This window comes from Microtus oregoni, unplaced genomic scaffold (genome assembly GCF_018167655.1).
Source record: "Microtus oregoni isolate MIOR12 unplaced genomic scaffold, Mior012 000000F_ref0000247, whole genome shotgun sequence".
NCBI classification, from domain to species: domain Eukaryota; kingdom Metazoa; phylum Chordata; class Mammalia; order Rodentia; family Cricetidae; genus Microtus; species Microtus oregoni.
The window spans coordinates 83258946-84412378 of record NW_024543059.1 but is presented as its reverse complement, the minus strand read 5'-3'; the positions used below and the strand labels follow the sequence as shown (position 1 = coordinate 84412378).

General features: G+C 38.0%; 1 protein-coding gene, 3 long non-coding RNA genes and 1 pseudogene across 4 annotated transcripts; all 5 read left to right on the top strand.

Annotated features, from left to right (window-relative positions):
* The first annotated feature begins 64787 nt into the window (after positions 1 to 64787).
* Positions 64788 to 68149, top strand: LOC121455018. The gene is made up of 3 exons (XR_005975414.1): positions 64788 to 64976; positions 67811 to 67920; positions 68039 to 68149. It is a non-coding gene; the product is annotated as an uncharacterized LOC121455018 (long non-coding RNA).
* A 78505-nt stretch (positions 68150 to 146654) lies between these two features.
* Positions 146655 to 160004, top strand: LOC121452590. Its single transcript, XR_005974857.1, has 5 exons — positions 146655 to 146771; positions 147131 to 147215; positions 147368 to 147503; positions 158736 to 158826; positions 159473 to 160004. It is a non-coding gene; the product is annotated as an uncharacterized LOC121452590 (long non-coding RNA).
* Positions 160005 to 191911: 31907 nt separating this feature from the next.
* Dpyd (dihydropyrimidine dehydrogenase) lies at positions 191912 to 947700 on the top strand. Its single transcript, XM_041647856.1, has 23 exons — positions 191912 to 192020; positions 230926 to 231036; positions 291253 to 291335; positions 355966 to 356053; positions 376649 to 376810; positions 391737 to 391933; positions 399505 to 399586; positions 407646 to 407733; positions 502474 to 502581; positions 504720 to 504889; positions 522108 to 522318; positions 544961 to 545145; positions 567489 to 567704; positions 635023 to 635187; positions 682613 to 682681; positions 690880 to 690963; positions 740672 to 740792; positions 741588 to 741707; positions 802957 to 803099; positions 840155 to 840334; positions 927167 to 927310; positions 943442 to 943582; positions 946313 to 947700. Exons 1-23 carry the CDS (start codon positions 191982 to 191984, stop codon positions 946481 to 946483), a joined length of 3078 nt encoding a protein of 1025 aa, XP_041503790.1. The 5' UTR covers positions 191912 to 191981; the 3' UTR covers positions 946484 to 947700.
* On the top strand, positions 348412 to 348541 carry LOC121454386 (annotated as a pseudogene).
* Positions 947701 to 1042816: 95116 nt separating the features above from the next.
* Positions 1042817 to 1043769, top strand: LOC121455690. Its single transcript, XR_005975536.1, has 3 exons — positions 1042817 to 1042855; positions 1043093 to 1043273; positions 1043735 to 1043769. It is a non-coding gene; the product is annotated as an uncharacterized LOC121455690 (long non-coding RNA).
* The last annotated feature ends 109664 nt before the right edge of the window (positions 1043770 to 1153433 follow it).

Here is a 1153433-nt window from a genome sequence, read left to right as displayed (position 1 = left end):
CAATGTCTCCAGAGGAGTAAGAGACAGGTGTGAACATTGGATTGGGTCCTTAAGATGATGCCACAATCGGTGGCTTCAGTGTCTCAGTTCCATGCTGGGACTGTTAACTAACCAGTCGGTTGTGACAACAGACAGATCAGCAGTATGTGCTGGTCTAGACCGATGTCCTAATCTCAGCAGCCTGGGCATCACAAGGCTCCTCAGTAGGTTCCAGGACACGAATTCGCTTAAGGAAGTCTTAGACTCTTCACAGCATCAGAACTTTCATAAGTTAACTCTTTAGGGACATAGAAAAAAAAGAACAGGCTCATCACATTTCTTTTATACTCAAGAACACAGCTATGATATTGTTATAGTCAAACGTTTTGCAGCTAATGGACAGGCCCATGAAAGAAAAGAAATGGCAGACTGGAAGAGCCTTTAGTTGCTTTCTAGCTTGAGTCTCTCCTTGTCAACTCGCATCCCTTTTCTGGACTTACAGTACATTACTTTGAACTTCAGGTTAGGCATTCCGAAGCCATAATGATCTGACTCTCATCTATGTGGGAAATGCTGCAGGCATGACAAAGTGGACTACAGAGTGAGAGGAGAGTCGATGAGAGATCGTCGTCCACAGGGTAATCACTGGCATGCACGGATGCCTTGTCCCTCAGTCCACCACTCCCATTCTTTTCCTCTACCCTGCATTGTAGATACCTGGGACAGGAAGGGAGTAGTGAAAATGTGCAGCTGAATGTCAAGCTTCTTTGCTCCCTCTCAATGCTACTTTTGTTCTTCATAGCCAGCCATGAGAATCAATAATCAGAAAAGGAGTAAGCTCTAATATTATATTTGTGTCACTATACCATCTGTTCTATTATTCTATAACAATCTGTTTGCTACTATTGTAAAGTCATGCATGTCACTGAAGCATTCCAAAGTGTGTTCTTTCTCTCTCGCATGCATGCTCTCTCTCTCTCCACATATATATACATACATCTGCTAAATACGGGGAATACTAGTGGACCTATCTGCTTGACAATGGCATTTTGCTCTTTCAAATTAAGGTGGAAGAAAATGCAATAAAAGAAATTCAAGTTGTGGGTTTGAAATCCAATGAGGAGTTCACTGTGACTTCTGGTATTCTTTCCTTTTTCTCCTTCTAGCTTTGTAGATGCAAAGCTCCTTTTGGAAATGGCCTAAGATAAGTACTGTAACTATGAAGGAAAACACTCTGTATTGTAGCTCCTACCCAAATCCACAGAGAGTACTACTGGTCTGATATGGCATCACAGCCAAACAGGCATCCTTCCTCTCCAGGTTCCTGGGTCTATAAATTTGTTCTAATTCTAACCTAGAGCTGTTGAGTCACACTGGACAGCCCACATGAGCCCCTGGACTGCAACTTTTTTTCTGATTTTATGGTAGTTGAATGGCAAGGCAGGGAGTTTGTGGCCATACCTGAACTGGATCAGAAGTCAGAATCATGCCCAGCCCTCTCCTACTTTGGTGAGTCATTGGACAGAGTGTTCATTTAGAGAATTGGGTCTTCCCCGACCAACCTGAGGATCTATGAGGATGTCATGCTCCTTGTTTTCATCTCTAAGCAACTTTGCACAGTCCTAGCTGTTGACGCACAGGAAAAAAAAAAAAAAAAAAAAAAAAAAAACCCTGTGTAGGTTCTCAGTCTTAACACATGCTACACTTGCTGAACTTTTAAGTTTTCATGCTATAATACAAACTTTTAGACATTGAAAATGTAGCATTCCTCTGAAAAGAGCACAGAGACTCATTCATGTCATGTGGAAAACTGAAGAACACATCATGTGGAATTTATGTAAACATTCCAACCAGGGATTACAAAAATGTACACAATTTTTTCTGAAGTCTCTTGTTTGTTTACTATTCTAGATATATCAATGTATGGCTGGTGTAGGAGGTCCTTTTGACTATGTGTTGCTTTTATTGGTTGAATAAAGAAACTGCCTTGGCCTTTTGATTAGGACAGAACTGTATGCTGGGGAGACAGACAGTGTGGCAGACGCCATGATTTTCCTGCCCAAGACGGATGCTGGTTAGACTCCTGCTGGTAAGCCACAGTCAAGTGGCGATACACATTAATGGAGATGGGTTAAATCAAGATGTGAGAGTTAGCCAATAAGAGGCTAGATATAATGGTCCAGGCTGTAATTTAATTAATACAATTTCTGTGTGGTTATTTCGAGGGGTAAGCTAGCTGGGAGGCGAGACTCAGCCTGCTCTTCCTACTACAGAGTGGCACCCAACAAGGTTGACTAACTCCACACTTCAACATATGGCCACTTAAAGTAAAGCATAGTGAAGAGTTAAATTTTAAAATCAATGAATGACTTGATGTGGTGGTATATGACTGTCAATTCAAGCCCCTGAAATATCGAGACAGGAGAATAATTTGCTTGTGCTTTGTTTGTTATTTTTTGCTATGAGGGCTAATTAAAAAATCCTGTAGCAAAAAATAAAAAGAGGTCAAGGCTAGCCTGCATGAAAGACTGTCTAAAGAAACTAATCACCAAAAGAAAATAAATACATTACCCAAGTACTGATCAAGAGTCATCTTTAGACTGCCAGATGGAATTAGCACCACTATTATCTTTAACTTCCCTACCTATTAGAAGAAGTAGAAGTTTTCAGGGTCCCAATCAGATTGTTAAAGCAGTTTTTAGAGAGTGTGAACTTTGATAGCTATCACAGCTTAAAAAACGGCTAGAGATCAGAAAGTCAAGCAACCAAAAATATTCAACCAAGGGACCCTTCATGACACAACTTCATTCTCATGGACCACTTCTCCTTCAATTTTATTGAGAAAAATACGGACTGCCAAAGACAATTTCTCCTGACTTTTCATTCATAAAACCACAAATTGGCTGTGGATTCACATCAAAGACACAATTACTCCTTCTTCAATCTCAGAAGTTATAGTGTCCCTAACAATGACGTCCTTCCTGCTCCTCTCAAACACGTCTAGATAAACCATCTCTTCTCTTTAACTCTCCCTTTTCCCTAATTTATAAAAACCCCAAGTCTCTTGAATTTATAAAAAATAAAAATGTCTCTTCCTATAACTTTTTTTTTTTTTTACCCACAATCCACAAAACTTCAATTTTCCCTGCCTACCGTCACTTAGCTCAGGCCACCTTCCATCTCCACAGTCTAACTGTGACTGAAGATGGTCTCCCACACTCACCAACAAGCCAGTGCTCTCCCAGCACAGTGGCCATCCAGCCATCTCTCTACTGTGAGCTCTTTGCTTCATCTGTCACCACTTAGGATCCTCTTTCTGGGATGTGCTAGTCTATTGCTGCCTCCACTTCTGAATCTCCCCTGCCTCTCTCTACAGCTCTGTGTGGCTCCTGTTTTCTTCTTGGACTCCTTTCTTCCATCTGCCATTTAAATGTCGATGTTCCCCAGGGTTTTGGCTGTGCTTCTAGCTGCCTAGCCTCCCCTGCTCCTGACTGTTTTCTACATTCCAGACTTCCAGTTGCATCTGTGAGCTCTACAACACCTTCAAAAACTACTTTTATTTTCTGACTAAATTAGCCAGAGTCGGTGGCTGTTGCTAGGAACAGAGAATGGAGGATATTTGGCTTAAGCACAAATTAGGTAAAAATAGAACATGGAACGCAGTTGTATGAGGAAAATGTACATAAATAGGAGTCTCAGTACTGACCAACAAGAAAACAAAGCAGAAAGCACTTCAGTGGACATTCAATATTTAGCAATACCATATACTCTCCTACTTGTGCAACATGGTAATGCCCAAATTACAGTCTCAAAGCTAAGCAACTATGTGTTCAAAAACACATGTATTAGATTCTATGTAAATTAATCATGCAAGACTGTCAGAATGCAAAACTAAGGAGCATTCTGACCTTCTGAAATTTACAACATAGGTAGCAATACATTTAAATCTGTGAGTGTGAATATACTTGTAACAAAAAAGCCACAAAGTCAAAGTTGCCTATTTGTGTAGGATGTCAATGTGATAAATAAGAATTCACCAGAAGAAAAATAAGAATACTATTACTAGTAGAGTCAAGGGTATTCAGAAGGAAATGAAGCAACATGTGATTAAGTGTAGAAGCTAGGGGAGACCAAGGATGCCCATGATGAGAATAAAGAGGAAAATTGGCCTTTCACCAAGAAGAGCTAACTCAAAGATAAACCTTGAGTCTCCGCACTTTTTATATGTTCAAGGAACTAGAAACCATCTCATGCTGGTCAAATAAAGACAATGCACTGACATGTTGATATATTGTTTGTGATGTAACAAATAAAACTTTAAGAGGCTAGCTACTAGCTAGCCATAGAGGCCAGGCAGGGTGGAACACACTTTTAAGCACTCAGGAGGCGAAGGCAGAGGCAGAGGCAGAGGCAGATGGATCTCTGTGAATTGAAGGCCACCCTGGGCAGCATGAGACTGATCCAGTCTAAAAGAGAAACAGAGCCAAGTGGTGGTGGCTCACAGTTGGAAAGCATATGCCTTTAATCCCAGCACTAGGGAGGTGGAGACAGGAAGGTATATGGCTGGGTGGAGAGAGAAATGTTAGGTGGGAGGAGAGAGGAGTTCACCACATTCAGTCTAGGCATTCAGTCTGAGAACTTGTAGAGACAGGTTACCCCATTTGGTCTGAGAATTTCAGCTAGGTAAGAACTGGTTGCTCTGCTTCTCTGATCTTTCAGCATTTACCCTGGTAACTGACTTTTCTTTATTATTAAGATCAGTTGGAAATTGTGATACACACTGATTTTTAAACTGTAAATAAATATAACCAATACAGACTATCACCAATAACACCACAACTGAAAGGCATCTTTTGAAAGTAAAAGCAGTCAAACTGTTTGCCAAAATGTTGACACAATTCAGAAACAAGTGTTTTATGGCTCAGTCAGCTCCCACAAAGGGCAGAATGTCTCATAAAGGAGCTGGGTTCTGAGTCACTTGCAGTGTTGTTCAAACAGGGCTAGATACTTCTAGCATGAATTATTTGAGTAAGAATTTAGGCTGCACGGACTTGTTTATACAGCTCTTCTGCACTGGTTTTGTTGCTGACCCATTGGTGTTCCTTTGTGTACATTTCCCACAAAAACCATCGTTCCGAAAGGACTCTGCTAAAGAGACAGGAGATGGCTCCCCTTAGGCATTAAGGTAAGAGTGCACAGTGACCCCCTCCCATTCCCTAAATGGCAAAAAACTGAATCCCTCATTAGGCTGAGCGTGGAAACATTAGGATATGTGGATTCCCCAAAGGATCCACAAGTGATCTACCAAAAAACAAAACAACACAAAAAGGCAAACCAAACAACAAATAATGATTACAGCAGTCTCCATTCAGTTCTAGTCATAAGATCCATAAAATCCCACCTACAATACAATGATAGTATATTCTTCCCATGGGGGTCCTCCAACTCTCTGGGGTTCTTTCTAACTTTTCCTGCCTCAGCTCTGTCCACTCCCTTTCTTTGTTTCCTTAAGTCTTTGGAAAGTGAGACAACTAACCATGAAGTCACTGACTCGGACGACCTTTGGAAGACCTTAACTTATCTAAGACCCCAGGGGAAGCTCACCAAGACGGAGAAAGGCTCCTTTGCTGTCAAGAAACCCTTGTCATGGAGGCTTTGGGAAATAGAAATAGCTGGCAAAGCACAGTACTCTTTTCTCCCACAAAGAAAATACCTTCTGCCTTCAGATAAGAATTCAGACTTCCTACCAGGTGTGTATCAGATATTTCTCCACTGATTGCAGCCTTTATTATAGCTAATCAAGTCTTTCTATCCTACCAACATCCAGAATTCCTAGACTGTTTGTGATGGTCTTAGTTGAGTCTGGACCTCAGTCATTCATTTTCTTTAGCCAGCTCCTTTTCCTGGGTGTACAGTTCAAGGCATCTCTCTGTCCAAGACAGGAGTTAAAATCTTTCTCCAGATGATCTTGCCTTTTGTAAGAAACATGACAAGATCCTCTTTCTCACCACACTTATCTGTAAGTCTTTGCATTTTACCAAGGAAATGACTTTAAATTATGTTCTTATTATTATGGCTCATGAATCTTAAACTAACATTTCCCCTAAAATTAAGAAATGCCCCTGTGATTTCTCCATTTCTATATAGATCTCTTAATAGGTGATATGTATTATGAAGAAAACATAGTTGATGACAATTAAGAAGGCTTAAACTTGTTTAGGAAGACAAACTTAAAAGTTTGAACTGGAAATGAGTAATGGAAAATAGTAATGACAGGAAGTTTTTAAAAAATCAGTCCAGTGGATGATACCAAAAGGGCTGACCTGAAGCACACAGTGCTACTGCGTCAAACACTGAATGGTTCAGCAAACAGCACCAAGGCCAATCATTCCAAATACTCTCTCTCTCTCTCTCTCAGAACAAATATCCACTGTCTGTTTCATGAGTCAGTAACTTCAGGTTCAGGGTCATGTCCTAGAGCGTCTGATCAGCCAGAACATGGTCAGATATTATTTTCAATTCTTTGAAAAGGCTTTCTCAGAGAAACAAGTCTTTGGCATTTTCAATTCATGACTTTTACCATACCACTGGGAAACTAGATGCTGGAGAAAAAAATATATTTGAGTACTTTATACTCAGGCTATGCTTTTCTGAATACAAACACCATTTTTTCTATCAATTCTTATTAATAGAATTCATTTCCTGTTCCCCTTGCCATTTTTTTCTTACCTTTCCTTACTTCGAATGTATCTCAATATATACAGCTCCTCAATCTTCAGGCAACTCACAAATTAAATACAAATGTAAACCTCAACACAAACCTCTGCCAAAACACCCAAGACAAAGATAAGGCAAGAACAACGTTCTACAATCTCCAGGACACAGAATCTCATCTCTGATTTTACCAAGGCTTCTTTTTAAAAATCTCTAACCAAATATCCAGAACTTTGTTAAGTGCAGCAAAATCCAGGCCCACTATGACAAATGTTGCTTTGTTGTTATTGTTTAGTTGCTTGGTTGGTTTGGTTTCCATGTGTTTTCCTTTGCTTTTGATCTTTGTTTTATCTTTAAGTGAGGGTGTTTCAGGTTGGCCTCAATCCCATGGTTCTCTACTTTCATATCTGTGGTGCTGGAACTACAGTGTGTGTGTCATTGTCTTCTTTAAGGTTTCTGTTAGTGTGAAAGGAAACCATGAACATGGCAACTCTTATAAGGGAAAACGTTTAATGGGGTGGCTCACACAGTTACAGGGGTTTAGTCCATTATCATTATAGTGTGTCATGGCAGCATGTAGACAGACATAATAGACAGAGCTAGAGAAGGAGCTGTGATTTCTACATCTTGATCGAGGTGGCAGGAAGTGAGCTGAGACACTGTGTGTAACTTGAGCATAAGAGACCTCAAAGCCTGCCCCCACAGTGACACACTTCCTCCAACAAGGGTCCACACCTAATAATATCACTCTCTATGCATTAATGGAGGCCAATTTCATTCAATTTACCATAGTCATTATATCTGGCAACAATCTATTCTGGATTTACCAGACTTGTAAATGAAATATAATAAAATGAGAAGAGACAATTTTCACTTGTTTTTTTTTTCTTATTAATAAACCAAAAATGGGATAATTAAAAGAAAAAGATGGCAACTCATGTCCTGGGGGAAATGTGATAGCAATTATAACAGCTGCTTGAAGACATCAAGCCCAATAGATAATTGCTGAGACTAGATGATCCTATGATCTATAGCTTCACCAACAGGCAAAACATGCAGGAAAAGGGTATAACCAACATAGAGTGTAGATAGATACGATACACCAGAATGTTTACCAGAAATTATATGTCCCAAATTTATTACTTTGAAACCAACAGGTGTCAACTAATTCATAACTTCAGAGGGAAATCCAGAACTGCTGGCAAAAAGCCCTATACCTTCATACTCAACAATTTGTCCCAACCGGGGTCCCCTGCAGCTTCAGAGCTGGCATATCAGACAACAGCTCAGTAGCAAAAGGCTTTTTCAAACTGCATTTTTTTTCCCGCAGTTAAATCTGAGCTGTAACATTTGGCAGGTTTCCTTGCTAACATTTGGCAATAATTGTTTATCAAATGCTAACAAGGAATGCTGCCAAATGTAACAGCTCCGGCTGAACCATCTAAAATATAATATTGAGGCGAAAGTCTACAGACATGTGCTCTATCCTTTCTGACTAATCCTCAAATAAAATCCTGTGCCCCTGGACATCTGACCATTGGTGGACCACAGCAGGGAGGCCAGAGGAACAGATTCCCTTTCCTCTGCATCACATATCCTTTCCATGTATCCCTAATGGAAGGGGAATGATAAACACAGGCATGGACATCTAAGCAGGCTAGAGACCTCGTGCATAACTTCCTCAATCTGGATGGAAATGTTGAAACATAGGCAGGGAAACCAATGCTGGATATATTTGATGGGCAAATCATTTTTAGTTATCCTGGCCCCTGAATGTTTCTGTTATCTCCTTAAAGACCTCATTTCATTCCACTTGGTACCTTTTGTGTGTTCTCTCTCTAAACTCCCCAGTCTTTGCTAAGCCAAGCTCTCGAATTCCACATCCTTTGGAAAGGCTTCTTTGCTGCACCTCAACATTGGTTATTTTCTATACTCAGGCTAGTTTTGTTTCATTCTTACCAAATGCAGGAAGCTGAGTATCTTGAGTCTTCCCCTTATTCACCACCCTCCAAGACTCTAGAAAGCAGCTTCTACCTACACAGCTCTCCCAAATTTTCCAACGTGGAGCTACATAAAATTCTCTACTTAATGATTCAGTGAGAGCTTGGTGCTAAGCACAAGTCAGAGAACACCAGATCATCAAGTTCTTTGGAAGTACTCACATCCTAATATCTGATGGACTAACTCTTATACCAGTTATGATACTTCCTCCAGGTAATTTTAGCATATGCTTACTAAATTTGGCTTGCTAGCCATATCTGAAAGGAAGCAAACTGCTTTTCTTCAGAAGAGTTTTAAGATTCAAATTCATAAACATCCAGCCATATCCTGCTGAGTTTGAGCTTCCTTCTATATGCCAGACCCTTGGAATGTGAAAACAGCAAGGTCACTGCTATATTCTCCTCCCCTGGGAAGCCACACTTGATAAGGCCAAACACTAAGTAATCAAAATAACTCATTATTAGTTGAGTGATTAAAACAGCTCATATTTTCCTTTTTGTGTATGTGCAAACAAATTTTCACATAAGGTCTGCCCTAAGTGATCTTGAAAATATATCCCATTTTATCAAAATATACATGGCACACAAAGTCTAGATGCAAACCAGTAACATAGATACTATACACCAGAGGAGATCAGTTCAGGGGCAGATACAACAGTAAGAAGAAGTGAAATGCGTGTCCATTTCTCTTTCAAGTTTAGATCTAAGGCAAAAATAAAATATCCCAGAGATTTTGGTGTTGTGGATTCTCTGTATTAGATTCTCAGAACAGCCATCTTTCCACCTCATAGCTGAGTAACAGATCATTTTATTAAGTTCTCAGTTATTCATATCCCTGTACATGGAAAATGAGGCTAATTTATCTCTTCCATGATTTAGGTTAAATGTTCCTGTTAGATTATTTTCACTTGTATGAACAATGTGCTTCTTTTTTAGGAAACCAAGTAAGATGAGCTCTAAGAAGGTAAAAGTCATCTAATGGCATATGATGACAGCTTTGAAATTTTAATGATTTTACCTATACTGTGTATGTAGTCTTGCCCCAGTCCTGAATTGATCCTTGGGTAAAAGCAGAATCACTTTACCTGCATAAAGAAAGAATCAGCTCGGCAGTTTTCCCTGGGACTTTCCAACCCCTTATTAGACATGGGTCATGCCTGCCTGCCTGCCATATAAGTACCTGCTCTAGGCCTTTATTAGCCTTAATTCTTCATGATGAAGACAATGTATCAATGACAACTGAGCAGAAAATAGAACCTTCATATGAAGATTTTTTTGATTCAATAAAACACCAAATTTGAGCAAAACTCTTCAGATTGGTGGCAGGGTTGACTGATTAAAACTTGTCGGAGCTTGGACATTCTCATAGCTATGTAGGTAACATTTTTCAGTATGAAATTCTAGGATGTGATTTCTTTCTGAGCCCTTTGAACTTAACAAAATCAACTGGTATGTGGGTTCTGACATATACCAGACTTCCCTTATTGGTACTGCATAGTAGTCTGGGGTAGCCCAGCGAAACCCAGGGGTTTACCTCTGCTATAAAAAGAAACCATCACAGTTTTCTAAAGCACCGCTGCTCAGAAAAGCATCTCCTCATTACTTTTTCAACAGATGTCGCAGAGAAGCATGTTTTACTATTTATGTTAGCCTCCTGTAAAACATCAGGAAAAAGCCAGAATAACAATGAAAAATGATTGTGTTCACAAAATCAAGTAAATCCAATAATATTTCTGACAGAATTGATTACAATAATGTCAAACGCCCCTCTCTTCTCTTTTGGAAGTTATTTCAAACATAAGGATAATGAAATATGTTGCCTGTCACTTGTAAATTGTGTGCTGAAAGTCTAAAGAGATAATTTAAAGATTTCCAGGTAGAACAACATACAGACTTTATTGTATTTGTCAAAGAAATATATTAGTTAGGAACTTTCTACTGCAAAGTTGGAAACCCAAAAAGAGGAGCAGATATTTCAATTAGAATATGAAATTTCTTCATGAGTCACAATTCCTGAAATGCAGAGGATTTATTGGTGTACGTGGTATGTGTGAACTGAGTGGAAGCTGTCAGCTAGGTGTTATTACCAACACAGAATTTTGATGTGTTTGTTGTTAAGGTTACCATAGCATAGTAGTTCAGGACATGAGTATTAGCATTAAAGCTCTGAGAGCTGAGTTCCAGTTCTACACTCACTAGCTGTGGGATCTGAGAAAGTGATATAACTTCCCTTATCTACTAAACAATGAGCATTATTGCTGGTATTGAATGAAATGGTGGTTTCATTAGATACATAGAAACATAGTCCTCTAGATATATTCCTTCAAGCCTCTTCTCAGTTTATCCTTATTTTATTATGTTATTAATTTTTATTCATTAGTGTGTGTGTGTGTGTGTGTGTGTGTTGTGTGTGGTGGGTATTTGAGTGCATAATGTAGGATTCCCCTCTGTATGTATGAATTGTTTTATTACCACTGTTTATTAAATAAGCCTTTTTGGCTAAAAGCTAAGTAGAATAAAGCCAGGTGGGAAATCTGAACAGATATATATCTCTCTCTCTCTCTCTCTCATATATATATATATATAGAGAGAGAGAGAGAGAGAGAGTAACCAGAACCAGGGAGATGCCACGTAGCTGCTGAAGGCGAATGATGCCAGTCACCAGCTACAACCTTACCAGTAGGTCACAGCCTTACGGTGGCACAGATTAATAGAGATGGGTTATTTTAAAATGTAAGAGTAGTTAGAAATATGCCTAAGCTATTGGCCAAACAGAGTTGTACTTAATAAAATTTCCGTGTGATTATTTAGGTCTGAGCAGTTGAGCTAAGGTCTGCATGAGCTGTACTCTGGAAATATAACTCAAATGCTTCCCCAACAAATTTTCAAAGCACAGCTTCCTTCTATAGGAATCTTCATGGGGGTTAATGGTAAATCTCTTTAAATCTCAATTAGTAAAGTCTTTAGAGTACCAGTTGAAGACAGTCAAAGACATTAGGCAATTATTTCCTCTGGAAATCCAGAGCCCCACCTTTAGTGTGAATTTGTCATCAGGAGCAGTAAAGAGGAAAGTACTGATATAGGCAGGCAAGTACCTGGTGATACATGACAGGTGAGAATGAACGGTGTCTACAGCTTGATCCTTGACAAGGAATGAAAGGGAATGTTCTTTACAACAAAGGCACACTGGGGGCAGGAAACTCAGTTAATTTTTCTATGCTCAGGCATTTTTCTGCGAACAACAAAAGGTATCCCCCACTTTGATATGGTTAAGACAATGCTTCATTGCACAGCTTTTCCTCTCTCACATATATATTGAAGTGGATCTCAATTTTAACACCTTTACCTCTGATTCTAATGACAAGCATGCAGAGTTTGGTAATAGGAAGTAGAGTTTGGTAATAGGAAGCCTCCAGCACTCATGCCCATCTTTGACACCTGGGAACCACAACAACAATGAGCATGACACATAACCCTAAAGGGTCAACAGTGGCTTCTCCCTGCTAGTATACATCAGTTATCTAGTTTCAGATTCTGATCTTCAGGTAAACAGAGAACAGCATGGTGTCCCCCACCTCATTTTTCTGATGAAGTCAGTGGACAGACAAATGTGATACAAGCTCACCACATAGGCTATGACTGCACAAGTTGGGAGGTCACCCACTATTCCTATGTTCAGGGCCACTTCTTACTATACCCATAGCTACACAAATGTTTGGTAGCTCTACTAACAGACTGAATTAATTCCAAAGCATTTTTTAAATCTATCAGATGTCTGGGATTCATCAGAGAAGACATAATGGGCATAATGTTAATTTTGCATAAGCTTTTATTTTCTTGTTTTAGATTTCTCATTTAATATCAGTAAATAAGTCACTTAATAGCCTTCATATGCTTATATGAGAGTTTCAATTTTTTCTCAATTTTAATAATGTTCTATAGATTTTTAAAGAAAAAAAACATAATACTGAGAATACTTCAGGGTCACTCAACTTATCTGATTTGTATCCCCTCATGAACACTTCTACTGATTTCCTGGACCAGTATTAACTCTGTTTACCTGGCTTAGAGCCTGACTGTCAATATTATTCGGACTGCTGATGAGTGCGTGTTCTGTTGTGAAATCACCATGAGCCTTATGAGTTGGTATGACCCGCTATTTATTAGGCAAACATAGGACTTTGACATTGGCCTGCCTTAAAAAATGATTTAAAAATATTATTCAGACTCTTTTCTGTTTCTTTGCTATTCAAATAAAAGGAGTTCCTTCAAGAAGATACCATTTCACCAGAGAATTTACAATCCATATTCAAAAAGGCAGCATGAACTGGTTCCAAATGTTAAAACAAACAAGCAAAAAGCAAAATATGGTGGGGCTGTGGCTGTGTTTTGCCTTCATGGCAAAACAGGGTTTCTCTGTGAACCCCTGAGTACCTTTAATATAGAGAAGGGAAATGGTAATCAGGATATATTGTGTAAAAAAAACTATTTTCAATAAAAGGGGAAAAAAAGGATTGCAACATCCCTGGGAAGCAAACATTGAAGATTTTTTTTTGATTTTCGAGCCAGGGTTTCTCTGTAACTTTTTGGTTCCTGTCCTGGAACTACCTCTTGTAGACCAGGCTGGCCTCGAACTCCCAGAGATCCGCCTGTCTCTTCCTCCCGAGTGCTGGGATTAAGAGTGCACTACCACTGCCTGGCTGGAAGCAAACATTGAGACACTAAGTGCACTCTACAAATGTTAACAAATTAGTAACCATTTGGTAAGCTATCCAGATGCCTACCTGGTTCTTTCTACTTGCTGCCCATTGAATAGAGGAGGTACTCAGTGTTACAATATACTTTCTTAATAAGTCCTATATTTCCTCTAGTTAAGAAATCAGATCCAAAAGGAAGATGCGATTTGCAGTTGCTCAGCTCTATATCCCTACCTTGCAGGCTGAGGAATTGTCAACTATTTACAGACCCTTCCTAGGCTAAGAGGCTTCTCTTCTATAAAACCTTTTTCAAGCCCCTTTCCTAAAAACTAGCTTTCAGAAGACTGTATGCAAACTTCCAAATGAGGGGAAGCCTCCAGCACTCTTGCCCATCTTTGACACCTGGGAACCACAACAACAATGAGCATGACACATAACCCTAAAGGGTCAACAGTGGCACGAATACTTTGGTGTTAGACAACAGCTCTCTAATTGAACTTAAGATCCACTCAACAAAAAAGAGATCAAGCCTGGTACTGAAAACCTTGGAGACACAACGAAATGACAAACTCCCTGATCCTCTGTCTCTTAACGTCTTTCCACCCCCTCTTCCATGGTGATCCTTGAGCTTTGGTTAGGGACCTGATTTCCAGATGGATCCATTAGGACTTGGCTCCACAACTCTTCATTTTACCAGGCCACTTTACTAAGCCAACATATCCCTGACTACATTCCAAATATACACACATATAACTGTTGCCCTCACTCCTAAACCAAGATTTTTTTTTTCTTTTCTTTTCTTTTGTTTTTTGCAGCAGACATAGAACATTTCCAAAAACCACTACCAGTCAGACTTCACAGTAGTGGAATCCAGCCCCAATGGATACATCTAGAAAACGACTCCCACATTGTGGCACAAGGAGTAGAAAGATAGTAAGAGCCAGAGGATCAGAGAGTTTGTTTTGAAATTGTATCTCCTAGTAATGTCAGAAGTTATACCCGTTAAATCTCACCAACATGACTGCCTAACTATGATCTAAATAAGGGCAACAAGCATAGACATACTAATAGACAGGGGAATGGCTGGTCTCAACTACAGGCAACTAAGGAATCCTGAGAGGAGGATTAAATAGTCTTCCATAAGTGCCTCCAAACTGACTATGCGACACCAAAGAGTCAGCCCTGAAAATATATTTACAATTAACATTACATAGACTGAGCAAGTTGTATTTAATGCATTTAGGAGGATCAATGTATACACATATACATATATGTAAGTAACAACAATTAATTAAAAAGGGGCAGGAATTAGAAAAAGATAAAGAATGAATATATGGGAGTGTTCGGAGGAAGGAGAAGGGAAAGATGACGTCATTATACTATAATCTCAAAAAAAGAAAGAGTTTAAAAACTTTTAAAAGGTACATATTTGCATATGAGAGTAGAGCTCATACCTGATGTATACATGTCCACACAGAGTATTGACTTTTTTACTTAAATAATGTGATCTTTGTGTTTCCCAGTACCTAGCTGGTACTTTCTATTTGACATTTGACAAATAGAAGGACAAGAACACTATTAGGCTTTTATAAGAGTCCAAAAGCAATTTTAACCCAAGGAGCAGGCCCTAATTAGATTAATTTGCAGATATGAATATAGGCCATTCTATTGCGATGGTCAACTAATTTCAAAGATCTGCTTCTGCCGAAGGACAAAACTCCACCAGAAAATAAATCCCCTTTCATGTTGCTCTCAGCCAAGAGCAGATGTCTGGCCATACGAAAACATTGTGGTTATTTTTACCAATGAGATCGTTCTTTCTGCAGGCAGCACGCAAAGCCTAGCTGAGGGAGACGATTAGGATCTGTGTTGTGTTGACAGCACTCTTCCCGCAGCTGCCTGAGCAGACACCACGACCTCTTTATACGTGGAGGACTTCCTCAGCGTGCAGTTGCAGGGGCTTATAACTCGTTGGTCTTAAACAATGAACATGATCTCAGAGTCTTCTTTACAGAAGCAAGTCCACTTAGCCGCCAATTATCTTCACACTGATGGCCTTCTATTTCCCCTTCCTCTCTGCTCTTTTTCTTATAACCACAGCTACACTCTGCTAATACGCCACTGGTATTGAATTTGTCAAGCCATTTTCCCACCTAATGTTCCACTTCAGTATTTATTCGAAAAAGGCTCTGGTGTGGCTGTGCCCACTTACGGTAGCAAAGGGTTGCTTTGTCTCGAGTTCATTAGGTAGTAATTCCAAGCACTTTGTATGTATGCATTATTCAGTGTTGCCTCCCTCGTTGGAGCGCAGACCAAATTACCTATTACCTGAGCTGAGGAAAACATCTCCAACAGCAGCCCTGCCTTACACGGCACACGCTCCAGCATACTCATGAGTCCCCTCCTCAGACACGGCCTGACAGTACCGCAGAGCACCATGGGATTTGCTCACCAGTCATTTCTCTTTGGAGCCAACCTTTGGCAGCCTCTGGTTTCTGTAAAAAAGAAACAAGGAAGCAAGGTAGCTGTGGAAGAGAAAGACGACTCTCGTGTCATATGGTGTGAGATGGAGGATTCACAAAATTATGACTGAAAGGCTCAGAAGCTGGAGGTGTCATCTAATATTCCCTCCTCATATTGTGTCTTAGCTCATACTTCCTCACTGAAGAACTCTTTACTTAACAACACTCGTAAGTCTTGAAATTCCCTGCTTTTCTCTTTAGACTCCATCTTCCAACACTGCATTTTCAACTTCTAGGACTATAGCTACGAAACCTTTAGATTTTAGTTTTCTTGTGGTTTCTTCAAGGTCATAACTGTCTGCGACATTGACTGTGAAGGTAGAACTGGTATGTCTCAGAAGGCAGCAGTCTTGTCTGAAAATATCTCCCCTGGACTCCACAAAACACTCACTACAATGTCCACGCTGCCCAAAAGCTCAAAATTCACCAACAAATATGAAAAACATACCATTGGACACCAGCCCTGAGCAAAGTATACTTGTGTCTTTATACATTAATTCAAAAAAAAATTAAGCTATCCTTTTAAGCACACAAATGTTGGCTGTCCTGCAGGGCTGAACTCGTTTCCAGCTATCCACATGGCTGAATCATTTCAGTCAGAATAATTTTGGATATCTACTGCCTCATTTATATGGGTGATGTAAACTTGGTTGTATTATTAAAAGGGAACATAACAATCACGAGAGGGAAGGCATGGACTGGGAATAAAAGAAATAATCAAATACAGGGTGCCCACCCACCTCAGTTTTTGATTTGCTGAGGTGTAGAATCACCTGAGAGATGAGCCCGCAGGTCCGCCTGTGGAGAGTATCTTGATTCCAATATTAGAGGGGGGAAGACTGGCCCACTGTTGGTGGTACTATTCCCTGGGCTGGGATCCAGGGTTGTATATAAAGGAGAAAGTGAACTGCTAAGCTCAAGTATTCCTTGTTTATTTTTTTTTTCTTCTTAACTGTAGATGCAATGCAATCAGCTGATCAAGCTTTATAGCTGCCCTGCCATGATGGAGTGTACTTGAAACTGTAGTCCAAGGCAAAGTCTTCAAAGTTTGTTGTCAAGGGGGCTTATTACAACAAGAGAAATGTATCTAAGACACAGGGTCAATATTTGCCTAAGTATGAAACAGGAAAAACACAAAGAAAAGATAAATGGACACCCAAGGTGGGGGAAAAAGAGCTGCAACTGCCAGCTTATTTTAAAGAATAGATGATATTTTATCATTTAAAGTACATAATACAGAATTATGGGATCCATAGAGGATCTATCAGTGGTAATAATCTCAAATGTGGTTCAGTTTTACTCTCCACTGTCTTCCTGGCAAACATGAGCTCTCTACAGTTTTCCATTCTGTGTCCATGCTGCTTTGTACCTTCTGATGTAAAATGGCGATGTAATCATTTTATGAAACTCAGAGACAAACAATTATTCTTCTACTGAAGCCATAGATCCTGATCTTAGGACTGGTATCATAGGCCCGGGTTGCATTCTAACCTCAGTCAGAACTTAAGTCACATGCCAAACACTCAGTGTGTGGGATGGAGTCATTCTGGGCTCGTGGTCTCGGATGCTGGAAGAAAGTATTCTGAGCAAACCACGAGGAACCAGTCAGTAAGCAGTGTTCCTTGATGATCTCTGCATCAATTTCTACCTCCAGTTTCCTGACATGGCTTACTTCCCTAGATGATAAGCTATGAGCCACAAGCTAAAATAAACCCTTTTATTTCCATGTTTCTTTTGGCAATGGTGTTTATCACAATAATAGAAACTAAGATACCACATAAGACTTTCTCAAACTCCTCCTCAAAATGCCCTGAGAACAATGGTTCTCAACTGTGGGTAATGGCCCCTATAGAGGGATAACTGACCCTTTCAGTGAGGTCAGCTAAGACTATTGGAAAACACAGATGTTTACATTATGGTTCATAACAGAAACAAAATTATAATTATGAAGTAGCAACAAAATAATTTTATGGCTGAGGATGGCCACAACATGAGGAACTGTATTAAAGGGTCACAGTTTAAGGAAGCTTAAGAACCACTGGTCTAAACTTGAGCCCTGGCCAACTAGCCAGTTAGGAGGAGGAGGTAGCAATCAGAGAGGTCAAAGGCTGGGCTGCATTCAATTTGGAAAAGGTCAAAGGCTGGGCTGCATTCAATTTGGAAAAGGGAGACACCTTAACCATCAATGAAGTTGGAAGCTTCCTACTAAACAGACCTGTAGGCATTTTTGATAACTCAGTGTGAACTGGGCTTTTGACTTAAAATGACTTTATGTTTTTGTATTACCTAATAATAAATAGAAATTTAGATTGTGTGACTTTCCATGCAGGGTCAGAGTTGTGTGAGTTTGCACACAGGGTTAGAGACTAACTTCTCTCCGCTGAATACATTTTGTTAGCATAGTAAGAAAAGAAGCAAAGCTGATTTCTGTTACATTCTAAGCATCTGACTCACTGAACAGATCTGGTATACTTTTTAAGATAGAGGGGATTGCTTCAGGGAATACATGATCAGTCATCTCAATTCCTTATAAACAGTTTCTAATTCATAAATTCACTAATGGATTTTTCTTGCCAAAATTAACAGAAGAAAAAAAATCCCCGTTTGGTCATTAGCTTTAATTTAGATATAGCCTTATAGCTACAAGGAAAATTCAGAGGACAGTCACATGGCTCTAGACTACATTAAAATTATACTTCAATAAAATATTCTGGAAGCAGAGCCCTTTAGAAAAAATGCTGAAAATAGAGAATGCAGTCCCCTTAAGAATTTGTCCAACTCTGCCTGTTTTTCCTCCCGTTCATTTTCATGGTTTAGCTCTTTTGTCTTTCAATGATAACAACAATTCTTCATGAGATTTGCTGGAAGCTAGCAGCCTCAAAGCTTACTTTATTATCTGATATTCAATTCTGTAACACTGACTATGTTCTATCACTTAAGAAGAACATGGCTTCTTTAATTTTTTATTTATTTTCTTTTGTGCATGTTTGTGCACATGTGCATGTGTGTCCATGTTCTCTTTTGTTAATGGGGAAGGGGTTTTTGGTTGGTTGGTTGATTGAATATTTTTCTTTCCTTATTGAGACATAGTCTCATGTAGCCCAGGTTGGCTTCTAACTCATCATGTAGACAAGGATAGCCTTAAACTCCTGATCTTCCTTATTCCACCTCCCAAATGCTTGTGTTACAGTCATGGGTCACCATGCCAACTCTGCATTTCTTTTCTTTGTTCTTTTATGGATTTTGAGGGTCAAGTTGAGGTGCTCATGCTTGCAAGGCAAGCACTGTACTGTCTGAACCAACTTTCTAGTCTTATCTTGTTTTTATTTTATTTTTATTCTAATTTATTTAAAAACCTATTTTTCACATTTTACATGTCAAATCAATTTCCCATTCCTTCTCCTCCTCTTGTTCCCTCCACCTCCCCATTCACTCTCCATCCTAACCCCCATTCAATCCTCAGAGAGGGTAAAGCTTCCCATGGGTAGTCAACAAAGTCTAGCACATTGCTTTAAGGCAGGACAAAGGCCCTCCCCACTATATCTAGGCTGAACAAAGACTTCCTCCAGGGAGATTGGGTACCAAAAAACCAGAACAAGCAGTAGGGATAAATCCTGGTCTCACTACCAGTGGCCTAAAAGTCTGCCCCACCATAGAATTGTCACCCATATTCATAGGGCCTAGTTTTGTCCTTTGCTGGTTCCCTTGCTGTCAGACAAGAGTTGGAAGGCTTCCATTAGCTCAGGTAAGCTGTTTCAGTAGGTATCTCCATCATGGTCTTGACATCTTTGCTCATATTCTCACTCCTCCCTCTCTTTGACTGGACTTTGGTACTCTGCTTCTGCTTCTATCAGTTCCTGAATGTAGGTTCTATGATGACATTTAAGATAGTTATCAATCTGACTACAACAACTAACATTTCTTAAATATTAAGTGTAGACCATTCTATACCAAGATGACTAGAAACTGCCTTTCCAAGGGTAAAAGACAGGTCTAGAGCTGAATCGTGAGAAAATCCCACTGAGAAAAAGAACAAAGAAATATGTGGTGTGAACAGAGAGCCTAAAATGATCAATTCCATTTGGATAATTCAGGAAAAGAAAATTTAGAACATTAGATCACATGTTTCAAATCTTGGCAAGTGAGTCGGGGCTCATCAAGCAAACAATGGTACACTAATATTTAGGGGAAAGAGCATAGATAGTCTGTATGTCGGAGAGGATTTATAAAAAATACCCGGAGATCTTGAGGTGACAGGGATCATACATGAGTTGTGCAGTCTATCCTGCTGTGTGGATAATCTACTCATCTTGTAAAGTAAAGGGTGTCACTGAATGTTTCAAGGAAATGAAACCATGCCGTGACTAATTTTCATGGGGCTGAGAGTCCACCAATGGGGGAATTAGTAAAACACACATCTAGGTATCTTTGTGAGTTTTCAGACACTGTTGAGCTGGATAATGGCAATGAGGGAGAAGATCTGCATTGAATGTGATTGAATGTGGGAGATACCATTAAATAGGGCAGAGGTCTATAAAGAACAAACGTGATCAAAGGAATCTTGCTCATATAGGTAATATCTCTCTCTCTCTCTCTCTCTCTCTCTCTCTCTCTCTGTCTGTCTCCCTCCCTCTGTTTACTTACTGGATTCCATGTTTCTCCTGCCATGATGTTCTGCCCCATTATAAGACCACAACAACAAAACCAGTTAACCATGTACCCAAACCCCTGAAGCCATTAGCCGAATCAAATCTTTCTTTTTTTTTTTTTCAAATCTTTCTTCCTTATAAATTGTTTCTATCAGGTGTCCTATTTCACTGACGTAAGCTTGACTAACGTAATCTGTAATGGAAGAGAGTAGACTGCAAGTGGGAAGAGTGATGGCTTTTCATCTATGACTAACACCCAAATAGTCTCATTACTTGTCCTTATCATTCTGTTGCTGTGATAAAACACCATGACAAAAAAAAAAAAAAACTTCAGTGAAAATGGCTTTATTTTGGCTGACAAATTCAGGTTGCAGTCCCATCACTGCAGGGAAGTCAAGGCAGACAGGTGAAGCAACTAGTCAAATCCACAGCCAAGAGCAGAAAGAAAAAAAAAAAAGAATGCTTTCATGCCTTTTTCTCAGCTAGGTCTCTCTATTCTTATGCCATCCATGGCTCCAAATCATGGGCTAATAAAATAAAATTTGGGGAAAGTGTAGATCTGGCTATGTCAGTAAAGTACTTCGTATTTAAGCACAAAGATGTGTTCTGCTTCTGACACCCAGGTAAAAACCAGGCATTGGATTAAGGGAAGGAGGCAGATAGTAAAGGATTCCTGGCCCTCAACGAATACCATCTCAGCCAATCAGTGACCTCCGCATATACTGAGAACCTCTGTTCCCAAAATGTAAAAGATGAAGAATACATTTAACAATTAAACCAGGCATCAACCTAAGGCATCCAACCACATGGGCTCACATGTGAGCCACACTACATACATCCACACAGAAAAACAAGTATACACACATACACACAATGATTTTCATCTTTAGTCTAGAAGATGCGAATGAATTTACCTTTGCATTTGACTTCTGTAATGATATGGCTTGAAGATATATATTAAGAGAATAGAAATGTTTCTTAAAATGATGTATACGTATGTAAAGCTATCCTGTTCTTGTAGACAATAATCTCTATGACATTTATTCATTTTCAAAAAAGAGCTAAATGATGAAACTATAAAATAAACCATGCAATTTCAATACACATTTGTTGCAGAAAATATATAGTGCATCTTGGCATGTGCTTATTTGGCAATTAACAATCTAAAAATAAATAATAGGGCCCATACCATAGAAACTCTCAACAAATAACCACAATATTATGTGATAATTTCCTTATATATTGAAATTAGAATTTTTGGCCCTGGAGTTATCATTTAAATTATCTTTAATTTGTCATCATTTTCTTCATTCTTTAGCAGAATCTTCTCTAGAATATTAATATTGTCAAGAACATGAAATTTGACTGCAGTTGCTATTTAAGTTTGTTCTCTCCAGTTTTGATTCAACAAAACTCATTTAGTTATGTAGAAATTAATGGTGATATCTCTTGTAAATCCACATTCATACCCATATCTCTGTTCATATTGTTAAAATATAGTGGAACACAGATAGTGATAAGCAAACTGATATTAGCTGACATAAATAAATATTTGTCAGGCAACTGTGCTATCTTGCTCTATAGTCTGTGAAATCCAAAGAAAGATTAGGTAGGAGGTCTTTTAATCTAACCAGTTACTCTTTTATAGGGATTTGTCTCTGTTAGAAAACCAAGGAATTTAGATATCTAAACAAGTTTGAAGTAAGTATACTTTACATGCTCAAAATGGATTGCAACAAAATTTAGTATGGTGCATTGTTCCCAGAACACATACACATACAACAAACATAGGAACTCCAGATGAACATTACTATTGTCAAATATTGCCAAATTCTATTTCCCTTATTCCCTTTCTCAGATAGTAATGGAATAGAATACCTGTAGTGAATGTAGGGAGGATGTGAATGTTGACTCTTACAGTCTGCCTGAGTAGCATTGCTCCATGAATCATTCTATACAAATGACACATATACAAATGAGAGAAAGGTACTTCCCCACACCTTATGAGCCAGCTGTCTTCAGTCCCTATGAACTCACTCATTTTCTCTTCTTATCAGCTGTGGATGAATCTTATAAACTTTATTCATGCCCTCTTTCTTCTCCCTCTTCATTTTTCATGGCTTCTTCACCAAATCCACACCTTTCCTGCTTTCTATTATGGTGGTAAAATGCACAGCAAAAGCAACTTAAAGAATATAAAGTTTAAGCCAGGCAGTGGTGGCACACGCCTTTAATCCCAGCACTCGGGAAGCAGAGGCAGGCGGATATCTGTGAGTTCGAGACCAGCCTGGTCTACAAGAGCTAGTTCCAGGACAGGCTCCAAAACCACAGAGAAACCCTGTCTTGAAAAAACAAACAAAAAAAAAGAATATAAAGTTTATTTCAGCTTCAAGTTCCTGGCATGACCCATCTTGGTGACAAGTTCAAGGCAACAAGAACCGATGTCAAACTGGTCACATCACATTTACAATCAATCAGCAAACAGAGAGCAAAAAATACATATTACTAGATAGGTCCTTTTCCTCACATAAGCAGTCTAGGATCTCAGCCAGAGAGTGATGCCAGGCATACAAGATACAGGTCTTTCCTTCTCATATAAAATCTAGATAATGCTGTAGAAGCTCACCTCCAAGGCGATTCTAGATTCTGCCAAGTTGGCAATTAACACTGACTGCAACCTGAAAATATGAGTAAGAATTCTTCCTCTAATCTAAAATCTCTTGTTTCTTTTACTTTTTCAACTTATTAGCATATGCTCTTCCCCAAATTTTCACAAGATATCTTTGCATTTAGTCTGAATTATGAAGAATGATAAGGTTAAGCAAACTGTAACTTCATTAATGTATTTAACACTTGGCATGGTTGTGGCATGGTTGTAATTAATAACCCACCAACTCCCTCCCTTACTTGTCTTTGTTAGATTGAAACCATTCTCAAATCTTTGCAGTGTTTAGGTTTCCATTTCTAATGTTTTTACTCAGCTTTCAACTTCTCAATAGAATACACCTCATTAATAAAACTGAGCTAGCTCTGTTTGGCATTTTGAAACTCTCATTTCAATCTACCTCTATTGCTCCTCTGGTGTGGGAGGTCCTTCTGTCTATATGTTGCTTTGATTGGTTAATGAATAAAGGAACTGCTTTGGGCCTATAGCGGATCTATAGGGAAACAGAGCTAGGTGGGGAAAACTAAACAGAATGCTGGGAGGAAGAAACGGAGTCAGGAGACACCATGGATCCACTGCTGGAGATAGATGTGGTGAAACTTTGCTGTTAGGCCACAACCTCATGGTGATATATAGATTAATAGAAATGGGCTAAATTAAGATGTAAGAGTTAGCCAATAAGGAGCTAGAGCTAATGGGTCAAGCAATAATTTATTTGATACAGTTACTGTGTGATTATTTCAGTTCTGGGCAGCCAGGACAAACAAACAGCCCCCTCCTTGCAACACTCCTCTTTCTCGAGTTCCATCTCTCTGAAATGGCTGCCTCCAGTACACTCTCCTAGTAACATATATTCTGCTGTGGAATTCATGCAGGCTCATCTTCTTATGACAAATTCATTCCATGTTAGAAAATATTTATTCCTGCCATGTCTTGAGCACTGGGTTTATATATAAGAATGAGGTGATATACTTTATCCCCTACAAAAACTGTTTTAGAATTTAAATAAGGAAAGAAAAAAATAATTTAGTACTCAAACAGTGGACTTTACAAAAGAAATTGCTTTGATATGGGGACAAGTGACATCTGTGTCATGAGTTTAAGAATTGTCATATGATTTGGGGGGGAGGGGCAGTAAGTACACCAAGAAAATAAAGCAACATGCAAAAAGAAGTGAATGGAGATGCTCATACATAAGAGCAAAGCAGATTCTGTCTTCTGCTTTTCTGTTTTTGTATTGTTTTATTTTGTTTTTAACAATATGGCGGGGGGGGGACTCTCCTCTTCAATTGAAATTATTCTGAGGAAGAATGTATTTTAGCTTTTCCAATGATGTTACTATTTGAGCATTTGAACTCACGGGAAGGTATGAAGCTCTTCATAAAAGTATGAATCCTGTATTTCTTACCAATCAAGTTAATTTAATCATTCTGGGCCACAGCTTGGGAACTGGATAGTTTCCCAGGATCATCAGGTGATTTGAATATGCTACCCCATTGTCAATGTTTTCATCACTGCAAAATTGCATCTAATGTATTTCTAATCTGTTTCAGCAGAAAATTTTCAAATTAATCTTTCAAAGAATAGTACTTTAATCATGTCTGATACTGAGAATTTAAATGCCTGGTCAACCAGATTGAAGGTAATAAGAACTTTATCACATGGTTTCTGCAACTCAAAATTCTGTACAATTTTGGGTTCTGACAACTCTTCTTTCCTTCTTTCACTCATTCCTTTCTCTGTCCATTCACATCTATATAACAGGGTGAGGTTATTGATAGCCCTTTGGTCTTCATAGTTCTCATTTCAAGGAAATGATCAGACAACATGGACACACACCATTATGTGCCATCATCAGTATTAAAGTTGAATACTAGGCTCTACGAGAAGCTGAGATGACTTGTCTAACTCAATTAAATTTAAAGTGAAACATTGCTAAAGCTTTTTCAGATAAATTGGCAAGAGTGGGAGATATTTCGAAAGATAAGGACACATATCCAGCATATGGTGGTGAAGAGAAAAAAAATATTCTAGTTTTGAAATGTGGAAACAGCCTCATTTTTTATGAAGGGTCATTTGTAAGATAAACAGTTAAATGAGTGGTATCAGGCTACACACAAGTTCTGCTCTTGTGTACTAAGGAGTTTAGATATTCTCTGATAGAAATACAAAGGTATTGAGACAGTTTTTATTGGAGTCACAGATCTGTATACCCAGAAAACCACTTAAGTGGTAATGTAAGAAATATCTGAAAGATAAAAAAAGAAGACTCTAAAGAAAAGGTAAGATATGTGGTGGATTACTTTTACTAAGGAAAAGTAGATGGGTTTGAGAAGCACATTATGTTTCAGTCAACAGAACTTTAGACACAAGGACTATAATGAATAGGGTGATTAAGCCAGGCATGATTGCACAAGTCTTTAACTCCAGCACTCAGGAGGGAGGGGGAGGAAGATCTCCTTGAGTTTAAGGCCAGCCTAGCCTACATAGTGAGCTTAATAATAGCCAAGACTACATAGAAAGACCCTGTGTCAAACAATATAGAATGGTGAGGTGTCTGGTATTAAGGATGGTTGTAATGCTTCTGATTTAGAAAAACTGGTGAATGAATGAACAATGTACTCTTGTAAGAATATTGGGGTGGAAGCAACACTCTCTGCGATGTATAGGGATATGATCAAGTGATGTATTTTTATGTGTGCTAAGTTTGAATATTTTATAAAACAAATTGGCTTACTGTCCATAGACCCTGGGAAAGACGGGTAGGGGCAGATCAACAACGAGGGTTGCAACAAAGGCAAAGGAAAGTTATTTCAAGGAGGGAGTAGAAGTATTGCATGGTGCAGAAGATATTTACCAGATTTTCAGATGCACAAGTTATTGATGATCCAGAAGGCAGACTACAACGACGGTGTGCTTAGAAATGCTTACAATGAGAGAAAATCAAACTCGGATGTTGAAGTGACCCTGCTACCACCCCCAGATTATGATCAGTAAGGGAGAGAAAGATATAGAAACCATAGAAGGAACAGCTTGACTTAAAGGGCTTGGTTTTTATGGAATAATTGAACTTATTAAAAGTTTAGAATTTGTTTCAGATATTATAACAAAAAGTGTGCTTAACTTGAAGAAAGAACCAGCCTAGAATGGCTCCTGAACAAGAGATGCAAATGGGTACAAGGATCAAATCCCATAAGAACACAGAATGAAGGATCCAGCAAAGAACTGGAATGCATTACATTAAATGAGGAAAATCCTTTGCAATAGTTGTAGAAAGAAAGTGAATCGTTTAAAGAAAATTTTATTACAATGCAATTTGACTGCTCAAAAATGTAGACACAATATGATGTTAATGATACATGTAGTGATGAAAGATTCATGATGAAATATGAAAAAATCTATTCAGAAACATGTTCAGATAAATCTCACTTGTTAATATCATTGCTAATGTAACAAGTAACATTGAAAATCTCAAACAAGAAGTTTCTTAAATTTGCAATACACTAGAAAGCATATTATGAATTTATTGATACCTAGTTAATCCACCTAGTTGACAGATAGAAGAAAATTTATGGATTAAATACTAAGATCTGAAAAGGCATATGACAACATTAAATTCCAGTCTATGTTTCATTAAAAGTCAATAAAGTAAAAATAAATGAGTATTTTTCATTTAAAGCAGAGAGGAGGAGAAGGAGAGATGTTGAAAGGACAGCAGGCTGGATAAGGAAAACAGAATGAAGAAAGGATTGAAGGATGGGAAGTTGGTTACGGTGAAAGGAGGAAGGAAGGGGGAAAGGGAGAGGAAAGAGAAATCAATTTCCAACTAGCGTTCCCTATAATGAATGTCTTTCTGCTGAAGTTCTAACAAAAAAACAATAATCATACTTAATATTGCTATTTCATCACATTAGGGGAGAACAAAATTAAAAATAAAATACTTAAAAGATAGTGATAAAATTATTTATAGAAATGTAACTTTTGGAAAAGACAAAAAATAAAAACAAAAAAGAACAAATGAAAGAGAAATAACTAGGAAAGAATATGATTACTTTATAGAAACTAGCAACCTCCATGTGTAGCAAGAGATCAAACTAGTCCCTCTGAATGTGGTTGACAGTTGGGGCAGACTGAGAGGCCAATGACAGTGGCACTGGGATTTGTCTCTATTTGTACTGTCTTTTGGGATCCTGTTCTCTTTGGATGTTTGCCTTGCTCAACCTAGATGTAGTAGGGAGGGCCTTGGATTTGCCATAGGACAGGGTGCCTTGCCCTCTCTTAGGATTGGAGGGGGAGGAGTGGGAGGATGTAAGGAGGGAGTAAGAGGAGTGCAGGGAGCGGAAATTTGGATTGATATTTTTTTTTATTTAAATATTTTTTTTTATTGAGAAAATGAGAAAAAAAAAAACAAGTTTCCACCTCCTCCCAGCCTCCCATTTCCCTCCCCCTCCTCCCACCCTTCTCCCCCTCCTCCCACCCTTTTCCCCCTCCCCCCACTCCTTTCCCCCTCCCTCTCCAGTCCAAAGAGCAGTCAGGGTTCCCTGCCCTGTGGTAAGTCCTAGGTCCTCCCCCCTCCGTCCATATCTAGGAAGGTGAATATCCAAACTGGCTAGGCTCCCGCAAAGCCAGCACATTACGTAGGATCAAAACCCCTTGCCATTGTCCTTGGCGTCTCATCAGCTCTCATTGTTCGCCATGTTCAGAGAGTCCAGTTTTATCCCATGCTTTTTCAGTCACAATACAGCTGGCCTTGGTGAGCTCCCAATAGATCAGCTCCACTGTCTCAGTGGGTGGGTGCACCCCTCGTGGTCCCGACTTCTTTGCTCATGTTCTCCCTCCTTCTGCTCCTCATTAGGACCTTGGGAGCTCAGTCCAGTTCTCCAGTGTGGATCTCTGTCTCTATCTCCATCCCTCACCAGATGAAGTTTCTATGATGATATGCAAGATATTCGTGAACCAAAGGAAAAACATATAGTTATCCTCTTGGCTATGGGAAGTAGACAAAGTTGCCGGGGAGAAAATTGAGATCTTGGGGGTGGGGTGGGATGGGGGTAAGGGGAGATGGGGAGAGAAACAGGAGAAGGGGAGGGAGGGGGGAACTTGGGGAAAAAGGAGGATTGGGATAAAGGAAGGTTGGATAGGGGAGCACGGAAGCACAATTCTTAGTTAAGGGAGCCACCTTAGGGTTGGCAAGAGACTTGTACCTAGAGTGGCTCCCAGGTGCCCAAGCCGAGGTCCCCAGTGGATTAATATTTTTTTAAAGTAATAAAATATTTTTTAAAGTATCCTGGAATAAATAAATAAAACTGATCTAAAGTATGTATTAAAAATTCTCTAAAATAAACCTGACCATAACAATATGAAAACAATGCCCTATCATGTTATTGAATAGGATGACTCAATATTATGAAAATATAAACTCTGCTATTAGCGAAAAGTATTTCTTGGAACAACAATTCTTCATTTGCCTAGAATAATGAATAAAACTTGTCCCAATGAAAAAAAATTAAAAAAGTCTTTACTTATTCATGAATTAAATGCAATAAATTAATTAAAACATTATTTTTTTAAATTAATCTACCCAATTCTAAGCATATATGGAAAAAGTTAACAAGAATTAATAAGCATGAACATTATTCCAAAACAACAAAGAAGTAAGGTCTATCCAAGCTATTAAACAAATTAGCATGATCATGACAGCCACATACACAACTTTAAAACATCTCCTAGTTAGAACTAACAAAACTATGATAATTTAAAAGCAATTATACATTTAAAGTACTTTATTTACCATAAAAAATGTTTGCATTTTAATATATGATCAATAAGAAAATTATTAATAATACATTTAAAATTCCTTCCTATGATAAATTGATCCCAGGGCCTCATAAATTCTAGGCATGTGCTCTACCACAGAGCAATATCTATAGCCATAAACTTCATTATGGAAAGTAAATTTGAATAACCCAGCATGAGTTTTCAGACCTAGAGTATCTCATTTGATATTGATCAAATTTTTTATTGTTCCTGTGTTAGACAAAGCATCTTCTATGTGACCCAAACTATACTGTAATTTGTGGTACAGCTACATTAGCTTCCCTAATGTTGACAGCACAGATGCTTATCACTACACTGGACTTTCAGGTATTCAATAACCTATCACTGCTCTAACATGCAAATTGCTTGGAAGTCCTAGCACATGAATAAATGACCAAACTGTGCAGAATAGAGAATAGATTCAAATAGAAAGGTCCACTTTTTATACCAAAAAGTTGTATCTCAAATCAATGAGACAAAAATGAATTTTAGATGTTGTACAAAGTTTATAGTCATCAAAAGATGAATTCTTACTTTATTAGATAATCTTCATGTAGATAAAAGATATAAAGCATAAACATTCTAGAAGAAAATCCGAACATATTTTCTAAACATTTAGAGGAAGCCAAGTACAGTGAAGCTTGCGTGTGATACTAGCATTTAGGAGGATGAGTAAGGAGATATGAGAACCTGAGACCAGCATTGGCAACATAAGTAAACTTTGTCTCAAATAAAATAAAAGAAACTTAAAGTAAATTTTCTAATTATAACTCAAAAATTCAAGAGTTAAATTGGGATGGAGAGCTTACATTTTTTACTTTTATAAGACATAAAAATTATAAAAACAAAGGCAGAAAGGTGGAATGAACTATTGATAGCTGTCAGGAACTAATGATATTTAATAAAAAAAAAGCTTGAATACACAGAGGTGAAAAAAAGAGCATCTGAAATAAGGAATTGTGGATAGAGTAGTGTGCCTAGTTCTCAGTGGTTGGAATGCAAATAGTTTTTTTTTTAAGGCTTCATTTTTTTAATGATTTTTTTTTTTACAAAGAATGACCCCAGCTGTAAATAGAACACTATCAGATCCAGAAGTCAGAAAAGTATTAATTGAAACTTTGGCTTTTGTAAATGTGATTTCTGAATGCAAAAAGGTGATCAGACCTCTAAAGGCAAGATTGGCATCACTAGATAAATGGATTAGAAATACTGCTGATATTGGATCTCATACTTATGATGCAACTCTTTTTAAAAAATATTTTTATGGTTTATTTAACTTTATTTTATGTGCATTGGTGTGAAGGTGTCAGATCCCCTGGAACTGGATCTTCTGATAGTTATGAGCTGCCATGTGGGTGCTGGGAATTGAACCCGGGTCCTCTGGAAGAGGAGTCAGTGCTCTTAACCACTGAGCCATCTCTCCAGCCCCATTTTGCAACTTTTTTTTTGACTTTTTTAAAATTTTTTTTTGCTTTTTTTTAATTTATTTATTTATTAAAGATTTCTGTCTCTTCCCCGCCACCGCCTCCCAATTCCCTCCCCCTCCCCCAATTAAGTCCCCCCCCCTCAGCCCGAAAAGCAATCAGGGTTCCCTGTCCTGTGGAAAGCCCCACCTCCATCCAGGTCTAGTAAGTTGAGCATCCAAACTGCCTAGGCTCCCAGGAATTTTGCAAATAGTTTTAAAACATTAAAAAACAAAACAAAAAAATCTTCTTGATCTGAGCATAGTGACTCACACCTGAAAATCCAAGCATTTGGATGACGGAAGCAAGCAAGAGGTCTATGAGTTTAAGATCAGACTAGACTGCATTGAAAATTTCAGGACAAAAACGGGACCCTTAGAATGAGAAGAAAGAAAAGAGGGATGGAGGGGGGAAAGGGGGTGAGTAATGTAGGGAGAAAGGAAAGAACAAATTTCATTTTCCATTTCCACGCAGTCTGATGACTAAAATGTCCACTGTACTCTTGTTAGGGCTATGGTGAGAACAATGCTCCTAGGACCTCACATACTCCTGATGAAAGACAAGTAGAAGATGCTCTGTGGAAAGCAATTTATCAAAACCTACCAGTATTACTAATACTTCCCTTTTTGGTCCACTTCTGAGAACTGACTGGGTTGTACTTTCAGAATGTACCAGAATGTACAAGGTTATATATACTAAGATATCTCTACAAAATTACATGTAATGGCTAAATTTTGGATACAGACCAAGAGACTTCCATAAAGAACTCGTAAGCACAACCAATGAGGCATAAAACACTCTGTTCTGCAACCCGTTAAAGGCAAAGGGGGAGAGTCTTTGTACTGAAACTTGGAAATAATTTAAGTGATAAAGCAGTATATAGAAAACACACACACATGAATATGGGGGTAGGGAAACCAGGAAACTGATTCTATGCTTTACTCTTCTACAGGTAACTATAAGGCATTGTCACTTATTATTATTCCAGAGTCCATGAGAATAAATGAACGACATGGCGTTTGCCATTGCTGATGAAATGTCTTAGTAGTTTAAACAGACAATGACTTAAGGTAACATTGTTAGTTTGGAGTAAAACTGAATAGGAGAAAAGAGAGTAGGAAGTCATGAAGCACATATGTTGCGGGAGGTCCTCCCACTCCTCCAGCCTATCACCGCTGAGGTACCAGCCCACTGGGGCGTGGTTTCTCTCCCCTTAAAAAAGCGGCCACTTCCCTCTCCTCTCTCTCTTCACTTCCTGCTCCGCCTGCGACTAGACTCCTTTCCTGGTTGCATAGAGGGCTGTTGCCTGGGACAGTGATCTGTAAGTTTTTTCCCCTTTAAATAAATACCACCCTAATAATCATAACCCCGAATTGGTGTGGCATTGTTTGTGACTTACGCCTTCACACATAGAGGATATTTTATAGAAATAATGAGAAGAAGCCCGGAGTAAGTAAGGGGAAGGGCAACTGTCACTAATATGTGTAGACCCCAGCTCAACACTGGAAATAGTTCATTGTGGATTGGCCCCATTGCAGTGGATTTTTCTTGAGCTGGAAAGTGGGTAGGTCCTTTCACTCAGTTTTGAACTTTCAAGGCAGAGAAAGGGGATTTATAGTGTGATAAGGAACTATATCAGGCTTGACTAAAGACTGGTGAAAGCTTTTGGCGAGGAAATATCAGTGGGCAGCAGAAGACTGGGCAGGGAAAATCAGAGGACTAAAGTAGGTCTGAGGACTAAAGTAGGTCTGAGAGAGACAGAGTAGACAGGCAGTTAAAGAGATAAGGCAGATAAGGAGTTAAGGCAGATAAGGGAGAAGAAGCTTTTCTGCAAAGACATCATGCATTATGAAATTTCTGTGCCCTGAATTCTCCATTTTTGACACTTAGTGCTCCAAAGACAGGTTATATTTTGTGACCTCGGACTATGGTGCTACTCTTGGCTCAAACCTGGCTCACATGTCCTATGTGACACTGGAAAGGTCCCAAGGTAAACTTCTTCCTTTACCGTATCCAGCATCCAGAGAAATGAGCCATGCTACCTGCTACAGTTTCCCCTTCTACTTTCCATCAATGAAACAGTGGAACAATTAAAACATGACAAAATGCTTCTTCATTTTGATTGTAAATTTAGAGATGCTAAAAGGTGAGAAAAAGCACATTTTTGATTCTGTTTTCATTATAAAAGCTTATTCCTTCATCATGAAACCTAGGGCTTCTCCATTAAAATACTTCTTTATAAAATTTATTTATTTTTAACTTACCATTAGTTTTGATGATTTCGTACTACAATGTTTTTCTTTTAATATAATGAAAATAGATTCTTCTCTCATATAATACATCCTAAACATGTTTTCCCCCTCCCTTTACTCCTCTCAACTGCACTGCTACACCTCCCTTTTCCCTCAGATCCACTCCCCCTCCCTTTCCTTCCTGAAAAGAACAGGCTTCCACAAAACAGGATACAATAAGACAAGACAAAAGTCCTCTAATAGAGGCTGGACAACGTAACCCATTAGGAGGAGAAGATTCCCAAGAGTAGGCAAAGAAGTCAAAGACATACCCATAAGACCAGATTAAAGATTAACTATGACAAAATGATACTCTATTCATGTTCATAACCAATCCACATTCCTCTGTAGGACAGTGAAACACAGTGGACCTAATTATATTTCCCCAAAAGGAAGCAAGATATTTTCACAACTTTTAAAAAACAAAGCCAGTTGATTATTGTTCCTAGAAGAAGTATCTGTCCCGATTTGCCCTGTCTTTTTTTAAATTGTGTTTATGTATGGCCCTTCATGAACACTCATCAAAAAAGAAAGAAAGAAAGAAAGAAAGAAATAAAAGAATTAACATGGTGTTAAACTCACCAAGTCAAAAGCTGAGAGTAACAGGAAAAATAAAAAAATAAACAACAACAAAAACCCCATGGACTTAATTTAAAGCTATCTGTATTCTTACAAAGCACTTAATTTTCCTAACATCAATTTTCTTGTTTTTAAGGTAGGTTGAAAATATGATTTGATAAAATTGTAAAAAGGAAATAAAAATATTTTCCTGAGATCAAGCCACACGAAGTCCCATCATGGAGGGAGAAGATAGATACCAAATTCAACTTTGAGCTCAGAAGCTATTGCCCACTGAGAGCTGCCGAGAGATAGAAAGTCGGTCTTCTTAAAAGTGTTGCCCCAACCTAGATGGAGTGGGGAGGACGTTGGACTTTCCACAGGGCAGGGTGCCTTGCCCTCTATTAAGACTGGACAAGGGTGGGGGAGAGGGTGTGCGAAGGGAGTGGGAGAGAAGTGGGAGGAGGGGAGGAAGTGGGAATTTGGATTGGTATCTTTTAAAGTAATAAAATAAAATAATAAAAATAAATTAAAAGTGTGACCCCGGCAGATAAACCAAGCACCAATGGAAGGCCACACATCCAACAGCATATGGGCAGCAAACCTATACTTGATGGGTTCCAAAAAGAAAAAAAGCATAAAATGGTGTGGTGGGAAAGTGGAATGGATATAGAAGGAGTTGGGGTTGAATACTATCAAAATAGATTGTACAACTTCACAAAGAACTAATTTTAAAGATGAGAAAAACAATTAAATAGCATGCTCTCTTTAAAGTACCTAACAACACTGGGCCTAATGTCTGCCTGCAGCTGCTCAACTCACTCTCTCCTCTAGCATCTCCAGGGTGCATTGTTAAATAACAAGGGAAACTAAAGAAGGCCTGCCTCCTATAAAACGGCTCTTCACATACCACAATCATCGCCTCCTTTCTGCGTGATGCAGTAACTTCCACATTTTTCAATATCCCATTAAAAACAGTCTTCTTCTCTTTAGCTGGTGATTGATTTTCTATGGAAGGGCTAGCAATGCTTTCTGTGAATGATGCTACATATCGAATTAAAAACAAAATAGCAGGAAACAGTCTGCGGCAGGTGTAGTTGGCACACAGATCAATTATGGATCTTCATTTAACAGAAACCAAAACACAGCACTGGTAACAGAACCAGTTATACCTTCAGCCTCTTCCTGAGAAGAATAGAGATGTCAACCTAGTCCATCGAATAGCACTAAAAGACAGCATACTAATATTGTCATTTTTTTTCCAAGTTAGAAAAAGTTGTCTCACTCACGTGCAACAGTTTTTTTTTTTCTTTTTTTGCTTGAAGCAGGACAGAAGTAGAACTGTGCACTTTAACAATGTAATATTCTGTGTATATGAAGATGCTTGAGAATCATGGGGACTATGAAAATAAACACTAGTATCTAGTGCAGAAAACTGAGGGCCTCTCCTCTCTGGTACACTGTTATGGTTTTCACCAAGAAGAAGAATGAGGCAAAGTCAACCTCCCTGTCTGCCCCTTGGAGGGGGTCTTATAAATGGCTTTGATCAATAAAGTTGAATGTGTCCAATGCTGTGGGTAGTAGGCCCAAGTCAAACCGTCAGAAAGCCTTGCATTTTCCATCTCCATCTCCTTGGAAACCAAATATCACTCTGTATAAAAGCTGGAATTAGCCTGGTCCACATTTCTAGTGGGTGGGCAGAGCCCTGCCAACAGCTGGAAGTGTGAATGAGGCTATTGTTTACCAGCACTGGTCCCTGATACTTCTTTCACATGACTAACTGAAGTAGGACATCAAGAAAAGCACATAGGATCCCATCTGAGATGAAATTAAGAAAAACTCTACAGTCATAGGAATTAAGAAAAGTTAAAATATCCATTTTAAGCCCCTTGTCAGTGTTCCTCCTGAAACATAAGGTGGTATACTACATTTACTGTGAGCAAAGTTCTTAAGCAGATAAACTAATAATAATATCTTAGGTCTTATGAGAAATCTTAACTATTAGGTTCCAAGAAAACCCAAGTAGTAGCAGACAAGTGTGATGCTTTTCTCCCGATCTATTTTTACTCCACAACTTCAGCTTTTGCTGGAGTGTTTCCAATTCTGTTTTTTTGTTTGTTTGTTTGTTTTTTGTTTTTTCGAGACAGGGTTTCTCTGTGGCTTTGGAGCCTGTCCTGGAACTAGCTCTCTAGACCAGGCTGGTCTCGAACTCACAGAGATCCGCCTACCTCTGCCTCCCGAGTGCTGGGATTAAAGGCGTGTGCCACCATCGCCCGGCTTTTTTTTTTTTTGTTGTTTTATTTTTGTTCCAATTCTGTTTTTTAATATTTAATAAGTGGTATAGCTAAGAACTATCTTTGACATCTTTATACAACATACTCTCAAGTCTCTTCTAGATCACTTCTCCATCTTCTTACAGAGTGACCTATATTCTAAATCCCAAAGTGTAACATGAGGTGCTGGCTTGTTGTTGGGGGTTCTGTCCTGCCCGGTACCCCACAACTGTTAAACCCCTAAGAAAATCACACATAGATCTCTATAAGTTATACAGCTGATTGGCCCATTAGCTCTAGCCTCTCAATGGCTAACTCTCACATCTTAATTAACCCATTTTTCTGATCTATGTTAGCCATGTGGCTCAGTACCTTTTTTCAGTGGAGCAGATTATATCTTGCTGCTTCAGTGGTCTGGGCAGGAGTGGGAGGAATCAACTTCCTCCTTCCCAGAATTCTCCTGTTCTCATTACATCATTTCTACTTCCTGTCTGGTTTTCCCACCTATATTTCCTGCCTGGCCAATCAGCGTTTTATTTATAATATGATTGAAATTACAGACAATTCTCCCGCACCACCCAAGCTCCCTACTATTGGTGACTAAGTAGGTATTTGGAGAAGTACTTATTATGTACATAGGTTGAGGGGCTGGGTTTCTAGATGGATGGAAATACATCATGATGTAATCATCACTAACACAGCCTGACAGCAGGATCTAGAGTTTACACAACTACTATTGAATTGAATAGCCTGTTACACAGCAGTAGACAACTGATACAACCACTGAGACATGAGAAAATTTTAATAAAGAACATTATTAACAAGAAAATAATCATGGTGAAAGTCCACAGACTATGTAAAATTGAATGAACCCCTCCATCTTTTGCCAATGATGTCTTCTTACATAAAACAGGGAGTATTCATTCATTGATGAGTCTATTAATTATCCTAATTGTAAAATTTACACTTACAAGTCACTAAAGCTGACAACAATTGTTCAAACAAATTTCTTGAGTCTCTGGTTCTGGAGTACTGTTCATCAACTTTTGGGAAGGCCAGAGTCTCACCCTCATCAGGATGATGATACCTTTTAACATTTCTCAAAACAATCATTCAATAAAACTTTTTAAGAAAACTCTCATTTGTGAAGATTGCTTTCTTTTATGACCTGAATAATGTGGCATGACCAGATGTTAAATACTATGTACAAATCTATCCATGAAGATGAATTCAGAGAAACTTCTAAATTTCCCACTATTGGAGAGAAAATTATTGCTAAAATATCACCAGAATTGGAAATAACAATAAACCACAATGTGAAAAGTCTACAAACTTAGAGACTGAAAAATGTTACCCTAGTTTTGAGTGTATTTCTATTACCTGATATTCTCAAATAAATTTTGCTTAAAGATAATGCATTTTGGTCACATGAGATCCAGTCCCACCACACATATAATCTAGTTGACTCTTTTTGTAGCTGTCCACTTATGAGCCAAGGATTTTGAAGATAACACATTCTAAATAACCAAAATATTTATGATTATCCTTAAGAAAAGCTTGTGATACTATAGAAAATGCTATTTATCTAGGAACCAGATACCCAAAATTGTGCAATTTGCTTCTTATCCTTCTGACACTGGACAAGCCCTTAACCCCTTTGAGCTGCTATGGTTTGCTCTAAATAAAAAAGCATGGTACTGGTTGGAACGGCACTCAGTGATGAAGTGCTACCTAGAACTAGCAAGTAGAAAGCCCTGCTTTTAGTCCCTGACATCAGAAAAAGAAAATGAAGATGATGATAAAAAGCATAGAGCAGAGAGGGAAGGAAGGAAGAAGTGAGATGGAATGTAAAAGGGAGGAGGAAAAGAGGCACAGGGAAGAAAACAGTAGAAGGTATGATGATACATGGCCCAACTATTTCAGAAAATGTGACGATCAAGTCAGAGAACTCATCTGGGTGGATTTGTATCCAGAGTGAGGGAGCAGGGAGAGCCAAGGGTCCAGGCAAGTCTGCAGTGAGGTCAAGGCTGAGCCTTAAAGCTCAGAAGATTAAGACAGAGATGCATTACAATGGGCGTGGGCTTGGTATCTTCTTTACTGATCACTTCTCTAAGTAGTTTACTGCCCCCACAACCCCACTTTACTTTATCTCAGCCCTTTGATTTGCACTCCATATGGTCTTCTTATATGTATTTTCAGGATGTAAGCAATTAATAGTCACTGACTTATTATTGCATATATGCGGTATGCTGATGACTGGAACATGTTCCTGCCCCCCACCCAGAACCGATGTACTGATGTACAGTACATGTATCACCTCCAGGCCTGGTAAAAGAGTAGTAAGGATGCAGGAGACTCCAGAGCCACACAGCACAGCAGCAGGAAGTGGGGTGGGGATCCCGAAAACAATGCACTGGAACACACTAAGGATGTGACAGCCTCAGGGCTAGATCTCTAAGGATGAACGTTTTTCTTAGCAGGAAAAAGGTATGTGAAGTCTATCATTCAATCATGTCACGCTCCAAGAACTTCCATTAATAATAATTTTATAAAGCCGACATACCTCATGTATTTCCTTTGTGATAAGAGTTAGACTATATTCTAAAGGCAATGGAAGATTGGTTTTTAAACTATTTAGACTCTCAAATACTTTATACAAAATGTTTTATTCCTGATTTTTTTTTGTTCACATAATCTTTTGGTGAATTAATGTCTTTAATGGGTGCCTCTGCACTCTGGGTCCCTCAAGTCAAAATCTATGTCAGGGCTTTGAGTTTAGTAGGTATTTTTGGTTTGTTTTGTTTGTGTTTTTTAAATGTAACCTTTTGTTTCACTTTGAAACGTGAATAACTGATGATTCATTGTTCTCACATGGAAGTTGTGATACTTTAACCATGTCTAGTAACCTAGTCCTTCTACTTCCAAGGTATTCGATCTACTTATTATTGTTATTTTTATTGCAAATAAAATGCTAGCTACTGGAACCGTTAACAATTTAACTTGCACTTTCTCTTTCTGTCTCTCTGACATCAGTGAAAGGGTATTATTTATCACCGTAAGTATACATTATAATCTTCTGTTGATGGTAAAAGATCAAAGATTACTCTGCATCAAAGAGAATTATGATGCCATAACGTTTTATCTTGTAACGGCTGATATCAATCAGTGACAGTGAGCTCCTGAGCAGATTTTTCAGCCGGTACCTCTGACTTGCTCCAACATCTGAAATACAGCCAGCATGTTCTATGTGCTTTGGTTGTAAACATAAAAAACACAGCTTATACCAATAAGTAGCTGAATGTTCATATTGTCTCTGTTACTACTTGGTTTATGGGCACCTAGTGGGCAGTCTTGCCTAAATGTTCTGTTCATTAGAAGGACAAAAGGTGAGTGTCAAAGAAAGAGAAAGTGGGGTATAATTTCAAAATGAACATAGTGATGCTCTCAATCACAAAATTAGGGTAAAGCCCCTGCCAGGGACAGTTCTCTGAAGACTCATATAAGCCTCACTCATCAGAAAGCTGTATGAGACAATGGATGACGTCACTAATCCTTCAAACCATCTGTCTTTTTCAGGAAGGATCACAGGCTCTTTCCTGAGTCAATTTCGAGTTACACTGCACTCAATGGATAATCTGGGCCAACTCCATGCCCTACCCTGCCCATGTCAGGACTTGGGTCTCTTCTTACTCTGTAAGCTTTGCTTTGAAAGGAAAGCGAGATTCCTCTGATTTTTTCTGTCTTCTTTATGCCTTGAAATTTCTCAGACACTTATGCCATAGAAAAGAAGACATTTTCGTTAGGAAATCATTTGTTCACCTTTACACGCTAATTCAAAGCAAGCTAATTGATGGGAAAAAAAAAAGAAAACCCTCAGCCCTCAGTTCTTACCCATTCCTCTTCAACAAACTTTCACTTTCCTTAATATTTCCTTAAATGGAATTTTAGAATAAGAATAGTTTTATTATTAATATCAAAATTTAAAATTTTGAACAGACTGACTAGATATCATATTTAGCACCTAGAAATTATTACCTTATTTGTCTTCATCACAGTTGGCTACCCAGTAAATCACAAATTTTTCCTGTAAATTTTTCTTATTTCTTCCTCTGTCCAAAATGATCATATGTCTATATTATGGAGAACCCAGCAAGACCTTCCCAAACTTGAAAAATTACTGCATGGGGACATTCATTTTTATGTAAACTATATGCATATTCATACAAAACAGTTTGGAAAATGTATCAGATATAATTAGCATGTTTATGAATCTCTTTGCTTTGCTATTAAGTAACAAATTTGTAGTAACCATGGTAACTGCAACATCACCGGCACAAGTTCTATTTTGGCAATAGCTTGACTACTTTTCTTAAAGCAACATTCCTGCCTGTATTCTACATCTTAAAAAACCTACATCATTCCCTTTTCCTTATTTAAGAAGAGTACATTTTGGGTTTTGTGTAAAAAATGGTTTTTATATTTAATTCAAATTAAAAGTTCTTTATCAATATGTGCTGATTCTGTGTCAATGTGAATTTTCCAAAACTATTCTAAAATGGTGATTATTAATTAACAGTGACATGGCTGTTGACTGAGTGTCTTAAGAACCCTCTGCATTTGAAACAGTACAATTTTCAAACAGTTTTCAAAATGTTTAAATATCATAAAAAGTCAATCTTGACTTTTCATTTGATTTTTACTTACATTTCTTCATCAATTTGAACAATGCTGCTTCCAGAAGAGAGGGGTAATAAAATGAATACTTTTGTGCCAGGCACAGGTTACTTCCTATAAGTTACTGGTCAGAGATGCCCCCAGAAGCACCCCAATGGAAACAGCCTGTCATTGCTCTTGCTTGCTCACCATCATTAGATGCCGAGGGCACCACAAATTCTGGTTGTAGAAATCAACGTTGAAATGACTGAGGGACTCTGTCCCTGCTAAGAAGGTGGTACACAGGCTTCTGGGGGAGAAAAGACATCAATGCTGTTGCCCAACACTGGATTCTGAATGCTGTCCTGTTAAGCAAGATGTGGCTCCTGGATCAATGGTGATAAAACTTTTTATTGGGTGAAACCAACTCTTGATTGGATTCGAGGCCAGTAATTTATGACAGTTACTGAAAATATGACCAAACCTAAGTACAGGGAAAGTCATGGGCCAAAGGACAAAAACTATGCCTGATGTTTTATAAAATGTTCAAATTGCCTTCTAAATATTATTTATATTCACAGATTTGTATTGCACTCAGCCTTTGTCAAGAAGCTCCTTATAGCGATGAGTAGTGACAAACAAGGAGGCTCATAACTATTCCAGTTGCTGAAAACAAGCGACTTTGAGTGAACTATCTTTATCAAGCCCTCCTAAGGTTCAGGAAACATCTCAGCAGGGGTCAGAGAAAATGTGAGAACAGGAAATGGGGAAAAGCCCTAAAATGCTGTCCTAGTAGGAAAAGTTCTGAAATGTTGTCCCATGCTTATGACATAACTCAGAGCAGTTTTGATTCCTATGCAAGATCAAGGCAATTAAAAATTCCAGCATAGCAGGGGAAAGTCACACAGGACCCAACCCCAAGAGAGGAGATATTGGTAGTTGATATCTGTGACAACCCCCTTTTGCTTGGGGATTGCCCACTGGTAGGCTACTCATGCCCCAGTGAATGATTTCACACCCAAACACGCATGGGCAAAAAAAGCTGTATTCACTGGATTATAAAATGTAAAAATAAAGAAGACATGCAATGTGGGGGAGATTCATTGAGGAGGCAGTTCTGAGAAGTTGGAGGGGAAAAGCAGAGGTGGATAGTCTTAAGATACATTGTAAACATGTATTAGATTTTAGAATAAGTCTATTAAAATTTATTGTTTTATCAAAATTTAACTAATAACAGTTTTTCAATAAAAGGGGGTATATTTTGATAAAGATTTTGTTAAAAAGAAATAATCCAACTATCCTTTGCATTTATGATCTTTGAATCACCTCTTCTAAACATGTAGCACGTATTCTATTGGTCTTAAAAACCCAGAGTCAGACATTAGCGGGTAAAGGTTGAAAGAATAGAGAAGTGAAAAAGCCAGCTACTCATTCCTACCTCTATGAAATCCTCAGAACCACGCCCTCAAGTTCCTCATCAGACTCAATGCTGTGAGCTCCTGTCTCCTCCCACCTTATATTCATCTCTCTGCCCAGCCATATTCCTTCCTGTCTCCACCTTCCTAGTGCTGGGTTTGAAGGCATAAGATTCACAAGTAATAGAATTAAAGGTATAAGCCACCACCACCTGATTCTCTTTCCCTTTTACAATGGATCAATCTCATGTAGCCCAAGGTGGCACTGAACTCCGATTTCTGGGATTAAAGGTGTATACTCCCACTGCCTTATCTCTATGGCTAACTAAGGCTTAGCTCTGCACTCTGACCTTCAGGAAAGCTTTATTTCTTAGATCACAAACAAAACATCACCACAAAGACATGCCATGCTATCCTGAACAATTTTGAAACTTTTCCAAATCTGACCTCAACTCCCCCATAAAATGGAGCTAATAAAGCCATTGTTACATAATTGTTAAACCATATTATCTGGGCTTTTAGATTCAAAGAAAAATTATCCTACAGTTTACAACCCTACAGAACCTAGACAACAAAGAGGACCTTAGAGAGACTTTCGTGGATCTACATAAGAAGGAGGAAAGACAAGATCTCCTGAACCAACAAGATTTCCCAAACCATATAATCTGAAAGTAACAATATGCTAGAAATTTTCTTTTAGAATAATGATAATTGTACATTGGTTGGATTTTATTACATATTATTCAAGATAATTTAAAAATAAAAAGTAACAGATATTATGATGTTTACAGATGTTTTACTTCATAATTGGGATGCTGAGATTAGGAGGAACTAGGTAAAAAAGTAACTCTTTTCACTTTCAAAGAATTCTAGCCTGACTTCAAACCTTCAAAATATAGCCTATTGGTAATTACTTTTCCTGCGGCTGTCTATGAGAAAATCAACTGTTATTCTCTTATTTTTTGCATGGATAATTATAAAGAAGCAATAGCATATTAGATTTTGTTTGCATTTTTTGTCAGTGAGGACAATTTAATTAATCCTATTTTGTGTGGTTTCTTTTTAAATTATTTTATTTTTCTCAAACAAACTTTCCTCAATTTACATACCAATCCCAGCTCTGACTTCCTCCCCTCCTCCCACTCACCTCATCTTTCCCCAGCCCACAACAGTCTCCAGGAAGAAAGTTTTTGTGGGGTTATATTGGATATTTTTAATTTGTTTTGCTTTTTTTGTTTAGTTTTGTTTTCTCCTTTGTTTTGTTATTTTGTTTTGGGATTTTGAGACAAGGTCTTGCCACAGCCCTGGCTGATCCGGAACTAATTATGTGGTTCAATCTAATCTTGAACTCATGGCAATTCTGCTGTCTCAGCTTCTCAAGTGCTGGGGGAGAATTAAACTGTGGTTAGATCAATCACTAGAAAACAATTTACATGTAAACATTTCTCCACTCTCTGTAGAAACTATAATCTATGGTAGATTGCTACAAATTAACCTATTAAATTATTTGGTTGATGAATCTAGTTTCTAAATCAAATAAATTCTCCATTGTCCAAATCCAGTGATAATTTTCCAACATGTGTCTTGTTTTGTCTAGATCTGTGAATCTCATACACATCTTTATCCCCCTAAGATATCTTGCTTATTCAAAAACACAGCTTGAAAAATCTACTCCTTCAGCAGCACAATAACCCCGAGACAAAGCCGCTTACTCTAGGATAGGTGCACATTTGAACTGATTTGTTATCACTTGGAAATTTAGGAAGGAAATTAATGATGATGGTAAGTGTGATTAAGTCTAATTTATCTTGGCCGAGGCAGTAGACATAAATTCTCTCTAGTCAAACTCAACATTTGTCAAGCTGACTTACCTTGTCTTATTTGTGTGTGTGTATTTCAGAGGCAGAGAAAGAGGAGTCATGTTCTAAAACATAATGTGCTCAGTGATGTACTAAACAGGGCTGGCGATTCTCCTAGAGACAGAAGACAACGCTGTGAGAGGAGCTGAAAGGAGATCAGCTGGGGGGAGCATGCCCTACTCTTCAGGAAGATTTGGAAATGCAATGGCTTGGGGAAGGGGACTCCCATCTTCCTAGTTGGGGTGATACAAACTGGATCCCACTGGACTGGACCGTGGTTACAATGCAAGAGCTGTAAGCTGCCTTCTGTACTTCAGATTTCTCCTTGGCTATTTAGTTGGAAAATCTCAACTCCCATTCCATACATCAAAAAGAGTGGGAAAATTCTCTGTTCACAAAGCCAGCCTCCCTTCGGCTCCCAGTCCGGAGAAGCACAATGAGTGGAAAGAACATGGTCAACAAAGATTTGCAGTGAAACTATGTAACCTAGCAAAAACATCTCAAACATCTCAGGTCCTGACTTCGTATTTATTTTTCTGAGAAAATATGACAAGTTTAAATTTTAAACTAATAGCCGGGCGGTGGTGGCGCACGCCTTTAATCCCAGCACTCGGGAGGCAGAGGCAGGCGGATCTCTGTGAGTTCCAGACCAGCCTGGTCTACAGAGCTAGTTCCAGGACAGGTTCCAAAGCCACAGAGAAACCCTGTCTCGAAAAACCAAAAAAAAAAAAAAAAATATTAAACTAATAATATACATGCAGAACAAATGGGCATAAAATAATATTAGCCAATGAAAATCCAAGTGCTGAGGGCTTTAGATTAAGCAGTTATATAATCTATGGTGCTAATAATTTACAAAACTAAATTTAATATATTCAAAATTGTTAAAAAACATTTTTACATTATATGTATGGATGGTCTGCCTGCATGTAAATTCATGCACCACATGTGTCTGATGCCTTCAGAGGCCAGAAGAGAGCTTTAGATCACATGGATGCTGAAAAGTAAACACGTCCTCTGAAAGAGGAACTAGTGTTCTTAACAGATGAGCTCTCTCTATTCCTTAAAAACAGTTCTAATACATAGGATCATGCATGACATTCAAAATATAATTTCACAGCATTTAAAATAAAAGCAATGACTATGTGGGATCCAAAATATAACTTCACAATATTTAACAATCTTAGGAATGAGTATGTCATTTGAATAAAAAGAATATTAGTTATGAAATTGTGTGCGTTTTTGGTTTTTTTTTTACAATCTTGTTAAAATTTTATTATTTTTATATGTATGGGTTTATTGGATATTGGATCCCTTGGAAATGGAGTTACAAATGATTGTGAGTCACTGGGTGACTGGGTGCTGGAAATCAAACCTTGATTCTCCAGAAGAGCACCTAGTGCTCTTAATCACTGAACCCTCTCTCCAGTCCACATTATTTTAACTCTTATAATCTTAATTTATTTAGTTATTTCACCTAAGGTCCTGAAGAGTGGCCTTTATCCTTTATTGTTGTGAAACCTATTCTATTTAGTGTGTGTGAATGTTGTTTTTTCTGCAACAAGCCCTTACTCTGTAGCCGAGGGTAGCTTCAAACTCTTGCATTAGTTCCAAGCACTGGGATATTAGTTCCAAATCTGCATTTGGAAATGAAATTATGTTTAATCCTTCCTTTGTTTGATATAATGATTCTTCTAGCTTACACACTCTAATCCTGCTAACTGTTGGAATTTTAACTGTAAAAATTACTTATCCTATATCCACTTTAGCTGTTACTATAGATTTGGTTTCAACTTCCCATGGATTTGAAATGGAGCAGGAATACTAGAAAGGTAGGAGGCACAGTGTGAAGGCTCCATTCTGGGGCTCATGTGGATCAGAGTAGCAACAGAGACATGCAATATCTGGGTGAAGGGCTGCTTAATTTTGCAGTTTTCTCACAGTTATAAGTCTACGGCACACTTATCATCCTTTTTGATTTGTTATACTTTGGAGTTACTTTGAAAATATAGACTAGAGGTTTTTCCCAGCCCTGCAAAAATTCTGCGATCTGTTTATATTTTCTAATATTTTGTTCTTAGCCTGGAAAAAATTGTGTATGTGTGTGTGTGTGTTGTATTGTTAGACCTGAATTATTAGACTAAGTTTTCTGAAAGCGATTCTAACTGTAATTCATAACTTGCTGTAAGTAATTACTGTTTTGAGTGGACACAAACTGTTCATTCTCCATAAGTGCTTTAACTCCAAGTGGAATATCCTAGCTGGTTCTGAAATTATTCTTTAACCATATTCTGTCCTTATGCCACTGTTTGATAATATGGACTCACAGATATTGTAACTTTAATGAAACTGGTATTATATAAAATATTTATAATCACAGCATTGACCATAGTCCAAAAACATGTGAATTAATGTATTTGTGGCCCTTAACAGAAAACAATAATGTTTATTGCAAACTCTGAATACTGGAGCCAGCAGTGGCCCCAGTAGAGTCAAGACAGTGAACAACTCTTAATAATTCTGAAGAGCTATTTTCTTTTTTGGCAAAAGCAAAATAAACACAGAAGCTTTCAAGCCATACATTAATTGTTGTATATTCATGGAGCTTTTGTAATAAAATTTATCATTATGAAGCGACATGTGTTTTCCCTAGATGTATAAGGTCAATTTGAATTTAAAATGTTCGGGCCATTCCAGCTTAATCACAGGCAGACATCTTAATTAACATTTCATAATGTTTATAATGTACCCGTTGGTATTTGAAAACATGAGATACATGGCTGTCCTTTCCTGTTGGAAGCTAAGAGGTCCTCAATAAAATGAAGTAATAATAGCAATTAGGATCAACAAAACTTCTGTTAAAACGGAAGTGATGGACAGGGAAGGGCTTTTGTGCTCTATGACTACAAAATATGTAAAATATAAACTGCACAAAGCTTGCTTTATGCTGGTGCTCTTGCAACTGTTTATTCGCTGTCTGCTGTTAACTGCTGTGTTATGTGTGATGTGTGTGAATGCATCACTCTCTTCATGTACTTTATATATTTAAAATTAAGTGCTAATAGTGTCAGGGGATGCCCAAACCATAACTAAAGCGCTAACCCTTACTTGAACCAACAGGAGAAGGCAGAAGGTGACTCAAATCAGATCACGAAAAAGATCATTCGTTAGAGTTAGATGGATTTTTCCACTTGAGAGAGGCCATTTGAATGAGATGTCTCCCATGAGTCTCCAGCATTTGAATACTTGATCCCCATTGGGTATATCCTGCTTGAAGAAGCTTAGAATGTGTGGCTTTGCTGGAGGAAAGTGTCACTGGGAGCGGCTTTGAAATCTCAAAGCCACAAGTCATTCTCAGCTTTCTGCCTTCTGTTTGCATTTTGAGACAGGAGCTCTCAGCTGCTGTTCCAACTGCCTGCAGCCTGCTTTCTTCACTAGTCTTCATGGACCCTGACTCTCTGGCACTGTAAGCCCAAGATAAACCCTTCTTTCTGTGAGCTGCTTTGATGGTGGGTGGTGTTTTATCAAGCAATGGAAAAGTAAATAATATGCAAGGGAAATATAATTCCAGAATGGAATGAATTGAAATTCTAAAGACTAAAAGCAAGGCTTTTGTCCACACGAGATGCAATGCCTGTAATTGTGAATAACCAAATTTTGCCTCACTGTAAACTTTTATCCTAAAATTCTGTCATTTCTGAGATCAAAGTTGAAATCTCCTGGATTGTGTTGTCCTCATTTTCTTTCAAACAACTTCCACTGCGCTAATGCCATAAAAGAATGTCACACTTGTTACAGTCATTCAAACACAAGACATATCTCATTGTAGAAAAAGTTTATAATATGTCAACATTTATCTTCAATGAAGTGTTCATCTCCTGCCCCTATTTCAAAAAGTTATCTGGAACAGAAGAACTCAGGGACAGGGAAAGGCGTAGATAAAATTGTAGTGTTTCTAACTATACCACTACTTCTATAGAACTGTGTGGCAACAGCACGCAGCCCTGGTGACCGTGCTCTGACAGGTGCTGTAATCCATCCATCCTGAGATATGCTCTCTGCACTTCCTATCCCTGTCTTTTGACCAACTCTTCCGTAGATATTTGATTTTTTTATACAATTATTCCTGAATGTACATGTAAATGTGTGTATATGTCTGCACGAATAATTCATTTAATTATAGTTGCAAGAGACTTAATTAACATACTCTAAGTTCATTTAGAATATAAGGTAGGATCCGTAGAATATATTTTGTTAGGATAGAAATGCACAGACTTAGATGAATTTAATTGAAGTGTGAAAGCTCTTAATTTTCTAAAATAGAATTGTTTTTATTTTTCTTTTGTGATTTTTTTGTTATAAAAGAAAACTATATATAATCCTACTACCTAGTTAAAACCAGGGTGAAAAAATTGAAGTGCACTGGTTTCTGGGGCAGCTTCCATGTAAACAGGCACCATTAGCAAAGCTAGTGCGAGTCAGGAGGAAGGGACACATCAAGCAAATTTATGACAAGTTTTGCTTCATGAATGCAGTATTACATTTTCTTCTCCTTCTTCTCAAGACTACTTCCAATAAGACCTGCTTATATAGCCTGGAATCCTGTAGATAAACATCTCCAGATATGGCTTAATATTCCCAAACAGTGTACAAAGGACTGCATAGATCAACATGAAGGAGAAAGCCACTTAGATCCAGGGCTACAGAATGGCCAAGCTAAAGAACAAGTTTCAAATTCTACGTAAAACTTGAAGTCAAAGTGAAAGTTCAACAGAGACAGTTCCTGAACCCACATTAAGCAGAGACTATGCACGTAAAGACAGAGAAAAAAAAATCCCTGGTAGATGAAAGGCAGTTAATTTCTAGGAAAGGACTGAGTTCCACAGCAGGGGGAAGTACCTAAGCAAGACTGAGACTTGGTCCATCAGAGGATTTCTGACTAGGAATGCAATAGGAAAGAGATAAGCTGGAGGCCAGTTCCTTACACAGCACCCTGTCCAGAGGAAGCATGTTTGTGGAGACATGACCATGAGGAAAATTAAGGACAGGAAACGGCAGTTTAAAGACCTAACACAAAGAAAAGAGGGTCACAACACCCAAAGACAGCCTATACCTAAGAGAATAAGAAAGCGGTCAATTAACAAAAATCAATGTTTCCATATCAAAGGAAGGTGATGCTTTTGTCTGAAAGATCAAAACAACGCCTAAGGCATAACTTTATCCTCATATAGTTCATTATAATCTAAAAAATAAACATGTGAAAACATTTTCCAGATATATCAAACAGTGAAACTTACACAAAGAAATAGATAATGTAACCAAAATATACCAGCTTATATTCTCCTTAAAAAAATATGTAAAACAGAATGAAATGAATTGGATCTCTTAAATATGAATTTACTGATTAAAAAGAAAACTTAGATCACAATGCATCAGTGCACAAATAATCATAAAGAATAAAACTGAGGTCAAACTCAGAGAAATAATATTTTGTCTTTCTTGGCATAAACAAAACTCACCTACGAAATAAAAATTAACAAGCAAGATGCTAAAGGAAGAATGGACTCAACAACAAAAATAAGTTGTAAAGATGCATAGTGGTGCTGGGCAGTGGTGGTGTGTGCCTTTAATCCCAGCACTTGGGAGGCAGAGGCAGGTGGATCTCTGTGAGTTTGAGGCCAGCCTGGTCTACAGAGCTAGTTCCAGGAGAGGCTCCAAAGCTACAGAGAAACCCTGTCTCAAAAAACCAAAAAAAAAAAAAAAAAAAAAAGCAACAAAAAAAAAGTGGCATAGTGGTGTATTGATGAAAACAAAAGAAAAAAGGAAAACCAAAGGACTGTGGCTATACAGAAAGGAGACACAGACAATTTGATTCATTTGTGATTTGGTTGACTAAAGTCGTCAAGAAAATGGTGAAATAGAATTAATTTATAAAGTTACAACTGAACAAAATAATTCCAGAAAAAGAAAAATATCTGGGTCCCTTATTAAAGGGCTCTCTGTTAACCTGGGGAAATTGACAATACAAATTGTAACAAAACTGCTATGGTTTTTACATTTGAGATTGTAAAGCTAAAACAAAATCTGCTGGAGCTGAGAAAAAAATACGTGACATGAGCACACACACTAACACACACACGCATTGAAAAATATACTCATGTAGTACACACATACATACGTACATACATACAAAGACACAGGTGCACACACATACATGCATACACAGAAAGATGCACACAACCACATACACATCCTCATTCATACACACATCTCCATCTAAACAGAAAGAAGCAAAAATGCAGGTGAAGAAAATGCTTTTAGGATGCAACATTACTGAACCAAAATTAAGAGTAAATGGTGATAGTATTTGATTGTTGAAACATCTCTGTAGGCTTAATCTTACCTAAAATAAAAAATCACCACTTAACATGAAATAAGAGAGTGAAAGGTGCTTATATTAGTCACTCCTAATTTCCACCAAATGTTGTTATTTTAATAGTTACATAATATTTCCTTGCAGGGGTTGTTAAGGCTGTGTATCCTAGCCAATAACTCATGCTTGGAAGGTAGAGTTTTATTTTCAATTTTGAATCTTCAAATTTTAAATATGATATGACTAATTAGAATGAAACAAAATTAGACCAAATGATAAGCACTAGCAACAAGCAATAAGCTTGACTTCTAAAACATAACTACTTTGAGTAAATCTCAACGGAGATATTTTTGTTCTCACATCTTTATATCCATGTGTGGCATCCATACACGTCTGAAGATCAAAAGAAAACTTGAGGGAATCACTTCTCTCCCTCCACCGTGCGGTCCCCGTGCGTGGAACTCAGGTCAGTGAGCACCTTTACTTACCAAGCCATTTCTCCAGCCCCTGTGAGACCTTTGTAAAAAGTGTTTCAACAGGAGCAAGATGAACAGAATAAACATGATCCTCTAGTCACGTGACATTGGCTATGTAAATTATGCCACTCTTTTTCAAAAAGGAAGCGTTAAATAAAAGGAAAAATACAGGCAATGCAACAGAAAAGACAAAATCTACTGTTTTATGTTCAAGCATACGGATAAATGGGACAAATGAAAAGATCTAGGCACATATGGAAAAGTTACTGCCACCTCCTTTTCTCCTGCATGTTTTGAGCCATGCTTGTTTTTATTTGTGTTTGCTCTCTGGTTTTGTTTGATTATGTAAGTGTTCTCTTGTTATCTGACTTACCCAGCACGAACTGAAAAAGTAGGAAGAGCAATCAGTTGTGAAATCTATGACACTTCCTTCATTAGGCTCCCATGCTTCTGTGTGCATGCAGGGAAGGCATGTACATAACATCTGTAATGTGGGCAACGAGGGCCTGTGCACAGCAGTGACAAAGGAGGTAGAGTATCAGATGCTGTCATAGCAGCAGAGAGGTTGCCATCGTGACAGAGGAGCAGCAGCATCCTTCATCTTACCTAGAAGATGCCTGAGAAATCATTGCACAGGTGAGGTCAGAGTTGGGAAATACTTAAAGGACATTTCTGGAGCATAATGGGCATTTCTTACAGTTAGGAAAATGATGAACAGAGACTGTGGAACAAGACTCCTGGATTTTGAGAATGCTTGGGAGGTTGCAGAGGACAATGGACAAACAACAAGCACTCACGAGCTCATCAAAAAATGCATACTGAGCACTAACCGTGCTGAGCCAGGACTGCTAATCAAGAATTTGGAAATGTGTCTTTGAACAATGCAGTGTTAAGTACTTCGGTATCAGGATTGTGACGGCCAAGGTGAATGCTATACGGCATTTACAAGGATCCATTATTCTTTCAGTACTCGGTATCCCATCATGCTTTTGTTTTGAACATCTGCTATAGCATTCTCTCACATGCACCATGGCAACATGGGGTATGTTTTAAAACCTTCTCCATTCCTGTTCAAAATTAAGCTTTTCTCTGACTTTAAACAGCTGTCTCCAGTGGGCACTTTGAATTCCTCTAGAGCGTTTTGTGGCAGGTACTTTATATGATAATAGAAAAATCAGCCCTATGTTATAATCACATGAAATATATAAATGAACGCTGAATGAAGGTATTATGTATTTCTTAATAGCCAGATGTATTGGCACAGCATGCATTAATCATAGAGAAAGATGACAGTTGAGTTACCTGTATTTTTCTGCTACATATTTCGATATCAAATCAGCTCAGTTAAAGGTTTTTCAAATCTCCCAAAAAAGTCTCAACATGCTTGCCAAAACACTTTCACTTTGTCTGATTTTATTTTCACTCACAGAGGCATAGCTAGTGTACTACATCAATAATCACGACTTGATTGGAAGCAAATATGATTTTCTAGGTCTTCTGCAAAGTTTTGTACATTTGGTTGTTGAGTTTACATGATTTCAATTTGAAAACAACCTCCAAATGAATCTCTTCTGGCTGAATTGCTTTTAGTTTAGCTTTAATTTGATTTAGACAGAAAGAAAAGTTGTGCATCGAAAGATAGTTAAATTTCCTGTTCACAAAAGTATTTTCCTTTGTTCCTCTTATGAACTGGGTGACAACAGACACTCAATTGGAATCAAGAATACTGGGCTTCTATCTCGCTTTAGTTTGACCATGTGCATCTGTTCATTCAATAAATATTCATGGAAATTCCCAATGCATCAGCCATTACCCAACACCTATTTGAGAAGAAAACAGTGAAATCAAAACTGATTTAAAATTAACTTTCTCAAAACAACAATCACAACAAAAAGACTTTGTTGGATTTTCCTAGCATAGTCATTGATTCAAAAAGCTTTGCTAAATCAGGGAGAAAATGTGTGAAACAAGGATGGTAGTAGGGGACATGTTGGGGGAAGAGTGGGGGGATGTGTGTGGGGACGTGTGTGGGGAAGTGTGGTGAGGCATACAGTACTATAATCGACCCAGAGAATGGCATCGTAATTCCATTTTTCAAAAAAAAGTGTGTGGGTCTTGATTAGAGCATGTTCACTTCTCTATCCTTGAATTACATGATTTCAAAGTTTGCAAAGGCATTTCTCCGTCCCTCACAACTTTGTTTTAAAATGAATTATGCATGTATGAGTGAGTGAATGAGCGACAGACTGAATGAATCAATAAAGCCATTTCATAAAAGTTTGACTTCTCTTGGGTTGTTCAGACACCTCTAGTTTTATTCAAATTTTGCCAGGATTTACCTCTCTCAGTAGTTCTTAAGGACTGTGAAGCAGACTTGGAGTACAGTGTGCCATGACAGCAGAAGGAGAGCTCAGAAGCCATACTTGGCTCACCAAGAAATTCTCTAGAGATGGAACTTACCTACAGAACTTTCCTTAGCCTAAACCCAGATGTGTCTTTCTTCTAACAATCCCTGTTTTAGATTTGTGGTTTTTGTTTGATGCTAAAGAAGATCTTTCTCTTTTTTAAGCCTGTAAATTACTCAGTGCCCTATCTGGCAATGGCACATCTTCAGTAAAGAACTGTAGAGGAGTCACTTAGCTTTACCTTGTGACTCAAAGATTGGTTTAAAACCAAGCTCCGTATTTTGCTAGGTAAGTGGTAACTTCAATTAAGTCATTCAAACTCCAGAAATTTCAGTCACTTGAGAGGACCTCCCACTAGGTATTATTGTAATAAACAGGATGAAACATTGCAAATGCTTAGTCCAGTGACTAGAACTTACCAAGAGCTAAAGAAACATTGAGCATTTTATCAGTATTCACAAAAGATGGGGCTATTTCATAGAAATGAGTATATAAAGTATCTTAGGAACATAATGTTTTCTATATAAGATAGAAATGATGCAAGAAACAGAAAACCATGTATCATCCATAAAAATATTGGAGATTGGGGTAAGAAGGATGGTTTACTCTGTAAAGTACCACCGCACAGGCATTAATACCTAGTTTTGGATTCCCTGAGCTCACAGAAAAGCACCTGTGATGCTGGCACTGGGGAAGCAGAGACTGGAGGATTTCTATGTCTTTCTGGCAGCCAGTCTTGACTCATCAGTCAGCTCCATGTTCAGTGAGAAACATGTTTCCTACAAAAGTGATGTGGAGACTAATAGAGAATGGCATGACATCTACTCTGGGTCTCCTCATACACAAATTATAGAACAGACATCTCTATGAAGAATTAAGTTGTGGCTGGAGAGATGGCTTGGCAGCTAAGAGCACTCACTGACTGCTCTTCTGGTCCTAAGTTTAATTTTCAACAACCACATGGCAGCTCACAACTATATAAGAGGATCTGATGCTCTCTTCTGCCATGCAGGTATACATGTAAAACACTTGTTCATAAAGTATAAATAAATAATTTTTTAAAGAGTTAAGCCAATACATTATCATGCATAAACTATGTAAAAGCCAAAGGCATGAGGGTCAGCATCAAAATTTTAGAAGGTTGTTTGTTTGGGGTTTTAGGGGGTGTTGTTTTTTGGGTTTGTTTGTTTGTTGTTGTTGTTTGTTTTATTTATTGTTTGTTTGTTTGGGTTTTTTTTTGCACATGGAAAAGTTTCATATCTACAAGTTAGGTACATTTTACCCATGAAGAAAAGTTGCACTTGATATTTCCAAAACTTGTTGACTGGTATAATTTGCTAGATTTTCTTTGTAATGGGGAAATTGCATCCAGTTGAACTATGAGATGTTTAAGCAAGGTGGCAGAAATGGTACCAGTGTAAAAACCAGCAGCATCAAACTGTGTAGGAGGCAAAGGTCCTCATCTTCAGTCCTAATTAAACCTCAGGATATGAGTCTGCTTAGCGGGATCTTTACTTGTCTCTCTGCTCACCCCTATGCCATTCACTCCTTTCAATCAATAAAGGGCTTTTTATGTTGTCTTTTATGCTGCATTATTTTGATCACCAAGCAGTATCATTCCATAAATATGTTATAAGTAAGTATCTGAAACAAAATTTTGCCTTAGAACATCAAACTTACATTTGAAAATGTGTCCTTCCATTATTTACTCCTGGGCTGTAAAGCCCAGTTAGGAGCAACCATTATCCCTTTGCGCTGAAGCTTTGCTTTCCTTGACTGTAGGTCTACGCTCTTCTCTCCCCCCCCCCCCCCCCCGGTCCATCATCAATCATTTTTCCTTCATAGCTGTTACTTCTCTGCGTACTGGCTCATCAACATTCTAGCTGTCTGAATCTTAAAACTTAACATTCAAAGTGAAAATAATTCCTTCTTTTTTAAAAAAAAACTATAAAATATCAGATGTGTCATAATGCTAAGGAAAGATCTGAGCTTACCTTAGAACTTATTGAACTATTATTCCGAGATGCTTCTTTGCAAGACAAAGTGTTTCTCCTTTGGCAATGTTCTGGGCAAATGACTTTATTCCAATTATATAAACCATAAATAAACAGAAATAAAAGAAATTAATGAGCACTAGCACAAATGAGTGACAGTCATTAACTACAATTTTGCTTTATTGGAAAGCCTCTCTCCGACTTTGCTTCCATTAAGACTCTGCCCTAATTATCTCGGTTTCATTCTGCCATTAATAACCTTATTTTCTTAGAATTGGTGCTGATGGGTAAGGATTTAAAACATAGTTTGATATGTAAGGTGGAACACAATAGGAAAAAAAAAGGAGTCCCAGGTATGGTTTGTGAGGATATTTTTAAGTGATCACATTTCCTAAATGGCCTTACAACTCAGACTCCAGCCAAATGTAGTACTCCATTATATGAGACAGGGGGGAAAATTGAATGTTGGAGTTCAAATTCATATAATAATTAGAAGGGACATTTATTTCAAAATGTGGAGAACATGACAGTAAGAAAATGACAGAAAAGCCGCTCTGTGGTGCATTATAAATGTCATATTACGGGTCTGCGTGTAAAGAAGTGTGTAGTTCCTAGGAACCTGGCTACACTCACGAGTGGTGCGTCTGCCTTTATCGGCTTCCTCGAGTCCTCTAAGGTGTTCTGTCATTCACTGTCAAATATCCAGTATAAGACGGTAAGACATATGTCAGATCAGTTCCAAAGCTTTGCAGGTCCGGACATACCAGTGCCATCCTGGATGCTGCACAATCTCAAGTGTGTTCCATGAGAAAAGCTGCCCTGTTGTTGGAAGTCAGTTCCAGAGTGTACTCTAGCCAATGATAGCATCTACTGTGAGGACTGGGGAGCACACGGGAGGGGAAGCACCACCATTCTGCATTGTGTGTGGACTCGGGACACTATCATTGTGTCAGCGTGATGAACAATGCAAAGGATGTTAACTAAATTTTGATGTGCAAGGACATGTGTTTAATTTGCAAGATGCTTTGTTTAATTAAAAGGTAAATACCATTTACAATTCCTTTTGCAGATGAATTTAGAACAGCAACAACACCTACAGAGTGCTTAAATTGCCGGCAGAATTTCGTGGATGCATTTTTATCAATTAAAAGGGTACATTTTTGAGAAGAAATAATTATTTTTTTCATTTGTTTTCAAATAGAAATGGCTTTATTTTCTATAAACAGATTACTCCTCAAGTTTAATGCCTAGCTAAATATGGATTTAAAGGTATAAAACCTATATAATTGTATATCTAGTGCAGAATAGATAAATCTGAAGGCTTAGAGCATTCCTTGCTCAAATCCACCTCGATTGAGGTTTTCTTTCTTTTCTATCTATCTGTCTGTCTTTCAAAGAAGGGTGATTCCTAAAGCAGTGTGGATCAAAAAGACCTTTTCACCCCTCCAGAAAGACAACCTTCCTCACATCTCTGGGGAGATTCAACGTAAGTGTTCCATAAGCTCACTCCAATCTTAAGGCAGATCAAAAAGATCTCAGATCTCATGTTTTCCTTTATTTAAGATTTGCTACTTTTTTGGCAGGGATCATGAAGAAGGAACATGTTATTGATTCTTGAGCTGGCCCGAGGGCACGAAAGTCAAAGGAGACTCAGGCATTCTTGCTTATAACTTCTAATCTCAATAATGCACGCAGTACCGAGAACAACTCAACATTCTTCCTGCGATTCAACACTATGTGTACGTGGAGTTTGGAATCAGCCACGCTTGGAGGCGGGGAAGAGAGGAGTGACTCTCCTGAGAATCTCAGCCAATCGTTTTCTTAGTGCAGACCACCATATGACAACCAGGCAACATAAAAGGAAAACTCCACTCCCCGTTCTCAACAGTTCACCATAACGGGAATTGGATCTGGGTCATCCCCACTGTGGGACAGTCACCCAATACTCTTTAAGCCGGTCCCTGATGAGCATACAAAATATTAATATAAAATAGGAAAGCTACTATTTTATATTAGCATGTTGTTATCAAGTATAATGCAGAAGACATAGTATTCCCTTCTGTGCACTCAGACAACAAAATAAATAGGCAGGCAAGACTACAAAGGAAACCTCTACAGCCAGTGCACTGTGCTTCTTGTATTACCAGACAATAGTCTGTTCCCCGCCCAGCCATTAAATAAAAGTTTCATGCTGTATCATGGCCAAGAGGAAGTTTCAGATCATCCGTCAACGAAAGCACAATAAAACCCTGCAAAACAAATTGCCCCTCATTAGTGGCAAATATGGACATATGACAATTGGCCATTGGTCCTCATTATTCAAGTCCTTGACTAAAGTCCTTATGGAGGAGGAGACAGACACTGATTTGAAAACATTATCATGTCCTAATCACTTGGTAATTTTTCATTTCAATGTCCAGTGTATATTTTGTTTGTAATAATGAGCTCTATATTTGGGGTCAGGGAGGGAAGTTGTTTCTGGGTCCTCATGTTGAAAACTCAGGATCTCACGGGATGAAAGTTTCTAAACCCATCTTCCCATTATTCCTGTATGTGGGATGGTGACTACCGTGTGCCCTGTTCAAAAGGAGAAACTGAAATAGTGAAAAGCAAAAGCCCAAAACAACAGACAATGGCGATTTTGATGTCACCCATGCTAGACTGGGGCTCCTGGCTTACCTGCAGGGACAATCCCATATGTCCTTAAAAGGTAACCTTTTCAAATACATTATATAGAATAATTTTATCTCATTTATTTATCCTATCTTCTACATAAGGTTCTGTTTACTTATTGCATCTAATCCCCACTTACTTTACAGTAACATTCTGGAAAAGAATCATCTTCAGCCCATGAACAGACCACTGAAGAAGAGATCTGTTCATCTGGCTAAAATTGGTGGTGTCCACTTAGTAATGCCCAATTTTTGTTTTTATTATTTGGCACGAAAAGCTTCCCACATTTATTTACCAAGAAATGTAAAATAATGTCTGTGTAATTTTTCCTGCCACACAGACTGTACTGCATAAGAGATATTTTCTGGGGAAAAAATGTCTTTATAAAATGCCTTTTTTTCTATAACCTTGTTAACCATGGCTCCTAGTTTTGACCTGTTCCACCAACAGCATATAAGCTTGAACCAATGAAGGCCTTTTCCAAGATTGTTTTGGTTTTCTCTCTGTTGAATTTCCAATGCCAAGGACAGTTGCCAAGTTCATGGCAATAAGTAGTGACTGAGTGAGCCATGAATCTCTGGCAGCTAAATAAGAAGGACCATGAAGCTATGAGAACACACAGCCTCAGTGCTTCAATACAGAAAATCTGGGTTCTGCTCTCTTGCCTGACTATAAAGGTGACTTTGAAAATTCTGTATTGCCCCTTTATAAAACAGAAGGGGTATATAAGATCATTTCAAAAAAAAAAAAAAACCCTTTCAGGTCTAAGAATGAAAATCTGTTGAAAGCATTTATGGTATAATTTCACACAGACAAACCAGATTCATTGCATAACATTTCGCTTCCAAACTGATATTGATACTAACAGTTTAATGAGAGATGAGAGGGAGAAAATTCCCAACTTGATATTAACAACTATATTCAACTAAATTATAGTTTTGGGAATTTCAGACATCCCCAGCATGAGAAGAGGCCCTGTGGCCAAATAATTTGAGCACAACTGAAAAAGCTGAGACCTGTGGGCCACCGTCCAATTCATGATAGTTCTGGATAGTTCTTTGACTCTTCTGATTCTCTGAGTCCTAGTGAACATGAGGGAACCCTAAAAGCAGTCCACCAAGTCCATTCTCCACCTAAGCTAAGTGCACAACACAGAGTAAATCAGTTCTCCAAATATATTTCAGTGAGTCCCAAGTATACACCAAAATACAGGGGCCACTCAAAAACCCTTTGACAAAATAACACGTTCCCTTCAAAAATTTATTCTGCAAATTTTATTTTTTAGCATAACTATTCATAGCTGCAAGGAAGCAACATAGGAAGGAGGATAAGCAGCAGCAAGCCTTCTTAGCATGACCTTTGTGAAATTCATTGACAAATTACTTTACCAAACTATGATGGGTTGGGCCCTGTGAGTAGTTGCGAAGACTAAAACTATACGGAAACAAGCATTCGTGGTATCTCTTTTAATTGCATTAACTGCACCTCAAGAAAAGCCCATAAAATTATTTTAGTCTTTTGCCTCTATCCAACACCCAAAATTGCACTATTTATACATCACAACCTTTCTTTATAAGAAGATATTTATAATTAAGGTGAAATATGACCTCTGAGATGTACATGATCCAAGGTTAGGTGTTGTTAGCTGTTTTTCTCATGTATAACATGAGAGGTTGTAACAGTACCTGGCTCCCAAGACTGGAGTGGGGGTTGAGTGAGATTAAGAACACAAAAGACACACACCAAGGTACCTACTAATAGTAAGCACTCAACATGCCAGAGCTGACACAGTTTCACTTAATCTTCTAAGGCTTGCTCAGGGCACCTAGACTTATAGGTATAACCAACAGCAATCAGATCCCTTCTTCACACCAGCCTCATCCTCTTCCTCAATAGCCAGTCAGAGATCCTGGCATCCACCTGAATACAATACCCTAAACCACCTACCATTCTCAGACTCCCTTTCAGATCTTGCCTGCTATGAACTGACTTCCAAGTCATCCCCAAATCCTTTAGTTTCTTTACATAGAACAATGTGTGAAGAAAACAGAGCCAAGCAGCCCTGGTCCATCATTGGGTTAACCAGTACTTGTTTGCCTAAAGTTACACAGGGAAAAATATTTGTTTTCTCAGTGTATAGCCAGAGAAAAAACAAAACAAAACAGACTTTACTGAAAGTCGTGACAACAAGATAGTTTGCCCATCTCTAAGTCAAAGTTACTGAAGAGAAACATTGCGATCTCTAACAAGAATAGAAACAGAAGAGAAAAAAAAAAAACCTACCACTTGAAGCCTCCTGTCTATTTCAAGGCTAAACTACTTTCAAAACACCGTACAAAACGAAGTCATGAATTGCATAGATAAACAGAATAATCCCTTCTCTATTTCTGAGTGAGAGGTTCAGGCACAGTGTATAAGGATGGAAATTTCCTTAAGGATGAATACAGCGCAGGTAGGAAAAGAAAGGGGTGGAAGAGGGTCCTGGTTCCCCTCCCTCTTCTTCCCAACTCACAGGACCCTATTTCCTCCAATCATTGATGAAAAGCTTCCAGAAACATGTCATCAGAGCTCTGCAGAGCTGATAAATGTGGGTTTTCTTGTTTTCTTGAGTGAAGACTGTGCGTGTGTGTGTGTGTGTGTGTGTGTGTGTGCGTGTGTGTGGTCATGATGCTTGCAAAACATGTTTTGAACAGCAGCTGTGACTCTTTTTTTCCTATTTTTTTTTTTTATTGAGGGGGAAGAGTCGGTTTCTTGAACACCCAACCTTCATGCCTCATCTAGGGATATAGGAAAGGATCCCTGAGGACCTAGGGAGAGGTTAAAGTCGCACTTTCTTTGAGCAGTAAAGGAGGTGAGCAAGCTTTCTTTGGTTTTGTTTTCCCCCTCCCCCTCCCCCAGCCGCCACCTCCCAGGTGCTTTGTTTGGTGGGCTTGGTTTTCTGTTTGTTTGAACTGGTTCCCTACACTGGGGGAGCGGAAGGGTCCAGTTGGGTGTGGGTGGGGCCGGGCAAAGGGAACCTGGAGAGGGTCGCTGCGCGCAGACTGTGTCTGGCCAGCAGGGGGCCCCTGAGCTCTTCTCCAAACTCGGTGGGCACAGCGGCGAGACCCGGGACTCGGGCGTGGGAAGGGATGTTTCAGAGAGTGGTGGGAGGATGGCGAGGACTAGAGACCATTCCAGCCAGGGCAATGCGCACAGTGACTGGCCTGGGTTGCTTTTCGCCAAATCGCTTCCTGGAGGGGTGGGGCTCGGCACAAGGGTGCGTCTCTTGCCTTACCCCTACGGAGTCCCCCGACGCTGTTTTGCTTCAGCCTTCTCGGTCCCGGTTCATCTCGGGTTCAGATGGCCAGCCTTCATCGTTAGGACATTAGGAAGCCAGCAAAAGTCGCCTGCCAGAACCCTGAAGAAGTCAAGCGACCACGAGGTTCGGTGCAGGGATAGATGCCACCAGGCGTCCTGGTGTGGCCCATATCTTGCGCTTGCTGAGCAGCAAAGAGCAGATTACTCGGCCAGAAAGAGCTAGGGCTGATCTTTTGATGTTCTGTATAAACCACACGTTCGTTTGGCGTTGCTTAACTTGGTATGAGATCTGTGGTGTTTTACTTCCCTTTCTTAACTGAGGGAGTCACCTGTCCCAACAAGAGCTAATCAGCAGTAGTTGCTCAATCTACAGGTCATGTAGCATTCTCTAGCGCTGGGCCTACTGGGGAGAGCTAAACTTCCCACTGCCTTCTGGGCCCTCTCTTAAAACTGCGCTAAAACGAGTTTTTAATTGACCTAAAATCTGCATAAATTAACCATTTCCAATACTGTCTCCCCAAACACCTCACATCCACCCAGGTGCACAGGACCCCTCCCACTACCACGCATACCGCTAACACACCTCCCCCAACCCTCTTTATTTCTCATTCCTCCAGCAAGAAACTGAGTTGAGTGAATGGGATGGGTTGGATGGTCTTTGGCGCCGGAAAATTTACATGTTTAGTAACCCACCATTCCATCAGTAAGAACATCACACCACCGGCTTCTAGAACTCTCTTTTGTTCTTTTGGAAACAGAGCAGTGATAGTAAAACAGTATGGTTGTGTTTTTCAGAACACTTGCAAGCAAGGTGCTTTGTCTGGTGTAGGGAGAACTAAACATTCCCCACCCTTATGGTCAGATGTCAGGTCAAGGGACACCGCCTCTCTTTTAGGGGCACTAACGACAAACTCTCTGGTTAAGCATATAAATCAAGGTATTCAAATTTTCAGACTTAATAGCCATGCACTTGTGAATAATGCAATAATGCATGAGAATGGTATCATATATAGGACTTATAGCTTGAAAGGGAAATGAGTTTTCATTTCTTTAAAGACAGCTAGAAATGTCAGCTACAGGCAACTAGTTGTTCTGGTATTCCTACAATAAATAACCCAACAGCCTAGCCAAGGCCCCTCTTTAACATGGAGTGGAGTTTATGAATTTTAGAGATAAAGAATATTATGTGTAGATCAGTGTTCTTTCGAAATGTCCAACTTACTCTAAAGAGGAAATTTAAGAAAAGAAAGTCGTCAAGCTTTTTTTTTGTTGTTTGTTTTGCTTTTAGTGTGATTGAAGATGGGAGCATTATGAATAGTTCCTATCATCCATGACTTTCTAGAATATCTTGAGGGCAAAATACCCTACGATGCTCTGAGTCTTGTCACAAAGTCTTCTGTAAGCATTTTCAAGTACTTTTAAGATGGCAAAGCAATTTGTTTTTAACTACTTCCATACAATGTGGAAAATTATGCCTCCAAAATTTGGCTGAGACAAATGCTTAGTGATAATTTGTCATTAGAATATATGACATGTTACATAAGATAGACATTCTATTTCTCAATGAGATCTTGAGTTTAAATAGTAACTCAGTGGGAATTTATTGACTCCCCAAATATGAATTTTCCAATAAGCCTTCTGAATTATCCCCATAAACCTGCTTTACTTCCAGAGACTGTAGACACAGTGGGGTAATTTGAGGTCTATTTTGTTAATTCCAGATATATTTCCTCTTCAGAAGGTGCTTCATTTGTACGACTTAATTTTGAGAATGGGTGATGATATAGGAGAAGTATGAAAGCTGAAATAATATTTCATCTTATAACCAAGAAGAAAAAGAAAACAGTGTCTTTGTCTCCATTCTGTGAACAGAGGGGAAAACCTTAAGGGCTTGATTTGAGTGTACTCCACAGAGTCTACCAAGAGCACAATCAGGTGAAGTAGCAAATTGTCCAGGACTACAAATTTATTACAAAAAAAAACTATTTTAAATTTCTCATTTTTTTGAGTTTTGCTGGTTCGTGTGGTAAAAGAATAAATAAGGAATTGTGACGAGTGTTAAGTACACCAATGATTTTACCATGTCCTGAGAAAAAACGTAGATTGTTTGCTCTCCCTCCCCCAGCTGAGTTCTCAGAAGAAAACTTAGAATCTGTATGCTCTTGAATGTCCATTTGTGAATGTGCTAGCTATTTCTAAACCAACACAAAGCAAAGGTAAATATTTTAAACTCTACTTTCTTATTAGTTGAGCCTGAAATATCATGACCATAAATTTTCTGAGGACCTGGTCAAAATCTGCCTGCACTTTCAACCTGACCTGCAGGGGGCAATAGCTTGACGTGAATGACAACAAAGGCTGCTAAGCTATTAGGCTTGAATTTCTGGCTATGACCCTGGAATGTTGTGTAGGTTGGAAAGAGTGCTTAATTAATGTATATTGAAACAAAAGATCAGGTAAATTGTTTGATTTGTCTTCAAGCTATATTTTTAGACTAATCTAATTCAGCTTTTTTTTCTTAAAGAGATTATCCGAGTTTTTAGGAGACACATTCACCTATCTCAAGAATTATCTTAAATACGAATTGTTTACTAAAGAATTGATGTAATGTTCTTTTATTAAAAAAAAGAGTCAGAATGAAGTGAATATGATTATTGATGCTCAAATGGATGTGAAACATAAGAGAAATGTAGCATATTTAGATAGATAATAAAATAATGTTTCATACACATAAAATATATCTGAAAATTGCAAATAGATGAGAGAAAGTCACCCACTGTTTAAAGTATGCTTTCTCTCTATATAGAAAACATTGATTTTGAACACTGGTATGTATTTAAATATCACAATTGACAGGATATAATATCTTCCATTGCCCTATATTTTTCTGTTACAAATAGAATAGAATGTGGTGGTTATTAGTACTCTACACTCTTTTCCTCTCCCTGATATCTCCACCCTTTCCCCACTTCCCTTATCTCTCCCATTAAATGTTTAGCATAGACCTGAGACACACCAAAAGGTATTTGGGTGGAAAGGGTGATTGTAGAATTGAATTTAAAACAAAACAAAACAGACAGACGGAAAACTCTCCCCAACTCCTCCTTTAAATCACACTTAATGTTTATGAAATCAATTTTAAATTATACAAAATGTTTACCTGAAAGGCATCCTGATTTCAATAAGTCAAAAAGGGGACCCTGGCACTAAACAACCCTGAGTCAATACTAGTGGTATTTACTAGGTTGTTTCTATATGCAGCACATGCTATGCAAGTAATTTGATTGCAGGAAAGAAAAAAAAAGAATAGATTTTTTTAAAAGAACTGCTATGTAAGAGTGTTCCTTTTCTTTTATATGACAGAGTTTGATCTTGATTTATTATTTATTTTTTAAAAAAGCCTTTAAAAGCATCCCTTTCTTCCCACTACGTTAAAGATGTGGTATTTATATTTGCTTTTCTTTTAGGAAATGATATAGGGGTTGCTTACATGGGGAAAGAAAATTTTATTCTCCAACACCCCCTCCCATTCTACTCAACCGTTTTAGTCGACATATGTTTGTTATCAGAGAGAGGTGCTGTGAACACACAGCCATTTTCTTAGCAGCTTTTTGACTGTATGTTACCATAGTCCCACAAGGCATTGGTCCTTTCCCATTGGGAAGTCATGAATAAGAGACTATGAAGCTCACACGTCAGATCTTCCTCAATTAATCCACCATTAGCATGTTCGGGGTCCACTACTGGATGGTTAACAGCGGCTTTTGTAACTGTACGCCGACCATACCCAATTATGCTTTGCTAAAAATGAACTCTTTGCAGACCAACCTTCTCGGGCTGTCAGTGTTTTCCGTTTTCCTATTTTAACGTTTGTGTATAGTGGCAGGCGACAGATGGTGTAGATCAGATCGATTTGATTGCATTAGATGATTTTTCCCCCTTCCCCACGCCTTTCTGGAAGCTCGCATCAGCTGAAGGCTCTCGCCTGGGACTCCTCCGAAGCATGAGCAAGCCGCCACCACGCGAAGGCACTGGGGCACAGCCAGCGCGAGGCGAGGAGGTCTCTTCCCAGGGCTTGTTAACACTGTAACCCGGCGCTCAGAGAGCAGCGTCTCCCACTGCCCAAGCCTGCCTAGCCGCCCATCGGATGACTCCTGGCTTCTGCACACAGTTGGAGTTCCGCCGGCAACCTGGATTTAGAGGGTAAGCACTTCATTCTAGACGGATTTGTGACAGTTACTTTGCTATACCTGCGATACCGCAGACAAATCTCAGCAAACGCAAAGGATGTGGGATGTGTGGGAGAGGGCGACTATGTTTACATCGGTAAATGGGTTTCTTTTTGTCTGAGATCGAGAGTGTTATTCGGTGACGATGTGTATAGTGTTTTGTCATTGATTGTAGGAGTCCACTACCACCCTCCTCCCGATTTTTCCCTCTCCTTCGTGTTTTCCCCTTTCTACTTGAGAGGAAAGGAGAGAGAGAGAAGGAGGGAGGAGGGAGAGAGGGAGGGAGGGGGAGAGGAGAGAGAGAGAGAGAGAGAGAGAGAGAGAGAGAATTTCTGCCTTAGCTTAATTGCCTTATTTCCTACACCGATTGTTTTGTAGCTTTCTTTATGTATATTTGGTTTTTAATTACCAAGCGTTTAGCTGGGATGGGTGCTGGCGAATGGGGAACAGGGTGGGGAAGTACAGGGAAAGGGAACACTGAGATAGTCGCAGTGGCTTTCAGAGATCAAAAGGTGCCAAAAGCACCCCTTGTCCCTTGCCTGAAAAACACACCTCCAATTACTGGGGCGAGAGAGAATTGTAGATTCTAATAAACATGGCTTGCAGGAGTCGACGAACAAAGGTACTTAATGCGGACCTAAGCCTCCGCTGCTATTGCTCCGATAGCGGTACCTAAATATTCAAAAGGAAAGTGTAAGTTGATCAACAAATGCCCTGGTAGTATTGGGCTTTTTCCCTTTTCCGTTTTTGTGTGGAGGGTGGAGGGGGGTGGGGAGGGTAGATGGGTGGGGGAAATCCGACAGCTTAAGGAGGTTTGAATTGAATATGCACCCAGCGGCAGTGGTCTCGTAGGAAATGGTGTTCTCGTAAGTCAGGCTGCCCCGCTGAAGCACCAGAGCTGTGGTTAGAGCTCGGAGCGTCAGTTCTGTTGGAAGTGCTGCGGGCTGTCTGCCTGGGCTGAGCTGTCCACTGGTCCAGGTGCTGAAGTGTGGAGCATTTGGTATGTAGGGAAAGGGCTGTCTCTGGTGCCTGGCTAGGAAGAAAACCTATCGACTGCGTTGTTCTAGGTTTTCTTTTCTTTTAAGCATGCAAGTCTGTGAGTCTCTGTGTATGTCCGTGTGTCTGACTTCCGTGTATGCGTTCGTGTCCGTGTCCGTGTAAGTGTGTGTGTATTTGTGTTTGTGTGATTTTCCCGGAATTATGATAAACTAAGAGAAAGTACTTGGAAAGCACTGAAAAGCTGTGTGGGCATTCATGCCGTGATTCTACAGAATGAGGAGAATGTGTGCATGTGGGGTGTGTGTATGTGTATGTGTGTGTGTGTGTGTGCCTTAACCATCCTTCTGAATTGAAAAAAAAATCATTCCATTTAGTAAATCAAATCCTATTTATACAATGTGTCTTGATTTCCTTTTAGGGGTAGTTGAGATTTTAAATAAAAGAGTTCAGGAGGAAATGCACACTTGGCTCACAGACTATTGCATTACTTTCCCTAAGGGCTTTTGTTTCTAGGAGTTCAGGCTAAAGGGAACCTGTCAGCTTTCTTGATTTTTTTTTTTCCTGGTTGTAGTAGCAGGGAAAAGCTCCATTTTACATCTGTGTTGGGTAATGGCAGAAAATAGTATTTATTAATTGTTTCACTGCCTTGAGTCTTTTGGTTTATGGTGTAATCATGAGTTACCTAAAAAGATACCACAAAATAGGCTAGTCAGTGGGAAGTACTATTTTTCTTTTGAGTTATTTCAGACAGAGATAAATCATAAAATCTAGAAATCATGTTGGTTTTTCTACTTGTAAGTAATGTGTCAGGAAAATGACGAGGTGTCTTGCCTGGAGAAGTATTATATCACAAATAATAATGAGAGCAGGCACAACCTGAGTGTCTTAAATTACAACCAGGTCAGCTAGATATGAGTTGAGGTGGTGGGAGAATGGTTACATAATTACTCCTTGATGAAGAACTATTTGCACTTACATAATTTGAGAAATCATGTCTGTTGCCACCGTTCCATATCCCTCCCCTACACACTCACATAGATGTACTTTCACGTATTAGAAAGTAAAGCAAGAGCCAAATTGAGAACTTTCTAATGGAGCTGCAGCATGTCTTGGGTGGTGGTGTTCCACTGGTCTGTTTTATTTAGTGAACAATAAACCCCCATTTGTCAGAATATCCACTGCATGGTCTTAAGACAAAGCTGTCCAAGTAAATGCTGTGTAGATCATCAAGGAACTGGGGATATTTCTCTGGATGTCAAATTTAGTCACTTTGAAAATGAGTTTTTTATTGAGTTCCTCCTCAAAATTATGTGCATGAGGACAGAGCTTCAAAGGGATTTCTGTAGAGGTGTTCTCAACACGGCAGAGTGATGTATTGATAGTGAGTCCTGAGATGTGGGCTGAGAAATTAAACGCCCTGGCAGTCCTAAATGATGCTTAAACCCTAGAAGCTCTACCAGCTTGTCAACTTAGTGAGTTCAGATAGTATGGAAAATGGGTTTAATTATTTTGTGCCTTGAAGCTGTTACCTTCCCCTTTAAAGCCATTATGTTGTATATAGCTCTAAGGCCTTCAGAGGGGAGATGCCTATTTTTTCGCTGCTCTATAAGCATTTTATTTTAAGTAGTAAATTGAATGAGTGTTTATTTTCTGTGCTCTTAAGCTTGAGACCATGCATTTCCAAAACACACTGTTGAAAATTTCGCCCATGCATGACCTGATCTTGATCTGAGTCTCACTTCTTCCTAAAGCCGTCCAGGCAAACACATTTGTAATGTTTGTGTGCTTAACTATGCATGTCTTCTACAGGGTTCGCTCGCTGCCATGACACTCAATCAAAGCACCTAGAGTGGGCAGCCCATGACCAGAGTGGGCAGAAAGCAGAGCAAGTACTAAGGAGAGCGCCGGGCGATCACCAGGTAAACTGAATGTTACTTATCACTCCCCAAAGAGCACTGGCACCTAGTCCCAGCTCCGTGGAAAGAAAGCACTTGTCTCTTGTGTGTTAAGTGGCTGGTTCTGTGATTTGTCTTTCAGAATTGGAAATAGAACAGCCATTTGGAGGATCTGGGCAGGAAGCAGCAGAGCACAGCTTTGGAGCCTTCTTTAGGGAAATCGAGTTATGGATTTATGGTCCCGGTCAAGCTCAGCCCAACCCCAGCCAGGGGCGGGCTCGGCAGCAAGAGTTCTTTCTGGTGGTGTCGGCGGCAGCAGCGACAGCGGTAGCAGCGGCAGAGGCAGCGGCAGCTTGGCCCTCTGACTCTCTTCGGTGACGGGTATTCTTGGGTGGATAATACGGATTACGTTGTTATTGCTTAAGAATACGCGTAGTCGAGGAGAGTACCAGCGGCAGGCGGGCAGCAGCCGCCCCTCCCAGCCCACCAGCTGGCCACTAAAAGCTCCCGGTTGCCAAGGTAGCACTTCTATGTTTTCTTTTCCTCGGGTGGTTTCGTTCTGGGTCTTCCCAACACCTCTGCTGACCCACACTGCTTTTTAGAAGGGAGAAAAAAATGGGTGCGCGCCGGGGAGGGGGCGGGGGGGGGGCAGGCGGAGGAGAGGGGAGGGGCGGAGAGAGGAAGAGGGTCTCTGAAACCCGGCTTGTGGGCTGTGGGGCCGTTCGTGTCCCTTTGGGTGTGTCTCTCTCTCTCTCTCTCTCTCTCTCTCTCTCTCTCTCTCTCTCTCTCTCTCTTTCTGGAATGTGACTGGAGGGCAAGGGGACAAGGAGTGGATCTGAAAGATTCTCTAAAGTTGCAAAGGATTGGAAGGCCTGGACCGGTTTAGTAACGCCTCTGAGCGTTGAGCTAGAACAGGGAAGAGGGTCGCCTGGGGCATGCCTCGGCAGAAAGGGCGTGTCCGTGGGCTAAGGTGCCCCGGGCAAGCTTGTCCAAGCTCGTGACTTCGCGAATTCCCGGCCTGGGGCGGAGCCGGAGCCCCACCCGCAGCCGGTCGACCCGTTCAGCCGGCAGACTTGGCAACCCAGCTAGAGGAGGGGCGGGGGACAGGGGACTGGGTCCCCATGGAACTTTCAGATTACAAGTGTTGTGGGTTTCTCAGGAACCCTTATTTTCTTTTCGGATTCTCCGTGGAGAGGTGGAGAAGCAGGCTGGTAATCGGATTGGTTGCACTGTGGTACGGAGCTGGAACCTTCCTGAAAGAGGTTGGGGCAAGCGGTGACTGTTCAGGTGTCCAGTTTCTTTGGGACACTTCTCCAGCGCTGCCTTCCCTACCTCTGCCTTTGGGATGAGTCTCAAACATCCACAAAAATCAAGGCATGTTACTAGTATCAGGTCTGCCAGAGATGGATGGGAGGAAGAGAAAACCCTCCAATCTTCTTGCATTTTTTTTTTTTTTGGTCTGTTTCTAACGTTGATGGACCATAAAGCAATGTGGATGCATCCCCTCCTAGCGAAGAGAAAGCAATCGCTGGCGGGACCCTTCCAGCACACCCCGGAATTCCTGGGGCAAGCGGACCTAGCAGGAGTTTAAGATGTTCCTTGGAGCCGGAAGATAAGGTCCACCGTGGTGGAAAGCGCTGGCAGAGGCTCACAGAGCTTAGCTCTAGCTGACAGCGAACCTTTCAACTATGCAGCTCGCTTTTATTACTCTTGGGAAGCTGCAAGGGTTCTTTGGGTGGTGGCGCGTCAAATATGGGAGGTGAAATATTGAGGAGAAAAGTCATCCAGGTGCCCAGAAGGTTCCATCAGGCGCGGTTAGACTTAAGACCAGTTTTCCTCCCTTGTGTGTAGCGGTTGATCTTGTTTGGCTGCGAAGAAGACTGAATTCCTGAGAAGTCGAAGTTGCTGGAGAACAGAAAGCAGCTCTCCCCCGTGGCGTGCCTGGACCCACTCTAGGCTCAGTTGTGTCCAGTCACCTTCTCCCTCTGGAGTATATGCCATTCCCGGTGCAAGACTTACATTCTCTCTACTGGGTCCTTGCCCACAAGAGCAAACTGAACCCTAGAGAGACTGCAAGCGAGGTGCCTCGCGGAAATAGCCTTCCCACTTAAGGTCTCCCCCTTTCTTCCAGCAATAGATCAGTAATGAAGAGTTCTCCACGCCCCTTTTCTCTTTTTCTCTCTTCCTACCCCTACTGTTTGGTCCCAGGCTGAGATCCAGGCTGTCTAGACTCCTAACTCTTGTTCTTTAGCTATGCTGATGAGAGGGGAAACGGGTGGGGTCCTGTTCAGACTCCTGGGAATGAGCCGGTTTTCAGAATAAGAAGAAGCAGGCAGACAGAGGCTGTCTCTGTCTGCAACATTCTGTTACTACCAAGAAAAATATGTAACCGAGGTTCTTTCTTTCATTGTTCCAAGAATTAACCTTCTTTCTCCAGTTGGTGATTAGGGGCTTTAAATTTCGTGCTTGTTATGTATCTAACAATACTCAGTATGTGTATGTGTGCCGTTGTTTCCCTGGAAATTAGGAAAGTAGAGAGGAGTGGTGTAGGCTAGTTGTTAGGTTATGCCTGGAAAGTTGTTCTCATGGTGGTTGATTAGCTAAGTTTGGAAGGTTTAAGGACAGACAGAGCTGAGGGCCTGGTATTGGAAGGAGAGAGAGAAAATGTCATATCTCATGACTTGTTGTGGGAATAAGCAAAATCTTTTTGGAAAATAAGCTATTTCACTCAGTTCTTTGGCACTGGCACTTCAGCTCATGATTGAAATTGCTTCATAAATGAATAATAAGTTTTAGAGGGGGATAATGGGAAGGGAAAAGGAAAGGAGGCCTCTGCCCATGCTATGACAAACTGTTTGATTTTCTCCTGATTGAGTGGTTTCAATTTTTAATCCAGTTACTTTCTTTCTCTTGAAGAATTATTTACTTATAAAAGTTTCCATTAGGTGTCAGTCTGGCTGAACTGGTTCCTGATAAACGATTTTTTAAGGGTGGGGGAGGGACATTTCCTTAGTCCGGATATTTAACAAAAAGGGGCAAATCAACTCAAACCTTATTAATTTAACATGGCTGTGATTGACGGCTTTTTGTTACAAGACAGCCTATTGTTTGTTTTTACCAGAAAATATGATTTTTAAAAATTACATCACAACCACCCAGTTGCTGCTTGTACACTCTCAGTATTCCTAGCTGACTGTAAAGAAGCAAAAAGTGCTTGTTGGTGGTTTTCATGTTAGAATCCAGCGGTACGGAGGAGTCATAATCATTTTTCCATTAAGGTCCATGTGCAAGAAGAGCAGGCATCATCTTTACAAGATTGGTTTTGCCTTAAGAAACGAAGAGAACTTCCATTACCTTAAGTGGATGTAGTAGGTACAGCTTAGACTCTTTTCTGGATAACGTCACTTTTGGTACAGTGAAGGGAGGAGGTGGGGGGAAAAAACTTGTAAACATTGCTTTTGATCATAATATTTTTTATTTACACAAGATTGCTTAAATACTCAAAAATTTACAACCTTCATTTATGGTATCTTGAGGCTCATTGTGGAACACACCATCTGAGTGTGTCTTGTATCTGTGAACACCCAATTTACACTGCAATACATAATATCCATGAATAGGTGTAAGGTTAATGGTTTGCTACTAAATCTCAGGTAAGGAGTCTGATGGAAACTGGGTTTTACAAAGAACTTGTTTTTGAAATATGTTCTGATGTTGCTGCTTATACAGAAGTTCAGAGAAGAGAAATTCAGGTCTAAAGATGCACAGATGTTTATGATGATTCCTATATGAATTAACCAAAAAAAATATTGGACTAGTGACTTTCACAAGATGTGCTTTTCAAAAACTAGGCATATTCCAGAACCAAGATATTTTCTGAAGCCATTGTTAACCCTAGAAGGAATGAAACAATTCTTGGTATCACACCAGTGTGAATCTGGAACCTAAAGAGAGCTCCCAGCGACAGTCTGGGCAAAGGAAAGTACTGAGGAAGTAGCATGGGAGGGGTGGAAAATTCCATCAATTGCATTATAACTTTTTGCATTATTTTTTCACTTTAGTGATGATAAATGTTCAATAGAAAATTATTGTAATAGGAAGAATGGGAAATATTCTTGTACTTTGTGTTGAACAAGTATCTTGTTCTTTGTGGAGACTGAGCCATAGAAGAGGTAACAGGAAGTGAGGATCCCCATTATTCACTATCTTCATCACCCTGGACAGTTGTAGTTACACTTGCATCACAGAAATGATAAGATGTTGCTCCCAGAATGTTAGCAATTCAAACATTCTATGAAGTCAATTTATTTTGGAAAAAATTTTCACTAAAAAATTGCTAATTGCGAATGACATCAGACTATGTAAAGACGTTATTTATTGTAGAGACCTATACCATTATGAACATAAATGATACATATATTTTTATAGTACTCTGAGTGTATGTGTGTGTGTGTGTGTGTGTGTGTGTGTGTGTGTATGAAAACATTTGAGGAATTTTCCCATGGCACCTCTATGTTGAATCCTTACATAGAAACCTTGAATTTTACTCTTCATAACATTTTGCATGAATGCATAAAATAAATCTTTCAACTGAAAAAGCATGTAAATGTATAAGACAAAAAGAAACATTGAAAGAATTTGCATTTACCTGAAAGGTGCTTTGCATCTATTAATTAGTTGGTTATTGAATGCAGAGTAACAACAGAAGAAACACACTGTGATAGTCGTATTGTTATCTTAGATGCCAAATTTGTGACTAGTTAAATAGTGTTAATATAAATCCTATTATATCTTGATTTAATTCTGATGCAAGTTAAGTAAGTGAATTTGATCTTCAAAGCGAATAAAAGTATAACAATAATTGTATGAGTGTAATGAAAATATCCTTTAAAGATACCGCAATAATCCACAGTATCTCAAAATACATTGCTAAGATAGCTCAAATCAAAAGTTTTCCAAATCTAAAATTCCACCATTCCATTAATTCATTATTCAATTTTAAGAATGTAAAACAAGGCTTGTTACATTTGTTTAGACTAGTTGAAATTGGTCCTAAATATCATTCATTTAAACTTTGATCTAAAAGGACAGAATCAGAATCTATTTCCTAATACTATAATCTTAATTCATGTGTCGTGTACATCACGGAACATTTCAAAAAGGCAACAAAGTATACGCTGAAGGCAAAAGCTACATAATTTGAAAGTAGTATGTTTACAATTTATTCAAGTGCATATCTTAAAAATAAACCTTTCTAAAGAATTACCTTTTCATGGTCTTATGTAATTAGAAAAATAATTTCTTCAATTCTGTTTTTGTCATTTTTACCCTGCATATTAATGAGAAATACTGGTGTACTTTTTTCTATTGAACATGTATGATCAACTAGCTCCAACAAGTCACAAATTAACCAAGATATTGATTAATTTATTAATGTTTTATCAGAAAGTGACATTAGATAAAAACTTTTCATTTGCAATTGGAATATCTAGAATAATTTTTAAATTATGTGGATAGTTTTACCTATAACTATGAATTCAAGTTCTAAATGATTCTGAACTGAGTTTGATGTGCAGTTCGTTTCCATAGCTGTTATTTAAACAGGCTTTGGTGGTGTTTATAAAAGCAAGGTATGGAAAATCTTCATACTTATGTTTTTTCAATTTTTATCACATTTAAGGGGAAAGTATGGCCTATAATGGAAAGGAATTCAGAATCAAAGCTAGAAAATTCGCCTCTTGGACACAGGCTCTACAATGAACAAGGATCTGTTCACATGGCTTCTTGGTTTCTTCAGTAAGAGGGCCTGTGCTTACACTAGGCCAAGGCCCTCCCTATGTTTAAGGTTTTCCAGTTCCATTACAGAAAGCTAAGGTCAGCCTTTCAAACGTTTTGTCTAAATCTTCCTCTTTCCTTCACATACAAAGTGCAAATGGATCCTACAACTGAGACAAAAATTCTGATCCTCAAGATTTTTACTTAATTCTTAACACATGAAGAGGGTGGAAAATTTGCAAAACCTTTTTGCCCTTCTCTTGTTATATGTTTTTGTTAGAAAAAAAGTCATAAAAGATTTAAAAGTTCATTTTAGTATGTTTCCTTGGAAGTTCACTTATCTGTATGTTCATATGATAAGCTAGAAGCTCCCTAAACAGTAACAGTCTCAAGGGTATATGTGCCTGATGAGAACAAATATTCAATGTCACATATATCTCAAAGAGTACACAAACACACACACACACACACACACACACACACACAAACAGAGAGAGGATAATCACTCAGCATTTTAAAATGTTTATACTCTGTGAGTTTATGCTAGTAAGCTCAATTATGATATTTTAAAAATTGAGCACAAACATTTATCCCATTATTTCTTTAATAGGATCAGTATTTGTCTAGAAGATTTGATCCCAATGTTAAAGAGCAGACTTTTGTAGTAACTAATACACCACATGACACTTAGCAGGCACTCAAAAGCATGTATTCATCTAAAGAGAGCAGTTGATGTTTTGAGGACATAAGGACATGTTGATATCAATGTCATATGTTTCCCTCAATGGGTAACCTTTTAAAGGTAATTATTGTATAAAAATTAGTTGTGGAATGAAATATATTTAAATTTTATGTACTCTTAACATAAACTGTAATTCTCAAACTTACTAACAATATAAGCAAAAATATTCATTTTTCTGTGTGTCATATATAACCCTTAAGTAACTGAAAATCTATAAGAACACTTTATTCAAATGTATTATTTGACAAATTCCAAACAACCCTTTCATCTACTATAATGGGAAACCATTTCACATGCCCATCACCTAACATGTTTTATTTAAAATTAAGCCTGTAACCACTTGTAAAAGTCATGAATTTTAACTGTTAATCAATAGAGATATATTTCACTACTATAATAATTACAATGATGGGCAAATTTTCATAGCTTAACGTCTGTACCATAGTTACAATGTTTTGTAACATTTATAAGCAAAGCAGACTAAAATATCATTTCTTTTGAAATGTGTGGTTTTTCTGAGTGTTCCCAAGCACAGTAACTCTAGGTTAACTGGTGATCTTAAAGAATATACCCATTCTCTAAACTTGAAGATGCCATGCTTTGTCAGCTATTGCTTTATTCCGATCATTTACGAACTATTCATATGTAGGTCCGTATCATAACGCAACACATGCCCATTTAAAACTTTGAGGATACATTTAATAAAAAAATTGCATGAAGCTTTCAGTAGCAACTAACTTCAATTAGCTGCCTGGGAACAGAAACACAAGGTTTTGAAACCATTTATTTGTGCTGGTATTAGAATGCATCCTGGTCCCCTGTTGTTGGATGTAGTCATCCAAAGACCATCTGTGGAACTATGTGATGGACAGGTGACAAGAGAAACAAAATATGAAAACTTCTTACCAAGAGCTGAATTTTGTTATCTTTGGATGCTCTCTTTGTTAAAAAACAAAACAAAATATAGTGTCCAATGTTACACTCTTAAGACTGTATCAGATTTAGGTTTTGAAATGCAAGTCGATAACATTTAAATTTGACAAGGGTTGAGGGATACTGATCGTGGTAACAATATTGAGGAAGTGGACTGCATAGAAAAATATGCAGCTTAGGGTGACATTATTTAGCAAGATAATAATGAATTCTTGCAGGATCTTTTATGGATAGGCCTAAAGACTGGCACCTACACTTTGGAGAAAACATCTGTTTCAGGAACCTTTAGAAAAGATGTTTATCTTTATTCTTGTGCAGTGTTTCTTTTCCAGCTGGGATGGACAGCTGTCAATATTGAGTTTATGTCATTTATTGGTGTGAAATGAATTACTAATGTGAGCTTAAATAATATTTCCAAGTTCTTACAGTTTTATTTAAGCTGAAATTTACATTGTGGTGTATAGAACTTCACATCAAGTAAAATATGAACAATTGCTGCATACCACTGGGCTTAACTTGCACGTATAAAATTCTTTCTGGCAGGATAATGTAATGTTTCCCAAATCAAAGGAAGCATCCTCACTTTGAAAAGACAGATATGGCTGAGGGGGCTTGGCATTCAAAGTCTTTTTATCTTAATTTTACTGTTAGAAAACATATATGGTATATTTGAATGACATTTTTGATACCAGACAAGCTACACAGATTTCTAAAACTGTATCAGCAATATTTCCTGATGTGATATGCAGGTACTTGTATTTTAAGAGTTTATCTTGTCTACTCAGTGCAACTGCTTGAGCTTTAGGAAGATGTAAGATTGACTAATTAAACTTGGTAAAAACACAGGTTGACACTCGTCTTTTTGTGCTGTAGCATTTATTTTCAAAGACAGAATGTGATCATAGTTTACTATTTTCTTCAGCTATGACTATTTCCCACTTTGTTATCCATACAGAATTCAAGATTTCATGAGTTTCAGATAGTGACAAAACAACATCATGATTTAGTTGCTTTGATACTTTGCTCTGGTATGTAATCCAATTTCCATTTTTATTTATGAAGTTCTATACCCATAGCACCCGAAAAACATCACCAAGGCAGCCTAGAGAATATACTGAACCAATGTGTAGGTCCTCCTTGAAGGCCGTGCTTCTAACACAAAACTTTGGTGTATTGTTTCTGTCCCCATTGCCTTTGTTATTGCCTGATATCAGTTTCTACTTTTTTCATATTAATTATATTTTTTGCCCAATTTCACACAGCTTAAGCATTTGAGGCTCACAGATCATCTCTACAGCTGTGAATGCACCAAATATTTGCAAGGTCTGTAGTGTGCTTTGCCTCAGGGTTTTCAAAATCTGGGAAAACTTTATAGGCCAGCTGAACAGAGTGGAGGTCCAAACATGAGTTCTTTTAATGGAATAATTTGATCTCTTATTCTAGTTGCAAATGTTTTAGTAAACCAAGAACATTTAACTACAATTAAGTAAATTTAATAAGGTTTGGAATGAAAATGCTGGTGAAAAGATTAGACTGGTAAATATTTCCCACATTGGGAGAATTTAAATAAGATAATGAACACTGACCTAATAATGATTGTATACAAAGAGTATAAATAAAACCATGTGTCTCTGTGTTTGTATGTGTGTGTCAGTGTGTGTGTGTGTATCAGTGTGTATGTGTGTGTGAGTGTGTGTATGTTGAAACAGGAGAGGCTTGATCCTGCCTCAACATGATATGCCAGACTTAGTAGACTCCCCATGAGAGGCCTTACACTCTCTGAGGAGTGGATGAGGTAGGATGAAAGGTAGCAGGAGGACGAAGAGAGGGAGGGGGAACTGTGGTTGGTATGCAAAACGAATAAAAGAGAGAGAGAGAGAAGAGTTTGAATCAAAATAAACAGACATCTAACAACAGACTATCCTTTTCATGTTTCAATGAGGATGCACTCTTATTTATCTTTGTGAAGTACAGTTAGCCTGTAAAAACATAGAATACTTTATGATTAACTACATATTTATGCTCTGAATTTGCAATGTCCACCAAAGGCCATGTTCAGAGTGCTTGGACAACATCTGTTGACACTATTGAAGGGTATAAAGACTTTTTCTGATGTGGATCAGACTGTCTTCAAATTCAAGATTCTCCTTTTATGTGCTGAGACTAGAGGCATGAACCATTCACCTAACTTACAATCCACATTTTAATGTACAATATAAAATTATAATTACTCTCCTTATGTCAAATTTTGTAGGTATTCAAAGCTTTCTTTCTGAATAAAGGAAGACAGATTGGCTCTTGGAATAGATTGGAGTCAAAAAAAATTTCAATTTTACAAAGCTCTTGCTTACTTCTGCTGTGCTGTTTGTGACAGTTGCACTGGGCTCTGCCACAGGTAGGCATTTGCACACTACCTGGAAGTGATTATCATTCTGGTGGCTCTGAGGGCGAATCATCATCGTGTGGTCACCAAACATACGAAGCAAAGACGTATATATGGAAGACTGTTGTTTCTGATATGGTAGCATCTCACAAGTGGATATTAAGTAAGAAAATACAAGGAATAACTAAGTATTTTGTTTGCCAGGACAAAAGGCTTTTCTCCTTTTGGCCACGCCATTTGCAGAAAAACACTACCTTTTGTTAAGTATAAATGATAACTGCAAATAATTATACACATTAAACTCTCGATTTTAGAACAAACCAAAGTGAAACATAGGAAATGCAGATTGAACAAAAAAAGGAAAGAAGGCAAGAATGAAGCAAAGATTAGTATTTTCCTTCTATCTATATCGATGCTGGGTTTCAAGGTAACACGGTGGCCACATGGACCGAGACAAACCACACCTAAAACAATCATCGTTTCTGTCCAGAAAAAGATGTTTTAGGGTTTCACATAAATCTGCTCAAAAGTAGAATACTTGAAAACACGGAGAGAATAGCCGTCAATCCTCAAACCAGCTAATGAAGGTGCCTCTGAGCAGCATACAGTTTTAAGTTAACAGTAATTAATACAGCCAGCTTGGAACCTCGGGAAGCTAAAGCCAGCGAGTGCTTTTTGGTTCACTTGAGAGGATACAGTTTGATTGCTGGCGCCAGTAAACAGGTTGGGAATTGTCAGCATTGTAATTAGCAGCAAGTTCCTGGATTCTCAGCCTGCCAGACTAGTGGGCTGGTGCCTAGAGCAGTTGCCCCATGGGGGAGAGGGAAAAACAAAGGAAGAGAATCCGGGCAACCTTGTCACGCTCTGCCAGCATATGCCACTGGACCAATGTTTTTCTTGGCAAAGGTCTATTTTAAGACATCTAACAGTGATTTCCGCAAAAATATGAAACTCACCATAGCAACCAAAATGGCAAAGCGTCTCTAGGAACATTCTCTTGATTGGGTATTAGGTCAAACTGCATTCAGAGCTATATTGCTTTACGTGCAGTATCCTCTGGGCTGTGGGCACCATGGCTGTTAACAGTCTGATTAAAAGGGTTAAAATCTGTTTTGGCAGCAATCCTGAACTCGCCTGCCTAAAAGCCATCAATGACTAAGGTTATGCAAACCTTATTAACCCTTGATGCTGTACAAATAAAAAGGAAATGTCAACTTTAATTCCACCGAGAATCCAATCTTCAGTACTTAAATGATAATTTATGTGTCATATTCTTAATTCAGTGCCACGTGATCATTGTGGAGAAGGGTGATCACACTTCAAATGTGAGCAGCATTTAGGCTGTTTCTAAGATGAAAAGTACATTCATAAAGTTTATATACAATATTATGGCGAGGGCTTTGAAACAGGGAAGGAAAGGAGGGATGATACTATTTCATAATTTCAAAAATTTTTCAAAAGTCAAAAATGAAAAGATTTAAAAAACAAAAAATCCCTAGTTAAGAAAAATAGTTTATATGCATTTTTTTTAGCTCAAGTGAACAATTAGAGCCGGTTTTGAAACATTCATGATCTCTTGTTTGTTCTGTGTGCATGTGCTCATGCGTGCATGTGTGTGCATGTGAAATTTTACCATTTTTATGACAGTAAATCATATGTACCTCTGACCAGTCCCAGCACAAGTCCATGCCTACCTTGAGGAAACTACAGTAAAAACTACATTTACTGTGTAAATTAATTTTACCTTTCCATCCACAAAACACTCAAGGTTGGTTAGGAGTGCCAAAAATTCACATATGAATCCCTCCACATACACAAAGAAATGCTTGAGGGCTGGGGTGATAGCGCAGTCAGTGAAGTGCTTGTTTCATCCTGGAGGTGCTGGTAGGAGTAGAGAAATCTTATCAACCCAGTTCTGGGAAGACAGAAATAGGCAGTGGATTTCTGGCCCATCAGTCTTGTCGATTTGATGAGTTCTAGGTCAACAAGGGACACTGTCTCATACAGCAAGGTCAATGATACCTGTGGAATGACCCTGACCGCTGATAACTGGCCTCCACTTGCAGAGGCACTTGCATACATGCAAGTGTGCACACACAAGAGCAAGCAAGCACACACACAAACACACACACACACACTCACACACACCAAATGCTCAGAGGCCTATTTAGGATATTCTCACTGTCACTCTGACTTCATTAAAATATGCGAAGGAATCTTTATAGAGATAAACAAGATGGAAGGAGACAAGCAAAATAGAATTATTCTCTACTGGAAAATAGAAAAAATGGTTTCTAAATGGATCAATGTGCTATATTAAGCAATTGCTATGTGGTAATTTCTCCAGGTGGATTATAAAAACTGCATGCACACACACACACGCGCGCGCACACACACACACACACACACACACACACACACACACACACAAATGACTGGGTAGATCTGGCACCCAGGTGTCTGGCATAGCATTTAGCAGACTCCTTTGTGGGCAGAAGGATTACTCATATTTGTTGGAAAGAGTACAGTTCCCTAATCCTTCTCCCCAGCAGAATTCACATAGGAGGGAACGAGCAACGCGATTCTTATCCACTCTCCTCGACACTCTGAGGAATGCCTCCCAATTATTTATTATTTTCAGTGGAATTAGATGCCTACAGGTGGTCCCATAATGTGCCTCCAGGCATACAACCTGCTGTAAATTCTTAAGTTACATTAACTCAGCAGTATGTTGTCTCGTTACAGCAGTTCAGTCTGTGTAGGAGAGGGAGAGAGAAAAGAGAACAGAAAGGCAGTGTCTCCTGTTTCTGTGTTGCCTTCTGTCTTTCTGATTAAGAAGAGCTTCGAAGCAGGACCACTTGGATGCCCTGGTAGACAAAGCCTGCCTAGATGGTCAGACAGGTGGCCACAGTCACTAGACTCTCATTTGGGTCTTATACGTGGTGTGTTGGCTTACTGCGTCAATATTTTTAAATATGAACAGCAAAATTCTCTTTTTGTGTTTCTTACCTTTTGTGTCTGAAATCAAAAAGCTCTAAGAGATTTCTGTTATGATAGTGAACTGTCAGTAGGGCATTGTTCATAATTGATCAGAAAAAAAAAAAACACTTGTGCTTTAGACCTTTGGGTGGACGCTGCTATTGCAAACCCTGCCCTGCCTTTCATTTCGTTGTTGGATCTTCTCCCCTGGATTTCAGGTAACCACTGAGAAGTGAAAGTGCTCCAGAAAAATTTTGTCACAGGATTCCATACTTGTCCTTCCTTTTCAATGAAGTTCCTATCAGTGAAAAAATATCGTTCATCACCCGTGTGTGTTTTAAGGTAAAATTCTTAATTAAAGAGAATGAAGAAACAAGGAAAATGTCCACGTGGATATGTAAGAAGAAATGAGCAGGGTAGAGGCCTTCTTATACTTGAGAAGTCCATGTCCTAGCCTGGAAAACTCCCCCTTAGAGATCTAAACAGAACGAAATCCACCTGATCCCATTTCTAATTTTATTGAACATATTAAACATATTACAAATAACAGATACGGCACCTATTTGAAAGAATGTCAGTCTGTCAGACATGATGGTGCTCATCTTTAATTCCAATACAAGTAGAGCAGACCCAGGAAGACCTCTCTGGGAGTTTGGCGCCAGACTGTTTAAACAGTGAATGTCAAGTAAGCCAAGACTACACACTGAGACCCTGTCTCAAAGAAAAATAATGTGTGCAAAGTTGTCTGCATCTTCTAAAACCATATAAGAAAACCCTGTTTCAGGCAGAAGCAGATTTGTACTGCAATAGTAAAGGCACAGGTGATACAGTTGGAGTATAGTCGATAGAATGCTAATGAAGTGTATCTGCCTTAATGCAAGCCATACTTGGCTTCTTCAACCTTCCCACTTTTCAGCAGCTCACTACCATGCTGAGATAAAGCAACTTGTGTATTCAAGAGTTAAAATGTCTTTCAGAATACATCAGTAAGTAACTGTCCTGCGTGTGCTCTTCAAGAGGCATGCATTTCAAACCCAGCAGCATTTATTAAGTACCTACTAGATACCTGGCATTCTTTTAACTAGCAGGGTTACCATGGAATAATGAACAGGTTTTGCCCTTAAAGCATTCATGGCCTGTAAGACTTCTCAGAACGAAGCTGCTACAAGCTCTGTGGGGGGATTCAAAAGAATGCAGAGCCACAGCCGCCGGTCAAGGAACTTACTATGCGCAGCTAATAGCAAATATTAAGTTGTATGGGGCGACTGTTGTAAGCCATTGCTGGGGTCAACTATTCACCAGCAGACATTTACACGTCACATATACAATGAAAACAAAGTCTTTTCTAGAAACAGATTTGCCTTTTCTTCTTCCCTTTAGCAAACACAGTACCTTTCTGAACGGAAACCAACACAACATCAAACAGGGCAAAGATAAAGCACATCACTTTTTTTATTACGTAAAGAGGCTTACTTTTCTATTAGCAAATTTGTTATGATACCAGCCCTAATAATTAAAAATCACTGCTTCTATTGATTTTATTTTTAAATCACAATTAAAGTCTGATTATATGCAATGCTGATACAAATGATTTATTCTCTGTGTAGATTCTTACTATTAACTATGATAATCAAAACTTACTATTAATAATAAGAACTTACTATTAACTATGATAATAATACAACATTGTGACTTGCCCAACTAGGATAAGGCCTCCATTTGGGAAGTAAATGACCATATGTATGTATGTAGGTTGGAGATCATTCACACTGAAATTACATAACGCTCATTATTACCCATAGAGTACTTCTTAAAAGGAATATCTTTGGAGTTATGATAATATGTATCGAGTTAAATTTTACCGAGATGTAAACTTATCTTTTGACATTTTCAATATTTTGGTAATAACAATAGTTGTCCCACATTTTGCTCTGGTGTTTCACTTAGTCTCATGCCAGGAGCCAGGATAATCAGCTTGACATTGTATAAGGTATATGCTATTGAGTAAGAGCTTTCGTTTCTGAAAGAGAGGGGAGAGGGAGAAGGAGAGATGGAGGGATTGTGCTGTGGATGATTAAAAACTTCCTCACTTTTCCATTCACCTAACCCAATTCGAAAATCTTCCTGTAAGAGAATAGCTGTTATAGAATTCTTTGAATGTTTACACAATGCTCAGCTAATATAGTACTATGAAGTAGTTTCCCTAAATTTATATTAGAAATCTACCTAATAACAACATACTAAAAACGTACTTACAATGGTGAAAGAGATGTTATTGGTTAAGCAATTATATCAGGCCCTTATTACTGGAGTTCATTGAACTGAAGTCCTATGATGTGTTCTTCAGACCAAGGCCATATTATTTAAGCTTTATTTGCAAATACTAGCTTTGCAAAGCCTAGACCACTTAAATCCCAGCCAGACGATGCTGCAAAGAGAGGTGAGAACAATGTTCAGTTAGTAGAGTCCTTGATTTGCATGGATGAGGTCCTGGGTTCAATCCCAGCACCACAAAGAAACAAAGAATTCATATTGCAGTGGCTGACTTGTTTCTTGCTTACAGATTTAGCATAAAATTCAAAAGAAAAGCATAAATATTGATATCAATTGTAAGACTATAAGTAAGCCTTAGACTTCTTAAGTGTTGGCTTTTGTGTTTAATGGGAATAAGAAAGTTAAGCCACCTTAAAAGTAATGCAATGACTGCTTGGCAAATGTAGCTGGAATTTTTCTATCTAAACCTTATTTTTTTTTTCCTGAAGTAATCTTTCTGCTTATGTCAGAGTACCAGCTGAGTCCCATGCAAGGCAGAAGGCCTGAATCTTTCACTGAAAACTTTCTCACTGAAAAGTGATGATTATGTTTCTTAGTTTAAGAAATAATCGAGTCATTACTGATATGTAATAATGTAAAGCTAATGGTCTGAGCAGAAAAGGACTACCCAAAGACCTATATAAAATTCTAAATAATAACATACATAGATTCTCTAGTAAGGTGAGCATCCAAACTGCCTAGGCTCCCACAAAGCCAGTACGTGCAGTAGGATCAAAAACCCATTGCCATTTACTAGACCTGGATGGAGGTGGGTGGTCCTTGGACTTCCCAAAGGGTAGGGAACCCTGATCGCTCTTTAAGCTGACGAGGGAGGGGGACTTGATTGGGGGAGGAGGAGGGAAATGGGAGGCGATGGCGGGGAAGAGACAGAAATCTTTAATAAATAAATAAATTAAAAAAAATACACAGATTCTCAGTGCTCAACTTCAATATATTGATACAGTCTCCAAGAATGTATTCTCTCAAATGCTATTTTTTTTACACTTGTCATTGCTAGTGAACCAGATCTTCCCTTTAAAATAGATTCATTTTAAGGGACTAGAGAGATGGTTCAGAGGTTAAGAGCACTGACAGTTCTTCCAGAAGACCTGGGTTCAATTCCCAGCACTCACACGGCATATAACAACTGCCTGTAACCCCAGTTCTAGGGGGTGCAGCACCCATGGAAAGATATCAATGAGAACAAAAAATAATAATGAATTTTTAAAAATCTACTTTCCACTAGAGCCTGTTCCTTGGCACTGTAGAGGTGAGCAGCAGTGAGCAGACAGCAGCACTGAGTGAAGGGCTACAGAACTGGAACAATTTATCCACGCTCAGCTTTAGTAATGTGATTGACAAGAGCCAAGTTAGAAACCTAAGGGATTCTTGTGGACAGGAAAGAAAAGTCCATTATTTTGACAGCTAGGACTTAACAATTAATCCCTTCAGATTTACAAGAAAGGAAAATGAAACCATGTGAGGAGGCCTATCACGTGATGGATTCTGCTTTTAAATTAAATAGATACTAATTTAACCAAAGGGAATATTAGCTATGTTAATATTAGTCTTAAATTATAATATTAGTCTTAACTATAAGGATGAATCAAATTCAGCAGGAAACAGCTTCTCTTTAGGTAGAGAAGATGCTTAAGATGCAGAAATACCAAAATCACCCTACTCTTGTCTCTGCAATTTTAGCACATAGTTCAGTTTATCTTATATTGGGTTGGGTGTTCCTAAGTGCTCACTTACCATTCTCTTAATGATGCTTCATTTTATTTTTATGTGGAATGTTATTTGAAGAATTATATAAGGGAGAAGTCAGATTGCAACCTTCATTAATATCACAAAGTATGCTGTGATCCTCTCAAGATGTATACAGATTCTTTTTTTTTTACCTTCATCTTTTGACATATGGTAGGTTTGTACTGCCTGTGACCATTAATCATGGGTTTATATTTAATGTCCTGAAAACTGAAAGTCATTAAATATGTGATTAGCATCAACAATAAAATAGTAGCTTAAAGTCTCTTTACTCATTTCTCAAGTGCTGTACACATTTGATCAAAGATTTCATTAGGTAGTGTTGACTTATGCTATTTCGAAAGTCTTTCAATATATTTATAAACACAAATGAGTGCTAAGAGGGAATTTTAAGCAATTAAATTTATTAATATGTTGCTTTATCTCCATTAAAGGATTTAGTTTTTAATAGTTTCTGTTTTCAATTTTGTGAGTTTATGTAATAAAGAATTTAAGTATAATCTCTCTTTCAAAAATTATCATTTAAAAATATAGGATGGATGACAGAAATTATTGTCAAGATTTTCACGCCTGGGGGAAGCTGTTGTAATTAGAATTTTATATACATATTTAATATAGAAAATTATAAGGTATATAATTATATTTTTATATACACATATAATTATAATATATATATGGTAAATAGATATATAATTATATGGTAATTGCATATGTTATACAAGACTAAAGCTTTAAATAATTTTAATTTTAAGATATTGTCCAGTGAAAGTTCACAATCTTCCTGAATTGTTTTACCTTATTCTCCCTAAATTCACAAATAGTATTTAAATTGCATTTTTAAGAGGTTTATTTACTTTATTATCTTCTGTGAGTGAGTGTTTTGCTTGCATGTTTGTATGTGTACTTTGTGAGTTCATGGTGCCCACATAGGTCAGATCCCCTGCAACTGGAGTTACTGAATGCTCTGAGCTGCCATGTGGGTGCTGGGAACCTAAACAGACCCTCAAAAAGAGGAACAAGTGCTCTAACCTCTGAGCCACTTCTGAGGGGCTAGATAGCTTTTTTTTTTTTTTAAGGTGCAGATTTGAATTGTTTGGCTATGTAATGATAATAATTGAAAAGATTCCAAGGAAATAAAAGTAAAAGCACTCTGCGTTCACTCATTATGCATGCCTATTAAGATATGCATATAATAATAGGATAGTGTTATCATATCCTTTTTATTGACCGAAAGATGCTACTACTTTTTTATATATGGAAATGGAATCCCAAAATGGCGAGCTGCCATGATATCAGGGTTTTTTTGGATCCAAATAAATTGTTACATAGTAAGCAATACTCTCTGATGCTAACTCAATGATTCGTGAAGCTCTGAGGCTGACATTAAGGTGTAAATAATTACACCTAAGCTAATAAAACAGGGAAACTAATCAAAGAGCATTTCTAGTTACTAATTAAACCAATATTCCAATAACCCTCACCCTTTTCTATTACTCATGGTATTTGTAACACTTAAAAATCAATAAATACAATCCCACTCTTTCTTTTGAGACAGGGTCTTATATATTCCACTCCTGGCCTTGGGAACTCATTATGTCGCCAAGGATGGCCTTGCATTTCCGATCCTTTCACCCCCACCTCCTGAATGATGGAAGTACAAGTATGCATCAACAAGCTTGGGTTGTGCAGTGCTGGAAATTGACCCGAGGGCTCCATGCATGCTAGGCAAGCACTCTATCAACTGAGATAACTGAGCTGCATCCCCACTCCTCCAAATGATCCTCGGAGACAAATGAATGAGAATTAAAGTCACAAATCAAAACTGGACTAGGTCAAACCACCACCATGCGATCATCTTTTCTATGTCAGAGGAAAATGGCCACTTAGAATATATCTGATCTTTGCTCTGACTCAATACCTTAGTTTGATGTAGGAATAATTATAAAACATAGAGCTATTATCTATAACTTTTTATGCGTTATGCCATGCTTTTCTTAAGAGAAAACTTAGATCAAATTTATAACTTTGTTCTGAGTTAAAAGTTTAAATGTAGCTTATCCTGAACTCTTTATCTTTAACCTGGAATTTCTCGTCTAACAAGGATGCTGTGTACTTTAGTTAAATTCATTTAGAATCTTTAAAAAGTATAAAATAATATTTTTGTTAATTCTCAATCATAAATTATATTTCTTTTTATGGATAAACAAAGTCTACTGTGTCAAGCAAAACACCATTTACTTTCAATCAAAAACTTGATATAAGTGATTTACAAATCGTATTTGGAACATGGAAATGGCTGATTTTAGTTTGGGCCCTTTGATTTTACTTCTTTATCAGTAGAGACACCGTCGTGCTTTTATTTTGTATAAAACAAACAAAAAGCAATTGATACCCCTATAATTTTCTCTATAGAGTTTGTTTTAAAAATTAACTTCTGGCTTTTTTTTGTTATTTCCCCATTTTTTTTTCTCTTTTCCCTTTTCTGTTTTGGGTAGGAGGGACTTTCACATGAAACATTCACAATTTTCTTCAATGCTTATTGTGACACAAAATTATACTGAATTTAAGTATCAAAATGTTTTTCTTTTTCTATATACATAATAAATCACTTTCTGCAGTTAATTCAAATGGTGACCAAATATTTTTGGTGCATTAAGTTTTAAGTTCCTTTAGTTATAGTTTACTTATAGATTATAGAATTATTTATATATTAATAAATTAAAGTATCAAACACATTCATACTTCATAAATCTGTATAAGTGATTTATGGTGATGGTGATTCTTACATTGTTAATCATTTTTTTGCTAAGATTATTTAATGTTCTCCAAAACATCTAATTTGAACTAAGCATCTATGTGAGCTCTTCAGTAGAGCAAATTTAAAAATTCTCCTCCAAACACATGTAGATGAAAGTGCACTTAGCACTTAATAAGGTCTCGATGTTCGTGAATTCTTTTGCATTTATTCCGTTCGTTCCTTCCTGCAAGTTGTCACTTCGTCGTGGTTTAACTGTAGAAGGCTGAGAGCTGTAAAAGCGTCCACTCTCAGTTTAAACCTAGGCATATGAGCTACACTGTGCAAAATGTAAGTACAATGCTCATCACAAGAAGACTGCAGACCGGCAGACCCTATTGTCCTGTCATTTTCCAGGCACTTCAGTTTCTGAAACAGATTAAACAAAGGAAATTTCGAATGTATGTCCTTTAAGTATTTGCAAAATTGTGATCCTAAGAGCTTAAAGCCCACTAACAATATTTATCTGTCTTCAAATAACATGCGGATGAAGAAATATGTTTAGGGTGATAAGCATTAAGTACCAGGAAGTGCTCTTAATTTAAAAACAAACAAAGAGCTAATTGGGGATGTTATTTTATCGCCTCAACAGAAGGCACTTTGAATGAACCAATTCCTCATTTCTGTAAAATACTACCATGCTGGTTCTGAATTTGAGCTGTTTTATTAAAATCAAAACTAAATTTATGCTGTCCTGAAAGGTGAGGAAGATCACTTTCTGCCACTGTGGATGGCAACGTTGAGCTCGGTCCCAAATCCTCCATTCCTTTCTGACAAAGATTTGATTGGCAATAGGAACTCACAGTGGTTACCACCTCCCCCGAGTCCTCAGTCCTGATGGTCACGGGGCCCATGTGTGAGAAAAGATCACACTGAATTGCCATTTTTGAATTGATGATAGAATTGAATGCAGAGTTTCCTGCTGTAACGGACAAACGTGGTCTTTGAGGCAGTCCCTCTTTTTTTTTTTTTTTTTTTCAAGCCCTTCACTATAGTGTACTGGATGTGGTGACAGAATCCTGTGATCCCAGTTCCTTTAAGGGATAAGGGTCATGAATTCAAGGGTAGTTCCCACTGCATAGTGAGACTCTATCTCCGAGAGCCAGAAGTCAATAAAAAAATAAATAAACATACAAATAGTGCTAAAATATGGAGCTTTAAGGACCACTCAGTTTACTTTTAGGGTGACAGGTTTTTCTCCCTCAGAAGCCCTGCAGGTAGAAATCTTTCTGAAGCTGAGCAGGTCAGTGTGTGGTGATTTGACCTCAGGAATTCATCGTGAGCATAATCATAATGACAGAAGTGATCACTAAGACAGTATTTCTTGTCTACATAAAATTTACTCACGATGTTATCATTCTTTAATCAATTAGAGGAAAATCTTATAAGAGTTACTTAATTTATAAGCTACACAAAGGCTTTATTTGATATCAAAGCACTGTTTAAACATTGCCTAACAAACACTCATGCAATTATTTTTCTTCCTTCTGAAGTAGAGACTGGAAAGACAACTTTATGTCTAGTTATTAATACTAATATTTACATTACCATTCAGATAATTGATTTTCTCATTCACTGTGTCTTCTCCTTTATACCAGGGCATCGTCCTCTCCTTTTCTGTATAAATCTGATTGCAAGGCTGCTGTTGCTGTCCTGTAACTAAACTTCCATTCTCAACAACAACCCCATCTACACAAGACCATCAATGGGACACGGACCATACCTAACCGTGGCTGAAAATATCTCTCCCCGTAGAACTGAAAATATGGCTCAGCTGCCAGTCTCACAACTACCTAGGTTGAGTAGGACTAGCTGCTTCCAAGCTGGGTGTAGTCAGGACCTGCCCGTGCAATTCAGAGTCCTTCCAGTGTTACATGAGCTCTGCTCTCCATGTGATTGTCTCACACTGGAGCGCTGCAAGATTATTTATGCATCTGGGGATGATTAACTATGAAATAATGTTCGTCGCAAATAATCAACATCGTGAGAGCTATAATTTACCGAGTGCCTGCCGTATTGCACTGTGCATGATATTCCCCTGCCACTACTTAGTTTTCCTTAGAAGAATTTTATGTGCATTCTTCATTCCTCATGCCATTTTATAAAGAGGAAAACTCTGCTTACAGATAACTGTCACCTGCACAAGTTCACACAGTGAGTGCAGGACATAATGTAAGACCCTTCTTTGTCCATGCCCTGTTTACTGTTTTTCACCACACGGATACTTTTCTGCCTCCTTAACCACCGCCACGATGAGTGAAGTCTAAGAACGTCTGTTTGGGAATTAGCCAAAGTTCGTTCTGTTCTTGTTGTTATCCGTAGATGCAGAGTTAAATGGTAAATCTTACTTTAACCTTCCACAATTCTAAATAATCTCAAAGTGGTTTATATTTTCTTTGTGAAGGAAAATATTGTAAACTTTCTGCCGTGGTGAAATATTGCTCCATTGATGAGAGTTTCTGTAGTGTTTGCATGGCCACCTTCTGTCTTATACCTTCAGTCATCGAACACACATCCTGTTTTTTTCTTTCCTTAAAGGTCTATACTTTCCAGATCAGTGAAGCACAGAGAAAGACACGGAAGTCACTATTTGTGAATGGTGGTTCAGATCTTAAGAAATTTGAATTTAGCAGCACATGTCCATTATTCTGTGTAGACGGAAACGTGGATGGCATGAAGCAAGGTGGGCGGTGCATAACAGAGGTTACAAAACGTGTGCTGGAGCATAAAATACAGTTTCCTCCTTCCAGAAGCAAAGCACTGGACACAGTATTATAAACACCCCCTGCTATATCAAGAAAACTAGACTTCGATATGTGAGCATTCTCCCATTATTCCTGTAAATGTATCAACTTCACCAGGACAATTCTAGGAATGCACACTAGGCTTTGAAGTTGGTCTTACAAAGATAAACGTGTGGCCTTCTAAATAGAATAAAAATTAATTATTATGCACCAGCCAAATTAGATATAGATACATACGATTTTGAAAGGTGGTACTTGCATGCTGTCATCATCATCATCATCATTATTATTATTATCATTATTATTTTGAGTTCTCACAAATGTGAAACAAACCCATTTTCACTATACAGTCTCCTCAACACATGGTGTGTTTTTCGGAGAGCTGCAAGCACAATTATGTCACAGGTTAATTTCATGATTTTTTTTTTAAGAACAATCTATCCCTTTGTGTGTCAACTCTTTGCAGATTTTCTCACGAGTTTCTCCTTTCCTGAAGCTGATAAATCTGTAAGCGGTGATGAAGTAGAGAGTAAAACTGCAGCAATGGCCTTGCATTTCCTCCCTGCTGCTGAGAGGCTACGGCACTTCCAAACGGTTCCACGGGAAATAATAACTAATCATTTCCATCTAAGCTTTAAGTATCTAGGAAGCATTCTTTGGATATAATTTTTCACACTCATGAAAATATGTCATGTAAGGCTTTGGTGAGTTAGTAAGAATTGTAACAGGCCAAAGAAAGGGTTATTGAATTTGATTTCAGTCTTTCATTTGCTTCTCAACATGCCAAGCACCGTACAAGGCACAGACCAAAAGAAATCTGAAAAGTGATTCTTACTTTAAGTCTGTGGCATGTGGAAACATACTTAAACACTGATAAAGGGAAAGCCTATTTGCAAATTGTGAAATTTTGGTAGGATAAATTGTATCTCAAAGGAGCAGGCAGAACTTGCCCAGGACGATGTGATGAAGGTGAAATGGCGATGTCTCTTTGACATTCTCCAAGGTAAGAAAGGAATGATGCTTAAATGGCAACTAGATGAAAAGAAGCGAGAAGGCATCAAAATATTTTCAGCTACATTCACGGCTTCCTCCTTCAGTTCTCCTCCTTCAAAGACTAAAATGATGGATACTCAGGAGGTAGCCGTGTACTCAAGGAAGTTGCTCTTACTTAAAATTTGCTGAAGAGATATCATTCATTTTATTTTTTTTCTTTACTTTCTAATTATTTTTTAATGTACATTGATTTTTTTTCTTTTGCTGCCGGGTATGTCTGTGTGCGGGTGTTGGGTTCCCTAGACAAGTTGCATATAGTTGTGAGCTGTGTCATGTGGACGCTGAGAATTGAATGCGGGTCTTCTGGAAGAGCAGTCAATGCTCTTAACCACAGAGCCATCTCCCCAACCCCTCATTTTATTTTTTTTTTTAAATAGGATAAATTGTAAAAGCAAAGGAGTTATTTCCAAGCAGCAGCTTTATGGAGTGAAGATAGATAAAGTTTCTAATACTCAGAATGCTCTTCAGAGGTGATTGTATTGCTAAGAAACCACCATCTCTAGATAACAGCAATCTCTCCGTAGATTCTCTTTGTTGGTCATACTCTGTGAGGAAGGTGAGGTGTTTTATAGAACATCAAATGTATGATTATGATGTTGTTCTCAGAATACCAACTGTTTCTGATGTCTTTCTATTACAATGACTGCATTGAATTTCTCAAATATACACTCTTTGTTGAAGACAGAAAATATTGAATTTGTTAACCAAAAACATTTAAAAGTATTTTCATGTGAAGCCATCCTGTGAGGGGAACACATATCCTAACACTGAGATCCATGTGGTAAAGTCTCCTACCAGATTGTCTCAGTACACATGCATCCTAGAAGGGGCTTTATTTAACTCTGAAATATTTACATGGCCAAAATAAATCACAGCATATTTCCAATGTTATGCGTAGCTTTGTTGTTTTTGAATGTGAACTTGACATAAAATGCCATGGTAACAATGACACATGTCTCTACAGTTCCACAACAGTAATGGAAAATAGAAAGGAAAAAAATCAATTAAAGTGGCTTTGTATAGCTAATGCAAGGTTTTGTCTGTTTTTAAATGACTATTCTAAGTTTTCTTTTGCTTCAAGTGTTCTTAATAGATTGAAACATGGAGTAGAATTCAGCCCCAAATGAACTTAATTTATCTGTTCACATTACTAATCTAGGAATTTCATTTGCTATCAAATGATAATAGTACTTGCTTTAAACTTAAATAGTAGGCTCTATGAAAATGCTGCCGAGTGAGTAGAACCAGCCATGCTCTGTCCTCATTTTCACTTTAATAATTATTCAGATCATCATATATGTCTCCCTGCTTATATAGGTATTAGCTAAATGTCACTTTAATCTAATCTATATATGTACAGGGTTTAATTGGGAATGAAAATATGGCTTCTGTGACAACTACAACAGAATCCACGTCTACATTTGAGATAGAAAAACTCCAGAACAAATATTTTGCAAAAGAAGTAGATAAGGACTTTCTTAGGTAGCTAATGAATAGGACCTGAGTTTGTCCTCCAAAACCCAAGTAAAAAGGTTGGATGAGGTGGCTCTTTTAATACCAGCTGTGGCAATGTGGGACCCTAGAATGTGTTGACCAGGTAATCCAACCCTAATCAGAGATTTCTAGTCTACGGAACTGCACCTTCAGAAACATAACAAGTAACAAAAATATAAAAAAAAAATAGAAAGTAGGTATCAGCTAAGAAGGAAGGACAAAAAAGGTCATCAGTCCCACCCACTGACCATCACATATACACATATACACATGTACATCCATGAACATGCACAGAACACATGCACACAAACAAGTTGACAAAATAATAATTAGTTTTAGAGTTAAATTCTGGCAACATTATAGAAGATACAGGAAGTAAAAAAATTAACCTGAATGATGAATGGGAAACATAAAGTCATTATGGGGAAATTTGCCACTTTTCACAGTACAAAGAAAAAGGAAATAATTCACAAATATTTTTTTCAAGCATTGCCCTAATGAGAGAAGCTGAAATCATTTTCTTGTTTCAGTTAGGACTTTCTTCTTATGGTTTTGGTCAAATTTGATGTTCTTATATGACAGAAGACATTACTGGACAGGCGTCATGAATCTTTAGTCAAAGTTAAAGTAGATTTTTCTGTGGGAAAAGCAATTCAGTAAGTAATATGAAGATGTCATCAACATTGAATCTCACCTAGGACTGACTAGAGGTCTTTCTGTGGTGATGCACTTTCTCATGCTGACTCCCTTACCGTACCTATCACACTGTATTGTAATTATTGATTCATAAGCTCTCTTTCTCACTAAAAGCTCCCCGAGTACACAGTGGTCCTCTCTGAATTACCCACCAACACATTTCTACTGATGGTATGTGCTCAGTAAATGTGAAGTGAAATGATAAGTAGGTGAATGAAAAGACAGAGAATATAAACAAGATGAATTTTAAAGTCATATTAGATGAACTAAAAGTTGGGTAGAAAGAAGAAGAAAACAGAATTCTCCAAATGATCAATAAATTAAGAAACGAAACTTTTAGTGCTACACCATGTATCAAACTATTGACATCCTTTGGTAGAGAAGCAAAAAAATGCCAATAAAACATTTTTCCTTATGTATTTTTTTAGGCACATAAGGGTATATGATCTTTATAGTCATAAAAAGATCTATAGCCTTTGCCTTTAGTAATTCATTTTCTTATGAATTGACCATTACAGCCATGTTATACTGCTTCATTATTCAGAGAAATTTAATTATGTATATTGATTTAAACAGTTGTCTTTCAAGAAACAAAGATAAGTTTGTATGTATGGATGCTGGTTCCACTAAAATGTCATCTTAGTCAATATAGAGGGGTAAAAATAGAAACAATTTTGAATAGCTAACACTTTAGGAGTAGCCATCTGCTTCTCGGGAAGATATAAGTGTGTGTTTTTTATTTCCTTCCTCAAACTAATCCAAATGATTTCGCTCCTAAAGTCTGCGATTATGATATTTCCCACCAAGTACAATTTCTGATACATCGTAATTTATAACCAAGTAATTATAAACACCTTAAATAAACTTCTTTCAATGAGCCATCAACTACTGTTGATAGATGCCACATGAAAGGCACCAGCAGCCATCTGGAGAAGTGTTGGGCAACCAGGCTACCATTTTCCAGATTGAGAAAGCAGTCCAAAAGAGAACGGGAAAAGGACCACAGCAGATGGCAGTCCAGCTGAGCCAGACAAGTGTGGATACACACCAGAAAGGGGCTACTTTCACCACTTGTTCAAAACCATGTGTGCACAGAGACATGCAGACATGAGGGACCACTCTCTTGGAAGAGACAAACAGGAAGGGGCTGCGTGAGGATTCTAAGCCACTCTGTTGGTTCACACAAAATCACAGGCCAGTTTGACTGAATTCACTGTAATGTTAAGGTGTGTACATGGAAATAATAATAATTTACCTCCTCTATAAGTATCTCCTACCAGCTGTTAGGAGAGAAAGTCTAGAAAATATGATGAAGCATAATGAGTCAATTTTCACACATTTTAGGTGGAAGAAAATATAAGCATGAATCATCTAAATTTGAGGTATTATCTACCATGTTTTTTTCCTTTAAATCCAATACTATACTATTTGAAATTATGTTTGCTTTGTAACATTAGTCAAATAAAGCAACTTAACACAGAAATATTTAAAAGCTCCATATTTTCTGTTATTTAGGGTGTAATATTTAAGCTAGCATACGTAATTCCTGTTACAGAGTATAACTGTAATTCGATAGCGACCTGGGGGTTTATGTGTGTGTTTCTCTGTAAAATATAACTAATTATTTATTTGCTACTTCTCACCAGAAATCCTAAAGGCCTTAAACAAAGCAAGGAACTCTAGAAAGATGTGTTCGTTCATAGTTTTAGTCTCTAAAATACCAGCATCCGTGTCCTTAATTGTACACTTCATGCAGACATTGGAAAGGCTAATCACCCAGCAGGATTCTAAAGTGCAAGAGGGAAAAACGTACATAAGGAAAAGATAGACGATGTCTTGATCTTTCCTTATCTGTTATCTACTTTTCTCCCCCTGTATATTTTGCTGTGAAGTTGCTTGGCTTGCTTGCTCTAAATGATACATGTAGATAACTCCAGTGATAATTGAACCAATATAATGCTTTACCTTCCTGCTGACTGTTGCAGAATATTTAAACACGCACCTCTGCCCTTATCTCATCTACACTGGAGTAGACACACACTACAAGCAACAGATAGAAGGCTTCCGGAGGTGCTTTTTCAGAGACAGCAGCATCAGAGCATGTAGAGATGGGGGCTCTAAGGCTGTGCAAACAATTGAAGCTGCACATTAAATTTATAGGGAAGAAAAAAGGCAGAAATACGTTTTCCTCACAATTTTACTATGACTGCTTTTTAAAAGCAGCATTGCAAAAATCTTAAAATTCTATCGGCTAACTTAATTCTAAATTAAGGATACTTCTATTTAACAATGTGTGCATCTTTCTCTACATTCCAGTATAGAATTTAGTCTAAATGGATTGTTAGTTTTCACAACCACCCCGTAACCTAGACGCCATTGTTTTCCTTTGCATCTTGACTAATAGGGAACAACAAAAAACAAAAACAAAAAAACAAAAACCAAGAGACCATAACCATTGTGAACTCTGGATTTCTTTAAAAAATGTAATTTGATGGGTGAGATTGATTAAAAGTTTATCAGTATGCTATACTTCTTCTTTCAAACAATTTCTTTAAAATGCTGTGCTGCTGGTAATTTAAAAAATGAAAGCACAATTAAAAGATGTTGACTCTCATTTTGGTAATGGTAGCATTAATATTTAGTCTCTTCTGGATGAATTTGAATTTGGCATCACAGTTATATTCCTAAGGCTTTGGTAAAGACTAATATATCATGTGCCAGAAATTTCTGGTGTGTGGGTAAGTCACTTTAGCTAAATGACACATTCAGGATCTATTTTCTCCTCATGTGCAGTCTTTCTTAGAAGGAGAAATATGTAACTCCTAGGTCTCTAGGTCTATGTAAACAACTTTTACTAAATATTTAAAGAACCCATTTACACATGAGCCAGATGAGGTCATAACAATTAATAAAATACTGGTAATCATTGGTGTGTAAAACTTAAGACTCGGTCGCTTTAAGTTTCAGTTGTGAAGTAACTCATTTGAATACAAACCATTCTCTTCCATTCTGAAAGCGATGAAGGACAATAAGAGACTTGAGTAAAATTCAGTGAAGTTAACATTGTAATAGATGTCTTGACACACATGAAAGAGGTGGTCGACTTACCCAACTGCAACTGTGAAAGAATGCGCCCCTTTATGAAACCCACCTTATGTGAATCTCAACGACAGGGAACCACTTTTGTGCCATAGCTAATTTTGTATGGAATCATCAGAAGCCTGGCATACTCTACCTCTCAACTTTTTGACCATGTCCCATTGTCAGCTGTCATTCATGAATAAAGTCGGGGCAGACTATTATACCTGATTCATTGCCTTGGATACACAATTAATCTGTGACCAGTATGAAAATGACATGAAATAATAGGTGTGTTTAGAGTTTCTGTGTGTGTGTGTGTGTGTGTGTGTGTGTGTGTATGAGTGTGTGTGCTTATGCCTTCTCTCCCCTCCTCCTGTCTCTCTCTCTCACCTCGTTTCTTTTATTTATGTAGAAATATTCTTTAGGATTAGATAGAAGAGAATGTTCTACTGTGTTTTGTGAGTAACAAATAGTCTGATTTCCCTAACCTACAGGTGCAATAAACAATGCACCTGTTCTCTACAATGATTAACAAATAAATGACTTTATGATACTTGGCTTCCCTGTAAGGTGGTATATAAATGCTAAACATTTGCTATTTATACTAATTGTAAGGCATAGGAGCACTTACACACATGTCTAACATCTGCCAGTTTTATGTAAATATACTTTGAAAAGATATGAAATATATATTCATGTTTTAGAAGATTTCTCAAATAACCATAATTGCATATTTGCCAAGAGTAATTCAGGTTCAAAAATGATCTCAAATTTTTAATTTAAAACATGTTTTCAAACTTACCCTATATTGGCATTTACATTAAATGACCAATTACTTATTTTTTCAAAGCAAAAAAAGAAAATAGCATTTATCTGTTTTTAATAACACAAAATTTATATGGTTGTGCATACATCTGTATGTGTTCTTTTAAATTTTTATTTCCCTATTGGTACTAAACATGATATATATTGTCCTAATGAGTGTTTTAGCACATAGAATAGTACTGTAAAGTATGATATTCTACCATAACGTAAATATCTAGAATTTATTAATCTTAGGTAAATGAACTATATAGGTGTGGGTTAGCAAGTTCTTATTTCTTTGGTCCCCTGGTCACTAGTAGCTGCCAGTCTGGTCCCCGTGTTTTTGAGATTGACTATTATATAGATCCCACAGGAATACAATTGTTCCTGGGATCAATTCCCAACATCCCATAAACCTGCATAGTTGACTCAAACCTGTAATTCCAGTGCTTGGGAGGTGCAGGAGGAAGGATCAGATGTTCAAGGTCATCCTCAGCTACTTAGAAATGAAATCATGAAAAATTGACCCAGGCACCCTTCTGTCCTCAAGGTAATCCATAATGCCATTCATGTAGTTTAGAGTTTTCTTTTGCAGGATAAATTATATTCCGTTGAAAAATAATTATATTTCATTTGTTTATTCATCTGTGGATGACGTGCAGCGGCTTGCTGCCATATCTCCATATTGTGACTAATGAAGGAATGAACATGGATGTGCAGTAACATCTATTCATGATCTCTATTTGAGCTCTTTTAGATAAATATCTAGACTTGAGATGGCTGAATCATAACAGCTCTGCTGCTCAATTTCTTGAGTGTCCTTCATGTGGCTACAACCCTTTGCCATTCTTCCAAAAATGTGAAAAGTTCCAGTTTCTCCTTTCCCATGTTTTGGTTGTTTTAAGAAAAGATATCTTAACTGAAGTGAGGTGATATTTCACTTTATTTGCATTTCTCTGATGCTTAATGGCACTGAAAATTGTTTTTTTCATATACCCATGCCATTTGCTTGTATTTGTCAAAAACAAAACAGAACAAACAACAAAAACACAGCTAGTCATGTCCAAAGCCATGTTGTTTTAAAAATGGATTGTTAATTTTTTTCTGTACAATTGTGGTAGTTCTTCCTATCAACCAGTCATCTATCTATATATCAATCAATCTATCTATCTATCTATCTATTCATCTATCTGTCTGTCATTTTAATTAGTTTCATAGCAGAGATGCATTTTGCTAGTACTTTCTACTTATTTTATACATTTTTTCTGATTATTGTCTCTAAAGACTTCACACACACACACACACACACACACACACACACACCTGTTTGAACTAATAAACTTTTAGTGACTTGCATTTACAAATGCACTTCTGTCAGAGTATCTGGAAAAAAAATTGAGGAAAGCAATGTTTATAGACAGAACACCAAAATACATACATAGGAGTACTCCTAGTTAAGATAAAGGAACAAGCCTCATGAAATGAAATAGCTTCTTTTATGAATTTGGATCTTTTACATGGTATGAAATTCTCACTTTTCTTCATCAGGTTCAGCATCCTCCCCAGCACAAACTCAGCACTGTATATAATCACTAGCTTGTTTGTTTGTAGTAATCACACTTCTTTTTGTTTTACTATAACTCAAATATTTTCCAGACCTGTGTTCACCAATTCCCCAACTTGTAGACGTACATAAAAATTAGTTATGCAGCAACATTACACGTACATCATGACAATTTCAACTGTAAATTCACCAAATGTGGAATAATTATGAACGTTTTTTAAAAACATTTTTAAATGCATTTTTATTTATTACATCATTTGGAAATTATTACAAATATACAATGTTTTATGGGGATAATGTGCCCATCTTAGAAAAAAATTAAGATGATAGCCACATATTTATTTTACTAAAAATTTCCGAAGAATGCCTTGAAAAGTAAGATTTTAATTTTGATGCTCTAACACCATTTTTGGCTTTAAGAATTAAGTTTTTTTTTTTTTCATTGAGGCAGGTATCCCAGGTTATCTTTGAGGCCCTAGCCCTTCAGGAATCATTCTGACTCCATCCCCTGATTTGAGATATGCATACTGTACCCAGCTAAGTGTATAATTTTAGCATGTTATATCAACTCTTCACCCAAAAGGGATAGCAAGTTCTGATTTATTTAAGACTGAAAATAAGCTGTAAGAAACTGATAGCTCAGTGTTCCAGGATATGGAGCATTGTGGGCTATGCTCCTTTTTCAATTTCAAGATTGATTGACAGGTTTCCTGCCATGAGTTATTTGTGCTTTCAAGTAGTCACAGAGGTAAATGTGCATCTCAGATAGGCTCGCTAGCTATCAGCACTTGCAGGTCTATTTTCCTAATGCCTACTGTAGGAACCGTGAGTCCAAACTTAGCTCAGGCTTTTGTGCGGGCTCTAATAAGTGATAGGAAAGAATGATAATTCCTCTTACAAAAAAGCCGCACAAGGAGGCAGAGAAATACAACATGACATTTGATCAGAAAACTGACAGAAATGAAAAATACACATTGGACTTTCTGGAAAACACACATTCCAGAAGGAAAACTACTAACTAGAAAGACCCTATTTTTATGATGCCCTTGGTAGGCTTAAGGATTTTCCTCACAACACACATTGCTTTTCAGTGCTGCTTCTTAGAATCTGCCTTCTCTGGGGTCTCATATTCCTTCTTTTCCTCTTCAGCTCTTTTCCTCTATCCTTGAGATGAGCTATCATTCCCAGCATAAGTCTTCAAGCCCTTCCACTGGTCTAAACGCCCCATCTTCTTGGTCACACAAACCAACTTTTGATTGCCCCAAACCAACCCAAATTACATATGTGCTTGAGTGTTTTAATTTATGCATGGTTTAATAAGACATCTTATAATTTTTAAATATGGAAATATTAGAGGGTTACCCTAAGTCTTTTATGTTTCTTCTGGATATAGAGCACATCTCCTTGGATCTGTGAGTCAAACCATTGTGTAAGGGGCCCCAAATCAATCCCTATCACTGGGTCCTTGAGCACACCACCGTTTCTTATATTTGGTGCAAGTTTATTCTTCAATGTAATTGTTCCTGCGTCATTTGCCAATGTGATGCTAGTCCTTAACTATACCTATGTTTTGCCTGTGCTGATGATTGTTGCAGCTCTGCTTTCAATTCCTTCTAAGACAATGCATGCCTTGTCACCCAGACACATTTAACGTCCCATTTCCTTCCCCAAATGTAATCAGAAATGTAATGAATGTTCATTCTGCCAAGAACTTTTATATTTATTGAGGTTACTCATAAGTGACAAAATACACAGCCTGAGCTTCCATAACTAGAAATCAGAGGGATGAAGGCTGACTTAGAAATAAACACAATAGGGGGCTGGAGAGATGGATAGTGGTTAAGAGCGTTGCATGCTCTTCCGAAGGACCCAATTTCGATTCCCAGCAACCACATGGTAGCTCACAACCATCTGTAATGAGGTCTGGTGTCCTCTTCTGGCCTTCAGGCATATATGCAAACAGAATATTGTATCCATAATAAATAAATGTTTTTCAAAAAAAGAACTAAAGACAATATAGAACATCCTAAGGAATGTATAGAAAGAACAGCTTTGAGGACAGATACTCCGCTGTGGTTGACACCTCCCCGGGGACAGGACCATTTCAGCTGATTCTGGAATCAGAATAACTGAGACACAGGTCATTTAAGAGCAAAGAAAGAGCAAATGTGATGACATCATAGAGTGAACAAGAATGTGGATCATCAGAAGATTGGATCTGTGATTCCATTCATAGGTGTTGTATTCTGGAGAGCATAGTATTCTGCCACAAACTTGGTTTTAAATGCAATATTTCTATCTTTATTGTTCCCATGCTATGCATACATAGAAACACAATGAGTGTAGCACAATTAATAAAAACCCAAAGATAGATATTAGGATTCAACCTGAAGGTCAGAAAAACAAAACAGTCAGCTAGTGGTTCTTACCTCTACCTCAGTCTGAAATATGGCAATCCTGCCTCCAAAAATCCTCATAATGAGACTGTCCTGAGAGCTATCTCCTCCTGTCTTATATCCCTCTCTAGTGCTGGTATTAAAAGCATGCACCACTATCTCCCAGTTTCTTCCCAAAATAGTGTGGTTACTGAAATTAAAGGTGTGTGTCATTACTGCCTTGTATGTAAGGCTGACCACTGTGGCTGTTATACTCTCTGATCTTCTGGCAAGCTTTATTTATTAAAACACAAATGAAATAGCACTAATATTTGTGATATATAAAAAAAGCCTGGCTAGTTCCAGGACAGGCTCCAAAACCCTGTCTCGAAAAACCAAAAAAAAAAAAAAGGCTGTAACTAGTATAAGAAAAACTAGATACAATATGTACAATGACTATATACAATATATACAGGCAATAAATACATCAACAATGTATAATCCACTTGAATTTGACAAATTCAAAGAAAATACTCCTTATCCATCCTGTCTCCGTGAGTCCAAAGTCTTCTACCTAATTTAATTACTATCATAACTTGCTTTCAGAACAGGCAAACAAGGAAAACTATAAGTATTTAGTCTTCAAATCCCTCAGAGATCCAAGAAGGAAATAATATTAACTGAGTAAGCAGGAAGTGTGAGCTAATGATTTCTGAAAAAATGACAGAAACACCTGACTACCAGGACAATCACCAAAAGTTCCTATGCATCATTGGAGCATCTATCTTTGGCCTATAGGCCTAGCAAGCTGAAAGACTTTTCTGTGAAGCAGGATATTCTGAAGGGCTGTCCCTCTTTGTCTTGACAATGTTTAGCAGTCATTTTTTGTGTCCTGTTTGTCCAATTAGGACAGCAAACTGTCAGCCTTCAAGGCAAGGGCATTTTCTTGCCCAGTGACTTATTTTTGCTATGTGGACTTTCTTTGATGCCCATTATCTTCTCTGAAGTAGAATGGTGCTGCCATGAGCAGACATGCTTCATTGTTATAAAAAGAGCCTATGTTATTAAAACATTTTAAATGCCATATTCTGTAGAACTCTGAAGTGTTTAAAGATGACATGTATATCTAAAATATATCTTGGTTTGACCTTGAAGACATACCTAATGTTATTGCAAGTTCAGTTATAATAAGTGACTAATTACTAACCTGTATTTTCTTATTATCCTTAACAGTTGGTAATAATAACTTTTAGAATTTTGCATTATTAAATGAGTTGTATAGTAGAAAATGTATGTACAATATATTCTAACAAAATTAATCTTAAATTTGTATCAACATAAAATTTGCATATAATATACAAAAGTCAATCAAATACAAAACATTTAAAACTACTAGTTGCTTTTTAAAAGTAGATTCAATAGGGCCGGGTGATGGTGGCGCACGCCTTTAATCCCAGCACTCGGGAGGCAGAGGCAGGCGGATCTCTGTGTGTTCGAGCCCAGCCTGGTCTACAGAGCTAGTTCCAGGACAGGCTCCAAAGCCACAGAGAAACCTTGTCTTGAAAAATCAAAAAAAAAAAAAAGTAGATTCAATAATCTACCCTTTTATCTTATCACCATAAAGGGATTTTTTTTGTTTCTGTTTTTCTCTAATCACGTAAAGATTAAAGTCAGATTTCTGAGAAACCTCAGTATCCATATTGGAAATATAAGGCAATCCATACTTAAAATTATACCAAAGGGTTAGGAGATGGCTCAAACATCTTGCTGCACAAGAATAAGGGCCCACAAGAACCCATTGTCCCCCCAACAACCACATAAAAATCTTGGTGTGGCATATGCAACTGTAATCCCAGTACTGGCAGGCAGCAGGGATAGAGGATCCCTGGAGTTTTCTGGTCAACCAGTCTACTTCAGTTGGTGAGATATCTTATGTCAAAAAGAATTGGGAAGCAACTGAGAAAGATATCTGACTTCCCACTCTAGAACCAGCAGGCGCATACACACATGAACTTGTACAGTATTCCCATATACAAAGTGCATCCAAACACTCCTGAACTCTTGAATTTTCAGGTTTGAGAAACTTCCCAAGTTCACTGAGAAATACGGTGCGATCCCGACCTGATGAAGCTGAGAAATTCATGCACTAGAGATAGCCACTTTGCCTTCTGGATCTCTTTCCACAAAACAAACAAGCACAACAAAATTAGATTTTTTTTAAGCCATTCTGAGAGATATTTGTCATTTAAAGATATTTACAGACAAGCCACGACAGCGGGCATTTTTTCTTGGTGGTCATCTAGACCCATTCGATCAAAGCAACTTTCTCCGATAGCCAAAGACAAAACTGACTTCAAATAGTAGTTTCAAAAAGGCATTCACACTTCTCCAATATCAGAACTTTGGGGGAAGTAAGTAGTGACATTTCAAATGGGAAACCTATCGATATGAGTCTAATATGAAAGATAGCTCTCCTACTCCTGGCAACTTCCTAGATGTTTCTTTTGTAAGCCACGTGGCAGCATTATTAAACCTCTCAGCCTTGAGGAGTGTAGCGACCAAACGGAAAATCCTCAATCAGTTGTCCTTCTTTTTAAGCAACCCTTGTCCCTACTTCCATTAAGCTAAATATCCTAAAATTGACTTAATTGCAATACCTAACGGCAAGCTTGCAGTCTGTGAAAATGCTTTGGAAAAGCCAAAGAAAAGACGGAGTGCTCTAATATTAGCAGGGCTACTGGAAGATGAGCGGCACATCAAAGAAATTGGAGCTGCTTTTTCCATGATCATTTAAGGGACACAGAGTCCTCTGAAACCAAACCAATGCTCTAAGAAGCACTCTACTCTTAGACTCAACAAAGCACTTGGAACAGACACTTAATATTATTTATTAGCTAACATGAACAATTAAACTGTAATATAGCTAATTTTTTTTCTCAAGAGAAAACATCTCAACTCCCTATAGAACTGTAAAAAAATGTACAATAACTAGAAAGACCGCTAGAATATTCAAATATCATGAATATCATCACCAGGTTAAAAAAAATACCAGCAAACAAGCATTAGAAAATGCTTATACATTGATGTTTGTTGTTTGTACTGTGCTTTTTACTTGCAAAGTGCTACAGAAATTTGATGAAAATTGATAAAGAATGAAGAAGAAGGAAATCAAACACCACCCTGATTCTGTCCTCCTTTTCTCCTTTTCTTCCTAATTGAAAGTGGGTAGATTTTTATCTCAAAGATTTCTGTCTTTTGAACTTGATTTCATACATATCATAGGGCCCCTGTCTGTCTTCTTACCACGCAAGGAACTCAATTGCCTTGGCTGGTGGGCTAAAATTTAGGTCTTTCATTTTTTTTTCTCAGTTGAGCTGATATACATCTGACAGAGCAGAGATGGGAACATTTTCATCATATTCTGGGAGCCGTGTCAGCCTTGGTGATGACCTAGCAGTGTCTGTTCCCCTTGTCTGCTCTAGAAGAGATGCATTTTCCCCCTTTCGCATTGTCACAGAGGATGTGTCATCAAAATACCATTTGCCTCTAAACTTTTCAGATTTCCAAGCCCATCTGTAAGGTTCCAGCTGCCATAAGCAGATAGGAGGTACAGTAAATGCCTGCAGTAGGTCTTCTGGGAGCAGAGAGGAACCAGAAATACATGCACTGTGCAGAGGAACAGCTGGTTACATTTCCGGGCAATTGTTGCTATGGGTGAATGCAAGTCCAGTGTCATAAGATCTCCCAAATTACAAAGAGAAGCTTGAAACATAAGGACTCGTGTATACCTATAAATCCTGATGCTTAAATACTGGCTTAATTTTTTAAAAAATTACACCAGCCAGTCAATATTGTATTGGAGGCCAAATACAGCTTGCCTATAGCCCGTTTGCTATCATCACATCTCTGTCCAATTTATCCATGTTTAATTGATGACTCATGTTTGAGCACCAATACAAGTGCATGTAACTTAGATCAGGCTGGAGAGATGGCCTGAAGGGTGAAATTGTTTGCTATGAAAGCAGGAGGACCAGAGTTCTAATCCCACCATTCGTGTAAAAATCTGGGTGGATTTATAAATCCCAGCATCTCCAGGGAAAAAGACAGGAGGACACCAGGGCTTGGTGACCACAAGCCTAGCTCCAGCTTTAGTGAGAAATCCGGGACACACACAAACACACACACACACACACCTAGATCAGCACATATTCTTTAGCATTGACACTTTGGCAGTTTTACTCCTTTATCATGCTTTACCCTTCCCACCTCTGTTGTGATCCGGCACATTCTTTTAAATCCCAACTTCATTTAAATATTCAGATTAAAGCCGACTGCTGAGGAAATCCTGCAAAGGACAGACACTGAATGTAATGCTAACTCAGTTCTGGCTCTTATGATGTTTGCTTACCAAGATAAAAAGAAACCTCAGAGGCACTAGACATGCCATTACCATAATCTAATGTTTTCCAAATCTAAAGCCTCTCAGAGGTCATGCTGTGCTACAATTGAAGTTTGTCATTGGAAATTGGGTTCTGTTTATTACTAAGATGTTTGAGGGTGGACAAGATGGCTTGGCGAGTAAAAACAGTGACATCAAGCCTGACAAGCTGAGTTTGACCCCTGAAACCCACGTGATGGGAGAAAAGTGAACGCTACGGCAAGTTGTCCTTCGAATTCCCATGTGTGCCATAACACATACATGACCATATACATATACACATGAACACAAAATAAATAAAATTGTAATAAGATAAAAAAATCATAAGTACTTTTTCCTTAGATTACATAGTTTAAATTTTTGATGTTTAAAGAGAATGCTTTTTGTTTTAGAGCAGTTGATTCCTCAGTGTCTATCTACATAAATGTTTCAGAGGAGCCATGAATACTCAACTTGGTGCTAACTTCTCTGTGACATTTTCCATTATTTTTTTTATCGTGTTCCCTCAGTTTCATAGAGCAGCATGTGTGATATAAGATCAGTATTTATATGTGCGGAGGATGGGATGTGACTGAGGTGAAGGAGCAGCATGTGGTTGGAGAGTCACAAAGCCTCTGGGGAAAATTGAAAAGAACTAATAATAGACTATGGTTTTCTTTAAAAGCAAATATAGAGCATGGATAAATGACACATTGGAAATGGGAAATGAAAACGCAAGTGACGATACTTAAGACTGAGAATTCAACAGTGAACAAGGGATTTGGGGACGAAGTGAAAGAACCGTGTTATAAAGCTTAATGTGCGACACTCTGAATTTTAAGTTCCAAGAAGACAAAGAGCGGTCCAGCAAGAACTTGGAAACACAGCTACAGATGGAGGTGTCAGAGAGAGAGGCTTAGGAATTGGCTCCATCAGTAAAGTACTTGTCAACCGGCATGAGAGTAGATCCCTTCTAATCTGTGTGTTCTCTCAGTACTGGGAAAGCAGAGATGAGCTGGGCCCTGAGACTTTCAGGGCACTTAGTAGAGTCAGCTCCAGGGCAATGAGAAGCTCTGCGTCACAGAACATGATGGTTGACTATTAAGGAACAATACTTAGGGGTTGTCTTTTGGCCTCCATATGCACACACATTTATGCATTCATGTGAAGATGTATCTGCATAAACACAAGTATACATACATGTGGGTATACATACACACACACACACGAAGGGTAGGAGACAGTATGTGCTGTAAAAAGTCTGCTGAATCAATGAGATTACCATGACAAAAGACCAGTACAGAGAAGAGAAACACAGATTATGTGGACAGGCTTTCTTCACATCAAAGATGTAGATGGTACCTAGAACATGAACCTTGTTTTATGCACTTTTGACCCTTGTCATTTTCTCGCTGTGACTTGTATAATAGCAAGCACTTCTTATATGTTTCTAGGTTGGAGATGTAAGAATGTCACCCACTACAGAACGTAGGGTATAAGAATTGGAAGGGACCCTGAAAGAGCATCAACAAGGAATATTTTTAACAGACAGGAAGAGAAGAGAGCAAGGGATCATAAATCAAATGGGAAGAGTGTATTTAGGACGTGGAGAATGGTCCTACAGGCTGAAATGCTCCAGCAAGTTCAGTGGAGAGAAGGGCTTAAAATCAGCCATTGAGTTTGACAACAGGAGAAGGCTAGAAAGCGTGGCTCATGTTTGAAATTAATCACTGGAACTAATCAGTGGGACTTCAGAATACATCCTTTGATGAGTTGTAAGTCAATCTGTGTAAGGCAGGTTTCCAAACCCACAATTTAGCAACATAACTGGTGATATAGATCTAGTCCCAGAGACTAACAGGCAATTAATTGTGCTGAGTTTCATTACAGGTTTCCTAATTGAAAGTGATTCCTGCTGAGAGGGCAAGCTTGGTATACATTAAAGGATAAAAATGAAACCAGATATTTCAACCATGATTTTTTTAACAATTAAAAACTGCAGATGTAGACATACCTGGCAATGCATTGACCCACTTAAATATTTCAAACATTTCAGTTAACATCCTTGTGCTAAAAAAAAATACAAAAATGCAAATATGGGAAAAGGCTAGCAATTCTTTAACAAAATTAAAATATCTATCATTGCTTCAAATGTCTAAATCTTTCTCTGACATGCAAAGAGCCATTTAAAAAAAAAACCCTCAGTCTAGTGAGGATCAGCACATTGTTAATAGAAAGCACAAATGTCATAAGCATGTTATGCATTCCTGTAACTCAAATATCTTTTATTAATTTTTATAATTGGGTGAAATTTTTGATGATTAAATATTCAGGTGTCTTCAATAATGTATGATCTATCACTGCAGTAATATCTCATCAGGACTGCTTTGTTAGACACCAAAATCTAAAAAAGTAACTGAATTTCACTTGAATCTGTTTTATTGTTAAAAAGTTGAAGTAGCAAAACCTGTAGTCTCTTCAGATAAATCAACATGCGTATTGTTTAAGCCTCAGATCCATAGCAACATTTTACGTTTTTATTTGGATAATGACTTATAAAGTACATCACAGATTCTTTCTTCAACCCACAAGAGAAGTTGACACCTCTGAATTACTGAGCAATCATTGATCAACAACTGGCATGGCCTCTTAAAGCCCATAATAGCTAACGGGAAATGTGGTACTGGGCTATAGAGTTAGGGACTTAAAAATGTCAAGCTACACTAATAATTCATGCATCCTGGGACCATAAAGCCAGAGGCATGTCAATAATAATGGCCAGCTCTTTGGAAAACAGGTAAAATTAACATCTTGTGTTTTAAGTTGGAGAGAATATCACAGAACTTTGGTAAATCATTTCCTCCAGCCAATGGGGCTGCTGATTTGTGTTTTATGTATTGCTGTTACTTATTATGCCTCCCAGACATATGCCTTCCACATACAAGGCTACACATGCTGTCGGCTGACAAAGGGCCTGACACGGCATAATAGCAAAATGTGTAGGCAATAAAAAGGAATGCGGAAAATAAATATCAATCCCTGAACAAGTCGAGTGTGCCAGGGGATACAGGCGATTTCACACACACAAAGCCCAGAAGAAGGGGGATAGGAGACTGAAGGGCATCTTACAGGAGGAGACATACGTTCATCACAATAAAACTTGCTTGGATATTTTTTCTTTTTAATTTTCTGAGGATAAGATGGCCTATTTTAGAAATCGCACTTAGAAATGAGACTGTAATTCTGTGCTTGTAAAGCTATTAGCTCTCCAGAAATGAACCTATTCTCTCTCATATTGCCATCAGATTTGAAAGAAGTTTCAAGAAAACAGCGCTGTTAGAACTGCAAGGGACTTCGAGACACAAGACACAAGAAGGAAATTTTAGGGCAAGATGTGTTTACTCTGATCGTGTTTTATGAACTCCACTCTGACATCGAACTCATCAATAGGCTCCTATCTCTTTATCTCTTAAATGTAACGCTCGAATCAAATGCCCAGGGGCTTTGAATGGCATCTGTCCACCAATTACAAGGCATAGAGGTGAATTAGGAGGAGTTGATAAAATCCTTGATATGATTTGTGGCACTTTAACAAAGAGCATTTTGTATAAGGTGACAAAAATCACAACAAAACATAAGGAGTGCCTTGTTACAAAAGGGACCGGGCATACATTATTTAAGAGTTCTACTCTGGGCTGGCAAGTGCAGAATACATACTGGTTAACTGCTACTCAGCAGAAAGTGACACGTTTTCAGAGAATTGGCCATAATGAGAAGAACAAATATCACATGTGAATGATAAGTACGAGGTAATATAACTTAAGCTTTTTAAAAATAGAATGAAATATAAAAAACAGATGCTGATAGGAATAGAAAGAAATAAGAAAGAAATAAAACGCAGATCACTTCAAGCAATTCACAGCTATACTGCCCAACCACTAATAAAATGGATCAATGTTTAATCCATTTTAAGTTCTTTTAGAGAAAGAAAGAAAGAAAGAAAGGAAGAAAAAGAACGAAGGAACAAAAGAATGAAGGAATGAAGGAAGATCTATCAGTTGCATCAAATATGGTTTAGCTCAGTTCAAGTTACAGCCTGGTTTAGGAAAATTGGATTTTACTGCTCTTCTATTGATTTTTAGCAAATTTAAAACTGTCGCTATCTGCTGATTCTGCTTATCCACAAATTCAAAATGTCCAAACAATTTACATAGCACTGAAAAATGACTGTTTTAATGCGTCTCTGAAGCAGACCCTTTTGTGGCTTCTACAGCCAGCTTGCTACCAAAAGAACACTTTGAAGTCATTCTTCTTCCCAGCCTACAAAGGAGGCTCATATTTTTTTTTAATCAGCAGTAACATATTGACTGAGAAATAAAACCATTTCTCATTTCCTTTCTGATTTTTAATGATCAGTATCTGAATTGTTTTCTGTGTGTAGTTTTTAATAAAACTAAGCAATGCTGAACAGTTCAGTACCCTAAGGGTTCTTTGCAAAGGAGCACAAGATCGTGACATCAGGTCATGAAAAGATATGGTTTTTAGTTCTTAGGTTAGTGGTGAAAATTCTACTTGGTAATATATATGTAAAATTCAATTTTTTAGCCCTAAAACCACACATATAAAACACACATAAAATTCCAGCCACCCAAATTTGTGAATTTTCATCCCATCAATTATGCTTTATTTTCTTATGATTTAGGAAATGATTTGTTCTGAAGGTGATCTTGAGAGTGTTTAAGTACATTGATAAACAATCAATGGGTGTAAGTCTATACACAGCTTGGGGGGGGGTAAATTTATTTTTTAGTTAAGTTCTATTGAATGTGACTCTTCTCCTAACATAGACACCACTAAGCGAAGCTATAAGTGACAGTGGCTAAACACCACTAAAAATGTGGTAATCCCATGCTGTGAAAGCCACCCCATGCTGATGAAGATGCAAAGTGTATTCTTCATACAAATCCACCATGATCTCAGCTCTTCACATTACCATTCTTGAAACCAGAAAACGATTTCACTATAATCCTGGAATCTGCTTTTAGAATTATCAATTAAGCAAATATTTTAAAGTCATGCAAAATAAATTTAAATTTTCTTTATTATAGATTTCTAAAGACTTATTTTCCTTTATTTTACATGTATAAATGTTTTCCCTCTATGTGTGTCTGGATCCTCAGGAACTAGAGTTATTGATGGTTGTGAGCAAACTGACTTGGCTGCTGGAGACTGAAATCAGAACAATAAGTACTCTTACCTGATGCACCTTTCCTCAAGAATAAATACTTATTATTACTTTTGAGATGAAATCTAGAGCACAAGGCAGAGAAGGTGATTGCCTTAGTTACCATTTTAAGAAACAAACTTGAAGAGAAAATGTTTACTAGAAGCCTTCCTTGGTTTTCGTTATCTCTGTGTGAAAGATGAATGCAGTGTAAGATGTATAATTTGAGTGCATGTATGTGTATTTATGGGTGTATTTGTGTGTATGTATGATGTTTGTGTATGCATGTGTGTGTGTACAAGTGTCATGTTGCATGTATGGATGTCAGAAGATAATTTTGGGTTTCATCTCTGATTCCACCTTTTTGGACACAGCATTTCCTAACTCTCCTTATATCATGTCTAACTGACCCCTAAGCTTCTGTGATCCTCCTCCCTTCCCATCTCTACCTGTGAGCACTAGGAATGCAGATGAATGCCACCACTTCCAGCCTTGTGACAGTAGCTTTAACCACTGAGCCATTTTCCCCAGAAGCATTTCCTTTATTCATTTACTTAGCATTCTTCTGGACTGCCTGCAGTGTTTGGAACACTGCTCTTGAATGTATCTGGTACTGAACAAACTTCATACACATTAACTAAAAGCAATTTATTTCTAAAAGAAATTGTCATACCTGTATCAATTTAACTTAGAGAAATAAAAGCCTTAGATGTAATCATGAGCAAAAACATCACATAGATTTCATTTCCTTCCACATACCTTTGGTGTCTGGTTGAGCATGAGCAGCCATGCCTGCTTCCAAGTTATTCCTGTTCTAAGATTGTCCTTCCACTCTGTAATCACCGGCTTGATAGCAATAGAGTAGAGCATACTGTTAGTATGAAGGCCAAGAGCCTTTGGCAATCCTAAGGCTCGACTTTGAAATATCCTATAGGAAGCATTCACTCCTATAGGTTTCCAAATATTCATGCGCAAGTTCTCCAAAGACAGCACTGTTTGTAAAGAAGCATTTAAAGGATGTGTTGAAAATATCTTCACAGGAAAACTTAAGTTTATAACGTATTTGATGGACTATAAATGAGCTGTTTTACATACGAATGTTAATTTTCTTAGGGTATTCACGTTTTAGAGATTTGTTCTTTTAGTTCCCAGCTTACACTTACAAAAAAGACATGCTCAAAATTTTGTTGAACATGAAGTCATACACTTCAATCAATTGTTATAATTATCAAATATAACCGAATTTGTCATCATGGGATAAATGATGGAATGTTCTCTAGTAGGGTCAATCTGGTTGTGTTTCTGTCGTATGAGACAGGAACACATGACCTAATATATGGCACTCTTTTTTCCTACTAGAGACTGATTTTATATCTGTACCTATGATTATATAGATACTGAACAAGTGTAAAAATCTAAACAAATATAAATGAGTAAACTAAACTAACTTAGATCTCCAAGACATTTGTGCATTTTCAATGTAATTAAATTAAATACGTGCAAGTACTTGTGTGTATATACATACATATTAATGATTCCTCAAAATCTTGCAATTTGCTTAAAACCGGACTTGCTGAACATAGCAGACAATGAGGACTACTGAGAACTCAAGATCAATGGCAATGGGTTTTTGATCCTATTGCACGTACTGGCTTTGTGGGAGCCTAGGCAGTTTGGATGCTCACCTTACTAGACCTGGATGGAGGAGGGTGGTCCTTGGACTTCCCACAGGCCAGAGAACCCTGATTGCTCTTCGAGCTGATGAGGGAGGGGGACTTAATCGGGGGAGGGGGAGAGAAATGGGAGGCGGTGGCGGGAGGAGGCAGAAATCTTTAATAAATAAATTAATTAAATAAAAAAAATAAAAATATAAAAAAATAATTTTAAATTGTTTCTTATTATTTCTTTAGAAATCACATCTGATAGTAACAATAGTGATTTAAATTATTTGTAATAATATTTTTATCTTCTTTTGGTGATTTTATAATTTATTTCCTAATTTCAATCATGCTGCTTACTTCATATTTTAATATCACCTGTCAATATGACCTCTCACCAATATTCTAGCATTGCCTTTTGGTAGATTTCTCCAATTAGGATTTGTTGCCTGAAACAAGACAAACACTTTAAGGCTCTTGATCATTTCGCTAAACTGGTCATTCTGAGGGTTCATCAGTTGAACCGCACTCTGTATGTGAGAGGGTGGACCCCACAAAACTCTTGTTGGCTGGAGATTCTAACGCCAACAAAATGTTGCTGAGTTAGAAGCCAGCAAGCCACACCCATCAGGTGCAAGGAAATAAGCCAATATACACTAGAGGTCGAGCTTCCAACAGATGGCAGGAGGCTGCAGATGACCTGCTTGGGCTATAGTTTCTCACTAATAAATGTATACATAGACTTCCAGCGAGTTCAGTGATAGAGAATCCTTAGGATTTTACATAGAATATCATCAGATTTTCCTTCCAAAACAACTCAAGCGCCTTGGAGTATAAAACAAAATTACCCAAATCATAAACCAGAACAGAAAGTTTTATGCAGTATCCTTAACATTTGGGATTCACATGAAAACATAACTCTAAGTTTATATTAGAAACAATATCCCTACTAGGTGAGTGAAGACAACATAAATCTTATTTTTTCATATTGTAGAAACAATTTCAGATGTGACAGTGATCATTATCTTTGCAAAATGATATTCAAACCAAACACCAGTTTTCTGAGAAATTCCTGAATAATTTGGAAGGAGATCCACACAACTGTGATTGTATTTAGAAATATGCACCCTTATTTCATTTTGTCTAACTTTATGAACAGAAGCCAGTTTGAACAGACAACATTATTAATGATCAGACTGGAAGTTAAACATATTGTCAACTGTAATTAATGTATTTGCTTATAAATTTGGGCTATTAATGTCTATGAATTAAAGAAGTGGTGGTACACTCCTGGAATGAGATTTCATGGTGTTTACTATCTCACCTCTGTGAAAAAGTATCTAGACTAAATCCACCATATGTCAAAGTAAGTTAATTTAGACTGGTCTTTACGATAGGAATAGGGAAAACTTGGGACCTGCTAGCTGCTTTGAATGGGTAATAATGCCATTCGCTGATGATGACTAGGAAAAGGTAGCAAAGTTATGTGGCATATTTAGAAAATACGATTGATTAGAATTTCGTAATCATTGATTACTGGAAGAATTGTAACTCATCATGTCATTTATACTAACCTAAATTTTCAAAAGGGCTTGATAGGAAACACATGGGGATATTCTGAACACAAATGTGAACATACGGTTTTATTCTGAGTGAGATCCTCTTTATGTGTGTGTTACCTTGAAATCTATCCTCTGGGCAAACAGATAGTATTCACATTAACAGATTGACTATTTCAGCAAATTTATTAGTGTTCAGAATTCATTTATGTATGAGTTTTGAAAATGTCTGAGAAGCGAAGAATTCTCAAACAACACATAACTAAACTCTACTTTGCCATGTATTTTTCCTATTTGGAAGACAAATATTTTATTTGTATTTTCCTATTTGGAATGACAGTGAGTATATGTATCTTGTGTTTAATAATTTTAGACATTTACTATGTTCATAAAAATTTGATGCTTACACTAAGAGCTTTATAAATAGTCAACATGCAATGACCAATGTAATAAGTTAATGTTATAATCACAATCAAGAAAAATCTTCAGTATGTGAGGTTATAAGTAAATAATTTATATCTTATGAGTTTAAAAAAATGGTTCAGCTATGTGCTTCCCATGTCCTCTAAGAATGATAAATTCCCACTGCGTATTCTTCTGAAACACAAGCCATAAGGTAGAGTCAAGGAATACACACACTAAAACAGAAAGTTTGTTCCAAACTTGCTGTGGCTGTCCCGGCAAAATTTCAATGGACTTCAGTGAGTTTCTGAGAATAGATTTGGTGGTGAACAATTACCCATAACGCATTTCAAGGAAAGAGTTTCCATTAAGTAATCTGAGACAAATGGTTACAGATTGGGTATTTTTCTGTAATCGTGATCCCATTTCACACTAACGTGAAGGACACAAAAGCTCAAAGGGTTCTTAAGATCCCTGAACTCAGTCTCCAACAGACGAGAACAGCCTGTGTAATTGCAGGTTACACTGAGACTATCTAGAACAGCCCGTGTAAATGCAGGTTACCCTGAGACTATCTCCAAAACGGAGGGGATTTATGTACGTATCAACGAGACAATGTCCTCCCAAAATATACAAAGATTATGAATGAAGCCAAAGAACAGCGGGTTCAGCTGCAGGCTGTGGGCTGCTATCTTTGCAAAGATGACATTCAACTTTTGAACTTTGTGACTTGACAAAGCTTTTTAAAGAAACACAATGGCCTAAACCTAACACGAAGAGAAAAACTTCTTTTTTTTTAATAAGGCAGAGTTTGCTGTTTTTAGTTGTCCAGAGATCTATATTAGTTCTAAAACTTAAGAGCACCAGAGCAATTAGACTAGCGTTCACTTTATAGTAGGGACCCGAATGGTGGCTGTAGAGGTGCTTCCCCTGAAAGTCTCTTTAAGCTTATTGGCCCTCTGCAAAGAAGTATAAAAAGAGAAAATGGGTTACATCTTTGTTGAAAACACTAAGGCTGCATGTAACAGTGTCTATACAGGAAGAGATGTGAAATTTTTGAGTGTGTGACAGGAGTCTGATGAATCAATCTGTCTCTTCTTGCCCTCACTGTCTTTGCATCTTTCTCCCTTTATTCCTTGCCCTCTAATCACTATCAAAGCTACAGTCTCAGTGTGGAACAAGTTACTGTAGCAAGTTTGTGTTCAAGACTCACTAAAATACCTAGATTAGAAGAAAACCCTAAAATTGATTTTAAAATAATAAACAAAACCATATTTAAGATAAAATAGCAAAGGTCATAGGAATGTCACTGATCTCTTTTCACTGAGCCAATAATAATTACCTTACTTTGATAAAAATTCTCAAAATTTCAGCTTTCTGAGCTAACCGTATACTCCTGTAATCCTACCACTTGGGACATAAAGGCAGGAGGAACAACAATCCAAGGCTATCAGTAGCTTCGTAGTGAGTGTAAAACAAGTCTGGGCTATATGAATAAATAATAATAATGATGATGAACAATAAACAGTATATTTATTAATGATAACAATGCCAACAACAAGAAGAAAGGAATTCAGCCAGAGGCCTTGAGCTCCAGTTTTCAGTGAGGACACTCAAGCCTTTGAGAACAGTGCCGCTCACCAGTTGCCTTTACTTATACCCAAAGTACAAATACTTTTGTCACATCATCAGAGATACTGGAAACAACCTATTTCATTCAAAGACTAAGAAATACAAGACGGAACTATCTTCTGCTAAAATTGGTTCTCAAGGAAATATCAAAAAAGAGAATATATTAACTTACAGTACTTTTAGAATTACCTTTTTATTCATTTGTCCTTCCTTCTTTTCTTTCTCTTTCTTGTCTTTTTTCTTTTTGTGTACAGAGAAGACATGTTAATTGTTTTAGAGTTTTCCATATGTCTTTTAATTGGCACATATTCATGTACAGAGTCCTACGCTTCCCAAGCGTAGGACTCTGTACATGAATATGTAAAATAAGTTTTCACTTATTTTACATATCAACTACAGTTTCCCCTCCCACCTCTCTTCCATTCAAGTGTTTAGTAAAGTCTTTATCAATTTGATAATTTAGGAGAAAATGTTTATTTCAATATCTTCCTTTTAACTCTTAGAGCCCAATTGAACAACCCATAGACATTAAACAACTAATTAAAACATTTTCATTTTTTTATTTTCAATTATAGATCTGTATAGAATTTTGGACAAAAAATAAATCAATTTATTATGGAAATGTCCAGAAGCATCTATATTTATTAATTTGCATTTCATGACAAATATATTTCTCCTGATCTTTGGGACTACACTCAGAAATTTTAATGGCTTCTTGGCCCATATTTTTTTTTTAAATTTTCGTTAAAGATTGGTTCTCCAAAATGTCTATTTTTAGAAACTATTTTACTGTAAATAGGAACCAGAAATGGCATAATTAATTCACAACATTGTTATTTCCTTTTGTACATGCAGAGTATTATTTACATATAATACTCATTTTAGTGCATTTTGCTGTTCTTGGTTTTAATTTAGGTAGACTTTGTGTTTAAATGACATTCCTGGGAAATCTGAGTGATTTTATTTTAGTTATCATACTTTGTTCTATAAAATGGTACCAGTAATAGAATTGAGGGAAAAAAAGAGTCCAAGAAATATAAATTTAATTACCAAACTGTATTAAAATACAGCAAAAAAATCTCAAGGTCGTCATTTCACAGGCTTACTAGACAATGTAAAATTCTTAACATGTACACTCAAACACTTGGAAATGCTTCCATGTAGCTAGAAGTACATTTTTTACGAAGTCATCTTTTATATCTCACATCTCTGTTTCTTGGTGTCCAGTAACAGAAAGATATATACACATAGTTGTAGCAGAAATATTAAGTCCCAGGTGCTGTAATCTTGTTTTTGGTATCTCTTAACTTCATGACTAAGGAAATAGAAACTAGTATAACTATTTTGCTCCTGGGACAACTGAGTCTTCGATAGGTTAGTTAACGTGCCCATTGTTTAATTGCTGGTAAGTGTATTTCAAAGTCAGTTCACCTAATATTCAAAACAGTTTTTCACTTCACCACTGTGTTTCCATAACTTGAAATACAGATTAGGAATATTAAAATGAGCAGAATAAATTCCCAGTTAAGATGATACATATGTACATACATGCCTACATACATGTATACATACATGTACACATGTTGCATATCTACTTGTTACAATGGAATATTTCACCATTGAATACTCGTGGCTAAGTCTAACAAGAGATCCCTGCTTGGGCACATACAGAGTTTTCACGAGGTGAGAAGAAATCCTTAGAATCTGAACCCATATTTTACATCTTCAGAGGATGCGGAGCTTTTTCAGTTTCCCATCAGACTGAAATATCTGGACATTTACTTTCAGCCAGGATGATGATAGCCCTTTAGGGATAATCATTCTCATTTTGCACCAGCACCTCATAGCTATAAAAATAATTCTTCAACCACCGAAGAGACAAGCAGAGTGTACTGCAGCAAATCAGTAGAACAAAGGCAAAATGTGTGGGTGCTGCTTCAGCTGTGCCCCTAATACCTGGAGTTGTGCCTGCTCTGTAAGAGACATTCAATATATTATCTCATACTTACAAACTAACTTGTGAATTTGGGGAAGGCATAATTTTCTTTAGTATTGTTGAAATTTAACCCTTACTCCCTCTAGCTGGCAACACCCACATCCAATCCTTTACTCCCAGGCCGTTCTGATCTTCACTCATGTAAACCTCCTGTAATTTGCCTGCTTCTACACTTCTATAGATCGTGACCTCTGAATATCGTAGCCCCTCAACTCAGTGAAAGGAAACAAGGTCACACAATCCAGTCCCCTCTGTCAAATACAGCTGCCTGAAGCTAACTCCTATATTCAGAGACCTCCCCAAACCAACATATATGTGAAAATACAAAAGAACAATTGTTTAAGAAAATAAATATCTTCTAATCTTCCTTGAAATTGTGACTCTAAAAATCTGCATATAAAAATAATACGACTCACAAATTATTTTTGAGTAAATAGTTAAGTGAGAGACGCTTTTCTAAAGCACCCACCCCTGCTCCCAGGTTACTCCACTAGACACTTCTATGAACTAACACTCTTACCACACCTCTGCACAAGTGATTCTAGTGACCATCTTCACTTATTTACATCTGTAGCATTTACTTGATAATATTAAATTGACAGTTTTTTGAAGCACAGGGAATAGATACAAATGAATTTAAAAGTCCTGTAAGCACTATATTAGGTGAAATAATATCCAGATATAGAGATTGGCAGCAGTGTAGCAGGTGCTGAGGGGCTACAAGCAGGAGGGTGGCCTAATCAGATCTGAGTGTTGCCAAGATCATGATGCCAGGCATAACAGGGTGGTGACCCACCACTTACGCCAGCTCACTAGTTAGAAGGCTGTTTTCAGAGCTCAAGCAAGAGAGAATGAGGAACCTTTCTATCACAACGGTAATGAGGGTAGAAAGAAAAAGTACACAGCAGGTATTTCCTTTCATTCAGCTTCTGTAGATGATCATATTAGACTGATATATTCAAATTGCAGGACGTAGTTCCACAATTGATAGAGCCCACAGGCATCAAACATTCTTAACTCATCTTGCTCAATCTTTAAAAAGTATTAATAAACATGGACATGTGTTTAGTCTTGAGCTGGTAATACAAACATATGCAGGGCGAATAACGTACTAATCTTGATCTCAGGTCTACCTTAGCAAGAGAATCAAAATGATGCGGTGATGATAAGAATATTGTGATATTTAACAGACAATCCATAATGTTGTAATTAAAAACTACCATTACATTACCAAAATAAGCGCATTTAATGTTTCAGTAGTATTTACATCAGAATACAATGAATAAAGAATTCAGAAAGGGCATTTCTGGCATTGTCTTTTATAAGTTGTGGAGTGGTTTTGTATATGTATTTACTTACAGCCCATTATCTATGAAATGGAAGGATGGGTTACACTGTGGGTCACAACAGACAGAAATCTTCTAGCTCTTCTACCAGCAAAATTAGATCCATAGAAAACAAAGGACTACACAGAACATTATTTACAAAAAAACTTCAACGTTGCAAATCAAGTGTCTATGCAAATCGTCTTTCCATACTACCCTGTTGAAGCCTCCAACTTAATGAGACGTCTAGCAGGGAAGAATCTTGTTAGCAAGAATCTTTGAAAGTGGCAAGACATCGGTGCGACATTATTGTCAAATTCTTCTTAAGGAACAACGTGAAAACAGAGGAAGGACAACGTGAATCAGGTTGGCAAGGCAAGGCTTATAGCACTGTGTTTCCACAAACGTATTCTGTAATTTGCAGTTACTTCTCAGTGAGGACTAAACTCCAGTTTCATGTTAATTTTTCTATAAATGTCAATCCCATGTGACCCTTCATTATGCCATTCATCTACCCTGTGAATCATCCTAACTCTAGATTATGTATACATAGGTATACAAACACAATTATATGGGCTTAAAGTTATTTAAAAATTAGCTAATCCAGCAGAAAGCTTTAAAAAAAACACATTTTCCTACTAGTAATCAGAATGAGCTCTGAATCCAAAGAGAAGTATTATATACTGTCTTCCTGATTGCTTTATCCATAGGAGAATGATTTTTCAGTGGCTGTAGATGCAGCTATCAAGATCTGCCTTCCTTGAATTGGTTACATCGGCTTCCACATCCGTGCTGTCGTCCTTCCTGTCAGAATCTGTGTTTTAAAGGAACAGCCTATGTTTACCCACCTGGGATCTTAAGAAATCCTTAGCAAAATGAAGGTCTCAATAATTAAATGTATGATAGATACCTACATGGCTTACTGAATTGTTTGCTGTGTTACTATTTTGTGTCAAGTCAGAGTGTCTTTGTGATTTATGTTTGTTACTCAATTTTTCAAACATAAGACTCAGTTTGAGACTGTGTTTTAATGTTAGATGTTAAGTAAATGACAAAACTGAGATATAATATAGCTTTAGTTTTTTTCTTCTTAATAAATGAGCAAATAGATTCTTAATTAATAAGTTATTTTTAATGGATAATGCGTATTATATAATGTGATCTTTTCAAACAGATAGAAAAGATTTAGCAAATGTGGGTTTTAAATTTTGTACTAGTAAATAAAAAGTGACCTAGAGTCAAAATATGTGATGGCAAGGATAGAAGAAATCTATTGCTGTGGCTTCCAGAAGTGAGATGATTATGCATTAACCTTTTCCTAGGACTCCTCCATGTATATCAATGCATTTTCTTCTGATGCTCTCCAAAGGACAATTACGTGCATACATAATACCCTCAAAATAATAATAACAAAGATGTGCCAGTCCTCAGAGGCTACAGCTCAACAAGGACAAGTGCACTAAAGAAAGGAAAAGTCACATCAGATCCAAGGGGGAACAAGCACAAAAGAAACAGGCAATTCAATTAACTTAGATGTCAGAACTTAAACCGTGAGAAACATAATCGAGTTTTAATCTATACATAAGACAATGGCCCTGGATCATTTGCACAGTTTCAGCGCAATCTCTGTACCTTGCTCTGATATCGCTTCTCCTGCGGTGTCCACCTCTGATGAAGGGACCGCTGTGGATCATCACCAACAGCTCTCCAAAGTTGCCTTGCTGTTGGGATGGGAATAAATCCATCCACCCTCTCTCCACTCGCCCTCTTGTGAGCAAAAGTGTACATTGGCAAGCTGAATTTACAGCTGCAGTCAGTTGCTGAGCCTAAAATAAAACAAACCCCAAATCCAGAGGGCAAAAGATCAATCAGATTGTAATTAGTGCACAGAGAAAACTGAATAATCAAATGAGACAGATTAGCAGCATGCGCTAACCAACTGAACTCGGCTCACATAGGAAGGCAAGTATTGAACGACAGTTTTCAGGGTTTTTTAATTTTAAAATTGTATTTACTTAGTCTCTCTCTCCTCACTCTCAAGTGCCTATGTATTTGTGTGTATACACACACACACACACACACACACACACACACACAGAAGCCAGGTAACCAGTGTGTGTGTGTGTGGAGATCAGAAAATAACATGTGGGACTTGTTTCTCTCTACGATGTGGGTCCCTGGGAACTTATTCGGTACATCAGTCTTTGAAGCTATCACCTTTACTTGCTGAGACATCAAAGTGGCCCAGATTTCTTAGTGTTAAGATAATAAGCTGTCCGACTTTGACAAACTTCAGTAAGGATCCCCAGTACCTACTTAATGGACTATTTTCACTATGTGTGTAAATAAAATGTGTGCTACCACTCCAAAATATGACTAGTAGAAAAATAAAATGTTCGATATGTATAATCTTTACTGGTAGAAAAACTACAACCCATCTAATATGCAAGGGATTTTGCCATAGCTGTGAGAAATTGAGCCGATTTTCACATGAATTCAATGATTAAACCCAATGACTGGCAGACAAGCGGGTTTGGTTTTCGCCTAAAATAAAAGAAATTCTGTATTAATATTCCTTACTTCTCTTACTGCTGCGAACAAACACCTGACAAAGACTAACTCAAGAAAGGTTTCTTTTGATTTACAGTTCAACTACATCATGGTGGGGAAGGCATGAAGGTCCCAAATGGCCTGTACAATCATGAAGCAAGAATGAGCAGAAAGTGGGGCCTGGCTATGAAACCTCAAGTGTCCCCCTCCCCCCTGACCCATTTCCTTGAATGAGGATCCACTATGGCCTCTTAAAAAATCCCACAACTTTCTCACACCACTACCTGAGAACATTTGTTCAAACCTGTGACCAAATGAAGACACTTCATATTGAAACCCAAACAAATAAGATTGCTTTAGAACATAGCACCTTTGTGGACCGTCACAAGCTGGGTCTTAATGACAGAGGCATGGTGCTCCGGGGTCTTTTAGCCAAACCTGACTTAGGATCTACCCCATACAAGTATTTACCAGTTCCTGATAGAGTATACTGGACCCAGTTTTATAAAATAGAATGATGACTATCAATGTATCTGTTTTCTTAATGAATCAACAAATGAACTACCAGTATAAAGTATAAGCAAATTACATAGTAGATTTTTAGATGCTATAACAAGCATGCAACCACGAGTAGATCTGACGTCCTCCTGCATACCCCTGAATACCTGGAAGTGAATCCTCAGTTCTTCTAGGCACAAGTTGATAGAGGAAAGTTACATTTAATCATGTATAGATGAAAAAGAATTATTACTCACAAGCAACAGGAGCCACCTTTAGTGCCCATGACAGAAGCTGAAAGGAGATGTGTTGCCTTGAATTTTAAGCAATTGTTGCATGCTGGTGTCTGGACAATAATATAAAGCTGGCAAAGTTTGTATTCAAGATGACCTTCAACCTGTGTGTGTGTGTTTTTTTTTAATTATTTTGACCTGATGACCCTGTTCCCAGGCATCCAGACCTTTGAGATATGCTGACTATTAAAAAAAAAAAAAAAAAAAAAGAACAACTCTGATGTGTAAAAAGCTTAAGCTTTTCCTCCACTCAAGCCAGGTAACCAGTGTGGATAAGAGAAAATTTCACTGCACTTAGACTCCTCGATGTAAATTTAGAATAATAGTAACTCTGCTGTTAGAGGAGTCACACAGAATACATGAAAGCGTGCTCGGCAATATATAGCATTCAACAGATAATTGAGGCTGCTCAAAATGGCCTTCAAATTGGGGACCCTCTAAAACCGACCCTGCCCTGAAGTATCTAACTCATACCACTTGATTTCTTTAATACAAGCCCTTGCAATTATTGGGAACTGAACAGAGTCTGATTATTATTAATATATATATGTTATTTTATTATATTATTTATATTATATTAATATTCAATATTTATTGACTTTCAGATTTATTGACATCCCTGATATACATAAAACCGCCTTATTGTTTTAACTTTCTAAGAAGGGGGCTGCCTTTCTCTTAGCAGTCAGGTCTTTCAAACTTCTACTAGGGTAGCCAGTTTAGCTCTCCTAACGCTGTGTTAGGGCTTTTCTAACACACACCTTCAAACTGTTCTATGTTTTCCCCATAAACCAACTCTGTAGACCTAAGAACCAGATGCTCAGAATTTCCACAATCATCTTACATCTGCTGCCAACTTTCTATATTAGTTACTTTTCTCCTTGCTGGGACAAAAGCAGCTTAAGGAGGAAAGGGTTCATTTGGGATCACAGTTTGAAGGTTCTTGCAACATGGGAGAGAAGTCACAATGCATTAGCATTCAGGAGGCTGAAAAAAAAGAGAGAGGAAGAAAGAAAGAAAGAAAGAAAGAAAGGAAGAAAGAAAGAAAGAAAGAAAAGAGAAAAAGAAAAAGGCTAGTGTTCATTTTACTGCCTTATGTTCAGTCAGGGGTCAGAAGAGTTATCCCAGGAAGAAAGTATAGTTGTTTCAATCTTAAATTTTCAATACATAAAGGATGCTAATGCAATCTCTCTAAATGTGCTAGTGTGGAAATTTAATTAAGAGGAACCAAGACACAAAAATAGCTTTGTATCAAATACACAGAAAGTTGGACTTAAGTACTAGATGACTTATGTTTCCATAGTGATTGTTAAAATTATATTTATAAAAGAAACCAAGTGTAACCATTTTAACAATTCGAGAAAGGCATACTCTAAGAGGTAAAATTAAAATTAGGGAAAATGAGACCATTTATAATGGGCCATTATGAGTCTGAATGATCATGATTATTGGTTCTGCTTAATAAAACTGTCATCTAACACAAAATAGATATTAAGCTAAATTGCATTGCATTATCATTCTATCAGGCTACGAAATTCAATGCAAAGCTTTAAAATATAAATCCACAAGAAACAGACCAGCATCAACCTTCTCTGCCTCTAAACAGCTTTAATTAATGAAGGAAACTGTGAAGAATGAAAACGGCATGTTATAGGATGCTGCTTTTCATTAGCGCAAACGACCGAGTGTTTTTTATTTATGTTGTTAATAGCAATGTGGCTTTACAAGGATATTTACCAAGCCAGTACTGACCTTTCTCAACTTTCCACCTACTCTCTTGCTTTTACTCGATTATTGCAAGTCTCTGTGCTCCAGGTGATCTTCAACATACCTGCTGCGGATCAAGCCCCACGGTGGAGAAATTTCTGGCTTAATTATTTCTCCAAATAGGTGGTTTGGGGAGTTGGGAAATCAAAATCATCCATTATTTGATCTCATTTGAGAAATAGAGATGTGTAGGTAGTTCCCTAAATATACAGAGTCAGAAACTCTGTGCTTAGACCTGTGGGTCTGTATTCTGTTGCTCATCTGAAGTGGTTTTTCTTTTGTTTTGCTTTTTGTGTTATTCACTAGTTTCAGAAGAAGCTATATTTGAATTGCTGATAATTGGTTATGATGATTTATTAGTGATAATGTATGGTGTGTTTAGCCTTTGCTTTATTTATACTCAGCCCATTACAATAAACATTCATTGAGACCACAATATGTGAAATCTGGAGTCTTGATAGTAGGGGTGTGAGAAGGAAATAACATTCTATTATGCATCTTGTAATCTGATGAAAGGAGTGTCTTTTTTTGGAACTAGTATGTCAATAATGTAGCATTATTTCTGGAAAATAATAGAACCCTTCTTTTATTATTTCTTCCTTATTACTTTTTATTTATTAACTTTTTGAGACAGTATCTCATGTAGCCTATACTAAACTTGAACTTACTGTATACCTAAGGATATCGCCGCCGAACTTCTTATTCTCCTGCCTTCACCACTTGAGGGCTGAGATTATAGACAACAAACATCATACTTGGTTTATGCAATATCCGGGATGAAATTCTCGGTCTCCTAAATGCTAAGAATTCAGTATATCAACTAAGCTACCTCCCCAGGTCCATTAAATGAAAATTTCTATCATCAAATAAGTTGATATAGTCATTGAAGTAAAACCATAATAGAAACCATAGAGAGTACATCGTACAAAAGTGTAGAGAAAACAAGTGAAATAGAAATTTGAAGTATATAAGATTCAGCAAAGAGGAAGATGAAATATCAGAAAAATATTAAAGGAAGTTTTGAACATATGGCAAAAAAATAAATCCAAAATCTCTGACACATCTCACAAGAATAGTGGTGAAATTAGTAGTGTTGAAAGGAGAGGAAAACGTTGAGATAATGATGGAACAAAATTTATTCAGGTGGAATTGAGTCCTCATATTTAGAAAGTTTCATAAAGAAAACAAATTATATTTAGCTGGTCATTTTGTTGTGAAAAGGCAAAATATGAAGGATGAAGAGAGGCTTCTGGAGTCAAACAGAGATAAAAGCCTATCCAAAAGGAAACAATTAAGCTGAAAGCAGAGCTCATCACCATTGGAAGAGCTCAGACCAGGGACGAAAGTAAATTCAAACCACAGTTAAGTGTGGGGTGGGGAAAGAGAGAGGTGGAGTAGGATGCCAGATGTCCCCTTTTGTCTCTGTATGTGCAAATTCTCATATTTATACACAATGCCACATGTGCAAACATCCACATGTGATGCTTTCAAGAGAAAGAATCAGAAAGTTTAACTGTGTTTAATGATAAAATTCCCTGCCATCATTTCAAAGCAGACTCCTATTTCATTAAAAGAGAGAGAAGAAGAAGAAAATCATGCTTTCAAGGAGAAAGGAGATGATGCGCAAAACAATCAGGATATTATATTGTTAAATCTGTCCTAAATTTTATGTCAGAATAAAAATCACCCCAGGAATGTTACTCACTGCAATTAAATAAAAACAACTATAGCTGGAGGCTGGAGAGAGGGCTCTAAGGGAAAGAGCGCTTACTTGCATAGTTAGCATGGGGACCCGAATTCAGATCCTAGGATGTTGTAAAGAGCTAGGAGCGGTCACAGGTACCTGTGTAAGAAATATCAAATATGAATCTTTTCCATCAGATACTATAAACCTTGTGTTTACAATAAAGAATTCAAATATTTTATCTCCCCCAGCTTGTAAACATTTTCATGCAAATGTTTTCATCCCCCATCCCCCCACATACCTAGTAAAACTTTTATTTGCAAAAAAACCCCTGCTGCTTTCTAGAATATTATGGCCTAGATCTGTGACCATTTTCCCCTGGGAACAAAGAGCCCTCTCTCCTCTTTTGTTTCCTGTGAGCCAATTCTTTTCAGACTAGCCAATTGAGTAAGATTGAGAGGTTGGTGGGACCCCAGCCAATGGCAGAAAGACAGTCACAGTGAGCAAGTGTAAAAAAAAAAAAACAAAAAAAAACAAAAAAAACAAATGCACTTCCTGTCTCTGTGTGGCTCAGTGTCCCTCAGCACATTTTCTTGATCAAGAGTTAAGTTTGAGTCATTATTTCTATCCCTCATTACCTTGGCACTGTGAGGAGTAAAGGAAAGCTCTTCAGAGTGAGTTCACTGGTCACCAGGCTAGCTTCCAGGTACAGTGAAAGACCCTGTCTCCCAGGAGTTTGAAAGACTTAGAGTTAAAGCAGAGTGCCAGATGTCTTCTTTGGCTTTTGCAACTCTAAGTACCGGTACCCATGCCTATGCCCATACACATACATATATTCGTGCACATATACCACACCTACAAATCGACACTCTCTCACAATAGACACCTAAAACTATAACTAAATTACAGATTATGTAATTTTTTAATAGATCATCAAAGTAGAATTTTATTTTATGGCTTAAACTAATTTGGGAAGCTATCAAGAGGCACTTGAATTAACATTAAAGACGTAATCAAAATCAGTTCATTTCTCCTCTATATCATCAATTTAATAGCAATTTAAATACTCTTGTTATCAAAACAGATCCTATTTCACCCTGAAAGACTTACTAGTTTTTCTTGTTTAGGATTGTTTTTGTGTTGTTTTCGTCCCCCTTAGATTTCGGTATCTGCTTTTGAACATGTAATTACTAAATCATTTGTTTTTCAAAAAGAATTAAAGTCCTTATTACACAACGTTCATTGTCAAAGATGGAGATTTTTCTGAGGAATGGATATTAGCATGTTTTCTAACAGTGTTGACAACAAGACGTAGCCATATGTGGCAGAACAAAAGCAACCTGTTTATTATGTATGTCAGGAGATTTCTTTTGAGGTTGGATTGGTGAGCTACAGATCAATACTTCCCATTTATATTGCGGTATAGAGCTATACTTTAAAACTTCATATAGATTTTTCCGTTTTTGTTTTCCTGTGTAGTAATACTGGTCTTCCTCCAGAAGAAAAAAAAAACAAAACAATTTTTGAGCAGTCCAATATGGAGGTAAATGCATTGTTTATACCTCTCTGTAGATGTCTGGGTTACTTTGTAAGATTATTTTGAAACATCAACAAGTACATAAAAGCCTTCCTGTTTAATGAGGGATACATGTATATGAACTGAGAATCACCTCAATTAAAACATTTGAATCAGTCTCCTTTCATCGCCTGATGAAGGTTAATATTCAGGAGGATGCCTATATGTTTTTCTCAAGGTCCAAATCAGGAGCAGAAGGAGAGAGAGCACAAGCAAGGAACTCAGGACCGCAAGGGGTGCACCCACACACTGAGACAATGGGATGTTCTATTGGGAACTCACCAAGGCCAGCTGGCCTGGGTCTGAAAAAGCCTGGGATAAAACCGGATCGCTGAACATAGTGGACAATGAGGACTACTGAGAACTCAAGAACATCGGCAATGGGTTTCTGATCCTACTGCACGTACTGGCTTTGTGGGAGCCTAGACAGTTTGGATGCCCACCTTACTAGACCTGGATGGAGGTGGGGGTTCCTTGGATTTCCCACAGGGCAGGGAACCCTGATTGCTCTTTGGGCTGGGGAGGGAGGGAGACTTGATTGGGGGAGGGGGAGGGAAATGGAAGGTGGTGGCGGGGACGAGACAGAAATCTTTAATAAATAAATAAATTAAAAAAAACATTTGAATCAAAAAGTATTGCTTCTAGGGTTAGGGAGATGGCTGAGTACATAAAATGCTTCCTGTGGAAGTAAGAGGACCAGAAATTGAGTGTCCAGAGCCAATGTAAAAGCCAAGTGGATGGGACAGCCCACCTTAATACCATCTCCCAAAGGCTGAGACAGGATCCCTAGAACAAGATAGCTGGGTGGCAGCATTTTCAGTGAGCTCTGTGTTCGACTAAGAGACCTTATCTTAATTAATAAGGAGGAAAATATATCAAAGAATTTCCCAGCTTCAACATAGAACCTCTACATGTACTTACAAATACATGTGCTACCACACATGGGAACACACATAAATACATATCACACACACACAACACACACATAAAAAATTGAAAAATTTTTGCTAGCACAAGTAATAACACTATGTTGTCATAACTACTGGGTAATTACACATTACAGGCTGTGTCTACATCCCCAAGAAAATGGTTTCGAGTGATCAAAGACAATAAAAGATAAATTCAAAACCAAGTCATTTTTCTATAGATAAAACTTTGAATTATACGAATGTATGTTTGCCTTATAAAATAAATCACTTGATTTGTTATAGGTATTTTTGATAATTACCAAAGAGATGACATTAATTTCCTCATTTCACCTAGACTTACATTATGACTACATTTTCCTTTCATTAAGAAAAGGATCCCTCCACCCTTCTTTTTTTTCTCCAGGACCCATCTTGCCTATACCCTCAAGCAGTTCTTGAGTTATGTCAGGATGTCAAAATCACGAGCATTGATCAGTTGTTCAAAAATCAAAATGAAAGAATCTTCCTTTAAGAGGGCTGCATAATAATATAGGTATTGGGATCACATCTAAATATTTTTGCAGTAATCTAGATATCCAATATCCTAATATAACTAAGATTGTCTATGCTAAAGTAAAACTCCTTAAGAAACAGAGAGTCATTTGGGAAATCCTGCTGCTCTCCATATATGTGGAGAGCAGATGACTAGAAGGGGAATTTGTTAAGAGATCTTTAATCTTGCAGTAAGGAAATAGCTCAGGAGTAACAACCAACCATTTGATTGAACTTAAGTCCACTCAATAGGAGGGTATTCATGTTTGGTACTATAAACCTAGCCAACTACCTGTTGCTGGAGAGGTAGGTCATAGACTCTAGAGAAGAATCGATTACAGCTGCTTTCTTAAATCTCTAAAATCTTTCTAAATATCAATCCTCCTATTCATAATTAAGAGCATGTCTTTCCTCTTATCAAAGAAGCTTGTTTTGTAACAGACATAGAGCCATTATAAGAATCCACAGCTGATCAAAACACGGGAATACAACTAGCTGTGGGGTGCCTATCTTCAATTGCTCCAACTACAGAATACCAGATAAGGCTTGTAAATATCATGTAAGAAAGGGCAGAAAGATTGTACCAGGATGTGGCTAGTAAGATTGCCTCTTCCATGTGTGACAGGGAACCTACACCCATGAAATCTAAACATGATCTCAAAAACAACATCAATTGGCATGCAACATAGATGCAGGAAATCTCCCAAGACCCCACCTTAGAACTGGATGAAGAGCTGCAGGCAATTCATGGTTGTTGGGAAACTAGGTGATGAGATTCAGTCTTCTCAAGGGAGGAAGCCCCTGACAAGTCATCCAATCCCAAACAGTCAGCTCTAAACACATATACATATGAATGACACTAAATCGACTCTGCAAGTTGGGTTTCTCTCTCCTCTCCCTCCCTCCTTTCCTCCCCTCCTTCCTCCCTTTCCTTCCCTCCCTCCCTCCTCCCCCACTCTGTGTGTGTGTGTGTGTGTGTGTGTGTGTGTGTGTGTGAGAGAGAGAGAGAGAGAGAGAGAGTATTCTTGTGTATAATAACTAAAAGAGGTCATGAAATTGAGGAGGATTTGGGGAGATGGAGACATGCGAGCATTTGGAGGAAGTAGGAGAAATGATGTGGATACAGTACAGATGTATGAAAACTTTAAACCAATTTTAATTAAAAACACGCTTGGTTTTGAGGATAATTGGTGTGCCTATTAGCATATCAAAACAGACCCTGGCAGCCAGGTTCTCCGAGCATCCCTTAGTTCTTACCAGTCATTGGGTCCTCATAGCTGGCATATCCTGCCTACGACCCTGATCTCACCAGTCCAGATATTGACCTGGGTTTCCTACTCTCCAGCTCCTCTGTCACCTACATAACTCAGCCATTTTAGCTACACCAATCTCCTGGCCAGTCTCCAACTTGTCTGGGTTGGCTGCTCTTCTCTTCTTCTTCTCTTCCTCTTCCCTCCCCTTCTCCTCACATGGCCTGTCTCAGTGTGGGCATGTTTACTCTGGACTCTCCCAGATGTCCCTGTGTCTGCCTGATTTCTCCTTTATATCTATTATAAACACCTCAAACTTTAAGAAGCAGTCATGTATTCCTTTTATTTCTTTTTTTCATTCAAAAAAGAAAAATAATTGTGGAGAAATATTGGAAACAACTTAAAAAACATGCGATGGTTAAGGAAAAGTTGACAGAGGGAACCCATAGTGACACAAACAGTTCTTCTCGAGACTATTGGTTCATTTTTAATCAATCAATCAAGTAATTAATTAACTGCTAAATATGGTGTGGGGCACATGCCTTAAATCCCAGCACTCTGAAGTCAGAGGCAGGCATATTTCTCTGAGTTTGAGGTCAGTCTGGGCTACAAAGCAAGTTTCAGGACAGACGGGGCTGTTAAACAGAGAAACTCTATCCTGAAAGAATAAAAACAAATGAAATCCTTCAAAATAAGTGAATAAATAAACATTTTTTTTCTTAACTCACAAAAATCTGGGCAATTTAAATTTACAAAGATAACGTTTGGAATATATCTTAAAAAAGCAGTTATCTTCAGATTTGAAAGCAACACTGTGCACTGTGGTCATTTCCTTATTACCTCTTAGATTTGTGCAGTTTGAGTTATTAGACAGAAATTAACAGTCTAGTATGTTCATATTTAAAAAATATTAGCTATGATCACCAATATTTTTTTGTTAGAAACTGATAGTATAACTTTTCAAACTACAGGATCCAGAAGACTAGTCCAAATGCAATAGTAAGAAATAGGCTACAATGCTCTGGTAAGACAAACTCTAGAGGAACACATTTATTCTTAGCACCTGCTTAGATTCTACCACAGCCTAGGCATTTCATATTTGGTATAATATTTATTGCACTGAATAATCAAAGAATAAACACCATGGATTTACATTAAAATCAAGGAAGAGTTTTCTCTAATCTTATGAATGTTCAATTTCCAGTTCTTTTTTCCTTTTCTTTTCTTTTTTTAATTTTATGTGTATGGGTGTTTTGCCTGCATGTGTATCTGTGTACAATGTGCATGTCAGATGCCCAAACAAGCCAGAAGGCTGCTCTGGATCACATGTAATTGGAGTTACAGACAGTCATAAATTGCATATGGGTATTTGGGATCAAATCTGGGTCCTTTGGAAGAACAACCCGTGCTTTTAACAACCCTCATTTATCTGGCCTGTAATTTTATTTTTAAAAGGTATGTAATTATTTACTCTGGTTATCTTAAGTATGGCCTTTATTGAAATTAGGATTTTTGAAAATACAAATCTATTAAGTCTGTTTTAATTATAAATTTAATTATAAATTATAAAATTGACCAACTCTCAATTCTTTAAAAACGTGTTTTCTTACACAGTCAAACTAAGCAGTATGTCATTGTTTACAGCTAACTTTCAGTTTCATGTGAAATACTGAATTTGGTTAGTTGAAACCCTATAGTGTCCTCATTAAGATAGAAGTTCCTTCCAATAATTGTAAAGAAATGTTTCACCTATTTATCTAACTTTAAATCTAGTGTATTTTAAGCAGCTATCTTTCTTATATACAAAAAATGCTGAACTGAAAGCAAGATGGAATACATTGACTCGGAGCAGATGTGCAGGGTGTTCACCACACAACCCTAAGAAACATTCACAAAACAAATTTTACAGATAAAAGATAAACATATTTATTAAAATTTTTCTCAGAAGGTAGTTTCATGGATTTTTCCAAAAAACAATTTTATAGTGAAAATTTGTCTTTTCATGAACAGAGGGTGTTTTGTAAATACACATGTTGATGCATTGGATTGTGCCTTTCCCATTCATGTTTCAAAGCATGAATGTCCAATGTGATGATGTTTGGAGAAGAGGTTTTTTTTTTTTTTTTTTTTTTTTAATGAGGTCATTACACCTAGTTGTGCTTATGAAGGCAGGGCCATCATGATGAGATTGGAGACCTTAAATAAGAAAGCCTACACATTCTTTTCAGTCATGTTCCTTTAAAGAAGTGCCCACATGTAGTGAGGAAAGCAGACTTATTAGGAAAAGAAAAAAAATCTCAGATTGACACCCAACATGCCTGAACCTTAATTTGGGGGCCTCATCCTGTAGAACGTACAGGAAATCAATTTGTTCTATTTAAACCACAGACGTTTGATACTTTTTATTCTAGACTGATAACAACATGAAAAGATATTGATAAGGGATGGGATAATTTTCTGACACATACCTTAAAATGAAGAAGATTTGAAATTTGATGATGCATAGGAGACTAAAAGAATTTTGACAGGTCCATCATAAATGTTATATGAGATTCTAGTGAGGCCTCGGGTGGAATGGACACATTTTTAGGAGGATAAGGAACATTATTGCTGAGTGGTAAAGAGTTTGGCAGATCTATGTTGTGGTGTTTTGTCACTGGGAGACCTTGGGTGGATGCAACTGGATAGTTCACTGTGGAAGTCTGTAAGCAATGTGTTAAAGAATCAATATGGTTCCTTCCACCTGATTATTGGAAAGTGTGAGAGGATGCAGGTGAAATGAAGGAAGGTTGGTGAAGGAAAAAAGAACCACAATATGAAGATTTTGTAAATTCTCAAGTTCTTTATATTACTGCAGAGAAGATGAAAATAGAGACGAAGAAGAGAAAGAGACAGAAAAATATAGGAAAATGGGGAGAGAGAGAGGGAGGAAGGGAGAGAAGAATGACTGAAGGAAAGAAAGAAGAAAAAGGAAGAAATGAAGGAAGGAGGGAAGAAAGAAAAAGAAAGAAAGAAAGAAGAAAAAAAGAAAGAAAAAAAGGAAAGAAGTAAGAGAGAAAGGGAAGGAGGGGTACAAAGGGAGGGTGGAAGGAAGGAAAGAAGAGAAGAAGTAAATGGATATAATTTTGGTGAAAATAATGCTGTATGGTGAGGTATTTGGTAAAATTTTTGGCTTATGTGAAGAGATATCTGACTTTCTAAGCTGAAGGGAATAAAATAGGACAAAATGAGCGGATGCTGTCAGTCACCTTGGATTCGAGATGACAGAACTTCTCGGCTGTGGACGTCCATGACGTTTGAGGGAAAAGTGCTCTCAGCTTCTCTTGCGTTCAGAGATCTTAAGAGTCAAACTCAGTGTTACTGTCTGCATCACCTCCACCGGTTGTTGTTGGAACTAGACCTTCTCGCAGCCTGCAGTGTGACACAGATGTCAACTCCACAGAGATAACAGGATAGTGTGGAGTATGTATTGCGATGGGGTTTGCAGAGAGTGCCATGGAAGAACTGTGTCCCTATTTGTTCCTTACAATGCAATGTATTTGGATATAGGTCTTTTTTTTTTTTTTTTTTTTTTTTTTTTTTTTTTTTTTTTTTAGGATATTTTAGTTTTAGATGAGATCAGGAAGGCAGTGCCCCCATGTTTACTGTTTACCAGGAGAACTACACGTGCTTCCTCTTTGTACCTCTTACTAATTTTTCATCATTGTTGCCACCTTCTTCCTAGACCCTCCTCCTCCTCTTGCTCTGGCTCTCCCAGAAAACAGGCATCTGCAGTCTCACAAGTCAGCCTTCACCAGAACCCAACCATGCTAATACTCAGATTTTGAATGTATAACCTCTAGCAGTTGGGGAATGTTAATTCTGTTGTTTGGGTCACCTAGACTGTGATATTTTGTTTTGTTTAACACAGCTACCTTTGTAAAGACACAGAGAAACCACAGGATTTTGTAGTTGGCAAGCCTTGTAAGTCTAATTGCTTAATTGTCTGCTCATAGAAACCCTTGGGATATTTTTATATAATCAATGAAGAAAATTTAAAGACCAAACGATTATCAGGAGTGTCTATAGCTTATTGAATTTTGTATGTATATTATTATATATTATAGGTAGGTAATTCACTGTTACTACTAATAATGGGGTCTTATAAACCCATTGAAGGCAAAGAAAAATCTCAACCAAGTATAATTTGACTGCTTTCATAAAGCTTTGGAGTTACTTTATAATCATTACACTATTAGTATCAATGCATGCCTTATTTAATTAAATGTTAATTTCATCCTTAACTCTAGTGTTCCATTTTTGAAGTCACCAAATACAGCTTCATATAAATTCGATAGCGTGTTTGATAAATTGTTAGACTGATGTTTGATGATAAAGATTGTTTTAAAGTAAACACTGTTCACCCTACCTGATAAAAGATTGAGAGGAACATGAGTATGTTAACAGTTAAGGCATAAAAGGATATGTTACATTTGATTTCACAGAGCCAGTGCGGCAGCCAGAGCAGCAGGAGGCAAGTTGGATTGTTTGGTCACTGAGGACCAAACCCAATTGAGATCAACTTCAAATTGAAGGTAGTGAGTGCGGAGAACATTGACAAAGGCCTCTTCCATGATAACAAAATTCAAATGAAATAGAGAAAGCTGTAGAAATGCTGAATCGATTCCCCGAGTTACTCCCTGAAGTTGATATCCTTCAATTACCAACAGCTCGTCTGTGCTTCAAATATACACCACATCTCCTTCTCAGTGTTCACTACTTTATTTTGAAATACATTGTTATCTATATTTATCCTGTAGCTGATTAAATGGTTTAGTTGAGAAACACTCTCCCTCAACACCTGCTGGTTATTCTCATACCTCTAGTCCCAGAAGAGACAGACTGAGCTTTGGAATTCTCTGCTTTGCCATATTGTCTATAATTCGTTTCCCGTTTTCATTATAATAGTATACAAAATACATTTCTAGCAATGCTCTTTTCAGTGTTTGAACTTCCTGTTAATGTATTTGTCTTCTGAATTAGACTGGGAGATCACTGAGAGTAGAGATTCATCAATGTCTTGTTTGACACATACATAGCTACTTTAGCACATAATAGGGCTACTTTAGCACTCTTTAACATGTGGGGATGAAAATAATTTCATTCTCTTTGCAACTGAGGTGTGTGCCTGAGTTGGTACAAGAGACAGGAAGAGGAAGTAAAATATAAAGTTGTGAAATAGGGAGAAACTCATTGCTGGGGTAATCTAATTCCAGAAGAAAACTTTGTGGGGTGATGATATTCATCAGTACACAAGTATAGGATAATAGACTAGGAAGACATTGCTGCATTAATATGTTTATTTAACATTTAGGCATCAAGCAGATTTGGGTAAACAGATAGGGAACGTAAGCACTGGGAGCCAAGAATGAGATGGAGGTGATAGACATACAGTAGTAGTAACGCCTTTAACTAAAACACTTCTGACTGCTTAACACAGTGTCATCCCTATGTCAGCAAACCTAATGCATCAGCAAGTGAAGCAACTGCAATTGCTCCTATTTTATAAACTTAGTAACTGATGCTCAGATCTTTACAAGGGTTACTCAATGCCGTGTGATTCCCAAAGAAGGTAGGATTCAGCCTTATACAGGACAGTTGTAAATGCATATTTAGGAACAACCCAATAAGGAGACTGGACTTCTCATCTTTGCCATTGAAATTCGGTGTGACTTTGGTTTTGCTCGTCAGCCCTTCTGTGTCATTGAACTCCTCATATGCATATTGAGGACTTCATTGGCACTGATCTCAAAACTGTATTTGATGTAGAGTAACACTCAAAATCATTATTTTAATTAAATCACGGAGGAAAAAGTTTCTTGGGTTAAGTGTGGGGAGACCAAACAGGGCATGCAGATGCTTCTGTGGTTAAAGAACTCGCTGCCTGCGCACAAGTGTGAGGAGCTGGGTTCATCTTCCCAGAATCCATACAAAGGCTGAGAGTGGGCAGGAACTGTAATTTCCCAGAGCAGGCTGACTAGCAAGACTAGCTGGATCAGCAAGTTTGGATATTGGCTGAGTGACCTTGTCTTGATGAATAAGGTGGGAAAGCAGAGATCAAGAATGATTATGGAAATCAGTCTCTGCCATACACATGCACTCTCACCTACATGATGGATATCTACACATACACAAATATGCTTCCACACATGCGAGCATGCACACACACGCTATAAACATACTTGCAATGGGAAAAGAACAATAGAAAAAGTAGGAAAATCTGTGATTTTTCTTAAGTGGCATGGGAGGTTTGCTATCAAGTGTGAACATTTCCAAGGAGTAAAGTGAAGCTTCAATAATGGAGTTATGGCTAAATCTTTACAGCTTGTCCAAGACAGGAGGCAGCAGCTTTTTACCATATGGTGATATTTTATTTATTTTTTAATAAAAAAAAACTTGCCTGAAGATCAGAGGGTAAAACTAAGCCACTAGAGACCAACCAGGCAGTGGTGTCATACACCTTTAATCCCAGGATTTGGTAGACAGAGGCAGATAGATCTCTGTGACTTCAGGGCCAACCTGGGCTACACAAGATCAACACAGAAGCAGATCCAGGTGGAGGTGGCTCACACTTTTAATCCCAGTACTAGGGAGTTGCAGGACTTTAATCCCAGCAATAATGGAGAATATAAAACGAGAGGAGACAGAGGCTCAGGGCTCAGTTGTAATAGCCCAGCCTTGGTAAAAGTAAGAAGTCTCTAGTTGCTTGGCTGTTTTGTTTTTCTAATCTTCAGCTTGAACCCCAATATCCATCTCTGGGTTTTTGTTATTTGTGCTACATCACCATGTTTCTAGAAGCCATTAAACTATGCTAAAACCATACAATGTAAGTGAAGACGTGAAATGCGAAACCTGGTAGGTCATCAAGATTAGGGTTCCTCATAAGCAATGGAAGTAAGAGACTCTACTTAGATGTTAGGAGGTAGATCTTGGAGTAAGTAGTTTCCTAAGCAAATGCAAAAATCTTTTTCTCCCAGGATGCCAGAGGAGGGATTTAAACCCACAAACAGATTCTGAAAGCTTGTGATCCACTGTTTCTCCTCCTACACATTTGTGTGATTTCTGTTGGCTCCAAACACTCTGTCTATGCATGGTTCACAGGAAGATTCCCTGTCTGTGTCACTTTCTCAGGAATCCTGGACTAGAGTAGAGATGAAGGGATTTCCCTCAAATGTCTTCTTAAATGTTGAACACTCTCCATTCTGCACAGGTTCCAGGTTTTCTAGTTTGGATGTGTTGTTGTTATTGTTATTGTTATTAAGGCAGTCTCTCACCTATCCCAGGCTGGCCTTGAACTCACTCTGAAACTGAGGTTGAACTGTTTCTTGATCCTCCTGTCTCCATACACTTAGGGCTGGGATTACAGATGGAATGCTGTTTAAATAAATAGATAAGAAAAGGCCTACACATGTGTGCCTTGAATGTTTTCTTTCTGGTCCTATGGCATGTTCATCTAAATATTCTAATCTAATTATGTATAGATTCAAAATGCTATATTTTGTGTTAAAATGAGTACTTTTTTATGCATAGATTTCCCATTAGCGGCAGGTCTATTAAGTATCAAAATCTCATGCATGGGACATGGCTAAATGATTCGTTTGGGTGGATTTGATTGTTGAGGTAAATATAGTACATGAAAATTAATCTTAAACTAAACTCAAAATTCAAGTTTCCACAGCCTACACTTTACTCTAGCTCAAAAGTTAACTTTGGGCGTTCTTCAGATTGTCTGGGGAACGTTTAAAAATACCATCTCCTGAATCCCACCCGAGGCAATTAAATTGGAATCTCTGTAGGCGGAGGCTGAGTATTTCTCAGAATCTCCCCAGTGATTCCAGGGAACACATAGACTGAAAGCCTGTATGTGGGGATGTGACAGCACCAGGGATGGTGGAATGGTCACCAAAGCTGGTGCATTCCTTCCCAACCTCAGCATTATGAAAAACATTGTAGGAGAAACAGATTAATAGCACAAAGTCCTCGCTCTCTGGGTGTTGAGACTGCAGTAGGGAAGAAAGACTGGGTGAAACAATGTCTTAAAAGATAGAGAATAAGGGAGGATGAGATGATTCAATAGGTTAAGGCACTTGCCTCCAAGCTGGAGGACCTGAGTTCCATGCCCAAAACCCACATGGTGGAAAGAGAGAACCGACTCACTCAAGTTGCCTTCTTCTCATCATATATAGGCTATGTCACATCACGTACAATAAATAAAAATAAAGAAACAAATATATGTTAGAAATAAAAAAATAGATGTAGAATACAAAGAAAGTAGACTAAGCAAGCATATTTGGCTAAATGATTGAAACGTTAAAAATAGTTGAGAATACTTACTAAAAATCACTGAGGGTTATGGAACAAAAACCAGTTTTTCAAAATGAATATAAGTAGGCTTAGGGGAAAAAACTCACTGTTAGTTTCAAGTTAAATTAAAGATTAATGGCAAAATAAATGGGAATTCAGAGGAGGGAATAGACACCAAAATGGAGCAAAATCCAGAGCAGTTATTAATGCAAAAACCCTATGGTGATACGTCTATAGATTAAGAACTGCTTTAGTATATTTTTAGCAACTTGAAGTGAAATTCTTAAAGTGACTAATGGCATGGTGATGTTTTCTTTTTGTGTGAAATGCTGACTGGCTCATGACTTAAGAGCACGTTGCAGGCTGTTGGGGAAGTACTGGGTCCTTCTGCCCATGGTTGCCCCATGGCCAATGACAATAAGGAGATGGCTTGTGAAAAGAACATCGCAGAAGTCAGTCTTGGTGGGGCCAGCTTCAAAATTTTAAAATAAACTACTTTTAAAACCTCAGTAGAAATGTTTCATTCTCTTCTGAAAGAATGTTGGAGTGTGCCCAAGACCCTGCCACTACTCTCCCACTTCCAGGATCCTCACCTCTTCTGGGATAGTGCCCTCTCATAGGTCCACACTATGTCCCAAATCTCCAGCCTGCAGAGCAAGCCTCCGGCATATGAACATTAGGGGAGATGTAAGCCAAACCCAAACAGGGGCCTGTTCTCAGAGGGAAAGACTTTTCAGGAAACATGTGTGGTGAGAAGCATTTGGATGTGTGGACTTTTGAGATGCGGACGTTTAGATATCAAGTGTATGTCAGCATGGTGTGAGGTAATGCTTTGGGAAATGCCTGGCTGAGATACAAGAGGAGGTTTGCGAGAAAGGAGCTTTATCTCCAGCACGATAAGAAAAGGGGGAAAATCTGATCTTTGGGAAAGGTGTATGTTCCCAAACAAAGCAGAAAGATGGAGTTAGGAAGACATATCAAGGAAGTTGATCAATAACATCAAGGCTGAAAGGGAGGTTTATAATTGATTCTGAGAGCAGCTCCTGAGTTTGATATTCAAAAGGCTCTTGACAGAAACATTTAGAGAGAGGAAACCAAACTGAAAGCACGGGAGGGGTGAATATAGACAGAGGACAAGGCTAATATTAAAAAAAAAATGAATCTCCAAAGTAAATGTGCAGTTCTGGGTAAGCATGAACAGTTCTGAGTCATCACTCGTTGCACAAATTTGCTTGCTGTGAAGCCCAAGGGACCGGAGTTCAATTCTTGGAACCCACATGATGAAAGGGAAGAACCATCTCTTGAAAGTTGTTGTCTTACTTCTGTAAGGAATCCTAAACACACAAATAAACAAATAAATGTAACCAGAAGAAGCCTAAAAGGTAACTAGAAATTAATTTCAGAAAAACAGCATCACTGTGTCTTTTCTAGCCAGGGAAAGGAAATGAATGGCCTCTTTGCAAAAGTGCTTCTTGGGAAAAGAACTGGGTGTTTGGTTTGGGTTGTTTTTGCCTAATTAATTAATCTTACACAAAAGGAGAAGCTAGATGGGTGCTGAAAAATTACCTTCTCTTCCTTTTCCTTAGGATCCCTTCAGTGTTCCTAATGAATACAGGTTACCTCAGCACAGAGCTCCAATCCAGCCAGGAGTGACAGGCCATTCACTGTAAATGAAACCAGGACTAATGCCTTATGTGAGTACCGTAAAGAAGTCACCAAAGAAGAAACAAAATTAACTATTTGCTACATATCCAAAAGAAAAATTCATAAACATACTACAAACTAAAAGACAAAATGAAAAAAAAAATGAAGGATTCAAATATCAACGATCAGTCAGTATGTTTACCAAATTAATGACTACAATTACGGTCTTAAGTAACTGAAACACCAGAGAAAACAAAGGAAATTTCACCAGTAGACACAGTGGAAGTAACAACCTTTAGTTTTAAAACTTTCCAGTCCCAGGAAGAAAGCTCCAATCCATTGTGTTGTAGTTTTTCTAGGTGTTTAATACACTCTTTTCACATCTGCTCTGGACCCAGAAAAACTTTAGAGGAGGCCATAAGCTACATCTAGATAGATGTATTTTCATCATCCCCACATTAATTCGTTCTTGTTTAGTAATTTTGATATACTTTTATTGCCCTTTCCCCCAACTCTTCCCTTCATCAACTGAGGTTTTTGTTTTGTTTTGTTTGTTCAAGTGACTTAGATACCTAGTTTCTATTCCAATTTTATAAAAACGTCTATGAGTTTTCCTATTTTTCATTTTCAGTTTCACTTTGTGGACGTGAAGATGGCGTTTGGAATTACCGCTCTGATTTCAATACTGTCCTAGTCCCCAAATCCCAGGCTGGGATTGGTTCCAGACTATGCGTTTGTAGCACCACAGGGTGCTTGCTTTGCATCCCACACAGTGACCTCCTTAGACTGGCATGCTTTGTCAGGTTTTGGAATAATTGCATCATTGATTTCAATCCTGCCTCTAAAGAACTTCCCACTACTTTGCACTTAGACTCTGTGCCATGGTTAAAGGCTGAACGGCCACAAACTTGCAGGGGATTCACTATGTTTCACGATTAACAATATTGTAGTTTTAGATTCATAAATTATGGGATGGAATTCTTCCCAAGTTGATTTTTCTAAGTAAGGCACTATGTATGTAGACAGTAGTCCAAATTTCCTTAATGTTCTGTGTTAATTCTGTAATTTAATTAGTATGTTTTATTGCAAATGGATAAAACTGTTGAGGTTATAAAGTTGTTCATTAAGGAAGCAATTCTCTTGCCATTTATTTTGCTCTGCACTAAACTGAGATGCCAGGTGGCCACAGGAAAGCATGGTAATATTAATTAAATAGTGATTTTATACCTGGAAATGTTTAAGAGGTTTAAAAAACTTCAATTAGCATGTTGCATTACATTGTAGTTGGAAGAAATAATGTTTTGAGCGCTTTACTCTTGTAATGTGTCTTTGGTATATATGATGGAAAGTGATATTTTGTAATACGCAGTCCTGTTTTATTTTCTGCTCTTATTTACTTTCTCTGTGTGTCTATGCATGCATGTGTGTGCATGTGTGTGTGTGTGCGTGTGTATGTGTGGAGGTACATGTATGCAGTTCTATGTGTGCATCACAGAACATGAGGACTTCAGAAGGAAACTGTGAGAGTCAGATATCCCCTTTGACCATTGGGTTCCAGGAGGCAAACTCAGGTCTTTATGCTGAGTGGCAAGCTCCTACTTTTACCAGTGGAACCAGCACACTGGTCCAGTAATTCCATTTCTAGATGTCCAGTTTTAATAATCTAATATTACTAATAGGTGCTGGAAACTACAAAAAACTTTTGCAGTTTCTGATTTTAGAGATTTAAATTTTATTGGTTTTATTTTTCTGGGTGCCTTTATTCTCTCACATTTCTGTATATATACATCAATTCACTTGTATACATAAATGACCTGAATCTATCATCTTCATTGGAGGATTTACTTGCCTGAAATAGGGTAGTTCCCTCTCAGTATAAGACAGTTCCCCCTTTCTCAATATAATCTATAAATCTAAATGCTGCATGAATTCCACCAGAAATACGCAGTTACTCTCAACAGTATATCATGAAACCCTCTCTCCCGCTTTGGGGTATCTTTACCCTTTAATATATTTTCATTAATGTATTAAATATGGACCTCCTCTTGGTAGTTTTTAAAGAATTATACTGAATAAATATGTCTAAGTAGCATTCACAATCGGCTTAGCTTCAAACCTCAAGACCAAGATATGTCCTGAAGCAATCTTTGTAAATTTACAGTTTAACTACTGTTTGAGAAAAGTCCATAATAATATGGATAGTAATATTCAAATAAATATAACTATTATGATAATGTTGAGTATATACACTTGATTTTTCAGATGTTAGTGGGATCAAAGATGGTAGATAGATAGATAGATAGATAGATAGATAGATAGATAGATAGACGATACATAGATATAGATAGGTAGATGACAGATAATTTTTTAGTCTTAGTGTGTGTATGTATTCACGCACTTGTGTAACTCTGTGTGTGTGTGTGTGTGTGCATGTGTGTGTTACTATGTATGAGTGCCACAGTTCAAGGACAGCCTCTGGTGTTGACCTTCACCACAGTTCAAGGACAGCCTCTGGTCTTGACCTTCATTATCCACCTTGAAACGGGTTCTCTTTGTTGTTCTCTGCCTGTCTATACCAAGCTAGCTGAACCACAAGTTTCTGAGAAATTCCCCGTCTCTCCCTCCTCTCACACGGCAGGGGTGCTATGAGCACAGCCCCACACTACTGTGTCTGGCTTTCCACAGGTCCTGAGGATGCTCAAGCTAGCATGGCAAACACTTTAACCCACGGAGTTATCGTTTAAACCCCCAAGAGTGACTTGAAAAAGAGAAAAATATAATGACTTAATTTTGATTAGCCTGTTACTAGTTTTCAAAATCCATTCTATTTTGCTTTCTTATTACTGACGATAATGTGATCTAGTGAGTTGTGCCATTACACTGTCTGCTTTCGGAGGAGGAACCCAGTGTTCAGAGAATTATAATTTGATCATAAGGATTTGATCTTTATACATTAATCTGCTAGCGGGGCCGCCTGAAACAGTCTAAGTCGTCTAAGCCTTTGAAATTCTGCTTTCTTACCCATTGCTAATATGTCTGCAGTCATTACCGCTTTTTTAAAAAATCAATATGGATAATTGAGTTATTATAAAAATTTAAGAAACAAGTTAGCCAAAAAAAAAGTGGTCTCATATTTGATTGTGAGATTCAGAGGCTGTCAGATATCCTTAGCAGAGAGCTCCAGGTTTCCTGAATCACAGTCTTCAGTGTGTTCATTGCCCTGGGTGGGTAACAAGCAGCATCCAGATCCCTTCCAGCGCCTGGACTACATTCTGAATATTGGTCAAATGTTCAAGACGAGTATCTTCTCTAAGAGAATCACCATCGTCAAGAAAGCACGCCAACCAAATTGCCACATCTACACACATACTATCTCTAATCCTCTCCACAGCTGGTGGGACTGGGGCCACAGTGTAACTAGTAACCTGTGAAATTGGTGATTATTCCTTAATACTTGAGATGGACGTGTTATTGTTGTTGCTGTTTTGTCTCTGGGTTTAGGTTTGGTACATTAGGATTTTCTGTAGCATACCAAGGCAGATCAGGACCTCAGAGTGACCTGTGAAAGCTGGGTAGCATCAGGGAAGAAAGAGGTATATGTACGGTCGAGCTGAGTCATGTTAATAAGGGATCAGTAAAGATGAAAGAACTGCTGACATTGCAGAGGTACCCGAAGCTGCCATAATTACCTTGACTCCAATAGCCCTTAGCCCCAGGCATGAAACAGCATTTTCTTTGACTGTTGTAAGATATAGATCCCATACTTCTTTCAGTGAGCATATATATCCTGGCTGGCATAAATGGGCCTCTAAATTATTAAGAAACTTAGCTTAACCAAGACTTAGTCCCAGGCTTTTTACATTTTATAAAATAAGCTTATTCCAGAACTAACAGATGCCACTGGGAAAGACAAATTACACATTTCAGAAGTGGTATTTTAAACCGAACTGTTCTGGGCTAGTGGAACAATCTATATGCTTCTAAAATCTTATCTCTTGTCTACATATCTAGTTTTCTGTTTCTTTGTTTCCAACTTCCTCCCAAGATTGATTACAGCATTTTCTATAATTCATTATCGTCTGCTTTTGCTCAAGGAGACAATCCCTGGAAATTTACACCAAATTACCCCAATAATGGATGCGCCCTCATAATTCACCTGTCTTCTGTATGTTCTCTGATTTGTGAAACGCTTTAAAACTGAACCTCTCTTTTTAATGGACCAGACATGTGCTTTGAGCTGTCCTAACCAGGACACATATCACATGACAATAGTTTCTGGAATCACCCCAGAAACCAAAGGTGCAAGCGGGAGATTGTGTGTGTGTGTGTGTGTGAGTGTGTGTTTCACAACGCACAATTACGGCCTTGATGGCTCTTTGTCTTTTGAAATGTAAGGGTTCCTGTTGTTCCTAACTCATAAACCAGAGTCTAATGCATATCTTTGTGGGCAAAATGTACCTTTTAGCCCAAATTTCAAAACCTTGCTTCTTTTTGAAACAAATCTCCAATTAATTCTGAGTTTAAGAGACTACTAAATCAAATGTTTCCTGTCACATGTTAGCACTATGGGGTCTTCGACTGAAAGGAGCCCAGTGTAATCTTATTGAACCAGTAGGTCACAGGAATAAGAGAAAACGGGTTTGGATCACAGGAGAGAGTGTATGCTGGATGGATCTGTGAGCTATTCTCTGTTGTGGTATCAGCTGACTGATGGCTGTGATTCTCAGAAGGACTCCAACATTTTGCCTTCTAAAAGCTGGAGATTAATGCAACCATGGCGAACCGCACAGCGCCACTCTGGCAAAGGAAAAGGGTCAGGGCTGGAGAGATGTGGCAGGTGTCAAAATAAAAGGTTAGGCTCTGTGCCTGGGGACCCATCTGTCAGATACAACCGTGATAAGACAATTAATGTATTTATTTATGTTGCTCATGACACATCATGCATTCCATAAAAATGATCAGTTTAAACACTGTCAACTGTTTTCTGGAAATTAGACTGTATGTACAAAGAAAATGCTCAAGAGAGAAAGAAGTGAGGGTTTATTAGTTAAATGGGAGTTTGTACAGCCAGACCAAGTTAGCTTGCAGGACTGCTAGCTACCTGTACTAAAGAACTAAAGCTTTAACCTCAACATCTTCATAATGTAGAGTTTGTATTAGGGACACTTAAAGTGGATTTAATGCCGAAAGATAATTGGTATAACACTCAAAATTTCACCATGCTTTACATAAGTTTGTAACAAAATGAATCCCAGGGAATATATGGGAAGAGGAGAATTTCCATCCACAAGCTATGTATCCTGCCTTCTCTTCAAATGTTTTGTTCACAGCGTTGTCATTATTAGGGCTTTCATCTTCACTCTGTGAGTAATTCTGACTCCTCTCATTGTATTTATTATTTATTTAGCTTTCTCACGACATCTGCTTTGCAATCTGTTTAAACTAGAACATGTTTAGAGTTAATATTCATCAGTGATCTATTTCTTGCAGATAAAATAAATTATCAGATGCTTTTAAAATGCCCTGTTATTTTACAGGTCAACAAATATAAAATGACTTACGTAGAATTATGAAAGAAAGAAGGGTTTTTTTTTCCCAGTTCAAAATTTCAGGTAGAAATTGATTTTCTCGTTTCTTTCTACTGTGGAGTTTAAAAAGGTTCCCGGTTATTGTTTCAATGCATTATTCTTGCGATCATTTTGAAGAGAAGAAACTGGCTCATCAACAGCATAATATGCTATGAAGAAGGAAGAGGCAAGGCCTTTAACTTCTGGGGAAAAATCCCTTTCTCAAGCTGCACACTCTGACAGTGATGCTGTTAGCTTTCTTTGTGACAACAGAAAGAAGCGTTCGAAAACAGAACTCTGGTGTTCAATAGATTTATTTTTCATTTTGTTGGGACAGAATTTTCCCCACTATTACTACTTCCCTTCTATTAGAAGGGTTGTTTTAGTTAAACATTAAGTCAATGATTTTTTTCTTCAGCAGGAAACCTTCTCTGCCCAAAGCATGTCACAGTCTTATATTTTCTACCATCTCTCACTGAAGCATGGATTCAACGGAGCAACAAGGATATTAGGATAGAAGCCGGGAAGTAAAGGTCAGACTCAAGACACAGACTTTATTATATGGTTCTTCCAGCAGTCTGATGCATGACTTACAAATCATGTTTGCAGTCCAACTACAACTAACTACTATTTCAAATTGAATTCACTTCTGCCTGCATTTCCTGACTCGGAGGTTTATGCTGTTGCTTTAATTTTATTTGAATTTCAGTCTTCTGAATTAGCTCTATTTCCTATCTCTTTATCTTCATTTGCCTGGATGCAGTTGAAAATACACTAGGGCAAAATAAAATTCTTAGTCACCATCCTGTACGACTCTTCAAAATTTCTAAGATGTGTAACGTTACCAAGCCGTGATCGGCTTAGCTAACTGGCCACTTTCTCTGTACCGCAGAATAAACGTAATAATCTCAACAGAAAGTCGGGATCTCTCTTACCTGATTTTTCACAGATCCATTAAAAGATACATCAGACAAAAGGTAAGACGATTTCTAACTTCATCACAGTATGGACTGTCCATTGGAAATGAGCAGTTTCACAGTACACGTTCTATCTTTATGTGGGGAGAAAATAAATGAAATGGTTCCTTTTATTTTAAAATGATTTAATTTCTGCTTTCACTTTTCTGCAGAACTGCGAAAGAGTAATTTTGCTGGATATCCACTTATTCCAATTCAGCCATTTGCAGACAGTGTGAGAATTCTGGTGGGGTTGTTGACCCCTCTTTGCTCTGGGACAGTGCAAACCTGCCTCTGTTTTAACCACAGGTAAGGTTTTCATGAGTTGTTCCCTGACAGACCAACTAGAGATGCTAAATCACCAAACCACTTCTCTTATTTTTTAAGCTTAATAAATACACAGTTATTTGGGAAAAATAATGACTCATTGGCCACTCCTTCAATCCATGATAATGGTAAACAGTGCCTATCTGAATTTTGATTATTTTAACAAACAATTAAAATCCTCAGCATATACTATGTTATGTAAAGAAAGTATCCATAACCAGTTTTGTTTCTTATTATTAAAAAAAGGTTGTTATTTCTTTCAGAAAATCTACTTGAAATTGATTAGCATGTATACCACCTGTGGTATGTTCCTTTTGTTAACTTCACATTTTTTCTGGATCTCATTTGTCTTAAGCATCACTTTTCTGGCCAAGCATTTGTATTTGTTTCTCTTGTAGTCTATAGTTTTATGGGCTTATATTTTTTAATTCGTCGAACATTTCTTCAATATTAGATGGCTAATATTTTACCTCCATTTCCAGATGACAAAACTCTGGTATACTGAGGATAAATCATTCTTAAACTACGAACCTATCTTATTTTAGTTATAGGGATGCTTTGCATCTACTTCCTGCTCAGATGCTGAGGAACAGGAATGACAGTCTGAGAGTTGTGTGACAGGAAAGAAAAATAAATAGGTGAGTATTCAGAGAAAATTAGAACAGGGGAAGCGAGGAGATTTGTTGGACGGCAAGCCTAATGATTTAAGATGAAGCGTGACAGCAAAAGATGGGTAGGGGTATAACTCTAAGTGGCTCAGTTTTGTTCCGTGTTGCTGCGCTAAAATACCCTGCCCAGAGTTTCTTAAAGGGGAAAGACTGCCTTACAGCTCAGGGTTGAAGGCTCAGTCCATCATGGAGGGGGAGTCAGACAGCAGGAACCTGAAGGAGCTGAACACAACCATCTGCATTTGGAAGAGAGCAGTGTGTGCCTGTACACCAGGGCTCAGCCCCTTTCCTCCGAGATCCCTAAGAATGGCCCACCCACAGAGGGGAAGGCTTTATCCTTTAATTAACTAAATCAAGATAATCCCCCACAGGTTTATCCAGAGGCCAGACTCCCAGGTGTGTCAAGATTTTTTTTTGTCAAGTAGACAACATGAACCACTGCACTATGGACCCTTGCAAAAGTCTTATGATAATGATGGAGAGGGAGAAAGGAAGTCATGAGAAATAATGCATCAATGGATTTCTGGGCCTTTAGCGTAATTTGATTAATTCTGAAATAACGTTTCCAGTATGGAATTCATTTTCAAGATAGAATAAAGAGGAACTTCTGTCTCTGAAGATGTTATTCATGTTGTAACACTTTGTCATGGGAGTGGTTTAGTGAGGAAGACATTATATAATGACTCGGAAGATGGACTTTGTAGAGAACTAGGAGCCCAATTCCCTGCTTCATCCTTCCTGTTATATGTGTAATCTTGACAAGAGTCGGAGCTACCTCCAACAGCAGCAGAATAGCTGGCCATGCGCATCCCCCTAACATCATGTCCAGTAACAACCCAGTAGCGGATCACACACAGCCAAGATGATTTAGAGCCTCACACTGGACAATCCTAGATTAGGCAAATCAGGGCTTTAGTCCTCTTGCATTATTTCAGCAGCAAACTGCTGGAGACCAACAACATCCCTAACCCCTACAAGTCTTCCTTCTTTGTTTTCACTGGAGAAGAAACAAATAGAATGAATGTACTAATCTCTGGATAAGATTCTGCAGACCTTTCAATGTAGCAAGCATCGATATCATAACTCTTGTAATTTGATTCAGCGTGTTCTACAGGACAGTGAACATTTTGCAATTCTAGTGCACACAAAAGCATTTCAATTACTTCATCACCATTCCAGAGGAAGAAGATTTGTAAAAGTTCTTTTACTGGCTTAATAGGTGAGATGTTTTCCTTTAAGTAGTATTAGAAGGTTCCAAAAATAACATGCAATTTCTAATACCTGTCTATTAAATTCATATATATTGTCTATTAAACTAATATATATATATATATATACAACCAGAATACATAAATATTCTATATATGTGTGTATGTATGTATAAGTAGAAATTAAAGAATAAACCATGGGGAAATGCTGTTTACTGGTTTGTTCTCTATGACTTGCTCAGCTTGCTTTCTTAAGCAGCCCCAAACCAACCTATTCTGGTGGGACTGCTCACCACGATGGGAACTATCACATTAATCATTCATCAAGAAAAAGTCCCTCCTCCCCCCCCCACGCACACATACACAGAGAGAGAGAGAGAGAGAGAGAGAGAGAGAGAGAGAGAGAGAGAGAAAGAGAGAGAAAGAGAGAGACAGAGAGACAGAGACAAAGAGATATGTTCCTACAGCAATCTGAGGGACACAGTTCCTCAAATTGAGGTCCTCTTTTCCTGGAAAAGACTAGTCTGTGGAAAGATAAAAGAAGTTAGCTATCGAAGCACTCACATATGCACAAGCACAAACACACACACACACACACACACACACCCTTTTAGGTATTTTAAGTGCTCTTCGGAATTAGAGTAAATCTATGGTTTCAGTTCATCATACTCCTTGACAAGTTAGTATGAGGTCTGGTGCTGGGTGTGTGCCCTGCTGTTCAGGAAGCTCTAATAGAATATTCTAAGCCAGAGGCCACTATGTCTATCATGATGACAGGCAGTGTGTTCAATGTAAACCATTAAAGGTAGGCTCTGCAGGATATCAGGAATTTAAGTAAAGATTAAACCATCAGTAAATCACCCTACTGACTTGCCTAGCTAAAACCTCTTTCATCTAGGTAGGCTTCAACAGGGATTATTTGTTCTCTGGATCCTCCTTTCTATTTCGGCTCTAGGAACGTAATTTTTGCAATATGTTAAAATAACTTTTAAATAACATAGATTTTGTAGGAAAATTATTTGCAAACTGTGAAGGCCATTTTGCTGTCAAAACTCTTTTTAAACCTTGTTTATGGAATTGTGTAGTCTTGAGACCACTGAGGTGAAATTGTTGTTTACTGCTTAACAAATTTTGTATGATTGTTTGCACCACTGAAAAAACCCCTCTGTCTCTCTGTGTGTGCACTTCCGCCATATGCTGCTGTATACCCCCATCCTCCACCCCCTCAAAGCCTCTTCAGTCTTCACTTAGCCAATTGCCACACTTTGTCCGGGGTCACTTCAGCCAGCATGACTAAGGGAGCTGTTTTTCAAGGCTGCAGTATCTGCTGTGTGAAGGACATGATTTCAAAGAAGCTTGAACTACTTTCAAGGAAGCAGAAGGGAGCAAACAGGAATGAAATGTCAATTCAGCTAACGGATCTGGACCAAATACTAGTTACATGACAGTGGCTATAGTATACTAAGATGGCCTTCCCAGTAATAGATAGCCACACATCTCCCAAAGACTCAGAAGAATAGGTAGTACAATTGTTTTAAACCAGGAAATAGCATATAGCTCATGGAACAAATCCTAGACATCAGCTATTTTTAAAAATGCAGAATCTGGGGTAACACAGACATATATATTTACACACATGTTATCTAAGACTATTTTCACATTGCACAAAAGTGGCAGAGTTGAATAATCAAGACTCAGTGGTGTGAAGAGCCTAAAAACATAACATCTTTTCTTTTGCAGGGAAAACTTTGTGAAGTCTTGCTTTGAATCTAAGAGGTAGGGTGATTTGTTGGGCAGCGATACATTATACAGACATTTGCCCAAAGGAAGCATGCCTCATTCCTTATTAAACCAATAAATTCCTATGCTTGTGAAAAACCACATATGCATTGGCAGAGCCAATAACCCCTTCTGCAGATAAGGCTTATTGCTCAGCTTGCATTTCTATAGTACGGTTACGCAGATGGCTGGTTGTACACCAGCATCTGCTACTTGTTCACCGTAACTGTGGAGCTGGGCATACGGCTACTCTTCCAGAATTGGATTTTTGAGGCACTATATTATATTCAAATATTTCCCTTTCTGAAATAAGAAGTGAAGAGATGTCGGCATTGTTCAAGCCTTCCCCCTACTTGAAACTATCAGAAACCTATATCCACTTGATTCACCATCCTAATAAGTCTAGTATGCTAGATAAGGAGGAAGAAATGAAACCTATTCAAACCATTTAAGACAATTTTTCACTTCCTAGAACTCCATGGAGCAGGGGTTCTAAAGGCTTAGAATACTCACATTTATCTATAAATTAGAAAGAAATGAAGTTGAGCCTTCTCTAATGGATCGAATGGCCATTGGGTATCATGTGGAGAAGGCTGGGCCATCGGGGAACAGTTTTATTCAAAAAGTTTTGGCACAAAATGATTTAGCTGATAAGACATTGGATAGTTGGCTCCAAACTCGAAGTGACTTTGATAAACTTTGCCCTAATTTTGTTAGTTGGCCAGAGGCGAACCATTTACAGTAACCATACTTTTCTCTTCCTAGATAAAAATATATGACTGCAAACAGATGAAGCAGGAATTTTGAACACTGACCTTTCTAATTCCTATTTCTCCCAAGTCAGAGGGCTGCAGTAACTGGCGATCGCCCTAGGCATGTGTCATTTTAGTTCCCAGAAATGCTTGTGCACCAACATAGTGCCTTAGGTGATGCAATAAGTATATAATCAAGGTGAGCCTTTGCCACGCAGGCAGCTGAAAAGCACATTTACAGCATTTTTTTTTTAGGCAATTAGCAGAAAATTAGAGAAGAGAATTTTAGTTACACTGTGAATCCATAAACAATGGCGGCCATCAATACGGGTCAATGAGGGCAACTTTTAAGTGTGCACACTTGAGCACAGTCCCCATTTCTCCAGTGATTGTTTCCCGTAGACTGCAGTGAAGCCTATCAATTCACAGATGATAGATACTAACCTACACAATTCTGAGAGTGATCTATCCTTAGAGAAACAAGTCTATAACAGACTTAATATCCAGAGTTTAAGACCCTGTTATAGAAATTCTGGAAATCTAAATGCAGCAAATGTGTTCTGGAGAATAAAAAAAACAAACAAACAAAAAAAACCCCAACAAACAAACAAACAACAAGAAAAAATAAAACAACAAAAATTTTAGTTTAGTTTCCAAATGGAATGCATTAAGATCTCTTCTTCCCAGAGTAATTTTGTTGAAAGTAGAGTTCCCGAACACAGATGTAAAAATGGAAGCTGGTTTTTGGTACTTGGGATCTGCCTATTCATCTGCCAATGCCCTTTTAAGAGGAACTTCTGTTGGAAACGAGTCAGATTTTCTTGTTATGGACCATCTCAGATTCTGTAACTTCTGGATCAGGACAAGTAGCATAATAGTCTTCGTGATCTAAGTACCTGCTTTCTTGCTTTACTGAATGCCATGTAAGGAAAGAAAAACATTTTTCTTGCTCACCAAAATATTCCCAGGGCTTGTTAAGATGGTAAGAAGGGCCCAGGTCCTTAACAGATACTTGCTGAAGAAATAGATTTCTCCGGGGAAAACAAGTGATTGAATTTTTCCAGCATCATAAGTGGGCATGAATGTGATGAGCCCTCTGCAAGATAAGCTTGTATGTAGCAGATAGTGATTTCACAACATTGAGCAAGACAGTTTCCTAGGTCGAGGCACAGCCTGAGTACTGCTTGCTTTCTACAATAAGAAATAACTAAGAGTAGGGCAAAGCCTGATCTCAACAAAACTAAAAGGGGTAAAGAGCCAACCTGACTGGGAACAATCACTTAACCTCTCTCTACCTAGATCTCATTAGTAAAATTAGGATGAAATAATTTATAAGGTTGCTATTAACGTTAAAATTTTTATGAGCAGCGAGGCCTTAGGAACATGATGTCTTCAGCAGAAAACACTGCCGTTTTTCAATATTCCTTTTACATATAATGGAAACAAGTTAAAATAATAGGTCTGATGCTCACAAAGCCATTAAATATTTACTGGTCACTCTCTTGATGACCATTTTGATTCATTGTGTAGTATATATAAATCATCGATATTTCCAAATTACAAACAGCCCAGGAAGGAATTTTGCAGCTCCTGCTGTGGCCTTGGACTAAAATATGAATTACCTTCCTCTTCTTTGTGGGAATGTTTATTAGCTTGCCATTTGTTTTGAGCACTAAAGATCTAAGCAAGATACTACGTATGTATGATAAGTGCAATATATTGCATATGTATGATAGGTTTATTATGATAATTTTCCTTGAATTGCAGATTGTGTCACATAGATCATCTTTCCTTTTCTGGAAGTCTCCTGTTTATTTTTAAAATATCAGTATCCAGTAGCAACCAAATTCAAACAGAAATAGATGTTCTCTGTGTCACATGATATACCATTAATGAAACTAAAATATGTTATTTCTTTCGAGGCAAATATAATTAAAGATAAAGGGAAGTGTGGGTAAAGTGATACTTATTTATAAATACCTTAAGTCTATTTTATGATTCTCTACATTCTTCTTTGTTTACTTAATCATTTGTCCCTACCACGAATTTTTCTTTTTCCTAAAGTGTCATTGTTTATTTCTCTATCTACTGGGGAGCAGCTTTCATATTTTGCAATTTCTCCAAATACTCTTAAACAGTTGTCTGTACTAGGTGTTATACAGCCAAGAATCTCCATTGATAAGTATTTCAAAGTTCATTCCAACACTCCCTTCCCAAACTCCTTCTCAAACTCCACCACTGAGCCTTACCCTGGTAAGATCATTACTTATCATTCCCATCCCTTCTTTCTTGTGTAAATGAACATTCCCTGGCCTCCTGCCTTGAGATGCAAGACAACTCCTTCTGGGATTTTTTTTTTTCTAAACTCTTTTTACCCATCTAGTTTTTGAAACCATGTCTGTTTTTGAAATTCAGAAAATGGGGCAGTCAGGTAATAAGTAAATCTGTCAGGGTCCCCAAATTGATACATGATGGATGTGTCAGGGTCTGTTTGGAAGCAGCTAATGATGATTCTGTTATGTCTTACTGCATGGGTACATTCGAAACGCAGATGGCATGTGGAATCTGGCTGGATGTAGCATTAAAATAAATTGCACACCACCCTTTAGTTCTCTAAGTTTGCCAATTATATTAGGTCTCTGGTTACAAAATATACAAGTAATTTGCAGGGTTGAGAGTGGGTTTATTTACAGGTGCTAGCAGCTAAATCAAATAAAAATATTCAAATGACATCTAGTGATGTTGGCAATCCTAGGCACTGAGTATACCTACCACTGCATTCACCAGATGTTGAAAATTACCTCTGCCCTACTGAATACAATCTCTAGACAATATTAGTATTCAAATTTATTCAATTTAAGATAAAGTGTCTAGTATGCATAAACTACCTTAATTTGCTGCATGAAATGGGTAAACTAGTTCTGATTTTAGTTGCTGAGACTGAATCCATACTGATTTCCATAGTAGTTGGACTAAATTGCGTTCTAACACCCTTTTTTCATCTCTGTCATTTTATTTGTGTTTTTATTTTTGCTTGTATATATGTATGTGTGAATACATGCCACATTCTGCAGGTGCTTTGGGAGGCCAGAAGAGGGTGTCAGATCACCTGGAGCTTGAGCTACATATGGGATGTGAGCTGCCCAACTTTGTAATCCACCAGGCCAACAGCTGGGAAGAACCCCTCATTTTCTGTCTGGGGAAGCAGTAACTTACAAATATTGTCCTTCGTAGAAGCAAAGAGAAGTGTACTTGTTTCAACTGTTCATATTTATGCACTATGTATTGATTTGTCTGGCTTCTTTCACAAAATATGTATCTTAGGTTATTATCCATATTGGTGATAATAAGAGTTTGCTTACTTTCAGAACTTGCAGTATTAAACTGCATTACTAATTTCTGCAATTGACTTGCTCCTTCTATTATCTATGAAAACTTGTTGCTCCCCAGCTGCCCAGCTTTTGGGTAAAATGAATACTGTTTTTTCAGTAACTGACACATCTGTGTATACATGCATATGAATATTTGTATTCATTTCTAATGAATGCAGTTGTTCATGTGCTCCTTTAGTAAGCCTGTTGAGCTTTTCTCTAAGCTTCCCTCTCCCATTTGTGTTCTGTTAACACTGAGTCACCAGTACTGGAGTTGTCTCCTGTCTCTTTACTCTACTCTGAGAGGTTATCAGAGACCTCAATCTGTTTCTGACTTACATTAAGTTGATGAACAAAGTAATCAGGGGAATTTTTCACAGCCAGTGGCCCTTTGGACATGCTCATTTGTCAACAGTCTATTAAGGTCCTTTCCCAAGCTTTCTACTAAACTGTATCATTTTCATATAGATTTGAAAATGTTCTTATATGTCCTAGATGAATTTGGGTACTTTCGATTTATGTATATGCATGTGTCACTTACTAATATGTTTTGATTTTAATTCTATCTATGATGTTTTTAGTTACCGAATAATCTTTCATTTTCTATTTTATTTATTTATTATTGCCTATTTCTGTGGTGTGTGTGTGTGTGTTTGTGCTTTTGTGCAAGCCAGGCCACATGTGCATGGGTCAGAAGTCAATATTCAGGAGTGGATTCTTTGTACATCACAGACATTGAACTTATGTTGTCAAGCTTGTGAAGCAAGCACATTCACTGAGCCATTTTCACAGCCAAACATTTTTCGAATTAGTACAGTAAAGCTTGATAACGGAACTGTAATGCTGTTTCACTTACCACTTTCTCCTTAGTGTAATGTTAATGATATGTACTGATTAATAAATCATTGACTCTTTCCAAAATAGTTAATTTCCTTATTGATTTTTTATTGCTTTACAGCCTTGTTCTATTCTACTGGAATTTTAATTGTGTGTGTGTGTGTATCCAATGGAACCACTTCCCTGCGTTCCAATAGCCTGTGGCCCTCCATAGTCATATGACTACATGAATGAAGGATATAATTGAGTTCACATTAGTTCCTTCAGTATATTACATTATCAAAACTATACTGTTTTAATGATCATAAATTGACAATAACTGATAAAGACATTCTTCTATAAGACTCTTGACTATTCTTTAAAAGCATTTAAAATTACATTTATTTGTTTGTTGAGTGCCAAGGGCATTTGTCTGTAGGGGGCACAAGTGAGAAAATAGGACTTGTAGCAGACAATGCTCTCCTTTTATCAGGTGGGGCCTGGGAATCAAATCCATGTTACAGCCATAGTAACAAGTGCCTCTATCGAGTCATTTTGCTGATCTTATGCTCTTGACTATTCTTAAACCTCTGCAACTATGTACAATATTTTAATGATCTGATCAATTTTCAAATGAAGATCTCATCTGTTTTCTGAATACTAAAAGACTTTATGATTTGTTTTTGAGCTTTTAATTTGTTTACGTGACAAGTTTTCTTATTCTTTTTGATGTTAATATTGACTATTTGTATTCTTTTATTGTTGAAACCCCATTAAAACAGATCCATTGTCATGTACTGCTCTATTTAGTTTGCTAATATTTTCGTCAGCATACTTTCATCTGTATTCATGAAAGTGGTTCATTGTGATTTTAATTTTTGTAATATTTTGCCAGATTTTACATAAATTGTTTCCTCTCATTATTTTCATCATTTTTGGTGGGATTTTTGTAGAAACTCTGTTATTTGTTTATAAGTACTTTAAAAAGTTACTTGATGGATTCAGTTGAAATAGTGTTTCCTTATGAAAAATTTTCAAATTTTATTTATTTAAAACAGGTATGATATTATTCAAATACTTATTTATTTTTGAACGCCTTATAATTTTTATAGTTCATTTTACCTTATTTATTAAGGACATTTTTATAAGGTCATTTAATATTTTTATTTTTAGTTATCAGTAGGACTAATAATGATGTTTACAATGTTTCTTAAACTGGTAAGTATATTTTATTTAATTTATTTGATTAACTCTGTAGGTAGTTAGTAATTTTATTATCCAAAATCAGAAAAGAACTTTGTGTATGGTTGAATGTATATACAATATGTGTGCTTTGTATTTCACTTATTTATGCTCTTTATTCTTTATGTCAATCTCTTTTGTATGATATTTAATGTGCTGTTACCTTTGCTGAGAGAATTCTTGAGAAAAAGGCTTAGATGTTGAGTATCAACCCCTTTATTCTCTAACATGAGACCTTAAGACTCTCTAGAGAACATGGCTTTATCTTCATTCCATTTTTTATATATTCTATTGGTGTTTCATATAGGCCATCTAACCTTCAGTGACTTTTTTTTCTCATGGTATTGAAGATTAAATGGCTTAATTTTCAGAAGTTGGAGATTTCTAATTATTTATCCTATTATTTTTAAATGTAAATCAATAGAAGTTAGAAGCCTAGTCCTAGCATTTGGAAATTCTTAAGACTCATTTTTGATATGGGCTCATTGTTTATCTAAATATAATGTGTATTTAGTCAGGTTTGTATGCCAATGTATGCCAGTGAGTCATTGGTTGTGTTTTTTAGATCCTGAATTTTTTTTTTCCAACTTTTGCCTTGTTTGTTTATTCTATCACTCCTCAATAGTAATTAGTTGAATTTTCTGCAATACCCTTGGAATTATTTGTCTGGTTTTTTTTTTACTTTTTATCTACTAATTATCTATACTTTTCTACCTATACATTATCTCTAAACTACTTATTTATCTGTTATCTATTTGTCATTTATCTATATTCTATTTGCCATTGATTTGTACCTTTATCATTCTAGCATAGATATTACAGACTATTTGATAAAGACAATCTTTTAACTATATATATCCTGTTGCTGATTTTTATTAATGTGCAATAGTGTTGCTTACAGAAGTTTTCTGATTTAAGAACCTAACTCTATTTTAAAATAATTTAATAACTTCTTTTTTAAATGTGTGTGTATGGAATTTCCCTTCATGTTTTCATATAGTCACACATGTATGCGAATGCACACATAAATACACTAACACACGCATGCACACACACACACACTAAACACAAATGAATGTTAAAAGGAAAAAGTACTAATAAAGAGAATGGTATATAGAATGCACTAGAAAAATATTAACATCCTTCTTTCTTTTGTAGTTTCTTGTTTTGTTATTTAAGAAGAGAGAGTGCTCTAAATGATGTAAAAGTCAATGTGCAGCTCAGGGTAGCCTTGAACTCACTATTTTCCTGTCTCAGCCTTCGGAATGGTGAATATAGCAGCATGTACAGCTCTTCTTTACTCTGTTTTCAAGACTGTTTAGGCTGAATTTTATTTTGTTACTATAACAGATTAACATATGAATCACTGTATTGACAGGTGCCGTTTTGTGGGCTTGGTTCCTTAAGTACCTAGCAATGAGGGTCCTGGTCTAAGGGAGGTGCCCTGGCAGACACTGCTGGCTTCTTGTGTAAGCACAGCATTATTTTTCTTCTTGTGATTATATCCCCTTGTCATATGTAATGCCGAGGATTAGCATCTTTCTTTTTTATTGGCTTGCCTTTTCTGCAGTTTATCTCTTTTAATGATCTGTTGGAGAGCTAGCATTTAAATTTATCACTCAACTGTTCTTCTCTCATTTATAAATTATTGATCTCCAATCGTATCTTTATTAATTCATTCCTGACATTTTATACTCATTTAAAAATTATTTCTATTTTTTTACTGGAATGATTAATTAATCTATTTTCATTCTTTCTTGCTTAACATGAAGAACATTAAAGCATTATATTTTCTTCTGAGTACTGGTCTGGCAGAATCTTACTGTATTAAGTTTTTCTATGAATTTGATTATGATTTTTAACCTTGACATGAGTTAGGGGAATTCCCTCTCTCCCCACCTTACCAAAATTCCTAAGACTGACCCACAGCTCCAGTCTTACAATAGCCTTCTGATATGGTGGCATTTATTTTGGCTGAGTGCCACATCTCAGCTGCTTTTGTAACTGTGCATAGCAATCTTACCAAGGATTGAGTGAGGCATCTGGGAAGGTAAGGGATGTGAACACCGACTGTTAACCAAAGTCTTTGTCTTCTTCCTGATTCCTAAAATGCAGACCCAAAGGAGGAAGGATCTGGACTGCCCCACCTGGACCTCAGGTGAAAACAGCAATGTCTGGAGTTAGCAAATACAAGTCCTGGTCTCCAAGGATCTACTCTACCTGCTCTGAAAATGTATAAAATTATTATTGTAAGAGAGAAATAAACATCTATCCCTTTAAGGACCATTATTTCGAGACCCCACTTCAGCAGCTACAATGATGTAACTGATACAGTTAGTAATTAATAGTTTAGTTGTATTACTACCAAGAAATATGAAATCTATAAAATGCATGTCCTAGTTCTATATAGAATATGCTATTTTAGCTATCTAAGAAATTATAAAGTTTTATGAGTATTTACTACTGTTTTTATAAATTTTCTATTAGATAACTGTATGCTGTCTTAAGTTATATATATATATACATGCATGCATACATACATATACACATTATTCAATCCACCTTATTAGTCATGTCATACTTTGCATATCATGCTCAACAGCATGGTATAGAATACTGATGAGTTTCCATCAAAATAAAAATGTTTCATGTTCCCTTTATTCTTTGCTTCCTGTTTTTATTGATAAGATTAATAACATAGACTATGAACCAGGAATAATCCTATCTCTCATTTACAGCTGTTTCAATATCAAAACACATAATTTCATCTTAATCGTTTTCAGTTTCCATGTCAGTGTAAAAAGGGAACAATAGTACATATCCCTAGGGATTAATAGCATCGTAAAATGAATACATGTTGACTCAACTCAATCATGCTTAGCTGATGAGGGACAAGATCTTGCATTGGTGGTAAGAGGTAGTGGCATCTACTTAGGGTTGAGTGTCCTGGACTTTCCAAGTTTCTTTTACTGGAGATACTTTGGTTACAGCTAAATGGAAAAAAAAAAATGTCCCAGGGAATATTGATTTGAGAAATGCTGCTCTCTCTCACTGTGTTATGCTATATACTGGGATCCACACCTCAACACAGAATGTGTAAATACTATTTAGGAGACCTTTGAATATCTTGACATGGGTACATATTCTATGTGCATATATCTATGTATTTCCGAGGAGATTTATATAGAATAGAGCTGATTTCAAATTTTCTTCACATGTAGTTTGCTTTTTGCAATTATTTATTTATTAAATCTATTCATTTGTGTGGGTGTGGAAACACATGTTTCATAACAACAGTCAAATGGATGCCAAGAATGCAATGTGCTGGGATTGTTTTTTATACTTCTTCTACCATGTAGGTTCCGGAGTCAAACTTGGGTCATCAGTGTTGTTTGCAAGCACCTTTACCTACTGCACCATTTAGAGCCAATCCCCCCTCACCCAACTGTGACTAAAATTCTCAAATATATTGTTCTTTTCCTCTGTTCCTGGCTGATTCAGACATTCCCTGCATGTCACCATCAAACATTTCCTAACATCAATGAGTTTTTTTCTCCTTAGATAATTTGTTTCTTTATATATTCTCTCCTTTTAAGTTAAATGACTTCTTGGATAGGAATAGTGGATCTTTCTTCTCTATAACAGGAAGCAGTGTTTCCTTGCATACTTTTGTGAATATTAATTGCTTCCTACTATTTATGTCTAGTTTCTACAGCCTCTTATTTTGCAACCCAAAATCTGCGGCTATTTGAATCAGCTGCTGAATCCATTCCATCGTTTTGGTTGTTATTTCATACATCAAAACTGGTCTTACTTTTGCATTATTTTAATTATTTGTTTAGAGTCTTTGGAGGGGATTTTTGTTGTTGTTGTTTATTTGCTTGATTTGGGTTTTTATTTACTTTGAGACAGAGTTTCTTTGTATAGCCAAGGATAGCACAGGACTCATCATCCTATCTCTGTCTCATGATCGCTGGGATTACATCTATATCCTACGAGGTCTAGGCTCATTTATTATTTTTCTCATTATTTCCCAAGTGTCAGTTTAGATGGTGAGCATACCAACTTGTCTCAGGAAGCACATTTCCCAAAAGCAATTTTTAATAACTTTCCAAAGTAAATTTGATGATGAGGCCCATTTATGAATTTCCCAACATATTTCCCAATTTCAGACAAGTTTTGCCTCTTATTCCTCTCCTTAAATTTTTGGAATATTTTTCTATAGCCATTATTAACACTCTGATGCTTTCAAGTCATACAATTGCTATTTTGTATGTTATGACTCATTATAAATCACAGTTTCCAAAAACTTTCTGGATCCATGTCCCGCAGACAGGATCTACTAACACAACTGCTTCTTCTGAGATCTACATTCACTAACTGTACCCTCCTCTTCTGTTGTTCCTTGTTGCTTTCTTAGATCTGGCACATTTAACTGAATATGGAAGAGTCTAAGTGGAAGGTATATGAAGCCATATTTAGCCCAATTCCACTACAGTGGCTGGGAAACAGAAAAGAAGAGGTGGTGTTCCTCCAGATGAAACAGCCTTGAGGGGCATAGTTCAGGGTGTCTAAGGGAACAAAACTAAGGAGACATCATCTGATCTCCCATGAACAGCTCCAATTCACCAAGGTGGAAAAAAAAACCACCAAAACACCCCTCCTGTAAAGAGATTTTCCTTTTCTTCCTATATCCAAAATGTTGTCTCATTATGAGTTTCTTCAGCTTTTCAGCATCTGATCACTTGTGAAGTAGCCCAAAGATCCATATGGCACAGTGGGAAGAGCAAGATACTTAAAAGCAAACTCTAGTTTCAAGTCCCATTCTGAGCACTCCGTTCGTCTGTCTTCGTTTCTTCACTTCCAAATATGCTGTGGCCATATCTTTCCCACTAAACATTTTCATGAGAGTTAATTAGGACCATAAAACCTTCCGAAGTTGTACACAGCAAAAAGTATCCATACCAAATTCAGGGAGAAAAGGACACACTCTGAAGTTTTCATTAAAACGAAAGGACTCCAATCTAAATTCTAAGTCCCCAATTTAATTAGTCAAAAATGTAATTTTACCATATAGCAAGAGGAGGATGAGAAAAAAAATAAAAATAACTGTAGAAATAGGCATCACAGGAAAACAGTGGAAGAAAAGCAACATTGAGATTTGGTAGGATCAATAGAACTTGGAAAGCCTATATTCAAGTTGATTATGAAAGACAACAGAAACATAGATGATGACTCGTGTTAGAAATCGAAAGAGGTTATCAGCATGTGCATTGGATATCAAGGAACAATGTAAGGACATTCTAAGAACTTTAACCACTGTTTGATTAACTCAGTAAAGCATTCAAATTCTTTCAAACATGTAACGTGAGAACTTATTTGAAAAAAAATAGACAACTAATATAACTGTGTATCTTGCAAAAGCTAAACTCATGGCTTCACCTGTAAAGTCAACCAAATATTCAAAGAAATGCTAATTCTGTATAACCTCTTCCAGAACACAGAGGAAGCAGGAAACAGTCTCAACTCAACGTTTCAGCTCGACTTAGTAGACTGCTGTTGTTTTGACTCTTGCATCAAACAATGAAATGGAATGAAAGAAATTTCATCCCATAGGTCGGCCTAGGTATGTGCCTTAAGTCCCAGGGACTCAGGGGACATAAAAATCTCATCAGCCTCAAAGTTTAATGACAGTCTGGGAATCAGGACAAAACTACAATAGGAGAAAGAAGACAAAAGGAGGAAGGGAAGGAGGAAAAGAGGGAGGGATAAAACCTAGTCATGAATAAGGAAGTGACAAATGTCTGAAAAATTGGTAGATACCAGTGACTTCAACTTGTTTGAAAATATATTTGTTTAGACAATATTTTCTTTCATTTCTGACAGCAACTTGATTTCCATTCTTTCTGCTCTTTCAGATTCAAATTTTCTTACTAATCACATGGATATGTATGTGTGTTTTCATGTGCATGTATTATTACTGTAGAGCAATGTTATAAATGCACAAACAATAAAGTTTGTATATTATTGCTGTGTGTATATTATTTAGTACTATTATTTCATTGTGTATATGTATTATTGCTGTGTGTATTATTGCTATGTGTGTATATTTATTATTTCTGTGTGTATGTATAATCATTGTGTGTTTATTATTTCTGTGTTTATTATTGCTGTGTCTATGTATTATTGTTGTGTGTATATGTATTGCTGTGTGTATTGTTGCTGTGTGTATGTGCCTGTGCATGTTGTATGTGTGATGTGTGCATACCAAGGTAAATGTGTGTAGGTCAAAGGATAAATTTATGGAGTAGTTCTCTCCTAGCTTTGTTTCTGTTCCAGAGATCAAATTCAGCTTGTCTGGCTGGCAGAAAAACCTCTGCCTTCTGAACATCTCATTGGTCTCATTGTCTGTGTTATCACAGCAAGTTTCCTTTTGTTCCAACTTTCCATGGACCTCCATCAAAGTTTCCTTCCTTAAATGTACCATTTTATCATGTCCTCCATGGGTTAGAGCATTGGTAGACTTTTGGTAACTTGGTGAGTTTCTTTAATACTATTAGGACCCCTTAACCCAACATTTGAAAATTCTAATATACATACACACACACACACATACACACACACACACACACACACACACACACACACACACACGAATGATATATACTGTATGCCCAGGATCACTTCACAATGTTATTCTAACACAGAAACATAATTGTATAGTTTTCCATGAAACCTGAATAGCATGCTTCCTCCCTAATTTTCATCTCTTCACCTTTAGTTTCCATGTTATGTGGTTCTTTTGAAATTCATTTTGGACTTATTTTGTTTTATGTGTATAGATGTTTTACCACAATGGAATTAAGGAGATTTACTGCCATATTACAATAAAGCCCGAGGAAGTCCACTGTTCTTCTAGATGTGAACTTTGCTTAGAAACAATTTTGTTTCTTCCTTTCCATTAGCATCTTCAGAACTGAATTTAGCCACAGATTTTAAAATGTGTGACTTTCCCACATTCCTCATTCTGCAGTTTCTTCGTCCACCACCTAATGATGCTCTTCACATGCTCCTGGTGATCACGTGACTATTCTAAGCCCATCCTTTCTATACCTCTTCCTTTCTGACCATCTCCCCTTCCCCACCTAGCCTGGATATTGTTTTTTCTCTTGTAAGTTGGAAGAGCTCCGAGTGGTGTAGAAGCACAAAACTGATTTTGAACATTTCATCTGATATATTCACAACTAGGAACACTGAAATTTCTAGTTACTCAAAAGAAATATGATTCATTTTCACATCTTTGTAAAGCACATGCAACAGTAATGCAAATATATGCCCACCATATATGCAGAAATAACTTGTTTTAGCATAATTTCTTAGGCTGCCCAGAAATTTTGTACCTCCAGTTAGAGTGGAATTAGAACTAAGATATAATTCACTAGACATTTCATTTAATATTTAAACAATTTTGCTGTTTTATATGTGTGCATATATACACACATATATCTATGAGTAAGCACATCTGTACATGTGTGTTCATATGAAAGCTAGAAATCAGTGCCAGGTGTTTTCCTCGATGTCCTGCCACCCCACTTTTTGAGATGAGTCTTTCACTAACCTGGGATTCACCAATTCAGCTAAACTGGAAGAGATCCAGGTTGCAGGGATTTATCCTGTTTCTGTCTCTCCTTCATGCTTTCATTTTCAGATTTATAGTTTAAAATATGTTTAAAGAGACACTACGAAAAGATCGAATTATTTTAAGTACAGTAAATCATAATCCCTATCTCTTAGGAATCAGATTTTGAAAATATATACTGAAGATAGTAATATTGGTTCAAAATGTCAAAAATCTTTTCCTTCATAAAAAAAAATAAATAACGAATCCATCTTCATATTTTCTGACTATGGTTAATTCGTAAGAAAAAATAAGAAGAACCACAATTTTCATTAAGTTGAAATGAGCAACAAGCCTAAGAGATTTATAATTATAGGACATATTTGCACTTAGAATTAATTTTTAAACATCTTCTAAGTGCTATGTGATGAGCATTATGCGAGAGAAGATAGCATTTTCTTTGCCAAAGACACCAACAAAATCAGTTTTAATTTTAAAGAGAATGCCTTCCCGGGAAAAATGTAATCAATAATTTGTCTTTCAATCTCAGAACAATTAAGTTGTCCCTGTTTCCAAATACTCACCTGGAGACTTTCCAACTCCCCTACATCTCCATTGTATTAGGAAGAATGTTTCTAGCTCACTAATTTTGCTGCTAATCAAACACTTAAAAGAGATTCTTTATACTTTCAGATATGCTTTGAGAAAAAAAAAAAAGAACTCCCATCATACACACAAGGGAATTATAAGTTCATTAGTATACAGTTTCTCACATCTTAGATTCATGGTTCATTATGTTACCTTAGAGATAAAAATACAATTTTACACTTATATGAAAGTGAAAATAATTAGAATTAACATCTGATTATGAGTTTTAATTTTGAAATTAATCTACAGACATCTTTAATTTAAATATTTCAAATCAAAAGCTACCTTTAATATTTTACTGCAAACAATACTTAAAGCCTAAATTGCATCCATTTAGAGTAATTCCTTCCGAAAACCAGGAAGCAGTTTTGCATTTTAAAAGAACTTCCATATTTGTATAGTAGATGCTAAAAAAGACAAAGCGAAAGATATATGGAGATTCTGTATCCTTGACACATTTGCCATGCTCATTATCTGAGTTTTGTTTTCTAAGTCAAAGTTTGTGGCTACATATTTCAGTCCGAAATGCATCACTTGCATCTCAGCGATATCTCGTTCTGTGATAAATCATGGGAGCAAGCAATACCTCCATTTCGGCAGCAGGAAATACTGTCAAATCCTGTACTTCCAAGGAAAATTCAGGAAGCATAACTAAATACCAAAGCTTCTAAATCTTTACACAATTTGCAAAGATTTTCACCAATTTATACAAAGTTGGGTAACCTAGGATGTCTTTGTTATCTGGGAATAAATTCTAACTCAGGTCCTTCCTGGAAATATACATTGTACAGCCATGTGGATCGCTTCACGACCACTAGTTTTGTACATGGATACTCACTAGAAACAGGGACCATACTGTGAGCATTTTAGAAGCATATAAGAAGTGGTATAAAGAATTTGTGTTATCATAGCTCTGACAGGAACCCGTTTTGATTTTTCTTGACTTGTCCAAGCAGGTTCTAATTTCTCCCTAGAAAATACTCAGCCTATTGACAAACTTTTAAAGCTATTATGAAAATTATTTATTAGAAGTTCAAATTTCAATTGCATACAAAAATGATTAATACATTTAACTTGCAGTGTTATCTTGGGTCACCACATATATAGCTGAGAATTCTACATAAGGCACAATCTCTAAAAATTTCAGTTAAAATATGCATATCATATTCTAGTTCCAAACCTGGAAGTCAAACATATATCACTCCTTTCACATATGTTCATCCTATTTCCTTTGTAACTCATAAAGGGTCGGCAACATAGTAGGTTCTTTGTTTCATTATTCTTTTTTTCAAAACTAAACCAACATTCAAAAACATACTGGTTTGAAATAACTTCTGCTTACTTTGACTGAAGTTTTGTGGGCTGGACTGTGCTGAGCCTCTGATTCAGTTTGTGGATCCCTCAATGAGTAAATTCAATTGTTAAGTCAGCCACAGACAGAAGAAAGGGTGAGACAAAGAGAATCAACCTTCTTGTTTCATGTAGTCTCTGAGCCCCATTCTCCCCGTCATTTCTTGTTGGGAGCAGTGACACCCCAGATCCTGAATTTCTTGTAATTCCCTGATCTGAGTGCCTACAGCTGCTCTGAGCATGAGACCTTCAGGAGTTCTTGATGGCAGGAGAGTGGTTTCTGGTGGGTTTGGCTGGGGTGTGGCTATCTCTATATAATCTGCCCCTGAACACAATAAAGGGGGCAGTCTTGGGGAATTCAAGGATGACCCGTGTCGCTGTCTCTCTGTCTGTGTTTGTGTATTTTAACCTCCAGCCCCCTTGCCCGAAGCTCGAGAACTGGGTAACAGCGCACAGAGCACAGACACGGGGGCGCGGTGTGTGGCAATTTCTTGTGTAAGCATCTTTCTAGGTTGGGTCAGGCTTCTGACCTGGACATTACAGCCTCCTGTGAGAGCAAATGTATAAACTCACAGAGCTGGAGGGCTGGTACCAGGTTACTCTCACAGATCCCTTTGACACCTACATCAGTTCTTGAGTCAGGATCTGAATGGCGAACCAGGAAACTTGTTCACTCTGGGCCACCAATGGAGCATACCGTCCCAGGGTGAGTTGGCTGGCTGCCTGAAACCTAGATGAATGGGTGCTAATCTCTTAATTGCTGGGGGACAGGAAATGAAGTTGGCAGTTTGGTATTATGCAAAATCCACTGAAGTGCCAATTAAATAGTCTTGGGTAAGTATAGAATGTGATGTGATTATCTATTTATTCATCTGTCCTCACTTTTGCTGATTTGCTTATTTCTATCTGTTTTGTTTTGAGACAGAGTCTTAAACTATTGCTTAGGCTGTCCTGGAATTCACTATGTCATCCAATCAGGTCTCAAACTGAAAAGTCTCCTCCCTCCCTCACTCTCCCAATCCCGAGGATACAGCTATGAACTACCAAACCTAGCTCAAGTTAGTGTTAATCTATAATTCTTACCAAGGAGAGTGAAATTGGGAAGCTTTCATTTTGTTTTGTTTTGGGTTTTTTGTGAAATTTTTTTGAAAATTTCAGTGAAAATAAGCATATCATATTGTAGCTCCAAACCTGGATGTCTAACATACATCAGTCCTTTAACATATATTCTTTGTATTTCCTTGGTAACCTATATAGGGTCGGGAACATAGTAGGTTCTTTGTTTCATTATTCATTTTCAAAACTAAACCAACATTTAAAAGCATACTGGTTTGAAATAACATTTGCTTACTTTGGCTGTGGTTTTGTGGTCTGGCCTGGGCTCTACCTCTGGTTTAGTTTGCTTTGTTTGTGGATCAAACAAGATTTTCAATGTTGTATTGTCTTATCAAATAGTAGCCCACACACTCTGAATAAATGCACAAAGCACTGGCTTAGGCTTCCAAATGTATTTTTCTTTTGTGACTTGAGATAGCTGTTAATTAACCTCAAAAAGAAACACACACTCACAAACACACACATACATATATGAAGCACATCAAATTATAAGTGAGAGAAGTTAACATTTCAAGCTACTATGATTACTTTTTATCTTTTATCCACATTGTATTTAGTAGCCTTAATAGCTAATAATCAATAACTCCAGAGAGTAAAGTGGAGTTCAAATTATTCCCATCCAGACAATCTCTTTCACCATTATTCACGTACCAGGAAAAGGGTACTGCACAGAATTTCTTGATTGAATAGAATAGGCATTGGCTCTTACAATCCGGATAACGTTGGGCAGTTAGTGTGAAGGTAGGCAATAATCAATAAACGAAAGGGACTCTCAAAGTAAGATTGGTTATAAAGAAGCCATGGAGATTGGAGATTCAGTACAACTTTAAGAAAGAGGTTTTATCACCACTCCACTCCATGAAACTGTCAGTTAACCACTAGTTTTTGTCCTTCACTGACTTCCATTAGATCAGTTATAAATTTCACGCTCTCTTGTACCATTTTATATTTCTAGTATCCATTTATGCAAATATCGGACTATAATTTCCTGTCAACCAGGGGCATTTGAAATGAGACATTTTTCTTAACTGCGTGCAATTTTCCCTCACAGTGCATGATATTGATAGGTCCTCAGACCATAAATGCTTAGATCATATACAGTTATTTTGACAATGTAAAGCATTCCAACACATAACCAACTGTCCTAGATGATGGCTCTTCCGACCGAGGGAAGAGCTACACAGAGCAATGTAACCTTTTTCTTGTGTGTCTGCCTAATAGCAACTTACCCATCATGAAGTTCACATAGACTTTGTAGTTCATACTGTCCGTACTTATTTGACTGAAGGAAAGTAAAGAGATCATCATTTTAACAAATTCTCCTGAAAATGTTTCTGGCAGTTGCCAAAGCCAATTTGAGACCTTAGATCTGTAGAAGCGTGTGTAAGTCACACTCCTAGAAAGATCAAGCTGTGAACCATGGTAGACATGCTAATCTAAACCTCGGTGAGGGTTCCAATCACTGCAGACCAATTAGATGGGGACAATGTAAAGATGGGCATTTATGAGGCTTTTTGAGAATAGAGATGGTTTGAAACCCACACACACTGCAGTAAGGGATATAAAGCATATAGCTGTTATGGAAAACAGTTTGGAACTTTCTTAAAAGTTGAACAAGGAGACAAAATATGACACTGGGGTTCCATTTCTAGATATATACTTAAGGAACAGCAAAACACAAATTCAGGTAAAATGTGCATTTGAATATTGAAAGTATTATTGTACTTACCAGTTAAAGAGTGAAAATAATTCAAATTTTTACTAAATGAGAAAAGACAAATATGATGTTCTGGAGACAGGTAATAGAAAGGTGTTCAGATAAATGGTAATTATTGATTTGTATTGATTGATGCATATTTGATACATTCTTAAAATACTGGTAAAATAAAGAAGACAAATACAAAAGGATGACATAATATATATTTTGTTTATATGGAATATTCACATGTGGAGACAAAAATTAGCTTAGTTATTCTCACAGGTAGAGACATAAGGTATGTGGAATATCTCCTAGTAAATGCAGGTCTTCATCGTGGAGTGCAAAATCTCTTCTGAAATTAGTAAGGATATTTGTATCATATTATAAATGGAACAAAACATTAAAATCTACAAGGGCGAATTAGGACATATAAATTATATTTGAACAAATTTTAAATTACAAAGTTATAATCTATTTTATGTATGAATGTTTATAGTAGTATAACATTTAATTACCTCAAACAGAAAGCAATCAAACTGTCTTTATTAAATGAAGGGTTAACTGTCATATATCTGTGCAGTGGGATTCTATACAATGATAAGAAATCAGTTATTAAGATATGCAAAATGTACATACTAATAAATGAAAGAAGTCAGTCTGATAAGCTACACACTATAGGGATTATTCATATGGCATTATGTGAGACATAAACCAATGGAATTAGTAAATAAGTCATAGTTGATAAGAATTCCAAAAAATGCCAGACTTTGTAGTAGAGGTCACTAGTTCATTTCCCAAATGCCCGGAAGCTGAGACCTGAAATAACCACACAGACACTGTATTAATTAAAACACTACTTGGCCAATGACTACAGCGTATTCCTAGCAAGCTCTTGCATATTAAACTAATCCATTTCTATAATTTTATATTTTATCATGAGGCTCGAGGTCTACTGGTAAGGTTCCAGCTGGCAGCTTGTGTCTTTCTCCTTTGGAAGCTCCATGGTGTTTCTAGACTCTGGCCTTCTTTCTCCCAGCATTGTTTACTTTTCTCCACCTAGCTCTACTCTTTTGCGCTATCACATGCCAAGATAGTTTCTTTATTAACCAATACAGCATACAGAGGGGAATCTCACATGAAGAACAAAATAAATAATTCTTAATTTTTATCTTATTTTCATTTATGTGTATTTGTCTGTTGATGTTCTCATACCAGAGGAGGGCATCAGTTCCCTCACAGCTGAATTAGTAGCTGGGTGGGAGCCACCTGGTCTGTGTGCTAAGAACCACATTCAGGTCCTCTGCAATAAGTACTCTTAACAGCTAAGTTATTGCTTCGTTCCCGTTTAGTGATACACAGTGGATATTTTAGGGTGAGAAAACTATCCTATAAAATTGCAAAGTGCTAAATTTTAATATAGTATGCATTTGTCAAAACCCATAAAACTTCACCACACAAAGAAAAAAGCTTTTATGTATGCAAACGAAACCCAAACAATTCTGGAGATTCAGGAACCCTAAGGTACAGAGCAGACTGTGCCAAAGGAATCTAATTCTATCACAAAGGGACATAATAACCTCACTGAAGGGAGTGAGGGGAAATGCTTGCTGAGACAACTTTGCAAAACAGAATGCAAAACCAATGCAAAAGACATTGCGTATAAGCATTTAAATGTTGCTGTGAAAGTTGCTTTCCAGAGTGTGTGGGTTAACAATTAGATACTGGTCCAAATAGAATTGGATGGTTAAGGACAGGAGACAGTGATTAGTGTTGGAGTGGATGGTCACAGAAGGACAAGGTGAAGATTAAGATGATCAGTATGGTATAATGGATTAGAGGTGGAGGCACCAAAATAGTCTATTGTTTATTTTAACAGACAGATTAGTTGTTTTAATATACATAGTAGATATGTATAGATATGAAAATATTTATAGATAATGCATATAGATATGAGTTGATATAGGTATGAATCGATAAATAAGATATACTAAATAAGTATATCTAGTTGTACAAACAGGGATTTTTAATACTAATCTCAATTGAAAGATCCAAGACTCCTTGTAGATTGCTTATATTGGGGGTATGAAAACATCCAAGATTATCTTGGAGTATAATATAATTCCATGAAATAAGTTTACATACACACACACACACACACACACACACACACACACTTCAGAGGTGAGGAGATATGAGCAATTCATCAAAGGGACAGAGACGCAGGAGACTACTAGAAGGACTCCCAAAAGTTTAATGCTGAAACAATTTGAAAAAAAAAGTCAATCCCAGCACTCGGGAGGCAGAGGCAGGCAGATCTCTGTGAGTTCGAGACCAGCTTGGTCTACATAGCTAGTTCCAGGACAGGCTCCAAAGCCACAGAGAAACCCTGTCTCAAAAAACCAAAAAAAAAAAAAAAAAGTCAAATAATGTCTTTTTCTTAAAACACTAAATACAAACTTACATGAAGTCCATACTGATTTAAATAAATGAACAAATAAGATAAATGGAGCAGAAGAAAAATCAACAGTAACATTTGTCAGTACTCAGCCCTCAGTAAGGAACAGATTTCTCCATCCTCTGCCATTTCTGCCTCTGAAAGCCTGTCTCCTATTCATAGCACAGAGCAAGGCTCACTGCTTTATAGCCTTCTAACACCTATTCACCTCTCTCTTGAACAACATTGATCTTTTTCTCTTCTAAACATTGCATGTGGGATTTCCAAAGTCAGTTCATTCTAAAGAGTACCGTAGTACTGTATGGGAGAAGAAAGAGAAACATGCAGCTTCACAGTGGAGAGGCTGGTTAGCACTATGAACAAAGCTGTTGAGTTCAAGATCCACAACGAGTCCTGTTGATGGTATTTCTTCTTGCTGTGAAGTCATGAGAAGAGGAAATGACCCCAGTGGTCTTCCCTGTCACAGTCCTTAACCTCAGGTAATACTGGCAAACAAGAGTTACCTCCTCATAATAGACAAAATGCTTAAGGAAGCGATTAAGTCCATGCTTAAATAAATAACAAAAATCCAACCGGCATACCTTCAAAAAATTATGGGAATACCCAAATCTCCAAGTGGATTTCTAAGGTAGAGAATATGATCGATATATAGGTTTTTTTTGGTGTGGGGGATTTTGACTTTAGGATCCTAAAGCAAATACCGAATGATAAATTTTGTTTGATGATAAAGTTGACAAGGGCATCATTATTGTGGGTGACCTAGTGACCAGCACAGTGATTTTAGCACCAGGTATTCTAAGCTGGGAAATTTATTTCAGAGGGGACTTTGTATATTCATAGGCTAGCACACATAAGTAGAAAATAGTAGTAGTTTTAGAAAACCTGTAATCATATAGTGTTTTGGCAAATGGTTATGAATTTTTGCCCTCTTCCCTCACTTTTTTGTTTTTCCTTTGTCAAAAGGACTACATTTACCAAGGATGTTTCTTAAGGCATGACACTAGATTGCTAGATTCCCATCACAAATACTTGAAAGAAATCCATTTGTAAAAAGAAAGGACTTATTTAACTCACAGTAGACTTACAGTCCACGATATAATGGCTTCATTGCTTCTAGTGAGCCAGCTCATGAGGCTGAGTATAACTTCTCATCTCATGACCAAGGAGCAAGAGTACAAAGAAGAGATCAGTTCCAACATTCTTTTCAAGGGTACACACCTAGTGCCATAAGGAATCCCTCAGTCCCATCTGGTTGACATTCTACCATCTCCTAAAATTCTGAAGCTGAGATCAAGTCTTCGATTGACACATTGACTTCTGAATAACAGTCTCCACTAAACCCTGAGAAATTGGTAAAAAAAAAAAAAAAATCACTCAAAGTTCCACTTCTTTATTTCGAAGGCTGAGGTTATATGACATTGCAAATTATGGGAGATTATGTGCCAAGTTGTTTTTGCACTCCCTACTATCCTCTTCACCGAGAACCCGAGCCTGGCTTATTAAATGTCCTATTCTTGGTTTCCCTTGACATATTCTCTGCATGGCTAGGGCACGAGGCAGGGCTATGTGTTTGGTCTGTTCACAGGGAGCTGAGAGACTTGAGGAGTCTTGTCTTGGAAAGAAGCTTAGTGTTCTGGCCAATAAAGAGCAGTAAACAGAACGGATAGAGCTCTTCTTCTAATGATTCATCCTTGTTCCCTGAAAATGGTGATTGCTTATTGGCCTTACCCTCCTTGGTCCTGAGACACTGGGCGGTTCTCAACAGCCCAGCACTAGAAACAACTCAACAGAAAGACAGAAATAACAAGAAAGTCAACAATGCTTCACTCTCTATTTCACTTGATTAAGAAATCAAACTAAAAAATATTTTCCATTGTAAAACAAAGTTGCATTCTGGTGGACTTAAGTCCAAACAGAAGCCTAAGAACTATTACACCTCAAAAAGGGCTGATGACTTTTTCAGAGGATAAAAGCACTAACTGTTAAGCCTGACCTTGAATTTGATCTTCAGAGCTTACATGGTAGAAAGAGAAAATTGAAGAACTGAGCTATTGTAAACCATCCTCTGATTCTACACATGTTGCATAACATATGAACACATACATACACGTTTGTGTGGGCATGCACACACACACACACAAACACAAAAATGTGTGCACACAAAAGACACACAGACCCCATAAATAGGTGTAATTAAACATTTGAATAAGAGGCAGTTCCAAAAAGTGAAAGCCCAGTTAAATAAACAGCTGAAGACATTATTTTAAAAGAGGACACTGAGACTGGGCTCTGCAAAATTGCCCATGCTTTACTTTTATCTCTATTATAACCCAATATAATATTGTGATATATATATTATATATTATAGAACATATGAGATAACATGTTCTAGCTGTGATTATAAGTTTGAAAGAGCATGTGTCATTTCTGCTTTCAGTATTTGAATATTGGGTGAGAAAGTTATGCACTGTAATAACCAGCTTCAATATCAGAGAAGATGATACGCCGACAGAGAAATAAGCAAAGAAGTCTGACCTTTGGCAGTCCAAGTCTCTGAGCATGTTAGAGCTCTCCAATCCCAGTGGGCTATGTCACGTGAGACAGACATAAATGTTTTTGGTTACTAAGAATTGGAAGTACCTGGAGTAATCTGTTACTGCAGCAGAAGCTAGCCCGTATATGCAAACATATTACAGAAAATCCGCAACTAAGAATAATGTAAATCTACTAAAATCCCATTTCATACCTAGTAAAACAAACATCAGACTGAATATTAGATTGTTTAAAATCAACCCTACTGTGCAAAGAAAGGAATTATATAAACTGACATTGACTAAAACATGGATGGCAGACCATTAACTCAGTCTCAAATATTTTTGTGTACTTATTTCATACACAATAACATGAAACATAATGTCAATATAAAAATACAATTCGATTACTGGGAAATTACAGTAAAAATCTAACCTAGTAATAAAAATACTGTCGATAGTAGCATGTAAACAAACATAGTTCCCCATTCTATTCTATGTAGTAAAATACACTTGTGTGAGGATATGAACGCAGTATTCCTTGTGGCAACTTGGTGCACCACACTGGCATCTTGATTGGCTCACCAGGTGATTAAATGGGATGAAGAGATCACAGAGTATTAGGAGATGAAGAAATCGCTTTAACTTTGGCTAAGGAGTGAAGCTCTGCAGTTGGACAGTTCAGCTTGAAACCTTCACGTTTGGGGGCAGTGAAAATGTGATCAAGGAACATCTATTCCTGAAGGTCCAGGTTCCTCTATTTTCTTTATAATACAGGCATACTACTAACTTCTGAGATTGATTTAAACACTGGATGAGATAATGTTTGCAATACAATTAAGACAGTGTCTGGTACCATATAATCTCGTAGAAAGTTTGGCTACTTTTACTGCCCAGGACTTCTGGGAAAACATAGAAGTACAGGGTTGGTAATTGCCTGCTGTTGTGAGGCTCTCACAGTGTGCTTGAAAATTGCATTGAATGGACCCTGTACCCAAAAGACATAAAAATAAATTATATAAGAAAACAGATTTTGAAAACTGATTTTTATTTTGTTTGTTTATTTTATACACAAATATTATATTGACATCATTTCTCCTTATCCAATTACCCCCTTACTCCAGTGATTCTCTTACTCTTCTTTATATCCACAACCTCTTTTTAAAATATCACTGTTACATATACACAAGCTATTGAGTCCATTTACTGTTGTTTGTATGTACGTGTGTTTAAGGACCACTTGGAATTGTGTAACCTATCATGGATCCTTCCTGGAGTAAATGGATTCTCCTTTTGGCAGCCATTGAAAGGCCTCTATTTTATCTTTTCAATTAATAATTCTCGTAATTCACCTTAGTTAAAATTTCTATTTCTGTGCAGAGGAACCATGACCACGACAACTCTTATCAAGAAAAACATTTAGTGGGGTAACTTAGAGTTTCACAGATTTAGTTACAGCAGGATATGGCAACCTGCAGGCAGATATGGTGCTGGAGGCGAGAGTCCTACATTTTGATTGACAGGCCACAGGGACTGGTATGAGATTCTGGGTGTAGCTTGAGCACATATGAAACCTCCAAGTTTGCCTGCACAAGGACAGCTTACTCCAACAAGGCCACACGTACTCTAACAAAGCCACACCTCCTAATAGTGGCACCTCCTTTGGGGGGCATTTTCTTTCAAATGTGAATTCTACTCCCTGGCTTCCAAAGGCTTATAGCCATATTCTATGATAATGCAAAAATACATTCAGTCCGACTTCAAAATCCCCCATTGTCAATAACAGTCTCAAACTTATTTAAAGTCTAAAGTTCAGTCTTTTCTGAGATTCATGCAATCCATTAACTGTAATCCCCTGTAAAATCAAAATAAAAAAAGATCACAGACTTCCAACATATGTGGATATACATTGCCATTCCAAAACATAGGGAAGGGGTCATAAAGAGGAAATACTGAACCAAAGTAAGACCAAAAAAAAAAAAGAAAGAAAAAAGAAAAAAAAAGCTGGGCAAACTCAAAACTCTGTATCTCCATGTCTGGTGTCAAAACTCTCTTCAGAAAAAATGTAGAGCTCAATAAAAATCAATTAAAAAAATCTCGTCAGATCTCCAACTTCTTTACCTTTGTTGATTGCAGCACATTCTTTCTTTTGGGTTGATCTCACTCCCTGTTAGCAGAACTCCTCAGCAGGTATTCCGGACTCAGGCATCTCCAACATCTGAACATCTCTAAGGCAATCCAGGCTTCAACTTCACAGTTTTATGCAATGGCCCCTCCAGGCCTCCAGTAAGGGACACCCTGACATACCTGGCCTTGGCTTTAGCAGCTTTCCTTAGTCATGGAAAAAAATATAGCTCCTTTCTTCTGTCCTTAAATCAGAGCTGTGTGTGGCTGAAACTGCCAAGTTCTTCTGCTTTCTGGGACTGGAACATGACCCCTTCATACAATTATATCTTTAACAAGTTTATGTTTCTGCTGGTTTCCTTTGCTGCCTCAGCTAGCCTGTTCTGGAGCTTACTCTGTAGACCAGGATGGCCTCAAATTCAGAGATCCACCAGCTCCTGTCCTTGGAGTACTGGGATTAAAGGCATGCACCACCATACCTGGCTCTAAGTTTTTCTTTAGTTCATTTTCACAAGTTGGAAACTTAGCTGCATGAGACCTTGTCCTGAAGTCACCACTACCTTTATTACATTCCCAAAACTGTTCATCTCCTTGAAGACACAACGTAGCTCCATTTCATTTTCTGCTGTTCCCTTTCTCCTCAAACTTTACATTTTGTAATTTACCCAGCACAGCTTGCTCCCCTTTTCATTATAAATCTTCATTAGTGACTGTAAAATAACCACACAACATATTCTATACTAAACTTTTTTGAGATTTCCTCTGTCAAAAGAATTCATTCAAAATTTTCACTTTATCCTTAGGTAGACACTTTGGGCAAGGGAAAAAAGCAGTCATATTATTCACCAAAATATCACAAGAACTTTCTCTAGGCCACATATTAATATTCTTCTCCTTTGAAAGCTCTTGAGCCAGCCACCCCCATCATAGTTCAAATCATTCTCAGCACCAGTGTCTTCCATGTGCCTACTAATCATTGCCCATTAAACAGTGCTTAAAGCATTCCACTGTTTTCCTAACCCAAAGTACCAAAGTCCAAATTCCTCTTCACCAAGACACCCTATCACATCAACACCCTAGTCCCTAGTACGAACTTCTGTCTTAGGGTACCTATTGCTATGAAACTATGCCATGACCATGGTAAATCTTATAAAGGAAAACATTTAATGGGGGTGTCTTACAGTTTTACAGGTTTAGTCCATTATCATCATGGTAGGCCATGGTACTATGCAGGCAGATACGGTGCTAGAGCCTGAGAGTTCTACATTTTATAGGCCACTCCTATTTTAACAAAGTCATACCTCCTAATGATGTCACTCCCGTTGGGGTGCATTTTCTCTCAAAGCACCACAACACCTGTACCTATTGATCTTTCCTTACCCCTTGCACCTTCGCCCTTGTGCTTTTCCATCTGCTATTTATGTGTAAGGACACTCTTGGCTGTGTGTTTATTGTGCCATTAGAACCTGAATGGTAGCTCATCAAGTTATTGAAATCCCTGACAACAGAGATGTGCCACAAGCACAGGGCTGTCCGTAGATGGTTTTCTCAAGATGAAGAGCCAGAGGAGATGCTGGAGTGATGAGCAGGATACAAATTCATGGGGTGTGGCACAAGTACTCTTGAATTTCCTCTCAAGGTGAAAACTGATGGAGGGCTAAGAAAGAGAATGAAGACATAGGTTTTTAAGAACAATTGTGGCATGGCTGCATTTATTCTCCTGTTAGAAGCAATGCTCTGTTGCCTACAGTGGCCCTTCTAGCACCGCTGACCCTATCACTTGTGTTATCCTCACACCCCAGGGCAGCTACTCAGTACTGAGTAGGTTCAGCCGTGAAGGAAAGCTACTGATACTGGGGACTATGGGAGAAAAAGAAGTTGGTAGACAGGACTGAGTGGTGCTGACTAATTAGAAGTGCTGGCTTAGCTGTGGGGAATATAACAGAGACCATCTACCTGGAGGCAAGAACGTGGGGAATTGGAGGTAGAGAAGAAAGGAGTCCAGTTTGTGATTAGTAAAGAGGATGTTATATTAACTCCATCCTTCTCAGTTATTCTGTGGTGTTCTAGGAGTGTCACCTGGGTGGCCAAACAGTACAAATAGTTCTTCTGTGACACATGGACCTTAATGGGAAAAAAATGAGCTTGGGAGTGCTCACACAGCTCCCAAACAAAACAACCAACTACTTTCAGATTGAAAAGCTACCCATTGGGTGATAGCCAGGCACATGACCTTGGAGTGAAAGGTTCCATGATCACAGCCTTGCTGGTCACCCTTGCCTTCCAAGTGCCTCAGCTTTCTTTTATTTTAATATCCCGTGATATGTTTACTTTCATGGCTACAAAGGCACACGGAAGTTTGCAATGCTATTTGCTACTCGGCTGCAGAGTATTTTAACTGATGTTAGTTCAAATCAATTCTGGAGAAACTTTCCAGTCAAGGGAATTGCAAGCTGGCTGGTTGACATTGGAGGTCAAATACTCCAGGGTATGGGTCTCAAATCACTTAATTCTTCACAGCAAATTAGAAACAGGACTCCAGCTGGTGCTAGAGAATGAGACAGACTTGCTGTGGAAGGACAAGCTGCTGCTTGGATTTGGAGCCTTTATATTCCCAAAATAAAAAATAGGAGACATTTTCCCCTCTATCTCTTCTCATTCTTTCCAAGTAAAAGATTTCCGAACAGCAGCAGAAATCTGGCCACCTGATTTCAATGCATAAACCTTGCCAAGGTATAAAAATAAAATATGATTTAAACAGCAACCTGTAATCTCCTGTTGACGACCAGCTGTGTCTCCTATTAGTATTAATGGAAGTTACACGGCATAATAAGGAGGAGGGGGAAATGCCACCTTATGCTTTTCCAACACCTTAACATTTTTACAGCGATTCTGATTACCAGGGTTTACTTGAGCAGCAATTAAACACTGATTGATTACTAAGTACGATTTGTATTCCAGGCAACATGCAAATGGCAATGAAATTCTCAGATCAGGAACAGAATAAATTCACTTCACATCAGAAAGAAAAATCACTTTTTTTTTGTTTGTTTTTGGACAGGGTCTTACTACTAGGCCCTATTTGGCCTGGAACTCCTTGTATAGACAGGACAAGACTGGCCTAGAACTCACCGAGATCCACGTACCTCTCACAACCAAGTGATGATAAAAGTCTATACCACCATGGGATGTGAGTCACATTTTTTAAACAGATTTTTTAAAAAATATATACAGAGAAAAACAACTCCTCAAATCTTTAATCATGTATTTTTCAGCTTAGAGTAGTATTCTAGCATTCTGGAGTCTGAGGCAGAGGGTGTATTTTTTTTCTTTGTTTCAAATGTATACATATGTGTAAACACATACTCCACCAATATCTTTCTATATTATATTTATGAAGACTATATGGATTCAGTTTCAGAAACCATCCATAGTAAGCATTTTGGAAATTGCCTTTTCTAGTTTACCATTTGACTTCAGCTCTCTTCCCATGGGGGGGAAAAAACACACACGCACACACACAGATGGGAAGTGGAGAACCATAAATTAGATATACAGAGATTGCCACATGCTTCACAACTACAGTTGTAAAATCAAATTTTGACACAGCAGAAATCATTTCTACACTTACATTAGAAGTTAAAAGGTAGATTTGTTAAATACTCACCACACGCCAGACTCCATTCTAGCTGTAGACAACATACCGAAGAGTGTGCTGTTCTACTGAACAGAAAAAGACTCTGACGACAAGCTAGCACACATAGATATGGCGGGATGTATGTGAAGAAAATGAAAACGTGAAAGAGATGGACTGTGGTGCATGTCTGAGCTGGTGCATTTGCAGGCAGGGTTGATGATGCAGGGAAGGCAAGGACCCTGGCACCGACTCCTTCCTGTAATTGCAGTATCTTGATTTAACATCATAGAAGGAGTGGTTGCCTATTCTGTATAATTTGGGTACTGAACCAAAGATAAAGACTAGGGAGAGGTAAGATCAAGGTCTTCTGGCTAAACTGCGGTGGGCTAGTAAGTGATGTAGTGTGACCTGTGGAAGGACTGGACTGAGATTAGAGACAATGGCAGGTTCAGACAAATGTGAATTTGACTTAATGATGTTCAAAGGCATCGACAGATTATGAAGAGGTGTGAGCTGCTTTAAATGCTTTCAAACATTACTCCAGCTGCACACCTTGTATTTGCACCAAAATATGACATGATGCATGACTAATACTGCCTTAACTTTGAAGTCAGACTATATCACATAGTGAGTTCTAGGCCAGCACCAGTTACAGTTCAAAATCCCTTTCCAATCACTATGCAAAACTGCTCTGTGATAGAGCTTATAGAGGCAGAGGCTACCACATATGCTACTGATAAAATATGTGTTTAAAGTAGTGTGGGGTCTAAATAGGAAGGCCCCCATTTAGACTCGAGTCTTTCAATATTTGGTCACCAGGGAGTGGCACTATTAGTAAATATGGCCTTTTTTGGAGTAGTTGTGGCCCCGTTGAAGGAAGTGTGTCACTAGGAAGTGTGTCACTAGGGGTGGATTTTGAAATTTCAAATGGTCAAGCAAGGCCCAGTATCTCTCTATCCTTTCTGCCTTCAAATCGAGATGTAAGTCTCAGTTCCTTCTCCAGCACCATGTCTGCCTGCACACCACAATATTTCCTTCCATGATGATAATGGGCTAAACCTATAACTCAACCCCAATTAAAAATATTCTCTATTATATCAGGCTCTAAGCATTAGAATTTTTGTAGATCACAGACTACAGAAGACTAGAATGGGTTGAAATGGACTAGATTAGGAGAAGCAAAAAGTTATGTAGGGAACACTTTATTATATTCAAGGTGACATAGTAAAATAATAGATACAGTAAGAAGAATGTGGACTAAGAATCTAGCATACTCTACCAGTCAGCCTTAAATATGTAGCTATCAAGTTATTCCATCTCAGTTTTCTTGACCGTATAATAATCAATATAAACTGTCTATGGCATGTAGGAACTCTACATGTTAGTACCATTCTCTGTGTACTTTAAGAAGAATGAACTTTATGGAGTTTGGGAAATGGCTATGTGGGCACAGAGCTTGTTCAAAAGTCCTGAGTTCAGATCTTCACAATTCACATAAAATTGGGTGCAGTAGTCTGCAATCCCTATGAAAATATTGGAAGCAGAGATAAGATAATCACTGGAGAAACAAAAGCAGCAACTCTGCATACACAAAGGAGAACAAAGAATGCTACCTGAAGCTAGGTGGGACCTGAAGACTAACACCTACACTCACATACATAAACACACACACATACACCACACATCTCTAACACACAAAGCACACACACACACACACACATATATATACACACACACTCAAAATTGTCCTTTATAGGCTGTGTGTTACATTTAGAGCAAACTCCATGAGTGTCTATCTTTAATAACTCCTATAAGAACAGGAAAGTAAGTGCTTGTAATTCCAATAAAGCATATAAAAATCAATTTTTCTATTCTTACATTCAGATTATTGCAATAATCAAATCAGAGTTATATGTGATATCCTTGTCATACAGTAGCTGATCAATATAGAGTTAGCCATTTTTATTAATACCAAGGAAAATTAATAATTAAACATGTGTGGTTCAAAAGTGACCCACAACCCAGCGATCAATGGAAGTTAATGCCCGTGCAGATGGGAAGGTGGCTCTGTTATATACCCTAGTCATTCATTATCCAGAGACAACAAATGTGGGCCAGGATTATCTTTCCTGAGAACAATAGTGGGTGCCAAATTCCTAACTGCTCAATACAATCTCTCAGAAAGAAACATTTGGTGGCCTTTAAATAGAAAGTATATTGCCAAAAGAAGACTTTGGGTTCTACAGTTTTAATCTCCAAATTCCAAGTAGTAAGTTATGTTGGGGGAAAAAAGCCTCCTTCCATGAAAAGATATATCATATGATTTTACATTATTACAGGGGTCAAACACAATCTTGAAACGTGTTGATGTAATATTCTCGAGGCACTGCTGAGTCTGTGGTGGGCGATGACAAACTATATGCTTTTAAGAAATGTGTGTGTGAGTGTGTCTGTTTGTATGTGTGTGCTGTTGTTGTTGTGTCTGACACAGATGGCTGGAATAAATTATGGCACTCAAAAAGCAAGTCCGTTGACTTAGTTTTAAAATCCATATTGGGAACCTCATTTGTACTTCTGGGAAGAGTCACAGTGACCAGCAGTCTCTCTGCCTTCTAACTCAAAAAAAAAAAAAAAAGGAAAGAAAGAAAGAAAGAAAGAAAGGAAAAAGAAACAAAACAGTAATGACAAGACGTGCCATAAGGTTCTCTCAGTTAAAGCCTAAAATGAGAGGAGGCTGCGTAAGTTCAGAAATGAGTCATTTTGAGAGATAGATGGGAAATACACAGAGACTTTTACACTGTATAATTACGCCGGTATGCTTATACTCCTCCCGATCATGTTGCCTGAGACATATATTATAGTAGCCCTTCTAAAAGAATATTAAGGGCAAGTATCATGGCTTGCAGCAGAGGCAGGCAGAGTTCTGTGATTTCTAGGACAGCCAAGTATACATGAGTCTTTCTCTCTCTCTCTCAGAAAGACAAGTCCAGACCTCCTGGAGCTCACTTCTTATCTGTGACTAATCCTCTCACCAAATAGGAAGTGTTTACTTTGTGCCTGTAGAGGTTGCCCATTCACACAAAAGATTCATATTTCCTTATATTATTATTCCATCCGTTGTTTTAGATGATATCCAGGCATTTATCAAAACAATCTGAATTCTCTCTCTCTCTCTCTCTCTCTCTCTCTCTCTCTCTCTCTCTCACACACACACACACACACATATACTGCTAAATACTATGACTCTCTCTTAGAATTATGTGAATTGGGCTAAAATATTTAGAAAAAGAATCTGATGACATTTTCAGTAAAGGGCTGTTTTGAATGTTTGTAGAAACAAAGCATTATATTCTTAGAATACATTGGCAATGAAAGCTATATAAATCAATGAAACTTTCAAATTCAATAAAAACACATTGGGTATGTACATTAATGATTGTAACTATTAAATATTTCTAAAATAGTTTTCATAACCAGAATACTAATCAGGAATATATTTTTAGAAATGCTTTGGTTGACATACATAAGAAATCTCAACTTTGCACATCAACATATCCAGTGGAGTGGATACTATTGAGAAAGTACTCAAAATATTGATTCCCATTTCATTTAATCAACATATATTAAGAGCACATCCACATGATATTAGGCAATCTGTAAGCCAAGAATTCAATGATTAATAAGACATTGTCTTTGTCCTTGACTCATCTGGCTACTGAGAGGGACAAAATGTATATGTTTGCATATAGAATATATAGTAGCAAGCAGAGATGATAAGGGACTGTAACCTATGATCTGCTTCATCCATTTATTCAAACATGGTTTTTGAGTGCTTACAATCTTCTCAAACCTGCTCTGGCCCTGAAGATGTCACATGGAGCAAAACAACCTTAGAGGACTCATTTATGCTCCTATAATGACTCAGTAGGTACGGTGTTTGCTATGCACACCCCAGGACCTGCAATGGTCCCAAGCAGTCACCTTAAAAAGCCAGGTGTGGCTTCACACAACTTTAATCCCAGAGCTAGATCAGAGGATCCCTGTAATGTTCATGCTCATTGTAGGGCAGGATGAACAACTTAACTCTTCTTCACCCTGGACATTCACTAAAGCGTCTTTGCTAGTCCGATATGTGAAAAGCATGCGAGTGTATTTTTTTGGCGTTGCTTTGATTATTAGTCTGTTTAAGTCAATTGTCACACTTTATCAACTGCTTGTTTTCCTTTTTGCAGTGAATTGCATATTATGCTGCTTTATCAATTTGTGTGCTACTAGAAATCTTTTCCCTCTAGGCTTTCTACACATCATGCTATGTTTGAAGAGAGTAACAATGAATATTTATTTGGAATGAAGTTTTGATAGAAGAATCTAGTAATTATTCGTGAATACTTTGATGCCTGCTATGAAGTAGTTATCATGTTAGGCATGGAAAATGAAAAGATAAGACCCCTTTCAGCTGCGACTGAGGAGGTAGCCATACCTGGTGTATAGTATAGTATCTTCTGTGCAACCATAAAATCCTGCGCTTCGATCTCAGAAATGATGGAGTAAAAAGCTACTGCATATTTTACTGCATTTCTGTAGCTCTAGGATTGGAGGCAGGGAGGGAAATCAGAGACAGGTGGATTTCTAGAACTTATTGCCTGCCAGTTATGCAAATCAATGAACTCCGAGTTCAATGAACAGAACACGACATTACAATCAGAATAAACTTTTGGTTGCTGCATGCACATGCCCACTTAAGCAGGTACATACATGAAAAACAAAAGAAGAAGAAGGAGAGAAAGAGAGAGAGGAAGAGGGAGAGGGAGAGGGAGGAGTAGGAGGACGAGGAGGAGGAGGAGGAGGAGGAGGAGGAGGAGGAGAAGAAGAAGAAGAAGAAGAAGAAGAAGAAGAAGAAGAAGAAGAAGAAGAAGAAGAAATGACTCTGTTGAATAGCATCAAGGACTTCAAGGATGTTTGCCGCCAGGAAACTAAAGTGCTGGGAAACTCCAGCAAATATTTTTCTGTTCAAATGACTAAAAACATCTGAAGCTTCATGTTAGCAAACTAACATATCTATTGTTAGAGAAACAAGTTCTTCTGAGAAATGAAGTTTCTTTTCCATACTGATTAAAAACAGAAGTCTGCATTTAAGTGTTATGCCAGTTCACAGTGGTAACCATATATGACAGTCATTATATATACACTAGATTGGTTTCTAAAGACAATTAGGATATGACGCATGATAGGAAGAGCAGAGAATGACAGCTTCCATGCACAGAAGTCATTTGCTTTATTGGATTTCACACATTCATCCAAGTGGGTATATGAATATGTCAGTATATACAAGTTGCCACGAGAGTGCTAATCCAGAAGACAGTTTTGATCCTGTCATTCATTTCCCTTAAGAAAAGCTTCCCATTTTCTTACTGGACCAAGTTCAAAACCTTTAGCAAAGATTGCAGCAGAACGTAGCACGTTTATCTCTTGATGAGGGCTACATGCTTACTAGTCCCCTAATGGGCTTTGACCTTACTACTAGCTTCTTTCTAGAAATCCCCTCTACCTAACAATAACCATGACTCTTTGGCTTTGAAACCATTGTAGCATAGACCCCTTGATGCTAGCAAACTAACATATGTGTGTGTATGTATTTGTGTGTTAGAGAAACAGAAATTCTTCTGAGAAATGAAGTTCCTTTTCAATAATGATTAAAAACAGAAGTTTGCATTTCAAGTGTTATGCCAGTTACTTCGCCAACTTTTAATGGCTTCATCTTTATTGTTTCGAACATCTTTCCATTGAGCTTCCAGATCCACTTCTATAAAATCTCCCATGTCTTCTTGATATCGTTATTTACAGTAGGGATTAATGAGTAATTTATTGACAAATATTAAATACTCCACAATATCAGCAATCCATCAACTCTATGGTTGAATATTTTTTTCCTTCAAAGATGTATTTATTTTTAATTTTTACTTACCGGTGCTTTGCCTGCTTGGGAGTATATGGAGTGCCCAGAGAAGTCAGAAGAGGGTATATTATATTTCCTCTAATATTTATAAATGGTGTGAGCCATAATGTTGGTGCTGGGGACTGAACTCAGATCCTCTGCATAGAGTAGTAGGTGTTTTTAAGCACTTAGCCAACTCTCTAGTTATATAGGTGGTTTCTAATGTGACCACCATAGTGACGTTAGTGGTTTTCACTGTAACTACCATGTATTGGAGACACAAAAATTTGCAATAAGAATGTGGAAGCAACTGAGAACATTGGAATAAATGATGAGATTTTATAAGAAGTCAATTTGGATATCTAAATACATTATATACCAGCTATTTTCCATCAACTGAATGACACATAGGCGTGTCAAAGAAGCTAAAGTTCTCTGGAAAAATAACTTGAAGAAAGATACACAGTAGAAGCTTATTTGCTAGGAGGAAATATAGGGACAGTAGGGTTAGGGAATGGTGTAGGGGGGATAAAAAGAAGAACTCAACTCCATCAAAGTCTAATTCCCTACATCCCTGCCAAGTACTGTGGATCCAGGACCTTGCACATGCCAGGCAAACAGTCTACCACTGAGGAACATACCCAACCCTTTTTTGCAGTCTTAACAAATATCTTGAGTTATTCTTTGAAGGACCTGTGTAGTTTCAATGGACCTCAAAAATGCCTTATATTGAAGAAGGTTCAATATCAACAAGTCATTTATTACTTGCTAACATATATAGGGGTGGGGACCTCAGTAAGGATGTGTTTCTTTAGCAAATGATTGTTTCTAATGAGGGACTTGGAGAGCTTTCAACTATCAGTACTGGTAGCAGTTGACACTGAATTTTTCAGTCTTGAATGAGGTGAGAGATAGCTGTAGATGTGTGAAGGACTCAGCATCCACAACCCATGGCTAAATGGAACATTGAGTCACTACAGCAAGATTCTGTCTCAATCACAGAACACATGAACTTGAGATTATGAAACAGTGAAATTCAGGAAGAAAATGTTGCAAATGCCAGTTACAGGAAATATGGCAGCTTCTGAAGATGAGACACTTAAAAAGTCAAAGGGAAAGACTGGTGATGTTTGCGTGTGTGCGTGAGTGCATGCATGTGTGTGTGTGTATGTGTATGTGAGAGAGAGAGAGAGACAAAGACAGAGAGAGACAGAGAGAGAGACAGAGACAAAGACAGAGAGAGACAGAGAGAGAGAGACAGAGAGACTCGGGATTTTTACTCCAGGGGATTTTTTCCGTTAGAGCAAGTTAGGTAAAGCTCCACCTACCTCATATTAACCAAACTTGTTCACAGTCAGTTTATGAAGCAGAGTTCTCTAGAGAATAGTGGGTGCATATGTGCGTGTGTGTGTTTATGTGTCTCTGTGTGTTTATTAATTTGGCTTACAAAATCAGAAGGTGTCCACAGTAGCTCTTTATAAGGTGGTGAGCCAGAGAAACCAATAGCTTCTAAACGCATAAAGCAGGACAAGAGGAAATAACAATGCATCTCTAGGCCCACTCTAGTGCTCTGAAGGCTTCCTGGAGAGTTGTTGCCATAAGGAGGTAATACAGTGTCTGACATTCAGTTGTGATGGTGGCAGCAGGAAACATAGACCCTGGTCAGGATGGATCTTACATATGGTGGAGTATCTGCCTTTCCTTTTTGTCTCATCCAGTCCCTTGACCTTTTGAATGGTGTTATCCATATCTAGTTTAGGTTTTGACCTTCAATTTTCAATTCACATATGGTTCTAGAAATGTTATCTCAGACATATTTGGAAGGCATTTCTTTTCTCACTTTTTAGAGGCATCTCCAACCAGTCAAGGTGATAACTAAGATTAACCGTAAAATACATCAGTGGCTGAGCCACAGAACATGAGCCCTGAGAGGATTTGATTTTTAAAACTTAGTATCTATTTCATTTCCCAGAACTTTGCAATTTACATAATGCATCTGCTTTGGATCAGTCTCTCTCAACAAAACTATTTAGTTAGACCCTGAGTTCAATGTCCTTGAGTTGATGAATATTTTTGAACTATTGGCTGCATGAAGACGGACAATTTCTTCATTGTCCACAAATTTCACTATGCGCTACCAATACACCTAATATATTGGCATCCAATAAATAGTTAAAAAAATTTAGGATTCAAATACATTTCTGCAAGGTGTTCATAATTTTGTGATACATGTTATTTTTTTAAAAAAAATCATAATACATACTTGTGTTAACATAGGAAAACTGTCCTCCACTTGTCTCATAAATATGGTCTTTTTGAGAAGGGATATTAGAAATATTTGGACCCAACTGGTCTCAGTCACTATCCTTCTGGGCAATTTGGATGTTATAAATTGGTCCTAAAAATTAGATGGAGTGAAATGGGTTCAAAATCAGTTGAAGCCTTTGACTGTGATTTTGGAAAAATAATATTCCAAAACCTGTCCAAAATTACTTAATGCTAGTATACTGGGGGGAGGGGGAAGAAAAGCATATGGAAATCTGAATTTCTATTGTGTTTTTAAATTTGTGATAGTGGATAACTTTTCAGATGTGAAATTAAAGATGAATCATAAGCCTTTCTTCTCTCTGTGGTAGTAATATTAAAGTATTCATTCTTAGGTTGTAAACTATTAAGTTGAGAAATGAGCTGTCTCACCAAAGCCTACAAAAAATTAATGTAGAACACCTGATATTTGACTCTGCTTCCAGATGGAAGGGCAGCTTGACAAATGCTATCATAATTTACAACTTTAAAAAGTGTGGTGTCAATGCATTTGCAAGATCTGCTTACAGCTTGAGTTATTTACAGATACAACTATGTTTAATATTGAGCTTCAATGGCTTTAAAATAGCATTAGATTCAATCACTGATCACAGATAATATGTGTGGCCCATGAACAATGTGATTAGATGTCTTAATTAAATATTTCAGAACAAGATTATCTGCTTGGAGGAGTTGGGTCATGCTGAAGTTGTTTCTTACATCTGAATTTACTTATTAATGGTCACTCATAGAACTCTTAAATTTGCCCCCACAAAAGATATACTTAACAAGTTTCATTTGATGCGAATTTGGGAAAATAATTACAGAAAGAAAATATGGGCATGCCATGTGTAATTTTTAAAAATAACTTGTATGCTGGTTCCCGAATGCAAAATCTAAATTTTAAAAGTAAAGGCATCAGTATAGAAGGGTAGCTATTTGAAATAAGCAGGCACCAGAGGTAAGAGTTGAGTTTGCAGAGTGTGAAGGGATGGATAAAGTCAAAGTATCTAATATACATTTATGACAATGATGTAATGAAATCCAATACTTTGTACAATGCATGATAAAGCCAGACAAAAATATTGATTGCTATCTGACAACATTTACATTGCGATGGTTGGCAAACCAAGCACTGAACCTTAGTGATTAAATTGAAGAGTAAATCATCTGTGATTATACATATCAGGTATATGCATAAATGCAAATATTGGCCTAAGGAAAGAACATAAATCATGTGTATTTATGTGTGCACATGTGTAGAAGATATGTACATCATTCCTCAATATATGAACATGTGTGCATTTTCCGAGGTACCTATTATTATGTATGATGTCAGGAATGACTTCAGATGGATGGTGGTATTTTGGAGGTAAAGGTCTGGTACTGAGAGCTGCAGGTGCGTATAGCTTTAGACTACACTCCTTGAATAGGGAAGATGTTAAGTTGATCCCGAAATCCCTTAACGAATACTGTGACTCATTCTCAACAATGAAGTGAAAATAAAGTTTCCCCAAAAAAACTGCTTAGTGTGCAATCTACTGTTCCGTCAAGGAGTACATCTCATATGTTTCAAACTCAGGCAAGGAACAAAATGTTCGGTAAACAGCCAAATCAGTCACTGGTCCTGTTTACCTGGAACTTGCATCTTAAACAGAAGCTGTACAGCAAGTGACTCACATGTGAATAAGCAGGCAAACAAAACTTGACATGGATATTCAGAAGAAAACAGGCTGCTGTAAACTAGAATGGCAGAGACCGGCAGGTTCTGATTTATATTGGTGGAGGGCGTGTCTCAGAGACTTGAGAGTGAATGGGAAGGGAAACAGTCGCTTGTGGGGGAGAATGAGGCAAAGCAGAGATGAGTGGAAGGATCAGAGCAATTCTTAGTGAATGAGACACAAGTCAGGGAAAGAGTGACCCAGTGAGGTAGAAGAGGAGAGGAGCAAGTGACAGTGAGGTCAACAGGTGAATGAGACTTTATTTGTTATTTGTTTCCGAGTTGCATGGCCACTGGAAAAAGCTCATATCTTGTGTGTAGGGAGCAAGGGGTTAATTTATACTTCAAGACTCACTCTAGATTTCAGGAAAGCTAACCGCAGAAACTGCTGTTACACAAGTGGCCGACTGACTCATGATCTGGTTGGGATGAAACATCCTGAGAAATGGGGAAGGATTAAACCAGTGAGTGGCAACCGGGAAGTAAAGGGTGACTCTGGGCTTTCTACTTAACCCTCTAATGTTTTGTTGTTGTTGTTTTGGTTTTCATTGTTATTTTTTTATGTCAACATGTGATTCAAAGGGAAATATTACCCAGCCACTAGAAGTTTTAAGTTCTTAAAGGTGGTTTGTGCTGTAAGCCTTCTCCAGTTACTCAAGGATTTCCTCCTTACCCTGTACCACAGATACCTCTCATGACAACTGGGATCTCAATATGTGGGTCACCGCCCCTTGAGGGGGCGTCGAACGACCCTTTCACAGGGATTGCCTGAGACCACTGGAAAACACAGATGTTTACATTACAATTCATAAGGCTAGAAAAAATACAGTTATGAAGCAGCAATGAAAATAATTTTATGGTTGAAGGTCACCACGCCATGAGGATCACAGCATTAAGAAGGTGGAGAACCCGTGGTCTACAGGCGGCTCTGGGTTCGGGACTGTGGATTTTGATGTCCTCCTGTCTTCTTGCTCTCTAGGTTCCCCAGACTCCAATGTAGCTTCAAAATCCTTCTGGCTTATTTGCTGGTAGCCAGACGAATATCAATAGAGATACTCCCTGGTCCCGGGAGAATTTTGGACGGTCCTGTTGTTCTTTAGACTGTGCTTCTGCACGTTGTGGTCTCAGAGCGTGGAAGAATATTAAACACGCACTTGTTTGCTTTTAGTTCTGGGGATCTCTAATATCTGCACCCGACTACCAAGCTAGTCCTTGGCTGGTTAGGGAGCATAGGCCAGCACAGCCCAAAGTTCACTCTAACAGAGTAAGGGAGTCTGGAACCAAGGGACAGGCTGTGAGGAGGGTCTAGAGCATTGCCCCGCCCCGAGGGCGTGTCCTCTGTTGTCGCCCCGCCCCCACCTTCCTGCCTTGGCTCGGGCAGTCCGTGCACCAGCTCTGGGGCAAGCTGAGGTTTCGGTGCCTGACTGAAGGCTGCTGCAGCTAACACAGGGTCTGCGAGCGTGAATCTGTGGCCGGGGAACGCTGCCATGGCGGGGGTGCTGAGCAGAGACACGCCGGACATTGAGGTACCGGCCCCGGCCCCGGGGTGGGAGGGCCACCGAGGGGCGGGAGGGTCTGGGGGCGCGCCCAGGGAAGAGCAGGTGACTCTCGAAGTTTCCTCCTGGGACATTTGTGGGACAGGAGGGACGCGGCATTCCGAGACCAGGACCTGGTCACTTCGTAGAAGACTTAAAGGTAGCCACCTCTCTCTGCCCTAAGTCACAGTGACCCAGAAGGTCCGAGTTCAGAGGCATGAACTCCAGGGCACTGGAGCGCTCCTTTTCTCCCCTGCGACCCTCCAACTCCTGCTCCTTTCCCTCAGTGGCGTTTGGGGGACACCTACCCAGTGCCCCCAGCTACAATAGCTGATCGCTGCTGTCTGCAAAAGTGGAGGGTAGAAATCCATGATCCAGGCCGCTGTGCTGGCCAAGGTATTGTTTTCGAGTTAATTTCACATTTGGAAGAACGGAACGAAGTACAGAGGACATTGGAAAGCGCCTCCTCCCCGGAAAGAGATACAAAAAACTGCCTGTTCTCTCTCAACAATATTTGATTTTTTTTTTCTTGCACTCTGTTTCTGCAAAAAAGCTCATCGTTCTGCGAATAAGTTCCAACCTGAAAGGGCAAAACCTTTCTTTTGAGTTCTTGTAGGTACTTTTGTGTAGGCATGCTGAGGGAAAGATGGAGTTGGAGCCTGATTTTAGTCACACTGAATTAAAGCCTTGTTTCTCGGGTTTCTGTTCTGTTTTGTTTAGGGTTTTTCTTCGAGATAAAAACAAAACCAAACTCCTGAAGAATATTTGCGCTTTCTCCTCGCCCCACTTCCCTTCCTTCTTACCTCCCCGCCCCCAGCCTTTCCTCCCACCCTCTGGTGTGTTTCTTTAGAAACAATACTCTTTCCCCCTTTGTTCCCTTCTCTTGAATTAAGTTTCAAACCACCTGTTTGCAGGATAACTGGTTTTGTCTATAGTTTGCCTCTGTCCCTGGTTAAAGAACCTTTATATACTCCTAAAGGGAAGCCCGTAGTGTTTTAAAAGACTTCCTTTTTGCCTTTGAAAAATGCGTGTTACTGACAAGAGCTAAGGGATAACATGGACTTCTCTATGTAGATTACTTACCACTTTTCTTCCTCGTTTCATTTTCAGATATTGAGTCATATGATTGATTTAATGAACTATTCGTGTGTGTACAGGGCACAGGATACCATGTCTGACTAAAGTCATGGTCCTCTAACTTTGATATAACGTCCCTGGCACGTTTCTGTTGTTGTTAGACTAGATCAGTTAGCACACCTCTGGCAGCATCCAGGCTGTGCGAATTTCAGGAATCAGTGTCAGAGACTAGATGACTTTTGGCTTCCAGCTGTTTCATTTCAGAATGGTGTTTCAAGCTCAGCTGATATCATTTTTTATGCTTCTTGTGCATCTGTCTTGGAAAACAGTGTTTACTTGCAGAAAGTGAAGCTGGTGAGACATTTTGTCCAGTTTCATTGTACAAGCTTTATCCAGGAGTATGTAGTCACTCTGAGCCTTCCCCCTCCATTCAGCTGAGGGTAATCTTACTCTGTGGCCAGTCAGCCTGATGTACCTTTTTAACCTGGCATGGCAGCACTCACCCTTTTGTGAGCCTCTTTTGTGTTGTTCAATGTGTGCTCCACGCTCTAACCAACAGCATCTTTTATCACCCACAATACTTTACTCTTCCTTCAAAGTAATACCTATGATTCATGAGCTATAAATACCATGAAAGAGCATGAAATTAATCATTAAAATATAACACAGTGAGGAAAAGTACATTAAGCCCGGAGGAACACACTCAAACAGAGAGATGCCTCTGCTAATCGTATTAATTCACTGAAGTTTTCTTTGTGTTGAAGAATCAGAATTAAGTTATGAAGGCTTAGTTTTCTGTCAAATTCAAAAGCTTTGCTGAACACATTTATTAAAAGCCATCTTTGGGAGAATGTTCTGATGGTGATCATTGTCTTTGTCTCAAATACATGGAGAAGGAGGCAATTTAAATATGGTGTGAAATAGATGGGGATCAGAACACATTGACAAAGCACTTGATTTGTAAGAAAAATGGAGATGGAATGGTGGCCACCCACTGCAGTAGTGATTAATTTTCCCATTGAGCTACCTATAGAAGATGGTTTCAAAATCAGACGAGAAATATTTTGTCAAGTTACTGAAGTCTTCAAAGTTGTATTGTGTTTCTTTGTAATTTTTATCCTCAAGCCTGTATTACGTGTGAGCGGGAAGGGTGGTGAACGTTGTAGAGAGTGAGCTCTCTAAACTGCGTCTGGAATATTCCTTGGGCTGGAAGATTGACATAGGGTGTGCTATTTGATTATGAGCCTGTAGAATCAAACATTGCCATCTTTGTTGAACTTGTAGAAATGGTACAAGATACCAAGTTGTCTTTTGCTGTTGCATGGCTGTGGCTCACAGCCTGGCTTCTGGAGCTAACTGCTGGGACTGAGGCCTAACTTTGCTCCTCTTTGGCTGAGTGACCTTGATGATGTTACCGAGCTCTCAAAGCTGAAAGGACTGTGGAAAATAATGATGTGGTTAGCACTGCTGCAGGTACACAGTTTCCTGTCAGGAAAAGGACCAACATTAGCAAATGAATGGAGGAAAGGATGTTATTATCAAAAAAATCACTTCCGACAGATAGTACTTCCAAGTGCATTAATAGTAACCACATAGTTTAAATACCACTTTGCTTTCCTCTTTTGATACAGTCGAAACGTTGAAAAGCAGGACTTTTGAATGCAGGCTTTCCTGGGAGAATTTTAAAGTAGGTGAGAATTGGCCAATGGTCACTTTCCCTGACCTCAGCAATAATTCCACAGTATTTCTTCATTTGGACTGACTCACCAGCCAATATGATGTCAATATCGGCACATCTAAAAGCAAGGAAAAACGATTATTCAAAACTTCACTTTTGGGCAATATCCTGCTTCCCACTCCCCTTTGAAGATAGTTAAAAAGGAGCATGGAAAGCACATAGTTAAAGTTTTTAACCACTTATAATCATGTTGGTATTTACAGCCAAACTAAGTTATTGCTTACTCCTCTGCCACCTCCACAGTCACAGCTGAAAGCCCTTCCCTTGAATTTACCACGGAGTGAGTGTCCAGATTTACCCTGAACAGAAGAAAAGAATTCCAATCTGCTGGACACAAAATTGAATGCACTTGGAGTCAAATCCAAACGGTTTTTGAGCTACTGCTCCCCTGTCTTCCACTGAACTGAGAAGACAATGGAGAACCTATTATACTTATTAGTTAAGAAAATGATGTTTTAAAATGAGCACTTTGGAAAATGGAAATGTAAGGAAGGTCCTCTTTTAAAATCAAGAAAACATTCAAAATTGGCAAAAATAGCTAAATATATTTCAGTACAATTTTATTATAATTGCTTCTGCCACTTGGGAGGGAAAAGGAGCCAAAGGAGGAAAATCAGTATTCAACTTTATGGAAGTTGTGAGTCCTTTATTTATTTGATTCATAATTTGTTTTAGCAAGTGTATAATATTCCTTTCCTCTTTCCTGGTTTTACCCACTGGGCATCAGAGCTTATGGAAATGCAACTGAGTACAGTTTTTAAAGCTTTTTACTTAAAAACAAATGAGTTTTAGTTGTGGAATATGTACTTTTTTTCCTCCAAATTTTAAACTGTTCTATGGATCACTCTTATTTTTGAAGAGTTTCTTTTTGTAGGGAGTTTACTTGAGTAGGACAAACACATATATCTGCTTATCTGCCTTCAACTATAACTAGTTCCATTAATGTTTGTTTGCGTGTAACATACTGCCTGTTTCTGTAGCTGGGCATGTTCACAAGTCTTTCCACATATTGAAAAATAAACTATCTCTTGCCCACGTATTCAGAGAATTGATTTAGTGGTTTATTTAAAACTATAATATAAATGATGAATAATGAATCTTTCAGTGGGAGATTTTAGATTGGGTCTAATAACTCTCAATAATAGCATATAGAGTTGATTGGTTACCTAACTAAAATCTACGAATTCAGTAGTTTCCTTTCATGTATTCTGGAGGAAAATCTTTATTTGAAAAGCTGATTGATAATGATAAGAAACTAATGAGGATGCTAAGATCTAAGGTCTAATGCTGAAGAAACATGGTCTTTAAATAACTACACAGTAGTTGTACATACCATCCTATCAAAGTCTGTATGAACAGGCATTAACAAGGCTGAAAGCTAGGCCTCCCAATCGAGTACAGATGTGTCGTCATCTGGGAGATTTCAAAAGCCGAAGTTCAAGGATGTTGGAGGGTGTGCACAGAAGGACAACAAGACTGTAAACGAAGGTTGTCCTAAAATGCCATAGCAAAGTACAAAGAGAACTTTGGCATGGTCCAAGCTTCACTCTAGTCAAGGAGGAGCCTGAAGAGTAGAAATGGTCAATTTATTGTTTTTCCCAGTGACTGTAAGGACGCAGCAATAGCTACGTCTAAAAGATCTCCATTTCTTAAAACCATGTGGAAGGACTGGGGAGACAGGTCTGTGCTGGCTGAGAAAGAAGGAGTACCCAGCATGTAGTTAAAAAATCTGCACTAGGAAAATGAAGATGTGTTATCCAGGTTCATTGGGTAGCAGTGAGAGATTCTGAGTCATAATACAGGATGGAAGTTTGCTTTTAAGAAGAGCACTCAAGCCTGGCCTCTAGCATCACACACATGAACAGATATGTACTTGCACACACACACTCACACACACACACACAACATATGTCATTTCTATTCTACACTAACTAAAATGTGTAATCAGACATTTGTTGTTAGTGGCTTTATTTATAATCAGGAGTTTTATCTTCAAATATGACATGTTTACTTTCTGAATGTTTGCTTTTATTTGCTCTTAAGTGTCTTTCTCAAGACGGAAGGTGGTTTCTGGCCTCACACATCAGTAATGTGGGTCTTGAGAGTTATCCTGGAGTCAGTTGAGCTACCGAGATAACTTTGAATAGTTTCATGTAGTTCCTCTAATAGATGACCATTTTTGCTTTTATTCTTCATTAAAATACTGCTTTCATAGGTACAAAGGGCCTGCATTTAAAATAATAAGTAACTTTTATTTTAGATATTTTAGTACAGTTGTCTACTAGTGTTTGGAACTAAGAAATTTTGTATGACTTTATCTTTAAAAATGACAACATTTATTCAAGAGTTACTATTTGAAAATAGCATCATATTAAAAAATAGTTAGTTAGAATTTGTAGGATTAAATATATTTTATTCACTTAACTATCACTAAATAAGAACAAAAAATCTATGACAGGATCAGAAGTAGAAAGATAATTAACTTCATATATTTAAACTTATACAATTATATTTACAATTATAACTATATGTAAGTTCATCACGTTGCATAACCTTTGGATCTTGTTAATTTTGGAATATGATGTTTTGTTTGTTTTCAATCTTTTTTATAGTGAAATAAAATAAATAAATAAATAAAAATGATTTTTTATATTGGAAAACACCTGGCTTCAAATCCTGGTTTTGTTATTTCTTTGGATAATTGTTCCTTTATTTATTTATTTGTTTATTTCCTTGTCTATCCTTTTGGTTCTTGTTTGTTTGTTTTTTTGTTTTTTCAGACAGTGTTTTCCTAAGTAGTCCTGACTGTCCTGGAACTCATTTTGTAGACCAGGCTGCCACTGAATTTAAAGTTCTACTCACTTCTCCCTCTGGTTGCTGGGAGTAAAGACTAGTGCCACCACTACCTCCTGGCTGTGTCTCTTACTTTCATAGCCTGTCCTTTCTTCATCATCTGGTTAGAATTGATTTTGTTTATTTCCTTAATAAGGGATATGAAGATTAATGAATAAAATATCTCCACATATTACATAACATGAATGCATTTAAAATGGTAGTAGAGGGGCTGGCGAGATGGCTGAACATGTAAGGGCTCTTGCTGCCAAGCCTGACAACTTGAGTTCAGTCCTGGACCCAACATAGTGGGAGGAGAGAACCAATTTACACACACACACACACACACACACACACACACACACACAATTAATTAATAATTAATAAAAACCAAAATGGTCATGCATGTTAGCTACATAAACAGTTTTTGCAGTCATTTGGATAGATTTTGCTGGACTTTAAGGATTTCCAGACATGTTAGAAACTTGTCTTCTTTGTAAGCAGGTATTTGAGAATAGAATCTAGATTGTGTGAAGGAAGGGGGAAAGTAATGAATTCGAAGAATTACTAGGAAGGCTCATTGGGGACCGAGGCGTGCTGCAGGAATGTGTTATGAGAGTTGCTGAATACGAGTTTTTGATGGAATGGTCAAATTAAAGACTCTTGTTTGTCTTCCTTGCTACTTTCTGTATGCTTCTAATCCTATCTTAAATCCGGCCCTCTAGTGTAGGCCTTGGGGAAGGTAAAGGAATTATACTGCAGAGCTCATCTATGCAGAACTAGCAACATCTAAATGGTGGAATGAGACTGAAATTCAGGACTTGCCTCTTTTCTTACTCCTTTTATTTTTTCCAAACTATCACTTACATATGGATAAATTCTTCAGCAGTTTTGATACTACATCAAAGCTGATAAATTGGTAAATATTATTTTTGGATGCGCAGTTATTGAAAGTTTGATGCAATCTGATGCTAATTCTCTTTCTAAAAGAAACCCCATACAACTGAAACATAACAAGATATCCTGTGTAGTAAATACAGGATTTTTTTTCTAGGCAAGCACATTCACTTTAAGATTTTTATTTTTCTAGATTTTCAAGTATCTGTGAGCATACCACACTTGTTTTTGATAGTTGTTTTAACTCCTGGGATGGATTAAGCTAGAGGTCAAACTCTTTTGTTCCAAGACATCGTGTGAGTACTCTTTCTTAACAGTGACTCAGATATCCTACTTTTAGTATACATCCTGGTAATTTTCTGGAGAATTTCAGCCAGGTTGTGTAATGTGTTCTTCCTTCCCTCTGCCTGGATCATAATAATTAAAGAGGCTATGTGAGTCCCTATCTCCCAGGTGCTTGGAAATTGATATTATGAGTGCTTATGAATGTCCCCTTGAGGCAGTCTTGACTGGGCCACTTTGAAGAAATATCTCTTCATCAATAATTAAGCCCAGAGGGCCACTTCTCAGGGGACACACAGAAAATTAGATGTCAGCTCAAGGCCTGATTTATACAGATGGAGGCCACAGATGAAGGCCTGAGTGCACTTCTCCATCCCGTGTTGTTGGGGTTTGTTCTTCTGATTGCTCGTTTGTGTTGTTTTGTTTCCCGACCACTTTAAGTCAACTTAAAGTGACTTTCACTTCTCTAGGAAAAAATCATTCCTCCAGTTTTGACTTTTCTTCTGCATGCCTAGACTAACTCATTTGGGGTTTTATTCATTGTGAAATTTAAAATGGTTTATAGTAACATGCTGAAACTTTTAAAAGTTTAGTATTTCTAACAAAAGAGCAATGTGAATGTCTTCAGAAAAACAGTAGAAAAGATTGTATATATCTCTTTCTTTCTTCTTTCCTCCCTCCCTCCCTCCCTTCCTCCCTCCCTCCCTTTCTGCCTCCCTCCCTTCCTCCCTCCCTCCCTGTCTCCCCCCCCCCTCTTTCTTTTCTTCCTTCATTTCTTTCTTTTAATTAAGAGACCTGGGATGGTTTTGTTCTGTAGGTGTGAACCTTTATTGTCTGTTTCTGACCTTGTGAAGGAGATCATTCAGTCACTGTAAAGGGTTTGCTGAACCTTCAGTGAATCTGCTGTTAGTCACTCTTTTTAAGAGGCCAGTGAGACCACTCAGCGGGCAAAGGAGTCTGCTGCCAACCTTAAGGACCTGAGTTCAATCACCGTGTCACACCCAATGGAAAAAGAGAGCAAAATCCTGAAAGTTTCTCTCTGACCTCTACATGCACATAGTGGAAAGAATCTACTTGCATTTACACACACACACACACACACACACACACACACACACACGCATGTGCACAGGCACACACGCACATGCACGCCCAATAATAATAATAAATAAAAAGAGAAATTGTTTGAAAATGTGAACTTCTGTGTAGTTATATAAAGAAGGGAGATCATGTTCTGACTCTTCTGTTTGCCCATTCTGTGAGTTCACATCTACAGCTCCCCTGATGTGTTCAGAAGACACTGTTTCCTCATAGTCTTATATCATGTCTGGTTCTTACACTTATCCCATCCCCTCGTTCAATGCCCACTGAGCCTTGAGAGGAAGTCATGCTTATATTTATCCCAAATAAGACTGAGAATTCTGCTGTCTTATACTTTTTGCACCTTGGTTAGCTGTTGGTCACTGTGCTAACCACCTACTGCACATAAACTTCTTTGCTGAAGACTGAGAGCTCCATTAATCTATGTGTTTATGGTAAGTCATTAGGACTTAGTTTAATGCTATGCCAACTTTTCAAAATAATAGTCGTATATTCTCTCCTTGGACCTCTGACCTCTGTAGCCAAAGATTCTTGGCCTGACAATGGTGTTCTTTATGAGTTTTACCTTTGGGAGTACAATTTATATCTTATCAAAAAGTTGTTGATTAATCTTATGATCATTGTGCTACTATTGCACCAATAAATATGTCTTGTCTAAGAACACAAGGGTCCTGCTATGTGTAGCCAGAGTCTTTATAATAATAATTCATATTTCGTAGATAATGGATGATACCCTTTGTATTTTTTTATGTGCGGGTTCATCTATGTACACATATGTTGGTGTGTGTACAAATGCCATCTTCAAGCGTTGTTTCTCAGGCACCAACTACCATTTCTGCTGTCTCTGTTATTTTTGCTGTTTTGTTTTAGAGACAAAATCCTTTACTGGCCTAGACTTCACTGATTGGAAGGATGTCTGTCCATCCAGTCCTATGGGCTCTCCTATATTTGCCTCTTCAACACTGGGATTATAAGCATTCTGTACCAAACCTACTTTGTTGTATGTGAGTTCCAAAGATTGAATTTAAGTCCCTATGCTGTCTTACTAATCAGTCTCTCCAGCTTCCAAATATGGCTGTTCTTATCTTGAAAGTAGGACCAGAGACAGATCTCCCAGTCAGCTTGGAAAGGAGAGCAGATCTGGGGGAGAAATCAGCGCCCCTGTGGAGAGAGTTCAATACTTACCTCTGACTCTTTCTCACAGCAGCTTCAAAGCTTTGGGGACCTTCTTTTCACTGAGAAATGTTGCAGTTAAAAAAAAATGAAGTTATTTGTAATTTAAAAAAAAATATTCAGTTTCTTTCATAGATCCTTAGGGATAAATCATTGCACCTTTCACAGTAAGATGTAAATTTGTATGTGTCAACTTGTGTCTAACTTCCTTTTCTTTATCAAATTTAATGCTACACTAATTTCCATGATCATTAGTGAAGACTCAAAACATACTAAAAAGAAAATAAAAAAATTAAATGTGACCGCATAAGCTGGAGAAATGGCTGAGTGGTTCAGAGTGCTCGAATGTCTTCTAGAGGCCTCAGGTTCAGTTTCAAAATACACGTTTTTTGGTTTGTTTGTTTGTTTTGTTTTGTTGCTTTTGTTTCTGTTTGTTTTTGTTTTGGAAGGAAGAGTGTCTTTCTCAGGGAAAGACAGAAACTGCATCCGGGTGTGGCTACTCACCCGTGTTACTTATTGTCTGAACACTGTTTTTAAGTTCCAGAATGCCTAGGTATCCAGATGCAATTTTCTTGGAGAGGTGATGCAGTTTGTACTTAGTGCTTCTTAATGGAACATAGTCTGATCTTTGCTTGAGATCAGGAAGGAACAGGAAGAAAATGAGTGGGCTGCAGGCAGTTGTTTTGAACCAGCAGCATCCCTAAACCTCAGGTCAACACCTTTAATGGATAAATTACAGCGGCTGCATCTGTTCATCTTGTGTCCCAGAATGGAAACGTTCCTACTGTCTGAGACTTTGTGTTCTTCCCGTAGGACCATTGTGGCAAACCACACTGTCAGAAGATGCTTTTCACCTAGGCCAGCCTTATTTTGGAAGCAGGCGTGGGTAATAATGTGACCCTGTATCATGTTTATGCATGTGTTTTTCAAAGGACATGTGTGCCAAAGTTTTGATTATTTTTAATCTTCATAAATAATAAGAAACTATCTTTGAGTACAGATATATCTCAATTAACACACTTTTCCCCTCATAATAAGAAATTTCATACTTCGTGGGTTAATTAACACAAATAACACTGAGTTTATGCTAAATTTTAAAGCTAAGTTTACCTCCAATTTGAGGCATATGTCTCTGATTTGAACGAGTGGAAAGTGTTTGCACAGGAAAACCCTTATAAGTTCATGGAATTTGTGTTTACCATCCCCTACCTCATTTAAACAGCAAGAAATTAAAGTGTTTCTTATATTTGCTTAAGATCAGATATTCAGGATAGGCTCCTAGATGAGAAATTATCAGTAGTAAGTGCAATTAGTGTAAGAGCCTAAATAATTTTTTTTCAAGTGGTGAATATACTCAGTCTCAGTATATAGTAGCTTGCCATGTAGAAATGTTTATAAAAATGCCATATTTTCCTTTATTCTATGTTTTAAATAAATAATTCAGTGAAAAACTGCCTCATTTGTTTAATTTGTGTTTGTTTGATAGCGGGGCTTTTGAAAAATCTTAGTTTTGCATTCTAAGAGTTACACCTTTATTTTAAACAGATCTTTTGGATAACACCTTCTTTTAAAAAATACTTTATTAGTTCTTCGAGAATTTCAAACGTAAGTGTATTTTGATCATGTGCATACTCCTCCACAGCTTCTTCTAGATCCATGCCTTTTTCCATGCCCACCAAACATTGTGACCTTATTTCTTTCAACCCATCAAATCCAACTTGTGGGACCACCCACTGCAGGAGCATGGCTGACTCACCAGGAGACCAAACCCTTAGAGAAAACCAAGTCACTTTTCACCAGTGCCACAAGGACCCTTGTGTATAAGTACACCTGCATCTGTATATCTGCATGCACCTGCATCTACATGAGGCATCATTCCCTCAAAATAATAAAATAAGGGAAAATGAAAATACGAAACACAAATAACTAAGGCAAAAACATAGATTTTAAGAAAACTAGTCCCTAATGAATTATAAGAATCATAATAAAATTAATGCTGTTTTGGACACAATTCACCAGAAGTAACCCCAGAAAAATTAATAAATAGAGACAAACCTGTCTATGTAACCAATTATAGCATTTAATGTTTATTGTGATTTATAGTAAGTAATGTTACATCATTATGTATTTTAATTGTAATTGTGGAGTAGGGGGTAAAGAATATAGACCTGAGGGCCTGGCGACATGGCTAAGTGGGTAAGAACACACCGTGCAAGCATAAAGACCTGAACTTGAATTGCCAGCATCCATATTAAAAGCTGGGCATATCTATATATGACTGTAAACCCAGCATTAGAAGTCAGAGACAAATGGTTCCCGAGAGCTTGCTGCTCAACCCAGCCTAATGTGAGCTTCATGTCCGGTGAAAGACACTGTCTTGGTCAATACAATGAGCAGAGAGTGACAACAGACGACACCTGGCATCCTCCCTTGGCCGCTACCTGCATGTGCACCAGAACGTACCACAAGTCCTCAGGTACACACAGCACACATACAACATGCCCCACTCAGGAATGGGGACGCCAGCTATCCACTCTTCCTTCCACTTTAAAGTTCTGACACGGGCAAATAGCAGAAATACTTTGGTTTTAGCTCCTCATCTGTGAAATGGAAATAGCACATAGTACTTGCATTATTCTTCTACTTGGTCCTAACATGGGCAAGAATGTAGTTGATGCCAGATATCAAAATATTAATAATGGCTGTCACTTGCTGCTATGATTCCAATGATCTTTCTGCACCTTTTACTTTTAAATGTATATTTTTAAATTTTTGAAAGTGCATGAATTTACCCATAGTTTTCTTTTGTCCACTCAAAATATTTATTAATTTCTTACTGTGTACAAGACAATTGTGTCATAATAGAATGATCAGCAGCAGAAAGACTTATATTCATAGTGTTTGAGATGATGTGCTTTTGAATAAGCAAACCAGAATGACATGATGCAGAGTGATCTGTGCTTCTTCCTTTACCTGGTGGTCTGAGGAGTTCAGCTGAAAGGCTATAAGGATTTGATCTGAATTTTTTTGAGATTAGGATTTTGGAGCACTTTGGCTTTGGGAATTTTTGATTAGGGGTGTTTACCTGATGAACTATAGGCAAATATTTTAAGATCCACAGCATTGAAGTCTGAAATAATTCTTGTCACCAGAAATTCATGCAAGAGATGCACAGCCTGCTCATAGGTTTCCAAAGCTGCTTATCGACAGTGTCTTATGCTTCTTGCAACTTGGCAAGTTTTCTTTGTAAAGTTTTCTTCTGAGTGCATGCTGCTTCTTAGCCTGTGCATTTAACACGGCGTGAAGAAAGACACACATCCCGTGAATACAGTTATGATACAGAATCGAAGATGAAGCAAGCTAGCAGAAAATTGCAAGTCCTGAAAGAAAATAATTATTGCTGGGTGTGATAATACAGGATTCTAATTATGGGATCAAAGTGTGCATTGCCCTGGATGCACACTCATGAAACTTGATTGGTTTGTATAAGGTGATATCAGTTGTATTTAACAAATGATAATGAAGTTTATGCAAGCTTTGCTAAAGTCTCTCTCCACCTTGGCTTTCATATCCAGTAGCTTAGGGTACTGGAAATGTACTGGGCCTTCTTTTTCCAGGGAGAGATGGAGAAGGGTGAGCCTGGACAAAATGGACAGGTATAGAACAAATGTAGGCACAGAAGCCGCAGAGTCGAGTTCATAAGGATGACAGTGGCTGCACACCCACTGGATGTTCTGTTCCTCTGGTGCCCTGCTTCCGAACCTGACCCCCATCCTAAGAAATTGGGCTTGTTTCAGAAATGGTGAAACCAAGGACTCAGGGAGCGGACATGATCTGATTAAGTCCATGGTGAGCTGGAAACTCACAGCTCTGAATAGGAGCTCAATTTGACATGGCTGTTTTTCCAGACATTAAAATACATGATATGAAAATTAGGAATCAGAGAAGTATGTAAGCAGGGAGTCCTCTAAAAGTTACCTCATTTTTCTCTGACTGAAGGCATTCACAGACTCTCAGCAGGGTAGTTAATATTCCATTCCTCAAGGAGTCCTTCACATGTGTAAATGAAGGTGGGTGTGAAAGAGAGACTTCTAACCCCAGCCAGATGGTTGCAGTGGGGGGAGCTGGGAAGACTTCATCCATCACCTCTCAACATGGTGTCAGATGACCACTGTTGCCCTATGCCAGGCCCCTTTGACCTTCGACAGGGCAGAATCTTCATTTGTTGGGGGGGGGGGGGGGAGGAGAAAGTAAGTCAAATGACTACTGTGTTTTTTTTTTTTTTAATTCTACATTTCTTTCTCTTCCTTCTCTTTTAAAAGTCGATGTATATGTAACCGGGTGTCAGTTTCTCTCAGTTAATAATCGTCCTTGGAAAGAGGGGACTTTGTCTTCTATATCTACTTTATATCTATAATAATAACACTGTCAAGACAATCTGCTCATATTTGAAGACTCAAAAAATGTAATTACAAGGGTATAATCTGAGGCTAATTTATATTAGCCTAACCTTTGGACCCTTCGCCTATTTAGTCCTGTACAATTTTGAATTAATTATGCTATCCTGAGGAACATATTGCATAATTATAATTCACTCTGTGGTATTCCAAACAGAACAATTTGTCCAAGTCTCAGTTGCTTAAAATGAAACAATTCCCATTATTTTCGGCAGCCTATTCAAAAATAGTATAAAACCCCTTACATCTCATGACATAAAAATAAATGTAAATTGTTTTTGATAAGTTTTATCTTTTGGGATATTTTTCTTCAGGAAATTAAATCAGACTGTGGATTCAAAGTCTCAATCTGTAACTTCCTCTGCTATGGCAGCCACTTTGAATTGATCATGAGCTTCAAGTTCAAGATGTAGTGGAATAAAAATAACACCTGAAGAATCCTAAATTGTAATGGATCTCTGTTACAAAAGGCAGATTTACAAGTGATAAGCAAGCAAAGTTTATTACCATGCCTATCTCAGAAACTTGTAGAAGACACCCTAGTGATTGAGCAATTCCCCAAGGGTTGCCTTTGGGTTTTATTCAGCATCTTCAACGAAGAACAATGAAGGTTTACAAGAGAGTTAAGAAAAAGAGAAAGGATTCGGTGTCTGTGGGTGCCGTCTTAGAGGAAAAACAAGCAAGAAATCTAACAACGATAAATCCGGACTAGCTGAACATAGCGGACAATGAGGAATACTGAGAACTCAAGAACAATCGCAGTGGGTTTTTGATCCTACTGCACGTACTGGCTTTGGGGGAGCCTAGGCAGTTTGGATGCTCACCTTAAGAGACCTGTATAGAGGTGGGCGGTCCTTGGGCTTCCCACAGGGCAGGGAACCCTGATTGCTCTTCCAGCAGATGAGGGAGAGGGACTTAATCGGGGGAGGGGGAAGGAAATAGGAAGGGGTTGCGGGGAGGAGGCAGAAATCCTTAATAAATAAATAAAAAAATTAAAAAATAAATAAATGAATAAAAAAAACAAAGTAAGGAAATTAAAGACTGATTTGCACAGTGAGTCAGTAAGTGTATTCCTCTGGTTCCATCACCGAGGCTGAAGGGGAGTCCACTGCTTCCCAGCTTGACTCCTCTACTTTCCCTGGTAGAAATGAAGGCTGGACGCCTGTCATCATTTTAAACAAATTTTCTGGTTTTGTCGAGTAGAGGCAGGACAGACAGCTCTCTATCTATTTCTTGTCTTTAGCTCAACAATGCTTCTTACAAAAGGAAGAACATTCTGGTCCTCCATCCTTGCATTACCTTTGAAGCATTGTTGCGAAAATGTCATTAACTTGCTGCCCAATGACTTCCTCCAGGCATAATTTCTGAATAATCTCATTGTGTCAATAATATCTACCAACTGGTCATCATTATAATATGTGAACGTAAAAAGCATTAAAAATAAGCAATAAGTGCACTTAAAGAAACCAATGGTTCCGTTTCCTGATTTTCCTATGACCTGCTGGTAAGCAATGACTGGGAGGTGAGTGGCGCCTGCTTGTCAGTGTGTGGACCGAGCATCTTTTCCTGCCACTACAGAGTGATGAGGACGTGGAAGAGGACATAGATGGTAGCTTATCTTCTCCCCAGAGCCCACTGGAGCTGATTCTCACCTCTGCCATACTCTCCCAGTTCCCTTCCTAGAAACAACATCTTTGTTTAGCTTGGCCCTTTTTAAATCATCTTCTGGGAAGATTCAAATGTCTGTTTAACTGTCAGAGTTTTGTACATTTTTAATTTTGTATTTGGCCATTTGCCCAGAAATCTTGCAAAACTACAGATTTTTTTTTTAAAGGCTGTTTGAAGTTTAAATTAAGATTTGGAAATACTATTAAATTCTAAATTCCTTTAGGATAGTTTAAACTTTAAAAAACTGACCAATTTATGGTGATGTAAGTGAAATACATACAGGTAAATTTTAAGTTAGGAACAAGTAATAATTTCCAAGGAATACTTTTAAATTGTTAATATTGATACATTTTGCAATGTTAATATATAATTAACAATAATGTCAAGGACATTTCCCCAGCCTCCTCCATATTAATTGTTGCATGGTAGGCTAATCTGTGTTGTCATTTCAAAGTTCTGGTTATGACAGAAGCTCTGGTTTGGGATTGGTAGGCAGAATTGATAAATAATTGTGAGGGTTATTCATACACACACACACACACACACACACACATACACACACACACACACACACACACACATACCTGTACAAGTTAGGCATGCTTGTGAAATTATCAAGTATTTCATTTGGATCCATAGCCTACATGTAAGTATTTTTCTTAGATCCATAGCCTACATTTTTGGGATTATAGTTAATTTTATTCAAAGCGTACTCTTTTCACTACTCATATTTTCACTGCGAATCATTTGAAGGCCAAAGTAATGTGCTATGCTGTATTTTGTGAATATACATTATTGGGGCTTGAGAGATGACTTAATTCGTTAAGAGAATTTGATTTTCTTATAGAAGATCCAAATTGGGTTCCCAGCACCCATGTTGGGTACTCATAACTGCTTGCAACTCCAGATCCAGTTACAGAATCTGACAGCCTCTTCTTGATTCTGAATCCCCTCCCCTCCATGACACACATACACACACCACACCATACAACACATATAGACACAACACACAATACATACACACAGATACACATAACCTCACATACACACGTTCCACATAATGCATACACACACAGACACACACCACACACACATACAACACATACACACATATATACCACACACACATATACACATACCACAGAACGCATACCCCCCACACCCGCTCATGCCTTACACAATACATACACATATCCACACATATCACAGAACACATACCCCCCCCACACACCTGCGCAGACATACACACATACACACTCCACCACATACACACAACCGCACACATTATACATCACACACATATACACACATACCACAGAACACATACACAGACATATAAACTGCACAGCACCTACACACAGATACCACACACACATACACACATACTACGTAACACATATACACACAATATACACCATACACACATAGACACATGAATAACAATAAATAAATCCTTTAAAAATACACATTATTTTAAGTTTTTATCCTTGCCATAACAAAGTTTACAGAGCTGCATTGGCTATATAGCCTTTGCGTCTTCATCACAGGTATAAACAGCATGAATGATGCTTACAATCTATCCTGTTATATAATTAATTGGCAAATTAGTTAATTTCCATCACAGAGTCCTCCATTAATTCAAATTTTCATCTATGCCAGTCGAGTAACCTTAATTGAAAAAGCAATATCTATCATCCTTTGGGGGGAAAAAATGTTTAAACTTTGAGTAAATTTAAGTGCCAGGAGAGCTTATAGAAAATATGAGCCTGCTCATTTGTGGGACGTCCCTCCTTTAAAAACACATAGAAAATTTACTTTTTGGATTGAAGTGAAGAATTATGAGTGCTTATTTCCTGGTTGTGTGCCCATCTAAGAAAAATCTGCAAGAGGTAATCAGTTGAAGATAGCTTCTGGGCTAGGGATCAAATAGACATGTGTGTTTACCTCTTTTGTTTTAAGACCCCATCTGATGCAGATCTGTGCAGGTCCTGTGCATACCGCCACAGTCACTGTGAGTTCATATGTGTGTTGGTTCTGCTGTGGTTAGTTTTTTTTTTTTTTTTTAAAAAAAGATTTATTTATTTATTTATTTATTATGTATACAGTATTCTCAGTATGTATCCTGCAGGCCAGAAGAGGGTACCAGACCTCATTTCATTACAGATGGTTGTGAGCCACCATGTGGTTGCTGAGAACTGAACTCAGGACCTATGGAAGAGCAGGCAGTGCTCTTAACCACTGAGCTATCTCTCCAGCCCTGTGTTTAGTTTTTTTTTTAACTTTTTGTTGTTGTTGTTTGTTTTACGAGACAGGGTTTCTCTGTATCTTTGGAGCCTGTGCTGGAGCTAGTTCTTGTAGACCAGGCTGGTCTTGAACTCACAGAGATCCACCTGCCTCTTCCTCCCAGGTGCTGGGATTAAAGGTATGTGCCACCACCGCCCAGCTTCAGCTGTGTTTAGAAGGTCTTTTCAGGGGGGGAAACGAAGTGTTCTTAAAAGTAGGCCTCATGCCCATCAGTAGATGGCCAACAGGAAATGAGTTCAGTGGCATCCTTGGAGGTTCTTTTCTTACACTTTCATGATAGGGCATTTTTTCCCTTTCTTTCTTATTTTTATACTATTTAATTTTTAATTTGTTTTACCCCAAAGGTCCTTTGCTTATATATTATGGTTTCTAGCTGTCTTTTTATAAAATTTCTGAGCATATGCAAGAGTGAGTGGGTCTTTGCATCTCTATCTGTTTCTTATGCCTTTTCAGGGGTTCTTTTTCTTCTGTTTGTTTAGATCACCCTATTCCCATTTGTTTGGTTTTGTTTTATCTTACTATATTTTATTTTATTATCATTCTTTAGACACCTGCTTGTTATCTAATGAGAGAAAGCGGGCATGGGTTCTGAGGGGAGGGGAGGTAGGGAGGGACTGGGAGGAGTAGAGGAAGGGAAACACATCTTGTTTCAGTAGGAAAGAATTTTGATTCTAAAAGAATGTCTGCAAAGCCTACTGTTAATAAGATGGAAGGTCTCCTCATTACATAACATAATTCAGCTTAAGTGCCTACTCAGTATGAAGCTGTTGACTGCTAAGGTGTACAAAGGTTTATGTTGACGTAACAGGGAAAATATACTCAGCTTTGAAGTGCCGACTATTTCAGAGGCACAGGCAATCTTTCAAATCTTAAAAACTGTCTTTGCATCTGGGGAGACGTATCAGTGCTTACACATGCTTTCTCCTTCCGCAGAAGCCTGCGTTCAGTTTCCACCACCCTCACGCTGTCTCACAAAGGCCTTGCACACCCGTTCCAGCTAATTTAATATCGTCTTCTGGCTACTGTTGATACTGCATGCACATAGTACACATACACACTCTCGGGCACACACAATACATGAAAATGAATAAATAAATAAATATTAATAAGTAGATTTTAAAATCGGGGCTACGCATGTAATGCTTTTTTTCAGGAAGAAAAAATACCTAGTTTTACCCAAATGCATTGAAACATTGCTTATAACCTCTTATGCCTCTGACTGATCATTACTTTTAATTTATTTTCTGATTATTATTGTTTAATTTTTTATTGTTTACCAACTTAATGCATTTATTCATTGATTTTTAATTATCTTCAACTCAACCCCCATCTCTTATCTGCCTCCATTTCCTATAGCAGCTTATCGAGAAGGTGGATTGGTTCTTGCTCTTTTTCTGCCTCTGTATATGACTTCCTAATGGAGTAGGGTGATACAAAATAGAAGATAATTCAATTTATCTGAGACTTCTCTATACTATTGTATGATCTGGCCAATCTGGACTGCAAGAGTGAAGTCCTATCTCAAAATAAAAACTTAGAAAAAAAGGTAAATCTAACATTATCATTTACTGTGAAAGAATTAAAACTAATAATTAATAGTATAAAATTAAAATCTGAGGACAAACACAAGTTGGCTATGTCAAGGCCTCCTGTAGTTGTGTTGACTCATGTTTAAACTGCAATACTAATGCCCCTACCGTCAGGTTATAGTGAAAGTCAACTGAACCATCCTAATCATCTCCTAGAGAAGTGGCTGGAATATCTGAATACCTTATTCAACACCAGCTATTAAAAGCAGTGCGGGGGGAGGTGGGATGGAAAGGTTGCTCAATGGTCAACAGCACATGACCTTCTCCCAGAGGACTGGAAAACCCTCTTGGAAGCCTATAAATTCATCTCTAGAGGTTCTGATGCTGTCTTCTTGAGACTCCTCGGGTATCTGTACACACACACACACACACAAATATAAATAAATCTATAAAATATTGAAAACAGTGTACTGATACAAAACTACTTTAAAAAGGGGTTTATTTAGTTTTCCAAATTGGACACATATGTTTTTAGATGAAAGAGTTGAACTGTCTTCTTGTTCAATTCTTTGCTAGACTGAGGACAGTTTCTGAAATTACATCAGGGCCTATTGATAGAGGCAGAGTGTTCTGTATGGTAAATCTTGGGGAAGGGGCACAGGGGTGTGTTCCTTACTGTACTCTGTAGGGATAGTTTTACAAAGAATGGGTGGGAGGATGGATTGTGTAGAAGGAGTAGGGCTTTCAACACAAGCACACAGAAGGACATTGGCTGAATTGTTATTCACGTCATTGCTCTATGCTGTTAAAATTTTATGTGAGTTCAAATGGAGAAAACTATTAATAGTCAATCAATGAAGATTAAAATGAATCATGTGTTCTTTTTTTTTTCCCTGGGCCAGTACAACAAAATTTCCATTGATCATTTTTTGAAATGAGTAATTCTTGGTTTAGGATTTTTGACATCTTGATGGATTTCAAGAAAGCTACTAACTTATGCTGATGTGGTTTCTCATTTGTCTTTTAAAATACATGAGCCAAATGCTTTTATTTTCCAGTTCATGTACACTTTGGTTTTGGGCATTTTACCCGTGGGTTAGACTGACAGCCCTTCCCACACCTAGTTGGCTGCCACCGTCCCCTTGGGCAGAGTGAGAACTAAGGAGGATGAATGAAGATGGTTTAATGAGGACAGTGATTTATTTATTTTTCATGGGAAAAGGAAGCCAGTGATGCATCGTGCAGAGAACATGATGCCTCTGAGTTCTTCATGGCTTTGTGTCTTTCCATGCTGCTGATTTAACATTCACCTTCCTGTTTAAGTTGGAAGTTAGAACTTCAAAAGGAGAGTGGAGGAGGAAAATAACAGTGGGTACTTCTTTCTTTGATATCCCTCAAAAACCCATGTTCCAAATTTATCTTATAAACTTCAGTTAGTTTAATGGGCTTACTGGAGCAACAGGGCAGGACTTAGAGTCTATAACTGAGAACTTGGCCCATTGAACAGTAGTAGGGATTAGCCACAGGAGAAGTTTATGGGCATTGAGGTGGTGTGTTGTGAAGCGCTGTTATAGACATGTTTTGAACTGATGCCAGCTTCTGTCTATCCACAGAAAATTAGCAAATCTACAGAAAGATTTGAAATACTAAATTTTGATGTTTTGCTCAAGGGAGTCTATAACATGTTAACCTGGCCTGTTCAAAAGTAGATGATTTTGAAATTAAATTTGTCTTTATTTTCTTCACATAAGATTCCTAATTAAAATGGGTTGGGTTGGTGGGAGCAGCAGGATAACCAAGAGGGTAGAGGAGCTTGCCAACAAACCTGATGGTCTGAGTTCTATTATTGAGATCTACATGGTGGACGGAGAGAACTAACTCCCATAAATTCTCTTCTGTCCTCCATCCCTGATTTGTGGTACATGTATACACAAACGAAAAATTTAAATGCATATGGGTAGGGGGGATGTTGAGAAATACTTTATTGCCATTTCAAAATGAATTTTGACAAAAAAATAGATTAAAGTCTCCAAAGGGAAGGAACATATATCAAAGTTTGCAGGAGCCCAGCCAGAGTCTGTGAGTTCTCTTTCCTGGAGTTAAATGGGCACACTTCCCATGATGTGTAGGTCAGCACCTATGAGGCATTGTAAATCAGTGAGGCTCCATTAAGTCTTGGTGTCACATGAGAAGATGGCTCTATGTGATTGACATTATATATCTAGCTCTATATTACCAGAAAAAATGTATAAAAGAAGAAAAAAGTAAAAAAGAAAGGAAGGAAGGAAGAAAAGAAAGGAAGGAAGGAAGGAAGAAAGGAAGGAAGGAAGAAAAAAGAAAGAAAAAAAGAAAAAGCAAATAACAAACACTGGTCATAGCATTCATGCAATCCCATATACTGGTTGGTTTTGGGTGCTAACTTGACATAAACTAGAGTCATCAAGGAGGAAGGATCCTCAGATGAGGAAAGGCCTCCATGAGATACAACTGTGAGGCATTTTCTTTTTCAAGTGATGTGATCCATAGACTGCTGGTTTGGGGTTCTATAAGAAAGCAGCCTGAGCAAGCCTTGAAAAGCAAGCTGATAAGCAGTGCCCCTCCATGGTCTCTGCCAACAGCTCCTGCCTCCAGGATCCTGCCCTATTTGAGTTCCTGTCTTGGGGAAGTGTAAGCTGAATTAACCCTTTCCTCCCAACTTGCTTTTTGGTCATGGTGTTTCAGCACAGCATAAAAACTCTAAATAAGATACCCTGTGATACTGGTACACTGTCGTCTGTGGTTTTAGGCATAAAAGAGGAAGACATTCTTTCCTGATGGGATGTTCCCAGCTGTCTTTCACAATAAAGCTGTATACTTTTTTGAGGGAATATGCCTGACTATAGCACTGCAGACCTACCAAATACACTCTTTCATGCTTGCATTTGCATTGGCGTCTACATAGAGAAATACCAATCATTTCAGAGACACTGGTTATCAAGTGGTAAATGAATGTAATCCTCGAGAAATGGAAATTAGATGAAGGATGCCACAGGTTGCCCCCCTCCACTGTCCCATGTGAAGAGACAAGCTGCACCTCACATGGAGGAACACATGTGGTACTTCACATCACAGATGCTCTTGACCTTAGCTGATATTTGGGATCAAATTGCTACCTCTGTAGGGGTGCCTTAGCTTTTTCTCTGTTGCTGTGTTAAAACATCTTAGCCAAAATAGCTTAAGGAATGGGGTTTTATTTTGCATATCGTGTCCCAGAGAGAGGCAGAGTTTATCATGGCTAGGAGGCATGGTAGAAGGAACCAGATTCTGAGACCTCATATCTTGAGCCATAAGTGATAGGGGCTTCCTAATCTCAAAGTCCAGCTCCGGTAATGTGATTCCTTCAGCAAGGCTGCTCCACCTACACCTCCCAAACAGTATTGAGATGCTGGAGATTGATGGAGGGCTGGTCTCATTCAAACCACCACAATGGGCTACAGGCTTTTGTATCACACACTGAACACCTGAATAGGAACAAGTTGTTAAGAGGAGGCTCCTCCCAGGACAGGCATAGGATCTTAAAGCAGAGAGAAAGTTTCAACCTAATAGTGTTATAGTGCCTGTTCATGTTTTTATGTTTACCATAGCCAGCATTTTGTAGCCAGTTTGAATAATGTGGGCTTTTTGCTTGTTTGGATAATGTGGGTATTTTTGAGAATGTTCTACCTGTTACATTTAATCCTATATACAACTGTGTGAGTAGCATGTGGCATTAACATATTAATTCTCTACCAAAGGGTGTGAATTTTAATATTAGATTGAGCTACTGGTTACCATGGGACACTGGAATGATTGTGTCAGGGTGCAAGTTTTAGCTGGTCTGGACTGGGTATTTATTTCTAGTCTTCCTCTTGGCCACTTTGCTTTTGTTGGGTGCTAATTCTGTAGGGTGTGTGGAGAGCATCTCAGATCCTACCCTTTGCCCTACCCTTCTGCCTCGTTTTCAGTTGTGGAGACAAAGCTGGGAGTTCTGGGATCCTAAAGCCATAAAGATTTGTAGAACAGAATACAGAGCAGAGAACTACTCAGAAAGGAGCAGAGCTCCGCTTCAGTAGCTCCCAGAGTAAAGATAAGCACTACTAGGTAAAGACCAGTCTGAGGGAAGGAGCATGGGAGGTATCTGCCACTCGCAGAGGCTTGGGATTCTGCCTTCTTCTTACAGCATGCTGCTAAACTTGAAAATGTTATCATTCATAGAACATTAGGTACTCATAAGTTTCTTTTCTCAGCAATGGGAAATAATTAGGCTTAGACCAAATGCTGTTGAAGTGCTAGTTCATAAGCCTCAAGACCAGTTCCTGAAAGCAGCAAATGTTTTCCAGATATTTTGTCTAAAAAAAAAAAAAAAAAAACCTCAAGAATTTGTAAGGATTATGAAATCATTGCATGCCCAGGCCATGAAAATTCACAATAACTGTCATCAATCTAAAAATATCCAGGCACTATAAGATGTAGGAAAAGATTATGTATTAAATAAATTCAATGAGTCAAAGCAATCTAAAATGGAGACAAATGTTAGGATGGACAAATAACTACATTAAAGTAGTTACAGCTTTGGCTTGTTTGTACAAAAGCTATGTGGAAGCCTGGAAGACAGTAGAAGAGCCAATTGTTTCTCTAGAACTGAATTGGTTCAAAGGCAGGGTAGGCACTGTGGATGAAAAGACAATTCTAAGACAGCAGTAGCACCTATCCAGAATGAAGCACACTGTTGTGGTTCAGAGCTACGTTAACTATGTAAAGATGTGTTGAATACCTTTCACCTTGCCTGCCTAAGGCTCCTTATTGATCTATTAAAAAGCTGAACTGCCAATAGCTAAGCAGTAGAGGGATAGGTGGGGCTGGCGAGTAGATAGAATAAGTAGTAGGAAGAACCCAGACTAGAGAATGATAAGAGAATGAGGGAGAAAGAAAGGGAGGTGCCCAACCGGGGCCAGCCAGCTAGGCAGCCACCACGCAGTCAGACATGGAAGAAGCAGGAAATATAGAATATATAGAAATAAAGAAAGGTAAAAGGCCCTGAAGCAAACGTAGATGAAGAGGGGCAGGTTAAGTTAAAAGACCCAGTGGGGCAATCATGGCCAAGCATTCATAACTAACAATCAATTCTCCATGTCATGAGTTGGGGGTTGGCAGTCTGAGAAAGCCTGCTGTGTCACAGAAATGGGGAAAATGATAGCTAGCTAAATGAAAGTAAAACATTACTGTCAATTACCTGTAGGATAACGCTGGGTATCTTCGTGTGTCTATTGTGAATTGATTCTCTCAAAGACTGTTGCAGTGGAGATGGAAGAGGACAGGAAACTTATTTGGAAAAAAATTAATCCAAAGAGCTAAGAAGCCCAGTGGAGTCCAAGATGAAATAGGTAGAAAAACTACACCAACAAGGCAATCCTCAAATCGCCCATATCTGTGGTAAATAGAATCATCATGTCATCTGTAAAGGAAATAAAAAGGTAAACAGGGAACCAAAGAGCAAAAATGAGGCCACCGGGGCTTGAGGTGTAACTCAAGTTAGTAGGGTGTTTGTCTAACATGTGTGAATCCATGGGTTTAGTAACTAGTGTTTTACAAACTGGAAGTGGTGGCTCAGGTTTGTGAGCTAGCACTCAGAAGGAGAAGGAAGGAGAACAGAAATTCATGGTTAATCTTGACTATGTTGTGAGGTAGAGGAGTTGGAAGTCAGTTTGGGATCCAAGAGACCTTGATTTAAGCAAAACAACAGCGGCAGACACTCATATGCAAAGTAAGGAAGTTGGGGATTCTTCCTTGTGATCAGAGCAAGTGAGAAGACAGCAAGGAGCACACTTCTGTGAGAGACAGACACACTCTCTCATATGAATTCTGTATTTAGGACCATTACCATTCAAAAGTAAAATGAAATCATGACCTCCTCACATACGCAAAAGCAAAATTTGTCACAAGCTGACCCATGCCACAGGAGAATGTAGAGGTAGGCACATCCTGCTGGTGGAAACAATCAGAGTGTGTGGAAATACATTCAGGATTTCAAAAAGGAATATAGAATTGTAAAAATGGCAAAGGTATAAATAGCCGTCTGGTTGTTTATCCATGACTTAAGTCTCATTACGACAGTCAACTGGTTTAGGCTTTTGTTGTTTATTTTTTGTTTTGACTGTTTCTTATTTAAATACATTTCGTTATAATTATGTGTGCCCCCATTACCTTCCTTTTTCTGTTCCTCATTCAACACTTGTCTATTCCTTTCTAATTACTCAACCATTTCTGCTACCAATATTTGTCTCTTTGTATGTGTGCACATGAAAATCTTTTAAACATCAAATATCGTGGAACACGGGAGGTGGCTCAGTGACTCATAGCAATTACTGTGAATGTAATATGACCTCACTTCAAATGCCCATCACCTCCATGAGAACTATGCATGATCATGCATGCTAGTCGTACCAGCTAGGGGAGGTGGACACGGCTGGATTCCAGGAGTTTGCTATCCAGTCTAGTGTAAGTAGCTTCCCATATAGTGAAAAACACTATCTCAAAAAGAAGGGAAGGGGAGAACAGTGTAGAGCTCAATAAAAATCAATAAAAAAAGATCAAGCCAAATTAGGAAAATAAAACAAAACTAAACAACAACAACAAAAAGTAAGGCAGAGTGTAGTACACGGTGATACCCAGTGCCTTCCTCTGGCCTTTACATGAGCATGCACACACACATATATGCACACACACATATATGCACACACACACACACACACAAGAAAATATTCATAAGCAAACAAGCACAAATTTAAAAGGCATAGCGTGATTAAACTTTGAAAAATATTGAATTAAGAGACCAATTACAAAATAACCCTAAATTTTATGTAATTCATTTATATAACATTTCCAAAATCTGCAAATTCATAGAATTCAAATGTAAATGAATGGGGCAGTTATGAACATTTGTGGGATGACTGTAGATAGGTACTTGCTTATTTTCTCAGTGACATGCCTAAGAAATGTTCTGAAATTTATTATCTTGATGGTTGCACTATTTTGTAAGAAGTACACTAAAAATTATCAAATCAGACCTGTCAAATTAGTGAATTGTGTGATAAGTGAATTAGGAAAGGTACCGAGGAAAGAAAAAGACACCAGGTATAAAGCAAGAAACACTGGCAATGAATATCACAGAAAGACTGTGGGCTCTGTGGTCATCCCCAGAGACAGACATAGAAAGCATGTTTTTTTCAATGTATTTTCAGTGTAAACTGGGTGGTTGAATGGATTCTATCATTTTCCTACTTATACAATAGCATTTTATGATGTTTTGTTTGTCTGTTTCTGTTTAGTCAGCAAAGGGACATAGACACACACACACACACACACACACACACACACACACACATGCCATTCTTGCATTGAGTCTGAGGGAATCTATTCTGTTTACTTATTGAAAAAAGTGTCAGTAAAGAAGCCAAATTACCGTTCTTTAATTAGGAGAGTGAAAGTGGCAGAGTAATTATATGCACTAATTTTGTGTCATTTTAAAGTTATTTCCTACAGTAAAGTATCAATTTCTAATAGACCTAGTTTCAATGCTAGATATGATTTCCTTATAGGACAAGAACATTTTATATATCAGCAAATTTTTTTAACCCATGATTTAAATATATATATATATATATATATATATATATATATATATATTTGTAACATATTTTCCTGTTACAAATATGTCTCTCCCTGTGAGGCATTGGGCATTTTCTGTAGTTTCCTTGCTACTAGTGATAAATTCTCTTTCTTGCGCAGGATATCTTTGTAGAGGATCAGCTTTTGAAGTTTGAATGGTGCAATGGGGCACAGGCTGTTTACTAGACTGACGTTGCTCGTGCAGATCCTATACTTAGTGACCATGCTTGACTTCCTTTTATTTTCAGTGCAGCTCCTTCTCCCCATTGGTTTCCAGGTTCTCTTGCTTTGGGGGCCATGTTTTTTATACCTTGTATACTGAGATTCGAAACTTCCACTCTAGAACATCAAAGAGTCAGTAAGTGTGGTGTTGCCTTGACTTTCCCATTGGAAAGTGTTGATTTTGGAACAGCTCTGTTCTGCTGCTGATTACACCTTGGCAGGAAAGTAAGACCAAGGGACCTCCCTCCTTTTACAGGGCTGTTAATCATTACCAGGCTTGAAACCTTTGTAACTGCTGACAAGTTGTGAATGTTGTCTCCTTTGTCTTCTGAAACAGAAGGAGAGAATGACAGCAAAAGGAAGACAGGATTCTGTTTGTCTTTCTACTGGGAATGTCCTTTTACCTTCCAGCAGGAGGTTTTTCTTTCAGATTTTTTTTTGCTAGGATTTTTATCTTGTTAATGTGTATGTATGTATACATATTTATTTTTGAACACACACAGATAGATAGATAGATAGATAGATAGATAGATAGATAGATAGATAGATATTACAATCACGAATGCTTGCTTTTGTGTTTCCCTGGGCAGTCTGATGGTAAAAAAGCATACTCACATGATATCCTATCCTGTGTGGAAGGAGTAGCAAATAGTGCTGCTTCTTTTGAGACTCATGGGTGTAACAGAGCAGAGCAAAGACTGATTTTTCAGTTGTGGAAGAAATGGTTTTGAGTTAGAACTAAGGTGTTCAATGTAATGTAAGGCAACTGCTTCTTGGTGATGCAAGCAAAGGTTTGGCATTAAAATTTTATGTCTGGAGCGAGTAACGAGTAGTTTAACATGGAGAGTTTGATCATAGTGCAATCCAGGTAGCCTCAAAAGGATCTTGTATAGGCTGAGGTAGAAAGAGCAAAGGCCCATCTGCATGTGACTGACATGAACAGGCATGCATGAAATGAATATGCAAAGGAGAATCCATGTAGACTAGCCAATGTGTGCATGTTCACAGAGAAAAGTGTGGTATTTTTGATGAGAGAGAGAGGGAGATATGGGGGTGCTGTGAGATTTTGTAAGGAAAGACAGTGCATGGATATTTTTGATTTAGATGAATTTAAGTCATGATAGACCATGCCTGCAGATAGGCTATATGACAGTACATTACAATGGCTGACTGAATTAGGGAAGATCCAAGAGCCCTTTGTTGTGACCTAGCTGAGTAGAGAATTTATAGCAGCAAAAACAGTGTATAGAAAGTGAGGCCTTGGGGTAGTGGCGTGACTCACTTGGTAAAGGGATCATGAAATAAGTATAAAGACCTTAATTCAATCCTACACAACCTACAAACCACAGGTTTAATGAGAGATCCTGCCTCAAAAGCTAAGGAGAGAAGTGGTTTTGGAAAACACATGACATTACCTTCAAACCTTCACATATGCATACAAACATATGCAGGCTCACGTTTATGTGTGTGTGCACACAAATGTATACCCAAGAAAAAAGAAAGAAACCAAACAGAGCAAGCTTCTGGATACAAGATTGAAATAAGAATGCTGTGTATTTGTAAACATTATAAGCTAAGCCTCACTCCAGATCCGGAAGAACAACACGACACTGTATGATTTCACAGCTTCTATTCTGAAGAGTCTAGCTCCCCACCTTCCCCTACTAGCGTCCTTCTCAGAGCCCCTTCCTTGTGCTCATCCTCCAGTTAAAAAGAAAACTACCTTTGATCACTCTAGTTCTTATTGTAATGCAAACTGCTTGCTAGTTCACGTGTTTCCTTTTGGCAGTTAGTCCTATAGTCAGCACACAATCTGTCAATATATGATTGATTATTTTTTAAAACAAGTTACACATTCAGTTTATTTAATTTTTAAAATCATAAGCTTTACTCAGGTCTTGCTTTGTCCTTGGTCTCTGCATCTTTCCTTCCAGCTTTATTAGTTGACTGGTGCTGTTTTATTTTTTAGCATGTTGATATACTTTTACCTCCTGAATTCAAATGACTCTGGGCCTTGTGATCCAGTCAGTATGCTGTAACATGTGTTCTTTCCTTTTATACACTTTTAATATCCTTTTATAAATGCTTTCCCATGATATGTTATTCTTAATTCACAATGTAAAAAAGCCCAGCTAATACAATATCGTAGTATATTCTTAATGTTTTGTTCTGTAAATTGCTTCAAGAATAAAAGAAATAAAATAACTGTGAGCTGGTGTTAAATTCTTTGGTAATATTGCTTTTCTTTTCTTTTTTTCAATGTAAGTAATACTATAAAATGCTCAGTGCTTTGGTTCTAAAGTTTCTTCTTGGTACAAAGAAAGTCTGGAGTTGTTATGGTTCCATCTGAAATATTAAGATACTATTGTCTGTGCTGAAATATAATGTGAGCTGTGTTTTAATAGCTCCACACACGATAAAGTCTTTTCTGTGTCTATTACAGACTAATTGTATACCACTAGCGCTCATGTGTTAAAGCCTAGTTCCCAGTGTGTAGTATTAGGAGATGGAACTTTTTGAAGTGAGTTAGGGCTATTTAAGCTCATTAGGGTGGGACTTTTATAATGCCATTAATGCTTTTATGAGAAAACCCTGTGGAGGACTTACTCTCACTCTCTTCACAAAGAGATAGAAGGCAAGGTTAGTAATCTACAGCCAGCAGAAGGATCTTCACTAAGGACCAAATTGTGCACAAAATTGACTGTGGACTATTCTGTCTCTAACATTGTGAGAACAAAGTGTTTGTTGCTTAAGTCACCCAGTCTATGGTATTCAGGGGCTGTATTTTAATGAAAAAAAAAACAAACAGTGTCTACATCAGATATCATCATCATGCTCTGATCCTACAAGAATTGTGTAGTCAATGAATTGGAATCTGGTTCAGTGGCAAGTAGTTGCCTTGAATCAGTGCGAGATTTTGGGAACAGACCCTCGTACCAAGGGAAGCAAAAGGGAGACTCACAGGTTAATATCATATACGTTAGCATATTTGCATATATATGCTTATGTGTGTGTGCGTGTCCCTCTTATGAATTTTCAGTCTTTTAAAAAGAAAATGAACCTTTTAAAAATCAGTCTATTGAGTGGCATTTACTTTATAAGTTAAAAAACCCTGTAAATTCTGGCAAAGATGACTAGGGACTCAAGTGATAGAACCCACATTGCTTAGTTGCACAGACATGATAGATGTGATGTTTTAAGATGTGCGAACCATTTTACTTAGGTTAACTATTTGTTCAATGGAAATGAATTGAATTTCCCAGGTGATGTGACTAGCATCCTGAAACCGTTTATGTGTTTCCAGTTGATGAGTTTTGTGATGTTTACAAATTCATCATTTTTCTCACCCGACTTGTCTTTCCCAGAATGGAAATGTAATGTAAATTCACCCTTACATGTCTCGCTCCAAGTTCATTAGTTATGTACAGTTCTATGTATTACAGACATTATCTGTATTGTTCCATACATGTCATGGATGTTCAAGTGTGTATTTGAATTTCATGACACTTCAATAGTGCCATACTAATTTGCGAAGAGCATATTGGTATTTGTAGGCAATCTGCCTTTGCAGTTGTAGGTCAGGGAGCTATGATAAATTCAGGAACCCATGATCAATTTGATTTCATTTGAGGTACATCACATCTTGTCATTCCATCTTGTTTATAGCTTCCCTTTTGCTTGTTGCCTTTGTCTTTTTGCATGTTCCTATACTTTTAAAACAAATCCACATGTAAATATTTACAATTGACATTTAGAAGTACAAATGCCCATTAGCTGCATAATAACTAAAACCTACTAATACAACTAAAATTCAATGTGGAATAGGAATTTACTGCTCACCAGGTAATTTTCATATGTGGTCGTAATAATCAAGGCACACTATTACTAATCACTGTTTAACAGTGAAAGAATGAGACACTGTTGCTTTAAGTAGCCAGCAAAAATAGAAGAATTAAAATCTAAGACCAAATGTAACATAGAGCACTAGACACATTGTTTAGTAAGTTCTTAACAGGAATATTTAGAATATTTACATAATCTTTCTTCATCTGTTGTTTATTAATAACATTGAGCTAGACACTGTGAATAAAAGGAATATTGGAGTTAGTAGGAAAGATCAAGAAAAAAGGACAACTTTGCTTTATTAACATCACCTGGAAAAGCGGTCCAGCTTAAGGTGATGCCTACGAGTTCATTTAGAAGATGACTATGAACACATGAGAGTCCTTGGCCAGGACTAATTGCCAGCATCTTCCAAAGCCTTCAGACTCCAAACTTGCTTGTATCTGTTTTCGTAGACCTGAGGGACCAAATGAAGCTTGTTCTGCCCTCTGTTCTCCATAAAGCAGAAAACTGGCCACACCATCTCTGGGCTTATCTAAAGTCTCCATTTACAAACTACTTTGAAAATGCCAGAGAGATTCATTTAAACTCTCCCTCTCCTATGAGTAATGCCAGACGTAAGAAATGGTGAGGTAATTGGCTGCCGCTGAAGCTCAGCAAGTAAGTACCAAAGAGTTGGTTTCTATTCGCTAGAATTTGCTAGGACATAAATACATTAACCAATGGCCTACCTGCTTGCCTGTGAGTTGAGAGAATTTGCTTAGGTGAACATAGTGTACTGTTTCCTCAGGTGCAAGTGGAAGAAAATACAATTTGAAATCAAGATGAAGTAGGCATGACAAGCTAGGCAGAAGTAAAAGCAGCATGCTTTTAACCATTTGATTTCTGTTAGTCTCATACACGGAAATGACCTACAGGAATCTCAGAGTATGCCATCAATTATAAGATTTAACCATAATTTGGGCTGGAGAGATGGCTCAGCAGTTAAGAGCATTGCCTGCTCTTCCGAAGGTTCTGAGTTCAATTCCCAGCAACCACATGGTGGCTCACAAACCATCTGTAACGAGGTCTGGTGCCCTCTTCAGGCATACATGCAGACAGAATTTTGTATACATAATAAATAAATATAAAAAAAGATTTAACCATAATTTGAATAAGATCAGTTTTAATTCATCAACTTGAACATGTATACTCCAAATGTGAGTACATATGTATCATTTTTATAGTTCAGAATGGCACCAAGGGATAAGTAGTGTCACGGTAGGAAATATTTGATTGTAATCCAAATATTAGAAAAGATGAAAATCTTGATGGTACAATATTTAATGAATAAATACAGTCATGTAAACATTGGCACATTTTTTTAGAAAGGACGCTTGACCAAATGACTTCATGAAACTGGAATTTGAGCTCCCAAATGATACTCAAGGTCTAACATATTACAACCAGGGATTAGTGCTTTTATCCAGGAAGAGAAAGTGTATGATTGCAGTCAAACGATCACTCTTCACACTCTCTAGATTGAGGCACAAAACTCAGGTACAACTTTCAGTATGTGTGCTGCAGGACTCCTGAAACCCCTACTTGTAATGTTCCCAGAAACCGGGTGACAGTACATAACTCAGATTTTATGCAGAATCTGCTTGAATCATATTAAATCCTTTCTGAAAGCAAACAAAACTCATGCCATCAAATTTTCTCAAATTTGTATTTTTCTTCGGCCCCAATCACACCATTGCAGTACCATAATGCTTCTGACATTCTCATAATACTTCTGAAAATGACTGGAAAACTTAAAGCCAGATTCTTTGAAAAGAGAAAAGTCCCCTTCTATTAACCAGTAACTTGATATCTGAAAGGGTTAATGGGCTTCTTAAAGTGCTCAATTCATCCAGAGAGGGGACCCTGTGACCTGGTAGGGCCCTGACTTTGGTCATTTCTTAGGAAGAATGTAATTTAAAACTCTCCCTTATTATTCTGCCAGCTGCTTTCTTATTGATGATATTGACTTTGGGTTTTAAAAAGTCTTGTTTGGGAAAATTGTTTTGAGCAGCTCTCAACCACTCATATCCTGTATTCTTATTTTATATCACTTTTCATCTGGGAAATTATTAAGTCAAATCCTTGGTAACCATTCTCCACAATCCAATTTCTTTTTACCCAAGATCCATTGAATTCAACTCAATGCCTTCTCATAAAAGGTTAACCCAATTTTTCATGCTAGGTTATGCTTTATGTTTGTGTTATGTGAAAGAAAAGTAGCCATGATAAGCAGCCAATAAATTACATTCAGAATGTTTATTTCCAAAAGTTACATTTCTATGCCGGTGTAGATAAACACAATCATTTATCACAATATGGATTGAGGATGTAAAAGGTAAAATAAATACAGCCACATTTCTTGCATGATTCCCATTTTGTTTGATATAAATGTTGGCCAGAATACCTTTAAACTCATTCTTTCTTTTATTGACTTATATTATTGCATAGTACTCTTGTGATTCAAATCTGAAAAGGTAAGTCAAAGCACTGTACAAAAAATTATCTTTAGTTTTTTCCTATAAAATGAGATTCTTTTAAGTGTGCATTTTCTTAAGTGCACATTTGCCTTGGAAATTTTTCATTCCAAGGAGTAAACATTTAGTTTGAGTGTGAATGTCCTATTTGGAATACACAGAAAACTAGCCTGATAGAAGAAAGATATTCATGTTTGTCATTTGTGAGAATGGCTAAAATAATTCTGTCACTTTTATGCAAGTAAAGCAAGTCCCAAAGTTGTTAATTAAAATGAATACAGTGTATAGTTAAACTTGTCGAATGCAGCATTTATTGATTTTTGACAACATTATCAAGATACAGTTGCCATATCCTGCCACTCCCCATATAAGAGAAAACATTTAGCATTTTAAATATATTAATATTATTAATATATTTTATTATTATTAATTCATAATTATGCTTCCAATACACAGCCAGGCTTCATCACTCCACAAACCAACCACATGCTTTAGTGGTTACTTTCCACTTCCTCCACACATCAGCCCTAGGCAACCCCTGATCTTCAGATTTGTCTATCCTGGACATTTCATGAGAATGCAAGCATGCACTATATGGAACTTTCTGTTTTTTAAATTATTGTATTTATAGTGACTGTTCTCCCACATTATTCTTGTTGTCACTACCTAACTCCATTCCATTATGTTTGGAGAACATAATTTATTTTTTAATTTTCATCTAGGATGTGTGTGTGTGTGTGTGTGTGTGTGTGCGCGCACATACATGCATGAGTGTGAGTGAGTATATAAGTGATGTGTAAACCTGTGTGTTTTTATGTATGTGTTCAGTCCTTGCCTTCTGTCTCTTCTGTGACAGGGTCTTCCTTTGTTCACACAACTAGCTGTGTACACTAGGCTAGTTGACCTTCAGCTGCTGGCAACTCTCCTTTCTCTATAGCTCATCTTGCTGTGGGAACACTGGAATTACAGACACATGCTATTATGTATGACTTTCTGCGAATTTCTGGGGATCCGAATTCGGGTCCTTATGCTTGCAAGCCAAGGGCTTTATCTACTGAGCTTTCTCCACAGACAGAAGCTTGTTTTAACTCTAGCATAATTTCTTTTTGGGAAGCTTCATGCACATACCCATGAAGAATGTGTGCTCTGCTCTCTTGGGTTGCTCATTTTCTACAGAGGATTGTGTCCAAATCCTGTTTCCTTCCTTTTCTGTCTAGTTTTCTAGCTATTATTTAATACGGAGCATTATTATTGACTACTGTTATTGTTTCCATATGTTTCCCCTTATACTTTGTCAGTTTTGTTAAGTGTATCTTGCCTTGTTTTTTGGTGCATATATGTTTTGAATTATTCAAACTCCCAAATAGGTAAGACTTTTCTGTTATTAAATGTCCCTTTTACATCTAGCAATGCTTTATTGTTTCAAGTCTATTCAGAAATTAGAATGACCACTCCCATATATATTTTTATACGGTCATAATTTACATGGCAGTTTAAAAAATCTGTCAGTCTTTCATGTTATTTGTATCATTGAATCTATCATGTGTTGATGTGTTGCCTAATGACAACGCAGCATGGTTGGGTCTTGCTTTTTTTTATCCATTCTGACAGTATGTATTTCACAGTGGCTTCTAGAACCCCATTAGTGTTTATACCTTATAGGGTGCTGTGCTTTCTTGTTTTGCTCTTATTGTGCTATTATTATTTTGCCACTTGTTTTGGTGGTATGAGGGGTCTAACCCAGTGCTTTTTTCCTCTCCCTGACATCTGGAGAGATGGCATCATGGCAGAAGTATGTGAAAAGGAGAAAACTCATGGTGCGGCAGGGACCCAGAACTTTCAGGGAATTGCCCCAAGCAGACACTACTTCTTAAATGTCCAGCCACCCCTTTATTGTTACCACACTGGCGATCAAGGTTCTAACATATAAACCTTTGGAGACATCCTCAATCGTTTCCTAACCAGAGCATATGACATAGATGCATTTATTCTAAAAACCAAGAATTTTTAATACAGCAGTTTGCCATACTAATCTTGTGCTTTCTGGACGTAGGAGATGTGCTTTGTTTAGTGCCTGGGTAGATGATTTGGAGAAGTCTATCTCTCCTACAGTCTGTATCTCTGACATCTCTATATGGTACAGGTTTTTTTTTTTTTTTGTGTGTGTGTATGTGTGGTAAAAGCACATTTGGGTTTGTTTGTTTTTTAGAAAACTTGCTCTTTGAAATCTCATAGATGCTAATAATGCATTTTGATTATTGTCATAGGCACCCTCTTTTATCCCCCTGCCACTCCTGTTGATGCTCCCCCCACCCACTCCACACACGTTCCTTTCCTATACTTATAAATTTTGTTTTGGTTTGTTTTGTGATGCACTGGGTTTACCCAGGGTCTTCTGTACCCTGGGGTTTGTACAGTGGTTTCTATAGAGCTCTCGTATGCCTCCTTTTCGGTTCCTTCTGAATCTTTGTCAGTTCATATTGCTAGCACACTTAGTTTGTATAGCACACCTATTTTGTATAGTTCCCAGAAGTATCAATAACCCTGTCGTATGCTTCAGTTGAATTTGGACTTATTGGTGAGGGTTGCTTTTGAGGTGAGTTTTTTTAAAGGGCTTTTGTTAAGAGCTTGTTTGACCTGCTTCTCCTGTTCTCCCTGGTGAATTCTCTGCCATGTTAACTATATTTATTATTTTTTTTTCTGGAAGATGTCGTACTTCCTAATTGTTTGCCATCAAAGTCTCAATTGCTCAGAAGACTTTTAGGCTTGAACTTCCTCATATAGGTGTTCAAGTGAATTCAGTTCATGTGGAGAACTGCCTGTTCATGCCACTGTCTTTTCCTTTAGGGCATCTCTGTTCCACAGCTCTATTCCTCCATTACCTGGGGTAATGATAGTGCCTGTTCCTCCAAAGGGACACCTAACTTTATAACCAGGGTGCTGGGTCTGATCAGCCATCTTTGGTTTTCTCAGTGAGTTTCTCCTCCTGTGCAGGCTTTATCACCCTGTGATAGTAAATGTCTCCAGTGTTACCAGCAGTTTTTGCTAGCATGGTTCCCTCAAGGTGGAGCCTATAGTCAATCAGTGAGAGCTGACGTGAGTTCAAGGAACTCTGGGCCACTAGGCTCTATTTTCCTGAGTTTGTTGTCTAAGTGATTGGAGGTGGGGTTCTGAGAAATGCTGACAGAACTTTCTTCCCTGAGAGGCACTAGGGATACCAGAGTCTCCAAGTGGATGCTGGCACAAAAAACATTTTACTGTGTTGGTTATACACTCTTGGGGTGGATTAGTGTGACATGGACCTGAGAGGGGGAAGACAGTGGTGGCTGGTATTTCAGACTTTCATTAGACCCTCAGTTTTCTTTCTGAGTTGCAAACTGTCTTCAATTGATGTGTATTTCTGCTGTTGTTGTTTTTGTTTGTTTGTTTGACATTAAGACAGTTTCCAGAGAAGTTAAGGGCTGTTGTCATCAGCTGTATTGCTGAAGTAGATCTACATGGGTCCTGAGGGTCCTACTTTGAATGCGATCTCTCGGGTGTTTATCTTTCACAATAAAGTCAAGGCCTCACACTGATTCTCTCTCATTTTTTAAACTTTTGGAAAATGATTTAATTCTTTTTTTAAATTACGTTTTGTGTGTGTGTGTGTGTGTGTGTGTGTGTGTGTGTGTGTATACCTCTCTGCCAGGGTTTATGCACAGAGTCAGAGTTAAAGCAGATGTGTGCAGATATGTGCAAATGTGTGTGTAGCTTCTCAGAGCTGATGCTAGGTGTTTTTTTTTTTTTCAATAACCCTCTCCACTGTATTGAAGCGATATGTCTTGTGTGTGTGTGTGTGTGTGTGTGTGTGTGTGTGTGTGTGTATACCTCTCTGCCAGGGTGTATGCACAGAGCCAGAGTTAAAGCAGATGTGTGCAGATATGTGCAAATGTGTGTGTAGCTTCTCAGAGCTGATGCTAGGTGTTTTTTTTTTTTTCAATAACCCTCTCCACTGTATTGAAGCGATATGTCTTGTCTAATCTGGATCTCACCAAGTCTAGGCATTCTTGCCAGCCAGCTTGCTTTGGAGATCCCAGTCTCTGCTGCTGGAGGGCTGCAAATAATGGTACCCCGCCCCCCCGTCTGGCTATATACATGGGTCCTGACAAACTGAAATGTGGGTTCTTGTGCTTGCACCGCAAGCACTTCATTCATTGGTTGTATCCACAGCCATTTTTTTCTAATACTTTTCTCCTTTTTTTTCTCCTGTTATTACAAATTGCTTTTCACCATGTCAAAATTGTTCAAAGATATTAGCAAAAACGTTGACTAGGTTCAACTGAAACATTTATCATTGGAGATTTTCCTCTCTGGTGAAAATAATTTTTTTTTTTGCTGTTGTTGGTCACATTGGTTTATGACTATTATTATGGTTTCTTTTACTTTTGATATCATAAATATAATTACATCATTTTTCCATACACCTTTTCCTTCCAAAGCCCTTCCATATATCCTTAACATTTTTCAAATTCATGTTTTTACATTAATTATATTTACATGCATATGTTCATATGCATATACATATAGTCATAAATATAACCTGCCCAAACTGTATAATGTTACTTGTATGTGTGTTTTCAGTGCCGACCATTTAGTACTGGATAATTAATTCATGTGTTCTCCCCTGGAGAAGACTAATTTTCCCACCATCAGCTTTCCTTAATTTCCTGCATTTCTGTGTGTAAGGTTGGAACCTCATGGTTTTTCTTCTGTTCATTTTGACATGCCTATTGTTTTTATTAAGCCCATGGTTAATCAATCAGGTTGGTGAAGCTTTGAGGCTATAAGTTCTGTCATTATTAGTAGACACAATTTCAGGGCACACACCCTGATCTTCTGACCTTTTAAATCTTCCCACTCTATCTTCTACAATGTTTCTTTAGCCTTAAATATATGAGTTTTTTTAAAGGTGTTTCCCTTGCGCAAGATTTTTTTTTTTTGAGAATTATTAGAATGGAGATTAGAATTTACCATGTTTACATTTTTTTTTTTTTTTTTTTTTTTTTGGTTTTTCGAGACAGGGTTTCTCTGTGGTTTTGGAGCCTGTCCTGGAACTAGCTCTTGTAGACCAGGCTGGTCTCGAACTCACAGAGATCCGCCTGCCTCGGCCTCCCGAGTGCTGGGATTAAAGGCGTGCGCCACCACCGCCCGGCCCATGTTTACATTTTATCCAGATAAGCTCGATTTATAGTAATGGTGTTTTATTTCTTTATTTGCTTGCTTTTGTTCTTAACAGCCTTGGTTCTTCTTAGCTTTTCCATATATATTCTTGTTTTTGATATTGCGATATAGGTCCTGGTCTAAGTCTAATATTCTTTTTCTTCATTTTTTGAACATCTTTGTGTGACCTTTGAATCATTTTCTAATTTGTTTAGATTACATCTACTTCTTTTTTTCTGTATCTCATGTGTCACGGGAGTTTTCACTTGTGACTAAGTTTCTCGGTGAAATAGGGTAATGCAAATGCAATTTTGATTCATTTTAATGCCAACATGGTTACTTATGTTTGCTTATTGTTTTTCTTGTATTCAGAGTATCCTGGCTTTAAATCCTCGTGTACAAGCTCATGCAACGCTGCGTTCCACGGTGGCCAAGAAACTAGACAAGAAACATTGGAAAAGAAATTCTGATAAGAATTGCTTTGTAAGTATCATTGATCCATGATTTAGTGCTGAAAATGACCCCACACATTGGACAATGTCTTTTGAATCCTTCAAAATATAATTAAATATGTACAAAGTACTCCTGTGCTTTTGAAATACTTTAAACATTTTATATTTGAAAACAGTATCAAGCCATTATTTATTTTTTCTAAATTTGATTAACTTTAGCTTAAAATCGTTTTGCGCAATGGTGACATGGTGAAAGACATTCTGCGTCATAAGGTTCAGTGTCACTGTGGAAGGTACAATATGTTCTTGGCGAACATATGACTAGCAAGTGTCCAGCGTAAACAGCCGACATTTCCAGGTTCTTATCTGCTTGTTGAGACCAGGAATCACTGTGTAAGCCAGACTGGCCTCATATCACGTGATTCCCTCTATTCTCACCTCCTGAGTCCTAAGGTTGCAGCTTAAGTCACAACAAACAGCTCTGAATCTTATCTGTGCCTATGTCACGATCACAGACTGTGAGGTCATGAGTGGATGTTAGATGTAACCGCAAAGGCAATCTTGAAGATGTTGTTTTATGGGCTACAAATGTTTTAAATGGGAAAGGAATTCCTTTTTCCTGGAATTCCCCCCAAAAAGGATTTTTCCAAGATAATTAATGAGACTGTAGCCGGAGCTTGTTCGGTGTTTGTTCCTTGTATGTTTTATACATGCTGTTGCTTAAGATACATAACATTATTTTCGCCCTCCTTAGTTCTCCTTCCATTGGGACTTGAGGACAGTCATCTGTGGATGTGCTTAGCAATTGTTATGTTTTTCTTTCATGGGCCGTTCTGAAAAGGGTTTTGAAAACAACAAAAATACAGGCAGACTATAACATGAACAGATCTCCCAGTCAGCTGCAGCCTTGAATTTGGGATTCTGTTTTTCTTGGTCTACTCTTAGGAGCTCTGTTATTAACTAGGACATTTCCAGTACGGGTTTTTGAAAGGACACCAGGGTAGCTCACACTAGATCGTGTGATGACATATTGTGATCTTGTATAATGATGGCAACAATTGAAGAGCAATGAAAGCAGAATGGTATAGTTTGCAAACCTACCTGTTAAAGTCTATCAAGGATAACTCTCTCAATTCAAATATGTGAGAGCTATGATCCAAAGACATCAGATGACTTCCCTAGGACTTTTCATTCCTAAACAATCTAACATGCTTTGGTCCAGGTTCTATTTAGAAATAGAAGTTTTTCTCTATTACAATTGTTATTATCACTACTGTCTTAGGAAAATGATCATTTTATTCCTGATGTGGTCTCATACATACAGTTTCTTATTTCATATCTCCTAAAATATGAAATTGACAAAAGATAGTATTGAGATGTTTTCTTGACCCAGTATTTATTGTTTTAATTTGTAGAAAAGCAATTTCACAATATACTTGAGAATATTCATTATTATTTGTGTGATGTGATGGGGCTATAATTTCAAAACATCATTGTAAGGTAGCTTGAGTCATTAAGATGAATGGAGATTGTGATGAATGTGTCCACAGAGTTGAATCCTGCTGAGATCCTTCTACTTGTCTTATCAATGATGTCTACTTCCTGTTTTCAATGATTTCTGTTTTCTTGTAGTCTGACTCTTCTACTAGCTTGTTTTAATCTGTTTACTTCTTTAAATTCTGTCTTTAAGTACCTACATTTTTGATGTACTAAGGGTTAGTATTTCAACATACGTATTTTACAGAGACACAATTCAACCTATAACAATAACTTTAAATTATCAAACACACTCAGTAATTCATCTTACAGTAATATGTCCTATGGAAAGAATTAAGAATTAGGTAAACATTAATTATGTAGAAAGAGGATTATTCTAGGCATTATTTATTCAGTAGAGAAAAAAATGTAGAAGAAAATCCCCTGAATTCTAAATACTGAGTCTTGGTTAACTAAATTAAAGTAAATATATTCAGTGTTAAATTGTATGACCATTAAAATTATTTTTAAATACTTAATACACTGGGTTAAACAATCACAATCTACATTACACGCAGAGCACATTAAATATCTCTTTATCTAATTGCAATTCTGTGTACGTATATACAACCATAACTTTGTGCATATCCATAAAGAATAAAAATGTCCATACAGTTATTAATGATGGCTATCTTTGTGTTCTTGACTTTTTGTGTATTTTGTATTTTATGTAGTGAGTAAATATAAATGGGACAATAAGGTAAAAGCTTCCGATCTATGTAAAAATAATAATAATCCGTTGTTAAGATCTGCTGAAGATGTAGATCACTGTTCAAACTCCAGTGATTCTGATAGAATGAGAGAGAGCCGCAGTGAAGTTCATTCCTGTAAGGGGATCAGGACCTATGGTTCAAGTTGATTATCAGTTCGCCATCTGAATAAGCTTTTCTTCTTCTGCATTAGCATCCTCTCTGTGCTGATGTAAAGAATTGCATGAAGTGGTTATCAACATATGTGATTTGATTGTTACTTTCTATTCTGTCTGTACCTTTGGTAACACCAGCAGAACTCTGTTTCTCTAGTCCTGGGGAGTCAGTAAGACAAATAGCACTCAGAGAGGCAATACCTACTCTAGCCAAACACAAGAAGATACAGGAAAATGCTCACTAATGGGGCAAGTGGATAACCTGGACTCCCGCCTTGTCATGAGACTGTGAGATGCCCCAGTGTTTCTACTGGGGTGGTGTCAGAGGCCAAGGAAAGATCCTAGAATTTGACGTGCAGACTAGACTGACCTTGAACTTCCCAAGACCCACCTACTTCAACCTTCGATGTGCTCTTCTTAATCTGTGTACTCACACCCAGCATAGAAGTGTTCTTAAAGTTGGCTCTACCCCTTGCCTCCAGGAGGACATTGAAGAGCCTTCTAGTTCTGGCTGAGATTATGCAATATCATGGATGCATCTTGGCTCTGCCTTTTCCTCCTTCATTCTTCCTCTCCCTGTGGTTTTCCTGTAGAAAACTCAATTAATAAGGACATATGTCCAATCCCAAATCCAGTTTTGCCTCTAGGAAAATTATGTATCAGTGTTGAAATTTCTATTTTAGGACCTCACACACAGTATTGCTGCAGCTCTTCAATTTCTGTTTACTGGAAGACTGGTTCTTTCATAATCTCTCCCTCCCTTCCTCTTTTAATCTCTCCCTTTCTCCGCCCTCTTTCTCCTCTTTTCTGTGGTGTGTGTATTTCTCTGCCCCTTATTCTACCCTCTCTCCCTTTCTCTCCTGTTTTTCAAAACTGTGTTATTAATTGAATCATCCCCTCTCTGTTTTAGTAGCATCTTTAGTCAGATAATTCCTATATTTTGATCTCAAGCCAATGTTTCTATCTCTGTCATGATAAGCAAAGACTCACTGAATTCTCTTCTCACAGACCTGACAGGTATCTCAAATGGAAAATGCTGATGGTCAAATTATAAAATTACCATCTTGCCCCTGAAATTCTGTTCCCCAGATCACCACTCCTTTAGGTCTCTCTGGTGGCCGTGAGACTAGCTTCAATACTATCCCCTTCCCAAGTGGAGTCTATTTTTAAGAATTAGCACAGCTGAGGTCTCCTTTAAAAGTTCTTTGTTGACAATCTGCCAGGGCTTTTCCTGTTCTCTTGTAACTTGCAGAATTTCCTTTGCTAATCAATCTCAGTGGAGCTGCCTCTGGGAACTCTATGTCAAATTCAGCCTGCTCTTTACTTGTTTTTTGGGGGATTTCCTTGTTTGGCTTTTCTTCCCAGGATTTGCTAGTGGTACACTCCTTTTGCTCCTAGTTTCTTCATTGTCTTCCTTTTGCCTGTGAGTCTGTAAAGCCCAGTAGAGCAACTAATTTTATATTTCACTTGTCTTGCTTTTCTTCTTGAATGGCACTTGGAACATAGTAGGGACTTAACATATAACTATTGAATGAATGTTTGAATGAATAAATGACGAAACTGTTATTTTCCTAATTCTTAATTAGATTGGACATTAGAATTGCATATTTTCTCATGTTGCAGCAATTGGCAGTTCTTTGTGGATGTCTTGTTGCTGCGTTTGATTTCTGAGGAATGTGGATCCCTCAGATTATTCACTTTAGTTTATTCATGATGATATCTAGGCTGAAAAATAAATAAATATTTACTTAGACTCATTCAAATTACTAATGTCCTTACCAGTATTTCACCTCACATTCTTAGAAAAGCCAAATTGGGGCTAGAGAGATGGTTCAGATGTTAAGAGCACTGGCTGCTTTTCTAGAGGTCCTGAGTTCAATTCCCAGCATCCATATGGTGGGTCACAACCATGTATAATGAGATCGGATGCCCTCTTCTTGCCTGCAGGGAAATACTCAGATAGAAAAGCATATTCATAATAAATAAATAACTCTTTAAAAAGAAGAAAATACAAACGTGTTTATGGAAACTGACATACTTGAGAAGTTCAAGAAGGTGTGGATTGTGTTGCTTCTGTCGTTATCCCAGAAGACAGACAGAATGAAGATTTGAGCATTGGTTTGACTAGAGTCAGCCTTCTGTCAGAAAGTCATTGACCAATCACAGGGCATATCCAGGTCATGCTTGGGTTTCTTTGAAATCCCAGATAACGTTTTAGGGAGGTAGTGTGTAGTCCTCATTCCCTACCTAGCTTCCCGCCATCTTTCTACTCACTTAACTGATGCCCGAAACAGTCATGCTTTTAGGCGCCATATTGAATGCTACTGAGAGATGAAAAAAATCTACAAAAATATTGTATTTTTTAAAGACAGACTCTAATTTTGTTTTAACAAGCAGATGATTGGCGTCTAGGAGTACAGGAGTTGTTTTGTCCCAATGATGACCATTTTGAAATTTTTTGCCCAAGAATTTCACTATTTGGCAGCTTGCTAGCTTTCTATTACTAATTGGAAATTCTGAATTATGTAGGGAATTTAGGCTGGCAAATACGTTTGGACTGGGAAATGAAGCACAAGGCAGTTATTCCCAATATCTTTTAAGCAGGTGTTCCATAACCACTGTTTATTTTTGACATTTTGAAAACGTCAAACTGTCCTAATTACATAAATATTTTGCAGTCATTTTCCATGAGCAATTTTTGAAGACCAGAAAATATTGTGAATTATAAATTTTATCTCAGGTGGAAAAAAAATGAAGCATGGTTAAGCGCAGTGGGTCATTTGCTTTCAGACAGTCAGTTAATTTATTCAAATTTGTGACACATAGTAGGTACTCACATCTAAAAAAGATGGTGAAAATTTAATGCCCACTTAAAGTTTGTTATTTCAGGTTCTGTGTCTAAATTCTTGCTTTTTAACCTTCAGAATCACTTTGTGGTTGTGATTATATTTTATCTCCACTCCTAGATGGAGAACCATGTACAAGGAGGCCCAAGAAGCCTGGCTAACGGAGAACTAAACATTGAACCCATGTAATGTGGCAAGAGAGCTCTTTAGGCGGAGTACTTTACATGAAGCAATAAAAATCAGCCATTGACCTTTCTTTAAAGACAATGAAACTGGATAAGGAATTTTTGCTTTTGGACATAGATATTTTTCCTTGTGTGTGTGGTTTCTTTTCCTATTTATCACTCATTAGAATAGGCTAGGGATTCTGTCATTCATCAGTTGGAATAAATATGAGTACAGCATAGACCTTACCAAGGATCTGTCATATTCTGATGAAAAACACAGACATTAATAAAAAGTTACAATACTATTTCAAAGAAAGAACAATATGTTGATTTTAATTGTCAAGTAAATTTGTCTTCAGCTGGATGATTCTGGGATTTAGTGTAGGAGATGGGTTTCATGGGAAATATTGAAGGCGCCAATCTCTGGGACTATTCAGAAAGTTGGATGATAATGAAGATGAGGGTAAGGGAGTTGGTAGTGGCGTGTAGGTGTGGAGATATTTAGAAATTAGAAAGCATGACATGATGGTTGGGGGAAGAGTTTGGTTGGTAAAATGCTTGCTCTGCCAACACAAGAATCTGACTTCCAGTCCCAGAGTTCACTAATACAAAACAGGCATGGTGGAACATGCTTGTAATCCCAGAGCTGTGGAAGAAGAGACAGGCAATCCCTTTTTCAATGGATCTAGCCAGTCTGATTGCCAAGTTCTGGATCGAGGAGGAATTCTGTCTCAAAGAGAAAGACTGTGGAGAGCCCTTAAAAGTTGACACCTGACATTTTCTTCTGACCTTCGCATGCCTGCTTATTGCTTATTCATTTGTATACACTCAAACCCAAACATACAACATATATATACATATATATATATATATGCACAAAAAGTATGGCTTTGAAATTGAATTTGTTTGTCCATTGTTTATAAGCTATATTGATGGGAAATAATGAGTCCAGCATGTAATCTTTTAAACTTAAGATATGAAAATAAAGGATTTTGAAACATCAGTAGGCATAGATAATTAGAAGCCTGTGGGTAGAATTTTCCCGGACCAGTGTGTGGCATCGGGAGAAGGAAAAATGGTATATCCTGAGATTGGGGCAGGCGAGGCACTAGCTACAGATAGTCAATATATAGGGCTAGCCAAAGGCTAATCAATAATAGATTATCATAGAAATGAACAAAAAAATATAGGTAGGGCAATGCCTGTTTCCCCTAGCATTAGATCATATAGGGCTTTATGTGGCACTGAACCTCTTGCTCCCAAAGAAGGACAAGTAGAGTTGAGAAATTGGCTTAAAAAACAATCATGGGAGGTGAAATGATCTTAAAAGGGCATAGGCAGAGAGTGCCTATAGGGGGAGATGAAAACCATTTGTTTCCCTCCTAATGTGTGATTTCATCTGTTCCCAAAGAGGCTCATTTATAATCTTTTACAATTATGCTTACGATTTGCCTCGTCTTCTGGGCCTTCTTATTTTCCCCCTTCTCGGGTTTCCCTGGTCACTGGATGACACCCACTTCTATTGTTAAAGTTCTAAGGGATTCATTCACTCTTGCTTGGTTAGCTAGCTCTGTGGCATTGTAGGATGCAAGATGGAATATGAGTCCCAGTTCTGGTCTACCAAATTCCCGGTTCTCATTCCTAATTGTAAACTTTCCAACCTCATGAGCTTTGCATCACCTTGTGAGGAAGAGACCCCTTTCTACCTCGCCTCTTCTTGAACCACATTGTCAAAGAATTCTCAGACTTTGCATTTTTGAATGTTGACAAGCTTTCTTATAAAAATAGATTTACTTTAAGCCTGATATCCTGATATTAAAGAAAAATAAACAAGATTCTTTTCTTTGTAACTTGCCAAACCTCCTTTTGTTGATAGAAAAGACAGTGTTTGTATAGTGAATGCTATTATGTGACTAGATACTCAGGGATGCCGGGAAGGTTACTTGTTTTATTTTCCTCCAGATGTACTCAATCTCTACCCCCTCAGTAGTTTTTGTGAGTGAGTAACTTTGTCTCTGTTGCTTTGTCTAGCCCTTTCCACTTAATTTTTCTGGCCTGACATGATATATTCAGCGTGTGTGAGTGTGTGAGTGAGTGTGTGTGTGTGTGTGTGTGTGTGTGTGTGAGAGAGAGAGAGAGAGAGAGAGAGAGAGAGAGAGAGAGAGACAGAGAGACAGACAGAGAGACAGAGAGAGAGAGTGTGTGTGTGTGGGTGTGTGTGTTTGCCTTGCCTATTTATATTCTGAAGAAGGACATTGATTGTCTTGCTCTATCACTCTCAATCTTCACTTGACATAAGTAAGGTCTGTCACTGAATCAGGAGCTAGGCTGGTGGCCAGCAATCCCCAGAAATCCTCCTTGTCTCTGTACTTTACATAGCTGGGGTTAAGTGCCTGCTTTTTTAAAACCAGGTAGTATTAGGGATTTGAACTTGAATTCTCCTGCTTAAGCAGCAAGCTTTTTTACCTGCTGAGCCATCTTCCCATCTCTTCCCGCCCACAATAATTCTTTATGAGTCTTTCTCACCCTCCTCTGCGCCAGACACCAGATTCTTGCCTGTCACCCACCTTTTTATTACACTGAAGGCCTTGAGTGGTGTGCAAGTCATTGTGATGTTACACTGAGCAATAGAGCTCAGGATACTTCATGTCTCAGGCCTCTTTCTCAGGGATTCAGATAGCTCCTAAGTCATAGAGTCTCTGTCTGGTGACTGCCACACACCAGGTGTTGGCCAGGCATCTGTGAAGAGCCTTGGGAGTAATCCTGAAACCTTTTCCTCCAGCATTTACTTGTCTTTTGTTCCTCTCCCGACTCCCTGCCATTAAAATATTAATGTGATCTGTGTTGAAAGGTGAAAAGTTGAGAGAAATTTGCCGTTTCCTTGGCTCACATTTCCTCTTCTAGCTACTGTGAATCACCTAGGTTCATTTCTCCTCCCCTGAAACTTTGATTTCCATTCCAACTGCCGTAGAAATGCTATTTATATGAGTATTGCCATTATTTTTCCTTTCTTGGGGAAAAAAAGTTTCAAAAAGTCTAGTGTAGGTATTTTGTTTTGTTTTCTGAGGAGTTTCACTGCTAAGAACCTGAATAATCTGGAACTGAATATGGGTTCAGACTGGCCTTGAACCCATAGAGATCGACCTGTCTCTGCCTTGTACGTGCTGGGATGTGCTCACCATGGTTCACCTTTTTTTTTTCTAATCTTGAAATATTATTTTATTAATTAATTATGTGTATGTGTGGGGGTACATTCATGTATGAATACAGGTGCCCAAGGAGGTCAGAAGGCAACAGGAAGTATGCCATCTGCCTTATCTGGTGTTGGGACCCAAATTTGGGTCTTCTGCAAGAGCAATAAATGATCTTAACTGATGAGCTAACTCTCTAGCATTTTCTCTTCTTTTCCTGCTCCTTCTTTCCTCTTTGTTGATCAGGATCTATGAGTCTGGTCTAGTAGTAAATATGAGCAAATTTTATTGAAATGTTCATGACATGTAAATACTTAATATTTTCACTCCTTATGAATTTATAACATATTTATCATGCACAAGGCATTTTTAAAGTATCTAATTAAAATGCCTCATTCGGATGATGTCTCATAATTCAGTTTCTTATATATTATTTCTGTGTCTTTCCCCCAAAGCAAGTATATTTCATTTATGTGTTCTCATGTTCCAAGAAGTAGGGACTGTGCAAAAATAGGATTCGATTGTGTGATATATGCTGCTGTACTCTATAACAGTTTGAGCGACAATGGTGATTGAGAAGAAGAAAAGAAGAGTATGGAGGGGGAGTCAATGGTGGTAAATCCTGATTAAATTACCTACAATGATAACTAAACTGGAGTCATTGACCAACACTGCTGCCTCATGTGTTTATTCTGCATTAGTCCTTCCCTTTTTCATTTTTCTTTCCATAGCAATTGGCAGCTAAGACACAATGTCTCCTAATGAATGGCTTATCTCCTAATTAGAACATCAGGTCTATAAGGACCTGTTGTTTTCATAGCTGAACCCTCAGCACCTGGATTGTTGGTGTGTGTGTGTGTGTGTGTGTGTGTGTGTGTGTGTGACTAAGTGCTTAGTAAATGGTAACTAACTAGAATATTAACTATATTCCTGGACTATGCTAAAGCCTGTTCTTGGCACTGATATTCTAGATGTAATCTTATGGTACTTACATTATGGCAGATGATAATATTACTGTTTTGTTTTACATACACACACATATACACCACTGATTGTCATGAGTATGGTCATCTATTTAGAGGAACATGTATCCTGCAGATGAAGGGATTGCTAAGTGATATATATAGTACCTAAGCCGTCAACTTTCAACCTGTGGGTCCCAATTCCTTTGGGGCTGAAACACCCTTTCACAGGGCTTGACTAAGTCCCTGCATATCCAATATTTATATTACAGTTCTTAATGGTAGAAAAATTATAGTGCAGAAGTGGCAATAAAAATACTTTTATGTGGGAGTCACCACAACATGAGGAACTGTATTAAGGGTCACAGAATTAGGAGGCTGAGAACCACTGACCTAAGTGATAAAGCTAGAACCACTGACTTCATGAGTCTCCTCCCTGCATACTGAAACCTATATTGGTTTCCTTTTGAGAACATTTTTCATGTATTGTCCTCATTTATAAAAATTCACCTGGACTCCTTTGAGAACTCAGATTAAAGCCTGAAGTGTGGTTTGTTCTCCATTGACAGCACACGAAGTGTGAATTCTGAGGAGTGTCTGAATACCTTGGTGCATTAGCCCAAAGGTCAAAATGATGGCTTTCTATGCAGTGACCCTTCCTAAAGAATTTACTTTTTTTTTAAAAAAACAAAATGTTTGCTTTTGTTTATTGAGAGAAGACTCCTCTATGTATTCTTGACTGTGCTGGAACTCACTCTGTAGACCAGGTTGGACTCGAACTCAGAGATCTATCTCCTTCTGACTCCCAAGTGCTGGGATTAAGTGCATGGCTTGATAAATAATTTACTTATAGTTTAACACTTTTCATATGTCTCCCCAATTTAAAATTCATCCATTTTAAATGCTCGGCACACTCAAAACATCAACTTGAATCTCACTTGTAGGTACTTATTAATTACCAAACTGAAGATCTTGTAGGCATCAGTCACTGTGGCCTGCAATGGAGATGAAGGCACAAGCCCTATTTGCCTTGACAGTATACACACATTCATCCATGCATTAAACTTGTGGTCACAGTTCAATTTTGTTAGTAAGTCTGCCATGATAGTTGTAGAGGAAATACATAGCTTGGCTTCAGTATTTAAGACTGTCCTCCCTCAGAAAGCAGTTCTTAAGCTAAAATTAAAGATGGAAGTTGAAGAAGGAAGGCTACAAAGTGGGATCCTCTCAGGGTGGAAAATGTGCATGGGGAAGACCTCCGAGCGAGATGACTGAGCCAAAGGAAAGAAGCAGCTTGAGTTCTGCAAGGAGTAGACTGTAGAGTTGAGGGAGGGCAGCAGTGAGTAGCGGTAGTGATGATCACAGCTAACTACACCTATTGACAAGGTCAAAAATCTGCTTATTTCCTTAAGAGAAGTGTGTGCTGGTTCATTAAGGAGGTGGGCTCCTTACTTGATATCTGCTGTAGTTTAGTGTTGGTCAAATATTATGTTCTTACTTTGAAAGCGACTTTCTTTGATGCTTCCTTCCACATGGAATGGTATGGCTAGAGATTTATTCTCCAAGTAGATACATGCAATAAAACAGTAGCTGCCTAAAGAGAAGAAAAGTGTTAACTCTTGATATCCAGAGGCTGTTGCAAAACAGTGATGTTCAATTATTTATTTCAGGCCAATCACAATTTTCTCTACATCCAAGTGGCACACAAATTAAACTCATTTGTAATTGTCTGCCATCAGCCCTGTTACTTTTCTTGTGTTCTTCTCTGATTTGAAATTTCTTTAATGGTTGAACAATTTTTCCCTTCCTTTATTGTTAATCAGAATAGAGTCTAAACCTAGTCCTGGTTCACATGAAGCTGAAGAAAAGTCTCCAGAAGTAAATTTCAATAAGCTTTATTTGCAAAAGAAGAAGAAAATCTTCTTTATTATGATCTGCCTTGTCTTTGAGGTTGGAATTATAGGGAGGCAGTCAGAGGGTCAGTATTCAGCTGTAGACAGGTTGGTTAAGAGTCTGACATCTGGAGATCAACAATTAGGGTTCACATAATGCTTTGTCATTTACTAGTTGCACGATTTTCACTAAAACTCATTTCTTTTCACTTCTCTTTCTTTGTCTGTAAATGAAGATACTAATATAGTCAATGCAGTAGGTGAAACTAGAGAACGTGTGCATACATGAAACCCATCAGCCATGTAACCCTTCATGAAAACTGGTGCTGATGAGAATTAGCACTTGGGGTTGTTAGTGCGGGTAGATTTCTGTTGCTATAAAGGTGGAGCCACAGGTAGGTCCTTCATGACAGTTGACATAGCAAAGCAGAATAGAGGAAGGACATGGGAGGAAGGTAATGGGAGGAACTGAAGGTGATGATTGGCAACGGACTATTTCTTCCATGAAGGAATGCCCTTGAAAGAAACTGCACCTTACACTGCACCTTGGGTAAGGCTGATTAACTGATAGAAATTCAGTGATTGTGGCCAATTTGGAATGTTGCAGGTCTGGAGCCCAATTACAATTTATCTTGGGTTATTTTTAGCCCCCTCAATAGCCTTTCTTGCAGACTTCTGCCTGTGACTGAACATTCTGTGACTGTCAGTTGAAACCTTTTGGAATGTATTAACAGATCCCTAGTTTCTACCATCCGAACAGCTAAGAATGTCCTCGGATTGTATCTTCAGCCTATAGCAGAAGTTCTTGTGCTTTCCTGTAACTTTGTGCACCTGATGCTTCCAAGGCTTGGAAGGCGTCATCAACTTTGATTTTCTTTCTTTCTGTTACTCTAAACACTTTGACAAACTGTTCCCGTGTTGGGAGATGGAATTTGATACAACTTGAATCTGTGTTTCTGTGTAATGTCTATCTTTTATCCTCTCTGAGATGAGAATTGTTTTTGTATTAATATCTCCATTGTCCAGAATTTCTTGGCTGTAAAGTGGTACTGTACATACCAACACATCCATACAGCGCACACACACGCAAAACACACACACATACACACACAGAAAACGATAGAATATTTATTTTGAGTTTCACCTTCTATAAATGAAATTGCAGTACATTATTTTCTATAAACATTTTTCTAAATTCCTTTAATAATAAATCTCTAGGTAGTAGTCCAGCTCAGTTTTCACTGTAGGCTACCTCTCTTTATCCCATGGATGTGGGAAAAGGGGATCCCACCCTGACTGCGCGTAGCTCAGCCTGTCTGGGAGCTCTTGATGGGCTAGTCAGTGTGTGTGAAATGTGCGCCTCTTTCAGACTCTCAGCATCTGATGCAGAGCTTTCTCTTCGAAGAAGTTATTCATACAGGCCGCTTAATGTTCTAAAAATACTGAGATGGGATCCAGAAGATCTGGAACCAAATTGCATTGATTTGTTTACACAGAAATTCTTTGCATAATCATAAATATTAAACTGGAATTGCATGATGTATTGTAGGTCAATAAGTGCTATATAATAAAGCAGATGTGTGTTAAGATATGGCTGCAAAACAGAATATGTATATTTTAGACGATATTAATGAAGCATATTACTGTATTTGCAAATAAGAAATATCTTTGCATATGGGAAAATAGAGTGCTCTGAACAAAAGAAATCAGCTAAATTGTCTTTAGAGCCTAATGGTATATTTTACCTTTGCAAAACACTTATTTGGTACTCATAGCAAATAAATATGCGAGTTTTGCTGTTTTCCAGAATGGGCATACAATGGCAGCTGTCTTTCTAATCGCTCATCTATTCAAACGCTAATCGGTGGTACCCACGTAGAATGCTAGAAGCCTGAATAGGTAGACAATGACAGCCGCGTTTTAATCACAGTCCTATTCAGGCACTAATCGGAGTGATGATTAAGGGACATTAGAAGGAGCACTTTGACATCTGATCCTTTGAACTGGCGTCTGTGCAGCCTGCACTACAGGCGGCTTACTTGGCCAGACCAATTTCCTTAAATAAAGTGCCGTGATTTCCAATGTAGGAAATATTACATTAGAGCCTATTGAAATGATTAGGAATTGAGGAGCTTTTCTTTTATTGGGGATGCAGTGTGTGCTGTGTACTCACAAAACCGAGAGCATTAATATTGCATGCAGTCCTCGGAGTAGAGGGGACCATAGAGAAATAGCTTGAAAAGAGCTCACTACAGTCATGCACCTTCAATTGAATGTGAGCTGACATGTGCAGCTCTCCTTTATTGAAGTGTGTGAATTTTGAAAGACTTGGATTTCCATATGCCCTAGTCCAGGTGGGTACATCCTAACTGCATGGCGTGTTAGTTTCCTGTACATGGGGGTGCGTTTTCAGTGTTACTTAGCTAGAGTTCCTCTAGTTAAAAAGTTAATTGGATGGGTGGGGTCATGAGGCCCTACCCCTCGCTGACTACATATTGACAAATGATGACTGCGGAGGGAAGTCTATCTTCTTTAGGATTATGGTCCCTGGTAGGTTGCCTACATTCTAATGGATGACTTTACGCCCATGTGCCTGTGAGCATCACTAGTAGGACTCAGTGGGCTCTTAAGAATTGGGCACAAGAATGCAGGAGTAGGATCCAGGAGTTGGGGAGGTCTGTAAGGAAGGAGCTGGAGAGGAGAAGGGTGTGAATATGACCTACTTGAATTTTGTGTAGGTATAAAATTATACAGAAGTAATTAAAAGAGTATTTTGAAAAACTTAATTGTTGGTCTGCATAGAAGGTTGACAGGTGAAGGGAATGCACTGCCTTTGCAGAGGACCCGAGTTTGAATCCCAGCCCCAACCGTAGGTCACTGGGCAGCTAGCAACTTCCTGTGACTCCAGCTCCAGGTCATACAACACCTTCCTCTGGCCTGCACAGGCATCCTAACTAACATGCATGTACTCTCATACAGATACATGCATATGTATAATTAGAAATAAAAGTAATTTTTTTAAAAAAAAGGTAGTCTATTGTGTTATACCCTATGCTCATGGCCATGCGGTGATCAGTCTTTACCTGCTTATAATGGAATCTTTCTCTTTTCTCCCAGCGTTTCTGACATATATTTTAATGTTTCTAGCCTGTTTCCCAGAATACTACCTGTGACTGCTACCAAAGATTTCCACGACTACTCAGCATTTGCATATCAGACCCTTGACTGAAATGTCACCAGCAGTGTTTGAATAGAGAAGACATAACCACAGCTCTCACATAAAATGGGATAAGAGATGATGTGTTTTGCTGCCAAACATCAGTAGCGATGGCCCAGGAACACTCATTGCCTTTGCTCTTAATTCCCTCTTCTGATGGCACAATTTTCAGATAGTGTAGTGAGTTTATTAGGTAGGCAGGTTATGAGAACGTGGGGAAATTATTATAGATTCCAAATGCCTTGCTGTTTCTAACTGTTGTTTTCATGGAAGTTAATGGTGTGCTAAGAAGACATTCCATGGATTTTGACTGTTGGTTGAAAAGATGTAATGTCAGACACAGAAGGGGGAAAGAAATGTGTGCATATACATATGTATGTACTTTATGTATGGTGAGGAAAATCTTTGCTTCCTTCCCATATCTTATATGTCTGAGCCATGGGAGTTGAAGCAACAAAAAACAGATAAGCAGCAAAGAAAAACATAAATCTTAACGAGATGTTAATATTTGACATTTCATGGCCAAAGGACTTCATAGAAAAGGACTGTAGAATGAAATATTTAGTGGATCCAAGGTCTACACAACATTTCACCAGAGCTAATTAATTTTAAATGACATCACCAAGGAGAAGGGAGTTGGACTTCTACAAGTACTGATTCATGTGAGGATTCATAGATGGGGAAGATAAGGATTGTTTTGGTAAGTCCAACCTGGTGTTGATCTGTCTGCTGTGATAAGTGTTCATATCCTGGAGAGGAGAGATATGACAATTTCAGAAGAGGTAACCCATTTGCTTTGAAGTAGTTTGGAAGAAGGTAAAGAGAGCTCTCCCACTCCTTAAATGTCCTTGGGACATGATGGCAGAGTTTGGGATAAGGTCTTCAGACTGCAAAAGGAAAGGACAGAGATTCTATTCTCAACTAAATTGTGATGAATACACCATGCTGTGCGCATCAAGATCAAGGTTACTCCCAACAACACATCCTAATGTGGGAGCGGCCACATTAACATTCTACACATACACAAGAAAAGTCACAACCAGTACATTTACCAAATACACTGGTGGGGGCGTCAGGTAGGCAGGGAGGAGCATAGTGGGGAAAACTGACTGGTTTCAGAAACTATCTCTTGACATTCTTAGCAAGCTAGTGGCATGTCAAGAATGCATTTCAAAGGTTTTACCTGATAGTGAAAAAGATGTAAGGTCAGACACAAGAGCACGATGAGTATTAACGGACCAAAGATAGATCTACATAATTTGGCTCTGGATCTGTAACAGGCAGACTCCCATGACAAAATTTATATCAGCCAATTAGCCTTATAAAATCCTGTATGTAGGGAACTTGAATTTGCTGGATCCCATCATGTATAGTCTCTAGTTTTTGTTTGGATATCAATCTAACTAATCAAGTAATCAAACTATATAGTTGCACATGTATAAAGTTTGACATTTTCATTTAAATTTTGATTTTTAAAGTTGTTTTTTTAAGTGATAAATTTGAACAAATTGAATACACGGTAATTCTTTATTGCTTAGAGATGTAATGAGAGCTATAAATGGATAGAGCCAGTACATCCTGTCCCGAAGTTTAGGTGGAAATGCCTTGCCTCATTTGCCTTCTGATAATATCATACTAAAATTATTTCAAAGGACAACAGTAGGAGGCTGGTTTGTGTAAAAGGAAGCTCAAACCAATTACCCTTTAGAATGAGCGTTATTATGAGAGAGAGAGAGAGAGAGAGAGAGAGAGAGAGAGCTTCTAACCAATATTAGCAGGGGGAGGTATGGCCAGACCTTGAGGTGGGAATTATTATGAGAGACAAAGAATCTCCGCAGATTAAATATGGCCAGCCTGTGCAGGGATATAACTTAAAACTAGAGAATAAAAGAGAGAAGAGCTCCATGGATTATATGCCCAGAGTGATGAAAGAAAGAGAGAAAACATTCAGAGAAATGCCCCCAAAGAGATATATTGCCCAGTATAGCCAGTATATCTCTTCAGGAGGTGGTAGGAAGTTCTACACATGACTTTGCTGTCCTAGTTTACATGACTCTAAGCACTCCTGAAGCCAATGCTGAATGTGACTATAAACTAAAAAATTCAATTGTGTGAGGGAGGAGAGGCATGGCCACAGAGCAGGCTGATTTCTGAACCCTCTGTCCTGGAAATTAAGACTAGAAATAAAGATAGAAAGGGCAGAAGTCAGGCAAATGATCTGTGATTTCACACCTACCATATAATCTTGAGAGGAGCATGACTTTTAACTTTCTGAGTTCAAAACAATAGGTATATAACCCCCAAAGGCTAATTTTGGAAACCTCAAGGTCCAAATCAGGAGCAGAAGGAGAGAGAGCACGAGCAAGGAACTAAGGACAGCGAGGGGTGCATCCACACACTGAGACAATGGGGATGTTCTATTGGGAACTCACCAAGGCCAGCTGGCCTGGGTCTGAAAGAGCCTGGGATAAAACCGGACTGGCTGAACATAGCAGACAATGAGGACTACTGAGAACTCAAGAACAATGGCAATGGGTTTTTGATCCTACTGCACGTACTGGCTTTGTGGGAGCCTAGACAGTTTGGATGCCCACCTTACTAGACCTGGATGGAAGTGGGTGGTCCTTGGACTTCCCACAGGGTAGGGAACCCTGATTGCTCTTTGGGCTGAAGAGGGAGGGGAACTCGATTGGGGGAGGGAAAGGGAAATGGGAGGCGGTGACGGGGAAGAGACAGAAATCTTTAATAAATAAATAAATTAAAACAAAACAAAACAAAATATAAGATAATTTATACCATAGAGATATTAAATAAGAGATTTTTATTTTATCTGCATTTTTTTGCATAAAAGACTTTAAGAGGAACACACTGTGCTTTTCCTATGGTGCCCAAACGAAATCAGTAACGATATTTCCACCCTGATGTACTCAAGATCCAGGCATTTGATAGCATTATAAATTAGTGTTACTGTATTTTGTGATATTGTTTGTGTGCTTAAAATTTTACAAACTGAGTTATCTAGTTGGCCAAAGAGCCACTGAGGGCCTTGCAAGTAGGCAAGATTCCCCATTATCACCAGCTAAGGAACATTTAGCTAAGTACTCTCTATTTTTTTCCTCTTTTGTTTTTGGGCATTCTGGCACACACAGGCCTTGGCAGTGTTTGTGTTCCATACGGAAACATTGGGAAGCATTTTCGGCTGGCTTTATGGAACTTGATGCATGATTTTATTACATTTCCTGTGTCATAGAAGTATAATTTACATCAACAAAAAATAAGTCTGCCCCATAAATATGCGATTATATGTAATCAAACATAAATGAAAATTTATAAGTATTAGATTGTAATACAGAGACGAGTTATATAGATGGGAGACATTAAGTGGTAATAATTTTGAAAATGGGAAACATTTCAAGTTATTAAAATCAGAAAGGCAAGCTGGAGAGATGGCTCAATGTTTCAGAGTGCATACTGCTTTTTGTTGGGGACCCATGTTTGGTTCTCAACACCCATGTATAGGCTCCCAACCACCTGTAATCCCTGTTCTAAAGATCTACTCTCCTTTTCAGACCCATGTAGGTAACACTCATACACATAAAATTAAAACAATAATAACTTTTTAAATCAGAAACTATCCAAAGATGCTTGTATAGTTGTTAGTGTAATTGGAGATTCATAGCTGGTCAAAGTTCTGAGGAAAGGTGATTAAGTTCTAGACTAAATGGATCATCTTTAGCCACACTGTCCTCTAGCACTAAGGGAACTTCAAAGAAGAGAGGTCAAAAAGAATGTATGAGCCAAAAAGTTATGAGAAGAAATGTGTTCTGGACAAGACTTGGCCGTTACATGTGTGAACTGATAGCAGCTTTGTGTACCTGCACCAGATGATACCAATCAAAACTGCAGGATGCACGGAGCAGATGCTACTGAGATCCTGCTTCTGGCTTCTGTGCTATGGGCAGTTAATGACTGCTGAAGGAGGGAAAATCACTTCCCTTTGTTGGTGGGGGCCCTGGTAGGCTTCCTATGCCCCTGTGGATGGCACCACACCCATGCACATGTTGACAACATAGTTAGACTCAGTGGGTTGGTAATAAAAAAAATAATAGCGGTCATGAATTGGGAATGGAGAAGTATTAGGTTTCTGGGAGACGTGATGAGAGGTAGTAGGAATGGATATGGTCAAAGGGCATCCTGTACATGTATGAAAATTTCAAGGGCTAAAACATGAAAAGAGAAGGAGCAGTAGTATGTGAATTCATGTTAATTCTTCGGCACTGTGAGTGTGTAAAGGTGACTCATCAATTTTTTAACTCTAAGAAATAGCTTCACTTTATATTCTATCTCCTGTCATAGCTTTACCCATTCATATAAGATCAGTGTAGACATTCCTGTGTAGACATTACACTGAGAGGCACATCATGAATGACTATTCTCTAGGGCCTGCTGATGGCCCCTCTTCCCTGAAGCAGAAGATTTTGCTTCGGGGTTCGTGACAAGAGTCTACAGGGATGGCTAGACTAAACAGATTGATTTTAGATGAGCCTCATAAATTCTTTTTGAGTATTTAATTCAATCTTAAGTAAGGGAATTTTTTTTTTGTTTTAACTTTCTTTTTTTTTATTGAGAAAAGGAGAAAAAAAAACAAGTTTCCACCTCCTCCCAGCCTCCCATTTCCCTCCTCCCCCCTTCTCCCCCTCCTCCCACCCTTCTCCCCCTCCCCCCACTCCTCTCCCCCTCCCTCTCCAGTCCAAAGAGCAGTCAGGGTTCCCTGCCCTGTGGTAAGTCCTAGGTCCTCCCCCCTCCGTCCATTCCTAGGAAGGTGAACATCCAAAGTGGCTAGGCTCCCACAAAGCCAGCACATTACATAGGATCAAAACCCCGTTTTTTGACTATAGTCATATAATTTCATACATTCTTATCTCTTCTAGTAGCTCCTTTATTTAAAAGAGTTTGAGTTATTTCAGTGTACAAATTGTGTCCTAGTCATCTTTGTTTCATGTATGGCTATATAGGCACCTTAAGTTCAGTATGTAAAGGAATAATAAAAATGAAAGTTGTCATGGGTTCATCAAGTTTCAGTGTACATCAGAATTGTTAATTTTAGTTATATTAGTTGATTCTTTATTAAACCCAACTTAAAAGTCTTTGTTAAAAAATATTCTTCTTGTTTTAAACTGGGCTTGGCTTGATAGTAAGAGTTCTTGTATAACTAGTATGCATGCCAGTATCTCAAAAGCAAACTAAATTAATAAAACATAACCAAAGTTGGATCTTAGGTAGAGACATTAGGGCATGGGCTGAGAAGAAAACATGATTTATTGGTTATAGCATACTCATACGTTTATATCAGAAATATAGAATGTTTCTGCTTTTACAATTTTATAATCCCACTTATTTATGTTCCAAAACAGAAATGAATGCTGTTATCTATAAATTGATTATTCTCTTATCGGTGTTCCCTATCATTTGAAAGAAGGTATTTTCAAATATCCCCCTAAATATTTCTGTGCCTTGAAAATACTTTCTTAAAACAACGTAAAGTATATATACTCTGTCAATCAAAACCTGTACATGTATGTACTGCGACCACGAGAAGCCTCTCATGCAGCTCGGTGTACACACTCGTACTTACCATGTTTGTTAGAGCTGCTTACTGAGTTTTCCTTTCAGATCCGAGTGAGAAACCTGTCTTTCCCAAACCAGAAACATCAGCAACTTAGCTGTTCATATTCAAAGCTCCTAATAATGAGGTCCAAAAGGCCAGGGTTGAAGATAGTCCCTTCACTGCTCATGGTCCTTTCTATCTCCACAGAGATATTTCCTGTTCCACAGACAAATATATTTGTTACTTCAAAAAAAAAAAACAGTTAAAGAATGATCTTGGTTGTCAACTTGACTGCATCAAGAACAACTTACAGGCAAGCCTTTTAGCATACTTGTGAGGGATTTCTCTGATCACTTTAACTGAAGTGTGACAGACAGACCCACCCTACATATGGGGAACATATTCAAATGGTAGCCCCAATAAAGGCAGTCCAAGAGAGGAGTGCTTGCTTTTTGCCTGCTTGCCTTTATTCTGTGTTGGCAAATTTATCTAAACTGTTGGGCTCTCCTGCCACAGATACTGTCATCCCTCAATGACATTAGAACTCGGCTTCTTTGGCTTTTTAATGTGAGTTGAAGGCCAGTGGCTCTCCAGAAACCTGCAGGACTCCAGTGCCAGGCTTGGACTATTGAGACAACTTATTTGGGGGATGGGCAGCTATCCTTCTCTCTGCCTCTCCAAGGTGAAAGCAGTCATTGCTGGATTACATACACATGGATCTAATGAATTTTCCTTAATATATAGTCATTCTACTGTCGGTGTTTCTTTAGAGAATCCTGATTAATACAGAATGCGTTGCAATCAGAGGCATTCCCAGATGCAAATGTCAGCCACCTTCCCAGGATCAGGCTTCCGAGAGACTATCCATTGTGTGGAAATGACAATCTCTCATCTTTAAACCCACCACCCTGTAGATTCTTTCTTCCCTGCTCCAGTCACATCGATAATATCAAGTTTGCTGGATGAATCTAGTGAACCTACTCGGGGACCTGTTAGTCTCTTCATGGGACAGGGAGTTTCCATCTTGTAATACTCTCCTTCGTGCCTTCTCTATGTTTTCCAACTCTCTGCTATCCTTGCCCTCATCCTAGGCTTTGGTTTGGTTGTCACTGTAAGCGTCCTCCCGTGCAGATCTGTCTTTACACCATATTCATTAGACTTCTTCACTATAGGCACTCCCAGAAATATTAATGTCCAAATAAGAAAGACTTATTCTCCAAAGTCAATTCTACCAAGGCATACTATCATCTCTGAGCCAGCTTCCGCTTAACGCAACCCCTGAACATCTATCGTTGAAATGCACCTACTTATTGCAAGTCTCTGCTAAGCTTTCCTCTCTCCTGGAAAGCCTATTCTTATTACATCTCAGCAGCTCAACCAGCTGCCTGAGCTTATCACTCATGTAGCTCACTTTTACCTGTTTTCCTTCTTTCTCCTTCATTCAATCAACTAATCTCCATGGACTTACTCTGTGCCCAGCACTGCTATAACCATTTCAGATGAAAAAGCGGACAAAATGTTTGCTTTATTGGACTTATAGTGACAGAGAGGCAGACAACAGACATCTTACCAGTCTTCATTACATTATGAAGCATTTAAAATAACGTTGAACCAATATTGTTTTACTTGTCTTTTTCCCACCAAGAACTATATAAGTTGCTCTAGTTACTCAGTGTCTAACGTTATGCTATGGACTGAAGAAAGTTTGGCTCTGGAAACTGTTTTTTACCACTAAATGTTTTGTGAAGTTGTCAAATTATGATTACTGATACTCTTTTCACACCATTGTTTATACAAGTTAGCTTTTGTTTAATACTAGCCATGTAAATCTCTAAATTCGTGAGGAGGCGTTCTCTATAGACAGATCTAGATGGATGAATTTCATGCAATAGTAGTTTTCTTTATATTTTAGTTGGGGAAATTTTAAAGTATGAATTAGTTTTCATAAGTATATTATATAGATTTATGTTTAGCATTATATATTAATATCATGATTGCTATTTGCTACATATAATACAAAGTTAAACTGATTCCTGGGTCTGCATATTGATCTATTCCATTAGTTTTAATGGTAATGTAAGTATGCCATGATATGCACATGCAATGTTTCATAGAACTTTCCTGTGTACTGGACATATGTCATGGTCTTACCACTATAAACCAAATGCATTGCCTCCTCATCTATTTCTGGTTAGGTGAATATTTGTGTGCTTTTGTGGGATTGCTTTCTGGAAGTAGCATTGCCGGTCTTTTGCAATAAAAGCTGTCAAATTTTTCTCCAGGAGGGGTTATTACCTAAACTGTATGTACAGCTTTTTTCCTTACTTGCTCCTAATACTTACTACCCTTGTTTAAATGCGAGTGCTATTCTTGTCATCAGATGCTGATCTGGTTATTTCTTTTATAGGGATTCTCCTACAATATTATATAAAATTCTATCCTAGTTACAGACACCAATATTTTAGTTTACCCCATTATTTCTTGTTTTTAAAATATCACAATTTCTTGAGTTTAATACATCACAGAGGTTAAAATAATAATAAATTTAACTCCGAAAAGCTTTGAATATTTTATTTTACTTATTTTCAATTTTTTTGTTTAAAATCTATTAATCATTAACAAGAGGACTGAGGGCATGGTTTTCTGCTTGCTGTTTTGTTTGCCATTAAGTGAGGTTGCTACGTGGTGGTAATAAAGTCTATAAAAATAATTGCTTTCCTGGATTGAGTTACAAAATATGCTTTTTAAATTGGCATACTGCTAAGTTATTATTTCTAAATATATTTCTTAACTGTGAGGCATCATGAATGATCACTGAGGGACATTTCAAGCAAACTGTGATAGATTTTCATGTTTTAATTTTTTTTTTTGGCAATACTTAAGAGTCAGTCCAGGGCAATGTGCTGGCAATTGCCATAGCACTGAGTTCACAGCCCTTTTGTTTCTGCCTGTGTTTTGAGACAGGGTCTCAATAAGTTGCAAAAGCACACTTTGGACTAATAACTCTGTAGCTTAGGCAAGGCTTTACTTGCAAACCTCCTGTCTCAGCATAATCTGTAGCTGCGATTACAGTCATGTACTACTAATACTCAGGCAAGATGCATCTCTGTTATCAAAAGCAAAAGCTCTTTTAGGTTCAAGTTTGCTCTTTGTGTTTTATTTCATCCCATACGCTATTGTCACTGCAATCTCTTTGGTCATTTAATATGTTTCGTCCATATTTTTGTCCCTGATATTTTTGCTGAAGTTTGTGTTTGGTTTGTTTCTCCTATATAGTGTATGTTGAATATAAACATAATTTAAGGTGAAAAATTTTGGCTACTAGTGATGGGTACAGACCTTGTATACTTAAGCTCATTAATAATAATTTTGTTTTCCATTGAGTGTCTAACCCATTTAGTGTATTTATTTAATTTGGAATATTTTAATTCATTTTAGGCATTTAAATACATACACAGGCTGGAACATTTTTTATGTCTCCTGGTTTCAGATATATGAGGTTACATATTCTCTGGCTATTTTCCTTCTTCATCAGCTGACGTTGGTGTGTCTGTTAAGTCAGTTATTTCAATTCCTGTTTACCATTTCTATGGGATTTCCACTGCACAGTGAGATTAGCACTGTCTCTGTGTAGTGTGTGTGTGCATATGTGTGTGCATGTGTAGTCTTGCTGTGTGCCCATGTACGCAAATGCCCGAGGATGCTGCTTCTTCATCTCTCTCCACTTGTGTCTCTCACTGAACCTGGTGCTCGCTGGTTTTGCTCTGCTGGCAGACCAGTAAGATTTGGGAAACTGCTCCTCTCTGCGTCCTCAGTGCTGGGGTAACAGGCAGATGCTGACATGGGGCTTTTCCCTGGGTAACTGGAATCTGATCTCACATCCTTTTAGTTACTTGGCAAACAGTACTAATTGTTGAACCATCTCCCTAGCCCCTACATTTCTATCTAGATGCCCCTTCTGTTTATCAAAATTCCTGCCTTTGAAAATATCTGTATACTATATCCATATCAGTCTTGACTTCTATTTAGCTATCTGTGTTATTTTATTGTCTTTGAAGCTTATTCTATCTTTTCCCATTATATTTATTTGGGTATAATTTGGGGGTGTTTCTACTTTTGAGTAAAAATAGTCTCTCTCTTATATATATATATATATATATATATATATATATATATTCTATCAATAAGTAATGTATTTTAAATGTGATCAAAAAGTATTTATAAACACTAAGTGTTTCCCATTCCCCAAGAATTAAAGCATATTGCATCTGAGCTCTCAGGGAGAAATAGATTGGAACAGATCACTGCTGTGATGGTTGGTGATGAATATGTTGGTAGCATCTTCTTTATGATTTTTACGATTACCTGGGTGGTTTGTTTGATTCACTGATTTTGAATTTGTTTGAAAGTGTTTTGAAGGGGTGGAGTCTTCTGAGCAATGATCAAATAAAGATAAGCTTTATAGCTGAAAACTTAAACATCGCTGAAAAATAAATCAGGTTGTGTTTAGAAAATAAATAAGGAGTTCAAAAGAGTGAAGACTAAAAAAAAACAATAAAACAGAAATAACAGAAGTGAAAAATTAAGGACAAATTGAAAGCCAAATAATTTAAATACCAGATGGAGAATATTAACTATTCAGTATAAAATAGTGTGTCTCATGGAATCACAGCTAAGGACTCTTGTCACACAGTTGCATATACATTCTGTATGTGGGGTTAAAGATTTTGTGAGTATGCTCATAAGCATTTATTGTAGTGACTACTAACATTGTTTTAATTGTAGTGTGTATTTGATAGGAACTTAATTGAAGCACTAGACAGTAATGCCTAGAGGTTTGTAGATTTAGGTAATTTAGTCTTAAAACACTACTATTATAAATTATTTTGGTAAAGATATTAGACTTATAACTATTTTAAATTTAGTAATTAATATACAAAATCAAGTTTGAGTTTTAATGTTTGAATTCCAATAGGTCCCTTATCTGACCTGCAATTATTCCTAAGTTACTAGGTAACCGTCATGAGCTTGCACAGTGTCTTACCACTCGTTATCCAGAGGAGGGACAGCAGCACAGTTAGGGATCCATTTTCCCCATGATTTTACTTCATTCTGATGTGGTTCTCAGGCAGCCTCCGTTCCCTTCATCTGTGTTTTTATGTTTCTTCTAAAGTCTGAAAGACTAAGCAACCAATTCATTCCTTTATTTCCCACTAAACATTTAGATTTTCTTCCATTGATCTACTTTTAAAGTTTTCAGTATAAATCTAAGTAAAGAGATGGCATTTTTAGTGTTTTCTTATGTTTATTTTTTGGTTTCAATTTTTTTTTGCACTTTTATTTTAAATTAAACTTTTACCTGTTATTGTCCCCATATCTGAAGCATGCATGCTCATGCTGTGACACACTCGTGGAGGTCAAAGGACAATCTTCAGAAGTAGTTTCTCCCCTTCCACCATGACTGCAGGGATGAGATTAAACTCAGGACCTCAGGTCCACACAGCAAGTGTTTATACTTCATGAGCGATCCTGCTGGCTCTGGTTTTCATAGTTCTATATGTTGTTCTTGCATTCAGCTTCCAATGAAGTTGAGTCAAGGACTTTATATTTTTGTCTCAATTTTGTTTTCCCTTTGTTTTTAATTGAGGCACAGTAGTCATATATCTGAATAGCAATATAGTGTGTTTCGTTGACAGGTGTCAAAGAGCAAATCAAATGGTTTAGTGTACCCACCTCCTGGCATTACACATTTCCGCATGGTGAGAACATTATATATAATTAATATTTACATCATGAATAGAAAAATATTTTGCTAATTCTAGTTATTCCTCAGAACAGTAACACACGAATACTTTCCCTGCGGTCTAGCTATGGTTCCTCCTAGTGACCTACTTTTCCCCATTCACTCTCCCTTTTTCTGGTTTCTTTTAACCAATGTTCATTTTTAACTTGACAAGGTCAGCTCCCTTGGATATCCACATATGTGTGGGGTCATGTGTTTCTTGGTTTTGGTGCAGGCCTTACTTCACTTAGCACCTCCATCCTTTGGTCATCCATGTTTCATCACACACCAGAAAGTCCTTCTTATTAGTGAGTGGCATTCCATTGTTTACGTATGCTGCATTTCTTCCCGAATTGGCTGAATGAGGTAAATCTTAGAAATAAGTTCTTTGGAACAGAGTGACAAAACAAACCAGCAAGCCTTCCTGGAGTCTGTTCTTTGTCTCTAAGTCACACAGTAATCTCCCCCACCCCCCGCCCCAGAGTTCAGGGGCTTGGGATTAATCCTAGGACCTCATGCATACTAAATATATGTTTTACCACCGAGCCATATCCTCAGCCCTTTGAAGCAGGTTCTTTTAAATAATTTAAAAGCAAACTAGTATTGTTAGTACTGTATTTCACTCGGCAGCCTTCAGGGACCCATGCTTGTGCAGAGAATCATGGGAGCATTGCCATTACTCACTTTAGTAATTCCTGAACTGGATCCATAGCCATCCTCGGAGCATCAGCACGGAGGCAAGGCCTCCAAGCGTCCCTTTGGCATACTCAAGTTTCTAGGAAGCCTGTGTACCACAGTGACTTCACAGTGACCAGGTAGATACTTTTCATCATGAAGAAACAAATAGGTGGTAATAAGGACAGACTTTGATGCATATGGAGGGCAAACACGGCTGGTAGAGTAGATTTTTTCCTAGCCTCTTCGTGTATATCAATGGCCCAGAGCCATTGATACAAACATGTGACAGCTAGGATTTTGCAGGCAGCCTTGGACTCAAGCCTCTCCAGGTTCATCCACGCTGTCTTGAAATCTGAAGGACCACAATCTCCTCATGTGCATAAGACCTTCGTGTGTTCCAGTAGGGATCTTATCTGCACAGGATTTTCAGCCAGCACTTTGGCCACTGATATTTTTGAATATATATTCATCATGAGGCCATGGACAACTTATCCCACTTACACAGAACACACGAAGGCCAGATGAATCTCTTGATGCAATGCCCTCTTTTGTCTAGGTCTGTTGGCCTGGACTGCCCATGAGCAGGAGCTGGTGAGGTAGTTACAGAGGACTGAGCCACTGTCTCTGTCACTATCACCTTTAACAACTAAGGGAGGACTGTTCTCTAGACTATTTCAAAGCTGTCACAGATTGAGACTGTGCCACGGAGCTGTGAAAGGAATAATTTTTAAACTCATACTGAACATTGTAATAGGTCCCATGATACAAAGACTCCTCGGGATGCTTCACAGTCTCAGTCTTTATGGTGTTGCATATGGAATGAATTTTTTTACTAGCAGCAGGCGTTTTGCCCATCCTGATTTGCTCCTCACTGTGGAAGGTGAGCTGGGATATCTATTATATACATATGTGTTTTCTCAGTGAGTATTGATTACCTCATAGGTTGGAGACTATGCAGTGAACTAAATAAACCTTTGAACATTGGGTGTGATAGGAAAAGTGGAATTAATCAAAATACACACATTAAGATGTATGAATATAGATGCTTTATGAAGTCTGCTTAAATCTTTTCTCTTTCTAGGAAATTTCAGAGTCTTGCTTATTGGTCTCTTTGCTCCAAGACTTATTTTCAAAGAGGCTAAGTAAGACTAAAACAAAAAGAAAATAATTAATATTATAAAGTCTTTTCAATGTGTGAATATGCTCGGTATTACAGACAGAGGAGTGAAACCCCAGTATTCTGAAGATCTGCCAGTATAATCTGTAGTGGAATGTGTGAGAGACAGATAGGAAGATAAAACAACGCAATGTTTACTTCCATTGAAATGAGAAATGCCTTTTTATCTTTTGTTTCCTACATGATCTTTTTAAATTTTAAGTATTTTTTATCAAGATAAGAAATTTGTCTCCATGTGAGCAGGTTTATTATGAGTTATAACAATCCTTCCAGAGATTAGTGTCACCAACCCAGAACAACACCGGGAAAGTGCAAGAATCTCTTATACCAACTACTCAGTTTTAGTTGTCACTGTTTTTTCTGTATATCCCCTGATGAGATCCTTCATGTCTCCTAGAAGCAAGACTATTCTTATCGCAATGGGAGGTTTTATGTGTGTGACACACACACACACACACACACACACACACACACACACATTATTAATCCATAGTAGTTAACTTGTTTACATAGTTTAGTAGGCCTACTAACGTTTTGAATTTGGGTGACATTTAATAATAATTTCTAGGCCCCAAGTAATGACGTTTTTATAGGCTCGCCTAGGAAAACAATCTACTTTGAGACTGTACTCAAGGATTTCAGAGGTTGCTGCCCATCAGATATGACCACATTCGGAGCAGAACCTTTGTTCTCCTCAGAGTGGTTTGCCTCGCTCAGAAATGCAAGTCTGCGAAGGAGAAGAGTTCACTTAATCAGGAGATTTTAAGACTGCCTAACTAAATAAACCATGCAACACTTCCTGAGCACTCACAGACAGATGCCTCAGTAATTAGTTCAGGAAACTGCTGTTGAGCCTCTGCCATGGAACAAAAGCAACACCAGCCAACTACACAGAACAGACAGTTCTTGCATTCAAGATCAGGTGCTTTCGGGGAGCGTTGGCCATAGATGGTGAATGGATTTTACTTTCACAATGTTCGGATTTGTGAGGAATTTAGCTGTGTCTGTATATGAAGGGCGACATGAGAGAAACAATCTGATAGGTATCCAAGGGTGTCTCCATAGCATCATTGCCCAGAATGAAATGAAAGGCTCTAATGGGAAACTCTGTCTGGGGGTGTGGGTTGAGCATCAGTAGCCATTTGGTGATGTGTTTCTGGGGGAAATTTATCAGGTTAGTAACTTCCAATATATGGCTTTACTGACTTATAGTATGGTAAATATATTCCATGTATTGGGATTTTCATTGGTCAAGAATATCATTTTTTTCTGCCTGTGTTTGAACAACATGGCACACAGAAACATCGTCAGAAATGTGCTGTTGATTTATCCCAAGAAATCACAGCTGAGAACAACATTCATCAAGTTGTAATCAGAAAGCTGTTAGGTAGGCAGTGGTCTAGTTGAATTTGAGATCATTGACATGAGAGACAGCCATTCAAAAATGGGAATGACCACATAAAATGCACACATGCACTGCCCATTGGTTAACAGACTACTTGTGCAATTAGGACAACATGAAGATTAACAGAATGATAATTATCATAATTGACTTCATGCGAAGGGCAAACAGATTCAGAGAATGGCTCTCTTCTGAAAGGGAAGGCATTTCAGCTCTCAGAACCATGGCTTCCTCATCTGCAGAATGAGGGTGACAACAATATATTCTAATAATACGGCTAGTGACTGCTATTCTATTCCATATGTGAGGCAAATAGCAGGCACCATATGGACTGTGATGGCACCATGGATGATGGATTTTACAACTGAGAGGAAACAAAAGGTAGGGACGGTAACTTTTCACTGATTTAAAGACTTTAGGCAATAAGTACATATTAACTTTGATTTTTTTTTGATCCTGGTTTTTATAAGGTCAGGTCTAAATATCTGTTTAATTTCCCATTGCTTTGTTTGACTGCTATCAGCCACTGTGTCACGGTCCTGCAGAACTGACGTCAAAATGCGAACTTTTTAACAGTTTCTTTTTCTGGTTAACAGTGTTTGTTCTTTTGAATGAAACAGAACAGGAGAATGTGTTCACACAGACCTAAAACTTTTAGCATAGCGCCCTATGCATTACAGAAAGCTTTCCAGTGTTTACTGCTAGAATCTGACTTCTCTGTATCCCCAGCTTCTTCTTTTAGTCATTCTCTAGATCACAGAAACAAGAGAAATATACTTCGGTATTTGCTGAAGTCTTTAGAGTAGAGTGGTTACCATATCTGGATTCAAGGTAAAAAGATTATATAAAATATTGCTAATAAGTAGAGAATTGAAAAAAATGTGTTTATGTTTTTGGAAATGGTGCCCCACTCAATCCAAGCTGGCTTTGAATTTGTGCCAAATCTCCTGCCTCAGTCTCCCAAGTACTAAGATTACAGATATGAGCCTCTCCACCTGCTCAGATATATTTACGTATTAAAGGTATACTTATGCATTCCTCAAATTTCAATAGCATCATTGTCCTTGATGTATTTTATCTTTTTTGACCTTAGTCTTGTATGCGGTATCAAGCTGAAGTGGTTCAATATATTGTAGTGTGGTAAGAGGAATGAGGGAGCAGTGTGAGATATGGCAATAGCCAATCAAGAGGGTTCTAGTCTGACTGACTGTAACCATCACATACAGTTACATGTATCAGTAACTCTCATAAGTAGAGAAAAGCACTGATATAAGTATTGGAGTTAGAGAAATGATCTTTTATACTTCAAAATTATTATGGAGTATAAAATCCAAATAAGATACCCTTCCACATATGTCTTCTATATTATTTTATCTATTTTTCAGATAACTCTTTAGACTTGTCAGATAATCAACAACTGTGATAGAATTTATGAAAAATAATTTCTATTTTAATGCGTGCTTGAACTGTGTTATATTTTACTACATAAACAACTTAAGAAATAGAAGACAATGCATTTTTCTCTTTTCATTTGTAAATTGATAAAGAATCATAGAAGATAAGATCAGGCTCTTTTAAAAATTTCTATTATTTTTTTTATGTGTGTGCTTCTGTGTTGTACAAATTAGTAGGGGTAATCAGAGAGGACAGAAGAGGGTTCAGATTCCTTGGGCTGTGAAATTTCATGCGGTTGTGAGCCACCTAATATGAGTGCTAGAATTCCTATCATCTGTAAGAGCAGGAAATGCTCTTAACTGATAAATAGCCCCCCCATCTGACTCATCAAAATTTTAAATGGTCACATGATTTAAGCATCATCAATGGCTTTAATTGGCATGTATCATTCAGAGGGTAAAATTATAATCATAGACAGTGACATACAAAACTCACGACATCTGTTGGTATCCAGTAGGAAGTTTGTATGATCAAATTATGTTTGTGTAAACAGGAGACTTATATTGATTTAGGTCTCCTGTTTACACGAACATGATCTGGTTTCCCATGGTTGTCTGTCCCAACTTCACAGCACTTTCAAATTACATCTTCTTCTCTTTTGCTATTGCCTTAGTTAGGGTTTCTCTAACTGTGAAGAGACATCATGACCATAGCAACTCTTATAAACAGAAACAGTTAAGTGAGCTGGCAACATACGGTTTCAGAGATTTAGTCTTTTATCATGGCAGGGAGCATGGTGGCTGGGGGGTATGGTGGTGCATAGGCAGACATTGTGCTAGCAAATTCAGCATCTCTGATATAAAGAGGCAACAGGAAGTCAACTGTCACCCTGGGCGGTATCTTGAGCATATATGACATTACCGAGCCTACCTCTACAGTGACACACTTCCTCCAACAAATCATGCCTACTTCAACAAAGCCACACCTCCCAATAATAACACTCCCTTTTGGGGACATTTTCTTTCAAACCACCACAGCTATCTAATCAGTTACTCTTTTCTAGGGCTTAAATTTTAGAGATGTAAAACAATTCTCATATTGAAACGCCACTTATATTAAAAAATTCATTTGAAATGAAAGGACTAATGATTTAAGGGACCAAAATATATCATTAAGAGGATTTGTGGATGTGAATAATGTCCTAATAATGAATTTTAGTTATCATTTTCATTCCTAAGAACTTAGTTAAAGCCTATCTTCATATACGCCATCAATTTATACCTATTTTAGAAGAGAAAACTGAAAATTTTACCTACATTTTACCATTTGTGAAAGAGGCACCAAACTATCCATACCATTTGCACTCCAGTCTGAATCGAATAAGATACTTGGAGACCTATTGCTGTGGCCTGAGGTGTTAGCTATTCAAACACAAAACATTCTGTAAAATTTTATTATAACCAGAAGCCCAAATGGCTCATTTTCCTCAGATAGCTGAGGTGATACAATAGCTGTGCACAGTATATGAGCTGTTACTGTTTCTCACCATTCTCTACCCAGTGCTCCGTCTCTGGCCTCCTTTCCCTTGCTTGTGTTTATCTAATTTGAATTATTACCATGCCGTAATAGTCTATAATTTTTCCCTCACAGTCATTTACTTCTTGGCCAAGGAAAAATATCTCTTAGTACCTTTGAATACAACAACAGGAGGTGGTATTTTGATTTTAGCAAAAGAAGATCAGAAATAAAAGGGTGGGTGAGACTCTTGCCTTTCCAAACACTGGCGAGGGATATTTCCTCACACTTTTTCTGTAAGTGTGAGATGTAGGAGAAAGAACTATTGACTGATCAATGTCAGTCACAAGTTTTGAGTTTATCAATCTTATTCTTTTTCTTTTATTACAATTATTGCATCACTTCAAAAATTGAGAAACATAATTCTAATTATTACACTGAGTTTCAAATCCGAGATCCTCCAGCTGATTCTTAGAGAATCTAACCAAGCTGATTGCAGTGCCACGTGCATAAAAGCCAACTCAGAACACGCAGGATTGTGAATCTGTAGTTAGTCTGGTCTATACACTGAGACCTTGTCTCAAAAGAAATGTGAAAGAAGAGAAGATTGTGAAAAGGAGGAGGAAAAGAAGGAGGAGACTGAAGAAATGAGATAGGGAAAATATAGGCATAGAGGGAAGGAATGAGGATGTGGGGGACAGAAGGAAGGAAGAAAGGGAAGACAGGAAGGGCTCCACAGAAGTGACAACCATGCATGTGGTAAGGAAACCTCAAACAGGGTTAGAGCAGGGTTTGTTCTTGTCTTTAGAGGAAAATACACATCTTCAAAATATCAAGATATCATGGATATTTGGATGCTGAAAGAGGAAAAATTAATTATCCAGAAAGGATCACCAAGCAAAAAGGAATATGACTTATGAGGACAAAGATCACCGTATATATTTATATATAAGGAGAGCTGGCTTTGGAGTTGGACAATAGCTATCCTTCTCCAAATCCAAGCATGATGTTTAAAGAAAATTTCAGATTTACTGCCTCATGTCAGGAGCCATTTAAAGAAGAAGAATTTCAGAAATATTTTATGTTCTCCATGCCTATTTTGTCTATATCACATTTTTCTTTGAATATATGTCTATATGAATAACATTAAAGTTTTCCACAATAAACGGTAGATTTTCCTACAGATAAAAAAAAATCCTAGGCAAGTGATTTAACTCATGCTGTGTTTTCCTCATCTGCAAACAAGGATGTTATTGGGTTTTTAAAAGTTAAGGAATATAAAGCCTACATAGTCTAAGGGCTTAGAAGAATCTCAAGTTATAGTACGATTTCAGAATTGAAGGGTTTTTATGCTCTAGAGAACTTAGAAGACACAGTTCTCAGTGTTATCAGAGTTTGTAGTGCATTGAATCCTGACAGGAGTGTTTAAGATATGTTTATTTATCTGGTACATCTGTATTTTTATTGTAAAATGGAATTACACAGCATATGTCTTAGTTTGCAATTTCATTTTGGTCACTTAAGTAGACGTGACAATATTCCATGCAATTCTGTGTTTCATTACAGATCATTTAAATGGTGCCAGGATTGGGTAATTTAGTTATCCAATACCCTGTATCTGAACATTTATGTTTTCACGCATGGCTTCTTTCCTTTATTACCACAAACCATGCCTCTTTGTGGTGAAACAGCTGATTCTGACCGAGGTCTTAGGAGTTTTCTATGTGGGAGTTTTTTTTTTTTTAAACTCTGCACCACTGTGTTTTGAAAAGATGATAATTTGCTTAGCTAAGATTGTCCTTTTAATATCATAAAAGTGTTCTTTCTAAAAGCTAACCTTCACTTATGAATTACAACCTAAAGCAAACTGTAACTGGCACAATTTCTAATGCAAGGAACCATGTGATGTCCACCTCTTTATGTTACATAGAAAACGTTCCTCACTCTTTCCTTATTCCTTTTCTTTGGAAACCATTGATGGTCCTCAGAGGTCTTCTGAAACTATGATAGACACAGTGTTGACTAATGGTGCCATACAGAGGGACATTCTACTTGTTTAATTATTACATCTCATTATTTTCATAATTATGACATGGTAGCACAGATCTATATCTAATTAAGCAAAATTGAATAAATTAGCCATTTCTATACATACATTAGTATTTTAAGAATAGGCCCTGTAAGCTGAGGAAATAGCTTAGTTGGTCGTACTTGCTTAGCATGATGAAGCCTTGCTTTAGGCCTCTAGGATCACATATGCTAGCCATGGGACTCACTTATGTAATAATAGTGTTTGGAAGGTAGAAGCAGAAGAGAGAGAGATGGCAGAGTCAGATAGACACCCAGAATCTTAGCAGTAAGCCACAGCTTCGTGACAATACACAGATTAACAGAAATTGGTTAATCTAAGATGTAAGAGTTAGCTAGGAGCCGGGCGATGGTGGCGCATGCCTTTAATCCCAGCACTCGGGAGGCAGAGGCAGGCGGATCTCTGGAAGTTCGAGACCAGCCTGGTCTACCTAGCTAGTTCCAGGACAGGCTCCAAAGCCACAGAGAAAGCCTTTCTCGAAAAAAAAAAAAGAGTTAGCTAGGAATACACTTGAGCCATTTGCTAAACAGTCTTGTAAGTAATATAGTTATCGTCAGGTCTGTGTGGCCAAGAAATGACAGCACAGTCTCTGATTACAGTCCAGAATGGATTGCTGTGTAGAATAGAGTTGGCCATTGTCTGATTTTAGATTTGTAATTCTTTTAGTTGAGAACCTTAAGTATTCTACACATGTTTAATTGATTTATTTAGTCTTGCATCCAAATGAAATCTTATCCTCCACTCTCTCACCATGTCTTTGGGAATTGCTACATTATACCCATTCCCCCCTTATGATTAACAGATTCTATACTTAGTTCAATTCTACAAATATCTGATATTAAGTTTTTAACCTAATTGAATGGTTCTACTTTTGCAAGTCTGTATACTGCTTAATAAAGAGAGTGAAGCTCTCCTGAAGTTTGCATTCCAACTGGAATATGTACATGCCTTTATGATTGACAAGCATTTCTTTACTTATCAGAACACATTTGCATTAGAAATCTGCTTTGCTTTTTAATTATTCTTTTGGTAGTTTGAAAACTCAAACAAAATATCGTCATTAAGATTCATGGGAATTTTGAGGACATTATGTTACATTTACATATATTTCCAACATGTTTTTCTTCTTTTCTTGTCATTTAATTCTGCCTTCCTTGTACTCAAGAAATGAAACAAGGGACAAGAATTCTAGTGAAATTTTGAAAAAATTGGATTCCTAGATTTTAGCCTTCATGGCAATTTGATGTTCTTGGAAGGAAAGTAACTTTCTTTTGAGGAAAAGATAAGGTTACATTTCAAATACATTTAATAGCATAGTGTAGTTATAAATTCTAATAATAATTTATTTTTTTATTTTTTTCATTTTTTAATTTGTTTATTAAAGATTTCTGCCTCCTCCCTGCCATCGCCTCCCATTTCCCCCCCTCCCCCAATCAAGTCCCCCTCCCTAATCAGCCCAAAGAGCAGTGAGGATTCCCTGGCCTGTGGGAAGTCCAAGGACCTCCCACCTCCTTCCAGGTCTAGTAAGGTGAGCATCCAAACAGCCTAGGCTCCCACAAAGCCAGTACTTGCAATAGGATCAATAGGAATGATCTATCGGGAATTCTAATAATAATTTAAGATATAAGATTGATACATAAAAGAAAGATAGCAATAATCTGTGGGGATAAGTAACTTTATTGCAGAGGCATACCACCCTTCTTTTCATATTTATTTATGTACAGGTTAAAAGGTGATTTCCATATGGCATATTTTCCAGAAATCTGCATCTTTATCCATTTTTATTATTTTCTTATAATTTCTAAGTTCTTTGGTACTAGAAAATTATTTTTATAGTCTTACCCTTTCGGTTTCCAAGAACATACTTTCAAACTGCTCTTTTGCTTCAGTTTTTATTAAATGAATTTTAGAGTATGTTTAAGATAATGTGATGAGATACTCAGATATAAAACAGTAGGTCCCACAGTAATGTAAGTTGAACTTTTCATGTTACATAATTTTTTTTTCTGTGACACAGAATAACCATGTCATTGGATGAAAAACTGCAATAACAACAAAACCAATACTGTGTATCTGTAGAGATGTCTCAGTGGTTAAGAGCTTGCTGTTCTTATAGAGGATCCAAGTTTGTTCTCATGTAGTTATCTCAGCCCCCTTGGGCACCTCCACTCACATGTACTTATATCCCACCAAGCACACATAACTTAAAAAATATAAGATAAATCTTTTAAGATATGTAATTCTGTGTACATTTATGGATTCAGACAATGGGATATACATTAGACCTCTGAAAATTTTATCTATATATCTAGGATCTAGGATTTTGTGTAGTCTGGCATTTTTCTCCCTGCGGACATCTATAAAGTCCAAAATGGGCTTCCAGAATTGCAGAGCAGCTGACAATGTCCTGAATGATAGTCCAGGCTCAGTTCAAGGACAATGTTCAGGTAAATAGAAGGATTGCTACACAGACTCAGCCTTCGTCAGAAATATTGTGCAATGGGTTTCTATTTGTCAGCAAAAGTCATTGCTTCTCTTAGCTGTTTGCTGCAGCCAACTACTCCCTTCAGTGGAATATCTAGTTCCTAACTAACTCCAACAAGGCTGCAGGATATCAGTCTCCACACTATTCCCCACTATTCTGATTCACATACTCCCTTATCTTCACATAACTATTCCCTTAAAACTGACAAAGCTTTCCCTGACTTTTGATTTCTCTCTGACCCCAAGAGACAGCGTTAGCAGTTTGATTCCCAAATAAACATTTCTTTCTACCTACAGTGTGGTCTAATTGTGTGGCTTCACTGTACCCTCACTTGAAACATCCCTCCTCATTCACCTATTTTGACCCAAGATGCATGGAGCCTCAACATCAGTTCTCCAATTTTCTCTAGACACCAACTGTGTACACACTACCTTCTTTCCAATTCTGTCTATTTGGTTGTTAGTAACAGATCCCACATTAAGTGTTCAGTTCCCTAGAATACCTACCTAACAGATCTATTCCTTTGGTTAGGTTTGCTACAGTATTTCATAGAACTCAAGGATATAATCTACTTATAGATTACAAGAGTATTATGGAAAAGGTTTAATCCAAGAACAAATGGAATGGATGGGCAGAGTCAAGTTTAGGCAAAGGGGTGAGGGTCTTCTCATTCCTCTCTGTATACTGCAGTTTTATTATCTCTACAGGTCCCAACATTTTGGACTTTTACAGAGGTTTCATTAGGTACATGTTTCAGATTAAATTACCAGTCCTTCATTATTAACTGAACCTTTAGGCCCTTTATCTGGAGAGAATAGGGCAGCATGTTTCAAAACCACTTACCATCTCAGAATTTTTAAGTTTCAAGAATCCCTGTGCCAAGAAATATGGATAATTGCCAAAGTATCATTGTAATTGTATCACAGAATTTTAATGGTTGGGCTTCGTCTATGGGATCTGCTCCTTTCTACTCTCTTGTTTGATAAGGGCTGTTATTATATGCTTTTTAGGCTTTAGGCTTTCTTCCTTTCTGGCTTTCCAGACTTAGAACCATTTTGGAGTCTGGATATTCCTTTTTATCTATTATCACCCTGGAAGAGGCTTTGTGGGTATTCTGATTGTATCAGGTCCCATATTCCTCTCTGTTAGAATTTTTCTTTCTGTCATCACACATGAATGTCTAAAGCTATCGGATTTTGTTAAATGTATACATTTGAAGTAAGTATACAGATTGTATTTAACATATTTTATTGGTAGTGCCTCGGATAGAACTCGGAGCCTTACACAAGAAAAGACACACATCGCTGACTGAGCCACATTCCCAGCTATGTTATGTTTTAAATAAAGTATTTATAATATATATTGCATCATTTCTCTCCTACCCACTAATATATGAGGTTTATGAGTAGTGAGGGTCAAAACATGTATATATAATACACTTTAAAAGTACTTTTTGTCTGAGTTGGGGATTGAACTCTAGGTCTGGTGCATGCTGGGTAATTGCTCTACTTCTGAGCTATATCTTCAGTCACCTAAGGATACTTTAATTTTTTTCTGGTGAATTTGTTCACAGAAAATATATTTAAATGACACAGACACAAATAATTGCAGAGTTTCTGTTTTTGCAACTGCTAACTCAGTGAACAAATCAATATTCAACTTCTTAGAAAAACCAGCATAGCAATCATTTAATCTTGTTACCACATCAAAACCACCACTGTTCAGTCATAATAAACACTTAAAAAAAAAGAATCAAGTTTGCATTTCCGACTTGGTCAGTAAAAAAAAAAAAAAAAGTTCGCATGAAGTCATTAGCATAATGTTTGTTGGGAATTGTTCAGTAGGCTCCACAGACAATGGGTTTGAGCCAGACAATAGAGTTATTTAAAGCCATCATCTAATACCAGATGACATTTTTCACTATTAAGCTTTGCCTTAAAATGATATTCAGTGTATTTGAAATCAGATTAGATGAAGGGAAATCATGATAAAATCCTGCTGAATCTACTTCAGGGAAAGATGTTTGTTGAGGTAAAATAGCCTTTGTTTCTGAAATTCTAGTGAGTTCCAACGTCCAAAGCCCTCGAAACACCTGGCCAAGGACGTTGAGAGTGTGGGTGACTGTCACAGGGCAAAACTGTAGCAATATGTGATTGATTGTGTATAATAATGACTGAAGAGTCAAGACAAGCTATCCAAGTTTAACCTCTCTTAAGAGGGGACTCTGAAAACGTGAGGAGGGTTCCTGAGACAGTTCCATATATAAAATGAGACTTAAAACAAATCAGAATAATAAAGCAAGCCTGAAGAATTGGATTTGTCAGGCCTGCACCTAGTAGAGTGGGGAGTTAATAATAGTCTTTAAGGAAGAAGGGTTCTTACAAGAGAAAGATGACTAGCTTTTTTTCCATCTTCACTAAGTACAGAATGGGTGTTGCTACTTAACAAATGTTTATTGAACATCTCCATGGAGAGGAGAACAAGAGGCTGAGAGCACAAGAGCTAAGATTAGAATTGAAGAATAATCAAGAGTGAAGATTTTAATTCCTTGAGAGGCTATGAATTTTTGTTTTGAAAAGTCTGTTAATAAAATCTATTTTTTTTTCTTTCATAATTCCATCCATGGGCAGGAGTGTCAATATAATTTAGATATCAATGGCTTTCTTAAATCTCCTTTCAGTTCCCAGTTTTCAGCAGTCTGAAGCACATAGCTTGAGCTCTTTAAGAACCCAGTCTACATATAAACTAATCATGATGATGATAACCATTGGTATGATAACTATGATAGCTGTCAGGTGGTAATGTCAGTAGGAGAACACATGTGTTCATAGTAGGAAATCATCATGTAGTATAAATTCTTATATACATTCAAATATTTGGATTATTCAAGTGCATAGTAATAAACGTGAATGGAAGTAAGCGAATTTTGTTTGTGTGGACAGACATAATTTCGGATTGTACCATCATTTGCTTCTCCTTCAAAACTTCCACTCAGAAATTAAACTCCCAAAGCATATTTGTCTTTGAAACGTGCATGCATTGCTAATTTAATTATAAACAACTTTCTAATCTTTGAATGATTACAGCCGACATTTAGACACATTTAAGAGGATGAGTAGATAGCTATTCAGTTTCCAAGATGAAATGTTTATTATTTTCAACTAAAATATAAATTAATGGCCATAAAGCATTATGGTATGTTTACCATTCTCCCAACAGAAACCAGTCAGATTCTAAGAAATATATTAACTATATTAACTTATCAAATTTAGATGAAATCCCATTAATGGCAAAAAGGACTTACTGAGTATTAGAGACTGTCTGGCCCTTTAGTCTGCAAAGAAATGTCTGTGAAGTCTTTTCTTTGTTTAAGTGTAATATTCGTAAAGTTTTTGTAATTTATATATAGTATGATTTTCTTCATTCACTGAAAACCTATTATGGGTCAGTCATTGTTTAAAGTCCTGGGGAAATACAGCATACAATACAAGGGACAACTCTTTCTGAAATGTAGGTCCATTTGGGCCTAATACAGCTATTGAAAAAACTAGGCAAATATCAATTCTAGCATGTCAGATTGGTATCACGGTCATTTACTGCATTATTCTAGTGAAGTGTGGGATTTTCTTATGCTCTAGAACAACAGCCTCTGTTCATTGTGCTTGCTCTACCATTTCTTCCGCTTATTGGGAGAATGCTGCTGCAGGGATGCAGACAGGTGAAGGACGCTTGTTTCAGTTAGGTGCTCATGGTCCACGTTTGCTTTATCAACAAGATGATTCTGCTTCTCAGCCTTCCCAGCACTGGAGGCTGCACTGGCCTACTAGGTGAGAAGCACAGGCATTCAAGCTAGCACTTACAGAGTATATTAAAATAATCACTAAGAAGGGACACTCAGACCCAGGGCAGAGAAAGAGCAGCTGATCCAAACTGTGTAGGTTTTTGGTGATGAGTCAAGCCACTGATGGCTTCTCATGGGGCTGAATGTGTCACTAGTCTCTTGGTCAATTTTCTATGTTTTTTTTTCTGTGATAATCTCATAGAAAGACCAGTTCCAAGAATAATGATGACTGATAATGCCCTTACATTTAGAAATGATACTGTAATTTTCATCACGTGTAAATGATCTGAGTCTTGCAATTTACATAATCAACTCTCTTCATTTAATTTTCAAATTTCATCTTCATGTCAGCATTTTGATCATGTCCCATAAATATACCTTTTCCTTATAGTTTAAAATGAATATTATTCCAACTTGTAAGACTATTCAATTGTGCCAGATTTGCAAATATGTTTATAAGTTTGAGTATTAATTTTTACAAATTTACTTAATTTAAATTTTTAACCTCTAAAAATTAACTGATATTCCTTTGTGGATAGGAATATTGGTGTCAATATTTTTTGAAATGAATTTAGAATAGAAATTTCCTCAGAGAGAGAGAGAGAGAGAGAGAGAGAGAGAGAGCATTTGACTATAAAATATCAAGATTTTGTATTATTTCCATGAAAATTATTCTAAAGATACAATAACTTGTATTTAAAAAAATTACAGAAAATAACCTTTCTTACCTGGAAAATGAAAATATCAAAAAAAGACATGGTTGTAGAGCCAAAGTGTAATTTGAAAACTAAGCTGTGCTTAGCCCCTAGAATGCACAATGAGTCCTGACCTATGTGCTGTGCACATCCAGTCTTCCCATCTTTCACAGGTTTGGTGGCATTTTGGAAGGTGATATATATATATATATATATATATATATATATATATATATATTTGAATTAATAACAGAAAGATGTTAGCCAGTTACTGCTAGATGTAACGCCTAACCTGGAGTGAGGTTGATAGTCCAAGTAATAGTTCACAGGTATCAGTTACAATAGCTTGTTGGTTAAGGGATGGGACTGGGTGTACCTATCCATGTTATCTCAGTCTCTAAGCTCATGTGTGCATCACTTCTGCTGTGTTTGGAAGACATTCTGTACTTGGAGTTATCCACGTCTCTGGCTCTTACATTCCTTCTGACGCTTCTTCCCTACGCCTCGAGGGTGGTTGTTTGATAAAGACATCTCATTTAAGGCAGAGCCTTCCAAAGGCTTTCACTCTATGAACATTGTACAGTTGTGGGTTTCTGTGTTAATCGCTATCTATTGCAAGCAAGAAGAAGCATCTCTGATAGATGATGAGCAATTGATTGATCTATGGGTATATCATGGGAGTCAATGTCATTTGGAGTCATTTTATTGCTATTATTCTTTAGCAGAATAATAGTAGTAGACTTCTGCCAGTGCCTACTAGTCAGATTCTTAGCTATTTTAGTGATGCCAAGTATGGGTTTCATCTCATGGACTAGACCTTAAATTCAATCAGAAAGGGATTGGTTACTGCCGTAACATTTTGCTACTATTTTACCAGTATGTCTTGTAGGCAGGTGTCTATTTCAGGTCTCAGGGCTTACAGCTGTGAGATATTAATGATTTCTTTTATCCTCTGGTAACATGCAAAATACCTTTTGTTTTGTTTTATTTTTTTGTCTTATTCCTTTTTGTTGTTTTGATTGTGATTTTTTGCGTGTATGATTTTGTTGGGGGGTGGCAATCATCAAGTTAGGTAGGTAGTCAGGTAGGGAGGAGGATCAGCGAAGAATTGGGGAAGGGAAAACTACATCATCAAAATATATTATATGAATAAATAGATTACAAAAGGAGGATGAATCCCCTCAAGTACCACACTTTCAAATGTGCTAAAGTAATAACAATAGTAATAAAGTATGAAGACATGCTTACATTTTTAATTGATTAATTTAACATTAAATGTTTGGAAAATTGGCATGTCATCTATAATAAAAAGGTCACATCGTATCCACACAATAAAGAAATGAGGAAGAGTGTTTCTATCACCTGAAACACACGGATAACTGTGATTCACACCATTTGCTACAATATCACTTTCAGTGTATTGCATTTCATGATTAAGACATGACTAAGTATTTTTTTCTTGAATATTTCTTATGTTTCACAACAGGTACATGTATACAAATGCTCAAATAGTACATCCTTGGGTTTCAAACATTTTCTAGCATTTCAGTGGCCAACTATGTGTTGTTGTAATTACTGTTTTCCCCTACATATTTTAAAATAAAAGATAATTCTTAATGTCTTGTTTCTGTGCCCTAAATCAGCATTTTAATGCTATAAATTTCTTCTGGGGTGCACTCTGGCTCCCTCTAATAGATCGTAATTTTAATGCTATTTTATGTCCTTTCAAATATCCTTTTCAAATAAAGTCTGAAGAGCACTGGAAATGTTATTGTCAATAAGCCAAGGGAAAATGACTAGAGAGATGTTTCTAACATGAATGATAGAAAAAAAATATCACAAAGAATATAAAAAAATTTCCAATAAACAAAAAAGATCCCCAGCTTCATCACAGAGGGGTTAGAAGGTGTTTTTAAATATAAATTATGTGGTAATGCACATTAAAAAGGAAAAAAGAGAATTTATCTCACATTAGAACTGTCACTATCACACAGGTATGTTAGAGCACTATCTGTAATAACAAAATGCTACAGAAAATTGCATTTCTATTATTAATAAGGTTCTTTAATGTATTAAGGAATTTAAGCATTGTCTCAATTTTAAAAGTACATTTATGGATCTTATATTCATGTTAACTGAAATATGTTACTGAAATTTTTTGAGTGATAGATCTCGTTGAAAGGCAGCTATGCACAGGACTTCCATAATATATAAATAATTTTTAGTTATCTATCATATATCTATCATCTACCTACCTATCATCTATCTATATATGTCTAACACCTGTCTACCTATCTATCCATTCATCCTTCCGTCTGTCCATCCATCCATCCATCCATCCATCCATCCATATCTATGTTTATATGCACATGTTTGTGAGTGCTCTCTCCCTTTCCCTCTCCCATTCCCTCCCTCCCCCTCTCTCTCTTTGTGTGTGTGTGTGTGTGTGTGTGTTTGCATGTACATATTTTCGAGAGCACAATGAGGACATATTGCAGGAGGCTTTTCTCTGGTTCACTCTTCTACCGTTTTTTTTCTTCTTGGAAATTGAACTCAGGTTGTCAGGCTTGACAGCAAGCACCTTAACCCACAGAGCCATCTCAGCTGTCCTTCCCTGTAAAACTACACCGGTTCCATTCCAAGTTCTACTCGCTACATGCTAGAAGAACGTGGTTGAAAATTTAAAGTCATACACACAGAGAGACAGAGACAGGCATACAGACGGGGCCACAGGGACATCCTTGAGACAAGAATGCTGAGAAAGCCCACTTTATTGTGCTCAGGGGCAGCTTATAGAGGGCTCCAGCCACGCCACAGCCATCGAGGGATCTTTCAGCTGCAGCCCCACCTGAGCTTGCCATCAGGGGCTGGTCCTCAGAGAGAGCAGTTGTAGGACACTCACAGCAGAGGAAAACAAGTTGCTTACAAGAAATTCAGGGTCTGGTGGTCGGCAGTCCCCAACACTTCCGAAAATATTTAAGATTGTACTGTGATAAAAGGATGCTTTATGAGGTATTGATTACCAAAGCTGTCAAAAAATGATGGTAGAAAGAATTTGATAGATTTTGGTCAAAGTTATATTTCACTACTTTGACCAAAAAGGAATAAGGTTGGATTTCTAGGCTACTTAAAAATCAGTTTTCCCAAAAATGAATTTCTGAGCCTGTATTAAAAGCACCAATTTAAACACCCTGTGGCAGCTTTGGTCCTGCCATTTGATGTCACCGTGGAGACTGCAGGGTTGCCTTGAGCAGCAACTCCACAGCCATTAGTTTCCTTTTTTGTTTTTAATGCACAAAAATTTTTCCATTCTGAGATTTCATTGAATGGACACAACATTCTGTAATATAGAACAAGATTAATGACAGGACATTTCAAAAAAACTTCATTTTCCCAGAGCATCTTTAATGAAACAGTTCCAAAAAAAAAAAAAAAACAAAAACAAAACCCAAAAACACATTGGTTACTTGCTTTCCTTTGTCTTACAATGCTCGTAACCCCAGGCCCCAGTTTATGGCCATTGCCTCCAGAGGCATGATTTTCAGAAGACTATAGCTATCTCTGCTAGTTCTGAAATGATCTAGTCTAAGAAAATTTCACAAATCAAATACTTCCTAGACTACATAATGGAGTATATGGATTACTAAGTTTAATTATAAGATTTATTAAACTGAAATCAAAATTCTGTTTCTTCTCTATTTTGTCTTAACAAAAGAAAATGTAATTTATGTTTATTAGTATAAAAAAGAAGTAGATTTTTACTTCAATTCTTCTGAGATCAAAGATCTTATTTATTCTATAAGATAGGGTAGTATATGTTAAACTCTAAGTTATTTGATAATGCTTCAGGAACCTTTGCGTTTATGCATCTGTCATTAAAATTATGAATATTTTGAATTTTATTCCAATTTTTACATCTGTTTGCATACTGCTATATAGGCTAGCGTTTATGCCTAATTAACATTTTAAAAACGTTGTTGCATTGAATTGTTTTGCTCTGTACTATACAGAGTTAATGGAAAATGTATTTATCCCTCCCATATTGACATATTTAGTGCTGATACTTACAATTTCAGAACTGATAATCAGTTACTATTCTGAGAAATATGAATTATTTAATCAGTTCCAAACTTTTGAAGTAACTGTCTGGTATTTAGGAAAGAGAAACAAAAATTATAATAAGAGTTTAGACTATAATATATTGCTGCAGGGGCAGTTAGTAAGGGAAAACACAGCTGACATTTTCTGATTTATGCACACAATCAGAGCTGGAGTCCAAGGGCTGTGACATAATTATCTTCATGCTAACAATTTTTGTAAATCTCTTGACAGAATTTTAGCTAATTTTAAAATGCCTTCTGAAGATTAGCACTTAAAATTGTTGGGGAAAATGGCACAATTTATTAGCAAGGGTATAATTGTAAACCTTCTAAATACTCATTGTGAATATCGTTTAGACAGTAGCTCCTGCTTCAGCAGCTGGTGTATAAGACACCAGTTTATGGAATCTTGAAACAACAGAGAGTGGAATCTAATTAAAGAGGATTACATGCCAAAGAAAAATTATTAAAAACAGACTAATAGACAATTGTTATAGATTCAGAAACCCCTGCCAAATTCTCTTTTTGATATGAACTCATGTAGCTGTCAAGTAAAAGCCTTTATTCCTCCCAAACCAAAAGAATATTAGAAGACTTTCTCTTTCATGACTTAAAAATGACTGCTTTTCTGAATTTTAACTTAACACAAGGACTTCAATGGTTCTATTAATCTTTTCCCCACATACTTAAAATGCATGTGCCTTTAAAGATAATGATGAGGCTTTCTATTTTAGGGCTTTTTTGTATGATTATCTATCTAATACCAAGAATTCCATAACTGTGAATAGGAAAATGTTACTTTTTTAATAAACAAAAATCAGCTATCAATTTAGTTACTGCTGATAGAGACTTATGTTTAGTTAGATTGCATGCTTGTTTGTCATGAACATTTAAAATTCATGGTACATTAAAGCTTTTAAACTTTCCAACCGAACTTACTAAATTACTCCTTTCTCTTTGAATTTATTCTCTTTGGTGTGATCCATAGGGATTTTTTTTCCAAACAGAAGACCAAGATAGCTTTGAATGATAGACATCCATCATTAGTTCTTTATATAAAAATGAAATAAATGTTGCTTTTCAGTGCTAAAGAATGTTCATGGCTGTGAGTTTGCCTGGTGTCTAGCTTTGTGTCTTAACTGCTGTGCATGGTGTTGCATAGGATTACATAGCTGTACAAGCCAGTGTAGTTCTATAGATTTGGGCTAATTTAAAGAGATATTAAAAATTAATTGCTGAATACCAAAACTAATGTTTCCATGTCATTAATAAATGTATGAATACACACTTTGGATTCAGTAAATGAGACATTTGTTTAACATTCTTAAGCGAATAGCAGTATTAAAAACAAATACCATGTATGAAAACATAAACCTCATAAAATTACCTGTGAGATGAAGAAAAGCCCTCAGAGTGGCAACAAAGGGCTTGTTAGTCTTTGTCCTATCTCGTCTCTTATTGTAGAGCTTTGTTTCTCTGCATAGACATCACATATTCAAGTGAGAATTGCCAACTCTCTCCCTTCAAAGCCTTACAAGAGCAGGGCCTGCTTTAAGTTTAAAGCATCAGGATGACTTCACACATCTTCCCTTTAAATTAAGCTTCTAAGTGTGATAATATGTCTATAGTTTTTTATATGCTAATAATTAATATAATGGTAGTATTCTCTGTTAATTAGAAACTATCAATATTTTCATTCCTGATTTTTTATTTACTTATTTTAAAAGCAATCTTTTTTTACATACCTAATCCCAGTTTCCTCTGCCTTCTGTTCTCCCACTCCCCCCTATTCTCCCCACCCCCTCTACTACTCAGAGAGGGTGAGTTCTTTTCTTTTTATTTTTTTAACTTTCAGAAGTCACAGCTCAATGGAAGTGGATCAAATCCTTGGTGGTCATTTTCATGTGGCTTGCTCAAAGATGATATCATTCCTACATGATAAAATGTCAGCAAGTATATGAAGCACTAAAGGTAGTAAATTTATTAATAATAATAACAAAGCTGATTTTCTTACTTGGTATGGTGGGAGTTACATGCTTACAACCTCACCACTGGGGAGAAAATATCAATGACTCAAGGCCATCCTTGGCTCCACAATGAGTTTGTTGCCTGCCTGACTATGGAAAACCTGTTTGAAAAGAGCCAATTTTGTTTTCAAACAAATACATTAATTTATTCTTTATATTCTTGGTGTAAAGAAAATAAGTTATTATATTCTTGGTTAAAAACACAGTCTTAGAGAAATAAATTCATAACTGTACAATAGACTTGTTCTTTGGGAATACCTCAAATACTTAGAATTAGGTTTTCCTTTCCTTTCAATTGAGCTGCTCTCTTTTTTATATTTATTATTAAAATTACTTTTCAATATACTTTTTATTTTTTGTACCAACCCCAGTGCCCACTCCCTCCCATCCTCCCATTGCACACCTTTCCCTGCCCTGTTCACTTAAACTCCTTACCAGAGGGTCTGTTGGAGCTGTGTGAAATATTCATTTTCCGGATGCAGTTCAGTGCTATTGATGTCTGAAATTGTAAAGTTGGGCCTTTACACAGCTATGTTTAGTGACAGGATCCACTCCTTTGGCATCACAGTGTCTTTGTCCACATCTTACATCATGGGATGTTGGCCTTAAGATTCGACAATAAATATGAGCACAAACATTTATACATGTGCATACTATGAAGGAGAGACTCATCTCATTCTTTTAAAAACATGTGGAATATTAATGGCAGGAGATATAGCTAAGTCGGTAGAATGCTTCCTCATACAGGAAGCTCTGGGTTTAATCTACAGCGTCTCCTCAAAAGGGCACTTTGGTGTGCATCTGTAATCCTAACACTTGTGAGCAGAAGCAAGATTCAAAATCTTTTCCAGCTACAATGATTTTAAGGCCAGCATGGGCTACATCAAACCCTGCTTCAAATATATAATACATATACACATATATATTAATATATGTCATGTATATAGCATATATTATCTAACAGTGCTTTCTTACTCAGTACATATGTCCACATACATGATTCACCTAACCCTGACAATGACGGCTTCAGTGTAAACATCACTGCTTTGATCACTTTCCTCATTTTATGAGGGACTATGTGGCCACGGAGGGGTCATTCATCTTCGAGAGAATTCAGAAGCAGGTTTAGTTGCGAAATTGGAACTCAGGAACAGATCCCCCATCTGTGAAGCTCAGATCTTTCCTATTCTACGATGTTATTGCATTTCACTGTGACTCACAAGATTCTCCGAGAGAGGGCCTGCTTGTAAGCTGGCCACCATTAGTGAAATGACATTAGCTAAATATGATTACATCTTAATGTCCCCTGAAAGGTATTAGACTAGCTAGTTAAGACACAGTGAAGGGAAAAAGCAATTATCTATTGAAATATGAATCTCTTGATGAGAGCTGGAAATCGTATCTTACTATCAGGATGCTTGTGTGGCATTTTAAGAAATCCAAATTGAATAATTATTGCGTAGAGTGTGGTGAGGAGTTTCAAAGAGGCTACCTTCAAGGCCTTGAGTTGAGTGGGACAATTAGAATGGAACATTCTTTAGGACAAGCACTTTCACATAGCAAACTCGTTCTAGTTCGGAACATCGTCCTTGGAACTTCTGATTCCACTGCAATTGTATCTACTTATATTTTTCTTTTCGTGGATTTCCCTCAATAAGTCAATCCGTTATAGTCATTGCCTTAAAATACCTTACTATTGCAATGGGAAAGCTTGAAGGGGTCATTTCACTTAAGTTGTCTTCATATTTTACATTGAAAAACCTGACATTGCCTCTACAGGATTGTTTGCATAATTTGTGATGATTTCCTTAAGGTCCCTTTAGTACATAGTGTGTTGCGGGCCTCCAGCTTCCTGCGGTAGCTTGAACTTTGAGGATTATTCCTATTCTTGGCAACTGATTCTTCTTCTTGCACTGGCTGTGGAGGTTCCTACTTTGCACCATTTATCTTATCAAACTGAATTGGTTTACTTCGGTGACTGCTTCAGTAAAAACGCTGAACTAACACATGATTGATTGGTGAATCCTGCGGATCATTTCTGGCCTAAGAGTCAAGGTGCCCTTCTGCTCTTTTCTTTCTCCCCCTTCCTCTCATTTTTTTTCTACTCTGTTTCTCTTGTTATTTGCTCTTCTCCTTATTCTTTCTTTACCCCTTCCCCTCAGCTTTTCTTCCCCCACTTTCTTCCCCCACTTTCGCCTTAGTTTCTTTCTTGGTTTATATGGCTTGGAGTCTCACTCTATAGCCCAGTTTGACCTAGAACTTGTTATGTAAGACATACTTGTGGAACTTGCTATGTAGCTGGCCTGGAACTCATGATCCTCCTGCCTTAGCTCCTCTATTTGGGGATTATAATAGTAAGCATCCATCCAGACTCACGCTTTATTGCGTGTCGAATAATAATGAAGGGAACTAGGAAGCTAATTTCAGTAATTAGTCTAGGATTGTCTCCAGTAGGCAACAGTGTTGATCTTTCGACTAGAGCCAGGTTTGGCTTAGCTTATTTCCATCTTTGATCTTGATGTGAAAAACTGTTAATCAACGCAAAGGCACACGACTAATTTACCTGTTGTCTCTTTTCTCTCTAATATGGGAACAAGTCAAAATGTTTCATATTTATGTTTATTGCTCTCTCCCTGGTACATTTGCTGACAATAGATTTTTTTTTCTCATCTGAAGGCTATTGAACCTTTTGCTTTTAGTTTCTTAGTCATCTGGGACTTGAGTGAGTTCTTCTCGCTATTCCATTAACTGCCTTTGGCCTTTCATTTATTAAAATTACTTTCTTAATTTATTAAATTTAGATTAGTCAGTATATAAATTTTAGCTCTGTCTTTTTTGATATTTTGATTATCCAACAAAACATACAGACCCATGAAAATTAAGTCTTAATAAAAATAGCAGTCTTGCCGGGCGGTGGTGGCGCACGCCTTTAATCCCAGCACTCGGGAGGCAGAGGCAGGCGGATCTCTGTGAGTTCGAGGCCAGCCTGGTCTACAAGAGCTAGTTCCAGGACAGGAACCAAAAAGCTCTGGAGAAACCCTGTCTCGAAAATCCAAAAAAAAAAAAAATAGCAGTCTTGTTGTTGTTTTTAATACAAGCACCTAGCTGTCCTTGCTTTACTTCACCCTAACTCCATCCAGAATGTGAGTGAATGAGTAGACAAGTAGACATGTGTGACTTGATTTTAGTTTTTGGCACAGATCAGACAAGGGTAACTTCTTTAGTGATCCTATTTAAATTTCTAGTGCTAGAACATTGTGGCTATTATTTTCTCTAGTGTCAATATTGGTATCCCAAGTACTAGTTTTATTATATTTTATTTAGTCCTTAACACAGATGAATTATAAAACATGATAAAATCTACCACACTTGAAACTCTAGACCTTCCTTCAACCCGTGGGGATTCGTTTGGCAAGAAGCCACAGAAACAGGGTTTTGATGCTTAGTTTCCTGTTTCCCCTTTAATTGCTGCCAAAATCTGAACACTTGGGAATTTAATTGCTCATTATATTTGTCACGGTGGTGTCACAGACCCAAATAAAGACTGTTGCGTGCAAAATATTTGTGGATATTAATTTGGCCTAAACATGTGTATGTTGAATTCCTTGTTTCTCCACACTGTTAGGTATATAACACACACAGACAGAAGTGCCCCTGCTTGACATTCCTAGCAAACTATTATTTGTTCTTCCAGAATCTGCATTTTGGTATTTTCCAGAGGTTCCAGGAACTTTTTTACTCTGCATAGTCAGCTGCCTAAAATCTGTCTTGTGCTTGATTGACATTGCTTTCTGAAATTACCCTGCATTAGCATAACAGACAGCTTCTTTAAAGATATTTGCCATTTACAAATAAGCTTTTAATTTTTCTTTGCTCTATACCCATGTGAGTAGAGCCGAGGAAGGAGTTTGGGAGGAGGCTATTGGCTCAATTTTTATGTAGTAATTAATCCTTGATGACAGGGAGATGATAATAATGGAGAGTGGGACAGGGAACCTATGTGCCTCTGACCAATTGGAATTTTGATGCTTAAATTTATGCAGAAGATAAGAAGATGAAGGTGTTGGTTACTTGAGCTGTGTGTTACGTATGGTGAGAGCCTAATACTGTTAGAAATAGAATTCAAGCCCTGTGGACTTTGATTCTCTTTTATATTCATGAAACATAATAATCTTGTATTTGTTTTTTTTTATTTCTGGATATGGAAATATTTTGGCTAAGGTACATTATTGAAATACCTCTAGTCTTACTTATTTTCTCTGTGTTTTGTTGAGCGTAATAAACCTCAATCATGCTTAGAAGTATAAAACATGGAACATTCTTTCCTTTTTCTGTGAGTCAACCTAGTACTAAGTCAGGCTCCCGTTTTATCTCATGATAGAAAATGCAGTTCTGTGCCCCCTCCAGATAAAGTCCATACTAAAAATTGAAGACTGTCTTCATTTAAATGCTGAATTGTCTCCAGAGACTTTCGAATGTTCTCTTTCAGCTAACAGAAGGATGACCTAATGGTTTCTTGAGCTATAAAGTATTTAAGGGAGATTACTTCCAGATCTTTTGTTTCTCTGTCCTTTTTTTTTTTTTAATCTTTGTATCCAAGAAGTATTTTCATGTCCTGTCTCAGGAAAAATAAATAGTCAGGAAAACTGTGTATTCAGGATGAATCTGAAAATAATTACAATTCCATTATTTTGTGTCTTCTTTTACAAGCTGTAAACTCTACTATGGTGGACACAAGATAAAATTTAAAGTTTACTGAGATGACAAAGAGGATGAAGGTATGGAGGATTATAAAGGAAGTGGTAACATCAGGGAGAAATCAGGGGAGGAAGAGAGGAGAGAAGAAGGGGATAAAAGTTTGTTTATTTGTGTGTGTGTGTGTGTGTGTGTGTGTTATATGTACATGTTCATGTTTGCATGTGTATGCAGCAGAGCCTCTATGTGAATGTATATAGTTGCTGGCGTTTTGTGTCAATTTTTTCCTCTATCCCTCTGTGGCTTTTCTTTAGCCAGGGTCTCTCTTTGAACCTGGAGCTCTTGGTTTCAGATAAGCTGAGAAGCCACTAAGCTTCAGGGATCCTCCTGTCTCCATCTTCTGAAGGCTAGGATTACACACTTTTTTTGTCATGGTCTCAATCCATGACATTGTGTTAAAAATTGAGACAAATACACATTCTATTATTTTTATCGGTAGCAACATGTAGAGTCCCAACCATCTGTATAATTTTAAACCTATATATCCCAAACAGCAAAGTTTCCTCAATGATTCTGTTGTTGTTGATGTTTTTTAAGTTGTCTGTGGATATTAACATAAACTGATTTCAAATAGTGATCTTAGTGGCTTGCATTTCAAAAAAAAACCATAAATTCTGAGAAGTAATGAAAATTAAGCATTAATTCTTGCTTATTTCATATTATTGTACAGCATTCCCCAAGACACTTCAAACATGGTTACTAGGTAACACAGGCTGGATGTGGTCCTCCTACTGTTTCTGGAGTCCAAGCCAGTGTGTATAATGTAATGACAGACAGCTTCCAGTCTTTGCTCTTCTTTGTGGTATTTTGTTTCTGGCATTATTGCTCAGGTGTAGGGAATAACATTAAATGGCTAAACTACGATCTTCAAAATCCTCTCTTAATTACAGTACTGCAATTACCATGCCTTGCCAAAGCTATTAAAAATTAAACCACATGTTTCCTGCAGCACTGCTGATTTTAAAGACAATAGGTAAATGGAAGATGATTGTTTTAAAATAAAGAGCTTCAGGTATGGCGCTGTGTAATTTTGCTAATTCCCATTGGGAAATGCAATGTCTCCAAGGCTTGCTTACCAAAAAAAATAATCAACCGAACAAAAACACCGTGAGACACACAGATTGATTTTTGTTAAATTACAGACAAATAGATGTCACCGGGAGATATATGTGCATGAAAATTTTTGAAAAAAAAATATTCATGCCAATTAAACAGAAGTATTTGTTTCCATGTCTGGTTGAGAAGCTGTCTCTGAGAAGGCATTTATTTAATAAGAGGAGGTTTCATTGCAGGAGTCAGTCATTTAAAGTTTGAAAATAAAATAAGACCTCAGACTTAGCAATGATTCACCTAAATAGTTAGCTGTAGTAATCTAATTCCAAAGAAAAGAATGTTAAAAATAACATGACCAAAGAGGACACTAACAGTGTTTTCCATTAATTTTTGAATTAGGCAACAAAATATAGATCTAGAATTAGACACCCTGAATTTTCAATCTTGATGCCACCTCTGATGATAGTGGTTACACCCTTTGAAAGGATTTTAGATGAAAGTAGTAATTTGAGTTAAATAGCAAATTTGCTTGAATGAATAATCACAGTGACCCTTCTTTATTTCTTTCTTAAGACTTTTCAATCCTTTAATTCATTTACGCACATCAATTCCTTCCCTGATTTTATAGAGATATTAGAACAAAAGCAAAAAAAATAGAAATTAGCCAAATAAATAATCACACCTAAATGCAGTGAAATACTATGAACATTTAAGAAGAATTCTAATCATTTATAGTGCTTCCTTCATATTTTTCTGAGTTCTCTGGAAGCGTAACCAGTGATACACTCTACACAATCTCTCTAGCTCTCTTGTTTTCATCCTAAGGAAAGGGCAGCAATATTTTGTAACCTCGCTAGATACAGCCATGGTAAACAACAGTGGTGTGGGGAATGGAGAAAGCTTAGATGGTTGCTGACCAGTTTTATGTCAACTTGACACACATACTAGATTTATCTGAAAGGAGGGAACTTTGTTTGAGATAATGCCTCTATAATATTCTGGTATAGACCATGTTTTAAATTAGTGATTGATGGAGTAGCCAAGTCCATCGTGGGTGGAGCCATCGCCGGGGTGGTTGTCCTGTGTTCTATAAGAAATCAGGCTGAGCAAGCAATGGGGAGCAAGCTTGTCACCAGCAACCCATCCATGGCCTCTGCATGAGCTCTTACCTCCAGGTTCCTGACCTTTTTGAGTTTTTGCCCTCACTGCTTTTGATGAGCAACTGTTTAGCAGAACTGAGATTGAAATAAATCTTTTCCTTCCCAAGTTGCTTTTGGTTATGGTGTTTTGTTATAGCAGTAGTAAGCCTGCCGAAGACACTTGTTTTCCATAATCATAGTATTTAATATTAAAATATCTCCCTAAAAACTGTTACATGTTTTCATAGAATAAATGGCTTGTTTAAAAAAACCCATCTAAGTAACATTTGTGATGAGTATGTTTAATTTCTCAGATTTAAAGTTCTTTATCTAACTATTTGTTTAATGTTGGAAATTTAGTCTCCACCACTGAGTTCTCAGTCCCATGAGAATGACGCTTGAAACTCTGTAGAATCTGAGTCTTCTCAAAACTGATTACTTTTTGTACAGCTTTTAGAAATGTCATTTTATGCTATAGTATAAATATATAATTAATTAAAATGTATATAAATATATTCATTTCATATATGTATATATATGAAATTATTTAATTGTTCATTTTTGAAATTATATCCAGCCCAAAAATGTTGTCTTTGAGTATTCACCACTTCTGGGTGAGGGACAGCACTTCTGTAATCCCAGACCTTAGGAGGGAGATGTAGTCGAATCAGAACTTCACAGTCAACCTTTATTGTGTAACAGTTTTGACACCCACCTGGATTGTTGGAAACTGTCCCCAAACAAACCAACACAAAATTCCAAACAAAAGAACAAGAAAAGAACAAAAAACTACAGATCATTCAATCTACAGGTAAAATATGTACAGTTAATTTACTACAGAGTCAATCATTTATTAAGACTCAGACTCAGTCACAGGAATGGACCATTAGCCAACTGTAGCAATAAAAAATAATACTTCCAAACAACAACTACATACTGTAATATTCATCTATACTTTCAGTATTTGATAGACTGAGGTAGAAGAATCTCAAGTTTGGAACCTGTCTCAAACACCCCTAGGCAACCACCCAAACAATAAAAACCAAAACCAACGTACAGCCCTGCTAAACTGCAGCACATATTCTCTGTCAAATTTGAATCATTAGAATTCTTGAATTTTAAGTCCATTTGGATTATGGTTCTTAGTCAGAATTAAAACTCTCATGACTTTATTCATTTGTAGGAATGTCATTTAAATTCAAGTTTATTTTTAGGTAATGTCCTAAGCCACACTACATTGTGTGTATTAATGAAGTACATGATGTTTTGGTATGTGTATATATTATATCATGCTGAAGTCAAGATAAGCAAATATTTCTTCCAAGCTCCCTTGAAAGCTTTTTGTTTTTATAATTTCCTATAGAAACTTAAGTGAATCTTTCAGGAGTTAATTGATCAGTGCATAGAAGACCCTATTTGCCCTCCTTGGGGCTTCAATGCTGTAGATTAGCTTGCCTATTTTAAAAATAACAGTTTTGCTAAGATAAGTCACCCATACCATATAGTTCACCTCTTGAAAGTGTAATTTCATAATTTGTAGTCCATTCACAAGTGGCATCCTAATTACCACACATTCCAGGACATTTCTTCTCATTTCCAAGAAATCAAATTCCCATTAGCAGCACCCAACCTCGTACTTTCTACAGCCCTTGGCAACCGCTAATCTGCTTTCTATTGATTTGCCCAGACTAGGTATTTTATAAATGGAATTATAAATTGCTATCATTTATATACAACTTCTTTTCCCACTTAGCATAATGTTTCCTGGCTCATCCACAGTGGACAATGTGTGTGATTTCACTCTTTACAGACAACACTAGTCTGTGGTATGGGATACCACACTGATCATCCATTTGTCATTTTACTGACTTTGGGGTTGTTTCTGCTTGTTGTCGGTTATTGATAGTCATGATCAAAGAATCTAATGTACATTGAATATGACAACATGTTTTCTTTCACGTAGACTTGTCTGGTTCATCTGCTAGCATTCTATGACAGCACCAAATGTTTGTGAATGTTTCATAATCTCCACATTCACATGGCCAGCATGTGACAGAGTGAAAATGTAGCTCAATGATATTATTACCCTTCTCCCTGAGTTTAGTGATCCATGATTCCTCTGTGGAATAATTATGTGGATGCTTTTGCATTTTCAGTGCCCATTTTGTATTTTCTATGGAAAGCTATCTATTGAGAAGTGTTTGCTCATTTAAAAATACAGGGAAAGCACAAGTTGTTTTATTGAGTTGAGTTTTTTATATATTCTAGAGACGACTCTTATCAATACCATTTCTTTTGGTTTTTTTTCTCCTTTGGATCTAAGACAACTTTCATTTTCATAGATTAATTCAAAATCAGAAACATATCTCCCTTTGAATGTTAGCTCTTGTCCAGATCTGTAATAATTTTGAATTGGTTTTGAATTGAGTATGAGTTACGTGTCTTACTTCATGCTCATGTGTTCCTTCTATAAAATCCATCCTGACTTGGTTCACTTTTCTTTTTTTTTTTTTAATATTTTTTTTTATTGAGAAAAGGAGAAAATAAAAAAAACAAGTTTCCGCCTCCTCCCAGCCTCCCATTTCCCTCCCCCTCCTCTCACCCTATGCCCCCTCCTCCCACCCTTCTCCCCCTCCCCCCACTCCTTTCCCCCTCCCTCTCCAGTCCAAAGAGCAGTCAGGGTTTTCCGCCCTGTGGTAAGACCTAGGACCTCCCACTTCCGTCCATATCTAGGAAGGTGAACATCCAAACTGGCTGGGCTCCCACAAAGCCATCACATTACGTAGGATCAAACCCCCGTGCCATTGTCCTTTGCGTCTCATCAGCCCTCATTGTTCGCCATGTTCAGAGAGTCCACTTGGTTCACTTTTCAATATTGAATGGACTATAAGTGTTACTCTCAATTCTGTTCTTTAATATGTATGTTTGTAAGCTTTTGCCACAATTACACAATCTGTATTCATGGTAAAAAGTTTTGGAATTGGAAGTTTAATTCTTGCTAACTGCATTCTGTTTCCCATGCATGTTTTTGATATCTAACTGCTGACATGTGGTGAACTTTGGGAAGTGTTTCCCAAATTCTGAAGAAAAAAAATCAAGTGGAATTAATACATGGGGTTATTGGCTCAATCCACAGAATAGTACCACCTTAGCAAAGGGAAGTCTTCCAGTTCTTGGCACGAGGATTTTTCCCATTTTTTTTAAAATGTAATTCTTCATAGATTTTAGTTATTTTTTCAACGTATTCATAAACATTTCATTCTTTTTAATGTGCCTTCAAATGAAAGTATCAATTTTTAGATTATTCATTACAGCCTGACAAATTATTGAACTTGATACAAATGGGGTAAGTCACAGATTAGATTGCATTTTCAACTTGACACTCCCAGAAGAGGGAATCACCTTATGTGAGAAATGGCCCTCATTGGCTTGGCCTGTGGGCATGTCTATAGTGCATCTTAATGGGTAATTGATATAGAAGACCTTCCTACTGTGGGTGGTACCATACCTAAGCAACTGTGTTTGAGCTGTATGAGAAATGAGGCAAATAGAGCCTGGGAGGTAAGCTTATATGCAGCCAACATGGCCTCTACTTCAGTTCCTTCCTGATGTTCCTGCCTTGATCTCCTGCCCTGACTTTTTTTTTTTTTTGTTGATGGATTGCTACCTGGGACTTGTAAAGCAAAGTATAAGAGGACATCTTTGAGTGCATTCGGATCTGTGGCATTTGAGGTGCTTCTACGTTACTTGATATAGTTGTAATCATTCATTCTCGGTGCTCCGCAGCTTCCTAGGGTATGAAAGTATTACCTCCATGTACTTTATCTTAATATGAAACATTTTTGCTTTTGGTAATATGCAACAATGTTTGCATTAGTATTTTCCCACAGGACTTTGGATGATTACATTATACTTTATTTCTGGGTGTAAACCAGCAAGGCCAGGGAAGCAAATGGGTGACTGTTGAAGCTACAGACATCATCTTCCAAAGTGACTGTAACAGTTTCCAGGTCTATGATTAGTGAAGTGCTTTTTAAACTTAAACAACAACCTTGTATATTCCACTTTTACTTTTCACACATATCTAACTACATAGTCATGTTTAGTTATGGCTTCAATTTTCATTTTATTGTTGAATAATCACGTAAGATGTTGACTTTTGTTAAACTATTTGACTTTTCTTCCTGAAAGATTATGTAATTCTTTTGTCTCTTCTTATTTAGTGATTGTCCTATCTTAATTTGTAAGAATAATTTATTTATTATAGTGTAAATATATAATTAAGATGTGTGGTACTAGCACAAGTACGGAAAGTTGATAAATTGATCAGAATACAATTGAGAAACGGATTGTGTAGGCACTGAAACTTAATTATAGGAAAATGACTCCAAATGACAGATGGTATTTAAGGGAAATAGTACTTCATTGATTATCTCTATGATGTGATTTTCAGTATTAAAGCATATAAATATCATTTCACAGGCATGTTTCACTAAAAGATGAGGTACACAATAGCAAATCTTCCTGACTAATACTAAAGGATGCTTTACTGACTTTGAAGACCATTTCAAGTAAATTGACCATAAAAAACACCAACTATATATTTGAAAAAAATAATATACTCAGCATCATTAAACCTAATTTTTTTTATGTGTGAGAAAAACATGTTAAAAAACACCAATCAAGATCATAAAATGATTTCCAATGCATGTGCCCAACAAATGATTTTAGATGAGTTCAAAGAATTCAGAATTTAAGTTATTTTGGAAAATTTCAAGATTTCCATTTTAAAATAATTTGATTATTCACGAAAATGATCTTTTCCTTAATTTGATCTAGTTAAACCGAAGAATTAACAGTGAGCATGATGAATTGGATACCAGTGGGTTGGAAATTAATTAACTCTTGTACAGTGGAAATCAATAATCTAAGTTTCAGTCTTCTGAAATCCAGCATGTTTATTTATAACTTGGGAATAGAAATGATACATTAATAATTAAATTTTATTATTTAATTATTCAGTTTCTAAAATTGAAAATAAAGGCCAAAAACAAACAAAACAACAACAACAAAAAGAATCACCAAACTTCTTTTTGTTGCCTTAAATGTCTACAGAACACCAATGTGTGAAGAGATTAAAATAAATACCCATTTAGTCTAACAGATATGTTTACATTCTAAAAACTCAGCATGTTATATACAATTGTTTGTGTAAAATATACCACTAAATTAATGATTGCAACAAAGACTTATATTTACTTTTAGAAAAGACAGTGCACTATTATTGTGTATTCACTACTTAGTAGAAACAGTTATTAAGTTTTAATAACCTGTGGTGTGTGTTCTTGATTTAGTATCCCTCAAATACTTGATATCACAGCAACCAGGCTGATTTATTTTCAGTACGCACTACTTACCTTTGAAATGGATCATCATCATGTACACTTACCTATGTTATTTTGAACTTATTTACTGATTTTTCTCTTTTGAATTTACATGGGCTTTAATTAATTGAAGATTATTTTAGGAAACTAATTGCTATCCTGATTTCAAGGCAGTTTAGTTAGTTTTGTGTGACACTCGTTTTTTTAACACCTATTTTGAAAAAAATAATATGATGAAAAGATTTCTCCCGCAGCTGCATCAGAAGACTCGTGAGTTCGTGGCTGTTGAATTTCATTGTCGATTTTAATGAATCCTACCCAATTAAAGCATTGTGCCTATTTTTCACGAGTCTCTGATCAATACAATCGATTACATTTATATAACTGCATAGATGTAATTTTTCTGGGGGTGTGGAAGATGAATTCCGTGTTTTAATGTGTTGCAGAGCTGTGAGAAGCTGGAGAATAATTTTGATGACATCAAGCACACGACTCTTGGTGAGCGAGGAGCTCTCCGAGAAGCAATGAGGTAAGTCTGGGTCACCATAGCAACAGTCACAGATGTGGTAAAGAAAAAGTCATTCTTCATTATTGGGGGAACAAATGAGTTCATTGCCACCATTCAGCTCCGTTCTCTAAGGTATTAATTTGTCAGTGGAGAGACTTCCCTTGAGGCTCTACTTTGGTTTTGAAGCTGCATAAATGTTAAGCCTCAGTGCACAGTAAAAAATGTAAATGTTTAATTTGTTACTTAAAATGCTTACAGGGTGTCTTGTTTTATATTTATACTAAATTGTGCAATTGAATGAAAATATTGTTCCTCTAAATTCTGTCTGTGAGTAGAAAATAAACACTGTGTGAAGGTAGCTAAGCTGAGTACCATTTCCTAATTAATATAGAATTTGAAAAGATTTACTTAAAATTTCATCTTTTGTTATATTTTACAAGATTAAAAATTATTTTTAAAATGAATTCCATTTTCTCAATATTTCAAAGCACAGAACCATTTTCTTTGGATGCAAAGATCTATAAGTAACCTGATTTTTTTTTTCACTTAACCATACTATTTTGATTTTTTCAAAACTCAACCAGCCTTGCTATCTTTTTTAAACAACTTTTAGTGAAGCATCCTTTAAATTTATTTGGTTAGATTCAAGGAAAATTTTAAATAGATATGAACAATTTCTGAGCAATAAGTTTATCGTCCTTAGAACAGGAAAGTCACAAACAGCACTAGCCCTAAAAGTTCCCAGTGTGAAACTTACAGTGGCCCAATTTGCATTTGTGCAAAGAAATGGTGTACTTTCCTTTGTTTTCCTCAGGAAGACTTAAAAAGTTATCTTAATGCTTATTTATGTTAAATGGTTTTCAGGTATAGAAAGTTAAAATTTGAGAACCAGGAAATCTAACAGACTTGCTGGTGTTTTAAACACAATTTTGTTATTGCTGTCACACAGCTACCATATAGTTTAGTTTAGAAGCCACTCTCATTTAGCAGCCTCCCTTTTACCATGCAAGCAGCAGGAGAAAGTAATTAAATTTAATAGAAGCTGCCCTCATTTTGAAGCCACTTCTATTTAAAACCACAGGGGGAGGTAATTAAATTTAATGGAAACAGTAGCTTCTACACAAAGATACATGGTACTTCTGTATAGATGATTATGATGTCACAAAAAGGGGAATAATATATTACTAGTGTGCAGGAGAAATTACCAGCCAGAGCAAGGGAACCTATTTTATTGTTAATGTCTTTGCTAATAAAAAAGATGGAAAAATAAAACTGGGTACGCAGTAGAGAATTTGTGTCTGTATAAAATACAGTGGCAGTCTAGCAAAGTTGAAGTTACTGAAAATAATTATAAATTAAAAATGAGGGATAAAATATACTGTAGGAAAGTCTAGGGCAGAAATTATGAATGAACTCCTGTTTTGAAACATGTTTTTTTTTTATTCTTGATTGAAAACTACCACACTGTTATAAATTGAACATGTCGTTTATGTAGAGCTTATAGGATACTATTGAATATGTGAAATGTGCATACTAATATCTATTTAGAAACCATTTTTTTGGTAATTTAGTTTCTATTCATCTTGAAATAAATACATAGGCAAACAGGAAGACAAAGAGGATGCCAACTCCCATGCTTTGGAATAAAAGAACTAAAGGCTAAAAACACAGGGAGAACTGAAAGGGCTATATGAATGAATGTGAATGTGAATGAGGGAAACACAATGAACAGAAAGACTTGTGAGCTGTGCAGGGGATCTATCCTCACGAAGAAAACAAGCTGAATTGTAGGAGAACAGTAGATAAAAAAGATTACAAAATTTTGCCAATTTCTTTTAAAGTAAATAATATTTAGAACATACTGAGAAAGATTGCTTTTGGAGAGGAAGTAGGAATGAGTGGAGGGGAGCGGGGAAGCAGCATTAATTACCGAGTTGGAGTGACCCCTGACCACCCATGCAATGAGTAGGGCAACAGCCCAGATAATTTAATTCAGAATTTCATCACATGGTGGTGAAATGCACGTGTCTACTGAATATTTTATGTGTCCACACACACAGTGCACATATGAATGAATGTCTGGACTCTCCAGATGCAATGAAGTAGTTTAGCAGCTAGTTGCATTAGACGATGTAGTATATCGCTCATGGGCACCTTCTGTTTTTTAATACATCAATAACTTAGTCTTTTGCAAGAAAAAAAAAACACCTAGACAGAAGAGATCTCAATGTGATTCAAGAACTTTCAAGGAGAAAAATGCATTTCTCTCTCATCTGTGATCAGTTCTTCATATGAAGGGTGGCTGGATGAACGCCTGGCTTAGACAGGTGAAGATGTTGTCTGATGCTAAAGGAGAGTGTTCTATGCAGAGAGAGCAGGAGAGAGTGAAGAATGGGATGCTGGAATACGAAGGTGTGCACTGATGGAAGGCAAGCTTTTGTGCTCATGTGAATAAATTGATTTTATCAGAAATTTGCATGCAGATGGACTTCTTTTTGATCAATACTAGGTCTCTTCTATGTCATGAATTTATAAGTACAAATGGAGCATTCAGAGTTTCACTGATTTAGAGGACCTCAGAGCAGGTTTAGGGTATTGGGGGTCATGTAGAAACAGCTTATGGGAGCCTCTTATGCTAGCCAAGGGACTGACATCAGGAGGCTCACTGAAAATATTGGTCGCATGTGTTACAGGTCAACTTGAGATAGTATCTAGTGTTCTGTGAAAATTATTTAAATTATTTCAAGGAATCTTTTTAAGAATTTTAGGATATGTTTTGATGTTTTAGTGTTTTATTGATTTTTATTGAGCTGTACATCTTTCTCTCTTCTCCTCCCTGCCTACTTCCTCCCCTTCAACCCTCTCCCAAGGTCCCCATGCTCCCAATTTACTCAGGAGATCTTGTCTTTTTCTACTACCCATGTAGATTAAATCCATGTATGTCTCTCTTAGAGTACTCATTGTTGTCTAGGTTCTCTGGGATTGTGATTTTTGGGCTGGTTTTCTTTGCTTTATGTTTAAAAACCACTTATGACTTTATAATACAAATAAAAGCTTTTGAATTCTAATATAGCCAGTCAACAGCTATCATTGACAAAAATCCCTACAAAGGTCTAGTGAAGTTATTCAGATAAAGTACCCAAATTATTCAGAACATGCTGAACCTATTAATAAGTGATATCAACTTTTGCTGTTTGAAAGGGAAAATTACTTTATATTCTTATCTCAAATGGCCAAATCAAACTTCTTAAAGAGTTAAATAAAATAAAAATTAAAGGGCCAGATTCCAATTTACTGTAAAGTGACCATATTTTTGAGGCTTGATGAATAAAGATAAACTAAATGTCATTGGAAATAATCATAAAGCTTTGATTACATTAAAACCCATACATTGGAAAATATTAGCATTATTTAAAGACTTCAGTTAACTGTATTGCCACATGTACAACAGATCAGAAAACTAACTTGGTCCATCACTAGAAAACTGTGATTGAGGTGCTCCAAAATATTCAAACAATGTTTTGATCTGGCAGACAAAAGATATACGCTTTAAAAGTTTGTAAAATTCTTTGCAAATTGCTATTCAGTTCAGTGGGAAGAGCGATTCTGAGTGCTAAGATAGCCATTCTCACATTCTCAGAGCCCATGAGTAATGGAAATTACTAATTCATTGAGGAATGAAGTGTCAATAAACACTAATAGCCTTAAAATAAACATGCCCTTTCATATTAATTTACCATCTATAAATGCATTGTGCATAAGCCATAGAAATTATGGAAAATATGAAGATTTTTTAAAATAATAGATATATTGATCCAATTGAATAGGATTCAATTGTAACATCAACCATAATATCAGTTTGATCTTGCCTTTCTGTAGAGTAAGGTTGAACATTTCAGAGACTTGATGTGAGGCATAACAATAAGAGAAAGACATAACTTTTAACCAAATGTTACAGTGTTTGTGTTTATATTTCTTTTAATAGCATGAAGTAGCTTTAAAATAATTTACTTCTGTCATATATGTTTGTGTAACTAATTGGGAAATTTCACTGTAGTCTTCATACATAAAATAGCAAAAAGGATGACTTATGGACTTATATGTCACCCATCCTCATGCTCCTTTTTTTGTGGAGACCTTCTACAAAGTTTGTGAAAATGATTCTATTAAAGATATGTATTAAGCACAAAAAAAAGCCACCTTTTCCAGGTCAAGTCTCTGGTCCACTGTATGATAATGAATTTAGCAGTAACTTCTTGCCTCCCTTTCAGACTATTTTCTGCTTAGCTCAGCTGATTCTACTCTGTCCCCACTTCAAAGTGATTTGATTTCTGCACTTTAATATTTGGTGCCTGTCTTGGACCATGTAATGAAGGCTGAGGATAAGGGGGGAAGAGAGGTTCTTTCATACATGGGACTCAGAGTCCCAGAGGCAGAAGTGAGCAATGAATATAGGTGGTTGGCCCATAGAAATGATAGACAGTCGAACTGAATAACCTGGGAAGAGTAGAAGTTAATTCTGCAAAATGAATGTGAAATAGAATGTAATATTTTTCATTGAGAAAGACAAAACGGTAAAATGTTTTGGAAGTCATCATAAGGAACTTAATGACTGTGTAGAAATGCAAATTGGTTGGATTGAAGGACCTAGTTCTACTAGAGCACTATTGGAGAACCAAAGTGTCCAGATTCAAGCTAGTATTGTGTTAAGAGGAACTGGCTGTTGGGTGAGGGCTGTTGCTTCTGGGTCCTTATCGTAGAGTGGAGCTGCCAGCACCTCAGGAACTGAGTCTTCTCCTCTTTGCTTGTCTTCATCACGTGTTGAGATTCTTGTCACTAGATGGAGATGTTGAGTTGTACAATTTCTGTTTGCTGGCTTTTTTCCTGGTGTGTGTATTAGTATTTGAAGGTGTAACAAAAACTTAGCATAGATGCAGAGTCCAAAAATATATTCTAACTATGTCACCTTAGAGAATGATTTGTAGGAGATATAATCAGTGTACATAGTGTACATGTTTTTTGAATCAAAAGGTTAATATTGCTGTAAGGTTCTTGATTCAGAAATATAAATAGCAACCTAAATTTTATATAGGAAGATTGAAATCCACAGTATATTTCAAAACAAGCATAGGTTATTCAGGTGTCCAAGCCTATTATGTGACAATGTAGGAATCTAAGTCTGTTTTTAATTTCACTCTGTTGTTAATATCCAGTGATGGTGGGACCAGTAGGTATCTAATGATGAAGTCATTCTACTGTGTAGCTGGACTTGAGCATTGCTTTAACTTTTTATTGCATCCCTTGCTAAAGTAGAATTTCTTTAACCCTCTCTCCAGCATAATTTGAGTGAAGAATTCCCTTATTGAGAATTTTCTCCATCTCAATAAGATAACTGTTCTACTTTTTATGTTTTGGAGATAAACATACATGTGCCTGTGGGTACATATGCATATGCAATTATGCATTGTGCCTCAGTATATATACAATGTATGTATATAAAATCTCTCCTCCAAGTCAATGAAAACTCTCAGATGAGAGCATGTACAGATTTAGAATTTCCTTTATTGTTTCCAAATGTGCATTAGGATTGCAAGCATACAATCAGGTTTCATAAAATTATTTTATAATTTTAAAAGGAATTTTTTAATATCTGAGAGTAGAAAATTGCAAAATGTAGTAAATGACTAGAACTGAGATAATTTAATGTAGACTTCACAAAGAATACAAAATGAATGAGAAAGGTTTAACAACATATTTATACTGAAATTATAATTCAATTAATTTTAATAAAATATACTAATAATAAATTTAAATTAATGTAGAAATTGGTAGGTTTTTTAAATAATATGGAAGGTAAGAGTGTTTTCTTTTCTAAAATTCTGAATATATTATATGATGCTGTCTGATTTTAAATGGTTTGGAATTGTAGCATATTTGTGTTTAACATTGCAGGAATAAACACACATCACTCCTGTAATCAGAAATATTCAGGCATCTGCACACATTTGAAGAATATAAAATGTTTGTAATTATGCCTGTAGGTAAAATGCTGTTGCTCTTCTGTTTGCCTTGAAATTTGATACTATATTAATGACTTGTTTTCAAACTTTTCTTCCATTGGCTGCATCTACAGGATCTCACTAAAGTCCCTCCCCCAGATCATCAGAGTACAAGTATCCCCTCAAAGAGGAGAACTTTATTGTGATCATTTCTGTTATAAATAGGTATTGTCAGGGTGACACTCTTTGATTTGTTTTCTGTCATCTAATTCATAAATAAAAACGCAAGCTGGCTACTTTTAGAAATTTTGGAAGGCAAAAGTATATCATTGCTATATTTATAGATGATGTATATGTTATTATAAGTATCACTGTCATACAGTCAGCAAATGCATATAGTTAACTGTGTGAAATGATGCAATATAAATAATTAATTTCATGTTAATTGTACAGTGTAAAGATCATTGCATTCAACACCTGTTTTCTATCACCTGCTTGTCACAATCATAAATACTAAGACTTTTTTATTGACTCAGCTTTGTGGGGGAGACTGAAAGCAATTACAAACAGCCTGTTTAATTTTTACCATTCATGGGAAATAGGAAGAGGTACTTACTAATATATATATATTTCAGTACTTACTAATATATATTAATATCATGAATATGCTCTGCAACAAGGCTTCTGGATTGTTTATAAATTTTTTATCAATTGTATATACTTTATAATATATATATATATATATACTAAAATTTATTTTTATTTTATGTGAATGCATGCTTTGCCTGCAGAAACATGTGTTCATGTGTACTTGCAGGGCTCATGAATGCCAGAAGAGGGCATCAAATCCCTCATGACTGGTGTCACACATGGTTGAGAGCTGCCATATGGGTACTGAGAACCAAACCCAGATCCTGCAGAGGAACCCCAAATACTCTTGACCATCAAATCATTTCTCTAGCCCCTGAATAAATGTATTCCATATAGCATTTTTTACTATGTTAAAATTTAATTAGGAGTCCCATGTGAGGGATATTGATTATATAATTACCAATTATAAGTTCTGTAAAAAGCTAGCACAAAGGAATTCAAGTGCAAGTTAAATTAAATGTTTATAAAATCCATTATTATAATTAGTGACAACAAAACTGATATGTTCAACTTGGTGTGATTACTGTGTTCTATGTACTCCTTCATAAGAGCAGCATTTTTAGAAAAAATATTAATATTGTGAACACCATTTGATAACCAATTTATTATATTTGGAGTGATCACACACCATTAGGATAACTTATTGAAATGACTCTGCTGCCAAGAACATCAGTAGAAACCAGCAAGCAAAGGACAAGGAAAGGATTCCAATTCCCTCTTCTTATCAAAGACTGTTTCTTACAGTCTAGATCTGTAGTTCTCAATAGTCCTAATGCTGTGACCCTTCAAACAGTTCTTCATGTTGTGGTGACACCCAACCATAAAATTGTTTTCATTGATACTTCATAAGTGTAATGTTATTGTTATGCCGTGTAATATAAATATTTGATATGCAGAATGTCTGATTTGTGAACTCCTCTTGTGGGGTCACAACGTACAGATTAGAACTGCTGGCCTAGGAGGAACAGGGGCTGCTTCTGTTTGCTAGCAGAGAAGATTGCAGAGCTGAGTTTCCTCTGGAAAGCTGATCATCTGAGATCCAGGATTTGAATGAGCAGCTAATAGCTAAAATTCTTTAGGAGATAAAAATTGGTACTGTGAGGATTAGCTCTAATTTTAAGGATCTATAATTGAAGTGGCGCATTATGATTTTAATGTTTTGATAATCTTGTTAACGAGCTGTTGTGTATATACTATCATATTTTAATGTAGTTACAGAGCTTAAGTAAACCATAAAGTAAATTGCTTTTTGAATCAGGCTTTTACAAGTGGAAAATTAGTGGTTTACATGTTTTGAATATGTATTTTGTAATTATATTTGGCATCTTCTACAACTTAAGGAGAATAATAGAATAGATTTATAGATCATAAACTATTGTTTAGGAACACATTGACATTTTAAAGAAGCCATTAGAGTCAGTCTGGGTGGATTTTGTAACGTGGTGAGATGCAATGATGGGACTTCACAATTTCCCAAAGTCATTGCTTATGGATAACTTGCATTGACATCCCATATCCATCTCATTCTTTTTCTATATTTAGTTTGATAAAAACAAAACCCACTTTATTATAAAGAACTTGCAAATCAGAGACATCACTTAACTATATTAACACAGCTGCCCATATAAGTGCCTTCCCAGACACAAACTTTATACATCTCAGTGAGCTTTTATATGCATAGAATAGCCATTCTGAATCCGGAATCCATGAAGCTTCCTTTTGTATTTTATACTTTCACTATAAACCACATTTTCATGAATGTATCTGGCAGAAACAATGGAAAGTCCACGACAGAGTGCACACTAGGAGAATATTAGGCTTCGTGTCCTCTTTCATGATTCATGTGTCCTTCATCTGTGTTCTGCCCTCATCATCCAGCATTACACTTTATTGTTCTCTCTACATGCTATGCTGTACCCCACACATATTTATTTGCATATAAATACATATGTATTTATGATGGGCTATGATACACATATGAGGGAGAACATGTGTTCCCTTTTTTTCTTTCTGAGACGAGGTGGCAACCCTTAAGTTTATACACTCTAAGTCCATACATTTCCCTGAAATTTTGAAATTTTATATTTCTTTAGAGCTAAATAGTATTCCATTTTATATGTATAGATTTTCATTATCTTTTTATCTATTGAAGGATTACGAGGTTTACTTATTTCCTTGCTCTAGTGAACAGAACAACAATAAATGAACACAGGGGAGCAGATATCTCTGTGGCAGGATATGGAGGGCTCCGAGCATCTTTCCAGGAGTGAAATGGCTGGGGGATATAGTAGTTCTATTTTTTAATACTTTTTGAGGCATCCCAAACTTATTTTCATAATAACTGTATGAATTTCAACCTCATCAGTGATTAAGGGTTCCTCTTACCCTACATTCTCAACATTATTTGTCAGATTTTTTTATGCCTTTCATCTGGAGTAAGGTGGGATATCAGAAAATTTTTAATTTGTATTTTCCAAATGACTACTTAAGTTGATTGCTTTTTAAAGTAAGTTTTGACCACTTGTATCCCTACTGTTGAAAAATTAATTAGTCCACTTATTAATTATCAGTTTTGGTTACTTGTTATTTAAGTTCTGAAATTTTTTCTAATTCTGGATATTAGCATCTTGTTTCTCATATATCAGTGTGTAACACTGAATAGGAAATTAACATTTTATCCATTATTTCAGCTTACTATGATACATGCTACATTTTATTCATTGCTGATGTTTAATTTACTCTAGGAGTAACAAGTATTCAATTCTGACAAACAGTGAAGATAGCTAGTAAGTTACGGTTATTGTTTTGAACTTGTTACTTTACTGGAAAGACAGGTAACAGATAGTTCAAAACACAAGTAACCTGGCAGTTTTACACCAAAGATCACATAGATCACAAAGATCATATCTAGTCTTAGTATCCTGGGCCATTTGCTTCCTGTAGCTGGGCACCAGATAATCAAAGCATCCATAGCCACATGAAAGAGAGATTGGTTCATGCTCCAACAGAATTGTTTAAAAACAAACAAACATACATGCAGTCAGCTGCATTGACTTCAGGAGTGTACTATTACCCTTCTTGGTTGGGATTAAAATGATTTCGATATCTCCTAGACTAAAACAGTGTGAAATCGTTTAATTTCAGTAAGAACCTGGCTGAAGAACACTAGTATATGTGTTATAATCTCTTAATTTCTTGGATATTCCCTGAAATTGAATTATTCATTCAAGAAAATAAGCAGGCTTAACTATAAATGATATAATCTAGTTTATAAAGTTACCAATATACAATCAAGGTGAAGAATAGGTATCAGGGCTCCTGAATTAGAGGGCATAAATTTTATGTCATATGTATGTGGTTTGTATTTTTAACTGTGAAACGACCATGCAGTGAAGCAGATTTATGTTACTCACTAGCAGAGTTCACCACAACGTGGTACTTCTGGTCTTTCAGTTTATCTCTTAACATTAGATGGAGAGTCACAGGCTACACCTCATGTGATGTCGTCATGGACTCACATAGCTGCTTGGGATCCATCTTGTTGTCCATGGCTCTAACTCCTGTACACATTATATACCCTAGGACAATCTAAACACACGCTTCCAGAAATCTAATTATTATACCTTTTTTTAATAAACCAGGAAATAATGGACACAAATGTTTTATCTATATTTTTCGAGTGAAATGAGTTCATACATTGAATACTCTGACCTCTTTCTTTTTTAAAGCTCTTAATATGCAAAGTACCAATGCTTCCGGTCCAATTGCTAAGTTCCTGGTAACAGTTTCTTTGTATGATATCTACAAAAACCTTGCTCCTATGAAAGGCAGGTTCCTTCTCTGCTGCAAGAATCCTGTTTATTCTAGCCGTATCAAAAATCTCTTAATTACCCCTCTCCAGTAACTCAACCCAGATTGGAATTAAATAAGCTTCTACAAATGTGCATGCTTACTTATTTTGTATTTAAAAAATCAAATCTTCTTATCATTTTCACTTTAGGTTCTGGTTTATTTTCTTTCCTTCTCTCCCTCCCTGCCTCTCTTCCTTCTTTCCTCCATTCCTACCTCTCTCCCTTCTCCTTCCTCTCTCCATCCTTTCCCTCCCTCCCTCCCTCCCCCTTCTTCCATTTCTTCCTTCCCTTTCTCCCTCCCTCTTTTTCAATTCTTTAGGTGTGATTTTACACTGTAGAGCAAGCTGCTTTGACTTCTTATCAACTTCATTCCTCATTTTTCATACTGGGAATGTAAGCTTGAGCTACCACATCCAGGTGTAAGGTGAAATGTGCTTGTGTGTGTGTGTGTGTGTGTGTGTGTGTGTGTGTGTGTGTGTGTACATGTGCACAAGTGTATGCAGGCCAAAGGGTATTGTAGAGAAGATCCATCATTACAGAGTCTGTACCTGAATCCATAGCTCACTGGTTTAGCAAGACTGTGTTGCCATCAAGCTCCAGGAAGCCTCATGATTTAGACTCCCAATATTTGAATGCCAATACTATACTAGCTTTCCAGTGCACTCTAGGACTCAGAGCTCATGACATCATACTTGTACAGTACTTTACTGAACTTTCCATGTCCCCAATCTACCCTCTGTGTTTCTCGTCATTCCACTCCCAGCTTTAGTACCTCCTTGTTAAACAGGGACCAGCTAAAGAATCCATGAAAGAAATAAGCATATGGTCCAAATTAGAAAGCTGGAGTTTAAAGCCAGATTTATTTCTTTTGGAAATCTTATTCTCTGAAATTTATAAATTTTATATATTTATGTCTAAAGTTATTAAAACGGTGTGCTCTACATAAACATTAGAGTATTGGAGAAATGCTACATTAAAGGAATGAAATTATATGTATTTTATAAATAATATGTATTATACATAAAGACCACGCAGCTAAATGAATATGTAGTGTCTGTATACTCAAATGAATAGATGACGAATTGATGTTTATTTGTTTTGAGATTCAATCATGCTAATATTTTCTGAGGAGACTAAAATACTGTTTAGTGCACTTGCAAAATTTGGCCTTATTGCCATAAATTAGTCCTCTCTCATTTAAGGTCCATTACTTCGGCTGAGGGTAGAAGTATTAGCAGTGATTTTATTTAGAGGTCTTCTATAAAGTCAGCCTTCAGTGGAGATGGGTGTTTGTCACTGAGCCACAAAGGTAATCCTTTTAGTCAATATCTGTGCTATGCTTACAAAACAATTATCTCCCCTGTATCTTCCTTTAGCTTTCGGGAGCATTTAGAGTAATCCCTTCCCCCCTTGTAGATGGAGGGAAAAAAAAAAGATTTACAGCAAGGTTGAATTACTTGCTGGCATTGTATTCATCATTGTCATATTTTTCCTCCATATTTCATTTCCCTCTCATTCCCTTATATGTTGTGTGTAATTCTGTATTCTGTAAGGGAATATTCCTTGAGACATTCTCGCCCAGAAGTGAGAATCTGTTTAACATTTCAACATCTTAGATTAAAAAGATGTTTGAGAGATCATACATTCTTATATTTAAGAGTGAAACAAGGACACAGTTTTTTTATAATGTATAGAGAAAATGTTAACTTGACATATGAAGATAAATGATTCCATATGAATTAAACATATTTACAAATTAAAAATATTGGGTAGCCAGTTGTTTCCATTAATTGTAGCCTGGCAGTTATTCCTTGAGGTGAGTCATTTTCCTAAAATGAAAGAACATCATTACTTTGCATCAATACAAAACCTGTTGTAATTCATAATCACTTGGGCTTATTACACAATCTTTTGCTTGTGTAAAATTTTGTGAGAATCAACTGTCCTTACTGTAATGCATTAAAATATTAGCCTTTCAGCGGCATAACAAATATATTTGTCACACATATTTTCATAAATGCTCTAACTATTTTAGAAATATATCTGGATCATCGCATTATTAACAAACCTGAAACTTATATTAGCAAACTAAGAATTTCTAGGCATATTTGAATTACCATCTGCCCCCAATAGTTATTTCATCTGTCTGCCTCTGCATAATAACAAATTCATTTAATATGGAGACTTATAGAAATGGAGTGGGTAAACAAACTGATAAGCATTTTAAGATCATGAGTAAATCTGTGAATCATGTTGTACATGTTCTATCTTTATGAGTGTGTGACCTAGTATGCTACCCATACTTGTCTATGCCCATGTTGTATTACTGCTCTGATACTCATTCCTAAAACTGACCTTTAGAAAAAATATAAGACTCCTTCATGTTTAAAAGTTATACTCATACACACACAGCATATTCATCACAGACATAGAAACACACAAAACACACACAGAGTGTAGCATAATTCTTAAGAGACCATCTTTGTATATTCCAGATTTATCGTTATTGCTACAGAAAGCAACTATAGTTACCATCTCTGAAAATCTTTAAATAAGCTAGAGACTTGTCTTCTTTTTCCTTTCAAGTCCTCGCGTTTGTTTTTACGTCACACCCTCCTCTTTCCCTTTATTGTTTTTCCCTGTCGGTTTTTTAGTAACCTGTCCCCTTTCTGTTATCGCTTCCCTCCAGAGGGAAACATAAGTATTTCTTCTTTTAATTTCCCAATTTCTGCGCTCTCTCCTTATGGCAGTGATCGCTAAAAAAATTACTGATTTCATATCTCACCCTAAGGAAGTTTTTCCTATTAGGAAGCACAGCTTTCATTCTCTTGCTCTTTCAAACTTCTTACACCATTAGAATCATTTTTGATCTCTTCAGGGTTCTCTCGTTTGAGCTGAGAATATTGACTGGTCCCTTGTCATTACCCATTCTGTCTAGAAGCTGAAAAAGTTCTTTCGTGTGTACCTAAGCATACGGTGATATCATGCAGCTTGTTCAACAAAGTTAATCACTAAAAGTTCAAGCAAACCAAAACTGCTTTCCTTAAAAAATAATTTTTTCATTTCAAGAAAAGCATTTATTCTGTTTCATATTTTCACCAAGATGCATTCCATTCAGACGTTTTTCTTATCTGCATTCTTGGCTCTGATGATCTCATAGGCCTCCTTGCACTTCATCCAAGGCACATATACCACTATTTCCTGTGGCTGTGCTACCTTTTGATTCCAGTCCCAAACCCCAGGCAACTGAGTGTCCTCTCCAGACTTGAACTCAGCATCTGAAAAAACAGGACTTGTTCCCTTTACCCATGTAGCTACTCTCCTGCACCCCCAATGCTCTCACTTTGGAGACTGTCCTTGAAACTGAATATAAAGGTAGTAAGCTCCCTTTGCTCCGTGAGCCGTACTTTTCAACTTGACTTATTTGAATTGCTCTATAACTGTGCCTTTCCTTGTTTGAGCAAAATCTTTTACTTATTGCCAAATTAATACTATACTGTTGTGTTCTAGATACTTCATATAAAGAAACAATTCACTTCTTTGGTCAGAATTGGTTATTAATTGGTCTTGTTAAGTAAGGAGCAATTAAGAACAACTTGGTCCTGTCAACTTGGCTTGATGCTTCACAGTGGAGGCTAACAAATCCTAAGAGGGCCAAGTTAGATTAGCTTTAATTGAGCTTTTTATATGACCACTTAAGCACTTGCCTTTCCGAAAGTATGTTTTTACAGCTGGAATATGCAACCTGTTATCTTCCACTTCCTTTAATTCCCTCTTCTCTGGAGTGAGTTCTGTGTCATTGAGTGTGCTCCACCTGGGTGAACACAACCAAATGACTTCGACTTTAGTGTAGGAAGATAAATATCACAGAGACTCTATAGGGAGAGATAAAGTAAAAGACACAATGTGGACTGTCTAATTAAGGCTTTATGAAATAAAAACATCCATTTGTTCTTCTTAATAATTTTGCACAATGTCTTAAAATCCCAAGATTTCACAGATAATGAGGTTTAGAATGGAGTTTTAGAATGTTATTTATAGGATGCAATTTGCATGATCATATTTAATTGTTTCTTATTTTTAAAAATCAGTTTTTATTGGTGTTTTGTCTACTTGTATGTATGTGAACCACGCACATTTCTAGTGCCCATGGAAGCCAGAAGAGGGTATTGCATACCCTGGGACCAAAGTTAAAGACAGTTGTGTGTCACAATGTGGGTATTTTTAACCACTGAGCCATTTCGCCAGACCCTGCTTCCTAACTTTGTACTGTGAAGATGTGTCTGTATTTGTATTAAATTCTATATGTGTTTTATGTGATATAATATCTTATTGTATCTTTATTATCACACCTTCATTAGATACTGATGAAACTCACAGAGAAGGTACTCTTTGTATAATAGCTTCAAACTGGATATAATAATACCCATGGTATATGCTGTTTCCATGCTCAAGGATAGCTACATTAATACAAATCAGAATTACAGGAAGAAAATTTACATTCTAAAAATCATTGTCCTTAATATGATGTAGTAAAACTTTTCATCACTGACTAGAGGAATAAAAATCTTTGTTGCCAATAATAATGCTCAAAAAATTACTTAACTTAAAAGTCATTCAAATAAATTCTAATTTTTTTCATTTATATATTTAATTTTGTGTGTGTCTGTATGTGTGACACAGCAATACAAATGTGGGAGTCAAGTGACAACAGTTCTAAATCAGACTATTTTAGGGAGGAATTTCAAGATGGCTGTTTTAATCAAGCAAATAGACTGTTGGCCACATTACGTGTATTAAATAAAAGTAGGGGAGCCGGGCAGTGGTGGCACACGCCTTTAATCCCAGCACTCGGGAGGCAGAGGCAGGCGGATCTCTGTGAGTTCAAGGCCAGCCTGGTCTACAAGAGCTAGTTCCAGGACAGGAACCAAAAGCTATGGAGAAACCCTGTCTCAAAAAAACCAAAAAAATAAAATAAAATAAATAAATAAAAAAAATAAAATAAAAGTAGGGGAAAAGTAACTTCCCAATTTCCAAATAATAAAATGTATAAATTTAATTGAATATAACATTTGAAATATTTTTCATCTCTTTGTTTTGTGTAGTCATATTTCAAAGATATTATAATCATGTACAACTATGTTTTTACTGTCAATATATGTATTCAGCTATGCTGTTTGGAGTAGCTGTGTGTGTGTGTGTGTGTGTGTGTGTGTGTATGTGCAGATGGAGCCCAGGGTTTGTTGTTGAGTGCCTTCTTTAATTATTATAAACTCTATTTTTTAAAACCAGATCTCTTGCTGAAGTAGGGCTTGTTGATATTGATAGTCTGACTGGCCAGGAAGTCCCAGGTAAAAATCCATCTGTCTCCACCTCCCCAATGCCAGGATTATAGGTACACGTTGCCATGTCAGTTTCTAAAATTGTTCTGGAAATCAAGGTCAAGTCCTCACCCTTGTTGCCACAAGGCATTATTTTTTTTTTAACCTACTGAGCTATTTCCCAAGCTCATCATTTTTCTTGAAGCAGCTTTTTGATTAATGTCTTTAACTTTTTGTGGGTTCTTTTGTTTTTTAGCCTTAACATAAAATAATCATGCACAAACTCTTCTGTTATATATAACGTAAGAGCTTGAAATGACAAGATTATTACAGTAACTCAATGATCTATTAGAAAGAAGAGTGTTTCCTGGAGGGTAGTCCAATTACAAAATAGTAAAACAGGAACAAAGCACGCTAAAGTGTTTGTCTATTCGTCTCAGTAAGTTTAGCACAGCAGGGTCTGTGCCATTCCTCCTGGCTGGAGCAGCAACGCTGCAGTGTGAAATGTGACTGCAAATGGGAATTATTTAGAGATATCATATGCAAGTTAATAACCTTAGCCATAGAAGTGATATAATCACATGCCATTTAATATACTTAATTTGCTTTTATTGTAATAATGCCATACCTTTGGTTTGAGAAAATGGTGTGCTCATATGAAAAGACTGATGAACATGAATGAGGAAGACATGGTAAAACTAAACTTTGAACCATTTAAACATTACTTCTACTGGAATCAGTTTTTGTAGATCTGTATTTATTGCTGTCCTGATGAGCCTGAAGGTGCTGTAGGTTCTCTGAATGAAAGCTACACATACACACACACACACACACACACACACACGCACACACACACACACACACACCTTGATATTGAAAGGATAGACATTCTGAAAATTAAAATTCAAGGCCATATATTGGACTTCTATATATTATCAAAACACTCATTGTATGAATCTGTGGAAAATGTAATTCTTTTTTTTATGACAAGAAGTCTATGTACGTGGAAGGTCAACTAAGTTAGGGAGGACAAATAGTAGCTTAGATGACCACGATGAAAATAATTAGATCAACCTGGATTTTATATGATATACAACTATATGTCATCAATAGAAGGGGCATCTTTGAAAGGTTGAAATTAGGGGAGAGAAGAATAACAAAAGGAGGGAGGTGATGAGAGGGTATTGGTGTCTGAATGGAATTAAAATAGATAACACACCTAAATGAAAATGTCTTCCAATGGCTTATCATTATGCACAGACATATATGCTAAAAGTAAATAAAATGAGAAGATTAAGGTGCTCCAAGTCACATGACCAACACAGTAGTTTTGAAAAATCAGTGAATAGTCTGAGGGAAAAAGCCTCTGAACAATAGGTTTGAAGCATCAGGAGGACATGGCTGCTCTGGGAAGTGGCAACAGCTTCTGACTAATTGACTCTTTCTGCTCTGCGAGAGTTCAAAGTCTTTGCTGGAAACAGATAACTCTGAACCTGAGAAACACATCTTGTGATTGCAGGCAGCATGGCGTGCGGTGCGGACTGCTGATGGAGAAACCGGACAGTGAGAGCAGACTTGTAGCCCTGCCCTTCACTTCCTGATATTGCTTATCAGGGCAGAAAACATTGTCTCAATTGTGTGTTCATATGTTCATAATTAGATAGTTTTAGAAACCTGAAAGACTACACAAGAGCCAACTACCAGATTTGTGCTATATCCAACTGCAGAGCTGTTTGGGAGGCAATTTCACTGCCAAGCCCCCTGAATGTGAAACCTGAACAGCGTGAATCCATCTCTCCACCACACACGCCAACCTCAGCCCACTGCAATCTGGCATCCTTGCTGCTCTGGGTTTGTGACATACGTGATTCTCTTTAAGTGTAAACGCTCACTGACATGCTGATATGTTTTAATTTCATTTATTTTGTTATTGATCTTTTATATCCCACTTTCTTCAAAAGGGAATCAAACCTTGAGATTTCTGTCCTGTGCTCCAATATGGGTCTCCGTCTCTGTCTCCTTTCATCGCCTGATGAAGGTTAATATTGAGGAGGATGCCTATATGTTTTTCTTTGGGTTCTCCTTATTTAGCTTCTCTAGGATCACTAATTATAGGCTCAATGCTTATGGCTAGAAACCAAATATGAGTGAGTACATCCCATGTTCCTCTTTTTGGGTCTGGCTTACCTCACTCAGGATAATGTTTTCTATTTCCATCCATTTGCATGCAAAATTCACAAAGTCCTTGTTTTTTACTGCTGAGTAGTACTCTAATATGTATATAATCCATACTTTCTTCATCCATTCTTCCATTGAAGGGCATCTAGGTTGTTTCCAGGTTCTGGCTATTACAAACAATGCTGCTATGAACATAGTAGAGCATATACTTTTGTTGTATGATAAGGCCTCTCTTGGGTATATTCCCAAGAGTGGTATTGCTGGGACCAGGGGTAGCTTGATCCCGAATTTCCTGAGAAACCGCCACACTGCTTTCCAAAGTGGTTGGACAAGTTTGCATTCCCACCAGCAATGGATGAGTGTACCCCTTTCTCCACAACCTCTCCAGCAAAGGCTATCATTGGTGTTTTTTATTTTAGCCGTTCTGACAGGTGTAAGATGGTATCTTAAAGTTGTCTTGATTTGCATTTCCCTGATCGCTAAAGAAGTTGAGCATGACCTTAAGGAACTCAGGACCGCAAGGGGTGCACCCACAGACTGAGAACATGGGGATGCTCTATCGGGAACTCACTAAGGCCAGCTGGCCTGGGTCTGAAAAAGCCTGGGATAAAACCGGACTCGCTGAACATAGCAGACAATGAGGACTAATGAGAACTCAAGATCAATGGCGATGGGTTTTTGATCCTACTGCACGTACTGGCTTTGTGGGAGCCTAGGTAGTTTGGATGCTCACCTTACTAGACCTGGATGGAGGTGGGTGGTCCTTGGACTTCCCACAGGGCAGAGAACCCTGATTGCTCTTTGGGCTGACAAGGGAGGGGGACTTGATTGGGGGAGGGGAAGGGAAATGGTAAGCAGTGGTGGGGAAGAGACAGAAATCTTTAATAAATAAATATTTTTTTTTTAAAAAAAAGGAAATCAAAGCAGACTTTAAGATGCTTGCATGGTTGAATAAGAAAATGAATAATATTTATTAAGTTCTGCAAACAAAATAAGAAAAGGCATGAAGACATAAAAACATGCTAATCCAGGGGTAGCTATTGTACATAGATGATTCAATTATGGAGAAATGAGGTCAAACATTAAATAGATTTTTAAAAGACAGGGAAAAACTGAAAGAGGAAAATTGGCTTTTTCCTTTTCAGTTTGGGGACACAGATTATCTGCGTGCCCTGCTTCTTCATTTTTACTTCTTTCAAATGTGACCCTCTTACTTTTATCTACCTTGCTACCAGAGGAAACTGCAACCCAATTTCCAACATCAGCACTTTGTAGCCACATTTCCTATTTTCCTTTATTTGGGAGACTCATGGCTGAGTTACTGTATATCTTACTTATTTGTCTTTCATTCATCACACAATCAAATATAAGCTTCATTAAGACAAGAAGTCTGAGTATTTGTTACTCACACAGCCTTTGCACATAGCACAGTTGCCCAGTAATATGGCCATTTCTGAACATTGCAAATTCTCAGTAAGCACAGGATGAGTGAAGGACTCAATGGGCTTAATAATTGCACATTTTGGACAAGTCCAAAAAAAAAGGTGGCGATGGATGCATAGATAGTAGATGGATGGATGGATGACAGAGGGCATAAAGATAGATGATCAATGGATTTATGGTAGATTATAGAGAGATGATAGGTAGATAGGTCATAAATACATGATAGGTTGCCAGATGAGAGATAATATATAGGTGATAGATAGTGGACAGATGATGGATAGGTAATTGGAGGATAGAAATGATATAGATAATTAGACTATGTCTTCATAGCCAACTGACTCTCTGACATCTTTGTACATTGACAATAATACATTTATTTGAGCTTCATCTTACTGAACTAATTGCCTCCATGTTCGCATAGCCAAATAGCATCACTTTGGTATTATTGTATGAGTTTACTAATTTTTCAGTGGGAACATGAATTTAGTTGATAAGGATTGGAATAGGCTATGGAATGAATGAGCGAGTGAGTTGATAAAAGAATGATGAGAAAGGAAATGAAGATAGTATAAATAAGAAACTTTTTCCCTACCCATGACAGTAGGAGCACATAACTAGTAACAGGGAGCTTTAAGAAACAATACAAGAGGAGATTACATGCATAAGCAATTAATCATAAGATACACATTTGATAGAAGCACCTAACACTAAATGGGGATAAGTGGCCAGAGAAAGGACTGGTGGTTACAGTTGGACTTAGGTAGATGTGAAAGTTCTATTGGAAGTCCCCAAACTCTTCTTTTAAAAGTCAATGATGTCGACAGTTTTGTTGTGATGGTGGTTTCTTTTTCTAGTGAGGATAAAGAAATGTAACAAGACTGGAAAAGAAAGCAAAAGAAAAAGAACATTTTATGAAGTTTGTTCTAGGAAAGAGAAGAATGGAGGTTAGATCAAAGAAATAAACTCGGTTTCTATGTAGTTCCAACTGCTCAGTGACCTGCTGAAGGTGACACTATGACCCCAGATTTCAGCAGGTGGGCAATATTCTCCCTGTGTGTAGAGGTTTTCACCAATGGTTTAGAAGGGGGAAAGAAGGAAGAGCTGAGTAACAGAGGAAACCAGGTTCCTTGGTCAAAGTTTGTTTGTGACTATGATAGAGTTTAAACAGGAAAATCAGGGATGAACCAAATCACAAAAAAAAAAGAAGCATAATGATGACGATGATAGTAATAATTAGTAAAATGCTGGTAGTGATAGTGGTTTGTAGCTTGTGAACTGTGTGTCAAGAGCTTTTTCTGCATACTCTGTATAATTCTCATAATAATGAGATTGTGAGATTATTATGTCTATAATGCGTACAAAGTAGTATGCACACCCCTGTGAAGTCTAAATCACCAACAGATAAGAAATTTTGCATAAGAAAAGAAAAGGGCACCCTGACTGCTCTTCGGGCTGATGAGGGAGGGGGAGTTGATTGGGAGAGGGGAAGGAAATGGGAGGCGGTGGTGGGGAGGAGGCAGAAATCATAAATAAATAAATAAATAAATAAATAAATTTAAAAAAAAGGAAGGAGGACTTCGGGCTGCCTGCTGTCTGAGTCCTCCTGTTTTGTCTTTAACCATAACCACTCTGCTATACACATCGTACACAGGTCCAGCAGAGGCCCCACACTCCTCAAGAGCCTGCCCTCATAGCTAATTGACCAAGCCAAATGGGTAGTTTGGGGAATCTGGTTGGGATGTTTAAATTAATAAAACAGAGGGGAAAAAAAACACTGGGATGACAACATGGTTCTATTTTTGGGAACGTGGCCTTTTTTTTTTCCCTTTCTGCTCTTCTCCAATGGAACATTTCGACGCCACAGGTATAAAATACTTTAGTCATATTTACTGAAGATTATCCTTTACATGGGCCGTTTTTGAGACAAAAGAGTTTTGATAAGACATTGAAACCCTTGTAATTTTGTTATAGATTTTTAAGAAAATGGATTAAAGTATCCTCAGTGGAATCTCTGTGGGAAAGCATCTTGAGGTACAATCTCAAAAACTGGGTCAGACTGGGATAAAGACCAAAATCATAGGGTAGAAACTCATATTTATTTCAGATTATAATGGATCACATAATTTGTTCCTCACCTTTGCTATTTCAGGTAACCAACGCGGACTTCCAAAGTTTACATTTTTTTCCCACTCAGGATGAAAACTTATTCATGTAGGTTTATTTTTGCTTCTAGAGATCACTGTTATATACTCGGTGACTTTCTTGAGAATGTGCTAATTGATTACTTAAATAAGAACCACATGACCCTACAGGGGTCTGAGTTGATTGTGTTACCTCTTGAGATCTACTAAAGTTACTCAAATGCATGAGCTTGATGAGAACCTCTTCTCACATGATATAGCACAACTAAGTAACCACTGCACAAAAATATCTGCCCCACCAGTTTTCCACGGGGTGAGAGGATGTGTATCAATGGTAAAATGTGTAGACTTCCAAAACCACCTTGATCTAAGCCCTAGTGGACTCTTCAAAGGAGCTCAAAAAGTAGAATGAATGCCTGAAGAAGAATGGAGAGTTTTAGCGCATACAGAACATGTTTGCTTGCCTATAAGAATGGATTTCCTTTTTTTTTTTTTTTTTTTATCTGTCTTCTATCTGATCTTTATTTTTATTTTTTTTTTTTTAAATTTATTTATTTATTAAGGATTTCTGCCTCGTCCCCACAACCGCTTCCCATTTCCCTCCCCCTCCCCCGATCAATTCCCCCTCCCTCATCTGCTCGAAGAGCAATCAGGGTTCCCTGACCTGTGGGAAGCCCAAGGACTGCCCACCTCTATCCAGGTCTCGTAAGGTGAGCATCCAAACTGCCTAGGCTCCCACAAAGCCAGTACGTGCAGTAGGATCAAAAACCCACTGCAATTGTTCTTGAATTCTCAGTATTCCTCATTGTCCGCTATGTTCAGCTAGTCCGGATTTATCCCATGTTTTTTCAGACCTAGGCCAGCTGGCCTTGGTGAGATCCCAATAGAACATCCCCATTGTCTTAGTGTGTGGGTGCACCCCTCGTGGTCCTGAGTTCCTTGCTCGTGCTCCGTCTCCTTCTGCTCCTGATTTGGACCTTGAGATTTCTGTCCGGTGCTCCCGTGTGGGTCTCTGTCTCTGTCTCCTTTCATCGCCTGATGAAGGTTAATATTCCTGAGGATGCCTATGTGTTTGTCTTTGGATTCACCTTCTTATTTAGCTTCTCTAGGAACATGAATTATAAGCTCAATGTCCTTTATTTATGGCTAGAAACCAAATATGAGTGAGTACATCCCATGTTCCTCTTTTTGGGTCTGGCTTACCTCACTCAGGATAGTGTTTTCTATTTCCATCCATTTGTATGCAAAATTCAAGAAGTCCTTGTTTTTTACTGCTGAGTAATACTCTAATATGTATATATTCCATACTTTCTTCATCCATTCTTCCGTTGAAGGGCATCTAGGTTGTTTCCAGGTTCTGGCTATTACAAACAATGCTGCCATGAACATAGTTGAGCATATACTTTTGTTGTATGATAGGGCCTCTCTTGGGTATATTCCCAAGAGTGGTATTGCTGGATCCAGGGGTAGGTTGATCCCGAATTTCCTGAGAAACCGAAACACTGCTTTCCAGAGTGGTTGCACAAGTTTGCATTTCCACCAGCAATGGGTGAGTGTACCCCTTTCTCCACAACCTCTCCAGCAAAGGCTATCATTGGTGTTTTTTATTTTCGCCATTCTGACAGGTGTAAGGTGGTATCTTAAAGTTGTCTTGATTTGCATTTCCCTGATCGCTAAGGAAGTTGAGCATGACCTTAAGTGTCTTTTGGCCATTTGAAGTTCTTCTGTTGAGAATTCTCTGTTCAGATCAGTGCCCCACTTTATAATTGGGTTGATTAGCCTTTTACGGTCTAGTTTCTTGAGTTCTTTATATATTTTGGAGATCAAACCTTTGTCAGTAGCAGGGTTGGTGAAGATCTTCTCCCAGTCAGTGGGTTGTCTTTTTGTCTTAGTGACCGTGTCCTTTGCTTTACAGAAGCTTCTCAGCCTCAGGGAGTCCCATTTATTCAATGATGCCCTTAGTGTCTGTGCTGCTGGGGTTATACATAGGAAGTGGTCTCCTGTGCCCATGTGCTGTAGAGTACTTCCCACTTTCTCTTCTATCAGGTTCAGTGTGTTCGGACTGATATTGAGGTCTTTAATCCATTTGGATTTGAGTTTTGTGCATGGTGATAGATATGGATCTATTTTCATTCTTCTACAGATTGACATCCAGTTTTGCCAGCACCATTTGTTGAAGATGCTCTCTTTTTTCCATTGTATACTTTTAGCTCCTTTATCGAAGATCAGGTGTTCATAGGTTTGTGGGTTAATGTCAGGGTCTTCTATTCGATTCCATTGGTCGACTTCTCTGTTTTTATGCCAATACCAAGCTGGATTTCCTTTTAATGATAAGAAGAGGTGGAAACAGAGTCTCTGACTTCATCTTGGGTAGACAAACCTTCATATTGTCCTGTTTTCCTTCATGACCAAGATGGGATTTATGCACACTCACACATCCACAAACCTAGAGCTCCAGTGATGAGAAATGAAACTACTGGATAGATAGGAACCAGCTAAGATCCGTTACACTGTTGTTGGTGACTGACTCTTCCACAGAGGTTTGTGAACTTAGTATTTTATGAGGTAATGTGTTTTATATAGCAAAGTTTCTAGAACAGAAGTAAAGACTCTCCAGTAGCTATTATATATTGCAATCTAAAAAAAAAAATACGACTTGTCGCAAATGTTAGAATGCACCCTTATCTCACAATATGCAATTGTAAGCTCATAAGCATCTTCAGCTTCTGATATTGAGTGAGAATACCAAGATTTATTTTAGCACAGAGAAGAAAACATTATTTAAGACAGAGTTTCATCCAACTCATTATAGTTCTGGAACCATAGTCAGCCTGGAAAAATGAAAGGCAGGTGGAAGGCAGAGCTGACAACCAGCTCCAGTTAAAAAGACAGCAGTAGATTGTCGCTCATGATTTCTAATACAATACTGTGTAATAATAAATGTAATCTCGCTTCAAAATTCTATGCTGAATTAGAAGAGGAATGATGGAAACTGTCTTGGGCCATATATCCAACTTTCCATTATGTGACATGGTCGTTAGTAAATTGCCAAGTAACTGATTTTCCTTCCTAAAGGGATTTTCTTAAGCAAAATTATTTTCCAGCATGTCAGGTATTTTTGTTTGTATCTTGTGGTTGCCTAGCTATCATCTGCCACCTCAATTTTCACTGAATAATACATATCTGTAACACGCACGCACACACACAGACACACACACACACACACATTTGGATGGCTTTTCTCTTCTAGCAATGATTTTAATGCAGGAAAGCGAATACATAGCAAGACAAATACATTTTATTGTATTATTTTTATACATTGCCCTTGTAATTGTTTCCAAAATAAAAGTCTTTTGCTAAATATAAACTTTTACTATTTCTTGTCATTTATAAAATGCAGCTCAGCCAGTCCCTTTTTATCCCATGCTTTTTCAGACCCAGGCCAGCTGGCCTTGGTGGGTTCCCGATAGAACATCCCCATTGTCTCAGTGTGTGGGTGTACCCCTCACGGTCCTGAGTTCCTTGCTTGTGCTCTCTCTCCTTCTGCTCCTGATTTGGACCTTGAGATTTCAGTCCTGTGCTCCAATGTGGGTCTCTGTCTCTGTCTCTGTCTCCTTTCAGGACTACTGAGAACTCAAGAACAATGGCAATGGGTTTTTGATCCTACTGCATGTACTGGCTTTGGGGGAGCCTAGGCAGTTTGGATGCTCACCTTACTAGACCAGGATGGAGGTGGGTGGTCCTTGGACTTCCCACAGGTCAGGGAACCCTGATTGCTCTTGGAGCTGATGAGGGAGGGAGACTTGATGGGGGGAGGGGGAGGGAAATGGGAGGCGGTGGCGGGGAGGAGGCAGAAATCTTTAATTAATAAATAAATAAATTTTCAAAAAGCAGCTCAGTCCATAGGTAATGGAAAGTGAGCAGAGGACTTTGCCTTGGTGTATGTATGCGTGTGCACACATGCACGTGTGTGTGTGTGTGCATGTGTGAGGGTGCATGTGTACACAGATTGCTAAGGAGGCAGCCCCAGGATCCTACATGTGCTAGTCCAATGCTCTGTTGCTGGACCACAATTTGAGCCCTGAGAGAACTCTCGAGTGAATTTTCCAGGGCTGACTGCGATGTTATGTGTCTTTAGACAGAAACTTTCCCCTGCATAATCAGCTTGTTGCTGCCCATTTTACTGCCAAATGGTCCTTCTCTGTGGTACCAGAATACTGTAACCAAGGGAACAGCTTATAGCTGACACATAGAGTAGTGCTGGGAACTAATTTCACAGTCATCAGGGTGGAGGGCGATGGCAGCAACGTGAGCTACTGTGAAATCGCTCTAGTTCCCATAGATTTACAGTCTAATCATTGCTTTTCCTGAAACTAAGCAAATAATTCTCATCGATACTCTTGGATGTGTGTTCTTTCGTCCTACTGTTTCTCTGTTCCTTCCCTTTCTCTCTCCTTCATTTCCTATTCCTCCCTCTTTTGTTGGTTCTGAATCACCGTATATTCAGTTTCGTGACGGCAATGTAGATTATTTTTAATGTTATTAAGAAAGTTGAAGTAGGGTGAAAACTTATTCAGGGACATTTAAGGGTGCTATAAATGTATTTTTTCTTGTTTCCATGACAAATTACCTGAGGGGGAAAAATCAAGGATGAAAGTCTTGCTTTGATTTATCATTTCAGAGGGCTCAGTCCACAGTTATTTGACCCTGTATTCTGAGTATGATATCATAGAGTTGACTGCCTGTGGAAGTGGGGGCAGCTCACTTTGTGAGGGACAGGAAACAGAGGAATTGCTAAGATAAAGATGAAAGAATTAAAAGAAGGTTGAATGTATGTAGGAAAGTTTGGTATGGTGGATTTGCTTCAGCTCTTTATTCCTTATGGGTTGGCATTTTCGGTATAGCTTATCCATCTCCTTATAGTAGGATCAGAACATGACTTACAGATGATAGTGTCTGCTCAATGTTAAGCAGCTAGTTATGTGCCTGTCACTCAGCCACTACAAATGCACTTCCTTTGTATTCAGAGTTAATGCATGAGAGAATAAAAGAGTTGGATAAAACTTCCTTTCAGTAAATATAGTTTATTTATATGTGTGTCTCCTGTGAGGACGTAGAGGCCAAAGGGATATAGTGGGTGTTCTGATATAACATTCCTTCCTTGAAATGGGGCCTATCAGAACATGGAACTTGGCTGGAGCCAACCTCCTATCTCTGCATCTCACAAGCACTGAGGTTACAGGATTGTGTATGTTTGAGTGGATGCCTTTTACTGCTTATATTTTCCCAGAGAGATTAGGGAATTATACACATCCATTTTGATGCTGACCAACACTGGTAGTTTTTATACAAAGACATGTGATTATGACTGAATCTACACATTTACACATTCTGTTTTCAAGAACATTTTATGTTATTTTTAGTGATGCATCTGAGTAACCAAATGTTGTCCAGTCCCTGTACCCTCATCGGTAAATAGGAGGTGATGAGGTGTTGATATTGGCATACAGTTCAGGCTGGTTGTGGAAGCAGGCACGGCAAGTGTTTAGCATAAGGAGGTCTAATACAGACTAAAGAGCACAGCGGTGCTGTTTTCTCCTTGAGATCCTTAAGGACAGTGTCAGGCAGTGGAGGTAATGTCTGTCTCCCTGTGTTACAGTTCCTAAACTTGTGTATGTTTCATGCAGTTCACAGTCGTGATTTCCAGCCCCTCTCCTCTCTGCTGCATTGTTGTCATATGTAAGAGTTTAGACAGTGCCTTTTCTGTAGTTTGAAACTATTAAGAAGCATGAATCCATCCCTTCAGATAAATATTTTTTTTCACTTTAAATTTTCCAGACTGACTAACAACACTAAGTTTCATGAAGCAATGGAGGAATCAGTTTATTTATCTTGTTGTTTTTTTTCTCATCACTTTCTTCTTTCCTCTCTGTTTACTGATGTCTTACCACAATTTAACTAAAAGAAAGACCCTCCTGATTATTGTTATCATTGAATATTTCAAGCACAGGTTTTGGAGACCAGACTAGCTCTATGTGAAATGTTTGCTTTCTTCTGATACACAGTATTGTGTTCTGAATGGGATAAATTTATCATGTTTTTCTTAAGACCATTTTTTCCTTTTTACCAGTCAAAAGGACTGTGGAAAGCACTAACTGATTCATGAGCCGGTCGCTATGATCATCAGTCATCAGCATGGCTTCCCTGAAAGCTTTCTGCAATACCACAGATGCAAATTTTTCACTCCTCAAAAAATGGTTAGCCCAGTTTACTGAAATACACCCCGGACCACAAAATGTACTCCAGTACCCTAGTGCTACATCTGCAAAAGCAAATCAGGATATTTTTCAAGTTAAATGGGTGTTGCTGTGATATTTTTTCCTTCTGAATGATTGGAGGCATCAGCTTGCTAGTAGCTAGGGTCAGCAACTTTAAAGGGCCATGTGGAGATACATGTAGGGGTTTTTCACTTATTGTAAAGATGGATGTATGCTCTGGTGATTGCTAGAAGGAGGGCAGATGACCATAGAATACCATGGCACTAGAAAAGCATAGGACAAAATGGAACAGTTAACGAACTAGGAGTTGGCTCAGTGAGAGAAGCTCTTGCCATGTCAGTGTTTAGATTTGAGATCAGATCTCCTGTACCCATGTAAAATGCTGCATGCATGTTGTGGTTCAGCTGTAGTTCTAGCATTCAGGAAGTACATTCAGTGCATTCCCAGAGTGAGCTGGCCAGCTCTGTGTCCAAGTGAGAGACCCTGACTCAGTACATAGGTGGCGAGCATTTGAGGAAGATGCCCAGTCAGCTACTAGTCCGCACATATTCACATACATTTGTAGAGACACCCCCCCACACACATGTAAACATGTATACAAACAGGCATGCACTCATACACATACATATGAAAGAAAAAGGAATCCTTTATTCCTTATAAGATATGAATTGTGCCTCTGTAGAAACTTGATAATGTTCATGTAACGGGGACAATTAGAATTTTCTTACACTTTATATTAAACATGTTTAGACTCATATTGGATAAACTGTCCATTTTTATTTTTACAGTTCTTTATAATTTCTATTATTTTATTTTTAAAGTATTTTTTAATCAAAATACAATTGCATCACTTATATTTTTCTTCCCGGAATTTCTTCCATATCCTTGCTCTTCCTCCCTCTCACAGCGGGAGTTCCTTTTTCGTTGATTATTATCGTTACATATATGCATGTATAAACATACAAATATGTGAATACAAGTACAGAATTCATTTTGACTGTTCATGTGTATTTGATTTCAGAGTTATTTCTTTAATTCAGTTATAAAGATTAAAGAAAACACAGCCTGGTGACTTACTTATGCATGAAATGTATTTAATAATTTAGCAGATAATTAGAAATCTATTTTTGACTATAGCTTATATTAAAGACTGGAATATACTGTGTGATAATTGTAGATAATATTTAATCGTGCTTACAAAAGTAATAAAATTATCTATTGATTTCTTTTCCTAATAGAATATCTTTAACTAAGAAGAATGACCTAGTAATTCTAATTTTTTTCAATATCTGACTTATTTGAGCATAGTTTTGAAGGATTCTGAAACTGAGAAAAGAAGGTAATAGAGTAATAAATAATATTCAAATGATATAAGAACACAGAAAAAAACATTGCATTTATTTTCACAACAATATTACAATTTTTCCCAGAAAAATAGAATGTATTCTTTTTCCTCTGAATCAAATGTCCCAAAAGTAACAGAACCATATAAATCATACTGTTTCAGAATAATCTATGTCCTGTATGGAAACCATATATATGTATGCATATATCATGCTTTCCATATATGTATATAAATATATTATTTCCATATGTATACATTTCTAATTTTATAAAAAAATATATGTTCATATATAGTCATATATGCAAATCACACACATAAACACACACACATATGATTTGGGGATGTATAAATTTTATAGAAAACAGTTCTCTCTAGGGTCCTCTCGTATAGATTCCTCCTGGTTTGGTACTATCCTGCTCAATATATTGAAGGAACCATTTTATCAACCAAAATCCTCTTATCTCTATTCTCTTTCTCATGCAAGAAAGCTGATATCTTCATAGAACATCACACTTGTTCATAAACTGTATCTTTGCATTCAGAGGGGTCTCTGAGTAGTCTTTTTTCGGAGTCTAACTTGCCTTTGGCAAAACATCACGTTTGTCCATCTCTAGAAAAACTTGATTCTCGGAAGTTGTTCGTAAGCAGTTCAATTATTTATGAAGATGTTCTGAGCTAATGTATGAAAGGCTCCCAGTGTGGATTGCAAGTGTCTGTACCTTCATTAATGTTTTCTCCGAAGCTCCTGATCTCTCAACACATAGCATCCTGCACTCCTGGGACTGCTGTCTTTATTCTTCAAATTCATTTACAGTCTTAACAATCTTGAAGGCTTCCTTCCGTGTGTGTGTGTGTGTGTGTGTGTGTGTGTGTGTGTGTGTACATGAGAGTGCAGATGTATGTTGAGACCAGAAGTCAACTTAGGATGTTCATGTTGTGAGTAGTTTCTTAGTGTCTAACACTAGCCTGTTGCTTGCTAAACTGGCTAGGCTGACTGCAGAAAAGATCCAAAGAACCACCTGTTTTCCATCTCCTGGGCATTGGGCTTACAAGCAAGTGCTATCATTGGGCCTTTTAGATAGGGGCTCTGGATCTCAAGCTCAGATCCTTTCATTTATACAGCAAGCACTTTACTGATAGAGTCATCCATCTACCCAGCTGCCTTCCTTCATCTGGTAAAATCATACAGCTCTCCATCTATCAAAGGTTTAAAGCAGTACATAACTTCATCTGCTTTGGTATCAAAGCTTCCTTGGTACTACTGATCCAAGATGTGCAGTCTTCAAAGATACAGTGTGTTTATTCAGGAATGGAGTTGGGAGATTTGTAGGAGCAAGCTCTTGGGAGGTAGGCCTTACAAGATATGTTTATATTCAATTTCATTTTGAAATTCAAATATCACTTTTATGGGGAATTGAGAAAAGTGCAGAACAAGAGTAAGAACTCAGGCCAGCACCGGATCCCACAGGTTAGGAAGTAAGTCTAATCAAACCAAAACAGAAGAAACAGGCGGGGATAGGGTGGGGTGGAGGGCTCTAAAATCTGCTTTACTTCATTAAGAAATAATAAGATTTGTCTACAAGCAACAGCTTAAAAATTCATTGTATTAATGTATTTTCTCATAAGTCAGACTGCTAAAAAGTAGCACCAAGGGTGTTGTATCTTCGTGACCAATCGTGAGAATGTGGCTAACGCTTATTATCCTGTTTTACAAAGAGATTGATGTTTTCAGTACCATCAGAAGCTGCAGCCTTAAAGTGTTGTGGATAATGCACTTCTGAAGGAGCTTCAGCTGCATGATGTGTAAAGTTGTGAGATTAGTAGAATAGTCTAGTGCCTTTTATTCTATAAATACTGAATAATCTGGCATAGATTTCAAACTTGGGTTGTTACTTGAGCCTTGACTATCCTTAACCGCCATGCATTTATTACTGTATTTGGATACCAGGAATACATGTAATACCTTGCTAAGAGGACCTTTATTCTGACTCAGATTCTTGTGTCAAATTAAGAATATATTCTCACTTTTCTTTACACTATCAGTCCTCAGTAAAAGCTCAGGGGAACAATGTTTTTTAACTTTTTAACATTTTATTACTTGGGACAAAGTCAGGTTAGACTCTCTAAGCCTTCGTAGGCTATGAATGGGGTCTTTTCACTTTATGTTTTAAAGATCTACCATTGAGCAACAAACCACCCCAAAACTTAATGGTCTAAAACTTAATTTTTCTCTTTTTCATGGTTCTGTTATGAAATTCTAGGGCAGCTCCGCTTGTCTTGATTGTGCACACTCTTGTGGTTTTGGTGACGCTGGATGTCAGCCAGTGCTGGGGAGAGTGAAATGGCTTCATGCATATATCTGACAGTTGGTCAAAGTCTTTGGCTGAGATCTCTCTCTCTCTCTCTCTCTCTCTCTCTCTCTCTCTCTTTCTGTCTCTCTGTCTCTCTGTCTCTCCCTCTCTCTCCCACACACGGCTCCTCAGCCTTCAGTAGACTAAACTGTATCTCACAGCACAGCGTCTGGATTCTAAGAGAACAAATATGACAGTTGCCTTCCTTGTTCGAGAATCGCCTTAAAACCAGGGCAGCATCGTTTCTGCCACCATTTTACAGATCCCGAGTACTCATACAGACAGTCCAGATGAAGGAGACTGGAGCACACACTTCCTCTCTATGGGAGAAACAGCAGGCACAAGGACTGACAAGAGGCATTTCTGGAATCTTCTGCCTTATGACCAATAAGATATTCTTACATTGTGATGCAGCAACAAATTATTTCCGCGACCTAATTTTCTATATTACTGTACTCTTTCTTGGGGTAGTCCATGCAGTAGCACCTTCCAGATGTGAGCTCAAGGTGACAAAAGTTGGTGGAAATGTGGTCTCTTCAGAAACTATTGATAGTGCCACCACCGAAGCACACAAATGTACCTTAACATATATACTATATATTATGTTATGTAGCATTCCCTTAGATTCAGGAAATAAGATTTCAAGAATTATTAACTCTAGATTAAAAACATGTCCAGTTATTTCCACAACTTTATTCAGCCTGATCTGTTTCTTTACACCTTCCTCCAATACTTTGTTTTTCTCTTTAATGAATTGAACACACCATAAATATTGCAAAAAGATCATTAGTTTGCATTAGTCTTGTGGTCTTTGCTGAGGGCTAGTCTTTAAAGTATTTGCTGCTTCTCTGCTGATGGGTAAGTGAAATCTTGTAAATTGCCTTTTTCACCCTTCTTGGTGTGCTACAGGATGATATGGGGCGCCTTGCCAGGATGACTGCCACTGCCCTAAGTGCAGATTGACAGTGGGAGGCAGTGGTTATACTACGGCATCTTGGATCTTTCTTTCTTTTCTCTCCAGAGTATTGCTATGGTGAGCATTTCCACTGTTTAGGGAGATAGTTTACTTTAGATATAGATGGTCGCTCTTATTCTGTATTACATTGGATATAGATGCTATTATGGCTTATTAAGTTATTCTTTCAAATATTTTTGCTGCCTATGCAAAGGATCCTGCTGAGAGATCTATAAATAAGAGAAAGTCTTTATTTTCTTCCAGACTTTAGGTATTTTTGTGTGTGCATAAGTAACTTGAACTTTGTGGTAGTATTTCCTGTAATTGAACAAAGTGTTCAATTTTCTCATGGCTTTTGTATGGTGAAAAGAAGGCTGCATGAATATTTTAAAGGCTGTTCTTAGTTCACAGTGACCTGTGTATTTTTTTCTTCCAAATCCAGGGAAATAAAGCATAAAATATGAAGCAGTGATTAACTAGTGTAGAAAGCTAGAAACTCACGTGCGGAAAGAGAACAATTTACACAATTTTCTCCCTCAGTAGTTTTGCCAGCAATGTTTTTTCAGCAAGATTTCCTTTGGCAATTTTTTTTTTTTTTTTTGCTATTTTTAGGTCAGACAAAATAAGTGATAACTACTTGTTGCCAAGATAGCACAAGTTAACTGATGGGACTTAGAATGTGTAAATTAATACCAGCCCTCACAAATCACACTCCCTAGCCTAAAGAGCACGTGGTTCTTTAGGTGTAAATGCCAGGTGTCTGCTCCACTTCATCCAGAGATGAGCTAATAAGATGATTAATGCCAGTGGCTCCTCAGGAAGGTTTCAGATCTTGATGAGAGAGCAGGTCTAGGACCAGGAAGATGAGCATAGTGGGTGTTCTCTTGCCACAAATAATCTTTGACACATGGTGGTTTCAACAGGATATACCGCAACAATTGCAGATGAAAGAATGCTTTAGACCTTTGTAACGACCATTGCAATGCAAGATGATGACTTTAGTGTGGAGGTGATGGTTGATTACAAATCACAAATATTCACATTGTCAGATACCACCCCACCACTCTTTGTCCATCTCAGTGTAACTGAGAACATGCATCACTTTAGAAATATCATTAGTTTGAATGGGTGAAGTATCAAGTTCATCAAGATTGGTAATTTTAGTGTAATAGGAGTTAAATGTGATTTATTTTCTGTTGCTGACATAGTTGGAAAGGAAGTTCAGTGTTTATCTTGGTGTTTAGATTTGGCCAAGGCATCTTGTTAAAGAGAAGTTGGGTAAACATCATAGCAGTCATGATACCAGTGTGAGCTGGTCTTTAATTTATGCCTGAGTAAATACCTATTAAGACACTTGGGAAAGCCCATAGACTTGAAATCCACAGCATTTGTTCTGGTTCCTATGAGGCTGAGAGAATGGCTATAAAAACAGTTACCTGCTGATCAATGTGTGTCATTGCCTAAATGGAAGCTTTGAACCACTACTGTATAAGTGAGTATCAATTTCTTCCATTGTGAAATACTGTTCTAAATATGTGTTCAAGTACAACAACATGAGTACCATAGCATAATGGCTCTCGCTGCTTCATGCTGTCCTCTTTGGAAGAAACATGTAGCTCAGAAGAAGTGTATACATTGCATCAACAATACATACTTAAAAAGGGGGAAATTTTGGTATTTCTCCTATTGATATGTTTCTTAAAATACGTTAAAATGTTCCCTACATACCCAACCAACCTGATTATTCACTAAATGAGTGTTTAGTGGATTCCATAGTAGATTAAGCTTGTTGAAATAGTATAATTTTACTGGATTCTTTATTCCTCCTACAAATTACTCTTTTCAGTTGACCATATTTTCATGTACTGATTTTACAAGCAAAGAGATGTAGATCTAATTCTCCTTGAACTGCTAGCCCTTGATAAATATATTTGAGTTTACTAAAAAAAAACCCCACGAATTTAAAAATATTATTTTACATGTACTTTATTAATGATTTTCTTGATTAGAAGCATAGTAATACATTTTTCTGACACTAAAATCAACAAACAAGGATTTGTTTTCTTCTTCTTTATGAATTGATTACATCATAAATGCATTCTATAGTAAACAGAGACATTGAGAAACTGAATAAATGACCATCACAACCAGTCTCCACTAACTTTAGATAACAGGTACCTGGCCTCTCCGTATGATGAAATCAGTCACCCATTTGCTTTTCAAAAATCAGAAGGAACGTTCTGAAAGCAAGGGTCTGTGTAGGATCTCAACAAGGTACTCAATAGCAGAGGATGACTCCCTGCTGAGCTGAGAGGAATAGGGATAAAATTTGGTCTTCCTTCCTTGCAGGTAGTAGCCTGGTGTATGAAGTGAGAACTACCCCAGGCCATGCTGTGCTCTTCATTCCCTATGGATAGATGTACTTGTACAACTGTGTGTCTTTCCTTAACACATTTAAAGCCTAAGTATGCTTTCATGTTCTATGTGTCATTTCTTCTAAAATCTGCTTCATATATTCCCTGGAGCTTCCTGCAAGGAAACTTGGCTACCAATTAGACATCTTGTCTCTTTATAAATAAATATTTTATGTGTAAGAGTGTTATGCATGTATGTATATTCACCTCATGAGAGCAGGCACCTACAGGGGTATAAAAGAGCATTGGATCCCCTAGAACTGGACTTATGGGTGGTTATGAGTCACAATGTGGTTGTGGAGAACAGAATCCAGGTTCTCTGCAGGAGGGTTCAGTACCCTTAACCACCTAGCCATTGCTAAGGCTTTGAAATCTACACTTTTAAGTGTGGAAAGAGCTGAAAAAATGGTTTATTTACATTCTAAGAAAGATTTTTAAGCAAAGAAAAATGTAGAGCTCAATTAAAATCAATAAAAAAGATTTTAAAGAGTAAATATGTGGTTTTCATATAAGAAAACACTGGAGAGAGAATATGAAAAACAGATATTGGAAGGGTCCTAGGTTCTCACCTCTGCATTTGGTGTTCCTCCTATATTCAGTTTTCTTAGTTTGTTTAAATAGAAATTTGAATGAACTCAACTACTGTTCATTACATTGGTTCTGCCATAATGAGATTCATGTTTTATGAATTCTTACTATATTTCAACCAAAAATTGTGAGGAGATAATACTGTTAGTATGCTGTCAGCATCACATTTAAGCCAAGAGTTTATTATTTCTACTCTGCCATTACCTCTCCTAAGATACCATCTGTTGTCATGGGAACAATAATTTTATTAAAAAAGTATGTGGGATTATAGAGAAAACAAGGTGCTTTTTATTACATGCTACTGAGTCAGATTCAGGATTTGTGATCAAGTCCTTTTGGGAGCTGAGGTGTGGCCTTCTACTTGTTTCAAATCTACTTTTTTATTGTTGGCTTTATTAGACCCAAAAAAGAATGTCTTCTCATCCTTGCTTGAAAAATCAAATCAAAACATGGAGAGTCTTTCATTTAGAAACAACCTCCTTCTTGGAGCAAAACTCTTCTAATAAAACAAGCTTTCTAGTGTCCTATGATAGAAGCCTGCTTCTATAAAAATGTCATTTTTATATTTAGTATTTATTACATTGTATTTATTTATTATGTATTGAATGTACATCCTAAGATATATATGCATGTGGTCATAAGAAGACAATCAATAGACATCCTCTCTCTCTCTCTCTCTCTCTCTCTCTCTCTCCCCCCCCCCGCCCCTTCTCCTAGATGGATCACAGGAAATTATATAAGGAGCTTTATCTTCTGAGCTATCTCACCAGCTCCAGTCTATTTATATACTGAATGATCGCTACCCGGCCATGCAGATAAAGGCCATTCTGTTCACTTTATTCCAGATAAGGCTAATCATTTATTATTTTGATCTTCAAATAATAATTTTGTGAAAAATCATAAAAATATAAAGTTCTATGATGTAGATACAGAATATACTAAAATTTAGTACCCTATTCCAAATATCTACTAGCTTTATATTCTCCACATTTTTTTCTTTCTTGTCTAAAAAATGTAAACGCATCATCAGGCTTTTGTTAGTACTTCAGATTTTGCCTTATAGTAAAAATTTCCTACTATTTATATAAAGTTAATGTGAGTTTTATGACTTATTCTTGTTAGACAGCTCCTGTGCAAATAATACTGTAAGCTAATGAACTTATATAAGAGTGAGGAGAAAGCGAAGAACCCACCCCCCATTCCTCACATATGTAGCTCGTTGTGTAGGTATCCTACCAGGAGATAAAGAAGAGCTCAGAATGGTTGGCTTCCAGTGCTCAAGATACAGAGTCAGGGGATGAGTAATTGTGAATCACAGCCCAAGCAGGAGGCCTTGACTACTGCCTTTGGAACTGTTAACCATGGAAGCTATCTGGTAATGAAACAAATTCAAGGGTGGGCTTGAAGACCAAGGTGTAGTAAAGCAACCTGTTGTGGAGGAAGAATTAGGAAAAAAACGAGGATGCCTGTACCTCTCCCATTCCAGGCAATGTCATTCACAAAAGCTAGGCATTGTGGGCAGTGAACCCCACAGAGATTTGCTTGTGGTGCTTTGTTCTGCTTTGAATATAAAAGGAAGGGAAAGTGTTAATGGAGAAAGTTGTGTCTGTGTTTTCTCCTTTATTTCTGCTGCTTAGTGGTTCCCTTTCTTTCAGTAGTGACATTTTCTACCTAAAGACTTTAAGTAGCAAGTAGTAAAAGTTTACAATAAGATACAGGCTTATTGCAAGTCTAAGTTTATCTGCTCAATCTACCGCACTGTTTCTTTACAGTATTATACAGAATTCAAAGTCACTGTGATCAGATTTTTCTTTTGTTGTCTGTAGTATACCTCATCCAATTAAACATCTTATAAGTTTAGAAGCACTTGGAAACATTATTTAGTGTTAGTTAACTATACTAAAATATATTATTGGCAAAGGAAAAGAGTTGCTTGTTAGAATTTAGAATAATGTATTTCATCGTTGGGATTCATTTAGAAATAGATAATGTCGATCATTATAAAGCTGCCAGGAAAATGTACTAAAGAGCATCGTGAGAAATGAGAGCAGATAACTCTGAGACACTTAATGGTCTCTGTCACATTGTTAGGATGTCATAGTCAAAGGAAGCATGCATGATATGATTCTGACTCTTTATACAAATGATTTTCTTTCAGGATTTGTAAGGTGTTCCCCCATTTTAAACAAGACACTGGCTGTTAAAGAAATGCTTGGTGTTTAAGGAATGACTCTTTGTAAATAAAACGCATGGTAGCAGTTATATAATAGGCTCTCCATGAGTGTCTTTCTGTAGGCATAGAAGAGCACATGAGCAAATCAACACCTTCCCAGTGGCTTCTCACAAATAGCAATGCTGGTATTCAAAACATGAAATAATTATGTCTGTTCAATTTTATGAAAAGCCTCATGGTGGTTTTAAAACTACAAGTAATTTTTGTACCTAAATACAAAACAAAATTACTAGTCTTGGTCTTTGTGTACATTCACAATTAAATTTGCCCATGATCTAGTTAAAGTTATTATGGTAATTTTACACAGTGGATAGAAATAGCGGTGTGTAATGGAGGTGCAGGTGGAGGGTTAGCCAGAGCCAATACATCATGAATAATACAGCTTGTTTTCTTGGTTTTCTCTGGTTGTGTCTCCTGGCAGATTGCACTGTTAACTGTTGTGAGAGAAGCAGGAAGAGTCACTCTGGCATTAAGAACCTTCTAGAACAATGTCTGTGTTATCTTCTTTCTAGTTGCCCTCCTCCTATTGTTAACTTTGATTGCATTCTCTTAAAGATAAGGTGTCTTATTTACCAAACACAATATGAAACAGCTTTAGGATTCTTAAGTATGCCAGTGAAGTTATTTGGAAAACTGAGCTGGCAGATTTTCAGTGCTACATATTCAGAGATGCATGCCGTGGGGTTTGTAGTAATTCTTCATTTGCTCTGTGACAAGTTGCCTGTTTCCATCTGGCTTCCTTTCAGTTAAAGGACAGGGCAGGGTGAGGTTTTGTAGAGTACTACTTGCTTGGTAGAACTTAGAATATACCTCCTTCTGAGCTGACAGCTGTTGCAGTATGTTCCAGAAGTATCCACGATTGCCTCCCTGGAGTGTCACCAGGTGCTGCTGTGCCTGGAAGACTCAAATGTGGCACCAACTTTTACAGATGTCACCATTGTCAGCCACATGTAAGAACTCTCTTGATTAAACTTTGGGCAAACAGCAAATTAGTAATTAAACTAAACAATATGTTATGTTTAATTTTTTTAGACTTGTTTCTTTGCTTGTGAAGTTTAAACAGACAAGTAAATTGTCCAGTTTTTTTTTCTCAAAACCTCGTTATCTCTCTTCCTTCTTTCTTTATTTTCTAACTTTATTTATTCTGAACATGTCTTTAATAGTTAATAATTTTGTTTAATTTTAAAGAGCCTGTGGTTATTTTAAAAGTACAGGCAATAAGTTATTACTGTTTCCTTAGAGTTCTAAGAACTCTATTTTTGAGAACTCTATTTTAAATGTAGTTGCAAAATATAATTACTCCACAACCTTTATTTTAGTCACACAGTGCTTAGATTAAGCTGTATTCATAGTCATTTTGTATCAGGTGTCCATACCAATCAATATTATCTATCTTTCAAGATATTTTGGCCCCAATTTATAAATAGCACATGCATAGCTAATCCCAAAATTTGACATTGCTTATCATGCTGTAGAGCCAGTACAAATGGCATCTAGAGGTTCAGACGATAAATCATGCATATTTTAAGTCTGGTTGTTTAATTTGCAAAACCCACATGCTTTCTATAGTGTTCTCTGTATATTTTTAAATGAAAGCCATTGGTACTATCTAGCCAAAATGAAAATAAGGCAGAAAAATAACATGGAGTCAGAAATGATATTAGTGCACACAAGTGTGCGAGAGTTTTGTATGTACTTTGTGGAGACGACACATCTATATGTCTACACATCCTGTAGCAGCTAGTGCAGAAAGAGATGCGGAAACCATTGCAGCCATGACTCAGGGGATCCCTGAAGGAAAATGAGCTCCTATTGGGTGAAGGATACATTTTTTTTTAGTGCAATAAAAAAAGGGTACATGTTTGGGGAAAAATACAACATTTTATAGATCTTTCACTTTGATTTATTCTGAATTCCTCACAATGTACCTTCTAATTACTGTAATTTACTATCTCTTCTTCATTTTTCTCCTGTAAATTTCTTCTCAACTAGATGCCTATGTGGTCTTTAATCCTCTGTTTGTGTCTGTAAAATTATAGAAACAATCAGGAAAAACTACTTTGAATCTAACCACTAACTATAAAACAGGAAAGTGATTCACATGTCAAGTTCAATGACAGCATGTGACCAATGTGACTGGCCATCTCCAGCCTTTTTGCTTTTTAAAGTGCTTGCATCATCTCATCAAAATTATTGTTCTATTCAAAAATCTAAAAATGTTTTCTAATGCAGAGTTTTGTCTCTTAGATGGCATCCAATAGATCTAGTGAATATTTCTTTTTTTTCCCTTTAGGTTTCAGATAATTTATATATTATTTTCATGCTTTAGGTTCTTTTCATCATGAATTTTTTTTTAATGGAGTGTACAAATTACGATATGAAAAGAATTGTCATAAGGTGGCAGTATGTTTCAATGGTAACTGTCAGTGCAAAAGGAGTTTCTTGCACTGGGTGCTTCCTTAGTCAATGGTGAGGAGGACTCACAAAACAAGAACAACAACAACAACAACAACAACAACAAAAAACCCACTTGGCATTTTCTTTTTTCTTTTTTTAAAGGAAAATGGAACACTATTACTTAGGGTGTATGAGGAGATCATTAGCAAATACATCTATTCCTTTCATTCATACAACACAAAGGAAAGCCACTTCCTTCCTGTTGTGGCTGTGCACAGGGCACAATAGTGAGGTCACACGCCTTATCACGGAACCATTGCCACCACTTTCGTGAGATATTATAGGTGAGCTACATGTTTGAAGGAGTTGTTTTAGGTTCTAGTTCTTTTATGCACTTTGTGATGGTCCCAGGTTCCGTTTGGTTTGTGTTAGATACAGGTGCATTTGGTCAGGATTTAATGAACAGCATAAGTCTGTGGAGAAGTGATAGAAGAAGTTTTAACTTCCAATGAAGTGGACTATGTTTAACTTCCCTACTTCCTGCTTATTTTCTTTGTAACCTTGAGCCAGTTATTTTACCTCTGAAATATATATTTCTTATTACTCATTTGTAGACAATATAATGCAAGGGCACTGAAGGATTTAATCAGATGATGTTTATGGGTGGGCTTACTAAATTCTGAGTTTTAAAAAATATTTATAGAGCCAATATGTTCTCTTTTGTTTCCAATATTTTCCTCTATGTCCTTACTTTGGGAGAAAAACTTGCAGACTGTCAAACTGATCTGTTGTGTCACTGTGGCTCAGTGTATAATTGCTACTTAACTGTACAAGGAAAGTAGCTACACAACAAAGGAAGCATGCACTGTCCACTGTATGCTAACAGTTAAGCTCTTCCAAATCCCTAGAAATAATATATATACAGATGGATCATAGCACATGGAGGGCATAATGCTGTTATAGGTTTCCATAAGTACCCAGAGACAGGGACAGGGTGGGGGGGGGGAAGAGAGAGAAAAAAGAAGAAGAAGAAGGAGAAGGAGGAGGAAGAGGAGAAGAAGAAAGAGAGAGAGAGAACAAATCGTGTTACAGCACTATTCTGTGGATAAATAGCTTTGCAGTCTGAAATAACACTCCATCGTTCTGATCTTTGTAAACTGAGTTTGAAAATCCACAAGTTCCTATCAGGCACTGTCACCCTAAAAAGGTCTCATATTAAATATTTTCAAATGACTAAGTCTTGAATTGTATGAGTCTACGTGCAACTAATTTTCAGAGAGGAGAAAACTAAGTATGTTCTCTGGTATTTGTAATATCTTTGGCACTGTTTTAGGAACAAGGAACAGAGTTTTAGTTGCTCATAAACAACATTAATGATGAAAAATCTGGTAATTTTTCTCCATGAAAGGTAAAAAATAAAAATTAATCTGACTAACAGTTATATAAATGTAAATAAATTTTAATTTTTTAAAGAATTTGAATGACAAAAATAATTATTAAGAATTTTAATACCAGTTTTTAAACTAGTGTAAAAAGATGATTACTTAGAAGCAAAAATATCCCAGGTATATTAGACAATTGTTAATGGCAATTATTAGTGTTTTAATCAAAGCAAGTAAGGTCCATAATATTATAGTCTTTTCAACCATTCTACTGATGGTGTTTATTTCTGCACATGCATATCATTTCCACTGAATTTCTTCTTACCAGATTCCTTATTTTTGTTATATCCTGGATTTATATATTAATGCAAGACTTTCTGATATTGAGGAAAGATGATGCTTATATGGTTGACCTCCTTATTTCTGTCAATGAGGAGGTGAACACAGTCTTCTGTGGGGAAGTGAGCACAGGCTTCTCTCAGGAGGTTAACACAGGTTTCTCTGAGGAGGTGAGCATAGGCTTCTATAGAGAAGTGAACACAGTCTTCTATGGGGATGTAAGCACAGGCTTCTATAGGGAGGTGAACACAGGCTTCTCTGAAAAGGCGATCACCTGCTTCTATGCAACAATCAGGCCATCTATGCAAAGAAGGACACTCTCTCAGGTCTCCACCCTCTCTCTTTCCTCCTTGCACACAAAGCTACTGAAAGTCATTGAAAATTGGAGAAAGTCTAGGAAACGTGATCCAGAAAGGCTTCCTGGAAGGGTTACATTCCGTGTGACACACAGGGATACTAGTGCCAATGCCAGCAACTGCTGCCACCACTTTCTGACATCACGAAGCAAGCTGAAAAGCACTGGATGGTGTGAGGATGGACGCACATTGTGAGACAGGCATAAAGCCTCAGCAGGTTTCTTTTAAAGCTTGACTTCCATGCAGAGGAGGAGAAGGCCTGTTGAGATAAGATGATGGAAAGATGAAAAACAATACTGACAAGAATCTCAAATCATGGAAATGCCACATTGGATTAAGTAATAAATATTTGGAATAAATATTTGTGGCTAGATGAAAAAAGGAGATAAGTTAAATTTGATTAGCTCTTAAGTATAGAGAATATTGATAAAGTTTCAAAGTAGATGTGCCAAATCCTGCAATGACAAGACAAAATGATTGTCAAATATATCATTTCAAGACCTTGTTTGAAACATTTTATAGCCTATTTAAGCTAAATGGCACTCATATATTCTATAGGCATTTATCAACTATTGCAGCAAACCTTGCATACCCTCTCATATGGCTGATGTCCCATCTTCATATAGGCCACATGCCAACATAGAGATCTATTTACAGCAGACACAACCAGTAACTGCTTGGCCCTTTCCAGGCCTGAGCTGGTGGAGGACACAGATGGCTGTCCCCCAGACTTCTTGGTCTGGAAGGGGCACTTTCAACCAGGATCCTTTCGACCTCTGGTGTGGGGTGATCGGGAACCATCATAACAAGAAAAGTCCAATGTTGTAGGCCCCAGGCATCATAGAGAAGAAAAGCAACAACTCTGTGCCTGGATGTCTCCATGGCCCCAGGTGGCAGCACCAGTCACCGAGGTCAGTAAGGCCATGGCCCTTGAATACCGGATATGGTCCCAGGTCACTGACCAGATCCTAGTTATCCACATGGCCCTCTGAGGTAACAGCAGCAGCATACATCAACCTATACCCTGGATCCAGACATGATCCTGGGAAGCAACACTGGCCTGGATGACACCGTGATCTTACATGATAGTGCAGGCAACTCACATCAGCATGGTCCTGGTGATGGCATGGCCCTTAGATACCCTCACGACCACAGAGTATAGTCCAGACCCAAAGCATCTGTGTGGTCTTCAGTAGCAACATTGACAATGGACATCAACAAATATTCTGGTTGTGGTAGGACCATGAACCCAGACATGGTCCTAGGCAGTAGCCCAGCCCAGATATCACCATGTTCCCAGGTGGTAGCTCAGGCCACTAGAGTCGACATGGTCCCTGAATGGCCTAGGGGCACCAACATGGATGGCCCCAGGTGGAGGCATTGACCACTTGCAGATGCACAAGACTTTGATGGTCTCAGAAGCTAAGAACATTAACACAGACCCTGGGTGTATGAGAGTCACAGACCCAGACATGGCCCTTGACCAAAGCCCTGGTCTGGATGATACCATGTTTCCAAGTGACAGCACTGGCCACTCAAAATGGTTCAGCCTGTGACAGGACAGCCCGAAGACATCAATATGGTCAAGGTTGAGGCCTAGACCCTGAGCATGTGTGTAGCCTTTAATGACAGTGTGGACCAGTTACATCAACACAGACCAATGACTCCTGGCAATGAAGACTTGCAAGTAAGGATGAATGGACTAAAGAGTTAGCTGTGTGACTCAATGGGCCACACTGCAGCTTCCACAGCAATATTCCTCCCTTCCTTCCTCCCTTCCTTCCTCCCTTCCTTCCTTCCTTCCTTCCTTCCTTCCTTCCTTCCTTCCTTCCTCCGTCCCTCCATTCCTCCCTCCTTCCCTTCCTTCCTTCCTTCCTTCCTTTTTTTCCTTCCTTATTTTCTTTCTTTCTTTCTTTGTCTTGCTTGGTTTTTGGTTTTCTTTTAAATGTGGTTTAAATTTTGTTTTGGGGGAAGGTGCAAGGACAGACAGTGGCTGTGAAGAGTCACGGAGATAAGTGGGATTGGAATATATGATATAAAATCAAAGAATCAAAAAGAATAAAAAAGTATCAACATCTATGAGAGGAATAAGAGGAAGCACATGGGTGCCCACGAGTGGAAATGCCTCAGCCTATGTACATGGATCAGGTGACAACCTGCAGTTTGCAGAAGTTGGTATTCTATCATATAGCTCTAATGCTCAGACTCAGGCTGTCGGTTTTGGTTGCAAGAACCTTCACACACTGAAATATCTTGGCTGTCCCCAAATATTTTATAACTGTAAAAGAAAATGAGAAATCGAGAAAGACATTATAATGTTTCTGTACAAGTAAATGTTAAATATGTATGTTCTTGAATGAGTAGATTATCCTGCAATTTTGATTATAAATTGCGTGTAAAACTCAAGCTCTAATAATGAAGAATGTGTAGCTATCAAGCAAGACCATGAGGGAAAGCAAACTGTAAAATGGTAAAGTTTTTATGTCAAAGAAAAAGTGTATGATTTATAATAATATGCGCATAAGAAAAAATATGCTGCTTCATATCTTTAGGTAAAACACAATGATGACTGTTGAAAAATTTAAAAGTAGAATATGCGTCTTAGGAGACACTGAAGAGGAAAAAAGTGCCATGAGTTAACACATAACTGGTGTGTGCCTAATGTATGAACTATGGGGATTAGTGGGGATGATTGACAGGAAGGAAGCCATGGTGATGCACTTCTACCAATACACAAGCCAGAAAGAACAGGATTCCACAGAAGAAAAGGGGAAATTCAGTCTACAACATGGTTCTTGGGAAAAAAAAATACATCAATTATTTACATTTAACAAAGAAAATGGATAAAATTAACTATGTAAAAATATAACTTCTTCACCTTAGGAAGAGAGAAAATCCCATACTTATATTTAAAAGAAATTAGAGCCAAGTTAGAACTTGAGACAATTACAGTTTTGAAATAACAATGAAACTATGATAGAACACGTAAACTATTAAGAAAATTATATGGACTAAAGAATCTAGTAAATTAAAATGTATAACCAGACATGTAATGGTGAAGGAATTTGGAGGAGACCAAAAACTAAAAACAAAAATTATAAAACACTACTAGAGAAATCTGCAGTGCTTTACTGTTATAGGTGAGCATCCTGCTCCAATATTAGAAATTACTGTCAGGTACAAATGATAATCCCCTTTTTTCTAGATCATGTTAAAATGTGGCAATCTTGTCACTAAGACACAAAGGCAACCTACTGACTGGGAGAAGATCTTCACCAACCCCGCAACAGACAAAGGTCTGATCTCCAAAATATATAGAGAACTCAAGAAACTAGACTTTAAAATGCGAATTAACCCAATTAAAAAATGGGGCACTAATCTGAACAGAGAATTCTCAACAGAAGAAGTTCAAATGGCCAAAAGACACTTAAGGTTGTGCTCAACTTTCTTAGCAATCAGGGAAATGCAAATCAAAACAACTTTGAGATATCATCTTACACCTGTCAGAATGGCTAAAGTCAAAAACACCAAGGATAACCTTTGCTGGAGAGGCTGTGGAGGAAGGGGTACCCTCATCCATTGCTGGTGGGAATGCAATCTTGTGCAACTACTGTGGAAGTCAGTGTTTCAGTTTCTCAGGAAATTTGGGATCAACTTACCCTTGGACCCAGCAATACCACTCCTGGGAATATGCCCAAGAGATGCCCTATCATATGACAAAAGCATTTGTTCAACTATGTTCATAGCAGCATTATTTGTAATAGCCAGAACCTGGAAACAACCTAGATGCCCTTCAATGGAAGAATGGATGAAGAAAGTATGGAATATATACACGCTAGAGTACTACCCTGCGGTAAAAAACAATAACTTCTCGAATTTTGCATGCAAATGGATGGAAATAGAAAACACTATCCTGAGTGAGGTAAGCCAGACCCAAAAAGATGAACATGGGATGTACTCACTCATAATTGGTTTCTAGCCATAAATAAGGGCCACGGAGTCTACAATAGTTGAACCTAAAGAAGCTAAGTAAGAAGGTGAACCCAAGGAAAAACATATAGTTAACCACTTGGCTAAGGGAAGTAGACCAAATTGCCGGGGAGAAAATTGGGATCTTGGGGGTGGGGTGGGATGGGGGTAAGGGGAGATGGGGAGAGAAAAGGTAGAAGGGAAGGAGGGGGGACTTGGGGAAACAGGAGAATTGGGATAAAGGAAAGGTGGATAGGGGAGCATGGAACCACAATTGTTAGGTAAGGGAGCCACGTTAGGGTGGGCAAGAGACTTGACCCTAGAGTGGCTCCCAAGTGCCCAAGATGAGGTTCCCAGTTAGTTCCTTGGGCAGCTGAGGATTGGGAACCTGAAATGACCCTATCCTAGAGCAATAATGACGAATATCTTGCATATCACCATAGAACCTTCATCTGGTGATGGATAGAGATAGAGACAGAGACCCACACAGGAGCACTGGACTGAACTCCCAAGGTCCCAATGAGGAGCAGAAGGAGGGAGAACATGAGCAAAGAAGTCGGGACCACGAGGCGTGCACCCACCCACTGAGACAGTGGAGCTGATCTACTGGGAGCTCACCAAGGCCAGCTGGACTGTGACCGAAAAAGCATGGGATAAAACCGGACTCTCTGAACATGGCGAACAATGAGGGCTGATGAGATGCCAAGGACAATGGCACGGGGTTTTGATCCTACTTAATGTGCTGGCTTTGTGGGAGCCTAGCCAGTTTGGATGTTCACCTTCCTAGATATGGGTGGAGGGGGGAGGACCTAGGACTTACCACAGGGCAGGGAACCCGGACTGCTCTGTGGACTGGAGAGGGAGGGGGAGAGGAGTGGGAGGAGGGGGAGAAGGGTGGAAGGAGGGGGAGAAGGGTGGGAGGAGGGGGAGGGAAATGGGAGGCTGGGAGGAGGTGGAAACTTGAATTTTGATTATGTTTTTTTTCTTCTTTTCTCAATAAAAAAAATGTGGCAATCTTTATAATTTACTGAAATACCTCTAGTCATGAAAATCTGAAAAGATTACCCAAATAAACACTAACACCAAAAATACTTATTTGGTAAAATGTTAATTAAGTTAACTAATAATATTCAGTAGCAAAGGTGATATTCAAAATGTTTGAGATAGGTACAGCATTATTGTAGTAGGAAGGCCACTAGTTAGTTCCCAGATGATCAGGGCTGAAATAATCACACAGAAACTATATTATTTAAATCACTGCATGGCCCATTAGCTCTAAGTTCTTATTGGCTAACTCTTACATATTAATTTAACGCATCTCCATTAATTTGTATATCACTACATAGCTGTTGCTTACTGGCTAAAGTTCTGGTGTCTGTTTCTGGTGGAGTGACATGGTTTCTCCCTAACTTTGCCTTCCTTCTCCCAGCATTCAGTTTAGTTTTCTCCACCAAGCTAAGTTCTGCCATGCTATTTTCTTCCGGGCTGCTAGGCCCTAAAATAATCACACAAAACTATATTAGTTAAAACACTGCTTATCCCATTAGATCTAGCTTCTTATTGGCTAACTTTTACATATTAATTTAACCCATCTCCATTAATCTGTGTATCACCACATGGCTGTGGCTTACAATGTACAATTCTGGCATCTGTCTTAGGCAGGGCTACATGTTTTCTCCCTAACTCTGCCTTCCTTCTCCCAGCATTCAGTTTAGTTTTCCCAGCCTAGTTAAGTTCTGCCCTGCTATAGGTCCAAAGCAGTTTCTTTATTCATTAATGGTAATCACAGCACACAGAGAGAAATCCCATATCACATTACCATTGTTTAATTTGTGTGTATTGGTTCTTTATAGAAATGAGCTATGATTCTACAGATATGTAGATGATTACATTTCTGTTTAGACTCCATGTTATGTATTTAAATGGTATACTTCAGTAACAGCTATATACATATTACATATTTCATTGCTGTATGCAGTAATTGTTCTAATCCCTCTGTGCACGCAATCATACTCTCAATAGTCCTATTATGTATGTACTATTGGCACTCCCTTTACTAATTTAAAATGAGCTACTTATAAGTAAAGCAAATTCAAGAATCTCGTAATAATAGAGTTTAATTTTTTCAATGATTTGAAAAAGAGAAACAAACCAAGAAGCATTTACATTCTACAAAGCGTTGCATTTTAACAGTGTAGTTCTAATATGGTGTTGAATGAAATGAAGTCAAAGTTATATACTTTTTAATATAAAGTTATAAAACAAATTATAGAAATTTTTATAAAATTATAAAAATCTGTCAGATATACAAGGATTTATATTTAAATTTTTCTTGCATAGTTATTCATAATCACAAAATATAAACAGGAACAAAATGATCTGTATACCCACTTTTGGAGACCATTTAAATCGTCCTAATGTTAAAGGGATTGTCACAATAAATACCCATCAACATTTTGACACACAATTAATTGTACTGACATGGAAAACATTTTAATATATTATGAAGCAGCAAAAGAAGCGAAACCAGATAAAAATACAACTCACTGTAAGATGTATTTTATTCATCTGTTCAGTCTATGTTCTCTGTGTGTACATGAATGTAGGTACCCACAGAGACAATAAGAGGATGTCTCTGGAACTGACATCGAGAGAGTTGTGAGCTGCCTCATATAGGTGCTATGAACCAAGCTCTACCTCTGTAGGAGCAGAATGAGTTCACAGCTTTATTGTAGTCTTTCTAGACTCTAAAATATCCCTTAATCTTCTAGTCATTCAAAGTCATTTTTTGTGTATGTGTGTTTCTGCACTATATAGGTATTTCACAGGACATATTCTAAAACTCCTGGCTAAAGGATAGCAATATATATTTAATGTTGATAATTTTTTCTTTGAGAGAGTGTGTTCCTGTGGAGTGGCCTGGCCTATGTTCTCCCTGTTCTTACCTGCAGAGGGCTGTAGTTACGGGATGCACCACTACACCACAGAAGATTCACAATACACATAAAGAAATGCAAAGGGACACCTATCAAATTTGTGTGACCTCTAAAAACATATTGAAGTATCTGTTTCATGCCTATTTCCAACTTTCAACATTTTGTTCTTAATGTTTACCCAACTCCACTGGATAAAATTACTTTGAAATTCAGTTTACATTTCCTTCTTAACTGTCAGAGTAAGTACTTTTTCATATATTGTATCAATGTATTTTTCATATACAATATACAATATTTCAATATATAATAGCAATTATATTTTTATGAAAATATCACATATATATGTTCCTATGTGTATGCAAAGACCTCTGTACCTGCAGTCCCTTCTCCAGTTCTCTCACCAACAGATGGTTTAGGTTCTTTGCAGACCCAAGGGAAGATTCAATGTTTCTCTTAGCAAAAACCACCTCTAAATCCCTGACACCCTTTCAACCCCAAATTGAAGCTAAAGTAGAATGATGATTTTCTTGAAATATCTCTTACTTGTTTGGATCATTACATGTTTTTGGCCGTTATAATTTATGGAGATAAATAATGTTATTATACTTTAACTCACTGACATTTATGGACATAACAGTTGTTATGTTGAAGTTTTAAAGTACATGAACACACAGAGAGATGGATAGATAGACTGATACACTGGAATTTTTAAAAAAATTAAAAACAGATTTGAGTGTGAGATATTCTCAACAGAAGATTTTGAGGGCTAGTTTTGAGATCTTGTTCCGCATTTGGAAATATTTAGAATAAAACAATTTTGTTATCCTGAAAAAAACCTAATATGTTAGCTACCACAAAAAAAAGTTTCATGGTTAGTTAAGTGAGAAATGTTTTCCAGTATGATCTTTTCAAATATAATTCAAATGCATGATAGATTATTCTATGCTTGAAATAAATTTATGCCTTTTCAGAGTAAAAAAGCCTAGTAGCACTTAGTTGAAAATTGCTTCTCTACTGCTTTAGAGAAATTTGTATAATTGTATCCAGCTCTTGTATTCTTTGGGAATGGAAATTGTTAGACCAGAGAGTACTTTATCCCTTCCAAAAGTTCTTTTCCTTCCTACAGAATACTGCTACTGAATGGAAACCAAAGTGTGACCAGAAATTTCTAAATAGTCTGTCAGAATCTGGGACACTCTGTCAATAGGAGATGAATAGCTGCCGAAAGCCTTCTAATAAGTCACACCTTGGTAAATGCTTTTCCTTTTGTATCATCATAGGAAAAACTGAATAGAGTTTTTACTGTTAAAATGTAATACTTCTCTTTTTAACTTTGGAAAGATTTTGTGATTGCAACACTGTTAACCATATAAACATCATTTTATTTCCCATTTCTCTCACTGTTAGGGAAGGCATTTATTTTAAAACTTATTCCACTTTTGTGAAATTACAAATTACTTTGAGTCATTAAAAGAGCTGTTATTTAGCCTGTTTCTAGATGTGTTTTTCCTTATTAGGAAAAAAGATCCATTTTAAAATAAATAATTTTGGTTTGAAGCCTATGCATGAATTAAAAATTTTAACTTACAGAAAAAAAAAAGTGTTGAACATTTATTCATCTTGTACCAGGAAGTCAGCTTTTGTAATTGAATTATTGCAATTTCCCCATGACAGTGACTTTTCAACTGCTGAAATTACAAGGAAATGACAATTTTTGAATGTGAAAGAATGCTTAAGCTCTTCCATTATCATCTCAGATCTGAGCATATCTTCTGAAGTGACAATAACAAGGATGAGTGCATTTCTCTTCCTGTCTATCAGTATGATTTGTGGGAAATTCTTGCTTACTTTGTGATGTTTGACAATGCTTGTGCCAAAAAGGGTAATTATATCAACCTACATTGCAATCAGCCCTAAGCAGAGCAAATTCAAAAAGTTCATGTTTACTGAGTTCTAGGTCTATGGATTTTTTAAAATTAGGAAATGTTTCATTATTATTTTAATGCATATATGGGCACATGTAATCTATTAGCATATGGCAGATTATGTGACCTCTGAAAATAGAAAATTCTAGAACTGGTTAAAGTTAGTAGGAATTGAGTTATGGAGAGATACATGTACCTATCTGAGAAAATGTTTCTCAGATTCTCCAGACTTCTAAGGAATAGCTTTCTTCTTCTCCTGGTTATCTCTATTAAATAAACTCACCGTGAGTTTATTCTTGGGACATTTATGTAAAAATCAGACAAGATTCTATTATCAATGTGGGTCTTCTCTCTTAGCTTTGGCAAGTAGTTCCTTGGTGCATTGTTGAGAATGAAAGCAACAACAGCAAACATCTGAAGTTGATAGATCCTAAGTTATAGTTTGGGCTTTATTTATACTAAACTGAGACATTATAAAAATTTGTTACTGAGCTTACCCTTGATATTTGAAAGGGATCATTGCATAGGAATGCAGTGTTCAGGTCCTTCTGCATAACAAGCCATTCCATAGCTCAGTGGCTTAAAACAATAAAAATTGCTAATTGTAGCAAATTTACTTATGAATGCCTTGAAGACTGACTTCTGCATGTTGTTCTGCTGTCTTGGCTTCAGTTCCTTTACATATTAGGAAACAGATGTTTATATCAGTCTATTTTAGCTGCAACAACTAACCTCTCCTCCCTGTGTCCATTCATCCTCTATTAGAAAGAAAAATGATGGGATTACAAGGGAGATTTAGGGATCATGTGAGGTTGATTCAAATAGGAGATAGAAGTTGGTCATGTAGGGCAGCAGCCCAAAGCAGCTGTTCTGAAAGTATCCTTACTAGAGGCCAAGGGTGTCAGAGAATAGTTCTTCCTGTCTCTTTGTCATTGCCTAATAACTGTCTCTGCCTAGAGGATGTACATGATTAAATGAGTGAAACTGAGAAGATCCACTGTGAGTGGATAAACTGGACTGATCAACAATTCTGTTCTCAGGCCTCACCATAGTTTTTCCCATAAATTCCTTTAAAGAGCTCCCAGACTAGGAACTCAATTATATCCTATTTCCTGGGACTCCACCCCTCCTGTTGTGAACTTCTCTATTCAAGCACGTACTCTGGCCATCTCTCCTTCTCCTCTTGACTCTTAAGCTTCCACCTATAAATCCATAACATTCATTTTGTGGTATTGGTTGTGAGCCTAGCCTTTAGTGGCTGAGCTATCTCTCTAGCCCAGCTGTACCACTCTGGCTTATACCCAAAGGATGTTCCATCCTACCACAAAGACATTTGCTCAACTATATTTATAGTAGCTTTATTCATATAGTCTGAAACTGGAAAGAGAAAAAAAACCTAGATGTCCCTTGACTGAAGAATGGATAAAGAAATTGAGGCATATATACACAATGGAGTACTACTCAGCTGTTAAATGACTTCATGAAGTATGGATGCAAATGTATGGAAGTTGAAAAAAATCATCTTGAACAAGGTAGCCCAGATTCAGACAGACAAACAGGATCAGTGTCTAGCCCTGTTATTAGCAGACCAGAGAAGCTTCCTCCAGCAACTGATGGAAACAGATGCAGAGATCCACATCCAAACATTAGGTAGAGAGAGCTCAAATTAGAGATCTCCATCAGGTTCCTGACCATGGATCTCAGGGAACCCCACAGAAGAACAGGATAAAAAATCATAGGAGCCAGAGAGGTTGAGGACACCAGCAGAACAATGTCCACAGAATCAACTAAACAATTCTCAAAGGGGCTCCCAGAGACTGAACTGACAATCACAGAGCCTTGCGTGGATCTATGCTAGGCCCACTAAATATATGTTATAGTCCTTAGCTTGGTGTTCTTGTGGGACTCCTAACAATGGGAGTTAGAGGTATCTCTGATTCTTTTGCCTGTTCTTGGGACCCTTTCCTCCTACTGGGTAGCCTTGCCCAGACTTGATATGAGGATATGTGCCTGGCCTTATCCCTCATCTCTTAGCATAAACATTTCACAGCATCGGATTAAAGTGGAGAAATGTGTTCTCCTTTGCAAGGAAGAAGTTATAAAGTCACATTAATAAAGTACAGGTGAGAGAAATTTTTTTTTAAAAAAATATGTATTTTGTCAATAACAGATTAAAGATCACACTTCCTTCAAATCATAAATATCTTTCCATGAATAAAGATACATTCCCTTGCTACTCATTGCTCTGGAGTGCTGTCCACCCCAAATCCAGTTCCTCATAATGACATAAAATACTGAATTCATCCGGTGTGTAACAGTCACTGGTTTGCACAGTCTAAAATCATGCTGGTAAAATCTCATCAACTCCCTCATCGGCCAATGTAGGAGGTGTTTTTTGAGTCTTCCCAGCGTTCATTCTCTATGAGTATTTTATCAGCTCCTTGTCTCCAAGAAGCTCTCCAATTTCTTATCTCTGACCACTGTGAAGGTGTTAATTTCTTTCATTGGCTATGTGTGAAGAAATGGTCCTGAGTATCCTCAGCTCTATTCTTACCTATAGAAAATTCACCCAAGGGAAGAATTTCCTCCCCTTTCTCTTTTCTCTGAAGTTTCTACTCTTACAATCAACTCTCAGGCAATTCCTTTTGCCTTTTGTTTGTTTCTCTGGTACCATATTCCTCCCCGCTAGCCTTTGTCAGTTCCTCTTTCAGGTCCTCCACTTCCCTCTCCTCTTTCTCACGTGTTTCTTCTTGCCTCAAGAGATTCCATCAACAGTGTTAGTCATTATTTTTGAATGCAATAATGATATTCCACTTTATGCTCACTCTGAATTAATGAAATATGTAGCAGCTATTAGTACAAACAATTATGAACTGGCAGGGAAAAAAAGGGAAAATCCTTGAGGATGTTTTCACACACAATAAATGCATGCTAATTAGGCTTCTGTGAAATGCACTTTCAGAGAGAAATGAGATCCATAATAGATATGTGGATGGAACCTGAGGCTCAGAATATCCTTTTTGTATTTCTAAATCTTCATTTCACACCCTCTCCACAAATCAAAGTAATCAAATTAATAAATTGTAATAATTTAAAAGATGTATTGCCTCTTTCTATGATGTATTCCACAGCTTTTCTAAAACCAATTTCAATTAATAGGCAAAACTATTCTAGTAATGGTTGAGAATGTAAGGTAGGGGACAAGAATATATTAGTGTATGGCCATCACTATCCTTTATGCTTCCTTTCTGAATGGAGGAGTTCAGAAAATGAATAGCTCAATTTTGATGGAGATAATAAAGAGGGAATATATGTGTTATCTTCTCTGAAGAACAAAATATGCAAACTGGGGATGATAAGGAAAGATAATTGTAAAAGTTCCTGTTGTGTGGTTATAGAAGGCATTGGTTGCTTGTGTGAGTGGAAGGTAAACTAGACTGTAGCTACAATCATGCGCAAGGCTGGCATGGCCATGGCTACCCTCTGATATTACTTGGACACTGTGATTGGTGGAGAGTGACATAGAAAGAACGAGTATGCACAGCTCTGCAAAGTAGATGGCCACGAATTAAAAGAGCAAACTTGAAGTCCCAACAGAGGGATTGCTATTCCTCAGGAATACTAGAAAATGTGTTTATTATGCTTGAATTGAGGATGGACAAATACTTTTTTTAAAAATTGTGTTATAGACACTTTGCTGAATTTTGTGTATTTGACCTTCTGATCTGGGCTTTTGATTGTGCTTGCAGACATTAAAAAATGTGATGCTTTTAGCAAGGGTTTTTTTTCTCATACACTCAATAATGTATGTAGTACCCTCAGAATTTGGGCCTGGGCCCATTTTGCTTTGGAAATAGTGTTATTTCTATCACTATTTTGGGAATCTGGCATTAGCATTAATTTGGCAGATACTATGGTCGTTATGCTTGAAAACTCCTGGATTCCTTTAAGATGATTCTTAACAAATGATGACTGACAGAAAATTGAAGAAGATACTTATATGGAAGAAAAAAGAAGTGAATGGTTAAAGATACATAATATGTTAGGGATAACCTCAGTTTTTTCAGGTAACTTGGGGTCCCAGATATCTGACATCTGAGATAGATATGAAAATTTAGTAGAAACAGGACATGCTGAGTTTTGGCAGGTATGCTGGAATCAAAGGATGAAAATAGCAATAATGCAGAGAAACACTGAAGTCAAGAATCAGAGAACTATTGACGCACAAGTTTTCAAATATGAAAACTATCTTCCTAAAGCCACAAAGTAAAACCTAAAAAGCATAGCCCGACTCTTTTCATTCCTTCCGGCTCTTAAGCTGTGTTGTTATGACACCGCAGATTCCTTGGCAGAATTACAGCATTAACCTTGGGCTCTATTTTTTATTTGTTTTTGAATTACACTTGAAGTGATTTTATTTGTTTTTTTTTAATTAAAAAATACATGTATATCTGTATGGATTTGTGCGTGTGAGTTCAATGCCCCTGGAGGCCAGAAGAGGGTTCTGGTTTCCTTCAAACTGTAGTTATAGGTAGGGGTAAGTTAATCAACATGTGTACCCGGACTACACTTGAGTTAGGTAATTGAAGAGAGCTGATGAGATGAAGATGAAAAACAGTACTGCATTCTTAAGGATGGAAAGGAACTTGCCAGGCAGAAGAGAGTAAGAGTTGTGCTTTTTGTATTGAGGGATAAGCAAGAGCAATGGCAGGGAAATCGAAAGAATACAACTTCTTTAACTAAAAATACTACCTTTGTATAAGCATTGCCAAAATCAATACTGTCCTGTCCTCTTACATATAGAACTTTAACAACATCTCTTCAATAAAAAAGGATTTATGCACCCACTATGCTGGGAGAACAGATTAATATCGTCCTAGCTTGCAAAGCAATTTCCTCTCAGTGGGATTATTCTGAAAAGTTCACTTAGAAAAAGTATACAGAAGGGAACATGTGAGAAAATTCCCAGCATGAATAGGAAGCTAAAACATAAGAAATTTACTTTGAAATTATTTCTAAATGTGTTTTCCAAAGTTGGAATTTTTGTGTTTATTATGTCCACATATGGATGTATTAATGTGTTAGAAGCATACTCATATTAGATGTGCAGATAAATGGGACAAAATAATCAAATTTTAGCCAGAGAGTTTATCTTACATAGGAGGATCATTTTCATCCAGCCTGCTCACCCCTGTGGCTTCAGAGCCATTGCTCACAGATGAATTTGCCTATGCCACCCACATGCAGAATTGGTGGCTACAGCAGTCCCGTCAGAGTGATTCATAGTGAACTAAAAAAGAGGTCACTTGAAGAAATAAGATGCGTGTTGTTTTGTAGCATCTAACACATTGCTCTATCTGGGTGCCGACACAGATCAAGTTGTGTGGGATGGCTGCCACTTTCTTTATAAGACTCCTTAGTGAACATAAGCCATATGAACTTAATTCCGTGGGATTGTTGTTTACCTATTTTATTTCATGAAAAACTATATGAACAACATTTTGAAATTTAAATGTTTTATCAGATTTGTATTTAATAGTTAAATTATAGATAAGACATTAATTGAGTGGATAGTATAACATGAACATTGCTGGTGCTGGTCAGGGATGTCTTTTTTTAAATTCATTTTACATTCCAACCACACTTCTCCCTTTCACCCTCCTCTTGAACCCCCTCCACCCGCTTTCCCTCCAGCTCACCCTCATCCACTCCTCCTGAAATGTAAGGCCTCCCATGGGGAATCAACAAATCCTGGCACATTACCCTGAGGAAGATTCAAGCCCCTCCCTGTTGCATCAAGACTGAGCAAGTCATCCCACTGTAGGGAATGAGCTCCAAATAGTGTCTTGATTTTTGCAGTGACTCACATTGTAATCACCATCCATACTTTCTATCATAGCAGTGTGCTTCCCACAGCTCATGTCTGCATGGTATCCTCCTGTGTCCACAGATAATAATACGAATAATCTACAGTTTGAGCATTTGCTGCACATAGACAATCTTCTGAAGGTTTCATGTGTATTATTTCTTAAAGTCTTCCATCATAAGACTATACTTTCAGGGATCATTTCTATAGTTCGTCTTCCATCATATTGTGATATCCAGACTATAATTAGTAACTTAGTTGAGGAAATGAGGCTACAAATATTTAAATCACATTCCCCTGACCATAAGACTAATTGTTGAGCTGTATTAAATCCAGCATCCATTGGGCTACATTGCCTCCTGTAGCCCTGTGTATACAGATAAAATATTAACAGCCAGAAAGGTGAATTAAAAGTATTGGAAAAGAATGTTCTCAAACAGGTGTACTGTGTAGGAGTTACCGACATTTCTGCATTCAATGAGACAGAAGAGAATCATATATGACATGTGACAAGACCTATGTTTATTATGGAAGTTGGACAGTAATAGAGAACAGAGGTATAGGAGTTATTGTTAACCAGGCCATTCAGCCTTCTGGGGGTCTGATAATGTCTTGGCTGTTCAATCCTCACTTATACTGCAGATGGGAGACCATGGAGAGCAGGCTATTTGGGTTTTATAACTTGGAATCACATAATTTACTGGGCCAGAGTATGGAAGAATAGAGAAAGACCAGATCCTAAGCTCTTCTGGTCAGTCTTTTTTGTCTCAAGATGCAAGTAAATATACTTTAAACCTCTTCTCTTTCTCCATCATTTCATATCTATAACCTTCAAGGACAAGTATGTATTTGTCCACTTTCTCTACTGCAACTTTCTGGGAGGAAGAATTTGCATTTTGTTCATCATATCATACCTTTCTTCTAGAAGTTTTTTGAAGAAAATAGTGAGTGCTCTGTGGGTGTTAGCTGAAGGAGAGAAGGACAGAAGAGAGAAAGAAGAAAGAAAGAATGAAAATGATGTGTTAAGATCCCATCGATCACAAATGTATTCAAGTTTTAATACCCTGACTCAGATTCTTCATTTAGCTTTCATAAATGTAATAGGGCATGTGACATCCTGTGACACTGATTTCAGTTTTCAAATATATTTCATTAAAAGCAGATCCAGTATTCAAATACATTTCATTAGGTGCAAAGTGAATGGAATTTCCTGTATTTACACAAATATATACTATGTGTTGATAGCTTTTTATTTCTTTCTTTTAGAGTTTAAATCATACTAAGCTGTAGGCAGCTTAATTTTAATGATTGTGTTCAAGATATTATCTATGAATATTGTGTTCTTTGGCTTCTGGGCTAGGTTTTTTTTTTTTATCAAAAATCCTCTTTTAATGAGCAGTTTGTCTTCATATTACCTCATTTTCTAAGCAATACTGTTGCCTGAAACCTTGGCCCACCTTAAGATGTAACTTAAATTGACAAGATTAAACATTTATATTCTTATCTACTTTTTACTCACATTCATTAATTTCTGGGCATTTCCAAAGATTTTTGGAGTGTGATTATAGCAGTGATTCTTATGCATTACACGCCTAAGAAGAGATATTATGCATGTATAGTAATTTTCTTAAAACTTAACCTCCTCCTCGTTTTTATTCTCCTCCTCTTCATCATCCTGAGTTCTTGTCATCTTTGTTGTCTTCTTCCTCTTCCTCCTCCTCTTCTTCTTGAACTCAGTAACTTTACTGGGAATTATTTTGTATTAAGCTTCTCTCCTTTGTAATAAATGCTGTGACAAGCGTTTGAAAAGGCATATTTACTTTAGGATTAATCCTGATTATAGAAATTTCAGTTTAATTGTATCTATTATGGCTCATTTTTTGTAGCATGGTGTGTTCTGCTATTTATAGGATGTATTGATCTTGTTGATTTGTATAAATAATTTTCTTACGAGAAAATACATTGCAAGCAATACTTTGATTTGTAAGTATTAAGGTCAAAGAGTTTTCTTTCTTCGTATTTTATTTTATTTTATTTTATTTTATTTTTTTGGTTTTTCGAGACAGGGTTTCTCTGTGGTTTTGAAGCCTGTCCTGGAACTAGCTCTTGTAGACCAGGCTGGTCTCGAACTCACACAGATCCCCCTGCCTCTGCCTCCCAAGTGCTGGGATTAAAGGCGTGCGCCACCACCGCCCAGCTTCTTCATATTTTTAAATGGTAATCTTTAAACTATGTAAACAATAAGGACTAGGATTCTCATGAGCTTATTGCAGTATAATTTAAAACTTTTTAAGTTCTCTATAGTTTGGGCTATTTTAAGAACCACGATAGAAATGAAGTAATGATATGGTAGTCTAGGGTGTAGACCAAGTCAAAATTGGGTAAGGGTACTCAATCCAGAATCCACGCAATAAGTAAGACTGGATGAGTAATGTAGAATCATGAAAAGATGGCAGAGAAAGTCAGTAAAAAAGACCCTGGGACATTCTCATTTAACACCTTAAAGACTACTAGAATTAGAGAAATTACTGATAAATTATAGCAAGTTAAGTCAGCGAAAGACTGTTTTACCATAGTGTCTGTCTCTTTAAGATGACACTAACAAAAGGGCCTAACTCATCAGATTCTTATGAAGAATGGTTAAGAAGATTGAGTTTTTATTTATTAAGTACCCAGAACAATGCTAGCATGCAATAGTTTTCTATACACATTAATAAATACACTTATGACGTTCAGTTAGCTGTTTTGACTGTTTGCTGGATCAAAACATGAGATTAGTCATATAATGTTTTTAAAGATACAATCCATCAATCTTGGATGTTTTATTCTTTTATTTGCTGGGCATCAGACCTGATTGTAATGAAACTCAGATGCACGTATGAGACTGCGAGCCATTACAACTTGATTCATATGACTTCCACCAACTTGACAATGGCATCTACCCAGTTTTCAGTGGAAATATTCCATTAGTAAATAACACTAGTGTGTAAATTTGTTTACTCTAGTGCCTATAGAGCAAGGAAGAGTGGGAGAAAGAGGAAGCTAGGATCCATACTATTGACTGTGTCTCAACTAGTAGATCTTCCAAATGATCAACACACTTCAAAGACTTGCAGAAAAATAATATCAATATTGGGAAAATATTAAAATGCTTTATATGAGTACTAATTTGACCAATCCTATTGTATTAATTCATGGCTTAATGCTGGATATCCATAGAACAGTGCTGGGTTCATTGTCAAAATTAGCAAAACTAAGACAATGTATATTGAGTTCATGCATTATTCAATAGATGTGTGTACTCGTGGGTGCTCCTGGGTGAGCGTGTGTTTCCTGAAAAATTGTCATTTTAGCTCTGGACAATTCTATAAGAAGCATACGTTACAATTCTAGCTGTTGCGAATGCTTACTAGTAGAAGAATGATGTCTCTGTTCTTTCAGATGTGTGAAGAATAAAATGCAATTTAGTTATTTATTATGAAGTAAAACTACTCATCCTCATTGTGTCTGTTTTCCCTACAGAAAGATCACAAATGCGTATATCTTGAATAGTTTGGTCCCTCAAGTAACAGAATGAAAGTTTCCATATGCCTTTTGAAAATCCTGTTAATCACAAAAGATTAACTTTTACTAAGCATCCCACATATTGCTTTTAATGAAATCCATTGTTATACCCTGTACTAAATATGAAAATAGAAAGTTTATCAGTAATAAAACATACGATGTTTCACTGCTTTTAGAGATAATCTAATATCCAAGTTTAGTATGAATTTAATTATCTGCAGATTAAAAATATTACATAATTATTTATCTCAACTAACTTTTGCCCCTTACAGTGAATTTAAAAATAAACCTTATTATAGTACAGTAACTCTGCAAGGAAGGGGTTCTTAAATGACTGAAGAGGCAAACGGCTGTAATTGAAATGTTACTTCTGAGGAACAATTTACTGAGCACTGTGGTTTACCATAATTGTTGACAAATCCCCCTAAGTACCGTGCCTCTGATTTCTTCATGGTATCAATCATTGAAAGCAATTTAGGAAATAACATCTGGATGTATGTTTCTGCTATTTTATTTACATCATTTGTCTACATCATTACGATTCTCAACCTTTCCAATTTGGTACAGTAAATATACTCTGTAATATCTATCATGGCATGGTCAAAGGATAATTTATTGTCAAATAGAAAAATAGGTCAACAATAATGTCACTTGATGATCACCCCCCCACACACACACACACAAGTTTAATAAAGCATCTCACCAGTATGCATTCCAGTGCAGTGGTTGATATTTTATTAGGACTACCTGGCTATAGCACTAGTGTAATTACTGAGCTGTCAGAGTGATAAGTGGGATTAATGGCAGCCTGATGCACTTTAGTCTGCAGAGCGCTTAGAGAATTGCAAGATGGTATTATTATCAGAGTCTGCCCATTCTGGCATATTCATGGCACCAAAGGAAAAAAAAAAGAGAGAATGCTACAATTCAGGTTTGCATTGCCCTGCCTCATTAACATCTGACATTTCCAACAGCTGTTATTTGTGCACTAGCTCAATAATAAAGGGAGAATTATTTGGTAAAGAGGCTTAATAACCACAACGGAAAATCCTTACGTTGTCGGCGCTGTTAAGTGACTCTGTTTATGTTGAATTTAAGATTTCTCTAGAAGGACAGGAAGACATGCTGCATCTTAATTCAGTTCACTCATATCTGCTGACATTATACGGTCATTTTCAGTTGCCTTATTAGTCATGTTGGATGTTTGAAAGAGAAAATGCAGAAAACTTGATTAAAGATAAGGAGAATCAGTATGATATTGTCTCTCTGTCTAGTGCCAGTCTTTCTTTCTGTTTTTCCCTTTAGGTGTCTGTCTGTCCTGTGTGTGTTTAGCATATATATGCATATATCTATATACCTCTAATCTATCTATCTATCTATCTATCTATCTATCTTAATTAGATATTTAATGGCAAGGATGTTTAAACGGTTAAGGTGACATATTAAGTGAGAATTTTTTTTTGCTAGGTTTTTGACTGTATTGCATTGGTACTTAGTAGAAAGATAATCACAATACTATTAATGCCCTCCATATTTATACACATGGTCGTTCCTCACACTGCATTCCCTCACCTCAACTCCAAGGACTGCATTGGTCGAGTCTTTTCTTTTTTTTTCTTCTTTTTCTTTTCTTTTTAAAGATAATTTTGTGATGTATATTGCAGGATATACTTCTAAGAAATTCCTTTTCTTCTTCCTCACAGAGAATGTTTTAGGGGGGGAGAAATAGAAAACAAAACATTCTGACAGCTTAAGTCTGAGTAGATAGGAATCCAACAAAATGACAGATGTGAATCTAACAATGGCATTCAGAGCAATGACAGAGGAGAGGTTTAATGACGATATTTCACAGAGGACAATTGATTATGAAAAGCCTTCAGTACTCATTGTGAAAAATTTAATTTAGAGAGAAGGCTAAGGGCATAAGCCATAGAAAGGAGACCAGATTTAAAAACAAGATATTAATTAGGTTTTGAGAAATTGCTTCAGACAATGCCGAGGATGGCCGTACAATGATGTGACAAGGAGATGGCTATTGTTTTCTTGAAGGAAATGAACTAAGGTCTTTACACTTGGATGTGGATATGAAATGAGGGCCCTCATCCCTATGCCAGTGAGAAATGTAGAATTCATTCTTAGACAAATTAGTTTATGATTCTGCTCCTCGAACACACATGACAGTAGCATATTGTCTGAAGTTCTATCTCCAGCTGAATATCTTTCTTCATCTTCTCTTGCTTTAGTCAGACTAAATCCCACCCTGACATATTCTTTCCCTTTCAAACCTTGGCATGGACCGCTTCCACTCTGGAGCCATTCTTTTGCTTTCCTATGCTGCTAATCCTACCATTCTTTGCTGCCTTCACATCCACCCATCTTTGAGGTCTTTGTAAAGTATTATTGCACTCAACAAATCTTTCCTGACTCCTACTCCAGAATTACTAACCCTCCCATATACTCCCTTATGCTCTGTTTTGTTACATTGATCATTTTGAAAATTGAAGTGCTCTTTGTATCTCTTCACTTTCCTTTAGTTATATGCTCCGTGAAAGGAACCACTATGTTTATGTTCTTTCAATCTTTTATTCTTTTCTGCTACTGTAATAAAAATAACCAAGATTGAATTATATGCAAAATAAATACATATATTTAGTTCACCATGTGGGAGTTTAAAAGCCCAGATCACATGGCAAGGCTATCATCTGAGTCCTATGATGGATTATACATGTATGAGAGAGATAACATTCAGCATTAAAGAAAATCAAAGGGAGGTAAGGATGGAGCAAGGCTTTCTCTTCTGTACTGAGACTCCTGTAAGAATGAACATGACATCATCAATTCTTTCTGAAACTAGTACCCTAATGACTTCTGTTCCCAGTAGACTTCACCTGTCAAAGGTTCTACGCTACCTTTCTGCATCATTTCTTTGAAGACCAAACTCCTTACTTGACTGACAAGCTCAATCTGTCATACGGGGAATCAGTAAATGTTGGAAAATGAATGAGTAAATGAACACAAACACACAGACGCATACACACCGCATACAAATTAAGAATAGTGCAGTCAGTGTTTGCATCTGTTTCTATTCCACAATAGAGTTGTAGCTTGGTGGTTTTTATAGTATGGTTATCAATATCACATCAGAGACTAGAAACTTGAAAATACCAGGAGTTCCTTGGTGAAATAAGTATATCTATCATGCTACCTATATTAACCTTCAGGAATGTCTCTGTCTGGTTCCCCATGAAGAAGATTCTGAGTTAAATTTGGGAAGTGAAGGGAGTAGAATTGGGTATAGAGTAGATTCCTGTGGAGCAGTACCCCACATTGTCTCTCTTTGCCTCTTATTGACATTCAATTGCACCAGAGCTGCCCCAAGCAAAGGATATGAAGACCTTATTCCTTTCCCTTAAGGTAAAGGCAACTGTGGGAAGAAAATGCTTTGTTATCGAAGGGAGTGAATCTGGGCAGCTTTTTAATTACTATTTCTTCACACTTGTTTATTACATTTAGAGTTTTGCCTGCTAGAATTCATTTTATTTTTTCTCTGTATTTTACATTTCAGCCACAGTTCTCCCTCACACCCCTCCACCCACTCCCACTTCTTGAAACAGTTGTTACAGCACTTACTTGTGCTGTGCCTGAACTCTATGCTTCAAGACAACAGAGAGATGGCTGAAGGGAAGAGGGAGGGAGGAAAGGAAATAGAGAACAGCAGGAAGTTTGGAGAGAGGAGAGAAAATAAGGACATTGTGACTGTTACGATCTAGATCTCCTCTGCATTTGCATAGTAATTGTAGTCTCTAAGACTTACAAGCTGTGTCATAAAATATTGCATTTATTAAACAGTATACTGGTATATCAAAAAATGGAAGATTCCATAAAAGAGTGAATGATGTATCTCTAGGTTAACACCTCCTAAAACTTAGGAGCTGCTCTGAGAGGACAGGATGTTAAGTACCAGAAGGTCACCGTTCCACATATCTCAGGAGGCATAAAAATTTAGTAGAGACTGAGTATTTATGGTATCACTTGAAGAATGCATGCTTAATTTTTTTCAATTTTATTTGTATTTGTTAAGTGTCAACTCAGAGTTGGTCTAAAAATAAAAAAAGAGAGATGATGTCACTTTCTTTGTAATTTTTTAACACAGTTATTCTATTCCCCAGGTGCCTGAAATGTGCAGACGCCCCCTGCCAGAAGAGTTGTCCCACAAATCTTGATATTAAGTCATTCATCACAAGTATCGCCAACAAGGTGAGCTCAGAGGTCATGGCCATAATGAAATTGCAACACACACAAACTCACAGCAGATGCAGTTGCTCCTGCCAGACCTGCACAAGAACAAGCCAGCCAGCATCTGATCATGAGGGTCGATCTCAAGCCCAACCCTGAGCTGAGGAGGAACTGACAGTTGATGGCTTCTGTGGGAGGGAGAGTCAGTATTCTTTAAGGGAGTGCCTGTTAAGTAGGTTAACTCTGCAACTATGCAATAGTGGATGGGCTCAGCTCCGTGAAACCATAGACAGAACGAATTAAACTTAAAGGGTTAAAGAAAAAAAGGAGACACAATGTTGGCAGTAGGATATGGTAGATCTGAGAGGAGTTAGGGAATTTGGAAGAGTGGACAGTGAATATGATAAAAAAGAACACCATCTCTGCATGAGTGGAATTATGAAGAAATTAATTAAAATGTTATAAATGTTTTGAGATAATCAATGGTTACTGCTTAGGTTGTAGGACATGAATTTAGTTTTCATGGTTGTACTTAGTAGGATTTGAAGTGCTAAATTTTTAGTCTGATTTCTTGATAATAATCCAGTGAAAACTAATGACCTTGTCACTTTCTTCTATGAGGAAAATGTAGCATTATCTTCCAATGTTGCTGCAAAATACTTAGTGCAGAAGTGACTACTGTCCCTCTTTGTTTAATGTGGCGAGTCTTGCAGCTGTAGTGATTCTGCTGTGGTTGTTGATAGTGACTACTGAGTACCTACTGTTTGTTAGTACCAAGTGTTAAGATGTCCTTGCTGTGGCCATGTCAGCATCATCATCTTAATAGTACATTATTGAAGCATGTCTGATCAAAACCCAGAGACAGATATGGGTGTTCAACCAGAAGGTCAGAAAAGCAAAACAGGTAACCACTGGCTCTTACCTCTACCTCAGTCCAAAATAGACTTTCTACCTCCAGAAATCTTAAATAAGAGCTATATAAGTGAGAGCTATCTCCTCCCATCTTATTTTCTTCTCTAATACTGGGACTAAAGGTATGCACCACTACCACCTGGTTTCTGTGGCAAACTAGTGTCGCTACTGTGATTAAAGGTGTGTGTCACCACTGCCCGGTCTATAAGACTGACCAGTGGGGCTGTTTTATACTCTGATCCTCAGGAAAGCTTTATTTGTTAAAATACAAATAGAGTATCATGACACACAATGAAAGATAAATATAGACACATTTTAAAATTACCCAATTAGAGTTTCTTTTGGTTGATGCTGCATTCCATGTAACCCAGAAAGACTGCTCATGCAACACTATGTGAAAGAAGGAATGTGAACATGCACACTGCTTCTCTGAGGAAATGTTATGTAGCTTTAGTAAACAGGCCCAAGATACCATGAAGAAAGGAAGTGGAAATATACAAATCAATTGTGATTAGGTTGTAAAAATCCACGAATAAAGTATTTTATGTTTAGGTCTTAATCCCTTAGGGACTGGGAAATCTGCTTTGCATTTTTGGAAGAATTCTGGAAAGGGGTCAGGCTTTAAATATCATAGTATCCAAAATGTTCATTATCGTAAGAACTTTGTCTTACCTGTTAAATAATATCACATGGAATGTGCTTGAATTTAAGTTCATTTAAAAAGTATCTTACCAAAATATGTAAAGCTTGAAGCCTAAAATATTCTGGCTGAAGCACATACCTACATGAAGAGTACTCCTATCAGAAATGAGGGGTTGGTTGATGGCCATCAATCTAGGAAGCCTGCTAACTCACTTGTCTCCGTTCTGTCCCACACCAGAAGCTAAACAACCCTAAAGGTTAGTTACATGGTCTACTTATTCAGAAATCTATGCTAATTGCAGGAAAGTGACACAGAGGAATGATGTCATCTTTGAAGGGCTGCTATCCTCTGTGAGTGCGAAAGGTCTCTTTGTTCTGTTGTTCAAACTCCCTCTCTTCTGGGCTGGAGCGATGGCTCCATGCTTAAGCATACTCGCTGCTCTTGTAGAAGACCAGGGCTAATTTCCCAGGACCCACATTGTGGCTAGGAGTCATCTAAAACTCCAGTTCCTCGATACATGTCATACTCTTTTGATCTCCCAGGCGTCAGGTACATATGTGGTACAGATTCAGACATAGAGGCCAAATACTCATGACAGAGGACACAAATAAATATTAGAAAACAAATAACAAGAGGAACAGCCTTTTTCCATTTTCTTAACTTATCTGTATGTTGTTATTTATTCAAACATATTCACAATCTAATTAAAATTACTTAAGATCTTTTATTGAATATTTCATCATTGGTGAGGCTGGAAATAAACTTTTTAAAGTAGTGTATTCCTGAGAAATCATATGTAATAATCACCAAAGGTCAAAGATTTATTTTCTTTGAAGCCTGCAGGTTTTTAGACAAAGACTGGCAGTGTACAGTGTAGGTTGTCCCATACTGCTCTGCCAGTGGACCTGAACACAGGAGGGGGTTCATCCCAGGGTGAGAGGGTAATTGAATTGCCTGACTCAATGAGCCTTGTGCCTCTTTGGGAAAAAGATGTCGCGGGTGTTGTATTGTGTTAGGCTTCTGTGATTCACTGGAGTTTAGACCAATATGTCCATTCTTTATTTTCTTACAAACTGGATTACAGCTCTGGTTTCGAAAGCTACACTCAGGTCTATTGTCCCTCCACAGTCAGCTTTTCTCTGTTTCCTTAGTACAGGCCGTTGTTTGTGATTGTCTCTCTCAATTGGAAGTATGCGTTTCAGAGTCGTCAAACTGTGAACACTGGGCTATATTTCTGGATAGCTTTCTTTTTGAGAAAAACTACTATATTTGAGAGTGTGTGAAGCCAAATTCGATAGATATAATGGGGAAAAAGTCTGTTTGCTTAAGTATTCATTTCATGACCCTGTGTTTTGGACAGTAGTGATGTATTCTCTTTAAAGCTATTGTGTTAAACAATAAAATATGGATTTCCCCTTTTCTTCGCTATTAAGTACACACAAGTTTAATAATGAACATGACACAAAGGCTTCCTTGGATGATTTAACATAAAGTAAAAAAAAAAAAGCAAAGAAGCAAAGAAGGGTTTGGAAGAAGGTTCAGGGAGTAAAACTCAGATTGTGCAAGTATGAGGACCCTAGTATACATTCAAGATCATGCAGAAACAGGGGCCAATAAGATCCATCTGCACTTCCAGTGTTCCTGCAGAGAGATGGGAGACAGGAGGAGAATCCCTCTGAGTTCATGGCCAGCTAGCCTGCTCTACTCAGAGGCAGATAAACAGAACCTCTGTAGCAAACAAGATAGAAGGTCAAGGATAACCCCCAGGATTGTTTTCTGACCCCCACAGGCAATGCACATTGCATATGCGCGCGCGCGCACACACACACACACACACACACACACACACACACACACACACATCAACTGTCTCTTTTCCCAATAGAAAGAACTATGGCACATAAGAACTAACCTGGAAAACTTACTGGTAATTCCTATCACAAGTAGTATTTCTAGTTCTTGTGCAAGTTCTCGTGGTATGTGTGTGCCTGCCTGGTGTGTGTATCATGTAGAGCCACAGAGCTCTGTAGCGAGATGGCATTCTCCCCCAGTCAGAGTTTCATCTTCAGCTGCAGAGTGCTCCATGCTCTCACAGACAATATGCTGATTATCTTTTCTGGAGTAATGGACCAACGCTAAAACTGTGCTTGTCTTACTTCTTTAATCAAAAATTGCCAGCTGCTCCTCAGTGCCTAGAAAGTAATATCTGATTGAATACACAATGAGTGTTGATAAAGTTGGTTGGGCTTTCTCTGATTTTTGTATTAAACTATGTGTACCTCAAACACCTATGAATCCATAAGTTATTCCTCAGTAATTTTGAAATATATAAATCTTTGAGGTATGCAAAACGAAAAGTAGTGACACAATTTATGACTTCCCTTTAATCAAGGATGCCTTGCTTGGTAGGATTTTAGTTATGGACACCTCTGTTTCCTGGAATTGTCACAAATATAACTAACCTGCCATTGAAGACACTTCAAGAGAGGTTAAAAAAAAAACAAACAAAAAATATTATTTCTGTTGACTCTCAAAGTCCACTGGCATTGTCTACAATTCTGAAAGTGCCCATGTGGTTTATAGCAGTGGCTCTGAACTCCTGTGCCAGTGGCAATCACAAGTGCCTTGTAAGATAGTAGGCATCAGATAGCGGGATGCCTGTCACCAAGGCATTAACCCGAGTGGCTGTTTTTTACACAGAATAAATTCCTTTGATTCAAATCCACCCTTTTCCCTCTCAAAAAGTATTTTGTGTATGTTAATTCTATTTTTTAGCAGTAGATGTGAGTATTATAAGTGCTTCTTTCACTCAGTATTGGCTTGACTTGACTCAGATTTTGTCCAATTAGTTGTATATTTTTATCTGGGCGTCTTCATGGGGAAGCCGTTGATGTCTCCTGGCATCCTTTAAATTTTTATTTAGAAAGACTGTATTTTTATAGTTGTGGCTTCTGCATCTTTTCTTATTTTTTCATTAATGTAAAAAGAAATACTTTACCCATTGAATTTGGGGTTTGCAATGTTTCCTATTTTATTCCATAAAGGATATGATTCCAGGATCTGTGACTGCATTTGGATGGTGAGTTGAAGTCACATTATCACTATTTTGAAGATGGTTTCTTGGGAAGGTGATATTTTAAAGTGTTTCATCAATAATATTAAATAACTTTATTGTGATTTATCTATAAGCAATTTTTCTTCCATTTATGGAGATCCTTAACTGTGTAGGTTAATATCTTTCCATATGAAGTTATTTCTCCTCATTTTTCTTTTTTTAAATCTTATAAAATATTATTACATATTAAAATTTCTAACTTTTTCATGGAAATTTATCTTTCATAAATTTATGTCCCCTGCTTCTTTTGGGAAGAGATAGAATTACACTGTGATTTCCTTCATTCATTTTTGAGTAGTATTGTCAACATCTTCACCAACTGACCTTTTAAAAATAGTTCATGGTCCATTGAGTTTTAGCTACAGTGATATCTATTGTTTCTTTTTTTTTCCACTTATATACATTACATCTTGAAAGCAATTTCCCCTCTCTCCTGCCTTCCCAGCTCTGTCCTCTTTAACTCCTCCTTCATTTTTCTCCAGTAAAGCCTCCAATGTATATATGCCATGTTTGGTTGATATCCATTATATATATATATATATATATATATATATATATATATATATATATATAGTTGCAGTAAGACTAAGGGCCTCCCTTCCTATTATAGCTGGAAAAGACAGCCCAGCAAGATGAAAAGAATCCCAAAACCAGTCAAAAGAGTCAGAAACAGCTCCTGCTTCCACTGTTGGGAGTCCCACAAGAACAAACTATGCAACCATAGCATATATGCAGAGGTCCTAGGTCAGACCAATGCAGGCTCCCTGATGGTTGGTTCAATCTCTGTGAATCCCACAGTCTCTGTAGGTTTTCTTCAGTCTCTGGGACCCTTCTGGTTCCTACAATCAATCCTTCCTTCCCCTCTTCCCCAGCTTAATGTCTAATGTTTAGCTGTGGGTCTTTGTATTTTTTCCCCACCAGTGACTGGATGAAGCATCTCTGATGATGATATTCCTAATCTCCTATCTACTTATACAGCAGTAATTAGGAACATTTTATTGACTTGTTTTTCCATTACCTGTCCTGCCTGGTTTTATCTGGGTCGCTGGGATGTCTAGCCCTTGGGTCCTGGACCTCTGAGTGGCGTAACAAATGTCTCCCTACTCAAGGCATCGGTCTCAAGCTGGACTAGCCATTAGTTGACCACATCCATAATTTCCATGCCACTTTTACTCCAGCATATTTTGTATGCAGGACAAATTTTACATCGAAGGTTATGTGGCTAGTTTGGTCTCCCAGTCTCTCTACTGCAAGTCTTGCCTGGTTACAAATGACTGGTTTAGGCTCTGTATGCCTACTCTACTAGGAGTCTTATCCTGGGTCACCCTCATAGACTCTTGGGAGTTTCTACTGTACTAGGTTTTTAGCTTGTTCCGGAAATGCCGCCCCACCAATTCCTGATGTCACTCTAAGTCAATCTCTCCATCAATCCTCCCACAACCTGACCACTCCTGTTTCCATTCCACTTCTCTCAACCCCACTCCAATACCTGTTCTATTTCCCTTTCCTAGGGAGATTCATATCTCTCCACTGGAGCCCTTCTTGTAACTTAGCTTCCTTGGGTCTATGGATTATAGCATTATTATCTTTACTTTACAGTTAATATCTACTTATAAGTGAGTATGTAAATGGAGACTGTGCCTTGGTTTCCCAGCAGCCCTGACCTGAATAATCACACAGAAACAGTTATTAATTACAACACTGTTTGACTAGTGGCTCAGGCATATTTCTAACTAGCTCTTACCTCTTAAATTAACTCATTTTCGATTAGTCTGTGTATTTCCATGTGGCCATGGTGTTGCATTATTTTCTACATATCTTGTTTCCTCGGTGGCCGGCTTGCAGCTCTCTCCTTCGTCAGCTATATGGTATCTGCCTTTCTCTGCATTCTTTCTCCCTGCATTAAGTTTAGTTTACTCACCTACCTTTATTCTGCCCTGCCATAGGCCAAAGTAGCTTCTTTATTAACCAATGCTAAGAAAACATATTCACAGTATATAGAGGGGAATTCCACATCAGAGTACATATTATGTTTTTCTTTCTGGGCATGGGTTATCTCGCTTAAGGTGATTTTTTTTTCTAGTTACACCTATTTTTCTACAAATTTCATTTGTCATTTTTTTCACAACTGAGTAATACTCCATTATGTAAATGTACCACATATTCTTCTTCCGTTCTTTAGTAGAGGGACTTCTGAGTTGTTTCCAGTTTCTGGGTATTATGAATAAAGGTACTGTAAACATAGCTGACCTAGTGTCCTAGTGGTAGGATAGAGTGTTCTTTGTGTATATGCCCAGGAGTGGTAGAACTGATAGCTTGAGAGATAACTCAGCCAGTAAAGGCTAGACTCATGATAAAAATGTTCCTATTGTTTCTAAGAGTTTTTAAAAACTTATTTTTAATCTAACAATGTTTATCCAGTTTCAAGTTATACCATTCCAACCATAGGTAAAATATTTACTTTCCTAGTCTCTAATTCCACTCTCCAAAGTTGCTAGGAGTCTGTTTGTACCATCTGTTCTGTCTGCTTATTTTCTTGAATGCCTAGTGATATACTTTTTATTCTGCTTTTTCTTTGAACCCATGAAGGAACACTATGAACACTCTTATAAATACATGTTTCTTTCTTTTTAAAATTTTGATTAAGCTATATATTTTCTCTGCTTCCCTCTTTCCTCCCTCTCCCCTCCTACCTTTTCCCATGATCCTAATGCTCCCAATTTACTCAGGAGATCTTGTTTTTTTCTACTTCCCATGTATACTAGATCTATGTATATCTATCTTAGGGTCCTCATTTTTGTCTAGCTTCTCTGAGATTGTGGATTGTAGGCTGGTTTTCATTTGCTTTAAGTTTACAAGCCACCTATGAGTGAGTACATATTATTTTTCTCTTTCTGTGCCTGTGTTACTTCACTTAATATTAGGTTTTCTAGATCTATCCATTCGCCTGAAAATTTCAAGATGTCATTATTTTTTCTGATGTGTAATACACCATTGTATAAATGTGCCCACATCTTCTTTGTCCATTATTTGGTTTAGTGGAGTCTAGGTTGTTTCCAAATTCTGGTTATGACAAATAATGCTGCTATGAACATAGTTGAGCACATGTCCTTGTGGTATGACTGAGCATCATTTGGGTATATACCCAAAAGTGATGTTGCTGGGTCTTGAGGTAGGTTGTTTCCTAATTTTCTGAGAAATTGCCATACTTATTTCCAAAGCAGCTGTACCAGTTTACACTCCCACCAGCAATGGAGGAGTGTCCCCTTTACCCCACATCCTTTCTAGCACAATTTGTTATAAGTGTTCTTTTTTTTTTTTTATCTTGGCCATTCTTACAGGCATAAGATGGAATCACAGAGTTGTTTTGAGTTGTGTTTTTCTGAAGGCTAAGAATGTTGAGCATTTCCTTAAGTGTCTTTCAGCCAGTAAATGCATGTTTTTATAGAAAGGGTTTACATTTGCTTTGGTCAATTAGTAGCTTTAACATTATTTTTCTTGAAAACCTCAAAATACCTACTTTTCTTCAAATCAAACATGGCCAGGAGATTAAGCCAAAAAATATTCTTGAGTACTGAATTATTGTAAATTCCTTAAATGGCTATTTCTCTTCATTTTGGATAGCTCCTTGGTTAAAGCAGGAAGAATTTTATAATTTCAGATGGGAGAGAGGGAAGGATCAATATATTTATTTTTTGTGATAACGTAGGCTTATATAGCCCTTGCTTTATAGTAGAGTTTTGTTTTAGTTTCACACTTTGGATGAACCTTGAAGTTTCTTTCAAATATGCAATGTTCTTACAATTACTGACTGTGGTATCCTGCTGTCAAATGTATTGAAAATAATTACAGGTATATCACTGCACTGTTGGCTTTGCCATCATCTTTGGTTTGGGTATCTATCTATTATCGGACTCATTAAAGATAGCTTTACATGAAATATATTCTCTATAATTTTAAATTTGAACTAGAAAGCCTATGACAGGAAACTAGGTGGAATAGTGTCAATAAACAAAGAAAACTATATATATAAAATTTATGAGAAGTCTACATTGATTTCGAGAAGTCCAAAATTTTGTATGAAAGTATCAGAGTGGTGACTGAAAATAATTTATTTGTTATAACAGATATTGATATTACTATAAACTTAACTAAAGTTCTGTACTGTTGACATAGAAAAACACAAATCTACAGAGTGAGAAGTGAATGCATAGAGAATATAAGTACTAAATTTGAAGTTTTGGTTCAGTAGAAAATATGACTCATTCATAAGTTGTTCTTTAATAAACATAATAACTTCTGAAACTCGTCATTTTTAGAAATACATAATGCAGGACTGGAGAGATGGCCAAGGGTTTAAGAGCACTGGCTCTTCTTGCAGAGGACCTGGGATTGATTCCCAGAAAGCTCTTGGCCAGATCTGTCTGTTATTCCTGTTCCAGAGGATCTGATGCCCTCTTCTGGCCTCCATGGGCACCAAGCATACACACAGTGTACCGACATGTTGTAGTGAGAAGCGGGCTGTGTTCCCGGGGCCCCTCTAGCTTAACCCCTGAAATAACCACGCGGAAATTGTATTAATTTAACACTGCCTGGCCCATTATCTCCAGCCCCTTATTGGCTAACTCTCACATATTAGTTTAACCCATCTCCATTAATGTGTATCACCACTTGACTGTGGCTTACAGGCATGAGTCTAACGAGCATCTGTCTTGGAGAGGAGAGTCATGGCTTCTGCCACACTGCCTTCTTCCTCCCAGAATTCTGTTCTGTCTACCACGCCCATCTAAGAGCTGCCCTATCAAAAGGCCAAGGCAGTTTTCTTTATTCAACCAATGAAAGCAACACATAGAAAGAAGGCCCTCCTACACCACAGACATGTGCAGATAAAACCCTTACTCATAGATAAAAATGAATAAATCTTTAGAAAAAAAACAGACTAAACTTGAATATATTATGTATATTTAAGGAGAATTTAAAAATTAAAAGCTACATGTTAACTGAAAATAAATCTTAATATACACTTGGGTAAAATCGACCATAGAAATGTTAACTTAATGAAAAATTTTTTGCTGTTTATGTCAGATCAAGTAATAATGTCATATTATTTGTGAGAGAGCAGAAGCGGCTATAGGAATGCACAAATGTTATCAACAATATGAAATGCTGATACAAATCTTTTATGACTATAGTACATTGTAGATGTTGCATATTTTTCAAAGAATGTAGGTCAAAAGATGGACCATCAATATTTACTTACTAGTTTTTAAAAATCGTAGAATATGATCATCTTTGATCTTCATCAGGAAGGAAACAAGAACTCTCATTCAACTCCCATATATGTGGAATCATATATATATTTGTGTGTGTGTGAATATGTTTCTGTATATTAGAAAGTATAAGCTATACTGGGCTGGCAAGTAATTTAGTAAAATACATCCATCCATTGAATAACTAAGAATGGTTGTTCTAGACATATTCCTTAAAGATAAAAACTATGGCATAAGTAGGCACGCATTTGATTTTGTCGCTTGAGACTATAGTGTTGACAAAGTAAAAACTGGAGATATCTTTATGTAATTTTATATTATTCAATGCCATTATGCTAATCTAAAAACAAATTATTATAGCTATTAATAATAAAAATCTTATTGAATGAAAACAGGCTTGTTGTTTAGTAATATGAAGCATGACACATTTCAAAGAAAAACATTCTGGTTAGCATAAGCTGTTCACAGTATAGGCAAAGTGAAGTTTTAAGATTTTACTTGTAAATATCTGAATTACCAAATATTATATAAAATGTATATTAAGATTTAAAATATTTAGTTATAAAATATCTAAATCACATCTTACAATGTACATATATATTTTATAATATATAATAAATTATAAATTAGTGAACAATGTAAAGTTAGGGGAGAGAGTTTTCCAAGTAACACATGATGGCTCTAACCTTTTTTAATTTCAGTATGTAGACTGTTCAACCTTTGCCAAAGGTCTTACACTTCTATACATTTTTCTTGTCCTTTGCCTCACTCTATTTAAATGTCGCTTTGCCTGATTGTACTTTAATGTCCTTATCAGCACATTCTTAAAGTCATGTTTATTTAGAGGTGCTTAAATTCTCAATTTTTCTTATCTGTCTGTCTGTCAGTCTATCTATGTGTATATTTGTCATTCTGCCAAAAAGGAATCAGCTATTTTAATTACAATGCTCCATAAAATATATTTCAATGAAAAATTGTGAACAACTCCCTGATAGCATGGCGATTTTCAAAATATTTGAAATTTACTTTACATAGACAACAGCCTCTATGAATTCTCTAAAGTAATTATGTTTACATTATAATAAAATATGGGTTTAAAGTGATCAATGCAAATGTATGCATAGATTGGTTACTGTATTATTAGTTAATAATTGTATTAACTAAATTTTTCAAGATTAATTAGTTAATCTATAACTCCCACACACTGAGTTTGATATCCTGGAATAATGAATTTGCTAGTTTTAAAGACAGGGGACCAGTATATATTTTCTAAATGATTTACCATACTGAGTTGTGTTGAGATCGACAAAGCACAGCCTATAGATGCACTAAAACAGCAGCATCATGGTGTTGCCTGTGTGGCCACAGCAAAAACAAAAAAAAAAGAATCTATTAAAATGTTACTTAATTTTGCAAAATATAATATGGCTGAGTAGTGGTGGCACACGCTTTTAATCCCAGCACTTGGGAGACAGAATCAGGTGAACCTCAATGAGTTCAAGGCACACCTGTTCTACAAGAGCTAGGTCCATGACAGGCACCAAAGCTACACAGGTTCCCTGTCTCAAAAAACAAAACAAAATGTTCCTTAATTTTGAATTATTTTTAAAATTGTGTTATAATAATTTCAGTATAAAATCAGTTCATATCCTACTTTTTTCTTTTAATAGTCCGAAGACGAATGGAATCTTATATAAAGAAACACATAGTATATGACTTAGGATTTTTAATATTAAAAAGTTTGACATAATGAACAATAACATAGGCCAAACGGCGTTTGAATTTAAATAACCTAACTAACTACCATATTGTTTAGAATACCTATTTGCAATCCTGGAAGAATAAGTGATGCATTCCTGACTGCTCTATGATAGTTTAAAAGTTCTTACAGAACCCAAGTGAAGTGTCCTTCTGTTTTGATGCGTTCTACACCGTTTGCAAGAATAAAGTATTGTTTGCAATTTAGTATTAAAATATAAAAGGTGGATAAACAACATACTGCTATCACAATGAGATTGTGTATGTACTGTTAGCGTATGAATTGTTGAGTAAAATGTATTATACAGTGAACTTCATGTTAAATATATTTGAGTTTAGTTTTCTGAAAACTACTTTGATAAATTGAAAAATTTAAAGTAAATTATTACAATCAATACTAATTATATTTTTGAGAGCAGTGGTAGGTTTAAATGAATGTGCCTGCAATGGAGAACATTTTTTGAGAAATCTATTTGTACCACTGTATAATAACACACTGTCGTACATATCACAGCATACTGTCACTTAAGAAATATCTTATATTCTTGGCAACAAAGAGCCAACCCTCAAAAATAGTCTGACATTTTTTAAACACAGAAGGAAATAGTGGTGTGAAATTGCAGTCTAGTTATAATTCCTTAAATAACCAGGTATGTGTTATACATGGTGATTAAAATATCACATACAGTACTTAGAAGCCTATCTCATGATACCCACTGAATACATGAACAGTTCTACATACATAATGCATATGTGTGCATGCACTGCACATGATGTATGTGAGCAGCCAGTGCAGTTGTTTTAAATATTGGCTCAAATCAGATTATTTGGAGTGAAATTTATTGAGCATTTACTTATATTTGGCAGACAATTTTGCCATTAACATTTGTTATTGAGGAATAGCCAAATTATTTGTGATTTTTATTAAAAACTTTTAAACAAACAAAAAGCAAGAGTGACAATAAAAATTCAAATTTTCTTTTCATTTGTCTGCCCAGTTTTGGTATCAGGTGTATCCTGAATCAATTGTGAAATGGAATAATCAGTAGCATGGATAAGTTTACTGCATTGGATCCTGTTCTCCAGAATATGGGGCTATTTGAAGTGCAGTAACATATCCTCGGTTTCTACTTAATCACACTAGAAGGCAAATATCATTTTAAAGTGTGTTTGTGTGTGTTTGCATGTAAATTACAATTATATTTGATGCGTATTTCTGGTTACCTTTAACATGTTATATGATTTAATTCATATAAATGAAAAATAGTTCGTGAAAAATTAAATTTGTACAGGCAACAATGGAGTGGCTAAGACAAGATACTTTTAGTGAATTCAAAGCCAGTAGGAGCTACAGATTCTGTCTTTAGAAACAGAGAATGGACCAGATAGAACTTAGTGGTTCAGAGCACCCACTTCTCCTGTATTGGACATGGTTAGATGGCCTTTAAGTCCAGTCACCTGAAGGTCCAATAACCTCGTCTGCCTCTGCAGGCACTGGCAATCACAATGCACAGATACTTACAGGTTGTTTTCATTAGGATTACTATTGCTGTTATGAATTACAATGACCAAAGCAACTTGGGGAGGAAAGAGTTAATTTGGCTTATGTTTTTATGTCACTCTTCATCATTGAAGGAAGTGAAGACAAGGAGGAATCTAGAGACAGGAGCTGATGCAGAGATCCCAGAGGAGTGCCTCTTACTGGCTTGCTCCTCATGGTTTGCACAGTTTGCATTCTTATAGAACCCAGGACCTCTAGCCCAGAAGTGGTTTCACACACAGTGAGCTAAACCCTCTCCTATCAATCAGGAATTATAAAAATACGCCACAGCTGGGCCTACAGCACAGTTTTATGCAGGCATTTTCTCAGTTGAGGCTTCTTCTTCTTAGTTGACTCTAGCTAGCATCAAGTTGTCAGAAAACTAGCCAGCATGCAGACATTCACACACACACACACACACACACACACACACACATGCACACACACACACACATATACACACACACACAAATCATTAATGAATAACCAAGAGAAATAATTAAAATTAAAATTGTCATGTAACAAGTAGTAGAAAATTCAGTTTTAAATGTAAATTGTGAAATGAAGACTCATTAATGTTAATTTATGTTCTTAGTGTTATATTTGGTAAGTTATTTATAATTATATATATATATATGAACATTGACAAGCAAGACAAAAGAGGACCTATATAAGAAAAATAAAAGATCATCATACAAACTATTTAAAAATTCAATGATCAAAATGCTGTCATACAAAGAAATAACATGCTGTGCTTAAAAAATTATATAGATATTTTTCAAAGAAACATTTTTTGAACATTGATTATAAAATGGAAAAAAAGTCAGGCTGGGTTGGCAATGTAGCTGTGCTCATAAAATTCTTACTCAATAAGAAGCACGAGGTCCTAGTTTTAATTCTAGAAGCACATACTTAAGCTCACATACAGGCTTGCTGCCCATGTTCTCGAGAGTTGGAGACTGTCATATTCCCAAGCCTCTGGTCGTCCTGAGACTTTGCTTGACCACTTGTGGTATCCTGAGCATGGATACTCAATGACCTCTGTCTTTCACACACAAGCACACAAGTGTATCCCAGAACACATGAACTCACACTTAATCACACACATGCACATGCAAAGATGGGTTTGGTTATGAATGAAAGTATTCTTCTGTTTAATTAAAGCGAAGGCATGGCACCCATATTGGTTCTTCCTCATCTTGCTTGCATAGGAAGAGATTACTTACACATCAGATAGTTGTTCAGTTGGTTTCAGCTATAAGTCTATTGTACTGGCAACACTAATTCAGGGGGGAGTTGTAAGTTCTAAAGCCCATTTAAAAGGAGACAAGATGCAAGAAATGTTAGGAACAGAGGGACTTTTATTTTATAGGTACTCTATATAAAATATTTTGTTCCAATTTGTGTATGTTCATGACCAGTTCATGTGGCTTTTAAATGAATGTTTTTTTTTACCCACCCTTGATAGCTTTTCTTTTTACTTTCTTATTCCTTACCTCATATGAGTTTCCTTGAATATGCATTAAAATGTTTAACACATAGAATTAACATTTACAAAAGCATTTGGAGGAGAAAAAAAGCCATAAGGAAAATGGAGAGATGTCTCAAATCCATGAAATTTATTTAATGGGCAGCGTTGTATCTATGCCCAGTTTTAAAAAGATATAATCTAACCCCAATAAACATTTTTTAAAAATTTAGCAAGACCTAAAACTGACGACTGTGTCAGGATTTTTTTATTTGGGCTACCAACCAGCTCCCAAATCATGACAGGGGGCTCTTTTCTGGCTAGCTATTTTAAATTAAATTAGTGTGTTTCTTTTTATTTACCTTTGCCTTGGGGTTTTTTACTTTTTTTTTCTTTTTTCTATTCTGTATATCCTACTTTCTTGGGTCTTCTGGCTGCTGGTTGCCTGGCTTCTTGCCCTGGGTATTTCCCTCGTTCTCTTCTGTCTCTCTTCTCTCCTTAAGTCTAGATTTCTCTTCCTATTATTCTCTCTGCCCTACCTGACCTGCATATCCTTTTCCTGTCTAGCCATTGGTCATTTACTTTTTATTAGAACAATCAGGTGCCTTAGGCAAGCAAGATGAAACAAAGGGAATACATCTTCCCATAATTAAACAAATGCAACATAAACAACATTTACACAGTTTCACACATCTTTACACACACTTTTACTAAGTTTAAGTAATATTCTACAGCATAAAAAATGTAACACATGTTTACATGTTAAAATATTATTTCACAATATATGATCGTATGTATTATTACATATTCCCAATGAGAGTGTTCTTGTGTGTTAGCATTTGTATCCAGGAGAGTCTCCAATGCCTATTTGTGTGGGTTTAAATATATATATATATATGTGTGTGTGTGTGTGTGTGTGTGTGTGTGTATGTGTGTGTGTGTGCATTTGTGAATGTGTTTGTGTGTAATCATTTCCAACTGTGTGTAACTTTAAAGTCTGTGTAACTTTGTGTATATGTGCTCACATGTACATGTGTACATGTGTGTATTTGTGCATATATAAAGGTGTGTACTTATGTCTGTGTGTGCTTGTGTGTGTGTGTGTGTGTGTGTGTGTGTGTGTGTGTGTGTGTGAAGTTTTCCAGTTTAACAACTTAGGGACAGAGAACAAAATTTTCAAGAATAACATGTTAAGTTCTTTACACTTTACGTTTAACTGAGAACAGTTGACTAAATTTGTGTTCCAAAATATCCAATTATATTGTATCAAATTTACCAAAATTTAGAATATATGAAGGGGGGAGGACCTTGGACTGCCCATAGGCCAGGGATCCCTGACTGCTCTTCAGACTGGAGAGGGAAGGGGAGGGGAGTGGGTCGTGGGGGGTGGGGGGAGGGGGAGGGAAATGGGAGGCAGGGAGGAGGCAGAAATTTTTAATAAAAAAATTAAAATAAAATAAAATGTACAAAGCAAAAAAAAAGAATATATATGAGACTCTCCTATAGTGTTCAACCCTTTGACTCTACAAGGATGTATCATGAGAGTAAGGTTTTGTTTCTTTGTTTGCAACAAAATATCACTAGATACCCCAGTCTGGCTTTCCACTTACAGTCCAGCCTCATGCCCCCCACTCTTGCCTCTGAATGCAGGATCTCTGTGTGCCCTGATCATGTTGGCTCTGGAGCCAGGGTGTTTTGTGTGTTCTGAGCATGCTATTTATCTCAACTACTCTGAGAACCACAGATGTCTCAAATGTCTGAGAACTACAGCTTATACACTGAGGAAAGATAACAGCTTCATTCAAAGTTATCCTGGTACCCCTGTCTCCTGCATGTGTTACTAAAGCCATTTTCTATTTAGTCAATGTTCATCCATTCATTCTTAGATAGCTAAAGCCAGGAATGTAAGCAAAGTTAGTCCACCCTTCCCAGACTTTCAAACTTACTAAGGTTTAGCACAAGTGGTTTTTAAATGCAACAGATTGGAGTTTATCTTGGAAGGATGCTTCCATCTGTGAAAACTGTCACTGGAAAAGAGAAGAACACTTTAAAATAAAACCGCCAGCTGTATTGATAATCTTGCAGTGATAGGAAGGTCTGAATATGGTAGGACTATTTGTTAAATTAGTTATACAATACGACAGGAGAGCAGGCTTGACGAGCTTTGCGGTTCCCTATAATGACTTTGAAAATCATTAAATTGCAGAGGAATGGCACTAATGTAATTTCAAGCTTTAATTTTAAAGTAAAAACAAAAAATATTAAAGTTATAATCATCTTAAAATTAACTAAAAGGCACGTGTTGTGCTGAAGAATGTGCCATTAAAATGCTCTGGTACAAACTGAGGCTTTAGACCTGAAAAAAATAAAAAAGACACTGGTGAACTTTGTTGTTGATTTGAAAACAGCCATCATTTTTCTCTCAAAATTTTGATCGTGGAAGGAGTCAGGCATCCTGAGCTCTCCAGAATACACATTATATATAAAACCAACAACTAAACCAAACAAAAAACTAGTAACAGTAACAAAAAACATCAAAATAATAAAGTTTCCATGGTGTATAAAAAGAAAAAAATGACTGGACCTAAAGAGAATAAATTTTCTTACATTTCTGCTAACATAGCCCTAGACATTTTTCTCTACATGAGGAAACAAACAATAAAAAGCTATAACTGATAGAATACCATGAAGAAAGGGTTGAAGTGCTGGTTTATATTCTAGTGGAAGTCTTCCTGGGTGTCTATGAAGTACCTTTTCCATTTAAATTTTCTAGCCTTCACTTTTAAAAGGTTTAAGAGGCAAATCTCTTGTGTAGAAAGAGGACTTTAGAACCATCTCACTTGTTGGAGAGACAGAATTGATATTGATCCTGTGCCTTTATGGGAAGAGTTGAGAAGCTGTCCCCTTCTTGAAAGGATCCTGAGTGGCTCTACTGGGTGAACTCAGAACAACAAACACTGAAGGGATCTGGGCATCTTGAGAGTTTCCCAAGAAGGTAACTTGCAAGGTGCTTCATGTTTCAGTTTTTACACTACCCACTTGGTTTGTTTTGTTTTTCAAGACAGGATTTTTCTGTGTAGCTCTAGTTGTCCAGAACTCTCCTTCTATCAAGACCAGGCTGACCTTGAACTCAGAGTTCCACCTGCCCCCGCCTTTGGAGTTTTGAGATTAAAGTTCTGTAGCACCACCACCCTGCTAATGCACCACCCATTTGGAAACCATCCACCACCACCCTGCTAATGCACCACCCATTTGGAAACCATCGTTCTGGTTCTCGGATACACAGCGATGTATCTAGGCTTTTTTCTAGTCTGGTTCTGTGATCCCTCTGACACATCCTCTTTCCCAATTTCCTTTCTGAGAATTTCCATGTGATCTGCAATCTTATTATTTAATCTTTTAACACCCAAATCCTTCCATTAAAAATCTTCAATTAACCTGAATGTGGTGCCGCACACCTTTAATTTCAGTATGCAGGAGGCCAAGGCAGGTAGATCTCTGTGAGTTCAAAGGCATAATGGTCTACATATGGAGTTCCAGGACAGCCATGCTATATAGAGAGACCATGTATCAAAAAACAACAACAACAACATAAAACTCATTAATTTAAATGCTTAAATAAAAAATCTAAATATGGAGGTTGGCAGTCAGGGTTCGCCGTAATCTGGAACAAGCACAGTTTTCAAATGAGTCTTCTGGATGCCTTTTCCTACATCAAGTAGACTAGCCAACTGCACATCATCACTCCAGTGCCTACTCTGAACTTTCTCAAATGTTTACCCACAGTAATTTCGAATACTTTGGTTGTAATTCTCTCCTACCAAGAGCTATCATGTTAATATATTCTAAATACAGATGTCTTATAATGGTCTCTGCATACTTTCTTTCTTTTCACTTTTTTTGGTATGTTCTTTTAAGTGCTGAGTTTTATGATTTCCATAAAAGTCTATTTATTTCCCTTTTCCTCTTTATGCTGTGGTTGAACTTTCATGAAAGAGAAACAGTTGCCTATTCTAGTTTAATGAAATTTTCTGACGAAAAGACCATTACCAAAGAAGCTCTGCTCCAAAATAACCTAGTGGAATTCAAACACAGTGAACGTAGGGGCTGGTGTATTCTACATTTCCAATGAGGTATGTGTGCGTGTGTGCATGCATACGTTGAGTGTGTATGTGTGTGTGTGTGTGTGTGTGTGTGCATGCATATGTTGAGTGTGTGTTTGTGTGTGTGTGTGAAAATAAAAGACTGTGTTCTAACGAAATTGCACTGAGATGATATTTTTTATTGCCATGGGTTGTACACTTTAGAATTGATTCTGTCTTAATTGCTCAAGTGATAGTTGATATTGGTCAGCCAGTTGCTTGATTTTTATTCCTTGAGTTCCTTAGTTATGATCTGAATTTCAAACCATATTAATACTGTTTAAAAAACATATATTGGTTAATCTTTCTCATGTATCTGACAGAGCTGTTCTTGGGAGACATGAAATTAAGCAAATATATTTAACCTTCATGAATACTGTTAAAACCATAGGTTTTTTTTTTTGCTTTTTTTAGTTTTAATTTATAAATTTTTTCTTTTAATTATTTTGTCCATTTTTTCTTCTCCTTTCTTGAATTGCTATCAATATTATTTTACTCGTTCTGTGCTCTTCAACTTACATGTTTAACTTACCACTTTTACTTAATGACCAGGTATTTATTTTTTATTTTAATACTCTAGAATGTTCTTAATTGAGTTCTGGACATTTCCCACAGTGAGCTATTAGTGAAGATCAGAAGAAATCAAGGATTGCCAAAGTGGTGGGGAAATACTGAAGTGACTAAACAGGAAACCTGTGCCATTACTACAAGGGCAGTGACCTGGATGTGCACATAGCTCCCTTATCCACTTATCTGTGTATGTGTGTGTATATGTATACATGCATATCTGCAAGAATATCACATTTATTATAACCATAAAACTCAATACTGATTTTGTTTCAATGAAAATATCCACTTTATTTGAATTTCCTTGATTTTCTAATGTTCTCTATTTTTTGCAGGACTCGCTTCAAGACACTGTATTTTGTTTATGTGATATGTCTCCTTAGGCTCTTCTTGACTGTCTTTACACAGATTGGTTTACACAAATCTTTTTAAAAAATATTTTTATACATATTAGGTCATAATTCAGGTTATCTCATTTTTGAACAAATCATGTTATAAAGTTATTGACAGTAAGACAAACCCTAAGCTATTTTATAGACATCAGATATGAGGGAATGAGTGAGGGGAATGAACTGATTGAGGTCTAGAACAGGAGTCCCTCCCTGTATTAAGTGCCTATCTGGATCTCTGCTTAAAGGATGCAGTTGAGGAACATCAGTCAACAGAGTGACTTGAAATAGTACTCTGTAGAAGAAAGAGAAGAGTTCTGGTTGTTTTTTATTTAGCCATATGGAAACTTACCGAATATAACTTTTTGTTATTGCTATAGTCCTAATGGTTCGCTCTATCTATCTATCTATCTATCTATCTATCTATCTATCTATCTATCATCTATCTATCTACTTTGTCTAGCAGTGCTCCAAAGTTCCTTCATTAAAAACATAAAGAAGAATTTAAAGAAAGATATAAAGATATACTATAATATGTTGTAAACAATGGTCTTTTAAATGTTAAATTTCTGAAATTGATCAACTCCTCTTTTATTAATACACAAGTATAAAGTTCCTATGCGGATGGTGTTCTGCTTATGATGGCGACAGATTCCTGATGACAAACAAATTCACAGCATATCTATTTCATTTTCTTCTCGACATCTTGAGCCTTAATGCTGTTACTTACCGGAAGAAATAAAATGCCACAATTGGGCATCTCAGGTACGCTATGCCTTAATACAAACTCTGGTTTTGTTTTATCTCTACAGAACTACTATGGCGCAGCGAAGATGATTTTTTCTGACAATCCTCTTGGTCTTACTTGTGGAATGGTTTGTCCAACCTCTGACCTCTGTGTGGGAGGATGCAACTTGCATGCTGCAGAAGAGGGACCCATTAATATTGGTGGGCTGCAGCAGTTTGCTACTGAGGTATGTAACAGCTACACTTGCAGCATTTTTTCCTACTACTACAAAGCCAGAGTTTATAAAATAATTGAAGTCCTTGGTTTGTGATGATACTCAACATGTGTGTGTGTGTGTTACAAATGTGTTGTTTGAAATCAGAATCTTTATACAAAACTTGGCTATAAAAATGAAAGTTTATAAAACCATATGTCAAATTAGTTGTAATCCCAGCAGGTTATTAAAATAACTTAAACCGAAAATATCTAAATTGGATGATCTAGAAATAGAATTTGTTCATTAACTTCACATTGAAGTGTAGCGTGGAGACCCTATTAGGAAAAAAGGCTATATTCCTTAACTGATAATTTCCCCTGGAACTCGCTTTGATCTTTATGCCTAGAAATATATTTCAGCCGTACTTCATACTATTCTTTGAGTGATAGAGGTTAGGGAATTTTCAAAAAACCCTGAAATGGAATAATATTCTTTAACAACATTAAGAAGATAATTAGATTATGTGAGCTTATAGATTGAAAGCTACTCAGTTATTTGCACGGAAAAATGTTTAATGAAATGAAAGGTGGCTTTTTGTCATTTGTCACATAAACTTTGGTCCTGGCATTTTCTTTTATAAATCCTTTGTAAATGACTGATTCTCTGGGACATCTTTATGCTCTCTGGGGTCTCCTGTTGGAAGTGAACTAGCAAGTCAATTCTCATGTATCATTTAAATGATCAGCTTATTGGGAGGTTACAGTAAGATTTTATAATCTTGAGGGACTAGTTGGCTAGAAGACTAAATTAAATGTCTGTCTATGTCGGACTTTTAGTTAATGACTTAGCTCTCTGGTTGTGTCAACTTAAACACAATGTGCTCTTTCCCTTTAGAGCCTTCCCCATAATATCCCTCAAGCTTAAGTCACTCTTTGCCTTTAGTAATAAATCAGTGTTATTCCTTTCCTGCTTTCTGGCAGGTTAATTCTGAGGAAAGACCCCTGGGAATAAGAAAATGGAAACAATTTGAGGTTGTGAGTTGATGAAATAAATTCTTGGATTTAATTTCTTTTCTTACCAAATTAAAAACTACATTAGGCTTACCTGACCACTGCAAGGAATAATCTCTACAACCTGGAAAAATCCATAGTTGATGGAGGAGATTCACTTGGATTCCTCTCCATATTTCTTGGGGGAGCCTATTGCTTTATTATTAAGCCAGGATGAGCTTACTCAAAATGCATCACAGCAAATGAAGACCCATACAGTATGTACATGAACTGAACTGACATGCCTAAACAAAATGATTTGTTAGCAGTAGTTTTTCAGGGATTTGGACATAAATGGGACAAGCTTATAGAGGCAGAAAGATGTAGAAAAAACAAGGAGGGGGAGAATGGAGAACTAAAGAGAAAGCAACGAAAGAAGGGAAAAAGAGGAAGGAAGGAAACGATGGCGAGGGAGGGAGATAAAGAGAGAAAGACAGAGAGAAAGTGAGAGACAGACAGAAAGTCAGAGAGGAAGACTATCACACACAGAGGAGAGAGATCAAGACAGAGATAGAGACACACATAGAGAGAGATGAAGGAATGGAAAGAAGAAGGGACAGAGAAGAGAGAATATGAATGAATGTGTGAATGACTTTTCTACTCTTACTGAGTTTTAATAAACTCCTACTTCATAGAGTATTTATTTGTAAGGACTTTCACATTGTCCTCCTTGCTATACAGAAGTCATCAGAAATTCATTGAAAATCAAGTGTACACACATGTGAGTTATGTAAGCCCGAACTAATAAAGAATTGAGTACAGACAAGGATTGTCTATAAATTCATCTTAAATGAATAAAGAAACTGTAAAATGGATGTGTCATTCTATTTTATTTCCTTAAAACTGTGTTTCATAACTAGGCAGTGGTGGCACACGCCTTTAATCCCAGCACTCAGGAGGCAGACACAGGCGAACTTCTGTGAGTTCGAGGCCAGCCTGGGCTACAGAGAGAGCACCAAGACAGGCCTTAAAGCTACACAGAAAACAAAACAAAAATGAAAAACAAAACAAAACAAAAACCCTGTGTTTTAATCAAAAAAGATAAAAGACTGTGATGGAAACTGCATTAAGGGCGCCCGTTCATTTTTTTACATTGACCAGTTTTATAAAGTCCCATGTTTATTATGTTAAAGTGGGTTTACTTAAATGTTCTGGGTATTATTACAATGTGTGAAAATAGATTGCTTTGTTGATTTCATACAGGACTGAAGAGTCAATAGCTAGGCAGGAGGCATAGGTGGGGAGAGAAAGGAAAGGACTAGGAGCAGGAGTCAAGAAGCAGAAGATGCAAGGAGAAACAAGGAGGAAACAAGAGGTGGAAGACAGAAGAGGAGTAACACCACATAATAGAAAGTAGATTAATATGGGCAAGTTAATTTAAGTATAAGAACAAGTTAAGAACAAGCTTAAATTACAAGCTGAACTTTTTTTTTTATTTAATTTTACTTTTTCAAAAAAAACTATCTTTTTTTTTATTTTACATGCCAAATCCATTTCACATTCCCTCCCCTTCTTCTTCTCTCTCCATCTCCCCCACAACCCTCATCACCCCCCCCCATCCAACCTTAGAGAGTGTTAGTCTTTCCACGGGAAGTCAAAAAGTCTAGCGCATTGTTTTGAGGCAGGACCAAGGCCCTCCTCCCATATCTAGGCTGAGTAAGGTATCCCTCCAGAGAGACTGGGTTCCAAAAAGCAATAGAGATAAATCCTGGTCTCGCTGCCCCAGCCATACAATTGTCACCCACATTCAGAGGGCCTAGTTTGGCCTCAGGCTGGTTTGCTCACTGTCAAGCCAGAGATGGGAGGCTTCCATTAGCTCAGGTAAACTGTTTCAGTGGGTATCCCCATCATGGTCTTGACCTCTCTGTTTGTAATCTCACTCCTCCCACTCTTCTACTGGATTTTGGTAGCTTGGGCTGAACCTTCTTAAGTATTAAGAAGTCTCTATGGCATTATTTGGGACTGATAAAACAGAGAAAGACTCATTACATGTAAATATAGCAACCTTTTGAGTTGTTAAAAAGTTGCAGAAAACATCAATTCTGTAACTACTTGCTAAAAATATGGGAAGGGCAAAAATACTCTTTTTTTCCAGTGACTAAACTATCAACATGAAATTTAACTCAAAGTGAATCATGATGTAAATGATTTTATGTTTTGATTGATAAAAAATGATTGATTTTGACCTTTTAAGAAATACAAATCAATATTTCTCTACCAAATTAAGCAAAGGTTAGGAAAACAAACTAAACGGAAAAATAACATTTTTCAGAATTGTTTTTCCTGTAACTTGTAAATGATTTTTACAGATATCAACTCTCTAGTCTTCTTTTGTCATTGGCAGAATCTATCTGTTCTGCCTCTTCATTCACACCTAGGTGTATAATTTGGAAAATGGGTAAATCACACCTTAGCCAAGTCTGCAGGAGGAGCCGGAAGCCAGCTTCTAATGTGTGGTCTTTTGTTGTAATTTCTCTTCAACTCTTTGTTCTTTCTATGTCTGAAGTGTGATGATTTGATCCTAGTCCAGATACCTCTGTGCATCTGTGTGAGGAGAAAGCTACATGTACAGGAGGAGTTCTTATTCTGTCTGGAGAAGGCAGATGGCCTCGTGATCATACCAGAATTCTTTAGCAATATTGGCTCTATAAAACCTCTTGGCAGTATTGGTTTGGTGTGGATATAATCCAGTTCAGGGCAATTTATAAATTTCTGTGCATAAGCAAAATTTAATGATGAACTGAATAGATAATGTGTATATTGCAGAACGGCAACCATAAATTGTACAAACTCTAGGTCCATAGAGACATGGTAGAACTTCAGAAAGCAATGACTACCAAGAGTTGCTATTTCAGGGTGAACTGACAGGAAGCTATACATTTCACTAGGATTCTGAGGCTAAAGTAGGTAGGTAGACATGTTAGTGGAAAAAAATCGATGGAGAAAGTCCAGACACTGTGCAGTATATTCATTTTGTGATATCAGGCTTCAAAATGTTGGTGACTAACAAGCCATGCCATATAATTGTTTTGGAATCGTGGACATGAACCTATAAAGGGCCAAAGTGATTGAAATAACAGTTGATATTAAATAAATTCACTGATGTAGTTTTGGGTTGGGGAGAATAATCCCTGAAATCATGTCAAAATTCATGTTATCTCCCTTCTATACAGAAGACTCCATGAAAATATTCAACTTCCACAACTATAGGCCTGTCTAGGAAAGCTAGAACTTTATATTCTTTCCAGTATTTTTCAGTCTCTCCTTTATCCTAGAAAACATTTCTAGTTGATTTTAACAGGCTTTATGTTAATCCAGGTTTTCTGGATCCGAAGTCAAGTAGCACCTACAGGACTTGGTGAGTTAGGACATCAGTCTCACATGTCCCAGTCATCATACCTTACAACTCTTGTATTTGTTCCTTTCTTTTTAATATAATACTTCTAGAATGGACTAATATCATGATAGATACCACTACACATGTAACATTTTTCACGCAAATCCTTTGGGATCTTGTAAAAATTCTTCATTGTCTACACGATGACTTATGGCAAAGCTCTAGGAAAGAATAAGGCTACCTAAGCTGCAATAGAATGTTCAATTTGTTATAAAGTGGTCTGTTAGAGTACAGAGCTTCAAAACATGACATAAGGTTGTATGACCTGGGGTCTATTGACATTACCATAGGCAAGAATTGCATGATTTAAAGTATTTGCTTTTTTCTAAATTTTAACTACTTAAAAGAAGGCAGTTTCCATAGATACATTAAATGAACATTTATATTGTGTAAAACAAAGATATGATGTCAACATGAATTGTTTCCTTCATACACATTATGAATTAAATTCAGACCATTCATTTTACACTGAAGGATAACAACAAAATTAATGAATATTATATATATATTATACACACACATATGTAACAAAAGCTAAAAAGGATGAGAATGTAACTTGGAGCCAAAAATGGTATAGAAGCATTCAGCTTTAAGACTGAACTTGATTTACTCTGTATTAATCTTAGCATAAACACCCAGAGATGCTGAAGCATATCCTAACATTGGTCTAAGTTCCAAGAGCATCAGACATGGTAGAAAACAGGACTCACTTACCCCTGTTAGAAAGTTTTAAGAATTGACCAGGCATGTGGGCACTTGTTTGTAATCCCAGCACTTTGGAGGATTCTTCTGAGTTTGAGCCTAGCATGGGAAACAAAGCAACTCTCCATTTTAAAAGATCAACAAATTGAATAAGTTCTAAAAACAAGAACTTAGGATAATGTTTAGCTAGGATATAAAACTGGCTACTTATAAAACTGGCTAAAGAAGCACAAAGGCCCATATAGCCTGAGTGTTGGACATGCACTTGTCAGCACAGGAGTTCACTTCTGCAGTGCCATGAGAAGAATATTTGTCCATCACAGCATTTTGAAGGTATTTGACATTTATCATTGTGAAAGACTACTAACGGTCTTTTTTAAAGTGATAGAAATAATTTGAATGAAAGACAAAGAACCAGCAAAACAGTGATGAATGTAAAGGTTGACCATAATATAGTGAATGGCTCATTTTGATGTGCTAAAATTAGCATTGATGTACAGATTAATCTAATATATAAAAATTACTGATAAAAAACAAAGATAAAACAATTTTATTAAAGATATACCACTCATAAATGTATATAAACATAACAGAATAGCCTTATGCAAAGTTAATAAGGATAATTTGAATAAAAATTTTAATTTTATTTCAGAAGTCTAGTCATATAATGTGATACCTATCTGTTACTCAGTGCTGATGAAACAGATACAGAAGGAACATGAGTTTGAAGTCAACTTGAGTTGCCACTGACACCCCATTTTTACAGGAAAATTTTATGCTAATGATAAGTGTTTTGAACAGAAAGGAAATAGATTGATAGATAGATAGAGTAGATAAATACTCTTTGTTTTTTTATTTTTTATAGAAAAAGAAAAATGCCAGGTATGAGGAATATATAAAACTATACAAAATAAGAAACCAGAACATACAATCAGATATTATGAAGATCCACAAACAATAAGTCTTTGAAAATAGCTCAATGCAGAATTCTCTGCTATATCATTTACAAGTCCATTTCTATATAGACACCTTCCAATTACTGCCTTTTTATCTTATTCTTGGTAATAAAGAACATTGCCCATGTCATTAACCATTATTATTTTTCACAAAAATTATACATTCAAAATAATCCTGAAATATAAATAGAATAGAGAAACATCTTTACAGTCCATCATCTTATTGCACTCAGTTTTTTGTTTTTATCATCTTGTCATCTTGTTCCTGACAAACAGTAACACTCACTGCATGGGTTCTGGCATCTTAAGTCAAACTCTAGTAACTTATGTCCAAGAATCCATGTGTGGATTCTAAGAATATCATGATGTACAAAATAGAAAGAAAGTAAAGATGACAAATGCAATCAAGTAATGATAGAGAAAATAGAGTACTGTTGGAATAAATGTGACAATGCTCTAGCATAGAGAGGAAGTATATTTGATGAAATGAAATTTTAGCTAGGCTCCAAATGGGATTCATCCAGATCAACAAAGTCAGAAATATGGAGGCTGGAGAGATGGCACAGCAGTTTAGAGCGTGCATTGCTTTTGCAGAATTTCTGAGTTCATTTTCCAGCATATAAATCATTGGTAACTCCAAGTCCAGGTGACCTGAATTCCATGGATATCCACATTCATTCATGAACATACCTACCTTTTCTCTCCATGTACACAATGAAAAATAAAATAAATATTTTTACAAAAAAATTTTGAGGACTCTCAAACCATAAACAAACCTTAATGCATAGAACATTGTTCAGTCAATATTGTTTTGGGTGAGCAGTTTCAAATACATTTCTTGGCATGAACACTTTGTGATTTCTGGCCCTTTACCTATCTGGAACGAACCATTGGTTAATCACTTCAGAATGCTTTTAGGGTCATTAGGAAATTTTCTCTATTACATTACTTCAAACAGGAGATAGAGTGTCCTAACTAAAAATGGGAAGAGTGACAGGTGACGAGAATTCATAGGACTTACTCCCTCTATATTGGGGAGAAAAATTATACTTTTCTAGTCATTTTATACTACTGTATAAATTATATCATACTATAGATGAAAAAGAAAAGACTATCTCAGTGTTAAATTACTAATTCTAATTTAAGGGTAACTCATTTTGGTCTGTTCATTCTGAAAGGCTACAGAATGAAAATACACATGGGTGTTCCATAGCTGTAACTGATCCTCAGATATCTTATTTGATCATACTAAACAAACAATAGCAGTGGTAGACCAAGGGAAATCCTAACAATTAATTAGTCTTATAAATTGCAAAACAAAATGGTTGAAAAATAAGCTATAATGGAGATCTGTACTCCACAATCCTCCCCAGAGAATTTGTTTAGCATTACACTACAGAATAAAAATTATAATTCCTAGAATTATCAAAGAGGTGATGTTTCAAATCAGTGCTTATCTAAAAGAAACAATAAGAATAACGCATGTTACTTTTCCTTTTGGTGGTTTTTAATTAGTAGGATGGCAGTGTGGTTACAGTTTTATATTTGAATAAAACAAGATAGAATTTTTATTTAAAAAATGGTTGTCAAACAAAGGTGTCTGGACATAGGATTGCCCTTTGCAAATCATAATTCCTCATTCATTTTGGGCTTAACTGTGAAATAGGAAGCTCTGATGATTTGGGGATTATTATAAAGTAGAACATTCAGATAACCCTGCTATTGCTAGTGACTTTTTTGACATAGTATCAAAGGTACCCTCTGAGAAAGAAAAAAATGAGAATCTGAACTTCATCACCATCGGAAATGTTTGCTTGACAAGAACTTGAAAATGTAAAGATATACTACAATTCGGTGGACACATTTGATAAAATGCTGTTGATCCAAAAATATATCGTCAATGCTGAAAACTCACAATATGAATGTAAACTGGCCCAAAGTCCTTGTCACAGACCTCCTAATGAGGGATACACTGCTGGCAAAGAGAGAGGAGATGATACTCCCATCATATAACACTTGGGAAATGAAGGCGAATCAGCCCAACACGAGCACATTTGTTGACCTGGCATCTCAGTCTGTTCAGTGCTGTCTGTCAGCCTGTAAACAACAGACTTTCCAGTGTTACGTCCTGGAAAATTTTATATCAAGGTGTTTGGTTGGTTTCTGATGGGAGCCTATTTTTCTTAGATGATGTCTTTGCTTTGTGTCCCCCTCTGTGGAAGGTGCTTTTATCTTGTTTTATTTTTTTTAATGAAGACCAATCTAACTCAGCAGGGTGCCAATAACCTTCTCCTTCTAGAACCCTTATGCCTAATCACAGCTCTGATTTCTACTTTCTGCCACTGCAAGCTAGATTCCAACATCTTATCTGCAGTGGCACATTTAAATTATATAATACCGAAAGGCACAATACAGAATCTGACACTACCTGTTGCTGACTGAATGTCGAGCAACACCAACACTCATTCATTCCCATATAAAGGAAATTAGTAGTTTCTTACAGACTCATGCAAAACCTATTGTATTAATGAATTTGACTTGGAATAATTACTCTGGGTAGCCCGTTCGATGTTGGCCAATTGGAATTTAAATATTCTCTATCTCAGAATGTGAACATTATTTGTGGTGTGACCAATCTTTTTATGAGAGTGTTATATGCACTAGAGTAATTCATTTAATCTTCATAGTACTCCTATGTGATACTCTTCGCTCCATTTGAAGTTAAATAGATAGAATGAAATATTTTAAAAGACTTCATCTCTTCCCTGTACCAAGAGAATGGTGCAAATAGAGATTTGACTTAAGCAGTCAGATTGTAGAACCAAACTATTTATATTACCATTTGTGCTGAAGTGAGAAAAGCTACTTTAGTATAAATTTACAAAGAATAAAATGAAACAAAGCAGGACAGAAGAGACAGGGATGTTATTTGTAAATAAATATACTGAGCCTGGACATGTGTTGAGTGTCATCTGAACACTCAGGCTATACAGATCAGGTACTGACCATTTACATATTCATTCATACACTTATGAGGAGTAAACTCTTGTTTTCCGTCTGACATGCTGAGCCTCCTGTCTTGTGATAAATTCTAATCGGGAATCCCCAAAACATATTTTGATTCAATGTTTATACTTTATAGTTTTAAAAAGAATATTTAAAGTTTTATTCTTAAACATTAAAATAAAATATCCTTGGGCTAAAATTTATACATATTAAATACTATTAAGAAACTGCTACTCTATTTGCATGCCATTAGCCAGAAACTATGGGGGACATACTTAATGTCTTAGAGTTAAACTGTTTTTTTTCCACTTATAAATGAATGCAGCCAGAAAGATATCACATGAACCCTGTTGTATTTGCTTGCCACATACTAGCTTCACATAATAAACTTTTGGGCAAAATGCTTCCTTAAATAATCAAATTACTATTCTACTGTCAGCAAAGTCACTAATAAACAATTATTTTAAAATAATTTATATTTTATTCAAGTCTATTAAGATGTAATGTTAATTTATAAAGGCCACATATTAACATAGCAAAGTACATTTTGTAATTATTAATTCATAAAGCTAAGAATACTCAGCTGACTGTGAAACAAATATGCATCTATTTAATCCCTAAATGAAATAAACTATATCCCTCCACCATCAATTTTCAATGTGTATTTTAAATGTTTTTATGGAAATTATGTAAAATATTAATTTAAGAAAATATAATAAATTTCAACTACATTTTTATTAATGCTCCATAAAATCACGAATCATAGACACTTAATTTCTTGTCAATGTTCCCTAGAAAGAGATAAAATTAAAAGATAAATATTGACTCAAACAATAGGTAAATGTCTTGAGAGACGGCTTAGTGGTTCTGAGCACTGACTTCTCCTTCAGAGGACTTGGATTCAGTTCCCAGCACCCACATGACAACTTACAACCTTCTGTAACACCAATTCCAGGGAATCTTTTTACTCTTCTCCCCTTACTAGTCTTCTGAATACACACATACGTAAGCACTTTCAGGCACCTACACATCCTCATAAAATTATGTGTCCAAAACAAACAAAACCTTGTTCAGAGAGTGAGCAGATGGCTGAGGAGACATATACTTGTTATGGATGATGCTGTCCTGGGTTGCGTCCCTGAGATCGGCATGATGGAAAGATAGAGCCAAATGCAAAGACAGAAAGAAGAAAGAAAATCTCTATTGTTTTGACAGGCCACCAAAGCACTGGAGAGTGGATTTATAATTTTCAAAGTTATAAATTATTGCCAATAATAAGAAATAATTTTGCAACATTTGAAAAATTCGTTAGTAAAAAAAAAAACACTCTTCTGTGACTAGTTAGATGTCTCAGCCAGTAAGAGTGTTGTGGTCAAGCCTGGTGACCTGAGTTTAAACCCCAAGTCCTACTGAGCAGATTACTGAATTCCAAAAGTTCTCTGACCTTCAGTGAGATGCTCCATGGTACATGCATGACCCACCCTCAAATAGACACTCAACCAAATATATCACCAAATGTTTTAACTTAAAAATATCCTCTTATAGAACATCCCCATTGTCTCAGTGTGTGGGTGCACCCCTCGCGGTCCTGAGTTCCTTGCTCGTGCTCTCTCTCCTTCTGCCCCTGATTTGGACCTTGAGAATTATGTCCGGTGCTCCAATGTGGGTCTCTGTCTCTGTCTCTGTCTCCTTTCATCGCCTGATGAAGGTTAATATTCAGGAGGATGCCTATATGTTTTTCTTTGGTTCTCCTTATTTAACTTCTCTAGGATCACTAATTATAGGCTCAATGTCCTTTGTTTATGGCTAGAAACCAAATATGAGTGAGTACATCCCATGCTCCTCTTTTTGGGTCTGGCTTACCTCACTCAGGATAGTGTTTTCTATTTCCATCCATTTGCATGCAAAATTCAACATACCGGACAATGAGGACTACTGAGAACTCAAGAACAATGGCAATGGGTTTCTGATCATACTGCACATACTGGCTTTGTAGGAGCCTAGGCAGTTTGGATGCTCAACTTACTAGACCTGGATGGAGGTGGGGGTTCCTTGGACATCCCACAGGGCAGGGAACCCTGATTGCTCTTCGGGCTGAGGAGGGACCGGGATTTGATTGGGGGAGGGGGAGGGAAATGGGAGGCTGTGGTGGGGAAGAGACAGAAATCTTTAATATATATATATATATATATATATATATATATATATATATTCTTATGTATAGGACATGAAGAGATGACATCAAAGTTATATCTGTCCTTAATAATTTTGTGTTTTAAGAACGGAAACAGGCATTACCTGCAAAATGTTTGAAGGATTTGAATTCAAATGGCAAAACACTATGAGGACCATTTGGCTCATACCAAGAAAGAGAGCTTTCTCATCTTTGTTGCTAGTGGTCTTTTACTTTTTATGTGGAAGAGTCTGAAAATGACTCATATTTTGAGTGGCAGAATTTAGTCTCTGTGGCTGGTATAAAGGGGTCAGGTGAACACAAAAGTAGCATGCCTCAGTCACCGGAATATCTTTCTTTATATTGATCATTGACTGGGTTTTCTCAAGAAAGAAAACAGCTTTTCATTTTCTGTTATTTTTTGTATTAAACATAGACAACCTGTTAGGCAATCTATTAAATATTATGATGTGCTTATGGCATGAATGTTTTCCAATGTCACATCTACTTCTCATAGTAGTCAAATTTCAGGGAGAGAATGGTGAGAAGATGCATGATAAATTACATATCCTCCTTCCCTCCTTCCCTCCCTCCTTCTCTCTCTCTCTCTCTCTCTTCTCTCTCTTCTCTCTCTCTCTGTGTGTGTGTGTCATACACACACAGTGAGTATTTTGCCATTAAGCTCCATCCCTAAACTAATTTTGTCTATTTGTAAAGTTCATTTACTATATTATAAACTAATAGTAAGTGCCCACAAATTCAGAAAGACCAAAAATTGTTACTATGAAATAGTATTTAACATTAATGTACCTTTATTTAGCACCTGATAAGTCTGACAATGGTATACTTACAGCTTTCTTCTAGCTTCCAACTGTTAGCAGATCCCTTGCAGTCACTTATGTTTACTGTGTGGATCAATGCAAGCTTGCATGTTTAACTGTGTTTTGTTTATTGTATTCAGCCCTTCAATGTGATAATTCATGCTAGTTACACTTTTTATATAACAATTTGTTTTTTATTCTCCTTTTTTCTCTCCTACCCATCTGCACTGATTTTTATTGTTTCTCACCTTTATTTCTTTGAAGAATAATTGTTTTAAATACCAAACCTCATCACTAGTTAACTACGTTTTCTTTTGCTGTGGTTTAGTAGCTACTACAGGGGTAGAAAATATACTCTGAACTAAGTGCAGTGTTTATATTAAGCATGTGTATAATCGTTGGATCTGAACTATGAAAAGTATTTAATTTCTCTGACTGTGTTACATCACACAAATCCCACAGGACAGACATCATTACCTTCTACAACCAATTTTAAGTTGCCTTCACCCACATATTTAAAAAATTTATGTAATATTAATTTTTGAGGTATATTTTATAGGTTGTGTTGTGATAATCTCATAAATAAGTACAAGCTACTTTTATAAAGTCTATCTCTAACTCCACCACTACTGCCCTGCCATCTCCTTTTAAATCCATGTTCTTTCTTTCTCAATTTATTAAAGTATTTTAATACTTTAATACATGGGTTTTTTTGTGTATAAATCCTTCTAATTTCAATTAGTGTTCCTATAGGTGCATATGCTTATATTTATAGCCATTATCACTTGGGCTAGGACAATCTATTACTTATCCCTGAAGAAACCTAAATCTCCCTCCCAGAACTTCTTAAACCATTTTTATTGACTAAAAAACTCTCAGTAGTTATTTTTTTCACTTAATATTCAAAGCAACTTTATCACCTAAGATGATTTTAGATAATTGGAAGTTTTCAATGGTCGGAAATATTTTAGCCTCACCTGACTTTTGTCATCCCTTTTAGGGGAAAGAGGCTCACATTGTTGCTTACTGACATTTTTTTTCTTTATTATTTGGTGATTTTAAACCTTGTTTTTCATTACTTCACTTTTCAAAAATTTGACTGATGCTAAGAAGCAAGTTTTGGTTGGCATTTTCTTGTTTGAGGCTGTATAAATTTCTGCACATACTTTTTTTAGTCTGGGGACTCTATAACTTGTCCTTTAGTTATTAATTTTTTCTCATATTCTATTATCTTTGCTTTCAGGAATCCAACTATGCACTGATTTGTATCTCTTCATTCATTGTTTTTGTCTCTTGTCTTTTTCTGTATTTACCTCCCTATTTCTTTCCCATGCCTCCACCACAGCAGGTTTTTTTATGTTTCATTTTTTATTTGCCCCATCTCTCTGGTGATTATTATATTTAATGATTTATTTATTTATACAGTCTTCTATTAGATGTATAAAATTTAAAATCATCCATTTTTCTCTTCCAAAGTCTTGTTTAAGTTTTGACAAAGTTCTGTTTCCTGGGAGTTTTAATTCTTGCTCCTATCCTTGGAGATACAGTGATTGATGTTGTCTGGAGGTGTCTAAATGCTAACTTTACTCATTGGGTTATATATGCATAGCTTTCCATATTTTCTTTTCTCAATGCAGGGTTTATCTGAAGCTTTGGAGTCTTTCCTGGAACTAGCTCGTGTAGACCAGCTGGCCTCGAAGTCACAGAGATCTGCCTGCCTCTGCCTCCTGATTACTGAGATTGAAGGCGTGCGCCACCACTGTCCAGCCACTTTCCATATTTTTTATAAGCATTCTAGTTGTACTGATCAAAAGCAAGACATTACATATGAAAATTTGTCATTCTACTGTGTGGCTGACAAATAAAGGTGTAAAGACAGATTATATGCATTTCAGTATGTGGTTGAGTTGGCCCAGGTGGAATCGTCTCTCTTTGGTTTGCTATTTAGAGTACAGGCTTTCATAACTCATCTGAATGCATGCATGGTGATTAGCCACCCTGCAAGTCACCCTCAGCATTGCAGAGGTTCTATTTGGATCCTTTTTATTCTTTCCCATGCCATTTAAGCTAACACTGTGCTTTTTCTGCTCTGGATCAATGGGATCCTGAATTCCCGAATATTATTGCTCCTTTTTTATTGTCCTGATTGTGTTGTTGAGTTTCCTGAGTCAGGGCCCTCTTAAAGTTCTTGGTCTTCCTCAGACGGGCAAACACATTTAGTTTGGAGACAATGGTTGCTCCCTAGACTATTAACTCTAAGTTGTTGCTTTCTCTCTAAAGCTTGGCACCTCTGAGCCTTTCTTGTTTGCTTTGGTGAATCTCCTGTGCTTCTAAAACTAATCTGTCATAATCAGAAATGATGTAAAAAATACATTAATAAATCCTGCGTTTGCTATGTGCCAGGTTATTGCTGACTACTGGTAGCTCTGTAGCAATTTGCTTCCTGAAATATGACCTGTTTTCTAACTCAAGAAAAAAAGCATTCCTCTGATTGACATAGAAAATCAACACATGAACACCTACACTGTAAGCAATTATGTTAGATGTGTGTAAACTATACTGTGGGGGCTCAAGGGAGAATCATCTAGCATAACCAAGAGGTAGGAGCAGGAAAGGTGAGCCAAATGTCTTCTCAGAGTTCTCCCCATATTCTCGGAAGGCCTTTCAGAGACTGAGAGAAGTCAGTCCCCGTCATCAGCTATTTAATAATTACAACTCGGTCATATTTATGTGGACCATGCAATTCTCATTGCTAATTAAAGTGCTAATTATGAGTTGAAACATTAAAAAATGTGTTTGAGGATGTAAAATGTAATTTCAAAATTTAATTATAACAATTGATTTTTCTATAGGTGTTCAAAGCAATAAACATCCCCCAGATCAGAAGCCCATCACTGCCTCCTCCAGAGCATATGCCGGAAGCCTACTCGGCGAAAATTGCCCTTTTTGGTGCCGGGCCTGCGAGTATAAGCTGTGCTTCCTTTTTAGCTCGGTTAGGCTATTCCAGCATCACCATATTTGAAAAACAGGACTATGCTGGTGGTTTAAGGTAATGACTACATTGTGAGTGTGTGTGTGTGTGTGTGTGTGTGTGTGTGTGTGTGTGTGTGTTCAAATGTCAAAAATAATGAGGCAAATCAATCCCAGGTGTGGGTGGTTTGTAGTCACGGAGACACTCCAGGCTCACAGATGTTTTCTTACAAGTTCTTTTACAAAGACTAAAATACGGATAATGTCTTTCACTTGAAACTTTGAAGTTTCATTGAAGCAGGATTATATATGGATTTTTCTTTCTTTTTCAGAAATTAGAGAAGTTTGGAAAACTTTATGATGGTAGAATCAAAACACAGGAAATGTTTAATCCCTAAAAATCTTCTTTGCCCCTTAATTGCATTTTCACAAGAAGGGGAAAATCTTTTTGCCCCTTAATTGCATTTTCACAAGAAGCCGAAAATGGAAGCAGCCTTGTCTACGAATTATTATGGGTTGCCAATTTTAGTACATGATTATGGTTCTTAGCATCTCTGTATTTAGTTTTCATTCAAATGTGGAGTAATTCATATAAATTACACTAAATGTTTGTTTTTATGTATCTGAACATTTTTAGTGAGAAAGAATGTCTTGAAACTCATGACTAAACATGTTTTTTTCCTGTTGTTTAGAGATTTTATTTTCTAGACTTTGCTTTGTGTCTTTCTGATCCCTAAGCACAGCAGCCGGTGTGGAACTACCCTTTGTCTATAATCAGTATTAGAGGTGTTCTGTATCACTGTTAGATTAGGAAGAGCAATGCAGAGCACTGAGAAGGACCATGTAAAGCGTGTCTGTGAACTTACTTTCTCACTTACAGATGACTCGCAATCGATCAAGGTATCAATCTAAAAGTTCTAATCTGAAAAGATGTTAGATTAGTTTTATATTGAAGTCTGTATCTTAGCTCCTTCATATTTAGGCAGATTCTTTTATCTCTTAAAAATTAGTATAACCACTTTTTAAAGAAATAACTTTAGATAGCAATTGATTCCTGTTGTACTTAACACAATTGATTCCTTTTCCTTCTGAAGTGGATATGTTAAATTATCAGTAATTATGCTTTTATTTAAGCAAGCCTTAAGAAAACCTTTTTCGTAAAAGAGGTTAATTTGTGACAAAGTTTTTATTTTATTTTATTCAAAAAGAAAACAAACTATCTTTTTCCATTTTAAATATCAATTCCCATTCCTTTCCCTCCTCCCATTCCCTGCACCTACCCTTTCCCACACCCCATTCACTCCTCAGAGAGGGTAAGACACATTGCTTTGGGGAAGGTACAAGATCTTCCCTACTATATCTAGGCTGCACAAGGCAGCCATCCTAAGAGAATGGGTTCCCAAAAAGCCAGTACAAGCAGTAGGGATAAATCCTGGTACCATTGCCAGGATTGTCCAGCAGTCTGCCCCAGCCATACAGCTGTTGTTTGGGCATGTCGGTGCACTCTTGTGACCCTAAAAATTGGGAGGCAGGTGTAAGAAGATAAAGAGATCAAGATTAGGGTTAACAGAATAACTAGTTTAAGGTCAACTTAGCCCAAATGAGACCATGTTTGAACATATAAAATTAACGACAAAATAGATTATTGAGTATGTATGCATTTTATTTAAAATAATAATTATGATATTTTATTAGGAGGCATAGTCACAGAAACACTACCCTTAGTTTTAGTTCTTTTAAATGTTTCTGTTTTCTTACATATCTACATGTGTGTATTATTTTATGTCGATTGACAAAGTAACTGTTTCTAGGTAAAATATTTATAGCAGTAAAATCTATTTTATATCATGCAATACAATACAAAACAAATCTAAGGATAATTATTCAATCATGAACTGAACCAATGTTTTGCCAAAACATGAAATGTGTGCTATAAAAAGAATTGAAAATAATTGTTATTGTTATATTCCATTATACATAAGAAGCATTAGCATAGAAGGAAGGCAATTGTTTTTATATTTCTGTCACCCATCTGATGGTAGTGAAGGACTTATGCTCACCATCAACATGTATTTTTTGAAACTTCAAATTATTAAAAGAACACAAGAGGAAAAAATTTCAAAGGTTTTCATAAACTCAACAACCTTGAAAAATAACTGTTTATATCAAATTTGTTTCTTGTCTTCTTATGTCCTTCCACAGTCAGCAGGGTTTATGTTATTTATTCCCTTGTTCCAAATAGATCTGTACATTTATTAAAATTCTGTATCTTCCAAGAATTTTCTTTTTTTCCTGAGCATCAGATCTGGCATTCCCACACTGGTTATTTTCTTTATTTAACTTTGCTCATCTAACTCCTCCATCTGAGTTTGCCGTCCATCACCAAATGTGAAAATCAGCTGTGTAATCTTTAGTGTCTGAAAGCTTTGCCTGGTGAATGAATTCTTCTTAAAAGTCCTCTTGTTTGTCCATATACAATGTCCCTTGTGTGTCATGTCCTGTAGTTGCTGCCAAGCGCTTCTCTTGGTTCCATTATTCTTCTTGCCAAAGACATTTCTTTGCTTTCCAAATGAGATTGTATCAGTGTTCTACGTGGGATTACTCTATAACTTCTATAGCCAAGAAATGGCTATAACTTGATAGTCACTGATATTTTGCATTTTCTTGTTTTCTTGATTATTTCTTAGAATACTTATGATGTGCTAATCAACCAGGCACTAAAAGATTCCCAAATAATCTAGGAGAGTTCTTCTTCTTACTAGGTTTACATGCCACTGACAGACAGTCAGAAAATGGACAGCAGGGTAAACATACATTTTGTTGGTTGATAATGAGTACAGAGCACATTGATGACATGTGACTCCATTGCTTGTTTCCTTACAGGAAAATCCACTTTAGCATCATTCTTATGAAAATATCTTTTTGCATTCATGAAGGAAATGTTGGGACTGATCTTCACCACTTTGGTAGTTTATTTGTCTGTTTTCTTACATCTGCATGCACAAACTGAACATTCATATTCAAAATTTGTTAATATTCAAATACAAATATCTAAACATATATATTAATAAACCATGTAACATTGCTGTTCACAGAATTGAAAATTAAAAACAAAATATAAAAGAAATTTTTCATTTAAAAATTAGCAGAAGGACAGAAATGAATACGGATATAATCAAAATCAAAACTGAAACGAACTAGGTATTAGGAAAACCAAAACAACAAAAAAAGCACAGTGTTGTTTTCTTGACAAGATAAGGAAAAATGATGAAACTTTTGACTGGACTAATAAGAAAGGAGCTAGGACTTACAAGAACAAAACTACCAATGGTAAAAGCAGACGTGGCAGCTGATAGCACAGACAGGGGATCAAAGATTTATAATAATGAATTATATAACAACAAATTGAATAAGCCAGAGTAAATTAGTGAATTCCTAGATATATATGGCTTACAAAGAATGAAATCATAAGAAATCAGAAAAGACAAATAGGCCAATAATAGTACAGAAATAGAATCATTAATAAATATTTGTTATAAAAAAATAAAAACCCAGATCCTAAAGAATTTCCTACCAAAGTTTTCTCAATACTAATTATTGTCAGTTAAAAGTATTGTAAAAATCATTTTTCTTATCAATGTAGAAAAACGTTACAGAAGACAAATTTTAACTTGAGTACACTAAGATCTGACAACAATATCCCTGTTGAGTGTGGATAAAATGATGGACACTAATTAATGAATCCAATGGCATTTACAAAGATCATTTGATAGCAGGGCAGTGGTGGTGGCATGCCTTTAATCCCAGCACTCCAGAGGCAGAAGCAGGTGGATCTCTGTGAATTCGAGGTCAGCCTGTTCTACAAGAGCTAATTCCAGGACAGTCTTCAAAGCTATAGAGAAGCCCTGTCTTGAAACCCGCCCCCCCCAAAAAAAGAAAAGAAAAAAATCATTTGACCATTACTCCCTTCCTAGCCCACCATCCCCATTCAAAAATGGAACCATATTATACCCCCCATCCATCTGGTTTTCCTAAGCTGGAAATCATGGGTTTCCATTCAGCTTTTTCATGCACCATTCCTAAGAGTTAAGCCTTCTCCCACACCATATTCCCCATTTGCCTTATCCCTCCCCCATGGGACTCTTTCCACACTCAGGAGTCACAGTCTCTATTTAAGTGTTGCATCTGTTCTACTGCCCCCTCCCTCCAGAAGCCGGTGTCCTGTGTCCTGGCTTCTGTACACACTGCATGTTAAACAGGATAAACAGAAGATTAGAAGCTAGGATCCAAGTATGAGAAGGATCCTGAGCCTCTTTCTCCTGACTCAGTAGGAACAACTTTTCCAGTTTCCATGTTTGACCTTCTGAGCCACTGTGACCTCACTCATTATACATGCTTTCGCTAGTGTCTTCTGAGTCAATATTACAGTGTGTTTATTTGCCATATTTTCCCTATCTATTCATCAGTTGATGGGCACACTTGTAAATTTTATTTCTTAGCTCTTGTAAACTGAGCCTCAGTGAATATATGAATGAACAGATATCTACGTAAAAGGACATAATATCCTTTAGTTATGTGCTCAGGAGTGATATACTTGGACCAAGTCTTAGTTTTATTTCTAGTGGTTTTGCAACGCTGCCAGACTGATTTCCACAGTGAATGCATACATTTACATCCCTGCAATAGTGCATGATTGTCTTGCTTTCCTCATATGAATGCCAACGTGTTCTAATTTTTATTCTTGACCTCAGCCATTCTGGTAAGAATGAGAAAGAATCTTAAAGTATTTTTAACCTTCATTTTCCTGATAACTAAGGATTTTGAATACTTTTTCAGTGTTTGCCAGCCATCTGAATTTCTTGTCTTGAGAACTTTTATTCTGTCACTATAAACTGAGTTGTTTATTTCCTTGATCTTCAGTTGTGTATGCTCTTTGTATATTTTAGGGACCAATATTCTATCTGATAAATAGTTTTCAAAATCTTTTCTTCATTTAGTGTTACATGTTATCACTAGGCTGATAAATATTTTTGTTGTTATCGTGGGGATCTTTAATTTCATGTTAGCCCATTTGTGCAATGTTAGTCTTATGTCACATGCTAAAACTCCTATTGGGAAAGTCTTTGCCTGGGCCTAAATTGAGCACACTCCCTAATTTCTCCTCTAGCAGGTTCAGATTATCAGAGTTTATGTTGAGGCCCTTAATCCATTTCGGGTTGTGTTTCACACAAAGTGAGAAAAAAAGTTCTGTTCCATTACTCCACATGTTAAAATCTAGGCTTCCCAGCAGCATTTTTTGTTTGTTTGTTTGTTTGTTTTTTGTTATTGTTTTTTTTTTGAGGATGCCCTCTTTTCTCAATCATGTGTTTTCTGTATCTTTATAAAAAGTCAGACATTTGTAGTTGCATGGTCTTATATATGAATTCTCTATTCCACTGAAGGATTCTCACGTTGTGTAACATGTTGTTTTTAATACTGTGGGTCCCTAGAATAAATTTGAAATCAAGTAGATTGATAACTCCCACAGTATTATTTTTGTTTAAGATTATTTTGGCCATATTTCTTTATGTGTGTTTGTATGTTTGTGTGCATGTGTGTGTGCATGTGTGTGTGCATGTGTGTGTGCATGTCTGTTGCCACATGCATTTTGAGATTGACCCTTCTATGTTGGTGACAAATGCTTCTGGAGTTTAGACTAGAATTGTATTTAAGGTGGTTTGGACTTGGTAGTTTGACCACTTTCACAAGATTAATTTTCCAACTTATATTCATGGAAGTTCTCTTTATCTAATGCCTTGCTAGTTTCTTTGTTTATTGTTTTAGAGTTATTATTGAAGAGGCTTTCATTTTCTTGATTAGTTATATTCATAGGTATTTTATTTTTTGTGGCAGTTGGGAACACAATTGTTTACCTGAACTCTCAGTGTGTTTGTCATTGTTATCTAGATAGCTACTGATTTGTGTGCATTAATTTTATATCCTGCCATTTTGCTGAAAATAGTCATTAACTGAAATCAAGATTTTATTGTTGTTGCTGGGCTTTTATGTTCTTTTATGTATAAAATCACATTATCTGCGAACAGGGGATACTAAGACTTCTTTCCCCCAAGTCTAACAGTTTTATTTCTTTCTCTTGACTTATTGTTCAATATAATTGGGAGATCTAATTAACAAAGTCAGTAAAGTTGCAGTCAAAAGATAAATAAAACTCAGTAAGAATTGCTGTTGATTAGCAACAAATTATATAAAATATGTATATAAATATAGTCTAATTATTAAAGCAACAGTAATACATAGGAATAATAGAATTTTCCAGTAGAATGAAGTTTACAAGAAAAAAATCCAAAATATTGATGAAAGAAACTGAGCAGCACATGATAAAATGAAAATATTGTTCATTCATGGATTGGAAGACTATAATAAAAATATTCATGCTACTGAAAAAATACAATATCATCCCTATAAAAAGTAATAGGCTTCAGAAAATAGAAAAAAAAATCTAAATTTGATATTGAACCTCAGGGGAACCTAAAGAGAACAAAATATCCTGAGCTAAAAGAATAAACTTGATCCAACTTAAAACAAAATGCAAAGCTGCTATAACTCAAAACAGATAAACGGACTTGGGAAAAATTCACAATTCTGCAACTCAGAGAGAAACTCACAAGTTATAGCAGCCAGCCTTCAGAAAGAACAACAAGAAAGCTACAAGATTTGCCATAATATAGAAAAGGTTATCTTTTCAATAAGAAGTACTGGGAAAACTATGTAGCCACATGCCAAAGAATGAACTAAATTTTTAGTTCTTCAAAAAATAAATTATAAAAGGATTATGAATCCAAATATAAATCCAGAAACTGTGAAATTTTATGGCATTGGCTTGGTCATTGTTTCTTGAATATGACTCAAAAAGCAAAGACAGAGGAACCAAAGTTCAAATTGCAATCATATGCCCAGCAGATAAGACAATCAGCTATTTTAAGGAATAACTTAGAAAGACAGAGAAATATTTATCGCATATGTTCAGTAAGGAATTAGTGTCCATAACATATAATGAACTCAGTAAAAGGAAACCAAATTTGTTCTGTCTCACAGGAAAACTTGTGAAAGTCTATCATATATATAAATTGGATCATCTGAGAATCCAAATCAAAACCTCAGTGAGATGGTTTTTCACATCTGTCTGAATGATCATTAGTAAAATCAATAAAATATCCTGAAAATGTGCAGTCTTTCTGTAGAGTATTTATGTGTGTTTGAATACATATATATAAAATTTGGCTCTATGTTTACTGTGAATTGATTTTTACTCTGAGATTTTAATATCTTAAGAGCATATTATTAACTAAATTGACTAAATAATTTGAAGTGAGAGATTGCTTTCGACTAATTTTATATTGTTTGTTTTATATTATATATATTGGCTGTATTTTATATTACCCCTCTACATAGTTTTAATACAAGGGACATCTTACGGTGGCAGTGAAAATATTGCTGTTTCTCTACTTGGTTATAAGCAATGTAAATATTCACAGAAACTTGTTTGTTCTTTTAATGCTGATCAATAAGAACACATTGAACTATTTTTTTTCTATGATGATAAAATTCACTCTAATTCTCCTTTATCTTGTTTTTCTTCATTTGTTTCAGTACTTCTGAAATCCCTCAGTTTCGGCTGCCATATGATGTCGTGAATTTTGAGATTGAGCTTATGAAGGACCTTGGTGTAAAGGTGAATAAGAGACATAATACTATCTGTCTGGATATTGCAGAGAAAAAAAGGAGAATGCTGCATGTTTGAGATTTATGGCCAATGCTGTGCATTTTAGGAATGAACAATTAAAAGCTATCCTATGCCTAGCAGAAAGATACTTTCACTTGCTTAGGGCATTTGTCTGTCTACTGTCTGAATGCCAGTAGCCTGGAAAAGGGCAATCAATAGTTCTCATCTGGCACAACTGCATGTGATTAATTGTCTGTAAGAAACAAATTCCTAAATAGCTTTAGGTGTTCAGTGCAGCCAAGAGAAGGATTTGGTTTCTCTAATCGTGTTTTGTTCAGGCAAGTTGTGAGCCCTCTGAAACACTAGCATTTCAACACTTGGATTGTAATTTCTTCCAAAAGTTATTTTCTTTGTTATGTGTATCATGCTATTTTTTAGATCTGGATTTTTTTTCATCATAAGCCATAAATTCATGAGGAATAAGTTGATAGATTTTATTATTTTGTTCAATAAATATTGTATTCTTCTTTGAAAGACAGACATATGATGCTCATATAGTATAATTCCAGAATATAACTTTAGATCTTCTAATTTTCCATTACTACTCTTATTTTGTGACCTTATGTCTTCAATTGAACATTCGACTGTTTTGTTTAAAAACTGTGATTTTCCATAAGGAACAACTGATTAATAGTTTTCAGAATTTGCATAATTTCTCTCTCTAGAAGATATTTTAACAAGTGATTAACAAACTATGCATGAATTTTTCTTTTACCAAGAAAACCTATAATTTATCAATAATGGTAAACAAAACACTGTTGTGGACTTTTCACTTGTTTCTATTTGCATAATATGATGACCTTTCACACATAATTACCAGACAAATACACTGATCACAAAAATACAATGTGGATATGTACATCAGAAAAATAAGTGTTAAAAATGACAGTATCCAAAGAGATGACTTTCAGATGATTAGATACAAGAGAAAATTATTTAAATGTTGAATTTAAATTTTTATCTAATTTTCACTAAGTAAATGAATATTACATATTAAAATTTCAAGTTAATATGATTCATATTTTGACCAAAGATAAATTAGAAATTACTTTAAAGTATTTTGAAACGATAGGAGACAGGAGTAATAACACATATTTATAATCTCTGCATTCAGGAGATTAAATAATTTTATTGAGTTTTCAGAGGATAGATATATTGCATAAATTAAACCATACCTTTTCTCATAATTTTAAAACTTATTGGTACATAGAAGTAGACAAAGTACTGTGTAAAGAAAACGTACATTTTATCTACAGTCATATGACTTTCTAATTTTACAAGTAGGTAGTCTTGGCAATGCCTGGCAATATTCTTCTCCTTAGTTATTATCTGTTAGTAAAATGTTTAACTTTTGTTCGGGAAAAATTTATCTATATTTGCATAGAGTTCTTCTGAAATATTGATTTGGAAAGTTTGTGAAGAAGTTATCACTGTTGGAGATGTTTCAATTTTAGGGCCAATGAAGTTATAGTCTTATTGAGACAAATTGATTTACTTCTGTTTGGTCCACCTCCCAAGTTCTTTGAAGATATCAATGAAGTAAAGTAAACAGCCTTTGCTCTATAGTTCTGAGGAGAGAGGACAGGGAATACTTTGAGGGCTTGGCTCCTCTTATGGGCTACTCTTGAAGCATCTATGACAACTCCCTTTGACACTGTCCCAAATATGGTCCATTTTTGAAAGAGAGATGAACTCATGAACGTGTTATCTCATTCTCATCACCAAAACATATAAACTGTTCTTACCATGTCTCTAGCTTCTTTCAGCTAACATTATCCACAACTATGTTCACACACAATTTCCTAGAAATTAACTTTTCTAGGTTTATATTGTTTTGGTTTCAAACACACACACACACACACACACACACACACACACACACACACGAGCCCACATGGGTATAATGAGAACTGAGAACTATGTAGACACAAACATATAGATGACTGACATCCATTGTCCAATATTATCTTAATTTTGTTTTACCTTCAACATATAATCACCCAAATTTTACTTTTATCAAGGAGTATGTCAAGAGTATAAATGTTATTACTGAATTTGACATATCTCAGAGGTGAACTGAAACACTCCCTACGTATCAACTGTTTCTGACTCACTTTAGAAGTGGAGTAGAGTATAGCTGCATTCAGGGGTTTCTATGTTCATATCAGTCTTCTTCAGCAGTTATACCATGCCTGTCACAGAAACTGCAACCAAAGCTACTCCCCATGTAAACCCACAGTAGTTTATATTCATCCTGTGGGAACTATCGAATCTCAGCAAGGGACAAAGGGTGAAGTCAATGGAGATTTGGTGGGCACCAGGAACATCTTTCCCCATCCCACCAGCACACTGAATCAGTGCTATAAAAACTCTTTCAGTTAGGTTTCTGATGTTTGAGTGTAGACTTCCCAGCTGTGAGAGCAATTTCAACTCTTTTTACACAGACCAGACACAGTTGGGGATTACTTAACTGACAAGTGTAACAATTTCAATTATGTGTTTGGAGAGTAGGCAAATGCTCATTGACAGGGTCAGTGTCTCTGATGGCTCCCTGGGACCCAGATTTTAGTCAGGCTCCACGTTACCATTCACATTGGTCCCTCCCTTGTGTCTCCAGGTATCAATGTCAGTAAAGATCATGTGCCTAATAGTCCTTGAAATGTCTGATTATCCCTATTTCCCTGGTGCACAGTTGCCTAGGTAAATGGTCATCATCCCCTATGGGAGAGCAGGGTAATTATTGTAGTATTTATTTGCCAGGATACTACAGAGATCTACCTAGTCCTGTCTGGTCCTGCAGCAGTTCAGTCCCAAAGAAACACACAGAGGCCTACATTAATTATAAACTGGTTGGCCTATTAGCTCAGGCTTTCTTATTAACTAATTATTTCATCTTACATTAACCCACATGGCTTGGTACCTTTTATCAGTGAGGGATTCTCATCTTGTGTCTTGTGTGTCTGGATGATGACTGTAGACTGAGCCTTTCCTCTTCCCAGAATTCTCCTGTTCTCATCACCGCGCCTATACTTCCTGCCTGACTACTGGCCAACCAGCATTTTATTAAAGCAATACAACTGACAAATCTTTACAGGGTACAAGATCATTGTCCCTCAGCACAATTTTAAAACAAACACTCTGAATCCTATTCTCCTTTGTTTAGCTATCTTCCTGACCATTATCCATAAGAACTTGGAACCAATACTCTAAACAAAGATAAACATCCATCATACATTTTTTGGAAATGCAGGCTGTTTTTCAGACTACTTCCTATTGATTGGGGGTATGGATAACCTTATGGAGACCTAAAGAAAATTTAGGATTATGGCTAATCCTAACTTCCTGACTATAATATTCTGTGAGGCTTGATCATATCAGCCAGCAGTCTTGAAGCTGTTCTCGATGTAGACATCAGAGGAAACTTAAACAGAGGTCCTTTGAAATGGTGGATTATCTAGGCTCTCTGTTACTATCAGAGATTCTGAAGGGATCTTCCTTGATCAAACCTGATTTTTCTTAACCCAGAATGAATCCAAGGCCTTCTCGGTGGAAAGAAAAGCAAAACTTCTTCTCCAAAGTAACATATATTTTAACTTAAATTTTGAAGTCAAGGCATTTTCAGAATATATATGTTGGATTAATTCAGCAGCATTTATGATCAAATGTCTTTTAGCAGCTGTTTCTCCTACCTTAGCAATCATACAATTTAAAGATAACACAATAACATACTGTATCTGGATTCTCATGTATTTTCTATCTTTATGTGGCTTTATTTTAAAATCTATTTCTTTTATTCTTATTTTTAATTTTTTTCATTTTTTGAGACAGGATCTCTTTGTGTATCTTTGGCCATCCTATAACTCACTCTGTAGACCACACTATCCTTGAACTCACAGAGCTCCACCTGCCTCTGCCTCCCAAGCACTGGGATTAAAGTTGTGTGCCACCACACCCAACTTCTCTCTCTCTCTCTCTCTCTCTCTCTCTCTCTCTCTCTCTCTCTCTGTGTGTGTGTGTGTGTGTGTGTGTGTGTGTTTGTGTGTGTGTGTGTTTAAGGACTTTATCCTTTTTGTTTTCTCTCCAAATCTTTATTTTAAAGTACACTGCAAACAATTTAGAGTTATTTTTCATCTGAATCTATCTTTATTGTATATCGCTCTTTTTCTGAACATATGGGTATTTAATTTGCTAAGCTATATGGCTAGGATTAAAGCTGAGGCTCTGATAGTTGGATCCACCCCATTCCTTAGCTTTCTGATAGTCTAGCCTCATGGCAGAGGTACTGGTCAGAGCTATGTTTATTGCCACAACTCTATGGAGTTTCAAACTCTCTACCACCACCAACATTATTTTGCTGGCTATTCATTTAAGTGTTTGGTGGTAGGGCCTCTTAAAAGAGCTGCAAAGTTGCTGCAGCTAAAGCTGAGTCAGAATGTCTCTCTTAAATGAGACATGCTTGCCTCTAGCAAACAGAGCTCACCTAAGAAAATGCTGCTACCAAGAAGCCATGCTTAACTCTGCTCTTTTGTGTCTAGAATTCCTTCCCAAGCTCTCTCGGGTGTTATATAGATGTAGTCCACATTGGCACCATTTGTTGATAGATCTTTCTTGTACTTCCCGGTCCTGCAGCCTTTTATCAACAAGGCATATTCATCTTGCTCGCTCTGTGTCTGAGTGATGACTTCAGACTGAGCCTTTTTTCTTCCCAGAATTCTCTTGTTTTGGTCACCCCATCTATACTTCCTGCCTGGCTACTGGCCAGTCAGCATTCAATTAAACCAATACAACTGACAAATCTTTACGGGGTACAAACCATTGTCCAGCAGCACCTAGGTGTGTGATGTCTGTCTTGTTCAGCAGGTTTCTACCTGAAAATTGACTCATGGGTCAGAGAGATGGCTCAGGGTTAATGACACTAACCACTGAAACTCACAATCTGAGTTAAATGCCCAGGCAACACATGGTCAAGAAGAGAACTGACTCCTGTAAGTTGTTCTTTGACCTCTAGTTTCCCCAAATAAATAAGTATAATAGTATTTTGAATTGAATCATGTTTGAGACCAACCACAATATTGTGACTTGGAGTCAAAGTGACTACTTTGTCCCTCTGATTTGTTCATATTGTATGAATAATACCCCTCGTGAAAACCCTGCCCTTTGTCGAGATCTTAGTGAAATACCTGGCAATCTCACACGTTTGACTATAGCTACGGTGAATCTTTACAATCTGAACTACCATACTTATACTAATAACAGGATTTTGGAGTATAATTTCATGTGTAAATATTTTGTCCTCACTTGACTTTTTGGATCTTTTTGACTCTTTGGCCTCACTTACTATTTTATTATTATCTTATTGTCTCAAATATTTTATAGTGTGATTTTGTTTTTTTGGGAGGCCTACCACCTAATTCTCAATAAATCACATAGAGGCTTTTCTTAGTTATGATGTCCTGTCTTTTTATTTTTTTTATTGAGAAAAGGAAAAAAAAAAGTTTCCCCCTCCTCCCAGCCTCCCATTTTCCTCCCCCTCCTCCCACCCTTCTCCACCTCCCCCCACTCCTCTCCCCCTCCCTCTCCAGTCCAAAGAGCAGTCAGGCTTCCCTGCCCTGTGGAAAGTCCAAGGTTCTCCCCACTCCGTCCCTGTCTAGGAAGGTGAACATCCAAACTGTCTAGGCTCCCACAAAGCCAGAACATGAAGTAGGATCAAAACCCCGTGCCATTGTCCTTGGCTTCTCATCATCCCTCATTGTTCGCCTTGTTCAGAGAGTCCGGTTTTATCCCATGCTTTTTCAGTCATAGTCCAGCTGGCCTTGGTGAGCTCCCAATAGATCAGCTCCACTGTCTCAGTGGGTGGGTGCACCCCTCGTGGTCCTGACTTCCTTGCTCATCTTCTCCCTCCTTCCGCTCCTCATTGGGACCTTGGGAGCTCAGTCCAGTGCTCCAGTGTGGGCCTCTGTCTCTATCTCCATCCACCACCAGATGAAGGTTCTATGGTGATATGCAAGATATTCGTCAGTATTACTATAGGATAGGGTCATTTCAGATTCCCTTTCCTCAGCTGCCCAAGGAATTAACTGGGGACATCGCCTCGGGCTCCTGGGAGCCACTCTAGGTTCAAGTCTCTTGCAGCCCTAAGGTGGCTCCCTTAACTAAGAATTGTGCTTTCGTGCTCCCCTATCCAGCCTTCCTTTATCCCAATCATCCTGTTTCCCCAAGTTCCCCCCATCCTCCCCTTCTCACTTTTCTCTCCCCATCTCCCCTTACCCCCAACCCTCCCCATCCCCAAGATCCCACTTCCCTCCCCGGCAATTTTGTCTACTTCCCATAGGCAAGAGGATAACTATATGTTTTTCCTTGGGTTCACCTTCTTATTTGGCTTCTTTAGGTTCACCAATTGTAGACTCCGTGACCCTTATTTATGGCTAGAAACCAATTATGAGTGAGTACATCCCATGTTCATCTTTTTGGGTCTGGGTTACCTCACTCAGGATAGTGTTTTTTATTTCCATCCATTTGCCTGCAAAATTCGAGAAGTCATCGTTTTTTACCGCAGCGTAGTATTTTACCGCAGTGTATATATTCCACACTTTCTTCATCCATTCTTCCATTGAAGGACATCTAGGTTGTTTCCAGGATCTGGCTATTACAAATAATACTGCTATGAACATAGTTGGACAAATGCTTTTGTCATATGATAGGGCATCTCTTGGGTATATTCCCAAGAGTGGTATTGCTGGGTCCAGGGGTAGGTTGATCCCGAATTTCCTGAGAAACCGAAACACTGATTTAGAAAGTGGTTGCCTCTGGGTTTTTATCTTACTGTATCTGTATTCCTTTCTTTACTTCTTTCCCCATGTCTTGCTATGTAGCTGGATGACTGACCCATGATGGCCTGCTTTCCTTGTACTCTTGTTGCTGCTCTTTCTCTTTCCTGCAAGATTTCTCCTTCTATTTATATTATCTGACTGCTAACCCCACCTTTCCTTGCTATTGCCTTGCTATTGGATATTCAGCTCTTTATTTGGACCATCATGTGTTTTTAACATGCAAGCTTTACAGAGTTAAACAAATGCAGCATAAACCAAAGTGTCATACCTTAAAATAGTATTCCCCAGCAGAACTCAACATAGTGCTTTCCATATACAAAAGGTGAGAAGTTTTACTAATTTTAGTTTACCTTTTTGAATTTTATTTTTAAATTAACATACAAAGTAACTTATGACATTTCCATACCTGTTTACTTTGTAGGAATTATTCTCATCTCTTTGCTATGTCTCTCCATTTTTATATCAGTTGTGTTTTATTGCCTCTCTCTCTCTCAAACACACATACACACAAAACCAAAAAAAAAAAACAAACAAAATTCCCTCTCTTATTGTTATGGAATTATATCTAGTTTCTCCCTGCATATATATATCTATATATCTATATCTATATCTATATCTATATCTATATCTATCTATATATATATATATATATGCAGCTAAAATCAAAAGGTAAAGGTAAACATGCTGTGCTTGTTTTTTGAAGTCTGGGTTATCTTATTTAATATACTAGTTTCTATAATTTTCATATTTTTACCTTTTTTTATGATTGAAATAAATCCCACTGTGCATATGTACCACAGTTTCATTATCAGTTTTTCTATTGATGGACACCTTGGCTTAGTCTATTTCCTTGCTATTATGAATTTATCAGCAATGCACAAGGATGTACAAGTGTCTCCATGATGCAATATATAATCTTCGGGTATAGGTTTAGGGGCTAAATACAGAGTCATGAGGTAGTTCCACATTTTACTCATTGCATTGTAATTATACTGGAGTTTCTACATTCATCCCATGCAGAAAATGTTAGTGTTCTAATTATTTACAAATTTTATTAGCGAAACCTGTTCATTAAAATCTTTCATAGTCATTTCTTTGACTTTGTGTGTTGTGTTTAATATTTAGTTTTAATCAACTGCTAAAATAAAAATTCTTACTCAAAGTACTGTTTCTTGCAGATAATTTGTGGTAAAAGCCTTTCCACAGATGAAATGACCCTCAGCACTCTGAAAGAAGATGGCTACAAAGCTGCTTTCATTGGAATTGGTGAGTGAATTATTTCTAAATATCTTTATTTAACTTAAATTTTTTTCCTGACAATGTCCATCAGAATGACTGCCTTTAGACATTTCTCTACTGGAAATGACATCTTCCATGCACTGATACACCATATTGACTGGACACACATGTATCCTGTAGTCCCAGGCCTTGTTGTACTGCTTCATTTGCCTTGAGAACAGGCTTCTGTAAGAGATGTTTGTCATCCTAGGTCTCCCACTGCACTGGTAGCACCAGAAGTGGGCTCTAAGTTGAAGAATGCCTTCCATGATGTGGTAGCGAATATTTGGCAGGATGATTTTGCTTTCTTTTGATGACAGTATAATTGCCTAGAGATGAACTACAGAGTAGGCGTTATTCTATGTTCGTTTTACAAAGGCTCAATATCTTTTGGAAAGTATCTCACAGTATTAAATTTTCAAACATTTCCCTTCCACTTATTATGTATCAAGAGACCAACGCAAACAAATAGCTGATTAGATTTTGTCACCATGTCAAGATGTCTGTTTTTCTTTCATGTTTCATGTTGTACTCCAGAAAATTCTGAGATGTGAACTGAGCATATTAAATTGGTAGTCTCTAAAACACAACTTGACCCTTCTGTCTTTATGTCCTTATCCTTTTTCTTCTTTGAATATCTGAGTACTGTCTATGTAAGTGCAAACCTCCCATATCTTTCAGTGATTACATATTGGGTAGGATGGGCAAAGCATGGTGCAAAGGCAGAATTCTCATTACATTTTTAGATTAAAATCACTATTAATGCTTCCTTACCAAATTTTGCTTATTTCAATGACTCATTCCTTTACTACAGCATTGGAACCACATCCACAGGAAGCTCTGAACACTAGCTGATTTAGGTTTTGAAAACATCATAGAGAAGTAAATCTGCTATCTTTGCGATCTTGGACCACCTTTCAGAACCTTTTAGTACTATTGTGCCTTTCTATATCATTTTCATTAGCTATACTGACCAATTTGTATACTAATAATAGGAAGAAAAATAGTGTTATTTCCCCTAGGTTTTCCTGTAAAAGATACTTTGAATTTAGACCTGCTTTTCAACTTCATAATTTTACTGAGAAAAGAGCCTTGCACAGTATCTATAAAGTTGTATATAGTGGCTCTGCAAGATCTCCTGCTTTTCTCTGACTCTGGTTGTTGCCAGGTTCCTGGTTCACAGTAAGTGGAAGATTTAGAGGGAAATTATGTCATATGACACTTTCAAGTAACACTTTAATTCACCATTAAGTTTCCTACAGAAGTTAGATATAAAAGGTACAGGTTCACTGTCAGAGTAGAACGTCCTGGAACAATTACTTCTGTTGCTATGGACATTTCTATGAAGATGTCTGTACTCAGGAAATAGAGGTCATGCAAATAACATTCATTGAAAGAGTTCCAAATTTAATACATAGGAAATCCAGTATTAGAAAAATTTGGAATAATTTAGTGATTAATAACATCTAGTGATTCTAGCAGTCAGAAATACGTTATATCTGAAAACTAATCAAAGACATTTCAGGTTTTTCTTAGAACTTTTTGCTTAAGTTCCCTTATTTTATTACTCTTCCTTGGGCTACCGCGTTCTCAAGACCAGTCTCTGTTGGGCCATGCACGCTGTGAATGAAATACATAAATGTGCAGTCCTTTCATATTTATGTTGTAAACTTTCATGTTGAAAAACAGATCCTTTGACATTTTAGTGTGATGATGCATTCACAGGCAGCACCTGTCCTCTTAGGTTTGTGGTGTAGCAGCTGTATATACCACTTCTGCTTCTGTTTAATTGTCCACAACTTAGTCATAAAGCATACCTAGCAGCAAAGGATTATTGGAAATTTGACCATAGGCAAATGGACGTTGTGTTTCTAACACCCAACAGAAAGAAAGGAAAGAGGTACATAGTGCTTCTGCCACAACGCGATTTTCCTTGGTGTTTGATGTGTGAGATTCATCAGTCAACTAACCAGAAAGGAAATAGTCTTAGTCTTTGAGCTTCATTAGTGGCTACATCAGTAATTTAATAAAAAAGAGAAATGATTTATCTTTTGTATGTGTGTAAACATGTCATATAGTTCTCCAGTATTTACAGCTACTATTTTATTTTATTACCTTATCAAAAGAAAAATATTTTATTAGATGTAACTTTCAGGATACTTCATTAAGCACATTGATTTAATATATGTGTATTCTCATGGTTGCTCATTTTAAATATTGTATTTATTGCTAGGGGAAAAATCACTTTTAGATTTCACCACACCCCCAACACTAACAGAATTCATTAGGTTATTTGTCTCATTTCATGCATATTTTTATAAATTTCAGAATTACAGCTCTTACTCATGAATGATTAAGCATCTTCTAACTATGAGATGAGATTTTGTGTGTATTCACACTAGACTTAGTTGTTATTGAGGCAACTTGGGTTTGATAGCTCTAAAATTTTGATTTTTTTTTTAACCAAATCAAAAGATTCACACAGTGTGTTGTTGCCAGTGCTCATAGCGGGAGTGAGTATGCCTCCTCTCTACATCTTTGTCAAAATATTGATTAGCTCTCTTGGTTCAATGCAATCATATTACAGAGTCTATCCATTGCTCTTTTTATTTTTTTAAAGTGCAGACATTAAAATTCCAAGTAAAAATAATATAAAGTACTAATAATATGTGTATATATATGTATATATGTATATATATATATGAAGTTTACTTTCTGGAAATATTGTTATATGTTTTTATTTTTATCATGTGTGTTTACACATGCATACTATGTTTTGTATAAAACATTTAATGTGACATAATAGTTAAAATTTGATACATATAAGTGTAAATTGTAAGAATTATGTGGTAAAAAAAATCACCATTACTAGTATGGTATGTCTGCAAACCCCAAATACAGTGGTATTCCATGCCCAGTGCTAAAGATTGAAATAGAAATGAAATATAAATTCAGTGGCATGCTTAGGTTTAAATTGAGTTAGGAAAACGTCAACTTAGGATTGTTTACATTTTGAAGATGAGTCCCTTTTATGTCCAGGTATAGGAACAACGTGTCTTGATGTCTAAGGAACTGGGCACATCCCCTTTGCAGCCTTCATCTTCCTGGTTATGCATCTGATAGTTCACACTTACACCCTTACAATGTAGTGGTGCTAAGTAAATAAACGTTTAGCATCATATGAGAGAAGAACCATGCACGGGCTGAGACACACTCAGATAATCAACGCAACTTTAAGTATAACTGTTAGTTAGTTCATTTTGTTTTTGAAATCTCAGAGAAGGAAAATGTTGCAGGGAAGCTACAATGGTGTGCTCCATGACCATCACACTAGGCGGTCTGGCACAGTGTGAGCAGGCAGATACTGTAGGGATGATCTGATCCGTGTTTACCCAGAAGACATCTTGGAGTCCCTTATTCCTGGCAACACTTCCATTACTACTGGATCCCTGCTGCCGGCCCCTTTCTACCTGATCACATTGACCACATTGTCAGCGTGTCAAAGTCAAGAGGTCTGGTTGTGCTGGCATTAGGTTTCCTCATACCCTCTTGATTTCACGTGCATAAAGGAGATTACAGGACTGGTAGAGTGTGTGGTGTGCTTGAGGACTTGGGCATGCCTTCTGTTGCCACCAATAAATAAACCCATAAAGAGCCTCCAAAATACCTCAGACATAGTAGGAACTCTCTTGGTATCTCAGAGAATTTTAGTATTGAGTTTTATTGAAAAAATTTTAATAATTTCCCAAAACTAAAGAATAGAATATTTTAAAATGTTGGTAATTATTATGTATCCCAGCACAAATTAAACCTATGATGGTACATTGTCACTTTTTATATGATTGATACCAATTTTAATAATCTACTGAAACAAAAAATGTTATTTTAAAATATTGATGATTCATTCACAGTGATGGTATTACCACATAACACTGGAACTTTGATGGCACTCAAGGCTCTATCCCAAACATAATCCAGTCTGTTAACCCTTCGCTTGGCCATGGAGATATGACTAGAAATCATGGAAAATAGAGTTAAGTTTAAGAAAAGTAGAACAACAACATAAAACTCCAAAATTTCTAACAGCAATCAACAACTAGCCACTAATCATGGAAAATCAATTTTATAGGAAGAGTAAGATTAAAATAGCCAATGTCATTCTTCAAAATTAAAAATCTTTTCTAGACTGAAGATCGAAACTTATCACGTTCTGAGGACACCAGCCCGCACTGTAACATTCCACTTACGGCTGTTGAACAGGAATATATATTCCTGAAAAATTAGATCCATATTTAGTTTCAATTTCTTATTGTTATCACTAGTTGGGTTATTTTTTTTTGCTTTTGTTCAGTTACTACAAGAGAAGAATATTTTGTAGTGTGAAGATTACCAAATATTATAACAGCTGAGGAAGAGATAATTACAATTAAGAAAATCCATTGAGAAACTGTGGTATTAAATTTGCTGTTCTGTGGCCTTTACTTAACTCTCTTGTGCCTTCTTACAGCCAGACTTCTTCTCTGCAAAAGTTATTCTTAATTAGTTTCTTAATCAGGAATTTCTAAATTGTAGATAATCATGTATGCTTTCTATTTATTTAGAAGGAAATGCAATAGTTTTCAGACAGCTCACTCTACTTCTGCCCCCCAGATAAAAACTGGTTACCTACTCCATATAAACAATTGCAAATACATTATTTAAAATAATAAACCTGACTTAATTGTAAGCAAAAAGGCACAAATGTGTTGCTGTGAATATTACTTTTTTTAATTTGCAATATTGTTTAATCTAGTATCACTTGTAAGTACTCTCGTATAATTGTAAGATGGCTCCCAAGAATTTGAAAATGAGGGATAAGGAATTCCAGCTGAGAGTTCATTAAATCATCTGTTAATGAGTTCGTGAAAAGCTCCAGAGGGGATAAAAGAGATGTAGGGCAATTATTCTTTGATCGTATTAACATATCTATAGAAAGTACATATTAATCTTCAAAAGCAGGTGGTAGACTGGTCACCTTATGAAAATAGAAGAAAATAATAGAGACTCTGAGAGAATTTTGGCAGTGTTCTTTTACAGATATTTAAATTCAGTGTCCCTGAGTGATTTTAGCTTATATCATGTAAGAGCCAAGTAAGTCCATTCGGTTTCCAATCTTTAAGTTGTGTTTTTATGCATTTTGTGGGCATGTCTTTATGTGTGTGAATACACCTGAGGAGAGCTTCTGAGAATCAGTAGTTTCTTTCCTCCATATGAGTACTGGAATTGAACACAGATCAGGCTAGACTCAAGTGTCCTCACCTTCTCAGCTCTGTTGCTGGCCGCACGTAAATATTTTGAAGTTGCTTAGATCTTCAAAGACTTGGAATCTCCTTGCTCTGATTCCAACCTCACACAGTTGGTGATAATTCTGAAATAGGTTGATGGTCAGTGGGGAAGATCACGGGTAAACCTTGCCCACGTGATTCTCTTCTCTTCTGAATTGTGTTTTATCGAGGAATTCCCTCACTGACACTGCACTCAATATTCGTGACACTCACACTGAAGTAGACTATCCTCAGGATGCTGGAGCTGTGGGAATCTACCCTGTAGATTTCTGGGGGTGTGCCACCCAGCTCTCAAATAAATACATGACTTATTCTTATTTAGGAATGCCCAGCCATAGCTTGACTTGTTTCTAGCCAGCTTTTCTAAATTAACTAATTTTTCTCTTTCTCTTCTTCCACATTTTGCTTCTGGGCCTTTTTTTCTTTATACTATATTTCTTTCTTCCCTTCTTATTCTGGAGTTGCCTGGGTGGCTGGGTGGCTGGTCCCTGGTGTCCTCCCTTCCTCCTTCTCTAACTCCTTGTCTCCTTCTTCTTTTCTCTGGAGCCTAGATTTCTCCTCCAATTTATTCTGTCTGTCTAGCAGCCCCACCTGTTCTTTCTCCTGCTTGGCTATTGGCTGTTCAGCTCTTTATTAAACCAATCAGCTGTTTTAGACCGGCAAAATAATACATTACAGAGTTAAGCAAGTACAACATTAAACAAATATTTCACAGCATAAACTAATGTATCACATCTTAAACTTAATATTCCAAACACTACCCTTTTAGTTATAAAGTCCCAATTTGTTGACCTCACTCATCATTTCATATACAGCTTCCTTTCCAAAAAGTATTTCCCCAATTTCTATCTATGCATTTCCCCACAGAGAAAATTCTTGAATCTCTCTCGATGCTAATATCAATACTCCTTAGATTATTCCTCCCACGGAGCAAATCCTTCAATAGACACTCATTCTGATCCACCGAGCAAGTGTTTTAACTATGTTCATACATAATGAAATACTCTTGTTACATTTGTAGAAAGGAATTCAGTATCCCTTTTATTACTTTTGGTTAGTTGCGCTTATCTATTATCTCTTTAAAATGTATGATTATGATTATACTTCATTTTGATACTCAAAATTTTTAGCATATCCTTGTCAAACTGTAGCAATAAAGTATTTTGAGGGAAGAAAATTAGAAAAAAGGAAGACATAATAAGAATGTTATAACTTCTTGAAAAGATTCGGGATATTACCATTTAACTATTTAAAAGTTCTTCATCCCCCCAGTCCTTGTCTTTCTCTGTTTCTCTCCCTTTTTTCTCCCATGCACTTCCCCCAATTAAAAAATAAGTTCATCGTCTCTGAAAAATTCTTATGCAGTTGCTCTATTAATGTCTTATTGTGGAATCTAGAATTACACTCTGATGCTATTTGCTTTGAGGATTTGGACTTAATTTTTAAGAGTGGATTTATTGACTTATAGATATTTTGATAAGCATTTCATTTTTACATAAGAAATTGTTTTAAAGACTGGTGATTTTGCTCAGTGGGTACAGGCAAGGTGAAAACTTGAGTTTGGCCCATGGGTACCACATAATGAAAGGAGAGAATAAACTCCTACGAATTGTTCTATTGTCTCGATACATATGTCCCTCATATATAATAAATAAACTTATAAGATTACTTTGAAAAGAAAACTATTTTTAAGATATTAACTTACCTTATAGGTAGAAATTCTTAAATACTGTCCATTGTAAACATATATTTATTTGATCATTAATTAATTAAGATTAGTATGCTTCTTCTAAGGTAGTCTATATCTTATTTTACTTAACAAAATTATAAAAAAGTATAAATGATATTATTTCACTTTCAAATATTTTTATCATCTTTGAATTTTTTAAATAGAGATAGAGGGATTTCTTTGCCATTTCTTCCCGTGTGTTTTATGAAATAAAGTTACATTTCTCTTACGGCAGTTATTTTTCCTGAAGAAGGAAAATTAGGCATTTTCATTATGTAAGAATTAACTTTGCTTTAGTGATCCCAGTGGCTTAATGAATTCTTACATAGTCATTGATAAAAGGATTAGAAAATCACTGAAGTAAGCAAAAATGTTTATTTACTATTATAATTATTATTATTATTGCTGATTAAGCTACTAGTTGTGTTTCGGAAAGAACGCTGCCATTTAAATCTTCTAGGGGATTTATTGAGCACATACTATGAGCACAGTCATCTATTGTGGCTGCTCTGGCTAATGTCCTCAGACTGGATGCTACAGACCACACATAAATGTCCGTACTATTGAGAAACTGGAGGTCTGGACTCCTTGGACAACATGCTTGTGCTCTAGTGGGGGCCCTTCCTGACTTTCAGATGGCTAATGGGCTTACCTAGCTTTTTCTTTGTTCATCTAATTGGTCTTTTTTTAAAAAAAAAAAAAAAAACTCTTTTTCATTGTTGATGCAGTTGTTGCTAAATAAATGCTAATCCCCAAACAGAGCACCTTCAACTTATGATTATTTAAACTGAATCTTAACCCAAATTCCATCCTCCAATATAAACTTGACTATTACAGTTTAAATATAAGAATTTTAATGGGATACAAGCATGCACTCTGTAAAATGGGCTTTGAATATTTTTATAATTGTAGCAATCATCCTGTAAGTCTCAGCTAACCTCTAGAAGGCAAATTTGGATATAAAAGGGCAACAATAAGAAAGGGCATGTGTGTTGTCCCGGACACATTAAAGACTCTTTGGTAAACCTCCTCCAACTCAATATAGTTGTCTGTGAAGAATTTCAGACCTTACTGAATGTATGTGAACTATTGATAGGAGTTTTCAAATTAAAATCATGAACGTGCTACTGCATAGCTATTCTATCACTAGAAAATATACTGCTATGCTTATTTTAGCTTTTTGTCAACTATTACTATGTAAAATTTTGGAAAATAAAGAGCAATATTATAAATAAAATGCAGAGTGAGGTTACCCAACGTGGGGGAATAATTACCAAGAGCCAGTTTAAGCACCAAGGACATAACCTGATTCCACTGCTAAAAGCCTCATAAACAGACTAAGTTACATAACTGTCACACACATGCAGAAGGCCTAGGATGGTCCTAGGCAGGCTCTTAACTTTTGGATCAGAATCCCTGAGCTCCCATGAGCTCAGGTCAGCTGTCTCTGCAATGGGAGGAGCTTGGTTCTAACTCAACTTGATGTGCCATGCTTTCTGGAGGCCCATGGGAGGCCTGCCCCTTACTGAATGGTGACAGAGGAGGAGTGGATGGGGCAGGGTAGAGAGGAAGCAAGAGAGGAAAAGGTAGGATGGGAGAAGGGCAACTGTGATTGTGATATAAAATAAATGAAAACTTTTAAATAAAAATAATGAAGAGTGAGAAAGAAAAACAACAGAACTGGCAAGAAATTGATCTAAATTGGAGGAAAATGGTTTTCGTTTCAATATGACATTTTGCTTCTTTATAAGAGTCATGCTTTTGTAATATAGAACTATGTAACTTCAGGATAATTTGTTATTAATTCTTATTTGTATAAGTAGGCTATACCATCTTTAATTAATTAAGGTAAATTTTGCTACTAAATTTTAGCATACAAACACATCGCTTATTTTAAATGCCTTTCAACGGTATGTACTAAAGCAAAATGATCTCTTCTGAGATCTCCCTGACACAGAGAGTTTTTTGTAGCAAAATATAGGGGGCATAGGATTCCCTGTATGAGTGCAGTCCTGAGTAGATGTTGTTGACGTGACCAAGTTCAGTATAGTAGCCTTGAACTCTTGGTAAAGTAACAAAATCTTACCCCCAGGGAAGCTGGAGAGGCTCAGAGCAATGGCAAAGCCTTCCTCTGGTCTACCTGTGAATGATGTTAGCATATATAGCAATTAATCCACAGTAGCTCTCTCCCTCTGAATATTAATGTCCTAAAGACTGTTCTCCTACAGAAACTAATCATATGGAGATCATGTGAACATATCTCCTTGATCCAGGTATATGTAGTATATATAGCATACACGATTCTCCCTTCTTTATCTGTGTGTAATACTGCTGCCTCCTTGTCTAAGCTGCATACAATAAACCCACTTTACCATTCAAGAGAATATAATAAACACATTGAGATTCTGGGGTGCTGTAATTTCTCTGCAGAACCAGCCTGTTCAATCCCAGCTTAAGTGTATATCTGTGTGTTTGTCTGTTTTTCCTTCCCTTGTTGTCACAGTAAGGCTCATTCTGGAGCCATGCTGAGTGGAGCAGCAAACCAACTTTAGGAGTAATAAAACTAAAATTTATATCAAATTTAATTTACTCTTGATCATGTCTCTGAATTATTCAAGGAACAACTAGTACAGTTGTGTTCTCAATACAACAGACACAACTCTGTTGATTTCTCCTACTCATTCTCAATTAGTTAAACTCACATTAGTTAATACTGTAAATTATGCCATGAATTGTTGTATCTAAAACCAATAATGCAGTACTAGTAAACTTAAACCTTGAAATTGTAAGTCTTTGTATACACATTTAAGGGTGTCTACTGTGAGCACATAAGAAAAAAAGGTTTTTAACAAAGTTTGAATGGATTTATTTTCTTATCTCCAGCTATGTCAGGAATCCTGATGTGTGTTATCATCCTCTGATTAGCCATGCAATGCCACCTGGTGTGCAGATGGGATGAACATTACACATCAGAGGCTCTGTTCACACCCTGCCCACCACAGCCACACTCCCATGACAGGAAGTTAACAGATGTTCATTTTGCTTGTGTGAATAGATAAATTGTGTATCCAACTTTCAATTCATGCAGTTAAGTTTGAAGAGGAAAACATTGACATTTGAGTCAGGATTCAAAATGATACCCATGTCTCGGCAGTTTAAGGGAATACAGTGATCACGTAATGATTATTTCTTCACTCGGTCTTCAAGTACTTAATGTGTGCTTCTAGGATTAATGTGGGCTTTCTTTTATTTTAAACAAAAACTCATGGGATAGTTTCATTTAATTCTTAATAACTGTATTTCAATTTTAATCGATCAATACTAAATTATGATTTTAGAATTATAATATATAATCACTTTACATTGTTCTCTGTACTCGCCAATATATTAGCACCATTTCCCATATACATAGCAGTGCATAAAGGCATATATTTTTTAAAAGAGTTAATATGTTTTAAGAAAAGTGGGAATATAACTTTAGTGCAAATAAATACAGCTTTTTCACAGGTAAATACAATATATACATCAACTGCATTTTTGACGAAGTTCTGGACATATGTTCTTTTGAAACTCTCACAATAATCAATGATTTGCCTATCCTCATTTCATTTCCTCTTCCCCAGACCCCCAATCCATGGGTGTATGGGGGAGGTTAAATAACTTTTTAAAATTTGAATAAAGGTCCCTCTGAAACCCTATAACTCCAACTAATAAGCAATACATACATTAGCATAACTTATTTAATGTTTTTTTTAATTTGAACTGTGTCCTTTCTCTAACAAGAACCTTTTAAAAATTAATTCACTAAAAATCAGAAAAGCTGAATACGTTGTCCAATGCCTATAGTCTCTGCATTTGGGAGGTGGAGGCAGGCAAGTGTGGAGTTGACATGGACCACAAAGAGAGTTCCAAGCAACCTGGGATCAAAACTTAGAGTCTTTCTTAAAACAGAGATACAGATTTAAATAAATTAAATGTAATCTAACATCTTCCAGACTTGATAAGGCCAGTAAATCCACAGCAGTGATGACTACTTGCAAAAAAAAAAAAAAAAAAAAAAACCCAACAACAAAACTACATGACCTCAAGCCAGTCAACATTCATGTAGGGATAGGAGGCATTGGGGTGCACCCAACCCTAGCTGAGGAGCTACTGACTTTTGATGGCTGCTACTGACTTTTGATTTTAAGTCACAGATAAGAGAAAAGGCTAAATTGATTCATCCAGAGGATCAGTAAGGAAAAGCAATGCTGCAGGGGAATATTATGAAACAGATGTTACATTGCTTCTAAGTTTCTACAATTCCCTCCAATATTATCTATTAAGTGAAAAGAAAGCAAATATTTCATGTTGTTTTTAACATATGTCGCTATCGGTGAAGTCTTTGCAGGATAAAAACAAATGTAGAATATATACAAGAAGGTAATTCTGTGCATTAGTAAAACAAAACTTGGAAATATGCATAAGGGCAAAAATGCATATACAAAATAAAATCATAAAATAAGTAAATGAGAATTGAAATTATTGATTTGAATAACTTCCTTGGCACATATCAGAAACACTATTATTTTCAGTTTTACTTTTATCATCAGTTTTGATTAGAAACAAGTAAACACAGACAAATGTGTGTGCATGTGTATATGTGCTTAAACACACACACACACACACAAACACACACACACACACACGGTGTTCTTTGTGTCTAGGCCACAACCTGAGCTTTAAAACCTTTTCAAATTTTTAACTTTTCTTGTTCTTGATCTCAATTCCTCTTCATGGATTCAAATAATTAGCTTCTTCCTCATCTTTACTGTTTTGTTTGTTTGAGAATTTGATATATGATAATAACGTGTTAGGACCAAACCAACCCACCACTCTGTCCTCCATAACTCTTACTACCGCCTACCATTTTGCCTTCTCAATTTCGTGTGCTCCTTTTTCAAACTCACTGAATCCATTTAGTCATTCCAGTAGCATAGTTTTAGTGCCACCAACTGCAACATGGCTAACCTGTCAGGGGCCAAATCAAAAAACATTGACTCTAAACATTATCAAGCTAGTCAACAATTTGTCATGGAAGAAGAGAGGCTGACAAAGTTCTACCCAAGCCGAGTCCCTAGGACAGGCAATTATCATTTTGGACAGAAAGTTACAAAGCTTCTCCAGACTATAGTTCTTTCACTATTCATACCTCTAGACATGAAATATGAATTATTTTATAGTATATCTCATACTTTTATATGTTTATTAATAATCTCAATATATAAGAAAGATAAAAGTATATTGGTTGTAAAAATGTATATTAGAGTCTATATGAAATCTGTGTTGCTGATAAATTAATGAGAGCTAAATGCATTTGATTATGACAAAACAGGATAGAGCATAGGATTTGTGTAATATGATAGGTATTAATACACATCTATAAAACATGTGTATGTTCAAAATCTTTCCCCCCTTCTTTGAAACACATTTATGTAAATGCTCATTTATCTTAGTTCTGTTTGCCTTTTTTTTTCTCAAAAAAAAACTAACCAAGAACAGAGTGGAATAAAAATAAGAAAGCTCAAGATACTAGAAAAACTTGTTTTGACTGTTTATTATATTAATATAGTATATAATAAAAGTTACTAATTGTTACAATAGTAAAGTATTAGACTCTAGTGTGAGTGTTTCTTTTCTGTTATTGACTGTACAGATATTTCGTTAGTGTAGTTCTCTAGGATACGTGAATTAGTGCTTCATTTGATTTTTTAGAAGAAAATCTATCTAATGTGTTTTGGTAGTTATAACAACCAGAATTTCTTTCAGAACATTCTAGGCTATATTACATGATCACCCAAAGCTTGGGAAATACTACCATTGTCATTACTTCAGCTGTAAATTTTCCTATTAGAAATATACAGACAGAAGCATGCTAGACATTTGGAGGTAAATAGAACTTGCATTTCTCTATTATCATATTTTAGATTATAGTTAGTTATTTTTCTTGGAAATGGAAACTTCATGTGTATGAAGTAAAAAAGAGGAAAATTCATGAAGGCAACATAATCATAAACTTATTTTAACTTTATGACATTATTTCTTTTGAGAGAAGTTCATCAAGCTTTGACATGAAGTCAATAGATTATCTTAAAGCACACAGATTCAAAGATCATGAACATGTGGGCACATAACATTTGCTCCTGACCCTATAAACTTGTAGCCATCTCATAATGCAAATGTATTGATTCCAAGTTTTTGAAAATCTTGCTACTATCAACACTGCATGGATCTAGAAACTTCGATGCGTCTCAAGACAATCTATCTGTGTGGCTGCTTTACAAAGTCACACTCATGCTTCTATTATATAGTGACACATATTATTAACACTGCAAAATGAAGAATGGAACTATATTAAAGGAGAGATTGGTTCAAAGCAGTCCTATGTCCAACATACAGAGATTTCTGGTACATTATCTGAAGTCCATTGAGCAGACATGAGCCTAAAACTTGATCTGGTGACAGCGAATATCACCCTAAAACAACTTAGTGCCCACAGCTCTCCTCAGTGGATGGCCTATCCCAATGTTCTAACACCTCCTGGGAGTCTCCATTAAAGTTTTGACTTCATTTGTACAACTGCTCAAATATCTCCACAAGAAGCTTAATTCAGAGATTCTGACACTGCTATACATTGACCAACCTCAACAGCTTTCTTGACCCTTACTTAGCTCAAGCCTCAGTGATACTACAATCCATATGTCCTCAATGCTTATGAACCATAGCAGCCTAAATGAGCTCAGATTTTATTGACAGCTTGAGTTGTAGCCTGAAACGCCTGGACCTTGATTCTGGGTCTTCAGAGTCTCTTCATATTTGAACATAAAAAAAGAAAACACTTCCTTAAGCTGTGATTTTTCTATCAGGCAAACCTAAGGGATCTTTTTTTTTTTAATTTATTTATTTATTAAGGATTTCTGCCTCCTCCCCGCCACCGCCTCCCATTTCCCTCCCCCTCCCCCGATCAAGTCCCCCTCCCTCATCAGCTCAAAGAGCAATCAGGGTTTGATCCTAAGGGATCTTTTTATGTGCCCTCTTTCTAAATGAGTGCTTCTATTGTTTTACTGGATCCTTCCAGAGACAGGCTCTTTTTATCCTAGGGCAAAGCTTATGATTTCTCTTTAATTGAACATTTGTTTTTACAATTAAATCCACCCTGTTGATACTTATACTCCACAGTTTGACTGGTTTAAACTCCTCATTTGTATAGTTTTAAAGAGCTTTTACCACACTTTTTATACTTGCACTGTAAACCTGGTTCCATGCAGTGAGAAGTGACCAAGCCACAGCCTAGATGCAATGGTATCCTGAAGCTTCTGCCTCTGATTGAATTAACCTATTACTCAAATCCAACTTTGCTTATGTTTCAAGATACAAACTATAGTGAAAGAAATTACCATAATTCAACATGAATAATTTATAAAAGAATTCTTGTCCTCTCCTGAAACCTCATAAACATAGTTTTTGCACATTTCTCTCGGGATGCTTGTTTTCAGAATTACCACCAGAATGGTTGTAAAACGATAACTACAAAGCTCTGGAATTCCTAACATTCACAGTTCCAAACAGCTCTACATTCCATCCACTGCCCAACTGCAGAGGACTAAGCAGTACATAGCTGTATTTATTTTAACAGAGACTACTTCTGATACTTATTTTATATCTTTATTTTAAATTTTAAATATTTTTATTTAATATTTAAATTATTTAATATCTATTTTAAATCTTTCTTGATTTTTCTTGTTACTGTGACCAAATAATTTACAGAAGCAAAAATTTATTTCTTCCCAGAATTTGAAAGAGTATGGTTGTCTATCATGGTTGGTTTGTTCCAGCAGCTAGAAACCATCCTTGGTGGCAGAAATCACTGAATGTCTTATAACAATGCAATGGTCTAGAAAACATGGAGAGTTTGGGCTAGAAGTGGGCTAGTGGCCCTTGCCTAGTAACTCATATCCTATGGCTTGTTCTTTCCTCCTTATGATTTCAAAACATCCCAAGACAGCAGTACAAATTGAGAACCCATGAACAATTGTCACATTTCACATTTAAAACATAGCAACATATAACAGAATTAGATTTTGGAGTCTTTGCCTAGCTTAGCAGAAGTTCAATATCAAGTTTATTTCTTCTTCATTGTTTATTATAAAAGAAAAGGGATTTTGATTGCACTATGTAGATAGATTGACAAAAGGACAGATATTAGGATATTTTATATTGTAGTTATTGTAATAATTGAGGCAAGAAAAATTAATTAGACTATCTTAAAGTAGGATATATATATTTAATGATATATAGTATTATATATAATAAATTATTTATTATATATAAATTATATATAATGGGCAAGTCTTGTTCCCATATTAGATATGGTTAGATAATGATAAAAAATAGGAAATAGCATGCAGGATTAAGAGACAAGTCTAGGTACAAGCTGACTGTTTCTTTTACACTTCTTTTGACGAACTGTATGGATAGTTATGAAGATTTATCAACTGAATCAAATATGGTAACATTATGAGATACTTTCTGACTTCTTATTTGGTATTCCCATGGCATTTTGGGATTATGAGCCAATAAGTCCTTGGGTATACTTTATTTGTTCAGGAAAGAAGTTAAGAAATGTGGATAGAAGAGGTTGCTCTGGTTCCAGTAGCTATAGGCTCTAGAAAAAGACCCTCAAAATCCCCAAACCAATAAATCTTAAACCTAGTTAGATTTAGTCAATATCCTACCCACTATGGCTCTTGGGAATAATAGCAATAACATGCATTATCATTTCTCCAAAGTTGTCATGTGTTAGCATTTTTAAATGGCAGTCAAAAGTATCACATTGTAGAAATTTCATGAAATCATGGACTTGATGAAATTATGTATTGGGTTTTCGTATTTACCCTAGGAGGAGTGAGACTACCACAGTCCAGTGATATTGCCTGATTGATGAATCCATATGTCATTCAAACACATTGCATTGAGCATGCTTGAAATGCATGCCAATGGTTATTAGGTCAATAATACTGACACATAGTTTTGTTTTAAATTTTTTGTTACTGCATTCTTTTTTACCAGATCATCAATATTATAATATTAAAAGTCTCCCTATTATCAGAGGAGCCTTTACACAATAACAGAGAAAAATCATGTTATCATGCATAATGACAGAATGTGCTCACATTATATTTTAGTGTCAGGTGGTTGGTGTACAGAGCTTATATGATTGAATGAAACTGACCTGGTTTTCATTACCGAAGTGTTTATTTCAGACATTTGACATGCTTGAAAATATACATACTTTATACTTTATGAGAAATTCCGTGTTATAGATTCATGTAAGAATTCATAAATTAGGAAAAATCTTTTACTTCAAAAATATTACCTAAAGGTCTTTAAGAACAACTTTCTTAATGAGTAACATATATTTTATAACATTGCTATCATCTAAAATGAGATTGGAATGTACTGTTTTATCATTTATCAATACAGTCCTGAAAAAGAGCCATCAACATATGCAGCAGGCTTTTCTGGTAGGGATTTATTCTGTAGAGTTTGTTTATACTTTTATACCTTCTCTGCTTAGCAAAATATTAAGCTAATGTATATTTTAAAAGCATATCTTGCAGCTGTTAGAAAGAGTGGCCTCTAAAAATTAAAGTTTTTTTTCTTAGTCAAATACCAATGGCACATTGTGTATGATCTATCAAAAGATAGGCATTCTGCATTTTTGAAACATAAAATTGGTCTCAGAGTTTAAATAAGCCTCCATAGTGCAGAATAACTGAGCATATGTTTTATACTGCTCTGGTTCACTGGTTAATAGAATAAAAAGAGGGAGAGTTGCACCAGAGTTCTAATCCCTGCTTCTATTTGCCTTATTACACAAACACAACATTTTGAAAAGTTTTAAGTGTTGTTACACTGAAATCTTTTCTTTCCCAACATTGAAACTTTTAGAACTCTATCAGTACACATAGCATAAGTAAATTACATCCATACAAGGAGAGAGAGAGAGACAGAGAGAGAGAGAGAGAGAGAGAGAGAGAGAGAGAGAGAAACAAGCTTAGTTCTTTCAATGAACTGCTTCCCAGAAATGCTAAAGTCTTCTGTTAGAACTGAAAATGATAGACACTTTTCTCATCAGATTTGTTTTCAGAGGAAGTTACTTTCTCATGGACAATAGGATGCTAAGGGGATTTGGGATCCTGTGGGAATTCTTAGCTTTCTTAGCTTATTTCTAGCCATTCAGCCCAATGCAGACAAGGGAGATCACAATGAACATTTAAATGAAGGGTTGTTGGCCTCCACTGTGAATCTTAATCTCTCCTTCCCCCTTTATGTCTCCTGCTCCTCTCTCTCAAAAATTATAATTTTTAAAATTATAATTTAATCACGATATTTCTTCTGTCCCTTTCCTGTCTCCAAGCACTCTCTTATACCCCCCTCTCCTTCAAATTCATGGCCTCTTTTCTTAAGTATTCATTGTTCTTGCATGCACATATGTATATATATATATGTATGTATGTATGTATATTTATATTTCTGTACATATACACATGCTCAGTCTGTATATTGTTACTTGTATGTATGATTTCAGGGCTAACCATGTGAAAATGGACAACCAATTGACATGCTCTTTCCTGGGGAAGACCTCTCCTCCTGTATACATGAGTACAAGGAAAATGAACTAAAATCTTGCATGAGTTTGTTTTGAATATTTATAATTTCTCTAGGTTAGAAAAAGATTTATAATTACCAAATACTGTTGATTGTCTGTTTATCCATTCATTTGTTTCTGAGGCAGGATTTCATGATATAGCCTGGAGTAGCTTGAAATGCTTCATACAGCCAAGAATGCTTCATACCATGATAATCCTTTGGTGTCAGGCTCCCAAATATTTCTAGATCTAATTTGTGGAATCTCCTTTGTGTGATTTTTTTAAAAGAACATCAAAAGCTCTGTCAGTAACTTGGTCAACTTGAGAAAAAGGAGGCTACCTCAAATATTCTAGGCAGTACACTTACTGCTTTAGAAAGTTTTTGTTGCAAAAAGTTTTACCTATTTTGGTATCTATTATATCATAAAATGTCAAATTGGCATTTCTCTTCAGTGCCTGAGCTCTTTGCCTAAATTCATCCAGTAACAACTCCATGTCCTTATTAGCTCTTGTTCAAACTTCACTACAAACCCCATGAACTTCACTATCTATGACCTTTGAGATACTGAAGAAAGTATCTCAGACTGTGCATATATTTTTATTTCAGTCCACTGTTTTTCCTCAGAAATCAAGAGCTGTGTCTCTTCCCACACCTTTTAGTATTTGATATAGCAGTTATAGTAGAAAGAAAGAGGGATATGCAATTGAAGGGATAAGAAAAGCTGTGAGGTTGTCCTTATTTCTCTGAGTGTATGTTTTACTGGGGAAATTTGAACATATTCTGTGGTTAGGAAAAGAAGTAAGTAGGAAACCATAGTGTGAGATGCTGGTTAATGTGGGAAGAATACAGGGAAATTTAATAGGAAGAGTTGGGCATTGACTTGTGCAACGTGTAAAGAAATCTTCCCCTCATTGACAGAATTAACTTGAAGATAGAAAATGATGTAAAGTTGCAACCTGCTACTCAAGTGACTATATCATTTTTATTTGTGACAGATGGGCAGAGACAGAGGTGGGAAACTGAGATATGGAGGGGGAGGGAGAAAAGGAAAAGGAGGGAGGGAGAGACTGAGACTCTACAGGAGGTTCATAGAAAAAAATCAAATCCATACACAAATCATAAAAAAATACAGACTGACTGGAATATTAAGTTTTTCTTAGTCCAAGTTTACATGTATGGTAGACCTTAGCCTCCTTTTGCATTTATGGAGTAGAAAGAAGCAAAGAATAAAATAAAGATGTTTGTTAAAACAGAGGCAGTAAATATGGATATTCTTATTTTCAGTTTTATTGTTTATTTATTTAATTAAGAGACAGGACCAGAGGTGTAGGACAATGGTACAAGGGCTTGCCCAGCACCCTAGCAATGCATAAACCAGCCAAACAAATAAAAGACAACAGTCTTTAGAATGAAAATAGAAGTATTAGTGCTTCTTACAATAAAAATTGTGATTACTTACTAAATGGATGTTCTAGGAGTATAAATAAGACCAACCCATAAGGCTGGCTTGAGCCAGTTTCTTTTAGCAACGCTTTTCTCTGGTTTTAATTAGTTGGCTTGAAAAGGATTTAATTTTATCCAGCCATTAAATAGCCCCATTTGGTAAATTATTATATCAAGCTATTATTTGCTAAAATACAAGTAGCATTTTAACAAATTATCAGTGCTAAGGAACAACTTACATTTTGCTTATGTCTAATGATAGCATCAGGCACAAGTCCATTAGAGTATATTACTATCAGAGGAGCTGCAGGGTCTTTTGTAAGTGTAAAAATTAAAGACGAATTAATCCTTACTCATATTGTGTTATCAAAGGTTCGTAGACTAAGCTTATTTGAAAATCGGTTGACCATGTGAACATTCAGTACTTATGCATAATGAGGTAGAAATGGAGGAGATGAGGTTGAATGAGGAGGAAGGCAAAGCAGAGCGGGGAAATATGTATAAAGTTTAATAGGAACTTCTAGGCGAGTTCAGGCAGTAAAGTGCTTGCCACACAGCATAAAGACCAGAATTCAATCCCAAAACCCATATAAAAATTAAAATGGCCATAATCCCTGCACTGAAGAAGCAGACAGGAGGATCCCTGAGGCTCTCCAGCCAACCATCCTAATCTTATTTGTAAGTTTCAGATCCCAATGAGAGATCCTGTCGCATAAACCAAAGTGGACCTTATCTGAGGAAGGACATCTGACATTAATCTCTGTTCTTCACATGCAGACATACAATTTTGCCACCATACATTCACATATACTTACATGCACAATCAAACATGTTAAGATGTATATATATACACACACACACATACACATACACCCAAACCGTTCAATAAAGAACAACATAATTTAGTGTTTATTCAAAATTCCTTTAGTTCTTTTTCTGTGTATAATTTTACATAGTCTAGGGAGTCTGCATGCCATTTCATAATTGAAAAAAATTAAGCAAGTTGAAAATTTTACTTGCTGCTTGGAGGAATGAGGTAATTAATTTTAAGCTAAGCCTTTAGGCCCAAAATTTCATCATAGAAAAAAAAAACACGTTCTAATTTCTGCCAAAGACTTAATTAGCCATATGCTGAAGAATACCATTCATGCTACATGTGTGGGAATAATTCACAATTGTGGACAGACATGATTGGCAATTTTCAACTGTAACTCTCTAGATCAGCAGTTCTCAACCTATGAGTCCTGACCCCTTTGGGATCGCTGATATCAGATATTCTGCTTATCATGTATTTATATTATGATTCTTAACATTAGGTAAATTAAAGTTATGAAGTAACAATGAAAATATTGTTTTGGGTGGGGTCACCACAACATGAGGAGCTTTATTAAAGGGCCACAGCATTAGGATTCTTGAGAACCATTACCCAAGATAAATGTTGACAATCAAAAAAAAAAAAAATTCCAATGCTAAATATGTGGGAAAGGCTCCATATTAGTTCACCTTAACAAAATGTACTTTGTAACATAAAATTATCATTACAAACCTTCCTCCTACTTTCAGGAAACTTTATTCATTGGCTGTTAAAATGTGAATTGTGGGGAAAACATTTTCCTCAACTTCAAGAAGGTAAAGGTTCAAAGTGACCCAATCCTAACTCTGTGACCATATGTGTAGTCATGGGAGAATGACTTCCCTATGATGTGGATGTTCAATATTACTGAGACTTTAATAGTGAAATGGACCATTGAAATTTCCCAGGGATTCTTCAAAGATTCTGGTGCCTTTCATGAATTGAAAGGTGATCTGGACATAGTAGAGAAAGTAAAGCAGAGAGGGATGCCAGACTGAAGGACGAAGTTGAATGAACTGGGTTGTAAGTGCTCAGTGGTGTGCTGTGACTGTGGTTCAGCTCTCACTGATCATTGCAATTGTCACCTACAGAGTCCAGTGGCACATAGGTCATTGGGATTGTCTAGCATGCTGTACAGGTTGAACGTGTACACCACTGACTAAGGAAAAGCATCTAAAGGTTTTAAGCTCTTTGGGCTTTTGAGTGACAAGATTGAACTTGTGGAGATGCAGATGCTGTGAGAGGCTGAAATGTGGTCCAGGTAAAAAATAATTAGACTGCCGAACTGGGCAAGCAAATTAATTCATTAATATTTAGTTCTAAATGCTTGAGATTTTTTTCCTTGTAATTTCATGCCACAAACTTCAATAAGAACTTTGGAAAATAAATGAGCATTTAATATGTAGTTACTTGAATTATATACTCTTAAATTCCAGTGACTTTGGGATTTTAAAATTGTAGTAATGTCTAGGAGCATGGAATTAAATAAATTATTATTGTGAAAGCAAGTCAAAATCACTACTTTCAAACAAATAGAACAATGTTTCCCCAGAATTGGCATTTTTGAATGATAAGCTGATCAGCATTTGAAAATTACTTGAGATTATTTCTATAATGAGTTTCAAAACAGTTTTTCACATTCATTTCCCTGAATATTCAAAATCGTTAAAAAATGTATACTTAGAAATGTAGAGAAGATTAATTTATAGAGCTAAAAGTAAGCATAATGTCTAATTTAAGTGCTTAATAGAGCTTTAGCAAGAACAGAATTCTGGGAACACCCGACCAAGTACTTTCTTATTACGTTTTTTAGCTTTGTTTCCTGCAAACCTTGAGTGTCCTCTGAAGAATAAAACTAGTATATTTTTAAGATTAGGGATGTGTGTTTGAATCACTGAGGGTTTCCATGGGTGTGTTTCATTCATGTCTTTTCAAAAGTGTTTGAATTCGCACATGAAACTCAAAAGCAGATATTTTTTTTTATGTTTTCTTGGTCCTAATTCCAATGAGATGATGTTTGTTGCTAGATGACTTGGAGAATGGGCTCTGAAAAGATTTAAGGAGACAACAAACCTTTATAATTCCTCTTATATGACAATAGGCTTATAGGCTCAATTTCACTATAAATATTTTTTATTAGTTGGAAGATATTATCTATGTTGACTTGTCAGTTTTCTGCTATGATTATATAGACAAAATCAGTGCATAGCTGTTTCTCTGGACATCTGTGATGCCTGGTAGGGACTCATTCCTTTTCTCTCATCTGATATGCCTGTACTGTAAGAAGATAAATAATATATAATTGACAAAATATGTTAAACTAAAACAAAGATATGTCTTAATAGGTTATTTGGAAAAACAGTAAGGTAATAAATCAGAATAGAATTTTATCCTGCCTTAAAAAAAATGAAATTCCAGCATTGTAGGAAAATGGGTAGAACTAGAAGTCATCATGTTAAGTGAAACAAACAAGACACAGAAAGGCAAATATTTGCATGCTTTCTCTGTATTCTCATTTGAAAATTACATATATTATAGTTAGCACTACTCTATAGTTGATATTATTTATTAAATTATAATTATAATTTTTTATATTTTTGTCTAATATGTTGAATATATTATGTGTATTACAGTTGTCCAGGAAAATTGAAGTTAGTCCATTTGGGACCAGTGATAAGGGAAAAGAAAAAGATACTAGGAGAATGAATATAAACAACATACATGATGGCAGGTGTGAGGCAGTCACAGACTCCTGCTACTTTATGCAATTGATAATTAATATTTAAAATAAGTAAAATTCAATTATTTAGTCATATTGGTCATAAGATATGTTGTCACTGACTAAGTCTGTCTAAACATTGTCCAAAAGTAATTTAGTTTTATGTGACAAAAAATATTGTCAATCCAGACATAGCAAGAGTGACACAAATCATGCTCAAGACAGCACATGCTAGACTGCTCCTCATGTCTTCGGCTCTTATTGCTGTAAAAGATATCTTGACCATGACAACTCTCATAAAGAAAAAGTATTTCATTGGGGTGGCTTGCATTTTCAGAGTTTTAGTCCATTATCAACATGCAACATGCTGGTGTGTAGGCAGAAATGGTTCTGAAGAAGGAGCCAAGTGACCTTCATCTTAGCTTGTAGGCAATAGGAAGTGTTCAGAAACGCTGGACATGGCTTGAGCATTAATGGAACCTTAAAGTCCACCTCCACAGTGACACACTTCCTCCAGCAAGATATCACCTACTTCAAGAAGGCCACACCTTCTAGTAGTGTCACTCCCTTTGGGGACCAATTTCTGTCCAACTACAATATCAGTTAAGAATATGTATGTTCGTATTGAGAGGTTTCATTTAAAAAAAAAAATGATCTTTAAAATTCAGACTAAAATGTTTATAGAAACTAGCTGGGTTTGTTTGTCCTGTGCGCTGCTTGCAATCATGTTACTCTACAAGGGATGCTCTAGAGAGTGTGGCTGTGGAGCATGTGGAAAAGGCTGACTCAGAATTTAGACTATAAACAAAAGAAAGTCCTTAACTGAAAGAAAATCTGTATATCTAATTAGGTTTTTGAAAAAAATAGAAAATTTCTAGAATAGTAAAATATTATATTGGGATATTAGCTCTTGGTGATTATTTTAAAATTTAGTTTAATACGCTTCCATTTTTAATACAGCAGATGAGAACCAAGCATGTCCCTACATTTTCACTACAGTGTCATAGAAAAGAAAACAAGAGAATTTTTACTGCCACAAGGCCCAAGTGATGAAAATAGAATAAGTGCAGAAAAATGATACCAGAATTTCATAAACTGGAAAGCAGTTAAGCACATTACGACCTTGGAAAAGAGAACCCAAGACTCACTAAGTAGGTTGAATGTGTGCTAAGAACCCACTTGCTTCATTTCAAGGCTGATGATGCCATGTGTTTGTGAAAATAAGAGGCAGGGCAGAACGTTTGAGAATTTGTGCTGTCTGTTAAGAGAGAGGTGACAGGATTTCCACATTCCTCAATCTGAGACCTCTTCTTCTCCTTTCTTTCTTTGAACACCTAAAACAGCTACTGTGTATTTAGAAAACAAAAGTCAGAGTTGGTCACATGTGACATAACTCATGTGATTTGGACTTGTACTGGGTCAGTAGCTACTGCAAATGGCACCCTGAAGGATAACTGGGAATATGTCAAGATCAGAGCTCAAGAGATTTTCTAATTTTTTTTTTGCACAGCTGACTGGAATTTATTATAAGAATACTATATATAATACAAATATAAGGAATGATTTTCTAATTTTTAGAGATCTGTGAAATATGTGAAACCCTCATTTTAGACAGAAAAAATAATGGCTTGCTTCCACAGTCTTTTTAATTAAAACTTGAGAAATAATCCAGGCATGGCAGTGCATGCCTTTATTTTCAACACCCTGGTAGGCAGAGGCAGATGGCTCTCTATGAGTTCCAGGCCTGACTGGTCTATATGGTGAGTTTCAGTTCCCTAAGGCTACTCAGTTGAAACTGTTTCAAACAAAACAACAAAGAGTCAAACAAACAAGCTTGTGGGGAAAAAAAAAAAAAGGTTGTTTTTATTTCCAAAGTATGCTAAATATTTTTTGGATTTGTTATCCTGTAAATAATAAACAGCTAAGGGTGAAAAATAAACAGTTTGAAGGTTTTCTTTTTGTTTTATGGTGCAGGGATTTTACCTCAGAGCCACTGTGCATACTAGTCAAATGCACCACCAACTTTTCTGTGTCCTCAGTCCAACAGTTTTCTTTCCTTTTCTTTTCTTTTTTTTCTTTTCTTTTCTTTTCTTTTTTTATTTTATTGAGAAAAGAAGAAAAAAAAACATAAACAAAAAAAAACAAGTTTCCACCTCCTCCCAGCCTCCCATTTCCCTCCCCCTCCTCCCACCCTTCTCTCCCTCCTCCCACCCTTTTCCCCCTCCCCCCACTCCTCTCCCCCTCCCTCTCCAGCCCAAAGAGCAGTCCGGGTTCCCTGCCCTGTGGAAAGTCCTAGGTCCTCCCCACTCCGTCCATATCTAGGAAGGTGAACATCCAAACTGGCTAGGCTCCCATAAGCCAGCACATTAAGTAGGATCAAAACCCCCTGCCATTGTCCTTGGTGTCTCATCAGCCCTCATTGTTCGCCATGTTCAGAGAGTCCGGTTTTATCCCATGCTTTTTCGGTCACAGTCCAGCTGGGCTTGGTGAGCTCCCAGTAGATCAGCTCCACTGTCTCAGTGGGTGGGTGCACGCCTCGTGGTCCCGACTTCTTTGCTCATGTTCTCCCTCCTTCTGCGCCTCATTGGGGCCTTAGGAGCTCAGTCCAGTGCTCCTGTGTGGGTCACTGTTTCTATCTCTATCCATCACCAGATGAAGGTTCTATGATGATATGCAAGATATTCGTCAGTATTGCTATAGGATAGGGTCATTTCAGGTTCCCATTCCTCAGCTGCCCAAGGAACTAACTGGGAACCTCATCTTGGGCACTTGGGAGCCCCTCTAGGGTCAAGTCTCTTGCCCACCCTAACGTGGCTCCCTTAACTAAGAACTGTGGTTCCATGCTCCCCTATCCACCTTTCCTTTATCCCAATTCTCCTGTTTCCCCACGTCCCCCCTCCTTCCCTTCGACGTGTTCTCTCCCCATCTCCCCTTACCCCCATCCCCCCCACCCCTAAGATCCCAATTTTCTCCCCGGCAATTTGGTCTACTTCCTTTGCCAAGAGGATAACTATATGTTTTTCCTTGGGTTCACCTTCTTACTTAGCTTCTTTTGGTTCACCTATTATAGACTCCGTGGTCCTTATTTATGGCTAGAAACCAATTATGAGCGAGTACATCCCATGTTCATATTTTTGGGTCTGGGACACCTCACTCAGGATAGTGTTTTCTATTTCCATCCATTTGCATGCAAAATTCGAGAAGTCATTGTTTTTTACCGCAGCGTAGTACTCTAGCGTGTATATATTCCATACTTTCTTCATCCATTCTTCCATTGAAGGGCATCTAGGTTGTTTCCAGGTTCTGGCTATTACAAATAATACTGCTATGAACATAGTTGAACAAATGCTTTTGTCATATGATAGAGCATCTCTTGGGTATATTCCCAAGAGTGGTATTGCTGGGTCCAGGGGTAAGTTGATCCCGAATTTCCTGAAGAACCGAAACACTGACTTCCACAGTGGTTGCACAAGATTGCATTCCCACCAGCAATGGATGAGGGTACCCATTCCTCCACAGCCTCTCCAGCAAAGGTTATCCTTGGTGTTTTTGACTTTAGCCATTCTGACAGGTGTAAGATGATATCTCTAAGTTGTTTTGATTTGCATTTCCCTGATTGCTAAGGAAGTTGAGCACGACCTTAAGTGTCTTTTGGCCATTTGAACTTCTTCTGTTGAGAATTCTCTGTTCAGTTCAGTGCCCCATTTTTTAATTGGGTTAATTAGCATTTTAAAGTCTAGTTTCTTGAGTTCTCTATATATTTTGGAGATCAGACCTTTGTCTGTTGCAGGGTTGGTGAAGATCTTCTCCCAGTCAGTAGGTTGCCTTTGTGTCTTAGTGACAATGTCCTTTGCTTTACAGAAGCTTCTCAGTTTAAGTACGTCCCATTTATTCAATGTTGCCCTTAATGTCTGTGCTTCTGGGGTTATACATAGGAAGCGATCTCCTGTGCCCATCTGTTGTAGGGTATTTCCCACTTTCTCTTCTATCAGGTTCAGTGTGTTCGGGCCGATATTGAGGTCTTTAATCCATTTGGACTTGAGTTTTGTGCACGGTGATAGATATGGGTCTATTTTCATTCTTCTACAGGTTGACATCCAGTTGTGCCAGCACCATTTGTTGAAGATGCTTTCTTTCTTCCATTGTATACTTTTAGCTCCTTTATCGAAAATGAGGTGTTCATAGGTTTGTGGGTTAAAATCCGGGTCTTCCTTATGATTCCATTGGTCGACTTCTCTGTTTTTATGCCAGTACCACACTGTTTTCATTACTGTATCTCTGTAATAGAGTTTGAAGTCAGGGATGGTAATGCCTCCAGAAGATCCTTTATTGTATAGGATTGTTTTGGCTATCCTGGGTTTTTTGTTTTTCCATATAAAGTTGATTATTGCCCTCTCCAGATCTGTGAAGAATTTTGATGGGATCTTGATGGGGATTGCATTGAATCTATAAATTGCCTTTGGTAGAATTGCCATTTTTACTATGTTGATCCTCCCAATCCAAGAGCAAGGGAGGTCCATCCATTTTTTGGTATCCTCTTCAATTTCTTTCTTCAATGCCTTAAAGTTCTAGTCAAATAGATCTTTCACTTCCTTGGTTAGATTTACCCCAAGATATTTTATGCTGTTTGTGGCTATCGTGAATGGTGAAGCTTCTCTGATTTCCTTCTCTGCTTCCATATCCTTTGTGTATAAGAGGGCGACTGATTTTTTGGAGTTGATCTTGTATCCTGCCACATTACTAAAGCTGTTTATCAGCTGTAAAAGTTCTTTGGTGGCGTTTTGGGGGTCGCTTAAGTACACTATCATATCATCTGCGAATAACGAAAGTTTAACTTCTTCCTTTCCAATTCGGATCCCCTTGATCCCATTATGTTGTCTTATTGCTATTGCTAGAACTTCAAGCACTCTATTGAAGAGGTATGGCGAGAGTGGACAGCCTTGTCGTGTTCCTGAGTTAAGCGGGATGGCTTTGAGTTTCTCTCCGTTTAATTTGATGTTAGCTGTCGGCTTGCTGTATTTAGCTTTTATTATATTTAGGTATGACCCTTGTATCCCTAATCTCTCCAAGACTTTTAACATAAATGGATGTTGAATTTTGTCAAATGCTTTTTCGGCATCTAATGAAATGATCATATGGTTTTTTTTCTTTCAGTTTATTTATATGCTGGATTACATTGATAGATTTTCGTATGTTGAACCAGCCCTGCATCTCAGGAATGAAGCCTACTTGATCATAATGGATTATTTTTCGGATGTGTTCTTGGATTCGATTTGCCAGTATTTTGTTGAGGATTTTTGCGTCGATATTCATGAGTGAAATTGGCCTGTAGTTCTCTTTCCTGGTTGAGTCTTTGAGTGGTTTTGGTATCAGAGTAATTGTGGCTTCATAAAAGGAATTTGGTAATGACCCTTCTGTTTCTATATTGTGGAATACATTAAGGAGTATAGGTATTAGGTCTTCTTGGAAGTTCTGGTAGAATTCTGCATTGAAACCATCTGGTCCTGGGCTTTTTTTGGCAGGGAGGTTTTTGATAACAGCTTCTAATTCTTCGTGACTGACAGGTCTGTTTAGATTGTTCACCTGGTCCTGGTTTAGTTTTGGTAAATGGTATTTATCTAAAAATGTGTCCATTTCTTTTACATTTTCCAGTTTTGTGGCATACAGGCTTTTGTAGTAAGATCTAATGACTCTCTGAATTTCCTCTGTGTCTGTGGGTATGTCCCCCTTTTCATTTCTGATCTTATTAATTTGTGTGTTCTCTCTCTGTCGTTTGATTAGTTTGGATAGGGGTTTATCAATCTTGTTGATTTTCTCCAGGAACCAGCTTTTTGTTTCATTGATTCTTTGGATTGTTTTCTGTGGTTCTATTTTGTTGATTTCAGCCCTCAGTTTGATTATTTCCAGTCTTCTACTCCTCCTAGGTGAGTCTGCTTCTTTTTTTCTAGAGCTTTCAAGTGGGCTGTTAAGTCTCCAGTATGTGCTTTTTCTGTTTTCTTTAGGTGGGCACTTAGTACTATGAACTTTCCTCTCAGGACTGCTTTCATAGTGTCCCATAAGTTCGAGTATGTTGTTTCTTTATTTTCATTGAATTCAAGGAAGACTTTAATTTCTTTCTTTATTTCTTCCTTAATCCAGGTATGGTTCAGTAGTTGACTATTCAGTTTCCATGAGTTTGTAGGCTTTCTGGGGGTAGCATTGTTGTTGAATTCTAACTTTAATCCATGGTGATATGATAAGACACAGGTGGTTACTAATATTTTTTTGTAACTGTGTAAGTTAGCTTTGTTACGGAGTATGTGGTCAATTTTCGAGAAGGTTCCATGAGCTGCAGAGAAGAAGGTATATTCTTTCTTCTTTGGGTGGAATAATCTATAGATGTCTGTTAAGTCCATTTGCTTCATTACCTCCATTAATTCTCTAATTTCTCTGTTAGGTTTCTGTCTGATTGACCTGTCCATTGGTGAGAGAGGAGTGTTGAAGTCTCCTACTATTAGTGTGTGCGGTTTGATGGCTGCCTTGAGTTTTAGTAATGTTTCTTTTACGTACGTGGGTGCTTTTATATTAGGGGCATAGATATTAAGGATTGAGACTTCTTCCTGATGAATTGTTCCTGTTATAAGTATAAAATGTCCTTTTCCATCTCTTCTGATTGATTTAAGTTTGAAGTCAACTTTGTTAGAAATTAGTATGGCCACACCTGCTTGTTTCTTAGGTCCATTTGCTTGATAAGCCTTTTCCCATCCCTTTACTCTGAGTAGGTGCCTGTCTTTGTGGTTGAGGTGTGTTTCTTGTAGACAGCAGAATGTTGGATCCTGTTTTCTTATCCAATCTCTTAGCCTGTGCCTTTTTATAGGTGAGTTGAACCCATTGATATTAAGTGATATTAATGACCAGTGGTTGTTAACTCCGGTCACTTTTTTAGTAGTAGGGTTTGTGTGTTTTCCTTCTTTGATTTGCGCTGGTGAAGGGTCTCTAGATGTCTGAGTTATTGTGGTCATTGTTGGACTCCTTGGTTAGTGATTTTCCTTCAATTATTTTCTGTAAGGCTGGATTTGTGGCTACGTATTGTTTAAATTTGTTTTTATCTTGGAAAATTTTGTTTTCTCCATTTATAGTGAACGAAAGTTTGGTTGGATATAGTAGTCTGGGCTTGCATCTGTGGTCTCTTAGTTTCTGCAGTACATCTATCCAGGACCTTCTGGCTTTCATGGTTTCCATAGAGAAGTCAGGTGTAAGTCTGATAGGTTTACCTTTATAAGTAACTTGGCCTTTTTCCTTTGCGGCTCTTAATATTCTTTCTTTATTCTGTATATTTTGTGTTTTGATTATTATATGGCGAGGGGATGTTTTCTTTTGATCCAGCCTAATTGGTGTTCTGTATGCTTCTTGAACCTTCATAGGTACATCTGTCTTCAGGTTGGGAAAGTTTTCTTCTATAATTTTATTAAGTATATCTTCTGGACCGTTGAGCTGCACTTCTTCTCCTTCTTCTACTCCAATTATTCTTAGGTTTGGTCTTTTTATTGTGTCCCATATTTCCTGAATGTTTTTTGATGAGAGTTTGTTGGACTTGCTGTTTTCTTTGATCAGAGCGTTCATTTTCTCTATGTTATCCTCAGAATCTGAGATTCTTTCTTCTATCTCTTGTATTCTGCTGGTTATGCTTGATTCTGTAGTCTCTATTCATTTACCTAGATTTTCCATGTCCAGCCGGCCCTCTGTTTGTGTTTTCTTCTTTGCCTCCATTTCAGTTTTCAAGTCATGAACTGTTTCCATTATCTGCTTGATTGTTTTTCCTTGGTTTCCTAGGGTATCATTCACTGATTTACTCAATTCCTCGAACTTTCTGTTATACTTCTCATCCATTTCTATAAGGGCGTTTTTTATATGCTGTTTAAGGGTGTCAATCACTTTCATGAAGTCAGTTTTTTCTACTTCTTCTTGATTAAGGTGTTCATGTCCTCCTGTTGTGTGGTCACTGGCTTCTGGTGGTTTCGTGTTGTTTTTCAGATTGTTGGGAGAATTCCTGCATTGGCGTCTGCCTATCTCTTCCTCCCAATACTCCCCTTTGGAACTTCTTTTACAGGATCAGGTCTTCTTGCCCACTGATGTACCTTCCCAGTGATGTCACTCCCCAGAGATGTTTCTCCACAATGATGTTTCACTTGGGGCCCAGATCGAAACTCCGCGCTGCTTGGTTAGCTTGCGAACAAAGGGCCCAGCCTGCTCGCTGTGGGCAGGCTATGGGAACAAAGGAGCTACCTGCCACCCCTTTGTCCTCCCGGTTCGGGTTCGGTCCCAGCGCCCTAGCAGGCTGAGCAGGGAGGCGCTATACCACCAAAGAAGGGAGGGAGGGAGGGAGGGAGGGAGGGAGGGAGGGAGGGAGGGAGACAGGGGGTGTGGGGATCTGGATGTAAGCTGGATGGGATAGGAAGAGAGAGGGGGTATGGGCAGTGTAGCCCCTGTAGGATGGTCAGGAAGTGTGGGCAGGCTGAGATATGTTCCCAGCTGCTGCAGCACTCACTCACCACAATGATGTTTCACTGGGTGTCCAGATCGAAACTCCGCACTGCTTGGTTAGCTCGCGAACAAAGGGCCCACCCTGCTCGCTGCAGGCAGGCTATGGGAACAAAGGAGCTACCTGCCACCCCTTTGTCCTCCCGGTTCGGTTCGGTCCCAGTGCCCTAGCAGGCTGAGCAGGGAGGCACTATGCCACCAAAGAAGGGAGGGAGGGAGGGAGGGAGGGAGGGAGGGAGACAGGGGGTGGGGGGATCTGGATGTAAGCTGGATGGGATAGGAAGAGAGAGGGGGTATGGGCAGTATAGCCCCTGTAGGATGGCCAGGAAGTGTGGGCGGGTTGAGGTATGTTCCCGGCTGCTGCAGCACTCACTCACCACAGGGTTTCTCCATAGCTTTTTGGTTCCTGTCCTAGAACTAGCTCTTGTAGACCAGGCTGGCCTCGAACTCACAGAAATCCGCCTGCCTCTAACTCCCGAGTGCTGGGATTAAAGGTGTGTGCCACCACCGCCTGGCTTCCATCAGTTTTCTAACCACTTCACAGTATAAGAAGTCTTGAGTCTATCGGGATTCGGGTGTATGCGGTGTTTGGTTTCTGATGCTCAGTGGTTGTAGACAGGGCTGAAATACTGATTTTTCTGTGTATGTGTTTTACAGTTAACTTCTACTGTTAAAAAAAAGTCTTTTTTTTAATTAAATTTTCAAAGTTTTTATTTCCTCGAAGAAACTGAATTTTAGAAGATAACTTATTTTAAATAAACATACAATACAAAATAAATATAAAATCTCCAGGAATGAGTATTTCTAGCCTTGGAGTTAGGATGCTAAAAGCACTTCAGCCTACTGTAAAGTATAAGTCTCTTTATCACAGTTATATCCACAGACACCTAAATGCACAGAATTATTTAGCCCCACGCATCTCTGAGAACTGAAAGAATAGTTGCATGGTGTCAGTCCAAGGCTTATTTTAGTGTTCAACCATCATAATTATTAATTTATATCATTAAATTACCTCAGATGCCTTAGGAAAGCAAGAAATCAGACATTATAATCACATTTTCTATAATATTTGAACCTATGCAAATTTATAAATCTTATCTCTAATTATTCTACAGTTTGTTTGTTTGTTTGTTTGTTTTTTAGAATATTGGGTACCCTGAGAAAGGAAAAGAGTCTTAAACTACAGATGGTACTGTGATTCGTTATTATACCCATGTGTGGCATTCCCCAGTACTGATCATGGCTAGACAATGAACTTCAGACTTTACTGAGATCTGATGCTAATTTGACTTCATAATTATATTTTCAACTCATGTCCACATTTCTATATTTAAAGGTTTACTTATTTTACCAAAGGACAATATACTATACTTGAAATTAAATGTGTGATTTTTTTTCTAGCAAGCTTAAACTTAGAGTGTGTTCTAAAACCCATCTAAACCCTATCATTAACAGTATCTTTTCTCATAACCAGGTGAAAGAATAAGTACAACAAATGGAACAGGAATGAAAGGAGAGACATTGCTCTCATGAGAAGATAAAAAGAAATGAAGCATTAGTGATAAAAAGAAAAAAGTGAAATTTGTAGTGCATAGGCTTCTTGATACATTTTATATCCAATCACTTGTCAAATTCTTAACAATCATTATTTGTCTCGGGACTGTCTTAGAGAATTAGTATAAAGTCTGTGCATTCTCTTCCTAGAGTAATGTGTTGTTTTCAGGGAACAAAATATACTAATCTACTGTCATGAGATTTCTCTGGTGGTGTAATTGCTTATCACAAGCCTGAAAACCTGAGCTCAATCCTAGAAATGGTGTTAGGAGAAGACTGACCCACGCAAATCATCTTCTAACACATACATAAGTGTTTTTATGTTCTCTCTCTCTCTCTCTCTCTCTCTTTCTCTCTCTTCCTACTTCTTTCTTTCTTCCTCCTTCTTTGTCCCTTCCTCTCTTTCATACACTTTTTCTCTCACACTCTCTCTCTCCTTCTCTCTTACACACACACACTCTCTTTCTCTCTCACACACACATGCACACAAAACAAACAATTTAAATTTCTTCACTAATACAAAAATGGAGACTAGAGATGTTATCTAGATAACAATCATGTGGGCTGAGTTTTGAATCTGGTGAGTGAGAGTTTGTTAGACAGAAAATGTGAAACTAGTTTATTAGAGGCAGTGGAGATAGTGACCATCATCACAGAGATTTGAACAAACCAAACAATTCTGAAAATTAAGACAGCTTCCATGGCATTTGCCTCAGATACATTCTCAGGATATAAAATGTAAGTCACACTAGATAGGGCCTGAGGACAGGAGGGACATTATCATGATAATATGTGTGAGGCTAAGAGGTTTGTGGAGTTTGGAATCATCCCAGAGGCCATGAAATGCCTATGAGTTTATTGATTGATGTCATCAGGGTTCTCCTTTAATTCTACCTGTTCTTCAGTATCATCAAACAATTGGAGAAACACTCCTTGTCTATCATCAATCAATGTTTGGTAGGTTTAGTTGAGGACTCTATTTCAATACTCATGTAGCTTTCTTGACTTCAAATACTTCATACTTTGATGTGCCTAATTCCCTTGGAAGAATTCATGTGGTTTTTGTTATACAATTTAAGGAAGAGAGCTATATCATATCATATGAATAGCATTTTACCATAAGTTAATGGAGAGATTGTTTAATAAATATTCACTAAAGGTATTTCTTCGTAGTGATGAAACAATTATTTACGAAGCATCCATTTGTGCTCAGTTGTTTGTCAATCCCCTTTGCCATCATTGTCAGGGCTGGTGTTGGTTGAATATTACCTTTGAGATTAGAGTTGTTGGCAAAAAAGGATGAACAAGTTGAGACCATTTTATGTTGTTTTATTTTGTAATGAGAAAAGGAATGTGTCTGCTGAAATTTTCTCTTGTAGTGTCTATATGGTACTGAACTATTCCAAAGGCAGTAGAGAAATCTGGTTTATGTCAGTTATCTTAAGTTAAAAGATGTTTGCTGAGTAAGTCGGGTGACTTACAACATATGTAAACATTTGTGATTCCTTTCAGTACAGAAATACCCATATTGTATAATATATTCCTTTACAGAAGAAAAAAGTTGAGAAAGACTTTACAGTTGACTCTAACATTGTTCCATTTTCGTTTTTTTGCTTAAAACTTACAGCAGGTAGATAAATTACATTTCATTGTCCTTTGAAATGATTTTTAATACCATAAGCTAAATTTAAAATACACACACACACAACTGCACATGTGTTTTAGAAGTCTAAGGGGTAGATATACAGAATTAGTTTATATTATACATTTATTATTATGGACCTAATGTTAAATGGATATTATGACCACATTTATTTGGCATTTTAGAAATCTAGTTTGATTTCACTCAGGACAAAACAATAAGGAATTCAAAAATATAGTACCATTTATAATTGTTTTTCTGCAATGCCCATTAGACTGCTGGAGGTTTCATATTTCTACAGTGCTAGCAGTCAGTATTGCAGGGTCAGGGCCAAACAGTGAGTGAAAGTCAGCCCTCAGAATGAAGTGTCTCTTCTGCTTAACACTGGGCACCCGTGGAAACTGATAATGTTTGATTAATGGACGGCAGCCTTGCGGCAGCAAAAACATCTGCAAAAAGTGATTTATTATTTCCAAGGTATCGGGAACCGTGCGGTATCTTGCCGATTTAAGTATGTGTGCCTGAATAAAATAAATGAGATGCAACATGTGAAAAATGAAAACACATTACTTGTAAAGGATGTGTCACAAGCAGGGTATTTTTGCTCAAGTACACTTTGTCATGGGGACTTTTAATGCTGCTCTGAATACAAATCATTTAGCTGCTTCATAAAACCCCCTCAGTTGGAATTCTTGCATCTATCATAGAAGACACAAATGAGGGTTAAACTTAATGTGCTGTAACATTCCTTAAATGTTCAAATTTTGTGTCATATACCACTATTAAAACTGCACATATGTTTTATGTATAAAGATGAATTCATTGTAGCTACTTAAAACAACAGTGCCTGAGTGGAACAGGGTTTGAGGTCTTAATTGAAGACTCATCATCATATACTCAGAGATAAAGCTTTCCCTGCAACCATTATGGTCTGGCATTTAAATAATTTATCATTTTGTGATTGAATACAGTTGAGTTGGGTGACATGTTATATGATAAATAATGGAATTTAATTTGTAACAATAGTATGGTATTTTAAGTATTACTATTCAAGATTGTATTGTGCTATGGATTATTTTTGTTGTTTAGGTAAAATTCTATTATCTATTAATGTAATTACATTATACATCACATATACTAGATAATCATATCTATGATTCTTTCAATGTACCAGAATCCTAATAATGATTATATTAGAAATGACAAACAATATAAAAATTAAGCTGGAGCAAGCTGGCAGAAATATTATACTATAGGGATTACTAATCCCTTCTCTTTTTTAGTTTCTAAGCTGTACCTGCTAATTTAACCAGACCCTCAAAGACAATTTTACGAAGTTGGTTGCTGTAGCTTTGAGTCTGCCACTCTTTAGAACAATTATGAAAATTAATCACCATCATAAGCAAAGTAAATTCTATAAAGGGAGAGTTATCTTTTAATTATGAAACTATATAATTGCCTATGCAATTGTAAATTAGAAACTCAATTAGGATAAGTTTTATGCACGCCTTTTAACCATTGCAGACATAGGATAGAGAATAAGTAAATCCTCATTAAATGTTTTGTTGTATGGTTTAATAAATTAAACATTTAGAAAGGAGATAGAATTCATAATTAAAGTCACTGAGCTAGCAGTCTTGGGAAACTATGCCATACCAGATCATGAGTTAAATATAGTAATGGAATGGTCAAGAGAATAGTCATAGTCCCTGTGAACTCTGATGCTGCTATGTTGGTAGAATACATACTAAATACATTAAGTTCTAAAAAGGAAATTCACTGAAAAGTGATTTAAAAAAATGAAAGTCTAAATGTCAGGGCCACGAGGCTACCTTTCAAGGGCTCCTCTCTGAATGAAGATAAGGATCCTATAATCTGGGTTTGGAGGGAACAAGAGGACAAAGTGGCAGAGGCAGGAGGTGCTAGTGAGGTTTGGAAGCTAAATGACCATGAGCAATCTAAAGAAGACTCTCTCAGATTCTGGGACTGAACCAGAGAAGGGGAAAACCTTGGAAGAGCCATTAACACAGATGTGCTCAGTAAGAAGCTGAGGTGATACCATTGGCTGGGCACTGCTCTTGACATCAGTTCTCTTCTGGTTTGATGACACAACCTTTCTCTGTCCTCCTATTTATCTTTTCCCAGGACTATAACAAAAATGAGAGCTCTTTTGTCACTACTTTTGGGAGCCTTCTACTCTTGGTTTTTAATAATGTATTTGTGTGTGTGTGTGTGTGTGTGTGTGTGTGTGTGTGTGTATGTGTGTGTAGGTGCACAGATAAATGTAGTAGTAGAAGCGGCAGGCTGCGTCCCACCACCCAGCTAGCTTCATCCTGCCACCCGGCTAGCTTTGCCAGAAATAATTACACGGAAACTGTATTCTTTTAAACACTGCCTGGCCCATTAGTTTCAGCCTCTTATTGGCTAATTCTCACATCTTGATTAACCCATTTCTAATAATTTGTGTAGCACCACAAGGTGGTAGCTTACCAGAAAAGATTTTAACCTGCGGCTGTCTTGGAGAGGAGAGTCATGGCGACTGCCTCACTGCCTTCTTCCTTCCAGCATTGAGTTCTGTTTACTCCGCCTACCTAATTTTCTGTCCTATCAAAGACCAAGCAGTTTTCTTTATTTATTAATTAACCAATGAAACAACAAATAGAAAGATGACCCTCCTCCATCACATGCATGCATGCCACTGTTAACACGTGCGTGTATCTGGAAGTCAGAAAACAATTTGGAAGAGTCATTTCCCCCTTCTGCCCCATGATGCTTGACTCAAGCCACCCAACTTAACTGGTTGAGCCATCTCAGCCACCCTACATCCACTTCTTATATTTGCTGTCGAATTATTATTTAAAATAAACATGCTTGTTTGACAAAAAAAAGACTATTCCAATGATATTTAAGTTCTATAGCAACCTCAAAATTTTAATTTCCCTTGCCCTCTCCCAATAATGGTATAGAATTAACTGCTATTGGTACAGATTTGAAGTTATTTATTGTTACTTTTAGCCACAAAATTACTCAAACATAGAAAAATGATTATATTTTAAACAAATTATTCATATAGATTCATACAAATAATAATTTCTACAGCTGCTGTATTTTCTAAAATTTCCAGGCACACTGTAAGGAATATTTCCTGCTCCTCTTGGGCTAGCAGATAGCCCCAGTTTTTAAGTGGATAAAGGACTGGTCATCTTGAGAACTCCTTACAAAGCAAAATGTCTTTGTTAAATAGAGTTCTTAGTGGGGCTGTTTGCACCTCCAGGCAGAATAATTATAGTTCCAATTAATTAAAGACTAAAAATTACTTCCTCAATTAAGATGGAATATGTAGGCAAACATAACTTAAACCTACATTTAAGAGTTTCCAAGAACTCCTTGAACAGGTGTCAAATATTAATATAGCCTAACATCCTGCACATCAAAGCACATACAGAGATTTGTTCTTCCTAATTACATAGATACTGCATATGTAAAACAAAATTAAGATCTGGGGCATAGTAATAAGGAATCTAATGAGACATTAGAATAAATATAGGACACTTCTTTCTGGTTGTGTCTTGTAACTATGGGTAAGGTTTACCATTTTCTGTTCCTACACATAAGGTTTCACATAAAATGATAAAAAGAAATAGAACATTTTATTCATTCTCCTTCAAACTGAGTGTGATTTTTGATCCATCTGTTATACGCAGATTCCATGTCTTTATTTGTAACTTTATTTAAAATAAATCAGCTTCTGCAGGGGGAGGAATGATTGTAGGAGCCAATGTGGTCAAGGACACCAGGAGTATACAGCCCACAGAATCAACTAAGTAGGGCTCTTAATAGCTCACAGAGACTTAATCAACTAAGGAGCCTGCACCAGTCTGCACTAGGCCCTTTGCATACATGCTATAGTTGTTTATCTTAGAGGTTTTTTGAGAGTTGTAACAGTGAGAGTAAGGTTGTCCCTGACTCTTTTGTCTACTCATGGGACCATTTCCCTCCTCCTACTGACTCTTGCAGCCTTGACATGAGAGTTTGTGCCTAGTTTTATTGCATCTTATTATGCCTTGTTCAGTTATATCCCTGGGAGGTCTCCTCTTGCTGAAGGGAAACATCAGTGGATCAGGGGAGACAGGGGAATTGGAGTATGGTCTGAGAGGAGGGGAGGGAAGAGAGACTATAGTCAGGATGTATTGTATGAGATAAGAATTAATCAAAAACCATAAAGAAAATTTAACCCAACATAGTACACCTTAAGATTATTTTTCCTTTATTTTTGTACCTTCAAGTTTGTCTTGGGGGCATTTATTAAAATAAAGATTAGGAGCAGCATTTGGAAATTGACATAACCAGTTATCAAGAAAATTGTCCCAAATTTGATAACTTACAGTTTTGGTTGCAATTTATAGCAGGGAATGTTTTAGGGTAATGGAGGAAGAACAGATCCATGCTTTGTGCCACTTTATAAATTAAAATGAAAGAAATGTTCCGCGTGAAAGGATAACCTGTTTGCTTTTATGGGAAGTGGTTTGCAAAGGGTTTTAGACAATGAAGAGTAAATAACTATGTTAAACTCTCTCTTCATCCTCCCACACAAAACACTCAACGAAAACTGTTTCCTCATTATAGGGCTATGAAATCAATATTATAGGGTTTTAATCCCAATGCTACAATGACTAGTGCCACATACATTTATGGGTATGGGGAAATAGGGAAACAAATAGATGAGGAGAGGGAAGAAGGGAGAGACAGAAAGTCAGAAAATGACAGAGACAGACAGACAGGTACAGCGATATAGAAACAGAGACTAAGAATGAAGTCTTACTAAAAATATTAAAGTATGAAGGATAAGAAATGGAAAAGATGGTGAGATAATGAAGTACAAGACACAATAATCATGGAAATCTACCTTACACAGAAAGTGCCAGAAGTCTGAGATGATCTTTTAGGAAAAATGAACTGGTCCCTAAGGGATCTTTGTATTTAGCATTTGCTCTTTCACAAGCCAGTGGCTTGAAGCCATCGTGTGTATGATGCCTCTGTCCATGGCTCTTTGTTCTTCAGCTGATTCATGGCATCAACTGTTCTTGATTTTTTTTAATCATTCGATGTTTGGCTAAGGATTATCTCAGAATTTCTCTTCCATGTGTCTCAGTGTGTATGCATGTAGCTTGTTCACATGGAAACCTTGTTCTTGTTCTAAGACAAACCATGCCCTTTAAGCCTTTGTTCCAAGGGTTGGTGGTCACAAATGTTATTCTTGCCCTGTCTATTGCAATTGTCAAAACTCCTTGCTTGATGGTTCCAGATCAAAGGAAAATTAATGGATTGATGTTCAAAGAAGCATCAAATCATCTCAAAGTAATGGAAGAATTCCCCAGTTCACCTTGGCAAACAGCCTAATATATAAAGAAACACATTATGTCTGAATTTAAGGAGACTGTAGGTTTTTTTCTAAATGCTTTTCTCTAATGGAATATTGTTTGTTCATTAAAAAAATGTTCAACAGTATTAGTTGAAGTAAACTGAGCAGTTGACCAAAGTAACTCATTTGCTCATTCATATCTGTGGACATTCTTGAATTACAATGGCATGATTGAAAATGTTGGAACCTTCATATCTATATTTAAAGGCCCCATTGTCAGTAAGCAAGTTCCTTAATAACTCTGTTCCAACCTTATAAGTTTTCATTCTGAATAAAAATGCAGTTTTACTCACAGGATCATTGAGACAATTAAGTGATTTGACACAGATAAAACACTGTGCTATTGGCTAATGTAAATGCTTAACATGTTAGCATTTTTTGTCACATCTTCATAGCTCTTAATGCTGTACAAAACTATGGGACGTGATTGTAGAAACTCATGCTGCCTGCAGATGTAGTCCCACTTATATTTTACTCCCCCAAATTTTATCCTTAAATCTGTTTTCTTTCATTCTTAAAATGTTCATTTGTATGTGCATGTGTGCATGCATGCATGTGTATGTATTTAATTGTACATATGTACATATATCTACAAGCCAGAAGACAGCCTCAGATATAGTTTTTCAGAAGCTTTTAATCTTGTTCAATGAGAAAGAATCTCTCATTAGCCTGTGATTTGCCAAACATGTCTGTGTTGGCTTGCCTGTGAGCCCCAAGGATCTCCCTGTCTCTGTCTCTCCAGTACTGGGTGGACAGACATGTGCCATCATGTCTGCCTCTTTAATTTGGGTTGGGGGATCAGACTAAGCTCTTTACGCTGACATGGGAAACATTTTCTTAGAGAACCATCTCTCAAGTCTCAAAAGCATATTTTATGTCTAATTATATAACAAAAAATGAAAGTTACCCCTATCAAACATGTCACATGCTATGTATTCAGTTGATACACAAATCCAAATGTCCATCAGTCTCAGCTTCCAAGTTCCCAGTTAAATGGAGTTTCAGGAACCATGGAGTTTAAGTGGTTTGAATCAGTGTGGCTGCAATGCCTAGAACATTAACTCTAGCACCAGACGTATTTATGCATTCCCAGCATCTCAAACAAGGGGTCATGCTCCTTAGTTGACTCCAAATGGAAGCTCCTCATTTCCAATCCATGCTATCCCTACTGTGACAGCCACAGTGTCTGAATTGTGTAATCTGGTAGTCAGGACATTATTTTTAGTTTACCATACTAAAATGTGCCAATAGCCCTGGCCCATCATCTGCTAATACTTGCACTTATATTCATGCCTGTCACTCAATGGCCTCGTTATGAGTTGCAAGATGCCTTTGAACAGTAACTTTCTTTGCTTCTGTAAGCTTGTCTTCAAGGTGAGAGATAATGAAAATCTGATTTGGTAGTAACAGCAGGGATGGAGATGAGAAGAAGGATGAGAGAGAAAGGGCAGCGCGGAATCATCAGTAATTGGCAAATATCAGATGTATGAGTTGGGGAAATACAGAGGAGATTCAGAGGTCAAAGCACTTTTTGTTTTAGTAACTGATTGTAGGAAATCATTCTCCCTGTGATACAGACTTGACAGTTTAATGATTTTAATATTTTAATATGAAATAGTTTAGATATGTAATAACTTGCTATGTCTGTATCTTCAGAAGGTATATAATTATGCAATGGAAAAATGCAGATGTACTATAGTAGTATGGTACTATACCACATAGTTTGAAATAATTTTTGTTAGTTTTGAGTAATTTTATAAATATATATCACAGTTGAATGAAATCATATTTAATATCACTTTATTACACATTAAAATGCTTACACTTCCTCTTTGACAAATCTTGGGTTGGAACTTATTTGCTTTTATGAAATATGCCTATGTATATACACATCTAAAATTTGTATACTGTAATTATTTTCGGTATTATTATTGTTTTTATTTTTATTCTGTTTTGGCCCTTTTCTGTCATCTTCCTTTACATAGTATCTGAGCCCCAGAGGATTTTACTTCCATTTTTCAATAGAATGAATTTGAGTCTCAAATGCTTAATCCCATCGTTATTTTGACAATACAGTATGTAAACTGAAAATAAGTGGTGTTAACATATGACTTTACTTTTTCTGTTTATAGCAACACATCAAATATTTATATTTTCTAGTAAGGATTTCTCCTGTCTAAGCTGTTTCTAATTTTTTTTAAATGTAGTAAAATTGGGAAATAAGAATAACTTCAAAATTATAAAGTGATTTAAGATCTATTGGGAGTTGCTGAAATCAGAAGAAAACTGTTTAGATGAAATGGAAAACAAGAATTGTGGATTTTTAGGAATCCCAGAAGTGGTTGATAAAATATGTAGCCCGTTGTTTTATTTTCAGTAAACAAGTGTAAGAGCGAGATGAGCTGTGCTGATGTGGTGTGGTGGTGTGACGATCAGGGGGTGATGGTAGCTGTGGTGGTGGTGGTGGGGACTTTGGTGGTGGTGAGGACGGTGATGGTGGTTGTGACTGTAGTGGTGGGGACTGTGGGTGTATGTGTGTGGATGTGATGGGATGTGGTATTATGGTTTGTGTAAAATTTTCATGAACACAATTTTACTCTGAAAGCAAAGTAAACAAAAGTATAGCAGAAAAGCATATTTACAGAAAGCACTCTGCTATTATAGCAGGCTATGTCATCTTAGAGGACATTCTTTTGGCTCTGTTCCTCATCATAACAAGACTGCAAGGATATTCTATAAAATAAACAGTTTAAACAAAATTTGCTCATTTGATGATATAGAAACATACTAACATGGCATTATGACAAAAATATTACTTGGAAATTTGTGAGAAAAGGCAACTAAAGCAATGCAAATAAGTCATAGTCTGGGTAAATATGGTTATGCTTGTCTGTAATCACCACATGCAGTAGACTGAGTCAGGAGGATTGAGAACTTGAAATTATCTTGGATATGTAATTCTACCCTGCCAACAAGGCAAAACAGGAAAATTCTCCAGAAGAATATTGCAGTAGAATATGTAAAAGAAAGTGGGCAAAATTATGTGTGTTTAACTAAAATGAGAATAATAGATGTAGCTTTACTTATGAGAATGCGTGGAAAAGCACAGAGTGCTGTTTCCATAGCAAAGACAGAAATAACAGGGGATGTAACATGAGTTGACAGAAAATAAGAAGAATGTAGATTGAAACAAATGTAATGAAAATGGAAGCTTAAAATGAATAAGGGCTACAAAACACAGTAACAGCTGGCAGATTTGAAGAGGAGGAAAATAAAACGAAAATGATGATGGAGGTAAATTTAAAGGTTGTAAAAATGAAAATAATAGGCAACAGAAAGTCTCATCCCAAACAGACATAATTAGAGTTTCTTGGCTAGAAAAACCAGGCCTTTGATGGATTAGAATAAACTTAAGAAACCCTACATGTGTTAAATTAGCGAACACATTTTATTTTAAAAGTATTTGCATAGAAAAATTAATATTTTTATTGATTTAAATCTGATGTCCTTCCCCTCCCCGTGTGTGTGTGTGTGTGTGTGTGTGTGTGTGTGTGTGTGAGTGTTTGAGTATGATTGTGAGTGTATGTGTTGGTGTTGAGTATGCGTTTCTGGGAATTGAACCTGAGGTCTTACACATATGCTTGACCTGTGTATTATTATTGAGCTATCTCCTAGGCTGATCAGATGTATTTAGTAAAATTATTAAATTGTCTTTATGTTTCTCAGAGCACCATTATATACAGAAAACTGAGAACTGTGAAACTGTGGTTTTTTTTTTTTTCTTTTTCCTTTCTTTTCTGTTTAGCTAGCTTCAGGTAAATACCAGATCCCAGGAAAGATACTTTGAGGATATTTTGGCAATACTATTAGAAAACTGAATTTGGTCAGTCAGAGAAGATTCTAGAAATTGGAATTGTTCATTCATAAGTACCACACATATATAATTAAAAAGTTAAGAATGAAATAAATAAGAGGATATTGATGATGATAACACAGATGATCCATTTACTGACAATGGTAATAAGATGAAAATAATGGAAATGAGGGGTACTAGGCCAACATGTGAACTGGAAGTACCCTTCAATAGGCTGGTCATCAATTATGACTGACTTAGCCCCTGAATATAAATGGGAGTTCATCTAACAATACAGTAGAAATAATGAAGAAATATAATATTCACCAAATACTAGTAGAGGAGAACAGAGCCTGAGAGGGAGTCATTATTTCTTAATAGGAATTTATTGGTTCTATCTAAAAATCAGCTGATGAGGGGTTTGTATTATATTATAAATATATAAATACATATTTAAAATTTAAAAAGAAGCAAACTGAATATTAAAATACTTTTAAAAAGCAGGGAAAAAAACAAGATAGTCTTACTGAACTAAGTAATGTCCTCACTGTATGATAAGAAGAAATAAAAGCAAGAGCAAACTTCATAGAAGACCGGAGTGTTCTAATGATGTGTCCACAACTGCACAGTTAAAGTGAACTGGAAAATAAGCAGTTAGGGTAAAGGCATAAAAGAAAAGGTGAACCATAGTGTTCCTTAGTGTTGTCCCAGTCCTGTCTAAAAGTATTCAACTCTATCCCTAAAGCAGAGAAAGCAACTGTATCAATCTCATATGTAAATATCAATCTAGACATCTTAAGTTTAGACTGTGCCAACATAATTAATTATTTTCTCAGGAAAAAAAGGAATGTACATTAAAGAATAGTTAGTTGTTTGGTGTTAGGAAAGCTAGCAGTATCCCATATTAATGAACTTACTAACATGATGATCTTTATGCATATTAGTAAGTAATAAATTTCTATGATGTGAGAAATAGATACATTCATAACACAAAATATGTATATTCTAGTTCTATATCTAATGCAGCACTAAGCTAAGAAACCATTCTCTTATTTGCAATAATTCAGAACTAAGATAAACGTGTTTAGTATCACTATTATTATTTTTAATTTTACATTTACTAAGCCACTTAGGAGAAATAAAGCAATTAGAGAGAAAAGAATTGCATTGGTTGAGAAAAAAAAATATCGCTTGAAGAGTAATAATCAAAGGCAATCGTTGGATAATATTCCAGAAGAAGTAAATGAGTTCAGTAAACTTAGGGTTCAACTCAGTGTACAGAGGCCAGTAGCTTTTATATATGCAAATAATAAGTCAGTAGATGCTGTAAATTATAATGGGAATGAGCCTAACATGTAAGTAAGCCCCAGAAGTTAAAAGGATATGCCATTGGATTATGAAGACAGATCAAAGGGACAAATTAAGAAAATCAGAAATAGGCACAAACACTTAAACTAAGTCAGTCAGTGTAAAAAGGTATCATCCAATTCAGCATGGAAAAGACAAATTATTCACTCCATGACATTGATAGAGTGGGAATATCCTTTGCGGCAAAGTTGAATTCAGGCACCAATGTAAAATAGCACATTTCACAGCAAAGGAAATAAAAATGACCTTTAAACAGTTGGGAGGATGCTAAACCTCACACATGGTAAAAGAAATGCAAATTAATATTCTACTGAGGTACCACTTTATCTATCATACTGGCAAATCTTTGACAGGTCTGTGAGGAAACTGGCACTCTTCTACGATGCTTGTGAAAGCCAGTTCTTTTTGCAGGAATTGGTTTTACATGCGTCAAAGGATGTGTCTGTAAATTTGTTAGCCGAACTATTTTTTGAATCACGTTTGCTTATTTGCCTTTGAGTACACCTTACACATACTCATGTGCACGGGCCACGGCATACGAGTGGAGGTCAGAGGATATCTTCCAAAGGAGTTCTCTGCTTTCACCGAATGAATTCTGGGGACTCAAACGCCGGCCCTCAGGCTTGGCAGCAAGTATCATTATCAGTTAAGACATTTGCTTGCCCCGTATTTTAATATCAAAGTAAACACCTAAATATTCATGGGAGTAAACAAGCTAATAGGTAGTTCATTATAGAGCACTTAAATATATAAAATATATTTTATATATAGAATATATATAATAATATATAGAAATTATTAAAAAGATTTAGGGAAGGGGGCTGGAGAGATGGCTCAGCGGTTAAGAGCACTGACTGCTCTTCCAGAGGACCTGGGTTCAGTTCCCAGCACCCACATAGCAGCTCACAACTGTCTGAAGATCCAGTTCCAGGGGATCTGACACCTTCACACCAGTGCACATAAAACAAAGTAAATAAACAATAAGAAATATTTGAAAAAAAGATTTAGTGAAGAAAATATTAACATGGGCTAGTAGTGTGAAAAAGTTTGCTATAGTTTTACATATATGCTAACATTTGTTGAAGGAAGTGATGGACATTCGAATATTTATTTGTATATGTATAAGAATCATATGTAAAGGCTATCTTGCAAAGAATTGGATCAGAAAAGGCAATAAATAGTAAAGGGAGTCCTTTTATGATGTGTCTTCTTAGATCTTATTCTCAAAATATGTGAATATATTGCTCAGCCTTACATAAAACTTAAAATTGTTCCTCACAATTATAACTATTGCAAGACTTACATTGTAATGTGCTGTGGGACAATGGTCTGCACCCTGTCACTTGTATTTTAAAAAAACATCGATTGGCCAGTAGCCAGACAAGAAGTTTTGGTGGGGTGACCAGGCAGGAAGTATAGATGGGGCACGAGAATTCTGGAAAGAGGGAAGTTTTAGTCTGCAGTCATCACCCAGACAGAGAGGAAGCCAGACACAGAGCAAGCAAAATGTGACTGCGTCACCGAAAAAGGTACCAAGCTATGTGGCTAACATAGACAAGAATTATGGGCAAATATAAGTTATAAGAGTTAATAAGAAGCCTGAGCTACTAGGCCAATGAGTTTATAATTAGTGTAGACCTCTGTGTGAGTCTTTGGGACTTAACAACTGTAGGACTGGGTGGGACAGAAACTTCAAACAACAGTAATGTACTGTCATCTGATGTGTGTTATATACTTTTATTATGTACAAATTATAGTCACCTGGAAAGCATGGGACACAAATAATGAAAGCTACTATGACTCAGCAGATGAACCACTACCTTTGCAAGGGTGAAGATGTAAATTCAGAGATCCAGAATTCACTTAAAGTTGAATGTAATATGTATTTGATTGATTGATGAGAAATGGAGACAGGATTCTCCAGACAGTCATTGGTCCACCAGCTTGGCATATGAAGACAGGAAACAAGAGACCATGTACCAAACAAATTAGAAGGCAAAGATCAATACCAGAGAATTTCCTCTGACCTCTGCATGCACAAATAGTTTATGTGTGCCTGCATTCATACACACAAGCATACAGTGTATCACACACTTCACACATTATACTTAAATACACAAATCAGAAAAGGCGAGAGAGGAAAAAAAGAAGGGTGGAAGAAGAGGCATTGGGTTTTGGAGGAAGGATGAGATAAAGTTGCTCTCTGCTATACAGGCTGACTTTGAATAACTGAGCTCAAGTGGATCCTCCTGTCTCAATCACTCCCAGGACTAGGATTGCAGGTATCTACCACCAAATAAGACAAACCAAGGTTCAATAGTTTGGGTTATTTGCTTGCTTTGCTGTGCCAGTAATAAAAATCCCGAGTCCTTTCCATTGTAGTCAAGTACTCTAGGATTAAATTACATTTCAGGGCTCCAAGAAGCATTTTTAGCATGATCTTTGGGTGCTAATTTTTGCTATTTCAGATTTCTTACTATTATTTATTAGGTATAGAGGAACTTGACGTCATCTAATACAAGTTTCCTTTTTATAGCCTTAAAGGATCATTGCATGCTTAGTGTGTGTGTGTGTGTGTGTGTGTGTGTGTGTGTGTACTTACACCATCTAAATAACTGACCAATGGAAAAGAAAGGTTGCTGGTCTTCATGGGAACCAGAAAATACTGGGAGTCAAAGTCAACTTCCCATTCCCTTGGTAATGAGAACTGCACAAATCTGATGTGTCTCTGTCCTGTCTTCATGCTCACCCTTATCTCTCTACTTAACCTTGTTATTATTGCACATGTATCCAAATAATGTGATCAACTCTGCAGGGATTTTCAGATTCCATCACCTTCCCCACCTTTGACTGTGTGCTGCCGCATTGTATCTAGTGGTTGATTCAGGGTCAGTACCCACGCCAAACTTGCATCCACCCAGCTGTGTCCAAAGGCATGTTCAATGGATATGACCCAGTTGCCGGTCTTCATGAAGGCCTGGGTCTCTGCTACAGCATCTCTGTGTCACCTAGCACGTACACCTCCCTTTTAATAAAGGCAGGGAGGCTAAATCTCACTTTGCAGACTGAAGACTGATGCCTGCAATTCTCAGAAACAGTTTGTGGTAGAAGGCCTACCATTGAAAGTCACAGAAGTCAAGAACAAAAAGGATACTTTAATTCTAAACATGGTGCCTCGGCCGAGTGTGAGTCAGTGTCCTGTCTCCCCATAGTTTTGTGTGTGATTCTTTGTGAAAGAGTTGTTTGTATTCACCCAAGGAATGTTTCTGTAATATACAGCAATATGAGGGGCAGTGGTGGTAATTAGTGAGAGCTGAAGAAGTACCCTATTTTTTGCTACATCTTCCATGGTAGTTCTCTGGCTACAGAGCTCATAGTGCAGTAATACAGCCATTGGAATTAGACTCTTAAATAGTTTAACAAAAGAAGAAGAAAATGTTTTTGCAAGAGACTGAAAGCAATGTTGTTGTTTTTTGTTTGTTTGTTTGTTTGTTTGTTTTTTAGAAAAGACTAAACAAAACTGTAAAATATTTTTCTTCCTGCTTTGGACATTCTTCTTGAAAATGAACCCAAGAACTTATATTACAAATTATGTCAGTCACTATACAGCCAGGTTTCATTCCTGTGGTTTTCAATATTTTGGTGTTTCCACTTATGTATATAGACAAAAGAGACAGGTGGATTTATGATGGCTGATTGACATGTGGATACTTTTGTTTTGATAGTTAACTCCTTCTCTGTGAGGTGGCAAACAGTTCCTAGCCCCGAGATTCAATTAAGTGAAGGAGAATAAGGGCTAGCAGTCACAAGACTGTTGACCTTATCAACGTCACTCAGAAAGCGAGTTGCCTTGAAAAGGCACGACACGCATCATCTGCTGATACTCACACGCATCTGAAGAGCTGGTTCAATCACATTTTAAAGAAAAATGATCTTAAGCTTCCAATGAGTTGCTGCAAATTAACAATGAGATAATTGGAATCACTGTCAAAGCTGGAAATCATATTTCTTTGTTTACCTACCAAATGTGAAATCAAATACACACATACAACTAAAATCCAAGAGCCTTAAAATCCAACATAAAGGCCAAATGAGAGAAAACAAATACATACACAAAAAGTATCATTGAATCATGAGCACAGGACAGTCATTTCTGTCCCATGTCTAAGCCATGAGGCAGAAGATAACAGAATGTATTCAACATCACAGAAATATTTATTTTGAAGTAATGCTATTGTCAGTGTGGTATAATTGATATCGTTTATTAAGAGTTCCTAATAATCAGCCATATATAATAGCTGGAAATCATTGTATCAGTCCTAAGTATATAGACTCATTTTAATTTTTAAGTGGGGATATTTGGATTAAAATTTAAGAACTTTTAATCAGATGATCAATGGATTAGAGATGGAATCCATCCAAATATAAAATCCACATAATTTCTGCCTAACCCATCTCCTACAGCCTCTGCCCTAGTGATCAGATAGCCTCATCCAGAATTGCTTTCTGGAAGAATGTACACTTAAAATATCAAAAGTATTTATTGTCAGCCTGGTAATGTAACTCAGTAGGTAAAATGTTTACATAGCATGCACCAGGTCTTAGAGTCAATATCCTCACCCTGTAAATCAAGTATGATAGTGAATGCCTGTAATCCCAGCTTTTGGGAGATGGAGGCAGGAGGATCAGAAATACTTCTTCCTAGCATTTTTCAATCTACATAGTAAGTTCTTACAGACTGTATATTACCCTCCTAGTCAGTGAATGCTAGAACTGTGTTTTTCTATCTAACTCATTAGACTATCTACTGCCTGGACGTTTTTTCATTCCTCCATCTGAGCTCTCCTCTATTCAGACTCTGATCGCCACCATTCTGCTCTCAATGTTCATGAAAACTAACTTGGTTTCAATCCTGCATATAAATGAGATCATGAAATGTTGTCTGATTTTAGCTCTGTTTATTTTTATCAAAAACTAAGTCTATTTGTGGTTGCAAATGACAGGAAGATCACATTTGAACTAGTGGATATGTTGCCTTTGTGTGAGTATGCCACAATTTTGTTCATTGATTCACCCAATTGGACCCTCAGTTTGTTTACCTTTCCTGGCTGCTGTGAACAGCTTTCGTAAACACAGGAGTGCAAATGGTCCTTTAGCATACTGATTTCATACTTTTAGATACATGCCCAGGAGTGAGATTACCGAGGGTCATGGGAGTTCCACGTTTTACATTTTAAGGGGCTGCCATGCAGTTCTTCACATTGTCTGTTTACATCTCCACCAACAGTGTTAAGAGGCTTTATTTTCTCATGTACTTTCCAGTGCTTGTTATATTTTATATTTATTTTTCTGTAGGGGGTGGTGCACACACATCAGGTCAGAGAAATGATTGTTGGAGTCAGTTCCCTCCTTCTACCATGTGGGTTCTAGGAGCTAACTTTAGTCTTCAGACTTAGTAGCAAGCACCATTACTGCTGAGAAATGTTGCCTATTCATTCATCTTTATGTTAGGAGTACGTCTACCTGGAGTGAGGTAACATCTCCCAAGTGGTTTTACTTTTATTTTCCTGTTGATTATGTTTTTATGTTTGTTTATGCATCTGCTATCCATTCAGATGGATTACTCTCACATATGTCAATTTATACTAAGCTAGACATCATCTATCTAGCTTTCAGAATCTTTGACTATCACACCTGTGTACTGTGGTCTTCATGGAGCCACGCCCCACTGGTCACTTTTACTTCCTCTTTTCTCTGCCTTGACACACTTATGACTTTTGTTTGGAAACAAAGAAAAAAGAAAGTAAACCTTCTGTGAGACTTAAGTAGTCCTCTAGCCCTCTGGCCCTCTGATCCCCAGCAGCCACCTTCGTGACTTTGGATGCTTTCCCTTGAGTATGACAAGACTTGGTTCAGTGTTTGTGAAAAACATAACAAAAGAGAAATTAATAGAAAAGAATTAATCTTGATATGTACTTTGCACTCACAAAAAAAGCAAATGATGGAGCAAATGGGTACAATTAGGTTTTGTTATTTAGTAGGGGAAGAATGATGAGGTCTTCCCTATAAGAACTAAATATGACATCTTCAGAAAAGTCAGGGAAAGTTTTGCATCAACATAGATCCTTATCTCCTAGAGTAGAAAACAACCCAGAGAAAGAATTTAAGACACTTTTATTCCAGAATTTTCTGAGTTTTGGCAAGATTAAAGAAGCTGAATTTTTTCTCCAAGGTTCCTTCCTGCTTGCATCGAATCAAGCATCTTCAGCCCCATGTAATCTTTTCCAAACTCTGGAGTTCCAAGTAGCTTCCTGCAGTGTGAAATTGTAGTGCTGGCACTTTGCAGCATACTAAACCTGGCATCTATGCTTAAGGGATTTCTTAATGACCATGAACAGGTTGTCAAGGCATTCCACTAACAATGCCCTCCCTGAGTAGAATTTTCATTCTTGGTGTTTAAGGTAACAATGATAATTTTTTCACTTGTTACAGAAATGGGAGGATTCAGACTGTACTTGGGACCCCTGAAAGCTTTTGAGAAGAAAAATCAGCATTTGTACAGCCATGACTTGTTCAGGAGTTGTGGAAGACAGTGTTAAAACTAAAAACTTGTCTTCTGTGAGGCTTTTAGTAATAATGGTTAAAATTTTAATTTGTATTCTGTTCATCTTCATTCATCCATATTCTCTTTCCTGTAAACTAACTGAAAAGAAAATCATTCTTAAAGTATGGTTGTCAGGTAACAAGAACTATTGATATATTGGTCCTAAATAGTCACAACTCTGATGGGCATTGAAGCCAAAGCTTTGTCATCATGAACATGAAGTTGGAAAGGTCCATTGAGAGGATCAATTTGCACAATGCTATGCATCTGACATTTAACCCAGGCCTCATGAGCCTGACCCATGCTGGGACTGATGAATACGCATATGAAGACATGGAGAAAAGGTGACGACCACAACTGGGAAGGCAGATTTACAAAAGGCACCAAGAAAGTCAATTATATGACCTGCCTAGGTGACATAAATACCTCAATATTAATACTTTTATGTAAATACTATTCATACATGGTAATATGAAATATGTAATCACATATTGTTATAATCACTTTGATGACAATCACTTAGAAACCACTAAGTATTAAGTACTATGAGACTATGGTAATAAGGCATGGGTGTTGTCAGGAAACTGGAGCTCACTCTTTTGTTTCTGACGTATATGATGACAGAAAGGTTACAGGAAAAAAATGAGATGTTTTTCTAGTGTAAGCATGATGCTCCGAATAATGGTGAAATAGCATTCTTCTCAGATCATTTGACATTGATTTTCTAACTCATATGTTAGAAAATATGAGATATAACAGAGCGGGCATGGAGGCCACTTCATATATATCACACACATCCTGTTCTGAGGAAGTCCAGGTTTAATCATTTAAAAATCATATCCTTGTATTTCTTAGCTAAAGAATGTTTTTTTTACACAATTTGTAAGCAAATCCACTTCTCTGTTGCTCATGCTGCATACATATTTCACCATGAAAGAAAACCCCCAGAAATAAGCTATGATTTTCTTACCCATCTCAACAGCTGCATTCTCAACACCCGTGATCTTGGCATTTGGATGGGTCACTAAAGAACAGGCTTGTCCTTCACACAGGTCCTGGAAACAGGCTATGGCCTTTGGAGAAGGAAGTCCAAGGAGGAAGATGAGGAGGACCACTAAAATCCTACCCTGCATGGTAGAGCCAAAGAAAAGATCAGAAACTTCTGAGGATGCTGCTGAGGTCTGCAGCAAGCCTCCTCAATAAGTAGCCTGGCCCGCCCCTGGGCCCCAACGGTTTTTCTCCCAGAGGCTTAGACTCCTCCACACTGACTCTGCTGGTATTTGGAACACCCAGTCTAAGTAAACCAGAGCACAGGATGAGCACATCCTTCCTCCCTGGATATTTGCATTTTAAGCCTTTTATCTCTAGCTATAGATTGAAGGGCTTTGGTTACAGTTAAAGGAATTTCAAGCAATTGCAACTAGATGGATGAGATTAGATTGGGTCCTGAGGGGCTTGTCTTTGTCCCTAAAAATCCTGGTATTGTCAGATACACTAGATGCAGTCATGAATAGGCTTTGTTCTGTCACCATTCTATATGCTTTGTGGAAACACAGTGCCTACTGTGACCACCAGTGTCAACTACTGAGAAATGTCCCCTTGCCTCTACCCTTCTACTTTATTCTTTGAACCTTCTGAGACGTCTGTTGGCATCTTTCACGTTTTGTTTCCTCGTTTGTGACATTTTCTTCTGCCTCACCAATGAATTCATTGGTCTCAAGAGTAATTACTGCTTTGCTGTCTTCAGAACACGACTAACCTCTTCAGTTATTTTTTTTTATCTCAGTGGTTACATTTTTAGTTGTATTATAGCACTTTTAAAATCTAGTTTTTAGCCGGGTGGTGGTGGCACACGCCTTTGATCTCAGCACTTGGGAGGCAGAGGCAGGCGGATCTCTGTGAGTTCGAGACCAGCCTGGTCTACAAGAGCTAGTTCCAGGACAGGCTCCAAAACCACAGAGAAACCCTGTCTCCAAAAACAAAATAAAATAAAATAAAATCTAGTTTTTCTCTTCTGGTGTCATAAGTTGTTGCTGTGTTTTGGAGAAAAGCAGTAACTAGGTCATTTTCCAGTTTGAGTACTGGCATACTGGTTTTAGAGTTTCTGCCATGGTTCTAAAATTGAATTATTTTTGCAAGTTCATGGATCAAAAACTGATGTAGTTTTACTTATTTTTTTCTTTTAACATTAGAATCTTTCTTCCTGACTGAAGTCTGTTTTATCATGCTATTTTTTTTGCCATATAAACAATTTGACTTCCATTATTCTTTTGTTAATTCTTTTTTATTAAACACAATTTTTGCCAGACAATGGTAGTGCATGACTTTAATCCCAAGCACTTGGGAAGCAGAAGCAGGAAGATCTCTATGATTTTGAGACCAGTCTCATCTACAGAGTAAGTTGCCTGACTACATAGAGAATCCCTTCTCAAAAAAATCATGTATATAACCATGTATATTTATGTACATAAAATTTAAACTAGAAATGCATCACTCCTTCTCCATTTATGAATTCCCTGTTTTACTTTCAAGTTGATAGGCTCTTTTTCTTTTGCTATTATTGGTGTGTGTGATTTTTTGTGTGTATGTAGACATAGGAATACAACTACTGCATCCAATATGTTCTTTTTTGTATATGAGTGTGTATGATTTCAGGAATGACCACTCTACATTAGACAATCTATACAAAAACTCATCCTTGGGAGACGGCAACTCTCCTTCTCCCAGTAATCTTTTAGCTGCCTGTCGTTCTTTGTCCAGGGATAGGGCCCTGTGACCTGTTGCCTCTTCCATGCTAATATGTTCATTGATATCACTATTGTTCCATTCTTATTTATGCAGCAACTGCTAGGAGAAACTACATCACCACAGACTTTCTGGTATTCTAGCTCTTAGAATCTTTCTTTCCTGTCTTCTATGCCGTGTAGATGCAGTGAATGGAATGTAGTTGTGTCCACTGGACCTGGGCGCCTCATGATCTGTTGATCTCTGTATTGAGTCCAGTTGAGGTGTATTGTAATGGTCTCCATTTCCTGTAAATAGAAGCTCCTTTGATGAATGCCAATGGCCACACTAACTGTGGGTACAAAGATCAAATTTAGACTATAGTGAGGAATTCTGCTGGTCTAGCGAAGTGGTGGTTGGGGATTCTTTTCTAAGGTTGATGACCTTGCTAGTCCTGGCAAGCCGTCCGTTCCCAGTACCAAGCATGCCTTTTTTTCCTGTTGGGTGGGCCTTAAGACCAATTAGACAGCTGTTGGTTGTCCATGACATATGAGAGAAATTTATCGCACCTATAAGTTATGTTGCTGTACTGGCTGTTGTGGTCCATAGGCATTGTAGCTGGGTTAGGCTGTTTAATTGCTTTTCTCCCTTGGCAGCTTACACAGGATTTTCTGGTACAATGGAAGGCAACTAGACCACAGGAAAGAGGCTTTCAGGTCAGATCCAGTTTGAATTATCTGATTCTTGTGTCCTAAATATATGGTGTCTTCAGCAATTGGGGGTACCCTCCTGAGAGCCAACCAGGACATCTAGATTCTATGTAGTTTTGGGAATCACTTGGACTATCCGGATGAGCCATTTGAAAGGAGATTTTTCTTGCCTATCAGGCTGAGTTTTAATGAGATATTAAGAATACATTTTGCTTTTTACTTTTATATCTGTCCTCATCTCTGTGGCCCATTTCTTGACTAGTTATTCTGTCTCTTCATTTCCTCCCTTTCTGCAGTTCTGAGTCAGGATTTTAATGGGATGAGAATCTATTCTCTCAAGGCAACATTGTCCAAAAGACTGCTTTAACCTGTTGGCAAGGCTCTTTGTCCATAATCTGACCTATCTACATCAAAGTACAAACTTCTCTGTCCTTTCACGGGAGAGGAATTTCCACACTAGTGATGTGAAGTCAACACCCGAATACAATGTCATCAACAAGCTTTCCTAAAATATCCACCTACAGTCAGTCTCTTAGCCATCTCCTCTGTGATGAAACGTTGCCTTGAACCTTTGTCTAAATGCTTGAGTTTCATGTCTTTTTTTTATAAGTTCATCTTTGTGCAAATATTAAGTGGATTTTTGTTTGTTTGTTTTCCTTGAGCTCAGCCCAGGCTACAAGTGAGATGTTGTCTGAAATAAACTGATAAAATCAAAATTGTAATAATCCTTCTGTCTTGGTTGCCTTTGTTAGTGTGATTCAGACTCCCAAGAGACAGAGGCTTAGGCAATGGAGGAAAAGTTTTCATTCTTACATACCAAGAGTGTGTCTGGGGTGTAGCAGGCCATGTCTTCAGTGTTTGGTTAATACAAAAAAGGCCTGGAGAGGGAGGGGGAAAGGAGTGGGGGGAGGGGGAGAAGGGTGGGAGGATGGGGCGTAGGATGGGAGGAGGGGGAGGGAAATGGGAGGCTGGGAGGAGGTGGAAACTTGTTTTTTTTTTTCTCCTTTTCTCAATAAAAAAAGAAAAGAAAAAAAAAGGCCATTCCCATTGTCTTTTATCTTCTCTGTCCCACATCTTGAAGTCTAATTCCAGTTAGTCAGGTGGCAGCAATTTCATTCACAAGCTTTCAGAGACACACTAGTTCAAGCTACCCTTCTCAATCTTAGTGCCTTATATTTAGTAGAAGTTTTAATATAATTTACTACGCGACGATGTCTGGCTCATGTCATTTTCTGATAATCTTTACCTATGTTTGGTTTGACCCTCCCTTATTTTGCTTGTTTGCTTTGTTTGACTCTTGCATTTACACATTGTGTTTTGACTTTCTTATTTAACAAGTTATTGCTGGCATAGCCCTCCTTTACCCACAGTAGCTCAACAGTTATTTGACTTCACAGTTTAGCTTGATTTTTCAGGAATCTCAAATAGTTTTCTTGGAGATTCCAAATCAAAAACCTTGTAATTAGTAAGAAACTAAAGAAGATTGTGTGACTGGTACAAAATTGATGGAGTTGAAATTCTGTGTGAGAATAACTTGTGCTTTTTCAAGCTGGATAGATGCCAGGAATAGTTTTCTTAGCAATGTGTGTGCTATTTCTATCCTCAGGCGCTTAAAGCCCATCTGAGATTAATTAGCAATTACATAAACATTCGACATTCTCAAACAATTTTGATTTTTTTTAACCTAAAAACAGTCAATCCTCCCAGGCAAAAATCTAAAGTTATAGATTATAAAATAAAGATAATGCCATCTATAAGTATGCTAAAAAAAAATCCAGAGGCTATACTTTTGCCCAAAGCAACAAGCAACTATTTTAGAAAATGCTGCACTTCACACATCTGTAAAACCCGAACCTGTAAATATTAGATGGTAATATTACGACCATTGTTGGGCTTAAAACTTCTCAAGTTAGAATCAAAATCATAATGATAAATAACTGTGTCTCAGTATGACTAATAGTCCAAGATGGGCTTTTAACATGCGGTATGTCTTCAAATACTCTGTGAAGCTCATCCATGCTTGTGTTTTTGAGAAAGTTCAGATATATATCTGTACGATCTGCAAGCAGCGTGACTAATTATCCCTAAATGCATTTATCATTAAATAAACCTCACAGGAGACAGAACGATTGTTTATTTTAGCAGTATAAGACTGGGGATGGTAGATGGCTCTAGAACATGGGATTACATTGCCAGAATAGCACTATTTATTAAGCTATGATAACGCTAATGTTCCTCTTTGATGTATAGCATGTGCGACTTCAGCTGAACTTGTAGAGAGCCTTAAGGATGTTTCATTGAACATTTAGTATGGCAGCCAGCCAGAATACATTTAGCTTAAGCCCAGATGACGGGCTGGTAATGAGGTAGTGATTGATGACTAGAGCTTCCTTATGAAAACCTGCTTGATATGCTGGGGGGGATGCATTGCTGACTCTTTTCATTTCCCTCCCTGTTATATTAGTTATTTTTACTGTAGAAGTTGCATTGGCTTGGGCTTATGCATTCTTGGTATCACTTTTAGATTACAATCGAACTGTGGTGTGGAATTTTAGAAGTCCAGCCCTGTGGCTGTATTTATGTATAATTCAAATCTCAATTTCAAAGGGGTCTTTAAAAATCACTTGGAAAAAAAAACCTATAAATGTCTTATCCATAAAATACTCTAATATTCTTATTTTGCATCTTTTTAATATTATAATCCTTCTGACTTCTCTCTTCCCACCCCCCAGAGTGTGAGGAAGCTCTTCTCAGCCTCATAACTTCAAAGAAAAAAAAAAGAGCAATTGTTCAAATTACTAAATACAAAGAATCTATTTTCAATTCTTCACACATTTTAGTGGTGTGCATGTTTGTATCTTTTCCTAAATAAAACATAGAAACATTATTAATTCCTGTTTATTTGTATATATGAAACTGTCTTCATTGTAAACGGAATGTTCTTTTTTGCCTCTAATCTATGCCTCTGTTGCCTTATGCATTTGCTGTCTTCTCTTGTGTCCACATCAATCACTTCCCACATTGGTTTCCCAGAAGCCCTGGTGATTACCAAATGCCCCTTTCCAGAATGGCCACTCTGGGTGCCTACTGACCTGGGCCAAGGTGGAGAGAAGGCCCTAGATTAACATTTCACCCGTAATAAATCTTGCTTGTTGAAATGCCAACAACAAATAGCGTATCCCAAGATTGACAAGAGAAAATAAACTACCCTTCTGTCCGCTTTGATCCTGGCTAGCTGGGCTTTCAATTTTATCTGTCAGAGGAGAGTCTGTGCCCTTTTGTTGCCTTGAAGCCATCATTCTTCTGGGGTTAGAGTGACCCAACACTCACAACTCTTGGTCACAAACCATCCCTGAAATTGCTCGGGCAGCGTACGTTTGAAGTAATAGGTTGCCCAGCTGATAGAACAAGAAGCCATATTTTGTGTGGCTCTATGAGAAACTCGTTCTGTGGGGATACTTTTGTGGTTGTTTCAGTTACCTTCGTGTCTTCAATTATTTAAGTTTTTATGAGACCTGGAATGAAACAAATGGAGACAATGCGAGTATTAGTACCCCACTGAGGTTTAGCTTGTCTCGTGAAGCCTTTGGTAATACTTCCCATTGACAGGCTGTATAAACAGCAAAAAGTTTTATTGACCCTATAATTCTTTAATCTTCATCGAAAATAGTATTAGAATTAATGTTGCACCAAAGTAAAGACATATCCTTTCCAATTACAGATTTCATCTTTTTTTTTTAATAAGTTGCTAACCACAATTACCACCAAAACATACTTTCTTACTGGAGATAAAGAAAGTTGTTATTAACTGGAAAAAGTTTCCAGTGGCAAAAATTTGACCTAAAATTAATTATTTACAAGTTTAGTCGAAAGACTCGCTAAGTCAGTGCTGCAGCTGAGAAACAAGCCAACACTCTCTGCAAAACAGCTTGAAGTCAACAAAACACTAGGCTCTGAGGTCCTAAAGAAGCAGAGGTTCAAGCCCTTGTGAGCTCAGAGCTGCAGGAGAGATGGCACCGGCAGAGTATGCTGAGGGAGGAGCAAGCCTCCTCAGAGGGGCTGGAGGGACCTAGAAATAGGATGAGTGGCTTGTTGGAGGGAAAAGGAGTAGTGGTAAATTAGGCACCGGGAGATAGAGGCAGAAAACACCTACTTAAAGGATCTTAGAAAGCAAAACAAGCAAGCAAATGAACGTATATATTTAGGAGGGAGATGAAAAATGAATCAGAAGACATTTTACAGAAAATTTTGTAGTAAACGATAAAATTATTAACTGTTGCATATTGCATTTCAGTTCCATTTAGCAAGTCTGTTTTGTCTAATTTGACTTGCGTAGCTCCAAGGATATAGACTTTTTGCTGTCTCTTTTTTACAGGTGAATCATAAAACAATTTATGTGGTCACATTGCTGTATACTTTCTAATTTTTAAAATTCAGGAAGTTTGCTAAATGTAGTGATACAGGATGAATGCTCATAATATTTTATTTATAGTTTTATCTTGAATAGCAGGTGGGGTAATCTTTCAAGTAGGCTTGTTAGAAACAACCTACTTTGGGAGAATTGTTTGTGCATCTGAATTTCATGAGAGTACCAGGTGTGGTGGCTTTCTTCCCTTTGGTAAAATAGGGCTTCATCAAACTAAGTAACGGGAAGTCGAGAAGTTCCAAAGGAGGACAGCCTTCATGACTATGGATGCCCCTGTGTGCACAAGATGCCCAGGGATACGTAGCTTGAGTCACGGGTCTCTCTTACCTTCTTTCTCAGTTGTCTCAGTAGAGTGTTCATAACATATTCTTTTAACTTACTCTTTCCTGTCTCACCTCCCTGCATCCTAACAGCTGTTTCCTGGCATTGTCTCCCTAATAGATACTTCCACTTACTCTCTCATCTCAGGCACTGCTGTGGGAGAGCCCACAGCAAGACCCTGGTGGCCATGCGAGTGACAGGAATCTGCTATATTTGATTTCTCATTTAAGTGTGAGACTCAAGAGCTTTATTGACAGGTGAAAGGTGACATGGAAGGAAGTCAGAAAAACAAAGTAAGAAGGGATTTACTTTTGAAAAAGATAACTTTTGTAGAGTCCTAATAGCATCTAACTCGTGTGTTTGCCAATTGCTAGGCACACTTTGGCACTTATTCTACATGCCAATCAAAGCAGCTATTCGTGAATCTCAGCATTATGAGTCTGGTCCTTCAGCACGCATGTAGCGGCTGGGATTTGAATCCAAGTCAGTAATTTTAGAGACTGGACACATAGCCTCTGTGCTGTTTGTACTGTTGATATGCATGGCAAGAAACAGTAGTCTTACGTTCATACCATTAGCTCTTTTTACAAATAATAAAGTTGTATTTTTTAATTTCTTGTTCTTCTATTTTTGCACATATATATATATATATAATATTTTGTAAATCTATGTAGGGCTTGGGTACCATTTCACAAATTGTGGCCTGTCTCATCTCATAAAAATATGAAGAGGTAATATTGTTATGATCATCATTAGCAAGGTTGCTAAGTGGTGTTGAATTTCTTATAATTAACTGTCATTTGATAAGATTGTTTCAGAGTATTATGGGATGCTTTATTGCAAAATCTAAAACAGCAAGCAGAATATATAGAATGCCAAAGGCATCATTTCTTGTTTCTAACAAGTTCCTAAATGACAGTTTAACTATTCATGTCTGAGAATACTTTCACTTTCACAAGGCAATAAGAGAGTCACTGTGTGTGGTGGGTGGTAACTGGGGGTGTGAAATATATTGAGCAAAGTTGGGAGTAAGTGAACATCAAGGCCTAAGTGGGAGTGATGAAAGCATGTAGGTAGTAAGCTGAAGGAATGTGGTCACATATAGGTAGGAGTCATGAGGACATACAGAGAGTAGGCTAAAGATTACTAAAGCAAATGTATCTCCTTCAACCTCCAAGTAGAGTCTGAGTTTATTGCAGTGTCTGGTGACAGGATGGGTAAACTCCTTCTGGATGTGGTCCAGGTGCATGACCTAGACTTTATGGATATCCCCCTCTCTTTCAGTATCAATGTAATTTTTGTATCCTAAATTTGACACATAGATGTCTCTAAAATGGGAGCCTGTGTCTGTAGTCCTATTGTCATTATCACAGCCCAGGAACTTCTCTTCTCCTTCCTAGATATTTACAATATAGCTTACAAACTAGTTTCTCTAAGGGTAGCATCAAAGGTCTTTAGCTTGTCTCTAAAAACCCTTTATGATTTTGCCTTCTGGCGCCAGTGTTATAACCATAATATGATTTACTTTGTGTATTTTTATATGATATTAATATATTATATTATCTAATTTTTAGTAGCATCATGTATAATGACCTGTGGACAATATGCCATCCCCTAAGGTCATTTCAGATGGAGAAATATCTCAAGATTCAGTGTCCCAGGTGAAGGGAATCCACGACCTTCTGTGCAATATTTACTGTCAGAAGGGAAGTGGGGATGGCACAAATCAGGAAACTGTAGACTTGGGACAAAGGACTCCAGAAATGCTCACCAAGGAGAGCAAAGGAACATACACTTCCTGCTACTTAGGGGACCTGGGGAGATGCAGACCAGAAGAATGACGTAGCAAAAACAACCAAGTGAATTGACTTGCTCCTGGTGGTGGCCTCACGTTGTTGCTGTGCTGGTGAGCACAGAGGACCAGCCAGCATGTAGCCCTTGAGATTCCTGGGAGACGAGTATAAGTTTTATGCTATAAGACCTATTAATATCTACAATTGTCAGCATTAACCCCAAAATTCAGGTTCTTCTAAGTTAAAGCACATGGGATTTATGGCAAAACTCTGTATCTAAAACTTCGTAGATTGTTTCCTTGTTCTGTAAACTGACTGCATCCATCCAATGGATAGACAGAAATGTTAAATAATAAAGTAGCTTTAGGAAATGGGACCCTGAGGGAAGGGTTGGGCTGTGACTCTGAAGGTCTCTTGGTCAGGCCAGTATCCCTACAAGAAAAGCTCTGTAGGGCTTTCTGAGACTATTTTCTTTGTGTGGAGATGCAGGAAGATAGTGATTTGTAGGTAGGCAGTGGAAAGGACCAATTGGAATTAGTGCATAGTGACTGTTCCTCACCTCACACCTGCAACCCCTTGATCTCTAAGAAATAACCTTCTGTTGTTTATCAGCCTCTCAGCCTGTTCTGCTTTCTTATAGCTGCCTGTGCTTGCTAGAATGCCTCAGAAATGTGTTTCATTTTCTTCCTTTTATTGAAATGATTCTTATTTTTATTAAGTACATACTGATTTTAGTTTCCTTTCCCTCTCCTCTTCCCAGATCCTCCACCACTCCCCTCCTTTCCCCTCTGCTTCACTCCCTTTCTATCTGTTTTAAAGCTCTGTTTTCATTTTAAAGAAACCAAGCATCTTGTAGATCTCATTAAGATGCTTTGGGAATGAAAGTCCCCAGAAACCAGGTGACACATAATATATATTTCCAGAATGAAAGGCCCATCCTGACTCTGCTCCCTTTCTATAGCTTTTCATTTTGATGATTGTCACTGCAACTCACAAAGAAGGCATGCCAAGACTTGATTGCCCTCACCTGCGAAAATACTATAAATAATGACTTATACCAATTCCACATTGTGTTGAAAGACTGATACTTAAGCGGGGAAATGTATGCATCTGGTTCAGAAGCAATAAAAACAGAGATCTGAGGTCAAATATATATTTCAGTTAGACCAAGTTTTTTTTTTTAGTTGTGAGAAACTCACCTCTTGCTTCTTTTCCTGCTGTTTGAAGTACGCTATTCCCATTCATTCTAAGTATTCACTTCTAAATTAGTTAAGATGAGCAGATAAGATGAAAAGATGAAAAAAAGCTCCAAATTTTAGATAATCCTTCAACCAATACTTGTGTATTTGTACAGTCTTTTTTTTTCATATCACAGAGGACATGGTAAGAAAGGTCTCTGACCTCCCATTGTCCTCAGTTGAGTAGTTGCGGGAGTCATGATGACAAGCCTCTAATCATGAATCCTTGAGGTGACTCAAAAAGGCAATGCTGTGTTTGTGTGGAGGGATTCGTCATCTGCCACAGCCCACAAAAACTACCTCCTCCATTCTCCCAGTCATAAGCAAGGCTGTCATAATGACTGCTTGAGACTGCAAAATTCAAAAGAGGAAATTATTGTTTTATAACTGACTTATTTTGCCAGGATTGTTGATTGCTGTAGCCAAACACCATAAATTGGGGCTGAAACAACTGAATTGTATTTTCTTACAATACTAGTAGCTGAAATCAGTGTGTGTGTGTGTGTGTGTGTGTGTGTGTGTGTGTGTGTGCTTAGACCTCTCACTTTGCCTGCGGATGTCCCTTTATCTAATATCTTCATACTGTCTATCTTCGCTTTTTTCTGCCTTTGTTTCCTCTTTATTTCAGGGCACCTGTAACAATAAACTCTCTCCTAACTAAACTCAATTTATTTGAATTCTTCAGGTGATTCTTTTGCAAATATGGTTACTATACTTTTTCTAAGGTACTGAACTTTGGAGCGTCAGCCTATCAATTTTGGGGAATATATAACTGCTACTTCTCTTTGCATTTAACATCAATCTGTCAGTATTTTATAACCACTTTTAAGATCATTTCTCCTCCTCCTATAATCCAGATACATATCAACAGCAGTTGTTACAGGATGCCACCAGGGTTTGTTTTTCTTTTTTTTCATTTTATTTTATTTTTTGTTATGGTTTGAATATATGTATACCTTTATGGTTGATTTATTTTAATTGAATTGTAAAGAGTTATTTATCATTTTATAAATAGCTGTGTGTGTCTTCATAGATGTAAGAGCACCAAATATGTGCAAGAGCCTGTATATACCAGAAGAGGGCATTGGATCCCCTGGTATTGGAGTTACATGCAGTTGTATTCTATCATATCTCTGAGTGCTAGGAACTGAATTTCGGTCTGTAGTAAGGGCCATGCATTTTCTCAATCGCTGATCCCCTATCTAGACCCACTTGTTGAAATTTTAGCAATCAATATAGAAGTATGAAGAGGAAGAGTTCTTAAGAAGTGTTTAGGTGTGAGGACATGGCCTTTATGAATATATTGATGACAGTTTGTTCTCCTGAGTCCAAAGAGAATCTGCTCTCTTTCACTTCTCTGCATTTACTTCTTTGGGTCTTTTCCAAAATGCTGTAATAGACCACTAAGCCTTCCTCAGAAGACAAACAAATACTAGAACCATAATCTTAGGCTTCCCAATACTTGCAACCATATCCAAAACAAACTTTCTCTCATAGACAACCCATTCCCAGTGATTCTGTTATAGCCAGGGAAAACAGTCTCAGTGAGTCCATCGGCCTAGAACAGTCTTTCTTTGTAGTTTGTAAAACAATTAACATTAATAATGATTTTGATAAAAATGCCATAAAATACTATATTACAAAGTCTGACTATGAGCCCTTGTGAACGACTGGACACCAGTATTGCAAACATATTTCTTGTTCATTCCATAGTCAATTATCTGTGTTGTAGATTAGAAAACCCCTTTCATTATTTCTAACAGCCAACTTCTAACAAATTTGTAGTAGATTTTAATAGCCTACCTCTAAAGATTTATAATAGTTTTTAATTCCTCACCTCCAGTACTCTGAGACCATGTGCTTTCTCCTCTCGGGGAAAAATCACAAGGGATCTCACTTTGACACCCCAAATTTCTTTCTCCATTGTTGTTTGACTATCTGGGACACCCCTCAAATTGTGCCTAATGTTCATCTGCCTCACCATTTTGGTCTTCCATCTTAATAGTGTTCATTTGCTTCCTGGGCCACTGGTCATGGCCAGTGCCCTTGGACTAACTGCAGGCAAGTCTTATTCTCAGAGAACGCGAATGGCCTGGATCTGATGTTACGGGGTATGTTGGAAAGTGATCCTCGCTGTCCGCTTTGTGTTTTTCCTGTATTTTGCTCTTCACATTATCTTTCCTCTCAACATCAATGATGAAAAGTCATAGTTTTTGCTGCGATTCTCTGAGAAGGCTGTCCATTTCCCAACGGCTTCCACCATCTCTCTGTAATCACATCTCATATTAACATCCATCACCTGACTCTAATAGTCTGAATTGTGATTCTAAATGATAAAGCAGCTGCTTTCTTTCTTCTATTTTTCTTTCTTTCTTTCTTTCCTTCTTTCTTTCTTTCTTTTTTGGTATTTGTCACTATGAATAGGCCACGCTTAAGTGAAGCTTGTTCTGCACCTCCTTGAGATCAGGGTAATTATGTAATTGCTTCCAATCTGCTTGGGTATTTTTCCATTCTGCCTACACAAAACTGGTATGCTCCTCAGCTTTCATTGCTATGACAAAACTCCTGAGAAAAATCAATATAAAAAAGGAATAGTTTTTAATCTCCTCATTTATTTCCAAAGTTTTCAATTGTGGTCAGTTTGCAATATTGTTTTCAATCTGGTGTGAGGCTGTATATTATATCAGGGGGCATGTGTATGAACAAAACTGATCACTCCATGGAGCCTGGAAAGGGGTGAGAGGAAATGGTTGGAGTCTTCAGTTAAAAGCACCCAGTCCTCTTCCAGAGAGGCTCCACATGGTTTGCTCCTGACCTCTTGGTGCTCTGGAAATGGAACCAGGAGGGTCTCTGGAGCCTGTTGATCAGGTAGCCACCAGTTGGTGAATCAGTGAGGTGCAGATTCAGGAAAGAAGAGGCGATGTCTCAAAAAGTAATGTGAAAATCAATAGAAGGAAACATCGAGTGTGAATCTCTGAGCTTCACACACCTGTACACACTGTGTGTGTTCACCCTCTCATAAATAAGCATAAATGCATATGTTAACAGCACACACAGAAAGAGACAGAGATGACAGAGACACACCAAGTTGAAAGAAAATGGTGCTTCTATAGATCGGCACACTGAAGAATGAAAGAACATACACTAATAGTTAGATGAAATAACGAACACTATAAAAGACAAATTTATATATGTATATACAGATTTCTGAAATCATAAGCTACTTGAAGTTCGAATGAAGTAGTACATTTTTTGAAAAACAAATTTACCTAATTTAAGAAGACAAATGGTCCTCAACAACATGCAAGGTTTTACTAGTGAGAAATCTGAACACTTTCAGAGGATCTAGAAACACCAGAAAATGCAGAAACTTGAGATTGGCATCCTGTGTGTCACTTGGAATAGGGAATGGAGCTGAGTGAGACCCAGGGTGAGAATTCCAAAGATTCTCTGATTTTCCACTTAGGCTGGGAGACTTGGTTTAACTGCAAAATTAAATTAAAAGAATGTTTAAGAATAGTTTTTGGGGGCTCCCTTCCTTCCTTCTTATCTTCCTTCCTTCCTATCTTCCTTCCTTCCTTCTTCCTTCCTTCCTTTCTTTCTTTTTCTTGCATTCTTTCTTTTTGTATTAAGAATCAGTCATGGCAATCACAGATGTTTGAATTTGATTTAACTTCCCAAATCTATTTTTCAACATGAGAAAAAGCTGTCAAACTATATAGACATAAATGCCACTGGCAACATTTCAAGACACTAAGCCCAGAAAATAATGCTGTCCCATTAAAAATATCCATTTGATAAAGTTACTTACAGATTTCCTAGAAACAAAATAAAAATAGAAAGTGAAAATGCATGAATACATGGAAACAGAAAGGATACCAATAATGAAGAAACCAAAACTTTTCAAAGGTAAAAGAAAGTTAACGATCTGTGGTAGATGCCACTTAGGATCACAAAGAGGCAACAGATGTAGCTTTGCTTCTCCTGTCCTGTACCCATTAAAAAAAGAAAAGCAAATTGTCCTTTCAGAACTATCAGTCTAAGTAGTCACATAGTACAGTTTTGTGAAAAGTAACTTTATCTCTCTTGTTACCACATGCTAAATATATTTGAACCAGGCAACACTGCATTTAATCTTGCCAACTAGCATCTCCACGTGATGGTAAACGAATAGTTGTCACAGGATATGAAGATGCTACTTGATTGGCTTTTCCTCTCTTTAAGGGAATTTTTAATTTCTTCTTTTAGGGTCTCTATCATCTTTGTAAAGTCATTGTAAAGCTCATTTTCTTCTGCTTCTTCTGGATTGGGATGCTCAGGTCTTCCTGTTGTACCACCACTAGGCTCTGGTGGTACCATATTGCTCTTTAGGTTGTTTAATGTATTCTTGCATTGGTGTCTACCCTTCTCTTCCTCCAGTTGGTGCAGGCAGTGTCTTTGCCTCTTGGTCTGATCATTGCAGTAGGTAACTGTGTCTCGGGGATTCTTGTGTGGACCAATTGGTGCAGTTACTGTCTGTGTCTTAGGGAACCGCTTTTGGTCTGCTCTGGTGTAGTTGCTGTCTGTGTCTTAGGGAGCCACTGGGGTTTTGGGGGATGGCTGGGTTTGGGGAAATCATTTGGTGCAAATTCATTAAACTAAGAATAGAGTTATAAGGCATCTCCAATCTGTCAGAAAAAAAAAAGAATGTTGTGACTCTCAATTGAGTTGAAGCCAAACAATTTATCATATTTCTATAGAGTATCAGATTTTTATGAATTGCCAATCTAAGGGAAATGAAACAATAAAAAAATTAACAAATGACGTCATCTTGAAAACCACTCAGCAATGTGAAATACTTTTACCTGTTGCCATCCGGTATATCACACATCACATAGAAACTAAGATAATGACAGAGAATGGAGACAAAAACATCTTTATTGTGATTACTTTTCTGGGTACTAATTAAAGGTGTATGCTCTGTTGTTTTCTTCTCTATGCACCAAGCAGGACTCTGTATTTCTCTTTACAGGGTAAATGTTAGTGCCATGTCTCGACATGGTGGTTTTCAAGCCTAGTTGTCTGAATTCAAGTCTTCATTTCTCAAGCATGGCTTCCAGCATTGACTCACAGCACTCTTGGTCATGGTGCAGCTAGACACTGGCTCCAGACCCTGAACTGATTGTCAATTATTTTTAAAGGAAAAGTGATATATATATACACAATGGACTCTTATTCCCACATAAAGAGCAAAGAGTGTTTGAGAAAAATGAACACACTTGGAAATAACCATATTAAGTGACTAGTGTCAACCTCAGAAAGATAAAATGTTAAATGTTTTCTAGCATTTGTAATTCATGGAATTTCTATGGATCTAGAAAATCATGCGTGGCATGAAATAGAAATGGGGGTTTTTGAAGAAACAAAGGTAACGGGAGGCAAGAGAAGATATATGTGCGAATGTACAGAGTTAGGATCAACCCACACATTGATACTTATATGAAAACGTATTCATAGTAAACAGTACAATTTACAGTGAACATACACCAATGAAAATAAATATGAGCTTTATTTTTCTGTAGAACTCTGAAAGACTAGATAATCCCACATGCCTACAGTGCTTAGAAACCTATGTAGAATTTTGATACAGCAATTACATGTCTAATGAACCAAATAATAAAACCTCAAAGCATGAGTCTTCATGCCTGTCCTTTCTTTTTCACTTCACTTTTTAATAATTTATTTTCATATTATTTTAAATATCTTATTTCAAGGTGGACTGGAACTAGAGAAGACTGGTTGTTGCAGAAATTTTGAGAAATACTGATCTAGAATGATACTGAGGCAATGGTTTACTTTTCTTTTTCACTCATTATTTTACATTCCAACTGCAGCAGTTTTTCATCCTTTCTCTCCTCCCATTCCCTTCCCACCCCTCCACCCCCAATCCTCTGTTTCTGATCAAAAAGGGGCAGGTCTCTCAAAAGTATCAACAATGCAATTAAGGAAGGTCAATGTCCTTTAAAAAAAAACTTTTATTCACTTATTCTTTATTTCATTTTGTCCGTGTGATGTGTGTGGTCTGTGTGTTTTTATGTGTGAGAATGGTGTGTATGTATGTGAGTCAGTGGTGTGTATGTATGATATTTGTGTGTGGTGTATGTGTATGTATGTGTGATGTACATGTGGTGTATGTGAATGGTGTGCGTGTGTGGTATTTTGTATGTGATTGTATGTGTTAGAGAGACATTGGTGTTTCTGTGAGATGTGTGTGTGTGTGTGTGTGTGTGTGTGTGTGAATGTATGTGTGGTGCATGTACATGTTTGTGTGGTGTATTGTGTGTTATGCGTTTACATATGTATGATTTATACATGGTATGTGTGAGTGATGTGTGTGTGGAGTATGTGTGTGTGTTGTGTATATATATGTGTGTGTGTGTGTGTTGTATACGAGTGTTCATGCATATATATCTCTGTCTGTGTCCCCATATCACTAACACACTGAAAAAGAAAAGTAACAATTATTGCTGTTCAAATCACTCATTAGTGAGACTTCTTTTAAAATGTAAGAACTCACTCTTCCTTTTTGTCATAACCACAACTGTCTAAGCATTTATATAATTTGAGGTGATATGCAGGCTGGTTATTAATATTTTTGAATCTTAGATTTATAATACCAGCATGCCTGGAAATTTTGGTTTGAGTATAACATCCAAGCAGAATTTATGAATAATTAATTTAAGAGTGTGCAAGATTCCATCTTTCTGTATTGTCCCTCTGGTCTCCAAATGTAATCCTACCTGTTTCATAAGATAATATTTTGAATATGAAATTTCTTTTAGAGTTAGAATAATTTTCAATCTCATTATTCTAAAATTTATTTGAACCCTTGGGTTTTGAAAAATTAAGGTATGTTGACATGTATACATTCTGAGAAAATATGTAAATAAATGAAAGCAGAACAACTGGTAACATCCTTCCATAACATTTACTAAATGTTTAAAATTGAATAGGCAAAAACAACATAGATATAGGAGAAATCACATAGCTTGACAGGTAAAGGCACCACTAGCCTAGTCTTATGACCTGAGGTTACTCTGTAGGGTACATGGTGGGAAGAAATAACTGATTTTTGAAGGCATTCCTCTAACTTCCTTATGCTGTGACATGCACACATACAAATACACATGAACACATATCCATACACACCTTAACATGCATACATACACCACATACATATACCACACACATACACACTTACCTCACAATATACACACCACACAGATACACACACACATACCCTCAAATAGACACACATACAAAACACATATACAACCAAACACTCATAAAAATTTTAATAAAAGAATATAGAGAAAAATTAAGAAGAACTTGCCTTTAGGAATTCACAAAATTGAGAAGAGAATAATATTAAATATTGTGGACAGTGAAAACCAAGATCATGCTGATCCTTAATGATACTAATTTGTAACACAATTATCATCAATATTCTGATAATATTGCAGACTTTAGCAATCTGAAGTGTTCTTTTCAAAAACAGATTTATTTATTTTCATTTTATGTGCACAGGTGTTTGCCTGCATGTATTATGTGTACCTTGTGCATGCCTGCTGTCTGTGGTGGCCAGAAAAGGGTGTCAGATTCCCCAGAACTCGAGTTACCAACTTTTCTGAGTTGATGTTTGGGTGCTAGGAACTAAACTCTGTGTTCTTACCAGCTGGACCTTCTTAACAGTTCCTAAAATTGTTTCTGAGGCACATCCAAAAAGCTTGGCAAGGGCCCTAGGCTTTTATAAGTCTTAAATTCCAAATAATTAAGACAGAAATGAGAAAGAGACATAAAATAATTTTTAGATTAAGAGAGTTAACTAGATTATGGTAGTTTTAAACTTTTAGTTCTTAACAGCGTTTGTTGTTAGCCAGATTATAGTATGTAAGAACAGTTAAAATTTTAGACTTGTTTTCTCAATTCTGAGACAGAGGGGTTTTATGATATCAAAAACCTCTTCAAGATATTGAATAGTTCTGTCTAAATTTCAACCATGTACAAGTGATTAAAAATAAACATTGGAATTGTATTAGCATGGGTAGGAGAAACTATACACTCAATTGATTTTGATGAGTAGTCCTGATTCTTCCTTTGTTAATGAACATGAAGTGTAGCTGAGAATTTAGTAACCAGATCCCGCCTCAGCACTGGCAGTAATTAGCTGAAGTTTTACACAAGTCCAGCCCTTCTCCGAGCTCTTCATCCATAAACTGTGTCTTATCTCTAGCTATCCCTGATTTTATGAGTATTGATGTTGGATTTTATGCTCTTCAACTTATGGGGGGAATGCACTCTCTCATAAATGTAAGGGACTGTAAAATCCATTATATAAACCTTAACCTACTAAAAACACAGAGTGGAATTTTTATTTAATTCATTAGTAGCATGGGAGCTGATATAATTTTTCCAGATGAAACTCCCTCTATTGTGGTTCTTTTAAAAGTGTTTCTTTCTAAATAAAATCTTGCTTTATGCCAAGTGTTGAGGGTGAAGCCCATGCAGTGCCCTTAGTGTACACATGCCATACTACCAAACTACATGCTCCGACTTGTGAATAAAACCTCCTGAAGCAAGCCTAGTTTGAGACAGATATCTCTTCCTAGGCCTCACTAATGAGATCCTGTCCCCAATCTAGTGTCGGAGGCAGGTCCTATGGGAAGGGATTAGGCTATGAAATCATCATACTCATGTATGGGATAAGTGCCTTTATAAATATGCCCACAGGAATCTGGTTGCCTGCTTTATGAAATGAAGACACATACAAGATATCATCTTCGAGGAAGAATGCCTCATTAGACACCAAACACGATGGTGTCTTGTTCTTGTTCTTCCAAGATCCAGAATAATTGTCCCATTTTCACAAATAACTATATTTATTTTTGCAATAGCAGGTTACATGGTTGAGCATGTGCCTTTTCATTTTCTCCATATAGTATATACATTCTATTTTTATTACTGAAATCATGTAATAACATGTGTAAAATGGGTAGTGAGCATTGCATTAGCAAAAGTTAAAGAATGCGTAAAAAAAATCTGAAAGCATTTTAGTGGCATATCTATATTTTCTGAATCATTTTCAGAATAGTGATCATTGATTACTATGAAAATACAGAACAAGCAAATTCTCCCCTTGTTTGACAAGTATTTTCCTTAGAAAATAGGCAAAGAGGTATTCAGGTTAAAGTTTATTCATGATTAACACAGAAATTTTTGGTCCTAAACATGTTACCCTAATATTTTGGGATAGTGATGAAACCCCAGCACCTAATACTCACTCTCAATACTTCAAAACTCTATTAAAACAATATACCAGACTCTTAATTGGCACACATCCTCATAGTGCTCCCTTGACTTGAATTATCTTAGTATTTGCTAGTAGTGTGTGTTGTTTGAAACAACTTAGGGAAACTAAGACTTTTTCAGCATGTTGGATAGGGGTAGAGGTTGCTTGGTGAAAGGAAGAACCAACTTCCATGAAGTAAAAGTGTCTTAGGGTTTCCTTTTGTTTTGAGGCAGGGTTTCTTGAAGCACAGGCTCCTTTCAAACTCCCTGTATAGCTGAGAATGACCTGGAACTTTTTATCTTCCTGCTTCTGTCTCCCAAGTTCTAGAATTGCAGACATGTGGCTCAGGACCCACTTTCTGCAGAGCTGAATATTTAACACAGGATCTTTTGCATGGTAGGCAATTACTCCACCAACCTAGCTACACTTCTAGCCATCCTTATTTCATATGCAATCATTATAGATAAAATTAAAGGCTAAATTAAAGCCAGTGTTTTCTACCTAATACATGACATATGCATTACACTTTTATTGAGGATTCTACCTTCCTCAATTATCCCAAACCATGAACTTTTCATTGAAGTGCATATTAGCTGCAAAGATAATAATATTTATATATGTTAAAAATTTTAAATGAAAAATACTGGAGGTATTTTGCAGACACATGGGAGGAATTGTTTACATCCTTGAAGAATTATTTTACCATTAACCCCTTCATTTGAGTGGGTAGCCATAAGAAAAGTATTAATTCTGTTTACATTTGTACTAACAGCAAGTATTTTAGACCCTCTGGAGTAAGAGGATTAAAAGCTACCTTGATAGCTATGCAAAGATCCTCCTGAGTTAATCCTTGTTAGGACAGCCTAGCAGGAACAAGCAACTTGATTTTGTGTTTATTGATGAGGTGCATCATGATATTTTTAATCATGAAATTAAACTCCACAGAGATAATACCATCCCTCATTCATATGGTGAAGTTAAGATGTACTATCATGATATTAAGTTCGTCTATCAAACTCCTTTTTCCTCTAATACCACTTAATATAAATGCAGGGGGCCTATGGAGATTGGATATAAACTAAGTATTTGGAATTATGACACACATTAGAGACCAGCATTCACTTGTCCTCTCTTTCTCCAGTACAGCTAGCTGAATGCTAGGACAATGAGGCTACGGAGGTATTTACTTCAGTCTGTTTGAAAGGCGATTCAAGGTGTCAGTATCAAAATACGTCAGTTCATCTGCGATTTTGTTAAGCATTTTGAAAAGTGATCAGAGACGAATTTTCGGTATCTTTGGAATTTTCTGTTCCCTGTGAACCGGAACCCATCACACCCTACCCTACTTTGTAGCCATGATGATGTGAACAGTATGTCCTGGTCTATCATCCTCAGATTTAATTTTAGAAGAACACAGGAATAACATCCATCTATTAAAAGAGACAGAATGGGAGTAGATTTGGATGGAAGGGGTAGTGGGGGAGGAAATGGGAGGAGCTGAAGAAGGGGAGACCGTAATAAGGGTCTATTATATAGGAAAAATCTATTTTCAATCACAGAATAAAACATTAACAAAAAGACCAATCAAGAGGTATATAAGCCATAAAGAAGTTGATGGAAAATTACTTGATTGCTAAAACATAGGCTGGCATGCTGGGAGTTTTATCACAAGTTTCATGTGTTAAACTTCCTTAGACAGTGGTGCCTATTTAAAAAGAATTGAGCTGCGTGGTGGTGGCACAGGCCTTTAATCCCACTCTTGGGAAGCAGAGGTAGGCAGATCTCTGTAAGTTCAAGGCCAGACTGTTCTACAAGAGCAAGTTCCAGGACAGCTAGTGCTGTTACACAGAGAAACCCTGTCTCAAATAAACAAAAAATAAAAAATAAAAAAAAACAAAATTGAAGAGAGGCCTAGAAACCATTTGGGAAGAGAATAGGCAAATATATCCTTTAGATAATATCTGTGTGTAAAAGATTTTGTACTCTGAGAAGGGACTCTGGTAGCCTAGTAAGTCAAGTAATCAATTCTTTTAGTAATAAAGTTACACTGCTCGAATTATTAATAATTTTTTCTGAAACAAACATACCAAGATCAATGTAGAAACTAAACCAAAGTCTCTTCTCAGTTAACATATGATTTTCATCAGGCAAGTTCAAATGCCCTTGAAAAGCAATTGAATACAATTATCAAAAATTTTGTTAAACAGTATTATGATTCTAGAATATTTAAAATGTCTAGATCTAAATATTTTTACTTTTGTTAAAGCCGCATGTCCCTGTTTTACAGCATGTCCCTTGCTTTCCTCTGAGTCTTCCTCTGGGCCCCTCCCTCTACTGCCTTGTCAATTCTGAGCTATGGATTCTCTTCATACCCTTGCTTGGCTCCTGGTCTGCTTACCCACGGTAGCCAGATTCATCTGTCTACTAACCAGTTGATTAGGTCTAATATTTCCTAATTTCTTTTCCACTTGGGATGCAGGCATTTTCCTGGTCTTTCCCACTTTACCACTAGAGTAAGTGTGGAGTTACCCAAGAAAAAAGAGGAATAGCTGATGCCATTACCCTAGCCTCACCAGCTCATTAAACTAATTGGTTTTATATGTGGGAAGAACTGGATTGGACTAGAATGGCACACTGGGACAGATAAAACCAGTTTTCATTTGGCTATCTAATTAACAGACTATAACCATGAAACAAAATAAAAGATTTTTAAATACTTAAATTTATGTATAGAAATAGATTTAATCACTAATTTCTCTCTCTTGTCTGAATCAGTCACTCTTTTTAAAATAAAACTGTCAAAGTGAGCCCAACTTCTTATATTTTTTGCAGAATTTTTTTTTTTTTTTTTTTTTTTTTTTTTTGGTTTTTCGAGACAGGGTTTCTCTGTGGCTTTGGAGCCTGTCCTGGAACTCGCTCTTGTAGACCAGGCTGGTCTCGAACTCACAGAGATCCGCCTGCCTCTGCCTCCTGAGTGCTGGGATTAAAGGCGTGTGCCACCATCGCCCGGCTCAGAAATTTTTTATAGCAATTAATTTTTAAATCAGATGATAACATGATCAGTCCTTTCCTACAACTTAAGAATATGAATCCATTATTGCTTCCAAATTTGAGCTATGAATTGTTGTTGTGTGGCACTATTCCTGTAAGGTAATGTGTCAACAATATCTCACTCTAGATGAGTGACAGAGAAAATGTAGTGTTCTACAAAAGCCCAGCTTGGTAAATTAGTGAATTATATTTGGGTTTACTTGCAGAAGTATGGGTGAAGGCGTTCCTTAGAGAATCAGATATCACTTTAGACAGCTGTATCAGCACAAGAAAGATGGAAACCTTCAATGCCTTACACAAACTCCAGACAGCTTACCTGATTGCAGAGTCTTTGTGGGGCTCTCAGTTGGTCTGACTCACTTGGCTGGTCTCTACCATTCCCAAAGAGCTCAGCTGGCCTCTATTTCTTCTAGTTAGCTATGCTGGTCTGGCAGTTTGTCTCTACTTCTTGCAGCCAGCTTACATCTGACTGTCTTAACATCTCAATTTGTCTGAGAATGTCTCTCAGTAGTCCTTACAGAGTAGTGCTTACTGCTCATATACGTGTGGCAGAGCCTAGTATATCTGATCAGTTTCACGGACTTCCTGAATCCTTTAAATTGTTTATTTCTTGAACATAATGAGTGTGTGTGTGTGTGTGTGTGTGTGTGTGTGTGCATGTGTTGACAGTGACTCTGTTAGTGGGATTGTTAAAGCCATAGAACAGCATTTAGGTGTTGATTCTCTCCAGCTTTCCACCATGTGGGCCCTGGAGATTTAACTGAACTCCTCAGATTTGGTTGCAGACATCTGTACCTTCTAAGTCATATGGCTAATCTCAATATTTACATTTTACCCGTCAGTGTCAGCTCTTTGCTGGTACTTGCTTAATTTGTTTATACTCTTTTTGTCATAACAAATCTTATATATCCAACCACCAATTCACTTATCCAAAAATCCATTCATCCATTTATTCTGCCAGTGTCTTTATTCCTTCGTTCTGTGAGCATATGTTGACTATAACCTTTACGTAGTTGGAGCTATAAAGGAAATTTTAAGTAATTAATTACATCCTCATCCTATCCTCATAGTAGTTCTTCAAGATAAATATTAGTTTTCTCACTGCAAATTCAAAGGATGGTTCCCAGAAGAAGTTAAACTATTTGGAAGGTCAGATTTTGTATTCTAAAACCCTCCAAATGTAGCCATGTACCTGAATAGATGTGTTTTGGAACTACTTGCTCATGATTTTACTAAATGTTGCATTTTTTTCTTTGAATAAACATTAATAATTTCACCTGAAGGAAATAGGCATAAAATCATTCATATTTTTGTGACTATTAAATATAAAAATTATATAAAATTGTGTGTTACTGTGTTAGGCTCATCTTTATTTCCTGGCACAGTTCTTGTGACATCCAGAGCACATAACCAGTGTTTATGAAGCAACGAATAAGCGAGACAGAATCTATTTTCCTGCAACTAACGATTCACAAGTGAACATTTGCATCCCCCAAGCACACCTAGCTTTGCCTTCATTTTCTTTAATTACAAAGTCTAATAATGCCCATGCTATTGAAGAATTTGGTATTATTATCTTAAAGATGAGGTGCCTGTAGTTAAAAGGTGTCCCGCGAAGTTGCTTAAGATCCCACCAGTTATGAAGCAGGCTTGAGGATAAGACTTACACTCTGACCCTGGGACCTGTGCCCATGCCTCCAGTTCACAAAGTATGTGAATACATAGAGCCTGCTGTGTTCGCGATGGTGATAGGTGGAGTCATTTTGCTGATACCACTGAGAAAACTAATTATAACTACAGAAGTTTAAAGTTATAAATCTCTTGATTGTCCTTGTAAAATCCCAGGATACCTTATAGTTATGTCCCAGGAAACAATGAGGTATCTTAATTTTATACTTATAAGAAAATGAGGACATATATACAGTTACATGCAAAAACATTACCATATGTATGCATGTATACAGACATGGATTTACTTATAGGTTTAAACACATGTGCATGTGATAGTTTCTATTTTTGACATTACAGAGACTTTGTATTCTAAAACCCTCCAAATGTAGCCATGTACCTGAATAGATGTGTTTTGGAACTACTTGCTCATGATTTTACTAAATGTTGCATTTTTTTCTTTGAATAAACATTAATAATTTCACCTGAAGGAAATAGGCATAAAATCATTCATATTTTTGTGACTATTAAATATAAAAATTATATAAAATTGTGCTAGAAAACCTGATTCCACTTGAAACCATGCAACAATAAAGCACACAATTGTAGGGTCTTTTCTGTAGTGTGTTGATCATATTTCCACAAAGACATCTTTGCATATACTTTTGTAGGTTTTAATTCTCTTGACAGAGGACCGGAAAATATGGAAGGGAACGATGGCGGATAATAATTTCAATGTATTCTTTCCTGGAATGCCAGTTGAATGAACTCTTTCTTTTCAGCTGCAGATATGCAAATTTATATAGTTGTTTCCTTTCGAGATGAATCCAGGATCAGTAGTTTGCATTCTTTTCTTTTTGATCAGGAGGTTAAAATTGATCACAGGCCACACAAGGGAGTCTCCTGTACAATCACAGCTCAATATGCTTAACGAGACCATGCTTGTCTTCTGTTCTCCTTAACAAGTTGCACATATTATTGATTCTAGGGGTTGCCTGAGACTGAAGGGACATTTTGTGGTTTGACAATATTTTGCTACCTTTAAGGAATAAAGAGCTATGGGCTCTGATAGCAACTGGGACAGGTACAGTTTAAATTTGACAAATGAAGATTTATACTTTTCTGAGCTGGCTGAATTCTTCATGTAGAAATAATGAATGAACATTTGATACTTGATTTAACACAGGTCAAATGACTTGCAGTGGAAGAATGAGAATAACACTTTAATTATTACCCTTTCCTCGAAATGAATTGGTGATAGGTTTGTCATGGTAGATCTGCGCTTTAAACAAACGAGTTGGGCATAGAGCATTCTTTACAAGATCATTTAAATACAAGAATGCATGCTTTCCTCAAAATTATTTGGCAGTTCAGTGTGGAGAAGATGGTAGGAGAATAATTACCCACTAACCCTTCAAGTCAGTTTTCCTTGTTGTGAATAAAGCTTCTGTAGACCTAATTGTATTCCAAATCGTCAGGCTAGGGTAATAACATTTTTTTTTTGTTCTTAACCATAAGGTAATGTGTAATCTTAACACATACACACACACATGCACGCACACAGACATACACACACACATTCATACACACGCACACATCATCATCATCATCATTATCCTGGAAGTGGAGGGACAAGTGGTTGTGAGTACCTCTCTGTGGGTTCTGGGTCCTGGATTCTGGATCCTCTGCAAGAGCAGCAAGTGTTCTCCTGAGCAACCTCTCCAGTCCCTCTGACATGCATTTTACAGAATTGTAGAAGATGCTTTGTGTTGAAGAACTTAAGCATATTTAAATTTAGGGGTTTTTTTTCTAGTTACTGTGAGGTATTAGAGAGTACATCTCACGTCCCTGAGCCTCACTTTCTCATTTGTAAACAGGCAAGCAGATACCGAGCTTAGTGTTGTATCATCAACTGATGTACTGAAAATATCTCTAAATAGCAGAATCCTCTTCAAATGTAAGTTATTCAAATATTCATTACTAGTGAGCTTCTACAAAGGTGGGCATGTATATAAGTACTTTTGGGTGAAAATATCTATACTACATTTTCTTTCTTTTTCCTTTAAAATCCGCAAAATGTAACAAAAAATGGCAATATACACCCCAAGACACTAGATCAGAAGAGAAATTGTCTATTCAAAATCTGACCAAAAATGTGTCAAAGCATCAATTGCTCGGTTTATTAAACCAAAGGCATTCAGGATATAAATTGTTGTTTTATACTGACATAAAACTGTGAGAATTTTATCGATACTGTCAAATTGTGTGCTCTGCCATGGTGTTGAGTAGTTTATGTGTATTTGAGTCTAATTTAATTTGTGAATGTGAGTGTTATATAGCTCATAAGAGAAGCTAACTGATTTCCGAAGAGAAACACCATCGTAATTTTGTTTCTCTGGTTTGAGCCACAATCCATGGTAACTACTGTGTCTTTACTGAGCATAGGAGAAAAAAAGGACTAATTTTCTTCCATCTTCATGAATGTTTCACAAATCAACATCATCAAAAAGCTGAGGAGTGGGCAGTTAAAGACTTATGTGACAAGTGAGGAGAATGACATACAGAGAGGGAGACAAATGTGTTACACATCACACCCTGTGTTAGTCTGAATGAGGACTGCCCCAACTGTGGGCATGTTGAATGCTTAGTCCCCTGTTAGTGGAACTCTTAGGAAAGGATTGGGTTGTGTGGCCTTGTTGGAGGAGGTATGTGTTATTAAGGGTCAGCTTTGCGGTTTCAAGAGCCCATGTCAGGTGCTCTCTGTCTCTCTCTTTCTCTATTTCTCTATCCATTTCTCCCCCCTTTCTCATCTCTGCCTGCCTGCCACAATGCCACCTGTTTTAATGATAGGGGGCTCTAAAACTTTAAGCTAGTCCCCAATTAAAACTTTCTTTATAGGAGTTGCCTTGGTCATGCTGTGTCTTTACAGAAGTAGGAGAGAAACTAGGCACAAGCTAACAGGGGTGCTATCGGCAGTAGTCCCCAGTGATATCATCCTCATCACATTTCTCCTGCCCAGGAGTCCTTATTGGCTTTGCTTTCAAACATCATATTGCATGAGGCTAGGAGAACCACCTGAGAATATGACTATGAGGAATTCCATGCTCATGGAGGAGGAACAGACCCTCCCAGCCAGAAGAGTTGTTCTGATGGCTTTCATGGGTGTAAGAGAAGCCTCTCTGACAGTTGCTTCCTGTCCTTATATTGTTGGAGGAGAGGAGTGAGGCCACTTGCTTGTCCTGGCCACCCAAGACAGAAATAAAATTAACTTCCAATTATCATAAGCATTGCAATAAACTATAAATTAAAAATTATTTCTTTGAGACACCTGTTCTTTATGCTTTATAGTATTCTTTGCTGTACACTACATGATCCTTCATGTGTGTGTGTGTGTGTGTCTGTCTGTCTGTCTCTGTTCTGTAGTCTAGAAAGTTTAAATTAACACCTCTCATTGATAAACTCCTAGGTACTGTTCTCTTCTACAACATTTATCAGTATGTATCTTACCTCTTCTCACCACCATCACTATGCTTAAAGTTCAAGATGCTCTCTTGAGCTCTGAATTTGACTGTTTACAATGTTTTAAATCCATCTATGTTGTGGATCATTTGTTTAATGATGCAAAGATGTGATGCATTCTATTGTGTTGCATATGTTTAACTCTGTGAAGCTGTGTTACTTTACCTTTCTAAAGCACCTGATTGATATAATAAAGGTCTAAACAGTCAATAGCAAGGTAGGAGAAAAATTGGGAGGTGGGCTCACAGGCAGAGAGAAGAAATAGGAGGAGAAATCTTAGGAGAAAAGATCAAGGAACAAAAAAGGAGAGAGAGAGAGAGAGAGAGAGAGAGAGAGAGAGAGAGAGAGAGAGACCAGGAAGGCTCCAGGGGCAGTCACCCAGATACACAGCTAGCAATGGAGTAAAAAGTAAAGAAATAAATACAGAAATAGAGAAAGGAAAAGGCCTGGAGGCAAAAGGTAGATAGAATAATTTAAGTAAAGCTGGCAAGAAACAAAACAAGCTAAGGCAGAGCGTTTATAAATAATAATAAATCTTTGTTTGTATTTATTTGGGAACTTGGGGGTGGGCCCCATCAGAAAACAAAGAGGAAAAACAACCCACTGCCTTTGACCTTCATTTTGTACATTCCCAATTAAGTTGACTGACATTCCTGGCTTCTAAAACCATCTCTTTGTTGGTAATGTCTCACTTTCTTTGTCCTGACTACATTTCCCACATGAGCTTCATACTTGTATGGTTACTTAGTTTTTTTCCTGGAGGACAAATCTCTTAGATACCTCATTTCCCATTAAAGATATCAAAAGAGCCTGGTTTCTCTTGAACCTTCCCCTTTTTCACTTTCCCTGAGCCACAATCTGCTGTGTCACTATGAAAATACTCACTAAAGCTGGAACTAAGACTCCTGTGACATTGGAATTCTTTCTCCTCCATATAGCTGCAAGCTATGAAATTGGCCAAAAACCTTCCTAAATGTAGAAATGTTTTTACTCTTTTGTGTCTTGGCTTGATTTCCTTCTTCAGGCCAATTAACAAATGCTATTGGAAGAGGAAAACCATACCTCTCATAAATGAGGAGGGCACAGTCTCAAATCTCATATATGAAATTTCTATGAAACATTGTAACTTATATTGAAATTTGCATTTCTGTCCTCAATACTTTCATATGCATCTTCATATTAATACATCATCCAAATTACTTTAGCTCTGAATGAAATTTGTACTACAGATAAGCCGTGCTTCTCCTGAGCCTTTGCACCTTGTAAAACCAGGTGAGTGGAAAGTGATAGTCCTGCAGGTTGAGGAACATACGGGCTGTGTTCATTGCTGTCATTCTTGTTTTAGTGTTTTATATGAAAATCATACTACTTATCAGATAAAATATCAGAATAAATATGAAAATTATAAAAACTTTTAAAAGTTGAAATGTACAAAATTCAACTCATGTGTTAGATTTTCCCATATGTTAGTCATTGTGTTTTGAAATCTGTGAGACTGTGATATTGAGATACATTATATCAATGAATCTCTCTGCAAAGCAAGTTTTAGAATGAAGGAAATTGAGACTTAAAATTTAAATAACTGTGATCATGCAACTTTCAATAGCTAATATTTGCTGATATAGTGCTATGAATACAGTCATGTCTGATGTTAGAAACCCCTGTTTCCTACTACCCGGGAATGACATACAAGTCCTTGTAAAAAGTGGGGTTCACTGGTGGTGTGCTGCGATTGTCATGTGTGTGTAATTTTAATACATTTGATGTGCAAGGTCAGGGCTACAGAATGGATGTGGTATAGAACATTGCAATAAATACAAGCTTAGGGCTAAGGTGTATGACTCTTCAACCATATTTGAGCTAGAGGTTCTGTAAGTAGTGCAATGAGAGACATCAGCTCTTTGTCTCTCGCTCTGTATCTCTCTGTGTGTCTCTCTCTGTCTCTCTCTCTCACACGCACACACAGAGTGCAATGTAATTATTATATGTTTGAATGTCTTAGAGTCTATGAAAGTGCAGGCAAGGTTACCAATCACGTGTCTAGACAATCTAACTCTTATACTGATGGAAACGTATTTGAGAATGTCAGTCATGCATTTCTAGGCTTGTTGATCAAATACATCCATCAAAAATGTTTTCTGCAGATGAAAATAGTAGTACATGTCTGCAATCCAGCACCCAGAACAGGAGGGCAAGAGCATCACCCATTCAAGGACAGCTTTACCTACATAATGAACCATTGGCTGACTTGGGACTTCTTAAGACTTGCATTTGAAATAAAAGCAAAGAAAAAAAGCAAAGTGACACAGAAAAAAAAAGCTGACAATTATATTTTTACACGTAGATTGGTATGTCTATAAATAAATTACATGGTACCTATGGATGTCAGAAGAGAACCCTGGAACTGGAATTACAGATGGTTGTGGGTACTGGGAACTTGAACCAATGTTTTCTGCAAGAGTAATAAGTCCTCTTAGTCTCTGAGCCATCTATTTAGCCCCATAATTTTTTATTATGTATTTTGGTGCCCACACATACAAGTGTGAATGTGTGTGTGTGTGTGTGTGTGTGTGTGTGTGTGTACGCTCCAATGTAAAACTAGTGGGTTTTAATCCTCTGCGTCCACCATGTTAGTCCTTCCAGACTTACTGACAGACACATTTCCCTGCTGTGCCATCTCACCAGCCCAAACATGAATTCTGAACGAGGTCATCCCATGAAATTTTTTAAAAACTCTTATCAAATAATACACTTTCAAATCCTTTACTCAGCAACATGTGAGTGATACAAAACACATTCTATGTTCATTTCCATAAGTAATATAATTTTTATATTTATTATATACATGCTTTTTTTAAATATCTGCAAACTAAGTATTTTCTTGAAGTTTGTAAATTCCAATAATGATGTAGAGTAAGATGAAAGTCAGTTACACAGAAAGCAATCATTTCATATATATGAGGAGAACATACTGATGAGACCAACCCACTCCCTACTGCACTGAGAAGGGGCTGAGGAAAACGCTTGTGATATGAAATGAAGCAGAGTGGCGAACACCCTCATAAGATGAAAGAGATGTAAGCAGGCATTACAGACATCTATGCTTGTGTATTACATTTAATACCTGTAAAATGGGTTTCTGGAATAGGCAACAGGGCCAAGCCTACTTGTCAACAGAAGGATTGGAAAGGAGACAGAGCTGTGTGACTGTTCTCAATGCAATGACAAGGAGACTGAGATGTCAAGTGCCTTGCCTTGTCTTACAGTTGGATATGGAACAGAATCGCGAGAAGACTCTTGTTCCGAATTGAGCAGTTCTCATTGCTTCCTAGGAACACCTGGGAAAATCACATAGGTAGAAGAAACATGTTATGCAGCTGAGAGCCACCAAGCACATTTGGCATTTGACCAGCCAGTTGCTTCCTAAGTTGGCTTTGTTTCACTTTGCAGAGCTCTGAACATGAGAACACACTTAGAAATTCAAAAAGGTCTTGACTTTCATGTCTGTTATAACTATGACCCCAATTATTACAGTGTGCCTCACCTTACTCTATCCTAATACTATAGCATAATTTTGGCTTTAGAGGGAAGTATTTAAATGTATCATCTAAATTTATTTTTTTTTGACAAGAATATCACTTTTTTATTTCACAGTTGACTATAAATATGAACGAAATATTTGTCTTGACTTTCCAAAAAGAACCGCATTTCAGAATTATCAGATGCCCCAGGGATTGAGTGAAATTCTTTTATTTATTTATTTATTTATTAAAGATTTCTGTCTCTTCCCCGCCACTGTCTCCCATATCCCTCCCCCTCCCCCAATCAACTCCCCCTCTCTCATCAGCCTGAAGAGCAGACCAGGTTCCCTGCCCTGTGGGAAGCCCAAGGACCTCCCACCTGCTTCTAGGTCTTGTAAGGTGAACAGAAGGAGAGAGAGCAGGAGCAAGGAACTCAGGACCGCCAGGGGTGCACCCACACACTGAGACAATGGGGATGTTCTATCAGGAACTCACCAAGGCCAGCTGGCCTGGGTCTGAAAAAGCTTGGGATAAAACCGGACTCGCTGAACATAGTAGACAATGAGGACTACTGAGAACTCAAGAACAATGGCGATGGGTTTTTGATCCTACTGCACATACTGGCTTTGTAGGAGCCTAGGCAGTTTGGATGCTCACCTTACTAGACCTGGATGGAGGTGGGTGGTCCTTGGACTTCGCACAGGGCAGGGAACCCTGATTGCTCTTTGGGCTGGAGAGGGAGGGGGACTTGACTGGGGGAGGGGGAGGGAAATGGGAGGCGGTGGTGGGGAAGAGACAGAAATCTTTAATAAATAAAATAAACGGACTCGCTAAACATAGCAGACAATGAGGACTGCTGAGAAGTCAAGAACAATGGCACTGGGTTTTGATCCTACTGCACATACTGGCTTTGTGGGAGCCTAGGCTGTTTGGATGTATCATCTAAATTTATGTATCATTAAGCATTACTGAGTGAAGGTTTTCCACATACAGAAAGCTTAATTTCCATAATATGATCACAGAACACACTAGAATGGCTACAAATAAAGAGGTTACCCTGTACCTATAGTAAAAAAATTATTTGAATAAAAACAAAGTATAACTTTTAAAAAATACCTCTAATAAAGTAACTAATACAATACAAAGGATGTGTGGTACATTTACTGGTGATTAACACATTAGTGACACTTTTGAGACGTCATTTTTAAAGGGTCCTCTTCCTCTGCAGAATGTGTGTTTATGGTGGCAGCTTTAATGTTGTTGCCTGCTGTGCAGTTCAATAGAGTATGTTTTTAGGTGCTTGGCTGAGGGTTTTTCGTTATGTATGTCGGTAGAGATAAGTGTTTTAATTACTTTTTTAATGTCTGTGCTTTTGTATTTTTTCCCTTCTCTTCCTTTTTATTTCCTGGTGCTGAGATTACTGCCTCATCTCCTCAGCAGGTGGCAGTTGCAAATTTGTTTTCTTTGTAAAGCCGGTAGATTTATTTTGTAATATAACTGTTCCTTTTTAGTATTTTATTATTAATGATTTCTTTACTTTGGAATATAGTCTCCTTACACAGCCCTAAATAGTAATTTCCTAAGACCATCTAAGAACTTCAATCGTTAAGAGAAAAAAAAATTGCTTGAGGCATATTGCTTGAGTTTCTCTTACTCTTATTTGACGATGTGAAGATTAAAATTTAAGGAAATTGTTTATAGCAAATGCCAAAGGAGAAAAACCAAACAAAGCAGAGAAATGAGGGAAATGAGGAAGAAGAGGAGAGAAAAGACCCAGGAGAGAAAACATGTTTTAATACATAATACCAAAAGTCAGAGGAGAATACACAATTTTGTGATAGAAATATGTTAAACTAATGCATGCATTTTAGAAAAGGGATTTTAATTAGCCCTTGTGTTATGTTAAAATTAAATTTTAATTATTAAAATAAGAGCAATTTACGAAAATTAGAGCTCTACAAAAGTAGAAAAGAAAGGTTAAAAAAAAGCTATCTTATATTTTTCAGGGAGATTATTGTTTTGATTGCATCCTGTCTTACAGATAAAACAAGTCATCTGAAATCTGAATAAAGATGTTAAGAAGTTATTTGTCCATAGTAACTCATGCTCAGTTTTCATCTTATGCATACATACTTGTTTATATACTAGTTTATTATTACTTTTGCATTGTTTTTGGCCTGGACATAACAAAGTTATATGTCCTCACTATGTGTGTGTGGGAGAATTTATTTATATTTTCTACTTATGGCTGAAGGCTTATTTAAAGAGATATACCTCATGTAATTATCAACTTTGGTTATTGTTTAATCTTATCTGACATTTTTCATAAATTTTTTGCTTCATAAATTGAAGACAATATCTTAATTAATCATCTTTAAATTTTTGAATGTAAGAAGAGCTCTGTACACAATACATTTTTGGCTTTCAAGGATGATTTTATACAGAAATTTCTGTGCACTTTGGGAAGTTAAGGTTTGAAGGGCTCGTTCCCTTGGTAACATATTCACAATAGTCGTTCCCAGTTACACCTTAACAAGTTGTGTGGCACACACAAGTCATGTGTGTGTTCGCATTGAGAGAGCCCAGATGGCAGTTCCAGGAAGCAGATGTTTAATGGGGATTTGAAAAATCAATGAAATGAATATTATTGTGATCCATGGTGATCTAATTTCATAGGTGTTATATTGAATTGCTCCGTTCTTTCCGAATTCAGCTCTAACACTCAGAACTAACCATATTTACAGTGGGGTGTCAGGGAAAAGGCATTGGCTTTTATTGAGAAAAGAATCACAATAGGGTATTATTGATCTGTTCTCTTTCTAATCAATATATGGATCCCAGAATGATGACCCATATGGCACTATTGTCCCTTAGAAGCAAAATATAAATCCTTTGATTCATATAAGTGATCTTTAAGTGACAGATGAAAAACTTTATAATCATTCATGACATTGCAGAATACATAGGCTTTGAAGGAATTGTTTGTTTGGTTTCTATATTGTAATCCCAACAGCTGGGGCTTCATATAGAAAACATTTATTTTTCTCTAATACAGACTTACACACTGACGCACACACACACACACACTCATACACATGCGTGCGCGCACATAAGCACACACACCACCTCCAGCACTTTATACTGTCTTCTCTGTGAAGAAAGTGTAATCTTAGAAGAAATTATAAGACACTAGGTGGTAGGTGAGTCACTGGGAAAGAGAAGCTGGATAACGTGTACTGAGATAGTTTCATACAAGAACTACTTTTAGTCTTCTATCACACAGTAGAATATTCTGCATCTATAGAATTATGCAAACCATTTAAAAAGAATAAAACAAATGAGTTTAAATGTTCTCAAGTTTGCAAATAAATGTGAGGAAGTGGAGTTGCTTATTACCTATATTTGATCATATATAATTTTATTGCAATGCCCTCTGAAAATATAAATATTGCATTCAAATAGGTAAAATTAAAGATCCAAGATAAAAGGATATTTTGAAATGTGGGGGGGGGGGAAATCTACCGTTAATTACATTTTGCTGTTCTCTCATCTTGCCACTTTGAGGATGGTGACATATCTGTAATGCTCTGTTTTACTAAACTCTTATTTCTGAAGAAGCATTTGTGTGACATGACAACATCCAGTGTACCCAGTCAGTACCTAGAGCATCATCCATTTCTGTAAGATGCAGGCTTGTGCTAGGGACCAGTTCTCATCTTCACCGCTATGTTCTCTTCAGTGAGGGTTGTGAGACACTCCTCAAGGACATGTTTATCTGGTGACTGTCTTTCTCACCACCTTTAAGTACATACATCTCACAGAATTCTTGCTCAATCAGATTAACACCAAATAAGTGACCAAGTGAGATACCTCCTACAAACATCATAGAATCTCCGTGATTTCTAAGCACAGTCCACTGAATCTATAAAGATCAAGGTACATAGCTGGTTCTTCCTTTATTACTTACAGGCTGATAATATGTTACAGGATATTTAGTATCTTTTTCATGTTAACTGAAGTGTAAAACTTGATAGGAGCTCAAGGGGTGTGGTTCCTATGTGTGCTGCTGTTATTTATTCTGTAGTTGTTCCAGAGGGAGGTGCTCTGGAAACAAATCAGGGATACATTTTGTTTTCAAAGAATTTCAAATATTGAAAAATAACCAGCAGATGCCCAAGGGAGACACACTTAAGAAAGAAAATGCTTCAGAAAGGAAATTTACTGGAAAAAACAATCACAAAACACAAAGGCAGTCGGGAGAAGCAGACAGCCTTTTTCAAGCAGGAGATTGGAAGTTGGTCATAGACCTGTTATGTACAACACACATATAGTTTAACAGGGAAACTAAATATATGCATTTGGAATGCTTCCTTGGAATACTACTGATTAATCTGCGTAAATTATAACAAATTCTAATTATAAATTTACACACATGGAAAAGACAGCCCTTCCAAATGCTAGGGAGAGGGTATAGTCAATAAACTGCTTGCTGGGCACTTGAGAGCCCACATTCACATTACCAATCTAACACTCTTGTGAAGAACCAGTCAACAGGGTTTTGCACTGGTAAATCCCAGAAAGGGGGAAGCAGAGACAAAAGGATCTTTGGGAATTGTTGGCTAGCCAGTGTAGTCAAATTGGTGAGCTAAAGGTTAATTCACAGACCTTTCTCAAATAATTAGGGTAGAAAATGGACAACAGGTGGCATTAACCACTGGCCTTCCCATACATGAGCATCTGCATACAGATGCACACACACGCACACACACACATATAAATATATATACACATACATGCAGATTCATGTACATACACTGACACAGAGAGACACAGATAGAAACATGTTCTGTGACCTTCAGCATAGCTATTTAGTTTGTATATAGCTCACTCTCCCCATATCTAAAATGTGGGAAGAGTGACATTGTGTGTGCGTAGAGTTATTTAGATATTTCAAGTGAATTGATTATACAAATCCCCTACCTGCCAGGCAGCTTTTGCAGTGCTTGTAATCAACAAACATTAAATAAAAGTTTCTTTTCTTTTTTTTTATTTATTAAAGATTTGTTTCTTCCCCGCCACCGCCTCCCATATCCTGCCCCCTCCCCCAATCAACTCCCCCTCTCTCATCAGCCCGAAGAGCAGACCGGGTTCCCTGCCTTGTGGGGAGTCCAAGGACCTCCCACCTCCATCCAGGTCTAGTAAGGTGAACATCTAAACAGCCTAGGCTCCCACAAAGCCAGTACGTGCAGTAGGATCAAAACCCAGTGCCATTGTTCTTGACTTCTCAGCAGTCCTCATTGTCCGCTATGTTCAGTGAGTCCGGTTTTATCCCATGCTTTTTCAGACCCAGTCCAGCTGGCCTTGGTGAGTTCCTACAGAAGCAGAATTTACTTTCTCATTGGGAGTAGCTGAAAATTATTGTTTTCCTATACTTCATAGGGAGCTATTGGCTTGTGTAATACATAAAGCAACAAGCAAATCTTTGAAAACCACCCTAAAGATCACGGATTTGCTCTGGAGTTCTTGCAAGACACAACCATTAGCAAGCAGCATGTTTTGTTTGTAGAATCATTGTCCATCCCTCATTATTCATAAATTCTCATCTTCCTACTGAATGGTGAATTAAAAAGTCATATCTGTGTCATTCTGAAATCATCCTCATGTAGACACATACCTTATTTATTAATATGTCATCGACTCTCAGGGAAGTCTTCCCGTGATAGATGGGGATTTGCAACTTTCATTATCTTTCATATTTCACTTAAGGTTGCCTCATTTTTCTTTCCTTGTAGAACTTAAATTTGCTAAGATTTAACTTTACTATGATTTAAAGTTTATTCTTTCCTTACCAGGAGATTTGAAGTTTGGGAGAATTTATAAACTATAGAATAAATAAGCCTATCTTACAGCAAAGGCTCATTGATCATTCATTATGTACCAGGTCTCAGTGACATACAGACACACGCCAGCATAGTTGATCTCTAAATCTTACATTCATGAGAATAGCACAATTCTTACCTGATAAAGGAAATGATGATTATCAGAAGGAAAGAGAGAGAGAGAGAAAGAGAGAGAGAGAGAGAGAGAGAGAGAATGTTAGACATGTTAGAATGTTTAGCAAGTCTGATCATTTATCTTAAGAAACAGTATAGTTTAGATAAAAACTCAGAGATCTGTAACGAGCCAAAAGAGATCTCATAGGTAGAAAATGGTGCTGAGATACACACAGGGTGGGGGGATTCATGTCAACCAGGCTGGCTATGGACTTATTATTAGGTTGTAATCCAGACTGACCCTGAATCACTATGTAGGCCAATAAGACAGCTTTAGTTTCTGCCTCCTCCTCCCCAGTGCTGAGATTACATGCATGTTCCACCGTACCTGTTTTGTGCAGTACCAAGACTGAAGCCAGGGCTTTGTGCATGCTAAGGAATCATTCTACTAAGGAAGCTAGCTGTCACAGTACTGATATAGGAGTTTTCCTTCCCAAGGAAACTGTTTTGTTCTTAAAGACATTGACTGATAGAATTACATCTGTCCACACTATTAAGGCAATCCTTAGTTAAAGTTCTACAACTATAGCTTTAAACAGCATTTAGAAAGGCATCAACGACTGGGCGGTGGTGACACACACCTTTAATCCCAGCAAGGGGGAGGCAGAGGCAGGCTTATCTCTGTGAGTTCAAGACCAGCCTTGTCTACAGAGCAAGTTCTAGGACAGGCTCCAAAGCCACACAGAAACCCTGTCTGGAAAAACAGAACAACACACACAACAAAAGAAAGAAAGAAAGAAAGAAAGAAAGAAAGAAAGAAAGAGGGAGGGGGAGAGAGAGAGAAAGAGAGAGAGAGAGAGAGAGAGAGAGAGAGAGAGAGAGAGGTATCCACAGTAACATGTACATAATTATTCTAGGGACTAGCTGGCTCTCTAGCTCAGTCAAGATGACACATAAAACACTTGATCAGCGAGGAGGAACTTACTCCAAAATCTGTCTGGTGACCAACCACAACCTGCTCCTGATCATGCCATAGTATTACAGGTGATGATAAACCAAAGTATCCATGACCAGAGTATTAAAGTAACCAAAAAGATACCTGCATTACAGATACAGACAAGTCCTTCATGAGTTTTGGGACTCTGTATGTGACCTGAGACATGTAGGGTACAGGGATAACTTAATCATGCTGTGTCTGTCTTGTTACTGGCTCATTTTTCACCTCCTTAAGCCAACATTCATAGCTCAGAACATCTTGTCAATTCCCTTTGAAACATTTATAGGGAAACTCTGACCCAGTAAATTTTAAATCCATCATAGTGCCAAATGTAGATTTAAAAATGAAAGAAGAATCAAGGACCCAAATTGTCTTTGCCTTTGACTTGATCCAAGTGAGCAATGAAAGAATGAGTAAATAAAGATTACTATTGTATCCAATACCACTGGTCAGCCCTGAAATTCTACATATCCAAGTTACTTTACGGAGAATGAACAGTTTGCCTTTATATGCTTATGATTAATATATCCTAAGATTTATATATGCATTATTGTTGTGATATGTATGTATTTATAGCATAACAATTTAAAAAATTAAACAACAAATTAAAGAGAGAGCAAGGGACCACATGCAAAGAGTTGAATGGAGCAAAGAAAATGTGGCAAATACTGTAATTATGTTATTGTTTCATAAAAATAATCATTATAAAAACCTTAATATGTTTTTCTCTTGGAACAAAAAGAGTCATTAGGTAATGACAGTGGTAGTTTCCAGAGAGTGTCTACACTTCTTCAGATCATAGTGACCTAAGAGTCAGATACAAATATAATTATGAATGAACAGCTTCCTCTCCCTCTTAACAAATCTTCCAGAATATTAGCTTCAAAGCCAGTAGAATAGTTACAACCCTGTTAAGGATAGTATCAGTGGGTATATGTTCACCCTTTCCATACCTTTTTTCTTGTTTTTGATTCACCTTAAAGACTTTTAATTAGTATATCATTTTAATTTTCAGGTAAGTGTAGATTTCAAAGAGATATCAAAGTAGATATCAAGGAGGTTACTTTTCTTAACACATGAAAATGATTAGAGAGATCTCCGATTGGCAAAAATTCAGAGAAAAACTGACCTTGGAGTGACCAATCTCAATTAATATGCAATCCAAGACCTACACATAAGGCTCAAAAGCAAGCACAGAAGAGGAGGTAGAAAGTTTGTAAGAGCCAGAGGACCAAGACACACGCTCCTAGATAGTGTTCTCTAGCCACGATGGGGAAAAAAGCCTGTATAAACTCATCAACAGTGTTGCCAAGACCTGAATAATGAAACATGACATTATGGTTGAGGGAACATTCATAAGGTCTCATCCGTAAATGAAGAACTACAGACAGTCAATGGCTGCTGAGAGAGAGAGAGAATTATGTTTCTCCAGGGAGGAGTTCCTTCATAGGTTGTCCCAAGTGGTTAGTCCTGGGTGTATGCACATAGGAGCCATAAGGATGGACTTAATAGATTGTACATATACAGACATGTGCCATAGCACACAACACAAACGTGTGTGTGTGTGTGTGTGTGTGTGTGTGTGAGAGAGAGAGAGAGAGAGAGAGAGAGAGAGAGAAAACTTATTAAAGAAGAGGTAATAATTTTGACAGATAGCATACCATCTCTCTGTTGTGGTATGGTATTCATTTCTTAAATATATAGGTGATGAATAATAATATAGAACATTTAGAAAATAAACAAAAGGAAAAATGAATATTCATAATCATTAAAACTAATACAAATTCCAATTATTCATTTTATATATTTTTTGAGTAGAATACACATATATACATTATAGAATACACACACACATGATAGAAATAAATTCTGTTCTCTTCCTTTGGAGATAGATCTCATTTATTAATACTTTCCTAATTCTAGTGTTTGTTCATCCTTTAAAAATGTTTTGCATTGATCATATATACATTTAAGATATATATGCATGTCTTTATGTCTCTTTGGAAAAGATTGCAAATCATTTTCTAAAAATCCAGTGGCAATGTATTTCTAATAAAAGTGTATAAAGAGCTGTATTTCTACCCCTACTGTATATTCTAATTTTCTTGAATATATTTTACTTTGAAATAAGGAAATCATAAGCTTAAATTTCATTATTTGGGTATGGAATTAAATATTTTTATTAGTTAAAAGATAATAACATAAATTTTCTTCCTCTAATTCCATCATTCTTTCAGCATTTACTGGAGAATTAATGTTTTGCTTTAATGCAAATATTGTAAACTTTGTGGTTTTCTTGTTGATGGTAAGAAATGCCTTGAATAATAGATATTTTAAGACTTAAAATTGTTTAATCACTAATCTGTTGTTATTATTAATATTACTGTGCCTGTGTGTGTGTGTGTGTGTGTGTACATGTGTGTGGGAGGGGAAAATATCTAGACGTTAGAAGACAACTTGGTAGAAATTTTTCTCTTTCAACTTTATCTGGGTTCCTGCAATTGCACTCAGGTCTGGAAGATTTGCAGTACGACAGGATCTTTAACTACTGAGCCATCTCATCAGCTTTTATCTCTCATTTTAAAATACACTTATAGTTTGAAATTTATGAGAAGCGGAATTTTTTGCATTCATTCGTAGGAATATATTTATGTCCATTTTCCTTAGAATAATCTTTCTTGTCCATTAATTATATAAAATAAAAATATGCACTTATTTATTTTTTTAGTTTTTTTAAAGGTTTTTTAATAGTCAGCACTTTATATATTCTAAACTTTTTTTTATTTAAAGCATAAAGAAGAGTATAATATTCCTATTAATACTTTATCAGTGCATACTATGCTATTATGTATAGTCACACAATATTTCTCTCTGTGCATGCATATGTATATATTTGTGTATATAAATGTTAATTAATGCATAGTTTATGTTATATATTTCGTTTCATATTAAAGGTAAACACGGTCTGTTAGATTGTTTTCTTAATTAGGGTTTCTATTGCTGTGATGAAAAACCATGACCAAAATCAAGTTGGAAGGAAAGGCTTTATTTGGCATATATATCTCCACAAAGCAGTTATCATCAAAGGAAATCAGGACAGGAACTCAAACAGGGCAGGAACCTGGAAGCAGAAGCTACTGCAGAGGCAATGGAGAGGTGCTGTTTACTGACTTGTTCCCAGTGGCTTGCTGAGCCTATTATCTTTTTTTTATTATTATTTATTTATTTATTATGTATACAATATTCTATCTGTGGTGCAGGCCAGAGGAGGGCACCAGACCTCATTACAGATGGTTGTGAGCCACCATGTGGTTGCTGGGAATTGAACTCAGGACGTTTGGAAGAGCAGGCAATGCTCTTAACCTCTGAGCCATCTCTATTATCTTATAGAACTCAGGACCACCAGCCCAGGATGTTACCACCCACAATGAACTGTGCCTATCCCCATCAATCACTAATTAAGGAAATGCCCTACAGGCTCGCCTACAGCCTGATCCTGTGGAGGTGTTTTCTAAATTTAGGTTTGCTTCTAACTGATGACTCTTGCTTGGGTCAAGTTGACATAAAACCAGCCAGTATAATTGTGTTATCTACATTTCTGGTTTTGATGTGTGTCTAGCCTTTTATCTCACCAAGAGATACATTTTGAAGATTGTCACTATTTTCATAATTTTAATAAGTGATTGCTAATGATATTTTTAAACTTTATTCAATAGGCTTACCAGAACCCAAAAAGGACCATATTTTCCAAGACCTGACACAGGAGCAAGGATTTTATACATCCAAAGACTTTCTTCCACTTGTCTCCAAAGGCAGTAAAACAGGTAAATACTATTGTCTTCTATCTTAATGTTTTCTGCATTTCCCCAGGCGTTATAAATTTATATTAAATTCAAACTCAGTAGAACATTGGTCATATCTTATATGGATTCTTGAATAGATATCAACAAGGTAAAAACATTTAATAAATGAGCCGGGCGGTGGTGGCACACGCCTTTAATCCCAGCACTCGGGAGGCAGAGGCAGGTGGATCTCTGTGAGTTCGAGGCCAGCCTGGTCTACAGGGCTAGTTCCAGGACAGGAACCAAAACCACAGAGAAACCCTGTCTCGAAAAGTCAAAAAAAAAAATCATTTAATAAATGTCAATACTACAGTTTGCAAGAATTATCAAATCGTCTATTCTTCCAAGAAAGCATCATGATTAGGTATTTTATTGTATTGTAGTACATGTACATCTAAAATGTAAAAATTAATTCAAAATAAAAAGCCTTCAGCAAACATTGGAAGAGATTCTTGCAATAAGGGTGATATTTCTAGTTTAGGAGGTATTGTAATGTAGGATGAATCTTTCCATCTCTGGCATGATGTGTGTCTGCAGAGGGAGGAAGATCAAGGACTCTACTGGAGCAGTAATTCTAAGTAGTTAAAATTCAACAGTTTGATAGACACCCGATTACTTCATGTATCCCAAGAATAACAACCTGAAGGTAAACGATACCAAGCTTTGGCTTCCTTAGTGCCTTTGTCTTGGTGATAAAAGAGAGAGAGAGAGAAAGACAGAGAGAAACAAACAAACAAACAAATAAAGAAACAAAGAAAGAAAGGCTTCAGTATTTTTAATTGGATTATCTAAATCTTCTAAAAATTTATTTTATAAGAAGACTGAGCCATACCTATTCCTACATCTAACTATTCGTAGAAATGACAAAAACAAACAAAAGCCCACAAAACTTATGTTTCCTTTTTCCTTTCAAAATTTAAACAGACAAGAAACTTCCTGTATTAAATTTCTTAAAAGGTAACAATGTGGTAAAAGTCCATCCCTATCTGCCTCCCCACCCTGAATCCCAGGAGCCTCTGTTTTTTTTCCACAGAAAAATCATAGTACACCAGGATGTATTTTATATCAAGAATGTCAATTGTCTACTCCCAAACAGTATGCATTCCCACAAAATGATGATATTTGTTGAAATTATAGGTCTAGGCATCATCTGGGGTGGAATATCAAGAATTATAGTAATTTATCTTAGCAGTTTATAATACAGTACTGATAATATGGAACTGTCTAATACCCAACACAACCTGAATTTCTTTTCTTCCAGGGATCTTCATAAGGATACCAGATCTTTCTATAGATTCTCTGAGAAATAGACACTTAACAAGTCATATTTCCTGAACAAGTGGGATGGCTCAGAAAGTAGAGGTGCTTGTATGTAGGCCTGACACAGGAATTCCATCCTGAATCCCATAACATGGCAGGAGAGAAATTAACTTGAACAATGTTTTTTTGCCCTTTTAGTGCACACCGTGACATGTGATTGCATACATACACACAAGCAAAAAATTAATTAAGTAAATAAAATAGTTTTAAGTGAAGCCCATTTTTTTATTTTCCAATTTCACAGAAAGAACCAGAGATATTCAATAAAGGGAGAAATCTATATTGTAGCTATCATTCCCAGAAACTCTTGAGACACAAATATGACATTTCCATTTTAAAAGTTTACTAAATATAAAATATTTGGTAGAGTTTATGTGAGAAATTATGTAAAGTTTTCTAATATAATGCTATAGATTAAGAGTTGAGATTATAAGGAGCACTTTTTCACTAATATGCTGAAATGTAATTATAAAATGTAAAAATGTGTATCATAACTTTGATAGAGTTTTAATTGATTCATCCTGTTTATTATAACTGAAATAATTTAAAGGTGTTGCAGCAATTCTTCTAAAAGGGAAAAAAGAAGCTAAGGGTACTGAGTATGAAATTACATATATGAGCATATTTTTAAAATGGGAATAAAACTGTCTTTCAACCAAGCAGAATAATTTGATAGTGACACTCCACCCTGGAAAACTGCAAGATGCAATTTTACAGTGCTTTGAGTACAAGTATCTTTTGAGCTGTCATGCAGAAATGGTTTTTCTACTTGAAAATGGGGTTTTCCTTTCATCGTTCAGGAATGTGCGCCTGTCACTCTCCATTGCCATCCATACGGGGAGCCGTGATTGTACTTGGAGCCGGAGATACTGCCTTTGACTGTGCGACATCCGCTCTGCGCTGTGGAGCCCGTCGTGTGTTCGTCGTCTTCAGAAAGGGCTTTGTTAATATTCGAGCTGTTCCAGAGGAGGTAATGTAGACCCATCAGAGGAGATAGGGGTGGAATCCTGCAGGTTGTAGGCAATGGCACTGTTGGGATGCCATCCTAATTTAAATCATTATACTGTCCTGAAATTGGACAGATGAAAAGTCTGGGCTATATGTAATTATTTTCATTTTGACAGCCTACCTAAAAGGAACTTTTAAATATTAATTTGAATAAAATGATACACATATTTGGGTCAAAACCACTGGTATATCTTTTTGTCACTGTTAGAGTATCTTTGAAAAGCATTCTAATTAGTAACTGTCAGATGTGCTAAGACTTCCATAACCTCCACAATCTGCATTTTATAAAATGTGTGGATGCTGCACAAATGTTATAATTGGAGACAGTAAAGATCCCAAAAGTCCAACTTGCAAGTATCAAGCATGCTCTGTTCACATTTAGCATCAACTGTTTCTGTTAGGAAGAAAATCAAATGACACTGTAGCATAGATTTTAAAAGAGCCTTCACATGAGCACAGGTCAGATTTGGTGTCTTAGTTAACTCATTAAAGATGACAGATTTCACATCATGTCATTCTGACGAGTCTTCTATAAAGCATCTGCAGGTTGTGTACAGCGTAATCTCTCCAATTGCAATGATATAAGAGAAAGATAATATTATAATAAGTACAATAGTTGTGAGGCCATTGACGGAGCATATTTAGGGAAAGATAAATTACTCATTTTGTTCAAATTAGTATTTTGAATTTGATTTACTTGAGAATGTCTGCACAGGCTTGGAGGCACTCTATCTGGCAAGAATTATAACCTCAGCTGGTGGGTAACTTGTCACATGTAGATCAGCCATTGTACAAATTGACCTCAGTAAATGATCAGTCATCAGTAGTTCATAGCTGCCTTTCAAATGCCAGTTTTACTCTGTGGGTTTTGCTCTAACATCTACTCTTTTAATATGCTTTTACCTCCCAAATCCAAGGTCATCTTATAATCATAAGAGTCTTTTCAGACATACACTTTTAGACATTAATTAGTTCACTCACACCATTTTGAAAATTTAAACAGCCAAATTAAAAGAGAAATGGGAGCTAAATTGACTTATATTTACATCGCTTTGCTTAGTGTAGGATTGGGACATATAACAAACTTGTGAAATACACTTTACACTAAGTATTTTTGCATTTTCTTCATCTAATTCCTATGATTAAATGGAGTTCATAACCAAAAGTTTTACTTTTTGGGTTGGAAATAGAAGATAACACATGTCTTGATATGCCATTTGTTGTGGCAAGAACACTTGAAATAAAAACAAAACAAACCTGCACAAAGCACAGGTTTCTTTCAGCTCAGTGTTTAAGTTAAACACTACTTGGAATAACCAATTTTTCTGTGTTGACATAACACTGTGGTGGAAACTTTTTTTTACAGGAAACTGCTCGCCCCAAGATGGCCATGAATCCTGGAGGGTGGAGGTAGAGAGGGTACAAAATAAATTTATTAGGTCACTCCTTCAGTAACATACTTCTCTCAAGTAGGTCCCATATCCTAGAATTTCCAGCACCTCCAAATAGGACTTTCAAGTTTGAAAGAAGCTTTGTATATAAGCTTTTAGGGGACAGTCCATATCTAAAATTTAGCATCCCAAATGGCAGTATGAATTACTTTACTCCTCATAGTATCCTCATCTTCTGATCATCTTCAACTAGAAAGAATAAATGACAAGTATTTCTGTCTTACACAACTCATAAAACACCCAGACTGGATTTACTTAAAGTAAAGGTGTTTATTCATGCACCTTGTGTTAACTGAATACCTCCTGTATATTGGCATTATTTCAAGTGACTTTAATAGAGCAGACACAATCTCATGCCCTCATAAAGTTTATAAAGAAATAAACAAGGGACTAAACAAGTACTTTGTATGCTTGTTTATATGGTAAATAAATGTATTGTACTACCAGTAGTATACTGAAGAGTAATTTCTTCTGTAGGAAGACAGTGATATAGAGATGATATACAGAGTAGGGGATTGTGCTTGAATGCCGAGTGTGGTGGAGGAAAGGGGCAGTGTCTTCCGTCTTACAGAGGGTACTCTGATAGGTCTCTGTGATTCGTTTTAAGTATAGAAAAAGCAACATTGAGGGAAGATTGGCATCCAGTAATAAACAACTGTTGACCTTGTTAAATGTTCTCTGTCCTAACAGAGAAAGTCTCCTAGTGAGTTGATGTAGGGAAAAGAAGATGAATGCGACTGCTTATGATCGGGTAGGGACTTGTGGGTACCAATAATTATAAGGGAAAGTTGGGGACTATTCTATATATAGAATAATGAAGACCTAAGATACTTTTGGATTAACGGTTCTGCCGAATTTTATGGAATTTATGGAACAGTAGAAATAAAAGCAAGGAGGCTGGTTAGTGGCTCATCAAACATAGACTGTTAGTCAGTGTAACAGGATACAGATTGGAAGAGAGTTCAGTCTAGGCATAACTCAGTAGAGGGCCAAAAGCAGGAGGATGCACATTTTGCAAGGTGCTAAGAGGAAGTAATGAGCCTCTGGGGCACAATTGGCATCTCAAGCTCTTCTGAGGCTTACAAATATCAAACAACGGTTTCTTTATTATTCCTTTACAAGGAGCCACAAATAAAGTGTTCAACAACCAGCTGCTTCAGTATTTTTTTAGAGAGGCTCAGAAACATGGTTTCTTGTACTAACCTTTGAAGGTAGCTGAATTTTACATCCCTAGAGGGCTTATCTAGTAATTTTAGGCAAGGCAGAACATGAGATATGTAATAAGTCATGCATTATTAAAGTGTATAAAGACCATGCTTGAGTGTCTGATCAATGCACATGGTATTGTGAATTTGATGATTCCAGATTTTGAGGCTTCCATGCTTATTCATTATAGTCATTACTTGGTTTTGTAAACTTCTTTTTTTTAATTTATTTATTTATTAAGGATTTCTGCCTCCTCCCCGCAACCGCTTCCCATTTCCCTCCCCCTCCCCCAATCAAGTCCCCCTCCCTCATCTGCTCGAAGAGCAATCAGGGTTCCCTGACCTGTGGGAAGCCCAAGGACCGCCCACCTCTATCCAGGTCTCGAGCACTCAAGGTGTAAAGTAGAAGTAGGATGTTACTATGCTGGAGGTTAGATATGGATTATCTTTTGTAATACATGGGATTTGAGAAATTATGTTTAGGGACATGCTTTTAACTAACATAAATGTCCAAAATCTTTATTTCTCTAATTTCTCATTTTTTTCCCTCAACAAACATGTGTTTCTGCAATTCTCTATTTTCTTAAAGTCAATGAGTATTGAAAAAAATAGCCTTTATGTTTTTCCCCTCAAAAATATATAATATTTAATTATTTTAACTTGGGTGAATTTTGGAAATAGCATGGCTTATCCATTAGTAAATTGCCTCATCATCAAGCCCTTCATAATTTATATCCTAAAATTGGAATCCAATTCTCCTTCTTTGGGAGAGGACAAAGCAGAGCAACAAAGCATTTTCTGAGCCTTTTATAACAAATGTGAATTGTTACAGATTTGAATATCTTTGAGCACAGAATTGCTTGAGGCAATGTGCCTTTTATGGCTATGGTTAAGAGTTATTAATTTCTTTTATGTTGCTGTGATAAATTACAACAATGAAGGCAACTTATTGCAAGAAGTTTATTTGAGCTTGCGGTTCTAGATGGAGCATCCATTACGGTGAAGTAGACATGACAACAAGTGGCAGGCATGGAGGCAGAAACAAGAAGTTGAGACATCACATCCTCACCAACAAGCATGAAGCAGAGTAGGGCAAGACTATGGCATCTCCAAGTCCACAACCAATGATGTACTTCCTTAGTAAGACTGCACCAAATCCCAAACAGCACCACCAACTGGGAGCCAAGTGTCCAAACACCCACACTGATGAGGGACATTTTTCATTCAAACCACTGCAGTGATCAAAATCAGTATGCCTGGATCCATAAATATCCAATCAATTAACCTAGGAAGCATCTCCTAATAAAATTTTCAGTGACAAATTACAAGCCATATCTCTAAAGCATACATTTTCAAAACTTAAGAATGGATTAAAAATCACCTTCTTAAAAACAGACAGTGGGGCCCTGTCCCAAGAGTTTCTGTCAGAGTAAGTTTGGGGTGGGCCTGAGAATTTGCGTTTTAACAAGTTTCCCGGTGATGCTGAGACTGCTGGTCCACGGCTCTAATGTGTCATCAATGAGATTCCAGCTGTCTAATTAGAACCATAAGCAGTGCGCTGTTTGGAGGCACTTCCCATCTTAGTTAAGAAAGCCTTAATGTTGAAGGATATAGGTTTGATGAGATGAAGATAGGGAGGCACCATCAGCATATTGATGTAATTCTGATTCCAAATGTCTCTCCGGTTCCCTGGTGGCCTCACACACATGCTAAACAGGATGCTACCGACACACTAGCACTTCTCAGCCCTCAGTCCTTGGGGAAACCAGCCAATCACTCAGTGCTATCCTTTAAGAAGATGAGGGAAAATCTGTTAATAATTCCCTCCAGTACTTTCTGCAAGCTTAAATAGGTGAGATTAAATTTCACAGGATAGCAGAATCCCCCAAAATGCTGGCATTAAAGGCTGCTGCAGATCAGACAGAACTGCCAGAATGCTGTAGGCTGTTGGGAATTCCTAAAAGGAGGCATGAAGATCAGGACCCAAGAGACCTCTTCGCTTGATCAGTTTAAACAATAAGGTCAAGGAAGGACTTTGTAGTTGTCACTGATTATGACCAGGAAGAGTATGGCTCAAAATTAGTTTTAATAACAAATTCCATTCACAAAGAACATTGCAGAGATCTGATGTATACATTACTTAGTTTCAAAATAGCAGCAGAACATGGCAGACCCGTTACCTTCTCTGTTGGAATGGCGTCTCTGTGCTATGTCCTCTTTGGTTTATCAGCATAGCAACTGGTTTAATTAGACTTGGTTGTTATTAAAAAACTTTTAGTTATTTAAAGGATCAGCTATCTTGATAATATTATTTTAATATAAATATCTGTGGCAGATAATTTAGTCCAATAGTCAAAAAATGTTTTACTGTGATTTTTGAAATAATACATTTCCATTTTAAAGAATACAGCTATTAATTGGATATTTTTGGAACAATACAACATATTCCATACTTAATCTTTTAAGGAGCTTGACTGAAAGTCCTCTCTATAGCATCTTTAAACATTACAGTGTTAAAGCTATACTCTTTGTTTAATTCTCTGTATCTTGCCCTCGCCCCATCTTTTATCTATCTATCTATCTATCTATCTATCCATCCATCCATATATCTGTCAATCTATCATCTATCTATCTAATTATTTGTATGAGTATCAGATGCTTCCTAGCTCTTATTTAATCATAAAAGGCATCAATCTGAGACTATTTTTTAGTAAATAACCTCTATAAGCTAACAAATTTAATATCCCCCTAGACAGGTGATGGAGCAGCTCCTGCGTGTTTGTCACCTGCACATCATTTGGGAGCAATTCTTCATGGATCATGATCAGGGACTTGTTAGCAGGATTGGCCAAGGGGAGTTAAAACCAAACAAATAAATACACACAACTGCCTCCAGGCAAACAAAGTTAATTAATGACAGTTAGAGACTCCCGTGGTACTAAATAGTAAGTACATATTGAGTACTCCTTTTATTGCAGAAAATGACATTCTAGGAATCTGAATATGTTTACCTTATGGAAAGTTGTGTTGATACAGTGTAGTATGAGCATTTAGAAAGAAATAGAAGTATTGCACTGAAAGTTCGAGCACCTTGGTCAATGATTATAAAATAGTGTCTGAGTTTTCATCTATGGTATCACTGTGAAACTACTTTCTTTTTAAGTATCCTTCCTTTTCCCAAGTTTTATCATTTTAATATTCTGAGAAAAATATGAGAGAGGGGCCTGAAAACTGGCCGAGAGCCAATAAAAGCTCATGTTCATTCAAAATCATGTATTTAAAGCTATGTTCAATATTCCATGGGATTTGTTGCATATGTTGGCTCTGGGTATCTATAGTGCTGGAGATGATTTATCTTTTAGAATTTTTTTCCAATCTCTTTAATGTATATACATCTCACATATATATGTATATATTATCTATCTATATCTATATGGATATAGATATATACATAGAAAGAATGTGTCACACTAAATAATGGTTAATAATGTATTAATTTTAGAAGCCCCTGAATTTAATCATTTTTGCCTTAACTCTTTAATATCTTTACTTTGTCATCTAAAAAAGAAATCTTAAAAAGTAATTTTTATTATTTATTAACTTTTTGAAAAATAGCCTTACACTATAGTCTAGGGTAGCCTTAAATTTACTGTGTAGCCTTTCCATGCCAATTAATTTCCCTGCCTCACCATCCTGGGGACTAGGACCATAGACCACTTCCACCTTTCCTGAATTACTTTATTAGTTGCATATCTTAGTCAGTACTTAGCACCCGAAGAAGAGTAGTGAAAGAAAAGCACACAAAAATGACCATAAAATTTCCATCTTTTTATTGTAGCAGTAAAAATTTAACCTAAAGCCTTCAACTGTCCACACAAGCATTTTGCCTCTGAACTGCATATATATCCCTTTCATTAATTTGATATTGAGACCAGGTCTTTCTCTGCCACTAAGGGTAGCCTGGAATCTCTGTGTAAGTCAGGCAGGCTGTGAACTTGTGAACAAGTATCCCCTTTTGAGTAGCTGAGATTTCAGACAAATGACTAATTAATCTTCACCCCTTTTCAAGTCTTGTTTTATTTTAAAGGCATCTTAACTGTCCTTCAAGGCTTTCCTTGAAGATAGCTGGTTTTTGTTGTGGTGGTGGTTGTTTTTGCTTTTCTGCAGACTTTCTCTGTTATCTCATTAATTCATTTTTGTTTCTAGGCCTTGTATGGCCCACTATGCATCTGTTACTCTAGCACTCACATCACAAAGTTATTTCTTAATAATAATCTCACAAATTAAAATGCCTCTTCCTCCCGTTGGTTGTTTTAGTCAGTTCATTATTTGACTCCAAATACAGAATCGTTTTCATTCGAATTAGTAAATCAGTGACCCATGTTAAATAAATATATTAAAAGTATCTTCGTGTTATAAGATTACTTTAATTTGATACAAAATATTCAAAATGTACATACTATGCATTCACAGACCTCAAAAATACTTTAGATATGTTTCAAATAAGTGATTACTCTTCAGATAAATTATTACTGTTAACTGCAGTATTTCATTTTCTTCCATTACATATGGGATGGTTACTTTTAAATTACAGCTTGACACAACCTAAAATAGTTTCCAAAAAGATTTTGATCGAGTAGTTATCTAGATTAGACTGATTTGTGAATGATTGTCCTGGTTATTCATTGATCCAGACCATTTGGGGCAGCACCATTCCCTAGAATAGTCTCTGAGATATATAAAATTAAGATAACCAGCTAAGAGCCAACGAATAAGCGGGTAGCATGAATGTGCTTGCTTCCTTCGGCATTTAGCACCAGATGTAGTAGTGTGAATAACTATTTCAGACCCTTACATCTTTGACTCATCTCAAATAATGGATCATAACCTATAGTTGTAAGCCCCCCAAAAACCCTTTTCATCACTATGTTACTTTTTAGTAAAAATAGGACATACTATCAAATTAGGATCAAAGATTAATTATTTAAGGTCTTTAGACACTTAAAAGTTAACTATGTATTAAGAAAAAGAAGTAACTAAAACCAGAAAACGTGATGAAGCAATATATTAAAACATTAAATTTAATGACAATATATCAGAAAAAAATGAAGATTGACATTTTATGGGAGAAGACAGGATTGTGTCTTGTACAAGAATTTTAATATTTAGTCACTTCTGGATTGAAAAAGATAGCTCCAAGTCACCAAATTTTATGGGAATAGCTTTTTGTGAAATATTACAATAGCAGTCAGGATTGCTTTACTCTGTCTAAATTTAAAGTGAAGAACAGTGAGATCTAGTCAGGTTTAAGGAAATGTCATCAATCATAAATGAATAGTGTAAAATATTCTTTTCTCCCTAGAAGTGATGTGTTTTATGATATCTGTGCAAAGCTACTCAATAGTTCCTTACAATGCAATTCTGGGTATTGCACTTAAATACTGACCCAGTCCAGATAATGAGGACTTGGTTAGGGGGCTACTATATTTATCCAATGTTTAACACAGTTCCCATATGCAGTAATACCTCTTTATGTTCAACTCTTGCATTTTGAAGAGTTTTAGGAAAGGCTTGCCTGACTGTACTGATTGTAGATCAAGCAGGTAGAGGCTAGATTTTAAAATATAATACATTCTATTACTTGTTAATTGCTAATTTGTGTACCAGAAATGATAAGGCAGGTAGCCAGAGTGCCAGTATGAATGAGGGAGTGGTCCAGAAAATTCCATCCCTTGTTGAATCACTGTTTGAAATGTGTGGCTGCTGGGAGCTGGAATGAAGCCTTAACGACATTGGATTGCTACTTAGCCATGGGCACAAGGACAGCATTATTTCAACTCAGTCAGTTATCAAAAATAAAGAAAACCTAATTTTGGATGGGGAGACTGTTGAGACAGAATCTCAGAGCTCAGAGTTGCTGAGGACGTGAGGTTGGATATGATCAAAATACATTGTATCCATATATAGAATCTTCAAAGAAAAAATAAAAATATATTTTTAAATTATAAAATAGATAAAAGTTGTCCTATAAATTAAGGATTTGAAGAGTACATGTAAGTACCTATTTTGCTCTGTGTCTTTCATCAATTTTTTTCTCTTTGAAGACCAAAATAACCAAGTGATTACATTTTATTTTTTTAAATTTATTTGTTTATTTATTTATTTATTTTTAATTTATTTATTCATTAATGATTTCTGCCTCCTCCCCGCCGCTGCCTCCCATTTCCCTCTCTCTCCCCCGATCAAGTCCCTCTCCCTCATCAGCTCTAAGAGCAATCAGGGTTCCCTGACCTGTGGGAAATCCAAGGACCGCCCACCTCCATCCAGGTTTAGTAAGGTGAGCATCCAAACTGCCTAGGATCCCCCAAAGCCAGTACGTGCAGTAGGACAAAAACCCATTGCCATTGTTCTTGAGTTCTCAGTAGTCCTCATTGTCCGCTATGTTCAGCAAGTCCGATTTTATCCCCATTGTCCCAGTGTGTGGGTGCACCCCTCGCGGTCCTGGGTTCCTTGCTCGTGCTCCCTCTCCTTCTGCTCCTGATTTGGACCTTGAGATTTCTGTCCGCTGCTCCAATGTGGGTCTCTGTCTCCTTTCATCACCTGATGAAGGTTAATATTCAGGAGGATGCCTATATGTTTGTCTTTGGATTCACCTTCTTATTTAGCTTCTCTAGGATCGCGAATTATAAGCTCAGTGTCCTTTATTTATGGCTAGAAACCAAATATGTGCCAACCTAGCATGATTGGTACTACAAGACATGAAGGTTTATTATTAATTTAGTGAGTAGAAGTAAACAGAAGGTGTCAGGTAGCCAAGAAGAAGTGCATTATCACTGACAGGTTTCATCTTGCAAAATCACTATTTTAATTCAGGTCATGCTGACTCTAAGAAGTATGTGCCGTTTCACCTTTCACACAAAAGAGTTCTATCCCAAAATTCAGTTTTATAGTTAGTTACATAGTCCATACGACGGCGGAACTCCCTGCTCCATTGTTTTTACTGAGGTAAACCCTACCCCAAACATGTCACAGATAAGGATGCCCTCATTTGAAATCACCAGGATTTATTCCCAGGAGCGTGTTTATAAGGGAATTTAAACGAGTCTCATTCTCTGTAGAGATGATCTTCCTTCTTTCTTCTAGACTTGTTGCAAAAGAGAGAAGAGCTTCCATTCCAGAATTCTCTCAAAGCTAGCTCATTCCCACTAGACTGTTCTTGACTATTATTCAAGATTAATATCACATTTAGCTTGAATAGTGTGTTTTCTACTCTGTCATTTCATGTCCATTTTGAGAAAAAAGTCATTTATGTTTATATCATTTTTACATACAATAACTTATATGAGAAAGAGAGAGACTCACAGAAAAATACAGAGAGAAATACAGAGAGAGAATGGTTACACGTGACAAGTCATTTAATTGGAGATCATCAAATTATATTGGGAGTTATATGCACATCAGTATTGTTACAAGTTAAGAAGTTAGCTACATTTTCCAGTTGTAGCACAACTCATATTTTATCAGAGTTACTGTGTGTACACATGATGAATATTCTTGATAAACTAAATGTTAGGTTTCTGAATGTCCAGGCCAAGCCATTAACTTCCAAGTAACATTCAGGCTTGACACAGAACATAAACAGGTCAGGTCGGTAAGAACACCTCATACTTAATAGTCTCTCTCCATTGTTATTCCTTAGATAAGACATTAAGCTTCTAATGCAAAATAGACAAATAGTCATAAAGTCAAGGTGTAAGGTGTTATATGTGAATTAAAATATTCAAAATTGGAGCCTTCCACTGTAAGTCTCAATTTGATTGGTTCTATATACCTAGCAATTTTCTCATGAATGACAGGTTAGGGTGATAAGAGATTTCCTCAAACGTGACAGAGAACAAGGAAGATGATCCGATTTAAAGGGATCATACATCAAGGGTCAGGAGTTTGGATAAGCTAAATGAAAAAATATCTTGCTTGGAATTACGACAAAATATACAGAGAAGTATAGACAAATGCCTGGAAATGCAACTAAAATATGGACATGTAGAGAACTATTTGTCATGTTCTCATAGTCAGCATCATTGCTGATGTTTGACAATTAAAGACAAGTATTAATTTGTTACCTATGATAACCAATATCAATTTTGTACATAGGAACTACATAATACTGGGTTCAATTCATGCATGAATTGGACTGTGTAGCCATTAATCTCTGTGGTATATCCAACAATTTCACAGTGATGAAATAAGATGTTTTCCAAGTTCTTGTTCCAAGGACAATGGCACTGGGTTTTGATCCTACTTCATGTTTCGGCTTTGTGGAAGCCTAGCCACTTTGGATGTTCACCTTCCTAGATCAGGATGGAGGGGGGAGGACTTTGGGCTTTCCACAGGGCAGGGAACCCTGACTGCTCTTCAGACTGGAGAGGGAGGGGGAGAGGAGTAGGGGGAGGGGGAGAGGAGTGGGGGGGAGGGGGAGAGGAGTGGGAGGCTGAGAGGAGGCAGAATTTTTTTTCAATAAAAAAATAAAAAAATTATAAAAAAATAACAAAACTAAAAAAAATAAAATAATTTTGTAATTAAAAAAAAAGATCTTTTCCAAGATTAACACTGGCCAAGGAAGATTACTAAGCAATTTTGATTAGAAGAAACTTCATTTTGGTCTTGGTATTCTTATCAGATTGATGGTTAAATAAGCTGATCATAGAGATTTCATTTTATAAAGAATATTGTTTCTTCACATTGCTTGTTAAACTTTGGCATAATTAGAAGTTATTCCAGAATTTAATATATGCTGGTTTTGATTCTGCTCATTATGGTTTATAAGCTATGCTTACCTTGCCTATATGCAATCTAAAAAAGAGTTGACATCATGCTTTTAATTATAGTAAATTAAGTTGTTTCATAATTTCTGTAGTATGATGCCTGTAATAATAATCAGACCAAATCATCACATTACATAAAGTTAATCATTAAAATGATTATCATTATTGCATGCTGTAGTGAACTATTTTTATATTACTTAGCTTCAACTACATATATTTCCTAAATATGGAAGTAAAAATCAAAGCCAAGAAGTTTTTTCTTTTTTACTTTTTTAATACTGTGTAAAATGGAGGTGACAAACTAACTTGTTGAACCAACTTTTAAACATTGGAGAAATTGATGCTGCTCACTGCCATAATTACTGGTGAGGATGAGAGGGGGGAAGTTCGTGTGTTTGTTGGATCTACCAGTTGTCCCCATGTAAAAATAGTGTGATTGCTTGACTATGAAATGTCCTACACCGACTCATGTGTTAAACACGTGGTTCGTAGCAGTCAGTGTTGTTTAGAAAGAAGATTCTGTGAATATTTGAGGATGAGTACAAGTCTTGCTAAACGATGTAGATCACTGCTGTCCAGTCCTGGGTAATTTGTTTGCCTTGGACAATTTTTTTGTCTATCAGTCTTTATATTTCTCTGTTTTTCTAACTCTCTACTTCCCAGTGCTTTCTGACCACCATGAGGCGAAAAGTTTCTTCTATTACAAGGTCCTATACTACAATGGTCTAGCCAAACATAGGGGGCCAACAAATCAAGGACTGAATGAACCTTCTAAAAGGTTCTTTCATAAAATTTTCTCTCAAGATTTTTGAACACAGTGACAAGAAAGCTTACTAATGCATACAATTCTGCTGAAAATATGAATAGATGATATGCCATGACAGATGCATTTTTGTGCCAGTTTCTCATACTTTTTGATTATCAATGATCATTAAAAATCTTCAAATATGAAAATGATATAGCACTGTGTTTATGAATGACTTAGCTTAAAAAGCTGACTTCTGTGAATAGCAGAATATTCATGTATACACATAGCAGATAACTGGTCAACCTGATCCATTGTTTCTTTTTGTTTGTTTGTTTGTTTTGAGACAGGGTTTCTCTGTGGTTTTGGAGCCTGTCCTGGAACTAGCTCTTGTAGACCAGGCTGGTCTCGAACTCAAAGAGATCCGCCTGCCTCTGCTTCCCAAGTGATGGGATTAAAGGCGTGCGCCACCACCGCCCGGCGATCCATCGTTTCTTAATGCTAATTGACAACATAGAAATTACCATTTTCTTTTTACGCCGTTCTTTAAAGTAGCATTATGGCTAAGTAGTATATCTTCTCCATACCCATCTGCTTATACTTGGAGTTTTTTTTTTTAACCCATTCACTGAAACCTACAGCTAGCTAGTTTTATTTTCATTTAATTTGAATATCTTCCAGGCTTTTGTAATAGTTTATCAGTCACTCTGGTATTTTTTTTCTTTTGAAGAGTGTTTGTGCCAGTTCTTTGAACAGAAATAAATAGAATGGCATCCTGTCTTGATGCTTTTGAATGTAACATACTGGCTGCATTCATCTGAAAGAACACTTGTTTGAAATTATTTGTCATTGGCTTTTGAATATCCCTTTTGGACACTGGAGACAGAAATTTTAATACTATATTCTCTTGGTATTTAGAGATTTTTGTGTAGTAGTTTGCTATTTGTTATATAAAATTAAACACTTATTTTTCTTCCTTCACAGAGTATGACCTGCTTTGTCCCTAATGTAGCCATTATCCAAGTTCAATAAGTTTCTTTTAACTTATTTATGGCATTGACTTTGTAAACTTATTCCTTGGTTCCTATCTTTCACAATTTTAAGGCACGCATGCATTTATTTGTACTGGGAGGCTTGACTCTCTTACTCTCTGGAAAATCTCTCTATTCCTCCAAATTCCTGACCTCAAGTTCTGTCACTTCCTGTCACATTTGTGTCATCGGATCTCAGAACACGACTCACAATCATACTGTGTGTGAAGCGGAGGAAGCCCAGAGTGAGAAAAGTCCCAAGTGAATGTGTGTGACTCCAGTCAGTCATGCCAAGTAACCCAAAGCCTCAGACCCCCAGGAAAATGGCAGAACGTTCCCCTGCAGAGTCAACCTCAAAGCAAATGGCAAAGCCTGCCCTTGGTCCTTGTGTGAATGTTCATACTACATGAAAAACATTTCTACCATAACCCTCTCATCCTGATATTATGGTCTGAGTACTGCTCCGCTACAAGGACTGCTCCTAATGAGTCAGCTAAAACTGTATCCTTGATACATCTCTATACCCAAACCCCTACCTCGTTGGTTCAACAGTATGCAATAACCCGCCTCTGTATTCAATTGTGAATAATCAACATGCTAAGGCTTTGGGGTTACTTCTGCTTCTCCATCAGAGGGAACCAGTCCAGCAACCCCAGCATTTTCTGGGTGCCTGTCTTCAACCCGTAACCATTTGGCACTGTTCTTCACTGACTTAGTAACTGTCTTAAATATGTGTGTGTGTGATAAAGTATCTTCAGTCACAACTTTAGTCATCTCTTTAGTGTCTTAACCTATAATATGTTATAAATGAAGTATGAAAAAGAATACATGCTACTCTCACTTGTAATTATCAGGCAGATCTAAGGAAAGAGATTAGGCTGACAAGATGGCTTGGCAGACACAGACAAGTGACATCATGTCTGATGCGTGGAATTTAATCATCAGGGTCCACATGTTGGAAGGGAGAGTTATTTCACTCAAGTTTTCTTTGGACATCCACATGGGTGCCATGCGCCCACACACAATACTCACACACAGTCACACAAAATAAAATGAATAAAATGCAATTTTAAATCTGAACATATATACCCATGTTATATCCCTAAATTATTGAAAGGATACTTTACCTGATGTGTAATTTCACATGTTCATCTTCTAATTGCCCTAATATTTTCTTATTTCTCAAGATAAGTATTATCATAATTTCAATATCCTCCGGCCCAAAACAACATGAACACTTTCCCAATAAATACATATGTTCAGATAATATTCTGGGGGTTTTTCTTTACATTTCTCCCCTTGTATATACAATGATTAATAGTAAATAAAATTGTATTTGATAGCAAAGTAACTGCCACATGTAGTATGATAAAGGGACATACATATCAACAGGTTTGAGACGGGAATTCAAAATAATCTGCCAGAAGGGCAGTGTTTGTAACTCTAGGCTTAAGCACACTGTCAGGCACGAGTTAAGGAAGCTAAATATCTATTTTAAAACTTGATTCCTTTTTTTTTCTTTATTTATTTTTGAAAGTCAGCTACACCCACAAAAACCGAGACAATAGATAATGTCCCAGCAGCAAATTCTAAAGAAGGGAAGCTAAATATCTTTAGGAAATTATCAACTTTGTCTTATTAGAAAATTATGCTGTAGTAGGATATGGATTAAAGATGAAGGGCCATGAGCTAACATAGAAAGCATATAGGCACATGCCAGTGATAGGGTGTGGTGTAAAAGTAGAACAGACCTGCTGCCAGCTCAACTGTTCACTTCTGGCTTCTACAAGTTGTTTTTTTTTTTTTTTTTTTTTTTTTTTGTATATGGATAATCATTATCATTGCCTTACGCTGAATTCCCTTGACCGGGTCCTGTATCTCATTGTAAATAAAAAGCACCTGGAGTTCTTCCCAGCTTCCTAGTTGGAGCTGAACCCCAGAGGCTGATGGCAGAACATAACAGGGGAGGCTGCCCATGACAGCAGGTATGAACCAGTCAAACTAAGGCACACAACATGCTCATCCTGAGATGAAGCCTAAAAGAGTTGACGCAAACATATCTGGCTTTTGTTTCCTTCCTCCTGTTCACAGAAAATATGGTCAGGCAGGTGGACTCTCTGTATTTTGGATTCCTCAAGCAGTGTGAACCACAATGCATACTTTAGAATGTATAGATCAACGAGAAAAAAGAAAACATAAAATTATGATATAATCTGAATAGGTGTTGGAATTCAGTTTGTTTACAATCAAAACATGGCATTTTAGGTCCTCTAAACCTGGGATCTGTGGGAGAAACATGCTGAGGAAAACCTTAAGGTTTTTTTTTATTTGCTAGCAATATCTAATTTTATTTCTGAATTTAGAAACAACTTTGCTAAATACCTTAAGAGATGTTGTACTCAAATAGATGAAAACTGTCGAATAGACAAGAAATAAAGAAAAGGCAAAACCTGTTGTAAAGCAACCTACCAGGCATACTCTGCAATACCAGAGGCATAGTTCTGTATTTTACTTAGGCCCTTCCCAGAGTCTAAAACAATTATAAATACACATGCTGGATAGGCTTATTCAATCCACGAACATTGGCAATGTTGTTCACTCAATTATGACAGTATGATTAAACGTTAATACTATTCCTCAGTCTTGAAACGCCATAAACTTGTTTCTTGTGTTACATTATGCAAATGTCACAAAGGGGATACGGAAAACATATCTTACATACCATACTGTTTTTACGATTTTGATCATTTAAGAGACAGCTTGCCTCTCCAAAAAAATCATACGTTCCTCAGGAAAGTTCCCACCAAGAGCCCACCTGCCTTCTAGAGGTATGGGAACGGTCTCTGTAGTGACACATTTTCTGCATTGTGTGTGTGTGTATGTGTGTGTGTGTGAGAGAGAGAGAGAGAGAGAGAGAGAGAGAGAGAGAGAGAGAGAGAGAATTCAGATTGTTTTGATAAATGCCTGGATATCATCTAAAACAACGGGAGGAATAATAATATAAGGAAATATGAATCTTTTGTGTGAATGGGCAACCTCTACAGGCACTAAGTAAACAATTCCTATTTGGTGAGAGGATTAGTCACAGATAAGAAGTGAGCTCCAGGAGGTCTGGACTTGTCTTTCTGATTTTTTTCACTGATGCCCCTCATGACTATATTGTTATAAAAGGGAGAAGGAATTATTTTCCATACTTACTCCAAGCATCTCTTGCTTTCTTTCCCCAACTCCTATTCTAATCATGTGTTTGCATAGATTTGTTTGTCCACTTTCTTGATATTTCTTTCTAGTTCAGTTACATGCATCTAATTAATAATTTGTTTTTTGAGACAGGGTTTCTCTGTAGCTTTGGAGGCTGTCCTGGAGCTAGTTCTTGTAGACCAGGCTGGCCTCAACCTCACAGAGATCCACCTGCCTCTGTCTAATGAGTGCTGGGATTAATGGGGTGTACCACCGCCCCAGCTGATAAAAAATATTTTATGTTTAACATGATTGCAAATAGAGTTTATTCTGCAAAACTAAGGTGTTAGGAGCCCAGATTAGTGCAGTTGAAAATGTCGCACATCACCAAATGTAGGCCATTTAAATAAATAGGATTTGAGAGGGTCTCTTTCTGAGGTGCTGGAAATGAACCCAGGGCTAACACCTGTTCTTGAACTGCTCTGCCGCTAAGCATTGTTCCCAGCTGGAAGTAACTTATGTTACCATGTTCTACAAATTTCTTTGTCTCATTTCAAATTCAAGACTCCCATGAGCAAGCAGCTAACTCCTGAAATTCAGCTTTGGTGGAAAAAAATCAAACAAAAACCTTCATATAAATTCAAACATTATAACCTCTGAACATGCAAATTGGGTTGAAAATCACCTATTATCTATGATAGTCAGCATTTCTCACATTTTATTTATGAATTCTTTTGTTTTAGATGGAACTCGCTAAGGAAGAAAAATGTGAATTTTTGCCTTTCCTTTCCCCACGGAAAGTTATAGTCAAAGATGGAAAAATTGTGGCAATGCAATTTGTTCGAACAGAGCAAGATGAAACTGGAAACTGGGTTGAAGATGAAGAGCAGGTGGTGCGCCTGAAGGCCGATGTGGTCATTAGCGCCTTTGGTTCTGTCCTGAGTGATCCCAAAGGTAAGACATTCCTAGGAGCCCTGTGTGTGATGCTGTGGGTATTGTTTTATGGCTCTAATAGCTCCCAACTTTCGGCCACTTTTGCCTATCTTAATATTCATTTCACTTTGCAAGTATGGATTGCAAGCAATCTTGATTGAAAAGGCTTAGAAGTGTTATTACTAAATATATGGAATTAATTTAAAGTAAGGAAAACTGAAAAGAATGTGAATCTTTAAGCTAATGTCCAAAATACATATTCTATTTTATAATAACGTTTGCCTTGTTTCCTATAAAAGAATGGCCTTTCTTCAATTAGGGTAGAATAAAAAGATGTAGCTGAAAAATTGGAACAGTCAGTTTTAAATGGTGCAGAGAAATTGTGATGTAATAAAAAGCAGAAACTTAGATTCCATATTTTTTACCAACGCCATGGCAAACCATCTCTCTGAACACGGGACACCAGCATTATCCTTTAGAAGTTCAAATTCCTGTCATTTCATCTGAATGCCCTAACTGGATATGCAGAGGAAAAATAAAATGCTTAGGCATATCACGAGAGAGGGAATGTTTTATATAACATTTCAACCCCATAGTTGTCAGTCAGCTGAGAGACCGCCTTGTGTTGGAGCTCTCCCACTCTGGTACCATTGTAAATGAAAGCTGAAATACCAAGGCACCTTCATTTTGCAAATCTTTACCTTTCAATTCACACTGTTGAAACGACAATTATCACTTTTATTTTCTGAAGGGAAAATAAAAGGCCTTTCTGCTGTTCAGACGTTCACTGAGAACAATAATAACAGAACATCTAAACCTGACACGTCTGCCTATAATGCGTACTGTATCCATGTGAAGCCTGGAGGAAATGCATGCATGCAAATACACATTTTTATGCAGCAGATAGGTAAAGATTCAAGCAGTCACCAGGCTTTTTTTTTTCCTGCAGGACACGCAACATCTTGGTATTTAAAATCATCCAGATGTTTAATGTCATCAAGATAAATGTTTTCAAATGGCAGAACGATGGCCTGAATTTGTCACTTTCCATGCTTGTATGAAGTGTAGACACAATCACTGTGTGCTTTGTGTATTCGTTAACTGAGTTTATAAAGGAACAATGAACTGTGCAAGTTATGTTCAGTTATCTAAAATATACTGTTCTCTGCAAAAAGTAAGATGCCAGTGAAGTTTAGGTAGCAATTCTACTTATGAGTCATGTATCAAAATAATTTGTTGTTCAGCCACTAAATTTATATTTCATGACTGGCAGTCGAGTGTTTTTAAAAGTATTATTTTGTAATCAAGACAGATTATCTTGTGCCTCAGAACACAGGAAACAGCTTTTATAAACTCACTATTATTTTAAAGCTTAGGTTTATGTATGTGTTATTTGGCTGCTGAGATTTTGTTGTTGTTATTGTTCGAGACAGTCTCTCACTATGGATCTGTTTCTGCCTTTGAAGTTCTAATTCTTCAGGCTCACCCCTATGAATTCTGAGATTACAGGCATGCACTGCCAGACTAAGTTTTGTTAATGAGAGTATATATGTGTTTATGGACATGTGCATCAAGAATGAGATAACTAATATAATATTTAGTGTTTAATTTATGGAGTAGAAAAAAAATGATATGTTCAAGTCTAGAATTTCATGCTTATTCTAGAATTTGTGCATTTTGTTCTCTGTGTCTGTTTCTTGTGGTACTTCACATGGCTTTTAGAATTCCTAACGGCTATTTAGAGAAGCCAAGAAAAGCATGGTGCCCTACTAGGGAGTCTTTTTCCTATCCTGATTTGACATGGAAGAAAATGCTTAGAAATTGTATCCTAATGCACAATCCCATGTTATACTAAGGTCTCTCAGGGTTTCTAAGGACAAAGTGTTACTTTCCAAATGACTGGGCAGCTGGAATTAGCTGTGATGTTGAACAGCATTCTTGTCCTTTTTTCTGTTACTAGTGGGCCGTGTCTAGACTGAAGTTTCCAGAATGTTGCTGTCCTTATTCAAAGAATTGACCAAAAAAAAAAAAAAAAAGGCACACAGAGATCACAAAATAGCAAGAACCTTGTTCCATATAAAGAATAGCATAGATCTGAAATGTTCTCTAACGGAGCAGGGACGTATATGGGAAAAGTGTTCAAACGCTGTGATAGTTGTATGTGCTGCCATTAATGAGGTAGACTAGGAGGTGGCATTGTGGGCCCTTGGGGGCTTAGCACAGGCTGTTTTCTGTTGCAATCGACTGGCTTGGACTCTGCTAGGATTTTTTCCCCCTAATGAGAATATTATTCCTTGTAATGCACCTGATTTTAATCGTATGCATATTGAATAGACATAGGCATAAAAAAAAATAAATAGTGGCTTCTCCTAAATTTCACTCAGTGGACACAGTTTGCCTCACTGTGCATGCACCCAAACCCAATGCAGTCCATAAAGGTCCATTGGAGAGCCTGGATATGTTCCAGCATGTGCTTGAAAACCATAATCGGTACAGTTAAACTCAACACAGGTTGTCAGATGTTTTATTTGGAGAATAGGGTGTGTTTATATTATGCATATGAGAGTCCTCAGTTGTCAGCTCCATTGACCGATGTATGTGTCCATACTGTAAGCCAACTGGAGAACCAGGCTCTTCTGTGCTTTCGCGTGTTTGTCTGGTTTGTTCCTGTGCACTGTTTTCAATCCTAATGAGGGGTCATGGGAAACTATTTAGAACTGGTAAAGGAATTTGGGTTTTAGAACTTACCCAGGAAGACCTTTTAAATTCATAATAACAATAATAGTAATTTTAAATTGAAAAAATCTTCATATGCACATAAATATTCTGGGTATACTGAAACCAGTTTCCTGGAAGAAAGCTGCACGTTTGGAAAAGAAAAGATAACCCTTTTCTACCCGAGTTTGTTCAATCCAATGCCTGTGGAGTGTGAGCCTCAAATGATTACCCATGAATGCGGTACACATTTTAATGCACTCATCAATAACTGTGTTTCAAAATGTTAGGTGTTCTTGTCACTTTTTTTTCCTCTTCTTCTTCCCAAATTTAGTTTGCATAGACTCGATAAGTTGCACGGAAACACAGAAACAGCATTTCATACCTTATGCCGTTTTATCTATTTGACAATGTTAAATATTTCTGTTTGAAATGCTCTTCTCCAAATCACTTAACCTTTCTAAGGTTCAACTCTTCATCTATCAAAACAACAACAAAACCAAGCATAATGAAACCATCTCTCCCTATCCTGTAACAGGACTGTCAGAAATAAAATGAAGGAACGGGAAAGTGCCTTGCAAGTACAACTATAAACAGACTATTATTGTTTATGTCGTTCCGGGTTCCTGCATTTATCTTTTAGTTATTTGTAAGCCTGTCACTGACTTCCTCTTTCTTTTTGCTGTTACGTATAGTCCTTTCCAAAGTCCAGGGTTTGCAAGTTAGTTGAAGGACCACTCTCAAGAGGAAAACTATTAGTGAACAGTATTACCAAAAAGTCCTTCAATATGCTTGGCTGTTAAAGAATAGCAAATTATAACTATTTTGAAATTCTTTTACACCCAAATTAGAAGAGCTATCATCAAGAAAAAAAACAGAGGCTGGCAAAAATACAGGGAAAGAGGAACACTATACACTGCTGTTGCGAGTGTAAACTGGTAGAGTCGCTGTGGAAATTGTGCAGAAGTTCCTAAGAATCTAAAAAGAGCACAGGATCGAGCTATCCCATTCCAGGATATGTGCCAGGAAGAATCTGTATCAGGAAACCATAGATCTATGTACACATCTATGTTTATTGCTTTTCCATGTTATGAACATTAGCTATAAACTCTCATTCTTAAACAACCACTTGTAAGAGATATGTATCAATTGCTTTGTCTAATCATATAATAGCGATAATTAATTCTAATGAAAATTTCAAGGAGTTATTTAGTTCCTTAAAATTAAAGAAGCATCGAACATATTAATACTCAATACACATTCACAAATACATTTATGCACTTGACTTGAACTGGCCATTCGGGGATATAAATTCATTAAAACTATTTTATTAAACCTATTTTCTTCTGATAAACAGGCCAGTTTGTTTTATTTTTCTAAGAAAAGGTAAGCAATTCTTTTCATTCCCTGACACTAACTTTCCCCCCCTTGTTTGGTATAAACTATTGCATTCGTTATAATTTGATGACTAGTTGACTAGTTAGAGTTTGTCTAGTGTATCAGCTCAAACAAGAGCTCCAGAGCCAGGCTTCAACAGACTGTTCTTATGGATGTGTGGCTTCATCCTTTTCGCATTTTTCCTCTGAGGAAGCTTCTTCAAATTTCATGGTCCTTTTGTATCAGGCGCTGAATTGGTATCTACAACCTAGTATCACTTTAAACATAAATGAAATAATATCTGTAAAAAGGTTGTATGCAGAGTTAAAGCATCTCATGAAATTAATATGATTTTTGTACAACAAATATTTTAATAACTAAATCATGTTTTATTACACATTCATTATAAACGTTGTGCAGACACGAATGCATTTAAAAATCAGAATGTCATCATCATCTTGAAGCCTCTCTCAATTGTTCATTCTATATATTTTGTTGGTTTTATCAGTGAAAAGAAAATCCCACATTTTTAATGGTCTATAACATTTTAAGATTTTTACTTTCGAATATGATGGTTGCCTTGAGTACTGGAGCAATTTCCTTTATGTAAATTCTTAGTTGCACAGGTATTTATTTTGTGTTTCCAAAAATCAGGAATTTGAAGAGCAAAGCAATTTAAATCACTTTGGATTTTCAAACTGAAAACAGATTTTATTATTTTATTTATTCTAAGGGGAATGCTTGTTTTGAGATGGAGAAATGAAGCACTTCTGGGGATTTAAATCCCTGAAAAGTATGAGGTGATATGAGTTTTAAAACACAAGGCTTGGGAAGGAAGAAAGCACAAAAGATGATGGCCAATTTATGTGGTTTGCATGCTACAGGGAGCAGGGACGTGGACCCTGAGCTCTGAGGAACACAGCCGGGGGAGGTCGACCTCCAAGGGAAGGAGTTTATACACAGCATCAAGGCCTGCAGTTTCTGCTCATCGCAGCAGGAACTAGAGATAACAAGCACAATGCCCAGATCTTTCTGAATCTTTAATGCAGCCCTTAGAAACCAACTCCCTTGATGGCATTAATTGCAATTAGCTGCATAAAGGAGTGTTTTGTGGAGGAGGGAGAAAGACAGTTTTAAAATCACTCATCGATCCATTAGAAGGCCCTTAGAAAGGTCTTTGAAGCCTTGTGGGAAAGTCATGCTTTCTATGGAAACCAGCTTCAAGTGTAGTGCGGAGTCCCCTTCTTCCTCTAGGAGGAAGGGTGCAGGTCATGGCTTAATTGTGTTCATTCTGACAGTCAGAATGAGAAATTGACAGGCAAGAGATGATGTGCCTGAGATCTTAGCAAAGTGGAGATGGAGACTCTGGGGTTTTCAAAATGATCATCTTTTTTTTACTAGGAGAAATTCTCTAATATTATTTTCATGTGAGCTCCAGATGGGTCAAATGCCAAGCAACCATTGTTATTTATATTATAAAAGACTTGAAATCAGTGTCATATTTATATTAGAACTTATTAAAATATTATTTATTGGGTAATTCACCAATGGATGTAGAACCCTAAGATTTTTCAGGACCACTATGTCTGTTATTTATTTGATATTCTAAATGATAAAGCATTTTTTTCCAGAAATTGGTGGCAGCACTTAGCAAGAATTTTATTTGGCTTTTAAGCCCTTTGACTTGCAGTTTGCTTAAGTCCCCTTCTTCCTTACAAAAAAGCAAAGAGAAAAGGTGATGAATGAAGTACCAACTTGAGAAAGTATCAGCTCTGCTCTATTGTATACATTTTATTGAATGTATGGTATAAACTTCAAAGAACAGATAGAACACTGGATTTTCTTGCCTGGTGGGAGAATATTTTTAGCTATTGCAAAACCTTCAAGGAAGTGGCTTCCCAGTGGTCAATATAGATAAGAATGGTTGAGGTGAACTCCAGCAGTCAAGTGGTCAGAACAATGCAACATACTGGGTGTATTAGGATGGAATCATTTGCCTCGAAGTTTTCCCATTTGTATTTTCAAATGTACAAGAAGGAATAAAAGAAACATTGTGTTCTGGCTTTGTTATTCCAGGTGCTTGTTTGCTTATGAAGTTCTGACAGCCTGCTATCTCAGACTCTGAGCTAGGAGGTTCTGGGGAGAAAGTGGGGGAAAGGCATACGCACACTGTACTTCCTGAAATGCAGTTTAAAGGGAAAAAACACCTACTTTGAATCAATGGATTCAGAAGGAGTTTAGTGTCTCAGGGAAGCACAGAACTGAGCAGGAGGGCTCAGGAAAGCTTCTTGGAGGAAGCGGGTTAAAAGTTGAAGCCCGAATGGTGTGTAGGAGTTTCCAGGTGGAGTGGAGGTGGAAGGGAGGGAAGCCACAAGAAGATTATGCAACATGCTTAACACCACACTGTTAGATTAAGTAGTCATTTTACAGTCATTTAAGAAAGCTACTTCAAAAGTATGTCTTTAGAGAGTTGTCAGCAGCCTACTCATTCCATGCATGTTCTTATCTTTATAAAGGAAGGTATGAATTTTTCACTTTCATTAGAACTTCATTATTTGATGGTCTCTACCATGCATCCTATCATTAATCTCCTTGCAGTGTACTGTTGTTTAGGGACTGCTGGAAGCCCATGCATTTGCGGGGACTTCAGACATGCCTGACTAAAGGGAAGTCTTTACCTGCCAACCTACGGATAGAAATTATCAGATACACATTGCCTTAAAATATGGCAATCAGATCTGAAGTGGTTTCTATAAATGAGCAGATATTTTCCTGTTGGATGAAATACCACCTACAAAACCACTAGCTGACAAGATACCTTCATGTGGTCAGACAATGAATGGGAGAGACTCAGTTAGTTGAAACAGATGGCGTGGTTATGTAAGATGGGAAGTGGGCAGGGATAAGATGACAGGAATTTTTGCGACAACTTCCTGTTGAGTCAAAGGACTGCATGCTAAGATAAATTTGTTGTTGTTGTTTTGAAATTACATTTCAACCAACCAGGTGACAAGCTGATTAAATGCTTTAGATGTTTGGGATATCTTTATCTCAAACAAGATAGATAGTGTTGCTAGATGCGTTCTATCTGTATTTTAAACTATATTATTCAAACTAGGAGTTTGGAGTCAAAGGGTTACCTTTGATTGGTGACTCATGTATGCAGGCAAGTGTGTTTTCTGTAAGACATCTTTCCTGTATGAGAAAATTATTTACTCATCCTCAGGATATGATTCCAGAAAGTAGAAGGAAGTTGCCCTAGTAATATGATGGAGAAGCTATACACAAATCGCAATTCCCAAGAAACATTGACAGAACTCAGGAGTACAGCAGGTGGGATCCTGCTGGTGATGCTTGTGATGTATTGCAGCTGGAATTTTTTAGTTTAACCAGCAACTGAAAATAGGGATGGAAGCTAAGTAAGACAAAAGAAAATTGAAAACAAGCTTTCCGAATTTTTATAATTATATTTAATTTGCCTGTCTGCCCATTCATTTTTGAGACAAGTTCTTTTACATGTCGTCCATGACAGCCTCAAACTTCCTTATGTTTGCTTGTGTAGATGGGACTTAAGCTGTTGTTCCTCAGATGCCATCCAAGGTATACTCGTATAGACGCGGCTTTAATTGTTGTCGGATGCCATCCTGCATATGCTTGTATAGACGTGACTTTGGTTACTGTTACTCAGATGCCATGACTTTAGTTACTTTCCTCAGAGGCCATCTAGCACATGCTTGTGTAGACATGGCTTTAGCTGTTGTTCTGCAGATACCATCCAGTGTATTTTTGTGTAGAAGAGGCTTAGTTCTGCAGATGCCACCCAGCGTATGCTTGTGTAGATGGAGTTTTAACTGTGGTTCCACAGATGCAATCCAGTGCAGTTTCCTTTAGAGACAGGACTTCTCACTTGTAGGCACTCACTAAGTAGGCAAATTTGGATCCCTCAGCAAGCAAGAGACAGAATTCACCTGTGGCTACCTAGTGCTGGGATTATAAGCACATACCACCAAGTATGATTTTATATATTTTGTTTTGGTTGTTGTTATTGTTTTAATATTTATTTCAATTTTTCAATAGTTCTTTGAAATTTTTTTCCATTTTTTTATTGAGAAAAGGAGAAAAAAAAAACAAACAAATTTCCACCTCCTCCCAGCCTCCCATTTCCCTCCCCCTCCTCCCACCCTTCTCCCCCTTCTCCCATCCATCTCCCCCTCCCCCCACTCCTCTCCCCCTCCCTCTCCAGTCCAAAGAGCAGTCAGGGTTCCCTGCCCTGTGGTAAGTCCTAGGTCCTCCCCTCTCCGTCCATTCCTAGGAAGGTGAACATCCAAACTGGCTAGGCTCCCACAAAGCCAGCACATTACATAGGTTCAAAACCTCGTGCCATTGTCCTTGGCTTCTCATCAGCCCTCATTGTTCGCCATGCTCAGAGAGTCCAGTTTTATCCCATGATTTTTCAGTCACAGTCCAGCTGGCCTTGGTGAGCTCCCAATAGATCAGCTCCACTGTCTCAGTGGGTGGGTGCACGCCTCATGGTCCCGACTTCTTTGCTCATGTTCTCCCTCCTTCTGCTCCTCATTGGGACCTTGGGAGCTCAGTCCAGTGCTCCAGTGTGGGTCTCTGTCTCTATCTCCATCCATCACCAGATGAAGGTTCTATGATGATATGCAAGATATTCGTCAGTATTGCTATAGGATAGGGTCATTTCAGGTTCCCTATCCTCAGCTGCCCAAGGAACTAAATGGGGACCTCGGCTTGGGCATCTGGGAGCCACTCTAGGTTCAAGTCTCTTGCCAACTCTAAGGTGGCTCCCTTAACTAAGAATTGTGCTTCCGTGCTCCCCTATCCTACCTTCCTTTATCCCAATCCTCCTTTTTCCCCAAGATCCCCCCATTCTCCCCTTCTCCCTTTTCTCTCTCCATCTCTCCTTACCCCCATCCCACCCCACCCCCAAGATCTCAATTTTCTCCCCGGCAATTTTGTCTACTTCCCATAGCCAAGAGGACAACTATATGTTTTTCCTTTGGTTCACCTTCTTACTTAGCTTCTTTGGGATCACCAATTGTAGACTCCGTGACCCTTGTTTATGGCTAGAAACCAATTATGAGTGAGTACATCCCATATTCATCTTTTCGGGTCTGGGTTACCTCACTCAGGATAGTGATTTCTATTTCCATCCATTTGCATGCAAAATTTGAGAAGTCATTGTTTTTTGAACCTGATAGAAGAGAAAGTGGGAAGTACCCTACAGGAGATGGGCACAGGAGATTGCTTCCTATGTGTAACCCCAACAGCACTGACATTAAGGGCAACATTGAATAAATTGGACCTACTAAAACTGAGAAGCTTCTGTAAAGCAAAGGACACTGTCACCAAGACAAAAAGGCAACCTACTGACTGGGAGAAGATCTTCACCAACCCCGCAACAGACAAAGGTCTGATCTCCAAAATATATAGAGAACTCAGGAAACTAGACTTTAAAATGCTAATTAACCCAATTAAAAAATGGGGCACTGAACTGAATAGAGAATTCTCAGGAGAGGAAGTTCAAATGGCCAAAAGACACTTAAGGTAATGCTCAACCTCCTTATCGATCAGGGAAATGCAAATCAAAACAACTTTGAGATATCATTTTACACCTCTCAGAATGACTAAAATAAAAAACTCCAATGATAGCCTTTACTGGAGAGGCTGTGGAGGAAGGGGTACCTTCATCCATTGCTGGTGGGAATGCAATCTTGTGCAACCACTTTGGAAATCGGTGTTTCGGTTTCTCAGGAAATTCAGGATCAACCTACCCCTGGACCCAGCAATACCACTCTTGGGAATATACCCAAGAGATGCCCGATCATATGACAAGAGCATTTGTTCAACTATGTTCATAGCAGTATTATTTGTAATAGCCAGAACCTGGAAACAACCTAGATGCCCTTCAATGGAAGAATGGATGAAGAAAGTGTGGAATATCTACACATTAGAGTACTACACTGCGGTTCTTTGAAATTTTTATTGAACATGTTTTGATCACATTCCCCAAACTTCCCAGATGTACCATCCTTCCCTTTCCAAGCAGCTTTTGATTATTTTTTTTTCTTCTCCTCATCAAAGACAATTTGTACTTCCCAAATTTTCCGGGATATGTGGCTTTCTGCTGTAGCATGGTTGATTTATCAGACTTTATTCTTGTAATAAAACTAAGCCTTCCTTTCCCAGCAGCTAAGGATTGCCAAAACCTCCTCAGCTAGGAGCGAGCTTTGTTCAATTCTCTTTCCCGTGCTGAGATTTGGTCAGATTTAGGCCTTCAGCGGTCTTGCCATGTATGCAGTTGCCAGGCTCTGGGCAGAGACACTGATTCCCTGTCATCATCTAGTACTACTGGCTCCTCTAATGATTTTCTTCACGGGTTGGAAGAAAATGGACCTCGTGTTCTCATGCTTACAAGGCAAACCCTTTACTGACAGGTCTATCTCCGTAGCTCTTGCCCCTCAATATTTCAATCCTCCGTTGGCTTCCTGTGCTGGGACTACAGAAGTGCTCCAAGGCATCCAGTCTCATTCACCTGACTTTTCACTGCCGTATCTTATTTCTTACAGTGGGGGCTATTATTCAGTGAATGGACTGCTAAATGTAAGCTGTTACAGCAATTTCTTATGGAAGTATGATAGATGAATATAGTAGAACTTATTTTGAACTCCCATCATCAGCTCTCCTGCCATACTATGACACTTTTATGTGACGATGGCAAGTCTCTTGAAGTAATGACAGCAATGTTTTATTTCATGGTACTGTGCTCCCTCCGCCATCCAATGCATATGGACCCTCACATTAGTATTTCATTTTAAAATGTCTGCATATGCTAGTTGGTTGGCTCAGTGATGAGCATAACCCATCTTACTCTAGTCTGCACCTTGCCTTGCTTTTAATTCTATTTTGGACAAGAAGAATTCCCAAGAGGCTACTAGGAAAACTGTATCTATTTTCTTAAAAATTGCCTTTTTTTATCAGAAAGATTTTTTTCCTGGCTAGATTTATTATCTTTCTATTATAAAATACTCTGCCCAGACAGAAGGATGGAGTGTGGAATTGCAAGCCAGTCCTGGCATTTCTGCAGAATAACCATTGAACATAATGGAATCCTTGCACCGTTTTCCCTTAGAATGATTTTAAAGGGTAGAAGTGATGAGGAGGGAGGTCAAACTGATAACAGTGTTGAAAGTGATTTAGAATCAACATCACATCACTTACAACTGCCGTAGACATCCGTTTGAAGCTCGACATGATATTTCCGTAATTATTTTACTTCCTTTAATAACTGCATAGGAATAGGTTTGTTTCCCCAGTGGATCGCTCTGTTCAGAGCCTTTCCTTATCTTTATTTTCCAGGTTTCACTAGTGCTTGATACCATATGCATTCTTACAGGGAGACAGTGTATAAATCAAATCAAAGTCATTTTCCATCAAATCAAAGATTACATAGAAGAAGCAGAGCAGTGGTATGTAACAAGTTTTGTTGGGGAAAGGAGGCAGAAAATGGAAAAATAACGTAATTGTTTCAGAGAACAGAAATCATAAAATATAGTTAGCAATATTCAACATATAGTGAATGTTATAGAAGCCTGTACCTTATTAACCAGGTGTTATTATATTTGTTTTTTAAATACTGTTTACCTATAGTGTAATAAAATGCTACTCTTTGAAAAATGAAAAATATGTTTATTCATCAATAATGATATAATTTGGAAAAAAGAATATACATTGAAACAAACTACCAAAAATAAGTTTTTCAGTGTTTTCAAATTCCTAGCTTTTTACTTTTGAGGTTCAGGGATAATAAATAAGTATCCCTGGTATTCTTGAATTTTTCAAAAATGTATTTTGAAGATATTACTAACCACATAATGGCTCCCTTAATCAAGATATTTCTTTCCTTGCTCTCATCTCTGTCCTTCCTCCATCTCGATCATCCCATTCCTTGAAGTTCTCCTCACTCCTCCCTTTCTCCTCTCCTCTTCTTTTTCCACCTTCTTTGCTCCCCCACCCCTGTGCTCTCAATTTTGTCAGGCAATCTTGTCTATTTCCAATTTCCAGGTGGATCTATATATGTTTTTCTTTGTGTTCACCTTATTACTTAGCTTCTCTGGGATAATGAACTATAGGCTCAATATCTTCTGCTTATAGCTAGTATCCCCTTGTGAGTGAGTACATACCAAAAACATCTTTTTGGGTCTGGATTACCTCACTCAGGATACTATTTTCTAATTCCATTCAAAATCTGGCTCTAAAGAAATTCCCGGGAATCCACAACGATGACCCCAGCTAAGACCCTAAGCAATAGAGGAGAAAGATCTTGACTTGCCCTGTAGTCAGACTGATGAATATCTTAAATATCACCATAGTACCTTCATCCAACTACTGATAGAAACAGAGGCCTGCATCAGAGCACTGGACTGAGCTCCCAAAGTTCAGTTGCAGACTGGGAGGAATGAGAATATGAGCAAAGAGGTCAAGACCATAATGGGTTCATCCATTGAAACAGTCTGCCCGAGCTAATGGGAGCTCACAAACTCCTGCCAGACTGGGAAGGAACAAGCATAGGACCAAACTAGTCCCTTGAATGTTTTTGACAGTTGCATGGCTGGGGCAGACTTAGGGGCCACTGGCAGTGACACCAGAATTTACCCCTACTGCAGGTATTGGCTTTTTGAGAACCTATTCTCTTTGGATGTATACCTTCCTCAGCCTAGATACAATAGGGAGGGCCTTGGACCTTCCACAGAGAAATGTGCTTTACCCTCTCTGAGGATTGGATGGGGGTGGGATGGGAGGGTGTGTGGAGGGAATGGGAGGAGGGAAGGGGGTGGGAACTTGAATTGGTATTTTTTTAAAAATCTAATAAATTATAAAAAAGATATGCCTAACAATCTTATAATTCTATAATTTGTATAGATAAAATTCTTGTTTACATAATACTTATTGAAAACTGTATCCTATAAAAATATTCAAGGAAAGCATAATTTAAAATTAGTTCAGGTTGTAGAATAATATAAGAGCCTCTAATATAATCACAGATGACACTGCCTATTTATAGACTTATTTTGCACTGAAAATAAAATATTATTCTTAAACCCAATATTTTTTCAAAATGTAAAACTATGCTAAGACATTCAGTCTTTGTTCCAAACATGGTTACAGCTTCCTTCTTTGTTTAGAATGCAGTTGCTATGACAGGAATATAGGACTGGACCATGCCTCTTCCTCAGTGCTTTCCCCCTTTCCTGCCCACTCTCATCCATCCAGAGAGCACCACCTCTAATCTACAAGTGCTGTAGTCTCACCTCATGCTTGAAGATTCTGTATTTCCTCTTCCTGGAATGATCAGCCGTCTGCTTCTCTACCAAATGGGTTCATTATTGCCCTCCATTCTTCAGTACTGATATCATCTTCCTAAGAATGCTCTCTTGGAAACTCCATTCTACTAGGATCTAAAACACCAACCCTACTTGTCATCACAAGCTCTATTGTCTGGAAATACTCTTTCTCATGATGTTCTCTCTGTAACCTGTTTCTCCATGATGTGATTCCCCTATGTGCTTATCTATATTTTTGTTTCTGTAAAGTATTATCCACTTGGACTGGTCAATTACCTTTGGCTTATAATAGTACCTACATCAATATATAGAGCAACAGCAATAGACAATAAATGTTTGGTAATTGGATAAATGAAACCAAGCCAGTTCTTTAACTTTTACTTTGTTTTCATTGCTAAACTTTCAGTAGGAGTGGCTCACAAACACCATCTTATGTCTTTGCAACACTCCTTGTCCTTAATGCATTTCATTGTGTCTTTTGTTGCTAACATTTTACTACTCATCACACTTCATTTTAGGAGACCTTGTGACTTGCTTTTTATTTTTCTCTTATAGTTGATCGGTCCTAAAAGTGCCTCACATGGATAAAAAATGTTTTGGTTTCATTTGGTTCTCATTCATTTGAAAAATCAAATGAATCTTTCTTTATTTTAGTTTGAGTTACTCTTGCTGCCTGTTTTGCATGCTTGACTTGATTTTTTTTCACCTGTACTTTTCTTCTTCCAAAACTTTACATATCCTTCCACTGCATCTAAGGTGCAGTCATCTAAGATGACTCTAAGATGTGCCTCCAAGTTCCGTAGAGATCTCGAATCTACATGCCTAGCTGATTTGCTGTTTGATTTTGGATCTTAAAAGTAGGACCTTGGCAACTTACCTGTATTGTGATGATATTGAGATATATAGCTACTCTGTTGGGTTCCGATGAGATAATGTGTGCCTGACAGCCCAGAACCAGCCACAAGTTTACAAAAGCACTCAGTAACAGTTTCCAATACCATCATCATAGATACTCTGGAATAGAACTTTGGTCAATACCTAATATATATCCCAACTACGTGAAACTCAACTGGTTCCTGTATGTTGAGTTGCACATTTACTAATGTATAAAATTTGCTTAAACTCAATTCTACTATGTGTTTTAAATTTGCATTGATGTGTGCCTACTGACGATTGACAAGGGGGAAAAAAGCTGTAAGATGGATATCAAAAAATAACATTAATGAGCTGCTAAAGCTAAAATTACAGGAACTTATGAAATTGGTTAAACATAAAAACCATTAAACTGTTTACTGAAGCTTCACAGATATACTGCGGCTAATGAGCATTTCTGCTATTTAAATAAGCCCAAATTGAACACACATTACATGGATACATAATTAGTCATGGCAGTCAAACACACATAGACTTACTTTTAAAGCTCTATTTAGGAAATCTTTTCCATTTGATTTATTTTGTTAATTAAAATATTTTCCTCAGCATTCATTTATATTTTAATAATATTGTTTTCACAAGGAGCATAATCTCCTCTTGGCTTTCTCTGTTTTTGTTTATGCTTTAAATGCAGCAAATGGGGATTTTTTTTATACTGGGCATTTTTCTTAACCCCTTTCTGTAATTGTTTATATCACTTGGTGGCATCATTCGGCATTTTAAAATTTTTCTCTCATTGGGAATTACATGCGAAATGTCTCAGCAGCCTATCGTTTTTCACTGTCTTGTAATTATCAAGAAGTATTAAGCACCCAAATATGCATAGAATTATGATGATTATGGTCCAAATCAGATTAAAGGATGATCTATTCCTTCAAGGAGTTTGTGGTCTTAAGTAGATGGTAACATTGAATATAAATAAGCATATCAAAGAACAGCATTTGGGAATCCAACAGAGAATCTGAAAACAATCCCCACGTATTTACTTCAAGAGCACTGACCTCCTTGAGGAGATCTTTTCCAGAGAAAATGAAATCAAATCTTCAAGGAGTTCACAGAGTCTTAAATAGATGGAATTATTGTGGAGAAATAAGCAAATCAAGGTGAAGTGTTTGCATGGGTCTAATTCTGAATTGATTAGTTGGTCAGTTTAAGAATGGAAATGAAGCTCCCAGTGGCATGCAAGGACAACAGAAGCCGTTTATGAAGGCTGCTGTTGGCAACTGTCCTTTTAATGACTTGGGGGAGCCTCTTTATCCTTGGCATGATGGGTTTAGAAAACTAAACCCCTACCTTTAGTCTCCCTGAATGCTACAAATGCAAGCACTGAAAATAATCCAGGCAGAAAAGTAAGGAAGACAATGGTTAAAGCAACTGAAAGTAGCCACACACCCATTCTCCCCCCCCCCCCCCCACTGCTTTGGTATGCCAGCATCTTTCGAAAGGGAAATATCTGCATTCTCGCCCCACAGTGAGATGCCTTTCATTGTTGTACTAACAACTACAAGAAATAAGTCGAATAAGAAACTCTAAGCTAACGAACAAAAACAAGAAGAAAGACAATACTAAATTAGGTCCCTCTTATGTGTCAGTGATTTTTCTAGAGAAATGGATAACTCACAGAAACTCAAAGAGTAGTGAGAAGGATGTTAGAATAATGTAAATGAAACTATACAATGTCTATTTTAACAGAAAAGTCAAGAAACAATTCATTGAAAAAATGATCTAGATGCTGCATCTATGAAGCCTGTCAACACTGATGTCCTTGTATGTCCCTTCGACATTCACCTGTCCATTTTAGCTACTTCCTGGACTCCAGTGGGAAGTTCCCCGAGATCATTCTTAGCCTATTCATTTTGACTTTCTCTTACCCCTATGGTGAGTAATAAGGAAGCCTTTGGGGTCAGAAACAATTTAATCCCAACAGAATTCTTGCTACCTCTTGGCTATAAGGAAAATGGTAGTACCTACCTGCAACATCTGTCTGCTTTTTTTTTTTATTGGAATGAAATAATATGAAAATATACAGCATTAATGTCTAACAATTACAAAGAATCTGTGAGTTCTAATTGATTTTCTTCACATTGAGTAAAGGCAGAATCAATATACTGCAAGAAGTTAGTAGGAGAAAAATTCATTAGAAGGGTTCACAGATCTTGTTAACCGAGCCCACAGTGAGGTTATTGGAAACAAATGATTTAAAGATGATGTCAAAATGTTAAAGCTCTATTTTTAGGGCATTGAAGAATGGAGAAAATCTTAAAACATAGCATCAATAATTAGAAAATATGATTAGGGGAAGAGAAAACTCAGAGTGGTGTGATGGAAACCAATCCTAAGGACTCTCGGGACAAATATGTGGCCATCTCTTGGAGGTTGACAAGAAATCATGACAAGTAGCATAACAAATAAGAAGAAGTCAAGGTCCCTTCTCTCTCATAGCCCTGAAAAGAAGAATCTCCTTCTGTCATGTCTGGTGGGTTCCTCACTTAGCTCACCCTATACCTGGCCCTAAAGAATGATAATTTTTGAAAATCACAAGATTTGACAACCTGGAATGAATGAATGATCTTAATAAACTGCTAACATGATAATTTGGGAGACAGGTGAAGGTTTGGGATGCTTTCAGGCTGGGCGGTACTGTGCATATGTGTGACTGTAGAGGAGCTGTCTGCCTTCGACGTAATGGATAATGGCAGAGTGGCAGGAGGAGATGGCATGGGGAGCAAAGCCATCCTTTGAAATGACTATGAGGAGTCTGGCCCTTAACAGGAGGAGGGGGTTCTTAAATTCTAGGGAGTGGGATAAGAGGCATATTGGGGAACTGGGGCTAGTGTGTAAAATTTAAAAAAAAAAATGTTAAATAGAAAAATAATACCCAACAGGCAATGTGGATGTGTGAATGAGAATGGCCCCTTCAGGCTTCTACATTTGAATTCTTATTTCTTAGGCGGTGGAAACTTTTGGAAGAGATATATCATTGGGGGTGGGCTTTGAGATTTCAAAAGTCCACAAAAAAACTAAGTCTCTCTCTCTTTCCCTCTCCTCTTCCTTCTTCTCCCTCTCCTAGTCCTTCCCTCCCCTCCTCCCTTTTTCTCTGCCTCCAACTGGTGGATACAGTGTAAGCTCTCTCAGCTGCTCCAGCCGCCACACTTCCTTCCTACTGTCTTGCTTCCTAACCATTAGCCATACTCATCCTCTGAATTTGTAAGTATGTCCCAAATTAAATGTTTTCTTTTATAAGTTTCTTTTGTTGTGGTGTCTCTTCACAGTAATACAACAGCAGCCACGATGGGGAAGGGTGAATAAAGAAAACTTTCAAAACAGAATTTGAAGTCATCTTCTTTGAGATCAAGTTCAGGGCCACAAATGACTATAATTTCTCAAAGAGAATGTTCGGTGTACTGGATATTAGAGAGTTGGGAAGAGGAACATTTGCATATGAAAAATTCCTACAATACATGAAAAAATAAAAATAGAATGTAGACAGAAGAGTTTTCTACAAATGTAAGAAGAAATGGGATAAAAAATTAATGCAGTTTAATTGCTAGATTCTAAAAAAACGTGGAAAAGGAGGACAAAGCCACAGGGTGTGGCAACCAAATAGGCCATAGCTTCTTTGCCTGGGCAGAATGAAGTCATCACTGAGTGCTGAGGAAAAGGAGCACTGTGATTAATCTAACAAAGAGAATAAAGCAAGATGTGGATGTGGCTATGAGAGAAGAGAGACATGTCAAAATCCAAGGTTTCAAAGTACGTGAGGAAAAGAGAAAAGTATAAATAACTCTGTGGGAGGCAGAGTAAGAAATAACATGAGAAAGGACATGAGAAGCAGGAAGGTGCAGAGCCCAGGACATTGTCCTAAGGTGGGTGAGTGAAGTTGCAAGTTTCTTACTTCAGTCCCCAGTATCTGGGAGATATATCCTGATTGCATACCTTAGGCTTACATATGTGGAGGACAGAGAGGCTACTGTCCTAATCTGGTGCTCTCAGATGAAGGTGTTTTCTTTTTCTATCCCTTGCTTTCTCTCTGTTGTCCTTCTGTTAAACAGAATTCTCAGATCCTGGCTCTGTACTTAGAATCGTTTGATCTGCCTTTGACTTTGCTTTCTTTTCTGAATTGCTAAGATGACTGCCCTATCTTGTTTTCTTCTCTCATCATGCTTTGATCCTACTGGGTCATTGCTGGTATCAAATTAAACAACACTCATAGGGATAGATTCATCTTTGTTATCAGGATAAGATTTTATTATAAATGCTAAAGGATTTCTTCCCTTCCATTGCTTTATAATGACAAACTCTTCAAAGAATACTAATAATCCTTTCCATTATAATTACTGCACTGTTTTTTTCTTTTTTATGGAGAATTAATTTATATTTATGTAGTAAACTATAATGCTTTCCACATCTTTTTATAAATACTGAGAACCACACTTGTCATATGCTTATGGATTTCTCTTCTACATATATGACAGCACGGCTATGTCAGTTTAATTGACCTTGGCAATATGCATCTGCTGCTGATGTGTCCCTAAGGGATGCTTCCTGCAATTTTATACTGTGGCTTATTGAAGAATTTGTGTGTCATAATACAATTAAGTCTATATATAAAAAAAAGTCATTTTGCGCATAACATTAAATTGACTAAAAGTTCCTATTTCAAAAACATTTCTTATTATAAAGCTACCTTGGAGTGTCTTTGTTTTTTAAATAAGCTCATTTTAGCACAGTAGTAATTAAAGCAGAAAATTAGCATAAATCTTGAATGTTTGGTATGAATTAAGTATGTTTCTGTTCTTTAAAAGGCTGCATAAAATTCCAGGCACCATATCATTTAGCATATTCCTCTCTCATTTGCAGAATAATCTGGACTCTGAATCAGCATGTTTAAGGGCTCTTTTTCAAGTTCTTATTGTATTCAGCAATAGAGCTACTTGGACATATGCCTGTCTCCATCAGCATACAATCCCTCGGAAATCTTTGTGAAAACTGTAAATGATCATCACAGAAAATGCCTACCCCCATTTCAAGAAAGAAAGAAAAAACGTCCAAGCCTTTATTAATATTCATTTAACACTTCACAGGAATGGCAAGCAGTTATTTGGTTTGCAAATGTAAACATACATTTTTCATCCACTAGGGCCTTCATTCCTTCCAAGCTGCATCAGGGCAGTAGTGATCTGCTTCTGAGGTTTGTTTACATTGAATTCCAAGTTGACTGTATCAGCAGAGGAGTAAGAGCTTTCAGTGGTCCACAGAAGGATGGTTCCAGCGATGCAGATAACAGAGATCCTCTTGTTACAGGCAGCTGAGGAAACGATCTCCTCACTGATAAATTAGAAGAAAAATACATATATTTTCTGTATTAGATCAGTTTATAAGCTAAATTAATTAATTTGGAATCCAGATATGGTACTTAAAGGTTTAGAAAAAAATGAAAGGATAGAATGTAGGAACAGTAGCTATAGTTTGAAAAATCACTGAAATTAAGAAAGATAGGGCCGAAGACATGGCTTGTTCAGGGCAATGTCTTGACACCCACGCCAATAGATATGAGTCTTTCAACACAATAAAGAGATGAGGACAGCGGTGTCTGTCTGAAATTTTAGTACTGAAAGCGTGGAGACAGGAAGATCCCTAACAGACATTAGCTAGCCAGTGTAGTCAGAGTAATGAGCTGTAGGTTTGGTGAACGACCCTGTGCCAACAAATAAAAATGAAATGGAATCAAAATGAGATACTCACATCGACCTCTGGCACTCATACACATGAGCACAAGTACATAAAAAGCACACTTCAACATGCATTTAGGTGGGATTGAGAAAGATGGTTTGTGATCCATATGTAGATTCAGTGAACTTCTAATTACTGTATAAACATTGTATACACCAAAACAGGGTCTACTGGACCTGCAGGTAATACTTGTGGTTTGAGATTGAGGCCATCATCCTGAGAGTCGCTGGTAGGCACTGCTGAAAGAAAACATTTAGGACCTATTGTAGCAGTGTTTCTACTTGTGTATTTTGTTCATCTTCTATGTTTTTAGTGGTTGTTTTGTAGATACTGACAATCCCAGAATTATATATTCAAATTTATGCAGATTGTTACTGTTTTGTTTATATTCATAGTATCAAGGCCTACTATATGACTTTTTATCCACTTAACATTTCAAGAGGGAAATTAGGAACACGCTAAAGTTGAATGCCCCACCAAAGGGCAGAAGGCAATTCCATAAGTACTTTTTTGAAAGATAGCTAACATCATTTCTAGTATGAAAAATTAATATAACTAGTTTGTAATATAGAATCAACAAACTGCTTAATTAATAAAGTTTAGATTGATGTCAGAAGTGACTAAATGATTACAATAGTTGGTATTCATGTCTAAGATTTCAAAAGCTGGGTGAGTCACATACTAAAGAGCTTGTTTTAGCCAGTATGCACTTATGAATATTTAGGGACATGCACTCACAAATGTGCATGTAATTCTTTGGTTCAAGCAGATATAAATTTGTGAGGCCCTAGGGCTTCTCTTTAAGAATACAAACATTTAATGGACTTCAGATGTGGCTCAATGATAGAGTGCTTCCCTAGCATGAACCAAGTTCTGTGTTCAACCCCCAGTACTTCAGAAGATTTTAAGAAAAAAAAAAAACATTTACAAATTTCCTGTTAGTCAGAGGACCTCAAAAAAGTCTGAGTGAGGGTCCTTAATTTAAACTTCAACAGCTTAACAATGTATGTCTTTAATTGATGTAGGAAAAAATAAATAATACATAATCTTTCTCTTTTTTCATTCTTAAGATGATACCAGTAGTAATTTTCAAGGCGATTTCTGAAAAATGAGGTTAAGTGTACAAATGGGATATGGATTTTTAGTTATGCAATCTAAAATTGGAATTGTTTGTCATTTTTAAACTCTCTTCATTGTATATCTCTATTTGGGCCAGAGTGTGTCAAAGTGTTAGACAAATAATATCACTTCTTATATATAATTATTTACAATTATTATTCTATTTTTAAAACATATCATATGTGCCATTCAATAATAACACATTAAGCCACGTTGAAGAAATGAGCCCTATTCACTATTAACGTTCTTGCAACTCAAGTAACTGTCAACAGATGGTAGTGATGATCTGTTATGCAATAGGGAACAATGAGAAAGGTCTCCGTGCATGTGACCTTTAAAGACATTAGAAAAATCTCAAAATGCCATTCTGCATTGAAAATAATTACATGAATATTTAATTTTACTCTTGATGAAAGGTGAGCTAGCATAAGAAGTACAAATAGCAGAAGATTTTAAAATAGAAACCTGAGTGTGAGAGCTTTAACTCATGGACTCTTTCATTCACACACACACACCAGTCCATCCCAGTATTTTCTAAAGTCCACACATGATAATACAGAAGCAAGTCACATATACGTAGTTCTGTCATCCATTAGGAAAAGCACATCAGCACTACCCCAAGAATAGCTGTTTTTAATTGATGTAGAATTCAAGAGATATAAAAACAAGGCTTTTTAATTTTAAGTTTAGTTTAACTTCTTTATTTAAATTTTTAGAGATTTTTAAATATGGATAAAATATGTTCGTAACATTTCTGCTTCTCCTTCTTGGCCTTGCTACTTTATCCCACATTACCCACTCACGATTTTTCTCCTATAATTATTTTCCCGCACATGTACATATGCACATTCGTGTATTTGTGTATAATACTTATTACAATCTCTATGACACAAAAGTAGCATTTATTCTGAGTTGAATGTGACTGTATACTTGAGTGAAATTATTTAATAATAAGGGTAAGTGACTCAGGGGAAATATAGAAGGTCCTTCCGTTTTGCTTTATAAATATGTTCTTAGGGAAAAAAAGACTTGGCTTTGATCACAATCCATGAATCAACTAAATAACTTTTACCTGTACCACCCAGGAATACTATTGGGATCATGGGAATAGTAGCAGATTTATAGATAAGTAAATTGATGGATAAGAAAATTCATTTATATGTATTTCAAAGACTACACTTTATTGGTTCAACTCTTTTTAGATCATAAAGCAGTTACTAAGTATTTCAAACTCCTTTTAGTTTCTATATGTGAGATTTATTTTTAATGACTTTAAATGTGTTGACTCTGGTATTGCACTAACTTACCTGTTTATTAAAAACAGTTGCTTACATCCATAGAACAATAATTATTGAATATTTTTCAAAATGTTACATGATTCACTGATCTGTCATTGCCTATTGTTCTTTCCCTTTTTTCAGTGAAAGAAGCCTTGAGTCCCATCAAGTTTAACAGATGGGGTCTCCCAGAAGTAGATCCAGAAACCATGCAAACCAGTGAGCCCTGGGTATTTGCAGGTGGTGATGTTGTGGGTATGGCTAACACCACAGTGGAATCTGTGAATGATGGAAAACAAGCTTCTTGGTACATTCACAAGTACATACAGGTAGGCATTTGTCATCAGTATTGCTTAAATATTTTTCTCTTAAGTACTTTTTGATTTTTGATATTAATTTGTATGAGCACACTTTGTTCGTATGCATGTCTGTGTATGTGTGTGTTGCTTGTGCATGTACCTGTGGGAATGCACGTGTCGATATATACAAAGAAGACAGAAGAGGACATTGGGAATCCTGCTCTATTATTTTCCTTCTTATTGCCTTGACAATGGTTTTCTCAGGGAACAGGGAGCTGGGCTGACAGTCAGCAGTCCTCATTGATCCTCCTGTCTGTACTTGCTACCAGGGCTGGGGTTAGAGGTATATGGAATCATGCCAACTATTTCACAATATTTATGAGGATTTGAGCTCAAGAACCCATGCATGCATAGCAAGTACTCTTACCCAATGAGGCATCTTCCTAACCCAGTAGGAACATTTTATATGTTGTATATGTAAATATATATTTTTACTTGAATAAAACTTTTAATATTCAGACTGGGTAGTAAAATCAATCAGCTTATTGAGAATGCTTTATGCACTTCTATTAGTAAAGTGCTATGAAGATGAAAGTGTATTTAAAAGTATTTGGAATAACTTAAATAAATAAACAATGCTACATATCAAATTTGCTGATACTCACTTTGATAAGATCTATAATCTGATTCATAATGAACCCATGTAATCTAGACAACTATTTGATCTGACCACGTGGACCAGATGAATTCCTATCTATTTCCAAATTTGGTGTGTATAACTTAGCAGAAATCAAACTATTGAAAAACATCGGTTCCAAACATCTTTAGCAATTGATTAATGAAAGTACAGAGTTTCACAACCGTATACTGGCCTGAGCCTGGGTAGTCTTCTGGAGGAAGGGGAGGATGGGTTGGAGGAGACAGAGGGGTCAAGCAAAACACAAAAACGTGGCCCACATAATCAACTAACTGGGAATCAAGTGATACTGAGATCAGGGAGATGGTATGGGTATGACCTGTGTCCTCTGCGTGTGTGTTATGGTTGTGTATCTTGGTTCTCTTTGGGTTCCCTAACAGTGGGAGCAGGGGTGGTTTCTGACTTTTTTTCCTTCCTGACCCTTTTGCTCCTACTGGATTGCTTCATCCAACCTTGGAATAAAATATTGTACTTGGTTTTATTGAAGCTTTTTATGCAATCCAGTAGGAGTAAAAGGTTTTTCTATTTGTTTATTTTTTGAATGTTGTTTTTCTTTCTCTCTTGATGTTCTTTAATGGATTTACTGATTTCCTCCAATTTCTTTATTTGTGTGTTTGTTTCCTGGATTTCTTTAGGGGATTTATTTATTTCCTCTTTAAGTACTTTCATCATCATACTGTTGGCTTTAAGGACCTTTTTTTTTTTTGCCTCTGTTGTGCTGACTATGTAGGGCTTTCTATAGTGGGATGATTGGGTGCTGGTGATGACATACTGCCCTGGCTGTTGTTTATTGTGCTCTGGCACTAGTGTTTAGGCATCTGAATTTGGAGTAATTTTAGGGCTAGATACCAATTTCTGTGTTTGTCTTTGTTGGATGAGTGTTTGTTTGTTTGTTTCTGTTCTTGGTTTCTGTTTTCTCTCTGATCTTCTGGCTGGAGTTGCCTGTGGTTGAGTAGAGGGTCACCAACGGACTTGAAGGCTGGACTTCTGACGGTTTGGATAGCCCCAGTTTTGGCAGAGGTTTGCAGCCCATATTGAGGGCTGGATTTCTGGTGAAGTGTGTGCTCTCTGATCTCACCAGAGGTTCTCTAGGAGTCAGGAATCTGTCCTGGTTTCTGGTGGGGTAGGAGGTTTCTGCCTGATTTTCAGGAATCTGGCCTGGTCTCTGGGGTTCAGTATCTTGGACTGGTCCCTGGTGGGGTTAGAGGCTTCTACCAGAGGTTCAGGCTGGAAAATGGTGATGAGGATGATGAGGAACATTTGGGGCTTTGCTGGGCAGGTTTGGGTTGGATTGGGGAGTGGTTTTACTTGGGGTTCAAGGCTCTCTTAACTTTCTGGTGGTTAGGAGGCTTCTGCCAGACTTGTGGACCAGGATATGTTGAAAAGAAGTGGAGGGACAGTTGGGATTATGCTGGGAGAATGTGTTGGGGGACAGTCTTACTTGGGTTTCAGGGCTCTGACCTGACCTCTGGTGGGATAGGAAGATTCTATTAATTTCATCTTTTAACTCCTGTGGATCTGACAAAATTTTACTTAAAAACTGGATAAGCGTTTCACTTCACCTTCCATGTACCCATAAAAGAAACAATCTTTTAATATGATAATGAGAAATGTGATTCTTTTTTAAAAGTACATGTTTCTAAGAATGAAATATTAAAAATGTAGTGTTTACGAAGACTTTTGGATTTGTCTTAAGGATTCAACATATCAAACTAAGTATCAAATTATATTTTAAAATGGAGTCAAAATGGAAAATAGACACAGATTTCTGTTTAGGAGATTCAACACTTCTGCCTTTTGCCAGGGTGGCAGACACAAAGTGTGAAGCGTTGCAGTGGCTTTTAGGAGTAGAGACAATATGTGAGCTTCTCTTTCCACATGGTTATAATGTACTTCCAGCCTCTGTGATCTCTCTTGAGTCTTCGTCTCCAAATCCAGTGGCCCAACACTGCAGCCACGCATCCTGCTGCAAGATGACATTGGTTCTAATGTCCTAATTAACATCCTTTTAGTGTCTCCTCTCTGCATTAAAGATGAAGTTCAATCTCCCTGATATGTGATGCTGATTATAAATTTTGCACAGAGGACCAGATTTCTTTTGGGACTGGGCCCTGGTCTCTGGATTCTGCTTGTTCCTTTGCACCTTACAGTTTTATCTAAGGGTCCAGGACACCACATTTATGATTGGCACCCACATATTGAACATCCTGTATGCAAACTTCTGGTCATGCTTGTCTCTTTCTATGAAGAATATATTCATGTATTGAGTAGGAGAAAATATGCAGAATAGAAGAATCATTCTCTTAAAAATGAGTGAGATGGCTCAGCAGTTAGGAGCATGTACTAACTTTTGTGGATGACCAAAATTCAGTCCCCAGCAGTTAAGAGCATGTACTAGATTTTGTGAAGGACCAAAATTTAGTCCTCAGCAGTTAAGAGCATGTACTACCTTTTGTGGAGGACCAAAATTCAGTCCCAGAACCCACATAAAGCAGCTCATAACAAACTATAACTCCAGCTCCATAAGATCTGACACCCCTGGCCTCTGTGGGCACCTGCCCTCACATGCATATACTGGCACACACACATAAACATAATTAAAAATAAATATGAAGAAGAACTGAAACTAATAAGTATGCTATATGATGAAATTATTATTATAAACAAGTAGTGTATTATTATTGTATTCATTAAGAAAAACCTCTGAGGAGCTGGAGAGATAGCTCAAAAGTTAGGAGTGTTTGGTGTTCTTTCTGAGGCTAAGAGTTTGGTTCAAAGCACCCAATTAAGGAAGCTCCTAAATGTAGCCCTGGCTCTGGTGTTTCCTATGTCCTCCCTTGGCACTACCCACAAGAATACATGTGTCACTACTCCGTCTCTCTCTCTCTCTCTCTCTCTCTCTCTCTCTCTCTCTCTCTCTCCCTCCCCCCCCCACACATAAATAATTCTTTAAAACCTTACTTGTTCTTTCAGTTTATCTTGGGGAAAATTGTCACACCAGAGAATATAGTTTTAAATGAGTTCACACATATATTATCTCATGAATGAATGCATACAGTCACTGAAGTTGTGCATATGCAATTTCTTTGATATATATATTTTTAGATAAATGATGTTATTTAAAGACATCCTTGTTGAGATTCCAATTATTCTCATAATTTTCCAAAGAGAGCTTCACTTAAGTTTCATTAGTTAATTTCCTCAATTACCATTTATCGAGAGACAGCTGTGGGGCCCAACACTTGACACTGGGAAAAACATCTTTAAAATGAGTAAAGGAGGGAAGGTAGACTATTATGGTTATACATTTGGATTCTGAATTGAAGAGAGGATTTCAAACTCAATTCTAATACTTAAAAACCAACCTTTAGCAAGTTATACCACCCCTCCTAAGCATGGTATTCTCAGGAGTAGATCAGTTATTAATAAATACGTAATGATAATTAGTGGTCTTGCTATGTTATTGGATTATGAAAAATATTAGGTTGATGGATTTCTGGAAAGCTCTTACTGCAGGGCCTGATCTACTTATCATTGTTGTTTATGTTATTGCTATGGGTTATTAGAGAGCATTGCCTCTGTGTCATTCAAATGATATCATAAAAATTATATGATATTAAATAAGCTTTTAAAATTCTAAAACAGAAATTTGAAGTTTAGAATCTTAGTATTTAATCATTAAAATATCTAATTACAAATAAATACACAAGGCTTTTTTAGCCATCCTTTGTCATTGAATCCATTCATTCATTAAATAAATGATGTGTTCTAAAATGTTATAATTTGTAAGTAGCCTGAATCAGAAGGCTTATGTATGTGAAATAAAATGAAAACTTGCAATTAAGATAACAAGGTCATGACTGGAGAGATATTTCAATCAGGAGTGTTTGCTGCTCTTCCAGAAGACCTGTATCCGTTCCCAGCAGCGACACAGAGCAGTGTCCAACTGTCTAGAGGTCCAGCTCCGGGGGATCTCATGTGCTCCCCTGGCCTCCAAAAGCATCCACACCTGTGTGATGATAAACACAGACATAGACACATCAACATAAACAGAAATAAATCTCCTTTAAAGATAAATTAGAGTCTAGTAAAGGAATCGGTTGTAGAAGTGAAAGTCTCGTTAAGTGCAATCATTAAACATGTAAATATAAAGGGGTCGCATGGACAGGTGGGCATGAGGGTCAAGCTGTGTAACCCGCAGAGAATTCAGGAGCATCATGGCACAAGAAGAAAAAGAGAACATGAAAAAAAATGAAGTCCTAAGAACTGAAGAAACTTAAGGGGAAAAAGTGACTGGGTCAGGTTTAATAGATTGCTCCCTTCCCAAGGAAGTCCCAAACAAGAGTGCCTATTGTTTGGAATGTAGAACAGTGTGCACCAGGTGAGGGTGAGCTGCTGTTATCTGTTCAGTCACAGGCTCGCCTTCATAGGGCTGTCAAGGGTCCTCTCCACTTGGCCTGTCAGCCTCACCCCTGGTTTCTGGTTTCACCAAGAAGCAAAGTGAAGACTCAGGCAAGCCTTGAACACATACACTATTTGGGGGAAAGGACGAGGAATTATCTGTAATTATTGCGGTTCTACAGTAGGGTGAGAGCATCTAGCTCATACTTTTTAATTTCGAACATATAATGTGGTGGAAATTGTTCATATATAGAAGCGATGTGACAGATCGGGTGTAAATGTGGGAAAACATGGTATTTTGTCAATGTTTCCCTACCTTACAAGTCATTATTCCTTCTTTTGAGAATGTACTGAAGAAAATCTACCACATGCTCCAGTCTGTGGAACTCAAACTGCGAGAATTCTTTGTCTTTTTAGGCATTGAAATATTCCAAGATAATGCGATATTTTATCAAAAGCGAGTGTACTGACTCTTCTTTAATTACGGCACTGATAATGGCTCAGCAAAACACCGTCTTCATTGATTCTAATGGGTTGATATCTGTGCAGCCCCGATACACTGGAACTTTCTCCTGCCAGTTGAATAAAAATGTTTGAATATTCTGAATAATGATAAGAATATTCAGAGAGAAAGCACAAAACTGAAAATTGAGTGTAGCTCCTTTAAGTTTGAATTTTATTTGTATGCTTTATTTTCATGCTTAATCGACTTACTTATTTAATTAGAGTATGTATGTGTGAATGTGATTTCTTAGTGTGTGTGTGTGTGTGTATAAAGAAAAGTTTCATATTAAGGAGAAACCTAACCTCATTAATCTATCAGTCTTTTATTCTCTTAGTAAACTTATAATAGTGTTTTAATTCAACTCCTAATCTTCGGTAATAAGGAGAAATACATGATATGACATAAAGACAGTTTTATTATAGCCAGTACATTCTTTAAACTAGGTAAACAGGTATCAAAGCTATTAGAATTAATCTAGAAGAGTAAGGACAGATGTCTTTGATCTTTTCTTGTCTGTTTTTTGTTTGTTTGCTTGCTTGTTTTTACATCACTGACCAAGTTTCTCCTCCTTTTCTCCTTTCCATCCCTCTCCTTAGCTCCCCTCGTCCCCATCTACTGCTCTTCTGTTTCTCTTGAGAAAAGGGCAGGCCTCCCATGGACATCAGTCATGGTATATCAAGTTGCAGTGAGACTAGGCAGCTCCCCTTCTATTAAGACTGGATGAGACAACCCAGTATAAGGAACGAAAAGGGCTTCAGTCTGTCCCATGCAGGCTCCCTGATTGTTGGTTCAGTCTCTGTGAGTCCCTATGCTCCCAGATTAGTTGATTCTGTGGGGTTACTTGTTGAGTCCTTAATCCCTCTGGCTCCTACAATTCTTGCTCCCCCTATTCCACAGGATTCCCAAAGCGCTGCCTAATGTTTGGCTGTGTGTCTCTGCATCTGTTTCCATTAGTGGCTGGGTTAAGCCTCTCTGATGACAGTTGGGCTTTGATTATACCAGAATATCTTTAGGAATCATTTCATTGACTTTTCCCAGCCATGTTTGGTTCTAGCCTAGGTCTCTGGTTTATCTTACCTCTGTGTCCTGTATCTCAGGGCCAAGCTCTCTCTTATGGTACAGGTCTTCAACTGAACCAGTCATTGGTTCATCACCGCTACAATTCCTGTACCTTCTTTACCCCAGCACATCTTGTAGGCAGGACAAATTGTAGGTTGAAGGCTTTGTGACTGAGCTGATGTCCCAATCCTTCAGCTGGAAGATTTGCCTGGTTACAGGAGATGACCAGTTAAGGCTACATGTACCCCAATTTTTTTATTTGTTCTTCAATTGACAACTAGGTTGTTTCTAGGTTCTGGCTATTATGAGTAAAGCTGCTATGAGCACAGGTGAATAAGTGTCCCTGTGGTATGGTGACGTGTCCTTGTTCTTTATCTGCACTTGGACATATACTTGTATATCCACTTGTGAATTATTGTGATGACAGCTCCAACTTGTTAATCATTTGTCATCATTATTTTATTTTACCTGTGATAACTTCACATGGGCATTGAATTTCTTAACTTTTAGAAATAGATTTTAAAAACAAGGACTAAAATGGTTCAACCTGTTCACATCCAATATCTATCAGTACAGAAGCCAAGGGTTGAGCTCACATGTGTCTATTATTAATGCCTTGACTGATCTGTTATTCTGGTGCTTTTCAAGCCTAGGTTTTTATTTCTTTACCTTGGCATCTCTGCCTAAAATGACATGTATTTTAAAATGTTGGGGGGAGTCAATATTTTTTAAATATATTTTTAAACAATCTTTTTTATTTTACATACCAATCCCAGTTCCCTCTCCCTCACCTCCTTCAGTTTCTCTCAACTGATGCCCCCAACCACACTCCCCATTCACTTCCCAGAGAGAGTAAGGTCTCCTATGGGGAGTCAACAAAGTCTGTTATATCACTTGAGAACCAAGGCCCTCCTGCTTGTATCTAGATTGAACAAGGTATTCCTCCATAGGAAATGGGCTCCAAAAACTCAGTTCATGCACTAGGGATAAACACTGGTTAGGGATGTGTTGCAATTTTGCTTGAGTATTCCTCTGGGAAAACGAGATGACTGTGGTTGGAGGTCATATTCAGGGTTCAGATTGGTTTTTATTTGAAATATATCTTAAATAAAATGATGGGGAAAAGACCATGCCTCCCAAATTCCAGGATAAGGAGAAGTACCTGCATATTAGAGACCTAAATCCAATTTCTAATTGTCAATAAAAATAAGGCACTTTAAATACAGTTCATTAATAATGTAAGTTGAGTAAATCCAGAGCCTTCTTTTTAAAATACTAAAGTATAAAAATGTTTTTCTTTTAATTAAAAATATATATTTTATGTGCATGAGTGTTTTGCCTGCACATGTGTCTGTGAACCACATGCATATCTGGTGCCCTTAGGGGCCAGAATAAGGTATCAGGTTCCCTGAAACGAGAGTTACTGTGATCATTGTAAGCCAAGATACATGTGTTAGGAATCTAATGTCTTACAGAAGAGGAGTCAGTGGTCTTAACTACTGTACCCTCTCTGCAGACAAAATTTTTCCCTTTATTTTTTCTCTTTTAATTTATTTTTCATATTATATATTTCATACAGGGAATATACTTTGTAAAAAATTATATTTTCAGTTATTATGTCTCTAATCTAAAACTATTAATAATCTATTATTTACAATTTGTGTTTTCTGATTGAGAAAAAAATCTGGCAGCATGCATATTCCTAAATGATAGTCATTTTTATTCCTCTTCAAACCTTAATTGTTTTTGCAATCGGCTGTAATTCCGTGATAACTACCAATGATAAGGAGACCAATATGATTTTGGTTATTTTATTTATGAGCTTGTATTATTCCTTCTGCTTATTTAGTTATCACACTTCTGAAACTAATTTGTGTTGCAGAATTTTCTTAGAACAGATGCAAAAAATGCATATGATTTTATATATATATATATATATATATATAAAGTTTCTGGCTTGTTTCATGTTTATTAATCATGGGTGCTTACTAACTATGGTGGTCTTCAACTGTAGATTTCAATATTGCTTTTAAGTCTAATAGTGAAGATTATATATATAGCTATGCCAATGAAGATTGAAAATGTTCTTTAATGGTCATGATTCTGGTTGATTGTATGTAGTATGTGATTTTTTTTTAAAAAAAATATGTGTTTGAAGTTCTCCAAGTCTATCTTAAATTTTGTATACTGATAATCCACTTTTCACTGCTTGAGGTGTGTGTTTTTGTGTGTGTTTTCTTCATACGTGACCAAGGCACAAAAGAATCACTAACTGTTGAGGGAACACGATATCTCAGGGGATTGGTAATGAGATACAGAGCCTTTAACCTCTTGGTCACCAGTTCAAATGTGCCCTAGGTCATGAGTGACAGAAAGTCATTACCAACTGAGGGTAGTTCAATAAGCTATGTGAAAAGAATATGTGATTTGGGTGCCTGGGAAAGGAAAATTAAGGTGATAGCTCTGCTGTTGAGGCAGGCCACAATGGTGACTGCTCTTTTACTTTAAAAGGAAACAAGTCCATTTCTGAGTATTGCATCTTCTTCCTATGGCCTGAGCCTCAATTATTCTTAGTTTGTGAATTGGGAGATTTGTTGCATTCGTTTGAATATTTTTCTGTCACTCTAGCTAAGGTGATGCAGTCTAACAATATTAAATTGACATTGGAAGTCTTATTCTAGTCCCAGATAAAAGTTCAGTTAAAATTGAAATTTACATCCTTTATGCCTCCTGCTCCTTCAGTGTACTCCAACAGAGTTTTCCCTCAAATTGTTTATTAATTTCATCAATCTGTGGATAAATGGTTGAGCATTTAGAGAAGCCTGTTCAGTCTTGCCAATCTTCCATTGAGAAATACTTAACAAATAAGAGCAGGCAAGTATAACGATATTTTGGTGGTAGAGAATTCACACTAGAACAGTGCATGAAATACATCACCAGGGCCTCCTGACTCAATTCGCCACATTCACTGTAAGAAGACATATTTCTATTTTGGACATTTTAATATTAAATATTATGGAAAGGTTTTATTTCTCTTTTTAACATCTTTAAAAGTTAAGTTATTTAAACATCCTGATTGAAGTTGTCTTCAGAAGAAATTCTACACATATGTTTGCAATATATGTAAGAGGTAGCACTTAAATATAATATTTGTGATTTTCTGTCTGTGTCAAGCTCATTGTGTTTCACAATGAATTTATGGTCATGGGTTGTAAGAAATTTAAAACTATGGCAATAATGTTTATAAGGAAGGATATTTTTAAAAGAATAGTATTAGCTGGGCCTTGTATTGATGCTCTGAATGAGGATGAACAGGTTCTAAAACCCTACTAGCCGCAGATTTTATAATCAACTTTACCAGAACTTACCTATGTCGAAGTCTTTCCCCATGCCGGAGCAGACTTCCCTCCTAGCTCTAAATGAAATAGACTTTCTCTCATCATTATCATTGCTTAAAATGTAACTGTAACCCCACATCTTCAAAGGCATTCTTCTGCCCCCACTTAAACCACTGGTTTCTATGATATCTGAAAAACTCTGATTTGAGAATTAGAAATTTAAATTGCACAAGCTTACTATTAGAGTATTTCCGTTACCCTTTGCAGGTTTTGAGGCAGCTTATTCGACCTTACAGTCTCACCAGGAAGCTAATGGGAAAGCCTTGCAGCAATCTTCCCAGGAAAGTTTCCAAATGTCAAGTGTCATCTTTCCAGCTGTTAGATGAATGGGTAGCCAAGAGGCATTTATTTGGGTGTGCAGCCCCTGTGAAATCTGGGTGAGGGAGGAGAAAAGGCTATAATTTGGTGGTTAGTTTACCAGCACTGGGATAGTTGCAAATCTCCAAGCCAGGAAAGGAACTTGATGTTGCCATTTTATGATTGACAGCTGACTGTGGTGCTTTCGTAGTTAAGGAATAAGAATGCCATAAACAAAGGCATTATCAATATGCCATACTAATTCCTGAATCCTCTACTGCTTCAGATAAAAGTGGTGTTATCAACAGAGCTGCCTTCTCTAAACCCTTCTCAACTGAGAAGAGGTGAGGGTTTTTAAAATGACAGCTGTGTTAAAAATCTTGAGACATATTGAAAAAGTGCCCTTCTCCATAAGATATATTGTAGATGCTTAAATCTCATGCTAAGAGAAGATTGATATAAATCACTGGACGCTGTCAGGTGAGAAAACAATGAATATCAATAAAAAGACAGTTTTAAATCATAATAGATCCTGTTGGAGATAGTAATAGCCTCCAAAAATATTGAACTATGTCGCAGATAAATGTTGCTTTTATACTATGCTTTCGACTTCATTGGGATTGGGCTGTTATGGCTATGGATATGATTTCAGCCGGCTAGCATTCGAACTTGAGATTGTAGACTTAATTAGTTTTAGAAATGCATGGGGTTTCATTTTTTAAGTCATCTTTTTAAAAAGTAACTAGTACAGTCAAATTTGCTCATAGTCATTGAAAAACAAAGTCCTTTGCAGCTCCTTATACCCAAATATGCAACGAACTCTACAGCTCTGGGTATGCAATCAACTCTTTTTTTTTTTTGTCCATTTGCCTTAAACTATAGTATGCTCCTGGCTAATATTTTAAAATAATTATTTACATCAGTGCCTTGACATGTACTGAATACCGAATACTTTTCTGTGTAATAATGTACAGTTTTTATGTGAAGAGAGGCTTTTTAAAAATAATACCTATGTGTTGTAAAAGGAAACCAAAGAAAAATGAGGAATAAGCCTGGATTTAATGGAGCTATCAAGCAGAACTATCTGGTTTGTGACAGTAAGAAAGTACCATGACTAATAAGTAATTTTAATGCCTTTTATTGGTTTTGTGTAGGGTTCCAAACTTTTATTAAATGGCAGCGTTTGGCCTGAGAAGTAATTTAAAATGGAATTGTCTCTATAAAAACAGACTATTTCCACTACAAGACTAGATAGCTACTTCAGGCTGAGATTAAAATTGGCAGAAAAATAAAAAAAAAAATCAGATCTGAAAAAAAAATCTGATCCTTGCTGAAAAAAAAAAAATGATCCTTGCCATGTAAAACCCCACCGAGCCACAGTGTATCTGCAAGAAGAGAAGAAACATAGTTAGCCACTGCAGAGTCACTGGGTCCAAAGGGGCCATAAATGCTACTGATTTTAAGGTTATAATGACTGCTTCCCTAGACAATATGGAACTAAACAAATACAGTGAAGCTGAGTGTGGGAACCCATAGCTTTGCTATGGAAATTTTAAGGCCAAAGTAACCTACCTGGGAATTTGGATCACAGTTCTGTTCTATTTCCTGTGTTAAGCAACTGAGGAAAGTTTAGTCTAGACCTGTGAAGGAACAGGTCAAAGAGAAATATATGGCATGGCAGAACCCTAGAAGTCATGAGACCTGTTTCAATTCTTGACTTAACTGCTCGCTGTTTTAGTCTTGGATCTAAGAAAACACTGCATAGCCTTTTGTTTGTTTGATTTCATTTATAGCTATGAGACAGAGATGGAATGGCTGGCTCAAGCATCTACCTTTTAAATCACTAACACATTACCATAAGTCTCCCTGTTTCATCTAGAGAAAGGAGATATCGATTCCATGTGGCTCTGAAATACAAATGGAATACGTTACAATTGAGCAATATGGATTATTGAATGATCACTTCATTTTCTATTATTTTATTTACTGGGCAATTGCATTGTATTTAGAGTTCTCTCTAATCATTAGCCACATTTTAGAAATAAAAAAAAAACTTTTTAATTTGGTTGAGGAAAGATAAGCTATGGAAATAACTGGATCCAACCCCTTATGTTACATGTTAGGCTCTAGTAAATGATTGTGCACCTATGCCTCTGTAGGTACCACAAATTGCATTTAATGGGTTATTATAAAGAAAGAAGAAGAAACAATGACATGAAGTTGGAAGGCAGTGACGGTTGATCTGGGTAAAGTTAGGATAGGAGAGAATTTGATCAAAAGGTGTAGTAATATGAGCGGTGGGGCTGCGTCCCTGGCACCCGGCCACCCCCACGGCTAGCTTTACCCAAAATAATTACACGGAAACTGTATTCTTTTAAACACTGCTTGGCCCTTTAGCTCTAGCCCTTACAGGCTAATTCTCACATCCCGATCAACCCATCTCTAATAATCTGTGAGCACCAGTCTTACCGGGAAGATTCTAGGTCAGAGCTTCATCGCGTGTGTCTGCCAGGGAGCGGGGCATGGCGTCTCTCTAAGGCGTTTGCTTCCGAGAGGAGAGCTGTGGAGTCTGAGCTCACTTCCTCTTCCTCCCAGCGTTCTGTTCTGTTTACTCCTCCCACCTATCTTCTAACCAATAAAATGGGCCAAGGCAGTTCCTTTATTAGTCAATGACCTTCCTCCATCAAAAAGGAATTGTATATAATTCTCAAAAAATTAATAAAGTTTTATATTTCAAAAGGGTATTTGTTAAAGATATTTGTGAGATGCAGATAGTAGAATAAATGCAAGTATAAAATAAAACAAAATCCATTGTATTGAAGATGGACTAGGCAAACCAACAAAAGGAAAAGAGATCAAGAGAAGGCACCAGAATCAGAGACCTACTTATTTGCTCGTTCAAGAGTCCCATAAAAATACTAAACTGAAGGCTAAAATACATACACAGAAGACCCGGTGCAAAGCTGTTCCAGGCCTGTGCTTGCTGATGCAATGAAATTTTAAGAAAATAGCAAAAAGCAAACCAAGCCAAACAAATCAAAGGAATAGTAGGTGATGAGAGTACTGTGGCTAAAGCCAAGTAATTCAGTGCTTAGCCTAATGCTCAGCTCAGTACCTCCTTGCCTCTTCCTTGCTTGCTGGGTTCTTTCTAAGCAAGTGGATAGCCTGGATCCAGGACACAGACACTGTCAGCAGAGAACTCTGCTCCTGGATTGAAGTATTGGGTGAGGTTTCTTCCAATAACTCATTAAACCAGTTCTCTAAGAAGTTGTTCTATTTCATTCTAGACCACTTTGCATTTATCATATTTAATATAGCAATACCACATTGGGTAGTTTTCTTTCTACATACTATAGTCAAGATGTACTGAGAAGCTCCCCCCCCCCAGAAGGCTGTAATGTTTCATTATTGATTAGATAATACAGCTGGGGTGTTTAGTTCACTTCCAAAATGCTGCAGTCTCTATATGTTGAGTAATATCTCAGCAGAGCATAGCTTCTTCCCATCTGCTGTAGGCACTGTGTGCTGGGGTATATCCCAGTGTGGTAGAGTTTACATCAAATTTTTGTCTGTTGTTCTGTATAGTAGCCAAATTGGAATTGGTGGTTAGTTAGGAAGGCTTGTCATAAACACCCTGTCAAAAATAGGGTTGAAAATAAATACACTTGGCAGTTTCTTAGATCATGGTAACAAAGTATTGAGGAAACTGTATGTGTTAGCCTAACCCTTGGGTGGTGAACATTACTGTCTGGTAATGATGCAACTGGTAATTGATGGTGAGGTAGAATTAACACAAAAACTGAAGGGTAAAATCGAACATGCTAATACTTCATATTTTCTTCTCATTTATCTTAACATGTGTCCTCTATATGTGTGATTCTACTCCTGTTTTAAGGTGGCCTCTTAATGATATACTGGCTTTTACTAGCTCCTCTCTGCTGCTTTGCCTCTTCCAGAGACCAGGTCCAGAAATGCAAGGGTTAATAGTTTTTTAACCCCAAAGCAAGTATCAGCTACTGTGTTGTTGACTTATAGTCTGGAGCTGTTTTATTTCAAGTCTCAATATTTAACATTACTCCCATCACCTTTCTTAAATGTCAGCTTCTTGTATTTTCCTTCATCACTCTTCCTTGATCACACTGACTCTTTTGTGTGACATGGATTTGCTGTCAGGTGCCACCCTAGGCTGGTCCCCAGGTTTTTCTGACTCTAGTCATTGACATCTTGTCAGCAGTGTCACCTACTTTGCCCCTCGGCCTCTGAATATGGCAATTGTTACCTTCTTGATTGACATTTTTTGAAAACTGTCAACATGTTTTTATTATTTGGGGAGGAGCTCAAACTCAAAGCCTTTTTCTTAAAGCTAATTCTCTGTTTCATTCTTGAATGGGTTTTCTGGCTTGAATGGAATACACCCTATGAGGAATATCAACAGGCTCTTACATTAACATTGTATTGTAGTTACTAGAAAGGATCTAGCAGCCAGTGTTTTGATTGTAACTCAACTAATACTTTGAGAAAGCAATACATTTGAACCATAAAGAGACTGTACTAAAAACTTTTATATATATTATCCCTATGCTCTTCCACTTGTGGGACTGGCTCAGATGTTTCTCTATTGAAGAGGTGTTTTGTAATACCATAAAGTAGAAACTTCCTCTGTCCCTAAAAATCCTTGTCCTAATCAAAATATTCTGTATTCTTTTCATTTTAGGAAAAGCCATTTAAGTATAATTTAACAAGAAGTGTACATATACACATACATATCTTTCTTGATCATTCTCTTCTCATCCCTCACTATCATATTTTAAAGTAAGCACAGGATCTTAAGTCCAAGGTCACCCTGGGATGCATAAGAAGTTGGGAGCCAGCCTGTACTGTTAGCAAAGCTCTGTCACCGAGCAAGTGAATGAAAGAAAAGGAAAAGAAAACTGGAAAGTTCACAAAGGAGCGACGCCAACAAGATGTGCATTGAGTGGGTCTAGCAGGATAGGAGTAATGGTACAGGAAATCCAAATACTAGTCTACATACAGCAGTGAAATTTGCCATTATTCACAGTTAGGAAATCACTGAAATTACAGTCCCAGTAGAGCACAAAACTTGAGAAGAACCATGTTAAAAAAGAATGAGAGAGTTCATTTCTACATACAGTTTCTTCTCTAAGCTGGATTGCAAGATAAACTCAAGCCACAAATCTCTCCTTGGGGAAAAGACAGTCCTCTTTCACCTCACCTGCTAAGCAAATAGGCAAAGATAAACTCTTAGGGGCAGCAAGGAAAGAGCAAGAGATGTCATGAACTAAAACATAGAGCTCAGCAGTTTCTTCAACGGAACCCAGTGGCCTCACCCAATTAAAGCAGCCACGGGAGAGCCAAACAAACCACAGTGAATCCCAGTAAGAGGCTCATTCCTCCATACAATCAACCAACTAGAAATACCCAACTAAACCATCTAGGCAGAAGCTCTAACCATCTGCATGTACTCCCCAGAAAACTTACTAACCTCAAGATTCAATATTGAGATTAGCCTACTTAATAACCCTGGAAGCTGGCCACACATACAAATGCTATGTGCTAGTCTAACCATAATTTTAATCTGTCTGACTGGCGGGACCTTTTCATCAGAAAACCAACTTATAAATCCTAAAAGACATTACCACTTTCTCAAATATGCACATAAGCATGCCAGGATGATGAAGAATAAAAAACATTGGATTTTTATAACTAATCCAAAACACACATATCTAAAACATCTCAAAACTTTCATAATAAGATTTTTAAAAAACCCTAACTACCAGTGGATATGAAAGGACAAATCATACCAGGGAAAACAGTACATGAACAAAAAGAAACATTCAACATGACAATTAAGTACAATAGATGTCTTAGAACTGAAGAATACAATGACTACACTGAAATATAGAATAAAGATTCTCAAGAGTATGGCCAATCGAGCATAAGAATTAATAATTCCAGAAGCTATCATTGGGAATTATATATTCTGTCTAGAAAACAAATAATGAATGAGAGTTTAAAAGTTTTCCAACTGTTATGGTCTTCCAACAAGTCAAATGATGTACTCTTGTGAGCATTCTAGAGAGGGAAGAGACAGCAGCAAAAAAAAAAAAAATCTTTCACAAGGAATAATGAGGTTTGCAAGATGTCTCAGTAAGTGAAAGCACTTACTACTAAGACTGATGATCTAAGTTTGACCCCTGGAAACCACATAGTAAAAAGAAAGAATTAACTCTCCCTGACATCTGTATATGTTCCATAGCATGCATGCACTTGTGTGCACACTCACACCCACAAAATAATGTAGTAAGTAAAAATTATAATTATTAATACTGATAGGATATAATGGTCAATGAATATGGTATACCAATGATGCTTACAATGAGAGATTATGATTAAATTAATAAAATTCCAACATGAGATAATTTTGATAGCAAATGAGAATAATGACTAGTCACATGATGTGAACTCCAATAAGTCATCAAGCATAGTCATCGAGAAAAATTTCGTAAGCCTGGAGAGAGTGGGATGGCATAATCACAGGGCTGAAATAAAAACTGTCAAGAATTTTATATCTAAAAAATTGCATTCCAAAATGAAAGAAAATTTAAGACTTCTGAAGATATATAAAAATTGAGGTAGTTTGTTACTGTTAGACTTAATTATAAGAACAAATTTGCTGTATGAAAATATAAATATCACAAGTAAAAATACATATACACAAAACAGAATAGTATAATACTCCATTAATGGTATCCAATCCTTTTTATTTCTAGCATAAGTGGTACAAGACTAAAGTAATGTATAATAAAGATTATAAAGTATTTATAATCTGTAACACCTTAATAGATACACAATATAAGAAATATAATAACTTTGGTAGCAATAAAGTAAAGAATGTAGATCTTTTTCATGCAACTGAAGTTAATTTGCTATCCTCACTAAACACACTGCTATAAGAATTCTAGTGAAAGGCTTTTAACTAAAAGTGGGAAGAAGAGTAGGTAGATATAATAACAGAAAAGTAAAGGAATCAAAAATTATCACTGCAAAAACAAGAACAAAAAAATTAAACTAAAAATAAAGCAAAGTAAAAGGAAAGCTCTAGGTGATCATAAAGAACATAAAGAACAATTATTAAAATGACGATAGTAATTTCTTACTAGTTACTTTAAAGTTAATTATAATTACTTTAAATAAAAATGAATGATGGTATCAAATGACATAGAATGACTGAATTTTAAAAAGACTCAACTACTTACTGCTTACAAGAAACTCACATTTGAATTAAAGATACATAACTGAAATGTGTTGACAAATGCATGCTTATAAAATTCAGGAGCCTGAGAAGGGAAGGAGTGTGCATTTGAGGTCAGCCTGGTTTATGAGAGTCTATCTCAAAAATTCAAACTGATCAACCAAACAAACAAACAAACACACAAATAAAAACACATACCTGAGGGTAGAACATGACTTTACATGCAAAGAACTACCAAAGGGAACAATTTGAGTTGTACTCATTTTAAACAAAATGCACTTTTAGTAAGTGAAACATACAATTGAAAGAAGGTAGTATTAAATGAGAATTTTCAAATGCAGTCAGAAAATGTAATGATTAGATAGCTACCTTCCAACATTAGACTATCAACTCAGAGCACACAGAAATATAAAGTAAATGCCAACAAATATGAATGGTTAGCAGACAGAACTATAATAATTGTTGGGTACATCTGTACCAACTTTCAAAAGTAGCTGGACTATTTGGATGGTAATAGTAAGGAAACAGAAGATTTGTCAACAAAAACTACATATGTCAGTGGAATAATATCTGTGCACAGGATGACTACATCTCAACAGAGCAAATCTAAACCAAGCGGACCTATCATATGGACACATGTGGCCTACTGAGCTTCTTCCCCACTACACACTGGTTTTCTGTGCTGCTGTAGCAGTGATCATGTGCGAGGACATACAACAAATCTTAATGAAATTAAGATAAATTAAATTATCTCTTGTGTCCTCTCCAACTACATAAGAATAAGACTAGAAATCAATAACAACAGAATACTGGAGACTCTTAAGCATTGGTGTGAATTTTAGTATAACCTATTGATCAAAGAAAACACCCAAAATATACATCACTAACTTGTAAAGACAAGAAAAAGCAAAAATACAACAGGACTTAACCAAAAATAGTAATAACAAGATTATTTTTAAGAATAAATTTATTATTTAACATTTATTATTTTAAAAATTAATATTTATTATGTAAACAACAATAAACATTTAAATGTTTTAACATATATTATTTAAATGTTTTAAATTTTTATTTAAAAATTATTATTTAAGTTTAAAAATATTATTTAACAAAAAGAAAGATACTCAATAAACAAGTTTACTTTATACACTGACAGAATAGTAAAAACCAAAACCAAATGCATAGGGTAAAATAATGATTGGGATAGAAACATATAAAATAGAGATTATTAAAGCACAAGGAACAATTGAAAACTTATCTTTCTGCAAAGATAAATAGAATCAATGAAAACTTACTTTGTCAAAGATTTAGAATAAAATTCTCTTGAGAAGATGGTTAACAAACCTCTTATCATTCCACATTCATAAATCAAAACACTTTGAAGCCCATAAAAAGTTGTCAAGCTAGAATGAAAATAAAATTTAAATAATTGTGGTAATACACCTTGAAATCTGTTTGTTTCATGTGATGATATGAAATGTAGTGACTATCATCAATGAAAAATATAAAGATATAAAAAAATAAAATTATCAAATAAAATGACATACTGATGTGAAAAATTAGTGATGGAGGGATACTCAGAAATCTCATCCTGCTAGAAACATATGAACATGGATGACATTCTCTTCATTTATGTAAAGCATTATCTTACTAATTTTCCCAGTTAATACACAGTAAACACCCACTCAGTCAGCCAGTGCACTAGTTGATTCTGTGTCATTTCGGGTTCTGACATAGAATAACTTTCCACCGTGAAAATTGCAGGGAACTAATAGTCTTTACTGTTCAACATCTCTATCATATCTGTTATTTGCTAACACTATCAGGTGACTGGAAAAACAGTATAGTCTGAAATTGAAAATCTGGGTAACATGTGTTTTAGAGAAGAATGCAATAAGATCCAATTTAAAGCTGTGTGATTTAAGGGCATCCACCACATCAGCAGCCAAAGGTGGCGAAAGCTCTTGGAAATCTCAGCATGGGGGCCAAGCCTGGGATTTGGAAGGTACTGGTCTTTCAGTGAGAGCTGAAACTTGAGATTCAGGCCACAGAGTCAGGCACAGGTGAAGAAGGCTTTTCTATAATGTAGAATAAGAAGCACAGCTTAAGGCCGAGGTGGACAAAGACAAAGGAAACATAGCCTTGTGTGTGCTCGCATGCAGGCACACACACACACTCACATCTGTAGTTAAGATATATAACCTATGACCCTCTCATTTGAAAAAAAACTTTGTCGGTAAGTGTATATTTACACTTTACTTGTTCAGTACGTTTAATTTTCTCTTTGTTAATCTTAAAGGAAACCCTACAAAATTTGTACACATTTTATTTATAAATTCTAAAACAGTAACCTTCTTATTTTCGAACTGGGCCTTATTTTTTAAAAAAACTACATATATTAAGTAATGCAAGCTGAAGTATACATGCAATATATCATATTGCATATACACACTCATATATGTATGTGCAAACATACACATACAGAGACAAATACATAATGCCATTTGGGGATGTCGCTTTATGCTGTAATAACTATAGTCAAAAACAAGCCAAAATTTATCTGCAGTATTGACAAGATTGGATATTTCAGTGCCCAGCTACAGCAAGCAGAACAGTGTATTCATTTCAGGTTAGAACTATACAGCACCATCTGCACTCTTGCTGTGGGCGTCATTCACAACAGTGCCCAGTGTTTTGCCTCTGAATGTGCATATAGGAAAAATTACAGGAGTAATTACTTACCTTATGTTGAAAGTTCTCTTTTCATCTAGCCTAAAACATATTTGATTCTTCTCAAACTATCGTCAAACAGAGTTAAAATACTATCAATACCAAGGGTGATTTTCTTCCATATCCATCTGCATGATACCTGTCCACATGAACACACACACACACACACACACACACACACACACACACACACACCTCCAATTTTCCCTAAGGCACATGTTTACATTCTTGTCTTGGTGTAGATAGGAGACTGCTCATTCATTTCCCAGCCACTCAGATCTGAATAATCACACAAAAACTATATTAGTTACAACACTGTTTGGCCTTTTAGCTCCGGTTTCTTATTAACTAACTCTTACATCTTAAATTAACACATTTCTATTAATGTATAATCTCCACAAGGTTGTGGCTTACCAGTAAATTTTCTGGGGCATCTGTCTCCTTCGGCAGCCCCATGGCGTCTCCCTGACTCTGACTACTGTCTCCCTATATCTCTGGATTTCCTGCCTGGCTTTATTCTGCCCTGCCTTAGGCCGAAGCAGCTTTCTTCATCAACCAATAATGCAAAACATATACAGAAGGACATCCCACATCATCTTGGTTTATACTAAAATAGTATTTTGATTTAATGTAAAAAACAAGAGTCAAGCACAATGAGACCACCCAAAATTGTGGCTCAGAAGTGGGAGGAGATTAGGTGTAAAGAATTTAAATTTGATCAGAGAGGGAGGAATAGGTAGATGGATGCAGGGAGAAAAGGATCCATGAAAGCCAGATAATCCCTGGGGAGAATGAAGAGTATCTATAGCTACAGCCTAGATGCCACCAGGCTCTTTTTTTTTTTTCAAAACCAGAAACACAATAACCTTTCAACGGGCAAGTTTGATGCCTTTTTGCATATTAAGTGAGCTTTTCTCTGCTTTATAAGTGGTGGAGGACAGAAAAATGATTTCTATGCAAGTCATGGTAATCTTTATCTACAAAAGACACATGCCTATAAAATTAAGGTTCTGCTCAAATACCTTTTCTTTGGAGTGATGATTCACAAGAGAACAGAGCTCTACTTCTGAATTAAGTAGCCCTGTCCATTCACTAACTACTTTACCTGAGAATATTCATCCATTTTTGTATTTTTCAAGTATTTCTCTTTCATAGATAAACAGAAAGCAGGAAGAAGGGCTGAGAGGGGGACAGAAGAGGGTGAGAATAAGGAAGGAAAAGAGGACAGAGAAATTCGGCAAGCATGTTCTATCCTTAAGTGAGCCAGGTACCTAAGTATTTTTATTAAAACAAATTAACATCTTGCTTACAGTGGTCACTGAATGCAGCAATGTGCATTTCTATGTACCAACCGAAGATATTCATGTAAACTGGTATCTGTTTCTGGTTATGTTTCTGAAAAAGCAAACTCCTTCACTCCTCAAGTGTGTAATTTCTGTTGCAATTAGAAATCTCCCTGCGGCCTACTTTCTGCATTCCCCAATATCCCTCTGAGGTAGGAAATGAGACAGCCAGAAGTCCCACTGATGTACTGAGAGTTATAGAGGAGAAGAGGCTAGGCATGCTAAGGGGCCATCCTGAAGCCACATCCAGAGCAGTGAGATTGCTGGGAAATGAGTTTAGACCTCCTCACTTGCCATGGCCCGTATCTCAGTGCTAAGATGTTTTCATAAATTAAGTACAATGAAGCTGGGCTAATGGAACCAGAAGAGTAAGTTCGAAAATGATCCCCTCTTGTGCTTGAGTCACAGTATGTTGGAAATAGAGGGTTTTTTTTTTTTTGGTTGTTTAATTGATTTTCCTTCTGTTCACTACATCTATGGCAACTTTTAACTTGGAAAATATATGATAATTTTGTATAATGTTGAGGTACTGAAATCTGAGTTGGGGCAGTTTTCGACAGGGAGATGGACCAATTGTGTTCATTTGAATGCTATGGTAAAAAGATACTTGGGAAAAAATTATGTGGCATTTCAGGTATGATACAAAAGCTTGCTGGCTTGTTTCTTGCAGGCACAATATGGATCCTTGGTGTCTGCCCAGCCTGAACTGCCGCTGTTTTACACTCCTGTCGACCTCGTGGACATCAGTGTGGAAATGGCTGGGCTGAAGTTTCCCAATCCCTTTGGCCTTGCCAGTGCCACGCCAGCCACTAGCACACCCATGATTCGAAGGGCCTTTGAAGCTGGATGGGGTTTTGCTTTGACCAAAACATTTTCTCTTGATAAGGTAAGAAAATATGTTTGAAGCTACATGCAAATGTCTAGCATGCATTTTAATTCAAAGGCAAATATAAGATAGAACGCTTTTAAAGTTTGAGATGATAGTTATCAAATAGTTGAAAACATTGAACATTGTAGTCTATTTTTTTTTTACTTTGTCTATCCCACAGATAGAGGGCTGTGGAATATATTTTAACTTTGTATTGTCTAAGAACCATCAAAAATATAGTTTGCCTGGTGATGTAGCTCAGTTGGTAAAGTGCTTGCTTAGCAAGTGCAAAGATCTAAGTTCAAACCCCAACACTACATAACAGGTATGGTGGAGCATGCCTACCATCCCAGCACTCAGGAAATAGAGGTAGGAAGATCAAAATTCAAGGCCATTGTTGGCTACATTCCAAGGTCAGCCTGAGCTACTTGAGGGCTGCCTCAGAAACCTATACACAAATAAACAGACTAGAATAGTAGTGATTTAACATTCAATAATTTCTGTTTTAATTGAATTGAATTATTTTAATTGCTTATGTTAGAAGGATGTCATATGATGTTCTGTTATTTGTGTGTATGACGTAGGGTTTTAATCACATTAAACATTCTTGTCTCAAATATTTTTTAATTTCCTTATGCAAAAAGCTTTCAAGCTCCTTTGATCTACCTCTTTGAAATGCAGAGTATGTTTCTGGATTTATAGTCATGATTTTGTGTTATAGCACACTAGAACTGTTTTCTAGGTAACTTGAACCCAAGTGATCCACCTTTCCCCTCTCCTCTCTCTTCCCAATGCCCCACCCAGCCTTTAGTTAATATCATTTGACTTTTAATTTCCTCTTTTAAACTTCCACGTGTGAGTGAACTCATGTGGCACAAGTCATCCTCCTGACTGGCTAGTTCAGTTAACATGATGATTCTGATGTCCCTCCATGTTGCTGCAAACTCAAGATTCCTTTGTTCTGCTGAAAAGTATTCCATTGTGTACCTGTGCTATATTTTCTCTATCCGTGCATCACTTAATGAATGTGAAGGAAGTGTCTGGTTTTGTGCTATTGTGAATAGTGTAACGGTTAACATGGAAATACATATTTTTTACATACTGATTTCATTTGGATATATATCCCATGGGGGGATGCTGCCTGATAATATGAGGATTTCTATTTTTAATTCTTTGTTTTGACATTATTGTTTTGTGATTTGAGGACTGTGTAAATGTGAACATATGTTTCAATTCAAAGTTAGGAAAACAATGGTTTTAGTTTGCATAACATCCTATTATTCACGACATGTCTTACAGACTTTCTCACTGTAATTTGTTGAGGGTGGTAATAAGATTTCTCATGAATTTCATAATAAAACCACACCCCCACCAAATTAATTCCATGTGACATTATGGTTTTATGCTTTTAACAGGAGTTCTACATATTGAGGAAATGATTAAATTTGAGATCAAATCTTTAGTGCAAAAAGGAGAGTCAGTGAGATGGCTCAACAGGTAAAGACCCTTAGTGTCAAGGGTGGTAACTTGAGTTTCATTCTTATAACTTAGATGATAAAAGGGGAATACTGATTCCTAAAATATTTACCCTGGTAGCCACATGAGTCATATGGCAGAAGGATGCATTCTCTTAAGAATACATACAGACACACATACACACACACACACACACACACACACACACCACATACACACACACACACACACACAAATAAGCATATACAAATTAGCAAACAAATAAATGTAAGATAACTTTAAGCATTTAAAACATGGAAATGCACACTACTAAGGTCAGATGATTAATGGGATGGAAGACAGACAGCATCCTTACATGGTAGTGAATTAGAAGTCTAAATTACAGAATAAAAAGAAGCATTTCATGGGCCATTTATTGAAAAGTTCTGGACCGACAAGCCACATCAATGTGGTTAGAACTAAGTTGTAGTTAGTAATAATTAATGTATTAGAATGGGTGGATCTAGTGACTAAATAGAGTATCATTATTTAAATCATCCTTATCCTGGGGCAAGAAAATAACAGAGAACTACCATGCACCATTAAAACTCATTCTTCCTTCTTTCTTCTCTTACTGGGATCAATAGCTGACATTATTAGTAAGATATTTTGGCTTTCTTAGTCTGACAGTTTTATAATAGGTTGGGTAAAGGTGGTGCAGGAAATCCAGAAAAAAAAAACCCTTAGTAGTTAGAAAAATCAGAGCAAGGAAAAATATTTCTTAAGGATTGTGGTAAGGTAGAAAAAGTGTATGTGAAACTCAACCATTCAATTAAATCTGGATAAAGACTTTTGATAAAATAGTAATTTGAACTGGATAGTCTGGATCGATTTAAATTATTATGGATGAGTTGTGTTCAGTTTTGTAGAATATTAATAGTGTATTTGTCCATTTTTGTCTTCATATTTTCAGAATTCTGGAAGCTGTAATCAAATGTTTAACCTGTCGGTATCAAAAATCTCCAGAGCATTTAATGATGTATTCATTCTGCTATTTAATATACACACAAACAGGAATAGGTATTTAATCAGGTTACAAGTGAAGAATTTTGGTGCAGGTGGGGAGATAGTTGATTTGGATTTGCTGCTGGTTTGTCAAATTGAATTCTGAGTCAACAGAATCATCTTTCCTCTATTGGTGACATGCATTGATATGTTACCCGGGGTCACTCAGGAACACAGAAGCTGTGTCCTTTATAGAACTCACCAGAAGAAGCAAATTTTGAAACTATCTTCCTTCTAAACCTCCCATTCAAATACAATCTATCCATTCAGAAGTCTGTGCTATAAGTTGAGAAGATATGAACAAATATAAATAAAATCTGGCACTGAAAACATTGTGACAACTCCACTTGCTTATTTTGATAGTGGTATAAAACTAGTATGCCAGAACTGCTTTTAAGCTTATCTCTAAAAATTGTAATGACAAAAAAAAATCACAGTGCCACCTTTTACCTGAGTAATGGCATGTCCTAAAAAGTGATACTCTTCTATATATAAGTTTATACAGCATTCAGTCTACCTCCTGGAAAACTACAGCTTGTTTCTTACTTTATCCTTAATCACCAATGAAACCTATGGTGAATATATAATTACATCATATATGAGTACCTGTGTTTTATTATGGATGAAATGTTGTGCACGACATTTGAACTCTCATTTCCCTCCACACAACCTTTTCTAAAGACAGGTATTAAAATATCACATATAATATACATGTGTGTGACTTTACAGCAGACCGATTGGGATTAGACTTATTATAATTTATTATGCCAATTCAAGAATCTGTTTAAAACTGATTATAATTCAGAATCTTGACATTTGAAATTTGGATGCTCATAATATGACAAAGGCTAGTCTGTGGAGTTTTGTTATCGTATGAAATATTAATATTTCACAACACATCTCTGATGAAGTACAATTTGCCGAGGCTGCATATGATAAAGAAATTAAATGCTCACCAAGGGAGTTCAGTCAGAATTAGAGCCCTGCTTGAACATCTGCTGGAAGTTTCATTATCCCGTGCTATGCCAGTGCGGCTCCCTTGTTTTCCTAGATTGACAGCTGAATATTGCCATGATTCCTGCAGCAAATACATTTAGCTCAACGTTGCCCCCCCTTTTTTTGTTTTATTTTTTGGGGGAGAGTGCTGGAGACGGCTTTTGATTTCCAAACTATATTTTTTATACTCTTGACATTTGTAGATGCCACATTGAGGTCTAATATGGTGTAGCAGCAATAGGCCATTGACTTGCAGGGAAATGCCAGCTGATATCTCAGTAAACAGAAATATTATTATTCTTCAACGTGCCGTCTGTATAAAAGCTGGGTATGCTTTCTTGAGGGAGGCAAATGATCAGATTTTTAATGCCAAATATAAAAAAAAGATCTGTGTTTGCTTTTGTGTTAAGTAACATCAAAGACGGCTTTCATTAACTCTCTTCTTCTTTCCCCAAATCAATCTTTCTAAGAACGAGTGTCCCAATATAAGTAGATGTTATTTGTGTTTTACAAGAGTGACAAGTGATATTTAAAACCAAATGGTGAAATCATTTTCTCCATAAATGCAAGTTTAAATTAAAAACCAGAAAGATGGAAAAGAAGCCAACCTGTCAGGCTTTATTAAAGCTAAATTATTATGATAAAACTGAGAATTGCTTTGTTTATGAAAAACGCTACAAAACTCTGTGGGTATCACATAAAATAACCTTTGACCTGGGTTCCTATTATATGATCAAGAAACAGATAAAACATTTTATTTATGTCAAACGTCTGTGTAATTCTATCTTCTCATAGAAATACATATTATCTATTGTAAATGTATACCTCCATATCAAACACCTAATTGAGAGTTTTTTTTAAAGTCTTGGATCAGTATACTTATTTTAATAAGTGTCAGAAGGTCAAATAAAAAGGCAACTGCATAATATATTACCTCCCAATATTTAAGACCTGAAGATAGCAGTAAGTTTCCTCATTATTGCTTTGTAGTCACATCTTATGGATTGTAGTTATTTGGGTAAAACACAAACTTACCACGTATCACAATGCTGAGCTCATAGCAAAGAGTTTGGTAAACTTCTCACAGATACTTCACAAAAATGAATAAATAAATTATTTGCCATGAGCATATTGAGTTTCTTCCCTCAACCATTTGAACAGATAGTTAACACATAAAGCAATTGACGGTTCTCAGTATTGATCTCAATCACAGGAGAAAAGGCCAATTTAAAATTTCTCATCTCTTGTGTTGTTTCTATACCTGTCTGAAACTGAAAACATCGATGGAATTTCTGCATGCATGGGTGATGTTTGAAGAATGAGATCACTGAAGCTTTCGAAATGCAGAGGACTATTGAGAAAACAGAATAGGAATCTTATTGTATTAGGAAAATATATAAAAATAATCTGGTCTGACTATGTAAAATCATGTATTAGTAATTCTGGCAGAAGAAACATAACTTGGTTTTTTGCTGTGTGTGTGTGTGTGTGTGTGTGTGTGTGTGTGTGTGTGCATATGTATGAATGAGGCATCCAGAGATTAACATCTGGTGTGATGCCTCAATCACTTCTCTGTAGGTGGAGACTACTCTTTCATTTCCCAGCTACCCTGACCTAAATAATTACACAGAAACCATATTAATTATAATACTGCTTGGTCAATAGCTTGGGCATACTCCTTGCTAGCCCTTACCTCTTAAATTAACCCATTTTTATTAATCTATGTATTGTCATGAGGCTGTGGCCTACCAGTAAGGTTCTGGAGTGTCCTTTTCCTTCAACAGCTACATGGAATCTCTCTAACTTTTCCCTCTTTCTCTCTCTCTTTCCCTCTGTTCAACTATCCTGCTGCCTGGCTTTGCTCTGCTAAGCCATTGGCCCAAACAGATTTATTCATCAAACAATAAAAACAACACATATACAGAAGGACATCATACATCACTTCCAAGTTATGTTTTGAGGCAAAGTCTCTCACTGAATATGGTGTGTACAGATTTGGCTAGTCAGGCTGAACAGCAAGCCCAGAGATACTCTTCTCTTTATCTCCCAATATGAGATTTATATATATTCTGCTCTTAATTTTTAAAGCAATGTTTTAATTGGAATATGTGAACCAAACTCAGCTCCTTAGTTCTTTGACAACTGAGACATAACTAAATAAACTTGAGATTTTTTTAGTAAAAAAAAAAAGTTATGTTATATCTTTAAATTAATGCATCCTATTATTTATAATATTATATATATATATACATTCCTATATTAGAAACTTATTCCTTTTGTTGATCCTAGATCAGCCTTATCTAAATCCAGTCCATGTTTTTTATATAGGTCTATCCTGTGAGACATTATGAAGTAAATTAGTATAAATCTTTAATATAAAACAAATGTGTTGGGTTTTGTTTTTGTGTTTTTCAATTTTTTTTATTTACTTATGTATTTTTATAGAAAGGGTTTCTCTGTATAGCCCTAGCTATCCTGAAACTCACTCTGTAGAGCAGGCCGGCCTCAAACTCACAGAAATCCACCTATCTCTGCCTCCTGAGTGCTAAGATTAAAGATGTGCACTACCATAGTCCAGCTTGTGTTGTTATTTTTAAAGATTATTTTTAATTATACTTTTAAGTGTGTGTGTTTATGTGTGTGAATATCTTTGTGCCTGTGTGTGGGTATGTGTGTCTGGTCTGTCTATCTGTTCTTTTTAGTAAGATGCCCATAAAGGCCAGAAGAGAATATTGGTTAGCTGGAGTTGAAGTTTCACATAGGTGATCATAAACCAATAGAAGTGGGTGCTGGAAACTGAACTTTGGTTGTCTCCAAGAGCCACAGGCATTCTTAACAGCTGAGAATTCTCTAAACCCAGAATTGTCCATTTTAAAATGTGTTGTATTTATCCTCCAAATAAATTCCTTATAAAAGTTCTAGTGTAGTGTGGGAGGTCCTTCCGCATACGTGTTGCTTTTATTGGTCAATGAATAAAAAAGCTTTCTTTGGCCAATGGCTTGACAGAATATAGCCAGGCTAGAAGAGATATATATAGAGAAAAAAGGCAGAGTCAGGGAGAGGCCATGTAGTTCTGCCAGAGACAGACGCCAGACAGAACGTTGCCAGCAAGTCACAGTCATGTAGCGATACACAGATTAATAGAAATAGGTTAAATTAAGATGTAATAGCTAGCCAATAAGAAGCTAGAGCTAATAGGCTAAACCGTGATTTATTTAATATAGTTTCTATGTGGTTATTTTGGGGCTGAGCAGCAAAGAACAAACAAGCAGCCTCCTAGGACACTACTGTACAGAGAAAAAGGAGAAGGACTTTTGCCTGGAAGTCTCTAGTCACCTATGCAGATTCTACAGCACTATCTGGTCATGTATTGTATTGGAGTTTGCTTTTACTATTGCTGTTGATACTAGGCAGGTACTCACATATTCAGTATAACTTATGGATGGTTTGTAATAATCAACAGAGTTTTACCACACTAATATCCAAATCAACACACACTTTTTTAAAGAAAAACTAATATTCTAAGTTATATAAATTTCCCTAGTCTTAATGCAATCATCTATTTGCATGCAACTATGCATAATGGAAATTTGGACTGTATTCATATGTACATTCTTCTGATTCACATGGTGCTTGTGGGGCTCACACAGGGCCTCCATCAGTAGATGCGCAGAGGAGGGCAAGATGTTCTTACTAAAGACCTTAGGGTCTCAAATGGTGTATCATGATTGCTGAGGATGTTGGGCCCGTCTGCCTGTCTTCATATCCTCTCACGCCTTACTCTATCCCATTAGCATAGAAGCTAGTTTCGACTCATTCATAAGGTGACTGCTTTCCAAGATGAGTGAATGCTGAAAGGTCTTCGGAAGTAGCAATCCAAAGCACGCTATCAGTACCACCATAATCTCTTAACCACATTACAACTTTATAGTCATCATCCACTTATTGAATAGAACTGCAAAATTGCATCACAATGAGATGTGGATCCAGATCACAGTCACCTTTGCGATTAGTCCTCCAGTGACAATCATTCACATGACTCCGATAAGCAAAATTTATCAACCCTGTCCAGGATTCCCCAAATGCCATCTAACCATGTGGTTTCATGATCACTATCCTTGACCTTGTCATCTCTGACAGGTCCAAATTCACAGACACATGACTGGATTTTATTACCCATATGTAGAATTGAGTGAACTGGAAAGACATGTTCCCAACATAAAATAAAATGTTCGGGGGCTGGAGATATGGTTCAGCAATAAAGAGAACACATTTCTCTTGTAGAAGACCCAGAGTCGATGCCTATACCTTCATGATGGCTTAAAATCCTTTGTAATTTCAGTTTTAAAGGATCCAACACCACTCTTCTGGTCTCTGTATGCTTGAGGCAAACATGAGTATCCATAAATAAAGGCAGGTAAAACACTCAAACACATGAATTTAAAACAATAGTATGCCCAAGACAACCTGTTAGATATTATTGTCATTTGTAAACATAGTCCAAGCTAGATGATGGTCCCCTGTCTATAGCAGGGGAACTTGAAACTAAAATTCTGTTTGTCAGGTATCTTCTAGGATAATGGGTGTTTCTTTCTCATTTAGGGTCTTTTGTTCTGTTTGGTAGTGGCTTTGCATTTTTTTGTTCTGCTTTAAGTTTAATACTCTAAGCTATTATTTCTAGAATTTGGTGCCTACTATGCCCTTGTAGATTGCCAACAAAAGCTCTATCAGCAGCCTAGTAGCGTCTTCAGTATGTTCCTGCCTATAGACAGCTAAAACTACTCTTTGTTCTGAAATGCCTCGTTTAGTCTAATCCTGTAGTGTTATCACCAAAGAACAATTTTTTTCTTTTCTATAATTCATGGGGGGAATGTATTTCTTCACATCTGGGCATGCCTCTCTCTCATAATGCTAGTTCCTGAGAATTTTAGAACTCTAATGTCTACTTGTGAGATTCTAGGAGGGACCAGTTTAGATCTTGTAGAACTTAGCAAACTGTCTGGTGTTACACTCTGGCTTGGTATGATAGTCATTGAAATGTGCTCGAGAAACTTCTATCTGTGAGAGACTCATTCTAAACAATAGCTTTATTTTCTAATGTAGCAGTCTCTGAACACTTTTTGTGGCTTAAGTCTTACTTTGCATGTTAAATACATCTTTCTTAGGCTTCTATCTGTCTTGCACGTCCTTGATATTTGAACAAAATCACTCGACTATCACTTTCAGCATTCTGCCTAGAGACTCCCTTAGAATCATGAATGTATCATGTACTTTCTCTTCTGAATTATCACTAGCAATATTGCCCTGTCTAAATGTAATCCAGGTTGCTATTTTCCCAATCCCCAATATAAAAAAATAAAATAAAATGCTTCTCACTACATGTTAATCCTGCAGGAAGTTTAGTGTACATCTTTCCATTTTTACCAACAGCCTATTCTTTGTTTTACAAGACTCATAATCTCAAAGCTAACATCATGTGCTTTAGATTGGATACCCCACCACATGACTGATTTCTGTATAATTTGGGACATAGCTTCCTGTTGAACCTCACCCTAGTTTACAGTGGTTCAGTTGAAGAGACAAAGGAGGGATTATATGAGCAAAGAGGTCATGATCATTATGAGGAAACCCACAGTGACAGTTGACCTGAGATAGTGGAAGCTCACTGACTTTCAGCTGACAGCTAGGAAACAAGCATAGGACCAAACTAGATGCTCTGAATGTGGGTAACAGTTCTGTGGCTTGGGCAGTCTGTGGGACCACTGGCAATGAAACCAGGATTTATCCCTAGTGCATGAACTGCCATTTTGGAGCCCATTCCCAATGGAGGGATACCTTGCTCAGTGTAGAAACTGGGGGAAGGGCCTTGGTCCTGCCTCAACTTGATATGCCAGATTTTGTTCACCCCCTTTGGGAGGCTCTACTCTTTCTGAGGAATGAATGGGGGGGGGAGGGTAGGGAGGAAGTTAGAGGGAGCAAGAGGAAGGGAGGGAGAGGGTACCTTGGTTGGTATGTAAAATGAAAATAAATGATTTTGCATAAAAAATAACAACAAGGTGATCCTCCCTCTATCATTTGTCAGGGCTGGTCAGGGCTTGGCTGGACACATGTTCGGTATTCACAGTTGTGCACGTGAAGTGACTGCATGGTGAAATGCTGGCCACCCAATAGTTATGGATGCTTATATTTCTACAGAGAAATACAACTGGCAAAGAAAGTTCAGAGAAAGTGCATGTGCCCAAGACTCAAAGCATTTAGTTTGAACAACTAACCACAGTCATGTGATCACAATCCCACTAGAACTATTTCCTTCCTAAGTCATTGTCTTCCTTTGTATTCTCTAGCACATGGGTTCTCTCTCTGAGGGGTAATGTGACTTGGCATTTGTTCTGTCTGGTAATGATCAGCACCCTGATTTATATTTATATTTGACTGGTTCTTGATTCTTATTTCCATTTCAGATGAATAGTTTGGTTTCCTTGACCTTTCTAAAGTCTTTCTGTGGACCATCATACCATCATATTTCCTTCACTGTTCTTATAGTTGCAGAAAATGTCTAGGCTCTTGGCCATCTATCTGTGTGCTTTCTGGTTTAGCTACTTGCAGCAAGATGCATGTGAAGTGGGACATGGTCCTTTTTGCTCACTATTGCATTCTCAGCACCAAGAACAATGTCTGATAGCAAGGGGAGGACCACAGCACACTTGGTAGATGAATGAATAATTGCAGGATTCTAATTTCAACCACAATTTTATCTGACAGCCCTTCAATGGCTCGGGGGACATCTCTTATGTCTTAGCCATAAGACTTTTTTTTTCTTTCTAAATCATTCTGTTTTCTTCCATAATAAGGTTTGCAGATTTTTTTAACACATGGGTTGTCTATTTTCCAATGTGTTTTTCAAGAAACTTGTTTTGATCCACATTATCTTAATTGAGAGGAAGTTGTGCTTGCATTTGCACAGATGGACAAATTGGGATCACCTACCAACCAGACAAGAACTGGAGAATAACACTAACAAGGCCATAAATTCTAGAAGAAATTACTGAAAATTCTGTGAATATCTTAAGTAATATTTTAGAGCCTATCTAAGTTTCTTTAGAATATAATAAGGGATGTCATACTTATATCCATAACTCATTTTGGGATACTATTTTGGAAGTAAATATGTACATTATTTTAAAACATTAAACAGATCAACTTCATCATTCAGTTTTTAATTTCTTATCAAGAAAGTCTATGACACAATCATAACCAAGAGTCCATCCTGCTATTTCACTGTCTTTTTGGATTTTTTTGAGTGTGTTTGATTAATTTTTATTTAGTGTAAAATATTGTTCTCCTAATACATACTTGTGCTTTAACTAAAGGGATATAATTATTTAAACAAATTCAATCTTAACTCATCTAGAAGGCTCTGGACAGCCTGTAAAATCAAAATAATTTCTTGTACTATTAGTGTAATTATTAGCTGGTTTGATTAAGTTGTTATTTATATTTAATATTTTAAATATTGTAGCATGATTAATAAACTCTCAGTGACAGATATTGGGGTTCAAACTGAAGATCAGAAAGGCAAAGCAGTCAGCCACTGGCTCTTATTTCAACCTAAGTTCAAAAATGGTGCTTCTGCCCCCAGAAAACCTCAGAACGAGACTGTGCCTGAGAGCTGTCTCCTTTTGTTTTATAATCCTCTCTAGTTCTGGGATTAAGGGCATGTACATCTAGGCAATTACACCTGATTTCTATGGCAAGCTAGTGTAGCTACTGGGATTAAAGATGTGTGTCATTGTGGCTACTGGGTTTATTTATTTTTTTTATGGCTTTACTTTATTGCCATTTCAGCAATGATCCATGTGTTTCTCACCAACCAGTTGTCCAGTACACCCACCATCCGAGGTGCACATGCAGAATCTTCAACAAACCTTCCGGTTCAGAAAGTGCTGTGCTTCCTCCCCTCAAACTAATTTTCACTTTTTGTAGCCGGGATTCTTGAAAGCAGTAGAACATGTAACGGCATAAACGAATGCAGACAGATTGTAAAAAAATATATATATAGCTTTAATGGCGAAATGGACTTACAGAACCACCGTTCCCGCGGAGACCAGGAAAGCAGAAGGGAAGGCTGGGAGCATGCTCGCCAAATTTATAGGCAAACATTAGCCCGAGGCGAACATGCTCCCCAAGGGGCGGGACTTATCCCTACATCTCCCCTTTTTGTCTAAATAAGACAGAACCAAACCAAATACAACTATATACAATAACAACAAATAATAAATATAACAAACAATATTGAGAAAAAAAACTTTGCTAAACATTCTATCTCAAGGAGTCCAAATAATGTAGAGAGTAACTACAATTATATAATCTTCAACTCTATCAAAGATCTGAGAAGGGAATAAACACTACTCAACAAACGAGATATATCCAAAATGTGCAACAATTGACAGAGACAACTGACTACCTGGGCAATCACCCAAAGTCTCATTTGCAATGTTGAGTCAACCAATTTTGGCTAAGGCCTAACATAACTGACATACCATTATTAAAGGCAAGGAACTTTTCAAAACTATCTTACCCTGTCTTGGCAGGATATGACAGTCCTGTTTTATCCATTGATGCACGCTCTATATCTCTGTCAGTGGTTGAGGTATGGGCATTTCTTTGCCCAAAGGCCAGTTCTGCCAAATAGAAAGGCTCCAAGTGGAGTGTCTTTGGTGCTCAACATTCTCTCGGGAATAGAGCGGTGTTGCCAGGAGCAATTGTGTCTCACTATCACGAAACTCTGAGTTAGATTAAAGGCCATTTTCTACAGCTCTTTGAAGAGGTCAAAGATTATCTATCTATACTGAGTATAGTCTCTATATATCTAGAGAACCTGATTAGTCTAATTATAAATGACAAACTTAGATGACTATTTATCTATATAATTCTCAATATCTATCTAACTTAAAGACAAAGAAAATAAACAACTGTGTAACAAATGAGGATAATGACCTCCAAATATAAACACTGTACAAATATACATTGCAATATGGTAAATATATATCAATACACAAACATTATATAAGTATCTTAATCAGAGGTAGAAATGTACACTGCAATATGGTAAATATATACAATATATATTTATCAATACAATATATGTCAATACATAAAAAATGTTTTAAACAGAGATAGAAACATGCATGAATACAATAGTCAATATAATTTAACTTTGTATCAATATACAAGAATGGATACCAATATATTTGTCTAAAAGCAGTAACTCACAATTATAAATCTATTATCCCATCATTCCCTCTTTTTTTTTCAAAATGATCCCTGAGCTTACAAAATTCCCCCCCAACCTCCCAACCCCTAAACCCAGGGGTAAACTTTACTGGGAGAGGGGATGTGGTTCTCTAGAATTACTTCCAGCTGTCATGGGGGTGACGTTCTTTCTGGGGAATCCTGTGAAAGTAAAATGATGGTTAAATTTCAAGATCAATGTCTTTTAAAATTGCAAATAGTCTCTGAGTATTTTGTGGAGGTCTGGCCAGAATGTTGTACAAGATGTGCACCATTTCAGCTAACCAAGTTGGAACTGTCTTGTGCAGCTGGTACCCAAAGCAGGTCTTGTAGTAGCACTATCAGTATCATGATGTCATATCAACCAGGTAGAGTTGTTGTTGTGGGGCCCCATCTTCATCCTGGAAACTTCAAATGTCACTTCAGGAAAAACTCATTGTTCATTGTGAAAAACTTAAACATTAATCATATAGACATATATAGACATACATACATATATATATTCAATGAAAGGCATGATAGATATATTCAATGAAAAGTATGATAGATATGAAGAAAAGCAAAGATGTATTCTAAACTCATATTTCTTTCTGTCCCATATCATGGCTCTTGACATGAGACAGAAACTCCAGAAACTCTGGGTTTTTCTCTTACTAACAGGCTTGGAATTGCAGAGGGACTGAGCCAGAGTACAACTTCAAAACCAGCTCTACATATTTATAAAGAAATGTTTAATAAGACATATATATATATATATATATAAATTAATACTTACAAAATGTGTCCATCCATCAGTAATTAAATATTCAGGGTCCCTTAATTTCTTTGAAGATGAGTATTTTCCTGTGGAGATAAGAAAAGAACCCTGCCTCCAACCTATCTGTATTTCTTACCATCAGTATGCTCGCCATCCTTTTGAAAGAATTGTTATTTATCTTTTCCAAGTGGTTTCTCTTCTTCAAACCGAACCTTTATTAATTTTGACGGTATCCACAATTTTCCCTCACCTGTAGAGATAAGAGCAAAACCCCTTCCCCAACGTAGCACATCTCCTGGCTTCCATTGTGAGGCCAGCACATCCTTGAAATAAACTGGTTGATTTAGTTCAGTAGACTTTTCCATTATCCAATGTCTTTCTGCAGCCGTTGTTCCCTTCTCATTAGCGTTGAGAAAATTCAAGGTTAACAAAGCGTTATGTAACCTATTTCTGGGGGTGTTTTCCACCCCTTTCTGTTTGTTCAACATATCCTTTTTAGTTCGATTTGATCTTTCTATGACTGCTTGACCTGTAGGATTGTATGGTATACCTGTAACATGCTTGATATTGTAATAATCAAAAAACTGTTTCATTTTCCAAGAGACATGAGCAGGACCATTATCCGTCTTTATTTGTGTAGGTATACCCATGATAGCCATGACTTCTAATAAAGGAGTGATTACTGAATCAGCTTTTTCTGAACTTAAAGCAGTTGCCCACTGAAAGCCTGAATAAGTGTCAATGGTGTGATGAACATCTTTTAATTTGCCAAATTCTGCAAAGTGGAACACATCCATCTGCCAGATTTCATTCCTTTGGGTGCCCTTTGGATTAGCCCCTGCAGGCAGTGGCGTTTGGTTATAGAAAGAGCAAGTAGGGCATTTCTATACAATCTCCTTAGCTTGTTGCCATGTAATTGAAAACTCTTTCTTCAAACCTTTGCTATTAATATGATGTTTTTTATGAAATTCAGAGGCTTGTAGCACACTACCAATCAATAATTGATCAATTTCTGCATTACCTTGTGCTAGAGGACCTGGCAGACCCATATGGGATCGGATGTGTGTTATGTACATAGGGCAAAGCCTGTTCCTGACCAAATCTTGAACCTGGAGAAACAATGAGGTTAGTTCAGTATCATCAGGTATAAATTCAGCAGTTTCAGTATGTAAAATAATTCTTTCTGCGTATTGTGAATCTGTAACTATATTAATAGGTTCTTTAAAATCCCTTAGCACCATAAGAATGGCATATAATTCTGCCTTCTGGACAGAATTATACGGACTTTGTTCCACGTTACCCAAGTCTTCTGATTTGTAACCTGCCCTCCCTGATTTATTGGCATCAGTATAGAATGTACGGGCTCCAGTTATTGGAGCATCACGGATGATTCGAGGAAGAATCCAAGAAGTTCTCTTTATGAAGTTAAGCCTCTTGCTTTTTGGATAGTTGTTATTAACGTCTCCCAAAAAATTAGCACAAGCTCTTTGCCATGGTTCATTATCTTCCCATAATTTCTTAGTTCGTCAGCAGTGAAAGGCACTATAATTTCTACTGGGTCTATGCCTGCTAGTTGACGAAGTCTCAGCTTGCCTTTTATAATTAACTCAGAGACTTTTTCCACATAAGTTTTCAGTTTCTTACTTGGTTTATGTGGTAAAAAGATCCATTCCAAAATAATATCATCTCTCTGCATTAAAATTCCTGTAGGAAAAAATTTTTGATGGTAGTATGACGAGAATACCATCGAGCTCTGGATTCACCCTGTCCACATGTGCCTGTTGTAATTTTTCCTAAATCATTGTCAGTTCCTTTTCTGCTTCAGCTGTTAATTCTCTGGGACTGTTTAAATCTTTATCACCATCCAAGGTTTTGTTCAAATGAATTATTAGATCAGGTGTTATTCCAATAGCTGGTCGTAGACTGGAAATGTCTCCTAACAGTCTTTGAAAGTCATTAAGAGTCCGTAGGCGATCTCTCCTAATTTGTGATTTTGTGTCTTAATTTTTTGCAAACCTATTTTATAACCTAAATAATTAACAGAATCTCCCTTCTGAATCTTTTCAGGAGTGATTTGCAATTCTCATTTAGGTAAAAGTATCTTTATTTCTTCAAACAGTCTGTTCAAGGTATCCATGTTTGAATCAGATAACAAAATGTCGTCCATGTAATGGTATACTATAGATTTGGGAAATTTCTTGCGTATTATTTGCAATGGTTGGTTCACAAAATATTGGCACAGGGAGGGGCTATTTAACATACCCTGGAGGAGGACGGTCCAGTGGCACCTCCTTGAAGGTTGAGAATTGTTATAAATAGGCACTGTGAAGGCAAAATTTTCTCTATCTACTTTTTGCAAAGGTATAGTGAAAAAACAATCCTTTAAATCAATAACTATGAGAGGCCGTCCTTTTGGTAATAAAGAGGGCAAAGGAATTCCAGATTGCAGAGGGCCCATAGGTTGAATAACCTTGTTGATGGCCCTGAGATCTGTCACCATTCTCCATTTACCTGATTTTTTCTTAACCACAAATACAGGAGAATTCCAAGGGCTGGTAGATTCTTCTATATGTCCAGCATCTAATTGTTCTTGTACCAGTTGTTCTAAAGCCTGTAACTTTTCCTCAGCTAAAGGCCATTGCTTTGTCCATATTGGTTTCTCAGTCAACCATTTTAGAGGCAAGGCTGTTGGTATCTCTGAAGGGACATCAATTGCTTGTTCTTGTACAGCCCGAATGGCCGGTTTTCTCCGTTTGTAATATCTTTTAATATTATTCTCAGGAATATAGGCTCTAGATTTAGCAGGAATGTTAATTTCGGTATTCCATTGTTGTAATAGGTCACGACCCCATAAATTCATTGCGATATTGGCTACATATGGCTTTAATTTTCCTATTTGTCCCTCTGGCCCTATACATTCAACCCATCTCGTGCTCTGCCTTACTCGAGATAGGGTTCCAATTCCCAGGAGCTGAACATTTACATTGTGAAGAGGCCAATACGGATGCCAAGATTCTGGGGTAATGATACTTACATCAGCACCTGTGTCGAGCAGGCCAGTAATAAAAATGCCATTTACACACACTCTCAGTTTAGGTCTTTGATCATTTATAGAAGTTTGCCAAAACACATGTAACTTATCTTTCTGATCATTATTGCTTGTAACAGTAGGCATGGAGCTTCCTAATTGTCCTGATGAGGCACGTTCTCTGCAGAAACTGGATATGACTGAACCATGTTTGCCATGGGGGCCTGTGAGCCCCCCCCCTCACGTTTCCCGACTGTATCAGGTTGCCTTGTCTATCTCTTGTAGACCTGCATTCATTCGTCCAATGTCTGCCCTTTCCACATCTTCTACATAAACCTGGAGGCTGAGTCCTCCTATTTCTGTTATTTCTAGAAGATGCATTATTATTATTATTATTTCTGAAAGATGCATTATTATTATAATTATTATTATTATTATTTCTGAAAATCCGTTGTCTACAATTCCTTTTCATATGACCCATTTTTCCACAATTAAAACATTTGGTATTCTGGTGTCTCCTTTTACCATTGGAAATTGCTTTTTCTACCCCTGCTTCAGTGCCATAATAAAATGTATCAACATTGAGTGTATGCAAGACCCATTCTACCAAGGGCGCTGATCTGAGCTTTAAAGGTCCCAAAATCCTTTTGCATTCCACATTTGCATTTTCATAAGCCAAAGACTCAATCATTATACGTCTTGCTTCTGGGTCAGATATCCCTATTTGTACAGCCTTAGTTAATCTTTGTAAAAAAGTCACTAAAGAGTTCTCTCTGACCCTGTTTAACTCTGAAAAATGATTCCATTCTCTGTCCTGGGTCTTGTACCCTATCCAAAGCCCTTAAGGCTGCTGTAGTACACATGGAGAGTGTGTTTTCATCCAAATTAGCTTGTTCCTGAGGGTCGGAAAAGAGTCCTTCACCTAGAATTTTATCTAGAGAAATGTCAATTCCCTTCGCTTTTTCCTGCTGTTCTAAGAGTCTAGCCTCTTGCGTGAATAAGTATTTCCATTTCAATTGTGGTCCACTCTCAAGTACTGCAGAGCTCAGCTGGAGCCAGTCCAAGAGGGTTGCTCTGCTTGTCGTGGCCCAAGTTCTTAGCATCTCTTTAACAAAAGAGGCTTGCATCCCAAAAGTCATGACAGCCTGTTTTATTTCCTTGAGATCATTCATATGGACAGGCTCCCATGTATCCTCCTTGATGACCCTAGGGTTTTTGGAACCAATCACCTTCTCTGTTGTTATTACTGGAAAGGCAGGTAGAGCTGTAGGTAGAGCTTTGTGGAAATTGTCCCGGAGAGATTTACCCACAGATGTTTTTAAAATTTGCCTTTCTACCCTTTGCTCTTCTTCATCAGAATTTAGAAATTCCTCAATCTTTTCAATTCTATTCACCATTGCCTTCTGCAATGTCTGAATCTCCTCTCCAGAATTATGTTCCAAAGCCTTCATTGAGGATTCTAAAGTATGAAGTTTGTCCGTTAGAGATAACATCTCATCTTTGGTCATAATTTTTATGGCATAAACCGTGCCTTCTTGTATTGACAATCTTTCCGTCAATCTGTCATAAGCTTTAGACAAAATCTGATTGTCACATTCAGCAGTTTTGATTCTCTCAGTTAATGTTTCATTTCCTACAGAAAGGGACTGAAGCTTACAATCCAAATCAGCTGTTCCCTCGTCCATAGTAATGAATTTCTTCTTAATATCAGCCACTAATGTTTCAGTTCCTACAGAAAGGGACTGAAGCTTATGATCCAGACCAGCTGTTCCCTCTTCCACAGTAATGAATTTCCCCTTGTCATCAGCCTAGAGAACTTCAAACTGATTCTTGAGAAGATTGTTGTCATTCTCAATTGTTTTTAAGCGTTCAATCTCTGCCTTAAGAATCCTGGATTAGTCTTGTAAAGACTTTATCATATTTCTATTATCAAACCATTTAGTGACAATGAAAACTATGAATCCCAGAAGGATCCATAGATGTGGGGTGATAGACACCTTTTGTAAAATCTCCCACATAGTACAATTTAAAAAAAAAACTGTTAAATTCTTGATTGGTAACGTGTTCAGACATTTTATTTATAAAAGAAAAAAATTTTTTACCTGCAATGACCGGTTCCTGCCAGTGGTGGTCTCTGTGGTTTTGGAGCCTGCCCTGGAACAAGCTCTTGTAGAACAGGCTGGCCTCGAACTCCCAGAGATCCGCCTGTCTCTGCCTCCCGTGTGCTGGGATTAAAGGCGTGCGCCACCACCATCTGGCCGGCCTCGAACTCCCAGATATCCACCTTTCTCTGCCTCCCGAGTGGTGGTATCAAAGGCGTGCGCCACCACCGCCCGGCTAGCTCAGTCGGTCGAGCATGAGACTCTTAATCTCAGGGTCATGGGTTTGAGCCCCACGTTGGGCGCCAAAATGTAACAGCGTAAACGAATGCAGACAGATTGTAAATATATATATATATATATATATATATATATATATATATATATCTTTAATGGCGAAATAGACTTACAGAACCACCGTTCCCGCGGAGACCAGGAAAGCAGAAGGGATGGCTGGGAGCAGGCTCGCCAAATTTATAGGCAAACATTAGCCCGAGGTGAACACGCCCCCCCAAGGGGCGGGACTTATCCCTACAAGAACACACCTCAAATCCCAACTAGTCAGAATCTGTCTGGATAGCAGTGTTGGTCTTGCTGAGCTCTTAAGCATCATTCCAAAAGGAACATTTAGGAAGGTACAGATCTGGCACCAGAGTTTAGGACTTAAAGATGTGTGTCATTGTGCATGGTCTGTAAGGCTGGCCAGTGTAGCTCTTGTACTTTTCTGATCTTCATGCAAGCTTTATTTATTAAAATGCAAACAAAATGCACCTACAAAATTTCATAAAACTGTTGAGACCATCCTGAAATGGTGAAGAATAACTTAATTAAAAGGCTACAGTTGACACATGCTGGTCCTCTAGGGGACTTTATCTCAAACTTCAAAATTGTTGGTTTGTCTCTCATCATCTCTACAACCGATGAGTTTGTGGTCCAGTGTGCTTGAATACATACTCACTTGCATTGCAGGTTCAGAATTGAAGCTAATCTTGAAAGTCATACTCCGATAAATATGCCTTTGTCTCTCCCTAAGTTCTCATTTAATGTCTATTATGTGCCTTACCTTGTTTGTAAATTCTGTTTGCTAAACAGAAAACATTAATTAGGTTATTTGAAAATATAAATTAACAAATAATATAATAAATAAAAATCCTCTAACTATAGCCAAAGTGATCATTTTAACCATGTACGTTATTAAGTTATTCAAATTCCGTCAATGCATTCTTTCTTTTTTCAAAAAAAATAGATTATGATTTTCCCTCTCTCGACTCCTCCCAGTTCCTCTCTACTATTCCCCTATCTGGACCCACCTACATTCTGTCTCACAATTAAAAGCAAGTTTCTAAGTGACAAGAACAAAATAAAATAATAAAATAAAATACAATATAAAAAGCAAATAAATCATAAAAGAAAAAATGCAGAGGTAAAAGAGCCCAAGAAAAGAAGAAAAGGAACATGAAATAAATATAAATGCAGAGAGCCATTCATTTGTAGAATCAGAGAGCCCATAAGAACACTAAACTAGAAGCCATAAAATATACATGAAATATCTGTGTGGTAATATAAATACAAACATACATGTATAGATATATGTATATATGTGATATAATGTGATAAAACACACACATCTTTATTATCACATATGTGTATATATGCGATTAAAAAATTAAAGTCCTGAAAAAACATCATGACACAAGAACCTCCAAAATGCCACTGAGTTGGTTTGCTGTTGAGCATAAAACACTGAGCATGCAGCCTGCCCTTAAGAGTACTTATGTATGATTGAAGTTTTGTTGGTTATACTAGTCTTGGATGGCATCTCTGGTCTTTCAGAGTCTACGTATGTCCAGACCCTCTGGCTTTTAGAATCTCTATTGAGAAGTCAGGGGTTACTCTGATAGGTCTGCTTTTATATGTTACATAGTTGTTTTCCCTTACTGCTTTTAATATTCTTTCTTTGTTGTGTGTGTTTAGAGTTTTAATTATTATGTGTTGAAGGCAGATTTTTTTTCTTTTAATCTATATGGTGTTCTTTATGCTTTTTGTACCTTGATAGGCATTTCCTTCTTTAAACTGGGGAATTTTTCTTCTATGATTTTGTTGAAAATACTTTCTGTGCCCTTGACCTGGATTTCTCTTCCTTTTTCTATGCCTATTATTCTTAGATTTGGCCTTTTCATAGTATCCAAGGTTTCCTAGGTTTTTTTTTTATTTAATATTTTCTTTGCCCAAAGCAATTATATCTTCTATCGTGTCTTCAATGACTGAGATTCTCTCTTCTATCTCTTGTATTCTGTTGGTTATGTTCCTGTTTGAGTTCCTGAATTTTTCTTTTCCAAATTTCCCATAGTTTATTTTTTAATTGACTCTACTTCCATGTTCAGGGCTTGAAATATTTTATTCATTTCCTTCCACTCTTAGTGTTTTTACAGTTTTCTTTAAGGGGTTTATTTATTTCATCTTTAAGGAATTTTATCATATCCATAAAGATTATTTTAAGGTTTTTGTCTTATACTTCAGCTATGTTGCAGTTCTTGGGGCTGCTGTGGTAGGGTTCCTGGACTCTAGCGGAAACTTATTGTCCTGACTATTATTGATGTTTTTATGCTGGCATCTAGGCTTCAGGGTTTGTGAGTATTGTAATTCTAGGTGCTGATACCTGGTCTTTTCTTTGTTGGTTGGGTGTTCTTTTCCTTGTAGTCCATTGTCCTATCTGGTTCTTGGGAGGGTGCAGTGTCTGTTTGTCACCTGGTAGGGAATTCTTCTGGGATCCTGCCAGTTGTGACCACTGGAGGGTCCCAAAAATGTTTCTATACTGGGCACTGATACTTAGGAATGGATAAGGACGGGGGTCCACAGGAGGGGGAAAGAAGACTGTCTCCCAGGATCTGATTACTCCCCTGGAAACTGGTAGGAAAAGGGTGAGGAAAGATCACAAGATATAGTCTGCTGCAGAGCGGGGGTGAGACTGGGGAACTGGATTTGAAAGAGAGAAGGGAAAGATGAAGATCTGCAATCAGCCTACCTGCTTTCTTGGCCTGCATCCAATACCTTTGTTAAAAATACTTTATTCCAAATTTAGGCTAGTTGACTATAAAGCAGACAAATCAATTTTCCAATATAATTACATCTTCACCCCTTTTCCATTTCAGGCTGTGATTTCACACTTGTTAATTAGTTAATCATTTTGGTAGAGTGGACAGGGTGAGTTTCAAATAGACTTTTTAATAATGTAAATTGACGTGTACAATTTTGATCTGGGTTAGCTAGTGGGTGAACCTACTTTGTAATGGAAAATACCTCTTATTTAGCTTCCTTCTTTCTTCTGAAAGCAACTGGTGGCAAGGTTAATGGAAAATTGTCATAATTGTGGCTAATGGAACTTTCCTTAAAGTCCCATGCTGTCATTTGAGGAACTTATTTTGCTTCACATAATGCTTTTATGGATATTAAACTTAACTAGTTAAAATGTCCACATTTGGGAATGTATAGAAGTTGTGGTCTTTGGTTAAACAGTACATAGACTGGTTCTGTAATACATTCCCAGCTTTTGTATTTTTTTTTAAAAAAACGACTCTATAAGTATTATGGAGGGAGATTCTTTATCCTTCTTTACAAATTATAAATATGAAACTCTGACCACTTTGCTTCAAATTTTTACTACACATTTCTACATGGGGAATTTTGTTGTAAGCTTTCCTGAGGCTTAGCAGAATTGCACTTCTCCCTATATGCTCCTTCTCAGAGGACTTGAAATGTGTTCTGTATTTAATCTGCCGTTCTGATAACTTATCAAGGCACAATAAAGTGTTATTAATGCACTCTAAAGGACTGATGCTTGGCGAACAGTACTGTCAACTTCCTCCAAACCAATTACGCCTCTAAGCCCTTCTCCTTGTCCTCATTTGTGTCTTTCTCTTTCACTGAAACCAATGACCTTTTCCTCTGGCTCTGCTTATAGATTTACATATCTCTCCACAGAATCGTGTGGTATAGAACAATTTCTCGCCTTCCTTCTGCCAAATCCACCCTCTTGAAAAGTTGAAATTCATATTATTAAGTAGTCTCACTTTTGTGTGTGCAAACAAAGTCACTGTCATTTAAGACCTCTTTCTGATGCCCCTATAGAATCTCATTAATTCTCATTCAAACACTAACCAGGCACCAGATACTCTGTGTATTTGTCTGTGTGTGTGTGTGTTTCTATATGTATATAAATAGTCTTTCTTCTAAAATGTTTCAATTCTAGCTCTCAACATAATGCACACCACAATGTGCAAGATGATAATTGAATGTTAGCATAAGACAATGGGTATCCTTGAATGAGAATATTGCTTACCAAGCTGTATGACCTGAGTCTTTCTTTTAGGCAGGAGAAGCAGGGGCACATCCATGCTCATGAGACTGCCAGGCATATTTAAGATGCAACACTTGTCTTGTAAGATGACACAAGCAGTGGTATAGATGATGGGGAAGGCCTGTTAGAGTGGGAATTTAAATGTGTGTGGATAACAAGGACACTGAAGAGGTTTTTAAAGGAGGATTTACATAATTCAATTTGGAAGTCACAGTTGACTATAATATAATTCCCACTCAACCATTTTAACGATGACTTTCACTTCTCATGCAAACTCTTTTTTGATAAAACCAATTTAATCCCCGGATTTGGGTTTGTGTCATCTGTGCCTTAGTTTTGCCCTCCTTCATTCATGAGAAGACAGTCGTTGCCGTTCTGACACGGTCAGCCTCGGTCCTTGTGACTACATTAATTTTAGTTGCCGTTTATTTCATTTTTCTGAACCATTACAGTTTTTTGTTTGTTGTTTTTTTAACTAAGCCAACTTGAGATAAAATGGATTTATTAAGAGTTTTGTTTAATTTTCTATAAACTACAGGCCTTATAATTGAAGGATGAACTGCCTCCATGAGCCAGTCAAGATGGCTTCACTTTGGAATGACAAACATGAATGGAAAATATTGTGAATATTGTACCAGTAACCAGTAACTATTAATAGTACAGAAAGGCTGTCTTCACACACACACACACACACACACACACACACACACACACACACACATTTTCCAATTATGTATCATGATACTTAAAAATAAAGCATAATGTCAACTTGCATGTGTGTGTGTGTGTTTGTGCATGACATGTGTGGTTAAAATATATCTAATTGTCTTCAGGAGACAGACACTTAGACTTATCTGTCTCTGTGTATATGAGGGGTAGGTATATGTTCATATATGATTGTGTGGTGTAGGAGGTCCCCCTGACTATGTGTTGCTTTCATTGTTGAATAAAGAAACTGCCTTGGCCTTTTGATAGGGCAAAACTTAGGTAGGCAGAGAAGACAGAACTGAATTCTGGGGGGGGGGGGGGGAGCAAGGAGACAGAGAGAGAGAGAGAGAGAGAGAGAGCCACCATGGGGCTGCCAGGTCAGACATGCTGAATCTTTCCTGGAAAGCCACGACCTCGTGGTGAACACAGATTATTAGAAATGGGTTAATCAAGATGTGAGAGTCAGCCAATAAGAAGATAGAGATGATGGACCAGGCAGTGATTTAATTAATTCAATTTCTTTGTGATTATTTTTGGGGTCAAACTAGCAGGGTGAATGGGACAGAACAAAGGGACCCTGCCTACAACAATTGTGTACATGAGTACTAATGTGTGTTGGCACGCATGTGGAGGTCAGAGGTTAACCTGAGGTATCTGCCCTCACTTTTAATTCATGCCTATATAGGCCAGAGTATCAGGACTACAAATCTCAGGGATTTTCTTGCTTCTTCCTTCCATTTCACAATAGGAGTTCTAGGAATATAGATGTACATAACGTGTCCAGTTTTACCTGGGTTCTGGGAATATGAACTCAGTCCTTATGTTTGCTTAACAAGTGTTTTACCCACAGTACCATCTCTCAAGCCCTAAGTTTTCACACAACTACAAAAATTCTTCTCAATACTTGGGTAATCTCTATATGGCTCTTTGGAACCTTTGGTTATAGAGCACTCACTACATAATCATTTAGATATTATTGAATACTTGAACTTTGCTCTATTTGTTTGCTATTCCCTTTTCAGTAGAGCTAAGATGGCCTCACCCTACTTTATTTTATATGGGTCCCATAAATGACATTTGAAAATGTCTTAAAAAAATCCTAGAATGCAGACTGGTCATCATGGGCTCGTCTCTTTTGGCTCATTGTTTAGCAACAGTCCACTAAGACCTTTCAACACAGAGCTGAAAGCATTCGATGGTGTGCAGAAGTGCTCCATGAAGGAAAAGTGGGGCATATGCACTGTGTTCTGAAGAGTTTTCTCTAAGTCATCTCTTTGGTTTTGGGATAGCAGTGGGATGCAACCCCCCCCCCCACTGGCATACTCCAGAAATAATTCCAAAGTCAGAGACTCTGGCCGTTGTATCATTATTAAAATAAAACATACAGCATTTCTCAAAGCAAGTATTTTGCTATCCACCCGGATGTTTCTGCAATAAGAAAATCTGTTTTTGTTACTTATTTCAATATGCCTAAAGTCTTAGTGAAGCGTATAGAACCATATATATATATATATATATATATATATGTATATATATATACATATATATGTGTATATATATACACATATATATAGAACCATATATATGTATATATACATATATGGTTATATATATATGTGTTTGTGCTTATGTGTAGTAATAAGAGCGGCTGGGCTGCGTCCCCAGCACCCTGGCTGCCTGCTCAGCTAGCTTATGGCCCGAAATAATTACACGGACACTGTATTCTTTTGAACACTGCTTGGCCCTTTATCTCTAGCACTTACAGGCTAATTCTCACATCCCGATCAACCCATCTCTAATAATCTGTGAGAACCGGTCTTACCGGGAAGATTCTAGCCTAGTCCATCCTGGGTTGGAGCTTCATGGCATGTGTCTGCCCAGGAGCGGGGCATGGCATCTCTCTGAGGCATCTGCTCCCGAGATGAGAGCTGTGGAGTCTGAGCTCACTTCCTCTTCCTCCCAGCGTTCTGTTCTGTTTACTCCATCCACCTAAGGGTGGGCCTATCAAATGGGCCTAGCAGTTTCTTTATTGCTTAACCAATGAAATCAACAGATTGATATATGACACTCCCACATCACTTATGTGTGCATGAACTTTTAACTAGTAACATTAAAATACATGAAAATTTATCATTTACATTTCGTAAAATTTCTAGCTGATATTTTGTTTATGGGTCTTGTTTATATCATTCCATTTTAAATATTGACATAGCTTTTAGGACACATCTTCCACAAAAGTTGCCAAGACGAGATTAAATATTCATTAACTTTATGGAGTGAAATACCTGTGAGAAAAGGGAGAGGATTTGAAGACAAGTTGGAGAGAACTAAAACTGAGACATACAAGTATGGCATGATGGAGAAAAGTATTCAAGAATATGTTGTAGTCAAGGAGACTTCAGAAAAGTCACTGGAATGTCTTATGTCTCCTAAATGAGTTGAGTATCTCTACCCTAATCAAATCATTGGCTGAGCCCTGGGGAACGCAGAGGCAGAGTAAAGATACTAGGACAACTTGCACAAAACAATGCAAAATAGGACTGTAACTAATTCCGTGATACTCCAGTTAAAATTCTCCCTAGCACCAAAAAGATAAGCTAGCCAGCTCCCTTGCATGTGTAGAGGGTAAGTGCTAAGCCCCCCAGGGATGGCTGACATATCAGGTAGCACTTCACTTTAATGTATTCTTGTTCTGAAAGTTTAATTTAAAAATTAGTTGTAGTGACAGAATAACCAAAACAGAAACACAACAGTTTAACAATATGCTATAACAAAAGCCTTTTATCTTATTTTATTTGGTCACACTCTTGTTTTATGAGGATGTGAGGTAATGAAGTGTGTTTCTCAAAACATTCCAATATAATGTCCCTGGTAATTTTTAAAAATAAAATTCAAAAGCCTTGTGGGTGCCATTTGATAGTACAGATTCCCAATTTACCTGGTAACCAGTCTGCTACAGCCACGATGACCTTCTCTGGCTTTCTCCCGATATATGGTCTCCTATCCATGGTTTTCCTTGCCTACTAACCACAGGTACTTATACTCAGATTAAGTAATTGCTAATGGGAAAGTATAAGTAATACAGGAATGACTTTTGTCATGAGTGGTTTGTATTTACTGAAGCTTATCAGAGGTATGGTCAATTAAACTAGGAAGGGTGATCACAAAATTTTTTTCAAATTAAATAAACATCTTACCTCTTCTAAATTTGTTCAAGAAAACTTCACTCTTCATTAGCACTTCTAAGAAAAGGATCAAATGGTCATTCTTCCTTCTAGCAATAGAGATCTCATTAGTCAACAATCACGAAATGCTCAGAAAATGAAAAGCATTTCATAGGGGTCGGTGCTTGCACTATAAAGAGCCGTAGGTATTACATTTACCTATGGGTTTGCAGAACAATATTTTACAATATGTTTCTGTGTGAAATTACTAAATGCTAATGATTAAACACTAAAGTTGTTATTGATAACTGGCTTAGAACTTTTCACAACTAATTAAAAATGAATAAGGAAGCAAACAAATTGAGAAATGATATAACATGCAAGAATATCTCATAATATCTATGAGATGACTGTGTCTGTAGTGTGTGAGGGACTTGTGTCTATAATGTTGGAAGTGGGGACTTGTGTCTATAGTGTCTAAGGGGCTTAGTCTATATTGCTTTTAATATGCATGACATATGACTGTGTTGGCTAATTTTATGTCAACTTAACACATGCTATAGTCATCTGGAAGGAGAGAACCTTAAGAGAAAATGCCTACTATGATCCATATGTAAGGCATTTTCTTAATTTGTTGATAGGATAGGGCCCAGCCCTCTGTGGGTGGTTCTATTCCAGATGTGCTGGTTCTAAGTTATATAATAAAGTAGGCTGAACAAGCTGGGGAGGAGCAAGTCACTAAACAGCACTCCCTCCATGGTCTCTACATCAGCTCCTGCTTCCTGGTTTCTGCCCTATTTGAGTTCCTACCTTAACTTTATTGTGTGATTACTATAACGTGGAAGTGTAATCCAAACAAACCCTTTCCTCTCTAACTTGCTTTTAATCATGGTGTTTCATCACAGCAATAGAAACCCAGACTAGAACAATCCCCTCTACCAAGATCAGATGATTTACTCCTGTTACTCCCGACATAGCCAATCATGGAGATTAATCCATAGCAAATCTGATTTCAAGTGTTTTCCATTAAAACACAAACCAGAACCTTTTAAGCAGTTAGCTCCATAGACATTTTTGGAGCAGGTACCAAAGTATCTATGTTATTGGAGTTTGGGTATTAAATAAAAGACAAGTTTGCAAACAGTTCAATAATTGGACAGGCTCCATATTGATTTTTCCCTTTGTTATATGATATTATCCACTTCTTCATCCAGAACCATGTCGTACAGGGCTTGAGAGTGCTAGAAACACGGTCGCTGTTGTGTATTGGAATGCTGGAATGTGCGAAGACAGAAAGGCTGTCACAGCAGTCAATAAGATCTGAGAGGTGTTGACTAATTGCCTGCTAATTACACAGTAAATTGTCTAATTAAGCTGATGGTTAATTAGGGTACGCTTGCACAGCAGTCTTGTGGAATTTGCGTCTGATGTCTGGGAAGCAGCTTGTATAATTGGCAAACTGGTAAGGACTGGCAGAGAACATGACTGGAAAGCTCCCCACCAGTGGGTGACAGAGCACAGATTCGGTGGAAACAAAAGGGTTGTCATTTTGAGGCTAGAGGTTTTGTTTCCATCCTGCAGCTATTCTACGCTGAGCAACTGAGAAACATCCGAAGCTGAAAACGGAGAGTAAAGAAGGCTCAAAATGAGTGTCATAAGAGAAAATGGACTTTTCACCTGCCTTATAGCCTTTCAACAGCGTGTCATGCAATAGTAATCTTCCTGTGTGTGCTTTAGAGTTTTTCATCTTAAATATGTTATTTGGTTTTCATATTTAAAGAAAACATAAGGAGAATATATATGAAGGAATGCCTCTTTATGAATATATATGAAAGAGACAAATGTGATTGTTTGGAAGTCTTGTGGAAAGAGGTATTTGAGGTTTTAGTAGTTTCTCAATCACTGTGTGCTTTAAAGATGTTAGCTATAATATATATATATATATATATATATATATATATATATATATATATACTATTTTAAGTAAATATAAATACCTAGTGAAAGAACTTTAATTTTACAATAAGTTTACCATGTAACTGGCTTTCATTTATCATTTAATAAAATATAATGATGCAGTATTTCATTACCTAATTAGGCGGAACTCATTTTCTGTGTGGACATGAATGAAATGGCATGAAAACACCTGAGTAAATTGAGTGTTTCAAAAAAATCTGAAAATTAAGTTTGAATTTATTGTGTATTATGGTTGAGAAAGCTTAGCATTTCATTTAAAGAAGTAACTTGTTTGTTGAAAGACACATGTGAAAACTGACCTTTGTGAAAAGCAACACTCTGCTAAGAACTCAGTGTCCTCTCTTAGCTGGAGCTCTGTCCACACACATGGTCTCTGCAGAGGAGACATAAATTTAACTAACTGCTTTCTTATTTATCACTAATCACCCAAGCCACACCATCATGGCTTGCAGACTTCTGAATACACTTTTGAATAGAACATCAAGCTGTAGTTGAAACAGAGTCACAAGAACAAAGATTCTTGAGTTCATTTTCACTTTCTTGTCAATGAAACGTGAAAAAGAAAGCTCTAATAGCGACAGCTCTGCAAGACAAGAAGCTGTCCCTTAAATAGGGTTTTAAATTTTCGTGCTGCTTTCTCAAACAAATGACCTCTGCTTGCTGTTGGTGGTTATGCATGCTTTTGTTTCTGTGACTTTTCAAGGAGAAGGTGAAACTATGCACTTGCTGTCTATTGTTTAGATCGCGTTATGAACCACTTAAGATATTTTGAGTTATTATTAATTTTGGAGACATATGCTTCCTAAGTTAAAACATTTACCATTTTAATAATTAAAGCATTTCAATCTTTAAGGCATAATTACCTAATATTAATCATGGATATAAAATAGATATAAAATTAATGTTATGCCAAAATATGTAAAATCATAGCTATTCCATTTGGAGCCTTAAGTTAGACAGTCTAAACGTATTTTATAAAGAAATTATGCAAGAGAGATGAAAAGTGAATTTACCAAAAGATTATAAAGGTAAATGCTGAAATTGCTTATTTAAAGATATGTCTTCTGAGGGAGAGAACTCAGATAGAGGTCAGTACTGAAAACCAAGCAGCCTGCATTGATCTACTTACTCTTCACAGAAAAAGCATAAAAGTGTTATTTGTCATAAATGATAAAACTCTGAAAAAAGAAATATCAATAAAATCTCTCATTTTAAGTTTTAAAGAACTCTGAGCAGTTTCTCTATTATAGTTATAAATAGATTTCAGTATTATTTTATACCAAACCAAAAGCTAGATGTTAACATCAGTACTTAGTCATCTTATGAATAAATTCTGTTTGTCTTATTTTGAGTAGTCATCCATTATAAACTTTATGATACTTTGTATTTTAAATATATCTATGTAATGAAATATGCATATATTTAAAAGATTAAATGAATCATGTGCGTAGAGGAGTTGGTGAATGAGGCAGGGTGGTATATAATCGTAGATATTTTTTTAGATTATTTGGAGAGTTTTGCTCCTGTCATAAGAAGTAAAAGTTAAGAGATATAATATCTAACAACCTTAGTCACCAACTTCATTTGAAGCTTTTATTTTGTTTTTGTAATTATACATATCAAAGGATTCATTCTTGCTATTTTCATGATTTCTAGTTCATTTTTATGATCCTTTCTCACCTGTGGCATTATTTGCTTTGGTGTCAGTTATCCATGATCAATCAAAGGTAGAAAATATTAAATGGAAAGGTAAAATGTAAGTGCTAAATTTGCACTGTTCTAGTGTCAACATGAAAGCTCCCACAATCCTGTCCTGTCCCTTATGCCAAGATATGCCATCCCTCAACCCAGCATCCTAGTGTGTCCAACACTTTCTCTATCAACTTGATGTGTGATTCCCCTCTGTATGCTGTGAATATGGTTTTTAAACCATTGGTTAATAAAGAAGCTGCTCTGGCCTATGGCAGGATAGAATAGAGCTAGGAGAAAAAACTAAACTGAATGCAGGGAGAAAGAAGGCCAAGTCAGTCATATATCATATAGCTGTCAAGGAGAAAATTGCCGGAACCTACCAGTAGTACACAGCCTCAATACATAGCTTAATAGAAGGGTTAGCTTAAGGTGTAAGAACTAGCTAGTAATATGCCTAAGCTATTGGTCAAACAATGTTGTAATTAATATAGTATCTATGTGATCGTTTGGGTCTGAGCATCCGGGAAACCAATGTGCAGTCTCCATTTATATTTTCTCTCTGTTAAAGATTCAGCAGTGATTTTGATTTGTAGCCCTGTACCACAATGTATACACAGTTTAGGTTGCTTAATTTAATCATGTGACCAATGTCTTATCTTCCATCAAATAAGATATTTTGTGAAAGGGAACAGACACCATTGAATAATATTTGTCATAGCACATTGTTAGAATTGTTCTGTTTTAATTATTAATCTATTATTGTGTCTATCTTATAAATTTACTTTAATGTATAGAAAAAGTTACAGTAAATATAATGATTGGTACTACTCATAAGAATATTACGGCCACAAATATGTACTTATCACTGCTATTTAATGAATTTTATAATATTTCATCATCCCAGAAAAAAAGCCTCAAATTCTTTCACAGTCACTCTGTAGTCTTCAGTCCTTGATCTATGGATATCAATCATGTATTTTCTAATTCTGCATTGGCATGTAAATAGATGACCTTTCTGTATTGTTTCTTGTAAGTTATTGGCATAATGTTTTCACAGGTTGTTCATCTTATGCATATACCACGTTTTGTTTGCCTACTTGTTAGTTATGTTTATTATATCTTCTGTATGTTTATTGTAAATCTTGTTGGAACATTTATTTATATGGTTTTGTTTAGAAGATTCTGAGTACATACCCACACACAAACATATACAGATAGCATTTATTATTTTGGAATACACTCAGGAATGGAAAATCTGAGTGATAGGGTAATTCTGTTTCTTCCCGTGAGAAGGCGCTCACCTTTCCCCATAGCATCAATACTAATTTAGATACCTACCAGCGATATCTTTTTGCTATTCCTCACATGCCTTACTGACCATCTTTTTCTTACCATAACCTCATCATGAGTGTGAAGTTGTTTCTCTTTGTGATATTGACTCTCTCTCAACTAGTATAATATGAAGAGCCAATAACTACCTTCTTTTTGTCTGTGAACCAAGCACTCTGCTTGAGTGCTGAGAGTAGAGTGGGAGGGGCACATAAAAAGGCCCAAACCGCTGAGCTTACAAATTCAGTGCAGAAGGGAAGAAGTAATCCGCAGTCACAAACAGTGCCAAGTGATCCTACATGAAGTGTCCCCAAGAGGTTAGGTTGGCAGTATTGGTCCTGCCTGCATGAGAAAACTTGGGGTACTTCTTGGTTTCTGTGCTTGCTGTTCATGGGGGCCTTGCACAGGAGGGAGCATAAGATAAGAAGAACAGGAAGATTATGTCCTGTGCAGTTACTTGCTAATATGGGACTTTTCAATATCAAAAGGAAACAGTCAATAGATATTTTTATCCTACAACTATAATTACGTCAAATATTTGGAAAGAAAAGGTCACTCTGATAGAAGAACTACAGTTATTAAAATTGAACTGGCAATGTTAATAACTTTCCGATGAGATATAGACACGTACAGTTCTGAAATGGGAACCAAATTTAATTATTCTAAAATTAGATATAAAACTAAACAGGTAAAGGGGAAATGTTAAAGAACAGGGGAAGATGTTAAATCAATATGATTAATTAACTTGTTATAAATAACTTGAGTATTGCTATGTTGATCTGTAAATCGTTTATCATGCTACCAGTTGTAAGAGAGAATCTTCATAATAATGATAATGGCGTGTGTCCTCCTCCCACCTATAAGACATGTCATGACAAATGGATAACCAAGTGTCTCACACGTACAAATGCTAATGCAATCCTAATATAATCAATAATAATGAAAATCAACAATAGAACAAATCATTTTGATGTTGCTTGGAAAGGGAAATTTATTACAGCTCAGGGTTCATGTGTGAATAAAGCACCAAAACACCATTATTCATCTTTTTAAGTCTATATTTACATTTTGAATTTTAATTTTCAATGAGGGCAAGAGGAAGTGGAAGAAAATGAGGGAAATATTTCTATTGGCCTCCTATGCTTTGTCCCTTCTCTCTCTCTCTCTCTGTCTTTCTCTCCCTCTCTCTCCTCTTTCTGTCTTTCTCTGTCTGTCTCTCTGTCTCTCTCTCTCTCTCTCTCTCTCTCTCTCTCTCTCTCATTTCTGCAGGATCCCTTCCTGTATTAAGAATGCACATTGATACATTGCACATTGATACATTTCTTCCATCTCTACGTTTACTGCCAGTTTTCTCTGTAGATCTCCAAAGTGAAAGTCTATTGGGATGTGTGGCCCTGTACTTGTGGATTTATCTAGTCTGCTGTATGTCTATGCATGGAAACACAGACACCACCGATTTCTAGTTCATCTAAACAGAAAGAATGCACTTACTTTCCTTCAAATATAGTTCCTTAGAATTTAGACATGTCTATCTCCTCATACGAACAGGAAAAAATTCCTAATTTTTAGCATATTTTTTGTGCACAAAGCCTACATCACTTCCATTCAATTTTCGCTGAGCCTTAATTGCCTCCCTATGTCTTCGTAAAAATAGGTTCAATAGTATAGGCCCCAAGAGTAGAAAAATGTGAATACCCATGTAGAAAACATCAAGCCTGGCTAAACAGGCTTAGAGAGATAGTCCGGGGATTAAGAACACTGGCTGCCTTTCCAGAGGGTCTAGGTTAAGTTTCTAGAACCCACATAGCAGCTGTCTCTAAGTTCAGTAATGGGAGATCCAGTGCCCTCTTGTGCCCTCCATCAGCACTGCATGTGATTTACAGACATACATGGGTGGATGGGAGGGTAACGAAACAAAAAAAAACAAAAACTCACACACAAAGCACGAATTTTAATTGGTCTTAACAATAAAACCCAGAGTCAGGAGTTAATACTGAAGACCAGAGGAGAGATGCCAACCACTAAAGAGTTCTTTTACCTCTACTAATGATCAGACCAAAGGGGTGATCCTGTCCTCAGACTGCATCTCTCCAGACTTTATCTATCTCCACCAAAACTCAGCATGCACTGAACTCCTGTCTCCATCCCCTTATATTCATCTCTCATCCAGCCATATCATTCTTGTCTCCACGTTCCTAGTGCTGGGATTAAAGGCATGGGATCCCAAGTGCTCGAATCACCTATGTGTGAGCTCTGTTTCTCTTTTAGACAGATTCGATCTTGTGTAGCCCAGGGTGGCCTTGAACTAACAAAGACTCCTCTGTCTCCTGAGACCTGATATTAAAGGTGTGTGCCACCACTTCCCGGCCTCTAGTAGTTTAGCTGGGCACTCTAATCTTCAGGTAAGCTTTCTTAAAGCATAAGCAAAGTATCACTGCACATACACATAAAATTAGAATATTTTTTTAAGTATGCTTATAATTAAACTTGTCCTTTTGTTCTGAAACTCATAGATAGTTTGCACACATGAACTGGTAGATCCTCTCTGCTTAAGCCACACATTCATGACTATACCTAAACAGAAAGTCCCAGAGTAGACTGTGGTGTCTTCTTCCTAGAACTTACTCATACTACATGCTACCATCATCCACAGAGATCTCTGCAGTGTCCAGCCTCTCGGGAATTTAATTCACACTAAGGATTATTTATTTTGTGCATATTGGATGTAAACAGTGCTGAGAGCTACAAAATGACCTTTTGTCTTACACTACTAACAAGTCACCTTGGTAGATGTTCTATTCACTGGGGGACTTCCAAGTTCTCATTCTGTATATCTCTGCCAATCATGGCCAAGAAGATGCTCTGGAGTAGGGGTCAGGGAAGGATGAGCTGTCTTGCTCCAGGGCCAGGTAGGAGTCTTTCTTGTTTAAAGACAAACATGCTATGATCTATGATGTGACAGAAAAAGATTTTTGTGGCATCATTTTGATGTATCGTTTGGATTGCTGAAGGCTAAATTTAGATTGATAAAAGGCTTTAGGAAACAAATGAAAAATCATTTAAAAGATTTACTCTGGGCTTATTTATAAATATCTCATTTTATGAAAACAAATTTCTCCCTCGTTATTCTAGAGATCAGACCATTACATCTAACTATTTATTGGCAACCATTGTTTGGCTTTTATGCATAAAGATTTATTAACATATTTATCTGTATGAGTATTTATGTGCAATTGCACATTGGTGTGGTATGACTAGGAGACCAGAAGAAGATGCTAAGAGGCCTCTCCTTTTACTCTTCGCCTTTTCCTTTGCGGCAAGATCTTTCTCTCTCTATCTGGGGTACATATTTTCTCAATTAGACTGAAATCCAATGAGCCTCAGATATCCTCCTGTAGTTACATCTGTGTGTGGGGCCCTGTCTTGCTCAGAACTGGGGCACTATCTTTGTGTAGGCTCCTGTCTTGCTCAGAACTGGAGTTACATCTGTGTGTGGACCCCTGGCTTGCTCCTTGGGTGTTGGGATCTGAACTCTTTACTCTGCAGCAACTACACTTAACTGCCAGGCCATCTCTCCAGCAACTTTGGGTTAACTTTAAACTCCTGGCCCCCTACTTTATTTATTTATTTTACATTCTGTGAATCACAGTTCTTAACTCTTTGACAAAACAACTGTCCCTTGAAATTTGCTAGTTAGTAGCAGGGAAGGTGGTGTGTTAGGCAGTGCAGAGGCAAAGTTGGGATCCTTACAAGGAGGGCAATGATCCTGAACTGACACCATTGTTCCTCAAATCTTTAAACAGTACAAGTCAGTTTCAGAAGCTATACCATTTTCTTTTCTGAGTTGAAGTCCCCAGAGTTCCAGATTTCCTGGACTTCCTTCGCCGCACGTGCTTTACTTAGTACAGAGCTATGAATATGAAAAACCGTTAGTCTTGAGGGATTAGCCTCTCTCTAGTGCTCCGCGCGTATTTTAAAGGTGTCCCAGTGTTATAGATTGTGCTGAAATAACACAGCCTGATCAGTATTACATTTCTTTATTCATATTTACTAGTGTCTCGGTACAGCACAATCCTTAACTTCCTATAGGGAAGGAGGCAGTGTACAGCAGGGGAGTGCATTCTTCAGGAATATCGAAAGGCGAGTTGTTGATTTTAAAGATATTTTGTCACAGATGAGGGAGGGAGAAAGAGATCAAACCAGCCAGTCCAGCCAATCCAGGGCTCCATTCATGCATCTTCACTGCTTAGCGCTTTCCCCTTCGGTACCATTAGCATTTTCATTTCGAAAACTGACAGTCTGCCGTGGAAGCAGTAAAAATGTTCAACCTGTGGTTTAAATTATTGATTTTTTAGAATATTGAAGCAGTATTTCAAACTTCTGGGTGGGGGGTTTCAAAGGTAATTTGATATCCAAAAGCCTGTGTGTTTCAAAGATTTCCCATTCTTTGAATTCTTTTAGACTCTGGATGATTGGATAAAAATGCTTATTGTCTTTGAGATTCTAAGTAGCACAACACAGGCTGATGGAACTTAAAAGGTATACTTGCATGCAATGTTCCTTTTGATTTATGGTGGAGGCGTGGGGTCTAGTCGACTAGTAAAATAAATCTTTTTAAATTTGGAAACAAAAGATAATTTTAAAATAAAGGAAAAGGTTTGCATCTTTGGAAAATCAGTAGCCCCAAGTGATAACTAGTTTGTTGATACCAAGGTGAGATTGTGAAAGAGTGAGTTTTAAGAAGGCTGCTCTAAATGTGCTATGTTTATAAAATATGATTAAGGCCGCAGAAATTGCCTTCAATGTCCTCCTATGTCCCCTGTCACCGTCAGCACTCACGTATGAATGGAAAGTGATTCGAAGGGACCAGGAATACTGACTTGTGTGCATGTGTGTGTGCCAGGCATGGGGTTTATGATTCACTGCGTGTTTCTACTTGTGGAAAAAGCTACTTAAAATTACATTACATCAAATGGCTTGATCTGCAATCATTCTCCAAGTCCAAGTCCTGTTGAAGTCAATGAGAGCTTGGAGTGCATATTTATGGCTGTATCAAGCTTACTATGTGGAAAGTTGTATTGTATTTGCAGTGTCAAGTATCAAACACCTCAACAGATTACACGGGTTTGAAATGAAATCTGATATGCCCCCTTGACAAGTAGAAATGAATTAAAAAACTGGATCAAAGCAGATCTTTTTGAGGAATTGGGAAATGAAAGGGAAGTCTGCTACCGAATACATGAGATATATCCATAATAAACCCTGGGAACATTTCAATCAACTTAAAAATCCCTTCTCAATGACACTGTGACCATGAAAACTGGTTACAGTGTCTATGGATGTTACGACTTCAGGGAAATAAATTTTTAATAAGAAGGTGAAGACTGTGGAATCAATTTCTTTCCTAAGATCTACTCTTCCATATCTAAAAACTACAGAACGGCTGACAAGATGGCTCAGTGGATTAAAATGCTGTTGCCTGCCAAGTCTGGCCACCTGAATTCAATCCTCAGAAAACACGTGATGCAAGGACAGAGCCAACTCTCAAAATATGACACGGAGTCCTTTCTATGTTGGCCAGCTATGACTAAGACTGGGGCCCACCCTGAAATGTGGTTACTATACCCAGTGAAACTCCATTGGAGAAAACTAGTTTTTCCTTTGCAAGCAAGTATTCTAAGAGATGATATTAATAGTTAATTTTCAATAAAAAATTCTATGTTATGATAGTACAGAAATATGTCGGTCATATTACCAGTTGCGTAGCTTTTAAAAATTAAAATTAATTCTGAAATTTGTGCGTTCTGTTGTGTAGCTATGTGTGTTAGAGTGTATTCTTTGCCCTTTATATATACATTTGTTATTTTTGTAGGCTTTTTTCTCCTATTGCTTTTTGGGGGCAATTTTTTTATTTTATCAATCTTTTGCTTGTAAGTTGTGGTTCCTAATTTAAGGTTTTTGTCGGCTTTGTGTGTACATGAGTTTCTTGTAGTTTGTTGTTTGTTTGTTCTACATGTTTGTTTTCTAAAGAGAGAAAGAAAGGGCATGACTTTGGGTGAGAGGGAATGTGGGGACAAGCTGGGAGGAGCACTCCTTCAGAATGTATCATATGAAACATTGTTCTCAATAGATAGCGTTTGCATGTTGCCTTGCTGTTTCATAATATTATAGTTAAGGAAAGAGAAACCCAGAGAATTAAATAACAACTCTTGGTCATGTATATAATTCCAAAGTCACTTTTTATCTCTCTGTCTCTCTCATATTGTGAAAAATGACTCCTTAAAGTCGGCATCAACCAAGGGATGAATGCCATGCACCTGCCATATCAACATTAGGCAGACTGAGACAGGAGGATTGCAAGTTTGAGGTCATCCAGAAATATGTAGCAGCACCTTGTCTTAAGACCAACAATAACAGTGCATATTGTCATCTTCATGAAAATCAGTGAAAAATGAAAATCAAAACCCAGGACACACTGAGCTCTTGACATCACATAGTCTCTGTATACAGTATGCTCATAGGTTTTTGTCTCCTTTCGTACATATTCCCTTTCCATCCATTAAGTTGTAAAACTATTCTTGTGAATTGATATCCCAGACACTAGGTAAAAACTCATTCAGAAAATTTCTACAACAATAGAACATAGTATCATATGCTGGTTATAAATGAAGTCTAGAATAAGAAATACAGAATGTATATTCTTAATAAAGCCATTACTAAAATACATCTATCATGAAGAACTGTGACTCAATGAATGAATGAATGAAGATGATGATAAGGATTACAGTTTATTGTCATGTTCTAGTTACCTTTAGCTATCACCTTGACTTTAAGTCACCTGAAAAGGCAATCTCAATTTTAGTGTTGTCCAGTTCAGAATTGCCTGTAGGCAAATCTTTGGAGGACTGTCTTGATTATTAATTTATGTAGGAGGTCCTAGCCCACTGTTGGTGGTACCAATAGCTAACTGGGTATTCATAAGAAAGCTAGCTAAGTGTGAGCCTACCAGCAAGCCAGAAAGAAGCATTCCTCCATGAGCACTGCATCAAGTTTCTTGCTTGAGTCCCAGCATTGAAATTCCCTTCGTGGTGGACTGTGACTTGTAAGCTGATACAGCCTGTTTTCTTTTACCACAGCAACAGAAAGGAAACAAACATGGGTAGAAAGAGATGAAAGCATCTATCAGAAACAAATTCACACTTTCAACCAACAATAAGACAAGAAACTGATCTATTCTTTAGTTTCCTGCAGTGTTTACTGTGAGTTTGAGGCCTTGTGGTTTTCCTTTTTCCCCCTTGGCATTTCTGTTGTGCATATTCAGCCAACATTTCGTCAGTCATGCTGGTGAGATTTTATAGATGTAGTTTTGGCATTACTAAGAGACACAGTATCACAGCAAACTCCCTGACCCTCTAACTCTTACAGTCTTTTTGCCTCCTCTGCCATAATGCCTCCTAAATTTTAGGTTCAGGAGTATTTTATAAATATATTAATTGGTGGGGCAGACTGAGGGGCCAATGATAATGGCACTTGGATTTGTCTCTACTGCATGTACTGGCTTTTTGGGATCCTATTCTATCTGGATGCATACCTTCCTAAGCCTGGATGTAGGGGGAAGGGCCTTGGACTTCACACAGGGCAGGGTGCCTTGCCATCTCTTAGGACTGGAGGGGGTAGGGTGGAAGATGTGTGGGGGAGCGGGAGGGAAGTGGGAGGAGTGGAGGGAGTGAAAATTTTGATTGGTATTATTTATAAAATAATAAAAAAAATTTAAAGACACACAATAACATACAGGGAAAAAATATATCACTTGGGACTATGCTCCACAATTCTGCATTTTGATTGGTTGTTGCCTGCCTGTTTCAAAGAGAAGTTTTCTTGATGTAGGGTGAAGGACTCCACTTGTCTGTGGGTACAAAGAAAACATACTTAGAATGTAGTTAGGAACTATGTTGGTTTAGTAAAGTGGCAGTATGGATTATCCTCCAAGATCCATGATTCATAAACCCACATATTTGGCTAGGTTTCCAGTACCATCCATAATTTCCCTCTTGTCCATCTGGTCTGATCTCCAATTAGAGAGTTCTTGGTTGCCTCCAGGGAATGTGTACTATTATTCTACCCTCAGGATTATCATGCAATGCAACACTGACAACTGTGGCTGCTTCGACCTCCTTTCTTTGAATCCTTGGCCCTTGGAAACCACTCACTTACTTATTCTTTCTGTTTTACTTATTTGCAGAAATGTTGTATAAATGTATCGCTTCAGAGAGAAGTGACAGTCTATCTTGATCGTTCTCCAACTATTATAATGATGCACAGTTTCTCACTTAAATCCTGAACATTCTGATTCCACGATTTCTGCCTGACTCTGCTTCCAGATCAGAGGGATACACAGGCACTACACACCATCCTACTGTTTACGTGGCTGAATTTCTGTCACTACGGAAGCTTTTTTACCACTGAATCATTTTCCCAAGCTCCAACTTGAGTTTTGTAACCACTGGTAACCCGTCGTTTCTCCTTGCATCCTTTAGCCTCTAAAAAGCACTAGCTTTTCTTCCATCAGATTCTACTCTTGTCAATCATTATTTATAAATGAATTTACATAGTATGTAAACTTTGGGCGAGTGGCATTGATTTCTTAATTTAATGTCATTCCCTTAAAGCTAATCTAAGTTTTTTTTTAGCAGACCAAGAGCTTGCCTTTATTTGACTGCTGACACCACTGCATGGCATTGGATGCACCATGGTTCCTTTGTCCATTCACTTGGTGAAGCACATCTGGGTTATTTCCAGTTCTTCACATTTGCAAATAATTGAGCAATCACAAACATTCAGGAGCCATTTTAGGTTTGGACATTAGTTAAATCTCTCTGCAATAGAATAAAGAAGGGTGTTGTTGACATATGATATGGCACATGTGTATTTAACTTGTTTTCAGTATGGCTGTAATATTTTCCAATCCCAGAAACAATGTGTATTTATGTAGTCCAGTCCATTTTTATGATGGGAATATTGTTGTCATGTTTCTCTCCTTTTAAAAACCATTTTGCCCTTTGTTGCAGATGTACAATACTATCTCATTAAAGCTTCAGTACGGCATCAGCCATGATATAATAACTCCAGCTACTAATGATGGGGAATATATTTTCCTTGGGTAACAACTGTCTATAGAAGAACCTTTTCATATTTTCTTGTCTTGGGGATTAATATCAGATGTAGTAAGTGCCTTAAAAGAGAAATATATATTTTTTTTAAAATGTGCTTGCACATATATGCACAGAGGCAAACACACACACATACATAAATTTGAAAATCATTTAAAAACTTTAAATAACACATGTCTGTAGAGATTACACAGCAGTTTAGAGTACATATTGCTATGGCAGAAAGCCTGAAACTGGTTTCTAGCACTCATGGTGGGTGGGCTTAGAATTGCCTGTAACTCCATCTTAGGAAATCCCAAATCCTGTTTTGGCATCTGCAGGCACTCATACATGAATGTACACACATACACACACACACACACACACACACACACACACACACAGAGAGAGAGAGAGAGAGAGAGAGAGAGAGAGAGAATCTTCGATAAGGCAGAAATACAGTCTTAGATATTTTATCTACCCATATGTAACTGTAATTGTGTGACTAACTAATAATTACAAAATATATATGATAGATCACCAAACTTACTCATCTTAAACTTCCAACAGAACAATAAATAAATATTCATATGTTATAGATTAATTTAAGAAATAATTTGTTTTAGCATTTTATGTCTTAGGAAACAGGTAATAGACATTGAGTACATATAAAAATGAATCTTAGGGGAATGATCTCATAAATCATCTTACTTACCTTTTTTAATATAATTGGACCTATGTCATCTTTTATTTTTGCTTTTTACTAAGAAGTGCTTGCTCTTCAATAATGATGTTTGGTAAAATAATACAACCCACAGCTTACCAAGATAATATTTCCATATTTATTTGAAAATAGCATATACTAAGAACTATTTAATTTACTCCCAAGATTCATCAGTAACTTTGAGTTCTAAATGCCATAAGGCATTGAACTAGAGCAAAAATTATGCTTAATGCAACACTCCTAGTAGCTTTGTAATGTTTACTGTTTTGAAAAACTCTCAGATTCCTGAAAATTAAATGTGACTAGGTCTAACAGTAGTGTGATTTCTTAGTATTTCCAACACTTTTTAAATATCTATATATCTATATATATATATATGTGTGTGTGTGTGTGTGTGTTTTAATATATATTGTATTAGGTATAAATATGTATTTTAATATTTATTTTAAAATATATGTATATTTATATCCATACCACAGTTTTCCCTCCCCCCTCTCCTCCTAGTCCCTCTCCCATGACCTCTCCTTTACTCCACCATCCAATCCTTCTGTTTCTATTTAGAAAAGAGATATCCTGTGGATATCAACAAAACATGACATAAGAAGTTGCACTAAGGAAAGCCATGGACTCAAGTATTTGAAATATTTCTAAGTTGAAGAATTCTAAATTGATGAACATGGATTCACAAACAGACTCCATAATGTGAACCCTCTAAAGTAATTTAGATGCTTGATATTTTACTTTCTTAATTCATTATGCCCATACCTTCGGTTATAGATTAATTTTTCTAGTTTTTGAAACAGAAAACTTATGATCAAACTGAAGTTTGGGATGCCCTAAATATCAAAAGAAAAAAATGTGTCTACTATTTCATATATAATTCAACATAAAGTAAAAAATTGATTATTCCCTTAAGCCCTTAAAAACTGCAAAATGGAAGATTGAAATAATTCATCTATCCATGCAAATATATTCTGTGATCATATATTTTATAAATATTTTACAACTTCGCTGTTATATTATCCATGAACATTCTAAAATTTCAAAATAACGCATTTCAAATCTTCTAAGTGAATCATGATACAATGAAAAGGTAATGAAAATGTATGCCATTCCCCTTCACAGTTCCCAGATGCCACACCACCGGGGTAGCTGGTAACTGCAAAGGGAAGTTATAAAACCATGGCCACTGGCACAAAACCATGATAACTGGAGGGATTAGAGTAACTTCCTGTTTATAATGGCCATTTCCTCACAGTTGCTGATCTCCCAGTTCTCATTGCACTTCAATACTGAGAAAATATAAATGTTTCCAGAAAATTTAACTCTTTGCATATGAATTATACTGTGTGTGTGCTTAATTTTAAACTGTGATACACATTAGGTACCATTAGATGTGCATCTAGTGATTGGACATGGGAGTTATTATAGTAGAAAGACAATGGAACTGATGGGAGAGTGGAAGCAAGTGAGTTCAGTGTAAATTACTTAGTAGATGAAAGAAATCAGAAAGTTCCTTGCTTATGCAAGGCGAGTCAGAGAGTTTTCCCAGGTAATTCTAACTGAGGAAACCTCCAAAGAATCAGCAGCTGTGTTCCCAACCATAAGAGTAGGGGAAAGGACAAACCTTACTTGAAAAAGACCGAAGAGGAGTTGAATTGAAAATACAAAATCTAATTTAAGAAGACAAAGAAAAAAAATTATGGACCCCATCAGTGAAGAGAATAATAAATAAGTCAGCATGTCAAAAAAAAAGAAGAAGTAAAATATCAAGAAGATACTTAAAAACATGAAAATTAGAGGAAGTTTAAAATCATAGTATGCTGAGTTGTAGGAAATAGAAAAATAAGGAAGCCCAAAGCTTAGAGACTTGCTTAGACAATTCAAAAATTAAGGAGAGGCAGAAAGAGAAAGTGAGAGAGATTTATTCATTAATCCAGAGATTCCAAAAGCTTGGTGACTCTTGAAGTGAAGGGTGGCTCCTGTACTTACAGCAAAACAAGAGAAAAGAACCTGAAAACTCGAGCCTCCAAAGCATAGAGATATACAAGATGATTTTTAGGACTTCTCTAAATTAAAAAAAAGTAGATAATGCAAAAGCTCAATGTAAAGAAAAGAAAATGAAGCCAGGGACCTGGGGAGATGACTCAGTAGGTAAAACCCTAGTTCTGCAAGTGTGAGGCCTGAATTGGGAGTCGTAGAACTTACTTAAAAGTCCTAGTCTATCAAAACTTGACATATAACCCCAGCTCAGGGTGGGGTGGTATAGAGACACCTGCATCCTTAGACCTCATTGACTAGTCAGTCTGTGAGCACTAGGTTCAGAGCAGGAGCCTATCTGAGAAATGGAGGAGGGCACACCATGTCAGTCTCTGGTCTCCACACACATAGGCATCTGAATGGGCACCTCTACTCCCCTCTACACAGGCATCATGAAAAGAAAGGAAGTTATAGTTTCTGCAGTAAATAAAATGTGCAGAGAAATAGTAGGGCATACCAATTCTATAGAAGGACTAATGAGTTTCAAAAATTTATAAATCAAAATGAATTTGAAATTAGAAACATGACAGCAAAGGAAAATCTGTGCATGGGAAGTTGAGAGATAAAGCTGTACTAATCTTCCAGAATCAGAAAGAAAGTCTATGGAGCTCCAAAAGAGAAGAGGCAATCAAACCAGAGAATTAAAGTATTCACTAGTAGCTCCAACTCCTAAGTTGTCCTACATTGAGAAGGTAGGACCCACTGAAGCAAGACAGTTTCCAACTACATAATGGGAAAACTTCCCAGAAAAGAAAAGCAGGATCTGATACGAAGACACAAGGAGAAAAGGATGATGAGCACTACAATGGTTGTCCCATAAGATATTCAAACATGAGGTAATGAGTTTAGGATGATCCTTGGATACTCTTTTTAAATTTTTATTACGTTTTAATTTATTTATTTCATGTGAAAGAAACTGTGTGGAGGTCAAAGAACAACTTACTAAAGTCAAGTCTTGTCCTTCTACTATGTGGATCTTGGGAATGGACGTGATATCATCTGTCTTAGCAGCATTGTGGCAGTAGGTACCTTTACCCTGCTAAACCATCTCACTAGCCCTTCATCAAAGACTCTTGAAATAGAATAATTAGATCACAAGTACAAAAAGAAGTAAACAAGCTGGACCAGGTTGGGCGTGGCCTTGGGTACCAAAAAGACGCAGGCTGCCTCTCTCTCTCTCTCTCTCTCTCTCTCTCTCTCTCTCTCTCTCTTTCTCTCTGCTCTCACACCTGGATGGATTCCATTCCTGTTTCCCATTGTGATCTGTGAGCTACCTTCAATAAAGAACCCCATTATTATCTATTCTAGTGTGGGCTTACTTGATTTGTTTTCCCATTCATGTGGTGCGTTCTCCTTCAATTATAATAATGGAATGAAGAAGATGTTCATTCCTCATCACTAACGTCCCTGGATTTTATAAATCCTGACTTAAGTTGTTCTCTCAGGTGTACTCGAATTGCTTTAATCCTTGTTTGGATAAAGGAGGAAACGTGGAGCATGAGTACATATTTTATGTCACAGTATTCCTATGGAAACTGTCTTTGCCTTGAGTCCTTCACCCTGAATAATCTAATGATGTCAGTCAGTACTTATAGAATTGTAGCAATCTTAAACTCTAATGGAGAAAGAAAAATACAGGTGTCTATGATGTGCACATTGATTTTAGCAGTTCATCCTTAGTGGAAAATGTAATTGAATATGTGTTCAAATGGGTAATACTGTTTTCAAGGAAGAAAAAGACAGCTTAATGCAATGGGAAGAACTGGGTACATCCACACATTAAATAATTGTATAGTTTGCTGATTGACAGTAACTCTTTATACCAAGGAAAAATAGAGAGAGAGGTATATCCCTTCACCTCCTCTCTCAACAAAGCACTTGTTCGTTCAGTTGCTGTCAAGTTGACATGCAATATATCTTTTATCACTTTTAATGTAATAGATCTTTCCTTCCACACACCCACAAGAGAAGGCAATGCATCTACTTTAGTAAAAGCATTCTAAAAATATTTTCAATACAATAATGATGTAAAATGTTCTAACGATGATTTATATTCTCTTCTACAAAGATGGAGGGATATATTTGTGACTGTGAATGAATACTCACACAGGAAAAAGAGAGATCATTTATTTTCCCAGTAGTAAATGGCCATTTAAAATATTTATGTTATGTAGAAATGAGTGCCAACATAGATGACATACATTAGTTATGATAAAAAAAATCATTACTTTTCTTTTAAGAAACAGTATTTGCTCTCCCTCCATTGTATGTTCTGAGAAAGGAACTCATGTGCTCAGACTTAGCCAACTGTATGTAAACCAAATGAGGGCATCTTTTTTTTTTAACCTAGATAATTATCACTCGTCATAATGGGTGTTCTTCATGGTCAACTTAACTAAATCTGGAACTAACTAAAACCCAAGAGGGATTTTTTTTCCTTAATTAAATCATTTGAAGTTGGAAGACTAACTTTTCATACAGATCTTTTGAAGTGGGATGTCTGACCTTTAATCTAGGTCACACCTTCTGGTGGCAGCCTACATAAAGAACATTGGAGAAAGAAACTTGCTCTTTTGCCTGCATGTTCTGTGTTTCTCTGTCCAGTGCATCCTTCATTGGCATTAGAGCCCACTTCTTTGGGATTCTGGTTTATACTAAAATTAGATGAGACATCCAGCTTAGTGGACTGAGCAACTACTAGATGTTTGGAAGGTCCACTATTGACAGCCATTGTTGGCCTGAGTGGACCACTGGTTGCCAGACATTCTAATAAACCACTAATAAATCTAATAAGATATGCACACACAAGCTTAAAGAGTACTGAAAGCTCAAGGTGTGAGCTACTTTACAAACTTAAGGAGACAATTGCATTTGATTATCCTGATTTGGCAATTGTGAGAGACAGCGGATTTGGTGACTCTGTGCAGAAGTTGTGATGAGCAGCATAGACAAAGCAATATCCTTAATACCCTGACCCAATGGTCAGCATGGGCAAAGCAATTTTTATGGTGGCATGATTCACATGGACTTTGGTACTGGCTAATCAATCACGGTGTTTCCAGGCATTAAATAGATAAGAATCCTACTTCATTTTTTTTTTAAAAAAAAATCTGTTTAAGTGGAAAATTTCTTAAGCAAATGAAAGGAAGGCACCCTTGGATTGTGGCAAAAAGAAATCTTGGCCCATGAACGAATTTCCAGTCTCGAGCCAACTTGCAAACCTAGAACCCCTTGAATGCAAGGAAAACCTGGTTCCCCCAAGGATGAACCTTGATAAAATACCAATGCATTTTATTGCTAGTCATTCTTCAGTCTTTCCTCAGAGGCACCAATGGCCTTTTATAAAGATAACATGTAAAGATTCCAAACACCAAACACAACAGCACAATGGGACAAAGTTCCTTTGGCAGCATAGTCCCAGAATTTGCACACTAGTCCACTCATTGTGTAGGAGTGACTTTGTTCATAGGAAGGTCTTATGTGGTCACCCCGGAGTACAATGTATCACACAGAAGTGGCCTTAATTCTAGGGTGGAGGCAGTTTGTTCCTTAGAGGGTGCAAAGCAGAATCACAAGCACAACCATGCCCAAAATGAAATTTCAATACAATTTATGATCAGCAAGTGTTATGCCTACATCCGTGAAGTCCCCCCAAAACCAACAAAGAGACTGAGTCGCGTATGTAAAAGCAAAGAGGCTTTATTTTATGCAAGTTTGAAAACTTGGTCTCTCCCTGTGTCTAACGTATTGGAATAATCAGACAGCCCTGAGCTCAGATAGAGTTGGGTTTTTATAGTAGTAAAGGTGGGGGTGAGGGATTTCTAAGGTTCAAGACTCCTGATTGGCTGACATTTGTCTAGGGGTGTCCTGGTGGGTGTGCTGGCAGTTGATCATATCTAAAATGGTTGGAACATTAGGCATTTCCTTTGGATAGTCTGTTCTTGGGTGGTGTCTGTTCAGTTTGTTGTTCTTCCTGCATCCAAGTATTGCTTTGAGGTAAACTACTGAGACTCAGGTCTCCATTAAACTTATTGATGGTTGAGTCTTATTAATCTTGTTGATGGCAGGTGATAATGGTTAGAATTAAGGAACTTCCTTTGGATGGTCTGTTTCTATTTAGCTTATCATGGCTGGCTCCTACATTTCCCCCTTCCCAAGCACCGATGACAGGACCCAATCTTGGGTGTTGTTTGTCCATGGTCTTAAGAAAGTATCATTGGTACCTAAGAACTACTTAAATTAATAAATCAATTAATTGACAACTCTGGGCCTATTTTTCTGGTATAGCAATGGACACTATAGGTAGTTATTTTGTCCCCCATGCCAGGGAGTTCCCCCTTGTCTCAGCCTTTCAACCTATTCTGGGCATGGAGCATGGGACGTGTTCCTTTCCACAACTACTTCAAGCTGACATTAGGGCATGGTTATCAGGACACAAGCAGGTTGAATGGCTAGCCAAAGGTAGGGAGGGAATTCAGGCAATGGGGCACTCATCAGACTCCATTGAAGGGACAGGGAATGTTCATATCAGCTGGACTGGTCCACATCAATTTTCAGGAAGTGCCGGGCTCACCAGCATTCAGAGCAGGTTGTAGTCAGCAACTGATGCTTAGATGCATCTGCCAGCCAAGTGGAAGCCTATTGAGATAAGTTTAAACTAGGAACAGAAATCAGAATTTATGTACTTAAAGAAAATTCTGTATTGTAGAAAAAGCGCAGATAATGGGTACCTGTAAACAGAAGGAATAGACTCATACCTTCGAGTCCTAGAAAAACTACAGATTTTGGTTAGAAGCATATATATTTTTCTGCTGTCCAGAGAACCAGGTATGGGTTGGACAGACATGTTTTTGGCCCGATGACAAACACCTTTTAGTTCATATTTAACTGGCAAGTGAAATAAATATAAAATCTTGAGCTTGTGACCCAAACAGTAAGTAGTCATTGCTCTATCAGTGTATTAGAACCATACAATAAAGGGGGTGGAAGAAATCAGAAACATTTTGCATATCTTAACCTGTATTTATATCTTAAGTCATTTCTTTTAGACCCTCAAAGCTTAAGAACTTGTATATCCTCAGACATAAACATTTTTTAAGAGACCTAGTAGCTTCAGAGTGAGCTAACAAGCTAGATAAAGCTTTGTGGGAAGATCTGAATACCTTTTGTTGCTAAACTGACATTATAACTACCCTAGTCATCAATACTATTAGAGATCCCAGAAGGATAAATAAAGTATATTTGAGACAGACCAAGTAGTTTCTGAATCTGTTAAAATCTATTAAAAATCTATTAAAAATGACAGGGACCATATACCTAGAGTCATACCTAGGAGGCAGAAGTATCCAGAACTTACAGTCGTATAGTCTTAGCCAAGCCCATAAGGTGAATTTTTTTCCTGTGAAAGAGGGACATGGAAAAGACTGACCTTATTTTGTCTAGGCAAAAATGATGCAATCAATTCTCCAATGTCTTGCTGTTTGTCCACAGTCTGGATCGGCTCCTGGCAGCAGGTGTTTCACTGTGGCACCTCGCCCAGTGGTTAGGATCTTTGTAATCCAGGTTGAGACATCATGGTGTCCCATAGTCTTCTTTGGAGACCTTGGATTGCTTCTAGGATCTTGGAGTCTCTGTCTAATATAATATGCTTTTAATCATTATTTTAAATGCCGTATTCTGCAGATTTCTGAAGTATGAGGGCTCCCCACGTATGTCTGATTAGACAAACTTTGATTCTCATTACTTGTTTCAAGTTTAACTTTGAAAACATATACAGGGACCTAAATAAGGTTTATCCCAGTAATTAATTACATCAGTACTGTAAGGATGATTGACTAACTTGTACTACCCAAGAGTCTATAATAAGTTAGCAGCTTTCACAAGACTAGAACTCCACACTCTGTAATGATTTTGAATTGAAGCTAATAAAGAAGCTAAACTAGTCATTCTGAAGGTAAAATCAGAACAAGTTTGTATCTATCTGTTCATTCTGTCTCCAATGAAGACAAGGAAAAGGTCCCAGGGTGAAATGGGAACAGGAGGGAGTCTAAGAGCAAACTGAGACTCAGGTCTACCTTCCTGCTGATTTATAGAACCCATCCTGGCAGGTGAGTACCAAAACGCCCTGGACTCTACATTTTTCTCCTTTCACAAGTACCGATGACAGGGCTCAATCATATGTCCAGTCTGTCCAGGGGCTCAAAGGTGATACTGGGACCTCAATACCATCAGTCAAACAGTATTGACCCATTCTCGAACAAAAGTCATCAGTCTGTTGATAAGAAGAAGCAAGATCCTTAGGGCCCTTATCACTACTTAGATAGCTTCAATAATTAGCATTTGGTAGCCTCCCCATAGAGTTTTCCATGAGTTTTAGTTCAGATACCCAATATTATTCAGAATTATGTACCACCTTCCTGACACTCAGCATCAATTCACCAAATAAAAATTGTGCATCAACATTGGGCTGTGTACATCATAATTGATGGCATACACAATGGTAAACATGAGAGACCAAGAAATCATCATAGATATGTGTAAGTTATCAAAACATTCTAATTTGCATATCCCTTGGCATACTTCTTTTGTTCTTCTTTTAATGCTTACAGCATCACTTTTTTAAGATTACTTCTGATTTGCTCAATTTAATACCAAAAAGTAGATAACATAGGTTTTTACTTGTTTAGAAGGCAAAGCCACTCTGAAAAATTAGTCTGTCACTCTAGGTAATTTGACTTCTTTTTTTTTAAAAAAAAAACAAACTAATATATCAACATGTCAAAATAAAATGACTCTAAAACTACATGAAAGATGTATGAAGTAAGTTTGTTATAATTACCATCAACTTGCATCTCTTGGTCAGATCTTTCAATTCACAGGTGTACTTTCCAATTACTTCATATAACATCAGTGCATTTAACAAATAGTATTTTTTATGCCTTTATTCAAGTCCATATAGTATCTGTTACTTGTGAAAATAGTGAAAATGACTTAGGAAAGGGCTAAAAATTCTTATATAATATTAGAAACTCATTTCCATTCGAAAAATCAGTAATTTGACTGATATTTATTAGCCCATCTGCTCCATCTTCTCTAAGAAAGCATCAGATATCCTTTCAACCACGGCTAAATTATCTGTGATTTTTCCACATTTCTCTATATATTAGATTTACAGCCATTTTAGAAAAGAAATAGAATTACTTTGAAATTATTCCCATTAAAAATTGAACCAAAACATTGTAACCCAATTACAAGCTCATAACATGGTGCTATGGTTAGTATCTATAGCCTACATTGTGAGTCTTTAGTATAATTTAATTTTATGAAAGAAACAAAAATGTATCAATATGCTAATATATTAACTTCAACATTCTCTTTTCTGTAGTCTGTATCAAGCAGTGGCTGAGGAATGAGTACTATTTTATTTTTGCTACCAGAAAAATCAGAATAATAATACATTTTAAAAATTTCTACTAGTACCAAAAATTTTTCCTGATGTGGGAGTGATTTCTTATTAATAAAGAAACTGCCTAGGCCCATTTGATAGGCCAACCCTTAGGTAGGCGGAGTATTTTTTTAAATCTTTCTCTTCTCTTTTCAATTTTATTTTACCTCTGGGTTATTTTAGCAGGTGCATCTTATTTCTGTAAGCCTACAGTATATAAATTACTCATTCCTTACCTTTGGTAATCAGAAGCAAGAGGAGGTTTTTATTACATTTACATTTATCAGATAAAGGGCTTCCGAAGAGCTATAGTATTTGTGTAACCCTTGAAAGACTTACAGAGCAGATGACCTGAGGCCACAGTGGGTGAAAGACAGACAGATATGCCATGCAAAGAAAGATTTAGTATAGAGTTTATTTAGTGGGTATTGGGAAGTATATAAGGTATATATAAGGATAATAATAAGGGGATTATAGAGGTGGGGAGAGATAGACAACGAGAAGAAAGAGGAAGAGGGGGAAGGGAGAGGCAGAGGTTGCCTCTTGAGAAGGACAGATAAAGAGGAGAAGAGGAGGCACTAGATCAGCTTGCCTAGGGAAAAGGGAGATTGGTGGTGGGCAGAACTTGTCCCTTAAACAGACAAGGTACCCAAGTGACAGGCCAGGCCAGAAGAATTATAATTATAAGAACCCTCACCTAACTTTTGAAATAATTGTATATACTGCTGTTGATGTTACAAATAGCATATGTAATCTTCTAACGATGTCTATGCATTAAAAGTTTGTGCCTTTATGTCATCTTGAGGGGCAATTCCTGATGATCAGTGTTATTGATAACTATAGAGATAGCCACAAGTACCAAAAAGCTCAGCTGTAGTTTTGGAGTTATCTGCCTCCAAATTGTTGAATGAATCAGCATTTTTTTTTAAAAATATTTTGAAGATTTTTTTCCCTTAAATTTATTTTTGGAAACATTATTGATGCGAGGGTCAACTTTTTCCTACCGGCATTTTAAAATAATTATTTTAAATGTGTCTTTTGCCTGTATGTATGTTTACATACCACATGTATAGCTGTTTCCGCAGAGGACCAAACAAGATATCCTAGAACTGGAGTTACAGAAGGTTTTGAACCGCCAATCATGTGGGTGCTGGGAATCAAACCTAGATCATCAGGAAGAGCAACAAGTGCTCTTAATCTCTAAGCCATCTCTTCAGCCTCACTTTTTATTATCAAATAATTCAAGGTTTGGTTGCAGTAATATTAGAAACATAACTTCATTTGAGTAATTGATTTATTTTTCACTCATGTAGGTTAGTAGGAAATTAAAAATAGTGTTTTAACTCTTTTTCTATAGTTCCAACCCCTTACTTTCCTTTTAATTTTTTTTATATTTGGGACAAGAATTAAACAAATTATTCTATGGGCCAGTTCCAGCCTCTTGCAGGTTTTCATGAAGATTATGAGGTAATAATGATTTATAGTTTTCTAAATTATCATAATCCACTTGGACCATTTACATAGCGAGTATCAAGAAAAAGTCAACGAATACATACATAAATATAAAATGTGAATGTTATTGTCCATGCAAAGGTTTTTATTTTAGCACAACCATGCTTATTCATCACTTGTTGATTCTGTCTGTGACTGTTTCCATGAGTAGTGGCAGAGGTGAATAAATCCAACAGAGATCACGTTGTCAGAAAAGCCTAAGATGCATATCTAACTTTGGAACATTAGGTCTCTGTTGACTTCTGCTCTTGCCCTCTGTGGAAGAGATCCTTAGCTTCATTTCCTGATCTATTACTCTGCCCTTTCAACTCTGGATTTTTTGTGAGTACAGAGGTAGGGAAAAGCACTAAGATATGGCTGAAAAGAATAAAAAATAAAAAATGTGTCCCTATGGTCTCTTTTTTATTGTCTTATGTGATGAATATTTCAGTGGAGATACGTGTTAGTAGTTATATTTTAGGAACTGACAGTGTCATCAAAAGTATGGAGGCCATTGGCCCATTGAAATAGCTCATAAACCTGCTCTAAAATATTACTTACTACCCTCCTGCAGTCCTAGCTTTCCATGAGCAGAGGCATCCTTTTTAATTGAGTTCCAGACCAGTCTGGTGTATACAGAAAGGCCCATATTAAATATATTAGGATCTCGGAGGATATTCATAGGTATTATATAAAATATTTCAAAGGCCAATATATATGTGAGATGGTGGATTATCTGTCGTGCAGGCATATTTAGTACTGATATCTCAGAGCCTTTGAGTGTTTTGGGTCATCAGGAGGATGTATCCTTTTATTTTTCCCCACATTGCTTTGGTTGTATGATTTCACAATTTATTTCCAAACAACCCAGTGGCCACCTGTGGGATGTGTTCTCTCATTGCAAAGAAAAGCTCAGATGAAAAATAAAGCACTATGCAGGTATAAGTTATCATTTAAGTGATTTTGTCAATCTTGGCATTTATATGTCTGACAAGTGACTGCATCCATTCCTATTAATTAATTTTGTAAAGAATCTTAAAACTAGATTGTGGTTCAGCCTGAATATTAACCACTGTGATTTTTCTTTAAAACATGTGATAATTTCCAAATCCGCTTTAAGGATGTAGATAAAGGGTCCCAAACCAGCATTTTACAAACTCTTGGGAAAACTTTCATGATAGTATATACAGTAACAACTGATTTATTTTTAGACCAACTTATATACAAACATTTATTCTTTGGAGACTTCCAAGTTTTTACATTTGCTCCTATTTTTCATTTTTATTTCAAGTATACCTTTCCAGATATTGTAGCTATCACAACTAAAATAACTTGTATAACTTAAATGGAGAAATTACACATATTGTACTGTCTTTTATAAAAAAAGTAATATTTGAAGCAGGTTGTATTTGGGAATATGTGTGTGTGTGTGTGTGTGTGTGTACATAATCTCAAAAATACAGTAATTTTCTAAATAAAAGAAATAAAATACTTTGATAAAATAAAGAAGACATTATTTTGAGAAAGAGCAAGGAGGGTATATGGGAGGGTTTAAGGGGAAGAAAGAGAAAGGGAGATAATGATATTAAAATTTTAATATCAAAAATGAATAACAAAGAAATTATATACTGGTGTATGAATGTGAAAGGAAACTAGCAAGAGCTTATTCTATCTTTTCACCATGTAGATCTGGGAATCTTATTTATTTATTTATTTATTTATTTATTTATTTTGATTTTTCGAGACAGGGTTTCTCCGTAGCTTTTGGTTCCTGTCCTGGAACTAGCTCTTGTAGACCAGGCTGGCCTCGAACTCACAGAGATCCGCCTGCCTCTGCCTCCTGAGTGCTGGGATTAAAGGCGTGCGCCACCACCGCCCGGCTGGGAATCTTATTTAGATCATCAGGCTTGGCCACAATTTTTATAGAATGTTTGTTTACACTGTGAAGATGTGTCTTTGTTAAGGCACCTTCTGATTGGCTTGATGAAGAGCTAAATAAAGATGCCTTTGACCCCATATAACAGGAAGCATTCTAGGGAACATGACACCCACACTCCAAATAGGTGGAATGGGTGGTTTTTGGTCATTCAGCAGATTATGCATGTTTGTCATTGTTAGTTGGTCTGTTTACAAGTTGTTACTGGTCCTGATAAGGGAGGAAACTAAGCAAGAAAGGCTAGATTCAGAGATTTCTTTCTGAAAACAAAGGGGGAGGAATATAGGAATGATAACAAAAGGATAGATTATTGAATCTATATTAAATGAAAAAGCAACCATTAAACTCAAATATTTTAAATTGGTATGGATTTTTGTTTATTGATACAAGTGTAAAGTTACTTTTATTATAAAATAGATTTCTACTCATTTAGGACATTTTTATATATTGATACAGATTTGAATTTATTTTTGTTATACTGTATATATGTTTCTACTCTTGTTTGAGGTATATGCAACTCATTTAAAAATATAAAGTTTAGTCCTTGAAAGCTATTTAGGGTAATAAAAAATAACAGGTTAATAGTTGTTCATCTATTACCATCAAAGTTATACTCATGTTTGGTATGTTTTCAAGGTCAAACAGAAATTATTTTAAGTCAGTACATGGCCTTAAAACACTTCCAAAAGCTACAGAACATGGCATGTAAAATGTTTTACAAACCTAAGGCTTTTTATGAGAGTTAGATATGTTTGCTTCTGGAAGCATCAATTTACTTCAAATAGAATGATGAGCATCAAAGAAGCTCCATATGATGTTTGCTTTGATCATGTCAAAGTTAGACACTGGGCAAGAAACTGGCTTTGCCTCCACTGCTGATAATCCAAACTGGACAAGCGTGACGCAAAAGAAAGTGACTGCTGAACTTTGTCAAAACAAGGAAGGACAGTTCTTCAAAATTCTTGTTCCACACAAAAGTTTTTCAGATATTCTAGGTCATAGGCTAAAGCTGGTTGCACCAACATTGCAGAGGAAACTTGGGTGACTGTCCAGGCAGCCAGATGTCTCTATCATTTTTATAGTTTTAAAAGATTTTCTGCTCTACCCTTCCTGTTTACTCAGGTAATTTTCTTTCCTTCTCAGGTCTCTGATAGAGTTGAAGATGAGATACTTACAGTTACAGTTTTCCTTGTTACCGAATTCAGAACCGAGACAACAATGAGGAACCTAAGAGGGATATACTTAGATCTAATCTACATGGAAAGTAGAAAAAGATAAGATCTCCTGAGTAAATTGGGAGCATGGGGACCTTGGGACAGGGTTGAAGGGCAGGAGAGAGGCAGGGAGGGGAGCAGAGAAAAATGTAGAGCTCAATAAAAATCAATATAAAAAGAAACTCACAAAAGAGGTATAAAGTGTATAAGATTGAAAAACATAAAGGCTTCAATTGTTTATCTAAGAAAAATGTTTTGAGATCTAAAAAGATAATGGAATTAAAAGTTATAATAGAAAATAGTTTAGGCATAAAACTTTGAATTTATCAAGATAAGAAAGATGATAGAATATTTTCTCTGGGTATACCAAATACAAGATTGAACTGGACATTGTGAATGATGACATAGTACTGTGATTGGTTTAATAAAGTGCTAGATAACCAATAAGTAGTCACGGGGTATAGGTGAGATGTCTAGACAAAGAGAGAAGTAGAAGATAATTGAAGCACATGAGAGACACCAAAGAGATATAGAGAGATTTGGACATACAGAATGAAAGGAAGGTAAAAAGCCGCATAGAAAAGGTAGATAAATAGAAATGGGTTGATTTAAGTTATGAGAGTTACATATGAACAAGCCTAAGCTGTAAGCTGAGCTTTCGTAATTAATATTAATTAAGTCTCAGCATCATTGTTTAGGAGATGGCTGGTAAGATGGAGAAAGACTTACTACACAAAAATCACTTTTACTCCTGAGCCGTCTTGATGCCCTCCATGCTACATTTTAAAGGATGAGTAGATAAGAAAATATCTGTCTGAGAATACTGAGTTTGAAACAACTAGAAAATACATTTGCTTTCTGGTGTGCACCCCACAAAGAAAAGCTATTGTAGCATTTGATTTTTTTTTCTCATAATGATACCTAAACCATGATCATAATTGAAAGTCTTACTACAAGGTATGTAGTTTGAAAGTCCAGAATTTTTAGGGTTCTTTGCTTTCTTAGCTATTAATTTTTATTTTGAGTTTATAGGAATTCATAAGGCTTTCCTATGAAGGCATATTTACCGTGTTTTAGGTATAAAAGATTATTCTACATGAATCTAAAATGATTGAGAAACTTTAGAAAACTGTGGCAGTAAGTTTTTCAGATGTCCTTCAGGTTACTTGTGTGCATTCCCTCAAAAGAGGCCACTACAGAACAGCTAGGAGTTGAGAATAGCTTTGAAAGCAGTTATTGTTCCAAGGTTAATTTTAACCTTGTGATAAAGATTGCTTTTTGTATTCAGTTGAATGTGATCCAGTAATTGTTTGTCAAGGCTAAGTGCTGTAGGACATAATACATTTTTAAAATAGTGTTTTATAATTATAATACAAGCATCTTTATAGCCTACTGTATGAGAAAACGCTATTGGGTAAGGGGGGGCTATTAGGTTTAGGAGAAAACAGACATTAAACTTTATTATTTTAATTATTAAATATCATGGCTGCTCAGCTTACATTGTGAAAACTTGAAGATATACTCAGATGAGTGATTTTTCTGTTTTTTTTTTTGTTTGTTTGTTTTTGGTTTTTCGAGACAGGGTTTCTCTGTCGTTTTGGAGCCTGTCCTGGAACTAGCTCTTGTAGACCAGGCTGGTCTTGAACTCACAGAGATCCACCTGCCTCTGCCTCCCAAGTGCTGGGATTAAAGGCATGCGCCACCACCTCCCGGCCATTGATGAGTGATTTTTCATAAAAACAAAACTTTGATTCCCTTCCATTCCATATCTTCCTGTTTTAATCAATAAAATACTGGTGGGAATAATTCCTCAAGAAAACTAGACATCAGGAGTGTGTGCATAAAATATTTTTTAAATTAGCTTGGGGTTATCTATGAATCATCAGCTCATGTCAAGGTTTTCAAGCAGTAACATTCCAAATCTGATGTATTTCTACCATGTACTCTTTAGCATTGCATAGGTTAATGGCAATTTTTTTTAACTATCTTAATTAGTAGTGGCTGAAAGGATGTTGGAGCCATGTCAAAGAGCCTCGTTATTGTCTTAATGATTAGAGTCCCTGGCCTTTCTAAAACATTTGGATTCATGTATTGATAGAGGTATTGACATGCAGGTAAAGTGCTTGAACACCTATGCGACTCAAGAATACTTCCACTTTGCAAATCATATTCTCTCCCTTCTCATTTTTTGATGAATTTGTTTTACTTATATTAAAAAAAAACAAAGATTAGAGCATGCCTAAAGATGAGTGTCTGTAATGTTGATATACAGTTTTAGATGTAAGAAGGGAGGTATAGTTGGACATGGTGCTGTATGCTTTAGTCTTAGTACACAGGAGGTAGAGAAAAGCAGATCTCTTGGAACTTTGAGGCTAGCCTGGTCTTCAGAGTGATTCCAGGCTAGCCAGGGATACATAATAAGAATCTGTCTCAAGGCTGGGTGCTGCTGGCACACACCTTTAATCCCAGAACTTGGGAGTCAGATCTCGAAGTTTGAGTCCAGCCTGGTCTAAAAAGTGATTTCCGGGAATGCCAGAGCTAAACTGTGAAACCCTGTCTTGAAAAACCAAACAAGAAAAAAAAATCTGTCTCAAAACAATAAAGCAAGCAAACAAATGAATACCAAAAGAAAAAAAAAAACAGAGCTGCACTGGTTAGTTTGAGAAAGTAGCTGATCCATAATCACACTTCATGAATAAGACATATTAGGAGAAAGGGCACTGAGACCATGATTTGGGGAATATCTGAAAGAAAGAGTGTGATTATATTAAAGACAGAATAGCAGGAAAAAAAAGGAAGGAGAGGCTTCCCTCTAAAAGCCCCCCCAAAAAACTTATTAAGAGGGATAGTTTAAGAATCAAAAACATAACAATCATAAAAAGACAGTGCACAGTGGACTGAAGAAGAGAGTCATCAAAAAATCTATTGAAAACAGAAATTATTTGTCTTTATAAGATTTGGGAGAAGTTGCATAAACATGACCATTTTTGTTACTTTTGATTTTGCATACTCTTTTGTGTGACTCATACAGTTTGTATTTTAAGTGTGACTTATTCTCACCCATTTCTGAGCTTTAATTTTAAATGTCAACTTGTCACACTCTAGAATCACTTGAGAAGGGAATTTTAATTTAGGAATGATCTGCATCAGTTTTGTGTGTGAGACTGGCTGGGGAAAAAGTGTTTTGATTATTACTTGATGTGGGGGCAGCCAGTCCAGTTTCGGTGGAACCATTCCCCATTCCTCTGTGAAGAGGTTAGCTAAGCGTAAGAAAGTGTGCAGCATGGATACATTCATCTCTATCTGTTCTTGACTATGGATTGATGTGAGTTACTGTTTGAGTTCATTCCTTGAGTTACTTGAAATTATGGGTAGCAACCTGGATTTATAAGCCCCAAACTCCTCTGCCATTAAGTAGTTTTTTGTCAGAGTATTTTATCACAGCAACATAAATGAAATTAGAACACATTTAACAAGTTTATGTTGATTTTATCATCTCCTTTGCTGCATTCTAAACCATCACTAGTTTGTTTTGTTTTGGCCCTTATTCTTGGATTATATAATCTAAACTATGCAATTCTCAGTTAACCTTTCTTATTCATACAAAATGCTCTACCTCAGAGTTCCACTGGAGGTTGGCTACTAATATGATTTTACTTTGTGGTTATTATTTTTTTAACTTTAGACTCTTCTTTCAACATTTTCTGTTATACAATAAAAATCACTGCTTTCCTTCAAAGGTAGTAAGCGGTGACTAGAACACAAATTCAGATTGCTTCTAGTGCCATGTTTCAGTACAGTAAAAGTTATGAAGTTTTCTAGGTGCAGAACAAAATAAAGTCATAATTCAGGTCATTTTTAAAAATATACTCATCATAACATCAAGTAAATAAGATACAGCAATGATGTGTCTGCTGTAAGCCCAGAATGCTGTTGGAAGACATTCTCAGTTTTTAGATTGATAGAAGCTAATGGCCTGTTAGTACTCTCTGAATCACCAGTATGTTAGATTGCACACAGAAGTGGGCAGTGATTGGCTATGAAGGTAATTAAACAGAGCCCAAGGTAATTTTGGCCCCAGACCAGCATCATTCCTATGATCCACAGTCCTGTCAATTATGATCAGTTGATCAGCTTTGTAGTGAAGAAGGACGCTTAAAAGAAATCCCACACTAGCTCAGAATTGAGTATAATAGAGGGTGTAGCTTTATCTCGAGTCTTCAGCTCATATTTCTTTCCTTTGGGTGCTTTATTTCCCACTAAGTATATAGATACTGAATTTTCAAAGATATTTCTCTCTGTTTATTGGTACCTGGAATCTGAAGATTGGTGTCCTTGACCAACTATTTGAAATACGTTACAAATTCTACTCAAATATTGACTCCTCTATTTTTCCCTATATCCTCTAGCAAAATACAACTATAATTTTCCATTTCTATCTTTACCTGGAATGTCTTTAAAGTTCTTAATTTAATTACAATTCTGAAGTATCTGATTCTTTGGTAGTATGTTTATTTTTCTTGTATTTTTGAGCTATCAAACATTTGTCATTTAATCTGACCAACCTACTCTACATATTTTTTGGTAGACTAGAATTTGTAACCTACTGTTTCCTGATGGCTGTCATGCAGGTTGGTTTTTTACCTGTGTCTTCAGGATATTCTTCTGTTGTGAGCTCACAGTCCTTTGAATTTTATTTATGGAAAACTTGTTGGCTGCTAAAGATACCCAGCCTACTATTGGCCCTTTTCTAGGAAACAAGTTGAGAATATCATTTTTGTCGCTCTATTTTAGAAGATTTTGAATTCACCTACTACCACACAGGGACTTAACTGGAGACCACCGGGGATAGATAAAATACCTAAGGTGATGCAGAACTCCATAGCTGATTTGTATTCTAGGAGCTCCACTTCGGGATTTTTTTTCCTGATACCTTATAAGCGACTATATTTTAGCATTTAGATTGTGTGCTTAAAAAGAAAAATATTTTTATTTCAACTATTTCATGGAAATTCTCTTGCTATCTTCTTAACCATATATCAGGAATGGTTACATCCTATATGCTCCTTTAACATTGTCCCTTGACTAATAGCCATTTCATTTGGAGTGACTTCTAGAGTAGAATCACAAGGCTTATACAAATTTGATAAAAAAGATATTGGAATATATTTATGATTTTCAATGAAAATTCTGCTCTAATACTTGAAAGTAATTAATAAGAACTGGCTCATGCTTATACCTCTGCAGCTGTTCTTCTGGGCCATAAAAGATTTCTTCAAAGTATACCACGTGATCATCTTTAAAGCAGTCCAACAGAAATTTCTAACTTAATTATAGTTTGGCAGAGTGTATCCAAAACCTCTTATCTGAACAGTGAACCCAATAATTTAATCAGCCTGTCTGTTGATTAATCACGTTCTAATCCATCTGATATCAGCCCCAGAAAAAAAATTTCTTCATCTGTTTCATGTGAAACTTATCTCTGCAAATGCACAGCTATTGTGAGCCATGGGTATTAATAACTTGCACAAAAGACAAAACACAGTGGAGTCTCCAAGCCTGCAGAAAAAGTTCGAACTTATTAAAACAGTCATTAGGTACTCTCTACAGCCTTACCATCTCACGTCATCTCCTGTCCTCATTGCTGACTGCTTAGCTGTCACCCTCACATTAGTAAAAGTAAGACACACCTAACTCTCACTGCTGTTTTTGAAGCTGACAACTTGATTAATTAATAAATATTTATCGGATTCTGAGTAGCAACTGTGGCTGCGTTACTTCTCTTATTACCCCCACAGCATCTCTATTATGTATAAATGATCACCTAGATCAAAAGATGAGGTCAAAGAGCAAAAGACAAGCCATTTTCGAGCATATCGATGAATACAAAAACAAATACATGTATATAGTTGATGAAAAGAGGAACAATAAAAGGCTGCATGAGATCATGCCACTTTGCCTTTCTAGACTGTAAGATGCCCAGTCTCTCTGGTGATTAAGAATACATTTGGCTGGTTAAGCATTAAGATAATGTGGTTCAAATGTAGGTATCCAGTACACATTCAGTACCATCACTTTCCGCTCATTACTCTCCTGCTGAAGCCCTGTCAGCTTCTACACTTTTCATTTTCCTTCTGCTTTTATTTCCTGTTCCATCCATTATCTCTTCCATACGGACCCTGTCTGTTGATTTGGCCCAGCCCAAGCCGGAGACTGAGTCCACCCTTCTGGGTCAGCCTCTGCACAGGACACATGTGCATCTCAAGTTCTCAGTTTATATGCCATCTGACTGTACTTCAAGGGATATTAGAATTTTGATTTTGCAAAGTATTTGCCACCAAAAATATGATATGGGAGATCACAATAGACTCGAGATTATGATTAACTTACATTTTACTGGGTAAATATTTAAATTTGGTTCTATTATACCCATTTTCTGAGTTATTTATACCCTTATCTGTATAGGATTTTTTTCTGAATTTAGAGAATCCTCGCTGAGTAGTTTCCTCTGACATTCGCACTTTCCTCAACTTCTCCATATCCATTAATCTGAGCATCTACATGAACCTTAATTAATTCTGCCCTGCAGGAAAGGGCAACCAAGCAGAAGTAGCATATCCAGTTCAAGTTAACTCTTTTTGGGCATAAGGGTTAACATTTGATATCAAAGGTCCCATGTTTAGGAAGAGGCTATACCTGTAACCTATAAACTCAGAGCTCATTCTGTACCCAAAAGGTACACAGGAGCTGAGAGGGTGTCCATTATATGTGCACCATGTGCACGAAGACAGAGAGAGACCATATTCTGTGTTCACCGTGTGCATGGAGGCAAAGAGAGACCATTATGTGTTGACGATATGCATGGAGGCAGAGAGAGCCTATCCTGGGTCCACCATTTATATGGAGGCAGGAAAAGCGCATTCTGTGTCCACCGCGTGCACAGGGGCAGAGAAAGCTCATTCTGTATCCACCATTTACATGGAGGCAGGGGACAGCTTCAGGGAAAAGGAAAGAATTAGGGGAAGGGTAGAAATGGGGTACAAGGAGGAGACAGGGAGAGGTAGGGAGAGGAGAGGATAGTGAAAGCAATTAGAATTGAAGCAGTTAGATAACAGAAAATTTTCCTGAGATATGGTTATTTTCTATGTTTTTGAAGTACTGCACTTCGGTTTTCAATAGTTAACATATTCAAATTGATTTCTTTTCTCAAAAAATTCTACTCATTGTTGCATACGTCATGTATTAGTAATCGCGGTTATTATTATTCTTCCCCGCCTGTACACTTGAGAGCTAATCTTAGCTAGGATGCTCAGTGGCAGTGCAACTGAGGAAAACGACTAATTTCTGTCTTTCATCCTTGCACACATGGTAATAGAATGATGACCAGCTCTGATATATGTAAAGATCTGTAAGATGCATCCCTGTGTTATTAATTATTATTTCTAAAATAAAAACTACACTGCTGCTTTAATAATTTACCTAACATTTGTGAGATAAGATTGCTATTCTCTCTGTGTTTTCCACGTAGAAACGTCTTCCCGTTGTACACAGGAAGCCCCATTACTGTTTCAGATTTTGAAGGCTCTTTATGTAAGACACTCAGATGGAAAAGATGGTTTATTGAAAATGGATTCTGTGTATCCAGAGAGACAATCCCTCTTCTACATTTTCAGTATACCCTTCAGTAGAAGGGTTAAAATTTTACATGTCATTGTGCATCACTGAACACTATAGTTAGTGGTTGTTGTCCTTCTGTGAACTATCCTGTATTCATTTTTTGTAGACTGCCCTTTTCATTTAGTACCATTTATAAAATCTATCCAATACTGGCAGACCCAGATGTGATTTTATCTGAACATTTTAGTTTTTTATTTTGTTCAATGTCATTGGAGCCTAGTTCTCTGGCTAGTCTCTTCTAAATTTTCTTTTTCTACTCTTGAGGCCATTGTGATTATCTTTATTCGGGAGTAGCCATGGAAACAGTATAATCCTTTTTTAGGTCCAGAGAAGTCAAGTAAATGAACTTCAACAGATATGATCAGGCTGTTCAGCATCAAAACTTATGCTGAAAAAAAAAAAAACACGCTGAAAACCCACTATCATCACCTCAATGGCTAAGAGCATGCTAACACTCGGTTTTACAATAGTGGTTCCATTAGCACATAAAACTAGCATCTCTCTTTTCATTTCCTCCTCCATAAGCATCTATTTTTGAAAAACTTAACAATGTTAATGCACTGAATATCAGGACCATGATAATTTATCATCATGTATAGAGAATGGACTTGTATCTAGTATAAGCATGCCTGGCCCATGTTTATTCTATTAATCCCCCTAAGCAATACCAATATGTTTTAGCTATTAGAAGTTAAAGTAAATTATTTTCTTATGAAATGATACAAAACTTCTGGTTATCCCAAGTCAAAAGTTTTAGTGAGTTATTGCCCAGTCATTGCAACTCTCAATCTACTCATATAACCAAGGAAAATTAGCTGGATTCCTATTTTCATTCATCTGTCACTTTGAAAATTCTAAAATGTCTCAATCTGCAGAGGAAGTTTTCAGCAAATTAGTTGCAAGGACAGCTCAATTTGAGAAAAGCATTTTGTTGTTGTTTTTGCTTTTTAATTACTGACCTAAAGTTACTCAGTCACATATATTGACAAATTCTACACCGTAACTATCTATAGTACTGTAAAGAATCTATCATTGTTTGTGTTAAGGAATGGACATATTCCCAACAGGGTCTTACTGTTCTATTGTTGTGAAGAGACATCATGATTAAGGCAATTTATAAAATCAAGTATTTAGTTGGAGGTTTGCTTATAGATTTAGAGGGTGAGTCTATTACCAACATGGTGGGAAGCATGGCATCAGGGAGGCATGGAGAGAGGGGGCAGGGAGGGAGCAAAGGAAGGAGGAAGGGAGAGGAAGCCTGTGGTGTGCTTTGGAAAACTCAGAGCCCACTCCCAATGACACACCTTTCTAGCAAGACCACACCTCTTATTCCTGCCTAAGTCATTCTACCAACTGGGGACCAAATATTAAAATATATGGACCTATGGGAGTCTTTATCATTTAACTTGTGGTAGTACCTGAAATTGTAGCTCCAAGATTGCTAAGAAACTTCTCTGTCTCTCTATCTCTCCCTCTCTTCTTCTCCATTCCCCCTTCTCTCCTTTTCCCGCTCCCTCCCTGCCTTTCTGTGTCCCTCATTTCCCATTCTTCTTTGTGGTAAATGAGACCATGGCATAGTTTGTTTTCTGAGGTCCATTGGCTAGGTTTCCATGTGATAATAAGATGAAACCTTAGGACAAGAGGGCTTTACAAGAGGGTTAAGTTGTTTTTACTTTGAAAGAGTTTCAGAGCTTTGCTACTAATATTCCCAGAAGACTGCAAGCCCATGGCTGCTGAAAGAGAAAAAGCGACACTTGAAGCTATATATGCTAACTCTTTTAGCTTTTTTAATATTTGAATTACCTCTATGCAAAATTTATATCACCTCTTTGGAGGCAATCTTCACAGCAACTTTTCAATTGTGCAGGACTTCATCTACTCTTAGTGTGTGGGAGACTTTAATCAGGCTCTAAAGAGGCTCCTTTCCAATCTTTCTATCTTGACTCACTTTGATGACCTGAATTGAATCTGTTGACCTCATTGGCCAAGGACTCTGTGCAGGAACAGGTTGTTATGTGGGTTGGATTTATCCAAGAGAAAGCATTTAGAACAGTGGGTAAAGAAAGAAGGACCTCAGCAACGACAACGTGGGAAATCTGAAACCTGGAACAGATAGAAAAACCAGGGCCATGAAAGGAGACACTTCTCGAAATGTCTTTTCTGACCCTGGCAGCACAACAGCGCTGTAGAGGCATACAGAGCCACCCCCGGGGAGGCTGCATGCACAGTGGAACATTTGCCAGGATGGAAATGTGTCCCGTCTGCTAGAGCTTCCTGGAGTGATTCTATTTGTCATCTTAGCGTTTCTGATTGTGTAACAGGGTTTTTCAACAGCAAATCAAAGCGAGGTTGGTGATATTGTGCACAAACACAATAGAAATGGAATGGCTTAATTAGTCAAAATTTAACTGGCATAATTCCTATAAGTTAAAATGTACATATTTAAGGAGGCTTTTGTAACATTTATACCATTTATTTTATAATACACTAATTCGGATGTAAAAGTGAATGTAAATTAACAGAAATTAACATGCAATGTGAAGAAAAGTCTTTTATCCTCTGCAACTGTAGCATTTGGCACATTCAGGAATAAATAATCTTTTGTGGCAAGGGTATGCCTTATCAAACATATGCAGATCAGCACTAATTAATGCTAATTAAGGTTTCCTGTCTATCTAGTTGGAAAAACGTCCAAATGTTATGAAATCCAGTTAGTATGCCTATTACACTAATTGTTTTATATGGGGTGGTTCTTAATTAAAATATGTAAATTGACCTTAATTGCTATATACTAATGGGGGTTCATGTTATCTCACTAAAAGTGACAAGATGGTGAGGAGGGGTACTTAAAAGACTAATTCTGATAAATCCTTAACTAAATGACCTTTATTCAAAATTAATTTTAATTGGAAGTTGGCAATAGAAACATTTTTTCCTTCTTTGTTTCTTTTTAGTTTTAAGTAATGGATGAATGTTATTCTTCTTTGCTAATACTGATTTAGAAGCAGCCTGGGATTGGTAATTACACTTAACAAGCAAGTTAATTTTACTGTTTATATTTATCAGGAAGTTATTGATAACCTCATTTCAATCTTGGGAAGGGAAGCTATCTTCAAATTGAATGGGAGTACAAATACTCACATATGTATATGTATATATATATATCCTATGAGAATATAAATATATATGTATTTATATGCATAGGTACACATATTTATACATATGTACAGGTAATTTGATATAGTTAATTTTTTAGAATATGTGTTAAAGTTTAATGAGCTAGTAATAATAATATATTTTTCCTAGTTGATTTGCATTTAAATAACATTTTAAGAAAATTATACATTTTGTCTTTAAACATTAATTCTTACTGGAGTTGATGATTAGATTACATAGACTTACATGGAATTCTAATGTTTTATTTATTTATTTTTTAAAACTGCAAACAAACTAAAATATGTACACCCAAAACCAGCATGAAATTATTTAATTAAAAGGTTTTTTCTTTCCTACTAGTACAAGCAAGGACTGTAGGAAGTTATCAAAAGCTAGAAAATAGTTTATTCTACCATTTCTTTTGGAAATAGCATATGCTCAACTGTAATTTAAAGCATGTTAAAATCTCATCTGGAAAAATATGAGAAGAGACTTAGTAAAATATTGTCACATGGAAATGAGTATATAATAAAGATCGCAGGTTTTCTTTGTGGAACAGAGACTCAATATGTTTTCTCTTTCATTAGGACATAGTGACAAACGTCTCGCCTAGAATCATTCGGGGGACCACTTCTGGCCCCATGTACGGCCCTGGACAAAGCTCTTTCCTCAACATTGAGCTCATCAGTGAGAAAACAGCTGCATATTGGTGTCACAGTGTCACCGAACTAAAGGCTGACTTCCCGGACAATGTAAGTGTGATTTAACATCTAAAACAAGAGAACGGGCATGAGTTGCTGAATGTTTATTTAAACATCCAATTCATAGGCTTATAAATATTAATGCATATAATATATTTTATTAAAGAATCTGCCAGTTGCTTGGCTGATGCATAGAAAGATAACGAAAGAAAGCTGGGGAACTCATAAAATCCCTCCCGTGTGAGGTTTTGTTATAAATGGGCACTGTGTGCATGGAAGAAGCCTTGACATAAGCAGAAGAAAGAGGAATGAAATACCCATTTTACTGAGTTGGTTTTCATCATGTGTGGCTGGTATTTATGAAGGTGATGACCTTAGGGAGAAATTGCAGGCTATAAATCATTGTAAATATAAAGCTAAGACGGAAACAGAATATCTTATGTAGGTTATTTATATTTTTTTCAGTGGGAGATAATTTGCCAAATAATTTTAACAGCCTTATACTAAATGAACTCGCTATGTTTTGTAGAAAGCTTTTTTCTTAAGGAAGCACACAGCATCCTTGCAGTAAAATCAGATTTACATGTAATGAGGAATATTTTCTCTTTAGTAGTCTAGTTGAGGTTATTCTCGTTATCATTCATTCATTCTCCCACTCCCTGTCTCTATGCCTGCCCTTTTGTGTCTCTATTATTCTTTCAATGAGCTGTGGTGAATGGAGCCTGAAGTATCCAGCTGTGTGTGTATGTGTGTGCGTGTGTGTTTATGCTACAGAATATATTTTCCACAGGGACAAAAGGGAGCACATATCACATGCTCTCATAATATATATTTTTAAATATTTAAATACTTTTGAATTTAATGGAATTCACAAATGGTTCCCTATAACCTGAAAAATCAGTCTTCCAAAACAAACATGCAGTTGCTCAGCCGACCCAGAAGTGTTCTTTCAGGTAGCTTGGCTGCTTCTGGGTTCTCTCTTACACTGAACCAAAATACAGACATGTAGGACAGGCATGATTTGTCTTCTTCAACACAGTCCTTCAGATGTGAATGGAACTATGGGCACCAATCAGAAATCTTAAGTGTCTGCTCATTAGGAGTTCCTCTGGTTGGGAGCCTGATGTTGTAATTTTTTCTCCTGTGATACAGTTAAGTTTTGGCAAGAAAGATACCAAGTGTTTGTTTTCTATAGGAGCCTTATCATTTTAGGAAACTTTTCCTTAGATAGCTGAGAGCAAGAGACTCAACTGTTAAAACAAAAATATTAATAAGTACCGTAACTAGGTCTGTAGTAGTGACTACTCTGCTAGGTTTTGAACATTTCATTTTCATCACAGTGGTGGGTAGGTGCTTAAGATTTGCTTATACTGCACCAGACATTGTTATAAAAAATTTGTGTATTTTAAACTTGCTGGGTTCTTCAGCATCTTCCTAAAATAGATACTATTACACGCCCACGTCCATAGTGGAGGAAACTGGTGCCCACAAAAGTAGGGGATCTTCCTTAGGATTGAATATGAATATGAATTGAATATCCTGGAGTTGAAATTTGAACTTTGTTTTTACCATCCACTCCTCTGTATATTAGCATCGTCAGTGTACCTGCCTGGGATTGCTCTTAAAAAGTCGGTATTACTTTCTAACATAACATATAAAACAGTATGAAATAAATATGTTCCCCCAAACTGCTTCACTGTCGAATGAGATTGCCGTTTCTGGTAAAAATGAACAACCAACCAAACAAAAATATTTTAGTTCAGAAAGCAATGCCCGGCAGTGACTTTCTTAAACTCACATGATACTGCTTTTTCTGAGGCAGGAATAAGTTGTGATACTAATGGCCACTGAGAATTGACAATCAAGGAGGGGAAAACTGGGTTAAAGCGCATGGCTTTTTGATCCCACGGCCAAGAAGAAAGAAGAGGCACATTTAAACATCAGACTATCCTGACAACAATGCTCTTCTCTTATAAAGCTTTTGTGTATTTGAAAAAATGACGCATGACATTTTCCCCCAATTCTTTTCCCATTTAGATTATACTTATTAGTCTTTGCTCTGTATTCTTAGAATTTATTTTTACCGTTTTTTACTCCCCATACCAAAAATAACACTTTAAACACAATTAAAGTGGCATTCTCATTTGAACCCGTGGAAAACGCACGCATGCACCCAGATACTGCCATGCTGAGAGGAACATCTCCCCCACTGTTTCGGAATTATTCTGATGCCAAAGCCAATGAGCTGAGTGAAAGGAGGTGACCCTTCTTCTTCCAACTTTAATTATCACTCTCACTGGAGTTTCCCCACACCATTCTCAAGTGTGTGGCTGCCACCTTTAATGACAGAGATTGGATAATTCAACCCACTGTGGCAGCTTCTAAGCCAGGGCAGAGTTTTCTGAAAATGAAATTGTGCGAGAAGATGCAGGCAGCTAATATCTGCAGCTAGGGTCTGTTTCTGAAGGGGAGACTACAGTTGCTTATGAATCAGAGGAGACAGCGACTGAGCATCACGAATTTAAAGGTAAGAAGCCTCTGGAAGGTTCTGTGAGGGATACTTGAACTCAGGCTGTAATAGCGCCCACCTTCAAGCTAGACCTGCTTGGCTCCCAAATTTTCCTTTATATTTATCTGTGAATTAAATTTGGCACATGGATCATTGTAGTGACAAGCTATTACTAACGGAGTTTTTGTTCGTAAGCTGAGATTTTGCAAAGCTTATTATGAAATATACTGTATAATTAGGGCTTACAGAAATCAGTTTAAAGTGAATCTTTTCACTGGCATTACAGAAGCTGAGAACAGGCATATTTTAGGCTTAAAAAGAAAAAAAAAGACCAAAAAACAAAAACAAAAAAGTACTTGCCGCAATTTGATTGAATGTAGTTGCTTAGCAAAGAAAGATACTCTTGTATCATTCTGGGCAACTAGAAATTAGAGGAAGGCGGACATTCTGCGGTGGCTATCTACTGGTAAAGACAAAGCAGACAAGGATGAGGACTTTGTGGAGACATTGACAGAGGAGGGACAGTGGCTTTGTAAATATTCTTTCACTACTTTGCTACCTCATCTTCATTGATGGTGATGCTATCTCTCAGCTAATGGCTCTACACACGAGTAAGTTCACAATGACTCTAAAGAAGATGCTCTCCATCCTCATTCTAGGAAGTGTTGCTGGCCAGTAGCCTCTAAATGCTAATTCTTATTCTTCCGTGTGTACCGGAGATGCCTTCCACCAAGGAAAAACTTCTTCTGGATAATAAGGGCATAATTCAAAATTCTTAAGGTTATGAAAGATCATGACTATGCAGAAGTGAAATGTTCAAACCACATCTCTTTTTGAAAATCAGAGATAGAGGAGGCCGCCTAGGGGGATCGGTGGGAAAAGTGCTTACTGTGCCAGCCTGAGGACCTCAGTTCAGTTTCCTGCACAGACATGCAAAGCCAGGCATTGTGATGCACAAGTATAACCCACGTCCTGGCACCATGGCGGCCATGAGGGGGAGACAGGCTGTTCCCAGAACTGGATGTCTGTTCTAGCTAATTTGGGTTCTGGGTTGAATGAGAGACCTCCTACCTCAAAAAGTAAGGTAGAAAGCCACAGAGGAAGACTGCTGACAGGCACCTCCGTGCTCCACACATCCTTGCATGAGTATGCACATTCTCCACATGTGTGTGCACACACATGTACCACAAACATGTACAAAGTGAAAATAAGGTAAAAGATAAAGGCATAAGTTTTAACTGTTTTATCTTTTCAAAATTTTAAACAAGCGTGTACCCTTCATTGAGCCTCAGTCCTTCTCCTATCCTTCCAGCTCTTTTCTTCCTTACTTCCTCTAAGTTCCCCTTGTTCCTCCAGACACCTTCATTCTACTTTTAGGCCATATATACCTGAAAATGGAAGGATTCTGGAGAACTGGGACTAAGAATTCAATTTCAATTGCACTTTAGAGTCACTTGGGCAACTGAAGGAAAGAATGTGATTCACTCCTGTATGAGCTCAACCATCATTTCAGAAATTATGGTGTGGGCACAATGAGTGTGTGTGTACACGTGTGTGTGTGTGTATATATATCTGTCTGTGTGTAAATGGGATGCAGAGGCAGGCAGGTCTCTGTGAGTTCGAGGCCAGCCTGGTCTACAAGAGCTAGTTCCAGGACAGGCTCCAAAGCTACATATCTAAAGAGTCTATACTTTTTATAAAGCTCATTGGATGATTGTGCTACATGTAGAATCAGCATTATTTATGGATATGTGAAATTCCCTCATTAGAACTCTTTACTAAGATAGTTTTCTCTTCATTTGGAACTGAGTTTCATATAGTTGTACATTTATGACATGCAAATCAGAAGAGCAAAGAAATGATACATTCCTCTCCTTTGCCAGTGCCAGTGTGTGAGGCAGAAGAACTAACAATCTTCCCATTATATCTTGGGGGAGGTATGCATCTTTGCTTTGTTCTGTTTTTTTTTTGTTTGTTTGTTTGTTTGCTTGCTTGCTTGTTTGTTTGTTTTTTGTCAACTTTACATAATCTAGAGCCATCTGGAAAGAGGGGAGATCACTTGCGGAATTTCCTCTACCAGATTTGTCTGTAGGCACATGTGTGGAGCATTTTCTTGATTAATGATTGATGTATGAGGACTTAGCTTACCGTGGGTAGTACCATCCATGGAAAGGTGGTCCTTCTCGGTTGTATAATAATGGTAGCTGAGTAACCCAGGAGTAGGTGATACAAGCCAGTAGGAACTATTCCTCCATGGTCATGTTTCAATTCTTGCCTCCAGGTTCCTGCTTTTGTTTCTGCCCAAACTAAAACAGGTGGCATTGTTTTCAGCCCTAAAACACTGGGAGAGCTGGAGAAACAGCGCAGTGATGGAGCCTGGAGACTGCTCTTCTAGAGGACCAAGGTTCAGCTCCCAGCACACACAGACTGGCTCACAATCATATGTAAATTTAGTCTCAGGGAATCTAACACCTAGATCCACTGGCAACTGCATAGACAGGAGCTCGTACGTGCACTCACACATACACATAAATAATAATTAATGGATTAAAATTAGCACATAAAAATGACCATTACTGTTATTACAAGTATTCCTTAACTACTCCCACAAATGTACACTCTCAAGCCTAGACTTTACAAAAACAGAAAAGGAAAGAAAAGAAAGAATATTTTTACCGAACAAAGAACTTCTGTAATCAGACAGTCGTGACTATGGCTTTAGGACTTTAGTCCCTGCTCTAAACACTGGCTAGCCCAGTTCTTTTGCTCTGCAGTTTATCTGCTCCTGTAGGAAATGTTAACAACTCAGTTCGACTTAGGTTTATGTAGTTCCCAGGCCTTCTATTAAATCCTCTATCCAGAAATGCTAATACTAGCTAGATGGAGATGGAGTCAGACTACAAATCCTATTCGAACAAATAGAATGCTCCTTGCTTCTTCTGAGGAGTCCTGTTATTCAGCAGCCTCAGTAGGGGCTCCTTACAGGGTCCAAGAAGGCTGACTCACCCGATGCAAGCCTGGTTTAAAAAAAAAAAAATGTGACTAACTTTCAATAGTGGGCGGGGAACTTTTGTAACTCAATCAATTTGTCAAGAAAAAGTTATGGGATAGGCCCTCTCTAATTTGTTCCACTTCAGCTCCATCGGGAGTTTTCTGAGCTCGTCAAGTCTATTTCTATCCATTTCTACAAACTGATTAATAAGTGATAAATTAAGAGACTGCTGAAACAGCTCCCGAAGGTCAGGCTGGTGGGTCCCTTGGAAGTGGGTCCTTGTTCACACCACAGTAATTTCTTAATACTGTTTATAAATTCCTCAGGATATGGGTATTTCTCAGCCTTCTTCTTTTATCTAACTTCTGGATGAATCTGACCTCAGATTAGCAAACATCTCACTGGATTTTTAAGCACTCTAGTGTATAAAATAGATATGAGTTATAATAGAAATGGGAATTTTGAAAGTGGAGGTAGAAGAGTGTGTATCCTGTTATCCCAGCAGAACTCAGTTGTGTTTGACATCCCTGTAGTTGACAAAGGCAGAGAGCTCACGGTCAGTATGGAAAGGATGGAAACAGCCTTTAACTCACTTGCCATTGAGCCACACTATCAACCTCAGTCGCTACCGGTGTGAGGCGGTAATACTTATTCTCAGAGGTCGTTATTAAAAACTAACTGAGGTCTTATGCATGGCATTCGGACACCCTGCAGTTATTCACTACCACGTATTATAGTCCATGAAATGCTCTTGGCATTAACTTTTATTCCACTTCAATCTAGTAATTTCCTCAGTAGACTGTACAAGAGATATTTGATAAGGCAAATGTAACAGCAGAGTTGCGGCACTTAAAATATATAGTGAAAACTATTTTCAAAATTTATATGAACTGGTTTATATAAAATATTATTCTTAAATAGGTATCCATATGAAAAGAAATTAAAGACTGAACTGGGCTGGTAACCTTAGCACTTGGGAAGCTGAAGTAAGAGGATTGCAAGTTTGAGCCCTCTGGGCTACATAGTGAGACTCGGTTGCTCTTACCTAGATATGGAAATAACCAGGATAGCTTAAAGATAGACAAATATATTTTATTTATTATAAGAGGAAAACTCATGCCACAACAATGGAAGATCCAGGCTATGCTTAACCACAAAGGAAACTGTAAACAGAGAGAATATCTAAGAGGTGCACAGGTTTTTATCTCCTGGTTCTAGAAAGCCATGCCTAAACTATGTTCCTCCTTTTAGAGATTATTGGCTAACAAGGTTTTCCCCATCAAGACTCTTTTTGGACATCTTAAGAGGCAGACTGGTTGTTCTGCTTCACAGGCTTTGACTTGAGAGTGTGATGACTGTGCGGAGCGGCTGTGGCGGTGACCAAATGTTTTCTTGAGATAGATGTCTCTAGATTCTTAAAAGAAAGCTTCTGCTAGTTAGAGTAATAAAAACCTGGCTTACTTTCCCAAGTGAAACAACAAAAATGAAACATAACAATGGGTTTTAAGACCCAGAACATTATACAGTCAAGACAGTCATCACTGAAATAAAAAAGAAAATTCTGCCCTGCTACCGAGAATTTGTGAAAATGAACTGAGACAGAGCTGAGGAATCAGAGAACAAACCGACTAGAGTTCATAAGATAGCGAACAAGACAGGAAAGACTAAGAGAGAACAGAGTTGTCAGAAATTTACACAGGAGTCCCACACACAATATATAGCAGAGTATAATCTAGTTTGTTATATGTGAATCAAACAATCTATAGAGAGGAACTGTTTGATAGGGTGGAGAACAAAGACTTTGTTTCAGTAGACTTGGAATTAACAACAAATTGGAAAGCTCCATCAATGGAAACCAGTGGGGAGAACATAGGAGAATTTCCCAACTGAGCATTGCAGAGTTATTTGCCTGGCTGAAATTATCAACTGAAAACAAAACTTGAAAACATTTTGAGGAATATAGAAATATCCCAGTCCAACCAAGATAAAATTCATAGTGACTTACAGCCAATAAAATTCACTTGCTATGTAAGAAATAAGATGTTCCTATAATCAAAGGAAAATCAATTGATATAAGCCATCTCAGAAATGGCCAGAAAGAATTATTATTAAAACTATGTTCCAAATAGTCAAAGGCTAAGAAATAGAAGACAGATAAAATATTAAATCTCCCAGAAATAAAGCTGCTGTGAATTGTATAGTAAATATGATGGAAGACATAAACAACCTCTAAGACATATCAAAAGAATGGCAAACTTAAAGATATAAAATGTAAAATATAAAATGAGAAAGGAAGGGTAGAGTGGGAGAGTAATGTGGAAGTAGAGATAAAGAATTAGAGATAAAAAGCTAAAAGAAGACATAAAATGATCCACTCATTACAAAAAAAAGACAGATAAAAGGAAACAAGAACACAGATAAATCAGGTGTGGTAGCTCACGCTTATGATCTCAACACAGGACAGCTGGGTCACGAAATTGCTGTGATTTTGAAGACATCTTGGGATACACCACGAGTTCCAGTCAATCTGAGCTACAGTGTGAGACTCTATCTAAACAGTAAAATCAGGATAAAGTTCTTTAAGACATGTGAAGAAGAAAGGGGACTAGTGTGAAGTGGTGAGGGAAGAAAAAGAAAACTAAAGTTTAGAGAAAGATGATAGAGTTAAGCCTGATCATTCAGGCAGAGAGCTCACAGTCTCTGTTCATTGAAAAGATAAACAGCCTAAACACCTCAATTAAGAAGCAGAGATTTAAAAGACTAGACATAAGAGCAAGACACAACTATATTTATGATATGATTTTAAGTAAAGAATTCAAATATGATTTATATCAAAGGCATTGTTATTACACTTCATGTCAACTTTAATAAAAAATATTTCATTAATAGCAGATAAAACAGATGCCAAAGCAAGCATATTACCCAAACCAACCCAGCAAAAAGATCAGGTTGTCATGGTAAAGGATCAATTTATCCATAGCAGGCCATAACAGCACTGTTTATAATTGTCATAACAGAACTGAAAGATACATGAAGTAAAAACCAATATAGCCTTTCAGTAACAATGGGAAAACCTGTAATTACACTTTGATGGCTATTACCTTGATATCAGTAATTAATAAAATGAAACTATTAGATTTGGAAAATACTATCATTCAACTTACCTAATTAATGTTTTTGGAACATGCCACTCAGTGTTAATAAAACACAATTCGTTTGTTTGGTTTTAAACCTTGTCCAGGCAATTTGTTTGGTTTTAACTGTGGGGCATTTAGAAAGATAGGTCATATTCTAGTCCCCCTAAGAAGTTCCAATGTTTCTAGAATAATTTAAGTCATACAAAATATATATTCTGATGATGAAATAATTGAATTCACAATTGAAACAAAAGTATTTTGAAAATACTCAAACTAACTGTTAAAGGGAAAAATGCACTCTTAACTCGTATATCAAGAAAAAATGAAATTAGAAAGTATTTTGAAGTAAGTAAAATTAAAATATGCCTAAATTTGTCATATGCCTTGCAGGAATAACTCATGAGGAAAACTACACTACCAAATGCATAAGTGAATGAGAGGAAAATATTGAATTAATGACCTCAAATTCTACCTTTCAAAACTAGGAGGGAAAATTACTTAAACTTAATGTGATTAAAGAATAAACTGAATATCAATGGGTGTGGGGGAATCAGTGAAAGAAAAAAAATTCAATGAAGGCAAGCCTGGCTTGAGCAGACCAAAATGAATAAAATTTTAGCAAGACTCATCAGAATTAATAATAATAAAGAGGTGTAGATTTCTAATATAGAGAATGAGATGGGGAACTCCACTACATACACTATAAAGAAATTACACCTGTCTGAGTCCATGTTTCTTTTCCCTTTGCTATGATAAAATATTGTCAGAGAAGCTCTAGGGAGAAAGTGTTTGTTTCAGCTCACAGCTCAAATCTACAGTCTATCATCATGGTCCTCAGGGCCAGGCACCAGGATCTTAAAATAACTGGTCATGCTGCATCCACACTTTGGGACCAGAGCATTGGCTTGGGTCACTTTTTCCACTTTATTCAGTCCAGGAGCTCAGCTCTAAGGATAGGGCTATCCTCAGCGGGTAGGAGTATACTTCATCAAATAATCAGTTTAAAAAGAGATTCTTTAAAATAATAAGAGTACTTTTGATGAGATATGTCTTAAGATTAATTTATAACTTGATCAAACTCAAACACCCTACTATCAATCAGTCTCCTCAGTCAAGCTACTAGGCTGCTCTGGGTATCTCAGGAGTTATTTCCCATGGTCAGCATCCTCACTCGGATGCTGCATCATAGGAACGCTCAGGAAGTTAAAACCAACCTCATCTGGTATTAAGGAATATAACAAATGTTGGTTGAGTTTCTAAGCTTTGGCTTGGTGAGAGATTAAAACGTTGACCATTCATGTCATTTAGTAAGAGAAAAATCTTAAGAACAATCCATCAAAACCTTTAAAGTAGTCATTATGCAAGTATTAACTGCTTACAATCCAGGCTTTTTGCAAGTTCCCTATCTATTTGTAATCAGACTGCCTTTGGGTAAGCATAGTGTCTCTCTGATTTGCACGCATGGCACTGAGCATGGCGAATAGTTAGAAAGAAATCCAGAGGACTGGGGAGACACAATGAATTCAGACTTTTCCTTTATCTGAAGGAATTCATGAAAGGAACCAGGTCTACATAAGAACAAATGTAGATCAAGGTCAAAAGTAAAAAGCCAAGAAGTGTGTTTGATGAGTCCACTTGCTTTAATATCAATCTGGTAATCTTTGTGTTTTAATTTCTAATTAAACTCAATTCTGATACTTTTTTCAAAGAAACGGGGATATCTGGGAAGAGAAAGGGTGAAGTAAAACTTTAGCAGTTACCTCTCTACTTCTCTGCTCTAGTCATGAATATTTATCTCTTCTTAATCTCTATAGCAATTAATCTGTTAACTTTTAAAACTTGGTTTAGAAAGTTCCCCCTTTCTTTTATGGAGTTGAAATTGAGGGGGCAAGCTCAAAGTTACCAGCCAACCTACAATCCTGCACTTACATGCTGTGCTTTGCCATAAACTCATTGTCCACCCCCTCCTGTCCTCCTTTTCTTCCCTTTTTCTTTCTTCTTTCCTTCTCTCCTCTCCTTTCTTCTATTTTCTTTTCTTATGGGTTAGGTTGTTGATACAGTTTCTCCTCTTTAGTTTCCTTTTTCACCAATAGGTGTTTCATTTTTTACTTTGTACCCACAAGAAATATTCTCCAATGATTTTTGTTTTCACATGGAATAAAGTCATGTCTCTCCCCTTAGGTCATTTAAGACATTTACTTGAAATCCTTTTAGAATAACTTTTTAAGCATTAATGAATTGCTATTTTAAAAGTCCCCCCTAATCACTTTATTTTAATAATCTTTTGATTTAAACCCATTTGTATGGACAGGTAACTGATCCCACTTAAGTCAGATGCAAGTCTGTACCTATGACTTACATGCATGATCCAGGTCACTATCAACCATTTAAATGGAGCCTGGTCTTGAGAGACATTTGCCTACTGGTTTAGTGTCTGAGCAAGATGACAAATATCACAAACAAGGAATTTTCTGATAGAACAGTTAAATATGTATAACAAACCATCATCATTTGACTCAAAATTCTATCTGTGGGCTATGTTTTTATTTAAAGAAGCAAAATTACCACAACAAATCGCATTAGCATGAGACACATTCTGGAAATAATATATACAAAGTCCGTTACTGGAAAATCCTCTCAGTATCTGCAGGTAGGAAAGCGTCACTGAGTCAAACCCACCAGGAAAGACAGCACTGGAGCTTCTCTGGTCTTCCAACCACTCTACTCTTCATTTTATCACAACATCAGAATAGAGAAGGGTTTTTTTTTTGGATAATTTTTTTCTTTTCTTTTTATTCAACTCCTCCCCTTCTCCCATTTTCCTCCCTCTCCACCCATCCCCCTCCTTGTCCATCTCCAGTACAAAGAGAAGTCAGGGTTCCCTGCCCTGTGATAAGTCCCAGGACCTCCCGCCTCCATCCAGGTATAGGAAGGTGAGGATCCAAACAGACTAGGTTCCCACAAAGCCAGTACATGGAATAGAATCGAAACCCCGTGCCAATAGAAAAATAAATAATGAGCCTTTCTAGAAAGCAAGCCTTGATTTAAAAAAGAAAGAAAGGAAGGAATGAAGGAAGGAAGGAAGAAGATAGGAAAGAAAAGAAAGAAAAAGAAAACAACTTTTCAAAGGAATTTTATATACAAATCCAAGGACTGATAATGTATACCAGCTTCACAGAGCCTCTTATCAGCTTCCAATTGAGTCTGTATTTCTTTCCATTCATTTCTCAGTAACTTATTGAGGCAGGCAAGACTGTCACCTCCAGTTCATATTAAGGATCTGATATCCAAATAAAGACAAATACTTCTTAAGAAACTTCTCAAGCCATAAGTGTTATGATTTTGACAATTTATAAACTCTGATCCTATTGTCTCATCTTTATGCTGTGCTGTGCTATGCTCTTGACTGGGTGAAAAGTTTGTGTATATGTCCACTGCCAATTGAAAAGCAATTATTAGTTCTTTTAACCAAGTATCAGAGTATTTAGGACTGCCAATATATGATCTTTTTTTTTTCTGTTTACCTGGACTCCTCCCCTTTTGGTAGAGATGTTAATGAGCAGAGAAATGGGAGGTAATCAGCCAGAGGGAAGAGAAGACTCAAGGACCTAGATAATTCACAAACTGGAAAATGAGCTCTTCAGTAATCAAGATCAGGTTGTAAATAGGATAGAAAGAATTTATCCCTGGTATTGGCCTGGATAGCATTTGTACCCAATCCAAGAAAGTATTTGCAAATTTCACAGTTGGCTATTTTTTGTCCCTTTGAGATTTTCTTCCTGAACTAATTTTCCATTATGTACATAAGGCAAAGAAATAACTTATCATTAAAGTCATTTTTCAGGTAGATATTTCACTTTGCATGTTGCTAAAATGCCTAGAGCATTAATAAAGAATGAGTTAACTTTATTAATTCAGTTTCTTTGGGGAGTTTCTGATCTATATACTGATCACCCAAAAGGAAATTTTCTGTAATATTTTATTCATGTAAAATTTAGGGGAGTAACTAGATTGACTAATTTTTCCATAATAAATAATTTAGCTTTGTGCTGCTTTTGCATGCTAATTTTTTCACAATGTACCCTTTAATACCCTCAGTCTTAAAATGATCACTGATTGTTTTGTTTCTCATTTATTTAAATTGTAAATTTAAGTATGGTTCTGGGTTTACAAGGTGCGAGGAGATAGCTTGATATAGAAAATAAACATAATTACAGACTTCAAAAGCAATGCATATAACGTTTGTGAGTGAATTACTAAAAAATAATATAAAAACTAACATGAGCAACAAGACACACCAAGGATTATTAGTTACACCAACTATCACCTCAAACACTTTACATATTATATATGTCCATGCACTATTCAACTCCCAGCTCTGTGATTTAGAATTGTTCCCTAGTCTCTTGATTAAAATCCTCCAAGGTCCTCCCAATTCAAATTCAGACTACTGAGCTAGATACCAAAGACTTAGGCTTTAACCTTGAAATGCAGGCAAGAGACTTTTGCACCCAGATAGGATGTAAGGAGCAAGTAGAGTTTCCGCTACCACTTTAACAAACAATGTGTATCAGGGAAAAGGAGATAATCAGTTTTTATAAACCCATCTGAGATGTGAAAATGTAAATAATTCTGAATGAACTACATCCCAGGCAGTAGTAAGGATAGCAGAGACACCACTTCTCTCTACAGAAGTATGGAGAAAAGGTTGCTGTCACAGTGCAACCAGTGACATTTTAAAATCTTAAAGCACCCAATTAATTGGTATATATTCCCTGTCTTATATACTACTATATTTATGCTCACCAATTCTTTCTTGTGGCTCTTTGTTGGTTGTCTACCAAACAAAGAATTAGGATTATGTGAGTTCTTCCTTAGGTAAGCAAGACATTCTCCAATTAAAACAGCCCTGAGAAAAATCCTTCTAAAGCATTCCAGGTCTTAGTCAACTGTACACTGTTATGTCTTTTGGAAAGACAGAGGAAAGGAAATCAAAGTATGTGACCTCAAATCTTTGTCTGTGGTTGCTGTTTTGAAAGTAAAATAGGATAGGATTTGTTTAATTCAATCAAATTCATGCCCTGGGAGAGGACTAAAACAGGCTGTTAAAACCACTAGCCTAAAGAGATACATTTTCTTCAGGGATGTAGCCCAAGTAAATTGTTCATTCTCCAATAAGTAACATTTCACCCATGCTCATGAGGGCAACACTAACTAGATTTATTGCCCCTCCCTCCCCCCCCCACACGCGCGTGCGCACACACACACACACACACACACACACACACACACAAGTTTAAAATAATAATAAGAGAAACTGACTGCACAAAGGGGGAAAATGAGCACTTTTTTTTTCAATAAAAAGATAGTAATCACAAGGAAGTATCTCAACACAGACTCAAAGGACATACAGAAATGAAAGATGCCAATACTTTTCTGGAATGGGGAGTAAGTGTACAAGGGAAATAGAGTCTCCTGGAGAGACTCAGAAACAATGGTAATCCCCCCCCAAACAATGCAGTCAAGACTGCTATAGTTTACAGTAAATCAGAGAATCACAGGATCCATGCCTACCTAAAGCATTTCAATTTAATTTTAATGAAAATGAAAGCTGAATTTTTTTTATCTCTCTTCAGAAATGTTTAAATACACAATACTTTTATAGAACCTCAAAATAAAATCTGAAGATATATATGATGGAAACAAGACTTTATTCCCTGTATAAATTGTTTCTGCTTTTTCATTTTATTCTGCCAATACATCATGAATATATACTAAGTGTCAAGTACCTATTTTATAAAGATATTAATAGAAACAGGGTCTCTTCCTTTTATACTTTTTCTAGAGTATATAAAAAATGAATCTCTGAACTTTGAAATGAATTTGAAACATACCCTTTTTTAAGGATGCTCATCATCATTCTCTGAGTCATGCCCTTTGTAAGAGGTGTTGTTAAGCCATAGATTCTGTGGCTCCTATATTTCGTTTAGTTGTTTCATTGCTGGCTGAATGTTTTCTTTAGAAGGAGCTGTGTAGTCAGATTTCCCTGCCCTGTGGTAAGTCCTAGGTCCTCCCCGCCAAGGGGGAGAGGAGTGGGGGGAGGGGGAGAAGGGTGGGAGGAGGGGGAAGGAAATCGGAGGCTGGGAGGAGGAGGAAATTTGTTTTTTTTTCTTTCTTTTCTCAATAAAAAAAAAAGAAGGAGCTGTGTACTTGTTGCATCTAAGTAGTGAGGTCATACTGAAACTTCCACTGAACTAGAACTTTCTTCGTCACATTTCTACAGTTTTAGTCTTACGATATCGTGCCGTAGTCTTACTAATGTCATGCAGTGCCTTATTTAATGTAACCATTCAAGCTAGTATTTATTGATCAACAAGTTTATAAAGGTCATCTTCCTATTTGACCATCATTTCTTGTTTAGAATTTGAGATTTCATCTATATTTCTTTTTACAATAAATTTGATCAACTATAGATTTTTGAGGCTGTAATCTAAAGCTGACAGAACTTCATGGCAAAATCATGAACCATAGGAAAAATCAACAGTTAAATTTCTAATTTTACCTGTAAAGCATTTGGACAAGGTTATCACTCATCCCAAAAGCACTGAAAACTATCGTTCTTCAGACAATGGCTTGATTACATGAAATATATTATCAAGGTGAAGTCAGTGTTGTAATGTGTAATGTGACTTATACATTGTTGCTCTTGTTCATATGGAAGAGTGGAAGAAAAGTGGTTTAACTGAATGATAAGTACATAGCCAGGTTTTAGGTACCTTGAACTGCATAGGAGAGAAGCCAGTGGGATCACATGCTTAGAAAATATCACTCCGGAGGTGAACGCATACTGTCTTCCATTTTCTACTTCATTTTAGTTGGATATAATGAAATAGTCCGATGTGAGCAACACAGAAAGTTACTGAGAAGTTTTATATTTTGAGGTTCTCTGAATATTGACTGAGCTGGAAAAGGGGGCAGGATTAATATCTATTTCTGGGCAAAAATTGAGACAGAAGTACATTTTTAAGGAAAAACTTTTTTTCTTTACTGCTTGCTTCATTGGGCAAGAAAGCTTTATCTTGTTCTGTGAGGTTAACTACGGGAAGAGAGCACTGCTGAGAGCAGGGGAACATAAAGCAGAAACAAGGCTGCAGAGAGCGCTCTGACAGTTTCCTGCCTCAACAGGTCACATCACACTTGGGGCATGAAGACAAGGGTAAGAGTTTTAAATCAGCTGTGAAATTATTTTGGTACCTAGTGTAGAGTGGAGGATTGGGGTTATGTTTTCTTAGTCATTTCCTAGAATAGACAAACAGGAGCTTGTATTATTGCTTATGTGTGATGGAGGGATGAATCTCTGGCAGCACAAAAATGTCAGTCATTGGCCAAGCAAAAATAGGAGTACATTTGTGTTGGCGTTGAGATAATGTCCAGGGAAAATATCAAGAAGGCTATTTCTGTCTGATGTTCAGGACTCAATATAAATTTAGCCTTCCAATGGAAAGATTACCATTTGATATGTGTATCAACAAATATATCATTAACTTACAAAACAAATTAAATAAACTGTTTCTCGGTGCTGTAGGAATTCCTACCACCATTAGCCTTAAGTTACCTGCCCACTTGGGCATGGCCTCTTATACTGTATATGCCAAGGAAAAGTGCTCATCTGGCCTCTTTCCCTGCTGCTGGATTCGATTGCTGTTCCCTGTTGGAGCAGAGGATTGTGATCTGTGATTCTACCCTAAATAAATAACCCTCTATTTTACTCAGTTCTGAGCTAGTGTGGGATTTCTTTTAAGTATTTTTCTTCATCTCAGCTGTTCTTGCTGATGACAAGACCACAGCTATTATTAATAAGAATTTTCTTATCACAATAAATTAAACCTTTGCACAGAAAAAAATGGATAAGTGTGCCTAGATACAGTGTTGGGGGAGGGCCTTGGTCCTGTCTCCAGTGATGACAGACTTTGTTGACTCCCCATGGGAGGCCTCACCCTCTATGAAGAATCCATGGGGAGTGAGGTGGGAGGAGGTTGGGGTGAGGAGGAGGATGGGAGGCAAAGGGGATTGGGAATGGTATGTAAAATAAGAATTTTTTTAAAAAAAAAGATAAACGTTTCTGTTCTTTAACCTATGAGGTGATGTACCTTCTTTGAAGAGATCTTATTTCCATATTTCTCTTTCTTACCTGAAGAGTGAGGAAGTGCTCACTATTGTTCAGACCACACTCCCACTTACCTTTTCTACTTTCCTCAGCATTCCCTCAGCAGTATCATGGCCTGGGGCATCAAGCACTCTAGAAGAGGTCTTATAGGGCAACCATGTAGTACTCTGAAAACCAGTACTTTAGAGAGCATTCGACCACATAGGCTTTGATCTGAATGATAGCAAGAACCTTACAGGTGTCAGTCAAAAAGAATTATGAATATCTCTGAAGATTTTTAAAAATGATTTTTGACTTTAATTTGACTGAAACGATCCCAGTCTCATCATGAGTAGGCAAAACTAATTGTAATTACTACATACCTAAGATAGCTTCACAGAAAATGATAAACAGATGTACACAAGGTTGGTTTATTAAAGAAGAGCCAAAGTGGGAATCAGGAGAAATAGCTGCCTCTCCTGTTGCGTGTCTGCTTTTTTTTTTTTTCAGATTTACCACCAAAGATGCAAACATAAGCAAACAGAAAGATAAGTGACAATATCAATCTCTTATTTTAAAATCTGTACCAGGGAAACTTTGGAGTGTAACCTGTCTGGAGAACAGGAGTAGAAAGGAGAGGATGCCCCCAGTTGCAGCCTGAAGTGATGATGGCGTTACACTGCAGAGATTCTGCAATGTGTCAAAGGGTTGGTGATTCAATTGTCCGAGTGCATGATTTGGTGAGTCAGTTTAGACCAGAGCAAACTGGACCTGTCACTGAAATCACAATGGACAAAAATGGTCCTATTCAATCTGCCTCTCAATGGCCAAATTCTTCCCAGTTGTAAATGAGAGACTCTGGACAATGCCTTAACTCATTCGGGTCACCAGGGTACTATGTCAGCTCTGGTGCTCACAATTGCCCATGACCAATTTTGCCCTCTCCACAGCAGGGGCATGCAGTGTCATTTTGTGCTCTCTTCTTTTGGATAATATCAGGTCTGAAAGGGAACGAACAAAAGAAGTTGCTGCTTTCCTTCCACCCTCTCTTTCTAGCCATAATCATACCCCCTCCTTTAACTACGCGAGTCTATGAACTTGACAGAAAAATGAACTGTGATTGTGTGTGGCTACCACAGACCCGAACAAAGCCAAGTATTCACTGTTCTTCTATTCTGTCTTCAAGTTGAAGGAAATGGACCTACAGGAAGTGCAGAAGAGCTCCAGATTTACATAGCATTGCTAGGAAAACCAATGCTTTGTGGTTTCTCTTACTAGGATCAAAGTGACTTCTGCCTTCTTCTTTGACAGCCTTCATCCCATCCCATTCTTATCACCATCAAGATTCTTTTTAAAGCATTGTATTTAGTTCTCCCCATGTCTGCACCTGGATGCATCAAGCACCTTGTTCTTGAGTTCAACCATTCTTTACCCAAGAAATTTCAATTCCTCTACCAACCTTTGACATTTGTTCTATCCAGTGTAGAGAAGTTGCCTACACGTGAACTTCAGAGGATCCTTTTCACTTCTCCTTTCATTTACACACGAGCCTCTGTTCATCCCAGTCACACCCTTTGTGCCTGTGCTGTTCCTCTTCTCTACCAGGCCATCAGCATGAGGCATCAATGACACAGCTAGCCCAATCCCTTGAGTAAGTGAGCATTTAGTAGGTGAACAGTGAAAGACTACCACCCTGTCTTATACTCAGAGTCTCTATTATAAATTCAGGATCCGGTGAAGTAGGAAAAACTCTCCAGCCCCATTACAGATGAGAAGTAAGGTGTCTCTAACTCAGATCAGAAAAAAATAAGTTTATGAGAGTAACCCCTTCTTTAGCTTGTTGTGTTCATGGTCTTCATCCAGGTCAACCAACCACCATCTCTAGTCAACCAACAATGTTGTGTACTGTCTGTAGACTCAAATCCTCTTGCCCTCTGAATGCATCTTCAGTTATGTCTATAGGCTAATGAAAGGAAAGACATTTAAATTGTGAGTGCTTTCTTCCCCTTAGCTGTAAATCCCCTATTCTGTTTCTTCATATTCAAATATTGATTCCTATGATAATACTGATCAAGAGATAATATAATAACTATGAAACTACTTCATTTTCCCTTTTCTTAAAGTTTACTCAACATTTCTTATCATTATTGGTGAGGATAATTCCATGTCTTTCCCCAGAGAAAACCAAGTTTAGGAATGAGTAAGACTTTCAGACTGTTAATTTCAAACCTACATTTTAATATGCAACTGCTAAAATTGGGCTAGAGACCTATCTCAATGGTTAAGAAAACTTGCTGCTCCTGCAGAGGACCCGGATTCAGTTACCAGCACTCACAGGTGACTGACAACCATTTACTACTCCAGAGGCAAGAGATCTGACACTGTCTTCTGACTGCCACAGAACCATATCAATGCTAAGAGACCAGAGGAGGTGGTAGAGTTTGGAGTGGGCAGGACCTGCACTTGCCAGAGGTGGAGATGACTCCAGTTGCATGAGCAGGGTTTATTGTGGAAAGGGATGAACGTATTAGAAAACAATTCTCAGTCAAACGTCAGTGTGTTTACCAGGTCCACTCACCTCAAGTTAAAGTTGGCCTGGAATTTAAAATGTGGGGCAAAAATGAAGAGTTTGGCTTTGAACATGTGGGTATTCTTACAATCTATAGGGTGTCCAGATAGTTGTCAGAAGATTTTAAAGCAAGGGAGAATAAATTATGTGATAGCAGAAAGCCTCTCTTGATTCTGAAATATCTGTAAGTGGGATGAGGAGGGCAGCAATAGCTCAGAATCAGTTTTCAGAACCTTTCTCCCAAAACCCCGATCCATCTTCATGTTCTCTGCTGACCATATCTGTTCTTCCATTGTCCAGTTCTTAGGGTAGATGCCATTCCTTCTAAGTTTCAGCTAAGTCCTCTGTCCATTAATGCAACTTAATGTACAACAGGCAACGTAGATTCTTCATACATCACTTTCCACTAACCTTGAAACTGAATTTATTTCTTGCCATTTTGGGTTGTTTTTCTGCAGTATAGTTTTATACCGAAAATGTTTTCACTGCGTTTATGACATTTGTGTATGCTTATTTTGTTTATGTCTATAATTTTGACTTTTGCCATATTTTCTCATAATAAAATGTATGATATTTTAATATAAGAAATCATTTTAAAACTATCTGAATTGGAGCTAGAGGTGTCTTTAATGCAAAGCAGTGAAGGTACTAGCTATATTTTCCAGAAAAATTCCCAAAGGAGATAGTGCAAAGAAATGCATTGTATCTACTTCACATAACCCTCTGTAGTCATCAGTACTTCATCAGAACCTCAGAGGCCTACTTACATGTAAGTTATGCTGAAGGATAAAAACATCAAGAAAAGTACTATTAAGCTATTTTCTAAAAATTCTATATTTCTAGAAAATAAAGATGCTACAGATCAGCAATATCACGATGTTCTACATAGCTTGTCTATATCAAAGTAAGCAATCTTTTTTATTATGGCATCCCAGAAAGTACATTTATGGATAGAAGGTAGAATGTTTAATATGTCCATATCCATCTCGATTGATAGTTCTCACAGACATGAATTTCCCCAGGGAGTCTGTGTTACTAGTGTCAGCGGATGACATCATTTACTTCAATGTTCCTTTATTAAATTGATAACAAGATAATTCCTCTGCTTCCCAGAGACATGACAGGGTTTACAATGGTTAATGCTCTTATTGCACGGGGTTTACTATTCTAGATCATTTTTAATATGGTGCATATTTGTGTTTCAATATAAAAAATGAAGTGAAAACAGCATAGTAAAATGAAATATAAACTAAACATATTGCATTATAGATTTATGAATTATGAGATATATAAAAGATATCTTTTATATTATTTATAGTTTGTGTGTGTATGTGTGCACCTCTGTGCATGTCTTCAGTCTTTCAACTAATACCACTGAAATTTATGTATTTGGTTTATTATTTCATTTAATATATATATATGTTTTATATATATAAAATAATAAATTTATTATTGTGATAAATTTAGCTAGTGACAGAGGAACTAGATCATATTTATAGTACTTTTTATCCAAAAAGGTTTTATTTAAAAAGATAGAAGTAAAATTACTATATGACCCTGTTATGCCATGTAGAGAAATATACCCTAAGGGTTCTATAACTTACCACAAAGGTAAGTACACACACACACACACACACACACACACACACACACTTATCACTGCTTTGTTCACAATAAAAAGGAAATGGAGTTAGCCTAGCTGTACATCAATAGATAAATTGTTAATGAAAATGTAGAGTAAAATTGAAACTTTATTCAGCTGTAAAGAAAAATGAAATCAAGAATTTTATAGGAAAGTTGACAGAGCTGGGAAGAACTTTGTTCAACCAGGTAACACAGACTCAGTGAGACAGAAATCACATGCTCTCTTCTCACATCCTGATCCATGACGATGGACAGTGTTTATACACATGTACATAAGTGTGTATGTGCTACAAGTGGAGAAGGGCTAAAGCACAAAAAAACAGAGAAGAAAGGGAATGAGACCTAGGAAGAACTAAAGCATACACATGGCATGAAAGTAGGCAGGAAATTATGTCCATAGAGACGTAAATGGTCAGGTGAGGCATCTAACAGATGGAGGGAGAAAAGGGAGGACGGCAAGTCAGCAGGAATAAATTTTCCTTGAAAATGACATAACGAAACCTAATTCTGTGTATGCTAACTAAAAAGCAATCCACCTCCTTCCAAATTTTTAATGTGTTCCCTGGACACATGTAAAGAAAGGGGAGCACCAGCTGCACACAGTTGTCTCTGACTTCCGCATGTACACTCTGACTATGACATGTGCAACCCACACATGCCTACTTACAATAAAAGTAAGTCTTCGAAGTTCTCAAAATTTTAAATGAAAATTAGCTAAAATAAAATGTTAAGTATATGAAAAAGAAAAGACAGAAAGCAACTATTGAGACAGGGCTCGGGGAGCCAGTGGGGACAGACATGCAGATAGGGACTCTATGAGAACTAACTCGGCATTTCACAACTGACATGAAGATCATGTGGCAGCCAAGGAGACTGATGCTCACAGTAGTTAGAATCTTGTCCCGGAGAATATAAAAAAATTGTTCATGGCCTACAGTAATAAATAGGGAAGCCTATTCTCTTACATACATCACTAGGTCCTCCTTGCAGGGACTAAGGAAATAGACTCCTCAGAGAGCTAACAAGCAGAAGAGATGGAATCAAACTTGGTTCCACCAGATCTGTCCTTATTTCATTTTGAAAATTCAAATTTTAATTAATACTTGTACCTGTATTATTGGAAATAGATGCTTAGAAAAAATACAGCAAAACAAACAAGCAAACACAGGTCAGAAACAAACATTTTAGACTTGAGATGAAACCTGACCCCAAACAGAAAGGAACTGTAGACTTGGAGCTAAGGGTGTCCCAAAGGAAGTGGGATATTCCCATCATCCCAGTTAATGAGGGGAACCATATCTTCACATTTGTTTGAAATGGAGTCGTATTTGCAAATAGCTTTATAGGTCAGGGATCCCTAAGGATTCCCAGATTTTTTTTTTTTTATTCACAAAGAATAGTGTGGAGCTTCTCACCACAGGCCATGCTGGCTGCTGACGACCAGAGAAGTGCTCCAGAGAAGCGATAAGTCAGCGACTTCAAAGTCCTCTAGGATCGAAATCCCCTCGAAAGCTGCTGCTGTTTCCCTTGGAGCTAAGACAGAGGAGCATTTTCAAAGTTAAAATTGAAAGCAGTTCACACATTTGCTGTACAAGTGATCAGGAAAAGCAGAGAGTGGAACATTTTCTCAGTCATTGATTTCTGGAAGGCTCCAGCATCCTGGGCTGTCAGTGGGTGCAGTTTCCCTCATCCTAAAATACAAGTCCTCACATATGGTTGACTACGTTTGTATGAATGGAAAGATGAATTCATATGAGTTTATTCATTGTAAGTAAACAGAGGGAGAATCGTCCTTCTAGGTGATATTGTTTATGTTACATAAACTGATTGTTACATTAACTAGTATGTGTGTATGTGTGTGTGTATGACTGTGACTTTGTGTGCGTATGTGTGTGTGTGACTATGACTTTGTGTGTGTGTGTGTGTGAGAGATATTCCATAGCATTATTGCTCCTGAAAGTAAGGCATTGTACAATAATAATCTTTTTATTGATTTGCAATAATACCTTTTTATTGTTTTGTGTGTTCATATGTGTGTGCATGTTTATACACAGGTATACGTGCATACATGTGGAGGCCAGATGCTAATGTCAGGTGTCTTCCTTAACTGTCCTCTTTAATTTTTGAGGCAAGATATTTCATTGAACCTGAGACTCACTAACTGGGATATACTGTGTGTTCATTGAGCTCCATCTATCCTTTTAAATCTGCTTCCCAGAGCTAGGTTTATAGGTTAATGTCACCAAGTCCAGCTGGGGCATGGGTGCTGGGTATCTGAACTAAGACCGTCTTGATTGCATGGCAAGTGTTTTACTCAATTGAACCCATATCCTCAAGCCCAATCCCCTTTTTTAATGTCTCCCCTTAGACGCCATAATACTTGTTGTAGTGTTTAGGAGACAAGGTTTTCATAGTCTCAGTCTACTAGTCAACATAGACAGCCAATAGTTACATAGATCAACAGCCCTAAAGCATCAGGATTACTAATAGGCACAAAGATCAACAATCCTGAAACATCAGCATTACTTGATTGCTCTTGATAGACTCATCATTTCCTTCATCATTTAGACCGTTTGAAAAGTGTAGCTGAATAGTTGTCACAACTCAGTGGGAAGTATAGCTAACTCATACATGCTCATACACGTTACCACACATGGCAAAAGAGCACACAAGAACATTCCCTTCACGGGGATATAAATAATATAATGTTGTTTGTTTGGTTTTATGCATTGATGATCTCTCAAGATCTCTCTGTCTCTCTGTTTTCCTGTCTCTCTATGTTTCTCTCTCTCTCTCTCCTCTTTTTCCTTCTTTGCAGATCCTGAAATGACAGCTACATATGAATATACATATTAAATAAAATGGCTGTTCTACTGGCTTTCTTGACTTTAATTTGTTAAGAGAAAATATAGGTTAAAAGAAGTCAGAAGCCAAGTGCATAAGTTTGTGCATAAGATTGCTTGTTACACAATCAGGAGAACTTAAATTTGAACCCCAACCACAGAAAAAAAGCTAGCCCCTAGCTGTAAGTGCCTGCAAAGCTAGCTTAGGTGAAATATCAAACTTCCTGTTCAGTCACATGTCTTAAAAGAATAGGGTGAAGAGAGACAGAGGAAGACACCAATGCTCTCCTCTGGCCTCCACCTAGAAGGCACACATATCCACTACACTATACATACATATGCATACCAAGTAGGAAAATATGATGAGAGTTTGTTTTTTTAAGGATAATTTATTTTAATAAAAATTCCTTGAAGTACCCTAAAAGTGACATACTGACTCCATTGTTTGGGTAAATAAAGCAAAGAATCTGACCCTTTAAACCACACCAAATGCTAATCCAAAGAAAGGGCTTCCTTACTCTGTATTATGAGACACTGGGTGAACCACAGATGGAGAACCCAAATATTGCCACTAAGACTCTGCTGTAGGATGTTTTGTGGTGACCACATCACCAGTAAAGAATGTTACATCTCCCATGAAAAGAAAAGGAGACAGAGAGAGGAAGAGTATAGGTGAGTAGTTCTGTATCAACAGGGAAATCATGATGAAGGATAAAGTATTTTCAGGGATTGACAGTTGAAATTGTCTTTTGTGGGTCATTTCAGATGCATATATGAAGTTGTCACCCAGCCAAAGCTGGGCAAATCTATCTATGAAATGTAACCCGTGATTGGATTAGAATGAATATCTTTATAGGATTTATCTCATAGTGTTCATGTCAGTTGGGTATAAAATGCCATCTATGTATCTTCACAATGCCTACAGATTATTTGTTACTAATGGGCAGAGGGTGACTTGTTTCATGATGCTGGAGACTAAACCCAGCATCTTGGGTATGCTGGCAAGTATTCTACCATTGAATTATATCTCCTACCCAGTGATGGTATTTGATACATCGACTCCTTAATGGAAATCACATGTGTACTCCATTAAAGTTCGTAATCAACTCACACAGGGTCCAAGTGTAATAAATCGTGATGAAAAGGCACCCACCTAGACGTGACAAAAAATTTGAGGTTAAATTTACATATAAGCAGTTTTCTATCCAACTTAATTTTTTTCTGAAATATTTTCTTATGCCTTTTTTCATTCCCTTTTGCCATATAATCTGAGAGTGTCTGTCTCAGAGTAGAACAGTTGATAGAGGTATAGCTCTCTGTATGCAATTTACCACACATGTATATATTGTTTACATACCATTTGGAGTGACTATGTTATGTATTTAGAAGTTGCAGAAAACTGGTCTAGCTTAGAAGACCAGTATCTAAGAAGAAATGATACTTAAAGGTACAAATATGTTAAAATCCCAGTGGAGAGGAAATTCATTAGCCTGATTTCAGAAGATCTATGTACGAAGGCTTTATTACGATAGTTTACAAAAATCTGTGGCGTTAAAGGTAACTAAAATGTTTGACAGTGACTACTTACTATATAATGAATTATCCTTAAGTAAACATTGAAAGTCCTTGTCACTTTAAAAATGCACGAGGGGAGTATTCTGCACTGCACTGTCACGAACACTTCCCCACTAGGGAGAAAATGGATTGAGCGACACCTGGGTTCCACTCTGTTTTTATCTGTTTTTTCCTATCTGTTCCTCGTTGAACAATTGTCTCAAGAAAGACCAGCGTGGTGCCTGCAGGAGCTTCCACTCAGCCTTTGCAGTCTGTATTCATTCTTTTATTTACTAAAAATGTAAGAGGTTTTTGTTTTGCTTTTATTTTTTTTGTTCCAGGTCCAGGGCCGGGTCCCATTTGCCTTTTGTTCTTGGAAGTTGAAAAATGTCACATGTTGTAAAAGCGTCTGTCTGAATAGACATTCATGGTCATGCATGTGAAAATGTGTTGGGAGGATTTATGAGACAGGTGGGGATGTGGGCTCCATCTCAGACAAAAATCCTTGTAACAAGCTCTGACGCTGTTTTACTAGGGTGACTTGTCCAGGGTGGGGTGACAGGGTACCTCTCTGCCATTTTATTAAATGATAGGCCAATTGTAAATAATTCAAAAGGATCTGAGCCAGAATTTTGTCTATTGAATATAATTATAGTTGCTCTTTATCTGATTCTAATTAATTAAAAATAAGCAAGGCTGTTGGATTTTCAATGTTTTTTTAAAAAATATATATAACAGTTAGCTACACAGTAAGCATTTAATGACCCCCAAATTCCAGACTTTTATTTGTCCAATTCTTAATTATATATACTTTTATACAATAATTTTCAAGAAAAAGAACGTATGCCTGCAAATTTGCTTTTACACACACTTCAAATAGGCAAAGCATATATAGTAGGAAAAATATATATAATCTATTCTTAATGTACAAACCTTAGCCATGCAATTACTTCGTTTTGAAAGGCTACTTTTTGCTATTTGTTGTGAAAGTTTCAAAGATCATGTAATTATGTGTGGGAGAAGCAAGAGAAAAGATTGCAAAATAAACACCTCATTGTTCTGTAAAAATAGCGTTGGTGTCAACATCTGGACATTTGTGAGCAAGCTGCCAAGCATGAATAATAAGAAAGGGGCACATTTAAGGGACAAAACACTGTTTTCCACTGTTCCAGTCAGTATTAACTACATTGCTCTGAAAAGCAACCAAGTTTATAGCCTGAGAAGGTCCTTCACAGTCTATTTTTGATAAGAACTGAAAAATACATTAAGGAGAGTCAAGTAGTTGAAATAACTTATCAAATTAAAAATAATCTTATGAATTGATAAATTCCAGCAAGAATTTGGGGATCATTTCCTCCTGGTGAGCTTACTGGAGTGTGTACCCTTTCTGCCAGGATGAATTTAAGTGTGCAGGTAATGTCTTGGAGGCATGTAGGTATATGACAGTAGATTGAATAACATTTCTTCATTTTAATTAGATTACATTGCCTTCTGAGCATCTTCATTTAACAGGTAATATGAATTTTACAGGGACTCCTTATACCCAGTGTTTTATTTTTATGGAATGCAAATAAGGCACAAATGCCAACACATTCATTATGCTATGTAAAGTTTATACCAGAAAGGTTTCAATCCCTCTGAAAAAGGTTCTGTCATTATTTCCCCTGTAAATCACATTGTTAACCTCTGAAAGAAAGCACATTGAACCGAAATTTATGAGAAGGATGAAGTCGCCTGCACAATGTGGGAGACGTCATTGGTTGGTTCCTAACTATCCACAGCATATCAAGAGGAAGAAATCAGTTGTTAGTGTTAATGATAAAATAAATGTTTTGGGAGGGCTGGAGAGATGGCTCAGTTGGTAAGAATACTATTGTGCAAGCATGACACCCTAAGTTTAAATCCTAGTATCTATGTGCAAAGCCAGAAATGTGACACTTGTAACATCAGCCAGTGTTGTGACCACAGACAAGAGGATTGCTGGGCCTTCAAAGACATCAGCCCATCTCCACGCATAATGATAAACCCTATCTCAAATGAATACACACAATACATATAAACTACACTTAATTTGCATACATATATACATATCCACAAAACAGGAAAACAAAAATTGTTTGACTCGCTTAATATTATTATTCGCCTTTACTTTTGCAGAGAAAAATCTGGTCTTGTTTTTATGACTGTTAACCAAGGTGCTCATTGGTGCTAAACATCTGACCTGTGGATGTTTAATACCAAAGTATTCTGTGTTTCAAAATGCCACTATGTGCACATTAATTTGCAGAAAAATACAAATCTAAATTTAGGTTTTTTTCTTCCAAAAAGTTTTTTGAAAAGTAATGTAAAATTGATGTTATATAAATCTCATTCCCTTTTAACTAATTATGATCAACAAAACTATTCACATTGAACAGTTGATGTAGAAGCAGACCTACACAGTATGTCAGTTTGTAGCTATCTGTCTCTGAAGCATTTGCATAGATATAATGTTCAAGAAGCATTGTATTGTAGCTCCTATTCTAAAACTGGAATGAGAAGAGAACAAAGATGTTATGTAAAGGAATGATAAAGACTGCTACAAGAAAGAAGCCAGAGCAAAGTGGGAAGGAGTGGGCATTTTAAAGAGTCACTGAAATTGCAGGAAAAACTTGAGGGAATGAAGGAAAGGTGTGCATTTGCCTAGGGAAGAAGAGTCTACTTAACCTGAGGGAAAAGAGAAGTCCAGCTTAATTCACCACTAGCCACCTGCATAGGAGAAGGGTGACATGCAGTACCAGGCCACTCTAGTTAACCTATCCCACCCAAGGAGTGAAAATAAGAAAAGCGTGTGATGTTCACAGTTCTGAATTCTACAGACAGTAAAAGACCGAAATCTAATGAAAGAACTGGAGCACACATCTCCTGGACATCCTAGCACCTCATTACAAAAGCCCTATTTACAGCAGTTCCTTTTATCTGGTGCATCATGTCTGTCTACAAGAAAAACAACAGGGAACACCAAAAAGCAAAATGCAAAATAATGGGAAGAGACAGACAAAGCACGCATCAGAACCAGACATGGCAGGGATGTTGAAATGATCAGACTGGAATTTAAAACAACTATGATTAATATGCTAAAGGCTCTAATGGATAAAATAGACAGCATACAGGAAGAGATGGACAAAGAAGGCAAAGAGACATGCATCCTTAAAAAAAAAAAAAAGAGCCCAAAGGAGATACGAAAGATCAAAAAGCCTAAAAAAAAAAGAGAGAATGCAGTGGCTGGGCTTCTTAGTAGGCTGAACCCAGCTGAAGAAAGGCCCTCAGATTATGCACATATCAATAGAGAATCAGAAAGTAGAAAAGCAAAAAGATCAAACTTTGAAAGAAAAACAGAACCAAGTATGCAGGGACTGGAGGATAACTGCAGACAGGATGATGTCCAGGGTGGAACAAACGGCAGACTGCGGAAAGACTGGAGCTGCTGTTTCAAAGAACAGCTATTGAGAGTCTTCCCAGATAGTGCCAGACACCAAACGGTGGAGCCGGGCATCCCGGAACATTGGGCCGGATAATTATTCCTTCAGACTACACCTAGACGTTTAATTTTCCAATATAAAGATCAAAGATGATAGAACCAGAGCATAAACAAAATCAGGGAAATAACCTTACCTTTAGAATAGCAAATTATATTGCAATTATCCTCAAACCATGTTGAACAATAGGGTGGGGGAAATGTTTAGTCTTGAAAGAATAAAACTACTGATGAGAATACTGGATTCTTCAAAATATCTCTCAAAATGAAGGTAGAAATAAGACTTCCTTAAAAAATAGGAATTTTTACCAAAGAAGAGTGTCAAAGATGGGGAAAGTAAAGGCAAAATAAAAATAAGAAGAACTTCTCTCTCTCAATGTTTTTCAAAATAGTCTCAATTGTTCTAAACATAAGTGCATTAAAATAATCATGACAACCAAGCATTTGATTGCTTACTATATATATATATATATATATATATATATATATATATATGCATGAATGTGTGTATGTGTATGTATATGTGTGTATGTTTATGCTTATATGCAAATAAAATAGATGTGACTAGTGAATCATTTTCTCATCTCTGAGGAGAGGATAAAAAAATGTTTTGCCATACTGTTCCCACTGCCTCTGAAAAGATAGCCTATTATTTGAAAGTGAGTTGGCTAGTTGTCAGTGTATTTTGAAAACTCTAGAGAAAACAATAAAAGTGCATGCATGTCTACAATGTGCTCAGATAATAAGCTCATCAGAAATACATTCATAGGTATGGTAGACATAGATATGCTTCATAAAACAATAATCAGTTAGATTATCAATTATGTATATGAACCACTTGAAAGACAAGTTACAAACATGGATCAAGAAAGAATGCTCTGCTATGTGAGTCTATAAAAAACTGACCTATATAAAATCAATACAGTCTAAAAGAAAATGGATAGGAAAAAACTGGCTATGCTAACCCTAACCCAAAGAAAGTGAAAGTAACTGTATTTATTTTATATTTTACAGACCTCAATAGAAGGAAAGTTCTCATAGGTAGAGAAGGACATCACAAAAATAATGAAGGAATCAGTTTTCCAAAATGTCTTAATTATCTTTTAATGTGCATGCACATGTATTTCTTGTATATATTTTGAGAACAGGACCTCAGACTCTGTGAGACAAAAAGCAATAATTTTTATGGAAGGCATAAGATGACTCCTCCTTCAAAGTTGGTGACATCCTCACTCAGCTGTCAGAAATGGCCAGGTGCAGCAGGCACAAAATCTCCTTGTCACCATCATCATCTGCCTCTAATCAGGCAACAATAACAACAAACACATTCTTTTTCTGTTCACACACAGGTGAGCTTTCACCAAAATAGTCCATGTTCATGGCTGCAAAGCACCTTTAGAAACCATAAACTCTCCTTTCTTACACACTGTGGAAATTAACTAAAACTCAACAGAGAGGTAACCGGAAAAATCCCAAAACATATGGAGCTTGAACAATATGTCCTTATGAGCATGTAGGTCAGAAAAGAAATAAGGTAATATTTTGAACTGACAGTAAAATATAACTGAGAAAGTACCTGGCACACAGGAAAAGCAGTGCTTAGAGGAAAGGGTAGAATATTGATGTATGTATCAGAAAAGCGGGAGCTCTGAAACAAATCATCTGTTTCCTCCTCAATGAAGTAGAAAAAGCTTGATGCGCTCTTGTAATCCCGGTATTCTGGAAGCTGAATTGAGGTAGCTGTTGTCTTGTTAGTGTTGTATTGCTATGAAGAGACACTATGACCAAGAAAATTTACAAAATTAAGTATTGCATTGGAGGTTAGCTTTATAGTTTCATAGGTGTGGTCCATGGCCATTATGGGGGCGGGGAGGGATGACAGCAGGAAGGCAGGCATTGCAAGGGATGAGTACCTGAGAGGTTACATCATATCCATAAATTAGAGGCAGAGAAAGAGAAAGAATGGGCATGTGTGGGGAGACTTCACAGCCCAACTCCAGTGACACATCTCCTCTAACATGGCCACACATCCTAATCCTTCCCTTAAACTGTACAACAACTATGTACATTCCTACTTTGTGGGCTTATGGGGACCATTCTCATTCAAACCAAATTGTGTCATTCAAAAGCAGTATAAAGTACTTAACATATTCAAGGTAGCCTAGGATATGAAACCAGTCCCTGTCTCAAAATATGATGAAAAAAAATGAAGAAAAAATAAAGGAGGAAAAAAAGAAGGGAGAGAGGGTAAAAATTGACTTTAAATTAAGGAAAAATAAAAGAAGATATAGAGCAAAAATCAATGAAATTGAGACCTGATCATCAGTAGAGAAAAGTCAACAAACCAAAGGTTAATATTTAAAGAAATTAATAAAATTTAGAAGGCTCTACTGAAGCTAAAATAAAGAATATACAGTTCAGATTAATAATACTGGATTTGGAAGTGGACAGCACTACAGATATCATGAAACTGAAATAATAACAAAGGAATATTGTGAATGTCTGTATGGCTACAAGTTGATAACTTGCAGAAAATGTTCCAGTTCTATGGGAAAAGCATCTTCAAGCATACAGTATGAAGAGATAAATTTTAATAGGAAAGTAGAAAAAGACAAGATCTCATGAGTATATTGGGAGCATGGGGATCTTGGGGGAGGGTTGAGGTGGAGGGGAGAGGCAGGGAGGGGAGCAGAGAAAATGTAGAACTCAATAAAAATTAATAAAAAATTAATAGGCTTATATCTATTGAACATTGAATTAAAACTGATATTGTATCAAAAGAGCAAGTACCAAAAACAAAGAGTTCATGAGTGAGTTCCACCAAGTATGTAAAGAAGACATCCTATTGATGCTCTATAGTCTCTTCTAGAGGTTAGAAACAAAGCGGATTAATATGAACTCATGCTATGAAGCCAGGTTCACCTTCAAATGAGACAGAGGCATTGCAGGGAGTTATAGATAGACTACCATCTCATGAAGTCATACAAAATATAAGCAAGTCAAATTTAACAATATGCAAAAGAATAATATATTACAATCATGTGGAATTTTTCTCTATTAGCCAATAAACCTGATAAATGGAGACACACATGAAAAAATAAGCATTTGAAAAGATGGACTAGATAACATCATCAAGGAAATGCACACTCAGAGAGTACCAAATAAAATATCTCAAATGCAGACCACCTCCAACACCAAACTCTGTCAAAGATGCAAAACAAATTATCTATCTTCCATTGCTTATGGGATGCAAAATGGATTGACCACTTTAGAAGACCACCACTGATGCCTATGAAAGTAAAAATTCTCGAGCCCTATGATTCAGCAGTGCATCAATATCTACCCAGAAGTTAAAAATTTATGTCTACTTGGAAAATTGCACATGGATGTTTAAAGCAACTCTATTCATAATTGCCCAAACTTGAGAGCAGCAGGATATCAGTCAGTAGGTGAATTGCTGAGCTCGGGTGTACATCTAGACCACTGAGCACTAAAAAGAAGTGAGCTGTCAAACCACAAAACACCTGGAGTAACTTATAGCTCATCTCAGTAACTGGAAGCAAAGGATCTGAAAAGCCTGAAACTGTGGGATAGTTAGCATGTGGAGAGAAGAGATGAAAGTACAGTGTGGAAGAGTCTTAGGGATAGGAAGCTACCCTGTGTGGGAATGTCCTGAGGATTTAACCACTAATGTGGATTCCCCTCTGTATGCTGTGAATATGTTTTATTACCATTGGTTAATAAAGAAACTGCTTTGGCCTATGGCAGGGTAGAATAGAACTAGGTGGGAAAACCAAACAAAAATACAGGCAGAGAGTAGGCAGAGCCAAAGAGATGCCATGTAGCTGCTGAAGAAGACAGATGTCAAACCCTTCCCAGTAAGCCATAGTCTTGGGTTGATACACACATTAATAGAAATGAGTTAATTTGCAATGTAAGAGTTAGTTAATAAGAAGTCTGAGCTAATAGGCCAAGCAGTGTTGTAATTAATATAGTTTCTTTGTGATTTTTTGGGGTCTGGGTAGCTGGGAAACCAGCATGTAGTCTCTGCTTTCAAACCACTATTTATTTATCCAAAACCCCAAGATGTTAAACACAAAGAATGAATGCAAGGTGTGAATTCTGGGTGAAGTTAACTGGTCAGTTAGGTTAATTAATTGCAATTGGACAAATTTAATGAGAAATGCTACTAGTGGAGAGGCCATACATGTGTGGAGACAGGGCAAGGAGCATATAGGAATATATTTTAATTTCTCTTATTTTCAATTCAGATGCAAAAATAAAATTGCTCTAAAAATAAAGTCCTGTATGTAACAGAAACTAGTACCAGACAACTATTATGTGCATTATAGCAGTGTTTTTGGGGGGTGGTATATGTTCTAGGTATGTGTTTGCATATGTGCTCTATGTCTTTATGAGTACATATATGTGTAGTATATGCATATGTGTATATTGTCATCTGTCTGTGTATAGGTATGTGTGGTATATGTGTGTATTAGTATCTTAAGTGTGTGTTATATACATGTGTTGCTGATGATAAATTTGGATATATACTGCTGTTTGCAGCATATGACGTAATCCTAATAAATGATAAGCCAAAAAGTTAAAAAAATCATAATAATACAACACTTCCACCCACAGGTATTTATTAAAATAATACGAAGTGAGAGATAATGATGAACCTAGTGATAAACCAAATTAGCATATTCTCCCTTTGAATAGAGTGAGGGATATCGTGGTAGGAAAAGTACACACACCAATGATGCAGCGTGACCAGAACTAGTTTAGAAGAGGATGCTCCTCATTGAGATTTCTAGTGAAATGGTGATTCTGTCTCTGAGGATAATGAGGGTAGTATGAGACAGATAAGTCCTTCTTAGTCTCCTGGGATAGAGAGCTGGCATACTGCCTGATGGTGTAGTTGTACAAGAACAACCCATGTTGAGAAACGAACGGAAGCCTAAAAATATATATGTTGCCATGTTCGTGAAGGCATTCAGTGGGATATGTGGAGATAAGGGAAAGCTGAGTAACTGAGCCACATTATCCAGATCCAAATGAACTTCTCTTTAGCCCAGTGTTCAGGAAATCAGGTATCACCTCATTACTTCTTAATGACTTAGTCTTCCTTTTTATTTTATTTTTAAGAGCTTAAAAAATTATTCTCTTTTTCCCTAGAAATGACACACATTTGCAGGGAGTTGGGACTTGGTTTAGGTTGGAGGTAGAGGTGGAAGCTGTGGTGGGGTCTTCAGGGCTCCCAACATGCCAATTCCCCTTTCACATTTTTTTGATAAGAGCTCCCCAAAACTGCAGAGTTTTCCCACAGTTATTCTAAGCTCCAGTGTCGAAGTGTAGAGTGTATGGGAATGCGGTTGGGAGCCAGGGGACTTTGTTCTCTCTGTCTCGCAGAAAAACCGAGCTCTGAGTCAGTTTCCGAATGTTTGATTTTTCATATTGGATGCTGGGTTTCAGGAAGGAAGTTGTGTGTTGGTTCTTGATTGTAACTTTCTGAGATCAGAACAGGATTGGCAGTTCTGGGATGCAAAAGGTGCCCTTGACTGTGTCCCCTGGCCTCACCTGGCAGCTCCCTACCCATGAACAAGCAGGCCCGTCCCTCCCAGAGGGACCTAGGACCTGGAATTTGGTCAGTGATAAGTAAGACATTACAGAGAGTAGGAGAAAGGGAAGGAGATGATTTGGGAGAGTGCCTTCCCCTGGCTGGGGAAGGGAGGTGTGTGCTAGCTGACTTGAGACCCAGTGTTCATATGGGGTGTGGTGTTGTAAGTGGCCACTTGTTTGTTCCCAGCTGCTCAGCCCTGAAATAACTACACAGAAACTGTATTAATTAATTCACTGCTTGTCTCATTATCTCTAGCTTCTTATTGGCTAACTCTTACATATTAATTTAATCCATCTCCATTAATCTGTGTTTCGCCATGTAGCTGTGGTTTACCAGATAATGTTCTCTGTGTCCTGCAGGACTGCATGGCTTCTCCTGACTCTGCCCTCTTTCTCCCATTATTCCCCTTATTCCCCCCACCTCCCACCTAATTCTACTCTGCCCTATCAAGAGACCAAGGCAATTTCTTTATTAACCAATGGTATTCACAGCATACAGAGGGGAATCCCACATCAGTTGGTGTGGGGCATGCATCCTAAATTTTGTGGGGAATTACAAGTCTGAGGTATGGGCTTCCTGAAGGCTCTCCCTGGATGGTGTGTTTCCATGCAGTGGTAATCAACCCCAGGTGTGCTAAACTTTGCATCCAGGATTCCTTCAAACCTCTCTCAGGACACCATATATAGAAGGCTGATCTCTACCAGAAGCCACAAGATCCCAAGTCTTTTGCTCCTGCACCCAGAATGCTCAGACCACTCCCCAAGTCTAGATCCAAGAGCCTAGTGATGGTGTCTTAGTCTTCCCTTTTAGGATTTCCTGGGTCAGTCTACTTGCCTGTCTAGCTTGGATAATATTCACAAGAATACAGGCAAATAACCTTTGACAAAGAAGGGAAATGACTTAGCTTCCAAAGATTCATATAATAAAATTTGACAATAAAACTCAGCATCTGTAATGTAAATGTAAACCTATAGGTTTTCTGCAAATGTGTGATTAAGAAACAAATGATTATTCAGAGCAAAAATGTTACAACCAGGCATTTCAAACTTTTGGTCTGTTTTTATTAGACATACAAGTGGTTGGTTATTTAACCTACTGAGGTGAACCCCCACCCCCTTATTTGGAAAGTGGAGGTGAAATATCTATGTTGCACTTCTCTAAAAAATTAGAGATAAAATGTGTGCAATATGATGGGCAAAAATCATGCTAGCACTGTATAGGTTAACCCTGGCTGCTGTATTCACCTAGAGGTGACAAGAGCTAACTTTCTCTGCATACAAGTACATCCCAGAGTTAGGGCCAAAGAACTAATTTAGTTCACAACCATGGCTGTTTACATTTTCCTTTATTGGACTAAGCTGCATGATTCTTCTGTTCTGAGCTTGTTCCCTTCTTTGTAACCAAGTTCTAAGTGACCTAGAGTCAGGTTTCTCTCTGGGTTCCAGAAAGACATACACTAGAGAGCTTATGTGTAGATGACTTATATAGTGGTCTCTCCTCTTCCAGTGGGTTAGACAGACTTACCTGCATGGCACATAGAATTTTCAAGGCCGCAAGGGAGTCTCCAGCCTCTTCTGGCCTTAATTGGCCTCTGTCAAATCCCTTCTGCCAAGTTATGTTGATTAAAATATGTCACAAAGTCAATCCCAACCGAGGATTCTGTAAGCAAACTTCCTTTCTTGGTGGGAGTGGCTGCACATTCCAAAGCAGAAGGTTGGATTCAGAAAAGTGAGCACTGTTTCTCAATCTGCCTCAAGAGGACTAGGGGTAAAACATAATCAACCACTACCTCTCATGTAAACTGAAAAGATAGGAAATCAATATGATACAGCCTTGATATAGTAGAGGGAACTCAGGCTCAAAGCTCAGGGCTCAGTCCCTGCCTCTACTATTGATTAACTTGACCCAGGAAAGTAACTTGAATTGTCTATGTCTCACTATAAGGTCTTTAGTATAAGGTTCTGAAAATTCATGCTATTGTAGGGAATAAATGAGATAATGTATATGAAAGTGTGGATTCAAAAGCAAAGATTAAAACAACGAAAACAGTCATTCTTTATATATAAGTATAATATACTTTAGAAATCATGATCTTCTTTATTTCTGGTTTTTGAGACAGAGTTTCTCTGTTTAACAGTCCTGACTGTCCTGAATTCGCTTTGTAGACCTGGCAGGCTTTCCTGGAGCTCAGAGAGAATTTCCTGCCTCTACCTCCCAAGTGCTGGAATTTTAATGCTTGTGTCACCACTGCCCAGTTTATCATGAGGTTCTTAAACCTGAATAACTTATTGGAATAAAGAAATGATCTTAAATATGGAAACTAGAATTAGTAGTAATATTCATAATTATTAATAATAATGTTATCTGGAATTCATTTTCTTGGTACCTTCTCCTTTTCCTACTTCTCCTACTTCTCCCTTTTCTTGTTTTGTTTTGTTTTTCAAGACAGGCTTTCTCTGTGTTGCCCAGGCTGGCTTGGAACTCACTCTCTACACCTGAGTACTAGGATTAAAGGAGTGTTTCACCACACCTGGCTCAGCTATCTTTTTAAATATTTATTTAAAGCAAGTATTTAATGAGGCCCAATTGCATATATGGTATGATATATAGAGAGAGCCCTTCACTCAAATTTTATGTCATCTTTAAAAGTATATATAAACAATTGCATGTCACATAGAAAAAACGTAAATAAAATATATGACAGGATCTCAGAAATGGTGCGAACATGAGGAGTGATCAAAAGGAGACAAAACAGCAACACTTTGGGGGCTGCATTGTTGCATTTCGGTTAACTGCAGTAAGACGCCGACCAAAAGCAATTCCAGGGATGACAGGGTTAATTTCACCCCTCAAGTCCTGGTAATTGTCCATCCCTTAGAGAAGTCTGAGCAGAAACTCAGGGCAGCAGGCCAGAGATGGGAGCTGAATCAGGGTCTGTGGAGGAGCACTGATCAGTGGCTTGCTCTTCTACCCCCTCTTTGCTAGTTTTCTTATACAACCCAGGACCACCTGCCTAGGGAAGGTGCCACCCACAATGGGATGGACACTCACACTTCAATCATCAATTGAAATAACTTTTTAAAGTTTTATCCACAGGCCAATTTAATAGAAATCATTCTTCAACTGCTGACTCTAGTTGTAACACGTTGACATAAAAAGTAACTAGTACAGGGACATTTCTAGAATCTGCAATGGTGGGCTTTTTTTTTTTTGATAGAAACCATTGCTGATTTTTTTTCTTTTTTAAAACAGAAATTATGTCATTGTTTAACTTTATTCTTTACTGCTTTTGTTTGTTGAGTCAAACCTTTCTATTTAATTTTGACCAGCCAGTAATTTGCCTTATAGACCAGGCTGCTCCCAAACTGCTGAGATCTTTCTGTCTTTCTTCCCTTGCCTGTTGGCTGGGATTACAGGCATGCAATAACAGATCAACCTTCTTTAACTTTAAATATCACTTTTCTGTGTTATAAATAATTGTATCCAGAAACCAGTTGTGAATCCCCAGGTGACTTTAAGACAATTTTAAAGACAACCTAATAAAAAATAAGGATAGCTTATATGGATATTGTTTTTATTGATGATCACTAAATAAAAAGTGAAAGAAATATAATATAAAAGGTTTTAAATATTCAGTGTGTGCCTTCCAGGAAAACTGTATTAATCTCACTCTAATCAGACCTGTACTAAGACAGAAAGTACACTTAGAGTTTGAATGTGTACATCAGTTAATATTTAATAAATGTCATTTTCTAGCTTCCATGTTTTTACTATCTTCTGTGCCATTCTGGCATAACCTACTCAATGTAATCCTAGTGGTGTTGGGAATGGTTTGGTTAAATGGCTTGACGAAGTCTAACTTTGCTACATGTAATTTACAGATGCTCACCTCTGTCACTTTGAACATTTTACCTACTAAAAAATTTACTCTGTCTTGAAGCTGAAACTTTGGCTGGATTTCCAATGTAGCTCACAATATAGTTGTGGAATACAAAAGCATTCTTGACATTGTGTTTCAAACATAAAGTTAAAGTCAACTGGAAATCGGACAAGAGATCCTGTTCATGACCAAATGAAAATTTTAGTCTGTTCTTCACCTTGATTTCTATGAAATAAACTATACTGTTATTTGGTTTAAGTGGCTTTAAACAAAAATTATTGTATTTATCCCATAAGTACGTGGGATAATCAAGTTGAAAATAATTGACCACTAATTTCTATTCTTAACTTTGAACTATAAACGATGGCAATTGAGGTAATCTAACAGCTCTTTTTTGGTAAGTGCTCACACACATAGTTTTTAATCTTTGTGCTATTTTCAGGGAGAAAAGTATGCAAAATCATTCTGATAAATTGTTATAGCTGGCATTTTAGAATGCTTTAGAATTTTAATAATTTATGAAAATTAAATATTTGCACAAGTATATACTTTCTTGGGTTACATTTATGAGCTAAGGGGAAACTCAGAACTACGGAAAATCTAATTTGAATGTGGTGGACATTTTTTTCCTTGAGCCAAAGTCTATGACTGTAGCCTAGTGTAGTGATCAGAATAAAAATGGCCCCTATAGGCTCATAAGGAGTAGCACTATTAGGACGTGTGGCCTTTTGAGAGTAGGTGTGGCCTTGTAGTAATATGAGCGGCAGGGCTGAGTCCCCAGCACCCGGCCCCCCGCAAGGCTAGCTTTAGCTTATGCCCCGAAATAATTACACACAAATTATATTCACTTAAACACTGCTTGGCCCTTTAGCTCTAGCCCTTACTGGCTAATTCTGATATCTGGATCAACCCATCTCTAATAATCTGAGAGCACCGGTTGTATCGGGAAGATTCTAGCCTGCGTCCATCCTGGGTCGGAGCTTCATCGCGTGTCTTTCAGAGAGCAGAGCTCTCGCATCCTCCCTGGAGATGGGAGCATGGCGTCTCTGCTCCAGAGCAGAGCTGTCGAGTCTGAGCTCACTTCCTCTTCCTCCCAGCATTCTGTTCTGTTTACTCCTCCTACCTATGTTTTAACCTATGAAGGCCAGCCAAGCAGTTTCTTTATTTTTTTAACCAATGACCTTCCTCCATCATTTCCCCTTTTTCTGTTTAAACAAAATGGAAAGGCTTTAACTTTAACATGGCAAAATTACATAAAATAAAACAGTTATTAAGCAAGAATTACAGTTACAATATTTATATCTACCTTATCTTTTATCATAACAATGGAAAACTATAACTATCTATTTTTCAATTCCATCAAATACCTACGTAAATGAGAAGTAAGCAACTTACAAAACTCTAGAAATCACAGAGACATCTCGCTGCCTGGCCAGTCACCCAAAGTTCCTCTGTACCATTGGGGCATCAATCTTCAGCCTTTAGGCAAGTTCAGTACTCCTCTCTCTGCGAGTTCTCTGTTTCCAGTTTATGCAATAGTCCAGACAAGTGCAGTTTCTTGCCCAAATGGCTATCAAACTCCATAAGGATCCTCTTCGATGCCCATCTTCTTCTTCTTTTTTTTTTTTTTTTTTCGTTTTTGGTTTTTCGAGACAGGGTTTCTCTGTGGTTTTGGAGCCTGTCCTGGAACTAGCTCTTGTAGACCAGGCTGGTCTTGAACTCACAGAGATCCGTCTGCCTCTGCCTCCCGAGTGCTGGGATTAAAGGCGTGCGCCACCACCGCCCGGCTCCCCATCTTCTTCTTGAAGTAGATTGGTGCTGCCAGGAGCAGAGTGTCTCATTGTCATGAAAAGTCCTAAGTTATTAAAACATTAAATACCATATTTTGCAGTCTTTGAAAGATATGAAGAATGTCTATCTAACCTAAATGTATCTCTATATATCTAGAAAATCTTAACTAACATGACTACAAGCTTGACTATTACTGATGATTATCCATTAACCTATATTTCTTAATTATACATTACATTTTTAATGAACTACACAATCACAATATCTTAATCAATAGCAGAAATATGCATATGCATATAACAAAATTGACCTTAAATCTCTATCAATAAAGCAAAATCCATGTCAATGCAAATTATTATACCTATATCATGGCCTTGTTGGAGGAAGTGTGTCACTGAGGCTAGGCTTTGAGGTTTCTAATATGCAAGCCAATCCAAGTGTCTCTCTTTCTTCCTGGTGACTGCTGATCCAGATCTAGAACTTTCTGCTCCTTCTCCAGCACTATATCTGCCTGTGCTCAGCCATACTTCACACCATGATGATAATGGACTACACCTCTAAAACTGTAAACTGACCACAATTAATCACTTTTTTTTATAAGTTGTAAAGGTCATAGTGTCTTTTCATAGCAATAGAAACCCTAACTAACACACATAGACTATCCTAAAACCATGATCCTTTTGCCTCAGGCTTCTGAGTGCCAAAAATTACAGGCAACCACTACCATACCTAGCACAAATATTCCAGTTTAAAAGCATTGTCTACAACGCATAATTCAGTAGAGATAGTTCTTTCATGAATCACATCAAATTTTAATGACCCACACACTGAGAAGAGTTTTGGTAAAATTTACCATGACTCCAAGGCAATCAATAAAACTTGTATTTTGTATTCAGCCATATAATCTGTGTCCTGATTTTGTAAATCATCTTGTTCTTTCATTTTTACTAGTTATTCTTTCTTTCCCAAAATATTATCGGTTTTCCCTTTGAGGCTTTGTAATTGTACCATCATCTAGTAGGTTTGTACTCTTATTTTCTTAGATGTTTATTTTACTTTCATCTTGCCCTCATAATTCTGAACTCCTGCCCCCTTTCTATTTACTCTCATCAAGAGACCTTACATTTTTCATAAAGAAAATGTAGCAACAAGAATTATTTCACCTTTCTCAACAAATCTATTAACCTATCACAGCTATTTTTTGCTCTCTTCCTTCCTGCCTTGTTAAAATGAATAGGATGCCCTGCCCCTTTGCAAGGACATTGTTTCCCAGCTGCTCTTGATTAGTCATTACCTCTTACCATCTTCATACTTTCTCCCATATCATTCCACCAATGTAAAAACATAGTAAAATGCAGATTACTAAAAGAGACTCACGCTGGACTTCCTACAGTCTTGCATTTCCCTCTTCATACCTCCGTTAACTCTCTTTGATAATGAGTCGAACTGACACAATCTAAAGTCAAGAACAAATACATGACTAGATTAGATGGGCCTGGGGCCATGCCTGTGAGGAATTTCTTAATTGAGTTAATTGAAGTGAGAAGACTTATTCTTGGGGTGGCAGTGTTTTATCTGCTGGACCCTAGAATGATTGAAAGAGAGAAACAGATGCTGTGGGACAATGTTTTTTTTATCCTGTCCATTGTATTATTTTTTAATAAAATGCTGATTGGCCAGTAGCCAGGCAGGAAGTATAGGTGGGCCGTGGCAACAAGAATTCTGGGAAGAGGGAAGCTAAGTCTGCAGTTGTTACCCAGACACAGAGGATGCAATATATGACTGCATAGCTAAAAATGATACCAAGGCACATGGCTAACACAGACAAGAATCATGGGCTGATATATGTTATAAGAATTAACTAATAAGAAGCCTGAGCTACCGGGCCAATCAGTTTATAATTAATGTGGACCTCTGTGTGATTTGGAACCGGGCAGGACAGGGATCAGGCAGGACAGAAACCTCAGTCAACACAGAGTGAATATAAATGAGAATATGTTCAATATATGTACGCACGCATTCATTGCTCTCTATTTTCGTGTGAATGTGACTAGCTGCTCCGAGGTCCTGACTTCTTGAATTTCTCGCAATGAAAGATTGCAAGCTGGAATCCTGAGCTCAATAAACCCTTTCTCCCTTAAGTTGTGAGGATATTTTATCACAGAGCCAGGAACTGAAACTTAAACTATCTCATCAAAGCTCTGAGGGAGATTTTTATATCTCCCTTCTTTTTTATTGATTTTTTATTGAGCTCTACATATATCTCCCTTCTTATGTCTTCAAATTCTATTCCCTCAGCCTGTGCCAGTCTGAGTCACCCTTGCTGCTCCAGTGACAACCATCTTGAAAAGGGGACCAGAGATCTCTATGTTGTCAAACGCAGTGGACACTTCTCTTTAGTTTTGTTGTTGTATGACAAAACTTTTCCTGGGGAGACACTACATACATGCTCACTCACTCCAAATAGGGAACATGGATGCCACCTAAGTCCGATGAGTTTTATTGGTATTACATGGAGGAATATGGGTGAGGAGATACTTACAGGAGCAGAAATTACTAAGAGACAGTTACATCACCAGTACCACCCCAGCAGGGAGGCAATTTACAAATTCCAGGAAGCTGGAGCACACTGTACATCCTATAGGCAGCTTAACAGGTTGAAGAATGTCTTCTCGAGATGACTCAGTTGATCTAAGCTCTTCTAGGAAACTGCTGGATTCTGCTTCTTCAAGCAGCTGGTCTGATCTCAGCCTTCTTTGCAGGTTAGCTTGTTGGAGGGAGAGTCTTAACAGCTTAGCTTCTTTGTCTGACAGGGATACTCAATAATTTGTCTCACAGGGACACTCAGATTGCTTACGTTTTTATTATTGCCTACTCTGGTGGGGAGAGGCCTAATGAATCTGGTCAGTTTCAGGGATTTCCTGATACCTTTTTGAATTACTCACCTTCCTGCTCAAGGAGCTTCCCTGAAGGGTGGAATGTTACAATCTCAAACTGTTTTATACCATAAATTCTCAGCAGAATTCTTTACAATTAATCGCACCTTCACACCTTGGACTCTGGAGAAATCCCTCCCTGCATGAATCCACATTCTCTTGTGGTTCAAGGGTGGGCCTGCATTTTTATATACTCTATTTTATTTAGTTTTCTAATCACCTTTCCAGTTGACTTAAATTTGTTAAAGTCTCCTTATTTTGTAATTTTATCTTTAGCCTCTTTAGTGGAGTGATCAGCAAATGTACCAAGGACACATCAGTTACTTCACTACTACCATACTTACCTGACACCTCACATGGACCATATAAAAACTGAATTTTGTATTTTCTCACGCTTATCCCTGTTAGGCTTACTGTATGTTTGTAAATATTTTACATTCTCAAATTCAGAGTTCAAAATAACAGTCTAGGATTCATCCTGAATGTTGCCCTTGCTCTTGGTCCCCATGAATCTAAACACTTGCCTGCCATGTAGGATCTAGCTCGCGTCTCTTCATTCCTGTGGATACTGTATGTCTTAAACTGCACTTTCTCCCTTCATATCTAGTACCCTTATCTGCTTCCTTATGAAGATGTCAGAAACATATTTGGAAAAAGTAAGCCAGATTGTTTTATCACCATACCTAACTTTTTTATGGCATTCCATAAACTCTAAGACTCCCTCGGGGGTCAGGTTTTCTAGAGGGACAGCTATTAGCTGCTTCTCTCATTTTTATTCATGCTAGTCTTGCCCTGTCTTGCAAGCTTTTTGGACCTTTGATCATTTGAACATTCTACATTCATCACCCTCAGTTTTTGCATGTACTTTTCTCTGTTCAGAAGGCCAAATTCCACTCGCCATTCCTTCCTTCAGAGTAAGGAGTCTTCTCATCGTTCTGTTCTAAATGCAAAGAGCTCGTGACGAATGCCTATCTGTTGTGACTGTGCCCACCCCATGATTCTGCCACATCTTCTTCTTTTATTGCCTTCATCACAATAATCCTGACCTGACAGTTGCTGAAGGGATGAATTTTTTACTTGGGGTGACAAGGACCTTTTACTTGTTCAGTGTCACTTCCAAGTAAGAGCAATTAGTGGCATACAGTACAGACTTAGAAAAGATTGGTTGAATGTTGAATGAAGAAAGACTATGTCTTATTCTCTAGACTACTGTCTTATTTAGCAGTTGCCACAGTAGGAAGTGAATTTGTGTGTTCGTGGCTTGTTTGGCACAGGCAGAAATTTCTACCAGAGTGTTTCTCATAGAATACAGGGTAGGCACCAAGTCCAAATATTGTGTAGTGTTTGACTGTTATGTATCACCTCATTCAATAATGTTTTAAAATATGAACTACAAAAAGAAGAGCTCTGGGAATGGCTTAAATTAAGTGAAACTTTGATTAGGAATATGTCTCAGTGAATATTCATTTCTGGTAGTGTGGCATAATTCTTCATCATATGCAATATCCATCAGTTCGCTTTTCTCATAGGAAGCAAAATAGCCTGTCCTCTTTTACTTGATTAAAAACTGAGTCAAGCAAAACACTAAAGGACTTTTTAATCATCAGAGAAAGATTAAATTATGCTCTATCTCCTTTTAGAGTGAATACCTTTTAGCTTAATTCTGGAAACCACGGGTCTGTTTTAATGAAAGTTTAGATAATTTTGCAGCCACTGTGGTATCTGTGAAGTACCATACCTTTACAAGTATGGCTTGGAAAGGTATTTGGCTTTAGATACAAATACTTAGAATGTTTAAAGTAATTATGATGCTTTATGAATCTGAATCCAGGGCTCTACCCATGCTAAGTTAGCACTCTATTAACCCAGATAGCCCAGCCCTAATAACCCTGCTTTTAAATCATTTATGAAGTTAGGTTTTCTTTTTACTTCACTGTGAAAAAGATACTGCTCATCAAATTGTTTCAAACAGGATGATATTTGTGTTATAGACATCAGTTGTTAAAAGTCAAAGTATGACGTTCATTGGACGAGCAATATTTATAAGTGCTTGAATGCAGACACATTCATGGGGCCCTGGTCTGGCAGGTGTCTCCAGCAGTACTTTCTTCTCTTCTTGGTTATGTCCCCTTTCTCACTTTCCTCTGTGCACTCTACCTGTACTGGTAAAATCAATGAAAGGAGAACCAGGAGGTGGGTAAAACAAGAGAGATCAGTGGTCACTAGCCACTCTCAACACATCTACTCTCTAGTTTAGGGACCAGTCACAGTCCTTTTTGACGTTTGTGGTAGGACATTGATGACAAGTGTAACCAACAAATCGCTGTGATTTTCCCAGCCCAGGGTACTTTCAATCCTTAGTGGACAAGAAGATAGATAATTTTAAAGGCTACTTGAAAGGCAATTAAAAACTGCCCAAAAAGAAGAATGTACAGATCCCACCTATAGTCAGCTACCCTCATACCAGTGAGAAGCTCACTTGGGCTACATCCAACCTCTGTATTCACAAGAATCTAGTTAATAATACTGGAGCTCTCAATGTCTAGGACAATATCTCTATGATAATGATGCAATAGAAACTTCAAGTACTAAAAATGATACTGAAAAGAGTCTACTTATAAACTTAAGTAGGATATATTAAGATATACAATGTACAATACAGCTAAAGAAGCATGCTGTCCAATATGACTGGACGGTAAGAAGTGAGTGCACCCTCCAATATGAATGGAAGGTAAGTACTGGACTGACGAGACATGTTAGAAACTATGAGAAAGTTATGTACTATAATCGAAGTTCAGGGTTGCTGAGGAAATTTGTACTAATGTTTATTCACCTAGATAAATCTCTAATTCGTCTCCATTCCTATTAAAAAAGAAGGCAAATCTGACTTAAACCAGCAATTAGGTCCATCTCTCTATCAAATAATAGAAATCTAGTGGGTTGGGGTTATGTAGGTCACAACCACCACTAAGTCCTGGGCTGCTTGTTAGTTACATGCATTGTTATCAGGAAAAGCTTGATTCTACTAGGTGGGCGAGATGACCCAAGGAAACAACTGTTTGAATTATTTTTTTTGTTTTGTTTTGTTTTGTTTTTCGTGACAGGGTTTCTCTGTAGCTTTGGTGCCCGTCCCGGAACTAGCTCTTGTAGACCAGGCTGGCCTCGAACTCCCAGAGATCTGCCTGCCTCTGCCTCCTGGGTGCTGGGATTAAAGGCGTGCGCCACCACTGCCCGGCTGTTTGAATTATTTTTATAATTGTTCTAGTGCCATCATTCAAGGTAGCAAGCAAAGATGGTAGAATCAGGATTCAAACCTAGGCATCCGGCCCTTGGAGTAGACACTGGTGACTACTACTACCACGTATATTTTACTAATGGATTAACATAAGGCTTAAATCATAGGCATGCTGAAATTCAATGCAGTGTAAAGTCATTTAATATAATTTAAAACTACAGTTCCCAAGAAATATATGAAACTGTATTAACTATAATGTTATATGTTATTATTGAAGGGAACATTATATTTTTCTTTCCCATACCTTGAAATCTTTCTTACTTTGCTGATAATTATGGTAATATGCATTTCAGCAGCATGGTAGAAATTTGCACACATTTACAGATGATGTTATGTAATTCCCACTGTTACTTTCTGACATGACAAAATCAATATTGCAATCTATGTTTGAGAAATGAGAATACTGTGACTCAGTGGAGTTAAGGAAATTGGCACTGCGATATTGTTCGGCTAGTGAAGTGCTTGCCATACAAACTTAAGCACCAGAGTTCAGTCCCTAGAAAGAACATGAAGCCTTCGGAGTGGTAGCTTGTATTTCTTACCTCAGTGTCCGGAAGTAGAAACAAAAGAATCCCTGGTACTCACTGCCCAGCCAAACTAGTAAAATTGCTGTCCTACTGAAAAAGTATTATCTCAAAAAGAGAGAGAAAAAAATGGGGTATTGCCACCGAGGAATCCACCCAAGGTTATCTAACCTCCACAAGTTGCCCCACAATCATGCAACTACACACATGTGTATTCATGCTTCCCTACACGTGCACAGTACACATGTGAACACTCATACATGGCTGCATGGGCATGGACATACATGTTCAGACACCTGCTCCAGTGCCCATTGACAGTGATTGAGAAGGCTGTCACACATATTATCTGGTGATTTACTGTGGCATGCTGTCTTTTCTGGTGCTATTTCTCTTTCAACAGATTGAAAACTAATTTTTATAATGCAGCTTGTCGTTGTAAGTGTGTGTACATATATGCTAGTGGATGTGCAAAGCAGGGACGCCGCCTAACTTTATGTTCTCTCTTTCTCTGTAAAGATCCTGATCGCCAGCATCATGTGCAGTTACAACAAAAATGACTGGATGGAACTCTCCAAAATGGCTGAGGTAAAAACTTCTGCAGTTTATATTTATTCTATTCCCTGCTCTCATTTTTATTAGTTTTAAGTAAAGAGCTGCCACAGGAAATAATACAGTAGAAGTAAAATTGAATAGAAAATGTAAGTTAAAGCATTTTTATTATAAATTGTTTACTATGTGTTTTCATTTAGATGATGGAAATGTAAATGTAAGAGGAATCTATTCTATAAAAGCAGTCCCTTGGATTTCACAGGGTACCAAAATCCCTTTATTCTATGAATCCATAGACTCTCCATTTGCATATTAAGCAAACAGCATATTATGATGGATGCCATGATAAAATTTAATTCTACCTCTGAGAGTCTAACTTGATCTTACCTTGCCTTTAGGCAAACTAGTTTGACAGTAAGAGGAGAGATTCTGAATATAAAAGTCTTGAATATTTAAAATATAAAAGGTTCATTTAATACTGTTCTCGTTTGAATGCCGGAATGTAGAAAGCAAAGCGCTTGGACGGAATGCAGCTGAATGGCACACCCGTCAGCCCGCATGCCCCAGTATAAACTGAACCTTACGCAAATGCAAACACTAACCATGGGCCTCGGGTTGGTATTCCAAATAGAAAAATATACCTTTAAAGAAATACACTTATGTCCGTCATTCTGTCAGGCAACATGTGTGAGACCCTCCTGGCTGGAGGTCATGAGAAGCTCTCAGCCACGCTGAAGACTGAACCTAGGAAGACTTTTGAAGTAATTGACCTGACATTACAAAATATCATCATGTTCTCCATAGTGTTCAGATATGTTGATTGTACATTTTACTTGGATATTTTTAAAACTGTGAAGGGAAAAATTGCTTCTGGGACTTAGGGGGTGAAATTAAACATGATCTGTAATTGGCTTCATGATCTTCTGTGCTGGGTCCATTTTATACATGTATTTACCTAATTGACCATGAAATCTTCCACAGAGCCCGTGCTTGGCATGAGCTTTGCCAATTTTAAGCTGACTATGATAAATGGCTTTATCATGCTGTGTGCTTCTCTGCTTTTCTGCAAGAATAAAATGCTTTTAAAAATTATTTCCTTCAGTAATGGACATTAATTTTTAAGTGGGAGAGTTTACTTACAAAAGCCAAAAGGCTGTAATTATGGGCATATTAGCAAATTATCACATTCCATCTTCTTCTTTAATTTCTCTTTTATTTATTCTTGTTCTCTCAATACTATATACCAGAGGCAAGAGAAAAGAGTCTGCTTTCTATCAAGTCAGAACAATCTGTCATCTCTCCATAGGAGAGTGATATACATGTCAAGAAGGAAAAGTCATACATACTGTCAATGAAACCAACACGCTTCCTGTAACATTAGGCTATCCTAGGTTTAGCATGAGGAGAATACCCATAGGCCTTTGCATCCCCATGGAGGTAGCAGGGCAGCAGCGATCAGCAGGATTCCATCACACTGCATGCTATACATACCCAATACCATTTTAATATAATGTTTTACTCATTCTTTGATAATTTTATGCATTTATACGATTATTTAGATTATATTCACCTCCCTCCAACTTAGGATCCTCTCTGAGACCCCTTTCATGTCACTTTCCCAACTTCATGGTGTCTTCTTGATCATATTGCTTTTTTTTTTTTTAAATCTCTGTAGCTTGGGAACCTGTCCTGGAACTCCCTCTGTAGACCAGGCTGGCCTCAAACTCACAGAGATATGCCTGTCTCTCTCTTCAAGTGCTGGGATTAAAGGTGTACACCACCACTGCCTGATTTTTTTTTTATCATCTTTCTTTTCAGTGAGTTATTCTTTTGAATGAGTTACTTTAGGTCTGCAACGTAGTTCCTTGGGTAAAGGTGCTTGCCACCACTCTTGATGACCTACATGGTGCAAGGAAGGAACAGACTTTCTATCAATTTGTTCTTTGATCTCCACACACTGTGGCATGTCCGTGCATGCCCATACTCAAATACATAATAACTGTATTTAAAAGGAAAAGGAGAACCAAACACTACTTTTGTTTTTATGAACCCACTCTTCAAAACATATATTTTTAACAATGGAAAAATTCACAATAAAATAAATCAAAAATATTTTCCATCCAAAGTTACTCTACCATCTAACAGGGATAATTCTTGTGAGTGGCATCAGGAATCACATACTACACTACTATGCCAACACTTTTAAGGGTAGCAAGTGGCTAGATGTGGCATATTGAAGGATGCAACCCCTGAGCAGTAACAGTGTGGACAAGATGAACTAGAGTAGGAGGGAAAGTGAACATAGAAGGGAGCATTAGAGAGCCAGCAAAAGCTTCCCGCGGAAACAGAGCAGACCAAGGAGAGCTCTGGAGATCATCCTTCCTACCACAGAACTTAGAGAACAGGAAAAAAAAAAAAAAACGGCTGATCCTTCTTGCCTCCAGTTTCTGTTGGTGAAATCTTATAAGACTGTTGAATATGTGCTGGACCCCTCTGGGCAGTCAGACATCATGGCGTTCATCCAAACCCAGAACTGGAATGAAGACCAGAGCTCTCTGAGCTCTTGTTTGAACAGGGACAATGCAAGCTATGAGTATTCCTGGGTTTCTTATATAAGAAGACTGTGGGCACTAGCACAGTGATTATGCTGACAACAATGGGGATGAGGGCTTTGAGAGTGTGTGTCTGGGAAGTGAGCAAAACCATCAGATGTGAGGAAGTATACAGACTCCTTGTGGGTAAGGTAGCCACTCTCCCAGCAAAGCTTAACTACAATAACTATTGACCCAGATTTCAATAGCTTTTATGAGTTCAAAATATTGTGTCTGTTAATATATATTCAAGTGTATTTGTGTGTGTGAAGCGCAATTAATAAAAACTTAGATATTGGGGTCCAACCTGAAAACCAAAAAAGCAAAGCATCCAGTCACTGGCTCTTGCCTTGACCTCAGTCCGAAAACGGCGTTTCTACCTCCAGAAATCTCAGAATGAGTCTCAGACTGAGAGCTGTCTCCTCCCACTGTATAATTCTCTCTAGTTCCGGGATTAAGTGTGTGCACCACTACCACCTGGTTTCTATGGCAAATTAATGTGACTACTAGGATTAAAGGTGTGTGTCGTTGTAGCTACTGCCTGGTCTGTAAGGCTGGCCAGTGTGACTGGTTTACTTTTTCTGATCCTCAGGCAAGTTTTATTTATTAAGATATAAATAAAATGCCAGTACACATGTGTGTATGTGAATGTGGAGGCCATAGGTGGACTTCTCAATTGTTCTCCATGTTACCTTTGGAGACACTGTCTCCTGCTGAATCTGGAACCCACTGGACTGTTCAGAATGTCTGCCCAGTGACCAGTGCTGGGATTGTAGATACCCAGCATTGCAGATGCACTTGCATTGTGGGTATCAAACTCAGGTCTTCAACCTTCTGTTGCCTGCACTTTACCAACTGAGCCATATCTCTAGCTGACAGCAAATTCTCAACTTAACCTTTAGGTCTTACATGTGTTGTCCTTAACCTACCCCCCACCAGGTATTTTCCATTGACTTTCTACACTTTTGGCTCCCACAGATATCGTTTCCTCTTCCTACACATTGTTTGGGCTTTTATTAATTGTTGTATTACTTTGTGCTGCCCATATACTCCTGTGCATAAGGCCATCCACTGAAGTATGGTCAGTCTACAAAGAACCAACCACATGAGAGAGAGAGAGAGAGAGAGAGAGAGAGAGAGAGAGAGAGAGAGAGCCTTCATTCTCCTTCCTTTAGAGACCACCAACTGTCCAGAGATCCTCAGTTAGAATGAAAGATCGAGAACTCTTCCCAGCCTGTGCTGGAAAGTCGGCTGTCCTGATCTTGCACAGGCAACCACAGCTTCTGCAGGTTTATGAGCACTGCTACACTGGGCTGTCCAGGAGATGCTGTTTTATTATGATCCCCCCTCTCACACTCCTTTTGCCCCCTCTTTCTTAATGTCCACTGAGCCTTGAAGAGGGGCTGCAATACAAACATCCTGATTGTGGCTGAGCACTCCATAGGCACACATCCCCTCCTCTTTGTCCAGTAGAGAGTTTCTGAGTTAGCCAGTGTCCACTTCACAAAGAAACTTCTCTGATAAGATCTGAGAGCTGCACTGTGGGTAGAGAAATCCAAATTTAAGGAACAGTTAAATATTATGTCCATTAAGCTGACTAATAGTAGTGACTCCATGACTGAGGCTTAGGGCCTCTCCAGCCGTGGGTCTGGGGCTAGGTTCGCAGCCCCAGGCATGTTTTCTCTTATGGAGCAGGTCTTAAATCTTAGCAGAGAACATCTCTAACACATTTCTAATCTGGAGTTTAGCTATTCCTCCAGCCGTGAATGTTTTCCCTTTCCCCTGCCCCCTTTGTCTTTTCCTTTTCCACAGTCCTTTTTTAAGTAAGATAGGTGTATTCTGGGTTAAGTCATTAAAATCTTTGTGACTAACAGGAGTTGGACTATTCACCAATGTTAGCCCAGTTCCAGTTTCTTTAACATTTCATGCTAACTCAGCAATTAAGACTTTTTTTTTGTTGTTGTTGTTGGCTGTGACTGTTTGGAAATAGACTCCCTTGAAGATGGTCAAGCCCTGTGACAGAAATATTCAGAGGTAAAATGAAATTCCTCAGGCCCTGGGTGTCACCCAACGCAGCCTCATTGCAATTTTTAAGGCCTAGATATTCATTCCAAGACCTCTCTCAGGTATATTTTGGTGATAGATACACATGTATGTTATCTGGGAAATTTAAAAAATTATTCTCAGATAAGACTATGTTATAGGTGTTTACGAATTGTTATTTGAACAGCCATTCTGAAGCCATAAGGATGCTGAAAGATAATGTTTTCTTAGCCCAGTGCAGCACTCCTAGGTGGGGAACAAATGGCTTCTTTCTCTTTGTGTCTCCACGTGTGTCTACTAGATAGCCTCACATCCATGACTGACACACTATGCTTGTACACACTGGGATGTGAATGGAAACAGAATCGACAAACAGGAAAGCCCCCCAGAACATTCAAGCCCCGGCTTTGTCACTACACATTCTCTGATGAACAAGAAATGCTTTCCATGACTTCCTCAGTGGTGACATCACTATCTCCAGGAGGTGTTCTAAGTGGCTCTTGATTGATGCATTTCCAGTTTCTATACTGGATTTATAAGAGAATTGCATGCACGTCTATAATGTGTTTTGCCCTTGTTCCCCTCATACCTCCCTCCCTCTTCTTATTCGCCTCCCTGCTCCTGAGAGTCCTCTTCTCTCTTTTATAAACTTTGTATCTACTTTTACATCACATATACACATGATTTTACATAGCTGTGTGAAGTCTGGACGCTGAAAATGAAAGAGAAGATGTGGTATTTGTATTTTACTTAAGGAACAAACGATTCCTAGCAAGTTGATAATAATTCACCCATTGATAAAAATCACTGGATAGGTCAGAGGATCTACTTTCAAGATGCTTTGCGATGAGTCATTTGACTCTTTTATGTTTGGTTTATCAACCATAAAATGGACATGATGATATCTCTTAGCTTTTGGAGTTGTTTGAGAGCCAAAGTAAGATAAAAACAAAAGGGTTAGAAAAATACCCTTGCATATGGAATGTACTTAATTAGCTTTAGCTATCATCGCCTACCACAGTGGTTAACTATCAGTTTGCAAAGACATATGCATAATATAAATATGTGTAAAGTGCCCCTAAAGATCTGTTAATCTAAAGTGACAGTGATTTGCTACCAATTTCTAAATAAATCAGTCTAAAGGAAATAACCCAAGTAGCTACAGAAAGTACTATTGTACTGCCATATACAGTTCCAATGCCCAATCTAAATTAAGTGGATGATTCCCATATGGCATGAATTGGGGATAGATCACATTCCTTGCACTTTAGACTTACCCATTTGCAGACTACGAAGGCTTACTGACTCACCTAAAACTGCCCCAATCCTTTACAGCCAAATTCGGAAGCCAGTAGGCTGGGCCCTTTCTATACTCACTGAAAGCCAGCAGGAAGAAAACAGCATGATTTACAGTCATTGTTATGTAATAGGAAGCATTTCCAAATTGGGTTATGGTAGCAAAGCCGCATAATGTATCCATGTTTGAAAACACGGGAAATGATCAAATGGACCTTCACAAATGCACAGAAGAGAATGCAGGTGCACTAATGAACGAAGATGGGCAAGAAAATCAGCTGAGAAATAACTAGAATTCAGTCTGTTATGATCACTCTTGAAATTTGTGAAACAAAAGAAAACAATTAGGAAGTAAGGAGAAATATTGAGGAAACAGCTTTTGACTTAAAGAACAACCTGGTATGTTTAGTAAATAGTCAATTTTTTTAATAAAGGCCTTTCTGTGAGGCAATACATATGTGATATTATTTTTGAATTCTATTCAAGCCTCTAACTGCAAACTTACTGTTAGATTCTAGAAGTGGGTAAATAATGAAAAACTTGGCAAATTTAATATATGTGTCCTATAACCCTTGAGTTACTGTATTCAGTTTTAAAAGGTGTGTGTGTGTGTGTGTGTGTGTGTGTGTTATGCATGTGAGTGTAGTTGCCATTTTTCATGCAAAGGCCAGAAGGGAAATCATGTGTCATCTTCTATTCCTTTAAGGCAGGGTCTTTCATTAGCTGGAAAGTTCCTCTAAGGATGCCCATCTCTGTCCTCTCCCAACAATAGGGTGACAGGCACACAAAGCCTTACCAGAATTTACCTTCCATGCTGAATTCAAACCCAGGTTCTCATGCTTGAACAGCAAATATTCTTACCCGCTGCTTTAGCTGGAGTTTCTATTGCTATGAAGAGACACCATGATCATAGAAACTCTTATAAAGGAAAACATTTAATGAAGTGGATTACAATTATAGAGGTTTAGCCCATTATCATCAGGGTGGGGACATGGCAACATGCAGGACATAGAACTGAAGCTGAGAGTCCTCCATCTTGAAAGGCAGGCAACAAGAGGTGAACTGAGACACTGGGCTGTACCTTGAGCATATATGAGACCTCAAAGCCCACCTCCACAGTGACATACATCCTCCAACAACAGCACAACTCCAACAAGACCACACCTCCTTATAGTGCCTCTCTGTTTGGACTATTAACTTTCAAATCACCACACCCACTGAGCCATCTTCCCAGCCCCTAAAAAGTATTTATATATTTCCCAGTAAACATTCCACAAATTTTAAGATGTTCCAAGTATTCTGAACTGTTCTCTACATTTTAAAAGTATCTATTTATGTATTAAAGTATAAATAATTTAAATTAGAACTCACAGTTATTGAAGTCTAATAAGATAACCAATAGCTTATGCCTCTTGGAATAAGCTGTTTTTAAATATGATGAAATTGGCTTTTAGTTTAGGACACTTTAATTCCACTCATTCATCCTAGGTATCTAACTACATTTTTCTTTACAGGCGTCTTTCCATCATCAATCATCCAGAATTATTAAGAGTTGTTTCTACACTAGAAGCTGCATAGGAAAGATAAAATATGGTCCCTAACAAAATGCGTTCAAATTTCTATTATCTCATCTAACAGCCAGTCCTGCCATTGAGCACCATGAGTTTCATTTCTCCTGCCCATAGATACATAGTGCAATAACACAGAGATTCTGAGGGTCCGGAGCTGTGAGATGGGTCTTGAGAATCAAGGTACTTATCACCAAGCCCTACAACCTGAACTTGATCCCTAGAACCCAAATCATGGAAGGAGAAAGTGATCTTCTGCATGTTGACCTCTGACTTCTAAATGTGTACAGTGTCCACTCATATAGAAACACACATGAATAGATTTTTTTTATTAAAAATTTCTGCCTCCTCCCCACCTCCCATTTCTCTCCCCCTCCTCCCATCCCTTTTCCCCTCCCTCTCCAGTCCAAAGAGCAGTCAGAGTTCCCTGCCCTGTGGGAAGTCCAAGGTCCTCCCCCCTACATATAGATCTTTAATAAAAATTAAGGTTATGTGAATTACAAAGATGAAATAGAATGCACATGATGCAGCAAGATACAACTTTCAAACTCTCGATCAATGTTTTGTTGTTGTTGTGTGCAATTTAGCTCCAGAGACAGCGTGTACTTGAGGGGGAAACTATGGTGAAATCAGTGTTCCATCTTAGAAGATGTGGTCTTGGTGGTCAATGGGGAACGCATCTTGATCTCTGAATAAAGTTTTGCCTTTTCTCTCATTTTCTTTGGGTACCTTACAGGCTTCTGGAGCAGATGCCCTGGAGTTAAATTTGTCATGTCCTCACGGCATGGGAGAGAGAGGAATGGGCCTGGCTTGTGGGCAGGTAAGCACCCCAGGAACTGCCACTGTGTCTGTCGGCCTGACATAATGATACCCTGTCTGAATCCTTACATCCTTGCCGTACCTTAGGCGAGGAGGCCTGTGGATCTGATGACTGGCTGGAGACTTGCAGGTCCACGTTGTTTAAATATTTAGTGCTTCAAAAAGTGGAAAATGAGGGAAACTGGAATTACAGCAATGGTTGTGTTTTATTGAGGAAATCATATTATGTGCTTGACAGGAAGGAATATCATAACAAATAGTTTTTAAAAGCGCTGAAGCAGAGTTAGCTGATATCCAAGGCAGTGTTCCTTATTCATTTCTTCAGTTGATCCAGTCTCCCTGGGGCAATACACTGTACACAATGCATTGTTCGCAGTGATTTTGTAGTAAATGGGGCACGGCACAAATTGCGTTTTTCAGTTTTTAGCATAAGATCATTATTCCGTAACTGTGTTTGGGGAGTTGCAAAAAGATTTTGATGCTGTTTTTATTTAGGAATACAATACATAGAACCTTTATGTTAAAGTAAATTCTAAAAAAAAAAAAAAACCCTAATGAACAAATGCAAAATAACATGTTAATAGATAGGAAATACGATGTCTTTATGCGATAACACGTAGTGTGGTGTGTGAAACAGCTTAATGCTTAAAAGGTAAGCTCTTTGAGTCTCATATCACCTCTAAGCCCAGAGAAAACAGTGTGAAATAAATAATACAAAACTTTGGCATTGCTGGCAGCTTCCAAGAACTTTTACGTTTACTTGTGTGTCCACATTCGACTCAGGACTCCGTGCTTAGGTGACACCCAAGTGTCTTCCACTCCTGTTTTTCTCAGGTCACAGAAGTGACAGGAGTTAAACTCCGAGCCCTTTACTGGAGAAGGGGGGCGTTTTTACATGCTGAAATGAACAAGCGTTTCTATTTTCATGTTCAAATGCAGAGAAGGGTTCTTTAAGTACTTCGTAAATATTTAATCTGCCTAGGGAATGGATTTGCAACTCAGGAAGAAATCATTCTTCTGAACAGCAGGAGGGGAAGGGCTGGCCAGGCATCTTTCACATATATCCAGGCTCTGCTCACCACAGGTTATCCAGAAGGCCATTAAGCCCAGTAAACACATCCACTATTTAGTGCCACCAAGTCAGGGAAAACCACATTATTTCTGAGTCATATGATGAGCTAACAGTGTGCCAGAGTGTGTGACATAGTCAAAGGGAAGAGGACTGCACAATGGAGGTGGCTCAAGTCATAAACCACTTGCCACTCAGAGATGAGGATCTGTGTGGACCCCAGCACGCACATAAAACAGCTGGCACTAATGTGGGCACCTGTACCAGCCAGTGCTGGGGAGGCAGAGATGGGAGGATTCCTGAAGGGCTCTACTCACCCAGCCTAGCAGTTTAGTTAGAAAACTCCAGTTTCAGAGAGAGACAAGGTCTGAAAAACACAGTGGCGTTCTTGACCTCTGACTGCCACATCCCTACCTGCTCAAGCACTCAGAAAGGTGGTGATGGAACACTCAGGGATGGGATGGTTGCTTAGCATGTGTTATATCCTGGTTTCAAACTTCAGTATAATAAAAATATCATAAGTGTACATGAAAAGAGTCAGCTGTATGTTGTGAAGCAAGTCTGTGATCGAGGCTTCTCAGGGGTCTGATGTCAGAGTATTGTGACTCCAAGACTACCTTGAGAACACTGCCACATCCCAGCCCAAAATGAACCATAGAAAAGACGAATGAGCATCATCAAAGTTAAGATGGTTCGCTAAGGCCACAATTGGCTAGCCATTTAGTACTTAAGATGAAAAAAATAAAGCCCCTGGACATATACACCAATTCCTGGTGTTCTAATCTTGCTATTCAAGCAAGGCTGAGAAGATGGTCATATTCTGGCTGTGTGCACATTGAAGAGCAATGTTGCATTACACTTGTGAGACAAATTTCTGTTCTGGCTGAGACCCTCCAAAGTAGACTGAGCATTCCCATATGATCCAGGTCTCAAATCAGGCCAATGGTACCAAAGCCAATGCTTTAATTAGCAAGCTGACCAGAATGTAGGCAAGGCACCCAGAATGGTCCCCAGTGAGGAAATATCCAGGTTCAACATTAAACTTGGAAGATGAGAATTAATAACTGTAAGATCAAATCAACTCTTTGGTCTTTCATAATTCTGAATTACCCTTTGTCTCCCATTCTTGAGTCAATTAAAACACAAGGAAGTCTGAACCTAATATTCAAGTTCTGTCTCCTGGGCATGAGGGAGGCCCACTGTGTCTTAGCTTTCAGATTTAAAGATGTCTAACAGTTATTTATACAAGTCTATTTCTCATAAAATTTTATACTTTATGAAACTAAATTGAACTGTAACAATTTTTATATAAGAAAATCCAAACTGTATCTTGCAAAAGTTTTCCCCTTGCCCTAAGCATCATGCATTTAAAAATAAAAACAAAAAAAAAAGCTTTAAAATTCTTTTTAAGTTATGTTGGAATTTTTGCTTTTATTTTCCTGGCAAAGTTCAGAATGGTGCTGATAAGGCCACTGAAAAGTCATTCGTGTTCTTAGTACTTCTGAAATAATTGTTAACAGACATATTTGAACAAATAATCCTTTCTCCCTCCTACTTCATTTGGGAAACTACAGAGATCAGTGCTTTTTCAAAGAAGGCAACATTAGGAGTGAGAGATGTGTTAGGATCCTCTAAGGGTGCTTCTCGTTGATGTGAATAACAGCAGATGTTGACAGGCATAAATCTCAGCATCATGTGTGGACTTCATCCCTGCTGTGAGTGTATATATGTGTGTGCGTGCATGTGTGTACATGTGCACATGTGTGTATGTGTGTGCGTGTGTGTGCATGTGTGTATGTGTGCACATGTATGTATGTGTGCATGTGTGTGTGTGTGTGTGTGTGTGTGTGTGTACGCACATGTGTGAAAACCATTATGTCCACTTCCGGCATTGTTCCTCTGGTGTCAACAACCATTCTATTTTATTACTTGTTTGTGAGATCTTTCATTCATTTACTTATGCTCTTACTTATTGAGAAAAGGTCTGCTATTGTCCTGAATATCTCCACATAGTCTTAGCTGGCTGTCCAATGAGCTCCAAGGAATCACCTGTCTCCACTTCACTGGGATATTGGGATTACAAGAAGTGCCATCATGACTGGCTTTAAAAGAAAGAAAGAAACAAACAAAACACCCATGAATTCTAGAGGCAGCACTCGGGTCCTTGTGTTAGTGTGGTAAGCATTTTGTCAATAGAGCCATCATCCTAGCCCTTATATATTTTTTTCTAACTCAGCCTCTTGGTATTAGAAATCAGATTTTTCCAGAACCTTTGCTGACTCTCTGGATTTCTGACATCTCAGGCACTACTCGGGCTGCTTACTTCACGCACCTGCCAGCAACTATTGAGAGAAAAATAGTTCACAAGGGTCCAGCATTGTGGTGGAACATGAAATAAGATGTCTTGCCTTCCTAGCTTATACGCCATGTTAAGAGGAGCAGGCGAGAGCTTGTGCCATAGAACTTCTCAATGATGAATACACAAACATTTGGAAAATATTTACATCAGGGAAAAAAACCTAATTTGTTTTTATTCATATAAGTTGATTACTTTCCCCCTTGAGTTGTGAAGTGATTTTCTTTGGTGAAGCTTGACCATGTGGAGCTGAAGGGAGCCTGACCTATTACTCCTTGTCAGTCTTTTATGTACCAGATGGAACTGGGCATAGTGAGATGTTTTATCTGTTTTCACTAAAAGTAACGACTGCCAAGGTCCAGAGCCTTGGTTCCCTTGCTGCTGCTTTCCTCTCGGGTATTGTCCAGTATTTCACCTTGATATTTCAGATCATCCAATTCCATATGTGAACAGAAAACACGAGTAAGATGCCCAGACTACTCCCAACTGTCTCCTTTTGTCTACTGTTATTTTTTTTTTACAGTGGAAGTCATACCCTTTTAACTGAAATTATCCACATGGAAATCAGCTTTTATATCTGTGTCAAGTGATATCCAAATTCATGAACTGATATAACTTATCAATCAACCAAATGTTCCCTGAAAATGGAAGGCAATTATGGGTGGAGGACTGTGGAGGTGGGGTCCAGAATTCTGTTCTTACTTGAATCTGTAATGACCTAAAGTTTGGATCCCCGCCAAAGAACTTGTATTTCCTTCTCTAATCATCCAAGAGGTTATAGCAGTTTGGCCTTGGCCCTTGTAGGCTTTCTACTGTTCATTGCTTTCAGTACCTTCATTAGCAGTCCGTGGCTAAAAACTGCACAAGTATTTCAGCAAAGATTTAGGTGGAAAGTTCCATAATGGCCGTGTAATTGGAGGAAAGCTTGGCCAGTTTCCCAAGCAGGCTAGGGAGCTGAGCAAAGGTGATGGTGTCTGTTGCCAGCTCCACCATCCTGCAATCCCACAGTAGCATGCATCCCTTGATTCCCATATCCTCTGCACAGAATTTCCAGATGCAAGGCTAGAAAGATGGCTTGGCAGTTAAGTGGGCTGGTGCATAAGTAAGAGGAAAGAGTTAGAGAACCAGAATGCGTGCAACAAGTTAGACAGCCCACACGTGCCTCCAATCCCAGTTCTAAAGGGGAAAGAAGACTAAAAGACTACTCCGCTTTATGGCTTGCAGCTGAATTGAAAACATGCAAGCCCAAAACTCAGGGAGAGAGCCTGCTTTAGAGGAAATACAACTTATAATAGAGGAAGACTCCCAAGGAGCTGCTCTGGCCCCCATGCATGTGTAGGTACAAGTGCCTGTGTACATAGCACACACACACATTCACGCATGCGCATGTGTGTACACACACACACACACACACACACACACAGAGGGGGGATGAGAGGGAGAAACAGAGAGAGAGAGAGAGAGAGAGAGAGAGAGGAATCTTAAAATAATTTCCAAACCTTTCTATTTGTGATTCAGTTCATTCTCAATGTTCATTTTGTCTCAGGAAGGCTTACACTATGAAGTTCTCATGATAATTTAGATGAGTAAGGATAAAAATGCTTAAAAGTTGTGATTCTTCCACTGTTGAACATCTTAAATAATTATTACTTCAGATAAAATCACCCAGAGGGCTACTTTGACATCTCCCCATGTCAAAACTGAATTTTTGTAAACCTTTATGTTTATGAAATAATGAAAAATCAAGAAAAACTGAGGCTGGGTTTCTGTTGCAGCCTGCCAATGTTTTTCCATAAGACATCAGCCACAGAATATTCCTTTCACCCCTGCCAGAGAGCAGATGTCTGTCACTAGGAAGAGAGTCCAAAACTGAGTATGAAGACAGCATTGCCCCAGATGTGTTAGCCTCTCCCATGGGAAATAAAGCCTTCCTCCAGCAGCTGGATTAACAGACCCTCTGCCTCACACAGCACATTGTCCAGGGAGCTCTGACCAAAGCACTATTTGAATAAGGTCCTCATTAAGCATCTGTGGCAGGGACAATATAAAGATACATCCTTTAAAGCCAAAAACTGACAAGTCTCAATATTTCCTAAATTTATCAGAGAACTGAAGCTTGGGAACTCCTGAGGCTGAGAAATCTAAAGGGTTAGAGAGATGAACGGTAGACGTGCCGGGAAGTGAAGCGCACGGTTTACTCGCTGAGTTCATTTTTTCTTTTTGACACTGTCATGTAGCAAATGAAACCTTTTCTCCTTCAGCTTTTCGATTCTCCTCTTTCTCCTGATTGTAGCTCCTTTAAGGGATGCATGTGGAGCTAGGGGACACATGCTGATAACCACAGTACTAGGGAGGCAAAGGGAGGAAGGCCATGCCTTTAAGCTTATCTTAGGCTACGTAGTGAGTTCCTATTTCAAAAAGAGAGGCAGGGAGGGAGGGAGGGAGGGAGGGAAGGAGGGAGGGAGGGAGGGAGGGAGGGAGGGAGGGAGGGAGGGAGGGCAAGCGAGCAAATTGCTCCCTGTGATTAATCATGGACTAGGTGGCAGGGACACTGAGTCTAGAGAGCAGGATTTTTAGTCCTGGGAGTCGACCTGTTAAATGTCGAATGTTCTAGGTTGGCTTTCCATGAAGTTAACCTCTAGGGAGTCCCATATAACAACTTGGTGAACTAATACAGCTTCACAAGAAACATGAAGAAGGCCTGTGTGCTATGATTGTCTGGAAGAGCGCCTAAAGTCTGATTCTGGTGGCGCCGCCTACGGCGGGTTTGCTCTGTTCTCTTGTTTTCCTTATGGTATGAGAATTTCAGAGGGTTTTCAGATAAATGGCTCACTTGTTTATGGGGGTGAAAACTGAAATATTTGCATATTACAATATCATGTTGCTCAACTTCTTATTTGATTTTAATTCTCTGCCATTTGCACAGACGGGTGTGCACTGTAAGCAGATAACTCCAGGAGATCTTGAAGAGGCATTTATGTAGCTGGCAATATTTTGCCTGAAGCTAGCAATTCTATGAGATTTTTAATTGCTGTTATTAATGTTTGTTAATGATATACAAATGAATGCTTCTTTAAAAAATTACAAATTTTTAGTCAAATGAAATACCACTTAAATCTAAAGTATCAGTTCAAAGACTATAGGTATTGTTGACTTTTATGGCTGTTTATATGGCACTAAGAGGCATTATATTTAGTAATGAGCACATTTACTGATGAATCATTGTAGAGAGAACTAAATGTGTATTTTAAAATTTGATGTGAATATATATATTACATCCAAGAAAGGAATAGCAAAAGCATTTTTAAAGGTTTTAAATGTTATTCTCAAGTGGTAGTTATTAATATCACACTAAGTTAGTGAAGTGGAACCAAGCTCTCTCTTTCTTTTCTTACCAGATCATCTGACCAAAGTAAGAAAGCTAATTAAAGCTGCCATTGGCCTAAGGTGACAGGGACAGGAATAAGATAGAGGAAAGGGGTTGCTCTTAGGTATGATTCCACGAAGACATGTGGTGCCACAGTGTCTCACCAAACTGATCTACAACAATGAGACAGGCTGGAGACAATGAAGAAAGCAAGGTCATTAAAGTGCGAATGTTAGCAGCAACAGGGAATATTCAGTCATGAACTGGAATTACCTTAGAGTAGTAGAGGAGCCAAAAGACAGAAGAGTCAGCTGTAGCTACATAGAAAGACGGAAGAGTCAGCTGTAGCTACATAGACAGCTCAGCAGACATGGGATCTTCTCTGGAAACAAACAGAAACATATCAAACCTATTACATATTCTTTATTTCATAAAGGTGATAAATACAGAGCAAAGTGAAATACAGTTTTTCCCAGCAGATGTTAAATAAGGAAATACTTTTTTAAAGAGTGAGTATATCCAAAACAAAATGCATTGTCAAGATAAACTGATACTGACTTTTGTGCTGAAGAAAACAAGTTTCTTCACCTGGCTCCTGTGGAGGGTTGGGCATCATCGTAGGTATGGCTACACATGCAAACATAATTCCTCCTCAGTTACGTTGGGATAAAAAAAGAAGGCTCCACCTTAGAAGTAAACTGAAGCCACAGCATCTTGCTTCCCTTTCAATGCACAGAGACTGTGATTTTCGAAATGTGGTAAGTGTTTAGCAAAAAGTCTTTGGTCAGACTAATGAGGGAATTTATGAATGAGTGAGGGAGTGAAATACTGACTAAATCAAACCATATGTAAAATTTTTTGTGCCTTTATCAGACTCAGCAGATGCTAGTGTTGATGTTTTTTTTAACAATTTTATTCTGTCCTCAATACGGAACTTGGCATTTCCAATTATTTTCTTTCCTATGGCCTTAGTGCCTTGTTGGTTTTATTTTTCTTCCTTTTCTTATCTCCCCCTCAACTAGTTCTTCAGTGTTTCTGGAATCCTGAAGTGTGTTAATCCAGACACAGAAGTATATCTCCTTTCCATACAGTACATTTTGTTATATGTATCAGTATGTATACGATTTAGCAAAATAAGAGGCATAAAATGTAAAGCTATAATTTCTGCTCCAAACCTCTTTATCCTGCAAGGTCTTTTCCCTGACCTAACAGAAGAGAAAGAAAGTGTACTCTCCAGAATTGACTTCTGAAAGTTGTCACGTGCCGCCTGCTCTGTAAAATGCATGCAACTACATTAACAAGTCTTAGTTGCTACACATGTGAACACACATGCATATATGTGGACACACACGTATACCAACAGTAAAGAAAAACTAAGTTTTCTAAAAGATAACACCAAACATTTAGAAACTTCCAGGCATGGAAAAAATAAAGCATGATTTTTCTAGCCATGAGTGTCGGTGAGCAAGGTCTGATTTTACTTTTAAATCCGTTATGTGACTGTTCCTATCTGAAGTCAGCCCTCACATCCAGGAGGGTCTAGGAAGATCGGGGCCCTAGAAAATGGCATCAGGCAGGCAGAAGTTGATTCTTTAGAACCTGGAAACCTGGGCCACAGAAGCCCGTGGAGGCCCCCCCCCCCCCCCCGAGTGAGCCCCTCCTTTTGTCCACAGTGGGAAGCCCTGCCTCTGTAGTCTCCTCCCCGGATCCTTCTGCCCTGCCTGCCAGTCTCCAGGCTACAAAGGGTGGATCATTAAGCCATCCAGGCAGTGGGGAGTATTTTCAGAGAGTTGCTGCCCTTTCCAGCAGCCTGGCAACGAGTGACCATAATAAATTATGCACCAGCTCTGTGAGGCTGTGACACCCAGCACTGGAGGAGCAGCAGGGGTGGCTGGAAATCCATTATTTGAAATTTTTGTTTCTTTTTCTTACCAGATTCCATGCTGCTCCTCTGCTGTCATCTCCCTCCTTCTCTCCCCGCAATCCATTGTTTTGAGGGGTTTGTGTCTGACAGTTCTTTTCTAATGCAGCTTTTGTCCCTTTTTGTTACCTTGTTCCTGCCTTCCCTGGGCTCCCCCTCCAGCCTTGATCTTGTGTGTTCCAGCCTCCTTTTCCCTCTCTGTCAGGCATTTGCCTTACTTTCCTTTCTCTCTCCCAGCCTTATTGTCTCACATAATACAGACAAACAAGTTCTCTTTTTGTCTGCATTCTTCTGCACGGTGTTATGGAGTTGTCGTTTTTCCCTTCAGGATAGGCGTGCTCGCTGTATGAGCTATTCATTCCAGTTCCGAGAATTCCGAACACATGTCCGGAGGAGTGCCAGGGCTGGTGACAACTGAAAACAAAGCAACCAGGAGAGTAGTTCATTGAAAACAGCGCAGACCTCTTTGCGCCCTGTAGATCTGCTCCCACAGCGACTGTGTGCTTACGCTCCTCATTTCAGAACGTTCAAAATCATCAACTTTTCTCTGAGAATAGGACTGATCCGAAGGGCCAGTGTTCTCACAGATCCAGTCCCCTATTCATTCCACCCTGTCCTTCAACCCATGCCTAGCATCTGAAAAGACAGACCCTGTGGCGTAGTTACGAACTCAGCTCATTTCCTGCTTGAAGACTGAGCAACTATTATATCTTGCTCAAAGGTGCTGGGGAATCCTGGAATGTGAAGTCACTCAGTGTGTAAGAGCGTTTTATGTTCTTTACTTCGTTATTGATGTTCTTTCCCATTCCTTTCCTTCATCTGAAAACACTGTGGTCTGCCATCCCACCTCCTCCATGGTCTCTGGACCACAGTCTAACCTTATAGTTAGTGTTGTAAGGACTTCACACTCTTCTGCTCAAAGTCACTATTAGCTCAGAAAGCTTTACAACTCTGGTGGTAAAACACCTAAGAGCATGCCAGGTTTCCCAGCCCCGTTCTTATATGGCTACAAATATGAATTAACAAAACAAAACCAGTAACCTCTCATGTAGTGTGGCTAGAAGACATTAACAATACTTTTATTCGCTGAATTTAATTGAAATTTTGTACACATGTTTACGAAATGTAGGAATCTTGTTCCATCAAAATTAAAATTAAACTCTCTCTTTCACGATTGTTCCAGACATTTATTTGTTTATTTGTTGCTTCCATTAGCCTGCTCAGTTCTTCCCTTTGGCGAATGTAGTCTCTCCTAATCACTTTTCAATGTGCATCACTTGCGTCTTCTCTTGCTCTGTGATTTCCAGCCTTACCTGTTTGCTATTATATTCAAAACTTACCATTTTGTTTTAACTGTTGCTTTACTTTGTTTTTTTCAATTGCTGTTATAATTATCAATTCACATTCATTGAACAAATACATATTCATCTATGCATATACCGTTTTTAGATCATAATTGCTTTCCCTGCTGCACTTGGAAATATAGTTGCCAAAAATGTGCGCTTGAGGGAACATACACACACAAGCATTGGAGACCTACAGAATGAGAAGGGAGTGTTAGATTCTTTGAAGCTGGAGTTACAGTCATTTGTAAGCTACACAGTGTGGGCACTAGCGCTTGAATTCTTGTCCTCTGAAACAAGAGTAACCACTCCTAGCCACTAAGCCACCTCTCCAGCCTCCATTCTCTTTTTCCTTTTGGGGGTCAAGGCTCGGAATAGAATCCAGGACCTTCAGCATGCTAGGTCAGTATCCTACCATTGAGTTTTGTCTCAAGCCCTCCTTTACTTTTGGAGAAATGGTCTCACCAAATTGCCTAGCTGACCTTTAATTCCCTTTGTAGCCCAGACAGAACTTGAACTTGTGGTTCTCCTGGATCTGCCTCCCAAGTTTGGTATTACAGGTTTATAACACCAGGCCCGACTTAGTTTCTACCCTAAGCTTTCTATCTCTGTACTTATTACAATTGTACTTTTGACATCTCTGCTCTTCCTCATGCCTCCAAATGGCTGTGCCACTAATACTCTGTTGATTCACCAGGGTTTCGTTTGTATTTTCTGCTGTTTTATTTTGCTTTGCTTTGCTTTGCTTGACACTTCAAATCCCAGGTCCTGATGTTTTCCAGTTATCACGTTTGGGTAAAAGCAGACATTGATTTCTTTAATAGCATGTTGCATTTGCCTTGAGAACAACATCTCTTATTTTTGCCACTTGCAGTTCAGAGTAAACTCGCTAATGTGTAGCTGTTTTCAGCACCAGCTCAGCTTCTAAATACAGTGAAATTCTTGGGACGTCCTCTCACAGATAGCACAATTTCAGCCTGAAAATACTTTGAGAAAGGGAGAGGGCAGAAGCAACGTGTAGACCTGTGAAGACGATTGTAAAAGTGAAGGACATTGGTCAGCTGAACATAATAAATCCATGTGACAACGAGGACATTGGCATGCTTAGGCATGGCACAGGGAACATATAGATGGCAGGCACAGTAGGAAGTAACTTCGATAGGTCCTTTGAGAGACATAGCTGGTTCCACATGTCAAGGCTGTTTTTCTGTAAGCTTACCCTGCAGTTGTCCGTTCATCTGGTTGCTGGCTTACTTCCACTTATTTCTAGCTCTTTTGACATTGCACACTAATCATTTCATGGATGGAATGAGTGTGCGGGCATATATGGGGGACTTGTGCATGCATATATGGAAGACAAAGGTTGACCTCAAGAATCTTTGTTATTCTCTTAGTGTTGAACAATACTTTATTAGTTTTGTGAGAACTGTATACCATGTATCCTGATCCTTTTCACCACCGTTCCTGAACTCCCACACCAATCCTCACATCAAGTCTTCACTCACCCAACAGTGTGTCTCCTTTCTTTTTGTTTTCTTTCTTTCATCTCTCTCTTTCCCTCTCTTCCTCCCTCCCGTCCCCCCTTTCTTTCCTCCCTCATTGAGTCCCACTTGTGTTGCCGAAATAATCTTATGTATAGGTCCTGCCCTGGAGTGTGGTCAGTCTACCAGGACACACAGCCTTAATAAAACTGAGTCTTCCTCTCTCAGCTGCTATCCAATGCCCACAGGTCTTCAACTAAGCCCACCTTATTTTGAGTCAAGATTCCTCACTGAATGTGGGGCTCACTGTCTCACCTAGGATGCCTGACTAGCAAGCCTCCAGGATCTACCGGTGTCTGCCCATCCCGATGCTTAGAGATACAAATGAACACTTTTTATGCCAATGCTGGGGATGGGATCAAACTCAGGTCCTCATTCCTGTGCAAAAAGACTTTATCCATCCTGCCATCACCCTAGCCCCTGCATATCAATTCTTAAACTGTATGTTTGAATCTCTGATTGTGTTTTCATGAGTCAGCATAGAAGATAAACACATATGATGTACACATTCAGGCAAAATTATTAGGTTTTCAAGTCAGATGATAGAACTGTCCTGAGCAACCATGTCACACAGCACAGTTTCATTTCACTTCGTGACTTAAAGCCTCATTTATAGTAGAAATTATTCTAGCTGTGATATTCCTTACACATGCTAATTTTATTTTATTTTGAATATTTGAGTTTATTGCTATCATGTGTGTGCTTGATGTGTGTGAACACTTGAGCCATGACATGTTCATGGAGTCAGAGGACAGTTATCGGGGTTGGTTCTCTCCTTCTCCTTTTAAGTGGGTCCTGGGGATCAGATGGCAACCTTCAGTACCTGCTCAGCCATCTTGTCATCCATTTGCTATTTCTAACACCCCACTGTTGACAGAGGTGTGTGTCCTGCACAGTTCCATAGCTTTTCAGTCCCAAAGAAACACACAGAGGTCTACATTAATCATAAACTGGTTGGCCTGTTAGCTCAGGCTTCTTATTAACTCTCACATCCTACATTAACCCATAATTTTAATCTGTGTCAGCCACATGGCTTGGTACCGTTTATCAGCAAGGTATTCTCATCTTGCGTCCTCTGCATCTGGACAATGACTACAGACTGACCTTTTCCCAGAATTCTCCTAGTCTCATCACCCTGCCTATATTTCCTGCCTGGCTATTGGCCAATCAGCATTTTATTAAAGCAATACAATGGACAGATCTTTACAGGGTACAAGATTGTCCCACAGCACTCCCCGCACCTGACGTTTTTAAGTTTAACCCTTCAGATAATAATTAACTTATTTATCTGTTCATTTATCTCATTGGTACCCGAAGCCTTTACTTTTATTTTGCCCGGAATTTGTCAAAAAGAAAAACTACCTACAAAAGCTGCCCCATGTTCTATGTATGAAAGTAGATATTAAGATATTCAGAGCAATGTGTGTTGCTGTGTCATTTGTGAATATGAAGAAAGAATATAAGTAATTTGAAGGTCCAGATTGTGTTTAAAACTCAGTTGTATTCCACATTACCCTTCATGTTAGGAAATGACTTAAATACATATTCTATACTAAAATTGACGGTTTGAGAATTCATTCCTTCTCTTATTACATGCATCCCAGTTTGTATTATAATAAACCTTAATTTTATTCAGTTTGAAAGAGAAATTCAACTTCCCCCCCATGACTTTCCTTTCTTTTCTTCACTTCCCTCCCCAGTCGTTCTTACCTCTGCCCTTCCCAGCTTCCTAAGGAAGAGCTTTCTGGCACTAAAGCAGGTTTTGCTCACTGAATTATTGAATCATTTTTCTCCACATTAACTTTCTCATTTTACTCAGTTGCACATTTCTTCTCACTACTTGCCATATCCCTTTTGTTTATCAGTTGGCCTTATGGTTTGGATTCTGAAAGAACCATCATGACACTATTTGAAGTAAGAATTTGTTAGATTGACTTTCATTGTTGATGAACTATTCTTGATTTTTTTATTTTATTATTTTTTATTTCTTATTGATTATTTTTCAGCGCTTACTACATGTTTACTACATGTGCTAACTTTTTATTTATTTGTTTATTTTTAATTTATTTATTTATTAAAGATTTCTGTCTCTTCCCCACCACTGCCTCCCATTTCCCTCCCCCTCCCCCAATCAAGTCCCCCTCCCTCCTTAGCCCGAAGAGCAATCAGGGTTCCCTGCCCTGTGGAAAGTCCAAGGAACCCCCACCTCCATCCAGTTCTAGTAAGGTGAGCATCCAAACTGCCTAGGCTCCTACAAAGCCAGTATGTGCAGTAGGATCAGAAACCCATTGCCATTGTTCTTGAGTTCTCAGTAGTCCTCATTGTCCGCTATGTTCAGCGAGTGGTTTCTAGCCATAAACAAAGACATTGAGCCTATAGTTAGTGATCCTAGAGAAGCTAAATAAGGAGAACCCAAAGAAAAACATATAGGCATCCTCCTGAATATTAACCTTCATCAGGCGATGAAAGGAGACAGAGATAGAGACCCACATTGGAGCACCGGACATAAATCTCAAGGTCCAAATCAGGAGCAGAAGGAGAGAGAGCACGAGCAAGGAACTCAGGACTGCAAGGGGTGCACCCACACACTGAGACAATAGGGATGTTCTATTGGGAACTCACCAAGGCCAGCTGGCCTGGGTCTGAAAAAAGCCTGGGATTTGCAGATGATATGATAGTATACATAAGCGACCCCAAAAACTCTACCAAAGAACTCCTACAGCTGATAAATACCTTTAGTATTGTGGCAGGATACAAGATCAACTCCAAAAAATCAGTGGCCTTCCTATACACGAAGGATAAGGAAACAGAGAGGGAAGTTAGAGAAGCATCACCTTTCACGATAGCCACAAATAGCATAAAATATCTTGGGGTAACTGTGACCAAGGATGTGAAAGATCTATTTGACAAGAACTTTAAGTCCTTGAAGAAAGAAATTGAAGAGGACACCAGAAAATGGAAGGATCTCCCTTGCTCCTGGATTGGGAGGATCAACATAGTAAAAATGGCAATTTTACCAAAAGCAATCAATAGATTCAATGCAATCCCCATCAAAATTCCATCAAAATTCTTCTCAGATCTGGAGAAGACAATAATCAACTTTATATGGAAATACATGTGCTAACTTTTAAAATATATTATATCACTCAATTATCAAATGATCACCCACACTAGTGATAATATTATCCCTATTTTCAAAAAGATGCCAAGGCACAAAATGGTTAATCTGGCAGGAAATATCAGATGACAGTAACATTGCCTACAAATCACAGATCCTCCGGGCACTGATATAAGGTTATGCTATTTTCCTAAATCTATTGACACATGAGTATGTGATGAATATATCCATGTTCATGTACACAGACGTCAGGGGATGATCATGAATACCTTCCTTCATGACCCTTTTCCTGACATCTCGAGACAGGGTTTTTCACTGAACTGGATGCTTGCCAATGGGAACCTACTTGCCTCTCCCCACTGTGCAAGCTATAGGCACACAGCCATGCCCTGCTTTTCATGTAGCCTTGGGAGATTCTAACTCAAATCCTCCTGCTTGCACAGCAAGCACTTGTAGCACTAATTAATAGTCTTATTAATAAAAACCTGGAGACAGATATTAAGGGGTGAAAGCTGAAAGATCAGAGAAATAGAGCAGCCAGCCCAGAACAAAGAGGGCAAGATCCTGTCTCTATAAATCCTCAGACTAAATGCCATGAGCATTTAGTCTCCATCTCCCTAATGCTGGGATTAAAGGCATGAGCCTCCAGCTCCCAGCTCTGTTTCTTTCAGACTGACTCAATTTTGTGTAGCCCTGAGTGTCCTTAAATTCCTGATCTTTCTGCTTTGCCCTCCCAAGTGCTGGTATTAAAGGTGTGTGTCACCACTGCCTGTCCTCTATGATTAACTATGGCTAGGTCTACCCTCTGAAACAAAATATCACCATAAGCACTTGTAGTCACTAAGCTAACCTCGTTTGCCTATATTTTGATATACAATAGACTTTCTACTTTATTTTCCTTGCTAATTTTGGCAAAGTTTAGACAGAACTATATCCACGCAGACACAGCCATATTAGTGTCTACACTACTTTGGTTCCTTTCTGTCCACTCACTCTCTGAGACAAATTTTGTCTCACCTTTTCACGAAGTTCCAAGCTATTGAGACGGGCACTCTACCGCTGAGTTGTAGTTTATATCCCAAAGCCACATAACACAACCACCTCTCCTTTTTACTAGTTTTATTTTTCTGAGACATCGCCTACCTCAATTCCTCACACTGACTTTGAGTGTTTCTTCCTCCTGCCTGTACCTTGCCAGTGTCTGTATCATGACACCTGGCTAATGTAAAGATTTTCTAAGGGCTCGGTCTCTGTGGCATTCCTTTTCATGTCCCTCACGTTGCATTAAAACATTAATAGTTTTCCAGATAAATGCCAAAGTGTTTATAGATGAGCCCTTCATGTGCTTCTGCTGCATTCTATTTATGCTGTTCCTGCTGGGTTTACTCAGGATATTGGGGCAAGGAAGGCAAGGTATAATTACGTTGTTGCTATTCTATTACTGTGAAAAAACCACCATAATAAAAGCAACTTACAGAAGAAAGCACTTAAATCAGATGTCACCATTCTGCAGGGTAGTGGAGCCCATGGCCATCATGGTGGGGAGCATGTCAGTGGGTGGGCAGGCAAGGCACGTGAACTCTTTCAGGAAGTTTACATGTTGAGGCGATAACATGGAGGTAGAAAGAGAGGTTAACTGGTAATGACATGGGTTTTTTAAACCTCAACACTCACTCACAGTGGCTCATCTACCTAAGACCACACCTCCTAATCCTTCCCAGACAGTTCCAACGTCTGTGGAAACACATTCAAATATATGAACCTATGGGTCAATTCTCATTCAAAACACCACACAAGGCAAAGCCTTTCTTTGCACAGAGGTGACAGGACCTTTTCAAGTGATGTGTTCTGTAAACTCCTACTTCTCCTACAGGTTTACATTTTCCTCATCTGTAAGAATTAAGTTCTCTCTCTCTCTCTCTCTCTCTCTCTCTCTCTCTCGTATACACACACACATACACACACAAACACACACATGCATGTGCACACCCATGCACATGAAGATGATTTGGCCAAGCAATTAGTTATTTCACTTACAGACTCCAAGAAACTCAGAATTTTTAATAAATTACCCAAAGAGCTTATGTCTTTATTTTGAATTACAATTCAAAAACATTTAATCCCTTGTTATTGTTTTGTCAGACTTTTAATTGAATTATTCAAAACATGAAACAAAAGGCGAGAGTTGCAAATAGCACAATGCTATGAACAGAATTACCAGGGTCCCAGGAATTATTAAAGAGGACATTATGTTTGTTAATCAGGTATTTAATTTTGCCTCTGTTTGTTGATAGAAAACATCCTCTTGGAGAGGATTTTCTGAAAAACCTTAATTGGGACAATGCCTTCTTAACATCCATGAATATACTGTACAAGCCAAAGCTGTTTGTAACCTAATTAGTCAGAAAAGATGGCTAATTTCCATTTTAACTGTAGAATAGCTGACCAGCATTCCAGTCAGATGGCATTTTAATGCACGCCACCTTGCTTTTTCTGACCACTGGGCAAGTCAGCAGTGCTGAAATACCTGAAGTGATTCCAGACTGGGAGAAGAAGAGTGGACAGAAAGAAGGAAGAAGTAAAGGAAGTGGCAATGAGGAAGGGAGGAAGAGAAGGAAGAATTGAAGTAGAGAGAAAGGAAAGACAGGAGGACAATTAAAATATCCTTCTAATTTAATGAAGTAACCAAAATTGTAACATTTGAGGGTCAATGTGACAGGTACAATTAAAGTCCAATCACAGCCATGGTCACAGATGCAAAACATCAAAGAAAACAAGACAAAGCAACAGCACATGGAAGAACAGTAAACATGGCATAGTCACATGAGGCATATCTGTAAAAAGGAAGGTTGGTTTGACTTTTAAAAGCCAATCCATGTAAATCATTCCATTAACAGATAAAAGGAAAAAATCATATGATCATCTCAGCAAATATAAAATGTTTGTTTGCTTGCTTGCTTGTTTTAAATTCACCTTCAGTTCATAATTTTAAAAGCCAGTAAATTGGCACAGAGAATAAAGCACTTGCCTCTAAGCCTTACTACCTACCTAAGTTCCATCCCAGAAACTCACGCTGTTAACAGAGAGAACCGTTTCTTGTAAGGTTTGAGGTCAGACTACCCCCCAACCCATGTATGGCAGCACACACAAAAAAAATTGTTAGAAAAAAATGAATAAAACATTAGAAAAATATCAATTGGAAGGAACTTTCTTAAATGATTGGATCTTTATAAAACGTCTATACTGCATATTAAGCAACATATTAAGTGAATGAACTATGGAAAATCCTTCCTTAAAATTAGAAATCAAAACATTATCTGCTAATAAAACATCCATCCTACTTTGTTATAGGCAAAGTGAGACAAAACTAGAAAATTATGTTGTCAATAAAGCGCATATTTTAAAATGGAGTCCAAAAACAATAATATCCATGTGTCTTCTGACTAAATGTAAACAATGTAAAAAATACTGAATTATGTATATATAGGTATGTTAGGAAAGCCAAGAATGAATAAGACATCCTGCAATACAGATGACCAAGATGATAATGAAAAGGGCTTATATCGTTTCTATCCCATGTAAGACACTTTTGCTATCAACAGTACTTAGCAAGCTATTAGTTTTAAGATACTGAATTTATCCCAACATTATATCAATTGAGAAAAGTCATAAAGCTCATACAAGTACTCAAGTTTGTAAGGAATGGTGATTTTGTTGGGGCTATTATTGCAAGCCAGGGGAGAATGTTGAAACACATGGTGGGAGAAAAAAAATACTACGTATATGCAAAAGCTGACTGCAAGTAGTTTGACCTAAGTTTGATAGGCGTTTCTAAAAATATTTAGAAAACATAATTAAAAGTGTTTTATTGACCTTGCAACAATTCCATTAAAAAGGTAAGAGGAAAATAAGAAAACCCACAAAACATAATATAAAGTTTGACCATGAGTTAATCTATAGATGCCAGGAGGAGGGGCCAGCAAGACAGCTAAGTGATTAAAGTAGCCTGCTGTGAAACCTGAGAACTTGAGTTTAGTCCTCAGCACCTACATAGTAGAATGAGCCAATTTCTGAAATTTCTCCTCTGACTTCTGGTACCTACACACCCCTCACACACACATTTAAAAAAAAAATTAAAACAGTACCATGAGGGAATAAACATAATAGAAATTACTCTTTTTTTCCTGCAAACCACTTCAGTAGAGTATTATTAAAATATATGCGTTTCATCAAGTTAAATAGAAAAAGGCATTTTGTCATAAAAATGAACAAAAGGGCTAAGCTGCCCATTTAGAAAAGAGTGGTAATATTAAAATGAGCATGAGCCAAATGCCAATTTATAATAGGAAAAGCAAGTAAACTTATAAAATGAGACATTATATATGAATTAAAATGATATACAGCAAAGCATAATGGAATCTTTAGGGCCATGATACTGAGATAAAAATTACTTTGGAGAATAAACAGTAGCCATATATGCATTCTGTGCATGCATATATAATAAAATAAAAGAATTGGATACCAATTGGGGATAGAAACATATTCAACAAAGCTTTTTAAAGGGTGGGTGAATAATTTCCAAATTTAAAAATTATGTACTTACATGTCACTAATATAATTTTCAATTCACTTCACTTTTTAAGAATATGGCACTACCGTATTTGGTAATTAATCTTAAGGGGGGGGGGTGACTTGAAATACAAATGGCCTGAGAGCAGTTGAGGGTTTCTACTTGCCTTGTGCACATAAGCAGCTTGCATGGTGACTAGGCATAAGCATTCCATAACTGCATTGCTGAGTTCATACTCCGGCTCACTGAGGCCTTATAGAGAAAGGAAGGTGGACAATATCCTGCCGAGCATAACACAAGTATCTTAGCTCTTCTCTTCTCTTCTCTTCTCTTCTCTTCTCTTCTCTTCTCTTCTCTTCTCTAATCTTCTCTTCTCTTCTCTTCTCTTCTCCTCTTCTCTATAAGCAAGTGACTATAGAATTCACCTGTATTGGAGATGCAAGCAGGTGACATGTACTCAGATCAAAGAACAGGTTTTATATACAGCTAAGCTGCCAGCTGTTTCCTAGTGGGACGTGTCTCCTCTCACTCTCAGGCATGATGCTTCCATACGATGGTAGTGCTGACTTGCTGGAGCAACTATCCTTATGTGGAGGTTGAAATTTTGCTTTTTCTCAGAAGCTGTGTGTTTTCTGCTTTGTGTTGATGGACATTTAAAACCCATATTTGTGGATAAACATATAAGTAGAGAAACATTTTGAGGCTGAGTGAAGAGAGGAGTTGAAATACAATGGACATCGGGATCCTGGCTGCCCCTGACCTTGCAAACAGGCTCTGTGTCAAAAGTATTTTCCTTTTTATACAGAACCATGAGCAATTCTTGATATTCTTTTTGCATACATGAATTTTAGAGATAAGTTCACAATTCTTGTAAAATGGGGAGGGGTCTGCAAAAAAAAAATTTAGCCAATTAATAAGAAACTGCTTGCAGCCAGCCTAAAGAAAAAGATGGATAGACAATTCAAAGAAGCAGAATTACAAATAGCCAATAAACATGAAAAGGTATTCACCCCAGCTGGTCAGCATGGAAATGCAAATTAAGCCAACACATATTTTAAATCTTTCAGCAACTAGATTGGAAAAGAATGATGGCTGGGTACTGTGGAGGGTGGGAAGCAGCAGGCACTTTCATGTTTTATCAAAGGGAAAAGGAAACACTACCACCCTTTGGGAGAATATTTTTACAGCATCTAAGTAAATATGAGGGTGAGTATTTCTAAACTCAATAATTTATTTCTATGAATCTGTCCTGTCAAAATTATAGGAAGCATACAAGTACTTTTGAGGTCAGTTAGCATAGAACTTTTTGATATATCTAAAAAAAAAACTCTGAAAACCACCTAAGAATTTTTTTAAATGTCTGAAAAAAATGATGGGATTCCCATCAAATGGGTCACTGCCAGGTTTAAAAGGATGAAGTAGAAATGCCCTTTACTATGGGCAAAGTTTCATATCTATCAACATGAAATATACACACTTATGTATTTCAGTAAAGACAACAGCAAATGATTCAATCTCATTTTTCACCGGTGATACAAGTCTTTACCCTGTATCTACAAAAATATATAGAGAAATAAAAAAGAATAAGTACTAATATATAGTATCTCTAGGACTGGCAAAGAGAAAATTTTATCTTCTCAAAGATTTATTAATCTTTATGTTGTATGTATATGTGTGTACCTGTGTGAGTTTATGTGCATCAAGTGTGTGCAGGTGTCTGCAGAAGCTCAATCTTCAGCCACACAGGGCACACACACATAAAGGTTTAAACCTCGTTTTCGTTTAAGTGTAAAGATGTAATTCTATAGTTAAAATAATTTTCCTACCACTGATATCTTAAGCACGAGAAATATCCCTACACTTGACTGTACCCTAGACACTGCTCTGTCTTCTGAAGCAGTGAGCCAGGTTTGTTTGGGATGTTACTCTGTATCTAAAATTCCTCAGAATGAGACTGACGCGCTACCTACTGAGCTAACGAGGCACGTACTGGCTTTGTGGGAGCCTAGGCAGTTTGGATGCTCAATTTACTAGACCTGGATGGAGGTGGGGGTTCCTTGGACTTCCCACAGGACAGGGAACCCTGATTGCTTTTCGGGCTGAGGGGGGGGGACTTAATGGGGGAAGGGGGAGGGAAATGGGAGGCGGTGGCAGGGAAGAAACATAAATCTTTAATAAATAAATAAATTAAAAAAAAGAAAAAGAAAAAATAAAAATATTTTGACGTATCCCCCCAAAAAATTAAAATAAAATAAAATTCCTCAGAATGACTATTGATGGATAGAGGCCAGGTTGTAGAAAGAGTCTCACTTTGGGTTTTTTGTTTTGTTTTGTTTTGAAAATAATGATTGATCATGAATTTTATCAAATTTGTTTGTTTAAGGGAGAGTTCCTTTTTATGACATTTATATATATATATATATTTTATATATGACTTTTATATATTTCAATATATAAAGCTGTGTGGGTGAACTATATAATCCTTATGCTTGAGAGCCCGAGACTGCAGAGTTGCTGTGAGTTCCAGACCAAATTGAACTCAAGGTTCAGAGAAACCTAACAACAACAAAAACCAGAAATAGCTATCATCTCCTGAGATTTATCATTTTATAACACTGTAAAAATTGCTCAGTGATGTATTGACCAACAACAATTAAAGTTGCTGGAATAATTAAAAAGAAAAAAATCACAAGTGCTTGTTTTAAAACTTTGACAGTTAGCAAAGCCCAACAAGACACTGTATTCATTATTTATCTATTTCTTACTGAGGGAAATGGATAGTAAATCACAATATAAACATAAACATACTGAAACTGTAAAGACTTAACAGACTTTTGTACTTGACATTGCTTTGGTAATGATTTATCGTATCTTGCCAGCCACCGTCTACCTATTTATGATTGTAAAGGGACTTTGTGCCTTTATACCTGAGTGTGAAAGCAAGCCATTTGTACCTTCAGCACTCATATATTAAGAGCGCTGTATGCTTTCCTTTAAGATTTCTCCTGGAAACCGTGAACCTAATCAAACCTTTCTCCCTCCAGCAGGTAACCTCTGCATGAACTAAAGGGTTGAAATATTGTTTAATCGTGTTCCATGCCACTCTTCACCGTTATGAGAATTGTTATTTTGCTTCTATAGAAGCAGCAAAACAAAATGTTCCTCTCTGTGATGAAGACCACATTTAAAATTATGTATTACTTTAAATGCCATGATTTCTTATGACCCTACGTTTTCATCTTCTGTATTATATATACTACTTGAGCAAAAAAAAAAAAAAAAAAAAAAAAACCACGACACTTTTTTTTTTTAATGCTGAAAACCTAGCAGAAGCACAGAGAACAGGTTCCCAGACTGACTTGTGTCTCTGAGAGAAACAACATACTAATTTTAGTTGGCAATCTTTCCTTGATTCCTTCAGTCCAAACTCAACTATTATTAACCTTTGTTTGTGACAATTGAAGAGAATAATGGTTGAATTTGGGGCCTTTAATGTCACATTGAAATCAATAGTTGTAAATGGTAGTTGCCACAGTTTGAACTGATCTGTCACATTCAAACAAAAGAAGGCCTTTCTCACTTCAGAGAAGATAGCTGAGACAATTAAGCAGACACAAGCATCTCTAGAGACCTTCATAGCGTCAAGGACATGGTCGGAAAACCACAGAGAAACCCTGTCTCGAAAAAACCAAAAAAAAAAAAAAAAAAAAAGCAGTATGTTTTTAAACGGTTGTTTTGTTTTGTGTGCGGGGGGTGGGGTGCAGCTTGTTTTGCTTTAACAGTGTTTTTTGTTTGTTTGTTTGTGTTGTTTTGTTTTTATAAAAGTATCTGAAATTATAAATCAAGTCCATAGAGGAAATGTACTAAACCTCGTACAGAACTCAGAGATTGTGGTCTGTCATAAAAATAAAGTGTATTGTCCTTCTCAAAGTAATGAGGACAGTAAACGGTGGGGGATTGATGATAAGCTACTCGGTGAACTGGCAAAGCCAGTAATTGCAGAGGCAACTCTGTAGAAACAACTGGAAATGCTTAAAGTCGGAGCCCTGGATGTCAGCGACAGACAACCTCTTACCATGACTTGCACTCCCAGTACAAACTCATGTCTGCCTCTTGATCACACACACCTGGCTCTAATCATTCTCTGCTTGCCCTGGGCCTCATTCTTTTTTCCTTTTCTGTTTCCCTGGGACAGTTTAGAGATGTGGATGGAGAGACTGATTTCTAGTTCCCTTGGGTGACTGTGATACGCATATTTGTTATCCTTGTACCTAATTCTGGTTATAACTGGCTAGACACTGATTAATTCTCTAGGAATACAGCCTGATTTTGCACTGCTAGGTTTCATGAAGTAATAAGAATAGTACCATTCTTTATCAGGAAGAAAAGGCATTGGCAAATTTTCACATATAATAATAACAGGTCTTCGAAGTTTTATTAAGGTGTAAAAATATGAAATATCCTCATTCACCAAAATGCCATTCCAACCATCCCTTGAAAAATTAAATTAGTTGTTCTTGAAATTAGAAATAAGAATGATTCAATACTACCAGAACCTAGGAGAGTAAAAAGAATAAAGTAGGCAAGATCATGTTTTTGGCTTGCCTTTAGCAAAAGGACAATTTTTCTTCCTAGCTCATGATTTTATAAGATGAATTCTCACACTTAACATCTTCCCAAAATTATTAGTTTAAGGACTCCATGACTTTTAAAAAATATTGTAGTTTGAAATAAATTTCCTGACTGAAGAGAAATATTACGACTCTCTAATGAATCTTTTTCTCTAGATATTTTTTCTTCCCACTTGAGGAGAGTTCGTTCATTGATATGAGCCACTCAGATGCAGAGCAAGCCATAGCACTAGGCTAAGCTGCTTTACCAAGGACAATCCCTACCTTTCAGCATGAGCCATTTGTGTGTGTGTGTGTGTGTGTGTGTGTGTGTGTGTGTGTGTGTGTGAAGTGCTCCAAGGGTAGCCCATATCAAGTCCCAAATCACTGAACTTAGTGCTGTGCTCCTATCCAACTCTCAAATTGCTGCCTGCACCCAGGAAAGAGATTTCCATGGTTGGCCCCAGCATGGCAAGAACCCCAACAGTACAAAAGGAAAGCAGGGCTTTCCTATGAGATAAACAAGTAGTGCCTTGGCCACTCTAGAAACCTGCTGTGCTAACCGTGCATATCCATGTCTGCTTGAAGAGAAAAGCCACATGAGCTGTGGAATTGTTGAGAAAACTCTATCTTTAAGATGGATTTCACATTTTGGCTTGTTAGGGAACAACCGTGTTCATTGTTAGTGAGAGAATATATGAATAAGGAAACCCTATGGTCCTATTTATTTTTAAAGGCTTATTTATTTGTTTTATGTGCATTGGTGTTTTGCCTGCATATATGTCTGTGTGAGGGTGTTGAATCCCCTGAAACCGGAGTTATAGACAGTTTTGAGTGGCCACATGAATGCTGTCACTTGAACTCAGATCCTTTGGAAGAGCAGTCAGTACTTTAAACCTCTGAACCATTTCTGAAGTTCCAACCCTATGATTTTTAATTTTTTTTATTCATTTAACATGCCAACCACGGTTTCCCTCCTCCCCTCTTCCCTCTTCTCCAACTCCAGCAACCCTCCCCACATCTACTCCTCAGTAAGGGTAAGACCTCTCATGAGGAGTCAACAAAGCCTGGGATATCAAGGTGAGGCAGTACGAAGACCCTCCCGCCTGTATCGAGGCTGGGCAAGGCATTCCTCCAAATGGAATGGGCTCCAAAAAGTTAGCTCATGCCCCAGGGATAGATCGTGGTCCTACTGCCAGGGGTTCTACAAACAGTCCAGGGTATACACCTGTTGCCTACATGCAGAAGGTCTAGTTCAGTCACGTGCAGGCTCTGCAGCTATTGTTCTAGAGTCAATGAGATCGCAGGAGTTTGGATCAGATGTCTCTGTGGGTTTCCCTATCATGCTCTTGACCACTCCTTGCTCATGCAATCTCTCCTCCCTCTCTTCTCCAGTAGTTCAGCCCAGTGCTTAGCTGTGGATCACTGCATCTACTTCCATCAGTGATTGGATGAAGGTTCTATGATGACAGTTAGGGCAGTCACAGTTCTTTAATTCTTACGTTACTCTTGTTTCTACTGGATCCTTTTCTTAAGTTACATCAACTCAGAAAATAATAGACTTTGTTGGGAAGCACTTCATCAAATACAGTGCATAGAGATGTGAATCTGGGTGGATCTTTAGCTTATTAGGATCCTTCCCCTTCAACAGGATGGGACTGAAAGTGTTCCTGTGAACCCAGCATGCACCTACATGTCTATAAACGTCCAATATAGGAATACAATATACACCTATTGGAATCCAATATATACCCTATAAAAATCCAATAGCCAGCTATTGGAATTCAATATATACTTCTAAACTCTAATATGCATGTATAAAAATCTAATATACACTTATAAGAATAAAATGTACAACTATAGGTATCCAATATACACCTATTAGAATCTAATATACTTGTAATCTAATGGACATCTATAGGAATCTGTAGATAGATTTGTCAATTTATTTATCATGTGTCTGCCACGCACCACGGCCCCGGTCTGCAGTCTATGTGCTAGACCCCAGTTCGCGAGTTTCAGGCAAGGGGCTGGAAGTTGAGAATACAGACGCAGAGACAGACTGACATGCAGACCTTCAATCACTGGTACCAAAAGCCTTTCTTTAAAAGCACCATGGAGGCTTAAATACCCTGCAGTCAATGGCCAACAGGTGAAAATCCCATCCTCTGATCCTCTAGGCAAAGCACAGCTTTTAGTCACTTCAATTAGAAGGCTCTAGCAAAGAAGAGCAGCTGAAGGCCATGACTCAATTGGTCCCAACATCATTTATCCAATTATGTATCATATGTATACATGTCTATCATTATAATAACCATTTGTCATCTACTTATTAGATTCAAATCAAAGAAGCTAGTACTGGAACGACTCAATAGATAAGGATTCTTACTGCTAACCCTGATGACATCGGTCTGATCACTAGAGCATAAATCATGTAAGGAGAAAACTAACCCATGATAGTCTCCGTCTTATCTCTACGTACATCTTGTGACATACATAAGCCTATATATTCTTGTGCTTCACCTCACACATCAAGACATTTTTAAAGAGGTCTTGGTGATATCCTTGTGGCTAGTTCATGTCCCATCAATTCACATGTGTTTTGCATGCATTTCCACATGAGTTCACAATTATTCATTAAATAAAATTTGTTACTTGTAGCACTCAAGTTCTGCACATTCTAACTTTCTTATTTTCCCGTGAACTGATTAGTCAAAAATCTAAGAGATGTATTTAAATTTCCCATTACTACTGTTTTCTATTTTGTTTCTTGTCTTTCCTAATTATAAATCTTATGTTATGGCATTAGTGTTAGGGATGCAGTTGCATGTCTTACCCTGATAAATAGTTCACATGTGTACTTTTAGAAACCAGGCCTGTTACAGTTATACAATGTTTGGTGCTCTTGGATCACCTTTAAATTATTTGTTTATGATTTATTTTTTATTTTATTCGAATCTTGATTTTTATATAATCTTTTGTTTTGAGAGTTCATTTGATTAATGTATAGAGTGGTAAATTATCTTTGGTTTATTATTTCATATTACTTTGTTTTATTTAAGCTTTTTATTTTAATTTCATTCTTCTATTCATAATCACACGTACAACAAGATTTCTTTAATTAATGTCATGTTCAGCAATGACAATGGCCACAAAAGGACTGACTACATTCCCATTTTCCCCTTAGCTCTTCTTCCTTTGACTGTGAGAGATGTAGACTTTACCATTCCTCCCCCTTTCTTCAGATCTCCCCTCACATTTCCTGAGTTTTGCATAATAGTTGGAGTCATTGGAGTCACAGTTTTTTACCGAGCACACAGATATATGAATTTCAAGAATTTTATAGTAATTTCTGCTCTGAATTTACTTACAAAATGTCATCATGTGAATTTTAAGACACTGCCGAATAGTATTGACCTAGCTTATAAAGAAAACATGAGCTTCTGGCTGATCTCCTTGAGGACTTTCCTCAGATGGCAGTACATGGGTGGTACATTATTTTGAATACTTGAATGCTGGAAATCATTGTGCTTTTTCTGTAACATTTGAGCACTGTGGTGGAAGAAAAAAAGATTTTGGGTCACAGTCTTTTTCTTTTAATAGCATAGTCAGATAATCTTTCTTTTGTTAGGAAACCATTTTTTGTTCTAGCTAGAAAAAAGATTTTTTTTTCATCAACATTGGGGGTAGGACGTTTCTCCTGACTATGTCTAGGTGTGTGGCTTTTGCAAAATTCATCTCATTGAGTCATAGTGAGCCCACTCAGTCAAAAGCACACATCTTTCTGCAACGTGGGGATTTTTTTTTATTCTATTATGCCTATCTCATTCATTACATCCAATTCTCTATTTCTCAAATCAGAGCCCCCTTTTCTTTGCATCTTATGTCACCTAGATCTTATTTTAGCATACTTATTTTATCATCAGTTTTCTGCTTTTCCCATTCCTATGTTCATTCAGAAAACTAACTCATTTTTCTAGTGACTACTATAACACTTATGGTGTTTGATTTTAGAACTGTGAAAATTGAAAATACTAGCTCAGGTCATTTTTATTTTCCAAATGTGTATCCTGGAGAACACTCACCGACTTAAATTAGCCTGCTTCTCTACTCTGTACTTTACTAACTTTTGAATAGTACCTACCTGTTCTGATCTCTCCCCTCCCACAGTTCATGAAATCCATGAACTAAAGACAACATTTTTCTTTGTCTTTCTCGTAATGTAAATTAGCCCCAAAAGAACAGGTCAGGAGTGGCAGCTTCCCAAGCATGTGTTATGTGAGAAAGCTGTGTCTATTGCAGCAGTTCTGTGTGGAGTTGTCAGGGAAAAATTGAAGATTGCCCAGGAACTCATGGGACAGTTAGGTTGGCCAACACAGTGTCAAACAGGATGAGAGAACCTGGCTCCAACAAGGTGGAAGAAGAGGACCAACACCAAAGGTTGTGCTCAGACCTTCACACGTGTGTTCTGGTTTGCACACACCTGTGCACACACGCACAAACACATACACACAAACACACACACACACACACAGACACTAAATGAAGAAGTAGTAGTTGCAGTTCTTCAGGCATCGTTAGTCAAATTTTAGCATTTTTAATCAAATTTAAAATTATTTTGAGGCATATGTTTTCAAAAGCAAAACTGAGTCCGTAATGAGCCAAGGAGCCAAATATTGACATCTCTCAAGGAATTAAAAAGCAATAGTAGGAGGAAAGTAAATCTAGTAGTACTGAGAACAACCATTCGAGGGGAAGCATCTCAAGACCTTTCCAAGTCCCTAAGCAGCACTAGAACATATAATTTTCCTCATAAAATGCAGTAAAATATAACTGAAGCATTTAAACCATCCCGGTAGAGCCCTAATGATTCTATGGAAACAGAACCATAGTCACTTACAATGCTATTACCATAAATTTGAATTGGGCACCGGCGGAAGCGTTTTCAACATCGTTTCTTCTTGTTCCCATATATAACACATAGTGTGCTCATTTTTGTCTCTGTAGCCACTAACTTATTCAGAATTTCTATTTTCTGGTCAAAGCCCATCAACTCTTCATAACTATTTTGCTCTTTCTTAATTCCCAGCACCAGAAGTAGCAAGTGACTCTTTTTGAGATTCATTTCACGGGAAAGTTTCCTGACTTGTTAAAAATAAATACATGTTGTACTTAAGTCAAACACAAAAGTGTCGAGCCCACACTGCAGTATGAGTGCTGGGTGGCTGGAAGAGCGGGTGACATTGCAGCCAGCTCTTATTTGGAAGACTTGTTTACGCTACCACCGTTCAGTTTCCTTCCTTCCACATTCCATCTGAATATGTGTTCTCTGGACTCATACATTAATAGTTGAAACAGCAAGCCTGTCCTCTGACTCTGCGCAGATTGCTCCATGTACTAATTTCCTTTCACTCGGACCTCTTTCGTGTGTTAGTATGTTTCTTACTGATTTACTTAGCTATTGTTTTACAATTCATTTCCCTAGCATTATGATTTAAGTGACTTCTAACACTACACCATGAATCTAGAACAATGGAAAACATTCTCCATGACACCACCATCCTGTTTTATTTCATTATTTTGTGTGTGTGTAAGTAGTGTGTATATTTTATATGTAAATTTGTACATGTGGAATGTTCCTACACCATGTGGAAGTCATAGGTTATCAGATGGAGTCCCCTCCTTGTTCTCTACTTTGTTCGTGGAAGCCAAATCTCACATGTACAAGCTAGTTTAGATAGTCCACTTAACACTAGGTATCCCATCTCCACCGTCCAAAGCTGAGGGTGACCATGCCCACCTTAGATTTGTGTGGGCTCTGGATTATAGAAATCTGGTCTTCACACCTAGTTGTCAAGAGCTTTGTGAACTGAGCCTTGTCCCCAGCCATGTTTTAATAAGTGTTTTGAGGTGCATTTGCACTCAAGCATGAAGAAAGACTGCATTTAGCCTGGAACATACAAAGATCATGGGATAAAACACACCTCCAAAAAAGGAAGTTCAAGATCAAAGCATTGCTTAGAAGGGGTCCAATAGCTAGCTCGACTTCTATGTTACATTGTATTTACTGCATTTATAATACAGATATACATGTTGTAGAAAAACACGTGAAAACGTGTGCAAAAACTCTTTTTGTATCTTTAAAAATGACTGCTTGCCTATGTATGGAAGTTTAAACAACTTTATTCATGTGTGTATATTTTGTTTGACTATTTCAAATTGTTCAAAAGTGGTCTGACCTCAGTAGCTAGTGAAGTGGTGAAATGGAGGCAGGAGATTTAGTTCCATAACCTAGATCTTCAAGACTGGGTGCCATCCTATTAAAGACACAGAGCAGAAATGAGAGTTGCAAGCAGTAGAGTTGGCCAGAGGGCTGTGTGCTTTTTGAACAGAGATCCAAAGGAAGTGCTCAGTTCCTGGGGATGAAGTCAGAGGAGAGCTAGCAGTGCTCATCCTGCTCACATCTCTGATGGGATCATCAGAAGCAACAAAAGGACCTCAAAGACTTGTAAGATGACAAGTTGAGTCCTTTCTTTTAAGAGGAAAGGTCCAAGTCACAGATGAAATCATGACAGTTATAGTCCTTAAGAGTTTAGAATTACATTTCTCTGAATTCCCACCCTAAGCTGAGTGTTCTACTGTGCTCCCATGGAAATTTAACAAACAATATTTTCTCTTAAAGAACAAATGTTCAATTAATTTACAATTGCCATACATCTATGTCTGAGTAACAGAAAGAAAACTTTTCCCAGAAGCTGCTCTAAGCAATGGCATCCTCTCTAAGAGCATACATAATACAGCCAAGCCACTGTGTTTTAAAGGAGTTAATTCAATTTCCTATATCGTGTTTACCCCTTTCTCCCCTTATCATTTTCTCCTTAGCAAAGAAAATATTCCTCATCATTCATAAGATCATGAGCCCACATTTTGAAGCTTAGCTGTTATTGAACTATTTCATATAAACAATTACAGCTCGTAGCTTTACAAACGTTGGACTCACAGAGAGGGACAATATGAGTGCATCACTTGACTAAGAATTAACCGAAGTTTTAAAAGCTTCCTAATGTGTATTTCAGTTTTCTATTCCCATGTTATATATAAAACTGGGTCATGAAAACAGGCTGTAACCAGATAAAACACCTCAGTATAACTTTGGCTGAGACGTAGCATTTCTTTTAATGCCAGTTGTCAGAAAGGCGATGACTTCAATCAACTGATCTCTTGCATATTCTGAGTGCCAGTGTTCACTGACCCATGGATAAGACGGCAAATGAGAAACAATACGCTATCCAAATAGGAAGAACTCAAATTTTTTTGACCAATGAAAAACGTCTAATAATGTGAAATTATAATTTTAAGGCAATCATAAAAACATTCTGGTGAATTAGGTAGGTCCTAGACTTACAGATAAGTGTGACTTCTGCAGAAGGTTAACCCATTTGTATCCCAGTCGCTCCATCTCCCATTACCCTCCCACCCTGTGGCACAATTGATGCAAACACCGTTACCCAGTACTCATTTGTCCTTGGTCTATTTTCTGTTAGAACGAAAATGGTATGAGAAGAATCTTTTTTTTTTTAATTTGATGTCCAACCACTGAAAGTGGAGCCATAAATATTTGGTGATGAATGAATTAATATAGCCTAATCACTTAGTAACCATTATTATAAAATTGATCATGCAACATGTAGGCAATTTGTATATGCTACTATGTAAATAAATAAATATGACTTAAGATATGAGAATATTTGCCATGTCCATATTTTAGTTAAACTCTGAGTTTGGATCTCTATTAAACAACTGTAACAATAAAGTCCAGCAAGAAAATGCTGCAAAGGAGAACTGATTGGTCATGGTTAAAATTTTTGAGAACGTCTGCAGATTGCAAAGGGGCTCCTTGGCTTCTTTTATAACCAAGAAAGTCTTTCTTTATCTGGTTTTATCTTATGTTGCATGAGGATGAAATATAGAATATTTATAATTGCACATTTCCTAATTAAGAAGGTATTAGAACTAGAGAAATGGCTCAATATTTAAGAACACTCGCTGTTCATGCAGAGGACCTAGATACAATTTCCAGCAGTCACATGGGATGGCTTTCAACTCCTTGTAATTCAGTTGTAGGAGATTTCACACCATCTTCTGGCCTCCTCTGACACCTGAATATATGTGATATATATATATGTACATAAAGTGAAACTAAAATCTTAAAATGAAAATGAGAAATGACATTTTGGATAAAGACATAACTCAGTGATTAAGAATACATACTGTTCTTCTAGAGGACCTGTTTGATTCTCAACACCCACACTGAGTGACTCACAGCAACCTGTAACTCCAGCTCTAGGGAAATCCAACACCTCTGGCCTTTATGGGCACCGACAACCGCAGGCACACCACCATTCACCTAGAGAAATCACTCCTGTTTACCCAGAAGTTTGAAGTGGGTGTTGCATAATAAAGTGGTAACCTTTTGTTTTCCTAATAAATTCCCTTTCTATATTTGTATATAGATCCATTCCATAAGTTCTGTTACTCTAGAGAACCCAACTAATACAGATTTTGGTACCAAAAGTGGTTCCAGAGTAAGATATATATGGATTTTTTTAACTATCTGAAGTAGGCCTTTCAATTTGCCAACCCCTACAGCTACTGAAGCCTCTCCTAGAAGTTTGGAGAATGCTGAAAGCCCTTGGTGTAAACTGTTTTACAAACGAAGGAGACAAATGCATTTGATTATCCTGATTTACCAATTGTGAGAGGCAACAGGTTTGTGGAAAATGATGTTGCTAATCAGTTGTGCCTAACGTATCATGATGAATTGACAAAGGAAAATAATGAGCTCCATGATAAAATTAACCAACTTCTAGCATCTCTGAATACTGTGAAACACATGAATTAAGTGAGAAAACTGACCAGCTTCAAGTGTACATAAACAACTTAATTAAGGTTTCTAACTGTGACCTGGAAGTAAATTTTATTCTCCTGCAGCCACAGAACTCATGTTGTGGAAAATCAAACTGAAGCCCGCATTATATAAAGTTGGCTGAATTACAGTGAAAATTTACTTCCCAGCCTCAGATGGTGTCCATGGTTAAAGTAAAGGTATTAATTGGTGAAGATTGGGATTGTAACAGGGGATGGGAATGTGTGAGAGGAGCCTGTTGATATGGAGAAATTTGAGTTCTCAGATTCCCAAGGGTTTAATCTCATATGAGGAAGTAATCTCTCCACCCTCAGCAGAACATCTCTCCTACCCCAACCCCCGAAATATTGACTTTACTGCCTTTGCCTGAGGAAATTAATCCTTTATTATCTGCTAAGCCAGTAGTGACTTTCTCTGAGGGATACACCAGGCAAGACAATATTGATGTCCCTCAGGGCCCACCAATAGCTGCTACTAGACCTATAGCCAAACTTAAGTCTAAGCAGGCTTCTGAAGGGGAAGTAGAAAGTCCAATATTATTCATAGTAAGACCTGCATGTTATCTCAAAGCTCCCCAAATAAGAAAGTATATGGTATATAGTATGAACTACTTTATGAATGCAATGTGAGTATTCAACAGCTATAATGAAGAAGACTAATGACCAAGAACACTGTATGTAATATAAAAAAAAAAAATCTAAGTCTGGGGAAATAGCTCGTTCAGTTAAGTACTGTCATGCAACCATGGAAACCTGAGTCCAATCCACAAATTTCATGTACATAAAGCAGAAGATAATGGCATATACTTGTAGCCCCAGGGTTGGGGAGAAAGATAGAGAAAGGTAGATCCCTGGGATTCACTGTCCACCCTGGTCTAGTCTAAATGATGAGTTCTAGGTCAGCGAGAGACCCTGCCTCAAAAAGCAAGATCAAGGACACTTGAGGAATGACAGTGGCCAGCCCACAGGTGCACATGAAATGGCACACATGTTCACAGACACACACACACACACAAATGAGAAGGTTATATGACTAAAGTGATAAATAGAAAAGGTTGAGGAATGTATAATCTAACTCAAATAAACTAGATGGAAATATTTCTTTGTAATATTGCTTTTGTTTAGTTATCTTGTTAGGCACTTCTATTTTTCACTTAAGCTTAATTTTCTTCCACAATCATTAGACAATACTTTTTGCAATTAAGTAATCACTTTATTTTAAATAATTTCTGAAGAAATATTTATGCAGAAGAGTTGTATAAATTATGATAAACAGTTTTTTCACCTCTATCAGAAGTGAGACAAATGATCGTACTTTTACCTGTGGCAAGAAGAGAAAAATATTCCCATGAAATGGATGATCCTAAATATTGTAGGTATGAGGACACCTTACATATCTCATAGGGAATAATTTGAAGAAAACAGTAAGCTAGAAGTATTTTTGTACAATAAAGTGAATATGTGTGAGACTATTTGGTAAGTCATCAACAGTCGTAAGTCTGCTAGGTTGATATTCCCTGGAAATAATTTCAACCACTTGCTCAGGTCTTATCTAGATCTGTAATATCAATTACATATTTCATTATCATAGTTCATTCTTGGGTCTCCAACTGCTGCTCATTTTACATTGTAAGAATTCAGAGATGTTAAATCATAGCTGCCACCTTTAATAACAGGTTCTCTTTCTGCTCACATTGATGCAATACTTCACAATATAGCAAGTGATCGCTTTTACCGTGTCCTTATTTCTAATTGTGAAGTGTAACATAATTAATGCATGCATTTATGTACATTTTTATGTCAAATATAGTTCTAAGGTCTGATAGCTCAGGTTAAATTTACTAGTGACTTTCTTTGATTCTACATGTTCTAAAATGTCCCTAACCCAATTCAATTGGCTTTCCATCTCAGATTACAGCTGTTCTTCCTACTTCATTCTTCATACTGCACAGACATAAATGGGAGCTAGGTTTGTAGAATGTGGACCTGATCATGTGACCTCCCATGTTTTATTCTCCAAAGAATTAAGAGAATACTGCTTTGGAGAATGACTCTAATTCTGGTAGAACCAAGTGGCAATGCCTATTCCTCCATAATCCCTTCCTAAATACTAGACCCTTCCACTTCTCATCTTGATAAGTATTCCCATGTTTTGTACAAGGCCTCCATTTGTGTCCTTATTCATGTGTTGTTTCACACGCCTTATTAAAGCTTGTGCCATATGGAGATCCCCGGTCTATAATCATTTTCATTTTTGCCTTTCCTGAATACCTTGATCTCTCTTTCTCTCTCTCTCTCTCTCTCTCTCTCTCTCTCTCTCTCTCTGTGTGTGTGTGTGTGTGTGTGTGTGTGTCTGTCTGTCTCTCTTTCTCTGTCTCTCTCTCTCTGTGTCACTCTCACACACACACAGGCTCATTGTAGAAGTAAACAAAGCCGGGCGGTGGTGGCGCACGCCATTAATCCCAGCACTCGGGAGGCAGAGGCAGGCGGATCTCTGTGAGTTCGAGACCAGCCTGGTCTACAAGAGCTAGTTCCAGGACAGGCTCCAAAACCACAGAGAAACCCTGTCTCGAAAAACTAAAAAAAAAAAAAAAAATGATTATCTAACTGCTTAGACAGCTTCCATTTATTCTGTACACTTCAAATAAAGCAATTTGTTTTGGGTTGTTTTTTATTTATTTCCTATACCAAAACATCAGTATTAAAAGACTGCATGCATACAGCCAGGAGTAGTGGCACATGCCTTTAATCCACAGTGATCCATTTGAAATAAAAAAAAAATGCAAAGTTTTAAACTATCTGAAAACAACCATTTCTGGGTACTTTCCATTTGTTGAATGCTACAGAAGCAAATGTGCATCTGCTTTAGTACTAATATTATTCTGCAGTGTGAAGATTTTTTTCCCATATGCAAGCTTCATCAAGTGTCTTATCAACAATGCAGGCTTCAGGCACTTCCGTAAAGTTGAGTTGGGATAAATGAAAGATCCTTGTTGAATTGGTAATCACACAGGTATTCAAAGTGAAGAGGAGATTGTATTTTCATTTAATTTTAGTGCCTCAAGGTATTTTCCCTTATAGGTTATATTACCATCCTCTGTCTATGTATCTATCTTTTAAGAAATCATAGTTATTCTTAATACATTTTAAACCAAGTTTCCCTGATTTTGCCTGTACACATCCTTTCTTTCTTCAAAGGTCTTTTGAAGTGCATAAGGGCTTGCTCATTTTAACATGCTCAAATGCTAAAGGACTTACAGAGAAATAGAGATACATTGAAATCCCCCAGGCCACTTGGATATTATACTGATTGTAGTAAATTTTCACTGCCATAAGTGAAATCATATTTCAGGTCTAAGGGATTGTTGTTGTTTTAAGACAAATTGATGCCTCACTCTGATGCCTTCTCAACCCTTTCAGAGGAAAAGTGGTCAAAGACATATCTGGCACAAAAGCACCACAAAACATATGTTGTGAATACCCTGTGTAGATGGAGTTCCTATACCACCTGGTCCACAGCCATTCTGTCCCGAAGAAACACACAGGGGCTTATATTAATTATAAACTGTTAGACCTATTAGCTTAGGTTTATTATTAACTAGCTCTTACAATTTAAATTAACCCATAATTCTTTCCTATGTTTAGCCATGTGGCTTGGTACCTTTTATCAGTGAGGCATTCTCATCTTGCTTCCTCTGCTTCTGGCTGGTGACTCTAGTCTGTGTGGCCTGGAAATCATGCAATCTCTGTTTACAGCCTTGGTCATTATTCTTTGTGTCAGATACTATATTCCAAGCCAAACAGTCAGATAGAGATTAAATCAGAAGACAGCAGCTTTTTATAAACATAAAATAATAATCATACCTTTTCATACTAGATAGTAGCTAAGTCCCCATAGAAACCCCTAACCACAAGACCTCATTCTGACTAGAAGATGTCTTACAGAAATGGAGAAGACAGAAACCACAGGAGTTTAGAGAACCATGCCAAGAATCCCCCTGCTCTCAGCAGGCTGTGGTCCATCTCTGTGTCATTCTATATGCCTTAGTACGCAGTCCCCTGCATGCCACCTCATGAATGCTTACAGCATTTCTGGTGGCAGAATAAATGGTTTCAGTTGAATATGCACTAGTCTAAGCTTAGATTGAACTTGTTTTCCATTACAGGAAAGTGGAGAAAATAACTGCTTTAGTTGCATCTGTTGTTATAGATTTATAATCCCTGCTACTTAAGAAGCTGCAATCACAAGGCCAGGGCCAATTTGGGCCATTTAGTGTGACCCTGTCTCAAAAGGAAAAGGTTTTTTTTTTTAAAAAAAAGAGGGCTGGGAATACATCCCAGTAGTAACATATGTCATACCGTAGGTTTTATCTCCAGCTCCATAAAAACATGTCACCCTATGTTGGTAATGACTTACATGAGTGTTTTGTGTCTCATTTGCATGCCGTCAGTGGGAATCTCCACAAAATGAAATAGTAATGTGTCATTGGATTGGACAAAAGCCTAAAATCTAAAGCCTGGTGATTAATCTGATCTTCAGTTGATTTTATTAATAAACACAGATCCCAACATACAAATATTTTCAAAAGGCAAATAACATAAATTGCAGAACCAAATAGGCAGTGTGGAAATGGGGAGCAACTGAGTGGATGCGCACATAGTATGAGGGCACTCAGGAATGGCAAGCATGTTCAGTAGTATCATGGATTACTTTTTGATACATTATTTTGTGTTGGGGTATGCCTTGTGTGAATGTGGTGTGTGTATGGTATATGTCCACATGTTTGTGCAGGTACATGCATAGAAGACAAAAGAAGATATCCTTCTCTATCACACTTTACCTTATTTCTCCAAAATAGGGCATCTCATTAAAACTGTAGCTAGACTGGCAGCCAGCAAGCTTCAGCTATCTGTACTCCCGTCCCTGTCCCCAGAAGCTCTGGGACTACACATGTCCATAGGCATGCTTTGTTCTTTGTAGTTTCTCACTAAAACAGGGGGTGGGCTTTCTCCAGTGACCCTCTTGTCTCTGACCACACAGTGCTGGGTTACAGATCAATGCGATCACACCTGTCCTTTTAATGCAGGTGCTGGGATTCAACCTCTGGAGTTGCTATTACTGCTACAGTAATAATAGTAGTAACAGTATACTCTTTCCCACTGAGCCATTTCTCCAGCCCCAGCATCATGGTTACTGTTCCTTAAAGAAACAGACGTCCATTTGAAAGGAACATGGAACCAAACTCAAGGCTCCAGAGCTGCTACATATCCTTTAAGATGACAGGCAGATCAGTGTTTCTTTCTTGCTCCAGAGCTTTCTATCACATTCATCTACTTCTCCAGATGTTGTAGTAAACTCAACATGGGATGATTTGGTCACCTTTTTTTCTCTTGTCATCTGCATGGATTTAAAAACAGAGCATTTTTTATCTTTAACTAACACACACACACACACACACACACACACACACACACACACAATTGCTAGTTTAAATTGTCAGCTTGCCCAAATCTAGAACCACCTGAGAAGAGAAATTCAATGAGGAGGCATCTGGGTCATATTGGCTTGTGAACATGGCTATGATAGACTTTACTTAACTAGGCTAGCTCAAGTATGAAGACTCAGTCCACTGTGATTAACATCCCTCGCTAGGAAGAGGACCTTGGATTCTATAAGAATCTTATAGGATCCAGTAAGAATATTCTGAGAGTAGAGAAAGCTACCTGACTACTCGGTCTGCTTTCATTTCTCTCTATTCTTGACTATGACTGTGACATGACTAGCTATTTTAGGTCGCTGCTGTCTTGACTGTTGTGCTGTGATAGGCTGTATCCTGAAATTGTGTACTACAGTAAACCCTTGTTCTGTTATGGTTTTCTTTTTGGTCAGGGCATTTTATCTTAGCAAGAATGATAAGACTAAGACACAAACCTCAAGGTATGTACTCTTAAAATCTGCTGCCCAAATATGCATAAATAAGCCAATAGATTCGAGACTCTTTTTGATTTTGAGTATAATATAGTATCTACAACTTTTATGTGAAGAACTTATAAATTCCACACTTACAAAACGCCACTTTTAAAACCTCTCCTGCCATGTATTTCACTTCGGGTATCTAATTTTAACTCAGAGAAAGAAATCAGTCCAAAGAGCTGGCTAAACAAACAAACCAAAACCATTTAGATATTTCTTTCCTGTCCTTACTGCAACAGAGGGAAGAAATTCCTTGTGAATTGCATTCGGCTCGTTATGGATGAGTTCTCCTTAGCTGAAACCATCCATTGTCAAGGGATTGAAGTTTGCTCTGCTATGTTATTTCAAATTGCCTCAGCAGTAATTCCTTCTTGCTTGAATTTCATCAAGTTCCCAGGACAGAAGCATGGCTTCCCTAGACCATCTTCTTCCTAAATGCATCTATCAGCATAGTGGGTGCTCCAGGGCACAGTGCTGTGTGTTACACTGGCCTCCTCCCTGGGCTAGTTAATCATTCACACCAATATGGAATTATAAAAATACTGAGGCTTAATGCCTGTGGTTGTTTTCTAACTCCAGCCTAGGAAAACTTAAGCTGGGTGAATAGACAAATAGATGTGTAAGATATCAATTGTTCTACTGTTTACATTGATGCTTTTCATTAAGGAAACAGATTTCCAGCTGCCTGAGGTCCACAGAGAACAAGAACTCCTTTTTATCCTTTTTACTGACTTGCTTTTATCCAAAATGAATCTGTACATGGTGGTGCAAGGAGCTGCCTGCCTGTTATTACCCATTGATATCTTTTTAATATGTTCTATGTGGTGATTAGGGTGCTTTCTGGGAGTTCAGTTGAGCTCAGCTGGTCCACGACTTTGAACACCTACTGGCACTGTTAGGAGACACTGTGCATTGCTTGTTTCTATATGTATTGTTTTCATGAGATTACTTTGGGCCACCTCGCTAATAAGCAGAGTATAGAAAACAGTATGGTAGGCAACACTAGCAATGGAATCCTCAGGATTTGGTCCAAAGATGGAGTAAGGAGGAAAGGAAAATTTTGGTAACTAGGACTGGTGGAAGTACAGAGGAAGAAGTTGAATTATTTTTGTGTCAGGTTTGTGGGAAATTATCTGAGGTTCAAGATTTGACAGAGTATTTTGCGGTCCCAGTACAGAAAATGCATCAGGCCAATGATATCCTATTAAAAGAGTTGGTCACTGGACACTAATAAAGTAGTTTATGACACGATTCTCTTACCATTGCCTGGGAACTCCCTTAGAGGAACGTGACCTCAGCTCGAATTCCAGATCGAGGTGGGGGAGTGAGCCATGAGAGACCATCAGCTCACACACACGTAGCAGAATCAGTCTGTTCTTGGAGAAGGATGTGAGTAGTAACTACATCTTTTAAAGCTGCCTGAAACGCTGGAATTTTCTAGTCTTTTTATATCCTTCTTTGTAACTTAGCATAGGTGCTCATCATTTTTGATGACTAGTTAACAATGAAAAAGATAGATCTTGAAATTGATATGCCCCACATCATGTTCAGAGTCTAATCCCAACGTTTTTTTTTTCTTTAAATTCACAGTGGGGTATTTGCAATCAAGTTAAGGTATTACACAATAAGTTGATGATAGGAATAACACCATAAGGGCCAGTCCGATAAAGTGTAGTGCATCTAACTGTGGTCCCCAGATGTTCAGAGGCAGGTGTTTTGAACAAGTACACCTTCTCCAGCCTCAGAACCATTAGCACTGTCATTTGGGAGTAAAGAAGAAATGAGCTTGTGAAAAGTGAGTGAGAATACCTGGAGGTCATGGCAGAGGATGAAAATAGCACACAAAGAGCCCCAGGCAATCAGGAGTGGGAGACAGAGATGTAGTGCTTGCTGATTCTTACCCTATGAGGAAAATTGAAAGCTTCTGAGATAGATTCGCAGTGGAAAGCATCCACACCAAGAATGTCAGAGCAGTGCAACAATAGGGACAAGTAAGAACAAGCAGCAATAAGTCATAGTCACAAGGACAGTATTTAAAGACAGAGAAACCTTCCTCCTGCTTTCCTGACCATAAACAGTCTCTGCCTTCTCCACCAGATTTCCAGGTGCCAAGGTCTAATGGATAAGGTAGGGTCAGGGTTGAAACCCTGGTGATGCAGTACCAGAAAGATTCAGACAGAAAGGGCTGTGGGCAGCCTGAGGAATTCCGTAGAGTTTCAGGCTGCCATTGGGTCAAGAGACCTCCATGTAGTTTCACTGACTGAGGGATAGCTGCAGAAGGATTTCCACAAATCTTCTTGTAGATCAAGTGTGTGTGTGTGTGTGTGTGTGTGTGTGTGTGTGTGTGTGTGCGTGTACATATATTTGTTGGAATAAAAGAGAGTTCCACAATAGCCCAGAATGGAGCAAAGGTTTATTATTTGGGAATAAACTCACAGAAAGGTTAGCGATCCACAGTCCTCTGCATGCACTGGGAACTGGAAACAAATTCAGCAGCCAAGAGGTACATGCATACTTTTCATCTGCATTTATAGTACCACACCCAGAGTAGGCTACTATCTTAAAGGTATTGGCTGAAGGAGTTCTCACATCACCTACCCCTTTTGTCTAAATAAGAGAGTTCTAAGCCAAACTCACAAATATACAATAAGAACAAATATCAAGTATTGTCCAGGGAAAAAAAGAGGCAAAAACATGCATAAAAATTATAATTGCAACCAGCATGAACGACATCAAACAAGAAACATATGTTAAATATTTCTTTTTTTTTAAAATATTTATTTATTATGTATACAATATTCTGTCTGTATGCCTGAAGGCCAGATGAGGGCGCCAGACGTCTTTACAGATGGTTGTGAGCCACCATGTGGTTGCTGGGAATTGAACTCAGGACCTTTGGAAGAGCAGGCAATGCTCTTAACCACTGAGCCATCTCTCCAGCCCCTAAATATTTCAATAATTACCTTATCCTAAAGAGTCTAAGTCTTATATTAAAAACCGCTTGGCTATGTCATAAGAGGAAATTAACTATGACTATCCAGTCTTCAACCCCATCAAAGACCTGAGAAGGGACATAATATTACTTGAGTAAATAGGACGAGTGCAATCAAGGAACTTGCAAAAGGTCTAAGAATTGACAGAGACAACCAGCTACCAGGGCAATCACCAAAAGTCTCATTTGCCACTTTGGGACAACCAACTTTGTCTAATGCCTATCTGACAGACCATTTTCGGAGGCAGGAAAGTTTGAAAATTTTTTTTTACCCTGTCTTGGTAATATTTAGCAGTCTTTTTTCTTGTATCCTGATTGTCTAGTCACAGTACATTTTGTTAGTGGTTGACTTTGCCCAAAGAACAGGTTTGTCAAGAAGAAAACAAGCTCCAAGTCTTTGGTGCCCAACATTCTCTGGGGAATATATCGGTGTTGCTAGGAGCAATCATGTCTCATGTCAAGAGAATTCTAAGTTATTTAAATGTCATATTCTACAGTACCTTGAAGTGTTTGATGATTACCTATCTATGTGGAATGCAATCTCTATGCATTTAAAGAACCTGATTAGTCTAACTATGACAAACACAGATGACTATTGACCTATAATTCTTAATACCCATATAGCTTAAAGATTAAGGCTTCATATTAAAATATTAAACACTCTTTAAACAAATGTGAAGCAAATGAGGACAATGACCTCCAAAAGTAAAGAATATATAAGTATCTTGATCAGAGATAGAAATGTATAGTGCAATATTATAAATATATCCTAAAATTGCATCAATATACAAAATACCTTAAGCAGATGTAGAAACATGCATGCATACAATATAACAAAGTAACTTTTCATAGGTGCACAAATATTATAAACAGAAATAGGAGCATAGTCAATGTAACAATATGATTTGAATTTGTATCACTATACAAGAATCTATACCAATATAAATAGTCTATAAATAATAGCTCACAAATAATCTCACTATATATATCTATATACATACATACATACATACACACATATATTTCTATAGCTTGTTTTGGTTCCATAGAAAAGCAGATTTTTTTGAACCCTTGACTATAATACTGACACACAACAAGGTAGCCTTTATTTTTGTCAATGAACACAAAATTTAAGGAGATTCTGTAGTGTCTCAGACTCTTTGTTTACATATTAGATGAGGAGGAATACACAACCCTAAAAGGATTCATAGGCTGGTAGACAGAAAGAGGTGATACAAAGAATTAACCATTATAACCATGCTGACAAATGCAGTCAAGAGTAACATAGGGGCACACTCTAGAGATAGTCATTTACTAATTGATTCTGGGCTGAGGAGTGTGGGCTACTTTGTCCCACAAAGCTTCCATGAGAGATGTTAATCAGGCATAAGAGAAGGACATTCTGAGAGGTAGGGGCAGGGAAATAAAAAGGGTTTTAGGAAATAGAGTAGAGAAAGCTGTGTGTCTAAAGAAAAAACACACAAATGGCTCTATGACATTTTATACTGCCTTAGGCATAGGGAATCTCTGAAAAACACACACATAAAGTGATAGATGTAATTCTGTGGTAAAGCCTTTGCCTAGCAAGTTCAATGTTCTGCATTCAACCACTAGCCTAAAATATATACATATGCACATATACACACATGTACTCCTTGTTTTCATGTGTTATATTTTATTCATACAGTATGTTTTTGTTATCTCCATCTTATAAAACACTATCACTTTTTAAGAATAAGGATTATATCTATATATCCTAAACCTCTTTTGTCAAATGTAATATATAGAGTTTAAGATAGTTATCCTCAACCAAAATATTTTTATTATTATAATTTTTAAAAAGAGAGAAAAAAAGTCACTGTTGATTTTGTCAGTGCAAAGTCTATCATTAAGACATCCTTTCATGAATTGCTACTGTGTACCAGGTACTGATCTTCATATTCTGAAATACTCTGAAATGACAAAGTACTATGATGATAACTTTATTGACATTTTCTACCCATCCTCTATTTTATCACTTGGATTGTGTTTCTGTGTCTTCCTGGCTTTTATTCATTTTGGTACCCAAGATAAGTCAACTTCATTGACACATGGTCAACAAATACTTGCCAAAAGAATAGATTACCCAGAAGTCTTCCACAATCTGTGTTTTCATATGTGAGTCCCCTTAATTATTTTAACATTCAGATGAGGGTGTGACAGCACAGTATACCCATGATTCACTGAGCACAGTAAACTATAGAGTTTGCTATATTTTGGCCAATGCCTATATCACTGCAAAGGGTGTTTCTAGCACACTCAAATATTGCTCTGTTCTGCCCCCAGCTATTCTTCCTTCCTCTGGTGCAGTCTTGAGTCCAGCACCCAATGCTCTGCTTACCACTGCTACAGTTTTTCTTTTTGTAGAATTTCATATAAATGGACTCATGTGTAGCATGTAATCTCCTTCACTTCCTTCATACAAAGTATATTTTTAATGAGTACTAAATTGAGGCATGATTCCCTGGTTTGTTTCTGTTTCCCTCTGATTACTCTTATTAGATAGATGTGCACTGTATATTTATTAACTCACATACAAATGGACTGATATCGGGGCTACTTTGAAAAAGTTACTAGAATCATTCAAATGAAAAATCCTTGTTTGAAACAGAGTCACCGTATATTTTGAATATATGGTTGAATGGAATTTCTGAATAGTTACTAGGATTATGGCTGCTTCAAAAGCAAACTACCAAGATGTTTCCCAAAATAATTTTGCCACTCAAATCCTTAAGTAAGAAAAAAAATTCAAGAAACACGTGTGATAAGACATAAGTCCATTTAAACCATCTCCATGCCAACACACGGCCTTTGCAGTAACTAGTACTTTTACCTCAGTGAACTCTGCCCTAGTTTATTGACACAGAAAGATAAATTTGTCTTCTTTTCCTATTACCTTATACTTACATCTGGTCTCCAAGGTATAAATGAAGCTGGATCCTTTTATAGTTCCAGTTTACAGGGGATGGCTGAATCTCACTTCAGGGAGCAATTTTGCTAAAGGAGATGATGGTTTAGAACATGATAATGGGAAAGAAAATTAAGAAGATGAAATAGGCACTCAGATTGATCTTCCGGGCCCCAGTTCTCTCCATCAGAATGAGACGTAATAAAAACCCTATCCGGCTCTTGTCATGTCATGTGAATTAAGACTTAGGAGTTTCTTAGTGGAAAACATTTTATAACTGGTAACATTTTTCAGTGAATTCATTGAAATGCCATCTCCTAAGAAATCCATTTTGAAAAGAATTGTACAGACTGAAAATTACCAGGTAAATTGGAGAGAAATGTTTCTTCAAGTCAAAAACTTCACTTGGAGTTTAGTTTCTCAAGAAGTGCGCATGGCCTCACTCTGGGATGCTTTTCTTTTTAAGGGGATAAGGTTGGGGAGGGGTCACACCACTGAATTCTGCAGCCAGTGCCTGCTGGACAGCAGAGAAGGTATCGAAGGGCCTGGGAAGTGGAAGGGCAGGTGTTACTAGAATTAGAATTTAATGGCTTAATTCAGAAACCAAGCTTCACACTCATGGTCACACAGTGAAAGCCGTGAGAGGTGTAGGTTATGTACTGGATCTTCTAGTTTGTGCTGGGTCATTCCATGGGGTTTGCAGGACATTATCCAAGAGAAGAGTCGCCGTGTGCAGATGCAGATACGAGGATGCTCTCCATGTACACTTCACTCCCTCCTTCCCTTCGTCCTTTGCTGCTTTCCTTCTTGTCACTGAGACATAATTTCTCTATGTAGCCCCTCATGGGCCTGATACTTACAGAACAGTCCAAAGCAGTCCTGAAATTCATTGCAGTCATTCCTGCCTCAAGCCTCCGAAGTGTTGGATTGCATGCATGCTTTACTGTCTGTGGCTTCCATGAAAATTGTCAAATGGGCCAAATTTGTTTCTAGGCTGCTCTTGACCTCTTTATAGTGCTTCATAGCTGTGCCCCAGAACTTTTGGGCCATGTGGTACCCTTAAAAGCATCATCAACTCCCCAGGCCTGCCAATCATTCCTTTACGTCATCGGTGCCTTTCTGCTGCTGATGTCACTTACATGTCTGCCACAGGGAAATGTGATGTGGCTTAGAGCATGTTTCAGGTGCTCATATAAATAACAAAAGAGTTAACACGCATTAATATACATTCCATATACACACATATACATGCAGACATACCAGGTTCTCCTGAAAACAAGCTTGGAAGTTAAGATTAGGGACTGGCATTGATGCTATCTATAGAAAAATCAGTACAAGATTCCTACTTCCACCAGATTTTTGTGTTTATTAGATTCGGCGAAAGATGCGGTAAGCTATTGTTTTATTTTTAAAGCAACTGCACATTTTCTTCAGAATAAATTCTGATTTGGAGAACATTATTTTTAGACTCCATGCTTCTAGAATACCATTTATCATGAAGTATGCCCAGCTGTTCTTAAACACAGTAATAGCCTAATTTTTATTACTAATATTCTTTGTGTGTGTCTGTGTGTGTGTGTGTGTGTGTGTGTGTGTGTGTGTGTGTTAATTTACTGGAGCTGGAGGCACAGGTAGTTTGGAGCTGCCCAATAGTGTCACTGGGAACTGAACTGGACTCTTCTGCAAGTATAGCAAATACTTTTGACTGTTGATACATCTTCTCTGACCCAAACTTAGATTTTAATAGATATAAAAAGAAGTGACTTGAATTTTTCAGGAAAATGGATGGAGCTAGAAAATATCATTTTGAGTGAGGTAACCCAGACACAGAAAGACAATTATCACATGTATTCACTCATAAGTGGTTTTAAAACATAAAACAAAGAAAACCAGCTCATAAATCTCAATCCCAGAGAATTTAGACAACAATGAAGACACTAAGAGAGACATACATACATACATACAGAGAGACATGCGGAGTAGAGAAAGACAAGATCTCCTGAGTAAATTGAGAGCATGGGGACCTTGGGGGAGGGTTGAAGGGGAGGAGAGAGGCAGGGAGGGGAGCAGAGAAAAATGTAGAGCTCAATAAAAATCAATAAAAAAAGAACTAACTTAAAAATATGCCAAGTTCCTTGTTTTAAGAAATAAGGAAGAATTTATCCTGAGGCAAACAGATGTTGCTAAAGCCCAGAAACATGGATTCATGTTAAAAGCGGGAACATGACCTTTTATAGCCAAAGGATAATGTCACAAACACATCCATTCAAGGAATCCATGGAAGTGGTCCCTAAGGGAGCTGTAGCAACAGAAGGAGTTTCAGATGTTATCTTACAGCCCTTTTAGCCTTGGGGTTGGCTAAGGCTAGAGGCCTGCTCAGTTTAGTGAGATGTTTAGCTCACTAAAGAACGTTAGGTCAAATACAATAGTCAAGGTAAATAGCTTCTGAAGGGTATAAGACAGCCCAAGACAATTTTGGTAGTAGGTATTATACCAAGTTTTTAGTTCATTCTTTCTTTATTTCCACAGCACTTGTACTTTGGGTTCCCAGAAACTGTTGGCCTTTTTTTGCTTTATTTTTATTGGGTTTGGTCCTTTTAGCTATTTTGTTCTCTGTAGCAGAAAATGGCAACTGTTTCTATTTTTAAGATCTTGGAGAAAAAATAATTAGAAAATATGTAGATAAAACTTGAAAACATGATTTATTAAGAAAAGCAAAGCTTTCAAAAAAGCTACCAGAAAAAAAGGGAAGATCAAGGCACAGAAAAAGACATAGTATTCAGAACAAAATTTCATATCAGAATTGTGAAGATATGAAGGAAGTATTGACAGTTACATATCGTCTGTATTAGAATATTTACACAATAATGTTGGCCAGAAATTGTTTCTAAAATTCTCAAGCACTCGTTTTCAATTTTAGCTAGCTATGGTGTTTACTCCTAGCTGACTTGCTTGAGACCTGAAGATTAGAAGAGATGTGTTTGCATACATCTATCTCACAGAACTATAGGAAGCTCAAATCATGTTATCTCAAAAACAAGTACAATTATTCACTTATAAATGAACTGTATGTCTTTAGGAAACTAAAAATCTCCAAACAAATTTCAAATTCCTAAGAAAGGAATACCAAATACTTAAAGTAATCTACTTTAAATGAAACAAAACACAAGAACAATCTCTGACAATATTCAAAGTAAATTATAAATACATGGTGGTCAATAGTATTAAAAGTCACATAGAAGTTCTAACAAGTTATTAGTGTTTATGCTATTGGAACTGAATACAGTTTAAAATATATTTTTGTAATTCATACCAGGCTACCTTCTATATAGTAGGCTATTCAAGTGATCTTTAAATTATTGTCCAATTCTACTTGAAAGAGCACTTTCACAGAGGACATGCAATTCATATCATCTGGAGTTACTGTCATTTCTAAGCTAAGTCCCATGGAAATTCATAACTTAGAAATGAAAGTCTCAGGGATGCACTGCCATCACAATACCAATGCAGTCGCCATAAATATTTCATGAACATTGCATGGGCCAGGGCATATCTCCATTTTCATGAGTTAGAATTTGTACAGCTAAGTCTCCCGATTTTACTATTCATAATGCACCGTATGCCCCACAGAGCATTCCATATAGTGCTTTTTAATATTTATGTTTAATGAAGAAATTACTGTTCTGAAAAGTGAACAAGCCAAGCCAAAGATTTCTTGTTGAAAGTCTTGAGTTTGGTTCAAGTGAAATAACAATCAACAGAAATGACCTCACTGCAGTATCTCCGCCTAGAAACAGATAACTTTCAGAGAGGAAAGTATGGGGTGGCAAATCAAAGCTTGCTAAAATCAAGTGAAAAGGTTCTTTAAAGGTTGTAACATTAGAAATTTTGTCTTAGACAAACCCAAAAGATTAAAATACCAAAAACAACCTTTTTTTTCACACAAAACACTAATTACAAATGAAATATTTGCTGATTAATATATATATATATATGTTTATGTATTTTTTGGTTTTCCTTTTATCAAAAAATTTAACTAGTTAAGATAAAATTAACTAGTTTGATAATTAATTACTTTTGCATTTTTAAATCACATTTCAAAGCAAATTATCAGCACTAATCAGATTAAATTTTTCACTCAACATAGTAATAATAATAAAGCTATTGTATGTATTTAAATCAAGGACATTGTAACAGAAAAGTTGCTTAATGGGGAGGATGGGTGTCTTCCTCTAAATGATACTTGTCCCATGAGAAAATAAAAGCTTCAGAAGTCGCAGGAAACAGGCATAGGAAAAAAATTAAAAATGAGAATATTTCTTGCTTTTAAAAAGGGAATTTTTGATTTCTTTCATTTTGACCTATTTTTCAAATAGGGGAGTGTTGGAAAGACTTTGCTTATCTTAGTAACACCTAGGAAAGTAAGCTAACATCACTGTGAATGTCCTATGCAAGCCAGGGCTGAGAACCCATTTTATCCTGAGTACATACTGCATTCAGAAGAATGATTAGGTCTCAGAGTTTCTTTTGAATAGACTCCAACAAGAATCTGTCTCTTCTAGTAAAAACAGCTGATTTCACATTGGATACCATTCACCAGTCCAAAAAATTTTTTTAGACATGCAACAATGAAGATACTAAAAATTCTATGTTTCCTGAACTTTGAACCATGTGTTTATGTTGTGTTTCTGATATCGTTTACTGAAAATGAGAAACTTTTCCTGCATTTGCTTCTTCATAATTGTATTTTACAAAGACTCCCTTAAGGACTTTAACCTTTCCAGAATGACTTCAAAGTGCACCTGAAGTATGCCTGCCTTAGCTCCCTAATGCACTTACGAGTCTGAGAAATGTATCACGTAGGTTTTGGTCCCCTCCACTCATCTTGCAGATGCCCAGCTTTGATATTGTTTGGGGGCAAATTATCATCACAACTCTTTAATTAGGTTCTATATTTAACTGACCTATTTGAACAGGATCCAGAGCTGGTGAGGAACATCTGTCGCTGGGTTAGGCAAGCTGTTCGGGTTCCATTTTTTGCCAAGTTGACCCCAAATGTCACCGATATTGTAAGCATCGCAAGAGCAGCGAAGGAAGGTAAGAGCTGGCATTACATTAGTTTCCCAGTTACTAATGCTTCCCCAATGGTGCAGACGTGCTGAAGCGGATCTTTTCCACACACATCTGTAAGCCTGTTCTTTTTAAGAACTATATTACATGGACCACTGGTTTTACCAATGCACGACATATACCTAGTTTTGAAACACAGAATCACAGTTTACACATCTTAGCAAGCTTGAAATATGAAACAATAATCTACAGTCCTAACAGAGAACTCAAAAGTTGAGGGCCCCAATGTGTACTGGTTTGTAACGGCTTTTGCATCTGTGATACAGCTACATCCGCACTAAATTTACTTTTGTGTCCCTTGCATTTGTGAAGATGAAGCCCAATGTCTTAAACACTTTAATGTACAAAGACACTGTAAATTACTCAGAAATTTGCACTGGTTGGAAAACCTTGACATTGATATATCCATCTAATGATTCATGGTAATTAAAACTTTAAAACATATCTAAATTGTTGTTGTTTTGTTGAAACAGGATTTATTTCAGTAGCCCTGGCTGTACTAGAACTCTCTTTGTAGACCAGGCTAGCCTGGAGCTCACAGAGATCCACTTGCCTCTGCTTCTGTATTGCTGGGATTAAAAGCACGTGCTACCACTACCCAGATTTAAAAAGAAAAAAAAATCTAACATTTAAGCCTACCGGGAACAGTCAAATGAAAGCAGACGTTTGGGGGAAGGAATTTTAAAGTTGCATGGGCCTGAATGGGTTTCAACCATCCTTTCTTCAAGGTCTAAAGACAAATGTTCGCATGGTTTCTCACAGGTGGTGCAGATGGTGTTACAGCCACCAACACTGTCTCGGGCCTGATGGGATTGAAAGCCGATGGCACACCCTGGCCTGCCGTGGGCCTTGGAAAGAGAACCACATATGGAGGAGTATCAGGTTGGTATTTCTCTTTCCTTGCATTTTACTACATTAGACATTGGCGGAAGTCAAGACATTGGTGGGGGGCAAGAGCGTCTTGTGTTTTGTGATCTGAGATTCTGATGTAACTCATTACTGGTCACTTTCTCAACTGTTGTGGTGGAACAAATTAACTACGAGGCGACAGTTACTATTGGGTGCAATGAGAGAGGACCAGAAAATGGCCATGTTGACTCCCTTCTCTCCTGACCTCCACTTTCCTTGGAGTTTTTCAATATCACAGCCACATTGTCCCTTATTAGTGAAAGCTAACAGCATGGCCTCTTGAGAAAAAAAGTACCTCAATTATAAAACCTTTCTGATAGTCATAAAGCCGTTTGCATCCTTCTTAGACTCTTAATATTATCCATTATCTTTAAAACATCCTGTTTTCACAACTCGGAGCTAACCACTAAAGCGCAGTGTTTAGCTTCAGCTGATGAAACACAGGGCTGACCTCTCACTATTGCTTATTCTTTCTCACCCTCTTATACTTGAATTTGATAAAAAGAGAGAAGTTTACTTCCAAGGTGCATTCTGGTCTTGTTGCCCTCCACACTCTGTTGCTGTGACAACATGAACTTGGCCTTGCAGGGACAATGCTGCGAGGTCCTTGACTATCTTGATATGGGTGTTAGTTTCCTTGGTGATAGAGAAAGGGAGTAAATATACATAAAGCAGTGGTGCCCCACTGTTCAAGAAAGGCATCGCTGAATCAGGCCAAAGTGCACTTTTGGAAGGGTCCGTACTGGCAGCCAAAGCCTTGTCTATGCTGAAGAAGTCTACAACGTCCACGCGCCAGGGTAAAACTACAGGGTCACAGAGCTACATTATGCTTATAATTGAATGCTCGGGACACCATGTCTGAAGGAGGGAAGAGACAAGCAGCCCCTGAGCCATCAAACAGGGTCTTAACTCTTACTCTCATGGGAAATAGCACCGTCTGTGTTAGCAAGGGTCCTAGAAAGAGACAAGAGACTCTGCAGTTGGGCCTTGACGTGGGCTGCTTTTTCTGTCAGCTCGTTTCAATTTTTTTCCAGCCTGTCATGTTGACAGCAAGAGAATAAAGGAGGTCACAGAGGGTGCCGAGCATTAAAAATTAATGGAAGAACTATTGAGGTAGTATTTTATATAAGTAACACCATTCACGTTTTCTCATTTAAGCTGCAATTTCTGAATATTTTCGCTTGCTATAACTCAGTCTAATAAAACTTTGAAATTGCAGCATTAGAGCGAGTCTCTCATGTTTCAGTCTTTATCATACATACATTGAACACAAGCTGTACCTCAGGGCCTGTTAACATTTCCAGGAAAACTCCATTTCTGAGATTTATAAATACATATATAAAAATTCGCTTGGGCTGTAAGCTCAGCTAAGCTGGCATTGGAACTCTCATTTTAAACAACAAAATGTCCCTCACATCTTTAAGGGGCCTGTCCCCCATTTCTAATACGTTCTATATTAAATTCACCCACACCATACAATCTGTTTTGAAAATAACCTTTCTCCACATGGACAAAACCAATACAGTCTTTCCCTTTAAAGAAATACTTGCTGTAGTTTAAAAGGAATAGGACCAGAAAAGCAGCTTAAACCGGCAATAAGATGTTCCAGGGTAGAAGCAAGGGCTATGGCAAAGTACCTTCAGCATACATCACACAAAACCTAGCCTAGTAAAACTGCTAATAACACAGGTTTCAAATTTCAGCGAAATACTTTTGCTATTCTCTTCTATATGGTTGTCAGAACTTCAAAGTCTGGTCCAGCGTAGAAAGCCACACAAAATATGCTGAATATTTTTACAAGATTAAAAACAATTGTTGCCATACATGGTTACTATCATCCCGAGGGTTTCCTCAGAACCCTGAAGCGCCAGTTTTTACAACTATTTGAGTTGGGATTTTTTAAGAGAAGCTGAGTAATTGTTTGGAGTGGTCACCTGACAGCAAATGCCTAGACTGCCAGAGAAGGATGTTGTCAATGTTTTTTCCAGTTCATTATTCAAGCTTTCTATTTTGTTCAAAATACTCTTTCTGGCATTGGAAATAGAAGTTACGTGTTGCTAAGAAGAGAAGAATAATTATCAAGAGAAATTATGTTATATACATGATATATTTCTACATTTCTTTTTAAAAGATGTTTCATGTTTTATTTACTTATTATGTGTATTTGTATCTAAGTGTGGATTTATTCAAGTGAGTGTTGGTGCCTGAAGTATCTTGAAAAGTTTGTCTGATTCCCAGGAACTAGAGTTGATGTGGTTGGGAGCCTCCAGATGTAGGCATTCAGACCACTCAGTGCCTCTGCAAAAGCAATATAACACCAGGCAGTGGTGGCACACGCTTTTAATCTCAACACTCAGAAGGCAGAGGCAGGTAGATCTCTGTAAGTTCCAGGACAGCCTCGTCTACAAAGCGAGTTCCAGGACAACTAGGGCTATTATGCAGAAAAATTCTGTCTCAAACAAACAAACAAACAAACAGAAAAAGCAATATAGGTGTGCTGAGCCATCTTTTCGGGCCATATTTCAGTACTTTTTAATTTGTTTTAATTTTATTACCTCTTTGCAAATTTTGTATAATGTATTTTGATCATATTCATCCTCTCCCAACTGTTACGACACCCCTCCCCCTCATCCCCAATCGAGACAATCTTGTGAGGTTTTGTTTTCATTGTTTCGTTTTGTTATGGTTTGTATTTTAATCTATCAAAACCCATTTATGCTGATCAATACTCCCCAAAGGTATGGTCTTCCGCTGGATCAGGGTCCACTTAGGGTCTAACTCTTAGAGAAAACTGACACTCCTTCTCCCAGCAGCTTACAACTGCCAATAGCTCCTTGCTATTGTATGGAGTAGGCTTTCTTGGCCACATAGCCTCTCCATGCTGGAATTTGGTCTGTCTCTGGCTCGCAGAGGTTTTGTGCATGCTTTTGTCAACACTGTGAATTCATATATGCAGCCGCCTTACTGTGCCAAGAAGACACTGTTTCCTCATAGTTGTTAACTACCGCCTCTGGCTCTTAACCCTTTTGCAGTGATCCCTGGGCCTTGCGACGAGGGGCTGTAGTACAGATGTTCCATTTAGGTACAAAGGGCAGTAGTGCCCTTTGGGAAGATGAACTCAACTAAGGCATGCCAATCAAATTGAGTTGTTTCTCATATCTTTATTCCAGATTCTACGGCACTGGTTTTCAAATATTGTTTTCCAATCATGTATGTGCTATAGAATTAAGTTTAATGTATTTTAACATTTATTTTGAAATATGCGTATCTGCATGTGTCTGTGTATGAAGTTGTACTCCCGAGTGCAGTAACCATAGAGCCAGAGGTGTAGGATCCTATGAGGCTGGAGTTATTGGCATTTGTGAGCTTCCTGATGTGGGTGTTGGGAAATGAGCTAAGGTCCTCTGAAAGAGTCATATATGCTCTTAATGACCGATTCACTTCTCGGGCCCTTGCAATCAACATTTGAATAAATAAAATTAAATGCAAAAGTAAAACGAAATGAAATGCTTTACACAGAGTTGTAGAAAGTGTTGTCTGGTCAAATTTCTATGTCAGTTGTGTATGTATGATGAGCATATGTGCAAAACATGCAAAAATGTGTGAAATGTGTTTTCACTGTGGCACATGTCAAAATCCTTTGAAGTTGTAGTGTTCAAAGAAAGGTGCGTTTCTTAAATAAAAGAAGTCAGTTGGCCTATAAGAACCTAACATCTACTTGCTGCAGTTTGAACTATATTTGGAAAGGGCTTTAGTACTCCATCCTGAGGATCTGTCCAATGTTTTGCGATTTTATAACCTGCGTGTTTTCCAAACTGGAGGAGTGGAATCAGATGAGGCCAATCAATGTAGATTGGGCTTAAGGACACAATCTAAAAATCTTTTTTTTTTATTGAGAAAAGGAAAAAAAAGTTTCCCCTCCTCCCTGCCTTCCATTTCCCTCCCCCTCCTCCCACTCTTCTCCCCCTCCCCCCACTCCTATCCCCCTCCCTCTCCAGTCCAACGAGCAGTCAGGGTTCCCTGCCCTGTGGAAAGTCCAAGGTCCTCCCGCCTCTGTCCATGTCTAGGAAGGTGAACATCCAAACTGGCTAGGCTCCCACAAAGCCAGAACTTTAAGTAGGATCAAAACCCAGTGCCATTGTCCTTGGCTTCTCATCATCCCTCATTGTTCTCCATGTTCAGAGAGTCCGGTTTTATCCCATGCTTTTTCAGTCATAGTCCAGCTGGCCTTGGTGAGCTCCCAATAGATCAGCCCCACTGTCTCAGTGGGTGGGTGCACCCCTCGTGGTCCTGACTTCCTTGCTCATCTTCTCCCTCCTTCCGCTCCTCATTGGGACCTTGGGAGCTCAGTCCAGTGCTCCAGTGTGGGTCTCTGTCTCTATCTCCATCCATCACCAGATGAAGGTTCTATGGTGATATGCAAGATATTCGTCAGTATTGCTATAGGATAGGGTCGTTTCAGGTTCCCTATCCTCATCTGCCCAAGGAACTAGCTGGGGACATTGCCTTGGGCTCCTGGGAGCCACTCTAGGTTCAAGTCTCTTGCCAGCCCTAAGGTGGCTCCCTTAACTAAGAATTGTGCTCCCGTGCTCCCCTATCCAGCCTTCCTTTATCCCAATCATCCTGTTTCCCCAAGTTCCCCCATCCTCCCCTTCTCACTTTTCTCTCCCCATCTCCCCTTACCCCCAACCCACCCCACCCCCAAGATCCCACTTTCCTCCTCGGCAATTTTGTCTACTTCCCATAGGCAAGAGGATAACTATATGTTTTTCCTTGGTTTCTCCTTCTTATTTAGCTTCTTTAGGTTTACCAATTGTAGACTCCGTGACCCTTATTTATGGCTAGAAACCAATTATGTGTGAGTACATCCCATCTTAAAGGAATGACCTACTAAACAGAAAGCCAGTCCTAAGAGAAGCACCTGGCCAGATTCATGCTTGTAGGAGGAGTCCACCGAGGGCTGACTTAAAGATCAGGAGATCAAATGGTGAGAATAGTATCCATGTCCAAGAAGGATAATAAATATTCTTGAAATTAGGATAGCTGACTAAGCTCCGCATCTTATAAGTATTTCTCTTTAAGTCATTAATATGGAGTGGGTGGGAAGGCGCAGAAAGTAAAGGCACTTGCTCAGAACCCACATCGTAGAAGGAGAGATCCCACTGGGGGTGATGGTGGTCGTCTGACCTTCACAAGTATGCAGAAGCGCTCAAGCCCTTCCCCTATATACATCATTAGTAAATAAATGTAAGAAAATAATTGCTTTTAATGACTAATTATTCTCTATTCTTCTATGGACAGTAAGTAAAATCGTCCTAAGTTGTTACCAACTAATGGTCTTATTTCTACAATGTAGGCAGGAAATTTGTTTTATCCAATAGCAGCTAGTTCAGGGACTATTACACAAGGAACTAAATTGTGTGTGTGTGTGTGTGTGTGTGTGTGTGTGTGCGTGCGCAAGTGTTCAGAAAAAGAAAATATTCATTGATGTTTATCTATGTAATTGGGAGGAGCCCTGTATAAATTCTGTACCTGAGTGGATAATTTTGTTTTCTTACTTTAGATTCAATTTTTTTTCTGTCTCTACTTTAAAATTTTTCACCATTTTCAAATCATGTTCCCAAATAATAAAAGCATCTTCATGCAGCCACACTCAGTGATTACTACCATCCAACTGAATAAATGGTGTCACTCAGCTGTGGTGGGATATTACACACAGTCTTCCCTGTGGGTAAGCTTCACTTAAAGACTGTTAAGAGTGAGTCCTCCGTGGCATTGGCTAAAGGTATGTCTTTCTTACAGCTGACATTGGAGGGTAGCCTTTGCTCCTTTACAGATATACAGGGAGAAGAGTAGTTGTATTTCTTTCAGTGGGTTTACTTATTTGAAGACATTTTCTTTCACTGTTCCAGTGCTTTTAGTTTTGTTCATTCTTGGGGAAGAGCATATCCGTCAGAGCTGTTTTGTTCCATTCCATTCCCTGAATGTATGTTGTCTGTCACACATGTAAACACGCACTTAGGGAAAAGTTATTAAATCTCCCTGCAGATGGCATTTTAAATAATCCTTCAGGCTTCGAGAAATTTGTTTCCAAGCAGCTTAAAAGCAGACTCCTTGTTCTGAGCTGTTTTGTTTCCCAGTTTTGTTGTAACTTCCCACAAAAGAGAAACTCCTTATTTTAAAATTTTGAATGTTTGCTTGAAATTTCATCATGTATATACTAAATTAAAAGAATAGCTCCCACTGTATTTGGTATTAAACCTAATGAGCTTGTATTATTGATTTCTGAATAATTTACCAAAGATGGCCTTCAAGTCTGACGTTAGAGTCCGAAAGTGCTAATCACGGACAGAATGTGGTAGAAGATGTGAGAAACGATTGTTTCTTTCTCAGGAAATGATAATAGCCAGACTCATAGATTCTCCTTACAGTCTTCGGGTAAATAATACATCATTTGAAGTTCTACTATGTGGACTTCAATTTACAGTTGGATAATTCATAAATAAGTTTCATCATTAAAAACTACCCACCTAACAAAATACAAGGCAAAAATGTTAACACGAATTTTTAGCCTTGTAATGGTGTAGGACTAAGAATATACAGTATTTCATTGATAAAACTTTCATAGCAGATCCTTAAAAAACTCATACAGTATAGTGGCTTTAAATTTTTTACAATAAATTTTTATTACATTAATTATTGTGTGTGTGTACATGTGTAAGCATGATAGAGTGTTTACATGAAGGTTGGACAGCCTGAAAAAAGTCAGTTCTTTCTCACCATGTAGGTCCCAGGAATCACACTCAAGGTCCCTGACTTTTCAACATAGGCCTTCACCCTCCGAACCATCTCACTACTCCAAGATTCAGATATTGACTTCACTTGCATAATTTACAGTGATTTTAAAGATCATCACCGAGGGTGAATTTTTGGATTAATGTAACTTAACAGAGCCCACTCTGTCACTAGATACTTCATGAACACAAATCCATTGTAATCCAAATTCATGACAGAGTTAAGCTTATATTGCTGGAGTCCCAATGACTTTGTGTAAATCTGGTAAGGTGGTAAAACACACAGTAGATAAGAAATTCAAAAGTTTTAGTTATACTTTTCTTTAAATATCTATTTTCAAACACACAAGCTATAGCTGATTTTGACAGATCATTATAGCACTTATATTTCACATCACAATTATACCAGAAAATACAGTGTTGATATTTTTTATAAGGAAGTAGTCATTAAAAGGTTGCATTTTTTTTAATGTGTCAATCACATGATTACCGATGCATAAAATCCTTTTAGAAAAACACGCCTACTATCTTTCATAGAATTTAAGCTATCTATTGTCACCACCCTTATCAATAAGAGCTAAAGACTTAACAGTGAAATGTTTGAAATAATTTAATAGGTAAAAATAAAATTTAGGAAAATTCATGCTACTAGATCATGCCACAAGCAATCATTTAAAAGAGAATATTCTGTTTTATTCTTGCCTTTACCCCACCCATTTTGTGTATATATAAAGAGTTACAAAAATTGTGATCTGTAATTGCCTTATATAGAACATCATTAGAGTATCCAAAGTTTAACAAGTCCAATTACAAAGACCCTGTTACATAAACACCTGAGTTGTATTTGCAGAGCAGTTCAAGGTAGGCATATGAAATAAAGATGCTGAATTACAATTTCCATTATAAATTATCACTTTGGTCCAGAGAAGCTCACCATTAGAAATATACTCATTTAAATAATGCTCACTTGAAAATGCCCATGTACTACTGACAAGGTGCCCCTCTTCATTGTGTTACCTTTGCTGCAGCTCGGATTCCTCACTGTTTAGCTACCTCTGGTCTATGCAGGAGGTCAGAGTCCTAATAATAGATTTTCTTGACAGTGAGCATGCCTGCTACCTGTCCTACACAAATCTCACTGTTCATGTTTGCGTCATGGCAACAAAGCAGACAGAAGGAAATGCCATGTGCAGAGTTGGAGGCACAGTCTTGCCTTGCCTTGACATTCCAACCAAGTAGCAGTTATAAGATGTATATTTTTTTCTAAGACTAGGCTGCCGTATCCATAGATGCTTACAGCTCGTCAACAGACAGGGGCAAGGGTGAAGGCTTAAGGTACAGATCAAGGTATCTCTCCTTAGATATTTTTAAATAGCCATTGTTCTGCAGATAAATGAATAAACAGTATGTAAGAGTCAACAAAATCACAGATCCTCTGATAATCTCTCTGTGTGTATAAAATTAGGAAAATAAATTAATATCTGCACCAATTCCTATAACATTTGATTGACTTTGTAAACTAAAAGACCTGACAAGCATATTATGAGAACTTATCTTTGCAGCAATGGCAATGAATTATTAAATTTCTTTCCTTGTATGTGTATGTTTTTATCATAAAGAATGTTGTCAAGCTTGAAATTAATCCCAAAAAAAGGTTCTATTATGAAAATGAAACTACAGAGTATTGTGTCAATGTCAGCGCTTGAATTTAAATATTCAGAGATTCATGCATATCTACTGCACTAAAATATCAGTGTAGGTACACGTCAGTGGCTGTTTAATTTAGGAGTACACATCTCTGTAAGCCTCCGAAATGGTTCACTGTGTCACAGTCTCATCCAGAACACCGGTACAGTACATTGGATTAATTAACGAAATCCTTGCAGAGAACTGAGTTCTCAGTATGTCAAGATTTCAGTTTTATGTTAAATATTTTCTAAAGGCCAGACCTTGAAATCTCAGGGGTAGTCCCAAGCAGTGAGCTGTGAATTTAACCATAGGCTAACTGCTAATGATAAGGAAAAGAGTCCTCGCTGAGGCAGCTGTAATACAGTCATTGGATTAGGCTATCAATCACTCGGCTCCCCCAGGAAATGAGGAAGAAGAAGACCAAACAGTGAAAAGGGAAGTTAGGAAAAGAAGGGCATGATTTGAATGAGATTCCTCACTATCTTTTCTCTTGCTTCGTCGAAAATCCCTCGGCATCGGGGACTGGCGAACTTCCCTTCTTTACTCCTGGAAGGAACACATTTATTCTTCATGACTAAAAGGCTATCACAACACCCTTGCCTCTGCTCATCTGACGATCTTTAACCCTGCTAGATGCAAATGCCTGATAACATAAAAAATAATAACCTTTAGTTTTTGAATTTAAGATTTATATTGCTGGTTGTTGCTAGATACAGAATTCATTTGGTTATGGTAAAAGGAAATAATGCTGCATTGTATTCTAAAAGGCAGTCGTTTCAATTATGGGTATCCACACAGTGGCCTGGGAGTGTAGTAAAGAGAGTTGAGTATGCATGGGAGCCTGGAGGGCATTTTAGGATACTATTACTGGCCCTCTTCCCCAGGACTTTGGGTTTTGTAAGGGGAATGGGAAAGGGCCTGAGAGTGTGATGCCCTTGCTGCTGCTCTGGGGAGAGCACTCTGGGAAGAGCTGCTGAAGAGAAGCTGGTGTTATTAAACACATTAGTTTGAATATCTTATTTCCAAAATAAATTCAAAAGCTGTATTCTGTATTAAAAAGCTAGAGAACTGTGACATTCAATAAACCAATAGTCTTTGGCCATGGTCAGGTATCTGAAACAAATTATCATAAGTAGCATCAGAACTAATTCTTCAAAAACAATAGAACACAGAATCACAAGCCTCAGAAGAGACAAGCGCATGATACATCATTTAAGGTTACAAGTTGAAAGCCAACACTTGCTTATGCAAAGAGAATCCGGTCTGAGCGCCTCTGGAGATAATTTATGAATATCCGCAGTCCTTTGAAAAGCAAACAGGTGTGAGAGGCAGACAAAGGTAAAATTAAACTCAGATCTGTGAAAGACAATGCTTTCCTTTCTTTGTGAAAACAGTAATACACTAAAAAAAAATAACTCCTGTCTGGGAAGAAGGACTTAGAGTAAATTTATGTATTTTCTCAATCCCTTAAAAATGTAGAAAAGAGTGTGGCAGCTGCTGATTGTTACTGTCGATTTAGTGATCCCCATGCAAAGGTTATCCATTTACAAGGAAAAGATAAGCAACCGTCGGTGAGACTAAGCTAAGCTCTGAGGATGAAGCAGTCCCTCCTTTAGCACAGTTACGCTGTGCACTGACAGTCTTCATCTTCCAGAGTCATGTGCTTAGTCTGTTCATGGTTCCACCCAGCAACCATGGACATTGTTTTACAGTCTGCTGGAGGCATATGTCCTGGTCTTCAGTCCCAGGGGCTCAGTACCATGTGAGTTCCAAAATCTCAACAGGTGCTGAAGGATGGGACGTAGAAAAACCTTGGCAATGTGCAGTTAGCATGTGATAGTCCAGCTGCAGACTGCCAAGATAGAGCAGAAGGTATGGTCAGAGTTGAGATCAGAGTGAGGGGCAGAAAGGAATATGGCTATGCCAGCTTCTCTCTACTTGGTTGAAGGTTCCAACAGTTCAACTCAACCCAGTGTGATGGTTGAATAGAATGATATGTTTGAGCATATTATTCTCTTAGACTTGATCAATTTGTGGTATATGTTTATGCACATCATTCTGTGTGAGAGTAGCAATGCATGTTCATAATATAAGCATACCATAATGGCTTCTTTATTTTATTTGTGTTCACCTTTATTCTGATAACCAGGCCTTAAAACATAAACTTAATTGTCTCTTAAAGTAATAGACCTTGAATTTTAAGGGAAAAAATTGTCTGGATTTATAAATCTCAACAGGCATGTTCCTGTATATTGTTGGTGGCTTTTGAAAATTTGTATTCACAGACTTCTGTTAGAAAAATGGCCAACATTCAGATTAACTAACAGCTATGTAGCAATAGCGAGGTGTTTGATACGATTTTTATTTGTGTTGCACATTACTGAATAATATACACGTAGCATTATTTAAACAACCCTATGAAGATGATGTCGCTAGGCCCATTTTACAGATAATTAGTTAAGCAAATCACAGAGAGAGTCTGCATACTCCAAAGATGTCATAAACTAAGTTCAAACTCAGATCTTTCTCCAAAGATAAGCCACCCAATTTTCTTTTAAATCATTGTCTTCTGGGATCTGGTACAGTAAATTTCTGTCTGAATATGAAGTACCCGTTAAATTCTGACAGGGTACAGGCATTACTGAGAGATGAATATATCCACTCTGGGTTTAAAAACACCTATGAGTATATACTTCTGAAAACGTTGTTACTTATATCGAGCTGGGTAAAAGAGAGACAATCCCAGACAGTTTGTTCCAAGAAGTAAAGATGAAGGCAGGATTCAGTCATTTTTCTTGAGGTATAAGTATGTAAGGTTTTCTTGAAAAGAAACATTCATCAATATAGCAATAAATAACTTTATTTCTTACTGACTTGAATGAACTATGGGGTGCTTGGTCCAACCATGCTGTTGAAACAAACTCTGGATGCTATTCTTCATTTCCTGTTTCCAATCCTCTGTCAGTTACAAATCTCTCTGTTCCTGGGGCTGTCTCACAGTCTTTCCCTACAGATCTGTCTTTCTCCCCCGTAGCAGCATCGTCTCCTTTATGATTTCAACTGAGCTTGCAACAAAGCACCAGGAAGCAATTCAGATACACTGCCTTTTCATCAAGTGGCAAGAAAGAAAAGGACATTTTGAAGATAGTGAGATGGGGGTGGGGGTGATGTTAATACCAAAGCCTAAAGTGTAAGCTTTCTCAAACAAAACCAAGGAACCTCTACTACTTTTCCCTCCCTCCATTCAAAACAAGACAGAATCTGAGTTAAATCAGGAAATAAGCAAATTAGGCTCTTAGCACATATCTAGTGTGATACACTATGCGATATTTTAATTAGTATTAAATAATTTAGAAACAAGTGTGTGAATTAAAGTCCAACAAATGTTCTGGAATTGGTCTGACTTCTATCATTGCCGATGACCAATGTGTTTGAATTATGACAGTCTTCATATTAATTGATAGTAATTCATATTACTAGTAATTGTGCGTACATGCATAACATGTCATAACAAATTATATACCTTTTACAAGCTGATACTGGCTTTTCCTTTTCAGCTCCTTGTGGCCCAGGTATGCTACAGGCACACAGAGGATATGATGGAAATCGACCTCAATTCTTAATATTCATATAGGAGTCCGATTAATTGTCCCTTCAAGAATCTGTGGCCCTAGCCGGGCGATGGTGGCGTACGCCTTTAATCCCAGCACTCGGGAGGCAGAGGCAGGCAGATCTCTGTGAGTTCGAGACCAGCCTGGTCTACAAGGTCTACAAGAGCTAGTTCCAGGACAGGCTCCAAAAAAACCACAGAGAAACCCTGTCTCGAAAAACCAAAAAAAAAAAAAAAAAAAGAATCTGTGGCCCTTGTAGTAAATCTTTGTAAAGGAAATAAGAAATTTCAGTATGTGCCCAATGTCCAGAGCTCGACACACTCTGTACTACTTAATCACTTAACAGTCTGATGAAGTGGCCTGCTTCATTGAAGGAGTAATGAATGCACAGAGAAAATGCATACACTCTGTGAAATCATGCAGTTGATACGAAGTTCACATGAACCTATGCATGATATTGTAACTTTACTCTCCATACCTGCCTCATCTCCTATGCTATTTCTAGAGCCGTGGTTTTCAACCTTCCTAATGCCGAGACCCTTTAATACAGTTCTTCATGTTGTGGTAACAACTAATCATAAAATTATTTTTGTTGCTACTTCATAACTATAATTCTGCTACTTTTATGAGTCATAATATAAATATCCGTGTTTTCTAATGGTCTTAGGTAACCTCTGTGAAAGGGTCGTTTGACCCCCAGGTTGAAAAGTACTGTTATAGATAAGTTTATTCTTGTATGTATCTTTGAGGGTCTTTATATGTAGGTTGAAAACCGTGAAGAGCAACTCATCTCTTTAGCAAAATTAAGGGAAATAATCTATAAAAATGGTATAAACATTAATTGCGGTTTTAAAAGTATTGCATGATGGAGGGTCACAAATGTACCTTAACTGGTCTAGTAAACCCCTCAACATTCTTATTAACCTCTGTGCTTCATACACCTCTCAAATTATTATGCTGAGAAATAACACAAAGGAATGTTTTAAGGCAGATGCCAAAGGTTTAATGAATAAGATTATTGCTGTGTTAGATTTTTATTCATTAGTTCAAACACTTGATCTTTTACTTTATTCTCCTATTAAAGGGAAATTACAGATTTCTCTGTTCGCTAGTTTAAAATGTAAACATAATCTAAATGAGTTGGACCAAAAAATGCTTTGAATAGTTAAACTATTTCTTTAACCTTAACTCTTGAGTTTCCCCAATTTTAGTTTAGTTATAAGAATAGAGTAATTCTTGTACAGATATGTGTGTGCACATATATGTTTGCATATGTGCGTATGCATGTCTGCTTTTGTCTGCCATTGTAAAATATTTCCAGAAACATTTACCTTCCTATGGATGTTTACAATGGGCATCAATAAAGTTCCGGGTGATGACAGTCACCCGAGAATCTTTATAAATATACGGATTTGGCCTAGAGAACTACTTACTCCATACATCATCAAGTATTCCAGAGGAGTCTGGTACCTATGCCTTGCACTCCTCTCTTTGGAAGGAAAAAATCAGAGAAATATAACATGAGGAATACTATCATCATATGATATTATAGAATGCAACTTGCGATGTTTGTTTCACAGAATAAAATAAAATTGTTTTTTGGGGTTGATACCATTTAGTCAATGATCATTGTAATACTAGTAATTCATACATTGCAATTTGATTTTTTTTGTTGAGTGGACCACTAAGTAGACGCCTTGAAAGTCTCACTAAAATACCAAACAACATAGAGAATGGCAGACACTCATTCTAAGGAATGACAAGATGTTGAATTGATTTCAACCTACTCATTAAAACGGTTATTAAATTTTCAGATATTCTTTTCAGTGAATTTTACTTATAGGTATTAAAATTTAAATGATGGACTCCCTCAGTAAAAATCTTTCACCACCTCAACCTCATGATGTAGTATTTCTGAGACTGTGTCTAGGAATGCCTGTGTAAAAGACGTTGTTATGCGAGGGTTCTTTTGTCTATATCTTATTTTACAGGTTTTACCCTCTAGCCCAGGAGAAATGTTAGCATTTGACATATGTATCCTTACTTTAAGCAAACAGAATTATTGTCCTTTCAAATACATAGGATGGGCTTGACACCAAAAGATTCTACCTCTGTGAGTAAAGAGGTACCTGGAGGCGGTGTCTGATATTTAAGGGCAGTGATCTTCAGAAGTCAAGATCTTCCAGAAGATTTATACTGTTGAGGATATTTTTGCTTTTTTTTTTATTACGCTATACATTTTTCTCCATTCCCTTCCCTTCCTCCCCTCTCTCTTTCTACCCTCTCCTGTGACCCCATACTCCCAATTTACTCAGGAGATCTTGTCTTTTTCTGATTCCTATTTAGATCCTTGTTTGTCTCTTTAAAGATCTTCTTTGTTGTCTAGGTTCTCTGGGATTGTGCACTGTAGGCTGGGTTTTTCTTTGCTGTATGTCTAAAAACCATCTATGAGGATTTTTTAGTGTGTGTCCTCATAATTAATGCAGTTTTACATACTATACATATGTGTTATTATATACATAATATAGTATTCTATATAACATCAGAGATCAAGGCAGGGTGGCAAATAAAACTGGTTATGCTTAATCCCTTCGAGTTCTGTGGAAGTCTACTAAATGCTGCTGAATTGGTACTGAGCTGTGAACATCAATGATGTTTCTATCTGTATTCCTGGAGGGCGAATTTGCCTAACAAATAAAACAGAGACTATTTACAGCTGGCAAAGATGACAAGACACAAAATAAATGGGGAATTTTCAGTGGTAATAGAAATAAGGGAGCAGAATACAACTATAAAAGCAAAGTCCTCATTGTTGTGTGATGTTGGGGAGTTGTATGTGTTATAAAGGACAGACATAGAGATCTTGGGAAGAAAAGAAGGACAGCACAGAAATTAGGATCAGCAAAGAAAGGGTGGTTGAGAAAACATGAATTAATGAGAGAGAAAGTTGGGCAACAAAGTAATTTTTAGTGCATGAACTGATTTTTTAGAGTCCATTTCCTATGGAGAGAATACCTTGCTCAGCCTAGATATAGTGGGGAGGGCCCTGGTCCTTCCTCAAGTGGTGTGACAGACTTTGTTGACTCCCCATGGGAGGCCTCACCATCTCTGAGGAATGGTTGGGGCTGGGGTAGGGAGAAGGTTCGGAGAAACATGATGAGGGGAGGGAAAGGGAACTAGGATTGGCATGTAAAATAAGATTGTTTTAAAAATAAAGTAAAGGAATAAGAATATCGTGCATCTGTTGAGCTTTCTCCATACACTTCTGTGGTCATCTTCTGAGTACGCCCACGTACCTATTTCATTTCTAAGCTCTTTCTATGTTTTAATTCACAATAGCAGTTAAGAACCTTAAAAAAGCCATATATTTTCAGAAAAAAAATCCATGCAAAAAGAATTCTATCTCATCACTCTCTTAAAAATAACTTTCATTAGACAATAGAACATTCAATGAGTATAACCATAGTTAGAGTCTCATAAAATAAAATAACAAAAGAAAGTGGAGTGGTGTAGATGTTATAAGAAAAGCTATTCATGCATTCAAAACATTATTGTGTGGCAGGAAGAAATAGCTGAGATATATAGTGGCTCAGAAGTATAGCATACTCTTCTTCAAAGCATTACTGAAGACTATATATATGTACATTTACATATACACACATACATGCATGCATGCACACACACACCCACAAACAAACAAACAAACAAGTGATGAACTGCAGCGATGATTTTCAAATTATGGTTTCTGGACTCTCTGCTAGCACCACCTGGGAACTTATTAGAAGCACAGAATTTCAGGGCCAACTCCAGAAAAACTGAATCAGAAACTCTGGGCTATGGGACCAGCCGTCTGTTTTAACAAGCCCTCCAGGTGATTCTCAAGCTGAAGTAAGACAGTGGATGAATTAAATTAATCAATTCAAAAATAAGGCGGCCTCTTCACAAGTGTTAATCTTTTAAAAACTGATTATACACGGGATCTGAAGTAATTTTTGAAAATTGGGGTTTAAAAATGAGTTTCTATAACAAAAATATTGCTAAAAATGAATAGTGATAAAATTCTATCCTCTGAATATTTTAACAAAGAAAAATTAATGAAAAATAACAAAAATTGGTGATCAAACATTTAAAACGACAGTCAAAATAGGATGTTGGGGTTTTATTGTCATTGTTGTATATCTTTCTTTTCTTTTGGAGAGTCTAACAATGTAGTAATTATTGACCTAAAATTCACTAAATAGCTCGAACTAACCTCAGACTTTCAGTGAGCCTCCTATGTCAGGCTTCTAAGCATTGAGATTACAGATGTGTGCTATCACGCGTTCACAGACCAATCTTTTAAAATGTCATTCTTCACTTGGCTATTTATAAGCCACAGTGGGTCCCAAGGGGTTTTTAAAGAATATGTGGTCAGTTCCTCTCAGAAGTAGTGGGACCTGTAGTCTTTAACACTTTCATCTATGATCTCCAGTGGTCACCCTGTTGCGCATCCCACAGTGAGCTCATGACTGGCTCAGGAAACAGTGACTCAGTGGAAGATTTTTCAAAATCAAGGACTGTAGTATAACTGGAAAGTTGTATTTAGGGATGTCATGGTAAGCAGCATGGTGGTTAAAAAAAATTGACATGAATGTTGAATCTTACAGACCTTAACAATTTTCTGTTCACTGAGTTTTATCTGTAACGTAAGAATAAGAATGCCTCCTTTGGAGAGGTCTGTGAGGATTAAATTAAATTTCACATGTAGAATTGGGATACAGTTACATAGCACTTCCTCTTTGTGTTGTACAAACAGCTCCAAAATATTTCTATACTGAAAAAGTGATTATGAAACTGACATGCTAAAATTTAATTTTTCCAAAATGCCAGATAGAATATATGGATAAATTACATTTACAAATCAAACATACTTTAAATGCTGACAAGTTGTACTGAATAAGACATTTAAAGAGTCAAACATATTGACCATAAACTATTATTCCAGAAATGCAAGGATGGTTGAGTTTTATTATTATTGCTAATGTAATATAATAAAATTATATCTTATAGTACATTGTTAAAAGGTTAGTTTTCTCAAAGTGACCTGAAGAACCTTTTAAATTGTCTTTATATTTTTAAAACAGTCCCAGGCACATGAAGTAGTTTACAAGACTAAAAAGTCTAAGTCCTACTTGGCAGTTTACTTTTTAAAATATTACCAAGATAAATGGTAAGAGATGTCTACCAATGAGAACTGGCATTTTATACCATGCTGGAGATTATGCCATATATATATATATATATATATATATATATATATATATATATATATGAAAAAACATATGTTTAAAAATTTAATAGTTATTAGAGTTCTTCTCATGTATTCAGGAAATGGAAAATGCTGTTTTATATGTCAGAATTAAGGTAATGAACATAAGAACAGCTAGATGAGGTAACTGGACCAGGCAGAAGCCAAGCTGCTTTCCTGGTTATTCCATAAATGAGGAAAATGATGTTTCTGACTCAAGGTCATTGGAATTTGCTGCCTGTGTGACTGATTCAAATGCTTATACTACCTATGTAGCCAACACACAAAATCCTGCTTTCCTGCACACTAGCTAATATCCACACCAGGAAAAAAACTTTATGCTTAATGAACAACACATGGGTAAAAAGAAAGAACAGCACTACTGTAGCGGAGAACAGAATAAGTTGCAGAATTTGTTCTTGCAGCAAAAAGACTCATTCTCATATTTTCAATTGTTATATATTTTGTACAGTGATGAACTAGAATAGATTCTCATCCTAATATTTATGAAATTTTTATTAGTAGTCATTTAGTAGTTATAAATAATAAGAAGAATTGTCATTATTATTATTATTATCATTTATCTGTGTACCCCTAAATGTGCTAGAACTCGCTCTGTAGACCAGGCTGGCTTCAGACTCAGAGATCCACCTGCCTCTGTCCCACATGCTGGGATTAAAGCTAGACCCCGTTATTGCCTGGCTGAAATTATTATAAATCTTTTGGTCTCAATTATAACAAATGTAGTAAAGTATAGACACAGCAAATTATTGAAATCAAATTCAGACTGATTATAATGAAAATCATGTTTCTAGTGTGAGAACAATCAGATAAAAGAAGAAAATGGAACTCCTGAATACATTCTCTATCCCCATGAATATAACATGTAAAAAAATTCTTTTAAGTCATATAGAATAAGATATTTTATTAATGGTGTTTTTAGTGAAAGCCTTTCTCAGAGCAAAACCATTTTATTAAGCAAATATTAACCAGTTTAGCTACTTAGAAAAGAGTAAATATATAATTTTCAAACTACACATTTAAAACCCTAAAGTTTAAAGACTTAAATAATTACGCTAAATTAACTATTTAAAAACAATAGAAAAGTGAATATTTCTTTGAAATGGAGAAGATAAAAGAATGCACAAAATACAGAAAGTATTTCTCTGCATGTTCTTTGAACACTTCTATGTATCTAAAAGCATTAGTAAACTTAAAAAATGAATGTCAAACCGTGTTCATAAGATAATAAAGCAGTTGATTCTGAGTCAAGATCTAAAACTGTGTCTTGGGTTGCTATTGCTGTGATGGCATACCATGACCATAAGGAGCTTGAGAAAGAAAGTGTTTTCCTTACATAACCTGAGCCACAAAGCAAGAACTCAAAACTGGGCAGGAACCTAGAGGCAGGAGCTGATAAAAAGGACATGGAGGAGTGCCACTTCCTGGTTTGCTCCTCATGGCGTTCTTTAGAACCCAGGACTAACAGCCTTCAGGCATCCCCAGACACAAGATGCTGGGCTCTCTCTTTCACTAATTGGGAAAATGCCTAACATGTTCATCTGCGTAGAGTCTGATCTTATGGAGGCATTTTCTCAGTCCAAGTTCCTTCCCTTCAGATGACTCTAGCTTGTGTCGAGCTGATGCTAAATTACCTAGCACACTTCTCATAACAGAAGACAATGCAATAAATCAGTCACGGAAGACAGAAATATTCAGTCACACTGTTTGAAAACGTATTCTTTTCATCATTGTATTCAGTTATGTTTTGGCTATAAAATTTGAGGATGTGTTTTTAATAAATATTTTAAGCCAATAATCCAATTTCTTTTTAATTATTAACAATATTGCTCTTTTTAAATTTTTTTTTATTGAGAAAAGGAGAAAAACAAACAAACAAAAAAAAAAAACAAGTTTCCACCTCCTCCCAGCCTCCCATTTCCCTCCCCCTCCTCCCACCCTTCTCCCCCTCCCCCCACTCCTTTCCCCCTCCCTCTCCAGTCCAAAGAGCAGTCAGGGTTTTCTGCCCTGTGATAAGTCCTAGGTCCTCCCCCCTCCGTCCATATCTAGGAAGGTGAACATCCAAACTGGCTAGGCTCCCACAAAGCCAGCACATTAAGTAGGATCAAAACCCCGTGCCATTGTCCTTTGCGTCTCATCAGCCCTCATTGTTCGCCATGTTCAGAGAGTCCAGTTTTATCCCATGCTTTTTCAGTCACAGTCCAGCTGGCCTTGGTGAGCTCCCAATAGATCAGCTCCACTGTCTCAGTGGATGGGTGCACCCCTCATGGTCCCGACATCTTTGCTCATGTTCTCCCTCCTTCTGCTCCTCATTGGGACCTTGGGAGCTCAGTCCAGTGCTCCAGTGTGGGTCTCTGTCTCTACCTCCATCCATCACCAGATGAAGGTTCTATGATGATATGCAAGATATTCATCATTATTGCTCTAGGATACGGTCATTTCAGGTTCCCTATCCTCAGCTGCCCAAGGAACTAACTGGGGACCTTGGCTTGGGCACCTGGGAGCCCCTCTAGGGTCAGGTCTCTTGCCAACCCTAAAGTGGCTCCCTTAACTAAGAATTGTCAGGATAACCTTTGCTGGAGAGGCTGTGGAGGAAGGGGTTCCCTCATCCATTGCTGGTGGGAATGCAATCTTGTGCAACCACTGTGGAAGTCAGTGTTTCGGTTTCTCAGGAAATTCGGGATCAACCTACCCCTGGACCCAGCAATACCACTCTTGGGAATATACCCAAGAGATGCCCTATCATATGACAAAAGCATTTGTTCAACTATGTTCATAGCAGTATTATTTGTAATAGCCAAAACCTGGAAACAACCTAGATGACCTTCAATGGAAGAATGGATGAAGAAAGTATGGAATATATACACATTAGAGTACTACGCTGCGGTAAAAAACAATGACTTCTCGAATTTTGCATGCAAATGGATGGAAATAGAAAACACTATCCTGAGTGAGGTATCCCAGACCCAAAAAAATGAACATGGGATGTACTCACTCATAATTGGTTTCTAGCCATAAATAAGGGTCACGGAGTCTACAATAGGTGAATCTAAAGAAGCTAAGTAAGAAGGTGAACCCAAGGAAAAACATAGTTATCCTCTTGGCTAAGGGAAGTAGACAAAATTGCCGGGGAGAAAATTGGGATCTTGGGGGTGGGGTGGGATGGGGGTAAGGGGAAATGGGGAGAGAAAATTTAGAAGGGAAGGAGGGGGGGCCTTGGGGAAACAGGAGGATTGGGATAAAGGAAGGATGGACAGGGGAGCACGGAACAATATTGCTTTTTTGTGAGTGTCTTATCCCCCCTTTGAATCTTCTTAGTCAAATATACTCTTTATTTCTTGAGATCTTGTCTGATGATGAAACTTCTTTTTTAATTTATTATTGGGCTCTCAGTTTTTTCTATTTAGAAATTTTACTTTGATTGTTGTGTTTTGGGACGAGGTCTTGCTATATAGCACTGGTTGGCCTGAGATCTATTGGGTAGACCAGGGTGGCCTCAGGCTCACAGAGATCCCCCTGCCTCCTCTTATTATTGCAGGGATTCGCCAACATGCCTGACGACAAATTTCTTTTTTAAAACTGTGAATTCTCTTGATTTACTCATTACCATTTTCCCTCTATCTTTGCTCCTTTCTTCAATCACTATTTAATTTTTTGTCATCCTGTATACTCCATTTGAAGTCATTGATTTTATGAAGAATATTTTTTTTACATTCTCTGACAACTTGTTTTTCTTAACTCCTGTATTTTATTATTCTTGTGGCTGTATTCTTTTGGATTTTATCCTGATATTTTTCATGCAGAGTCTTCTCTCACTTTTTCTAAAAATAATGACTGTTTTCTTTAGTTTCTGTATGATCTCTATGTCCCCTAGCTCATGAATGATTTCCTTTGAGGTTTTGTCTTGGTTTCTCTGGGTCATATACGCAACAACTTGAAATATTCAGGGTCTTAGAACTCCCTCAGCTTAATATTAAGTGTGGAATATTGAGAAGTTGATTAAAACTCCCGATTGTGGGAATGAAGTTAATCAACTAGAGATTTTATTGTAAAGAGAATGAGTGATGAGCAAATGCTTTTACGAGAGCTCGTGGAGAATTCTTGAGTTGTTTTTATAGGAAGAAGCCATTTCTCAGAAGAACCCATTGTCTCCTATTGTGAACGCACCTGCCTTCTGATAATAAAGAAGGGGTAGTATACGTTAGGTTCAGCATTTACTATATAGGTGTTTGCTTCATTTCCAACTTTTAACATTTGTCTCAATCAAATCCTTGTACTTGTTTTTTCTTTAAATATTTTATTACATTACATTTATTAATTCAATTGTGTGTGTGTGTGTGTGTGTGTGTGTGTGTACACATTTGGAGGTCAGTGGACTACATGTGAGCAAGTGTGTTTACCCACAGAGTTATCTCATGGATACCATCCCTGCACCCTTCTCTGTTGCCAATTCTTTTCGTTGTTGTTTTTTGTTTTGTATTGTTTTTCCAAGACAGGGTTTCTCTGTGTAACAGTCATTGCTTTCCTGGAACTCACTTTGTAAACCAGGCTGGCTTGAAACTCACAGAGATCCACTTGACTGCCTCCTGAGTACAGGGGTTAAAGGTGTGTGCCAACACTGCCTGGCTTGTTGCATGTTGTTTAACTGCTGTCCCGTGAGCTCCATGTGATGGGTATTCTAAATTACATCTTTTTATGTATCTTCTTTCATCTTCTATAAGTTTTCCTCAGCAAATGATGACTTCTTTATTTTCTTTACTTCATACATGCGTTCTTGTTTGTTTGTTTACTTATTTATTTTTACTTTTTATTTGATCTCTTGTGGGTTAGGTTGTGGAAGAGGTAAAGGATTCAATTCAAGATACAAGGCAATCCATTACTTGGAATGCTAATTAAGACGTAAAATTAAGCCAAGTGGTTCTCACCTTTAATCCCAACATTCCAGAGTGAGAGGCGAGTAATTTGAGGCCAGCCTGGTCTACAGAGAGTTCTGGCTGAACCAGGACTACACTGAGAAAACCTGTATCAAAACAAACTTTAAAAAACAAATGAAAAAAAAAATAAAAGTAAAGTTAAAAATTAATACTTTAGAAATTTTTGGTTTGTGAGCTTTTGTATCTTTGATAGATCGTGCCATTTATGTTTTTAACTAAATTCTTACCACTCATAAGTTGAGCTCTCTGTACACAGTTCAATGTGTGTAGATGTGTTAATGTGTGCAGACACCTGTACATAATCGCAATTGATAAATTAATAGTAACTGAACAACCCCTATACCAGGAATTCAGGGTTAGGATTTCTCCATCCTTTCCTGACCTTATTGTGTAACACGAATCTTTGCTTCTGTTGTAAAAGCTGCGTATATCTTCCACTTTGCTTCTCCATTTAGCCTCATTTGTTTCCCCTTATTGTGCTCCGAGGAGAATGATGACAGGAAGTCTGGCTGGGGTCGGTAATGCCATTAGGCTTCTGCCATAGCTGCAGTGTTGGTCTGTGGCTTCCTGAACCAGAAACTATGGCATTATTGCAGCTTACTTATGGGTCAGCAGCTTGTCAACAACAGGTAGACTCTTGTTTCTCTGTCCAGTCACTTTCTTGTTGTCATTTTCTGAACTTCAGTGTAATGATAGGGCAATCACATAACTTGCAAAGTCTAACTTTCAAACACTGGAACCTTGGAAAATTTCCCTGTGACTAGCCTGCCACCTTTGACTAGCATGGCGCATTGTTAATAAAAGCTCCCATGGCTATTGTATGGCAGACAGACTATAGGGGTCAATAACTGAGGTAAGGAAACTATTTTGAAGGCTAGCATAGGAATCCAAGCAAGACAGGATGGTACCTTAGACCAGTGTGAAAGCTATGGGGACATTAGAGACCCGAGTACAGTGTAGGAAAAAGAGGAAGAGAATTTATAGGTGACTCCATCAGCTTAGGCCAAGCATTTGTGTGAGTAATGGTGACATTTTCAGTAACTATGGAGAGCAGCTGTCCGGAAGGAAAATAAAGGATACTTGAAAGTTCATTTGGAGATGTACTTTGACTTGAGATATCAGATTGCCAGGTGAGAAAGTATGGTAATTGGTTGAATCTTGGAATCTGAAGTTAAGAAAGGAAAAGTTGAATTCCTAGTCTTAGCAAGGTACATTGATGTCATGGAGCCTGCGGAGATGGACTTGAATCTCATACAAAGAAATAAAGAAATTGTCCAAGAAGAATTGCAGTATTTTCTGGTGAAGAAGATCAGGAAGAGCCAGGCATAGTGGCTCAAACTTGTAATCTCATTATTACGGAGCCTGAGGCAGGAAGTTTGGTGTGAGGCCAGCCTGGTAACATAGCTAGTGAGTTAGTATTTATAGGATACAGAATGATAATGTGCCTCAAAAAAAATGAAAAAATAAGTAAACCCTCTAAGATCCATAGAGAAAGGCTGAGGGAGAAAGGCTGAAGTGTTAAGTCCAATGTGATGGCCATTCATGTGTCTGTGTGCCGCGAAGAGGTAAGCTCCTTGGGGACAGCAGTTAAGAAAAGACATTTTTTCAAAAGAAACGACTGTTGTCATTACTACTTCTTCAAGATTTGAGGCTTACAAATATTTGGCAAATTTCTATTTTTGTGTATTAGTCAGCTTCCTGCTACTGTGATAAAAATACACAAGTAAACCACATGCAAGAAGGAATGATTTATTTGTGTGATGGTTTAGATATTTCAGTCCATGGTCGCTTAATGTTGGGCCATGATGAGTCAGAACACTATGGCAGGGAGACTGTGATGGAACAAAACTTTATCTCATAGCAGTCAGGAAGCAATAGGAAGAGGGCAGAATAAAGGACGAGTGTACCCTACAAGCTTATACTCCCAATGATGGATCCTCTTCCTCAAACTAGGCTCCACTGCTTTCAATGTTTCCCTCACTAACCCCTTCAGCTTATCAATTTATCAGTTTATCAATGAATGAGATTAGAGCCCTTTTAATCTAATCACCTTCCAAAGACCCCAATTCTGAACACCTCCCTACTGGGGGCCATGTTTTCAAATTACATGCTTTCAAACACAGTTTGAGGTCAAAACATACCACTAAAGCTTCCCCAAAACTAAATCTTTCTGCCTTTTAAGATATGTATGTTCTCTTAGGGACAACAAAATAACATCATCAGAGACTCCTGTAACAAAAAAGCTTTCTAACGCAACCTTCACATCTTCCCCATGGTCCATAGTGAATGCTTTAATTATTATGACCAGGGCTTCTACATGATAAAGAGAAGCTGAACAGCTCTTCTCAGCAGCAGTAGATTGAATTTCAAAACCAGGAGAAGGCTCCATGCCTTTAATCCATCACCAATAGCCACAAAAAGAAAAGAAAAGAAAGTAGGAAATGCCAATCCACATACACAAAAAAAAAAAAAAAATTATAGAAAATCCCAAATGGAGGGCTGGAAAGATGGCTCAGTGGTTAAGAATACTGTATGTCTTTGTAGAGGAGTGGAGTGGAGTTCTCAGCATCATACACAGGTGTTTTCTCACTGTTTTGTTAGGGAAGACATTGTGGGCGAAGGAGCCATTGAATCAGATCTTGAGGAAAGAATAGGGATCCAGTGGTGCTCAGTGACCTGGATGATGTCGTCCTAGTTTTTGCCATTCTCTGTAGCTACCCTAAGCTGTCAGTCAGCATGGTATTTATACCGATACATAACCCCAAGATATTCTCTCTCTCTCTCTCTCTCTCTCTCTCTCTCTCTCTCCTCTCTCTCTCTCTCTCTTGTTTAACCTACAAGCGTCCTGCTTCCTTGAATGATGAAGAACCTTCTTGTGCATCCTTTAAACCTCAGTCCAGCATTTTCTTACAATGCTTAAACCACTTTGGAACACTCTCCCACGGAGTCTGTGTACCCTTAATATATATATATATATATATATATATATATATATATATTTAAATGTTTATACAAATGTTTTGTCTAACTTTATTCCAAAAGCTACATGCTGAAGCTAATGTGTTTATCTTGCTTATTGTTTCTCTTTAAAACATAAGCTTCTAGCCAGGCGATGGTGGCGCACGCCTTTAATCCCAGCACTCGGGAGGCAGAGGCAGGCGGATCTCTGGGAGTTCGAGACCAGCCTGGTCTACAGAGCTAGTTCCAGGATAGGCTCCAAAGTGACAGAGAAACCCTGTCTCGAAAAACCAAAAAAAAAAAAAAAAAAAAAAAACAAAAAAAAAAAACAAAACATAAGCTTCTAGATCAAAGACTGCCACAACTTTCTGGTTTATAAAATCTGCTATGAGTTTGGTAGATGCCAGAAGATAATCTCAGGCTGTGAATGGTAATTTGTAGTCCTGTGCTTTGCTCAGTTGTAAACGTCTCCTCCAAGTTGACTCTTAAAACTCAAGAAAGAAATTGAAAAAAATGACTTGTGAACTTCTCATAATAGATAATTTTCAGGAAACATTACCTTATCCTTGAAAAATTATTACTAAATAATTTTTATTCCTGAATTACATACATACCAAGAGATTTGGGGGCTTCAGGGTTTCAAATAATGCAAATAAGTTATCAGACAAGGGAGACACTTGCATTTTAATACGTGTGAATTCATGCAAGGCAGAGAAGGGGATCGAGAAAGTTGCATGAATGTCTTACCAAAAAAAAAAAAAAAAGCAATAAACATACCAGTTCCCAAGGAAAACTGGGGCAATAATTTAATCATGTATTAGCAATATCTATATTCCTACATAAATGCAGAAGCCTCCAGTTTATAAATAGCTTACTCCCTTCCATAGCCCTTTGATACCTTTTTAACGCCCTTGTCAAGGAAGCACAGAACAGCCAAGATTTGTACTTTAAAGGCTTAACTGCCATTTCACAGTGCATATGAAAACAGGTGTACATTTCAGTTGGGGTTGGGTTTTTATAGTAGCAAAGATAGGGGTGAGGGACTTCTAAGGCTCAGGACCCTTGATTGACTGACGTTTGTCTAAGGGTGATCCTGTCTACAATGGTTGGGATGTTAGGAATTTTCTTAGGACGATCTGTTCCTGGTTGGTGCCAGCTTATGGATTTTGCTGGAACATGCTGCTGACTTTTATGGCAGCTGTGCAGCCTGGGCTCCATTATGTGTGACTAGGCTGCCTTAGCCCCACACTTAGAAGCAAGTACTTTTACCTGCTAAGCTGTCTGGCCAGCCCTCAAATATAATTTTACAACTAACTGCTATTCTCCTCTAAAAGCAACATAAGAAAGATCTCTGTTTATCTTTTGTCATTTATAGTTTGTTTATATTTATATTTTATTAATTTTATTTGTGTATTTTAGTGCCATTGAAATTAAAGTCCAATGTCACCTGTTTGATTTCAGAGCCATCTTTCGACAGAAAGTTCAAGGTAGAGATTAAAAATGTTCTAGAGAAATCATTCCTATAAGTTATGTTAAAAGGATAAAAAATCACTTATAGTGTTATATCTTCACCAGTTTAAAAAAGAAAAAGACCATGAAATACTAAAATGGATGAGGATCTTTTCCTTAATCTACTCAAAGATTAACCTTTTAAACAGCCTTACTTTGCAATCTATTTGTTCATATTCAAAGTTCAATTGTGTTCCCCACCATGGAAAGTTTTATGATTGAACATGGGTAATTATAGTACATAGTGGCTTAAAAATAACTCAGGGGATTGAACAAAGTTTTCCAGTAGTTAATCATTAATGATGATCTTGAATCTGTTCTTTAAATACAGACAAAACTCAGTATAATGATCTCATTAGCACCGTTCTGAGGTTATCTATTTCAGTATTTGTCAGGAGAATTCAGATGGAAATAAACTCCTTTACATATCTAAGAGAGATTCTTGATCAAGCAGTCAGTTAAAAGATGCACGAAAAGGTTGATTAATTGTTGTGTAAATACAGCTCTGTACCAGAGGCAACAGAGTCTGCTTCTAGCTAAAGGTAGCTCATTCTAAAAACAAACTTCCCTACCTGGGCACTGTACCAGTTTTGTTCATCTAGTGTGTGCATCCTTTTACAATGCAGAATGTGGAGGAAAAACAAACAAAACCATATGCTGGGTTTTTCTAGAAATCGGTCAAGAGTCAAATGGAATGGAGCCTTTACCCAGGTGTTCAAAATGTGCATTTTCCAAAGGGGAAAAAAATGGATTGTACCTCTGACAAAAATCTGCTGCCCTGTTTCCAGTGTGCAGGAAGAAAGAACACAAGCTTTCTGAAAATGAGCAGACTCACCATCATCCCTGGGTATTGGCTTGTTTTTCTAATTGGCTTTGTGATGTGCAGGCATATGGAGCTGAGGTTCCTGACATAAATATGCTTTAGGGACGTGCAGACAGAGACTGACCTATCACAGGAAAATGTGGTGACCCTCCATCACTCAAACTTCCCAAACTCCTCAACTTGCTTGCTGCGATTAGATGGTTCTTCAGGAGAGAAAATGGGGAGGAAGCTATGGGGGACACGTGAGGGCACCTTCATCTATTCCCTAGGAATTAGTTCTCTGCATTTTTCATTCTGTTTTAATGGAATAGATGCTGCGTCTGAATGGCTATCAAGATGAAGTATATAGCAAAGTGTCGGAAATATTCAAATGTCTAGAAAATATTCAGATTTTCTTGAATTTAAAGGAGCATTCTCTTTGATGTTTTATTGTAATTTTACCTCCAAAGCATGTTATCCCTACTAAGATCACAAAAAGAGGCCGTCCTCAGTATTGCTGCCTCACTGCTTTGTCTCTAAATGGTTAAGTAGTTTGATGAGATGGTCTTTTTAGTCCAATCCCACAGAAAATACTGCAGTCAAATCCTGTCCCATTCACTTCTGTCAACTTTCTTCCATCTCATGCCCAAGCGCTATACTACACTCATGTTTCATTTGCAGTCCTTATTAATGATGCTAACAAAGGAATTTCTAAGACTCCTTTTAAAACTCAAGTTTTATCTTTTATTGTGTGTGAGAGAGAATGGCACACACATAAAGATCAGAGGACCACTTGGATGAATAGGTTCTCTACTTCCACAGCTAGTTATTGGGCATTGAACCCAGGAAATCAGGATAATACAGCAAGTATTTGCACCCACTAAGCCATCCCACAGGCCTATCTCTATAAAGTTTTCTAGTTTTTAATTTATTACTATGTTTTGAGTGTGTGTATATCTATCGTGTGTGTGTATATGCACACATGTGAGTGCCCCTGAATGCAGGTGCTCGTAGAAGCCAGAGCTGTTGAATCCCTCCGGAACTAGAATTACAGTCAGGTTTCATTCTAAGACATATGTGCTGAGAACTACTCTTGGGTCCTCAGCAAGGGCAGTGTGTGCTTTTAATTGCTTGTCCATCTCTACAGATTCTTTCTAGTCTCAATATCCCCTCCTCCATTCCATAATTTAACTGTACTGCATAAGACACAGGGGGTTCTCATCTGCTTTTTTAAGGACCCTAGCATTTCACACTTCACACACACACACACACACACACACACACAGAGAGAGAGAGAGAGAGAGAGAGAGAGAGAGAGAGAGAGAGAGAATCTCTTATCTGGAAAATCCCAGGTTTCTTCAGTGTAAAGGTTCCTGGGGCTAAGTTAGATGCTCCTTCCAAATGACCTTCCACTTATTTCATTGTGCTGCTATCAAATGATTCGCTAGATTGTGTGGTTATTATTTCTTTGCATTTCTTTCTTGCTGGAAAGCAATTTCCACACTAGATTGGCCTTTCAGTTCATTTATAAGTCTTTCAATAGCAGAATTCCTAAATTTTAGTAGTGGCTTCTCTGTAACTGGTGGAGATTAAACACAGGGACAGATATTGAGTGGAGAACCTATATCTTCTTGACTAAAATGACTTGACATAAGGAAGAGTTTGGGAGAAAACTTACTTCATTAACTTCCTTTTCAAAGGGCAGGCCAACAGGATGCAGTCCTGGAGGACTTGCAAAGGTCTGTCGATTTGTCTTCGTCCCTTTCACTTTGACTTCCTATTAGCAGATAAATTCCCCATTTCCATACTATGTGTCTTAATTGACCCAGATGTTTGTCTTCTGGGTCCCACCTGAAGGGAACAGTTGTTTGTGTGCTAAATATGATAGAATTCTCAAGACTAAATTGATCTGCCTTATTTTTCTAAGAACTTTGAATGAATTGTCTTAACCAATGGACAGGCAGAAATGATGCATGCACATATTAACCAGATGTTTCTAGACATCTGTGACTTTGTCAAAAATTAAAATATGAGGAATGCTAATACTTGGGTCAGATATCAAAAATGCAGAGCAGGGGAAAGGAAAAGGTTGGTGATAAAGGAATGCAGGTTCTAGACTCTCTACTGGAAGATCATGGCACCTTTGAATCCATACTGGCTTCAAGGCTTCCTTTGGGAAGTCCAAAGTTGTTTATCAATCTAGATTCCTGGTAGGACTTTGGCTTTTGATTCTCTAGCCTTCCCACTTATTTTTCTTCCCTCCTTTCTTCCTGCAGTCAGGTATGATGGGCAGGCATAAAATGCCAGCTTTTAGGAGAGGAGGCAGGAGCATCAGGATTTCAAGACCACCTTTATCTAAATAGCAAGATTGAGTTCAACCTGAATGACATGAGACCCTGTTCAAACAAGCAAACAAACACTGATTCCTACAGTCTCCCCAGTCCTCTGCTGAAGTAAAGGTCTCAGGCTCTCATATTGCTTAGACTCCAGTAAGAAAAGAGCTTCTAAATAAAAAAAAAAACTGATCATAGCAATTGTATTAAATGATATGAAAAAACTATCAATATGATGAGCGTCCACCTTTATTGTTAGAATATAATTTCCACAGAGTTACTTATCTGTGCACTATTGTGTATATAGCTCGCAGGCTGTAATTCTCATAGATGGCATGTAAGGTTGTGGTGGTATAAATACAAATACACTATGTTTCTAATATCAGGGAAACCTCTCCGTTCTAGACAAAAGTCTGAAAATAAGCTTTCAGTCACTTTGAATAAATATATTTTATGAATACAAATAAATTTCAATTATATATTAATATTTAATAGCATAATTTTCTTATGCATGCATACATAAAATTTCATTGTGTGTAAAGTAATGTATCCTAAGTAGAAAATAACTTTTTCCTATATTTATTTTGGGAAAAAGTTCTACTCACACATACAACATTGATAACAGTGATTTCTCACCAACATAGCTACCTTTTAGCTCCCTAAGTATCTTTTCCAATGATATTTTTTTATGTCCATCAACATTATTTGGGATAGAGTATTTCTTAAATCATAAATTATTTTGTTACTGAAGACTCTATATCAAGTTAAAAAATACTAATGTAAAAATATGTCTTTTCCTTATCCTGTAAGGATATGCTCAGAATGTTAACAAAGTTTAAGTCAATTTTATTCTAATATCTTTTCAATTTGAATCCATTATCCACTCTTCAGGAATAATATTTAAATCCATTTTAGCTTTGTTTATTTCTCTCTTTATTTTAGATAAATCTATCAGATAGCAACTGAAATATAGAAAGTGTCACTTCAGGTAGTTTATTTTCACAGTAAGCTTCCTGAGAAAGTACCACAATATCAAGACACTTTGGAACATCTTAAATGTAAGGTGACTCTTTTTTTTTTCCCAGAGGAGGAAATTTAACACGTAAATCTCATCACGAATGTGAATAGTTATAGAATAATTCGCTTGAAAAGATAATGAACCCTGTGCACTGGCTGTCAGCCTCCACCTCACATTTATGAGTTGAAGCCATAACCCCCGAGGTTAACTATATTTGAATATAACAGCCCATGAGGAGGGTGTAATGATCAGATGAGGTCAGAGGGTGGCAGTTCAGTTCTAGAACTAATGATCTTAGAAGGGACACTAAACCTCTCCCTTTCTACTCTGTAGGTACAGAGTAGCCATCTGCCAAGCAGGAAGAGAGCATCCATCAGATGCCTAGTCAGCTGGCACCTTGATCTGGCTTCCAGATCAATTGAGCAGTTTCCCCCTGCTCTGTGGGTCAGATTCCCAGAGTGGAAATAACAGGGCTGAGTACTCACCAACCAGTTACTGGTTATTTGGAAATTGTTGGCAACAAGTCTGCCTGTTTCCCAATGTAAAATTCATGCCTAGTTCTAGCATTCATTCCAACTCATGATTGCTTATGATAGTATCCAGTCTGTCATTGATTCCCAACACTGTCAAGTTAACCATAATAATCCAAGCTTTCACTTCCATTTTGCCTTCCAGTGCAATCACGAATATAAAGCAGAGTCCAAGGCCATGACAGTGATGTCACAACTGTTGGGTTTGAGTTTGGATGAATGTATACGGCACAGTTAGTTTGTAAATGATGTCTTCTATTCTGCTTGCTGCCTACATCAGGGCAGTTCCCTATAAACTACCAGGGTATTTTTGACTTCTGGTTTAGTGTGCATTAGTACAAATGTCCAGGGACAGATTTTTGAGTTGAATACATCTGAGAAAATAATTAGTTCAATTGATCCTGACTTCCTGATCTCCATACTCTGAGACATAAATTTCTATTGTTGAATCCACTGTTCTAGAGAATTTTTTTGGCAATCAGAACTGACTAATACTGTAAATGAATGTACATTGGGGGTACCAATAATAAACAGGGAACTGTTGTCGAATGGTATACGGGTAGGCACAGAGTAAGTGTTCCTCCTTTCTCTGCATAGTTATAATATACCAAGTTAACAGACATGTCAAGCATTTCTGCCTTATGATGTTAGGATAATGTAAAAGATCTGGAAACCAAAACTACCACTAAGTATTGTCACAGCAGCCCTGTGCCAAATAGCTGTATATTATAAGATCTCAGGGTCAATGTGTCTGATATGGCAGATGATTTTGTCTGAAAATAGAGAAATACATGAAAATAATCAAAGTAACCACTAATCCCACCACCCAGATCAAATTATTATTCATTTATATGCACATATATATAATGTATGGATCTATATGTGTATATGTTAATACATATACACAAGGCATATATTATTATAATCTCATTTGTTTTCACATAAAACTTTTATAGTAAGCCAGGCATAGTAGTGTATGCCTATAATTCTAGCACAAGGGAGGCTGAAGCAGGAGGATTGCTGCGATTTTAAAAGCAGCCTGTGAGTCATAATGAAAACCAGATCTTCCAGGCCTATAGAACTATACTGTCTCAAAATAAACAAGCAAATATTTGTGACACAGGTCATTAGTCATGCCATCAAAATCTGGTATGTCGGAAAATCGACTTTGAGACGGTGCTGGTAGTCTTGGTATCTAGATGCCTTGCATCCTACAAAGTGTTGGCCAACTCTTGTGCTAATGAAGCCACTCACTCTGGAGACAACAGCCCTCATCCAGAGCTTTCATGACCTAAGCATCTCCTAAAAGTTCCCTCTCTGTATATCATTCTAGTGGTGGTTCAACTACCACATTAAAATTGTAGAAAGCAAACATTCAAATTATCCCAGAGACTAATCATGACATTTCCTACGGAATCCTCACTTATGGGTCTAGACCTCTGTTTGCTATGATTTTTGCACAAAAACAAATTTAGGGTCCTATCAATAGATAGAGAGATCAAAAGTCAAGTTTGACAAAGTCAACTCCTTCCTTCCACCTTCATGTGTTTTCCAAGCCTCAAACTCAGCTCAGGAGCAGCACGTTTCTTTACCAGCTGGACTACCTCACTGCTCCCCCAAATCATACCCTAATCATCCTTTGCCTCAACAAAATGGAAGAAGGGTCTTTCTCCAAACTCCAAACAGAAAGGCGTGCCTCAACTCAAATTATATAGGAAAAAGTTTCTGTTGCCCTATATCCTCCTTTGTAATCAGCACTTGGGCAAAGATTTTGGTTATATTAGTTTCTTGGTGTGTTGCTGAAACAAAATACCTGACTAACCCACTAATGGAAGGGTGTGTTTTGGCAAACCGTTCTAGTGGAAATCCACCATGACAGGGAAGACGTAAGGCTGTATTGAATTGGCAGTGAAATAGAGGAAAGCAATGAATGTCCTTACTCAGGTAGATTTCTATCTTATGCCGTCTGGGATCCCAACAAGTGCAATAGTGCTGCATGTGTGTGTGTGTGTGTGTGTGTGTGTGTGTGTGTATACACACACTAAAACACATATATGGTGAGTCTTTGTCATGATTAGCTTTGCCAACTCACCTCTATCAGGAATCACCTGGAACAGAGTCATGATGAAGAATTATCTAGACCAGATAGCATATCTGCGTATCCGTGTATGGTTCTCTTTAATTAAGTTTATTAAGATGGGAAGACCCAGTCCACTGTGGGTAGCACCACACACTGGAAAGGGCTTCCTGAACTGGAAAAATCAACAAAGCAAGCAGGGAAAATAAATCAATGAAGCATGTATGCATCCATTGCTCTTTGCTGTTAACTATAGATACCATGTGACTAGTGTTTTAAGCACCTACCTTGACTTTCCCATGATAATGGACAGTAGCCTGGAACTATAAATTAAAATAAACCCTTTTCTTCCCAAAGTTTTTTTTTTCTTTTTGGGGGTGGGGGGATATTTTCTAACAGCAATATTTTATAACAGCAATGGAAATGAAGCTAGAATGTTCTTTACACTTCAGTTACCTTAATCAAGATAAGCCCCTCACAGTCAGACCTAGAGTTAACTAGTGAGCCTAGATCCTACCACAAGATCCTGGTGAATTTTATTCTATGGGTAAGAAGCACTACCTTGATATAACCTAAACCTTGTTTGTCATTTTCTCGTTAAACAGACAAAATTGGGTGATGTAGCATTTATTTAAAGCACTCACATAAAAAAGTATGAGAAAAGGAACAAACAGCAGAGTTCACATGACATATTAGAATGGTATAGTTATATTTTGTTTATGTTTTAACAAAAAATGCTTTTCTGAAGATCAGAGTGCAGAGCTAAATCGCGAGAAGCCAGGAGTGGTGACACACACCTTTAATCTCAGGAATCTGGAGGTGGAGGCAGAGGGATCTCTTTTAGTTCAAGGCCACCCTGGGCTACCCAAGATTGAATCTGTCTAAAAGAGAAACATAGCTCACACAAAGGTGATTCCAGCACTTGAGATCCCACTCCTTTAATCCCAGCACTAGGAAGGTGGAGACAGGAGTGATATGGCTGGGCAGAGAGAGGAATATAAGGCAGGAGAAGACAGGAGCTAATTGCAGTCTGAGGTTTGGTGGAGACAGATGCAGACTGGGTATCATCCCTGCAGTCAGAGAACGAAGTCTTAGGAGACAGTCTGAGGACAGGAGTGTCCCTTCAGTCTGAGCACTGGGAGAGGTAAACAGTCTCTCTAGTGGCTGGCTACATTACTTCTCTGATCCTTCAGCTTTTACTTCATAATATCTGACTCTGAGTTTTATTTATTAAGACCAACTAGAATTTGTGCTACATAATGGAGTCTTGAACTGAACCTTATGACAGAGCCAAAGTCCCATGGCCCTAGAGTATAGCCAGAGCAAAGTTATTTAATGGGGTCTTAAGCAGTGCTCCTAAATTCTGCTTTGTATTTCCTGTGTACTCTGCCCATGGTACAGAGCTATCTTCTCCAAGCAGCTGAACAGGGTAAGCACACAGCACTCTTTCTCCTTCTCCAGCTAGCACCTTCCTTGATATGCTAAGGTGCAGAGATGCTGCTTCCCGGAGAATCCATTAATGCCCTCTGATCTCAGAAGGGCCAACCATATAGATTTCAATCCAGGCATCTCTCCGAATTTTATTTCTTATTGAAAGTGAAATGAGCAAATTCTTATGGAAATCATGTTTTTAAAATTTCCAGTTAAGCTTATATGCTTATCTAAAAGATCTGATAATTTTCAATAACTTTAAATATGAGAATATTATCTAAAGTCATGCATGTTTAACAGTAAGTTTCGCATTTACTTATAATTTTTTTCTTAGTAAAAATATTATAGAAAGCGTCTGACACGGGATGTTTTGTTTATATAATTCGGCATGGAATGGGGAACTGATCATCTAAGTGCATTGCAATACTAAGATATTCAGCGTTATGAGTAGACAGGTTGCATGTTCAATATTACATGTTAGTAGAACAAGGATAAATAAAGCAAAAACATGTTTAAAAGTTCAATGAGAAGATAAAGATTGTGCTTTTCTCAGGATCAGTATTAATACAAAACAGCATATCACCTAATAGAAAATGTTTTTACATCATCATGATATAAATTATGCCACATTCAAATTCCCATAAGTAAAGCCAAAATTGAAAATATTATCCTTAGAACAATATTGGTAGGTATGATTGTTAATATTTGTCAAATTGACAGGACCTACTCACCAAAGTGGAAACCTCTGGGCGTGCCTCTTAGGAGTTGTCTATCAGTTTAATAGAGGTGGGAAAGATCACCCTGAATGTGAGCATCACCATTCCATAGGCTGGAGTCCTGGGGTGCATGGCAAGGGGAAAACTGGCTGAGCAAGGGAACATAATGAATAGCACACTGGAACCATAAGGCAAAATGAATCCTTCCATCCTTCGATTTCTTTGGTCAGGTATTTTGTGACAGGAGCAAGACAAACACAGTTAGACGTGTTACATCCGGGTGTTAGAATGATTCTCATTCAGCAATCCTTCCATTAATCCTATTTATGAATGAGCCACATGCTCGATCCTGTTCTTAAATGAACGTGAAGCAGTGAGATGACAGGAAGCACAGAACAGCTGTGAAAACAGCAAACCCAAGTGTTAGGATTTTGGTGGAAAGAAGGGCATTTACATCAGGGCTTGGTGTAGATACCACAGACATGACATTTGAGCAGCCATACACAGGATGAGAAGTGATGGTCATTCAGTCTTGTGGATATTTAGAACACCAATTAGAGGGCAGAGTCATGCAGAGGATACTGCCAGGAGACAGGAATTTAAGAAATAGCAGTTAAATACCAGGGCTGGAGAGGTGTGATGGCCGAGAACAAGAGGAACGTGATGTAATTTCCAATTAGGATTTCCAGCACCCATTACTGGGGAGGAAGTGATCACTAAAAAGCATGATCTCTCCATTTTTAATACTTGAGTTATAATTGATATTTTTAAGGCAAGACGAAATATAAGAGAAAAGCATTATGCTTTGTTGTCCCCAAAACTAGACTTTTGTCACAAAATAGTAGCAAGTCCTGCAAAGAAAACCAGTTTTAAAGCCAGACATCACCGGAAGTTCATTTCTAGTTTGTTTCACCTTCATCAAGACACCTCTTAAGTGTTGATAAAGGAGCAGGGTTGTGATGATCAGACCCAGGTTCAAGTTCTGCTTTAAAAGTAAATTTGGTGTGAGGTATCAGATTGTACACACTTGACCACCCCAATGGCATTCATCATCTATTATTTTGTAGTGAAAGTCACTTAACATTTAAGAAAGTTTAAGCCATGTGTTGTGACAGAAGCATTTGTCACTGCATACTGTTCCTTATGAAACTAAAGAACTCTTCTACACAACTGCCTCCACTTAGGCATGTGAATATGGTAAGAAGGCAGGCATTGTTTCAGTAAATCATCATTATTATTAACTCAGAAATGTATAAACATTGAAAAAAGACATTCGCTTTTGGAGTATTAAAATCCAGCGGGACTTGATGTTGCATGCCTATGATTCCACCCTCCAAGTATGCTGAGGCAGGAGAATCTGATTCTCAAGCCCATCTTGGACTTAAGGGTGATTTCAAGTCCAACTTGTGTTATTTAGTGGATCTGGTTCTAAATTAAAATTATGAAGAAAATAACACTTTTAAGATAGATGGCAACATTCTCATTGACAGAGTACTAGTACAACATTTATAAGGCCCCAGGTTTAATTTTTAGTACAACCAAAACAAATCCAAATGTTTAAATAGTATTAACAGCTAGGACTGTCATTTCTAATAGACAAACCACAGCAGACGTCCCCCTTCTCTGTACCTTCCAATCTTCTTGCACCTCTTATACCTTTGTCTATGATGTCCCAGGAGCTTCAGTACAGGAATTCTGCTGTAGCCTTATCAGTCAGCATGGGCAGCCCAGGATAAACTCTTCTCTTTATTATGACCAATGTGATTAAACTGTTCTCTTTATTATGACCAATGTGGTTTTTTTTTCTATGATGGTCCCTGTTGCAAAATGAAGCTTCTTTGACAAGAGGTAAGAGCTACAAGAAGGCCACCTGTCAAGAGCAGAACTAAGATAATAACAATAGACATGTGAACATGTTAGGGGAAATCTCGTGGGCCTCAACCCTAAGCAGAAAGGGGGGAAAAAAGCAACTGCTGAAAGATAGGAAACTAAATATAGGGCATAAGGCCCCTAATAAGTCATGTGATGTTAAACTGTCATCCCAGAAATCATGAATGTTCAAGCAACACTAAACAGACTCAGCATTTTGTATCTATATAACCATGCACTTACATGCATGTAACGTGTGTATGATTGACCATAATCATAGGTGAAACAAAGCGGGCCTTGAATTTAATTATAGGGTGGTATGGGAAAGGGTGGAGGGGAGAAGGTGTTTGAGAAAGGAGAGTGAAGGGAGAAATATAAATTTTAGCTACACAAACAAATGGAAACAGAAAACCCATCAGAGCTAAGATTCCCCCATCAGAACTAAGCAAAAGGAAGCTAGAACATGATCCAGTTCTTCCTGCTGCTTTAACACGATGGATTTCCAATTAATGCAGCTTTGCTATGCTTTCACTTTTGGATGTTAGTTTGAATTAAATAGTCCTGGATCACATCAATGTGATTTGTAGCTACATTAGGAAGATAAGACATATGTAGCACTTTGATCTCCAAATCATGGAGGTAACTTTTCAATCATCAGAGATAGGTTTAACATGTCTTGTTTTTATTTATCATAATAAAGTTTCATCTTAATCAATTATATAGTTTATTTTTATCAGGCTCAAAAAATGAAAAAAGAGATTTCCTGTTTATATTTGCTATGCCAGAAGTGTAATGTGGGACAGGCAAGTGTGTTACAGCACACACAGACACACACACATACACACTATCTGTCCATTTCATGTTTTCTTATATATCACCATAGAGGAGTCAAGTTTTAGCATAAGATTGATCCTCACTGTATTTTCTCAAATGAAATCACTTTAATGATTCAACACTTTAAACAATAAAAAAATAATAGGTATAAAAGCTTGGAATACTCTCAGCATCACTGTGGCATGAGATTCTTTAAATTGTAAACTATTTGTTTTAGGTTTGTAGGAATCATTACCCACCATCTCATCTGTATTACACTTGTTTCTGAATTCAGATTAACATTCTTCTTGAGCTTTTCTTTGTATTGTAATCATAGTGGGGAAATTGTATTTCAAACCTTAGATAAAAGCCTTAAAGTGATTTCATGTGACAGAATTTTATCTGGGTTTCAAAAACCCTAATAATGTCATCGATAATACTCCTATGCAATTTCTCTCCTTCTTGTTACCATAGGAGTATGGAAAACACGTTTCTGGCATAAAAAGCTAAAAGGGAAAAAAATCTGTTGTCTAATCTGAGTATTAGGAAAAAGATCACAAATCCTGCTCTAGTATTTCGTATTTAAGCTAGTCCTGTGAAGGCCCCTGACATGCCTCCTGGGAGCTCAATATTGACAAGCATGCTTTGCCAATCAAGTTCAAGCTTGTTGAATTAACGGAGCTCAAGCCTTGCGTTGACACTATTCCCCAAGACTGAGAACTCTTATCTTACCCCATTTTCTCTGGCTTTGCCGCTGACACCGTACACTTCAAGTAGAGCTTGCAGTGTGTCTTAAATGCTATGGCTGGGAATTAGTTTGGTTTGAGAATATAGCAGTCCTCCTATGTTCACAGTGCAAATCATAAATGAAGTAAACCACATTGGTTCCCCTCGCAGCATAGATATAGAAGGAAATGGCTAAAATCAGGCCTTATCTTCTCTATCAGAAAATACCATATAATTTCAAGTTCCTAAAGAGAAAGAAAAAAGAATGATGGTATCCTGTATCTATCTTCTAGGGGAGTAAATCCCAGATTGTTCATCCTTTGGACGATTTTCAGTTGTTTTGGAATTTCAAAATGGATTTTTATTAATTCTTGAGAATGAGGATGATGAAGCTGATGGTATAATCTAATATTTTTCGGGGCTTCTGATGTTCTGTAGAACATTTTCAGTGCTTTTTCTTCTTTAACACTTTGAGATGATGTTTTCCTTGGCCTCATCTCATATAAGTTGAAATGGAAACCCAAAGGTTTAGAAACTTGTCTAACTGTGCCCAGGCTTCTGTAGAGCTGACCCTAACTTTCCTTCCAGTACACAGATGGGCAGTCAACATGCGAACATTGCTCCTTCCCCCAAGAGTTCATATAAAAGCAGTCAGGTGGGCATTGCTCATTCAAAATATATTTCTTACTTATTTTAAAACAAAACAAAAAGGAGCATGATGGTTGAAGATAATGGAGTAATTAGCCCTATAGGTTTGGATATTTAGTTCTGCTTTTAAAAGATCAAAAGAAAAGGGAGAAGGAAAAAAAGGGTCAAGCAGGGTGACTAGAAAGAGAAACGACAAAAGGTTGCTAATACAGATGTTATTCCCTTTAGAAAATGCAGTTGTTCCATAGTGCAGGCATTATTGGGCAGCGGTTGCATGAATGATGCAAAGACCTTACTTAGATGAAATGTCAGAAACAGGCTGACCAGCTGATGACCTGGACCTTTACTGTGAGCTGAAGATAATACCAAGAATCAGATTCACAGAGCTGTTATGGGGGATAAATTAAGTGCTGGATGCCAAATGCCTGGCCTGGCCCCAGTTCTCAATTCTAAGAACATGCTTTTATCTTCTAAGGAAATTCATACACTTTGCTGTCATCAGAGATGCTTCTGGAGCTACTCTCTCCAGTTATTTTCTTTAAATAAAATAGCTCTTTGGCACAATTTCTCTTCTAATTTTCCTTCTTGGCAAGTTAGGAGAGAGAGAGACAAATTGGCTCTTCATATACATATTCTTCTTTTCATCCATTTATCAAAGCAAATTGTCATATCTCTATTTCTGTTAGCAACTGTGGTTTGACACTTAATTGCATAATATGTGCCATGGAATTTTGAAAATAATTTTGAATGGGTGTGATTTCTAATATATAAGTGTAGACAAACAGTGTAATCATGTGGCAACATGCTGGAAAGGTGAAACTCCATGTTACAGTGCCCAGCATGTCTAGCACTCACTCACTCTGCTCCTCTTCTCTTCTCTCTTTCCTCCTTTCTATTGAAATCCCTTGCAGAATCTACCTGAAGAGAGACAGAAGATCAGGAATTTCACCAATAGCTTGTTGGCCAAACTTATTAGTCGTTGAAGACTTAACGTTGTCTTAACCTAGCAATTATCTATAGCCTGACATCCAAATCTGTGACCATTGTACAAGCAGTATGGTGTCTCTGTCCTCACTCCCATCCTCCTTTCAAAATACTTGTGATACCCTCAATGCCTGTGGTCATCTACCTGAAGGAACTCAACTTTTCCCTGAATTCTCAAGTTGTCGATTATGACCATATGACATTTAGGTATGCCACATTAAATACTATGTTCAGTCTACAGATTTTCTCTATAGAAAAATGCAGTTGCGTTTATGTAAGAGAACTATTTTGTCTCTTTTCAATAGAAACTGAAGCTATGCTCTGGAAAACTTAAGTCAACATTTTTGGTACCATATATCTATATATCTATAAATATATAATTATTACAGTTCTATAAGCTACTTAAACATTTTAATTTTATGTTAATTGTAAGTTATCAAATATCCTTAATTCTATTATATACATTTGAAATAAATATAAATATTCTCAACTCATATTTTTAATAGCAATTTTAGTTTAGAGAATGTTCAATTAAGTGATTGGTGTTACCATACCAAGCCACAATACATGTTCATGATTTTTTATATTCTCCTGTATCTTAATTTTTATATCAGCAATGAACACTTCCATATACATTTTCTTCCTAAAAATATGCATACATCTTAAATACTCTATATTTAGAGGTGGTTGTGGCTAGTTACGAAACCATTAGTGTAGAAGTGTTCTTCCATCGCAAGTTTTCACATCTGTCATGTGACATTTGGATGCCTATGGTACTCAGTAGCTGTTTCTATCATTACTGCAAAGCAACTGCTATTCTTGAAACTGGTTGCTGTTTAAGAATAAAGCAGCAAGCCGGGCGGTGGTGGCGCACTCCTTTAATCCCAGCACTCGGGAGGCAGAGGCAGGTGGATCTCTGTGAGTTTGAGACCAGCCTGGTCTACAGAGCTAGTTCCAGGACAGGCTCCAAAGCCACAGAGAAACCCTGTCTCGAAAAACCAAAAAAAAAAAAAAACAAAAAAAAGAATAAAGCAGCAGTATTAGGTGTTGCCAGCTTCAGGGGATCAGCGTGTAATGTGCTACACTTTTTGTAAGGTGATGATACCTACATTCTTAGAACTAATCATTGCTGAAGAAAGTAAAAGGGTTTGCCCTCCTATGAGGCCCTTTCCATCACCTTGTAGGCCATTCAACTATGAAAATGATGATCGCTTTTCTTAATCTGCCAAGAACGACAGCGGTGAAAGATAACTTCGTACGTATGTAACCAGATGTACACATAGCTTTCGGTATTAGCTCTTGTCCACATCGTCCTTCAGGCTCAGTCTAGCTAGCCACATTTGCACGACAGTGGGGGAAAGGATGTGCATCAAACGAAAAACACAAATCTCTCATTGCGTTTTAATGTGAGCAGAAAGGAATAGTGTTACAATAATCATTTTCTGTATTGCACTTTCCCCCAACCATTACATAGTTCTCATTTTGTTTCTTTGACCGGAACTTACACATCAACTTTGTCTCCAATTCTCCTATGCGATCTCATTCTCTGCTCTTCTCACAGCCCACTATAGGCTGGATATTTGCATCTATGCTTAACTGATTTTTCCATCATTACAGCTCCTGCCATCATCATTAAGAAATAACAAAGGGGGTGGGGTGGGAGGAGGGGAAGGATTGGGAAAGGGACTAGCTATGTAAATTGAGAAACTATTCTATTAAAACATCTTAATAAAAAATGAATAAAAGAAATAGCAAAGGGTACTCATGGGTACTACTAGGTATTCTCATTTCAACTCCAGGTGTTCAATATTTGGTAGGAAAAATTGGTCATAAAATGAGAAAAACTGGGAAAAATTAGGATTTGTAATCAAGTAATGAAATAATATTCATATCACAGCTTATCACTTATTTTTGAAGTAGCCTTAATTCTTTTTACCTAGAGATTGTTCATGAATGATAACTTTTCATGGAATTGGTATGCCATGCTGGAAGGTTAGAAAAAGAATTGACTTTTTCAAGCCTTATTACAAATAGGAATTGAGAGAGGAGGGTTTGACTATATGTGACTGTAAGCCAGCAGCCCCACCCAGGAATGGGAAGTAGACACTAGAACAGGTATTAGGGATCAAATCCAAGCATCACCTTCCCTTGGCCAACTTATTCAGCCACTCTAGACTTGATTGTCCCACCTTAACAAAAGGAGAGAAATTAAATACCCTCTATGATGCTGTGAGGAATTATTGAGTTTTTGCACAGCACTAAGAGAGGAGTCTGGCCATGGGAAGCAATGTTAGAACATGTGCACTTATTGTGTTTATGAATCCCTGACTTGATTCTCCCCGAAGACTTTGGGTTCTATTGTGTTCCTCTAGTAAGTGGAGCCATGAAAGGAAACATATGTCATGTCACAAAAAATATCCAAAGCAACATATTTCATTCCTAACTCAATGTTCAGTCTTGCCCTAGAGCCAGATGAGATCAATGTGATGTTGGCAATGCAGGCAACGACATATGTGAAGTTTACCACAACTTCACAGTTTCTTAAGGTGTTAATATGAGACCTCCATCTTGTCTCCTGATTCGAGTGTCCCCAGCCCAAAGCTCTGACATAAAATCTCTGATCTTATCCTCCACACCTTAGCCTCTTGACATCTTCTTAGTGAATGAGATCATCTCTTGTCTGGATGAGTCTTCTGAAGTAGAAAGTGTTGAAATAAATGACTTACGACATAAATAGTGGTGAAATAAACGTTTATTTTAGCACTTCATAAGTCATGAGCCATTTATTTTAACACTTTTCACCTGAAGTGTTTAAATAATAGGTTTTATACAGGGATGTGTCATCCGCTCTGTTTAATATAAAAGTGAATATGTAAATATATCCATCTATCTAATCTAGATTTTACACCCTTTGACTGCCAAATAGCGTGGTTGCCATAGTTTCTGGAGTAACCTGAAATTAAATTTTCTCTCTTTTCTGTTCAGTTGATAGACAAGTTGTAGAGCATAAGGTGATTGGACATCATTCCATTAATGGACAATTGGCTAAATACCTTCCAGACTCCTAAAACAAATGTCAGCAAAGACTAGAATGGACAGTTCCCTGCTTTCTCAACTAAAACACCTTTTGTTTTCTGGAAAATATCAATTTTTTTCTTTTGTGTTTCAGTTGAATAACAACCTGTTTGCAGGATTATTTGGGACATTTGCATCAATAAATTAAACTTATTGAAGGAAACAGTGTAGCTCTGAAGTCAAGAGCTTAGATGGAATTGAGATTGTTTGTCTGATGTTTAAATGATAAGGTATGTTACTGTTGTTACCAGATAAATACAAAAGCTTTTCTGTGTTTTATGAGATTAAAGGTAGCATAAATGAAACCCGAGGAAAACACTTGATGCATATTGAGTCAATTGGTAAAGACAGACGGGATTGTGTTTACATCTCAGTAGGAAATTGCAATCAATAAGAAGAGTGATGGAGTTAGAATTCAAGAAATTCTTTCTACTATAAACAAGTCTGTGCCTTCGTTTTTGCCAAATAATATAGACTCCTGGATTATTTTATGTGAGCAATAAGAATCCAAGTGTTACATAAGTGATATTTTTAAAGGTGATTTGTTGTTTTATGGTGGTTTTTACATTCACAGCAAAGCTGAGGAACTAATAAGAGTGTCATGATGTGATTTCCACTCAGTTTCTATTACTTTTAATTATAAGAGACACTGTATTTTAAGAATGTGTCAAACTAATGCCTTGTAGTGGAAAGTCATTGTACCAAAGCCTATGATTTTAAAGTCTTAAAAGAGTAAAGGGAGAGTTGCAAATAAAAGCATTGTAGGCTAGAAGGAGTACATAGAAATGGGAAAACAAAAGAAGGATGCATTAAAGGAGAAACTTTAGAAGAATCTTAGATCGCACAGATCCTGATCATGTGTGTGTCTGGCTGTGAAGCAATTCCCGAACAAATCCTACTCTGGAGAGATGCTGGATTTTGCCTTCAGGATACTTCTAAGGGAATAACTAAAATCTGAGAAATAAAAAGTGCTTCAGAAGAATACAAACACTAGCATTCTTGTTTTCCAAGTGACATTTTCCAATGTCTATAAATGCTATTGATTTCAAATTGTAAATTATTTTACTTCTGAGCACACCATGTAGAGTTATTCCAGCGCTGTTTGTGTGAGCTTGTAATCATTGATTATAGCATTAGATTCTCCATAAATGTGCCATTGTGAATAACGGGACTTGTTAGCATATTGTTTGCCTACAGTCTGTAGTTGCTAGCTGGTGGGGGCAACCACATACATGTTTCTGACATTCTGTTCCTGCTAGGTGTTAGGAATATTCTCTTTTTCCCCCCTCAAACTTTTAAATTCTCTGGCAAGTTCAGATTTCCAGAGCTTCCTTAAAGAGCTTGAGTATTTAATGAATATGGATACTCTGAAGACTCCAGTTATTCTCTGTAGCTTATAAATAATCTACAATACAAACCAATGTACTTGCTGCCGCATCCCACCTGTGAGCATCCATTACTTCCATTTTCCTTCTTATTGCATCCAGGAAAATCAACAACAATGTTCCAAAAAAGACACACATTGTGATTGCTGGACCTATTTACACTGAGTTTCAGGTACTCTTTAAAGGCTTTGAATAATTATATTATAATCTGATTTAAGTCATCATCTTCCCAATGACAGAGAATTCTATGGAGGGGGAAGCAACATATAGCAATTTTGGCAAAACATACTAAAAATGTCTTGCTGTGAGGTAGAAAAACCGTGTTGTAGCCATACTCAGAACATCTGCCATGCCCAAGGCCCAAATCTAAATGGTCAAGTGATATTTGGAATTGGGCTATGAATTTAGGCATCTGAGTGATGAAATACCTACTGCAGAACTAAAATGTAAAAGAGCTCCTATAAATGAAGAGAAACATATGCATCACATTTTGCTTTGATATGTGTATCCCCTATGATGGAAATATCCTTTCCCCACCAAATTGGGCCCAATAAAAAGCTTATGCAAGCATAAGTTATCTAACAGCCCTTTGGCAGTGAGTTCGGTCAGCCTGGGTTGCATGCATGCCAACCTGCTTAGACATAGATGCCAATCAACAAAGTAATGACCTCATTTTGACAAGAGATTGAAATTTCATCAGAGACCATAATGGTTTGTAAACATGATGTAGAGCAAAGCTATTTCATCACAAATACATGGCACATTTAACAAAGCTGTAAGCCAAATAGTCTTTAAAGATTGAATTGGAAAGATGGACTTATGATTAAAAGGTCTTAATAGGAATAACACTCTTGTGTGTTTTCTCTCTTGTTTTGTAGGAAAACATACATGCTGACTTACCAATTTTAATATAAAACATAGAAACAGAGAGTCTTACTATATATTGATAATATAGATGATCATTTGGTGACAATTTTGAAATTTGGCTCTGGGGTGTCACATAGCTTACCAGTCTGCACACGGCCCAATGGCTTTTGTGACTGCCTGCAACTGTGCTTGTCTAGATACAGTACTGTTTAACATGATGTGCTAGTTAGGAAGTTAACATTTAAATGTACAGTTCAGCCATGGTGTCTACTTCTAGATTTGACCAGCTTTGTTCTCCATGCATCTACATTTCTAAGCAATCCATGATATGTCCCCAGCCAGGCTGGTGTGTGAATTAGTGAGCATGATCCTCATTTATACATGCTTAGAATGGTTATGTGTCCCTTTTCAAACAGCATTGCTTCCAAGAAAAATTCATGGAAACTGAAACAACCAATGGGCCTACTGCATCTTAAGACTCACTCCTTAAGGGTCATGTAGCCAACACAGGTGTACCTCCCTGATATACTGCAAACAATGGTCTCTAGTCCTGTTCGACCTTGCCATTCAGGCACACAGATTCATCTCCTATTTGCAAATGCCAAGGATTCTTTTGCATATCACAGGATGAGTTCTCTGCAATATTATAACCATCCAAAGATGCCATAGAAATGGATCTAAGTAGGCAGTGATTGATTCTTTCACTATTTTCTGTTTATGTTTTTGTATTTCAATGTAGCGTGGCTGTGATGAATAAGAATGGCCTCCCTAGGCTCATATATTTGAATGCTTGGTCATCAAGAAATACCACTACTTGAGAGCGATTAGGAAACCTGGCCTTGGAGTGGTATGGTCTAGTTTAAGGCTCTTGTAACTTAAATTAACCTGTTTCCTCTCATCTACATTTGACCACTGGGCTTTTTCCTTTATTTCATTCTGTGTACCCTATTTATCCTGCTTCTTCCATGTCTGGAGAGTAGCTGGATGGATGGATGGCCCCAGGTGTCTCTTTTTCTTCCTCCCTTATTCTTTCTTCTATATTTAGAGCCTAGATTCCTCATCCTACTTGTTCCCTCTGCCCACCAGTCCTGCCTATTCCTCTAATGCCTACCTATTGACCATTCAGATTATTAGTAGACCAATAAGTTGTGTTAGGCAGGTAAAGTAAAACAGCAACATATCTTTGCATAATTAAACAAATGAAACATAAAACAAATGTAACACATGCTTATATAGTTAAACAAATGCATCATCAATAATTAAACAATTATTATGCAACACAAGTATACATGGTTAAAGTGATATTCTACAACATTTCCCTTTTTTGTCTAAATAAAAAGAGAAGTTTTAACTTTAATGTAGTAAGACTGCATACATAAGAACATTTAAAAAGTAAGAATTACATTTACAATATCCATCCTATTTGTATTTGGCAAAGTCAGAAAAAAAATGCTCCATTATTTAGCCTATCTTAGAAAGTCCAGAGTTTTGTACCTAATTTACCTTCTGTCATAACTAAGAAAAAATGTAACCATAACGATCTAGTCTTTGACTACATCAAATACCCCAAAATATATAATATTAATTTAGAAAACAAGAAGTGAGTGTAGTACAAGTCACTTCCAAAATAAAATGACAGAGACATTTGGTTGACTGTACAGTCACCTAAGATTCATATGCAATGTTAGGGCCTCCATCTTTGGCCTACAGGTCTAGAATATCTGGTAGATTTTCTGCAAGGCAGGAATTTTGAACTACCTTGTCGTGACAAAGTTTGGTAACCTTTTTTCTTGGTGTTTTAATTGTCCAGTTTGTATAGCGTGTTGTCAGCAGTTAAGCCAAGGGCAGTTTTGTGCTCAAACGGCTAGTTTTGTCACAATAAAAGCAAACTCCATATGGAGGTGCTTTGATTCCCATCATCCCGTTATGAAATAGATTGTTGCTGCCAGGAACAGATATGTCTCACTGTCATGAAAAACCCCATGTTAACAAAACATTTTAAATGCCATTTTCTCTAGGCTTTTGAAGCATTTGAACCTGCTTTTTCAATCTAAAATATATCTTTGCATGATTTTAAAAACGTATCTAACATAACTAAAAGTTTGAGAGTTGTAGATGACTAACTATTAAGTTGCATTTCTTAATTATCCTTAACAGTTTTTAATAGTAGCTTTCAAGGAATAAAACTTTATATTACATTTTAAATGAACTTTTATAGATACAATACCTTAAACAAGAGTAGAAACATATATGTAGTGTAACAAAAATAACCTAAAATTTATATCACTATACAAAAATCCATACTGTTGTAAAATATTTGAGATGAATGCTTGTCTTTTTATCCTATATGCCTATATCCTAACTTAATGATGGTAAACATCCATAACCTACTAAATGATCAAAAAACATCCCCACCAACTCTTGGGCAATATACTTGCTAGATGGCTTCCCCTTGTATGAAGGTGATGACAACTTGAGGGGACCCTGAGGAAGTTGAGATAATGATCAAGTACTTGGAAAAACAGTAGCAAAATTTGCTGTCCAACCTCAGAACCATTCCCATTCAAAAGAATCGGTATATCCATCACCTGTCAGGTTGAAAGAGATATTAAAGAAAGAGTAGGCAGAATCAGGGAGAAGCCATGTAACTGCTGCTGGAGACAAGTGTGCCAGAAGCTTGCTGGTAAGATACAGCCACGTGGTGATACATAAATTAATAGAAATGGGTTAATTTAAGATATAAGAGCTAGCCAGAAATATGCCTAAGCTACTGGCCAAACAGTATTGCAAATAATATAGTTTCTGTGTGATTATTTTGAGTCATAGCAGCTGGGAACAAATGAACAGCTTACAACTACATGGGCTAAATTTTATTTTTTAATGTACTTGTTAGATTTGTATGACAGAAATGTAATAGCTACATAAAATGCTTTGAATTTCCCCTCTTTCTGCAAAAACTCTTGTAAAATTTATGTTATTTCTTACTTGAGTGTAGTTACTCTATGAAATCATCTGAGTCTTTAGTTTGCTCTGTGACAATATTTTTTATTTATGAATATAATATCTGTACTAATTGTGGATCCTTTTTTAAAATTTGATTTTCTACACTTTGTTGTCTCAACTTTGATCAGATATAATTTGCATTGTCTGGCCCATCATGTCAATTATTATATTTATTGTATAAAATGGTTCTTATTGTTTCCATATTATCCTTTTAATGTGTTACGGTTTGAATTGATGACATTCCTCACTTAACACTCTGTTTTAGCCATCACACCTCCTGCCTTACATTGATTAGCCTGTTCCATTCTATCCAGTTCTAAATTAGATGCATTTGAAGTTCTTGTCCATTCAGTTGCTTATTGAAGTGGTTACTGATTTCTAGTCACCTATTTTTTTGAGGAGAGTCTTTTGCCCATAATCAATCCAGAAGCATTCGGCATCTTGTGACTCACAAACACAAAAACATAAATTCCGTGAGGTAGACTGCAGCTGTGTAGCTGTCCTCTGCTCAGTGAGGGAGGGGTGCCAGCCTGATGGCAGAAGCTCTTGTGTCCTCACACAACATGAGCATTCCTTATGTCATTCGCTAGGAACTTCTGAAGTAATGGAGTGTTCAAGTCCTCTCCCTTGATCATGTATTCATGCTGTAATGTGTTCATGCTGCAGATTCCTCCAGTGTTTATGATATTTGATAAAGTATAAATTCATATGTGACAATGATATATTCTGGGACTAATGATCGTTGGTGAATGTTGAGTGAGTGGATGTTTTCCTCTTTTCTACTACATGAACTCTAGGTTCTGAACGAGCAGAACATACTATTCTTAACTAGTCAATCTAAGAGAAAACTCTAAATGTTTTTACCAAAGAAGAAAGATGTTTATATGAACAAGGGCTACATGCACACAGATAAATCATACTGTAAACATACAGTAGTGTATGTTCTCTTAACATTGTTTTGAAAAATACCTTTAATAATAACAGTTACATTGATTTATTAACATTTATGAATTTCTATTAAAACAGCAATATTTTATTTAGGTTTCTTCATTTTTCTTTTTGAGAGCTTGATTCAAACTTGATTATCCTAATACCAGACAATATTTCAAAGAATAATCTAAAAATCAAATGGAATGAGACTAAGGAGAGGGCTCATTTGGTAAAGAACTTGCAACACAAGCATGAGGACCTGAGATGGATCCCTGGTACCCATTAAAAAAGCAGGAATAGTGGCCTAGGCCTAGAAACTTAGTACTGGGGAGGCAGAGACAGGAGGATCAATTGCGGAGACTGGCTGAGAGCTAGACTAGCTGAATTGGTGAGTTTCTGTCCCAGATTATAAGGTGGTGAATAACTGAGAGCTATACCTGATGCTGTGCTCTGGCCTTCACATGCATGCACACACAGATTTGTGCATGCTTGCATACACACACACACATACAAATACACACAAACACACATGATCACGTGCACATTAAATAAAGTACCACACAACAATGAATGAATGTTGTACCTGGAGGAGAAAGATATCTGGTCCTTTGTCTACTGGACAGGATCTCAGCACACCAGAGCATATGTTTTTCCCATCCTGAGGTTGCTGTCATGGCTGTTGTTTTGCAAGCCTGATATGTCCTTTACCAAATCTGCAAGTGTTCTTACCTTGGTCTCAGTGCCAACTCGTCATATATATCCTAGTTACTAATCCTAGATACCTGTCTTTGCAGATCTCTGCTAAATCCTAATTACATAAATCTCCCAAATACCTACTTTTACTAACTCAGTCCTCCTGTCTGCCACTCTGCCCCTGTTGGCTGTCATATCATGGGACATCTGTTCATGTATTGCTCATGTTTCTATATGATCTCCCTCATCCTTGCTTGTTTGCTGGAATCACCTCTACTGCTACCTTTGGCTAACCAGATCTTTGCTGGTTACATGAAATAATTCTGACAGAAAAATAATTCCCCATATTTTTTATCCAACTGAAATTAAGGGAAAATTTTAATGAATCCACAAAGCAACTACTAATAGATACCTTCCCTTTCAAGGTTACTTATCTGTTTTATAGACATTAGTGAAACTCAGAACTTGAGACAAGGAACATTTTTGAGAACTGTCTAACACACAGAAGAGAGAAAACCATGGGCCCTTTGCTGTGCAGCCAGGTTTCAGCAGACTGTGAGGGATGCAGGTTCATTACAGTGCACAGAGATTTACACATGTAATTCACTGAGAAGTAACGCAGAGAATGCATTGCTAAGATATGAAAGGAAAGGTTGACACTATAGCGATGGCTACCATGGACACCCTGGCCATGAGTCCACCCTCGGGGAAAACAGCACCGATTTCAGAAAGAAAAGAAGTCATAGCTTTCCAAAGAAAGAAACAATGCAATCCTAGTGGATGTGGAGCTCCTCTTGTTATTTCCTCGTTTGCCCTCAGCCAGATGCTCACTTCTGCTTACCCTGTGTTCTCCCATGGGTAAAGAGTCGTTCTGGACATGGGTATTCTCGCCGTCATTAGAATCTTCCTCTTTCTCCCCTGCAGAAAACCATTTCTGGGTGCATGTTTAAGGACAGATTTCTATAGAGAGTGGTAATATTTGCTTACAGAAGGAATACCTTCTACACTGAGTCCTGCAACCCTTGCTTCAGAGTGTTTTTTTAAAGTACTCTCTCTGTTTAAATTTAATAGTTAAACATTTAACATTTACAATCTTACAATCAAAAAATGTCACTACCAGGCCTTGTGTGTATGTGTGTGTGTGTGTGTGTGTGTGAGAGAGAGAGAGAGAGAGAGAGAGAGAGAGGAGAGTGAGAGAGAGAGAGAGAGAGAGGAGAGAGAGAGAGAGAGAGAGAGAGAGGAGAGAGAGAGAGGAGAGAGAGAGGAGAGAGAGAGAGAGAGAGAGAGAGAGAGAGAGGATGGTTATTGTGAAATAGAGAAAGCCCTTCGCATTCAATCCTAGTAATGGATTTTACTGTGACATCCATGATTGTTTTACCATCATGAACATTATTTGGCCACACAGTGCTGAATCCCTTACATGAACAGCTGTGTCCTCAGTGTCCTCATCTCTAAAGTGGAAATAACACTTCCAAGACCGACAGCGATGCTGTGAGCAGATAGATAACACGGACGCTTTTCTCACCACCGGATGCTAAGCAGTGCTGACTTCAGTTTAGCCCTAGACTTGATATCTCCTCAGACTTTGAATTCCGCTTCTTTTTTTATTATATGGAAACCAACAACTTAATCACCGTGAAAGTCTCAACGAGTTTTACCACCTGCAGACAAGAAACACTGTCCTCTCCTTAGTGGTTTCTAGCTGAATACACTGCTAAATGTCACCTGGAAAAGAGTGAGAATTCTGTCCATGTTAAAGACAAATACCACATGAAATGCAAAAGCCACTTATAGTCTCCCTTCACAGCTCACCTCTACTTTGAAAATGTAGACTACTTTAAAGAAAAAAAAACCTTCCTAAATGCTTAAGGTTGATAGAGAAAAAATTCAGAGATTTTTACTGTGATGAATATGTAAAACCAATAGCATAAGTATGGCATATTTTGTAGCTGTATAAGATCTTATTTTACAAAAGTCAATAACCTGAATTAATAATCCAGTTTTCATCTATATTTCTGGAAAAAAAAGGATGTTTTCTGTATTTTCTACCATGTAAACTAAAATCCACCGAGAAATACCAACAGTGTACTCATTTCAGGGATCCCTATTCTTCCGGCTCTGTTTTTCCTCTGTGTAAACATGTCTACGACTGGATTTCTTTTTAAATCTGCATGTCCTCTCTGGCCATACTGAAGACATGCATTACTGTACTGTTTCATTAAACTGCTGTGTTATCAGGTAATTGTTTAAACATAATGCCATAGCACTATCAAAAGGAAAGGTGAACTAATGGCATTTGCAAATGTCAGGGATTATCTTAACACTTTTATTATAGTTTATAAAAAGTAGGTTCAGGGCATTTCATGGCAATTATTTCTACAGAAATTGGTTATTTAAATAAATTGCTAATTATCTGAAGATGACAGTATTGAAAAATGCCACTAATGAGTTGTTTAATAAGTGTAGCTTGTGGTGGCCACCTACAGGTGAAAAATAGAACATACAGACGGGGCCCAGTAGCTGCTATGCTTTCTGTTCTGGTAAGAGAGGCAAAGACCTTGAGCCCCTCACACTAAGGGTTCCACACCAAGAGTTTCCAAAATACTCACTGGTGATTGCTTCTGTTTCAAGTCAGGTTTCACTTGTCTTCTGTAATTTCTATTGTTGTTCTCAGATATAATTATCACCGGTTTTAGCTACTGTGATGCTACAATGTAGCATCCCAACTGAGACGCTTCTCAGGTGAAAGAGAATGCTATTCATAATTACATCAGACAATTATGAATCAGCATAGGTATAATAAACAGGTACTCTCCTGGGAAAACTAGGCCATATGGTCACTCTCATAGCAATTATGAACTGCGCTAGCTCTAATTTAATTCCTATTCAACAATTAATTCATTGTTAATATTCTTGGTTTATCATACCCGGGTAATACATCTTTATTAACTATAAAAATTAACTCATCCTCTGTAACTTAATTTACATTTGGACACCTAAAATGAAGAAGAAATATAACACGGTGCTTAATAACTAATAGAGGGAGATTCAGGTGCACATGCATTCAAATATTGAATCCACTCTTTCTGACAGATTGATCTTGGGCAAGTGCTATTTATTCTCCTTCACTGTCATTTTTGTATATCTCTATAAACAGAGGCAAAAATACCCACCTCACAGTGATGTTATCAAGACAATATATACAAAGTTCAAAGAAAAATGCCAACTAGAAAGTGCTCAAAGCAGTGGCACTGTATTCTGCCTACTTACTGCAAAATGTCAACATGAATAACAGTTCTTTCATTTCTACGTTGACCTAATCACCAGTGTCTGTCTGGACTCTGCAGAGCATGGAAAATTGCTATTAAAGCTGCCATGTCTAATAGGTTCACAACATCCTCTAGGTTTGAGTTGGGAAACTAAGGTTTTCCTTAGTACAAAACTCTTTCTATTCCATCTTTCCAGCTTCATCACCGTAGATAGTCAAGAGATAGGCAAGTCAAAACATAGCCGAGTTCATTCACAGCGGGTTCAAAATAAGACTAGAAGAAGTAGAAACAATCACATAGGCTGAGCAATGGGCCTTGAAGCCAGTGCCGAAATCAGCCACAAAACACATAATAAATCTTTCTTCTTAGCTACCTTTAATTTTTAAAAGTTTTTTTAAAAAAATTCTTTGAAAATCATTCACATTCACAATGTATTAATTTCAATATTGTTCCACCAATAGCTTAAGCGTATTTCTGGCTAACTCATATCTTCAGTTAACCCATTTCTATTCATCTGTGCATCGTCAGGTTCCAGCATCTGTTTTCTCAGGCTGCTACATGGTGATTCACCGACTCTGCATACTCTCTGTCTCTCTCTACATCTCTGTTCGGATTTCCCCACCTAGCTTTACTCTGTTAAGCCAGTGGCAGAATGCAGCTTTATTCATTAACCAATAAAAGCAGCACATAGACGGAAAGACTTCCCACACCATCCACTCCCCCAAAGAAAAATAAATCTTCTTCAGTAGCTGTCAACTTGCAATAGATTCTCAACTGGAGCCCGGAGTGTTAGGATGCTTTTTCTTCCATGCTGGGATATTTACCTAGCTTTATCTTGTGCAGGTCTTTTGCAAGTAACCACAGCTGCTTTGTGCTCATGTGTATAGCAGCCATGATATATCCAGAGGCCAGCATTTCCTTATCCCGCAAGTCTTATGCTCTTTCCATCCCTTCTCCCATGATATTCCCCAAGCCTCAGAGATGGGGATTGATATAGATCTCCCCATCAATGGCTGAGCACATTGTCTCTCATAGTGTAGAGGGACAGGGAAGGGAGCAAAAGACTGCTCATCTGTTCCACTCAGTTTCAAACTCCCTAAAATCATACTTAAAATAGTGGATGAGGAACCAAGTATGCTATTCTGAATATGCAGATAATAGACACATTGACCATCCCACACATTAAAACTTACTAGCATGGGTTTTAATAATATCTATTATTACATAGAAAACACAGACTTTATAAATATGGTCATTTTGTTTCTTGGCAGTAGTAGACTGTAAATATCTTCTTATCCAAGTGATAAAATAATAAAGGTATCAGTAGCAAAGACTGAAAATTCCCTTTCAACCCTGTCTATATTAAGCTCATCCTATTTTATGTGAAACTATTTCAGCAGTTTAAAACCCAACATCCAACCCACATGAAAGCATCTTGTGCAGAAACTTAGGTAGTAATGGAGTAAAAACTTGTTTTCTTCTGCTGTTAGTGCTTAATTACCCTTGCATATTTCAGATGCTGCATGTTACTCTGAAATGTTTTTTAAACATGGGTGAATTTACTAAGTAGCACAATGTCTCAAAAGCATTTAATGGGTTTTTACTGTTTTTGTCTAAAAACAAAAGTGAGACAAAGGATGGAAGGAAGAAAGGGCAAGAAAAGAAAGAAAGAAGAAAAGGTAAGGCAAGGCAAGGAAAGGAAAAGGACTAAAATACTTTGGGGACCATTTTTGCATATGTAACTATACCTATATACTAATGTGATAAACTTCTAAAAACGGAACATGTGGAGGAAAGGCATAAGTGTGTGTGTATTTGTATTACAAATTACATTTTAAATACAAATAAATATTTAAGCACAAAAATTCACATTTAAGTAGGAGACATGAGATAAATATTCATAATTTTGTGGGTTATGAACGGGCATGGATTCATCAAGGGTTCCCAATCAACCCCATTAATATTAAGTCATTGTCCTTATATTTTCATAAACCTACCTCAGGACCCAGCTTAATGGTTTTTTCTTTATGCTGAATTTTCTTTGGCATCAACAATAATATTCACTTCTAGAAACTAAATCAAGCGCTCTGCTTTCCATAAAAGGTATCACTTAAAGCCCGTTCACTTGCTCTATTGTTTTTGGTATCAGTGTCCTTGTTTCCAAACAGGGAAGACTTATGTTTAAGGAAGTTAAGGAGCTTATTCAGAGTCATGATTCTATTAAAAATCAAGCTCAGGCCAATGATTTCTGGGTTTGAGATCAGCACTGCCCTCAGTATTCCACAGCCCTATTTCTCTTCTTCTTCAAGACGACATAAAGATGCCATTCTTCATAGTCTCTGTACTCTTAATGCCCAGTCATCATGGGGGCATGGGTACCTTCATATCACAAAGATCTGCCTTTCAGTCCAAGTCCATCCCTTCTTAAACTGGCTTCAGACGTGATATTCAGCATAAGCTTCCGTTTTCATGACATAAAAGTTTACAGGATGCTGACCTGTGGAATTTGTTCCAGCCTCTTCCACTACTGGAAGCTGATAGTCTCAGACACGAAGGTGTCTGTTCTTTTCCTTGGTGAACATTATTAATTTTATTGCTTCAAATAACATGCCTGGAATCTCTTAGGTAGAGTTGTTGAACATTAATTGACTACGGGCATGTTGAATATTCTTAAGATGCAGATAAACATAGCAACAAAGATATTAAAGCTTCAAAACTATATTTTAATAGCAACAAAATCAAAACATTTTAATAAGAAAACATTTGGCTTTGGGAAAAAACTAAAATAGTTTCAACAATTTTGTATGGTGTTAATATTCTTCATTTCTCTCCTTTGATTTCATATCTGCACATAACCCTCAATCCTTTTAGTGCATCAATTTCTGGTTGAATTATGTTCATTTTCTCAGATGATCTTAATCCATGAGTAAAGATGTATTTTTAAATAGTTGCCCTGCACATATTTATCAGTATATTAGCTTCATTAACATTTTAAACTTGTTTTCATGAAGCATAAATTTGCTGCTTCTTGATTTAAAGTGTATTTCATAAAAAAACAATCTTTCAACCCTTAAATCTTTGAAATTCCCGATTTGTTCATATTTTTTTTCCTTCTGGGTGTTGTTATAACAATTAGATAGTCTAAATTCAATTTCAAATACATTTGTTACCCACTTAATTCATTATATTTTAATTAATTTAAGCAAATTAAAGCTGCATTTTTCTTTTGTATATGCAGTGAGTACAAATGAGTGTTACAACCCGGCTTCTCTTTTATTGCCAGGTTGAGCTATTATCAGGGAGTTTATGTGGACTTAGTTCTATCAATTAATTGTGTAATCATAGCTATCTTAGGAGTCAAATGATGAGGGGAAAAACAAACAGAATTAAACTCAATTATTCAAAATTCCAGTTATCCAAAATTAGCATACATTCCACACTATCTTGCCCATTAAAAAATCCCTTTTCCCCTTCCATGATTCAGTCATGCGAAGTAAATCTCTCCTCCCTTTTCACCAGAAACCCTTTACTTCTAACATCATTAAAAATCCTTTTATAATGGGTTAGTGCCTGGGTCTTTTTTGTATAAAAGAATTTTTAGTGTACTGATGTTGGACTCTGAGGTTTATACATTTAGAGGCAAAGTAATCCGATCAATATTATGACACTGGTCAATGACACTGTTAGAAAGAAGAAAAGGTGAGGACATGTCTGGTCCTCTTGGGATATCAGAGAGTATAAAGGTCTATCCAAATAGGTGTCACGCTTTTGTCTTTTTGTAAGAATCAGTTTTATTGCATCACAAAATGCAGGACAGCAACGTAGAAGACAACATAAAAGTGAACTAAGCAAATGCTCTCTCTGGACTCAGTGGTCCTTCAGAGACGCACAGATCAACTTCTCAGCCTCAGTGTTTATGGTATGTCTTGAACTACACTAAATCCACCCAAAGAAAAACTCCATGACATTATGGAAAATTTTCCTTGTTTCATTCATGCCAAAATTGAAGTTCAACATGATGAAGGAATCTTCACAACACCAACATAGGCTGTAAGCAGCATAGTTAGTGTTTAAACCTCAATAGTTGGCACCAATGCCTGACTGTTGTTGTTACAGATGGTAATTAATCCTCACTTTGATTTCTTCATAAAAGTCATATTAATAAAATATATGGCATCAATAAATCATGATTTTGTTTTCTGCTGCCCAAAATGTCTGCTGAATCTTATGTACTCTGAAATAATCTAATAAAATAAAAATGGCAGCTATTTTTGAGTATCATGAATATACAAATTGGATTTAAATTAGAAAAAAAATACATACATGTTTGAAAATATTTTGTGGACAGGTCGATGAATAAAAGAACTTTAAGAAAGAAGTCTAAGTCATAATGTGCTCTTACATGGATTCCAAAGCATAGTACCACAGTAAATAGTGTTATTTTATTTAAGATATCTGAAGAAAACTGATATTCTTTTCAAAAGAAATCACTTTCATTAGCATAATTCAAAATCTTTCAGTAATAAAAATCATTTTCTAAGACATAGTCAATCTGGAAATGTTCTGTAATATTTATCAATGATCTGTAACTCCAACACATGAACTTGCATTTAATTTATGACTACATGAAGGTTTTTGTATATTTATTAGCATATTTATTATATAGAAAGTTTAGTCTAGCCCATCAATGACTCCAGGAGGCAACTTTTGTGCAAACCGGAATTCTCGGTCAAATGTTGCAAAATAAAGCTCTGTTTCAGCCCTTCCTTTCCTCCCTCCCACCCTCCTTTCCCCTTTCCTCTATCTCTCCCTCCATCTCTGTCTTTGAGCCTTCAGTCTGTTTCAAGATGCAGAGACTTAGAAAGACTTGAACTTTGTTGGAGAATTCCACACAGCTGAAATAGAAATGGCTTGACGTAAGTGGATTTTCCATCAGGTTCCTCTGGCCACCCTATGTAGATGCCAGGTTAATTTAAATTATGTTTTATCTATTAGTTGATTTAGGTAGATAGGAATTCAGTTTCTTGACTGAAACCTCGTCATTTCCCACAAGGATGGAACCTGTCTTCACATCTCTCAGGCTATCAAACTAACTTTATCTTCCCTACTTTTTGTTCTAAAAGCAATAACCATCATAATGGCAATATTTTAGAAGTCACTATCTCAGCAGATGGGGTTCTGGAAGTTTCTGCCCATTTTAACTGACATACATGCAGTTCTGTTTAATACAGATACATGTACCTTGTTCACAGTGAGTTTTAGTTTTGACTGGAATCTATCATCTCTTTACTTTTCCCGTCTTGAAACTAGAGAATTTTTTATCTTCCAATTTAGCATGATCACTTCATATATATATATATATATATATATATATATATATATATATATATATATATACCTCTAGTGCTCTTTCTTATAATGTCCTAGTGGATAAACTCTACTTTATAGAAATTATTTTCCATAAAAATACTGAGAACAGGTAGGTTATATGTCCTATTGAATCAATTATTTTTAGTCAAATGGAGTTTATAATAACATAAATAAAAGCTGACTTAATTCTTGCCCAACAACAGGAAGATCTATATCTTCACCTTTGGTTCACATTTTCACAGAGAATATAATTCCTCTTAATTAAAAAAAAAAAACAGGAAAAGATACCTTTATTAGTTCAAAAGGTTTCCATGGTCATTATGCACATTAGAAAAGTTTTAGAAACGGAAGAAAAACGTGAAGTAGAAAATGTCGTATTGACCTAATTGAACGTCTTCAAATGCCAATGAGAATTTGCTGGCGTTTTTAACACCCATGTAATAATGTTGCCCTTTAAATGTAACTGGTTAAATTTTCAAAGCTGTGTCCTGGGATTTTGCCATTTGATGTCCATTAGTATCTATTGGAATATGCTGACAAACCCCTGTATACCACTTTGAAATTTTACCCCTTAGAGTTAATGGTAATCTTCTAACTGTGAAGTGAGAAATAAATTATTTATCTGCTTAGTTCAAGTTTCCTATAGTCTCTTGGGTATACTAAATAAGGGAAGGAAATATTTCTTCATTAATTCAAAATAATACGTATATCAAGAACCTATTGATTCAGTATTATTGAACAGTCTGTTATGCAGTTAGCTCTGTCTATCTGAATATATATAATACAGATTTTCTTTTAACTATATGCATCGTTAAATTTCATTTTATTATACCCACAGCATATAGTACTGAATACAATAGTTTACCTGTTATATTGTCCTATTTTGGTTAAAATATTAAGACAAAAAGGAATCATTGATAAATATTTGGCACAGAAGTAAAACCTGATATCTAGTTCCTCTTTTGTTTAACATAATACACTGTATTCTAAAAACCTGTTGTGGAATTCTGAAGTGTCAGGTTCAAACAATCTCTAGGAAGATATTAGGTAACAGAGACACAAGTAGGAATTTCCATACACATCTTAATGATAACAAGAAAGCATCCCTTATGCATGAATTTAGTTTAATATGAAATTGATATGAACACCCTAAGCAGAAAACCACTTCTTCGTAAAAGAATGTATCTGAAAGAGCAGTTTTCAGTTCCCAACAAAATTGAAAGAAAGGTATAAAGATTCCTCATGTCCCAGCACCCCCCACATTTGTCCTCAGGACCCTTCACCTGAGTGCTATAACTCCTGAAATTGGGAATCTTACACCAGGGTGGCATTATTGCTCAGGGCCCACAGTTAATACTAGAGGTCACCCTCGGGCCTTTGTGGTCTATGGATTTGAATTAATATGTAACAACATGCACCTGCTATTAAAGTATCTGTCATGAGTTTCACTCTTCCAAGATTCTTCTAGTTCTGCCTTCTCCTCCTTCCTTCCCCGACCCCCCCTCTCTCCAAACACTGACCTTTTCACTGTCTCCATGGATTTTCCTTTCCTACCTACTGCTGTCATCACCATATAGTGTGTTCAGACCAAAAGTCACCTGTTGCAAGAAACATTCTATGAACTTCCTGGAAGTAATAGCCGCCCCCCCCCACACACACACAAGAAGTTCATATTGCCCAGATTGGTGGCTCGGCTTGAGTTGGTAGATACAATAATAGGACCCTGAGCCAGGTGCATGTTTATCTTGTTTAGTGGACGCTGGTTTCAGACAAGTCCAATCATTTCATAATTAGAACTACCTTTAATTCAGAAAATAAATAGATGGCAATGTGTTCCCATGTTAGAAAGTCTGACCACCAAGCTTCCTTGTCTTCTGCAGGAACTGCCATCAGACCTATTGCTTTGAGAGCTGTGACCGCCATTGCCCGTGCTTTGCCTGGGTTTCCTATTTTGGCCACAGGTGGAATTGACTCAGCAGAAAGTGGACTTCAGTTTCTTCACAGTGGTGCTTCAGTTCTCCAGGTAGGGTTTATGCTTTCTTTTTCAGTTCTCAATAAAAGCATATAATATGACAGATATGTGTGCTTTGGAAACCTCCAAAGAAAGAGTTAGCAAATGAACAAAATAGTGACATCCATTTTTTTTATTTGTTTTTTTTTTTGTTCCTTTCTTTATTCCTTCCTTCCATTCTTTCTTCCTTTCTTTATTTGAGAGTCTCCAAAAAATAATGTACTTTATTTCCTGTCCTACTAAGTCAGGGAATACTTTTTCTAGTATATTAGTCCACTTATCTGTCCTAAAATAAATGAGACCAAGTTCCAGATGCATATTATATGCTATCAGATGAGAAACAATTGCTGTGTAAAAATCTACATAAAGTGAGATATCTGTGGAGAAATGATGAACCAGCAAATGCAGCCAATCCAGTCTGATGAGAGTGCCTGGAGGGATGACTGCATTCATCTCCTAACTTCTTGATACACAGTGAAGTCTCTGACTTTATAACTTTCATGCTACAAAATACAAATCTGAGGAAATATCTTCCACTTCCTTTGCAAAGGGATTCCTAAAAGCACCCACATAGATAATACAAAATTTGTATTATCATTTCATCTTAGATTTTATTCTTTTCTGAGACTGGCCTTGAACTCACAATCCTCATGACATTTACTTTTAAAGTTAGGACATTGTGATTACCCCCATCACAACCATGGGACTTTACAAGTTCCACCCTGCCCCCAAACTTGCCTTTCCACCCCCTCCTCCTGTCCCCCTACAAACTCAATAGAACTATGAAGCACAGCCTGCTGCCACACAGAGAGGACTAAGAGGTGAGTGACCAGCTGCTCAGCAGGACACCTCATTCTCTAGGCCCTTCATACTGTGGCAAAACCCCGGGCCCGTCCCCCACCTGTCTCAGCATCTTTAGATAGCCAACAGGTAAGTTTCTTGCAAGTAGGCAGATCCAAAAGCCCTGAGACACAGATAGTGACAGCACAGAGCAGACAGAGAACAGATCCCAAGACACAGACAGCCACTGCAAGGATGGGACTAAGAGGCAAAGACACTGCTGACATTAATTGAAGGAAGAGATGGGTAGGCACCAATGCAAGAATTCATTCAACAACCTAAAAAGCAACATGGTAACACTAGAACCCATTGGTCATACAATAGGAAGACTTGATCATCCTAACACAGAAGAAGAAGAAGAAGAAGAAGAAGAAGAAGAAGAAGAAGAAGAAGAAGAAGAAGAAGACAATTTTAAATGTAACTTTATGAAGATGATGGAGATCTTTAAAGAGGAAATTAAAAACTCCCTTAAAGAAATGGAGAAAAAGATGAACAAAAACTTGGAAGAAATTAATAAATCTCTCAAAGAAACAGAAGAAAACCAAGAAAAAACAATCGAACTAGTGATGCAAACAGTTCAAGACTTCAAGTCTGAAACAGAGGAAATAAAGTTAATAAACTTAAAGAAAAGTTTAAGGCTGAAGGGGAAAGAATTGTTTACTCAGATCCTATTTCTTCAGGTTTGAAGTGGAAATGAAACTCTCTCAGCTGAAGGAAGATTAAGCAGATTAATGACCAGCGGACCTTAACTAGAGTGACTGATAAAAAATATGTAAGATGAAAATAGTTATGAAAGAGAGCAGTGATGGCAAGATGGCTCATAATGGTAGAGGCTCCATGTCAAGCTTCACAACTTGAGTTCGATCCCTGAGTCCCAAATGGTGTAAGGAAGAACCATCCTCAACAATTGTCCTCTGAGGTCCTCACAGATTGTGGCATGTACATGCATGCACACATACATACACATCCAGTGAATTAAATGTTTTAAGAATGCACTTTGGAGCATCAGAGAGAAAAGAGGGACATGCAATAGAGTCTTCAAAGAGAAGCCAGAAGAAATCACATATTTTGAACATATCTGGAATTTTGGCCTCAAAATATAAATTTTTAGCCACTCTTTTTTTGTCTTTATCTTGCTCCTTATTGTTTCTTCCTGTGAATTTTTCATCTTCACATGGCTGCCATGTCCTCACATTGGTCTACATGACAAAATGCCTTTTCAGCTCCTTTCTACAGAGTATGACTCACAAATTCAGGGCCTGTTGGCTTAGGTTTCCTGGAAAGGGACACTGTTGGGCTCACTGTGCCTCTTCACACCAGGTCATGGTCCAAATTATTGGTCACCCATGTATGTATTGCCGATGTGATGTAGACCCAAAGCATTTTGTATTAACTATGCTTGAGTGCTTGAGTTCTTTTCTGTCTTTAGAAAAACTCTGATCATAAGTACAGTGACTCACAGAATAAAAAAAAAGGGAAAAATTTTTACCCTTCAACTCTGGCAGGGAACAGCCTAAACTAGGTTCACAAAGATTTCTAGAACTTTGACTCCCAATAATTTTGTTAAAAATTGTGAAGTTCTACATATAGTGATTTACTGGCAGAAAATTATAGACTTGTGTACCAATCTTAACCATTAGCTGAACTCAGACTTCCATTCAGGCAGATAATATGTTTTAAAATGTTTAGCTAGAATTTGAAGAAAAAGATCAGTATTCAAATATTCTTTAGATGGTGATAAAATGAACAAACTTGAATTTGAAATTGGGCTGGGTGTTTCGGTTGGGTGGGAGTTGTTCTGCCTTTCTTCCATTGTAACTGAATTCCACTCCACTCCACTCCCCAATCCTGGGTTAATATAACCTCTCATTTTCTATATTTCTGAACTGCTGAATATTACTAGAGAAATTCAAGCAACTCTGCCAATTGGATTTAGTCCAAGTTCACAGTGTTTAATGTCAGCGTGGCCTTCAGCGCTAGTCAGAATCTGATTTTAGTTATCTTTTTCCTTTTTTAATTCTCTACAAGATTGTCTTTAGCAGGTCGCTTCAATCTTTTTGAGACATTCCCCCCTCTTCTTCATTGCATTCCCATTTCTTTGTCCTGGCTTATTTGCTCCTACTCCCCAACTCAGTCCCCTTCTATTCTATAGGTCTTGATTTCCCTTTTCTAATTATTTCTCCTCAAAAGTGAAGTATAGATTGGCAGGAAAGACACATACTCAAGCAGTAATTTCAAATTCTATTTATGCGTTTGGAAATTAAGACACACAATTTTGGAAAAATGTTTCCATTTCAAAACTGAAAAGCCAAATTTCTTTCCGCTGCTGAGTAAATGTGACAGAATATTCTGTCCTTCTTAACCAATATGTGTCACATAGGATTGTTCATCCAGTCACATATACAAAGTACCATACACACAAAAACAAATTCAATGTAAATTCAAGAAACGTTAAGGTCTGATACTGTGAAACCCCTAGACAGGAACAGGGGGAATCTCCTGGAACAATATGGGCTGTGACTAGTCTTATAACCATGCAGGGAAAACACAGCAGCAAAAACAAAAATAAACAAATGAAAGTGAGTCAGAACACTGTTCTTCTTCATATCAAAAGAAGAAAACAATATATGAAAATGTTGCCCATGAGTCATGAGACGTCTGGATTAGTGGATAAAATGCTTGCCGTGCAAACCTGAGGACCTTAGTTTGGGCCCCTAACACCAAATTTACTACCTAAAACTTGGTGACCAACAAGCCTAGCTGAATCTGTAAGCTCCAAGTTCACTGAGTGATGTTTTCTCAAAAAATTAGGTGAAAGTGAATTAATAAAACCCCTTGATGCTGATTTCCAGTGTCCATATTCACACACACACACACACTCATGAACACATACAACCACATACACCTTTGTATAGTACATAGATATACAGAAAGAAAAGTCTGCCTTTGTGTTGGGGAAATATTTACAGGCTACATGTTTTCTCGGGAGCAAATATCCAAAATATATAAGGAGCTTATTCAACTTTATAGAAAAGTTGGAAAACGTTAAGGGAGAGAAGGAGGAGTGGAAAGAGAAGGGGGAGAAGATAGACCCTGCTTTAAAATGGGCACAAACCTGAATAGATATTTCCCCAAAGATAGCACATCAATGTTCAGCAAGCATATGAAACTGTGTCCATACAGGAAATTATAGGGAAACTCAAATCCTCAGTAAGATATCCCTTCAAAACTACAGGGATAACTATTGATTAAAGTACAGAGATGATAGTGATAGCAAGAGTTCATGAGAATGCAGAGAAATGGAGATGTTTATACACTGTCGGAGTGTCAAGCTGCATAGCCACTGTAGAAAACAATATGAATGTTTCTCAATAACCTTAAAAACAGAACTTTCCTAGAATACTGTAATCTGTATATCAAAATATCCCCAAACTACAAATAAATAGAAGCATTTCCTTGCATAGATATATACATTTTGTATGGACAACCAATGTGACCATTAACTAATGAATGAGTAAAGAAATGTGAGTTCTTTCTCTCTCTCTCTCTCTCTCTCTCTCTCTCTCTCTCCCCCCCCCCCTCGTGTATTAGTGTACTTGCATTTGTGTGTGTGTGTGTGTGTATGTTTGTGCATGTGTGCATGCATGAATTGGCAGACTATTTAACCTCAGTAAAAAGCAGGCTCCATATTTTACAATACACGTCATCTTTGAGGATCATTAAACTAAATTTACTAAACACAAATTAAGTCGCTTCCTAGTATTCACTGTATGTCAAATCTAAAAAAAAAATGAAAGAGATACATACATGGGAGGATATGAAAGATAGAGTGACCACGGTACAATGAAGGGAGCTATAGTTTCTGGAGGACAAAGTTACATTTGCGTGGGATGAAGATCTAAAATACAGGTAAGGACTACAGTTTGTAATGCTGTATACTGAAAAATCTCTTTTAGAAAGGCTTGGGTTACTCTTTCACAGATAAAATAATAATAATTAATAGCAATAGAATACAAACTATAAAAACAATTTAAGAATGTAGATAGGAAACACACTGAGGATGACAGATTGTTTCTCAAGAAAAACTTTGGAGTGAAAATTCCTACTATAGCGGGATTCCCTATAGTATTCTGCCCTAGAAATAAGATTCAAAATCTATTCTGGGTTTATGTTCCTAGATAGCTACTCATACTTTGTCAACTCAACTGACTTCTAATTTGTTACAATAAATTTCAGTGTCTGAAATCTTTTGGCTATTTTTTTCATCTTATTTGATAGCCTTTCATTAGAATATGAAAATAAGAGCTATTAAGAGGCTAGATGAAAATTGTCACTAAGTTCCAGGTACTAAAATTTATAAATACCCCCTGGTTAAATTATATTCTCAAATTATTTGCAGTTTCTTTGGTGGGTTATATTTCAGTTATGGAGCTTGCTTTGGTTACCAATCAGCTATTTGTGAACAATTCAATAAAGTTAATTCTTCTTTAAAGGAGTTTGGAGAGAGTGTTTTAGTACATTATTGTTGACTTTTCTTTGTATTTCTGTCTATCTATCTGCCTATCTATCTACCTACCTGTCTATCTATATCTTCATCATCATAATAATCTATGTATGTATCCATGTATCTATCATCTATCTTTCTATGTCTCCTGTGTTTGTAGTACAGGGGATTGCTAGTGTCTTTTCACCCTCTCTCCACTTTCTTTCTGATGTAGTCTCTCACTAAACATATAGTTCACAGATTGCCTAGACAAGCTGTCCAGCATGCTCCTATGTTCCAGGGATCTCCTGTCCAGCATTGGGGTCACAGAGCACCTCCTCTGATATCTTGGGAACTGACATCAGTCATGTCTTCATGTTGTGCAGCAAGCACTTTACTTCCTCAGTCCTCTCCATAGTCTGGCTTTTCTTGATTTGGTCTTGGTCATGAGTCATGGATGATGTCTTCCTTATGAGTCCTAGATCCCCTTCCTCTGATCTAAGCACTGATCTGTAATTTCTGCTAAACTATTGTTCAGGACTTTGTATTTCAACCTAAGTTCAGTCTGTTGCTGCATTAAGTGATAGGAATCTTCATAAAATGCACACACTCCTCTATTGCATACAGATAGAGGATATGGAAACTTTGGACTTATGGAACTCATTGAAATGATATTGGCATTAGAGTTCAATCTTATAAGCACCTTCACTCAGGATATGGGAGAATCATCAGTTTACATGCATACAGTTCTGTCCTGTGCCTTTAGTGAGTTGGGATGAATGATTTTTACATTCTACCTTTGTGTGTATGTGGCTGTCACTGACATTAATAGAAATCCTGAAATACAGTAGAAGAGAGCTGGATATAGAAAGATCATCACAGGAGAGTTAGTTGTCCACTGGACTCAATAACTCAATCAAATTTTAATAATAATCACAGTCACTGTGATGCAGCTAAGTTAAGCTAAGTCGAATGATTTATTGTGGTTAGATTGTATATTATTTTATCAAAAGTACAGATGAAAGTTTAATTGGAACAGGATGATACTTTTGTTTCTACAGAGGTAAAGACAGAGTTTTACTTGTTCATAATGTACATGGAGACTTAACCATCCAGATTTTGTCTATGGGCACCATTGGGTTATTTATTTAAAAATCATGACATACAATGTTCCAAATTTTTATTCAGTACCTCTAAAGTATTTACTCAGTGATTCCATATATTTTCTTCTGTGGTCGGTCCCTTTAAGGCCAGAGTGTGCCAGATGAAGAATTGTCGGCACCAAAGTCATTTGTAAATGCCATCAGAGCAATTTCAAGTCACTAGTGGAGATAGGCACAATTTAATATCCATCATACAATTTCCTATTGTCTAACTTTAATGAGCATTAAACTTATAATTTAAGGAATAATATGCAAGTAGATGCTTAAAAAACAGAAGCTCTATATTCTTTCAGTAATATATAAGAAAAATATGGTCTTAGTATCCCATCCAATGAAGTTCTAATTACTGTGTCAATTATTACATTATTTTAAATGACTTTAATGGAAGGATGTTTTCAAGAGGCTGTAATTCTTAAAAAGCATCTTGATTCCAGGGCAACAAATGTTGTTTATAAGCAAAGGAAAGAAATTAAATGGAAACCCACTGGGCCTTTGAGTGTGTGCATATTCTCCACTTGACAGAAGGATTAGCATCTAGAGTCAATGGAAATTAGTGGAAATTAAATCTAATATTTTTGAAAGACAGTTTTACTATAGAAAAATAATATTGTCACAAGATGACTATTTTAGATTAGAAAATAATGGTGAGTTAGCTGCTGTGCCAATAGGTAGAGTGGCATGTAATTTCGATGGCCGTTGTCTTATAAATGTCACTTAGCTGGCTTTCCTATTGACCCTGACCCCAGAGCTTTATGTTTTCTGACCCTTTTTATATTAGATGTACAAATCACTATTTACTGCAAGTTTTATTTCTCAGTCTTCATACATTTGACCAAAGTTCTGAACAATTATTTATTTTCTGTTCAACTCCAAAGGTTAAAAATATATCACTGGAGTTTAAGTTCTCATATCCCACATGACTTGTGTAAACACTGTATTTTCTATTTTTTATTTTTTTTTTATTTCCAATTTGCGATTCACTTGAAATGTGCTGTGACTAGCCATTACTGAATTTTAATCATTTTATCATGGCTTATCCATCCAAATGTTTATGAGAAGCAGGCATTGGTAAGGGAAACAATTTGTTGAATATCACCACCAGTTTTGTACCTTAGGAATTAATTTTATACCCTATAAATAATATTAAAGACAGTTGACTGAAAAGTTGTTTTATGGATTGAACTAAAAAAAATTATTGTCTTCTTATTGTCAGGTTAGAAATTAACTTCAATAAAGATCTTGAAAGTCCATCTTAGGATATTATTCTGAGTAGTACCAACATATCAGGACATTCCTCTTAAAATGGCACACTCAAAAAAGAGGATGAGGACCAACTTCTCAGTGAAGCATTTAACTTTGTACTTTCGTGATTACTTGTTCATTTTGAGAACTTCATGCATAAGCAACACATCATCAATTCTGCTCCTCTTCTTCCCAACTCCTCCAGGGTCTCCCCTCTCACTCCCAAATTAGTGACCTCTTACTCTTTATTATTCTACAAATGCCACGTACATGTGTGTAGTCACATATATACAACCCACGTTTATTTAATGTTGCACACATGAACATCTGTCCAAAACTGACTACTTGAGACTGGGCAACCCACACAGGAGCTCAACTGCCTCTTCTTTCAGCAGCCTTCGACCACCTGAAGTTCTTCACCTAGAGTTGGAGTCGTGTGGAATTTTCCTCTGTCCCCATTGGCCCATCAACTGGGGTTGTCATTATGCCAGCCTGGTTCAGGCAACCACTACTGAGATTCCTTAGATGTGTTTTCTCTTTCACATCTATGGGACACTACCTACTAACAAATGTTCTGGTCCCCTGGCTCTGCTCCCTCTTCCATGGTTTCCCCTGATCCCTAGGAGTAAAATTGCATTGCAGTTGTATCCATTGGAGTTGGATATCTTATCTGTATCTCAACCTGTTTTGGGGTCTCTAATGGGCTTTATTTGTTGGAAAAAGAGCTTCTTTGGTGAGGGATTACAGCTATACTTATCGGTGGGTCTAAAGATAAGTGTTTAAATCATCTAGAAATTACATTGGTGTAATAAAATGACAATAGCATAGTTTTCCTCCAGGGTTTGGCATAGGCTGTTAGCTAGGTTTCTAGCACTATGCATGAACTTCCTCTACTTGGGTGGCCCTTAAGTCAAAATAGACAACTGTTGCTTTCCCCTAAGATAAAATGCCACTTTTGCACCATTCTAGCTGTATTTCTGCGCTAGTCATTCTTGATGTCTCGTAGGTATTCCATCTGGGTACCCCTACCAATTGCTGCTTTCAGTTGGCATCTTGTATAGCACCTTTTGATGCTCTGAGAGTCAATCCTTAGAAAGGAGTCTTTTCAGATCAGTTCCAGCTTGATCATTCCAAGTTCTGCGTCTGAAGTGTGTTGATGTGTTAGCAGCAATACAGATTTCACTTCAAGTGTTGAAAGACAGCCAGAGGTAAAGGCAACAGCCTATATTGTTCTCAAAGACTTGTATTTCTTTAAATAACAACTAGCGGTGAGATTTTTTATGTGAGGCGCTAGGGTTTTGTTAGGCAGTGCATGGCTCTTGGCGCTATTATACACCATGTGGCAGAAGTACATGTATATATGCACACATAAACATGTATATGTATTCTTAAGTAAACTTATAAAATAATGTTTCCCTATGGGTTTTTTCAAACTTTTTAAAGTGTTACTTATCTCACTTTCTTCCCTCTACCCTTTAATACCTTATATATTATTCATTTTTAATTGCTGGTTTTTATTCTTTAAGATTTTGATTCTTCTTTCTTCGAGGCCTATTAAAAGCTATCTTTACATTTGATTAGCTGTTTGTAAATATTTCTAGACTACCCCAAGGGGAAATACCTTCAAAAATGTGTGTTTATTAATACAAATCCTTTACTTATAGAGGAAACGCATTTCAAGTATGTATTATGCTAATGATAAAACATCATCATCTATATTCAATACAAAGAAAAACATTATTAAATATTCATCCCCAAACAGAGCAATACAGATTCCTCTCCTGAAGCATGGAATTTTATCATGTGCCTAATATATTTAAAATTTTCCCCAAGGTTTTAGATCAGAATAGATCTAAGTATTTCTTTTGCAACTGAGATGAAAATATACCACAAAAATGTACTTCATAATTGGCTCCTCCTGAATGCTTGCCTCCCTCCATAAGACTTTCTGATCAAGGCATTCAATTTGTACCCTGCCATTTTCTCTATATGCTGATGTAATCCCTTATTACTTTCCTTAATTACGTTTTTAGTGGTCCTGAATCATTAGCTCATTGTAAAAATGGAGCCCATAGGCTGTAGCTACTTTTCTCTGTGTTTACTCTTGTTATTCTAATGTATCAGCTGTGGTTAAACTGGTGACTTCTTAGAATGCACCTTTGCATATAGGAGAAGCAATTGTTCTTTGCACTAATAACAAACTAGGCCTCTAGTCTTTTATCTTGCTGTCCTACACACATCCATGCAATTCTGTTTACAGTAGGTCTCATATTTGGTCACCATGTCCACAATGTAGTCACAACAAATGAGACCCTCTGTAATTGCCCTCTGAAAAGCCCAGGTATTGTTTTTGGTGCCGTGCATCATGATTTAATTCATGTGTCCTTCTCTTCTGCCTCTTCTACCTTTCTTTCCTGTAAGTAAACTTCTTCCTGTCTTCTGAGACCATGGCTTGCATCAGCACTGGCAAATTCTCCTCTCTTTTCATATTAGAAAATCTAAGGATCAATTTACTTAATAGACATTTTGCAGATTTGAATATATGTAAAGTTTGAAAAGTAATGCAGAAGAGGGGAGAAAGAGATACAGTTAAAACACCACCACATCACAGGCCAATTATATCTTGAAACCAAAAACCATAGCAATACATCCAAGCTCGGACATCGGCTTTATAAGCACTGGCAATAGCTCTAGTTCATGAAGTCAAATTGAAACTGCACCGTCTGCTTCTTTGCCACTGTCTAACACATGAATTGATGTTTTGATTTTGGGTTTTATATCTTGTGAAATAATAATCTGAAAGTTCCATTCAAAAGTATATCGCCTCTAAGAGTTTTCAAATATTTCAGTTCATTCTGGCCTTTCAGACTCTTTTTTTTTAATTTATTAAAAATATCTGCCTCCTCCCATCCTTCCATTTCCCTCTCACTCCCCCACTCCCCCTCCCCCCACTCTCCAGTCCTAAGAGAAGTCAGGGTGCCCTGTGAGAAGTCCAAGGCCCTCCCACCTCCATCCAGGTCTAGGAAGGTGAGCATCCAGACTAGCCTCCCCAAAAGCCTTTCAGACTCTTCACAATGTTTGTGTGGCATTGTTATGTGTCTGGTGTGGCCACTTACATTGCAAAGAAAACAGGAGCTTCAAGTTTCACTCTTCTTTCTTAATGTCTGGCCTCATCATTTTTCCCCTCTGGATAAATCCTCACTCACTATTATTATTTAACCTACAAACCTTAGTTTATTCGTCTATAAAACAGAAGAGTATCTTTCTCATTTGGATGCTAGCAGGGAAAATGGATTTTTAATATGTTAAATAACGAATCCTTGTTCCCTGAATGTCTTTCTCCAGCTCCAGCCACCTGGTCCCATCAAACCTCTCATTATCCAGCAATGATTGGCATGTCAGGGAGTCTTCCGTACTCTGGTCCAGCTTTCAGTTTAGTTGTAAAATGAATATCCAACTCTGATTGTTTCTGCCTCTAATTAATTATAAACTCCTGGAGAAAAAAGAGGGGGAGAGGGAGTACCAGACTTATGCAATTCTAGTCATGCAGCTGACATTTATTAAAGGTTTTTCTTGGTGCCAATGATAATGATTTACCATGGAATTTAAAAAAATGAAATAACTTGGGGGCAGGATTTATTTTACAGTATTAATTGCACCTCCTGCTAGAAACAGAAATGATAGTAAAATGTGAAAAGCCTTGTAAGCCTAAAAACACTGTTTAGAGACCTTCACCGGAAACCACAATAATGGCTTACATATATTTTAGAAATCAGAATATGTATAAATTTAAGTGTTTTTTAAAGGAGTTAAGGGAATTGCTATCAAAATATCTCTGTGTTTTCATTGATTTCTAACCCATAGTTCAGAGGCCAGGCTTATTCATATGATCTTATGACATTAGTCTACAGTAAGCATGGAATCAGGCTCTATATTAATATACATGTCCTTGAACACATAGAAAAATAATTAGAATTTGAATTTTTGATACAGTGCTAGTAAGATGGCCTGGTGAATAAAGGTACCTGTTGCTGGGCATCAAGACCTGGGATACATTCCTAAAACAACCGAAGCAGAAGGAAAGAACCCACTTGTAGTGATGTTTCGTTTGTGTTTTAACAAATAAAGTTTGCCTTAAGCTCAGACTGCAGAGGTAAGCCATCAGATGCCAGGGAGTGGTGGCACACATTTTTAATTCCAGGATTTGGGAGATAGAAGCAGAGGGATCTCTGTTAGTTCAAGCCTACCCTGGGCTACAGAAGATTGAATCTATCAAAAAGAGAAAAAGAATTCAAGCAAAGGTGATTCAGCATTTGGGATCCCACGCCTTTAATGCCAGCACTAGGGAGGTGGAGACAGGAGTGATAATGGCTGGACGGAGACAGAACTAGAAGGCAGTGTGTCTGATCCAGTCAGTCTGAAGCAGTCTGAGGAGCAGTTCAGTCTAGGCAGTTAGTCTGAGAATGCAGTCTGAGGACTGGATTACCCTTTTGGCCTGAGCTTTGGTAGAGGTGAGAACTCTCTAGTGGCTGACCGTTCTGCTTCTCAGATCTCTCAGCTTTCACCCCCTAATATCAGACTCTGAATTTTAATTATTAAGACCAACTTGAATTCGTGCTACACCAACTGCTTCAAATTGTACTTTGGTGCTAACATGTGTGGCATGTGCATACACACATGTTAAAACAAACATTTGACACAACATAAGGAAATATGAATATAAATCAGTAGTAATATTCCATGAAGATATGTATAGATATTGACTGTATGAGATTTTTGCATCTTCTTCCATACCTAGCTTTTTGTTTCTAAAACAAACATTTATACATGTGTTTAAATTTTATTCTTAGAGGGAAATCTTATCATACAAGTTTTCAAGGTGACACACTTTTAAAGGAAATTTTCAAATGTTTTGCTGCAGGCTTCTCAACAAACTGCAATTTTGTATAAAGGACCAAATGTATTTTCAGTATATCTAAGTAAAATACAATCATTCAAAAGCATAGCAGTCTAGAGATAGGAATCGGTGCATCATATATGAGGATTACACATCAACTTGCAGTTCAGTGGGTTTCCAAAAATACTTTTTGAGACAGAGACATGAATTTTTATGGCTTCTAATTACAAGTTAGAAATGATCTCACTCTGGGACGTTAAGAAAAGAAAAATTCGTATGTGAAAGAAAATGCATTGTGGAAAAAATAATAAAAGGAGAAACACACACATAAGGACAAAACCCCCCAAATCTCAAGGAAATAAAAATTACTTACCGGAGGTCCCAATTATTCCATTGTAGATCAATAGAGTACGGTTAATGCATTACTAGAAAAGCATTAATTTGCAGTCACCCCAGGTGTTCTGATCCCCTGTTCTGTCCATCGACATAAAAAAGCTTCTGGTTAAAGAGTCTGCCGTCATCATTTTAAATAGAGCCACAGGAAAGGAAAAACATGGATCATTTTCAGTCATACGTATCTAGACCACATAAAGTGGGAACCTTTTTACGTTTATTTCTAAATAGTCATGATAACACGTAATGAACCTGTGCAAAAACATGTTCTTTGTAGGCAGAACAGTTTTGCTAGAAACTGTGTGGTAGAGGGTAAAATGGTGCAAAACATCATTAAAGTGCCTTGAATCGAGTCCAAAGTGAGGCCTAACCTTCAGTCGTCTTTATAAATGGAAAGAAGTGTTTTTCTTCAGAGAGATCAATTCATTTAAGAGTGTTTGAAATGCTTCATTTTGAACACACAACTTGAATGGCCTGGGAGGTCAAAACTAATGCCATGTTTTCCTGAGAGAGTAGGATCTCTGCTACCTAGATACATGATCTGATCATAAACTGGCTTGCAAAGACTCATGTAGTTCATTCCAGAGTCAGTTACTCACACAATGAACTTAATATTTCAATTTCCAAATAGCAACAGGAAGCCTCTAACCACTCCTCCTTGCCCATGGAAACTTCAGCACAAATGAAGATGCATCAGATTGCTTAGATTTCAATTTGAGCTCTGCTGCCCATCAGCTATATGAATTTGGTCTCATTATACATGAAAATATTTTCTACTTAATTTTGTTTTAATATGGAAATAGTCTCATATTACGGATGTCATGCTTAAATATGGTCACATATAGCACTTGTCAGACAAAACATGGAATAAAATAAGGCTACCGGCAGATGTCAGGCAGAAGAGACACCACCGTCCTTACCCATCAGTAGTCTTATACACTGACACGGAATTTTAAACTAAAATTTACAGTCCTCCATTCTAACTTTGCAGTGCCATATGCCAGCTTATTTTCATACAACAGAGAACCTAAAGAGAAAGTAAAATGTAATTGTGTTGACTAGGAATAATAACCATTGAATAAGAAGTGAGAAAAAGTAGAAATGAGAGAGGGAAATGGGATTGACATAGGTCGTTTATAGCAGAGATACTATAGCCTGTCTCCTTGTTTCCAAAGTCAGAGTCAAGTGAACACAACACCTTAGGACAACCATTGTGGAGAAATTGGGAGAAAATATTTTTGGCACATCATTTTTTTTTTCTGTCTGAATTTCATGCTTCTGGGGGACCAACTTTCCCATCCTTCTAGATCTTATCTTGTGGTCAAAGGCCATTCATACCTTAAGACATGGACATGGAGTCTCCCAGCTCAAAATACCACTGCTACTACACTTGTGGACTCAAGACCCTAATTGAGAAGCCATCATGATAAATAGCTTATAACAGTACAAGAAATCTCTGTCTCATGTTTTAAGGGACCTACTTCTATATATATTTTCCTCTACTAAGCAAAATAAATCCCTACTGTTTGCATAAGAGCAAATAACATCAGGAATAGAGATAACCGCATTCCCCACAAATAATTGAATAATACATTCATAAAACTGTGGGTGGTTACATTGGAAAATGGAAATGGCATCCACTATTCTAATGATATTTTTGCCATACCATAACCTAGGCTTAATTCATACCCTTAATGAGATTCCAAAGGTGAAGAAGATGGGTGGTACCAAGTAAAATGTGGTTTGCTCTTGGGAGATTCAGATGGACCCTCCACAATTGTAACCAGGAGAGATTAAGAAGCAGTGACTTAAGCATAGAAACATGATCACGGCTTGCTCCAAGATTCCCACGGGACGTGCTCTGGAACACTTCCAGGAGTACATTTTTTTTTTTAAGGACAAACAGGACTGCTGGGCTCCCTCTTTAGTTATTAATAAGAGGAGACATAAGGATGATGGTCATATTTTAGAAAATGGTCTAAAATGGGCAATGATGGCTTCATGAGGAAACCCACTACTTTGCCTTTTTTTTTATTTGTTGTTTGCTTTTAATCATTAGCAATTCATTGACTACAAAGCCAGTGAACAGAGAAGAAACGGGACAAGAAAACAAATAGCTATCGTAATGAGGAGGAGGCAGAAGGTCTTTATATAAGGTCACGTAATTGACCATCTAAAAGGACAAAACTTATGACAGCCTTCACTGTTTAATCTGGATAGTGTATTTTATGGATCAAATAGACCAGTGTTTGTTCATAAGCTGCAGTCTAAACCCTTTGATTAGCAGTGATCTGGTAGCTTCAACTGGCCTTTTCAAGTCTTTACTGGCTCTAGTTGCCAGACCCTATCATTCTGGTGCCTGGACTTGGTGATAATTCACTGAATACCAAAAGCAGTATCACACAAGTTATACTCAATAAGAGAATGGAGCAGAGCTTGCAAGATGGCTCAGTAGGAAAATACCACGGCACCCAAACTGATGACTTGGATTCAATCCATGGATCCACATAGCAGGAGAAAACTGAGCTCTGAAAGCCATCGTTTGATTGCACACATGTATGTATGTGCATCAGAACACACACACATGCACACACACACAAAAATAAATGAATGTAATTTAACTTTTTTTTTTAATGAGAGCATGAACACTCTCTCAAAACTAACTGCAGTGTATAACTAGGATAAATATGTTATAACATTGCAAATTACAATGATAAAACAAAATTAAAACAGCTCATCTTTATGTAGAATTTATAAGGCGTCAGACACTTTTATATGCTCAGATATATTAACTCATTAACACTGCTAATAATCCTATAAGGTAACTTATATTGGCATTTCAATTATATTTTAATAAATAAAGACTGCCTGAAGATATGAGAGTAAAATAGCCCCACTGGTCAGCCTTACAGACCAGGTAATGGTAAAACACACTTTTAATCCCAGTGACCACACTGGTTGCCATAGAAACTAGGCAGTGCAGGCCTTTAATCCCAGTGGTGCAGGCCTTTAATCCCAGTCCTAGAGAAGATTATAAAATGGGACAAAGCAGCTCTCAATCACAGTTTCATTCTGAGATTCCTGGAGGCAGAACATCATTTCAGACTGAGGTCAAGGTAGCAGCCCAGTCGAATCACAGTGTCACAAGGCAGACTCTACCACATCATGCTTGTGAAGAAATGGTGCGTCACCATGCATTACTATTGACATGTAAAATCATGTCACCGCATACTGTCCAGTAGTTCCTCTTCGGAGTATTTATTTAAAATAAGAAAAAAAAAACATACATCAACCCAAATGACTTATATTCTGATGGTCAAAAAGCAATGTTCCAAATATCTAAAAACTGGAGACAATTCAAATCCTTACCAACATAAGTGGATAAACAAAGTGTAATACATGCACAGCATGGAATGATATTTTGTGGTGCACGAGCTAACGCTGTAATAGCACAGTTTGTTTGAACATGTATAAAAAAATAAGTAACGACAAACAAGCAAAAAGGACCTGTTGGAAGCATGAAATGTAGGTCATGTTTGTTTTATGAAACTGATTTGATTAGAAGTGTCAAGTCTGTCAGCACAGAATACAAGGTATTAGGAAGGTGGCAGAGAACACCTCCCAGAAGGCACGAGGTCATTTCACATGCTAAGTTTACAGTAAATTGCACTGCTCACAAAACTTCTTAAAGATCCTTGCCCTACAAACGTACCACGTGTAAACTCTATGGCATCCAGTTATAACACAATGACGTGTGTAAAAAATATGACAGCTTAATGTATAAATAGATGTCATTTAGTACTAAAGGTCTGAAATTTGAATTGAGAGTTATTTATGTTAGTAAAATTTCTGAAAAGTGGCCTGGTATGGTGTCATGAAACTTTAATCCCAGCATTCAGAATGCAGGGGCAAGTCAATCTCGTAAGAGTTCTAGGCTTGCCCAGTCTGTAGAGAGAGTTCTAGAGTTCCTTCCAGGAAAGGCGACACTGTAAGACTCTATCCAAGGAAAAGAAAAAAGATGAAACAAATAAACAACCATGGAAGGTGAACAAATTGGAGAAGTACTGTTTTTGTTTGTTATTGTCTCTTTATGTCTTAGTGTAAAATTATATGAGTTCTTTATTTAAGAACACATTGATATTTTAATTATTATCACAAGTGGAATAAATTATTTTGATTTTTGCAAAATGTAAAAATAGGTACATTTAGATAAGTCTGCATATTTAGCATATCCTCGGTAGAGGTAGACTTAGATTTCCTGTGAGTTCAGTTGTTATGATGTAAATGGTTTCTCAAAATGACTGATCATACCTTTTAGAAATTCTCATGATTGAAATAAGTGTCTTTACTCTCAAACTATATATGGTTCAGGAAAAGATCAGTAGATTGTGTAGAGTGTGTCTTCAACTGTATCAGCAAATTATGCTTGTTGAGAAATTCAGGTGCGAGACTCGTGATATCAGTGTCAAGTATCAATGTGGTAGTCATAATCTGGGTTCATTCACCCAAGTTATTGATTGTCACAGATATGAGGCAAAGTGAAGTGAGGTGACCCAAGTTCAGAAAAATGAAATACTGCATTTCTCTCTCACATACAAATCCTTGGTGCACACGTGCACACACAGACACAGAAACACACACATAATATGTGAGGCCTGTAAATCTGTTTAAAGCTCAGAAAAATTAGAAGGTGATCAAGAGGGGTGAATGTGAAAATGGACAACCAGGAAAGATGGGGTAGACATAGCGATGCATGACACAGGAAGGAAGAAAGGGGATGGGGAGGAGCACAGTTACATAAGTGTACCATGTTGTATACATTTGCAAAACAAAAGACCTTTATAAAACAAAAACAATGAACTCTACAAACGATATCAAATAGTAATGGCTATCATGGAGAATATTTAAACTAGACAATGTTACAATAGTGAGTGAGTTGCTAGCTTGTCTGGGAGGGGAAGTCCCCATAGGTGACCATTAAACTGAGAACTGAAAGAGATGAACTTCATCAGTGGTCTGACCCAGTTAGTACATCAAAGTAATGAATCTATCTGTTGCCTATGCACATAATTTCAGGAGAGCTAAGGATGGAAAGAAAAATGAAGCTGTGGCAGCAATCCAGGTGAGAGATGACAACGGACTACCATAGCGATCCACACAGTATAGTTGAAGTACTCCAAGGTTTGCTGAAACACCAGGTGTTTATAGATAAGAAAATAAAGGAAGAAAACATGATTTGTAGGTTTCGGACTAATAGAACTGTAGGCTACCAGGAGCAGGATATCTTGGATTGCTCTCTAGCTATAGAGAAGATAGGGCTTATGTTGCTGTGAAAAAAACATTTGGAGAAAAGTGTTTGCATAATATTATAGCCTACAGTTCAAAAAGTCGAGGCGGGAGCCTAGAGGTGGGAATTGAAGTAGAGTCCATGGAGAAATTCTGCTTACTTGCTTACTCCTCGAGGCTTGTTTAGCTTGCTTTCTTATTTTTTTTTTCCAGTGATGACACTGCCCCTAGGGAGCCAGGTACACCCGTATTAATCTTCCATCACAAAAATACACTACAGACTTGCCTACAGGCATATCTTATGAGGGAGATTCCCCAATTGAGAGCCCCTCTACCCAAATAACTCCAATATCCATCATGCTATCAAAATACTAGCCAACACAGTCAAGATGGAGAGGGAAAGTGCTTGGTGAAGATGCTTTATTTAGTACTTTAGAGTCATGTAGCTAGCTTAAAACTATATGTAAAACTAAATGCTGATAAATGAATGCACATATTACCCCTAGAATAAGATACACTGCATTTTTAGTCTTAGAAACAGCACAGAACTTAGAACTACATATGTGGATATTCGTAGGTGTAAAAGAAGAGAATGGTTGGCTAGTTGTCTATATTTAAATAAGTAAATATTTAAGAGGGGACAGTAAGAGACCACATAGTAAATAATTCACAGGTCATTCCCAGTAATCTCTAGCATATGTCCAACCTAGCCACTATTTGGGGCTAGTTTTACATATCAGCTATGAGTTTTTGCCTGTGGAACAGCTTCTAGCTACAATCAGAAAGCTGTTGTTTACCCCATAACACACATGCCTATAATGCATCAGTCAATGGATTATCAGACATAGTGTTGAAGTTTTAGAAGATTATGACTATTTGAGGAAAAGGTTAGAAGAAATAGAATATAAAAATAAGCAAAAATTCTGGAAAATATTTCCTTCCACAGAAAGGTATGTCTGTTCATAACTCTTACCAAATATACTAATTTATTTCTTTGGATAGAGTATTGAATATTCAAAATAAAGTGTTCTCCTGTTGTGTGTGTGCTCACACATTGAATATTGAATTGAATATTGTTGTGTGTGTGCGTGTGTGTGTGTGTGTGTGTGTGTGAGAGAGAGAGAGAGGGGGGGGGGAGAAACTTTCAAAGCAGACTCATGTTGAAAACACGAATGCCCCTAGTTAAATACTTTGCTTACTCTATTATACCCCACATAATCAAAGGAAAGAGTTGTGCTTGCTATTGACTTCTTTTGTTTAAGGTGAGAGAGCTAAACCAGGAGGACATATTAATACCTCTTGGAATTAAAACTGAGAGCATGCAAATATAAATCTCCATTATCCTCAAATCAATTATTCTGTGTTCATAAGACAAAAGAAGATAATGTGTCTAAGGATCAAAATATCAAACCAATGTTTCAGATAGCTGGCTTAATCCCACAGTGATAGACATGTCAGATATTATAATATTTAACATATTTCTTCATGTGGAAAATGATAGGATTTCAGATGTCAAGCTTTAAGGGCATGAGCCATAATCTCATTACTGCCTTTCCTAAATCAATCACTACACTATGGATATTAACTTCATTCAAATCATACTAGATGTGGGAATGTTGCCTATGATGTGAGAAAAAAGTTCTGTGACTCATTACTGGCCCCAAAAGCAATGATGCTAGAGAAAACAATCTATTAATTTACCAGTGAATTCATTATGGCCAAGTACACTCCATATTGCAAGTGCATGGATCTACAGAGGAAAAAGAAGGGGAAGTTTGCACTCATTGGTCACAGTCTTGATTAAGGCACACAAAATAAATGTGAGTGATTTTTAAAAATTATTAAAAACTACTCAATTGCAATTTAAAGAATTATTTAATTAGGTAGTATTTGTTCTAACAGCTCAGAATGTAAATAGTTTTCTTGCAACTATCCTGTGAATGTTGCTGAACATATTTTGCAACTGAAAATGCCATATCATGATGTCAAAGGGTTGAATATGCACAGAAGTTTAACATTTTATAGACAATACTGAAATAGAAAGCATAAAGAATTTAATTTATTGAAATCTTCCTTATTATAAATTCCTTCACCTATTTATATTTAGTAATTGGCTTAAAGTCTATAGTATAGTGACTGGTTAATGGAATGGTGATGTGTTAGTTAGTTCATACTTTTAAGGCATGATAATTGATACTCAATCATTCCCTAGTATCAAAATTCTCTAAGGTACTTATTTTGTGTAATTAACTATTTAAAAGACACATGTCATCATTTTCCTCCTAGGCCTCTGTGGAGTAACTTATCTTAAAATTTAGTTTGTATGAAGGAAGTAAGCTAAAAACGTTCCCTATGTAGACAGGTATCTTTCTTTCTCAATCAGGTACACTGTCTTAAATACATTTCTACAATGTCTTCCTGATAACTAGCACTTCCTAATTCTTGTCTCAGTTGGGTCTCGCAACAGCTCTGCACAGAAGGTACATCCCTACCAGCAGAAAGCAAGCACCCTGACTCCAGGATGCTGCAGTCGTAGGTTATGCTCCATAGTATGGTGTGGAAGCAAACCAGAGTTAATGCGTGAATTTGTATTTCCTGAATGAAGAATAGAGGGATGGGTGGAAAATTGTTTCAGAAGAATAAATAAATAAATAAATAAATAACAATTCTTTAGTAAAATGGTGAGTCTGAGAATTTATCCCATGGTCAGAATGCAAAATAATGCTTTAAGTAGTAATGTCTGCATATCTAGCAAAAGCAGAGAGAAAAGCCCTGCTGCACAATTTCGGTGGTTTTAATAACATGCATTAGAGGAGAACAGAGCATTTTAAGTGTCAGTGTTTACACAAGTGTACAGAATAATAAATTTGGACAGTTAGCTTGGATTGCTTGGCGTAAATTGAGGAAGTAATTATAACTTATTTAAGGCAAGAACTTGAAATTCTTTTTATTGATTTTTATTGAGCTCTACATTTTTCTCTGCTCTCTTTCCTGTCTCTCCCCTCTCCTCTTTAACCCTCCCCCAAGATCCCCAGGCTCCCAATTTACTCAGGAGATCTTGTCTTTTTCTATTTCCCATGTAGATTAGATCTATGTATGTAAAGCAAAGAAAACCATCCTACAAAACACAATCCCAGAGAACTTAGACAACACGGAGGACACTAAGAGAGACTTACATAGAAATTCTTAAAGATAAAGTGCTATGTAAAATGAAATATGATTCTCAATGATAAGAGAAAACTGGACTGACTTGGATATGTGTGCGATACAGAATTCCAAATGTTAAGGAATCCAGATGCAAATGACTAAAGTTTCCCTTAGCCTATATGACCCCATTTTATCTATGGTAGTATATTTTATATCCATCAAAATATACAGCCATATAGTAAATGTAAAAATATTTTATTTGACTGTCTTAACATTTGTACCGATATGTGTGTGGATTAGTTTAAATTATTACATATGTTGGTATTGATACTATGAGTTCAGCAATTGCTAATATTATCTTCAGAGAATTCTGAGGTACAAATCCCTTTCAGTTACCCTTAAAGGAAATAAAATCTAATAACAATTGATGTCATAATTTGTCTCCAGACTGGAAACCCTAAATAAAATTTTGTCCAGTATGACTATGGTTAATAGAAGTTTGAATATCAAGAAGATGTGGAATAAGTGAAATTGATTATTAACATTTGGGAATATGTCAGTGGATTTAAATAATAATTAAGGATTAAGACAATAAATTAAAGAGTTACCATGAAGAATAAAGAAGCTAAAAATAATTCAATTCAAAAGAAATGTATTCAATGTGAGTTTATGTGGATTCTGATATACTTGTTTAATTTGGTGGATATGTCCTTTTACTATGAGTGATGAGAGAATAATGTTGTTCCTTTACTAACACTGTCTTGTTATCATTTTATTTTAAAGATTTTTTTATTTTTATTTTACACATAAAAATGTTTTGTCTGTGTGTATGTATGTGTGTTACAGACATACAGTGTCTATGGAGAACAGAAAAGAATGTTGGATCCTCTGAAAACGGGATTAGAGATGATTGTAAGGCACCATATGGGTTGTGGGAAAAGAACCCAGGTCTTCTGCAAGAGCAGCAAGTGCTCCTCACCACGGATCCATCTCTCCAGACCCTCTGTTGATATCTTCATTTTCCTTCAGTGATCAACACTCTATGTGGTGTTTTACTAAACAATATGACAAATCCAGCCTCCCCAGCTGTGCCGACTGACTCTGCTGTAAAGGAGCGTCTTTTTTCAGACTTTGTCATATGATAGCTATAGCTATTGTTTGGAAGTGTGGTTTCCTTTTTTTTTTTTTTCCCTCTACTTTCATTACGAGAAGGGCTGAGCACGCTCAGTACTCCAGGCAGACCCACTCATCACCGCCTATCCCTGAAAAGTGAGGGAAGATAAATGTGGCAAATGATGCTACACTAAAATCTGACCCAGGCAGATGAGAAATTCTTTTACTAGAAATTTCTACTGCCTATGGAGCAAATTGGTCAAGCTTCCACCAGCTGCAGCCACAGCCATGACCAAAGAATGGTGTTCCTCGGAGCCTGTTGACTTATGAACTCTGGGGCCGTCGTACGCTTTTGAAAACTGTATTTATGTCCATAGGGAGGCAGAGACATCAACAGCACTGTCTTTGACGATGCGAAAGAGCAGTCACCATTCTTTGACTCCACATGTTGAGCTGGGCTTGCCCAATTTACCTCTAGCCTTACATGAAAGGCTAGAGGTTCTGTGTCTCTATATGACTTTTTTATTACTATTTCTTCATTCAGGCTATTATTGAGATCTGATTCCAAGAGGAGATCAATTGTAAAGGACAGATATAAGGGGAGGGGCAGGGGAGTCTTCCCCTGCAGAGGAGAGGCCTTGAGTAACCAGCCCAGGCCATCCTCAGTGAATTCACATCAACCCCAAAGTGCAGCCCTTCTGTAGGCCCTTCAGACGGGTAGTTGAATTGGTAACTTGTTACCTGTCATGCCTTGGAGAACTGCTAATGTTATTCTAATTGGCCAAATGTGGTTTAGATCTCAGTAAGCTATATTTTAAAAACACTTTATTCTCTTCATCCCTCACTTTAGTTGAACTTGGATTAGAAAATTAATTAGACAAAGAATATCCACACATTGACATTGAAAAATGGTTATGTAAGCTCCAAAAAGCCCTTTCTTGATTGGGCAGGAGGGAATTCATCTGCTTTGAATTTGTCAGACATGCTACAATTTAAGAGGCTAAATAAGAAGATAAACAAAGTGAGTGACAAAATAAATAAATAAACAGGATATCGGAAATAAAACACGATAAGTCGCACCTAAACAACAGGATTTATTAATGAGTCACGACTTAAAAACACTTTAAAAATATTTAATAAGCAGAATTGCTTTTCTATCAGGCTTTTTATCCTGAGTTAAACCTTTGAAAAGCCACATCCATGAAGGCTATTTGTTGTTCTTTCCGTTCCAGTTCAGTTTACTGTTGTCAGAACATAGAAAAGTAACGCAAAACCAGATTTCTTAAAAGAGTGACATTTGGACAACTATTTTACTTAGTGATCCAGAGCAGTTTCGTAGCAAAGCTGAAATAAGCCTTCTCCTTTTGGGGGAAACAAGATGGTATTCTGCTGAATGCTAAAATTTTATCACGTGGGGGGGGGGCTGCTTGAGAGACCTGCGAATATAAAAGCATTTGAGATCTCAGAAGGAGTTTAAATCAATGCACTACCACAGTTACTGAGCAGATGAAAGAGCCTGCTGTCTCAATTGCCAGGAATCTACTTAGAAACTCTCACTTTGATTTCTTCACATCGTCTGCTACATTACTGCTAAATGCAATATAGAGGGACATCAGGACTTTGATGTTGTACAGCTCCAACAAATGGAAACTAATGCAATAGAACAACGAAGAGCTCTGGTTTTATGTGAATATACAGATACATCTCCATCCAGCTCACTAAATAATATGTATCTCCAGGGGCTGTCTTTTTACCTATATTTTCATAAATTTATAATTTGGTGGTTTTATTCATGAATTCTAGTAAGCAATGCCATGTTTATTTAGTATCGGAAGCTTACAGGGCGATATTGTTATTCAGATTATTACTTACACAATATGTATTATTCACCATTTTTAAAAGTATATTTGTCAGTACTGGTCAGAGCTCAACTCTTAGTGAGGAATTACTAATTGTATGCCCCTGGAAATCTGATGTTCTTAGCCAGTAGATAGGAAAAGGTGGAACTGAATATTGCACTACCTCCCCAACACAACAAAGGTCTGTTCTGTGTTTTGGTATTAATTATTCAAATGGGTCATACGCATATGGTGACTATTAAGAGAAAAATATCTGTGGGTTTATGCCATTGCTGATCAACACACTTGGAATTATTTTGCAATGAGATATTTCTGATGAAAAGTATTAATAAGAGCTGTTCTGCATATGTAAAACCTCTGTCACATTAAAGACAAAAGTTTTTCTAAATAAGGACCCACAAGAATATTTGCAGAAGTCAGGACTTCTGAGTCCTGTTGTTGGTTCTGGCTCTTACTCATCTTGTGAATTTGATTTGATATTCAGTGTTTAGGTGGGTTTCATTACTTATTAACAGGTTATCACATGTCCCAATTACTTTAGTTACTTTTCGTTTGCTGCAATAAAACACTATGACCACAGCAACCTATAGAAGAAAGAGTTTATTTGGTGCTTGCAGTTTCAGAAGGTTAAGAGTCTGTGACTGCCTTGGCACAGAGAATGGCAGCCCGCAAGTGGGCATGGTGCTGGAGCAATAACTGAGCTCTCCCATCTTTAGACACAACCAGGAGACAGAAACGCTAACTTAAAGTGGCCTTTAGCCCTTGAAAGCTCAGACCTCGCCCTTGCCTCTAGGGATACACTTCATCCAAAAAGGCCACACCACCGAATCCTTCCCACTCAGTTCTACAAACTAGGAATTGAGTATTCAAATAAATCGTCCCCTGCAGGTCATTCTCATCCAATCACATCACATCACTCTCTGATATGTAGACATCTGAGGTAGTGCCACAATAGAAGCTGCTTTGGGCAGGGTAGGAGCCAGCTCTGCTTCTGATGAGTTGAATGAGCAGGGCAGAGCCTTTAACTTTTCTGCACTCTGAATCTAGAAAATTTGGAAGATAGATGTGCAAAAGTAAAACAAAAAAAATAATTTTCTTTGATGTTATTTTGAGCACATTTTTGGAAAATAAATCATAACCTAAGTATTTCTGACTTATTAACACCATGCATTGGAAACTAAACACTCAGTAAAGTATTTCAAGTGTTTGACACTATTTAAACAGTTTAATCTTTTATCAAAATAGATTAGTAAAAATAGATCATTTTCCCCAAGAATTCTTTAAAGATGGGGCCTGGAAAGACTTCTCAGTGGTTAATATACTAATTTAGCAGAAGTGAATTAAGTTCCCACATCCACATCAAGAAGTTCATAAATTCTTGTAACGATAGTTCCAGGGCTCAGATACCATCTTCTCACCTCTTCAACACTTGAATGCACATGTTACATATCAAGACAAGAAATGCACATAATGAAATCTCTTAATCTTTTGAAAATACACTTGTTTGATATGTTTCAATCCATGTTTCTTTCATGGGTAAACAATCTTCATGAAAATTTTTGGAATTCTTGGCAGCTACGTAAGAGTTTGTAGATGTGAACATAAAGCTCATTGTTTCACTTGCATTCTTATTTGAATATCTTTACACTCTAATATTAATTTTACTTCTACACTAATAGGAACATTGAGAGTACTAGAGATTTAAGTTGCAAATATGTATCAAACCTGAAAGCATTGATTTCTAAGATCTGGGTAGTAGTTTGTCTGTCTATGCAATAAAATAACAAAAAGGATAATTATGGCCATACATTTATCTGGGTTATATCTCATAGGTCACAATATTCATTTTAGAACTTTAGTACATTTTAAACTTTCATTTGAAAAGGTGTGCTACTCTCTTACACCAAACCTGAGCGGATCAGGGTTATCTGCTTTCACAGGGTGTTTTTTGACTGATTACTTACTTGGTTGGGATTATACTCTGGAATTAGACTTAACAGATCTTAATAAATTGTCTTGGATTCTTAAAAGGAAACTGGGGGTTTTGAATAAGCAATGTTTTTTCATTTGACCATTGCTAGGTACTTTAAACTCTACACTACTGAGCTCGCACCAACGCAGTCCAGTTCCATCTGTTAATCTGACCTTCAGTTTCCATGCACACCAATAAGATCAAGTAAATGTTCACGGCAGGAATTCATCTACTTGGTTCAGACTGGAAAGGGGTAGGGTGTCTCAGGCAGGAATGATACAACCCCCAGTGAAAATTGTATCCCACACGTAAATTGACTGACTGATACCAAAACATTTTTTAACCTAATGAAAGTAAAATCAAGGGTCACAACCTTCTTCTATGACATTGAACCAAACATTTTTTAACTTAAAAATTGCATCCTATCTAACCTATGACTTATTTGCTAAGCAGTAGCTATTGTTTTAAATACTTTACCATCTTGCCTATGGTTTTCAATTTGCAGAATGTTTCATCTCTAGTTTGATATGAAAAAAGCTAACAAATATACATCTAAGAATTCATTTGAACTTAAGTAATCTATTTTTTTTTTTGTATAGTGCTCTTTGGTTTGATTGTGTTGGTTTTTGACTTGAAACAGGGTCTTATGTAACCCAGGATAGCCTTGGAAGTCCCTGTTTTTCAGAGACTGGCCTTGAACCATTGATTCTGTTGTCTCCTCCTCACAAGTGTTAGAATTACAGATATGTGCCCTATGCCTGCCTTCTTTGTGTATATTCTTCACCATTTAACTTAGTATGTCATGGAACTAGATCTGACTCTAAAAAGTGATACTTCATATCTGGCCTCTTTTCCTGTTAAAGGAAAGACTACTGTCTCTTCCTCTGCCTAAATGAGGTTTATTATGACTCCTGAAAGAAATGGAACATGGAAAGGAGCTTTTTAAGACATAAATCTCCATCAAAGCATAATTTACCATTAATTTAATTTCACATAAATAAGGAATTATGGGATAGGAATAGGCTCTTAAACTCTCTGTCACTTCCCAGGTATTTGTACATTGCTTTCCCAAAGATAGGTCATTGATAAAGTGTGTCTCCACTCAGATTAAAAATCAAGGGTGGCATATCACATCCCCAGAGGGGAGCTGTTGATGCAGAGAACACTTTATGACATACCGCAAACCACATTACCCAGGCAACCAGTACCAGCCTACCACATACCCACGTGGTTTTGGTCCCATTGAGGATCTTAAAATCCCCATTTAAAACAGTTCAATATAGGTATACTCACACTTATAAAAGTAATTGATGGGACAGTGCTCATTATCATAATCGTACCTAACACCCTGCTGTGAAGAAGGATACACCAGCCTTAGCCACTAAGAAGCTACCAATTATACTAAACAAACATATGATCAGTCATCAATCAAAGCTGCTAAACAAACAATTAAAAGATGCCATATAAAATACACCCATTTAGACCTAGCAGCTGTCCATTGGTGTTTCCATCATTTGCCCTCCGTGGAATGTGAATTTGACATGACAGGCACCTTTCTGAGCACTTCCAGTTTCTGGGGTCACATTCTACAGATGAAGCTCAGTTCCTAATTGTAAATCCTAGCTTTTATTTTCTTGTAGTATTATGTAATCAGAAAACTATTCTTGTCTCTTCAGTCACAGATTGTTATAAATAACATTTCTTTTAAGGGCTGTGAAGATTTTAATAAGGCTAATAGAGGAAAAATAAGAAAATAATGTTGGGAAGAAATCAGTTTTGCAGACAGTATTTTAGGTGTAGATGATATTGACCTTCACCAGTACTCCAAACTAGTCTATGTGTGGTCCAACAGCCTCGAAACTTGCCACTAATGACCTAATTCCAGTATCCCACTAAGAACCTACATAATCTTTATTTTAATGAGCTCTCCAGATGGGCTCATGTGTATTAAGTTTTATTTTAATACACCAGAATTTTGTTCATGCCGAGCAAATGCTTACCACAGAGCTACAACCCAAACCTAAAAGTTTTAAAGAGTATATCAATATGCAAAATTCCTAGTATCAGAAAATACATCAAGAAAAATTGTACATTCAATCTTATTGGACAGTAAAACTGAAATAGATCAATTAAGAACTAAGATACATAGTGTGGACATTGCTTTATGTATGTGTGTACGTGCAAGTGGTCCCTTCCACCTGCCTACAGACTCCACTGCTGCCTCTGACACCCACCACTTGCTAGAGTATAATTCTTTTTTCTCTTCAAATTTCAGTTCTCATACTTGGAGTAGCTCCCAATTGTGCAGAACATTAACATTGTGGCATATAAAGCACACGGCTTCACAATGTTCTTTAATACTTCAAAGATACCAAGACTGTGCTTTGATAATTCAATCTTGACTGAGTTTGCCCTATACAAATGTTATACTTCTGGATTATGAAAAGTAATAGCTTTTATATTTTTCCCTCTGGAAAAGAATCTAGAATGACTAAGGTTATATTTTTCTGTTAATTCCTGTTAAAATAGTTCTAGATTCCATTTATCAAAGAATATTTTTTTACTTTCTTTTTAAATTGATTTTATTGAGCTATACATTCTTCTCTGCTTCCCTATTTTCCTCTCTGCTCCCCTTCTATCCTCTCCCATAATCCTTGTGCTCCCAATTTACTCAGAAGATCTTATATTTTTCTACATTCTATATAGATTAGAACCATGTACATCTCTCTTAGGATCTTCATTGTTGTCTAGGTTCTCTGGGATTTTGAATTGTATGCTGGATTTCTTTGCTTTATATCTAAAGGTAACTGATGAGTGAGCACATATGATATTTGTCTTTCTGGGTCTGGTTTACCTAACTCAATAAGATGTTTCCTAGATTCATCAATTTGCCTGCAAATTTTAGGATGTCATTTTTTTCTGCTGTGTAGTATTCCATTGTGTGAACGTATCATATTTCCCTTATCCATTATTCGGTCGAGGAGCGTTGAGGTTGTTTCCAGGTTCGGGCTATGACAAACAATGCTGCTTGTTGAGGGTGAGGACCCACTTGTTCATGCTGACAGCCTGGCTAGCTTAGCCCCGAAACAACCACAGAGAAACTCTATTAATTAAATCACTGCTTGGTCCATTAGCTCTAACTTCTTATTGGCTAACTCTTACATATTCGTTTAACCCATTTCTATTAATCTGTATATCACCACGAGGTTGTGGACTACCAGCAAAATCTTATCATGTTTATCTCAGGCAGCAGATCCATCACATCTCTCTGACTCTGCCTTCTTCCTCTCAGCATTCCATTTAATTTTCTCCACCTCCCTAAGTTCTGCCCTATCAACAGGCCCAAAGCAGTTTCTTTATTAACCAATGAAAGCAACACAAAGACAGCAGAACCTCCTACACCAGCTGCTATGAACATAGTTGAGCACATGTTCTTGTGGTACAATTGAGCATCCTTTGGGTATATACCCAAAAGTGGTATTGCTGGGTCTTGAGGAAGGTTGTTTCCTAATTTTCTCAGAAATCACTATACTAATATCCAAAGGGGCTTTACCAGCTTGCACTCCCACTACAAATACAAGAATGTTCCCTTTACCCCACAACCTCTCCAACATAAGTTATCATTAGTATTTTTAACCTTGGCCATTCTTACAGGTGTAAGATGGAATATCAGTTGTTTTAATTTGCATTTTTCTGATGGCTAAGGATGTTGAACTTTTCCTTAAGTGACTTTTAACCATTTTAGATTTCTCTGTTAAGAGTTCTCTGTTTAGGACTGTACCCCATTATTTATCAGATTATTTATTCATTTGGCCAATTTCTTGAGTTCATTATATACTTTGGAGATCAGCATTCTGTCTGATGTCTGGTTGGTAAAGATCTTTTCCCATTGTGTAGGCTTCCATTTTGCCTTATTGATCATGTCCTTTGCTTTACAGAAGCTTTTCAGTTTCAGGAGGTCCCATTTATTGTTTCTCTCAGTGTCTGTACTACTGGAGTTATATTTAAGAAGTGGTCTCCTGTGCCAATGCATTCAAGTGTACTTCCCACTTTCTCTTCTATGAGGTTCAGTGTGGCTGGCTTTATGTTAAGGTCTTTGATCCATTAAGACTTGAGTTTTGTGAATGGTGATAAATATGGTTCTATTTTAATTCTTCTACATGCTAATATCCAGTTATAGCAGCATCATTTGTTGAAGATGCTTTTCTTCCATTTTACATTTTTTTGCTTCTTTGTCGAAAATCAGGTGTTCATAAGTGTGTCGATTAATATCTGGGTCTTCGATTAATTTCCATTGGTCTTCCTATCTGTTTTTATATCAATACCAGGCGGTTTTCAGTACTGTAGCTCTGTATTAGAGTTTGAAGTCAGAGATTTTGATGCCTCCAGAAGTTCTTTTATTGTACAGGATTGTTTTTGCTATCATGGTTTTTTTTTTTTTTTTGCTATTCCATATGAAGTTGAGTACTGTTTTCTCAAGGTCTGTGAAGAATTTTGCTGGGCATTGCACTGAATATGTAGATTGCTTTTTCTGGTAACACTTTTTTTTGGTTGGGAGAATTTGATGGCTATTTCTAGTTCTTTAGCAGTTGTAGGTCTGTTTAATTTGTTTATTTGGTCTTGAGTTAATTTTGGTAAGTGATATTTACCCAAAAAGTTGTCCATTTCCTTTAAGCTTTCCAATTTTGTGGAGTACAGGTTTTTGAAATATGACCTTATGATTCTCTGGATTTCCTCCATTTCTGTTATGTCCTTCTTTTCATTTCTGATTTTGTTAATTTGGATATTCCCTCTCTACCTTTTGGTCAGCTTGAATAAAGATTTGTTGATTTTCTCAAAGAACCAAGTCTTTGTCTCTTTGATTCTTTGTATTGGTTTCTTTGTTTCTTTTTTGTTGATTTCAGTTCTCAATTTGATTACTTCCTGCCTTCTAGTTCTCTTGCCTGAGTTTGCTTCTTTTTGTTCCAAAGTTTTCAAATGTTCTGTTAATTCACTAGTGTGGGATTTTTCCAGCTTCTTTATGTAGGCATTTAGTGCTATGAACTTTCCTCTTAACACTGCTTTCATTGTGCCCTATAAGTTTCGGTATGTTGTGTGGTCATTTTCATTGAATTTTAGGAAGTCTTAATTTATCCCTTTATTTTTTCCTCAACCCATTGATGATTCAGGTGAACATTGTTTAATTTCCATGTGTTTGTGAGCTTTCTGGAATTAGTTTTGCTGCTGAATTCTACTATTTTTTATTTTTTTTATTATTTTTTTATTGAAGAAAAAAACATTTCTGCCTCCTCCCAGCCTCCCATTTCCCTCCCCCTCCCCCCACTCCTCTCCCCCTCCCCCCAATCCTATCCCCCTCCCTCTCCAGTCTAAAGAGCAGACAGGGTTCCCTGCCCTGTGGAAAGTCCAAAGTTCTCCCCCCTCCACCCTGGTCTAGGAAGGTGAACATCCAAAGTGGCTAGGCTCCCACAAAGCCAGAACATGAAGTTGGATCAAGACCCAGTGCCATTGTCCCTGGCTTCTCAGCAGCCCTCATTGTCCGCCATATTCAGAGAGTCCGGTTTTATCCCACGCTTTTTCAGTCACAGTCCAGCTGGCCTTGGTGAGTTCCCAATAGATCAGCCCCACCGTCTCCGTGGGTGGGCGCACCCCTTGTGGTCTTGACCTCCTTGCGCATGTTCTCCCTCCTTCTGCTCCTCATTGGGACCTTGGGAGCTCAGTCCGGTGCTCCAGTGTGGGTCTCTGTCTCCGTCTCCATCCGTCACCAGATGAAGGTTCTATGGTGATATGCAAGTCATTCATCAGTATGGCTATAGGATAGGGTCATTTCAGGTTCCCTATCCTCAGCTGCCCCAGGAACTAACTGGGGACATCGCCCTGGGCACCTGGGAGCCCCTCTAGGTCCAAGTCTCTTGCCAACCCTAAGATAGCTCTCTTAATTAAGATATGTGCTTCCCTGCTCCCCTATCCAACCTTCCTTTATCCCAATCATCCCGTTTCCCCAAGTTCCCCCCATCCTCCCCTTCTCACTTTCTCTCCCCATCTCCCCTTTCCCCCCTCCCACTCCACCCCCAAGATCCCAATTTTTTGCCCGGCAATCTTTTCTACTTCCCATAACCAGGAGGATAGCTATATGTTTTTCTTTGGGTTCACCTTCTTATTTAGCTTCTTTAGGATATCATATTGTAGACTCACTGACCTTTATTTGGGGCTAGAACCCAATTATGAGTGAGTACATCCCATGTTCATCTTTTTGGGTTTGGGTTACCTCACTCAATTCCAAATGGATCAAAGACCTCAATATCAATCTGAACACACTGAACCTGATAGAAGAGAAAGTGGGAAGTACCCTACAACATATGGGCACAGGCGATCACTTCCTAGGTATAACCCCAGCATCACAGACATTAAGGGCAACATTGAATAAATGGGACCTACTGAAACTGAGAAGCTTCTGTAAAGCAAAGGACACTGTCACTAAGACAAAAAGGCAACCTACTGACTGGGAGAAGATCTTCACCAACCCTGCAACAGACAAAGGTCTGATCTCCAAAATATATAAAGAACTCAAGAAACTAGACTTTAAAATGCTAATTAACCCAATTAAAAAATGGGGCACTGATCTGAACAGAGAATTCTCAACAGAAGAAGTTCAAATGGCCAAAAGACACTTAAGGTCATGCTCAACCTCCTTAGCGATCAGGGAAATGCAAATCAAAACAACGTTCAGATATCATCTTACACCTGTCAGAATGGCTAAAATCAAAAACACCAATGATAGCCTTTGCTGGAGAAGTTGTGGAGGAAGGGGTTCCCTCATCCATTGCTGGTGGGAATGCAAACTTGTGCAACCACTGTGGAAGTCAGTGTTTCGGTTTCTCAGGAAATTCGGGATCAACCTACCCCTGGACCCAGCAATGCCACTCTTGGGAATATATCTAAGAGATGCCCGATCATATAACAAGGGCATTTGTTCAACTATGTTCATAGCAGCATTATTTGTAATAGCCAGAACCTGGAAACAACCTAGATGTCCTTCAATGGAAGAATGGATGAAGAAAGTGTGGAATATATACACATTAGAGTACTACGCTATGGTAAAAAACAATGACTTCTCGAATTTTGCATGCAAATGGATGAATTCTACTTTTAAACCATTGTGATACAATAAGATACATGGGGTTATTCCAATTTTTTTTATATGTTGAGGTTTATTTTGTTATTGCAAAATATCACATTTCTTATGTGTGTGTGTGTGCTAGGACACACATAGTAAAAGCATATATTATAAATTTATAATCTTAGCGTGATCAAAGAAGGTGTTAGAAAGTATTAGTTGCTTTCTACAGCTAAAATAATCACAAGAAAACCTGTGGAGGAAATTATGAGGTGCTCAAAATTTTTCTAAAAACAAAAATGTTATCAGTGTTGAGAAAGTTTATTAATACTATGCCTAAGAAGTAGAGTCTTATATTTTTCCCTACCTAATAGAAATAAATCACATTTCAATACTGGAAATTAGGACCTTTTATTTCTTCTTTTTGTGGGTTTGATTTATCATTATTTTCACTCTTCCCATACAATATAGAAGACGAATGAAAATTTGATTATTTTTAGCCATCATCATGAATTTTATTTTTAATGTAGCCATACTGGTTTTGAAGATCAAATGTTACTAAACATGTTTGTTGAAACTGTTTAGGAATGATGATGATTATTATTACTTTAAAATGACTTTTCCTTTGTCTCTGTTTATGTTTACCTCACCTTCGACCATGTGAGCCCTGTGCAGATTTGAACCATATGTGTTCAAGAGTCCTCCAGAGCCATCAGTCCTGTGTGGCAATGAGTAAGCGTCCATAGCACATGGACCTTCAGTTCCTAATTTGACCTTTCTAAGATCCCATTTCCTTATCTATAAAAATATGGTTAAAATATAAGTCTTCTTGTTAGAGTTATTTTGAGGACTAAATGATATAATTAAAAGCTGTTGACCAGAGAACCAGGCCTATTTTTAACTTCTTTCGTGTTAAATATTTCACTGGTTTTGTCTTATCTCACTGTCATTCAGGGCATCTTAACTAAGTTCAGTGCATAGAAGTCATTCTGTCCTATTATGAAAATAAAGTGCCTACATCCTCATAAACCATAACTTAAAAATTAAAGTACAGAGCAATGAAAAGAATATCCCCTAGGTCTCTCTTTTTGCCCTAACAGAAGTTAAAATTCCTACAAGTTCAGGATGTCCTTATACCATAAGTTTTCATTTCTCGTCCATTCTTTAACCTCTCAAACAAAGTACTCTCTGGCCTGGACAGAGCCTCTTCCCTACGAATGCAAGCACCTCTAGTGTTGTTTGGATTGCTAAATCTAGGGATCACTTCTCAGCTTTGGGTTTCCAGCAAGCTTTCTGCAACACTTGACTTAAGCCCCTCACATCTTTCCTGCTTACTGCCCTACATGACCTACTTCCTTAGCCTTCCTTTTAAGCTTCAACTTGTCCAGAAGAGTCCATGCTTGGCTGCCTTTTACACAGGCATCATGGACACTGCACTCTTAGCTAAGTAGATTCTCTTTCCTGTCCTGTTCTGTCCTGCCCTGCCCTGCCCTGTCCTGCCTTACCCGTTCCTCCCCTCCCCTCTCTTTTCCTTTTTCCTCCTCTAGTCCAGCTCCCCCTTTCTTTCTTTTACTTCTTCTCCCTTCTTAATCCCCCATTCTGGATAGCCTTATATTTTAATAATTTCTCCAAACCAACTTACTAATATTTCTAATTACCAAGTAGTACTACCAGGCATAGATATTAAAATAAAGTTTATTTAGTCAGTGTCATAGAAGACATTAGAAAACCTTGAAATAGAACCTTATTCATTCACCCGTATGGGTGAAGTTTAATTCATATTTGACCTAATGCCCTTCTACCATTGCCAGTACCTTGATAGCCATAGCTCACCCTTCATGCCATAGCTTCTCTACCAACTATTTAAACTGATCAGAGACTGCAAATACATGGAAATAATTACAATTGTGTTGTGTGATATTTTGATCACATTTAGACAATAAAGTTTGCTTGAGTCAGAGAGTAGAGCTAGCCACTAGCTGACCAAAATTAGCTGTAGAGTTTTTGGAGAACTGAGGAGAAATAAGAGATAGGAAGTAGTAAGGCAGGCCTGAAAGAGGATCTTGGCCTTTAGGGATGGAGGAACAGAAGAGAAAGGAGTTCACTGGTAGCTTCTCCACGTCTCTGATCATTTAGGTTCTTACCACAATATCTGACTCCTGATTTTTTTTTATTGATAAAGGATAAAACTAGCAAACACTTCACCTGGGGGCATACTTCACAGATGTCCTGGGCATGGATAGACTGTTTTTCTCCCAATTAAAAAACCCCAGAAGAGTTCACACAGTATTTACACTATTGTAGGTACAGAAAATCATCTAGAGTTGATTTAGAGTGCACTGCAGAGTGGGGAATTATCCCGTTTTATATGTACAACATGAATATGTGCAGATGTGGTACAGTGCACTAGAACCAATGGTCCATACATATTCGTCAGCACCAGGAAACATAGACTAGAAGTGAAATGGGTTTTCTTAGTTTCAGTTGGATGCTTGCTTTACTGGATGCATTTGATATAGGTTAGGAAGGTTGTTGATTTCTATTTCTTCTGTAACTCTAGGGTGACTTATTTGTATTTTATGACATGTGATCACTTAAAAGTTTTCCTAATAACCGCTAATTCAATTCACTGAGTACATAGTAAGGTCAAATTATGTGGTAGTTGCTGAAAATAATATAGTGACCCAAATAAAAACAATTTTCCTTTGTTAAGCCTCTATGAAGCTAAGACTGAGCTGTCAAGCATATAATCATACATTAATTATAAATCAAAGATAACTGTATGTAAAGTGATGCCTTACCTACTCTGGGATCCCGGAACCTCCCTGAAAAGGTAACAAACAATTAAGAAATTGAAGAATGGTTGACTGCTACCTGGATATAGACAGGAAAAGACCTCAAAAGCAGCAAAAACATCGTACTAAAAAAGCACTAGTGAGCCCACATGAAGCCCAGGATAGCTGTGAATTATGTCCAACATGAACATAAAGCATTAGGAGATTATTTTTGTATTCAATTTTTGTTTTCGTTCTTTAATTCAGCTATATGTTTCTCAAGCATGGGCTTGCCAAGAAAAATCTGTGTAAATGTCAAAAAGTATGACACCAACACCAGAAAGGCCATTTTTACCACTTTAAGTCTTGAGAACAGTTCATTGGCAGTATAGTCAAAAGAGAGGCAAAGCAAGAAACCTGGTGTCTATGTCATACCAAAATTCAACCCTAGGCTGATGTTTAATATCTGTATGGAGATATATCTGGTGTTCAGTCACGGGCACAAATTTATCATATATAATTTCCTATGTTTTGCAATGCATATGCACACCTGTAAAAATGTTGGCACACAACTTTGAAGAAAGGATTCAATATTTCTAGAGGTTCCTCTGCATCTTCAGGGCCTCTCCCCACGTGCTTCTCACTCCTGTTCACATCCAGCTATTGTTCTGCAATGCTGACAACAGATAAGACATATGAACACATGTCAAATAACTGAAGGTTATGTCTGTCTGAAGAGAGGACTCTTGGTCTAATGTTCGTCTGCTATTCCTCCTTCCTATAGGTATGTAGTGCTATTCAGAATCAGGACTTCACAGTGATTGAAGATTACTGCACTGGCCTCAAAGCCCTGCTTTATCTGAAGAGCATTGAAGAATTAGCGGATTGGGATGGACAGAGTCCAGCCACTCTGAGTCATCAGAAAGGGAAACCAGTTCCACGTATTGCTGAGCTCACAGGACAGGTATGTGCTGCTTTCTCTTGTATTTATAATGGAGAACTCTGCTTGGGTTCATTTTCTCTTTCAGGTTATTTGCTTTGCCATACCTCCCCAAAGGTACCAAAGACAGTGCCTGTTTGATGTTGATTTGCTTTTACAGTACAATTGCTCTGAAGCAAGCTTGATTGCGGGTATACAAAAGATCTCTGAGTTACCTTCTGATAAAACACAAGGTCATATGAAAGAAAAAGATAGAAGTCTGCAATATGAAATGCCTATGAGTTCTTGCTGACTATCCCGATGACTAGCATTCTTTCCAGTGAGGAACATGGGATTTCTTTATTTTTTTTAACAAGCTCTGGCGATTATAACATTAGTTTTCTATCTCCAAGACAATCAAATCACTGGAGTCCTGAATAATATGATGCCATTTTTAAAATTAAAATCTAATCAGTGTCTTTTGTAACTGCCTTTGCCGTGTGGTTAAACCTGGGCTCCAAAGGTTGCAGCCTAACTTTCTCTCTATTTTCTGAGAAATATACACTACATTTACATCTTGTATAATACAGTGATTTGAGCAACTCTCTTCTAAAACAACCTTCAGCGTTTTGCCTTTGTGTTTCCTTTGTATTATTCTAAATAGACAACCATTGTCAGAAGATATTTCTTGAGTCCTGAATGAGGGAGAAAAAAATTATAATTCTTAGTCTTTTCAGCTTGTCACTACATCAATAATTAACTTTAAAGAGAGAGAGAAGGGTGGTATGAAAAGATTCTTTAAGAAAGCATTTAATAATTCACATGAGTTTTAACTTGAAACAGGTCACATGAAAAAGAATGGAAAACAAAAACCATGGGTGTGCCGCCTCGGATGATGGTGAGAGGCTCAGCAAGACTGGGGGATACAACACGTAGCTGGGCAGTGTTCCTGAGAAATATCAATGCCCTTAGCCTAACAGATAGCCAAAAATAAAAAAATTCTTGAAGAATAATATGTATGATTGCAAGTTCAGTAATGAGAAAGAGGGAAAAAAAGAAAATCTACAAAGTGGGTTCCAGGAAAATATCATGATGAATGACTCCATGAGTGGCAATCAAACAGAAAGGCTGTGACATTAATATTTATAATATTGTAATTAGAAGACAGTGCCTAAGCAGCATTATTAGTGTAACTAATCATATTATCATAGACTGAGTCTTCAGTATTCAGGGAGTGTTCTTGCCTTTATCAATGATCAGCAATACCCTAAGGTTGTTTATAACTAAAAAAATCATAGATGGCATTACACACATTCAATGTAAAAATATCTACCTCAAGGAAATTGTTTCTGACATGGTAGTTTATAACCATCTATAAACTCGGGTGTGTGTCATGTGAACTGAAATGTAAGCAGCTTCTCTGTGCTATGATGTTCTGTCTTTTAAAGAGTATTCGCCCTCATCTCCCCATTTCCATATTCAAAGGAACGATGCATCAGGAAGAGGGCATCTGTGTCTGTGACATAAATGGAAATAGAATTTTCTAATAGTCTAGAAACAGATTTGGACTTTATTTTGGTAAGACCAGCCTTCAGCAAGAACATTAGTATAATTTTCAGTATTCTCAATTTTTTTTTAAAAAAAAAAAAGATTGCTAGATCATTTCTCGGATAAAATGAGAAACAAGCAAATGGTCTAGTAACAGACCCTGGGTTCTCTGGTGTACGTTGGTATGACTAAAACAACAGGAGGCATTGCCTGAAGGTTAGCATCCTGAGTAGTGAATCTAAAAACTCTGGACTCATACATTTTACCTGGCTTCCTGTCTATTTATTCTTAATATGGGGTGTATGTGTGTGTGTGTGTGTGTGTGTGTTAGAGAGAGAGAGAGAGAGAGAGAGAGAGAGAGAGAGAGAGATCAACCTCTCGATACATTATAACCTGCTATTTATGACACCTTACCCTACAGTGTTTTCATGCTGCAGAGAAAATGAGAAGCGTGTAGATCCTACTCAGAAATACCCATCAGAATTAGTTGGGTCTCATTTGAAAAGGACAAGTTATACTCTCCTTAAACTTTCATAAACCATGCTAGATTCAATTAGAGTACACCCTGAAAAGAGAAAGAACAAACAATAGCAATGCAGAGTCTGCTGATGGAAAAAGTGAACCTATGAGATCTTAGCTAGTCAAAGAAGTTGGCTAAGTGACGTGTGCTATTTTTTCAAGGAATTGGTAAACTCAGTGTTACTATTTGGCATTTAGGGGCATGAGAAATAAGAAAAATGATGGGGTTATTTGTTTTGGAACCATGAGAGAAATCAGACAGTCTAATAATTGGGCAGCAACGTTTCTGATCAGAAGAGCATAGAACTAAATATCCCTACTGTTCAGTTCATTGGTGGAGGGAGAGCAGAACTACTGAGCAAGCCCTAATGTGCCAGGGAAGGGAAACAGTTAAAGACCAGGATTTCAACCTAATTGGGGCTTGATGCATCTCACATGCTATTCCTTGTCTCTGAAACAGCTTTCTCTTCCAATGGGGAAAACTTAAATATTACCATCTTCTCATATAAGGTTCTGACTTCTATACAAGAACTACTTTTCCCCACTAGGATCTGAGTCCCAGGAGGTATCATACAACTGCAATTTTACATCTGTTAACTTGTAAGTGGAAGCTGCTCTTGTGTTTCCCAGCTGCCCAAACCCAAATAAACCCACAGAAACTGTATTAATTGTAACACTGCTTGGCCTGTGACTCAGGTGTATTCTACCTAGCTCTTATATCTTAAATTAACTCATTCCTATTAATCTGTGTATCACCATAAGTTTGCAGCCTACTGGTAAATTTCCGGCGCACTTCTCCTTTGGCAGCTACCTGGCATCTCCTTGACTCTTACCTAATCTCTCTCTATATCTCTGTTCAGATTTCTTGCCTGGCTATACTCTGTTAAGCCATTAATCAAAGCAGCTTCTTTATTAGCCAATGGTAATAAAACATATTCACAGCATACAGAGGGGAATCTGACATCATTAAATGTGATATACAGCCCCCATCTTATCTATCTTTATATCTTAGGACAGGCTTAATGATTGTTGATTCTGCAACTGGGTTAATGTGGGAATGCAGCGTGGGGCCAGAATGTAGAACAGATAGTCACCAGGCTTATCAGGTTATCCCTCTATCTATTACATTATAAAGAACAGGCAAGAAAACAACCTTGAAATTTGTTTTTTTGAATGTAAAATGCCCTCTACAGGCTCATGTGCTTGGACACTAGTCTTCACCTAGTGGCATTATTAAGGAAGATTGTGGAACATGTAGGCTATAGAGACTCACTGGGGGAAGTAAATCACTGGGGGACAGCCTTGGAGCTTTCTATCGTAGTTACATTTTCTATGCACTCTCTGTTTCCGAAATGTGATCGTTTGAATGAGAATGGCACCCATAGGTTTATATGTCAGAATTCTGAGTCACCAGGGAGTAGAAATGTTTGGAAGGTTTAGAGAGATTAGGAGGTGTGTCTGTATTGGGGAGTTATTGGTCTTATTAGAGAAAGTGTGTCTCCAGGAGTAGGCTTTGAGGTTTCAAAAGCCCATGCCAGGCCCAGTCTCTCACTCTGGGCCTGTGGATCAGTATGTTATCCTCAACTACTTTTCCAGCTCCATGTATGGGCCATGCTTCCTGCCAAGATTATGGAGTAAATATCTGAAACTGTAAGCAAGTCCCCAGTTAAATGCTTTCTTTGATAAGAATTGCCTTGGTCCTAGAGTCTCTTCACAGCCAGAGAACAGTGGTGAAGACACTGAGTGTGAAAACTGTTTGATCATCCAGTTCCCTGCTTCTTCCACCATGCCTTCCCTGCCATGACAGAGTGTACCCACTGATGCCTTCAGTCCAAACAAGCCTTTTCTCCTTTAAGTTTCTTCTGTCAGGGCATTTCAGTCACAGCAATGAAAAAGTAATAAAGACAAACACATAAGTTTCATTTTATGAGTCCACTTTAGTAAAATGAGCTGGAAAGAAGCCAGAGAAATAATGAAGTAGGCTAATAAGCAAGTGTTACACTTTCTCGACTTGGTAAATGCACCAAACTTCTTGAGGGTCCAGATCTATATACCAGTGTCTATAACAGTGTCCATCATGTAGGACAGTGGCAGAGTGGTTGTCTTAGTTAGAGTTTCTATTGCTGTGAAGAGACACCATGACCAAGGCAACTCTTATAAAGGAAAACATTTAATTGGGCTGGGCTTACAGGTTCAGAGGTTTAGTCCATATGTGCAGCATGCAGACAGACATAGTGCTGGAGAAGTAGCCAAAGAGTTCTACATGTGTATCATCAGGCAGCAGGAAGAGAGAGACACTGGGCTTGGCTTAAGCATTTGAAATTCTATAGCCACCCCCAGTGACACACTTCGTTTAACAAGGCCACACCTCCTAATAGTGCCACTCCCTACGAACCTATAAGGACTAGTTTTATGCAAACCACCACAATGATTCAAATGCTAGATAAATACAGTGATTACTCACTTGTTTTAATATATACCTTGAGTTTCATTTCCTTCATAAAGCCATTTAAGGGTTTCCGTTCTCAATGGGAAAATCAAATCACTTCCTCTCTCCTTCTAGAGACCTTTGCTCACATAATTAGCCAACTTAATATATCTTCTAGTCCTGTATCTCCTTGCCCATTGCTGCAACTCATTATAAGCCTTTTAAAACTGTATATCAGATCTGCTTTTTTCATTGAGTTTCCAAGCACCTAGAGCAATGCTACATGTTTATAGAATTAAACTACACAAATTATCTGTGGTATTCTTATTTAGAAGAAAAAGAGAAAGCCAATTTGTAATTAAGATTCCAGCTTGGTCTTTCAGGAATAGCAGGCATTCATAAGGAAAGAGTAAACGTGCCAAATTACTTTCAGCAGGTATTAAAGCATGGTGAAATACATATCAGTGATATTAATAAGTGAACCTAATCTGCACTCATTAAGGAACTCTCATTAGGATAAGATCAGAAATGCTGCCATGGAGCCTGTAGAGCAGCTTTGGGGACAAAGCTTTCTTTTGAAGGTAAAAACCAAAGACAGAGGCGCATGACCACCTACATTCTTCTGTTGTTTAAAAATCAAGAGTAGCACAGAATCAGATCATCATGAGGAGGGTCTGGTAATCTTCTATGGTGATGACTGTCAGGTTTCCAAACAGAGGAAAGTGTCCATATATATATTAAGTCAATAGCATAGCCACAGCAGAAGTTCTAGTGATGGTAGCCACCAGAAGACAGGACTGTTTTGTAAGCTGCAGCTTTAATGTTTTACATCATTTGAACTGTGATTATAGCTCAGTGGAAAAGAGCTTGCCTAATACCACAAGCCCTTTTAGTCAGTCCTTAGTGTTAAAACATATATTTGTTTTATTTATATTATTTACTTTTTCTACTTAAATTTTCTTCCACTGGTATAAAATCTGCATGTAAAAAATACATAGATATTAAATGGAGTATTTAATAAATGAGTAGATACATTTACCATGACTCTGTTTCAGCTACAGTGTAGAGTATAACCAAACCTAGAATTGATTGTATGTGTTCCCTAGCCATCATCTCTTCCTAATCACCACCAGAATCAAACAACATCTAGTTTCTATGCATCAAGATTACTTTGTCATGTGCTTTTCCATTTAAACAGAAATCTACAGAATGTGTGTTGGAGGATCTGTGTATGACAACTCTCACTCACTGAGGTGTTGATTGTTAGTAAATTCTGATTTATAAGTCAGAACATTCTGATTTATAAATATGCTCTAATTTGCTTATTAATTTAAAACATCATCTTTCTTGGTATTTGAAATGTATCCTTGTACAACTTGATTTTGTGCTTACATATTTCTATCTATCTTAGATAGTATGTAGGCATCTAAGCACATAGCCAAAAAGTGACTATATGGTTTACGTGAAACTTTTATGCATATTTTCAAAGTAGTTAAAACATTTTACACTTTAGAAACTTGTGGATATGCAAATTTAGCTTTGCATTCAATACAATATTTGATATTCTAAGTCATTTTAGTTTGGCTATTTTTAATATATGTATATTAATGTCAGTATTATTACCTTAATTTTTATTTCTGATAATTAATAGAGCCATTCTCTTGATGTCTTTGCCATCTATATACTTTTTTCAATAAATTATCTGCTTAATCTGCCTTTCTTTTTATTTTTTTTATAAACTGAAACGTAGCAGTTTTATTGTATTGGATAGAAGTTATTAGACTCCCAAAAAATTATTTGACAAAACCCAACATCTTTTCATAACGATAACCCTAGACAATCTACAGATATTCAGCAGTGAGCATAGTGCTTAACATTGGAAGAATAACTGGCTTCTTTTAGAATCAACAACTGATCAGGAATTCTTTTTACTCTATTCCATGATAGTAGAAGTGAAATGAATATTTGAAGAGAACGATAAAAGAAATGAATGACATCTAGTTTTAAAGGAAGTGCTAAAACTGTTCTGTTTTCAATATAAAGACTATTGACATAAAAATGCCAAATAGAATATAGAAATGATATAAATTGATATATAAATATAAAATGATAAGTGACCTTGGCAAAGTTTCAAAGCACAAAAACAATATACAGAAGTCAGTTACATTTTTATATGAATAGCTGGAATAAAAACCAGTAGAAATCAAATTTGAAATGACACAAACATGGCAAGAACTATAAACCACTTTAGACCAAATTAAAATACATTAGCTTTCAGACCAGTGATTATGACAATGAGCTGATAGAGGGAAACTGAAGAAGTCTTAAATTACTGACAAAATGTGAAGAGATGTCAGGGTTTTCAGATTGATCTGTCTGAACATTATGATCGCACTCAAAATTTTAACATATGTTTTTAAAGTTGACAGGTTGATTTCAAAATGTACATTGGATTTGAGAGAGCTAGAATAACCAAAATAACTCACAAAGTATGGCAAAGTTAGAAGATTTTGACTCTCTGTCTTCATGGCCTTTTAGGAGCTTTTTAAATGTGCAGTCAAGCAAGCAAGTTTTGGTGTTCATATGAACAAATATATCAAGGGGACCCATAGAAAGATCAGAAACAGACCTACACATACACACTGAATTGATTTTCAATAAAAGGGCATGGAAAATGTATTAGAGAAAGTGCAATCTGACCATGAATTTGTTTAATAAAACTTATCACTCATACACACATATTTAAACATATTGTATTTATGAAAATAAAGATCCAATAAAATTCAAATTCTAGAGCAAATTTAGGTCAACTATAAAACTGAGCTGAGGACAAGACATGTATCCTAACCGATGGGACTATAATACAAGTTTTAAGTTTTTAATTGATATTTTATTTTAATGTAAGAGTGTTTTACATGCATGTGTATATATCTATTACGTGTGTGCCTTGCCCATGGATATCAGAAGGAGTCAGACTCTCTGGAACTACAGCTACCATGAACCTGAGTGCCTGTAAGAATACTGCTGAACCATTTTTCAGCCTGTAAGTTTTTGAAGAAAACAAAGTAAATAACAAAATAAAGGAAGGGAGGAAAGAAGAAAGGAAGGAAGAAAGGAAGGAAGGAAGCAAGGAAGGAAAGAAGGAAGGAAAGGAGAGAGGGAGGAAGGAATGAAGGAAGGAAGGAAGGAAGGAAGGAAGGAAAAAAATATCATGTCTTTGGTTTTAAAGGCAAGTAAAAATTTTTGAACCATGTGCAAAATTTACAAGAAAAACACTAATGCTCTTTCATTACAGAATAACTTCTTCCCAGCAAGGGATAGTTTACAACATGAAAACTCAGATCACAGAAAGGGGAAAATAGTCTGAACACATGATTCTCATGAGAAATTTGAATCAGAAAAATAAAACCATATATCACATTCTACAGTATGTGCAGGGTTAACTGGAAACAGCACAACCTGTTCAATCAGTAGTTCATAGAGACCCCTAAGAATACATAACCTGCCATGAAGATCTCGTTAGTGGGATCCTGCAGTTGCAGGTTGTTTTGTTGCTGTTTCCTTTCTCCAATGACTGTTTTTATACCTCACCAGTGAAGTAGAAACAGGGGGGGGGATGAGGGCATGAAAGCTTGTCCCCTTACATTCACTTTAAAGTTTGAGGTTCTTGTTCATATTGCCTTCCCCAGCTGCAACTCTGGCTCCAAGGTTCACTTCCCTTGAACTGCCAGATGGTCTCACTATTTTGTTAGAAAGTTCGAGATGAGAGTATAGTTCTATCGGTTCCTTAGGCAATGGTTGCAATGAAAACATTATTATTGGGCTGATTTTGTCTGTCTGTCCACAAATAGCAGGAGGCTAAGTTATAATTTGCTCTTTATGTGTTTGAGTCATAGGACAAGGAAATAAAGAAGCGCCATTCCAAGGAAGACAGTACTCTAAGCCCAGAATTACCAGATCGGAATGCATTGTCATGATATGAGGGGCTTTCTTCTACCAATATTGTTTGAGTAATTTCTAACCTAGAGTGTGCGATTGGCCAGAGCCCCAGAACAGTAGGAGAGGTGCCTAGTTTAGAAATGACGACAAGAAAGAAAAAAAAACTGGGGGGGGGGGGGGGTTGAATTCAATTCTGTAACTGCACTTGTAACTTCCATTCATCTTACCAGCTTCAATAGCCCCTTCCAGTAGTCAGTGAGGCACAGCATGATAGAGCAATTCTACAGAGATGTTTGCAGCCTGGACGCTGTGAATTCAAGCTTTACTACTCTGTGAGCCTGGACCAGGCACATGAGTCTCTTAGGCTCCCATTTGCATAAAGGCCCATGAAGGTGATGTTATCTCTTTGACAGGCACTTTATGAAGACCAGAAGTTATTATGTATCCTGAATACGGGAGGCAATTAATACCGTAGTTAACATTATAATTTATATAGTGGAATGCTAGATTGATTAACTTATTTCAGGGTAATGTTGGATATATCCTTATCTAAAATAGATGGATAACATTAGGAGAGGAATAAATATTTGAGATGTGTATTAATAATCATTTACTTCATCATTTGTGTAGATTTTCAAACAGTGCTTCTACCTTATTTTTATGTTTTCTTTCTGTTATAACATGATCTGGGGGTTTTTACTTTTTTTCTTCTTGGTTTTTGTTTTTTTGAGAAAGGGTTTCTCTGTGTATCACAGACTGTCCTGGAACTCACTCTGTAAACCAAGCTGGTCTTGAACTCACAGAGATCTTCCTGTCTCTGCCTCCCAAGGGCTAGGATTAAAAGCATGTGCCAGCCCCACTGATCTTAATGAATGTTATTTTATCTGGCTAAAGGCTAGCACAGTCTTCCTTTGAAGCACGACTTTGGTAAACCGCTTCTCAATAATTTGTCAGCATTCACTTTCTAAGGAAATCGGAACTACAGTACCTAGTTCTAGGTAACAAGCAGTTCACCATCATTCCTAAAACAATCAGAAAGGAGGGGCACACCACTGCTGCCAGGACAGAATGGCATTACCAGAATCTAACACAAACCGCTTAGGCGAGGGGCAAACCACTGCTACCAGAACAGAAAAGAATTACCAGAATCTAACACAAACCGCTTAAGTCAGGTACTGGTAGAAGCCCCTCACTTCTAGGAAGGGGTCATTTTGCCTTGCTTATTTTCGGCATTATAAATCCTACACCCCCCCTTCATTCCTCCTAAACCAGGTATACACTGATGTCACTTCATAGAGCAGCTCTGATACAGTGCTTCTCAGCCTTCCTAATGATGCAACACTTTAATACAGTTCCTCGTGTTGTGGTGACTGGCAATATCCGTGCTGTTTCATAACTGTAATTCTGCTACTGGTATGAATTATAATGTAAGTATTTGATAGGCAGGATAGCGAATAAGAACCCTAAAAGGGCCACAACACACAGGTTGAAAACCACTGACATAGTTCCTGCTAAGAGCTCTGGATCCCTGGAGTCCTGTGTCTGAGTACCCCATGAGATAGGCATGCCAAGCAGAAGGGTGTGGTCGATTGTTGGTGCTTGTGTGGACGTGACATAGTTGTGCTATTGCAGAACATAGCTTTCTGCTCTCAACAGTGAATGGAACAGAACAGGGTCAGCTGGCTTGGAGACTCCACAGCCACGCAGTTTTAAGGTTGTAATCACTTTCTGCTGTCCATCACTGGGTGTCTGCAGCAAGATGTTTTGTACTCGCCTGCTCCATGTGTTTCCATCTTTCCACAGCTCCTCTCCTTTGTCCAACACACATAAGAAAGTGTGATGCCTTATTTCTAATTACTATCTAAAATTGATATCCAATTACCAACTACAGTGTAATTATTTCCTTTGTCATCCATGAAAGTAAGTGGTTAACTGTAATTTCTCATACTTAATCAAATATAACTACTTTAATCAGAATGTACCTTATTAATATTAATTACATACTTAGGACTTTTGCAAAAATGCTTCTCATCTTCAGCACAACTTACATTAATTCTGGTGTGACTTATAAGTAACAGGAAAAAAATAGGATTTTTTATATTTGGTGGAAAGATTGGGAAGTTTTTAAATGCAATTAATATGAACAGGTAAATTAATATTTGAGATCATTTTATGACCATCAATTAATCCCCAGCATTTGTGATTCCGAGCTGTAGCCATAAAGATCTTCCTGAGACAAACATGTTTTTGTTTTGTCTCATCTGTTGACATGTATAAAGGAAATATGTATGAGGTTGAAGAATAATTTTCAGGTACTTATAGAAGTCAAAGGTATTTTCTTGATAAGTGAAAATTCAACAAAAATTCTAGCTATAGTGAACTTCCACTGATTTGTCTTAGGGTATGATTTGAAAATAAAATTAAATTTATTCTATTAAAAATAAAATTAATATTTAGTTTATAGAAATCCAACAAAACAAAACAAAATTATATTTAATTTTTGACTTCAAAAATGATAGGACTGACTGGGCAGGGTGGCTTGTCTCTGTAATCATAGTCTAGGGAGGTAAGATGGAAAAATTGCCCTGAGTTGAAGGCACCTAAACTTGTGTGAGACCCTGAATCATACAAAACAAACAAAATTAGATGCCACATTGCTATGAAACAGCTTTGTGTAATTTTAGGGAATTTTAGGGAGTATAAAACAGACATATTTAATGCATTGAAAGGTAGACATTTCATGTTTGACCAAATAAATTTGTATAATCAACAGAATAGTGGTACTTCTTCTGGGGAACCTGATTTCTTCTTATTCTTGCCTTACTGACTTAGCCATGTGATCCCTAATACTCAAATTATGTTACATAATCCAGGGTGTTATTATTACACTAGTACCTCTGCTTTGTAGTCATAGACTACCTAATGGAAGTGTGTCTGAGATGGCAGAGCTACAGCCTACACAGAGAATGTGACTAATGCCAGTCAGAATCCTTTGATTTACAGCTTCAGGCAGTGTTTGTGAAGCTCCCCAGCAGACTCAAGGTACTCAGAAGGCTTTGCTCCCAGCCCTCACACCTTGTAGCCACACTGCATGGAATTTCACCAGCAAACAAAGAGGCCACTCTTTGAAGATTTGCCACAGTCCATTTTTCAAACACTCCCTGGGTCCTCCCTGCTTATGACCTTATCTCAAAGTATAATACCCTTCTCTCGGGTCTTCCAGCACATTATTCTTCACAGTCACACGGAGCTGCGGATCACTGCCTGACCCTCATTCTGGCCATCTTCCAAACCCCAACTGTTACCAAGTGTTTCTTCATATTTAATGGGAGTCCCAAGTAAAGCCAACCAAAGCAAGCTGGTCCTATTGTCTTCCATCATTACTTAGACATATAATAAGCCCCTGTGTCTCTCCTTTTGTATTTGTGGTAGACACTGCTACTGTCCAACCCTTGGATTAGGTACTTAGTACTGTGAAGACATCCCTGACAAAAAGGAATTTATGGAGGATTTACCTTGACTGCTAGTGTGAGGGATACAGCCCATAATGACACAGAACATGGCAACAGAAATGTGAGGTAGCTGACACCAAACCCCAGCACACACACACACACATGCGTGCACACACACATGCACATACACACATATACACAGACACACACATACACACCGAAACACATACATGCATTCTTTTTCTCTCTCTGTCTCTCTCTGTCTCTCTGTCTCTCTCTCTCTCTCTGTCTCTCTCTCTCTCTCTGTCTCTCTCTCTCTCTCTCTCTGCTCTCTCTGTTTCCCTCCTAGAAGGAATGTTTCAATTTGTGGAAGACTGCTACACAACAACACTCTTTAACTTAACTTCCAATTTCTGGATCCAGAGACTCGGAAGAAATAACGTATCAGCTCAGAAGATAACTGAGGGAATGAAGTGGGTCAGAATTCTCTACCCTTTCCAGGTCAGGTTCTAGTGTACAGAGGCTCTAGTCACTGTCTCTTATTCCTCAGTTGTTTTTCCCAGGTCAAGTTCTAGTGTACAGAGGCTCTAGTCACTGTCTCTTATTCCTCGGTTGTTTTTCCCAGGTCAAGTTCTAGTGTACAGAGGCTCTAGTCACTGTGTCTTATTCCTCAGTTGTTTTTCCCAGGTCAGGTTCTAGTGTACAGAGGCTCTAGTCACTGTCTCTTATTCCTCGGTTGTTTTTCCCAGGTCAGGTTCTAGTGTACAGAGGCTCTATTCACTGTCTCTTATTCCTCAGTTGCTTTTCTAACTTCAATCACCACATTTTGGATTCTAGGCAGCCCACTCCCCCAGAATGTTTGAGCTATCAGTGGTAAAGTTATCAGACATTTACTCGACACCAGTTCAGCAAACATCTCCAGATACTCATCTTTTGGTAGATGGGTATTATGTGCTCTACTTAACAGCTGGCCACTCCTGTGTATTGGAGGTTTTCTGATAATTAAGCATGCCTTCCTCTTGGCTTCTTCACAACAGTATTGGCACTTCATGTGTCCAGGGATTACTAATATCACCCATATTTTTGAAACTATCAGACATGAGTATGGAAATTAGGCAGACCATTATTTATTATTGTGTATTTTGTTTACTAATGTCAATATGTACAAAAGGGCAGAAGTGAAGAGGACTTTGAAAAGGTTTTGCAGAAGAACCTGAACCAAAAATATACAGTAAGACTGAGACTGATACCCCAGACTGAGGCACAAAGCACAGCCAAGAGATAAATATCATTTGTATTTGTACAGAAAAATGTTTCATTTATTGGTTTGTTCGTTTTTTCTTTTGAGACAGTCTAACTTTGTAGACCAAGTAGGTCTCAAATTTGTGATACTTCTTCTTCCTTAGCTTTCTGAATTCTTGAGTTACAGACATGAGTTCCATACCCGACCCAGAGAAAATTCCTCAAGTTAATCATTTAAGGCATTCTCCCATGCACTATTTTTTCTTGTCCCTCAAATACCTATGTCCCCATGCCTTGCCCAAGGCTCTCACATGGCCTCATGTTCTCATCTGACCCATGGAGCCAGCTTTACCCTTCATGTTGTTAGCCCTCCCATCTCTCCACTAATCAATAGACCTCTTTGTGGACCCTACACACCCATCTATTTGGCTTTCTGATGGACTTTGCCACTCAATAGCCCAGGTCAGTGCTCTTTCTACATCCTAGGGGGGAAAAAAAACAATAGTAACAATCATCCCCAACAATTACATAAGCATTTCATAATTTCCAAAGCACTTTGGCATACATTATCTCACCAGCTGCTTCCTTAATGTAATAGCAGCAGTGGGCAAAACCCACGTCACTGATGACAGCTCTCTTCTGACCTTGGTCTCGCAGCCCCACCTACTGAAAACACCAGAACAGCTGGATGAAAGCTGATTAGAGGCTGGAAGCTGACCTTGTGTGGGGACCAGGGGCGTGTGACAGCGGTACTTGCCACCTCCACCTTCTCCATCTCCAAGGGGACAGTGCAACCAGCTAGAGAGTTCAGGGCAGACTGTGGGAGGCTCTGCCGAGCTGTAGCAGGTCTTCTCCTGAACTGCAGAGGCACAGGCTGAGGGCGTCAGGCATCAGCTTGTGGGAGGCTAAGCTTATCTGCTCTCGGCTTCCAACCCCCACACTGCTCTGATTTCTCATTTCTTCCAATGCATTAGCCATCATTTTGAAAGTTTCAGTGGGTTAATTAAATTCCTCTAGTGTTGACGCTAAGAAAGCTGAAACATTTTCAACTCAGATTGACACTACTCAAGACACAGGCTTCAGTGATGTTTGTTCAGTAACACTCCAATATGTCACAGGATTGCTGTGAGAACATCTGAGAGCTATAATGAGCTAAAAGTCAAGTACAGGGGAAAATGTGTTCCAGACTGCTGCAGATGTTCTCAAATCAAATCATATTTCTGTGAAATGCCATATAGAATATTCAGCTGTTGTAAATGCAACATGAAAGAACAGTTCCACTGATTTGCACTGTGTTTAACGTTTTCTTTCTTTTTTTTTTTTAGCCCAAATCATGTGGAATATAATGGTTTTCTTTCTCATTTTTTTGAATCAATAACAGAAGCATTTGATTCTAATACATGGCACGGATGAATTTCCTTGCCTGAAAGGAATGCATTCACTGATTTCAGTAGGATTCAAAACCTGGAAAAGATACCAGTTGAATAAGAGACAGAGAGTAGAGAGGATAGGTGACCTATGAGGCCACTCACTTGCCCCCTTTTTTCCATTTTTCTTTTTGGCACCCAAATAAGAACAGATCTACGTTGAACTGATTCATGAAGATTCTGGAAAGTCTCTCTGTGATATTATGTTGGTGGTAGTTGGTCTTTCACCTACCCACACCCCTGAAAATCAAAAGAAAGCTTAGCAGTTGGAGGACAAGGAAGTGTTTATGTCAATGCACCTTTTCTCATCACTCAGCTGTTCTCACAAACTCTTGAGTAAATGACATGACCATGTAGAAATTGACAACTGAAATTACCAAAACAGAAATCCTAATTTCGTATTTCCTAGAATTACTGAAATTATCAAGGCTGACAATATTAAATGCTGGCAAGAATACAGAGCAATGAGAAAGGTAGCTTACTAAATAAGGCATAAATTGGCACATTAAACATTCTTTTTACTAGTTTCTTCTTATACACAATATTCTTCGAGGTATTTCTTCGAGAAAAATTAAAGTAAATATTCAGAGTCTTAAGATAGAGGATGAGGATATTTGCTGAGTGACTGTGTATTTTATATAAGACAAGGAAGATATAGCCATAAAGGCTCAACAGCATGACTGCCTAAAGAAGTTGAACAATGACAATAGTTGCCATATCAACATGGATGGAGAAATCTCAAAAGACCTCACTCCTGGATAAAGAGCTACAGATAGTTAATGACTGCTTAGACAGAGAGAAAACCAGTCTGCTCCATGGATGAGCCCCCAATCAGTTATCTAATACCAAATAGTCAGTCTTAAGAACATATTCATATGAATGACACGAAATGGACTCGGGATTGTAGGTATATATTCATACATATGTGTATATGTATCAAAGATAACGACAGAGAAAACAGACAAAAAATAAAAATATGAGAATATTATAATAAAAAAGCCAGACACAAGTGAATGTAATAAACCATTTAATGTGGATTTTAAGAGTAAAAGAAGTCCATCCTATTTGAAATCTTAACAAGGATAGGAGAATGACCGGAGGAGACACAAGGGGAGTTTCTAGAGTGATATTTTTATACTCTTGGTGGTGAGAGTTGGCTACACACACATATTTGTGTAAATTCTTCTAATCATATATGTGGGAGTCTGCACATTCCACTATAAACATAGGCATGTATAAATATAGGAAGGTATTTTTTTAAAAAGAGCCAAACAACTCACTCTGAAACCAGAGGGTAACCACTTCAGAAGATTTATACACGAAATAAGACATATTATTTAAGAACAACTAAAAAGGCATTCTGTATGTCCAAATGACTTCTAATCCGGTAGCCTGTGGGAACTAAAACCCTTGTGAAGTTAACCACTGGAAAAGAAGGATTGGTGCCCTGATAAAAATCTTAGCTGGAAACTAGCTCCAAGAAAACAGATTGCTGGGGGCATAAACAAATGCATTTCCCTGTGCCCCCTTGCCAGCAGCTGGGTGTGGAGCAGAAATACTGGAGGCCTTTCACATCAGGAGGCTGGCCAGGCTTAGGAACCAAGCAGGGACACATCTGGCCCCTGGAGGAGGGTGTGGGCAGTGGATGAGGCATCTGATTCAGATGAGAAGCTGCTACTTAAAGAAGGAGAATTTGATTAGGTCCTTTGGTAGACCTTCAACTGCTTTTGCTTTGTAGGATCAGCCAATGCCTGCAGCCTCTGTTAACAAAAGCTGGCCTTGCCTGAGGCCAAAACTTCCAGAACACAACCTTAAATTGATTGCTGATAGTGTGTTACGTGCAGGGCTGGACTCTCTGGCCCTTATGTCCCACCCTTCTACAAACAAAACCACTGGGAGACACGTCTGCAAATTTTAATGCCTTTATATTATTTGTCGATATTCTGTTTTGAAGTAGTATTCTTAATAACCCATAATAAAATCATAACATTTATAGAACTGAAGGCAAAGCATTAGGGGTTGAATTTCTATTCACTCCGGGTACATTTTGTAAATATTTTGTACACGGTAGCAAATTTGTGCAGAGTCACGAACTAAATTTTGTTTCAAATATTTTGATATTGAAGTTTCTGGCTTTGCACTTTTTACTGTCTAAGACCCATCTCCCTAAAAACAATGATGAGAAACAGTATGATGCACATCTTATATCACTCACGGGTTTTGTGTGTGTGTGTGTGTGTGTGTGTGTGTGTGTGTGTGTGTGTGTGTGTGACAGATGTGATCTTGGTCCTAATTAGGTTTTTACATTCTGTCCACCTTACACAGGAACTTTGAGCTTATATTTTAATGATTTGTATAGATGTCTATTCACTGAAGAGTTCCTGAGTGTTTGTAATGTGTTGCGCTATGCAGAAGATAATTAAAACTCAACAATGAACCCAGATAAACCCCACAACGTTGTAAGATGTTCAATTGCAAAATATACATTAGTTGAGTAAAAACCCTCTCAACGTTTTCCAGAATTATTTATAAAGTGCATATGTATTTAAATATTGATGAAATGTACTTATAGCTATATCCGCATTTCACACAGGTGGAAATTGAGGTTAAATAGGTTTAACTATGCACACAGTAGTCAAAGCAAGCTACAAAGCTAATTATGTTTGTACCTCTCACCCACTGAGCACACCTCCTTTCAACACTAGTGCTATTATGCTGTCAGAGTTGAAGAAACAGAATGCAAGGTTCCATATCAACCTGTGGGATTGGAAGCTTTGGGGAAGAGACACATCAACTCAGTCCTGAGGGGTGAAAACAGTATAGGTTTTATGTAAATGCCCTCATTAATTCCATTCCATAGGCGACAGCCCTGGCTAAATAATCATTTGTGAGGTCTGCTCCATTTGTATTTATAGTTCAGTAGCAGTTACATGTCTGGTAGGTAATTAATTCTCTCCCCTGATAAAGCTCGGGCTTCAGTCTCGGTTTGTGCTCTTAGGTGGCATTGTCTTTTGGCATAAATCCCATCAAATCTTTTTAAGTTTCACTTATACATTTCCTTCAACTGTGACGAGAAGATTCTATTAACGACTCCAGCACCTTCCATTAAAGTCTACAACTTCCAACTGCCAGGAAGGGATAATGAAGTGATAAATTTAATTTGCTACCAAAATATGTAAGGCAGAGATATCTAACTGAATTTATAGTATTAGCTATGCCTTTCCTCTTAGAATGAAACAAAAGTTTTATGTCAGGTTATCAAAATCCATGTGACAAAAGCAAACTCATGAATTTCCATATATAGAAGCCAGTCCTGCATGTTCTGCATCAAATTATCTACATCCTTTCTGCTCCTTAGCATTCCTTAGCTCATTGGAAACTAATGGAATGGATTTTAAGTATTTTCTTACTGAAAGGTAGCAAAAACTGTAAATCAGCACAAAACTGTTATGTGCATATGTGTATACATACATGTATATGTATGTATATGGATGTTCTATGCATATGCACCAAAGGCTGCAAAATTTGTACTGCTTTCTATTCTAACTTGAGGTATGAAGTCAATGAAAGAGATGACATCATCCTTTACTTATGATTATGACTCTGACAGTACTTCAAATTCTGTATGATACAAAATAATCTTTCACCTCCTTCCTTAACCCTCTGGATCATGATCAGAAAAATAATAATCCCTTGTTTAATAGCAACCTCATTTTTCTAGACACTGACTTATCCACTTCCAGGAGTTCTCTGTTCCAGTGAGTTTTCTCTACAAGGGTCTCATCACCCTGTATTTTGACAGTACTATTGGTCTTACTGTTGTAGAAGGTCAATGATGCTTCTAAATTACACTCAAGGAAAACATGGCCAGGCAAAATCTGCTTCTGCCAGCCACTCAGATATGTGTTCATCTTGTAAACCAGACAAAGCTGTTAGAATCAGTTCTTCGGTCTGAGGCTGTTTTTGAAAGAGAAAGTAGAATTAGTAATCATGATGATGATAAAAAATAGTCTTCCAATGGCTGTTATTTAGCATTATTTGGAGCGCTTTTGTGTTTTTTTTTTTATCTTAATCCTTACAACAGTGTATTCATTATTCTCTCTTTTTTTCTGTCCTGTTGAAAAAGATGAAGGCCCAGAGCTAGAACAGATGGAGCAGCATTCCAGCCCTGTCCCATGCACACTTGTGTACTGTGCTCAACTGTCTTTATGCATCACTGTATGCAGAAAGCACCACTATTTCGAATGCTTGGGATTTGATGCTCATTTGGCAGATAACAGATGAGGATTCAATTAAATCCTGAGCAAGATGTCAAGATCAGTGACCCTTCCACCTTCTTCTCCATTCCCTGAGATAGTCAATTGCAGTGGGGACTAATCTTGACCATGCTCACTTGTCTGTGGATTCAGAATAAACCACTACTTTTGCAGATGTAGATTTTGCTGTCCTCAGGCCTCTGTCATCAAAGTCACACTGCTATCCTGTTCATTGACTGGGTGATCGTCACCCGTGAACCTTGTGTTTGTTGACGCAGCTCATGGGTTCATTTCTTTCTCCGTCTGTTTTTGCCTCTTTATGTTGAATGTCTTGACTTTCAACTCTTCCACAACAAATTCAGCTTTGGTTATCACTTTGCATATTTATTTATATGCATATATTCCCCCCACCAATTACCTTAATGAACCTAGTCCTTCTGGCCTGGTGATTCATGCCTTTGAAAGCATTGGAGATAAAGGGAGCCAGGGAGTAGAAGAGAGCGAGCCTGCAGACAAAGAGGGGGCTGGCTGCTCCCGAGGTCTGCAGAGGCTTCCAGTGGACGGCTTTGTTCTCCCAATGTTGGCTCTCCCCTCCAGCGGCCAGCCGTGCCTGTCTAGTTGTATGTGAATGCCTGGCTGAATGCCCAGCCAAACTGTTGATATGAGCATTGCCTCCTCTTTCTCTTAAGTCACCCGAATTTCAGATAAAATTAGCATTCTAAACATTAATTGGGTATTTGAATGGAATTCAGAGTCCTTCGAGCTAAGCATCTTCTTCCCCTGGGCTTTTAATGTGCATTGCTGTGCAGAGTACCAGGTAATGACTAATACTCATTTAATGACAGGAAACCCCCGATCTACCAGTCAAGGGCTGTACTATGCTTTTATTATAAATGCAAGTAATGCTTTTCCTAATGCTTTTTTTCCCCTCAAGCATTGTGATGTACGCATGTCTCTGGAGATAAAAAAAAAAAATGTACAAATGGCTTTCTAAATCCTTCCCAATCTCTCTCTCTCTCTCTCTCTCTCTCTCTCTCTCTCTCTCTCTCTCTCTCTGTGTGTGTGTGTGTGTGTGTGTGTGTATGTTTTCCCCTCTGTACCAGGCTTCTGTGCTTTCTGTATCCCTGCTTGAAGATTTGCTTCTGGAAATCTCCTAGAGAACACTAGAGAAAATCTCTCCTCCGCCCCACAAACCAATAACAAAAAAACATTCAAACATTCACTCCTATTATATTTATCGAATGCCCAAGGCTCAAGATGCCAGAATAGTATTGTGAAGTGGAGTGAGGTCACGGCCCCGGGCTGAGGAGGGAGATGGGGTGCTCCGAGGTTATTTGGGAGCAAACTCAGTACACAGAGTATAGGGAAGTCAAACAGCAGTTGGTAATCAGGTGTGCACAGGAGCAAGTCACAATCTCAGTCACCAACAGGGAGTGTGTTGGTCTCTTTCATTATGCCAAAGATAGACAGAATGTAGATTAGGACAACACACATAATTTTTAAGGTTCTATATGTAAAATAATATTTACTCAAAAAGAAACCTGTTACAGTGTTTCAAAAATTAACCAAATTTATCAAAAGAGTAAAAAACATGCTGACTATGGAAGGCACGATTAGGGCTGGGTAGTGAACAAGAATGATTCAGCCAGATGAAGATGATTTTCTCCTTTGATGTATCTGTCTCTAGGCAACAGAAAACACTTTGCTTTTGCCTAGCTCTTACTAAATAGATACCTTGGGTTCCAGGTGCCTGTGGTGGTTTAATAGAAAATGGCCCCAATAGAGAATGACGCGATTAGCAGGTGTGGCTTTGCGGAGTAGGTGTGGCCTTGGGAGAGAAAGTGTGTCATTGTCAGGGCGGGCTTTGCAGTCTTCTTTGTGACACACAGCTGCTTCTGCTGCCTGCGGATCAAGATGTAGAACTCTCAGCTCCTTCTCGAGCACCACATCTCCCTACATACTGCCATTGCCAACTGCCATGACAATAACGGACTAAACCTCTGACCTTTAAGCCTGGCCCAATTAAATGATTTCCTTGATAAAATTTCTGTGTTCATGGTGTCTCTTCACAGCAATAGAAACTCGGAGACAGTGTCCCTTCAGTCACAGAACTTTAAACCTAGAGCAGGCTGAGAAGCGTGTCTTTCCGGGAGCTCTGCTTTAGATGAGAAAGAGGCAAAGCTAACACGTAGTCAGGGTGGGATTTGAACACAGACCACAGCCATCTGAATCCTAACCCAGGTCTCTGTTCTATGCTCTCGGGCATTTCTGGCAGTAAGGTGGACTTCCCTTTCTGGCAGTCATCTGGCAGCTGACTGGACCTGCCTGCTGGGCACTGTGGGGACAGAGGTAGCTAGGTCACAGAGGTGGGTCAAAGTTAGCTGAGCCTCATGATATTCTTATCTCCACAAAAAGACTTAACTTTGGAGAAGAGTGTTAGATTTAAGATGAGATTTTATGTTCTCCAAGTCCTCCAGAGTTATAGCTAAATTAGAAACAGATCTGGGAATCCTGACCCTCAGCAAGCATCATACAGTCTTGGAGAATCCACCATTACAATTGAATTTTTTTTTTTTTTGATTTTTCGAGACAGGGTTTCTCTGTGGTTTTGGAGCCTGTCCTGGAACTAGCTCTTGTAGACCAGGCTGGTCTCGAACTCACAGAGATCCGCCTGCCTCTGCCTCCCGAGTGCTGGGATTAAAGGCGTGTGCCACCACCACCTGGCACAATTGAATTTTTTTAATTTATTTATTTATTCAACCAGCTGAGTCCATTTTTTATTTTTTTTGTTTGTGTGTATATGGCCACTTGGTATTGAATAACCAATCAGGTTCAACAGTTTGCAGGAAACTTATATATATTTGTGTGTTTACATATATATATATAAAGTTTATATGTACAACCACATATATTTATATATATGTATACTTTATATATGTGTGTGTAAATATAAAAAGTGGTATATAATCTATTGCTTGTTGACCATTTTCATTTCTTCATTTGAGAAGCGCCTGGTTAGATCATTTGCCCATTTTTAATTGGCTTGATTGTTTTTATTACATTTTTACTTTTAAAAATGTAATTGGTGTATTATCACACCCTTTCAGAAGAATAATGACAATTGTTTATTCATGTCCTGTAAATTATTTCCTCAGTATTGATTGTTTCCTTTGCACTGTATAAGCTTCCTGAATTATGAAACTGTAAAAAGAAAACACAGAGGATGCTCTTTAAGATATTACTGAAGAAAACTGATTTCTAGATAGGAACCCAAGCAGTACATGAAAGAATGAAATATTAAGAAATTGGATTAAATTCAATTAGGAAGCCAATTGAATATTTTTTAAGTAAAATGTTTAGAAACTAAATGAGAGTGTGAAAACCCCAAATAAAAGGCCTGGGACAAGATATTCATTCAGATAATAAATAATGAAGAATTATGCTCTTAAAATTTATCTTTGACTGACTTTAAAATGCAAAATGTTAAGTTGCTCAAGCCTATAGCCTATCAACCGTCATACCATAAGGAACGCTACTATATTAAACAAGTTATTAGTATAAATACATTTCAAGAAACTGTTTAACCTACTTAAGATAATTAACAGCCTTCAAGTATGCTATCAAAATTCACTTGAAAAGCAACAATAAATTTGCTTTTTGAAACGAACATTTGTTAGCACTCTTTCAGCAGATGTACCTGACGTTGTGACTCTTTGCCAGTGAGCTAGAATTCAGACTTTGCACCAGTTCCAAAGAATTCTTCACACAACTCATCCAAATTCGTGTGCTTTTGCTAGGGAGCGCTATATCATAGAGAGAGCACTATATTCCCTGTGGAGATCATCCGATCTGCTATGTATGTCTCACTCTATCTGATTCTACCAGGAATCTTTCACTAGTTCCTTGCTGATCTTACTCTAGAGACTCAAAGTAATTATGCCCAAGAACGGTACAGTGTCAAGAGTTACAGGAAATGGAGTGATACGTTCTTTAATTTTTTTAAATCTGATAGTAGCACGCTAAGGAAATCCAGAGAGTATGTGAAGAGAAGTAAAGTATTCCACACAGGTTGTCTTGAATTTTTCTTATAGTCAAGATAATTTTAACTTTTAATCTGCACTAAAACTTTTGAAACATCCAAACTTTCCATGAGACTTGATGTGAAAAAAAAAATTTTTTTTTTCCTAGCTTGCTTTTCATTTCTGGAACAAAACTCCATGACAAAGACTAACTTGGGAAGGAAAGGGTTTCCTGTCCTGCACATCTTCGTCCCCTTTATCATCCAGGGAAGTCATGACAAGAACTCAAGCCATTGTCAAGACAGGAGTTAGGAAGGATGCTGCTTACTGGCTGGCATCCCCCACTCTTCTCATCAGCATTTTTATGTAACCTGGGATTGCCTTTTCCCTGTGGCACTGCCACAGTGGGCTGACTCCTTATGCAAATGTCATCACTCAAGACAATGTCCCAGAGACATGCCCAGAGACCAATGGAACACAGGCGAATTCTGCAGTTGAGGTCACTGTTCCCAGGGCTCTCTAGTGAAGTCAACTTCACAAAAGCTGCCCCACACAGTACTCTTGAAGAAACTCATCTAAAACACAACCTTGTCATTTTATAAATTTAGACTTTTAGGGGTTGTAGAGATGGCTGAGCGCTTACGTGCACTTACTGTTCTTCCAGAAAACCTGAGTTTGTTTCCCAGTTCTAGGTCAGGTGTCACACAAATGCCTGGAACTCCAGTTTCAAGAAATCCAACACCCTCTCTAACCTCCATGGGTATCTTTGTGTACACATACACACACACACACACACACACACACACACACACACAGAGAGAGAGAGAGAGAGAGAGAGAGAGAGAGAAAGAGAGAGAGAGAGATTTAAATGTAAGCTTTTAATATCAAAAATTCCTAATTCCTAATTTCATTACTATATTTATTGTCATTTATCAATTAAAACTACTAAAGTGAAACTACTGCAAACAAACTTCAATTTTTCAAATGATTGGTGTTGAGACAACATCCTTACACCTCTATTACGTTTAGCTTTTTCTAAATTCAGATATACATGCATTGGCACTTCTGACAAATTTTTAGATTCGTCAGAATGCTTACATTTGAAAAATTTACAATGCAAAATGTAATTCCTAGAATGTAAGAGTTTGTGCATATGTATGAAGAGCAGTTTTGAGGAAGCCAATGGTTGAGACTGTCACCTGCCACGGGGTTAAAGAAGCAATAGAGACAGACTGTAAGTCACTTTGAGGGACCATGAAGAGAAAAGTCCATTTTCCCAATTTTGATGTAATCTGTTTCATTCTACCAGTTTTAACTAGCTACTTCATCTTAAGATTTCACTTTCCCTGAGCAGATGCAAGAGAAACACAGTGAGGTTGTGTTTGTTGGAGTAATTAATTGTCCTCCAACATTCATGCTAAAATCTAACTTCAGGCACCCAGAGGAAGACGTGTCATTTGGGGGATGGTTAAGTTGTGAACACAACCAATGCTCTTGCTATGAGTTAGGTTTAGGGACAAAGGCTGAGGGAAACAATTGTGCTGTCTCTTCAAGCATGTGAAAGTATGGCACTTGGCCCCCTGACAGTTGCAGAACAAGATGCCACTTTGGAGGTGGTGAGGTAATCTCCCCATCCAACAAAGCCCCAGGGACTTTAATTGTGGAATTTCTCAGTCTTTGTGAGGCAAACATCTCATTGCTTGTAAATAAGCCAGTCTCTTCTTGAGCAAAGACAAAGCGGGCACACTATCACCTTGTCATATTCTTGTTCATGATTACCACTGGGGAGACTTGAACAAAATAGTGTTCTGTTTCCATTTGGAATTTTTTTTTTAACTACTTATCCGCATTTTGGGCTTTGTATTGAGTTAAACACGAAGAGAGGTGATTCTATCGAGCCTAAGTGTATTGCCTCTTGCCGGATACAGAAATCCCCACAACTTCCCTGGGAAGATGGAGCTTTCAAAAGTGACTGACTGTTCTAGTTCTGAAGAAATATTAAACGGTTTCTTTCTTTCAGTGATATCAATATTATTAACTAATATTACATCCTCCTCATCATTTCCAGGATGTATTTTTTTCTCGGAGGTCCTAATGGAATTTTAAAATTCCACGGATAATAGTATGCACAGCTGGGCTGTTTGAGACAACCCCAGTAGCTATATAAAAACAGAAAAGTTTTTGAAGAAACTTAATATGAGAAAGAGAATTTTCATCTAACTTAGTCACTATTCTGCAGTTCTAAGTTGGATACAGGGCAACAGGCAGACACCAGTCTTGAAATCAGCCAGTTCAACATGTGAACCCAGGATGCTTCTGCCCCAGATGCCAGAATACCTTCTTAAAAGTAACAGGCTTTGTTTGAGGTGAGTTTTAGGGAAAGATTGGCCAGTTTTAAATATGCTAATTCGCTTTAGGGTGCATTTTACCAAGTCAGCTAAGGCTGCCCTGAAGATACTGAAAGATAAGCTTAAACATAGTCACCAGGTCTGAACATCTGTTTTCATTAAAAATAAAAGCAAGTTTCTTAGTAGAATTTTTGGGGTTGCTTATGTAAACAATTACATTATCAGCAAACAGAGTTTGACTTCTTCTTTTCCAATTTGTATCCCTTTGATCTCCTTTTGGAGTCTTATTGGTCTAGCGAGGCCCTCAAGAACTGTATTGAATAGATATGGAGAGAGTGGATAACCTTGTCTTCTTCCTGATATCAGTGTGATCACTGGGAGTTTCTCTCCTTTTAGTTTGATGTTGGCTGTTGGCTTGATGTATATTGCCTTTATTATGTTTAGGCATGTTCCTCGTATCGCTGCTTTCTCCAAGATCTTTATCATGAAGGGATGTTGTATTTTGTTGAAAGCTTTTTCGGCATCTAATGAGATGATCATGTGGTTTTTATTTTTCAGTTTGTTTATATGGTGGATTACATTGACAGATTTTCATATGTTGAACCATCCCTGCATCTCTGGGATGAACCGACTTGATAATGGTAGATGATGGTTCTGATGTGTTCTTGGACTTGATTTGCCAGTATTTTATTTAGTATTGTTGCATCAATGTTCATGAGTGAGATTGGTCTGTAATTTTCTTTCTTAGTTATGTCTTTTTGTGGTTTGGGTATCTGGGTAATTGTAGACTCATAAAATAAGTTTGGCAATGATCCTTCTGTTTCTATTGTGTGGAATAATTTGAGGAGTATTGGTATTAGTTCTTCTTTGAAAGTCTTATAGAATTCTGAGCTGAAACCATCTGGTCCTGGGCTTTTTTTAATTGGGAGACTTTAGATTTCTGTTTCTATTTCTTCATCAGTTATAGGTCTGTTTAATTTGCTTATCTAGTCTTGATTTAATTTTGGTCAGTGATATTTATCCAGAAAATTGTCTACTTCCTTTAGGTTTTCATATTTTTCGAAATATGACTTAATGATTCTCTGTATTTCCTCCATGTCTGTTATGTCCCCCTTTTCATTTCTGATTGTGTTAATCTGAATATTCTGATTTTGTTAATTTGAATATTTTCTCTCTGCCTTTGGGTTAGTTTGGAAGAAGCTGTTATTCTTTGTCAGTAAAGAGCAGTAGTTCTCAACCTGGGGTTCAAATGACCCTTTCACAGGGGTTACCTAAGACAACTGATGTAACTTAATAATTAGAAATTTTCAATTTTAGAATTTATTTGCTTCATTTTATTCTAGTTCCCTGTGCTATTTCTTATTTTATCAGTTAATCATATGGATATTTTTCTTTGTAATTTGAGCACAATGAAAATAGCTAACTTCAAGCCCTTAACCTCTCAGGTTCTCATTTCTGAATCATCTTTGGTGAAAGGTCATAATTTTCTGTTTTTTTAAGTCTGAGGATCTTAAATTATTTTATCTCAACTGTTCAAAGGATATGTTGTCGAGCAATGTTCTTTCTATATCTGAGAATACTGATTTTTATTGCTTTTAACAGTTAAACCCTTGGAATGCAAAGATCCAGACTCTGCCCCTTCCGCATGAATACCTGTGGGGTTATTTCGGCCTTTACTGGGGTACCACTTGCAGAGTTTGGGAAGGAGAGCATGCACACTCCCTTGCTCCCCTTCATAGCTTTCTCCTTTCCCAGCTAGTCTTTCCATTTCCAAATGCTTTGAGGTCCCTGAACACAGATTTCTCAAGCCCTTGGACTGTGATTTCTCTCTGCTGTTAAACCATGTTTCTAGATATCTCTTGGGCCTGTCTTTAGACAGAAAAGGGCATCATGCCCTTTGTTCTGGTGTCATCTGCCCCTAGTTTCTGCTTTCTTTTATCATTTTGTTTTAATTTTGAAAGATTCATTATAGTTTTAATTATGTGAATGTAGGTATGTCTGTTCACATCAATGCAAGTTCTTGCTGGAATCAGTGGCCTTGGATTTCCTTGGGAATGGAGTTACAGATGATTGTGAGTAATCCGATGTGAGGGAGGAGAGCTAAATTCAGGTCCTCTGCAAGAGCAATTCACAACTTCTCTCCAGCCCCATTTCTGACCTAACTGGGTGCTTTCTAGATAACTTTTATGTAGAGAAAGAAGCAGAAAGCAAAGCCAAAAAGAAGACATGTCCACTAATAGGAAGAGAATTATCCAGACACCGTCTGTTGTATGTAAGGTATATGAAGGATCTTCGCAGAAAGAACATTCACCTAGGTAGAAAACCTTCAAACTGGGAACTTAAAACAATCTGAAGATTCGATTGATTTCACTGTTGTTCTTAAATGTTCATACCATGCACTGCCATCTCTAAATCAGAGTAATGAATTCACTGGTTGTCAGCAACTTGACATGATTTGTAGAAGCACAAAAGGCCCTGGGGAATTGGACTTGGTATTGCTCACTTTTAAGCTAATAAAGAGAAAACCCTACAATCAAATGCAGCGAAGGGTATAATTGGTGCAATGCTGTTTGCTATCAGTGTACTTTCCAGGGTCATTTTTGTTAACTGAAGAATGAAGTAAAACATTTTTAAGTGCTCAGCACTTCAATAAAAATATATATGGTTACCCTGAGCAGTCAAGTCCAAGTACGCGATGCCTGTTTATTATAGAAGCACCTGTTCAGCGGGGCTCATGGTAAAGAATCTCATTCTGTAGATTGCAAAAATACATCAGCTGAAATCAACCCATGTCTAGAAAATACATCACTTCTGGCTCCATCGACCATTAAGGATGAATAAATGTGTTAGATCATTAGAGAGCTTACTACACATAGAGCAGGTATGGCAGTACCTGTGCAACTTGAAAATATAGACACCAGGAAGTGTGGGCAGTTTTCACGGAACATCCAATATTTCAGAAGTCACACTCCATTCGGCAGCATGGACGACCTCTTTCCTGAGCAAGGAGAAATTTCAAGCCTCCTTTTATTCTGTCTCCTATGTTTGAGCTAGAGCCTTATGATCAGAGCTTCCTTGTCCTGTCGCCATGGAAATGAGAAGGACTGCTTGTTGTGGATAGACAACTGACTTTTATAATGTGAAACCACAGTGAGAGATAACCAGGCACCCATGTTCGGGGGCAGGTAGTCATAAAAGGTGTGTTATGTGAGGAATGAAACCCCACAAAAGTGGATAAGTCTTCCCAATAAGAAAAAGGCAAGATGGTAGAAATCTACCACAGAAGGAACCCTGGTGTTGTGTGAATGGACAGAGAAGGTGAGAGGTACTTGAATGTTGACCAGTGTTAGGACCACTTGTCACCAAGATGGACTCAAAATGAATCCTCTGAGCACCTTCCTTTGAAAGACAGTGTTTGTCTGTAGAGGAGAAAAACAGCTCCAGTGTCCCTCTCAGGGATTCTTAGAATAAGGTCGTCACATTATTCGTCATTCCAACATCAAAGGACTCCATTTACTTCAAATAAGCATGAATTTTCAAAAGAAATTCCAAGAGCATAAACAAAAGCGTCTTCTTTTAAAAATGTAGATGCAGTTAACCTAGACATTTGTGTTGTTCCATCCACTTGAATTGCGTAACGTGATGCTCTTTGAAGCACATTACAGCATTACAATCACCAGGAGAGGAGTGCAGAATGTCAGACACAATACCAGACCTACTAAGCCACTATCTCCACTTTAACAGGAGCCCCAGGTGTCTGTTGGTGTTAAAGTGGATGACAGAATACAACCACAATGTAAGCAGCATCTCTTATGCTTGATGACATCATTAGAAAGTGAAGTTAGAAGAACATTAAGGAAATGTATGGACAGTTATTAAATGTATGGGAATGACTTCCAGTTCTCAGGAAAATAACTCTCACCAAACAACCTTAAGTAAATTATAAATAAGGAAAAAATGAAAGGAAGTAAGAGTGAATATAAGATATGAATTTGAGAAATAATGACCAAATAAGACATTGAATAGGCACCATTTAGGAAATCATATTACCAGGAGACCCGTGATACATGTGGAGAATAGATTATAGTTTAAAGCAGTCTTTCAGTATAGTAGGACAACAAAAACAGTGAATGTAACTTGTGGCTTCCTACCAGAGAAAAATCATGGAGAAAGCAGACAATGACTCCCTTTCAATGACTTGGGTGAAAATTTGAGTGGAATTTTGGGGCACAAAATGGCAAAGACTCTGCAGGCATGAGCATGTGGAGTTGTAGAGTTTGATATGTTAGAAAGAACTCCAGACACTTTAAATGATGAGGTCATGATGAGACATCGAGCAGCATAGGGGAGCAGGTAATGTGAAAAGCCTTTGATATTAGGAAACATTTAAAATACAGCAGAGAAATTCAACAAGAAAATATGCCCCAAACATTAACACCCATGGCACAAATTTAATAACACCCAGGTCAAGTCTAAGTGCTATTCATCTGCAAAAATATTTCCAAGGCTCCACAACAGAGAGGGTGATGGAATAATTGTGACATGAAAGGAGAAGGAGACTCGATTTTCAAGGGAGAAATGGACAAGCTAAAAGGAGATACATGCGGCGGGGGGGGGGGGGGAGCTCAGTGGGGAAAGGAGATGAATGAAGACAAAGTAAAAAACACTTAGAAACACGAAATGTCACAGTGACAATCTACTTTTCCTGCTAACGTCAAGACTAATTTAGAAAAATAAAGAAGTAATCCTTACTCCCAGTGGGGAAGGGGGAGGACTGTTGTTGCTGACTCCATACGCGGTTATCAGAGCAATAGAAACTGGGCTTTACCTTGCTGGGCCCACTGCTGCCCTGCCGCTGACAGAACACATGATTTCACCAGGATAAGGCTGTCTGCCATGAGAGTGAACAAGTCCCATACTTCTAGCATTGTGTGCACCATGTCCCCTGGGATCATGTCACTTCTAACACTGTGTCGTGATACAGCTCACGAGCATAGAGGTGGTAAGGCTAGAATATGAATATTGCTATCTAATTTTTTTTTCTATTTCTCAGACCTCAGCCCTGCTACTCTGGGCAGTGAGTCCGTTCATGAGGCTACAGTCTTGTTTTCCTGTACAGCAATGGAGGAAAAATCAGTGTGTTATCAGTTGTAATCAGGTCAAGCTACAAAACACACTATAGGTTTGCCTTCTACTATAGAAAATTAGAGCTTAAAGCACAAATAAATAAATGGCTGATTACAGGAGATTTTCTCCCATCTCAGAAGGCTTCTCCATGGGGTTCCTCTTTAAAAATGAACTCCTCTAGTGTTTTTAAGTGTTTTACAGATCATTAGCTACATGGCAGAAGGGCAATGGGAAGGGATTTCTAAGTTCAGTGAGCTAGGACGCACTCAAATTGAGGACAGATAAAAATAAGACAAGTTATATTTAAAATTCGACTTCTTCAGTGGAAAACAACCACAGAAACCATCTGAACAGAAACTTTAAAAGGTATTCACTTTTCAGGTATGCATTATCTTAAGAGGATAACAACTTGAAACAATACATGGCATTTATATTATATCTTGTTATCATATATATTAAGATCCTATACATTTGCCAATGACTCCAATATGTTTCTATCATATGTATTATATCATAATATATTAAGCTGTATTATATTAGTTAAACATGCTGTTTTACATAGACAAAGACTACTCAAAGCAATGCTCCTATTTTGTCATTTTATATCCAAATTTAATGTCAGCATTAGCTTATCAAATCTCATTCTTTTAAATATTATACAACACAGACATATTTTCTTGCTTGACTCTGAAGCTCTTAGGTCTTAAATAAGATCTGAGAGTGATGATTTAGGCTGGGAAGTAATCTGTCACATCCCTGGAAACGTTTAGTAAAATGTCATATTCTGTTTTTCTACCAGAAAATTTTAAATTCCTTCCTATGAAGTGAAATAACTCCATCAGATTAGTAGGGGTTTCTTAGAAATACTAAATGGAAGTATTCTCAGTTGTGTTGAGGGTGTTCTAGTTTTCTTTATGATTAAAACTATCTAGAAAATTAAGCAAAACTAGAAATAATTTATTCTTAGATAGCTGTAATTTTAATTTAATTTAGTGTTTCTTTTTTCTTTCTTTCTTTTTTCCCCCTGGAGAAAGGATGTAGAAAGCCTTGAGAATATAGTGTCTTAGTTTGCTTTCTGTTGCTGTGAAAAAACACCATGCCAGAAAGCAACTTGAACAGAAAATGGTTTATTTGGCTTAAATTTGGCTTATGTGTACAGATAACAGTCTGCCATTGAGGAAAGTCAGGGCAGAAACCTAGAAGCAGGAGCCGAAGCAGAGACCATAGAGAAACACTGCTTACTAATTTGCTTCCCATAACTTGCACAGTTTGCTATCTTATATAACCTGGCACACACATGGTAATATATTGGTCTGGGACCTCCCACATTAACTATTAAGTGACAAAAATGTCCCACAGATTGGTCATTACTGATGGGGGCATTTTCTCACTTGAGGTTCCCCCTTCCCAGATAACCTGAATTTGTGCTGAGTTGATAAAAGTGCTAATCAACACATTATGAGACGACTGCATATACTATGTCAGGGCTTTGCAATAAATTAATATTTTTTTAAAGTCTTCTGTGGAAGAGTAGAGTTTGCTTATTCGTATGTTTCCTAAACTTTATTCTAGCTATAAATGAAGCTTCTAACAACAAATTGATAAGAACATGACTGAAAATTGGGACTGTTTGGTACCAGACAGTTGTTCTGAGCTCTAGTTTTCACATCTGAGTTCAACGAAAACAAATGTTAGGGCAATACAGTGATGGATGTTTCGTATCAATGCGAAGTTTTCTATGTTGATTGGCTTAGCTCTGTTGTTTGTCTTCTTTTTTTTTCTTTCTTCTTCTTTTTTTTTGTTTGTTGTTTTTTGTTGTTGTTTTTGTTTTTTGTTTGAGACAGGGTTTCTCTGTAGCTTTGGAGCCTGTCCTGGAACTAGCTCTTCTAGACCAGGCTGGCCTCGAACTCACAGAGATCCGCCTGCCTCTGCCTCCCGAGTGCTGGGATTAAAGGCACATATTATTTTCTGAGGCAGGGTTTCATTATGTATCCCAGAACTGCCTCAAACAAATGATCCTTTTGTCTCAGTTTTCTGGGATTACAGATGTAGACCACCATGCCTGATTATAAATTATATTATACCTACATACAAAAAACTAATAATAGTGAGCATGATGTGATTATATGATGTTCTTATTCATTCATTCATTTATTCATCCAACAAATGCTTATTTAACCATCAAGGAAAAGGGAAATACAACATTCAAAAGTACTGTCTATAGTAACTAAGATACATTAGTTTCTTTGCCTCTTGGGAATTAAAATCCAGTGATGGAGGGCATGATACTGAATCTTGGTTGTTAACCTCACAGGATTTATAATCATCCTAGATGATACACCTTTCAGTGTGTCTGTGAGAGTGTGCTTCTGGAGAGGTTTTACTGAGGACATATGAAGTCAAAATAACTTTGAGTATGCATCATTTGAGTTGGAAAATAAAATGAGAATATTGACCAGATAATGGAAATTCAATGAAATTAAGAGACAATTGAAAAGATCATGGTTGTTGCAGGGCAAATCTGTCTTTTGCTTAACAAAACCTACTGGAAATTTTGCCTGTATAGTATGACATTCACATCAGGGAATGACGATGTGATGGAAATACTTGAGAGAAATAAATCCCCAAGGAGCAGACACATAGCCCTCTACATGTGCCCCAAACAGCAGAAGGCTCATGGGTGATTAGGGAATGAGCCATTGCCCCAGTGATGAAACCCGTAACACTGAAGATCTTCACTTGTCATGACAACAGCCCCGAGATTCCAGACATCACCTCCCAGGATATTTGTTTCACATGTAGGCTTCCATGGTTACAGCTCTAAGTGGGACTTCTGCTTTATACCTCCTGGGATGAACCAGGGCTCTCTGCTTTACTTCTCATGCATTGTCCTTGTCAAATTCATACCTGTGGCTGCGTGTCCCCAATGTCTTCATGCCTCAAAACATTAATGTTATGATGCATGCTGACTATATTAGTCTGTGAAGTGATGTGAGGTGATGCGATGCTGCTCACATTCTCTTGTCTCTACTCATTCTAAAGTTAGAGCTGAAGAAAGCTACTGAGATTGGGATAATGAAATATACTGTACTGGTGGGCTAAGGGCATGGGAGATGATGAGAATGTACAATATAATTTGGGAGCTCACCAAGGCCAGCTGGACTGGGACTGAAAAAGCATGGGATAGAACCAGACTCTCTGAACATGGCAGACAATGAGGGCTGATGAGAAGCCAAGGACAGTGGCACTGGGTTTTGATCCTACTGCATGTACTGGCTTTGTGGGAGCCTAGCCTCTTTGGATGTTCACCTTCCTAGACCTGGATGGAGGTGGGAGGACCTTGGACTTCCCACAGGGCAGGGAACCCTGACTTCTCTTCAGACTAGAGAATAGGGGGAGAGGAGTGAAGGAGGGGGAGGGAAATGGGAAGCGGGAAGGAGGTGGAAATTTTAATAAAAAATAAATAAAAAAATTAAAAAATATATAATATAATTTGGGAAGTATATCTCAGTCTTACAGTAGAACCACTTCAGAAAACAAGGAGCATGTTGGGTATAGCTCCCTCTCTACTCAGTATATCCCCTCTCTAAACATCCATATGAATATGGTAGTCTTTGAACCTGTCTCTATAATGGAAGTGTTTTTCTCCCAGTTTCTCCCTTGGCCATACCCCTTATAGATCACCTCCACTCTTCCCAAAGTTCATTTTCTTTTTCAGAGCCTTCTCTGACCCTACTTGACCAGCAATTCTAAGTCTTTCCTTCACTAGGTTTTTGAGGCTCTTAATGACCACACCACAAACTGCTTTGCCAATCTTTCTTTTGTTTTTCCTGTTTACATAAATTATCTCTGACTCCCATAACCCCCACATGTGCCCTGTTCCTTTCTGCAATGGTTGGACAATAATCATTCTGATGCTTTATCGTCCCCACCTGTTACTGCTCAGGTTGAAGCTATGACCTACTCCACAGGCTTCTGCTTCAGTGAATGTGATATTTCTCCCCACAGATACAAGAGAGTGTCTGATACCTGTGTTGACATTTTCTATGTAGAGCTAGCTGTTCATTGGAGTCTTTATAATAGCTGTTGCCCCTCACCTTCCACCCCTGGCCCCGTTATAAATACCATGCCCCACATCATGCTGGCTGACCACATACTGGCTTGGTAGGCTTTTGTTTTTGTTTTTTAAATGCGTGGCTGAAAGAAAGGTAGAAGAACCCATTCTCCAATCTGCTCTGAGGCTGTGTTTCTAAGTTGCTGAACTTCCAGCTAGAACAGATGCATCACTTTAAAGCAAAACAGACCCAAAAAAAGATCCCTAAATGTTGAAAGCAGAGCCACAGTGCTTGGCCCATCCATTACATTGACCACTTAAGTATCCCATGGTTGGGGATCTTACGGACCATTTTGCCTGTGGTATTCACTGTGTGTAAGCCCGAAATTGCTGCCATAACCCCTTTTATTCATAGAAAAGCTCTAATTTCAGTGACAAAGTTTACAGGCGTTCTCCCAAAGGACTTTTGCTATGCATACATGAAAGATCCACCTTGCACATCAGTACTCACTCTAGTTTGCTTAAACTAGCTACTGTGGAGGTGAGATGCCTCACCATTTGATCAATTAATTTCTTCTCAAAGTTTCAGGTTCTTGTGCAGCAGAGAGACAAAAACAAATACAAAGGAGGAATGAATGTCTCAAAGGAAAAGCCATTGGATGTAGTGGAGGGTGAAGCAGAAAGCAAGGATCACTGAGAGAGAGGTTTCCTTCTTTTTTCTTCTCTATCCCAAAAATTTTTCATTAGAATCAGTTTGAGCCTGGAGTTTGGGGATGTGCATTCTCAGTTGGTAAGAACACCTATTTTCAAAAGCTGAGCGTTTATGTTAACTCACAGGCATCAGTAGGCACTGCATATCCACCGCTTTGCGCCAGGGACAGCCTGCCAGGAGGATATGACTCCCTTTGCAGAAGGTTTGGGAGGGGAATAAAAGAGAAAAGAAACAGCCCCACAATGCCTCAAGAAAAGAAGAAAAAGGAAAAACCCACAAAATTCTTCTTTTGTACACTGGTTTGTTTTACTCGGGGAAGCGGCTCGGTTCTACCCTGCAGCCCGCATTCATTACCGTGATCTTTGACTGGCAGATGCAGAGTAATAGGATGCATATTTTAGTGCTTATTATAATACCCTGTCCAAAAACAACTTGACAAATTTGTGATTTCGACAATATCTCATTTTGCTGGCTGCAGCGCTCTGTGATTGTCTGGCCCACGTGGCTTTGCGATTATGCATACCACCAATACTTCTCATTAAAATGGCCACAGTTCACCAGTTTCGGTAGCTTGGAACGGACTTGGAATGAATTATTATACAACAAAGAAGCTGCTGTCATGCAGAACAAAAGACAAGCAAAAGAGAGCTTTGGCTTAATGAGGCTAAGTGAGTGTCTCCCCTGCATCAGAGCTACTTGACGGCCTTTGAGCATGGATTTTTTTTCTCCACAGGCCAAAACCTTTGGTCTATTATTTTGTGTTTATGCACCTCGAGGCTAATATACATTTTAATATGCTGCACATGGAGAAAAAAATCAGCCATTAGATTAGAACATGTGCACTCCCTGTTAAATTAATGACAACCGAACACAGAGATAAATTTAGGTTTTCATATTTAATTATAGCACACTGCCGTACATTTAGCAAGGATAAATTGCACTATTATTATGCTTCATTTTTTTTTGACATCTTCTCCTATTAAGAGTGCACACTTGCCCCACCGTCACCACCACCACTACCTTAACCTCATGCCAAGCTAACATATCTGTGAATATCACGCTTCTCCCAATGTCATCCCATCTGAGCTGGCAGTGGAAAGGTCTGATATTTTGCTAAGTTCTGGGAGAGAACTGGTGCTCTTTTGACAGTTGCGTAGAGTGAATAAAATGTGGTTTTGTAAGAAAAGATAAGTCATCTAAAAATGGCTCGCATGTCACTCCTCCCGGCTGCAGGCAGCTGCAGTGATGGACACAGGTAGTCTGCCTTTCCCATCTAAACAAGACCCAGCACAGCATGGCACCAGGGAGTTGAAGCTTCACCGTGATTCCAATGACCTGTGTGTAAAAACACATAGCCTTAACAAATACCAAGGAAAAAAATTTTTAACACTCCTGCTCCCTTGGGAGACTTTTCTTTTAATTTTGTTGATTTCTGACAAAAATGGGAACAGTTCATCTAGCAAAGTTTCCAGGTAATATAAACCCAGTTGACTTTGGAATGGAGATGGGTTTTTTTGCTTTTCCTTCTTCCAAGGCCAGTAATGCAGGGACAGACTGTTACAAGAGCAGTGTCGAAATGAACGTTTCCTATACAATGACTGGATAGCTCCTAATTCTTTTAGTTTCGAGGCTACATTTTTCCTCCTCCATTTGTTCCCTGTTATGTCTGGAGCTAAGAATTCAGTTTTCTTCATATACCTTTTAGTAGAGTTCTAGTTGGTTACCCAGAATGTAAAAGAATCTTTTTCTCTCTTTGTGTGAAGCTGAAAAACAAGCATTTGTGGATGTGTCTGCCTGCAGGAGTGAAGCCTGGGTGTGTGCCAGCCTGTTACTCTAAAAGTGATTTGAATTACCAAAGATCTAAAAGTCAGAAAACTCCCCCCCACCCCCAGGTCTGAGAGTTAAATCTGGCCCTGGAAATTCATTGACCCCTTGTATTTGCTAGGTATCTGCTTTACAAGGAAGGATACCAGATTGGTTGATGACTGGGGATCATGGTGGCTGTACAGTTAAGTAGAAAAATAAAAAGCACACTAGAAGAATTAGTTGTCATTGGCTGGTGAACAAACTTTTTTGGATGACACAGATTATACCTTTATTAGGTATCATTCTCGTTGCCTGGATTCCGACAAAAATGAAATTTGCAAGAGAATAAAAAAAGAATGATCTTACAAAAATAAGTTGTAAAATTCATTTTGAAAATCCTTTTCACTTTCAAATTCTACTCCCTTCAGAACTAAAAGTGTGAGATAATGAATAGATAAGTGGCTCGTTGGTAGGTGTGATAAAAATTTCTTATGACTAAAAGGAGCTATTTTTTTAATCTCTAAGTGTTCTTGACAAATTAAATTCTAAGAACCTCCATGTGGAAAGAGATGAACATTGTATCTGCCGTATTATAGAGGTTGACAAAGAGTCAGTAGAAGAGGCTCTACCTAATTGGAACAGTCATGGGATATGCCACCGTTTCCATTCAAATATCTGAACTCATGCTTCCCCAAGGTTTCTTTATAGCTACAGACAAGAGGTTCAGACATCTCAATCAGTGTTAATTAGTAGCCATCAAGTCATGTTTCTGGATTAATTCACTTTGTAGTCTAAAGAAATTTTCTGACTGATGGGAAGGCATACCCCACTTCTGATACAAAATGGTTTCACCAGAAGTAATTAAATGCATGCATTTTTTCCAGACACAAATAGGTTTCTAAAGTAACTTATTTTTTAAATGAATATATTATTTATTATATATGTTTATGTGAGTGTACATACAAGCTACCACATGCATATGGAAGTCAGAAGACAACTTAGGGGAGAGGGTTCTCTCCTATCATGTGGATTCTGGGAATCAAACTTACATCATTGAGCTCATTAGTAAATGTCTATGCCTGTTGAGCCTCCTTGATGATCTAGCTATTAAAAAGCTTGGTTTAAAAACAAGATACCTTTGGGCAGAGAGAAAAATGTCACAATGATGTGTACATATTACAGACATTTCCGCAAGCAGGCATTTCTATGACTTTTCCTTTCAAGATTTCATCCATTACCTGGAATGAAAGTGCATTTTACATGGACAAAGACTAAAAATGAAAGCAGTAACTTTAGAAAGTTTGCTGTGAGTTTCTAAAGAATTATTGATCAAAAGTTCCATCAAAACAGCCTCAGAAGAGCAAAGTTTAAAGAATCGAGACTATTCAAGTTCCAAAAAGCAGGGCCAGAAAGAGCATTAAAAAAAACCTGCATTATTTAACTTACAGAATAAATTAATTTAATTAAGTCAGCAAATAAAGACTGAAGAGGTACTGCTGAATTCTTTTAAGAAATTACAGGAGTATGTACAATTTTGAGAAAGAAATCGTTTGCTAAGTCTACTGCCGAGGACGGAAAAGGAAAGTGATGTGTAGAGTCAAGGTCTGACAGTAGTGGGTCTCTCTAAGAATGAGCAGCTAGAAAAAGAGTGAAAAACTCTCTGCAGCCTCTGCATTTCCTGTCTCTTCATTTCCTTTCTTTGGTCTTTGAGAAACAGAGATCTTTGCATATGCCTAAGTCTATACACCATGCAAAGGAATCCACTTTTTTGCTTTTCTGATGTTTCTTTAAGATGTACTTATCAGAATCTCTAAGTCAATTCTTTACATGTAGCAGTGAAATACTAGATGAATCACTAAACACAAATATAATTTGTCCTTACTGTGCAGTATGGTTTATTTGTCCTCCCCCCCCAAAAAAAAGAAAAAACAAAAGTATTAGTAAACGTTTTGCTCTCCAGAACAATCTAAACTGAGTGTATCTCAATAGATTGTCATTTCCTTCTCTATCCAAATTTGTTTCTTTTCTACCTTCTATAGAGATTAGGCTCAAAGTAACAGCTTCCAAACAACAACATATCCAGTTGTAAGTTAGCATGCTGTACTCCATACACCGAAGGAAGATGAATACAAGATAGCTCCTTGCACTAGTGATCGAACTAGAGGTTACCCTGGGCTGAATGTGGTTTGGGTAGGAAGTCGCAGAGAGCAGTACGGCTACTTGATAAACCTGAACTGAATAGCAGGTTCTAAATCCTTAAACAGCCTACAATAAATATAACATAGCTACAGGATGGAAACTCTTTGTCCAAAATAGTTAGGACTATATTACAATTATTAATTTTTCAAATTTTTGGTATTTATAGATGCATCATGATGTACTTTTTAGAATAAGATCCAAGTTTAAACATTATATTCATTTATTTCTGAAGCATGTAGCCTGAAGCCTTTTTTCCTAGGGTAGAAAGTTGCCAGAGGTTGAACCTAGATATTCCTTCATGCTACATTAATGCCACTGAGCTCCATGTCAGCACTATCACTGGATATTATGCCAAGTAATTTTATGCAGTGGGTAAATTCAATGGTATGCAATTTTTTACGTGTGACATTGTGTCAGTGCTCAAAATGTTCCAGACATTGAAGCATTTCATAACAGTGCTGAGAAACCTGCACATAATCCTGTAAGTTATACTTTAGACATTTGGGCTCTAGCAACAAGGGGGAGGTGAGAGAGAGGGCGAGTCTACAACACCCATTTGAGTGACAGGGATAACCACAGACGGTAGAGATAAGGATTGATAGCACATGGGTGATAAGGGCTCTGTGAAAGGTTAAAGAGTGAAGGCAGAGGATTCAAAAGCCCAGGGGTCAGAAGATGTGCAGAAAGCTGCAAATGAAGATCTCATCAGAACATGACATTTGCAGAGGTGTTAAAGATCCAATAGGCCATGGATACACCTGTGAGGAGAGAGTTCCAGGCACAAGGATAGGGCAAAGCGAACGCCCAAAGGAGTAGCAAAGAGCTGGTGGATGAAGTACAGTAGGTCAAGGAGAGCAAAGTCAGTAGTGAGCCAGGGTAGTCACCCTTTTAACCCCAATTAATCCTCTTTTACTCCAAACCCATTAGCCTCCCATGTACATACGTTGCCTGGTGTGGTCCAAGCACCAAGTTGGGTCTGAGTCTCCAGAGTGATAATGCAAGTAGCAATTGTAAATGAAGCAACGCCACCATAAATTGTTACTTATCTCTGTTTCATTTTTGTTATAATGACAAGATTTACAGGGAATGTACTTCCCTTCCTACATGTTCAGCAATATATAAGGCTCAGAACTTGCATAAGTCTCAAATTAACTTCATTTCTGTGGCATAACGCATGCAGAAAAATTGCTTAATTACTGGGGAAAATGTTTTTGTTGTTGTTGTTTACCAAATTGTCTTCTAGAATAAACCAGAAATACCTTGGTTCTCTCTCAAACTCACTACATCTTCTCGCTTTGAGATAAAAACCTAGAGTATTTTGGTCCCTTTCAAACATCAGAACATATGTAGATTATAAGAAATATGCCATCAGTTAAAACTATCTCTCCCGCTTTGTAGAGATTCTTTCATTGCCAGCAGGATAACCTAGAGCAGCTGGAGAGAAAAGTATAGGCATGCTTAGTCCTTTTTGATTACCCCTTTCCCTCTTCTCTTCATGTCTTATTTCCCGTTGCTTCAGAGTGATTGGAAGAGAGGAGATATGGAAGCTAAAGCATGCTTTCTTGGTGATCTTGTGGTTTAGAATAGTGATCAACCCTAGTGTGGGGCATAGTTGGTATATACTGCCCCTTTTTCTTAAATGATATTTTTGTGAGATCTCTAATGATTCTTTCATTCTCTGGCCTTGGCCATACTCTCTGCCTCTGTGCATTTATGTGCACAGTGCTCTGGCAATTTATTACTCAAGCATTCTTCCACAAGGATCATCTTTGTCTGATGGAAATGTCAGTGACCTTATTGTAGTAGCTTTCCATGTAATCCTTAGGACCTGCCATAATATACAAAAGTCTCTGTCTGAACTATCCAGTCAGGAACACCTATAGCCAAACTCGATCACATAGACCTTTCATGACAAAAGCCACGAGGCAGACACAAGTGACCCAGAATTAAAATGATCAGTCTCCTTTTGGGGTAGTATCATATTCTTGATGAATTCTAAAGTGATTCCTGTCACTTGACTTGGGTGGAAGAAACAAAGATTCTGCAGGGGGAAAAAAGAGAAAAGATATCACTTTCCTTGACTAATAGTGAACTATTTTATCTCCCGTACCCTTTCTACATCTTTGTAGACTCTACAGTTTAGGGTATGGGCAACAGGGCAGCACCACAAGCAGACAGAGCAAATCTCCGAGTTATATCTTCCCAAATCCAGGCCAATCCTCTTGGGACAGAGGGCAATTCTCCAGCCTTTCAGCCAATGCAATGCTATTGATATAGAACGTCTAATGTGTTCTCAGCCTCTGTCTTTGCCTTCTGTATGTACCCAGTAAGGTTAAGGAAATCTGTTCAGGCTAGAAACAATGACAGTGTGGTAATGCCATTACCAACAGAGAGTTAGTGTTGAAGAGAGAAACTGCAACCCAGGAAGTTCATGATCACAAAATTTCAGAAGGAAAACCCAGTCTTTTGGTTTGGTAAATTTTTTTCATTTGTCTGTTGTATATCTAGAAGTAATTAATATTAAGTTTATTTTTTTCTTTGTTATTTTTTTTTAAAACATTGCTCTTGTAGTGCCTGGAAAGACTGCTTAGATGGGAAAATGCTTGCTTCACAAACACTAGGCCCAGAGTTTAGGTCTCTTGCACTCACATTAAAACAAACAAATACACCTGGGTTAATGTGTGTGCACCTGTGATCCAAGTTCTGACGAAACAGCCAACCCACCTAGCTGAATAGCTGAGCTTCAGGTTTATTGAGAGACTATATCTTGAAAGAAGAATAGAGTTAATGAGAAAGACATCCAACATTGACCTCTAACACCCACACAACCCCAATACATGTTCCTGCGCATACATACATACCCCCAAAGATTCAGTTAGTGAAACTACTTTATGGAAAAATATCATTTTTAAATGTTAGGACGAGTTTCTCAGAAAAGTGAAAAATATCTAGCAGTTCTCTAAAAGTCTCATTTCCTTGATTGGGATCCTGATTTTGTGAAGGAAATCCCCTTCAGCATCACAAAGGAAGGGTAAGCAAGCCTAAATCCCCACCTCTTTTGCCAATGGTGAACCTAACCTAACAGATAAGGACTAGATACACAGAAATTCATCCTTCCCAGTTCATAGCTATGATAGAAAGTCCATCTACATGTTGAGGAAAATTTGTAAATGCAGAGACCCTAGGAAAAATAGGAAATTCTAAATTTTATGCCCCTTATTTTATGGCATTTTAGAGCAGTATAGAATTTCTGCTAACATGGCAACCCCCCTCATGCACTTTATTTGATGGTTCATATTTGCCGTGCAGAAGCCTTTGTTGTGAGAGTGGAACGCATCTAACCAAGTCAGCTGTGTGGCTAAAATCAGTGAACCCTCTTGCTGCTGCTGCGGAGTAACCCGGGAACAGTCAAAAGAGCACAGGGCTCTCTGAATCCCTAGAAAACACATTGCTTAATTAGCAGACACCAACTTGAGCGACTCCTCCAGAGACTCCCAATTAACTAAAACTCTAGCCCATCGGCATTAATGCTTCTCTCTTATTAGTTCCGATACGTCCATGCATCCACATACACAAATATATGTTAAATCAACACAGCTTCTCAACACTTTGTCACCCTAGAAGCCAGCCTGTATGAATATTCTCTAGGAATAACGTGCAGAAAAAGAGAGAGAGAGAAAGAAAAGAAGAAGAAAGTAATGAAGTTCTATTAAGCAAATAATCTCAGAAGAAGCATGCAACCCAATTGCTCTGCAGCTCCCAAGCTCACCAGATATTTCCTGCTGTTTTCAGTACCTTCTACCCTGATAAACTCAGCATGCCCCCTACTGCTCAGGAGCAGAACTGACACAGTTTGGCCCACAGCACAACACATCCTGGTATCCTCTCGAGGTTTCTATCTGGCCATATGCTATCTTTCAGAATGCTTGTTGAACAACACTGTTTGTCCCCCCTTGGTCAACAATGCCAGGGTAAATCTGTGGAGTCCTGCTGGCAGGAGAAACGGCCTTCAATCGGCAACAACAAACAAGTTCCTTATTGCTGACCCTACCATCTGTCCTGGTTTCCACATGGCACGCAGAGGGGCAGGATTCTTCAGGGCTGGGTTTCGTGAGCATCAGACATCTATTCCACTGCTCAGGTCATCTTCTCTATCTAGACTGTAGCTGTGCATAGCCAGACACCTGGCTAACTTCCTCTCTTGGAGAAAAGTTGCTGGGTACTAACAGAAAGGAAACAGAAAAAAAAATATCTTTTTCAAAACTGTACTGCTAATAGAAGACATGTCTTCTAAAACTGGATCAGGTACCCGTGCGTGGTGGAAATGTTAGTCCCTCTGTGACAAACGAAGAAGTGAATTATACCTTATTTTTATTTAAATGGGTTTGAACCAAGACCACGCTCATTGCGAGCGCTGCCACCGGAAAGAGTATTGCCAGATCTGTTAATGATCAGCGCTTCGAAATCATCATGTAATGTGCTTCAAGATACCCCCAGGGTAAAGACATAGCTCCCTCCAAGCTCAGTTCTAAGATGCTGATGATCTTATGCGCTTTTCCACTGCAGTCTTAAAATGGCTTTGTCCCTTGCAGGGTACTCTGTGTGCTCAGAATATCACATTTAGTGATAAGGATTAAAATAAAACAACAACAACAAAAAGACAGCGTTTTCAAAACAGCAGTATTAAAGTAAACATACCAAGAACACTATGAAAGACACTGACAAAGATAAAGACCTGTCAGGTATTCCTTAATGGTCGTATTTTCTTCTCTCAGATCGTATCTTTGAGAAACACAGTTTATTACTCAATGATTTATCCATACATCTGATGTTCTCTTAGCTTCCAGAAGTATTCATGACTTTCCAGAAAGCATGAAACAGAATCCTACAGTGACAGCAGGAACTTTCTGGGGTACACATAGTGAGGTAGAACCTTAGCAATCTATCCATGATAGGGGTGTCCAAGTATGGTTTAGGAAGAATATAAACAATGTTTTAATTATTTGCCCCAAAGGAAAATATGTGCCTATACACCAGCAAATTGATGTGATGCAGCCTTCCAGAATCCTGGTACTAAATGGGAGGTTTACTTCTCATTCTCTTTAAATTAGGGACAATAATGGTACTCTCGTCAAATGATCATTGTAAAGATTATGTGCAAGAAGCACATTTAACTGAGAGCACAGCACGGCTGGTGCTCAAAACTCATCCCACAAATGTCACAATTGCTAGCACTGTTAAAGATAAGGATTTTATGAATGGCCATTCTGATTTAAGACCATGGTTGTCTTCAAACCTTGAAGAATAGACGGGTTGTTTCTATTATGTGAAAGTAGAAAGAGGATAGATGAGAGAGTGTGTGCTGAATTTGACCATAGCTTCATAATCACTTGGTTTGCCAATTCTGTGAATGATAGAAGCTCTCTGGGCCTTGACCTGATGGTATGAAATGAAGAAGATGGAATCTGGCAAGCCCGTTCTGTCTGAAGAGTGCTGATCTTGGATGTGTTCCCCGTATGTAGACGAAATAGCTGGTGCTCGCTTTGTGAAGTGGTTTGAAACACCAGAAAGACTCAGTAAATCGTTCAATTGTTAGCTGACCATTTTTGTTTTTAATACAAACCCAACAATTTTTTTAAAAAAAATCCTCTTTTTAAAACTACCAGTTAAATTAGCTATAGAGTAAAATACTTGGAGAGTACAGAAAATATAAAGTAGGAAATCCTATCCTGCTGGAGAACCTTGAAATCTGATCAGAAAGATACAATTTAGCACTTTGAAATTAGTAAAATTACTGATCAAAAATATTAATTAAAATTAATTAAATAATATCAAATAATAAAGACAAATGGTACTTATTTCATTTGGTATGCCTATATGTCTTTTAAAGTAGTGAATTGATGTTCAAATATTCAAAACAATACAACTTTTTAAGATTTAAAGCTAGTATTGGGACTCTTTTAGAAAGTAAGAATTAAGTGCTTGAGAAATCAAAGACAAAGTATTTTGCCAAAATAGGAAAAGTATAACACTAAACTTTCTGGTAGTGAAACAAGCAGAGAACTCACACTCCAGACCCTTGTGGTCCCACAAAAGGAGACCTATAGGTTCATAATAAGAGACAAGGCTTTGCTCATGGCACAGAATACTGGGGAAATTTTGTTACATAGACCCTTATTTATTAAAGTAACCAGAAAAGTCAAGATCCAGCATCTTGTGGAATATAGAAAAAATTCCTTCAAATAGGTGTACCAAAAATTAGTTTAATCAACTCAACAGGACTATGCAAGAATAAAGTTAAGCCAATAAGCTCTCTGAATATTCCTTAGAGAGTGTAGTGGTCAGAGAAACTCAGAAGAATGGTGGCTTAAAGTTTAAAATATCAATTACATCCAAAACATTTCTGTATGTGTGTGTGTGTGTTCCTGAGGATGTGTGCAGAAATGCATGTGGGTAGGTGTCTATGAGGAAACATGGAGGCCAGAGGCTGAAGTAGGATGTCCTTTGATGTCACTCTCAACACAGTTCCTCTTGAAGGCAATAGTTCTCTAAGGCAGAATTCATCCGTTTTACCATTAGACCCAGGGTGACTGATAGGAAGCAACTCTACATGTGTCAGAATGTCTTGTCAAATATGAACTTCAATAGTGAAGGTCGCCTTATATTTTAGCATTGAACCAAATGGTCACATTCCCTAAGCAAGCCACTGTCACTGCTCTTGTCCGTCTTCCACTTAAAGTATATGAAATCATAGAAACTATGGCCCTCGGAGTCTTCTAAAATCCCCCGGGGAATTATTACTAATAATTATTACTAATGAGCATTATTGCTGTCATTTTTCTTATGAGAGCAGAAGCACACTAGACAGATAGGTCACTAACTCAGAGACCTGCCCATCAGAGACAGTCCAGACAGACAGTGAATTTCAGACAGACTGACACAGAATTCGTGCACACCATTCAACTGATGGTATGAAATTTGTTCTTCTTTTAAACAGATAATTACCAAAGGAAAAGAAATGTTTGTATGTGTGTCTGATAAATGTGGTTTTCATTTTGGAACTAGAATCACAACTGTCTAAATGTTGGGAAGAATTTTCTTCCAACTGTACTTAAATTTTATGTCAGCTCACAGCCAACTGTTGTAATTCCTGATTGATCAACATTCTTTACCTAGACAATGAAGGAATAAATATAAATACGCTGTAGCTGTACACTTAGCCATAAGCTATGTTAGTATGTTATGAAATAAAGACCAGATATTCAGTTTTTATTTGGAAAAAAATTTTAGATAACTCCAAATGAGGAGTTCTTTTAATTAGAATGTGTCATGTGATAGTGGATCATAACTATAGAAAAAATTAAATATACTAAAACAAATTTCACAAAGGTTAATTACATATAAAATAAGGATGTGAAAAACTGATTATCAATTACAATAAGTAATCAATTTTAAATTAAAAAAGGAGAAAAACAAACCAACACATAAGTTTCTCTACAGAGAGGTAAAATCAAACAAAAACATACACACACAAACACAAAAACAAAAACTATGTTTTCAATGTTGAAAAACAATTTAAAAGAAAAACAGGGTTAACAAATTGATTTCTCTGCATTAACTATAAAACCTAGGCTTATACATGACCCACAGTGGGAAAGGTTAGCAATGAATTTGGGGAAATGAAATAAATGTGGCAGTTGTTGTTTTTATTTGTTAGAGACTAAATTAAATTTAAAATATCTTAGATTATATAGAGGTGAGTGATTCACAAGAAATAAAACTGGTCGAGAAATTGAAACAAATTTCAAGTTCACTAGCTTTGAATCAGCTTAAAGAGATATTAGTGTCCGGCTACCCAATGATGATCATTAATTAAGAAAACTTCAAGTAGCTACTGATGATGTGGCAAATGAGTTTAAAAGAATTATAAATTAAAACCTTTTTGAATTTTGAGTAATTTATCCAAAATATTTATTTTACATCCAAGTTCTCACTATGTAGTAGTAGGGATGCAGCTCCATGGTGGTGCTTGTCTAAGATGGAGGACCTGGGTTCACTCTCCCACGCCAAGAACAAAAGAACACACTTTCATGATTTAAATGTCAGATGGTTATCCCTCTACCACGCAGGGAAATGATGGTTGAATTACAGTAAGCCCAAAGAATGTGGTATTTTAATGGCCTAAGCAGCAGTCTAGCATGCTCTCCATGATGAAAAGAGAAAGAGACAAACATACTGAAGAAGTCATTGTACATCTTGGTGACTGCACAGAAAAAACTGGAGGAAGGGCTGTGGGAACCCAGAGATTATGGAGTGCTGAGCTTATGTGTAGCTGCTGCTTTTCCGTTTGTCAAATTTCCTATGCTTTTTTTCCTTTGCTTTTATAATATAAACATAGAGATTATTTAAAGATATTCATATTTCTTCTTTCATATAGAATACAGAACTGTGAGGAATTCTTCCTTCTCCTTCATTTCCTAGCCTGCAATTTATGCTCTAGGAGTGTTTAGTGACTAGGGAATACATTAGAATCGTGAATAGGAAGATAGATAAGAGTATTTTGTTTACTGATGGGGCATTTGTGTGTCACTTAAGGAAAAAAAATCTTATTACTACACATTTTATTGCTAATTATTATTACCATTTATTTATTATTTTTATTATTATTACTATGCCAAATACAAACCTCAGTCATGTTGCCTCTGCTACTGGGAGCATCCATATAACCTAACTGACATACCTAAGCAATGCTAAAATATACAAAAGTCTGATGGTGCTTGGTTGTTCTGCTTTTTGGTTTTTGTTTGTTCACTTGTTTTTTTTTTTAAAAAATTCTCACTTACATGTGTATGATATGTGTGTATGTTCTAAGTGAATAAATGAACATATATGTGCGGTCACACACGTGTGTGTATATACATGCTTGCAAGGCTCAAGGTTGATGCTAGGACCCTGCCTCTATCATTCTCCTCCTTCACTGACGATGGGAAGTCATTGAGGGAGAAACTCTCAGTTAAATTCAGCGCTCATCAGTACAGCTAGCCTGCTTAGCCAGCTCTCTACCTCTCCTGGACCTACAGTTAGGCAGAAATGCTCACCTAGCATTTGTAAAACGCCTAGGAATCTGAAGTCTGGCCTCGTTCCCGTGCATCATGCACTTTTACCAATGAGCCATCTCCAACCCTTGCTCATTTTATATTTTTTCTATACTAACATTTTCATAGCCTTCTCTGTATTTCATTGTGTTTACATTGAAAGACTCAGTAATTTGACTGTCACAGAAATCTTTTCAAACACACACTAAATTACAGGCACCTTAGCAACCATATATCTTCATTTAGAAATCGCTGTAAGTAAAATAAAATACGAGTTTTAAAAAGTTTTATTATGCAAAGGAATGTTATGAAATCACTCCAGAAAATGCAATGATTTCATTTTCCATGACCTTGCTCAGTTGCTGGAATAAAATGCTCTATTCATGATTTGTTTCCTATACAACCTGGGTCTTAGGTCATGTCACCTCTTATTGTCCAGAAATCTCAGCTCTAAGCTTCCCAGCGGGAGCACCTTGGTGTCACCACTGTATTGAGCCATGTGTGATAAGGTCAGGTCGGCTGACATTTGTGTGCTCCAGTTTCTTCAGATCCTATGAACACACAAATGGCTGTCTCTTTAACCTCCATTACTTTTTTCTTTCCCAGTGTAATTCAGTTGTCTTGCTCTGACATATAGCAGGGACCAGCAATGTGTGATCCTTAAACTTCCTCTCATGCACATGCCATGGTACTATCCTTCCCTTTTGTGGATGTAAGAGAAATGTGGCTGTCTTTGCTGTAACAACCACCTGCCCAAATTAGCTAATACAGCAATGCCTAGATACTGCTACGTGCATGAAAAGTACCAGTCTCTTTCTAAATGACCCTTATTTAGGATCAGAATAATAGTGTACAGAGCATGTGTTTCCTCACCCTTGTTATAAAAACTTATGAAGCACGACTAACTAAGAATAAGTAAAGGCTAACGATGAATAATGTGGTGTCATGCTTGTCCAACTTTGATCAAAAGTTTATTGAGTTCTTTCTTGTCAGAGATTCCTTGAAACATGTTGGGTTCTATTAGCAAACCTTTGGATGCTTTTGTAAAAGTTGCCACTTCAGGTATATATACAAAATAGGATTTACTGGAGTATTCTATCTATCTATCTATCTATCTATCTATCTATCTAATCGAAGGCCTTGTTCATATCTAATACTTCTAGTTGTCATTTTTTTATAAATAACCAAAAATTTGGTAGGAATAAAAAAAGGTAGATGATATATAGGCAGATACATAGAGAAATAAAATGCCAGAGAGTAGACATTAAAGTAAAAAAAATTAAAACAAGATACAATGGAACTTTGGTTAAATTTATCAATAATGATTAAGACATTGAGAGAAGGTAGAATATCCTTAACAAAGCAAAGTTTAGAAGAAGAATCTGAGCCAACTAAGGACTGATGTAAAAAGTGGATCTACCACACAGGCACTTCCCAAGAGCTACACAGAGAAACAAGCAGAAGCTACATGTAGCTCCTTCCATTAGGAATCCTTCCCAAAATGCCCGATGTCCTTACCAAGAAAATGTCTTGTTCTAGAATCATCTCTCTGACAGAAAGGAAGTAACAAGTTTCATATTGTAACATTTTATAATTGTAACAATTGAAAAATTTTGCAAATATCCTTCAAGTAAAATGACCTCTAAATATAGAATTCAAATTATTTGACCCAGAAGTAAAATTGAGAGAATTCAGAAAGGTGAATCATTTAGACCATTATTCTTAAGTATTTTTGAAACTCTTTGGGTAACAGCATGAGAGTATCCTTACTGAGCTGCAGTGAAATGTTCCCCAGTATTGCTGAGTGATTCTAACCTTTGTATTTGATTCCTTAGTAAGCATTTATAGGAGAGTATGGGACATCTAGCAATGCCGGCATATGGGCCAGGAGAATCTTTAGGCGTACAAGGATGACTCTTGGGTCTTTTACACGGTCCAGTGAGTACTGTAGATGCTGCTGACGAAATAAAGACACAAGTCATTAAACACAAAAGGAACTCAAATTGCAAACTATAATAAAAAGCTGAATGATAATGCTACATATTAATAGATATAGTGCCACTGCAGCCCTTGGAGAACAGGGATGAGAGATGATCTCTATCCGCAGAAATCCAAGAACCCAGGAGCCACAGCTTGGCAGAGGAGCTATGTTTCAGAGGATGGGGGTTGAGGTTGAATGAAAGTTGCTGAAAGCAGACATGCATTCAGTGATTTGTGGGGCAAGGATGCGCACAGTGAGCCTACATGGTAGATTAGGTTCAGGTTGTAAAGACAGATTAATCCAATCATTCAATCAGGTGCCTTTAATGGGCTCTTTTTAAATGGACCCTTTAAGGCTTTCTAGAAGAAATAGTGATCTAGTTGACGGCATGTTGGGAGGGTGGTCTAGATTAGAAAAGAAAAGGCTAAAGAGACAGATTCAACTGTCATAAAACGTGTGGGATAAGTTCACATAATCAAACTAGTGACCAACAATGTAGATGAAGGAGAATTGTAGGTTGAATAGAGATAGGAAGAAAAAGGAGCTTGGTTTCCTATTGGGAGACAACAAGAAAGCAGCTATCTCACTGCGGTGTCTGGGCTGGGTCTACACAATATGAAATCAGTAATTGTCACAAGGAAGGCAGTGAAGAATGTGAACAATGTGTAAAAATTTGAACCTAAGGGTTGGAGTGATGGCTCAGAGAGTAAGGCGCATGCAAGTGTGAAGACCTGAGATTGTGTCCTCCATATTCACCTAAAGCAGAACACGGGAGTACACACGTGTATCCCACAGGTTTTACGATGAGGTGGGAGACAGAGATAGAAGAATACTCTTCAGTCTGCAAACCAACTATCCAGACGTGTGCTGCTATCCACAAGAGACCAAGTCTCAAACAATGTGAAGGAGAACACCAACACCCACCTGGGGATATCCTAGAACCTGTACATGTGTGCCATTGAGCAAGCACACTTCACACACACACACACACACACACACACACACACACACACACACCTAGGTTTCCAAACATCATGTCACATGAACAGCACCTCCAAGAATCACACTTACTGTGTCCTGAAAAGAATGTGATGTGAGTGGAGTTCAGAACTGCATTTTTTTAAAATCTCCCTCCTCCATCTGCTTTCATAGGTCCTCCTTCTGTCCTTCCCAGTTAACGGTGTTCTATGATATGCAGGGTGAAAATGGTTTTGGAGACTAGCGAATGTAATCCTCCACAATAAAAAGCAAAAACAAAAACAACAAAACCCGAGTCACTATAGAACACTCCCAGACTGGCATTCACTGTGGCAATAGAAAGACTCCTATTCAGATAGTGAGAGCCTGATATACTGCCACGTCCCTACCACGAAGGCAGGCAGCAATCCCTCCCAAGTCCCGTAAGAGCACTTTACATTTTCTTCCCATCTTTCAGCTCATAAACATGTTTCTCTCCAGAACACATGCCATATGCCATTGGAAAGGGGTTGTAAAGTTTTATAGATATATTTGAGAGTGTTATAATAGTATAATAAAGCAAAAATAATGCACAGAAATGGGAATTATTGAACAATGGAATTAAAATATTAGGCACGGAAAACTCGAACCACATCCGGCTTTTGTTTGTGCAAGCTGTAAAAACCAAGAATTCCTTGGTTAGTTCAAAGATACCAAGTCTTTGAATCCATCGTTTTTAAGAAAGTCAATGATCACTGTATTTTATTAAAACCATGTATACATGGTATCAGGAAATGGGAGCTAAGGAGTCTAGAAACTTTGGTGTTACGCTAAATAATAAATTTAATGTACTACGTATTTCGAAGCAAGAAACTTGGTTCTTTTTCACACTTCCTTTGAATTTTTCTATAATTCTTTTTTTCCATGAGAAGGATTATTATGTTCATTTAATCAGAATTTCTTTATTTCCTGCAGCACTGAAAGTGGGGGAGAATATAAAACACAGAAGTGAGTCTCTCATACTGAAGTGCACATATTTCAGCATGAGCCTGCGTGGGTCGTTCATTCACTCGTTCATTCACCCAACATTTATTGTATATGTGTTGCTAAGCTTTCCCTTCATGCAAGATCAACTTTCCACGCAACTTTAATTATTGCAATATATAACACCAAATATGAGCGTTAATGGCCATTGTGAACTACTTTTTCCTAATCGCAAAACTCGACTAAGGAAACTTGGCCATAATTTATTGTTTATAAAGGATAGGAGTGAAGAGAATAAAATAGTCCCAGGAATGGAAAGACTGGTGTCAATGTTCTCAGAAGAACTAGAAAAATCTGTAGTGGATAACAAGGTACAGAAGTCATATCAATAGGGATTTTCACTTGAGATCTATTGTTGGAATTTTGAGCCTGACGAGAAACAAGGTGATTAGTGCAGTGTAGAACTGGGTTCATGATGACTTTTTCAACAGCCTCCAGGTTGGGTTTGCAAGGAAAACATTTGAGCTTGCCATTAAATAATAGGAAACAGAACCTAAGCAATAGAAAAGATTTTATAGCTCATAGGAGAGATGCTACACAAATAAATATTGTGTGCCAAGATTCAGCTTGAGTCAGTCAATGAGAACTTTCAGAAATTACTCTTACCTTAAAAAAAAATGTCTAACTTCATAGACTAACTCAACTCTATTGGACCCAGGATCCGTTCTCAGCTTGCCATCCACTTGGCTTCCTTTCTTCATAAATGCTGAGCATCACTCCAGTTTTCTCCATGGTATACTCTTTCTTTCTCCTTCACGTTACCTTCTGGCTTTAAATATCTCTTTATTTTATACTATAGTGTTCAACCTTTAAGCTTTTTTAGTTTTTGTTCTTGGTCGAGGGCCCTGTGACGTCTTTCTTGTTACACGTGGCAGCTCCCTGTTGGGCATCAGTTTATGAGCTGTATTCTTCTATATGTTTAGTACTTTTTTATATTAGACTCTAGCCCCCCCACATACAACACCCAAGTATAATTTCTCCTGAAGATTTTCAATCTTGAAAAATACCTTGCATATACGTAAATATCAAAAATATATTTTTGGATGAATGAGTGACTAGCAAGTCAGACCAAGATAGGATCATCTCAAGCAATGGAAATATATGAGAAAACCCCAAAAGACAGTTCCCAGAGAATTAAGAACATAAATGGGTAATCAGGAACAGAAACATATTAAAGATGAATTTTTAACTATGTGTTAACCCATACAGTTACTCAAAGAGTCTGAAAACTTCTGTGTGATGGGAGAAATGGTACTAACTCTACAAGAGCCGGTCCTCACCCCTCATAAAGTTACGTCTAGGAGAAATCAGGGTAATGAGGAAATACTATGAATTGGAATTCTGTGAAGCTTAATTCCAGGTGGTGTGGAAATGAATGCCTAAAGGGATGAGAGAAGGTGCTTCTTCGAGAATGCCATATCAAGATGAAACTTAGGGAACACTAGGGAGTCAACAGATTACAATGGATGAGGGTGTAAAGAGTTAAAAATAAAACTGGCTGAGGCACATAACATCATGACACAAAATGGAGATTTGGGGAACTCCTAAGAATTCCCTTCATTGGCAATAAGTCAAGAAAAAGTAAATCAGACCAAGAGTTGCTTTCGTTAAGATCCACAGCTGTCTGAATTAGGGAGAATCAGAGCTTAGAGCCTCAGAACCCACATCAAAAAAACCTGGTATGGTTGTGTATCCATTCCAGTGCTGGGGAAGTAGAGACAGGACAACTCCAAGGGCTTGGTGACCAGTCAGTCTAGACAAATCTGCAATCATCTTCGATGAGAGGCTTGTCACAAAAATAAGGTGGAGAGAGACTCAGGAAGGCACCTGACCTTTGACCTTCATGTGTGTGCATGAATGTATACCTACCTATACACATCCATGCCCACAAACATATGGGAACATGTAAACACACACAAACACAGAGTTGGGAGGGAGATAAAAACCAATAGCTTGAAATAAGATTTAGAAATAATTTATTTACAAATTTTAAAGTAGTGGCATGTGTCTCAGATCGTTTTATTTGGACATCTTACTTAAGAAAATTCATCTGATATCCATGTTTAGAAGTTGGAACCCAAAAAGAAGATATTCTCTATATCAAATAATCAGAAGTCTTGTAGTAATCACAGGGAAAGAACCACTGTGTCCCAAGTTTTGCAACTATTTTTCATTCCCTGTCCTATCTGTTAAGAGTCAAACAAACAAGATTAAAAGTAGACAGGGATTATTGAGAAGAAGAGGGATTCAGTAAGAAGGGGAAGGTAATAGGAAAACATAATGAGAGAGATATCAAAGTACTTTATATATGTTGTAAACTGTGAAAGAATAAAGCTATTGTAAAGAGCTAGCCTGTTTGGATGCTCACCTTCCTAGACCTGAATGGAGGAGGGAGGACCTTGGACTTCCCACAGGGCAGGGAACCCTGACTGCTCTTTGGACTGGAGAGGGATGGGGGAGGGGAGTGGGGATGAGGAGTGGGGGGAGGAGGAGGGAAAAGGGAGGCGGGAAGGAGGTGGAAATTTTTAATTAAAAAAAAAAAAAGAAAAAGAAAGAGTCGCTCTTAAAGGAATACCATAAATTTGGGGTGTTTTTGATCACGTCTCTCAAACTATAGATGTTTACTTGGGTTTTGTTTTAACATTTCTATAGTGTAGAGTGGCCTGGAACTCAGGGGAGATTGTCTTGCTTTGACTTCCCTTGTGCTGGAATTGCAGAAATGAGATATCAGACCAGCTTATGGAAGTGATTTGCCAGTCTAGCAAAGTTAGCGAGTTTTATCTTCAGTAAGGGACCTTGTCTCAAAAATAAGGAGGGTGTTGAGGAAAATACTTAACATTTACTTCTGGTCATATACAGCAGACAGGAGGTTATGATCCTTCTTCATTAGATAGACCTAGAGTTCCCCTTTCCAGCAAAATAAGCAAATACTCCAATTTCCCCATGTGAGACACCACAGGATTGGAGAGAGAACTTGTGCAATCCGACTTTAGATGATAAGCAGGAGTAATGAAAAAAAAAAAAGCTAAGATGACATCAGATGAACTGTTCTCTGTATAAACTCACAAATATTTGGGATGGGGGCCAAGATGGGTAGATCTTTCAGGGCATGCAAACTAAAAGAAGAGAAATTTGAATGGCTTCTAGCTTTTCAGCAAGCTTCTGCCCTTTGAAACCAAACATATTCCCCAATGTGCTTAGGGAGAGATGATTTCAAGTGGATAGTAAAGGCTGCCCTGCTTCATCCTTGGTAGACGCTGAAGCACATAGAAGGAAGTCTTAGAAAATGCCAAACCCAAATTCATATGTGGACACTGACCTATTATTATATCTTTGCTTGGAGAAAACCTAGTCCTTTGGTGCTTCTGTCACTTGGAAATTTGTACCTACGTGTAGACTTCAAATCACGTTCGGGAGTTACTAAAGTTGTTAAAGAACTCTAGCTCAGTTAATGTATTTGCTTCGTCTCATAGTAAGTATTAAGAAGAAAATCACCTAAGGATTAGGAGAGATATTTCATTAGGGCTTAAAATTTGACAAAACACAAAATGTGTGTATGTTGTGTGTACGTGTGTGTGTATGAGTGTGTGTGTGTGTGTGTGTGTGTGAGAGAGAGAGAGAGAGAGAGAGAGAGAGAGAGAGAGAGAGCATGTGCGCATTGTTTGGGGCAGGGGAAGAATAGAAGGTGTCAACTTTGAAAGGTCACAAGAAAGGTGAAATTTCTTCTATTTCCTACAGATTAAGCTGTGTGACATTCAGAACCCATAAATGCATTCGCTAATCTGTGATTTCCACGCAAAATCGCAAGCATAAAACATTTCTTCCAAAGTTACTGAACAAAGCAAAATGCAAGGAAAAGTAAAGTGCCAGAAACTCCATCACAATTTAAAATGCAGGGGGAGAGCTTCACAGTGGCAGGCCATATTTGGCTGAGACCCAGATTCATTATTGCACATTGACCCGGATCACCCAGTTGCCTTCTGTGTGCTGCAGGGCTCAGAACCTGCACAGGGCTCTGATAACTCAATAAAGGTGTCTGCCTAAACACAGCGGCAGCTAAGTAGGAAATAGGATACTTAGGATGCTGTAATGAAGCTAACAATAAAGACCCATTAAAAAGCAGAGAGAGTATAAAATAGAAAAAATAGGGAAAGATGAATGAGGGAATTAAAACCGAAAATAAATGCTGATAGGGTTCATGTCTAGGTATTCATGGATATTTTCTGGCTTGATAAATGCTCTTATCTATTTTTTAAGCATCCGGATTGTTGATTTTCTTATATTCAAAGGACCAATAAAAGAAAATTTCATAAGTAAGTGAGCATATAAATGAATACAGTAAGTCACAGGTATTTTTCTTCTTATATTTACTTTATCAAATTGAAAAGGACAGAGTCCTCTGGGTTATTGAAGGTACTATATTTCAAACCACACTCAGTGGAAATTTTTACTGTTTATCTTAAAAGCATTTAATAGTACCAATTTCAGAGGACAATAAAGGATCAAGTTTCAATGAACTGGTTAAATTCAACCTTCATGTTAGAAGTAGACTTTATTAGGAAAAATAAATTTTGTCTGTAGGGAGTGTGGCAAACTCTTTGTGAGGGTATCTTAGTGCTGATGGACTTGCAGAGCAAATATTATTCCTCTTATGGAAATACCCAAATTTCATGACTCAAACATGTACCTCAGTGTTACTGTTAGCGTTCAAATTTTTCAGTCTGTTGTTTCCACTAAGCATTGCAGGATTTGCCTTTAAATAGATTTGTCAAGATTGAGTTTTACTGTTCCCTGGCTACATGGTAGTTAGCCTTTTCTTTGAAGATCGTAGCAGATAGCCTTATCGAAGTGAATCCAAGGATGGAGGAAAGCTGTCTAGATTATAGGTTGCCCTGGATTTTATTTGACTAATCAGAATAGCACAATTGTAAACTAAACATCATAATTCCCACTCATCTCTGTGATACCAGCACTGTTTGAGAATCAGCATAGGGTTTAGGATTGTTGTGTTCTCTCTCTCTCTCTCTCTCTCTCTCTCTCTCTCTCTCTCTCTGTGTGTGTGTGTGTGTGTGTGTGTGTGTGTGTGTGTATTTGAGAGCGAGAGAAAGAGAATAATATTCAGAAAGAAGAAAAAAATTAAAGAATAAAGGAGACTTTCTTTTTTAACTAAAGGAATAATAAAATATGTAATAACAGAGATTAAACCCTAAAATAAAATAATACTTCAGCAGTTTATTGCTTACTCACTTTGGACACAATAACTAGACCTACAAGTCTCTAAATTTTCAAAACTGCAGCATTTTCACCCTCTGTATACAGGTGGGATGGAGTAAGATAATAAACCTGGTTATAATGAAGGCGATGAGGTTTATATGGGAGAATTCTTAACAATTCAAATTCAGAACACTGGGGAAAGTGAAGCAAGAACAACCCTCCATTGAGAGGTTTCTGAAGTAAACCAGTAAACAACCATTCTAGAATATTCTACTTGTATGCTTTGAGGTTAAATTCAAATTGATTTCACAGTTTCGAGGCTTTATAATATTGAATTGTTTTTAAGTATTTACTTACTTGCTAAGTTATATTTACTCTTACATCTACCCGCACCCCAAAGCAAAATATAGTAAAACATTGTCCTACATACAGCACAGACTTCTGAATTAAGTCTCCTTTAAAGTTCTAGATGGTTTCCTAATAAAATCATACACATGTGGGTCAGTTTTAGACTGAAATAGTCACCTGTCTATAAACAGTCCTCTCCCTCGCTAAGCTTTAATGCAATAAGCATCTCCATGTTAAGTGAACTGCACGAGATTCGCTGATACTCTTGGAACACATTCTGTCACGCTTCTCCTCATTCCTCTTGAATTCCATCTTCTTCTCACCTGATTTGGGAAACGTTGTCAAGCTTCAGCACTTAACATACCTTTCGGAGAACCCCTCTGAGACCTCCCGCTGCAGTGTGCTTCCTGCCCTGCTCTGGATATGGAACCCTAACTTCCCTGACATACCAAATGCTTTAAACATAGTCCGTGCCAAACATGGTCCCTATGCTGTAATTGAATTACATTGCTTAAATAATAAGCTTTGGATCAACTGAAGCCTTGTTTCAAAACGAAACCAACTTTCCCCATATATCTGCCATGCAGTGACACAGGTGAGGGAAAGATGCCCTGCCCCCTTCACCCTTGCTACTTGCAGCAGGCAAGAATGTGGGCCCCAGCATCTGGAGAGGGACAGAACTAGCCGTGCCCCTCACTAGCTGCAACACCCAGGAGAGTGGGTCCTGCACCCCACCTGTGCAGCACACTAGAGCTGACCCTGTTGTCAGCTCCAGAGGTGACCCAGCTTTGAGGGTGAGAGCTGGACAGCTGGCTTTGCCCCTCCCCCATCATATGCCCCCTACAGCAATCAGGAGAATGGTCCCTGTACCTTATCTGGGTGAAATGTAGAGCTGGCCCTGGTAGTGTGAATGTGGGTAACCCGGATCTGAGATCTGAGGATCTAAGTGCAGGAGAACCGGTTGTGTTCCTTGCTACAGGCTGTGTTGGGTGAGCTAGACAAGACAATGCAGGAGAGCTCACCTGGGTAGTGATGATGAGGAAAAGCTAAATGGTTGAACAGCCCAGCTACCACCCAGGCCCAGACCCAGGACTATGAGTTGGCTCACCCCAACATCCAGCCCATCCATGAACTGTTGGAACATGTGATTGTTAGTGGCAGAGTAGACGCCAGAGGCCTTGAGTTACTCAAGGCAGCGAATGCTAGCAAGTAAAGATGAATGAACTTAACTGTGTGATTCAACGGGCAGCTTCTATGAAGAGATTCTTCTCTCTTTGTTTTTATATTTTTGGTTGTGAACCTAGCCTTTAACGGCTGAGCCATCTCTCCAGCCCCTCTCTTTGTTTTTAATGCTCAGGTTGTTTTTGGTCTGTTTTGCTTTGGTTTGGTTTGGTTTTTCTTTTAAATTTGGTTTCATTCTGTGCGGGAGTTTGCAAGGGCAGGGGGCAGATATAAGGGATGGGGAGAGGAGTGGGATCAGGATGCCTGATGTGAAATCCACTGAGAATCGATAAAAGTTAAAAACAAAGCAAAACAGAAAAACAATATTTTTCCCAGCTACACTCAACCTCAGAACCCAGCCTTATTTGGAAGCCTGCATTTAGATTAATTTCTTGTCCTGGATTCATAAAATGGGCTTTTATTTTTCCCTGTAGCTGATCAAGTATGTAGAATTCACAGGGGTTCTGGAAGGAAGAGGTGGCTTTCTTTATAAATTATTATTATCATTAATCCTTACTATGAATAGAGGTTGCTTAAAGAAGGAAGGATTGACTTGTGTCCATGGTTTAAGGTATACAATCCATAATTCTAAGGAAGGCAAGGGAGTGGTCAGCGTCATGGTAGCAGAAGCATGTATCACATGCTCACATATCATCTGACCAGGAAGTGAGGAAAGAAACTAGCTCTGGAAGTGGGCTGAGCTCTAACCTTTACTGCCTGTGCCTGCACCCCATACCTCCATCCATAGTGGTCCAAAATGATTCAAAACAGTATCACCAACTGGGGACCAACATTCCAACACATGAGCCTGTGCAGGGCATTTCACACTTAAATGATAACACCTTCCAAAGCCAGAAATCAGCAGTAATACAAGGTCTCCATGCCGATCACACAACTGAGGACCAATGCTGACATTTTTGAACCCAAGAAATAACTGACCATGAGCGAATGCACAACAGTTCTATGGAAAACATATTCACTGAGCCCTTATAGCTTATAAAAATGAATAAGAACAATAAAAATAAACCCTACAACAGTTTCCATACACTGAGAACAATTTAGGGAAGCATCAAGATGCTTATATTGGACAATACAGATGAGCCACGAACAAATGAATTATTAAGTGTTAAAGGAGGGAAGAGTTTCAGTCTAAATGGAGACTTAAGAGTCTGGGAAAAGAGCTCAGTGTTTAAAGCAGTTAGCTGGGCATTGGTGGCGCACGCCTTTAATCCCAGCACTCAGGAGGCAGAGGCAGGCGGATCTCTGTGAGTTCGAGGCCAGCCTGGTCTACAAGAGCTAGTTCCAGGACAGGCTCCAAAGCTACAGCGACATCCTGTCTCAAAAAACCAAAAATACAAAAAACAAACAAAAAAAAAATAGCTTACTAACATAAGGACCTAAGTTTGATCAGAGAACCCACCTAAAACAGCTGGATATGATAGGGCATGCTTATACCCCAGCAGAAACAGGCAGATCCTTGAATTTGGCTCAGCTGCCAGATCATCATAAACAGTGAGCTGAAGGCCAAATGGAAGACTCTGTCTGAAAAACCAAGGTAGCTTGCTCCTGAGAAATCAAACTCGAGGGACCTCTGCTTTCCAAATGCATGCAAACATAAACACACACATGGACACACACACACCACATACACAGAAATAGGCACACACACATGTATACCAGTGCTCACAAAAATACATAAACTAGGGGTTGGTGAAGGGATGCTGGTTAGGAAGGGTCTGAAGAAATGCTACCATGACATTCTTGCAGGAGAAGCAATAGCTATCACTGTGCCATAGGTTCATCGTCCACCCAACTCCACCCCTAGGCACTGGGTACATTATGGTGCTGGATTTGGCTTTATTCACCGACGACAACACCAGGATGGGTCTCTATCTACTGCATATTCTCCAGCTCTAAAACTGAGAGTGGAACAGGGAAAACAAAAGCAGAAAACACAATCGTGTCTGGTACTTAACATCCTCTCCAAGAAGCAACCGTGATCAAACAGTCCTAATTTACTAATGTACAGGCTTCAAACCCAGAGACATATACTCAGATGCATGGGGTGCCTTAGGAGAATTTTGCGAACATCTTCAGCAAATCTAACAAGTGATATAGGCTGAGTTTCTCTGCTCCCTAGGGGCCCTACACATTTCTCTACTATACTGAGCTAACATTTCTGTCAAAAGGAGCTTTGAACACACGGAAAGACGCACACACACTAAAATAAAATTAAAAAAAAAAAAAACATGGGCAGCTTAGTATGTGATGTGATCCATGGGTTTTCAAGGACCACCCTGCTTTTCAAAAAGAAAGGCAAAGAAAACAGCAAATTCAAAGCACTTTCGCATATTCGCATTGACAGGGATTGACTGTTTTGACAAGGGAAAGTCGTGGCATAGGATTTTTTAGATAAATTAGCAGAATGAAAGTGCTAAATTAAAATCACCACATTGATTTCCTTTTTAGCTCAGCTGTGCATTATATAAAAGGGTCAGAGGAAGGATTTATTATAGACGATGAGTCTCTGTCGTCCACGAACGTACTAAAGACCAGTGTATAAAATAAGTTGTCCATTTCAGACGCCCTTTGTCTTCGAGGAAAGCTGCCTAGGTGGCCCACGGGTGGCCGTGGCTCTGAAAGGAAATGGAAATTGATAATCAGTCCTGTTAGACTGATTCTCTGTGTGTTCAATTCATATCCTTTTGAAAAGGAGAGATTAAGATGAAACCTCATTGAGGAATACACATTTCGAAGAAAATAGAAACAAAGGTTTTGCGAGGCTATTTCAGTAGGTGTCAAATGTGAGAACAAGGGAACGCAAACTCACAGGAAGAAAGGGCATTAGCAAAATCCCCAAACAAAGAAGGCGCCCACAGCAAATACACGCAGCCGTCTTTGTGGATGCTCGCAGGAGAAGTGGTACAACTTGATTTACAAAAGGGCCGGGGTAATTATTTGTTACTTGGAGCCAACCCTGCTTCTCCCGCTGCAGAAGGCAGGCCCTGACCATCTGCGTATCTTCATTTTGCTTTTGTGTAGCTGAGAAGTACCCACGCTGCTGCGGCTGGTGAGCCTCGCATGGAGAGAGGTTGGAAGCGCTGGCTTTAAGTGTTTAAACCGCTCTCTCTGCTTCAGTCAGAGGATCGCTGCGTGTCTAACCACAAATAAATTGAAATATCAGCTGAAGAGAGGGCATGGCGCTCACTGACGGAATAATGGACAGCAGGTGGTAGAAGGTTTTGTTTTCAGAAAAGCACAGGAGGCTAGAAGTGACAAGAGTGATTTTTGCGAGAGGGCTAAAACTGTCAGGATGAAGTCATGAGGGTCAGTAGTTGCTGAGCTGACCTTTTTAAACAAACCCTGAGACCTTTCCCCGGATCGTCACAGCAGTCGCACATTCACGCCGGAAAGGTTGCCCCTCCCTCTGGCTGCTGAGAGTCCTAACAAAAAGCATATTTTCTGTGATAGGGCCCCGTGTTTCTTCCCTGAGCTGCCTGGCGCTCCCTCTCCTGTCAGCCTGCGATGCGTGATTCTACCCACTCACCTGCTCCACCACACACCACCGGCGTCTAAGCTATCCCCCAACACTTTTCTGCAGCCTTTGATATCATCTTCCTGTCAAATCATGGAAATCAAAGGACTGGGCGTGGAGTGGGATGCTCAGTGAACTAGTTTCCATGTCTCTGTCACTGCCGAATGGTCCTTCTAGCACAGAGAGCTGTTACCTGACTTCTGGGGACTCACTGGGGTGGAGGCAGGTTAGAAAGTCGGTATGACGACTCTTTCCTCCTCATGTTAGTAAGCTAAGCTGTGGGATTCATCGGAACAGGATATTCTTTTTGAGCACTTTTCCACTTGGACACTATTATGTCCCCAGAAATGACAATCAATCCCATAGCTGGTATGCTTTCTAATGAGTAGGCTTAGTTCAGAATCTACAGTATGTAGAGGTATGAACCTATTGTCCAGAGCCTGTGGGGGAAAGTGAGAGTGTTTCCACTCAGCCACGGGATAATATCGCCTGTCCTCTTTGAATTAAAAGCAGTGTTTCAAAGGCTAGCAGAGGCATCGACTTTACAAACCATACTCCCTCCCTGGTCTTCTAAACCTGAGGCTATAAAGACCTACACCTCTGTGCTGTGCTCCTAAAATAGGAAACGTTTTCTCCATTTGCAACTGAATCGTAATCATTTATCCTCAGGAGACCTGATTATAAATCATAAAAATGTTAGCAAAGTAACTTAAAAGTATGGACGTACAGATGAACATGATTATAAAACTTAGTTTTCTTTTGCTCTTTTCCTCCCTTCAGTAGGATTCCAAACATTTTTCTGAACTTATACATATGTACTGTAGCAACCCATGCCGGTCTGCGCTCTATGCACCACCATACAATTCGTGAACTGGGCAAGGGGCTGGAGATTGAAACACACCAAGACTCACAGACAGAGACATCCTTGATGCCAGAATCCTTGAAACAGGAGTGTCCCCTTTATTGTGTACCAGAGCCGCATATATAGAGATCCTTAACTGATAGCCACGCCCCAGCCACACCCATCGGAAATCACTCCCCTGCCATCAGGAACTCTGAGGGTCTCCTGCTCAGAGCAGCTGCAAGCATTACAAGTTGTTTACCAGAAATTCAGGATCTGGGGGGTTCACAGCTCCCAACAATGTACTAATAAGAAAAACTTGACAAATAATCCCATAAATAAGAGTTCTTTTTTTAAAAAATCTGACAGAGGAATAGTTAAAGCGAAATCCTAGAACTTTAATCCCTTGATCTTTAATTCTAGACTAGGACTCCACAGCATTGTCTGTTCTTCCATGGGCTTCAGCAGTAATTTAGTTCTTGGTTTGGGGCCTAATTTTGCAAAACTCTCATTAATCCCTGTCTCTGTGTAAACCACTGGAAATATAGAATCTATGTTTACAATCTTGAGATTTCTAAACATTTTAAATGACTCTACGTTTGGCCTGGAGGCAAAAATGTTGAAAAGGAAACTGTATTTAATCATAAGGTTAAGGACCAGGAATGCTCAGAGGTGTGACTAAACAAGGAATACACAGGCAGTTGCAGGGGAAGCTTGGAATTGCAGAGTCCAAATGTTCAGCTTGTGTGGAGTGAGATGCTATGGCTACCCGTTGTGGGTACCAGTGAAGGTCTGCTTGGGATAACTCAAATAACTGGAAGCAGATGACCAGAACAAAATGATATGATGTGGCCCAGTTAGTATTGGGCCTGAGAGATAGTTTTATCAGGCTTTCTATGATAAATTCCAATTTACAGGGAGATTCAGAGTGGAATGTGGTGTGCACCTGTAATCTCAGCTGTCAAGAGGCTGAGACAGGAAGATTGCATGTAGCAGACGCAGCCTGGGTGTGTGTGTGTGTGTGTGTGTGTGTGTGTGTGTGTGTGTGTGTGTTGTGTATATGTCTAGATTGCACAATGAATGATGCCTCATCTCAAAAGACAAGAGGAAAGATTCATAAATGTTGCTAGTAGCTTATGAACACTTAACACCCAAGTTCAGCAAGGATATGGAAAAGTATATGTAGATCATAGTTACAAACCACTTTCCACTTAAAAATAAAGGTACCATTTTTTAATAAAACAGTATTTTTGTTTTTGATATAAGAACAAAATCCAGAGTTCTATGCACTAGCTACAGAAGAAATTGTTTCCCTCTGCGAATCTCTCCATGTGTTTATAGAATGGAAGTAAGACCCAGCTTATGAGTTAAATCAATACATAAAGAGGTGAGACACTTGACCCAGCTCCCCTATGGGTCCTCTGGAATTATACAGCAATATTGAAGCTCCTCTTTAGCCTGTGATTTTGAAGTCCTCTTCCAGTGACAATTGTTCAGGAAGAAAAACCCTGTTCATCTGTACATTGACTAGCACTTGAGCATAACAGATAAACGAGTGATATGTAATCATGATAAGACATCCGACTGATGACAGTTTGGCTGTACAACTTTAGAGAGTTAATACAATCAGCTATTGTTATCACCTTTATCCCATGTGGACTATTGTTGCTTATTTAAGCATTTTCTGAGGTAGGTATCAGGAGAGAGTAAATCAGGGATGAGATTTTGTCAGAAAGAGATGGTACAGAAGTTAACTCTGAAAGGAAATCTACCCATTTCTCTGGAAGAACGGGAATTGGTCATTTCATGCATCCACATGCTGAGGGCTAAATAGGATGTAGGAAGCATCCACTTATCAGGCTCCATGCTGGGGTCAGCTTGAGTCTCCTCACTGAACAGAGAGTCAACTGGAAGCACCAATGCCTAGAAAGGTTTAAATGCTCAGAAGTTGTTGGTTCAACTTAAGTGAATAATTCCATGGAAGACTAGCCAGGATTTTCAATCACTGTAGATGACATGGCATCACAGAGACTCCAGAGATGTCTTGAGTGCACCAAAACATCACATATGATAGAAAGTATCAACATCCTTTAAATCCTTACACGTTCACGTTCAATGGTTCACATTTGTCTTTCGCTTCCAGATGAAGATGGGTTTTATAATGCAATTGGATTTTCTCCATATAGATTTGTACATGTGTGTATCTGACATAAATATACTACATATTATTTATATGCACACAATAAATATTAATACAGTTTTGCTTATGATATACCTTACTGAAACATGAGCCTTGACTTTGGATACTTATAAGATCCAAATATTGACATGCTCTTGCCAGCTGACAAATCATAGGCACTCAAGTGCTCTGTTGAGACCTTGTATTTCTAGGGGCTTCATGTTTTTTCATATAGCTTCTAGCCTACACCAAGTCATCAACTCAGTTTGTGTGAACTTCCTTCTTTACTTCAGTGAGATTTCAGTCATACTCGCTGTCTTCTACATGACCAAGACTGTCAAAGATTGCCAGCTATTCAAAAGTGTTCCACAGACGCACGAAGTAGAAAGTGTTGTGGGCTCCCCTCCAGCTTGCTTCTCTTCTTCCTCAGACTGGATTTGGAGGTGCTCATCACCAAAGATGGTTCTAGACCCACAATGGTTGAGCTCAGAGGCATGCACAGAGTGACACAGTTCAACTCTGTACAGCCAAGATAAAGTCTGTGTTCTTGTGTGCATATGTGTTCACATGCAGCGCTTTCTGAAATGCACATCTTTGAGAAATACAAATGAAAAAGAACTCTCTCTAATAAAAGACTTCAATGTGGCTTTAATTTTGGGGGTTGCATTCGCTCCTTAAGTCATGGACAATATTAATTTGAGACACTACCATACACAAATAAAATTTAGGTGTTTAATTTTAAGATAAATAAATAACAAAATCTATAAGCTAAAATATATTCAGTGTTTTGCTGACATGAATATTTTTCACATTTTATGAATTTAACCATATTTGAGAAGTAAGCCTGAGGTCTGCTTATCATATTTCTATCTGTTCCATCATTACATATGCATTTTTCCACAATATAAATTTGCTTGGTAGCCCCTAGTATAAATTATGAATTGAAGTTCATATTTTAAAATAAGATAATCACTGTATCTTTCATAATATTGAAAATTTTATTTCTATAGAAATTTTGATAGCATTTCCCATTTGTGAGCCTTTTAAGGTGCTGTTTGTTTTTGAAACTTGTGTATTTATAAAAATACTGTATGTTTTCACTTTAAAAAATTAAGAAAGGTGCAAGTCTCAAATACCTTTTATCTCACTTCTCAGCAACACCTCTCTTGAATTGGCTATCAAATTGTAGGTGTTTCTCAGATCCTGCTTTTTCAATCAGTTAAAAAAATATATCAAATATATCAAGTGGGCTAGGAAGATAAGTCAGTGGCTGAGGGTATGTACTACTCTCCCTGAAACCTGACTTCAGATCCCAGCATCCCCATCAGGTGACTTGCTTCCTGTCACCCAACTCCAAAAGATCAGACCCCTCTTCTGGCTTCTTGAATCACTGCACTCATTTGCACAAGCCACACCCAATACATGTACACACACACACACACACACACACAAAATTCAATTTTTTAAATTAAAACCATATCATGAAGACATTTTACATACTTCTTCTGGTCTCCCTAAGCTTACATCTCTTTTCAGACAATATCAGGCACGTTCAGGGTGAAATGGTGGTAAGCAAACTCTCTTTGTAGTGCCCACTCAAGATTCTAAGAATAAACATTAAATTATTCGATCTTCTATTTTTGAACTTCTAAACAATAACATAAAAATTCCTTTGGATCTCAAGTCATAGAAGCCAGATGAATTTATGCCATCAAGAAACAGTGCAAAACTTTATAGAAAAGCACTGAAGCGGGTGCAGAACCCACACTGAGCACTCAGCCAAAAGTCTGCGGGTAAACACTGAATGCTGAGGAAGGGAAAGAGAGAGGTGGCTCCACATACCTAATACATACAGTGGAGCCTGGACCAGTCACATATAGCCAGTGATGGCTCTTTGGGTCTTGAATTTGGAGATCCTGTTTGTACTGGGATCCTTTTGTCAACAGAGAGGTGACTGTATTTAAATTATAAGCCTAGAAAGGAGAGGCAAAAGGATTACTGAGTGTGAGAGATGGAGAACACAGCACGGTAAAGCTTGGGATCAGAAGGATGTCTTGCAGTTCATCTGACGTGAGAGATGGAGTTCGACGGCTCTCTAGTGAGGGATGGTTTACTTAAGCATCTAGCAGTAATTCACATTTAAGGGATCCATTAGTGCTTTTACATACATAGCTCCATCACTGAATGACTAACAGGAATACATGATATCTGCTTATGTTTTTATCGATTCTAGTGAAATATGATATTATCTCTTAAAATTATTTCTATTCTGGGAAAATCTACTTGCCTAGGACTGTTGGTTGACGTAAGTCATTAAGTGGCATCATAATACTGTATCTTTTTGACATTGTGCTATGTTTCTTTCTCTCTGTTGGTCACATTCTGTCCTGGAAAAAGTACATTTAAGAAGTAGGACTGGAATTAACTACTCAGTGCTTAGCCATGGACATTTCTCCTAAAGATAACTGTGTCTCCTGAGAAACACCTGTCCAGGAATTGCTCACACAAAAGCCTTCCTTTGCACAAATACACCAAAGAGTGATTATACATTTTTTTAAAAATGGCTAAAATGTCATGGTTTTCTTTGAAGGAAAAAACAAAACAAAACAAAATGTTTTTCAACACAGTTTCTCATTATATAGTTCAGGCTGGCCTCTAACACACAGAGATTCCATCTGCCCCTGCCTCCTAAGTGCTGGGGTTAAAGGAATGTGTCATCACCCCCAGAAAATATTGTACTCATCATTAAATTGAAAATACAAGACTGAAACTCGGCATAAAATGTCTTTTACTGAGCTAGAGAGAACAGGGTGGAGTGAAGAATTCATAGGTATAAGCTTGACGCAAATCCATGGCATCCACTCATTACCCATCTCACTTCTGAGATGCACACGGTTCTGGAGGGATGATGTGGATACTGAACAAGATTTATACCCTACTTTCTCTTAGACCATAGGTTTTTTTTTTTAACTTTTATCTTTCTAGACGCTGAGTTTCGATTATATATGGGCTTTAGGGTGGCTTATGGAGTTTATACACAGCATTGTTCTGTGAACAGTGAAATGATATGATGAGAGCTACTATCAGGAATGAGAAAGAACTTTAGACTGGACCAGAAGATATTGGGGACCAGAATCATTTCTTCAGTTCCAAACTATGACTGTTTTCACATTCGTATTTCCAAATCGGAAAATCTTCCAAGTACTGATGACTTCAAATTGTCATAATCTAATCTGAAAAGGTTTTATTGGTGTTTTAAATAATTTTCTTGTTTTTTTTATTTTCTCCCTTGTTTAGTAAGAACAAGACTGTTAGTGTCTGAAATGTTATTAAATGCAGAGCTTTTATTTCTGTCTATAATCCATAAATGCAATCCTCTTGACTGTTTTGATATTATTATAATCAACAGTCTAATACATCTACACGGAGTGCTCTTAAATTTCCCTGGTCAAGTGAAACACTTCCTTTTGGGAAAACCTTCAAAAATGTATTCAAAATTCCATGATGATTCTTTTTAGAATTTTATTTCTTAAATCTAACTAATGGAGCATTGAAACAGGTGAGCTAGTGGCTTCCACAGACAGTTACCCCAAAATCAAATTATTCATTGAATTTTCTTCATACACTTCTACTACATAAGTTCCCAAGGTTTAGGGAGTAAGCACACCAGTTAATTTTTTTAAAATATCCTTATATGCTTCCTTTCTAATAGTAAAGTTTCTAAAAATCTAAATTTAGGTAGAAATAGTAACATAAGAATTCAGATGATTCTATAACTGAATACCCTCCCCTCATACACTGAAAACATTTGCAGCTCATTACACTGCAAATCATTCTATGAAATTCAAAATATTAGAATAAAACTTAGGTGTCTTTAATAATGTCTTTACGTGAGCATTGTAGGTAAATAAGTGAATGTTTACACAAACATGATAAGCACACATATTTAAATAAATACAAAGATGTGTGTATAAAAGTAGCTCTGGATCAAAGATACCAATTCTACCCAGGAAGGCAGATTGCACATGCTAAAGTTTCGTGCTGGGTTAATAAAGATGGAGAGGAAAGTTTGGGGGAGTTACAGATATATATTTAAGGAGATTTCTTAGAAGTACCCATGGACATATTTATTGCAAGAAAAACATCCATCTCTAGTTGTAATTGTTAGCCTGTCAAGTGTTTATTAATAGACAGGCGGCTGTCATCTTTGTTTAAATGCTTTAAGTTGACAGAATTTCATTTACATTAATGGGTAGAAAGTCCTTTTCTTACTTGTCCAACAAACTGGAGACAAAGTGCCTGCCAATGTTTTAATTTCTTCTTCGTGTTCTGGGTAGAAAGTGAGAAGACTGCTTTCACTCCACAATGTCATGAATATGGTAATCTATGGAAATCTCAGGAAGGCAGGTACTTAAGTTAAGCATATACTGTATCAGAGGAATCCCTGATGAATTCCAGTCTCTGCTGTTTAGAGAAGATGTTGTTGCCTGTGAAGTGACAGTCTACCAGATGTTCCTGGAAAAGCACGTAATCGGCTCAGATCTGAGCACCTTCCCCAGCCCCACAGAGGAGAGCACTTAGGGCTACAGAATGGCCTTGCTACCATTCTTGAAAATGTGAGTGTTCGTTCTTCAACTGTCAAATCTTTATTCTCTTAATTTTATTTATTTCAATATGTAAAGCACAAAATTTCATAACTGTGTGAACAACCTTGACTTGAGATACTGTGTGCAGTCTAAATTAACAATAAGTAATTCTTTGTCATAGAGAATACATTAATTCATTGACTCCTTTTTGAAGTGGTCAGCAAGAGGAGAAGGAATGTTACTCTAGTAGAATTAAGCAAAATATTTGGAGGCACATATATTAAATAATTCATTGTGTGTGTGTGTATAATTCACAAAGTTAACAATAAGAAGACATATTTATAGAAATTATATAATAACAATGATGTTTACGGTAAAAGAAAACTATCAAAAACCAACAGTGTATTGAAGTGTTGCCTTCCTTTCTCATGTTTTATATAAATTATAATATAATTTATTATGTTCCCATTTTATGAATGAGAACACTTAGTTCTTAGAAAAATCAAACAAAGCCAAGTAAAAAACCTAGTTAATAATGAAACTAGACTTTGAAGCCAAGTCAGGTTCAGATACTACAGTATGTATAGATATGCTTTCTCCCCCTGTGATTGTTCCAGTTCAGAATATTCAATGGGTCAAACATCATTCAAAGTTTCGGGGTAATGTCAGCAAACAGAATTGATGAACATGCTATTCTAGAATCTTATATTTCCTCAAACATATATGTATATATAATATTTGCAAAAATATATAAACAATGGATTCTACAATTGAGGTGTAAAGAATGACTTGGTGGGCTAAATTCAGGCAGGGTTGTCATAAGATGGGTCCCTGAAAAATCACATCTTATCAGAGGGCTGAAGCCTGAGGAGGAGGCCAAGATGAAGGTTCACACAAAAGATAAGGAAACGTGAAAGCCCTAAGGTATGGCTAAAATATAATGAACAAAGTAGAAATAGGTAAAATATGCATGTATACATACATACATGCTCATACATACACACATATAATGTATTGGATTCATGTACATGCATACATTTGCACACACAGAATATATAATACATATATAAAGTGTGTGTGTGTATACTATATACTAAAATTAAAGAGTTCTCCAGAAGCTAGAAAAGTTAGAAGCTGTGAAATGATACTTTTAGATTCTACTCTAGGTAGCCTGACATCACTGGAAGCTTTCATGTGGAAATACGTGTCGTAACACGTATTTAAGATTATTACTACATGGAGAATTCACTAGAACAAGTCAAATGAACAGTAAGTAGACTATTTAGGAGGCCCCTGGTATAACCCAAGTGAATGACAATGGAGACCTGGCTAAAAGTCACATCAGCAAAGATGGTAAAGTAGCCAGATGATGTGGATGTTGAGAGAGGATCCTAGGTTTTTTGATAGTTTTGATATAGAGTAAAACAAAGTGATTGAAACAGAGAAACCCACAACACAGCATAGTCCTCATTGCTTTACTTGATCTGTGATGTTCAGGTAATGCTATTATCATCTCAGCAAGGTGGGATAGACCAGAGGAAGGACATAAAGTGAAGTAGGGATGTATCTCAGATGCTGTGAGTGTGGGACTGGTGTTCAGCATTTGAGCAACTTCAATGAATTAGGTCGCTGGGTATATGAGTGTGTTCATTATAAAGACAGACCCAGATTTTGAGTGGTATCAGTAAGAAAACTTGTAAAGCTAAGTATTAAGAGTAAATGACCTGAGAAGAGTGTGGTGATACAAGGAATATCTGGGGCTGAGCTTAAGGGATTCAATTATTTATATATTTCAAAGAAAAAGATTACTCTGCAAAGGGCATACTCGGAAGAGACAGGAGAAAAGTATCTTCCACTGGGGTGATTGATGGTGCAAGATTAAAGTTAGTTGAAGAAAAAAACAAGTGAGGTCAGCGCAAAATATGTCCTCAGGATTGGCCTGCAAATCATTGTCAGATGCTGGGAATCGAGGAAGATTCGTGAATACCGCACGCTGGGAAGGGCACGGAGGAGAGAATGCAGAGAAAGAATCTGAGCTACACTTTAGATAATGTCGGAGGAACATGGATAAATGATGCCTGAAGTTACTTTATTACATTTCCTGTATTCTTTAAGCTAAAGGAGCCCCAAGTGTATATGCAAGTCAATGGAAACAACCCAGATAAGGAGGTGAAATTGTAGGATGTTCATGGACAGAAATTAAGGACACAGCTTCTTCTAAATGATGCTAGTTCTAGAAGACACAGAAACTCAGAGAGTCTTTAGGTGGAGCCTTTGAAGTAATCAGGATATTGCCACTGGCAACTGAAGACCAAGGATGAAGGTGAAGATGAGGAGAGTGATACAGTGTAGAAAAGTGATGTATCACCTGTAGAGTGAGAAAGCTGCTGCTGAGGTTGGAGAGGTCGCCCAGTGATTAAGAGCACTTGCTTCCCTTACAAAGGACCTGGGTTCGGATCCCAGCATCCACGTGGTAATTCACAAACATCTGTAAGTCAAATCCCAAGACATTTAATAATGCTCTTTTCAGTTCTCTGTGGGCACAGGTACATGCATGGTGCACATACATGTGAGTGAAATACTTGTGATAAAGATAAAATAATTTTTTAAAAGGAAAGAGAAGCAGTCGCTCAGCGCTAGTGGCCTACTGAGCAAGACCTACTAAACATACAGTTGCCGCGAACAGGGAGGAGGAGCCCTTGGATTCTCCCACCGCTTTCCATCTCCCTGTGTAGATATAGCATAATTGGATAATGGTTGGTTTGATGATTTTTGCCTGTTGAGAACAGCAGAGGAAGAAGGATTCATTTAACCTTAAACAAATAATTGAATAAACATCTATCACTGAGCATTGCAATAAATGTTACATACTTAGTAACATTTATTGACTTAGTTTCTTTTCCTATGTCTATGATAAAATATACTCTATCCAAGGTAACTTGTGGGGGCAAGATTATGTATTTGAAAGTTCAAGTTTACAATCTAGTCATGATAGAAAAGTCACTGAGGCAAGAGCTTGAGCCAGTTGGTCACCTTGAATCTGTAGTCACATATCTGGGTCTCATGCATACTGCCACTCAGCTCGCTTCCACATTTGTACAGTGCAGGGTCCCAGGCAGAAAACAGTGCCACCCCCAGTAGACTGGTTTTCCGACATTGATTAACACAGTCTAGGTAATCCCCCACAAGCATGCTCAAAAGTCCGTCTTCCAGGTGATCCTCTGTTCTGTCAAGTAATTAATAAAAACCATTATAGTAACTATTTGATTATTTTGCTTATGGTTACTCCTGTTATACTTCCTTAAAACTGCAGCACATCCCCCAAGGACAGAGATCATACCGGCTTCCTTATCTCTTAGTTGTTTAGGACCAACTACCTAGAATTTACTGAGTAGAAAGTACTTGATGAATAATTATAAAGCTCTTCTGCCAGGCAAAGTTTATTAATTTTACCTGGAATGTCTTTTCCTAAAACACTGAAAACATCATAGTGTTACTGACACCCATAGCACACAACCTTGGGAAGGTCCTGACTTGTCAACTTGAAAGAGAAGGCATCACGGGTGGCATCGGGTCTGCGGTGAATTTTGTCCTGTGAATGCTGTTAGTGTTTCTACGTTTACATGCAGAAGTTTCCAAATACATCAAAGGTATTTCCCCCTTGTTAAACATTTCTGTCTAGCAGGACATTAATTATAGTGAAAAATCAGTTTTCCTTCTAATTAAAAAACACACATACACAAATATGTAGGGCTTAGTTTCGTAATTCCTTCTGACTTAAATTTTCCTTTTAGCGTGGAAACCCTGAATACTGAATTTCCAAGCCGTGACCATGTTTTTCTAATCTGACCTGAACTGTAAGTGCAAGTAGGGTTTTGGCTTGCATTAAAATGCAGTACCCTGTAGCCTGTGCGACACTTTCAGATACAAACGCTTAAAGCCGTCACTCGGGTGTGTCTCTATAGGAAGTTACTAGATATCGCGTTAAACGAATATGGAAAAGCTAAGCAACCTGCTACTCCAAATGCAGCCTGGGTCCTGGGTGTCTTTTCATTTGTATTTATAACAGACTCATTTTCCCCATCGACTTTGCTTTTCCTGTTTTTCTTTGCTCCCATCCCATTTTGTGAAGTAATTTTTATTCCATTTGCCCTCATTGGTGTTTGCCCTTGACAGTCTTTGCAACATGTAGTCACAAAAGCTGTAGCATTTTGAAGGTGGATTTCAGACACACATTATTATATTCTTTTCTCCTAAGGATGTGGAAGTGCTGATTGGGAAGGCTTTCTTTGTGTGTGGTTAAGATTTGTGACAATTTTATAATTCAAAAAAATCGCTTCATCTTTCTATTATTATATTGAGCATCAATCAAGTTTGTGTTCAATGTAGTAGCAAGATATTCAGGTCTATGCTGCTTTATAGTTTTCAAAATACTAAAAATCTATATTTTGATAATTTGTTAATGCTTTTCTTGTTTCAAACATTTTACAGAGCTAGCAGAGCTATTTCTTTGAGGCACAGCTGAAAACGGGCTCATAAAGGACAAGCCACTCACCCAGGTCCTCGGGTTAGCGTCTTCACCCTAAGATGAGGGGTTGTTCTGCACACTGGGTTGCTAGAAGAAAAGGCTATTGTCCCTCACTGGCCTGAAATGTCAGTAACTACCACATGCAACCACAAAAACAGCACATACATGTATAAATTATGCATATATAATTTTTACTTCTTGGCCATTTCATGACTAGTATCATTTATATCAACCTGTAGAATTATTCTGGTTTGTTTCTACACAGTATGTCTTACCTGAGTTTGTAACTAGGCAACAAACTTCTTACAGATAATTTTGAGTATAATAATAATTAACTGCATTTTTCATTTCATATCACTTATAATCCTTTTGAATGTTTTAAGAAAATATTTTATTTATATCTGTTATCACTTTGGATCTCACTACTAAATAATGAGAATATATACATGCATGAGCATACACACATAAAACTAAGTATATGTATATTGTGTCTTTGCTGCATCTTTTGCCAATAAAGTCTTAACTCGTTTATAGAGGGTTGAACGGTAGGGGAGAGGCAGGGAGGGGAGCAGAGGAAACTGTAGAGTCAATATAAATCAATAAAAAAAGAAAATAGCAAGAATAAAAAAAAATATCTTCAACCTTGGGGCTTTGGTAGTTAACCATAGCATCACTATCTTACAGTCGAAATAGTTCAAACTGTTCTACAATTGAAAAGAAGGCATGGAATTACAGTTTGTTTCCCATTCCAGTGCTTCATCTACAAGCTATATGATACCAACCGGGAATAAGCCCCAAGGATTTCTAACTGTAAATTTGAAAACAGAATGAAACCTCACTTGACGGGTATCACAGATCAGCTAGTTCAACCCCCTCGTCTCACATAAGAGAGAACTGAGACTCGGAGTGTGTCCCCATTCTACCACGGGTCACAAAATTAGCTGCTAGCAAAGCTCAGCTCAGACCCCCCACCTCCAAAAGCCCAAATGCGTGCTACCTCCAGTCTGCCACGTTGCCTGCCCCAGCAAGATGCCTCCCATGGGCCCTGCTTCGCAAAGATGAAGTATATTAAATTCACATTTGGCTGCTAATCATTCTCTCAGCAGCTCTATGGTATTTCATTAAGTGCTGCATGTAACACTGTGGCCTTTCACCTGTATTAACTTGAGCTCATTAAACTTGAGCCCAGTCATAAACAGGACTGTACTAATTCAGATATTTGGCTTCGTATGTGTTCAGTGTTTCTCTAATGGCTTCTACTGCGTGAAACCCATTTCCCTTCACAGTTTGTGACATGAGAAAAACACGGAACGTGGATTTCCTGAATGTGCTCCGGATGGAGTGCACCTTTTATATCAATACTAATATATTGAGGGCCGTGCGCAGGCAGGTGAGCGGAGGCACAGCAGTGACTGCGAGATTGAGTTCCTGATTCTGGCACTTACTGTTGAGAAGTGGAATGAGCGGTCAGGATTGCTAAACCTTGGGCTTGACCTCAAATATTTGAAGACAAATATACTCGCCATATGTTCCTGATGAAGAAGACCAGGTGTTCTCCACACGTTGCACAGGATTCGGAGATGAAATTGAAGTGGGCTGGAAAACCCAGAGCTCAATGTCCCAGGTTCAGAAGACAGCATTATCACCCTATCCTCTGCACTTAGGTTCTTTCTTACCCTGAACAGATTGAATGACACCACCCACACTGGTGAGACTTGGCCCTGAAACCCATCAACTCACATGCTATTCCCTCTGGAAACATCCTCAAGACATACCCATAGGCAATGTCTTTAGGCATCCCTTAGTCCATGAATTTCAAACACAAAATTAAATATTGTGCTACTGCACTACTTTTTATTTCCTTTAAAATCTTGAATAATAGTAATAATTTTATGGATTGTCTAGGTTATTGCCTTGCAACAAGCAGAATTCTATCTCTAATATTCTGGACTATTTTCTCTGCCATACTCAGATACCATGATCTGCTCTTTCTTTTGTGACCATACCATCTGGTCATAAATCATTAAATATTTCATGCTTCATACTTTGTAATGAGTAAAATTCAAGCTGGCACTCAGAATTCAGTCCTTCCTAAATCACCCAGATTTTCACCCAATATTTTCTCCACTTTACTCCTTTTTTTGTTTTTCTTCTTTCTTTTATTGATTTTATTGAGCTATACATTTTTCTCTGCTCCCCTCCTTTCCTCTATTCAATCCTCTCCCATGGTCCCCATGCTCCCAATTTACTCAGGAGATTTTGTCTTTTCCTACTTCCCATAGATTCTATCTATGTATGTCTCTCTTAGGGTCCTCATTGTTGTCTAGGTTCTCTGGGATTGTGATCTGTGGGCTGGTTTTCTTTGCTTTATGTTTAAAAACCACTTATGAGTTAGTATATATGATAATTGTCTTTCTGGGTCTGGGATACCTAACTCAATATGATGCTTTCTAGCTCCATCCATTTGCCTGAAAATTTCAAGATGTCATTATTTTTTTCTAATGTGTAGTACTCCATTGTATAAATTTACCCCATTTTCCTTATCCATTCTTCAGACAAGGGACATTTAGGTTGTTTCCAGGTTCTGACTATGACAAACAATGCTGCTATGAATATAGCTGAGCACATGTCCTTGTGTATTATTTTATTTTTATTATTTATTTATTTATTTGGTTTTTCAAGACAGGGTTTCTCTGTGGCTTTGGAGCCTGTCCTGGAACTAGCTCTGTAGACCAGGCTGGTCTTGAACTCACAGAGATCCGCCTGCCTCTGCCTCCCAAGTGCTGGGATTAAAGGTGTGCGCCACCACCGCCCGGCTAGTCCTTGTGGTATGATTGAGCATCCTTTGGGTGTATATACCCAAAAGTGGTATTACTGGGTCTTTAGGAAGGTTGTCTCCTAATTTTCTGAGAAATTGCCATACTAAAATGCAAAGGGGCTGTACTAGCAATGAAGGAGTGTTCCCTTTTACCCCACAACCTCTGCAGCATAAGTTGTCGTCACCTGTTTCTGTTTTTGAGACAACATACTGCCGTGTATTTCTTGCTGTCCTGGAACTCACAGTGTAACACAGAATGACCTCAAAATCCTCACCTATCTCCCTCTTGAGTACCAGCATTGCAAGCAGGTGCCACAGCACTGATAGCCGCTGCATCCCTTCTTCTCTAGCTCAGACTGTGGGACTCAGTACCTGATTCTGCCATTAATTTTTCTGTATAAACTCTCCCTTTGCTCTAAAGCCTGTCTTCTACTCTAGCTGTGATCAGATGCATTTAGCCAAACTCTCCTTAAAAGTCATGTGGCAAGCCATATGTTCACTAAGTTCACCCAGTTTTGTCTTTCTGGGGTTGCTACAAAATCTTTAGAAATTACATTCTCTTGGTTGCCTCTGACTGTTTACTCCTACCACGATTGAATTCTGATGCTCTCAAACCATACTTTCTCTTGATTTCTATTCTCTTAGCTATATGCTTACACAAACATGAAATTCAATTCCTTGATTTTTTTTCCAGATTTCTCATGAAAGCATGTAACCATGTAGTGAACTTTATTAAATAGAGCACGTGAATTTAGATCAGATCCGTATAAACATCTCACAACAGAGTACCAGCTCTGGCTCCCAACAGAAGCTCTTTAGCCATGGACAGCAGGAACTCTGCTCCCTTTCTGTTCCTTTCTCTATCCTCTCCCCATTCTGCCCTCTCCCTCCCTACTCTTCTCCTCTCTACTCTCCTTCTGCTTGAATATTCTTCGGCATTTCTCTATGCACTGAGCTTTGACCTTCTCTCTGTTTTGGTCCCTTCTAAATCAGAGCCTTATTTCCCAAACCTTGAGCTGAAGAGATGGCTGATTATTACTGTGAGTGATGACAGTGTGTCACTTCAAAGAAACCTGATATGAGCCATCTAGATGCTATTTGAATATGAAAATCTCAATGTTCTCAACCCAGTCCCTTTGGAGATGAGTCAGTCTTCCTCACAAAACTCTGAGAGGCTTCCAAAAAGAATCTCCTCCTATTCTTTATTGTGGCCTCAGGCCCAGCACCCATACTGTAATGACAAAAAAAAAAAGGAAAAAAAAGAAAGAAAAACTTACTGCAATCAATGCCAACGTTCTTTAATGCTAGATTTATGTCTCTCTATTGATGTTGCTCCTAATGGGCAAGCTATCTGCTGGTTTCATGGCACCTCTCCCAAACTGTCACCTTTTTTTTTACCGTCTCTCTTTCACTTGGAATATTGCCATCTTCTTTTGTGACCCTCATGCCTTCATTGGCACTGCTTGCCCAGTCAACTTATCGTCATCCTCCAGAATTTAGGCCAGGTGTCACCTCATACAGTCTCTCAGACGGAACTAGATACACATTGCCATTGCTCATCCAACAGCCTGTGTCACCTGTGATGTAGCCCTTGTCACAGTATCGCAATTATTATTAACTGTAGGTTCTTTAAGCTCACAGACTGTCTTCTCTTTATAAACTTCAAGTGCTCAGCTCTCTTTAAAATTAATGAATTACAACTGTTATGATGGTAACATTAATTGTTTCACGTAACTTTTAACCTAAAATAAAAGACAGCTATCATTTGTTTTTCTCTGAATATTGTGGGAATATCTGACATTTCAAACATGCAGCGAGATATTGTGCCTATTCAAATGATTTACAATATTAAGTACCTGATAAGTGCAATGCTAGATCAACACTTTCCTCTCTGGGATCTCAAGGAAGAAAGACGAAAGACAAAAGTGACCAGACAATGTAGGAAGCATAAGGACTAAAATATGTGCAGAGTACTCTGTGTACCACAAGGGACCTTTTACACTAGGGAGGAGAATCAGCAAAGATAGTTCCTTAGATGCCCATGAAGACTGAGCTCAAATGACAAAGCCAGGTTGAAGTGGACTAGGGAAAAACTATGGGTAAGGTGATAAGAGTGCATGAGCCCATGGCAATACAGGGCACCATATAATATAAATATATGCAGGATGCATATGCACAGGTATGATACATATATATGATAACATACCTGTATTCATATACAGCACCAAAAGCAAAGGCTTGTGAAATTAACAGTTTAAATATTACAAGTTTTATTTCATAATAAATACTGACATTTTGAGGTGCAGATTATCATTCTCGAGTCTTGATGAAGAAAAGTCATAGTAGAATAGCTCAGTAATTAACGATAGCTAGAGAGTGCAAAACTATTATTTCTTTTTTTCTAGGCTTTGGTTTTTTTGAGACAGGTCTTCTCTATGTTGCCCTGAGTGTCCTGGAACTCACTCTGTAGACCAGGTTAGCCTCGAACTCATAAGATCCACCTGCCTCTAACTCCTGAGTGCTGGGATTAAAGGTGCACCACCACTACCTGTCAAAACAGTGATTTTCATACAAAGCGAACTTATAAATCAATAACCAAAACACTCCTTGAATGTTGGCTTTTTATATTAGGCATGAAACATGGGCCGTAATTGCCTTTGGGGCTGACTCAACTATCGTGTGCGCGTGTGCATGTGTGTGTGTGTTTGTATTACAAAAATAGTATGCTTCAATATTACTTGCTGAAATCTATTGCTCCAATTTTATTACAATACTACACTAACACATATAGATGCTCGTCCTCTATTGTTTTAATGTTGTCTACTAAGTCTGAAGCAAACATTAAAAAGTTTTCCTGTTGTATCAGTGATTAAGCATTACATGGCAATTACACCTGGAGGTAACATGAATTTCTGTCTTTATACTAATGCTGCAGTAAATACCATGTTGAAGCTGTATAGTCCATGAAATACTTTTTCCTTCTATTGAAAATAGGTTTTTTTCATATAATATATCCTGATTACAGTTTCCTCTCTATATACTTCCCTCAGTTCCTCTCCATTTCCCCTTCTATCCGGATCCACTACCTTTCTATCTCTTATTAGGAAAAAAAGGCTTCTAAAGAGTAATAATAAAATAAAACATAACAAAATAAAACCAAAGCATCAGAATTTGATAATACAATCAAGGAGAAGAAAAAAAAGCCCAAGAAAAGGCAAAAGAAACAAATATAGATTTAGAGTCCCAGTTGTCTGGGATCCCATAAAGACACAAAACTGGAACCCATAATATATACCCAAAATATCTATGTTTGTGTGTGTGTGTGTGTGTGTGTGTGAGAGAGAGAGAGAGAGAGAGAGAGAGAGAGAGACAGAGAGAGAGAGAGAGAGAGAGAGAGAGAGAGAGAGAGAGAGAGGAGAGAGAATAAATAAATAAATAAATAAATAAATAAATCATATTAAAAGAAAGAAAAATATTTCATGGACTACAGCTTCAACATGGTATTTATTGCAGCATTAGTATAAAGACTTAGAAATTCACGTTACCTCCAGGTGTAATTGACAGATGTGTAGCTGATAAGAATCTTTTCCCATTCTATAGACTGTCGTTTTGTCCCTGGCTGTAGTTACCAGCAGTTTTCCATGGAACAGCTGGTTAATAGAAAATGATGCGTTGGTAGAAGGAAGCAAGAGCCTGTGATATGCGGGGGATGGGGACTGGGAGAGAAGGGATGCCAGGGCAGGTGGTTTACTTCATACCTGGCTGCGCAGCTAGGAGAATAAGTTGAAGAGAGGAAGAGAGGTGAAGATTTTTGATTAGCATTCCTGTTTCCCTGGCTGGAGTAGCTCATGGGTTCCCAAGGAAAGAGTTTCTCAGTCTAAATCACAATTAAATTGATATGAAAACCACAGAAGAATATGAGTCAATTGTTGCTTTTATAATTGAGAAGAAAGTACCTGAACTCGCACATTGCAGAACTGAAAAGATACCCAGCATTCCCACCTTCCACATTGTATTTACACCACTCTGGGTGTGCAGCACTTAAGAGCAGACTCACAGCTTTCCGTAGATTTCTTCATTTCAACCAGGATGGTCATTTTACATGAAACCATCAGATTCAGAAGGTCCATGATCCCAACCATCACACACCAATCTTCTGAGATTTTTTTTTTAATTGTAAATGTCCAAAAAGTATTCCACTGAGCGATAGCAGCGCACGCCTTTAATCCTAGCACTCGGGAGGCAGAGGCAGGTGGATCTCTGTGAGTTCGAGGCCAGCCTGTTCTTCAAAGCCAATTTACAGGACAGGCTCCAAAGCTACTCAAAGAAACCCTGCCCCCCCCCCCAAAAAAAACCTAAATAAATAAATAAAAAGTATTCCGATTGCCTTATTATTTAAAAGAGAAGTTCTATAAAAATTCATTGTCTTCATTTTTCTCTGCAATTCTTGGTCACTTGACCACATTCAAACAATAATACCAAGGAGTATGGTACATCTTGCAAGTAGGTGGGATAAATGTGATAAGTGAGACTATTTTATCTATAATTTACTTTGACATTAGCCATTAATGAACAGTGAGAGATATTTAAACAATTAAACACAATGTTTCCATATGGAAATTGTTTGACCTTTAATCAAGGCATCCAGCACAGATAGCCTATATTATAGTTGTTGAGAATGTGTGCAACCACAGATACCGAGTATAGTCATCTTAGAAGTAAATATGGTTTTTGAAAAATAAAGAAGCATCTTAGATAGTTATCAAAGACTTATTTTTACATCTTTATTTTCCTCCAGTCTGTCAGTGCACAGACATGCACACATATGTGCACACAATAAGGAGCAAGGCTGACACATTAAATGTTTCGAGTAGAACTCTGAAATCCTTTTATCTTTTCATGTTATCACCATGTAGATATCACGGTAATTACTCTTCTTGCAGTTATTGTTTCCAATCAGATATGAGAGCATGATTAAGAAAATAGAGTTGATGCACTACAGTTCTATAGAGCATGCTATTAGCCAACTCTATGCCGTTCTCATAAAGTTATGCAATTTAAACTGGATGATGCTGGTGCCTGCTTCTATTAGGAACAAGAACCCTTTTCCACTCGGTAATATGCTCAATTACCTTTCGATTGATCCGTGAATAAATTATAATCCAAATACACTACTTTTCCTCCCAGCTTTGCTGGCTTAAGGAATCATTGTTGATTCATGATGCTGTCGCCTTTCTATTGGCAATGTAATGCTTTTTATATCTGGGTAGAGACAATTTTACTGTGAGATACTGTTATCTTTAAATGAGTGGGATTTAGTTTTTCTGCTGAGAGCAAATTCATCAATGAGGGATCCCTGGAGAAGCTATTGAAATAAAATATCATACCCTTCCTGAGTTTTGTTCTGTTCATCGGGTTTGGGTGGACCTTAAGAACTTTTTGTCTTTCTTTGGGGAACCTAGCATGGTGCTCAAAATCTCTTGGTTTGAGTTAACACAGGTTACAAATTTTTCTGTAAGAAAATAATGAAGAGGAAGGGATCCTGCTGCTGCCTGCGCCAGGCCCCACTGCTTCTCCTACAATAAGGAATCAATTAACGGCATGTTCAGGCAGAGATTTGGACCAAATGCTTTATTAATCACCACTGATTGTGCACTTATACTCTGATCAGCTACATGTTCATCTTCACTTTTTCTTAGCCTTGTTGGGTTTTGCCTTTTTGTCTGTTTGTCTGTATCTCTGTCTTGTCACAAACAGAACACAAATGTAAGCCTGACTAGAGGTAAAGCAGGAAAAAAAATATTGTTTATAACATCTGAAAAGTGTAAGGCCCTGAGTTCAATTGTCAGCACCCATGTTTAAAGCTGGGCCTGGTGGTAATACTTGCAATCTCGGCACTAAAGAAGAAGACATAGGCAGATCCCTAGGGCTCACAGTTTGGCCTACTGAGTGAGCTCTAGGGCCCAATGAGAAACACTATCTCAAACAAAGTGAATGGCTTCCAAGCTATGTCACCAAAGATTTACCTATAGCCTCTGCTGCACATATGCAGGTATGCATCTAAATTTGCATACACACATGCACCTGCATGCATGAATACATACACACGTGTTTCAGTACTTCTTAACCCTTGAACCACCTTAATACTTTTAAGGTGTATTGTGTGTATATGTGTGTGTACAAGTATAGAATATGTGTGGGTCCAACTATATTTTTAGGTGTTTGTGCATGTGTGTGCATGTCAAAGCCTGAGTTTAACATTGAGTATATCCCACCTTATTGAGACAGGAACTCTCAGTTGAACCCAGAACTCATAGATTCAGCTCTTCTAGCTACCCTCTTGCTCCAGGAATCCCATCTCTGATCCTTCCATGCTGGGATAACAGGCAGACTACCATGCCCACTAGAATGTACATGAATGCTAGGATTTAGAATCTAGTCCTCATGCTTCCTTGGCAAACATTTTACCTACTGAGCCATCTTCCCATTCCTGCACACATTTATTTCATCATTTAATTTTCCATACTAAAGAGTGAAGCAAAAATTCCTGTGAGCGCCTCGAAGTTTTGGAGAGTAGCCCTTAGCCTCTGGTCTCTCAACAGGTCAATAAGAAACTACAGATGAGCCCATCTGAATTTGGAACTGTGTGGTTGGAGGTTGAAGAAATACTCACTGGTATTTTGTCCATTTTTTCAACTTAAAAATGAGCTGTAGCCATTTTTATCTCATTATTTTTTCTAACCAATGAACAAATAATATCCTATATGAATCTTTATGTTAAAATGAGAGCATCATCTCCTTAATATTGATTATGCAGATGAGCAAATTAGGATCATGGCACTGCTAGCCATGGGAAAAAACCTTCATGCCCCAATTTTATATGAATCCAATGTGATCAACTAGTCCAAAAAGTCACAGAGGCTATCAGTCCATTAGATGCTTACATCGCATGTTTGACATTCAGCATGAAGGGATTTTCAGATATTCGTCATCTTCATCATTATCACTGTGAATTCAGTAGTCTAAGGTCACAGCTTAACTACATTTCTTGTGTCCCTTTGAATAAAGAATATTCTTTTAAGATCTTTTAAAATCTTTTAAAATTATTTGTATGTTTGTGTTCATGTGTAGCATATATGATACATGTATATGTATATATGTGAATATATGTATGTGTGTGTGAGTGTGAGTGTGTGTGTGTGTGTGTGTGTGTGTGTGTAACATGAGAGCTTTCAGAGACCAGAAGAGAGAATTGTATCCCATGAATCTGGAGTTAGAGGTGACTGTAAGGGGCCCACTGTTGGTACTGTGAACTGAACTCTGGTCCCCTGAGAGGGCTGATCTATCTCTTCCACCCCTGGATAACAAATCAACTAAACAGAAGACACAATCTTCCAGTGTCCATTTGAAGAAGATAAATTGAAAAGTTCCAAGAATGTTTGTTTTCGGAACAGCCTTTACAGAACTCAAGTGGAATTAGATGGTGTGGAGAGAGACACGATCAATTGCAGCAACAAGAATCATAGTTCAGACTTCTTAGGATTAGTTGGCGTGAGAACCTGCCAGACCCAGAGGATGTGTGCTTAAACACTGAACCATTCTTGGTCATCTGTATCAGTATAAGACTCAGCATTAACGACCCTTGATGTACAGCAAAAATGTGTAGACAATGATGTGACAAGACTTACATCATGTAATATGTATTCTGTACTTATGAGACGTCACCTAGACCTAAAGGAACAGTCTTTCTAGTGTAACCCCAATGCAATTTTCCCCAGGCATCCAAACAAGCATTATTCAAACACTTAAATAAGACATTTTATGTAAGAATTATTTTTATATTAAAGAGGCTTTCCTATGGGATGAGTTCTGAGGACTCCTTTCAGACTCTTATTTTTTATGCTTTTAATAAGCCAGCAGCACTTAACTTACAGTAAAATAGATAGAAAATATTCTACCCTTCATCATATCATTTCATGTTACTGTAAGCATTAAATGCTGTAATTTGGAAAAGTGCTAAGATATAGAGCTGAAGTACATAATTCTAATCCAATTGGGTATAAATTAATTTGGCATTGACTTCCATTTTCCATTTACTTGACTTCTTGACATAATTATAGTGAATTTATAATCAAAGTAACAAGCTTAGGTATATTTCCACCTCAATATGTTCTTTGCTAACATAAATATACAATGGAAGGCTACAGTCTGGTCTGCCTTGATTGACTTGTTTGTGCTCCACTCTATACCCTTTTGAAATCTCCAAAGATCTCATTTCCCTGCTTCCCTATGCAAGCTAACAAGTGAAGGCAGGTGCTTAGAAACAAGTACCTCTTTTTTTTTTTCTCACAGAAGTACGTGCTAGGTCAGAGCTCAGGATGACCGTGGTGAGCTGTAATTTCCCCAACCCCCATCAGCTGGATAAATGGGCTTTATTCTGCAGGAACAAGAAGGTGTGTTTGCAGTGGTATAAAAGACATATCAATTCCAGGTTACTGGCTGGTGTAAAACATTTAAAATTCGGTGGTGTCTATCATCCGTGGAATGTGTCAGGAAAAGTGAAGATCAAAGGTTCCAGAAAAGGGGAAGGACACGGTGAAGAGTGTTTAATTGTGGAATAATGAATGGTATGAGGGCATTTTTGTGTTAACTTGAAACCATTTAGCATTTTTTTTTCCGTGGCACCCAGGTACCTTCCTAAATGAACTTTGTAAAGTACAATTGAATAACCTTGAGAGTTAAAGGCGCATTGTGATTCTGAATACTGATGGAGCTAGTCTAAGTACTGTAATGTACCCTCTGCCTTTCCCTTCCATTTTTTGCCTCCTTCGCGCAAAATAAAGTTTATTTTCTGTGCAGAGAAATCAATATTTTTGCCATTTTGTTTTTCAACTATTCCAGTAAGTTGCAATCAACATTAGTTACAATCTTTAAAGAGAGAGATGCAGGGAGAATTTGAACACAATAAAACGGAGATACAGATGAGAACTTTGGCAAAGCACCTCTCCTATTGACAGAGGCATTTATCAAGGGCTGTGGCTGTGTCTATATTCTGCTAAAAACCTGACGAAGGGGAAAATAAAGCATCAATAGGTTTCACCTTCTGTCTGTACAAACCAAACAAATGGTCTCCCTAATAGCTATTGTTTTAAGTGAGTGCATTTGGTTTTCCATGGTGAGATGCATTCCCCTTAGAAATGAATTTTAATTAACATCTGCATCTAACACGTACATATTTGGCTGAAGTATCCTTCTCTTGTCTCCTTTTTGATTCCAGATAGAATCCGACACATAGAAGGCTAGGGGTCCAGAGGGAAGGAAGACCTAGTGAACAAGGGATATGCAATACTCTCCATATACTCATTTGTTTGTTGATGATGTTTGTGTGAAGAGACCCCACACACCATGTTTCTGTGAGTTAATATGATTTCTGCTTTGTGTGTTTTCCTTTTAGAAGCTGCCAAGCTTTGGACCTTACCTTGAACAGCGCAAGAAAATCATAGCAGCGAATAAAATCAGACAGAGAGATCAAAACGGAGCTTGTTCACCACTCCAAAGACAGCACTTTGTCCCTCAAAAGCCTATTCCTGCCATCAAGGTAAACATTAAGACAAACTCATACACTTACCTATTTCCCACTCAAATGTGGCTTAAAGGCGTTTCCCCCCTCTTTAAATGTAGCATTGATTTTTTTTTCCTTTCAGAGTTCTAAAAGTTTCTAAAAATTCTGTCTATCATAAAAATGCATCCTAATAATACAGTAACCACTTCTTTGCTTTCCACTTTGGTGTCTGTCATCCTTTCTAGAATGTTGCCAGGTTTGTGTTTCATGGAAAGTTTGTGCATTAATGTATCAGGAGATATTAAGAAGAATTCTTCATATTCTTATAGTTAACTACCAGTATTTAAGTTCAGAGGTACATTTAAGAAATCTATTTCACATACAAAACAACAGAATTATGAGACTGTAACAGAGTTCTAAGTATAATTTACATTTGGAGGGATTTTCTAGTTTGGCCTCAAAAAAAAAAAAGTGTCCATGTATTTGCTACTCAATAATTTATTCTGAGCAAGACAAAGATCACCATTAAGAAGTGTTATCTGCACTCGGGAGGCAGAGGCAGGCGGATCTCTGTGAGTTCGAGACCAGCCTGGTCTACAGAGCTAGTTCCAGGACAGGCTCCAAAGCTACAGAGAAACCCTGTCTCGAAAAAACCAAAAAAAAAAAAAAAAAAAAAAAAAAAAAAAAAAAAAAAAAAAAAAAAGAAGTGTTATCTGTTACCTTTCCAGCTTATTTATGTAGATGTTTTATTTTTTTAAAGAAATTTAGTTTCCCCTCTAGTTGTTTGAATAACAGACAGATCTGACATGTGGTTTACTCGAGTGTCTCAACAACAGTAGTGTAGAAAATTATCGCAACATCACAATGAAGATTTGGGAAGAAAGAAGGTTGGGTTTTTTCTTGCTCCCTTTTGGAAAGACAAAATTTGGCTCTATCTTCCCACCTCCCACCTCAGCTTCCTGAGTGCTGGGTTTTCATCCATGCCCCACTTACCTGGTAACCACACAGAGATATTTCTTCAATCCTGCAACCTATCTACCAATTTACTCAGGTTTCTCCTGTTCTCTCTCTCTTTCTCTCTCTCTCACTCCTTACCTCCCTCCCACTCTCTCTCCTTCTCCCGCTGTCTCTCTCTTTCTTCTCTCTCTCTCTCTCTCTCTCTCTCTCTCTCTCTCTCTCTCTCTCTGTGTGTGTGTGTGTGTGTGTGTGTGTGTATGTGCACGTGCGATGCATTCAGTTTTGAGAAATTTTGTTTTCCGCATAAGTTTGCATATCCATAACCACAAGCAAGATCCAAAAGAGCCCAGGCTGTTGTGTAGGTGGAGAATTCCATGTCTGTCTGGGACATGCATCAAAACAATTTCTGAAAAGAAGAGGAGCAGGAATGGGAGGAGGAGGAAGAAGAGATGAGGAAAGGGAGGAGGGTGCCACTGATACATCCTTCCCAAGCAAGGAAAAAATTAAGTTTAGATTATATACTGAACCATGTCAGATGAACAGTGCACTTTAGTCAGTTTATGAAGCTGCTACAAAATGTCTGAGATGAGGGCATTTATGAGGAGTATAAGTTTATTAGGCTCACAGTGACAGAAACTGAGAAGGCCAACAGCAGGGCAATAGCATCTCTCTGGCATCTGGCGTTGATTTTCTCCCCTCAGCATAACGTGGGTCAGGTTCTTCTAGTAAGGACTCTAATGCCATCAGGGAGCCCCGTTCTCCTGACCTTGTTTAACCCCAGCTGACTCCCAAAGGACCTGTGGGGAAGTTACTTTCACATACAAATGGGGAGGTTAAATTTCCAAAGAAACAACTTCAGATGAACACACTCAATCTGTATCAAAGAGGCAGGTTGATGAAAAGAATTTGGGTTTAGCAGTGTTATTGTATTTATGTGATATTGTTGTAAAAGCATCATCCTAGGAAAAACCGTAGGTGTTTGCTTCTTTGAAACACAAAGTTTGTAACATTTTAGCAGATTATAGTTCTGATGGGAGAACTTTCTCAGTTAAGCTTGACTGCTCTGACACTGTCTCTGTGTTCAAACTCTTCCACTGACAGGTGAGTGCCCTATGAACTTGCCTCAATAAAATAATCTGCAAAATGGAGTCAATGAAAGTGTTTGCCTCCACAGGGCTATAAATTTGATGATGCATGAAACATTTTTAATGTAGTGTCTGCCCTAATTGCTATTTGCTAGTAGATATAGCGCCAGGATGATTGATGCCAGGTCAGATAACAGGTGAGCTGGATATTTCTGTTTTGATCACTGAAATGAATTCTAGAATAGGTAGGGAAAGAGGGAACTCTGAATGCTAATCATGCTAAAAGATTTTGAAGCCATTGTATTTCCCAGCAAGTCTTTACATCAGGAAGACATTGCAGCAAGCAATGTGCCAGGAGTTGAGCATCTAATGCTCAGGGAATATGACAGACATATTTTGTAAGCCCATGAATCATACAAAAAGAGATGCAGATATTAACAAAAACTGGCAGAGGGTGCAGTACTATACTTGTGGCGTGAGCTATACATAAAATCTGTAAGATGTATAGAATTTTTCAGGAGACCTAATTTAGATCCAAGGCACCAAGGAAACCTTCCTGGATGTGGCAGTTTGCCTTTTTCACCTTTAATGGTTTAAGAACTACCTAGAGATTAGCAAATCACATTTCTGAGCGTGTCTGTGAGGACGTTTCTGTAGATAGTCATGAGGGCCCCGGCCTAATTAGGGTGTTTGATTGCCTGGATTTTTAGACGACTGTCAGCCACCTGGCTTGGGTGCTGGGGATTGAACCCAGATCTCCTGCAGGACCAGCAAACTCTTAGTTTCTGAGCCATCTCTCTATCCCCCTAGAGATACCGCTTTAAAGAGATGACCTTGCAAATTGATGCTCCTTTTTCCAGGACAACAGAAATACTTGTTCTGGTGGATCAGATAAGAGAGAAAGGCTGCCCTGGTGAATGGATTCTTCCCTTGATGGTTCTGTAATGTGGCAGCAAGAGAGGGAAAGTGGAAAAAGGTGGACATTGGAGGAGACACGCATAGGGGGAGCTGTATGCTATCCTGGTTCCACTTGTCCTCTCTCTTTCTGCTTCCTGACTTCTATGATGTGAGCTGTTCTGCTCCTCCACACCCCTCCCTGACACGCTGGTCTGACATCTCTGAAACCTGAAAGTGAATGAAACAAAGCCATTCATTTGTTAAGTTTCTCTTTCAGCATGTGGGTGGTCACAGCTGCACAGAGGTAATTAAGGCACTGAGTCAGAAGATTAATTGGTCCTATAAACTAGATAGGAGAGGGGAAACATACATTAAGTGAGCCAAAATATGGTTTTACATTTCATGAAGAGTTAGGTAAAGGCTGTATTGAAGTCTATACAGTCTTTTAATTCTCAGCAGGGTTTAGCAATTCCAATTATACCCAAAGGTACGACATGGAATGGGATTGGAAATAAGAGGACCTAACAGACTCAATTTTTGATGATCCTGTTGAGCTGAAGAAAAATATAATACATAAGGATTTCATTCCTTTTGTCTTAAAGTTTGGTGAAGTTTTTTGGGAGCGACATACAAATTTTACATTGAGTATTTCTAAAGTGATAACAACATGGGATACATACTTGGGTGCATGAAAGAGAAAAAGTTTGAAATTACAACAGCCTACTGTGTGTCAGACACAAGATGGGACCATCTTAGATGCTTTCTTTCATTGTTACTTAAAGCCCCATGTGGAAATAAAGGATGCTGGGTAATTAAAGGAGGAGTAGTCATAGCATGAAGCACATGATGACATGGGAGAAAACTGGAAATATTCTTAATGCTGAAGTCCTGGTCCACAGGGTCAGGTATCCACAGATGTCAACCAAGGACAGCCTGCATGGATCCATTTTTTCTGTCCTATGCAATCACTGGGATTCCACCTTTCATCTGCAACAGCAATCAAAGTCGCTATGGATCCCTTTCTTCATTTGCTAATCACTGATTCACAACCACCACCAAAAAGAACAGCACTGGTACAGCCATAGCACCCCAAGAGTGTGTTTTCATGAAGCTTGAGCTGTAGAGAGGAGAAGCAACCGAATACAGGCTGGTCCACATTAGGACCTCCATTGCAGGATCAGGAAATTAGAACTCCCAAGACAGTTCTTTAGAAATGCTTGCTTGTATACCTGAATTAACACTCCAAAACTAAGGGAGAGAGAGAGAGCAATGCATATATCTGGGGGAATAATTTTCTCTCCAGAAAGAATAGGAACCACACAGTGTGACCCTGAGTAGTGGAGAAGTCTCTCACAGAAAGCCACCGAGGTCTCGGGAAAGGAAAAATGATAGTGAGGAGACGAACAGCATCAAGGGTACATGGGAGAGGAAGTCAGAAGGCCTTAGGTGCAGTGAAGGGTGTGTGTGTATGTGTGTGTGTGTGTGTGTGTGTGTGTGTGTGTGTGTTACAGAGCAGCACTTAGAGGAGCTGTGACTGCTGTCACTTGCACGCAAGACCCTTGCCCGTCCCTCACGCATCTTTAAAAGTTGATAAGTTGTCCACGCAGTTGTTCAGCCACTATGTTTCCTTAAAGAATTCCAGTCTGTCTGTCGGTCTGCACTTCAGAGGTTTTTGTTCTCATTTCTGGCAAACACACAGCTCATCCTGTGTTCCCATCCCGTTTCATTCTTTCGCCTGTGTTCCCCCACCATCTTCGTTTGCTTCCTAAAATGTTAGTTTTCTTTTCTTCCTTTGTGTTCTTTCTGGATAACCTGAATGGTCTGTTTTCATGCCTGATAATTTCCCTGTAACCCATCTGTTCATTTAGTGTGTTTCTTCCTTCTGCTCGGCCCTTTACAGATTCTTTTGGTTTTTGTTTGAGCTCCATGATGCTGCCTTGTTTATTCTCTCTGCTACCACAGTATATATGATTTTCCATCTGCCATGGAAGAATCCCCATCGCCCCCCAAATTATCTGAGCCTCTCTTGTCTAGACAGGCTTTTCATTCGCATGCCCCCCATTCTGATCTCTGCTGGCTTCTCTGGTTCTAACATGGTGATATTGTTTCAAAGGACAGCATGCCCAATGGGCCTCTTCTTTGGTTCTTTTATCCTTTCCATTGCTACTGATACAGCTGAATGGTCCCTTGCTCCACAGGTAGGCAGTTTCAGCCTCAGTCCATCAACAAATGTTTATTGAATACCTTCTATTTGAACATCGAAACACGGAGAGCGGTGGCAGATTCCAGAGAAATACAAAGGACAGTCCAAAGCTGGAAATTTCCCTCTCTCAGCATATATTCAGTATGTGCTCCTCACAATCTAGGAATTGTGCTAGGGAGAAGGAATACAGCATGAATTTTAAAAAGACAGAAGTCTATATTTTGGTAGCACATGGTATAGCAAAGGAGAAAGACACATGTTAAAAATTATTTACAGTTCAATCAAATACGAACAAAATGCTCTGGGAACAGAGACGACTGAAAGGGATTAGTTCTGCCTCGGGTAATTGTGGAAAGCTTCACAGAGATGGTGATATTTAAAGTAGAGTTTAATAAATTAGTGTTAATTAAGCAGAGAATTAATAATAAAAGCTAATATTTATTGAGGTCTTATGAGGTTTCAAGCACTGCAACATGTTTGTAAATGAGCTCATCCGAGCCTCCCAATAACCTGGTGAGATGAAATACTTGTATCCCGCCAATTTTACTGATTCAGTAATTGAAAAACAGAGAGGTTAGCTAATTTGCCCAAGGTCACACAGCTAGGAAGATATTATTAAAGCCAAGATCTGAACCTATTTCCTGAGGCACTGTTCTATATAGGGTTGGGGATAGTGTTTCAAGGCAGTCACTATGCTTGCAAAGTATAATATTCAAGTGTGTATGTGATAATATAGTCAAGGGAGCTTAAATCCACACACAGTCCCTGGGTTTCAATAGGCGGTGATATCAATGTGTTGAACTCATTTTGCAGAGTAAGACAGAACTGAGAAGTGCTAATGTTGTGTGTGTGTGTGTGTGTGTGTGTGTATGTGAGAGAGAGAGATCTTGTGTGTTTGCTTGTTTGTGATCATGTGTATCCAGTGCACATGTGTGTGCATTTATGCATGTGTAAACAGGTATGCATGTGTGCACAGGTATGCATGTGTGTGCAGGTATGCATCCACCTGTGTGTGAGAATGGGGACTACAGACATCCCGTGTCATTCCTGAGTTACCACCAGGTTCTCCTTGTTGGCCAGGAGTGACCAGCCAATGTCCTAGCAATTTGCCTATTTCTGCCTCCCCAGTTCTGTGGTAAAAGCCATGTTCCACTGCACCCAGCTTTCTATATGGTTTCCATGATTGTACAGCTAGCTCTTTACCAAATAAGCCATCTCCCCATCGTGCTCAGTTAATCACCATTCTAAAATCTTTACTTTATTCTTTTAATTATGATATGTGTGTGTGTGTGTGTGTGTGCGCGCGCATGTGTGTGTGCGAGTGTGTGTATGGGATTATATGCATGTGAGTGAAGATGTTTGTAGAAGCCAGAAGAGGGTTGTAAGATCTCTTGGAGCTGGAATTACTGGTAGTCGTGAGCTACCAGTTGTGGATCCTGGGAACCACATTCTGGTCTTCTATAAGAACAGTGCCTACTCTTAACCACTGAGCAATTCCTCCAGCATGTTTTCGTAAGAATTTTTAAAACAGTTTCAAGGAACAAAGAAACAGACTGGTTAATCCAGGAAGAATTCCACCCAGGGCACCCAAAGGGGCCATTCTCAATAATATACCAAAATGTCCAGGTCAGAACAGGGTGTCTTCATGCCATCCTCACTCTTCTTACCCTTGGAGCTGAAAATGTCCTCAGAGTACTTTAGTTGCCCTTTCAGGGAATGACAAGATGCCCGGAGATGCCCTGGAATCCAGTTGATTTTCTCTTTATCACTCCAACATCTTCATTTCCATTTCATAGCAATAGCATTTACCATGCATCTAACGATGCGATGAAGCTGCTTAGTTTGTAAAAGGAGGAGAAAAAAATCTGAGTTAGACACAAGTCATCAAAACCAGCCCTAGAAGGCCGAAGAGAAGAATGGGATGAAGAAAGAGAAAGAGACATGACCTTCCAGAATAGCTTCAAAGGTATTCTTCTATCTGAGACCATCTGAAAAAGTCCCTAACATACACACACACACACACACACACACACACACACACACGTAAGTATGTATGTATCTGCAGTAATATTTTGTTTGTGCTCTAACGAAAAGTTTTCCTGGAGGTCAGAATGTGGAGCTAACCACTAGTTAACCAAGCAATAGTAACACACCAGCACATACCAGCGCTTGGGATCTCATGCCTTTAATCCCAGAACCAGGGAGGAGAAATCAGGAAGTGATATTTATGTCTGGTTGAAGGGAAGAACAGAAGCTGGGTGGAGACAGGAGCTTGCCCCATTTTCAGGGTAAGGAGATGACGAGGTAAGAAGCAACTGTGGCTTGCTCCTTTGTCTCTCTGGTCTCTCCACATTTAACCCTATATCGGACTCTGGGTTTTTATTGTTAAGACCAATTAGAATTTGCACTACATGTGTGTGTGCATATATTTGGCACAGACGGAAAAACATGCCAGAGCCTCCTCCTGAAGCTGACAGTGCACACGTGTGGCCCAGGGAAATGAGAAATGTGCTTGATTCTCTGGCAGCAGATAACGGAGGCTTGAGAGCTTGCCAAGCCTTATGAAGTTCCAGAACGTGCCCCAGTTCTGTTGATATATGTGAGAATGAATTCTCATTCTCCTTATGAAGCTGGGGATGGATCTCTAACGTTTTTGAATTTCTGGGTAGGAAAATGAATGGTTTAGGGGCACTAGTGATGTTTTCATCACTTCTTCCTGCTGCTTGGAGGAGGAGATAGACGGCACTTCATAAGACTGGCAAGGCCGTGTTGGCAGGGGACCAGTCAGCCTGATCGAGTGCTTTATTATTTCAATTGAATTGTGAAAGGAAGGAGGAAAGCACACGGATAAAACTGTAAGACCATATTAGATACCACAGAACACAAAGGGGAACTGCATAGGGAGAAAAATAAGGGAGCCTTGCCCAGCAGTTTCCAAAAGGAATCTAGAGAAGCAGGCTGGGGGCAGGATTCATATTCTCAGTTGTCTATGTACCAATAAAGAGCAGTTGAAATCTATCATGTTGAACTTTAAAGGCTGAGAAGAATTTGGTTATAAAAATAATCTCTTAAGTCATGTGGGGATGTATTGATGTGTGGTTCCTGGCTTGACCAGAATATAGCAATAGGAAAAGATATGTTGCTTAGAATGAAGAAGTCCAGCCAAAGGGCAGAGGGAGGAGCAGTGTGTGTCAGATATATACCTTCATTGAAATCCGCAAATCTGAAGGTGATGTGGGAAGGAGCCAGCTGTGGGACACTGAAATGAAATAACCATGGAAATTCCATCCCAGGACTACATCGGAGATGTAACAACCAGGCGGTTAATATGGACAAGCAAGATAGAGCAGCCATGTATGTCTTTACAGACTTTAGGTGGAAAGCCCAGTCTACTGGAGGAATGCTATCTGAAAAGGAATTGTATAACCTTTGCTATTGGGAAGAGCATCTCTCAGAAGAAAACTGTTACGCGGGCTTAGTTCGGACTTCTTTGTTTTTTTTTTTAATTTATTTATTTATTAAAGATTTCTGTCTCTTCCCAGCCACCGCCTCCCATTTCCCTCCCCCTCCCCTAATTAAGTCCCCCCCCTCAGCCCGAAAAGCAATCAGGGTTCCCTGTCCTGTGGGAAGTCCAAGGAACCCCCCACCTCCATCCAGGTCTAGTAAGTTGAGCATCCAAACTGCCTAGGCTTCCACAAAGCCCGTACGTGCAGTAGGATCAGAAACCCAGTGCCATTGTTCTTGAGTATACAATGGAAAAAAGAGAGCATCTTCAACAAATTGTGCTGGCAAAACTGGATGTCAACCTGTAGAAGAATGAAAATAGATCCATATCTATCACCATACACAAAACTCAAGTCCAAATGGATTAAAGACCTCACTATCAGTCTGAACACACTAAACCTGATAGAAGAGAAAGTGGGAAGTACTCTACAACACATGGGCACAGGAGACCACTTCTTACATACAACCCCAGCAGCACAGACATTAAGGACCTCATTGAATAAATGGGACCTCCTGAGACTGAGAAGCTTCTGTAAAGCAAAGGACACTGTCGCTAAGACACAAAGGCAACCCACTAACTGGGAGAAGATCTTCACCAACCCCGCAACTTAGTTCGGACTTCTATGTTTGAGGGAAACAGCACCTGGTGGGAGCTGAAGGATTTAGCCATTCATGTTGAATTTAGAAACTTTTAATGCTAAGTCTTTAATACAAGTCTCTGTGTAGCTACCCATGCATCCCACCTATAGTAAATCTATTTCCAGAAGTTCGGAGAAAGTCATAGATGGGATCTCATAGTCCAGTTTGACTGTTAATCTTGATTGTCAAGTCAATGAGATTTAGAATCACCATGGAAACTAGTCTCTCAGTGCGTCTGTGAGGGATTATCTATATTGGGTGATTTGAAGTGAGGTAGAAAGACCAACCATAAAGTTAGGGGCACCATTCCATAGGCTCAATAAAAAGGGGAAAGTGGGCTGAACACAAAGTCCATCTCTCTCTGCTTGCTGACTGTGGGATCAGTGTAACCATCTGCTCTGCTTCTGCCTCCATGACTTCCCTGCCACAATGAACCTTATTCCTGGAAGAACTGTAAGCTCTAACAGACCCTTCCTAAAGGTGCTTTTTGGCAGATCAAGACAAGTACCTGAGGCATTGGTTCTCTAACCTGAAGATGGATCAGGAATGAGAAGCTGTCCATCAGAATTTGATGATGTTTGCTTAGGTAATCATAGCGGACAATGAGGAATACTGAGAATTCAAGAACAATTGCAGTGGGTTTTTGATCCTACTGCATGTACTGGCTTTGTGGGAGCCTAGGCAGTTTGAATGCTCACCTTACGAGACCTGGATAGAGGTGGGCAGTCCTTGGGCTTCCCACAGGTCAGGGAACCCTGATTGCTCTTCGAGCAGATGAGGGGGGGGGGACTTGATTGGGGGAGGGGGAGGGAAATGGGAAGCGGTTGTGGGGACGAGGCAGAAATCCTTAATAAATAAATAAATTAAAAAAAAAAAAAGAATTTGATGATGTCAGACTTCTGGGTATGTTCCCAGGAGTGAGAAGGTTAAGAGCTTAAATAACTTGATGATCAGTGGTCCCATGAGAAAAGACCTTATCAATGACAACTAAGCATAGAAGTGTGGTAGCAAGCTTTAAAATTTGGTCAACTTACCCAAGTGATTTCGATTTGCAGAAAATATTAGGTAAAATGGGAATGTATTTTCGTCTATTAAAAGTCAAAAAGAAAAAAGTACACCCACCACTTCAAACAGATGGCACATTGTTAAATCACAATTAGAACAAAAACCTGTTCCGTTCCTATTATTCTCCCTTGCATCCTCACATAGCATTTTCTTAGCATTGAAAAGAAGGAGGAAAAATAGATTTGCGAGTCTAAGATATAAGATTACAGCTTCATTAAATCAAGTGAAATCCCAAATGTCAGCAACTTGCCACATGAAGCCTGACTCCACCCCACATGGGGAGGATACTGTGATCGGAGCCTCAGACACTGAAGTCATGCCCATCTGTCTTCCACAGACACCTTTCCCCACGACCCTCTCTCACCACTATCGCTTGATGTAGCCTGCTTCTTGCAACAGTGTTTCTCTCCACTTTTCTAGCCAATCTAGCGTTTGTTTTCTGAATCAGTCATCCCTCTCCCAGCTTACGCAGCTCTCCTCACCGGCCCAAGTATGCTGAGTTCTAGTTCAAGACCACCCCTTCTCAGTGCTTACTGCTTGCCTTCCAGCTCAGACAGCTATGCGTGCTAGCAATAATAAGTGGACTGCTAAGCTTTATGAGCACTTGTGTTTGAGAATTCTGTACCAACTGATAAAAAACAAATATTTCTCTGGATCATTTTAACATAGGAAAGGCAAGCTGAGCATGGTAGCCGACACCTATAATCCTCACACTCAGGAGACAGAGGCAAGGCGATTGGTGGAGCATCAAGGACAGCCTGAGTTGCATAGTAAGTTTCAAGATAGCATAGTTTAGAGCCTGAATCCCTATTTTAAAATAACCTAGAGAGCCATGGGAAGGGAGGGAGGGAGAAAGCAACGGAAGAAAGAAGGAGAGGAAGAAGGAAGAAATAGATGTGAGGATGTAAAGGCTCTTACTATTGTAAAGAAAAAATAGAAACAGACCAGAAAAGCTGACACCAGGTCTCAGGGAAACTGAAATGATTACTAAACTTTTGACTCAGGAGCATTTATGAGGACAAAGTTACTAAGAATTAGCATAATTCAGGGATAACAAGTCAAGTGATCTCATTTCCCCTCCTGATAGGTCTGTAAGGCCTAAGGTGTGACGAGAGCCTGAGGCATTGGTAATGGTGCGGATAAAGACACAAGAAAGTAATTAAGCAGCTATAACCAAATCACTTAAATCACAGATCCTTCAGTGATTGCCCACAGCGTGCCATCCTCAGTCCTAGACTTCGGAGGGCACATGTATACAGGAATTGTAGGAAATGAAAAGACCCAAAGCCAGAAGAGCAGTTACTGGGCCAGATAACAATCACAATTGGAATGTACATCAATCAGCTTAAAAGTAGGTCAAAACTAATATATTTCTATTGCTCATCATGAAAAAAGTGTATAATATCAGAAACCGATCAAGTCCCTCTAGGTTTATATTCTTTGACCTTAAAATGTGTGTCAAATAAAAATAATGACTCACCCATTTGAAAAATCATTTTTGAGCCAGGCATGCTGCCATGTGTCTTTGGTCCCAGCACTCAGGGAAGCAGAGACAGGTGGATCTCTGGAAATTCGAGGCCAGCCTCGTCTACAGAGTGAGTTCCAGGACAGCCAGAGCTACACAGGGAAACTCTATCTCTGATAAAGCAAAAACAACAACAACAACAACAAATACCACTTTTGATTCTCTTAACTCTGCATAGGATTCTAGAGTACTGCAGGCCATTGTGGCTAGCCCGGAGCACTTCCATTAAAATCAAATCTGCCACCTGGGGAGATGGCACAGTGAGTGAAGCACCCACCACACAGACAGGAGATCTGAAGTCTGGTTCCCCAGAATCCACTGAAAAGCCAGGCGGACGTGGAGGCCCACCCGAAATCCTAGGACATGGGAAACGGAAAAGGAATCCCTGGAGTGAGTCATCTAGTCAGACTAACTGAAATCAGCAGGAAATCCTGCCTCGGTACATATGATTGGAGATGACACCTGATATCAACTTCTATTCTACACACACTGCACATGCCTTCACACACACACAGGCACACACACAACCTTGCACACACACACTCACACACACACAACCGTGCATGTGTGTGCGCGCGCACACACACACACACACACACACACACACACATACACACATCAAATGTGTGAAGTATAATCTAAGGGATCCAGTGTCATAGTCTCCATGCATAAGCATTTCTAGTAAGCAAGAGTAGTTACATAGATTGCTCCAACTTTGTGTGTGCACACCCTGTCTGGAACAATAAACGTAGGTCTCCCAACCTCTGCAGAAGTATTTCTATAAGGCACTACCTGAAACACAGGTACCTGTCCGGTGATCCATATTTTTCTACTAATTCCAGGACCTGCGCACATATATCCCTCAGCTCACAATATAGCTAAAGAGGGTGGGGTTTCAAACACTGTCTACAGTTTTCGTCTCAAAGAATGATCATTCTTTTCTATTGTTTCTTTGATACTCCCAAACTAATTTCAGATACTATTCTTTTATCCTCTTCTAGATTAAAAATGAAGATGGTATACTTAAAAAAAAAAAAAAAAAAAAAAACCTCTGAATTTTTAACCCCCTCTGTTAACTTGTCAATGCTGCAATGAGCTTATTTTATCTGGTTTTAAAAATAAAGATATTTTAAATGACAGCTGCAAATCTCAAACAGAGAGAAAAGGGCATATTTAATATACCAGAGGATAAACTTGCTCTTTATATAAAAAATAATCTAGGGCATGTATATTTCTTCTAGAAAAATCTAGGGATTTCCGTGACTAGTCATCAGTTGAGTATTTAACTAATGATTTCGCCCATAATGATTGGATTCTGCACAGGAGTTGTTTTGACTGATTTATTTGCATCTAAAAAGTTAGTCTCTATTGTACATAAATAGTCTTTCACAGCCAGATAGAATGTCCGTGCATTTACTGTCTTGATATATTGGAAAATATTAAGCTGCTCCAGTTTCCTTGATTAGCTTTTGCATGTGCAATGCCCAAATTAATAAAAATATCCACTAGACTTTTTATTACTATGTAATCACTGTTATGAGTCCGGGCATAGATATTCAAAAGATATATTTATTTAACAAATATTTGAGCATCCGTTATGCTTTAATGATCTGCAGGAACAAGATATACCATACTTGATTCCAATATGAATAAAGCTCAGTTTAAAAAAAAAACAGCATAGGAATCTAGATTTAAAATCCTATTTGCAATGTGAGGTGGGATTTGCCAAAGAATAACAAGTGAGTCAGAATAGCAGAGTGCATATGATCACAGCATTTGAAGTCTAGCAGCAGTAATCTGAACCTCTATTCCATCATCTACTTGATTTTATATCTTAAATCGCAGTCACCTCAACTTCCCTAAAATATATGCAGTTTAAATAAGAAAATCATTTTAAATTAAGGCACTAGCCTGAAGTGTGGTAGAACTCAAAAATTATCTTTTATCGCCAATTCTATGACATGGATAAAATATCCCAGGCCATGACAAAGGAAAAGAGAAAGAAGACAAAGAGTCTGAGGTAGAAAGGGGAAAGGAAGGAGAGAGAGGGAAGGAGAGAGGAAGAGGAAGGAGGAAGAACACAGCTTGACATTTGGTTAGGAAAGGACGCAGAAGGATTGAGGAAATCCTCATGAAGTAGAGACACCCAAGCTCCCTTTAAAAGATACCCAGGACTAGAAAAATGATTGAGAGTTGATGAGTTATGTTGAAAACTTGTAGTAGACACAGCAGGGGATCCAAAAGATCCCTCGGAAAGTGCAAAAGATGACATTAGAGGAGAGAGTAATAGGAGTAAAATTGCAAGACTTCCTCATTAAAAATAAAAAAATCCCAGTGCTATTCACAATGCCAAGAAAAGCTGAAGGGCACTACAATCCTGTGTGCTTATGAGTTCAGCGGGTGGGGAACGCACTGTTCTTGTTTCTAGTGATAATGTTCATCACACATTTGGTAATGCAGCTTGAGCTTGTGAGAGGTACAGGCACAGAGATTGGGATGTCAAGGACTCCCTGAAAAATCACACCGCGATGGAGTGAAATCTTCAGCTTCAGTGCACTGGAAAGAAAGGAGGCAAGGCAGCAGCCCTGAAGTCTTCTTTCCTCCCAGGGCTTGGAAGCATGCAAATGAAGTGTAAGGGTAATGTGAATATTGTCCTCCGCTTGAAAGCTTACAGTAACAATGTAGTGCTCAAATTGAAATTGAAATAGAGGTAAGGGAGCATAGCCAAGTCCTCCTGGACAGTCTAGTTTATCTTTGTTGTTGCTCTGATAAAATACTGACCAAAAGCAACTTGGGAGAGGAGAGGGTTAATTTCAATCAAGGGAAGCCAGAGCAGGAGCTCAAGACAGGAGCCTGGAGGCAGGAGCTGAAGCAGAAACCAGAGAAGAATGACACTTACTGGCTTGCTCCCCATAGCTTCCTCAGCCAACTTTATTTTATAGCCCTGGCCTACCTGCCCAGGTTTGGTACCTCCCCAAGTGGGCAGGGTCCATCTATATCAATTAGCAATTAAGAAAATGACCTACAGACATGGATGGCCACAGACCAATCCAACACAGACAATTCCACAATTAAGGTTCCCTATTCTAAAGCAGATTACGTAGACAATTAAGAGTAGCCATCCCACCAGGCCCGAAGGAGTATGCAAAAAAATAATATACCCAAAAGAATGTGGGACGAGGACTCCAAGCAAGAGATGGCCTCTTTGAACATGGACCTTGAATTCAAACAAACCATTCTCATTCTAGAGGTGAAACACAGAAGCTGATAATCTTGACAGCACACTAATTTGGCAAACATTGTTACATTTCTCTGTTTTGTTTTCTGAAACAAAGTGCTTCCTAGTGTTGATGAAACATCCTCTGTGCTCCCCATATTAAGCATAATCTCAATTACTATAAGAAACAAAGCCGTGTGTAACTGCTCGAAAGATCTTCAGCGGTGAATGGAGCAATTGCTCGTTCTTTAAGAGTGAAAAGGCATCTAATTCAGTCTCGATCAACCTAATTAATTAGCATACATTAGAAACCTTCAATAAGGAAATATATTCTTCAAGACATGACAGGTGAGTGCACTATCAGAGCGCAGTTCAAATGAAAATCAAGAGTCAAAAAATCGACAGTAAAAATGGGATGAGCCTTTGTTTTTATTTCCCACATCCCCAGTGAAATCAAGCCTCCAGTGTAAGTGTGGGACCTTCTTGTCCATTTACATTACTTTTAGAGCCTTCAAAATGCAAATTCTATGATATAGAAGTTACAAAAACCTAAGAGAATTATTTTAACATCTGTATATAAAGTGCTGTTACAGGGTGCTCATCAGAAAAACAATTGAGTTCAGCTGCTTAAGTCTTATAACTGTATCTTGCCCCCCCCACCATGTTGTATGTGCATGTGTGTGAGATTTGCAGGTTCTGAATGCAGGTGCATATGTGTAGGTGCATGTAAGCGTGCATGTGTACTTGCGTGGAATCCCAAGACAAACATAGGATTTCCTCCTTCGATGGCTTTTTGCTTTATATCTTCTTTGGGTCCTATGTGCATGTTGGGGATCCAAACTTTGTTCGGCCGACGCTTTAACCACTGAGTCATCTCCACAGTCAGTGGCTAGCATCTCTAAGCTGGGTGTGCATAGTGCCCATCTCTCAAAATCAACTAAACTAACTGTCACAAAAAGTGCATCTGTGAGGACAATGTTGTGTGTGCTCAAGATGGGAAAACGTGGACAGATATTCATTATTAAGGAATTGTTTCAAGTTGAGCACTGTAAGTAATTCACTGCCCCTTTCCTAGGATGTAATTGGAAAAGCATTGCAATACCTGGGAACATTTGGTGAGCTGAGCGGAGTCGAGCAAGTTGTGGCCCTGATCAATGAGGAAATGTGCATCAATTGCGGCAAATGTTACATGACCTGCAATGACTCTGGCTACCAGGTAGGAACCCTGCTGGAATTAAGATGCTACATTGAGGGATGACTCTTCTTTAAGGGCGGCAAGTGTCTTCCGTCGCTAAACGTGCAATTCTAACCAGGCGTGCCAAATATCCTCACTACAGGTCCCCCTTTTTGCCCTTGTAATGCACTGGTGTATCTTTGTATATCTATTTTTCAAGATTTATTGATTATACATGTAGGTGTCAGTAGGAGTGTGTACTGTATGTGTGCATTAACCCTTCACATCTGTTGTGGCTGTGACCTTCCCAAGTTTGGTATTAGGAGACAAACTTGGGTCCTCTGTAAATGCCGCAAGAACTCCTCCTAACTGCTGCACCTTCTCTTGGACAAGATACAACCTTTATTGTCAAAGGCACCATCCAATGTGCTAGGTTTTCCTAGTGAAAAGAAATAGGAGAAGTGCTAAGCACTGTCAGTATTTGTCTTTGCTTCCTGATCCATCCATATGTGAGCAAGTTCCCTATCCATGGCTGTAAGCTGCTGTGATGCCTTCCTTATCACGATAGACTCCATCTTCTGAACAGTGAGCCAAAATGAGCCCTCCATCCTTTGAGTTGCTTCTTGTCAGGTAATTGTTCCAGAGATGAAAACAATAATTAATATAACCATTTTCAGTGCACTGTATTATTTTAATATTGTTTCATCACCCATGAAGCTGAAGAGGGAAGTTTAAGTGAAAACAGAAATTCATGCAAAATAATGTACATTAGGGAAGGTTATGGTCTGGTACTAACTGCAGAGAGGAGAGCTGTCATTTATTACCAGTCCCCTAAAGGACTGGATTCCTTCAGCCTCCAGAGGATCCTCCTCCATTCAGTATTGATTGGAGTTTTATGGCAGTAATTTTAAAAAAGAAAAGAACCAGTCTTTTACCACACACTTGTAGAAGTTGGTCTTATGACTTTCTTCATAGCTGGGAAAGAAGGGAGATTTTTTTTTTTTTTTTTTTTTTTTTTGGTGTATCTACCACTGAAAGTGACTTTCTTGCCTTGGCTGAGAGCCTGCCACAAGACAGAAAGGGCAGATTAAAAATTCCTCCGGGATGGGCAGAGCAATTCCTACCCATTTCTCTTTGACGTTAGCTTGTGACTTCACCTACCACCTAGTGTACTGTACATATTAATTAGATGCCATCACAAGCATAAGACACAAAAGGCAATAGTAATCATGAAATTAAGTTACACAGAAGATTTTTAGGGCTGGCCTCAGGAGGTGAGATGAATAGGGTTCCCACTGCCCCTTGAAATTTCCCTAAAAGCCCTACCTTGACATTCCAGAAGATTAGAATGTGGGTGGAGCTTCTTCTGCAAGCTAGCCAACAGCAAGGCTCCCAGGAGGTCCCCTTCCTCTCATCCACTACCCTTTCCCAGGCTGCACTGAAGTCCTTCCTAAAAATGCAAACCCACCCCTGAGGACTGACATAGTGTCTCCATCGTTCAGATGCCTCTAACGGGCAGATTGTCATGATAACTGCGCCATCTCAACCCTCACTTCACACTCAGTATATTAGTTCTATAGGGGTTCAAGAAGGGAAAATACAAGGAGGGAAGAAAGGAAAGAGAATCGGAAGAGAGGTTAAGGAGGGTGGACAAGGAAAGAATGGAGGGACAGTGACAGGGAAGAAGGGAGGGAGGAAGATTGGAGAAGAAAATTTCAAAATTCCTCAAAATCGTGAGCAGAATCAGAGCTAGAGGGCTGGTCGAGCTTCTCCCATCTGGAAGATGTCAGGGCCAGAGCAGGACATGGGCTCTCCTGCCTCTCCCATCTACATTTTGTTCCTGTTGTGGTAAGATAATGCTTAAAATCAAGTTGGAAATGGTTAAAACTCAGAGTTAACTATGCAGTCATTTTTTTTCTACTGTTTTCTTTTAAAAAAATTGCATGCAATATTTGAAATGCCTTCACTGCCTCCCCTGGCATGATCACTTCTCCAAGGCAAAGAACAAGGAGTGTGGTCTTGCAGGATGATGGCTCTGCAGGTAAAGCACTTACCTTGCAATCACAAGGACCCGAGTTCAATCCCCATGACCCACACATGCCTGGAACACATAGAAACATTTCTAGCAGAATGGCCGAGTCTTGAGATCCCAGTGCTGAAGAGGATGATACAGAGGGTCTTTGAGATTTACTGAAAAGACAATCTAGTCTAATTGGTGAGCTCCAGGCCAGTGAGAGAGCCTGTGTCAGGGAGGCAGATGGCTTTCCTGAGAATGACAACTGAGTTTGTCCTCTGACCTCTACATGCACATACATATATGCCTCCATGCCTATGTGCACCTGCATGCATGCACGTGAGCACGTGCGCACACACACATATTAAAAGAGAACAAGAAGTGTGAAGAGAAAGTGGGTCTGTTTGAAGCACCCAACATCGGCAGGTACAAAGTGTCTCAACCAGGTCAGATTGGCAAGACATGAGTCCTCCGCTGACGGAGAAACAGAAGTGCTGTGTTTCAAAATGTTTCGTCTCCCATGGAAAAAAATAAACCTCTGATATAAGTGTAAATACTTTACAATTCGCCATTTCTAATTTAAGGGAGCTTCATTTATTTCTCTGTTGCTCCTGTCAGTTCAGCTGTTGCTATCTTTACACCGCCATGGTGCTCGGTGTGGTATTCTCCATCGCCGTGGACAGGGATGCAGATGCTAAAATGGGAACGTTCTTGGCATCGGTGAGCAGTGGCTCAGCTCTCTTATTTTCTGTTTCCAGGCTATCCAGTTCGATCCAGAAACTCATCTGCCTACTGTCACCGACACATGCACGGGCTGTACACTTTGCCTCAGCGTCTGCCCTATTATCGACTGTATCAGGATGGTTTCCAGGACAACACCTTATGAACCAAAGAGAGGCATACCCTTAGCTGTGAAGCCAGTGTGTTAAGGTGATTTGGAAGGGAGTTGCTGTGAACTTGGATGTTACCGACATAGGCCGATCTTTAAACACAGCAATGAATAATCACTGTGGTCAGTTCTTTCCAAACTTTATAGCTATGCATATATAATTTCTAAATAAATGTCTAAATTGGAAAGCAATGTCTAATGCCGGTGACCAATTAATGGTCATAAAATGGAATCATTCTTTTCTGAGGTAGCTGGTGAGGAGCTGCGTACCCGTTAATTGGATGTGCTCCATCAGTTGTCTGCTGTGAAAAATTAACTTTTTCATGGCAATTAGTGTGACAATTTCTAAATTGCCCTATGCCGTGCTCATTCTTTGGTTTCTAATTGTAAGTGAAATGAACTATTTTGGAACAAAGTACAATTTCATATACAGGAAACCGTTTCCAAGGAAACCCTTTATAATTAAAAATTACCTGTAATTTTGACACCATTTCTAAGGCCATGTAATTAACTCCATTAAGAACAACCGAAGAAAGTCAAGTCATTATTTACTATGACAAGGGGAACGAAACCTGAAAGGGGGTTTTCTAGAATTTTCTTAAGTCCCCTTTTGCTGAAGTAAGTCACTCTTTGGTGCGGGACACTGAAAGAGAGATTATGTCCTGACTAACATGCTATTCACCACTCATGCCTGAAACAGATGTCCAAACTGCTTAGGGATGGACCACATCTCACTTTTGCTTGACTACTGAAGCTATGTGCCTAATCAAATAAGATATTAGGATGGATGTCTGGTTAAGGCCACACTTTCACTGCGCATGAACTCTTCTGTCTGCTTTTCATAGTTACCTTCAGTAGGAGAGCAATTAATGTTCAAACAAGACTCAGGTTACACAGCACTGAGTCACAGGCTTCACAATCAACAATGAAAAACATCATATCTGAAACTTATATAATGAGAAGAGGCTTTCTGACTACTGCTCTTTGCTTTGATGCTTACATGATTTTAAAATTAATGAAATAGGAATGTGTATTTTTGATATTGATATTTTTTGATTTCTTTATTTTCATAATCAGTAAACAGCATCACATTTATTCCTTCCTTATGGCACATTTTAATGTGAATCTATAGGAGGCAAATCAGAAAATGACAATCTGTGGCATATTTTCAGTGATAAATGTATGAGCTAGGAGTGCATTTTGATAAAATCTGTATGAACAAATAATCACAAATAAAATTTTATGATCTATTTTCAATGTAGTTCTCTGTTTCATTTTTTTCCAAATACACCTCCCTGTCAGGTATTTACATTTTGACATTAGGCAATTTAGGATTGGTTCTATATGAAATTCCATTCAAATTCTGTATGTGTGTCAGTTAAAATTTAATGAAGAAAATGACACTATTGTTTTCAAATGCTTCCTTTCCTGCCCCCCTTATCCCCATCCCCTACTGAATGCAACTCTACTCAGCCAAAACACACTTTTTCCATAGACTTGACCAGGCATCTTGAGTGGTTCAAGGTAACGACTCTTGGGAAATGACCTTCCTACCTGAAGCTGCTTCCCACACCATGGGAAGCATGTGCCATTCAATATTACTCTTCATAAAGTTATGCGGCATCAAAAATTTAGAAGAATGGATCTTTTAAGTCATTGTCACAAACAAAAAAGCATCTTCACTTTGGGAGTTGATAGTACTTGGCTAATAGATTCAGTTATGGAGAAAAACATCCTGGAGAGTACAGAGTTGCCATGATATGTGATTGGTGAGCATGAATGGAGAGAGGGAGTGAGAGATCGGGTGCACATGGGTGTGTATGCCTGCGTGTAGGTTTCAAATGTCAACCGCAGATGTCCCTCCAAAGCTCTCTGTATCACGTATTAATGCAGAGCCTCTCATTGAGGAATGAGATGTAGCTCTCACCATTAAACTCTGTTGACTTGCCAGTGAGCCCCAGGGACTCCCTGTCTCCACCTCCCTGGTGCTAAGATTGCAAGCGTTTACACCATGCCGAGCTTTTGACTCATTCTCTGCGAGTGAAATTTGGGTCCTCAAATTTTTTTTTTTTGACAATCATCATTTTACTGACTGTGCTACCTTCCTAACTCCTAGTAACTCCTTTTTTACTGTGGGAGTTGATTAACCCTGCAGAAATATAATGATAGATATTACATGCATGTTTGCTGGAGTTCTCAAGATACTGCCTTCTAGGAAGGCATTCTGCCAGTACAGACCAAAGCACAGCTTCTGTGATCTCTCCTAAGAAAGAGAGCACATAGAGGTGTGATAGCTCATTCCTATTCTACTTTTGGAAACTATGAACAACCAAGGCAGAAGCCTTAGCAACCCATGATTGAACACTGGTGTTGCTCCTGATTTACATTTCATTCTGATATAGTGATAGTTCCCTCACTAGTGGGCACTGAACAACCTTTCTTATCCATGCTGTTTGTGGAAAATGTAATTTACTTTGGCCTGCAGAGAGACTCTGAGCAGAATAAGAGGGGGAAAAAAATCTCATTTTCTATCCAGCAAGAAACCACAATACAGTGGTCCAAAAATGTATCTTTGTAGCTCTTCTGAGTAGAATACAGGACCAGATCAGAAAAACTGGTTAGTATTTCCTATCTAGTGTCTAAGAAATTATATGATGTCCTACACATGTGGTAGCTAGTTTTATGGGTCAGCTTGGCTTGACAATAAGACCCTATATGTGATCAAACTTTTTGTTTCGGTTTATAATTAAAATTGGTGGACGCTGAATAAAATTGTCTCCCAAAGCGTGAGAGGGCTCCATGTATGTGCCAAAGGCCTCAGTATAACAAAGCCCCCCCCCCACTCAGAAGAGAGTTCCCCAGCACACAGCATTCATCCTTCATTCTGACTCGTCATCAGACTGAGTCTGAACTTGAACTTGACTTTTCACAGTCGTCAGCCTCAGTGTTACTCTACCAATTGAACTCAGTGTGTAACCATAATTGTTGGAGCCAATTTCTTTTTTTTTATTAAAATTCTTATATTTATTTATTATGTATACAATATTCTGTGTGTATGTCTGCAGGCCAGAAGAGGGCACCAGACCTCATTACAGATGGTTGTGAGCCACCATGTGGTTGCTGGGAATTGAACTCAGGACCTTTGGAAGAACAGGCAATGCTCTTAACCACTGAGCCATCTCTCCAGCCCTTAAAAGTATGTAATTCAATCCCATTGCTTCCATTTCTCTGCTCATTGAAATATACAGTAATTAGGGGTGGGTGCTATCATTTCTTCCCAAAATAAATGAAGATATATTTTCTTATTCAACCTAAGTAACTTACTCAAAATTATCCTTCGAATTTGGTGTGTTTCTAAGTGCACTGGCTTACTTCCGTTATTCCTCCACCTGTTCGTCTAGCCCTTCATTTGCTCCACAAATATCAAATAGCCACAGAGCACCAAGAACTGGATTAGAGATAAGGATGTTAACTCAAATGATAGCTGTCCCCTGTTTTACCCATTTGGGTTGATAAACTAAGTGGCTCACAAACAACAGAAAACTATTTTCACTATTCTGGAGAACACAGAAGTCTAAAATCAAAGTATCAACAGAGTTAACAGCTGGCCAGAACCAACCAGTCTTCTAGTTCATAAATGTAACCTTTCACTGTAGCTTTGAATGGTAGAAAGCATGAATAATTCCTGTGGGGCTTCTTGTTAGAGTGTTCATCCCACATATGAATGCTTCACCCTCAGAACCTGAACACCTCTTCAAAACCTGATACTCTGAAACTATCTCCTTAGAGATTCTAGTTTCATTTTATGCATTTGTAAGAGATACAATCAGACAGTTCTACTCCCCAGATCCAAAGCATTCATAGTGTGCAATGGACAAAGACTTATAACAGTATTATGCTACGTGTGGCGGTAAGTGCTGGGAAAACAATCAGGAGAGAAGGGACATCAGAAGCATGTGCTCTTGACAAGGTGACAGTAAAGCCAGGCTTTGAGTTTATAAAAGAGAAAATATGGAGTAAAGAAAAGGCCTCTCAAGGAGTGAAACTACGGAAAGCCCGGTGGGAGAAAAGACTAGGATGTTCAGAAAATCATAAGAACTTAGAATTAGCTAGAACTAAACAAACATGGAGTTGGGATAAGGCAAAAACTGGTACAGATGGCATTAGGATCCTTGAAGAAATCAGAGTTTGCTGTCTCTCCATTCTTTCTTTCAAAATTATGAAGTGTCTTCCATATGCTAAATACTTCTGCCTGTCTGTGATTCAAGCGGTGAACAAGGCAGGTGTAGGTGATGCCTTACTGAGTTTGCATCTCAGTAAATCACACAACATCAAGAAAGAAATGAAACAAAGTATGGCAAGTACTCTGCCAGCAGCAAGGTCCTCAGACAGAGGCAAGGACATTAATGTTTAATTGAGTGAGTGGGTCAGTCTCCAGGACCCAGGGCTCAGGAGGAGCCAGACCCATGACGAAAAGAGGAGAGAGGATCCAGAAAGAAACAAGCACAAAGATCATGAGGTATTGAAATTATCAAAAGTGTAAATGGACGTAAGGAAACAGAAGGGGATTACTGGTGTGTAAGCAGGTGTCCCTTAAGGTCTCTCCCCCTCCCCCACCCTGGTGGTGGCTCTCCAGTTGATGTCTACACCTTTGCTTCTGAACTAGACTCCTGTTCAAGTACCTGGCCACATGCAATGTTCAGGAATTTCAAACTCCAAGCTAAAAAACCAAAACAGCTATTTCTGCCACATTTGATGTTGCTTGCTCGCTTCCAGTAAATCACAGTCTCTAACAATTTGACCCCAAATATCTTTCCTAAGCCCTTCTCTGACTTGCCGTTCTAAGAACTCCCGTGACTCCTTCCACCCTTATGCAGTGTGATGGTTAATGCTGCCAAAGTGATAGGATGGGTGATCACCTAAATGACAACCTCCAGGCATGTTTGAGTGAGTTTCTAGACTGGGCTGAGAAGACCGATTCCTAATGTGCACAACATTGATCCATGAGCTGGGATCCTGGGCTTAAAATGAGAGAGAGAGAGAGAGAGAGAGAGAGAGAGAGAGAATGCAAAGTGAACATCAACATTCGTATCTTCCTGCTTGCCTGCTGCTGCTGCTGCAGATACACTGCAGCCAGTTGCCTCATAATCCTGCCACCAAGCCTTCCACACCATGACGGATTGTAACCCTCCTTAAACTATACTCAGCAATGGACCTGCTTCAGTTAGGGTTTCTATGGCTGTGATGAGCTACCACATCCAGGGCAACTTGAGAAGGAAAGGGTTTATTTCAGTCCATACTTCCAGGTGAGGGAAATCAAGGCAGGAACTCAAACAGAGCAGAAATCTGGAGGCAGGAGAAGAGGCCTTGGAGGAGTGCTGCTCACTGATTTGCTCCTCGTGGTTTGTTCAACCTGTTTTCTTAGAAAGAACCACGAGCCCAGGGATGGCATCGTCCACAATGGGCTAGGCACTCACCTACTGACCACTAATTAGGAAAATGTTTTACAATGGGGTATTATAAAGGCTCCACAGTTGCGGCTCCCTCCTCTCTGATGACTCTAGCTTGTGTCAAGTTGACATAAAACTAGCCAGCACAGACCATTTCTCTCCTAAGTGTTTCTTGGTCACAGAAATAAGAGAACTCATAATCACCATGGCTGACTTTTGTCTGGCGTCTCTCTCCATCGCTGTCCTAAAAGTTCTTGTCAGCACCATGACAAGACTCTCAAACTCCTCCATGGGAACAACTAAAAATGAAAGTCTAGGAAGTCTGTCACTGCCATTTCTACTGTATATGACTTGATCCATCCCTGAGCTCTACTCAATGAGAAATTTCTGTAGTTTATAAGACTCCCACTGTCCTATAATTTCATAGAACCCTAAACACTCAAGCCTCAACTTCTGTTTGTTTGTTTGTTTGTTTGTTTTTCAAGACATGGTTTCAGTTGTCCTGGAACTCACTCTGTAGACCAGGCTGGTCTCGAACTCACAGAAATCTCCATGACTCTGCCTCCCAAGTGCTGGGTTTACTGATATGCACCACCACCCTGGCCATGAAGACTCAAGTTCTAACCCATAAAATAGCTGCTTAAACAATTTTATCATCTTCTTAAGATCATTATAGGATAAAAAGACAACATGAAGATTAAATGTCTCACTGAAGATATATTCATTTTTTTTCTTGTTTAAGAAAAACACTCATTCTATGATGCCTTGAAACAAAGAAATTGTGCTGAAGATACAACTAACTCAGTCAGGTACTGGAAGTGCAAACATAAAGACCTGAGGTCTTGCCTTCAAAACCCAGCTAAACCAATGTCAGGCGTGGTGAAAGTCACTTGCAGTCACAGCCCTGAGGAGGCAGAGATGACAGATCTCTGATGCTCACTGGCCAACTGTCTTAGTCTATTTGGTGAACTCCAGATCAGTAGGAAACCCTGTCTTAAAATGAAGATGGACAGTACTAGAAAAATGACACCAGAGATTGATACATGGACACAGCTGTGCATATTCACATGCACATACACAGACATCACACACACACATATTCATGCCCAAAGTAACTTTTGAATATAAACATATTCCTAAGTGTAGTGTGATTGTAAGATCAAAATATTTATGCCAAAATTTGTTGTAAATCCTGCTTTTTGCCTCTTTAATAAGAATCTAAAAAAATTAGCATGTCTTTACTTTAAAGAGTTTATACTAGTGTTAATCTCATCAGGTCATACTTTGCAGGGAGAAGAGAATTTCAACAATAATGTTATAAAGCCTGGCATTATTAACACATTACCTACTATTGTTGTGTGAGACAAGCAGGGACTTATTTTATATTAAGCACCCTAGTGAGAGCTTTGCGATTACAATAAAATCACTTCAAAATATATGCTGACTTTGTACAACATTAAGGGAAAAAACATTATGTGTAGAGGTTAAGAATGTTTATATATATATATATATATATATATATATATATATATATATCACATTTTAAATTCAGGGAAAGAATTTCTAGCATTGTTTTAAAATTCCCTTGACAAAAACAAATGCAAAATGGAAATATAAAAAGGACTTCTATTTAACCACACCGTAACTTAGTCATATGGGGGATATTAGCCCCATTTCATAAAACCAAGACTCGGAGAGTTTCCATATCCTCCCCAAGAGAATACGGCTTGTATCTGTATCCAGCTCTGTCATTGTCTGCTGACAGATCACAGTGCACACTTGGTATCTTCACACAAGGTGCTGGTAACACATGGATAGGCGCTCCTCTTAACTTACACAGAGACTGTGAGAGCCTGGTGGCACTGTCTACTGAATGCTGGAAGTTGGATATGTTAACTAGATCCCCAAGCCTCCATTGTCTCACCTATAAAATAGAAAACATACCTGCTTTCCACCTACTATGATAGATGTTGTAATTGACATTGCTATTATTTATGGATTTGGAATTTCAAATATGCTTTTGAAAACCATAAGCTGTTTTTGTCAGATTCACATGAAGATGTCAGAACTTCTGAACTGGCATTTGTCACAGCCCCATGCATGAAATGCAGTGGAATGACCAAGAGTGTTTTTGTTTTGTTTTAAAAATGGGTGAATTGGGGGCAGGATGGACGGTGAGAATAATGAAAGAGATTTCATGATGGGAGAGTCATTTGGGAGTTAGGGAGAAACCTGGTGCCAAGGAAACTCTCAGGAATCCACATGGATGACCCCAGCTAAGACTCCCAGCAATAGTGGAGAAAGTGCCTGAGCTGGTCTTCTCCTATAATCATGATTGGTGAATATCTTAATTGTCATCATAGAACTTTCAACCAGTAACTGATGGAAACAGATATAGAGATCCACAGTCAAGCCTTGGGCCAAGCTCCAGGAGTCCTGTTGAAGAGAGAGAGGAAGGATTGTGCAATTTGGGGGCAAGGATCGTGTGTAAAGATCATGACAGGGAAACACAATACTGTACAATAAAGGAAATTCTGGAGGCATCACAATTCCTGACTTAAAACTCTACTACAGAGCTACAGTACTGAAAAAAGCCTGATATTGGCATAAAAACAGACAGGAGGACCAATGGAATTAAATAAAAAACCAGGATATCAATCCATACACCTATGAACAGATGATTTTTGACAAAGAAGCAAAAAATATAAAATGGAAAAAGCATATTCAACAAATGGTGCTAGCATAACTGGATATCAATGTGTAAAAGAATGAAAATAGATCCATATCTATTGCCAGGCACAAAACTCACGTGCAAATGGATCAAAGACCTCAACAAAAAACCAACCACACTGAACCTCATAGAAGAGAAAGTGGGAAATACAGTTGAACACATTGGCACAGGAAATCACTTCCTAAATATAACCCCAGTAGCACAGACACTGAGGGAAAATATTAACAAAAGGGACCTCCTGAAACCTAGAAGGTTCTGTAAAGCAAAGGACACAGTCAACAAGACAAAATGGCAGCCTACAAAATGTGAAAAGATCTTCACCAACCCCACATCAGACAGAGGGCTAATCTCCAAAATGTACAAAGAACTCAAGAAATTGGTCATCAAAAGAACAAATAATTCAAAAAAAGTATGTGTTGTATAGACCTAAACAGAGAACTCTCAACAAATGAATCTAAAATGGGTGAAAGATACTTAAGGAAATCTTCAGCATTCTTTGTCATCAGAGAAATGCAAATCAAAAAAACTCTGAGATTCCATCTTATACCTGTAAGGATGGCCAAGTCAAAATCACTTATTGCAATTTATGCTGGAGAGGATGTGGAGTAAAGGAAACACTCCTTCATTGCTGGTGGGAATGCAAACTGGTACAGCCCCTTTGGATATCAGTATGGCGATTTCTCAGAAAATTAGGAAACAACCTTCCTCAAGACCCAGCAATACCACTTTTGGGTATATACCCAAAGGATACTTAATCATACCACAAGGACATGTTCATAGTAGCATTGTTTGTCATAACCAAAACCTGGAAACAATCTAAATGCCCCTAGACTGAAGAATGGATAAGGAAAAATGTGATACATTTACACAATGGAGTACTATACGGTAGAAAAAATAATGACATCTTGAAACTTGCAGGCAAATGGATGGATCTAGAAAACGTTATATTGAGTGAGGTAACCCACACCCAAAAAGTTAGATATCATATGTACTCACTTATAAGTGGCTTTTAGACATAAAGCAAAGGAAAACCAATCTACAGTTCACAATCCCAGAGAACTTAGACAACAAAGAGGATCCTAAGAGAGACATACATGGATCTAAACAACATGGGACATAGAAAAAGACAAGATCTCCTGAGTAAATTGGGAGCATGTGGACCATGGGAGAGTGTAGAAGGGAAGGGGAGAGAAAGGGAAGAATGTGGAGAAAAATATATAACTCAATAAAAACAATTTTAAAAATAAGAGTAAGGCAACCCATTCCAACAAAACAGCTCTAGTAATAATATATAACATGTGTATTATTTATGAAGTCTAATGTGACTAGGACAAATTTGTGTACAAAGTATGTCTGTGGAAAATATAAATAAATATAAAATAGTCTTATTCTGCATTTTCGATGTGTGAGTTATTTACTTCCATGTGACAGACCGAGAAGGAAAGACAAAACTGTGAAGCTTAGTAAACTTGACATTTAGGAGACGCCTTCCCTGTTGGGTCCTTTTTCTTTTTGTGTTTTTAGATTTTGGACTAATATGGTATTTGAGGTTACACTATTCACTTTTATTTAACTTTAGGCCTGACAAAAATCATATGATAATACTATCTGAAAGGCATTGCTCTTAGAGGTGAGCTTGCTACCTGGCAGGGTCTAGTTTACTTTTAACCCTCTGAAGTTAATCCAATTGACAGGGAAGCTATTAGATTCACTAGTATCTGCCCAGAGCTAAAACATTTTCCTGTTTCTCACAGATGCGCACGATTCCAGAAACAACCTGCCAAGTGAAATTTGGATCTGGTCCTTAATGATTCTGGGATGCCCTTGTCGTCTATAACTTTCCCCTTTGTTAATGGATATGGCCATTCTTATGGAATAATATGCATTCTTTCTTTAAATGTTAAGAATTATAAACAACATCTTTAAGTTGGATGGTCTCATTGGAAACATGATATAATCTATACAGCGTATTAACCTTCACGGTACCTCCCCTTGTGTCTATATTTATTACCCTTGCATGTACTATAAACTACTGTGTTATAAAGAAGTCCAGGTCATTTTATCACTGGCTGAGAGTCAATAGCATTGAGTCATGCAGATTTAAGGATCCACACCATTATTTACCTACAGATTTTATTTACTTCTTTTCCCAATGGTGTCTTCTGCTCTCTCTAAGAGGCTTCTGTGTCATCCTGCCTTCCTGTTGGCCTGACTGCCTGATTCCACTCTCACTGACAAATTCACAGTTAGAGATTATAGGTCGCTTTCAAAGATTTGCTTTAGTCAGCAATTAATCGATCAAGATTTCCTTTCTTACCAATAATTTTCCTTTAGGAGACTCTATTGAACATGTGATTTCTGTGCCTATTGAAGATGTAGTCTTATCTGTCTTTCACGGCTCTCTTTGGAATCTGTCCCCTTGGTACTTAGGCATATGTCTACGATTTATCAGCCAATAGATGAACACATATTCATAACTATTAAAATTTAAGAATACGAAAAAGACTAGACAGGAATAGTTTTCTTAAAATATAAGAATCTGAGTGGAAGATACGAAACTGCCAATTCACTTTTTTGCTTACTTCTTCCATTTTAAGACAGGTATTTGAGGAAAAGAGAAAGCGATTAAAGGACTTTGGGACAAAAGTTCAGGAAACTGATCATGAATATTAATTAATAATTAATTAATTAATATTAATACTCCACCTTCTGTTTTGCAGTATTTGGGCAACTACGTCTTGTATACTTTATATGATCTAACGTTTTACGGGACTGTGGCTGACACGTTAAAGAGACAAAATACCTGAGATGAGTGGCCTAAAAGGATGAAGGACTGAGTTTTGCCCTCAGTATCAAATATTTTAGTTCGTGACTATTTGTTCTATCAGTGTTGGACCCTGATGGCACAGAGCATCGAGGCAAAACGATATGGTGTGTCTGTTTACATGACTGCTGGGAAAGCTGGGAGAGGGAGACAGAAGAGGAAACAAGAGAAACATCATAATCCAAATATTCTTTTAAAAGACCTTTTCTCAGCCGGGTGGTGGTGGCGCACGCCTTTAATCCCAGCACTCGGAAGGCAGAGTCAGGCCGATCTCTGTGACTTCGAGGCCAGCCTGGTTTACAAGAGCTAGTTCCAGGACAGGAACCAAAAGCTATGGAGAAACCCTGTCTCAAAAATCAAACAAAAACAAAAAACGACTTTTTCTCCTTCAACTAGAATCTGCCTCTTAAAGTCTCCACCTTCTATCAATAGAGCACCCAGTTGGCAAATGGTTAGCTCAAATGTCAAACCGCATTGACGAATATATGAGGTTGGTTGAAAGTAGGAATGATAGTTTGTTTCTGTTTGAGATTAGAAGCACAAATAATTATGTAACAATCCAGAGTCTGTCCAACAATCTTGCTGTTGAGTCCAACTTACCAATAGGGACTCCATTTTCGCCTGGGCTGCCATCTCAATAGTGGTAGTTGATTAACCCATAAACCTTATTTTACCCCAGATTTCTAGGAAATGACCAAGAAACAACCTAACCACAATCATCCCACTCTCCCCTGATAGATTGTCACTGAGCAGGGGCAGAAGTGCAAACTTCTAAGGCTCCCCAATAAGCTGGGGAGTTTGCCACCCTGGAAAGTCCCTAACTATGTCTCCTCCTATTATAACTGTGTAAGGCTATGGCATTATCACAGTGTGATTTTTCCCTTTAAGTGGCTTGTTCTCTCTCACCTCGGAAACACAGTTTTGGATCTGGACACTGGCTGCTTCCCTGATACTTCTGCCTTTTTCAATAAATTTTCTGTTTACTTGAACCCAGTCTTCCCGGTGGATTATTCCCAGATTCTCAGACCCTCGTGTTGCTCAATGACAATGCCTTCTTGTGCATCGTAAAACTTAGGTAACTTCAAATAAAATCTTCAAAAATTTCTTAAAGATAACAATGTAAGTTATGCTCTTCCCTGGTAAAATTAGTAATATAGTTGTCCAAGTACCTGGCTAACCAGAGCACCAATAGTAAGTCATATAAATGAAAAAGATAAAAGGAAAACATTTATTAAATATTACAAAATATTTTGCCATCTCTGCTTTTCTGAACTTTAAACTTTATACATGCAGTATTTATTAACCATGAATATTAAAATAAAACTTCTAAAGTCAATACATCTCAAGTAATCTGGGTCCATTAGTTCTCAGTTCATCTCATTTCGACACATGTAAAGTAGCATCATTCAACGTCTGTCCCAGATGTAGGTGTCAGATTGACAAACCTTGTAAGAGGAAGCCTCAATTGAGGAATTAATTCCATTGGCTTAGCCAGCGCGCATGTCTATGGGGCATTTTCTTGTTGCCAATTGATGCAGTAAGGCCCAGCCCACTGTGAGTAATACAATCCCTAAGGAGACAGGCCTGGGTTGTGGATGAAAACATCTAAGCAAGTCAGCAAGAAGCATTTCTCTTTGAGCTTCATTTCCTGCCTCCAGATCCCTGTTCTGAGCTCCTGCCCTGACTTCTCTTAAGGATTAAATGTAACCTATAAACTAACAAAAACGCTTCCTCAAGTTGTATCGTGTCAGTGGCTTTTCGCACCAATGGAACACAAACTAGAACAGCTACTAATTGTTCAGGATTGATAATCACGTTGGCGGCAGACTCTTCCTTGTTTTTCCTCCCTATCTTTTATTTCCTCTCCTCTTTGGGTACCAGGATACTTGATTTCAAGTAACAGAAGGCTCAGCCCACACTGATTTAGGTAAAGGATAAAAGAATTTTCTCGCTTAGCTAAAAGCTCTGGAGTAGAATTTACTGATTTTTTTTAACTAAATTAGAGTTTCTATTGCTCTGTCTGATAATAGGCAGAAAGGTGCTACCCTCGTTTCTGTTGTCAATTTTATACAAACTAGAGTCACCTGGGAAGAGGGGCTCTCACTTGAAGAATTACTTCCATCAGGCTGACCTGTAGCTATGTGTATGGACAATTGTCTTAATGATTGATGTGGGAGAACCTGACGCAGAGTGGATAGAACTGTTCCTTTGGCAGGTGATGCTGGACCGTCTAAAAAACGAGACTGGAGATTGCCAAAGAACAAGTTAGATTGCAGCATTTGTGTGTTCTCTACTCCATGTTCCTACCTTCAGATTCCTGTCTTTAATTCCTGTCCAGACTTCCCTCAGTAGGAGAATTCTGACCCGGAAATACAAGATGAAATAAACCGTTTCCATCCTAAGTTGCCTTTGTTCATGATGCTAATGACAGCAACAGAAAACAAACTAGGAAAAGTGCCTTCCCAAAATTGTCCAACTCTTAATTATAGCATGTTGGTGCGTTGCTAAGGGCAATTCTATATGCAGAATGAGTTAAAGTTGCTGATCAGCAGAGCTCTGTAGTCAGGGAGATTGTCCTAGATCATCTAGATGGGCTGAGTGTAATCGCGGGTGTTCTTATGAGTGAGAAGAGGCTGTCAGGGTGGTGGGACACAAAATAGACTCAAATGTGAGTTCTGGGTTTGGAAATGCAATGAACTACTCCCCAAATGCTGAACGCCTTTGCACTGAGAAAATACAAGAAACTGAGTTTTCTCCTAGGTCTTCTGGAGAAGAACATCACCCTACCATGCCTTGATCTCAACCCTGTGAGAACCATGTGAGAGCACACTCTCTAGATATGTGATGTTGTATTCTTATTGCTTTACATCACTCCGTCTGGAAAAATTACTACAGCAACAGTAGGAAATTCAAACTTCCTGCAAGGCGCAAGTGGCCTCATGTGATGGGTTGATTCTGAAAGAGCCTGCAAATGTGGCTAAAGGCTCCATTTTCCAGCTGCTGGTGTGTGTTGAAAGTCCTCTGCTCACAAGGTCACTGGAGCATTGCTACATTGAAAGAGAGATAATTTGATGTCTCTGTTGGGAAAAGATGGACACTTAGGAGGTGGGATGCATTTGGAGGAGGTGAGTTACTTAGGGTGTGTTTTTAGAGGGCATATGTTGTCCCTGAGCTCTCGGTGTCTTGCGTCTTCCCTGTCTCTGAAGTTTTCTTTGACATGCGCCATAAGCATGATGCTCTGCCTCACCCTACGCTCAAAGCAATGAACCAGCTGGCTCTCTACAGCTATGAGCCAGAATAAACATCCCTGCTTTTGAATGGCTTAACTCGGGCCTTTGTCTCACCAATGAAATCCCAGAAAATTCACCTTCTGGATTCCTGCTATGAAAAATTTGGCTGGACAGAGGCGGAGCAGCGGCGGCCAGACGCACAGAGGCTGAGCGGCAGCAGCCAGACGCACAGAGGCAGAGCGGCCACGGCCAGACACAGCAGCGGAGCAACACCGCGTACAGGAAGAACCTTTCGGGGACCTGCGCAGCGGCAGACCCAAGCGGCGGGGACAGGCGTGCAATAAGGAGAGCAGATCGCCCTACTACAATTGAATCAAAGAGGTAGGCCTTTGGTTGGCCAGGTCACTGGCACAAGGGGGGCCTGGTCCTGTCCTGAAGATCCTTCGGAGGGGTGAGAGGGTTCTTGGCCTGCAGCAGGAACCACGAAAGAGAGTGAGGGCATTTTGTAAGCGGAGCCCTTGACCAGCAGGGAAACCTGATCCGGTTTTTAAAGGACCCATTGGATAGGATAAATAGGAGGAGATGGGCAGGCGCCAAGGCAAGAATTCACCCAATCGTCCGAAAAACAACATGAAAACATCAGAACCCAATGATCTTACAACAGAAGTATTTGAACAACCTAACACAGAAGAAGTGGAAAAAATCGACTTTATGAAGATACTAGAGTCCCTTAAACAACATGTAAAAAATGCCCTTATAGAAATGGATGAGAAGTATAACAAAAAGTTTGAAGAAATGAGTAAATACGTACATGATACCCTGGGAAACCAAGAAAAAACCATCAAACAGGTAATGGAAACAGTTCAAGAATTGAAAACTGAAATGAAGGGAAAGAAGAAAATACAAACTGAGGACCAGCTGGATATGAAAAATCTAGGCCAACGAGCAGAGTCTACAAAAACAAGCATAATCAATAGAATACAAGAGCTAGAAGAAAGACTCTCAGATGCTGAGGACACCATAGAGAAAATAAACGAACAGATCAAAGAAAACAGCAAAGCCAACAAATTCTCAACACAAAACATTCAGGAACTATGGGACGCAATAAAAAAAACCAAACCTAAGAATAATAGGAATAGAAGAAGGAGAAGAGTCACAGCTCAAAGGCCCAGAAAATATTTTCAACAAAATTATGGAAGAAAACTTTCCCAACTTAAAGAAAGATATTCATTTAAATATTCAAGAAGCATACAGAACACCAAACAGACTGGATCAAAGAAAAACATCTCCTCGCCATATAATAATCAAAACACAAAATATACAGGTTAAAGAAAAAATATTAAGAGCTGCAAAAGAAAAAGGGCAAGTAACTTATAAAGGTAAACCGATCAGACTTACACCTGACTTCTCGATGGAAACTATGAAAGCCAGAAGGTCCTGGATAGAGGTTCTGCAGAAGCTAAGAGACCATGGATGCAAACCCAAACTACTATACCCAGCCAAGCTATCGTTCATTATCAATGGAGAAAACAAGACATTCCAGGATAAGAACAAATTTAAACAATACATAGCCACAAATCCAGCCCTACAGAAAGTAATAGAAGGAAAATCGCAACCCAAGGAATCCAACACTGCCAACACTGCCTACAATAACCCAGGCATCTAATGACTCTTCACGAGCACATCTCAAAGAAGGGAGACACACAATCTCTACTACCAAAAGCAATAAGAATAACCGGAGTAAACAACCACTGGTCATTAATATCACTTAATATTAATGGGCTCAATTCACCTATAAAAAGGCACAGGCTAAAAGATTGGATACGAAAACAGGATCCAACATTCTGCTGTTTGCAAGAAACACATCTCAACCACAAAGACAGGCACCTACTCAGAGTAAAGGGTTGGGAAAAGGTGTTTCAAGCAAATGGTCCTAAGAAAAAAGCAGGTGTGGCCATACTAATTTCTAACAAAACTGACTTCAAACTAAAATCAATCAGAAGAGACCGAGACGGTCACTTTATACTCATAACAGGAACAATTCATCAGGAGGACGTCTCAATCCTGAATATATACGCCCCCAATATAAAGCACCTACTTATGTAAAAGAAATATTACTAGAACTCAAGGCAGACATCAAACCACACACACTAGTAGTAGGAGACTTCAACACACCTCTCTCTCCAAGGGACAGGTCAATCAGACAGAAACCTAATAGAGAATTAAGAGAATTATTGGAGGTAATGAAGCAAATGGACTTAACAGACATCTATAGAACATTCCACCCAAATAGGAAAGAATATACCTTCTTCTCTGCAGCTCATGGAACCTTCTCAAAAATTGACCACATACTCGGAAACAAAGGAAACCTCCACAGATACAAAAAAATATCAGTGTCCACCTGTGTCTTATCAGATCATCACGGATTAAAGTTAGAAGGCAACAACCACGCTGCCCCCAAAAAACCGACAAACTCATGGAAACTGAACAGTCAACTACTGAACCACACCTGGGTCAAGGAAGAAATCAAGAAAGAAATTAAAGTCTTCCTTGAATTTAATGAAAATAAAGGGACAACATACTCAAACCTATACACCAAGGATAAGGAAGCAGAGAGGGAAATCAGAGAATCATCACCTTTCACGATAGCCACAAATAGCATAAAATACCTTGGGGTAACCCTGACCAAGGAAGTGAAAGATCTACTTGACAAGAACTATAAGTCTTTGAAGAAAGAAATTGAAGAAGACACCAGAAAATGGAAAGACCTCCCTTGCTCTTGGATTGGGAGGATCAACATAGTAAAAATGGCAATTCTACCAAAAGCAATCTATAGATTCAATGCAATCCCCATCAAAATCCCATCAAAATTCTTCACAGATCTGGAGAAGACAATAATCAACTTTATATGGAAAAACAAAAAACCCAGGATAGCCAAAACAATCTTATACAATAAAGGATTGTCTGGAGGCATTACCATCCCTGACTTCAAACTCTATTACAGAGCTACAGTATTGAAAACAGCTTGGTATTGGCATAAAAACAGAGAAGTCGACCAATGGAATCGAATAGAAGACCCTGACATTAACCCACAAACCTATGAACACCTGATCTTCGATAAAGGAGCTAAAAGTATACAATGGAAAAAAGAGAGCATCTTCAACAAATGGTGCTGGCAAAACTGGATGTCAATCTGTAGAAGAATGAAAATAGATCCATATCTATCACCATGCACAAAACTCAAATCCAAATGGATTAAAGACCTCAATATCAGTCCGAACACACTGAACCTGATAGAAGAGAAAGTGGGAAGTACTCTACAGCACATGGGCACAGGAGACCACTTCCTATGTATAACCCCAGCAGCACAGACACTAAGGGCATCATTGAATAAATGGGACTTCCTGAGGCTGAGAAGCTTCTGTAAAGCAAAGGACACCGTCACTAAGACAAAAAGACAACCCACTGAATGGGAGAAGATCTTCACCAACCCTGCAACTGACAAAGGTTTGATCTCCAAAATATATAAAGAACTCAAGAAACTAGACCGTAAAAGGCTAATCAAACCAATTATAAAATGGGGCACTGATCTGAACAGAGAATTCTCAACAGAAGAACTTCAAATGGCCAAAAGACACTTAAGGTCATGCTCAACTTCCTTAGCGATCAGGGAAATGCAAATCAAGACAACTTTAAGATACCACCTTACACCTGTCAGAATGGCTAAAATCAAAAACACCAATGATAGCCTTTGCTGGAGAGGTTGTGGAGAAAGGGGTACACTCACCCATTGCTGGTGGGAATGCAAACTTGTGCAACCACTCTGGAAAGCAGTGTTTCGGTTTCTCAGGAAATTCGGGATCAACCTACCCCTGGATCCAGCAATACCACTCTTGGGAATATACCCAAGAGAGGCCCTATCATACAACAAAATTATATGCTCAACTATGTTCATGGCAGCATTGTTTGTAATAGCCAGAACCTGGAAACAACCTAGATGCCCTTCAACGGAAGAATGGATGAAGAAAGTATGGAATATATACATATTAGAGTATTACTCAGCAGTAAAAAACAAGGACTTCTTGAATTTTGCATACAAATGGATGGAAATAGAAAACACTATCCTGAGTGAGGTAAGCCAGACCCAAAAAGAGGAACATGGGATGTACTCACTCATATTTGGTTTCTAGCCATAAATAAAGGACATTGAGCCTATAATTCATGTTCCTAGAGAAGCTAAATAAGGTGAATCCAAAGACAAACACATAGGCATCCTCAGGAATATTAACCTTCATCAGGCGATGAAAGGAGACAGAGACCCACACGGGAGCACTGGACAGAAATCTCAAGGTCCAAATCAGGAGCAGAAGGAGACGGAGCACGAGCAAGGAACTCAGGACCACGAGGGGTGCACCCACACACTAAGACAATGGGGATGTTCTATTGGGATCTCACCAAGGCCAGCTGGCCTAGGTCTGAAAAAGCATGGGATAAATCCGGACTAGCTGAACATAGCGGACAATGAGGAATACTGAGAATTCAAGAACAATTGCAGTGGGTTTTTGATCAAAGCACGTACTGGCTTTGTGGGAGCCTAGGCAATTTGAATGCTCACCTTACGAGACCTGGATAGAGGTGGGCAGTCCTTGGGCTTCCCACAGGTCAGGGAACCCTGATTGCTCTTCGAGCAGATGAGGGGGGGGGGGGACTTGATCGGGGGAGGGGGAGGGAAATGGGAAGCGGTTGTGGGGACGAGGCAGAAATCCTTAATAAATAAATAAATTTAAAAAAAAAAGAAGCTAGAGCTAATGGGCCAATCAGTGATTTAAATAAAAAAAAAATAAAGCACCTAAAAAAAGAAAAATTTGGCTGAATAGATGGACCAAAAAATATAATAATAATAATAATTACAATCTATCCCACTTCATTCTTCCCATAATTTTGCTGATTCCCATTGATTCTACTTTGAAGTAAGTGTCTCCATGTCTACTTTTGTATCCACAAATACAGCATTCACCAGGACATTTTCAATAATGTGCCAGCCCTCCTTCATGAATATGGCATAAATTTGTATTTTCTTATTGTGGAAAAAAGGTGGGTTACTGTGATTTTTGCTATTGCAAATAATCATGTCATAAGTATTCATACGTGTGCCTTTTCTCATGTAAACTTAAATACTTATTGAATAAATAGCTGTGTGTAAAATTAAAATGTCGCAGGTATTGGACATGATCAGCTTTATTTGCATTACCTCTGGTCATCAAGTCATAGGAAATAAAAATGCAGTCATTTCAAAAACAAAATCTTGATTGAGATGCAGCTCTCCTGGAGACCATAGAAATCTGAGAAAAACAAAACAAGACACTGTAGCAGATAGAAAACTTCAAAAGTGACTGGTCCCTAGCCAGACTGTGTGACTTAGCTGCTAGCAAAACTTAGCATGCACGTTTCACACTGCAACAAATGAAAAATGAAGTACTCTTAATGTTCACGTATTGTAAGAGGTTTATTTATTTAGCAAAGGAAGTTTATTAACTTCGGAATCAAGTGTGCTCTAATGAATGGATGACTGTTGATTTCAGGATTGAGAAAGTCCTCTCCTCCAGCATCACATTGTTTCCATCCTCTCAAAATTCATACGTGGAAATCCTATCCCTCCGTGGCAATGAGATTCAGAAGATGCTATTGTGAGAGACCATGGGTGATCCTAACATATTCTAACGGGATTAGAGTCCTCATTTTAGAGGCCCCAGGGAGCTCATTTGCCCTTTCCACTATGTGAGACACGGCAAGAAAACAGCATCTATGAACCAAGATTCATGGCTTTCCTGAAACTTCAGGCACCTTGATCTTAGCCTTCCCGCCTCCAAAACTGGAAATATATTGCGAGGGGTGTCCCAGAATATGATGTCTTATTATACTGACCCAAATGGACTAAGACACCTCCTCTTAAAGAAGATGCTCATGGGCACAAGGAACTTGTCTGACAGTTGACATTTTAACAAAATTTGTTTGGTACATCAATATTAAAGAAAACTGTATCTTGCATGTTCCTATTAAATCAACCATTCTTTCTAAGAAGTATCTCATTGACATGTAACCATTTCATGCATTTGAAGTCTGGTGTGATAATTAAAAACATGCATACAACGTGACCAAGTGAGGGAAATTGCCTTTTCATCTCCTTTAGCACTTACTATTTCTTTGTGTTCCAAACCTTTCAGCTGTTTACAAAGGATGCTTCTTTTGTGAATTATGTTTATCCTACTGTGCTCCAGAACCCTAAAGACCCCATCCCATACCTACTATTGCCATCTATGCTCTCCTCCTGACCCTTCTGAACTCTTCGTGGTCACAATTCTTCTCTCTGTGTATAAGACATAGATATCTTAAACATGGTCACATGAGCAAGCCAGCCATGTTTACAGCCAACCACTAGATGCTCACAAATCAACGCCCTTCCTCCCCATACTTCTGATAGCAGAGCTGATTCCCTCTTCTCCAAGTGATAATTTATTAAACACACTCAGGTGAGCAGACTTCTTACATTATCACAAAGTTGTTGCAATGCATGGAATACATTTAACTTCCACATCAATCTTACCAGCTGGATAACTACGTTCTTTGCGCACGCAGAACCTGCTCACTAAGATGGCCTCATAAGACAAAGTATGATGAGGAATGTGACAGCCGAAAGTCTACTTAGGGCACTGTTCTATCATCTCAAGCAAGATATCCTGAGTGCCTGAACTAGTAAGACAGCATCTAGTGAGGTTAGTGAGGGAGGAAAGAATAAGAAACATTTATCAAGAAACTTTAGAATGAAAATATATGTTTATTAAGAATCTAACAGATATCAGTTACTGTATGAACTAATGATAAAATACCAAGAATGCATTATATACTTCCAATAAAGTATTGAATATGATATTATAAAGATATGGATATTACTAAAAGCACCCCGAGGCCCATCAGCAGTATACAAAGGATATTTCTTAGAGCATATATTCTATTACCATGTGAAATGAGGTTGTAGAAAGAAATTTAGTTTACTGCTTCAGAATATGAACTCTGGGGTCAAACGCCACAGGTTTAAATCCTAGCTCAGCCTCTTGCCATATTTCCCTGTGAAAAGTGCTTATATAATTTAAAGCTCAGTTTTCTTAGTTGTTAAGAGGAACAGGATGGAGGCTTCTGCTAACAACTAACACATAAACAGCTGTCACGACATGTCGACTGCTTTCCAAGTACTTCATATCCAAACAGCCTTTTCGTAAGCACTGTGACGTAGGCTTGAAGATGACAAAATGATGAAACTGAGAGATCTGGAGCAAACTGCACAGGCCACACTTCTGTAAGCGGTGAAACTAGCACACACGAGGCCATACAGTCTGCCCGTGAGTGCTCACTGATGAGCACTACACCCCTATCTTTAGTGCCAACTGGCCTGCATTGTTGTGCAGACCAAAGCTGATGATTGTGGAAAGTCCTTAGAACGTTGCCTGCACATGGGTCATGCTCAGTATTGGACTGACGATACTGTTATGATGTGAGGTTCGATGTTCATAACTACTGGCTAAGCGGAATGGTGTGGCTATGTGATAGGACTTGCTAACTTGGAAAAAGGGAATGCCTTATCCAAGGACCAAGCCTCCATTCCCAATGTCTTTAATGCAGGCACTGGCTTTGCCTACACCAAGTTCATGGCAGGCCTCCTTGCATGGAAAATTTGAGCTGGGCAGAGAAGAGGGTTTGGAGCCAACTCTTCAATAACTGTTTTCTGAGGACTCCCTGCAGCCTGAGCCTTGTGTTGGAATTCATGGAAGATCCAGTCTGAAGTAATCTTTTTAAACTAAGAGGGCTGGTAAATAGTTCAGGTCCTAGTGACACATTTCCAAGCATTGAATCCTAGCTCTTCCAGTTAGCAGCTGAGGACTTTGAGAAAGTCGCTTTGCCATTTGTCTTCATGGCCCTTGTCTCTAAAATAGCAAAAGAAGAGAGATTTCATGGAGTCGGTGCAGAAAAAAGCATCACACATAGGCCCAGAGTGAGGAAAACATCCTACCTCTGGCCTCCATGTGCACAGGCATGCCTGCACACAGCCAATATATCCACCCCACTCCCCACCTTCCCACACACACACCATAGATGTGCCTTACACTTAGTCCCAGCTTGGTTCTCTACCCACTTTTTTTAACCTAAATTTTTATCCTTGGCACCGCTCACCAGTACTGGAACAATTGCTTAATCGGTTACGTATCAACCATTTCACTTCTTCTATGTATCCTTCCTTCCTTCCTTTCTCTCAACAAAATTCTTAAACATTAATTTTATACCAAAATCTAGTACCTAAAACACACACATGGGTGTTTGACCATGAACTGTTTCCTCAGCGTGCATTCTACTTCATCTCATCCTTGGAGAAAGTTCCTTGTCTTTCTTCAGAAACTGCCTCGAGTAGCTGGGCTTCTTCTCCCAGGCCATGCCCAACAGTAAGAATTAATCATTTCTTCTTGAATGTACCTTTAGCTTTTATGTATCTGACAATTTGTGTTCAGAGTTCCAGTTTTAAATGGTCTCAACCAGGGGCAAGTCTTGGTGATAGTGATCTCGGTGCACTATAAATTATTTTATAATAGTTTCGTAGAGCTTATAAATCACACAACAGTATCTCAAGGGTGTGATTCCACAGCTTGAGCTCATTGACAGGGAGGCAGCCATCACCATCCTCAACTGCTGGCACCCAAGTCCTGTGTACAGTCACCCTCCATCAGACTTTACTCCAACTCCATGCAATTGCTGATCCACTTCATGCCTCCATGGATTCACCTATTCCAGACATTTGTATTAATAAAAATACACAATACTTGCCCTTGTGTGAATGATTTCTTTCATTCTGCATAGCTATTTCAATGTCTATTCATGTAGTAGCAGATTTTAATACGATTTGCCTTTGAGGGTGAATAATATCCCACTATAAACATAGAATGTCAACATTTGCCTATCTACAGATTGATAGACACTGAATTACTTTCATGTTTTGGCTAGTGTGAATGAGGCTCTTACGAATATTAATAATATAAGTTTGTGGTGGACACGTTTTAATTTCTTGGGTATGTGTGATATTTATGAGTCCACTTAATGAGACACATGGTAACTCTATGTGTTATCTTCCAAAGGAGCACTGGACTGTCTGCCAAGCAACAACAGCATCTTGTGCCATCACCAACGGTGTATAAAGGATGCCTCAAACCTTTACCTGCCTTTGCTGGCTATCTGTTCTCTGGATTGTAGCCATCTGTATAATATAAAAGAGTTCTTCACTGTATCTTTGATTTGCATTTACTTAATGTCTTATGATCTTTAAGATAAGCCATCTACTGATACATCTCCTCTAGAAAAAGGTTTGTTGATAGTCTCTCCTGTGAGGATTAGCTCTAATTGCCAATTTGACACAATGTAGAATCAACTGGGAAGAAAGTCTCAATGGGTGATTGTCTAGATCAGGATGACTTCCCGGGCATGTCTGTTGGGGTTTGTCTTGATTACATTAATTGATATGTGAAGACCCAGCCCACTGTAGGCAACACCATTCCCTGGATGTGAGTGGAGAAAGCAAGCTGAGCACCAAGCATGCATCCATGTGTTCATTTTCCCCCATTCTCCAAGGTAAATGTGACCAACTGTTTTAAGTGAATGTCACTGAAGGCCTCTTTCTTGTGTTGTACTGAAACCAGGGATTTTGAATGAAACAGACTCTTTCATCTTTAAGTTGTTTTTGCCAGGGTATTTGGGTGCAGTGGCTAGAAGGGAAACTAAGACCAAAGGGAAAAAAAAAACACCAAGGGTGCCTAAGACACAAGAACAGAGACTGTCCTCTGGCCACCACATACACTCTCATATATGAGCATATGTGCGTATACATACATATGGACCTGCACACGGAAAAACATGCATACAGAGACGCATGCACACAGAAAAACATGCATACAGAGACGCAAACCCCAATACATTGCTCTTTTCTTTCTTTAATCTGACAATGAATTTATGGACAAGCACATATCTTCAGTGTTTGGTACTTCTGCTTTTCTATCTACAAAACAACATACATAGGGATTCTCCACTGTGGCAACTTAAAAACCCTCTAGAATTTCACCTGTAGGCATCTGAATTTTTTGTTGTTGTTGTTGTTACAGAATGAAACGTGCTGGATGCTAGTACCCATCTTCATGCACACTCCCATCTTGCTAACGACCTGTGGAAGGCTAGTACCCTGCCAGCATCTGGCTACCTGGCAGGCTCCAAGGGCATCTGGGGAAGAAACCTCAGAGTTGCTTCTGCGTCTTCCACGTGATTAGCCTGTGTATAGGCCGTCTGGGTTGCTCTGATTTCACTGTCGCCATTTCTTGCTTTCTGAAGATTTTCTCTGTGTCTCTTCCTGTGAGACTAAAAATCATTAATAAGGCCTTCCTTAGTAAGGGACACTGGCTTCTTTAATGTGTCTGGCAACTATCTGCCCCCCTGGATGTATCTCATTATGAAGCACCCTACAGACCAAAGAAGGGCGGTATTTAGATTTGATAATGCTGTCATCAAATTAGCAGGCCTCATTAGAAGGAAATTACAGATTTGGGGCTCCCTAATATAATAGATTCCTAAAACCCCATCCAAAGAATTACAAAGCCTCCTCGAAGAGAACTATGTCTGCATCTCTACAAAGCTCCCTCAGATGGGGAGGCATGCAGAAATATCAGAGCCTAGCCTTACTTGAGTATCTGTGCCCCACCCCCTACCTGTATAGACCAATGAGGTCACAGGTACATTGTGAAATCACCTTCAGTGGCTAAGGACTCCTCAGTGCAAGCCTAACCAAGAAGCAGCTGATTCAAAACAACCAAAGGAGGATTGTGTCTGTGCTTTTTATTTACTTTGGTTTGTTGGGGAGAAACAGATGCACATTGCATACAGGTGTCCTCAGAGACCAGGAGAGGGAGTCAGGTGCCCTGGAGTTGGAATTGCAGGTGGTTGTGACCCACGAGGCATGGGTGGAGGGGTGCTTGAGAACCTAATTTTGGCTGCAAGGTCAGCAAGTGCTCGTCACCACTCCATGTCTCCAGCCCCGGCAGCTCTTTATTTCAACAGTATGTGTTTCTTTATTTTACACTCCAATGACACTTCCCCCTCCATGGCTTTCTATCAGGCATCCCACTGCCCAGCACATTCATTGGTCGGTTCCGAGAAACTATGTATTCTCCCATCCAACTGGGTTCTAGTCAGCTGGTTCTTGACATCATCAACATGCCCCAATTCTCTCCACTGACAACAAGTAGCCACGCTTATCTGGCCTAGTTTAACCGTGGAACTGTTTCGTTCCATGTGGAGTTTGTTTGTGTCTCCGGGGCAGGAACATTTTCTTTACTTCTCTTGTGTGACCCTGGGGTTTGGAGCTGTGTGGGTAAACCAAAGACAATAGCTAAATATTTTTATTTGACTAATTGTTGTCAACCTGATATACCCTAAACTTAGAAAAGTACAAGGTCTACTAAAATAGATGTTTTGCTTGGGGGGAAAGAGCCGGGGGAGGGGCAAACCTGAGGTGAAGAAGCACATTTACCATTAGACAATTAGAAAATCGCCTGGAGTCCGCCCCTTAAAGCAGCTTAGTTCTCCAGGTGAGCAAAGGCAGGGGCTCAGGAGGGACCAGCTGCCCCACAAAGAACCCCTACGGGGTGGGCCCAGTAGCTTAATCTTGCCAGCCCAATGCAAGCTCCGCATCTTCCAGGCAAACTCCTATTACCTACTCCATACACAGTTATGTGAGCCAAATACACACGGAGAATCAAAACAGCCAAGGGCCTTGGAGAACTACGCCTCTGATCGCTCTATGTCTTCCCTGGGTTAGGAAAATGGGAATCATCTAAGGAGAGCTGACGGCATGGTTGCGTTCTTCACTCTCGGTTTCTACACCTAGTGTGGGGTCTGCCACATCAAGGGCAAAAATGGGGGTCACAATAAAATGTGGTAAGTAATAGCAGCAATTTTGGTACTGCATAATAATAAAAATAATTGTTAATATCCATCGATCCACTTTACTGTACTGTACCCTTATTTACGGTCTTCCATTTTTATTTAAAACAAATGAAGTGGCAAAAAACCCTAGGGTGGTTTCCTTCCCTCCCTTCAGCAGATAGGGATGCCTAGGCACAATTTATAAATTCAGAGATCCGCAAAGTCCCTGATTTTGCTTAACAGATTATGGCGCTAAGCTTCAGGTCTCTATTATTAGTTCTTAATCACTGGAGGAGAGAATTCCACACTAGAGTTTCTTCTCTTCAAATGCCCTCTTCATCCACTATTGAGTTTCCAGAAATAGGCTCTCTCTGTTCGCCCAGCAGACCCAATCCCTCAGGCTTGTCCCTAGCACTGCAACAGAACACCAGCTACACCCCTCCTTCCCCCTCTCCATGCCTCCTGCGGATTCTACCACCAACCCCTTCTGGCCCTCCCCAATTGTCACTGTGTCCTAGCCCCCCAGCTTGAGAAAATATTGCCTTCTCAACCACGGGCCACACCTGCCAGAAGACCAGGTAGTCTGCCTGCAGACCTTCTCTGCCCTATTTGGTCCCTTCCACCCTGCCCATGCCTGCTATGGATCCCACAGACCATCCCCTCATGACCTCCCAGAAATTAAGCACCTAGACCTATTATCACCCCAAAACCAGATACCTAGACACCAGTATAAAAACACAATCAATAACAGACAAGACAACATTTCTCCAGGAGAGCCCAGCTATGCCACCACAGCAGGTCCTGAAGCACGGGGGGGGGGGGGGGGGGGTATAGATATAAAAATAATAGAAGTCACCTTTCCCCCAGGTAAGTTATCTATTCTCCCAGGACTTTCTAACTGTGTGGAGAATATTTCTGTCCACTTCAAAGCCTTTCCAAGTAAGTAAAAAAACTCAGAGAAATCCCACTATTGTCTCCACGGACTTGCTGCCTCCCTTCTTAGCAATCGCGGAAAGACATAGGAAAGCCTGAAACCTAAGTTCTGTTGCTTGAGCGAAGTCAACAAGGGCATCTTGTCAATAGCTTAAGGAGTGATGTGGAGCTAGTTATGGGCATTCAGTGACTGCGGTTCAGATAAGGGACTGACTGGATTATGTAGTGGTCCCACTTCAACCAAACACAAGTGAGCAAGAAATCTGTGCTCTAAAAAAGATCTCCTACTGTCTGAAATTGCCACATTTCAATGTATACATAGCTATCCAAGGATAATTATTTACCCTCAAAATGTAATTCAATGTAAAACAACGTTTGCAAAAATTCTCACCTTTTGAAGAAATTTAAAATAAACATGCAGTAGTGCAAAAAGCTAAATTTTTTGTACTGTTTTGCACTGTTTAAAAAACTATCAATGTTCAATTGGGCAATAATTCCTAAATATCACAAACACACACACACATGACTTATACTACTTACACATGGATGGTTGGGTGCTAGGTGTTTTCTTTAGAATTCTTGCAACCAACTCTTTCTGTTTCTCCTTATCAGGAAAGAAACAAAGACTGAACATAGTAACCTGCTGAGAGTCCACAAACAGCAAACAAGCATTGTGGGCAACAATGACATATGGGCTTTCTGGAAGCCAATGTTTCACAGGAAGTTAGTTAATTGCATCATGCATATTAGAGCTGGAGAATGAAATCATCCAATCTGATTTCATGGATAATGACATTGTTGTCTTGATTCAAATGTCCAAGCAATGAATATGTAACATCTGTGTAAAGAATGACCACAGTCTTGATAATAATTAAGATACTTGTAAGTGACTTGAGATGGGATCCAATCATCTCTAGTAAGGGGAAAAATAGTGGTAGTGCCAACCACATGAGGGGGCGTCCTCTCATCATTTCTAACCTCTTATAACAGGAGTCTGCCTGGTCCCTTCCACCCTGCCCATGCCTGCTATGGATCCCACAGATTTTAGGAGACCACACCCTATGCCTTTCCTCTAAAGATCCACGGGCTCTTTGGGAAACACAGACTATTGTCTCACCTCACACTGGTTTAGTTATTTCACGAAAACCACTGTGCTACAAGCACTTCTCAGTCTTCCGTAAAATCTTAGCTTATTTTAATTGATCACACCAGAATCAATTAAATAAGCCCAAAAGTTGTTGTTCCAGTACATGTATAATATATCTTTTAAAACGCTATCTTAAACAATACAAAACTCAACCAGTGTACCTTCATTAAATCACTAATAAGCATGATCCAAAGAACTAGGTGTTGAGCATAGTACAAGGCACAGACATTTAAGGAATTATGCAAATGTAAGTTCTTATTTTTAAAGTCTGCATTTATATACAATTTGCGTTTCTAGTACCAGATACAGCCCTGGGTACATGATATGTAGAAAAACATTAGAAAAATAAATCCAGTTAAGCTTACTATCCACTCCCTATTCTAGGTGCTAAGCTAGGATCAATGCATACAAACACATAAGACACATATCAAAAGACTCAGGAAGAAAGCTGCCACCTATCTCCTCAAAACAGGGATGAGTCTCAAGATACACAAGAGAAAACATTATGACAGGTATAGGTTATACAGATACATATAAAGTATTCTTACATATTGTCCACATACTATATGTTACTTTTCAATTATATGCAAGGACTTATTTATGATATATTTAAATTGTTTGTTTATACTTAGTATAGAAATCTAGAGGTAAAGGTCATGTTGTAAAATGTAACTTGGGTATTAAGAGACAGTTCAGTAGAACGTTCTTACTGTGCAAACATGAAAAGTTGAGTTCAGATCTCCAGAACCCACCTAACACTGGGAACAGGGTTGCACATCCTCAACCCTGTGCTGGAAGGGAGGGGAGTGAGTAGAGGCAAGGGCATGGATCCCAGGCTCAGGTCAGTCAACTAAGCAAATGTGGTGTGCAGTAAGAGATCCTATATCAACAGGTAAGATAGAAAGAAATAGAGGAAGACACCTAACATTGATCTCTGGCCTGCACATACTTACATAAGGATGAATGCATACCCATGAACATGAACTGGCACACACACACACACACACACACACACACATCTAGACATATATACATATATATTTTTAAATAAATTTTAATTCTATCACCAAGTGTTATTTTTTTTATTGGATAGGATGTTATCTTCCAGATGTACATGCATGGTTACACTTCATTTGAGAAAACTATTAACATATAAAACCTTCTTTTTAAAAAAACATTAAGAAATGAAAAGATATCCTGAGAGAAGATACTCTGATATACTGGTAAAACAAACAAATTATTTTCAGACAGGAAAAATGCTTTAAATCTTCCAGCTCAACAAAATGGTAAATTTAAAAATGAAGAAAAGATGTGATCACTGGCTTAGAAAAATATACAACTGTTAAATAATGGTCTTCAGAAAGAATTGGCGGTGTTCCTTAAAGTTAACCACACACTCACTGGTGGTTACGGATTCTATGCTGTCTTCCCAAAGCCCACATGTTGCGGTACTGGAGCACATGCAATATTAGAATGTCAAGCGTTAGGGTGTGATGACATCATAAGAGTGGAGCCTGGATGAACAGGATTAAGGTCCTTACCTTAAAAGAAATGCCAAAGAGGCCCTTTACCCCTTGCCATAACAAGACCCTGTCAATCAGAAATGAAACCAAACGGATACCAAATCCACTAGTGGCTTGATCTGACTTCCCAGATTCCATATCATGAGAAACAAACGTTTTTGTGCAAGATATTTGATTTATATTATGTGGCTGTGAACTATAAGTGCTCTGTGTCCAAGTATTGGTGGTTTTCCACAGTATCACAAGACATTGAAGAACAATAATTCACAAAGCTGCATCCATAGCTTTGGCTGAAAGTCACCATGCCCTCTCTCAATGCTGCTTGCCAGTGCAGTGACTGGCAAACCCCAGCTTCTTTTTTCGCACTCTTAATTACTAGTTTTAACTCTCTGATCACATGCTTTGTTATACACATGATGTATAGATTACGGAACAGCTACAAAGAGGTTAAAGAAGCTTCCTAGTTCAGAGGGGCTTTACTACAGTCAGAGGGGACAGACCCCACAGAAACACTAAGTACACACAGGAAGTTAAATAAGGTATTGTCAAGGTTCTCCCAGGCTTTTGGATGACGGAAGTCAGGTTCAAGGCAAAGCACAGGAGTCAAGGCCAGGCAAGATAAGGCAGGAAGATGGGAGGCCAGGATCAGTGGAGCCACCGCAGGCAGATAAGTGATGATTCATCAGAAGTCATGTTGAAATGGAGTCAAGAGCCAGGAGCTTGTTGATCCCCTGAGGCATGTACATGAGATGAGTGCTTATGAGTAGGTGTCACCTTGTAAAATATCCTTTCTTCCAGGTTAGGGATGCTGTACATCTTTGGTCCTATTCGTCCATAAGTTCATGGGACTGTTTCTTCTGATGTATTTTTTTGTTGCACGCAGATGTCCACATGTTTCTGACTTACTTTGGTTAGTTCATGGGTGACAATGTCTTATAACTAAATTGGCTGTCAGTCTATGCCATGGTGTGTGCTAGACCGATGGTGGTTCTGTGTCAACATCTGCACTTCAAATAGACCAACTGTAAGTTTAGTAAAATGGAGTCAGCCAGCTCAAGGCATGGTCTAAAGGCAACCATGGATGAGGCAGTCACATCTTGCTTCCTCTGTGTCTGGGTCATGACTGCAGACTGAAACTTCCCTCTTCCCAAAATTTTCATTGCCCCACCTCTACTTCCTGCCTGGTCACCCCACCGATAATTCTCGCCTGGCTACTGGCCAATCAGCATTTTATTCAAATACAATTGACAGGGTACAGACCATTGCCCCACAGCACATTATACATACACATGTTCTGATCATTTTATTATTATATATTAATAACTAGTTTGTCTGGCTTTGCAATTGGGAGTTTGATGTGAAACTGAAGATGGAAGAGCATCACAGGGAGAATAAAAGGCATTCAAGGCAGAAAAAGGACTGCCAGAGGACACACACTTTGAGAATACATCACGCACTGAACATGTGCACAGGACTTCAGCATGCCTTTGTTTCCAGAGTTGGACGTGGATATCACAGGAGGTAAGAAATTACTCAGCCTCAAATCATGCATTCTTTTCTTTTTTATTATTTATTAATTTTTATTATTTAATTAAAAATTTCCACCTCCTCCCATTTCCCTCCCCCTCCCCCCATCCCCCTTCCCCTCCCTCTCCAGTCCAAAGAGCAGTCAGGGTTCCCTGCCCTGTGGGAAGTCCAAGGTCCTCCTGGTTCCATCCAGGACTAGGAAGGTGAGCATCCAAACAGACTAGGCTCCCACAAAGTCATTACATGCAGTAGGATCAAAACCCAGTGCCATTGTCTTTGGCTTCTCAGTCAGCCCTCCTTGTCAGCCATGTTCAGGATGCATCCTCTCCTAAACCAAGAGAGGACTTTGGGTTTTTTTTTTTTTTATTCAGCTAGTACATAGAGCTAATTGAGATGATTTGAAGAGAAAAAACACAATTTGATGTATATTTCAGAAAGATCAGTGTAACAAGATAGAGAGATGGCTCAGTAACTCCGTGATGTGTTTGCCTTGCAAGAATTTGGAGCTGGTTTGGCATTCCCAGTACCCAGATAAAAAGCTATGTGTAATAGCATGTACCTGCAATCCCAGGAGTAGGGAGGTGGAGACAGGGGAATATCTGGGTCTTGATGGCTAGTCAGTCTTACTGAACATGTGAGCTACAGATTCAATAAAAAAAAAAGGCAGAGAATGAGAGATGATATCCAAATGACTTCTGCAGCCCCCACGCATACATGTGTACCCATTCACAAAATACACACATACTCACACAAACATGCTCTCTCATATACAAATGTTCACACACATACACACAAACATGCTCTCTCATATACAAATGTTCACACACATGCACACAAACATGCTCTCCTCTCATATACAAATGTTCACACACATGCACACAAACATGCTCTCTCATATACAAATGTTCACACACATGCACACAACATGCTCTCCTCTCATATACAAATGTTCACACACATGCACACAAACATGCTCTCTCATATACAAATGTTCACACACATGCACACAACCATGCTCTCTCATATACAAATGTTCACACACATACACACAAACATGCTCTCCTCTGATATACAAATGTTCACACACATGCACACAACCATGCTCTCTCATATACAAATGTTCACACACATACACACAAACATGCTCTCCTCTCATATACACATGCTCTCTCTCTCTCTCTCTCTCTCTCTCTCTCACACACACACACACACACACACACACACACACACACACACAAAGATGAGAAGGAAAAAAAACACTGGTATCTAATGGAGTAAGACCTGGGCTCCAATTGATGACAACAATCCACGGAAGAAACCATGAGTCCCTGAGCTACGAACACAGAACAGGGAGGGGAGTTCAGAGAAAGTATGAAATCTAGATCTTCACCTAAGGACCACAAGGTGGAGAGAAGAGATTTTTGAAAGAAACCAGAGGCTTCTGTGGGTCTTCCTCCAAATCTAAGACTCATCTCTACCTGGGGCAAATGTGCCGGTGTCATGCTTCTGGCAAATTCTTCTGAGGTCTCTGCTACAGACTGTGGTGGTAGAACTAAGAGGCAAACTCAGTCACTTACATCATCCTCCTGTGCTGGACTCTAAAAATGGAATCCCTTTTGCTGCTGCAGAAGTGGTCCTGGAAATGTTGCTATCTGAAGTACTTTCCTGCTAAGAAGTGAGACAACAATGTATTTGATAATTATTTCAAAAGCCCATTTGAATAGATTCTGTTTTTTAAGGTTTCATGCCAAATAGCCTTTTATTTTGAAGGAGTGTTTGTTTACTTTCTAGATCCCCTCTTAAGATTAGACATAGGTAAACTTTCTTGACAAGGTTTATAATGTACAAACATATACTTATTCCTTTTATGTCGCGGGCCTATTTATTGGATTAGCTAGAAGGATTTGATGTGAAGGCTTAGGATGATATTGAAAACACATCACTTCTATTGTAGCTAAGAAAATCAGCTTTAGAATTAGAGACCTTGTACTGGGCATTGTGTGTAGACCTCTAGCTTTTCATCACAGCTGTTCTTTGTTGCCATGACAGCAGAATTAACCATTTCATTAATATCCCTGAGAAAAGACATGCATCTTTATGCATGTCTCCCTTCAAACATGGTCCCTGCTCAGATGTCAAGGTCTCTGGCATGTTTAAAGCTCGTGTTTATCCACCATCACCACCCCTCACTATTGTGCTTAAAGCTTCTACGGGGCTTTATAAGCAAAGCTTTAGATTTTCGAAATTAAATTTCTATTGGTTGCATTGACTTGACAGCTTTTAAGTGTCCCCGAGTGGTGAAATGAACTTCAGAATCTGAAGCTCGTGAACGCCATAGGAAAGGAAATTTAATACAAAGAAAACAGTTACCTGTGGTAGGGAAAGTTGGCTGTTTGTTTGTTCCTTCTCAGGGGCTACACTTGGTGAAATGGGTGTTACTATAAATACGGAAGAGTAATCCCTCATCAAAATGGGTGATCCAGCTGTTTCAGCGGCGGCTGCAAGCAGGTAGAGTGCTGATTGCGATTGTGATGGAAAGAGGGAAAAAATTTCCTACGACAAGGAAAATCCATTATTTTGAAAATAATACCTCAGGAGAATAATTTTACCCAGCCCCCAAACGCTACAATGGTCCCTTTCATATTTGTATCTGGCTTTTCTTTTGAAGAAATAAGATGCATTTTAATGGGAGAATGCTCTATAAATATTCATATTTTAATGACCAATGTAAAAACCCCTGATTAACATTAGAAGGGCTCAAAGAAGCTAGTAACTCTGCCTTCGTGTACTTTAGTTAAGTGCAGATTATTTTTGAATAAACAGAATTGTCTCCCTCGGACTCATTGTTTTTAGTAATAACTATCTAATCTAGATATCAGCCATGACTGTGCAACCGCAGAATGTTTAAAATACATTACTTCATTTAAACAAGGAAACAGCAGTTATATAGAGAAGGTAGGTACAGATGTTCCTATGTGTAGATGAGGAAATGAAGACTTCGTGAATTGTGCCAGTAGTCACAGCCAGGGGAAGGTTCAGCCCCTCTGTCTGGCCCGACAGCTAGTGCAGGCATCCTTTGGGGGAAAAGCATCGCCTTTGGCTCTTTGTTTCTGCTCATAGAAATATTGTAATGACATTTAACATATTTACATTCCCACCAGACATTTTGTCCTGGAAGGGTGGAGAATGTCTGGGGAAGGATTATTCATAATAATTAAACTCATAAAACAAGAGAGCACATTTGAAGCAGTCATAAAATGCTTAGGATCAAAACAGGCTCTGTGAGGCTAGCAGTGCTCCAGGGAAGACGTTGAAGCCGCACAAAGGCCTCCCACCAGCCAATGAGACAAAAGAAGACATTTGGCAGAACAAGGTTCAGCTTCCTTTGCTTTAATTTAAAGTTTGTTTGTATGTTTGTTTGCTTTGAAAGTAATAGTTTTATTGGGATATGATCACAATAGCATACAATTCACCTAAAGAGAACAATTCAGCAGCTTGCAGTCTATCCCAGGTTGCATAAGCATTGCCACGGTGGATTTTGGAACACTGTTATCATCTCCCTAAAACAAAAACATGTCTTCGTTCAGTTAATTACCTTTTCTTCTTCCAGGCACCTCAATTTTCTGTGTGTGGCTTCTTTCACTTAGCATTCAAGGTTCATCCACAGTGTAGTGTGTCGGTTCGTCTGTTCCTCTTAAGAGCTGAATACTATTCCATCCTATTGTTCACTGACGCTCAGTTGGGTTGTTTGCTTTATTTTGTTTTGCTTTGCTTTGGCCATATTTACTGTTGTAACTGCTGTGAATTTTCATGTGCCAGTTCTGAGGGAGGTTTTTATTTGCTTTCCAGCTGTTCTAATCTCCCAAAATGATAAAACTCAAATATCTCCTCATGACTAAGGACTTCACAGAATTCTGAAGAACAGTTTAAGTCACACCTTTCCTGTTCCATGAATTATGACTTACAAGCAGAGGGATTAATTATTTATGATTCTTAGTCACTCATAACACAATCAAAAAAAAACATTCAGCTAGTTCTTCTCTACATGATAGTAATTATTTGTTAAGTTTTTTAAAACCCTAAAAATCTAAAATACAAGACATCATTTACATAAAATAAATGTTATTGAAGTCTCTTGCAGAATAATCACCTACCTCATCTCTGTACCTGACACACATCAAAAGTACCACCATGTCAATGAAGCTGAATGCTCAGACAATAACAGAACCAGAAAGGGAGGGGGGATTGATTCTTTTTCTTCAGTGATAAATTTTTGAAGGATACCCAAGTTTCTTCTTTATAGTGAGAAACCCAAGCAAGACATAGATTCAAGAGACCCAGGAAAGTGATTTTGACTTATTTTTCCCTTAGTTTTAAAACTCCATTCACAAGTACATCAAAATATTTTATAAATAGAAACAAAATATATTTGCCAAGAGGAAACATAGAATATCCCACAGGGAAACTGTTTCTATGGAGGAAAGGTGAGAATCGTAAGAGATCCATTCTAGGTACCAAGAGATTAAAAATAAATAAATAAAAACACGATAGGAGTACATTTTCAATATTTTAAAACTTGCAACCTTCAGGTTTAGTGCTAACTTCTATGATGAAATGCAATATAAAATGCATCATTTAACCAAGTATGTTTTCTTGTGTGTTAAACAGTTGCTTTTCATCTCTGCACCAGAGGGCAGTCTTTCATCAAAACCATGGAAACACTAGGGCAGGACTCTGCTGATGAACACAGAGACCCTCCAATCACAGACCTTCTGGGAAGAGCAACTCCTCTGGCAAGAAGAATGAAGAAATGATGTGATGTTAGATCCTTGTATGTCAATCACAGGAAGAACAGGCATGCTTAGATAACCTCCAATGGACACTGTACTTTTAATGTTGCTCAAGAGTGAACATCTAGGGGCCATAGATGGGTCCCTGAAACTAAAGCAAAGGGTAGTTTGAGAATGAAAGAAGAGTAGGAAAAAGGAAGGGGGGTGGGGGGGGGAGGGATGGAAGAAGAGAAGGAGGGAAGAAGAGGCAAGAGAGAATTTCCCTTGCGATCAAACATCTCAATTCCTGAAGACGTTTTGTGAACACACAAAACGTTGTCTTATTGGTAATCAGATTTGAAGGTTTCAAAATGCAGCTATCAAAATTAATTTGAAAAAGCAGTTTATACTGGGGCTGTTATAAGTTCAAACTATAAAATACCGTTAAGAGGATTTACCTAGTGTCTGGAAAGGCAGTTCAGCCAGTAGAACTTACCCTGCAAGCCTTTCGACCTGAGTTTAAGCCCTATAGACCACAGAGAGGTGGAAGAATACAATGACTACAAAAAGGTGTCCTCTGACCTCCATGTCCATACCATGGTACAAGTGCCCACATGTATATCACAATACACATAATGGCAATATAGTTTTAAGATATTTTGAACATTTACCAACAAGTTTAGGAAATATAAAAAGAATTGAAATAGTTATGCTTGACAAGAAGCATGCATTTAAATGCACTATAGTGAAACCTGAATGCTATTTAAAAAAAGATTAATTTTTCACACTGAAAGTTAAGTGTAAGTATCTTGTTTAAAGCTTCAGAGTATTTTTTTATGAAGTATGAACTAAGCACAGTGAGTTTTTTTTCTTTCAAAAGTTTATGAAACTTTCAACTAAATATCTCACAGGAAATTACTGTCTCCCAGAATATAAAGGGTTTTATATGAGGGATGCTGATCAGCTGTTCTCCATGGATACAGAGGCACAAACAAGCAGAAATTGGTTTAATAAAGCAAGGACACAAGGCAGAATCTGACTGTCATGGTGATATAGGGAAAAGAGGCAAGCTTTTCATCACTTTCTCCAAGATAACTGTCAAACCAGATCCTGGGAAATGGATAAGAGCTTTCTTTACTTATTGCTTAGATTTATAAAAAACGAGAACTGGGCAGGGACAATAATGTAGACATCCATAAATCAGTTCCAATCTTTCATTTGCTTTCAATAAAGTGGTCATTTCGTCCTACTTAATCAGCTTATAAGGCAAGCACGGAAGCAGCTATCCACTGCCCTCCGTCTCACTTTGTAAAGATACACGTGTTTGGAGTTGTGTTGGCCTTGAGAATCACAGGGCACGTTGGCTTCCATTTTCTTAGGTAACATTTTCTAGATAACAATGAAGGGAAACAAAACAAGCAAATAAACAAAAAAGAAAACCAATATAGAAATGATTTTCTTACTTTGCTCAAAGGAAGCTTCTGGGATTGGGAGCATCCCCTGACATACAGTTAATGTAGGAGCCAAACACATTAGCCCACTGCACAGAGCCAGACCTTCAGGGCGGTTTTACTGGATTGTATTTTCACTAACCTGTATCTGTTTCTGTGCCATTATGAGAATCAAGCTCTCAGGACTGTTCTCATTGCCAAAGGCAGCTGCAGGACTGACTACATGGTCATGCAAACCAAGAAGTTCCTAGGGCTATTCATAAAACCTTCCATAATCCACATGAACCTGTGCCTCTCTGAAGTAGATGTATAAGAAACCATGCTAATCAAATTCTTACAGCGAATCGACACTCAGTGAAATGTTCCATAAGAATGTTTTTCTGATGTTGACTTTGCACAAGACATTGTAAGGCTGAAGGGACGTAGAAAAAGCAAAGAGGAACCCTCTTTGCACATCCACCATGTATCTTATTCAAAGTACAAGTGACTTAAGATGGCAACCTGGATTTAGTTAAACCCTGCATGTGCTTGAAGGAAAGGCGTCCAGGGCGCTATGAAAGGGTACAGTGGCGGGATTGATGGGAGGAAGAAGGTGGTTACACAATGTATTTGAAGTGGAGAGTACATGGCACCATGAAGAAAAAGGAGGAAGCCACAGTTGCCAAATGTGGAGTTTGGAAAAGAAATTACTCAGGCTAATCATAACAATGGAGGAATGAGAGAGAGAGAGAGAGAGAGAGAGAGAGAGAGAGAGAGAGAGAGAAATTATCTGTCTTCTGGGAGAAGCTCACTTCCAGTTGGGCTTTTCCTGGTCAACACAACACTAACCATCATGTGTCATTTTTCCCCACTTATTTCTATGAGATATGCCCTCTGCCTAATGGCATCCATAGCAGGTGGCACATACCTTGGTGGTGTCATTCCCCACTCAACATGGGATCAGTCCTTTTGCGACATCATCACCATGTGCAACACTCTAACACTCTGTCTCAAAGCAGTGCTGGGACAGGAAGCGTAAGTCATGCATAATTCTTGAAAAGCTGTAGACATGGGTCTTTATAACAAAATAAAAGCTCTAGTTAAACTACAAGGCATTACACTTCTATCAAATAAATTAAATAAACGGCCAGCAGAGCTGTTCTGCACAATTTATGGGTGCCCTCTGCAGTCAGTGCTACATGTCATTAGTGGCTCTGTCACTCATGAAAAATGTGGCAGCCATCAGCATCACACATTAACTTAAAGCATGTGCCCACACATCAAATATATACTTTTTTAGTTATAGGAACAAGCCACAATGTAGACGTGTGTGTGAGGGAGAGAGAGAGAGAGAAAGAGAGAGAGAGAGAGAGAGAGAGAGAGAGAGAGAGAGAGAGAGAGCCTGTGTGTGTGCACTCTGTGAACAGCAGCAAAGGGCATTCAAACTCTCTGATCATATTTTTTTTTGTCTTTTTCTTTTTACAAACCTAAGGAAGATGCTGTTCTCATCCTTTCAGAGTTACTTTTCTCCACTGACTTTTTTTTCTGCTTGAATTTGCTGCAATAGCCCAGACTTTGCCTTTTTTCCTCTTCTTGACATTTCATTTTTAATTAAAAATGACATTTTAATTAAAAGGAAACATATGTAGAATAAACAGAAGAACTCACCAGCAGCAGAGAGCTGGGGTTGTCCTGTCGGCTCAGCTTTAACCTTTCTGGCTCAGGCAAGGCTGTGCTAGGCTTCTGCACAATGGTTGCCAAGGCGAACTCTCAACAGGAATGAAACAGAAGGGGAGTAAAAAGAGGATGTCATCAAACAAAGACCTACCTATATCCACAAGCCATAAAACTACAAATGGTGAAATGGAGTATATACCTTTTCCAAACTATGTTGTTTGCAGGATGGAGTGGGGGTTAATGTCCTTTTTTTTCTGTTCAGCACATTAAAACTAGCACTTCAGTGAAAGACCTCAGTTTTGCAACTTTTCATGTTTACAGATGGCCTGATTTGGCAATCTTAAATGTTAAGGGAATTGAAAAGCTGGCAGGAGGTAAGCATAGCCAAAAGTAAAGTGTTACAATTAAAATGAACTATCCTTCTATGGACATCCATCACTCAAGACATGTTCTGTATCGGAGCTGGTGCTGCCGGGACCCACTGACAGTCAAGGGCCAAGCCATTTCCTCAGATAGAGCTTGTTCTTGGCACAAAAGTCTCTTGTGGGGAGGAGGAATATACCTCCCTCCCCTATTTCTCCTACCCACTCTGTGTGCATGTGCGTGTGAGAGAGAGTGTGTATGTGTGCAGGCATGTATTTAGTGTGTATTTCATGGTCTGTGTGTGAGTTCAGAGGACTTTATGACATGATTATCTTATCTGGAGCTAGGATTATTGCAAATGTGTCTAGGGAAGCAACATGAGAGCATCCTGAGCAGGGTGTATCTCTGTCCAATGACTGGGACCATTGTAAGAACTGGGCATGAAAAGAAAATGCTCTGAGAAAACAAAGACAGAAATTGGACTTATTTGCAAGTCCATGATGGCCACAAGACAAAAGTTACCCCTCAAAGGCTTGGAAGAGACAAAACTATAGTTTTCAGAAGGAATAGAGTTCTGCCAGCAACTTAATTTTGGACTTCAAGCTTCTAGAGCTGTGAGAAAATAAAGCACCATGACTATTAACCAGTCAAATTGTGGCGCTTTATTACAGTGCCCATGAAGAGGAAAATACAGCCAGGCATAATGATCTTGCCATATTACTGAGGAAAAATGAGCTTCTGAAAGCTAAACTGTTTGTCAATGTTGCGTAGCTATTGATGAACCAACATCAATCTGCCTCAAGCCTATGCTTTTCAGCAAGTCTGGGGCTTCCAGTCTTCAGCCGATTACCCAAACTGGAATTACAGAAAGGCAGAAAGTGTTTATGACTTACCAAGTCCTATGCCAATCATTGTGAATGAATCAGGTCACTACACATTATAGTATAAAAAATATTACCTCATGCTAAGAATAACCACAAAATTGATGCTAGAGAGGTAGCTGAAAGGGCACTGGCTACTCTTCCAGAGGACCTCGGTTTGACTCCCCGTGCCCACACACCAGTTCACAACCGCCTGTATCTCCAGCTGAGAAGATCGAAAGCCCTCTTCTGGCCTCCATGAACACTGGATATACAGGGGTCATACAGACATACATGTAGGCAAAATGCCTGTGTATACAAAATAAAAAGTTTCAAGTTTTAAGGTAATCTCAAAACCTTCCACCTAGATTTTTTAGGATGTATTTGAAGTACTATCTGTTTTGCAAATAGTTCTTTTAATACTGCACTTGGATTGTTCAAATAAGAAATGTCCTCTGTAAGACATGTGTTGGAACAACTGCTCCCCAGCTGCAGGTGACGCTTGAGGAGGTTGTGGAACCATTGGATTATGTGACATCACTAACAAAAGTGGGCTACTGTGTATGCAGCGCGCTTTCTGCTTCCCAGTTCTCTGAGCTATGGGGCACCTAGCCTTATACAATGAAGCCTTCATTGCGTCTTTGCCATGATGAACTGAACCCCCTAAACTGTACTCCAGGCTACATTCCCCACTAAGTTGCTTCTGTCAGTTATTCTGTCAGCAACGAGGAAAGAAAAAAAAGTGGTCTTTGAGTATCCCAGAGACATTAACAATTATATTCCTAACATAAACTAGGAAAAACTTGTGCATAGAGAAGATGAAAAAGGGTTGAGTTTTCTGCTAGATACTGAAGTATTATCTATTTACATAAAAATTCAAATTATTCTTATTGATGGTCATCAAGTGACCGCCCTAATATTGTTAAAATACAGACTATATAGAGGAAGTACACATCCACACTGCCATCAGCTAGCTAATTGTTAATAGTGAGATACAACCAAAATCCAAGCTGTCTTTTTCTACACTTAGCCTGATAGAGTCTCTCACACATAACTGAAAGTTAACCCCAGCATTATCTGTATTAATAAAACTTCATTTTTCCTATATACTTGAGTTCCAGCAAGTGAATTAGCTGTTCAAGATGGAAACTTCTGGATCAACCAAAACTCTTCAGGAGAAATCACTACCAATTTGTATCTTCAAATCTTCTCCTTCAAAGATCTTTTCTATTTCAATCAATCCTGGATTGCATGGTAACCCCTAAACAAGATTAATCAAAGACCTACATTCTATAACCTTCCTAAACAAAGCCACCAAGTGAGGACCAAGTGAACACATGAGTCTACAGCAGGTATTTCACATTCAAATCACACTAAGTACAGGTGTTGGGACCATTTGGAGTCCTGGCCTCCAGCTGCTCTTCCCTGCTAGAGATCTTTACTTTCCTTCTGATTTGAGTTACTGAAAGCTGTGTCAAAGTTGTTTACCAGCTCTGCTTCATGAGCATGTGTTGCCCTCGCCCTTGAGGATCAGAGAATAAGGTTTTCACCTGTTGGCCCACCTGACTGTTGGGTATATAAGCCTCCACGGTGCTATTGAATAAAGGGCTTCTTACCAGTGACTAGGTATCCGTGTCTCTGTCTCTCTGTCTCTCTGTGTCTGTGTATCGTTGTGTCTTTCAACCTCCCGCCCCTTGCCCGAAGCTTGCAAACTGTATGGTAGAGCATAGATCACACACAGGCGTTGTACGCTGCATACAGGAAGAGGAATTTTGAAAAAAAAAATGTGTTTAGAACTCACCTAAATCTCTACCCCAAATCGAAAAAAAAAAAAAATAGAAGACAAGAAAAAGAAAAGAGAGTCTTCCCACTCCCATCTCAGCCCCAGCAGCCAGTTAGCTGATAAGAGCCTTGCTGGCAAGCTACTTCACCACTGTCCCCACACATTGGACACTGTAACCTATAATATCCCCTCTGGCACCCAAACCCACTGAACCCTTCACCCTCTCCCTGGCCAAACTACCCTGCAAGATTAGCAGCCTCTAGAGACACAAGCACCAACTTCACCAATTAGAAGAAGAGTTGAGTGACTGGTCTCCCAGCTAAACTGCCCCAATACCTAGGCCCTAAGCCACAAGGCACATTTTATGCCCTTCCCACTCCCATCTCAGCCCCAGCAGCCAGCTGGGGTAAGAGTCCTGCTGGCACGCTACTACACCACCATCCCCACCATTGAGCACTATAACAGATAAGACTCATTCTGCCACCCAAATCCACTGAAACCTTCATCCTCTCTCTGACCATATATCCCTTGCAAGATCAGCAGCCACTAGAGACACAAACACCAAATGCACCAATTAGAAGAGATGGGTAAATGGCAGGGTAAGAATACATTCAACAACATCAAGAGCAATATGGCACCGCCAGAACTTAGTGGTTCTACAACAACAACACCTGGACATCCCAATGCAAAATGACCTTTAAAATAGCTTTATGAAGATGATAGAGGCCCTTAAAGAGGAAATGAAAAATTCTTTTTAAAAATTGAGGAAAAGACAAACAAAAAATTCGAATAAATCAATAAATCCCTTAAAGAAAGCCATGGGAAAAAAATTCAAGCAGGTGAAAGAAACAGTGCAAGACGTGAAAACTTTAAATAGAGGCAATAAAGAAAGCACAAATGGGGGGAATTCTTTAAATGGGAAATCTATGTAAACAAACAGGAACTACAGATGCAAGCAAAACCAACAGAATACAAGAGATGGAAGAGAGAATCTCAGGCACTGATGATATGATAGAGTAAATAGATTCATTTGTCAAAGAAAACACTAAATCCAACAAATTCTTAACAAAAACTGTCCAGGAAATCTGGGACAACATGAGAAGACTGAACCTAAGAATAATAGGGATAGAAGAAGGAGAAGAAGGTCAGCTCAAAAAACATAGAAAACATATTCAACAAAATCATAGAAGAAAACTTTCCCAACTCAAAAATGGGTACACCTATGAAGATACAAGAAGCTTGCAAAAAAACAAATAGACTGGACCAAAAAAAAAAGGTCCCTTTGCCGCATAATAATCAAAACACTAAACATACAGAAGAAAGAAGAATACTAAGAGCTGCTAAGGAAAAAGGGCAAGCAATATATGAAGACAGACCTATCTGAATTACACTCAACTTCTCAATGGAAACCCTGAAAGCCAGAAGGCCCTGGACAGACAAGTGAATCAATGGAATCAAATTGAAGATCCTGTCATAAATCCCATAAATCTACACACCTATGAACACCTGATATTTTACAAAGAAGCAAAATTATACAATGGATAAAAGAAAGCATCTTTAACAAGTAGTGCTAACATAACTGAATGTCAGAATGTAGAAGAATGCAAATAGATCCATATCTATCACCCTGCACAAAACTCAAGTCCCAGTGGATCAAAGACCTCAACATAAATCCAGTTATACGGAACCTGATAGAAAAGAAATTGGGATGTACCATTGAACACATTGGCACAGGAGACTACTTTCTGAACATAGCACCTGTAGCACAGATACTAACATCAACAATTAATAAATGGGATAAATGTGACCTCTTTAAACTGAAAAGTTTCTGTTAAGCAATTTGTCAATAAGACAAAAAGCCAGCCTGCAGAATGGGAAAAAATCCTCACCAACCCCACAGACAGAGGAGAATACATAGAGAACTCAAGAAGCTAAACATCAAAATACCAAATAATCCAATTTTTAAAAAATGGACTACAGATCTAAACACAGAATTCTTAACAAAATATTCTCAAATGGCCAAAACACACTTAAATAATTGCTCAACATCGTTAGTCACCAGGGAAATGCAAATCAAAATGACTCTGAGATACCATCTTACACCTGTCAGAATGACTAGGATCAAAAACACTAATGACATCTTATGTTGGAGAGGATGTAGAGTAAGGAAACACTCTTCCACTGCTTCAAACTTGTACAGCCACTTTGGAAATTGGTTTGGTGGTTTCTTAGAAAATTGGAAATCAGTCTACCTCAAGACACAGCTATACCAGATTTGAGCATATACCCAAAGAATGCACAATCACACCACCAGGACACTTGTTCAGCTATGTTTATAGCAGCATTATTCATAATAGCAATAACCTGAAAACAGCCTATATGCCCCTAATCTGAAGAATGAATAAGGAAAATGTGGCACATTTACTCAAGGGAGTACTCCTGAGCTGGTAAAAAACAAAAAACAAAAAACAAAACAAAAACATGATGACCTCATGAATTTTGTAGGCAAATGAATGGAACTAGAAAGAATCCTTCTGTGTGAGGTAACCCAGACACAGAAAGACAAAGATAGTATGTACCCACTCATTGGTGGCTATTAGAGTAAAGTATAGAATAATCAACCTACAGTCCACAACTACAGAAAGGCTAGATAACAAGGAGGACCCAAAAATGGGATGCATGAATTTCCTTGGGAAGGGGAAGTAAAAAAGATCTCCAGGGTAAACTGGGAGTGGGGTTTAGGGGTGGAAGGATGAGAACTAGAGGGAGCAGGTTGGGCAGGATGGGTACAGAAGGAGGGTTGGAGGGAGAATGTAGGGGGGAGTAAAAAAAGAGATGTCTTGATGAGAGGGGATTTTGGGGTTAGTGATAAACCTGGTGCCAGCGAAACCCCCAGGAACCCACAAAGATGACCCGAACTAAGACTCCTAGCAATGGTAGAGAGAGTGCCTGAACTGCCCATCTACTGTAACCAGACTTCCCTAATTGCCATCAGAGATACTCTTTCCAGTATCTGATGTAAAAAGAGGCAGAAAGCCACAAACAAGTGTCATGCTAGACAGCTGACCTGAGCTCGCAGGAGGTGATAGACACTGGACCAACAGTCAGAGAGCCTGAACGGAATCGACCAAGGTCCTCTGAATGTATGTGACAGTTACGTAGCTTGGTCACTTAGTGAGGCTTCTAACAGTGAAAGCAGGACTTCTCTCTGGCTTTTAGTGGGTTTTTGGTAATCTGTTCCCTGTGCTGGATAACCTTGCCCAGCCTTGATGAAAGGGGAAGAGCTAGGTCTTGCCTCAACTTGATGTGCCATGCTTTGTGCTTTGTGCAAACCCATGGAAGGCCTGTCCTTTTCTGAATGGAGATGTGGGAAAAGTAGATGGGGAGAGGGAAGATAGGAAAGGAGGAGAGGAGGGGAAACTGGTTGGTATATAAAATAAATGGAAAGATGTTAATTAAAAAAAGAAAAAGAAAAGAGAACACAGAGGAAACAGTTTTTCAAGTGACGCTAAGAATTAGCAATGGAGATCATGTCCAGCTGGATGTGGGAGAAGCTGTTTCAGGTTTCTTCCCACCAAATAATATTGAAAGACTTTACAAGCAAAGCAAATATCTGAGCAGAAAAAACAAAACAAAAAAAAAATAATAATGTGTTTGAGCAGAAGGAAAGGCAGACCACTTCCTTTTAACATATGTGTGCAAATTATTAATAAGTAGTTTCACAAAGGGCATAAATAATCAGTAAGACTTTCTGACTAATATAATGTCTGGAAGAAGCACTGTCTGATGCTCACAAGGCAAAGAAGCCAGGCCATGGAGGACTAGCACTCTCCAACGTAACTTCGGGACTTCTTTTTTTATATAGAACATAAATTAAAAAACTAAATAATTTAAGGTTTTGGGTTTTTTTAATAAATTGCCAGTTTTATTTTTCAGCTTTAAAATTTTAATTTTATATGAATGAGCATTTTGCCTGCATGTATGTATGTGCACCAAGAGCACATCTAGTGCCCCTGGGTACCTTAAAAGGTCATCAGATGCCCTAGAATGAATTACAGATAGCTATGAGTCAGCATGGTATGGTGGAAATTGAATACAGGTCTTCTGGAAGAGCAACAATTACAGTTAGCCTCGTTTTTTTTAATGTAATTTAAATATTTCACTCTATAAGACTATCTTATATGTATACAGCACATTATGGTCATATCCTCCTTCTTTTCTCTTTCAAACTCCCTTCAAGATCTCCAATACCAACCTCTCCCAACTTCATCTCCTCCTCTTCTTCATTTTTTTTCAATTTGTTGCATCCAGTTAGTGATCCCATCTACTCGTGGTTGTGGGCTTATCCACTGCAGCATGAGCACCGTACTAGTGGCCACACCACCACCGAAATATGACTACGCTGCCCTTATCTACCATCATCAACCAAGAGGCTTTCAGCTAGGAGCAAGGATATTTGTTGTTTTGTTTTTTGAGACTGTTTGCTTGATTTATGCAGTTATAGTTTGCCTAACACTCACCATGTAGGCTAGGCTAGCCTCAAATTCATAGCAACCATTCTACATTAGCCTTCTGAGTGCTGAGATTACAGCTATGCCCTCTATCCTCCTAACTGCTTTTGTTGTTGTTTTTAATTTTCTTGTGTGTGTATGTTGTTATGTTAAAGAAATGGCTTCACTATACTGTCGAGGCTGGGTTCAAAGCAACGATTCTCTCACCTCTGCATCTAAAGTGCTGTGATATAGCACCATACCTACAGTTTGTGATTTTGCTTTAAGGGTGTGGATTTTGTTTTCTTTCTTTATTTTAGAGCAGATTTAGGTTCACAGAAAAATTGGGAGGTGGTACAAAGATTTCCTCCACATGCCCTCTCCTCACACACGCACATTCTCTCCTGTGACCAACAAGTCCCACCAAATTGATACCTTTGCTACAATGAATGGACCTATAATTCACACGTAATTACCCAGATTTAACATTTGAGTTCATTGCTCCAGTTGTACGTGTGAGTTTGAACAAATGTATAATGATATGGTTGCTTTATTATAGTATTATATAAAGTACTTCATTTTTGCTGCCCTGAAGATTCTTTTGTGCCCAACCTAATCATTCTAATCACTCTAGCCCTAGCCGTGGCAACCATTCATCTTTTTTGGCTCCCTCCATAGATTTTTCCCTTTTCTGGAATACAGTTGGAATCGCATGATAAGAAGTCATTTGTTTGATGCCTCTCACCAATAATACACATTTAAGGTTTCTCCATGTCACCGCATAGCTTAACGGTCCACTCATTTGTAGTGCTGAATTGTATTCTATTGTATGGACATACCATCCCTCATTCATTCATGAACCTGCTGAGTGACATCCTTAGCTTCCAACTTTCTGCAACTCTGGCAATTACAATAATCTGTTTGCAGTCATAAGGGAACATTAGTGTTCAAAAACTTGGCGGATGATGGGTTGTGGTTTTAGTTTTGTCATAAAATATCAAACTGTCTCCCGAACCGTTTTGTCATTTATAGTCCCACTAGCCAAGAACGGGAAAATTAACATTTCTCTGTATTTTGTTAGCACTTTGGTGCTGGATTTTAGCCATTCTATTCAGTAAGCATAGTTTCTGGTTAAAAGATGACTTTGGGTGTAGAATGTCTTTTCATGTGCTTATTTGCCATCTGTACGTCATCCTGGTTAGGTGTCTGTTCAGGTCTGTTCAGTGGTAAGTGTTTTCATATATTTTATGCATTGTCAGATGTGTTTTATGCAAATATTTCTTTCTGGTGTATTTCTTATTGTCTTTCACAAAGCACCAGTTTAAATTTCATTAAGTTCAGATTATTATTTCATTCGTGTATCTTGCTTTTGATTTTTATCTAAAAAGTCTGTTACCAAATTCAGTGTCATCTAGATTTTCTTCTGTTTGTTTGCTCTGCAAACTTGACAGCCCAAGAAAGACACCTGCTATTGGCTTCCAGCCTTCACATGGACACACAAACAGACATACAAACACTATGAACATGTATGTAGATTTCATATATGAAAAAATTTTTGGATTTATGTGGTTTTGAGATATAAGTACGTGTGTGTCAGTATGAGTTTGTACATTGTGGGTGTTGTGTGTTTATGTACATATGTATCTGTGTGCTGTGTAGGTACCTGTACATGTTAAGGTCAGGAATCAATGCTGGGTACTTTCTTCAAACATTTTCCACCTAATGTTTAGAGGCAGAGTCCCTCAATTTTCCTGTAGTGAACCTTTTAATGACCGAATAATCTCCTCAGTCTATATTTGGGCTTTTATATTTAGTCCTATGGTTTAATTTTGTTGGGATTAAGAATGGATGAAGGGAACATATGAATGTTTAGTTGTTCCACAAATATTTATTGAAAAGAATATATTTCTGCATTATGTTGCCTTTATTCCTCCAAGATTAGATCTACCCTGACTTGAGTGTTAGGAAGGTACTCAAGTCTTCTGTAAGAGCAGAGTACAGTCTTAATAACTGAACTAGCTCTCTGCCCCCTGGGTCTTGGTTTTAATCCACTTGGAGACTTCCTGTCTTGAATTTGCTTTGATTTACTTTTTTCGTCAATGATCTTCCTTGTTATGTATTACCTATTTTTACTTTAAAAACATTCCCTGTGATGTAGTTCTACCAGGTTGTAAATTTTCTCCCTTTTTGTTACTTAAATGTTGGAGGTCATGGAAATATGTGGCACATGAAAACTGATCATTTAGATGTCAACACACCAGACAAGTGATTATCTCATACAGGTTAACCCTGTCCAGGCAAGGACTGCAGGATCTTAAACTCTGAAAGCTATTGTTCACTTTTGCTAAAGCAACTTGGTATCTCCCCAATACCTTCAATGTAGTGTGTAATCTCATGTGGTGTGTAGATGTAATCTCATGATTACATCTCAATCTTATGGGCACATATAGTTGTGGGTGGTCAGGAAGATGACTTTTTACTTAGATATGTAATTTTGGTGTATAGACTATATACTGATACATGCTTCATAACTAGATCTCTTTGTCCCACAAGCCCTATAGACACTTAAAAGCCTGTTTTGTTCCTTTGCTCAGACTACTTGAACCCAATTAGCTCACTTTCACCTCAAAGCAAGTTTAAACGATACTAATTTTTTTAAGTGGATCATAAGTCTAAAACTTTACAGTTATGTACAAGATCAGAGTCATAGATGTCTAACCAGTTTATTCACAAAGCACCCTAAGAAAAGCAAACTAATTCTTTGCTTGCCAAGACTACTGACCTATGTCTCAAAGTTTGTCACTGGACACTGTGTCTCCCTGTCTGGTCACAGTCTTACTCCTGTAATATGGAACTTTGTGTTGTCATGGTAATGGCTCAACTTGATATTGCTTTCCCTAGAAATATGATTTTGACCAGTGAGAGGTAACTCTTGTAATTTTTTTTATTGCTTCAAGTCTTCTGTAAAGAGAAGTGTTTTTAGGCTGAAGGAAAAAGAAGAAACGAAGCTAAAAAGAATTAGAAGTAGGTAGGACAGGAGACTTAGATTAGAGGCAGAACAACAAAAAGGCTTATTCAGAAAAGCATTTCTGAGAGAGTTGATTCACCCTCAGATACCCAAAGAAAAAAATCCTTTTCACTTGCTGTTGTATCCTATCTGAACCCCGAAGAGAGTCTTGGGACTGCATCCAAATGCTCCCATCCCTTAAAGAAGTATCTGTTTTTCTTTTATTCTTTTTTAATGATTTTTATTAGTTTCAAATTCCTACCACAGTTTCCCCTCCCTTCTCTCCCTCCACTCACTCCCCCACCTCCCCTCTGCTCCCCATCCACTCTCCCTCATTTCAATTCAGAAAATGGCAGTCTCCTATTTTTTATCAACCAAATCTGCCATTTCAAATTGCAGTGAGACTTGGCACCTTACCTCATATTAAAGCTAGACAAAGCATCCCAATATGAGGAATAGGGTACCAAAGTCAGGAAAAGTGTCAGAGACAGCCCCTGCTACCACTGTTAGGAGTCCCACAAGAAGACCAAAGCACATATTTGTAACATATATGTCAGAGGGTCTAAGTCAGTCCCATGTAGACTCGCTGGTTACTGATTCAGTCTCTGTGAGTCACTATGAGCCTATGTTAGTTGATTGTGTAGGTTTTCTTGTAGTGTCGTTGACACCTCTAGTTCCTAAAATATTTCCTCCCTCTCTTCTGCAAGATTCCCTGAGCTCTGCCAAGTGTTTGGCTGTGGGTCTTTGCATCTGTTTCCATAGGTTGCTGGGTAAAGTCTCTCTGGTGACTGAAGTATTTACTTCTTCTCATATGTCTTTAATGCCTGAGATTCTCTCTTCCATTTCTTCTATTCTGTTGGTGATGCTTGCATCTGTAGTTCCTGTTCACTTTCCCAGATTTTCCATTCCCACAATTCCCTCAGTTTGGGTTTTCTTTATTGCTTCCATTTCAATTTTCGGGTCCTGAATGGTTTTATTCAGTTCACTCAACTGATAGTTTCTTTTTTTTGGTTTTCTTGACATTCTTTAAGAAATTTATTGATTTCTTACAGTTTTATTGTATTTTCTCCAATTTTGTTAAGGAATTTATTCACTTTCTCTTTAAGGACCTCTATTATCTTTATTAAATTGGTTCTAAGGATTTTTTTTTTTTTTTAGTACTTCAGCTGTGTTGGAATACTTGGGCTTGCTGTAGTGGGATGACTGGGCCCTGATGATGACATATTGCCCATTGTGTTCTTACACTGATGTTTACACAGCTGAATTTGGTTTGACAATAAGTCTAGGTGTCCTTTCTGGCTTTGTTTTTGTTGGATGGCTGTTTTCTTTTTTGGTTTCTATTTCCTCTCTGGTCTTCTGGCTGGAGTGGCCTGTGGTTAAGCAGAGGGTCTCTGCCTAAGTTGGAACCTGTACTTCTGATGTCCTAGATGGCTGCTGGTCCAGCACAGGGTTACTGCCCAGATTAGGTTCTGGCGTTGTGAATTGCCTCTGATCCGGTTGGGGGTCCTCTGTGGTTCAGGATGCTGGCTTACTTTTTGGTGGGTTAGGAGGCTTCTGGCTGTTTTTCAGGGAGCTGGCCTGATCTCTTGGGTTCAGGTTACTGGTCTGGTCTCTAGTGGGGTAAGAAGCTTCTACCAGAGGAGTGGGACAGGGTATGGTGACAAGGACAGGAAGGGTGGTTAGGGTTATGCTGGGTAGGCATAGGCAGGGTAGAGGGGTGATCTTACCTGATAGTCAGGATTACCAGACTGGCCTATCATAGACGAGGAGACTTGTGCCAAAGGTATACACCTAGATTTGTTGACAAGGAGAGGAGGGGCAGTTATGGTTATGACAGGCAAGACAGGAGTTGTTGGGTGTTTAACTCTTTTCATTCTTTTGGCCTCTGGGGGAGGGGAGTGCTATCCAGTTCCCAACTAAATCATACAAGAAGTCTTATTCTTGCTTAAAAATTCCCAGCTTTAGCTTGGCCTGTTTCCAGCCAGCTGTTCTTATCTTAAATTATCTCATCTACCCTTTGCCTCTGAGCTCTTATCTTTCTTACTTCTGTATATCTTTCTTTCATTCTTACTCTCTGGCTGCCTGGGTGGCTGGGGCTTAGTGTCAGTCTTCCTCCCCTTGTTCTCTTGTTCCTTCTTCTATCTTGTTCCTTCTATTTATACTTTCTACTGCCAGCCCTGCCTATCCTTTCTCCTGCCTCACTGTTGGCCATTCAGCTCTTTATAGGACCATCAGGTGTTTTAGTCAGGCAAATAATCACAGCCCACAGAGTTAAACAAATGCAGCGTAAACAAAAGCTGCACATCTTGATATCCTTAAACAAATGTTCTGTAGCATAAACAAATGTAAAGCACTTTAAAATAATTTACAAAACAATAAGTGGGATGGGCAGTGACTTTCCTGGTTTGTAAAGAGCTGGCCTGGCCTCTGCTGGAGTAAAAGCTTTCTGCCAAAGGCTTAGACCGGGACTGAGGACAACAGAGGCAAGGTCATTGGGGTTATGCAGGGCCAGTGTGGGAGAGCTGGAAAAACGTCTTGCCTTGGGTTCAGGTCTCCAGCCTTGCCTCTGGTGGGGTATGAGGCATGGTATTTGATGGATAATGTGTTACCCCAGTGTGAATGAAAAAAGGACCTATTAGCCGAGTAGCTATTTGCATTTGACAGCTACTAGGGTAGGAAGGGTCCTTATAAATTTACTCCTGGTATACTAACTCGATGTACCAACTAAATTAAATGAGAATTTTATACTGTGGGTGTTATATGAGTTAGGGAGATATGTCTATCATCCTAGGATTCAGTCAGTCATCAAGTACTCTTTCCCCTTGGGTGGAAATTGATGGCCAAATGGGAAGTACTGGACTATTTCCTTGTCCTCTGTAGAAGCAGAATGACAGGTTGAACATTTTCCTTCCTTGGGTCAGCTGGGCTCTGATAATACCATGCAGAATATACTGAAGTAGTTTCTGCTTGGGATGGGATTTTTAAAATATATTTTATTTATTTAATTCTTTGAGAATTCCAACAAAAAAACAAATGTTGTTCTCAGGAAAGACATACTTTAAGGTGACCACTTCCCTTTGCACACACTATTTCTGTTTAAAGACAGAACACTTCAGCATAAACCAGTTTCTCCATACGGAGTTGATGTAATTTTTAAAAAAAAAAAAAAAAAGAAAAGAAAAGAAAAGAAGCATTGAGATTCTATATAAATAAAAAAATCCTTTAGACTTTTTAAAAATACACTGGATTAAATCACATGCAAAGGCCAATGCTTACATCTGTTTTATACAAAGGGGGGCGCACCAGGGTGGGGGGTAGTGCATCCTGGTCATATCCAGAGAATATCAGTCAATAAAGAACAGAAAAGTAAACAAGGAGGAGGGAGAGGGGAGATTTTTTTTCTCCAGTTTGAGACCTATGTTCAACTTCTCTAAGTTACCTCTTCAGCCCAGATGATGTCCTGGCTTTATATAAAAGACACAGAGCACTTTGTTATTTTTTTTGTGTGTGAGTTATCCCCTATAAAACACCTAAAACACAGTCATACTTTGTGGTGAAGGTAAACCTGTGTTGTAATGCATAGAGTTTAAAATCCTGAAGGGAAAACCAAAAATAAAACAAACACCAAACAAACAGAAAACCTGCCAAACCTGTCTCCCTCTTAGTAGGCAAAATAATTCCCAGACTTATTTTATTCTCCAGAAAGGCAAGTTTCAATAGGTTTATTGCAGCACTGTTCAAAAAAAAAAAAAAGAAAGAAAAGAAAAAAAAAAGCTGTCAAAGAGTGCCCAAAATAGAAATAATCCTTACATAAAATAAAAACATAACCACTGTGTAACTTGTGATTTTCGACATCTGAAAGACGGAGAAAGGCACTGATGTTTGCTAGAAAGTGACTACAAAAAAAGAGGCATAAAACCAAAAAGAACCTGAGAGGATGGGAAATGTCCCTGCACAGTCAGTGACCAGGCAGTGAGGACAAGCTGATAGTGAAGTCTTTGTAGCAGGATTGGCAGCCTTCTTGGAAATCCATCCTCAGACCTTCAGAAAGTCTTTTGTCCTCACATACTCCAGTTTCCTGCAGAGAGAGCTGACATAGGAGTCAAGACACACCTTGGTCAAAGATCCAGTCCACTGTCAACTTTATACTTTAAGAGTCCTAAGGGCTGAAAAAAGACAATGGGTAACCTCATTTCATATTGCCGTCCTTTACAGAAATATTGTTCCCATAAGAAAGATGGCGTTTCTATTCAGATCTGCAAGGATGCCCATGTATGAGGCTGAGAGCTGATTTTGCCTTAAGGAGCTGACATTGATTGTGTCACAACCAAATTCATAAGTTTAAGTTTCCATTAGAGTTCTACCACCTAAGAATGTGACTGTATCCGGAGACAGTGCCTTTGAAGAGTTTAAAGTTAAAATGAGGCGTTTAGGCAAAGCCCTAATCTAACATGACTAGTGTCCTTCCAAAAAGAAAAGGTTTAAACATGACTTGAAGAGATATCAGAAAGGTGTGTGCAAAAGGAGAGACTCTGGAAACACACACACACACACACACACACACACAGTCTTCATGTCAAGTTCAGGTAAAGGTGGCAGAAAAAGAAGGCATACCACTCCGAAGGAGAAGAGTGAACTCATATTTCCTGCTTTTCTATATCTTCATTGTTTTTCCATCCATTTTGCCCTCTGGACAATGCTGCCCCCACTGAGGGTGCACCTGAGCACACACGTGCACACACATACACCAACCTCAGTGTCTGTCACACATGCTAATCCTCTCTTGAAACACCCCACAGGAGCAGCAGAGGGCCATGTTTCATCTCTCAATCCAGTCAAGGTGCCATCAGAGATGAGACATGACAGAAAGATGTATTGACAGTCGATTTCTATGATATAGCCATAAATATGAAACATTTGTCAGGGGAAGGCATTGTGACAACAACATTACCTGGATTTGATTCATTTAACAGAGTGTTCTTCTGAAATAAAATTATTGTTCATGTTCTGAAGATGGAATATATGAGATTTCAGAAATTAAGTTGTTCAAGATTTCACAGTTGAAAAGAAGGAAGACTGTACAACTATGCTCCAAAGCCCACACTCTTGACCAACTGTGGAATACTGGTCCCAATGCCCAAGAAGCATCCCGGATTTTCTTGCTCTCAGACCCTAGGGCCATTTCCTTTTCCTCCTGCACAATTTCCCCAATGGCTGTAATTTAGGTACAGAGACCACCTATAGAAGGAAACTTCATTTCTTTTCAATTTTGCATTTTTTTTGCATTAACCACACACTGCTTTTTTCTCTCTCCTCTATCCCCACATACACCAGTTCATCCTTTGAAATTATAGAGGCAGTCTTCTATCCTCATAAACTAGAGACCATATTTATTCACTATTAAATTGCCCTTTGAGCTTTCTGTGAAAATGCACATTTATTCCCAAGTGCAAAACACATTACTACAATTGGCTTTAGTATTTTCATTATGATGAGCCCAGAGTTCATGATAGACCAGAGATATTTTCTAATATCAAATATAAATCTAAATAGAAAGCATCATTTTAAAAAGTATGAAAGCTAAAACTTTTTGATATTCATTTTTCCAAATGATTGTGTTCAGAGCTGCTTGCCTGAGTGGCTTCTCTCACACTCACTTGGGGACAAATGTTCCAACGTGATGCCCAGATATCTTCAAACCTATCAAGTCCCAAATGTAAATTTCTTCTTCTCACTTAATAAAAATAAAAAAAGAAATGTGTCCTTGTGTCGGGATTCTAGCTCAGTACTGAAACCATGACCCTCAGAAGGACACCAGCCCTTTTCACTGACATAACTCCACGTGTGTCTAGAAAAGACACACTTTTCTAGAACTGTTTTTGATTGAGCATCATGATAACAGGAAAAGAAAACCAGTAAAATTCCCCTGTTGCAAACTTGGGATCCTTCTAGGAGCTGACTCAGGCTGGCATTTCAGAACTGAAACTGACAGGGCTGTGCATATATTTCGTTGCTATTTCCTTGGAAATGAAGTTTTCTATTAAGTCTTAGGAAGTAAAATAAAAACTCACAAAGCCTCAGGCATCTCCTGAGAGACTTTCAAGGCCCCTTACCAAGGTTATGCAAACCGTACAGCTGCTATGGAAGGAGAATATCCAATCAACATAACTGCCTGCAAGCCAGCCGTGCTGGGAGCTCCAGCGATGCCACTTTCATGAGTTTATGCTCACGTCAGCAGGGACCTGTAGTCATCTACCTATCTGTAAGTAGCCCCTCAACCATACTTTTACATAAACCCCCCAAACCTCACTGGTTCACTAAGTTAGACTCGGGTGGAATCATTCCTTTGACCTGCTTTCAGTGCCCTATCATGAAGAAGAGAGTTTTTGCTTTTTGTTTTTTTTTTTATCTCCCCAAGAGAAAAAAAAAAACAAATAAACTAACAAACAACAAAATCAAACAATAGCATATAAATTACATTTTGCTTATTTTATTAAAAACTGCCAAGTAAAGGGCTGGAAAATTGGCTCATCAAGTCTGCGCACTTGTTGATCTTACAGAGGATCCGAGTCCTCTCAAGTTGATTCTCAATTCCCACATGGCAGCTTACAACCCTAGGAGATCCAATGCCTTCTTCTGGACAGGAACACAGTACACAAATACACATGCAGTCAAAGCACTCACACAACAGCAACAAAAACAAAAATAAAATAAAAGTTGCTTGTTTGGTTTTTTTTAGTTTTTGTTCTTTTTTGTACGCCAAGTGCTGCCGGAAAGATATTTCAGTGGGTAAAGGCGCCTGCTACCGAGCTTTATAACCCGAGTTCAATGTGTAAAAACCACATGGTAGAGGAATAGAACCCATAAGTTGTCTTCTATCCACTACGTGTGCATCTTGCCATACTGTGGAGGCCAAAAAATGTGAGCCTATTCCACCTTGTATGAAGGTCAGAGAGTTTGAGCTTATTCAACGGTGTTGGCAACAACTGTGGCTACACACCCTGACCTAGGGTGTGATTATTTGATGTTTTGAACATTAGGATGGCCCATCGAGGGAGATCCACTCCATCCTGACCAAAAGTCAGAGAATTCTAGCTTACTTCTGCTCCTTCTTTGGAAATATGAGGTCTGACCTAGGGAGTGGCTGCCTTCAGGACACTTTGTCTAGGATGGGTTCACTGCCTAAACAACAGAATGCTTATCTCAAGAAATAATGACTTGATGTCTCAAGTATTGGGGCAAGTAACTACTCTGCTTGCCCTTTGTGTCATGTTAAAGCGGTCTTCTGTCCTTCTCCCTTTTAGTATCCGGGTATAAAAGTGTATGAAAAATAAACATGGGCAGACTCAGAACTCAGTATGCAGGAGATAGAGTGGCCTCCAGACACTATCCTGTGTCTCTGTGGTTCTTGCCTATCTCTGTTCCTCCTACCTAACATTTCTAATCCTCACACCCCTACCCTGGAATGTACAAACCTGCCATGGCTAGGACAGCGACAAAAGTAACCCCCAAAAGATATATGGCCCCGATACCATATATCTGCTTGCCCTAGCCACCAGCAAATAAATGTAAGAATAACAACTGCCTTTAAGTGCCAAGCATCACCTTTGAGAAGTCAGATGCAAACATGGGATCCACATGTTCTTTTCCAGCTCAGAATCACCCTTGTCACAACCCTGTGTCACAAGCAGGTCACAGCTTCTCTTGTAAGGCAAGTTCTTCCTATCTCACTTGGCTTCTCTTCATGAGTTCCTGTCACTTTAAATAAGCTCACCCAAACATCCAAATTAAGAGCAACACTTCCCAATACTCTAGCTGAAAGATTTACAGTAGGATTTGAGCACATGGCCATCTATTTGTCAAGTTAACAAAAATGAATTTACATGTCATTGTCCCCCCCCCCATGTATTCACTTAACAACATAAATCAAGAACTATGTTTCAAGACTCCTGTCCAATACTTTTGTAATTTAATCACAATTTCAAATAAATAATTTAGTAAAGTTTTCTTCCACAGCCTATTCTTCACCCAGATCCTTATCCTGGGACTTTCTACCTCATTCATATGGTACTGACATGTTTTCATATGAACTTACACCTACCTTCCCAAGCCGCATTTTATTTATTCTACAGGTGAGAAACTATTGCAAATTAAATGGATGAATATGTTGCCCCTCCCCAGGGAATTGCAAACAAGTCATTAAGAAGTGTCCTTAAGGGGCCCAATGCTTCTGTTCCAAGTGAAAGAGACAATGTGATGATAAATGTTGTTAACTGTTAAATTAATAGATAGGAGAGGAATGGAATGGGAAGGATAGGAAGAGGCGAAAGATGGGCTGAAGAAAGAACAGAAGGGAAAGGCAGCAGTCAGCCCAGAACTCACAGACCTGTATCGTGTGAGTGTCTGTGCCATGCTGGCTCAGATGCTGGTGCTAACTAAAACATACGCAATCCATGAATATCACAACTCTGAAACTCACCTGTGACGTCTGGTACACAGAAACACTGATATACACAGGTTAAGTTTTATGCAGGCAGCACTGGATTTGCAAATGTAGGCGGGCCTTTCTGTCCCACCTGCCAGCTCCCAAATAACCACATGGAGACTTCTCATTAATTATGAAAGTTTGGTAGATAGCTTAGGCTTGTTTTTAGCTAGCTCAAAACTTAAATCAGCCCATTTCTATTAATTTGCTTTCTGCCTCTTGGCTTTTTTTTTGTCTTTTCTCTGTACTGCCCATGCTACTTTCTCTCCACCTGGCTGGCAACTCTCCTTGTCTCCACCCTTCTTCCCAACAGTCTCTCTGACCCCCAAATCTTGCCTAGCGATTGGTCATTTAGCTTTTCATTAAACCAATCTGAGTGACTTTTCTTCACAGTGTACAGAAAGATTATTCCACAAAACCTAACATTTTTTCTGAGGCTTCAATTTTACACCCCTAGGATTTCCAAAGGTAATACGGCATAGTACCCATGTTCTCCATGATTATCACAGAATTCCTCACTCAGAAACAATGCCACTTGTCAGGCTTGCTGCTTAGTTCTTTGCCTTTGCAAATACTGGTAGACTTTAAAAGCACATGCTTCATGACTTTACGTGTACCTATTTTCCAGTCTGAGTCTGGACCTCTCAAAGCTCAGGTTCAGAAGGCCTAATCCAGGAACATTTGTAGCGTAGGACATTCAGCAGCCCAACTAGAACAGAAGGAAACCTTTAGGCTGAAATGAAATGACAGCATCTGATTCTGTTAAAGGGTCATTTGTCACTTTACATTTGGTTCTTGACATCTGGTTGTAGCAAGGTCTCATAACACCTCTTGTCGTGACATTCATCCAGTATTTTCGTTGTGATATCAATCGACAACCCAACTTCCCTGGCTGAGAGAAAGGCTTCAAGTGTGTCAGATTTCCTAAGCTTAAATCTGAGAAATCCACAGTCCCTCATCTGGCTTTATCTCCCATCATGTAATCAATTTCAGTTTTCTTTTCATTAGGCCAAAGGCCAGGTAAAGTGCTTAACCTGACCAACTCCACAGAACACAGCAGCAAGCCTTTTCCCACAGCACTCTTCTTACACAATTTACCCAGCTTCTCTACTCCCTTATCCCAGGGAAATACCTCCTGCAGTGTCTCTCATTATCTTTTGTTTCAAAGTGTTAAGAATACTGGGTAGTCCAACCATGAGGGTGCTTGACTTTAATGCAAGTACTAACTCAGGAAACAGAAGCTAGTAGATCTCTGTGAGTTCAAGACCAGCCTGGTCTTCAGAGTGAGATCCAAGCCAGTTATGGTCACAGTTATTAAAGGGAGCCAATTCATCAATGCATAAGTGAATTGGGAAGCAATATCATCAACTCAAATAATCCCTTGTCATGTCATAATGATTTCTATCCTCAAGGGAACATGTCATATATAACTGTACAGGGCCAGAAAAAAAAAGTGAGATAGAACCTATGGAAACCAGTGCTAAATGAAAAGTTAGTGTGCTAGGAGACACCTACCGACTGGTTTTATTGTATTCTAAGTTTATGTTTAACAGAAAAATAAGAGAAATTCAGACGAGATGGATTTCCTCCGTCCAACAACAGCTCACACAATGGCACTACTGTGAATCCCAACCTCCTTCCATTATATTTGATTATCACCAGGAATGAGATATACCTGTGTCAGCTAACAGTTTTAAATTACCTCCATGTTCTAATTTATGTTAATGGCATAATAGCATAACAATGATGGGAAATGTGTACCAACATTTACAAATCAGTCCTGCTGCATTTCAATTACAATTCTCTTCCTGTCTCTGATCATCAGCAAAATCAAATTAACAATGCAACCCTTAGTTATAGAATTACCCTACCACGGAAAGGCTTAACTTGGGTACCTTTTCACCTCAGTGCTGCTGTAGGATTGCAAAGGTGGGTCAGGAGAAATTGACCAAATTTTGCATATGTGCTAATAATGGTTTTCATTTGAAGCCACAGTGAAAATAACCAAGAGATAACACTAGACTCGTGGTTAGGATTAGAGTCGTGAAGTTGATGCTGTTAACATGAGTAAAATTGATTACGTGATATAGAATCATATGGAATGGACTGAAAAAAATGAATCAGTGCCTCACTTTCCGTTTGGACACAGGTGAAGATAGAACAGCACAGAAATCTCCAAAGGCAGAGCTTCAGTGACTGTTGTTTTATAAGATCCTTACTTACTCAAATGCTTTTAACAGCTCAGAACCAAGCGGAACCCCATCATGCATGTTTGGGAGGCAGGGCAGGATCTAACAGAAGCAAATCAACATTCTCTGGTCCAAACCATCTCTTGAAATGTCTAGTATTTGATCAGGTGCATCACACAACACATTTAAAGGAAATCTCACCGCTAATTATGCAGACAGAAACGTGACTCAAGCCTCTGATTGGAAGGCGCAGGGTGTTCCTTCCTCTGGCTACACCACCATGGGCGTGAAGTGTAGGAAATACTGAGTTGGCTTTTGTGAAGCCCTATTTTTAGGCCAAGTCCAGACTTCAAAGGCTAAAGATTCTGGAACTGTCTCTCCTCTTAGAACCATTTGATGTGCATACCCTGAACAGTTTGCAGTGTCTTTGTATGCTCTCGATAAGATATACATCCAGGGTCTGTTTTAACACAGAAGACGGTAGATTTGGGATTTTAAATTGATTTGGGATTTTCTCTGAAATTGTAGAGTCCTTAAAAACCAAAACTCAAAGGACAGTGTTTGTATTTCAAAGTAGAGAGTCCTTACTTCTCTTCTGAATTTTTCTGACCAGGGAGATTTTTCCTACTATTATTTGTATCCAACAGCAATCTGTTGAAATTAAAACTTTTAAAGAAACATGTTCCTTTGTATGCTTTTTAAAAGGTAATTTAAAAGAAATTTAACTTAAACAGAAGCAAAACAAAAATTTACAGAAGCCAAATAATAAAGACAAAACAAAACCAAATAAACCAAAAAACAAACAAACAAAAATCTATTAAAACAAAGTCCACAGCCACAGTGCTTAACACCATCTGTCTAAATAAAGGGGCCTGGATCTATTCCTCTTCTAGCAGTCACTGAGTAACCCAAAGAAATGAAACAACAACAGCAACAACAAAATAATTCACTTAGCATTGCTGTGTTTTAATGTCCTCATTTGAAAAGAAGGGAAAAGCTAACTCCACTTCCTGGGACTGCTATGGTGATTGAGATCCAACATAATAAGCCCTCAAAATATGCCTCGTCCTAGTGCTTAGTAAAAATGGATCCATCTATTGTTGTAACAAGGAAATAGACACCATGCCCTGGGCAAGAGGAATAGCAAAACTTCCAAACCCTACCTTGCCTGTAAATAGTTACTGCACAAACCAGGTGAAGAATTACAGACACGAGGAAGCCTCATGTCTATGGAAACAGAGGGGTGTCAATCAATCCTTCTTTTCTTTGGCTGCTGCACACAGTTCCAGAGCCACTTGGAATCCCACTGGCAACCCTGGGAGATAACGCACTATTCGGAACTATCACCGCCCCTAGTCTAAACTAAACATGACAAGCATGTGAATCCGATCTCCATCACTGTAAAGAAATCTTAAGTTAATGAGCTGATCTCTTCCACCATCCAGTACAAGCTCGGGAACACAGAAAGTCATTAAAATGTTCCCTGCTCTTCAGACATGTATTTTCATTATGTGTCGAAGACAGACGGTGAGATTTTTGGAGGCTAGAATAGGTCCTGAAGCCAGCAAGGATCAATTTTTAAAACATTATTCCTGTAGAGTAAAAGGTAAAGTGTTTTTATACAGTCGAGGAAATGCTGTGAGCCCTGCAAGCTTCCTCCATTTATTGCTCTAATCAGCAAGCCAATCGAGATTCCAAATAAAGAATATTCCTTGGAGTGAGTCTGTGAGGCTACCGGAGAGGTTGTTAAAGCATAAGAAGAATCTTTGGGTTTTTTTTAATGCTAGTGCCTGAACTTTGGTGGTCATTGATTCTCAAACAAGAAAAATCGGCATTTCTATTAATTTAAGATAATAGTTGCCAAAAATAGGCAGGAGGCCTTAGCATGCCTTTTTATCATGTTGCCCTCTGGATGTGGTGTGTTGGACGGGTTTGCTGAAAACAAGTCATATTTTCAAAAGCAAGCGAGAACTACAAGGACGCACAGCAGCCTGGCCTGCCAGGCCGCTTGTGGATGCTGACAGCTTCCCCCTCCTGCAAGCATTAGCTGGTATAGCTCGGTGAGTGATGCCTCCTGAATGTGGACTCGTGGTGTTCAGAATCACAGCTCCCATGATATAATTAGTAACCCATTCTGAGTCCTGTTCCCAGGTGGGAAGGGAAATCAAAGCGACAGGAAAAGAAAAATATTTCATACCGAGAAACAATGCTTTACCGTTGACAAGGTTTTGCAGTTGGGGAGGCTCTCAACAGGCCCGTCCTCCCAACGTGGGCACACAGCCAGCTGGCATTTCTCTGGGCTATGCTGAGAACGAGTGAATGCCATGTGGGCGGTTGTCAACCTTAGAAGCAAGAAAAATAGAGAGGGAAAAAGGAGTTGAGAACTGTAACATCAACTTTCAGAGGCTTTGGATTTCTACCCAGATGGCACAAATATTCCTAGGAGTTGGTACACATACAATAGGTATCCAGCCTGATAATTATCAGAGCTTTAAAGTTGACAATATGGGCTTGACTGTCAAGCTGCGACAATAGAGCCCAGAAGCTGGTGTAGGAATGGTCAGATACATTAAGCCTCCCGTGCAAATGAGGTTTTTCTTTTTGTTTATTTGACTTTTAATTGTGTGTGTGTGTGTGTGTGTGTGTATTTGACTGATACAGAAAGACACAGCAAATACATATATTCACACAATAAATGTGATGCCTTGGTACATGTAAATATATAAAATTTAAATCAGAGGAGCCTGTCTTTCTTTATCGTGTTTTAACGGTCAAAATCTTTTCAATCCCTCTAGGTGTTTGAAGTCAATAGTACATTGCTGTAATCTTTGGCCACTGTTCAATCAGACACAGGGACCTTGAATGTGTTTTTGATTCTGTATTAAGCCATGAAGAAAAGCAAAAGTATAAGATCGCAATACATTGGCTTGGATAGTCTACGTTCGTCCTCCCCACTCCTTCCACTAAGCAAGCTTGAATTTTCCCTCTCCTTACAGGCAGCCAGGTACATGCCTAAGGATTTCCTACTCAGAATCAATATAACCCCTGTGTCATCTCTGTCCACCACCAAGTTTTCATATTCCTGAGGCTTTTGATTAAGATAGAAAGAGAAAGCACAACAAGCAAGATGGCTCAGTCAGTAATGTTCTTGCTGTACAACATGCACACTTGAGTTCTATCCCCAGAATGCATACACAAGGGCTGGAGAGATGGCTCAATGATTTAAGAGAACATACTGATCTTGCAGAGAACCTGCATTCTCTTCCCAGGACCCACTTCAAGCAGTTACAAATGCCTGTAACTTCAGCTATAGGGACTCTGAGGTCCTCTTCTGGCAGCCAAGGGCATCTTCAGTCTTATATGCATACTTAATACACATACACACATACATACACACACAGCACACACAATTTAAATTATTTTAATTTTAAATATAGTAAAAATAAATGTAAAAAAAAACCATAAAGCTAGATGTGGCAGCACATGCTTGAGTCCCAGAAATTAGAAGGCAAAGACAGGCAGATCCTTGAAGCTAGCTTAACCTAATGGGTTAGGATGAGGTCTGGTGAAAGGCTCTGTCTCAAAAACAAGGCGAATAACCTTTGAAGAACGACATCCAAGGTTGATTTCTAGTCTCCAAACATATAAAAGCACATATTCACTAAAAATGATAGGAAGGAAAAAAGAGAAGGAGGGAGGGAGGGAGGGAGGAAAAGACAGACAGAGATCAGGTTCCCTCCTCAAACCCCTATCATCCATGAGGTAGCCACTGAAAACAGTGGGGAGGAAAGTCCAAGCTCTTCAAGAGTTATCAGCAGCCACCAAGGCCTCACACTAAGCCACTCTCGATGTGCTGAGGACTCCATTTTGTTCTTCAGCACAGCTCTTCTCTAAACTGCAGATTCATGTATCTAAAACCAGCTCATTCTTTCTACTTAGAGAATGCATACGTATGACCCAAACGGAACGTGATCTCCTTCTCGCAACACTGTTCCTGTCGTTATCTTGTTGGTCTCTTTGTGAAGGAAATGGTCCCTCCCCTTCACATACGCAGATGTGTATGCCCCCACCACTAGCAACAGAGCAGGATGTGAATTCTAACTTGATGAATGTTAAGTTCGAATCTCTTAGACTAAGTGCTGTCAAGGTGTGTGGAAGAACACTGTCACCGTCAGCAGATGCTAGGCCTGCAGTCATTCAGAGTCCTTTTGTACTGGTTCATTCTCTTCCGCTCCGTGAGCTAGAACTTCAGCAACTTCTATCTCACTTTTCCCTGCGACCCTCCTGCCTCCTCCGCACATCCTACTGGCACATACCACCACATGCAGCAATCTCCAGTTTCTCTAAACGAGATTATGTTTTTCATTTCTGGCCCCTGATCCTACCTTGTTAAGTTCATTCCTTCATGTCCATCTCAGAGTCCTCCGCCTTCTGTACAACCTCATCTACCATGTCCCCCAAGCCTTAGGCCAAGGAACTCCAACATGGTCCCCTCAGGCTAATCCCTAAACTGGGACATTAGCACCCTTAAACCAAGTGGAGTGTCATCAAATTGGTATTATTACAAGAACCTGCAGCCCTCTCCACACCCCACCACTAACATTTCCATTTCCACAGTCTGAAAGTGGTTGGGATAATCTGAAACTTCCGGGTGTCACTGCGATGTGGTCTTAGTCAACGGACAAGAAGACATCCCCACCCTGTCTTTGCCTGCTTCTTCTCACATCCTTCATGGGCAAACAGGCAAGCTGCTTTTTGTTGTCCATCTGCTTCAGCCCTTCAACTCATCTCATATCAGGGTGAGCCTCATGGCCTAGATGACAGAAGGAAAGACTAGCCTTATTAAGTTGTAAATCCCACAACCGTGGCATAGCTCAGTGGTTGAATACATGCCGATCATGAACAAATCCCGCGGTTCATTCTACAGTAACAAAATATATAAATAATGAATACTTTGCTTTAAAGCCTCTAGACTTGATTCTTAAAAGATAAATGTGAGACGAGGAAAATGGAAGCACAGGAATAAATGAGTAAGTTAATAAAAAGTAAGTAATAACATGAAATCTTATTTTATCTTGATTTCAAAATGAACATCTCAATCCAAAAATCATAGTTAGCTAATTAAAAGCTTAAGAATTTCTTATTTTTTTCTTAAACTCTTGTTTTATGAGTCCCTTTTTGTGCTGCAGCCTCTAGGCTCAAGTCAGATGGATGATCTCTTGGCTTTATGGCTACAAAGCCAGTTATGAGGCGTACCCTCAGGTCAGCGTAGAGAATGCATCTCCTGAGGCCAAGTTTCTCATACACTCTATTTTTCAATCCTCAAAACATACCTGGAAGAAAAGAATTTTTTAATTTGCATTTTAGAAATTAGGAAACTAATACCCAAGAGGTTAATTTGCCCAAAAGGAATATGGCTAACAAATATGAGAGCCAGGATTCAGACCTAGATCTGCCTTCGGCACTATGAAGAACAAGTTCTTAAATATCGCAGTGAACTATTTGCTTTCAGTTTGAATATCCAAGGCAGTTTATCCCTCAAGTTAACCTGTAGTAGAAACTGGACACCTTCGTTAGAGAATATTAGCCACGTGATGAAAATGAATATATAAAACATATGTGTGTAAGAAAAGAGGAAAGATAAAAGGAAAATAGAAGAAAAGGGGGGAGGAGGAGAGGGAGGAGGGTGGGAAGGTGGAGGGAGCAGGAAGGGAGGTTACATGGGACAATGTCTAAAAGACAGTCACAAATTCAATAGAATTACCGTTGTGAGGTTCTGATTTTCTATATACATTAAAGCTTACAAGAAAATTTATACAACATTTAGAGATTAAAAGAAATAAGTCTTCCTGGAGATGACATGGGTGTTGGTTGCAAAAGTTGTGAGACTGAACATACTTGGGCCCCAAAACTGTTAACTTTGTGATAATATTGCTTTTAATAGTTCTATTTAAATCATCAATCTTCACAGGCTCATTGCCTCCTTCTCTAATAAGAAGTAAATAAATTTTATTTATGCAAGCAAGTACAACTTAATAAATTTATTTTAAAATATCTTTAGGGGTTAGAGGGATGGCTCAGTGGTTATGAGCATGTGATGTTCTTGCAGAAAACCTAGGTTCGGTTCCTAGCATACTACATGGCAGCTCACAACCATCTATAAGTCCAGCTTCAAGATATGTCACACCCTCTTCTAAGCTCTGTGGGCATTACACATTACCTGCGTACAGGAAGAACAGTCACAACAAAACATGAAAATACATAAATACTGTAAAAATCTTTTGTAAGGCTGAAGAGATGGTTCTGTGGATCAGATGGCTTGCTATGCAAGCTAGGGATTCTTAGTTCTGATCCACAGGACACACACAAAAATCAAGAACCTGTATAATCCTATCCCTTTGAGGGGCAGTGTCAGAAGGATTGCTGGGACTCACCAGTCACCATTCTAGAACCAGATTCAGTGAAAGACCCTGCCTCAAAGTACTAAGATCCCAATTACATCCCAAAGTCCTGACCTCTGCACATGTGTATGGGTACCTTCACACACAACTCATCACACACACACACACCTCAAATGCACCCACTACACACACACACACACACACACACACAATCTCTTCTCCAAACTATCTATCAGATTCTAGAACCAATATCTGGCACACAGAAGGTATTACATGATTGTACCTGGACAATCATTACAAACAAGCAATACTGAGCAATAAAATAGTAAATCACAAAATATAGATACAGAGAAAGCTAATTATATTACTTTGTTGAATTAAAAATAAGCACCAAAGTTTAAGTTGCCCCACAGCAAACACACAAAGACATACTTATGGCAAAAATACACTTCTGACCTACATTCTATCCATAATTTACTAAGTAGTAAATTTCGTGGTGTTTTTATTCTCCAGACTCCTAGAAGTCAGTCTGGTAACTAACAAACAGTAGGTACTCACTCAATAAACATTTCCTGGGCCTTTCTAAAATATTAACCAGAGCTCTGACCTAACTTTTAATATCACTCGGCACTGAAGAAAGTGCACATATGCTTGACCTTTTCCATAGTGTCACAGATGACCACCAAAGCTAACAGCCTTTGTGTACCATTGTAGATAGGGTGTAGCACTAGCATTTAACATGTTATCTCATTCAATCCACTCATAATCCCAAGAGTCAACCAAGATTTCTTAATCCTTTCACCTAATATTTTACAGATGAAGTGATAGAGGCCAAGAAAGTTACATGTCAAGATCATACAGAAAACTTTAAGTTTCAAGCATGCCATTCAACTCAACTATGAATCCATTCAACTCCCAAACCCATGGTTTTAACAGCAAGTTGTTTTACCTGCTATACCAGAGCTTCCTGGGCTCAAGTGTCCAACTCAAACTGGGAACCCTATTGGTGACGGATCTTCTGTGAGTTGTTACATGTGGTAACTGAAGGCTGGAAATACGCCTGTCCTAAATGGAGATAGACTATGAGAATAAAACATACAATGGATTTTCAAAAGCAGGAAAAATTCAAAGAACATGACATATTTTTGTGCCTGGTTTTTAGATTGATTGTACATAGAAAGGATAATATTTTGAATCTGTTGGGCTAATTACTTTTCCCAACTAAATACAGTCTACAGCTGGGTAAACAATATTGCACCCATGCTAATGTCTTAGGTTTGTGAGCATCATCAGGTTTCTGCAGGGCGTTAACATTAAAGAAGTGAAATGGTGGTGGAAAGAAATCACGCATCGTTTTTACTTTGTAGATCTAATTTTATCTCGAGATGCATAATTAAAATGAGTTCTATTTCTAGTTTTGAAAATACGGCTCTGAGAAAATTTAGAAGTGTGACCAAAGTGGGCCCCATTACATTTCTGTTATGCCGAAGCAGACCATCAAACTACAATAGAGCAAAAATAGCAACTGTGCCTCTCAGCACCATCAATTGCAGACCCACGATCAGATAGTTTAGTCTACTTAATGAGCAGTTTTATTGTTAAGAGCTAATTGGACCATCCGTTAATGCAACCTCATAACACCATGAAACGAGTGACTAATGATTTGGATTCAGAGGTCAGCCATGCAAGCTATGATTCTAGGCAGAAAGGCACTGAAACTCCTTCCTGGAAGCCAGCCTCATTCCTCAGAATCTCGTCGGACATTTTCACAGCCTCCCTTAGGAAACTGCCCTGGTTTTGTACAGCATTGAAGTCAGAAAACTTTCCCTCTTGGCACTAAGTAAACATAAGCCTTTCTGTGGATTATCATTTCATTATACAAGTATAATCACCACTGCTGGTCTGAAGGCAGGGCATAGACGAAGTTTGCAGGGCTGTGGGGATGCTCAAGTTTGCTAAGATGTGCTAGACACAGTAACACTGCAGGAAAATGAGCAGAGAAAGGCACTGTTGAATACCACCAACCTCTCTCTTGTGCTTTTCATGGAGATCCGAGGAAAACAAATAAACTGCACAAACTAATAACTCAGCTCAGATCACAGCTTCCTTGGTATCTGCCCAAATAGTGCAGTGGTTCTGAGAGAGTATTGGCCTCTCTGTCAGAATTCAGAATACTGTGTTCCAGCTCTTGTCCAGCCTGATGACTCCTCATCTGCCAAATGAGTAGATAGGATGAGATTTGTATTGCTCACATCACAATTCCACCCCTCTGGTAGGTCATGATATCAATTTCATGGGTCAAGAGTACTTTGTTTAAAATGACACAGAACAAAAAAAAAATCCTCAGAGTTCAGTGCACATGGTAAGAATTGACATTACTTCATGGAACTTTTGTGGTGTGTGTGTGCACCGTGGGACATGGATGAGTACATTTTTACTGAAATTTCTATTTTGTGATTTCTGGTTTATACACTGCATTCAGGTATGAAGTGTTTTCTAGTGTGAATATGTATAAGATTGGCTAAAATCGTTGTTTGAAGTGGTGTGCTCAAGAGTTAGTTATTTCTAAGAAATGAGTCTCATGTTCAGTGCTCCTTGATCTCCTGAGGAGGCAGCTCGGAGACCTCTAAACATGGTTCTAGCACCCAGTCCTCTTATACACATGCTCCTGAGAGGTGGGCCTCTTGCTGGCCCTGGCACTTGCTTTAACTGGTATAATATTATGTGCTGGGACACTGGATAGTCTTTCCAAGGACAAGGAGCTCTTTCCTGCGCCTTCTTGGCAACCAGGCACTGTGTAAGAACTCTGACCTCTCTGAGACCACGAAGTTAGGAAGCTCAAGCTTAGCCCAGAAAAGGTGATGTGGGGATGCCTGACCGGACCCTGGAAAGCACAGCCCTTTGAAGTGAAGCCCCAGTTAGGAAGGTAAAAGTGTCATTTATATGTTTCAGTTCCCATAGACACTACAGGAACAGAAGACCCACACCATCCAGCCCAACCCAGACCTCAGCAGGAAAAGAAGTAAGGGTTGTTTTAAGTTCTTAAATGTTGAGGTAGTTTGTTACACAGATAGGTTCCTGAAACAAGGTTCACAGAATTGTAAAAAGATTACTTCAGATTCCTGGGGCCTCTAGAGTGTCTTCTGCTGTAAGAAACCTTCCGTTCATTCCTGGCATACAACTTAACAGCTAATTAGAATTTTATTTGTTATTGTTTAAAAGTTTCATTCATTAAATATAATGAACGTTAGCCACTCTCACTTCTCATTGCCCTCCTTCACACACACGTAACTCTTGTGGGAACTCTTCTTCTCAACAAATCCCCCTCATACTTTTATGTCCTTTTTGAGGGGTGAGGCCACAGAATTTAATAGGAATTACCTGCCCATATGTGAGTGGCAGGTTTGAGCAGGGCAAGGGCAGCTTATCTGTAGCTTCAACTGTGAGGGAAGCGACACCTCTCCAACAACTGTGAGTTGCCAACAGTTCATCTTCAGGGAGGCATCATGGTTCCTCCCCCATCTTGGATAAAACACAGAGGACCCCAGTCTTAAGCAGGACTTTTGCAGATGATACAGGAGGAGTTAACTCCTATGTGTAATGGCTACGTCATTTCCAAATGATGTCTCTTGCTGCACATGTCCCCGGCCTCTGCTTTTACTTTCTCCCTTTCCACTCCTTCTTCAGTGTTTCCTGAGAAGAGGTTGTTAGAACCATCCCAACTGGGAGGGAGCTCTCCACCACCGCTTACCCTGGGCACCCTGCCAGCCATGGGATTTCTCATTAAGCACCATTGGTAAATTCTGGAGCAGGCCGTGCCACGTGTAATGAGGCTAATAACATATGGAATTTAGTGACTGTGAGGATGAAGATTTGAGGAAGGATGTTCAAGTCACATGGAGGGTTTCAGACTTCTCAGGACCTCCCACTTTCTGAAACCTACTGATGTGTAGAGAGAGGCGAGTGTTCTGGTTGGCAAACAGAGAAGGCAGAACCTATGCACCTAGACTTCTCTTCTGACACATGACCAACCATATGGATGCAAGCAAAAGTTGAAACACAGCTAATTATGACTGAGTGACAGCCCTTTCGTTTGTGCCCACTGCTGCTGCTAAGGACCACCTCGGCCCGAGCTTGGTTGAGTTACAGGGCTCTGCCACCTTATCACACAGTTCTTTTCTCTTCCACGCCTGTCTCAGGATCTCTAGCTCATTAAGATAAGATCCAACAGGTTCTCTCAACACTAAGGGAGGGCTGCTTTTTTTTCCCTTAATTTGGTGACAATTGCAAGTTCCAGTCACACAAAAGAATGAACACCCCCAACAGGTTAGACGTTCATTTAGTATATTGCGTATACCACCATAGACATTAAAACAAATGAAAATCTCCAGGCTTTTCCCTTAAAAGCCCCCTCTTGCCCTCCTATTCACGATGGTAGAATTGTGTTTCTTCATTAGGGAAACATTCCTAATGAAAAAAAGTGTAAATTCAGATGGTATTTTGTGACATGGGTCAAAACTATCCTCCTTTACTTCTCTATTCTTGCTATCCCCCAAAGAGCCATAAATAACAATAAATGTTAATGCAGGCTCTTATTCAGAAAACTCAACCCCTTCTCCTTTAGTGAGCTTGATTTCACTTCAGACTGGCAAGGACTCAGCCCTGACTGTCTGCCTTCATTTATCCTTCACACTTCAGACCTGCTTCTGCACTGGCTTACAGCTCGGTATGGAAATTAAATACAGCCACGTTTGAGACAAGGGTGTCTTTCCTTGCTGCTATTTGTTTCCAATATGATATATTTATCATATATTTATCATATGACAAGGCCCGGTGCTTAAGGATGTGGTCAGACCAGAACTGTGCAAGCAGAAGCAGGATTGAAGTGGTTGGCTCCTCGGTAACTCCCGCCAAAGGAACAGAAGGAGAAAGCAGTCCCAGGGGCCTGAATTATCCAGATAATTGTTTGGGCCTTTTACCCTGACAGCGGAGAGCTGGATTGCAGTGACATAAGCCAAGAGAAATTTATTTAACTTTTTCTTTCGTCCCAATCATAATAAGAGAACTAAAAGTGAGTGGAGGGGGCAGTCAGGATTTCTACAGACTCCAAACCCATCACTGAGATGTTTGTGGAGAATTGCAAAGTATGATATGGATGAACAAAAGGGAGAAGAAATCCATTGAAGTATCCCATTTTGAGGTAGCCCATTCTCTGCTAAACTCCAGAGAGCTCAAGACTTCGCCTATGCCTACTGTCTTGTTCTTTGTCATTGACCGTAATCTACCTTGCTCCATAGAAAAGTCTCACTCCTCCTCATATTCTTAAGTATTATTTACACTCACAAATTTCTAACTCCAGCTGGGACCACTCCTTGAGAGCACACTTGACATGGCATGTTTGAAACCGAGGCTTATTTCACTGCCTGTTGCTGTGTTTGTGACTACCACCAAGAGATAATACTTGAAAGAGTATGTTCTGTGCCAAGCACTGCACTTAATCCACAAAATAAACTCAAAAGTCCAAGCAGTGGGGACAAAATGTGTGTGTGTGTGTGTGTGTGTGTGTGTGTGTGTGTGTGTGTGTATGGCCGGAAGACAACCTCAGACATTGTTCCTGAAGCACCATTCTTGGGATTACAGATGCGTTCCACCATGCCCAAGTTTTTCAAATGGGTTCTCAGATTGAATTTACTCTTGCAAAGCAAACACTACCAACTAAGCTGTTTTCCCATGCCCCGGATCTCCTCTCTACAAATAAAAGAAACTGAGGCTTTATCAGTTGTCTAATTATTCTTACTGGTGAAGGAATCAAGCCTGTAGTCAAGAACAGATCTGTTTGCATCTTCCCTATTATATTACTATTTCCTTCGCATGTTTCAAATTTAGCCCCGGCTTCACACTGCAGTCATGGTGGTGACGATGATGGCATCGGTGATGTGATGGGTGTGGTGGCGGTGATGGTGATTATTTGACTAGGCCTGCTTCTCCCCTCTGGTATCAGAATGTTTGGCTCCCACAGACCTCGCCTACTGTGTTAACCACTGCAGTTGAGGTCTCACAGAGAGCCGGCCTCAACAATTCACAGCTTTCCCCAATGCCTAAATCAAGAGGTTGGAAAGAGCTGCATTGCTAATCAGGGTTTGAAACCTGTTGCGTGGGTCCTGAAAAAGCAGTAGAACGTGTTTTCCATGCTGCACTGACTTATGGAGAATAATAAGATTCTCTGGTTTGCTCACCAAAATACACTTTGTGGACATACATAGAAATGAAATATTAAATTCAGGTCAGATCCTTTAACTCTACAAATTGTACTTTGGAGGTCACCAGGCCAAAATCGAGGAGACTAGCCTAAAAAGCCTTTCGAGAGGAGGGATTTATTATTCATTGGATAAAAGAGGTAATCAAAAGATTTGTCCCTTCCAGTCCTGGGGATCTGTCTCTTGTCTTAAGACTGAATTTCCCCATCCTTCTCTTTTGTCATATTGCTCTGCCACTTAGTGTCAAGTGGACCAGCTCTCTTTCTCTTTGTAACTAATCATTGCTGGCATGCAGTTAAAAAATCTTTTACTCCAGAGAATCTGCCTGCAGTGTTTCAGGTCAACCTCACCCCTTGTAAAAAAAAAAAAAAAAAAAAAAAAAATGCTGTACATGGAGACTCGGTCTGGGATCTAAAAATACGGCAAACTAGAGGTGTGCTGACACTTTGTAGTGCGTTAGGCTGGGTCATCATTCCCTGGGGTGAGGAACTAACCACCAGGTCTGAAAGTCCATCACCAGCCTGGCTCAAAGTTCTCCTGAGTACAACACATGAAAGAGGACCCCATGTAATGTGTCACTCTGCCCTTGGGAAAACTTCAGTATGACAAATAGATCCCTCCTGATTGAGACAATTACCTCAACACTGAAGAACGAAAAACAAATGCTTCTGTTTTCTTGGCATTTTAATATTTCTTTATGTTTATTGTTTGCGTAATGAAATACCATTGATATCTGAAATGTGACATTCGTTATGTCATGTTAATGAGTTTGACAAACATGATGTAACCACCAATCAAGATGTAGCACGGTCCCCGGAACTATTCACAGACCATCCCTCTTCACAGTTCCTGTCCTCAATCATTCCTCAGATTGTCCTGCAACCACAGGGCACAGAGGATTGGAGCCTGGTCCTTTTCACTCAGCATAATGCATTGGAGAATTGGAGATGAATCTAAGATGGTGGGTACCCTCAGTTTGTTTTTTTGTGTTTCTCGGCAGTCTGTCCTTGGGAGACTGTTCGCTTAACCGCTCATCATTTGAGGAACATTTGGATGATTTGAAGGTTTTGTTAAACAAGAATAAAGACGCTATAAACATGCATGCATGGAACTTTTTATGCTCTTCTTTGGGTAAATGTGAATTACTGTATATATAGTAGAAATGTATTTAATTTTATAAAAAAAATACTGACCATTTTCTTAAGTAACTGCTCCAAAGTGTATTCCTAACTAGCAATATAACAAAGTCCTTAGTGCTGTGTGTTCCTATAGAATTGGTACAGCTTTTATTCTGTTGTTTATCTTCCTGGGGGATTTTAACTTATTCGTTTGAGGATTTGGGTGTTTAAAAGTATCGGATACTGAAGCCAGGGTGTAATTGGAGACTTATTCATTCCTGCTGCCCTGACCCGAATAATCGCACAGAAACTACACAAATTACAACACTGCTTGGCCAATGACTTAGGCATATTCCTAGCTAGCTCTTATATCTTAAATTAACCCATTTCTATGAATCTGTGTATCACTATGAGGCTCTTCTATATTAAAATTAACCCATTTCTATTAACCTGTGTATCACCACAAGGTTGTGGCCTACCGGTAAGGTTCCAGCATCTTTCTCCTTCGTCAGCTACTTGGGCATCTACTTGACTTCGCTCTCTGTCTCTGTTTGTATTTTCCACCTGGCTTTATTCTGTGAAGCCATTGGCCAAAACAGCTTTATTAATCAACCTTTAAAAGCAACACATAACACAAAAGACATTGCACATCACCATGGCCTTGCACATGCTAGTCAAGTAGTATTCCACTGAGCCATGCCCCTGGTGGCCCGAATTTAGCTGCTTGAGTTATGTGAAATAGTGGTTCATTGTGACTCATTGCATTTCTGTAAAGGCAGAAACATTTTTAGATGCTCATTTGACATTTTTTATGCTTTCTTTGATAAAGCTTTAATTCAAATCTTTTGCTTGTATTTTAGAAGGGTTGTTTTTTATGTTACTTAATTTTATATTTTTCATATAGCCCAGAAAAATTCCATAACAATTAAATGACACCCTAAGAGATCAAATGGAATATAATGTTAGTACAGGAACAGAAAACTTGACCATTATCCATGTCCCTTACCTATCACAAGTGAGACAGCAAACACTTGTTGACGAAAAGGCAGGTTAATAAAAGTATTGCAAGTCTTTTCAACGAACATTGAATTAACATGAGAACTGTCACATAAAAAAGAATGACAGTCCTGGGAGCAGTGTCCATTTGCATGCTTAGATTTGATGTCAAATTTGATGATGTTCCCAGGGTCTGATCTAACTTTACCAGCCTGAAGGGAAAATTCCAGCAAACCATGTCCAAATTCTTCTTTGCTTCTGTGTAAAGCATTGTTTCTTCTTTGCTGAGTGGTGGTAGCCCTGTAGATCTCCAATGAAAAATTATAAAAGGGAGTGTGACCTTTATGGGTTTGATGGATAGTTTTGGGGGGATAGAGGTTTTGGTTTCAAAAACTCACCTTAAGTAAGAGAAACATTTATTGCTCACTCCAGAGGAGAAAGGGAACAGGAAATAGGAGATGAAGAATATTTTCCTGATTCTGAGGCCCCATCAAATATCTCTCAGTTTGCAGTATTTACTGTGCCTGAGCACTGTGCTTTGAGCTGTTACATCCTCAGTCCCAATGCTAAACCCTGTCTTACAGCTGAAGCCTATCCAAGGCAGATAAAGTTTCAAATAATGAGATATAGGATAAGCCTTTTGAGGACTCAGTTCTTTCTGCCTTCTGGAGACATCAATGAAAGGTGCGTTCTCCTGGGATTCGGACTCCCCACTCTCGTCTGTCACGTTTACTTCCTAGTGATTGCATTAAGTCTGGGACTTGGAGCTCCATCTCTACAATAATGATTCCCAAATTCTTGTCTTCAGCCTGATCTTGTCTCACTTTGGACTCCACATCTCTTGGAAGAACTAAATAAACCTTCCTATAGTCAGTGTGCACCAAACTGAATTCCTCCACACTCCAAACCGTTTCACTCTGAACAACCTCAACTTCAGCCATGACCTGATTGTTAACTCCAACACATCAACAGCCCAGTTCACTTGTCTTTGCCCACAGTTTAATAGTGTGATGGCTTCCCGGATATTACACTGTGATCATCTTGATTCAAGAGCCCACCAACACTCACCTAGATTGCAGCAGTATCTTCCAGAGAGTTCTCTCTCATACCTGGCTGACTATCCCTGGCCTACTTGAAGCCCACACAGCAATCAGAACCATAAATGAAAAGAACAAAAAGAAAAGAAAATGAAACCATAAAGCTGGTCATTTGCTCTTCTTCTTAAAACCCTGACATAGTCAAAATCATCATGAAGTCTTGCAAATCTCAGTATGATTTGCCCTTCTCACTTACTTTCAAATTCTTCCTCAGGCTCACTAGAGTTCTCATATTATCACAAAGTTCTAATACACCTTTGCCTTGTAGCTTATAGTTAGATAGCTATATCAATAACTGTATACAGTGAGCAATCATGAAGCCAAAACCAGCATTTCACACTTAGCTTCCTAGAGGTTATAACACCCTTGTTGAAAATCTAAAATATCTGGAAAGCATTACCTACTATTTGTTGGAAATCGTGTATACATTTTTTAATAGTACTCATAACAATACTGCCTTGTGCTCATGATTATTTAGCTACCCACTCACTGATGAGCCTGAGATTCAGGGCTGTAGGAGAATTCTTCAGCTATGGGAATGACAAGTGAAGACAGAGAGGAGTTCAGATGGGCCATATTCCAATATGGGTCTATAACAGGAGGTTTCTCTCTTGCCCACCACTTCCCAAATAACTACTCTCAGGCTTGAAATTAATTACAAACTGTTTGGTCTATTAGCTCAGACTTATTAGTAACTAACTTTTACAGCTTAAATTAACCCATTTTTATTATTTCATATTTTACCACGAGGCTCATGGCTTGTTACCACACATCTTGCTTCTCCAGTGGCTACTGGCATTTCCCTGACTCCGCCTTCTTTTTCCCTGTATTTTTGCTTGGATTTCCCCAACTAGCTCTATTCTGCCTGGCTTTTGGCCAAATTAGCTTCTTTAATAGTCAATGGTAATAAAACATGTTCACAGCATACAAAGGGGTATCCCACATCATGGACCTGTTAAAAACTTGTGATAAAAGGGCAAATACTTAGATAATCCTTCACTCCTGGATGTCTTATACAAAGGATATCAAAGATAAATTTTAAGAATTTTAATTCTATCTTTGATATACTCTATATGTACTCCTTTTCTCCTTCATGATTTCTTCTTATCTTTCCATTCCCAAGTAGGTGAGAGAGGGCTCATAGCCATGAGAGTGGAGCTGCCCACATAAACTCCTAAAACTGTACAGAGAACAGTGAATCAAGTTCTCCCATCGTGGAAGTCAGCCAGCCTGATCAATATATAGATCTACTCGGCTTTATCCACTAAATGTTCCTGAAGTGCTGTCTATAAAATAAATATTTGTGTACAGAAATCCCATATTTTATGCCTCTCCTTTGTGATTTTAGAAATGTGTTCCTAAACACAGAGAAAAAAATGTTTGCTCCAATATTATAAAATGACGCTAGTTGATGCCAAACATGGACCCAAAGGAATATTCTGGCTTTGTCAACATAGCTCATGCAAGTTCAGCAAATGGACAACCAATCCATATGATCATTGGGACTCCTGAAAAAGCACAACTCTGTCAAAATACACAATCAATTCACCATCAAATATTTAAACAGCCTTCTTAGGCCTTTGGTGCCAGGTGTTTAATAAAATCCAGTGGAAACGAATGAAAATACTTTCAGAGGCTTCACCAGGCATCTCTTCCTTTTCAGTTCACAGTCAATTTACAAGTACTCTTTGTCCATGCACTCCCTCACTAATCAATACAAGTTTTCTGACCTTAATGAGTATCTAATTGATAAAAAAAAAAAAGGAGATTCTGTCTCTTACCTGATAGGAGCTATCCTAGTGACACCTAAGATAAAAGGAAGCTTCTTGATACTTCTCTACAACCATGAGAAGGTGAAAGCAAGACGCCATGTATAGAAAGCAGAATGCTGCTGTGATGTTTTGAGTACCACGATTCTATTCTGTTCAGGCTGAGGACATCACATATGGGAGATAATGTGAACGATATCAACCATTCATCTTTAGAGTTAAGTATTAATTTAATCACATTATCTAATTTTATTCTCATTGATTAAGGGGCAAATACTATCTATTGCAATCTGGCAGACTTAGAAACTGAGATTGGGATAGATTAACTCACTAACTAGATGTCAAGCAGCTGTTACGACTTGAACAAATTTCTTTTGGAGGACAGAGATGTTTCCTTTTCAACAGATCCATTAACTCATTGTGGGCTTTCAACTAAGATGACATATTTAATGACAAATATATTCTCATCCAATAAATATTTGTCAAATGACTGAACATAAGGAGTATATAAATATGCATGAATGAGCACATAATGGGTGTGCAGATTCACTCTATGGAAATAATTTCCATCTAACCAGCAGAACAGCCTACATCCTGAATGGAATGCTACTGTCCATAACCAATTATCAAAGAATTAGAAGACTCAAAAACACTTAAACACCATTAACCGTAAGACAAACATAGCTTTTTTATTCTTGGATGAATTCAGAGGTTTCCAGAACAAATTTTATTTATTCAAATGAGAGTTTTGGGCTTCAGGAAATTCTCTTCAAGACAAGCTATTGAGAGAAGAAATGCATGCACCCGTACTTTATTTCTGAAAAGGAAAGTCATCATAATTACAGAGATGGGCAAACATTGGCACATTTTATGATATAATGTGAGAAAATGCTTATTACAGAAATATTTGCATTACTAGCAGATCTGTCTTTAAGAGTGTTGACGGTTTGGTTGATTTTGAATGGCCCTTAATGGAGGCAGAGCTTTTGCATTCCAGCCAGGTTGGCAGGCCAATTTACAGATCAGAGTCTTAGACAAACAGAAACCATTATCAGCCCTGGCTGAGAAGCCCTAGGGAGGGACCCTTTCCTTGCCACTACTGGTGGCAGCTACTAGACTTCTCATCTTGAGAAATCTTTAATGGGGCAAAGACTGAACTAAATGGAAGGAAGCATAGCTCTTGGAATCAGCCATTTTTGTTCTAATCCTTATCTTTTCCTTTAACCTTCCACTTAATAAATAAATCAATAAATCCAAGCCATCTTCTTAAGAGACAAGATGACCTAAGTTCCATCGGTTGTCCATCATCTCCATTAGAACTTTCTTTGGGACTTTAGGAAGAGCTTCCATTACCAAAAACCACACCCACACCAGCTGACTCTGTGGAGCAAGATGATGATCCTCTGCAGTTCTGGGTCGCTGACCAGTGAAGTCTGCTGTATACTTCTAGTCACGTCCTTACTCAGGGTAACAGCAAAAGGGCTCCCACCATTGCCTAGGCTCTGATTGCTCCAGGACAATGTTTTCTGAATGTTCTGCCCTAGTGCTGTCTCCACTTTCTGACCAGTAGGGTCTGCCAGGAATGGTAGGTGAATCAATCCCTGGCTGAAGAACTGCTCCTTAGTAACAGATGAGAATAAGTACTCCTGCTGCTTCTGATGTAAGTCTCGTTTCCTAGAAGCTGAGAGGAACTGAGCACTGGTCACCACTACACTAGGATGGTATTCCTATCTTGCTCCTTCCCTCCTATGCCTATCAAATGTTATCCTGTTTCAAACATTTGACAAATTCCCTACTAAAAAAAAAAAAAAAGCTTTCTAGAAGGGTATGGAATACTGAGGCAGGAGAGAAGGATGACTGATTTGTGTAGAAACAACAGATTAGAGTTCACCTTGTGGGCAAGAAACAACTTGACAGCAGGATTTAGAAACCCTGAAGGAAGGAAAGCCTCATCTGAAGGTCCTTACCATGTTATTTCCTGCTCCATCCAGTTTGAGAATTTCATCTTAAGAACTAAGTTTTCAAAAAAAAGAACTAAGTTTTCTGTCCAATTCCGCAACTTTCAAGATGTCATTTTTTTTTTTACCACTGAATAGTACTCAACTGTATATATGTATCACATTTTCCTTATCCTTTCTTCAGCTGAGGGGCATCTAGGTTGTTTCCAGGTCCTGACTATTACAAATAATGCTGCTATGAACATAGTTGAACACATGTCCTTGTGGTGTGAGTATGCATCCTCTGGGTATATGCCTAAAAGTGGTATTGAAAAACTAGAAAAAAAAAAAAACATCCTGAGTGAGGTAACCCAGATCCAGAAAGACAAATATAATATGCACTCACTCATAAGTAGATATCAGACAGGCCACAACCCCAGAGAATCTAGGTAATGAAGAGGACCCTAAGAAAGACAGACATGGATCTGCCTAGGAAGGGGAAAAAGGATCTCCTGAATAAATTGGAAGAATGGGGGGCAGGGCCGATGGTGGAAGGGGAGAGGGGAGGAAGAGAAAAGAAGGGGAGTGGGGAAGAAGTATATAGCACATTCTTTTCCAAACAATTCATGAGAAGGATTTTTTTTAAAAACTAAAGAAAATATATATATATATATATATATATATAAATGAACTAAATTTTCTACTATCAACCTTTCCAGCTAACACAACTCACTTGTATCTATTCTTATGATGTAATTTTCAAAGATGTGTTTTAACTGTCGAGGGTTTTAACTGTATGTTGGTTGTGGTTGATATATGTATGAAGATAGAAGAGAAAGAATGGAGATGAAAGCATTCATTTACTTACATTACCACGCATAACTAAATATAATAGAGTTCATTGCCAGTTCTATATTTCAAGGAGGTGATGCTTCAGTGTCCTTTGGAGGACAAATGTTGTCTTCACTGAAATGCTTTTGAACAACCAGAGACTAAAATCCTTCTGTAAAAGAAAAGAAAGGCCAGGATAAAATCAAAACTGTAAGTCAAATCTGTATCACACTCCAGATGTTTAAAAACTTACCATTTGTAGGCCACTTCACCAGCTGTTCATTGGTAAAAACATAAAATTCTACTTGTAAATAGGATATAAATTAAAATCACCTTTCACTATTTTTTTTTGTTCTGTTTTGTTTAACCTAGCTTCCTAGATTTGACACAGACGTCAACATTAACTTCAGAGAAAGGCCTTTGAGCTTCTCTAGTCTTCCTTTGAGTCTGTTGTCCGTCTTGGCTCAAACCAGATGAAAGTTCACCAACAAGGGAAAAATAAAGGAAACAAAAAACTGAAGAAGAAATGGATGCTGGCTCGTCGTGACGATTAATGTTGATCGTTAACTAGGTTGGATCAAGAGGTATCTTGGAGATTAGGAAACACATCTCTAGGTGCATGTCTGAGAAGATTTCTAGAGACAATTAGATCATGAGAACTCTTGTTTAATCCATGGAAATCCATTAAAGGAATCAAAATTTGTGTAGACTGTTGAGATCTGGTGGAAAGCGGGGCACACCCGTCAAGTATGCATTTTGTCCTGTACCATTTCCTGTTGGTCCTTGTAACTCTCTGGCTGCCAGTAGGTGCACAGCTTTCTTCAACCATGCCCTTCTACATTGTTTCTGTCTTACCATGGACCTACTAACAATGAAGCCAGCCAACTTTGGACTGAAGGAAGTCAAACTGAAATGCTATTCTTTAAAGTTCTTCCTCTCAAGTATTTATCACAACCATGAGAAAGCTCACTAATATAGTCATACAGACTAGAACTCCATTTGATAGGCCAAGAAATCCAACTAGCCCATCCTAGAAGTGTTGAGGAATCTTCTTGCGCTATTGTTTCAGAGATCCACCAGCAGAACCATTGACTCTCATTCATCCAGCACAATATTTTATGTCTTTGAGGGCAGTGAAACAACCACTGCTCTGGCCAATGGGAAGCATTTTTTTTATTTTTAAATTTATTTATTTATTAAGGATTTATGCCTCGTCCCCACAACCGCTTCCCATTTCCCTCCCCCTCCCCCGATCAAGTCCCCCCCCCTCATCTGCTCGAAGAGCAATCAGGGTTCCCTGACCTGTGGGAAGCCCAAGGACTGCCCACCTCTATCCAGGTCTCGTAAGGTGAGCATTCAAACTGCCTAGGCTCCCACAAAGCCAGTACGTGCAGTAGGATCAAAAACCCACTGCAATTGTTCTTGAATTCTCAGTATTTCTCATTGTCCGCTATGTTCAGCTAGTCCAGATTTATCCCATGCTTTTTCAGACCTAGGCCAGCTGGCCTTGGTGAGATCCCAATAGAATATCCCCATTGTCTTAGTGTGTGGGTGCACCCCTCGTGATCCTGAGTTCCTTGCTTGTGCTCCGTCTCCTTCTGCTCCTGATTTGGACCTTGAGATTTCTGTCCGGTGCTCCCGTGTGGGTCTCTGTCTCTGTCTCCTTTCATTGCCTGATGAAGGTTAATATTCCTGAGGATGCCTATGTGTTTGTCTTTGGATTCACCTTATTTAGGAGCCCTTGGCCAGCAGGGAAACCTGATCCGGTTTCTAAAGGACCCATTGGATAGGATCAATAGGAGGAGATGGGCAGGCGCCAAGGCAAGAACTCACCCAATAATCCGAAAAACAACATGAAAACATCAGAACCCAATGATCTTACAACAGAAGTATTTGAACAACCTAACACAGAAGAAGTGGAAAAAATCGACTTTATGAAGATAATAGAGTCCCTTAAACAACATGTAAAAAATGCCCTTATAGAAATGGATGAGAAGTATAACAAAAAGTTTGAAGAAATGAGTAAATACGTACATGATACCCTGGGAAACCAAGAAAAAACCATCAAACAGGTAATGGAAACAGTTCAAGAATTGAAAACTGAAATGAAGGCAAAGAAGAAAATACAAACTGAAGACCAGCTGGATATGGAAAATCTAGGCCAACGAGCAGAGTCTACAGAAATAAGCATAATCAATAGAATACAAGAGCTAGAAGAAAGACTCTCAGATGCTGAGGACACCATAGAGAAAATAAATGAACAGATCAAAGAAAACAGCAAAGCCAACAAATTCTCAACACAAAACATTCAGGAACTATGGGACACAATAAAAAAAACCAAACCTAAGAATAATAGGAATAGAAGAAGGAGAAGAGTCACAGCTCAAAGGCCCAGAAAATATTTTCAACAAAATTATGGAAGAAAACTTTCCCAACTTAAAGAAAGATATTCATTTAAATATTCAAGAAGCATACAGAACACCAAACAGACTGGATCAAAGAAAAACATCTCCTCGCCATATAATAATCAAAACACAAAATATACAGGGAAGCTTTTATCAAACAATTAACCAAACAATTTGTGTGGTAATCCTCTCCCCGTGTTAAAATTCTAATTGTTTGAGCAATTGGATTGCTGGATGAACCAATTGTTTTCTGAAAAGGTTAGCATTGGCTTCAAACTTGTATTCAGGGATATTCAGAAAAACTGGGGGGTATAGTTCTGTAATGAAGCATGACACACCTAAGGTATCAATTTCAATCATAAAGACTATAAACAAGCCATCAAAAAGTTAGTAAATATCTTTATCAAAAATCACCTGCACAGATTAAAATAAAAATGGGGTCACAGTGCTGAGAGTGGTACATGGATAGGAGCTCCCATTCCTAATCAAGAAATTCTCTCCAGCTGACATCCAGTTGCAAATGAAAAGTTAATCTTCTCCCATGGAGCCTCGCTTATTAACCACACTTAAAGATAGTCTGTATGCCCATCAGTAGATGTCCAATACAAAAATAAGTCAATCGTAATTTTGTAGCTGTTTTGTCTTATGTTGCTTTGTTTGGGAATTTTTTTATTACTTACCTTTTGTTATGATATTATTGTTTCTGGTTTCACATATCTATGGGCTGCTTGAGTATTTTTTGTCTTTTGGTCTTTTGTTTGTATATTATAGTTTCCGATTTTGTGTGTTTATGGGTTTTACTTTGTGTGTGTTTCTTGTATTTTCTCTTTATTATTTTTTGTTTGTTTTCAAAATCTGGTTTGTTTGCTTTCTCTGTTTGCCTGTTTGTTTTCTACAGAGGGAGAGAAAGAAGGTGTGGAAGTGAGTGGGTGACGAGGATCTGGGAGGAATCGGGGGAGGAGAAAACACGATCAGAATATATTTTATGAAAAATATATTTTTAATAAAACATAGAAAAAAGTTATTAAACATCACAGTTTGTTATATGAGACATAAAAGGCATGATACCAGAAGTTAGTAGTCAAAGACTCTTGTCTTGCTTGGATCTATGTAACTGCTTCATATTTTGGTGTCCTGACATGGAGTTCAGTGCTCCATGCTGTCTGTGGCCTCACCCTTCTCTTCTGCTTCAATTCTGGTCATAAGACTCCCAAGCATATAGGACACTCACATCAAACGTACTGTAAACCTTCACTGAAGTTTTAAGGAATGTGAAGTCTTCTTACGAAGAAAACCAGTTCTTCAGAGGGAAACCAGTCAGCTTGATCTAATTTAATGACATGTGGAGTAGGGCAAAAGGCTTTGATGCCTCAGAAGCTCTAGTCAATGAAAATGCCAAAACCTCTAATACTGAGCTGGACATAGTGGCGCACGCCTTTAATCCCTGCACTCAGGAAGCAAAGGCAGATAGATCTGTGTAAATTCAAGGCCAGGCTGGTCTATACATTGAGCATCAGGCCAGCCAAAGCTACCTGGTATGACCCTGGTGTGTGTGTGTGTGTGTGTGTGTGTGTGTGTGTGTGTGTGTGTGTGTAGATAGATAGATAGATAGATAGATAGATAGATAGATAGTTTATAATGGGGCTAGGGAGATGGCTGTCAGTGAATGCTTCCTGTTCAAGTATGAAGACTTGAGTCCAGAGCCCTGGCATTCATATTAAAAACATAAACAAATCAAAATGCTGGTGTAGGGATATCCTATAATCCCAGCACCGAGGAAGTAGAGACAGGAGGATTCTTTATGCTAGCTGGCCAGACAGTTTAGCCAATACAGTGAACTTTGGGTTCAATGAGAGACTGCCTCAGAAAAATGAATGAGGAAAGACACTTAATGTTGATATCAGGTCACGTTTGCACCCCACATGTGCATTTAAACACATCTATGCATATGCATACACATCCACACACAAAGACAGACAGACAGACAGACAGAAACAGAAATAGTGAGAGGAGAAAAAGAGTTCTAAAATTTAAATATGGTTAACAAGAATAACGTAAAGTGAGCCTTTAGAAGCTTAGGTAAAGAAGCTTATTATAAAGAGGACAATAGATAGCTCAAGAAACATGTCATGTGCCCATTGAGGTGTAGTTGCTTGGGTGGGGTTCAGGCTACAGTCACAATACACTAGTCACCATGTCCTTGTTTGACTTGCATTGTTTCCTCCATACTTAATTATACAACTATATACCAATTATATCAATTATACTAGTAGGTGGTCATCAAAATGTCTTCATTTTACAGACAATAAAGTCAAGGCAGTGTTAGAGGTGAGGGTGTGGTTCTGTGGATTGAGTGCCTAACCAGCACCTAGTATGATGCCCTAGAGTGAATAACCAACACTACATAAAACAAATCCCAACATTCAGGAGATAGAGGATTAGAAGTTCAAGTCATTCTTGAGGCCATTGTGGTGCATATGAGATCTTGTCATCCCTCCTTTACCACCACCCCCCAAAAATACCCATTACCAGGCCATCACCGTTGTTCTAGGAGTATTAGTTGTCATATATATCAGGAAAAATTTTTGGAGGCAGGTCCAGATTTAGTGAGCGACCACACAATCTCTTCTAGATCCATAGGATGCTAATCTGGTTTTCAGTTTTGTCAGGTCATGCTGATGTCAGCAGAAGATAAATATGGGGGAAGGAAGTCAAATCGAAGACCGTGTCTTTTAGAGTGATTCACCATCCTGGCGTCTTTCCTGCCCTCTCACAGACCTGGGCCATGTAGGAATCAATGTGAAACTGAACATGGAAAAAACGTTGAAATGAAAATGAATTAGAAAAGCAAGCTTAAAGAGGTCCAGGCAGAATAAACTAATCTCCCATCACCAGACGCTGCTCCGCAAACTCTTAGCCCTTCACGTTCATCGCAACCATCTCTCAGCTGCGCACGGAGAACTAAGATCTTCCTGCTCAGCCTCAGCAGAAGCCTGGGAAACTAAATGGAAATGTGTGAGAAGTGTTTAAATCTCATTGAAACCGGTTAAATGAGTCCAAGGTGTTCTTTTTATGTATTATTACAAATTATCATTGGTATCATAAGTTGCAGCCCTTCAAGTTGCTGTACTCGTCTGCATGACGAGACCCATTTCTGCCACCCACTCAGTGGCTTTCATGAAACTCTTCTTTCATTTGGAAAGAAAACCAGCAACTGCCTATAAACCATCTGCCTGGAATTTTACTTAAAAGAGCAAGTTTCCCTTCTGTAATATACTTCTTAGTGTACTTTTTAACGCTTTGAGTATTCTCGCTCCCGTGCCCCCTCCCCATGTCTGTGCCTGAGTCAGTGGGTCTGTGTATTTGAAAGCCAGACTTTCCCAGGACCAAGAGAGAACAAATGGATGTGTCCTCAGGGGAAATGAAGCAGTGGCAGGAGAGTGGTTTAAAGGACTATAGGGTCATTGGTTTTATTAGGCTTAGAGCATAGCCCAGACCTCCAAGAAAATGCAACCAGCCGCAACAAGTGTCTTCAAATTAAAAAAATAAAATAAAAAGATGTATTTACAACTCCCATGATAAAATAACTCAAAAAGAGAGAGAGATTCCAGAGAGAGAAAGAGAGAGAGAGAGGGTATTTTTTCCTTTCCCAGGGTCATTGCCTAGGTGAGCCTGGTGTTTTTCTGTAAAGCTCTATACAGGAAGCTTTTTAACTCAATTTAGTCCCCACTTTAAATTCCGTTTCTTGGGGGCAAGAAAGCTTTTTTTTAGAGTAGAGCCAGGTAATAGTCAGCCTCCTGGACAGTCAGAGGCTTATGAAAGTCTTACCCCTGCCTTTCATCTCCCCATAAAACTGTACACTCTCCTGATTACCCCAAATTACAATGTTTGTCGTGATTCTCTTTAATCAGATTTGAGCAATTCTGTTTAGTTGGAAAAAGGAAAAAAAATCAAATGCCATTTCCCTTTCAGAAGGCTTTTCTCTTCATAAGAGAAGTGTGCTCTGTTATTCTTTCTTGCTCCCCATGAGAGATCTTTCTTTGAATGTTTTGAAGCTTTGACTGTTGGGTATCCGCGGCTCAGTCGTGGCCCCATGGTGGTGGGTTGGATTACTTCACTGATTTCTTACCTGCAGTGGAAGGCTCCCATGTAGATTAGGACATGGTTTAAGAGGAATTATCTCCTTTTTTTAATAGATCACATACTGAGTTTGAAGCTCCAAATTCAACAGAAAATCAAGTTAATTGTTCATTTCTTCCAGGATATCCCTGAAGGATAATTGACCTCTGCGGAGCAAGTTCTTAGTAGGAAACTAAATAATTATGTTGAAGGAAATACATTTCTTATTCACGAATCCAGTTGTAAAGGGCTTTGTGTGTGTGTGTATGTGATGAGATCATAATTCTGAGTGCATTTTACACAAAAGATAAATGCACTTCCCCCCCAGCCTGTTTTGAACTAATTATTTTAAGCAGAACACATATCCAAAGAGTATTACAGATAAAGTCTTTACCTCTCAAGTCATTGAATTGAAATATCCTCAGCCAAGTCACTTCTCTCCTCATCTAATCCTTCACCCATTGGATTAATCCTCTTGTTGACAGAATAAACTGGAAACACAAGCCGTATACATTTGGATATGGTGATATGGTCAAAATGTTCTCCTCAATGAACATACTTCTTCTGCATCATTTTCATCAGTCATGTCTAACTCCCTCTGTCAGGAGGAACAATGTATTCACAGTCATCAAAACAGAGAAAATGATGGTACCTCAGATGTCTCATTTAATAAGAACACAGATCAGTCCTAATGAGGTAGCTATATTTCTTACCATGATAAAAGCATTGCCACTGCAAACAATTAGTAACAAAATACACAGTTATAGCAAAAATAGGAGCACACTGAAAAGTAGATATGCTTCCAATACCCACAAAATGACTCCTTTTTCTCACAGAATAACGACTTTATTTAGTCTTGCTTCAGAAGGATGAGTATATCATATGGGTGTAGGAAGGCATGGAAGCCAGCTGCAGAGACAAGAGGAGGAGCAGAAAGCTGAGCAATCACGTCTTCAGCCACAAGTAGGAAACAGAGAGAGAAATGCAGGTGGGGTGAGGCCATAAACTCTTCCAGCAAGGTCGTCCTCCCCTAAACTGCACCATGGACGGGAGACCAAGTGATACGATACATTCGCCTATGGAAGACATTTCTCATTCAAACTGCCACAGTTGGTATGCCATACTTCTGTGATAAACATAGTGAAATTGTTACGTTACCTGCAGAGAGTCACCTCTGGTAGAAATTTAAATTTTCTGGAGACGCGGTATCCATTACACTCCTAACAAGGACATACGTTGTTTAAGTAGCTCCATTGATCTTGTCAATTTTTTTTACAATGTTACCACTAGTGTTTCCCTAATGATAAACAAAGAGGAGTTTTTATTCCCATTTTTCCACCTGATTATCCTATTGTAAAGACACTATCAACTCTTTCCTTCAGCTTCTTTTTATATTAAGTCTTTTTTGGGGAGAGCGGAAAGGAGGGGGCATGCTTATTTATATATTTATTTATTGTTCATGGTTACTAGGCTAACTTTCTGCCAGTGAGTTACATCTCTGGCTTTCATTTTTATTTATTTTTATTATTTGTTTATTTTACATCCTGACTGCAATTTTTCCTTCCCTCCCACAAAATCACTCTTAAATGAGAGCAGTTATAACATTTCCTACTATCAATTCTAATTTAAATCAATTCAGTCAATGGAAATTTTAACTCACAGTTACAACTTCCAAAAGGAACCATGCCATGAAACATTATAAAGGACTGGAGAGACAACAGAATTATGTCCCCAGCATGGCCTGAAGCTTGGAAAATCTCCCTTCAGAGGGGACTTTATGAGCTCGGTGTACATCCTGAACCACCTGCCCACGCCCCCCCCCCCCAAAAAAAACCTCGAACTTGGAAAGTGCTGAATCGGTTTGTGCGTATTTGGAAAATGACCGCTTTCCTGCAATTTTCTGTAAGCTATTCCTAAATTGTTCTGTTGAATGTTAGTGAGAAATTATATTTTTAAACCACCTCTGAATCCTAAGAGCCCGTGGCACAGTGTTCTGTTTATGTGAGCAATTTAGCTTTGTTAATCTGCACAACATAGACAAAGTGAGGGAGGATAAGCTCGTACAGTATGTGCCCTGGCTCATGAGTCAGAGCCGAGCTACAGCTTCTATACTACATCCGTGACCCAATGAACACCTGGTAAGGAGGAAGCGCATCTCTCAAAGAGGGAGCACAGCCCCTGGCTGCTCCTAGGATGGATCTGACCCCTCACTTCACACCGGCTATTAGTGGGATTTTCCCAGAAGTCAAAACTTCAAGAACAATTCTTTATAAAATATGTATTTTTTATGTTCTCTGTTTTGTTGTTGTTTGATTGCTTGCCTGCTTGGTGTTTTGTTTTTGCACTAAGATAAAGTCTCATGTATCCCATAGTCTGGCCTCAAATTCACTAAGTAACTGAGGATGTCCTTGAACTTCTGATCTTCCTGCCTCTACCTCCCGAAATTACACATGCACTAGTATTTCCTGGGTCATGTTACACCACAGCTTGAACCTGGGGCTTCTTGCATGCTGGGGAAGCATTCTACAAATTCAGGTTTGTCTCTGCCCTTGCCCCTTCATTTCCGTTTTCAACCTTTGACCTCAACATGAATTACAGCGTTTCCTGTGTTCAGCTTTTACAATATTGGAATACGATCCTGCCAGAGAATTCTCTACTCTGAGGACAGCATGTGTTCACTGTCTGGGTGAAAGCAATGAAATATACACTCCAAGAGTGAGAGAGAAAAGACCCCCAGAAAGTTATTAACTGACTTCCAAAGCCGTGTTATAGATGGTGAGTGAGATATGTTACCGTCTGCCCTCTAGTCTCACCCTGACGAGAAAGGATGGACGAGAAGGAACTGTGCAGAAACTCAAGGCACAGTTGTGCAATGCGCCCTGGTGCTTCCACAGGAGAACTCCTACGCCTTGGCGAGGAACGGCTGCACCATCCATTTTCAGATACCTGGTCTTCTCTGAGGTTATTGTATGAATTTAGACACACCATTCTGGAAACTAAATTAGCCTGCCTTTACTGGGAAGTTGAATGCAGCCAGACTAATGGTGGTGCAAGTGTTATTTGTCCCCAACACGTGTCACTGTGTGTACTTCTCCAGCCCTAGAAAAGATGCATTATGGGACTAATTTTTAAATGTTAATGGATATTGGACATTTGCCAGACACCCAGCTGTGCACAAAACACTGAGATGGTAAATAGCTCTTGATCTGTTTAGAAACAAATGATGATGGTTTTTAGAATTCCACGGGACTGAGACAAGGCAGCCAGCTCAGACCCGGGGACTGACCCCATTAACAGCATTGAAGGGAAGCATTCTGATTTTTACTTTCAAAATTAAGGAGCCAGGGGTATTGTGTTAAGGCTTAAATTATTTTTGATTAATATTAAAGAAAGTCTAGTCCCTCACACCTATTAACCTTACGCATGTTAGCACAGCTCCCTGACAAGTGCTTTGGGTTTGTTTGTCAGGTTTCCGTGGGATCGGGTCAAAATGAGACCGTCTCCGTCAATTAGCCTGGGTGGAAAAGCTGCATTCTGGGTGACCTGCTCACCTATGCCTACAAAGAGATCCTTGCTCTCCCACCACACACCAGCTACAGGGCTCACAAAACCGCAACAGGTTTTCTCTCCTATTGTTCTTGCCATTTTAATTAAAAGTCAACAGACAGAGAATGCCCTACATTCTTCCTCCAAAAGTTCTTACTAATTGTGTGTGCTTGGCCAGCCAAACATACCAGCAATGGCTCTTCCTTCCTTCCTTCCTTTATTTGCTTCTTTCCCTTCTTTTTTTTTTTTTTTTGTTTTGTTTTGTTTTTGTTTTGGTGATGGACTGCTTTTGACTAAAACACCATTGGGGAAATGCCACTGTTTTTTTTTTTTTTTCTTAAGCATAAATAGGGGAGCAAAATAGAGACAGGGCACTGAAGCCTATGGTCCCCGGTGGGAAGTGGTACAACGGGGGTGATGCTTTCGGCATCTAACATGCCATCTGAGGCTATCAACACAGTTTAAATATTTCATCAGCCAGAGCGAATATGAGCATGAGCCCGGCTGGTCTGACATAGCGCCTGCAGCTCTGATTTGTTGGCAGTTCAACCACTAACAATTTGTGTAGGGTGAGCTCTCCCTCCGAGAGATAGAGCAGGTCTATCTGAATCCAGCCAGCTATCAGAGGAGAGTAAGAGGTATGTGGTTCTGAAGGCTTTCTAGTGCAGCAAATGTTCTGGGAACAGTAGGGAGAAGTCTCAACCAAAGACTTCACTTTTGAAAACTTTTGGAGGGACTTCCCAACCAACCTGCTCATCTCTTTGTAGCTTATTTTTAACTCGTTGGCAGTAGGGGGACAGAAAAAGCTGTAACCCTGGAAAATTTTCTTTCTAAAGGTAGTTCGAGAGGAAAAAAAAAAAAAAAAGAAAGACTTTGATGTTTGAAAGCTACCAATTCAAATCCCAGCTCTGTTCGTTACTAAAACAGTGTGATGTGCGGCAAATGAGTCTCTCCAAACTCTTACTTCCTTTACTCTAAACACAGTCCTGTCACTGCAGTGCAAATGCTGCAGTCTTGGAGCAACAAAAAAGACGACCATTTGTTCTTGGTTGCACAGAAGGGGGTCGCCAGGCTGCGGAAAGGCAAAAATCTCTGGTGCGCCAATTTCGCACTAAACAGGTTTGATGTTTTGTTTGTTTGATTCCCTAAGTTTAGTTCTCTACTCCTGTTAGTTCTCATTGCCTGTGTCCTTGGGGGAGCTGCAATCTCCCTGGTGTCTCCTCCCTAAATTCCCCATCCTATGTGTCCAAGACACAGAGCCTTATCCATTGAATATCCTGAGACTCAAGATTCCATCTTCTTCTGATACATGGGCTCAGTTATGTAACCGACATAACAGCAAATGTTCAACCCAGATAAAACTACATCGTGTCAAGGTGACAATTAAGGCTAGCCATCAAACCATTTGAGACTGTTTTCAGTATTCTTTTTAAAAAAGAGTTGTATTGTGCTATGGTTCACATGTCATGAAACTCATATATGTAAAGAGTGTAATGCAGTGGTTTAGTATATCTGCAGATATATGCAATAAATTAACAAAATTTTAGGATATTTCCCTCACCTTAATCAGATGCTCTGTTGCCTTTAATAACTTCTCCTATCCCAGCCCCATCCCAACCCTAAGCAATCTCTAATCTATATTTAACCTTGTACATCCTCTATTCTGTATTATATGAGCAGAATCACATACTATATCACTTCCTGTAGTGACTATCATATTTCATCATGTTTTTAAGCCTCATCTATGAAATAGATGAACAACATATTATTTATATTATAGGACTATTACATTCATACTTATCAGGTCATTAGTTGACAGGCATTGGATTGATTAACCCTACCACCACCCTTTGCCTGTGGTCAATAATGCTGCTCGTAGCATTCATGCACAAGTTTTTCCGTGGATATATTTTTATTTCTTTTGCATTTATGTGAAGTTATAGATATTGGATACATGGTAATTGTACATCCCATCCCTTAAGAAACAGGCAGACTTCTCCCCAAAATCACGCAATCATTTCCTTCCTTCCATCAATGTACAAAAGTTAAAATTTCTCCACACTCTTTTTTTTTTAAATTTATTTATTTATTAAGGATTTCTGCCTCGTCCCCACAACCGCTTCCCATTTCCCTCCCCCTCCCCCGATCAAGTCACCCCCCCCCTCATCTGCTCGAAGAGCAATCAGGGTTCCCTGACCTGTGGGAAGCCCAAGGACTGCCCACCTCTATCCAGGTCTCGTAAGGTGAGCATTCAAACTGCCTAGGCTCCCACAAAGCCAGTACGTGCAGTAGGATCAAAAACCCACTGCAATTGTTCTTGAATTCTCAGCATTCCTCATTGTCCGCTATGTTCAGCTAGTCCGGATTTATCCCATGCTTTTTCAGACCTAGGCCAGCTGGCCTTGGTGAGATCCCAATAGAACATCCCCATTGTCTTAGTGTGTGGGTGCACCCCTCGTGGTCCTGAGTTCCTTGCTCGTGCTCCGTCTCCTTCTGCTCCTGATTTGGATCTTGCCAGCACTTTTTCTCTTTTTTTTTTCATTCTTCCCAATCTAACAGGTAAGACATGGTATCTTGTTACCTGATGCTCTGTGGTGATATTTTATTTGTGTTCTAAAAAATAAAGCTTGCCTGAAGTGTGAGTGAAGTGAGTGTGAAGTTAAACCACTAGTTAGCCATAGAGACCAGGCAGTGGTGGCACACACCTTTAATCCCAGCACTCAGGAGGGAGAGGCAGAACGATCTCTGTGAGTTCAAGGCCACCCTAGGCTACCTAAGATTGATCCGGTCTAAAAGACAAAGAGTCTGGTGATGATGGCTCACACCTTTATTCCCAGTACTTGGAAGCCACACACCTTTAATCCCAGCACTAGGAATGTGGAGACAGGAAGGGATATGGCTGGGTGGGGAGAAAAATATAAGGCGGGAAGAGACAGGAGCTTAAGGCATTCAGTCTGAGGACTTTTAGAGGCAGGATACCCCATTCAGTCTGAGGATTCAGAAGAGGTAAGAACTAGTGACTAGCTTCTCTGCTTACACCCGCTAATATCTGACTCTGTGTTTTTATTATTAAGACGAGTTGGAAATTGCTCTATAGCTGATGGTACTGGCCAGTTTTATGACAAGTTCATGCAAACTAGAATCATTTGAGAAGAGGGAACTGCAAATGAGAAAATGCCTCTATCAGAACGACCTATGGGCAGGCCTTGGGATATTTTCTTGATAAATGATTGATGTTGGCAGTGCCACTCCTGCCTTTTAAACCATCTTCGGGTTGTCCTCTAGAAGAAGAAAGACCTGCATTCTCTCTTCAAGATGGTTAACTGGACTTACTTTAAAGACTTTCTTTATCAAAAGTGTCTTATATTTGGATAGATAGAAGATCTACTTGTTGGTAACTTCTTTCATACCCTAAACAGGATCTGCTCCCTTCATCTTCCACTGTCATCAAATCCCATCCTCTTTTCCAGAGGTTGCTTTTGTGCTAATTGGTATAATTTTGAGGGTCCTTGCATATTTTATACACATGTCAATGTTTCTCTCATTTTGTTTATGCAATGTGCCTCAGACAGAAGCTTCGTCCACTCTATTTAACCCTTGGCACTCTTTTGCCAGAACCTCAAAAAATGACTAGCATTCAGAACAACAGAAATGTTTATATAAGAAGTAAATATATATTAAGTGGCTTAATATCCTCTGCCATCCAAGGGGTCTGCATCCAGAACTGTATAATAGGCTCCAGAGGGGGCTTCCTCAATGCCAAGCACAATCATCTTCTTGTGCAAAAACTTAGAAAAAAAAATCCCAACTGCAACTCCAAAACTCGGACTGAGGGGTCCCTTGCGTGGAAAGGCCATGATGAACTAACTCAATGAAGAGAATAAAGCAGTAAGTCAAAAATAAAAGAATAAAGTAAAAATAAGAGCACACTGACAACATGTATTCCAGTAGTCCTTTAGTCTTTGTCCATAGTTCCACGTAAGTGTTCCCAAATACACACACTTCCCTGGGTCAAACCTAGGCTTCAGAAACCAGTCACGTCTCCATGGTGCAGAAGTAAGGACTATAAGGACAGCCCGGGGAGGGGCCAGACAGGCTAACAGGCAGCTGAAATTCATTCCGTAAAGCAGAAGAGTCAAATAATAAGCTAATTGGCAACTCCTTTATTTCAGAAGAGAAGGAGATCACAACGACTGCTTGAATCAGTCAAGCATGGGCTGTGTGTGTTTTTCTATATTCATTGTACTGCTTATCTGCAGTGGGTGAGGAAGACCACCCCAGCAAAGGTGAAAGAAATATGTCACTGTAACCATTACTCTTTACCAGGGAAGCTGAGTCCTGAGAATTCTGCCCTATTGGTCGGAGCGGCTCTCCCTACAATGTGCCCTTCTGCTAAGCATCTCAAAGCTTAGGTCTTTTTATCACACCTAACCAAAAAGCTCATATCAATTTTCTTAACTAGTCAGCTTCTCAGTTTGAAGTGGGTAGGGGGTAGCGGAACATTCTGGGACATAAAGAAGGTAGGTAAGGATGGGAAACACAGATGAGGGTTTTCCGCTCTGTGTTTCTCCAGAACCCACCTCCCAGCTCCTCACTTTTCCCTGCTTTTCCAGTGGAGACCCTAGAACTTCTCCCTCCATTCACGAAAGTGATGCTGTGCATTTTGATCTGGGGTTTGTGGTTAAAATTCTGGAAGAAACTCTAAACTTAGTTTTCACCATTCCCCCAGTGTTTGCAAGGCCGTGCCTGCTGCTACTGAACAAACAGACACAGGACTGAGTGTCTAAGAGAAAAGTACATATTGTAACTGTTTGTTTTGGAAAAGTAATTTCCTCTATCAGTTCATTTCCATCAATTTTATCAATTCACGTAAGCCTCCTAATCCAAGCGATATGCCACATATTGCTGCAGAAGTGGAAGGAGATTTCTTGGTTTCTGTATTTCTGCACTAGGATTCCAGGCAAGGCTCCTATCGACTTAACTCCATTTTCATAGCTCTTAGTTCAGTGTCTGTGAGTCTATCATGTTCTAGGGCTCTCCGGCAATGAAAAAACCCATACTCACCCCTTCAAACTGTCTAAAGTTATTATGGAATGGGATGTTCACCCAGTTTTTGCGGCAATGCATTTCTTGGGGGTTGCTAAGAGGAAAATCTACTAAAGCTTTCCTACACGCTGTGAGAATTGATGAATATTTCCAATACTTTTTAAAAACACAAGGTAGGCTCAAGGAGATACATGATTCAGTTCCTTGATAGATTGATACCCAAAGCAGGTCTCACAGATATACTAATTTGAACAGATCCATCTTTGGAAATTTTTTATTTACAGAACTCATTGCTGTCTCCTTCTAATGTAATGAGATTTCATAATGAAGTCCAAATACAATCTGCTAGAGGAAGAGGGCATGTAATGCTGATTCTAATAAGCCTGCTAAAATCAATAACGTTGTTAGTTTCCCTGAAACCAGACGGCATTGGCTCACAGAACCGTGTTCTGCCTACAGCACGGTATTAGTGGTTTATGTTTTATTGGGCAGATTTCTTCCATAGGGGAGGAAGATAGAAACTTAAAGAAATGTTATTAAACGTGTCTTTAGGCTCCAGGTGACCCCACATGTGCTTGCTTCTCTCTTTTAATCAGCTCTTGGTTCCTGTGGAAATCACCTGACATCATCCTTGTGCTGCTCATTCCTCGCACCTAATTCTCCGTTCTCATTATCCCTCTCTCCCCTCCTGCTTTCAAAGGCCTGGCACGAAGAGGAAACTGCATGCTGGGGTATCTCACAGAGGCCACGGAGAGAAGAGCTCTGAGTAAACTCGCGCCTTTCCTCGAGACCTCGGCAATAGGATCCTTCTCTCTCTGTGTCATTGTCTAGCTGAAACGAAAACCCCTGTGGTGAAGACAGGGCAGCTCAGGATACAGCAGGTGAGTTCTGACCATGCAAGGTAAAGATGAACTGCCAGAGACCCTGCATGGCCCAAAAAGATTTTAAACATCTAAGGAGGGTCTACCAGAAGCAGGCTAGCCTCATGGTTGCAGAAAAAAATATCTAGAGGGAGTATGATGGGAAAGGAACATGGGAATTTTGCAGTCTTAATGACAAGTTTGATAATCTGCTCTCTATTCAACAATTGCCGAAGGCTTTGGGTCTAACTCACTAAACCCTATGGGGCAGATGCTGTCATTCATTATCTTCACCTTTATAAACATGTCCTCCATGGCTGCAGTCAGGAGTGTGGCTAAGTGTCCCTCATGGACAATCTTCTAGGCTCTATCTCTGGCCTTCCCCTCTGTGAAATGCCCTTGCTATATAGCTCATCTGTTCTTCTGGTGTTAACAGCCACCTCTGTCATTTCCGTAACCACGCTCCTCTCCCCTGTGCTCAGAGAGTCTGCGTAAAGAAACAACAAGCTGAATTGTTCTCTCCAAGTCCGTGAAGCCTATACTCCTGATAGGACTCATAGGTAAGCATGATTAAGTATAGTCACAATACGAAGTACATCACAAAGTGGATCATGCAGCTTGTAAGAATCTATGCTGGCCGTAATGGTCACTTGTATTGATGGCTTCTTGTTAGTATCGAGTCCCTTAAACTTTGCATCTGAGTGAAATCAACCTAAAGACATTCCCTGTTGTCTCTCAATGCTGACTGTCTTAGTCACTGTCCCACTGTAGAGCCCCAAGCACCAGCCCCAAGTTTTCCAAGCCCTAGTCTTCCTCTAGAACATAGTGGGTTCCTATGCTGCAGGTGGTATGGCCATGGACACCTGAGAAATCCTAGTAGAATTGCTCCATCCACGCTGATATTTTCTTTATTTTCCCCAGTTTACCTTCTAAAAACCAAATCATTTTATATCTATTTATAAAATTTACAACCTCCACACCCATATAGAGACAATCTACTTGAATTGATTTGATGCATATATGGTGCCTTGAAATTAGTATCCAACCTTTTGTATGTGTACTTCATATTATTCTCAATATATAGTGTAAGCATCTTGACAAAATAAACAGCATCTTACAGATTTGGGAATAGCTAATTGGAGAATCTCCATGAAGAGGATCAAGAAGTATGGATTAATTCACTGGTTGATTACAGAGGTGGGCCAAGATACAGGAACAACAGAAGACATCCATGGTTGTGTCTTCTTTTCTCCATGCTGGTGTTGTGCAGTCCAATAGATCAAAAAAGCTTTCTGGGTCCTGGACATTGTTCTGAACCGGAACAGTTGAGTCTAGTTCAAATTCAATTAAACTAAACAAAGAAAAATGCCAGAGAAGGAGCACAGCCAAATTAGCTTGGGGGAGCTCCCTTTTAATTTCATTTTTGAACCTAAAATCAAATCAACCGATTCTCATTGAGTTCTTACTATGTACAAAGAGGTGTGCACAAACATACGTACCTGGGACAGTTCCTGTCTCTTAAGGAAGGCTTCATAAAGCAGCCCTGATATTCAAGGACAATAGACACCATATTTTATACATGTTTTAAAATCTTAGGATAAATGATTTAATGTATTTGAGCCTCTAGGGCTTATTTATTTAATTCCATTGGTTTGGAATGGCTTGGATTTATTCCTTTTGGTTCTTCTATTTGAACCAAAGAAGCAGGGGCAATGAGAGCCATCTTGCTTTCATGGGAAGTCTGAGAATTAAGCTAGCACTTATACTCAGAAGTGAAACAGTTCAATTTGATACTCCAGCCTTACTTGGTCATTTCTTTATCAGATCTCTGTCCTGGATAGATTCTGTAATGTGACTGCAACCCCTGGAAATACAGTACTCAACTTCTACCCATAAAGACAGAGATGAGGAGGAGTCCAGACTCTGTGAGGCTAACAGTGCAGAGGTGGCATCTGAAGTTCAGTCTGGAGGATGCTATTGTATCCTGGAGCCGCCTGCATGGAAGCTTCTTGCAGTGTGAGATAATACTTTTCTTTGTATTCAAGGCATTTTGATCTGCCCAATCGCGGCCTTAACATTTTCTGCCAAAGAGCATAAAAAAAAAAAAAAATCTTATCTGGAGGGTTTCTTCTCTACTGCCTTCACTTTAAAAGAAAATGATACAAATACAATGAAACAATTTTTAAATGGCAGTTTAATAAAAATCACATAGTTTTACCACATATTTCTCTTATCTTTTAGGTTGTAAGTATAGCTTTTAAGGGCTGAACCATCTCTCCACCCATACGATATATTTCTCAATGTATAAAAACTCTGTTTTCATATTGAACATATTGTTGTTACTACCTTTGTTCTCTCACCCTTTACTAACGTCCTTCACTGTCTCTGCAGCCTCGGGGCTGACGACCTCACTGCATGGCTGTCAGGCAATCTCAGAGTCATCACAGCAAAGATGGAGAACATAACGCTTTCAGTTACAAGGGTTAATGAGGATGGAGGAGGAAGACTACGTCACTCAAGTTGTTAAAACCCTGCAGCATCTGACCCTGTGTGTACCGGATGCTAAAAAGAGATGCCAGCCACCGAAGCAGAAGCCATACTATCCAACTCTGAGGGAGACTCTAGTTAAAGCCAAAAATAACAAACTTCTCTTCTCTATGACAATTAAGGGGAATTAAAAATTCAGGCAACCTGGTTCAACCCATAAATGGCATAAATCCATCTTCCTGTAACATTTTTGTATCTCCGAATACCACTTATTCTACCCTTCTCTGGGTGCGATCATAATAGACAGCATAATGAACACTATCCATCAACATATGATAAAAATAGTCAATAACTAATGTCATTGAGGTGTCTTGAATAAGAAATGTCCCCATCAGCTTTATGTACTCGAGCAGTCGGTCCCCAGTTGGTGGTGCTGTTTGGGTGGATTGTAACACTTTTAGAACATAGATTTTGCTGGAGGAAATAGACCAGTATGGTCTCCCTTTCAGAGTTAATGGCCTCATTCACTTCATGCTTCTTCCTTCTGCTTCCAGGATGTAGCTGAGATTTGATCTTCCTGGTCCAGATTCCCACTACCATTCCTCTCCCGCCATTATGGGCTCTCCCTCTGGAACCAGACACTAAAATAAACCCTTTCTTCTATGAATCACTCTTGGTCATGGTATCTCATTATAGCAAAAGAAAAATAATGAATATAATCTACCTCTATATTTTTAGTGGAAGTCATACACAGGACAGATTCAGAGTAAAATGTGTCATTTTAATGCTACTCACCTTATATTCATGCTTTGATTTTAAGATTTACTTTGCTATTTTAAAATGTGTGTGTGTGTGTGTGTGTGTGTGTGTGTGTGCCTGTGTGTGCCTGTGTGTGCCTGTGTGTAAGACAGGTGCCCTCCAGAACCAGAAGACCGTGCCATATCCCCAGGAGCTGGAGTTATAGGCAGTTATGAGTAGCCTGGCCGGGGTTCTGAAAACCAAATTCAGATCCACTACAAGAATGTCAAGTGATCTTACATCCTGAGCCATCGCTCCTGCACCTTCATAATGTAGGATTTGCTTAGTTTACTGTTGTTGTTGTTGATTCTGTTTGTTGGTTAGTTGGTTGGGTATAGAGGTAGGACAGCTCCTGGGTGTTCACTGGCAAGAGATTCTACTTGAAATGAGCTCAGATTCAATGAGACATCCTATCTAAAATAATAATAATAATAGTGTGAAGAGAGACATCCTGATGTCAGTCTGGTCTCTATGCATGCCCTCACTGGTGAGTACACTAATGTAGGCATATGCATATGCCAAGCAAACAAATCATCAATATCACTGTTGTCCTCAGATCCACCATCATTGTCATTGTCAAAGTTAAAGGACTGCAAAGAGCCAGTTCCCATCGGTTAAGGGTTGGAATAATATATTTGAAATATTTTGTTAATCTCCAGTAAATGACACTCCAAGAAACAAAAAGACCATGGAATAATGTAATGATCTAAATATGTATACAGTACAGATTACTTGCATGTACTCTGTGAAGTTAGAGATGCATAAAAACCTTTTGGTGCAACTATGAAACCACCTTTTTAAACTATGCTCAGGTCTCTTCAGTATAAGGCTGATATCTGGGAGCTGAGGCTTGTAATTGGACCATTTTGATGCCCCTCTCTGATCTACCAAAAAGTCCGCATTTAGGAATTGCTCTATTGCCCCTTTAGAGTCCTGTCTAAGTGAGTGGAGATGTAAAGAAAGTTCATCTTCTTCATTAATATGATAAGGTCCATCAGAGTTTGTTTTAATAGACCCATTCCAGACATGGAGAGAGTTCTTTGAATTAGATATTTTTATTTTCATAGAATAGCAAAATTGGAAATTATGCTTCGGTAAAAAAGAGAGAGAGATTATATTATGATAAGGGCTACAAGAAAGGATTGATGCTTCTAACTACCGCAGGCTTTGCAGAACATCAAAAATATAGTTACCCAGCCTAAGGGAAATGTCATGGTGCAATGACTGGTGTGCACTAGTTACTAGTGCCCTCTGCTGGGCAGAATTAGTATTCTGTGCTCCAGGAGGGCTGTAGCTGAGCTGGCTTCTCTTCCTTGATAATACCAGAAAAACCCATGGGTCTGTATCTCATCCATTTCTGGTGCCATTGTTGTAGAACACCTAACACCCTGCAACTCACTGAGGATAAAAAAGATCTTTCCAAGTGAAAGACAAAATACAGAGATTCACTCCTACTATGTCTCGACCAAATAATAATAATAATAATAATAATAATAATGGTTTGTAATTTGCATACTCTCATAGAGTAGCTTCTTTCTGCTGTCTTTTCAACAAACCATTGGGCTGAATCCTTACATTTAAAGGTTCTCCATGGGTACATTCCCCTATCTTTTCATTTTCCCTAAAAACATTTCTTTGTAAAACGATAAATTCCATGGATTTTCCATTGTGAAAATCCATCTGTGTCGTTGTCATTTCAAATCTTGGCAGTAGCCATGACATTGCTCACCTCAGAAGGCTCCAGTTTATCATAAATGATCAGTTGCCCAGAGTGTGAAATCAAAGCGAGGGGAACATAAAAGACCTCCCCCTGGTGCCGAGTCCTTCAAGGCCAGTTCAGAGCAGCAGGCCAGCGGTAGGAGACACAGCAGTGTGGGTGTGCAGAGGCTCCCGTGCGAAGTGCACTGTTCGTCACACCCCCTGAGTTTGATTGTTGAATGGAAGGTTCAAACATATTTCCTCAACTCAAAGCAAAAACTAACCTGAAAACATAAATTGGCCCATTTGGGCTTCAAACTTGACCCAAATGTACAAAAAGGGGTTCTTAACTTCAGGGAACCTGTCCAACCTTTGAGTTTGTTAAGAAGCCCAGACAAGAAGGCCTTTATAGTTACCAGAGGTCTGCATGTCACCTCGTCAATGGAAGTCTGCTGTTAATAAAAGCTGCTCCCCACATGGAGGGGCACCAACCCGCTGCGCCTTAGAAGTCCCCAAATGTTCTGCAATGGTACCAATCCTTTTTTTTTTTTTTTGCAGCTAAATTTATACTCTTTGCAGCTAACGCATGATGAGCAAAGTATCAGTTGTTTTCATTAAACAAAAAGCCAATTCAGAAAATAACCAAGATATCAAAAGGAACCCTAACAGCCGAATATATATAACGGTTCTAAGTTGTTGTCCAATGTTGTTTCAAAAATTGCAGCAAGAACACTAAAATAATTTACGTATACTTTGTCTTTTTCTTGAGTTTATTTCAAATACTGAAACCATGGTGACAGCTATGTAATACCTACTACAGAATAGCAGAAATGGCTCAGAAACGGCAGTTCCTTGAGTGTCATTGGTTAACAAAGAGCGAACATGTTTAGATTTTCCAAATACTACTTTCTTTTCTCCCTGGAGTTTCTTTCTCTTTTGTGGTGGCTCAGAATTTTTTGAAAAGTGTAGCCAATCCTCATACCATTGTTCTGTTTCTTGTCCTCATGCCTTCTGTCACCACCAGTATTACCTTAATATGCAGAAATCAAACAAAAAATGTCACAAGAAAGAGAACTCACAAGCAGAGGTTTTTACTGCAAATTGAAATATTTCCTATCTACAGTAAAAAAAAAAAAAAACTTTAATTTTAAAAATGCCAGAAATAGTTCAGCTGGTATGAAAATAAAGATGTCACAACTAGATAGGAATTTGTGGTCCCTTCACTGCCAATAATTAAGAGATTATTTACACAGGCACACTCACAGTTCCTAGCTTGCAGGATTCCATTTACACTTTGATCCTTTGCTCAGCAGCAAATTTAACATCATTGTGACCTTCTTCTGCCCAGGCCCATTCGCCTAACAGACAGGGAGAGAGCAACATTTGATACATGCATTTATTAAGGCAGCCAGCTCCAAATATTGGGAAAATGACAAAGGCCAGCGTGTGCTAAAATAAACTGAAAGAGAAACAGATTGTTCTTAAGGAAAAATCAATTAACAGACCCTCTCTATGATGCCTTTCTTATGAGATAGGATGTGTGCATTCTACAGTAAAGTAAAGCTCTCAAAACACACTTTCGGATTAGAGTCCTGCAGGATTGGCAGCAAGTTACAGCAGTTCCTTTCTAGCCCATGAAGGAAACGCCAATGCTAACGCCTTGCTCAATTGCCTAACAAATGGTGGTTTAAAATAATTAAAGTGTCATTCACAACATGATCCTAGAAAACTCTTGATGACATTTAAAACTAGACATTTAATAACTGATGTGCTTTAGAAGCAAAAATCAGGACTTCTATGAGAACAATGTAAAATAAGAAGAGCATACAAGGCCATATTGTGTATTAATGGACAAAAAAAAAAAAAGAGAAAAACTCAGCAGGTCGCCATTGAATCTTAAACATAGGAGTAATCAACGTGCTAATATTTAGTGGGAATGCAAAGGTCCGTAGTGTGGAAAATCAGGCTACCTGATTTGTCCTTTGATGTTGATTCAAGTTTGCATATTAAAAGGTTCAGAAGTAGGCCAAAATGATGCTTCATTCCAATATGCCGTCAAGATGTAAAGAAGAGCGGCAAACACACACAGCAGCAGCCATGTAAATAAGTTGCCAAATCCTATTTGTGCGGTTCTTAGTAGAAATGGCCAGGCACATAATGTGTCAACATTCGCTTTTAATGAGAGTGCTATTAATAATAAAACTATAAAATTTGCTGCTTTGGGGTTCACATTTCAGTTTGGAATGGGCAAGGCATGGAGAGGTTTCCCTCCTTTAAGAGCCAAGATTTGATATTAGAAATACAACAGAGGTATGGTCTTCATTGGAAGCAAATAACTATCGTTTCTCCCCCCCCCCCCCCCCCGGCCTCTTCATGGACCATATTCATTGTGCCTCACAAGACATTTAAGGATTTGGGGTATTCTTTGTTAGTTTGTTTTGTTTGTTTATTTGGGTTTTTGCTTCCCAGATGGAAGAAAAGCAGGGCAAGTGAAGGTTCTGGCCCCGGCTTTTTCTTCTTCCAGGAGTGCACATGTTGTTCGCCATGTTTCATATTCAATAAACTCGAAGATCACATCCTTCATCCATCCCCACCGCACAGTAATTCCGTTTGCAAAAGGCTTTGACAGAAAACACTGCCAAATGCTAACTTCATCTTCAAAATGAGTTTTGGCCGATATGAAACATCTATAAAATAGACTTAAACTTAGCAAAATGGTGGCGCCAGGGAAATCACAAAGTATGAATGAAATCTGAAGCTCGGGGTGAATTTCTACCATAAGTTTCCATCCAGATGGCAATAATCTTGGTGGGTAAAGCATCCCGGTAGTTTTACAAGGGCACGGATTGCTATCTCCCAGGAACATAGTCTTTGCCTCAGAGGTGGAAAGATGAATGGCTGGTAATATTCTTTCTCATTAACCTGCTTCACAACATTATCTCCTTATCAGTGGTCTGTGTATTATATAGGATTCTACCCTCGTGCAAGGAACCCTCGTGTTTCAAGATGACCACTGACAAATAGAAGAAAACTATTACAAGCAGTTGACTCATTGTCAGGCAACCCTACAATATGTAGACAACTGAAATAAACCAAAGAAGCATTCTGTTCGTGACGGGCCCAAAGGAAGGCAGGGAGTCTCCAACACAAGTCAGTTTCAGTTCGAGCTCTGACCTCTGTAGAAATGAGATTTGTGATGTAAACGCCAATGGATTTCTATGAGGCAGCCTGTACACGCTGCTATGGATGCTCCAAATAACAAGCATCACCTGTACCTCCAGTTTAGCTTGTATTACTACAGATCTGTCTTTTTCTGCTTCTCTGGTCTCCCTCTGCAAGGAGGACCTTAACACTCCACTCTGAAGCCAATGTGTTCATATTACAAGCTCACTCATTACAAGAGACCCTTGGTTTTGCAAGATTTCTTCAAATCTCTGTTTTGAACTAGAGGAATACAGTTCTTCCCTGGCACTTCTTGCTCAGTCTTTCTTTAAATTCTACCCAGGGAAGTAGATAATGCCGTGATTAATGTGCTTAGAGCAGAAGTTGCAATTGGAAGAATAACTGCCAGATGAGGCCTGCATCCTCCTCGTGGGTGGTCCAGAGTTAAACTTGGTATGGTGGGCATCTTGGAACCCTGCAGCTGTTCCCCATAAGTTAACCATGCTAGCTACAACCTTTCTCTTTTTACTTAACATCTGTGCCTACTCTCTTCCTACCCTCTAAACCACTAGTCCACAGTCCACAAGTCCAAATGTACAACACCAGGGATCAGGAAGAGCTTCTGAAAGCATCTGCAAGCTTGCACCGTTTTTATCATAATTCCAAGATAATCTTTGCCCTTTCGTTTGCTGACTGCTTGCAGTTTTGCAATGAGTGGGAAAAGCACAGTGGGTCAGATTGGTTACCATTCAAGGCAATCACTGTGCTTTTCAACTGCACTAATCACATTAAAAAAAAAAATACAGTTTCACCTAGGAATAAACTTGATGATCCTGTAAAGGTGTCGATGTAATTTATATTTTTCTTTTGAGTATACTTTCTAGGAGATGAGTTTATGGAATTGGAGGTGCCAACACATTTGCTGCCAATAAACACACATACTTTGACTCCAGCTTGTGTGATATACTGTTGCGACCTGAACAAGACACTTCCTTCAACATTTTTTATGTCAAAGAATGGTAGAAAAACTCTGATGATACAATATTGTGTATGGGGGGTCATTTTTGTCAAAATTAAATGAAGTGCATCTGTCAAGAAAAGTAACTGATGTGCTATTGTTGTTGTTGCTGTTGTTGATAAAATTACAAGGTTACAAATGAAAAGCAGACTTTGGGGAAACAAGTAGCCACAGAATGAGGTTACCAGTTTCCCAGTACTTGAGGACTTCAGGATTGGTAGTGGTTTTAGTGAGTGAATTTTCATGTTGTATTATGAACTGTGTCAAGGTTTGAAAGATGTGCATAACTCAGTGAACTTACAGTTCCAAATGAATGACCATCACAAAATGTTACTTTAAAAAAATATGAAGATAAAAGGTGTCAAAATGCAGGGCCAGACCATACGATTTTAGAGAATATGAGTTTCATTAACATGGCAGCTTCAACTTTATCCGTGAACGTGACCTTTGACAAGCAACCTCTTAGGAAGTTTTGGTGAAAGAGCAAAGAACATTCCCCATAGCGACCTCCCTCTCCCGATTCATAGGTGTGCAGGGACAGGTTTCTCTCTATGTCTTTCAACCAGAAGAATACATCCCATCAGTAGAAAAACACACGAGATGTGAAACCCCAGAAATCTGAACAGTGAACCACACAGTAAGGAGACGTGAAAATGTAAAATCATGCTTGTCAGTAATTTTTGTTCATTTAATCTAGGAAGTATGGCCATGTATATGTATTAGCAATAATTGGTAATTGTGTTTTTAATTACATTTTAAGAGTCTTAACGTTAGTTCCCTTTACTAGCATAGATTGGTATAATATATACAAGCAACAACTGTGAGCGAAATCTGCCTAAGAATTACACAATCCTTAAAGCGGAACAAAGAGATGAAGACTAAAAAGCCCGAGAGGCCCTGTCTGCTACAGCCGCCCCACTGGTCTCCTTTCATGGAAGAGTCCTTTGTGAGGTCCCAGAGTGGATTTGACTTTACAGAACCTTGAAATGTTACATAATTTCACATATCAAAACTATTTCTCTGGAGTAAAGGTTGGGGTTTTATAGACACTGTGTAAGTCATGGCTTCTGGTTAGAGTCAGGGAGTGGTGTGTCCCCTGTAATCTACGCTGAGAAATCATCCGTGTGGACAGAGGTCACTCGGCCCCTGTGTTAAGAACAAGTGACCTCATTTCCGAAGTGCATTAAGTTGATCTAGTGTTCTACTGTACACGGACTCTCGGGCTGAGGGCTCATGGTAATGGAAGGACAAGGAAGATGGTCCACTGCCAGTCACAGGTGCCTCATCATCCAGTATCCAGTCACACCTGGACCTCCATTCGTCAACATGGCTTCCATGCCTTTCCAATGGTATCTCTCATCCTCTCTCTCCCTGCTCATCTCTGTTTCCTATCACACAGTACAATTTTATTTACCTTCCCTGCTAGTTAGAAGCCCCCCGGGGAGCAACATCTTCATTTACACTACTTTGCCTCCCTGTGCCATACTGACACTAGACCGGGAATAAAGGAAATGCTAAATTGATGTCATTTTTAATGCAGTGAGTTTAGTGTACGGGAAAAAATGGGACATAAATAACTTCCATGGCAATATAAACCATATGACATCATGATTTTAGAATACAGACTTTCTGCATTCAAAGCCAGGGTTTGGATTTGAATTAGAGATACTGACTTTGGACAAACCAGTGTCCTCTTCTGTACAGGAGGAAACTTAATGGTGTCTATCTCTGTGTAGTTTTTTTGTCAATGGCATCAACAAGGACAAACTTTGGACAAAATGTTGAGGTTTGTGCTTACCCGTAGGTAGGAATTACTAGGCAAATAAGTAAAGTCAACGACATCTGACCAAAGACCAAGAAGCAATCACGAGGACAGCATCTGACTGAGATGCATTTGATTCCAATACCCTCTTAATCATCACTAACACTTTGACATTTGTATGAGGATAAATTTATACGAGTCAATATCAAGGTAACAATCAGGGGTCATCAACTCTTCATTTTACACCCACTTAATTTCTGATAACTTTTCTCTGGGACTGACACCCCGCCGCAATGAACAGCATCGTGTGGCATAAAATGTTATGCACAAATAATTACCTAATGGTGGGTTGAAGATACTGCAGTAGTCCAACTTCTTCCATTTTCCTGATTATAACTGTATTTGCATAATGTATGAATTCAAACATTATTGCTGTTAAATAATGCATAAATATTCTCCCATGCTAAAATATGTCTATTTCCTCTTCATAAATTCTGTTGAGTGTATCATTCAGTAGTTCTATTTAAAATGTACTTGGAGATCGCATCCATCAGAGGCGTGACTGGGAGAAATGTCATTGCCAGCAAAATGAACATACCCAGAATAAAGTAAATGAAATATACTTTATTAAATGTATCCTAGCTTCTCTCTGTGGGGTACATTATTGTCAGCCTCAAAGGTTTAATGTTACAGAAATAGCAAATACTTCCTATGTCACCTATGAAACACAAGGAATTTGCATGTCTAATACAAATCTCCTGGAAGATCTCCAAGAAAAAGTTATTTCTTTGGTGTGGTGTTTTATTTTTTCCAAGGCTGTCAATGAATGTGAACGTGATCATATACGTTAGAGATTTGTTTGTGCACACTAGGAAATGCTATCTCAATTATTAGAGGAGATGATAATTGGTCTGAGTTCCCACTTCAACTTTACAGCTCTAAATATTCCATTTAATGGACTCTCAGTGTTTCTCTTTTGGAAACCACAGGTGCTTCTTTGTTTACTAAAATATATGTTGAAAATAATAGTGTCTACTTCTAGTTGCATTGTTTCTATTCTTTTCCTAATAGATAATGTCTTCCAAAATTCCCTTTCATTTGTTAAACACAAGTCACACACACACACACACACACACACACACACACAATCTGGGTCTTAAGCAGCTATCTAATACAATTTCTCTTGTCTTAGTACATTCCTATTTGCTGCTAGTATGAAATAGCCAAGTGACCAAAACAAGCCATATTTTTAAATTGCTTTGTATTTTATGATTCACCATCATGATGCTAAAAGATGCCTGCCCTTGTATTATGACTGCTGTAATGTTGCTCACACACGCGCAATCATATGCACATAGGGAGAGAGCCCATTTTCTCTGTCAAATGGATTTTCTGTCACTTCTGTATTCCATCCTCCGCTGTGATGGCTGATAAAACAATGCGATGCATTCAAATGTCTAATAAAAAAAAGGAGGTGCCTTTAAAAGAAAGCATTTTTAATTCTTAAGTGTTTCGTGACAAGTGGAAGAGAGCCCTGAAATGCATCCATTGAACCTACAACTATTTAAATGGAAAATTCTGAAACAAATATACCTATTCAACAAGCCAACTATGATGGGCTGTGACCCTGCATGTCTGTTCCACACTAGGAGCGACCAAACAAATGTTTGATCAAAAATCAATTTCATATACAACAAGGCTATTCATTAAGTCTTGGCCACTTTGTCATAGACTGTGTACAACGGGGCCGTCAAAAGCATGTGAGAATTGTGGAATCCCAGGGCTAACACTGTAGATTTACAGAGTACAAATTTTCAGCACAAAAACGTGAACTTAATTTGTTTGTCTCGACCTCTTTAATGATCAGTTCTTAAGCCCCGTGGAGTGATTGATTCATCCAAAAACAAAAAAACAAAAAAACAAAGTCAATAGGACAATAGGAAAGAGATACTATATATGGAGATCAGAGGACAGCTTCCATTGCTGACGTCATGACTACAACTTGGACTTTGGGGTTCTTCCTCATTTCTCTTCACGGTTTATGGCAATGGGGTATGATTTCTACAGTTAGCTCTTTCTGCCACATGCTTGGGAATCCAGAAGCAAGCACTCAGCTGCTGCCCCAGGACTCTTACACTCTGGAACCCTAGGCTCCAAATTAAATGCCTTTTCCTATAAGGTGACCTGCTCATGGTATTTTCTCTGGGAATGGTGCCAGCAAGAGCTAACCAAGAATGGCCTGGGCTTTTGAAACCTCAAAACCCTCCCCCGGTAACATACCTCTCCAAAGAAAGCCACTTCTCGGATTCCTTCCCAAACACGTCCACCAGCTGTGGACCAAGTATTCAAATACAAGCCTACAGAGGCCATTCTCATTCAAAGCACCAAGCCTGTTATGGGATAACCACCCATTTTCTAACTAGATCTGAGGGTCTCTCCACAAGGGAGAATTTATGTCTGGTACTGCAAACCTAGTCAAAAGTCCAATCACTGCTAAGGTCATTGGTTCTGTCAGGAAGCTACCACTGCTGTTTTGCTACATGGCTTCTAAAGAGCTAAATTTATGGTCATGGATTAGTACTACTGTCAGCTTTAATCAGAGAAGCTTCTTTTTGCAGAGGTGAGTGGTGACAAAGTACAAAGCATAAATGGTTGTTGCATGCTCAGCCATAAATTGGACCTCTATATTACCCTATCCAGGCCTTGGAAGCAACGTGGAAGAAAGGGTGAAGTGAATGCATTGTATGGAAAATAAATTCTACAAGAAGTTCACCATGGGTAAACTCCTCAGAATTTAACTGGTCTTGTCTGACCGCAGGAGCTTACTAGGGTCAGTGACCCGGTTAGTATTCAGATGGCACAACTTTGATCCAAATTCTGAATATTTTATTTCAGGTACTATCACTATTTCCTGGTATTAAAGTGAGCAATGAAGGAAGGCTGAGAAGCTTCTCAATCCAGAAAAGTGGAAGAGACAATAGGAAAAAACTGGCTGTCCAGACGCACTCCCCAGAGCCCTCCAACACAGTCCGAGGTGAAGACAAACCCAGATGCCCTCTCAGTTCAACTCTATATCCTAAGACTTACGTTAGCAAAAGAATTCTGCCTTGGAAGGCCAGACTTTTTTTTCTTTTATCAACTATAAAAAATTGCATCAATAAGCCAAAAGGCATAAGGCTCTAATGCCATACTTGTTTTTATGGAAACAAATTAAACAGCATATATAAAAATGAAGCTTGCATTCTACCTGGAAAAGTGTGATAGCCCCACTGGGAAGCTTGGCGACTTTAATGGACTTTCTATGTTAGTTACTAACAGAGTCTTAAAAATATTTTGCAAACTTCCTCACATGCATTCAAATCGATGCATTTCTCCTTAACTAAACATGTTGTCAATCAAAAGAGGTAATTAATTTAATTATATAATAACACATATAATACACATCATCATGGAACAACATAATGGTGATATAATTTATATTTTATGCAATATAATATAATACATACTATATGCAAAATATAATAGCATAGTATATATAATGTATATAATAGAACAATATAATCATCTTTTTTTGTTTTTGTTTTTTTGATTTTCGAGACAGGGTTTCTCCGTATCTTTTGGTTCCTGTCCTGGAACTAGCTCTTGTAGTCCAGGCTGGCCTCAAACTCACAGAGATCCACCTGCCTCTGCCTCCCAAGTGCTGGGATTAAAGGCGTGCGCCACCACCGCCCGGCTATAATCATCTTTTTTAAAGACGTGAAATGTTCTAAGGTATCACGGCACTGCGACATTGTGTGGGGGCTATTGACTCCAAAGTGACCACGTGAAATTCACAGCTTGCACAGGTTGCCAGTGTCCTGAACACCTGCAGTAGCACAGATTCCTGACCGGAGGGCTTGTGAAGATCAAAGCTGACTTGACACCTACACCCGTTATGTCATCTCTCCGCTGGCTCAAAACGCCGGTCCCAGCTCTAGCTTTAACTCATGTAGGCAGTTTCTCTAAGGCTGAAACAAAGGAGTGTTTAATGATAAAATGCATTAACTAATTGGTGAAGCCGATTATAAAAAATTCTCCCTAATTACTCTGTGGTGTCAAGAAAGAGGCCTGTCAAGAGAGTATCCACGCTACAACTGTGACAGCAAAAAGCAACACTTGGAAGTCTTCCTCCCCTGGGCCTTTTCTTTGATTTCTGCCTTTAATTCTGATAAGAAGTGACAGTGGTTGGATAAAACAATCAAAACTTGAGTTGAAGAGCTTATAAACCTTCTGACACTTCAATAAACCAAAAGCCGATATGAAACCAGCAAAGCGGTTTTATTTTAGCTCTGGCTAGCCACACACTGCAGACATGACATCCATCTGCAGAGCTCCGAGCTATCTCCTTGATATAATATTTTACTAACTCTCATTTCACATCTTTTAAATAAGAAATAAATGCTAAATTCTACCCAGAGAAATAAAATCTTTTATAATCTTTGAGACAGTTGTTGTCATCCCTCAGGAGAGCATTACGCCTGCTGCTAAATGTCTACAAATCAATATTTAATATTTTGAAACATGAAGTCTTAATTATCTATCTCCCCTTTAAGCGTGAAACCCACACAGAGTGAAAATAGAACCATTTGTTGGCTGATGGATTGATTGCCACTTATTAGCACTTTTTTGATCTACAGGTCAGATTACAGAATCTCATTCTGAGCACATCCTAAACCTTCTTACGGATGCCTTGATGTATGAATGAAGACGGAGTGTAGTAACTCAGGGCTGTGGGATGATCCTTCCCACTGTGGTTCACTGGGCTAACACCAACAAATTAAAGAAGAAAGACGAAACACGCTTCGAGTCATAACTGTTGCTGATACCCCAAACACATCTTTCACTCCCTGGTTCAGTAACAACAAATTTTAATGCCCTGTGTGCAAATGGGAACAGAAAACAGAGTTGTGTATATTGCTCCCTGTCGATGAGGGAAGGGAAATTGTATGGTCTGTGTAGTATTACAAATGCCCCCCAATTAACAGAGAAGTTGTCACATGGCTTTCTGTGGACCTTTAACCTTTTTGCTCTAGGTATGGTGTCTGAACCATGGCAGAGCACTGAGCGGGAAGGTCTCCTGCCACTGGGAGTCATGCTATCACAACCTGATTGACAATGATCTGGTACTTTGTAATTGTTTGTTGTTTTGAGTGTGCTCATTCAGAGCATGGAGGGGAGAGTCCTGTGGTGGAGTACATAGGTAAGTCAGAAAATCATGAGTATATGATGAAGAACTATGTATGGAACTGGATTTGAAAATAAATGTGTAGATGTAATCAAGGCAGGATCTGGGATGAGAGCCTCCTGGATTATTTAACCCTCCATCCAAAGACAAGTGTCCTTAGAAAAGATACACAAAGTGGAGAGGCACAAGAAGAAGGAAGAGCTCCATAGAGCCTTCACAGGAAACATGACCGAGCTGACACCATGACCTGGCCTTCTGGACTCTGGAATGACTAGAAAGTACATCGTGATGGATGTAAGCCAGAAAGTCAGGTAGATGAGAGAAGTCAGCTGTGTGAACTGGCCCTAACCTGAGCTTATGATTGGAATATAAAGTGTTGAAAGGTTTTCTTCTTCATCGATCTCACATTCTCTACCATTAGCAGATAAAAGCACTGTTAATTCAACAGCACAATTGAATTTTTAGTCCCTTCTTTTTCATGATCATAAGGCCACCAAAATAAGCCTTCTACAATGATAAATATTAGAGATTTCATTTGTTAAGAACTCAGTCTTCTTTAAAGGTCATCTGGACAGTTTCACCTTACTAGACCTGGATGGAGGTGGGCGGTCCTGGGGCTTCCCACAGGGCAGGGAGCCCTCATTGCTCTTCGAGCTGATGAGGGAGGGGGACTTGATCGGGGGAGGGGGAGGGAAATGGGAGGCGGTGGCGGGAAGGAGGCAGAAATCTTTAATAAATAAATAAATTAAAAAAAAAAAGTCGGGGGCTGGAGAGATGGCTCAGTGGTTAAGAGCATTGCCTGCTCTTCCAAAGGTCCTGAGTTCAATTCCCAGCAACCAACATGGTGGCTCACAACCATCTGTAATAAGGTCTGGTGCCCTCTTCTGGCCTTCGGCATACACACAGATAGACTATTGTATACATAATAAATAATAAATATAAAAAAAAAGTCATCAGGACAACCCCTGAGGAGCACACAGTTCTAAGCTCACTGAAGGCTTAACCCATGAGGAGAGATAATGACTAAGGCCCACGCCCAAGTGGAAGGACCTTTGCTCTCTCGCAGTGTACACTTTCCTCCTACCCAAAGGGAAGAGAGAAAAAGGAAAAATGAGTCAATTTGTAGACAGAGATGTGTTCCTCTAGACAAGAGTGTTAACGGGCATCAATTTCAGACATCCTTAGTGTAAACTCCAAGATGACAGGCTTGTCTCTTGGGTGTGAGCAGCACAGAGTTGGGCCTGGAAAATGTTTTGCAAGTATTTTTGTCACCAAACTTGCAAGAATTTCCATGCCAATCTCTCTTCGCCTTTAATACTCAACAGTTGACTTGTCCACATTGTGGGATTTTGTTCTTCAGCTTTTGTCATCATTCCAAATAATTCTAAACCAAAACTTTAACCGTGAGCAATAATTTCAGGGGAGAACCTTATCTCCAATTTTAAGTTTCCCCAAGCACCAAATGTGATACCCTCCCTTCAGGGCCCTGTATTGGCATATTAATTTCAACTTGCCCAGCCCCTCAGCCCATCACCTAGGTTTGCTTGATCTCTTACAATTCTAAAGCAAGAAATATTATACTCTATTAAGAATTTTTTAATGTCTCCCTAGCTTTCACTTCTACTTTGGCTCAAGCCCCTTTGTCAAATCTGACTAATTGCTTTCTTTTCTCCAGTTCCACGTTCATTTATCCCTCCACACCTCAATGCCTGCCTAGTCCTTCACTCTCATGCTGCAGTTCATGTTAACCTCATCTTGAAATGCTTTCTACATCATTTGCATTGCTTATTGCAAGAAGTGTCCTTGCAGTAGCATTCATACCTCACTATTTAATATTAATTCTCAATGATTCCTGATATACATCTAATATCAATATCATTCTAAAAATATATAGAAAAGATAGAATATATTAATGCACATATTTTACACATGTGTAGATGAACGACTTATTCTGACAAAGCCAATACTTTCCTTAGTAGCAATCCACGCATTCTGTTCATTAATTTTGAAAGCCATGGCTCACAACATAGGTAGGAAGCACTCAATGACACATTTTGATTCATCTTAAATCAAACATTCTTAATATCTAGGATATATGCCAATATAAATTTAAAAACTGAATTATATTTGCTTAATTTTTTAAATCAATTTCCCATCTTTATTATTTTATGAATTATCTTCATTTAAGCAAGTAGGAGAGTTTCCCAATGCCAGCCCATCTGTTCTTCCTCTTGACTTTGAAGTGGTCTGCAAGCTAAATTGGTAACATCTTTCATTCCGTGGCAAAGCCCCATGTTGTCTCAGGCATGCAATTCCGATTTCATTGCCCTATTGAGCCAAAGGCAAAGAGAGGCAACAAGAGATAAATCCCTTCAAAAACTCAATAAGTTTAATAATAGCTAACAGACACAGAATACTACCCACCATAGAAATGTTTAATTGCTCCTTGTCATTAACTTGGCTCTGGTGATAACAGCTCTCTGTGAAGCACCCTTCCCCTTTGGGGTTAAACTGACGAGTTACACTGGATAGAAAGGATTTGGAGAGCCAGCACCTCCCAATGCCTCCCACCCATGCACACACATCCATACTCTTTCAGTTTCCACTGCAAAGAAAGTAACAGCAACAGGAAAAAAACGTTCCTTTCAAATTCTTCAGGGAAGACCTCTTTATAGATAACACAGTCCTATTTGGAAGCCAAACCTACCCTATGCTGTCCAATGCACACCTGGCTCGTTCTGGATGCATTTTTTTCCTGTGGCCTCAACAGAGAGCAAAGACAAATGAATGATATATGCATGAACCACAAGGTAAGGCTAATAACCCATTGCTTAAATTTCTCCTTTCATTTAATTTAAAATATTAAGGGAAAAAATCCAACTGAATTTTATAGAAAAAATTCCCTTATGCTATGGTCATGACAGGTGATTTCTTAAAGCACCATTTCTACCCAAAAGTAAATCCACTTAACACAAAACAATCAAATTATTTTCAGCACATTGAAATGTGAAGGAAAAAAGGTAGGAGTTGAATAAGTGGATGGATGCACGTATTCGTGAACTTTCATATCTAGTAACTAGCCCATTCCCTCTAAGTTTATCTGTGCTTACTCTTCTGAAAGTGCAAGACTTGGCCACGCTTTCAAAGAGTATACACTTAGGATTGATGGGAAAAAAGACACTAGATAAAACTCACAACTAAAAAACTTGTTTTAGTGTCCTTTTTCTCCATTACCTATCATTCATTAAAAGATAAACTTGGGCAAGTTTTAGAATTTATGTGAGAAGATAATGGTCCCTGGTCAGGCAGTCCCAATTTCAGAAAGCTCTGTGCTCCAGCAGAGTAGTACGGGGAAGGCTCCAGACAGTGATCATGGAGTCAAGGCAAAGAATATATTTGATTGGCTAAAGAATTACCTACTTGGATCATATCAGTGGAAAGCTCACAGTTAAGCGCTAGCTGCTATAATTTATATATGTCTTGTTAGGGGTTAATTGGTGACTTCCAATTGCCTTGCCAGATGAATGTTTATACTGAGTTGAATTTGCTTGCTTAACTAGAAGCTAGGGTGTAACAGCTGCCTCTGGCTCTCAATTAGTTACTAAAAAACAGCTCAGTCTCTCTGTTCAACGTTCCCCAGTACCCTTGGGTAGAAGTAAGTACTCTTAAGAATTTGAAATCCATGCAAAGTATGTGACTTTAAGTGTTGTCTGTAGCAATGGGGTGTGTCCCAGAGTCAGTTCCACACTGCCCTACCCTATAGCAGCCTAAGAAATTCTTTTGCAAGACCCCTACACAGGTCAAGCTGGAATTACTGACTTCACCATAGAGAAGGGTTTCAGGACAAGTCAGAAATGAACCAGAGTTGGAATTTAATAAGAGGGTTTATTATAGATTTAAGCAAGAAGATCAAAAAGACAAAGGAGTATTCAAGAAGAGACAGTGCATGTCCAAGGGCAGATGAGGGCTTCTCGGGAGAGATTGCTGATGTGTCTTCATAGTGTACACACGGACTGATGGCTTCCGAAGTTGCAGCTTTGAAAGGGCTTCTAAATAATCTTTTGGGTTTGTATGGTTTCTTGTTGTTCTTGCTGTTTAGAGGCACTACTCATTTTAATTTATTTGCAAATGCTAAGGAGCTTCCTGGGGGTGCCTTGGGTAAGAATCCAGTCTGAGCAGGTAAAATTCTAAGTGACCCTGCTGCCTATTAAACAAGCGATAAAAAAAAAAAAATCAGGAACAGAATCTTTAAACCATATGTCACTCAAAGAGCCTAAAATCCAAGAAGACCGTGGCTTAGAATCCTAGGGATCTGTCTTCCATCTCATCTTCCACCAATATAGCATAGAGGAAGAGGAGACAAAGACAGGCAAGCACCCCAGAAGTCAGTCTCCAAGCAACTTCTGGTCATGGAGTCCTGCTTCAGATTCATGGTGTTGGTGTTTCTCTCCTTATTTTTCCCCCTCCAGGGAAAGCTGGTGGCAAACTGCAGAGCCACTGAGGCCTGCATTTGTCCTGAGCTGGTCATTCGTATGACATCTAGTCTGACAGTAAACTCAGACAAGACAAACCATTAGCAGCCTGGGCATAGAGACATACTCCTTTCCTAGAGAACAAGATACAAATATGTCTTTATAACAGAGAATATTCAGTGGCACAACGGTTCCGCAATGAGGTTAAGATGTGCCTTTTATCTGTAAATGGAATTTATAGTCTTCCTTATGCAACTCCTAGAAAATTGCTGGTTTACAGCTACAAAAGGCACAAGGTCATATATCCACTTACATATGCATAGGCCTTAAGCGTGCCTTGTTGCTATTTCATTGCAACGCTCTCTGTGCAGCCAGCCTCCACAGCAAATGTAAATTGTGCTGGAATTCTTGATTTGCAGATGGCAGAAGACTCTCAATCAGATTCCAGGGTCAGAGACTGCTTTCCCTTCCCACACCCCCTGAACTTTTGCTTTCTTTCTACCCTGCCTTAGTACCCATAAGAACTGTTCTTCACATGATTTCCTTGAATCCTCTATCCTGCTCTATGTTTGAATTAGTGCAGCTGCATCAAGAAGGAAACTATGTCTCAGAGATGTTAGATCACGTTTCTAACATACCAAACAGTCCACTGTTTTAGCCACTGTAATAGATGGGCTTGGAAAAGAGGTGCCAAGAGACTCCAGCCATGCTTCCTTCTCTTTTACTTCTGGTGGATCCAGTCCTCCAAAGTAGCCATAACCTTGTCTTAGAACACGAAAGAGTTGTTTTGTTTTTTTTTTTAACTCAATGACACTATTGGAATGGGGAAATCTGGGTGTCTTTGAGTCCAAAGCAGCCCTTGACTCTTGCTTCGAATGGGCTTTTCGCCAAAACTCATGATGCCAGATTCTCCATTTCCTAAACTTGCACTGAATCAGAGGCCTCTGGATTCATGTTTTTCAAATTCGAAGAATACAGTTCACACATTGTAGGGGGTGAGCCTTAGAAAGAAGCACATTATAGATTCATAAATGGGAGCTTCAAGAGAGTATAGTGGATAGCGGGAAAGGTCCTGGGAAGCAGGGTACCATCAGGTTGTTTTTCCAGGGTATTTTTTTTATAGGACTTATGGCAGAAAGTAGGGTGAGGCATGGGAAGGGGGATCAGCTGGTCAGTCCAAGTTGGCCCAACCAGGATACAACCAGGTATCTCCTCTCACTTTCCATTACATCAATTCACAAAATTACGTCATGTTAGAATTAAGGGGCATCTCAAAAAATACACGATGCAATTTTCTTTGTTCACAGGAGAAAAGCAGAGCTCAAATGAATTCCTCACTTCCTTGAACTCAGCACATAACAGAGCCAGCTCTTAAACATGAGTCTCTGGACGTAGTTCCAAGAATGGCCTCTTATTTATTAGAGCTTTAAGATGACGTGTGGCTCAGTGGGAGAGAATGCACTTTTCACACAGGAGTCTCTGGGTTCAACTCCCAGCAGCAGAAGCATCACCAGCAGAAGGAGTCGTAGCACAACCATAAGAGCTACGGTCTTGACGTGGCATTATATCTACTGCCATCTCTTAACACCAAAATGATCAGTGTCTCTACCTGAACATTTTTTATTGGCCTACATCTTATTAAACCATGCATCATAGTATTTTTCTAAATTTTCAATCCATTGTATTCACATTTTCTGTTTTAACATTTTAAAATCCCATTTAGATATAAGCCCTTAAAAAGGGTTTTGTTTTCATTTTCCTCTTTGTGTGTTTTATTATTTTGTCTCCGAATAATATGCCCCAGTTCTCTAATAAACCCAGCAACCTATTCAAACACATTTTGAATGGCAAGATTCTTTTATATATGTGGCTTCTGGTATTAAAAACTACAGCTCTTCAGGATTATGGAAACCATTCCTGTGTAAGAGTTTTATTTTTTGTTTGTTTCTAGTATAATACATTCGATTATTTTTATAACCTAAATTAAAAGAACAGACATACCAACATACATGTATTTCAACACACTGTAACACTCTTTTATTCTCTATGACTGTTTTCTGATCCATATATTGATGGTGACTGTTTTAAGCTTGACAGAATCTAGAACCCATGGGACATGGGCTGTGAGGTGGGCCTGTGAAGGTTGCCTAGGCTGAGCATGGCTTCTAAGCACATCTGCCTTGGTTTTGTTAGGGTAGTTGAGGTGGTAAGATCCCCTAGTTCAGCTGGCACAGTTCCCTGGACTTCGGAATATGGAATGAGACGTTTAGAGAGGAGCTGAGCTGGAGCATGCTTCCATTCATCCATTCTTCCTGCCTGTGGATGTGAGAGGACCAGCTTCTTCAAGTTACTGCCAACTTGGCATCCCTGTAGTGACAGAACAAACTCTTTTTCTCTTAGATTGCGTCTACCAAAGCATTTTATTCTAGCAACAGAAAATCAGGTAAAAATAGTATTGATATCTAATCTGAACGTGAAGGCATTTGGTGTGGCCTTTAGGAGTGCACTACTGATTAGTGGAATCAGTTTACCTATAAGAGTGATGCCAGCAAGAGCTATCTTCCATTATGTGGTGTCAATGTTACAGAAAGATGGTGCCATCTGTGAAGCCTGAAGCAAGTCTTTGCCAGGCACCAGTTCTGCTAGTGCCTTGGTCTTGTACTTCTCTATTTCCAAACTGAAAACTTCAGTTCTCTTGTATATAAGCTCCCCAATCACCAGTAGCTTGTTCTATCAGCCAAATAAACTACACATAACCTGTGTCTAAGTAAACACACTGTCCCAGAGACGCTTCATATCAAGATCATAACCATCCTCACCACACATCAGCATTTCAGACATTTGTGAATTGAAACTCCCTGTTTTTGCTCTGCCACCACAGTCAGCTCTACAGATCCCATCTCCAGCCATGACCTCACAATGTCTTAAATAAAACATGATTCTGTCTTAATCACCAGAGAATGTTTGGGCCCCACAATTACTTTTAAGGCCATTTTCCTGCCAAGTGTACATTAAAGATTATTTGAATCCTGTTTTGCAAACAGCTCACAACGAACACAAGCTGGCTTAAATGTTAGGAGTTTGGGTTGCTCTTCAAATATGAGCAATAGGTGGGGAGAACATTTTTAATTCTGCAAGCTGGAACAATGTACCAGACACCATTCTCGTGCTTGAGAGGAAATAGCTGTAATCATTGCATAATCTTTAAAAGAACATTACCACTCTACCTTACTCTTGACTCTTCAGAATACAATGTCATCCTTCTAGAATCATCTGTCATCCTTCTGCATCAGCGCATATCTCTCATTTTCAATCTCATTCTCCTATCATTTTTTAATATTCATCATCTTTGCATCTGGACTTCTTTAAGGCATCTCAGAAGTCACTCTTGCTTCTATAATTACCTATATTTGTCGACACATAAAGAATTTGTCTTCTCTCACCAGACTGACCTCAAGCAAGGATGGGTTCTTCATCCTTTTTGTTTTCCTTGGACTCAACACCTGGTCCTTCAGCACATTAGAGAACAGCAGGACGTATTTATCACAAAAATGGGTGAGTGAAAAAATAAACTCCTTATTTTAAATTTGTTACAGTTATAGTCCTCAGGCAAGAAGAAAGCGCTTTCAAAATTAGTTGATTTTGAGTGTATCAAGAACTTCTGAATTTTTCCTGGGCATTCATGTGTTATAATAAGGCAAGATTTAGTAGGTTGTTGTCTGTGTGACCATCCTTTCTTCATGAGCAAGGTAAAGGGCATGCTCACACGAATGTGTTGCTATTATAAATAATCCCCAAACTTTAACCTTCAAAGGAAAAAATGAATCTAAATTCTATCATCTAAAGCCACAGACTATGCATACGCTCCCAATACACAAGATCAGCTCAGCAAGAAGGATGTAACATTTAGCAACTAGGAAACATATTTCAGCTACAGTCAAAATAAAGGGTAGACTCTCACCCCACTTAAAAGAGAAATGAAAAACGGTTGGCTAGCATCGACATGCCTAATGCCTGCTTTGTTTCAGCTCTCATTATGAAGACTGTTGTTGTCAGAGACATAATACAATTCCTACCAGAGGACTTAAGAAATAAGATTTAAAACAGGCCAGGGACTTAGTCATCCAGATCAGATTTGCCAAAATGTCCAAAAAATTAATCAGTTCATCTTGCATTACAAGAGGAGCAAGAGTCCTAACTCATGAATTATGGAGCAGTTAGGCTGACTCTCAAATCTGAAAGTTTCTAGGGCAATTCATTAAGGAAAAGATCAATTTGTAAAATCCTGGAGGTTATTGAGTTGTTTAGAAGCAGCACACAAGATTTTTCATGTCAAACCAATTCCACTTTCTTCTTCAGGCAGGAGGAGCCGGGTGATGACATGAAAGATGCATGGGAGACGGCTTTACCATCTTCTTAATAAGGCTTTGGACACATCAACATATTGACCATCAACTAATAGGTTGTTTGCTTAAATTCAAGGACAGCCTAACCACCTAAAGTGATACAGTAACAATTTAAGGACATCAATCCTTCACCAAATATTCACTGAGTTTGTCGAATATGTAAGACGCCCTAGTAGGCAGTTTACAAAAACGGCAGGCTCCATCAGCACCTTAACCACTAAAGGGAAAGCCCAAGATAATTTAGGCATTATAAAATAAGGGCTTCAAATCATGTTTCCTGAAAATAGACTATGAAGGGTTGAATGATGGATCTGTTAATTACTAGCAGCATGAATTTGGGATCGTGTGACTTTTATGCCTCAGTTTACCCATCTGTTAAACTCAGGTGATTAGGGGGTGATTAATATTAATATGTTGGACAGTAGTTAATATGAAATGAGTTAGGCTATGTAAAGTACTTAGAATGGTGTAGGGAGTAAAGTACTTAGAATGGTGTAGGGAGTAAAGTACTTAGAATGGTGTAGGGAGTTCAAGGAGAGAGACATTTCCACAGTGAGTGTATTAGGAAGGGATCAGGAAAGTAAGAATGGGATGCGGAAGAAGAATAGAGAAGATGGGGAGGTTAGAGTGACTCAGATACATGGTTCCTGGACACACGGGATTTGAGATATACAGAAACTGTGCTGTGAAGTGTAAAGTACCACGTTAGTAACAAGCAGTCTAAACAAGAACAGTTGGCTTCTGCCACAGGTTAAAGTAACATATCCTAATGCACATATATGAGAGAAAGAACTGAGTCTCACCTACAGGCACATCATTACTAGGGTCAGGATGCTAGATAAAATTACAAAGAAAAAGGAGTAGACTGTGGTTCAAAATAATACGCTGAACTGACCAGTTCAAAATAATAATCATCCAAGAAAAACAAACAAACATAAAAAAACAAAACAAAGCAAAAAACAAAAATAATAACAACAACAAAACCTCCACACACATACACACAAGGCAGGAAGGTGGAAATTAGAATAGGAAGGATTCTTCTATTTCGATTTTGGGAGCATTCATTTTCCTTTGGTAATTCCATTAATTATAATGGCATCTGGCTTCTCTCAAAAATAAGAACAGATATTCATAAGCTGGAATAAGCTGAAAGAGGAATTGTTTGAAGGAGGAAGTGTAAATAAAAGAATGAATTCAAAGTAAGAAGCTGGCTCAGGATACATATGGAAGGGCTGTCCAGAGCAAGTGGTTCTGGATTATTCTTAGTGGTATTCTTCCTTTCTTCTCTCTCAGGAATATATGAGGTGCCTAGAGAAACCTATGTGGTAAAGGATGTCACCCCCAAGGATCTGATTATGTTAATTATATATTTATATATTAATAATTATGTAACTATATAATCATATGTATATGATGTATATGTATATGATTATATATTTATATATTATATATTTCCCTTTTGTCTCCTGGCATATGAACCAGTGCCTTGTACAAAGCTATACACACCCAGGAAATAATTAGTTGCTGCTGGGCAGAACTGATACAGAAACTTACCACTGTTGTGGTAGAAATAAATACAAAACTTTCCTGCCCAACAAATTCTGAGAGATGTATGATTCACATGGAAGTCTCAGCTTACATTGTTGCCTGACACATCATTCCACAATGAGGACTTCTCACCTAGCAGTGTGAAGGATTCCTCTTGGTGGCAGTTCTTGCCTTGAGTTTTAGAGAAGCCAATAGCTTCACTGTCAGAGTAACTGGCTTCAGTATGTGTGTCCCTATATCAGATATACCATTTAGGTTACTCTTCTTACTCTTCTTCTCTGATGTATAGCATTGTAGATACTTGATGTTTTCATATGAAGGTATGTGGAAAACTCTTCTCTACCTCCACCACAGATCGTCTGCTCAGATTGCAAGAAGCTCTCTCCCTGCTAGCAAGACAGTCCCAGATCCAGAGTGACAAATCTCCCTCAGACCCCCTAAGGGATGGATGAGTTACTGTTTACATAGTCAGCCAAAGGAACTGCAGGAATAACCCCCTCACCCACATGAGGCGTCCATAAATGACTGATATTTAAGTGCACCTGAGTGAACTAAAAGTTAAGAGAGGCTATGAATTATTTTTGAGTTTCAAACCCCACACAAAAGGTTGTGGATATAGCTCAGAGTATAAAAGCCCTTGCTGCACCTGGATAGAGACCTGAGTATGAATCCCCAACGCTCACGATCATAGACATGCTTGTGACTACAACCCCAGCCCAGCGAGGTCTGGAGACAGGATGATGATCTATGTGGCTTGCTGGTGGTCAGCCTAGTTCCACACTCAATGAGGAGCCGTCTTTCAAGATAATAAGGCAAAGAATGATAAAAAAAAAAACATGTCACCATGCATCCTTCTCTGGCCTCTGTGTATACAGCTGCACCATCACATGTGAATAGGCCATACATATATGCCACACACACGCACTTAAAAACACACACAAATGGTAATCGTATTTTCACAAACATTCATGAATTTCCACCACACTAACTCTTTACTAGACCATTTGCATAGCATTATGTATTATCTGTCTTAGTATTCTCCATTCTTATGAGTTTGTCCCCTTTAGGATCTCCGCATATGTGACCAACTTCTAAATCTATGCTACACTGAAGTAGCAGAATCCTTTCTCTTTAACTACAAAGTCCCTGGGAGAGACATGTAACTACTTGAGATACTATTTCAATGAAGTGAAAACAGTTCTGGACATTTTCTGAGCTCCGTCCTGCCCTTTGAAATAATCAGCTGCCATGTTGACAGTTCCTTCCTCAACAATGCTCTGAAGCCAGCGAGACTCCTTATTCTATGTACTTTGCTGTCTGGAGCCCTATTAACCTCAGATTTATTAGCTTTTAGTCAACTACTTACACAGTCAGCCTCCCAAGAGGAGAACACATCAGAAAGCAAAGAACTCGAAGAGACACATACGTAAAGAAATATCTCAAATAGCAAACATTCCCTGAAAGCAGGGAAGCCAAGTGATCACACTTGAATAACCCTGCTCCCTGCAAGCACATTCTATGGATATGCCTGTGGACGTTGTGCAAATAAATCTCATTATGCTACAAAGCGTGGAATTATTCTCTCTCTCAGAGAACTGAGATGAAGCCGAGAGTCTTCACAAATGTACTGGATTGGCTCCAGATGCATGCTCGATTATATTTATCAAAATGAAAGGATTTTAAAGTGAATCCAAAGTAAATTCTTTCAAAAATGTAAGACTGTGCCCCAGAGGGGTTTTGCTTCTTCCTTCTGTCCTTTCTCTGGCTCCAGAGGCGGAGGATGGAAAGGAATCTTCATTAAAACAAAGAGAAAAGGGTAATTTGACTTAAGTTACTGAGCCAGAGAGCTGCCAGATGTCAACAGAGCCAGCAGAGGTTACCAGCAGCCAGGGACAAGAAATAGAAATGAGAGCAAATGTGTCTCTAGAAAAAGTCTGAGAAGTCCATCCAACTCCAAATGCAGAGTGACTGGGAGACCCTGGGGGCAGCCTGACTTGGCTGGAGGGCTGAGCAGCTGCCTCTGTTTAGTTCCAGTTTCCTCCGGTGTTTTCTTCCCAATAGTCATGTTCCTAATTATTCTGCTTTAATGTATCAACCTGTTCTTTGTGGCTCAGTTTAGATGTAAGACCAAGGAAAGAGGATGTAAATGCATAAGTCTTCCCCTAGGATTGTTTTGAAACCAAAGTCGTATAAATGTGTTTCTAAGCAACATACGTGCATGCACACACACATATGCATAGACACAGGTACAGACACACCACACACACAAACATGTACACGCACACAAAGAGAGAGAACGAGTTGTTTTAATCAATGTACTTTGATACTTATGATGGGCCTAGACTATTTAATGTCATTATCTTTTCTTTCTGCTTAAACTCTAGGCCATTTTCCTATGTGGCCCATGCCATTGTTTCATATTACAGGTAAATCCACTAACGCAGAGAATAATGAATATGTTCAAAGTCACATCGTAAGTGATAGAAACAAGATTGAGAAACAGTTGGTCTAGACTCTAACTTGGGCTCAATTACCGCAATTGTCCTGTTAAAGAAGTATTCAAGCCGGGCGATGGTGGCGCACGCCTTTAATCCCAGCACTCGGGAGGCAGAGGCAGGCGGATCTCTGTGAGTTCGAGACCAGCCTGGTCTACAGAGCGAGTTCCAGGACAGGCTCCAAAGCCACAGAGAAACCCTGTCTCAAAAAAAAAAAAAAAAACAAAAACAAAAACAAGAAGTATTCAAGAAAGGTATGGTGTCTCACGCCCAAAATCCCAGTACTAGGGAAGCAGAGTCAAGTCGATCTCTGTTGAGTTCCAAGCCAGCCTGTTCTTTGTAGCATGTCCCAGAGCTTCATAATGAGAACTTTTCTCAAATTAAGCATTTGTTATAGTAAAAGTTGCATAATATATGATAATATAGATATATTTTGTTTGTTTCTTTGTTTTATATTCACATAATCAATATTTTAACACCTCACAAAGCCTTGGTTCCTAATAAAGTTTTTAAAATGTAGCTACAATCTTCACATAGACAAGTCAAAGGAATTGACTCAATAGAGCTATTAAGTAAGTTCATGAGATACATGAAGCAATATAAAAAGTCAAATAAATTTGCAAATATCAACATTATATAATTTACAAGACACTTACTCTATTAAAACTATTTTAACCAGCACTAAAATACACAAAACAATTCAAAAAACTTATAGCATGTACAAAATTTATACAACATTCCAAAAAAAATAAATAAGTGTAGAGATATACCATGTTTGTAGATCAAAGGATTACACATTACAACATTAATTTTTCTTACATTGATTAAGGCAATTTAGCTATACTAAATTAATCCAACAGTTTCAATAAAACCCTTAATAAGTTTATTTATATGAGAAATAACAAAGTTTACTCTTTCATTGGTTTTCATTTTGTTTTGTTTATTTTTAGACAGATTCTCAAGATATAGCCCTAGGTGGTCTACAACTCACCCTGTAGTCCAGGTTGGTCCCAAATAAACAGAGATCCATTTCTCTCTGCCTCCTGAGTGCTGAAAAGTGAAGGTGTGAGCCACCACTGCCAGCTCACAGTTGATTTTTAAGAAAAAGGCAATAGGAATTTAAACAATGTTTAAGAAAGGGAGAAATTGAATGTTGCCTTATTTCAAACTGTACCATTAAAAGTAGACCATTACACACCAAGTCTGTATTCCCAAGACTATGGGAAGTTTATTCTATCCATGGTCATGACATTATGCATAATATTTTATTGTTTTTTTTTTTTCAAATCATCGAAAGAAGAATAAAGAGATAGAAAAAATCGTCCAGAAGAAGTTATGGTGAGATATGTGGATTTCAGACTCTTGTCCCACAATTCAATAGGATAAAAATAATCTTTACAAAATACCCTTCAGCAATTTTAAGAGAAGAAAGTAATCCTAACCTTCTACTGCACAGAAAAATTAACCTGAGTGAGATCATAGTCCTAGACCAGTTAGTTAGGTGAGTCAGCGGGTTAAGGCACCTGAAGCCAAGACAAATGACCTGCCTTTGATCTCTGGAATCCAAGTGGTGGAAAGAACCGACTCCCACAATAAGCCTCTAGCCACCATACACAAGTCATGGTGATCCATGTGTGCAAGGGTTCATATCCTAACACAAATGTAAATAAATAAGAATAATGCATCTTCGAGCTATAAGCAACAGCTGAAATTCTTACATTTTTCAAGGGCAACAAAATGTATCTGTAGTTGAACAAAGCAAAGGTTTTATAAAGAGGCAATAAAAAGCATCAATTGTAACAAGAAATGACAAATTTATTGCATCAAATGGAAAACATCTGTTCATCAAGAGACATGATTCAGAAATGTGAATGCAAGCTACAATGTGAGAAAAATTATTCACAGTACATATATCTGACAACAGATGTATAAGAAAAACAACTTATACCAGACTGTTTACAGAAGCTTAAATCACAAGGACCAGAAACTGGAAACCACCCAAACATCTATCAGCATTCAGATGAATAAACCACTTGTGGTATCCTCATACATTGAGATGATCCTCGTTTATAAAGAGGGAAGAGGACCGGAAAGATGCTTCAGAGGATGAGAACTCTTACTGCTCCTGCAGGGGGCCTGCATTTGATTCTCAGTACCCACCCAGGTCAGTTCACATACAGTCACCTGCAACTTCAGATCCAGGGCATCTCACAACCTCTTCTGGCATCCAAGGCCATCTGCACACATGTGACATACACTCACATAGACACAGACACATTGACACACTTAAAAAAAAACTGTTAAAAGAAACAAGAAAAAGCTACTGATAGGACATGAATGAATCTCAAGTATCTCATGCCGAGGAAAAGAAACATGGTGAAAAGAGTTTGAACTATAGTTACATCGATATGTTATCAAGAATAGCAAGCCAATTTTTTGCTGATAAAAATTAAAGCTTATTTCTTATTGTGAATGATGAGCATGAGTTCATAATAAAGTACTTGAGGAAACTTTCTGGGCTAGATAAAATACCAAGTAGTGTGACTATAACTGTGGTTATAGGTACATAAATAAATCGATCTAATCACTGACAGTTACACCCTGTATGTACACTGTAATCTATATATCAATCCTTAAATATTCAATTGCACGTCCCAGAAGTAAGCACAACCCTTGTTAAATACTTCATCTGTAATGTTACTAAAATTGTTGTAGAATGTATGCTACACAGACAACGATTTTTATTTTGTTTGTTGGTCATTCCCTACCTACTGCCTGCCCCTCATTAGGCTTCTAGAAAGCACTCAGGAACTCAACACTGATGTCAGCCAAGGATGTGAAACCCAAATTACACATGTCATTCTGTTTCTAATTGTGTAGAGTAAGGTGTAGTAGTCACGAGGCAGCTTAGTGGAGTCCCTGAACTATAGATGCCCTAGAATACATGATGTAGGGAGAGGGGGTTCCCAAGTATTCATTTATTAGATAATTGGTTATGAGCTTAACTTTATAAGTTCAATCACTAGTGCCTGGAATTTGATCAAACAACTTCTCCCAGCATGTGACAATGTTCATACCAGCATTCAACAAATAACGAGAACATTTTAACATCCAATGCAAGGAAAAGTATGTTTGTGGACTTTATGGAGATTAAGAATTAGACTTTCTGGAAGATTTGTGACTATGCCAAATGATCCAGAATATAGTACACACATGGCTTTACATAATCATAGACCTCACATTAGGGTAGTAACCACTCCATTGAGAAGTAATTTAAAGTAACCAAGCATTGTTAAAAAGCACCTAAGTGCGTTATGCAAAGAGGGCCACAATCTTCAACTTAGGACCCAGTGATTACACACGCTGGGCTATTATTTCAGATTGTTAAATATATGTGCCATCATAATTCCAAGAGAAGTCTTAACTTTTGTAAAGTACATCATTTTTCTACCACACTGAAGTGAGCAAGGAAATTAGGGGCATCTTAAAGTGGTTGCAGAAGCATGTGTTACCATTAAAGAACTGGTTCCCTGTGGACTACTACTTATCTCCACAAAGTGAACAAGGGAGCTTTGGATCTGGCACCTTACAGCAGCTTCTCTTGAAATCCTTCACCCCCTGGGAAATGAGCTATGTTTCATTTTGCATAATATTGGAATGTAATTTAATCTTGGCCATCATTATCTTAAGAAATTATTTGAGAAATATTTTTAAGTAGGTAGCACATAAGAATAGAATTTATTTGGGTTTCACATTTCTAAATATTGTTCCAAACAGAAGCATTTGGTGGGTGAGAGAAAGAGAGCAAGGAGAGAGAGAGAGACAGAAAGAGAGACACAGAGAGAGACAGAGAAAGACAGAGAGAGAGAGACAGAGACAGAGAGAGAGGTTATAGAGAGAAATGTGGAAAGGCTCACTCCTGAGGAAAAAGTGAGTACTATCTAACCTATGGAAACAACTTTTTTTCTATCCCCTAAGAACTCTAATAGGATGTTTATGCTCTTTCTTATCCTTATAAAAGAATCAGGCTTTCAGCAGATTTGAAAAGTAATGGCCATGAATATTCCATTCAATTCGGTCCTACTTTGTGAGCAGGACAACAAAACAGTACATGCCATATGGGCTCCATAGTTCTGTGAGAGGCAACTTCTGATAGCGCACCTACCTCTGCCTTGCCTGTTGCTGGGTAATGACCTTTAGAATAAATGCATCACCTGCCTCAAATCAATAGTTGTACGATGTTTACTCAGAACATGATCTTCAGGGTCACCAACGATTACCATGAGAATTTGCTTTTCATGAAACAGCATTTGCACAAAACTTGTCCCAGCCATAGTTTTCTCGAGTACTTACTATATTTGACCCTGGCAGTGGTACACATGATGACTTGTCTTTGCTGTCAGATCTATTGATTGAAATGTCATTCATTGTGTGCAGATAAAAAAAATAATATGGCGAAGCTGACTCCTGTTTATTAAGATGTTACCAAGTAGAAATTTCATTTAATTTTAAGAACCCCTGATATCATTTTCTTTCCATATTTGCTTCACACAAAATATATTTGAAATTTAGAAAAGAATAATAAAAACCATTTGCTTGTTGTTTGGTTTAAGGAGGAAAAAAAAGCCTTCAGCTTCAAGTAAGTCCTCTGCTAATAGCTTTTATATCCACCATAAAAATACTTTCACTATGAAAGCATAGTGTCTCGGAGATGTGCTTTTAAAAAGAAAACATCAGCCTTGAATAAAGAAAAAAAAAGCACTTGGTGAAGGTAAGGGGAAAAATAAATATGGGTCTCCATAATGCAGAAACTCAAATCGTCTCTCAGAGAGCCCTAGAAAACACATCTTCCTGGTAAATGGAAAGACCTCACAAAAGAAAGGTTAGAAACAAGGCTGATATGGGGGTAGGGAAACATGGCTGAGTCACTGCGATCGTGTAAGTGACGGCCATGACAAATAAGCACATATCGAGTGGTTCCCTACAGTGGGTACTAACTGCACCTCAGCTTTGCAGGCTTAGAGCAGAAATAAAGGAGCGGGTCAGAATGTACTGTCTGGAGGCTTAGGGTGAAAGCGACAACTGGAGCAGGAAACCAACCAATCACCTAGCACCCTGACCCTGAACCCAGAGTCAGAGAAAGAAACACACCCTGTATTTTGAGGCCTGAGCCAGGAAAGAAACATCTTTATCCCTGAACCCAGGACTAAAGACATGTGTCCTAACTCTGAAACTAGTGTCAGAGAAACACATGTTGTCCCTAGAATCAGAGTCAGTGAAAGAAATATGTCCTGGTCCTAAGATTAGAGTCAAAAAGCTAAAACGAACCAGTGAAAGGAACACAGATTGACCATGATGTCAGAGTCACCTCTGCCCCTGACCAGTTAAACTGACCAATCCCTGAGCTGGGAAAAACTAACCAATCCCCCTTCTTCCTGGGAAAACTTAGCCTCTAAGAAGCCCTATATAAGCCTCTCCACCCCTTCAGCTAAGAGTTGCCATTAAACCCTTCCTGGCAGAAGCAGCCACTCTCTTAGACTCCTCCTTCCCAAATAAATCTCTTGCTCAAAGGAGTCTTCGGTGACACCTTCATTCGCCAGTGCAGACCAGAAGAACCTGGCTGGGGCATCCCTTAGGGGACTGAGCTGAAAAACCTTGCTGAGATGCACCCTAGGGGGCCTCAGCAAGGCAGAGCAGAACAGAAGGACCTTGCTAGGATGCTCCTTAAAGGGGATTAAGCAAGGCCAGACAGGAAAAAGTAACAACCTTTTTGTTGGAGCTAGAGGAGATTGCTACATTTCTGCAGGGGGCTTCCTGTTAGCAAAAGAAGTATCTTGGGCCTGAGAAGAAACAGATACCTCTGCTATGGTGCTCCCATAAGGGAACAGAGCAGAACTCAGTTGTAGCGGTTCTCCAGGAGAAGAGCAGGATCCCTATATCCTGCAGGGAGACCATCCCCCACCGCACCCCAGCTTCACGTAGCCTGGCCTTCCCGATAGTCAGAACACCTTTCCTCCAGGGCTGAGCTGTCCTATTGCAGCTCTAAGTATATCCTGGTTTCCGGATAAGTCAGGATATCCCTGCAACACTACTGTGGCACATTTCCCTACAGAATCTCTGGGGCATCTCCTTCCCTGACTTCTCACTTCTCAATTTACCTGGCACTGCTTGGAGATCCTTGGCATTCACTGATTTTTGGCTGTGTAACTCTAGACTGCTTCTCTCTCTCTCTCTCTCTCTCTCTCTCTCTCTCTCTCTCTCTCTCTCTCTCTCTCTCTCTGTGTGTGTGTGTGTTCTTCTGTAGATTGAGAGTCCACCCTAGTGCATTGTGGTCTCATGTTGACATTATTTCCAAATAAGGTTATATTCTAATTCTCTTGTCTTCATGAAATTTTGGGGGCACACTGATTATCTTGGTATTGTGGGCTTCTTAGGAAAACTAGACTGCATGCTGCAATGAGGTCAATGACCACCACTGATTAATTTGATAGCTTTATTTTGTAACGTGAAGTTTCATACTATGCCTACCAGAGTCGATAGATGAATAAATGGACTACATAATAACTCTTGATGATAAAAAAACTGAGAAATTATAAAAGAAGTAATTGATATCTAAGTTGCTTGTTGATCAGAATGTTTTTACCACAGTGACAGAATGAGACCTGAGCACTCACCAGCAATGAGTTTTCATAGCTTACTCAAACTCTGATGCCTATGTTTGGAGTACATGAAAATAAAACAGAGCCTCTTATGAAACAGCATTTCCAATTAAGGCAAAAAAAAAAAAGAGCAGTAAGCTGTCTTCCTGTCATCTCCTTTATATATGATTTTGCCAGAAGTCTACGGGAAAGTGTCAGAAAATTTTTCTCAGGAAAAAAAAATTGTTTTTTGCTTTTACAAAACTAGGAAAGATTATAAGGTTTCCAGTTAAGAAAGAAATAGACTGTACCATGTGTTTGTTAAATGAAAGTAGTGATCAGAATCAGCAGCCCGCATTGTTAAGACATGGTCATCCTCTCATTTTCCAAAGGCATTGGTGGTTGGTATCTAATAATTGACCAAAGGACTCTAGGAAAAATGATGGGCAATCTTTGTGGCGTTTATTATTTTTCTCTTTGGGGGAAACCCTGGGAATGAGACACAACTCTAAAAGACAAACTCGGGACAGTCACAGAAGCTTTACAGCTGCCTCACCTCTTCAACCCTTTCCTGGGTCCTATTTTTTTCTTCTTCATAAAGCAGTTAAGGACTACACTTACTCTGGTGGCAAGCAACAGTCTCTGTCAAAGGTGAATATCTGAAATTCTGCTTATAAATAAGGCCCCAAATTCACGCATCAGCTGATAATGATATACGGTTATTTAAACAACAGCAATTGGATCCACTTTTCAAAAACATTTTTCTACCAATCTCATTACTGACATGTGAAATTCTCCTGTTAAATTGTGGGGTTGTGAGTACAGATTTCTCTTAGTGCTGAAAACACAAATGTCCCCGGAGGGCGGACCACATTAAAGACTTCATTCATAATACTTTATTAATATCCAGGAGATGACAATATTTTTACAAATCTAAAAATATTACCAACTCCAATTATTATGATTGATCTGTAACCTCCATTTCCTGAGGGATGCTAAAGAAAAACACAGACTCATGCTGAAAGCGGACCAGCACTCTTAGTGAGCCATGATCCTGATGTGCTCACTACTCTCCTCACCTATGGGCGCTCTTTCTGTGAGCTGCCCAAAGCCACTTCACTCTCGCCTTGCCTCATACTTCCGTGGGAAAGAAGTTGTATGACATACCATGTGTCCCTATGCTGTCCCCCAGTCTGTCTACACTGCCATACTCACCTTCCACCTATTGGCTACTTCCCACAGTCTCATGCCAAAATGCCTCTCCATTCTACTGCTACAAAAACCTTTGCCAAGGTATCAAAGTCTTCTAGTGTTCCTAAAACCACTGGTCAGAGTTCAGCCCTATGCCCTCCCTGTGTCCTCCTCAATGCCAGCAACTTCTTCATGCTTGTTCTGGAAGCATGTTCTTCATTCGACTTCCTGTTACTAGTCCCTCCTGGTATTCTTCCTATTATACTAGACAAAACTCAGTTTGGTTCTCTGACATCCCTCTTTTCTCCAACCTTTTCATAGCCTGCATACTATAAACTAGGATTTTGATTATCAGCATGGATGCCCAAATTAGTATATTGAATTACTTCCTTGGTGCTGCTGCTTGAATTCCAATTCCAATGGGCCACTAGATCTCATCATTTGCAGTCTTGCTTTTGTTACCCAGAGCCACTCTGTCTTCGGGCTTATTCAGCTAGGAAAAGGTCAGCTCCTTTCTTTCAATAGGTCAAGACAGGAAACCACGGTGTCTTTTCTTTCATATCACAGTTCACAATTACCACTCGCCTTCACAGAAACACCTTCAAATTTTTTCGTGGTCTGACCCCTTATGGTGGTTTAATTGAAAATGGCCCTCATTTAATTGAATACTTGGCCCCCAGTTGATGAAACTGTTTGAGAAAGACTAGGGGGTGTGGTCTTGTGGGAAGAAGTATGTCACTGGAGCAAGCTTGGAGGTATCAAAAGACTCATGCCATTCATTCCCAGTGGCCTCTTACTGCCTCATGGTTGTAGACCAAGACGTGAGTTCTCAGCTCTTCCTTCACTCTGCCATCATGGATAGAACTCTCTGAAACCATAGCCAGATTAAATGCTTTCTTTTATAAATTGACTTGGTTGTAGTTTCATAATAGCAATAAAACAGTGACTAAGATAAATATGAGTAACCTTTTTCCTGGTCCATTCCTTTCCCCATCCTTAGCAGCCAAAGACATGCGGTCATAACTGAGATCAGGTGTCAGAATGATGGATGGTCATTTGAGCTTCCCTGTTTCCACCACCTCCATTAATCATTCATCTCACTCAGGACCAAGCTCCTCAAGTATTTACCTGGGGTCTGGACCCCAGCATGTCTCTGAGCTCAGTTTCTATTTTCGTCCAGTTTGCTTCCTCTGGCCCATGAGTTCATTTATTCATAGTTCACTTGTCTAGGCTTCTTCCAATATGCCAAGCAGATTCTTACCTTGTCTTAAATCTCTTCCTCATATTTGCATAGACCTTATATCTTTCTTTCTTTGGGTTTCTGGTTGCATCTCATCAGGATGGTTTGTTGTCAGCTGTCTCATATTTAAAAAATGTCCATCACCAGATTCTCAAGCACATTTCATTTCTAGGTATCTTATATGTCCCACTTATTTATGTCCATCTCTTTTAGAAAACGTTATCTAAACTTCTAGATAGGGTCTCTTAGCGGTTATATAAATTATCGAAGTCCAAGGAACCCCCACCTCCATCCAGGGAACCCTGATTGCTTTTCAGGCTGAGGGGGGGGGGCTTAATTGGGGGAGGGGGAGGGAAATGGGAGGCAGTGGCAGGGAAGAGACAGAAATCTTTAATAAATAAATAAATTTAAAAAGTAAAAAAAATACTAATTGCAGAAGGCACACAAACTCATGGAAACTTAACAACACTCAACTGAATCACCACTGGATCAATAAAGAAATAAAGAAAGAAATTAAAAAAAATTATCGAATTTCTGACAGTTAAGTACCTGATTTATATTGAATTCTCAATACATTCCTTTCAAATAAATAAACAACTTTTTTCTAAAAAAAAAAAAAAAAAAAAAAAAAACATCAACTTCACTTCTTGACCAGTAATAGCTACCTTATTCCCATTTTCTTCTTGATAAACTAAGCCACCACAAGAGCTCACTATCCTCAGTTGTTCATTTCATGGGCTATCTGTGAGCAACTGATGTGTGTGAAACGTGTTGTAAACTACAAAGCCCTATGCTATGTGGTATGTACAGTCCAAACAGCTTTATTAAAACCATATTTCTTGTTTTCTTATTGTTAAGTCATTTTGGTCACATATTTATTAGTAAATGTTCTTCTGAAATACTGTAATATTGCCCGCATAAGTAAATAAAGTACTACATTCTAAATCTCCATTTCTGCAAAAAGAGAAAAAAAAAAACAGAATAGAACACAGTAGCAGTCACCCCCAAAGCAGCTCTCATCTCACTTCTGCGACAGTGAAGATGTCAGACTACATGAGAAAGGAAAATTCAGGTTACAGCTGATATTAACACAGTTTGTACTTAACTTTTTTAAATCAAGGAGAGTATCCTGAGTTATCCAGGAATGAGCAAAATAATTCCAAGACTCATTTTTAGAAGAAATTGGAGAGGCCTAATATGGACAGATGCCTAAGATTTGGTGAATTTTGCCGAATTTTTGATAGAAGGAGCCAGAAGTCAGAGGACATGGTGGGCTTATAAAAGCTGAAAAGGCTCCAAGGGGGTTCCCCATGACTGCTCCAGAATTACATGCCTGTCCTCACCTGAGACTTGGATTCTGCTTTCAGCCTAAACAAATTTGTGTCCTTTTAAGCAGTGACTTTGTGGCAAATTTTCATAGGAACAATGGAAAATGGATAGAAGGAACAATCTGGAGAAAGCATGAATTCCAGACAAAAGACAGTTTCAGACTCCAGCTCACCTAGGCTTGTTCTTCATCAGTAAACTAGGGAAGTAAGAAGTTGCCTCTTTCATGGAAACGTTGTGAAAACTACCTGAAGGAGGTATGGAATATACCTTCCCATAAATATATTAAGCCCTTAGTAACTATTAGCTATCCATTATTAACTATAGCGGTTTGAATGAGAATGGGCCCTTACATTGGTGGAACAGTTTAGGAAGGCTTAGGAGATGTGGCCTCATTGGAAATGTGTCACTGGAAGTAGGCTTTGAGGTTTCAAAACTGTACACCATTCCAATTAGTTCTCTTTGTCTCTGTCTCTATCTCTCTATCTCTGCTTCATTGCTGTCAGGACATGTAAGCTTTCCGTTACTACTCCAGCACCGTGACTGCCTTCTGTAACGCTCCCCACCATGATGGTCAGAGACTTACTCTCTGTAACTGTAAGCCAGCCCCCAATAAAATCTCTTTTATAAGTTGTCTTGATAATGGTGTCTATAGAAAAGCAACTAAGACGCTATTTGATCATTTTTATGTGAAATTTTGAATATCCCTTTATTGTAGCAGCCAAGGGCCTGGGAAAAAAAGCTGCACACATATTAAAATGGAGATGGCACTTGGAACCCCTAGAACTGAGTTCAGGTGCAGGCTGTCATAGCAATGTGATCTCAAGAAAACCATTGAACTTCTCATCCACCAACTAAGATAATCATAGTGCTTCATCTGTATGAAATTAGGCACTCAATGCAAAATCACTTCAGAAACTTAATTCACGAGGCTGGTTGCCTGCACAAAACACAAACCTTTTTCTTAGTTTCTTTTGAATTTCATTTCTAAATGTGGAATAATGAATAAAGTCTCCTTGCTATAGCCAGATTATTGTCAATTGAATTTGATACATGATACATGTTTAGCAGGTAAAAAAGTAGCTGGCAGGGAAAAAATTAATGATATGACCCAAATGAGAATTCTTGAGAATATATCAGAAAAAAATTTTAAATCATCAGAAATCGAAGTATTCCCTTCCTTGTCCTAAATCTGCCTCAAAAACACTTATCTCATGCTCAGCTCACGTTCATCAAAATTCTTTTGAATAGGCTGTCTGTCTAAAGGCAAGATTGCATCTGAGTGGAGTAGCAATCCCATAATCAAACTTAAAGGGCTGAAGTAGTCCCTCAATCTCTTTCTTTCTCTTCTTATTCGTTCATTTACTTCAAAGGCTTTAATTCACTGTTATCTACCTGTGTTGGGGTCTACTGCAACAGTGTCACAGGTCTAGTCTCTCTCTCTCTCAAAAGAATTATTATCCTCTTTTTTATATAAAATGATTCTACATTTATTTATATATTGGGAAATAGAATCTGCACATGCGCAGTGAGATCAGAGGATAACCTGCAGGTTCTCTCCTTCTGCAATGCTGATTTCAATGATCAAACTCAACTCATCAGGCTTGGCAGCAAACACTATTATCCACTAAGCCACATCATTGGCTCCATCCTCCTCTTTTCCCTCTTTCTTGGGCCTTCAGCAATACAAATAAATGAAGACTCAAAGTAACAGAATGGATGATATTATAACACATATCATATAATAACAAGGTATTACTGTAGAGCCAAAGCAGGATAAAGTAGGCGAATGTGGTGTTCCATGGTGACATGGAATGCAGGCCAGGTCACTAGCCTTATTAATTTGCTATGCACAGGATTCCCCAATGTCACAAATTTGCAGATGGCCAGAATGATGTTTGCCATGTTTTTTTTTGTTGTTGTTGTTATTGTTGTTGTTGTTGTTTCTTCTCAGAGTCTTAGCATGCTGGAATGAATGAGACTATGACATCACAGCGGGGGATGGGAATTCACTGGGTCATTGTTCAATAAGCCAATGCTTAAATGTTTGACATCCAAAAGGAACAAAAACCTCTGCAGTTTTCAGAAGATTCTGTAGGGCTGGGGTCCTAAGTGTTGTTGGGGGTGGTGCCGGAACCAGCAAGCAGATTTGCTAAAGGTGCAAGATAAATATCAAAGCAGACAGAAAGTTTCAAGATTATTTTATATATTTTTTAAACTAACACACTATTGTGATTGTGTTAAAGAAAAAACTTCCTCTTGGAACTCTCTGTGACTTGAGAGCAAAGCCCACCTTATCAATTTCCTGCCTTCCTCCCTCATTTACTTGGCTCCTCCTCAACTCTTAAAGACGCATTTTCCTTATTTTTCTCCTTGACGCATTTTTCTCTATTACCCTCCTACTCGAGTCAAGAGAGGAAGAAATAGTGATGATTTAGCAAGGAAATCCAGGTGGTGTTTTTTTCACCTGTCTCTCTCGGTAGAGAGATGAATAGGCTACGGCAGAAAAGATTTTATTGATATCTCATAACTAAAATGTTTGAAAACCCAGGAATTAATTACCATTCCTATTTCTCTGACTTTGAGTTTCTCCCCTTTACCACAGCCTCAAAGCTCATGATCACACCGTAATTATTCTCAACAGCAAATAACCATGTACTTGAATTTTACTGTGATCCCATATCCCCAGAGTTCGGATTGGAATTTCAGAAGAGACGGTCTTTACATGCAAGAGCTACGTGCTCTGCCTCTTTGATTCCCACTGTCTAATAACTAGGCCATTGCTATTCCCTCTATAAATGTTTACCAAATGCTTCCCAGACTGTGTGAAGTACCAAGAACTCAAACATGTAACTTATTAACAGTGAGATCAGTGGCTGGTGGGGATGATAATATGTTATGTGAACTTCTCCGGAAAATGACCCTCTATCATAGAAACAGTCCAGCAAAGCAAAGAGAGTTCCCAATCTTCTACGGAGATGAGTATGAAATTAACTTACACACGAATTGCTGTGGTTGATAAGAACCTTTCAAGTGAATCACTTACCCTAACCAGTGGTTCCAAATTTCATATATACAATGGAGATCTTTGAAAAACACTGATGTCTGGGTGCCACTGAAAACCAAATGAAGGAGAATCTTTAACATTGGATCTTGGACGTAACTACCTTTAAAAGGGTGTGTGTACTGAATCAATGGCTCCGTGGACAAAGACGCTTGCTACAAATCCTGACAACCTAAATTTGACCCCCAGAACTCACATGGTAGAAGGTAACAGATTCCTGGATGATGTCTTTGAATCTCATCTTATCATGTGAACACACACACACACACACACACACGTACAGAGAGAAAGTGAGAGAGAGAGACAGAGACAGAGATAAAAATGCTTTAAAACTGTCTTACTTTCCACCAAACTTTATAGTTAAAAATCCATTGAAGATTTTAATATTTAGTGTCAGGTACAGCCCAATTCGTTGGCATGTTCCTGAAATGGGGAGTGAGGACTGAGGAAAAAAATAGACAAGGGACAGAAAACAGAGTCGGGAGGGCTTTTCGTGAGCATTGTAACAGCCTCATGTTTATTACTCACAGTCCTTACATACCTCAATCAAAAGGAGAGGACAAAAGAGTGCCCTCCTGTTGGGAGCAGTGAACCCCCAGATCCCGAAACAACTTGTTTTCCCCTGATCTGAGTGCCTACAGCGACTCTGAGCATGAGACCCCCAGGAGTTCCCGATGGCAGGGAAATGGTTTCTGGTGCCTCTGGCTGGGGCGTGGCTATCCCTATAGAAGCTGCCTTTGGATGCAATAAAGAGGGCATTCTTGAAGCATTCTGGGATCAAGGATGACCTATGTTTCTCTCTGTCTGTGAGCCTTTGTGTGTTTCGATCTCCAGCCAGCCCAGCTCAGGAATGGCATGGCGGTGCTCTCACAGACGGACATTGTGTGCAGCACTCTCCCAATGATGCAAGGAACAAACAAGCACAATTAACTCCTTACATCTCAGAACACCTAGTAACCATACCCTAAGTCAAACGTGTTGTTGTCTGGTCTTTGACTAGAAAGACATCCAGTAGCCACACCTTTGATCAAACATCCTGTTATTTGTCCTTGCAGAGAAAGAATAGGTTTGACCTTTAATCAAGATGGAACAGATTCAAAACTGTGGGCTCTGCCAGTTTAACCAGTGTTGAGAATCAGTACTGTAGACAGCAAAGAGGAGATAATAAGGATCACTATATTAATAACAATTCCTTTGGGAAAGCCAAGAAGAAATTGCTAATTATATCAGTTAAGGACATATTAAATTGAGCATAGTACTAAATTATAACCAAGAAATATAGACATATGTAGAGAAGAGACAGATATAGGTGTGTGGGGTGTGTGTGTGTGTTTGTTTGGTGTGGTGTGGTGTGCACAAGAGCCTTTGTTTCCCTAAACTCTTCAGAGAAAGATTATACCACTGGAAATCCCAAATGCCTGGGGAAGTCATACCAAACACTGGACACATTCATCAAAGCATTGCACATGATTCCAGTACTCAGAGATAAACATTTATACACCAGATTTTATCAGCAGGTGATTATTAAACCAAATGACGGTGTTTCTGTAGAGCTGCACATGTAAGAGGGGATACAAGTTAAAATATGAGACTTCGTTCTCGGTGTTAAAAACGAGAGAAAAGATCTCCCATTTTGCTCTGACTTGGAGTATTATTCTGAGGAAACATCTGAAGAATATCTCTTCACATCTTTGAAACTGGTAACTTCGGAAGACTGGCCAGGTCACTAATTTCTTTCAAGTCTCAGAAAAATCTCTCGAGGGTCTGGAATGCAATTCGTTGAAATGAACAGTACTCTACCTGCCACAAAGGCCAGTTTGAGCTATGGGTATCATTGAGAGACCCTGCCTCATTGAATAAAAGTAGAAGGAAGTGCTATAAATATTTTCAAGAATCCCTTAAAAACACTCGCTTCCAGAAAGAAATAAATAGCGTATTCTTTTTTGCAGTGTATAAATGCACTGACAGGGCACTGACAAACAAGTTACAAGGTAAACTAGAATTATATGTAGAATAAGAAGTTTGGTTCCCAACATCATGAAAGATGGCTAGGGCCCACTTATGCTCAGAGCAGTCTAAAGCAAAGATGTTCAGAAATGATACTGAAAAGTGAGTTGCCTCTGGATGCATCTTTCTACTTTCCTCAGTGAAGGGTTAGATGTATAAACCTTCCTCTCTAACCAATTTCATATTCATCAGTTGGTGCTGTGCAAAGTGTCACTTAACAGATGAAAAGTTCTCCAAAGCATGAATAATAAAATCCCAGAGACAGATATTGGGGTTCAAGCTGAAAGATCTGAGAAGCAAAGCAGCCAAGCCACTACTATAGAGCTCTTACCTCTATGAAATCTTCAGACTGAAAAGAGAGCAAGTTCCTATCCCATCCCACCTTATATTCCTCTCTAGTGCTGGGATTAAGAGCATGCACCACTACTTCCCCACCTCTATGGCTAACTAGTGTGGCTGCTGGGATTAAAGCTGTGTGTCCTGTATGGATTGCTAGTGTGGCTAGCATTGCACACTGATCTTCAATCAAGATTTATTTATTAAAAGACAATTAAAGTATCACTATATTTCCCCTTTTCTCTAAAATAAAAAGGCTATAATTAATATAAGAAAAACTATATTTAATAAGCTCACTAACTATATGAAATATATACAGGCAAAAAGTACTTCCACAATGTCTAGTCTGCTGTGGCACAATGGTCTATACTCTATCAACTGTATTTTAATAAAACACCGATTGGCCAGTAGCCAGGCAGGAAGTATAGGCGAGATGAGAGCAGAAGAATTCTGGAAAAAGGAAAGATGCAGTCTGTAGTCATCACCCAGACACAGAGGAAGCAAGATGAGAATGCCTCACTAAAAAAGATATTAAGCCACATGGCTAGCATAGACAAGAATAACGGGCTAAGTTAAGATGTAAGAAAAAAATAGTCAAAAAGAAGCCTGAGCCAGTTTATAATTAATGTAGACCTCTGTGTGTTTCATTGGTACTGAAGAGCTGAGGGATCAGGCGGGACAGAAACCTCAGTCAACACTAGTCCGTTTGCATTTGACAAATTCAGAGAAAATATTCCATTATCTATCCTATCTTGGTGAGTCCAAAGTCTTGTACCTAATTTACTTTCTATCAAAACTTATATTAGCATCCAAAACTACCTTTAGCTATCCCTCACCCTTAAACACTTTACACTTCTTTAGTAAATTTCTTTTCTGAGTCTTGAAAACAAGGAAAACTATAACTATCTAGTCTCAGAAACCTGAGAAGGAAGTAGTATTACCTGAGTAAGCAGGAAGTGCAAGAAAGCGACTTCCAAAAATGTGAGAAATGACAGAAACAGTTGGCTGCCTGGACAATCTCCCAAAGTTCCTCTACAACATTGGGGCAACAATCTTGAGCCTAAAGGCCTAGGATATTTGACAGACTTTTCTATGAAACAGGATTTTTGATGAACTGTCCTACCTTATCTTGACAAGGTTTGAAAGGTTTGACAATCACTCTCTTTTTGTGTCCTGCTTGTCCAATTAGGACAGCATACTGTCAGCAGTCAAGGCAAATGCAATTTCTTTCCCAGTGGCTTACATTTGCCCTATAGTAAGTAAACTGCATGTAAAGTTTCTTCAGTGACCATTATCTTCACTGAAGTAGATTGGTGCTGCCAGGAACAGACATGTTTCATTGTCATAAAAAGAACCTACAATATCAAAACATCTTTTTTGTTGTTTTTATTGAACTATATTTTTTGTCCACTCCTCTCCCTTTCTACCCTCTCCCATGGTCTCCATGCTCCCAATTTAATCAGGAGATCTTGTCTTTTTCTACTTTCTAGGTACATTAAATCCATGTACTTCTCTCTTAGGATCCTCTTTGTTGTCTAGGTTCTCTAGGATTGTGAATTGTAGGCTTGTTTTTCTTTGCTATATGTCTAAAAGCCACTTATAAGTGATTACATATGATATTTGTCTTTTGGGTCAGGGACACCTCACTCAATATGAAGTTTTCTAGATCTATCCATTTGCCTGAAAATTTCAATATGTCATGTTTTTTATGCTGTGTGGTACTCCATTGTGTAAATCTAAGACATTTTCCTAATCCATTCTTCAGTTGAGGGGCATTTAGGTTGTTTCCAGGTTCTGGCTATAACAAACAATGCTATGGACATAGTTGAGCACATGCCCTTGTGGTATGATTGAGCATTCTTTGGATATATATACCCAAAAGTGGTATTGCTGAGTCTTGAGGAAGGTTGTTTCCTGAGAAATTGCCATACTGATATACAAAGTGGCTATACCAGTTTGCACTCCCACCAGCAATGAAGGAGTGTTTCTTTTACCCCACATCCCCTCCAGCATAAGTTGTCATCAGTGTTTTTGATCTTGGCCATTTTTACAGGTATAAGATGGTATTTCGGAGCTGTTTTGATTTGCATTTCTCTGATAGCTAAGGCTGTTGAGCATTTTCCTAAGTGTCTTTCAGCCATTGTAGATTTGTCTGTTGAGAGTTGTCTGTTTAGGTGTATACTCCATTTTTTATTGGATTATACAAAATTGAACACATTAATCTGCCAGATTTCATTTCTTTGAGGACTCTTTGGGTTACTTTCTGCAGGTAATGGTGTCTGTTTGTATAAAGATTAAGTAGGACATTTCCTTATAATTTTCATGGCTTGTTGCCATGTAATGGGAAAGAGCTTTAAGGTCAAACAGAGAAGAATCAGGGAAATAAATTTAAGCAGTTTTGGTTAAGGTGTTTTCTAATGGATCAATTTGGTATCTCTGGTTCTACAAGGTGAGCCAAAGAACTCCTTGTTCCTTAAGAAGTCATGATAGTTCACAAGATGATTGTTCTTGGTCTAGAGTACATCATGGACAATTGCTCTCATGAGGAGGGGTGGTTGTTTGTAAACTAAGCTTTTCCATCACTGGAATCCAGAGTGAGTAGAAGTTTGGAACAAAGATGTCACTGCACCTTCATACTGAAGGAAGATGAGACAGGTACAGTAGACAGATAATTCTTTGAGTGACTATCATACCTAGGTAGAATCATGCAAGGGCTGCATCAAAAGAAAGAATACAGACACAAAATTCAGGGGGAGATGTGAGCTTTGATCCTGCTATGACTTACCATGTAGTAGGCCCTAGTGGAGTCAATGCATTTTAACAGAAACAGTTTCTGAGTCCCTGTTATAATGCAGGGAAGTCTAGGAGACTGTTTAGAGCCCTGGCAGCTCCATGTGGTTTGAGGTGATGCACTCCTCTACTCACAATAATACTCATGATCCTTCACCTCCCTGAAGACAATGCCCCAAAGGGACCTCTGAACCCCTAGGCCACTCCTCTGTATGCTGAACATTAATGTGAGTCTTCCTGTCCCTGCGAATAGTAAAAACTCAGTTTTTGTTTATGTACATTCCTAGCATGTCTGAGTGTGAAGACTAAAAGGGCCAATCTGGCCTGAACTAGTTTTTGACGGTGTGCAATAAGGCAAAACTGTGTTCCCTAGTAACTTTCTAGGAGAATCCCCTATTTATCATCTTAAACCTATGTAAAATGGACATGAATATGCTTTAAATCAGATGCATTGTGACCATACATGGTAAGAACAGTACTATTACCTAATTTGTATTAGAACCACAGAAATTGAGAACCACAGAAACTATGCCTCTTAATACACAGCCCCTTCTCTCAGAACCCATTCAAAAAGCCCCTCGACTATTATCTGGACAATTGGATATCTTCACTCACATCATAGTCAATCTTTATATTCCACGTTATTCTGTAACTTTAATTCTATTTTAATCTGAATACAACTTTTGTGTTTCTTTTACAAATAAGTATGAGAATTTTTTCACTTCTTTGTGTAAGAGACCACAACCTGGAAACACTCAGCCCAGAGAGACCCTGACCACCGGAAAGCTTGTGAAGACCTCGGTGTGGACTATTTTTCCAAGGAATCCTTCATCTCTCTTCCCCTGCTCTCAATATAATCAAGAAAATTGGTATCTCATTGTGGTGAGGTGTTCTTAGAAATTTGATCTGATGATTATCAGATGAGCACACTTTTCTTATCCTTCCAGTGAATGAGAAAGCTAAAGTGAGGAGTTGGGCTCCACTTGCCTGCTCAACAACAATTGGAACTCAACAAAAGGAAACACTGTTACGGATTTTTTTAATGAGCTAACAGTTTCCTTATCTCAGATTTTAAATAAATATTTCACAAATTAAATGTTTAATGGAATAGATACTCGAGGCTTGGTCTTTATGTAAAACATAAAAGCCACACCTCTGACATCAATGTTCATATGAGGAACAGGCTCCTTAGTTAAGAACACAGAACCCCCAGCCTTCCCTAAATCCTCTTCCAACTCAGACTCTAAAGAAATTTTCCTGCCTTCAAATTTAAAAGATGATAGAGCCCTGCACTGGAAGTACTGACAGCTGCATGAAGTGTGGGAATCCTACGTCCTTGATTCATGTGAGCTAACCCATTGATGACAGCTAAAACAAATGTGTGAGGGTGATGGTATGGCAGGAGACTGAGCCAGCAATACCCTCTCAGATGAAATCTACACTTCCTCTGGTATTTGTGTTTTTACAAGGCAATAAAGTCTAAGTGCAAAATGGACTGGGTAAAAGAGATTGCCTTTGAAAAGCAACAACTCCAAGAAAGCAGCTGCTGCTGATCACAGCAGGGGCCACTGTCTTGTTGTTTCCTGGAAGAACTTCTTGACCATTGAAGAGAGATGTTCTCAGGTTTCCGTGACCTCTCAACCACATTCAGAGGAGAGAGAGAGAGACTTCCAGACAGCAGCACCCTACAGTGACTCACTGGTAGCTCCAAGTAACCATTCGGGGGGCTGGGGTTGATATAATTTACAGGAGCGACTGAATTCAATGTCCCTATTACACTGGCAAGTTGAGAAACTAGGACATGGGCTGCTAACTCATGTCAAGACGAAATGCTCGCATGTTTAGCCTGTGGAAATGTATTATTAAAAAATACTTCAAGGTCACTAGTAGTATTGATATATGCTGTGGGATAACCCCTCTGCATGCCATGAGTATTCCTTATTACCAGTGGTTAATAAAGCTGCTTTGCAAGGCAGGATAGAGCCAGGCAGGAAATCCAAACAGAGATACAAGAAGGAGAAGGGTAGAGTCAGGGGAAACACCAGCCAGCCTTTCAAGAAGCAAAAGATGTCAACTAACTGGTAACACCACATGGCAATACATAGTTTAATAGAAATGAGTTAATTTAAATGTAAGATCTAGTTAGCAATAAGCCTGAACTATTAGGTCAAGTGGTTTATAATTAATAGAAAGCCTCTGAGTAATTATTTAGAAGGATCTATGGGACCCGGCGGGACAGAAAAGTCTCCATTTATATTTGGCACTCCAATGTAGTGTGCATACATCCACATTAAGCCTGAGAACACTTTAAATATCTTAAAAATAGAGTCAAAAACAGCTTCACAGTTCACCTCTCTCATTCCAGACCATTACAGAACTGCATCCCCTGGCGGCAATGCGCTTGAGCTGCAGCATGGCAGATTTACATGGGCTCTCACAGCTGAGTGCTAAGAGGTTCCCACAGCCTCTCACAGGCCAAAATATATAAAGGCTCCTGCCATCCTCAGCCTCTTATATGGGCTAGGGTGAAAAGGCTTACCCCAGCCACTCTTTACCTGCTTGAAAACACAGCTGAATGCTACTTAATATTGCTTCCCAGAGTTGGGGCAATGAGTGTGACTCTTTCTGGTACCTCCAGGATGTTGGAAAGCCAAGTGTGGTAGAGCCAGCTGCCTAGTCGCCTCTTTAGCCCTAGCCAGGCCCACTTAGCAGTGGTCAAAAAGGATTACAGATACAGATTCAGACTAAAAAGACTCTAAACAGATCACAGTGTGCTTCACATGTACATAGGCTTAGGAGAGAGAGAAGAAAGGATTAAAAAAGGCTACAGATTAATAAAAGGATTTAAAAATAATAAAATAAAGTCATTAATGAAATAGTTATAAAATAATATGTAATAAGTCACGTAAAGATGGAAAATACACAGAGAGTCTAGATTATATATATTATTGTGTTTTCTTTGAATTTTTTGACTCTTAATGAGCTAACTGTTGCTAACTGCTAATTGTGGGGGCAACTAAGTTAAATCAACATTTATATTTTAAAAATGTCTTCACTTCAAAATTTGGGTCTAAGGATACGTTGCTTTGGAAAGGAGGCTCTGCTTTTGTTGCCACAGAAGATGAGAAACTATGGATTCCTTCCAAGCTAATATAGTTTGATCAAGGAAGACCCCCTGAGAGGTCTCCAATGAGACTGGAACATCTTCAAGGCAACTGGCTGAGACAATGATGCCTCACAGACTGCTGCAGCAAAGATTTAATCATAATTCAAAATTTCTCATGGTCCCTCAAGATCACCAGCACCCACAAATTAGCAAGAAGTAGTCTAGAGAACTATACTAAAATTTCTAAAATATTGTCAATAACTTCATTTTCATTTAAGGGGGTGTGATTATAAATTGTTATTGGTCATACTTAATCTCTTTCTTAAAAAAAGAAAGGTGGATATGATAGAGAAAATTCAGGAGAAAAGGTTAGATTATTGAATCTACTTTTATCCAAAAAATAACTGTTAATATCAAAATACTTTACATTGTTATGGATTTTAATTTGTTGATATTAATCTAAGGTTAATTTTGTCATACTATATGCATATTTCTACTCTTGTTTAAGATATTGAGTTTAGGGGGCTGGAGAGATGGCTCAGAGGTTAAGAGCATTGCCTGCTCTTCCAAAGGTCCTGAGTTCAATTCCCAGCAACCACATGGTGGCTCACAACCATCTGTAATGGGGTCTGGTGCCCTCTTCTGGCCTTCAGGCATACATACAGACAGAATATTGTATACATAATAAATAAATAAATATTTTTTTAAAAAATTAAAGATATTGAGTTTATAAAGTTCAATAAAAATATACATATACTTAAAAATATAAATTTACAAAATCACAGTTAATCATCTATAATATTCAAACTTAAAATCATATTAGTTAGGTTTTCTAGATATACAAAGATATATTCGAAATAGATAAGTAATCTTCAAGCACTTCAAAGACCGACTGAATATAACATTTAAAATGTCTTAGTAACTTAAGATTCTTTTGACATGAGACATGTTTGCTTCTGGTAGCACCAATCTACTTCTGAGAGAATGAATGGGTATCAACGAAACTTAATATGGAGTTTGTTTTCTTTATGGCAAAAGCTATCCATGCAGGCAAAGAAACTGTTCTTGCCTCAATTACGGACAGTTACTGTCCAAACTCGACCAGCAGGACACAAGAAAGCTGACTGCTGAGTTTTGCAAAAGACAAAGTAGTCCTTCAAAACTCCCTGATTCACAGGAAAGTCTATAGGTCATAGATGGATACCTCAGTGTTGCAAAGAGACCTTGGGTGACTGTCCAGGCAGCCAGTTGTTTCTGTCATATCTTGCATTTTTTGGAAGTTGCTTGCTTGTACTTCCTGCTTACTCAGGTAATATTATTTTCTTTCTCAGGTCTTTGATGGAGTTGAAGACTGGATAATTATAGTTATAATTAGAGTTATAATTTTTCTTAGTTATAATAAAATATAAATTAGATATAAAACTTTAAACTCACCAATATAGGATAGATAATTAAATAGACTAGATAATGTAACTCTAATTCTTACTTGATAATTGTTTTGTTGTACATAATACACTGTTAAAGTTAGAACTTTCCTTTTTGATTAGACAGAAAGAGGGAAATATTGTAGGATAACACCTTTGTATGCAGTTAATATGTTTATTAGCCTTAGTTAATAGAGAAGCTGCTCTGGCCCAAAGCAAGGCAAGATAGAGCCAGGCAGAAAACCCAAACAGAGATACAGGGAGTAGAAGGGTGGAATCAGGGGAGACACCAGCCAGCTACCCAATGAGCAAGATGCTAACAGACCAGTAACACCAAAGTCATGTGGCAATATATAAATTAACAGAAATGTGTTAATTTAGATGTAATATCTAGTTAGTAAAAACCTGAGCTATTAGACCAAGCCGTTTGTAATTAATACTAAGCCTCTGAGTGATTATTTAGAAGTGGCTGCGGGACTGGGTGGGACAGAAAAATCCTCCAATTACAGATATACAAATTCTAGTGATGTGTTAATGTATAAAGTCCATCTAATGGGATACTGATACAAGTCAACTGATAAGTGCTTGGCTAGCATCCACAGAGTCCTGAGTTCAATCCCCAATACCAAATAACTTGGATATGGTTTTGCCTAAACGTACTATCAGCACTTGGGAGGTGGATCAGAAGCTCAAAGTCATCCTCAGCTATATGTAACATTCAAGGCTAGCCTGGGCTACATGAGACCCTGTCTCAAAACAAAACAAAATCCGTGTATTATCTACACTTCAAAAGCATTACAAACAATTTTCCTACCAACGAAATTTTTCTCAAGAATATGGTCTTTATTTTTCTAAAGGAGAAAAAACATTCTTCCTGGGGGCAAAAGTAAGGGCATACTTGGAAAAAGGTGCAAAATAGACATCAATGATTCCAATTTTTATGGTAAATATTTCTTTTATATTAAAATGTTACTCAAAATCACATTATTAAAACCATCACCATGTACTAGGTCAAACAAGTGAATAATGGTGTTATTGAAGATTTCTTGATATTTTTAAAACACCAGCAGCCATGCTATTACAGTCCATACCCAGGTCTTCTGCAACATATTGTCATTTCAGCATCTTTCTGCTGCCACTGTACGAGACTGAACCCCCTGCCTCTCATCCTTCAGTGTCCTATTACCTTAGACAACCCAACAGAGGTGATATTATTTCAGGACATATCTGAAAATAACGTTTTTTTTTAATAACCAACCACCTGCATGGCAGAAAAATCACAGGAAGCAAATAACCATCCCTGCATGAGACACTGTCACTGACAATCTCACCAGGTAATGAAACCAATTCCACACTTTGCTGGTAGCCTGCCACTGAAGGATAAAAACCAAAGGTTTTGATCATCCTGCAAGTGAAGCCTAGAAGAATTCCTAAATTTAAGCAAAGAAGAAAGGCAGAGTGCGCTGAGTTCATTGTTCTCAGCTGTTTAATTGTCCTCCTGATTCAGTGTTCATCCAGGTGCATGAAGCACTACTGGACTTCTAGAAACCAAACTGAGCTGAAATGAGGAAAATCATACCCAAGCAGAGAACAGATATGATTACAGCAGCAGGGAACTGCAACCCAGAAATCTGAATTTTGAGCTCAGGCAAACAAGTTCTTCCCAATTCACAAAAGAAGTCTCTTGATCATTCTTCCACTGACGGGAAAGCCAGAAGGAGTTTGAATCAACCCGTGAGATCCTGGGGAATTCAAATGCCTGTCACAATAGATGATAACCGAGCCCGCCACACCCTGCAACATCCAGCCGAGCTCAGACTTCTGATAAGATTATGAATGGCACAAAGAATCTATTCCTCTAATGGACTGGAAGGAGTGGGATGGGAGCAGAAATAAACAAGTAGCCTAGTTAGTGTGCAGATTCTGTTTTCCCAAAGCCAGATCCACTGAGAGAATTAGGAGAATGAATTTTCTTTTTTGAAGCCTCTCTTCAACTTTAAGCATTTCAGACAAGATTCAATAAAAAATTTTTAATCTAATTTTTGTGCCAGCAAAACCCATATAAATCAGCACAAGCCCTGAAAAATTGAAGAGGCACTGTGTTTTATTGAATCCATAAATCTAAGAACTTAGCTCTTAAAGAGCAATCTCTTCTCTCTCTTTCTCTCTCTCTCTCTCTCTCTCTCTCTCTCTCTCTGTTTCTCTCTGTGTAATTAGTGTGAGAACAGGCAGTGAAATAGATCCCAAGAGTTTAAAAGCCATATTCAAATGCCAGATGCAGGAAGTATCTGGGAGTTAGAATCTTACATAAATAAAATTGAGTAAGGTCTCTGAACTCAAATCAGCAACTTAAGGCCTGCCTATGGCTTTGAGAAGTTTTGTGACCAACTATCTCATGAAGGAAACTTAAGGGAGGGAGAATTAATATTGGCTCGTGGCTTGAGAGTATAGAGTCCATCATGGTGGAGAAAACACGGTTTCAGTTAAAGTTATGGCAATGAGAGCATGAGGCTGCTTGCTCACATCCCACTAGAGCAATAATTTCAGGAACAAGAATATCAGAAATCAGCTGGATTTCTTCTTTTTCCTTTTTATTCATTCTGAGAATCCAGTCCGTGGGATGGTGCCACATACAGGCAGAGTAGATTTTCTTCCTGAGCTGATCTTCTGTAGAAACACCATCCCAGACATGTACAGAGACTTCACCTCAGAAACTCTAAGTCTAGTCAATTTGACAGTAGATAATAACTATCATGTGCCTACTCCTTACCAATTTGTCATCAAAACATACCACTTTAAACGAAAACATTCCAACCCTGGCCTCCACGGTCACGTGGAGCTCGTAATGCCATGTGCTCTTAGTCCATCTCCAATAGTCCCCTAGGTCTTAACAGTGTCAACATGGTTCAAAATCTCTTCTGAAACGCAAAGAATTCTCTCATCTGAGATCCCCTGTAAGACATAAATAAATGAATGATTAATAAATAAAACAAGTCACATATTTCCAATGCACAATGGCACAAAGTAAACATCCCCTAAAATGAAAGAAAGAACAGGCTGAAGCAAGGCAAAAACCAAGTAAGACAAACAGCAAAGTTTGCAGCTTTGCGTCTAAGAGTTGGAGCTTATGATGCGATCATCTGGAGTCCAGTGATCTTGGATACCCCTGCCCTTCCAACTCTGCTGCATGCAGCAGTTATGTCCTATTGGGGGCTCGCTCTACTCAGTGTCTGCAGCTTTCCTTGTCAAACACTGAAACTTCTGTCATTTGTTGCTGTAGGAATTCCTACTGCCAGTACCCATTAAGTTACCTGCCCACTTGGGCGTGGCCTTTTATACTATACATGCTGACGTAGCATATCTTGCCAAGACAGGGTAAGTTTTTGTAAATTTTCCTGTCTCTGATAATGGTCTGTTACTCTAGACCCTAGCCAAAGTTGGTTGTTCCAACATCGCAAATGAGACTGTGGGTGATTGTCCAGGTAGCCAGTTGTTTCTGTCATAAACCTTTTGGAAGTTGCTTGATTGCACTTCCTGCTTACTCAAGTAATATTATTTCCCTTCTCAGGTCTTCATTGGAATTGAAGACTAGATAGTTGTAGTTACTTTCCTCTCATGACTTGGCCATGTTATTTATTATACAAGTCTTAAACTCATTAGGATAGGATAATTATTGAAACATTTATTACATGTTTCTTGTTTGATATTGTTTATGCTGGTTGTAATTATAATTTTTATGCCTGATATTTGCTCTTATTTTATATAACTTTGTATTAGGCTTAGAACTTTCTTATTTAAACAAAAGGGGAAAGTGCTGTAGGAATTCCTATCACCAGTAGCCTTTAAGTTACCTGCCCACTTGGGTGTGGCCTCTTCTACTAAATATGCCTATGTAAAACAAGCGTCCGGCCTCTTTTCTGGCTGTAGGATGCAGTTGCTGTTCCCTATTCCAGCAGAAGATTGTGATCTGTGGGTCTACTCCTAAAGAAATAATCCTTCATTATACTCAATTCTGAGCTAGTGTGGAGTTTCTTTTAAGCATCCTTCTTTCATTTCTGGCATCTGACATCCAGCTGTAACTTAGGCTTCACCCTTAGTGTTTCACTCAAAGGCTACTTAAATCTGATTCTACTACACATTCTTTAGCATCACCATCTTTCTCAAACCTTGGTGCAAGTCTCTATGTTCCCCTCCTTCTAGTACCTTCTATACTACAAATTCAGTACCACCTGGATGACATCAAGTTCTACTATGATTTCAAGGTGTTTCCCAAAACCTTGATGAAAACTTCTGTGCTCCTTCACAAGTGAACCTGGGAGAACCCTTTCCTGAGTAATCATTTCCCAGCAAGGAATTCCATCATTCTCAACTCAAGCTCTCTCCTTTCTAATGAACTTGTGTTTTTAAATGCTAGAGCTGATGAGTAGGGTATTGCCCTCAGGAAACTTTCTGATCACCACTGCTACCAATATATACTTTCTCCTTATCTGCACCAATTTGCACCATCTCCTTAGCAATCAAAGCCGCTTTGCCCACATTTGCTTAGTCCAAAGTTTTATAATTCAGGCGCGACTGTCAAAAGGTCACTAATAGACAAATGTTTTAAAATAAATTCAAGCTCCTCTTCTACACACTACACAAACTACTTTTTTTTGTTTGTTTGTTGATTGAGACAGGGTTTCTCTGTAGCTTTGGAGTCTGTCCTGAAACTAGCTCTTGTAGACCAGGCTGACCTCAAACTCACAGAGATCCGCCTGCCTCTGCCTCCTGAGTGCTGAGATTAAAGGCACGCGCCACCACTGCCCGACCCCAAACTACGTCTTTTAAATATCTTTCTACTCCACTTTTTGCACTGTTTCACTGTAAATCTGGGCAAAGTGGGTAAGGAATACCCACATCATCTTTATATATAACTTTATAACTTCATAAAAATGGTGCCTCTCTAGCCAGAATCTTGCATCCAAGAGATGAAACGACATTACAACTCAACTATTTTGAAAACTGATTTCTTTTTCTCATGGTCAAATTATTTCAACTTTTTTTCAAAAATTTTATTTTAAAAAAGCCATGGAGTCTTACAACTATTATTGATAAGAAAGCACTTCAAACTCTACATAAATTTCTTTATGGCCAGTTTAAGGTAAACTGGACCAATACTGAAGCAAACATTAGGACCAGCAAAACTAATTCTATTTTCTTCCTTGCATTAATATCTCCCACTACTTTTATTCATTTGTCACTTCAGAGACTTCTCTGTCTTCCTTCACTACCACAGCTCCTACCTGAATGTCTGAAACATCAACATTTGTCTCTTCTCCTAGGAAAAGCTGGAAAAGATTTCATCTCAGTCACTTGACTCTTTCTTACTTTATTAATGAGATACATTATAATTCACAAATTTCAGCTATCCAGTTTACTTATTTGAACAGTGAATAGCTAGTAGCAATTTGGAAATCAAAGATTGGTAATTTCTTTTAAGAAATTTGAATGAACGAAATTACAGTTTCTTCATTCTGTGTATAAGGGTATCAATTTCACATTGCACCAATCTGATGAACAAGACATGAAAGTATGTAAGAGTGAATGGGAGACCAGAAAATGTAGGCTCACATTTCTTCGTTTGTTTTTTAAGAGTTATTTTGTTTCTACTTATGTATTTGTTGGAGCTGAACAGATGGCTCAATGGTTAAGAGCCATCACTGCTCTGCCAGAGACTCAAGTTGGACTCTCAGGAGCCACATGGTGACACATGACGGACGATCCATAACCCTAGTCCCAAGGAAAGCTGATGGCCTCTGTGGGCACTGCATGCACATGGTACATATACAAGCATGCAGGCAAGACCCACTCATATAAAAATAACTCTCTCTCTCCCTCTCCCCCTCTCTGGGGGTGTATGTATGTGTGTGTGTGCTCACATGAGTGTGGGTACTAGATGAAGTCAGAAGAGCGTGTTAGATCCTTAAGAATTAATCTTAAAGGCCGTTGTGGGCCTCCTGACATGGGTGCTGGGGGTCCATTTCCAATCCTCTACAGGAAGAGCAAGCACCTGTGACTGGTAAGCCACCTCTCTAGTCCCATCCTGCTCTCGTTTCTGTGTATGGATTGAGGTTACCAGACTGTGCCTTTGGCCAAATTCAGTCTAAGGCCCATGTTTGCACATATAATAGCACATAGGCTGCTTTTACAAAACCAGAGACATTTTGGCAGAGACAACATGGGCATAAACCTACAAATTATTATTACATGATTCTTTATAGAAAAAAATGCTGTTTCTTCACCAAATAGAGTCTCTAGTTTGTGAATGAACATTAATTATAAAGTAGCATAGTAGCTGGAGAGAGGTTGACAGTCTGCCACTAAGAGCTTCAGCCTATTTCGCAGCAACATCTCAAAGATACAGGGCACCCTGTGCCCTGGCAACACAGTCTTCTCTCTACACATCCAAATCTCACACAAGTTCTTCTTCTTCAACTTGACCTTTCTTCACCTTGCACCAAAGCGTCAGCTCCTGGATGGATATAGTATCTCGTACTTTCATTTGATTATACATTCTAATGATACTGTAGGGTATGACCGTTCACCCAACACATCTCTATGTGTAACCAGACACCTAGCTTATGCTTCACCCTTCTTAAAGCATTCTGTCTTCCACCCTTTCGAACCAAACAACGCATCAGTGCATCTCCTCCATGAATCAGTGGCACTCTGATGTGCAGCAAGATGAGGGAAGCCAGACAGATGAATAAACACTTACCATGACTGAGTTTAATTTAGTACTGAAAAAGAAAACTGATGATAGGATCAATTCTGTCTTAGAGGAAATCAAGAAACTTGTGATGAGACTGCTTTTGGTGGTAACAATATTGTTACTGTACACGTCCTAAAAGTACTGAGGAAACAAAGATTTTTATGAATTTGCTGCAGTAAAATCCATGAAAAAAATATCAGAAGTTATTCTAAGATAAGAATTCATCACGAATATGCTTTCTCTCAAATGCCTTAAAGTAGTTATAAAAGACAAGTGAGGCAACATGAAATTAATTAAATATAAATAGAACATGATTGATCTCCTGCCCCTAGGAATTCATTAACTCTCACTGATTAGATTTGAATAAATCAGGATACACTGTGTTGCTTCCATGGAGGCTCTCAGAACAGGCTGACAGCAAGGACTGCAGGTAGAAGACATGGGCTAACACTGAGAGACACAAGGCAAAGGAATTCATGCTTTGTTGCTGATGGTAACTGAGAGAAAATGGAGGAAGAGGTAAGAAGGAGAGAGAAATGACCTACTAACTAATGGAGATGGAATGTGGGATCTGCTGGAAAATGCAAATTTTTAAATGTCAGTTTACTACATATAAGACCATTGATTGGTAGGTAAACTGGCTTAATTTAGAAATTGACCAAGACCCAAGGCAATCAGAACCAACCTTTCCAGTAATTCCACCCATCAGCAGCCATGTTTCTCTAAAGGAAAGTTAGCTCCCCACGGCAGATAGTTCTGGTGGAACCTGGAATTAAAATTTAGCTACCACAGAAATAAGGATGAGTGCTTGGAAGAGAATCATTGTTTTAAAAGGAGTACATCACCATAGCTGGGAAGCTTTTGAATGAGACTGGAAGTGTATATAACATCATCTTCTCCCCCAGCCCACACCTAGATATCCACACCGTGGATAATCTTCCAGGTTAATTCTAACTATGGTTTAACCCAAGGGCTTCATTTTCCCACTCATGAAACCACAAGTCACAGTCTCCTGTAAAAGAGGTACTGAAGACAATATAGGCTAAGCACTAGGAAATAAGCAATGTGAATGGGTAGTCAAATTGTATAGAAAATGACAGGAAGAAATTAACCCCCTTGTCACCACAATGTGTGGGCCAATGAGAACATACTCAACCATATTTGCCTAAACATTTGCCATTTGCAAGTGTGGAACTTTGAAGAAAGTGGCTGTGCCTTAATGTCTTCTTTGTAAAATGGGAATAATCATACCTGCTGCATAGGCTTGCTTTGAAGACTGACTTGTGTGCTAAGTGTGGCTTTTATTTCATAGCAGATAGTCTATACATTGTGTTTTTTTTTCATGCTCACTGTCATTATGATACATTTAACAAAACATGACCTATGCAAGTTTTGCAGATAACTTCTATTAACTATCCCTATTTACTGAAATCTAAGTCAGATGATTCAAGTTAGGGAAAACTATGCTTTTCCTCAATATTATGAGTCTGTTCTTCAGGCTGCTAACAGCTAAGAAAAGTCATATGTCACCAATTACATCCCTGTATGGGAAGATTGAAACTAGACCACTTTCAACATGTGTCTAGAGTAAGGAAATATTGATTCCTTGGAAAATCTACTGTAAGCTAAACTGAGTGAAGAGACACCATGACCACAGCAACTCTTACAAAGGAAAATACTTAATTGTAGTGACTCAATTATAGTTCAGAGTTTCATTCCGTTATCTTCATGGTGGGGCAGCATGCAGGCAGTTATGGTGCTCGCTACATCTTGATCAGAAGGCAACAGGAAAAAGACAGTCTGTCACACTGAGTGAAGTTCAAGCAAAAGAGAACTAAAGCCTGCTCCCACAGTGACACACTTCCTCCGACAAGGCCACACCTATTCTAACAAGGGCACACCTCCCATTAGTGTCACTCCCTTTGGGGGTCATTTTCTTTCAAACTACCACAGTAAGCAAGTCAAAGATATACATATATACAATATATGCATGATATATAAAATGACAGTTGTATATATGTATCGCAGAAAGAATAAATCAAATCATTTAACACAAGCATTACCTCATATATTTATTTCCATGGTGAGAACACCAAAATTTACAGTTTAAGCAATTTCCAATTATACAATGTATTGATATTAGCCCATTGCCTTGTCTGGGGAAACCATCTCTCATTCCTTCATCCCTCAGCAACTAGTTGTTCTCTATTTATGTTAATGCCTTTATTCCTTCTTAATATGATTTTATTTTTGTCATTCCATATGCAGATGATACCATGTGTTATTAGTTTTTCTCTTTAGGGTTTCTTTTAGCCAGCATAATGTTTTCCAAATCCAACTGTGTTACCACAAATGACAGGATTTGCTTCTGAATTTTTTTGTTTGTTTTGTTCTGTTCTTTAGGCCATGTATGCATCTATCATATAGGTACTCTTCATCTATTTACAAAAGCATTTTAGAATTGCAGTTACAGAGGATGCTTTCTGGGCTCCCAGAATACTTTCAACATATTGTTTTCTTTGTCTTTCAATAATATAGGAAAGCATAACTTCTGAAAGATTTTTAAAAATCTAAATATATGCCTGAAATATTGTGGTGGTTTGAATGTAATTGGACCCCATAGTTCATAGGGAGTTTGACACTATTAGGAAGTGTGGCTTTGAGGGAGAAGGTGTGACCTTGTTAGATGAAGTATGTCACTCTGGGGTGGGCTTTGAGGTCTTATATGCTCAAACTAAGCCTAGTATGGGACACAGTTCACTTCCTATTTCCTGAGGATCAAGATGTAGAACTCTCAGCTACTTCTCCAGCACCGTATCTGCCTGCATGCCAAACACTGAGATAATAATGGACTAAACCTCTGAACTGTAACCTAGCCCAATTAAATGTTTTCCTCCTTAACAATTGCCTTAGTCATGGTGTCTCTTCACAACAATAGAAACCGTAACTACAGATATGCTGCTCTAACACCTCCCATGCCATTGATTGCACCCTGTAAGCTACAAGTCCCACACTGCCCCCAAAACTCCCCCCATCACCTGCAATCTCAGAAGAACTCTGAAGCACAGGTTGTGACTACACAGAGGGGACCAAAAGAGAAGACCAAGAGAGTGGGCCTAGAGAGCCCTCAGTGGCTCACTGAGACACAGACAGCAACAGCACAAAGCAGATTAAGAGCAGTTCCCTAAGACACAGACAGCAATTGCAAAAATTGGACCAAGAGGCAAAGACGCAGCGTACAAGAATTGGAGAAAGAGATGGGTAGGGATTAATGCAAGAATCCATTCAACAACCTGTAAAGCAACATGATAACACCAGAACCCAGTGATCTTACAACAGGAATACTTGATCATCCTAACACAGAACAAGTAGAATAAAATGATTTTAAATATAACTTTATGAGAATGATAGAGACTCTTAAAGAGGAGATGAAAAATCCCTTAAAGAAATGGACGAGATAATAAACAAAAATTTGGAAGAAATCAATAAATATCTTAAGGAAAATCGAGAAACAACAATCAAACAGGTGAAGCAAACAGTTCAAGACTTGAGTGATAGAGACTCTTAAGGAAGAAATGAAAATTCCCTTAAAGAAATAGAGGAAAAGACAAACAAAAACTTGGAAGAAATCAATAAATCTCTTAAGGAAAACTAAAAAAAAAATCAAACAGGTGAAGCAAACAGTTCAAAAATTAAAGTCTGAATAGAGGCAATAAAGAAAACACAAACCAAGAGAATTCAGGAAATGCAAAACCTGGGTAAATGAGCAAAAACTACAAATACAAGCATAACCAAAAGAATACAAGAGATGGAAGAGAAAATCTCATGTGATAAAGATACTATAGAGGGAATAGATTGATCAGACAAATAAAATGTTAAATATAATAAATTCTTGGCAGAAAACATCCAGAAAATCTGGGATATCATGAAAATACCAAACCTAAGAATAATAGGTATAGAAGAAAGAGAAGGATTCCAGTTCAAAGGCACAGAAAATATATTCAACAAAATCATAGAAGAAAGCTTTCCTAACCTAAAGAAGGATATGCCTATGAAGGTACAAGAAGCTTACAGAATATCAAATAGACTGGATCAAAAAAAGTTAACTCAATATATAATAATCAAAACATAAAGCATACACAATAAAGAAAGAATATTAAGAGCTGCAAAGGAAAAAGGGCAAGTAATATATAAAGGCTTGCCTATCAAAATTACATACAACTTCTCAATGGAAACCAAAAGCCTGAAGGTCCTAGACAGATTTGCTAGGACTTTCACACAAACACTACCACCAAAAAATGACAGGAATTAACAACAATCACTGGTCATTAATATCTCTTTGTAGCAATGGACTCATTTCACCTATAAAAAGACACGGGCTAACAAAGTGGATATGAAAACAGGATCCATCCTGATGTGGGAGGTCCTTCTGTCTATGTGATTAAAATAATATAAAATAATATAGTGTGATTATTTCTGGAGTCTGGGTGGCTAGGAAACAAACAAGCAGACTTCCTTGCAACAAATTGGCACCAACGTGGTTGATTAAAATCCACGTAAAAATTAAATGGAAAGAAACTCAAAGAAATTCCACTGAAATCAGAAACAAGACAAGGCTCTCCAATCTCAATTATCTATTCAACATAGCTTTTGAAGTTCTGGCTAGAGCAATAAAACAACAAAAGGAGATCAAGAGGACACAAATTGCAATGGAAGAAGTCAAACTTTCGTTATTTGCAGATTATATAAAAGTATATATAAGTGACCCCAAAAACTCTACCAGGGAACTCCTACAGCTGGTAAATACCTTCAGTAATGTGTTAAGATAAAAGATCAACCCAAAAAATCACTACTCCTCCTATACACAAATGATAAAGGAACTAAGAAAGAAATCAGAGAAACATCACCTTTCACAATAGCCACAAATAACATAAAGTATCTTGGGATAAAACTAGCCAAAGATGTGAAAGAACTGTTCAACAAGAACATTAAGTCTTTGAAGAAAGAAATTTAAGAAGATATCAGAAAATGAAAAGATCTCCCATGCTGTTGGATAGGTAGGATCAACATAATAAAAATGGCAATTCTACCAATAGCCTTCTGTATATTCAATGCAATAGCCATCAAAATACCAATATACAAAATACAATTCTTCACAGATCCCAAAAGAAAAATACTCATTATATGGAAAAACAAAAAACCTAGGATAGCCAAAACAATCCTGAAAATAAAGGAACTTCTAGAGGCATTACCATTCCTGACATCAAGCTCTAATATAGAGTTACAGTAATGAAACATCTTGGTACTGACATAAAAACAAACAGGTTTACCAATGGAATAGAATCAAAGACCTGGATATTATTAATCCATATATATATGAACACCTGATTTTTGACAAAGATGCTATAATTATACAATGGAAAAAAGAAAGCATATTCAACAAATGGTGCTGGTATATAACATTTAGAAGAAACCAAATAGATCCATATTTATCCCCATGCACAAAACTCAAGTCCAAATGGATTAAAGACCTCAATATAAATCTGATCACACTGAACCTTATAGAAGAAAAAGTGTATAGTAGCCTTCAATTCATGGGCACAGAAGACCACTACCTAAACATAACGCCAGTAGCACAGACACTGAGAGCAACAATAAATAAATGGGTCCTCCTGAAACTGTAGAGCAAAGGACACAGTCAATAAGACAAAAGGCAACCTACTAAATGGATAAAGATATTCACCAACTTCACATCAGACAGAAGACTGATCTCCAAAATATATAAAGAACTCAAGAAATTAGAGATCAAAATAGCAAATAATCCAATTAAAAATGGGGTCCAGATCTAAACAGAGAATTCTCAACAGAAAAATCTCAAATGGCTGAAAGACACTTAAAGGAAATGTTCAACATCCTTCTCCATCAGAAAAAAATTCAAACCAAAATGACTCTGAGATACTATCTTACACCAGTAAGAATGACTAGGATCAAAACGCCAAAGATAGCTTATGCTGCAGAAAATGTGGAGTAGGGGGAACACTCCTCCATTGCTGGTGAGAATACAAACATGTAGAACTACTTTGGAAATCAGTATGGCGATTTCTCAGAAAACTGGGAACCAATCTACCTCAGGATCCAGCAATACCACTCTTGGGCATATACCCAAATGATACTCAGTTGTATTACAAGGACATATGTTCAAATGTTCACAGCAGCATTTTTTATAATAGCCAGAAACTAGAAACAACTAGATGCCCCTCAACCAAAAAAATGGATAAAGAAAATGTGGTATATCTACCCAATGGAGTGCTATTCAGTGGTTTAAAAAAAAATGACATCTTAAAATTTGCATGCAAATGGATGGAACTAGAAAAAACCAACCTGAGTGAGGTAACCCAGATCCAGAACAATGAGTATAGTATGTACTCACTCATAAGTGGATACTAGCTGCAAAGCAAAGAATAACGAGCCTATGGTCCACAACCCCAGAGAAGCTAAGTAACAAGGAGAACTGTAAGAGACACATATATAGATCCCCCTGAGAAGGGGAAAATAGACAAGATCTCCTGAGAAAATGGAGAGCATGGGTATGGGGAGAGAAGGGAGGGTAGAAGAGGAAAAGGAGGGGAGAAGGGGAAGTGGTAGGTGAACTTGAAGGAATGGAATGGTCGATATGGAAGAAGGATAGAGACAGAGAGCAAGGAAAGAGATATCTTGACTGAGGAAACCATTATGAGGCCAGACAAAACCTGGCACTAGGGAAATTCCCAGGAATCCACAAGGATCACCCCAGCTAAGACCCTAAGCAATAGAAGAGAGGGTGCCTGAACTGGCCTTGCCCTGTAGTCATATTAATGATTATCTTAAATGTCATCATAGAAGGCATCCAGCAACTTATGGAAGCAGTGGCAGACATCCACAGCAGAGCACTTGACGGAGCTCCCAAAATCCACTTGACGAGTGGGAAGAATGAGAATACTAGCAAAGAGGTGAAGACCATGATGGAGACACCTACTGAAACAGCTTAGCTGAGCTAATGGGAGCTCACCAACACCAACCTGACAGAGAGGGAACCACCATAGGACCAAACTAGATCCTCTGAAGGTGGGTGAGAGTTGTTTGGGTGGGTCAGACTGTGGGGTCACTGGCAGTGACAGCAGGATTTATCCCAACTGGCTTTTTGGAACCCATTCTTTTTGGGGAGGGATACCTCACTCAGCCTAGATAGAGTGGAGAGGGCCTTGTTCCTGCCTAAAAGCAATCTACTAGACTTTATTTACTCTCCTTGGAAATCCTTACCCTCTCTGAGGAGTGGATGGAGATGAGGTGAGGAGAAAGGGGGGGGGGTGGGAAGAGGGGAGGGAGTGGGGACTGGGATTGGTATGTAAAATGAGAAAAGATAGTTTTAAAAATAAATAATTCTTTTTTAAAAAAGATTAGTTATAATTACTTGAATTCTGCTTGACTGAGTATGTTTTGAAAGCCTTTAATAGGGAAACAGATACAGTATTTGAAAAAGATAAAATGACAAGAAAATGTGCTATATTCTCATATACTATACGTCATAAGAAAGACCTAGCTTATATTTTCTTTCATTAAAAATAAGATGCTTAAGAATGAAAACGTTTACTTTCCATGTTTTGATAAACATCCTTATACTGTCTTTGGTTGAAACATGAGTTTATGCTTTTTATGCAAAATTATTACATTAGCTGTATGGACACTTCTTTTTCCTGAGAAAAGATCTTGATCTTCTGTAACTTGTTGTGCAGTACAGGATGGTCTCACACTCACAGAGATGTGCTTGCCTCTTCCTCATGAGTGCTGGGATTGAAGGTGTGCACCACCACACCCAGAAAATGTACAGTTAAATCAGCTCTTTTCTTAACTGTTTATCATGGTAATGTACCAACAACAAAAATAATCTTTTTAACCAAATGCAAAGTAACATATATTGTTAAAATCTCAGAAATGCTATAAAGAAAAAAATTGTTTAAGCCAATATTAAAATGAAGGATGCCAACAAAATGACCTCTACAGTTCCTCAAATACAAATGCCCTCATGTACCAATAAAATATCCTGCCTTAAATGTTAAAAAAAAAACTAGGAAGAAAGAAAGAAAGGAAGGAAGAAAGGAAGGAAGAAAGGAAGGAAGGAAAGAAAGCAGTAGAAGAAGACATAGACACACAAATACATATATGTATAAAGAGAAACAAAATCATTTTAGAAAACAAAGAGAATGTAGCCAATGCATAAAATAACAACTAGTTAATATGAAAAAGACAGAGTTTCATCCAAGGGCTCTATATTGCTCAGTAATGACACTAAGGAGGTCAACATGCTTCCTGTCATAAGAAAAGAGTCACTAAGCTCATGGTCAGGATGTTATGCAGAAGAGCCTTTAACTTTTAACCTGGATATGAGACTGAAAAGAAGTGTCCTTGGAGTAAGGGAGGTACTACAGACTGCAAAATCATAGGAGCTAAGAGAATGCATGATTACAAAACACTGGTATGCCTTTGGTGGTTCTGGGGAGTGAAGGGGATGATTGTAGAAGGTGAGGTGAACAGTTCCCAGTAAAATTCGTGTGTGATGTTAACATGGTCTGACAAATTCATAGGACGATGGGAACTTCAGAAATATTTTAGAAATGTGCATACAGGAAAGTGGAGATCACCAAAATATGGTAAAAATGTCATTAAAGATTGTTTCTCAACACGTCTACATTTATAGACATTTAATTCAAATTAACAAAGAAATAAGATCCAGTATCATTCAATCAACAGGCAGAAAAGATAATCATGAGCTCCATTAAGTTGGCAAAAACATCAAGAACATTAGTTACTAGGATTCATTTGAATTGATTTCATATTATACGTGCATAAAAAGATAATTTTCCATTGCTCTTACGGCTTTGTGATTTATTACCTTGAAAAGAAGACTTTACAGCGATCATTCATAAACCCATTCCATTCACTTCTTACCTCTGGAATATTTTCTTTTAAAAATATTACTAGAAGCAATTTTAAACAGCCCAAGTTTTAAGCATTTAAAAGGCAGCTATTTTACATACTCAGTAAGTATTTTTTTGAAAATTCTGTAATATAGAATCATAATTCACAGTGGGCTACCCCTGTTAATATGCACTCACAGCTGCATGTAGCCCTAGGAACCATTATTATATTAAGAATAATGTAAAGACACTTAGACTTATTCTGTATCATCATGCGTATTACCAAGTGTGGGCCATTATGAGACGCAGTCACAGCACACGGTGTAATGGTATGTTAAAGAAGATGTGGAGAAAACTGAAGGCACATTAAGGGTACACAAAACTCTGCTGAATTTTAATCGCCTTTATTCATAGGACACAGGCCCTGACGATGCTCAAAATGTGTGAGATTTAAACAAGTTTTCATTATTCTGCTACATTTAAGCCCTTGGGGTGAGCTAATCGCCTTCTGTGGCCTCATTCCCAGGAATAAACATAATGAACGAAAGCTTGGGTCACAATGGAAAGAAATTGTGTAGTACCTGGTGAATAGATGCAATGAATCATGTCCAATCTATGTCACCAAAGAGCCCTACATACTTCTGGGACTAATGATGTTACATAAATTTAGGAGAGTCGCTGAACTGAGCCCCATTCCTGAATGTTGGTATTCAAGGGGAGATTAGAAGAGAGAAGTGAGAAGGGGAGGATGGGGAGAGCTTGGGGGAATGGGACAGGTGAGATGGAGGAGGAGTGGATATGGGAGCAGGGAAGTATATATCTTAATTAAGAGTGCCATTTGAAGGTTGGCAAGAGACTGGATTCTAGAGGGGTTCCCAGGTGTCCAAGGAGATGTCCCCAGCTTGTTCCTTAATCAGCTGAGAAGAGGGCACCTGAGCTGGCCCTATACTATAGCCACACTGATGAATATCTTGCATATCACCATAGAACCTTCATCTGGCGATGGATGGAGATAGAGACAGAGACCCACATTGGAGCACTGGACTGAGTTCCCAAGGTCCAAATGAGGAGCAGAAGGAGAGAGAACATGAGCAAGGAAGTTAGGACCGCAGGGGTGCGCCCACCCACTGTGACAGTGGGGCTGATCTAATGGGAACTCAACAAGGCCAGCTGGACTAGGATTGATGGAGTATGTGATCAAACGGGACTCTCTGAACGTGGCTGACAAGGAGGGCTGACTGAGAAGCCAAGGACGATGGCACTGGGTTTTTATTCTACTCCATGTACTGGCTTTGTGGGAACCTAGTCTGTTTGGATGCTCACCTTCCTAGACCTAGATGGAGGGGGGAGGACCTTGGACTTCCCACAGAGAAGGGAACCCTGACTGATATTTGGACTGGAGAGGGAGGGGGAGAGGGAATGAGGAAAAGGGGAGGGAAATGGGAGGAGGGGAGGAGGTGAAAATTTGTAATAAAATAATAATAATAGTAATAAAAGAAGTTAGACTTTTCTCAGCAGTAAGACATGTCTGCTTCTGGCAGTATCAATTACTTCAGAGAGGTTGATGGGCATTGAAGGAACTTGTTATGGAATTTGCCTTCAGTGTAACAAAGCTAGCCATTTGGGCAAGAAACTGCTGGATTGCCTGGATTGCTTAATGGCATGCTATATGAACTGAACATGCAGGACCCACAGAACTTGCCTAAAGGTGAGATGGTCTTTTGAGATTCCTGCTTCATAAAAAAGTCTGCCAGACATTCTGCAGGACACAGAAGAAAGTGACTGACAAACTGCCAATATAGGCAGAGCTGTCTTTGGAATTTCCTGCTTCATGGAAAGCACTATTGGTCTATAGGCTGAAGATGGGGTGCCCCAATGGTACAGAGAAACTTTGGGTGACTGTCTAGGCAACGAGATGTCTCTGTCAATTCTTAAATTTTGGAAGTTGCTTACAATGCACTTCCTATTTACTTAGATACTATTATATTCTTCATGGGTCTTTGATGAAGTTAAAGTCTGTCTATAGTTTTCTTTAGTTATGATAAAAGATAAGTTAGATATGAAACTTTCCAGACACAAATAGATTAAATATTGTAAGTATAATTCTTGCTTGATACCTATTTTGTTATATGCAATTTTACTATATTAAAGTTAAAACCTTTTTTATTTAGACAGAAAAGGGGAGATGGTGTGGGACACCCCTCTGTATGCTGTGAATATGTTTTATTACCATTGGTTAGTAAAGAAGCCGCTTTGGCCTATGGCAAGGAAGAACAGAACTAGGCTGAAAAACTAAACTGAATGCAGGGAGAAAAGAGGCAGAGCCAGGGAGACACCATGTAGCTGCCAAAGAAGAAAGATGTCAGGACCTTATCAGTCTAAGCTATTGACCAAACAGTGTTGTAATTAATAAAGTTTCTGCATGATTGGTCTGAGTAGCCGGGAAATGAACAAGCAGTCTCCAATTATAAAACACATAAATAAAAAATAAAAGTTAGATTTTTTTTTAAAGAAATTGCTGGCATCTCTAAGTTAAGCATCATTCAGTAGGCAAGCATTCACTAGCTCATTGCCCCCAATCTGTCTCCTCAAGTGGATCTCAGCTCCAGACTTAAGATGGCTTTCTCTGCTTTGGAAGTAATCTTGTTGCTGAGGAAAAGCAGGTAGGAAGGTACAACTGCCTGAAACCCTACCTCCAGCAGGATTTCCGGGGTCCTATCTATCTTAAAAGTATAGGATCCTCAGTTTCCTTCAGGCTGTCTGTCTTCTGCTTGAATTACACTGTTATTTGCTTGCATGAAGTCTGTGGGTCATCTCTCTCCATTGATGGATTTCATAAATACAGCATGTGTCACACAGGAAATAAGAAGGCCTCTGGTCAGATTAGCTGGAGACATTGCTGACACACAGGCTCCTGTCGGGGGAGCTCAAAAGATGTGTTGATTCCCTAATTCGCACAATATCAGGAAATGAAAAATCTCAGAACATCAGTAAACTTGTGAGCAGTATTAGCTATTTCAAGTTTATTAGAATCTCGGGTAATACTAAGTCTAATTGAAAATAACTCCACTCTAGCATGCTTTTGGCATTTGCTTCCTCAGATCTTTACTGAGAGACTCACTCATCCCTAGCAGATCCAGGTTACCACTCCAGATTTCTGAGCCTCAGGCATGCCTTCTCTAGCCACCAAGCTTTAAGGTGCTCCATCCACACTTAGCTGACCAGCTTCACAGAGAAGTGTTCTGAGAGCATTTGGTTAGAGCCTATGTTCAGGCTGTGCCCTCCCACACTGCAAATCTTGGGCTAATGTCATTTTATTGGACATCACTAGAGCCTGTGCAATTTTTGTGCATAAGTGATTCATGGAACAATGTCCTATAGATTCACATTTCTGCTGAAGGGAAGCAAAAACTTTTAGAGGCTAAGACACACGTAATGTTGCTTCCAATGTATAACAGGATTGGACAGTCAGTCAGCACAGTAGAGACTAACTCCTTGACACACCCTTATAATGGCCCTTCTTCCTTGCTTCTTCTGTCTCTTGCTTCCTGCAGCCATACTCCAAATAGAGTATAGATCCTGGCTCTGTTTTCATGAAACCCAAGTGAGAACAGCAATTAAAATTCCCTAAGGGAGGAAGATACGCAAAATAACTGTGTGGCTAGTAGTTACCAATAGGCCAGAGGTGTTGGGTTTGATTTCCCCAGCATGAAGGATGGCAGAAGACTCAGCAACAAAAGTAGTAAGACACAGCTTCTAAAACTATATACTCTAAGTTCTAATTTCCTCCACAAAATTTGATGCTGAGATATATTCTTAGAGCAGGTAGGTAAATGTGTTTGCCACCAAGCTTGATGACCTGAGTTAATCCCTGAGACCCATATGGTAGAAAGAGAAGACCAACTCTTGAATGTTGTCCTCTGTCCTCCATGTGTGCAACGTAGCACTTATACACAAACACACACACAATAATAATGATGATGATGATTTAAACATAAATATAGTCTTAAATAATATTTGAGTTGATCAAGAATACTGCAGAAAACAAAAATTTCTACAAAACTGGAAGAGAAAAAACACTCCAATTTAACTAATATTAGCCCAGTGTTAATGACCACATGGATGACTTTGTAATCCTGGCTGACCAAAATAATTTTTCTCTATAGACTTCCATGAGCCTGACACTTTTAATAAATCACACAGAATTCAAAAAACTCTGCATAAAGAATGAGGATATTCCATGTGTCTTGAGAAAACTGCTCTGATAGGCTGGGGCGTGGGGGAAGGATGAAGAAGAGCTTGCTGGCAGGGCTTTCCTATTCTAGACTTGCCCAGGAACCACTCACTGCAGGATTCCCCATCTCACAGGCAAGAGAACCCAGTCACAGGAAATACTCCATCCTACCTAGCACATAAACTTGACATAGGTTGGGTTCTAAAAAAAGAAAGTAGAGGCTTTATTCTGCCTGCAAGATCAGTGTCTGAGAAGAGGGATTTTCCAAGAGTAGACAGTGAAGGCTAAAACCCAAGGATCCATATCTACCAGTAAAGAGAAGGGTTACAGGAACTTTTTTTCCAAGGAAAAGCAAGCAACCTGAGAAATACATACACTGAAAATTCAGAATAGATAAGAGCATTTTACAGCATCCTCCAGTACGCTCTAGAAAGATGACAGACAAGGTCTTAGTGGCATCAATGCCAAGATCATGAAAACCACACTGATATTAAAATAAAAGACAAAACTGAAGGTGAATGAGGGCTGGCAAGATGGTTCCACTGATAAAGGTGTTTGCCACCAAGCCAAGGGACCTGAGTTTGGTCCCTGGACCCACGTGGTAGAAGGAAAGAACCAATGCTTACAAGGTGTCCTCTGACTCTACACATATACTATGGTAAACACCCACACCCAAAACACAATAAATCAATAAAATGTTTTAAGAAGAAAAAAAGGTGAATAACTCAACAGAAGAATCTAAAATGGCTGAAAGGCAATTAAAGAAATGCTCGACATTCTTAGCCATTAGAGAAATGCAAATCAAAACAACTCTGAGATTCCATCTTATACGTGTAAGAATGGCCAAGATCAAAAACATTGATGACAACTTATGCTAGAGAGGATGTGGGGTAAAGGGAACACTCGTGCATTGCTGGTGGGAGTGCAAACTGGTGCAGCCCCTTTGGATGTCAGTGTGGTGATTTCTCAGAAAATTAGGAAACAACCTTCCTCAAGATCCAACAATACAACTTCTGGAACCCTGATTGCTCTTGGGCTGACGAGGGAGGGGGACTTGGTTGGGGGAGGGGGAGGGAAATGGGAGGCGGTGGCGGGGAAGAGACAGAAATCTTTAATAAATAAATAAATTAAAAAAAACAAACAAAAAAAGAGCTAATAAGAAGCCTGAGCTAATGGGCCAATCAGTTATAACTTAAAAAAAAAAAACAACTTCTGGTTACATACCCAAAAAGGTGCTCAATCATACCACAAGGGCATGTTCTCAACTATGTTTATAGCAGCATTGTTTGTCATAGCCAGAACCTGGAAACAACCTAAATGCCCCTCGATCGAAGAATGGATTAGGAAAATGTCTTACATTTACACAATGAACTGCTGCACAGCTGAAAAAGTAATGACATCTTGAAATTTTCAGGCAAATGGATAGATCTAGAAAACATCATATTGAGTGAGGTAACGCAGACCCAGAAAGACAAATATCATATGTACTCACTCGTAAGTGGCTTTTAGACATAAGGCAAAGAAAACCAGCCTACAATTCACAATCCCAGAAAACCTAGACAACAATGAGAACCCTAAGAGAGACATACATGGGTCTAATCTACATGGGAAGTAGAAAAAGACAAGATCTCCTGAGTAAATTGGGAGCATGGGGACCATCGGAGAAGGTAGAAGGGAAGGGGAGAAAATTGTATAGCTCAATAAAATCAATTAAAAAAACAGAAAAAACAGAGTCAGCACATAAATCTAAAAGCTAAAGCACTTAAGGCAAAAAAAACTAACTTCAAGGAAAGAAAAATATAGATAAATAAAATAAATAGAAACAATAGTGTAAATGAGTTACTTTAAAAATAGAAAATGAATAAAAGGATTTGCTATTACTGAACCTAGTCTTGATAGAAGAGATAATGTCATAAAATGAATATAAGGTGACTGTACTGTCTAGTTTTATGTTAACTTGACACAGACTAGAGTCATCAGAGAGGAAGGAACCTTAGTTGAGAAAATCTCCATAAGATTAGGCTATAGAAAAGCCAGTAGAATTTTTTTAATAGGTGATTGATGGGGGAGGGTCCAGCCCATTGTAGGTGGTGCCATCCCTAGACTGGTGGTTCTATAAGAAAGCAGACGGAGCAAGGCATGAGAAGCGAGCCAATAAGTAGCACCCCTCCATGGCCTCTGTATCAGCACCTGCCTCCAGGATTCTGCCCTGTTTGAATTTCCACCTTGACTTCCATCAGTGATGGATTGATCTGGAAGCATAAGCTTAAATAAGTCCTTCCCTCTCCAAGTTGCTTTATTTATGGTGTTTCATCACAGGTATGTGTGTACATGTGAGTGCAAGTCTGGGTGTGTGTTTTTGTGGGTGTGAGTGTGTATGTGCAGGATGAGACCTAAGTTCGCATCCTCAGAATACTTGTATGAAAAACATATCTGGACATGAGTGCACCCCTGTGACCGACCCCAGCTCTATCCCAGAGACGAGGTGACTGCTGAGCTTGCTGGTCAGTGGAAGAATACAGTTTGGTAAGGGAATAAGGTGAACTGTGATGGAGCAGGACACTCAGCATTGTCCTCTGCTCTCTATTCACAAGCATCCAAGTGTGCATACAACACACATGCACACACCACACACACAACAGCTAAGAGATTACTTACAGTGGATTTTGAGGTCACCTTCTGCCACGTAGCAAGTTTGAGGCCAGTGTGGCCTTGTGTGTCCCTATCTCAGAAATAAAGAAAAGCAAAGAGGGGCAGGAGGGAGGAAGGAAGAGAAGAGAAGAAGGGAGAGGGTAGAAAGATGGGAAGGAAAATCAAGGAAGAAAAGGGAAACGAAGGAAAATAGAACATATTCAGAAAAAACGCTAGCGTGCGGCTAGAAGAATACCAACACGAGGAGATCTAATGAATAGGAGAAAGAAATCATATTTTAACTTTGCCTAATTCTACTGAAAGGTGGTGAATCTATATTTAGCATAGTGTAGTTTGTTTGGGATATATGATTCTACTTACTTAACAATTCAAAGATAGAACAACATTAGTAACAGCTGAAGTCATGCTGAAGACGGAAGCCAGGGTGAGACTTAGCAGTACACAAGCAGTCCTTTACTAAAAGGCCCTTAAGTCACAGCGCATATGTAAGTAAGGACATTTGTTCTGTCTAAAGTTTAATTTTATATATACACCATACATTATATAATAAATACATATAATAACTCTTATTGTGAAAGAGAAGGTGAAAAGACTGTGAGAGTGTTTCAAAGACCTAAAGTCTCTGAATCTTTGTGAAACATTAAAATAATAATTATTATCTTATTATTATATTTTATTAATAATATTATTATTAAAATAGTTTTATTACATTTATTTCTTGACTTTTCTAATAAAATTATTTTTCTGCCTGCTTTATGAAGGGGATTTTTAATTAATTTTTGCACAATTCCATAGAGCTTTGATCATAATTACTCCCCTTTCCCTAACTCTTCTCAGTCTGACCTCTACTTTCCTTCCCACCCAACTTTGTGACATCACCTTCCACATCAAGGCCGTTTTGTTCTGCCCAAATATTTTTGGATGTGTGTCCTTCCACTGGAGTTTGATTGGCTTATCAGGATCTTAGAGACTCATTACTCTTAGAGAAAGTTGGCCCCTTTCCCAACAGCTAAAGAAATGTCAACAGCTCCTTAGCTAGAGGTGGAACTTGCACCCAACTCTCCTCTCCAATGCCAGGAGTAGGTTTGTCTTGTGTACACTCTCAAAACAACTGGGAATTCATATGTACGGCTATTGTGCTGTATCCAGAAGACACTGTCTCCTTGTTGTCACGCACCACCTCTGGCTCTTACACTCTTTCCACATCCTCTTTCTCAATGAGCCTTGGGAAAGGGGGTTGCAATATCCATTTAGGACTAAGAATTCTGCATTCTTTTATCTTTGCACTTTGGCCAGTTGTGAGTCTGTGTTGATCTCCACCAACTGCAAACAAAAGCTTCTTTGGTGAGTTGAGAGATGCCTAGATCTGTCATAATGACAGATCATTGGGAGTTACTTTAATGCTATATCCATAATTTTAATAAGTATTATCAAAATGTAATAAATAGGACTTACTTTTGGATACCTCAAATTTTCTGTTTTCTATTTTTGTTTTATTTTATATTGTAAAAATCAGTTTCTCTAAATTGCATGTGTTATGTGTGTATTATTTCAACAATGAAAATACATGCTAGAAAGTTTGTTCTTTCAAAATAGTTCATGAGTCAACATTAAAGAGGCCAGGTTTGAGCAAGTCTGGGATTTTTGTTTGCTCTTTCTTTTGTTTTGTTTAGTGTAAATTTTGCTCTTTTACAGTTTTACACATGTACACTATGTATTTTGTCCTCCCCTTCATATTTCTCTCTGAACCTATTATCCCCTCCTTCCTGTAAATTTCTTTCCTGTTTACTAGCATTGACTCTGTTTAGTATCCCACAGTTAAAGCAGGGACATCTGTGTGGCTTAAGTTTGGAAATAACCACCAGAGGCTGGTGGACTCACCAGTGGGGTATGCCGCTGGATACCATGTTTCTCCTCTCCTAAAACCTGACCAGCAGATCAGCTGTACATGGTAGGGCCCAGTGGATTTCTTCTCCTTGTGTAGCTGACTGATCAAACGACCCGACTTCTGTGGCTCAGTGCCAGTATTCACAACCACAGTGAGTCCATGGTTACCATCCTCGTGTCCTACTTAGAAGATGGTATTTCACACACTCTCTTCCCATTTAGGGTCGGTGAATTTTCACATGGGAACACAGGCTACCTTTCCTCTAGAGAAGGTTTGGGAAGAGACTTAGACTTGGACATACAGCAGAAACTAAAATGGAAATAAGAAAGCCCACTTATTAGTAGGGACCGTGTATGGGAGATCCAGAAGTGAGAAGAACCTAGAGGCAAGGCAGAAAGGGAAGTAACTACTTTCTGGATTAATATAAGCAAATGGCAAGAGAGCCCTGCCTGGGTCACTCGATGAGACAGTGCTTCTGAGATCTCGATGATTCTGTCGTCTAAGATCCAGCAACTTCCCTGTGCCTGAAATCACTTAGTCCCACGGGCTAAGACATTACAGTACTCTTGGCTCCAATCAGTTCATTCATGTCTTCCTGGATGTGTGTCACATTCAACTCTTTACATTTAGAAGATGAAAAACAGGTAAGCTTGATAGTTATTGTATATTTTACAGTTGATATAGTATCAGAGCTTTATCAAAAACTTTCACTTTCAGAAACACGTGAAATATATCCACAGATAAAGATTTATCCATCTGTAGAGATAAACAAAAGTAAGACTTTTTAAAAAAATCACATTCATAGTCCTAGACATACATCTTTTAAGTCATCACCATAAGCGGACCAGCGAGGTGGCTTAGCAAGTGAAAGACTTGTGGAGTATCTTGATAACCTGAACTCAATCCCCAGAACCCATGGTGAAAAAAAGAAGACTCCAAAGAGTAAGCTTCTGACCTTCACACATGCATGATGAGAGAGACATGGGAGTGCACACACACACACACACACACACACACACACACACAACAAACATAAAATAAATAAATTTAAAGTCACCATATATGATCTTATATTTTCAGTATGGCTTACTAGGACCTATCCCTAGGGATATGAGAGCCACTCGGTCAAGAATTACTGTATTATGAAACCTTATATTTGAGAAATATAGCACATAGTTCTATGAAGGGGAGAATCTGAGACATTTTCCTTATGAAGCTTTACAAGGGAATTGTGAGATAGACCACGACATTCTATTAGCTCTATTACCCTTGGAAGTTTCAACCTGGGTCACCTACGTGAGACTGTGCAGAGAAATGAAACTTCCGCATATTCACACAATCAAAAGTCTTACGATAATTTGGCTTGAGACAAACTTCAGTATGGTGTTTCAGCCACGCAGTAATCCAAAGCCAATTTGGAAAAAAGCACAAACCAGACGCACATGATCTTTTGAAAGAGAGACACCCTGCAAGCTTTCAGGCTGGGGAATGAAGACGGAGACAGCCTGCAACCTGGTATTTTCAATTAGCACTCTATCAGTTTCTCCAATCCGTGACCTGTCTGAAATTAATGAAACCTCTTTCGCATGCTGCCTCTATTTGTATGAATCAATCCAGAGTGTGAGAAAGAAAAGAGGGAACAAATTCAGCTCCCTGGTCATTGGCACTGAGTCACGAAGTAACAAACACAAGAAAGTAGCATAAATCACATCAAAACATCCCTGGGGGGAGGGGGGGGCTGGAACAAAGGACGTCTGGACTCGGGTGGGTTGAGTAAGCAGCTTATTTCAAAGACTCTCTTTACCCCTAAGATCAAATCATCATAATAGCTATGATTAATTTTTTTCCGTAGATAAATTCCTTGGACTCCTTTCCCAAAAAAATAATTCCTGTTGTGGACTTCTTAGATCCCCAAGGAAGAAAAACAAATCTATTGACTAGTGCTTTTGTTCGATTCTAATTATAATTGGAAAGGTGCTTGAACGGAGTCTAAATCCCCTATGTCCACGGTGTTTGCAAAAAGAGAGTCTGCTGGGTTATTAAAGCCTCCTTTGATGATCTCCATAGATGCTTTAATTGCAATTCTGTATTTTCAAACCAAGTCTCTGTCTCGTCGCATCCTCTGATGCTGGAGATGAGGGGGGACAGTAATTGAGATTTGAAGTTAATTTTGGGAGTTGTATTGAACCTGAGAAAAACACCACTTCACGTGATGGCACAATTCAGAACAGTAACCTTGTTTTTAAAATCTCTCTCTGAAAAAGAAGTTGGCCTATGCTTTTTCCAGCTATACCTTAGGGAGCCATCGTCATGAAGACAATAGACAGCTATGAAACGGATGTTTAAATTATATCTATTTGAGCATGCATAAAGAGTGACTGTTCCACCCTTGCGTTACTGGATATATAGTCTCCACACTTACCTCATCCTACTTCTGTCTATGCCCAGCCCAACATGCTAGGGTAGAACATCTCAAGCATGTTCTACTCATCTACCCTTTCCAGCCAAAAATTTTTCACATAATTCTAGCTATGTGAGTTTATAAAAATAGGTACTCAAATCATTTACATATAAGAAATCATTTCAAATTTTATTTTAAAACTGATCTTTGACATACACAGACAAAGTCAAATGTGTATACTACTGAGCTGGATGTGTTGTTTTATTTTCACATGAGAATTTGGTCCTAGACTTGATCGATGAATGGGTAAAGGTGCTTGGTAACAAGAATGAAAAACCAAATTCAATTCTCAGGCCCCTCATGGCGGAAGGAGTGAACCAAGCCCAAAAGTTTGTCCTCTGACCTGCACACATATGTTGTGGCACACTTGTCACCCCTCCAACAAATAAATAAATGTAATAAAAATTTTTAACAAAAAATATAATCTTGATTGAGTATTCAATACTTCATGATGGAAATCACCTTTAACATTATTTGGAGTTGATAAACATTTTGATTTTATGGTTGTCAAAGTTTATAATGTCACCTCACATTAGTACATAATACAAAATGGCAAAATTTACTTAGGACAATTTAGAAACTGTTGGAAATTCTATCCTAATCCCAATCCAATTCTATTTATACATTGTGTGTGTGTGTGTGTGTGTGTGTGTGTGAAGTTCAAGTCTGAAAGTCAACCAGCAATTTTTAAGATCAAATATTGTTGCAATAAAACCCAATGCCATATTTTTAAATTAATTTTTTTAATATTTATTTATTATGTATACAATATTCTGTCTGTGTGTATGCCTGCAGGCCAGAGAGGGAACCAGACCTCATTACAGATGGTTGTGAGCTACCATGTGGTTGCTGGGAATTGAACTCAGGACCTTTGGAAGAGCAGGTAGTGCTCTTAACCTCTGAGCCATCTCTCTGGCCCTTTAAATTAATTTTGAATTGAATTTAGGTTGTGGCATGTGCAGAAACCTCTCACTGCTGTAAATTCTTGGCAGCTCCATTAGGAGTCTCAACCAGTAGTTTAAGAAGATTGACAAGAAAGAACCAAAAATCGATAGTCATTAATCAATGCTATCAATTACAGATATGGAATAAGAAGGCAAAGAGAATGTAAGCAGAAGATGAGATCAAGATATAAGGTGGCAGCTGGTGTTTGGGGGACTCTATGGGTGGAAGGTCAAAGAATATGTACCAGCAGGGGTGAGCAGGGACAGGACAAGCCCCTGTGCAAAGACAGGAGAGATAGAAAAGCACTGTGAGCGAGAAATGCAGTCCTTGCCAGAACTTGGGGCCCTTTTCTGTTTCCTCAGAATTGCCTCCTTGTCACTGTCCTCAACAATTCTGTCCTTTCCAAACTAGAACCTACATCTCATCCTTTCTCTTCTCTTTCACTTTGTTAATACTTATTATTTCAGACGGGTTTTTTGCTTGTTTCTTTCTTTTCTTACATAACCGAGTACAGTTGAAGTCTCCTTTTTTTCTTTTCTCTAGCAACAATTCAAAAGTTCCTCCCTTGTTCAAAAGTTCCTCCCTTGTGGGAGCCCAAAAATGTGAGCCTATTTCCACCAAAAGTCAGAGAGTTGGAACTTACCTCTAGCTTCTTCAAGGTTATTGTGTTTCTACCTCAAACAAAGGTCCCACCTAGATTTAGCTCAGAGTTTTTCTCTTTCAAGGTTATTGTCAACAGGTGTGGCTAATAGCCAGATCCTGTATTTTGGGAATAGAGATATAGATATGCTTCTACCTCAATCAAAAGTATGAGGATCCATTAAGGGTCCAGTTCCTTTATGAAGATAACATTGGATTACACCCAGGGAGTGGTTTGCCTACCGAATGTTTTGGTCTAAGGTGTGAGCGTGACTTGTTTTTTTTTCTAGCAACAGAATGTTTAACTATGGATGTAGCCCACAACCTTCCATTGGTATGTTCATTTCCTTGCATCATGTTAATGCAGTTTTTCATCTTATTCCTACCTTTTGGGGCCAGGGGAAATTAAACATGGGTGAATTTCAGTACTCCCTGGAATTCCCTCCCAATACTATCCTATATGTTTCTCCATTTTATTATTTTTACAATTAGCTGACAATGAGTGAGAAGGAAACACAGAACTCGCATCAAACCCACGTAGGAATTTATTGGGGGTGTGTAGAGGCCTGGTGAGGTCGGTGTGCAGAGAGAGAGAGAGAGAGAGAGAGAACTGAAGATAGCGTTCCAGCTTTTAAGGGCTGCCTAGCGCATGCGCACAGGGGGATGACATGGTTATGGCTTACACAGATGAACAGAGCTCACACATGTGTACAAGGACTCACGCAGCTGCATCATATGTAGGTGATACAACCATGCCACATGTAGGTCATGTCTGAGGGCTTGTCTACACATACATGGCCCTGGAACCTGGAAGTGTCAGACATATTGTGACTGAATCATAACATTCCACTCTTTTGTTTGTTATAAAAAATTGGGGAGTTTGGGGTCTTTAATGGGTGGGAATGTGGCAAAAATTTGGGGAGTTTGGGGGGTCTTTAATGGGTAGGAATGGGGTGTCATAAGGTCTCTCATGACTGTTTTCTGCTGATTTTGTGGGCATCAGAAAATTGAGATGCTGGACCACGTTATGGGGTGGCTGATTACTTTTGTGTTATTTCTGGGATCTGTGGAACTGGCTGGCTGGCAGCTTGGACCTTACAAGATGCTGGAAATGCAGAAAATTATTTCTGGAAGAAATTTTAGATCCTGGTGATTAAGGGAGGAGAGTTCCAAGATGGAAGATAGAGGAGGGGTTTGGGGGTGTGGAGGAAGGAATTTCTCAGGGGTTCCCGAAACCAGGAATGATAAGGGAAGATTTAAATGATACTTATTCTGGGTGAGTCTGATCCATTTAGATAGGTCCAATTGGCTTCCTGGGACTTATAAAAAATGTTTGAAAAGAAATAAATTTTAGACATAATAAAAGATTATGATTACAATGATATAGTGTTGAAATAGAAGATGGTAGAGACGAGGAAAAGAAGAAGGGGGAATTATTAGAAAGAGGAAATATTAGACTCCTCAATGTTTTACCTGAAGCAAATCTTAAAGTGCTTGTTTTCCTTTGGCATCATGGTATTACCTTAACATCCAGAAGACACTGCTGCAGTCAGTGATAAACCTGTTATGTTTAAGTCTGTTTTGTGAGGTTTTGGAGTGTGGGACTGTGGATGTCCCCAAACTCGTTATTGTTTCTTACCACCTGGGCTTTTGGCAATCCTTGTACTATTGGCTCTATGTTTAATGGTGGTCCCTGTAATAACAGCTGAGTGGTTAACTGGAAATTTAAGTATGACACTGGAGATATAGAGAAGTTGGTAAAGCAAATAGGAGAAACAGGAACAGAGAGAGTATATGGAGTTTTGGCACAAGAGGGTTGAGTGCAGAGAGGAAACTTTTATTTTTCTAGAACTGGAGAAAAAGTGGCTGATCTTGGTGTCCTCTGGAACTTAAGGGAGCAGGGTCCTGTTTGATCATATACTAGGGGTTATCTTGATCTGGAAGAGTAAAAAGTTTAAAGTGAGACAGGTAGATCCAATGAGAGAGTCCCTCAAGCTTGGCAGCTGTGGGAGTTACAAGGATTACTTTAAAGGAGCCCTGTCATTTAGGGGAAAGAGGTGAGGGGCATTGGTTTGGGGGAGAGAATAGTACCTGATCTCCTATTTTAATTGGCAGTGGGCATGGATTGGTACATGGTTGAGGTAATGAGTAGCCGGTAAAATCCCATAATAGGGAGTGAAGATGTGATAACAGCAGGCTAAGCAGGTGATTAGGAAGGGGAGTGGTTTTAGGTGAGAGACCAGGGGTTAAAACCAGCCACCTATATATGAGTTCAAAGGGTGAGATGGAAAGGGGGCTTTGGGGGAGAGCCCTAAGCCTAAGGGCCACGAGCAAAAGTTTTACCCAGTTTTTACCCAGTCAAGGTGAAGCTCCTGTGACATCTTAACAAGAACATTTTTTAATTAATTAATTTATTTATTTATTAAAGATTTCTGCCTCCTCCCTGCCACCACCTCCCATTTCCCTCCCCCTCCCCCTCCCCGAGTTAACTCTCCCTCCCTCATCAGCCCGAAGAGCAGTCATGGTTCCCTGCCTTGTGGGAAGTCCAAGGACCTCCCACCTCCTTCCAGGTCTAGTAAGGTGAGCATCCAAACAGCCTAGGCTCCCACAAAGCCAGTACGTTCAGTAGGATCAAAACCCAGTGCCATTGTTCTTGAGTTCTCAGTAGTCCTCATTGTCCTCTATGTTCAGCAAGTCTGGTTTTGTCCCAGGCTTTTTCAGAACCAGGCCAGCTGGCCTTGGTGAGTTCCCGATAGAACATCCCCATTGTCTCAGTGTGTGGGTGTACCTCTCGTGGTCCTGAGTTCCTTGCTCATGCTCTCTCTCCTTCTGCTCCTGATTTGGACCTTGGGAATATACCCAAGAGATGCCCTATCATACAACAAAAGTATATGCTCAACTATGTTCATAGCAGCATTGTTTGTAATAGCCAGAACCTGGAAACAACCTAGATGCCCTTCAATGGAAGAATGGATGAAGAAAGTATGGAATATATACATATTAGAGTACTACTCAGCAGTAAAAAACAATGACTTCTTGAATTTTGCATGCAAGTGGATGGAAATAGAAAACACTATCCTGAGTGAGGTAAGCCAGACCCAAAAAGAGGAACATGGGATGTATTCACTCATAATTGGTTTCTAGCCATAAACAAAGGACATTGAACATATAATTCGTGATCCTAGAGAAGCTAAATAAGAAGGTGAACCCAAAACATATAGTCATCCTCCTGGATATTAACCTTCATCAGGTGATGAAAGAAGACAGAGACAGAGTCCCCCACATTGAAGCACTGGACTGAAATCACAAGAACATTTTTAAAGGAACGGTTAGTTCGTTCTACCTTTCCTGAAGACTGAGGATGGTATGGGATATGAAAATGCCAGGGAATGTTAAGAGCCTTAGATAAAAGTCTAAGAAATCTGGGAGGTAAATTCTGGGCCATTATCCAACTGAAGAGAGATTGGGATTCTAAACTGGGGGATAATTTCTCGGAGAAGAACATTGGAAGTTGTCTGGGCCCTCTTGTTAGTGGTGGGGAACACTTCAATCCACCCAGACATGGTGCCCACCAAAATCAGGACATATTTAACTGTGGGAATATGAGTAAATCAAGTTGCCAGTCAGTTCCTGGAAGGGAGCCCCTGGCCTGGTGGGTGGGTAAAGGAGAGATACGATATTTGGTCTTGGGATCTGACTTTTGACAGAATTTACAAGAGGCAGTGATAGCTTTTAAGAACTCTGGTGTGAGTTGGAAGTGAGCCTTGACAAAATGAAACAGAGTTTTGCTATTGGGATGAAAGAGCTGACATAGGTATGACAGAATTTGCCAGGTTTCAGGGGGTGTCTGTGAGAATGTGGGCTGTACTGTCTGAACCTGCGGAGGTGACTGAGGTGGAGATATATTGAGGTTTTGGCTCTGGAATGCTGCTCTTCTAGCTGCTTGGTCATCCCAGTTATTTCTCTTGGAAATAATGGAACTGTTGGTCTGATGAGATTAACCGTGGATAATTCCTATAGCTTTGGAGAGATGGAAGGCTTTTTAACAAGTCCATAATACAACTTGAGTTAGTTATGGATCCTCCTTTCTTTGTTAAAAGCCTATACTCCTTCAAGATAGCTGCATAGGACAGGAGGATATGAAAGTCATATTTGGAGTCTGTATAAACATTTAAAGTTTGTACCTTTGCTAACTAGAAGGCATTGGTGAGGGCTATTAATTCAGCCTGCTGATTAGTGGTATGGGCAGGGAATGCCTGTGCCTCCACCACCCCAGTATCTAACACTATAGCATAGCCTGCTCTATGGGTCCCTTCTCATAAAAAGGTGCTACCATCTGTGTACCAGGTATAAGTGACCTGGGACAGTTTGCCCTCCTGTATATGTGAGAGGGGCAGTAGATCCTCTAAGGTTTCTACACAGAAATGAGATGGGGAATAATTAATGTTAAATTGAGGTAGGGGATTTGAGATATTAAGGGGTGGGCAGAATTGGAATGTTAGTGTGGCATCTTCAACTAGTGCCACCTGGAGGGAAAGAACTCAGGAAGGGGGTAAGGTTTGTACACCTTTGTAAGTTAAGAGATGGGACAGATTGTGGTGGGAGAAGACAGTGGTGGGTGACCCAAAGTTAGTCTCTTTGATGCACAAATAAGAAGCTCAGTGGTCACTAAAGTGCATATGCAGGGTGCCCAGCCCTGAGTGGTAAAGTGCAGCCTCTTTGACAGGTATGCTATAGGTGCAAAAGAAGGTCCCAGCTGATGTCCTAGAACCCCAAGGGCATATCCCTACTCTGTTACATAGAGGGAGAAAGGACGAGTTAAGTCTGAGAGATGAAGAGCTGGAGCCTGGATAAGGACCTGCTTGTTCTCTGGGAGGGTTTAGTAATGGGATGGAGAAGGGGCTCATGCAGAGAGCCAAGAGCTGACTCGTATAAAGGGCAGGCAAGGAGAGAAAAAAAAAAGGGGATCCAGGAATGCAGGAAGCCAGCTATTCCTAGGAATGATTTAATTTCTTCTTTTGTAGAAGGAACTGCAAGGGACTGAATTAGCTTTTTTCTGTCTAGGGTAATAGCTTTTTTTGGTTGGGGTAATAGTTAATCCCAAGTAAATGACCTGAGAGATAGACAGTTGGACCTTAGAAGGTGAGACTCTATAGCTCTTTTTGGACAGGAAATTTAAAAGAGAAGAAGTATCACTTTTGCTGATTTCCAAGGATAGACTGCAAAGTAAAATATCATCTACATACTGTATGAGTTTAGACTTAGGGAGAGACAGTGAGAGTACATCAGAAGCTAAAGCCTGACAAAATAGGTGTGGGTTGTTCCAGAATCTCTGGGAAAGGATGGTCCAGGTGAGCTGTGTGGAGAGGTGAGTGTCAGGGTCAGTGCAGGTGAAGGCAAAGAAATTTTGAGATTGAGAGCTTAGAGAAATAGAGAAAAAATTCCTTAAGATCTTAAACTGAAAAGTGGGAGGTTTCCTGGGGGGACAGTGGAAAGAGTTGTGTAAAGATAAGGCACTACAGGATGAAGAGGGACCACTGCATAGTTAATGAGCCAGAGGTCTTGAACCAGGCCATAGGTTCCACTAGAATTTTTAACAGCAATATAGGGGTGTTAAAGGGAAAAGAGGTGGGGCAAAGTAGCTTTTTTCTTAGAAGGTCAGAGGCTTAAGTCTCCTAAGGCTCTGGAGAGAGAGAGGGAGTACTAAGCTTGGATAATGTACTTAGTAGGATCTTGTGATTGGATAACGATAGGGGAGTGGTATTTAGCAACATGGGTTTGGAGTGTCCCAGACTTGCGGGTCCACCTGGGAGGCTAATAGAAGAAAAGATACATTGGAGCTGGGAGGTTGGGAGGCTAGAAGGAGGAGGAGAGTCTGGGGTAAAGTGAATGAAAGGAGCAAATGAAATGGAAGCTCCTACTTTTGCTTTAAAAAAAAAAAAAACCCTTTCCATAAGAGGTTCTGGGCAGGTTGGCATGACTAAAAATAAATGAGCGAGATAAATACTCCTGAAAACACAGTTAAGTAGTGGGGTCTGATGAGGTAGATAAGCCTGTTCCACTACCCCGACAATAGGAAAACTAGAAGGAGAGGTAGTTCCCCAGAATTCCCTCAGTACTGAGTATGTGGCTTTGGTGCCCAAGAAAAAGGAGATGTGCCATCCTGATACCATGATGTTTACCCATGCCTCCCTGTTACAGATGACAGTTGTGGTTGGGTCAAAGGAGCCCAGGGAGCCCCATTTGTCCATGGCCAGACCTAGACGGTCAACTTGGGAATATTTGGGTTTGATGTTTCCATGTCACAATGTGCACAAGGATAATTAACTGCCCAATGTCCTTCCCTATGGCATCTTGGACAAGGTCTTGCAGGACCAAGATGAGGATTATGGCATGCTCAGGCTCAGTGACCAGTTTTACTACATTGAAACATGGGCCTGGCAGTTCTCGAGCCCCAGGGAGCAAGAGAACAGCATGGACATCCGAGATCAGGCAGTCTGTTGCCTCGGCCAGTTGAAGGGCGTGGCTAGCATGTGACAGTGGTGATTGTGGGCTTTGTCATTCCTTGCATGGTGCACTTTAAAAGACAACTCTAAGACTTCTGCCTGTGGGGTAAAGGGGCCTTTCTCCAAATGTCTAAGTTTAGCCTTAATGTCAGGGCAGCATTGAGAAAAAAAAGTCATGAGTAACTTGACTGTTACTCTGTGGTTTCTGGATCTAAGTTAGTATATTGTAACAGGGCTTTAGTGAGACATTCCAAAAATACAGAAGGATTTTTCTTTGTATCTTGAATGATCTCTTAAGAGCTTATTGTAGTTTTCTGGCTTGAGGGCAGCCTTATTGAGACCTGTCAGAAAGCAAGTCAAACACCAGTCCCTAGCTAAAATTCCACCTGGGGTGTTATAATCCCAGTGTGGTTCCTGCTCGGGGACCACCTCAGCTCCCAGGGGGTGTGTTGCATGAGTTTGGTGAAGCTCATCTGCATGTAGTCTGGCCTGCTCCCAAACACGCCTGTGCTCTTCAGGAAGTAGGTTATTAGATAGGATATAGATATCATGAAAGGTGAGATTATAAAATGGAGCGGGAGTAGCTGCCTGTTGAGGTCGAAAAGGAGGGGTTTGTTAGCTGGGTCCAGAGCAGAATTGAGTGTTCTTCTGGCTCAGAGGCATAGCCAGGATCATGTGAGCAGGCGAACAATTTGTAAGGACAGAGGGCTTAGGCTTAGAGCTTAGATAGTAAAAGGCTTGGATGTAAGGAAAGTCCTTCCATTTGCCTGTGCGCTGACAGTAGTTAGAAAGCTCCTGGAGAATATCCGGATCAAAGGTGCTATTAGGCGGCCACTTTAAACTTTTATCTAAATTGTAACAAGATCATGTTTTTGAACAAAGATGGACAAGTGTGGGAATCTGTAAGTAGGGCATTAAGGCCTGGGGTTTTAGGGCCTCTAAAAGGCATCCCAGGGGGAAGGCTGGATTGATGGTCTTAGATGGCTTGCTACCCATAGCTGAAACTGTGAAAACCTGCAAAAATGGCAACACCCCACAAGGCTTATAGGGGGACATCTCACTTCTATAGGCAGGGTGTGAAATGGCAGCAAACACCTGGGGACTTGTAGATGAGCCTCCTCTATCTATAGGCTGGGTGTTAAAGCCTGACTGGCTTCACTCTGGGTGACTGGGAAGCCAAAGAGGCTAAAGACTGAGCAGTCTCTCACAACAGGGACCACTGACAAGTAGTCTAAAAGAAAAAAAAAAGAAAAGAAAAAGAAAAACCAATCACGATTTTGGCTAAGGGAAGCAATCCAGAGATGAATGTCAGCAAAGCACTCAACCATAGCCATGAAAGCCGTGGTTGGGGGTTGTCCCCCCAATTCTAGGAACACCAGAAGATTGCCAGGAGCTCAACAGTCAATTCCTCAGGTTTGGAGAAACGGTTAGGCTGACCAGAATGGGGTAAATCACCAATTGAAGCCAGTGGTGTGTATAGAGGTCTAGCTCAGACAAATGGAACACGTGGTTGTTGTGGAAAAGATACCCGGTTCTAGACCCTGACCCCAGGAGAAGGGCGGGAGAGCCTCCCAAGTCTCATGGAACCAATGAAATTACCTGGCCCGAGTGAGAAGGAAACATGGAACACTCAACAAACCCGCTTAGGAGTTTATTGGGCGTGTAGAGGCCTGGTGAGGTCGGTGTGCAGAGAGAGAGGGCTGAAGATAATATGTCCAGCTATTAAGAGCTGCCTCGTGCATGTGCACAGGGGGATGATGTGGTCACATCATACGCAGATGACGAAGCTCATGTATGTGCACAGGGGGATGATGTGGTCACATCATACGCAGATGACGAAGCTCATGCATGTGCACAGGGGGATGATGTGGTCACATCATACGCAGATGACGAAGCTCATGCATGTGCACAGGGGGATGATGTGGTCACATCATACGCAGATGACAAAGCTCATGCATGTGCACAAGGGCTCACATAGCTGCTCCGTACAGAGGTGATGTAACCATGCTGCACTTGAGTCACACCTGAGAGCTTGTCCGCCCATGCATGACCCTGGAACCCAGAAGTGTCAGCCATATTGTGGCTGAATCATAACAATTTTCTTTTGCGTCTTCATATTCTTTGCTAATATTTTCTAAGTCCCCACGCCTCTGCCTTGGCAAGAGGTTCTTTTTGTCGAGGCTGGTACCTAACACTCCCATTGATGACCTTCATTCTCAAAACTTCTCTTCATTGAGCATTCTAGAACGCCATGCTGAAGACCTCTCCTGCTTACCTCCTGAAGCATCTAACCAAAGGCATTACCCAGAAAGTACTCTCTTGTCCTGGGCCGTCGTTATCCTTGCTATTGTTTGGCTCCTCAGTATGACCTGAAGTTCACATGCTGAAGACTTGCTCTACAGTGCAGTAGACTTGGAGCACGAGAGAAGGGATTCAATTACGAGGGCTTGAGTCTTATCCATCGATTAATGTGCTTATGGGTTCATAGCTTAATGAGCTATTAAAAGTGGTAGAAACATTAGGTGAGGGCTAGATAGAGAAAATAAGTCACAGCAGTGTGGTTTGAAGGGTAATTTTATTTCTCTCTCTCTATCTCCGCCATTCCTCCCTTTCTTGCCTCTCACTCTCTTCTTCTCCTCCTCCCTCTCTCTTCCTCTTTCTTAGCTGTCATAACATAAGCAGCTTATGTCTGCATTTTTTCTACTCTGCCATGATGTTCTGCTTCACCACGGGCATAGAAACAACCAAGCAACTGTGGACTAAAACCTCCCAATCCAAGAGCTAAAATACACATTTTCTCTTTTAAGTTGAGTTTGCTTAGGTATTCTGGCACAGTGATGGAAAGCTAGCATAATCTTCTCTCTTCTCTAAAGTAAAATTTTTTTTTTATTCTCTTCTCCTATTACAATCCTTTTTCTCCATGCTGAGGACCAGCACCAGAACCTTGTTCTACCACCGGCCTCATCCCTTATGGTTGTCATAATGGATAGGGTGGTTAAACCAATATTCTTTTGGATTCTATATAAGTAATACACATTTGTTCAATTTATTTCTCCAACACTCTTATCATGGATTTAAGTATACTTCATATTTCATCTATAAAATCACAAAAAGTAAACTTCAAAGTTTTCTTCCAATCCAAATCTCCTACTTCCACTAACTCTCTTATTTCAAATAATCTATAAAACATTTCCTCTTGTGAATGTACTTGTAGGTTCATGGGTGAAAAACAACCAAACACAGCCATTATTTCCCCAATGTGCCCTGCAGATGGGAAAGAGGAAGACAGACAGCAATCAGAGGCTAGCTTGTTCTTCAGCTAAACTTGGAATTTTCACCATAGTAGCTGAGAATATGACAAAAGGAAATTAGGCAAGAGGAAGCTCCATCTGTTTCTTTTCGGTGCATTTCTCTTCATCCCTGCCCCAAGACAAGGGCCATTAACCACAGAACAACATGTATTGTGGATGAACAGATCCCAAATAGCAGAGATTAATCCCATGCAAGTGGGTTTGATCCTCCAAATAAGCAAACAAATTAGCTTGGTAAACAGATTTGGGGAGGGATGGTTGGAGATACAGAGATCCCTCGAATTGGATTTTAACAAATTTAATGGAGTTTCTAAACTGAATGGAGAGGCTTCAAGAGGGTTGAAGCATCAGGGAAAACCCAAAGCTTAGAGAGTAGTGGTTTTTGATTGATTGAAACTGACTGGGAATGTCACCCAGGCTAAAACCAAGATCAAGCGCAATGAACGTACACCTCATCACAGACTGAACTTCACTGAGAATTCAAAGGCAAACAAACACACTTACAAATTACACCTGGGGTTCTAATAAGAATAGAGCTGTAGAGAATAGCACAGGAGAGAAAACCACCTTAGCAGTCTGGGCAGGAAGGCAGATCCCTAGTCCAGGAATGTATACTGCTGCCAAGGGCATCTGAAAAATTATTTCACTTGATATCTCTGATGCCCTCATGTTTAACTGGCTTATCCAAAGGATAAAGGATGTGATCAATAAGATTGTGACATATGTGTCTTCATTTCTTTTTAACTGTTTAATAGTTTTTGCTTGGCTTATGTTTCTCCTGCTGTTGAGTAGCACCTGGGAAATGTTTGGGTCTATCTGGTGAGGGTGTGAACATACATGTGCACATGTTTATAGCCTGTTTTTAATCTATGTGTACAATGCTTTGATTTATTATATCTTAATATAGTGGCCATCTCTATCTTAATACCTTTACTATTTTCCCCAAAATTAGCATGTATAAGTACATATACATATATGTATATATTTAATTAATTAGTTTTTCAGGTTGATAATTATTTAACTGCTGCATGGTTCTTGTAGCTTTTGTTAAAGACTTACGGTTTTATAGCAGTTTTAGCTACATAGCAAAATTGAAAGCTAAAAACAGAGATTATATATATATCCTGACCCGACCTATGCAGCTTTCTCTAAAGGAACATTATGGCTGGATATTAGGATAAGTATATCTTTCCTTCAATAAGAAACTGCCAGGCTGTGCCTTGCATGTCTGTACCAGTTCCTAGTCCAATCTACAAGGAGTAGGAGAGCTCTTGTTGCTCCACTCCCTTGTCAGCATCTGAAGCTGTCAGTGTTCTAGACTTGGGCAACGTTATTGGTGCAGAATGGAGCCTCATTCTAGTTTTAATTGGCATTTTTCTGATGGCATCTAAAATGGGAAGTTCCTTTATGTGCCTTTTTCCATATGCTTCATCTTCAGTGCCTTATCTTCAGTGAGGTATCTAGTAAGATCTTCTAGAGAGATCTTAGAGATTATAAATAAAATCTTCAAGTTTATTTATATATGTATGCCAATGTTGTGCCTGAATATTTGTCTATGCACCATGTACATGACCAGTGACATCAGATATCCTGGGCCTGGAGTTGCAGACGGCTCTGAGTCACGATGCGATGTGGGTGCCAGGGATCAAACCTGAGTCCTCTGGAGGAGCACACAGAGCCAACTCTCCAGTCCCCTAGCACATTTTAAATTAAATTGTTTGTTTACAAAGTGTTGAATTTTAACCTTTTGTGTAATAGTCCCCTACCCCTTTATCAGTTGCATGTTTTGGAAATATTTCTCCTAGCTTGTGACTTTTGTAAAGGGGTGGGGTCCCTGACGGAGATTGGACGCAGAGCTATGCCGATGCCAGTCTAACACTCCACTAGTGACATTACCTGTGCCCCAGTCGTCCCTCTCATTGTCCTAACATTGCCCTGTATAGAACAGGCTTTGAACTTTGAAAAAGTGAAAAATGATACAAAGATGTAAATAGATAACAGATAACTAAACAAAGATTTAGAAATATTTTAAAAAGAAATTGCAACTGATTCATTGTGACATCCTTGATTCTTTTTTAAGAGAAAAACCGAATATGCCCTGTGAACTTAATAAGAGTGCTAAAACAGACTATAGTTTTATCAATGTGAAAACAATTCATTTCAGCAGAATATTCTATTCTTAGGACTCATGTACACTGAGATATCATTAATCAATTTTTCAATTTTATATAGATATAGATATGTAAACTAGAGAGAATGAAAAACTTCAATATTCCCAGATAGAGTGGTCCAATCTTAATGATATTCAACCTAATAGGTGGGATAGCTCACAGCGATGATTAGAACCAGTAACAGTTGAAACTTGATGATCTCAAACCACATACACAAAGAACTGGCCAGGGCTGCTTCCCAGCCCCTGTCAGTGTGAGAGCATGGGGTCCTGTCCCTACACTATATCAAAGGTAAGGAAGGCAGAAGAGAGTTAATGTAACTGAACTTCCTGTTAGCTGGTTCTGACACACCGCAGTTGTGGGAATGCCGAGCTTCCTGAGAATCACGTGGTTGTGGTGGCCGCCATTGTACCAGTCTTGGACTCAGGGTAGGAGAGAGTTAAGGAGATGAGACAGCAGCACCTTCCTGACTTCTGGATTGCTGCTTTGGGGTCACATCCTCAAACCCACAGCTAAGTAGTCACTTCCAAGTTCCATGCCCAGTTTTCAAATATTTTGTTCTTTGTAATCTATGTTATGCCTCATTGTACTTGGGTTTCCTTTACCCAAAATGACTTTTACTTGTCAGCTAGGTGTATTCTTACTTGTTCTTTAGCTTCAGTTTAACTTGAATGTCTTCTTGGATACCTCTCCAATAGTTTTAGTACAAAAACACGCTGGATCTCAACTGCCCACATCCGTTCCTCCAATCTACCAATAGCCACTGCATGTCACTGGGTGCTTCTATTTATTTATCTTTCCATTTCTCTTCCCTCCCTTCTTGAAGATAGGATGACAGGTATGTCTTTCTGTCACCCTTGGTCTTATTTTCTTGAGACAGGGGTCTCTTACTGAACCGGAAGGTAGGCTAGCTAGGGAGTAAGTTCTGAGAATCTGCCAGTCTCTGTTGCCTAATTCTGGATTCCAGGCACACACAACTATGCTGGACTTTTTTGATATGCTGGACTTTTTAAGTGGGTGTTGGGGATTCTAAACCAGGTCCATGCTTACAGAATGAGCACTTCTTATCTACTGAGCTATTTCCACAGCTCAACCATTTTATGATTTTATGACCTACCAACCCCCTCCCCCGCACGTTTATTGAATGCTGTAGAACCAAAGGTATATGTACGTAAGATTAAAGGCCCACGAGTTCCCAAAATTAGCAACTGGGCAGCATTGGAGATGACTCAAAGCATGTATTGTGCTGTATTATTCAAATATTCAAAGTGAATGAGTAAAATTAGCATCATTAACCAAGAGAAAATGGAACAATTGAATTTATTTTCTACTTTCTTTTCACTTGATATTCTTTTAGAAATCAGAAAATCATAATCAATTGAAAAAGAAAAGGTATTCAACCTGATATGAGTCATTTTATACATTAAATTTGTTAATGAAAACACAAGAAAAGGAACCATATTTTTCCCTTAGACTGGATATAAACCTTCTGTATCAATTATTTTATATATCAACTTTCTGTAAAGAAGTTTGCTCACTAAATGTCACAAGAATGTCTCATTGTTCTGTTCCCTTATTAGTTTTCTTCTTAGATGGATTTATTGGTCATAATTCATATGCTATAAAAAGAATTCATCTTAGCTTTATAGTTTTATAAGGCTTATATTTGTCCCTAAGAAAATGGCCTTGAAGTAGTAATTTGATAAGTTTGACAAGTATTTATGCTTATAACAATCAAACTGTATAATACTACCAGCACTCCAAAAAATTCTTCCCTGCCTTTTTTGTAATTAATCTATTAATTCTGACCAGATTAATACCTATCAACATTCAGTCAACATTTATTAATTGGGACTGGGAAGCTGGCTCAACTGATAAAGCACTTGCTACAAAGGCCTGACAACCTGAGTTTGAATCCCCAGAAGCCACTCAAAGCAATAGTTTTTGTAATTGTAGTGCATCCGCTTGGAGAAATGGAAAGCTGAGACAAGGGAATCCACAGAAGCTCTCAGGACAGCCAGCCGAGTTATGCAAAGTGAACTTTCAAAAGCGAAGTGGAAGGATAGGACCAACCCAGAACATTATCCTCTGACCTCGATAAACATGCCATTGCACACACACACACACCATCATACACACATATGAGTGCACACATACATATACATACAAACGTGTTAATTTTATGGCCCAGTAGATAATAAAACTGGAATTATAGTATTCTTATTTCTGTGTCTAGCTTATTTTATTTTCTCAGAATAGTACTGGGAGATTCTCTCACATTCTTGCAAGTTCCCATAGTTCATTTTGTTGACCAAGTAGCATGGTATCTCACTGTATGGATGATGAAAATTTGTTTATCACTCACCATTTGATGTGCATTTGATTTATCTCCAGGGTAGGCCTGTGATGAGCTTTTGTCCTGAATAAAGAATTTGTCCAAGGGTAACAGCAGCTCATGTTTATGGGTATAACCTAAATATTTAGAAGGGGATTTGACAACATGACCATTTAGCAAAATAAAAACAGCATGTTGTAACCTAGGGCCTATGACCTCCAAAACTTTTGACTAACATTACAATGGCAGGCACAAAACGCCTTCTGAAGGGCAGACCTCAAATACAGTCAGAAAACCGTCACTCTCATGATTGCTATCACACCACTATTGCATCAGCTTCTTTTCACATTGAACAGCAGTCAATGGAGAGAAGCGTGAATTGTCAAGGTGCGGAGAATAAAGACAGTTTTCAGCCCTAAATAGGCCACCGATATCAACCCTACTACCACCATCACCAAGGTTTAAAGGACATCAAGGAAGAGAGGACAGGAAGCATACAAGAGCCAGAGGGTGAGGAGAACAGTGAAATGCTCTCTTCTGGGCTTGACACGACTATGGCACTCACAGAGCAGCTGTATAGATGGGGACGGTGGTCTTTAGGCCCACCCACTTACTGAGAAGCTATTGGTCGTTGCTGGAGGAGAGAGAGTCATTTGTTTGGAGGATGTGGCCACTGGTACGTTTCCCGTGTTCCAATGGATGACCCTACTTCCAAGCTTCCAAGCACATGCAGGCATGACTAACTGGACTTAGTGAGTTATCGAAAACAAAGAAATGGATTTATGAAAGAGACATGTTGGGGGATCTGAGGGAAGGCATGGGTAGGGGAAAATAAAGTATAGATATGACATCGTGAAGAATGAAGAAAATGTAAACGTGAAGGTGTCTATGAACAACGTGCTGAAGTTTCGTAAGGGATAGGCTTTCATTAAACTTGACTGAGAATGAGTACAATTCCTAAGTCCATGTGAGAAATATATATTAAACTGGACGACCAAAGCAGCTGTACCATTTCCCCACCAGCTCTGTGATGCACGTGAGCTCTGGGTCTTTGTGTTAGTGCCACGCATTTTGCTTTTACATGTGCTATAAATATACAACGTGCAATCAGTCTTGCTCTATCTGGTCAATTACTTTTTTTAATTAACCAGAAAACAGAAGTAATCTTTCTTTCTTCAAAGAGTCTACAGGTCTAGGACTCCAAATTCCGTTTTGGAAAACATTAACATGTCAGCCTATACAATTTCCTTCTAGCTTGGCTGGCTTTGAACTTGTAGAGCTTCTCTTACCTCAGCCTGAATTATAGGCAAGTACCACCATGTCTGGGTATGTTAAAAATATTTTGTTTCTTATATAAACATTTAGTTTCTTATATATAAATATAAACTACTTTATATTTGTAATTATGAATTTTATATAATATATAATTATAAATTATTGTATATACATTATATATTGTTTATAATCATATGTAATATAATTTATAACTATATAATTATATTTAAATTTTAAACTAAACAATTACATATCCATCAATATATTTATTATATAAGTGCAGCAATATATTTGTGTAATATAGCAAATAGAAAATATTTTTACATGAACAGCTTTATTATTGACTTCTATTTTTGACTTTAAGAAATGCATCATAGATTAAAAGATATATAGTGATCATTATGAAAGCCCCCAATTATTCCCCTTTATGCTTCCCCAAATACATCTTCCCAAACCTGCATAACCTTATTCTAGACATAGAGTTCAGAACATTTTCAGGCTTAACTAAATATCGAGACAGACAATTCCTGCTCTTGTAACACTTACGTCAGCTGGCAGCTACTTCCGTTTACAAAGTTAAAAAGTAATAGATATAGGCAACAATATTCAAACCTAGACAATTCTTTCATGTCTTCAATATATACTTTTATAAAGTTCCCTTTTCTACAAGAGGGTCCCATGTCTCAGTCTCTCTGAGAAAAGCAAGACCTTGAAAAAGCTCTCTTTTCCCATCTCACTATACTCTACATCTTCTATGTATTGATGTATACTTAATTTTTGTTATTTTTTGAGACAGACTCTCAGGTAGTTTAGGCTGGCCTTGAACTCAGTCTACAACTCAGGCTGACTTGAACTGTCGATTCTCCTATCTCCACCTCCCAGGTGCTGGGATTGTTGGCATGAGTCACCATACCCAACTTTGAGATTTTATATGAGATACTTTGTAAAATTTATTTATTATATATACAGTGTTCTGCCTGAGTGTATGCCTGCATGCCAGAAGAGGCACCAGATCTCATTGCAGATGGTTATGAACCACCATATGGTTGCTGGGAACTGAACTCAGGACCTCTGGGAAAGTAGCCAATGTTCTAACCACTGAGCCCTCTCCAGCCTTCCGTTTGAGATACTTTTCACCTTCATTTATGATGGCTATTTTTACTCTAGGCTATTTTTACTTCTCGATGGCCCAGTTTTCTCTATCTGAACTTTATTAAAGATGTTCATCGTCTTCTGGCTTTCATTATTTTTAATAAAATCTGAGAAGTAATATAGGAATATGCAATCTTTTTTCTGTTTTAGTGGATATGTACACCACTAATTTTTCATAATCTTTACTGAATATCTTGCTATGTGCTTCTTTGCAATTATTATATTGGAGACTCACTGGAACCTTTTGGGTCTGTGAACATGACTTTTATCATATTCATAAGCTTTGGGGTCATTCACTTCTTTTTACAGACACTAGGTTGTTTCTGGAATACTTTCCTTGTTGATACCTAGGCATTATGCTGGGACTCACTAGACTCCACTCAAACCTTTCCAATGCCTTTTTCCCTATACATACGTCATTGCGGTCTTTATGTTCTGATTGAACTCTATAGTGCTGAAGTACCCAGAAAACTCCTCCAGCAGACTTTTTGCTAATAAACACAATGTTTTTCTCCAATTTTGCATTTCTCTTTCCTTTATGTTTATATTCTGTCCCCCTTAATTCTGTGAGGATACTAATAAGAGTGACTTTCAACTCCTCGTTCCCTAACTGCAGCATCTTTCTCACTTTTGATTCTATTTCCATGCCCTTCGATATATTACTTCTAGTTAAGAGTTGGGGTTTTTTAGGTTCTTTGAATGGAAGCTGTGAGTGATGCTGAACATCATAAATGGTTTTGTCAAATGACTGGATTTGGCTATCTCATGGAGTGTTGAATTAACATCATGACATAGGCAGTTCAGTAACATCAATCAACTCTAGAACTTTCTGTTTGGGTTCTGGTAGGGCTGGTCTAGCCCAGCACTACCCTTGGTCTGGTTCAGCTGCCACTCATACAGTCTTTCTACTAGACTCATTCTTCTGCGTTCTCTACTGGACGCTTCAGGTGTACAATGGTTGCTCTGAGATGGCCAGCGGCGGCACCTTTCTCAGCCCTGTCTGAAATCTGAAAAGAGCACCTCCCCTATTGTACACTCATAATGTCACCTGTGCGTTCTGGCTACTATTCAAAGGCACGGCTGGCTTCTATGCAAAAATCCTGGGACCCTTCCCTCTCTAGCACCCGGATGCCCAAAATTCCAGCTGCTTCAACTCTGTCTCCATGAACTCTCACCTCCGACCCCATAGTCTGTGATGCGGCTGTGACCCAGGTTGACTGTCTTTTGGCCACAGTTTGGAAAAGTGCCTCTAGACAAATTCTAGTATAACACAAGGCTAGCTTCATTTATCTTCCTTTGCTTGTGGTTCATAGTTATGCTCTGCCAGCCATCAACTAATGAACGAAGTCATTCAATAGTTTATCCCGAGTCCTCGCTGTCCGCTGTGATGCGTGAGGTGGAACAATCTAAGTGCCAATTATTCTGTCGTTTCCAGCCACAGAAACAATTGAAATTTTAAGAAGATTTGGGAGTTTGAATGATAGGGGAATGTTTTAACAGTTAATGGTACTGTTTTATCAGAGGACCAATGTTTGGATCTGAGCACCTACATGGGGTAACTCATTAATGCATAAAACTCCAGCTCCAAGGTATCCAGGGCACCCTGCTGGCTTCCGTGGGTACTCTCTCTCTCCACCCCCACCCTCCCTTTCACACCTGCACACACACAAATAAAACAAATCTTTTAAGAAAAAAAGTAAGACTCTTAAAAGGTCTTTAGTTGTGCATCTTCTTTAAATCCAGTTTCTTTCATATTACAGAACTCTATAGGAATGCATACTCAGAGTGTCTGTCCAAAAGCACTGGAATATTTGAAATGATCAAAAAAATCTACATTAAGAACATTATAGTTATTTTTAATACTGAAAAAATATTGCACATAAGCATTGCTGAGGGTTGAAATAATTCCTTTTCGTTGTTACAGTTCAGTGAAGAATTGTGTGTGTATGTCCATTCCATTACTGAAGTGCTCATAAAGTAGGTGTTCTATTGGATCACCTTTGAAAAAAAATTGATCATTTTTTCCATACCTACATTGTGTGTGGTTTAGGGTTCACTTCTTCAGGGCTATGTGTGAAGGTTAAAACATATTTTTATGTCTTTGTGAAGTTGTTCGGGGGATCATTCCAAACTGTCTTTCTGCACGATAGAGAAAGAAGTGCTATTCTTTGTAAAGTCTCATTTATTTCCCCCGAGCAGATAATTGTCCACAGTGAGTTTTACAAAATAAAGAGTTGTACCTGGATGTGAGGCAAAAGAAAGCTCAAATCATGCCGAGGTCCAACATCGAGTCAGTGCCCTGGCTGATAAAAGGGCCTCCTCGGCCCCACTACAGCTGCCAATCTCCTCTTTTCCTTAAGATTTTGTTTCTGGCTCCCAGTTTGTCATTTCTGTAATGGGCCTTTAAATGACTTTTCTCTTCAGGAAGGCAGCATTTATCATGGAAAGGTGGAAGAGCCCTGGGATAGAACTTAGGAGGGCGGAGGTTGTGGCTTGACTACTTTCATTCTGTTATAGGCTGTGTGATTGGGGGGAATTGTTTGCCTGGTCTCGGGTCAAGAAGAGAATAAGAGGTTTGGGGTTTTTTTGTTTTTGTTTTTTATTCTGTTTTCCTTTTGCTTATTTAACTCTGGCTTCTAAGACAGAGAATAATCTGTGTAAAATAATACTCAGTGGCAACGAAAGGGAGGGGAGTTGGTGCTCCCAGAGGATGGGGAGAGCTTAAAGGCTTCCCAAGGGGGACCTAAAGTCAGCACTAAGTTCCCAGGGGAAGAATATAAAAATAAGGGGCTGACTGAATCACCTTCCATACAAAGCTCCTTTAGATTCTGAGTTTCAGTGACATTCACTCAGCATCACCTCTTTCAACCATAATGGCCCAGGGAACAGTTCCGTCCTCTGTGGAAGAATGTATTCTAATACTGAAGTTCAAAGCATTCCCACACAGCAGAAAAAAAAAAAAAAAAAAAAAACAAGGCTCTGCGTATAGCCCCGTGTCCGCCTCCTCCTCCCAAGCTGAGGAGCCTTCAATAAGAAAGTTCATCTCTCTGAACCTGAGTTCCTCATCTGCAAGATGAAGAAAAGAATGAAATACTCTATAATTGCAACATCCGTGAGCTTGTTTGGCAAGCCATCAAATGCCACTCACTGGATGGGGTTTGTGAAGTTGGTAGGAAAAGTGAGCTGAAAGAACAATGAAGACCTGATAAGGAAAAACAATTCCCAAGGTTGTAGAGTGAAGAGCATCTTTGAGGTGTTTTGGGAAAGACACTGGATACTGTGGCTTTGTGGGGTGGAAGAGTGCTGGGGTAGTGTAGCTGCTGAATAAACACAGGACTTGCCTGATAGCCATGTGACAACCTCCTCAGTTGTGCTGTGAGAAAACCTCCAGTTCCCAAGAGTGAACCGATATTTGGGAAATTATTTTAAAATAGTCACTAAATACTAGCTATTGAACAGTTTCTGAAAAGTTTTGAGATGTTAGTCATCATAATTCTGTTGAGTGGTTGTTCTCCTGAGTGCATACTAGAGATGCGGAGTGGGGATGGGGGGTGAAGTCAATGAAAAGGAAACCATTCAAAGAAATCAAAGAACATCTGTGTAGCATTACTCCGGGGCTCTGGGTCCTAAGGTCCTAATGCTGCCTGCAAGCTTTGCAGACACAGGAAATAGGGAAAGATATTCCTGGTGGCTGAGAAATCCTTATTCGTTCATCCTCTGTTATGCTCTTGGTTTGGAGTTTGAAAGAGCGTTATTTTAGGAATTTTCTTTCAGTTAACCGAATTATTTTGGGTTTTTTTTTCATTTTTTTTAAAAAAAGGACATAAAATCTGCATAGTTTTAAACCATCTGTAAAATTATAACCCTAACAGTTAGTTCATCTAGTAGTTTGGTGTTTGAGGAAACATAATGAATTTTATAGATATGTTGTTTAAAATAGGTGATTGAAATAGCTCCAGAGACTGGTTATCAACCAAGATCTCACAAATTGGAATTGCACAAGAACCATGACTTTGTGTTTTAAAAAGTGATACTGTACCATCAAGGTTTGCAACTCAAAATAACTTTGTCTTTGAGAGATACCTAAGGTTCTTTTCAAAACATACTCATCTCCACTACCTATTTTCTTTCTTTAAAAGTCTTTTTGAATATTTGACTATAATCAATGTCCCAAAACTTGTAACAGGCATAGTTCACAATTTTATGGTTATTTTTTTATAATCTATGACTATGTTTTTTTAACACAGAGAAAGAACATTATGTATCACAAAACAGCATTCCAAAGAAATGCACATATTTGTCTTTAAAACTTTTAAGATTTAAAAAAAAGAGAGAGAAGAAGAAAGAAAGAAAAGAAAGTTTGGGAAGAGGTGGCTCAGAGGTCAAGAGCATCTGCTGCTTTTCCAGAAGACCTGAGTTCAATTTCCAACACCTATATGGGAGCTTATAACTGTCTGTAACTCCAGTTTCAGGGAATTTGACATCATTTTCTAACTTCGGTGGCTACCAGGTACATAGATAGTGCATATATATACATTCTAACAAAACCTCATGTATGTAACATAAGATAAATAAATCCAAAATAATTATTTGATTTCTTTTTTGTTTGTTTGTTTGGGTTTGGTTTTTTGTTTGTTTTTTTTGAGACAGGGTTTCTCTGTGGCTTTGGAGCCTGTCCTGGAATTAGCTCTTGTAGACCAGGCTGGTCTCAAACTCACAGAGATCCGCCTGCCTCTGCCTCCTGAGTGCTGGAATTAAAGGCGTGCGCCACCATCAGCCAGGCAAGATAATTACTTGAAATAGTGTCCACAAGACAGAGATAGCTGGGGGCCCATGCTAGCCCTGAAGTGCTGGTAAGGACCATTCAAACGGAAAAGGAAATTTTAGTAAACTATCATCCATGACCCATATCCAGCCCACCATCTACTCACGTACCAAGCATGAGCTAAGGATAGTTTCACATTGCTGTATTAAAAATGAAATGAAGACTATAATTTATACTGTGTGATTTATCCGATATTTGCAATGGCCTTTGCAGTCCTTATTCATTTCATGGATGTAAAACCTGAAGTGAGAGTCAAACTCGCACAACTTCTGGAGGACCGGACCGTTCTGCTGAAATTCTGCCAGGCAGTTGAGCCCAGGCCCGGGGCTCTCAACCCTCCTCCCCACTGAAAAGGAACCTGCCGCGTCAGGCTTGTCCAGAAAGGCCGAAAGTCGGCCACAACACACACCTGTGTGCTCCCTGGAAACACAAGGCTGCTTCTCAGAGAAGCAAGCGATGGCTCTGTCGGAAAGTGAGGGCTCATCAATCACAACGACAGACCTCAAGGAAATCAAATCATCCTTCCCCCCAAATAAGCCTGCTTTTCTCAGTAGTAGACTTCTATCACAAAATTAATCTTATATATGGTTTATACTGATTAATAATTATAATAACTTGAAATTTGGGGCTGGGGAGCAGATTCAGTCAGTACATTTCTTGGCACAGTACAATTGTGTGCATCTGTACAGTTGTGTGCACCCAGAATTAGGGAGGCAGAGACAGGAGTATTCCTGGGACTCTATAACCAGCCAGTCTAGTTGAATCAGTAAACTCTAGGTTCAGTGAGAGACTGTGGAGAGTGAACAAGGAAGACATTCATCTCTGTTTCTGTGTTCTGCGTGTGTGCGCGCACACACGCACATACACGGACCCACAGAGAGAGAGAAATGTGCACATTCTCAAATTATAGAGGTTTGTTTCCTAGCTTGTGTATAGGTACGTGCGAATACCTTTGCTTTTACTTGTGGAACCAAAAGCACAAGATACTATCTGGTCCTTTCCAGAAAAACGTTTACTGCCCCCTACTTACGAATGTTAGAGTATGGCAGGGAAAGTCAAGGAAGAGAGACTGGAAAGCCAGAGAGAACCAGAGGACCACTGTGTCTACAGAAGGAGTGCAGAGGACCTGAAGATTGGAGTGGAGACGGGTGGGTCTTGGGGGACAAACGATGGTGGGCAGATCTGATAAAAATGTGTTGGCTGAAACTCTCAAAGCTGGGCTTACAATTCTTATAACACTACTCTATTAAAGTGACTGTGAAGCAGACAAGCACAGGGAATAGTTTAGCAATCTGCTACCTCACTTGTGTGGGGCTATGCACACGTTCCTTTCCTAATAATTTACTTGGCAGTCCGAGACTCTTATTAGCACATACTGGTTACAAACTCTCTCTCTCTCTCTCTCTCTCTCTCTCTCTCTCTCTCTTTCCCTCCCAAATAGTACACAGCTTATTAACAGCCTAGAACCCCTACCTGCTTAGAACTGCATGCTCATCTCAGTCTAAACAATGAACTAAGTGTCTCCTCCCCTTAACAATCATCAGACTTACACTCTGACATGGTCCGTTTGTGGCACAAAAGTAGCCAATCTCACTCTGATTCAAAGTGGACTCTTAGGGATACTACCATCTGTCACTTTATTCTTATAGACATGCATATAACAAAAAAAAGGTACATTGAAGGAGTGGACATGGATATGGATAGTAGAGGAAAATTACATCAGTTAAGAACGTCAACCAAACAACCACCCAAAATAAGCCCCTTAACAATAAAATCCCTCTTCTCGATCCTAAACTTAAAAGGAATCCTCCAACAGTGTAGTAGGAAGCCACTTGTTTATTTCCTGGCTGCCCAGAATCCCCAAAATAATCACACAAAAACTATATTATTTAAATCACTGCTTGGCTCAGTAGCTTTAGATTCTTATTGGCTAACTCTTACATCTTAATTTAACCCATTTCTATTAATCTGTGTATTGTCACAAGGCTGTGGATTACTGGCAAAGTTTCGGCATGTCTGTCTCTGGTGGCTGTTTCATGGCTTCTCCTGACTCCGCCTTCTTCCTCCCAGCATTCAGTTTAGTTTTCCCCTCCTACCTCTATTCCACCCTGCTATAGGTCCAAAGCAGTTTCTTTATTAATCAATGGTAATCACAGCATACAGAGGGGACTCCCATATCATTACAGTAATTAGAACTTGGGTACCTTGACCAGGATCAATCTGGACAGTGCATTCCTTTCTAGTCAGTGTTTTACTTACTTTGGATAAAGTATTTTGCTTACTCTGCCACCTCTGTGCTCCTGTATTTCATTCTTGAATACTATATCAAGAACCTGGAACCCTCCCATCCAAGACCCTGACCACTAGTAACGTCTTCATTCTTGCCATATTAAATACTGTCATTTGGAGAAGGAGAATGAAAATGAAAAAAACAGAATGGTTCACTTTTCCTCAGACTCAACATGGATAAAATTCAGTTCAAACACCTTGCTGAGCTGATGGCTCTTCACCCATCTCTGTGTCTCTAAAATGGTTCCAAATTCATTGCTTGGATGAAGCTTGTAGCTTTTTACTCTTTTTCTCCTGGGTTTCAATGGCTAATCAGTGACCAAGCAAATCTACCAAGAGCCTGAACTTATAAGTGCTTCATACATGTGATTTTCAGTTCTCAAAGAAATATTGAAAAGTAGTTAACTGATGAAAAACTAAAAACTTACTTTTGGGCAGATTAAATGAACCATACTCACATAGCTACAATTTCTAAGGTTGAACTAAAACATAGCAACTGATTCTAAAGCATTGGAAGTGACGATTTTTTTCTTCACCCAAACTTCCCTAGCCTTTCTCAACCCCATCCAGGGTCCTACACAGAGCAGAAAGTCTCACACCATGTGGCTCTCAGGTCCCCCATTAGCTCATCTGCCCAGTCTCACCTTGCTGCTCTTTGAATGGTGTAAATGGGAAGAGATAGAGAGAGGGCTCCACCATTAAGAACATTTGCTGCTCTTGCAGAGGGCCACGGTTCTATTCTATTCCTACGTTGGGTTGTTTTGAAATGCCTGTATCTCTAGTTCAAGGAGATCCAACACCCTCTTCTGACTTCCACTGGCACTAGACACACATTGACATGCATACACACACACACACACACACACACACACACACAAGTGGGAAACAGTGCTTACAATCCCCTGACCAGTACACATGACAAAATCTCTTTGAAATTTTATAGTCTTGGTTCTCCAGAAACCAGCTTTCTTCTTGCTATGCTTGTCCTTGTATGATAATTTTACCCCCTCTTCTCTCATTATAATCAAAGAATTTTAGTGGGCAGGAATTTAGAGCCTATAAACATTGCTGAATATATCAATGATCTTTTTTTTTGTTCCCTGAAAGAATTTATATGGTTGTCTCCTTTTCCCTGTCTTTTTCTTCCGTCTAAGCAATTATTTCTCCTTCCTGAAAGTCAAAAAGGCATTAAAGGAAATGTAATAGCAAGAGGGCCTTGTCATGAGAAAACTTTATACACATATATAGATATGCCTGCCTGGCATAGGGACACAATCATGTGTCTCCTAGGGAGACCTGTGCATCATGTTGAATAGCATTCAAATGACTCTTTGCTAAATCTTCTATCTCATTGCGTCTTTGTTAAAGTCGGGGCACCAGGGAGTTCAAGGTGAGATGTCGCCCACACGGTGCCCGGCAGCGCTGCAGCCTCTCCAGTGTTTTCAAAGATCACTTTATACTGTCCATACAGCTCAAAATAGCGCTGTCTTCTTGGCTGTGGCATTGCACTGTGAACTCCTATTCAATTTGTTATCCACCAACCTCCCCAAATCTCACTCAGCACGACAGCTGCCTGAGTAATACCCCCATAATTTGAATCGGTGTGGAGAGTTATTTTCTTTCAGGTGCATATATTATCTTGCATGTCTTTATATTAAACCTCATCTCACTTTTTTGTTCAACCGGTGCCCTGAATTATCTACATCCTGCTGTGATTGTAATATGTCATCTTCTTTATCTCCCTTACCTACAAGCTTCATGCTATTTGCAAATTTGGTCAATATCGCATTAACCTTCCTTTCAAGGTGAAAGCGCTTAGAGATAGGAGTAGTGATTGAGGCCCAACACTGATGGTGCTCACAAGACCCACAGCCCAGGCCTGTGCTACACCCATGAGAACCATTTTTTGAATCCTTTTTTGTTAGCTATCCTGGTTTATTCCCCAACTCTCATTATTCTCTGGACAATGCACCTCTAATCTCTCGGTGAGTTTTGTCCGACCAAGGGTCAAGTCCCCTGGGAAAAGCAGAAAAGAGGCAGGATTATTGTAAGCACCAGGGTAGAAAAGGACAAAGTAGAATATAAGGTCCAAACTTGCTTAACCTCTCAAATGCAGGTATTAGAAGAACACACACTCGTAGTTAAAAGCCTGGGGCTCTTTGTGTGTTGGGTGGCCCAGCTCTCTGCTTTTTTAACCCAGTGTTTGTACGTTTTCTTCTTCGAGCCCTTCATGGAAACATCTTACAGCCGAAGCCTTGTCTGTGTGCCACTCCCCAGATGTGCCTGCACATCTGTCTAGACCATCTCTTTGCCAAAGGCATACTACAAACGTTTGTTAAGATTTTTCAAACCACTTCGAATACGCTTACCCTGCCTGTGTGAACTTCAGGGAAGGCCGCATTTAACTCGTTCCCAGCAGTTAAGCTGCAAGTCTGAATTCCTTGCGTGGGAAGCCGAGCAGGGGTCCTGGACAACTGTCTGGTTGAATAAAGATAAGGGGTAATAACCAGGCATTAATGTAGCCCACTTAATTCCTCCTCCTTGTTCTTACAGAATTTCATGAAGGTGTTTTCTGTAAAGTGTTACTTCGGTAGATTTCCTAGAGCTTTTGGTAGTTGTATTTTAGCTCTGTGGGTTAAGTTTAAATTTTGGACAACACGGCTGGAGAGTTGGCTAAGCGGTCCAGAGCTCATGCTGACCCTGCTGAGAACGCAGGTTCAACTCCCAGAACTCACATGATGCCGCACAGCGGCGTGCACTTGCAGTTTCCGGGTATCGAACACCTTCTTCTGGCTTCTGAGGACACCAGGCGCATGCATGGTGAGCTCCCTTACATCCAGGAAAAACACTAATACACATAAAGTAAAAATAAGGCTTTAAAAATAGAAAAAGACAGCTGGGTGTGGTGGCATATGCCTTTAATCCCAGCACTCAGGAGCGAGGCAGAGGAAGACAGGGCTCTGTGAATTAAGGCCGGTGTAGTCTACACAGCAAGCTTGAGGGCGGCCAGGAATACATAGAGAGACCCTCTCTCAAGGACAGTGGCTATAAAGTGCTCTTGATTTCTAGCTTTAGACTCTCTTTAATATCCACCTACATCATCTCCACAGCCTCGCCCTGAGGCTTTTAAGTGTTTTCGATAGAAACTCATTCCCAAGGGGTATAGTAATCGGTATGCTTGTCATACCTGGCTCCCTTCATTCACGAACTTGGATCAGCTTGGAATCATCAGTTCGCTGTGGAGAGGGCTTTCGCTCTACATCAGACACTACAAACACCAGCGAACATTATGGAGTCATCTGCTCGCTGCAGCACTGCCTCAGTCGGCAGCGACTGTGTGTCCGGAAACCTTACGGTTATCCCAGCTTGGGAGTCGGTATGCCACGGGACTCTTGGACAGAGGTCATGGATTCTGCAACAAGACTGCCTCAGCCCTCAGCCCCAAATGTCCCCGACGCCACTGATGAGAAAAGTTGCTTTAACTTCACATACATATACACACAGGCACACACAGAGAGGCGGGCAGTGGGTGGGGGTGGAGGGAGCCCATTAAGTCAACTGACTCAATGCACCTGAGCTCTGCCAGTCTCAGCACCTCTACATAAGCGTAAGTACTCACCCCAGTACTTGGTTATCCCTGTGCTACTCCGCCTGTGAACTCCTCAGTGAGAGAACACACAAGCTGCCTTCTACATATGCTCAACCTGCCCAACCACAGAGCTTCATTCATTCAACAACAGAGCTTCATTCATTCAACAACAGAGCTTCATTCATTCAACAACAGAGCTTCGTTCATTCAACAACAGAGCTTCATTCCGTTTCCATTCCTCTTAGTGTAAAAGTTCTTACAAAAATAGCTACGTTGTTTTTCCTCCTTCTGAAGGAAGTTCTCCCTTTGAAGTTCTGGGGTTTTTATATATTCCTTGTGAGTGTTTGTCGGAAGGGGCAGAATGATCTCTTCACTGTGGTTGCCCTAAGGCTATTTCTCCAATGAATGCCTGGCATAGTGGTTCTCAACCTGTGGGACATGACCCCTTTGTGTCCAAAGACCCTTTCATGGGAGTCACCTAAGACCATCAGAAATACCAGGTTATTACAATTCAAAACAGCAGTATCACAGTTGTGAAATGGCAATAAAAATAATTTTATGGTTGGGGGTGTCACCACAACATGAGGAATTGCATTAAGGGATCACAGCATTAGGAAGGTTGACAATCACTGACCTGGTGAGAGGTGGAAGAGGGTATGAGGACAACAAAGGAGGGAGGGGAAGTGTGGATGAGGACAGAAGGAAGGATGGGGCCACTGAACTCACACAACACTTTATTTTGTTCTTACCTAGCCACTAATTTACAGAATTTCTTTCCATCCAGGCAAGCATGGCACTCTATCAAGTCACTCTCCTGGTGTCTCACACCTTCATGGTAGGTCTGTTCTCCAATTAATTTTCTACCTCGTGCAGATTAAGACACTTACCAGGTGTCTGATTAGCAATGCCAGTCTCGACTTCCTTAATGTTGCCAAGGTGCAGACACTCAGCAAGACGCCCAGCACCTGCGCTGTGACTGAGATGGGCATCCCGGGGCTCTGAGCCAAGAACTGTGCTGCCTGCTTCCTCCTCCGTGAGCCCCGGTCTTCTCTTCCCTTACAACTTTTGCTTCCTGTCACCTTGTCATAGCCTCTGGCGGGTCCCATGGTGCTGCAGTCTCTTGTGGCTCAATTAATGTCCTCTCTAATACTGTTTTCAAATCGAACCAAATGCTACGACGAGTTAGGAATGGGTGTTCAGGTTCAGGTGTGATCCTGCATCCTTTACGTCAGATGCACAGCCAACCTCTCCCGTGGTCCAGGGAACAGAAGATGATCTCACCTTCTCCATGGAGACATCTAATTTCTTTGTCGAGCAAACTTCCCCTCTCCCTACAGGTCATGTTTTAGGGAGCTAGACTATTAATGGAAGAGACCACTTCTTCCCTGCCGTTGTGTGACTGCTTTGGTAGATGGGTACACACTCCCTGGAATTCCACGAATATTTGCCTTCTTCGCTAACATTTGCGGTATACTTTAGACTCTTTTATTTTAAATAGTACTTATTATCTGCAATTTGACTTTTCCAATTAAAGAAATTGAAATGTAGCAAATACCTAATCAGGGGTATGGTTTGCTTTAAACTGAATTTAAATGCCTAGCACTTAGATTAGTCAATGGAATTTTCCACCAGTATTGAGTCCTAATTTTTAATTAAAAAACAAAACCCTGATTAGTTGTCTATCATGTGTACCTAAGTAACTCGGAAAGGGTGTAGACAGAATTATAAATAAATTTTTAAGGAATAAGAATATGACTGTGTGGTGCTTATGGTGGTTGTAAAGCCATTATGTTATTTTTTTTAATATATTTTTAAATATATTTTATTTTATAATTTTATTACATGTATATGATGTATTTTGATTATAATCATCCCTAACTATTCATATTCAGTCTTATCAACTGCCCACACCCTCTGCCCCCTTTCCTTCCCAATGAGTCTTCTTTCTTTTTTAATGAGTGATTTTAAAACTGCTTTTACAGGTTTGTTATTATTTTAAATAATGCATTCGT

Coding starts and splice junctions, on each gene's coding strand:
- Dpyd (XM_041647856.1), top strand. CDS start 191,982: ATGGCGGGGGTGCTGAGCAGAGACACGCCGGACATTGAG. Junction 545,146..567,488: donor ACATTCACAAGTACATACAG/GTAGGCATTTGT, acceptor TGTTTCTTGCAG/GCACAATATGGATCCTTGGT. Junction 927,311..943,441: donor AGCCTATTCCTGCCATCAAG/GTAAACATTAAG, acceptor CCCCTTTCCTAG/GATGTAATTGGAAAAGCATT.